General features: G+C 44.8%; 12 protein-coding genes and 3 long non-coding RNA genes across 42 annotated transcripts; 8 read left to right on the top strand and 7 right to left on the bottom strand.

Annotated features, from left to right (window-relative positions):
• Positions 1 to 11848: 11848 nt before the first annotated feature.
• Positions 11849 to 30981, top strand: DBR1 (debranching RNA lariats 1). The gene is made up of 8 exons (XM_067538786.1): positions 11849 to 12093; positions 12708 to 12832; positions 16585 to 16665; positions 18765 to 18850; positions 21340 to 21564; positions 22585 to 22665; positions 25703 to 25848; positions 29555 to 30981. Exons 1-8 carry the CDS (start codon positions 11897 to 11899, stop codon positions 30228 to 30230), a joined length of 1617 nt encoding a protein of 538 aa, XP_067394887.1. The 5' UTR covers positions 11849 to 11896; the 3' UTR covers positions 30231 to 30981.
• Positions 30982 to 34348: 3367 nt separating this feature from the next.
• ARMC8 (armadillo repeat containing 8) lies at positions 34349 to 221820 on the top strand. 6 transcript variants are annotated; one of them, XM_067538781.1, is made up of 23 exons: positions 34349 to 34496; positions 38067 to 38143; positions 46431 to 46502; positions 92379 to 92521; positions 92623 to 92720; positions 117917 to 118009; positions 121769 to 121828; positions 123848 to 123928; positions 145632 to 145707; positions 145803 to 145893; positions 160824 to 160884; positions 166788 to 166988; positions 168688 to 168783; positions 171542 to 171624; positions 171886 to 171967; positions 174204 to 174290; positions 178016 to 178108; positions 181975 to 182124; positions 188720 to 188815; positions 200042 to 200137; positions 202543 to 202615; positions 208473 to 208566; positions 219087 to 221820. In XM_067538781.1, exons 1-23 carry the CDS (start codon positions 34452 to 34454, stop codon positions 219118 to 219120), a joined length of 2082 nt encoding a protein of 693 aa, XP_067394882.1. In that variant the 5' UTR covers positions 34349 to 34451; the 3' UTR covers positions 219121 to 221820. The 6 variants fall into 6 exon arrangements, with proteins under 6 accessions (XP_067394882.1, XP_067394881.1, XP_067394883.1 ...); XM_067538780.1 differs by having other exon boundaries at positions 121769 to 121855; XM_067538782.1 differs by lacking the exon at positions 46431 to 46502 and having other exon boundaries at positions 121769 to 121855.
• Positions 72363 to 73905, top strand: LOC137147069 (uncharacterized). Its single transcript, XR_010918138.1, has 2 exons — positions 72363 to 72615; positions 73036 to 73905. It is a non-coding gene; the product is annotated as an uncharacterized lncRNA (long non-coding RNA).
• A 2192-nt stretch (positions 221821 to 224012) lies between the features above and the next one.
• Positions 224013 to 268670, top strand: NME9 (NME/NM23 family member 9). Its single transcript, XM_067538631.1, has 8 exons — positions 224013 to 224070; positions 249239 to 249275; positions 253069 to 253126; positions 256278 to 256381; positions 257888 to 257959; positions 263386 to 263502; positions 266118 to 266190; positions 268492 to 268670. The coding sequence occupies exons 2-7, from the start codon at positions 249243 to 249245 to the stop codon at positions 266175 to 266177; spliced, it is 444 nt and encodes a 147-aa protein (XP_067394732.1). The 5' UTR covers positions 224013 to 224070; positions 249239 to 249242; the 3' UTR covers positions 266178 to 266190; positions 268492 to 268670.
• Positions 268671 to 273569: 4899 nt separating this feature from the next.
• VPS8 (VPS8 subunit of CORVET complex) lies at positions 273570 to 497136 on the top strand. Of its 4 annotated transcripts, XM_067538777.1 has the most exons (47): positions 274185 to 274288; positions 274996 to 275041; positions 282047 to 282115; positions 283627 to 283757; positions 285860 to 285953; positions 288998 to 289030; positions 291220 to 291274; positions 309121 to 309245; positions 312367 to 312453; positions 333553 to 333620; positions 334613 to 334766; positions 334878 to 334937; positions 335817 to 335924; positions 338636 to 338716; positions 340202 to 340372; positions 345567 to 345641; positions 348805 to 348840; positions 350730 to 350820; positions 352181 to 352227; positions 353436 to 353525; positions 363288 to 363334; positions 366147 to 366369; positions 381409 to 381498; positions 387226 to 387277; positions 387698 to 387740; positions 389716 to 389788; positions 391373 to 391492; positions 392423 to 392494; positions 405736 to 405855; positions 406740 to 406796; positions 407940 to 408022; positions 410745 to 410829; positions 418659 to 418757; positions 420505 to 420594; positions 422380 to 422426; positions 432430 to 432571; positions 434137 to 434226; positions 435719 to 435761; positions 436648 to 436725; positions 438064 to 438167; positions 443274 to 443355; positions 445754 to 445836; positions 458880 to 458960; positions 463251 to 463420; positions 467198 to 467366; positions 494948 to 495028; positions 496207 to 497136. In XM_067538777.1, the coding sequence occupies exons 2-47, from the start codon at positions 275036 to 275038 to the stop codon at positions 496354 to 496356; spliced, it is 4155 nt and encodes a 1384-aa protein (XP_067394878.1). In that variant the 5' UTR covers positions 274185 to 274288; positions 274996 to 275035; the 3' UTR covers positions 496357 to 497136. The 4 variants fall into 4 exon arrangements, with proteins under 4 accessions (XP_067394876.1, XP_067394875.1, XP_067394877.1 ...); XM_067538775.1 differs by lacking the exon at positions 274996 to 275041 and having other exon boundaries at positions 273570 to 274288; positions 350730 to 350799; XM_067538774.1 differs by lacking the exon at positions 274996 to 275041 and having other exon boundaries at positions 273570 to 274288.
• On the bottom strand, positions 476571 to 506696 carry LOC137147067 (uncharacterized). The gene is made up of 3 exons (XR_010918137.1): positions 506461 to 506696; positions 505623 to 505789; positions 476571 to 477896 (listed from the first exon to the last, which is right to left on the bottom strand). It is a non-coding gene; the product is annotated as an uncharacterized lncRNA (long non-coding RNA).
• Positions 506697 to 506798: 102 nt separating this feature from the next.
• Positions 506799 to 542436, bottom strand: CUNH3orf70 (chromosome unknown C3orf70 homolog). The gene is made up of 2 exons (XM_067538778.1): positions 542179 to 542436; positions 506799 to 510291 (listed from the first exon to the last, which is right to left on the bottom strand). Exons 1-2 carry the CDS (start codon positions 542351 to 542353, stop codon positions 509735 to 509737), a joined length of 732 nt encoding a protein of 243 aa, XP_067394879.1. The 5' UTR covers positions 542354 to 542436; the 3' UTR covers positions 506799 to 509734.
• A 5311-nt stretch (positions 542437 to 547747) lies between these two features.
• Positions 547748 to 589346, bottom strand: EHHADH (enoyl-CoA hydratase and 3-hydroxyacyl CoA dehydrogenase). Of its 7 annotated transcripts, none has more exons than XM_067538770.1 (7): positions 588907 to 589346; positions 578582 to 578685; positions 576162 to 576305; positions 569532 to 569643; positions 568522 to 568626; positions 563488 to 563829; positions 547748 to 550486 (listed from the first exon to the last, which is right to left on the bottom strand). In XM_067538770.1, exons 2-7 carry the CDS (start codon positions 578597 to 578599, stop codon positions 549216 to 549218), a joined length of 1992 nt encoding a protein of 663 aa, XP_067394871.1. In that variant the 5' UTR covers positions 578600 to 578685; positions 588907 to 589346; the 3' UTR covers positions 547748 to 549215. The 7 variants fall into 7 exon arrangements, with proteins under 7 accessions (XP_067394871.1, XP_067394867.1, XP_067394872.1 ...); XM_067538766.1 differs by lacking the exon at positions 588907 to 589346 and adding an exon at positions 587972 to 588186 and having other exon boundaries at positions 576162 to 576337; XM_067538771.1 differs by lacking the exon at positions 588907 to 589346 and adding an exon at positions 587972 to 587994.
• Positions 589347 to 589528: 182 nt separating this feature from the next.
• On the top strand, positions 589529 to 730422 carry MAP3K13 (mitogen-activated protein kinase kinase kinase 13). Of its 3 annotated transcripts, XM_067538763.1 has the most exons (19): positions 589529 to 589570; positions 591733 to 591835; positions 596219 to 596348; positions 620141 to 620251; positions 631117 to 631262; positions 679216 to 679790; positions 686878 to 687061; positions 690115 to 690306; positions 691920 to 692078; positions 696622 to 696780; positions 700522 to 700630; positions 704376 to 704485; positions 705166 to 705282; positions 705870 to 706007; positions 708103 to 708880; positions 713641 to 713711; positions 717600 to 717897; positions 718854 to 718951; positions 730036 to 730422. In XM_067538763.1, exons 6-19 carry the CDS (start codon positions 679289 to 679291, stop codon positions 730043 to 730045), a joined length of 2925 nt encoding a protein of 974 aa, XP_067394864.1. In that variant the 5' UTR covers positions 589529 to 589570; positions 591733 to 591835; positions 596219 to 596348; positions 620141 to 620251; positions 631117 to 631262; positions 679216 to 679288; the 3' UTR covers positions 730046 to 730422. The 3 variants fall into 3 exon arrangements, with proteins under 3 accessions (XP_067394864.1, XP_067394865.1, XP_067394866.1); XM_067538764.1 differs by lacking the exons at positions 620141 to 620251; positions 730036 to 730422 and having other exon boundaries at positions 718854 to 724246; XM_067538765.1 differs by lacking the exons at positions 620141 to 620251; positions 717600 to 717897; positions 718854 to 718951; positions 730036 to 730422 and adding an exon at positions 721868 to 724246.
• Positions 730423 to 732918: 2496 nt separating this feature from the next.
• Positions 732919 to 746454, bottom strand: TMEM41A (transmembrane protein 41A). The gene is made up of 5 exons (XM_067538762.1): positions 746278 to 746454; positions 741688 to 741841; positions 739153 to 739314; positions 735663 to 735801; positions 732919 to 734797 (listed from the first exon to the last, which is right to left on the bottom strand). The coding sequence occupies exons 1-5, from the start codon at positions 746379 to 746381 to the stop codon at positions 734574 to 734576; spliced, it is 783 nt and encodes a 260-aa protein (XP_067394863.1). The 5' UTR covers positions 746382 to 746454; the 3' UTR covers positions 732919 to 734573.
• Positions 746455 to 748094: 1640 nt separating this feature from the next.
• LIPH (lipase H) lies at positions 748095 to 774401 on the bottom strand. 2 transcript variants are annotated; one of them, XM_067538760.1, is made up of 10 exons: positions 774204 to 774401; positions 767287 to 767654; positions 765599 to 765707; positions 764901 to 765002; positions 763173 to 763262; positions 760997 to 761164; positions 759642 to 759737; positions 753978 to 754089; positions 752164 to 752337; positions 748095 to 750353 (listed from the first exon to the last, which is right to left on the bottom strand). In XM_067538760.1, exons 1-10 carry the CDS (start codon positions 774253 to 774255, stop codon positions 750266 to 750268), a joined length of 1359 nt encoding a protein of 452 aa, XP_067394861.1. In that variant the 5' UTR covers positions 774256 to 774401; the 3' UTR covers positions 748095 to 750265. The 2 variants fall into 2 exon arrangements, with proteins under 2 accessions (XP_067394861.1, XP_067394862.1); XM_067538761.1 differs by lacking the exon at positions 748095 to 750353 and adding an exon at positions 751144 to 751242.
• A 4189-nt stretch (positions 774402 to 778590) lies between these two features.
• SENP2 (SUMO specific peptidase 2) lies at positions 778591 to 821917 on the top strand. 8 transcript variants are annotated; one of them, XM_067538758.1, is made up of 18 exons: positions 778591 to 778679; positions 787971 to 788050; positions 791715 to 791770; positions 795692 to 795825; positions 796936 to 797011; positions 797642 to 797723; positions 800510 to 800666; positions 802746 to 802849; positions 805401 to 805498; positions 811068 to 811125; positions 812610 to 812664; positions 815044 to 815202; positions 816610 to 816741; positions 817194 to 817397; positions 817529 to 817608; positions 818655 to 818739; positions 820361 to 820456; positions 821112 to 821917. In XM_067538758.1, the coding sequence occupies exons 2-18, from the start codon at positions 788025 to 788027 to the stop codon at positions 821172 to 821174; spliced, it is 1665 nt and encodes a 554-aa protein (XP_067394859.1). In that variant the 5' UTR covers positions 778591 to 778679; positions 787971 to 788024; the 3' UTR covers positions 821175 to 821917. The 8 variants fall into 8 exon arrangements, with proteins under 8 accessions (XP_067394859.1, XP_067394857.1, XP_067394853.1 ...); XM_067538756.1 differs by lacking the exon at positions 778591 to 778679 and adding an exon at positions 779665 to 779687; XM_067538754.1 differs by lacking the exon at positions 778591 to 778679 and adding an exon at positions 783066 to 783182.
• Positions 821918 to 829422: 7505 nt separating this feature from the next.
• IGF2BP2 (insulin like growth factor 2 mRNA binding protein 2) lies at positions 829423 to 926117 on the bottom strand. 4 transcript variants are annotated; one of them, XM_067538749.1, is made up of 16 exons: positions 926063 to 926117; positions 924076 to 924136; positions 866353 to 866401; positions 865020 to 865071; positions 863639 to 863702; positions 857443 to 857715; positions 854478 to 854612; positions 853487 to 853609; positions 852829 to 852964; positions 852455 to 852583; positions 842994 to 843062; positions 838616 to 838732; positions 835710 to 835784; positions 834781 to 834912; positions 832898 to 833011; positions 829423 to 831355 (listed from the first exon to the last, which is right to left on the bottom strand). In XM_067538749.1, exons 1-16 carry the CDS (start codon positions 926100 to 926102, stop codon positions 831260 to 831262), a joined length of 1665 nt encoding a protein of 554 aa, XP_067394850.1. In that variant the 5' UTR covers positions 926103 to 926117; the 3' UTR covers positions 829423 to 831259. The 4 variants fall into 4 exon arrangements, with proteins under 4 accessions (XP_067394850.1, XP_067394848.1, XP_067394851.1 ...); XM_067538747.1 differs by lacking the exon at positions 926063 to 926117 and adding an exon at positions 925275 to 925494; XM_067538750.1 differs by lacking the exon at positions 926063 to 926117 and adding an exon at positions 924473 to 924901.
• A 766-nt stretch (positions 926118 to 926883) lies between these two features.
• On the top strand, positions 926884 to 934853 carry LOC137146974 (uncharacterized). Its single transcript, XR_010918115.1, has 3 exons — positions 926884 to 927134; positions 932834 to 933076; positions 934653 to 934853. It is a non-coding gene; the product is annotated as an uncharacterized lncRNA (long non-coding RNA).
• Positions 934854 to 948228: 13375 nt separating this feature from the next.
• Positions 948229 to 979392, bottom strand: TRA2B (transformer 2 beta homolog). Its single transcript, XM_067538746.1, has 9 exons — positions 979231 to 979392; positions 969326 to 969459; positions 962377 to 962539; positions 960787 to 960975; positions 956675 to 956790; positions 955475 to 955558; positions 950622 to 950696; positions 949556 to 949629; positions 948229 to 948646 (listed from the first exon to the last, which is right to left on the bottom strand). Exons 1-9 carry the CDS (start codon positions 979264 to 979266, stop codon positions 948636 to 948638), a joined length of 882 nt encoding a protein of 293 aa, XP_067394847.1. The 5' UTR covers positions 979267 to 979392; the 3' UTR covers positions 948229 to 948635.
• Between the last annotated feature and the right edge of the window lie 524 nt (positions 979393 to 979916).

Genomic DNA, 979916 nt, shown 5'->3' with positions numbered 1-979916 from the left:
GATGCTGGGGAAGCAGCAACTACAGATAGCCCAGCACCAACAGAGCCAGATACTACGGCAGATCATGGCTCAGCAGCAAGAGCAGGCAGATGCAGCAGTGGTACAGGTTGCTTAAGGAGCTGGCGGCCCAATGTCAGGTACAGTAGGAATGCCTGATCCAGCAGATGGCAACATTATTGCAATCCCCAGGGGCGTCCAACACCATGATGCTCAGGCCTTCAGGGGATGCCCTCCCCACTGGGTTACCCATCAGGCTTATGAGCTCTGGACCTCACAGAAGTATTAGAATACATCAAGATAAAGGCAGCCAGCCTTGACTATGTGGATATCAATCCGGAGATGTTCCACAAAGAGAGACACCCAATCGGAGCCTAGCCCTGGGTGGTGGCCCAACATCTGAAGGAACGGTGTTGGTGCTGCTTGGACCCAGAGAAGCAGACCAGAGTACAGGTGGTAGAAGCTATTGTGTTAGAACTGATCACCTAAATTCACCCACATTTTTCCAATGAGCAGGAAGGAGATGATGAAGCGCCATCGACCCTGGTGGAGGCCGTGACCCTGATGGAAAATTACTTGGCACCTGAGACCGTCTGGCCTCAGTGACCCCTAGCTCAGGGGCCAGAGGAATCAAGACACTAGCCCCAAGCGAGGGCTGGGCTAGGAGAGGAGGCAGAAGTCAGCTAAACCGGCTGTACCCCAGGGAGTTGCCCCCACCTGCTGAGGGAGATCTAACCACCAAGATAAAATCGAGTGGGGACCAAGGTCGCTGAAGAATGGGATTTGCCCCACCAGGGGGATCCATAGCCTCAGGGGCAGCCCAGCCACCAGTGCTAGTGAAGTGCAATTGCTTCGAGTGTGGATGAGAGGGGCTTTTAGGTGAGAGTACCCCATCATGGACTGCAGCTATAGGCAGGCATGGATGGCAGGCACCAGAGACCAGAAACAGAGCCTGGCCAAGAGGCTGCTGCCAGTACAGGTCAATGGTGCTAGAGTGATAGTTCTGGTATACTCTGGGTGTAGCATGATCATCATATAGGCAAGCTTGATAGAGTGCCCCGACATGGCAGGGGCCCCCAATCAACCGCCAGTGCATTCATGAGGATGTGCAACACTACCTGATGATAAAAGTGCAACTGGAAGTAGGCTGAGACTTGCCGTGTTGGCTTAGTAGTTGCTCTAGCCTACCCAGTAATATTGAGTTGGGACTAGAAATGTTCCGCAGCTGTGGAACAAAAGCCCCCAGATTGAGACCAAACCAGACCCTAAAATGAGGGGGTTTATGGGCCAGAATAAGGCAGAAGGCCCTGAAGAAGGCTACTCAGACCAGCCAGGAATGCCAACTCAACACACTAGCTTGGGGATTCCCAAAGAACTGAGCCTTGGTTACCAGAAGATGAGGACTTTGTACAGGAACTATGAGAGAACCAGACTCTGAGCTGGGCATGGGAGCAGGTTACCCTCCCCCACAAGGAGAAGGACAAAGTCCAATGGGCGAAGCAGTTGCTCCACTTCGATCTCTGGAATGAGCAGCTCTACCAGGTGAAAAGAGATCCTCAGACCTGAGAGATGTGGCAACAGCCATCGGTGCCCAGAGGGTTCCACTTGAGGCTTCTCCACCTGGCCCACTGGGGTCATGTGCTGGACATGGGTAGGGAAATGACATTGGAGAGGGTGGCCTGTAGGTGGTTCTATCCAGGAATCCCCAAAGAGGATTGTGCCCTGAATGCCAGCTGGAAGGGCCCAAAAGATCATCAAATGCCCCCTCCCCATTCTGCTCCCAGCAATGGACATACCCTTTGAACAAACAGGGATAATCTAGTGGGTCTCCTCCAGAAAAGTGCATTGGTGTACCATTACATATTAGTGATAGTTGACTATATGATGTGGTACCCTGAAGCCATACCACTACTCACAATAAATGCCCTTGCCATAGCGAACAAACCTCAGTCTACCATCCACAGACAGATGGGCTGGTGGAGCAAATAAACAGAAGCCTGAAGGTCATGTTGAGAAAGTTCATTGACTCAGACTCCTGGCATTGAGACGGACTACTACCTTCGTTACTCTTTGCCATGAGGGAGGTTCCCCAAACCTCCACCAGGTTCTCGCACTTTGAGTTTCTATCCAGGAGACATTCTTCCTCCTTGACTTCCCCTCCCCATTCATCCTGCTCTCCTACTCCTGTACTTGCCTACCCCCCCATCCTGGTCCCCTATGCCTTGATTCCGGTCTTTCCCCGCTCTCCAGCTTCTCTGGTCTCCTGCCTCCCCAGTCACCTTGTGCTCCTGGTACCCAGCTTCTCCATCACTGCCCTGTAATTGGCCTGATGCCTCCCTGCTCCCCTCTGGGAGACAGGAAGGGACATTGAAGAAGGTATTGTTCTTCCTTGGCTAATGACTTGGGCCATTATTTGGGGTCTTGCAGGGTTGTTTCTTTTAAGAGAAGAAACTGATGGTATGTGACAGGTATATTCTTTGGTGCAATCCTCTTTATTTACAAAGAATACACACAATGTCCTGTTTGTGTGAACACCATAGGAAAAAAACAAACAAACAGCAGCCAGCGTCCTTGCTCAGAAATCCCCAAGTCTGCCTCCAGTAAATTTAGTGCTCTGTCTCTTTGCTTCTGTTCAGGGCTACATTAACCACTGCTTCTTTTGGTTTCTGTTGTTTTTTCCCCTCTAACATACAGACACAGCTCCTGCCCTTGCAATCAAGGAAACCCCGGTTTGTTTATATGGGTTAATTTTTGCTCAGGCCTCACCATGAGGCCTATTGCCTTGAGTGGTAACTTCTGTTGTTTCCAGCAAACTCAATACATGAAGGGGTTTAATTGCTACTTCCATTTATCCCCCCAAAAAAGGGTGCATAGCACAACTCTAGGCTTTCACCAGGTCTGTGACTGTCTTTGGATCAAAGACTGACTTGATGCCATCCAGCGCAATAGCACCATGAGGGCAGCAGCCTGATGAAAAGGTGGAAGATTAGGAGGAGAGGAAGGCTGACAGCAACAGCAAAGGAATGGCAGCTTCCACACCTCAAGATTTAGGGGAGACCTCATCCATGCACCTAGCAGGGGACTGTGCTTTGGTGGGCATGTCCTTAATGCACATAAGGGTGATTTTTCACACACAAAATGGGGGGTGGGGGAGAGCCAATCTCATGGATTCTTCTGATGCTCTCAACTGAAAGAGAATACCCCATGGCAATGAAGCCTGAAACAATAGCTCAGAGATGTGAACTGCTCTATTCATCTCAACGGATGTTCTTTTCCCCCTTCCTGCAGCCTCAGCGCTGTATACCTGTGCCATGCACTGAGCATGATTGTTCTCAGATCTCCATCTCAGTCTCAGTACTGTGTACTTACTGCATGCACCAAGCACTGTCTGTGCCTAGTTCTTGGTCTTGAAATAGTCCATCCGGTCCAGTAGGAGTTCGGCAAGCCTCTCCTAGCTGAGACTCTTGCTCTGGTCTCGCTAGTGGAATTTTCAACATGGGAGCTAGTCTCTCCCATATCAACTTGGCCCCATCACAGATTGGCCACATGGGGGCATCCCATGCCCACTTTGTGCAATAGGTTCCCAGTCCTCAGAACCAGAAACTACTGGCCCATTTTCTCCATAACTCAAACTAAGTCTCCTCCCACTTTCCAAGACCTGGCCTCTCTGGAGAGTCTGAGACCACGAATGGGCTAGAAAGTTATGAGGGCAAACACTTCATCCCCCTTGGGAAAGGATCTCCACAGCCCTCCTTCCTGGGTCTATCCTGTAATCCTTGCAGGCTTCCCCAGCCCACCAGGATTCAGGTTCAACCCCAGGGAGCCTCCCTGCAGGTCGCTTCTGACTCTAGGCTCCCTTGACTGAACCCAGAGCAGGCCTTTCTAAGGTTCAGGCGGTGGTCACCTGGCCCTCATTCCCAATCTGCTCCTTTGATCTTCCCTGGAATGCCTATTTTTAAAAGGGGTCATGCTGTGGAACAAGGTTGGCTGACCCTGGCCTCACTACCCTTAAAGAAAACAAACCACCCCATTTCATACCCAAACAGTCAGATTTTCTGTCCGCCTGTCTGTACCTGTAGGCAAAATTCCTCTTCATCATCCAGTATCTCTCTAGAATTCTAACCCTCTATTTTCCTCAGCTAGCTCATCCCTTTCAAGGCCCTCTGCCTAACTTTTTACAGATCAGCCAATTTCTCCTCGTACTTCTTAGCCAAGGAGACCAGGCCTTTCACATAGGTTTGGCAACTTCCCAGGAAAAGCTAGTTTAGGATAGGTAAATACAGATTTAAACTGGGAAAATAACATTATTAGAATTTAATCGTTAAAATTGCTGACAAATATTTAGCAATTGGATAATACTTTTGCAGTAATATGGTCTATTTAATTTTAATTCAAGAAAATAAAACAGAGCCTCAACCTAAAGCTGTACATTGTGGCCATGGCTACCTCAAACAGAAACTGAAACTTCTGAATATGGGAATTTAGCAACAAAGCAGGGGAATTCCCAGACTCGGGAATTTCAGTTTCTGTTTGAGGTAAATTACCAAACTAAGGGTGCAGTCCAGCGCTCTGTCTCTTCCGCTGATTGGCTGGAGTGCAACTGAACTCTGAGCACAGTGACTCAAAGTCAAAATATCTCCGCATGAGCAAAGGTGGAAGACTACTTGACCCAATTAATGGCTATTTTGAGAAAGTTCAGGGAGATGGCAAAAAGAGTGTCTTATATGCAGAAATTGCAAAGAAAAAGTGGGTGAAAAGGCAGACCATGTGAGGAAACATTATGCAAAATGCAGTGAAGAGAACAAAGAGAGACACCAGAACCACTGACTTTGGTTAAATGTATAAGAGTATTAGAATCAGACTCTGAGGATGAAGGTGCTGATAATACTGCACGACCATTGACAAGTACATCAAAAGAAAGCCAGATTCAGGTTGTCCAAAGACAATGAGGAGGAAGTATGTTTTTTCAATCACAACTGGATGTGTTTGTAACAAAAACAACTCCAGAAATGAAACAAGAGATAGACTTGAAAACTGCAGAACTTTTTTATGGCTGTAATGTTCCCTCTTCTGTTATTGAGTATCCAACTTTTCAAGCAATGATCAGCTGCCTATGGCCAGGCTACAAAGCACCCAGTAGAAAGCATGTAGCAGGTGAATTCTTAGATACAGTTTCTGATGGCCTGAGAGTGGAAGAATGCAATGAATTACATGGAAAAGCAGTTACATTAATATGAGAGGGCTGGAGTAATGTGCATGAAGCAATCACTCCTGTACACATGTTCACCAAACTCCTTCATCCAAAATATACTGGAAAGAAATTATTAGCTGAACAAGAAGAAATTGCAAGGCAGTGTTTGCTCAGCAAAACTCCCAACTTTTTCCATATTTACTTGCATTTGAAGTAGAAGAAGTTTAATATCCAAAATCAGTGTTTTCATCCACTATGAGGAAAAAAATGTTTCCCAGGTAACATGGTGGAAAATTCTGAAAAATGTGGATATTCCAGCTGATTTCATAGAACTGGAAGAGAAACTGCATCAGTACTCAGCAAGTATAGAGCAAATCTTTTCAAACATTGGATACATCTATTCAAAACTGAGGAATGGGCTCAGTCTATCTGCTATATCAAAGTTGGTCTTCTGCTACAGAATGCTATGTGGCTAAATTGACCTGGACTGTTAGTCTGCAACTCTGCATGCTTCGGATTGCTTAATGCTTCAAGCCCACACCTTTGCATTGTCATTTTCATATAATTGAATATTTTTACTTTTGTTTATATAATATTGAAAACGGAAATATGAATCAAGACATGTATAACCTCCATGAGAAAATACCGAACCAAACTGTATGCATATATTCCCATGCTTAGTATTGTAATTACATATATTAGTCATATGCCCACTGCCATTTTACTTTTTATTTGTACAACCCTAAATTAAACTCTGAATATACTGCCTTATGTAACCACAACTTTAATATGCAACTAAAACTAAGTGTAATGTGGTGTGCATTAAAGTAACAGTTTTAAAATAGAAAATGCCTTAAATTAGGACTAAACTAGTTTTTCCCAGGGTGGCAAAACCCATGATTTTACCTGGTAAAAACCAACTTTGGTAAATACCACACCATCCCTGCTTTCGCATCATTGCTCCTCAATGATACATTGGTTAGGTTGTCAAAGGCACTGCAATGACTGCAGAGTTTTTCTGTAGCCTCCATTTTCACACCAGCTTCAGCTGCATGCCCTCTTGTCTCACACACTAGTAGATTCTCCTGTGCTCTGGTCACACATTTTGGTGGCCATTGATTTCCGCTATTGGAAATCCTCAGCTCAAGCCTGCAATTGTTCTGCCCCTTTAAAAAGCTCTATTCTAGCTAGACTCATCTTTGAAGCTCTTCTTCATCTCATCTACCTTATTATTGAGCCTCTCCAGCTCCCTTTTGGTTCAATTCCCCTTCCACATGCCTGTTCAAGGAAAGGATCAGTCTCCTGGGCTCATGTTCCACCTCTTCCTGCAGATTCTGGCTTCCCCATAGCTACAGTCCACCTACCCAAAGTCCACCATTTTAGCAGGGCAGCATCTTTTTAATGTGCCCCATTTTCCCAAAACATGTCACCCCTGGTGCTTCACCCTTTCTTGCAACTCTGTGGAATGGTCTTTCCAGACCTCCCTTGTAATCTCAGTGATCCCAGACCTTACAGTTACTGTTTATACAGGGGCAAGCTCATCTCATGTGCCTGCCTTGCCCAGTCAGTGCACCTAATTGGCAGGTCATCATGCCTCTTTCTAGTTCTTAGATCTATTTGGCATGTCGCTGCTGCCCCTCCATACACCAGCTTGGGAGAGTAGACATCTCACAGCCAAGAAAATTGTCTGTGCCTTTCTGCTCCATCATCCCTCCTTGATGGGAGGGGGTCTCACAATCCTGACCACTACACCAGTGGTAGCAAGGTGAAGTCCCAGGGCACACCTCCCAATGTCATGGTGCAGCACCACAGTCTCCCCACCTCAGTTGGTCCTTGTGTCTGATGGTTCTCTCAGCCCTCCAGCTAGGTCACAGAAGTGCACTCCTTCCAGTGTAATCAAAGTGCAAAGGAAAACACCATCACACACCCTCCCCCCAGACCTCTATCACACACAGTCCTTCCTCCAAAGATCTGTCCCGTTGCACACAACAGCCTTCGGCCAGTCTCTTCTTGGGCTCAACTTCCTGCCCTCTTGGGCTCTGGTCATTGCCCTTCTTCCTCAGTAGTGGGAGTTTGTGCACCCCTCTCACAGACTGGCAAAAAGGGCCAACCCACACCTACTCTCTACAATATGGTTCCCAGAGTGAGGAACCCAAACTTCTGAGTGTGAGTCAGGAGCCTCCTTTTGTGCACAGGTGGTGCACAGAATACAAATACACCTATACCTTGAATACTGTGTACAGTTTTGGTTGCCCCCATCTCAAAAAAGATATTTTAGAATTGGAAAAGGTACAGAGAAGGGCAACACAAATTATTAGGGGCATGGAACATCTTATAGGAAGAGAGATTAAATAGATTGGGATTGTTCAGCTTGGAAAGAGATGACTAACGGGGGACATAACAGAGGTCTATAAAATCATGAATGGCATGGAGAAAGTGACTAAGGAAGAGTTATTTACTCCTTCACATAACACAAGAACCAAGGGTCACCCTATTAAATTAACAAGCAACAGGTATAAAACAAACAAAAGGAAGTTTTTAAAAAAATACACAGTAAACCTGCAGAATTCCTTGCCAGTGGATATTGTGAAGTCCAAAAGTATAACTGGGTTCAAAAAAGAATTAGATAAATTCATGGAGGATAGGTCCACCAATGACTGTTAGCCAAGATGATTAGGGATACAATCCCATGCGCTGGGCATCCTAAGCCTCTAACTGATGGAAGCTGAAGTGGATGACAAGGGATGGATCACCTGATAATTGCCCTGTTCTGTTCATTCCCTTTGAAGCATCTGGCAGAAGACAGGATACTGGGCTAGATAGACCACTGGTCTGACACAGTATAGCCATTCTTATGTTCTTGTGAGTTTTATAGGGAACCCCTGGGTCAGGTATATACATATTAGTTCACCAAAGGGTGGCATGTAAGGTCTCTTCCAAGAGCCAGTAGCCTGCTTATCATCATAATCACTCTGAAATGTATGTATGGATAATATTTAAGAAGTTATTTACCCATTTTGTAAATTATCTTCTTAAATAAAGCAGGTAGTAATGTGTCTCAGACAGATTCCTTTCAGGCAGGAGGTAGCAGACATTTATCTCCCTGTCCGGTCACTGTGTATTGTCTGCTCCACAATGGTGGACTATTTGTTTATGGACCTGATGATAGGTGTAAGACTTAAAAATCTCCAGAGAGAAAACTTACAAGAAAAAAAACATCAGCGCAAGGGTGGGGGATGTCCTGTTTATAACTCAGATCAAAGGTTTAGTCCGGTATATCTGTAAATGCAAAGGTACCTCCTGGATACTTTACCTAGGGGAAAATCTGGCAGTGTGTTTCATCTCATGAAAAAAGGATCAGAGCCAGGCCTGGCAGAAAAATGCTGAAAGGACTTTAGTGCAAGCTTTGCTCTACAAGACAGGAACGTAGCTAGTTAATAAGTCTACATTCTAGAATTAATGTTATAATTTTATATGTAACCATTTGTTTCCAATATTTCTGCATGTTATCATTTGAATCTTGTCTCTTTGTTAAGCAAACTTTTGCATGTTTTCACTATACACACATCTAAGTGCAGTGTGTTAAACTGTGCAGTGATCTGAAGTGTAACTGGTAAGCTGAAGTGCACTGCTTCTTTGGGACCAGCGACTCTGTGAATACTATGAGTGTCCAGTGGAAGATGGGCTGGGCACTCTAGGGGCATGGTCAGGGATGGGGTGTGCCTATCACTAACCTGCAGAGGGAGAACAGAGCCTGCATAAGCTGGGAAAGGGGTGCAACTGCAGCTGCTGTCAGAGCCATGATATTTTAATGGAGGAATTGTATGGTTAGCAACAGTAGACTGTTGGCCCAATCCTGCTTTTATGAAATACATGAAAGAACAGAGCCACACCCCCCCCTTCCTACCAAGAGGCACTTCAGCCTGATACACTGTACCTTTAATCAAAAGCTAAAACCTCAATTGACTCTTATTGTCCTACCCTTTGAAATGTTCACTTCAGTCTTTTTAAAATATTAATTTACTGCATATCATTGGAACAAGAGATCCCAGATTTTTGTCTAAGCTATTCTCTGTAAGTCCTACATTCCAGTTTGACATGGTTCCAAATCATATTATTTAATAATAATTCAAGACTGTCTTTACTTTGAATAATTCTATCTGTTTTTAAATTATTAGTAAAACCACTCCACTGACAATTTTATCTGTTGATTTTACTCACTTTCAGAATATTTGTAAAAATCCTATTTTATATGTGCTTAAGTAAAAAATGAAATAATGTTTGCTTTAAAAGACATGTAAGTTCTTCATCTAGGAGTTTGCACTGAGTGATTGAGTGTGAATGGCTGAGCAATTGAGGTGGGTGTAGACAGGGAAAGTTATTGAACAACTGGTCTAAGTAAGGGATGTTGAAACATGATGAAGAAAACACCAGCCTCACCTCAAACGTTTGAGGGAGGAAGAAAGGAGCCAAGATGATAACTTTTACCACTCAACTGGCCAAAGAGGAGTCCACCCTGATAACTTTGGAGTCAGCCCACTTCAAAGGACAAAATCTGATCAGGCTTGCAACAATGTGGGTGATTAAGGATCACACCAAATACAGATGCAGCATGACAGAGCAAAAACCCAGAGACTTACATGGGATCTTTTTCCTATAAAATGGGACAGAAAGATGAAGGCTGGAGGTTCAGGTCTACATCACCACACCAGCCAGGAGTACTGATGCACATCGGCAGAACCTTGCTTCTTACCCTCATGCTATAGTCACCTGGCCAGTGACTACCAAGAGGCTGGTAACTATAACATCTGTGAGACCCCTATGTATATTTATATGTCTCCCTGTCTTTGTGTATGAGTGTGAATTGACCAAGTTACCAATTGAAACGTGTCAATGAAGTATACTTTATTAGCAAGAGTCTCAGTATTTGTAATCACTAGGTAAAGCACAATATTGATATTGTTACAGTGTTGATACTGTTTTCGTGGTATTTGCATTATACTATTTACCAAATTTTTGTATTGACAATAAACGTGGCTTGTTGCCTGATCCCCTGAAAAAGATCCTGTAATATTTGTTATTTGAATAACAAGACTTCCAACCTGGAAGCAAAGCAAAAGGAACTGGAATTGGAGCAGCTGTTGGTTGAAGAGAGGAACTGCTCTGTTAGGTGTGTGGAGAAGTGGTGCCATGCTGAGCCCAGGAGACTGCTCCCTTCCTTGACCAGGTACGTGGAAGGGGAATTGAACCAGAAGAGAGCTGGAGGGGCTCAATAATACGGTAGACGAGATGAAGAGGAACCACAAAGATGAGACTAGCTAGAACAGACATAGGGTGGCAAAGAGGAGAGAGGAGCAGGGATGGGCTCAGAGCACAGTATTTGTGTGTGTGAGCTCAAAGCAGATGATACAGTGGGTGGTCAGAGCAATGGGTGTGATGTAGGGAATGTTGGAAGAGTTGGAGCGGTTATCAGAGCAGTGTGTGAGGTCTATGAGCAACAGGAGAGAATATGCAGGTTACTTGGAGCAGTGAGGCAGAGTGGGTGGGGGGATGTTTGAAGAGTACATTAGAGAGTGGAGTGGAAAGCAGGGGATCAGAGGCTGCAGAGTGAGACATGTGTGGAGGCTTCATCTCTGTTCCCCAACCCTCCGCTCTCCCTCTCATCCATGTTCCCTCACTGCCCTGGGGATCACATGTCGCTTAAGTTTAACTTTGTATTCCTGGTTTTCAAAGGTTTAAGTTGCGTGAGCCACCGGCCACATTCTGGAAGGACACAAGGCACCACTGGACAATCTCAACTCTTTATTAATACAACATTTTGGGCATTTAATAGAAGGTAAGTTACTACTGCTGTCAGCTAGTGGAGTTTCTACTTTAGCTCAACTGATGGAGGTCTCTGCAGGGGAACCTTAATTCTGGCATTTCCTAGAGTGTTTGACACTGCAACAGCAATGTTCTTTTAACGTAATATTTTATATGGAATATATTGTTTGCAAAGTACTCGGGCCGTTTCATGGGCTATATAAACGTTGCTCTCTGGAAAAGGGGGATATTACTAGCAATTATTCAGAACCCGCGCTGTCCTGTGTTACCCTGAAGAAAAAGGCTGACTAGCAGCTGAACTGGAGATGGACGGAACTGCTAGCGGCTGGCAACAACTCCCATAGAGCGGGCAGTTGCTGTCAGAGCACAACGCTGTTGTGGGGTGCGTTACACACACACAGAAATGGATAAGCAACGGAGACATACACACAGCAGCCATGCACTTGGGTGCAGAGCGCGCACACCCCCGTGTCCCGTACATTCGGACTGCAGGCGCCTGCACGCAGCGAGAACACGTGTACGCAGCTTACACACACGCGGCATGCACGTGGCCAAGCAGGTATACACACACACACACGGAACCCGGATCTGCAGCACAGGAGGGCGGTGCCGGCGCGCGCACTCACTCACCCACGCGCCTGCAAGTGCGGTGCGCGCTCCAACCCCCGCCCAGAGTGGCCAGCAGCGAGCGCGCCCTGAGTCCCGGCGCTGGGCGGCTGCGCGGCCCCTGCAGGGTGGGGTGGGGAAAAAGGCTGGTGCGCGCGCGCGCGCGCGGGGCCGGCTTGATGGCGCATTAAACATGCGCCTCCCTGCTGGAGACAGACGCACAGACAGACGCGTCGGCTTGTTGTTGTGAGGTGGGCGAGCGCGCGCACTGGCGGCGGGATGAAGGTGGCGGTAGCCGGCTGCTGTCATGGCGCGCTGGACAAGCTCTACGAGACGCTGGAGCTGCTGCAGCGGCGCCACAACCTGCGGCTCGAGCTGCTGCTGTGCTGCGGGGACTTCCAGGCCGTGCGCAACGAGGCGGATCTGCGCTGCATGGCCGTGCCTGCCAAGTACCGCCACATGCAGGCCTTCCACCGGTGAGCGCCAGGTCGGACCGCTCGCTTCCGAGTCGGAGCCCACGGGCGCTGCCGCGGGGCCCGCTTTGTGCGCGGCCTTTGCCCTGGGGAGCAGAGCGCTGCCGGAGGCGCTTCCTGGACGGGAACTCCTCGCCTCGTCTGGTCCCGGGCTGCTCCCTCCCCTGCCGGCCTGATAGCGGGCGAGGAGGATGCGCCTCCTCCCTATCCCCAGCCGGGCTGGGTAACGCGCTCGAAGCGCCATCCCGGCCACTCTTAACGCCGCTGCCGCCTGGCCCAGTCCGGAGTAGTCTGATTTTCAGGTTTGCTCGGGAAGCCCTTTGGCTGTAGAACTCCGGGGGCCTTGCTGCAGACACAGAGCGTAGGTCTGGGAAACAACTAACTGGGGCCCTCTCTTTGCGGCAAAGCAGGTTGTACGGCTGACGCTCTGTGAAGGCTACAAATTGTGTTCTGGTTTGGGACTACAAAATAATCAGATGTCTATTGTGTCAAAAATATCCAATACTTCTGTGTGTAGACGCTTGTGAGCCCAATTTCTGCTGCTGCATAAGCATGTAAACATTTTAAAATATCACTTGTGTATTGTTAAGAGGTTGTTTTTTCTGTTCATGAAACAGGTATTATTCTGGAGAGAAGAAGGCTCCTATTCTCACTATCTTTATTGGGGGCAATCATGAAGCCTCAAATCACTTGCAGGAACTGCCATATGGAGGATGGGTGGCACCCAATATATATTACCTTGGTATGGAATTTCATTTCATTCTTTGGTTTTATAGGGGCTTGACCTTCAATCTAGGGGTTAAATATAGAAGCATTTTTCTATAAACTTTGATTTCTGCCTAGGCTGAGAGAGACATTACTGTTTTGGATTTTGTTTCTGGAGTATTGGCTATATATTATTGGGAGATTCCTCAGGGTTTGGTTTTGCTTCAGATGCTCAGTTGAAGATTAGAAGAATATATTCAGATATTTTTGCCTGGGAGATCTTGTGAGTCTGAGTCTTAGTTTTTAGTGACTTAAGTACTTCTGGGTTCTGTTTTTGTTTTCTTTCTGTATTCTGCAAGGGCCAGTGTTTTAAAGTATGCTGAGGATTCTCCAGTTTTACTCTTAACCTACCCTCCACTTCATCCTTTCTATCCAGTCTTTGATCTCAAATTGCATCTGAACTTTCCTTTTGGATGACCTGCAAATGGATAAATTGCATCAAAGATGGTAAGCAGGTGGACTTCAGTGCTGATTTGGACAGACAAATATGGCAATGCTCGCATAACAACCTGACCGGTTGATGGGATAAGGGGAAGATGACCTGCCATCATATCAAACTGTCTCTCCACAACTGAATTTAATCTTTCTTCTCAATCTCTTTCCTTAGCCTACATTGTGTCACCTCTACTTATCTTTCCTGTCTCCCAGGACCACAATCTGACTGTTCTCGCTGACCTTTTTTCTTAATTGGTTTCTTGTTAATGGTTCCTCTTTAATATTGCCCAACTAGCTGTGACTCTTCTGTGCCCAGGGTAACCACCTGATAATGCCAAGGTCAGTGCAGGCTTTAAAAGGAAAGCAGATTCTCCCAGCTCTGGTGGATGACACTGAAGTCAGGCTGCCCCAACCAGCCACAAACAGTGCTTCTGTTTCCCCACACTGGTTATCAAGAAGCCAGTATACAAATACACACAGCCCCCTTTGCTACATTTCAGTCTCCGGCTCCCAGTCAGCCACTAGGTCCATTAAAGAGACCAGTTATTTAAACTCTGCTCTTTACCAAAAAGGTTTCTCCTGACCCCAAAGGGTCAGTCACAGTACCAGATCAATATAAGTTTAGATCTTACCCAAAATACCATGCTGCCAGCCAATCATTTAGTAACTAAAATTAAAGGTTTATTATAAAAGGAAAGGAACAAACAATAAGAGAACTGTTAAAGGATTAAAGCAATCAGATACATACAAATGATTTGAAAGTCTATATGTATCAGGTTTCTAGAAGAATTGTGGAGTTTGCAGGCTTGTATAGTCCCTCTGGTATACATCCAGTACCTGGATGGGTCTCAGTCCTTTGTTTCACAGCTTCAGTTGCAGATGACTTGGTCCAGAGGTAGATGGGTTGCCAAAAGCTAAACAGGATTGAAGACAAAATGGATTCCGTGCCCCTGCCTTTTATGTCCTCTGGCCCTTGCCATGCTGCTTGTGGAATTTCACAGAAACCAAAATGGAGTCCAGAGTCACATGAGCAAGTCCCGGTGACTCATCAGGTATATCCCTGGCTTCTCCCCTTGCACTTGTGAATGTCTCAATGGGCCATTAAGCCGGCTATTGTTTTGCAGCCATCCTGTTTAAGGTGTTACCCAGACAGCACAATTTGAAATACTAATATATCAAACATATCCATAACTTCCATTACACTTATAACACATGAACATAAACATCATCATCTTACTAAGCACATTATAGCCTTTCTAACAGTAACTGACATGGCATATCTTACATGCATTACTATGATTTTGACATACTGATGTCAAACCATATGATAAATGCCCCCCCAATCCAGCCAGCGAGACACCCCCAATGTGAGACTGGTGTAGAAGGGAGTAATCAGAGCTCCTGAATACACCACAAGGGACCCCCCTTATCCAGCCAGCGTGACACTAGCTTCTTAATTACTAAAACCCTTCCCTATGCATTGGTCACTTTTCACAATTCACGTAAGCCCCCTTTGTCAGTCTCCCTCACTACTCTCCTGCTTCTGTTCCAGTCAGTTGGACATGCTGCTGCTAATGACTTTTCTCTCTTGCTCCATCCACATCACTTAGTTGACCTTGCTGCTTTCTGAATTAAGTTTAGGTTCTTTGCTTTTGATCTACAAGACCCTATTCAGCATTAGAAAAGAGATGACTAAGGGGGGGGATATGATAAAGGTCTATAATATCATGAATGGTGTAGTGAAGTGAACAAGGAAGTGTTATTTACCCCTTTGCACAACATAAGAATCAGATGTCACCCAATTAAATTAATAAGCAGCAAGCTGAAAACGGCAGAAGGAAGTACTACTTCACACAATGCACAATCAATTGTGGAATCCATTGCCAGGGGATGTTGTGAAGGCCAAAACTATAATGCAGTTCAAAAGAGCATTAGATAAATTCATGGAGGATAGAGCCACCCATGGCTATTAGCCAACATGATCAGGGATGCAATCCCGTGTTCTAGATGCCCCTACATGTGACTGCCAGAAACCAGGACTGAACAATGGGATGGATCACTTGATAACTGCCCTATTCTGTTCATTCCCTCTGAAGCATCTGGCACTGGACACTGTGGGAAGACAAAATATTGGGCTTGATGGACCATTGGTCTGACTAATTATGGCTGTTCTTATAGTTCTGCCCCTTCTAAATCTCTCACTTTACTGCTTCGTTCTTTTCATCTTATTAATGATTTTTGTCGTCTTTCATGCTGTCTGTGTGACTGAAACAATTTCCATGTTTGCTTCTGCCAAGTACTTCTTACTTTCAAATTGCTCTTTAAAATTCATCTCTTCAATCAATCCTTCCTTTTCATCTTAAATTATCCCCAGTTGAGGGACTTGCTTTGTGCTTTTATTCTTGTCAGTCTTAAATTTTAAGACTTATGTTTCTGGTGGAGACAAATCCTAAGTCAACGTATATTAGGTTGATTTACATGTCCACACTACCCTCCTTGGGTTGGTGGTGTGTGTCCTCACCAAGAGTGCTTCTACCAATCTAGGAGGGGCAGGGCGTGGAGTTGAGAGACTAGTCTCTCAGCTCTGCTGGCAGCTGCCTGCTGGGAGCCTAGCTGCCCCACAGGCTCTGGGGCTCCTGACGGGCTTCTTGCCTCCCCGTTCCCTTCCAGGAGCCAGGGGGAAGGTGGCCAGGGACTTCTTGCCTCCCTATTCCCTGCCTCCTCAATTTGCCTTGTCAATTTCATGGCTTCAGCACCAAGCTGTGAAATTGACAAGACAGCCAAAGGCCAATGTAAGTAACAACTGCTTTGCTCTAACTACACCAATGTCAGCCTTAGGCCTTTCCTGGAGGTGGAGTTATGTCAGTATAGTAGGGCACTTACATTGGTAGGAGGAAGGCTGTAGGGTAGACACCGAGATTACGTTGATGTGAGCTGTCTTGTATCAACCTAACTGTGTAGGGTAGACCAGCCCTTAGTCTTATTTTATTTCTAAGTATCATGAAAATGTGTGGTGCTGCTATATGAATGATTTTAATGGTTTTGGACAGGTTAGAAATACAAAAATTTATTTCTACAAGAATAGCTTTTGTCTGGGATTGAAAGTAGTGCAGAGGCAAGTGAACAATTTCTAAAATGTAACTCATTTGAACCTTAGTTCTAGATCAGTAATACAAATTCTCCTGTCCTTAACGCACATTGTGTTAAAGTTGAACAGAGTGGATTACAGTTCCTGAAAGCTCCCTGGTTTCCTGAACATGCAGAGAATTTTACTTTAATCTCTTCTCATTCTAGGTTATGCAGGAGTAGTAAAATATCGTGGTGTAAGAATTGGTGGAATTTCTGGCATTTTCAAATCTCATGATTACAGAAAAGGTAATATTCTCTGTAATTTAGAATTTACTTTTTATTAACTTATGCTTTCAGAAACATCTTGCAATTAAGATTCCATGCTTTTTAGTATTCTATTTTGTGTTTTTTGAAGTTACAAGTTCTGCAAAGATGCCTGTCAACAGATTCCCCTGTTGAGTCTGTGTGCAGACCTGCAACCAACTCTTCAAGCTGAAAATAGCCATTGACACCAGCAAAGGTGTCTGTCTTACTTTAGCAGTCATTTGCGAAGCATGTCCAGAAAAGAGAGAGCCCTCCATGGATGTGCAAGTCCTTGCAGCAATCATCCTAATGCTGCTTTGGCAGCATCATTTAGTTACTAGTGTCAGTCTGTTTCTTTTACCTATAAGACTGATCATGCATGTTGGTGTTACATAGAAATATCAAGGCACTGGCTCAACTTGAAGTTCAGAGCTATAGTCTTAGGACTTCATTCCCCCACTTATGCTCTGTTCTGGAACACCCCAAGCTAGGCTGAGTACATTGGTGCATCACTTGCTATTTAAGCCCCCCTTGCTCCCTCTAGGAACCCAGCTTGTGTTGATGATCTGATGCGACATTGGACCCCTCTAGCCCCCTTCCTTCCCATTAGAGCTTCTTTGCATCTGCATCCTTGATGCTTTTAGGCTGCAGCTTCTCTTTCTGGTGCTGAGCTTTGATTGCAAACATTGATTGGTCCTTGTCTGCTGTGTACTTCATGCTGCATCATATTTATTATTGCTTTGATTTACATCTTTCACAGATGGACTGGAAGCATGCCAGTAACTTAAGTAATTGTGTGGCGCTCCTTGAGGGTGCACACAATTGCTATGTCTTATGTTAGGTCTGTCATTGGCTCATCAGAGACGTTGTCACAGATGTTAGCTGGTGACATTTCCTTGCTTGAAGCAATGAACTTGGCTTATGCAAAGAGAGGATAGGTGGACTTCTAGCATAATAAAGGTGCTGTAGTTATTGTGGTTCATGTTAAACTACCCAAAGACTCCACTTTTCTGCTGCATTCTAATGGAGTATTTAGGAGCCCTGCTACATATGCTGCTACTCAAACTTCCTGCCTTAAGAGTGGTGTTGAGGAGTCTGGATCCTAGTGGAAAAGGTTGATGCAAAGGTTTCTGTAAGACTGTTCTGTGTGTGGTGGGTCTGGCTGCATAAGTACTTATACTACCATGGCATATCTCCATGTGAGCCAATCTCAGCAGAGCCTGAGGTCACAAGCCACACTTCTGCTGCATCAAAATGACAGATTATCTCCAAGTCCTTCTGGCTTGGTGGCAGTCCACACTTCAGAATCTTCTGGCCCAGATTTAGTGGATGCATCATGCTTGGGCTGAGGAGAACACAAAGAAGGTCTTCAGTAGTGAATCCCCATGTGAGTAATTCCCCAGAGCAGGGATTGGAGGTTGGGAAGGAAAGTAAGTCAGATCTTCTTCTTCTTCTTCTTCCTGCTAGTAGGACACAGCAAAGGTTTTGCAAACAGATCTCAAGAAACTAAATAATTGGTGTACTGTAGTGGGGAGGGAGGCCTTCCCACAATACCCTGCTAGTAGCAAAGGTACATTGATTCTAATATCCTCTTACAAACTGGAATAAATAAGATTCTTAACCCCAGGGAGAATCCCTTTTGCAGAGTTCATCAGTTTGGAAGTGTCAAATGAAATGAAGAACCACTCTAATCCCAAACCGGGATTCCTCTGGTAATGGGCATGGTGCTTGAGAGTAGAAATTTTGAGATTTTTGCAATGCTCAGAAGGACATAATTGTAAATTGAATAAGTGGGGTGGTTTGGTGTGGAAAGTCCCTGCATGAATTCTTCTATGTCCCCTGCAAACTGGCTACATCAAGGATTCTCTTCATCTGTTTTTAAAATGGCATATTTCTGGAGTATATTTGTTTCCTGAATTAAAGGTTATTGGGAAAGTGCCAGCTGGTGCATCCGAACAGCTCCATAGTGAAAGCAGACTATCTCCTGCAACTGAGTAGCTGAGAGATTTGTTTGGTATTTTCATCCACATGGACCCAAGGGTTATACATTGAGAACGGCTTTACATTATTTTGTGTGAACAATTTTTCTTAATATGTTTCAGGTCATTTTGAGTGTCCTCCATACAATCAGCAAACTATAAGAAGTGCATACCATGTGAGGAATATTGAAGTCTTCAAACTCAAACAGGTCAGGGAAAAAGCTTTGAAGAAAAGAAGGTAGATAATATTGCATGAGATTAGGCTAATATAGAGATGAGCACATTGGTGATATGAATTTATCTGTTTCCATTGAAACAATCAAAGTTTGTTTCTGCTATTTGCAGCAGAAGGGTAATTCTGCAGGCTTTGTCACTAGTCTCTGCATTGTCATAATGACCGCCTTCTTCAGTTGATAAGGAAACACATCACATAGGTGTCCCTCACAGCATAATGCAAATCCTTAATTACATCTTAAGCAATATCAGCAGATATTCAGGGGGTCTCTTGTGCACAGGTTAAGTGTGCAGTGTCTTGGGGAAGCTGCAGGCTGTAACTAAGGTTTTATATTAGTGTGTGAGGGAGACTAGTGAGTTTTCTGTAGCCTCCTTCTTAGTTGGAGGCTGAAGGACATTTCCTGTAATGGTGCAGAGCTGGGCATTGTTAGTAGAGATGTGCTGTGTGGGGATTGGGATATACTTAAAGATGTGGCATAGGCTGGCCCTTTGTGTGGGGGGAGCAGAGGAATGCTACTTAATCAACCTTAGTTCCTTTTAAACAAAACCTTTTATGGAATTTCCTGAATATTTAATTCAGCAACTGTGTTTTGTGGAGAAGGTCTGGAAGGGGGAGCAGAGATGCCTGCCTCAACTTCCCTGTGGTGTGTGAGGAAATGGCAGAAGCAAGGATGTCTGAGGGTGGGTGGTGGAAGGGGGTCTTTGTGAGTCTCTTTACTCTCCCTCACTCCAGCACAATGGTACCTGTATTCCTGGGCTAGGCAACCTGTCAAGTGCTATATTTGCTTTTCCAGGCTGCCATGGCTCCTCAAATGGGAGGATCCTCCGTTAAAGATACAGAGGTTCAGCAGAGGCTGGTGCCTCCTCAGCCCTGGAACTTGTAGCTTCTCTCCCCTGCAAATTCTAGAAGTTTGTCCCTGATTAAGACAAGGTATCAATATCCTGCCCATAGAGTATAGAGAGCAGTCAGCTTTCCTGAAGGAAATGCAGAGTTAAGGTGACACTACCCAATTAACCTTAGCTCTGCTTCCTTTGATTCCTATCTTAAGGAGTCCCTGAAGGAGATCACAGTCCTGTCCTTCCCTCAGCCTTTTTGTGAAGTGGGATCTCTGCAGACCAGCAGCAAGTACTTCCCAGAACAGACATGCTCCATGGAGTATAATGAGTCTGTTGGACTGTATGAATAGGAGTGTTGCATTGGAATTGTGCTGGTTACTGAGAATGGCATTTTTGGTTAGGGAAGGTAAGGTGGTACTGTTCTCAATTCCTACTGCCACACCCCTAGGGACAGTTAAGATGGTGTGGAAAGTGTCACCATAACTTTGCATTTTGTGATTTTTTTTTTTTCTAGCAGTGGGAGGTCTTCCTCACCTCCAAAAAACCCATCTCTGACTTCTGGAAGGTAAAAGGAGTACTTTTTCCTCTGTTCCCACCCAGAGTCTGCTGGCAGCTCTGATGGGGGAGGATATACCTCCTAACCTAATCCTTCTACAGCCACTTGCAGGTCTGCTCTACATTTAAAACTTATCAGCATAGCTGTGTTGGTCAGAGGTGTTAAAAACAAAACAAAAAACAAACCCCTAGGTAGGTAGCTATGCTGACAAAAGTCCGAGTGTATACAGTTAGGCAGACAGAAGAGGGCTTCTGTCGGCATAGTTAATGTCCTAGGAGGTCACCTTATTATACTGAGAGAACTTCCTGTTTCAGCACTAGAGGACTAAACTAGTGTAGCTGTGCCAGTGTAGGCTCTGTAATGTAGTGTATATGTAGCCAGAGTGAATAATGAGTGACTGCTTCTGCTCAGAACTTTCCCAAGTTGCAGAAGAATGAAACTGATCTGCTTCTTCAGTTTCACTGTTACACTCAGGCAAGCCCTGAGCATGGTGCTGGAAAGATCAGAAGCTTGAAGATAGGAAAAAAATTATGATGTGGTTTTAAAAGAGCTATTGAAGTGCCTATAGTCAGGGGATGGCTAAAATATTCCAAGAAAATAGCAAACATGGAAATTGACAGTAACACAGGGAATCTCATACCTATGCTTAAGTAGCTTGCAGATATAGAAGGTCATAGAAGATAGCTGTGTTGGTGTACAGGTCATCCTTAACTTTTATGTTTGTAATAACTGTATCTGAAGCATAGTGATATTTTCTATTGTATGAATTTGCTTTGTAAATAGCGCTTATTATATGGCTGTAATTTTATAAATTCTTATATCCTTATTGTAACTGCTTTAGTTGTCTTAAGGAAAGAAAGAAAGTGGCACACAAACCACAGATCTTAGAGAATGCAAGATTAAACTCGGTGGCAATCTAGATTTGCATGCAGTGGTATAATCTCAGTATTTAGAAAGTAAGACTGTCAGTCAAAATCAGATCTGGTCAGACAAGGAATCAAGTATGCTCCCCCTTCATTAGTATTCATTCAAATGCTGCTCTTTTCCTATGTCTATTTTTTTGCTTTACAGCTCAAGCATCCTATGGATGTATTTATGTCACATGACTGGCCAAGAAGTATATATCACTATGGAAACAAGAAACAACTTCTTAAAATGAAATCTTTCTTCCGCCAAGAAGTGGAAAACAATACATTAGGAAGCCCTGCTGCTTCAGAGCTTCTGCAGCACTTTCAACCCACCTATTGGTTCTCAGCACATCTTCATGTTAAATTTGCAGCTTTAATGCAACACGAGGTAAAAAATATATAAAAGTATGTCATGTGCATATCTGAAGTTTCTAATACCAGTAGCCAGATCCAGAAAAGCATTTTTCTCTTTGTAAAACTTTTGCTTTTTCCTTTTTATAAATGTATTTTCATATATGCTAAGAAAAGTACACCACTATTAATTCATGCTAATAATCAGACTTAATATAGTGTAAAGAGAATTAACTCATGAAGGCTGAGAATGTTATAACTTAGTTTCAAAAACATTTTATGACTTATAAACAGCATATTTGTAGGACTATTAGTTTTTGTAGTTTTTTAGCTGATATTTTTCAAATAAGTTGTCTAGTGACCATCAGGGCAGGATGAAGTAGCTAATGTTGATGAACTAGGAAATTATATTTAATCTGAAAACCAGGCAGCTGGATTTTTTCCCTTTGGGAAGGAGACGGCCTGTAAATATAGTGAAGGAGGAGGGTAGAGCAATTCAGAGGAAGATTCTTGGTTATTTGAAATGAGGTATCCTCCTTTTGGGTGCCTGAGGCATGGTAAGGGTCAGAGCAGACTGGGAGAGTTCATAAGTAGCCCAGTCAAAGCCAGAAAACCTGCAGGGTTTAAACTCAGTTGGTTTATTTGCTAGTTTTTTGTTCAACCAGAGTAATGCAAATTAGGAACATCATTGGCTGCATTCTCTTTGTGCACCTTAACAGTTGGCATCTTTTATGTCTCTAGAGCTTCCTGTCTTGGCAAATCTTTTTCCCCCCTCATGAGAATAGCCCCTTTTGAGGTTGAGTCTGTGCGCTTCACTACACCTGATTGCTTCAGCTGAAGGAAACTGTCTCTCTTCTCCAGCTCCCTCTCTGACTTCAGCTCAAGCTCTCCCTTTTTGTACCAAAGTCCTCCATTTTTATCTCTAGCAACTTTGGAATATTCTATTTAATACTTTAAATTCTGCTCTGGAGTCTCCATGCACAATTTGGTTATTAGAATGGTCATATTTCAGGGAATCTTTAGCATTGCCAGTAATGGTTTCATTCCTCTTTCCTAGACAAACATTGAAGGCCAGCTGCCAAAAGCAACAAAATTTTTGGCTCTGGATAAATGTCTGCCACACAGAGACTTCCTGCAGGTAAGTGGTCATCTACTACCATTTAGTACTTCATATATCTGGGCTAGGGAGTGCAAGGCTCAACTGCAAGTTGAAGAATGATTCTTCCATCTCCAGAGAATTAAATCTCTCAATTGCTGCTCATACATGGGATGAGGACTTAATGTGGTAGTGGAAAATTAAAGGGATCCTTTTTTGGGCTGTACAGAGATATGGGTGGGGTGCCATAAGAATCCCTCCATATGCCCCTGTACAAATTGCTAGGACTTGGTGTCCTGCCATACAGGGACGAGGGGCATTTTGTATTTGCTTACTAGTACTATAGAGCAGGGGGATGAAGAACATGTGGGGTTTGTGCTCTGTCCCCTCAAAGCGCTGACTTGCTGGTATAGGTCAGAATTAAATTACTTCTCTCCTCTCCCTTTCCTCCTTCTTGAAGCAAGTGGGGATTGGGGAGGGAATTTTGGCTTAAGACACAATACCCACTTCCTGGGAAGGTGCAACAATGCACCACACCTCACTATAGGTTATGTCTTGGTAACACTGTCTAGCCATATGTATTCTTCTGTCTTTGGAGGCAGTAGCTAAGTAACTGAAGGCTCCTGTAAAATCCCTGAAATAGAAGCCTGAGGTAAATAAAAACAAAAAAGGAAAAGATTCTCCCATTTGAGGACAGTGAAAGTCCTGAGTCTGTCCCGGTGAGGAAGAGCCCCTAGAGAGGCTTTTTTTTCTTCCTTATCATGGTACTGTGATCAGGAGACTGTAGGATAAGAATCTGAGCAGGGTAGAGTGGAAAAGTGGAGACACCTATCCAACCAATTTAAATGTTTTTTCTAGGGAGATTAAAAATAGTTTGTGATCCATTGCACAAATCCTTAAGGAAAATTACTTGCTAGGAAACTCCAGAGAAATCCTAAAAAAACAATTCAAACCAGACAGCTGCTTGGATTCAATATCTCACAGTACCCCAAACAGGACTTTGTCCCACTACCTACAGTGGACTTTAAAATTTGTATTGCTCTAGGGACTAAAGGCCCTAATTGGCATTGGGACTCCATTGCACTGGGCACTATATACGTGGAAAAGAAAATGGTCCATACCCCAAAAAGCTTAGTCTAAAAGACAAGACAATTTGTTACAATCAACAACAAGTAACTTGCCAGAAGTACAGTACAATATCTTTCTCGTTTCTCCTTCACATAAGAATCCCTTTGGTGTACCAGTGCCAGTCAGACTTCGTCAGATCTTGCTCAGCCAGATCCTCCATTTCATCCCGCCCCATTGGGAAATTTAGCTACATTCTGGGGGAAGACGCAAACAAAAAACTAAGCCAAGCTGACAAATGTCTGAAAGTGGTGGAGCTCAGTTGCTTCCCCAACTTGCAGTGGGGCTGAATCCCATGCTTGTTTCTAGGGGAGGTGGAATGTGACTTACATGGCTCAGGCATGCTGCACCCACAGCCCCGAATTCTGCCACATGTCCCCTCTCTTCAGCAGGGGTGAGATGCTTTAATCAAGGGGATAGTTATTCCATCTTCGGTAGAAGCTTCAGCAGTTGCTACTCCAAATACTGTCATATCAACCTGTTCTGCTGGGGTGAGAGCAGTAGGAGCCAGGCTAATGTTTGAAGTATGTTAGGGATAGGAGACTTAAGTTAATACTGAAGGAAGTATTCCCAGGCAGATACTCTGCATTAGACGTGATTAATTCTTCTTGGTGTACTGACCCGCTTAAATACCTTGGCTTCCTTCAAAGAGAACCAGATGGGTTTTCAGCTGTCTACAATGTGCCTTTTTGTGTCAAGTCAGGTAAGTCAAGTCTGCCTTTCCCCATCCCAGGTAACTCCAGTCTGGTTCCGAGGTGGGAGGTAGAACACAGGAGTTCCTGACCTGTTAGTCCACTAGATCATTCTGTCTCAACTCTCTGAACTGACTCAACTCAGGCCACTTACTAGGAGGAAACTTATGGTGGCCTTATTGCCATCAATGTCAAGTAGTGCGGCACTGCTCTACAATAAAAAGTCAAGACAATTGCTTTGGGTTTCATAAGTCATTCTCACAGCCAATCCTACAGGTAACTGTAAGGAAGGCTATTAATAACTAGTGCTCTAGAGAAAAATCAGTGACTAATACAACACTAGTGATGAGTTTTGTTTTCAAGTCTGCCTTCAAAAGGCCCAGGACTTTTTTCAGAATCCTATAAAATGGGATATCTTTTAGCCCATGAATCCTCTTGGGCTGAAAGAGAAAAGCAGCTCTGATCATATTTTGCCAACCATTATAGCAGGGGTTCCCAAACTGGGATGCTCCTTGGGCCAGCCAGAGTGGTGGGGAGGGAGCACCATGATTCCAGCTCCCCCCTGCCTCACTCCTCCCCAAACCGTGTTCATCCACCAGTCCTGCTCTGCCTCCAGCCCTGGCTCTGTCCTCATTGCCTCTCCTCCCCTATGCCCAGTTCTGCCCCCAGCTCTGCGTGCAGTAATGGAGGGGTGGAAGTGCTGACAGATTCCATTAATGGTAAGGGGGGCATGACTGAAAAAGCTTGGGCATCACTGCATTATATGTTGGATGCTTCTATAAATGCAGTTCTTGGGAGATGCAGCTGTTCCTTCCCCACCTCCTTCTTTTTTCTGAGGGAAGTATGTTAAACTATCAGTCTGGGATTGGTGGAAACTGATGGACCAAAAAATAACTTCTGCTTGTTAGTCTGGATCTCAGATGCATGCATCCACCTGGGCAGATTCTTGAATATATTGTGCACAAACTATGTTTGCAATCTAAACTTTATTTTTAAAGTCAAGCACTTAAAAGCTAGGAAATGACAGAATCAGGGTTGCCTGTGCAGCCTTAATTCGGCCTCCTTGGACATATGCGTTATGATATTCTTTAATTACATGATCACATACTATTTTTTTCACAGAACTCCTGCCTTATTCAGTGGACAGGTACACTGAACTGTTAATTAAAAACTGGTTGCCTGAAGATAATGTTTAAAGATAGAACAGTGTCTTGCTGTCAAGATAAATGAAATGCCTCATTTCTCAATATTGTTTCTCTAAGGTAATAGATATAGAACATGACCCCAATGCATCTGATTCTTTGGAATATGACATTGAATGGCTTGCTGTTCTCAAGGCTACTAACTGTCTTATTAATGTGACTCCAAATGCATGGAATATGCCTGAAAACAACGGCCTCCATACAAAGTAAGTAAAATGAGTATTGGGTTAAAGCTTTCTTTGAGTTGAAAATATGCATATACTTTTGACAAGAATGATTTAGGATATTAGAGAGACAGGATGGGTGAAGTAATATCTTAATTGGGCTAACTTTTATTAGTGTAAGAGACAAGCATTTGAGCTTACAAAGAGCTGCTCTTCAGGTCTGGGAAAGGTAATCAGTGTTGCAGCTTAAATACAAGGGGAACAGATAAGGAGTTAACTGCCCACTTCAACTTGAATAGTCTCTTGCAACATGTGTTACCACAACCACAGTAGTAGGACAAAGAAGGGGATTAATACTGTTACAGATTGTTGTAATCCAGTGTTTTAAGTCCATGATGATTGGTGTCTAGCAGAGTTATGAATTCAGAAGACGAGCCTGGGAACTTAAAGGTGTTGTGCAGTTTTTCTCTGAGGATTTGGATTAACAGGTCCGATATGGAGTCTGCACTAGAGGGGGGCAGTGGTTGAGCCTGGTGAGTGAAAGGGGTGTTGATGTAGAGTTTTGTTTAGGATACATGAAATGGTCATGATACATGGTCATTGGGATGATTATCTGACTGATGGAATGTGGCCTGAGGGTATCGGTGGTCCAGTTTGACACGGCCAGTTGATTTGGAGGTTTTGGGCTGAGATCCACTCCTTTTGCCGAGCAGTGAATGCTGGGCCTTTCTGGTGCCAGTAGACAGTCCTCCATTGCCTTGTCCAGATGAGCCTTGAGTTCTTCTTGGACCTCATGGATCTGCCACACCCAGTCAGCGGCTGTGGGATTGGTGGAGTTGACAGGTATGTCCAGATGGAGATGGGAGTGGAAGACACAGTTTGCATAGAATGGACTCTGCCCAGTGGAGACATGGTGGGCATTGTTGTAAGAAAACTCCAGCTTGGGGTGGAAGGCTCGACCAGTTATTATGGCGGGATCCTTCATGCCAGAAACACAGCTCATGGTGGCAATGGTGCTCTTTTTTTTCCTCAGGGTCACATGGCAATGGGTGCTATCCAACTGCATGGGTTCCAGGTCTGGGCTGGAGACAGGTAGCAAGGGGCGCTGGGCGATTGATAACACAAACCCCTTCCTTTCTTCACATCGTTTAGTGAGCCTATTGTCCATGCATATCACAAGGCTGACAAAAGCATCTAGGCTGGTCGGAGCCTCCACACAATCTAGCTCATCCTTAATTTCCTTGCATAGCCCCCACTGGAACTTAGAGTTGGACTGCTTCATTCCACTCAGTGTCAGAGACTATTTACCGAAAGTGGGCAGTGTAGGAGGAGGCTGATCCCTGCTCCTGTTGGAGTTTGCACAATGCCACTTATGCTGAGCGGCCACAGTGGGATCATCAAAAATGACAGAAAGTGCCTGGAGGAAGGCATCCTGGGCTCGATAGTGTTGGGCTTGCTTGTTTAAGCAGGGGTGAGGCCCAGTCCAATGCATCTCCCGTGAGAAAGCTAATAAGAAGTCCTATTTTGGCTTGGTCAGTGGCGTAGGACTGGAGGAGGAGCAGAAAAAGCAGGCAGCATTGGTTAATAAACCCCTGAAATTTTTACCGATCCCACATTAAGACATAGGAACTTAAAGGGTCAGGGTATGCAGCTGTGGTGTGTGCCCATAGTGCAGCATTCTCATTCTGCAGCTGGGCCCCCTGCTCTTGTAGCATCTGGTTATCTGTGGCATGCTGTGCAGGTTGAGCCACAGAGCCACGTTTTCATCATGGAGCTGAGTGAATTCAGAGCTTGATTCTCTGTTGTGAGCTGCAATGCTTTGTCTCGAAACATTGGGTGGTCTCCTGGGAGTGGTCAACCCACTCAGACATCTCCAATACCCTTTAGGGAATAATGGGCAGGGAGTGGCCTGCTGCCTCCAGGTTCCTGTAGGGTAGGCCTTCATCATGGGCGAGGGTGGTCTGGACAAACTGTTAGGATCCCAACAAGGGCAGTCAGGTCATGGGTCAGAGCAGGGGCAAACCTGAGATTGGGGACAGTAGAGGAATTCGTAGCCAGGTTCCAGGCCGGGGTTGATACCAAGGGACAGAGTCTGAGTCAGATTTCAGGTTCCTAGTCAAGAGATGAAGTGCAGATGAGGCCTGGAGTTCAGGAGCAGGAATGGCATGGCAGACACCTCTTTAAAACCACACTTTTACTTTCTTACTGGAAGTCCCTTACTCCTTCCTTTCTTGATCTGTTTAAGTATCTTTGTATGTGTATTGTTTTAGATTGCAAGCTTCCTGTAGCTGGAAAGGTTTTTATTGACTTTGTAAAGCACCATGTAAATTTGATATTGAGAAATTTTCCCTATTTATAATAGCTTCCTCTTTCTTCACCAGTTCAGATGTTTGGGTTATATTTCCTCCCAAGCAGCAGATTGAGACAGAACATTAAGACTTTGGATGTCCTACCACATACAGCTGTAGTTGTTTCTTAGCTTTCAGTTGAATACAGTTGAAGCAGTACCAAGCAAAGACATTCAACTGACAGTATTTGGATGGTCATTAACTGATAAATTTAGCAGTAGCAATTTGAACGTACTGCAAAAAGCTTCTACTGAGTTGCTGGTGAGATATGCATCCAAACTTCCAGGGAGTCTTAGAATGAAAAACAATAAAGAAAATGTCACCTTTTTAACAAGTCCAGATGTTGAGACCACCCAGAGCAGTTATTTAGTATAGGTGGGATCATCACTTTACTGCCTCCACCATCCTTCTGTAAAGCCTGAAAACCGTGAACCTATTCTATAATCTTTGGCAAAAGTGCAAGCAGAAGCCCAGAAGACAGCTTTGCAAATATCAATTAAAAAAGATTTCATTGTCCTGCCTACCATGTGTGCTCTTCTCCCTCCTCCGCCAATCCCCATCCTACTGAACAGTGCCAGTAAACTTTAACTTTCCTGCTGCAATAGTAAGTTTCTCATCAGTTTCCTAATCCAGCTAGAGACTGTGGCATAACAAGAACCATTGACTGGAAACTGAAGCCAGATAAATCCAAATGAGAAATTAGGGACAATTTTTTAACAGGGAGAATGTTCCAATACTCAATCAAACTACCAAGGGAAGGGATGGATTCTCCATCTGTCTTCAAAACAAGACTGAATGCCTTTCTGGAAGATATGCTTTATCCAAACACAAGTTATTGTGCTCATTATAAAGGTGACTGAGAAAAATTTAATGGCCAGTGATATACAGAAGGTCATATATGATAATCCTATAGTGCCTTCTACTGTTAAATTCTGAATCTGAATTTCTCTTTCCCACATGTCTTATCTGATGAAGTCTGTAATTGCTTTTGTTCCAAATTTCCTCTGCTTACCTTTATAAAATTTTCAGATTTAGCTCTGTAACATTGCTGCTCCCAAACTGATCTGTTGGGAGCTGATTGCTTAGGGTATTGTCTTTGTCTCTTTTGTCGAACTGCTCAGTTACACTGACAACCTGGAAAGCAGAGTAAATTGCCAGACTAGGACACTTTATTAGCCCTGTGGAATTTAGATTCATGTCACAGCTCATTGGAATCCTGGTATTAATTGAGGATGGTATACATTTCTTGAAATCACTTGAATTAAGTTAAATATTTGCGGTAAGGTGGAGCCAATATTAATGTCTGTAAAGAGAACCTCTTCAAATAGCCAAAACATGTCTCTTCCTGTTCCTATCTGAGCTTGAGAATGACTTTTTTTTTTTTTTTTTAATTCCTGTAGGTGGGATTACAGTGCAACAGAAGGAGCCCTCAAAGAGATATTGGAAAAACTGAGCCATAACCTCAAAATTCCTTGTAACTTCAGTGTGACAGCTGCTTGTTATGACCCCAACAAACCACAGAAATACATGGAACCAGTTCATGTAATCAATCCACAGACCAGTGAGTTTTGTGCCCAGTTTGGCCTCACTGACATTAATGACAGAATTCAGCAAGTGAAAGAAGAGAGCGTAGTTCGTGGGGAATATGAGGAGGTGGAGGAAGAGATAGACAGTACTGAGTCTGCAGAAGAGCCCAGTGAATATTATACAGATAATTCTGGGCTGTCTTTGTCTATTAACCCAGATGAAATAATGTTGGATGAAGAGGGTGGTGATGAAGAACAGAGTACCTGTTCTATAGATCCTTCACCTGATCACCCACCTGACTTTTCAGCAAGTTTTTCTGACACCAGGATAATGCCTGATTCCATGATGGTATCTTCTGATGATGCAATGGACTCCACCAATGAAGAACTGGAGAAATCTGGTGTGAGCAAGCAGACCGATGAGATGAGCTTAAATGAGAGAGCTTTAAAGCGGATTGGTAAAAATGAGAATGGAAACAGTGCTGTGAAGAAAATTAAAAGACGGAATCAGGCTATCTATGCTGCAGAGGATGAAGATAAAGTAGAATGAAAATGCATTAATGTCACATCAGTTTTTTTTAACTGCTGTAACTATTTTGGTGTTAGGGACAATGGTGAGAGCTTTTAAAATTCAGCATTTGATAATTAACTCATTTTATTTACATTCTGCTTTGCCTCCATACAATATCTGTAATAATTGGTTAACCAAGGGAGAATTTCTCTAGATTGTAGTTATATTTGGAGGGAGAGGATCTTTGCATTGCCTTTAATACTTTCTTGCAGCTAAAGGTAACACTTAGTACAGAATAGCTAATGCAATAACTGTCTCTGCAGTGTGGTTAAAAGCAGTTACTCCCAAGATAAAAAGAGTAGTAAGAGAAGATGATGATTTTTGTCTCTGGAGTTACTGTTTCTGCATTAGAAAATCCCAGCATTTGGTGTACATACTCATATTTTTTAAAACTATATTCATTGTCTAATGGTTTTTAATTTTATTTCTGATATACACAGAAAATAACTCTGACATTGCAAACATGATATATGACTGAGGTGGTGATTATGGTAATAGTGAAGGTGAGAGCATTTGTTTTTAATATCGGTTCTCTTGTTTTTCTCCCAAAAGTTTGACTTTATGGGTAGGCTCTTGTGTTTGGTGCTTTCAGAGAAGGGGCTGAAAGTTTATATGCTTACAATAGGTAGTGATGCCTGTAGTAAATGTCACCTAACCTGTTCCATTAAGACCCTGTTTTCAGTTGCTTATAACTTTGTTAAACTCCAATTAAACTCCAGTTATCCAAATGAGATAAGGATATAGATGAAAGAACTGGGCATGTTTCTCCTAGAGAAGAGAAGGCTGAGGGACACAATCTTCAAATATGGAAAAGAATGTTGAAGAGGATGGTGATCTATTGTTTCATATCCACTGAGGGTGGAATAAGAAAGAATTGGCTTACTTTGCAAGAAAGGAGATTCAAGTTAGGGTAGGTTTACACTGCTGCAGAAGCAGACATTGATGTGGCAGCATCAATTAGGCAGCTCAATCAGTCGGAGCGCACTCTCCAGTCAACTCAATTAATCTACCTCCTGAAAGGTGGAAGGAAGCGTCAACGGGAGGGCATCTTACATTGATACAGCACTGTGAAGATGCTGCTGTACGTAAGTGGGAGATATGCAAGCTACATTAGGTAGCTTGCATCTGTCCTGTCGACTGCCACTGCCAGTGTAGACTAGCCCACTGATATTTAGAAACAACTTTCTAACTAAGGATAGGTAAGTACAAGAACATGTTATCAAGGGTGGCCATGGAATCAGTGTCACTGGAGGCTTTTAAGAACAGTTCAGACTAACACATGTCAGGGATGGCCTACATTTTATTTGGTCCTGTCTCAGTGCAAGGGGAACGGACTAGATGATGTCTCAAGATCCCTTCTAGCACTATATGTGTGTGATTTTTTGGGGGGGGGGCACATTAAATTTAACTTTTTATTGAAGATTTAGGGCCTCCATGTGGTGCTAAAATTTTGAGGTGCTAAAATGCCTGACTGTCATTGATAGGCCTTTCACTGCCCCCATGAAAACTTGTCAAAGTTATGAAGCTCTGAAAATTGTTGCTTGCACATACTCAAACTTCTTAGTTTGGCAGCTAAGTGCTCCAGGGCTTCAGTCTACACTGAACTTGCTCTGTCCTAGGGCAACAGGGGCTGAACAGGACTTCCCCTGCACCTGCTCTCTGCAGGGGTCACCGTGCTGCTAGGTAGCAGAACTGTGAGCAGGGAGAACGCCTCTCCTGTATTCAGTGCTCCACCTGCTAGGGCCCAGACTCTAGTGGAGGAGGAAGTAGCCTCCTTGGAATGCAAAAAGAGGAAGAAGTGGGTCTGAGTAGAGTAGTGAGCAGGGAGACTGGGCTGTGGAGCCAGGGGAGGTCATAGGACTGGGATGTGGCACAGAGGAGGCTAGGAGCATGATGAAGAAGGGCTCCCAGGGTGTCTGGTAGAAGTCTTAAGTACTGGACATGCTCACCTCAGAACCTGACATGGACTGCAAGATGCCTGTTTCCACATAATGGAATTTGTGATTTGACTTTTTTTAAAAACCCAGGGAACTACACCCACATACTCTACATTAAATTAATGTGAAGTTTGCATAGTCAAGGATTCAGAAGCTGGACCTGAAACTTTAGCTGGACTCCTTTGTTCCTATGCATTATGGTAATCTTGCATGCTATTTTTTTCCACAGGCCCCATGCCTCTTTCAGAGCACAGAATGGCTGATGTTTTGTGAGCAACTATACCCTATACACGTTGAATGAGGATAAAATGAGTGGCATTGTATTTACTGCCACCTATTCACCCTTTGCTCTCAATACAGTAGTGCTTCACAAATGAAGATCTGTCTCCCTGATAGTGCAATCTCTGTGAAGCAGTATAATGACAGTGAGAGAGTCAGTTTAAAGGTCCCTATAGGATTAAGTTCAGTATCAAATTTTGAGTGCATGCTGCTAGTATCGTCATATTGGTGCTTAGTACCCACACACCTACGTGTGCACTTTCCACCTGAAACATGGCTTGTGAAGCAAAAACTTCAGGGATGGAATGGTCCAATGCTCGAGCAGTAGGTACAGCCAATGTATCTTTAGGTCACATTAGACCAGTATTTCTGAAAATGGGGGTCCTGACCCAAATGGGGGTTGCAAGCCTATTGTGTGTGGGGGGGAGGGTCATGGTTATTGCAACCCTTCTGTGCTGTTGCTGGGGGCGGTGCTGCCTCCAGAGCTGGGTGACAAGGTAGGGGGAGGGAGGCCATCACAGCCTGAAATATTTGCAAATGAGGTCTTTGAGAACCCCTGCATTAGACCAAATGCTGACATTCAAAGTACATACAAAGAAACTGAAAAAGAAAGGTAAATGCTGGAATTGTGTACCCCAGAAACTGGCCAACACAAAATAGGGAGCTGACCCCAAAACACTTAACCACTCTTGCCCTATGCTACTTAATAGTGAAGTATGTTATGTCTTAAGCACTGCTTCTCAACCTTTTTGTATGGGTGACCCCTTTCACAGAGCAAGCCTCTAAGTGTGAGCCTCTGGCCCCTGTGGGCTCCCTACTCCCCTTCACCCCTAACCCTTGTAGGCTCCCCATTCTTTGCCTCTAATGTCTACACTCCCCCTTCTCTACCCACATGGGGAAACTGACTTGCATGCAGGGAGAGGCTGGTATTGCTGCTTGGTCCTCTTAAAAGCTGCTCCTCCATGCAGTTCTAGGGGGCTGTGAGTGGGGGGAGTGAGGAGCAAAGTGAGGGCTCCCTTGCATTCAGGTCACTTTTCCCACCTGGGCTGAGTAAGGGGAGGGCAGGGAGCAGTAGCTCCTCATACTTGCCTTGCAGGAGAGCTCAGGTGAGGAAAGTAACAAGCACGCAGAGAGCCCTGTTGTTGCTCCTCATTGCCCTCCCCCCTGCAGCCACGGGGGGGGGGGAGGGCAGAGGAACCTTTAGAAGGCTGAGCAGTATCTGTGGGTCACTGCTCGCTCCCTCAGCCATGTTCTAGGAGGAAGCAGGGAGGCTCACTCGCGACCCCCACAAAACAACACCATGACCCCAGTGTGAGACCCACTGCCTTAGAGGGATCCCATTACTTTAATTGCCCACAGCCCTTGTCCTGCAGGAAAAGTGTACAATTTCCCTGTCATTTGAATCCAGGTCTAGGCCCAAGACCCAGCGTAGAAAACCCCAACAAACCCGTCCCGCCGTCAAGGACGTTTTCCTTGGGTGTTGCTCTTAAGGATTCTCCTCCATTAACTGAAGTGTTCCCTGCAGCACCTAGACTCTAAGGCTGTTTTTAGTCTGAGCTCTAGCTGTGCACCTGCGCCCTCCCCGCGAGCGTTCTCCACTCACGCTCACCTTCCCGCCCGCCAGAGCAGCCTCCGTTCTGTGGTGGGGTGCTCCGCCGTTGGCACATGCGCACTGCACACCCCCGAAAACAGGAGGAAAAAAATCCACCCCCTCTTCTTTAAGGCGCCAAAGGACTCTGGCGTGGGCGCATGCGCCCTCCTTTGGTCCATAGTACAGGCAGAGACTAGTTGGGATTTAGCGTTATCTGATTCGGTAGAGAGCAGCTCCTGCGGCCCGTCTGGGAGCGCTGGCGCCGCCCTCTCCTCCATCACCCACGGTGATGAGGCGGGTTCGGCGGCGGTAGCGCTCGTCTGCCTCGCGTCACGTCGCGCGCCGCTGAAGGTGTTTCGTCGCTCGCTGCCGCCGGTCGCGCGCGCTCCCAAGATGGCGTGTGTGCTGGAGACGCCGCTCCGTATGAGCGTCCTCTCGGTGAGTGCCCGGCCCGGCCTGGCCCGGCCCGGCCCCGCCCCGCCCCGCCCCGCGGCCTGTCCTCTGCGCTGCGGCTCCTGGGTGGTGTCATGGAGGAGGACAAGCACGACAGAGCCCCAGTGGGGGCGCGGGCGGCCGGGGATCCGGCACTCTCTTCTTTCCCCCCGGGAGGCCGGGGCCCTTGGTTCCCTGCCCTGCCTGCCCTGCCCTGACTGAGCTCAGCGTGGCTCTGTCCCAGGCGAGCAGGGCCAGGTGCTGTCAGGCGGGGACACTCCCCCTGTCGTGCCCGCGGGAGGGGGCCCAGGCTGTACCTGCCATCGTGGCTTCTGACTGTCGGTGAGGTGCGGAGGAAGGAAGCTGCTGCCGCCTCCTGTGTGACCCCCAGTGCCTGAGGCCTGTGTCCCGGGTGGGGGGACTCGGGAGAAACCAATGTACCCCTGGGGAATTGTGCGCTGAAATTAAAACTTCCCTACATGGTATTTTTAAGTTCTGCCTATTTTATTTGTCAAAATAACACACTATAGTCATGCCCGTTTCAGTTATTTTGGTGGCTTATTTCACAGTACCTGTCAGTAAGTATGCCTGCAACAATGCAGACAATAACAACAAATCCAGGAAATGTTATTTTGACAGATTCCTTACTGGGCATATTAAAGCAGAACTCTGAGTAATTCATTTAAACTACAGTACAGAAGTGCATTTACTGCACCCTTCAGAAGTTTGTGCAAGGGCTTGGTGGAGTCAGAGGTAACAGAGGTTCTGAGGGAAAGGGAAGGAGCCTGGAAGCGAACCTGGTTGTTGGGTGTGGGAGAAGTATAGAACAGGTTTGTTTTTTTTGGAGGGAGGGGTTGTTAGGGAGTTGGAGAACCTTCCCATTCAGATCCTTGTTGACCTCTAGACTTTTCCATTCAGTCAGGCACATCTGACCCCGTCCCTGTGTGTCTCTGCACCCCCGTCCATATGTGTCCCTGCAGCTCCCCTCCTATTCAGCCCCTGACTCAATGCTGTCACCCCATTAGCCCCTGAGCCTGCGCCTCAGTCTGTTCTCCCTACTAACCCTTCTTAACCCTAGTCTGTGACCCCCTCCCCAGTAGCTCCGTGTGCCCTGCTGTATGTGTTCCATGTCGCCTCCTCACCTGGGAGTGGCCTGGCTGTGAGGAATGCAGCCTCTCTTCTGGCACCACAGCAGCCCCTGGTGGGTGTAAGGTGTAACTGCAGTGCCTCTCCAGCATAATCTGTATTCTGCAGAGAAAAACATCTGCAGAGGACATAAATTCTGTGTGTGTGTGCAGTGCTGCGGAATTCCCCCAGGAGCAGACCAGAGGGCCAGGGTGGGTGGAGAGAGCCATCTCTGGCCACTGTTGTCTTTCTCGTCCCTCTCAGCTCTTCATCTGCTACAGAGGACAGCGGGTCCCAGGGAAAATAAGGCAGCCCCTTGTGAAGGTGGGGAGGATCCGAGAGGGATGCACTGAAGGGAAAAGAGATGATAGTGTGGATGGGGAAGCACATTTGAGAAATGCAGAAGAGGTGAGAAAAGAAAGAGGAAATAGATAAAACTAGACAAATTGGAAAATAGCACGAAATAGGGAGATAATGTGTCCATTGCAAAAAAAAGAAATGAAAACTGCATATGTGAAGATAGAAAACATAGCTTAGTGATCTTTTGTGTATATATCTGTATTTTATTAAGTAGCTAATAGATGCCCTATAGCTAAATGTGGAGAAAGATGTAAGAGCCAAAACAGTATTTCAGTATACTAACACTTTGTGTTGGATACCCTAGTTTCAAGAAATTAGTCTCCTGGATGTTAATTATTCTCAATTCTCTGGTTCTCTTGGTTGTAATATATTTAATTCTCAATGTTCTTTTTTTTTTCTGAAGCAGATATGGTACTATTAATTTCTTTTTCCGAAAGTACTCTTTTTACCTTCCTCTGCCTTTATTGGTGTTGAGTCTACACACTTTTTCTATAAATCTTGCACCATATAGGGACACAGGTTCCTTGCTTATGAAAACTGCTGTGTCTATTCATAGTTTTTAAGCACCCTTGCCCACTCATTGCTGGCAGGTGGTAATTTTATCTTGGTCAGTGAAGTGCTCTCAATAGCACTTCTGGGTGCTTTTCTGATGGCTATGTTGCTGCTGTCTTGTACCCTAGTGAGGAGGCTCATCCACTGCTGCTATGCTAGTGAATAGGCTAAAGGACAGTGTAGAATGAGCATTTAATGCAAGGTCTGCATTTTGCATCTATACACAGCTAAGGTTTGCTTTGGATATATTTCTGGTGCAGGTGAAAGTCCACTACTGAGCCTGCTCTGCTCTCAAAAGCTTGATCCTTGGGCTGGAAAGCCAAATGCTCCTGTAGATTGTAGGTGGCATAATGAAGCAGAAGTAGTCTTCAAGGATGTCATTGTGGAGGAATGTGAGAAGCCTAATAAAGGGAATGGGCTTAGTTGGTAAACAATATCATTTTCCAGGTTGGTGTCCAATCTTCCAAACTGGATACCCCATAGTTAGCTACGTACATGTTACTTTAAGAAAGCCTAAATAAGTGATCAGACTTTTAAGAATGCTGAGTACCAGCAAATTCCATTAAAGTCAGTGGGATCTGCATGTGTCTGCACCTTTGAAAATCAGGCCACTTTTATTGTAGCCTGATCGATTTCTTTTTCTGGGAAGTTGAGTGACTTGCTGAGATGAAGGAAACATATTTTGGGGTACGTCCTTGTGAGCTCTGAGCGGAAGCTTTTCTTTTTTCTCCCACCGTTGATTTGGGGTGCTGGCTTCTTGCATGCACTTCCAACCTTGGGTGTCTTAAGGGGAAATAACTAATCACTGGTGCATAAATATTCAGTAGATACATATGTTGTTGCTGGGATCAGAGTTTTAAATTAGTCTGATTGTGAGGAACACATGTGTGTTGTTACTGTACATGTTGTAGTGTGTTAGTCTGCCCTTCTATAAATAAATCCATCAATGAAAGCGGTGACTGTGATGTGTGAGGGTAAAATGTGTTGAAGGATATCTTAACCGAACACTCGCTTGTTTTAAGAGTTTATGTGGGTGGGTATTCCTCTTGAGCAATCTTAACTGTGTTTTTATGAACATTTTTCCTGTGTGGGGGACTATAATATAGCCCCACAAAAAAAGTAAACTAAGAGGTAATGTTCTGCAAGTGTTGCCTTTCCGTTCAATGCTAAAAATGGTTAAATTGCAAATTAAGGCAATCCAGATATCTAGGCAAAACAACTCCCATGCCTAACACAGACACATGAGAATGCCCAAATGCCCACACAAGCTCATCGTCCATAGAACTCCCTTTCATTCCCAATGTATGAATACAAAAATATTCACATCCCATTCAAAATTGCACTCACACACAATGTTAATTCCTAACTTGGAAGTTGTTTGGTTGTAAATATTATGCATGTAAGTGTGATTGTGCAGCCTTCTATCACAGCCTTGTCTGGTAGGTTTTGTAGAGTTTTTTGTCTCATTAGGCATTGCGGTTAGTTTGAAATTTACCATTGCATAAATTGACAAACTGTAAATTGTCTTTTTCTCTGTAGGAAGTAACGGCTAGCAGTCGCCATTATGTTGACAGATTATTTGACCCCGATCCCCAGAAAGTCCTGCAAGGTGTCATGTAAGTAATATGAACTTGAGTTTGAAGTTCTATCATTAGTAGGCTAGGTTTGCTTGAAACTTAGCAGCTTTGCACTTGAAGGGAAAGAAAGAGGTACTCTGCAGATTTCTATGTGAATTTATTTTAGAAAGTATCACATGGATCAAATACAGACACATGGTCATGGTTTAGTATATTATCACTTTGTAGTGCATACTGTTGGTAGTGCAGCTTCATAATCACCAGAAGAGTAGGTCTGATGGGAATTCTGTCCTTATTCCATCACCACAGCAGATGCATCCATCCCTTGCTTCAACAATCTTCCCTTGCTAGTATATATGAAACATTATATTGACAGAATCTCTTTTTTTTCTCTCCCTCTAGCTTAGTATCTGTAGTAGTAGGGAAAAGGTATTGCTAGAAAGATTTTGAGGGGAAAACAGTTTCAAGGATTCTAGATTGGTGCTACAGTAAGGTTTTTTTGGTCTCCACTTGGGTCCACAAAATCTTCATTCCTGCACCTTGACACAGCAACACTGCAAAAAAGACCTTGAGCTGCCCATGAGTGACTTCCTGTGAGAAACACTCTCCTTGCCTTTCAGCTGTCTCTTCCTGGCTGATGTTAACTAGGTTTACTAGCAAATGTGAATGACCAGGTATTCAGAGGGCCAGGAGACAGGTAAAGGATGGAACTCTTCATACTGCCTGTGGATAGCTTGTCTTTCCATGTGTCCCATAGAAGATCTTGACTCTAATGCTTGGCCCCTGTGTGGCTCTTGAAAGCACACTGTCACCCTAGAGCATTGCCTCCTGGGTCAGTCTGCTCTTTTGTAACTGGAGACACCTAAGGCTCCCATCTGGCTCTTAAGCCTCAAGTCATTCTCTGTTTAAACAGCTTGTCTGACTTTAATAAAAACACCCCTCCCCTGCCCCAAATCATGCGGTATAAACATTACAGATTCTTTGTCTTCACTCCATGTAGAAAAATCAGATTCCACCTCCTCTCTCCTTTTCCCCACACTTGTGTTTTGAGAAGGCCAAGGTCCACGGTGACTGATGGTTCCTTCCCAAACCCATCTCACTGTCTAGCCATGTTTTGCCGTAAGTCTCTAAGGAAAAATTGTCTTAAAAAAAAAGCAAAAATTGCAGTCAACCTCTTCAGATAACTCAGCCAACCATGAAAAGCATTTCTGTATATCAGAGATATTGGCCTCATTTTGTGGTGAGGGCTTGAATACCCTTTCACTCAGGCTGTAGGTTTGGAGTAAAATTAATTGGGAACAGGTAAATCTTGCAATCCAGTCTGACTGCAGAATGTGCCTGTTCAGTTAATGAAATTAAACATTGCATTTAAAGACGAATGCATTTTAATTCCTCTCTTTTTGTCAAATTAGCTCTTGGTTCCCAATGTAACCAGTCATCCTCCCACCCCTTTTATGAATTTTCTTGTATCAATCCCATATTCCGGACACTGCATCCTGCCTCTTGCTCACCCCCTTCTCCTTGTGGTACTTATATACACCCCTTTCTCACCCACCCATCCCCTTTGGGGACTTGGGTGTAGTCTCATCTTTTGCCTTCCCCACCTTTTGAGCACTGGTGCTGTGGGGTGCAACAGTGGACAAGTCTCCCCTGAACTGGTTGCTCCAAACAGCCAGTTCTTGTGAGCCTGTTGCTGTGGGCCTTGGCAGCAAAGTGTGGGGGAGAAGCATCAAGGAGAAGACCTCCTTTAAATTAGGGCAGTAACCTCCTAGTGCTGGAGGTAGCAAATGCTTTTTACATTTTTAAATCAGTAGGTCCAGATAACTTGTATCCAAGAGATTTTTAAAAAAGAGATGGCTGAGGGTCTTGCTTGCCCATTGATAATTCTTTTTCAAAAGATCTTAGAATACTGGAAAAGTTCCAGAAGACTGGAAAAAAGCTAATGTGCCAATATTTAAAAAGAGTAAATGGGATGACCCATGTAATTATAGGCCTGGAAATCTGACATCAACCCCAAACAAGATAATGGAGCAGCTGATATGGGACTCGATTAATAAAGACTTAAAGGAGATTAATATAGTTAATGGAAATCAACATGATTTTATGGACAAAAGATCCAGTTAAATTAACTTGATATCTTTTTGATGAGATTACAACTTTGATTGATAAGGGTAATGTGTTGATGTAATATACTTAGACCTGGTCTACACTGCAGAGTTAGGTTGACATAAGGCAGCTTATTTCAAACTAACTCTGTAGGTGTCAACACTACTATGGTGCTCCTGCTGCCTTAAGTTGCTCACTACATTGACCTAATAACTTCACCTCCACAAGAGTCATAGCGCTTAAGTGGATAGTTAGAGTGATGCAGCGTTTGTGTAGACACTGTGTTACTTACATCTCCTGTTGACTGTCAGCCTCCTGGTGAGGGATTGGGTTGGGCTGCCAGCCCCAGCAGCAAGGTCCAGGCTGTTAACCCACCCCAATCCCTCACCGGAAGACTACCGGGCTCAAGCTCTCCCCCTCTGCTCCCAGTTCCTCACCAGGAGGCTGTCAGTCTTGGGCTCTCCTGCCCCCCGCCCCATACCCAGTCCCTCAACGGGAGACAGCAGCAGTGCTCCAGGCTATCAGCAGTTGGGTGGTGCTTCAGACTGTAAGACTGTAAGACCTGTGGTGGGGTGGGCGTTCTGGCTATGAGCCCCAGGGCTCCAGCTGTCATTGCCACACAACAAGCACAACAAGGGTACAAGCAAACAATATGTGTTTTAATACGGTTAAATGTAAACATGTACATATAGGAACAAAGAATGTAGGCCACAGTTATAGAATGGGAGACTATCCTTGGAAACAGTGACTCTGAAAAGGATTTGGGGGTATTGATGGATCATCAGCTGAACTTGATGAGCTCCCATTAAAACACTGTGGCCAAATGGGCCAAAGCAATTTTTGGATGCATAAACAGGGAAATCTCAAGTAGGAGTAGAAAGGTTATATTACCTCTGTATTTGGCACTGGGGTGATCGCTGCTGGAATACTGTGTCCAGTTCTGGTTTCCACAATTCTGGAATGATGTTTGATAAATTGAAGAGGTTCAGAGAAGAGCTGCAAGAATGATGAAAGGGTTAGAAAACTTGCCTTATAGCAACAGACTGAAGGAACTAAATCTGTTTAGCTTAACAAAGGAGCATAAGGGGTGATTTGATTAGTTTGTAAATACTTACATAGGGAACTAATATTTGATAATGGGCTCTTCAGAGAAAGGTATAACACGGCCCATTGGCTGGAAGTTGAAGCCAGAAAATTCAGGCTGGAAATAAGGTGTAAATTAACAGTGAGTAGATAATCAGCAAAGCAGTTTAACCAGGATTGTGGTGGATTCTCTATAACTGATAACTTTTAAATCAAGATTGGATATTTTTCTAAAATATACGTTCTAGGAATAATTTTGGGGCAGTTCTGTGGCCTGTGTTACACAAGAGGTCAGACTAGATGATCACAGTGGTCCCTTCTGGCTTTGGTATTTAGCAAATTTCAGAGATGCCGAGCACCTGCAGCTGCCCCACAGACTTCAGTGAAATTTGTGTGTCACATGGGGACATAGGAGCTGTGTGGGGGGGGGGACATGCTCATTGAAGGCAGATTCTTTGGAAGCAGAGCTGGCAGCCTCTACCAAACCTCTGAGCATCTGCATATAACTTGGCCAAATTTGGGTGTATTTTTCACAGGGAAAGCAAAAGCCAGGCATATTTAACACTAATGCAAACCCCACCAAATTTCAAGTCCATCTTCCAAAGACTGGAGGTGCTAATGGTTTAGAATTAAACTTGCACAACCTTTTTTAGCACAGGTAAAATGTGTATTTCCTTCATTCTTGGCTATGACTGAACGTTAGCTGACACTTTCCAAAAAGTCAACCTGAAACAGGCATATATATGTGGAAAGTTTCTGCCTGAACAAGTGTTATAAGCAGTTGAAAACAGGTTATTGTAATGGAAAAGTGTTAGACAACTGTAGCTACCAGTTCTGCCCAGAATTTCTTTGTTTTTTCCCTGTCTTTTAAGGAGAAAGAATCATGAGGAGACAAAAATACTAATCTTTGTATTGACCTTGCATAAATAATGGTACAGGCAAAAGCAAACACAAAGTGACAAGCAAATCCAATTAAAAATGTCTCACTAAGTATATAATTCAATGGATTGTGCTGCAACTCTACACTTGGTGGAAATTTTGTAGTGCATGTGGTGCAAATAGGGTTTTCTTAACGCTAACTTTTTTCTCAGTTGGCATGGTGATTAGCCATGGAACACACACTTAAATTTAATCTTCTGAAGTTTTTTTTAAATGTGTGGTTTAAAAAAAAAAAAAAGGCATGTCAGTTGTTTTGCCCTTATCTAAATCCCCCCAAAAGTTCAAACATGGAAATGTTTTGGCTGTAAAGGGAGAATTCTTAAAAAAACTGTGAGTGAATGAAATTAATGGCTTTTGATAGAGCACTCTCTGATAGTGAACACTAAAGATGAGAAACCATTTGAAGAAATTTGGGGCACAATTTTATTTAATCTAACTACTGAAAGGTTAGAGTTGTGAAATGCATGAACTGAGCTTAGAGGTCTTATTTGTCTTGCCTTTCTGTTGGCTAGAAGGGTTTTGAATATCAAAGATGAAATTTTTTTATGCTTTCTGCACTGGGTGGATTGATTTAAATCAAGGAGGTTTAAATCATTGATTTAAATCAAGTTTCCCACTGATACTACTTCACATTTCTTAAACAATGGTGCAAATCTGATCACTAAAATATGTTAATTACAACTCAATACAGCATTTTACAAAATCTAGGAGGGTATACTTTGTGTAATTTTTTAGATAATTTGATTTTCATATATTTAGGAAATAGTACATAATACTCATTACCTGAATCAAACTGCAGATGCAGCAGCAGTAGTACATTAGGAATGGTAAGAACTAAATCTCACACACAAACACAAAAGTACTTATATTTTATTAAACTAAATCTTAAATGTTACATAAATGTTTCACATTTGCAATTGCAACAGTCTCCTGAGTTGTTGGCTGACAACTGTCCTTAAACTCATCTTTTTTTTTTTTTAATTTTCAAATTTTATTAACTCTAACAAACAAGTCACCCCAACACTAAATGTATGCTGTCCTTAAAACTTCTACAACTAGCTCTTATCTTCCCCACTCCCACTGTCATTTTTATTCATAGACTGAAACAGAAATGAGTTTTCCTGCTTTTTCAACTCCCAGTCTATTTCTTAGCTTTGAGTGAATAATATCAAAAGATGAAAATATTCTCTCTGTGCCTGCAGAGGAAGCTCCTGCTGTGAAAAGTTGGCTTAGCAACTGAAGGAACTCTGTTTCAAGGTGCCTGGCTAATGATTTCCATCAGTTCAGGGGAGTGACTTTGTTTAAAACATCATCAGTAAACATGTACTGTTTAAATGGTTCCGCTCCAGCCCTGAAATTTATTATGACTGGGATAACTGAGAAGTGATTTTGAGATGCCCATGCCATAGCAGCAGCATCATCTTCAGAAATTAGGCATCTACCTTTATATCTGGGGTCGAGAATGTTCACAAGAAAATGAGGTGGAGTTAGTGCTTGATCCATTCGCTTCTTTATTGCCTGCAATTTAACTTTCTGATGAGGTATTTCTTTCTTCAATGTCTCTTGAATTGCCTTTCAAATTTTGACAGCATCAGCAATGCAGCAACAATTTCTCTGAAGTTTAAGCCTATGGATATAGGCTTCAGTATACTGAGCATATCCTCTACATTCTTCTTTAATCCAATGTTAGGTACTTTGGATGAGATACTTCCATCTGTTTTATCACGGTTTTCTTCACAATGTTTTATGAGAATAGGCCAGTTCTTAATAAATTGTTCAAAACAATCACAGAATTCCATCAAACATCTTGAGGGAGAATTAATTTGGATCCTCCTGCTCTCTTCAGTGAAGCTGAAGCAAAATGGTTGTTATGAAAGTATTTTGCAACTTCAACATTTTCTTTTATTCCTGGAGAAATGTACTTAAGTCTTTAGCACTTCTGTTTTTTGAGAAAACAAGTATAGGATGGGGTTCCTTGAGAAAGCTGAGTTATGCTGAAGTAAAATAGGGAATAGATATATGGCATCACCATTATGGTCTATGGCCATGATGTTTCAAAATAAGGGGCATGTATTATGTAATATAAAATAAGAAAATGACACCCAGTGGCAACTGGCAACTCTAGATTTCTCTTCCTGCAGATTTCTGTACCGTATACTTGGTGATAAATTCTATACCTAGTTAAATAATTAAACAAGCTGTAAGGATTAGCTAAGCTAAACTTTTTTTTCTAGCAACATCTAACATAGCAAAAAGCTTGGGAATTTACTTGTTAAATCACACTTATACTAAAAGGCGCATAGAGAGAGTCTGGAATGATACATTACAAAGTGAATTATTTAAGTTACTAACCAGTTGATCCACATTGTTCTTCAGACATATCCATATCTTCATCCACATCATTTTCTCTCAATAAGCAGTTTTCATTATGATGTTACATTCTTCCTACTAGGTCCCGCATCATCTTCTTGCACTGCTTATACTTGCCACATTTTCCTTTTTTACCCAGGGAAGGAATTTCTTCAAAATATTCCCAGATAGGGTCTCTCTTATGCCCAGAAGCCAGGACTGTTTTTCTGTGACAAAAGTGTGGGGGAATATAGGAAGCTGTGTGTGTACTTGAATAATGTCTTCCCTTTTTTTTTTCCAGTCCACTCCACTGTTCCTTTCTACTCTGCCTCCGTCCTTTGTCTCTCTGTCTTTACAACAGTGTCTTAACTAACTCCTCTCCCTTGCTTGGCCCAGCTCCATCATCACATAAGCACAGAACAACAACAATCCTATCCAGCCTGTCTTTTTCTTTGCACACGTGACTTTAGTCTGCTCAGAAACAGAAACTGAAACAGAAACTGTGAAAGCCCAGAACTTTCAATTAGCAAGAGCTGGTAGGTAGGCTGGACAGACTAGAGCCATTAATTCATTTTTATGAGACTGTAAATGTAGGTTTAGCATGTTTGTGATGAGATTTAATTGTAACTTATTTTTTAAACGAGAAAAATTTAATATTTTTTTCATTTAAAAAAAAATTTGATTTTATCCCCCCCTGTTTCTGCATATGGAGAGCTGAAGATCAATTAAATCTTGATACAGTTTGAGAGGTGCTCAGAAGTTTGTTGTATTGAGCTGTCTGGAAGCTGGTAATGTAACAGACTTCTGGTCTTCTCTCAATGAGAATCATGTGTGTAACAAAAGCAACTAACGTAAGAAAATCCAAGTGGGTGTTTTATGGGTTTTAGTGTACAACAGTAACATTCTGCATCATACAAGACCGCAAATTAAGCATTTCAACAGTAGCTTGGCTGGGATGTAGAACAATTATATTAGACAGCTGCTTCATGTTTGGAGTAGTCCTGCTTTCCTATCCTAGCTACTACCTAACCCCCACTACCATACCATCTGAGCACCTTATAGTCTCTTAATGTATTTATCCTCACAATGTCCCTGTGAGGTAGGAAAATGCTGTTTTCTCCACTCTACAGCTGGGGAACCTGAGGCATAGAGGCTGTTGTAGCCAGGATATGAGAGACACAAGGTGGGTGAAGTAATGTCTTTTATTGGACCAACTTCTGTTGGAAGAGACAAGGTTGAAGACCAGAAGTTGGTCCAACAAGATAATACTTCAGCCACTTTGTCTCTTGCGTACAGGTTGTGACTGACTTCACTAAGGTTACACAGGAAGTCTGTGGCAGAGCATGGAGTTGAGCCCTCATCTCCAGAATCCCAGGCTAGTGCTATAATCACTGGACCATCCTTCCTCTCCTATTTCTTCTGCCACTTGGTAAGAAGTGACTTTTCCCTACTCTGATCAGAACAGTGCTTATGATTTCACATTACCAAGGTTTAAATTCCTCCCCGCAGCTGACTTACTTTAGATGCTGGATGAAGTGGGTGGACATGATCAAGTGGTCCATCTGACTTCATCAGTAACTGCTCACTTCAACATGTGAATCTAACGTGCGGTGGTGTGGGTTGTTGCTCATTTGAATGAATTGGGGCATAGTGGAAACCTGGATATCTGGGTTTTGTGGCCAAAGATGTTGGAAAGTACTGTGTTCTGAAGCAGTATTCAGCCCCGTAGATGCAACAGCATGGAGATCTGAAAGACAGTTTGATAGACATCTGTGGAAACAATTCTATAAAATTTACTTAGTACCTCAGCATAATTTACCAGGGTTTGTTTTTCTTTCTGGATTTACAGAGAGATGAAAAATGCTGTAATTGGAAACAACAAACAAAAAGCGAACTTGATTGTTTTGGGAGCAGTTCCAAGGTATGTCCTCTGCTACTCTCCTTTTCACTGATTCACAGTAGGTTGGGGATAAAGATCTCTAGATTGTAGGCACTGCTTTTGACTTGATTTTGAAAGCTGTACTTTCCCTAATGTGACTTTGAGAGTCTTGGAATACCTAAGCATGTATTATAGAACAGGTGATTGAGTGAATTTGCTTTTCATTTGGAATGTTAAGGAATTCATTAAAGCAATCTTGACATGTTATGAAAATGTACCAGCCCAAATACAAAATCGATTTTTCACCTTTGACAATGTTGGTGATAGATAAAAGTGGTTATATTTTACTCCCATGCTGCAGCCAATCACTTGGTGAGATGGCTAGCAGAATTTTGTGATCTTACAGTAAAGGTACCATTCTAAAGTAATAATGTAATAAACACAAAGATAATCTTAGCTTCTGTCCCTTATCCAGTTCAGAAATAACAAAAATAAAGAAATAATTCTACACTATTTTACAGTATTGCTTCAGCAAGTGTTAGTGCTTTCTGGGTTCTGGTTCAAATTAATGGGAAGCTTCTTTTGTACAGCTCTGGTAGCCAATGAGAAGATCTCATTTTGTGACTCCTCCCTCTGCTCCCTCCCTGCTGCAAGGCTTGGCTGTCATTCAGCCACTAGCTGCAGAAATATAACAGTAAGGGGAATACGTGGAAGAACAGAGTACACCAATTGTGCTGTTGTGCAGCTCACTCTTGGTCCCAACTCGGGTTCTGTTAACACAAGCCACTCTTTCATGAGCCACCAGAAGCTGCCTCAGGGGGAGGGACTGGGATCTGTTTGCTCTTCCCTGGCAGGATGGTGATCTTGGGGTGATGCTAATCTTCCAGATTCCCCAAGGATTTACACTCATGAAAAGGATTTCCAAAACCTGGTGAACTTTCCCTCTTCCTTCCCTCCTTACCAAATGCAAATAGGGTAAAGGAAGACCCTAGCTTCAGGGTAGGTAAAAACCAGGTATTTGCTGGAGTACAGGCAGAGTTCAGGGTAGGTTCTCTTCCCCGCGTCTCCCTCCCCCTCCCCCCCCAAAGGAGATGCTGACTGGGTTCTCCATGTGATAGAGCATTCCTCCTCCTTGATCCTTCTAACAGGTGTTTCTATTCTCCAGTTCTTGAATCTGGCTTTCTTCCAAATTGATTAGACCTTACAGGCCTTCGTATTCTCCTTGTCTTCCCATCCTCTGCTATTGCTGTGGATACAGAAGATGGGGTAACTTCCCTTCTTCTGAGCCTGATACTGAAATTCCAGAGTCTATATTCCGCTGCCAAGATCCTCAATGTCCTGAAAATACGTTGAGGATCCTACAAATTCAGCCTGTAACTGGAAAAAAGAGGATGACCTTTCTCCATTTATTTTGATAAATCTATAAGGAAAAGACCTTGCCTGAATTCACTCTGGTAAAGATCATGCTGGGAAGTCTCATATATTAAGGCTTTTAGGCCAAGTTTATGAATAAACATAAGTTGGACTGGGAGACGCTTAGGAAGACTTTTCTCCCTGGCAGGACCCTTTAATGGCAGAGTACCCCAAATAATCCTCTGTCCCTTTAGAGGCTAATATAATCACCCAAAGGCCTCTTAGACAGATAAATCAGATCACAGAATACTACTTGAAAGACTCCTTTTGCGTCCTACAATGTGGTGGTGAGAGTTAAGTAAAAGAGGAAGGAATGAATTCCAAATCAAAGTCCCCAGTGAACCTTTGCAGTCTAGTTCCTTTTGGAAATCCAGCCAGCAGGCCAGGCCTCCCCATAGTAGGGGTCCGAATAAACATCCTCTTGATGTCAGTTCACTCTATTCAGTAGAGTAAATTAAGGAGCTGATTTCTCCCCTCTTCCCTCCACCCCTGGAATTGTACTTCAGTTACTCAGGGTGAATTGGTTCTCTCCATAGTGACATGGGGGTATATTACAAAATTGTTCTCTCCCTCCTCCACTGGCAAAAGAAATAATAAATCTAATCTGTTTATCTAATTTCCATCTTCAGCCTCTTCTTTTCCCAAAGTAATTATTTTCTTTCCCTTTCCCTGTGCTTCCCTAAGCACCATTTTGGCAAGTTTTCAATTTATCTCCCCAACAAAGTCTCTACTTACTAATTCTCCCATCCTGATTATTTCTTAGGAGAATCCGTAACTTTTTTCATTTCTCAAAAAACCAGAGGGACAACACTCATCTAAAACTGCAAAACTAGTTAGTTCATTAATCTAGTCTCAAAAATTAAAATGGAATCCCGTGAGTCCTCCGTGGCAGCCCTCAGACCAAGGTTTTTCTGGTGAATATAAATGTGCCTAATACTTTCCTTCACATCTGTATACCATCAAAAGTTTCTGCATTTTTCAATAGGATGACATAATCTCCAGTAAGTCTTTACCTTTCAGCTTTGCAATCATCACAAGAATTTTCATAAAAATGATTGTGGTTGCATTGCTCTCGAGAGAAGGAATCTTTATATAATCCCGTATTTCAGCTACCTAAGCTCCTTTCTAGCTCTTTTCTAAGAAGCACTATGTCTGGTGACCAGATACAAAGAACTTTTATTCTCTGGGTTTGATCAATGCAACAAAGATCTCCTTGGATCCATTGATATCTGTCTTGCTTTGAAGCATTTGCAGAAATTCTAAAAACTGGTATTCTCATTGCTTGACGGGGGAGAAGCTGGAGTAGCTCATTAATTTTGTACACATCTAGGAAATGGTCAAAGCGTGATCACTTGCATCTCTACTGGGCCTCATTGTATCTTGTCAAAATTCCCTGCCCCTTCCCCCCAGTTCAGTTACTTCCCAGATCCTTATAGCAGATTTTACTGTCTTTTGTGAGATGTTGTAGAGCAGTTTTGTGAGTAGTTGGAGATGGTGGTGCATCTGTAGTCTCTGTGAAGAGATCCTCCAAATAATGGTAGGCCAGATACGAATGGGATGCCCCTACAAAATCATCTTGGGATGTATCTGACCATAGACGATAGTTTTATTTGATGCGGGGAAAGCATTTGATTTGAAAATTACTCAAGATGTCTGGTATTTAATGGAAAGAAAATTATATGTTGCCATTGTGGGAACAGATCCATGTTGACTTTCAGAAACAAATCTTAGATGTCATCTTCTGAAGACAGACTGCACAGCAGTAGCAGCCTGCATGAACTGTCCCTGCATAAAAAACAAAACAGAGAAACGATGCTGCTTGGTGAAAATAAATCTTAAAGTCCCTCCAGACTCCCCTCATAGTAATAAAGGAAAACTCTGAGGAAGACTAGCTGAGTTAACAGAGAATCTATCTAGGTGAATGGGCTCTTAAGAACAGCTGTTTGCCCAGTGGGGAAATCGTCAGTCATATGCTAGCTGTTCACCACAAGGAACAATAGAAAGATGGTTAAGTTTCATATTTTATATGGAAATCATGATATGATCATGTAGGATGTTGGCTTGATTCCGTGCAGTTAGGGTGCCATTTGTGTTCACTCCTTGACCACTTAATCTGGAGAACGCTAAGAAAAATAAGATCAGTTGTATTAATAGTACTGGATTGATTTGCAGTTGCAGTAATTGAAGACCCTATTCAGGAGCTGGACCCCATTGCACTAATCACTGTACAAACACATAAAGACACGCTCTCTGCCCCAAGAATGTACAATATAAAAATCCTATTGTATGGGATTTTGCCCACGACAAAATCAGAGGATCACGATTTCCTTTCCTTTACCTAAGGATGTGTTGATCTAAAGCCCTTCCCCACATCCTGACAAGGCTTCTTTCAGTACTGGCCTGATTTATGAGAGAAATATGTTGAGACTTGATCTCCTAGGAAAGTTATTAAAATGTTCTTGTTGCCTAGAAAGAGGGGCACTTCAATAACATAATAGGATTTGAATCATGTTCTCCTGGTGTGCTCTTGCACCTAGTGTCCCATCTTTGAGGGAACATGGCTTATTTAAGCGTATCTGTAGATCCCATGTACCTCCTTGGAGCTTTAATTTAAGTACTTAAAGTTCTTTGTTGCTCTCCTCTTCCTGCTCACCCTACTTTCTGGGAAGATAGCATTTTTGGTGGTTGAGACTTAGCCAGGAAGTTGACCATGCTTTCCTGTGTTTCCTCTCATGATTTTTTTATTTGGTTAAAGTAGTGATAACCACATGCTAGAACTTCCTTCCCAAAATCTTCTCTCCCTTTCATCTTAATTGTAATCAGAGTCACTTGTTCTATGAGGTACATTAGACTGAAATTATGTGGCAGAGTCCACAGATTGAGGTGATGCTGCCCCTGAATCCACTACCATTTTAAGCCACTTTGAGATTGGTGGGTCATGGAGGGACCAAAGCGTCCCTTAAGAAGTGAACCACAGGGATTGAGGGCAGCAGGATGATCCTGGTTGTCAAAGGTTTTGGGTCATTCAGTTTCATTCCCACCCCTGTTCTGACACTTTCACAGAATTTAAAATTAGCATCTAAAGGAGCACATTGTTTCTCATGGGTCCCTCCATACCTCCCAGTCTGATGCCCCACAAGCTGTCTATCAGCCACATGTCATGCCCCCAAGTTTGTCATCTCAGAACAGGAGAGCCATACTGGAAGCACCTTAGGAGAGAGGCTTTGTGTACAGTGGGAAGCTGGGCCTGAGTTTTGTGGCACATTGGTCTTCAGCAGACTTCAGAACCTCATAATTGCATTGTAGAAGCTTTTGAGAGTATATGTAGGGGGAATTTTTTTTTTTTTTGACAGTTGGGTAGTGGATGAATGGTACTCTTGGTACCCAGGAAAATGAGGGAGTTGAACTTGTTTTTTGGAACCCAGGAGGCAGCTGAGGCTTTCAGTGCTAGTGATGTATATCCCCTTACCTTCTTCTGTTGGGCAGAGATGGAGGGGACGTTACATATGGGGTCAAGGTCGTCTGAATGCATTTTGCCCATCCCAGCAGTTTAGCAGCATCTAGATGCCCTGCCCAATGACACTATCTCCAAGAATAGGTAAGCACAATAACTTGATTCTGCTAGTGTAATCAGCAGGGAAAGTTTTAAAATATTTACTTAAAATGTCACTGAGCTTCAGAGCTAATGCCTCATTGAATATTTCACACTCTAATCTGAACTATTGCATAGTCAACAGTCACCGCATCCCTAAATTTAACAAAGAGAAGTTAGTTACAGTTGCAAATTTATTGAGCCAGAACCTTTAACCAAACACTAATGATGGATTTTTAGCCTTCAGCTGATTGATTTTTAGGTGTCAAATGGATTTGCTCTTCTAGAGAAACTCATGTCATGATATGTTGTGTAAAGGGGAATCCTACAAAACTGCTGTCTAAGACTAGCCAAAATTAAGGCCCATTCTCACCTCAGTGACTTCTGAGTATTGACAGTAGGGGAGGCTTTTTGAAGTTTTGAAGTTTGAATGTGCTCCCTGCACACTTACTCCCAACACTATATAGACTGGATATCTTTGTGCGGATGGGCACATCTCTGAGAGACGGTGACTTATATTGGTGAATTGTTAAGGACCTTTTCCAAATTGGCTTGTTTGGGATTCTGGTTAACTGCTTCCTTTTAATCTTGGGAAAGCATCTCTCATGGGATCTGGATATCTTTTGTACCTTTTTCCCAAACTGTCACCTGAAACCTGGGGGGTGGGGGGAGAAATCCTGATAGATCTAGTTGGTTGCACCCATGGGACTAAGGCCTTGTCTACACCAGGACTATGCTGACAAAAGTTTTGTCGCTCGGAGGTGTGAAAAAACATCCCCATAGCAACGTAAGGTTTGCCGGCATAAGTGCGTGTATGGACAGTGCTCTGCCACTGCTCATTTAGGTGATTTTGTTATGTCAACGGGAGAGCGTCTCTCCCGTTGACATAGCATGGCTATACAAGCGCTCTTACAGTAGCACCACTCTACCAATACAGCCTTAAGAGTCGGAAATAATTGTTTTCTAATTCCTTTGTGGGTCCTGCATTCCAATGCGCAGGCTGATATCAACTTCCATTTTAAATACATGTAAAAGTACCCATACAGAAAGTTTAGTACAAGATATTGCAAGGTAAATCTATTACAGGATGAAACTTGATGGAACTGGTGAGGAAGTGATGTTTTGTGATGGAAGGAAGGAAGGTGATCTAAACACTTGTAGTGAAATGTATTTGAGGTCTTTGAGAGTGAGAAATCTTTTACATTTAAAAAGAAAACAAAGTTACTTATATGGATGACTTGCACAAATCAATAGAAACAATATTCTTGTAAGCCTTCTGTTTGTTACAAACATGGATTCTAAGTTGATCCGAAATTGTTAAATTCGGGATAATAAAGCCGAAAATGCTTAATTTTGGGAGTTATTGTTTGCATGTTGTAACTGTGTTGATCCCAGGATACAAGAGGCACAAGGTGGGTGAGGTTATGTATATAATTGTAAATGTGTGTATATATATGTATTTAGGAGTAACACTCTGGTTACCTTTTCCAGACCTGAAGAAGTGCTCTGTGAAGCTCAAAGCTTGCTTCTTCCACCATCAACACAAGCTGGTTTAATATTAATTGAACCAACTTGTGTTGATTGGGGAAGAAGTAAGCTTTTGAGCTTCACAGAGCTTTTCTTCAGATGCGGAAATGGTAACTAGTGTCACAGCAGAATACAAGATGGGATAGAGTGTTAAACATAAGAGGTTAACACAGATTGCAAGAAACCAGTTAAAATGAAGTGGGCAATTAACATCTGCAGTCATGGGACAAAGGAGGGTTAGTAAGTTATAAATTGGTGTAATGACCCATAAAACCACTGTCTCTGAGACCATGATTTTTAGTGTCTAGCTATCAGAGTTACTAATTTAAGTTCCCAAGCTACTCTTTTGAAGGTATTGTGGAGGCTTCGTTTGCAGATGAGGACGTGTTTAAGAAAGATGAATTCAAACTGGAACTGGTGCAGAGAAGGGCTATTAGGATGATCCGAGGAATGGAAAACCTGCCTTATGAGAGGAGACTCAGAGATTGGCTTGTTCTTCAGACATATCTACATCTTCATCCACATCATTTTCTTCCAATAAGAAGTTTTCATTATGATGTTTCATTCTTGCAAGTAGGCCCTGCGTTGTTGTCTTGCACTGCTTACACTTGCCACGTTTTACTTTTTTATCCAGGAAAGGAATTTCTTCAGACTAGAGCCATTAATTCGTTTTTATAAGACTGTAAGAGTAGGTTTAGCATGTTTGTGATGAGATTTAATTCTGTTATTTTTTAAACGAGAGAGAAATTTAGTATTTTATTGATTTAAAAAAAAAAATCAAAAAATTCCGATTTAAATAAAAAATCCAACTTTTTAGATTTTTTTGTCCACTCTGCTCTGCAGCGTGGGGAACGAGTCACGTGCTGGTGGATTCTCTATACCTTGAAGTCTTAAACCATTATTTGAGGACTTTAATAACTTAGTCATAGGTTAGAGGTCTACAGGAGTGGACGGGTGAGGTTCTGTGACTTGCGTTGTGCAGGAGGTCAGACAAGATGATCATAATGGTCCTTTCTGACCTTAAAGTCTATGAGGTCAGATGTAGAGAGAGAGTTTTGTGAAAAGTGTTCACCCATGGGGGATCAGGTATTTGTCTTTTATCATTTTTCTGTGTGAGTTCATTCAAGAGCGTAATGATTGTCTGATTTCACCTACGTTATTGGGGTGTTTGATGCACTGAATGAAGTACTCCACATGTTGAGATAGGCATTTTTAGGACCCATGGATCTGAAAAGGTATGTGTGAGAGGGGCGGGAGCGGGAAAATTGATCATTGTAGCAGTGGAGCTGTATCTGCACATTTTGCATCTGTTGTTCTGGCAGGGGCTGGTGCCACTTTGAGTTGGAATGTCCTGGTCTGAGAGGGGCTAGATTCTACTGATGAGCTTGTCAAGACAGAGGGGTTGTTTGAAGGCCAGAGAGGGGATTTATGAAAGATTTCTTTCAGTATGTGGTACCCATCAAGTATGGCTTGTACTACTTGATAACCTGTACAGGTTCCAGTGTGAGGTGGCAGGTGGCAAATAGGAAGGTGTAGTTGGTAGATTTTTCTCTGTATTGAAGCAGGTTCTCTTGCGGTATTTGGGTGGCCTGTTCCATGATGCCATCTACTTCTCTGGTGGAGTGTCCTTGTTTGGTGAAGGTGTGTTAAGGTGTATATTCTAGACTTTCTCCTTGGAGCATATTCTGAGGTATCTGAGTACCTGGCTGTAGATAAGATTTATTGGTGTGTTTGTGGTGATTACTGGATCTGTGAAGGTAAGTATAGTGATTCATGGGTTTCTTGTATATATTTGTCTGTAGGGTTCCATTGTTGGAGCTGATTGTGGTGTCCAGGAAGTCATTACTGGTATGGGAGTGTTCTAGAGAGAGTTTGATAGACTGATGATAGTTATTGAAGTTGTGGTGGAAATCAAACATTCTGGCAGTTATTGAGAGTTAGGAAAAAAATCAAGGAAAGAAGGTACTTGAATTTACACTCAAGAAAAAGTAATGATAGAATTATATCCAAATGCATGATATAGGTAGACTCTTACTAAAGAAACTAAGCCTAAAAGTTTCAAATGTAGATGCCTAAAGTTAGGTTCTTAAATCCATTTAAGAGCCTAATTTTAAGTGCCCTGGTTTTAAGCACACTGGGTGCTAAAGCTTTATAAATAGAGATTAGAGTAAAACATGTTAATGTAGTGACCTAATAAATGTATGCCTTGTTCTATTGAAAAGTTGTGGTCAACCAGAAACAAGAATGTTGGAGATTATAGCACATGCATTAGTTAACATATAATTGTGTTTGTTGGTGTATAAAGTCATCGTTTACTGCTTTTGATTCTAGCTCCTGGAAACTTGGTAACAGAGACTGCTGTTGTTTTCTCAACTCCTTTTTGTTAAACTCAAGACCTTTTAGGTAAATTCCACTAGATACTTAGTGAAGAACAGGGAATGCTACAATGTTGCAAAGTCTGATGACTTTACCTTCAGTAATGTGCTTTTGGCCCATGCTGAAGTCATCCTTGCCCTGATGCAAGAAGCTCCAGCCTTCATGGGGTTTTCAGACTTGCCTAAAGGAACCTTCCTCCCTCCCTCCCTCCCTCCCTCCCAACTACTTTACCCACTTCCCTACCTCCTTGGGAAGAGCAGCCAATCATAGCTGCTGCAAGAGAGGCAGACAGAGCTCTTCTCAAGAGCTGGCATTTTTGTGTGTAGGGAAAGTGGGAGAGTGAACAGCCAATAACACTTAATGAGATGGGAGGTGGGATCGGAAAGCCCAGTGCACAGAGTACTCACTCTGTTTGTGAAAAATCAGTGTTCTCGTCCTCTCTCCCTTCTGCTCTGTTCTGTGCAACGTGAAGCTTGAGAGGAGAGGACCTTCTTCCAGGCCTAGTGAAAGGTGGCACTGAAGAGCCCCTGCACCTATCCTTCCCCACCTAGGCCTGGGAAGAGAGGACCTCTTCTGGAGTTGCTCTTCCTTAGTCCTTGGTGGTGGTGAAGAATCCTCTGTAGCTGCAGGAAGAACAGATGTGTGTTAGCGGGTGAGGGGACCAGTTGTGAAGCTGGGGAAGCAGAATTAACTGGTATTTTGGGGGTTTGGGGGAAGCCTCCACACATCAGGCAGCACTTTATACAGATTTGTGTAATTGCGTACGTTGTCGTGCACACTGGGGATGGGCAGAGGTCAAAAATCAAGACACAACAGATGTAGAGTAAAATTTTCAAAAGCACTTTAGACCTTTCCACTCTCAGCAGCGGTGGCATCTGCAAAGCCCCTCTCCTGCCTAGCAGTGTCAGGTTGGCCTTTCTGAGAAATGAAAGGGGGCCTTGCCAGAGATGAAAGAGGGCCTCGTCTGTTCTGGTGGTTGGTGTGGCTGGGTGGCTTCCTCCCTGACTTTAATAGCTGCTACTTCTCCCTCTGCAGGATGCTGTTGGAAGAGCAACTGATCCACTGACACTTTTTCAAACTTTTCTTTACAACCATGAGGGCAAGAAACACACTTGCCAGAATTCATGGAATGCACCTACTACATATGTGAAACGAATGGAAACAGACCATATCGTTTTGCCCACAGGATGCTCCTGTGGGTAGATTGTTATGTAAAATGCAGCATGAGGAGATTCAAACCTGCTGCTGCCGCCTTGTCTAATGTGGCCTCTTCTATGTTTAGGCTGTAATGAACACATCAAGCCCATGTTCCAGTTTTCTTCTTTTGCCCATTTAGGTCTTGATCCTTATCTTCAAAACAATTAATGGATCAAGGCTCAGCTATATCAAGATTGAATTTTCATCTATGAACTACCACAGGAGTTGCATGCCTTTGGAACAATGCAAATCACAAACCCCATGATGAAGCACATGAGAGTTGGGCACAAAACATTTTCAGTCAGGGGGGATTGGACTATCAAATGAATTTCTAGAGGAGATTAATCTCAAGTCTTTCCATATTTTAGGGAACATCACAACATCCCATTTTGTTATGGTGAAAGGCTATCTCATAGGTGATATGAATGTCAACCACCTGTCTCCATTCCCTCATTCCCCCAAAATTAAATATGCAAGTAGATATAATTTGTTTGGGGAGGGAAGGGGAAACAATGCTTCTACTTCGAGTGATTGCTCATATCCATTCCAATATAGGTGAGTGCACGCCACCGTGCACTGCTTCCCGGAACTGTTTTCCCCTTAGCAGACCCCGTAGGGTTGGCTTAGGCGCCCCCTGGAGTACCGCGCTCATGCCCCGGTACATAGGGCACCGCCGACCCTGCGGGCCCTCAGTTCCTTCTTTCCGCCCATGTTGGTTGCTGGAACATCTTGCCTCTTGCCTTACAACACCATGTAGCTTTCCCTGTTTGAACTTTATAGTTGAACATTTAGAGTTAATTAGAGTTAATTTAGAGTTTAGAGTTAATTAGTTGTTAAGTAGTGTTAAAGTATAGTTAGTTAGCATTAGATTAGATAAGAAGCCCTTAGGGGCTTACTGTTGGGCCACGCCTGGCAAAACAGGATTCAAGTCCTGTGCCGCTTGCGGCAAACCCATCCCCATGAGCGACCCTCATGACCGCTGCCTCCGTTGTTTGGGAGAGCAGCACCGTAAGGACAAGTGCAGGATTTGTAAAGCCTTCAAGCAGCGTACGCAAAAAGAATGAGACGCGAGCTTGAAGGCTATTCTGATGGAGTCCGCATGAACCAGCGCGTTCGCCCACGGCACCGAGTGTCTCCTTGGTGCGGAGTGCTCCAGCGGCACCGGTGCCGAAGAAGAAGCAGTGCCAGGGCACCGAGTACCAGGACTCCCCTGCACCGCAGCCTGGGGGGAGTCAGGAGATGCACCAGCCACGGGCCATTGAGGTTATTCCGGCACCTGCATCTCCACGCAGGGAGCCTCCCCCGACTCCTGGGGGTGGGGGAGCGCCCCTGCAAGGGCCGTCGACGCCAGAGGGGTTCGCTGCGGCATGCGCCCTCATGGGCATGCCTACGCCTCTGTCCCCCCCTCGGCTGAGGGCGCAGGGACCGGCGTCTCGGGGTAAACCCGCACTGGGTGGCTCTGGTGGGTGGCAGACACAGGAGTTGAAGTCTCCCCCCAGATGGTCAGAGAGGGTAGAGCGTGCGGGCTCCCCTCTCACCTCCAACTCTGGGTCATCGAGCTCCTCCGCACTGCGGCACCGTTGACGAGCCGCAGCACCGGAAAGGTCCCACTTGAGGCGAAGTCGTTACAGTCCCGCATCGCGTGGCTCCTCGGCACTGAGTCCCTCGCCACGGCACCGGTCCCGATCCCCGGACCACAGTCCAGCACGGATCCCAGCGCCAGAGGAAGCGGCACCGACAGCACCGACAACTCTGCGCCGCTGCTCGAGCTCCTCGGACTCGGCACCGTGGAGACGCGGCTGGCACCGTTCTTGGTCTCCGAAAGGGAAGCGCCACGCAAAACCTTAGCTCCGAGACGGAGGTCGCACTCAACCTCGTCCAGCCGCACGCCTCCTCGCCGGCACTGCACATGACGGCACTGACGCTCCTTGTTGTCGTCCTCGTGCAGCAGATCCTCGACGAGGGCAGGCAAGAGCCATAGACAACGCTGGCACCACTCCAGCGCTTGGGGTCCCGTGCTCGCAGACTGGAAGCACCGCAGCTGGCACCGGGATGGCCACAGTGACCGTGGCAATAGGTGACCGAGGCAGTAGGCACGTGGCAGTAGGCAGACCGTGGCAGTAGACACCTCCCCCGCCTACTCAACCAGACAAGGGCCATTCCTCCGAGGAGGAATCGGACCCTGAGGAGGGACCCTCTACTGGGCCCTTCCACAATCCTCCTCCTCCTCCCCTGACAAGGCGACCGCCAGGGACCATAGGGCACCTCTGCCAGATTTTAGAGCCCACCAGGAGCTCCTGAAGAGGGTGGCGAGCAACCTCAACCTGGAATTGAGGGAGCTCTCTGAGGAGGAGGACCCCCTCTTTGGGGTGGCTGGGTCAGCAGGACCGTCCAGGGTGGCCCTGCCTGTCCACGAGAGAGTCCTAAAGTTGGCCAAGGCTCTCTGGCAAACCCCTGCCTTGGTTGCCCCTACATCTAAGGGCGCTGAGAAAAATGTTATGTGCCACAGGAGGGGTTTGAATTTTTGTACAGCCACCCGGGACCCTGGTGGTTGACGTGGCCAACTAAAGGGATAGGCAAGGTGGACAGGGCACCATGCCTAAAAATAAGGATAACAAGAAACTAGACCTGTTTGGCCGCAAGGTCTACTCCACAGGGGCTATGCAGTTGTGATTAGCAAACCATCAGGCACTCATGGGTGGCTATAACCTGAACCTGTGGAACTCATTGAGGAGGTTTGCAGGGGGCCTGTCCCAGGACCAAGCGGCGGACTTTGCCATGGTACTGGAAGAGGGTGCCACGGTGGCAGCAGCGGCCTTACAGACTGCTAGCGACGCTGCGGACAATGCCAGCAGAGCCATGGCCTCCGTGATTGCCATGCGCCGCTGCTCGTGGCTGCAGTCTTCAGGGGTATCCCAGGAGGTGCAGCAATCCACCCAAGACCTGCCCCATCAAAGGATAGAACGGATGAGAAGCTGCATGCCCTGAAAGACTCCAGGCCTCGAGGCTCCAGTCTCGGCCGTGGCCCCAGTGCCAGGCCCAACTGCCCCTAGGTGATCACCAAGACCATTGGAGCCCCATAGGGGCCGGGATAGAAACGGGGTTTGAGCGCCACAACTGCCCAGGATCTTCCGGGGCCCCCCAGCAAGGGCCCTCTAAGGGGCCAAACCCTGGGAAATAGTTTTGAGGGTGCACCCGAGTGTGGCACCGATACCTCTCTCCTGGATCAGCACCTCCCGTTTGCGGAGAGGCTTAGATCCTACTACACCGAGTGGCAAGCTATTACATCAGACCATTGGGTCCTTGGGGATATGCCCTCCAATTTACGGCTTCCCCCCTCACCCCATCCCTCTGCAGGGACCCCTCTCATGAGCAACTCCTTTTGCAGGAGGTCGTTTCCCTCCTCCGCCTCGGGGCGGTGGAAGCGGTTCCTCCACAGGAAATAGGGAGGGGATTTTACTCCAGGTATTTTCTCATTCCCAAAGCAAAAGGGGGCCTGAGACCCATATTAGATCTCTGCCGACTAAACAAGTTTATCAGGCGTCTCAGGTTTCTCATGGTCTCCCTAGCCTCCATCATCCCTGCTCTGGATCCAGGAGATTGGTATGCCGCCCTTGACCTGAGGGATGCATACTTCCACATTTCCATCCTTCCCAGCCACAGGTGTTTCCTCAGGTTTATGGTAGCTGTCTGCCATTACCAGTTCCCGTTCCTCCACTTTGGGCTATCGTCCGCCCCCAGGGTTTTTACAAAATGCATGGCGGTGGTAGCGGCCCACTTGTGCCACAGAGGAGTGCAGATCTTCCCCTACCTGGACGACTGGCTGATTCGGGGCAGTTCCAGGGCCCATGTTCGGAACAGCCTAGCCCTCACCTGCGCGACATGCACCAGACTGGGGCTGCTCATAAACGAGCAGAAATCCACTCTCGCCCCGGTGCAGTGCATAGATTTCATCGGGGACACCCTGGCCAGAGCCTTCCTCCCACAGCCTCGCTTCCAGGTGTTGGCCGCCATAATCGACCAACTCCACAGGTCCCCCACGATGACAGCCAGGCACTGCCTGCAGCTGTTGGGACACATGGTGGCATGTATGTATGTGGTGAGGCTGGCTCGCCTCAAACTCAGGCCTCTCCAGGCGTGGTTAGCCTCGGTGTATGCACCAGCCCGCCACTCCTTAAACAGAGTGGTCACGGTTCACCCACAGGTCCTGACCTCCCTGAACTGGTGCAGGATCCCCGGGGAAGTACTGAGAGGGGTCCTGTTCCGGGATCTGGCCCCATCTGTCACCCTAATCACGGACGCTTTGGATGTCAGGGGGGGCCCACATCAGCACCTACCTGAGCACCCAGAGGCTCTGATCAGAGGAGGAAAAAAGCCTCCATATCAACATCCGGGAGCTCAGGGCAGTACGGCTGGCCTGCAAAGTATTCCTCAGGTTCCTGAGGGGCAGGATGGTGCAGGTCCTCACGGACAACACAGCGGCCATGTTCTACACGAACAGGCTGGGGGGGGTGCACTCCTCGGCCCTTTGCCAGGAGGCCATTCGACTTTGGGACTTTTCGGTGAGGCACAACTTCCATATATCTTCCTCTCACCTCCCGGGGGTCAGGAACGATGAGGCGGACCGCCTCAGCAGGTCGTTTCTACCCTGACACGACTGGTCGCTACACCCAGAGGTGATAACTTTTATTTTCCATAAGTGAGGTGTTCCCCAACTGGACCTGTTCGCGTCATCCTGGAACAGGAAGTGCCCGAGGTTCTGCTCGCTCCGGGGTCGCGAGCCGGGCTCCATATCTGATGAGTTCCTTATAGACTGGACAGGGACCCTGATGTATGTGTTTCCCCCCATTCCGCTCCTGCCCAAGGTCCTTTTGAAAATCAAGAGGGACAGAGCAGATGTGATACTGATTGCCCCAGCCTGGCCGAGACAGCATTGGTTCAGTATGCTGCTGGACCTGTCCATCGCCCCGCCTGTGGAGCTCCTGAGGCGTTACGACCTACTCTCCCAGGACCAGGGTCGTTTGCTGCACCCGGACCTGAACTGACGGTCTGGAGACTTTGTGGCTGACGGAGGGAGAGAGAGCCTGTTCGGCACAGGTCCAACAGATTCTGCTGGGCAGCAGGAAACCTTCCACTCAGGTTGTGTACTGGACCAAGTGGAAATGGTTTACCTGTTGGGTGGAATCCCGGGGCATCCCACCTAGCGGCTCGCCTATGCAGGACATACTGGAGTATTTGGTCCAACCGAAGCTTCAGGGTTTAGCACTGGCATCCCTGAGGGTGCATCTGTCGGCCATTTCGGCCTTCCACCAGCCGATGGAGGGACGGTCATTGTTTTCCCACCCCATGTTGGTGAGGTTCCTCAAAGGGGTGGAGAGGCTATGCCCACAGGTCCGTGACCTGGTGCCTCCCTGGGACTTGAACCTGGTCCTTGCCAGACTAACGGGACCCCCTTTCGAGCCCATGGCTATATGCCCACTGCTCGTCCTCTCATGGAAGGTAGCTTTCTTGGTGGCCATTACATTGGCTAGGAGGGTCTCCGAGATAAGAGCTTTGACCTTGGAGCCCCCCATACCGTCTTTTATAAGGATAAAGTGCAGTTGAGACCCCATCCAGTTTCCTGCCTAAGGTGATCTCCCAGTTCCACTATAATCAAGATATCTTCCTCCCCGTATTTTTCCCAAAACCGCACGGGTCGGAGGAGGAGCGGAGATGGCATTCGCTGGATGTGAGACGTGCCCTGGCCTACTACATTGAAAGGATGCAGCTGTTCCGGAAGTCTATGCAGCTGTTCGTTGCAGTGGCGGATCGGATGAGGGGCTCACCTGTCTCCACCCAGTGCATCTCCGCCTGGAACACCGCCTGCATCAGGTGCTGCTACGAGCAGGCGAATGTACCGCTTCCAAGGGCTGTTTCAGCGCAGTCATCCAGAGCCCAGACCTCGTCCGCGGGCTTCCTGGAGAGGGTGCCCCTGCAGGACATCTGCAAAGCTGTCACCTGGTCGTCGGTACACACCTTCACGTCCCACTACGCCATTGTGCAGCAGGCGAGAGAGGACACGGGATTTGGACGTGCCGTGCTGAGGACAGCTCACCGGTAACTCCTACCCACCTCCAAGGTATGGCTATTTAATCACCTATATTGGAATGGATATGAGCAATCACTCGAAGTAGAAAACAGGGTTACTTACCAGTAACTGTTGTTCTTTGAGATGTGTTGCTCATATCCATTCCACACCCACCCTCCATCCCCGCTGTTGGAGTGGGCAGAAAGAAGGAACTGAGGGTCTGCAGGGTCGGCGGTGCCCTATGTACCGCGGCATGAGTGTGGTACTCCAGGGGGCGCCTAAGCTGACCCTACGAGGTCCGCTAAGGGGAAAAAAGTTCCGGGAACCAGTGCACAGTGGCACGCACTCACCTATATTGGAATGGATATGAGCAACACATCTCGAAGAACAACAGTTACTGGTAAGTAACCCTGTTATCCCAACTAAGTCAGTATCCCCAAAAGGGTAAGAGCCAGGAGCTCCGATGAGTCTGTTAGAGAACTCACTGTTGCTAGCCTCTTTTACATGGAAGATTCTCAGATATTGTAATGATAGGCAACAGTATAAAACCCTGTGACCGTAAACTCAGCATTTCAGCTTAGTCCTCCTGGACTTAAGATGACTTATCTCATATCCCTGAAGGAGACAAGATGGTGCCCAGGAAGCATAGGTTTTGTATTAAAATAAACTATAATTTGACTTATTTGCTGATGCTGCAAAACACGGTTTGATTTTTTTTTTTATGGGGGACTCTGCCTGGCTTTTTAATACTTTGTTTTTTGCAATTGCAAACTTAACAGTGACTGCTGTCCAATTTTACTGTTGAAGCGCTGAAAATTGTGAAGGTCATTCAGTTTCATTAGCAAATCAGTCATTACATATAAACCATTTAAAAATTATTTGTATAAAAAAATATGCATAGGCACAGTCTTGGATTAAAAATCTGAAATACATCATCCCAAGTTGTGTTTTTACTTTTTTGGTTTTTAAAAACCAAAACCCATCAACCTAAATTGCTAGAAAATGACATTTAAGAGTGTGGTGTCTTATTTTTTTGTTTTTTAAGAAGCTTGGCTATTAACACAATTTCCAGAATTCATGGAAGATACTCTGCTGCTCATGTGAAATGCATGGCAGTGGAAAATGTCTGTGTCACAAAGAATTCCTATTGCTAGATTGCTTTTTAAATTGAAACGTGAGGAGAAACAAAACTTCGCTATTTTGTCAAACAAAACTTCGCTACTTCGTCTGACAAAAGAGTGCTGATATTAAAGAAGGCCTGTGTTTTGAATTACTTCTCAGCTTGCAGGCAAAAGTGACCTGAATCTTGGCTGAAGCTATGTTGACATCCCTGGGTGAAATACTTTAAAGAGGCAATTGAAACAACTGTTTGGGAAATATCTTAGAAATACATACAGAAAGTTTGTTTTATTACTTGATTGCTGGCAGAACTATAGTTGATCGAGAGCTGCTGCACATCAAACTTTAATCACGGGAGCCCTTGTGTTCTTGGACTTGATAGACTTGAAATTTGGTGTAGCTGATGACATCACACAGGAAATAAAGACTGCATGAGGAGTTTTGAGAAGCAAGAGAGAGAGCTCAAATCAAAAGTGAGGGACCTCAGTTTAGATAAATTAGCAGGGAATATAGGCTGTTCAAATGGCATGTAGTCTATTCTGGATCTCAAATGATTCCTCTCTTTAAAAGTTAGAATATATTTTTAGACATTTTCAGATTTTACTGTGTCTCAAAAGTTGATGGTAACATCAAGCTCTTGTTGATGACTTAGAGCAGTGGTGTTCAAACTTTTCCAGGCACACTCCTCCTTACCATTAATGGAATCTGTCCGCGCGCCCCCTGCTTTACTGCACAGCCAAGGCTTCCTCAGCAATGGAACTTGGGCTGGAGGTGGGGTAGGAACTGGGGATGGGGCAAAAAGGTGGAGCTGGGCTGGGGGCAGAGAGGGAATGAGGGCAGAACTGGGCTGGGGGCAGAGTGGGGTTGTAGGCATAGCTGAGCCTGGAGGCAGAACAGGGTTGGGGGTGGAGTGAGGTTGGGAGCAGAGCAGAGCTGGAAGCATGGCACTCCCTCTCTGCCCCCTGTGGGTGCTGGCCTGGGCCCTGCTGCGTGCGCGTCCCCCTAGGGGGTGTGCCACACAGTTTGGGATCCCCCTAACTTAGAGGCAATTTTGAACTATTTTTAGAGGTGTATATATCTTGTATGCTGGGTTGCTCGTGAGACTAAAGCACTTGACAGTGACATTTGCTTGTCACTCATTGAAGCAATCAGATATACTGGCCCTGTGTTCAATCTTCAGGATGGTCACTTTGAAGGAGTAAATGTTTATCTTCTGAGACAAAGCTGCATCAAAAGCAGAACTAATCTTTGAAGCTGACATAGAATCACTATTAGAATAAGGTTCACTAATCACCATTCACTTAATTTCTATGCTTTGACTCCACACAGTGGCCTAATAACTTTTGTTTAATTCACATTTTGACAGTGTACAAGTTGTCAATCGGCTAGACCTCTCTGCATAGGTATCGAATGAGGAGGAAAAACTGTGTGCTCTACACCATTCATTGTCTCTAAAATTATACTTAAATGCACAAAATCCACAATAGATGCCAAGGCACAAGTATGTTCAATGTAGTTTTTAACTTTCAGGCCACCTGCTTCTCAGGATATGTAGCTCATGGTAGAAATCTGTTCTCGTTCCTTTGTAGGACTGTAGTGGTAGAATGTGTATTTCACAATTAACTTAATCAAAATAAGCTCTCATGTAGCAAATCATACTTCGGCTTGATGCAGAAACAAATGTTTGGTTCAAGTGTAGCTTCTTTCCACCCCCATCGGGCTGTTTTCTTCTGGCTTGCAGTGAGACCAAGAACAGAGCTTTTTTGTGGATGAAGTCACAGTGAACACTCACCAGCTGGAAGCGCTTAGTGGATGGCTAGATTAGTGATATAAAAGTATCAAATGGAAAAGTTAATAGCAACGTATATAAATCAGAAGTTAAATTCAGACGAATGAGGGAAGCTGAAAGTAACAAAGAAAAATCCATGGCTAGTAGAGTTAAGGACAATGAAAAGGAATTTTTAAAATATATTAGGAATCCTAACAACGGCTTAGATCCGTTATTAAATGAAGATAGTAAAATTGTCATCAATGATGTAGACAAAAAATGTTGAACTAATACCTCTGTTTTTTGTTTGGAAAGAAGCTAGATGACATTTTCATATATTATCATGGTGAAGTACTTTAAATTCAAACAATGACTGAGGAGGATGTAAAACTGTATCTGCTAAAGTTAAACATTTTTAAATAAGCAGGTATGGATGACTTGCATCCAAGAATTTTTAAAAGAATTGGTCGACTAGCTCTGTGAACCACTGACGTTAATTTCTAATTAATCTTGGAACACTAAGGAAGTTGTGCTGATATTTAAAAGAGGTAAATGGGATAACCTGGGTAATTAGATCTGTTTGCAAGACATGGTTCCTGGGTCGCATAATTGAATGGCTGATATAGAACTGAATAAATAGTGGTAAAATTATTAATGCCAATCAATTTGATTTGTATGGAAAATAGATCTTGTCAAATGAACTTGATATTGTTTGAGATTATAAACATGGTTGATAAAGGTAACTGACTTGGACTTCTGGAATTCCTTTAAGTGCTGCATGATAGTTTAACTTAAAAACTAGCACTTTATGAAATCTGTGCACATTAAATTAATTAAAAACTGACTGATTTCACAATGTAGTTATTAATATAGAAGTACCAGATAATTGAGGTGCTTTTCTAGTGGAGGGGCCCATAAGGCTTGGTTCTTGGCACACTGCTATTGAATATTTTTATCATTGATCTGGAAGAAAATATATAATTGCTGATAGTCTGTAGGACAATGAGATTGGTAGGGTGGTAACAGTGAGGCTAGCTCATTGATACCAAATGATGCAAATCCCTCTAAATTGGCACAATCAAACATGCACTTTAATGTCGCCAAATGTAAAGTCATGCATCTAGGAAAAAAGTGTGTGTCATACTTTCAGTATCCAGAATATGATCTTCCAATGTGATGCTGTGGCCAAAGAGAAGAGGACTGTAAGTCCTTAAACTGAGCCGCAGACCAGCCAGTGGAGATCCCTGGAGTGATCTGTCACCTCTGCACTGGCAGCACTGATGGCTCCAAAGAACGATACCCAAAGGACAAAGCATGGGTCATTCGGTGCAGATATTGCCTATAAGCCTAAGGACCCTATGGGCTCAGGCTCAGAAGTGGCGGCACTGCCTGTCAGACAAGGATGCAGACTGTGAAAGTGGTAATGACGCCTAAACCATTGATACTGATGGTCTCCAAACAATCCGCCTCGGACTGACCATCTTGGGCAAGATCCCCACCGATCTTGGTGCCAATGAGTCAACACTGACGACTCTGAAGGTACCAATTACCGCGGTACTGCAGGAGTTCTGATTTTTCCGGAGAGTGCATGTGCGGGCCAAATGGACATGGCTACCAAAGATCTCTGATCAGAGGTGCATACGGATACAGCTCTCGAAGAACCATCATTACTGTACAAGATGAATAACTTCTTCCTTCCAGCTGTGCCTAAACAGTTGTGATTTGCTCTGGTGTCTTCAGAATCAGAGTTTTTCTTTTTTCTTAGAAATAGTCAGTGTTAGCTCATTCAGTATAGTTAGTGAGGTAGTGTTTTCCTAGTTCTGATTTATATAGGAACTGAAGAAACAGAGGAAGCTAGGTTTCAAGAAGTGTGCTTCCTGCCCAGCTGTGTTCCTGGCATCTGATGGCCACATGCAGTGCATCAAGTGCCAGGGAGATGGACACTCAACTTCTGGATGTTTGATTTGCTGGACTTTTACTTCCAGAGTCCACAAGAATAGGATGCTTCTTTTGCAGCTCCTCCTTCTGAAGGAAGCTTTTGAGGCCATGCTTTCTGGACACAGTCAGGCCTTGCATCTTATGTCTAAGAGGCCAGTCTCTGTCCCTGTAGCTATCAGTACCAAGTGACTGAAGGATTCCAAGAAGTTGCAACCAATGTCGGGGCCAGAGTCTGTTCCTGAGGCTACCTCAGTCAAGCCCCTGTAGTTAAAGTCTGAACTGAGGGCCAGGTGGTTTGAACTGACTGCCCTGAAGCCAGAAGAGAGGTTGAGACACAGTTTGGCCACTCACACTGGTGCTGTGTCTTGTTCCTCCCGGCTACCTGACCCCAACAGAACCCCTGCAGCTGCAGAACCAGATTCAGGAAGATGGAGTTGATCAGTGTATCAGAATCTGAGCCATCAGCACCTTCACTTCTGTCTGTTTCAGTGCTGAAGAAGAGAGGCATAGTAGCTGTTTTGTCTCTGTTAGCAGTGTCAGTTCCCATGCATCAGAACTATTGGATATGTCCGATTATGACAAGGATGCTACGTTTCCAAAGTGGAGATCCTTTCCTCCCCTGTCTCCAGTAACAAGAGAAATGATTTGTGTATAACATCAGATCCAATATAATCCACCTCTTTGGATCTTTGATCCTGTCTACACCCTCTGTTCCCGAAAACTTGGTCACTGTGGCAGCCCAAGTTCACCTTCCAGCTTTGGGTCATTCATCAATTCCTAGCATGAACCACAGGGTTGGCAATGTATTGTATCAACAAGCAGGAGGGTGTTCATTCCACTTTCCTGTGTGCAGAGTCTATAAATCTAGGGGATTGGTTTATCCTTCATGATGATTATCCTGTGGCCCTGAATCTGACACTGTAGTTGGAAATTGACTCAGCAGAGACAGCTCTCAGATGCACAAATGGTTCCTAAATGATTAGTTGATTCAGATCATATTTTCCAGCTGGGGTTGATCGGAGGTGGACTTCTTTGCAATGAGGTCCAGCAAAAAGTATTCTTTTCTGTTCCAGTGTGGGCAGGCACTGTCTATCTCTATCATATATTTTCCTTCTGCTCTGAGAAAGAGCTGGATGTATGCCTTTACCCCCTTTCCATTGATCCAGGAGATACACCAAGATAGGGCAAGGATGATTCTCAGTGCCAAATCTTGACCACGTCAAAAGCAATTTGCCCATCTTCTGCAACTGTCGGGTGGAATCTTTGTGTTTTCCTCTGCCTTCAGACTTGTCCCAGCAGGAGGGCATGATCTTTCATGTGGACCCACAGCCTCTTCACCTGGTGCCGTGGGTGATGTGATGTTGGGTTTCTCTTCTTTTGAGTAGTCAAGTTCTTCCCTTGTGCAGGATGTACTAATTATCTTTAGAAGACAGTCCACAAGAAGCTGTTACCATTGAAAGTGGACCAGATTTCAATCATGCCTAAAGGGAAAACCCTGATTCTCCTGTGTCTGCTTCCATTCCTTGTGCTTTGGGATACTTAACCTGTGTCACTTTAAGTATATTATTTAACTTATTATTAAAAGTTCATTTGGCAGCTATCTCAATAGATCATACTTTAACTGATGGCAGATCACAGTTTGATCATTGTTTGGTAAAAGGTTTATCAAATGTGTATTTCCCTGTTAGAGATTTTGTCTCTTCCTGGGATCTCAATTTGGTTTTGGCCATGTGAGTAAAATTGCTTGTTGAACCATTGGCTGAGTGTTCTCGGTACTATTTTCACCATTATGTCAGTTGGGAGAGTGAGTTAATTGAATGCCTTTATATCTGATCTATCTTTCATTTCTTTTCATAAAGACAAGATTAATTCTCAGACCTGATCCCAGGTTTTTACCTTATGTGGTGTCTGATTTTCACATCAGTCAGTGAATTGGCCAGTTTTCTTCCCTAAGCCTCACTTTAATAAGGGATAATCTGTTCTACACGATCTGGATGGCAGAAGAACCCCCAATTACTATTTAGATAAAACTTGAGAGGTTTTGTAAATTGTCAACACTGTTTGTGTCTTGTACAAAAAATCAAGTGGATTATATGGTTTCTTCCCAGACTGTATTTTAATGCATTAAACAACGTATTGCTGAATGTTACATGCTAGCAAAAGTTCCTGTACTTGCTTTTATTCAACCATATTCCACTAGAGCTTGTGGCCACTTCCGTCATTTGTCTTAGGCAGGTGCCAGTTGCTGAAATTTGCAGAAATGCAACTTTGACTTTAGTGCACACTTTCATTAAGCACTATGCTTTATTCAGTTAGGACTCAATTCCTGCCTTCAGGTCAATTTTCAGCGCTGCTTATCAGTCTATCCTATAAGTGGGACTTAGCAAAGCCACTTGAAGAAGAAATGAAGGTTTACTTGTAACCAAGGTTCTTCAAGATGGCTCTGCATATACACACTTTCCACCTGCCTTCTCCTCTTTGTCAGAGTCTTTGTTCTGTGTCTCTGGCTTTATGGTGGAAGGAATTGAGGTGGTGAGGGTACTCTACCACCTCTATAGCTTTGCCCTCAGAATGTGGTGACACTGAGAAGAGTCATGTGGTGTGCGAGAGCTCTTTAGCTTACACTGCTAGAAGACTGTTCTACAGCAAGGCACCACAAGGCGACTCAGTAGCCGTAGGTGTGACTATGTAGAGCCATTTTGAAGAACCTTATTTACAAGTAAGTAACCTTCATAAATTCTTTGGCCTGTGTTGGGAGGTCAGACTAAGTGGTCTAATGGTCCCTTCTGCCTTAAATGTTTTTTTTAACTTGACAAAAATGTTGCGGATTTATAGCCTCCACTAATACACTATTATGGGACTGCAGTGATGGGAAGCTTTGCTAGTTAACATGGCCTTTGCCATTGAATTAGTCACATTACATGCAGCTTTATTACATAATAGGCTTTGTATTTATATTTATTGCTTTAATAGCTAGAAGACAAAACCAGAAAAAGTCTAATCTACCTCACCGTTGAAGAAAGCAAAATTTAACAAACCCATATAGAAATGGGAGAAAGCTATGATTTAGGAAATTCCTTTTTACTCTTAATGCAAGAGGTAGGTGTGGGAAGGGAGCCCAGGAAATTAGCATCGTTAGGAATTTGTACCTATAAAGAACATTAGCGTATGTAGGCTATGTTCTATTAGCTGCTCCTGGCCTTTCAACCATCTTGGGAATGATCTGTGTATTGCATGTCTTTGTTGGCAGGATTTTGCTCCAGAAATACTTGATTACACTGGCAGTTCCCTTTTCTTTACTGGTTTTTCTTTTTTGTGTAAAAGGTTCTGTTGGTGCCACTCAGTTAATTCCCTGGGACTCAGTGAATTCTCTGACTGCATTATACTTGGGTAATTGCAAAAACCCTATAACATTTATTTGGATTTGTTTGGATAACTTTTGTGCAGAAGTATTGCTCCATTACCTTTTACCATTGAGAGAAAGAGAGATTATTCCTCACCTTGGAAAAGTCTGTGGCTCCTGAATGTTTGTTTATAGCACCCTATATTTCTTATTTTGCTGTTTTAAAAAACAGTGCTGATTACTATATATTTTAGGTATCACTAGAGGATAAGTTAAATGCACAGGTTCCAACTCTTAATGGGGTTTAGATGGCATCAGGAAAGTCACATTATACTTTCAAAAATAACTGTTGGGCCTTTCCCACTCTTATGGTTGCATCCAGATATGACTCTAGTGACATGGCTGTGGCTTCAGGTGTTGATGTCTGAGGAGTGAAGAGGATGTGTTAAAATCAGATTATGGTAGTTACTTTGCCTGTTGTCTCATCTGTGAAGATCACATCATTGAACTTCTTGAACATTCTAAAGCTTTGTTTTTTGCAACTGTTAGTTCTTACTGACCTCTGAAATCAAAGGGCAGTGTGTATTGAAAGAATATTCATTCTGTTGTAGTTCTTACAGTATTGTTTCATACGTTTAATTTCAGTACTTGTGCTTTATTTTATTACAGTCTGTCACACTGCCTTTCTGTAGCACCAGTTGTTCTTTTGATCAATGTAGTTCACATTTCTGGTAGTTATACCCACCTCAGACTTTCTCCATGTTTACACTGATTTTAAGTACAGCTCATAATCTTCTTTGAAATCACTTCTCTTTTGAATATCATGTCAAGATAAAGAAAAAGGGCAAAAATAGATGCAAACTGCCTTTATTATAGTACCTTTTCTTTATATTCGCCATATGTATTTCCTTGGAGAGCTCTTCTGATCCATTGCAAGAAGGTCCAATGACAAATATCTCAAAGGATTGAAACAAGAAATCTGGATGCCCATCCCAGCAAGTAGTGTATTCCTCTGTGTAGCATCTCCTAGAGAATAATGCTAAACTTTCAACTAATCTTGACCAAGTTACAGCTGATAAAATTCCTCATCTTTTCATGAACTTTGGTATACAACTCTATTTAAGTAATCTTTGAACAGCTTGTGAGCCAAGAGCCAACCAATTAGTCAGCAAGCCTTGCTACTCCCAATTGTTCCAACAATGTTAAAAGGCTGCTTGACTCACAAGTGGGGGACAAAGTCAGTTTCTTGGCAATACCAGCTGACATTCCACCGTGAACTAATTGCAGCATGTTAAGCTCAAGATGGAGCAGTGACAGATCATCCAATGAGACATGAAGGCTCTTCAGTTCCTTAGCGAAGACTGCATAACCATGGAATTTATGGAAACCAAACATCGGATGGGTGATGTTGAGGAAGGTGCCAAAGTAATACTTCATCAGAAATGCCCCAGAGATGACAGGCAGTGATTTGAAGTAAAAGTTCTCACAATAGGAGGTACTGTAATTTGAACCACTATTCTCTGTGTTGTGTTCCACATGCTTGCTTCTAGAGCATGATGGAATACTAAAAATGTTCCACCCTCTATTAACAACTAAGTTTCACCATTTCTCTTCCTAGGTATTTCAAGACCATTAGAGATGTTGTGATGACTTTGAGGTGGGACAAAAAAAATCAAAAGAAAGCAAAGTAAAATGAAAATGTAGCTGAGAAAATAGAACAAAATCAGGGCCATTTCTTGAAACCCAGTCCAGGAAATCTTAAAGTGCTGGAAGAGGAGAAAATATATCAAGAACATGAGGAATGGAAATCTGAGGGTAAGTCCTGGATACTAGCCTTAGTACAGTTACAATGTATATTTCCTCATGTACTCTCATTGCTTTAGCTAATTTTGTGATGTTGATCTATTTCCAGATCAGAACATTGTTGCAGTTTCAGTTTCAGTTGTACACAGATTAAGGGTGCCTCATTCAAGTATGTGCTTGTTGGGTGGGTTTAGTCAGGTCTAGGAATCCTCCTCACAAGTTGTAAAATGGAAGGAAAATGTAAGCTATTTGTCTTTCTTGCTGAGTTGCCCTGTCCATAAACTAACCTGTACCTTGTATAGCAATTGTATTGTCTTTTATTTTTTGTGTCCTCAATCTTTAGCATATTGTAGAATTCTCCTTGCTGAATCTCTGTCAGCTGTCCGGAAACTACTATGCCTCAATAATTGTCCTTATTCACATGTTTTTCAGGCATGGAGGTTCCTGGAATACATCAAGGATGCCATCCTTTGTTTACGCTACTATCCTATGTAGATGTATTTGATTTCCTGACCACCAATACTGCCATATGAGGATGAGGCGCTCATCAGTATACTGACCATGGAGGTGCAAAGACAATCTTGAGAAAATCAGATTCTACATGTCTATATGGGCAAAGAGTTCAAGAAACTAAGTAGAAAATTGAACAACTGAGTCCAAAGCAGGCATGGACTCAAGAATGGTGGCCAGGGAGATTATATTGCAAGAATTTGCTGTTAGGCTTCCTACCTTTCTTGTCCTGTGGTGATGGACTTACCAGGTATATATAGCTGACTGAAGAGTGAGTGAACAAGGACACCAGCATCTTCAGTGTGTTCTCCTAGATGTCTGCTCTATCTGTCCCTGCACACTGCATTCTCCATCCATCTCTGTGGGCGCTGAAACTTTGGTGCCCTACATACATTCTTATCCCTGGTTTTTGATGATGATTTGGAGTTCATTATTGTAGAGCTGAATGTTGTTGTTTTGGAAGTCACCAAAAACAGTGTCTTCTGAGATCTTCAGAAACAGTACTGCTGAAGCCTATGCAAATAATGACGGAGAAAAGCCAGTGTGCCGTATCAGTCAAGGGAAAATCTGTACTACGTGAGAACTTTGGAGGAGCTACAATTGAAGCTGAGCAGAAGGAAAACTATTTTCAGGCTTAAGTATTTTTAATCACAATTAAAATCAGTGAGGTTGGAACATTTCCAGCAATCCATCACCAAATCTTAAAAAAAACAAAACAAAAAAACACCCCATCCCCACTGCAATACATGGTAATTGCTTTCCTTTCAAATTTAATAAAGTTATTTTTGTTGATTATGTGTTACTTTAATGGAACATAAAGATCTCATACATTTTAAAGGGCCTTTGCAAAAAGGTTTGAGGTAAACTTGAGTTTTAACTCCTTGATTCCACTTCAAATGATTGCTTTTCTGTGAGACGGAAGAATGTTCTTTTAGTACCCTATTGGTTGTTAAGGGAAAGATAGATGCTCTTGGGAAAGGTGCTACATATGATCTCAAAAGCATGAGATTCTAAAGCTGTTCAGTGGGAGGAAGTGCTCAGCACCTGATTATATGTTAGAGGAGATATGGAAAAGCTTGCCATCCTCTTGCTGCCATCCATAGTTCTAGTGATCATTGTGCTGCTTGGGTCAGCTATTGTGCATGAACCCTAGTGATGTCAGTCAGGCCCTGGCACAGTGATCAGATTGTATCCTGGAAATCCCTCTAAAGTTGAAGAAATACACAGATACTGAAGTAAATGAATCAAATGCTTTTACTGACTGTAACCATTTCAAGCAGTACTGTAAACTACCTATAGTCAGCTTCCAAGGACAGTGGAGTTTCACATTGTTTGAATTTGGATCTCTCTATTTAGTGGCTTCATTCATTTCAATGAACCTATACACCCAAAACATGTTCAGCTTTGCTCTAACTTTCTTGGGCAGTCCCATGTTTTTTGCCTCTTAACCCATCAAAGTTCACTTTGTTAACCCAAGATTTGTATTGAGGGAAAGTCTGATAGTTTCATTCTATTTATTGGTCCAATAGATAAGAGCATTAAGACTATCTGTGGCCCATCAACAGTAGATCTTCTGCATCCAAAGCCTACCCCCAGAATATTAATACTCATATCTTCTGACCCTTCTCCACCTGAGTGTATTGTATTGTATTCTTCTCTGAAAAGTGATTATTTAAAAATGGTATTGTAGGATACCTTGTTCATTGTTTGGTTTTTTGTTTCACTGATTCACTACCAGCTCTAAAACTGTAAATCTTATCTGCACAACAAACTCACCCTGGGCATCTGCATTATAGCTGAAGAGTACTAGAGTTGTACCAATATAAATGAAGGCATAATCTAGACACTGAAATATGTATTTGTGTGGGGGGGGGGGCGGGGCGGGAGCGCGTGCGCCCAGCTCCTCTTTCAGCAGGGTTGGCAGTTTGAGGAGGGTGGGAAGAATATCTTATTTGTAAACTGAGCAAACTTGGAATGGAAATCATTGAGAAATGTGGAATCCCACATTAACACTTTTAGTCACATTTCAGAGTAGAACTACAGTTTAAGCCTTTCAGAACACTAGGTAATTTATTGTATGATACAGGGGAGACTATCTCCCATCTGTCCCTTGGACAAGTGGAAGCAAATACATGTCTTTGAAACTCAGGTCTTTGCAATGCTTTAGAGAGAGTTTACTACTGAAAGGGAGAAGTAGATAAAACTAGACTCCTCGGCAGTGTTACTCAGTGGTCTAGTATTGCTGTTAGTATTTGGCATTGTGATTCCTCCCTCTTCCAATTTCTTATTTTGAGAAATAAAAATGCTGCATGACATTCCTGATTTGTGAGACACTTCAATGTCAGAAGATACAGTAGGTGACTTTGGGAAATGGATTGAAATATAGGGAAATTTACAATATGCTATAGCAGCGGTTCTCAACCGGTGGTACGCGTACCACCGGTGGTACGCACCGGAAGGCTGGGTGGTACGCGTGCCGCTGAATCCGCCGCCACCGGAAGGGCCCTCCCACCCACCCGCGCGAAACCGTGCCTCCGAAAATGGGGAAACGGCGGAAGGGTTTCAGCGGCGGGCATTGTTTCCGCCGCGAAACCCCGCTGCCCGTCTCTCCCCGCCGCCGCGAAACCCCGCCGCAAATCCCGCCCGCCGCTGCCGCGCAACCCCGCCGCAAGTCCCCTCCCTTTTTTTTCCCCGAGTGGTACTCGGGTCGGGTACAGTCGGGTCAAGTGGTACTTGACCTGACTGTACCTGGCCCGAGTGGTACTCGGGGAAAAAAAGGTTGAGAACCGCTGTGCTATAGAATAAAGGAGCGCAGCATCACTTGGTAATGGAACTATCCTCATTGTAAGATTCTCTTGAGCTTAGAATTTAGTTTTACCTTTAGCGCCAATGAGTGAGCTGCCTGGGACTAAGCATATATACTGATGTGTTCCTACTAAATTTAGAACATCACAGTGTCTCAAAATAGGAAGTTGAGGTATCTTGAGGACCACATGGTGGAATCTGCAGAGATTTCAGCTGTCCCCACTTTACAGCCAAAGTATTAAATAAGTAACCAATAAGGAAGATACCTACTCAGACCAAACTTTAAATAAACTAATTTAATAGCTGTCAGGCCTTGGAGGTTTTTTTAGACAAAGGATGCATGTGCCTTATTTTTGTTTGATAACGTGTTTTAAGTGTTCCCACCTCTATCAAGACTGGAAGAAAGCCCAATTCCTTGAGAGTTTGGGCCTATGTCCATGGGATGGTGGGTTTTAAAAATGTTTCAGTTTATTAGGCAGTCTAGATCAGGACCCTGATCCTGCAGATATGCACTGAACTTTAAGCACACCCATAATCCTACTGAAGTCACAATACAATATATTCCAAGGGTGGCCAAACTGTGACTCGTTTACAGTTAAATTGCAGCTTACGGAGTTCCCTATACCCCCCTTCTCCCCCAGTTCTCTGCCTACCAGACTGGGGTGGGGAGCTTGGAGCTTCTGTCCTGCAGCAGGGTGGTGGGGCTAGAGGATTCTGCCCAGCCAGGAAGGGGATCTCAGGGGGGTCAGTAAGTTTGGCCACCCCTTTAATAGTCTATAGTTAAATATATTGTTCCATATAGTTGATAGGCAGGGGCTTAAAAATAAAAAAAAGTTTGAAAATAATAGATATCTAGAAAATTGAGAGTTAAAACTGAAAATAAGAAATAATCAGACATAATAAAATTGACAGAGCAGAGGAACAGTAACAGCCTCTTTAGGAGAGATCTCCAGTGGTAGTTATGGCTAATTGCACCTCTTCCTGAAGATTTGAAGTGTGGGGTGCTGCAGTGAGTCATTTGGTCACTCTTTTGTTCAACGTGTATATGGGGCTGTTGGGAGGACTGGTGAAGCATTAGTGTGTGTGGTGTTTTCAACATGCTGATCATACCCACTTTGGCTAATACAGTTCAGCTCCTCAGCCAGTGTCTAGCTGAAATTAGGGCATGCATGAGGGTGAACTGGCAGAGGCTCAGCCCAGACAAAAGGGGAGGAGGTGATGAGTGGGGGAAGCAGCTGTGGGAGGTGGTAGAAGTAATATCAGTCCCTTTGATTAAGGGAATGCATTGGCCATTAGTCACTAGGGTTTGGAATTTAGGGGTGATTCTAAACCCCCTGCTGCTGTCTGACCATCATAATACAGCCAGACCCCAATCAGCTTTGTATCAGCTGCATCTGGCTTGGAGGCAAGTGACCTTTCCTTTTGCGTGTGGGCATTGACACTGTTATCCAGATGTGACAGAGTGCTTGGTGAGAACAACCTGAGTCAGCCCTCTGCCCCTAGAACTCTAATTAAGGGGGAATGGGATCCAGCTGAAGGAGCCTGCAGTGACTGGGACTGGGGAGCAGCTGCGGTGCTTGTTGGCTGGGCATTATAAAAGGATACTGGGAAGGAACTGAAAGGGGGGGGCAGCCCAGCCGGAGAGGGAGAAGCCACAGTAGGAGGGTGGGCTTTCCTTGGGTCTGTGACCGAGACTGTGAGGCCCTGGAGGCTGTGAAGCTGGACCCGATGTAAATAGTTGGTGATGGGTGGCATGCTCAAATTAAAGAGCACTGGTGTCCGCATAGAGCGGAGGTCTCTGAGTGGTGTTTGAGAGCAGAGGTTTGGAGCAGCAGGGGGCACCCTGTGCAAAACTGCCACAACAAATCTTTGTCACCTCAGGATTAGACTATTACAATGTGTTATATGTGGGGCTATTCTTTAAAACCATTGAGAGATTCAAGCTGCTGCAGGTAGAGGTGGCTCACTTACTGTGTGTGGCATCTTGCTGGGAACATATGACCCCAGTGTTCTGGGACTGACACTGGCTGCCAGTTGGTCTCTTAGATGAGTTTAAGATGTTCGCTATGACCTGTAAAGTTCTAACTGGCCTGGGATCAACTCCCTCCCTGTGCCAAGCTGCCACAGTCGTGGTCAGCAGAGACACTTGAGCTGAATTTTCCTTGTTATAAAAGGGAGGGGACATTGACAGGGTGTTCTTTGTGTGGGCTTGGTGATCCTGGAATTTGCTTGCCTTCTTGTTCCAAAATAGCCTGAATTTGGTGACCTGCCATGCTGCAAAAAGCCTTTGTTTGGAAGGATTTTGGGTGAAGGCTGAGGGTATACTTCCCACAATGATAAAGGGATGGAAAGGAATTCCTGTAGGTGGCTGGCTGACTGAGTTTTTATTGAACTGATTATTTAATGCTGCTGAGCTGTAATTGTGTAATTAATGGTGTGTTAGGCTGCCTAGAGCCTTGGATATGTGTCTTTTTAGTTACTATTTAAACAAAAATAAATTAGGAGATCCTTGCTTGGTGCCGTGGTCAAAGAAAAGGAAATGGCTAGGACCACTTGTGATCTGGTGGTGATCCCAGGCTGTTTTTGGCAGCCAGTGCAATTAAGAACAGCCTAATAGCTATTATAACTCAGGCTGGAGGACTGGCCTGGTTCAGAGTGGCCGCCAGGGTTTTTCAGAGATTTGGGTGTGTGTCTGTCAATGTTTGAGGAGTATTTCAATTGAATATCATAATGTGTGGGGAAATCCCTTGTCAAAAGCTGATGTGGGCCAATTGTATGTAGGTAATGCTAAAATTGCTTATTTTCCATCTGATATTGAGGATTTATGCAGTCTTGAGAATCTCTATTTTAAGATATTTTGTTGTTGTTGTTTGCAACCTTTTAATATCCGAGCTCAAATTTCTGAAAGCTAAAATGTCATTATTTATTATTCTGTGGAAAACCCAGAAGAAGTGATGAATGGTTAGGATGGTTTTGGTTTTTAACACAGATTTGAAGAGGTTAGTTTTCTTTTTTTATATTACTGCTTTTCTGTGGCAAGCAATGGAAGTTTATAAAGTAAGCCCATGAAAATTTTAGATTTTGAATGATGTAAAAAAGCAGATGCCAAACAGGAAGCGCTGCAGAACCTTTTTTTTTTGTTTTGTTTGTTTGTTTAAAAGGTAGGGTTGAAAAAAATTAAGCACTGTTTTCCTCACTGTTATGAATATATTTCTTAACTTTTCCCTTGCTGTTTTTTTCTCTACTCTGTACCTTTTTTACAGTTTTAACTGGAAATACTTTTTGTGCCGGAAGGATACATTGCATTAAATGGCCGCAAACTCAGAAAATAAAATGTAAAATTAATGAGCCACATTCTGACTGCAGTAAGCCAAAGCAGGGTGTGCATTAGTGCTATAGGTGTATTTCTGATGGGGCCTTTGACTTTGCAACGATAGATTTGCTAATGCACACGCTTATGGCTTACTGGCATTCTGTGGAGAGTTGGAGACTGCTCATCTCATTAGGTTTCTTTTATATGAATATGTAAAGAATAACACTGATAAAACTGGGGTCAGTCAATTTTAAGTTTTACTTCTAAATAATGAATTGATATTAATTAAACTTAAGGGGAAATGGTGTGAAGTGGGTTATTTTGGTCTGTGAGATCAGATCTTTGAGCAGTAAAGGATTACTATCAAGTTAAATCATAATACAGATTTTTTTTCTAATGTCCTTGCCTGTGTTGAAATTAGAAGTTTAGAATTAAAATTAGTTTGGGTGTTTTTCTAAAAACCATGCTCTAAGAATTATTTTGGGGAAGTCCTATGGCTTGTGATGTACAGTAGGTCAGACTAGATGTTCACAATGGTTCCTTTTGGTGTTAGAATTGATGAATCTATGAAAGTTTATAAATTCTAGAATTTTTATATACATCTATATATGGTCTTCCACTGAAAAGGATACAGGGGCTAAGAAAAATTTGCCTTCTGTTAACAAAACACAAATGGAGAAAAGGACAGAGAAACTCCTTCCTTTACCCCCTCCAGTTCCCTCCAAATAAATTCTCCTAGGTTATATTTTAGTACTTAATGAAATAAAACAGTAATACATACATTAGCAGAACTTGCAACATAGTGGATGCGTGGTTTTTCAAGTAGTATCTCTGTGGATTTGCCACTTTAAGTGCACCTGCTCCTTTGAGCGGAGATTTTTGGTAGCAGTGCCCAGTTGTCCCATGCATGTGCACCATTCATCCTAGTGTCCCATGCCAAGGCTATGTGGGGCTGCTTGGGCAAACCACCCTCAGTTTCTTCTCAACCTCTTTTGGCTTTAGATGGAGCCTGCAACATGTGCCTATTTTCTGTCAGTGTTTCTCAATCTTTTAAGAACAAGTACCCCCTAACTTCTGAAAATTTTAATAAGTATCCCAACACTCAATTTTCCATAGGATTTTATATTTACAGGCCTTGATATGACAGATGTCAGATCTAGTGTGGGTAGGGTTACCACCTTTACACCTGGGGTGCATAACTCAAGTATGTACCTGGGCTAGAGGTGATGTTGGCCAAAGCTACGAGGCTTTGAGTGGCATGCCAATGCTGGGGAATATAAAGCGCTGTGCCAAATTTTTTGCTATAGATTTGAGAGGAGGAAGGGATGAGAGAGAGAGAGAGAGACAGGAAAAGAGGCAACTGGTAAAATCTGGGGCTGTCATAGAGCAGTGAAATTGACAAGTTTTCTGGGCACTGGGCTTTGAGCCAGGAAGGGGGGCTGCCACCTGGGCAAGTTGCAGGCAGCTGCTGCCTGGCTGCCAACCCGAGAGGTGGGCCACTGTCAGGGACACAGGGATGTGGGCAGGTGGCTGCTGCCCATCTTCAAGCTGAGGTGCTGGAGGCTGTCCCTTGGCTTGGAGATGGGGTGCAGGTGGCTGCCACCCAGCTGCGAGCCCAGCTCACAAGATGCAGGAGTCTGCCACCGGGCTCCCACCTGGGAGCTGGGACCTGGCAGGAAGCGGGGGGCTGCTACCCACCTCCCCCAGAAGCTGGGGGCTGCTGCCCGCCTCCCAGCTGGGAGCTTTGACCTGGCGAGAAGCTGGGGGCTGCCACACATCTGGGGGCTGTGACCTGGCTGAGCGCGGGGGGCTGCTCCCCACCTCCCCCAGAAGCTGGGGGTTGCCACCTGCCTCCCACCTGGGAGCTGTGACCTGGCGGGAAGCAGGGGGCTGCTGCCCGTCTCCCAGCTGGGAGCGTGACCTGGTGGGAAGCGGGGGGCTGTCACATGCCTTCCTGAAAAGCCGGCGACTGCCACCTGCCTCTCAGCTGGCTCCGGGCGGGAAGCAGGCGGCTGCAGCCTGGCTTTCCGGGACTGTAGCGGCTGCTGCCTGCCTCCCAGCTCGGAGCTGTGACTGGGTGGGAAGTAGGGGGGGCTGCTGCCCGCCTTCCCCAGAAGCCGGGGGCTGCTGCACATCTAGCTAGTGAAACATGATGGGCTAAGAAGCTACTAGGACTATAGCCCCAGCCAAGGCACCACTCACAGGAGCCCTGATTGGAGGATTGCCCGACTCAATCAGTTGGTCCAACTGTGCTATTTAAGCTGGAAAGAGGAACAGGAAGTTTGTCCCGAACAACAAGGTTGTTTCCTGTTGTGGCTGCATTGGACCCTACTTGTGCCTGCCTCCTGCACCCATCCCTTTTCCTGATTTCTGCTCTGCTCCTGGCTCACCCCTGCTTTTGCTCATGTTCCCACAGTGCTCCTGCTCTGTGCTTGATCCTTTCCTCTCTTCCTGCCTTACGCCTCACCTTCAATCCTCAGTTACCAGTCCTGGCCTCTGATTTCTGACCCTGACTCTCTGGTTTGACCCCTGGCTCTGGCATTTGGCATCTGCCTCAGACTCTGACGCTCCACTTTGATTCCTGGTTCTGATTAGCTTGACCCTTGGCTCTGATAACTGACAATTGACTCCGGTGCTGACTCTTGGCTTCATTCTCCAACCTGGACACGTGCTCCGCCCACTAGACCTGACTCCTACTTTGACAGACCACCTACATTCTGGTCCATAATGCTACCTGCAAGAGAGCAGATAAAAAGTAGTATGCTCCTGTCAGGAACCAGAGTTTCCTGTTCTTTCACCCAGCTCTCAATTCCCTTGTAGTAGAGGCCATTAATGAAAGATGCAGGCAACATAGCTGTAAGTCCAGCCTTACATCAAATGTCAAAAGAGATCTTATTTGCTGCACATCCTACACTTACATCAAATATCATAAGAGATCTTATTTGCTGCACATCCTACACTTCAGCTACCCTGTAGTTCACAATAACGAAACATCAGGTGCTTACATGATATTCTCAGCTTGGGGGTTCCCGGAGGTTAATCTGTTTGCCACAGCAGCTAACACAAAATGCATCAGGTATTGCTCCAGAGGGCATCCCAACCCATATCTCTAGGAGACTTATTTCTCATTTCAGAGATGAAATGACTTCTCTATGCGTATCCACTGCCACCATTACTATTAAAGGTTCTCAACAGGATTGGGCCAGAGTTATACTGTTTGCACCAATGTGGCCAAGACAAGTCTGGTCTCCGTATCTCACCAGACTTAACTCTTGTTCTTCAAGGAAGCTTCCGATCAGTCCTTACATACTGACTCAGTGAAGGGCTAACAGTTCACCCCAATTGACAGATTCTGAGGCTCAAAGCAAGGTTCCCCAGTGGTTCTCAGGGTAGAGAGCTCTTGTTTCTCAAATGTATAACAAGTTTTAATAAATAATAGAAAACCATCTATAAGGAATACTTATCTCCAGGAATGGAAACAATACATATTTGCTGTAACAGATTCCACCAACTTGCTCTTCTCTTCCTACATTCCTGGATTACCTGCTGGAATTGAAGACATTGAGTCTTTCTATAAATTCTGTTAGGGTTCACTTAGCAGCAATAATAGTCTTCCACACATCCAAAGGGGATTTTTCTCTCTTTGCTTACTACCATAAGATTCCTGTGAGGTTCATCAAATACCTCCCTACAAATGAGACCCTGCTTCTAGGTGGGTCCTGAACCTATTCCTTAATGGCCTTATGAGGCATCCATTTGAACCACTAGCAGCATGTTTGTTGTTAGATTTATCTCTGGAGATAGCCTTCCTGGTAGTGAACACTTCTGCCAGAAGGGTAGGAGAATTAGGGTCTTTAATGGCAGACCTACCATTTACAGTGTACTCCAGAGAGAGTGTCGCTGAGTGCCCATCCAAGGCCTGGTCTAACATGAAATTTACATTGGTATAGCTCTGTCTCTGAGAGACATAGCAATACTGACCTAACCCCCAGGATAGACAGTGCTAGGTCGACAGAAGAATTCTTGTGTCGACCTAGCTACCTTCTCTCAGGGAGGTGAATTGCCTGTGTTGATGGGGAGAATCCCTCCTATCGCTGTAAGTAGTGCCTACGCTGAAGCACTGCAGCCGCACCACTGTAGTGTTTTAAGTGTAGACATACCCTGAGAGTCTTACTTAAATTGTCCTCGGAATTCCACATTAATCAAACCATTTCTCAATTTTCTTCCCAAAACACCATCAGACTAATCAAGAAGCCACATTTTATACTAGATGTCAACAGGGCATTAGCCTTCTACCTAGACAGGACCAAACCATTTTGAAAATCTAGACTATTTTATCCATAGCAGACAGAAACAAGGGTTTGGTAATTTTGAAACAGGTTGTCAAAGTGGATGTCTGGTTGTATTAAGTCTTGTTACAATAGAATTCATGTCCAACTCCCTTTGAGAGTGATAGCACAGTCTACAAGAGCACTGCCTACATCAATAGCCTTACTTAAGGGTGTATGAATCATAGACATCCGTAGATAGACAAGTTCAGATGTAGCTGTGGGCAGCCCAGCTCTCTTCTGGATTGGTCTTTACTCTGAACCTCCTACCTCCTTAGGGTGATGCTGCTCAGGAGTCACTTAAAGTGGAGCATCCTTAGGGACACGAATAAAAGAAGGGGCCGTTACTCATCTTGTGCAGTATCTGGAGTTCCTAGAGATGTGTCCCCCAGGGGGTTCTCCACTATCCACCCTTCTTTCCCTCTGCTTCAGAATAGCCTTTATGGGAGTTTGCAGCAGAAAAGGAATTGAGGACAGTTTGTTCACGCAGCTGCATATAGCCTCAGTCTGGGGCATGAGGAAATGTGGGGTGCATACACGGGTCAAATGGGCATTGGTACAAAAAAATCTCTGGTCAAAAGCAAAGGGCATAGGCACACCTGAAGTGGAGCATCCACAGGGACACACGTCTCGAAGAACTCCAGTTACTGCATAAAGTGGGTAACCCCTCTATATCTCTTACCAGTTAAGTTAAAATAGCAGTGATCTGATTAATATGATTAAATAACAACCAGTAATTTTTCATCAATATTTTGATCATTCTCTATCAGCCTTGCCTTCACTAGCAGTAAGCAGTTGCTAGCACTGGTGCACCTGCACTTTTGTTAGAAAGCAAGTACAAACTTTTCTCTTTTTTTACCAAGCCATACAAGATCCCCTCATATGTCTAATATCAGATGTCATGCAGTATGTCTCAATGTAATACAAGTTTGAGTCAAATAGTTTTTGCAAATGGCTTTGTCAAATAGAGTAAGGAGAAGGTGAAAATGGATAAGCCCATTGAGTACTTTTAGTTTGAGTAATGGAAGTAGATTCTGATTGTCTAACTTTTAAAAGTTTGGGACTAAACTAAATTTTCCATACAGTATTTAGAAGCAACCTCTATTATTTAAAAGGCCTGTTCTGTATCTTTATGTATGTGTTTAAGAATTGGCATCTAAGTGGACATACCTTCCAAAAATAAAAAGTCCCATTCAATGTATGTCAGTTCATCAAAAGGGCATGCAGACAAATAATTTGTAATATGATTTCTCTGAGTCCTTTTGCATAGCATTCAGTTCAAAAACTGCCTCTTCCCTCAGCGAAATAATCTGGTTTTAGCTAATGCATTTTGAATTTGAATTGACTGGTTTAATTCACCTTTTGCATTAGTGAAAGTCAGAGATTTGTTTTACAGCCTGATTGGCTATAGCATCATGTGTTCATGCATGACCTTAAGTGTTTTTTCCTTTTTCACCCCAAGCTTGATACACTTCTTAAGATCCCTTTTGTATCCTGTCATAGAATTAGGGTGTGATATTTCAAATATCCATGAGTAAGATATTGCACACATTTATGGGTCCCTATCACTGTAGCGTCAGAGGTCCAAATAACTTTAAGAAAGCTATGACAGCATTTCTTGTTTCTGTCACAGGGTAGACTGGGCCCTTTAAGGGTGTGTCTATGTAGCCTGCGGTAGCCAGCCTCTGAACCCAGGCTGGCAAACTTGGGGTTGTGCTTCATTAAAAATAGCTGTTAGACATTTCGGCTCCGGCTGGAGCTTCGACTCTAAAGCCTGGGGGCAGGGAGTGAGTTTCAGAGACCGAGCTCTAACTGCAATGTCTACACAGCTGCTATTAGAGTGGTAGGATGACCCCTTTTGAGCCAGAGTCTGTTAAGCCGGTCTTGGAGACTCATTGGTGCTCACTGTGTAGATCTACCCTAAGAGGAACCTGATTCAGCTCACCTGCAACTCATTAACAATCTATTGATGGGGTGGGGCTGACAGAATCTGTAAAGAGTCAGAGGAAGCTGTGGCAGTCATGCTACAGACGGAAGGCTCCTATTGGAACCCTTGGATTACATATGGGGGTCAATTGTATAGGATTATTGTTCACAAAAAGCCACATTTAGATGACCCCCACGTGCCACAACAGCCACAGGCACCACAGCCACAGCTGCCAATATTGGATATTCCCCTGACATGGCAGGAAGTCCTCCCCAGACGAGGCAGTGATGCCACTACCATCTTCCTAAGCAGACATCTTTAAGCCATTTCAGGACCTAAGAAAAGACTTGCAGAATCTCTTCAAATTTCCACAGAAGAGGTATAACAGTCTCAGCAGTCTTTCTGCTTTCTTACGTTGCTTGGGATTTATGTACCTGGAACAAAGAGGCATTTTAGTAAATCCCACACAGCACAAAGATCCTGGCCATTCCAATACCATTTGGATCACACCTATTCCAGACCTGCAGAACCTTCCAGAAGGAGATCCAGATCTCAAAAGAAAGAGCCATGACCAATGGCGACCCCCTCCCAACCTCCCTCCAAACCACCATTTTGACAACCTGCTTGAGGGTCTCAAACAGTTCCCTGTCATGAGCCTGCTGCACGAACCCGTCCTTCGCACCCCTCCCTTCAGGTAACCACCTATCTTGATTTCTACCTGCTTGCAAGTTTATTGCCACAGACAAGTGGATTTTAGAAGTGGTTGCTACTGGATACTCTATCCATTTTCAATCTCTCTCTCATCTCCTTCTCCCTCCCTCCTCAGGGACCCCTCTCACTGGATCTTTTAAAGTAAATGTTTCAATCTTTCCTGCATCTGGGGATGATAGAGCCAGTTCCCTCAGAATTTGCAGGAAGAGGGTTTTATTTAAAATATTTTCTGGTTCCCAAAAGAAACACTGGTTGGTGGCCAGTTCTAGACCTCAGCAACCTGAACACCATTCACAGCACTTTAGAATGGTGAGTCTGGCTACCATAATCACATCCCTAAATTGGCGGATTGGTTCACTGCTCTCGACTTTCAAGATGCATATTTTCATGTCACCATACTCTCCTCCCACAAACAATTTCTGTGCTTTATCATCTGCTCAGAACACAGACAATACTGTGTCCTCCCTTTTGGGCTTTCCACAGTCCCATGAGTTCTTACAAAGGTCCTCTCAATAGTTGCAGCTCACCTGCATCGAGACGGTATTGCAGTCTTTCCTAGCTGAATAACTGGTTTCTCCAGGGACGTTCTGTAACAGGGGTCCAATCAACAACCAAAACGACCCTATCCTAGTTCCAATCTTTGGGCTTTCATATGAACCTTGAAAAGTCCCCATTAACACCTATTCAGAGGATAGATTTTATTGGAGCTATGCTGGACTCCAGGACTTCCAGAGCCTACCTACCAGGGGACAGGTTTTCTGTCATATCGAGTCTTGTCACCACCCTACAACTGAGTCTCCTGACATCAGGAAGAATTGGCCTCCAAATTGTAGGTCATTTGTCAGCCTTGACATTTGTGACACCACACACGAGAGTACATCTCCGATGTCTTCCGGCTTGACTCAAAATCTTATATATGCTGAACAAACACAGCTGTGGCTAACAAGCTTCCATACCTCCATGAGTACTGGACTACCTTGGGTGGTGGGAGGACCCTGGAAGTTCTGTGTGTGACTACCATTCTCATGCCTGCCACCAGTGTGAATCATCACAGTGGATGCCTCCTTCTTAGGCTGGGGAGCCCACCTACAAAGTTCCAGACACATAGCAAATGGTCACCACAGGAAACGTTTCACATCAACATTTTTGAGCTAAGAGCAGTTTGTTTGCTAGCACTTTTGTCCATGATATTCAGGGCAAGATGGCAATGTACTATATAAATTGACACGGGGAAATAAGATTCTAATCCTTATCCACAGAATTGCTAAAGCTGTAGAACTGGTGTATTGCCTGCCACATACATTTCTGCAGTTTACCTATCAGGCCTTCAAAACATGATGGCAGATGCCCTGAGCAAAAACTTCCATCAGGATTATGAATGGAAGTTCAATAATCTGATCTTCCACAGGATCCTCGAAGCATGGGGCTTCCCCTTAATGGATTTCTTTGCAACCCCAAGCAATAACAAATCTTTTGCTCCAAAAGGGAATGTGGCCACAACTTTTTACGCGATACCCTTCTAGTTTTCTGGTCCCATGCACTCTTCTACGCCTACCCACCAAATTCTGTAATCCTCAGGACATTAATCAAACTAAAGCAGGAACAAGCAAGGTTCATCTTAATAGCACCATCTGGGCACAGACAAATGCGGTACTCCGATCTACCCCACCTTTCTGTCATGATACCTTGACACTTCTCACTCAGATTGGACCGCCTGAGACAAAACTCGAGCACCATGAGATTTCCCAGTCTTGTATTTCTGAACATTTATGGTAGCCTGGCTCCTCAATGATTCTCTAATTTAGAATTAGACTGCTCGGTTGAGATCCAGTCTGTACTTCTGAATATTTGGAACCCTTTCACATGTAAGACTTACCTGCAGAAGTGGAAACACTTCCTTTCCTATTGTTCCTGTCCCTCCATATCTGCTTCTGAAACTCCTCCCTCAAGTATCCTTTATCACCTGTCAGAATGAAAAACGTAGACCTTATCTATGAGTTCTGTCAAGGTGCATCTGGCAGCTATCCTGACCTTCCATTTGTCTGTTGAGGGTTTCTGTTTTTGCTCACTCTACCATGACCAGATTCTTTAAGGGTCTATCTAACTTGTTTCTTCATATCTGGAACCCCAACCCTCTTGGGACCTTAAATTTGTTCTCAATGCCTTAAGAAACTGTCTTTTTGAACCTATGGCCATTCTTCATTCCTCCATCAAGACCTGATTCCTGGTAGCCATTGTCTTGGCCAGAAGGGTAGGAGAATTTGGAGTGCTCATGGCTGACCCGCCTCACATTACCTTCTGCAATGACAAGGTTACCTTAAATCCCTGTCCTCTCTTCCTGCCAAAGATCTCATTAGATGTTCACATCGATCAGAATATACCTCTATAATAAGCCATAAATCCAGTGTCTGTATTAAGACCATGATTTTTAGTGTCTAGCAATTTAAGCTCTCAGACTCGTCTTTTGAAAGGGTTGTGCATAAACCCACCCCAGAGACCTTCTACGTGCTTCCCAAGATACACAAACAAGGGAACCCAGAGAGATCCATCATATCTGGCCACGGCACTCCTATTGAACAACTTACCACACAAAGGGCCAGTTCCCTACAGGACACAACTGACTTTCTCCACTTCATTCTCATCCATAACAATTTTACATTCAACGACAAACACTTTGTCCAAACTATGGGAACAGCCTTGGAAACTAGGATGGCTTACCAATATGCCAACCTCTTCAGGGGACATCTTGAAGAAGAATTTCTCGACAAATGCACCATGAAATCAATTAAATGCCTGAGAAACATCAATGATATTTTCATCCTCTTGGTTTAAAATCCCTCATAGATTTCTACCACAACTTCAACAATCATGACCATCCATTAAACTCTCTCTGGAACATTCCCACATTAGCATCAATTTCCCGGACACCATGATCAGCTACAACAACATAACTTTACAGACAACCATATGCAAGAAACCCATGGACCGCCACCTCTACCTTCATAGATCCAGTAACCACCCCAAACACACCAAGAAATCTGTTATTTACAGCCAGGCACTCAGACACCACTGAATATGCTCTAGGAAGAAAGTCTGGGATATACACCATAACACACTTCACCAAACAAGGAACTCCACCAGAGTAGATTGCATCATGGAACAGGCCACCCAAATACCTTGAGAGAACCTGCTTCAATACAGAAATAAAAAACCCTTTGACTGCACTTGTCAGCTACCACCCCACACTGATTCCCATACAGGGTATCCTCAAACAACTACAACCCATGTTCAATGGGGACACCATCATGAAAGAAATCTCTTCTGAGCCCCCTCTTCTGGCCTTCAAATAACCCTCCAAGCTCCTCTTCAGAAGCAAGCTCCCCACAGACCAGTACGCACCAACTCAAAGTGGCACCAGACTCTGCCAGAACAGATGCAAAACCTGCAGATGTATCTCCACTGCTACAATGATCAACACTGCCCACAACATACCTTTTACGAGCGATGGATCCTGCACATTCCTATCACGTGGGGCACCTCATCCAGTGCACTGGATGCCCCAATGACAATTATGTGGGTTAAACCAGACAATCATTACTCTTGAATGAACTCACAAAGGAAAATAAGAGAAAAACACCCTATCACCTGTGAGTGAACACTTTTCACAAAGCAATCGCTCTATATCTGACCTATCAGACCTCACCCTCAAAGGAAATCTGCACAGCACTTTCAAAAGATGAGTCTGGGAGCCTAAATTCATTACTCTGCTAAGCATGGATTGAACAAAGAAACTGGAATTATGGTTTATTACAACAATTGTAACCTCCTAATTCCCACACCACCACTTTTTTTTGTCCTGTGGCAGCAGAGGTGTTAATGGGCCACTATACTTTGAATGGGCCATTACAATATGAATATGAATGAGTATGGGCCATTACAATATGAATACACTATTCATATTGTTTAAGCTAAACAATCTGTTCCATCTGGCATTTTGCTGTGATACTGGGAATTCTTTCCCAGACGTGAAGATGAACTCTTTATAAGCTCGAATGCTTGTCTCGCTCACCAACAGAAGTTGGTCCAACTAAAAATAATAACTCAACCATCTTGTTTCTCAAGATAAAAAAAAAAAAGTTAGACTGGAGTTAAGGTTGAGAGTACATATTGGAGATCTAGGAGTAAAATTATTAAGAAATCGTGTAATCCCCAAAATAAGCATTACCAAACTCAAGAATTTAGAGTTTCATCTTAATTTAGAAATCCAAAAACATTGAGGTATGCAGACACATAGATAAGGCACCCAAACACCGTGAACTGTGTCATGTAGTGACACTATGCATAAACGTGTATTATTAAGGCACTTACTAGAGTAAAAGGTTAAAAAGTGTTCTTTGAGAGCCTCCTTCGAAAACCTGTTGACTCTCACTCAAGATTCTGATCTCAGTTTATGTTAGTATCAAGAGTAACTCCATTGGCTTCTGTATGAAGTTCTCCGCAGAAGTGTAGCAGATATGAGAATGTGTTTCTGCATTCTTGTACACTGGAACAGATTAAAGGGTCAGATGGCCCACAGGCACTCATGGAGGCAACTCATTGGTTAGAAGTTTTGGTATCTCACTGCTGCCCCTGTATAAGCTTGTGACTGTGTCACAAGCCCAGCTTGCTGTCTCTGGGGAACAGGTTGTGCTCTTCACCTATTTCAGTGGGCATGGCAGCTAGTCTTTTCCATTGTATTCTCTCCTCCCACATTTCTTACCTGGCAGGCTGTGGACCCCCACATGTTAGCTGAGGAGTTGACTTAAGGCAGGAAATGCAGCTACTTCTTTGTAATAGTGCCTACTTGTCTGACTGCAAGGGATTGGGTAGTTGGTCTTCTCATAAGATGCCTAGTAATGTTTCTATGTCCTCTGCCTGCATAATACAGAATGACTACCCTGCTGCTGTGCCTTTTTATAAATCAACTTGGTAGTACATGCATCTTGTACCTGAGAATGGAAACTCTTCAATCTACCGCCTTATAGAGAATAGAGCATTATAGTTTGTGTATTGTGTTCAGGGGAAACTCTGAGTTGCCAGACATTTGATACAGGAAAGTGGTATGTTAGCAGCATTGTATGGAACTCTGCAGAAGTCCTTTTTGCACCAAAATGCAACTAAAAGTAGGATCTCTCATACTCCAAATATTAGTAGAAAAACTTAAAAAAAAAAAAAAAAAAAAGAAGAAATCTTCTCACCTAGTTGGATCTTCAGATGTGCACTTCTCCTCTTCCCCTCTCAACTCAGGTGGCCTGGAAAATGGGGGAAGACCAGGTCATTGTGTTCCTATAGTCTGTATTGACATTGAAGGCACTGGTTCTCCCATCCGGAGAAAAAGTCAGTTTGTGTAAAGCTGGGGCATCAGGATACTGATTTAAAATAAAATAAATGATCAAAATTCACTACCTCTGTCTAAAATTTTTGATTGTACTGGTATCTGGTAGGAAGTTTTCTAGGCTGTCAACCCAATGCTTTGGTGTCTTGTTTCTAGAATTATCAGAGTACAGTATCTTTCTATAATAACGAGAAATCTACTCTAACATATACAGTAATACTTACTGTAAAATATCTGTGTTACTGTAGTAGGATGTTTGTTTTACGCTCTTGTTTTGGCTCTGTCCTTTCCTCCAGTAGGAACAGTATCCTCTTTACGTGACAGGTTGTAATTAAATTCAATGCTGTGATGCTATAGTTTTCTTCACTCTGAGTATTACTCTGTAAATACAGTACACGCTCTTGTTTATCCAGATGGCCTGGGGAATCTCTAGAAGATTGGAAATTAGGCCTTTGGATAAACAGAAGTGCTATTTTGAGCTGCAGTCTCACTAGTATAGAAATATTGGAAGTGAAGGGAGTAATGCTGATATTTGCTTAATATTTTGCACTTTAAGTTTATTGAACACCAAAATTATATTAAAACTGCTGTGGACATCATTTAATTCTGAATTTTTCTGAGCTGCTGTATAAATACTAAGGACATTGATTACTGCTAATAGAGGCTAGTAGGTTGGCTGAGAATTTATTAGCAGGTGATTGATTGGCATAGGACTACATGGGGGGCACATTGTGGGATTCGGATAACTAGGATTTTTGGAAAAAGTGAACTTGGATAACTGAAATTATTCTGTAATTCAATTTACAGGTTGCTGTATTTGCTTCAGCAAGAAACCTCCAGCACAGAACTGAGAACTGAATGTGCAGTAGTGCTAGGAAGCCTTGCGATGGGTACAGAAAACAATGTCAAATCTCTACTAGACTGCCATATTATCCCAGCCTTATTGCAAGGTAACTTGGCTTTTGTTTAATGCAATATACTTTGGTAACTGTTTCTACAACACTTGTGTTTTAAATAAGCAAAAAGAATGAAACTGTATGTATATTCACAGGATTGCTTTCACCGGAACTGAAGTTTATTGAGGCTTGCCTCCGATGTCTTCGTACTATTTTCACCAGCCCGGTAACTCCAGAGGAACTATTATACACAGTGAGTTGTAGGCAGATACATCTTTGCTCTTATATATAACTTCTGTTTATGCAATACAGCCTGTATTATAAGTGTGTTCTGATGATGTCCTCTCTTTATGATAATATAAGGGTATGGTGCTACTAATGCTATTAATATGTCACTCGTAGGCATCAGGAGTTTAGATATCCTGACCCTGCAAACATTAATTTTTGGAAACAGGAGAGCCTCACCACTGATGCCACTTGTACACAATTAACTTAAAATGCTAGCTTTGCGTCCTGTTGTGTATAAGGTTGTGGGAATACAGATGGTTTGGTCTGACTAAGTATAATTTAAGAGGAAAACAAACAAAAAAACCCAACCCTAGTATCACAGAATCATAACAATTAGAACTGGAAAAGAAGTACTAAGTTCTTTTCTTCTTGTCTAAGCCTTTTCTTCTAACCTAAATTTTTACTGCTTTGTTCAGTTTTAAATATTTCAGGTGGTTTCCATCACTTAACTTCAAAGATCCTTACTTTCAGGGTCTTTCCTTCTCATAGTTAACCTACATTGTCACTTCCTTAGTTTGTAAGATAGGGCAGAATTTGTTTGGCAGAATCTTTCTTTCATGCATCACCACCGGTAATAATCTAGCTTGACTCTCATGTGCCAGGCTAAATTGGTCGGGCTTCCAGTTAAAGGGGGTGAAAAAAACCTGTTTGTACACTGAGTGAATTCAATATAGCATTTGAGAGAAAATGAACATGGTCACCTACAGACATTTTTCAGGGTTGACCCACAGTAAACTCGCTGTGTACATGCAACACTTTGCACATAAGGACTCAGGAGCCAAATTTAGGCTTAAAAGCAAAAAATTTTAAATGCTTGTACTTGCCATTGTTGCAGGATGGGTGGCTAAAATGTCTGTGTTAGACTCTTGGAGCATCCATTGCGTTGTCATTGTGTGCTGGGCTTCTGCAAGGGTGTCTGAAATCTTTGAAGTCTGTATTCATGTGGAAGTGCTGTTTGGGTTAATATCACTGACCTGATGAGACTTACATATATTCTCAGAGCACGGAGCACATTAGTTTATTTTTCTTGCAGACACATTCCAAACATAGTATGAAATGATGACTGGATAGTTTTTTTTTGTTCCTGCAGTGCGATGGGTTTTCTGTTCTGTGTACACACATTCAGTGATGGTTTCGTTAAACTCCACTCCTCACATGCAATGCCATGAGACACTTCTGGAAATTAACAGGCAGGCATACCCAGTTAGTGACATCAATGAAATCCTCATTCCCTCATTTATAGGCCTGATCCATCTCTCGCTAAGGTCAGTGGTAAGTTCTAATGGAGGTGGATGGGTGCTAGGTAAAGCACACTAATGCATTCCTCATTGCAGACTTGTCTTTAACAGGCCACCACCTAGTTACTTCAACCAGCAACTGACTGAAAAATTTGCTTGTGGCAACAGAACCCTCTGCCCATTGTAAAGCCTTATGACCCTGCAAAGACTGCTGAAGATTACACATGTGTGCATATCAGGCTTGTTAGTGGCAGTAACTTGGTATCTTTTTAAAATGAGATTAGAAGTTTGGCTGATAAATGTAATAGTGTTTATGTAATAGGTTTCTGTAAGGCCTTTGACTTGGTACAGCATGATATTTTGATTAAAAACTCTTGAAAGATGTAAAATTAACATGGCATACATTCAATAGACTAAAAGCAGGCTAACTTATATAGGTCTTTCATGAACAATGAATGAAAACAGAGGTTAACAATAGACAAAGCAAGAATTCACAAGTGGCCTTGTAAGTAACATGTGGTTAATAGATAAAGAAATAGCAAGAAGAGTGATGTGGGATAAGTTTGCTGCTGCGACTTTGTTTACTAGCATATTTTGTAGCTCGTGGATGGTTCAGGATTTGTTTATGTAGCGCATGTGTCAGTCTGTGTATATAATCTGACTTCTTATTATGTGCTCTGGGAGTTGTGGTAAACCTTTAAACCCACCTTACTGCATTTGGGCTTGATCACCTCAGCGTAGTGTTGCTATATGCCAGTAAAGAACTCACAGTGACAATTCCGGATTCACACCAAGGTTTTGGATTCCAGGGAATTGGATAAAGTGTTCTCTCAGAACTGGTTGAGGTGTTCTGGATAAGCCAAGTGGAAACGGTCTCAGAGGGAATCCTGACAACTGATTGGTCTCAAAATGTAATTGTAATCAGAGAATCATCGTAGAACTGGTTTGTTTCTACTAGGGTCCCACAGGAATCAGTGCTTGGTCCTGTGCTATTGAACTTTATTAAGCAAACATAAATTCACACTGATAAACTTTGCAGATGACACAAAATTTGGGGGAGCGGTAAATACTGAAGAGAACAGGTCACTGATTCAGAGTGAACTGGGTCACTTGGTAAACGGGATGCAAGCAAGCAATACATGTTTTAATATGGCTAAATAGACATGCATACATCTAGGAACAAAGAATGTAGGTCATCCTTACAGGATGAGAGACTCTATCCTGGGAAGCAGTGACTCTGAAAAAGATTTGGGGGTCATGGTGGATAATCAGCTGAAAGTAAGCTTTCAGTGCTATGCTGTGGCCAAAATGGCTGTGCATTCCCTGGATGCATAAACAGGGGACTCTCAAGTGGGAGTAGAGAGGTTCTTCTTCGAGTGATTGCTCATGTCCATTCCACTATAGGTGGGTGCACGCCACTGTGCATGGTTCTCGGAACTTTTTTCCCCTTAGCAGACCCCGTAGGGCTGGCGCTGGGGCCCCCTGGAGTCCAGTGCGCATGCTGTGGTGTATGAGGCACTGCTGGCCCTACGCCCCCTCAGTTCCTTCTTTCCACCCATGACGGTTGCTGGAACTAGCCTTGCTCTTTGCAAGTATTATTCCCCTTGTTTGAACTCTGTTTATTCAAAGTACTTAGTTAGTTTTAAGTAGTTGTTAAGTAGTGTTAAGTGTAGTTAGATGAGACTCCCTGAGGGACTTAAAGCGGCCGGGCCATGTCCCGGTCGCCTGGATTTAAGCCGTGTGCCTCCTGCGGGAAGGCTTTTCCGCTCAGCGACCCCCCACGATCGGTGCCCTAAGTGTCTGGGGGAAGAGCACAGGAAAAATAAATGTAAGATCTGCAGGGCTTTTAACCGCAGACTCAGAAGGACTGAGAGATCCGGTTAAAAGCCCTGCTTATGGAGGCAGTGCTCTGCCTGGCGTCCGAGCCATCCCTCGGCACCGAGCGTCACCTCAGTGCAGAGTGCACCGCCAGCACCGGGCTTGACTCAGCACTGAGCAACAATCCCAGTGCCGAAGAAGAAGAGACAGTGTGCGGAGTGTGGACACTCCCCTGTGCCGTCGGTACGGGCAGGGTCAAGTGCGGAGATGCACCAGCCATGGCCTGTCAAGTTTTCTCCGGTGCCTGCCTCTCTGAGCAAGGAGCCTCCCCCGACTCTTGGAAGTGGGAGAGTGCCCCTGCCGATGTCGTCAACACTGGAAGCTTTTCAGACAGCAAGAGCCTGGTTAGCCTTGCCTACGCCATCTCCGCCCTCCCTCCCCCTCTCTGCTGAGGGAGAACGGGCCACTGTCCCGGGGCAAGCCTGTGTTGGGTCCCTCCAAAGGGCGGTGGAGATCTCTGGTGCAAGGAGGAAGATCTCCCACCAGACGGCCACCATGGGTAGAGCAAGGACACTCCACCAGCAGTCGCTCCAGGTCGGCGTTGTCGAGCTGGCCTGCTTCGACTCAAGATGCAGAGTCTCCCTCTCAGCGCCGATGTCAGTCCCCGGCACCGGAGGCAGCGCAGGCCAAGAGGAGGCACCGGTCGAGGTCCACCATGCAGCACTCAGGCACCTCCTGATCCAGATCCCCGGCACCGAGAAGTTCGCCCAGGGGGTCGGGGAATCTGAGGAGACAGTTTTGACGGTGCACCAGAGGGTGGCGCCCCTACTGCTCTCCTGGATTTGCCCCGCCCCTTCCTGAACAGGTTAAGGCCCTTCTATCCCAAATGGGCAAAGATTACGTCAGACCATTGGGTCCTCGGGATAGTCTCTAGGGGCTACGCCATACAGTTTACCTCTACCCCGTCCCTCCCGCACAAGCCCCCCCCGTCCCTCTTCAGGGACCCGTCTCACGAGCAACTCCTCTTGCAGGAGGTGGACACCCTCCTCAGCGCAGGAGTGGTGGTTATGGTCCCTCAAGGCAGAAGGGGGAAGGGCTTCTATTCGAGGTACTTCCTCATCCCCAAGGTGAAGTGGAGTCTGAGATCCATATTATACCTGCGTCATCTAAACAAATATGTCAAACAACTCAGGTTTCGCATGGTTTCTCTAGCTCCCATAATCCCTTCCCTGGATCCAGAAGACTGGTATGCTGCCCTCAACCTCAAGGATACATACTTTCATGTGTCCATCCTCCCCAGCCACAGGTGCTTCCTCCGCTTCATGCTGGCTGGCTCCCACTACCAATTTACAGCCCTGCCCTTTGGCCTATCTTCGGCTCCAAGGGTGTTCACCAAATGCATGGCGGTAGTGGTGGCTCACCTGAGGCGAAAGGGTGTGCAAATCTTCCCTCACCTGGACAATGGGCTGATCACGGGGAGGTCCAGGTCCCAAGCCCAGGAGAGTGTGTCCCTCACTTGCTCCACATGCAGCGGGCTGGGACTGCTCATAAATGAACAGAAGTCCACACTAACCCCAGTGCAACGCATAGAATTCATTGGGGCCACCCTGGATACTTCCCAGGCCAGAGCCTTCCTGCCTCAGCCACGTTTCGAGGCGATGGTCTCTATCATCTCCCAGCTGCACCGATGCCCCACAACAACAGCCAGGCACTGCTTACAGCTGTTAGGCCACATGGCAGCCTGCACATACGTAGTGAGACTAGCTTGCCTGAGGCTCAGGCCGCTTCAGGCGTGGTTGGCCTCAGTATATGTGCCAAGCAGACACCCACTGAATTGGATGGTCACGGTTCCCCCGCCCGTCCTGGCCTCCCTAAACTGGTGAAGGTCTCCCAGGGCAGTGTTGAAGGGCGTTCTGTTCAGGGAACTGGTCCCGTCAGTCACCCTAATCTCCGACGCCTTGGATGTGGGATAGGGAGCCCACATCAGTGCCAACCTGAGCACTTTGGGCTCTGGTCGGGGGAGAACAGGCACCTGCACATCAACGTGAAGGAGCTGAGGGCCATTCGCCTAGTGTGCAGGGTGTTCCTCCGATTCCTGATAGGCAGAGTGGTGCAGGTGCTGACGGACAACACCGCAGCTATATTTTATGTAAACAGGCAGGGAGGGGCACACTTCTTGGCTCTCTGCGAGGAAGCTACCCATCTGTGGGACTTTGCTGAGAGGCATGACTTCCACTTGACTGCCTCTCACTTCCCGGGAGTGAGGAATGATGAGGCAGATTGCCTCAGCAGGTCATTTCTACTCCACCACGACTGGTCGCTGCACCTGGAGGTAGTGACTACAATCTTCAAAAGTGGGGTATTCCCCAACTGGACCTGTTTGCTTCAGCCTGGAATGCAAAGTGTCCAAGGTTCTGCTTGCTCCGGGATCGCGAGACCAGGTCGATTTCCAACGCGTTCCTCATCGAGTGGACGGAGGACCCTCATGTACGTGTTCCCACCCATTCTGCTCACACCCAAGGTCCTATTGAAAATGAAGAGGGACAGGGCGGATGTCATACTCATCGCTCCGGCCTGGCCGAGACAGCACTGGTTAACGTGCTGCTGGACCTTTTGATCGCCCCACCATGGAGCTCCTGGGGTGGCACAAACTTCTCTCCCAGGACCATGGTTGCCTGTTGCACCTGGTCCTGTACTCCCTGCACCTCACAGCCTGGAGGCTCCGTGGCTGACGGAAGGAGAGAGCCTGCTCAGTGCAGGTCCAACAAGTCCTGCTGGGCAGCAGGAAACCTTCTACACAAGTCATGTATCAGGGTAAGTGGAAACGGTTTACCCCTTGGGTGGAGGCCCGGGGCATTCCGCCCAGCCTCTCACCTGTACAGGTGATCCTGGAGTACTTGCTCCAGCTAAAGCTCCAGGAACCTTGTTGAAGACTCACCTGTTGGCCATTTAGGCCTTCCATAAGCCACAAGAGGGGAGATCTCTCTTCTCCCATCCCATGTCGATCAGGTTCCTCAAGGGGGTGGAGAGGCTGTATCTGCAGGTCCGCGACCTGATGCCTCCCTGGGTGCCACACAAGACGAAGGATTAGCACAAATTAGTAACGTTATTAAACATGGTTTTAAAAAATAGTTGAGAGGGTCTATGAAGAGTCTACCATAATTATAAAGAAAAACAAATGACTGTGCAAGTGAAGACACACACACACACACACACACTTGCCTTATTTAGGGTAAAACTTGGATGTTGAGACCTTGCCTGGGGAAAATATTGAGATATTTGGTGCTGAAATGTAAATAAGCACAGGCAGTAATGTCGAAACAGTATAGATCCTCCCTGACCCCAGCTCACTGCACAAATCATACACAAGGAAAATGACTTTCACTCCCTGGAATTATCCAACACGTTGTGCTTGTCCCATGAGAACTGTATAGGCCCCATGGGCTCCACTAGAAGAGTGAAATAAGGGGAGTGGGAATGCAAGGAGGTGGTCCATTGCCCTATCAGACAAACCTGAACAACTCCATTTGATGTCTCCTTGAGGAAAGACAATAAATAGAAGCTAGTACAAAGTAGTGTGTTGAACACTGAGAAGTTACATGTGAATGGTGATAAAAACTGCGGGGGCTGTTGCATCTGCCTCTGAGAGTCCTCCTGGTACAGAGTATTGGACGAGGTGGACTATTGGTCTGAGCTGCCATTGCAGTTCTTATATTCTTAAAACATGATATAAATCATGAATAAGCCGTACCTCTTAGAGGACAGTCGTCACCATGCTATAGCCCTGAATACCATATCCAGCGGCAGTTAAACAGGGCTCGGGGAGCACTTCTGCCTTGCTGCTGTGATGTCCTCATTTGTGAGGGAATAGCAGGGTGAAGAAGGGCATAACCACTTTCTGTCATGGCACATGGGTGACTCCTTGAGCAAGACAAAACCATTGGGGTAGGCAATGGGAAAAATGCAATTGAACCACATCTTCTACAGACCCCTCAGCATGCAAGTGAAACAGGAAGCGGTATGGATTAGTGAATGACAGGAGCAAGCCATAGATTGTGCCTCCACTGCTTGTAAGGTATTTGCTGTGAATTTAAAGAGGCCATACAGGATAGTAAGGTGGGATTGGTGAGCCAAGAGTAGCTGTTGGGGCAAGGACTACTCTATTCTAGGGTGTGACTGGCAAGTCATGTGCCTATGTGAGAGCCTTATTGGTGAACCACAACATTTTTCAGATTACTGAGGGCCAGTGTGCTACTCCACATGAGTCTGTGACCTGGGCACAGATATGACCAGCTGTCATTTCATGTCCACGAGCTGCATGATAGATTAATCAATAACACTGAGCTTGTTTTGGATCTTGTAGTATAGTAATTATGTGTGAACTGCAGCATACTGATGAAGGATGAATGACTTTATCCTCTTGAGAACAACTTTAGACCTGTAAGGCAGTGGTTCAATCTGTGGGGCCCACACTATGTGTAAGACCTCCAAAGGGGTCAGCACCTCCATTCAAATTTTTTAGATGTCTGCATATAAGGTACAAAAGCTTGCATCTTTCCAAAATGAAACTTTTTGTTGTTTGACCGGCTCTAACCTCTAGATCTCTTTGTATGTATTCTCCACTCTGCCTAATTTCCAAACACATTTCATTTGTATGGCCAGACTGTAACATGTCCTTACCTGAGTGTGCAGAAGGGGTGCGGAGAATGTAGACACACCTCCCCCTCACTTCCTAATTCTGTTCCCTTGCAGACCACACAAGGGTTTGTCATGATTGCAGTGTTTGTACTCAGTGATATACACTATCATTGGGTGCACGCTGTGCCATGGTCCTAGCCCTCCTTCCCCGATCAGCACCATCCTTCAGAGCAGGTAGAATGGACCTTGTAGGAGTGGGATAGGCCCCTGAAAACCTGTCCACTTAGCTCCTTTTGAGGTGGTGCATCTCCATGCTGCTTCCTTCTCTGGTTTGTGGCTAAATGCCACAATTTGGCCATTAGCATATTCATTAAATTTGTATACAATACTGTTTATCTCTGTTCCCAGATCATTGATAAAGATCTTAAATAAAATTAGACCTTGCAGAGCCCGTGTAGACATTTGCTCTTCTCCTCCTGGTTTAATAAATTTTGTTTTATCCAGTGTTCAGTGTTTAGCATTACCTTTTCCTTGTGTCATCCAGATTTCAATTGGTGACAAAAAGCTAATATCCAAGCTGATTTAAATGAATTCTAGTGGAAAGTTTTCTGATTATTTACAAAACTGGAGAGATTACGCTCATGATTATGTCCCTTCGTCCACTCGTTGTAAATTTTGCTATAAAAATGAAAGCAATCAAGTTCATCTCACATGATTTATTACTCTGAAACTTATGCTGTATGTTCATCATAATTCTATCTGTGTAGCACTCTTGGTTTAAAGAATTCTAACGATAGGAAATCCACTACTTCCGTTGTTGAGTGGTTCCAGTAATTAGTAACCCTTTCTATTAAATATTTGTGCCTCATTTCCAGTCAGAATTTGTCCCCATTCTTACTTTTTAAAGTAGTCTTGCAGGGAGGTTGCCCTGGTGGCCTGTAAACATGCCCACCATTCCCTCATGTCTTTGTTGCATGTCTGCTTCTTATCTTGGCATTCTAGTCCACTTCAACTTGTACCTTTGTGTAGGGGGTAACTGCCTGGTAGGATTGCTTTCTTCACCTCTCCACAGTTTTTCAAAGAACAGTTTGCCATTCATCCCCTTCATCCAGCCGCAGAAGGTCAAGAAAACCTCCATTTGCTGTTGGTTGAGTGAGGTATGACAGGCACTCTAGACTTCCTTTCATGAGTAATTAAGGAAATCCTGGGATTTCTGGCGCACATTGTACATCACCGGAGAACATCCCTGTGGCGGACTTGCTTGGTGTTTGGAACACGTGTGTCACTTTAGTGCTAGGCCTCAACATGCTTGCTTTGTGGTTTGGTACAATCTTCTGAGGTCTTCGATTTCCTCCAGTGGAGGAAAAAAGGTGTCACAGTAGCTTCATGTATAGTCCCTGTGGCAAGAAGTCATGGTTGTCAACCTTATTCACTGTATTTGTGCTCTGCCTGCAGGGATGTGAAATCTGCCTGTAAACATCATGCCACTTACTAGAAATGCAGAGAATATGTCCAGTCCCTCAAGACACCACAAGGAGGCTCCCAGAATGCTTCAAAGGGAAAATATACTCAAAATGTAGCCACAGTACTAGCACTGCCCTGGGAGGTGTAGGTTTTACCCATATTCATAGAGTCTAGCAGGGCAACCTCAGTACTAAAGTACCCAGTGTAATCACCTCTAAAGCAGACGGCTCCACCAAGTATTGGTTCTTCATGGTTCTCAGTGTTCAGGTGTTTGAAGTCTGGTTCACTGGATGTGACAAAAGAGACCTAGACAGGAAGCATTGAGTGGGGGACATAACTGTCCAAAATTTCTGATGCCTGGGAGCTTCATATTTAGGTTTCTGGATTCTCCTTTTCCAGATGTGGGTCATGGGGACAGAGGGATAAACTAAGTCGTAATACCAGCATGTGCTCTGTGACCATGTCCATTTTCTTTTGGACCTCTAGCAAGGCCATTATGAAGCACTCACTGCTTGATGGTAACACTCTTACCTCTGCAATGGCAGCTATAGGATCGCTCTCGTTCATAGCTGGAAAGCTTTTTGTGCCAAGATAATCTTTGTGCCACAAGAACTGGCTCCTCTGATGCAAAAAGCTGTCTGCTGAGTGTTTGGAGGCCCTCTGTGTCAGTGCCCTTTGAAGGTGTTCGTGTCCCCCAGTCCAATCAACTACATTTTTTCCAGCTGCTTAAGACAGGGAGTATGTGAGGACAGGTCCTGTTAATATTCTGATAATCTGGAGAATTCATCTGATGCTAAACAAATCTTCACTATAGAGTTGAACCAGGGCAGTGACTGCAAGAATCTGTTTTTGACCCCAATTCTTCCAGAGCCACCCAAGACAATTCATCTTGAAGTGCCACAGGTCCAAGAATTTACAAGGGCCACAATTGAGAGATACTTAAACCAGGAGTCTGACTTCCAACAGGATTGCTTTGCCCTTACATCCTATTTTTGGGGCTATCTAGTGAAGGTGTGGTAGGTACTTGACACAGATGCCCCCATCCTGAAGGTGGTCATATAAAATGCATCATCTCAGAGGGTGATGCTGGCTATGTCACCCCTCCTCCCCATGAGACCATTGGTGGGAGGTGGTGATAGCTGCAGAGAAGCCTAGATGCATGTATGGTGCTGTGTTCCAGAACTCAGAGCTGTAGTGCTGAGATCCATGGAGTGGAAGAGTATACTGGTCTGCGGTAGCTACCCTTTGAATCATGGATTACCATTCCCTTTTGTCCAAGGATCAAATGGAGCTATGGAAAAATGCTTCCACTCTGATATTTCTCTTCCACAAGAGAAACTTGAGGAGATAAGCAACTCATCCATGAAGGAATAGACCTGGCCTGGCATCAAGTATGGTTAGGCCTTAAATGTGGGTGAGACAGTACTGAGGGCTGCTGCTTCAAAGGTGGATGTCTGCAGGTCTGTTTGGCTCCAGCTATCAGGATTACATCAGGTGGTCTAGATGAAACACGGGAATCTGCCATGCATCCATGACAGCTTATTTTGGGGAGCAGGTGGCAGGGCAAAAGACTAAAGATACAAAGGTCACACTGCATTCTTTGTGGTAGCGTCTGTGTCCCTTTGGGGCATCTCTAAAAAATGGGAAAAGGGAAAGGCTGCTATGAAAACTAGCATTCACTATGACTGACTTTGAAGGAGCTCTGTATTGCCCCACAAACATGCTCAATTGCATCCACACCAGTAGTCAAATGGTTCTTAAGGGTTCCAAAGCATATCATAAACATGCAGGGCTGGAAGGACCTTGCGAGACACTGAGGCAGGATCAAGTATACCTAAACCATCCCTGAAAGGTGCTTGTCATCTTTGAGTTATGGTCCCTTTTGTATTCCACTGAGGATTATGCATGCACTCCGTTTGCCTGAAGTCGGTCTGTTGGTCTGTGCATATGTTTTGGCTCTCCTCGTCCTTCTGTCCAAGGTGATAAAAGGCAGGTCGGACTGATGGCGTCTCCAGTTTCTTCTCATTGCCAAGTGATAGGATCAGAACTTTCAGTGTCCTTGTCTTTGACACACCTTTAAATTCACAGTTGTAAATAGCTTTTAGAATTTTAGACTTTTATAGTAGTTTGTACTAGTTTTATTGTAGTTTTTAATATTTAGTGTAAATTGTGGGTTCATTTTTCTACCCCCCTCTCCCCCTTCACCCATGTGTGGGTACTGGCCTATGCCCAGGACCTCAGGCTTCAAATCGTGTGCCTCCTGCCCACACTCCTTCTTGGTAAGCGACGAACACCTACACTGCCTCTACTGCTTGGGAGAAGCTCACATTGTGTCCTGGTGCAGTATCTGCCAGTCGTTCCCCAACCGTACCTGAGAAGGCCAGGCTGTCCCCCTCCACAGGCCTCATTTGGACCCAGGCTGGGGGGATCCCCTTGTACATCCGCCTGAAACTTCAAGGAGTGCTCTTCCTGCTACCAAGTCTGAATTTGACATCAGCAATACCATCCCTATGAACCCTGTGCCGGGGTCTAATCAGGAGGTAAGGAAGCATACCTATAAGCATGGGACTAAGTCTTCCTCAAAAACAAAACAAAACAACAAAAAGTGGACGCTCCTTGCGTGAGTTCGAGCTATGGAGACGGAACACCCACACAACCCCAAAGATCCAATAAGTCCCACAAGCAGGGGATCCGGCAGTTCCCAGTGCCAGCCCACCGGTATTGTCAGCACCAGCATCCCACAAGATGCTGCTCTGGGAAAGTCCACAGCACCAACACTGGCGCCAAATAAAGAGAGGGTACCTCTCACACCAGGCAGATCTGGAGCTGTGTTTGAGTCCCAGGACGTATTTGCAGATTAATTTACATTAACAGAACCGGGATCACTCCATCCGTTAGGCCCTTCTATCTCTACGGAGATTATTTCTCCCTTTTATGATATGCTCACATTACAGTGCCCCTCATCTCCAACTCAAATGATCCACCAGATGCCAGAGAAGGACCATGGACATCATACCACCCGTTCGTGCATTGAGTCTGTTCCAATCATGGCAACATCCTCTGCTCCAACTACTACAGAGCCACCGGTACCCCATGCCATAGGGACTGCCTCAACATCCACCGGATCCAACTTACTAGCCATACTGGGGACCCTGGTCCAATACCCTCCCTCAGAGTAGCCCGATCTGCAATGGAACCTTCACCTACCTCCCCACTGAGGGCCCCTTCTAGCAGGTGCTCAGATCCATTGGTGGATGAGGAACCCCTTAGCCTGCTCCAATGGTGCCACTGGAACCAGGGAGATTTCCCCCCTCTTTTCCGGATGAGACAGAGACTACAGTGTCCCCTTCACCTCCAGGTGACTTCAGACAGTTCCAAGAGCTGCTGTGGAGAGTCACAGGAGAACGCCATATTCCCATAGAGGAAATCAGATACCCAGCATAAACTCCTGTATATTCTCCACTCCTCTGCACCAATGCGGGTTGCACTGCCTATTAATGATACCATTCTCAAGCCTGCCAGAACAGCATGGCACACCCTGGCCACATGTATGCCTAACCCCAAAGGGGCAGAAAGATGCTATTACGTTCTGGCTGAGGGGTCTGCATTTCTCTTCTTGCATCCCCAACAAAACTCAATCATTGCCCAAACAGTGACTGAGCAAGCCAGACAACAGTACCCTCACTCTACACAATCTGACAAGGAAGGCAAGTATTTGGGCCTTTTGGGGCAACATATCTTTTCCTCATCCGGTCTCAATTCTGGATCTCAGGATCTCCCATTATCACGTATTAGTAGCCAAATACAACTTCTGAATTACAGCAAATGTGAGGAATTTGCTGATAGCCTCCCACAACAGAACTGGACTCGTATTCAGGCGCTCATTGAGGAAGGGAAGCTGGTAGCCAGAACAGCGCTCCAATCGGGTGGATACAGCAGATGCCTCCTCCAGCCATAGCTCTACATAGGGATTCTTAGCTCCACTCTTACAGTTACCCTAGGGAGGGACAAAACACTATCAAAGGCGTTCCTATCAATTGAATCAAAAGATGGATGATTCTCTACAAGCCATCAAGGATTCGAGCCACCCTTCCCTCCCTGAGCATCTACTCTCCTGCCCCAAAGCATCAATTCCATTGCCAGCCACCTACCCAATGCTACAGGTGTCCCCGTTCCCTCCCCAATTCTCCCCTCAGAGACCTTATGAGCCACCAAGAAAGCGACAGAAAATCCAGAGATCCCATCCCTGGGGACCCTCTTCATAGGCTTCCTCCTCACAGCATCAACCTCTGACCAGCACAGATTTCTGAGGCAATCTCAAGAGCTGCCAACCACCGTGGCTACTATCTCACAACCATCGTACTACCCCCTTTGGAGGTTGTTGAGTATTCTTTTTTTCTTCAAGGGTGGAGTGCAATAACAATGGACAAATGGGTGCTGAACGTAATCCACCATGGCTATACGATTGAATTCACACTACTGCCTCCAAAAAACACCTCCTGATCCCTTTTCACAGACCACTCTCAAAACAGCATTCTCACCGAAGATGTGAATCCCTTACTACAGCAGGGAACAGTTGAACGCGCTCCCCCAGAATATCAAAGAATGGGGCTCTATTTGACTTACTTCCTAATACTCAAGAAGTCAGGTGGGTGGAGACCAGTTGTTGACCCCAGTCATCTCAGTTGCTTAATCCACAAACTCAGGTTTCATATGGTCACATTGGCAGCTATTATCCCATCGCTAGAAAAAGGCATGTGTTTTACAGCTCTTGATGTTCAAAATGATTATTTTCACATTGATATTCATCCAGCCCACAGATGCTTCCTGAGATTCACAGTCGGCACCCACCATTTCCAGTACAGAGTTCTCCCTTTCAGAATAGCCACTACTCCCAGAGTCTTCACCAAAGTTTTCTCTGTTGTAGTAGCCTATATCAGACGTTCAGGGGTCCTAGTGTTTCTGTATCTTGATGACTGTCTCCTAGCTGTAAGGTCCAGGCACGAAGCCCAAGTTTCAGCCTCCCATGTTACTTGGCCTTCTTTTGTCCCTCGGTTCTTCTTTGCAGCCTTGTGACACTGTGCTCTACATGGTATTGGTATTGCTAACATATGACATAGCAGGAGTAGATGGCTCAATACTACAATCATTCCTCTCCAGCAGAACTCAAGTAGTGATGGGTAACTGTTCCTCCTCTCTGAAAGCCCTCACTTGCTGGAATCCATCCCATCCCTGTTTTTGTACAATATCTGCATGAGAACTGTGTGAGAGATGAGATGCCGTGAGCATGGTTGCAAATAGGATGCCAGTGACAGTTAATTCTATATCTCATTCTGACTCATGCAGCCACTGCCACTACTAAAGCATCTGAATGTCTATAGGACATCAGCTCTTGGATGAAGACCAACGGGCTCAAGCTGAAACCAGGCAAGATCAAAGTGGTAATGGTTGCAAAGGGGGAACTCTTTGAAGAGCTGGCCAAGACATTGTCCCTGCCTTCCATCGAATGCATACATCCTCCATTCACAGAAGAAAAAACAGCTGTTAATAAAGAACACCTTCCCTAACCTTGGGAGAGGCCCAATTCACTCTACCACTAGCCCTTGTTAAGATTCTGAGATTTCCTGTGCAACCTTGATTTGGCACCCTTGTGTGTATGCATTATGATAGTCTTTAATTACATGATCACATTCTGTACTCAGGGTCCCATGGCTAAATGGGTGAATGCTGCACTGGAGAACTGGGCTCTGTTCCTGCCTCTCCCACAGAGTTCCTGTGTGATCCCAGTCAAGTCACTTAAACCAGACATTTCTCAGGCAGTTACTACTTGCCTGTACCTCACTTTCTGGGTTCCTAGTGTCAGGGATTGATTTTACAAGTGCTGAGCACTCATGATTGTATCTGAATACAGTGAGAGTTGTGAATGCTCAGCATCCCGGGCATAAGGCAGTGCTAGCGGAATGTGCACAGGGCTTGGAATTAGGAGGTACTGAGCTCTAATCTGTTTGAGCTTCCTTCTGTAACATGGAGTGATCAGTTCCCAGCCACCTCACAGGATTGTTGTGGCAATGAATTGGTCAATTTATGTACGGTTCTTTGAACATACAAAATGCTATAAAAATAGTAAGTACTCTGAAAAATCATGCAATAGGTGGATGGCTGTTGATTGGGCACTCTAGGCCTTGTATGAAGGGAAGGCTGAGGAGACTCTGTCCCAATGTCTAATTCTTCATATTTTGACTTAATCTTCCTGTGCTGTGGTTTCCTATCTCTGAAATCCTTCCCTATTGCGCAAGGCTGTTGCAAAGATTAATTGTTTGTTAGCAGCAGATGTTACAGTGAGGAGGACTGTGGATATGTCCATGTGAAAAATAATTCCACATTCAGTACAAGGTTTGGATGGTGAGTAGTAGGTAAGACTTGGAATCAAACAATGAGGATAAAAAGAAATAATGAACAGTTGCCTCACTTCCTGAGAGCCATCCATCCTGTGTGCTGAATGAAGGCAGGTGTCTTGTGGGGGGAAAAAAAAAAGACTGTCGTGCATATGCACAAAGGATCATCCTTGACTCTGGCATTTCCTAACTTTAAGGACTTCACTTTGTAATTTTAGTAGCATTCTTTAACAGTATTAGTGTTATTTCTGGCATCCTTAGAAAGAGAAACAAGTTTTTATGCCTTCCCCTACCATCATCATTATGTTTTCAACACTAGACCTTCAGCACTGCATCACAGACTTCTAGGCAAGTCCAGATTAAAGGATTTTGGGGTCTTGTACGCTATGGGAATTGGAGGGCCCTCAGATCCTCCTTAAACCAGACAGAGCATCATGGTGGTATACAAGACAATCGCTGCCCTAGACAAAACTTTAGTGAGCTGCCCCCTCACCCCACCAAAAAAGTGGTTCTCAACTGGGTGGGCACATCAAACTTTCAATGGGAGCGCAGCAAGCCTTCTGATGATTTGGCATTTATGGTAGCAGTGTGGGAATGGGGCCCAAGAGCCAGATCACAGCACCAATTACTCAGGTTTGGCCCAGCTGCCCCTCCATTGTGACGGGAAGGTGGGGAGTGGCCAGGCCATATTTGAGTGAGTGCGTTGCAACCTGGTGTATGGGGTGGCAGCACTACTCAGGTTTGGGATTTTTTGCCGGTCATTGGGTGGCCCCCATGAGAAGGGGGCCCTGTGCAAGCGCACTGTGTTCACATTGGTTAATCCAGACCTGCCTCTATCACTTGAACTAAAGGATTAATTATAGTAGCAGCCAGCTTTTAAAAGGCTGTTTTCCTCTCTTGTTCAGCAGCTGCAGGGGAATACATAACACAATTAAACAGTGGATTATGTGTGCGTGAACAGCCCTATCTTACAAGCAGCATAACTGAGTTTTTAGATTTGGCAGATTCTGCAGTGTAGTGTGCCTAAGTAGTTATTTGAGTTGGTCATATTAGATAGAGAACTGGGTTCTCTTCCCTGTTGTGTAAACTTCTAGTGGAATATGAGACATTTCACAGAAACAGGAGTTGTCATGGGCACAGAATTGCCAACATCAGTCAGAAACTAACTGGGAGTTGAAAAAGCAAAATAGCTTGTTTTCCTCTTCCATTCTGTAAATAAAAACTACATGTGAGAGGATAAGATCTACTAATTACAAAATCTTGAAGGACTTGATGAACAGAGACGAGGTGAGTGAGGTAATTTTATTGGACCCGCTTCTGTTGGTGAGAGAGACAAGTGTAAGTTCAAAAACTTGTCTCTCTTATCAAGAGAAGTGGATCCAATAAAAGATATTACCTCACCCACCTTGACATAAGAATGGCCATCCTGGGTCAGACCAATGGTCCATCTAGCCCAGTACCCTTTCTTCAAACAGTGGCCACTCCCAAATACTTCAGAGGGAATGAATAGAATAGGTAATCACCAAGTGATCCATCCCATTGGCCATTCCCAGCCTCTGGCAAACAGCAATCCCTACCTATCCTGGCTAATAGCCATTGATAGACCTATCCTCCATGAATTTATCTAGTTCTTTTTTGAACCCTGTTATAGTCTTGGCTTTCACAACACCCTCTGGCAAGAAGTTCCACAGGTTGACTGTGCATTGTGTGAAGAAATACTTCCTTTTGTTCGTTTTAAATCTGCTGCCTGTTAATTTTGTTTGGTGATCCCTAGTTCTTGTGTTATGAGAAGGAGTAAATAACACTTCCTTATTTCCTTTCTCCACACCAGTCATGATTTCATAGATCTCTGTCATATCCCCCTTTGTCATCTCTTTTCCAAGCTGAAAAGTCCTAGTTTTATTAATCTCTCCTCAGATGGAGGCTTTTCCATACCCCTAATCATTTTTATTGCCTTTTTCTGTACTTTTTTCAATTCCAATGTATCTTTTTTGACGTGGGGTGACCAGATCTGCACACAGTATTCAAGATGTGGACATACCTAGGATTTATAAAAAAGCAATGCAATATTATCTGTCTTATACCTTTCCTAATGATTCCCAACATTCTGTTAGCTTTATTGACTGCCCCAATGACTCCAAGATCTTTTTTGAGTGGTAATAGCTAATTTAGACCCCATCATTTTATGTGTATAGTTGGGATTATGTTTTCCAATGTGCATTGCTTTGCATTTATCAACATTGAATTTCATCTGCCATTTTGTTGCCCAGTCACCCAGTTTTGTGAGATCCCTTTGTAACTCTTCGCAGACTACTTTAGACTTAACTATCTTGAGTGGTTTTGTATCATCTGCAGATTTTGCCACCTTACTGTTTACCCCCTTTTTCCAGATTATTCATGAGTATTTTGAACAGTACTGGTCCCAGTGGAAACCCTTGGGGGGACACCACTATTTACCTCTCTCCATTCTGAAAACTGACCATTTATTCCTACCCTTTGTTTCCTATCTTTTAATCAGTTACTGATCCTGGAGAGGACCTTCCCTCTTATCCCATGACCTCTTACTTTGCTTAAGAATCTTTAATGAGGGACCTTGTCAAAGGTTTTCTGAAAATCTAAGTATACTGAATCCACTGGATCAGCCTTGTCCACATGCTTGTTGACCCCCTCAAAGAATTTTAGTAGATTGGTGAGGCATGATTTCTCTTTACAAAAACCATGTTGACTCTTCCTGAACAAATTGTATTCATCGATGTGTCTGAGAATTCTGTTCTTTACTATAATTTCAGCCAATTTGCCTACTGAAGGTACTGAAGGTAGGCTTACCAGCCTGTAATTGCCAGGATCACCCCTGGAGCCTTTTTAAAAGTCTCTCTATTCAGTCCATGAGTTTTAGTGCTAGCAGAGTTATGAATGTATACTCCCTAGGCTTGTCTTTTGAAAGCGTTGTGCAGGTTTCTTTTGAGGATGAGGACTGATCGAAACAGAGTGATTGCTTTGTGAAAAGTGTTCACCCACAGATGAGTGTTTTTGTCTTTTATCATTTTCCTTTGTGAGTTCAATTCAGAACATAGTGATCGTCTGGTTTCACCCATATAGTTGCTTTTGGGGCATTCAGTGCACTGAATGAGTTACACCGCATGGCATGTGTAGGACCCAAGGATCTTGAAAGGTGTGTGATGGGAGTGTTGATCATTGTAGTAGTGGGAGATATGTCTGCAGGTTTTGCATCTGCAGTATTGCCAACCCCAAAAGTTCAAAAACCATGAGTCAGGCTCACCAAAAATCATGAGATTATGTAAAAATAATAATTTGGTGATTTTTATTTGCCTTCTGCTTTTTGAGCCATTAGGGTGCACTGGGGTCACATTTTGAAGTTTTCTCCACAGCCACAAGGGCTAAAACCTAACTTTTTCTTCAAAAATGGAGGCTGAAATAATCAAATATCTACCTCACTTCAGCAGCTGGGGCTTTAAGGAAAACAATAATTATTGAGAGACTCCAGACAAAATCATGAGAGTTGACAACACTGCATCTGTTGTCTTGCAGGGTCTGGTGCCGCTTTGATTTGGTCTGGTCTGTCGGGAGCTTGCTTCTGTTGATGAGCTTTTAGAGGTTGGGATGGTTTAAAGGCCAGAAGAGGGGGGTTTAGGAAATATTTCTTTCACCTTGAATGGTCCCTTTAAATGTGTTAACTATTTATGCTAAATAATCTTTTCCATCTTGTATTTAGGTGTGACACTGAGTAAGGCCATGTCTACACTACAGAATTATGTTGACTTAATTTACGTTAGGATACAGCCACTGCAGTTATTAAACTGCTTGTGTGTGCGCACACTTTACTCCTTGTGTCAGTGGTGTGTCCCTTCACCAAGAGCATTTGTGTCGATTGTATTGTCAATATGGGGCATTGTGGGATGGGATATCTACACTGACACTGCATCAACCTAATTACATCAACAGCGACTCTCCGCCCCTCGAGGAGGTGGTGGTGGTAAGTCAGTGTAGAGGGGCACATATGTTGGTGGGTGCCAAATATAAGTGAAAACCTTTCCACAGCTAGGTCAATGCAAGGCAGTTTACATTGACTTAACCCTGTAATGTACATCGGGCCTAAGTTTCCCAGACCTGAAGAAGAGCTCTGTGTAAGCTCGAAAGCTTGTCTCTCTCTCCAAGAGAAGATGGTCCAATAAAATATATTACCTCACCCACTTTGTCTCTAATATCCTGGAATCAACAGAGCTATAACAACTCTGCATACATGTTCCCACAACGCATTTCAACACTTTTGTGCTTATAAGATGAGGATTTGTTTTTCCCTTTGAAAACCCTGCCAAAGTATACATTTGTTGATATTTTTTTTCCTGCTGTAGGTCTATCAAGACACTTTCAACTGATGGAGTGAGAACATTAAAAGAAGTTAGAGATAAAAGGGCTGGTTCTGGCTGGGCAGCTCAGTTTACTTTTTCTCCTGCAAGAGCATCAGTTAGGCTTTTACCTTTGTTTTTCACTTCTGACACTTTTTAAAATTAGCATAACATAGGAAGTTGCATTCTTACATGGAGTTTCAGGGGTTTGGGTTAATTTCTTCTTGTTCCCACTTTGGAGCTCTATGCGAGGAACATCCAGCCCATGATGAATCTCCTGTTGCTACTGCTTATAGATTCATAGATTCCAAGGCCAGAAGGGGCCATTGTGATCATCTAGTCTGATTTCCTCAACAAATAACAAAGGCAATGGAACTTGCCCCAAATAATTCCTAGAGCATATATTTTAGGAAAACATCCAGTCTTGAACTAAAAATTGCCAGGGATGGAGAGTCCGCCATCCCAAGAGTCCACTTGGTAAATTGTTCCAGTGGTTAATTACTGTCACTATTAAAAATGTATGCCTTATTTCCAATCTCAATTTCTGTAGCTTCAACTTCCAGGCATTGGATCATGTAATTCCTTTCTCTGGTAGATGGAAGAGACCATTATTAAATATTAGTTCTCCATGTAGGTACATGTAGATTGTGCTCAAGTCACTCCTTAACATTCTCTTTGTTATACTGAAGGAGCTCAATCTATTCAGCTTATCACTGTAAGCCATGTTTTCTAATCCTTTCGTCATTCTCTTGAGTCCTCTCTAATTTATCAACATCCTTCTGAATTGTGGGTACCAGAACTGGACACAGTATTCCAGCAGCTGTTGCACCAGTGCCAAATACAGAGGTAAAATAACTTCTCTATTCCAGCTCAAGATTCCCCTGTTTGTGCAACCAAGAATCACATTAGCCCTTTTGGGCATAGTGTCTTAGGGGAGCTTATGTTCAGGTGATTATCCTTCACGACCCCAAACCTTTTTCAGTCACTGTTTCCAAGGATAGAGCCCCCATCCTGTAAGTGCAGCCTACATTCTTTGTTACTAAATTTTTACATTTACATTTCGCTATATTAAAGCGCATGCTGTTTGATTGCACCCAGCTTACTTAGTGATCCAAGACGGCTCAGTATCAGTGACTTGTCCTCTTCATTATTTACCACTCCCCCAATGTTTGTGTCATCTACAAACTTTATCAGTTACTTTATTTTCTTCTGGTCATTGATAAAAATGTTAAAAAGCAAAGTGCCGTGAACTAGTCCCTCTGGGACCCCCCTAAAACACATCCCACTTGCATTTTAAGAGCTTTCAGTTAGACAACTCTTAATCCATTTAACATGTGCCATATTAATTTTATCTTTTTCTAGTTTTTAATCAAAATGTCATGAGATACCAAGTCAAGTGCCTTACAGAAGTCTAAGTATATTACATCAACACTATTTCCTTTTTCCTGATTCTGGTGCCAGAACTGCAGCTGATGGTGGATTTTAGGGTACCAGAAAAGTTAGTTAGCATGTGGTTCTGTTGTGTTGAACCTTACTGTGGCTTTAAATCTTAAATTGCCAAAGATGGGTAAAAGGTGGCAGGATATTATTTTAACTTATAAACCTATTGAGTAAAGTTGTTGAAAGAAAACACAATGAAGGCTAAGAAATTATGTAAATTGAGTTTTTGTAACTAAAGGAAGAGTCACTCACAGGCTTTCAAGCCACCTGGTGAATTTTGCAGAATTTTAGAAACAGACTGAAGTGTTCTTGAGATGAGAGCAAGGATGCAGGTATGGACCATCAGACACTTGTTTTGGTTTCCACTCCTTTTGGAAATTGCTTTTCTGGGGAGCACTTGTCAGTTTGCTTATGCATGGCAGCAAGCTAATGTGTGGCAGGGAGAACTATACTGCATCTCTCTTGTGGCTGAGACTTTCAACACTTGTAAACCTACTGGGACTCAAGAATTTATGGTCATACAGTTAGTTGAGCCTTCTTTTTTCTGGTGCTGAAAGATGTTCTGACAAAACAAGATGATGAGGGGGAAACAGGTAATAGCACCATCTCCACACTTATATTCTGAGCAACTTCTGAGATTGGAAACTAAAGTTCCTGCTATTATACCTGTCATAGTTACAGGGAGAACTGCACCTCAGACCTCTTCTGGTTTCTTCGAATGCACCTCCCAGGCCTCTAGTCATTGCCTTTCTTTGGGTGGAATCCTAGGATTCTCCCACTCTCAGACAAGGCTCTTGGCTGCGGTTCCCTGTGATGTAGTGTGAGTACTTCAGCAGGCGTGACTTACCTTCAATGCCTGTGGCTTTGTTCCCTCTGTGAGCAATGGGAGTGGTAACCTGTGACCAAACGGCCTTGGCTTAAATAATTTTTCTTAAAGCAAAGCATTTATTTAGAACCAAAGCATTTAGGAGAAAACAGAATGTAGACATTAAACCAGTCTGTCCCTAAGGCTTACCATTGCCTGGATCTGAAGAAAGGCCCAACTTCTTCAGACTGCCTCTGCAGTTTTTCTCTTTGTCAGCCTGTCACTCTGGACAGCTCCTGGTTGACCTTCCCTTCCTTTTGTGAGCAGGGCATTTAACTATTTATAGCCTTTTGATTTGTTAGTTCCCAGCATTGGTAGAAGAGTTGTCACTTTGGCTTTGAGTCTAGAAGTATGTCATTGACCTGTAATTGCCCCAGTGTGTGCTCGGGGGATGGGGGGAGTTACTTATCTAGAGCTATTTGTGGTGTTTTCTGGATTACTTTTCCATAGCCACCTATTAAGTTAGATCAATAGATTCATACAGGAAAGTTTTATAACTCAGTAAACAATAACTTCACCTCACTGACCAGGTTACATAGAGTATGTCTACACTGCATGGCTGGCCTGTGCCACTTGACTCGGGCTCACAGGGCTGAGACACTCAGAAGTGAAACTGAATTGCTGTGTAAATGCTTGGTCTGGAGCCTGAGCTCTGGGACCCTCCCTTCTTGTGGGGTCCTGGAGCCTGGGCTCCAACCCAAGTCTGAACGTTTACACTGCAGTTATGTCGCCCCTTTAGGCCACAGCCTGAGTCAGCTGACATAGGCCAGTCATGGGTGTTTTAATTGCAGTATAGACATATCCATAGGGGTACATCTAAACTGCAAAAAACAAAAGAAAAACCCTGCAGTGGCGAGTCGGAGAGCCTGGATCAACTGACTTGGTCTCATGCTACAGGGCTAAAAATTACAGCGTAGAGTTTCCTGCTCAGGGGGGTGAGTTTCAAATTCCAGGCTCCAGCCCGAGCAGGAACTAGACGTCTACACTGCTGTTTTTAGCCCAGCAGCACAAGCCTGAGTCAGTTGACTGAGATGTTGTAGGATGTTTTTTGCATTATAGGCATACCAATAGTGTTAATATTCACATCTCAGAGTGGGGTTATTAAATAGCATTTCTGCAACAGGCACAGCTCCTTCCCCCATGTTTACCTCAGCCTCCTATTTCTCCCCTCTCCTATTTGTATTTTTCTTTTTGCCTTTTGTCTAATGAGAGTTTGACTTAGCCAGCCAGAATTGAACTGGCAATACTGCAGTGACCAGAGAGGCAAGGTGAAAGTAATAGCCTGATCCAGGTATAAATTTTCCAGGTTCAGAAGTGTCTAATCAAAATCCTGTATCAAATGCTGACATTTTCCAGCAATTAAACAGCAAGCAACAGAGATAGAAGCTGCATTTACTTTTGCTGTCCTTTTCTCTGACCCCCTTTTGTATGTGTGTGTCCTGTTTTCTGTTAAGGAGTAATAGGATTGGACTTTTAACAATGCCTAAGAACCTAAAACTGACTGTTTCCCAACAAGGGCATTTTATATCCTCCAAGAGTCTCTTCATTAGAACTTTTTTCCCATTAAAACACTCCATGTAAATAGAGATAATAGGGGAGATTTGTTAGGTTTACTTAGGTTTTTTTTTAAAAGTTGTAAATGTTTTAATTGCTTTGTTCTTTTTTTAATAGAATTTTTGTTTGTTAATGCACAACAAGTGAAATGGAGGCCCTGGCAGTGTAAACCTGTATCCAGTTACTATTACTTCCTTTATTGCCATGACATAACAAATAGGGTAGCTGGAAAACAACATCCTAAAAAACTGTCTGATCCTCAACTGTTCTTACTGATTCCAGCTCTCCCCAGTCCACACACTGAAAGTTTTTCAGTCTACCAGTCCACACTCTTAATGGCAGATGAAGGGCTCAGTTGACTTATCATGATCAACACAGCAGCAACCTCTTAGGGGGTTTCTGATATTTAATCCCCTCCCTTCAAGCAACCAAACCCTTTGTCTCAGAGATGATTCAATTTAGGCTGGCTTCTGGAGCTCACAAAAACTGTTAATCTTCCCCTGCTTTTAGTGCCATCCCCACTTTCATCTGGCTTCTGCTAAAATATATCTATTAGATATCTTAAAGCTTTCATTGATTTATAATAATTAGGTATTTCTCACTTACTACAGCAATCTTAAGAAACAGGATTGGATTCTTAACAGAATCAAAGAATGAGGAACAGATAGCGAGGTGGTCTCTCTTCTCTCTGATTTCTCTTCTGATTACTCTTTGTTTAGTTTTTCCCATTGTGAGTGTGTGCTGCATGCGTGCTATGTCAGGGCTAAAGGAAACTCTTGAAATGGATTGTTCAGCTGGAAGGCCAGTGTCACTGAATTATTTTGACATCTTGTCTTCAACTGCTGGTGGGAGGATAAATATCCATTGTCTGTACTAGCACCTCACTTCCTGCACCCCCTGTATTCTCTCCCTCTGAGAATTAAGAGAGAGCCAGTTAGAAGGTAAGTAAATTACCATTCTGGGAGAAGAATGCTACTGGGGGATTTGTCTCAAAAAATGCACAGAGCTTTTTATTCAGTGATTGCTGTCTGTGACAGTTTGTTGTGAATGGAGTTCCTCTTTTCCTTTGCTACCCAGCTTCTCGCTAAGTAGGTTACTTAAGGCAGAGATTTTCAGTGATGCATAAATGGGAGTTAGGAACCCAACTCCCATTGAATTTTGATGGGAATTGGGCACCAACCTGTCATTTTCTTTGAAAACCACCCCCATAGTATTTTTATGGTCTAGTCCTACGTCCTTGTATGTCCGAGTGGGTCATCTCTTTTAGGCTTGGGTACCGACTATTGAAAAGCTTAGGATGTAGCTTGTTAGTTACAAATTGCTGATTAATGGTGCTGAAATTCTTAGTTTTAATACTGTTTTCTTTTCTGACTTGTTTCTAGGATGCTACAGTTATCCCCCACCTCATGGCACTGCTTAGTAGGTCTCGATATACACAAGAATACATATGTCAGATCTTCTCACATTGCTGCAAAGTAAGGAAAGAGAATAAATATTTTCCATGAGGGTTCTTACGTTTCTGCCATTTAGAAATTGTATAAGATAATATGGCTAGAACAGTAGGACAATAAAGACTGTCTTTTCCCCCCCTGCATTTGCTGATAGTGTTTCTGGGATTATAGGTAGATACTGCTCTTGCATAAAGCAAAGTATGCAAATAATAAAAACTTTGTGTTTATTGGGAATAGAGTGTATTAACCAAAAATAAAACAAAAACTTTAATCAAACATAACACTTCATTGTCAGCATGACTATATTTGAGGATTTTAGTTTTTCTTGTTGCTCTGCTTTTGGAACTTATTGAATCAACCTTAGCTCAGACTGCCTCTGTGCTCTCAAGGCAGCCATTTTGTACCCAGGAAAGATTTCCCATGATATTTCCTAGTTTGAGAGATTATAGACCAGTGAAAAGTGTTCTTCTATTAAAATTGTACTCTTCCTCATTAGCCCATATACAGTGAGTGTGCATATGTACTCATGGAATTGCAATTTTTTATATAATTAAACTGAGAACTGAAAACTAAAGTGACACTAATGATCTAATTCAAATGTCAGCTCTTTAAAGAGACTTTCATTTAGTGAAAGCATATATAGAGGAAAACTTTACAATACAGAGAAAACACCAGAATTAAATGTACAAGTTTATTTTAAGTTTGTGGTTAATATGGTGAAAGGAAAGACACTCTAGTTCCTGTTCTTTTTGCCCATTGATCTTTTATGTGGAACCTTATTCCAACATCACCATAAATCCTGCTAATCTTGCATTATTTTGATGAATTCAAGGATTATCCGATTTAGTCTGTTTCTCCGGGACTACTTATAAGATGAAAACTAGAACCATTAAAATATTAAATCGATGTCTCAAATGTGTTTTTAAAAGAAGAAAAAATTCCAATTGAAAAACTGAGTAGGAAGGTATAGTTTGGAAATGTGTTCTTTATAACTAGTGCCGTGTTAAAACAAATGTTATCACATTATTGTAGAAGTGTTAGCACAGGGCTGATTGTATAAAACACAAGCTGCTTGCATATTATAACTCAGCAGAACTACACAACCAAATCAGATATGTGAAAACTGGATTTCTTACCCTTGAGTATCCAACTTCACTGTGAAAAGGATGAAATTTTGCCTTGCTCTCCCTGGCAAAATGAACACCTTGCCTCGTTTCGTAACACTTGCCAATTTGTATGTATCATAAATATTTAATTAACTAAAACAAACCCCATTCACTAATGAAGAAGAAAGCAAAAAAGGCTTATATAGCCATAGCTTATATTTTCACTGAACTGAACAAATTGTTAAAATTAGTTTACAATTAATATTTTGAAAACATCACATTTTACAGCAAAAATGTAAAAATCTTGAAAAATTTCACGTGAAATTATGGAAACCATGAGCATGTAGGGCACACTGAATGCATGAGTATGAATGATTGAAAATACAAAAGAGTAATGCTAAATGAAATAGTTGACATAGAATAAATCCCAGAACCATAACAAGAAAACACTACCATTTTAGAATAGATAAGAGGATCAAATCAGACAAAGAGTAAAAGATTCAAATTTTTGATGCTTTGAGGTCTTCTGAAGCTGTTTCTTAAATTGATCAAGAACTGTCTGTTTTTTCCAAATAAATAGAATCTTTCATGGAAACCTTGAAAATATCTTTTCTTTTTAGCTGCTTTATTCCGTGGGTACCAGATCTAGTGACCAACACAAATGTTCTGCTATTGTGCCTTCAGATATAATACCACGCAGCTGATATGTCAGAGCCTAATATATCTACAAGGGTCAAAGAAAAACTGTTCTATCTTGTATAGATGGGCAAGATAGCAAACACTCATGAAAGTTTCAATATGCCTGTGGCAGTAGATAGTTCTGAGCTTATTTAATGAAGGCTACTATCTTCCCTTGAACAGATTGTGTGCTGGAGAGAATCTTTCTCATTGATTTCTCTGGGGAAAACACGTCACTATGAATACTGGTTTTAGGTAAGCTTCAACATGTATTTTAAAGGGGTAATTGTGCTTCAATGTATTTTTTTCTTTTGTTTACTTTCTAGACAGGTGGGTCTAGAATTTGTGAAAATAATTGACACCCCAAACCTCCTAAGAACCAGTGTTCCTGTGAAGGGTTCACCACTGCCTCCCTCTTCCTGGGCAGAGGGTCAGCTTAGGTCAAGGGAGGCTTTTCTGCCTATCAATGTCCTTTTCTTTTTTTTCAGCTAAAAAATTTCACGGATGATAGCAGACATTTTCTTTAGCTAGCAAATTGTTACTCCAGGTTGTTAGTATGGTTTCATACTTTTGTTTGCAGCACATCCTTTACTATTTTCACTGAGAGTTTTGAGCTAGAAAAAAAGAATGAGTGATAGTGACTTTAGAGAATGATGACTCTGGACTGATTGTGGATGGCATGAAGGGGAATGCTGGTTCTCAGGGCTGGTAGGGTGCTATTCTTCACATACAAATCTTGGACACCGTCTGCCTCTAAAATAAACAAAATCAAGTTAATTGAAAACCAAACTATGATAATGCACAAAGCATTGTAAAATGCATGTTGAAAGTTACCTTGAAAGGGCGTTCTGGGTTAAGATTCTCTCTGTCACAGTTAATCTGTTTTCAAGGAAGATTGCATAAGTGAAGAAACTTTATTACTACATTAATTGTCAAAGTGAGCTTTTTATTTTTAAAAAGCCTATTCTTTTTGATGCATGATTGTATGGTACCAAAATTTGGAAAATTAGCACTGGAAATTTCTTTTGAATGTAATTGCTATTACTGTTTAAATAACATCTTGATGAGCTATGCAGAATAAATTAAATTAACCCCAAGTAGAGGTTCAGCACAAGGCCTGTAGAACTAGCTAAGTCCCACTTAAGCCCTATTCTAAGGATGTGAATGGGTCTTAGCTAGTTGATAGGCCTTGTTCTGAACCTCTGCACAAGAGTCTATTGCTTCCAAAGATATTTTAAGTGGCTTTTTGATGGTTATCATCATAAATTGTTTGTTACATGGTTCTTTTGAATATCATCTGTAATAGGCCATGCTATTTTGTTGAAAATCAACTTTTTATGATTACTTTTCATTCATTACTTATAGTTAATCAAGAACTGTGATTTCTATTCCCCAAATGCTACATCCAAGGAAGATTTAAAATTGAAAACTTGACTTTCTGGAGGACAGGCATAGTATCATTATGATAGCTCCTGAAACTCCATCGTTATACTCAAAAAGTGAAACAAGAATTACCCCTCATTATTGATTCAGTTTCTGAGATATTTGAAAATAAAAATAACTTACGTAGTATATAGTTAAGTCTTCACGTGTCTAGATTTGAAACAACTTATTATTTATTGTTAAATAAGCTTGACAATACAGTTCTTAAATGTGGGCTATTAATACACAGTCAGATTTTCAAAGATTTGTATGCATATATTGAGCACGCCTGATTTGTCCAAAGAAACACTGTAAGTGCATGTGCAAACTGAATATTTTTTGCATGCACGTCTAGTTATGCAGCTAACTAGCCGTGAGTGTACACAAATAATTTATTTGTGTATTCATGATGGTATTTACACACAACAAATTAGATGCTTCTCTTTGAAAATCTGGCCCATGGGAACTAGATAAGTGATATATTGTTCAGATTACAAAAACAAGTTAAGTCAAAGCAATTCTTGACTTCAATCAATTTCATTCATTTCCCCACCATCTTTTAATATCTCTTCTTCAGCTTCGACACTGGCATAGCTGCGGCTTTAAATCATCGCCTCAGCCACTTCTATGTGCCAATGTAAGTGGTTTTTCTACAGCAAAAAAGGTACTTTAATTGCATTTTTTAAATAGGAAGTTGTCAGTGGTAGCAGCTGAAGCATCTCTTAAAGCATCAGATATGTTGCATCTGAAAGTAATTTTCATGGTTTTTTCTGGAAAGGGATAATTATAAATGAAGTTCTAAACGTATTTTTCATAATGCCTTTTTAAAAATCATTGTTTTTAATGACTCCTCCAAAGCTTGAAAATGAAATGTCTACCACTGTAATGTGCACAGTGGTGTGTAGGATTGCTCATGTGTGCCAGGTTGGTTTAACTATGAAACAGAACATTGAAATTTTCATTCTGTCAGGAGGACCATTAGCATTTAGGATGCAAATCAATCAAGAAAATCAGGCAACGTTTTGCAGGTCAAATTTGGCATTTTCCACCTTTTGTCTCTTTAAACCATTGAGATGGCTACAGAAGGTGTCCACAGAGCAGACGACATACCAATGTGGGAGCTCCAGAGCATATGCTGTGGATACTTATTTTCCCCTGGCCTAGGGTGTAAGGTATTGAAGTTTATTGGTAGAAATTATGTAGTTTGTGGTGACACATGCTGTTACCACTGGTGACACTATTTAGAAATTTAACAATGTGGGATAAAACCTAACTCTTACACATTAGTAAAGGGAGTAATAGTCCCTTTACTCCCACATATAGGGATTGTGCACTGTCCTGACCAATATAGAAGATGATCAGATTGATGCAGTTCTACAGGAATGGATCCAGAGAGCTATTAAAAGGGACAGGGAGCCTGTGTGACGATCGTGTGTCCTGCCCTTCTCTCCCTCTACAAAAGCTTAGCAGAGACCACTATAGCCTTGAGGGCACGGCGGCTCCTGTCAAGCTGCCATGTGGTATAGAGTAAACCAGAAATGGGGAACAGTGTTATCCCCTGGAGTAGCAGCAGGAAGGAGTCTGTCGGGATTGTGCCTTGTTCTTCCAGTCTTCCCAAATGCTTTGTAGACAGCAGACATCCTCAGTCTTGATAAGGTCCATCATCCCCTCTGACATCTTTGTTTTGAAGTTGCCAGCCAGTTCTGCAGGTTAGGGTGGGTCTTCCCTCAAAAGTGGTTGTTGTGGGAGTGGAATCGTACACTCAACTTCCAAGGGAGGAAAGCCTCACTGATCACCTAGGATTCACCGAGATTGCTGAGGGTTAGAGGTCCCCTCAGGATTCCATTTCTCCTCTGCCTCTGTAGAGCCTGGTCAGACCACAGAGATCCTGAGACTTTTGTACTGCAAAGGAAACATGGGTCAGTATTTGGACTTGAGTTTACTTCACACTGAGTTTTTGAAAACTGAAAAATGTCAGACATCTCAGACACTTATTTTTACTAGCTTTTTAAGTACTTAAGAAATATAAGGTTGGTGAGCTATCTTTACAGTTCATACCTTTGAAATAGTAAAATACATTTTTTTAAATATAGATTTAATTTGTAGGAGTGAGACACTAGTCTTGTAACATGGTCAGTTGATGCATATTCTGGTATATGGAAACAGCTTTAGAATTGGTTACTTGCTATCTTTTCTGGGGTTATTGTTGCTGAAAATGCATGGGGTTAGCAATGGAAGAGGTGTTGCAGATTGAAAATTTTATATAATATTGCAAAGATTGAAACAGAATTTTGGCCTTTGCCCTCCATCAGATATGAAAAACAAAATCCCCATTGTCAGATACCGTAGAACTCATCTTTAATAAATGAAAATGAAATAACTTCATTCACTCTACTCCTAATCTCTAGTTTTGGTATTTCTTTCCAAGAATGGGAATGAAAATGACTACCAATAAGTAGGTTAAGCTCAATAGATGTAATAATTAGCTTCAGCCTGTAAAGAAGCTAGCACATTTCCATGGTACATACCACAGAATGGCAGGAAAACCCTGCATTTTAGTATGTACTGAAGTTGCGGTTAACAGGAAGTGTCTTCTACATTCTTTTAAAAAAGAATAAATACTCCTTTTTTTTTTTTTTTTCCCCTTCCTTTATAGGGTCCAGATCATCAGACAATCTTGTTTAACCATGGAGCAGTTCAGAATATAGCTCACCTATTAAGTTCCACGTCCTACAAAGTAAGGCATTAAAACTGCTTGAGATTTTGATTTCACATCAGTTATAAAAGTGATCTGTATGAGTACAATTATAGAAATTATACGTATGCACATATACGTATATGCGCACACGTACACACACACATACATATATAAAAGTATGTAATACACGTTTCTCGAGTGCCCATCGTTGTTTTTGTGTGATTTATAGATATACACAAAAACCTGCCACAACGTATCTGGATGCTGTATAAAGTTAAAATACTAGTAATTGAAATAGAACTTGACCTAGCAGCAAGCAGCCATTCAGCCAAAGAAAAGAAAATGGGTAAATGAAGACATCTTAAAAGAGAGAGCTGGTGAAAAGGGGAGCATAGATGAACTTGCAAATGTGTTTTGAAAACTTATGTTGTTGAGGGGGGCCCGTGAGTGGCCCTTTGAAGTCTGGGCTCTACCATATGTTTTTGTTTCTGAAATTCATCATGGATGGGTCAAGCACCAATGAAGAATGCTGACTTGATTGCACAGTGTTGTCTTAAAGTGGGGCTTCTGGGATAACATTACATTGTATTAATTTTGATTTGGTGGCACTGGTGGGATTCCTACCTCTAATGGAAATTTGCTGGCAGTCTGAAACTAAATTTTCAAAGCCTGGTTTCAGGAGAGAGTTTGAGCAAAATTCCACGTTTATACTAAAAAATGCATGTCTGGGTGCACACACATACATGTTCTGTGTAAGGCTTTGAGAATTTGGCCCCTGAGGGCTAGCCCATAAGTATAATACATAGTTTTATATGTCTGTTTCTATATGCCTGTGGAAGACATGACTGTGGGTTGAAGTCAGCACTGTGACCTTGTGGTGGGTAAGCAACTATGAAAGGTGTTTAGATAAGTACTGTTTTGGAGAAAAAAATAATTTGAACAATGTCACTCTGTATAAACTTTCAGAATGAAATCTTTGAAAGTAAAGTTACTTCACTGATTTTTTTCAGTTACTACATTTAAATGCATCTAATGCTATATTTAGTTACCTCTTGGGGTGGAACTATATTTTCCTGTTCACAGATTCATAAATATAAAGGCCAGAAGAGAGCTTTATAATCGTCCAATTTGATCTTCTGCATAACACAGGCCATACAATTTTTCCCATTGACATCCTGAATCTAACACAATAATTTGTGGCTGAACTAGAATGCCTTTTAGAGAGAGAACCAGTCTTGATTTAAAGATTCCAAGTGATGGAGAATTTGCCACGTCCCTTGATTAATCTGTTCCAATGGTTAATACCTGAGTGTTTAAAAATTAGCAACTTATTTCCAGTCTGAACTATGATGACTTCAGTTTCCAGCCACTGGATCTTTTTATATCTTTACATTAGCAGTCAGAGACCTCTAATCAGTACCTTCTTCCTGTGTAGGTAATTATGGACCTACTTTAGTTTTTTATTGTAAGGCATGTTTTCCAGGCCTGAATCATTCTTTAGTTTTACTCTGAGCCTTTTTTGAAGTGTGGACATCAGAACTGGACATAGTATTCTAGTGATGTTCTGACCAGTACAGTATACTCAAGATAGTATCACCTCCTTCCACTTACTCGTTATTCTCCCCTGTTTATACAGAATCACATCAGCCCATTTGACCATAGCACTGGGAAGCTCACATTCAGCTGGTAGTCAGGAATAACCCCTGAGGTCTCCGTTCCATTGTAAATAGCAATGGGAGATTCAATCATAAGGTAATAGTAATGGGAGATTTGATCATTAGAAATATAGATAGCTGGGTTTGCAACGACCAGGAGAACTGCATAGTGAATTGCCTGCCAGGTGCCAGGATTGCAGATCTCTCAAAACATCTAGATGCTGGCACTGTGTGTGGACCTTGAAACGTTTCAGTGAATGCTTATGTTTAGTGTTGGGGACGAGCCAGTGCTCGTAGTGTATGTAGATACCAGTGACCTAGAGAAAGGTAGGAGATGGATCCTGGAGACCAAATTTAGGCTGCTAGGTAAGAGACTGAAGTCCAGGACCTCCGTGGTAGCGCTCTCTGAAATGTTTCTTGTTCCACACGCAGAGCCAGTTAGCCTGGCAGAACTGCAGGGTCTTAATGCATGGATGAGATGATGGTGTAAGGAGGAGGTGTTTAGATCTATTAGGATCTGGGCAACCTTTTGGAAAGGAGGAGCCTATACAGGAAGGGGTAAACAGTGACATGGCAAAAGTCCAAAGCAGACTATAAAGAGTTACAAAGGGATGTCACAAAACAGGGTGACTAGGCAATAAAATGGCAGATGAAATTCAGTGTTGATAAATGCAATGTAATACATATTGGAAAACATATGCCCAACTATATATACAAAGTAAGGGTGTCTCTATTAGCTGTTACCACTCAAGAAAGAGATCTTGGAGTCATTGTGAATACTTTTCTGAAAACATCTACTCAGTGTACAGCGGCAGTCAAAAAAGCTAACAGTGTTAGGAATCATTAGGAAAGGGATAGATCATAAGGCAAAATATAATGCCTCCATATAAATCCATGCTACACCCATATCTGGAATACTGCTTGCAGATCTAGTCGCTCCATCTCCAAAAGATATATTGAAATTGGAAACGGTACAGAGAAGGGTAAAAAAAAAATGTCTAGGTGTATGGATCAGCTTCCATTTGAGGAGAGATTAAAAAGACTTGAACTTTTCAGCTTGGAAAACAGCTGACTAAGGGGGGCTATGAAAGAGGTTCATAAAATCTTGATTGCTATGGAGAAAGTGAATAAAAAAATGTTATTTCCTCCTTCACATAACACAAGAACTAGGGGTGACCCAATAAAATTAACAGGCAGCCGGTTTAAAACAAACAAAAGGAAGAATTTCTTCACACAACTGTCAGCTTGTGGAACTCTTTGCCAGGGGATGTTGTGAAGGCCAAAACTATAACAGGTTTCAAAAAAGAATGGATAAGTTCCTGGATGATAGGTCCATCAATGGCTATTAGCCAGGATCAGCGGGGATGTAACACCATTCTCCAAGTGTTCCTAGCCTCCATTTGCTAGAAGCTAGGAGTGGATAACATGGGATGGATCATTTGATTGCTTGTTCTGTTCATTCCTTCTGAAACACCTGGCATTGGCCATTGTCGGAAGACAGGATTCTGGTCTAGATGGACCATTGGTCTGACCCAATATATAACCATATAAACATAGGACTGAAAGGGACCTCGAGAGGTCTTCTAGTCCAGTCCCTTGCACTGAAGGCAGGACTAAGTATTATCTAGACCATCCCTGACAGTCATTTGTCTAACATGCTCTTAATCTCCAATGACAGAGATACTACAACCTCCTTAGGGAATTTATTCCAGTGATTAACCACCCTGACAGTTAATAACTTTTTCCTAATGTCCAGCCTAACCCTCCCTTGCTGCAATTTAAGTCCATTGCTTCTTGTCCTAGCCTTAGAGATTAATGAGAACAATTTTTCTCCCTTTCTCTTGTAACAATCTTTTATGTATTTAAAAACTGTTATGTCCCTAATCTATCATCTTGTCTCCAGACTAAACAAATCCAGTTTTTTCAATCTTTCCGCATAGATTATGTTTTCTAGACCTTTAATGATTTTTGTTGCTCTTCTCTGGACTTTCTTCAGTTTGTCCACATCGTTCCTGGTATGTGGCACCCAGAACTGGACACAATACTCCACTTGAGCCCTTGTCAATGTGGAGTAGAGTGGAAGAATTAATTCTTATGTCTTGCTTACAGCACTCCTGCTAATACATCCCAGAATGTTGGGTTTTTTTGCAACAGTGTTACACTGTTGACTTATATTTAGCTTGTGATACAGTATGATCCCTTTTCTCAGTGCTCCTTCCTAAGGAGTCGTTTTCCATTTTGTTTATGTGCAATTGATTGTTCCTTCCTAAGCGGAGTACTTTGCATTTGTCCTTATTGAATTTCATCCTGTTTACTTCAGACTGTTTCTCCAGTTTGTCCAGATCATTTTGAATTTTAATCTTATCCTCCAAAGCACTTGCAACCCCTCCAAGTTTGGTATAATCTGCAACCTTTATGCAGTGTCTCTTCAAGGATTTGTGCCTCAAGCAGTGACTGCCATTCATCATAGCTGGCATTTCTTGCTGTTTACTGTAAGATTGACTACAGTTTGGTGTAGAGTCATCAGTGGATAGTTAGTATAGTCAAGCATGTGTTGGAGCTGTGTGTGCTGGTGGATGTTCAACTTACTGCTAATAAGGTCCAGGTTCTGTCATTGAAGAGCTCTGTATCTTTTTGTGCTTTTTTGAAAGGCCATGTTGAAGTCCTGCTGCCCTTGGAATCCCAATGCAAGACAAGTCAAGGCTATGTGACTTCTCTGGAAGTTCAAGTTCAGGACTGTATTCGTGGTGGGACATCTCATACCCCTTGTATATTTTGCATGCTCTTCAAGACTTCCAAGGGCCTCCATTCAGTACCCTATGGGCCAGTCTCCTGGGATCCTCTCACTGATTGCCTGTGGTCATATGGCCATCAGGTACTGTATCCAAGAGCCAGGTTGTTTTCCAGGCACTGAACCTGCTTGCAGCTCTGACGATCACAAATGCGTCAATAGCATTGATGTTTGTGCCTCAGATAGTCATGGTGATGATTCATTTGATTCTGGTGACTGCACCAGCGAAGTCGGTGTTCTTTGTGCCACCTCTCCCAACTTAGTCTCGGTCAAGGCAGGCTCCTTGTGTGTCAAGGCATTCTTCTCGCATCTCTTCCCAAAGCTATGATTCTGGCTGGGTTTTGAAGAGAATTGTGAGGGTGACTTACCAGATCCTCCTCTTTGCTGACATAAAGGAGGATTTCCACAATTTCTAATCAACTCATCAAAGGAAGGTTAAGAGAAATCATACCCTTCAGAGGAGGCATCCTTTTGTGAAGTCTTGTGAAGAGGATGTCTGAGTTTGTCCTCTTTACTCTCGAAATTGAGTGACTCCAGGGCTGATGTTATGAAGCTTTTAGGCCCTTTTGGATTTGATAGCTGTTCCCTCCACTCTCACCTGAAATAGGTGGTGAAATAGCTATGCAAACATCTTATTCCAGCCTGGTTACTTCCTGTATGATGGGACATATTTTATTTAATATAATGACGTTTTACTGCTCATTATTTCTCTCAACCCACCTCATGGAACATCTCTAATAGTGAAAACTACAAAAGCGGAAAGTACAAAAAAACCCCAAAAAACTTGTAATGAGTTTTTTGTTTTTTTATGGTTCCAATACAAATAGCCAGTCTGCCTGTCTCCACTGTACGGGCTCACCTGGGATTTGTGATTAACCTAAATTCTTTCCAAGGTAGTGTTGAGATTGTGCCTTAACTAGTTAATTGACTTGCCAATATTTTCCCCATATCCTGTGTAGTAGTAATAACTATTGCTTATTATTTATTATATTTTTATTTACAAGATAAGTCTTCCTCACTGTTTGTACAGTGTCTAGCACAATGGGGCAGTGGGCTCCAGGAATTACTGAAATACAAATAATGATGATCATGTTATATGGATGCATTTACATAAACACGTTTTTCCAAAAATAGGGAGTTCTTTGTGTAGTGTCCCCCATGGTTGCTTCATTTGAGGTATGCTAGCACCCCTGGACCTTTGATTGGAGATTTTTAATAGCAGTGTCTGTTTGGTCCCCGCATATGTCCGTCAGTTTCCTATCCTGTATTGTTGTTATCTAGCACTGCACAGGTGAACTGCCCTCAGTTCCTTCTCAATCGCCTGAGGTGGAGCTCTGGCAGTTGCCCCTTTTGAAATTTCCTCAATTTTCTGCTTCTTTCATTAATATTTAGCATTAGTATTAGTTTCTATAGTTAATAAATAGCAGTAGTATAGCTTCTTATCTTTTCTTTTAAAATATCTTTTCTTTGTATTTAGATATTAGCTAGTTTGTAGTTTTTTCTTTTACTGGGAGGTTAAGCCTGGTTGCCCCAGCTTCAAGAGCTGTCTGTTGTGCTGGAAGGTGATCCTGGTCAGCAACGGGCACTTCTGCTGCATCCGTTGCTTTGGGGAATCACACGTTGCCCAGGCGTGCAACTTTTGTCTGGCACTGAAATCAAGAGCCAGAAAAAACAGAGAGCTTTGTCTCTTCTCTCCTATCAGTTATCCATGAGGCTGCTGACTCCTCAGGTACCCAGGGCATGGTTAGACTGAAAGATGGTAATTGTTAATGGACTGAGGGAGCAAGAAAAACTCTTCCTACTTCCTCGGCTTTCTTGGTACCAAAAAAGCCCACTCAGGCTCCAACCACTCTTCTTTTGGAGAGCTCGGGACCTTCAGTAAAATCACCACCATTGGCTATGATCACCTTGGTGCAGACTACAGACTCAGTACCAATAACACTCTTGGTATTGCAGAAGTTCTGTTTCCTCCAGGACCTGGCTGTATCTGAGATGCCCAATTCTCTGCTGCTTGGCTCTGATGTGCTGTGGGTACTGAGAACGTCGAGATCACTTGATCTTTGCCCAGTACCGATGTTTTCACTTTAGATATTTCCAGGAGCTCCACCATTCCAGAGTGAACTTGAAGAAAAGGATTCTGATGAAGACCTTGCCTCAGTGTCTCAAGTGTCAATCCAAGGTTCTTCCCCATACTCCTAAAGAGGGCACTTTCCAGAAGCCTTTGCTGCAGCTGTAACTACTTGTGGCCCACGATTACCACCAGTGCCTTGCTGGTATGAGCACCCTTAGAGTGCATCCTCCTACGCCTTGTGCGCCTTCTCCATGGCCATATTGGGACTCTTAGGTGGCTTATAGCCAACAATTTTCCAGAGCATCTGGGACCTCCTGCCATAGAGAGGGGCAGCTTACATCACCTGCTCCCTCCAGGAGACCTGACTTTCAAGAGGAATCTTTCAAGGAGTAGGACGCTAGAGCTGATTAAGAGAGTAGAAGTTCGCAGATAGCATGGGCAAATCTCTGCTAACATTAAAGAACTATAGAGCTACCTCATGTTCTTTTGACATTTACACACCCACCTACAAAAGGAAGCTCAGCAAGTCTCAGATGGCCCAGAGATCCCATCTTGCTCCATTCCTTACCTCTCAGACGATGTATGAATTTCACCAAAAGGGAGAGATTCTGGAGAAGGAAGCTCTCCGACACTCAGCCTCCCACCTTGCAACTGTCCACCTCCAAGCAGCAGTTTTGACAGATTGGTCAAAGGCTTGAAATGCCATCCTCATCCTCTTCAGGTGCACTGATTCACCAGCCTTCCTCCCTTTGGCGACGGGCTTCACCACTTCAAGTGTGCCTGGGAATCGGTCACTACAGATGAGTGGGTTTTGGATATCATCTCCCCAGGATACACCATCCACTCTACTACACCTTCACCCGTGAATCCTCCTTCCCCATTCCTTTTCAGGACCCCTCTCACAGGAGCTTGCTTCGTCAAGAAATAGACACTCTTACACTTGGATGCTATAGAACCAGTCCCCAGGAAGCACAAGAGGACGGGGTTTTATTCAAGGTACCAGTACCAAGACTAGAGGCTATTCAATATCTATGTGAAGGCACTGAAATTCAACATAGTGACACTTGCAGCAATAATTCTGTCACGAGAGCAAGAGGATTGGTTCTTAGCCCTCAACCTTCAAGATGCATATTTCCATATTGCTATGTACACCATACCAGAAACGATTCCTGTATTTCACTGTTGGCCAAGTCCACTTTCAATACTGAATTCTTCCCTCTCTTTCTTGGTGTTTACACTCAAACACCTGAATGTGGTTATGTCTCTTCTTAGAAATTGCTTAGACAAACTAATCAAACATAGGGCCTGATCCAAAGAGGTGTGAAACACCTGAGTGCATGGTACCTCTCAGGACAAGGCCTTTAGATCATGTAATGTTTCCTCTTTCACATCAGTCTCTTCAATATTTTAATCCCCTTCTCACACTTCTTTGAACTGCCTCAATTGTATCTACATAGCACGCTTGAAAGATGTTCAGAGCTGAACACAATATTTCAGATATGGCTTCAGCACAGAGAGAAGGGAGAGAAGTCTGTCACTTCTTTGTTTTATGGCAGCGATATCTCTACATAAGCAGGCAGCCCCGTCATATTGCATTATAAACTCATCTTTAATTTTCTTTCCATCATCACCTCTAAATCTCTCTTCACTTTACTACTTTATTATAATTACCTTCTCTTCCACAGCTTTTCAGCCAGCAATCATTCCATTTAGCCGTCCTCATAACCAAGCCAGTTTAAAGAAATGTTAATAGTAACATTTAAGGACTCACTGTGGCACAGGTGTTTCAAGTTTTGTACAGCACATGTAAGCTGTGCCCAAGAGGTGTCTAAGAGCAGAGCTGCTACAATACTGTTGAAACTATGCCAGTAGGCATGTTGAAACTGTGCCAAAGCTGTCTAAGAGCACAGCTGCTACAATACTGCACAGTACCAAACAGAAAGAACAGACTGCTGTGCAGTGGAACACATCACAGAATAAGTACAATTGTAAAGTGTATTGCACCATTTATTCTCTAAAGGTTAGCAAATAGTTTGCTTTCAAAACTTGTTTCCATTAGTTTACTAGGGACTGCAGTCAGAATGAAATTATTCAAAGTGTAAGGTTTTTGAGACAGGAAGACCATGTCATTTTACCTCCTTGTAAACGCCTACTAACTTGATTGCTTATGCTTATTGGCCCTTTAAGATTATGTAGGCTCTCAAGACATCTAGACAGACTTGTGTAGTGCTGGTGGTCATGGTATCTGTAAGTACCCATGACATAGGGAAAGACTTTAGGTACCAATGACATAGGGAAGGATAGGCTGCTAGGTAAAAGATTGAAGTCCAGGACCTCCATGATAGCATTCTGTGAAATGCTTCAAGTTTCACGTGCAGGGTCAGTTAGACAGGCAGAACTGCAGACTCTCAATTTGTGGATGAGACGATGGTGTAGGGAGGAGGGGGTTAGATTTATTAGGAGCTGTGGGCCTATACAGAAAGGATGGGCTCCAACTCAACCAAAATGAAACCGGATTGCTGGCATGTAAAATTAAAAAGGTGGTAGAGCAGTTTTTAAACTAAGGGCTGGGGAAAGCCACCAGGTGCAGAGGAGCATGTGGTTCAGACAGAGACATCCTTTAGGGGATGATTAATTGAGATTCTCTATATCCTAGTAAGGAGGAGAGGATGAAAAAAGATAAAAGATGGGTAGGCTCTGATGAGAAAATATCAAATGAAAGAGTTCCATTCAATTACATCACTGTAATTTTTAGCAGACTGCTAAAAAGTGACATTTTTTTAAAGTGCTTATAAAAATGCTAGAAGTCTAAATACGAAGATGGGTGAACTTGAGTGCCTCGTAATAAATTAGAATATTGATATAATAGGGATCAGAGAAATTAGGATAATCAATGGGAAACAATAATACCAGGATACAAAATGTATCAGAAGGAAGAATTAGGCCATGCTGGTGGGGAAGTGGCACTATATGTGAAAGAAAGCATGGAGTCAAATGAAATAAAAATCTTAAATGAACCTAACTGTGCCACAGAGTCTCTCTGGATAATTATTCCATGCTTGAATAATAAGACTATAGCAGTAGGGATATACTACCGACCATCTGACCAGGATGGTGATAGTGACCGTGAAATGTTCAGGGAGATTGGAGAGACTATAAAAATAAAAAAGTCAATGAGGGATTTCATCTATTCCAATATTGACTGCGTACATGTCACCTCAGGACAGGATGCAGAGAGAAGGTTTCTTGATACCTTAAATAACTGCTTCTTGGAGGAGCTGGTCCTGGGACCCACAAGAGGAGAGGCAATTCTGGATTTGCTTCTAAGTGGAGCACAAGATCCTGGCCCAAGCGGTAAATATAGCTGAACTGCTTGGTAATAGTGACCATAACATAATAAAATGTAATATACCTGTGGGGAGGAGGAACCAAAGCATCCCACCATGATAGCATTTAATTTTAAAAAGGGGAACTACACAAAAATGAGGAAATTAGTTAAAACAAAAATTAAAAGGTACAATGCCAAATGTGAAATCCCTGCAATCTGCCTGGAAACTTTTTAAAGACATCATAATAGAGGCTCAGTTTAAATATATACACAAAAAAGTGCCAGCATGGCTAATCAATGAAGTAAAAGAAGCAGTTCGAGGCAAAAAGGCATCCTTTAAAAAGTGGAAGAAAAATCCTATTGAGGAAAATGGAAAGGAGCTTAAACTCTGTCAAAGTGAAGTGTAAATATATAATTAGGAAGGCCAAAAAAGAATTTTGAAGAACAGCTAGCCAGAGACTCAAAAAGTAACAGCAAAATATGTTTAAGTGCATCAGAACCAGAAAGCGTGGTGAACAACCAGTGGGGCCACTGGACGATCGAGATGCCAAAGGAGCACTCAAGAAAGATAAGGCTATTATGGAAAAACTAAATAACTTATTTGCATCGGTCTTCACAGCTGAGGATGTGAGGTTGATTCCCAAACCTGAGCCATTCTTTTTAGATGACAAATCGGAGGAACTGTCCAGATTGAAATGTCATTAGAGGAGCTTTTGGAACAAATTGATAAGTTTAACAGTAATAAGTCACCAGCACCAGATGATATCAACCCAAGAGTTCTGAAGGAACTCAAATGTGAAATTGCAGAGCTACTAACCATGGTATGTATCCTATCATTTAAAGCAGCTTCCATACCAGATGATTGGAGGATAGCTAATGTGACACCAAGTTTTTTTTAAAAGGTTCCAGAGGCGATCCTAGCAATTACAGGCTGATAAACCTAACTTCAGTACCAGGCAAATTGGTTGAAACTATAGTAAAGAACAGAATTATCAGATAAATAGATAAATATGATTTGTTGGGGAAGAGTCAACACAGTTTTTTGTAAAGACGAATCATACTACACCAATCTACTAGAATTCTTTGAGGGGGTCAACAAGCATGTGGACTAGGGTGATCCAGTGGATATAATGTATTTAGATGTTCAGAAAGCCTTTGACAAGGTCCCTCACCAAAGACTATTAAGCAAAGTTAGCATTCATGGGATGATCCTCTCTTGGATGAGTAACTGGTTAAAAGATAGGAAACAAAGGATTAAGGATAAATGGTGAATTTTCAGAATGGAAAGAGATAAATAATGGTGTTCCCTAGGGGTCTGTGTGTGGACCAGTATTGTTGAACATACTTATAAATAATCTGAAAAAAGAGGGTAAACAGTGAGGTGTCAAAATTTGCAGATGACGCGAAACTACTCAAGATAGTTAAGTCCAAAGTAGACTGCGAAGAGTTACAAAGAGATCTCACAAAACTAGGTGACTGGACAACAAAATGGCAGATGAAACTCAATGTTGATAAATGCAAAGTAATGCACGTTGGAAAACATAATCCCAACTATACATACAAAATGATGGAGTCTAAATTAGCTGTCACTACTTAAGAAAGAGATCTTGGAGTCATTGTGGATAGTTCTCTGGAAACATCCACTCAACGTGAGCAGCAGTCAAAAAAGCTATCAGAATGTTGGGAATCATTAGGAAAGGAATAGGTAGTAAGACAGAAAATATCATATTGCTTCTTTATAAATCCCTGGTATGCCCACATCGTGAATACTGTGTGCATATCTGGTTGTCCCATCTCAAAAAAGATATATTGCAATTGGAAAAGGTAGAGAAAAGGGCAACTAAAATGATTAGAGATATGGAAATGCTTCCATATGAGGAGAGATTAAAAAGACTGGGACAAAAGGAAGTATTTCTTCACAGAATGCACAGTCAACCTGTGGAACTCCTTGCCAAAGGATGTTGTGAAAGCCAAGAATATGACTGGGTTAAAAAAAATTAGATAAGTTCATGGAGGATAGGTCCATCAATGCGTATTAGCCAGGATAGGCAGGGATTGCTGTTTGCCAGAGGCTGGGAATCACCAACAGGATGGATCACTTGATTACCTATTCTATTTATTCCCTCTGAAGCATCAGGCATTGGCCACTGTTGGAAGACAGGATATTGGGCTAGATGGACCATTGGTCTGACCCAGTATAGCTGTTCTTATGTTCTTATGACAAGGTAGGTGAGGTAATATCTTTTATTGGACCCACTTCTGTTGGTAAGAAAGCAGGGTGGATTAATTTTAAATCACCAAGAGGAAATCATTGATTTAAATCAAGTACTTCTTCACATATTCCTTAAACAATGGTGCATATCTGATCACTAAAACGTGTTAATTTACAATTCAATACAGCATTTTACATCTAGGAGGGTATACTTTGTGTAAATTTTTTAGATAACTTGATTTTTATTAATTTAGGAAACAGTACATAATACTCATCAGTGTCAATCTGCAGATGCAGCAGCAGTACATTAGGAATGGTAACTAAATCACACACACAAACATAATAGCACTTTCATTTTATTAAACTAAATCTTAAATGTTACATAAATGTTTCACATTTGCAATTGCAGTAGTTTTCTGAGTTGCCGGCTGATGGCTGTCCTTAAGTCTTGGGGTTTTTTTTAATTTTCAAATTTTATTAACTCAACAGACAAGTCATCACAACACTAAACGTGCACTGCCTTAAAACTTCTACAACTAGCTTTCATCTTCCCCACTCCCACTGTCATTTTTATTCATAGACTGAAACAGAAATACGAGTTTTCCTGCATTTTTAACTCCCAGTCAATTTCTTAGCTTTGAGTGAATAATACCAAATGATGAAAATGTTCTCTCTCTGCCTGCAGAGGAAGCTACTGCTGTGAAAAGTTGGCTTAGGAACTGAAGGAACTCTGTTTCAAGGTGCATGGCTAATGATTTCCACTGATTCAGGGGAGTGACTTTGTTCAGAACATCATCAGTAAACATGTACTTGGCACGTTTTCCTTTTTTACCCCAGGAAGGAATTCTTCAAAATATTCCCAGATAGGGTCTCTCTTACGCCCAGAAGCCATGACATTTTTTCTGTGGCAAAAGTGTGGGGGAATATGGGAAACTGTGTGTGTACTGAATAATGTTTTCCCTTTTTCTTTCCAGTCCACCCCACTGTTCCTTTCTGTTCTGCCTCCGTCTTTTGTGTCTCTGTCTTTAAGACAGTTTCTTTACTAATCCCTTTGCCTTGCTTGGCCCAGCTCCACCACCACATAAGCACAGAACAACAACAATCCTATCTAGCCTGTGTCTTTTTTTGCACTTCTGGATCCCATGGGCGGTCCAGGGGACACAGTCGAGAGGCCCTTGCTTGGTCGTATCGGAGACCCAGACGTCGCACCCCTTGGAACTCAGAGCTCCATCCAGCATCGAGGTCCATGATTGAAGGGAGAAGGAGCCAAGAGCCTCGTCCAGCTCTTCCCCAGACAAAACAATGGTGGGCTCGTCAACCACCCCCATCCCAATGGACAACAGAGCTCATCAGGAGCTTCTAAGATGGGTGGCTCAGAAGTTGGGTTGCAGGCGGAGGAGGTAAAAGTCAGTGGATCCCATGGTGGATATTCTGATGTCAGAAGGGCCCTCAAGGGTAGCCGTGCCACTCATTAAGACAATTCAGACCACAACAAAGACCTTGTGGCAAACTCCCGCTTCAATTTCCCAGACAGTAAGGGGCATAGAAAGAAAGTACTTTGCACCCTCCCAGGGATATGAATATTTGTCCACAGACCCTCAGCCGGACTCGCTAGTGGTTTCGGCAGCAAATGAGAAGGAAAGGCAAGAGCAGCAGGGCCCAACACCCAAGTCAAAGGAGCCCAAAAGACTGGACCTGTTCGGAAGAAAGGTCCACTCCACAGGTGGGCTTCACCTGCAGATCGCCAATCAGCAGGCGATCCTTGGCAGGTATAACTTCAATTCATGGGAGGCGATGTTGAAATTTAAAGTCCTTCTCCCAGCTGACTCCATGTCCGAGTATGGAGCGATGGTAGATGAGGGCAAGGCAGTGGCCAGGACTTCACTATAGGCTGTGCTTGATGCAGTGAACTCAGCAACATGCACCATGGCCTCGGGATTAGCGATGAAGCGTAGCTCGTGGTTACAGGTGTTCAGTCTCATGCCGGAAGTTTAGTCCAGGATTCAGGACTTGCTGTTCAAAGGAGGGGGCCTGTTTTCAGAGCAGACGGACTCAAAGCTCCATAGTCTCAAGGACTTGAGGGTGAGTGAAATCCTTGGGGCTCCACGCACCTTCTACCAGTGGAAGCATTTTAAGTCTCAGTTGAGCCAAAGATTCTAACCCCCGCAACCCAGGCAGAACTTCTCAAGGAAGAGGGATAGAAATGGCTGGCGCAAAACCCCTCAATTTCATAACCAGGGCAGAGTCTCGGGCAAACAAAACCCCAGGGCCAAAACAGAATTTTTGAAGTCATGCCCAAGGGTGACACTCCAGCTCAGTATCTAGATCCTCATCCTCCCTTCCTGGACTGGCTATCCCATTTCTACTGGGCCTGGGCCCATATAACATCAGACAGATGGGTCCTACACACAGTAGAGCTGGGATACTCCCTCCAGTTCTCTTCCCCACCCTCCCACTCCCCTTCCCCGTCCCTCTTTAGGGACCCCTCTCATGAGCAACTTCTCATGCAAGAAGTGCATCAACTGCTGCATGCCAGGGTAGTGGAGGAGGTCCCCCCGGAAATGAGGGGAAAGGAGGTTTTACTCGAGATACTTTCTGATCCCCATGGCAAAAGGGGGACTCAGACCTATCCTGAACCTGTGGAACCTCAACAAGTTCATAAAGAAGCTGAAATTCTGCATGGTTTCCCTTCCCTCTATCATTGCCTCTCTGTATCCAGGGGACTGGTATGCCACCTTCAACCTAAAAGACGCCTACTTCCATAATTCAGTATTCCCCCGCCACAGGAGATTCCTCGATTTGTAGTGGGGCACACACATTACCAGTTCAAAGCTCTCCCATTTGTCCTCTCATCAGCTCTGAGGGTCTTCACCAAATGCATGGCTATTGTTGCGGCTTTCCTGAGAAGGAACCACATTCAGGTGTACCCCTACCTGGACGATTGGTTAGTCAGGGCACGTGCGGGCCCATGTCACACAGGTGAGATCGACTTTCGCCAATTTAGGGCTCCAGTTGAACACGAGCAAGGCAACATTGGAGCCCTTACAGAGAATAGAGTTCATTGGAGCAGTTCTGGACTCAGTCCAAGGCAGGGCAATGCTCCCAGAGACTCATTTCCAGACCCTGGGTGTGTCGATAAGGGGCTTCAGATGGTTTCCCACCACCACAGCCCGGAGTTGTCTCACCCTGCTAGGCCACATGGCCTCATGCACCTTTGTGGTCAGACATGCGAGGTTAAAACTCAGACCTCTCCAGTTGTGGCTCGCGTCGGTGTACCGTCCCCACAGTGACAAACTGGACAAGGTGGTCTCCATTCCATGTCAAATGCTGGAATCCCTGCGGTGGTGGCTAGACCCGCAGCAGGTTTACAGGGGAGTCCCATTTGCCGCTCTTCTGCCGTCTTTGGTGCTGGTCCCGGATGCCTCGGCTCTGGGTTAGGGGGCACACCTTGGTTCGCTCACAACACAAGGTCTATGGTCCATGGAAGAGTTGTCACTCCATATAAATGTCCAGGAGCTTCAGGTGGTCCGGTTGGCATGCAGGCTTTTCTGCCTCAACTCCAGGGAATAGTTGTGTCAGTGATGACAGACAACACCACGGCGATGTTCTATGTAAACAGGCAGGGAGGAGCACATTCCTTTCTCCTGTGCCAAAAAGCCATCAGCCTGTGGGACTTCTGCATAGCCCACTCTATCCACCTGGAGGTGTCGTACCTGCCCGGAATCCAGAATGAACTAGCGGATCACCTCAGCCAGTCCTTCACCACTCATGAGTGGTCTCTTCACCTGGATATAGCAAGAGACATTTTCCGAAAGTGGGGGTCTCCCCAAGTGGACCTCTTTGCGATGCACTCCAACAGGAAATCATCAATTCTTCTCTTACCCGAACCACCGCCTGGGTTCTTTAGCAAACGCATTCCTTCTTCCATGGGGCCAGTTCCTGTCATATGCCTTCCTACAGTTCCCTTTCATTCACAATGTCCTCCTGAAAGTCAGGAGAGACAGGGCCTCAGTCATCCTCATAGCCCCATCTTGGCCCAGGCAGCACTGGTTCGCAGTGTTGCCGCAGATGTCCATAGACACTCCAATCACTATGCCTCTGGTCCCAGACCTCATCGCTCAGAACCACGGACAGCTCCGCCACCCCAACCTGGGCTCACTTCGCCTCCCAGCATGGAGGCTGCATGGTTGAGCTCTAGAGAGGCCACGTGCTCACAGCAGGTGCGGGAGGTCCTCCTTGGCAGCCGGAAGCCATCCACCAGGGTGGAGTACTCGGCAAAATGGAAAAGATTCTCCATCTGGTTGTATCAAAAAGGTACTCCTCCCGATTAAGCTCCACTGCCCCTTATCCTGGACAACCTGCTGCACCTGAAACAGCTAGGGCTGGCTACTTCATCACTTAACACCTGGATCATTTTTATGTTGTTACAAGGAAGCTTTCATGGTCGTTCAGTTAATTATCACATGCTTTGGCTGTATTTAGTTTTGGAATGTTCACTTCACATTGACTCTCCATTTTATAAATTCAATATTTAATTTGATTTTTTTGTATAAATGTTGTAGTTCTCAACATTAAAGAAAATTGAAGTAGTAATTCAGCATTTATTTCTGATAAGAGCATGTCCCTTTTATTGTGCTTGTGCATATATTTATCTCTATAGATTGTCCTGTAGTTCTGGTTACTCAGCAACATAACTTTCCTTTAATTTCTGAGACTCTCACATAGAAGATGTTCAGTCTCCAGAACATATTAAAATTTCCTGTGATTTTAAATTTACTTAGCTCGATCTACATGGTACAATTATACTTCTCTTAGTACTAATAATATGAAGCAGTTCCTTAAAACCACTAGTGTATTTATATTTAATAAAATAACTTTAACAGAAATATGGAGTAACTTCTCAACAAGTATGAGAAGAGGGAGGTTGCTGGTAACCTGAGATCTGGCAATTAATTTCTCAGCTTAAAATCTCCTCTTTCTGTAAAACATAAAAATAGCTTGTGTTTCCTGCGTCAGGATATAGAACAATTCTGTTAGTAAGGTCCACATTTTATGGATGGTGTTGTCACATATTATAAATTCTACCTGCATGAGATCTCTGAAAGAATTGTTTAATCTGCACTGGAATAATTCTAGGGGCTTGGTCAGAAACAGTTCTATCAAGCCAGCAGAGGGAAAGCGTAGCAGAAGGTTGTAGTGACTTCAATGCTTCATCTTCACTGGCATGCTTTGCCAGACATTCTGATGGGGCTTCCAGGAACCATGATCCTTTCCTCACAGATACTTACCCTTCTTTTTTCCCTGATAGTAATTGACATGCTCCTTTTTACTGGGCATTATTAAGGGGAATTGCTTCAAACAGATGGATCCTAGAAGTCATATAGAAAGGATATTCTACTCCAAGCTGCTTCCCCTAAACCCCTTGCCCAGCCCTTTTTAGGAAGCCCTCTCATGAGAATATGCAGAGAGCTTTCTTTGGAAGCAAAGGTTCTTCAGCAGCTTCTGGATAAGGGATTCTATTCCCATTATACCTTATTGCGGATTTAAGAAGATAGAATAATTATATCCAAAAAATTCAGATCCCATGTGGTGGGTGTAAAACAGCAGGATTTGTTTGGAACTCTAAGCCTCAAAGGCACTTAATTTCATATTTTGCTCAGGCTAACTATGTATACAGTGTAATTGTAGTGGTGTCGGTCCTCGGATATTAGGGATAGAAGGTGGGTAAAGTGATATTTTTTATTGGACCAAAGAAACTATTACCTCACCCACCTTGACTGCTTAATTATGCTGCATTCCCCATTACTTGTTCTTGGGGTTCTACTCTTTTGTCTTTTAACAACTCCAAGACTCGGGGGATTCATATCTGTCCTTATGTCAACCGTGTGACATTATAATGAAAATTGAACAGCCCTGACACACAAACCTATTTGCTTATCTTTACCTTACCCTGATATGAAAAAAAAAATTCTTCGCTGTTTAAAAAAAAATAAAAACCTGTCCGGGTTCATGTATGATTTTGCAAGGCTGCCTTATCTATGATTAGCCAAAAGAGCTTTCTTTCAACAAGGAGTACAGTATAATTTGGACAGTATGCATAACTGTCTTCAGTTGGGCTCAGAATCAACCAGGAGAAAATGAACATTCATTCTCACTCAGTCCCTTGAGTTCACAAGGAGCCATTGTGGGCTCTACACTGCAACAACTTACTTATTGCATACTGATTCCTACAGGCTTGGAAGTCAGTTGTGCTATATGAGAACGGCAAAAATAACTTGACTGGCTTAGCGCACTTTCCTTCCTTCCTTGTTTCAAGAATGAGTTTGTGTGCTTCTTGGCAAACAACATTGCTAGCATCTATTCACTCCATAGGCAAGGAAGAACTTGATTCCAGCACCAAAATCAGGAAATGTCCAATTTCTGGAAGTTATCCGTTTGACATCAGATTAGACATTATTTGGGGATCGATTCCCTGTGTCTGTTTGTCGTCACTCTGCTCCTGATCCAGTGGCAAACCATGATGCCATCTCTGACCTCTTTGTTTACTCCCAGGGTTAGTCATCAGGGTTAGGACTTTCTGGTTTTGGGACTGGTTTTTGAGGACCCATATCCAAAATTACTACTAAAATTGACGAAATTACATTTATTCAGTTCTGACTGTTTTTCCTCTATTCCTTATTTACCTTGAGAGTAAATTGCATAGACAAACCATTAAAAGAATGTTTTGTTACTGTTGTTGTTAGAAGCATCTAGAGACCTTGACCCAGGGTCCCATTGTGCTTAAGCACCATATAAAGACAGTACATGACAGACAGGGAGCTGGAGAGTTTACAGTCTTAAAATCAAGCCACATGGTATGAGTGAAGCAAGCAAACTGATGGTGGGGGGAGGAGGGATGTAATAGTAAGATCATCATCTTTTACATAGACCAGTTTGGTAACAAACTGATCATTTTGAGTGATACTGACTTACCACCTTCCAAGCTGTTGTTAGGTGGAATGTTGTACGTGTCCTGGCAGATGAGTCTTATGTTTGTTCTGAAAGAGAACAAGGTAGGGACTGTGTGGATTTCTATGAGTAACTTTGCCCCTCATAAAAGGGGCAGCACTAGAGAGAGAAGGTGCAAGGTCAGTTTCTTCCACACGCACCTTCACAATTTCCCCCTTGCTGGGCTTGGCTGAGAGTTCTGATGGTGGGGACAGAGGGAAGGCTGGTTTGTAGAGATGTTAAATCGCAAGATTTTAGAGGTGGTTTAGATGTGTGACTGTAGAGCGAGGGTTAATACAACACCCACATTACAGGTTGGAGTAACTGGGCAGATGGAGGTGTTAGTCAGGTTATCACAGACAGGCTGGGGAGGAGAACAAGAACTTGGTTTTGAACATCCAGGAGGAGACCAAGATGCGGGTTTGAACAGAGGGAGCTGGGTCTGGAGCTGGGAGAGATTTGTGAGTCATTCATTAGATTACCCGATGCTAGAGTACAGAGGAAGAAAATAAGTGTGCAAAGACAGAGGCCTTTAGGAGAGGTGAAGTTGTGGGTGATGAATGCCCACCAAACAGAACACCAAAAATCAGTTAGAGGGGTGGGCAGATAGAGAGTGTCAAAACCAAGGAAGACAAGAAGAGGAGCATGGTTGACAGTGCCGAGTATAACTGGTAGGTCAAGGATGATGAAAATAAAGTACAGGCATTGAGAGGCTCAGGCAAACCAGGAGCATGGTGGTTTTGTATGTCTCCTGTATTCCTATCCTATGACACTGGATTAAGAGACTGACAGGGTTACGGTGCCATATACTGACAAAGAGTTCTGAAATCCTGTCCCTCATTACATGAGCCTCAGTCAGAACACCCTCCATCCAGTCAGACTTCCAGAGCCATAACTAAGGAAACTAGGGCTCAGTTGTTAAAGGAGTGAGGAGACTACCATGTCTCTGCCTTAAACACCCAAATGCTTGAGAATTCCATGCCCAAGTAGCAGAAACTTCTGTAACCAAATAACATCTCACCGTAGTCCTACATTGCGAGACTGCTGCCTCAGACCTACCAAACAATAGTGGCTTTAAGTGGCTCAGACCCAAATAGAAGTTTTGGGTCCAGGGGCAATTGTGGTTGGACAGAGCCACAAAAACAGGACGATGCAAAGGAAGAGTGCTCATCCTGATGAGAAGAAAGCTGCTTGAGTGTATGAGTGCCCAGGCAAACTGTACCACATCTGCTCACTGCTCTGCAGTGCAGCACAGGCTGTGGAAAGCCTATTTCATTCCATCCTACAAAGTCCCACCAGGGGTGCATTATGGCAGTCTGGGGCTGTGGTTTCACACCAAGGCCCCACCCCTCACTTAGAGTGGTAATTGCAAGAAGCCTCCTCTCCCCCTCAGAGAGGCCGAGTCAGAGGCCTGGGTAGCTCCTCGCCAAGGATGGCAGTAAGGGGCTTACCAAAACAGGTAGGATGTATCTACATGGGAGCAGACCTGCTGTGCCCTTCTCCTGCCCAGAATCCTTTGTTGTCAGAGATTGCCCCAGAGCAGTGGGGCTTGGAGTGTACATCCATTGAGAGGTATAAGGCAGTTAACACTCCGAGTTATTGTTCCAGGCTCTCTGCAGGCTCAGGCAGATGTCATTGCTTTGGTTACACTCAGGTCACATTTTTAAGCTTTCTTTGTAACCCTGAGGTCTAGAAACTGACTTCTTTTGTAATAAAAGCTTGAGGTTCTCATGAAATCACCTGCTTCCAGGAGCTCTGGGGTACTAGGCACATTGCCTATGGAATAATCCATCCCTGATACTGGCTATTCCGCCACATGTCCCTACCCCAGGTGCTAGCAGCCACAACAAACCTATCTTAAAAAAGGCAGCACGCAGATCTGTGGTGTCTTCCTTTATGGACTTAATCTAAAAGTTATTTTCAGTTCTCTGAATTGTAGCGTTGTTTTTCGTGGGTGGATGATTGTATGGTTGGGTATCAAACATTGGCAGGACCTGTTGCACAGATGACAGAGTCAGGGATACTCTGCATACTTTGGGGGAGAGATTGAGAAAGCACCCAATGGAATTAGGCGCATAAAGCTAACAAAGTCAACAGGACTTGTACTCCTAAATCCCTTCTGGGTTTTTGAGAGTAGTCCATAGTTAAATTGAATTTTATCTACATTATTAAAATCAATTGAAGTGATCTAATCTACTGTGATTATACTGTCTTTACTGTTATCTGCATTACTGCCATTGCTACTGTACAATGACATTACACACATAATAATGTGCGAGTGTATACTGGGTGGATTTTTATGTTGCTTTTGATATTTGCTTTTGCTACTCTACTTATAAAGATATCACATGATTTTAAGAGAGTCTTTTGAATACAGCAAAATAATGATTATTACTACTACTATTCAGTCACAGCCTAGAGTTGGCAGATGGCCTCTACTTCTCCTGTTTCTACCGATCAGTAATCACTTCCCCCTGGATCTCACAAATGTGCAAAATACAACATGCAGAGATAATACCAGATATATCACAGAAGAGTTGAGCTGTGTCCCCAGACACCTCCACCTGCCTCTCAGCCATACCTAGGTTTTTTCCTCAGCCTGTATTTCCAAAAACCTAGTTAACTTAAAATAGTGTGACTTATTTTGAGTTCATATTTGTGAAACGTAAAGAAATGTAAATCCTGTGTTTTTGTACAGGTTCGAATGCAAGCATTGAAATGCTTCTCAGTTCTAGCCTTTGAAAATCCCCAGGTATCAATGACTCTGGTAAATGGTAAGCTGAAAGCTTGAGTGGCTAAATATGTTGTTCATTTTACAAATTAACTGAATTTGAATTATTTCCTGAATCCTCTTTTTCATTGTTTGCAGTTTTGGTTGATGGAGAATTATTACCACAGATTTTTGTGAAGATGTTGCAAAGGGACAAGCCTGTTGAAATGCAGCTCACATCAGCCAAATGGTAATCCTCAGCAGGAGCTAGAGGGAGAGGGGCTGCACTGTAAATAATGCTTAAAATTGCAACTCTTACTAATTTTCTTGTCCTAACTCCTAGGTTGTGAAATTGGGGAAATGTTAATCTGTAGTCCATCTTGCACTTATGCAAGATAAACTCCTATACTCCTTTACAGTGTTGTTGTTAAATAATAATCAGTATTTATATTACGCTCGTACCTCAAGGTCCCAGTTCAGGGTTAGGGGCCTTATTGTGTTGGACACTATACAGATCTAGGTAAGAGTTAATCCCTGCCCTGAAGTCTAAAGTAATATTTCCTTCTGAAGGCTTCTAGTGTTGCTGGTTACTCCTTGGAAATTATTCCATTGCTATTTAATATTACTGGTTAATTTAAGATTTTCCTCTTTTTAGTTTCAGCCTGTTCCACCTTCTCTTACCACACCCATGATCATGGCACTATGCACCCTTCAGCTTAATGGGACTGAATTTCGTAGCAGTAACCCCTAAATTCTGTCAGTATTAATTTATTCTACCTCCATACCCTGTCTTTCCCATCCCTCCTCCCTGCACACCCCACACAGCTATGATTCATAGTTGTACAATGTGTCTGATTGGGTTTGACAGTGATTATTTTGCTGAATGGGTTTTCTCACTGTGTTCTGCAGGCAGCTAGGCTTCGCTCTCTGGAATGAGGCTCCTGGGAGAACCTCCTTCCCTCAGTTGTGTTAATTTCTATGGAATAAGTGTGCCCAGAAAATCAGAAGTGTTTACATGTACAGCACTGTACAGTTTGGGGTTCTGAGTACAGAGACCTCTGCTTGCTTAGTCCCATGGCAAACACACTAGAAAATGCATGCCAGAATTTGGAAATGTATTGATTAGGGTAAACGAGAGAGAATCAAAACAAGTTGTAAATCATTTTGATATTGAAATTGAGTGGGTATGCAAAACAAATGTAATCAAAAACTTATCAAAGCCCCTTTTTCAGAAAGAGGATGTTGGTTGGAGTCTTATTTTGTTAGGCAATCCCTCTCTTGGTGGGGTAGAAAAGGATGCATTCTGTTTATTCTGAGTTGTGAATAATAGGCACTCTTCATGCCTTTGACAGAACAAACAGATTCAAGTGGGAGAAGAGAGAGGATAGAAAGGTGGGGAAATACATATTATTGTTGACTTTCTCAAGATACGGGGTGACTGGGCAGTCACAGATGGATGCTCTGGGCTGGCAGTCTGGCCATAATGGCTGTTGCTCTGCACCCTGGCTCATATTCCTAGTGCAGAACATCATTCAGTTGGTCGTGTTCCTCTCCTTCATCAATCCTCCTCAGGCCAAGCAGGGCTCGATGGGCCATCTCATCATGCTGGTGTTGTGTGGTACAGCTGGTCTCAGGATCCAGTGAATAGCTGAGAGAGAGAGTGGGAGATGGAAATGCACGCAAAATGGAAGGGAAAACGGCAGGATCTCACATGTATCAGGGTGGAATCCTTGCGATTGTCTGTACTGGTGTGCCAAAGTCTGGGTGTCACAATCATCCTTGAAGCTCATAAATGAAGGAAAGTCTCTGAAGTGAAGTGGAGGCCTGTTGACCTTCTTCAGGAGTTTGTTTCCCATTTGATTCTCCCCCTCGCCCTCTGCCCCCCTGCCAAAGTTTTTCTTTTCTTCAGGACCCCAAAAGGGGTGGTGGACAGAACAGCCCATTCCTTCATTATTTAAACCATTTAAACCTAGTTTCTGACATCAGTTTTTATCCATTAACTGCTGATTCCATTTGCTTTTAGTGTACTAGGTATGATCTCAACACAGTCCTTGTGTTGTTTTAGTAGATCTTTTTGTTTGGACTAGTCCAGGCTTTTTGTCTTCGTTTTGTACCTTTGTCTATCAACATACATTGTTATAAGTGATTGTAATGATTTATGGACTTTTACTCACTTTCCAATAATTCAGCCTACAATTGGGATATGCCTGCTTGGCCCCAATTATTACAACACCTCTCAGGTGTCTCAAAGGGTCGCCAGCTTCAGCAGTTCATCTGCTTGGCTCTGCTTTTGCACTGATTGACAGGTATCTTAATTGGTCATCCTACATGCAGGAAGACTCCAGCACTGGCTTACTGAGCCCCGCTGCCTGGTTCCATGGAAGAATGCAGGGAGCACGTGCTGGGATCCGCTTACTTCCCCTTTGTGAGAAAATCTGGAAAGCAAAGGGAGCGGCAGGCTGGTCCTGGCATTGGGGTGGAGAACAAAACTCCAGGCATCTGGGTGCAGTAAATTCAATTACAAGGATGCTGAATTCTGTGGTATCTTGGAAAAATGCCAGATTCCACAGCTGTGGAATCGTGGACTCAATGGGGTCTTCGTTTAGATGCTGTTATACTTCTCAGAACTATTGTTTCAGGCTCTCTGCATGTATGTGTGTGTTCAAGTTAATCTCCATAACCACAAAAATAAAATGTTTTTGTTTTTTTAAAAAGAGCTGAGTTTCTGGCGTATTATTCCATGGCAAGAACTGAATTTTGTTGATGTGGAATGGTATAGTATATGGGACCTTGCCCATAACCATCTTAAGTAATTGGTTTCCTCCTGTTACGTTGTTGTATTACTTTTTCTGATACTGTACTTACTCTGGAGGTACCCAGTTTACTCTCCAGTAGTGAGGGTGAACAGCTATCAGGGATTACAAATATTTGTCCAGAATTGTAACAGTTTTGCCCACTTATTTCAGTATTTTGCCTTCACTAAAGGCATTTGAGAATGGAAATGGATATATTTCAAATCAGATAAGCAAACAGGCACCTCTGGAAAGGGGAGGGGGCTCTATCAAGCATGGCATACAAGTGCCTTTGGAAGTGGGAGGAATCTGCGCTGAGCACAGGGTGTGTACGTCTCTAGGTTGTGTGATCTGTAATGCCTATGTTAAGTGAACAGGCTGCTCTATCCCCTGCTTGCTGTCTCTGCCCTCTCCTGTGTTAATCAGCAAGTTTTTCCATCCCATGAGTGGTTTCCCCATGACCTCTCTATCCCTGGTGGCTTTATTTTTTCCCTTGTTTCCTACTCCATCCTTTTCTTACTTGAGAGTTCTGTGTGATTGTCAGAACTCTGTAGTTTGTACTATGTTCCTGGATAATGCACCCTTAGAGATGGAAAACTCCTAGCATCTGGTTGGGTTATTTAGAAAACACCATAGAATGTAGTCACATTCTGGGGAAAAAAGAGTGTGTGTTTAATGCTGTAATTAACCTCAAGACCTGCTCTATATCAGTAATTCTTAAACAGAAATTATATTTTGACATAATTTCAGTACCCCTGCAGCCTTTGCACTTGTGGACATCTGTGCAGTAAGCAAGAATCTGAAAACCGCTGTCATTTCATAAAGATAGATCAAATACTTTGAAGATCAATATTATGGACTGACTGACTGGTGTTAAAAGCCTTCAGCACTCTCCTGCAAACCCAGTAGCAATAAATGTTAACTTCTGCTGCTGTTCTCAGGTGTCCACAGGTTCCTCAGGAGGTTATATTTTTCTAAATTTAAGCACTAGAGCCTCCTTTTGAATTTTCCAAGGAAAAAATTAAAAATACAACATACCTGTTGTAGCAGGAAATTCAGACCTATACAAATGATTGTCTTGTATGTTCTATTTTATATATAAAATATGTATTTAATTCTGCTAAAATTCCTATATTTCAGTAAAAAAATATTTCAATTGTTCAGTCTTAACTGTTTCCAGAAGTTGGGTCAATAAAAGATATACCTCATCCACCTTGTCTCTCTAAAACTTGAGCAACTGAGTATGACCAGATGTTTTTCAGTATTGTAAGAGCTTGAGAGATCAATTTATCTAGAGATGGATGAAGAGAATTTTTCTTGCATAAATATAACTTTTAGTACAAAAATAAAACCACTTTTAGAAGATGCTACTTTATTTGATTATATATATTGGGACTACACAGTCCTGTTCAGTATAAAATATATTGGTTGTATAAGCAGGACTTTTAGTTCTATGGAAACAACTATGCCATCTTGGCAAATTTCTATGATATCTTTGATTTTCACCAGCCCTGGAGATAAAATGTTTTATAGGAACTGTAGCCGGGAGGTGTGGCCTCCCTCTGAGATTGACAGAGGAAGAGCCAAACCCCCTCTGGGGGTTGGAACACAAAAAGACAAGACCTGACCAGAAGCAGGTAGGCAGGGCTAGGCCTTTAAAACCCAGGCCTACTCGTTCAGTCAGGGGCCAGCGGCCGAGGGAGAAGGACGCCTCTTCCTTAGTGCTTGAGCCAAGGGCCATGCCCACCGTCCACCCAGAGGAGAAGCTGCCGGATTTACACACGGCGTGGGGCCCTGCGGATCCGGAGGAGCTGCCTACTGCCGGGGACCCGGAGGAAGGCCTGCCCAAGCTGCCTACTGCCGGGGACCCGGAGGAAGGCCTGCCCGAGCTGCCTACTGCCGGGGACCCTGGAACTGTCCTCCGCAGAGGACCCCACGCAGTTACCGGACCTGCCGCCGATTGACGGTGAGGGTCTTGTGGGACTCCCACATGCCTTCTACACCAGCGACCCAGAGGAAGACGACTAGCCCCAGGTACTCTACGGAGAGGGTGGGAGGAAGAAGCCCAGGGAAGCCGACTACGGTTCGGCTGAGCTGACACTCGCTGTGAGTCAGCATGTTTCAGCTGGAGCCCCGCTGACCCAGTGATGGGACACCCCATCACTGACAGGGCCCTGGGCTGGGACGCAGTGGAGATGGGTGGGCCTGCGTCCCCCTCCCCCTTTCCCTACCCCTGACCTGGGGTGGATGCTGGCTGAGCGCCAGAACCTGTCCCTTACTGCTTGCCCTGCCCTGCCTAAGGGCCAGGCCATAGACTGCTGCTCACCCTGCTAAGGGCTCGAGCCTGTGTGTTGCCTGCCTGCCCTACAGGAGGGCCAGGCCAAAGACTGCTGCTTGCCTTGCCAAGGGCTCAGGCCTGTGTGTGTTTGCCTGCTTGCCCTACCGAAGGGCCGGGCCAGAGACTGCTGACTCGCCTTGTCTAGGGGCTCGAGACTTTTTGCTGGCCTGCCCTCCAGGGAGGCTAGGCTATAGACTGTTTCCTCGCCCTGCTGAGGGCTTTTTCCTGCTGCTGGCCCATCCCTGGCTGAGGGCCGAACCATAGACTGCTGGCACACCCCGTGGGGCAAGAGACTATTTCCCCAAAGTAGTGGCCTGAACCAAGGCTTGCCCTATTGAGGGCCGGAGGCAGCCCCTTAATTCGGACTCCCCAAAGGACGTAGGTGCCGGGAAGTGTGGCCTGCCTCTGACATTGATGCAAAGGGAGAGCCACCGGCGCTGCACCAGAGGGGATCTTCTACACGAACATAGGAATTGCCATGTTGGATCAAACCCATGGTCCATCTAATCTAGTATTCTCTCTTTGACATTGGTCAATACCGCAAGCTTTAAAAGAAGGTGCAAAATACTGATATGCCTATGTGGGAAGATACTTCATAATCCCTAAACAGTTAGAGATTGACTTGTGTGAATTTGTACCGCTTCTAAATGTTTCTTGTTCATAATGTGGATACTCTTATTATTCATATGTCAAATCTTTTTTTCTTAAAATTTTAATATCTTCATCCATTGCTAAAACAACTTCAACCTCACAAGGAGCCTTGAAAACCCTGATTCGGCAGTTGTTAACTTCAGACACTATTAGTTTACATCATTCTTTAGATAACATACTTCCAGGTTACAATGATGTCCTGCCACTTTTCACCTACTTTGAGCAATTTAAAACTGCAGCTCACAGCTAATTTGACAACATTGCCATCTATGGTTCCATGATCAACTATCACCACCACTGTTCTATTCCAGCCCCAACTTGATACAGTTGGCATGCAATCTTCCTTCTTCTCCTTGGCACCCTATTGTCATTGGTTGTTTCGACACACAGCTCTTGACTATGTGTCACGCACTAAAGTCATTCTGGTGCTTATAGTGCACTCTAGTGCCTCATGACTAAGCAGATGCTTCATTCTTTGCTGGTCTTCCCAGTCGTCATCTTGTGGTCAGTGATACTGGACTTTTCTTGCCTTGATTTTCTTACTTAATGGGATTCTAAGATTTGGTGAATCTCTCAACTCTCTGCTGACACACCTACTTACTTAGTTTAGATGACCTGAGATTAAATAGAGTGGTTTCTTTAGTCCAGATCACTAGCCAGTTCTTTCAGTTTGGCATTAAGACCAGGTGCTCACTTGAACATTCTTGATTTTGGGGTAGTTAGCTGGTGAAAGAGTCAGCAATCCAACAGAAGGGGATAGTGCATTGTTTGGTATAGCTAGCAACCTTAATTATTGGTCATTTTGATCTGGTCTACAACTTCCTAGTTATGTAGTAAGCATTGCTGGTGCACAGAGAATAGAGTGCTGAGAATACTTATTAGGGTGCTTTCTGTAACTGATAGTGCAATGCAGATTGGGAGGTTCTCCATGTGAAGACCTGGGAAGTCAGAGGTCTGGTTTGTGTGGTAACACTAACACATTTGACTTGAAGCAGCCAGAAGGCTCTGGAAGGGAGAGACGAATCAGCAAGTGACTTCTCCCTTCTCGTCGCTAAGGGGTATGGAGCTTCACATTTATCAAACACCCACTAGCTAGCCCCCATAAACAGGACTGAGGCACGGCACACCACCCCATTAAAAATTTCTGCCACACCTCCCATTTGCCAGCAGAGGGGACTGGGCTTACCACCAAGATACTATTTCTGGACCTTGATGGTGGGGGGCCCCCATCACCTTTGAGCTTGTGTTTTTACTCCTCAAGCTAATAGTGTTTGGTGGATTTTTCTGTCCAAACTAATCTGTCTGGTTCCATGGATAGAGTGTCCAAGCAAGAGTGGACAGGTTCCCCATCTTCCCTGATGGAGTTTCACCTAGTCTTGCAAGTGGAAGTTCTCAGTGCACTGGGTGAATTAACTACTTGGAAGAGGGACTTATGCTCTCATAGCTGGTGAAAGCTAGCATGGAGTGTCTGTGTTCATTTCTGATGACTGTTTATGCTTGTTAGCTCTCAATCCTTATTTATGCTCTGATGTGGCTTTAAAAGTCATGGTAACAACTTCACTAATTATGTTGTCTGTAACCTCCAATTGTGGGGGAAAATCATTGGAAGGTAGTTTTCCCATACCATTTGGATTCTTTCACTTCCTGGCTCCCTATCACTCCAGTTTATGCCTGTGTATGTCAAAAAAGCCTGTACAGATCTCATTGGTTGACCTCCTGTAGGCAAGGGTCAGAGATCAAGTGTCCATGCTGATGTTAGATTTATCAGCTGCCTCCAGTATGGTTGGTTATGAGAGTGCAATGGGCGATTTCTTTTAAGCTACATCTATGCTTGGAGCTGGAGATACGTAGATGTACTCACACTACTTCTCCACTGAGCTAGCACACTGAAAATAATCATGTTGCTGGGGTAGCACAAGCAGTGGCAAGTGGCGACACAGGGAAGCTTTCCTGAATATTTACCCATGTGGGTTTGTACTGGGGGAGGCAAGCCTGTGCTGTCACTTGTCACTGCCCATGCTACTTGATGTTACTGCTATTTTTAGCATGCCAGCTCAATGAGAGCTAGCATGAGTATGTCTGCACGTGCTAGGAATCACACCCCTGGTTCCAAGAGTAGGCATAGCCTTTAGAAGGATCTTGCATAGAGAATCACACAGGAATCCTTTGTTTTCCTTTTCTGTTCATTGTTTGAGAGAGATAAGAGGAGATAGTGAGCTGTTATGGCTCGCAATTTCCTCCATGTAAAAATGATACATCTACATCTTTTTCATCAAATCTGGACTTGGCCCTTTTCTTGCTTTCCAAATATCTGGCCAAGACCAGGACCTGGACAAAAGTGGGCTGTTTACCTTGTGTGGGCTGCCTCTCTCAAGCTGTGCAAATGGAAGATATGCTACCAGACACAAGGAAGCACCTTAAGAAAATTCAGGAGCTTTGTCTGTGTTCTCAGCTTAAGGCGTATGTCTGCCCATTGTCATAGTGGTTTTAAGTATACTTACATAAGTCTGGCACAGTGGGTGCCTGATTGGAACTTCTGAGCTCTGCTGTAATACAAATGACACCAGGGTTTACTGGATCTAAAACTGTTACTGGTTTCTCAGGTAGCAGCACTGACTGGCTGTACTCCAGGACTGTTGTTAATGGTCTACGATTTTTATATTGTAACTTCCATAGGGTTAAACTTGGAAAATCTTTCTGTGTCTTGGGCTGCTCTGACTTACCGCCTTCCTTGCAGGTCCAATAGGCCAGTGTGTGATAAATGTGTCACAGTTGGGTGCCGCACCACCTGACAATTTTTTCACCAAGGTGTAATTGAAGGTGGTGATGATTTTCCATAAAATCTTTGTTTTGTCTGCATGAGAAATTTGCCCCAGTTAAGGTGTGTTCTTAAACCGATTTATTTAAATTAGCTCCAAAGGCATATGAACACTTATTTTGGAATAAGTTTCAGTTTAGTTTAATGCCATGTTTGTACACAAACTTACACCAGTTTAGAAAACCAGTGCAAACTACTATGTGGACACTTTTGTTGTACTTTGATTGGCTTATTTCAGTTTAAATTAAAATTGTTCCTTATTGGCTTACACTAAGCCATAGTGAGGCTGGTTAAAATGAAATAAGTATGTCTGTATGACATTTTACATTAGTTTAACTAGATATTTTAAAAATCACACTGTAAGTTAAACTGCTGCAACTCTCCATGCAGATAAGTCCTAAAGTGATTAGAAATTGCTTTAAGCTAAACTGAAATAAGCCTCTCTTAAACAGAAATAAGTGTGTCCATGCTGGAGTTTGCATTAATTTAACTAAAACTGGTTAAAAATTGATTTAAGTTAAAACGGTGCAACTTTCTTATGTAGATAAGTCCAAGCTGGGCCAAAGACACAGCTATTTGAGAAACAGACTGTGTCTCTCTCACCAATCACAGAAGTTACAAACACATGTAGTACTCCTGCAGTTGGTTCCAAAACGAACTTGTGAGGTTGGTAATGGCAATCTCAGTGGAAGATCTCTGATGTGGAGCTCACTTCTGCTGATCCCATCAGATCCCATCTGCTCACTTTTAAGAGAGAGGTGTAATGTAAGTTCTTTCATTTAGCTTTTTCTTTATTGTAGGTTTTTAGCTGGATATGTCATTTGTTGACAGGTGGCTTAAGGCAGGATCAAGTCTGTTACCTTTGTAGAAGCAATAGTTTTTAATTATGTATACGTAAGTGGCATCAACACCATGAGAACAAGTGCTTGGATATCTATGAGCATGTCTGCACTACAAAGTTAAGTCGACTTAATTTAAGTTGACATACAGCCACCACAGTAATTAAGTCAATCCCCACCACGCTTCCATCGATGCATAGAGCAGTGCACCATGGGTAGCTATCCCACAGTGAAACTAGCCACAGTGAGGTTTGGGAAAGGCTTGCAGTTCTTCATGGGACCAGAACATTGACGCAGGGTGGAACAGGAGCATGGTTTCAACCTCCCATGATGCAGTTTCTTCCCTCCCTCCCTCTCTTGATATCATTGGCAAAGAACCCATATTTTTTGCACCATTTTTTCGAAAGCCTGGCTTAGCCATGCGTACACCATAGGCTGAGAAGCACGGAGCCTGCTCATCTCTGTACTCCCGTTGTGAGCATCCCAAAACACCTCACACCTTATCCTGCAGTATTTCCAGAGCCAAGAGAGGAGCCACCGCGCAGAACATTGTGATGTCCCCCAAGCAGCCCTCCTGCAAGCCATAGAACGAAACAATTTGCAGTTGCTACTGGCAGTTTCACAGCAGCTGAACACAGTGGAGCACCGTTTCTGGTCCCAGGAAACAAACACTGACTGGTGGGATCACATCGTTATGCAGTTATGGGATGAGAAGCAGTGACTGCAGAACTTCCAGATGCAGAAGGTCACTTTCCAAGAGCTTTATGCAGAGTTTTCCCCAGCTTTAAAGCACAACAACACTGAAAAGAGACCTGCTCTGATAGCAGAGAAGTGAGTGGCAATTGCTCTGTGGAAGCTTGCAATGCCAAACTGCTACCTGTTAGTGTGGTGGTGGAATGTGCCTTTGAACGTTTAAAGTGTTGCTGGTGCAGTTTGCTTACTAGGTTAGACCTCAGTGAAAGCAATATCCCCATTGTTGTCACTGCCTGCTGTGTGCTCCATAATATCGGTGAGGCAAAGGAAGAAAAGTTTCCGCAGGGATGGAGTGTGAAGGCTCAAAGGCTGGCAGATAATTTTGAGCAGCCAGATACCAGGACAATAAGAGCCCAGTGAGGCGCTCTGTGTCTCTGGGAGGCTTTGAAAAATTGTTTCAGTAATGAGGCACAATAACATGTGCCACTTACCTGCGTTGTACCTTCCCATACCATCCCCTCCATTACATCAGTTTCCCTGCATCTCCTTCCCCACCAACCCATATGCTTGGAATAAACAAAGAGTAGTTCTTTCTCAAAACATTGATTTTTATTGGACAAACAAAAAGAAACTGAAAGACCAGGAAAATAACTGAATCTTGGGCAAAAGGTGTGATTAAAATTAGGAGGGAAAGAAACCAAGTCAACTTTTCTGTGAAACCACAGAAGGCTTGTCCATCAAAAGTCTTAGAACCCTCCCCCACCCCGCCTCCTGGAATGTTTGGGGAGGAGGACTGGGAATAGGGCAATATTTGCAGGCTGTTCTGCAGGGGCTGCAGAGGGAGGTCTAGTCTCCAGCTGCTTTTCTTGAAGCTCAACCAGATGTCTCAACATTTGTGATTGGTCCTTCGCAATCCTAAGCATCTCATCCTGCATGGTACGCTCATGCTCCTGGAATGCTCTCCATGTCCAGTTTTTCAGACAATGAAATCTCCAGCCTCTAAGCTCTGTGTTAGCTGTCCCAGAGGCATTTATTGTCTCATTGAACATGTCATCACGTGTTCTTTTTTCTTCTAATCTGCGAAAGCCTTTCTGCCTGTTGTGCGGATGTGCTGAAGGCCAAGCTTCCCACTCTAAGGCATGCAAAGCGCATGGCAACCATTGTCAGTGCATACTGTGGGTCTAGTACTAAGTTGCTATTTAAGAATCACTCCCTTTATTATGCTGAAGTGCAAGCAAGAACATAATCAGTATTCTTAGCTATTCAGTGAGCCGGTTTGCTGTTCTAGACATGGTGAGCATGAGCCAGCAGTATGGGTGACAGACCTTGTGCTGTAACGTGGGCATCCCATGTCGTAAGCACAGGGGGGCAGGTGGACTGTGCCCCTTACCCTTAGCAACATGTATAAGGTGCATGGGGATTGAGGATCAGCTTTACGCCTCCCGAAGTGCAGCTGCAAGAGAAACACAGGAACCCCTGCCCTTCCCTTAATTCTGCTGTTAGTAGTCGCCCTGGTCTTACAGATTCTGAGGTCAGCGCCAATCTCTGGCACCCAAACCTCTGGCTTGTTAGGGAAACTACAGCTGAGAAACCAGGAAATCATCATGGGTCGGGGATCACACGTTCTATTGTTTGTATTTGTACTGAAAACTTCCATCATCTCCCCTAAGTGACCCTATGTGATATCAGTCTCCTGAGGGTAACAGTAGTGGCAAGGGAGCATATGCTGCAAGTATCTAGGTATAGACCTGGTCCTTATGCTGCTATGCTGTGTACCACAATGATGCCAGCACAGTTAATACTGGAATGGTGTGGGAAGGTGTCCTACCATGGTGGAAGAAATAAAGCAGCCTTCCCCAGAAACCTTCTGCAAAGGATTACAGAGTTCATCCATTAAAGTTTTCTAGAGATCTTCCTGGAGGATTCCTGGGTCATCCCTGTGCACCAAAACAGTCTTTTCCGGGGGGCACCCTCTGTGTGTAGCTGGAGCGGCTACTGGAAAGCAGATACCCACTGCACTTCACTTTTTTCATATTAAACATAAGGTCATGTAATGCCTACAGTGTGATTGGAATTGCATACTCATCAGAGGTGCCTTCCCCAGCATCACACTCAGCCATGATACTGTCCTGCAACTGGCTGGACTGCTCTAGGGTTAAAAATAGCTCCTGGCTCTTGGGGAGAATGGATCCCCTGCTTGCCAGTCTCCCATTCTTCTCCTCCTCATCCAAAATGTCCTCCTTGTTGTTGCCTGAGGTGGCCCACAACTCAGACTCCTGGAAGGTATCCACGTTGCAGTTTGGGGGATTGCCGCTGAGAAGTGACATGTCTGTGGTACAGAACCAGAATGTCTGTTCACCTCCCTTGTCTTCTGGTACACCTGCCGAAGTTCTTTGATTTTCACACGGTACTGCTGCATGTCCCTGATGTAGCCCTTCTACCCCATGCTCCATGTGATCTTTTCTTAGATGTCTATGATCTATGACTGGATCAGAGCTGTGCCTGCATAGACTCTTTTCTCTCCACAGACCAATTAGATCCACCACTTCCTATGTACTCCAGGGTGGAACATGTTTGGGGCGTTGAGTTGCCATGATTGATCAGCTGGGCTGGTGAGTTCTCCATGCTGATCAAACAGGACATGGGAATTCAAAAATTCCCAGGGCTTTAACAGGAGGGTCTGTTTCCTGTGTACCTGGCTGCTGTACAGTGGAGTTGAAAATGATCTCCAGACTGGTCACAGCGGAAAATTGTAGGACACCTCATGGAGGCCAATTCACTCGACTTACAAACACCACATCTGCACTGCTTGTCTGTCGACCCATGAACATCGAATTGAGCACTGTGCCTCTCGCAGAGGTGGAGTAATTAAGTCGACGTAACAGGCGAGTTAGGTCTGCGAAGGGGACCTGATAGTATAGATGCATACTTTGTTAAGTTGATGTAAGGCAGCTTCCATCAACCTAAGTTTGTAGTGTAAACCAGGCCTATGACTTCCGAACCACCATCCCTACTTACTCCTGAGCAGTTAACACAGACTTCAACAGACTGAGGGTTTTCTCCCTTTTTAACTTTAATTTTGATACATAAGTAATTTATTTTTGTTCTAATTTTGGCAAATTATATAAACTTAATGATTTTTTAAAATTTAAATGGATAGCTAGACTAAGCAGAAACCTGACATTTCTCAAGCACCCCCTCCAGTGTCATTGAAAATGTGGGAGAAGACATAATAGTCCTCATTTCACTTTTCTTTTGAGACACCAAAGGATTCTTTAAGAAGCCTGAGACCTCCTTCATCCCGCCTGAGAAAATACTTTGGTTTGTCTTTCAGATCCCACTTTCCCTCCAGTGCTATAAACCCTGTAAAATTATTTATTGCCTTTGAGGCACGTCTGGTTCTTCAACAAGTCTGTAATAATCTCACCCAATTTCCCTCAACCCACAAGTCCATGATATCTTTGTTGTCATCCTCCATCTAGCCAGTGTGTCCTTAACCAAGCTACCAATCTCTTCTTCTTATCCCTTCCCCAGGGCCCCAGTGTCAGGAAGTAATTTTGAAGAATGTAGGATGTTTAATAACCACCCTGGTTGTTAGAATATAGATATTCAGGCCTGCCTGTAAAGGCCTAGATTGTTTATGTATATTCTTATCACTTAGCTAGTTACAGGGGTATAGAAAGAAGGAATCAAAATCACAGGCCACCTGTCTATGGGCCTTCTCTCACTGTGAGAGTCTGAGGCTTTGTTCTTTGGCTAAGCAAAAACAAGCATCAGAGGCAGCCATAGACTGGGAATCATGTGGTCACATCCACACATTCCAAACAAATTACATTAAAAGAAGGCAATACCAGGCTGTTAAGAAGGGGATCCAGTCTAACATCTCCAGATAAAGGAAAGATCCTAGAATGTTTACAGAAAACTTTGTTTGATAGCAGTCTGTCTGGTTTTTAAACACTTGTCAACAGTTGTGGTTGTAGAATCTACACTTCATATTGTTTGTCCATTATGGTACCCATTGTTCTGATAACTTGTCTGATTCTTTGATTGTTTGTCTGTCCCATAACTAATTGTAATCAGTTATGATTGGTTAGAGAATTATGTTAGGGTTGGTTAAAGAATTATCTTGTAATATTTTTAAGGAAATTATTGGTTAAGATACACTTTAAAAATTGAGGTCAAACAGGAAATAAGGTGGGAAGAAGGAAAATTACTGGTGGGAAGAATTGGAATTCTTGCTTGATTACCCAATAAACTCTAAGTATTGCCTGCTGCTGGACGCTGGACTTCTGCTTCTGTCAGTGAACCAAGAACTGAGGGAGGGGGCCCTAACACTGGTATCTGGAAGGAGAGCACACTTTGTTCAGGCACCATGATGCTCAGTTGATTGTGAGACCACAAATAAGTTAATTTGCCTGCAGATTTTTTTACTTTAAAGAAGGAAATTAACTGCAAAATGCTATTTCACTGCAGTGTTAGGGCTGAAGTTAGGTAATTTAAAATTTAAGACTCCATAGCTACATGTACTCTGCCATTTTATGCACATAGACCCCGAGTCAGGAAAGCATTTAGCACAGGCTTACGTGCTATCATGAGTCGGAATGGACGTAAATTCTATTTTCTTCTGTGGGATTTAAGCACGTGCTTAAATCCTGGCCTAATAGGGATGCTTTCCTGAATCAGGCCAATAATCTGGTTCTCCGGTGCATTTTAAAGCATACGTTGTTTTAAAACATAGCCCCCTATTCTGTTCTCACTGACTTTTGTAAAATTATTCCAAGTTTATGGTGGTGTAAGCAAGAGCAAAGCCAAACCCATCGTACCATTGCTAATTATTTCGGGCTTTTGAGAACTGAATATTTAAAGCTGCATGTAGAAAAATTTTATTATTTAAATATTATATTGAATGGTATCTGAGCTCAGTAAAACTATATGTGTAAGAACAGATATTATAACAAAGTTAAGTAGTTATTTCATTGGCACAGCCATTTGTTTTACAATAACTTTTAAAGTTTATAAGTCAGTTTATATTCTGCTGTCTTGTTGCAGCCTTACTTACATGTGCAGAGCTGGAGCAATCCGAACAGATGATAACTGCATTGTTTTAAAGGTAAGCTGGTTACATAATATGTTTGAAATTTAAGCAGCAGCTAAACCAGAGTTTTATCACACTGTTTGTCACTATTTTATTTGTCTACATCTGTCATAAAATGTTACAAAAGCACCGTTAATTCTATGGGGGAGGGTTTCAAAGGCACAAAGAGCAGTTAGTTGTCCAGGTCCCTTCAAAAGTTAGGTGTTTCAGTCCCATTTGTGCCTTTGAAAATCTCTCTACGTAGCAATACGTTCATTACAAATATGTAATACTAATGACAGTATTGGACAGTCATTTGGAAAGAACTTGCAAAACCCTTCCTCAGGCTGCTCTCTGTATGCAAGTGAAACATAATTGTTTATTGTTTTCAGAGACAGTCCTCAACAGATGGTTCTCTCAGTGCTTGCTTCAGTTTACATTTTTTAGATCTGAAAAAGCATCTGTGCTAATAGTTTTATAAAATATTTTTCTGTGGATATTTTTGTGTTGATCATTGTTTCTTATATGGTGGCTGGCAAGTGAAATATTTGAGACTGTTACCTTGGTGTGTTAGGTATGATTTGTATATCCAGCTTTGTGTCAGGAAATTGCCATTTTAGATCACCCCAGTAAGAAGTACACATCTTTCTGCTTAGTTATAGCACCGTGGCTAACAGTAAAATCTACTGAAGGACAATCATATATCAAGGAGAGATCTGAACATTCAAGAGCTAAGGGGATACAAAGAATGCTCTCTCTTAAGCATTCCTCACTTCCTCATTGTATGCCAGACAATGCAGTCAGAGAACCTGGGCATTCTCTTGTTCAGTCTGTTAATTCTCAAGATAATAGTAGAATTTGGTAGGGTTAAGAGATGTCTGTCCAATGAGACTTCTATATCCATCATCCCACATGCTGGCAGACAATTCAGGTTAAAGAAATACACAATCTAAATGCACGGTTGAGCAGCGTTCATAATGTCTTTTTGACGTGTGTGACTTTCTTGCCCCTAGCTGGGAGTGGGAGGAAACTCCTGCTGTGGATAAGGCCTCAGCAGCCAAAGAGTCCAACCATCTCTCACCAGAGTTATCAGCAACAAAACTTGTTCCTGTACTGAACACTTCAGATCTGAAATCCCAAGTCTTTTTCATACAAGAGGTGGTTGTCCTTGGCTCTGAAAGGCTTGTATATGCAAACCTTGGATCCGTTCCGTCCTATGAGGGGACAGATGATTGTTGCCCATAAGCCTCAGAGTACCAGGAGTCCAAGGTACAGCTGACAGCTGTACTTACAGCACTGTGATGACTAAGGCAAAGAAGTACTCCTCTCCTTTGGAGTACTGTTATACTTAATTCTGCTCTGGTGCTGATGTCTCCTTCAAATCATCAGTCTGTACCAGAGGGGCTTTCAGCAATCTCTTTGTTCAGATCTTTCCTTGAGGCCTATGGAGCCTTAGAGCAAGAATTGTTCAGGAAATAGAAAGGCATATGATGCCTGAGTTAAAGTCCTTCTCCTGAGTGCTGTAAGCCAGTGAGGGAGATTTCTTTTCCCAGGAAAGACTCTCCTTGGGTCAGTGATACATTGCAGGGCGAGCTTTCAAATGTGGAGTGAAAGGAAGAGCTGCATTGTAGATCCCTGTCCTCTTCATCAGCTTGTTCAAAGGAGTCTTCTGATCTCTTCCTCTTTTTCTCCAGAGACCTGGGAGCCCCACCAGCAGCTGGTAACCTGCCTGACTCAGGCTTGTGGTATTCCTTTTATCTCAGTTCAGGGTAAATCCCAATTACAAACTATTTGACCTTCTTTGAACTAAGGTAAAAATAGCCCTTCCAATAAACAAAGGTTGTTGGGAATCTGCTGGAGAGGTTTGGTTCATCCCAGTTTCAGTAGCAAAAAGGCCAGCCTGTTATCAAATTTCCAAAGGGGGATTGGATTCTTTCTCATTGCCCAGTTTCTGGATTATTGGTTGTGGCAGCAGATTTTGAAAGGGAAAAATCCATCAGTTTTCTATCTACCCAATTTGATAGTTAAGGAAGATGGCTCTGCCTAGGAGGAAATAATTATTCCCCCTCATGGCTAAGATAGAAGAGGAATATAATCAGGCCATCATGGCCAATTACAATTATCCCATATGGAATAAAGGTTTCCTTCTTTACAAATCTGGTTCTGAAGAGAAATGACAGATTTTGTCCACTGGCCAGAAGAGACAGAATGGTGCTTTGAGGTGATTTTTTTGCTCTGACATGATGCCTCAGTCCTTAGTCATCTCTCATGAGGATTACCTCAGAAAGTAAGCTGTCGAACCGTCACTTCATTGAGAGTCCTGATTTTGCTCAGTTAGCAAACAGATGACACCTTGAAAAGTGTAAAAGTATCAGGTCCATGACCAGGTCTATTGTGTTTTCACAGCCTTAGGAAATATTAGGCCTTTGAATTTCAAAGCAGGTCTGAGTTCCAACAGCCTACTTTTACATCCTGGTTTCAGTCTTACCAGAAAGGGAGATCCAGTCAGTCTGGGAAAATCTTTCCCTAATAATCAGAGGTCACCTTCCTCTGCTTCAGACTTACCTGTAGCTGCTGTGACTCTGTGGCAGTTTGAAGGTTTACAATGGGACTGCTATAACTAGTCCTCAATTCTACTCCTTCCCTTTTCCACCTTATGGGGAGTGTCCAGTTTCAAGGAATAAAAACTGATCACTTCAGACCATTTGGCTATAGAGAGAACTGAAAAATTCTATATCCTCCTGTCTGAATTCATGCCAGAATCCAACCTCTTCCCCATCCCTTTTCATGGACATTAAAATTAATGGAACATGTAGCTAAATTCTCCACATGTGGCTTTGAAAAGCCAAATTGAACACTGTTATAGATGAGGTCTTGTACAGCTGCATTATAATATGTTTCAGTTTAACACCTCTGTGCCTGAGTTACTCCAAGCCACCAGTTGGAGCTAATAATGTTTTATTGCTGTTGTAGAGCTCTTTGAAGTCTATAGATGAAAGTGTTATAAAAGTTCAAAATGCAATTAGTAATCCCATTTTGTATACAGGGCAGCTAAGGACTTGGAGAGGGGAGTCACTGATCTAATATTCTCCAGACCTAAGGTTCCCTTGTTCCAGGATCAAAGCACACCGAAGTCTGAAATCACTTGTTTAAAAAACAATCCTTTAAAAAATGAAGGCCTCGATTTCTTTCTTTTCTTCAGGAAAGAGAAACTTTAAATCCAAAAAAACCTTTCCAGGGCAGAAAGAGACCATGGTCTCTAATCCATTCCTTCCTCAAGAAAGGGAGGTAGAAAATCCCATATAAACTTTAAACAAGCTCAGTATCTGGTTCTCTCTCTTTCAAGATTGAGATATGGAAGAGCCTTTAACTTTAAACAAACTCTCACAAGTCCTAGAAATCTCACTTCTGGAAGAGCTGATTTCCCTCATCATGGCTGGATCCATGCTCCCAGCAACTACTTACCTCTTGCTTTTAAGTGCTTCTGGATAATTTCCAGAGAGGCTAACAGGTTGGCCCAAATGATTGTGCCATGCCAGTTAATTGTTGCCTCTGAAGCTGTAACCTCCTGACTCAGCCTCCCTACTGACTGGCTCATGCCCTAAATGGGTAGCACACAGGGAAAGGCACTTTGGTCTACTGAGTTAAGTACAGAATTCACAGGCAGGAGACCTGGTACTCCTCCTTGTGCTGACATTTATTTCCTGAGTGAAGTTGGGAAAGTCACTTACCTCAATTTCACAGAGTAGGAAGCAGAGAGGTTAATACTTATTTACCTATGTCAAGGCTGCTAGGAAGATTAAGTGGGCATGTCTAAATGACAAGTGAGTGCGGAGTGTAAATCTACAATGTTCCAGCATGCTACACACCAGCTATCCATCTGTATCCTGCCGCTGCTCAGTAAAAGTTCCCTGCAGTGCTTTGTGTACGTCTGTTTCAAACAGCAGTAGGTCAGTGCACCCTAGGGAGCTTTCAATGCACAGCAGCGGGGACTGCAAAGATAGTTACTGTGCAGCACATTGTAACACTACTGAATTACACCCCAGATTGTGGAACACTAACTCAGAGTCTAGACAAGTCTAATTTTTGTACAGTTCCTGGAAAATATAAAACAGTGTGAGCCAGATTCTCTGCTATAACTCTGAAGTGGAGTTACACCAGCAAACAGTTTGGTCCTATAATTTTAATTTACTTTATTTTATGATTTTCAGACTTATTGGGTGCACCTGGGAGGAGCACAGAGCAGCTTCGAAAATGGGAAAACTAATCTCTTCTGAGCTCTGCTGTCTTTCACTGAGGCTAGTGGGGAGGGGTCAGTGTGATTCTCATTATATATAAGCAGAGAAAGTAGGGAAAGAAGATGGGTGTAATATATAATATAGTGGAATGTTGGTACAAACATTTTATAAAGAAAGAAGCTGATTTCTAAAAGAATCAGAGAAAAGGTATTTAGAATAGCAGTCATGCTTTGAGGCTCTGCTGGAAGATAGAGCTTTAGTGGTCTAAACATCTTTGAAATATTTTCTCCCTGGAGGTCTTTGCTGCAGGTAGTCTCTGGTCTTCTTGCAGCTTTTTTTTACCAGATCTTCTGACCTGTCTGAGTCAGCTTTGCTCCACAAGTTGGCTGTGAAGCAGGTACTCATTTATCACTTGAATACCAAGATTTTTTGGAAACCTCCTGGTTATTTGTTGGATTTGGAGAAGGGTGCAAAGGCTGACCAAATAGATCCACCTATATTCAGATCTGTTGTTTGCAGACAGACTTCTGGTTCCAGATGGCCTTTAGCCCCATCCCCCTAAAACTACAGCAGATTATTTGGCAAGAGTGAGCATAATACAGGGGTCCAGAGCTGAAGATTTCCAGAGTGACCATATGAAACTCATCGTACATTTTTACCCAACAAACTGTCAATGACAAGCCTAGGTCAGATGTCCATAATGAAACAAATCTCTCTCAATCCCTCTTGGCCCCACTATTGTGGTAGACTACTGCATGTCTAATCCCCAGTGTGGGATTCTTTGATGGCAGTGTCATTAGGGGAAAACTAGATTACGTACTAGTAATTGGAATGCTAATAATATATGGTCTCCACAGATCTATGCTCCCTCACTCTCCTTTCCTGCTGCACCAGGCCCTCTGTGTTTCCAGACGAGAACATTAGAGGAGTGAGGAGAGGCCACAGGCCTTTTCCTGATCTTTGTCTCGCTGCTTATCTCCATGTGAGATAGCCCATGGACCTCTCTTGAGGTTTTCTGCTTTCAATTGTTCTCAGCATGATGTGCAGATTCCAAGAGTTGGACAACATGAAGACAATATTTTTCTAGCATTCCAATTGTTGCTAAGGAACTCAGATTTTTATTTTCACCATGAGAATGAGACATACAGTATTGTAACATGTTCTTGGCAGTATTTTTGTTTTGGAATCACTCTACTTCTACTGTCAGAAGCTGCTGCTTGTGGCAGTACTGAATTGGGCAATGTTAGAATCAGTGTGGGATACTTGATATGCTCATTCGCAACTTGGTACCTAGAAGCCTCCTCCACAGCAGTACTGATGAGTTCTGGGGACAAATCACAAGGTTCTTTTCTACAGTACAAATAAAGCTTTGCAAGTAAAGACTATTAGGTGGACATTTGAGCTTCCATACAGAACATTTTGGTTGTGGGTCCTTTCTGGATATGACATTTGCAGAGAATATTATTGCAGAGCGAACAAAAAAAAGTCAAGAGAACCCTATGCTGCAGTGATGAGTGCTAAGAAGTGCCTACCATTAAATAAATTGAACTTAATTTTTGTATGTATTCCCACAACCATTTGAACCTTTCTTCTTTAAGAAACTTGAGGAGAATTGCTCTAAACATCAAACTGAAATGGAATCTATAAAAAGACTTACAGATTATCTTCTCTGAAACTAACGTTGAATTCTGTGCCCTCCAGACACTGCCAAGTTTGGTTCGGATGTGTAGTAAGGAGAGATTGCTGGAGGAGCGAGTAGAAGGAGCCGAAACACTTGCCTATCTGATTGAAACAGATGTTGAGCTCCAGAGAATTGCCAGTATTACAGATCATCTTATTGCAATGCTTGCTGACTACTTCAAGTATCCCAGCTCAGTCAGTGCAATCACCGATATCAAAAGGGTATGTGTTTTTCTCCGAGAGGTCAGAACTCCTCAGTGTAGATGAAAAAGATTTTGAAACTGCAAATGAGTGTCTTAAGTGCTCAAAACTTAAATTAAAATGGTCTTTCAGTTGTTGCACTGCTGTGTTAATGCCTGATCCTACACATCTTGAAATCAGAGGGTGTTGGATCAAGCCCTTAATATTTTTGTCTGTTCAGACCCAAAACTTTCTTTTGTTGTATGACTGTCTCTTCTCCCACACTGAGGAGGAACATTCCAGGCAGGTAACACTGTAGGAGCAGTGAGGAGGCATAGGCCTGTCAGCCAAGCACTCTCCACAAGCATCTACTCCACCACCTTCTAGCCAGTTTTTTAGTGTCCTTTGCAATGGGAGCATGGAGTTGCAGACTCAGTCTCCCTGTCCTGCTTCCTTTCTCTAACCCTCCTCCCCGCTCATCAAAGAAGGGAGAACAGAAGAAAGGAATGATGATCCCTGGCAGGGAAAGTATTCTTGGCTTTCTCCTTCCCCTTCTTCCATGTTTTGGAATGTACTCAAGAAAGACAAGGCCCTCTAACCCCATTTGGCTCTGGAATAGCCCAGGAGAGATCAATTAGCAGATAATATGGGGCTGTTCATGTTTACCCACCCCTACAAAATGCTTTGAGAGCCACAGATGAAATAATACCACGTAAGTGCAAAGAATTGTTGTTAGCACCATTTAAAATAGAATAAATAAGACACAAGAAAGAGGATCAGTGACTGGTTGGGAAACATTAGACATTGGCTATAGAATCAGAAGACCAAGGTTCCAGACCTGAGTCTGACACCTATGTTGTAAGGTTTTTTAGTACTTTTTATGAATGTGCAGAACAAAGGTCAGCTGCATTACACATGTATGCCTACACAGCCATATGATGAGTGTATGTTGTGAAGTGAATGATATCTTGTAAACTGTAGACGGAATGAGGCAAGACTGTGCAGGATAAATTTTTTGTCTTATTTGAGAAATTGTATATGATGATGTAGTAATGTGTTGTACTGTAATGTGGATGCACTGGGGCAGAGTTAAGCATACAGCCTTACCTTTGGCATTTTCAGACTTTTGAGTGCTTTACCCTTCAACCTCCACATTCTCTTGACAATGTTGTTTTGTGTGGAATTAAATAGATACCATTGCTTCATCTGATGGAGCCTTTCAGCACAAAGGTCTAAGAGCAGTTCTGATCCCTTGATACCATCCAACTTCTATTGGGACTGCTATCTAGATCCTAGTAACTCTAGTTGTTTTTCCTCAGTCTGAACGTGCAGGTCCTGGGGTGGGCATGGTGAAAAGAGGCCACTTTGGTCTGGTTGCGGCCCATGAATAGAGGAGGAGGAGGAGAGTGGGACTTGTTTGGTCTGGCAAAATTTAACTAACCAGTCCTGTATTTTGAGATGTTGCATACATATGTTGCTTGGTTGTTACTGTTTGTCTGTATAGGCTACAATTCAGAAAGCACTTAACTGTGTGCTTAAACTTCATTTATTGATTTCAATGGGACATAAGCAGATACTTAAAGTTAATCTGCTGTTTCAGTGGTGATCCTGCCTGTTTGGAGTGTAGCACAATCAAAACCCCAGTAAACAGGCACTAAACTGTAACCATTAAGAAAATACCATATGCAAGTTTAAATTATCTCTCATAAAGTATCTAACTTTGATTCCTTTTTTTCGATAGCTTGACCATGATTTAAAGCATGCTCACGAGCTGCGCCAAGCTGCATTCAAGCTATATGCTTCACTTGGAGCAAATGATGAAGACATCCGGAAGAAGGTGAGTCTGGGCCCTGGTCTACACTTACCTGGTGATTTGGCGGCAGTCGACAGGAGTTACGCAAGTCCCGTCGACTGCTGTGTGTCCCTTCTGCACGGTGTCTTCACTGCACTGTGCCGATGGGACCGCGTTCCCGTCGACGCAGCGCTACACCATTTGAGGGGGTGGTTTTACTGTGTCAACCACCAGATCGATTGAATAGGTCTTCACTGACCGCTCAGTTGATCCAGATAGGTCTATCTGATGGCGGCGACTTTGCTGCCGTCAGTGTAGACATACCCTGGGAGAGGGTCATCCTTCAGTGTTGGCCGCCATCAGGCAGGGAGTGACAGCTACCTGAAAGTCCTGGTGAAGAGCAGGGAATGATTTCAAACTGTTTTGCAAGGTTTCATCCTTACTAAACCAAAGATAGTTCTAAAGTATATTGCTTTTGTTAAAGGAATAAGCGTCTAACACATTCACAATAACTTTGGAAGATAGAAACAGTGAAAAATATAATAATCGCCACAGTGAATTTATTGAAGAATTTCTAATACTTTTTAAACTGATTAAAGATTTGATCAGTTTGTATGTTTAAATGCATTTCTTTCTGAGGGAGAAAGGTTTTGGTCTTGAGGTTAGAGCACTGGAGTGGGATTCAGGAGATCTCTGTTCATTTCCCAGTTCTTGCACACATTCCTATGCAACCTTGGGCAAATCAAGTGATTCCCTGCTTCACAGGAGAGTTGTGATTATAAATTCATTGTCTGTGAAATGCATACAAACTACAGTGATGGGGGCCATCTAAGTACCCAGATGGTGTGCTGCTGGTCAAATGATCTATAAACAGACAGATTTCTGTTCTTAAGCATGTCATGATGGAAAACTGTAACTCTGAAATGGGAGCAGTGCCCTGGGTGCCATATATGTCTTTTGATTTATTTAAGACTGTCATGCTGTCTGGAGTAGATCTCAACTGAGAGTGCCAATCTCAGGTGTGACTGTCAGAAAACAGGGCAGACATCCCATACTGGTGGTATATTCCAATTAGATTTCACCCAGTCAGTAACAACTGTGCACTCCTGGATTACTATATTAGTCTTACCATGGAGTCACAAAAAGTCACCTTTAGTCTCTCCAATGTATCGTGCCACCCAAAGATGGATTAAGTGATGAAAGGTTATTAAAACCAAAAATCACCACATATATTACGTCACTCCCGACCCCAAAGGGCCAGTCACTTATCCCAGGTCAATTGATGCTCTTGATCTCGCACCAAAGACAATGCTGTAGCCAGTTTCTCTAGTAAACTAACTCAAGATTTATTATCTAATGAAAGAAATGAGCTATTGAGAGGTTAAAGCAGGTAAAATACATTACAGGTTTATCTGCTTGTAGTCCAAATGATGGCATAGATGTAGTGTCTGCTAATTTTCCCTGAGTCCCTCAGGGTTACTCAAAATGGCTTTGGGGACGTCGGACAAATTGCTCAGGATTCCACCTGGCAGAATCCATCAGTCCTGAGATAGTGAATTGCTTCAAGGGCTGTTTCTTATAGCTGCTTTCCCCAGAAGGCAGTCTGGCGTGTTCCCATCACAGCATGAGCTCTCCCTTGGTTGACTAAATGCAGATGAAGTTTGTGGATTTTCCACTGTTGAACACAACTACTGTTGGAAAAAGATTCCAAGTGTGGTTCGTTACCTTGCACCGATAAGAGACCCACACAGGATTTCAGGCTGGACAGTCTCCAAAAGAGTTTATTCTGCAGAAGGTCAATTCCCAAGCCTACAAGTGGACAGTGGAAAAAGACCCCGAACAAAGGATTACAGACAGTTTTATACCTTATTGCTACTTAAACATTCATGACAAGACCATACATATCCCCCTTACAAGGGCACAAACCTTGCTATTCAACTTATTGGTCTATATTATATTCAAAGAAGCTGCAAAAATGGAGTAACTATAGTCAAGCAGACAATTATTTTCCTTCACTTTTGATGGGCAATTACACATATTGCATTTTAGTTACTCTATAACTATTGGTCTATATTATTATTCATAAGATACTTTTACAGATGTTTTGCAGTTAACTACAACTTATCTATCAAGGTTGCAGAGCTTGCTGAATTCAGCTGAGTCTTATCTCCTTCTGCATTCCTAAGAACTCCATTAACTGATAGCAGTAGTTGTCTCTTATCCTATAAGAGCACTAACTACTAAAGGGGGGCATACTTAACCAGCATGTTACAGTAGCAGTGATTCTAAAACAGAGCATGTTTTCCCACTAAGTGATGTTGAATGTGTGCTTAATGAATAGCAGTTTAAAATTCAGTTACTGCTGAAAGTCAGACTCTGCCTTTGATCTCTGTGCAACTCCCTATCCTAAATAGATACCCTGACTATGATTTAAAAACAAAATTTGGTCCTCTTTGCACATGCCTATTTTAGATGATTTCAAAGTGATGTGTCTTCTCTAATCTGTGGCGATATTTAATCGTTACCCATGTCATATTAAAACTCTAGCTCTCTTTGTCTGTTATTCAGTACCATATGTAATAAACCGCAGTTAGGCAAAGAGAGGAGATTCTGTTGTCTAACTGATGAGTTCAGTGGTTCCATCAGGGCAAATAAGGGTGGTTATTTCTAAGGTAAATTCTTTTTTCATATGCAAAATTTAGAATGTTCTAGATAACCCAGAATAAACCAGTAGCGTTTACAAGCAATACAAGAGTTGTCTATCTCATGTTGTTCTTCATGGACCATTAATCTTTTTCTTCAGATCATTGAGACTGAAAATATGATGGACCGAATTGTGAATGGCTTGTCTGAGTCTAGTATCAAGGTGCGGCTATCTGCAGTCAGGTATGAGCTTTCCTTGTCTAAATAAAATAATTTCAGGGTGTTTAACTCTGCTTCCTGTTTGGTCTTTAATTTGCTAGAAGTTATGCTATCTGTCAAACTCTAAAACTAACCTAAAGCAGTTTCTAGACTCTGATAATTCATCAAAACTAGTAGTAAAATATTTCTTAGGGTTTGTTTAGTAATTATCAAATTCCTAGCTGTATCTATATGGAGAGATACAATGAAAGTATTTCACAGACCTCATTTAATTTTTCTTTGTAGATGTTTGCACAGTTTGTCTCGGTCTGTGCAGCAGCTACGGACAAGTTTCCAAGATCACGCTGTATGGAAACCTTTAATGAAGGTGAGACGAAAAATAGCAAGAATCAAACACATGGAAGTGGTGTGTTTCGATGGAAATGCTGACACGAGGATGTAATCTATTCTTCAGTTAGTGTCTTTTTGTAGATAAGTGTCACCTTGACATCTAATATGTGTGATCTTCTCTTCAGGCTCACAAATCAGCAAAAGCCCAGTAACAACAAACAATGTCATTGCCTGCACTTTCTCTTTTGAAATGTAACACAATCTGTTACAAAATAGTCACTGAAGGCCAGATTGCCACTAGCCCTTACTCAGCAACATAGGAGAGGACTCCCCTCCATTCCCCTGCTCAGCCTCTAAGCAGCAACTCAGGTTGAGGCTGCAGCCATGGGGAGGGGATATTGACCCTATGCTCCACCTGCAATACTTTCCTAGGGAGTGGGATGCTGGAAGAGGCAGGGCCCTGATAGAGCATTCATCTTCAGTCTAAGGCAAAATCTCTCTGTGTTCCTCTAAGGGCAGTGCAGTTCTACACTGCTCTCTGTGGCAAAAACACACATCCCCATTACCCCTCCGCACCCCCCACCTCCAGTCCAGCCCCAGAAGCACCAGCCTCAGCTGCGGCTGGCCTGTACCAGCTAACTCAGGTTCATGGGGCTCAGGCCGCAGAGCTGTTTCATTGCTGTGTGGATATCTGGACTCTGGCTGGAGCTCATGCCCTGGGACCCTCCCATCCAGCATGGTTCTAGAGCCCAGCCTCTAGCTCGAACCTGGAAGTCTACACAGCAATAACCTGAGCCCTACAAGCCCAAGTTGGCTGGCACAGGCCAGCTGCAGGGTTTTGTTTGCTGTGTAGACATACCCAAAGAGACAGGGTCTGTCAGTGAGTTCTGTCTGAGTACATTTGGTCACGATCATAGCCTTCCATTTGCCTATTGAAAGGCTTTCAGTTTTTGCACACCCAACCACAGTTAGATTCCTTAAAGGCTTACACAACTAGTTCCTCCTGGTCTGGATCCCTGTTCCCCCTTGGGTCCTTAATGTGGTTTTCAGTCCCTTGAGGGACTCCCCCTTCAAGTCAAAGGCTACCTGTTCTCTTCTCCACCTCTCCACTAAGAGTTCATTACTTATAGCTGTCACTTTGGCTAGATGACTGGGAAGACTCAGGGCTCTCATGGCAGACCCACCATATACTGCTTTCTACAGTGATAAGGTCGCCTTGTGTCCCCATCCTCACTTTCACCCTGAGGTCTCTTTGGAATATCATGCTAATCAAGAGATTAATTTACCAGTATTTTATCCAAAGCTTCATACCAGACAAAATTAGCCTCCATGCACTAGATGTTAGAAAGGCAATCGCTTTCTACCTTGTCAGAATTTCAAGACATTTAAGGTCTCTCCCAGATTATTTGTATTATTTGCAGAAAGGATGAAGGGACAGCCAATTTCCATTTAAGTACTGCCAAAGTGGGTTTCCAGTTATATTTTGACCAGTTATGAAGCTGCTGGGTTACAGCCCCCTCAGAGAGTGACAGCACACTCCTCGAAGGCTTAGTCCACTTCTGTAGTCCTCCTGAAGGATGTTCCAATAGCAGAAATCTGCAGATCTGTAACTTGGTCCTCCATTCCCATGTTTATCAAGCCTTATACCATCTTACCTGCTTCCAGGGCTGATGCTTTCTTTGGTGACACAGTCTTCCAAACTGTCTTGCATCTGTCTCCTCAGCACCCACCAGCCCATTGGGTTACTATATTGGGAGTTTTACTGTAATACATGTAATACTATATCCCCACAGACTCATTCCCTCGTGGGCTGCTCAGTGCATTGAAGAGATGCATTCTGTGCACCATTCATATGGATAATATAGTTGGTCCCCTTCAGTGTGCCAGCTCTGCAGTTCACTGAGAAGGAAGAATGTGTCTCTTTCAAAGTTATTTGCTCCACAGAGGAACAGCTATTACGGCCCGTAAAAAGAGCAGGATACATAAGTGGGGGGAGACTCCTTCAGCAGCTCCACCTTCCCTTCACATAGGCACCAGTGTAAGGCAGATCACATTGCCTGAAGGTCTTTTTGTTAAAAAACTGCTCTACTTCAACAGGCTGACTGTGGAGGTGAATTTCCAAACCCCACCATATCCCCTCAGTGCAGTATGAGGGCACTGTGTGGCACAGCTGATGGCTCTTGCTAAGCAAAACCTTAACTTTGTTTAAAAATTATCTTAGCCTTATTCATAATAATTAATGGAGCTCCCCACTCTCCTCTTTATGCCTATAGGTTTTACAGAATGCTCCAGATGAAGTGCTGGTGGTAGCATCTTCCACGCTATGCAATCTTCTCCTTGAATTCTCCCCAAGCAAAGAGGTTGGTATTCACCTATCATTCCCTCTTAGTGCTCAATTTAATAAAACTGTGTGTTACAGAAATGACTTGAGTAAGAAGAGTTTTTTAATCAGTAATCAGTATAATGCTGTTAAAGCATTATAGTTGTCATGTTTGGATGGTGAAATTTTGTCATTCATAGGCTGTCAATTAAAAAAAAAACATTAATTATGCAGTGGTATGACAGAATAGGTGGTCCTATTCTAATATAATTTGACATGGGTATGCTATATGAGACCTAACTTTACTGATAGACTCTTCCTTTAGTAAGGTTTAAAAACACTTTTCATTTATAAATTTGCCTTGTTGCCTGTGCTGTATCTGTTCTAGAGATAAATCAGATAACTTCAGTATCCAAGGCTGTCAAGCCAAGAACTTTCACAAGCACTAGAGTCTCTTTTTTAAAAAACAAAAACATCTATTTAATTTTTAGTAATTTTAGCAGATAAAATGCAGATGGGAGTGACGAGTGGGGAAGTGGGAGTTGCAACAGGGAAGGAAATACAGAGGGAAGAACATAGGAGACATGCAAAGAAAGAGAGAAATAGAAACGAAGGGCAGGAATAGTGGTGGCCTAAAAAGGAGCAGATATCCCCACTGAGTGATGCTGGATATAACGACAAGGGACTGAATAAATAGTAAGTAATGATCATAACTAAAATCTGTTACTACATAAAGGCCAGAGGCTCCCCTTGATCTCCATGCAAATCTCTTTCCCACATCTGTGTACTGAGGGGAGTACATAGTCCTAGATTTATATCTCAGCTCATGGACCATAATTAAAAATGGACTTCAGTCTTCTCGAGAAGATAGGTTTGACAGCTGAGAGGCATGCCATGTGTTTTACTTTCAACAGTTTGAGTTCACAGACTTGAAGCCCAGTCGTGCCTTCATTAAACACAGTGGCAAAGACATCTGTTGGCTTCAGTGTCAGAAATGGGCCATAACTGCAGGAATGTGATTTCATCAGACTGAGCAAAAGTGAATGCTCAAGAAGGTTCTTCTGTATTAATTATATTGTTTAGTGTATAGGCTTATATGAAGTACAGTGTGCATTTCACCATGCAGTGTACATGCTTCATGCTTATCAGTATATGTTGCATACAGCGAACAAGATATATATTGCAGCCTATGAAGTGTACAGTATGGTTAGCATGTTCTTTAGGCATTTCATTCTATAATGTATTCATTTCACTCTGATGTATGCATTTCTATATTATAGTTTGCAAAACATTCACCTCTTCTGCTATAATTTTCAACGTTTGGTCTGAGCACATAGGTGAATTTTTTAAGTTTGAGGAAAATCCCTTCATCTGCTCCATGTGATGGGAAATGGAAAAAACCCTTCTCACATTTATAAAGTAATTCTATCCACACATTTTTAAACATGGCTACACAAAAGTGATTGGTTGGCAACTTGAAACTTGATAAGGCCATAGATGGTCCTTATGGAGGGCTAGTGCCTTTGATTACACTGGAAAATGGTTAAAAATAATGTTATAAGCAATTGAAAAAATGCTCATCAGTTCACTCAGTAGTGATGTGCCACAACTTTATCAGAACTTAAAACCTCCTTTGTGACCTCATTGCACATTTCCTGCCTCTGGAATGGCCAAGGGGTCAGACAGGGTCTGTTGCACTCTGACAGCTACTGGGATCATTTATATGGACTTCTCTTCACCGAGAGATCTCATCATGTTTAGACATGATTATAAGGAGCAGACTTAGCTAACAATAAGCTGACCTCAGCTGACTGGTCAGTATGGACGACAACAAAGAGTGCTCCGCATCATGTCAAGAAGCTGTGCTTATAGCTTGTCTACAGTGACCAGTCAACCACAGTCAGTGTGGTGTCAGCTAACTCCTCTCCTCATAATGTCTAATGTGATCAGATCTCCTGGTGAAGACAAGCCCTTAGATGGAGACTGTGTCTTAATAAAAATTTGCAAGCTGTTTATGCAAATGTGTCTTTACTTGGACATGATTCGCCTAAGTAAAATGAGAGGCTGTTTTGAAATTCCTTCAAATAACTATAGAAGGTTTTTCTATATTTTCCTTTTTATTTATAGCACTTTAAGATTTGTACATTAAATACCAACTACTGTAACAAACATAATTTTGTCAGAGTATTAAGTAGAGCTGAACTAGAGTAGGATTTTTCAGTGCATGAAAAATTCAGAGATTTTGAGGTTTCTTGTTCCATGGCAGAATTAAAAAAATCCCGTCATTATACATGGAATGGCTTCCCAGCTGGTCGCCTGCTCACCCTTCCTCCAGGGTGGAGAGCAGCCCAGGGAGGCAGCCAGGTCAGGAGCCAACTGCCAGGCTCCTCAGAAGCCCCAGATCCACAGCAGCCTTCCAGGCAGGCTGCCTTGGAGCCAGGGACCCTGGGAGCCCCAACTCCTGCCTGATTTCCTTGAGAATTTTGCCAAAATGAACAGCTTGGCAGCTCTGGTATTTAGCATATTTATTTCATTTGCCAAGGAGTATCAGCATACTTTTCGTACTCTGTTATAATACCTTTTCAATATTGAGACAGTACTGAATATTCAATATTGAGACAAGCATTAACACCACTGTGGAGATTAGCTTTTTTCGAATAAACCCTGTGTTATACATTTAATCTCAATAAGGTGATAAAATGTACAGGTTTTCTGCAAGCATATATGACATTTTATTATTGTTGATTCCACATAATTTCACAATTGAACCATGTCACCCATGCTGTGTTTCATCTTGTCATGGTTATTAATCCATGTTTGTAAATTAACATTTGCCAAATCATGCTACACTGATCAGTGTTCTGCCAACCTGTAGTGAAAGACCTTAGTGTAAAGCACATGTGTAAGCAAACAGAATTAAAGGCCAAATTCTGCTTTCACATATACTGATGTAAATTAAGTGAAATTCACCCCCGTGCAGGAGGCCCTCATCTACTTTGAGGCCTTATGAGAGACATAAATGTGCATAGCGCTTTTGCAGACCTTGTGCATAAGGTGAATGTCCCCCAGTCTTGAGTAATTCCATTGATTTTGGTGAAGTTATTATACATTCACACAGGTGTAACTGAGGGCAGAATTTGGCCTGTTATTCCCATGGCAACCTTAACACTGAGTTTCTTACCTCTTGTGGATTCAGTCTGAAGCTTTCATCATCCCATGACTGTAGTTTCTGTTTCACGTAATAATCTAGGGCTTTCAAAATCCATATGTTGGTATTTGTCCTGTGACCTCATGGTCTGATAATATCACAAGCTATTTGAGTTTTTCTCAGGTTGTCACCAGAAGTCTTAAGAGTTAGCCTTGTAACACTTTGATGGTGGTCTTTTGTTTGTATACATGTTGAACTCATTACATCTCAATGTGTCTTCATTAGTGAATGTGAAGAGCAAATACAGCCTGTTTAAATGCAATTAAAGACAGTGAAACTTGTCTTGTGTGTCTGCTCAAGGGATCAAAAATCAATTGCTTAATGAAGGTGATCTTTAAAGGTGCTTCACTGCTACAGTCTATTGAGACAGAAGGTGTCTGAAAAGGGCGTGTGTTTATACACATTTCATTATAGTTATTTCTACAGTTCCTCAATAGATCACCTTGAGATAAACACAGTGTGCAGTGCCATGTGTGATAGATCATTGATATACATGTAAGTCCAGTAAATTCACACCCAGTGTTCTAAAGCTGTATCCTTTTTCCTGTTCATTACAGCCTATTTTAGAATCAGGAGCCATAGAACTTCTATGTAGTTTAACCCAGAGTGAAAATCTTGCTTTGCGAGTGAATGGCATTTGGGCTTTAATGGTAAGTACTCACTCCAATGAAATATTGTTTATACAAACACCACACACAACTAGCCAACCACCAAAACACACTTCAAGGAAGAGAGATCCTGAACTTTACTTTTGACCATGAAGATCATATCAGTTACTAAAAACAACGTTGCAAACATTCAGCCTGCCTATCTGTGTGACTGTACAAGAAAATAGTGATCGGTCCCTGAAAATATAAGAATGGCCATACTGAGTCAGACCAATGTTCAAGTCTATCCTCAAGAACGTGAACGACTGCAGTAATTACTGCGATGGCTATAAGTCGACCTAATATAGGTCAACTATAGTTTGTAGTGTAGGCATGTATTCCACGATCCACCCTTTGTTCCCTCTGCATTGGAGTATCCTCTCATGGATTTTTGGTGAGAAGGAACTGAAGGGGGTCGGGACAGTGCCGCCTCATAGCCATGGGAGTCATTACAGTAAGTAAGTAATTTCTTCCTTAGTTTTAAACTGCCTGCCTATTAATTTTGTTGGGTGACCTCTACTTCTTGTGTTATGTGAAGGGGTAACACTTCCCTGTTCACTCTCTCCACCCCATTCATGATTTTCTAGACCTATGTTTTATCCCACCTTAGTTGTTTTCTTTTCTAAGTTAAACATTTCCAGTCTTTTTCATCTCTCTTCATATGGAAGTTGTTCCATTTCCCCAGTCATTTTTTTTTTTGCCCTTTTCTTCACCCTTTCAAATTCTAATATATCTTTTTTGAAACAGGGCAACCAGAACTATACATGGTATTCGAGTTGTGGGAGTACCATGAATTTATATATATAAAATTTTCTGGTTTATTATCTGTCACTTTCCTAATGGTTCCTAATATTTTGTTAGCTTGTTTTTATTGCCACTGCACATTGAGAAGTTTGTTTTCAGAGAACTATCCATGATGACTTTAAGATCTCTTTCTTGGGTGGCAACAGCTAATTTAGATCCCACCATTGTGTATGTACAGTTGGGATTATTTGTTCCAAGGTGCATTACTTGCACTTACCAGCATTGCACTTCATATGCCATTTTCTTGCCCAGTTCATCCAGTTTAGTGGGATCCCTTTGTAACTCCTTGCAGTCAGCTTTGCACTTGTTTAATAAGCCACTAACCAAAAAATCATCTTGCTGATATGTTTTATGTATATATATTCTTGATGGTATAATTATGTCCATAACAAACTATTCATTTAAGCTTCACAATACTGTAATTTCCAACAAATAATAAATGGAGCGTAAATCCATGGAATTATGGAAAGAATGTAAAATCAAGTGATCAAAACAAGAATAAAACTCAAACCTCATATCAATTTCACTTGTGCATATCAGTCATGAGCAGCATAACTATTTGTTTTAAAGATAAGGCTATAATTGGGTACAGGTAAGGAGAAAGATTTAAAACAGAGAAAATGAGTGAGCTTTGGGACTTTGTCAGAGATGTGAAAATCCAGAAATGTCTTTTATAAGCTGTAGTTCTTCGAGTGCTTGTTCCCATGTGTGGTGTACATCAGGGATTGCATATGTTTTCCATATGCACTCAGGACTGGAGAATTTTTCCTAAGTGTCTGTTTGGTCCACACTTGCACCTCCAATCTCCTCATGCTCTGCATCTTAATTCCTTATTATCTCTCCTGGTCTGAGGTGGAGCTTTAGTGTATGTGCTGACTTCTTCAGCTTCTCTCTGTAAATAAATTGTAGTCAGGAGACACCTTGAACCTGGATTGGGTGCTTCTGGAAAGGACCAGCCCAGGACTTCATCAAAGGACAAGACAGCACCACCCTCCAATAGCAAGAGAGGTACTTCAGTGCCAGTACCTATGCTGCATTGGCAATATCAGATCCAGTGCACTTGGCATCCATGGCCCAAGTTACAGGAAACTACTTCAATCTGCTTCTTGGCACCAGGTGACCTAATCATACTTCTGGAACCAGAGCTACTGGTACTCTCTGGACTCCCATACCCACTACCAGGACATCAGTCAGAACCAATATCTCTGCAGTACCTCTCACCATCCCCATCTGACTCTGAAAAAGATTTGTGGGTTGTGGTGGATATTCAGCTGAACATGAGCTCCCAGTGCAACTCTGGGGTTGAGTGGGCTAATGCAATCCTTGGATGTATAGACAGGGGAATCTTGAGTAGGAGTAGAGAGGTTATTTTACCATCCATATTTGACACTGGTGCGACTGCTGGTAGAATATTGTATCCAGTTCTGGTGGCCACAGTTTGAGAAAGATGTTGATAAATCAGAGAGGATTGAGAGAAAAAGCCATGAGAATGATTAAAGGATTAGAAAACATGCCTTATAGTGGTAGATTCAAGGAGCTCAAAGAGAAGATTTGATCAGCCTCTAAGTATTTACATAGGGAACAAATATTTGAAAATGAGCTTTTAAATCTAGCAGAGAAAGGTATAACACAATCTATTGGCTAGAAGCTGAAGCTAGACAAATTCAGATTGGGAATAAGGTGTAGTTTTTTTTGCAGTGAAAGTAATTAACCTTTGGAACAAGTTACCAAGTACCATCACTGGCAAAGTTTTAAATCAAGATCAGATGTTTTCTAAAAGGTGTGCTCCAGGAATTATTTTGGGAAAGTTCTGTGGCATGTGTTAAACAGGAGGTCAGGCTAGAAGATCACACTGGTCCCTTCTGGCCTTTAAATCTATGAATCCTTGAGCCTGGGTTGAGATTTTCAATCCTTTTTCATGTGCGGACCCATAAAAAATTTCAAATGGAGGTGCCAGACCCCTTTGGAAACCTTAGGGACCACAGATTGAAAACCACTGAACTATACTATCACCGGTACCGTCAGTGAATAGAGACAGGTCATCACTGCATTCTTTTGGACTGAGAGCTCTTGTATTGGATATGGGGTTGGAGTCAGAAGACGAATGAGGGAGAACCATCCCCAGACTACTCCCTGAGGGATTCAGCTCAGAAAGAGCATCAGGAGTCTCCAGGGTGTATCAGAACTGAGGGAGTACCCTCCTCTTTAACTATTGGTACCCATCCCTTGGGGCCCTGCACCGAGGAGATAAGAGGTCCCACAGTATCCGTATTGGGGCCCAGAAAACGCACAAGATTATTGCCTGATTTACCCACCCGAAAGGTAGCATGTCAGTCAAAAGAGGTGGGGAGATAGGGGCACTTATGGCAGATCTCACCACCTCGGTGCAGTTTTCCACAAGGATAAGGCACCCATGAGACTGCCTCTGAAGTTCATTCCTAAGGTGTCAGATTTTCACATCAACCAAAGTATCCATCTACCTGTGTTCTACACTAAACCACATACCAGGAGGGAAGAAATGATATCTCTCCTTGGATATGCACAGAGATCTTACCATCTACTGAGAGAGAATGAAATTTTGAAAGTCTCCTAGACTTTGTATCATTTATGGAAAGGATGAAAGAAGAGGCCATTTCCACACAGAAGCCTGCCTCTATCATTGCCATCTGCGGAGCAATGACTTGGGGTTCTGTGCACACTCTTGCGAGACATTATACATTGGTGCAGGTGGCTGCCTCAGATGTTTGCAGAACCAGCCTACCCAGGGAGTCTGTTGTAGCATCGGACCCTGGACATCAGCCTCCTTGAAGAGATGCTGCTTGTGAATTGCCTGAAGTGCACTACACATAGGGACAACACATTGCAAAGAACTTCAGGTACTACGAGGTGAGTAACCTTCCCTTGTATGGCTCACAGGGTTACTTTATCAAGTACATATGCATTGCAGATGGTAGTAATTCTTTTTTAGTCAGAATGGAAGCCACACTCTGAGACAAAAATAAAAGAAGGAGGAATGCTAATATGAGGTGTATGGTTCAGTTTTTCTGTATGTATCTTTCCTTCAGAATATGGCATTTCAAGCAGAACAAAAGATCAAAGCAGACATCTTACAAGGTTTGAGTACAGAGCAATTATTCCAGTTACTCTCTGATTCAGATGTAAACGTGCTAATGAAAACGTTGGGACTTCTCAGAAATCTTCTGTCTACTCGCCCGGTAAGTAAAACCACAAACAGATCCTCCCGAAAAGTTTCCTTTTTAACACTATAACCCAGCAATCATAGATGACGCATTGTAAATCCATAATGCATAGTACTCTTTCCAGTGATCTAGTAGGTCTAAAAAGCAAATCACCCTTCCCTGTAAGTTCATTTTTGAATATTGTTGAAACTGATGCCTCCATTGTGCATTATTGCAGTATCTGAACCCAGAAACGCAAATGGTCATAAAAGCACATGAAGTGAAAATCCTTAATAGAGAGAGAATTCTGCATATCCAGCAGGAGTGTACTCTCATGAATTATGTCTGCATATACATACCAATGCTTTTTTTGTCAGGGTGTTTGATTCTGTTTGTGTTTAGAAAGGTTTTTGACAGACAATACATTTTTGTAAACTCTGTTAAGACACTAGCTAACAGGAGGAGAGGTTTGCATTTTGAAGTGAACTTAGAGTGCTTACAGGGATGCAGATACCTTAAGGAGACTCATATTTCTCCTTTGAGCGATGTCACTGTGGGTGCTCCACTTCAGGTGTTGGTGTTGATTGAAGATTTGTGCAGCAGTGCCTGTACGGGCCGCGCATGCGCGGATGGTGTCTCGCAGTGCTGTTGGCACCCTAACTGCTGCTCACGTGGCCCGACCCTCTCAGTTCCTTCTCAACTGTCCCTGATCTGAGACGAAGCTCTGCAGCACTCCTTTCCCCTTAGGATAAAAGATAAAAATTAGTTATTTTAGGCATAGTTTAGTTATAGCTTTTAGTCATAGGGCGAGTTAGTTAAGCTAACTTAGTTATACAGTTTAAATATATATATATATATATATATATATATATATATATATATATACATATACATATATTGTGGTTTTAGCATAGCTAATTTCAGTTACTCAGAAGGGAGTATGATCTTCCCTGAAATTCTGGGATCATCAGGATTTAGGAGGTGCGAATCCTGCAAGGTGGCAATCCTGATATCGGACGGGCACACTCTCTGTGTTAGGTTCCTAGGAGAGGGATATATCCCTGCCGAGTGCACCCACTGTGCTAAGCTTAACGCGCGAACTCGATGAGACAGAGATCTCCATCTTAAGCTTATTCTCATGGAGAAGTCTCTACAGCATACCTCCGAGTTGGAGACTGGAGAAAAAGACAGCACTAGGGCTCAAACTTCCAAAGTGAAAAGGAAAAAAGCCATGACCTCACCTGTTAGAGACACACCAAAACTAAAGCGGTCTCCAGCCAGGTCCCTACCTTCTGTACCGTTTACCTCAGGGGAGAGTTCAGCTGCAGTGCCTACTATTGTCGGCACCAAGAACACATCGGCACTGAGCTGAAAAATCACCACCGATAGAGCAGTCAGCCTCAGTGCCACTGGCCACCAGCAAAGCACTCTCGGCACCGTACACATGAAGACACGCCTTCTTCTCATTCCCCTCTCTATGGCACCAACAGATCGCCCTATATGCAGGCATCACAATCATCTGTATCACCTATTCCCACGCCACTGTCTAGCAACGATGAAGAAGGCTCACATGGGGGAGTCTTCTCTCCATACCAATCTTCCCTGGACGGAGGAGAATCTATTGCCTCACTAAGATCACTGGCTCAGATTGAGAGGAGTATGAGAGAGTGGATTGAACAGATGAAACTGCTCTCTCAGAGATCTTTCCCGCTCACATGACACAGGATCTGGGCACATCCCGTAGCGCTCAACAGCCCGTGCCTTCAACATCAGCCACAGCCTTAGAAAAGTCCATTGCACCATCACCTACACAGGATCTAGGTTCTGGAGGAATCAGACGACAGATGCAGAGGAGAACTCCCCTACCCACAATTCATCCTTGTTGCTGAACGAGGCAGTAATACCTCCCCCACCGACTACAGTGGATGATTTCAAACAATTTCAAGAATTATTCAAATGTGTAGAAATAGCTCAAGACAAACCTCTACAGGAGGTTGAAGAGACCCAACATAAGTTACTCCATATATTACATACATCAGCGCCATAATGCAGCCTGCTGATACCATCTGGCAAACACCAGCATCAATCCCTCCAACCTGAAAGAGGGCTGATAGGAAATACTATGTTCCATGAAAGGGTATGGCGTTTTTATTCACTCACCCGCCTTCCAATTTCCTGGTGGTGGATGCAGTGCATCACAGAAGCAAACAATCCCAGCCTAAATCTACTCCAGGCGATAAACTCAGTAAACATTAAGACCTGTTTGGACGCAAGGTATACTCCTCAGCAACCTTGCAATTTAGGGTAGCCAACTATAATGCCTTACTAGCCTTAATGATCATGACAATTATGGTAACATTAATTAACTGAAACAGTACTTACCTGAAGAAAAGCAGACACAGTTGAAATCCCTAGTAGACGAGGGTCAGCTGGTTGCACGAACAGCTCTGTAGGCAGCTCTGGATGTAGCTGTTATGGCAACTCGCACAACAACCATGGCCATTGCTATGCGCCACACCTCCTGGCTCCAATCGTCTGGCATCCTGAGAGATCTACAAACAAAAGTTGAAGACTTATCCGTCGATAAAGACAAACTATTCTTAAAAAAGACAGATGAGACCCTACACTCCATGAAGACCCTACACTCCACAATGATACCCAGAACCTTGGGCATATATACAGCACCCTTCAAATCCATAAGGTTCCAACCCTATCAGCAGAAGGTCTTCTCTTCCAATCGCCAACAAAGGCCTGACGATAATTATAGGCAAAAGCAAAGGCTACAGAGGAGAAGGCAAACATCTAACCACTCCGCCTCCTCTCAACCAGCTTGGCCCAAGCAATCATTTTGAGGGTTCGGTCGAGGGTCTGAGACACACCTCCCATGCAAGAACACCAACCATTTTTGGACACCGATTGTGCCTCTTTTTCACCAACTTGGCAGCAATTACCACAGACAAATGGGCCCTGGAAATCATTCACATGGGCTGCTCCATCCCCTTCACATCCATTCCACCCACCCACCCACCCTCCCAGTCCCTCTTCAGGGACCCCTCCCACAAGCACCTTGCTACAGCAGGAAGTGCTACATTTACTACAGCTGGGAGCGATAGAAAAGGTTCTGCTTCAATACAGGGGCAGGGGATTCTATTCCCAATATTTTCTTACACAGAAGCAGCATGAGGGATGGAGACCAGTTCTAGATCTCAGGTTGCTCAACAAGTTGATTCGTATTCAAAAGTTCAAAATGGTCACTTTAGCAACAATCATTCCTGCATTAGAACAAGGAGATAGGTCGAGGGCTGAGAACCAAAGGGACGCTTACTTTCATGTTACCATACACCCATCTCATTGACTGTTCTTTCGGTTTATGGCCAGTACGGAACATTACCAATATGTGGTTTTACCCTTTGGCCTATCCACCGCACCACAAGTCTTTTCCAAAGTGTACTCAGTGGTCATGGCACATCTACGACACTTAGGCATGATGATCTTTCCGAACCTAGACAATTGCCTTCTCCGACGCTCAATTTATGCAGAGGCAGAATACAATACACAGAGAACTATACATATTTTCCAAGAACTGGGCCTACAGATAAACTTTCAGAAATCAGTCACAGTACTGACACAAACCCTAGAATTTATAGGAGCACAACTTGACTCAACCAGTCTTCACTCCAAACAGGCACATAATGAACAAACAACTGACAGTACCTCCAATAATCAAGGACTCCCTAGACTGGTGGATGAACCCAGGCAACTTATACAGAGGCACACCATTCCAAAAGCGGATACCATCAATCATAATTACTGCGATGCCTCATTGATAGACTGAGACGCACACATGCAGGGCCTCACTGTTCGGGCTCAATGGACTCTGTCAGAAGCCTAATTACACATCTATCTACTTGAGCTGGGAGTGGTACGCAAAGAATACGCTCATTTTCTGCCACAAATAAGACACAAATCAGTCCAAATCATGACAGACAATGTGGCATGCATATTTTACATAAACAGGCAAGGGGCTCACTCTGTCACTCACTTTGCACCGAGGCTATAAAACTTTGGAATTGGTGCATAAACCAGGGTATAGACATATCCGCTTCATACCTCCCAGGATGCATGAACACAACAGCAGACAGGCTGAACAGAAAATTCAGGCTGGAGCACAAATGGGAGATCAGCGACACAGTCCTACACAACGTTTTTCATTGTTGGGACACACCATCAATAGACGTATACTAGAGCAATGGTGACCTCCGTTGCTTTCCTCAATAGCATCCCTATATCCGAAATATGTAGGGCGGCTACCTGGGCTTCCGAGCACACGTTTATATAGTGAGCACCACTACGCTATTACAAATAATGCTAATATGGACACTCAACTAGGATCCACAGTACTATCATCAGTTACCAAGGTGGCTTCGAAGTCCCCCCTGCCATTAGTGGGACACTGCTCTACAGTCACCTGGAGTGGAGCACCCACAGGAACATCACTCGAAGAAGAGAGAGTTATTCACCTAGTGCAGTAACTGAGGTTCTTTGAGATGTGTCCCCCTGTGGGTGCTCCACTACCCTCCCTCCTTCCCTCTGCTTCAGAGTATCTATAACTCTCCCCGATAGAGAAGGAACGGAGGGGGTCAGGCCACATGTGCGGAGATTAGGGCGCCAACAGCGCCATGACACACCATCCGTGCATGCACGGCCCATACAGGCACTGCTGCGCAAATCACCAATCAGCAGCGCCGGGATGCACGGATACCTGGAGTGGAGCACCCACAGGGGGACATCTCGAAGAACCTCTGTTATTGCTAAAGGTAAGTAACTGTCTCTTCTCCTTACTAATGGCTTGCGAGCACAGAGCCAGTAGTGTGCACTACAGGTGTGTGATTGAGAGCACTCTAATATGGTGCACTATAACTGCCCCATGTAGACCCTGATGGTATAAACTAAAAGGTTCCTCGGTACCAAGGTGAACTAGGTATTTTGCGCCTGCAGCGTCTACACAGGGCAATTAGAGTGCAGCATCTTAGAGCACCCTACCGTGCACACAGCCAGTGCCGTGTATACAAGCCCCAGTGTCTGAGCTACTTCACTTGTCTCTTATGTCATTCTAATCTAAACAGCTTCTTCAGTCTTTGATTTTGATCTATTGGATTGTGCATTCACACAGTTCATATATCCCTTTTACAGAATAGAATAAGATGATATAAGATTCAGGCATGTGAACTGTTTTATGGCAAGGAGTAACTGTTTTATGGTTAAAGTTATGGATGGAGGAAGAGCAAAAGGCCCATCTAGTGAAGAATAGAGAGAAAAAGTGCAGTAAATAATTCGGCAAGGTGGACTTCCATGTAGGAACATAGCCGCCTGTAAAGTGTGTGTCTATCATAAAAAGTGAATCTGTAAAAAGTGCATCTTTGGATTGTCAATAATTTTCATATCAAATTAGCCCGCTCTACAAATACAAATATTTGTTTTCTAATTGCCTTGTAAACACCCTGAGATCTGACAGTCAAACTGGTGTCTTAACCATCAATTAAAGCGGTTCTGCAACCCAAATTATGGCCCCAGCTATTCCTGTGTAACCCTATTTTTTTCATAAATGTTTTTTAAGTCCAGAAAGGACCATTATAATTCTCTACTCTGAGTTTCTGACATACCACATTCCACAGAATTTCACCATGTAATTCACGTTTCGAGCCTAATAACTTGTCACTGAACTGAAGTGTGTATTTTTTTTATTAAATGTCATCTAAACTTGACTTTGACTCCAAGTGATGAAGAATTTACCATATCCTTGGTAATCTGTTCCAGTGATTAATTACCCTCACTTCAAAATTTGCATCTTTCAGCCAGTTTGAACTTTGCTGACTTCAATTTCCAGCCACTGGGCAGTGTTATGCCTACTTCTGCTAGATGAGTCCTCCTGTGTATCCTATCTCCTCCATGCCTGTGTGTCTATAGACAGTGGTAGTCACCTCTTAACCTTCGCTTCAGTGAGCAAAATAGATTGAACTGCTTAAGTCTCACTGTGAGACAGATTTTCAGGCCACAAATAATTTTTGTGGCTTTTCTCTGAACCCCCTCAAAATTTCAGTATGTTTTTTGAAGTGCAAACACCAGAATTAGACACACTATTCCAGTACTAGTCTCACCAGTACCGTATACAGAAGTGATACCACTACACCTACTTGGTGTTCTCCCTTTTAAATGTGAAAAGATTGTGTGGCCCTGTTTAGCCATAGCATCACACTGAGTTCTTGTGTTCAGCAGGTTGTCCCCTTATGACTCCTAGTCCTTCAGTCTTCAGATTATGCCCTCCATGACAACTGTGTAGCTGTGGGACCATCAGTGTTTTTATGTTCAACAGGCTTCATTGGAAGTAGGATGAAACATATAATCACTTATTCTGCTCCCTGTGACAAGAGTTGGTTGAAGTAATGAACAGGAAAATAACTCCTGTTTTCTGCTGCGATGTGTTCTCACATTTGTGATATCTTGCATAAAGATACTAGCATCTAGGAATGCTGCTGATAATTCTATTCACGTTCACAATAAGAATGTCCCTGATTTTGTCCTTTTCTCTAGAAAATGTATACTAATTGTGTATTTATAATTGCTTTGGCAGCACATAGACCAGATAATGAGCACCCATGGAAAGCAAATCATGCAAGCAGTGACTCTCATTCTGGAAGGGGAGCACAATATTGAGGTCAAAGAGCAGGTACCCTTTGCTGTTCTGAGTGTTGTTTTAGCTGGATAAAAGTGTCAAAAAAGGTTTAAGCTGTTAGTATTCATTGGGAGTGTATTAGTAACAGCACATGCCTATTTGGGTTTATAAATAATTTGCCTTGAATATTTTACCATGATATCTGTCAGATTAAGTCCTAGGAAAATAACAGCTATGCTAATGACGAGACTGCCCATTTCTCTTCTCTGCTGGACGCTTAGGCTTAGTATAGCTATGGGTGCTCTGGTGGGTATTTGAAGTGAGTTCAGAATAATTTTAAACTCTGTGATACTGAATTGTATACATTTGGCAAAGATCAGGACTGTGTGCAGTGGAGCAGCAGGGATGTAAGAAAGGGGTCAGTACTTCCCACCATACAAGGCCAGAGGAGAGGGAAGAAGGAATCAGTCGGACTGAAGGAAGAGTGAGAACATGGGCGCGCACACTCTCACAACCTGCTGGTCTGTTGGGTAACCATGCCCACTAATGCCCCAGGGTACCAAGTGCTCTATCAGTGGCTGCTTCCATGGCAGTAGTGGGACAGTCCATTCCCTAGACCAGAGGATTCTTGTCTTCGGAGAAGACATTTGTGGATAGTTCAAATTGTCTGTTTCCAGGGGGAGGCGAGGAAAGAGGTAGCAGGTGGGCAGGGTATGCTGAGGTTACCCAGGAAAGGAGTGAAGCACTGTTCTGCTTATTTAAATAGATTTACATGGGCTAACGGTGTTTAACAGTCAGTTGCTGTCCAGTGTTAAACCAGGTTCGGGGCTTGGTATACAGACCCCTCAGCCCACTTAGTGCCATGGAAACAGGTTATTAAACATCATTGTAACCTTTTATTAAAGATACAGAAAAGAAGGAAAAACAGGTAAAGCATTTGAAATGTGAAGTATTAAATAAGGTTTTCATTTTAACAACATCCATGGTTCCCTTTCCCTTTAGCTGCAAAGTCTTTAGAGGGAAAAAACCCCTTGTTAGATGGTAATAACTGACCTTTTTGGGGAAAGAAGACATTAGTTGAAGGTTAGGCTGAAGCTGTCGTTGTTGAAATCCAGTCCCATTTCCTAGTAGACAAAACAAGAAAAACACACACACAAGGGGAAAGAAAAGAACAGCAAAGACAGAAAATACAGTTTCTGTCTCTGGTGTTGACTCACTTGCAGCCTTATTGCTGGAGAAACACAGGCACAACACAATCCTATCAGCCACTCTAAGACCTGGCAAACTTCTGCAATCATCAGGCCATTCAGGACATGGCTTTTAGTTGCCTCTTCTTGGTCACAGGCGTACCAGCAGTGTTGCAAAATGTGTGGCCAGCTAAACCAGACTCTTATTGGACAGAAGACAAAAGTAGGATTAGGAAAGAGAAGAAATAAGATGACGGAGGAAAAGGACACATGGGCTAATGGTGTAGGGGAGAAAGAGAGAGAATTTCACATCCCAGATGGTGTTTCAGATTTAACTGGTGCTGGTGGAGGTGGCAGTGTCATATGGGACCCTGTTGCTGGGCTGGGCTGGGCTGGTCTGGTCACAACATCTCTCAGGATTAAGACAAAGAAGGTCCAGGGTCCCAGGAATGGTGGGGGTAGAAATCATGATGGTGAAGCTTGATCCAGTAGTCAATTTTTCTCTCCAAAATTTCTTTAAGGACCCAAAAAGGGATTGATGGATGGAATAGCCCCTCCACTCATTATTTTGTCCATCAGTTAGGCCTAGTTTCTGAAACACTAATTTTGGCTCATTGATTTTCGGTCTCATGTTTTTCTCAGATACCAGGCAGGATCCTAACACAGTTCTTGAATTATATGAATAGGCCTCTTTGTTTGGACTAATTCAGAGTTTGTCTCCCTTTTGTAACTTTTCCCATCAACATTTATTATAATATGTTATTGTGACAGTTTATGAACTTTCACTCACTTTTTACAGTTGAGCTCACAATTAGGGTAAATTTGGAGACCCATTTTTCACAACAGAGTACAGTGTGTTCCCTTAAAACTGGTGATTTTGGGGAGAAGCAGCACAAGGAGAATGGGAAGGGAGGTGGGAGAGGAATGCAAAGAGGCAGGATGGAGGAGAATGATAAAATGCAGATGCTTCTGGGGGAAGATGGCATTAGCTGAGGGAGAGATTGAGGCACTGCAGAGTGGGGATGGAGGGGGGGTACTTGTTGGACATGAGGGATGCAGTAGCAGGTAAGAGGGGAAATAGGTGAGAGAATGGTTGGGAGCATGCCAGGGGAAATGTGGAAGGGAGAGTAGTGAACTCACCCCTAAAACTGTGCTTCTGCCAATGGCCATGCTGCAGGGATCACACAGGTCCACAAGGAGGAGAGCAAGAGACCAAAGGAAAGAGAGGGGCAGCTTTGATGCTCCCCGGTAGCTGCCTTTACTTTTGGTGTGTTGGTGATGGTGGTGGCTGATGTATTAGGAAAGGGTGCTAGCAACAATGATCACGTATACAACCAAATTCGGACAATCCTAAATCCCCAGTAGACCCAGAACAAGCCAAAGCCAGAAGGGCTTTTAAAAATATCAGGAGCAAAAGAAACACTATGGAGAAAGTAGGTTCTTAATAAATAAGGAATGAGATTAAGTTAACAATTCTAAAATAGCTGAATATGATCAATAGTTTTTTCAAATGTGTATATATAATAAAGTAGCGAGCTTGATAATGAGGAAGCCTTAAATAACTTGCAGACATAGCTTTTGATATAGGCAGATAAGGGAACATTTGTACATACACAGATCAGTGGCTAGAATGACCTGCATCTCGGGGGGTTCGAGGAATTGCCTAATCAACATATCAAATCTCTGAATTGCTTTTGAAAAGTTATGGGTAAGTAGGAAAGTACTATATGGAAGGGTTGGAGGTGCTTATCTAACCCATTCCTAACAATCTCTAGTGATGGTGATTCCACAGCCTCCCTTAGTAGCCTATTCAAGAGCTTCACTATCTTTATAGTTAGGAAGTTTTTCTTAATATCTAACCTAAATCTCCCTTGCTACTGATAAAGCATATTACTTCTTGTCCTGTCTTCAGTGAATGTGGAGAACAGTTGATCACACTCCTCTTTATAACAGTCATTAACATATTTGAAGATTGTTTTCAGGTCTATCTGTCTCATTCCCCCCATGCCCCAGGTCTGCATTTCTCAAGACTAAATGTACCCAGTTTTTTTAACCTTTCCTCATAGGTCAGGTTTTCTAAACCTTTCATTATTTTTATTGCTGTCTTCTGGACTCTCTTCAGTGTGCCAAGTAGAGCAGGACAGTTACCTCCTGTGTCTTATGCACAATATTCCTGTTAATGCACCCAGAGTGATATTAGCCTTTTTTCCAACTGTATCACATTCCTGTCTCATATTCAATTTGTGATTCACTATAACCCCCAGATCCTCTTCAGCAGTACTACAGCCTAACCAGTCGTTGCCCACCTTGTAGGTGTGCATTTGATTTTTCCTTCCTAAATGTAGTACTTTGCACTTGTTTTTACTGAATTTCATCTTGTTCAATTCAGATCAATTCTCCAATTTGTGATGGTCATTCCTGTCCTTCAAAGTGCTTGCAGCCACTCCAAGATTGCGTCATTTGCACATTCTTCTTTGAGTAGACTGCAGATGTGTATTCCACTGGGGTATGTGCATGCCCAGCACATGGGAGCCAGAGACTTTTGCCTAGCAATATCCATAGAGGTGCTGCACTCATGCCTCGTGATTGTGTCCCTTCCCCTGGCTATATGAGGTGGAGCCACCATGACCCCTCTCAGTTCCTTCTCACCGCCCGTGGCTAGAGTTGGAGCTCTGTGTGGTTGTAGTCTCACAACCTTGCATTTTGTCTTAGCCTATTTTTATTGTGTAAAGTTAGTGTTAGTTAGTAGTTAGATAGTGTTAGTTGATAGTTAGTTCCCTGGTAATGCCCTCACCAGGGTTTAAACATTGTCCTTCATGTGGAGGGGCAGTCCCCAACAGTGACCTCTGCACACGGTGCTTGCTTTGTCTTGCCGAGGCCCACCTTAAAAGAGAGCTGCTGAATTTGTAAATAGTTTAAATAGTGGACTCAGGTGGTACAGAGCCTTCATCTCAAGCAGCACTCCCTTGAACAGGCCAGATGGCATGATCCAGTACCAAGGCCCTCCTTGGGCCAAAGATTGCCCTTGCCCTCAGAGAGCGCTCCTGCCTCTCCTTCCAGGGCAGGTGCCTTGCCGCAGAGATGGAGGAGCTTCTCTGTCAGTATCAAGGAAGAGGTCTCATAAGACCAATCGGGACCGCTCCAGGTTGCGGGAAGACCTCTGCCTTCCCTAGGAAAAGAGTGGACTAGCATGGCGCTGGTTCTGGCATGCGGGATGGTATGGGTACCTTTGATCCTTTCCTAGTACCAAGTGCACAGGGCAGAAACCCTGTACCATTGACTCCTGTTCTGGCCTCTGGGTATCTGTGGAGTCCAGTACTGATGAGAGAGGTGCCGGTACCAACTGTGTCAATATTGTTGGCATATCAGGCAGCTGCAAACCTCCTCTGTCTTTCAATCCCAACCTCACTATTGGTCCAGGATTTTCCCAGGGCTGCACCATCTATAGTCTCTTTGAAGGAGCAAGCCACTGAACTTCCATGTCTGTCAGCATCACATCCAGATGCTGCCTTTCCTGTGCTGGTACTGTAAACTGGGGGGAACCTCTGTACCGGTACCCTCTTGAACATTACCACATTTGACACCACAAGTTCTCCCATGGTGGCTCTCACCCCCTTTGATGTTGGTATATTCAGATGCTCTTAGACCATTGTTTCTGCAGGACCGACACTGCTTGTGGCACCAGCATGCTCAGTACCAATGGTACCGCCTTCATCCAGGGAACTAATTCCCACCTCATTCTGGGCAACAGATGAATCGGACTGCCTGTTGGCTCCCTTGGGTATCACTCCACCCATGTCACCAAGATCCCGGGGCTCTGATTCCGAGTTGGAGTAGTTACCTTCCCGCTTCACACCACTCAATGAACTCAGGGCCACCAATGGACTAGTATGGCTTCCAGGGTTGGCATATGCTTTGTGGCCTGGATGGAGGTCCCTGTACCGGCCTCTACTGGCCACCAATGCCCTATCCATATCAGTGGTCTTGGACTCAGTGGGATGCTCTTCGTTCACACAGACCCTGCTGGAAGCCGAAGTCACCGGCCGGATCACTGGTGGTGGCTTCAAATCAGCTGCAGGCCCAGGCATCAGCAATCTTCCTCCCTATGGAACTGCTAGAGTCCTCCCTCCCAGATATATCTTTTCAAGAGTTGAGAGCCAGTTCTGGCTAAAACTAGCTCTTCATCCTTGTCACCAGACAATGCCATGCTGCCTGGTTCATCCTCCCTGTCTATTTCAGAACACTTTACAGCATACCAGAACCTTTTACACCTTGTAGCCGCATCTCTGAGCATCCAGGCAGAATTCTTTCAAGAGAACACACACACACTGGTGGACATTTTATAGGCCACTGGCCTCAGGAGAGTGGCCCTGCTCTTAAATGATGCACTCCTCGAGCTGGCAAGAGCCCTGTGGAATACACCAGCCACTGTACCACTGGTGGCAGAACACATGGAAAAACACTACTCTGTTCCCATGCATGAATTTGAGGGGTTCTATTTCCACCCAACTTCAAACTCTGGTAGTAATGGTAGTCCCTGGTAGTAATGGCAGTAAATAACAGGGCCCAGCAGGATAGGTTGAAGACTACCCCCAAAGACAGAGACTCCAGCCAGTTGGATCTTCTGGATATGAAGATCTATATCTTTGTCTCTATAAATGAGGATTGCTAATCAACAAACTTTGCTGACCGAGTATGAATTTCTTCAATGGGTCAGCCATGGCTAAATCCACGGAGCAGTTGCCTGTGACATCACGTGAGGAGTTCTGGGCATTTGTTGCAGAAGGCTGCATTGTGTCCAAAACATCCCTGCAGTCTGCCCTTGACGTTACAGACACCATGGCCTTGGCAGTAACTATGAGGATGACTTCCTGGTTGCAAAACTCTGGGATTGCTCTGGACATCCAGCAAGCTATCAAGGACTTGCCCTTTGACAAGATAAGACACGGGACACTTTTCACTCTTTCAGTGATTCCAGTACTACTTGAGGTCCTTGGGAGTGTACACAGCATCTGCACAAGGACGCTTCTGTGGAGTGCAGCAGCAGCAACAATATTACCCAACACTTCTCCTCCTGAAACAATGGGACTATCCTAGAAAGAGGGCTACGTCTCACAAGAGGAAGCAGTTGGACTTGGGCTTCAGAAGACCTCACGCCCTCCCTCAGCTCAGGCCATGCGTCCACTTTGATTCCTTTGTCCCGAGGACTTGTCCAGTTGTTACTCCGTCTCCCTGTCCCTTTGGGGACAGGTTGACCCGATTTTACAATGCTTGGGACTTGATTATCTGTAACAGCTGGGTCCTAGACACTGTCATATTGACCTACACAATCCAGTTCCTCTCCATGCCCCCTTTTCCTCTCCCCTCTTCCCTGTCCCTCTTCAGGGACCCCTTTCACAAGAAACTGCTCATTGAGAAGATCAGCTCTTTGTTGAAGTTGGGAGCACTGGAGGAGGTTCCGCCAGAACATCAAGGCACAGCTTTTACTCCCAGTACTTCCTGATACTGAAATCCAAGGGCAGGATGAGCCTATTCTTGACCTTCACAGCCTCATCAAGTACATGAGATTCTTCATAGTCACTCTGATGACTATCCTCCCTGTGCTGAGTGACTGGTTTGCTGCTCTGGACTTTCAGGATGTATAGTTTTATGTAGCCATTCTGTCAGGCCACAGGAAGTTTCTGCATTTTGTGGTAGGAAATTCCACTTTCAGTAAACGATTCTCCCATTTGACCTCTCATCTGCTCCCCAGTCTTTACCAAATGCATGATGCTGGTCATGGCATATCTCAGAAGGAAGGGAATCCTGGGTGGGTCCAGAAAGGAGGTTCTCACCCACATCAACACCCTGTTGCATTTGCTCAACCATCTGGGACTCATTTTAAATACTGCAAAGTCAACTTTGGCTCTCAGTCAAAAAATTGAGATTATTGTGTCCCTGTTAGACTGCACAAGGTCAAGAGCATTCCTGCTAGCCAACCATTCCAGACAATTTAACAGCTCTGCCTCAGTCTGCAATCTTAGCTGTCCATGACAGTCTGCATATGTCTGAGCCAGTTGGGCCATGTGTCCTCATGCATGCAGATGGTCCAATTCTCCAGGTTGCATTTTCACCCCTTTAGATGTGGCTCAGGACAGTTTACCACCCTGCCCTGCATCCTCTGGACAGGTTTGTTCACCTCCTTCCACAATTCCTGGATTCCCTGCGCTGATGGGAGTCCCCACACAATGTGTGTCAAGGAGTCCCCTTTGCTCAACCCTCTCTGACCACGTCAGTGGTTACCAATCCTTCTCTTCTGGGTTTGGAGGCGCATCTGGATATGTTGAGGGTACAAGGCCTGTGGTCAGAACAGGAAGCCTCACTTGATATTAACATGTTGGAACTTTGAGCAATCCACAATGGATGTCATGCTTTCCAAGACTGCATCAGACACTCAGTGGTTCATATACTCACCGACAATACCACCGCGAAATACTATGTGAAACCAAGGGGGGGGGTGCATTCCAGGTTACTCTGCCTGGAGTTGATCACCTTCTGGCAATTTTGCATTGAAGAAGACATCACTGGTTGCAGTCCATTTACGGAGGGTGCAAAATTGTCTTGGGGACATCTTTGCAGGGTTTTCTTTTTGAGCCACAAAGGGTCACTGAAGGAGAGTGTTTGCCAGGTTGTCTTTGCAATGTGGGGCATGCCCATGATCAACCTGTTTGCAACAAGGGAAAACAGGAAATGTCAACTATTACGCTCTCAAAGGAGTCTCAGCCCGGGCTCCCTCTCCAACACCTTCCACTGCAGCTGGCAATTGGCTCTTCTGTACGTTTCCCCCCCCCATTCCGATCATTCCGCAGGTTATATTGAAGTTCTAGGCGGGTTGGGCTAAGTTCATCCTCATTGCCCCAGCGTGGCTGAGACAGTGCTGGTTCTCAAACTTTGCGAAGTTGGCTCAGCCTCCATACCACTTCCTCTCCATCCCGACTTGCTCGCACAGGACCACGGCCCCACTCTTCCATCCTGCGATTAAATTCCTGCACCTTTCGGCATGGCTGCTACATGGCTGAATGAAGAGGAGAAGCAATGCTTGGAGACTGTCTAACAAGTCCTACTCAGCAGCAGGAAGTCCTTCACTACAATGACCTACTTAGTGAAGTGGAAGAGATTATTGGTGTGATCCTTGGCTGACAGGACCCAGACAACAAGGACTTTCATCCTGGACATCTTGGAGTGCCTGCTACATCTTCAGAAATGAGGCTTTGCATTCAGCTCTCTGAGAGTGCATTTGGCAGCAATAGCAGCGTTCCATCCCCTGGTTCAAGGAAAGTCAGTTTTTTCCAATGCCATGGTGATGAGATTTCTGAAGGGGCTTCTCTGCTTACATCCTCTGGTCCGAGAAATGATTCCCATATGGGGACCTAGACATTCTGGTGGCTCTGATTGATCCTCTATTTGAGTCCCTTGCATCCTGTCCGCTGCCCCTCCTGTCTCAGAAAACCACATTCCTTATAGCCCTCACTTCAGCAAAGAGGGTGTGTGAGTTATAGGCCCTCGTGGCTGAGCTGCCTTACACTCAATTCTCCAAGGACAAGGTAATACTGTGACCACACCCAAAGTTTTTATCCAAGGTGGTCTCTGTTTCATCTGAGTTAGGCAGGGTATTTTAACCTCTTTTCCCCCCTAAGACGCACTCTTCCCCAGAAGAACAGCACCTTTATTATACTCTGGATGTCAGGCAATGGCTAGCCTTTTACCTAGATAGGACCAAACTGTTTCATGTTTCACCTCTCTTGTTATATGTGGACTGAATGAAGGGGCAAGCAATATCTGCACAGACCTGTCTCTAGATGAATAACATCCTGTATCAAGCCTTCATATGAGATAGCTTTGGCTACGCCTCCTCAATGGATTACAGGCTCACTCCACGAGAGCTCGTGACATCGATAGCATTCCTCAGTGACATTTCCATACTAGACATTTGCAGGGTGTCCACCTGGTTGTCCATATATACATTTATGGACCACTGTGCTATTACTACATCTTCTATAGCGGACATAAACCTCAAAAGGGTGATCCTGTGATCCTTATTTCAGTAGACTTGGAAGTCTGTATCCAAATTGGGGTACAACTCACAAGTCACTTAAGTGGAATTACATGCCTGCATCTACTTGAAGAAGAAGAAATGGTTACTTATTGCAACTGTGGTTCTTTGAGATGTGATGCAGATGTGTATTCCACGATCTACCCTCCATCCGCTCTGCATTGAAGTCTCCTCTCATGGGCTTTCACTGCAAAGTAACTGAGGTAGGTTGGGGCGGCGCCACCTTGTATAGCCACGGGAAGAACCACAGCCACAGACATGAGCACTTGCCCCTCTATGGGTACTGTTAGGCAAAGGGCTACAACTCCAATGCACTGGGCGTGCATACACCTACGTGGAGTGCATGTCTGCATCACATCTCAAAGAACCACACTTACAATAAATAACCGTTTCTTTTATAAGCATACTGTCCACTCCATTATCAAAATCATTAATGAAAATATTAAATACTACTGGACCTAGGACTGAGCCCTGCAGGGCCCCACTAGATATCTTCTCACAGTTTGACAGCAAACCATTGACAAATACTTTGAGTTCAGTCTTTCAACTAGTTGTGCACCCACCTTATAGTAAATTCAGCTAGGCTGCATTTCTCTAGTTTACTTATGAGAATGACATGTGGGACTGTCAAAAGCCTTACTAAAATCAACATATCTCATATCTACTGCTTCCCCCATCCACTAGGCCAGTAAACCTGTCAAAGAAGGCATAATGATCTATGCTGGCTTAAAATTCCTTAAAATTTCCTTAAAATACTATTATTCTCTAGATGCTCACAAATTGATTGTTTAATAATTTGTTCCAATATCTTTCCAGGTGTCAAAGGCTGACTGGTCTGTAACTCCCTGGGTCCTCTTAGTACCCACCTTTAAAAAGGGGAAACCATGTTTGCCCTTCTCCAATTTCCTGGGACCTCACCTGTCCTCCATGAGTTCTCAAAGATCATCACTAATGGTTCTGAGATTGCTTCAGCTAGTTCCTTAAGTACCTTAGGATGAATTTTATCAGGTTCTGCTGACTTGAATACATGTAACTTACCTAAAAAGTCTTTAACCTGTTCTTTCCCTATTTTGGCTTCTGTTCCTTTCCCCTTGTGGTTAATATTAATTGTGTTGAGTATTTGGTCACCACTAACCTGGTTAATAAGGACTGATTCAAAATAGGCATTAATCACCTCAGCCTTTTGATGTTATTAGCTCATCTTCCCCACTAAGTAGAGGACCTATATTTCCCTTTGTCTTTCTCTTGCTCCTAATGTATTTAAAATATCTCTTGTTGCCTTTTATGTCTCTTGGTAGGTATAACTCGTTTTGTGCAGTAGCCTTTCTGATTTTTGTCCCTACATGCTTGTGATATTCTTTTGTTCTCTTCCTTAATAATTCTTCCACTTTTGGTAGGATTCCTTTTTGATTTTCAGGTCGCTGAAAAGCTCCTGATGGAGTCATATTGGCCTCTTATTATTTTTTCTACGTTTCCTTTGTATTGGGATAGTTTGTAGTTGTGCCTTCACTATTGTCTCCTTAAGAAACTGCCAGCCCTCCTGAATTCTGTTTTTCTGTAACTTTCTTCTCATGGGACCTTACCAACCAGCTCTCTGAGTTTGTTAGTCTGCTTTTTTGAAGTCCAATGTCCTCTCTCTTCTTCCTTTCCTTATAATCTTGAAATCTATCATTTCATGATTACTTTCACCCAAAATGCCTTCCACCTTCAGATTTGTTACAAGTTCTCCCTCGTGGTCAGAATCAAGTCTAAAATGGCTGTCCCCAGTGATTGTGCTTGTTCTATTTGTGTGGTTTAGACAAGAACTCTGGGCTAAATTCTCTGCTGGCATAACACCATTGGAGTCAATGGCATTGAGCCAACAAAGTACTTGGTCCTGTGTGTAAATAATCTAGAAACTCCAGATTCTGATAAAGAAGTATTGACCATGAAAGGTTGGAACTGTCAGGAAAGCTACGATCCATAGATGGACTGCAAATGACAACTTTCTCTCTCTTTCAGACATTATGTATCCTTGCCAACATAGCAGATGGAACAACAGCAAAAGAACTCATTATGACCAATGATGACATCTTGCAGAAAATTAAGTATTACATGGTATGGGGAATTTTTTTTTGAAGGGTCTTCCCTCTCCTTTTTGTAGGAGAGGAAAGTGGGTACTCTGACATGGCTTAAAAGTTCTACAAATTACTAATTTTCAGTATCAAACACTTAATTCATGTGCACCATCTGTAGAGAAAGCATATGTGTTAATTCAGTTCAAACACTACATGGATGCAGTAGTAAGGCTGATGATTCAGACAAAAGGATAATCCAAAAATTAAGGCTCCTACAGCAGCCTTACAGTGTATTAAGGTACACATCTAGCACCAGACAGTAATGGAATGGAAAGTGTTTCAACCTTAATTAGATGGGTGTGTCTGGTAGAGTTGTTAATAAATACTCCCCTTGGGGTGGAGGGAGTTTGGAGGTGTAGACTCCAATCCTCCAGATCTCAGGCAGCCGGAGGGAAAGGAAGTTGCACCCTAGTGACATGCTTAACCCATCCATGGTGTTGCTTTTCCTAGCCAGCATGAATTCTTTTGCTCCCAAGGCCTTTCCAGCCTACTTAATGTAAATGTTTAATTGTACAAAACAAAGAGATCCCAGGCACTTCTGACAAGTACATAAACATAGTAATTCAAAAAAGAAACAGCAAACCCAAAACCCAATACTACTAAATAACCAGCAGCACAAAACTGTGAACCAAATGCCCCATTTCACCATGTCACTCCGAACAAGACTTGCTGTTTCAACAGTCCTCCTGAAAGGAAATGGCAGCATGGCCTGAAGAACAACAGATTCAGGCTTGTTCAGCCCTTCAAGTATGTGCTCCATTGTATACCCATTAGCTGAGGCAAGGAATGGACTCCAGTATTGGTTTGTTAACCTGCCTGTGTGGCATTAACACTGGTCTGTTCCCCTCTAGTTAGCATCTCATGAGAACAGATAAGAGGCGATCTCATACCTTTGCTGAGTCTCTTGGGCTACGTTTTCAAACTTTTTAGGCTGCATACCCCTTTCCAAATAATGTAGTCTACCATGTACCATCATCTGAGATAAGCAGAGGCCACACGTGGGGGGAGACACATGGGGTCACATGCCGCCTCCAGATTTCTGCCTTCCATTTAGCAACAGCTTCTAGAGTTTTTTGAACTGTGGGGTGCACCCCCGTAGGAAGGCACAGAGGAACGTTCAGGGGGCAAGTAGCAACGCCAGATGGCTTGGGGAAGGAGCACCAACACCACCCCCAGCTCACCTCAGTGGGCCACCCAGCCTATCTGGGTTGGGGGTGCAGCCAAAAACTGTAACTCAAAAGAGAACTTAGCTCAAAAAGTTCGTTACCTCCACCCTCCCCAAGCCTGCTCAGTTTCTCACATGGAGGGACCCTCTCAAGCTGCAGTGCTCTGTGAACTCATTATTAAAAGGAAACTTAGCCCTGGAGCAGAGTGAAAGGATGTGTGTGAGAGCGCCAGGACCAACACTTCGTTACACAACCAGTTCAGCCCCAGGCTCTGTTTTCCACAGAGCTCCCCGTACAGGGGACCTTGGGCTGCCATGGCAGGGAAGGTCCCTTGCAGCTCAGCTCCATCCCGATATAAGGCTTTTTGGCTGTAGACAGATTTCTGGAAGGCTGGGTTAACAGGGCAGTAACACATCTGTTTACACTGAGTCTTGCTGGCCCTCTCAGAGCTGAAGCTCCAGGCTGCAAATAGCTATCTAGAGGCTTTTGCTGGAATTTTCTATGAGATTGTCTCTGAGGCAGACCTTTGTTCAGAAAAATAAATAACAAAGAAGAAAGGTAAGCAGAGAAATCTAAATAGAGATATTCCCCCAACACCTATTAAAGACCCCAGGCTAGCTGCTATAGAAATGAGGGTACACAATATGATGTAGCTGTCCTTCCATTTGGTGCCTCTTGAACAACAGGTCAAGGCAGAATTCAAACAAATGTTTTATAACTTACTGATATCCCAAGACATAACAGAAACACAGCAGTCCTGAGGAAACCTTGGCTAAAAACAGGCTCATCCCAGCTGCCTGAGTGAGAGAGCCAGGAAACAGAAAGCAAGTCAGAGGAGAACACAGTTATGCTCAGGAGCAGTGTGGCTGGTACAATCTTCCTGATGACCTATAGTCTGGACTGGACTGTATAGGGTGACAGATGAGAGAGTGGCAGCAGCAGGAACAAGTTGGCTGCAGGGTTGGTGTAGTGAGTGCAACAATTGTTGCAATATTGTGAAGGTAGAATCTGTTTTGAAATCAAGGACAGAGTAAAATTCCATTGAATGAACACTGTAGCTGACTGCTCTAAATAGCAGTAATGTCTTTGGTAGCTCATGGATGAGAAATTGCCTGTGATTTGTTACCTTGGTCCTTAAATGAATGTTAGAAAATGTAAATCTAAAAAGTTCTGTGATATTTAGCTTCTGAATCTCCAAAAATTCTATTTCTATATTCAGAGTCATTCAAATGCTAAACTCCAGCTTGCTGCCATGTTTTGCATATCTAATCTCATATGGAATGAAGAAGAAGGTAAGAGACTCTCATACTTTCATGTACTGTCTTGGGCAGAAAGTATTGTCGAAACAAAATCCTTTCATGGGAGAGAATGGCAAAAGTTAGGTAGTAGTAAAGACTGAGTCCTATTGTACTATGTATATCCTATACAAACACAGTGAAATACAGTCTGTGCCCCAGTGAGCTTAAGGTCTAGATCAGTGTTTCTTAACCTGGGGTTTTAGAGGGGTCGCAAGTGCAGAGCTGGTATTGGGGGTGGCAAGAAAGGCAATTGCCTGGAGCTACAGGGGCGCCATGAAACTAAGTTACATGCCTCAGCCCCGTGGGGGTGGGACTCAGGCTTCAGGGGTACAGTAGTTTGGAAAGGTTAAGAACCACTGGTCTAGATGCAAGATGCGTGAGTATGATAGACAATAGGCAGGCTGGGAGGGGGGACGGCAATGAGACTAAGATCCCAGCTGGTTGCTGTGATGCAGCTTAAAAAGAGACTTGTTGCCTTCAGGAACCATTATTTACCCTCCTTCTCCCCCCCCCCCCCCCAAAAAAAAAACAAAAAAAAAAACAAAAAACACGTTTTTCCTCAAGTGAAGCACAACTCAACCATCACTGGGTAGCTGATTTTGTGTAGGTGTCACAGTGAAGGAAGGGTAGAAAGAATGACAGGGTTATGGCCTTACAGCTGAGTTAAGGTCCTGTGCATAATGGACAGGCTGGAAAAAAGTGCAAAACCAGATGCAGGAGAAACTGCTGCTCCATACATACCCCTCCATACATCCTGTCGGATACAGCAAGGACTGCACCTCCTGCTGCAAAGTCTAACTCTAATATGGGAGACTCTACCCCCACAGCCCTCCCCCCACAGGATCTTGTCGGGGATCCAGGAAGCACTTTCATAAGCATGAAACTAATCCTTCCTCTAAATCCACTTTAGAGAAGTCAGATTTGATGCCGAGCAAGCCCATAAATTCACCCTGTAAGGATTTAGGATGTCCTAAATCCCAGAGACACAACAAGAAAGCCCATAAGAATTGGGCTACATTAATACCGGACTGCGATCTGTTGGAACCATCATCCTCTACATTTCCCAAACCCCGGGATCTGCCAGCACCGTTGAAGACCAATCATTGTCAACTTTACCTATCCAGGGCACTGTCTTCCTCACCAGGTACACAATCTCCTCCAGCAGCTCGCACAAGTAGAACCTCTCATTGAGGAGATCTGAATCTGGTGACTCCACAGGACATTTTTGCTCTCTGGGATCCAGAATCCTCCATTGGGCACCTCCATCTCCAGAGAGAAAATAATACCACCAAGGAAGTCAACTGCTGGAAGGAGTTTGTCGTCCAGCTCATCCATGGAATATAACTCTCCTCCAATGGTACTGACATTAAAACTGGAATCTACCTTCTTTTCATCAGGAGATTCTGAAGGACCTGATGAACCTTCCCCCCTCCACCCCCCCCCATCTTGTGTATCCTCCGCCACCTGAAAGATTGGGACCAACCTCTGCTGCATCTAACTCAGGGCTGTTAGTACCCCATGCCCTGAGAGCCTCCACAACTACCTACTGGCCATATTGGGGAACTTGAGATCAGTATCCCACTGCAGAATCTATCTGATCTGTTAGGGCAAAGGTCCCCAAACTATGGCCCGTGGGCCACATCCGGCCCACCAACACATTTTGACCGGCCCGTTTCCCCCTCCTGGCTCCACCCCTCTCCCACGTGGGTCCAGTATGCCACTCTTGGCGCCGCTGCTTTCCCCCACCCCTCTCCCACATGTGCCCAGCGCGCCGCTCCTGGCCCCAAGCAGTGCCGCTTGGTGGCTGCTCCCCCCTCCAGGCCCTGCCTCTTCCCCCTCCCCCCTCATGAAGTGTGCCCGGCCATTCTGGCCCACCATAAGAGGAAGACTGAGGGATGTAGCCCTCGCATCTGAAAGTTTGGGAACCCTTCTGTTAGGGAGTCACCTCTTACCTCCCCTCTAAGGGGATTTTCAGATCTCCCCCAGATCATTCGGAGGAGGAGCATTATGTGCTGGATATGGCAGTTCCACGGGAACCAGTAAGACTGCTATCATCGTCTCTGGATGAAATGCTGACCCCTACATCTTTTCCTCCCATCCGTGACTTTAGCCAGTTCCAGGACCACCTTCACAGAGTTGCTGGAGAACTACAGATTCCTACTGAAGAGGTCCAGTACTCGCAGCACAAACTCTTAAACATCTTCCACTCATCTGGATCCAACAGAATATCTCTCCCCATTAACGAAATCATACTGGAGCGAGCCAGGACAGTTCCCCACCGGACGCCACTTGTGCTCCCACCCCCAAAGGGTGGAGGAGTGTTACTATGTGCTGGCCAAAGGGGCGGAATGTTTGTGTTCTCGACCTCCTCCCAATTCACTGGTGGTCCAAGCTGCTCCTGAAAGGGCCAGACAGCAACATCCCCTGTCTGCCTCTGTGTATGAAGAGGGGAAATGCCCAGATCTGTTGCAGAGAAAGATCTTCTCATCTACCTTCCAATTCAGAATAGCCAGTTACCAGGTACTGGCTGATTATGACTTCCTGAACACCAAGTTTATGGAATTTACTGACAGCCCTCTGCAACAGGATAGAGCTCGTTTCCAAGTTCTGATAGGTGAAGGCACACTAATAGCCAAGAATGCTCTCCAATTTGCTTTCAATGCTGCTGTTACCTCCTCTACAGCTATGGCTACTGCCATCATCATGCACAGGGAGGCTCAGGTTTCTCTAGGAAGGTCCAGAATACCATCAAGAATCTCCCCTTCAGTGAATTGCAGCTCTTCAACCAAAGAACGGACGAGTCCCTCAATACCCTGAAAGACTCTGTGGCTACCCTTCGTTCCCTGGGGATATACATGCCTGCCCTTAATGATGGGCAGTGAAACTTACTCTTTAGATCCAGATATATGGCTCAGCAGTTTTTCCACTAGAGGCCTTCTGAAGCACCATACAAGACATAGAGGGTTCAAAAGACTTGCCTCCCTGCACCTGCTGCAACAAGCTCTGTATCTCAATCTCAGCTCCCAGTTTGATTTTATTTTTGACAGGTGCTCAAGAGCCACGAAACACTAAGCTCAATACCTCTCAATCCCACACACTATTTGGGGGTCATCTAGCACTCTTTCTTTTTCAACACCTGGAGTGTAATAACTGACAAGTGGGTGCTGAGTGTCAACCACTCTGGGTATACGATAGTTTGCATCCCTACCTCCTCCAAAATCCCCTTCCCTGCCCCCTACCCTTAAGGGGCCACTCTCACAAGGGTATTCTCAAACAAGAGGTAGACTCCTTATTGCAACAAGGAGCAACAGAACATGTCCCTCCGCTGTACTAAGGGAGTGGGTTTTACTCGACTTACGTCCTGGTACCCGAAAAGGAGGATGGTTGGAGACCAATCCTTGACTTCTGCTATCTCAGCCACTTCATTCACAAACTCAGATTTTGTGTGGTCATTTTGGCATCTGATATCTAGATCTAAAGGGAAATATGCCCTTGCTCAAAATTTGACTACCTACCTGGTGTTCCTACTATGGGAAGAGTTTGCAGCTATCGTCACCTGGGATTGGGTCAAAATTCATGGTGGAATCAACAGGATACTGCGTTAGCATCCACATGGATGACTACCTCTCTACTGCTGTCTCTGGCTCCTGATGCAAGCTACTCTGAATGCATCAACCCAGAGACTGCATGCAAACACACATGGACTCTCAAAGAACTATGCAGCCATCCTCTCCCTGTGACCCCCAGGCACCTTTGTTGACTACATGCAAACTCCTGACCATAATTAGAACGTTGATTTAATCATTTGAAGACTACACTTAATCTTCCCCACACCCTCTCGAACATTTTTCTGTTTACAGGTGGCTTGTAACATTGTGGCATGCCTGATTTGCATGACATGCTGCACTAAAAGGGAAGGCAATATAAGACTCTTATTTTTTACAACCCAGCACATCTCTATAAGAATGTAAGAGTTTCTACTAACAATTTAATTTTAAATGCTTGTTTCAATGTTATTTCCACTTTCTGGTCTCCATTTTGAATTCCACCTGGGGGTGGGAGTGACACCACAGCACGGGCTTGCAATCCACCATTAGTGGATACACAGTTTGCAATAAATTTTGCCTCAAACCATGTATTAATAACAACAAATGTAGAGCCAGAAACTAACCAGCCTGAGTGGCTACTTCTTCATCTTGTTTCTGCTGTCGGTTGTGTGGCAGGCTGCTCTGCCAGAAGGGCATCAAAAAGCTTTTCCGAGTAGGGATCTTGAATGTGCTACAAAGCTTCTTCAGGGACTGTCCTGGTTTGGTCACTTTGGCAGCCTCAACTAGCTCTTGATGGCTCCCCTCCAGTCCGATACTGGATTCAGGGGTGAGAAGGTCACCATCTGAGCTTACCAATGTCGTGAGACATTGGTGGCTCAGTGCTTGGTGCAGTATTCAGCACCTAGTCAAACTCTTTGTAAAAGGGGCAGGATGACAGCAAGTTCCCAGAGGTGCAGTTGTCCTCCTTGGCTGCCCAGTGGTCATTCTTGAGCCACTTAATCTGCTCCCTGCTCTAGGCACCATCCAGCGAATCCCCAATGCTGCCAGATTCTTTATTTCCTGGTGCTTGTGGTCATCCTTGGAATTTTTTATGAAGTCAAACTGTTTGCTCACCTCATACAGGAGATTAATCAAAATCCAATTGTACTCCCATGGCCAGGTAGCAGCACGCTTGGCAAAGAACTTCTTCATGTTGGTGGCCATTGCAAATGTAGGAGAAGGTTCACTCTGCTTGCAGTTTAGAGGTCAGAATAAAATGGAAAGGTCAGGTGCTGTGCAGTTGTACTTGAACCAGAGGAGTGGCTTCTGCTCATTTCCTGGGAGCCAATTGGCTAATCTTGGGATTACAAGTACAGAGAACACCATCCAACAGGATTGTGGAATAACATTGAGGTGGACTCTCAGGACCTGGGAGGCCCTGGCCTGAGCTATGTTCACAGTGCAAAATGATGGAGTTTGGACCCAAGTCTCTGCGGGGCTTGGGCTCGAACCCTCCACCCTCTGGGGTCCGGGGCTTGGGCCTAGATCAGACAGAATTATGTCTAGACTAAAGGGGGTTTGGGCTTGAGCCTGAGTCTGATCCCAGGCTTTCATTGCAGTGCAGACATATCCTATGAATCGGGAGTTGGAAGGCCATGAAATTGCAGAGTAGGATATGGGAGCAGTGCCAGGGAGGGGATGACAAGTAATGTGAATGAGAGAGAGTGGCGAAGGGGTTGGGGGAATATGATTCTTAGACTGGTGGTTACAATTCTGTACATCTGCTGTGGTGTTCCTCAACAAGGAGACTTATTTCTGTAGTTTTCTCTCTCACTCTCCTGCTGAGTAATTTGAGAATGTGAAGCATCAAGAACAAATTTCACTTCAGCATGTGAAACTTCACACTGAATTTCCAGCATTCTGATTTCCTGTATTAGCTTGTGCTGTATGTTGAGTGCTACAAGTTAGACTCTGTAACAAGTTTTCAGTTAAACACACCTCGTAGCAGACAGAATTGGGAAGGAAGAAGCCGGTCAAAGTCACAATCCTTACTTTATAATAAAATCTCTTAAGGGTCTTGCCTGTTTAGTTTTCTCTCATTTATACATGTGAAAAAATTATAGAAAAAAAAATTAAGATCAACTTCTTCCAAAAGGAAAAGACTTAAAGGTTAAATAGACTTCAGGGTCTTCTTAGCATAGCATTTTACTTGCATCCACATGTTATACTCTCTCATAGCACATACTTGCCTCAAATCCTTCTTTATCATTTTCAGTAAATCACTTGTTTTATGTTATCCCCAGTAATGTGATTTATATTTTTAGGCTCACAAGAACGCCAAGATAAACTACGAGATATCGGAATAGTAGATATCCTGCACAAACTGAGTCAGTCATCAGATCCAAATCTTTGTGACAAGTAAGTATTAAAGAGCCCCCAAAATAGAGATCAGAGGGAATTCTGTGCTTCTTTTCAAAATACTTCTTGTTTTGAAAGCATTTGGGAAAAAAAATCCACAAGACAATACTACACGCAGAAGACAGGCCTTTTTGTACATTTGTGTGTGATTTTCCCATTACAGTGGTGAATCCTGCCACATGAATAAAATATGGTATTCCTACTTATTTGAAGAATGCTTGTAAAGTAGGATTTATGACAAGTTCTAAGGCAGGACAGACACCAAGATGGTTATCCACTCTTACTTTATCTCCCTACCTCAAAAACAACAGTACACATTGACACAACATTAGTATTCTTCCAGGCCTCTGGAACTTTTCCAGTATACCACATTTTATTAAAAATCAATAAGATTTCAAGGAGATCCTCAGCTAATTTTTTTATAATCTTGATTGTTATTTATCCCGTTTTGTAGATTTAATCTGTAACTCTAGTCATATGCAGTGTTGTTATAGCCTTGTCAGTCTCAGGATATTAGAAAGACAAGGTTATTGGACCAACTTCTATTGGGTGAGAGAGACATGCTTTTGAGTTTACACTGAGCTCTTCGGGTCTGGGAAACGTACTCAGTGTCACAGCTAAATACAAGGTGGAACAGATTGTTTAGCATAAATAGTTAACATATATTTCAAGGGACCATCCAAGGTGAAATGGCCAAATTAAAACCCCTCCAATCATAGGGGGGAAGAAGGGTGGTGATGGAAGGCTGCTGAGGGGGAGTGTGGGGTGTTGTTAATGGGTTATAGATTGTTGTAATAAGCCATAAATCCAGTGTCTCTGTTCAGTCCAGGATTTTTAGTGTCTAGCAAAGTTATGAATTTAAGCTCCCAGGCTCGTCTTTTTAAAGTGTTATGCGGGTTTCCTTTGAGTATGAGGAATGACATGTCAGATATAGAGTGATCGCTTTGTGAAAAGTGTTCACCCACAGGTGATAGGGTGTTTAAGGCTATGTCTACACTTAAAAGCTTACAGCCACACAGTTGTACTGATACAGCTCTGCCACGGTAAGAGCACTCATGTAGCCGTGTAATGCCAATGAGAGAGAGCTCTCCCGTTGACATAATAAAACCAGCTCAACAACCAGCGGTAGCTATGTCGGTGGGAGAGCGCCCATAGCATTTATGCCAGCAAAACTTATGTCACTCCAGAGTGTGTTTTTTCACATCCCTGAGCAACAAAAGTTTTGTCCACATAAGTGCTAGTGTAGACAAGGCCTTAGTCTTTTATCATTTTCCTGCATGAGTTAATTCGAGCGTGCAGTGATTGTCAGGTTTCACCTACATAGTTATTGGGGCATTGAATGCACTTTATGAGGAACATCACATGGTTCAAGAAAGATTTCTTTCAGGATGGGGTCCCACAGAATATGCTGTGAGGAGAAAGTCCAGGACATATACCTTCACACACTTAAAACTGTCTTCACCAGATAAGGACACTCCACCAGAGAAGCAGGTCACATCATGGAACGGGTCACCCATATACCCCAAGAGAACCTGCTTCAATACTGAAATTAACCCCCTTCTGACCACACACCCTAGTTGTCACCAACCACCCCCACATTGGAACACATACGGGGTATCAAACAATACAAACCATATTCGATGGGGACCCCATCGTGAAAGAAATCTTTCCCGAACCCCTTCTTCTGGTCTTCAAACAAACCCCAAGCGCATAATGAGAAGCAAGCTCTCCCCAGACCAGGGCATACCAACTCAAAGCAGCACAAGACCCCGTCAGAACAAAAGATGCAAAACCTGCAGATATATATTACAATGGTCAGCATCCCCCGTAGCAACCTCTCAAGATCCATGAGTCCTACACGTGCCAGTCACATGCGACACACCTCATCCAGTGCACTCAATGCCCCAATAACAATTATGTGGGCGAAACCAGACAATCAGTACACTCTCAAATGATCTCACAGAGGAAAATGATAAAAGACGAAAACACCCATCACCTGTGAGTGAACATTTTTCACAAAGCGATCACTGTTATTCCTCATCCTCAAAGGAAACCTGCACAATACCTCCAAAAGATGAGCCTGGGAGCTTAAATTCATAACTTTGCTAGACACTAAAAATCATAGACTGAATGGAGACACTGATTATTACCACAATCTATAACCTATAACAATGCCTTCCTCTCCACCCCGCCTTCCTTCCTCCGTGACTGGAGGTGATGTTAATTGGCCATTTTACCTTGAACTATATGTTAACTACTTACACTAAACAATCTGTTCCACCTTGTATTTAGCTGTGACCCTCTGAATACGTTTCCCAGACCTGAAGAAGAGCTCTGTGTAAGCTTGAAAGCTTTTCTCTCTCCAACAGAGGTTGCTCCAAGAAAAGATAATACCTCAGCCACCTTGTCTCTCTAACTTTAGTAGTGGCTTTTTAGCATACTCCCTATTTACTGTTGGAATAAAAAGTATTTCATCATATGATATTAAAACATCATCCAGCTTCTTCCCAAACACAGAAGAGAAATATTTATGAATATTTCTGCCTTTTCTGTGTTGTTGCCAATTTTACCATCTCCATCTATTAATTAGGTCTCTGTATTTCTTTCTGTGATCAGAGACCAACGACACAATGACCCAGTTTTGGATAATATTATACAGAGACATCACCTAGTTTTAGTCAATGTTGTACAACTGTTCAAAATCAAATTAGCAAATTTAGTGGTTTTCAATTTCTGCTTTTATAAAAGAAACATACCCCCCAATATGTGGTTAGGACAGAGTTGAGATGTAGCAGTTTGAGATGTATAGTAATATTATGCTAGTATTCAGAAAGGATAAGTGGAATGATGTGGGTAACTAGAGTCAAGTTAGCTTCACATAAATCGTGAACAAAATGCTGAAAAGCTGATATGAGATTCATTTGATAAAGAATTAACGGCTAAGAATATAATTAAGGCTAGTCAACATGGTTTTATGGAAAATAGGTGTTGTCAAAAAAATCTGATTTCATTTTTTGTGATATAAGTTTGGTTGATAAAAGTAAGGTAATTGCATAGATATAATATACTTAGTCTTAGTGTTTGACCTAATACCACATAAGATTTTTATTAAAACGTTAGCACTATACAACATGAACAGAGCGCACTTGAAGTAGATTTAAGTGGCTGACCGACCTCAAAAAGTAGTTGTCAATAGTGAATCATCTTTCAATGGAGGTGTTTCTAATTGGGTTCCCTGGGGAAATGGTACCAAGCCTGATGCTATTCAAAGTTTTCATCTTATTATCTGGAAGTAAATGTAAATTCTCTGAGTGCTAGTCCCCGTATGTATTCCACATGTGAGTACACACGTGCTCCACATGCCTGAGATTGGAGGCTTGTAGCAAGTGTCGGTCCATACCTGCACAGTTGTTCTCCTCATGCTGTGATCCAAGGGGATAGGTGGTGGTGCAAACTGATGCTTCTCCATTCTTTCTTACCACTGTCTAACCTGAGTCAGACTCCTTTGTGTCCAAAGCAATCTTTGTTCCTTCCAGAACCTCTAAGAGTGTGTGTGTGTGTGTGTGTGTGTGTGTGTGTGTGTGTGTGTGTGTGTGTGTGTGTACACACATATATGGTACATAATAGTTATAGTATTAGTCTTCGCATTTAGTATTTTACTGTTTATAGTGTTAGAGCTAGCTTAGTTCTCCCTGCCTTGGGAAGCTTTTCCTGTGGAGGGGGACTATGCCCAGAGTCCTGGGTTTTAAGAACTGTATTTCCTGCCCCCGTTCCTTCTCTAGTAGCGACCAAAACCAGCACTGATTTTATTGTCTTGGAGAGGCTCGGAGCACTGCCAAGCACAGCATTTGCTGCTCCTTCCCTCCATGGATCTGTGGGGGACATGAACTCCACCTGAGGAAGCACCTCCTGGGGAAGGCTATTAATCCGTAGTCAGACTCAGGCTGGGGATACCCCCCAGAACAGCAGCCTCAGACTGTGAGCAGTGCCTCTCTGAGCATAAGCTCTGGAGCAGAGGTGAGATCTGTGAAGCCTAAGAAACCTCAAGAGAAGAGAGTGAGGCACATGGTCATAGGCACAAGGACAGATCTCCTTCCAGATCTGCCTCAAAGAGAAGAGATCCTTTTCTAAGTTGGGTTGCTCAAGAACGAAAGACGCAAAAGGAGGAAGATCCATTGGTGTATCAGCTCCAACGCATAGATTGAAAGGTCGGCATCCGACAGCGCCAATCAAGAGATCCGTGGAAGTGGAGTCCAACAAGGTACTGTCTCATTCTAGGAAGAATCCATGCTCAGACACACCGGATCTGCCTCTGGCACTCCCTGAATTCCAGGACAGACTGAAACATTTACCTCATTGAAGGATATTTTCACCTTTATCCTACCCTCAATGTCCTCTCTTCTTGGGTCCAATCTTTCTTGGACACATCTCTACACCAGAGAAAACCACTTAAAGGAGAGCGGGACTCTTCCCTACCATGTCAACAAGCCATAGCATTCTTCCTATGGTACCATTGGCACTGTTTTTTCATCAGAAGAATCTGATGTTCCAAAAGAGCCTTCACCGCTTCCAAGAGAGATCCACTCAGACACAACTTCTAGGAAAGTTGGAGCCATCTTTCTCTAAGACACAACTATTAAGGGGACTGATGGTACCTAATAACTTGGGGTCCCCCACAGCCATTTGACCCATCATACTGACCTTATTGGGGCCCATGGAATTCATATACTAGATGCCCTGGATTCGTGCAGGAATTGCATCAACCACCTTCCCCTAGCCAGTACCAGCTGGCTCTTTTGGAGTATGTGGAGGAAGAAATTGAGCTGGATCCAGCAGTTCTGATGGGCATGTCATCCTCCTTGCCAGATGAGACAAGTACTCCATCATCTCCGTCCTCATCTAATGATCACAGGCAGAACCAGCAGCTTTTGCAGCAGGTGGCAACAGAGGTCCAGATTCCTCTGAGGAAGTATATGACACACAGCATAGTCTCCTGGACATTCTGCAACCCTTTGGCCCTAGCAGCATGGCTCTCCCAATGAAGAAGGCCTTATGGAACCCACTAGGATATTGTAGCACGCTCCTGCCTCCTTTGCCTCTTTCCAAAAAAGAACCAAAAAACATTACTTTGTTCCAGCCAAAAGGAACTGTTTACCCATCTGATGCCTCGCTCCTTGGTGGTACAGGCAGCCACAGAGTGATCCAAACTACAGCACCCTAGAGTAACTCCCTCTGACAAAGATACTAAATGCCTTGACCTTTAGGGGAGGAAGGTATTTCCATCAGCCTGCCTCCATTTCAGAATTGCTAACTACCAGGCTGTTAGCAAAATAAGATTCCACAAATTATGATAAATTTTGGATTTCAGGGACAAACTTCTCCCAGGAGGAGAGGGCTCAATTCCAAGCCCTCATTGTTGAAAGCAAGCTGGTGGCTAATATATTGCTACAGGCATCTGTGGACCCAACTATATACTACATCTTGAGCCATTGCCACAACCATAGTCATGACGTGTGAATCAGGCTTTAATCTTCAGGATTCCCCAGGGAAGTCCATTGAGGTCTTGCCCTTTGAGTTGAATCTTTTCAGTGAAAAGACCATCATACATTTTCTTAGGGACTCTAGGACAGTCCTCCACTCCGTGGGCATTTACACCCTGGCCTCAAATTGAAAACACCACCAGCAGACTTATAAGTCCAGAGCCCCTTCCCCGTTCTCCCAACATTTTATCACCAGTGCTCCTACAAACCGCCACATAAACAGAGTTCAAAGACACAGCTTCCTCTACTTCAACTGCTGATGTTCAACCCCAGGTGCCATCCAGGGGTTTCTTTTGACAAGATACTCAAGAACCACATACTTTCTACTGCTGTCATTCCGCACTGCCTCCCAAACGTCTGGTGGCTGTCTCGTCCTCTTCGACCACAAATGAAGGGCAATAATGGGTAAGTGGGTACTAGAGATCATCCAGTTAGGCTACACTATCAAATTTTTCTCCTCCTCCCTCTCACAAATCTCCTTCCCGGCTCCTTTTCAGGGACTGCTATCTCACAAGGAGATTCTCCATCAGAAGGTGGACTCTCTCCTCCATTGAGGGGTCATAGAGCAAGTGCTACCACAGCATCGAGGGAAGGGGTTCTACAGCTCTTACTTCATAGTTCCCAAGAAAGAGAGTCTGGCGACCCATTTTTGACCTTTTGCAATTAACTCTTTTTTATTCGCAGGTCAAAATTCTGAATGATTATGTTGGCATCAGTAATACCCTCCTTAGATCTGGATGAGTGTTAGACCTAGAACGCTCATGTTCAGAGAAGGTTCAATCTATTCTCAGTCAGAGCAGAAAATGCTCCACCAGAAAATGCTGTCTGACTACATGGAGGCATTTCTCCACCTGGATGCAACAGAAACATTTACCCTCAAAGTCAGTGGGTATTCCTGCTATCCTTGGCTACATCTTTCTCCTCAAGATGTCAGGATTTTCTATTAGCTAGCAGCAATTCTCACTTTCCATCCTCCAGTTGAAGGCTATAGTATTCTTCCTCACCCAACAACATTCAGATTCCTAAGAGCCTCATTAAAGCCTCCCCACTGGTTAAGGAACCAGCACCACAATGGGATCTCAATCTTGTACTTTCTTTGCTTACTGGGCCTCACTTTGAACAGTTAGCTACTTTCTCCATGTCCTCTTTCCAAGAAGGTTGCCTTCCTAGTTGCCATCCCATCAGCTAGAAGGGTGAGTGAACTAGGAGCTCTTATGGCAGACCTGCCATACACCATATTTCACAAGGGGACGGTTTCCCTTCTCCATCCAAAATTCATCCTGAAGGTACCTTCTGAGTTCTACTGAATCAACCTATTCACTTACTAGTTTTCTTTCCTAAATCTCATGCTTCTAAGGAAGAGAGAAGACTTCACTCTGTCAACATCAGGCAAACTTTGGCATTCTATCTGCAGAGAATGAAATCAATTAAGAAAATGCCTAGACTATTTGCTGCTATAGCAGAACAAGCAGGGGACAAGTGTTATCAGCCCACAGGATCTCTAAGTGAATTTCTGGCTGTATCCTCCTTTGCTATCAGTTAGTACATCTCCCTTCTCGAGACAGAGCCCATTCCCCTAGAGCACAGGCAACTTCACCAGCATCACTTAAGGAAGTACATCTACTGGACATTTGTAAGGTGGCTACTTGGAGTTCCATCCACACCTTCACCTTGGGTTTCTCACAATGCTCTGCTGTTGTAGCTCCCAACCTGGGCCACTCACAAACAGCCTCCCAGCATGCAGGTCACACCCTGAGTGTCTGTGTAATGCTAAGCTGCAGCTCTGGTCCAGCAGCCTGTCAGCAACACACCAGTCACATTCCTGGTTTCCACCAGCCTTGGTTACTACTTGGTGACCCCAACACACTCCCAAAACCATGTGTTCTGTACTGTCCAGCCTTCTCTTGGGCAGTTCAGATCTTAAAGGGACGTTGCCCCATAAAGGATTAATATTCAAGTTTGGTACTTGAGCTGGAGTTACCAAATAGTTCAGTTTAAACACAGCACTGGCTTGGTTTAGATTAAAAATAAAACAAATGTATTAACAAAAGAAGAGAGGATTTTAAGTGAATTCAGCTATCAGATATTAAAGTCAGAAATGGTTACAAGAGAAATAAAGATAAAACACTTTCTGGTAGCTAAAACTTAACAACTTTACCACGTGTTCTCAGCAACGTGGCTGAGCAAATTCTCTGGTCAGGATTTCATGCCATAGTCAAATGGTTCCTTTGTCATCTTGGGTGAGAGAAAGAGAGAGAGATCTTGGGGGTTTCTGCACCTTTCTTTTATAGTCCTTGTTAGCCTTTGAAGAGGATTCTTCTGAGTGTTATTCAAACAGTAAAGAAGACGACATGGGGTCTGGTGGTGAAGGAGGCTCCATGTTCTTTCTTCTCACCTGTGTTTGCTGAAATGCAAATTTGCTTTGTCTCCTGCAATCTCTCCCTGCTCTCTCAAGGACCTGTTTACTCCTTGCATGTAAATTTTCATTTTTTCGTTCAGGATACTTCTGCTTGGGCAGGGTTGTATGGTTTTGAATATATGCTAAGAACATTATATAGGGGGATTTTGTAACTTTACATATAATGTTGCTACATACATTTTACTATGATATTATTGAACAGTGAGTTGTTAGTTTTTAAATGATATCTCACAAGGTATATTTTGTACAAATTATCACGGTAGTGTGTAGGGTGTGAATATGGGGGTTCTTTTGGTCACAGATTTATAAACGGGAATAAGAGTAAGGAATGGATTTTACCTCTGTATGTAGCATTGGTGAGAATGCTGCTGGACTACAGAGTCCAGTTCATTTTTAAAAAGCTGTTGAAAAATTGGAGAGGGGGCAGTAAAGAGCCAAACAGTTATTTCAGGGATTCAAGAAAATGACTAAGAGTGGGACACTTAGAGGTCAATCTGTTTAACTGTCCAAAATGATTGAGGGGTGACTTGATTATAGTGCATAAGTATTTTTACAAGGAGAAAATGCCAGGTACTAAACAGCTCTTCAATATAGCAGAAAAAGGCATAATAAGGCATAATCAATGGCTAGAAGCTGAAGCCAAATAAATACAAACTGGAAGTAAGGCACAATTTTTTTAATCAATGACAGTGATTGACCATTGGAACAAACTACCAAGGGAAGTGGTAGATTTTTCTGTCTCTTGTTGCCTTTAAATCCAGACTGGATGCCCTTCTGGAAGATATGCTTTAGTCACACACAACTTATTGGGCTGGTTATAGGGATAAGTGGGTAAAATGTAAAGGACTATGATCTACACAAGGACAGACTAGATGATCTAATGGTCCCTTCTGGCTTTAAGCTCAATGAATCTCTGAATTATAGCATCATGTTGGGATCTCACATTCAGCTGATTATCCACCACAACCCCCAAAGCTTTTTCAGAGTCACTTTCCCAGGATAGAGTCCCCCATATTGTATGACGTACATGCTTTCTTCCTAGCTGTATCCTTTTACATTTATATATTTGCTGTGTACAGCTGAGTGGGGACACAAAGAAGCCAGTTATAGTTCCCCACTCCTGGGCCTAGTCCCTAGAGTAATTTATATCAGCCTCAGGGCGATCCTAAACTACACTTGTGACTATGGTCACCAAGTATTGCCATAGTGCAGTGGCATTCTAGCTACACACCCCTTCCTTCAGCTGATGGAGGAGGCTACTACACCAGCTGGGGATGCCTCCCACCGGAAGGCATCCTTTGCTGTGCAGAGTCAATGGCTTTTCTGTCCCTTTGTACTGGTGACATGCATAAAGGAGCCATGAGTATGGGGAACAATTTGGCCCAAAATGTGAAAATCTGGAAATACTCTAAAGGAAATTGGATAGTTATAAATGACAGAAAATAATGGTTTATAGTAGGATAGCCATTTCAACCATAACCTTCTGATCAAAATCCCACTCACATAGCCTATCTCCTAAGTTACTTGCATTGTTACCCAACCAGCACATTATCAGGAATGAGCACTCATTTTAAGAACAAGTGCATCCCCCCTACATACCCAGTGCCACAGCTTTTCTCCCTTTCTCACCTCTCCTTCCCTGCTGCACATTCACAATGAGGTACTGTGCATCCTGATGGGAGAGTCTAAGGTTTTTCCAGCGCTGCTCTGTGAATCAGTCCACAAAGGGAAACACCTTCTCCTTCCCCCAGGAGCTAAGCTGCCTTTCATGTCAGACATGGATTGCAGGAGAGTAGTTCTCTCCAGGTATGTCTATACTGCCATAAAAATGTGCTGCACCAAATCTCAGAGCCTAGGTCAGCTGACTCAGGCTGTGCCGCTACAATAGCAGTGTAGATGTTTGGGCTCAGGCTGAAGCATGGGAGATCAGAGTCCAGGCTCCAGCCCAAAACTGAATACTTACACTGCAATTTTATAGTTCTGTGAACCCAAGCCAGGTGACCCAGGCCAGCCACAGCTGTTCCAGTGGTCTTTTGCAGTGTAGATGTAGCCTCTGTGTCTTCTGGCCAACCAGAATGATATTTGTGAAAGTATGTTGATACATGGTTCAGTATGCAGACTTGGTGAGACATGACAAGACTTGAATTTACAAAAATATCAAACTCAGATTTATTCCGTTCATAATAAACATCTATTCTGAAAACAACATTTATTTTTGTTGGATCCTGTTAGAATAAGGCAGCAGGTGAGTTCTTAGCTCTTTGCCAGCTCACGCAATTTTGGTAGTACTCATTGCTCACATAGCATAAACAGTTTCCTCCTAGCTGAAGAAACGAGCACAAATAGCAGTGGGCTCTATTTTTGCTGAGAAACCTCAGGCATTGCCATTTTAATATATTAATAGTTCAGCCTTTTATTACCATACTTAACAGTTTCTCTCTCATACACTGGCATTGTGCACAGAATCTCATGTGGGATAAATGTTAACTATGAATCTCCAGCGAATGTTTGTTTTTTTTAAAGTCTAAATTCAATTATTAATGGAATGTTTGTGATTTCAGGGCGAAGACAGCACTCCAACAGTATCTTGCATGATCAAAGACTTAAGTGAATCTTTGGACACCCCTCGTGTGTTTAAGGACTAACAGGAAATAGCCTCAACTGATTCCTTATATTTGCACAAGTCACCTTGGGCTGCATTTCTCTCAGGTGCAAGGAGCTGCTTTGCAGAAACAGTTTAGGTGATCAGGTCTCCAGTGCACTTGAACTTTCTTGAGGTAGTTCTTTACTCAGAGGACTATTGCGGGGTTTTTTTTGTTTTGTTTTGTTTTTTCATGAGCTACCTGGACACTCTAATAGAACAATCAATCATCATTTTCCTTTGGGCCTACAATTTTCTGCTTTTGCTGCAGCCTGTGTGTGTGTATTTGGGTGTATGTGTGTGTGTGATACCTCAGAATTTTGTTTTCCTTTTTTTTGTGTGAAAATCTTTTTCTACACATTTTCAAGGGTTAACCATTGTTTGCTGTATGAATACTTTAATGAATTATATACAGTTTGAATGAAATGTTATTTAAAAAAACACACTGTATCCCATAAAGTTTATTTTGAATTTTGAACAGATGAATGTTTTTAAGTAAAACATATGCATTTCTGAACCTCAGCTTAATTTATATTATATTTCCTTTTTGAAGAGAAAAATTGAGGAAGACAATAGACCAAAATAACAGCCAGCACGTGCTATGAAAAAATCTAGCATTTCACTGCCATACAGTCAACAGGTACTGATGTCATTTTCAGCTCAACCGAATAGGTGAACAGGATTGTTTGTGTTTCTTTACATTTTTAGAAGACAAGGGTGGACTCACACCAGTTGTATAACTATTGTGTTGATCTTCTGCCAGAAAGAAATAGGTGGCTGTAATATCAACACTGGCTTTGGGGAATTAGCCTATTTCTATGAAATCCAAGATCTTGCTAAAATAATTGCTGAAGGATTGACTTGTCTGAGCGATAAAGAACTCCAGCTGACTGTGTCACCAAGATGGTTCAGCACACTGCAGGACTTGGACTTTCAAGATACCAAGAGGACCTGACAAGTTATGGCTTAAGGGATTTGTTTGGTCATAGCTGTACCTCCAGATTCAGTTCACTGCTTTACAAAATATTTCCCCATAATATTAGCTGAATAGATTAGATTGCAGGAGAATGGACACATTATTAGAAAATTCCCTCCCGGTGACACTGCTACAGTAATAGCAATATATATATACACACACACATACATACAGGAATTCAGATACATAGATAATAGCCCAGATTTTACTGCATTTAAAGGATCCGATTATCAAAACCTGGCCTTTGTGTGCCTACAGTTTGTGGGCACGTATTTGTGGCTGTAGTTATTTGTAAAAACAGCATCTACTTTCCTTATTGCAGTTAGATACTTGGAACAGCTAAATAGCTGAAATTATGCCTGTAATTAAATAGCAGTGAAAAACTGTGGCAGCAAGAATCCGCATCCACTCAATCATGGGCATAGAAAGGGAAAACCATGTATTGGTATGCTGTAAATCAGACCCTACATCTTAGTGAATTTGGCTTCAGGAGTTAAATGTGCATAGAAAGAAGTGAGTCCAGCAAGAAGCTCTCTCTGACTGCAATTCAGGGTTACAATTTTCCTCCTGTGGCATGTTTACCATCTGCTTCCTGGTTTTTCATTTAGGAAATGGCTTTAATAGAGTCAAAATGCCCATACACTATTTCTACTTAGCACTAAAGGACAAACTGAAGAATTCAACTCTATCTTAAAAACCTCCTTTTGAAGTTTGCATTTCAGGTCAAGAGGATACGACTGTAATTCCACTAACCAGTTTTCATAAATATAACCTCAAACCTTTATTGCTGAGCAGTGTCAGATTATAATTGCCTTATTTTTCTGAGTAATACTCTTAATTTAAAGGAAACTACTTGTGCAAGCAAAAGGCGATGACAGTTTGGCCTAGAGTTTGAATGTTATGTATTGGAGAACTATTATCATTTGGTTGCAAAGGAAAATACAATTTTATATAAGTTTAATGTAATTGTTTTCCCATCCCGAAAGTCATCTAAAAGTGAGCACCTGACACTTCTTTCCAATTTGGACATGGCAAGAAGTGAGTGGTTATTTCTTCTTATTGCTCTAAGTCTTTTCGTAATGGGTCTGCATGGAGAGGAAAGTATGAATATGTGAGAACCTGATAAATATCTAGTATCTCAGAAATAAAAGCCTTATTTAAAAAGTAAAATGAACAATAATTTTGGTAGCATTGAGAAAACACTTCCTTGGCTAAACTTTATATACACATGGGGGCTAAATTTTCAAAATAGCCTGAGCTTGGACTCTAAATTTGCACTCCTGATATTTTTTGCACACATTTTTGTGTGCTCAAGTTTTTGCATGTCCCCCCTACTCACATCTCTGAAAGCAAACCTGAGTTTGACTGTTCAAAAAATTGGGTGACTAATATTGTACACACAAGTGTGCAAATTTAGGTGTGCATGTTAGGAGATGTTTTTTTTTAAATGTGGTCCTAAATGTACCAGAAAACTTTAAAATGATGCTCAGACAATCTGGATACTGCATGGGGAAAAAAGTCAACATTTTCCATAATCTCAAGCTGATAGGTCAAATGTCCAATGAAATAACATTTTTACATTCAGTTAAGCTTTGTGAATAATTTTTGATGTTGCTGTAGGTATGTACAAATAGAAAAAAATAAATACTGTACATAAATAAAAAGTACTTTACCAGAATACTTTGCTTCTACTGAACTTTATGAAGAAAATATGTATTTAAAACCTTGACTCAATGTTTTTTGCTCTACAGGCTTGCAAATTTAAGTTGGAGATTTATATAACGCTGGGAGGACAACAGAAAACAGTCCTGTGTACAAGTTAGCCAGACCCTGGCTTTACTTAGGTAAGGTGTCCCATTAAATCAAGGGATTCCTTGCAAGAGTAAAGCAAGTAGGATTTGTTCCAGTATTGTCTGTCTTCTGTCTTTGATGCTGCGTCTCTCTCTCTTTCTCCTGGGTCCCCCGTTCACCGCTGTCCCTGATTCCAGTCATGTATTTATCTGGTAGTAGTGAATGAGGCCAGGTGAAAACTCAGCAAATCACGGAAATTGTTTTATTTGTATTTGCAGCCCTCTTCTGTTTTCCACAAATATTTTGTCTTGGTCTTGCAACTCCGTCCACATGGCTGGTCATTGTACCTGTGTGAAGCACCATTGAAGTTAGTGGGGCTGTGAGTGGAACGGGTGTCAAGGCACATGGGTTGAGGTATACGAGTGGGGTCCTAGCAAACACATTCACAAGCAGATTGATTGTAAGTCATCGTGAATTTTAAACACATATCAGAATATTTGCAGAAATAAAATTTTGAACTTTTAAGTCATTTGTACCCAAACCTGATATATGTAACCTGTCGGAACAGAAACAATGCAATGTGATGCATCTGTCCAATCAAAGCTAACCCACATGCCTTACATTATAAATGCAGTAGGCAATGTTGTAGCCTTGTTAGTCCCAGGATCGTAGTGAGACACAGTGGGTGAGGTAATATCTAATGGACCAATTTCTGTGGGTGAGAGAAACAAACCTGTGAGCTACACAGAGCTCATCTTCAGGTCTGGGAAAGGTACTCAGTGTCTCACAGCTAAATACAAGATCAAACAGATAGTTTTACATAAATAGTTAGAATATGAGCTGAGGGACCATTCAATGTGGAGTGGCCCATTAACATCTACAGTCATAGGATGAAAAGGGGGGTTAAGGAGTTACAGATTGTTGTAATAAGCCATATATCTAGTGTTTTAAGACCATTGTTTTTAGTGCTTAGCAATGCCATTGTAAATACTGAATAGTCACAGTGAGTGACCAATCCATTTGCAGAAATGATACTTTAAATAATTTCGAATAACAAATTCAGAAAAAACAGGCATGTATGACTTGCCAGACTACAGCAGATCTGGGTTCTCTGTACAGTGTCCCTGTGGTCTCTAACAGTGGCCAGGACTAACTCCTTCAAAGGAAAGTGCAAGAAAACCTGAACTGGACAATTATGGAATATCTGCTCCTAGAGGAAATTCCTTCCTGTCCCTCTACAGAGGGAGGTTGATGGAAATCCTTTTTTATCCTGCTGAGCCCTTGGTCTAAGTGACACATTGTGACAATTAAGTACATTGCCATTCCATCATCATCAAATGGCCTGTGGTCAATTTGTAAACACAGGCTAAATTCACAGATTAAATAACTGTGTCCTAGTCCCTCTAGAAATGAGTTTGGGTATCTCAGTTCAAATTGCAGTGGACAAGTGCCACTATCATCCAAACCCCACTTCTAGTCTCATGTACTGCTGACAATTTAGGTGCCAGTGAAAGCATAGAAGCCAAGGACATGAACATAGCAGACTTGCCATTTTTCAAGATGGTAGTTTTTTCTTATAGGTTGCTTGTGATAGGGGGAGTAGCTGTGTTTATCTTGTGATTGTTGTCCCCTCTTTTTAAAAATGGCCATTTTCCTCCCACTAGCATTAAAACCAGTCTGCCTTAGACAGCTTCGACTGACCAGTGTTTACAGGAAATTTTACTGGCCCTTGTAGGCCCCAAAGGCTCCTCTAAGCAGGGGCAAAATAAGCACAGTGCCCTGGTAACTGCAGGTTGGAGCCCTGGGTGGTCGAGGCACAGTGAGTTCTAGGGTTCCAAAGGCAGCAGAGCCCATTGTAATGACATGGGGCAGGCCCCAGTGCTGGCGGCGGTGGGGTGGGTGGGGTTGGGGACATGCAGGGGACGCTGGGGTATGTGGTATGGAATGTTGGGGGGCGAGATCGAGAGGTGGGGGATGATGCGGAATGATATGCGGTGGGGGGAACGTGTGGGGATCCGAACTGCGGGAAGGGGCGGAGCTCTCACCCCACGTGTGGGTTGGTTTGGTTGCTAGGAAAAACGTTGCCGGGAAACGCGGCGTCAGAGGCCCCGCGAGTTTGTTGGTGCTGCTGCCGCAGGTACGGGCAGGGGCTGGTTCCCTGGTTCGGCTCCGGGGACTCGGGGGAAGGGCCGCCCTTAGGGCGCTCCGATTCTCCCCAGAGCCCCGATACCCCTGACCTTAGAGCCCCCCGCCCCTCAGCCCCGCTCCCCCCGACCTCCCCCAGAGCCCCGCTACCCCCGCCCTTAGAGCCCCCCCCCCGAGGCCCGCTACCCCCACCCTTAGAGCCCCCCCAGCCCCGCTCCGTAGAGGCCCGCACCCCTGGAATCCCTGGTCCTCCCTCACTGCCACCCCTAGCCCCAACTCTGGTACACCCTTCGTTTCCCAAGGCACAGGGTGGGAGGCCCTGTGTCCTTACCAGCCCTATGTACCACCTCCCCCCCCCATTCTGTGGTACATAGAATGGGGGGCCCTGTGCCCTCGCTGCCCTTCCCTGTGGTACATAGGATGGGGGAGAACTGCCCTCACCATCCCCCTCCAGTTGTGTTAGATAAGGAGGGGGGGGGGACCTATTCCCTCGTGCCTCTGGTTTGTTGAGGGGCCAAACTTGGGAGCAAGGAAGTGACAGGCCCTTCCTTCCTTCCTTCCTACCCAGACGCAGTTGCACCTACAACGACCGCACACCCGTGCTATTTGTACTCTGTACCAACACCAGCTCAGGTCAGTTCAGTGAGATCTGAGTGGCTGGGTGAGCTGGACAAGTGCTGCCCCAGTGTGAAACAAGTCATTCTCTTAGGCCTCCATCAGAGGTGGGGCGATCTGGCCCTTGGGATGGGGTTATATGCTGCATGTGGGCTCTGAGCCTGTGTCCTTTTGTCAGTGCAGTCTGTTCTTGATCTGGGGCAGGGTGGTCCGTCACACGATGCGGTCTCCCTCCTTTCTCCAAGGGCCAGGCACAGTTTTTCCTCCTCACTCTCTGATGAGGCAGCCTGGATGATTCCTGATGGTTTGAGGAAATGTTTTTCTTGCACTTGCTGATATTTGGGACATTGGAGTAGAAAGTATTTGTCTGTCTCAATCTCTGCTCTGTCCCCTTGGCTGCAAAGTCGCTGCTCTCTGTTTAGGACCTCCCAATCTGACCCCCAGCACATGGTCACTGATGCTGTACCTGAGAGTGAGAATTGGCTGTCATTTTGCACTAGGTCACCCTGGTGAGGTCTCTACTGGTGAGACTAAGGAGCTGTCGCAGTCCCATTTGTTGCTGATTTGATCTGTTCTTTCCAGTGCCTCATAGATTGCTGTTACAGGGTGCTGGGCTGACATCTTGATTTTCTCTGCTGGTTGGAGATGGAAGCTGTTGAGCAGGGATAGCAATTATGGGGAAGGATTATATGTTCATTTGGATTTAGTTTCTTACCTGCTTATTGTGCAGAATGGAGCATTTGCTTCTTTTGACTGAGGTGGCACCAGAAGTTGAATGTACTTGTCTGTATGTTGATGAGCAGCGGGTACCAGCCCAGTTGTGATGAGTAGCCATTGTCATTGACGTTCCTGTGCACACAGAGGACTTGCAGAACTATAGAGGCAGGGCTCCTGCTGGGATTTTATTCCAATGACCATTGTGTGTTGTTCAAGTTGGGCCTTAGGTTTCACGCCTGTGTAATAGAATGGGTTGGATTCTGATGCCAAATAGCTATAGCAGATGTTTTATTGGGGGAAGGGATGTGTCTTTTTGGCTGCTTCTTGGTGGCGTGAAGATCTGTTCAGCTTTTTCTTGAAGTGCTTTGATAACCAGTCAAGCTTCCAGATGAGTTTATTATGAGGCTCTGGTCTATGTAGTTTAGAGTATGTTCAATCTTCATGTCTCTGTAATAACATTTTACTCAGTTTTGGTTGTTTCTGGACTTTTCCTGAAATGTCCTGATGTTTGTTTGTTCCAAGCCGCACTGCAGGGCCATGTTAAGCAGCAGGTTCTTCTTTGAGTGCTTGCTCATGTCCATTCCAAGTAGGTGTGCGCACTCTGCATGCACAATTCGCCAGGAAGATTTTCCTCAGAAGTATCAGCAGGGTCGGCTCTGGTGCCCCCTGGAGTTGCGCCGCTATGGCTCTCTATATAGGGAACTGCGCATCCTCTGCCTCCTCAGTTCCTTCTTACCGCCCATGAAGGTCACTGGAACCTTGCTGTTCTTGCCTAGCAAGTGCTTCCCTCGTGTCTTGTTACTTAAGTATCTGTAAATAGTTCATTTAGAGAGTTGTAGTTAGTTAATATAGTTAGGTTAAGTACCCCACTTATTGGGTTGTTAGCCTCCTCTTCCTTCCAGGGATGGAGTATGCCTGGTTTTAAGCCCTGTGGATCTGCTTGAAGCCTGTGCCAAGGGACAACCTGCACTCTGCCTGTCTAAGGTGCCTCCAGGAGTCCAATTAAAAGAGAAGTGCAAGATCTGCAGAGGTTTCAAGCCTAGGACCCAAAAGTAATGCAGACAGTGCTTAAAGTTCTGCTAATAGAGGTTGCCCTTCGACCTGCAGAGCAGAGAGCAGGCTCATTGGCATTGATGAGGCGTGCCCCGGCCTCTATGAAACAAGAAAAGAAACCGCACTGAAAGAGCCTTGTCACCGGCAGCCTTCCCCGGCACTGAAGGGCCTGGAATAGTCTGAGAAGCGGCACCGCTCCCATTCCCCGGTGTTGCAAAAGAGGAGCAAGGACAGAGGGCGCTCTCCGACACCTAAGTCCAAGCCTATGGAGGCTACCAGGGTGCAACCCGTGCCGGGATACCTGAGCCCCCAGCCCTCAACTTCAGTACCGTTGACTCCGGGCCAGAGAAGAGCCTCGTCGAGCCCAGTACCGGAGGACTCCCTGCGCGGGGAGAGGGAGGAGGAGGATATCCAGTTTCCTTCCACTCCAGAGACATCTGAGGCATCCAGAGAGCTTATCAAGGAGACTGCTTCTACACCACCATCTAGCCACCCTCGGGATCGTGATCCAGCACCGAAGAGACCTGCGATGCCATCCCAGGGCAAACCGGCCATGATGGCTAGGTTGAGGTCCCCCCAGCACCACTCCCTGGCACCACCCCCGGCCTCCCCATGGTCACTGAGGAGCGAGCAGCTCTCATCTGACTCTGCAGCAGAGTCATACGCCTCACACAGGAGCTGGCACCGCAGCAAACAGCGCAGACGGGAGATGCAGCCCTTTGCGGTACCACAGGCCCCGCAGTGACAGGTGCTATCTCAGTAGCCATTTTGGACACTTTGGGCATACCACTAGGCCCAACGGTCCCTCTCGGCGAGATCCCATTCGATGGCTTTGGGCACAAGAGACCGGCCCTCCCACTCAGTGGCACATGCCTTGCACGATGCCATAGGAAGCTCAGACCCTGGCACCAGTGCCGACATCACGCACAATCCTGGCACCGAGAATGAAGAGCGGCACAGGATCCGTCAGGAGTACAGGATCCAGGGGTTGGAGCATCGTCATCCTTGTCACAGGATGAGGCAGTTGCTGGGGCCCTGCCTGCACCAGTTCTGAATGACAGGAACTGCTCTGCAGGGTCATGAAGAACATGGGCCTGCAGGTGAAGGAGATTGTCCAGGGAGTGGACCCTATGCTGGATATTCTAACACCGGCAGGTTCTTCTAGGGTAGCACTCCCTTTTATCAAGACCATTAAAGACAATACCATAGCTTTGTGGCAGAAACCCGCCTCTCCGGCCCCAATGGCCAAAAGAGTTGAGAGGAAGTACTTTGTCCCCTCAAACGGACATGAGCATTTCTATACACACCCACCCCCTGGGTCGCTTGTGGTGGCAGCGGCTGACGAGAGGGAATGTCAAGGGCAGCAGGGTCCCCTACAGTGAAGGAGGCTAAGAAGTTGGACCTCTTCGGGAGGAAAGTGTATTCCACCAGAGGGCTCCAACTTCGGATAGCGAACCAACAGGCTATCCTTAGTAGATAGGCCTTCAATGCATGGCTCTCTGTGGAGAAGTTCGCAGATTTGCCTGTCGATTCCAAGGTGGAGTTTGCTGTACATGTTAAAGAGGGGAAGGCAGTTTCAAAGACTTTACTGCAGGCAGCGCTGGATAGCACTTATGCGGCCTACTGGACAATGTCATCCAGGGTTGTGATGAGATGGAGTTCTTGGCTCCATGCTTCAGGACTCCCTCATGAGGTGCAAACCACCACATAGGACCTCCCATTTGAGGGTCCATCCCTATTTTCCTCTCAGACTGATGATAAACTGCATAGTCTGAAGGATTCTTGAGCCACTCTGAAGTCCTTAGGGCTCCACATGCCAGTGCCACAAAGGAGACCTTTTAGGCTGCAACCCTTGCCCCGTTTTTACCAGGGTTCATCCAGGCAGGACACAAACCGCTAAAGGGTAGAAACAACAGCAGAAGAAGGCCCCAAAATCCCTCCTCCGGCAGGAGCTCTGGCCGTACAAGACAGACCTCTGGAACCAAGCAGAACTTTTGAGGACGCGCCTGAGGACCACGTAACATGCAGTTCCTCGGATCCATCCCTATTGTTTTCACACTATTTATCCCATTTTCACAGTGCCTGGTCCCAAGTCATCTCAGACCAGTGGGTCCTTTGCACTGTGAAACTGGGATACTTTCTCCAGTTTTTCTCCAGCGTTTCTGCTGAAGGTGGTGTCCCAGTTTCACGTAAACTAGGATATCTTCCTTCCAGTCTTCTACGCGAAGCCGCATGCTACCAGTTGGGAACGTAGACTACATTCCCTTGATGTCAGAAGGGCATTGGCCTTCTATATAGAGAGAACCAAATCGTTCAGAAAGACCACCCAGCTCTTCATGGTACTGGCAGAAAGGATGAAGGGTTTTCTGGTCTCTTCCCAGAGAATTTCTTCATGGATTACCTCGTGCATCAGGACCTGCTATGACTTGGCGAAAGTGTCGGCTCCTAAGCTTACGGCCAATTCAACGAGAACCCAGGCCTCATTGGCAGCCTATCTGGCGCAAGTTCCGATTGAGGACATCTGCAGAGCAGCACGTGATCTACCATCCATACTTTTGCTGCTTATTATGTGATCACTTGAAAAGCCAGAGATGATGCTGTGTTCAGCAGAACAGTGCTCCAGTCTGTAGTTCTCTGAGCTCCGACCCCACCTCCTTGGTCTGCCTGGGGAATCACCTATTTGGATCGACATGAGCAAGCACTTGAAGAAGAAAAGGCGGTTACTTACCTGTAACTGGTGTTCTTCGAGATGTGTTGCTCATATCTATTCAAAGACCCACCCGCCTACCCTCTGTCAGAGCCAACCAGCAAGAAGGAACTAAGGAGGCAGAGGGTCGGCAGGCCCTATATAGAGCACCATAGCAGCACGACTCCAGGGGGCATCAGAGCCAACCCTGCAGGTACTTCTGAGGGAAAACTTTCTGGCGAACTGTGCACACGGTGCGCGCACACCTACTTGGAATGGACATGAGTAACACATCCTGAAGAACACAGGTACAGGTTACAGGTAAGTTACAGGTAAGTAACCGCCTTTTTCTAGAAGGTGTCAGTTTCTCTACAGACCATTGTAGGTGACCGTCTGACCAGTCATCAGCCCACAACAGGCACTTTTTCTCTCAGTTATTTTGTAGGAGACTCAGATTCTGGGGACGGTTCCAGTGGGTCTGGTGAGTCAAATTGAAGAAGGCCGTGCTGAGGTTACATCCTTATCTTATTCCCTGTTCTTGCTTGATGGTCTCTTTTTCTGTTGTTTATTTTTATCCTGTATTTGATGGATTTAAGGAGGCCAAATGTTTTTCCTCCAATTTAATTTTGTAACAATTTGAATTTCAGTCCTAGGTGCCAGATAGTCATTTTTTTTTAAATCTATGAATCAGGCAAATATTTCTCTGATTTTTGTTGTTCACCTATTTGTAAAAGAGAACCTGTTAAGTAAAGATGTGGTTGACAATTCATCAGGGAGGAAAACAATTTGGCTTTCACAGATTGTTATGGCTGCTAGGTATAAACACACCAAGTCCCTGAAAGGCTCCCTCTGACACACAACCTTATTGCCAAGCACATAGAGTGTACAAGCCCCTCATGCCCCACAGCTGTGCATATATCCTGGCTGGTAGTACGTGGTATTGCTGCTCAGTACAGATTCATAGACTCTGAGGCCAGAAGGGACCACTGTGATCATCTAGGTTGCTTTTCTGTACAGTACAGACCAGAGAACTCCCTCACAATAATTCCTAGAGCAGATCTTTTAGAAAAATATCCAATCTTGATTTAAACATTGCCAGTGATGGAGAATCCACCACCATCTTTGGTAAGTTGTTACAATGGTTAATTACTCTCACTGTTAAAAAATTACGCCTTATTTCCAGTCTCTCTGCTATACTGAAGAGCCCATTATCAAATATTTGTTCTGATGTAAATACTTATAAACTGGGATCAAGTCATCCCTTAACCATCTCTTTATTAAGGTAAACTGACTGAGCTTCCTCAGGCTTGGTCTACACTACCAAATTATATCAGTATAAACTACCTCACTCAGGAGTGTGGAAAATCCACACTCTTGAGCAATGTTCTATACTGACCTAACCCCCAGTGTAGAAAGCGCTTTGTCAATAGGAGGGCTTCTCCTGTCAACATAGCTACCACCTCTTGGGGAGGTGGATTATCTATGCCAACGGGAGAACTGGTTACACCAGTGCCAAATACAGAGGTAAAGTAACCTCCCTACTCCTACTCCAGATTCCCCTGTTCATGTATCCCAGAATTTCATTACCCTTTCTGGTCACAGCATAGCACTGGGAGCTCATGTTCAGCTGATTATCTTCTATGACCCTCAAATCTTTTCCAGAGTCACGGCTTCCCAGGATAGAATCCCCCATCCTGTAAGTATGGCCTACATTCTTTGTTCCTCAAGTTATACATTTACATTTAGCCGTATCAACATGCATACTGTTTGTTGTGCCCAGCTTACCAAGTGATCTAAATCGCTCTGTATCAGTGACCTATCCTCTTCATTATTTACCACGCCCCCAATGTTTGTGTCATTTACAAACTTTATCAGTGATGACTTTGTTTTCTTTCAAGTCACTGATAAAAATATTAAATACTGTAAGGCCAAGAACAGATCCCTGTGGGACTCCACTGGAAATACACCAGTGTTAAAGGGATGATTATCCCTTTACAATTACATTTTGAGAACTATCAGTTAGCCAGCTTTTAATCCATTTAATGTGTCATGTTAATTTTATATACTTCTAGTTTTTGAATCAAAATGTCATGAAGTTTAAAGTCAAACACTTTACAGACGTCTAAGTATATTACATCAAAACTATTATTTTATCAACCAAACTTGTAATCTCTTAAAATAAGATATCAAGTTATTTTGATAGGTTCTATTTTCTGTAACTTATATTGATTTGCATTAATTATATTACCCTCCTTTACTTTTTTATTAATAGAATCTTGTATCAGCTGCTCCCTTCTCTTGCCAGGGATCAATATCAGGCTGACAGGCCTATAAACTATCTGGTCATCTCATTTACCCTTTTTAAATACTAGCACAACATTAGCTTTCTTCCAGTCTTCTGGAACTTCCTGGCTTCTGATTTATATTAATTACTATGAACTTCCCTTTCTTCCATTTGTTTATGTATATATAAAATACAATTTTTTTATAGATGTCTTCACTTCACCTCTAAACCAGGTAGGTTTGTTAACCATTGTGACCTTCCTCAATTGTGGGATTGTGGCTTTTGGGGAATCTAATGTTCTGCAACAATTCCCATTTATCATTCCCACTTTTCGGACTAAATTCTTCCTCCCAGTTGATTTGGCTCATAATTGTTTTCCACTTCGTGAAATTGGCCCTTTTAAAACATCAAGTTTATATAATATTGGTCTGAACTTTATTCTGTTTGCACATTATAAATGTTGCAGTATTTCTTTCCATTCACTTTCAACAAACTCAAAAAAACCTTCTGAGTTCCTCTCTCCACTTTGTGGACAGAAAAATGGTTGTAAATTGGTTGTAAATACAAAGATTTCTATGTCAATTGATAGCTGATAACTTGCATGTTTTCAAGTATCGTGGGCTAAGTCAGCAGGGCAGTTTACCTTCAGAATTCAGTCATTTTCACCACATAACAGCTATACCAACTTGTGTTTGCCATAGTACACAGTTGCATTATCAGAAGAGTATGCAGTAATACACAGTGGTGTACTGAGGGTCTCCGACGCCTGGGGACCAAGCCTATATTTGCGCAGAGCAGGAGGGATCCCGGCACCGCCCCGCACCTGCCCTGGGAAGGGGGGATCTGTACCTGCAGGGGGAGGGGAAGCCGGAGCTTGGGGGGGCGCAAATGCAGGCTTGGCTCCGCTGCCCCTTCCTCCCTGCACTTACCCAGTGCGGCGTGCCCACCTTTCTCCCTGCAGCCCAACGCTGGCTCAGACAGGCAGCCTCTCTCCCCAGCATGGGGGGCGGTGGCCTTTCACGACACGCAGTGGGGGAGCTGAGGTGAGCTCCTCAGCACCTACTGCTCCCCTCTGCCCCCCCCACCGAGAAGGGATGGGCGGTACCCCTCCCACACACACACTTACCTGCCACTCCAGCCCCGCAGCCAGGCGCCTGGGACACCACGGGACGGCCTCACTGCCCTGTCTCCGCCTGGGGAGTGGGGCTGGGCTGGCCCTTCATAACACATGGGAGGGAGGCGCTAAGGGATGCCCCTCAGCGCCTCCTGCGTCCCCAGCCCCCCACCCTTTGCGAAGGGCTGGCCCGGCACGGCGCCTCCCCCACACTTACCTCCTGCTCCCCCATCTTGGGGGGGGTGCCAGCCTGGCACCCCCTGCAGCCCAGCGCCCAGGGACCTGGGCCCCCCCACCCCATCCCTCCTCGGTATGCCACTGGTAATACAATTAACATTAAGGTGGTGTTTCTCTAGGTAGTTCTTTACAGCAGTGTTTCTCAGCCTTTAAGTATCAAGCAAGTACCCCTAACTTCTGACAATTTTAATAAGTACCCCGACACTCAATTTTCCATGGGATTTTATATTTACAGACTAATGTGAGCCATGTGTTGGAAGAAGGGCTGAGTATATAAGGCTGTGATATGACAGATATTAGAGGGTAGGGTTACCACCTTTACACCAGGGGTGCGCAATTCAAGCATGTACCTGTGCTAGAGGTGATGTTGGCCAAAGCTTGGAGGCTTTGAGTGGCATGCCAATGCTGGGGAATATAAAGTGCCACGCTAAATTTTATGCCATAGATTTGAGAGGAGGAAGGGGTGAGAGAGAGACAGAGAAGGAGGGCGAGAGAGAGAAAGACAGTAAAAGAGGGTAACTGGTGAAATCTAGGGCTGTCATAGTTGTCAATTTCACTGCTCAGCTAGAGCAGTGAAATTGACAAGTTTTCTGGGCATTGGGCTTTGAGTCAGGGAGGGGGCTGCCACCTGGGCAAGTTGTAGGCGGCTGCTGCCTGGCTGCCATCCTGGGAGGTGGGCGACTGCCACCCAATCCGAGCTGGGGCAGAGGAGGCTTCCACGCCGACTGGGACCCAGGGATGTGAGTAGGTGGCTGCTGCCCATCTTCAAGTCGGGGTGCTGGAGGCTGTCCCTTGGCTCAGAGCCGGGGCGCGGGTGGCTACCACCCAGCTGCGAGGCCAGCTCACGAGACACAGGAGGCTGCCACCGGGCTCCCACCTGGGAGCTGGGACCCAGTAGGAAGCAGGGGGCTGCTGCCCACCTTCCCCAGAAGCTGGGGGCTGCCACTCGCTTCCCAGCTGGGAGCTGTGACAGAATGGAAAGTGGGTGGCTTTCCCCAGGCATGTGGCTCTGTCCCTAGATACAGAGTTGCAGAAACTGAGCCTGGAGATGATGAGTTGGGGTATTCACCCACTCTCCTGATGAAATTCCAGTGGGGAGAATTACATTTGGTCCTCCTAAATCCACCTCCATTCCTGCAGTTCTTATTGGATAACAGTATTCCTGTTCACATTCTGTTCTAAATTCATGTGGGTGTTAATGCTGAACAGCTGACACATTCCACTGCAGAGCTGACTGCGTTTTGGAGGTGAGCAAAGTACTTCCTGGGACAAACCCCACCATGGCCAATGAGAGTTTTGGTTGAGTGGGGGATGCAGAAATCAGGCTGGAGTTCGGAAGGAAGCTTGTGATCTTATGGAATGGCAGGCACTGGGCATACGCAGGACTTAGGAAAGGAAAAGGATGAGGACAGACACTGAGGTGTGTGGAGAAGAAACAGGGCTCGTCTGTAGTGAATGTAAAGGGGATTCTGTATTGGGGCTGCTAGACACAGACAGACCGTGGTTCCATCCAGTTCTCTAGCTCCCACCCATATCACTGCACTGTGGCTCCCTAGCTTGCCCAATTATGGAAGGGGCTGCTGGCTGCACTGCACTGCAGTGGGCATGTGTGAGAGCCACCCACAGGGTGCTCTTGGTGGGACCTGCCTCCTGTATTTAGCTGTAGTGAGGGGGTGACCATGAGAAGCATTCCACTGAGGCTCTGGGCGGAGGAGAAAGGCTCTCTGGCCCTTACCTCTGCTGCAACGATGCTCTCCTAGGGGGTCTTGTTCTTGGTCTCAAGGACAAAACAGTTCCAGCACTGGTCCCAGAAGTGGCACTGGCACTCGTGGATGGCCATTTGGATGCCCTGGATGGCGGAGACCGTGATGTCAGGGTTGTGCACATATGCCTCCAACTGCTGAGTCACAACATCACTCAAATTTGGTCCAGCTGCTCCTCCATTGTGCCAGAATGGAAACAGGGCAGCTGCCTTCAACTTCAGCTACAGGTCTCAGCATGTGCTGTAGCCGTGCTGCTCTGACCCAGGGAGCAGCACAGGCCAGGACCTATTTCCATGCACTGCATATCTAGATGACGACAGACGCTGCAGGCCATGCTGGGCTCCACAGGGCAAATGCCATGCTCTAGAGATCCCAGAATGGCCACACGCGTTATTCCGTTCTCATCCACCTGAGGGATGGAAGGTATGAGAGAAGATGGCGCAAAATGGTATGGCGGGCAGCTGGATTCTCCTTAACTCTACCATTGCCTCTCTATGATTGGTTAAATCTGTCTCTTTCTCTGCCATGGTAAGATAAGGTGCCTTTGGTGCAGTGATGCACCCGCCTACAGCAGCTTCCTCCACATGAGATACCTTAATGTACATTGCTGCTCTGGCCAAACAAAGTGGGAACAGAAACACTCAGCATGGCTGGGAATGACAGACATCTGCAGTGAACAGAAGCTATACAGTGAGAGAGCGCTATAGACACTGGGGCTTGGAGTGAGGAGATAGTGTTGCATGTGTGAAGGGGATATAGTTCCCCTCATTAGAAGGTGCAGAGCCCATCAAATCCCTCTGCTCCCTGGTCGCTGTTGCAGCCTGGGTGGACATAGGAAAGGTTAAAGTGGCAGAGTCCCTTTAAAACAGGGTGTGGAAACCTGTTCCTCACAATAAACGTCTTGTCACCCCACCCACTGCGAGGAAGAAGGGTGCTGCGCCATCCCAAGGAGAAGGCAGCTGGTCCTGAAAGCAAATGGCCTGCGACTCCGCTCCTGCTACTCGTCCTTCCAGGGGAGCCTGGCTGTTTCTTGAAGAGGGCTAAAAGGGGCCAAGACTGAGGGACTGAGGCCTTCAGTGCTTCTCCCACACATTGCTCAGGGAATCCCACTTCCCATGGCCCCTGGACTCTGCATGCCCCCAAGCCAACCCCTCTGCGTGGCCTGGCCCCTCACCCATCTCTAATAGCTTCACTATTGGCTCAGAGTCTCAGCGCTGCATCCTGAGCACTGCACTGAGCCACTCCCAATGGAACCTGCAGCCACAGCCAGGCAACCATTGAGGCATCGCACAGGGCCTGGCCCAGTGTTCATCGGAGCAGCCACCCTCTCAGCCAAGCAGGACACAGACTCCTCATTCCTGCCTCTGCATAGAGGCCCCCATTTCCCTCCCTCCCCCCCCGACATCCTGCCATCTACCAGCATGGATGAAGAGCTGCTGGTCTCATTCAGATTTCTGATCCCAGAGTCCCAGGAGTTTCCAGAGAAAATGTGCCCTGGGATCAGAGGGCCAATGAGTAGGTTGCAATGGCACTCACATTTCATGCAAACCACACCTACCAAGTTCCAAGTGTGAACTCCTCAAGCAGTGAAGACACTAGAGGATACAGTAGGTCTATTTCCATCTCTTTAGTGCTTGTTATTGGGTTTTGCAATTCTGTTAGTTTTCAGTATAGCCAGAATACATCCAGTTCATCTCCTTTTTTATCTGCAAGACTCAGAATTTATTCCATACATGAGAAATAAAAGTACAGCTGTTAAAAGGACAGAAAAAGTAAGGAACATGTTTTTAATCCTATTGAAATACATCAAACAAGAACTTCCCCTTATGGGGAAAAATGGGTTCAGAAAAAGATGATCTGAATAAATATGATTTTAAAGTACAGAATCAGCCCCTACTGACACAAATGGATAATCTCTGGGAAATGTTGTGTTTGTTTTATGATGTCTGGACTGATTTTTGTACATACTTATTTTCATTAGAGATGTGCAAGTCAAACAGATATTTCCCCCACATGTATTTAATCAGAAGCACCAGTGTGCAGTTTATCCCTACCTCCATGAAATCAATTAATTTGAGAGACTGCCAAAGGGTCATATCCAAATGAGGAATTTGCCTTAAAATAAAGCCCAAGTAAGTGAGACTTTATGTGTCTTTAGGAGAGGTCTGATTTTTTGCCGTTCATTAATGGGCAGGAGGGACTGTCCACTTTCCTTAATTAAGTAACCTTAACTTTGTGTGTCATAGGAAATTTACTTCTTCGGATTAATGGCCTAATTTTGCTTAGTGCTGAACATCTTTTGTAGTCTATGGGATGAGCCTCCTCTTTGAGGTTCTCCACCTTTCTCGTGAACAGGCTCCTTTGTCTTTCACATTTATTATGATTATCCTACTGCAGTTGTCTAAACTAAGGTGATGTTATTACTATTACATTTATTACATTTAATATAATTTCTAAGGAAGTAATTGTGTTCAAATTGTTGTATTTGGGAAGTAATTTGTCCACCTAAGCTGTCAGTCACTAAATAACACAGGACAGTCAGTTGTATAATTAGCAAGTTTACCAACAAGAAGTAACCTACATTTGTATTCCAAATACATGCCTGAACTCGTGGAAGCAACCAAAAGACAAAAAATTCAGTTACTATTTTCTATTCAAAGTGATGTGTCAGATATATCATTTAAGGACCAAATATGTGTATAGTAATATGGGCTATATACGAATATCAAGTTTTGATAGGTTCAAAAATTATTTACAGATGTTTGCTGTGTTTGTGATGTAGTGCTCTGTTGGAAATGTGCATGTTTTCCCCTTATCTAAGCTCAAAGACTGCATATGGATCTTTAATACAGACCTGTCCTTCATTTCTGCTGTGTTGCATGTTGGACAAACATTTCTTATAATAGTTCCCAATGTTATTTAAAAAAATAAATAATGAGTTCATAATGAAATATGACATTAATAAGTTACTGTAAGCATGGTTTCTAATAAGTGAAGTTATTCACCTTCATTCCCATAACATCTTCCTTTGCTTTTTTCATATAGCAGCAAATCTAATATTCCTCCTTGACTCAGAGAAGGATAAAGTGTGCTTGTGCACACACACACACCCGTTTGTGATTGGGTGACCTTATATTTCTTTAAGAGTAGACCTATTGGGTTAGAGTGGCAAGGGTATGGCTTTTAGTTTTTTTCTTAATTATGCTGCTGATTTATCATAAACAATGGCTGTCTGCTATTGGGGTGTTGGCCCACTATTATTAGATCAACAGAACAGAATAGCTGTTCTAAATTAAAGTTCTATGTATATATGAGAGGAATGAAAGGGGAGGTGCTAGCGGCTTAGTGGCAGAGATGTGTGAAACACAAAATTGAGGCACCTGCCCTTTGTTTACTATATCTCTAGGAAAGTACTGGAAGTTTAACAATGAGAATATCACTCTGTTTTCTGTGTTTGCATGTCTACTCTCTTCACCTCCATTTCACTGGCTTTGCAGATGTTACTGAACACATCTGAGAAAGTTCTGATGAGGAATTGATAACTTTCATAATTATTCTAGTGGTCTTCATACTGTATCTTGATCACTGCTGACTGTCTTCTTCTTGGGTCTTTAGAATCAAAGATTTTGAGAACCAAGTGCATTGTGTTTCAGAAACCATAGCAGGGGCATATTTTCAATATCTAGATTGGGGTGGGGAACCTTTTTTCTGTCAAGGGCCTGATGGTGGCCCTGGCGGCGGGGGAGAATTCGGCGGTGGGGGGGAATTCGGCTGCGGCACGGTTTCACGGCGGTGGTGGGGTTCCGTGGGGGGCGGAGGCAGTGCCCGCCGAAGTCCCCCTGCTGCCGAAAAGGGGCAAACGGCGGCAGGGTTTCGGCGGCGGGCACTGCCCCCCCCCCCCACGGAACCCCGCTGCCGCCGTGAAACCGCGCCGCCGCCGAATTCCCACCAGGGCTAGACCAAATGATTTTGCGGGCTGTATACGGCTCGCGGGCTGGACGTTCCCCACCCCGATCTAGATAGACATTGTTGGATTAGAACCTGTCTTTTACAAATTGGCTCAGTGGCTGTTTTCCTTTCTTTCTCTAGCACTCAGGCATCATCGTGTTCTCTTCCTTTATAGTCCCTGGCCTCTGTTCCCTCCAGCTGGCTTTCCACATCTTTTAATTGGATCCTATGACTGTATAGTTTAGGAATAAAGGGTAAAAGCAAATGCACTGTCCAGACCAGTTGCACGAAGAGGAATGACAGTTCTGTTATCAAGCTTTCCGTATTTCTCCTCTAGCTGACTGGGTGCACTTGGAAAAACAGTGGGTCCAACTTGAACAAATTATATGTCTAGAAACAAAAATCAGTTAATTGCCTTTGATCACTAAAAGTGTCTGATGGCTAGGATTCTTTAATCAGCTTACAGCAAGAGCAAAATCACAGGGGTGGTATAAGATGTCATTTCATACAAACTTAGCTCCTTTACATCCCAGTGACTCCACAGCAATTAAGTGAATTTTGGTCATGAAAAAACCACTCTTTTGTTGTCTCAATGCAACTGCCTTGAAACGCTATTATTTATATGACTATTTTGGTATATTTACAAACTGATTTAGACCTTCTGTTATCACAACCCCATGCAGCTCTAAATCATATTTTCTTGATTTGTCCCAAAGATTAGTCCGACTGCTTATCTATGGAAGGTCATAAGAGGCACTTAATCTACTATGGGTACCCAAACCCCACTCATTAAAGGAATAAACTGTGTTCAGTGGACCAGACATATAGTATTTCACAGTATCCTTCAGGGTTTCCCTATGCCTTAGTGCAGTTCAGACTATTTTTATCCTTGGCCAGGCCCCTTTTACCCTGCTTTTTCCAATTTAATTACAATTTGCTGTCTTTTAGTTCACTACATTTGCTTTTTAATCAACACATTAATATTTTGTTTGCATGTCTTATATGACCTGAAAATGTAATCTAACTATAATAAATTGCCTGTGTTTAACACTTTTTCCCCCTTCTTTATTTTTTTTTGGTGCAAGTCTTTTAACTTTATTGCTTCTTAACCCTTTGTAATTTGGAGTATTCTTTGATGTCCTATTACTCTCAATTTTGAAAAGATTAATTTTTTAAAATTCAGTGAAACACAGTTCTTTATTGGCAGCTGCATGCCCTTTTTTCCATCTTGTGGTGTTTAGGGCTGCAAATACACTCAGTTTTGTGTATCAGAGTTGTGTTCATCTTGATTTCTGTCTGTTTTTGATGGGGCTCTTGCTCCTTTTTTAAACTTGAGAATTTGCTTGTGTGTGGGTTTAGTTGCTTGCCCCCTCCCACCTCCTTTGTTTTTCTTTAGAGTCCTCTGGTTGTCTTCTTCTCTGCTCCTCGTTACAAGTCCCAAGATCCATCATTTTCTACTGTTCCATTAGATCTCATTATGTAGTCTTTATTGAAGAGAGTTTTGAAAAAGAAACCCTATTTATATATAATTTAGTTTTCTCATAATTCTTCAATCTTTGCTCCATTTCTCCCTTAACACTATGGCTGAGAGATCTTGAAATATTTTGATTCTGTGGCCTTGGAGGGCTTATCTTCCTTGGCTTTTCTCATAATTACTTCTTTCTGTTGGAAATAGTATAATATTACAATTATGTCCCTTGGGCAGTTGCCAGCTCTAGGAGAAGGAAAAAGGTCTCCATGCACCATATCTATCACCACTTCTGCAAAATAATTCCTAAAAGGCCTTTGGCATTAGTAGAATAGGATTTCCTTTTTTATACATTTCCTGGAATGCTTTGTGGTCTGCCTCATTATTGAATATGGTTACCGAGTCTTTGCACTTGCTGCTTCACCCAAGTCTACAGGTTCAGCACCATGTCAGAGTTTGCTCCAGCTTCAGATATGCTTACCCTTTCTTCTTGATCAGCTGCTTTTCTTTATAGTCAGTAATTAGGTGTATGTATCTGTTCTTAGTGTTTGAAATTCTAACAAAAGTTCATTAGTATCAGCCTTGGTGGCTTACATACTTTTTTTTCCCTTTTCCACCTTATTCGGTTTAGATAGAGTATGGTAGCTCAGCATCAACCCGAAAGGCTTCAGGAGGAACTGAAAAGATGGATATGGCTGCAGGGTTAAATGGTCTGCACAATGAAACTTCTCTTCCCTAGGAAAACCCTTGCATCCTACTGGTCAGCTGCAGCCGTCAGGCTTTGTAAATCCAGTTTTCTCTGAACTGGAAAAGGAAGTTTTCTGCTTGGCAGGATAGCCTTGTTGCTTCTTCTTTCCCTGTAGTTCTCATGGCCTTTAGATCCAGTTCTTTTTTCCAAGTTTAGAAGAGAGAGATCCTCCCTCTGCTGATTAGTCTCTAAATATCTTCCATGCTTAACATGTATGGCAGGTGTTGAGGATGCTCTGTCTGCAGGTTAGACCTTTAATCCCTCTCTGCTCAGTGGAGTTTATGTACCAGATGCCAGATTGTCTCCTTTGCTGGGCTGAGGCAGTTCCTCCTGGCATGGTGAACTTCTCATTTCTTTCGATGAAATGATTATTTTTCTCTTAGTAGGTATGATCATTAGACTTCCACTAGGCAACTTTGTGGTGTGTTGGGGTGCAAATTTGAGTAGCTGATAGAAGCAGAATTTGTTGCTGCCTTTCCTGAGTACAGAGTAGGCTGCCATTCTCGGTGGGTAACATCACTCTTCCCTTCTTTTAAATTAAAAAAATATAGTAATTTAAATAATTGTTAGTATACATGAGATCTCTGTTCACCACTTGCTCCGCAGCTTTCATCCAGAGATTCTTCTGATTTTAATATTGTCTCTTTCTGCCAACTGACCCTTCTCTCATCTAGATTTTCTTCTTCCAGATCTGGCTCTACAGCACAGAAGGCTCAGCTATTGTGCTTTGAAGTGCTTCTGCATATTATGAAAATACTTAAAATAAGTCAGGAGTTGTCAGTGTGCAGTAGAAATAAAACATGAGAAGTACATACAATTGACTCTTTTTAGTAACTATCATTTTTCAGGAAGTAGGTGGCATCAGTATTAAATCACTTTTGGCTAGAGCAAAGCACAGTAAGTGTGCCAGTCCACCAATGTATGGGCATTTCTGTGTCACAAGTGAAGATCCTGTACTCAGCCCTCACAGTTACATAAATAATTGATATAATATTTTACTCTTGAATTAACTGCTAAGGAAATTATTGTTATTGTTAAATTCTGTCCTTCTTGACATCTCTTATATTACTGGTACAGTTTGGGTTAATTCAGTTTCTTTCTTGTTGGTGTAGTTTGTTTTTAGAAGTCCCCTTTGTAGTTTTATGTCTCTGTAGTATTGGATTTACAGGATAAATACTGGCATTTAATATCAACAATCAAAATAGTTTAAACCAATGTAGCTAGGGCCCACTGCGAAATTCCGTTGCCGAAAAGGGGAAAATGGTCAGAATTTTTCAGCAGAGAGTTTTCCCTGGCTCCTAGGAAGGGAAGTGTATGCGAATTTGGCCCGTCACCATCACGGAGTTTGACACCCCTGGTTTAAACAATTATTTCTGTTTTGGTTGGCTAAAGCCATCTTTAATAATGTAAATAATGGACTAGTATACTAACTAATTTAATCCAGTGCGCTTTCACGTACAGTTTTACATCTCCAGAAATTAACTATATGCTTAAAATTGTAGGGGGAAAAGGGGAACTTGAAATAATTAGTGAGAGCTGTTTGGATACAATAGACTTTTTGCTTCCTCCCCCAATAGCTTTGAATAGAGGATTCAGACATGATTGTTTGAAGTTCAGTTTTTTCTTCAGAGTTCCCTCAGAACTTGAATACTCAGCCATGCAAACTAAAAAAAAATAATTTGGAAATTTAAGTCAATTTCTTTTTAGTGGCGTTTTTAATTAAAAATCAAAATATATAAACCTATAGGATTATTTTTAAGATTTACTTTTTGTTTTGAATAATGCAAATAGTTCTGCATGTATTCTGTAAACTGTACTTATTCAGATGGCTGTTTCTTTCTTGTAAGAAGAAATTGATTTGGGTCTTGTGACAGCCCCATTCAAGTCAATGGAAAAACTCCCAGTGACTTGAATGGAGCAGATCAAGCCCTTACTTCATATAAGATAATTTTTTTTACTAATTTTGAAATGCTTAGTAATTATTAACATGGAACAATGATTGGCTAATTTCTTTATAAAGACCCTGACTATTTCCAAATTTATGCAAATGAGTTGTTGGGGATTTTTAATGCTAGCTTTGCATCTGGGCTACCAGAAAATGGCACTGTTTATATATGAAATCTGAGCCTTTTCATTTTTGATCATGAAATATATTTATTTCATTTATCTTCATGTATTTTGAAATATTTAATTCAAATCCAGTTCTTGGTACGTTTTTGCTAATTTAACAAACATGACGAGAGTATCAAGGAGACATTTAACTTAAAATTGGAAATTTAAAAATTCATCCCAAGGGAAATCATCTACTTTTAGATTTTTTAGCAATTTAATTATGTTCTTATTCCATGCCCAATGCTACAATACATCTATCCATTACTTTTTTCAACAAGCAAATATTTTTTCAGTAGTATAAACTGTCATTCTAATTGACATAAAATTTATAAAATAGTTATGACATTCTTTTCCTCTCCATTCAAATTCACTTGATTTTGTAAAATGAATTTACTGCTTCAGAAAGGTGTCAACACTCTATCCATTTAACAAGGACAGCATGAACTTCATTCACACTCTGTCTTTTTCAGTGAAGGCAAGAGTCTAGATCAGTGTACAAGCCCATTCTTTCCTTGGTCTTCACTGAGACTGCTGATAAGAATGCAAGTGTCAGGTGTGATACTGGCTTTTAAAATTTTTAAATGTATTCCAAAACTCCCAGTGTTGAGCTTTGGGTAAATGATTTTCATTATACACATTATAGAAAAGTAACATGCAAATTTCATTTAGTGCCCATAGAAAAATATGGCATAGTTTTGCAAACTGAGGATGAAGTGGCATAAATTGTATCAAAATGTCTAATATTATTGCTGGTTATTCAATTATTAGCATGAGATCTTTGTTGATGGGTAACCATTTCCTGTTTAGTTTGCGCATTTAATGAAGTATGAATTATATAATGTAAAATAAATGCTGCCTCTCTTATTTAAATAATATTTCTTTCAGCACTTCCTTGTGCTTTACAGCAGTGTTTCTCAATCTTTTAAGTAGCAAGTACCCCCCAATTTCTGAAAATTTTAATAAGTACCCCAACACTCAATTTTCCATTCTGAGAAATACAATCTTTTTCCCTTTTACTGCTGGACGACTGTATTTCTCATACAACAGGAGAGTTCTGAGTTCTGCAATGCTGTGTGGCTGTGGCGGATCACAAAATCCCCTGCTGTTTCTCTCCTCCTTTCTCTTCCCCTTCCTCCATAGAGGAGCAAAGGTCAACGCTAGCCAATCGCTATGGCCTGATGGCGGGGTCACTGGTGTTTCTTCACACAGGCGAGAACTTGTGAGGTCTGAGTAGGCACTAGTGGCCCACCAGAGTGGATAGCAGTGCTCCCCATGGCCATCCCTAGGGAGTGTGGGCCTGGGGCAAATCACACCCTGTGGGCCCTCTTGAGATTTTTATATTGGTCAAATCTGGGGCTGTCATAGTTGTCAATTTCACTGCTCAGCTAGAGCAGCTAGAGCAGTGAAATTGACAAGTAAGCCTGCAGATAGAGCCTCTAGGACGGGGCAAGCTGCTGGGCTCTCTGCCTGGCTTTCTGAGCACTGGGCTTTGAGCCGGGGAGGGGAGCTGGCACCTGGGCAAGTTGCGGGTGCCTGCCACCTAGCTGCCAGCCCGGGAGGTGGGCAACTGCCACTTGCTCTGAGCTGGGATGGAGGAGGTTTCCACGCAGGCTGGGACCCGGGGATGTGGGCAGGCGGCAGGCAGCTGCTGCCCATCTTCAAGCCAGGGCACGGGAGGCTGTCTCTCGGCTCAGAGCCAGGACATAGGTGGTATACACCCAGCTGCGAGCCCAGCTCGCAGGAGGCTGCTGCCGGGCTCCCACCTGGGAGCTGGGACTGGGTGTAACACGGGCGGCTGCTGCCTGGCTCCCTGGGACGCAGGTGGCTGCTGTCTACCTCCCAGCTAGGAGGTGAGACCAAAGAGAAAGCTGGTGGCTGCTGCCCGTCTCCCCCAGAAGTCGGCGGCTGCCGCCTGCCTCCCTTTATTGGGTTTTTCACCGCATACCCCCTGCCTGTGTCTCGTGTACCCCCAGGGGTATGCGTACCACAGTTTGAGAAACTATGCTTTACAGAGAAGGATATGGGGAACGGTAATGTTGTTTGTGATGGATGAAAATATAAAACAGTTTAATGATGCAAAAAATGCTGTTCCATGTTAATGGTTAGTTAATGAATTTTGTGTAAAAGATGTCGGATTTTTATTTTTAACCTTGGTTTCTATCATGTGGACTTGTCCCATCAGCTTAATCTCTGGGGGAAGGGAATAAAAATCCCTGACAGGAAGAAACTGGATCTTAAAGACCTGGTCTACACTGCACACCTATATTGGTATAACTTTGTCACTAAGGGGTGTGAAAAATCCACACCCCTGAGCAGCATAGTTATACTGACCTAACACCACACACACACACATGCACACACACACACACCCATAGACAGCGCTATGTTGATGGGAGAGCTTCTTCCATCAACATAGCTACCGCCTCTCAGGGTGGTGTATAAACTACACCAATGGGTGAAGCTCTCCCATCGGTGTAGGAGCGTCTTCACTAAAGCTGCATTGGGGCAGCTACGCCGCTGTAGCACTGTACGTGAAGACAAGCCCTATACTGCTTGGACTTTGGGTGTGCAAGATTTCTAAGCATAAGTAAGTGATCCCCAGCTGCTTAGCCTGGGTTATCCCTGGAGGATATTTAGAGCTTGCATATTACAGTAGCTTCTATTTCCTTTTGAAACTTAAGACTCTAACTCATTTGTGTGTATATGTTTACTTGCTTTAACCTTGTAAATAACTCTCTTGTTTCTTTTTCTTAGTTAATAAATCTTTGGTTAATTTATTATAGGATTGGCTACAATTGTTGTCTTTGGTGTAGGATCTAAGATGCAATTGACCTGGGGTAAGTGACTGGTCCTTTGGGATTGGGAGTAACCTGAATATTGTTGTGATTTTGGTGTAAGGGACCTTCTGTTACAAAAGGCAAGCTTGTCCAGGTGGCAAGGTAGATCAGAGTACCCAAGGGGACTGTCAGTGACTCCATGTTAAGGCTGTTATAGTGCTTGAGGAGTTCACCATAACAGCCTTAACATGGCATCACAGACAGTCCCTTGGGCACTCCGGTCTATCTTGCAAACTTGTCTTTGTGATAGATGGTCCCCCTGCACCAAAAATCACAAAACTATTTAGGTTGCTCTCAGTCCCAAAGCACCAGTCATTTACCCCAGGTCAGTTGTATCTCAGCTCCAAAGACAATGCTTGTAGCCAAACCTCTAATTAACTATCTAAAGATTTATTAACTAAGAAAAAGAAATGAGAGCTATTTACAAGGTTAAAGCAGGTAAACATACACATACAAATGAGTTTACCAGTCTTAGGTTCAAAAAAGTAATGGAAGCTGCTGTAATATGCAAGCTCTATATGTCCTTTAGTGCTAACCCAGGATAAACAGCTGGGGATCCCTTGCTTATGCTTAGAAGTCTTGCCTTCTCTCTGAAGTCCAAGCAGCATAGGGTAATAATTTATTCTTGACAGGGATTTTTATTCCCTTCCCCCAGAGTTCAAGCTGATGGGATGAGTGTTTGTGCACATCTCCTCTTCTTGGGAGTGGGAGGGAAGCAATCAACTAAGTCTTTTGTCCCTGATGTTCCACAATGGCTTGTCTGGAGTCTATGGAGTCCTTCTTTTGTTGGAGATGACATCTCTTGTGGTAAACTAGTATTTCACACTTGGTAATGCGTCTTTCCTGACTATGTATGTTTACAGTTTTAGAGCAAACAGTTTTTTGTTACAGTTACAGAACAAATAAATATTATCTTATAAAATGGGGTGCAGACGTTATAAGTGAAATTAATGCATGCAATGTCCTACAAGCATTTCATAAAGTCTAAACATGTTTTTACAAATCTAATAGCTCTTTAACAATGCTAATCCACAGCTGAGCCGGACTGTGGTTTCCAGCTATGCATCTGTCAATGGTCAGTGAGGCCTGGCACCTGGCCTACCAGAATCACAAAGGCACTGAAGCACAGGTAGTGGGAGTCATGTGTGTGTATGAGGCACATTTGTGAGTGTATGTCCTTCCATCCCTCATTCCTCCCTTTGCTGGAGAGGCATTTTGATCTACACCCTCCCCAGCACCTTGTGAGACAGACAGGGTAGGATGGAGCAGGCACAAGGGGTCTCTGGAGAGAACAAGTCCAGACAGCCCAAGGTGGGGAACCATGCATAAAGAGCTACATTCTTTAGATGATGCATAGGTTCAGAGGCAAGAGTCAGAGCACTGTTGCCTTCCGATGGCATGTCCTGGTGGGCTTCCTAGAGATGGTGATTTACTGGTGTCTGGACACCCTTCCCCTCCACTGGCTGGCTGGGCCACAGCTCTACTGCAGGAAGGAGAGAGAGGATGGAGAGCCAGCCCCTGTGCACAGATTGGGAGGCTGCCAGCTACTAAGATGGATGGCAGAGAAGGGGGTAGGTAGCATGCCTGCTTGCTAATAGGGTGCAGCTGAGCACTGATGGAAGAGAGTCCCACTCTGTGTTTGTGTGGCTACACCTGGACCCCTCACTCCTGCTCCCCCAACCAGTGCATTACTGGGCTGTCCCCATGGCGCCTCCCTTGCCTGATTGCAGTCCAAGCTAGTTTAATTGGTGCTTATGCCTTTGATAGGTTAGTCCATGAAACACAGTCCTGTGTGCCATTCACTTGGGCTTTGCCTTATTTCTGAGCTGCCTTCATTTTTAACTGAGTCGCTTGTGCTGGCATTCAGCACTGCTGCTGTGTTCGTCTGAGCTTAAGCAGGGGCTCCAAGTGATGCATCTCCTAGCACTCTGGCAGTCAGACCCCACAGGGCAGGGCTGACGAATAAGGAGGTGTCCTGTGCATAGAGCACTCCTCTGACCAGCACTGCACTAAAACATTTCTGCAGTCAGCAGGCTGTTTGGCTTTGCACCTGCATAAGGCCATGATTTATATGGGAGGCACCAGGTGGGTTCTTTGCCAGAGGACTGGAGTTGCTGATTTAGTGCATTCTTGAATATGACACAGCATGTCTCCAAATATTGAAACTTCTGGAGAGTAGCAGCATGTCAGTGCTCTGTGTGTGCAAATGTGTGACACAGACTCCACCATTTCGTCTGGCTGAGATATCTTTTCTTGATGAGATTACAGGTTTGGTTGGTAAAGGTTATATGTTGATGTAATCTATTTAGACTGCTGTAAGAAGGCGTTTCTCTTGGTACCACACAACATTTTGGTTAAAAAACTAGAGTGATATAAAATTAACTTGGCACATATCTATGGATTAAAAGCTGGCTAACTGATAGGTACCAAAATGTGATTATGAACAAAGAAACATGAAATGGGTGTATTTCTAATGGGGTCTACTGAGATCAGTTCTTGCCCTTATGCTATTTAACATTTTTATCAATGTCCTGGAAGAAAACATAAAATCATTACTGATGAAGTTTTCAGACAACACAAAAATTGGGGGAGTGGTAAATAATGTAGAGAATAGGTCACTGATAAAGAGTGATTTATAACACGATGCAATTGCTAGAAATTTAAGCTAGAGAAATTCAGATTGGAAATAAGGCATACATTTTCAACAGTGACAGTAATTAACCACTGGAACAATTTACCAAGAGTCATGATGGAGTCGCAATCACTGGCAATTTTAAAATCAAGATTGGATGTTTTTTCTAAAAGATCTGCTTTAGGAATTATTTTGGGAAAGTTCTTTGGCCTGTGTTATACAGGAGGCCAGACTAGATTAGCACTATGGTCACTTCTGGCCTTAGAATCTATGAATCTATGGATTGCTTCATAACTTGGGCCCAAGCAAACAATATGTATTTTAATATGGCTAAATGTAAATGTATACATCTAGGAACAAAGAATGTAGGCCAAACTGACAGTATGGGGGAGTCTCCTAGGAAGCAGTGACTCTGAGAAAGATTGTGGGGTCATGGTGGATAATCAGCTGAACATAAGCTCTCAGTGTGACACTGTGACCAAAACAGCTAATGCAATCCTTGGATTCATAAACAGGAGAATCTGGAATAGGAGTAGAGAGGTTATTTTACCTCTGTTTTTGGCACTGGTATTTGGCACAGTTCTGGTGTCCACAGTTCAAGAAGAACATTGATAAATTGGAGAGAGTTCAATGAAGACCTGTTAGAATAATGAAAAGATAAGTAAACGTGTTGTGTGATCACAATGGTCCCTTCTGGCCTCCTTCCAGAGGAGTCAGCCAACACTACAACCTAGTGGTGGGGAAGGGGCACTGCTGAATAATGTGAAACCCTTCTGGCAGAGAATGGCATGGAAAAGTTTTTCCCTATAACAGCAGCTGAATTTCAGTTGTAGAAAAAGGACTCTCTCCTTTGTACTAGATTATTGATTACGCTATGAGGCAGCTCTGAACTGCAAACAGCAATTGCTCTGTACTGTTGTTCCAGTGACTTCTGTTCTTCTTGCAGAATAATGGCCAGTAAGAAGAAGGAGAAAATACTGCAGGTCAGTAATAGAGGTCCGTGCTACAATTGTGTTTCAAAACGGATGGTATGGCACCTTTTATACTTGCTGTCAGTACTGTGGGGTAGATTTGGTGTGGGTTACTCCAGCTTCTGCTGGCAAAGCTATGGTGCGGGGTCCCAGCAGAGGCAAGTCTTCCTGGAGGGAGCAAAGGGTTGGGGGGAGGCTGCAGCAAATCAGAGCAGCCCCAAAAGTAGGTGCTTTTTTAAGGATGCAGTATGGCCATTTACAACAAGGGGTTGTGGTAATTCAACCTCTGCCACTGGGACCCTTATGGAAGTCTGAACTCCAGTCCAAGCTGCTTTTCCAAGTCTTAGTCTATGTTATGTTTTGATGTCCTCAAATCGTCACCATGTAAAAAGAATTGTGCAGGGAATCTGCCTAGAACATCTTCCTGTGCTGAGCGCTAAAGCAATAGGAGAACTTTGAAGGAGAGCCACTCCTGTAAGGGGTGCAGAAAGGAGTAGGTGAGCTTCATTCCCGTGATGACACTCAGCTAAAGTTTGGCTGCCCTAAAAAAACTGAGGAACTTCTTCCCCTTCTGGCTTAGTCTTTCAAAGAATATTGAGTAGGAGTAGGTATGTAGTATTACCTCTGCACATAGCATAAATGAAACCATTGCTGGAATACTGCATATAGTTCTGGTGTCCACACTTTAGAAAAGATGATGGAGAATTTGAGAGGGTTGAAAAAAGAGCTACAAGAAAGATTCTAGGCCTTGGTCTACTCTTACCTGGAGATTTGGTGGCAGTCGATGGGAGTTACGGAAACTACGCAGAGTAGCTTGCGTAACTCCCATCGATTGCTGTGGTCCCCTTCTGCGCGCCGTCTTCACTGCACTGCGCCAATGGGAACACAGTTCCCATCGACGCAGCCCTGTGCTACTTGAGGGGGTGGATTTACTGCGTCGACTTCCTGATTGATTGAGCAGGTCTACACTGACTGCTCAATCGATCCAGAAAGATCAATCTGGCGGCGACTTTGTCGCCGTCAGTATAGACATACCCAAAGACTGGAAAACCTGCTTGACACCGAGAGATTGGAGGAGCTCAGTCTCCTGAAATGATGGAAGAAAAGGTTAAGAGGTAAATTAATCATAGTCAATGAATACATAAACGGGGAAGAGATTTCTGATATTAGAGGGCTCTTGACTCACACAGACAAAGGGATAAGAAGATCCAAAGACTGGAAGTTGAAGGTAGGAACACTCAAATTGGAAATAAGGTGCAATTATTTACCATTGTGTGTAACTATCCATTAGAACAGATTACCAGGAATGTGGTGGATTCTCCATCATCTGGAGATTGAAATTGAAGCTAGCTGTCTTTCTAGATCTGTTGTAATACAACCACAGGTTATTGGACTTGATGAAGGAATTGCTGGGTGAAATTCTGGCCTGTGTCATGTAGAAGTTTAGAGTAAATGGTCACCTCTCACCTCAAAATTTGAATCAGTTGCTAAAAGTAGGTCATTTTAGTGCCACAGGATCTGTTTCTGTACTGCATTCTGGTCTGAAACCAGATTATGTGTGGTTTAAGCTATCAGCAGTCAGCATGTGGTATTAGAGGGCAGTTGTCAGTACTTTTTCCATGATTTTGCCTTAAGAGGAAGGTTAGAGACAAGAACAGTAGTTGGACAGATTGGCTGTGTCAGATGTTGGTTTCTTTAGGGTAGGGCAGACTGTTGTATCTTCAGCTAAGCTGGTAGCTCACTCTCTGAGGGAGGCATTGGCCATTTTCATCAGAGTGGGGCAGTGGCAGTGCCTTTTCCATGAAAGGCTACGAACTTTGAAGCTCAGTCCCCTGTGTAATATCTGGTGACCTTCAGGTTACTCTTCAACGCCCAACTATTTTGGAGTGGAGTGGAATGGAGTGGGGGCTTGTGGAGCCTGAGCATTGGGATTGTTGAGCAGATGGGGTATTGTTGTAACAGCCTGTCTAGCATTTTGTGTTATGTGGGCTGGGTTGGCTGTTAATCTGTTAGGGTAGGAGTGTTGTATTTATGTACTGATATAGATGGATACCTTTAGCCAGAACGGACAACGGTCTGTCCTGTAAACAGTGGCCTGGGCATCTCTTAGAGTATCTAGTGTTCCATCTGTGTAATGGGGCTAACCTCACAGAGGAGTAGCAGTCTGACTATCACTCTGTGCCGATTTGGCTCTTGTGTGATATAGAGTTCCTTCCATATGTGGCTTTTCTTTTCTGTAGCAGTCAGTGCTGAAACTTCACTTCTCTGCAAAGCCTCCTTATGATAAAGTATTTTTTCCTAATCTCATTCATGGAAACAGAGGACCCATTTTTGCTGAAACTTTAAAAAAAGAAAAGAAAAAGAGAATGAGGCAGACTCCTGGCATGGAAAATTTCCAATGTCCACCTATAATTACTGAGGGGAAGAAAGGTCTGTGTTATTTCTACTGAATTCCTACATGTAGCTTCAAAAAACCAAGGAAATTCTCCAAAACTAAGAACTTCCTGTAAAAAACCCCCACACAAACAAACAAGCAACTCCCAGTTAGGGTTGACTAAAAGGCACATCCACCCAAACCAATAAAAGCCAGGAAGTATCCAGGTATTGTTCTTCAACATGCCTTACCACCATATATCATGGTCAACACCGTCAGTGGCAGACCATGTTCCGCGAAATAAGTCCCACACAGCATGTGCGGTAACAATACACATTACATTCCTTGCAATCACACTGTAATACAGACCTTTAATGCTGACTTCATACTTCCTCAGGGGGAAATAACACATTGCACTGGTGCCTACAAGGCACACATGCCCATGTGGCTCTTTGTGCTAGCCCTGGTTTGCCATATTTCCAGCTGCTAAACTGTGTTAAAGGACAATTGTAAACATGTGACTTTCCACATAATTAACAGCTATCATTGCCACAGGCTGTTGTGTGACCTGGGATGGCAGGAGGGGACTGGACAGTTGTGAATGGGAGGGCAGATTGTCCACTAACTGTGCCATAAAATCTGGCATGGCTGGAACCCTACCCAATGTCCTTCCCTCGTGCAGAGACAGTGGTTGAGTTTCTTCTCCCCTCTCAGAGAGACAGGGGCCCCATTCCCTTGGGAGTACTAGAAGTCACTTTTCAGAAAGGCAGTAGTGGCAAGAGCACCCCCAGCTGGGTATGTCTGCCAGCACCTGAGTGTGTCTGCTTGAAAGGAGGAGCTGAGACAGTTGTGCTCTCTCCCTCCTACCACACCCCACAGTCCTGCTGGGGTGGGTTTGACTACCCCAGAACAGTGGGTCTTGGTATTAACTCCCCATTGGGATACAAGGAGCAGTTCCCCTCTCTCACAGCAGTTGTCTTGGGCTCTCTTCAGGCTCAGGCAGATGTTGCTGTATTGCTCACATGAGGGTCATACTTTCAAGCTTTTCTTCCCAAAGACAAGGACTAGAATCTGACTTTGAAAAAAAAACCAAGCTGAAATTCTGAAATAGTCGCATGACTCCAGAAGTTGGGAGCTAATGTCTCCTGCCTTGATCCAGCTCTGCACACTAGGTAAAGGGTTTGAAAGTCCTGCTTCCGGCTAGTGCAAGAATTTATTTTCCCACTATGTGGTATTGTAAGAGGTCCCTTCAATACTGAATATTGTAGTCAGAACCTCTCTTCCAGTTGTTCCTGTGTCATGGTTTGCTGTGGCTTGTTTAAATATGAGTGAAATCGTTTTGTAGTAAAATAAACAGTTATCGCATATTGATTTGATTTTCTATCTGTTACTCTTCATACTCACAATATATATATATTAATTTTAACACAGGTTACTGTCAATAATCAGGAGCTTTGGGAGGAAATGCTGGGTTTCAAAGGACTGATTGGTAAGAACTGAGCAAACATTTCAAATCACTTGCATTTAATTTAAACACAAACACTCCCGTGCTACTCAGGACTAATAAAGTATTGAAATGAAGGTGTGACACTTTCCCTGTAATGCAGGGGGGTGGGAAACAAACAGAATGATAGAAAATGAACATTGTTGAAATGTATTTAGATCATGAGCCCCTTGCCTATGGAGCATTGGTAGCTGTAGTAGTACTTATCAGGCGCTTTGTCCAGTCTGAAATGACTTTCACTGCTTCGCATGAGACTCTGCTCCACAATCTATTAGAAATCATTCTTGGGGATCCCTCATGATACTCCTCCTGAACTTTCTCTTGCTCAGTTTAATCTGACGACTCCTATCTATACCTCTTTCAGTCTATCGTGGAGAACTCTGCCTCAGGAATTGACTTTAGTTAGCGAGATGACTGTTACACTCTCCTGCTGTTTGCAACAGCTTCCCCAAAAGAATCTACATCCCCAAACTATCAGCAATACAAACATTTCTGCAAAGATTCCTGTCATAGCACTGTCATTAATTTATTTAAGCTCTGACTTGATTCTAGATGATTTATCAATTTAAGCTTGCAGTGACTGAGACTGTCAATGCTTCAGCTTTGAACCAATATCACTTGTAGGTGCCTAACCTCCTCACAGTTAGCCTGAGTAACATCTAGCCCAAAGGATGAATATGTAGGAGAGTTCATTCCTTATCTGTAACTTAGCTCTTGTCTACATGAGAAAGTGGCGCCATTTTAACTTAAATCAAGTTTAGTGAAATTGGTGCAAAAGGCTGGATAGACATTCTTATTTTGGTTTAAGAGGCTTATTCAGTTTAGCTTAAGTCTGTTATTAATTGGCATAAACTGGTGGTCCTACCTTTTCAATACTATGGGTTGGATTCTAGTTTGGGGGCCCCTCTGTGGCCACATACAAAATTAATGCTCTACAAAGTGGCATCCTCCTTGCAGGGTGGCCGTGCACATAGACACCATTTTGTAGAGTAGGTCTGCTGGGGGACATAGCATAGACACATTTGGGGCCCAGATGAAATTGTTCTGCAGACTGGATCTGGCCGATGGGTCACCAGCTGGACCACCATCAGTGTGTGCATACATGTCCTTTGGCACCAGCTTAACTAAATCCATTTAAAATTGTATCTTTAGTTAAACCAGTGCAATTTTCTTTTCTAGAGTAGACCTTAGTTTTATCTGCCTCACTGATGTCATTCAAGCATGGAAATTGCACCCCTTCAACTGGAGTGTAGCACGGAGTCTGAATGTCAAAGGGGAGAAAACACATCAGCTGCCTCCACTGAGGTTCAATGAGCAGGTTTATGTATTTGGGAATGTAACAGGGACCTATCCTGTCTGGCTCCAGGCCCATCTGCTGCCTCAGAGTCCCCTCATATCAGATGGTTCTCTTCAGCTGCAGCATGGATTGGTTGCTGAAGTGACTTAGCTCTCCAGCCAAGCCCCAAAAAGTCCACCCTTCCAGGATATCAAAGTCCAAACAAATGCAACACAGAAGGCTGGTCACATCCCTTCTTTCCTGAGGGTCTATCTTCTCTTCCACCTCTGCCTTTCCTCTGGGCTCTGCTCACCCTCTTAATCTTCCCCTTGCTGGTAGGGGTCACTACAGCACCTCATTAAATGGCAGTATAAACAGCCCCTCAGTTCTCCCTTTTACTAGCAGGGGTTTCTGCACCCCTTCACAGAGTGGCAGCATAGGGGGAACCCACACCCACTTTCTACTATATGTTCCTACCCTGGGATTCCTAAGCAACTGGACTTTCTGCCCCTTTGTAGCCTCAACCACTCTGCCACTTCTTCTCAACACCTCTTCCTGGAATCCCAGCCCTTCGGCATATCATCCTGCTCTTTTATAGACCACGGACTTCCACAGTTGCTCTCCCTGGAGTCCCTCTCTGACTGAACCACCAAGTGATCTCATTTTCCCAGCAGGGTTACTCTTAGCCACATGTTCACCCTGTCATGTGACTTCACGCATTTCCTTGACCTGGGGGATAACTGTGCCTGCACAGGTGTGGCTGAGCCACAGCCCCCTTAAAGGGGCAGCTCTCACTGTAACAGTGAGTAATGTACAGAGCAGGGGCTGCCCTCTATTATCAGAAATACTAATTATAGGTAAGTATACTTGTGTTCTCTTATTTAAATGACAAACTATTTCTAGTGTTGTTGTAGCTGTGTTGGTCCCATGGTATTAGAGAGATTAGGTGGGCGAGGAATATCTTTTGTTGAACCAGAAATTGGTCCAATAAAGCAATTACTTCACCTACCTTATCTCTCTAAATTATTTCTATTGATTTCAGCCAGACCATATTGTAAAAGATAAAAACAAAGGGGGAGAGTTAAGTTTGATTTCCTGAATTTCTGAGTGCTTGGTGTTTCAACTTTAATGTTGCCCAAGAGCAGTTTTTTCTTACAGAATCTGTATGTGTTGGGTGAACATGTGTGTGTTCTGAACATGTGTGTATGTATTTGTGTGTTAGGTGAACATGTATATGTGTGTGAAGATTAATAATGCTCTGAAAGTGCTGCTGTTGTGCATGAGATTTTTCAGAGGCCAAATTGTACAGCATTAATAGAGCAAACGAACAGAGCTCTTTGGTATTCACATCCTTTTTGTCAAAATCTTTTTAAAAAAAATAGGAACAAACCAAACAATTAAAGTTTGCCTGTCAGCTCAACTTTAATCAGTTTACCAACTCATCAGACTTGTCAGTATCTTTTTAGGTAACATGCTTGTTCTTCCCATGCCACTACTCTCCCCTGCTTTCCTGCATTTCTCTTTTTGTCTTTCTTGTTCTGGTTGTGATGCTCTTATGAAGGGACAATATTTGAGCCAACAACAAGCAACCATTTCTAATAATTTATCGGGGTGCGGTCCACTGACCAACACTTTGAGACTGAAAGTGAATTGTGGGATTTTGCTTTCTGGTCATCTGCATTTGGAAATTTCCCCCATTCACTGCACAAGTGACCCTGCAAAATCTGAAATTAGTACAATCAAAATGGAGTGAAAAGCTGCATTGACCAAATTATTTGTATGTAGTTGGCCTCAGTATTTCTGAGCTGTCCTAGTGCTGTCACTGCATAGCCTTACTGATGCAGCTTCTCCTTTGTGCAGTGGTTGATGTGTATCAAGGCTGGTGTGGTCCATGCAGAACAGTAGCGAACCTTTTCAGAAAAATAAGGAATGAGCTTGGTGATGACCTTCTGCATTTTGCCGTGGTAAGATGTAACTCAGAATAGCATCTGCTTCAAATGTACCAAACCACCTACGGAATCAACAGACAAGGAAATGCTGAAGCCACTTGTCATTGCAGCAAATGTGTCCACAAGACAGGAATTCTTAAAAATGCAAGTAGTCTCACTGACTTCCCTGGGGTTAGTTTTGGGAGGATGGGGAAGCATACATGGATATAAACTGCAGGGTCAAGCCTGTTATTGTTCTGTTCCATTATTATTCCTTCTCCAAATGAAAAGAGATTTTCTTTATAAATGTATTAGAATTGCATTATACAAAATTGAACATCTTAAATCAGAGCCTAAAGTGAGAAATAACAACATCACCAGTGAGGATTACATGTATCCTAGTTTGAACTCAGCTTGCAGTGGGAGAGACTACAGTTGTATAGAAATTAAGAATCAGTACTCAATAATACAATATTGTTGTCCTGTCTTCCCTCTCATAGTCATACAGCTATGCTGCAGGAACACTACATTTGCAAAGTGACGCACTCATAATTGAGAAATGCTAAAGTTAAGGATGTCTGGACAACCTTAATTCTGCCCCCTGTGGGTATGCATTCCAATGGACTCTAATTACATTCCAAATATAAAATCTGCCTTTTAGAAGCTAGTTAAGGTTGCTAAATGATGACAAGGTACATGCCTATCATATCACTTACAAGCTCCGGCACTTTAGAGCAAGGACATGAATAGGTAATAGCCTCAAACCTTACACTCTGCACAAACACTTTTTTCTCATCATGGATAAAGGAATGGATAATTCATCTCAACGCATCTCTAATTCTAACTAATGGGCTTTTGGTTTCATGTATTTTATCATATTTGGAAGTATAATGCTAATCAACATGGTCTTATTCATGTCTTGTCAATCAAACTTGGTATTGTTCTTTGATGACAAGTGCAACTCACCAAGGTAAATGTGGCGATAGAATATAATTAGACTTTTGTAAACATCTGACTTAGTACAACATTCTAATTAACAATCCAGCACAATACACAATCAATATGGCGCATATTATATAATTCAGCTGGCTGAATAGCTCTCAAAATGTGATTGCTATTAGGGAAAGAGCAATGAGTGGTGTTTCTAGTGGGGTCCCATATGGAGTGGGATCAAAAAATCAGATATGCCAATCATCCCTCATATGCCTCTGTGTGGCTGTGCCTTGCTTTCAGTCATTAACACATTTCAAAGATGTTTAAATATGCAAATGAGCTAATTGGGAAGTTGGATGCAATTTTAAAAAATGGTGCTTAGCAGCTTTACTAAAGAAGGACAATATTTGCACAGTGGACAAATTGTTAGTGACATTTAAAATAAGATCTTAATATAAGCAATGTGTATATCTAAAAATGTATTTTAAAACCTTTTCCAAACCCTCAGACCAATAAGGCCAAATATTTCTCAATACTTTTAAAAATGTTTACTTTTCTACAATGTAAAATTTTGATATAAGCAAATACTTTGTTTTATATTTTATTTAGGCTGAAGTAGATTCCATTGATGCTCTAGAAAAATACAGAGGAAAATGCAAACCTACCTTTCTGTTTTACGCAGTGAGTTGAAATATTTTAAAATTAGACACAATAATAACCTTACCAGTTGAAACAAATCACTTTCTTCCAAAGATGTTTTATACGTGTTTTTAATCTCTAGCTCCTGAATACATATCCCATCTCTTTCATTCACTTTGCTAATCAGTTTGTTGCCAGACTCCTGTCCTGAATGGAACCTGATTTATCTATCCCAAATGCTATCATGCATGATAGTCGTTATTTTTTCTGTGTGTCTGTCTAGGTATATATAATGTACCCACCCTCTGGACACAGGAATATCATTGTATCTAATCAGTTTTTATCTTTTGAACACTGTCCCAATTTGCTTTCCAGAGCAGCTGTAAATAATTCAGTTACAAAGTTTTTATTTTATTAATAAATAACTGAACAAGAGAGAAGTTAAGGTATACAATATAGATGAGGGGAAATAAATAAGTATATCATGGAATTTTGAAATGAAATGAAGAGCTGATGATGCAGAGAGATATAGGAGGGCTGTTCCACAGGTCTATAGAATTTGCCGTATTTATACTGGATCAGGACCAAGGTCTAACTAAGCTGGTGTCATTTCTCCAGCATTGTCCAGGATGAGCTGATTCAGAGGGAGGCATTAGAATCCTCCTAATGGCAGTTATAGCAAGCAATTTCTTCCTAGCTCCCATCAGTCAGGGTTGACTCTTACCCTGAAGCATGAAGCTGTGTATATCTTCTTTAAAAAGACAAAATCCACCCTCATTAATGTAACTGAGTTCCAAAGGGGTAGCCGTGTCAGTCTGTTTTTAGAAAAACAACGAGAGTCCTGTGGCACCTTAAAGACTAACAAATTTATTTGGGCATAAGCTTTTGGGGGCAGAAACCCACTTCATCAGATACATGTCAGTTAGGTAGGTATATATACACGTGCAAGGATGGGTGAGTTGCCTCACAGTGAGGAGGGCGAGTGTTAACGAGGTTCGTTCAATCTGGGTGGATGAGGCCCATTCACAACAGTTGATGAGAAGGTGTGAATGCCAAAAGAAGGAACATAGTTTTTTGTAGTGGGCTAGTCACTCCTAGTCTCTATTCAGATCTAGTCTGATAGTGTCAAGTTTGCACGAGTTCCAGCTCTGCAGTTTCGCGCTGGAGTTTGTTTTTGAAGGTTTTTTGTTGAAGTATGGCAACTTTCAAGTCTGTTACTGAGTCCAGGGAGATTGAAGTGCTCTTCTGCTGTTTTTGAATGTTACCATTCTTGATGTCTGATTTGTGTCCATTTATTCTTTTGTGTAGAGACAGTCCAGGTTGGCCAATGTACATGGCAGAGGGGCATTGTTGGCACATGATGGCGTATATCACATTAGTAGATGTGCAGGTGAACGAACTCCTAATGGTGTGACTGATGTGGTTAGGACCTATGATGGTGTCACTTGAGTAGATATGTGGGCAGAGTTGGCAACAGGATTTGTTACAAAGATATTTCCTGAGTTAGTGTTTCTGTTGGATGGTGGGCAGTTGCTGGTGAGTATTTGCTTCAGGTTTGGGGCTGTCTGTAAGTGAGAACTGGCCTGTCTCCCAAGATTCATGAGACTGAGGGATCGTCTTCCAGGATAGGTTATAGATCCTTGATGATTTGCTGGAGAGATTTTAGCTGGGGGCTGTAGGTGATGGCCAGTGGTGTTCTGTTGTTTTCCTTGTTGGGTCTGTCCTGTAGCAGATGACTTCTGGGTACCCATCTGGCTCTGTCAATCTGTTTCTTCACTTCCCTAGGTGGGTACTGTAGTTTTAAGAATGCTTGATAGAGATCCTGTAAGTGTTTGTCTCTGTCCAAGAGATTGGAGCAAATGCGGTTGTATCATAGGGCTTGGCTGTAGACAACGGATTGTGTGATGTGTCCTGGGTGGAAGCTGGAGGCATGTAGGTACATATAGCGATTGGTGGGTTTTCGGTATAAGGTGGTGTTTATGTGGCCATCACTTATTTGCACTGTAGTGTCCAGAAAGTGGATTTCTTGTTTGGACTGGTCCAGGCTAAGGTTGATGGTGGGGTGAAAATTGTTGAAATCCCAGTGGAATTCTTCAAGGGACTCTTTTCCATGCTTCCATATGATGAAAATGTCATCAGTGTAGCATAGGTAGAGGAGGAGCTCTTTGGGACAAGAGTTGAAGAAGTGTTGTTCTAAGTCAGCCATGAAAATGTTGGCATACTATGGGGCCATGCGAGTACCCATAGCCGTGCCGCTGACTTGAAGGTATAAATTGTCTCCAAATTTGAAATGGTTGTGGGTGAGGACAAAGTCACAAAGTTCAGCTATCAGGTGTGCCGTGGCATTATTGGGGATACTGTTCCTGATGGCTAGTAGTCCATCTTTGTGTGGAATGTTGGTGCAGAGAGCTTCTACATCCATAGTGGCCAGGATGGCGTTTTCTTGAAGATCACCAATGGATTGTAGTTTTCTCAGGAAGTTGGTGGTATCCCGAAGATAGCTAGGAGTACTAATAGCCTAGGGTCTAAGGTGAGAGTCCACGTAGCCTGATAACCCTAATGTAAGAGTACCAATGCCCAAGATGATGGGACATCCAGGATTCCCGGGTTTGTGGATTTTGGGTAGCAGATAGAATATCCCTAGTCAGGGCTCTAGGGGTGTATCTCTGTAGATTTGTTCCTGTATAATGTAACTGTAGCTGTTCTCATTTTCCATCTGAATGTTCTTTCTAAATTCTGGCCTCCCTGATATCCTGTGCAATGAGCCTCACAGGCCATTTATGAACTGTGTATATATCAAAACCCCACATAGCTGAGAATCAGGGCCTTTGTCTTTAAATCTCCTCGGGTGTCTCCTTGTCTATGCCTGGTGAGAGTAACTTGGAGCACCTTGTCTTTGTCACTCCTGGCCTTTCATCCATTACTATGTGAAATGGTTCAAGCTGCTCTGAAAGAATATGCTGCTTTCCTCCTCTTTTCAGTTCATTCCACAGATGGCAACAATCCTAGCATAGAGCATCTCGCTGACCTGTACCTACGTCTATGCTGAGGCCCTAGGGCAGCACTGACTGTGCTCTGGCCATAACTGAAAATGGGGCTGAGGAACCAGAATTGTAGGTGCCTTCTGTCATCTGCCAACAGGCAGGGATTATACATGTCTCAATTATATCATGAGAGTGTGAACTTACCACCTGTTGACGTGTATCTAAAAAGTGCCATTTGAGCAGTGCTAGGACCCCTCCTCTCTCTCTAATGCTGGACAGTCCAAGTAGCTGAGGACGAATGTGTGACAGGCACTTGAAAAGCTTGTGCAGATGATAGTTAACTGCAGCATGATGTTGTATACACAGCCTGTTAACAGAACAGAACTTTTCCCTATTCCTACAGGCTGAATGGTTCACCTGAGGGAATTTGGATGCAGTCCTCATTTCCTGGTACTGTAGGAAAGAGGGCTTTCTGGCAGAACTTCTGCCTGGCCTGAAGCTGAGTAAGCTCTGTCCCTGAGGAGCAGGGATGGTACTCAGGCCCTCAACCATGCCCAGCAGGAAGGCAGCTGAGGGTGATCTCCCACAGCATGGGTTGATTTAAAGCAAAACAATTTGAATCACTGATTTTAATCATGATTTGAACCCACAAGCAGGAAATCTTGATTTAAATAAATGATTTTAATTGTGTTTTGCATTTGTACTTTTTAGTTTTTTCCTAGAGAAGGGTTGATTCTCTTTGGTTGGTAACCATTCAAACGTTGATTTGCAATTAAATATAGCCTTTACACTAAATTTAGTTCTTCTTTTTGCTAGCCAGGAGGATACACTATATTTAAACAATTATATAGCTTAATTTACATTTATTCAGCATCTTAATTTTCCCATTTGTATTGTGTAAGAAAATAGGGTATGATGCATTTCTTATTTATTAGACAATGATTAGTTTTTTATTTGTGATTTGTGTCAAGCTCTATCTGGATGGAAATTCAAATTCAATTACAAATGCACTCAAATAGCATTAAAGGTTTTGTTATTAAATAAAGTTATCTTAAATGTGCTGAATACATAAGAAAAAGTTTATCAAAACATGTTTTTCCTGTAAAATTGAATTATTAAAGGAAGTATTATCTGTACTTAACTGAGCTGAATGGAATGTTTCTGGTCACCATGTCCTTCAATATTTTAGAACTAGTAGATCTCAGCCTCATGTCCTAGCTTTTATTTATAGATTGACAAAATAAAAACCCCAAGCTTTCCTGCTTTTTCAACTCCCATTTGGTTTCTTAACTTTGAACTGAACCAGATGAATAAACTGAAATGAAGAAAACATTCTCTCTTCACCTGCAGAAGGGGGAGGCTACTGCAGTCAAAAGCTGGTTTGACACTTCATCAAACTCAGTTTCCAGGTGTTTAGCCTGTGTCTTCCAGTTTTGTGTTTTGACTTTCTTTAAAACTTGGCAGCAAACATGTACTGCTTATTATTATTTTTGTATTTAATTGGCCTTAACAGTAGTTGTCAGTTTCAAACTTAATTTTAAATAGGTATATTTTTAAAAAATAACCTGAATTTAATTTAATGGAAAATCTTATTTTTTAAAATTGATCTTTATCCACACTGATATACTAGCAGTATGCCCTATGGGCTTTTGGAAGGACCCAGTGCCAGAATGCCCGGGGAAAATGTTGTTACTATTGCTCTTTACACAACAAACATAACATGATTAGCCCCCCTGGACATGGTGGAGTCCAAATAACCATGTTTACTGTCTATACTCAACATGTTGCTGGAGTGGGTTTCTAAACATAGAACACACAGCACCAGTAGAGGACTCACCAGCTATTTAAAGGGATGCTACCTATTTCCTATGCACTATAGCAAGAATCCTTCATGCCACCACTCAGCTCATGGCACAGATGTGTAATGGTTTCAGCACTGAGCTGTTGTGAGTTCAAGGAAAGTCTTGCAGGGCCCTTACACTTGCTAGGTGAGTTAGATCATTTCCTCAGCTTGCACACGGTTCCTCTCCTACCCCCGACATCTGCGTGAGCAAATAGAAAGAGATCACGCTGGAAGTAATGCACCCGCGCCTACACAAGGAAACCTTACAATAGCCTCTTCCCCTAGAGGAACACTCAGTCCCACTCCACACAGCTGACAAGTTCTAGATAGCTCCTCCATGGATGTCAATACATCAAGTGATGCATGGCTTTTTCTGATCCAGCCTTTCTCCCCTAATTTGAATAAATCAATGTCATGCATCTAAATAACTAACTGTTTTCATCTACCACTTCCCATTCACTTTGGGGAATATTCTTTGCCAGTGCTGTAATTAAATTAAACCTGGATTCTGCCATAATTAATACTGTCCTCAAAATAAAAATTGAGTTTAGCATTCAAACTGCTTTAATGGGATTAATAAAAATAAATGGCATTGTCACCAGTAAGCATATCATCTGACTAAGCCTTGTAATACCTTCCAGGGAGGAGAATTAGTAGCTGTTGTAAGAGGAGCCAACGCACCACTGTTACAGAAAACTATCCTGGACCAGCTGGAGACAGAAAGGAAGGTTTTAGAACAAGGAGCAGAACGTGTGGTGGTAATCAGAGCTCTGAATATATAAATGCAGGCAAGCATGCTGTCACATGAAAGGTTTCCTTCCTTCTCAGAAAGCTGTCTCTGGTAGAGAGTGCACACAAGCATTATCAACCCTGGCCAAAGATATAAAAAGCATACCCCCACCAACACCCACCATTCTCTCTGCCTTGTGAAACCATCTCTGGAGTTAGGCTCCAAAGGACAGAACGAGACTGGAAGTTTCAGATATGGTCATGATAGGTTTTTTACCTCTTTGCACATCTGTGGTGGTGTGTATAAACCCCGCATGGGCCAAGAAGGTGTTAAATGAGGCCTGAAAGCTCTATTAGCCCCAGCTGATTACACCTGGAGGGTGCATCAGGCTCAGGGAAGAGTTTAAAAAAAAGGAGTATAGACCTTTTGGGAAGAGGAGATGCAGGGGGTGGTCTGGAGGTTGCTCTCTGTGGGCAGGACCTGGCAGAGGGAGAACTGTGGGGAAGCTACAGGAGTAGAGTTAATGGCTGTGGTGAGCCTTGAAAAAAAACCATGACTCCAGGGGGAAGCCTAGGAAGATGTTGCTTTAGAACAAGATTGAGAGTGAAGAGGAATCCAGGAGGGGTGGAAGTAAGGTGACCAGATAGCAAGTGTGAAAAATCAGGACATGAGGTGGAGGGTAATAGGCATCTATATAAGACAAAGTCCCAGATATTGGGACTGTCCCTTAAAATTGGGATATCTGGTCACCCTAGATGGAAGATATGTTGAGTACCAGTATTTTGTTGGATGGTATTTATCTGGGACATTGATACCCCGAAAGGGGTGCAACTATCATGTGACCAGGCTACAGCACCAATTCACTATCATACCAGACCACTGAAGTCCTAAGGAAAAGATCCAGGTAGAGTTGGCTAAATGCTGGGTCATGCCATAAGGAGGCACTCTGGGATGGTAACACCATCCCAAGCATTAATCTCACTCTTTGAAGCTACAGGGTTCTCATTCTTAGGTCCCCAGCAATAGACAGGGTGGAATTCCCCATGTTTCATGCATCAAGTTGACTCTCTGAGGCAGCCATGCAAGAAATGCCAAGCTGCTCCTAGTCAGCACTGGCCCCAACTGCCACTGCCTCGGTGTCTAGAACTTTCTGGTCAGAAGGTCCCTGGTGGAGCTGCACTCAGTCTTTTCACTAGCTGCAGCAGCTCCAACTCCCACCAATCTGCAGTCCGTGTCTCTGTGTGTGGAGCTGCCTTCAGCGACTCTGTAAATGTGCTGATGATGTCTGGTCTGCAGTGCATTGTTTCAAGGCTCTGGGTTACTGTGTGGAGAATACTCCCATTCTTCCTGGAGGCAGCCCAGAAAGAGTCCCATGGGCACAGTCTGCAGCCAGCGCAGAGTGCGCTGAAGGATATTGTGTGGAGCAGCTGGATGAAGCTGCAGAGACAAAGAAAAAATGAAACTTTTGAAAGATACCTGTTTCACACCACAGTCTGAAAGGCACAGGAAGGTACTGAGGAATGTTACACACTGGAAACTCCAGAGCCAGTCGTGCAACTTCGGCCCCCTGCAAGATTCCCTGATTAGAGACAAGTTGGTGGTGGCTGCAGAGATGTGAAGAGGGTTTGCTAAGCGACTGTGAGCTTTAGAAAAAGTTGTACAAAGCTGCAAAATGGTGGAATCAGCAAAATTGCAGGAAGAGAGCCAAGAAACCATATATGCAGGTGTTACACAATGGAGGATTAAGGATGGACAGGAGAGGTAAAAAAGAGAAAATCAGTCAGTGTAGGAAAGGGCACCAAAACCTGGCCTCAAAGAGACTGCCCAGTCAACTGTGTGGGAGATGTGGGCATAACCATAAAAATAGAGAATAGCCAGCATGTAGGCAAAAGTGCAGAGTCTGCCAGAAGTACAAACAATGCATGCAGAAGAACATGGTAAATACAGTGAAGGAATCTAGTACTGGTACATTGATTCCATACAGCAGTTGTCATAGGAGATCCTCAAAGTAAAGGTCTGAGCCAATCCCATTTGAGGGATTGTGCTAGTGTCACTGTAGACCTAGCTAGCCCCAGCACTAGCTCAGCTGCTCCACCACTTGCTTATTAGTACTCCTTTTATTTTGGCACATTCCCTAAGCTGTTTATTTCCAAAGAGTGAGACTCTTGAACTGATGGTATCTTTAGTGAATGAGAAATAACTCTGCCACTAACTCTGCTACTCAGAAGATGGCCTCACATGAGACATGCAGAGCAGGAGGCGTTTCCTGGGTTTACTGTACCCCTCGCCTGGGAAGTTGGCCTTGTGTGCTTGTCTTATCCAGATTTTGCTTCGTCTCTTACTGGCTTTTGTTGGCAGCACTTGCTTCTTTCACAGTTCAGGAGCAAACGGAGGTTTGAGCAGCTAGTTCCTTAATTGTGCCTTTTGCATCTGTGGTGAGCCCTGCTGGGCAGCCCAATGACTAAGGCTGGTCATTGCTGAACAGTCTTACCTTGAAAACAACAAGAAGCAAATGGATCCAGCCCAGCTTCTGCTTTGGCACACTGGGGCCTGTCTGACTGGCACATGCATGGGGTGTGATAGGCCTCTAAGACGTGGGTTGAATCCTGCAGTCACTGCTCAGTCATGTGTTCTCGCTGTCAGATTAAGGATGAAGCCCTCTCCAAGGAAGGAGAAGATGCCATCATCATTCAGGAAGAATAAGAAGATGAGCTGGGTAAGCAATCATGCCACAATGGGGCAGCCACACACAGAGCACAGGAATCCTCTATGTAGAGGGGGGAGCCCCAGAGATTTGAGATGCTGCTGCTCCTAAGGCTTCCTTGGACACCAGAGCATAACCCACCCTCCCAGATGGGTCAGAGCATGGGCTTTCCTTATCCCTCCCCTCTCTCCACTCCCACGGGTCAGAGCATGGGCTAGCATCAACCCCCAACCCCAACTCTTTGTAGCGGGCACCGTTCAAGCAAAGCATGTCACAAAGGCTGTATTTGTCTTTTCCAAATAAAGTCCCAAGGTGGGGAGAAACCCCAGCATTTCTGCTCTCTGAGCCTTTACCGCAAAGCATCTACCCATATTCCCTACAGAAGTTACAGTCCTGCCCATGAATTTCTGAACTCAGAAAAATGAGACCATTTCCTGTTCTTAAATCTTCTCAATTGATTTTATTTTCATCATATACTACTTCATACAAGCTGGTGTGTGGGCAAAGCCCAGGCAGGATCCAGTGTCTAGGTCAGTCTCCTGTCTGGGACAGTGACCAGAACGAGCTGCCTCAGAGGACAGTGCAAGAAATCCCCAAGAACCCACTTGTGCAGTGGTCCCCAAATTGTGGGGCATGGAAGAACGTTCAGATGGCACGCAGCAGGGCCCAGGCAGCCCCCATGGGAGGTGGGAAGGGAATGCCATGCTTCCAGCCCCGCTCCACCCCATCTCTGTTCAGCCCCCAGTCCTGCTCTGCCTCCAGGCCCAGCTCTGCCTTCAGACCAGATCCGCTCCTAGCTCCACCCCACCCCCTGCTCTCTCCCCAACCCAGCTCCACCTCTAGCCCCAGCGACTCCCCCATCGCCAACTCCATCTTCAGTCCACGCTCTGCTGCTGAGGAAGTCTTGGCTGTCCAATAATGGTGCAGGGGCACGGACAGATTCCGTTAGTGGTATGGGGGGGACGTGACTAGAAATGTTTGCGCACCACTGCACAAGTGAGCAATTCTGGACTAGCCTCCTAGGGGAAGTGTCTTCCTAACACTCGGGCTGTAGCGGTGCCCAGTTGCATGGCTGTTTAAGATCCCACTTTACATTTTAATAAATCATATCAAATGTAACCGTAGGTGTTCCAATTAGCCCTATAAATCCTCTTTTGAATCCTACCCTATTCCATACCACAAGAACATGCAGTGTCAATGGGCTCCACATGCTAACTATGCACCGTGCAAAGCCATATTTCCTTTTATCGGTATTCAAATTTGCTGTCTCAGTTTCATTGAGTATCCTCGTGTTATTCTCTAACAAGAACTGCTTTCTTCATCCTACTCATTACTCTATAAACCTCTATTCTAGCCCCTCCTATTTGTCTTCTTTCTTAACCAAATAGTCTTTCCATTTTGCCTCCTATTCCTGCTACATCCTTGTGCGGATGCGTGACCATAATGGCACGTCTCCAGGTGAGGGTGTACCAGTGAGTTATATCATGGCACTAAAAGATTTTCTCTCTTATTTTCCTTTCCTTATGCGTTTTAACGTATTTTGACTGAGGTCTTCATCAAACTGTTCAGAGTGAGGCCCACGTCTTTTCCCTAAGTGGGAATAGGCCATTTACTCCCCAGTGTGCATTACTTTGCATCTGTCAACATTGAATTTCATCTGCCATGGTGATGCACATTCCCTTCCCTGGGTGGAGTCCCTCTGAAGTTCTTTACAGTGAAGACTAGAAAACCCTAATTTAACAATATTGAATCATTTGCAAATTTTGCTACATTATCTATATTAATAAAGATATATTAATCTAGACTGGTGCTATTACAAAACCTTGTGCCTCCCCTTAACCTTTTGCCATGTTTAATATTAGCCATTTATCCCGACTTTCTGTCTCTTAGCCAGTTTCTGACCCATATCAGCATTTTGCCTCTCGCTCCTTGACTCCTTAGTTTTCTTAATAATGTCTTATAGGGGACTTTGTCAAAGGCATTTGGAAAGTATAAGTAGCTTAAACTGAGTATCACAAAAGCAAAGAATGTGAGAAGTGTATACAAATCTTTGGGTTTTTTGGGGTTTTTTTTTTTAAACTTTTTACCAGGGCAATCGGATTTCTGACTGTCTAACACTGTATACATTTTAAGTAAATCAATAAGCACAGAGCAATGAAAGCATAAGACACTTTCATTCTACTGCACCTTGTTCATTGATGCAAAGACTGAAATTAATCTTACACTATTTGGTTGTACAGGTCTGTTTGAAGTTGTTATAAGTTGTTTAAATGTTTTCTTTTGCACATTATTAATTCTTTTTCCCGTCGGTAGATTGATGTGCCCCTAATCTTCTGGGATTGCTTTTTCAATTGTCCTTTTGAAGTGGAGAAGAAATTTTAGAGATGCCTTTTTTCCTTGTAAACACACTGATTCCACATGCTGTTCTGGTTTTGCTCCTCCCTCTGAAGATGCACACAATAACATATTTCTGAATTGACATTAATGAAGAAATTCAGTGTCTGATATTTCTGTCTCTGTTTTTTCTTTGGCACACTACACTTTGGATCAGATCCTATAGCCTGTGCAAGAGCTCTGGAAGGTCTCCGAGGCAGTGAAGCCAGAATGATTCCTCCTTACCAGGGGAGCCCAGTGCAGAGAGACCATGAAGGTTTCTGTAAAGTTCCTCAGAGACTTTTCTAGTCTTGACTACCTCTAAGCAGCATAGTGCTGCCCACCACAGCTCTCTCCACACAACTGCACTGTGTGGTTGGGCCGAGCCTACAGTTCTGTGACAAAGTGCACTCCTTGTTCAAAGCACCAGTAGAGGTCCACAAGATGTCACTTCCCTCACCGCCAACAGAAACACTATGCAAAGGATTGTTACGCAGCTCTGGATCTGGCCCTTTGTCTTACTAACTGTGACAAGGCAAACCAAAGGGCCTCACCTGGAGAATTCTTTAAAAAAGAAAACCAAATTTTCACTTTTAGCGGCTTCCCTGCTTTGCCCTAGGCTGAGCCCAAGCATAAACCACACAGGTTGATGATGATACTGTCTGTACCGCAGTAGCACCTGGGTGCCCCAGTCATGGACCAGAACCCCACTATGCAAACATACGTTTGTAAAGTGTCTATACTAGCATTTACAATCCAGTTAACACAGGTTAATTAGCAATCCAACTCCAGTCTAGACAAGCCCTAAGGGCTCCCTATGCATATTTGCATCAGAATAACTTAATGGGTTTTAATTCACACCTTTAGTTATTTCAGTGCAAGTCTGTGTGTGGATGCTTTTATTATGGCACAAAAGCATTGGGAACAAAAATCAACATCAGGGCACCCTACATATTGCTATTCATGTCCTGTCAAATGCAGCTCTGTGCTGTCTCATGGACTTTACTTCAGTTCTTGGTTTCCCTTCATCTAACAAGTCTCTGGTTGTTCTTTGTGAATGGAAACACCTAGCACGCACCATCAGCTGCGCAGTGCTCCCTGATCTCCCCCTGCTGGGTGCTGCATAGTGTCCTCCCCACCCCCACCATTTCATTGGGAGACTGGGCCATATACAGCTTGGCGTAGTGGTCAGAGCAGGAATTAGGCTTAGTAGTCGGAGCAGGAGTCAGGCCTAATGGGTGAAGCGGGGGTCAGAACCAAAGTCAGAGTCTGGATGCCAGAGCCATAAGTTGAGGAATTGGAGCTGAAGGTCAGAACCAGGTTACTAAGAGCCAGAGAAGGCAGGAACAAGGCTGGGAGCAGGGCAGAGCCTAGGCCGGGGGCAGGACAGGATTTAGGCTGCAGCAGGGAGATAGAGAATCTACGCATGTATATATGTTGAGCAACCAGCAAGCTACGACTGCTGCTGGGTTTAAGAACAGGCCTGCTAGCTTCCTCAGCCAATCAGGTGTGGCAGTCCGTCAGGTGGCCTAGCTGATGTGGTCCAGCTGTGCTCATTAGGCTGCCAGGAGACTGAGCAAGCATGGCTGCAGGGCCTGATTCCAGACAGTACCATTCCCTGTTGATGGTGCCCTCTAAGTGCTCCTGGGCCCAGTTTCTTGGGGTGGTCTCTCTGAAAAGCCTGCAACAGATTGGGGTATGGATGCAATTCACTGATTCCTTGGACTGTGCATCCAGTCCATAAACCTCCCAGTCCACCAAGTACTGGAGTTGTCCTCCAACATTTTGGGAATCAAGGATTTGCCAGACAATGTACTCATCGTGCCCTTGGACTATTACAGGCAGAGGTGGAGAGCTGGAATGGTGCAGGAAAGGGTTCTCAATGTATGACTTCAGAAGAGAGACATGAAATTACGGGGTGGATTTTCAGGGATTCAGGTAATTTCAATCTGAATGTTACCCAGTTGATTCATACTTCAATCTTGAAAGGGACCAGATACTGATGGTTGACTTTGGCCAGGAAGCAAATTAATTTAAGGTTACGAATGGACAGCTAGACCTTGTCTCCTATGGCAAGATCATGGGCTGCTTGGTGGTCCTGATCAGTGTGATGTTTATATGCTTCCTTAGCTGCTTGTAATTGCTCCTTGAGTTCCTGATGTACTTGGCAAAGATGGGTAGCTAGATGTGTGACAGTGTGCATCAGGTAGTTCATGGGCACATCTGGATGAAAGTGAGGATGAAAACCATAGTTTGCAAAGAAAGAGCTTTGCTGGGTAGAGGCATGAGTGGCATTATCATAAACTCAGCTATGGAAGCAGAGACAGCCAGCTGTCCTTATCAAGAAGCAGCACAGATATTGCTTGATTACCTGGTTGACCAACTCCATCTGTCTATGGGTGTGTGGATGGTTGGCAGATGAGGGGTGGGGCTTGATCTCTAGAACCTGTAGAAAGGCCAAACTGGAGGATCTCTTGGTGTCCCTGGAGAATTATGATCTCCAAGGCTGTGTTCTGGTGTGTGACCAGATGCGAGCCGTCAATAGACAACACTAAGCCCAGAAAGTTGTTGCATTGGGTGGAGATCATATACACTAGCACAAAGTACAGGTCCATGAAGTTGCCCAAGGCACATGAGACCACCAGCAACTCCAGATGGAGCTCAGACATTGTGTGGTGTCAGATCTGCAGGAGTTGCAGATGCATCGGGAGCTGTTTGGTCATCACCAAAGTGCCGGAACACAAGTACTGATGATGAGTGCCAATGCAAGGAGAGTGCTCTATTGGGGTTGGAGTTTGGCGTTTCCTGAAGAGGTGCAGATTGGACATTGGCAGGGCAGCTCAACAGGAAGTATCCCGGTTCTCCGCAGTTAGGGTTACCAGATATCCCAATTTTATATGGACAGCGCCAATATTCAGGGCTTTGTCTTATATAGGCTCCTATTACCCCGCACCCCATCCTGATTTTTTTACACTTGCTATCTAGTCACCCTATCCGCAGCACAGGCATAGACCCAATACCCAGTGCCATTTTTTCAGTGAGGTGGGGCCAGACTTGGTCAAGCTGCATGGGTTCAGGCAATGGGCAAGGTGCTGAAGGTTGATGGGCTGGTGATAGCACGACTATCAGGAGTCAGGAATCTGATCTTTCTTGATGGCATTCCATCAGGAGGTTGTCAATCTAGGTGTCTAGGAGGGGCAAAGAATCCACTCATGCCAGCTCATCTTTGAAGTAATCATTTAGACCATGGCAGAAATGATAGCGTTGCACAGCGTCATTCCACTTGGTATCTGTAGTAAGAAGTGAGAGCTTAAGGCCTGTAAAACAGGCTAAGGCCTAAATGGAAAACCGAGTAAACAGAAGTATAAGGGGTCACTCAAGTTAACTGAAACTGATACAGGAAAGTGCTGATACTGCAAGATTGTAAAATTGCCAAAATATGACAAAAATATGTAGTAGGTATAAGAGGTACCAAGATACTAACTCTCTGAAATGACACTTTTATGGATAGAAATGATACATGGAGTGGCGGTGCCCAAATTAGCCAATCAACGGCAAAAGGTGGTATTAGACTACATCAAGAGGGTGGCAACTACCTACGTCAAAGGGGGTGGAACGAAAGTGTATGTAACAGTGTATAAAAGAGGGTGTCAGAGGGAATATCGGCGTCCGGTCTAGGGGATAACGGAAAGTCCCGCCATTGGGCTGAGACCATTGTAACGCCGCCTATGTAAAACGGACCCAGAGATACTCTGTAAGTCATTTCTCATTGTGCCGCACGCAATAAACCTGGCCTGGGTACCTTCGTTGCTCAGCTAATCTGTGGTCGTGTCGACTCATTCGATTGTGAGAGCCGTCTCAGTTTCCTGATCAGAGCTGGGACATCATCTACACAGGGACACATGCACACAGCCTACACTGATAAACATCAGTGACCAACGCACCGATTACCACAGTATCCTTTACCAAATGGCAGAATTCCGTGGCATACTTAGCAACAGGCCAGCATCCCTGATGTAACACCTGAAGGACAGCCTGTTATCCATTCACAACTTGGATCATTGAGGATCACCCAATGTGGCTCAAATAAAGTTCTTAAGCTAGCTCAGAAGTGGGCTTGCTTTCTCTAGGAGTGGGGATTCCCAGGCCAGAGCCTCCTTAATCAGCAGGTTGATAATCAATGCCACTCTGGTTTGGTCAATGGGGAATAGGAGCCTGCAATGATTGAGAAACCCTGGAAATTTGTCCTGGTCACATTACACTTGTCAGGCAGGGCACTTTTTAGCTAGTGGAGAGAAAGCCAGGGACAGCAGAGCCCGTATTGCAGCACCACATTTTTTGCCTTCAGGGTAGGCAGCTGTATCTACAGAGTCTATAATGTGCCCACTCTCTCCAGCAGGGAAACATTGGCCCAGGAGAAATCTATACCAGCTGGTAGGCTAGACTTCTTGTCAGATTTTGTTTTCCTGTGTATTAGTTTGGTTGGCTCAAACTGCCAGGAGAGTGGGCCATGGGTGATCTGACTTAGTGGGCAGAGCAGCAACCAGGCTAGTGGGTGTAGCGAGGGTCAGAACTGGCCAAGAGTCAAGGCAAATTCAGAAATTGGAGCCAAGAGTCAGAACCAGAGAAGGGGTCCAAACACCAGACCAAGCTATAGAGAGAGAGAGAGAGTCACAGCTGTGACTTAGGGTTCAGACCTGCGTTATGTGGTTCCATGTCAGGAGTGAGACTGGGCCAGGACTGGAACAAGGCCAGTGGCACGGCACGGCACGGCCAGGCCAGGCCAGGCTAGGCCAGGGATGCTTAGAATTCAGGGGGTATGGATGGGGCAGATAGCAAGCTACAGCTGCTGCTGGGTTTAAGAACAGGCTTCCTGGCTTCCTCAGCCAATCAGCAGGTTCAATCTGTCAAGTGTCCTCGCCTTGATGCAGCCCAGCTGTGCTCATTAGGGGAGCTGCCCGCAAGGCCTTAACACTTAGTCCTGAGCGCGCGCCATGCTGCTGTGCCGTGTGATGCCCTGTCCACACACCAGGCGCGTCACAACACAACCTTAACCTTACCCTTTCCCCAATCCCCCGATGCTGCGCGGTCTGCCCCCACGCTGCTTTCTGCGCACAGGGCTCGCCCCGTGCTGCCCCTACCGCCACGCCCCGACCCCTTCCGGATTCAAGCCACACACACCCCCGCCGACGCGCGCGACTCCTGCCTGGCGTCAGCGGTAGGCGTGGCTCGAAGACGGAAGGGGTCGAGGCGCGGGGCGTGGCCCGTGGACGCTGCAGCTGCGCAACTCTAGTCTTTTCCTGAGAGGATTCGGGACTGGAGGCACGCCCCGGGCGCGCATGCGCGGTGAGCGTCCACTACGTTCCTGCTGGTGCCGGCGCCGCTGTCACTTCTCTCGCTGCGCGTCTCCGCTCTAGTGCTGCTGACTGGGCCACAGGTGCCGCCTTCCTGCGGTGGGCGCGAGCGACGAGAGTTCGCCAACGGTCCTGCGCGCGCCCTTCTCGGGAGCTGGCTCCTGCGGCCGGCCGGGGCGAACCTGAGGGGAAGAGCCCGGGCGCGGCGGTCGGTCCCTAGGCTGGGCGAGCTGGAGATGGAACCCGGGAGCTTGGGTGCGGAGCAGGGCGCCTCTCTGACCGGGCCGGCGGAGGAGCCGGGGACGCCGCTGGGTCTGGACGCCCCGCTGCCGAAGCTGAGCGGCCTGGAACTGGACAGGGAGCTGGACTCCAGCAGTGACTTGGTGAGGCGGGCTGGGGGCTGAGCCCCTATGGGTTGGCGCTCCGCGGGAGCTGAGGAGAAAGCCTGGCTCGCTGTGGTGGGGAAGGAAAAGGCAGGAGTGTCAGGTCAAGCTCGGGGTTTGCTTCTGTTTACACCTGCGGGTTCTCGTTTGTCAGGTTGCTAGATTCATGTCACAGTCACCTGTGTCAGAGGCGGGGGTCTCTTGTAAGCCACACGAGGCTCTTCACAGCTGCCTCATTGAATTGGCTGCGCTTCCCTTCCAGGGGCACTGCGCTGGGCTTCGGTGTGGGTGATGCCAGTGGGGCGTTAGCTGTACTGGCCCCAGAGTATTAGAGAGACAAGGTGGGTGAGGTCGTATCTTTTATTCTGTTGGTGAGCGACACATTCTTTCAAATCACACAGAGCTTTTCATCAGGTCTGCGAAAGGAACTTTGTCATAGCTAACCGGGAAGTGGAACAGATTCTGTAGCATAAGTGGGTAACGCATACTTCAAGAGACCACTGAAGATGAAGTAGTGATTTTACTGCTGAGCACTACTGTTCTGTGCACACTCACCACTTTACACTATTGTTTCTTTACATGTCTTCTGTTACTGAAATGCAGATACACTGATCTGGTAGATTAATGGATGGGGAACTGAATAGGTGGTCTGGGATTCAAGTGGTGTTCCCAGCTGTGCTAATAACTAGTTTTGTGAACATTTGAAGGTTGCTGCATTTCTTGCTGCCTCAATTTTCTCATCTGAAAATGAAGGTAATTAATACTTAGTAATGCGCCTGTTTAGTGTGATGAAGTTTAATAATTTGTTTTCCTTTTATCTTTTAAAATATATTTTTGTGTGTTCATCTGTAGGTAGTAGTAGGGAATGCCCAAGCAGTCCCTTGCACTGGATTGACAAACTTTAAAAAATAAATTTAAGAACTGTTACAAATTATTCCATTTCAGGGTACAAACCAAGGGTCTACAGATCATAAGTTCAGTTTACTTTTTTAAAATTGAGTTACAAGGTATTAACATTGTATGCTCAATGGGACAGTGTCAGCTTGGAAATAACATTTGACTTAAAACACAATAATTACAAGGAATACTTAGAGTAATAACTAAAATGTTTAGAGAAATCTCTCTTCAGTGTATTATGTTTTGTGCACTTGATAAAGTATGTATATTCATGTTCACTGTTTTGTTGGGGGGCAAGGGGAAAAATTTAAATCAAGAGAAAATAATTGATTTAAATCAAGTTTCCCACTGATACTTCTTCACATATTTCTTAAACAATGGTGCAGATCTGATCACTAAAACATCATTTTACAACATCTAGAAGGGTATACTTTGTGTAATTTTTTAGATAACTTGATTTTTATTAATTTAGGAAATAGTACATAATACTCACACAAACACAATAGCACTTATATTTTATTAAATTAAATCTTAAATGTTACATAAATGTTTCACATTTGCAATTGCAAGTCTCCTGAGTTGCTGGCTGACAGCTCTGCTAAAACTTTTTTTTTTTAAATTTTCAAATGTTGTTAACTTTAACAAACAAGTCATCACAACACTAAACGTACGCTATCCTTAAAACTTCTACAACTAGCTCTCATCTTCCGCACTCCCACTGTCCTTTTTATTCATAGACTGAAACAGAAATACGAGTTTTCCTGCTTTTTGAACTCCCATTCGATTTCTTAACTTTGAGTGAATAATACCAAATGATGAAAATATTCTCTCTGCCTGCAGAGGAAGCTACTGCTATGAAAAGTTGGCTTAGCAACTGAAGGAACTGTTTCAAGGTGCCTGGCTAATGATTTCCACCAATTCAGGGGAGTGACTTTGTTTAAAACATCATCAGTAAACATGTACTGTTTAAATGGTTCTGTTCCAGCCCTGAAATTTATTATGACTGGCATAACTGAGTGATTTTGAGATGCCCATGCCATGGCAGCAGCATCTTCTTCAGAAGTTAGACATCTACCTTTATATCTGGGGTCGAGCATGTTCACAAGAAAATGAGGTGGAGTTAGTGCTTGATCCATTCACTTCTTTATTGCCTGCAGTTTAACTTTCTGGTGAGGTATTTCTTTCTTCAGTGTCTCTTGAATTGCCTTCAAATTTTGACAGCATCAGCAATGCAGCAACAATTTCTCTGAAGTTTGTTTAAGGCTCTGGATATAGGCTTCAGTATAATGAGCATAACCTCTACATTCCTCTTTAATCCAATGTTGGATACTTTGGATGAGATATTTCCATTTATTTTATCACGCTTTTCTTCACAATGTTTTATGAGAGTAGGCCAGTTCTTAATAAATTGTTCAAAACAATCCTGCTCTCTTCAGTGAAGCTGAAGCAAAATGGTTGTTTCAGAAGTATTTTGCAACTTTAACAACATTTTCTTTTATTCCTGAAGAAGACGTACAAAGTCTTTGGCTAAAAGAGGCATTAAATGGGCACTGCAGCCATATGTTGTTAAGGAGCATCCTGCCATTTCTTCTTCTAAGTATCTTCTCATCTTTACCATGTTTGTGGCATTGTCTGTGACAAAACTGTGCATGTGACAGTTGAATTTTTGTTCAGTTTGTTACAGCTTTCACTCCCACTTCTTTTAAATATTTTGTTGTGTGGGCATTTTCCGATATATCTATTGTTTTTGAAAGATATGCAACCCCATCTTCTGTTGTCACACAGGCACATATTACTGGATCATTGTGTACATTGCTCCACCCATCAAGGCTTAAACTGGCAAATTTCCCCTCAGTATTTCTTGCACACTGTTCAAGTTCCTTCTCATACACTGTATCTAGCAACCTTCCACCAATGTATCTGGTGGAGTGTAGCCTGGTCATAAGGACTCAACCATGTCAATGAAGTGTTCATTGTTAACAATGCGAAAAGGAGAATTTGTGGCATAAATGAACCGAGCAACCTTTTCATCTATGGTGTCTTGTTGGTATTTGCTGGTCCTTACTACAAACCCATCCATGGTGGTGGTTTTACTGGATGATTGAAATCTTTTGCTTGCTACTGATACTTTGTTGGCTGACATAGGTTTAGTTGCAGTACTGTTGATAAAAGTACCAACGGATGACTCTGAAGTTGTTGCAGATAGACAGACAGACAGTCACAGTCAAAGTCTTTATGCTTAAATGGAATCCTGAAACAAAATTAAAAAATGATTTTGAATAGTTGTTCTTCTCACTCTATTATTCAGTTAATCATTTACATTTTTTTCAGCAAGATTGCAGATCCGATTCTAAATTACCAAAAAAAGCTAAGAAAGACTGACTGTACTTAGAGTGCACTTAATTTTGGAGTAAGCTCCATAGAACTCACTGGCACTTCTGTTTTTTGAGAAAACAAGTATAGGATGGGGTTCCCTTGGGAAAGCTGAGTTAGGCTGAAGTAAAATAGGGAATAGACTTATGGCATCACCATTATGGTCTGTGGCCATGATGTTCCAAAATAAGGGGCATGTATTATGTAATATAAAATAAGAAAATGACACCCAGCGGCAACTGGCAACTCTAGATTTCTCTTCCTGCAGATTTCTGTACTGTATATTTGGGTGATAGATTCTAAACCTAGTTAACTAATTAAACAAGCTGTAAGGATTAGCTAAGCTAAAATTTTTTTTCTAGCAACATCCAACATAGCAAACAGCTTGGGAATTTACTTGTTAAATCATACTTATACTAAAAAACAGAGAGTCTTGAAGAATGATGCATTGCAAAGTGAATTATTTAAATTACTAACCAGTTGATCCACATTATTCTTCAGATATATCCACATCTTCATCCACATCATTTTCTCTCAATAAGCAGTTTTCATTATGATGTTTCATTCTTGCAACTAGGCCCTGCATGTCCTCCTTGTACTGCTTACACTTGACACGTTTTCCTTTTTTACCCAGGGAAGGAATTTCTCCAAAATATTCCCAGATATGGTCTCTCTTATGCCCAAAAGCCATGACAGTTTTTCTGTGATAAAAGTGTGGGGGAATATAGGAAGCTGTGTGTGTACTGAATGTCTTCCCTTTTTCTTTCCAGTTCACTCCACTGTTCCTTTCTACTCTGCCTCCATCCTTTTGTCTCTGTCTTTACGACAGTGTCTTAACTAACTCCTCTGCCTTGCTTGGCCCAGCTCCACCACCACATAAGTATAGAACAACAACAATACTATCCAGCCTGTTTCTTTCTTTGCACATGTAACTTCAGTTTGCTGAGAGAAAGAAATGGAAACAGAAACTGAAAGCCCAGAACTTTCAAGAAGCAAGAACTGGTAGTTAGACTGGACAGACTAGAGCCATTAATTCATTTTTGTGAGACTGTAAGTGTAGGTTTAGCACGTTTGTGATGAGATTTAATTGTAACTGTTTTTTTAAAATGAGAGAGAAATGTAGTGTATTATTGATGATTTTAAAAAAAATTTAAACTGTTTTTTGATTAAAAAAAAAAAATCATTGATTTTTATCCACCCTGGCTCCTCCTAAATATCACCAAGGAAGCAGGAAAAAAGTTAAGGATTTAAAATAAATATTAGGCCATACTACTCAGTTACTGTCAGACTAAAATTTCTTGATGAAACTTTGCAGAGCGTAAAAGTTGATTCAAGAATGTCTGCCATTTTCCCAATCTAGGATGTGCTCCAGACACTGCTGCACTTCAGATCCCTTCTAGAATAGCTGTGCCTAATGTGTAAAATCAGGATAAATATTTCAGGCTTCCACCTTGTCTGTCTGTTTAGATTGTAAGCTCCTTGGAATAGGAACTGTCTCTTAGGGCTGGTCTACATGGTGAAATTTACTGGCATAACTATACCATTATAATTCTGTTGGTGTAACGATACCAATATAACTCCCTGTGTGGACTCTAATTCTGGCATGAGCATTCACATGGAGAGTTGTCAGTGTAACTAGCAATAGAAATATTTTGGGAATTATTATAGGGCAAAGGTTCCTGAACTTCTTATTGTGTACTGCCTTCCAGATCTACCAGCTGCCTGCATATCCTTTTCCAGATCTACCAGCTGCCCATGTACCCTTAGCTTTCTCATCATTGATACTTTGTGTGGTGTTCTTAACAATACCTGTCTTTAGCCATCTGTCTATATTTCACTGTTACGCAGGGCCCCCACATGGTGGCCAGGGGGGAGAAGGGTACACTTGACTGGGGCCTGGAGGCCTTGGGTGGCCTGGCCCAGGCTGCAACCCCCATTACCATGAGGAAAAAAATTTTCATGGCTTATGAGATTGTATGTATGCAATGAGGGAGTGTGGTATGTGTGTGGTACGCTGTATGGTATGAGGGCTCTGTACCTCAGCGTCTCTGTGTTCTCATTGATACATCTTGAAATAAATTAACTACCATATTTAATATAACAAATTCTCACAGAGTTTTAAAGCTTTATCTGAGTAGCTTATTATGAAAATGCAAGAAATAAAATCCATCATTTGTACAATTTCTTCTGTATACCTCCCCTCCCCCCCAGAGATGTCTTGCCTATCCCTAGGGGTATGTGTACCGCAGTTTGGGAACCCCTGCTATAGGGAGGTAAATTTCCTTACTATGTGTATGAGCAATATCTAGCACAATGAGGTCCTGATCTCATTTGGAGACTCTAGGTTCAGTAGAACTCATAGTTTACAAAATGATTAGGGTCTGAGGAGTTCATGAAATCCAAAAGCTAATAATTGAACATCTTAAAATTACAGTAGGTATGGTCCACTGGATTGCTTTCTTATCCTTCAAATCACTGCAAAACAATTTCCAATGCACTGAAGGCATCTGAACATGAAGATATGTCAACTTGTTCTTTGACATCACTTTTGTTGTAGGGTTTTTTTTTTCTGTTGGGAAAAATGGATTGCATTACTGACTTTATAAGATTAGTGTTAGTAAAACTAGGTTTCTACTGTACTATAGTAATATAAACAAAATTAAGTGCTTTTTGGTAATGTAGGACCTCTGTTTCACAGCACTTTGAATGCTTGGAGCTGAGTTTACAAGGGGTATATGATCCCCAGCATGCAGAGTTGTCTGTACAAGAACAGGGGATACTGAGGAAAATTAATCTGAATTAATTTTTAAAGTAGATTAGTTAAACTGCATTAATTTCTGTTGTTCAGTATTAAAGTAGTCTTAATTTGTTTGTTTGGTTCATTTGGAAGTAAAGTAAGCTAAACCAATCTAAGACTGCTTTAATTCTGAATGAGTGTGTTCACTCAGGGGTCTAATGTGATTTAATCCAATTTAAATTTGCACTTTTACTTCATTTCGATTAATTTGACAGTGTGTCCCATATAAACAAACCCTCAGTTCCTTTTCTACACCCAAATGTGGGTATGGGAAACTTTGCTTCATGTCCAGTTTTTTAAAATGAAATGGAGTTCAAGAGTTTTAGTTAGAGAAACTACCTAAAAGTTATCCATCTAACATTTTGCAATTTAAATTCTTAGGCTGTCTCTAGCTTGGTTCTGGGGCATCATGTCCAATCCAATGCTAAAGACCCAGAAGAAAAGATCTGATTGAAATGATACCTCTTGTATATGTCAATCTTTCCATAGTTGGATGTGTGGATTTGCTATCTAACTTTCCTTGGAGGGTCATTCATTGCATCATTGTTCAGCATGTTGGGTCTTTATGCTTTGGGTCCCCACTCAACTCTAGGCCTTCCTAATGATAGAGACCTGCTGAGCCAGACCCTCAGATCCATCCTCAGGTCAGGGTTCCGTCAAATGAGTCTTTCAGTGCTAGGGTATCCTTTGTGCCAAAGATTCTGGTATCTGCCCTCTCCCCTGCTACCCAAATGTTTTCCTACCTGCCAGCTCCACAGACCCTTTTGGAGTCTGCAAGTCAGGCTGATTATTTCTGAATCATACAACTTCAATAAAAAATAGATTCTGCAGTTCAGTTTATGCATGAGCCAAAATAGAAGCCAGCTCTCTTTCTGACTTTTATTGGCTGTGCAGTCCTAACACAAATGAAAAATAGAAAAAATGTGTTTTTAGTGATCAGTCAGCAGATTTGACTCTGAATAGATCTCTCATTTCAGTGTAGCAGTACAGTCAATATTTGACTCTGGATAGGGTCTCTGACTCTGCTACACTGACATGGGGCGGGTCTGTTAAGTGACTAGATACCTATTTTATATAATCATTTTTCAGGGTAGAACAGCACTCTAACGATAGCTGCTGTTAACACTGCAGCTATAATTAAACCTTATTTTTGGATAGTGCAGGTCTGAAATAGTATTTGAAATTTTTCCTCCTACCCTCCCAAAACTCTTTAAAAAACAGTCCAGTCTGTTGAAATATTTTTAACATCTCAAGGAGATAAACAATGCATCACGTTGTTTGTTTCAGATTGAGTCAATGTGACAGTGACCTATAAAGGCTGTTTTAAATCATGATAAAAGCATTATAGTGATTATAATAGTAGCCAGAGACTGACCTTTGACTGTACAGTGGTTCTGGCTGTGGATAGAAGATACTATATGAATTTCTGCATCTGGTGGGAACTCAGAGTCCTGCTGCCATCATATTTCTGATGTTAGAATCACTTGCCCTTTGCTGTTTATCTCATAGCCCTAACTTTAGGGAGCAAAGTTAACAGAAAGGAACAGCTTCAGAGAAATCTCTAGTATATTATACTCCAGTCTGTCTTCAGAAAGTTGCTAAGTGAAGTACATTCTGAGTCTGTATAAAAATGTGTTTGGAAGGTGGAATAAAGTACCTAAAGTCAATTTGTTTTGTGTTTTTGCTTTTAGATAGATGACAAAGAGTTTGATATTCCTCAGGTTGATACTCCTCCAACACTGGAAAGCATATTAAATGAGGTGAGTACATTTTTAAGATTAAAGAAATCCAGACATCATGTTCCAAAATATGGAAAAACAGGCAGAATTATGCATTCTAATAAATTTTCTCTAAATGATGATGATGAAATGGAATATGTTGTCATTTTGTAATTCTATCGTTGGCAAAATACACTCTGAATAGTGTGATATGCTTAGATTGTGATTTTTTTCTACTCAGATGATGCCATCTCTTCTTTCTAAGATCTATTTTTTTAAAGATACTTGTATTTTTAGAAGATATTTACAAGTAGGTAGATACACAATTGGGTATACTGGTGAATAAATACATAGCCACAGAACACTAGATATGCAGGTAAGTGTTATAAATGGATAATACAGTTTGATATGATATTGTGTTATCATTTGATACACCTCAGAGACTACTCTTGTAGTATTGTTATATCTGGGCACCAAAATATTGTTTTGGTGCACTGTGTGTGTGTGTGTGTATCTATATATATCTATATCTATATATATCTATAGATATGCATAGTGTGTGTTCATGGTGGCATGTATTATACATCAGTACATGTTGTAGCGGTTATGTGGGTGAGTAGGGCAGTTTCATTTGTATCAGTGACATTTTTGTACGTTTTTCAGTCTATAGATTCCCAAACAAACAATTTCGGGGATGGTAAGGTTTGTTGCCACAACCTTTCTGTCTCTCCCTTACAAGAACAAGGGTCTATATATATATATATATATATATATATATATATATATATATATATAAAAACAATAACCCTTCCCAACTTTCAAATATTAAAAAATGGAGCAGCATATTGTTTTCCAAAGGTCTAGAGCGTTCTCTGACTTAGTTTTAGGTAACTTTTTTTTAACACTGGATATCTGTAGTGCCTCTGGCCTTATTTTGACACACCCTAGATTTATCCCCAAGAGCTGTTGCTCAGTTTGGTTTAGTGTTTAGTTTTTATGTATTTACCTTAGTGTACATTAAGGCCACAGGGGACCACTAGGATGATCTAGTCTGTCCTGCTACATGACACAAGCCAGAGTATTTCACCCAGAGATCCATGCATGCATCCCCATAGCGTTTGGTTGAACTAGTGCATATCTTTTAGAAAGAAGTGCCCAATCTTGATATTCAAGATTACAAGTGGTAGAGAATTTACCACACGCCCTAATAATCTGTTCCAGTCTTTAATTATTTACCTTTTAGAATTGTTTTCTTCTTTCCACTTTGAACTTTAACCGCACATTCTGGACTTTGGACCCAACACCTTCTTAAGGGTCAGTCCTTGTTAGACTCCAGCAGTGGGGATCTATTCTGATACTCCAAGAAAAACTGGTTACCCCTTGTAACCAGCATCCTTCTGGATGGTTGTTTATGAAGTACTGTGGCTTCCTAAGGTCTGACTGTTCAGTGCAAGGAAGCATGACATTGGCACCAACAGCTTGAGAACTCCATTAGAAGTGAGTCATTTCAAGTCTGTTTTGTCTCATGTTTACCAAACTTGCTTTTCTTTCAGACTGATGATGAAGAAGAGTCTTTCATTCTTGAGGATCCCTCTCTTTTAAACATTGATAACATCGACACTCACTCCTATGACACATCATCCTTGGCAAGCTCAGACAGTGGGGACAGGACACACTTGAAAAGGTAGCTGATGAGTTGGGCAGTTCTCTCCTACACCCACTTTGAGATTTAGATGTGTGTCATGAGTGTTGGAACATTTTTTATCATTTTTTACTGAGAACCAAACAGCTGCATTTTCTGACTGATACTCAAGCCTATGCATTCCATGGTATTAGTGTGAGATCCAATGAGACAAGCTAGCAAGTATTGAATCACAAACTAGAAATTTTCTAAATGTCTTTTGAACAGTAGATCACAATCCCAAGCAAAAAACCACACAAACTTCTGCAAAGAAATATATTTAATAGAAAAGAGCCAGTTTTCCCAATAAAAACCTAATCACTCTGTTACCTTATTGGAATAGATTCCACCATTGAGAGGAAAATCCCTCAATATAAACTTCTGTGCAAACTCTGATAGGCCCAAACCCTACTGCAGGTGTTAAAGATGGATGATGTGGATGAAGAAAATCATTCTGTCAAAGGCTGCCTGTTCCTGAAGGATCCGCTAGACAAAGATAGAGGCCTCATTTTGCACCCAGGCTCTGTATATGCTGCCATGGGCTGTGAAAACTGTTGCTGAATTGTGTACCAGAATCTAGATTGTCATGGCTTATTTTAAGTTTAAAAAACAGTTGTAAAGAAAACCTTCCAAATGTGAACAATGTAATTGATGCATTTATGTGCATGATTGTTGATTATTTTACCAACTTAACTGCTGATTATTTTATACCAGATGTTCTAGTCCCACACCACTTCTGGTTCCTTCTCTGGGGCCAAAATTTCCAGCTGCCCCCTGACAATTTACACAGTGCAGTTGTGTTATCAATAGAAAATTCGACAAACAATAACTTGGGGCAACATAAAATGATTTGAATGTACAGTCAAATAAGACATGGTGGCATACTGAAGAGGTAAAAACAGACTTTTGTCAAATTCAGTTTACTTGAAGCTGCTACAGTATTATTTCCATATTGTTGTACTGGAGAAACCAGAAGGCCTTGCTGCAGGTTTTAGGCCAAGCTAACTGCAGGGTACTTTTACTTTGACAATACTATAGGCTAATACTAAAAAAAAAACCCTCTAATTTTTTTTTTAAATCAGAGCCTAACAAAGTCCACATGTAGGCACCTGAAAGTGTGGCCTCACTCTTAGAAGTGCTGAGCACCCAGCAGCTGTTTCAGAGGCCATTTTTGAAAATGTATGTATGTAGGAATTTACAATTAATTTAATAGCATCACAATGAAGCCCTGTGTCAATGAGGCTTTATTAGTATATTATACTGTAAATACAGTAACACTGTTTAATAAAATACAATATTTAACATCTGGAAGCATGCTTGAATTTCTGTTTATGGGGAAAAATAAGATTCCAGTTTTACTTTTCTTGTCTGGTTAAAAATATATTGTTACCTTTCAAATCAAATGATACTGTATAACCTTGAAGATCAATTAAGTTTTAAAATGTGTTTTAATGCATAACGCCTATAGTTAAGATTGCCTTGCTGTCCCTATTCTAATAGGCCATGTTCAGTTCCTTGTAATTTCTCAAACTTTCACTTTTCAGGCTGAAATGTTTCACAACTAATTTCTGCCTGTGAGTGATTCATTTTTTAAAAAATGAGTAGCAGAATTAGTTCAGCCACTTTCAGATATGAAATGTGAAAATAGTAATTTGTAACCTTTTATTAATATTCCGATGCCTCAGTGTTTTGGGGGAAAACATTTGAAATGGAGAGCGTTACTAAATTGATCTTTTTGGAGGGCTGTTAATATTTGGTGAAATTAAAGGGCTTTAAAAAAAGACTTAATGCAGACACACACATTTTTAACAAAGCAGGATTTGTATCAATGATCTATGTCTCTTTGGTTTTGTGTATGTGTGTATCAGAAAGTTGAATCGATTTCTCACTTGATGCAAGTGCTTGTGGAATCTGACTGATAGAGTAGGTATAATTTAAGGCAGGGCTCCAAACCTCACTCCATATCCTCTGTGAAAATATGTTCCTGCCTCTCTCTCATTGCATGGTTTGGATAGTGTGTGGTGAATGAGGTGATTGCAATTTTTAGTAACTTTTTCCTATAAATTTAGATGCTGGAATTTATTCAACATTTTTACTCTTCTTAGAAAGAAAAAACTCCCTGATTCTTTCTCTCTTCATGGATCGGTTATCCGACTTTCACTTCTGAAAGGAATTTCTGCCCAAATAGTATCTGCTGCGGTAAGTGTCTTTATTCCTTCTGCAGAATCATTGATCCAGTTACAGTGAACAGGAATGGAAATACAAATTGATAAATAGAGTACCTACTCTGGTGAGAACTTCATGTGTGGAGTTCTACTTCCATCAGTTTCACACAGTATGCTCTTAGCTCCAAGTAATATTCTGTGCCTGGGAGCTGTACCTCAGAGTTTAATGAAGAGGCAAAAGAGTGGTGCATTGAGTCAGGATAGCTGGCTTCTCACAGTACTCATCCACAGCCCCTGGAAGGGAAGTGAGTCACAAAGGAAATGTCTATTAAAGAATGCATCTCAAAAACTTCAATGAAATCTTAAATCTATGTGCTCTAGTTACTAAATCTAGCATGGACCAGTTTATCACTGTCCCTGCAGAAGTCCCATCTTCTTTACTGGTATACAGATCTGTTCCAAGTGTACAATGGACTTTGTCTCCTTATCCCTTCTCATAGAGACAGTTATTAATAACAGATGCTTCCATTTTGTAGTTGAGAGTTTACCTCGACCATTTAAAAGCCCAAGGAAAAGCATCATTGTAGGAGAGCCTGCTGCATATGAACATACTGGAACTCAGGGCAATATGATACACCTGCAAGGGTTTCTTTTCTTTGGGGTCTCCCTGTCCAAATAGTCACCCACACCACCACCACGAATTACTACAGCAACAGGTAGGGAAGGGCAAAGTCATCTCCACTCTGCCAGGAAGCGCTGTATCTGTGGAAATGGTGCCTAATCCACCAAGTCATGCCAGAGGCCATCCACTTTTGGCAGATTGCCTCAACAGAACCTTCTGAAAGAGTTATGAACAGATCCTTAGTAATTGTGTTCTACACAGCATCTTTCTGAAGTGGGGATATCTGTCAGGGGGCCTATTTATGATGTACAAGAACAACGGAGGGGGAGGGATGGGGCTCTGGTGGGGGAAGGCAGTAGGCTGAGGCTTGCAGATGGGTACATTTCTCCTCCTGTGGACCACATGGCTCCTCTGCACTTTAGTGCATGTTCACATAATCCCTAGAGTCCTCAGAAAGCTCAGGCGGGATTTGGGCTGCATCATCTTGCAGCCCAGCAAGACCCAGAGAGTATCGTTCTCAAATCTAGTGAGTCTCTGTGGAGTCACCCATAACTCTATCTCTTCTTTCCAACATGCACTCTCAAAATCAGGGTCAGATACTGCACCTGAACCTGGCCTCGCTGCATCTGTCTGTGTGGATGCTGGCTGGATTAACACCCCCCCAGAGAGAGACTGTTCATCTGAGGTCTGGGAGATCCTTTGGAGCAGGAAGCCCTCTACCAGACTCAATCTTTTCTACTTTGCAGCATAATTATCTGGGCTTGATTAGGATACATGTGGGTGGTCTTCTTTGTGAATGACCCACTGGTGCAAGGTAACGCTGTATTTGTTCACCCTATGGTATTAAAATTTCTCAAGGGTTGCCCACATTTTCACACCAGTCAAGGAGCCTCTTCCTTCCTGGAGTCGCAACTTGGTTTAACTGGTCTGATGGGGTTGGCCCCCTTTGAACTGAGGGCAACTTGCTCTCTATACCTTCAGTCCATGAAGGTGATGCTTGTTAGCCATCATCTCAGCTAGAAGTGTCCATGAGATTCCGGCCCTTGTGGCAGGGCCTGCTTATGCCATGTTCCATAAGAACAAGGTTACACTTAGGGCCTATCTTAAATTTTTACCCTCTAGGTGGTTTTGGACTTTCATCTTCATCAATCCATATACATTCCAGTTTTCTTCTTGAAACCTTACTCTGCTGCAGCCAAAATTAAATGACACGTCTTGGACATAGTAAGAATTTTATCCTTTTATTTTGACCAAAAAAAAAAGCCATTTAGACATCCCCTAGACTGATTGGCTTTTTCACAAAGGGTTAGAGGGCAGCCTAGTCCCACTCAGATTATTCGAGTGGGACTCAGGCTGCACAAGGACTTGCTATCAAGTGGTGAAAATGACCCTTCCAGGGCATGTCAGGGCCCATTCTACCAGGGTGCATGTAGCCTCCAGCTTCCCTGGCCAGTGTTCTGATCTCCAAGATATGTGAAGCCAGCTAGCTGGAGTTCAATCCACATGTTTACCTCTGACTACCCTGTGGTCTAGGCTTACAGATCAATGCCAACATTGGCAGGGTGGTCCTACAGTTGCTATTCAAGTAAGGATTCCTCTCTTCTGTTGAGAGAACAGCCCATTAGTTGCATAAAGTGGAATCAGTGTGGACAACCACTCAGATAAGAGAATTGTTACTTAACCTATAGCATCTGTGGTTCTTAGATATGCATTGACCACACAGGGTCCTTGACATGCCCTCCATCCATGCTAATCAGGTTCCCACTTTCTGGGATTCTTATTGGCAAAGGAACTGAGTGTTGTGTTTGGCAGCCCTGCCTCTTTAGCCCCACCTTTGAAGGGCACAGATACAGCCACAATGGATATTGCTATTAAAAAAATTCCAATCTTGCATGCATGGGGCACATGCGCATCAAGAGTAGTATTGGTGTGGACAGTGCATCTCGAAGAACCAGAGGGTAAGTAATTATTTTTTTTGTTTAGTTTGGCTTTAACCCTAATGCTGCTGCAGCTGGTGATTTTTCTCAACTTCTATTAAATTGCATTAATAGGAAATGCAGTTGAGCAGTCTTAATAGAAAGTTAATATTTTTTGTGTGGCAGACGAAAGCTATCTTGATTTTTCTTTGTTGGAGTTAGTGTAAATAACCCTCTTCACTGGGGGTGTGTGTTCAAATTCCACATGGAATCATGGAGTACTCTACCTATACCCGCAGCCTCTCCCCTCCCTTTTGTGGGACTGTTTCACAGAGAGGATCACACCATGCTGCTACTGGTGGGCAGTGTCCCCCTCATATAATTGGTGTTGCTGTTAGTTCTGCATGTACGAGAGGCAGCACAGAGTGATTATCCAAATGTGCAGCTGTACTGACTGACTGACACACAACTGAAATGTACACAGGGGAGGAGCCCTGCCTTGTTTTACTTTTATTAACAATGACTTTTCTGTTACTGTAGGACAAAGTGGATGCTGGTTTACCTACTGCAATAGTAAGTACTCAAAGAACAGTAAAGTACAATATAGAAATCTCTGTTATTACATCTGTGGTCCAGCTGTCTTACTCCATAGTGCAGTATTAAAACTTCAACACTTCCATGTCCTGCCTCCTCTGAGGTGGCATTTCTTCACGCTCTCAATCTTCAGCATTCGGGACAGAAGGAGTAGCCTGAGACACCTAACTTTTGGTAGTGGAGTTCTGCCCTCTTCCCTCACCCCCCACTGTTGTCATTTTGAGGGCATTGTCAGTTTGGAAGCTTCTACTAATCACTTGTCCCACAGCTTTCTGCCTTTTTTTCCCAGAACATGACCGAGGCTCGTTACTCAGGCTATGGCTACACTACAGAACTTACAATGGTGCAGCTGCTCAAAGCTGACAGGAGAGCTCCCTCCTGGCGACTCAGTTACTCCAGATCTGCATATGTTGATAGCTATGCTGGTGGGAGCTCTCCTGCTGACATAGTGCTGTCCATCCTGGCGCTTAGGTCAGTATAACTTACGTTCCTCAAGGGATTGGATTATTCACTCCCCTGAGAAACATAACTTACACCGATTTAAATTGTAGTGTGTACATGAGCTTAGGCCCTAACATTTTCTCATTGTATGTGAAGTAAGAGCTTGGCAAATGTCATTGCCAAGTTTCCCTTGATATTTTCTTCCTGCTAGTCATTACCACGAATGATTATTTTGTTCCAGTTTAAATATTTGTCCTAGGTTCTCCAGCATCAATTAAATGTCATACTGTAAACTGCATGCAATATCCTTGTTGCCATGTTGGTCCCAGGATGTTAGACATGGTGGGTGAGGTAATATCTTGTATTGGACCAACTTCTGTTAGTGAGGGAGGGAAGTTTTTGAGCTTACACAGAGCTTCTCTCTGAGAGCTTGAAAACTTCTCACCAACAGAAGTTGGTCCAATAAAAGATACTACCTCACACATCTGTGTAATCTGTACAACATACTGGAAGCCAGGGTGATCATAATCATCCTATAGCAATTTACATTTAAAAAAAAAAGAATCCCACCACATGTTGGTTAAAAGAACACTATTTAAAGTGGCAGAATCAAGCATTCCAGCTAGGAAACATCATAATTACGCATGTCCAGGTCTGAAGACAACCTTATTGATAAGGGAAGTCAATTTTTAAGGAATGCCATATCTTAGACTGCCTATCGCCTTAGAGAATCTTTGATGTAAATGTAACGACCCATGGGGATTGGATGAATCAAAGATAAACTTATGTGCAGTATTCTAACAATGTTGAAGGAACAAGGCGAATAACTAAAACCCAGGTGTACTCTTTACTGAGCAAAATAGGAAATATCTGTTGTGTGTATGGGTACATACATATATACTAAAACCTGAACTTAGAGGTTCCTGGTTTTCAAGCATTTATTTTTTTTACCTACAGTGTTTTCAAAACTTTATAGCAGAAGACACCCATATATCTTTACAACATTGATTGTTGTCTTAATAGCTTTTTATCTAGAAATCTTAATAGAAAAGGGATCCTCTTACTAATGTACCAGTATTTTATTCTGCATATCATATTTTGCACATCTTGTTTTCCACAGAAATTGGGGTTTAAAATAGTGGCCTGACTTTGGGGCACTTAAAGCCTTATCCAGCTCCTCTTTGGAGTTATTGGGAAATCTCTCTGTCAGTTGAACTGGAGCTTTTATCAGAATTGTTGAGGGTTTTTATCAGAGAATTCTTGCGGGTGCACTCAAACTGTAATCCTTGGATAGGAAAAACAGGGAATGCACTCCTGTGCCAGACAACAGGAATGATATTAACTTCACATAGAGGAAATCTACTGTGTCTACATGTGTTTCTTCATCACTGTGGTAGATGAATGTGTTGAACTTGAAACAGTGGCAGGGGAAAAATACAGCACTGTGCACAAAATGAGGAATGATGAGGTAAGTGACAGTCATTGAGAGAAAAAATACACTTTAATAACAGTCTTGGGATGGATGGTTCATACAGATATTTTGGATTCTATGTATTTGTTACTTGTCTGTGGGAAGCTTGCTGTATTGTACACTGTCACTTTCTAAAATGGTTTCCCCTCTGCTGATTAACTTTGGCTGGTGGTGATAGATGCTAACGGGGCTTAAATCATGGGTTTGTGGCAGTTAGACATTTCAAAATTTGAACTTTTCTCCATTTTCTGTTTAGGCAGCATCAAGTCTGATAGCAGTGGGAACCTCCCATGGTTTGGCATTAATTTTTGGTAAGTTAAAAATACCCTTTTGGTGCCTCTTTAGCATTCAGATCCCATTCTGAATTTCATATTTTAAAATAGACTTTATTTGTAATGTTGTTTAGTTTACATATTAAAATGAATTCATTTCAGTAAAGAACGATGATAAATACAGGGTCCAAAACATAGCAAAACAATCACTGCTTAAAAAAAAATTATTGCAAGTGTCCATTCTGTCATTTGTCTACTTTTTCCTTCCACTTTATAACAAGTTACGTCAGATCAACCAGAATTCACGCAACAGAAATCCCATAGGCCTTCTGGAATATTTCTCATCTGCTAGGCGATTGTTATTTTAGAAGCCTCTTATACTTAATTTAAATTCCTCCTTTTAGCTTAGTGAAATATTAAGGCAATAAAAATAAGATCAGCATAAATTTATCACAGTGTTCATCTTTTGCTAGGATTTGTCCTAATCTTTCAAAGAATAGATTCCTTGTTATCAGATCAAACCATGACTTAAATGTCGGTAGGACATGTTGAGTCTAGCAGTGTAATGCATTTTAGCTGTTACAGTTGCTGATTTATAACCTTTATTATTGGACAGACTCTCAAGATGGGAGAAGTTTGCTATTAAATATTCTGGGTTGAGGATAAAATTCAACTTGAACAAGAATTGGCCCTACTTATTATATGCTCAGTTAAATGTAAACTGTAACCAAAATGCCAAATTTTTATGATTCACTTTGAGAATGTGATATTTTGTAGCTGACAGAAGTGGTAGTGTCTTCTCAATTATATCCAACCATAGCAATGCACCCCATATCCAAAGGAAAAGACTAAAGCAGTATCTATAATTTTTTGGAACAATATATATGTAATACTACTTCAGAAACGTCCAATCATTTACAAACTTTTTAAGGCACATCAGAAACGTTTTTTTGGTAAAGTGAGATGAAAGCTGTCGCTGAGTCTCTCAAACTACTGTATGGATTTTAAAAATGTAGCATTTGGACATTTAATGGTATACAGTATTAACGCTTCTTCAAAGGTTTCTCTTTTGTTTGCCATAGCTTGAGCCTGTCTTCTCTAAGTAAAACATATTTCTTCTCCCATGATTCAAAATTCACATAATCATGAACTTATAAGTCACATGCAAACACTTTAAGACATGTTCAGAACTCTAACAATAATTGCATTAAAATATTTACTGGCTAAAGCATTATTAAAACAGATGCTATTACCTGGTCTGCTGTTTAGTATCAGTGAAACATGAAGCTGAATGTGTTCTTGGGTGCCTTGAGGCAGTCTCCAGGATTTATGAGAGGTGGCATGAAAGTGTAAAGGACAAGATGTTATTCGCTGATTCTAAGGCCAGAAGATGAGCATAATTGTTCCTAGTCTGACCATTGCATATCATAGACCACAGAATTTCACCAAGTAATTTCTACATCAAGCCCAGTAACTTTTGTGTTTGAGCTCTAGTATGTCTTAGAAAGACATCTAACTTGATTTATACTCCAAATGATGAAGAATTTACCACATTTCATGGTAATGTGTTCCAGTGGCTAATTAACCGCATGGTTAAATGTGCTGCTTATTTCCAATGTGAAGTTTGCTGACTTCAGCTTCCTGCCATTTTTTGTTACACCTTTTTGTTTGCTAGTTTAAAGGAGCCCTTTAGCATCAGAAATCTTCTCCCTATGTAGGTGACATAGACTGATCAAGTTGCCACTTTATCTTTGTTTTGATAAGCTAAGTAGACTGAACTTCCTAAATCTTAATGTTATGCGGGTTTTCCAGGCCTTAAATCATTTTTATAGCTCGTATTTGAACGCTTTCCAATTTTTCAGCATTCTCTTAGTGTGGACACTAGAACTGGACACAGTATTATAGTAATAGTCTTGCCAATGCTGTATACTGAAGTAATAGCTCCCTCTTACTTTGTTCCCTAGTTTATGTATGTGACATTCCCCAGGGTACAATCTAGACTGATGGACAGTTGTGTCCCCTCCATTCTCCAACCTGGGGTGCTTTTTACTCTGCTTCACTATGAGAGCATCCACTCCTGCTCGGTCCACAAAATTGTCTCCAGCATGTAAATCACTCCCAGCTATACTGTATGAGTGTACATTGCAGGCAACACCAGTAAACTTCAATTCCCAGAACTTCTCTCAGAAATGTCTCTTGCCATCTAGTACTGTCCTGGACAATACAAGCTCATATAAAGTCCGTCATTTTTATTATTAGAAAATGATATGCACAAACCTTATCTCAAATGGAGTTCCGCAAACACACTGGTTTAGATAAAACAAGTTTATTAACTACAGAAAGATAGATTTTAAGTGATTAAAAGTAATAAGGTATAAAAGTCAGAGTTGATTACAAAGTAAATAAAAGGTAAAACACCTCTAATACCTAACTTAAACTAAGTGAATTCAAAGAAAAGGTTTCTCTCACCATATGCTTTAGCGGTCTTACTGGCTGAAATAATATCAGCCAGGATCTCTCCCCCAGTTCAGTGTTAGTTTCCTTGTCCTTCAAGCGTTGTTGATGCTGTGAGTAGAGATGAAGGGGAAGAGATTTTGAGGCCTCTGCTCTCCAGTTTTATAGCTTTTTCTTTAAAAATCATCACCAGATGAGGTTCAGGAGACAGCTGATCTGTGGAGACAGGAACCTCCTGTTGTTGGTTGCCAAGAAGAAAATTTTTCGCTCACACCCTTTTTTTCCTACCAAAGAATGGCCATTTAGCCAGGTCCATTTGATTTCATTGACCCCTGACTGCGGCATCAGTTTGTCTTTTGTCTCTGAGGAACTGATTTGTGGCTGTTTCCCCACATTTAGAATGTCTTAGTAACATCATACAGTAGAATCTTATAACCTTAACTTTAATGTTGCCGCACACATTTTGCCAGGACAATAATGATCAGCAAATTCTGAATTTTCTAATGATACTTCACAAGGCATACTTTGTACAAAATCCATTATAGTTTTGTAAAAGGGTGGGCATAGGGATACAGACTGTTCCAATATAGCCACATATGTTGGCCCTTTTGGCCACATGATCACACTGGGAGCCCATGTGCAGTTATTGACCCAGTATTCTTTTCAGTGTCACTACTTTCTGGGGTGCAGTCCCCCTTGCTGTAAGCCTGAGCAACATTCTTTTACATTTATGACTTTGTATTTAGCTGTATTACAAAGTATGTATAACTGTGCCCAACTTATCAAGTGCTCTGAACCAGTGATTCGTTCCTGTTGTTTACCACCCTATGCATTTTTGTCACCTGCAGACTTTAACAGCAGTGATTTTATGTTTTGTTCTTTCATTGATTGTCAGCATTGGGCTGGTAAACAATCCCTGCAGGATCTGCACTCATTGATTTCCCATTAACAACTCTGTTTTGAGATCTATCAGAACCAGTTTTTCATACATTTAATGTTATATTTTTGCAAAGTGCAAGGTCCCATCCTTTAACTCTGATAGTCATGTATCAGCCTTTCCAGTATTTTGCCCAGGGTCAAGGTCTGGCTTACTGGCCTGTAATTACAGGACTCATTCTGTTTACCCTTTATAAATAGTGGCATGATGTTGATTTTCTTTTCCTAATTTAATAAAAATTTAATGTTATTGATCTGGAGTAGTCCTCAACCAACTAATTTAAAATTCTGCAGTGTAGATTATTCACACTTACTGACTTTTAAAAATGTTTAGTAGATGCTGTTTTCCAGTGGTAACTAAAGATCATATTATAGAGGACATTTAATCATATATATTGGATATATCATCAGCTTTGTTCTAAATACAGAACAGAAATATTTACTGCACACTTTTTTTCTGCTAACTACTTATCTAAAACACTAACTCTTACCCCAGCTCCCTCAAATCTGCTTATAAAGGTAGGGGAAACTGAAGGTGATTGCTAAAGAGGAATTTTCAGGTCCACCTTTGTAGAAATATTGGGATTGCCTTGCATGATCCAGACAAAGTGAGGTGTCCAGTTTCCAAGCATATTCAGAGGCTGGTACCAAGAAATGTCAGTGGAAAAATCTGTACATGGGAGGAAGTTTCTTCCTAACTCCTGTCAGTGGTTGAGTTACGCTCTGAGGCATGAGGTTTTTATAGTCTTTATAAATGTTTTATCCTATGTAATGTAACTGGAAGTTCTCATTGGACATATAACAATCTCTTTTGAATGGTGCAAAGCTCTTGTCCTCGATCTTGTAGGAGTGAGTTCTATAGGCTGATTTTGCATTGTGTTAAAAGCAAAAACATTTTTAATCTGTTTTAATTTTCCCTTAATGTCATTGAGTAACTCCTTGTTCCGTTCCATAACAGTAAATAAAAGCCTGTGACTGTTTTATTCTATACTCTAGAGTATTTTTCCTCTATCCTGTCAGTTCTCTTATTTGTCTCCTCTAAACAGTTCACATCTTTGCTTCTCATATGACTGATTTATTTGTGCCTGTGATTGTTGCTTTTCTTTAAACTTTCTATTTCTGCTTACATCTCTTGAAAACAACGTATTCAAACAGTAGGTTTGTATAAATATTACACTGTCTCTGGGCTGCAGGGAGGAAAGTAATTTGTCTGAGCAGCATTGTAAGTAGATTAGGCTTTGGCAGACAGGAGATCCAGGGGCCTAATGCTCTGCCACAGGCTTCTCATGTGATCTTCGTCTAGTTACTTAACTGCCATGTTTCATATCCCATCTGTAGATGGGTCACTGATACATAGCTATGTCACAGAGGTGCTGAGGGGCCTAACTTAAATGCTTGCAAAGTTGTAAATTTAGTCAGAGTTCAGAATAGAACTTGTGAATCCTGACTCCTAGCCCCATGCTCATTTTGCGTACTGTTTGTATGCAGTGCCTAGCACAGTGAGCCCCCATTCTGGATTGGCCTGTAGGCACTAACATAATAAATGTGATTGAGAAATAAATAATCCAAGGGGGCTTCTTATGTAAATAAGAGGAAATGTCCTACCACACTGTTACTGAAGGCTTTGAGTAGCTTGGTTTAAAAAACAAAACAAACAAAACCACAACCCAGATGGATCTCAGAGGCTGGATTTAAAGCACCACCAAACGTGGGTGAGAGGGTTGTGTGTGGGGCATGGAAGGGGTTTAGGATCCCAGGTAAGAGCCCAGTTAGCTCTGCAGTGAAGACATAACCATACAGAAAATACTGTGGCTGTGTTGTTATGATCTCACTAGCAGAATTCACTGATAGGAGGATCTATGTATTTGTACTCTTGCTTCTGTATGGCTCCTTACCATGGGGAAGAGAATGGGCTTTTCACAGTTGCCTAAGAGATTTAGGAGCACAAGTCCCAGGAAAAGTCAATGGTGCTGATGTTCCTAAATCACTTAGGAAAATCCCACCTGGGAATTTTAAACAACCTTTCAAAAATGTGTGGATTAAAAATCTCTCCTGTCATTTACTGTGTTCCATAATGCATGGTCACCAGTTGAAAATTATAAATGTTCTCTTAAATTACTGCTTTTCCATGGTACTTCCTTTCTGATGCTCTCTTCACCCTGACTTCATGATAGTCTGGCATACACACTTCTTCTATAGTAATTCTAGATATTTAAATTCCTTTTCTGCTGTAATATAACTACCAATCACCCTTCTCACTTCCTCTCTTCCCATTCTCTCATTTATTAAATAAACAAAACATTGAGAGTTAACAAAACAAGCTCTACCAGCAGAATATGGAGACTCTAGTCCCTTCTTTAGCTTATTTGATGGTATGTCTGTTACTCCTGTCTTCACTTTCTTCAGTTGTATTGATTTCTCTCTGGCTTTTCTTTCTTGACCCTTTCCCCATGGACTGAAAAGGAAAAGGTATAGTAGTAATGCATTGTGCATGTACTTTGCATGGCTTATGTCTCTTAATCTGCTTTACAGTGCTGTTTTGAATGCTGAAATGCCCTGAACTGCAATATATGGTAACCTGGCATGTGAGCTGGGCAGCGAAGGAGACAGGACTCTCTTGCTGGCTGTTGCAGCTTACTGCCTACTATATCAACAATATTAGTTTTGAGGGTCTGACTTTTTTTGTTCTGTTTGTTCTCCTCCAAGAACAGTAGAAGAGAACTAAAAGCAAATGTGCTGTTTGTGACTCTTTAATGTAGGCCGCCTTTGGCTACTTTTCCAGGAGGTGATGTCTCTCCAAGCCTGGCAAAGCAGAGTACATCTGTGAGGCCTAGGCCTGACTCCCCCTGCAAGCAGCAAGTGGTGACTCTTTAATGGAGAAGTCTGGTTCCTCCTCCTGTCAGGGGATAGCAGCTCCATCAGGCCTTCAAAGGGGAAGAAAACCTAGAACCCCCCACAAACTGACAACAGTTTCTATCAGCCCTTTAAAGGAGCGACTTGCTGCTACAGCTGATCTAGCTGACAAATGGAACTGGTGTCTAGATACATTATTCAGCTCAGTTTGACAGTTCACAGTGGCTGGTCTCTCAAGATAGTTATAGTGGTAATGCAGGTAGGCAAGGGCTTAAGCTGTTTGTGTCTGGGCTGCAGCAAGTGGTGACTCTCTAGGGAGCCACTGTGCTACTTGAGAGTGAGACCATAGTCTACAATTTACTCCATTTGGTTTGTTGTGGTTGGCAGCTCTCAGGTAGTGCTAGTTCAAGGTGGTTTTAGAACTCAAGTTTTTTATTGGTCCTGCTGTTATCTTCCCTTAGGGATTTAAAAGTAGAGAGTTAGCAAGGTACTCGGTTGTGCTAAATCTCTGTTACTGGTCAAAGGAGTCCTCAAAATGGCCAGCTAATGGAACCAGCTCTCCATTTCCCTCTTGTCCCGGTGTTTGTCTTGTAGCAAGTGATTTGCCAAATGCATTAATTTTCTTACTCCGTTTTGATAGGTAGTTTACTAACTCATTCCTTTTCAATAACCTGATATGGACCTGTCAGAATATAACTTGTGCTTCAATATGAAGAACTGCTGTGTTCTACTAGGAGTGAGTTGTTCCATATGTTGCATTTTTTAGTCTGGGAGATCAGGGGCCCTCTTGTCTCATATTTGTAACTATGTACGATTTGTGTGCTGTGCTTCCAGACTTCAAAGATTTTTACATGCAAAACATCTTGGACTTTCTGCTTTTGAAATTTTTATGATTTGTTTAGTGACAAGTGGACACCTAACATAACGTAAGAATGACCATTCTGGGTCCGACCAATGTCCACCTAGCCCAGTATCCTGTCTTCCGACAGTGTCCAATGCCACATACTTCAGAGGAAATGAACAGAACAGGCAATCATCAAGTAATCCATCCCATTGCCCATTCCCAGCTTCTGGCAAACTGTTTACAGTATATTTGTTCAGAGTATACTTGTGTAGGGCTATTTGTTTTGACTATAGTTCTGTGAACTCATAAAAGCTTCTGTGGGATCCTTTCTTTATGGCCTAGTATAATCTAATCTATTCCATTATATATGAGTTCTTGTACCGTCCTCATCACAGGAGTGTCTGAGCACATTCTAGAAATACATTAAGCATGGTTCTTCTTCAAGTGATTACTCATCTATAGTGGAATGGACATGAGCAAATGCCTCCGTGCACAGTTCCCGGAACTTTTTTCCCCTTAGCAGATCCCATAGGGATGGCTCTGGTGCCCTCTGGAGTCCTGCGCACATGCCACGGTATATGAGGCACTGCCGGCGCTATGCCCCCACAGTTACTTCTTTCTGCCCGTGATGGTTGCTGGAACTAGCCTTGCTCTCAGCAAGTTCTATTCCCCTTCTTTGAACTGTTTGTTGTTCTAAATAGTTTAGTTAGTTTTTAAGTAGTTAAGTGATTGTTAAGTGTAGTTAGATAAGCAAGTCTCTGCGGGGACTTAGAGCGGGCCGGGCTATGCTCTGCTCGCTGGGATTCAAGCCATGTGCCTCCTGTGAGAAGGCCTTCCTGCTCAGTGACACACACACACACACACACACACACACACACCCCCTCCCCCCCCCCATGATCGGTGCCTTAAGCACTTGGGGGGAAGCGCACAGAAACAACAAGTGCAAGATCTGCAGGACTTTAAACTGAGGACCGAAAGATCCGGTTAAAAGCCCTGCTCACAGACAAGATCAGCTCCCAGACTGCCGTACTGGGTGGCACAGAATGGGAAGGAGGCGAACATCCCGCAGTGCTGAAGGAATGGATTCAAGACTATTTAGAAAGATTGGACATTCACAAGTCCATGGGGCCGGATGCAATGCACCCGAGGGTGCTGAGGGAGTTGGCTGAGGTGATTTCAGAGCCATTGGCTATTATCTTTGAAAGCTCGTGGCAACAGGGGGAGGTCCCTGAGGACTGGAAAAAAGCAAATATAGTGCCCATCTTCAAAAAAGGGAGGAAAGAGGATCCAGGGAACTACAGACCGGTCAGCCTCACCTCAATCCCTGGAAAAATCATGGAGCAGGTCCTTAAGGAATCCATTTTAAGGCACTTGGAAGAGAGGAAGGTGATCAGGAACAGTCAACACGGATTCACTAAGGGAAAGTCATGCCTGACCAACCTGATTGCTTTCTATGATGAGGTGACTGGCTCTGTGGATGTAGGGAAGGCGGTGGACGTGATATACCTTGACTTTAGCAAAGCTTTTGATACGGTCTCTCACAGTATTCTTATCGGCAAGTTAAAGAAGTATGGGTTGGATGAATGGACTATAAAATGGATAGAGAACTGGCTAGAGCATAGGGCTCAACGAGTAGTGATCAATGGCTCCATGTCTGGCTGGCAACCGGTCACAAGCAGAGTTCCCCAGGGGTCGGTCCTGGGGCCGGTTTTGTTCAACATCTTTATTAATGATCTGGAGGATGGGGTGGATTGCACCCTCAGCAAGTTTGCGGACGACACTAAGCTGGTGGGAGTGGTAGATACCCTGGAAGGTAGGTATAGGATACAGAAGGACCTAAACAAACTGGAGGATTGGGCCAAAAGAAATCTAATGAGGTTCAACAAGGACAAGTGCAGAGTCCTCCACTTAGGAAGGAAGAATCCCATGCACAGCTATAGACTGGGGACCGACGAGCTGGGCAGCAGCTCTGCAGAAAGGGACCTGGGGGTAGTGGTGGATAAAAAGCTGGATATGAGTCAGCAGTGTGCCCTGGTTGTGTCAAGAAGGCTAATGGCATATTGGGCTGCATTAGGAGGGGCATTGCCAGCAGGTCACGGAAAGTGATTATTCCCCTCTATTCGGCATTGGTGAGGCCGCATTTAGAATATTGTGTCCAGTTTTGGGCCCCCCACTACAAAAAGGATGTGGACAAGTTGGAGAGAGTCCAGAAGAGGGCAACCAAAATGATTAGGGGGCTGGAGCACAAGACTTATGAGGAGAGGCTGAGGGAACTGGGCTTGTTTAGTCTGAAAAAGAGAAGATTGAAGGGGGATTTGATAGCGGCCTTTAACTACCTGAAAGGGGGTTCCAGGGAGGATGGGGCTAGGCTGTTCTCGGTGGTGGCAGATGACAGAACAAGGAGCAACGGTCTCAAGTTGCAGGGCGGGAGGTCTAGGTTGGACATTAGGAAAAAGTTTTTTACTAGGAGGGTGGTGAAGCACTGGAATAGGTTACCTAGGGAGGTGGTGGAATCTCCATCCTTAGAGGTTTTTAAGCTGAGGCTTGACAAAGCCCTGGCTGGGATGATATAGCTGAGGTTAGTCCTGCTTTGAGCAGGGGGTTGGACTAGATGACCTCCTGAGGTCCCTTCCAACTCTATGATTCTATGATTCATGGAGGCAGCGCTCTGCCCAGCGTCTGAGCCGGCCCGCTCCACCTCGATGCTGAGCGTGACCTCGGTGCAGAGTGCACCACCGGCACAAGCCTCGACTCGGCACCGAGCAACATCACCAGTACTGAAAAGGAAGAAGCAGCGAGCGGAGCGTGGACATCCCCTGCGCTGTCGGTACGGGCAGGGTCGTGTGCGGAGATGCACTGAACCTGGCCCGTCGAATCTTCTCCTGTGCCTGCATCTCCATGCAGGGAGCCTCCCCGAACTCCTGGAAGTGGGAGAGTACCCCTGTCGACACTAGAGGCTTTTCAGGTGGCAAGACCCTTGTTGGCCTTGCCTACGCCACCTCTGCCCCCACCCCCCCGCCAAGGGAGAAGGGGCCGGTGTCCTGGGGCAAACCCGCACTGGGTCCCCCTGAAGGGCGGTGGAGATCCCTAGTATGGGGAGGAAGATCTCCCGCCAGAGGGCCACCGGGGGTAGAATGAGGACGCTCCCCCAGCTGTCGCTCCAGGTTGGCAGCGGCGAGCTGGCCTGCTTTGACTCAGGACGAGGAGCCTCCCTCTTGGAGACGACATTGGTCCCTGACACCGGAGGCAGCGCATTCCAAGAGGCGGCACTGGTGGAGGTCTGCCAGGCAGCGCTCGGTCAGCTCCCGCTCCAGATCCCCAGCACTGAGGAGTTCACCTGCACCAAGGCGGCGCAGAACCCGGTTGCCATTGGAGGACCTGGCACCACGCAGTCCCCGATGCGGAACCCGGTTGCCGGAGTCCGGCTCGGCACCGCGGAGTTCGGAGCGGCGCCAGTCTGTCACCAAAGGGCAAGCGGTACCAAAAGTCATCGGTACCGAGACAATGCTCCGGTACTGAGCTCTTCGGAGCGCATCACCACTTGCCGGCACCGCTCGCGACGACGGAGGCAGTCCTCATTGTCCTCCAGGTCGGAGACATCGAGAGGGCAATCCCTGGCACGAAAGGGTGCCCAGAACCAAGGACATGCACAGAAACGCTGGTCCAGTGGGCTCGGGGTCTCCCGGGGGGACAGTCGTCGGGAGAGCTGACGCCCCCACAGAACATCACCGCCTGTGGCACAGTCAGCCCCAAGTTGGCCTCAGGGTCAATGGCGCAACGATAGCCTTATTGGGCCCCATGGGGTATCCAGATGGGACTGGGGCCCCAACCCATCCTGTCATTGGGGGTGCAGTCCGTGCCTCCAGCGCAGGAGAAGGCCCATAGACACCACTCCTCGGACAAGGAGTTGGACTCCATGGAGGGGCCCTCTATGGGTGCAACCCTTCATCAGGAGGGGGAGCACCTGCAGGACGCGCCTCGGCAGTCCTCATCCTCTTCATCGGATGAGGCAGTCTCCCGGGACTACATGGCGCCACTGGAGGATTTCAGGACGCACTAGGAGCTGCTCAAGAGAATGGCCTCTAACTTGGGGCTGGAGGTGAAGGAGTTAGAAGAGGCCGGCGATAGCCTTTTCAATGTGCTGGCGGCGGCTGCCTCAGTGAGAGTTGCCCTACCAGTCCACGAAAGGGTCCTCAAAATTGTAAAGGCCCTATGGCAGACCCCTTCCTCAGTCGCCCCTACGTCACAGATGGCCGAGATAAAGTATTATGTCCCTGCCGAAGGGTTCAAGTATCTGTTCACTCACCCAGCCCCTGGAACCCTGGTGGTAGACATGGCCAACCAGTGAGACAGGCAAGGTCAGCCAGGTTCCACTCCCAAGAACAAGACCACAAAAAGCTGGATTTGTTTGGGAGAAGGATTTGTTTGGGAGAAAGATTTATTCCACGGCAGCCTTGCAGTTCAGGATTGCCAACCATCAGGCCCTCCTGGGTAGATATAATTTTAACTTGTGGGACTCCCTCAGGCAGTTCACTGAGCCCTGCCCCAGACCAGGCTGCAGACTTTACCAATGTCCTGGACAAAGGAATCATGGTGGCTAGGGCAGTGCACTAGATATCCAGTGATGCTGCTGACTCGGTGGGTAGGGCCATAGTTTCCACCATTTCCATGAGAAGGTGCTCGTGGCTGAGATCCTTGGACCTGTCCCAGGAGGTGCAGCAGTCGATCCAGGACCTGCCCTTTGATGGGTCAGCCCTATTCTCCGACCAGACCGATGTGAAGCTGCACGGCCTGAAGGACTCCACGTTTCGCTCCCAGGGACTGTACATGCCCTAGACTTCCAGGCGGCAGTCACGGCCCCATGCACAGCAGCAGCCAAGGCCTCCACCTAGGCCCTTTCAACCCTATAGAAATAGGGACAGAAATAGGGGGTTTAAAAAGAGGAATAAACCCCCCAGCTCGTCCTTCAGCCCCCCAGTAGGCCCCCCCTCCCCTCCCGAGGGTTGGGCAATCAGAGGAGGCAGTTTTGATGGTGCACCCGAGAGTGGTGCCTCTACTGCTCTCCTGGATCTGCCCCGCTCCTTCCTAAACAGGTTAAGGCCCTTCTATCCCGAATGGGCAAAGATCACGTAGGACCATTGGGTCCTTGGGATAGTCTCAGAGGGCTATGTCCTACAGTTAGCTTCTACCCCCCCACACCAACCCTCCCCCTACGTCCCTCTTCAGGGACCCCTCTCACGAGCAACTCCTCTTGCAGGAGGTGGACACCTTCCTCAACATAGGAGCAGTGGAAATGGTCCCTCAAGGCAGAAGGAGGAAGGTGCTCTATTCGAGGTACTTCTTCATCCCCAAGGCAAAGAGGGTCTAAGACCCATATTAGACCTGCGTCATCTAAACAAATATGTCAAATGACTCAGGTTTCACATGGTTTCCCTGGCCTCCATAATTCCCTTCTGTGGATGAAGGAGACTGGTATGCCGCCCTCGATCTCAAGGACGCATACTTCTATGTGTCCATTCTCCTCAGCCCCAGGCGTTTCCTCCATTTCACTGTGGCTGGCTGCCACTACCACTTTACAGCTCTGCCCTTTGGCCTATCTTCGGCTCCAAGGGTGTTCACTAAATGTATGGCGGTAGTGGTTGGCCCACTTGAGACAAAAGGGTGTGCAAATCTTTCCTTACCTGGACGATTGGCTGCTCAGGGGTAGGTGTAGGTCCCAAGTGCAGGAAAGCGTGATGTTCGCTTGCTCCATGTGCAGCAGGCTGAGACTGCTCATAAACGAGCAGAAGTCCACATTAACCCCAGTGCAACGTATAGAATTCATTGGGGCCACCCTGGATGCTCCCAGGCCAGAGCCTTCCTGCCTCAGCCATGGTTTGAGGCGATGGTCTCTATCATCTCCCAGCTGCACCGATGCCCCACGACAACAGTTACGCACTGTCTACAGCTGTTAGGCCACGTGGCAGCGTGCATGTACGTAATGAGACTAGCTCGCCTGAGGCTCAGACCGCTTCAGGCGTGGTTGGCTTCGATATATGTGCCGAGCAGACACCCACTGAATTGGGTGGTCACAGTTCCCCCGCCAGTCCTAGCCTCCCTAAACTGCTGGAGGTCTTCCAGGGCAGTGATGAAGGGCGTTCCATTCAAGAAACTGGTCCCGTCAGTCACCCTAATCTCCGATGTAGGATGGGGAGCCCACATTGGCGCCAACCTTGGCAGTCAGGGGAGGACAGTCACCTGCACATAAACATGAAGGAGCTGAGGGCCATTTGCCTAGCGTGCAAGGTGTTCCTCCGATTCCTGACAGGCAGCGTGGTGCAGGTGCTGATGGACAGCTATGTTTTACATAAACAGGCAGGGGGGAGCGTGCTCCTTGGCCCTCTGCGAGGAAGCCATCCGCTTTTGGGACTTGGCCATGAGGCACGATTTCCACTTGACTGCCTCTCACCTCCTGGGAGTGAGGAATGATGAGGCAGATCGCCTCAGCAGGTCGTTTCTACCCCGCCACGACTGGTCGTTGCACCCGGAGGTCGTGAGTATGATCTTCCAGAAGTGAGGTGTTCCCCAACTGGACCTATTTGTGTTGGCCTGGAACACAAAGTGTCCAAGGTTCTGCTTGCTCCAGGGTTGTAAGACTGGGTCGATTTCCGACGTGTTCCTCATCGACTGGACGGGGGCTCTCATGCACGGGTTTCTGCCCATTCTGCTCCTGCCCAAAGTCCCATTGAAAATAAAGAGGGACAGGGTGGACGTTATACTCATCGCTCCAGCCTGGCCAAGACAGCACTGGTTCAGCATGCTTCTGGACTTTTGATCATCCCGCCCCTGGAGTTTCCGAGGCGGCGTGACCTTCTCTTCCAGGACCATGGTTGCCTGTTGCATCTGGACCTGGACTCCCTTCACCTCATGGCCTGGAGGCTCTGTGGCTGATGGAGGGAGAGAGTGCCTGCTCGGCGCAGGTCTTGGCAGCAGGAAGCTTTCCACACAGGTCGTGTATTGCGTAAGTGGAGGCAGTTTGCCTGTTGGGCGGAGTCCTGGGGTATTCTGTCCAGCCTCTTGCCTATACAGGCGATCCTGGAGTACCTGCTCCAGCTAAAGCTCCAGGGTCTGGCACTGGCCTTGCTAAAGGTTCACCTGGCAGCCATTTCGGCCTTCCATCAGCCGCTAGGGGGGAGATCCCTGTTCTCCCATCCCATGTCGGTCAGGTTCCTCAAAGGGGTGGAGAGGCTTTAACCGCAGGTCCGTGACCCGGTGCCTCCCTGGGATTTCAGCCTGGTCCTCTTGAGACTCAGAGGTCGTCCCCCCCGCCCCCCTTTGAACCCATGGCTTCATGCCCTCTGCTCATGCTTACATGGAAGGTAGCCTTCCTGGTGACCATTACCTCAACTAGGAGGGTCTCTGAGATTAGGGCCTTGACCTCGGAGCCCCCTTATACAGTATTTTATAAGGATAAGGTGCAATTAAGGCTGCATCCAGCCTTCCTGCCCAAGGTGGTTTCCCAATTTCATTGTAACCAAGATATTTTTCTCCCCGTGTTTTTTCCCAAACTGCAGGGCTCAAAGGAGGAGAGGAGATGGCATTCGCTGGATGTGAGAGGAGCCTTGGCCTACATCGAGCATACAAAGACATTCCGTAAATTGATGCAGCTCTTCGTCGCTGTGGCTGACCGGATGAAAAACTCACCTGTCTCTACCCAATGTATCTCCCCCAGTATTACATCATGCATCATGTTCTGCTATGAGCAGGCGAGGTGCCGCTTCTGGGAACCATCACAGCACACTCAACCAGAGCTCAAGACTCATTTACAGCTTACTGGGAGAGAGTGCCCCTGCAGGACATCTGCAAAGCTGCCACCTGGTTGTCAGTGCATACATTCACGTCCCACTACGCCATCGTCCAGCAAGTGAGAGAGGACACGGGATTCGGCAAAGTGGTGCTGAGGGCAGCTCACCGGTAACTCCAACTCACTTCCAAGGTATTGCTTGTTAGTCACCTATAGTGGAATGGACATGAGCAATCACTCGAAGAAGAAGACAAGGTTACTTTCCAGTAACTGATGTTCTTTGAGATATGTTGCTCATGTCCATTCCCCAACCCACCCGCCGTCCCTGCTGCCAGAGTTGGCAGAAAGAAGGGACTGAGGGGGCGTAGGGCTGGCAGTGCCTCATATACCGCGGCATGTGCGCGGGACTCCAGGGGGCACCAGAGCTGCCCCTATGGGATCTGCTAAGGGGAAAAAAGTTCCAGGAACTGTGCACGGTGGCGTGCACTCACCTATAGTGGAATGGACATGAGCAACACATCTCGAAGAACATCAGTTACTGGTAAATAACCTAGTTTTATGAAAACCTATCATGTGGGTTTGTTCCTTCCTCCTCTCCCCTTGAATGTGCAGAGGTGTAGTGTTTTCTTTTATAAATGTTCGCACTTCATGTGAAAGACAAGGTGGATGAGGTAATATCTTGTACTAGACCAGCTTCTATTGGTGAGAGAGACAAGCTTTCAAGTTACACGGCGCTCACTGCTCTGTTTGTATTCGAGAAGGCAAGTGAAAGGAGTGAGTCTTGCACTTGGAGTGAAAGGTGCAGAGGTTTGTGATGGTCTCTAGTTCCTGTGGGAGTTTATTCCACAGCCTTGAACCAGACTCCCAAGAAATGTATGTCCTGCACACACAGCTGACATAGAACAGCTGTGTCCCTTCTCAGGCTGGAGTTTCTTTGGGCTCAGTCCTCACCTGTGCTGTAAATAACCTTTCTGTGCCACATTTTTATTTACTTATTTAATCAGTTCATTAGAAAGCAGTAACGTCCCTTGAGTCATATGTCTTCCAAATATCTTAATTTGGCTAAATGCTATTTATACATTTTAAACAGTTTGTTCTTCAAATTACTGCACATGTGGCTCTCACTCAGTGCACCAGCACAGGAGTTTAAAACATTTTCACTAGCAGTGTCAAGTAGGGGTTGCGCACGCGCCCTGCATGTCCTTGTGTTCGTCCTCTTGGTGGGCATAAAGGGCATAGCGACCCCAACCACCACTCCGTTTCTTCTAACCCCTTAGGCACTGAGTAGAACAACAGTGTCACTTCATAGTAATCTTATTGCTTAGTGTTTAGTCTGATAGTTGGCAGATAACATGTTTGATGGTTAATTTATTTATAGTTAATAGTGTACTTGTTACTGTTTCAATTAGTTCATTAGCTGGGTTTTTTTATTAAGGGAGGCAGTTCATGGCAGAGCCCAGCCCTTCAAGCTTCAAGCCATGTCTTTCTGGGGAATGCAGGGGGGGAATCATTCCTCTGATGCCCATGACAGATGCTTTTTTTGTCTGGGTGAGGAACGTATCATTGCTAAATGTGCGATTTGCAGGTTCTTCAAGAAGCGCACACAAGGAGAGGCGCTCCAGACTGAAGCTTTTTCTCTTATAAGAAAGCTCTATGAGAGCTTGTTGGATGCAGAGTGCAGACCTGATACAGAGGCTTCTGTTTTCCCAACTTGTCTCTCCAGTGCCTTGTCACCAGAAATGTGGCAGCTAATTGTGGAGCAATTAAAAAGAAAAAAGATTCAGAAAGGACCTTTAGAGAGTTTGGGACCTCTGCTGTCAGAGAACTCAGTGACTCAGACTTTAAGGGTACTTCTACACAGCAAGTCTCAGTGCCTGGATCAACTGACTTGAGTTCACATTGTAGGGCTAAAAATAGCATTCAGAAGTAATTTCAGCATTAATGAAGTAAAGCTAGCTAATAACACTTTATAGCTAGATTGGTAAAGGGCTGCATGTGGAAGACTTCAGATGGTGATGCACTGTTGAATGTTATAGTTGAAAATTCTGTGCTAATATTACTTACAAAAGTGATTGTTAAAAGAGAAATCCAGTGTATGTAAAAATTAAAAAACTGGATTGGTAATAAAAATAAGTTATTTTATAGACTCATTGGGTTTAAGGTCAGAAGGGACCATCATAATCATTTAGTCTGCCTGCCTGCATCAGTTTATCTTGTTAGTAAGAAAACTGTCACCTCCATGTAGTAAGTTTTTTAAAACATTTTTGGAAGCTATAAGATTAGCTTCAATAAATATGTAAGACAATATAATTTTTTTCTTTTAAATTAAGGTTACAACTCACAAAACAAGTTTAAAAAAAATTATGGAGGCTCTAATTTTCCTCCTAACTGCCAGGCTGTAAATAAAATTAAAGTAGGAAGGAACTGATTGTGTTTTGAGACGATAGGGAAGAAACTTCAGTGTTTCAGATGTCAACTTCAGAAGGAATTATGCTTCCCTTTCAATATGTAGCTAACGTTTTCAGATAAACATTGTTTCAGGTTGGAATTTATTAACTTCCTTGTTAAATAGTGTCCAGAAATTTCAGGTAAAGAAAATGGACTTCCCTGCTAGAATCCACTTGTTTGTTGTTTTTTTTTTTTTTTTTTTAAAGGAAAAAAGCTCTGATAGCAACCACCAAAGAAATATTTAATATTTTAAATTATTGCTTGTTTTTTCAAAAAATCATTAAAATTGTTTTTTTCTGATGTAGTTTTCAACACTCCCTCCCCCCCATATTGTGTTCTGAATAAAGTAATCTATTAAGTCAAGCAAATACAGTGTTTTCCTTCTCTTTTCTGGCCTACATACTGCTCTTGAAAATTCTTATTTATGTGCTTAACTTTAAGCATGTGAATAATATCCATACTCAAAGTGAAGTGTGTGCATAAGTGTTTGCAGGACTAAGGCCTTAATTTTAATAATTATATCTTTATTTTATCACCATTTTCTTACTAATCCTGTTTCTTGTTTAGATCCAAACCAGGCTCTTCGGCTTTGTCTGGGCAGCACTGCTGTTGGGGCCCAATATGGAGCGATCTCAGCTCTCAGTATCAACAATGACTGTTCAAGACTTCTGTGTGGCTTTGCAAAAGGACAGGTAACTGACTTAATTTAATAGGATGTTAGGGAACAGGATTAAGATTTGGGAATGATTGTTGTTTGAAGGACAACAGTTTCTCTTAGTGCAGTGTGCTTGTCTACCAACATCTCTTCCAAGAGAGCCGGTTGATTTGGATCTAACCTTTCCTGTTTGATCTGGGTGTTATCTAGGAATTATATGCTCCATTTGAAAACCTGAATTATTTTGAGAGCTGGGATTGGTTTGAGTAGCTCACATCTGAATCCAGATTTTCCTCAAAGTTTGGGGCTGCTGCTCAGAGTTCTGGTTAGATGTATTATAATAAAGCAATAGGTCCAAAGTTTCTCAGACTTTGGGGGAAAAGGGTTGTGATTTAATTTTGCAGTTTGGGCCTGTCTCTAGTCCTAAAGAAAGGAATCCTTGAACAAATATTATGCATAGTTTATAAAATCAGAAATCCAAGGAGATAAAATGTTTTATGCAGTGTTGTGGTAACCATGTTAATCCCAGGATATTAGAGAGACGAAGTGGGTGAGGTATTAATTAAACCAACTTCTGTTTGTTGAGACAGACAATAGAGAGCTCATCTCTCTCAACAGAAGTTGGTTCAATAAAAGATATTACCTCATCCACATTGTCTCTCAAGGAGATAAGTTTCATATCAGAACAACATTTTAAGATAAAAAAATTCTGAAATCTTTTCCAAAACCTCAACATGCCTATTTTTTCTTTATCTTCATTTCCTTTTGCTCCTCATTATGCTTTTTCACCAGTTACCTTTCACTCTTTTTGTAGCAATGGAAAAATATCTGCCTCTTGTAATAATATCCTTACTCTGTTGTCATCTTATTTTCTTCATTCTGTAGTATTCTCTTCTTGGGTTGTGAGAGGGAATGTAGGGGAAGAAGCAGGGTGGTGGGTATTAGCTGGGGATGTTGTAAAATAAATACATTCCTTGAATATTAGTTTCTGTACACTTTGATTAGCAGTGGCTGAAATGCCTACCTTTCAAACCAATTTCAGTAAGTAAAAATTGGAGACATGAGTTTCCTCCAAGTGAGGAAGATGCTTGAACATTTTTTTTCACAATACCATGTTCTAATGAGTTTCTGTACTAATACCCTGAAGTGTGGGAACTTGATCATTGCCCCAGTGCGCCCCTCTTATCTTTCTGTTCTATAATGCTTGGGCAAAACTGAGGGCAATGGCATGGAACTAAGTCTTTTCTTTCCTTAGTCTCAGCACACCCATCACCCACACTTTTAGTGTTTTTAAGACTCTGACTTGCAAATAAACTTTTATTCTATAAAAATAGAAGTAAAAATACATAAAAGCTGTGTTCAGAATTTAGCTTTCTAGAAGTCTTAAAACTTTTAGGTATATTAATCATTAAGTTCTTTAGCAGCATTATAGCTAGAGTGACAGGGAAATATAGTTACAATTGCCTGAGCATTTCCTATTTAATAACATGATTTCAGTTGCTCAAGTTTCATAACATTTTGACCGTTCATGCTGAAATTTTCTCAGTCTGATCACCGTTAGAGGATGAGGTTTTCTTTTAAAGTTTGAGTAAAAACTGTTCAATTAGAGAACAAGGAGAGTGAGGGAAAAATAATTTCCCAATTTTTTTTAAAAAAGCACAATTATAATTTTTTTTCCCAGTGTAACAATGGCTCAGGATAGAAAATTGAAAGGTAGCAGGGAGGTGGTTAGCAAAGGGACGCAAATTCCTTTTGAGAGTCTGGTGGAAATTTAGTTTTGATTAGGCTGTTACAAATCTATGAAAATAGCATTTTGCATGTATTCAGTTTTATATTTTTTTAAATATTTCTTTACATGCAATCAGAGAAGGTAAACTTCTGGCACATGCATGTTGTAGCACTGCTCCAGCCTTGTGATATTTTAAGATAGGCATGGGATTCCATAGGGTGACCTTTTGTTTGTACTGCCGAAAACTTTGTGCACCCAATGCATAAAGGCCTCAATGAGTCAGTGAAGCAAGTCTGAGGAAAACTCTTGCTTTAAGTGTGGGAAAGCCAATGCCCTATTGATTCTCTAGGCAAATAGTTCCAGTTCATGGAATCTCTCAATAACAATAAAACTTACCGTATTTCCCCATATATAAGTTGCTCCCATGTATAAGATGCACCTTAATTTTGGGGCCCGAAATTTGAAAATAAATGTATTACGGTAATCACCGGTAAGTACCACTGTATAAGACGCACCCAGTTTTTAGACCCCAAATTTTTTGAAAAAAGGTGCATCTTATACATGGGGAAATACGGTACATTAAGATTATATAGTAAAGCTCTCAGAAGTAAATACATACAGAAGTTTCATTTGAGTACATTCAACTTTAATTCTTTCCTCTTGTGTTCACGCTTTACAAAGCAGTCTTTGATTACCAGAGGCCAGCCCAAGACTGTGGAACATGTTCCCATAAGATCTAAACCTCACTATGCTTCTTTGACTTCACTTTCACAATAAAATACACACAGCCCAGCATGCAGAAATAAAATAAAATTCAAATTAACCTGCAGTTTTTTCTTTGAGTGTACAGAATTGGGATGGAAAAAACCACTTGTCAGATAGACATGTCACTTAATGCAGTGCTGGTGTGTGATTGAATATCTTGGTGATGGGCATGGTATAAGAACCTGAAGAGAATAGAATGATTTTTGGTCAACAGGTCTGACCTATCCAGAGCAGTGTTCATGAGTAGATGTTAAATATATGTATCTAATGTTTTAGAAGAAATTCTATGAAGTATTGCACTGTTTGAAAAATGGTATATTGTAGGTAATTAAGGAATGTATTATAATTATCCGTTCATTTGATAACATATAAGATGATGAGAAGTAGGTTTTTGCTGAGAGCTTCTGTAAACAATAGCTATCGTTGTAGCTCTGTGGATTTTTTTTTCAGGTTATTCATGGACAAGCAAGACAAAGTGTACATCAAATCAAATTTAGAGAAGTTGTCAATTCTTTGTGAGATGAAAATCTAAGATCGGAACTTTCTTGAATTGAAAAAATTGTTAATTTACTGATATTCAGGGAGGGGAGGAGAACACCTTGTTTCAGTTTCCACACTTGATAGCAAAAGCTTGTGTTGAAGAAAATTAACTCTTTGTTTGCAGATTACCATGTGGGATCTGGCCAGTGGAAAACTTTTAAGATCAATAACGGATGCTCATCCTCCAGGAACAGCAATTTTGCACATCAAGGTAATAAGCACTCAGTATTATTATGTAGTTCCCTATTAATTCCAGTAGTAGTAGATTTTCTGTCTTGTTGTGGGTAGATCTCAAAGTGGCTTTACAAAGGATATTACCTTTTAAAGCATTTTGAGGTCTACTGATGAAAAGCATTCTCTAGGACCTAATATCATTTTATCTAGAGGTCTGTAAAATAGATGCTGATATTCTTTTTATGCTCTTAAGTATCTTTGGGTTTTTGGGGCATGAAAAACTGAAATTACAAAATGGTAGCTACTGCATTGTTAAGGTGGCAGCTGAGTTTCTGTTATAGCTGAACTTCGCCCCTGTTCCATCCAAAATTAACAGATAAAGGTCTAATAGCTTCAAAATTGATAGGTTAGGTCTGGGACTGAGATAGAATTTTCTCTCAAATTTGAAGTGATAGGTCCTGATGAGAGTCCAAAAGGTATTTGGGTTTGTTTTTGCAATGTTGTGAGGGTGGGGGGACTGACAGAAAGAGAGAGAAACTTTAGTTTGTTGGATTCACCTTGTCAAAACGACAGAATAGCTGACTAAATCTTAAAAGTTAAAGTTTTAATTAACAGAGCAAGGTAAGTAAGTTACCGACCTGCCCTCACTTCTTCTACCTCCTTTTCCTTGGTGGAGCACGTAAAGAGAGAGAACTAAAGCACAAGAAGCACTCACAAGACACCTAAGGAGCCTTTTTGGAAGGCAGTGCTGATGGGCTCTGTCCCAGTTGTTCCCTGATGACAAGCGAAGTGGTCCTCCATTTAGCAAACAGCCTGGAGTCTGTTTTCCTCGATGAGCCATTGCCTTACAACTCAGGTCATTAAAAGTAGGAAACTCAGAACCGGGAGCAAGTTAGGAGGAATCCTCTTGAATGAATTCTGCATGGATAAGATGAATGTTCTCTTCATTCCCAGACTCGATGAAACCCTGAATTCCCATTCCCAATTTTCTCTGCACTTGGGAAAAAAGATTAGGCATTCTTCTGCAATTAAGAACCTAGTGGGTGCTACATTTCAGGTGTGCATTCTTCCACAAGCCTTTGTTGGAGATTTTTGGCAGCAGTTCCTGTTTGGTCTGCATGTGTGCTCTAGCTCTCCTCATTCCCTATACTGAGGGGCATGTAGGGTTGCGACAGACAAACTACCCTCATTTTCTTTTCAACCACCCATGGCCTGAAATGGAACAGTGATGCCAAGAAATATAGTTACCTGTTTTTTTCTTAGTTTCTTAATCTTTAATTTACCTAGTCCTAATAGACTAGTTTATCAGTTTTATTTTAATTTAATTTTAGTTTTATTTGAGCTTTTTTAAGAGGCTTTTAGAGTCCCTCCCCTTGTCTGAAGGAGCTTTTTCCCCCCTTGGGGTATGCCAAAAGTACCTGGATTTAAATGTTGCCTTACTTGCCGGGAATCCATCCAGTTATTGATGGCCTCTTGCTCTATATTTGCTGCTTGATGGATACTTGTGTACCAGCCAAGTGTAAGATTTGCTCAGGATTCAAGAGTTATTCCTGGAAAAATGGAGCTAAAACTTCATCTCCTTATGATGGAACTCTGCCTCCAACCTACACCAGGCCTGGATAACTGTCTTCAAACGACCATAGCTCTCCATCAGCTTCCACAGCTCAACTGTTTTCTAGATCTTTGCGAGAGAGATCTGCAGGAAATATTACCAAAACTTCTGCCAAGAAAAGGTCTAAATCTCAGCGAGAACCTCGCATAAGAGATCTGCCATACCAGAGACCTTGTACCACACAAAGGGTACCGCAGAGGCTCCAAGTGGTCTTGAAGCTAAGTAATTTTCATCCACATTAGGCCTTGTGATATCCATCAGTTGGTGCTTAAACATTCCTTGATACAATAGAATGAAATCATAGACATGTAAGACTGGAAGGGACCTTAATGGGTCATCTAGTCCAGTCCTATGCACTGATGCAGGACTAAGTATTATTTAGATCAGTGATTCTCAACGTGTGGCCCAGTCAGCACACAGCTGCAGTCCATGTGACATCGTCAGGGCCATATAGGTGTTTATATAATATATACATATATATTGTGTGGAGGTGGCTCACCTAACAGAGAGATGCATATGTGGCCCACAGTGGTAAATAGGCTGAGAACCACTGATCTAGACCACCTCAACAGGTGTTTGTCTAACCTGTTCTGTAAAACCTCCTATAATGGAGATTCCACAACCTCCTTAGCTAATTTGTTCCATTGCTCAACTGCCCTTATAGTGAGGAAGTTTTTTCTAACATTTGCTGCAATTTAAGCCCATTACTTCTTGTCCTGTCCTCAGTTGATAAGGAGAATAATTTATCACCCTCCTCTTTATAACAACTTCTTATGTACTTGATTGAAGACTGTTTGTTTGTTCACACTGTTATCATGTCCCCACAGTCTTCTCTTCTCCAAACTAAACAAACCCAGTTTTTCCAATCATTCCTTGTAGGTCATGTTTTCTAGACCTCTAATCATTTTTGTTGCTATCCTCTGGACTTTCTCCGATTTTGTCCATATATTTCCTGAAGTGTGGCACCCAAGACTGGACACAATGCTCCAGTTGAGGCTTTCAGTGCTGAGTAGAGTGAAATAATTACTTCTCAAGTTTTGTGTGCAACACTTCTGCTAGTACATCTCAGAATGGGGCTCACTTTTTTGCAACAATGTTACATTGTTGACTTATTTAGGTTATGATCCACTATAACTGCCAGATCCCTTTCTGCAGTACTCCCTCCGAGGCAGTAATTTCCCATTTTGTATTTGTGCAGTTAATTATTCCTTCCTAAGAATAATACTTTGCATTTGTCTGTATTGTATTTCATTCTATTTATTTGACCATTTCTCCAGTTTGTCAAGATCATTTTGAATTCTAATTCTGACCTCCGAAGTGCTTGTAATCCCTCCCATCTTAGAGTCACCTGCAAACATAAGTGTTCATTTCATGGCATTATCTAAATAATTTGTGAAGATACTGAATAGAACCAGACCGGGACAGATCCCTGTAAAACCCCACTTGATATGCCCTTCCAGATTGATTTCGAACCATTGATAATTATTCTGAGTATGTTTCCTTAACCAGTTATGAACCCACCATATAGTAGGTTTGTGTAGGCTATATTTCTCTAGTTTGTTCAGTTGTCCAGTCACTGCTTATTTTTTGGTGAAAACTGAAACAAAAAAGCATTTAATGCTTTGGCCATTGCTTCTTTTTCTTCTGTTGTCTTTTCCTCCTCCCTAAGTAATGGGCCTATCTTGTCCTTGGTCTGTCTTCTAATGTATTTGTAAAATGTTTTCATGTTCCCCTTGATGTCCCTAACTAGTTTAATCTTTTGTGCCTGGGAATATCTAATTTTGTCCATATGTGCTTGTGGTGTTTTTTATAGTCATCCTTTGTAATTTGACCTAGTGTCCGCTTTTTGTATGATTTTTTTTTATTTTCATGTCATTGAAGGTCTCTTAGTTAAACCAGGGAGGTCTCTTACCATACTTCCTATCTTTCCTACCTATTGGGATCGTTTGCTCTTGTGCCTTAATATGGTCTCTTTAAACAACTGCCAACTCTCTTGAACTTGCTTCCCCTTGATTTTATCTACCAATTCTCTGATTTTGTTAGTCTGCCTTCTTGAAATCCATTGTCTTTATTCTGCTGTTTTCCCTCCGATTATTCCATAGAATCATTAATTCATCATTTCATGATCACTTTCACCTAAATTGCCTTCCACCTTCAAATTTTCAGCCAGTTCCTCAATTTGTCAGAATCCAGTCTAGAAGAGCCCCTCTCCTAGTTGCTTTCTTCATCTTCTGTAATAAAAAGTTGTCTTCAGTACATTCCAAAAACTTGTTGGATAACTTGTGTCCTACTGTATTTTCCCAAGAGATGTCTAGGTAGTTGAAGTAGCCCATCATCATCAAGTCCTATGTTTTGGAATATTTTGTTAGTTTAAAAAAAGTCTCACCCACCTCTTCTTCCTGGTTTGTAGTAGACATCTACCATGACAGAATCTGTGTTCTTTATCCCTTTTATCCTTACCAAGAGGCTTTTGTTACCCACAAAAATCTAGGGCACCCTGCCTATTCCCTACTAAGGGCTCAAGATGTGACCTGGTTAATTTAGGTACCCCCTCCACCCTTTCCCTACCGAGGGCTTGGGGTGTAAGGCACATACCCTTACCCATGGGGCTCAGGGAAAAACCTGGTCAATTTAAGTACCCACCCATATCTATGGGGCTCGGGGCTTTATGGGTCTGCAGGATCTCTTCCCAATGAAAAAGTCTTACACAACTGTGCTCTAAACATCTATTTATTAGCCACACAAACAGAACACATATGCCAAGCAAATCTGTTATGCTCACCACTCCCAATATACAGACAAACTTCACCGGATGGCCAGTCAGGATCCACTTGTCTGGGATTGCCGGTGACGCCTCTGCATGTCTTCATCTTGTAGAGGGGTTAGAATTCTAGCCATTTGATGTTGAACTGCCATCCAGTGATGGTTTCCCCAAAGAGCATTATTTTTCATTTACGTTATATAGGTAAAACTAGGTACCTCCTTTAAATTTACTAATCCTATCACATTATTCAATACCACATGGTAACAAAATTTAACCAATCACTCACTGGCACCTAAGTTTTCTCCTCCCTGCTCATGTCTTTTTTCCGTTTTTTTTCTTATGCCCAAATTGTAACTTATTTATGATCTTTGTTTGTGCAGATGGTCAGCATAAATTTGCTGGTCAGAGTTTATCTTATCTATCTAATCCTTTGCTGGGTCTTTCTGTATCCTCCCAAACTTCCCAGCTCCTGGCTGTCTCTACTTTACGACCCTTGGTGTTATAACTCCTGTTAAGGGCATTCCTGAGGTGGGTGTGCTTTACCAGCAGTGGAGCGTTTTCCTTGATATTAGTGGTGAAATCCCTGACTTTTGCCCAAGCCTGGTTTAACATGGGGGTGAGTTAAGTCTCAGGCCTACACTTTCAACAGGTCTGCTTCCCACTTCTATTTCAATCCCAGTGCAAGTGTATTTTTGATATACAAGGTAATACATTCTTCCATTTTTCCTGCCTGTCCTTCCTGAACAAAGCTGTACCCTTCTATACCAATATTCCAGTCATGTGAATTATCCTTCCAAGTTTCTGCGTTGCCAGTTATGTCAATTGTGATTATTCACTAGCTTCTTCTTTGAGTGCTTGCTCATGTCCATTCCCAATTTAGGGGTGTGTGCTTGCCACATGCACCGATGCTGGAAAACTCTTTCCCTTAGTGTATCCATACAAGCCAGTTCTGGGGCCCCCAGTAGCGGCGTGCACATGTGATCGCATATAGGTGCTGGTGGCTTCCCCTCCCTCTCAGTTCCTTCTTGCCGCTAGTGACAGTACTGGAATGCTCTTGCCTTCGCAAGTTTTTTCTCACCTCCTTAGCGGTCTATTCATCGTTTTTAGTGTATATAGTTACTTGTTTGGTTACAGTTAGTCCTAGTTTGTTAGTAGTTAGAATCCCAGTGTCAGGGCATGCCCCATTCCCTGCGGTTTAAACCCTGCACTTTGTGTAAGAAGCCTATGCTGAGGAGAGACCCTCATCAAAGTTGTCTAAAGTGTCTAGGGGAAGCCCATATCAGCGACACATGTACGATCTGTGAAGGTTTTCGACCGTGGATCAAGAAAGACCAGGATATCTGTCTCTGAGCCGTCCAGATGTAGTTGGCCCATAGACCGGCCTCGGAGCCTGGCAGATCGGTCTCAGCACCGAGCGTGATGGCCTTGGTGCACAGTGCCCCTCTGGCACCCCCTTCATCTGCCCAGCACCAGTCTCACTTCCCAGTTCCAAAGAGGTCCAAGAAGATCCGATCGGAATGGGGACGCTTTCCTGTGGAGAAGGCTAAGGGGGCCCTGGTGAGAACTGTCTCGGACGGCCAACCCTCCCTGCCACAGAAGGGTCCCTCGCCTCAGCGAGCGTTGACTCAGGCACCAGGCCCTCCACTGACTCGGGGTAGCAGTAGAGGCTCACATTGTTTAGTGGTGCCATTGACTCCAGAGGCCTTCCAAGCTATGAAGGATCTCCTGGTGCTGCTGGTATCGCAAATGCTGAGGCATGGCAGAGTGGCGCACTGGGATTCGGCATCGGCGTCTCAGGGCAGCTTATCGAGGGACAGATCTGCTCGACAGTCCCCATCACCGAAGCACCATTCACCAGTGCGCAGGTGGTCCCCAGAGTCGAGGCTTCACTTTCTGGGTTAGGACACTGCCAGATCAGGTTCCCACCACTATTCTCTGGCGGTCTCGCACCGAGTGCAGCACTGCTATGGAGCAGAGTAACACAGATCGCCAGACGCATGGCACTTTTCCCTGGCACTGCGACCCTGTTCGCCTAGTCCATACAGCGTTTGGGCTCCTCATGCTGCTCACTGGTGCAGGCATCACAATAATGCGTCTTGCATGGCTCCACGAGGTATTCGGGGATGGTACCACCATGGCTGTCAGATATCAGCACTTCATCCTCGGACAGTAATGGGGTTATCCGGACCAGGCAACCCTGGCTCTAGTGCCTGGTTTCCACACCAATGGAAACCACCAATGGTGACATGGCTGCAAGGCCAATGACCTGGACCATGGCCGTTTTGGTGGGAGTTTCCCTCTGGGATCCTGCAAACCAGTTCCACAAGAGGAACCTCAGTGCAGCAGTCTTCCATCCCTCAGAGCGCAGCACCGCATTTAGACAGATTCAGACCATGAAGGTTTGTGCCTTGGGCCCCACAGGTTCCATCCCATCCAGAACAGAGGCTTCTCCCCCAGTGCAGGTGCTGGCCTCTTCTTCATCTTCACCGAATGAGGAGGTCACGGGACGCTCGTCTGCGGTGCCATTGGATGATTTTAAGTTGCACCAAAACGTATTGAAAAGGATCGCCTCCAACCTGGGCCTGAAGATTGAGGAATTGGATTAGCCGGCTGACGAGCTGTTTAGAACTTTGGCCTCAGCAGCTCCTAGTAGTGTGGCTCTCACAGTCCATGAGGGGGTGTTAAACTGGCCAAGGCCCTGTGGCAAATCCTAGCCTTCCTGCCCCCCACATCCAAGAGAGCAGAAAGAAAATACTATGTGCCAGTGAAGGGGTTTGAATACCTTTATACCCACCCCTTGCTGGGATCCCTGGTGGTCACAGCTGCCAACAAAAGAGACAGATGGGGGAAAGTCAGCTTGATCCCTAAACACAGATGCCAAGAGACTTGACTTGTTTGGATGATACATTTATTCTACGGCCAGTCTGCAGCTACAAGTGGCAAACCAACAGGCGCTGCTAGGTAGATACCATTTTAATATCTGGCAGTCACAGGACAAATTCGCAGACTCATTGCTCCCCTCCTCTAAACAGGTGTTCAAGGCCATTGTAGAAGAAGGGAGATAGGTGGCCAGGGCATCCCTGTAAGCGGTTTCCAGTGCGGTGGACTCTGCAGCCAGGTCCATCGCCTCGGCTATATCGATGAGATGGGTATCATGGCTCCAGTCCTCAGGTCTCCTGTCAGATGTCTAGAAGTCTATCCAGGACCTTCCCTTTGATGGCATAGCCCTCTTTGCTGAGCAGACATATGCCCAACTGCATGGCATGAAGGACTCCAGGGCTACTTTATGGTCACTCGGCCTCTATATGCCTTGTTCCTTTTAGGAGGCATTTTAAGCCACAGCATGAACAGTGCTCTGGGGACCACACCGCAGAGACTCCTGTAAGAGGAAAAACAAGGCTTACAAGAGGCACCAGGGCCGTTGGTCATCTGCTGACCTTCATCTGGGCTCTAGCCGCCATAACTGGGGCAGAAAACAGGCCTTTTGAAGGTGAACCCAGGAGCGACCTACCAGTTCTTTCCATGGATCCAGACCCCTTTTTGTTTTCTTCTTGTCTAGCCCATTTCCTCCCAGCCTGGGCTGCTATAACATCGGACAGATGGTGCTCAGCATGGTGGCTATTGACCATACCCTCCAGTTTGCCTCGCTCTTGCCTTCCCACCCTCCCCTCGTCCCTCTTCAGGGACCCCTCCCACGAGCAACTCCTCAAACAGGAGGTGTGAGCACTTCTGCAAGTGGGTGCAGTGGAAGAGGTTCCCAGAGACCTGCGGGGTTAAGGGTTTTACTCCTGTTACTACTTGATCCTGAAGGCAAAGGGAGGGCTGAGACCTATTTTGGACTTAAGGTGCCTGAACAAGTACCTCAGAAAACTAAAATTTCACATGGTCTCCCTAACCACCATCATTCCCTCTCTGGATTCAGGCGACTGGTACGCCGCTCTCGATTTAAAGGATGCCTACTTCCACATTGTAATCTTCCCTGGTCACAGGAGGTTCCTGACATTTATGGTAGGAGACCGCCACTATCAGTTTGCTGTGCTTCCCTTTGGCCTCTTGACTGCGCCAAAAACTTTCACCAAGTTCATGTCGGTTTAGTGACCTAACTTAGGAGGAGAGGACTGCAGGTGTTCCCTTACCTGGATGGCGGGCAGGTCAAGGTCAATGTCCCAGGTCCAAGCCAGAATTTCAGTCACCTGAATTGTTTCAAGCACTGGGTCTCCTAATAAAGTAACAGAAATCAGTATTAGTCCCTGTGCAGAGAATAGAATTTATAGAAGTGATGCTGGACTCATCCAGGGCCAGGGCATTTCTCCCAGAGGAAAGATTCTGAGCAATGACCGAGATTACCTGCATTTTGGCTCGTCCCCCTCAAAACGGCAAGGGTGTGCCTCAGCTCCTGGGCCACATGGTGGCCTGTACCTATGTGGTCCCCCAGCCAAGGCTGCACCTTGGACCCCTTCAGATGTGGTTGGTGTCAGTTTATTCTCCGGTCAGGCACCACATGGACAGGATACTTATGGTCCCTCCAAAAATACTTACTTCTCTGGTATGGTGGTCGAGTCCAGGTCATGTCCTCTTGGGAACACCCTACGAAGCGCCTCAGCTGTCAGTGACTCTGGTCTCCGATGGCTTGGATCTAGGATGGGGAGCTCACATTGGTTCCCTCAAGACCCAAGGCACGTGGGCCTCAGAGGAACTGGAGTTCATATCAATATCAAAGAGCTCAGGACGATTCATCTAGCCTGTGCAGTCTTTCTACCACATCTTACCAACAGGATGGTACAGATTCTCACAGACAATACAGCCTCTGTGTACTATATCAATGGGCAAGGCGGGGGGGCAAGATCCCCTGCCCTATGCATAGGGGCCATGCATTTCTGGGACTTCTGCATTAGCCACAATATTCACCCAATAGCTGTTCACCTCCCAGGGTTCGTCAACTCTTTGGCGGATCGTCTCAGCAGGTCCTTCTGTTCTCACCATAAGTGGTCCCTCCATCTGGAGGTAGCAGCTTGCATCTTTCAAAGGTGGGGCGATCCCCGAGTAGACCTCTTTACCACCAGGGCCAAAGGAAGTGACGTTGCTTTTGTTCCTGTCAGAGCCCCAGTGTGGACTCCCTCACCAATGCTTTTCTCCTCCCCTGGTCGGAGGGGCTCCTGTACACCTTCCCGCCAATACCTTTGATCCACAAAGTTTTCTCCTGAAGGTGAAGAGAGACAGGGCACAGGTCATCCTTGTGGAATCAACGTGACCCAGACAGCAGTGGTTTGGGATGCTGGTAGAGGTGTCAGGACCCAGGCATTGGACCTGTCACTGTGCCCAGACCTTCTGTCCCAAGATCAAGGTCACCTGCTCCACCCGGAACTAGCTTTCCTCCACCTGACAGCTTGGATGCTCTGTGGCTGAACTGGGTGGCTCAACCCAAATTCAGTTCGTGTTCCTGGAGAGCAGGAAGCAATCAACCAGATCGGCCTATAGGGCTAAGTGGAAGTGCTTCACCTGCTGAGCCACTGAACATGGCATGTCCCTGGCAGAGGTATCGATCCCAACAATCTTGGAATATCTGCTTCACCTGAAGCAAGAAGGATTGGCCTTCTTGTCAGTCAAGGTCCATGTGGTTGCCATATCTGCTGTCCACCCTTTGGTGGGAGGTAGAACAGTCTTCTCACATGAAATGACTACTAGGTTCCTCAAGGGTCTGGAAAGGCTTTTTCCATTAAGGGAGCCTTCCCCTCAGTGGGACTCGAACTTTGGTCCTTTCCAGATTCACCAGATCATCCTTTGAGCCCATGGCCTCGTGCTCTTACGTACCTGTCCTGGAAGGTCACCTTCCTGGTTGCTATCACGTTTGATAGGCATGTTGGAGATCAGGGCATTAACATCGGAACCACCCTGTACAGTGCTTTACAAGGACAAAGTCCAGCTATGCGTGCACCCGGCTTTTTTGCCTAAGGTGGTTTCCCACTTTCACCTGAATCAGGAGATTTTCCTGCCTGTTTTTTGCCCCAAACCGCACAACTGCAGTGAGGAGAAGCGTCTGCATTCTCTCGACGTGAGGAGGACCCTGGATTTTTACATTGACAGGACTAAGCCCTTCCGTCGCTCTATACAGCTCTTTGTGGCAGTTGCGGATGAGATGAAGGGCCTAACGGTTTCCTCACCTCTTTCTAAGTGGATCACGGCCGGCATCTGGGTCTGTTATGAGCAGGCTGGGGTCACGCCTCCGGTGTCCTGGACAGCCCACTCAATGAGAGCGCAGGCATCATTTGCGGCCTTCCAACCACATGTCCCCATATTGGACATCTTCAGGGCAGCTACGTGGTCATTGGCACATAACTTTGCGTCCCACTACGCCTTGATGCAGCAAGCTCTGGACGATGCTGGCTTCAAGGGTCACATCCATAAACTCCTGCCCACCTCTGGAGTCACTGCTGGTGAGTCACTTAAATTGGGAATGGACATGAGCAAGCACTTGAAGAAGAAAGAATGGTTATTTACTTTGTAACTGTTCTTTGAGATGTGTTGCTCGTATCCATTCCCGACCTGCCCTCCTTCCCCTCAGTTGGAGTTCCAGCGAGGAGGAACTGGCGGCACCTACATGCAGGTGCATGTGTGTGCTGCTGCAGGGGGCACCAGAGCTAGCTTGTATGGGTACCACGAAGGGAAAATGTTTTCTGGCACCGGTGCATGTGGTGAGCATACCCATCTAAATGGGGAATGGACATGAGCAACACATCTCAAAGAACAACAGTTACGAGGTAAGTAACTGTTCTATTTCCAGTTTTTCCTGTTTATTTCCCATACTACTTGTATTAGTATGCAGACATCTAAGATGTCATTAGATTTCCCCTCTATTCCCCTCTATTTCCCCTCAGTATTCCCTGATGTGTCTCCTTTGTTCCTGCTGTGATTGTCTGTCTGCCCTCCTCCAAGATTTTGACTTTTAACCCAGCTCTCCATATTTTGAGCTTACCTGTTGGCTTTTGTCTTCTGCCTCTGTCAAACCTAGTTTAAAGACCCCCTCACTAGGTTAGTCAGATGCTCTACTGCTTCCTTGATAGTTGGACCCCATCTCTGCTCACCAGGCCTCCTTGAAATAGCATTCCATGATAAAGGCAGCCAAAGCCCTCCTGGAGACACCATCCACATAGCTGTACATTCACCTCCAGGATGTGTTTGTCTCTCTTTCTGGACCCCTATCCTTGTTCGGAAGAATTGATGAGAACAGGACCTATGCCCCCAACTCCTTCATCCTCATTTCCAGAGCCCCGTAATCACTTCTGATCTGTTGATGGTCATATGTTGTAGTATCATTAGTGCCCATGTGGATGAGCAGCACGGGTAGTAGTCAGAGGGCTGCATGATTGTTGGCAGTCCTTCCATAATGTCTCAGATTCAGGCTCCTAGCAGGCAGATGCCTCCTGGGATGCCAGGTCAGGCTGGCAGGTGGATGCCTCTGTTTCCCTTAGAAGGCAGTTCACCACCACCACTCTTCATTTCCCCTTGGAAGTGGTGGTTGTAGTCTTCCCAACCTTGGGAGTACGTGACTCCTCCATGTTTTGGGGGAGATTCCTTATCCTTCATTGCCAGGGTAGCATGCTGTTTTTAAAATCTCTGTAGACAGTGGGGTTGGGAGCAGGGATGGAGCACTATCTGCTGCTAGAAATAAGCGGCAGCCAGCTTCATCTCTGTGAAGGGACCTGTTTCCTCCTCCCTTAGTGGTGCTACTGCAGTCCTTTGCAGCTAGATTGCTTCTTCAACCTTGGAGTTCTCCATATGCATGTTTTTCAATGAATTCCTTGTGTGCATGGATGCTTCTCAGCCTAGCCACCACCTCCTGTAGCTCTCTCACCTGCTTCCTGAGAAATTCTACCAGTAGACACCTCTCATATTGGATCTAAGCACAAATGAAGTGCTAAGGCCTCCAAAGATGAACACCAAAGAAGATGGTACTGGCAACAGCCTCAATGTCTTCAGTGATATCTGTGGTACCCAGATCTACCAGTCAGTTGGTCCTGATGCACTCCACACTGCCCTCAGGACCACAGACTTTTATTGCTGAGATTTGTCAGGTTTTTATGCAGATCTACCTTGTACTGCAGGAATTCAGTTTCTCCAAAGACCTATTTGTCTATGAGGTACCTGAGTCTCTCTTATCAAATATGAAAAGTCTCCCGGTACCTCAACCTATTTAATCGCTAGTACCACATAATTTACTGGTACTGAGTAGGTTTTTGGTACCCATGGGAATGTACAGACAACCTGCTATGCTGCCACTGTCTGCCCCTCCTTTGAACTATAAAGACCGTATTTCTTCTGACTCCCAATTTTTATCTGAGGTTCTTTTGTCAGCCTGGTTTCCCTCGAGTTTTCTCCTCAAGGGACATTTCAAGACATAGAAAACTTCAAGCCTTGCCACATCCCCCTTGATATGATCAACCTTGGGGACCTCCCCACTTTCCTTATAGTCCTCTCTAATGGCCATATTGGGATCCATGGTCAACCTACTGTTAACAGTTCTCTAAAGGCACCTAGCTCTCAGATGGAGCATCAGATGCAGCATTCTCCTGTCCCCCAATCCCCCGAGACAACCCCCGTCATGGGAGGAATGGTTTTGAAGAGCAAGAAAAGACCTGATGAGGAGGCTACTCCTTGAATATATTTTTTATCCTTCCCGGTTGAGGCAGTTCTTGTCCTACATCTCTGATCATATATAGGTGACTTTAAGCAGTTTCAGGATTTGATGAAGAGTGTGGCTGATATTCTCCAAATCCTATGGGAGGAAGTCCAAGAGACACAGTGCAATCTTGGAGATTCTTCGTACACCTTTCACATGAGTGGCTTTAACCATGATTGATGCATGCAATTATCACTCACATACCAATACAATTATATTTACATTCAAAGATGAAATAGTGTAAATAGGTGATCAGTCCATTGACAACAGTTAAGTACACCTGAAACCTAATGGTACCCTTTTGATATTAATTGGCACTCTCTCCATTTTTATCAAAACTATTCCTTTTATAATCCATTATACTAATTAACATGAAACCTGCCCCATTACCATATTCACACTTTTGCCACCTCATTTGTTCTTTACAATGCACGTTATTTTCAATGTCTTTCCCATACTATCAATACAGATAGCATTTTAGTAAAACAGTAACAGTTCTTACACACATTAAAAACATTACAAAAACAAGTCCCAACCACAAGATAATGTTGGGTCATGGCCTTGCTAATTTCAATTTTCCCTCTTACTATCTCCAACTTACCTCTAACTTTTCTTACACTAGCAACTTCAAATTCCCACACTTAAGCTAACTTAGTCCAAAGCTTAACATATGCTACAGATTTCCCCCCTTTTTGGGGGTAAGAGGAGATATGTTCCCTCATCAACATACAGTGCTACTCTACCACCTCTACCTTTATTTCTGACTTTCCTGAATAGCGCATACTCTTCAATACCTGTACTCCAGGCATGACTACTATTCCACCATGTTTGTTATCCCTATAATATCTGGTTTCACTTCCTACACCAGTTGTTCTAGTTCCTCCATTTTGTTACCCAGGCTTCTTACATTGGTGTGCAAACATATTGGTTGTTTCTGCTTGACTTCACCCAGGTTCCTCACCTGATTGAGTGACATCATTCTGCTGCCAGTATTGCCTACATGACCTTTAGCTTCACTGGTATTGGCACTATCCTTCTTAATGTGTATTCTTTTTCCATCTGCTGTTTTTCTCCATTTTCCTCCTGGTCAATATTGGAATCTGGCGTGGAGATTACATGAGCATCTTTCAACTGTCTCCCTGAGTTCCTGGTTTAAAACTCTTTTAATGAATTGCTCCAACTTCCATCCCAGAAGTCTATTCTCTCCCTACTCAGATGGAGTCCATCCCATGAGAACAGTCGTCTGTGAATGCCTCCCAAGTGGTTGAACATCCCAAAGCCATTCTTATAGCACCACTGCCTGAGCCATCTGTTCATCATCATCTTGTCTTGCCTTTGTTTTCCTCCTCTAGGGACAGGTAGAATCCCCCTGAAGATAACTTAAGCTTCCATTTCTTTGTGTCTTACCCAGCATGGCATAGTCTCCATGAATGCGTTCCCACGAGAATCTAGGGGTATCATTTGTAGAGCCCTGTGTGGACACACAAATTTGGATCCACATCCACCCCAATCAGCTTACATCTGACTGCCATCCACAGTCTAGTCATTTACACCTACAGGCACCCGCAGCTCTGGAGCCCCCTATCAGCTGTTTGGAGACCATCCCCACTGCAGTGTCCACTGCAGATCAGCTGTTGGGGGCCAGCCCCTCCAGGCAGCTGCCCAGCAGCTGATCGGCAGCCAGCAGGGAAGCCCTGCCCCCATCTCAAAAGCAGGGAAGCAGCCTCAAAGGCTATGAGCTGCAGACAGCTGCTTCCCCACCTTTGAGATCAGCATCAGATCCACCATCTTTAAAAAAAAAAAAAAAAAAAAAAAAAAAAAAAAAAATACCCATGGATATCTGCGGATTTGCAGGGTTCTAATAATTTGTTCCCACGTGAAGGACAATCTTCAGCCTCAGGTCCTCATACTATATCTTAACTCCTGGCAGACAGCACACGCTTCTGTTCTCTTGATCTGCTCTGGTGACAGGCCTGTCTGCCCTTCTTAGTAGGGAGTCACCAGTCACATAGACCTACCTCTTCCTGGTGTTGATATGAGCATCTGATCTTCCTCCTGTTCTTTCTGGCTTCAAGTTCCCTTGTCTTTTGTTCTCCCTTGCAATCTTCTGCGAGTCATCCTGTATCCTCCTGGGGCTCTGAACTTATCTCCACTGTCTCTTCCACTCTTCTTGTAGGACTAGCTTTTCTCTTCTTCCTTGCCCTCCCCCCTTCTCTTACTGCCTGCTGTGCCCCTTCTTCATTTTCCAACTTAGCAAACCTAATCTTTTCCTCTGCCTGGTCCTCATAGTCACATACTTCCACTGGCTTCTTTCCTCACCCAGCAGTCTATCCTCACAATTCTCTAATCCAGCTTGCATCTTGAGTCCTGACTTTTCCCTTCAGCCTCTTCTTGTCTTCCCTCCATCATCTGCCTGAATCCCCTTTGAAACTCAACCATAGTTTCCACCTGCATCTCCAAACCTTGGATCTTCTCTTTCATCAGCTCTGAAGCAACACTTCATATAAAGTTCTTTTTGGGTACTCCAGGATAAATGTACATCCTGTCATCTTCATTGTCTCTTCCATCCCTTGGTCACTGTCACTGCTCCTTCTGCTGTATCTGTCAGAGCCTTCCTACCTAAACTCCTGTCAAGGGAAAAACAAAAAAAAACAAACCAAAACACCACACACCCCCACCCTCAGACTCCCACTCAAACTCCCCTGGTTTCAGCTGTTTGTTGGCTCCTCTGCTGCTGCTCCTCTGCTATTGGCTGGCTCCTTCCCTGCCTTTATATTCCCCTTAATCAGGGCTCTGATTTTGTCACAGGACATTGCCCCATACCAACCTCTGCAAACTGAAAAAAGAAAAAACGCAAAACAGAAACTTACTCACTACCCCAAAAAACAGAGGCTTTCCTTCTTCCTTCTCCTCCAACAGAATTCCCACTCAAACTCCCCTGTCCCAAGATCTTCAACTTTGTCTCTGTGATAAAACTTTCTTTCCATTCCTTAGTCAGATTAAAATAATGACTACTAATACATTTAAGATATCGGCGCACAATCTTACCTTGCTTGCAATCATGAGACAACAGGATCTAGTTGGTCTGCACCATTCACTATGATATTCAGACCTCTCCCCAGTGACTGGCAACACAGGATTTAACAAAAACTGCAAAGGATGTTTTCTCCATCTGGAACCTAAACATTCTGAAACTTTAGTGTTCTATCTCCAAGTTTCTTTCGGGAGTAAGGGAATCAAAGGGTAGTTCCCATATTAGGATTTTCAGTCATCCTGGACTGGAATCAATTTTAGGTGGAGGGAAGAAGCACTGTCAAATTCCCAAAAAACCCCTTCTGTTATCCAAATGAGAAACCCTGTGGGAGTCCTTAATCTCTTCTGCAGGCTGAAATTTAGGTAGGTGATGAATCACTTTTCAGATACCAAGTGGTGACAGAAGCACTGTTAATCCATCTCTATCCCCACACCTTTGGTACCGAAATGGAAGGCTGGTGTGCTGTCATGAGCTTTGACTGTCCCAGAGGAAAATTACCTCTCTGGTCAGTCCTAACAGCCTATCTAGGTTCATGGCTGGACATGGTGCTCGAGCATAATTGTTTGTCATTATTCGGAGAATATTTTTCCTGGGTGACGGAGTCTCAGCTCATTAGCCAGTGCTGTTTTAACGCTACTGAGAATAAATCATATGCTTTAAATGAAATCCTCTGTCTCCCCTACTGAGACAATTCAGCTGAAATTCTTTCTCTTGCTCTGCCCAGCAGAGGAAAGTAAAGATGTGCAGGATTGATAAGAAAGCTGAGCTGTTTGCTAAACAAATCCAGTTAGTGCCAAATGGTTGCAGCTGTGTACTGAATTTTTGACAAGCTCGTTGATAGACGAGAGAAGTCACATTTGCTCTCTTAAGAACTTCTTGCTTTCCCATTTCTTACCAAACAGATTTAAGTAAATTTGGGGTTCTGATCACTCAATTATGCACCTCAGACATTCTGCCATGGTCACCACTGTAGTCTTTTGTAATCATTATGTTGAAATGTTCCCAATTAATACTATGTTAAGGATAAGGGTGCAATAAAACCCCAACTTAGTTTTCAGGTTTGAGTCTCTAGATTGGTTACAGAAAATGTATTTAGTAGAGGACCACTAGGTGGCACTTTGAGTGATAAAGCCAAACTCTATTCAAAAGAAAAATTAGTTAACTAAACAGACATGCTATTATCACTTACACAGTAGTACAGTTACACTTACACTGTTTCATCTTTGAGTGTATCTGTAGGTGATTAGTCTACTGACAACAGAGGGAAGTACAGCCTTATGATTCTGGAACCTAATGGTACCCTTTTGTTATTAATTGGAACTCTCTCCAATTTTAACAAAAACTACTCCTTCCATAATCCTAGAATGCTAATTAACATTAAACTTACCCATTATCGTACTCACATTTCTGCCACTTCCATACTGGTTCTTTACATTACACATTTTTGCAGAGGTTAATTTAAATAATGTCCTTCCCATACTATGAATAGACAGCATTATAATAAAACATTCACACTTCTTTAAAACAGTCATTAAAAAACATAATAAAACCAGTCATAATCAAAACATAGCTGCAACCATAACCATGGGTCATGTCCTTGCTAACTTCAGTTTTTCCATTTGACTGTCCCCCATTTATCTCTAACTCTTCTCACACTAGCAACCTCAGTTTTGCCATATTCTTCCACACTTAGGCTTTGGCCTAAATTTGCTTAATTCCTACTTAACATAGGCTACCCATTCCATTCCCCAGTAGAGATTTTCTGTTGGCTCTCCGTGCCACTTCGAGGTTCATCAAAGGGTTATATAATCCGTTTCCATGCATCAGGGAACCCTCCTGAATTTAGGATTTGAATTTAGCCCTTACTCTCTGATGAAGCCTCTCTTTGAACCTCAGGCCACATCTTCAATTTTACACCTGTCCATGAAGATGGCTTTCTTGATAGCTATCACCTGTGCTCGGAGAGTTGACAAGTTAGGGGCTTTAATGACTGACACTCCCCCTGACCCACACTCCTGTATTCTTTAAAGACAAAGTATCCCTCTGACCACATTCCTGTTTCTAACAAAGGTTGCCTCGGATTTTTTATATTAATCAGATTATTCATTTTCCAGTTTTATTATTTGGACAGGACTAAACCCTTTTGGGCTTCTCCTCGATTCCTTGTTTCTATTGACAGAGTTACAGACACCTGTGTCCAGATGGGTTTCCAATTGTATTCTCTCCTGTGTGAAGCTGTGAACATTCTGTGCTCTCCTAAGGTTATAGCTCTTTCTACCAGATCTGAATTCACCTGTTGTCCTATTAAAGCACATTCTTACTGTAGAAATCTGCAAAGCTGCCACATGGGCCTATGTTCACATGTTCTAGAGGCACTGTTATTTGGTACATGCATCCCAAGAGGATACTGCATTTGGGTTTGCTTTCTTCAGTCATTTTCAGATCCTACTCCAAAGTATTTTTCTGAGGAGTAGTGTTTGGGAGTCACTTGCAGTGGAGTACCCATAGGGACACTACTTGAAGGAGAGGTTCCTTCCTTCCTTACCTTGTACAGTAACAAATTCCTTGAGCAGTATCTCTCTGTGGGAGCTCTACTATCTGCTCTTCTCCTCTGCTTTGGAGTCTTTGTAGTACAAAAGGAACCAAGGTGGTCTGCCTATTGTAGTCCTGTATGCCGTTGGTGTGGGGCATAAAAATAACTAGAGTGCATGTTTGGACTGAACAGAGTCTGCTGCCGAAAATTTCCAATTGAAGGAACACGAGTGTATATGCACATGAAGAGAATCACCCATAGAGACGAATATCTCTAAGAACTCGATTTAATGTAAAAGGTAAACAACCTCTCCTTCTGCCTGACTTCCCTTATCACAGAGGAAAGAGGAAGGCCATTTTGGGGAATCTTCTCTTTCCATTCTTTGTCACAACTCTGTCACCAAGGAAAGGCCACATTTCCTTCTGAGAGATTTCTTCCTCCCCGATAATAAGTCTAAGCTTGGGGGGAGAAACAGTTACAAGTTTTGTTCAACTGTGAAAGAATCTATAATAAAATTATTATGAACTAAGCAGAGTGGGGCAGCTGCCATCTCATCCATTCAGATATGGAGAAGAATGTTCAATGTGCACAGCAGCGTTTGCAATTCAAGGTGATGTTCAAGACCCATATCCTCCTCCTTTTCCACTTCTTTAACCTTAGAACAGCTTGCCTGAAAAGAATTGGTGCCTGATTCTCCACTCCTTTGTACTAGGTAAAACCAGAATGTGTTGGTGTGCAGATACTGCAAGTTGTGTCCCTTGTCCTCCACATCTGATTTCTCTCTGGGGAAGCCTCACAAAGGAGATAAGCCTGAAAACTGTGAAGAATTTCTCCAGAGAGTCCACAAACATTTGAGGGAGTGGTAGGGAGTGGTAGGAGCAATCAGAAAATCAGCCTGAAAAAGTACCGGATCAACCCAAAGTGAAGGGAAAATACAGTCTCTTCTCTCCCAGGCTAACGTGGATTTCACCCTCCCATCCACTCATTTAAGAAAATGAAGTGGGAAAGAGTAGCAAGGCACCTGATATAGGGAAAAGGCTTCCTTAACTTTCTGACTGTCCAATGACAGTGAGACATAGTGATACTGGAAAATCCATTTTGCCATTGGCACTGTCTTTGCTCACAATGAAGAACAATCCTCTGTTCAGGGGAAAAATAAATGAATATTACAATTTTGACTGTTTGAGATGTAATACTTGAAACCATGTTAATCTCTTGTGATTTACAGTCATGGGCAATAGCCAGTTTAGTATTTTCTTTGACTTAAAATATTGTAATTTACAACCTTGCCACCATTGGGATTAAGCTAACCTGGGATCCCTCTGTTTATAATAAAATGGTGGTGCACCCAGATCCACTTTGTTTATTTACTGATGGGGTTTATTTTCCCCATTTTGTGCCAAAAGTAATGGCAGCCATGCCATGCTAAATCATAGCTTTGGATCTTTTTATATTATGACATTTACAACTTTGTGGGATGTTAAATAACTTTTTAAAGACACTGACATTGTAGATGGGTAGATGCAAAAGAAAAGACACATATATCCTGAAGGATGTTGCTCTGTGAAGACAGTTCAGTTCGACTCTTTCATCATAGTGTTATGTGTGGAGAACATTATGCACCTATATCCAAGCAGAGTAATGCAGGCATTTTCGGAAAATACAGTTCTCCTCAAGACTTTTGTGATAACACAGCATACGACAAAGCTAGAACACTTTAACCATATTTCCTTCCCCCGTCCCCCTCAGCTGTTCATCTTACCCTCTGAGTTGGTCCTATGAAATTGTACTAGTTTTTTCTTTATATAAATCTTTGTCTGTTTGTGGTAAAGTAGAAAGTTTGACCTCTGCAGTAAATTTGTGTGTCAAGGGAAATCTAGGATACGTGCTTTGGACATGTTTAAAGCAAATACATAAATGAATAAATAAATCAATCAATATACATTCACTTGCTTAACATTACAAAACTGTGTGGGATAAGCATGAGAGCTTAGAGCTTGTGATCTCTTGATTTCTAAATATATTTAGGAAGAGTTAGGTTCACAATTAATGCCATTACAGTAGTGATGCTTGCAGTAGCATGGTATTTGACTTTAGTGTAATGTTTTATACTTTGAATAAAAATACTGCAAATACAATAATAAATTCTAATACTATAACTGCTAAATGTATGTATTTTGTCAAATAACTTTGTTCAGACTGCAAGTTAGATAGGGTTTTTTCCAGTATGAATTTGTAAACACAAAGAATAATGTTCTGAATGTGGCTTTGCTGTTTCATTAACAATATTGAAAAGTTCCAGAAGGGTAGCCGTGTTAGTCTGTATACAGCGAAAACAACAAGAGTCCTGTAGCACCTTTGTTAGTCTTTAAGGTGCTACAGGACTCTTATTAACAACATTAATACTGTTGCGAATTTTAAAAATATCCCTGGAATTGGATTTTTCTGCTGAAAACTTTGACGTTTTTAGATTTAAAATTGAGACCAGAAAATATATAATCTAATTCTCTGTTCAGTTTACAGATGACCCAACACTTGCAATTTGCAACGACAGTGGAGGCTCCGTATTTGAGCTGTCATTTAAGTAAGAGATTAACTAAGTTTTGTGTGAAAGTGACAGTGAAAAGGAGGATTAAGTCTGTCAGTTTTTTTAGAGTTAAAAAAATCATTTGAACCAATAGGGTATCTTCCACGGTGAGACACTCATAGATCAGGATCTTAATAAAATAAAATATTAGAGCAAAGTTTTATTTCAAACCCTATAACAGAATTAGCATGGACTATTTCTCTATCTAGATCATTAAGCAACATATCATTTTTACTGAAGTCCTCCACACCAACAGGACGGGGCCACTTTGATTGTGTGGGAAGACCACGTTTGGGGATCACAGGCAGAGAGTATATTCGTTCTCATGTTGCACAGTTTAAGATCCCCCTTGTCCCCTTGGGCCATATGCTGGATCAAAAATTTGGCCTTATAATTGCAGCAAAATATACGTTTTGATTAAAGTTGGATACACATGGAGGGTTGTAACACAGGAACTAGAGCAAACTGGGGACTGCAGCTGTGGGGGAAAATGCCATTCCCTTAAAGGCGCCTGGTAGGTGCCCCAAAGTTGCTCCCTCTCTCAGCCTGCAGTGCAGTTCTTAATCTTCAGGCTCCCTTCTCCTAAGCCTTTCATTGGCAGTAGCTGCATGGTGGTTCTTGGCAGCTCTTTTTTTCCTTTGTGTGCCTCTTGTATGGGAGAGGACCTCATAGCAGCTGTGGGCAGAGACAGGAAGTAGCATGGGATTAGGACCTGACAAGTTACTGTGTAGGTGAGCAGAGATTGTGGTGGCTCCTGGAAACTGGCCAGGAGCTGCTAAAACTCTCTTAAAGCAGAATCCCAAGGACTCATCCTTTCTGTATCTGCAATACTCCTTGAAATGCCACAAAAGCAGTATCCCTAACTCAGCTGGCACTGGTGAAAGGAACTTTTTTTTTAAGTGGTTATCTGAGATCACATTTTGGACTGTGTTAAAGTGTTGGGCAGGCCCGTTCAGTAGGTAGTCATGAAGTTATTGCTTTGTTTTCAGGAGAGTTATGGGTGTGAGAACATGTGAGTCTCGATGTCTGTTCAGTGGTTCCAAGGGAGAAGTTTGCTGTATCGAGCCCTTGCATGCAAAGACTGAATTGAGAGATCATCCTATCACCCAGTACTCACTCCTGGCAATGGCATCACTAACTAAGGTATCCTGCCTCTCATCTAATGTATCTGTGGTACATTAAAATGAAAGCTGTTGAAAAATATTCTAAAAATATAGACTTAAAAATTATTTTTATAACTTTTTTTTGCAATAGATCCTAGTCATTGGCTTGAAACCATCTTTGAAGGTGTGGATGACATTTCCCTATGGTCGTGTGAGTAAGAACAAATAGGTTTTTTGGATTAAAGTTACAGACCGCTCTTATGGTGAAGTGGGTGAACATAAGGCAAGTGTTAATCTGGAAGTGCATGGTGGTTCACTCTTAAATCTTTGTGCAATAAACTCCGTATGAGGGAGTTATGGCAGAGGAAACAATGGACAGGGACTGGGGAAGGCTGCGTGTCTGTAGGCTGCCCTAAATTGTGCCTCAGATGCAATAACTCTATGGGTGGCTCCTGCAAGCAGGGATAATGGAGGTGTAGGAATTCCTCAGCCATGCCCCCTGAGGCAGTGGCTCCCAAGAGGTGGGGCATAAAGCTGAGAATGACATGCAGTGACAGGCTGAGGTGGATGAAATCTAATAGATTTTCTTTAAAATCAATTTAATCTGAGACCACAAACACTCAAATACCTTAATCATAATCTTATGGCTATTGCAAGGTATCACTACAGGGCAAAGTTAGTGCCCTAACTGTGCATTTTCATACCTTAACATGTTTGGATCTCAAGCATATAATTCTTGGTTTTGGGATAAATACAACTTGCCTGTAATATTCGTTACCCTAAATTACTTTTGGTACTCTCCATCTTAACTCCTTTTTAACATAGTTTTGGACTGGTAATTTATACACAGTGAATGAGTGCCATACTTCTCTGTGGACAACATTGCAGAGAAATTATGATCTGTCTGGTGTCAAAAGGTTGCTTTCCCTGACTTTCTAAATGGATTCTCAATTGGTGGAGCAGTCAGTGACCACTGGCACCAAAAGAGTCCCATCCAACCTGTTGATATATCTTACTGAAGCCAGAGTGAATGTCAACCTAATTCTGTGTATATAGTATTGTAAATAGACTGTTTTGTGTGTCTCTTTAGATGGACCCCTCCAGTGTACCGCTGTTAGCATGGCATTTTGTTGCTGTACAGAACTCTGTGAACCCCATGCTTGCCTTCTGTCGAGGAGATGTTGTTCATTTTCTTTTGGTAAGTCTGAATAGCTTGTTACCAACCATCTTCTAGATAATCACCTGTAGAACACTTGGACAGAAGTTCATTTACTGTGGATCAATGACAGTGTTTTTCCATGTTGTGAATCACTGCATTTCACCTTTGAATTGGGAAAAATATGGTATCTATTTTTTTATTGGCCTGGCAACACTGTTTATTGTATAAATGTCCCCCAGGGCTAAGACGGATAGACCAGGTGTTTGTAGTTTAATATAACGAAGTGGGAAAAATGTTACTTAGGTGTATAGTTTCCAGATCCATGCTGAACCTTCTTCCTCAACTTAAGTTTTTATTAAATTATCCTGATTGGGGGCTCAATCTAATCTCATGGAAGTCAGTAGGAGCTGGATTGGCTCTAATGGTCTACACTGCATTGTAAACCTGGGTTTAGATTCATGTTTGAGCCCAAACCCTCTTACCAGTCACATACAAATATTTCTGACTTGAGTCATTAAGTCTTCAGGACGTGGGTTGTAGGACCTGCTGGCATAGTGGGACTTGGACCAAGTCTTGTCTTTTCGTAGTGTGGACGCAGCTCAAGCTTGGGTTCCTAGACTCCTGTCTGGAGAATCTGCCAGTGTTGTTCCACAATCTCTTGGGCTAGTGTTTCTTGGTCCTTCTATCTTTTGAGCACCCACTGGATTCCCAGAAACTGGAAGCATGCCTTTATTCCAGCATTGACTGTTGAACTTGAAACGCAGTTAACCATTCCTGTGTTAGCTACAGCCATCAACAAAAAGTAATCCAGCACCAAGTCCTACACCAAGTGTGCTGCTCGCTGACCATGGGAATGCAGCCAGATTCTAGTTAATCGCCGGTGCGAGGAAAACAAGACATTTGATGTCTGTAAGAATGCCAGAAATGAACATGTTACCAGGAAATTGCAGAGAAGTTTCTGGCATTGAGGATCCACCGGACAGCTGATCAGTGCAGAGAGTGAATCAGGTGGCTAAAGACGGACTACCGCCACGTCTCTGGGAAGTCCCTGTCTGCCTGCCTCTTCTGTGAGGAATTCAGCTGGATGCTGTGAACTGTGCAAGTACTGAGCCTACACTGGTACATTACACTCTGCTAAGAGGAGATGGCACTCTTTTGACCTCTGAGCCACAGGTGCCACTGGATCAAGCTCAGGAAATGACTCTCGGTGCTCATGACGATACTAGGAGGGACCAGATGGATAGCTGGCTCGTCACATACATTGATCATACCATCTCTCCTAAGATGGTCTGTAGAGGTGTCAAGTGTACACCCATCTTCTGGAAATAAGACTTTGTTTGTTTGTTTAAATTTATACAACAAAAACTTCCTTATGAAGGAGTTGGGGTTGTTACATAAACGTGCAACATTCCTGACATACAACCACAACAAGAAGAGAATAAAGATAAGTTAACTAACAGTACATACCCTCTATTCCTCTGCTCACATGCACACACTTTACTGTACGCCCCAGGCCCTATGCGGCAACCATAACTCTGCTCATCCACCTGTTCCTTTACCATACTATTCTCTCCCATCACTATACTGAAGGTATTTACTGTACTAGTTTGGAAGGCTAGGATTCCTATGAGAGCAGAGTTAAGGCTGTGGTGTGAATAAAATCTGACCAGAAAATGTAGCGCCTGTTGAAGGTTTATGTGCTCATAATGCACGAACTTTCTCCATTGGCAGCTGTTGGCACATGAACTTTCACTTATGACAGGGCTTGGCAGGATTAGATTTTTAGATGTCGATTTCACTGTGCATACACAAACCTAGGAAAAGATATTTCCTTTAATAATTGTCAGATATGCAAAGTAAGAAAAATGCTGCTTTAGAACTTATTAGAGTTTGATTTAAGGATATTTTCTTTGTATATTTGATGTCATGTTGACAATGTGTGTTGTAACTGTTACAAAGCTTTAACGCTTTGAATCTCAAGGTCTGCTGTCATTAAATAATTATTGGCTTACCCTCCAAACTGTCTGACCCCATAATTTCCCACTACTGTAAAAATGTAAGTTGATTTAAAATGGAAAAAAGGTTAAAATCCATAATTTTGTGCTGCTGTGGAAGTTTGTTGATAGATAAAAAATGCTAAAATAAACATCTGTTGAAATTATTTAAAAAAAAAAAAATCTTTCTAATTATTTGCAGTGGTATTATAGCCCTGTCAGTCCAAATATATTAGAGAGACAAGGTGGGTAATGTGATGTGTTGTTGGACCAATTTCTAGCTATGACAGCTAAAAAGATGCAAAATCAAACCCATTGCACCCCAGATCTACCAAACATCAGCTTCTACCATATTTGTGTTAATACATTTTTTTTTAAAAAAAGGTGAATCAGCCCACAAAGAAAAGTTGGCTTGCCATGGCCAAATTTTGCTCACAGCTCAGATTTGAATACTTCCTATTAACATATATGAAAAGTAATCAAACAAATATATTATGAATTTAAAAAAGGACATAAATTAACACTTTGGGAAATTAAACACTGAAAAATCATTGAATTTTAGCAAGTAAAGGAAGTTATACCCCATTTTATAAAGCTGCTTCAGTGATGGTGTTAACAGGCACCTCTGTAACACTGATACTGCAGACTCTGGTACTGGGCTTCCTTTCTCGGGAAGAAAATTTTGTTTTCTCAAGGGAAATTTTGGGTTGATGAAAGTACCAAGTTTGTGTTTGTCTTGTCTAATTCCATCATCAGGTAAAGAGAGATGACTCAGGTGCAATACATGTAACTAAGCAAAAACAGCTTCATCTACACTATGACCTCATCAATTTTACTGTAAGTATTGATCCAGTCACATTTTTTCCTTTTGCTCAGATGCAGATAATAGCCTCCTGTGTTTTAAGTGCATGTGAATATCCCTTAGCTTCCAGGGGACTGTAATTTTGCTCTGCAAACTTGTCCTAACAAACATAGCATTTGGCAATTTGGATCTGGAATTTATGAACTGAAATTTAATTTACTTGCTGTAGCTTTTTCATAGAATCCCATGTTATAAAAATGGTTAAATAGTAGCTATGGAGTGAAGAGAATAGGCTGTCCAAATCTACAGTGTACAAAATAAAGTACTCATGTCCCTGGTGAACAAAGTGTGTGAATGAAGTCTTTTGACATGTGAGGCCCAATCCTATTTGTCGGAGTCTAAATCCTTACAAACAGGTACTAAGCCCTGGTCTACACTTATTGGGCAATTCGGCGGCAGTCGACGGGAGTTACGCAGAATAGATTGCATAACTCCCGTTGACTGCTGTGCTTCCCTTCTGCATTGTGCTGACAGGAACCGTGTTCCCATCAACGCAGCACTACGCCACTTGAGGGTGGTTTTACTGCATCAACCTCTGGATCAACAGAGGATCTTCAATGACCGCTCAGTCGATCCAGATAGGTCGATCTGACGGCAGCGACTTTGCCGTGTCAGTTTAGACATACCTTAAGTAATGGCTCCAAAAGAGCCAGGAAGCTCTAGCATATTGGTTCCCATTATACATATGTTTTGTTAATGTACTATCTTCCTGCTTGTTTTTAACACAGAAATTTACCACAAACCCTCAAAGCACTTTAAAAGAGCACTAAGAATATAATGATGAAATACAGAAATGCCAAGGTGAACCAGTTACATTTGTTGGCAGTTATAAATCTCCAATGTAGCCAGTGAAATTTTTTGAAAAATAGGTGCACTCTGAAAGCAAACAGAAGAGCATTTCCAGTTTGGGGCTATGGTCTAATTGCCAAATTTCAATAGGAGTTGGATGAAGAGCTCTTGAATTCAATTCCCAGTTTTAGAGAGATTTACTGTGTTCCTCTTACTGATGCTAATAAGCTTGTTTGTCCCTTACCTTCCTCATAAGGGATTGAGAATAACTTTGTAATACTTGTAAAGTGCTTTGGATTTCCAGGTGGGAGGCAATATAGATGTGCCAGGTATATATTATACTATAAGAGCAAAAATTGTGGTGGATTCTCCCTTGACTAAAGATGTATGGTACAAGTAATTCAACTCCCTGAGTAAGGTTTTTCATAAATGGGTGCTTCAAAGAAAGTCTTCTGGTTGTCACCTTCCTTATAGCCACTCTTTTGCCCTGTAAAAAAGTTGGATTCTAAAGTTTAGCCTTACCCCAAACACCCAAAATAACATTTTTATGCTGCCAGCAACCACTAGCTTAAGATACTGGTGCTCTACGGTATTCTTGTAGTATATTGTGATATTTGTGCCAATAGTTGTGTATTAAATGTGCTGAAGTTTGGCATATGCCTTCTTTTCAGTGGATAAATTCACGCACAGTAGTGCTTCTGGACAGCGTGGAGAAACTGCATGTGATAGATCGCCAGACGCAGGAGGAGCTGGAGACTGTAGAGATTTCAGAGGTGCAGCTAGTTTACAATAGCAGTCACTTCAAATCACTGGCCACAGGAGGCAATGTCAGCCAGGCACTGGTAAAGACCTATGAATCTTGTCGTCTGCTAGTATTTCACTTGTCAATTTGATAACACTTTGAAATATACTTTTTTAAATGGGGAAGTCTGGGACTGTCTAAAACATTCTTTTAAAAAGCCTTTTTAAAAAGCTTGTTTAATGGTGTTTAGTGAGAACTGGTAATTTCTTGAAGTGTTGTCTCTTCACATTCCTATTGGTATGATGCACCGTCATGCCATTGAGCCTCAGAGCCCTCTTTAAAGACAAAAAAATCATGGTTTCTGTATGTGACAGGATCTCAAGGGCACAATCTGGAGCTGTGGGACTGCTGTGCCTTCTTAACTCTCCAACCTGAGCTCTCTCTCACAAAGCTATGCTAGTGGCAAGAGCAAACCCCTCTAGATGTTGTGCTCACTCAGCCATCAGCATGTGGAGACTCTCACACAGCAAAACTGCATGAATGCTTTTTAAGCCACTCATGAATCATACCAAGAGAGGCACCAGCCATTCACCCAGACCCCAGACTTGCACCTTAACATCTTGCCCTGCCCAAGACTCCCCTGCACAGTGCAAACTCACTAATTAGTTTGCCACTTCATCAAAGGAAAGTGGAATGTGCACCAGCCTTTGTAATCTGAGCTGAGATTCCCGAAGCACTTCTACCAAAATCAGTTTTACATAAAATATAAAACATATTTATTAACTACAGAAAGATAGATTTTAAGTGATTATAAGTAGCAGGCGTAGAGATCAAAATTGGTTACCTAAGAAATAAAAATAGAAATGCAGTCTAAATTCTGACTTTAACATACTAAGCAAGATTTGAATCAGTCTGTCACCCTAATAGATATTACAGGCAGCTCACAGTTCCTAATACACAGGCTGAATTCCCTTGCAGCCTGAGACCAATCTCCCCAGTTCAAGTTTGTCTTCCAAATGATCTTCCAGGGGTTGAGATGGGGAAGGAGAGAGGCCAAGTGATGATGTCACTGTCCCTCTTTTATACTTTCTTTCAGCTGCTAGAAAGATCATTGCTTTGACCTGGGGGTTAGGCCTCCCCCATTGCGTATGTGCTCTCTGAGGATTCTCTGCGAGAGTGGATTCTTCTTCATGGGCCATCAACAGCTGTCTAGCCAGCAATAGTTGCTACTTTGTTGCCACTGAAAGGCTGGCTGTGGGTGTTGACCACTCACCACATATTTCAGTACCAAACATATAGCAGTACTTCATAACTTCACATACAATGATATACGTACAATCCAACAGGATAGCAATGTTCAACGGAACAAGACTTTTAAAATGATACCTCACAAGGCTTACTTTGAACAAAACTTGTAACTTTGGGGTCCAAGGTGTCTCACTAGAGCAGCTGTTTTTTTTGAGATTGTAGCCTTTGCACAGTCACTCTATATGTCCACTTTTCCCCTTTTCATCAGTGTTCCTCTCTTAAAGCTCTGGTTGAATGAAAGAAACGGAAGCTGTTGGGGTCCTGTGGCCTCTTACAACCGCAAATCCCAATACTGAACGCTGCAAGAGGGTTCTTGTATGGTCCTATTGGATGCTGCTTTCTAGAAAGCTGCTGAGGCTCAGTGGTGTTGGGGAGGGTCACATCCCAGAAGTGGGAACATAGACTCATAGAAAGGTCGTGCTGGAAGAGATTTTGAGACATCATCAAGTCCAGCCCCCTGCGCTGCGACAGGACCAAGTAAACCGAGGCCATCCTTGACAAATGTTTGTCTGACCTCCTGTTAAAAACCTCCAATACTGGGGATTCCATAATTTCCCTTCGAAAACTGTTCCAGAGCTCAACTTCCCTTATAGTTAGAAAGCTTTTCCTAATTTCTCACCTAAATCTCTCTCGCTGCTGATTAAGCCCATTACTTTTTGTCCTACCTTCAATGGACATTGATCATAACTCTCTGTGTAATAGCCCTTAACATATTTGAAGACTTATCAGGTCCTCCCTCAGTCTTCTTTTCTCAAGACTAAACATGCCCAGGTTTTTAACCTTTCCTCATAGGTCAGGTGTTCTAAACATTTGATCATTTTTGTTGCTCAACTCTGGACTCTCTCCAATTTATTCATGTCTTTCCTAAAGTCTGGCAGCCAGATGTGGACACAGTATACTGCTGAGGGAATTCTGTGCACCAAAAAAAAAAAAAAAAAATTCTGTGCACAATATTTTAAAATCCTGCAAATGTTGTCAATAAATAAATGTGGAGGCTCCAACTTGGCAGTGGGGAGCACGGGCCACCGACTACATGGAGGTTGGAGATCACCCTGCAGCCCCCCCACCCTCCCTCGCCTCCCTGAGGCATGGACTCGCTGGGGAGGCTCCATCTGACCGTGACACAGCCAAGGGATGGGCCTACCCCAGAAACACCATGAGGCCCTGTCCCTTCGTGTCCGGTGTGGGCAGGCAGGCTCAGTCTGGCAGGATCCAAGTATGGAGGGGCTTAGTGTGAGTGGGATCCAGGTGTGGGTTGAGAGGGTTCTGTGTGGGGCAATCTGGGTGCACGCAGTTCAGTGGCAGGTCGGAGTGCAGTGGGGATCTGGATGCACAGAGGCTCATTGGTAGGTTCCAAGTGCAGTTGCAATGGGACTCTGCAGGGGGGTCCAGGTGAAGTTGGTTGGGGTTCAGCTGGTGGGGGGTGTGTGTCTGAGTGTGGGGAGATGGGACTCAGCGGGAGGGTCTGGGTGCTGGGGGAGATGGGTGCAGCAGGTTTGTCGGGGTTGTCCAGGTAACAGGGATGGGTGGGCTCGTCGAGGTGGGGGAATCAATGAGGGGGCTGGGTGCAAGGGGCTCTGGATGCAGGGTGGGTGGGGTTCAGCAGGGGGGAGTCTGGGTGAGGCTTGGTGGAGGGGATCTGGGTGTGTGGGAGACTGGATGCATGAGGTTTGGGTAGATGGAGGAGTAGGCCCCTGTACAGTGACCCATCGCCCTGTGGCTCAAGAGTGATAGGGATAGGAAGTGAGTGTGGGGATCTTCTTGCAGCTGGGGGAGGTTCTAGGGGAAGGTGGGCCCCTCCTTGCAGGGGAACAGGAAGTTCTGTCCTTGTCTAGCCCAGCCAAGGCAGGACTAGCAGCTGAGCCCGGTACAGAGTAGGAGACACTGGTCGGGGAGTCCCCAGATATGTCCCACTCTCCTCTCCCTTACCTCCTGGCCAGCTGCTCCACGCACCCGAAACAACATGTCCACGCTGCTGGGGAGGGGTGTGTGACTGCTTTTGCAGCTTCCCTTTGCTTCCCTGTCAGCAAGTCATTTTTCTTTGGGAAAGCAAAGAAATTTGCAGGGGACATGAATTCTGCATGCGTGCAGTGGCACAGAATTCCCTCTGGAGTATCAGTACTCCAGCAGAGACCTCGCTGGTGCCAAGTAGATCAGGACAATTCTCTCATGTCTTATATACAACAATCCTATTAGTACAAACCAGAAGATTAGCTTTTTTGCAGCTGCATCATGTGGTGGATCACAAATTTGAGTATGAATCAGCTATAACCCCCGGATCCTTTTCAGCAGTATGACCACCTAGCCAGTTATTTTCCATTTTGTAGTTGTGCATTTGATATTTTTTCCTTCCTAAATGAAGTATTTTGTACTTTATTGAATTTCATCTTGTTGAATTCAGACTGTCTCCAGTTTGTCAGTCATTTTGAATTCTGGTCCTGTGCTATAAAGTGCTTGCAACCCCTCTGTATGGTAATTGCAGACTTTATAAGCATATTTTCCATTCCATTATCCAACTCATTAATGACAACATTGAATAGTACTGAATCCAGGACTGACCCCTGCAGGACCCCACTAGATATATCCTCCCAGTTTGAAAGCAAACCATTGATAACTACTTTTTGAGTACAGCTTTTCATGAAGTAGTGCTCCCACCTTATAGTATTTTCTTCTAGACCACATTTCCCAAGTTTGCATATGAGACTGTCATGTGGGACTGTGTCAAAACCTTACTAAAATTAAGATATCTCACATCTACTGCTTCTTCCCTCTCCACCAGCCCTGTAATCCTGTCAAAGAAGGAAATTAGGTTGGTTTGTCATGATTTGTTCTTGACAAATCCTTGCTGGTTATTCCTTATCTCGAAGTGCTTACAAATGGATTGTTTAATCATTTGTTCCAATATCTTTCCAGATATCAAAGTTTGGCTGATGAGCCCATAATTCCCCAAGTCCTCTTTGTTCCCCTTTTTAAAGATAGGTGCTTTGTTTGCTCTTCTCCAGTCTTCTGGGACCTCCCCCATCCTCCATGAGTTCTCAAAGCTAATTGCTAACAGTTCCGAGATGGCTTCAACTGGTTCCTTAAGTACTGTAGGATGAATTTCATCAGGCTCTGCTGACTTGAATACATCTAACTAAACTAAATATTCTTTAACCTGTTCTTTCCCTATTTTGGCTTGCATTCCTTCCCCCTTGTTTTTAATTGTGTTGACCAGATTCTCACCATAGCCTTTGTAAAGGCAACACTCGATCAGTTTTGCTATGGTAAATTATCAGTTTTTTTTCCAGCTGCTGTTATGCAAAGACTGCAAGCCATATCCTCTTTGGCAATAATTTCACTAGATCTCATACGCTTAAGCAGGGTTGTGCCAGATTGGGATGTGTCTAGAAAAACCTAGGGGCTGGAGGAAGTGAGGGTGGTGATTTAATGATATTCTTCTGTTGGAGTCCATATTGAACCAGCATCCTGGATGATGCTCAGGGCAGTCTCCTGCTGGAGGTTCCAGCGTTCTGAGTTTTACTGTCTTCTCTTATTTCCCTTTTTCTCTCTGAGCTCTTGCCTTAATCAGATAAACTTGACCAGAAATGCCTTGTATTGTGAAATAGTAAGACTGGAATTATTCTGAATTGCCATTTCTCATGAGATTTTTCTTTTTTAGCTTCCTGTTGGTGTCTTGTGAATGCAGTAATTGTCATCACTTACACATGAGTGTGAGAGACTGCCCTCTGCACTGATGACTTTTCCAGTGAAGCATGATTTAGCATCTGTGAAAGGGGGTTTCGTTGCTAGGTCTCCAGCTCCACTTCATGTGTTGGGACTGGTGTATAGCATGACTGGGCAAACTGCTGTCTCCTCCCTGACTCTTGTTTTGTTTCTTCATTGCTAAATGTTCCCAGGGTTTAGTTAGTCACATATTTCTCATGTATGTTCACTGAAAATAAAAGTAAAAGCAGCTTGCAATGGAGTAAATGTTAAATTTTTTCCAGGCCTTGGTTGGGGAGAAAGCCTGTTATCAGTCCATCAACAGCTGTGGCGGTCAAATCTTTTATCTTGGCACAAAGGTAAATATGGACAGCTCTCAGGAAATGTAATGCACTTTCAAGAGTAAGGTGGCTTTAGTGATACAATAGAGCAGGGGTGGCCAACTGATTTTTATTTGTGTGTTGTATGCATTTAAAGTTTAAGGACATGAGGGGAAAGTCAATATCCAGGTCTGCTCTACACTAACAGGGCAAGAGGCTGTGCTGCGCGCAGACACACACATACACTCCACTGTACACTGATTGGGTACATGGACTTACAGGCTGTCCATTAACAACGGTCCATGCAAAATAGTCCGGAGAGAAAACCTAGAGCTGGATCGCTACACTATTAACCAATCGCGTAGCTTCTTATTAAAAATCAAAAAAGTCCATGTGCGGATTTGACGATTATTGTGGTGAACGTTTTGGCAATGTCTGAAATTTTGTTTAGTTTGCAGCAAGTGGCAACACTCTTTAAACATGGAACGAAAATGTAAAAATAAGCGCAAATATGAAGAAGAACACAATGTTCTTAGCGGAATGGGAAAGTTTATATTTTTTCGTTGAACGTAATGGCAATCCACTCTGTCTTATATGCCAGACTTCATTGGCACATTTCAAGTTTTCAAATCTCCAGCGCCACTTCAACACACACCATGCTAACATCGATCGGGAATTTCCAAAAGGTACTGAACTTCGCTTGCACAAACTAAAAACTTTGAAAAGTCAAATCGAGAAACAAACTCAAGTGTTCCGTAAATTTGCCAAGCACTCCCAGACTGTTACACATGCCTCGTATCAAGTCGCTTGGAACATTGTCCGCACTAAAAAAACCTTACAACGAAGGCGAGTTTGTTTAAAAAAAAAAAAAAAAAAAAAAATGCCTCGCAGATGTTGTTTCCATCTTGTCTCCAGAAAATGATAATCTGAAAAGAATGGTTTCAGGCCTTTAACTCTCACGCCACACAATTGAGCACAGAATATCTGAAATCAATGATTCAATTGAATCACAGTTATATTCTGATCTTCAGAAATGTGAGTACCTCTCTATCGCGCTGGACGAGTCTTGTGACGTACAGGACAAACCTCATTGGCAATATTTGTACGGACTTTCACAAATGATTGTGTAATCAACGAAGAACTCCTAGATATCGTACCATTAAGAGACAGAACCTGGGGCATCGATGTGAAAGAAACACTGATGGATGTTTTTGCAAAAACAAATCTGCCTTTACTGAAACTTGCAGCAATAGCAATGGACAGAGCGCCATCTATGGTCGGATCTGTGAATGGACTTGTGAGGCTATGCAGAACTGACGAAAGGTTCCCTGACTTCCGGTTATTTCACTGTATCATCCATGGGGAGCAACTGGTATCTAAAAAGCTTCATTTGGATCACATCATGAAACCTGTCCTGGAAATAGTCAATTATATTCACGCACACGCTCTCAACCACAGACAATTCAAGAATCTCATTGCTGAGCTCGACCAAGGCCTTCCCGGTGACCTGCCGCTTCACTGTACTGCAAGATGGCTTTCAAAAGGTAAAGTGCTTTTACATTTTTTTTGAACTTTTGGACGCTGTGAAGCTGTTCATGGAAGTGAAGCAAAAGGAATACCCCGAGCTCTCATACCCACAATGGGTTTTAGATCTGGCGTTTCTGATGGACATGCTGCGACATCTGGACAGACTGAATCTGGATCTCCAAGGGAAGTTAAAGTTGCTGCTGGACCTGGTGCAAAGTGTATTTGCATTTGTCAACAAACTCGAGCTGTTCAAGGTGCAACTTCAAAGGGGGGAACTAACACATTTTCTCTCAGTGTTAAATGCAAGTGAACAAGCACCCGAAATCTTGAAAAGGAGCACAACACAATATGCAACATTGATCGAAGTACTTCAGGATGGTTTTGTGGAAAGATTCCATGATCTACAGCTGAAAAGGCCTCAGATTACATTCCTGGTCGACCCTTTCAGTGCTGACGCTGACTGTTTGAAAGCCCTGTTAGTCACAGATGAAGCAACGTCTCAGATTGAGATGATTGAACTTTCTGAAAACAACAAACTTCAGTCTTTTCTAAAGGAAGGAACCCTTGAGTTCTGGAGAACTGTACCGATGGAGAAATACCCCAATGTCAAACGGGCTGCGCTCAGACTACTGTCAATGTTTGGGTCAACTTACCTTTGTGAATTGGTTTTCTCAACATTGAAACTTGAAATCTAAGCATCGATCTGTTCTAACTGATACATGAGGGAATTACTTCTAGTGGCCTCAACCGAATACAAGCCAGATTTTAAAAGGATCATTGAAAGCAAGGATTGCCAAAAGTCCCACTGAGTCAAAAATCACAACATACATTACAATAAACATTTTGATTGTTTTGTCTTATTGTAAATTGTTTCAATGTATGTGCGTCCTGTGTGTGTGTGTGTGTGTGTGTGTGTGTGTGTGTGTACACAAAAGGTAAATGTGGCTCTTTGCGGTATCTATAGCTATTTTTTGGTTTTTAGTCTCTGGTTGGCCATCCCTGCAATAGTGTTGATATCTAGTGAAAGGGGTTCTGCAAGTGAGAATCCTGAAAGATTTCAGTGGAGGTGTGAGGTCCTGAGTGTTGGAGTCTTATCTCTGATGAAGGTTTTGGACATGGGGCTGTAACATGGGGCGAGGATTCTGTAGACAGTAACTCTATAGTTCTTTGTTTTAAGTTTCCTGAATCTAGTCTGGTCTTAGCCAATGCATGCACTGATGATGCACCCGGGATTACAGTCCCTGCTGAGTGCTGCTTCAGACAAAATGTATAGTGGGGAAAAATAATGTCAAATGAAATATGCAGAAATTAACCACTTTCCTTTACAAGAAGCATTAGAATGAATGGGAAAGGTGAAAAGTGAAGGCGGCTAAATCCCAACGTATAGAACAATAAAATAGATCCTTGTGCATGGTTTCCTCCATTCTCTCAAAATGTAGGTCAGACTTAAGCAGAGTCTTGTAGGGGCTTTCTGGAAACTATAAACTCACTGTATAATAGCTAATGAAATGCTCCTGATTGGAGTGGTGTGTCCAGTCCCTGAAGAGTAATTGTAACCTTTTTGTATCACCGGGACACTATAATGTATGTATGGGAATTCATAGATTATTACTCATGAACAAAAGTATGTAAAAGAGTAACTCCCATCCTGACCCTTTTTGTTCCTCTTTTTCAGTCTGTTCATGTGATGATGCTAAGGAGCTGGAGAGAGGTAAGTCAAGAGAGGAGGCATGTATGTTTTTAATAAAATGTGTGAATTATTTAAAAGTAGCTTGATGATGCCTGGAAAGGAACTTCAGGACTAATTGAATTTTTAAAGTAAAATCTGATTAGTGTTCAGAATTTATATAATAGCTACCTATACAGCTATGACCCAAGAATAAGCATTTCACTATAATATACTAGGGGACTCTTTCCAGCGTATGCTTGGATACTGAATTGGGATTATATTCTTTTCTCTTCCTTATCTTCGCAAAAATATTTTAATGTCTTAATGTTTCCACTTCCATTGACTTGAAAGAGGTACAGTATAGATTCAGGTTACAATTATACAGTCTTCTATAGCTATAAGTCACTTACCATTGAGAGTAATTTAACCACTGGAACAATTTACCAAGGGTTGTGGTGGATTCTCCATCATTCACAATTTTTAAATAAATATTGGAAGTTTTCCTAAAATCTGTTCTAGGCATTATTTTGGGGAAGTTCTATGGCCTGTGTTGTGCAGGTGGTCAGATTAGATGATCAGAAAGATTCCAAATCAAGAAGGAACCAATGAACCAGCCAATGGTTTAAAAGCATGGGCTTGTTTTAGATTACAGAGACCAGGTGAATTCAGTGCACAGTAAAAGGAAAAATAATCCCCAGCCAATCACAACAGCATGGGCTTCTTTTAAATCCCCACGACCCACAGTGCTTGAGGCCTCAGTACCTTCAAAGTTACTCATAGGGGGCTCTATCCTAAGCATAAGGAGAAGTTAGAGAATGGAATTATCTGCCAGGGAAGCGTGGGAAATGATTCTTGCTGCAGTGTGGAATGGTGGACTATAGAAAACTTGTTAGACATCTCTTCAAATAGAAATCTCAGGAGCCAGTTCTGGCCCCCATCTTGGCCCCAGTTACACCGCTCCAGCAGTGCATAGAAGGCAGGAAAGGTACCACAACCATCCTATGGAATAGGCCCAGGCTAGGGCCGTTGCACACAGCTTTACACTAAATCCTCTCAGCCCCCAGTGTAAGGGTTGTGTCGGGAGTAGCCATAGCATTGAGTGCTGTTTATACTCTGGGCTGCTCCGGGCTGTGGCACAGTCTGGGTGAGGCTGCTGTAAATTAGAGCAGCTCCTGGGGCTGAATCAATTCCCCAGTTAGCCCAGAATCTGGGCAATGCATAGCCATCTTTGTCCTTTCCTCCCAGTCTTCAGGTTCTGTGCTGCACCTCTTGTGAATTTGTCCCTGAGATGCAGGTTATCTTGCTTGCTTTCACCAAACTGAGGTGATGTGGTCTAAATATGGAAATGGAAGCACAATTCATTCACTGCTTATGCAGAGTCTGAAAACCACTGAGTCGGATACAGACTAACTAGTTACTGGTGATTTTAAATAACAGTGGATAAAATTTTGGTCCTGTTGAAGTCTGTGGCAAAATTTTCATGGATTTAAATAGGGCCAGGATTTCACTCCAGTTGTTTAAAATTCAAAATCTCTCAAATTATTTCTGTTAAAATACTTGACTTAGTATGTTTGGATCTACATTTCTCAATCTTTTCTGAGTTGGCTACCTGTTGGAAGTAAAAAAATTTCGCAACCTCCTTACATTTACTACAAGAGTAAAATATCTATCCATGATAATAAGCCTTTATAATTTATTTAAGTGCATGTGTTTTGAGATGCTGACAGAATACTTGATCTAGATAGGTAAGTGGGAGAGCAAGATTTTCTTTGCTTTAGATTGTAATAGTTTTGAGCACCTTGAGACCCACACAGTTGTCTTTCATGACTCACCTTGGGGGTCACAACACATCTGTTGGGAAACACTGCCTTAAAGGATTGCTGTTCTGGTATTTTGAGGAGTCCCATATTGCTTGTACCATCTAATTTTAGAGAGTGGATCACCTTCTGAAACAAGAATGTCTTACTGAGGCCCTGGCTCTAGCTTGGTCTTTTTATGAAGGTAAAGCAAAGGCTGTAGTAGGTAAGTTAATTTTAAAGCAGTGGGGTAGCTTTTATGCACACATACACAGCAACAAACATTATTCAAAAAGAATTAAAGTAATAATTGTTTCAATGAAGAGTAAAAAGCTTGTGTAGTTTGGATGTGATTAGAGTTAAGCAAATGTGTTGACCATGGGCTGATTTTTTTTTTTTTTTTTTTTTGGAGTTGTGCAGTCTTTTAGTAAAGTCTTCTTTCCTCCTAGTAATTGACTGTTTTAAGGCAAAGCCCACCCAAACTGGGCTATGGGGTAATTACTCTTATCTGCATTTTGCTGGAAAAGAACAATTGTAAAGTATGTGGTTCTTAGAAAATGAGGCTTGCAATAGGGAATTACTGAAAAAGTGTTTCAGACTTTGCTCAAAGGTTCTGGGGCTCCAAGTTGGTGCTTATATGAATTTAAAAAAATGCTGTCAGAGGCCTTTGGTGACTGAAAATGCACAAGGGGGACAAGGTGTGGTGCATCTTCACTTACGTGGAGGCAAGACTAAGAAGCCATTACAGCTCCTGTGCAGGGTATCACTAGGGCAGTTAAAGCACACCTGTTCAGTGCTTCCCTGCAGTTACACTCATTAGTGGAGTTTGTCTGAGGTTCTACTGGGCACTAAAGTAACACCTTCTCCTCAGATATAGTGTCCTTATTTGGTGAAGTATGTTATATGTGCCTGTGCATGTTTTGCTGACTTTTGCCAATGAACTCTAATTTGTATAGTTCACCCTATGTTTTCTATAAATAATTTTCTGATGGGTTTTGACAGGTTGCTCTTTTTGTAGTCCCAGGGCATGTTGTAAACCTAAGTCAGATATCCTTATGTGTATTTTATATATCTTTGTAATACTTAAATGAAAATAATAAATTTTAGTTTCTACACATTACAATTTTCAATATACAAAGGAATTGCATGTAGTTTTTTATCGGGATATGTGTATTCTGCACTTACATTCAGTAAATTAGCTCTTTTCATGCAAAGATCTCAAAGCACCTTATGAATACAGTAATTGGTTTTGTGAGGCATAATCTAAGGCATTATAAACATACAGGTAATGACTTAAAGTTACCTGAATGGGGCAGAATTCAGAACATGGCCCTTTCAAAATCTTTTTTCCTAAAACAATCAAGAAAGAATAAATTAACCTTCCCATGAATAGTTAGGTTTTGTTTGTTAATGTGAAGGTCCCTTCTGTATGAGGTATGTTCAGACTATCTGGATACCTGCAGCTAAAGGATTACAGCAGTTAAGTCTTCTATCAGTCTCTGAATTGTGTCCTAAGTACCATTTGCATTGCCATTTGATTATGAAAAGGAACCTTTGTTTTTGTTTTTCTTTGTATTTCTTTACAGGGTTGTCTGGGGATGCCAGTAAGCGAAAGGCTGTCATTGCAGACAGAGTGAGTTCCAAATCCCAATTTTGTGTATACTGATACTACTCTAATTTATTCCACAACTGTTCTTGAAAGAATTGGCTTCTGTCCTCCAAAAATCTGTCTGTGGGGTGTGTGCGCTTTTTACCCAGCCTGACTGCCAGTGGGGGTGTCAAATGTGCCTGTACCTCCAAAATAATCACTGCCAGTTGACAGTGCCCAGTTGCTCCTATTAGTCTTGTTTTTGGACACAATGCACAATAAAATATTTAATTGCAGCAAAGACGAATTCAGAGGTAACTAAATATTCAGTCTGTCCTCAGACTCCTGAACATCCCTTTGTTCACAAGCACTGAGGCTTTCCCAAACCCAACTATCCTCCATGTGTTTTTAAATAGCGAAAGTCTATGACAATACTTCGGTGTTATTAGTAGAAGCTTTTTGTATTGGAAAAATGGCTTTCATTTATGCTGAGCAAAAACATGCAGAATAGAGAAGAAAGCTGCTGTTGCATTCCTACTTTTGTACCAACAATCAAGAAATATCAAACAAAAGGACATGCAGAATAGAGATTCTGGCAACCTCTATTTGTTTTTATAGAAAGCTTTATCCATTCACAGATATGCCCGCTGCTATTAGTTCATTTTCAAAGAAATTCTTGCTCAGCCCCTGCAGCCTTGGGCTGGAGCATGCTCAGTGCAGATGGAATCTCTAGGGAACTGAGCTGCTAATTTCTAGCGAGTCTCTACTGAGCATGTGTAAACTGTTCTTCAAAAAGCTTATAACAACCAAATTTGGGCAGATTTTCTTAGGAATGGCAAAAGCACTTCACTGACCCAAAGGCCACACCATGCCAAATTTCAAGTCCCTGCTTCAAAGCACGGGGGCACTAGAGCTGTTCAAAGAACATTTTAGAATTTTTCAACATGGCAAAACGTATCTTTCCCTAACCTCATTATTGGAAATTGCTGAACCATTTTGGATGAAACCTTGCTGCCACACGCCCCCCCCCCCCCCCCCCCCCCCCCCCCCCCCCCCCCCCCCAAAAAAAAAAAAAAATCAGACCAAGGCCCATACCTGGAATGCAAAATTTCAGGTGGAACGGTTAGTTTGATAAAGTTTTATAAGCAAGTGAAAACAAGTTCTTGTAATGGGAAATGTTGGGCAACATTAATAAAGTACTGGCCCTGCTTATAGTAGTATGTGAGATTTCCCACTATTATCTTTTCATCCAGATGGTTGAAATACTCTTCCATTATGCTGAGCGAACTTTGAAGAAATGTCCTGACCAGGGAAAAATCCAAGTTATGGAGCAACACTTTCAGGTACAACACCTCAGGTGCTCTTTTGGACAACACTTTGCAGTTTAGAATAAAATTGTAGCTTTTCTCTGAAAGTCATTGACTTTTTTATATAGTAGTTTTTTAATGTTGATGTTTAAACATTCATGAAGTGTGTGATTTCTTTGAGAAATTAGGTATGAGCTACTACTAGGTATTCTTAATACAGGTATGACTGTTCTTAATACAAATATGACATTGTTTTCAATGTCTTCTAATCTACATTGGTAACAATTGACAGAATCCCCTGTGTGCTCTATTAGAGTGTATGTAGTGGTCCTGTACCGCCCCACCATAATAGTCTTGAGAGCACTGTATTCCTGTTTGTCGAATTGAGTTTGGAATACTCCAGAGCTGCAATGCTGTGGTGTTAAACTGCTCTACCAGGAAGCAGTGTGCTCTTGGGACATAATGACCAGAAAAAGACTCAACTTTCTAATTCTCTGGAGAGCAAGGTGATCCATTCTGCATTTGTAGCACTGTTGTTGTTGCCTTTGGGATGCTTTATTCAAATCTGCATTGTTTATCTGTTCTTTAAAAGTTGAGCCTTTCTGAATAATGGCATAACTACACGTTAATTCCACCCTGGCTAGACAGGGTGAAGATTAAGTATGTCAAGATGAGCAGTGTCCAGAGATGAATTTGTGGAATTCTGGGTACCCATGGCAGAGACTTGAAGATTTCACAATGGAATGTGATCCCTTTGGGGAAAAGTGAAAGCTATGCTGAACAAGGTGCAGGATAGTGAGGCCACTTTGGGCTCTGCCACCAGACTTGGTTTTCTCAGGCATTCCAGAGAAGGCTGTCCAGGCTAACAGGTGCATATTTAGGGGGTCCTAGGACTCTTAGTAGGGGGATAGCCTCACCCACTGAATCAGGAGAAAAGTAGATAGAGCAGTTTCTCCCAGCACTGATGGGTGGCACTGAAGTCACATTTCCCAACCAGCCACAAACAATGCTGCTTCTTCGAGTGATTGCTCATGTCCATTCCACTATAGGTGAGTGCACACCACTGTGCACAGTTCCCGGAACTTTTTTCCCCTTAGCAGACCCTGTAGGGCCCACTCTGGTGCCCCCTGGAGTCCCGCGCACATGCCGCGGTATTTGAGGCACTGCCGCCCCATGCCCCCCTCAGTTCCTTCTTTCCGCCCGTGACGGTTGCTGGAACTAGCCTTGCTCTCTGCAAGTACTATTCCCCTTGTTTGAACTGTTGTTGTTCTAAGTAGTTTAGTTAGTTTTAAGTAGTTGTTAAGTTATTGTTAAGTGTAGTTAGATAAGTAAGTCCCTGTGGGGACTTAGAGCGGCTGGGCTATGCTCCCGTCACCGGGATTTAAGCCGTGTGCCTCCTGCAGGAAGGCTTTCCTGCTCAGCAACCCCCATGATCGGTGCCTTAAGTGCTTGGGGGAAGAGCACAGAAAAGACAAGTGTAAGATCTGCAGGGCTTTTAAAGCACAGACTCAGAAGGACCGACAGATCTGGTTAAAAACTCTGCTCATGGAGGCAGCGCTCCGCCCGGCTTCCGAGCTGTCCCGCTCCACCTCAGCACCGAGCATCACCTCGGTGCAGAGTGCACTGCTGGCACCGGCCTCCACTTGGCACCGAGCAACATCCCTGGTGCCGAAAAAGAAGAAACAGCGCATGGAGCGCGGACACTCCCCTGCACTGTCGGTACGGGCAGGGTCGAGTGCGGAGATGCACCGAGCTCTGCCCGTTGAGTCATCTCTGGTGCCTGCATCTCCAAGCAGGGAGCCTCCTCCGATTCCTGGAAGTGGGAGAATCCCCTCCTGACACCGTCAACACCGGAGGCTTTTCAGGTGGCAAGAGTCTTGTTGGCCTTGCCTACGCCACCTCCACGCTCCCCACCCCCCTCTGCCAAGGGAGAAGGGGCTGGTGTCCAGGGGCAAGCCCGCGTTGGGTCTAGCCGAAAGCCGGTGGAGATTCCCGACATGGGGAGGAAGGTCTCCCGCCAGACGGCCACAGGGGGTAGAGCGAGGATGCTTCCCCAGCAGTCACTCCAGGTTGGTGCCGGTGAGCTGGCCTGCTTTGAATCAGGATGAGGAGTCTCCCTCTTGGCGCCGACATCAGTCCCCAGCACCAGAGGTGAAGAGGTGGCACCGATCGAGGTCTGCCAGGTGGTGCTTCGACAGCTCCTGTTCCAGATCCCTGGCACCGAGGAGTTTGCCTGCACCGAGGCGGCACAGAACCCGGTTGCCATCGGAGGACCTGGCACCGCGCAGTCCCTGTCATGGAACCTGGTCGCCAGACTCGGCACCATGGAATTCGGAGCAGAGCCGGTCTCGGTCACCAAAGGGCAAGCGGCAGCACAAGTCATCGGTACTGAGAGCTCTTCGGAGCGCACCCGCGTCCGTTGGCACCGCTTGCGGCGACGGAGGCAGTCCTCGTCGTCAGAGGCATCGAGAGAACAGTCCCTGGCATGGAAAGGTGCCCGGGACCGAGGATGTGCACGGCACCTCCGGTCCAGTGGCTCGGGGTCCCATGGGGGGACAGTCATTGAGACAACTGACGTCCCCACAAGGCGTCACAGCAGGTGACAGTTAGTTATCCCCAGGTTGGCCTAAGGGACAATGGCTGCAACAATGGCATTATTGGGCCCCGTGGGGCATCCAGATGGGACCGGGGCCCCAATCCATCCTGTCATCGGGGGTTCAGTCTGTGCCTTTGGCACAGGAGAAGGCCCATAGACACCACTCCTCGGACGAGGAGTCGGACCCCATGGAGGGACCCTTTACGTGCGCATCCCTTCGTCAGGTGGGGGAGCACCTGCAGAATGCGCCTCGGCAGTCCTCTTCCTCCTCACCAGACAGGGCAATCTCCTGGGACCACATGGCGCCCCTGGAGGATTTTAGAGTGCTTCAGGAGCTGCTCAAGAGGGTAGCCTCTAACCTGAGGTGAAAGGAGTTAGAGGAGGCTGATGATACCCTCTTCAGTGTGCTGGTGGCAGCTGCCCCAGCGAGAGTGGCCTTACCAATTCATGATAGGGTCCTCAAAATTGTAAAGGCCCTGTGGCAAACCCCTTCCTTGGTTGCCTCTATGTCAGGCGTGGCTGAGAAAAAGTATCATGTCCCGACCAAAGGGTTCGAGTATCTGTTCACTCACCCGGCCCCGGGAACCCTGGTGGTAGATGCGGCCAACCAGCGGGACAGGCAAGGTCAGCCAGGTTCCACTCCCAAAAACAAAGACAACAAAAAGCTGGATTTGTTTGGGGGAGAGGTTTATTTCACGGCAGCCCTGCAGTTCAGGATTGCCAACCATCAGGCCCTCCTGGGTAGATATAATTTTAACTTGTGGGGCTCTCTCTGGCAGTTCGTTGAGGCCCTGCCCCAGACCAGGCCGCAGACTTTACCACCATCCTGGACGAAGGAATCACGTTGGCTAGGGCAGCGCTTCAGACGTCCAGTGATGCTGCTGACTTGGTGGGTAGGGCCATAGTCTCCGCATTTTCCATGAGAAGGTGCTCGTGGCTGCAATTCTTGGACCTATCCCAGGAGGTGCAGCAATCGATCCAGGACCAATGCGAAGCTGCACGGTGTGAAGGATTCCAGGGCCACGCTTCGTTCCCTGGGCCTGTACATGTCCCAGGCTTCCAGGCGCAACAGCAACCAAGGCCTCTGCCTAGGCCCTTTCAACCCTACAGAAATAGGGGTTTTAGAAGATGAAATCAGCCCCCCAGCTTGTCCTCTAGCCCCCAGCAGGGGCCCCCCAGGGGGTCGGGCAATCCGAGGAGGCAGTTTTGATGGTACCTGAGGATGGTGCCTCTACTGCTCTCCTGGATCCGCCCCGCCTCTTCCTAAACAGGTTAAGGCCCTTCTATCCCGAATGGGCAAAGATCATGTTGGACCGTTTGAGTCCTTAGGATAGTCTCTGTGGGCTGTGCCATACAGTTTACTTCTACCCTCCTCTCCCCCAACTATCCCCTTCACCGTCCCCCTTCAGGGACCCCTCTCACAAGCAACTTCCCTTGCAGAAGGCGGACACCCTCCTCAACATAGGAGCGGTGGTTATGGTCCCTCAAGGCAGAAGGGGGAAGAGGTTCTATTTGAGGTACTTCCTCATCCCCAAGGCAAAGGGGGGTCTGAGACCCATATTAGACCTGCATCGTCTAAACAAATATGTCAAACGACTTAGGTTTCGCATGGTTTCCCTAGCTCCCATAATCCCTTCCCTGGATCCAGGAGACTGGTATGCCCCCTCGCATACTTTCAAGGACGCATACTTTCATGTGTCCATCCTCCCCAGCTACAGGCGCTTCCTCCATTTCACAGTGGCTGGCTCCCACTACCAATTTACACCCCAACCCTTTGGCCTATCTTCGGCTCCAAGGGTGTTCACTAAATGCATGGCAGTAGTGGCAGCCCAACTGAGACAAAAGGGTGTGCAAATCTTTCCTTACCTGGACGATTGTCTGATCAGGGGCAGGTGTAGGTCCCAAGTGCAGGAGAACATGACCCTCACTTGCTCCACGTGCAGCAGGCTGAGACTGCTCGTAAACGAGCAGAAGTCCACATTAACCCCAGTGCAACGTATAGAATTCATTGGGGCCACCCTGGACGCCTCCAAGGCCAGAGCCTTCCTGCCTCAGCCATGTTTCGAGGCGATGGTCTCTATCATCTCCCAGCTTCATCGATGCTCCACGACAACAGTTAAGCACTGTCTACAGCTGTTAGGCCACGTGGCAGCGTGCATGTACGTAATGAGACTAGCTCGCCTGAGGCTCAGACCGCTTCAGGCGTGGTTGGCCTCAGTATATGTGCCGAGCAGACACCCACTGGATTGGGTGGTCACAGTTCCCCTGCCAGTCCTAGCCTCCCTAGACTGATGGAGATCCCCCAGGGCAGTGATGAAGGGCGTTCCATTCAGGGAATTGGTCCTGTCGGTCACCCTAATCTCAGATGCCTCGGATGTGGGATGGAAAGCCCACATCAGCGCCAACCTAAGCACTCAGGGGCTCTGGTCAGGGGAGGAGAAGCACCTGCACATCAACATGAGGGAGCTGAGGGCCATTTGCCTAGCATGCAGGGTGTTCCTCCGATTCCTGACAGGCAGAGTGGTGCAGGTGCTGACGGACAATACCCCAGCTATGTTTTATATAAACAGGCAGGGGGACCTCGGTTCTCTACGAGGAAGTTACCTATCTGTGGAACTTGGTCGTGCGGCACGATTTCCACTTGACTGCCTCTCATCTCCCGGGAGTGAGGAACGACAAAGTGGATCGCCTCAGCAGATGGTTTCTACCCTGCCATGACTGGTTGTTGCACCCGAAGGTAGTGACTACGAACTTCCAGAAGTGGGGTGTTCCTCAACTGGACCTATTCACGTCAGCCTGGAACGCGAAGTGCCCGAGGTTCTGCTCACTCCGGGGTTGTGAGATTGGGTCGATCTCCGATGTGTTCCTCATCGACTGGGTGGGGAGCCTCATGTACGCATTTCCACCCATTCCGCTCCCGCTCAAGGTCTTGCTGAAAATAAAGAGGGACGGACAGAGCAGATGTTAATACTCATCGCTCCAGCCTGGCCAAGACAGCACTGGTTCAGCATGCTGCTGGACCTTTTGATCACCCTGCCCATGGAGCTCCTGAGGCGGCATGACTTTCTCTCTCAGGACCGTGGTCGCCTGTTGCACCCAGACCTGGACTCCCTGCACCTCACGGCCTGGAGTCTCTGTTGCTGCCGGAGAGAGGGAGAGCCTGCTCGGTGCAGGTCCAAGAAGTCCTGCTGGGCAGCAGGTAACCTTCTACACAGGTCATGTATCGGGCTAAGTGGAGACAGTTTACCTCTTGGGTGGTGTCCCGGGGCATTCCGCCCAGCCTCTCGCCTGTACAGGCGATCCTGGAGTACCTGTTCCAGGTAAAGCTCCAGTATCTGGCGCTGGCCTCGTTGAAGGTTCACCTGTTGGCCGTTTCAGCCTTCCATCAGCTGCTAGAAGGGAGATCTCTGTTCTCCCATCTCATGTCGATCAGATTCCTCAAGGGGGTGGAGAGGCTTAAGCATAAGGTGCAGTTAAGGCCGCATCTAGCCTTCCTGCCCTAGGTGGTTTCCCAATTTCATTGTAACCAAGATATTTTTCTCCCCGTGTTTTTTCCCAAACTGCACGGTTCGAAGGAGGAGAGGAGATGGCATTCTCTGGATGAGAGACGAGCCCTGGCCTTCTACATCAAGCATACAAAGCTGTTCTGGAAATTGACGCAGCTCTTTGTGGCAGTGGCTGACCGGATGAAAGGCTCACCTGTCTTCACCCAGCGCATCTCCTCATAGATCACATCATGCATCAAGTTCTGCTAGAAGCAGGCGAGGGTACTGCTTCCGGGAACCATCACAGCACACACAACCAGAGCTCAAGCCTCATCTACAGACTTCCTGGAGAGAGTGCTCCTGCAGGACATCTGCAAAGCCGCCACCTGATCGTCGGTGCATACCTTCATGTCCCACTACACCATCGTCTAGCAGGTGAGAGAGGATGCGGGATTTGGCAGAGCGGTGCTGAGGGCAGCTCACCGGTAACTCCTACCCACCTCCAAAAGTATTGCTTGTTAGTCACCTATAGTGGAATGGACATGAGCAATCATTTGAAGAAGAAAACAAGGTTACTTACCAGTAACTGACGTCCTTTGAGATGTGTTGCTCATGTCCTTTCCACAACCCACCCCCCGTCCCCGCTGCCGGAGTTGGCAGAAAGAAGGAACTGAGGGAGCATAGGGCCGGCAGTGCGTTATATACCGCGGCATGTGCGTGGGACTCTAGGGGACATCAGAGCGGGCCCTACAGGGTCTGCTAAGGGGAAAAAAGTTTTGGGAACTGTGCACAGCGGTGTATACTCACCTGTAGTGGAGTGGACATGAGCAACACATCTCGAAGAACATCAGTTACTGGTAAGTAACCTGGTTTTCTGATTCCCCTCACTGGTTATGAAGAAGCTACAACAAAATATACACAGCCACCTTTACTGCATTTCAGTCTCTGGCTCCCAATCAGCCACTAGGTTCAGTAAAGACAGTAGTTATTTAAAACTCTAAATCTTTACCAAAAAGGTTCTCCTGAACCCAACAGGTCAGTCACATTACCCGATCAATATAAGTTTGTATCTTACCCAAAATACCATGCTGCCTGCCAATCTTTTAGTAACTATAACTAAAGGTTTATTATAAAAGGAAATAAATAAACTATAAGAGAAATGTTACGTGATTAAAGCAATCAGATACATACAAATGATCTGAAAGTCCATATAGTTCAGATTTTCATTAGAACTGTGGAGTTTGCAGGCTTGTATAGTCCCTCTCGTGTACATCCAGTACCTGGATGGATCTCAGTCCTTTCTTTCACAGCCTCAGTTGTAGATCAGTTGATCCAGAGGTAGGTGAATACTGAAGACTAAGACACAATATGGATATGATGCAGCTGCCTTTTATGTCCCTTTGCCCTTGCCATGCTGTTTGTGGAAATTTACAGAAATAAGATGGAGTCCAGGGTTATTTGAGTAAGTCCTAGTGACTCATCATGTGTAGCCCTAATTTCTCCCCCTGGGCCCATTGTACCTGTGAGTTTCCTTAATGGGCCATTAAGCAGGATATTGCTGCTGCCATCCTGTCTGGGGTGTTGCCCAGAAACACAGCAGAAATTGAAATACATACATTAAGCATATCCATAGCTTTCAATACAAATATGACACATACATAAATAATATCATACTTAGCAAATTATAACCTTTTTAACGATACCTGGTATGGCCTGTATCTTATGAATTATTGTAATTTTGACATATGGATGTTAAATAATATAAATTCCCTAATCCAGCCAATGTCACACCTTTTATCTCCAATCACCTGTAATCCCCTCAAATGCTTGGGTTCTCAGTACTGTTAAATGGGGTGCCAAACTAATCTGAAACATATCTCAAAACTTTCCTCAAGAATTAACTCTTGTCTACCTCTGTCAGAAACACTTTCTGAAAATCCATTGCCAAGTGAATCCAAATCAAACTCACTGGCTGTCATCTTACTCTTTGTCCAGCAGAGCCCAGATCTGTTGCTTTTTGCGTCAGATACAAAACCCATCTGTTTTTATGGGCCTTTGCTGGCAGGTGATGGAGGAACATATTCATTTTTACCATTTGATTTTGGGCAGTCTGTCTGTGTTTGATTCGTTCCAGAGAGGTAGCTGTGTTAGTCTGGTTTTAGCAAAACCACGAGAGTTCTGTGGCACCTTAAAGGGTAACAAATTTATTTGGGCATAAGCTTTCGTGGGCAGAAACTCACTTTGGCAGATGCATGAAGTGGAAACTTCATTACATCTGTATATATACCTACCACACTGAAGTTTCCACTTTATGCATACAATGAAGTGGGTTTCTGCGCACGAAAGCTTATGCCCAAATATATTTGTTAGTCTTTAAGGTGCCACAGAACTCTCATGGTTTTATCTGTGTTTAGTTGGAATTGGTCAGTCAGCTTTGTTTTTGTTGAAGATTTATTGCACTTTTTCCCAGAAATGAACATGCTGGGCTCATTTTTAAGAAAAAAAAATCATATCACATTAATCAATAAAACCAACTCAAGTACATCTGTACTTACTAATCTTAGTTCCCAAGTGGTCAATTTAATATTTAGCTTCATAGAATTGTAGGGGTTAGACAGAAAAGAAAATCCATGTATCAAAATTCACTTACCTAAAGTGATTCTTTAATGCTGATAAAACAAGTGTATGGACCTCCTGTTCTATGTCTGATTACATACACAGTTAGATTACATTGATTTGCACGGAATCACATATGTAATCCAAATGGTATTATGTAGTTCAGTGATATGTACTGAAAAGATATGAACTGTATTCACTGTGCAGAGTGAATGTGCTTCCTACTTACTAACCTTGAAATTAGATAGAACATTTTTGATCTCTTGCTCTAACCTGTAGTTTTTCAGGCCTTGTAGTTTGAAAGCATTAGTTTTCTCACCGGTTTACTGCAGTACTGAGATCACAAAGATAAAACTGGTGCATTGCTGCTCCATTCTGCTACACCCCATTCTGCCATCAAACACTCTTCTTAGACTTCCCAGATGACGTCTCCTGCAACATCCGGTGGGGAGAGACTAGTTTGGGGGATTGTGTTGTCAGCTATAGTGGAAGAGGGGAGAAAATTGCTTTGGATTCCCATCTGCACCACCTGACCATGGAACAAAGAATAGAACCCCCCTAAAACATTTCCCAATAGCATAGAGTACAGGGAGGACTGTTACTTCATAACAGAGTGAGGGAGGTTGTTTCCCCTCCTCCCCCCAATCTGATCAATTATGGAAGACTTTTAAAAGATCTTGAAACCTGCAAATTGAGATACTTGTGTTGCTGTCACGTTTTGTCCTCATCCTCCTGCTTTACAGTTGTTACATCTTTGTCACATTTTGTCTGTGTTGTGTCTGCAGCATCCAGCATAACAGGGCCCAGATCTGAGTTGAAGTCTCTAGGGGTGGTTTTACTAAAATAAATAAATTCTATTACTGCTGGAATTTGGAAAGATCTGAGACTTAGGTAGAGCTGTGAAGGAGTTATGGCTGTGGTATAATTTTATTTTTTTGTCCAGGAAAATCATGGTAATTGGGCAACTGCCTAAATGTGTGAGCTCCTTGTTATTTGACTATGATCAATACAGTGCAGAACCAATGCTATATTGATAAATATATGCCATTTAACAGTACCTTTGATTGAGTTACTCATACTTTCTTCATCATCTTTCTACAGTCTATGGTGCCTGTCATAGTTGATTACTGCCTTTTGCTTCAGCGAACGTAAGTGAGAGTTTGCATGCTTGTCTGTCAGATTCATGGGACCCTAGGAATTGCAATCAAGATCAGTCCAGTGGCCCATCAAATCCTGTGTGCTCTGCTCCCGGTGACCCGAACAAGCATTAAAACCTGATAGCTGCCAATTATGAAATAACATGTCAAAAGGGGATGTTTCTTTTAAACCCTCCTCCCAATCTCCAAGCCAGTTATGCAATAAAACAATGAGTGTTTATCACTTCTAATTTTTCTAACCCTGTGTAATGTAACTGACATTTCTGTATCCATGTAAATGTCCAAGATTTCTTTGAATTCCATCAGTACTTCTATTTAATCTGACTGTCCAATCTTTATAGATTTTATGATGGAACTGTCACCACAGTATCTCAGCACCTCTATTCTATATATTTTTTCTTGGTAGTGCTACTGTGAAATTGACATAATAGGTTTTCCTTTTAATGCATTTTCTACATTCCCTCATCCAGTAATTTCTCATCCTTAGAAAAAATGACCCCCAGGCTATGAATATTTATCCCACTTCAAAAGTAATGTTTTTGGTTCATTCACGTTTAAATCCTTTCAGTAAAATTTATTAAACCACCATGTCAGTTTAAGAGCAAGAAAATGTCACATCAGAAAAATGAAAAGCTGACACTGCTTTAATTTTTTTGTATTATTTTTTTTTCCGTTTCCACTTAATCACTTTACTTTAAAAAACATCTGCTTACTTGGTTCTGTCTGGTTTAAGTGCACAATGCTTTCCCACAATACTTCTCCTTGCCTTCTCTAGTAAACCATTTTCTGTAAACCTGCTTAGAAACTAAGTGCCCCTCTTACAACTCCAAGGATTAGATGAGATAGAATTGAAAAAGATTTTCTGGGTCTACTAGTCCTTGTCCCTATTATACTGCAGGATATTTCCAATATGTTAAATGCTTATTAAGGCTTGTCTACAAATTAGTTACACCACTTAACTATACCAGTCTAGTTAAAGTGATACAACTCCGTAGTGTGGACACATTACATTGATATAAAGGTGCTTATATTGATCTAGTTTATTCTGTAGGGAAGGGGAATATGATTAAAGTACCTTTATATTGGTACAGCTGCATCCACCCCAGGAGTTGTGCTGATATAGCTATTTTGGTTAATAATCACACTGCTACCCAAAATAGTTATACATGTACAGAAACTGTGTGTGGATGTAGTGCCTCTCTGACTTCATTTGGAGGCGCTTTGCTGTCTAACATTTGTTCTTTGAAGAAACTGCTTCACCAGTGTTGTGGAAAAGAATCACACAGCTACATTTTAGAGTTGGATCGGGTGCAGCTTTAATTGTGACACACACACAATCAAATAACCATAGCTTATGGGGAATACTATAGCTATGGGAAAAACCCAAGTGGCTATAGGGAAGTCAAGCAGCATGTTTGGATGCTGGGCAAATGTACTTCATCTGGCTACCCGATACAAAAGACTTATATAGGGGTTGCTTAGGTTCATTTACATATTGATTGTATAGTGGAATTTGATTAACAGTTCAGGAAAAACAATTATATGTACAATGGGGTACACCAGATGTTTTCACAGGAAAGACCAAAGAGCCATTTGATTATACAGTGTGTTTCAGGTACCCTGGCTATCACCTGAAGATGAGTGGTTACACAATACATGTTAAAATGGAGTAAGTTCCTATGGGGCCAGGAAGACAGGGGGGCATGTACTGATACTTATCAGAACAGGAGATGTCTGTTCAGACTTCAAAAGGCCTAAGGCTCACAACAGACAATTTGCATTTAGAATGTGATAGAGACATCCTGTGGGATTTTAGCATCTTTATCTTAGTTTCAGTTGGGGCATTACTGTTAATGGTTCAACCTGGGGCTTCTATTTCAGTTTCAGGCTACAACTTCAGGCCAGGCATTCTATGATCAATTTTAGGCCAGGCATTCTATTAATCAATTCTATGATTAATTCTTTGACTCCACACCAGTTTGCAGTGGTAGATGTAGCCTCCATATTCAGTGAGTGCACTATACTAAATTCTAGTGTAATCGCAATATGAAACAAAAAATAAATAGTGCATGTTATAATGAGAGCGCTAGAGCAGGGGAGTGGTCCAGTGAAGGCCCAGGGCCCGCCCTCCATACTGGCCATCTCAGGGCCTTGCCTGTTACTCACGGCAAGAGAGACCCTGCCCAGGGTGTGCTGAGGGAGTCAGATTTGCTCAGCATCTGGATTCTGCTGCTCAGCAGAGGGAGGCCTTGCAATGACCCCAATGTCTTGCCCCTCTGGCTCTGCTGCCTAGAGACTGGGGCACGTGGAGGCAGCAAGCTCCACACCCTCATGCTGCCCATACACATGCACTCTCTGGCAGACTTTGCTCTTTGGGCCTCCCTAGCAGCACGTGACTCTGATGACATTGCCCAATGACATGGCTGGGAGAAGCACTGCCATGATGCAGGTGCTGGGTTGTGGAGCTGCACATGGTTTCTCGTGCAAGGGAGTGAATGTGGCTCCCTGCCTGCCCCCGCAGAGTATTTCTGCACCCTTGGTTTCATGATTTCTGTGGGTGAACCATGAACCGCTGCTGTAGCTGCCTCGACTAGTTTTCCTCCTAGGCTACAATAGGACTGACTGACACCTTTGTAAAGGGGTGAAACTGTGTCTACATGGGTGCTAAGTAGGGTTTTCAATTGTTCAGCTGAGAAATGCAGAACACTAGTCACCTGGTTTATATAGAAAGCAGGTAGTGAAAACATTTAATAGATTTTAATTGATCTTCTTAACAAGTAATTGTCACTTTCTTTCCTCTTAGTGATCTTCTGTTCAGCCAGCTGTATGACAAATTGAGTGAGAATTCAGTGGCAAAGGCTGTTTTTCTGGAGTGCCTGGAGCCATACATTTTAAGTGATAAGTTGATGGGAATGACAGCTCAAGTGATGAAAGATTTGCTGCTTCACTACCAGGATAAGAACCTAATGGAGAACATGGAGGCCTGCATTGTCCATATGGATATCACCAGCCTAGACATACAGCAGGTGAGTTGCCATGTTAACATAGCCTACAGGAGGTCAGGCTAGATGGTCCCAATGGTTTGAAAGATTGCCTATGTCATTCCACGTCAGGTGTGTGTGCACCCTGTGCTCCAGAGTCAGACTTTTCCCTCAGCCGTATCTGTTGGGGCAGCATATGCGCACTCTGCTGCCTCATGCTTGTGCACAGTGGTATAAAGGACAGATCTGACCCTGGCATTCCTCACTTCATTCTTACCTCCTGTGATGGGTAGTTGGAGTGTGTTAGCTTGTTTCTGCTCTCCCTTTAGGGATTTTTTTTCTCCCTGGTATATAGCTATGGGTTCTCAGTGTATAGTTAATTAGTGCTTTAGGGGAAGTTTCATTTGTCATTTTGTTTTAATTTTCGTAGCCTATCAGTTCCTACTTGTTCTGGATGCTGATGTCAAGTACCAGAGCATGCCTCAGTCTCTGAGCTTTCAGCCTTGTATCGTCAGCAAGGCATCTATGCTAGTGAGTGATCCTCATTCCAGGTGCCTTAGTGCCTTGGTGAGGGTCACATCCAGGACCATTGTCAAATCTGCAGAGACTTCAGGTCCCAGAACAAAATGGGCAAGGAGGTAAGACTACATCACATTCTCATGGAAGCCGTCCTGTGTCCACCTTCCCAACATTCCTGCTCCGTGTGGTCAAAATGTCAGGATCCCAACAAAGGCAGTCAGGGCCAAGGGTCAGAGCGGGGACAACCTGAATCTGAGAGTAGCAGAAGTATTCATAGCTGGGTTCTAGGCCAGTGTCGATACCACGGGTCAGAGTCTGAATCAGATTTCATGTGTTGAGTCAGGAGGTGAAGTCCAAATCAAGCTGAGGTCAAGCCATGAATTCATGAGCAACTGTGGCAGCTACAGGAGAGTGGTGCTGTTGCCTGTATACTTCCTGGAATGCCTGTGGGGGTTTATATAGGGCAGGGAGCCAATCAGGAGCCATCAGGCTGCTGTCTGTCAAGCCCTTGAGCCGGAACTTACTATGATCTATGTCCACAGTGGGTCACTGGAGGTGTGGTGCAATCTGGTTACAGCTGCCACTGGGTGGCAGCCTGGAGATGCCAGCTGTCTGGTGGCTCTGCAAGCCTGGATTCTAGACCCCTGTGGCCTTACATGGAGTACTACTTCCTCTGTTAGAAGTGTGCCTCCAGACCCTGCACTGATCCCCTTCCCTAGCACTGAGGCAGAAACACAGACAGCATGCCTTGAAGAGCCGTGCTCCTCCAAAATATTGAGGTCCCTCCTACCATCTACCAGCAAACAAGCTGGAGGGCAGGGTAGAGTGTTCTCTGGAAAGATTCATTTCGGGTACCAACTTCATCTTGCCCAGGGTTGTTGACTCTGGCAATGATGTCTGTGCCATTGAGGTGGACCCACACTACAGTGCCGTCCCCTTTGCAGCAGGGAAATTTCTCAGTACCAGCAATGCCAGAAGCCTGTGCCGTGGCATAGGGCCTACTTTGTCTCTTGGTTCTGGATCTGCAGCAGGACAAATCAACCAGAACGAATTGATCCCTTAGCCTGGGTCTTTGGACTTGCCTCCAAGACAGGTCCAACACTCAACATTGTGATCGACTTCAGACCGTCCAGTGCTTCCTGGCACAGTGCAGTCCAGAGGCAAACCCAACATGCTGTCCCTGGTACTGACATCTTTGGAGACATAACACTGGACCTTAGCACCACATGGTACAGCACATCTGTGGTCAGGTGACTCAGGATCTTTCCTTGGAAACTGAAGTAGGCGCCTGTGCCCCTTGCTCCTCACTCACCTTCCTCATGATGATTCTGCTTATGGTGCCTGGCAAATGTCCTAAGGCGGTTCAGGGATCTGGATCTTTGGGCTGGTAAGGCTTGGGTCCTATACCCTACCAATAGCTATATTGGAATCCATGGGATTTTTCCACCACTACTAGGTTCCTCCTCCCTCTAGATCCCCAAGTGGATGACAGATTAGTTTCCATGAGGAGGCTCAGGATGTTCCCTCACTACTGAGCAGGGGCAGCCTTATATGCCAGAACCCACATAAATTTCCATGCAGGAGGCTCCATCTCAACTACCTTGTGCTGCTCTTCCTCATCACCTGATGAGGATGTAGTGTCAGGAGTGTCCTTGCCTTTTCAGGGTGACTTATATAGCCTGCCAGGAGTTGATAAAGAGGGTTGCTTCCTCTCTTGACATTTAAGTTGAGGAAGTGCAAGAAAGTTCCTGTATGCTGGTGGAACTACTGGCATCAGTAGGACCTTCCCAAGTGCTCTGCCAATAAATGAAGTCATTTTGGATCCCACAAGATTGTTATGAGAAATACCATTATCTCTGCTGCTGACTGCCAAGCAAGCCAAGTGAAGGTACTTTGTCCTTTCTCAGGACTATGAACATTTCTACACCCATCTGTTGGATTCCTTGCTTGTCTTGGCAGTAAACAAAAGAGCGCATTAGGGATGGCCTCCTTCTTCTCCCGAAGGATAACAAAGCAAAGAGACTGGACATTTTTGGTAGAAAGGTTTATTGCATCTAACTAGCAAGCCTGGTTGGCCAGATACAATTTTTCACTCTGGGGCCATGTCCTGAAGTTTGCGAACAAATTGCCAGAGAGTGCCCAGCAGGCGTTCCAGGCCATCTTGGTAGAGGGCTAACTGTTAGCTAGGACCTCTCTCCAGGGTGCATTAGGTGAGGTAAATTTGGCAGCCAGAGTGATGAAATCAGCAGAAGAGATGCACAGATGTTCATCATGGTTTCAGTCTTTGGGTCTCCTGCAGGAGGTCCAGCAGACGATCCAGAATGTCTTCTTTGAGGGGTCCTCCACTCTTCTCTCGCCAGACTGGTGAGAAGATTCATAGCTCAAAGACTTGAGGGCCACACTGAAATCATTGGACATTTACACTTCTTTCCCTGAAATGAAACATTTCTGCCCTCAGTCGTACCAATGATACTCGCTTGTCATGTCTAGACAGCCTGACTACTGCAGGAAAAGGGAAAAATCAGAGGAGACTTCCTCAGTTTTTTCTTCTGTGGCAGGTTCTTCTAGACAACCAGGAATTTCTAAGCTGCCTGTTTGACTGCCTTGTCAGGAACAGAGTACCAGTTAGTTAGGGGCCAGTTTCTCCCACCCATGTTTTTTCTGACAGGCTATCATATTTGCTATAGGGTTAGACCAATATTACCGTGCATCTATGGTAATGATTCCCCATTTACAATTACATTTTGAGACCTCTCAATTATCAAGTTTTTAATCTACTTAATGTATGCGATGTCAATTTTATATCGTTTTAGTTTTTTAATCAAAATGTTGTATGGTATCAAGTTAAATACCTTGGTGAAGTCTATTATCTTTATCAAATTTTTAATCTCCATTTAAAAAAAAGTTAGTTTGACAGGATCTATTTTCTATAGACCTATGTTGATTTCTATTAATTACTTTACCCTCCTTTAATTCTTTATTAATCAAGTCCCATATCACAGCTCCATTGTCTTTCCAGGGACCAATGTCAGGTTGACAGGCTGAAAATTAGCTAGGTCACCCTTTAAAAAAAATCACATTAGCTTTCTTTCAGTCTCCTGGAACTTTCGTAGTGCTCCAAGACTTATTGAAAATCAACATTAACTGCTCAGCGAGCTCCTCAGCCAGGTCTTTTAAAACTCTTGGATGCAAGTTTATCTGGACCTGCTGATTTAAGTGTCTAACTTTAGTAACTTATAACATTCTCCAGAGATACTCCTGGAATGGAAAGAGTGGCATTACCATATGATGAGACTATATAATCTGTCTATCTCCCCCCTCCCACCCACCCCCTCCCAAAATAGAGAACCAAAATATTTATGGAACACTTCTACCTTTTCTGCCTTTATTATTATTGATAATGCTACCATTTCTATCCAATAATGGACCAATAGCATTATCAAGATTCTTTTTATTCCTAATATGTTTTTAAAAATTCCTTGTTGTCCCTAACCGTGCTGGCTATAGATTTCTCCTTCTCTCCCTTTGCTTACCTCATCAATTGACCACAGGTTGTGGTGGATTCTGCAGTACTGACAGTTTTTAAATCAAGATGGAATGGTTTTCAAAAAGATCTGCTCTAGGAATTATTTTTGGGAAGTTCTATGGTCTGTGCTCTCCCAAAGGTCTGACTAGATGATCACAATGTTCCCTTCTATCTTCGAGTGATTGCTCATATGCATTCCAATGTAGGTGTGTGCGCGCCCAGTGCACAGATTCCCGGAACTTTTTCCCTAGCAAGCCCCGCATGGCCAGCTCAGGCGCCCCCTGGAGTGCCGCGCTCATATCGCGGTATAAAGGGCACTGCTGGCTCCGCGGGTCCCCAGTCCCTTCTTTCCGCCTGTGACGGTTGCTGGAACTATCGCCTCTTGCTGCGTGCAAGTAGCTCATTCCCTAGTTGTTTGACTGTTTTCAAAGTTTGTTGTTATATAGTTGTTATAGAGTTAGTTAGTTTATAGTTATAGTGATAAGTTAGAACCCCGGACGGGGTCCTTTCTACTGGGAGTCATGCCGGGTTCCACAGGCTTTAAGAACTGTGTTTTGTGCACTAAAGCCTTTCCTATTAGTGACCCGCATGACGGCTGTCTCCGGTGCCTTGGCGAAGAACACCGTCGAGACAAGTGTAGAATCTGCAAGTCCTTTAAGCCTCGCACTCAAAAAGAACGGGACGCGAGGCTAAAAGCGATTCTCATGGAGTCGGCGCTCCGTCCAGCTTCTGAGCCGTCCCGGTCTCCATCGGCACCGAGTGTGTCGTCGATGCGGAGCGCCCCCCCACCGGCACCGCTTTCGGCACCGCAGGAGCCGCAAAGGGGCCGAAGAAGTCGGCACGGCCCCTGGCCGCACCTAAGGACTCCCCCCGGCCCTCGCAGGGCGGAGGGAGTATGGAGACGCCCCAGCCAAGGGCCGTAGAGTCTACTCCGGCACCGGGGTCTCCGCGCGGGTTGCCTCCCCCGACTCCTGGGGGTGGGGGAGTGCACCCGCAAGGGCCGTTGACGCCGGAGGCGTTTACTGCGGCACGAGCCTTCATGGCCATGCCTACGCCTCCGTCCCCCCCTCGGCCGAGGGAGACGGGACCCGCGTCTTGAGGCAAACCCGCGCTGGGTGGTCTCGGTGGTTGGAGACGTTCCCACTCCAAGTCTCCTTCCAGATGGTCACGGAGGGTGGAGAGCGCCGGCTCCCCTCCGAGCTCCGACTCTAGGTCGTCGAGCGACTCGGCACCGCGGCACCGTGGGTGGTCCCGAGTCCATCGCCGGAGCCGTCGGTCCAGCTCTGACCTCGGCAGGGACCGGATTCGGGCTCGCAGTCTTCGGTGCGGAGCCCGTCCCGGCACCGATCCCGGTCATCGTCGGCCGTCTCGAGAGGCAGTGGCTCTCATCTGGAGACACCGATGGGCCCGGCACCGACAGCGGGGCGACCGGAGTCCTCCCAGCGTCGCCGTCGTCGGCACCACTCTCGGTCCCGAGGGGGTAAGCGGCATCGCAAGTCCTCTCGCCGCAGGGGCAGGTCCGCTACATCGTCGTCGTCGTCCCCGACCTCCTCATATCACCGGCACCGCAGACGTCGGCACCGATCCCCGTCGTCCTCGTTGGACCGCTCCATACGTCGGCGACATAAGCGACGTACGGGAGGCTCCGGCGACACGAAGGCTGTGAGGCATCAGCCTTCTCTGCAAGCCCCCGGGTGGACCCAGGGGCCTTGGCAGTGGCCGTATTGGGGACCCTGGAATGCCCCTATGCCCCAAGGCTCAGTGTCGCTGCAATCTGTGGTGGCCCCCCCAGTACCCCTTCCCCCTAAGATTCAAGAGCGGGATTCGGAGGATTCGGACCCAGGGGAGGGACCCTCCACTACACCCCTGCCCCTCTCTTCCTCCTTGTCGCCAGACGAGGCAGCAGCCAGGGATCGTAAGGGCCCCCTGTTTGATTTCAGGGCCCACCAAGACCTCCTAAAGAGGGCTGCTGAGAACTTGGGCATGGAGTTTAAACTCATGTCTGAGGAGGAGGACCCCCTCTTTGGGCCCTCGAGCTCTGTGGGGCCATCACGGGCGACCTTGCCAGTACATGACAATGTCATGAAAATCGCGAGGAAGCTCTGGCAGACCCCTTCCTCTCTGCCCTCCACTTCCAAGGGGGTGGAACGGAAGTATTATGTCCCCAAGGAACCGTTTGAGTTCCTCTATAACCAGCCCGCGCCAAGCTCCCTCGTGGTCGACGCTGCCAACCAGAGGGACCGTCAGGGGAACCAGGGTAACACTCCCAAGGATAAGGAGGGCCGTAAGCTGGATTTATTTGGGAGAAAAATCTACTCTACTGCGGCGCTGCAGTTTAGAGTAGCCAACCACCAGGCCCTGTTTGGGAAGTACAATAAGAACCTGTGGGCCTCAATGCAGAGGTTTGCATCCCAGCTACCCCCCGACCAGGAGGCGGATTTCTCCACAGTACTCCAGGAGGGGGCCGCGGTGGCAGCCGCTGCACTACAGTCGGCTAGCGACGCGGCGGACACCGCCAGTAGAGCAATGGCCTCGGCGGTCGTGATGCGCCGCTGCTCGTGGCTTCAAGCGTCTGGCCTCACCCAAGAGGTTCAACAGGCCATTCAGGACTTGCCGTTTGATGGCCTGGGTCTGTTTTCGGAGAAGACAGACGACAAACTACAGGCACTCAAGGACTCTCGGGCCACCCTGAAGTCCCTCGGGTTGTATACCCCCCAGGCCTCCAGACAGCAGTCCAGACCTCAGGCCCAGAGGCCACCACCACCCCTGCCCAGGCCGGCTCCTCGACCCGCCCAGCAGAGGAGAGGTCGTGAGCGATACCGCGGTCCCAGCAGAGGAGGCCGTCAGGGGTCCTCTGCGGGGGGCCAGCTAAAGGGGGTAATTCTAATAAACGATTTTGACCCAGAGCAGGAGGGTGGTACCATTCCTTCTGTCTGGGATCTTGACCGGCCGTTTGCGGTTAGGCTTCGCCCCTTTCTTACAGAGTGGGAAGCCATTACTACAGACCGGTGGGTCCTGGAGGTGATTGCCAAGGGGTACACCTTCCAGCTCACAGCCTCCCCCCCCCAACACCCCTCCTAGGCTGTCCCCCATTGGGGATCCGGCCTCGGTTCAACTCCTAGTACAGGAGATTGAGTTGCTCCTCATGCTGGGGGCGGTGGAGGAAGTCCCAGTGGCCGAAGAGGGCCGGGGATTTTACTCCAGATATTTCTTAATCCCCAAGGCGAAGGGAGGCCTTAGACCCATTCTGGATCTACGTCGCCTGAATAAGTATATTAGGCGTATTAAGTTTTGTATGGTCTCCCTCGCCGCAATCATTCCGGTCCTTGACCCAGGGGATTGGTATGCTGCGCTTGATTTAAAGGATGCATACTTTCGCATCTCAATATTGCCTGCCCATAGGCTGTTTTTGAGGTTTGTGGTAGCGGGATGCCATTATCAATTTCGGTCCCTACCCTTTGGGCTCTCCTCAGCACCCAGGGTTTTTACTAAATGTATGGCCGTGGTGGTAGCCCACCTGCGCCGTAGCGGCATTCAAATCTTCCCTTACTTGGATGATTGGTTGATCAGGGGGAAGTCAAGTTCTCATGTGAGACATAGTCTGCTCCTCACACGCGAGTTGTGCACTAGACTGGGGTTGCTTATTAATGAGCAAAAGTCCACACTCACTCCGGTGCAATGTATAGAGTTTATTGGAGCCAAGTTGGATGCGGTACAAGCCAGAGCCTTCCTCCCTCAAACGAGATTTGAGGCAATGGCAGCCATCATATCTAATCTCCACCTGTCCCCCATGACGACAGCCAGGCATTGCCTGCAGCTGTTGGGACATATGGCAGCTTCTACATACGTAGTAAGACTGGCACGATTGAGGCTTAGACCTCTCCAGAGGTGGTTGGCTTCGGTGTACGTACCGCACAGGCATTCTCTGACTAGAATGGTCCTGGTTCCCCCACAGGTGCTGTCGTCCCTCGATTGGTGGAGGGACCCGAGGGAAGTGATGACGGGCGTTCCCTTCAGAGAGTTTATCCCATCTGTGACGCTCATCACGGATGCATCCGATCGGGGATGGGGAGTCCACATTTCTCACAACCAGGGCACCCAAGGGCTTTGGTCACCGGAGGAGAGAGCTCTGCACATCAATGTACGCGAGCTCAGAGCGGTCCGGTTGGCCTGCAAGGTCTTCCTTCAATTCCTGAAGGGCAGGGTAGTCCAAGTCCTCACAGACAATACGGCAGCCATGTTCTATGTGAACAGGCGGGGGGGGCACGCTCCTCGGCTCTCTGCCAGGAAGCTATTCGCCTATGGGACTTTGCGGTGAGGCACGGGTTTCATTTATCTGCCTCTCACCTCCCGGGGGTACGAAACAGCGAGGCGGACCGCCTCAGCAGATCCTTTTCTCCCCGCCACGAATGGTCCTTACACCAGGACATAGTGGGTTTCATCTTCCAACGGTGGGGTACTCCCCGTCTAGACCTGTTCGCTACAGCCGGGAACAGGAAATGCCTGAGGTTTTGCTCGCTCAGGGGTCGCGAGCCGGGCTCTCTGTCCGATGCCTTCTTAATACCCTGGACAGGGGACTTGATGTATGCATTCCCCCCGTCCCGCTCCTGCCCCAAGTCCTCCTCAAAATCAAGAGGGACAGGGCGAACATCATCCTGATCGCCCCAGCGTGGCCGAGACAGCACTGGTACAGCATGCTGCTCGACCTCTCCATCACCGAACCGATTCTGCTACCCAGACGATGCGACCTAATCTCCCAGGACCATGGGAGATTGTTGCACCCCGACCTGGACTCCCTCCACCTCACCGCCTGGAGACTCTGTGGCTGACGGAGGGAGAGAGAGCCTGTTCCATACAGGTTCAACAGGTCCTCCTGGGCAGCAGGAAGCCGTCCACGCAAGTAACATATAAAGCTAAGTGGCGGAGGTTTTCGGGGTGGGCAGAAGCGAGAGGGTTACACCCAAGCCTCTCACCTATACAGGCTATCTTGGAGTACTTACTGCAGCTTAAACTGCAGGGTCTGGCTTTGGCCTCCCTCAAGGTACACCGAGCGGCCATTTCGGCCTTCCACCAACCCATGGAGGGCCGCTCCCTTTTCTCTCACCCAATGTCGGTGAGGTTCCTAAAAGGGGTGGAGAGGACTTTCCCTCAGGTGCGGGACCCGGTGCCACCCTGGGACCTCAACTTGGTCCTCAACGGACTGATGGGTCACCCCTTTGAGCCCCTAGCCACATGCTCCCTTCTCCTCTTATCGTGGAAGGTAGCCTTCCTAGTGGCTATTACCTCGGCCAGAAGGGTCTCCGAACTGAGGGCGTTAACCTCGGAGCCCCCCTACACGGTTTTTTATAAGGATAAGGTCCGGCTGCGACCTCACCCGGCTTTTATGCCTAAGGTGGTCTCTCAGTTCCACTGTAACCAGGACATTTTCCTTCCTGTGTTCTTTCCAAAACCCCATGGGTCGGAGGAGAAAAGGAGAGGACATTCGCTGGATGTCAGGCGAGCCCTGGCCTTCTATATCGAACGGACCAAGCCTTTTCGGAAATCGACACAGCTCTTCGTAGCTGTGGCGGATAGGATGAAGGGCTCACTTGTCTCCACCCAGCGAATCTCCAACTGGATTACTGCCTGCATTAGAGCATGCTATGAGCAGGCAGGGGTACCCCTCCCAGGTGCGGTAAGAGCACACTCCACTAGGGCCCAGGCCTCTTCCGCAGCCTTTCTGGAGCGGGTTCCCCTGCACGACATCTGCAGAGCAGCGACCTGGTCGTCAGTCCATACGCTCATGTCGCACTACGCCATCGTGGAACAGGCGAGGGAAGATGCGGGGTTCGGCAGAGCCGTGCTGTCAAGAGCAGGTCACCAATAACTCCTACCCTCCTCCAAGGTATGGCTACTCAATCACCTACATTGGAATGCATATGAGCAATCACTCGAAGATAGAAAACAAGGTTACTTACCAGTAACTGTTGTTCTTCGAGATGTGTTGCTCATATCCATTCCAAACCCACCCCCCGTCCCCACTGTCGGAGTTGGCAGAAAGAAGGGACTGGGGACCCGCGGAGCCAGCAGTGCCCTTTATACCGCGATATGAGCGCGGCACTCCAGGGGGCGCCTGAGCTGGCCATGCGGGGCTTGCTAGGGAAAAAGTTCCGGGAATCTGTGCACTGGGCGCGCACACACCTACATTGGAATGGATATGAGCAACACATCTCGAAGAACAATAGTTACTGGTAAGTAACCTTGTTTTCTGGCCTTAAAATCTAGGAATCAATTTTCTGCCATTCCTAACTTCTGATTTATATTAATTACTATCAACTTCCCCTTTATTCCATTTGTTAAATATTATATTTTTTTATAGCTGCCTTTACTTCCCCTTTAAACAAGGTTGGTCTTTTAACCAGCACAGCCTTCTTCCTTGGTTATGACTTTTTGGGCCTCTTATAAGGCATTCTTAAAAGATTCCCAATTATCACTTACATTTTTCTGATTAAATTCTTCCTTCCAGCTGATTTTTGGCTCATAATTGTTTTCAAAAGAGAGGTGTTTTACCAGCCTGGACCTCTATCCAAAATGTTTTCGATTACTTGTTCCACCTGAAACAGCAAGGCCTATCCATTAGTGCCACCTGGGTTCACCTGGCAGCTATCTCTACTTTCTACTCTTGAATTGCTGTCCACTCAGTCTTTTAAAATCCCATGTCAAATCATGTTGTTAATGGGTCTGGACAGGTTGTAGCTCCAAGTTGTGGATCCTTTTCCTCTCTGGGACTAACAGTGTTGGTGGGTCCACTCTTTCCACGGATGGCTGCCTGCTCTTTACTTCATCTATCCATGAAAATAGCATTTTTCATCGCTATTACCTCTGCGAGAAGAGTGGTGGAATTATGAATGTTGGTAGCTGTCCCTCTGTCACATTTTGGGGTGCAAATCAAACCCATGTGAGGTTGTCATAGCTTGTCTTGTAACCCTGAGCACTTGCTCTGCTGCTGTAGCTCCCTGTCTGGATGCTACCAGTCAGAATACAAGCATGCACTGAGTGTCTGTGTTGAGCAGTCCTGGTTCATCAACTCTGACTCCAGCAGCTTGCTTGTTACATCACAGTCACACTCTGGTCTCCATCAGCCTTGTTTACTACTAGCCAAGGGACCCTAACACACACCCAGTCCTGAATTTCTCCAAAAGTGTCTGCCCTGAAAAATCCAGCCCTCTCCTGGAACATTCAGTGGAATAATAAGTCCATTGGTCCTTTAAAGCCAGTTAAAGTAACAAGCTACTGTGCTTTTCTCTTTAATCATTTAAAGTCACACACAGTATTGGATTGATTTATAATAAAAATAAAATAAGTTCATTTAACTAAAGAGAGGTTTTTAAGGGAGTTCAAATATAAGGGATAAAGTCAGAAATGGTTATAAGCAAATAAAAATAAAAATACCCTTACTAATAGCTAAGACCTAGCTAAATGAGCTACAATCTTTGTTCAAGTAGATTTCTTGCCATATTTCTCTCTTTTCTAGCCTTGGCTGACTTTCACTCTGTCAGGATTTTCCACAGAAGTACAGGGTGCTCTTTCCCTTATCTTAGATGGAAGATCTTTGACAAAGCAGATTTCTCACATATATTCAATTCCAAGAGACTTCAGCCCTCTTGGCTGAAGGACCCATCTTTCTCAGCTTGCAAGAACTCTGATTTCTTGTGCCATGATAACTTCTCTCTCCTTATATCTTCCCAAACTCATTGTTTTGTCCTCGGATTTAGGATGACTGCATGCTGGCCTTCCTTGCCTATGGGCTTTCCATCCCCCAGCTGATTTGTATGTAAATGAGACTTCCCTTGTTTTTGGTCACATCTTGCTTAATTTCATTGGAAACAGGTAGATAGCTGCCTTCCGTCCTGTCTGGGGGAAAAACCTGTTTCTACCTGTTTGGTCACAGACTTTAAAATATCCATAATTTGTCATATAGAATTAAGACATACATTTTCATAATAGAATTAATCACTAATGTGTCATTAGTGTTCATTAAAGACTTGATACACTTTTATAATACAGTAATATTGTATAGAATCAATTGATTCAATTGCTTATCATTTGAGGTTCAAATCCCCACAACAGGCTATCTCCTCCCCTTGCTAGGTTGATGGCTTTATTTACCTTTTGTTTAAATGTATCTTCATTGTCTCTGGCTTTTGACCAGGCTGGTGAGACAAACAAATACACATTCCTTTGTCTAAGGCAGACTGTTTTTATGCGTTACTTACCAAATACATTTTAAGAACCTAATTCTAACACACATCCATAACTCTTTGCACATAGCTGTTACATACATCACTGAAGAATATTAATGATCAGTGAGTTTAGTTTTCCAATGATATCTTGCATGATACCTTTTTCAATACAAATTACAACAGCAGTGTTTGTTAGGTGTAGTGAGTCAGGCCTGACCCGACTTGCTGACCCAGCGTAGTGAACCACAAATGGCCCTCTCTCTGTCACTCCCCTCCCTACAAAATCTTTTATAGGGACAAAATATTCTTATGTCTGCATCCAAAATTTTTGTCTGAAGTAGTTTTGAAATTTCACCTCAGTCAGGCAATATACTTACCAACTTTCTTTCCTAAGCCCCATTCTCATAAGAATGAAGAGAAACACCATACCTTGGATTTTAGCTTTTTACTTTAACAGAACTAGGATGTTTAGCTCATCCTCCCAGCTGTTTGTGTCAGTTGCAGACAGGATAAAAGGCCTGGTTTCAACCCAGAGAATCTTGTCCTAGATTTGCTTCTGCATTTGTCTGCTATGACACTGCTAATATAAGCCTTCAAGACACTGTGGTAGCACAGTCTACAAGGTCTCAAGCCATCTCTGTAGCTTGACTGGTTCTAGTACCTATAAAAGACATTTGTAGGATTGCAACTTGGTTTCGTACACACCTTTACAATGCATTATACTCATCTCAGCATTCTACAGATGAGGCCAGGTTTGAATAGTCCTTCAGTCATTGTTCAGGTGGACTCCAAAACCCATCTCCAGGTTGAACTGCTTGTGTGTCACCTGAAGTGAAATGGACATGTGCAGTCACTGAAAGAAGAGAGTTACTAACCAGCTATATAGCTGTTCTTCTGTGAGATGTTGCACATGTCCATTTCCTGACCCACCCTCCCTCTCCATATCAGTGTCTTCCGGGTTGGAAGGAACTGAGGGAATTCCATCAGAGGTGGCTTTGCCCTTTATACCATCGCACAGCAGCATGAGGCAGCAGAGATTGCATGAGCCGTCCTGATGAATATCACTAAGGGAAAAATCTGATTCTGGTGCACTGAGCATGCACACACCTGAATTGGAATGGCATGTGCAACACATCTTCAGGAACGAGAGCTACGGAACAGGATAGTAATTTTTTTCTTTCTGGACTTGGAATCTATGAATCTGTTCATGGACTTCATCTGCACAGGAAGCAGCCACTGTACAAGGCAGCATCCTATATATATAATCGTCTCTCTTTTTGTATCTGCTGGCCCAGCAAACTCCACCTGGATTTGGGAAGTCAAGTTGTGTTCTTTCCTCCTTCCCCAACATCACCAGTAATAAAAGTTGTGGAGGCTAAACTCAGACCTTATTCTACTTAAACACCACCATTGTCTTCAGTCAGTAACTGAAGATAGATTTTAACCCAGAGAACAGCAACATTTTAAGAGAAACCACACCCTTTTAATCTAACTAATTTAATTAAATTTCTTTAATGTATGCATTGTTTAGGGCTTTTGTGCCCAATTTGTGGCCTGGGGGACCACAGAGTTGCTCTCAAGGGTGACTGAGTTAAGAAGAAAATATGCTCTGTGCACTATAGCCTCTGTTTCTTTTTTCAGCTGAAGCATTTGAGCTGGGCCATGGCTACAGGGAGGTGGTAGGGACCATGATCACCTGCATGCCTTCCCTGTAGCTCCAGGAGCTGCTCTGATGTGAGCTGAAAGCACCAGTGGCTACTATCCCTTCTGCACAGTAGCTCTCCCACTGACCTGATGCATGGCAGCGAGAAGGGTAGCTCTGGCAGCTCCGATGTCTGTTTCCCTGCTAGGCCGTTGGAGCCCCAGGGGGAGCAGTGTAGGAGCTGAACTGTCTCTGTTTTGGCCTAGGGGGAACCCATAGCAAAGGATGTTTCCCTTCATCCTCACAGCCTCCAGGACAGCCCAGCAGGGGGAAAAAGCTGGGACTCAACCACCAGTCACTTCCTTATGATTCTCTGCCCTGGTACAAGTTAGAGCAATGTCCAGGCTGCGCTAACTTTTGATGGTTTAGTATGTGCCTATAGAGTGCTATAAACTAGTTGGGACTAGTTAAGAGTCTAAGCATGCTTTATTCCTAATATGTCCCCCGCACCAGGACATTGGAGTCAAATATACTGACTACGGCTGCTGGATGTTCCAAGCAAGGGGCGGGTCCCTTTTTGCCACCTGAATAATGCAAAAGGAGTGGACCAGAGCAGGGAATCCTCAGTGTATGAACTATTGCCCCTTGACTGTCTTGAAATAATATAGTCAACCTTTAGGCTGGACAGCTGGGCACCACTGGTTGGGGCTGGCTGGTGGCATGGTGACAGAACAACTGACTAAATCATCAAAAGCCATGACATTTGGAGAGCTGACCTCTTGGGTCCCTAGCTCCAAAGGTCAAGGCAGTGAGGAATTAGGAAGACCTGGATTTCTCATTGCAGTACCTCAGACAGGCCATGGACTTCTAGATTTCAGGTGTGTGGTGTACAGCCATAAGCCAGATCTCTGTCTTTCCCTCCTCGCCTGCACATCCCCCCTTCCTCAGTGGCTTGGCAGAGTTCTGAATATGGGCAGTTCTCACTTGTGTAACTTTGCAGGCCCATTTCCCCCCACCCTCCCTCCAACCCCACTGTTTTCCAGCAGCTGGCTAGGATGAATGCCATGGTCAGAGCTGTCTTTGAGCAAATACAGGAAGAGAAACTGATGGGCTAATGGAAGCTATTAGGCTATGTTGTACAAGAATCTGAGGAAATCTGCTTTGTTCCCATGCAGGTAGTTCTCCTATGCTGGGAAAATCATCTGTTTGATGCCATGATCTACGTGTACAACAGTGGAATGAATGACTTTATTAGTCCAATGGAGGTAGGAAGACTAGTGATGACCTATGCTTGTGGTATCTAATATCACCCTTCAATCCATCCATATCCTTTTGTTTCTCCCTGCATCTTTCATAGGATTTTTTTTTGGGGGGGGGGGGGGGGGATTGTTTCAATCTATCTGTTTAATTTTTCAGACTGCGGTGAGATATTGATCTGTGAATTCACCATTCAGTTTTATCTGAGGGTCAATTTGTAAAGCACTAATCATTTACTTGTCTGGCGATTTGATGCGTGCTGCTTGTTCTTCCCTATGATTTTGAGGAAGGGAGTTCTGTTGATAGCTAGTGTACAATGTATGCAAATTCACCTTTTGCTCCTCTCTCCTACTGTATCTAGTGTGCATTTTTCACATTTCTCTGACTCTTCTGTGAAACTTAATCAAATGCCTTTCTTAGATTTAAGTGTTAAATAAAATGTCTGTAAGGTACCAGAGCTCTGCTGTGTGTCAGACCAGCAAACATTGGCAGAACTAACGTCTGTTACAATATAAAACAAAACAAGTACAAAAAAACCAAATGCAACACAAGTGAAATAAGGGCAACACAATAAGTAAGGGCTAAACAGAATGCATGTTGCAGTATGGGCTGCTTCATCTCCTTGTTGCTGATGGCCATACTGACAATGGAATGTAATGAACAATGATAGCATCTCATATTCTGCACAATCAAGTGTCAGCAGGTGCGAGAATGAATTTCTTTCTCTAGCCACCCTGCTCTATGCGCTGTCTTTTGTCTGTTGGAAGTACCTAGTGTTTGAATGTACGTGTGTGGTAGTGGTGGTGGTGGTCAGAACTACAACTGGAGCAGCCTCTGCATAGTTGCAGGTTTTATTTCCAGTGTTGGGGTACAGGCTATCTATACTAGGCATGTCTTCTATGGTAGGACCTAGTAGAGTTATATGGCTGAAGACAACTGGATGGATTCCACTGTTCTTCTTCAAATGCTGCTCCTTATGTGTATTCCACTATGTGTATGCGTGCCTAACATGCACCTGAGACTGGAAAAATCTTTCAACTTTTGTGCATTGGTCCTCACCTGCACCCTGGATCTCCTCATGCTCAGCACCAAAGCAATAAGGGGAAGTGTGGACTGATAACCTCTTTAGTTGTTTCATAGCCTAAGTCAGAATCTTCTGTGTCCAGAGCTATTCTTGCATTGTCTTCATCTGTGTAAAGATAAGTGTATAGTTTGTTAGCATTTGTGTAGTATTCTTATAGTTAGTGTAGCTTAGTTTTCCCCACCCCAGGACCCTTTCTTCTCCCTCCACCCCCGCTTTTGGGACTAAAGCTATGCTCAGAAACACGTGGCTTAAAAACTGCATCTCCTCTTCTTGCCCCTTCTTGGTTAATGAGAACCAGGAGCACTGTCTTGGGTAGGCGTTTATTTCTGCCACGTGTAGTGTCTGTCACACCTTCCCGCCCAGGACCTAAGAGGGAAGGGAGTGCCGATTGAGGAAGTACCTCAGAGAAAGCCCTGAGGCTGCAGTCAGTTCCAGGCCGGAGAGACCCCCTCCCTCCCTCTCATATTAGTCACAGTCATCAAGCAGCCTGTCATTGAACACAAGCTGTGGAGCAGAGGCTGGAGCAGATAAATCTCAACTCGTTGTCTTGAGCTTTTCATGAGAGTAAGGGACGTTCTCATAGATATAAAAACAAATTCCTCCTCTATCTGCTTCTAGGAGAAGGGGTCTCTTTCTGACTCGTTCCAAATTGGGTGAGTCTTCATGTGCAAGAACCCAAGGATTTAGATCTGCCTAAGCCTCTCGAAAGGAAAGTGTGCAGGAACAGGGTCAAACAGAACTAGGCTTGGTATCGCCATTGAAACCAACTGTGACCCTCTAGCAAGCCAAAAAATTGACATCCCTCAGTACTGACCAAGAGCTCCAGAAGTAACTCTTTTTTGCCAATGGTACTGGCTTTGTTCTGTAAGGATATGCCAACCACTAAGTCTGTCATGGCACTGGATCTGCCAGAACCGATAACCTGGATCCTCATACTCCAGGACAGACATATACTACCCTGAGAGATATTGTCACCTTCCTGATGAACACTCTACTTTTGGGCCTGGTTTTTCTGAGGGACATCTTAACCTCATAAAATTAGACCACTTTACGGTTTTCATGAAGGTCTTTTTAGTGGTGGCAGCACAGCTGAGAAGGTGGCTACCTGAGCATGAATGGGAGTTACGTAGTTCAACATCAGTAGCATCTCTTCGATGTGCCTATGCTGGATGTTTGTAAGGTTGCAATTTGGATTTTCAATCATACTTTCACAAGCATTACGTTTTGGTCCAAGCCTTTTCTGCTGATGCAGGGTTTGGAATTTCAGTGTTAGACATGTACATTGTCTGCATCCTCGCACCCTCTTCCTGCTTGACCACTACTTGCCACTCACCTACCTGTAGAATACACATAAGGATTAGCACTCAAATAAGTAGAGATTATACTTACCTGTAACTTGAGGATCTTCAAAATGTGTAGTAGTCCCTATCTGTATTCCGCTACTTGTCTTCCTTCATGTATGCTTTGGATCATGACTGTGTTCGTGGTAGAGAAAGACAGTGGAGAGAGAGTCAGTCCATACCTCCTCTTATCCCTTGGTGCTGAGCAGTAGGAGAGAAATCTAGGGTGAAGGTGTGGCCAAACAGACAGTGCTTGCAAGATATTCCAGTCTGTGGCACAGGGAACTCGTGTACCACATTTGAAGTACAGATAGGGACCACATGTCTCTGACTACTGAAGGAACAGGTTCAAGACTATTTAGAAAGATTGGACATACACAAGTCTATGGGGCCAGATGCAATGCATCCAAGGGTGCTGAGGGAGTTGGCTGATGTGATTTCAGAGTCATTGGCTATTATTTTTGAAAGCTCGTGGCAATAGAGAAGGATCCTGACAAAACGAAGAAAGGAGAACAGCAGGATATGGACCATGGACTTCAGAAAAGCAGACTTTGACTCCCTCAAGGAGCTGATGGACAGGATCCCCTGGGAGGCTAATATGAGGGGGAAAGGAATCCAAGAGAGCTGGCTGTATTTTAAAGAAACCTTATTGAGGGCACAGGAACAAACCATCCTGATGTGCAGAAAAAATAGCAAATGTGGTAGGCGCCCAGCTTGGCTTAACAAAGAAGTCTTTGGTGAGCTTAAACACCAAAAAGAAGCTTACAAGAAGTGGAAGCTTGGTCAGATGACTAGGGAGGATTATAAAAACACTGCTCGAACATGTAGGAATGAAATCAGGAAGGCCAAAGCGCAATTAGAGTTGCAGCTAGCAAGGAACGTGAAGGGGAACAAAAGAGGTTTCTACAGGTATGTTACTAACAAGAGGAAGATTAGGGAAAGTGTGGGCCCCTTACAGAATGGGGGAGGCAACCTAGTGATCGAGGATGTGGAGAAAGCTGAGGTATTCAATGCCTTTTTTGCTTCTGTCTTCACAGACAAGGTCAGTTCCCAGACTACTGCACTGGGCAGTACAAAATGGGGAGGAGGTGAACATCCCTCAGTGCTGAAGGAACAGGTTCAGGACTATTTAGAAAGATTGGACATACACAAGTCCATGGGGCCAGATGCAATGCATCCCAGGGTGCTGAGGGAGTTGGCTGATGTGATTTCAGAGCCATTGGCTATTATCTTTGAAAACTCATGGCAATTGGGGGAGGTCCCTGATGATTGGAAAAAGGCAAATATAGTGCCCATCTTCAAGAAAGGGAAGAAAGAGGATCCAAGGAACTACAGGTCAAATCCAGGTCAGCCTCACCTCAATCCCTGGAAAAATCATGAAGCAGGTCCTCAAGGAATCCATTTTAAGGCACTTGGAAGAGAGGAAGGTGATCAGGAACAGCCAACATGGATTCACTAAGGGCAAGTAATGCCTGACCAACCTGATTGCCTTCTATGAAGAAGTGACTGGCTCTGTGGATGTGGGGAAAGCAGTAGACGTGATATACCTTGACTTTAGCAAAGTTTTTGATAGTCTCCCACAGTATTCTTATCAGCAAGTTAAAGAAGTATGGATTGGATGAATGGACTATACAATGGATAGAGAACTGGCTAGAGCATAGGGCTCAACGAATAGTGATAAATGGCTCTATGTCTAGCTGGCAGCCAGTCACAAGCGGAGTGCCCCAGGGGTCGGTTCTGGGGCCGGTTTTGTTCAACATCTTCATTAATGATCTGGAGGATGGGGTAGATTGCACCCTCAGCAAGTTTGCAGATGACACTAAGCTAGGGGGAGTGGTAGATACCCTGGAAGGTAGGGATAGGATACAGAGTGACCTAGACAAATTGGAGGATTGGGCCAAAAGAAATCTAATGAGGTTCAACAAAGATAAGTGCAGAGTCCTCCACTTAGGAAGGAAGAATCCCATGCACAGCTACAGACTGGGGACCAAAGGGCTAGACAGCAGTTCTGCAAAAAAGGACCTGGGGGTTACAGTGGATGATAAGCTGTCAGTAGTGTGCCCTGGTTGCCAAGAAGGCTAATAGCATATTGGGCTGCGTTAGTAGGAACATTGCCAGCAGATCGAGGAAAGTGATTATTCCCCTCTATTCGGCATTGGTGAGGCTGCATTTGGAGTATTGTCCACTACAAAAAAAGATGTGGACAAGTTGGAGAGAGTCCAGAAGAGGGCAACAAAAATGATTAGGGGGCTGGAGCACAAGACTTATGAGGAGAGGCTGGGGGAACTAGGCTTGTTTAGTCTGCAGAAGAGAAGAATGAGGGGGGATATGATAGCATCCTTTAACTACGTGAAAGAGGGTTCCAGGGAAGATGGAGCTAGGCTGTTCTCAATGATAGTAGATGACAGAACAAGGAGCAATGGTCTGAAGTTGCACTGGGGGAGGTCTAGCTTGGATATTAGGAAAAAGCTTTTCACTAGGAGGGTGGTGAAGCACTGGAATGGGTTACCTAGGGAGGTGGTGGAATCTCCATCCTTAGAGGTTTTTAAGCTGTGGCTTGACAAAGCCCTGGCTGGGATGATTTAGCTGAGGTTAGTCCTGCTTTGAGCTGGCGATTGGACTAGATGACCTCCTGAGGTCCCTTCAAACTATGATTCTATGATTCTAGGTGGTTAGGAGGCTTGCTGGGCGAGGGCTGGCTGGGCAGCAGGACTGGGAGCCATGAAGGCAGGAATCAGAGGCTGGGGGAGCAAGGCTGATCAGCAGTGCTCCCTGGTATGATTGCTTATCTTGCCTCTGGCTCCCCAGACTCATTGCTTGATAGAGCAGCCATGTACACTCTAGATTCCTGGGAAGCAGCTAAGTATCACTAGAGGGGAGTTTTGATCTAACAGACCTAGGAAAGTTCATTTGACCAAGGTTGCTCTCTTGTAGATCATTGCAGGATTAGCAGATGGAGAAAATGCTTCCCTGGCACTAGTACATTTAAGGAACCTTTGCCATAAGCCTTTCTTTCTGTGCTTTCTTTTGCTGTAAAATGTAGTGATAAATTAGAGCTTGTCCTTTCTTTGGGAGATACCTTCTTAACAATCTAGGTTATAAAACCAGGCATTGTTTTGTTCTTGTCATGGATTACTTCATGTTCTTGGACACTTTTTCTAGCTTTGCCTTCCTTTTAGGCTCTAAGCTCTTTGGGGCAGAGACTGACTCAACTTGTTTGTGTATTACTGACCATCTTATTGGCATTTAAAAATTATGTGATGTATAACAATTATAAACAATAATAAACTTTTCTCTCTTCACTGTTGCAGAAATTGTTCAAAGTCATTGCTTCTCCACTTAGTGCTGGGAAGTCTCTCACAGGTACAGAATGCTTTCCTTTTAAGTTCTTACAACTTTTATACTGTTTTGACATTTCTAGTGTCTTTGATCATACGTTTAAGTGGTCTTTGATCACTTCTAATTTAGGGAGGAGGGGAGAGGATTGTGTCCCTATTTAGGACTCCACATTTTGCACAGGCTATAAGTACATCTTAAGTACTTTCTTCTTTAAACTGTCTTCAGATAGTTCTATCCTTTCATACACAAACATGCTGCAAATATGTAAAGTTATGGTGAATAGAAAAATTCTGTAAGACTGTATTGACACCAGTTCCGTTGTGAGTAACAATGAATGCTCAAGTAATTGAGATTTTCCCTTCAGTAAATAAAGATTAGATCCCTATACAGTTGTGTCTAGTTATTTGGATAAAAGATGACAAGACTTCTTTTCTCTGTTCTTAGATGAGCAGGTGGTTATGGGGAACAAGCTCCTTGTGTATATAAGGTAAGATACCTCCATAGTATTTATATATGACACTTAAAATGCATTTACATGTTGAAATTGCTGTACAGACCCTAATCCTCCCAATACCCCTGTGATGCATGGTTGGTGGTATTTGGTGTCATGCAGGAGGTCAGAATATATTATCATCATAGTCCCCTCTGGCATTAAAATCTATGAAAGGTATTAATATCTACATTTTATAAAGGATTTAATGGAAGCAGAGAAATGAAGCGACTCATGGCCACACACCAAGTGGCACATGTGGGATTAGAATTTGGGTGCTCCTAGCTCACGCTTCTGCTTAGCATACTGTCTTTAACTTCCTATATTAGCGATTTGGTGGTAATGTCTCCTTCCACATGAAATGGAACAGGGCGCTCCCCTGCCCCAGAGCTTTGTAGCCTAGAAATCCATATTTTAACCCTTCGAATTCTATATTCTGTAGGTGGTTCTGCTTGTAATAAATTGTTTCCTCTATTGACCATCTATGATAATACAAAGTTGGGAGGCATAGTCAATACAGAGGAGGATCGGAATATTGTTCAGGAGAGTCTGGATGACCTTGAAGATGTGACCTAAATGGGGTGAAATTCCGTTCAGTAGTACAAGTGCAAGTGCAAAGCCATGCACTTCAGGTCTAATAAGAATAGTTTAGTGTCCTATGGGCTGTAATACTTCAGTCTAATTTCAGTTATTGGTGCAAGTGTGGGGTGGTGCTTGTGGTCTATGATATACAGGAGGTCAGACTAGATGAACTGGTGGTCCATTCTGGCCTAAACTCTATGCCTCTGTGACCAATGCCATTCTGAGATTATTGGCCAATAGTGGTTTCACAGGGTCCACACACTGCTCATGGTGCTCTCCCCTGGCCATCCTGGGGATTAGCTCTGCTTGGCAACCCTCTGGCAGTGTCTTCCCTGTTGTCCTCTTGTCCTACGGACCTCTGTTGTACCCCAACCCAGCAGCATCTTTCCTGTCGTCCTGTGGACCCCACTGGCTCCAGGAACTATAGCCTTTTTTTCTCAACTCAGCCCAGTCACCATACATGTTCCCCCTCTTCCGGGGTATCAAAAGACCCTCTTGACAAATGGCTCAGGCAGTCTTCCTGCTCTCGGCCATGCCAGTGCCACTCCATCTGCGGTTGGTAGGGGTGACCTTGGCCTACCTTTTACTCCAGGTCCCAACTCAGTGGCCCTCTCATTGGCAGCCAAGGTTTGACCTACCCAATACCTCACTGCTTTCCCCTGAGCCTTGTCTACTTTTCTGGTTCCCCCCCTTCTCTGGGCTTGACAAGCCACACGCCCTCCTCCCAGAGAGTAGGCTACTTACCCCCAACCCCAGACACACCTCTTTTCTCCCAGGTTGTAACTACAGACTCCTTCCCTGCTATCTCTTCTTGCCAGCTTCCTGGCTTATATAGGCCATTGCAGCTGAGCCTCCTTCCAATGAATTCCTTGCTTCTTGGCTCCTCCTCCAGGTGCAGCCTGGGGAGTTAATTGGCCCACCTGGCCATTTTAATTCTTCAGGGCCTTGTGTGGGGTGAACACCACATCACAAGTGATTAATAGCCAGTCCCCACTTCTTGAAGCTGAGCAAGCCACATCCAAGGTTCTAGTGAATCTGAAAAGAGTAGACTTGGCGTTGCTCTAAATGCTGCCCAGAATATAGTTGTCTGAAGGATCCTTTGTTTCCACTCTGTGTCGCAGTGCCGCCTCTGTTTCCTGTGCCATGGTCCAGCACTAAGTGGTTATGTTTATGCAGAACACTGGGATTCCCTTGTGTAACAGCACCGTTGTTAGGGATACATACTTAGCCAATTTGGTGCTTTGATATGAAGAACTGATTTTAAAAAAATATGTACTGAAGACTAGGCAGCTCCAAAAAAAACCCCAGAGGCACTCTTCAGATCTGTTTAGGGTTGGGAAGTAATAGGTCAATGTTTTGTAGTAACTAACTTCTTTTTCTTTTCCCACAGCTGCTGTTTAGCAGGCCGTGCTTATCCATTGGGTGATATTCCTGAAGATCTGGTTCCTTTGGTTAAAAACCAGGTGGGTATTAATTTGGAAGGATACTGTTCATAGGGAATGAAGCAGATATTGCAGGAATGTTTGATAAGAGTTGAGGGATCACCTTGTAGTCTTACCCACTTTTTATCTTGGGTAGGTTTATGATAGAAAAGTGCTGCAGCTTGATTATCTGCAGCCCTGTGAATTTGTAACACACCATCGATTATCACACAACTGATTGAAAAAGGCTGACATTGAGCTTAATATTTCTCTTCCTTCCTTGAGAAATGGAAAATGATGCAGTCCAGAGTCTGTCTCTAGACAGATTTTAATGATGTTAGGCAGCATAGGACTATAGAAATTAAAGATGGAAAAATTCTTGGTTTTGAGCTTTCATTACAGCTGACCTGTTAAGATCCTTGAAGTGAAGTGCAGTTATAAATTGAGTGTCTAGGGGCACTGTATGGTTAACCATGTACGCAGTGTATAGTGAGTGAATGGTAGTGCTCATGAATAATACTTCATTGACAACAGTAGAGACTGAAGTCATTCAGGACTTCTCTACATGGGGAAGTTCATGTTCAATAAACTAGGGTGTGGATTTAAAGTGCACTAGCTACTGCACAAAATCTTCTTGTTTGGATGCTCTTATTGCACACTAAGGGCAGTTTATCTTAGTACACTTCCAAAATGTATCAAGCTAATTAACGTGAAGGCATTGTTAGTGCTCAGCAAGATTGTCTTCATGGGAAGTTAGCTGTTGCATGCTGTCTAGTGTGCACTTCTGTGGGCTTTTTCCCCATGTAGACAAGCTCTCTGCTATAGTAATGGATACATTAAAGGCCTTGGCAGTACAATCTTCAGCATCCCTTCCTCTGTATCCCTATTGCAAAAACCTTGGTTCATACCCAAGGCCTTTTTTGCCTTAACTGTTGCAACTCTAAAACTGATATTTTAAGCCAAAGTACTTTGTGTATAGTGATATTGCTTGCTTGTTGAGTTTATGCTGCAAAGTAAATTTTCACAATGGTGTAAGGCAGCGGTTCTCAACCGGTGGTACGCATACCACCGGTGGTACGCGGAAGACGGCTCGGTGGTACGCGAGGCGTACCCTGCCACCGATTCCACCACTGAATCCCCCCCCTCTCCGCCGCAGAAGCTCGCCGCCGCTGAATCCCCCCCCCTGCCGCCGCCGAGAAAGCTTGCCGCCGCCGAAAGTCCCACCCACCCTGCCGCCTAAAACGGTCAAACGGCGGCAGGGTTTCGGCTGCGGGCATTGATCCCTCCATGCAACCCCGCCGCCGCCAAAAGTGTTCCCCCCGCTTATTTACCGAGTTCCACTCGGGCCAGGTACAGTCAGGTCAAGCGGTACTTGACCTGACTGTACCTGACCCGAGTGGTACTCGGGGGAAAAAAAGGTTGAGAACCGCTGGTGTAAGGAGTTCAGTACCAGACTTCTGTGCTCCATTTATTCTACACTACTTAGGACACTCAAGCAGAAATGGTCCTATTAACTAGTAATCCTGTATTTAGAAGGTTTTAGAACGCTCTATTCAGGCATTCAACCACTGACAATTGAGAATAATTGTGGGAAATTATCAACATTTATATAAATATTCATTGCAGGTCTTTGAATTTCTTATCCGCCTCCACTCAGCTGAGGCATCTGCAGATGAAGAAGTCTACCCGTACATTCGTACGCTGCTGCACTTTGATACCAGAGAGTTCCTTAATGTTCTTGCACTGGTAAGAGACAATTCAAGTTCAGCAAAAGGAAAATAAAAAGCTAGCTCTTATATTGACCTATTAAGTTGTCTTTCTAAAAGACATGCACTAGCTAAAACAGAAGTTACTGGCTTGATGCATGAATCACTTGGGGTACGTCTATATTGGAATAAAAGACCTGCCACACAGTCAGGGCTGGACCAGGACAGCTGACTTGGGCTGTGGGGCTAAAAATTGCTGTGTAAATGTTCCAGCTTGGGCTGGAGTTTTAGGACTCTCTTCCCATTCTCAGGGTTCCAGAGCTCAGGCTCCAGCCTGAGCCCACACGTCTACACAGCAATTTTACAGCCCCACAGTCCAAGCTCAGCAAGCCTGAGTCAGCTGGTCCAGGCCAGCTGTGTGTGTTTAACTTCTGAGTATATGTACCCTTGGTGACATTCTCTGGCCTGTATTGTAAAGGAGGTTGGACTAGATGAACATAATGGTCACTTCTGGCTTTAAAATCTCTGTGGTAGTGCACTGGGCTAGCCATTCTCTTGTCAAGCCATTGCTAAAATTGCAGGTGCAATAAAAATAACAAACTCAGGCTTGTGCCTCAACAGGATAATATTGTGATGTAAACATTTTCTTCTTCATATTTTCTCTTGCCCTCACTGCTTCCCCTTCCCACTACACTTGTCTTATCTAATCAGTCTGTCTGTGTTCTATCACCAAAATATCAAGTGTCTTAGAGCCACTTATGCAGGCCAACAAAAGAAAACAAATCAAGCAGGCATTTGGCTCCTGAAAGATAGTGGTAGGAAAAAATGCTCCCAAGAAGTGTGAAAGCATCCTTGGCAACCTTTTAGGAAAGCCTCTTACTCATACTTGCTTTTGTTTATGGGAATAATATTGAAAAGCTTCCCAAGTTGCCAAAGAATATTGTGGAAAAAATTCTCTTCTCTAATGCAGACTTTTGAAGACTTTAAGAATGACAAGCAAGCAGTGGAGTATCAACAAAGAATTGTGGACATCTTGCTAAAAGTGAGTGTGTGTAAAAAATTAACCCTTTGAGTTTTATGTACACTGGACTATTTACAAAGTCACTTCAAAAGGTTGTGTATGGTAAAACAGTTAGAAGAGAGGATTGATTATCAGGTCTTGTGAATTCCCTTTCCAGTTCTGTCACTATCTTATTGTGTAACCTTCAGAAGGTCACTCACCCCATCTGACACACAGCTTGCCCATTAGTAAAGCATATGTAAGTCGTGCTGTAGTACCTGCTTCTCATGAGTGTTGTGAAGTTTGTGTTTGCACCTGAGACCCTTGAAAGAGAAGCACTGTTCTATATATCAATGCAAAGATTTAGTTCTATCTTCAAGTGATTGCTCATATCCATTCCAATATAGGTGATTGCAAGCCCCGTAGGGTCGGCTCAGGCGCCCCCTGGAGTACCGTGCTTATGCCACGGTACATAGGGCGCAGCCGACCCCGCGGACCCTCAGTTCCTTCTTTCTGCCTGTGACGGTTGCTGGAACGTCTGCCTCTTGCTTCAGCAAGTAGCGTTCCCTTTGTGCATAGACTGTTGTTGTTTAAGTAGACTGTTATCGTTAAGTATAGTGTTTTAGTAGTGTTAAGTAATTAATTAGTTAGAATACTTAGATAGTAGCCCTCAGGGGCTTCAGGGTGGGCCATGCCTGGCTCAACCGGCTTCAAAGCCTGCACTGCATGTGCGAAAGCTTTCCCCATGAGTGACCCTCACAACCTCTGCCTCAGAGAGCAGCACAGAAGAGATAAGTGCAGGATTTGTAAGGCCTTCAAGCCCCTCACGCAAAAGGAAAGAGACGCACGTTTGAAGGCCATCCTTATGGAGTCTGTGCTTCGGTTAGACTCGGAACCGGCGTGTTCCCCTGCGGCACCGAGCGTCTCCTTGGTGCGGAGCGCCCCATTGGCACCGACCTCGACCCTCCAGGGCCCAACACCGAAGCGCTGGAAGGGGAAGGACGTCGTTCACCGGGACTCCCTCGCACTGCCCGTCCGCCCTGGGGGGAGTCAGGAGATGCCCCAGCCATGTGCCGTGGAGATTACTCCAGCACTGGCATCTCTGCGCAGGGAGCCTCCCCCAACTCCTCAGGGTGGGGGAGCATCAATGCAAGGACCATCGACACCGGAGGTGTTCGCCGCAACATGCGCCCTCATGGGCATGCCCATGCCTCCGTCCCCCCCTCGGCCAAGGCCGCAGGGACCAGTGTCTCGGGGTAAACCCGCCCAACCAGCACCCCCCACACCGAGCCAGTCGGACAAGAGCCATCCCTCTAAGGAGGGATGGGACCCTAAGGAGGGTCCCTCCACGGGGCCCCTCCCACAGTCCTCTTCCTCGTCCCTGGACGATGTGGCCGCCAGGGACCATAGGGCACCACTGCCCAACTTCCAAGCTCACCAAGATCTGCTCAAGAGGGTGGTGAGCAATTTAAACTTAGAGCTCAAGGAGATGTCGGAGGAGGAAGACCCCCTCTTCGGTGTGTTGGGGGTAGCAGGGCCATCAAGGGTGGCCTTACCGGTACAGAGAAGGCCCTCTGGTAGACCCCTGCCTCAGTTGTCCATACCTCGAAGGGCGCCGAAAAAACGTACTATGTACCCGTGGAGGGGTTTGAGTTCTTATATAACCACCTGCCCCAGGTTCACTTGTAGTGGATGCCACCAACCAGCGGGGCCCAGGGTAATACAAGAACAAAGAACAAAGATTGTAAAAAGTTAGACCTGTTTGGCCGCAAGGTCTACTTGAGAGCGACTCTGCAGCTGCGGATCGCTAACCACCAGGCGCTCCTCGGGAGGTACAATCTTAACCTCTGGTCCTCACTGCAGAGGCTTGCAAAGTTCTTACCCCAGGTGTTACCAAAGGATCAAGCAGTGAACTTCACTACCGTGATCGAGGAAGGCGCTGCAGTGGCAGGGGCGGCCTTACAGATGGCCAGCGACGCGGCGAATTCTGCCAGCAGGGCCATGGCTTTGGCCATTGTCATGCGTCCTTGCTCCTGGCTACAGTCGTCGGGGCTGTCCCAAGAGGTCCAGCAAGCCATCCAGGATCTGCCATTTGATGGTGCTGGCCTCTTTTCAGACAAAACTGACGACATACTCCATGCCTTTAAGGATTCTAGGGCCACGCTGCAATCCCTAGGGCTTTATGCCCTGCAGGCCTCGAGGCGTCAGTCTCGGCCGCAGACCCAGCGACAGCCTCAACCTCCCTCGAGGCCGCCCCCTGGACCCGCTCAGCCCAGGAGGGGTCGGGACCAGTACTGGGCACCTAACTGCTGCGACCGCTCGGGCTCATCGGCGGGGCCCCAGCACGGCCCAGGCAAGGGTCAAAATAATAAAAAGCCATTTTGATGGTGCACACAAGGGTGGCACTCTACCTTTTCCCCTGGATCTCACCTGGCCCTTTGCCCACAGACTCCGGCCATACTACACAGAATGGCGAAACATCACCTTGGACAGCTGGGTCCTCAGTGTAGTTCTCAGGGGCTATGCCCTCCAGCTTACGGCCTTCCCCCCAGACTCCCTCCCTACTCCGTCCCTCCTCAGGGACCCCTCTCACGAGCATCTCTTCACACAGGAGGTCTACTCCCTCCTCCAGCTAGGGGCTGTGGAAGAGGTTCCTCCACAGGAGAGGGGAAGGGGATTTTATTCGCGCTACTTCCTCGTTCCCAAAGCCAAGGGGGGCCTGAGGCCCATATTAGATCTCCGCCGTCTGAACAAGTTCATCAGACGCCTCAGGTTCTGTATAGTTTCCCTAGCCTCCATCATTCCTGCTCTAAATCCAGGGGACTGGTATGCTGCCCTCGATTTAAAGGACGCTTATTTTCATATTTCTATCCTCCCCGGTCACAGAAGGTTCCTGCGGTTTGTGGTAGCTGGCTGCCACTACCAGTTCTTGGCCCTCCCCTTTGGCCTCTCGTCTGCCCCCAGGGTTTTCACAAAGTGTATGGCGGTGGTGGCGGCCCATCTGCACTGCAGAGGGGTCCAGATATTCCCATACCTGGACGACTGGCTGATCTGGGGCAAGTCCAGGGCCCATGTAAGAAACAGCCTGGAACTCACTTGCGCAACATGCACCAGACTGGGGCTGCTCATCAACAAGCGGAAGTCCGTTCTCACCCCGGTGCAGTGCATAGATTTCATCGGGGCCACCCTGGATGCCACCCAGGCCAGAGCCTTCCTCCCACAGCCTCGCTTCGAGGCGATGGCTCCCATAATCAACAATCTTTACAGGTTCCCCACTACGACAGCCAGGCACTGCCTCCAGCTGTTGGGACACATGGCAGCCTGTATATACGTGGTGAGGTTGGCTTACCTCAAACTCAGGCCTCTCCAGGCATGGCTAACCTCATTGTATGCGCCAGCCAGGCACCCCTTAAACAGAGTAGTCACAGTTCCCACGCAAATACTAACTTCTCTGAACTGGTGGAAGGACCCAAGGGAGGTACTGAAGGGAGTTCCCTTCAGAGACTTGACACCATCAGTAACCCTGATTACAGATGTCTCGGATGTGGGGTGGGGAGCCCACATCAGCGGCAGCCTGAACACCCAGGGGCTCTGGTCGCCAGACGAGAGGTGCCTCCACATCAATGTCTGGGAGCTCAGAGCAGTCCACCTGGCCTGCAAGGTTTTCCTCAGACTTCTGAGGGGCAGAATGGTGCAGGCCCTTACGGACAACATGGTGGCCATGTTCTATATGAACAGGCAGGGGGGAGCGCGCTCCTTGGCTTTTTGCCAGGAGGCCATTCGACTTTGGGACTTTGCGGTGAGGCTCAACTTCCACATATCTGCCTCTCACCTCCCGGGGGTCAGGAACGACGAGGCAGATTGCCTCAGCAGGTCGTTTCTACCCCGACACGCCTGGTCACTACACCCGGAGGTGATAAGTTTTATCTTCCGCAAGTGGGGTGTTTCCCAACTGGATCTGTTCGCGTTGTCCTGGAACAGGAAATGCCCGAGGTTCTGCTCGCTCCAGGGTCGTGAGCGGGGCTCCATCTCTCATGTGTTCCTTATAGAATGGACTGGGACCCTGATGTATGCGTTTCCCCCCATTCTGCTGCTGCCCAAAGTCCTCTTGAAGATCAAGAGAGACAAGGCGGACATCATATTGATCGCCCCAGCTTGGACGAGGCAGCACTGGTTCAGCATGTTGCTGGACCTGTCCATAGCCCTGCCGCTGCCACTCCTGAGGCGTTACGACCTGCTCTCCCAGGACCAGGGTTGCCTGCTCCACCCGGACCTGGACTCCCTCCACCTGACAGCATGGAGACTCTGTGGCTGACGGACGGAGGGAGAGCCTGTTCCATGCAAGTCAGACGAGCCCTGGCCTACTACATCGAATGGACCAGGCTGTTCTGGAAATCGACACAGCTGTTTGTGATGGTAGCAGACAGGATGAAGTGCTCACCTGTCTCCACCCAGCGCATCTCCACCTGGATCACCGCCTGCATCAGGACCTGTTACGAGCGGGTGAAGGTGCCACTTTCAGGAGCTGTGACAGCGCACTCAACCAGAGCCCAGGCCTCATCGGCGGCCTTCCTGGGATGGGTGCCACTGCAGGACATCTGTAGAGCAGCGACCTGGTCGTTGGTCCATACCTTCACGTCCCACTACACCATCATGCAGCAGGCAAGAGAGGACGCAGGCTTCGGCAGAGCAGTGCTGGCGAGAGCGGCTCAACGCTAACTCCTACCCACCTCCGAGTCATCACTATTTAATCACCTATATTGGAATGAATATGAGCAATCACTCGAAGAGAGAAAACAGGGTTACTTACCAGTAACTGTTGTTCTTCGAGATGTGTTGCTCATATCCATTCCACACCCATCCTCGGTCCCCGTTGCCGGAGTCGGCAGAAAGAAGGGACTGAGGGCTCGCGGGGTCGGCGCCGCCCTATGTATTGCGGCATGAGCGCAGTACTTCAGGGGGAGCCTGAGGGCTTTTTAAGGTGAAAAAAGTTCCGGGAACTAATGCACGGGGTGCGCACTCACCTATATTGACATGGATATGAGTAACACATCTCGAAGAACAACAGTTACTGGTAAGTATCCCTGGGTTTTTTTTTTGATTGAGAAATGTTGTTTCCTGGGATGGTTTTCTTCTCAAAACCCTGCACCCAGCTAGCTTTCCTTTGACAATATGTATAATAGGGCTTCTTGCCCAAATATCTCATTGTTACAGATGTTAGACTCCTTAAATAATATCATCTGAAATCTAAAATAAATACATTGGGGCTGTTATGAGTAAATACGTAATCACATGTACAATTTACATTATAGTGATTTTATTCTAACATTTGCAAGCCATACAACTAAAACAAATGAGGCAGCTTAATGATGAAAGTTGTGTTTTAATATTTTGAAGCAGGAGTAAACTCCCATCCAGTTAGAACCTATTTTAGGCTCAGTTCAATTCAGAGTCTGAGTTACAGGGCAAAGTACCAATACAGTATGTATTTTTTCAGTTTATAAAAATATCTCCCAACCAGAGCTCTAGGCTTAGGTACTCTTCAGTTTCCTAAATACGTACATAGTTGTGGTAAATGCCTAAAATAGTATACAGTAGGGGCACCCTTTGGGAGTACCATGGCTGGGGAGGAAAGCCTCTTGTAGCATCTGTCAGTAGGGGGAAGAAGGTAGTGCCAGGCTGTGAGAAGGAGGTACTTTAGGATGTGCTTTTGTCAGTGCTGCTTTGTACACTGAATCCAGCCACCCTCCGTATTTCCAACCTCACTGCAGGAACACTGTCCCCCACACTCCCCAGTAACAGCAAAATGTGAGTGTCCTTCCAGGCCCCAAGCTGACTCCTTAAAAGAGCAGAAGAGAAGGACTCTTTCCATTTCCCTACTGAGCACCTGGGGGACTCTAGGTGCCCATCTGCCCTTGCTTAGTTCCACAGTTCATCTTAGCAGATATTAGCAGTCCATCCCCTTCCCCAACCATATGGTCTCTAACTCCAGTCTCACAAGCAGGGTCTTTAATTTGGGATTCTGTCTGTTGTATCTTGATGTTTCTTGATACAGACATCGTCCTGAGCCCTGTCTCTCAACCAACAAGGGCTGGGCCATCGTAAATTTGACCTAAATTTTCCTTAGCTGGAAATATAATGTTTCCCTCTTGAAGACCTAATCTTTCTTCAGTATTGTTGGGATTAAAATAGTGAGAGCAGCCCTTTAAGAATGGCTTAGAAATCTGCCTCAGACTACAAGATGAGCAGGCACAGAAGTTTCAGCATGAAGGCTTCTAGAAATTTCGAGAGAGACTGTGTCTTTTAAAGGCACCTCCAACGTGAAACACTAAGGTCCTTTTTGCCCTGCATCAGAATTAAAGAACCCTTTGCCAGGAGTACATTCGAGGGTGAGCAAAGTTAGCAAAGGGTGAACAGATCCTTTGTTGCTGTATGTATATAATTTGTGAAGAAAGGCATTACACAAAGAATGTAAACTCATTTAACCAGAGATAGCAGGACACATGAATTTCTAGTCACTGGAGTCCAATTGTAAGTATTTAACAATAACTGGAAAATTTACACTGCAGTTCCTTCCTTGTTAGCAAGGCACCCTGGCAGATAGACATTAAGGCAACTCAGAGAGCATCACCTGAGAATTTGAGTGTTTTGAGTGAAGTTCCCTATTGTATTCCATTGTGGGTTACACATGCGCACCATGTGGCAGGAGAATTTGAAAGTGGTGTCTGTTGATCCGCGCATGCGCCCTGGCTCACCTTATGCCTCTATCTGTGGGGATAAAGGCGGGGCGGGTCAGAACCTTCACTGTCTGCAGCTTAGACTTCATTCTACAAAATCAGAATGATCTAGTTTGTAAATAGTTTTAACAGTTTTAAAAGTTTTTACAGTTTAGTGTTTTATAGATCTGTTATTTACAATAGTTTCTCTGGAGGGACACCCCATCCCTATACCCCTGTTCAGGTACTGGACTATGCCCAAGACTCTGGGCTTCCTGCCTGCCATCCTTCATCAGAGATGACCAGCAGTGCTGCCTGTACTGACTTGGGGAAGCCCAGTTTGCAGTGAGGTGCAGTATCTGCCGATCATTCCCCAGCCGTATCTGAGAAAGGCAGGAACTTTGTCTCTGCAAATACCTCATGAAGAAGGCCATGAGGCCCCAATCAGACCCAAGCCTGGGAACGCCCCTGTACATTGGCCTGATTCAGTAAGGAGTGTGAGATCTAAATCCATTGCTGCCACACAAGACCTTTTCACTCTTCTGGTTCCAGAATCCTCTCCTCCATCAGGCCCTTCCGTCTCCAAGGAGATGATAATCATCTCTGAGAGAATTGACTTCTGGAAGGAGTTTATCATCCATCCCATACATGGACTATATCTCTCCTTCAGTGGCACCGAAGGTACCACCAGTGGAACCCAATGAAATTTCCTTCCCCTGCCCTACACATCCTCCACCCCCAAAGACCTGTGCTGGTTTGGGATCAATCTCTGCTTCATCTAACTCAGAGCAGCTGGTACCCCATGCCATTGGCTTATTGATCCCTCCTACTGGTCATATTGGGGGTCTGGTGATCAGTACTCCCCTGTAGTGTTGACCTGATCTTCCAGGGAGTCACCCTTTGCCTTCCCTCTAAGGAGAAGCTCAGATCTGCCCTTGGATCCTGGAGAGGATGGAACATCATGGTCTGGATTCAGTGGTTCCACTGAAACTAGTAAGACTGCCATCTTCATCCCCGGACTCCTTCCCGCCACCTAATGATGTTAGACAGTACCAGGACCTTCTTTGCAGAGTTGCTGGAGAACTTCAGATTCCTCTTGAAGAGATCCAGGACTCCCAGCACAAACTCTTAGACAGCCTCCATGCATCTGAACCCAACAGAACAGCCTCTTCATTAATGAAGCCCTTGAACAATATCATAGTTCACATCACAAACAACTCTTGAGTACTGTCAAGTCATGTTGGTCTCTCCTAGGTCATATGGCCTCATGCACCTACATCACCCTGTTTGCAAGACCACCTTTGTTGCCTTCAGACGTGGCTGCAGTCAATATACTCTCCAAACTGCCATTCCTTCAATCGTATGGTAACAATTCTGGCCAGCGTTGTGTCTTCCCTGCTATAATGGACAAATCCTCATCAGGTATGTGTGGACATCTCCTTTCACTCTTTCTCTTTGGACCTATTCAGTTGGGGAGCCCACGTGATCAGCGATACAGCACAAAGTACCTGGCTATCTCGAGAGTCCAATATCAATATCGTGGAGTTGTGAGCAATCCAGAAGGTATGAAAGTCCTTTCTTCCGTTCAACCACAGTCACCATGTCCTTATAATGTCCAGCAGCATTATGATTGTCTTCTACATCCACAAACGGAAGAGTGAGATCTGCCTCCCTGAGTGCAGAAGCAGTCAGCTTGTGGAACTGGTGTATCAGCAATCCAATCACCTTATCAGCAGCCTACCTACAAAAAATTTGCTTGTGGACTCCCTCAGCAGGCACTTCACAGTCACCCACGGGCAGGATCTCCATGACTTGGTACTGCACAATATTTTCACTCTATGCAGGACCCCAACCAGGGATCTGTTCACCTCTCCAGCATTCAGCAAATGCACCACATATTACTCCGGGTTGCGCTCTGCTGCTTCTTGGTCGGAGAAGCTCAACTATACTTTCCCTCTGCTACTGCTCCTGCCTCAAGTTCTATCTGGCAGGATAGAGCATGGGTCATCTTGATCGCCCCCTACTGGTTTCCCAACCTTCTATGTATGTCACCCTGACCACTAATCATGTTCCCAACATTTCCTGAGCTTCTGACTTAGTGGAATGGCAATATTGGGTACATGATCTGTGTCCACTCCACCATAGGGCTTGGTATTTGGATGGGCATCATCCTTAGAACGTTCATGTTCCACAGCCATACAAGATATTCTCTCTGATAGGTAATATTTTCTAGTAGAGTCCTTTCTATTAACTAAATGGAAGCCCTTTTTCTTTTTGGGCACATCAGAGGCATTCTCCCAGAAACTTTGGCTATTCCTTTAGTCTTGGACTATATCCTATCTTTGAAGACATCAAGTTTATCCAACAGCTCCTTGTGAGTCCACTTGGTGGCACTCAGGGCATACCATCCACCATACCAGGGCTACTCAGTCTTTGCATATCCATTGACCAATAGATTCTGGAAAGGCCTGATAAGAACATTCCCATCTATTCAGAAGCCTACTCCCCAGTGGGACCCCTACCTTGTTCTCTCAGTATTCACAAGGCTCCCCCTTGATCCTTTAGCATCTTGTTTTGTCTCTCCTTTCCATAAAGGTCACTTCCTTGTAGCTATTACTTCAGTTAGAAAGGTTGGCCAACTTGGAGCAATGATGGCGGACTCTTTGTACACTACATTCCATAAGGATGTAGTTTCTTTGCCTCTTTTCACCAAATTCACCCCTAAAGTAGTTTCAGCATTTCACTTTAACCATTTGATTCACTTACCTGTGTTCTTCTCTGCACAGTTCTGCAGAGGAACAATAACTCTGCTCCCTTGATGTTTGGCAGGCCTTGGCCTTTTACCTGCCAGTACAAAACCAATCAGGGAATCCCCAAGACTATTCATTGCTATAGCAAAAATAATGAGGGGCACACCATCTCCACCCAGAAAAGTCTCCAAATGGATTTCTAGCTGCATTCTAGTCTATCAGCTATTGAACCTTCCCCCCACAGGGTAAGAGCTCATTCCACCAGAGCACAAGTGACAACTGTGGCATCTCTTCAGGAGCTACCCCTCCTGGACATCTGTAAAGTGGCTGCATGGGGCTCCATTCACACGTTTGCAAGACAGTTTTCTCTGGTGCAGGATTCCTCTGCTGATGCCATCTTTGGGATGGCGGTACTTTGCTCAGCCCTACTGTCTACATCTTCGCACCTTCCTCCTACTTAGGTACTGCTTGTCAATCACCCATAGTAGAATATAGTAGGGAACATCACTTGAAGAAGAGGACGTTACTTACCTGTAATTGGAAGTTCTTTGAGATGTGAGGTCCCTATCTGCATTCCACTATCCACTCTCCTTCCCTTGTGCTTTAGGTCTTATCTGTTTCACAGTAGAGAAGGAATTGTACAGGTGGTCAGTCTGCCCTGCTTTTTATCCCCTGGGATGGAGGAACAAGGTGAGTCTCAGGGCACAGGCATGGACCAACAGACACTACTTTAAAATTCTCTGGTTCTGGACACATGTGGATGCATAACTCACCATAGAATATAGATAGGGACCACACATCTCAAAGAACCTCCTGTTACAGGTGTGTAACCTCCTCTTTCAATGGGTCCTCATATGAGGCACCATTGACTGACGTACTCAGGGTACATCTGCTGTTGTAAACGTTAGCATCGTTGACATGTTTTGGGTGGAAATCTGTCTTGTTAATGGACAGGATGTCAGCCTAAATGTTTTCAGTAGTGAAGGAGATGAGCCATTTCATGTAAATCATGTAAATAATTTCTGAGAGCTAGAGCCATGTCAACGTTTATGGAGGACAGGAACAGTGAGTGGGAGGGGCTGGAACTGGTGCAAAAGAGAATGCAGTGGAGCAGGAACAGTGGCATGAAGAGACCCCTGTGAGGCAAGTGGCCTAGGCAGCATGTTAGCTGTTGCTGTGCCAGTCATCAGGAGGGGAACTGTATCTGTGCTACTGGCAGGTATCAGCTGCTCCTCCAGGGAGAGAAGGAAAGGCAGTTAGGAGAATAGTGACAGAGCTGGCCAGGAGGGCTAGTTTTGTGTCTATCCAAAGGTTCCAGTGTTCCCACAGCTTTTAAACCCTTTGATCTTGAATTTGTTCTTTCACTAATTAAATGATGCATTGAAATGAAAGGATTAGAACAGTTGCCTCTCAAGCCTGAGTCACATCCACCAGCCTTCATTAGAAGGCTTTGCCATGTGTCGAGACAATGGGAGGTAAGGTTTTGAAGGTCAGTCAGAGAGAGTGCACCTCAGTTCTGCCTCCAGGGTCAAGTTAGATTTCTCTACCTACACAGGACACTATATGGGCTAAGCTCCTCAGGGTTACTACTCAGCAGCTTTATTTGATTCTCAGAATACTTCACAGGACAACAAATTTCCTCGTTTCCTGTAATTTGATTGAGTTTGAGAGAAAATTTGCAGGGGAGAATCCCTTTCTCACAGCCCCTTGTGGACCATTGCCAGCTGGCATATGTTAGCTGTAAGGCTTGTTGTTGTTTCTCAGCTTCTCCTCTTCCCCTTTTGCTGGGCTGCCCTTCGTGGCTGTGTAGGGAGGGGGGACATCCTTTGCTAAATGCTCTCCTTGGGGCTCCTACAGCTCAGCACAGAAGCTGGCAATGGAGCAACCAGCGTTATTTTCCTCCCTTCTCTGATTCAGCAAGCAGCCAGTTGGGGGAGCAGTTGAGCAGCTGCAACAAGGAAGGCAGAACAGCTGCACAGAATGTTCCTGGCTCACTGGAGCTGTTCCGGGGACTGCTAGGAAGAAGTGGGAGGCAGTTGGAGAGGCCATGTCTCCTTTCTGTATTGGCGAGGCTGATTTAAACACCTCAGTTTAACAATCACAGGGCATAGCTCAGGAAACTGTGACACTAAGCACCCCAATATTCACAGCCTACACACTACTGTAATAATCCTTTGTACAAAATACACCTTGTGTGGTATCATTTGCCTCCTGGTCATTGAATTTTGTACTTCTGTGAAAGGTCCTGAGTGAGGGAGAGTCAGCCATGGCTGGGAAGAAAAGAAACAAACAGTCTTGAACAAAGCCTGTGTTTTGCTAGATTTAGTTCTAAACTTTTAGATGCAGGTTTCATTTTTATTTCCTTGTAACCCTTTCTAACTTTATCCCTTTTACTTAGCATCACTTAACCTATGTCCTAGTGTTAATAAATTTGTTTTATTTTACGATAAACCAATTCAGTGCTGTTTTGAGAGGGAAGGGTGTATTTATCCCAGTTAAATTAATAAGCAGTGATGTGGCTTTGTTTACAGAGCCTTATTATTTCTCTGAGCTGTTCAGGAGATGACTGGGCATTCAGGGCGCATAGTTTTGGGGAAATTCAGGACTGGAGTGTGCTGGGATCATCTTGCTGGTTGAAATCAAGGCTGGTAAAAGCCAGAGTGTGACTGTGTTGTTGGCAGGCTGCTGGGATCACAGCTGCTGGATCAAGGCTGCAGCTATATTCAGACACTCAGGGTGTGACCTGCAGACTGGTAGGCTGATTGTGAGCCCCCCATGTTGGGAGCTAGAATTGCAAAGCCTTGTGAGGCACCTACCGTTACAGGCAGACAGTGTGAGACAACTCCTCACTGGTCTGGATTGCACCCCAGACTGTGTCTATTCCAGTTCATAATGAAATAGATTTTTTTTCTCCTTAAGTCGCCCTGTAGGACAGCAATTTATAGTCTCTAGGGCCTTGAGTTGGACACCTTTTGGTCTGGCTTCCTTGGATACTGAGCATTGCTAAAAACATGCTCCTCTTAATTCAGCTGCTTCACAGGCATTCACACTTGAGAACAGCACCCCATTGTACACAAGCACAGGCAGTGAGACCCTTGTGTTCATTCAGTAGCTCATTTCCCTGAACATAGCCACAGATTCTCAGGTAGGAGTCCCATCCCCAGGCAGTGAAGTATAGGCAAATCCACCCCCTTCAAAGCACGAGCACAGCCCCATCTCCCTTCTGTCAGGTGCCTGAACCAAAGTATAGGCAGTCACCCACTTCATCTCTACAGGTAATCAAGCATGCCTTCCCTGCTAATTCAGGAATCCCCTTAGCCAACCGTAGACAGATACCCAAGTGGCTACACGTAAGTGCAGCCCCACCTGTCTTCCCACTTACTCTCTATGTTTCAGGCCATTGTGCCTTTTTTCCAGCTTTCTCTTATGCTGCTAGTCATTGCACTTGCTTTCTGACTGGGTCATCTGGACATCTGGCCCAATCTGAAATCAGATCCAAAGCTACTGTTTAAAACTAGACAGAAAAGAATAGCAAATAGGGTGACTGTTAGTTTCTGCTATGTACTTCTATCTCCAAGACAAAAGTACATTATGTTGAATTGGCACCTAACGAATTGGAAGGCTTGATCACTGAGCAGAATTGTGTTGCCACAATATGGGAAGCTTATAAGATATTATGTTGCTCTCTAAACACCTCACCATTCACTCTTGTGCAGTTAGTGTTCCTTCTAATGTGTCATGCTGTCGTCTTGTTTTTTGTGTTTCAAATGTGATTGCATAATGGATAAATCATGTTTGTTTTTTCTCCACGCAATAGGTTATGGTGGAAAATTCTGATTTCATCCCATCACAAGTTGGGTGTCTTTTTACCTTCCTTGCCCGGCAGCTGGCTAAGCCCAACAATACACTGTTTGTAAACAGGACACTTTTTGACCAGGTAAATGTTAGTTACATTGTCACTGTTGGAACAGCCGCTAAATATGAAGGTCTGAGATAGTGCCAGAAATAAAAAGCAAATTGCACTGTAGGCTGAGGCTGTACTGAAGATCTGTTACCTGCTACCTAGTGGGTGGGATACTGTCTGAGGGCTTGGTGGCTATGATTTCAGAAAAGACACCGAGAAGGCACCACATAAGTGCCAAAGTTTTTCTCATCTCAGCCTGCTGTGATTTATGTAATTGTCTGAGATATGGGAGAAACATCTGCTTCTGTCCCCGCTACATGTATCCTGAGGTAAAGACAGTGTATATTAACAAATGGTCTAGGGTCTATTTATCTCTATCTTTTATTTTTCCTCATATGCCTGAGTTTTCCTTGCCATGAAAAGGCCAGGCTGCCATCTGTTGCCTATGGATTTTTGTGTGTGTTTGGGGAAAATGTGTGTGTAGGGAAGGAGAGAATCAAAATGTTGATCTTTTGGCACTGGCAATGCTGCAACCCTCTCTCTGAGAACATTATAGGCATGCCACTAACTGACAAAAAAACTGCCCAACAGATCGCCTGATTTAAGCATCTATCAAGTAACCATAATGTATATGGGTTAATATAAGAAATGGTCTAACGTACAGCATGTTTCTCTACAGTCTGAAACCAGGATCAGCTGCACCATGCGAGGGGTTTGCACTGATGGAACTGCATTGGTGTAGTTATACCAGTGCATACAAACCCTAGAGCAGACAAACTGATACCCTGAATTGGTGGGGCTACGCCAAGGATAATAGTCAGTGTGCTTAATGAAAGATCTCTGAGCCTTAGAATAAGGCCACCCAAACATCTGAAAGTTCATACATAATGAAAATAGTCGTCTTTCTTCTTGACCAGGTCCTTGAATTTTTGTGCAGCCCTGATGACGATTCCCGACACTCAGAGAGACAGCAGGTAGCAATTTTTAGAGGTGTATTTTACTCAGTGTAAGAGACAAACTGGTAATTCCTAGCACTTCTTTTCTTGATCAATTTCTATAGGAGGGTTAACTGGATCAGAAGATAGAGTGAGTGACCACTAGCTGTATTGGGGCTAATGTGCCAAAATGGAGGTTTTCACCCCGGGGGGGGGAGAAGGACATGTTGTGGGCACAGCCAAGAGCAGTAGCAGAACAGGGCCTGGAGATTGCTCCTAAAGATCCCAGCTCATGGGGTCTGAAACAGCTCCCCAAAGAAAGAGAGCGCCTTCCTCCCTCCACAAAGGAACCAGAGCCCATCAGTGCTCTTGTAGCCTAGGCTGGTGCAGAATGTGTAACACAAATGGAGTTAATATGGCATTTGTCTTGGTTTAGCTGGGACAGTGCATTCCCCCCACACCACTACTACCACTGCGATATCTGGGCTCAAGTGTTTTACTTCAATTCCTATTTATGCTTTAGTCTCGCTAGGACTTAGGTGTACCTAAATGTTGTCTTTTTCCTGACGTATATAGCCTGCCTATCTCTGTAGAAGAATAACTGATACTATGGGAGAGCTGGAACTGGAGTTGGAGTAGAAAATAAAAATGTTCCCATTTAAAACCAAGACAATTTTTTTTGAATATTTAAGTTAAATCAGTTCAGCTGTCTCACCTAGACAAGGCCTAAGTTTGGTTGCTTTTGTTTAACAATTAGTTCACTGATTTGTAGCCTCTTAATTTTCCCTTATCCTTTCAGCAAGTTTTCCCTCTCCCCTGGTGGGTCATGCCTTATCTCCTTCTCTGATGCTGTTAGTTAATTGGCAAGATCCAGACTACTTGGTTTTCTGTCTTTGAATTTCCTATATAATTTCTGCTTCCTGTTGCTGGGGTATCACTGGCAGAGGAGGTCACTCATTTTCCTGCATTTGTCTTTTTATAGCAATAGCATCATCAGGGAAGTTGTAAGGAAACTTGTGACCTTCAAATTGATGGAGAATCAAAATTAAATAGAAATCTGTAAACTAAAACACACAGCAGTAGTGTTCAGTTACTGAGCTTGTGAGCTCTTTCAGCCAGTGATCAGAGGTCATAGGTATTACCACAATACCAAAAATTAATAATTATTGAATATCTCTTCAGGTCCTTTTAGAACTGCTGCAAGCTGGAGGAATAGTACAGTTTGAAGAGAACCGTCTCATCCCTATGGCAGAAAAAGCTGAATTGTAAGGGTTTTTTTGTTTTTACAATGTATAATATCTGGTTTTTAAAAGTCCACCGTCTCAGCCATTCTAGTCATCACTGCAGTTATGTAGTCATTCCATATATCTCACTGCTGTTGTGCAACTGTGCTTGGGATTACTTTCCCCAAACGTATTTGCTTATATTTCTTCATTGTCAGTTCATATCTAGTCTCTCTCAATCCATTTGTATTGAACGTTAACCTGAGTGTTCTGAGTTGTTGTTACCTTAGCAGTACTCTCTCTGCAGTACTGAACCTTCCATTATGGAACCCAAAATCATGTGAAACTGGACTAGCATTGGATTTGAGTCCATCATGGAAAATACAGTAGTTAGGTTTCACCTGGTCTATATAGAGCGTATTGTAATGACTGTAATGTAATGACGGGTCAATATGAAGTGTCCACATCCTAAAGGCATTCAGGAGTATCTGGGGATTCAGATCAGCCCTCGGGTTGCCAATGCTAAAATTAAACAGCAGACATAAAACCATCTATCAGAGGTGCTGAGAATTTTCACCATCTCCTTTTGGTTGCTTCAGCCTTCCCAAAAGTGTTCTGAATCTTGCTTGGGTTCAGCCAACAAATTCTCATCCAAGCTGCAACCTCAGACATGGTGTGCTGTTCCACCACACTAGGAAGGGCAAAAGGGTTGGAAACATAAAGTCGGGTGACATCAGTCTAATGAAGATAAGCAAGTGCTCAGTTTTGCCTTTCAGTAGCACCCAGAATGAGTCACTCAAACAATGTTGTCAGTCCCTGGTAAGGGTTGCAGGCACATCAGCAATTATGTGGTTAGCTGTATTGTAAATGGTTGATAGTTCTGGGAATCAGCATGGACTCCTGATCTTCTTCCCTTATCTGGAAGAGATCAGTTAGGCAGCTGTACCAGTGCAGTTTCTCTATCATAGCCAGCTCTGAAGGCATATTGACTGGGGTCCATTAGCAGGCTTGAGGCCTGGCACACAGACCATGCTTGCTTCAGTTTGGGCACTGTTTTTATGTATTCTTTTCCTAGCTTTGGAAACAAAACTCATTGTTTGATATGAAAGCTGGCCAACAGTAGCAGCACCTGATATACCGCACTCCACCATATATTTTTCAGACATGTCAATAGCTTAGCCTAGAGTTGGCCATATTTGGGGAATGAAAACCAGCACACTTCTTCTTTGTTACCCATCACGGGGCTGTCCATTTATCCTACAGTAAGACCTTCATGTTGGAGAGGGGTAAGGGAGATGAAAGCTTGGACCTATTTTTTGACGGGGAGGACTGGCTGAAGCATGGCTGGGCCTCATGCTGCTTATCACCAGCTAAATGAAGGAAATGTATGAGGGATGGAGAAGAAGACTGATAGGCTCCACTCATTCTTGGGATCCTATATTGTGATTATAGGGCTCGTTCCCCAAAGTTGCATTTTTCAGCTTTGTAGATAGTTGCCTCATTGTTTTGGAGTGCTTTGGATGAAAAATTGTTTTGAAGCTGAAGCTAGACAAATTCACACTAGAAATGTGATGCAATTTCTTATAGCCCCAGGACATTTTGTTTTTTATAAAATGAAATATTGTAATTTTGGCAAATTTTGTGTTTAGTTTTATCTGTGTTGTTTGGACAAGGGTGTCAGGTCCTGTACCCAGGTGGGAGAGTGCAGAGTAAGGTAGGCTACCTGCCAGCAATGGGTTGTGCAACTTGATGCACAGGGTTACAGTGCCACTCAGGTTTGGACTGGCTGTCCCTCCACCATGATGATGAAGGGGCAGCCAGGCCAAACCTGAGCAATGCTGCAAACCTGTGCAGCAGGTTGCAACTCCTGGAGTGGGAGCCAAGGCCCAGCCCGCGGGGCAAGCGCTACCGCTGCAGGGTGAGTTTTTTGTTTTATTTTGTTTTTGTGGTGGTCCAATTTGTGAAAAACCTGAGGCTCTACAAATTCTTAAGTGACGGTAATTAACCATTGGAACAATTTACCCAGGGATAATGCGTTGGATTCTTTCTATCACTTACAGTTTTAAATCAAGATTGCACTTCTCTTACTAAAAGATCTGCATTAGCTGGGCCAGAAGGTTCTGTACTTGATGGAGGAATTACTGGCTGAGATTCTCTGACTAGGAAGGAGGTCAATCTAAATGTTCGTAATAGTCTCTTCTGGATTTAAAATTTATGAATCTGTGAAAAATGGCAGCAGACAGTCCTGAAAGAATTCTTTATTCTCTGTTCAATAAGACACTTTTTGAGGGGAAAACTCAGATTGTTAACTAGTAATTAGTTTACTTGAACGATGTGAAATCATTTTTGAAGTAATGGCAGAAACAAAATGCAGCTGAGCTTCCCTGTAATACTGTTGTTTTCCCTGCATCCTCAGTTTTATGGCTACGTTTCTGACCAAGAGCCCAGGATAACCATTCAGTTCCATCACAAATGATTGGAGATAGTGAGCAGGTTTCGAGGGGCAGCATCACTTCCACTCACAAAGGCAGCAGCAAAATATTCTTCCAGGAGTATTTAGACAGGACAGTTCATTAATAATTAGAATTATGCTTCTAATGCCATTATTATTTGTAAGTTACATATTTATCCCCTAGTGTCTGAGCCCTGTAATTGTGTTCTGCTGCCTCACAGCTGAGAATGAGATGGATATTCTATACTCCATTTCTTATGTCGTTGAAGAGCAGAGTCTTTCTAACATGGAAAACCTTTTTTTTTATTTCAGCTACCAAATTTGTGAGTTTATGTATGAACAGGAGCATCTCTATGACAAAATAATTGATTGTTACTTACGTGATCCAGTGAGAAAGGTAGGAGAATATGTGATGCTCTAAACTTTTCCTTAGCCCAGAAAAGAATAGCTTCTTTCCCTCCCCCAAGCAAGTAAAACAATTCCAGTCAACGGCCTTGTGAACTGGTAGAACCCCCACCTCTTCTGTCAGTCCTAGGCACAGACTGACTCCTGGTCTACACTAATGAGGTCAACTGGTTGTGTGTACCAGTTAATAGTTTTATGCTGATTTTCAGCACGTCTTCAATACCCATCCTGAATAACTGTAAAGGTTGCTCTTGTATCCATAATAGGGCTCTTTTACACCAGTCCAGGTGAGGTGGCTGCCCATTAGCGTTCTAACACCAGTGGGCCAGATTCTCCTTGGGCAACTCTTTTAAAACTTGAGTGTAAATTATCCAGTCCTGCTGACTTAAATTTTTTTTAACTTCAGTAGATGGTATTTAAAATCCTCCATACAGTTCTGGTTGGAATGGAAAGTAGTTATATGAGTACATAATCCATCTTATTTCCAAATACACAACAAAAATATTTATTGAATGTTTATGGCTCGTCTCTCTCGTTATTGAAAATTTACTCTCCATTTATTTATGAACCTAAACCGTTATTAGGATTCCTTTTGTTCCTAATACATTTTTAAAATCTTTTTATTATCCTTAACTTAGCTGGCCATGGATTTTTCATTTTATACTTTCATAGATTCTAAGGCCAGAAGGAGCCATTATGATCATCTAATCTGACCATCTGTAATACTTCAACAACATCTGTTTCTTAACTTCTGATTTATATTCATTGTTATCAACTTCCCATTTTTTCCACGTTATAGATTATCTTTTCATTTTTCATTGTTGCTTTCACTTTACTAAACCAAGATTTTTTAAACTGATGCAGCATTCTTAAATGATTATGAGATTGCGTATTTATTGGTATTTTGTAAAATGTTCTTAAAAACTCTGAATTCTTCTTCAAGTAGTGTCCCTATGGGTGCTCCACTCCAGGTGTATTGGTGCGTCCTTGATCGGAGATTTTACCAGCAGTGCTCATCCGGGTCGTGCATGTACTGTCCCTGTCTCACGGCGCCGTTGATGCCCTGTTCAGCGCCCCAGGCCCCTCAGATCCTTCTCAATCACTCGCAGTCCAAGACAGAGCTCCCAGCAGTTCTTCACAGCCCGTTAGAAATCTTCAATGTCTTTCCCCCTCCCCCCCATAAAGTTAGTCAGTTTTACTAGTAGTCTATTTTATTTTACCTTAAAATTTCCCTTCGGACTTACCGCTCTAAGTAAGATTATGCTGCGTTTTCCCGACTTAAAATGCTGTACCTAATGCAGGGACGCTATGCCGGCTTTGGATGGACACTCAGAATGCATCAGATGCCTCAGTGAAGGGCATATTGCCCAGTAATGCATCCATTGTAAGAACCTAAAAGCCAGGAATTTGTAACATCTTCCCTGCTATCACCTCTCTATGGGACTGACACCTCTCCAGTGCACTTCACTCACAAGCAAGCCATGCTTCCATCCTCTTCTCCAGAGATGAGAAGTATGATGAACAGGCTACATTTTCTTCCCAACAATCATCACCTAATGGCCACCCATCCAGATATCAGCCACATCACAGACAACCAGCATATCCATGGTTTGGACCTCCATGGTTTGCTCCACCATATTGTGTGCACTGGCCTGGCTGGGACACCTGGTCTACTTACTGTCCATCGCATAGTAGAATGTCAACCTCCTATAAGTGCAGAGAAAGATCACCTATTAGACCTCTCAAACCGGACCCGAAACAGCTAGTCCTGCTGACAAACAGGATGCGAGTGCAAAGCAAGAAATATCTCCAACCACACACAAGTCATCCTCCTCACCTGATGAGACCATAGTTCCCCCATCCGCGACGACTGCAGAAGATTTTAAGCAGTTCCAGGAACTGTTTAAGAGGGTGGTGGACAGTTTGGAGATCCCATTCCAGGAAGTGGCAGGGTCATAACACAAATTGCTTAAAATATTGCAGATCTCAGCTTCTACCAAAATTGCCCTTCTGATGGATGATGCCCTTATAGAGCCAGCAAATAACATCTGGCAGATGCCTGCCACCATCTCCCCCACTTGTAAAAGGGCTGACAAAAAGTATTATATCCCTGCCAAAGATACTGAGTTCCTCTTCACCAATCAAGCTCCTAACTCCCTAGTTATAGAAGCTGCTAACCAGAGGAACAAGCAGCAACATCATAAGTCAACACCACATGACAAAGATGACAAAAGGCTGGACTTAAAGGGCCACACATCAGCTACTCTTCAGTTAAGAGTAGCAAACTACGCCACATTACTATGAAATTACGATCACAAAAATTATTCCAAAATAATCAGCATTTATTGAATTTTTACCAGAAGATTAGAAAACAGCAATTTCAATCATTGATCAAAGAAGGGCAGTTGGTCGCAAGAACAGCATTGCAGGCTTCCCTTGACGTGGTTGATACTGTGGCTAGAACTCTGGCAACTGCTGTCATCATGCCTAGGGCATCATGACTTCACTCTGCAGCCCTGCCTAAACAACTGCAGGCAATGATTGAGGATTGACAAAGGGAAGCTCTTTGCAGAAAAATCGGATGAAGTTATGCATACTGTCATGCTGGCTGCATAAGGGGGGGCATTTGTTATACTGTTTGACATCAATATTTCAAAATCATAATAATCCATGTGGGATATGCCATGTCAGATACTGTTAGAAAGGCTATAATGTGCCAAGTAAGATGATAATGTTTGTTAATGTGTTATGGATATATTTGAGATATCTGTATTTCAAATTGTGCTGGCTGGGACACACCCCAGACAGGATGGCTGCAAAACAATAGCCTGCTTAATGGCCCATTAAGGCATTCCCAGGTGCAAGGGGCCCAGGAGGAGTCACCAGGACTTGCCTATGTGACTCTGGACTCCATTTTGGTTCCTGTAAAACTCCACAAACAGGATGGCCAAGGCCAGGAGTTACATAAGGCAGAGGCCTGGGAAACCATTTTGTCTTTTGTTCCTGTTCAGCTACAGTGTTGGGAGAATCTGCTCTCTTTTTACAGCCTGCCCTGACCTTGGCATTATCAGGTGGCTGCCCTAGGCACGGAAGGGTCACACATACTATGAAAGATTACAGGGCTCACACTCTGCACCCTTGGAATCCACACACCTGCAACAAGACCACCCTTTGGGTATCAGCTGTGTAATTCCAGATACCAACATTACTCACAAAACAGACGGTATGAACAATCACACTCCCAACAAAGGCCACATCGACAGACTAACCAGCAACCATCAACATCCCAGTCTGCCTCTCCAAAGCAACAATTTTGAGGACGTGGTCGAGGGTCTGTACGACTTCCACCACCTTCCACAGCCAGAGTCCATCTTGTTCAAACATCGACTACGGCTCTCTTACCAACGCTGGGCGAACATAACATCAGACAAATGGGTACTAGAAATTATCTAATCTGAATGCACTATCCCTTTTACCTCCACACCTACAACCCAAACTCCTTCCCTGTCCCTCTTCAGGGACACATCTCACGAACAACTATTACTACAGGAGGTCAATCATTTACTTACTCTAAATAGGTGCCGTAGAGCATGTTCCCTCCCAACACAGGAAAAGGTCTTTATTCTCATTACTTTCTCACCCACAAGAAGACTAGATGTTGGAGACCCACTTTAGACTTTAAAAAATTGAACACATTCATAAAGATACAATAATTCAGGATGGTTACTCTGGCTACCGTATTGCCAGCGCTGGAACAGGGGGACTGGTTTCCAGCCCTCGACCTTCAGGATGCATATTTTCACATTACTATTCATCTGGTGCACAGAAAATTCCTAAGATTCACAATGCTCAACAACCACTATCAATACACGGTGCTACCTTTCGGCCTTTGCACTGCTCCAAGAGTCTTCTTCACCACATTCCCCTGTCTCGACAATTGTCTAATAAAGGCACGCACCTATATAGAAGCTGTTCATGCAGTTCACACTACAAGGACCTTGTTTCGCACACTAAGGCTTATTATAAACAACAAAACATCCACCGTACAGCCTGTGCAACAACTGGAGTTTATAGGCGCGCACCTGGTTTCCCTCACTGCCAGGGCGTTCCTACCAAAAACCAGATTTCAGACCATTATGGATCTGGAATCTATAATACAAAGCAGCACAACTCGGAATGTACACACACCTTCAAATATGGAGTCATATGGCAGCCACCACTTTTGTAGTGCAAAATGCATGATTGCATATGCAACCACTTCAAATGTGGCTCGCGGCAGTTTACAAACCACACAGACAATCTCTATACAAAACGGTGGCAATTCCAAAAAAAAATCAAACAATCATTAAAATGGTGGACACAGTCCAACAACCTTCAAACAGGAACTCCATTCATAAGTGAAACATCTTCGATCATGATCACGACAGATGCATCACTAATTGGATGGGGAGTGCACCTGCAAGAGCATATTGTTCAAGGGAAATGGCCACCACAGGAAATGAAATTGCACATAAACCTACTGGAGTTACGGGCTGTCCGCAATGCCTGTATACACTTCCTACCTCTGATAGCAGGGAAAACTATAAAGATGACGACACACAACATCACATGTATGTTTTACATCAATTGTCAAGGAGGCACAAGATCCAACTCCCTATGCTCAGAGGCAATGAGACTATGGAATTTGGTGCATATCCCACAACATCCACATTCCAGCGGCATATTTTCCCGGTACCCAGAATACCATTGCAGATAACCTAAGTAGAAAATTCGGCAACAATCACGAGTGGGAATTACACAACACGGTCCTGGAAAACATCTTTCGTTGGTGGGGTTATCCCACGATCGATATATTTGCGACAACGAAGAATCACAAATACCTTTACTTCTGCTCAAGAGCAGGTCTAGGCACACATTCAATGGGGGATGCATTCCTCATCAACTGGTCTCTTCTATGCGTTCCTACCTATCCCCATGGTAGCCAAAACCATACACAGAATATGCAAGGACAATGCGAAGGTGATAATAATAGCACTAGCATGGCCCAGGCAACCATAGTTCACTTACCTCTCTCAGATGTCAATCCGTGCACCAATTGCTCTCCCACTAGTTGACGATCTCCTCTCCCAGAACAATGAAACCATACGCCATCTGCACCTGAAGAATTTACATCTCGTAGCATGGATCCTAACTTGTTCCGACAATCTGAACTACAAATGTTCAGAACCACTACGAAATATTTTACTGAATAGCAGAAAACCTGCCACAAGAAAAACTTACTGTCAGAAATGGCATAGATTCTCCTTATGGTGTCAACAGAAGCAGGCCAATGCACTAAGGGCATCAGTCCCCACTATATTAGACTATCTCCTGGAAATAAAAAAATCTGGATTAGCAATTAGCTCAATTAAAGTACACCTAGCAGCTATCACCACCTTCCATGATCTCACAGATGATACTACAATTTTTGCATGTCCAATTGTCAAACACTTCATAACTGGCATACAAAATGTGTACCCAGACATACGTCCTCCCATAGTACCTTGGGATCTCAACTTAGTGCTCAGTACCATCATCGAGCCACCATTTGAGCCTTTAGCGACTTGTTCATTAATGCACATGTCCATGAAGATAGCATTTTTAGTGGCAATCACATCGGCACACAGTGTGAGTGAACTCAGAATGCTTATGGCCCACCCACCATATACAGTATTTCACAAAGATAAGGTGATGCTATGATCTCATCCTAAGTTCCTCCCCAAAGTAACATCAACATTCCACCTTAACCAAAACATTAATTTCCCTACCTTTTACCCAAAACCGTACACTAATGCACAGGATGCGACCCTCCATATGCTGGACATCAGACGAACCATTACATTTTACCTAGAAAGAACCAATCCTTTCAGGAAATCTCCCAAACTTTTTGTATCAATTACAGAACGTTCCAAAGGCAACACCATATCCACCCAAAGACTCTGAGTGGATTTTCAGCGGCATCCACACATGCTACACACAGTCAGGGATATCACCACCACAAAGGGTCAGGACATATTTAACCAGATCAATCGCTACATCCACAGCCTTCTTGCATAACGTTCCAATTACTGAAATATGCAAAGCAGCTACCTGGGCCTCGAGCCACAATTTCATAAAATACTATGCCATCGATCAGGCATCAAAACATGATGCAGCAATCGGCCTATCAGTACTCCTCTTCCATTCAATCTAACAACTCCAAAGCTCGTTCCCTCCAACTGAGGGAGCTGCTCGAGAATCACCTGGAGTGGAGCACCCAAAGGGACACTACTCAAAGAAGAAGACAGGGTTACTCGCCTTGTGCAGTAATTGAAGTTCTTTGAGATGAGTGTCCCCGTGGGTGTTCCACTACCCACCCTCCTCCCCCTCTACGTGGGAGTCAAACATTATTGCTCTATGGTAGAGAAGGAACAGAGAGACCCGGGTCACGTGCTCTCAAAAGGGTGCCAACGGCGCCACAAGATGGGGATGGCGCATGTGCGACCCGGACGGGCACTGCTGGCAAAATCTCCAATCGAGGACACGCCAACACACCTGCAGTGGAGCACCTACAGAGGGACACATCTCAAAGAATCTCAGTTACTGCACAAGGTGAGTAACTCTCTCTTTTCATTTACATTTTTCTCTCTACATTTTTCCTCGCAGTTAGTTCTACAATTGATCTCTCAAGACTTGGATTAGTGTCCAAAAGGCACCTCCCTTCCTGGGGTTTGTCTGTTAACTTAAAACAAAACATAAACCTGAAATTAGGCTTGTTCCTAAGTTTGGCATGCTCCCAATGTTTCTCCTTGCAGTTCCCCTCTGGCCCTGCCCATGAGTCCCTCTCCTGAGGGAGACACTTCAAGCCCTCTTATTTCCTGGCTGCAATTAAGTGCTCTTCCATTAGGTCAGTAAAAATTACTCTATTTTTCTGCAGTGTTTTCTCACTTGACAGCAGCATGACTCACCAAAAGAGCCTTGCCACTTATCTCTTTTTGGAATATTAGATCTGATAGTGCCACCCTCTTACAGATCTGCAGGCTGAAATCTATATGGGAGAAGGAGAAAAGTAGCAGTGACAAGAAAAGTGGATAGTAGAGACAGGGAGAAGAAATAGAGGACTAGCATGATAGATGGAAAGGAGAATTGGTGAGCAGCTGAGGACAACACGAGAATTTTGGGTAGAATGTGAGCGCTAGCAAGCAATGCAATGGGAAGGGGTGAGCAGTGACCTTCCCTCTGAAGGAGTGCTTTTTTCTGTTCTCTTGGCAAAGGGGTCATCACATTCCATCCTCCTCCTAAGGGAAAAAGATGACAACTCTAATAACTGAGGAGTTCCAAGTAAAGCTGTTCTTTGTCAACAATCTCAGCCACTTCTCCTTTTCACCTACAATTCACCTCCTCATACTTTCCCTTTGGTCCTTTAGGAACTACTTAAGGTCAAACCATAACTATTACCAGTAGCTGAGGTGGTCCAATAATGTAATCATTGGAAGCGGGGCTTCCCAAGGTGGGCTAACCCTAGTACTGCTTCTGAAGTGCACTCCTTGTGTGACAGCATGTGTTAATTCCGTGAGTGGGGCCATTATGTTAAAACTTCCCTAGCAGTTTATCTTCATATCTAACAACCAAAGAAATCCATAAATAACCAATTGTCCACGTTGCAACTACAATTAATGGATAGTCTGAAAATGAATGTGTCCAAATAAACGAGTTTGCAAGACATCACTGATGTACGTCCCAGATGAATTTTCAGGTTGCTGCAACAGAACATACTTTTTCTTTTTATTTTATCACTTTCAGGAAGAAGTTTTCAACTACATCCACAATATTCTGTCCATTCCTGGGTACAGTGCCGAGGAGAAGCAGTCGGTATGGCAGAAGGCTATGAAACACATTGAGGTATAGTAAAGACTGAGTTGCTTGTTTTTCTGAAATTAAACCAGTTTCTCCCTTATCCACCTTGTGCTTCTTCATAGGCAAAAGAGTATTGCCTTTGTAGATGACATAGCTGGTTTTGGTAAGGTTTGTAAAAGAGGAGTTTACTGAAGCACTGCAAAGGGTGAGTTGATAGCTGCAATACATTTTGTCTTCAGTTCACACACATCAAGCATGTCTACTGTGCCTTCCATCCAAGCCCTCAACAATGCACAATGAGTCAGTGTCTTGTAAGGAAGATATCCTTATTTTACGAGGCAAACTGAGGTAGAGAGGATAAGTTAAAATCCCACAGCACATCAGTAGCAAAGTCAGGAATACCACACAGAAATCCTGATTCCCAGTCCTCTTCTCTAACCAGTAAACAAATCTCCTTTCTCTTTTTCAATGTTCAGTACAAATTCTTAAAATTTAAAATTAAAAAATGCTTGAGACAAAAAATCTGAGCTGTTTGTATAACACTGAGATGATGGCTATTATTTTATTCATTTGGAGGCCAAGTTGCTGGTAAATAACTTGTTTTCAGGTTAACTTTTTTCATCAAAACTATATTTCATTGACCATATAGTTATAGAGCTGAAAAACTGTTCATTCTTGGTACATTATTTTTCATGATTGTTATCTTGCAGGATGAAAAATCTCTCTCCAAAGTAGGCTAAGCAATTATCTTCAACAAGGATTAATGACATACCAAATTTCATTTGAAAACTATCATTTTTCAGTTATTTAAACTTAAACTCAAAACTTCCAATTGTTTGACTTCTGGTAACTCTAAATGATTAAACATTTTACATGAAGCCTGGCAAAAAAATCACTTTGACTTAGTCAAATTGTCCATTCCTCATCTGAAAAGAATATTTTTGCCAGAGTTCTGAGTAGCTATAAAATAGGCTTTGCTAGAAACACCTTTTATAATGCTTTAGTAGTGGACCACTAGAATGGATCTATTGTGCTAATCCCTGAATAGTGCTGTATTACATTCTTTCAATTCTTTTCAGGCTCCTTGATGCCATATTTTTAAGTGAATAACTTACTCTTACCAACACATATGAGTGGAAACTTAATCTGTTTATGACCTGTGAGGAGGATATGTAATTGTGGGGAAAAAATGCTTCTGATCAGAGCAGAACGAGTTAGATAAATTCACAAAAGAAATTCTTTCCCTTCAACTGCCATCCTTGTCTGTTTTGTTTGTAGGTGTATTGCCCTGCTAAAAAATTATTCTATTTTAGGATCCCTATTTATGTCAGATATGGTATAGAGCCTTTTGGTCACTGGTTTCAGTCCAGTTTAGGCCTAAATTGACCTAAAGTTATTACATTTGATTGCTTGATGAATGGCCTATGAAATTAGTTGATGGTCTTAGTCTGCTTCCTGCACAACAGGAGCCACAACTGGCACTAACTGGCAGTCTCATCAGAACAAAAGGGATGGAACGCAGGGCAGAGGAGCTGATGAAGTGACACCTGCAGCTCAGGATTGAGGCACATGCCTCACCAGTATGAGGAAATTTTGTGCTCTGCTTTGCCTGTTCTGTACCTCTTGATCGTCAAAAGCATTCTTCACCTGATGGTTATTCACGGTTACTACATGTCAGATGCTGTTAATCTAGATTTGTAGATATAGTACAGCATGAGTGGGCTCAGTGTTAGTGCATGATCCTGTAGTTTGTAAGATTAAAGGAAGCATATTTTTTCCCCTCTGTTTCCAGGAGCTGCTGCTACTGAGCCCGTGTAAAGCAGCAGACCTGATAGCTACTCACTTCAATGACCAGATTGAGGGAATTATTAAAAACATTCAGGTAAAAACTTGCAAACACACTTTGGATTGAACTATGTTCTTATAATTGCATCATGTATTTATCAGCTCTGGGATTGGCCATGTTCATAAACATTTTCAGACCGGGTCAGACCAGAGGCCCATTTAGTCTCTGATAGTGGCCAGAACCAGCTGCAACAGAAGAAAGTATAGAAACCCCTGAATTGCATATTTATGAAATAACTTGTTGCTGGGAGTGTTTCCATCCAACACTTGCCTGTGGTCAGTGTGTAGCCTGAAACAGGAGGGTGTATATCCCTTCCAAACTCTTCTAAATCCTTACGAATGGAACCCTTGGCTCTCATCCATACAAACATGCAGCAAGGAGTCACAGGACCACTATTTTCAGTCTTTTGTGCCTGGCATCAGTACATTCCATTGACATGCTCAGAGTGCCTAAACAAGGCTTAAAAGAGCTGCTTTCCTAGTTGTCCCAAATGTAGTGTCTGCTAAACATTCCTGTCCCTCAAGACAATGTTATATAGACCTGCAGTTCTTGTCTGTCTTTTTGCTGGAGAGATACAGAACCAATCTCCATTTTTTTGGGAATATTTAATATTATAGTTCTGCTCTTGGTTAGATTGTCCTGGTCTTTGATGAGTTTATTAGATGGTTTCAACAGCTTTTCATTGTTTGTCACCTCAAGCTTTGCCAATTTTGGCGGATCCAGCAAATAATCTGCACTTAAAAGGTATTTCCCATTTCTGATGACTAGGATAAATATCGAAGGGCAGGACACTGTCATAGGCTGTTGACTATAAGACTTCCTAAAAGTGTTCAAGGGACTGACACTCTGCTTCAGCAGTTGCTTCTGCATGAGGCTTTTAAAACTTGTGGGTTACAGGCCTGTTTTCTTAGAGCTGTTTGTTTTATCCAAAGATCATCCCAGAGTTGAGATCTCTTGCCAGTGGTATGGCAGTGAGGTGCATCCACTGATTGGTAAGAGCATTGCCGGAACGCTGCATTCAGTGCTGGTGTCCTGACTTTTAAAACGATATTAGAAATTGAGAGGGTTCCAAGAAGAGCAGCAAGAGTGATTCAAAATCTTGAAAACAGTCTTATTGTGAAAAACTGAAGGGGCTCAGTCTATTTCTCCTATCTAAGAGAAGGCTAAGAGTTGATTGGATCTGTTTTAATCTAGCAGACAAACACATAGAATAATCCAAAGAGGGGGAAGTTGAAGCTAGACAAATTAAAACTGGATATAAAATACACATTTTTTCACAGTGAAGGTAGTTAACCATTGGAACACATTGCCAAAAGACATGGTAAATTCTCCATCATCTGAGTTAACTAAAGATGAATAACTTTCCAAAGATGCTCTAGTTCAGCCACAAGTTATGGTGCTAGATGTAGGCATCTCTGGGTAAAATTCTATAGCCTGTGTTAGTCAGAAGGTCAGACTAGATCATAATGATACATTTTAAGACCAAAAGATCTCTCTGTGTCGCGCGCGCTCTCTGAATATCAGGTCGCTTCACTTGATAGCACAGCTGCAGGGTTTCTAAGGCTGGATGGCTGGTACTTGTTGGTAACTATCAATGTAGTCTTTTTTAGAATCTAAAAACAACTAGTAGGCTAGGAGGAGTTAAACTGTCATGTGAAACTGGTCCAAGAGATTTGCTCAAGGCAGAGGCCCTGGCCAGATTCTTCATGACCATCAGTCTCATAAGAGTGAATAGTATTTCTTTCAGTGGATTTTATTTCAGACAACTCTGAACCAGATTATGTTAAAATATTAATTCCTTTTTGTTTTTCCCCTATTCAGGACCCATTCTTGCTTTTCCAGTTTTTGAGAAGTCTCCTTGACCCGAGGTATGTAAGTAAATTAGATACTTCATAACTTATTGCTCAAAATCATAACTCTTAGTTAAGATACACTATTGTAGATGTGTATAAATGCATAAATATACGTATGAGTGTAAAATATTATAGGGTATAATTGTGCCTTGACACGGGAATGAACCAGATGAGCTAATAAGGCTTTTCCATCTCAAGTTTTTAAGATTCTGTGGTTCTTCATATTACACACAAATTTGAAGACACTTGCATCATAAAGGCAGAGAAGGAGCTAATACAAATCCCAAGAAAGGCAAGAAATTGATTAGCTGGGCTCAGCTGTAGCTGCTGCTATAAAAGCCTCTCTCTTCAGAGGACAAAGGTTATTCTCCTCAGGTTTCTGCTAACTGCAGGAGTCTGGGAGTGACTGGGCCAGTCAAAATGGATACACTTGATAGATAAAAGGTATCTCTGCTCAATATAACTGGATTTTTATATTGAGATCATTATATGCTAACCTCACTCTGGTGAGACTGGCTTGTTAAAGGGGTAGGACCAGTTGGGGAGTGACTATCTGTTGATATGTCCGTGGTGTGACTCTATTGTGGAGTTGCTATAGCAGTTCTATGGGAAAGGTGGTGAAATGAACATAGGGACAAAATTCCATTTCAGAAAACTTGCTTTGCCTGTTTTTCTCTTCTGATTGCCAGCAGTCTAAGCTTTTGCTACTGTTCTCTAAGAACCCCCAAATTTGTCAGTTAGTTACTTTATTGAGGTGCTCAGAGCTGAACACACAATCGTTTATAGTGCTTATTCTCAGCTCATACATTTTCTGTATGTGTCTGTGTGCTCTAGATGTTTGACTTGCATATTGATAAACAGGTGTTACTGCCAGCTGGATTTTGAATTTGGCTGTGTTTATACTACCGTGTCGCCATCAAATTATTGTGATAAATGAGCCCCAATGAAAGGATTGCTTGGACTTCGGTATTTTACTTGTCAACAGAAACAGGCTGCATAAATCTCCAGCTAACAAATTCATCCAACTTAGCCTAACTGAAATAGGGGGAAGTGGCCACTCCCTAACTTAGACTGATCATCAGCAAATACATCAAACGGTGTGTTCAGCCATCAACAGGAAATCGCTCTTAACAGCATAATATCAGCTTTTGAATTTGATTGTGCAAAATAACTCTACTTCCTGTACAGGACTGGCATTGAGCAAGCCACAGAGTCTGCCTCTTTGCACTACAGGAATTCCTGCAGCATTCACTTGAATATTAATATATGCAGCCATGATGTAAAGTTCATTTAATTCTCTCAGGGCTTCAGCAATATTGCTAGGGATCCAAAATAACAGAATAAAATAAATAGTTATAATGGATTTATTGCACATGCCAAAATGAGCAATAAGCAAAAGATAAGTGAGACTCAGTGTGCAGAAGAATGAACATAAGAATGAGCCCACTGAACCTATATTTGCAACAATCCCTACAGAGCAAGGAAGGGGAAGCCCAAGAATTCAGTTACCTTATTGACAATATTCCCTGACCTGTCTTATTCTTAAGAAATTCTCTCTGAAGAGACCTCAGATTATTGGAGTTGTTTATTATTCATAACACATTAAAGTTCTTACTATGTTCTGTTGCCAGTGCCGTATGTGTAATGGGGACATCCTAAAAAATGAGCTTTAGTAATATAATTTGTTTGCACTTTGTAAAATAGTGAAACTTTTTTCACAGCTGTTTTGTAAACTGACTTGGTTTGTTTACTTCAAAAGGCTTAATCTGCAAGATTATAATTTAATTTCATGGTTGCTGAATAGTCAAAGGATATCTACATCAGCTTATTTAAAAATAATAATTTTGAAATATCCAACCTTTGTAGCATGTCAAAAGGAATAACTATGATTCAGGTCCTTCCAAAAAAATCTTTCTCTAATCAGTCTGAATGTTTATATCCTCTTTCAATCAGTGGTTTTATTAAAATGGAGATTCCTGGAGGAACAAATGAGTTTAATGTCTCAAATACAAATTTTTCCGTGACAGCACATGAGACTAGATTCATCCCTCTTGGTGCCAATGGTCTCATTGAAGTTGGGGGGAAAACATCAGGGATTAATCTGGCCCATTTAATTTAGCTAGACTTTTACTTTAAAGAAGGGATGCGGGGGTTAATAGAAATTGCCATGGGAAATTAAAACCTACTGCCCTTGTGTCCATGACTGATAAGCAATGATGGAAAATCGAGTAAAGAGTATATTGCTATAGTTCTTTTATCACAGCTTTTTATTACATTTTCATTTCCATTTCCTGATCACTCCCAGAAGAGACAGTGTTTCCATTGCAAACAAATACAGTGGAAATCCATTCATTTCTGGTGTGTATTTGGATGATGTACCTGCAGTCCTGTTAATGTTTTTAGCAGAACAAAGTGCTGAGAGTCGTGAACAAATATATATTTAAGCTTAGAACAGTATCATAGAATCATAGAAATATAGGGCTGGAAGGGACCTTAAGATATCATCTATTCCATCTTCTTCTCTCCTCCTTGCTGAGGCAGGGGGCTGGACTATATTTACATGCTGTGTTAATAGTGGCTTGACAATCTTAATGGATTAATCAGCTAAACATGGGTTGGTGTGTGCAGCAAGACTCTGGCCCAGAGATCTGTGGGAAGGTTGCTGGTGATACCCCTTCCCTTTAGTGAAAGCAGGATCATGGCAAATGGGGTGAGCTCTATCTTCTCCATCATCCTCTTCTTGCCATAGATATTCTGTTGTGGTGAGCCTTTCTGTGCACATCCCTTTTTGGATACATGCTTTTCCTGTGTATTGCCCTACTGTGTGTCCTCTTCCTCTGAGGAACTGCCTTCCATGCATGCTCCCTCTTTTTCCCTGGAATCAATTTTGAACTCACTTTCTATAACTGACACATCGTTTTAATTCCCTTTTTTCTGGCATGCAGTTGATCACCTTGGATTGATGAGTACCAGCAAACATCAGAAACTGTTACTCAGCTCTAAACCATGCCGAAATCCAATGGTTCTTCCCTTTTCTTTTCATGGATCCTTAAGGAAAGAAATCAGCTCCCTCTCAAGGTTGGGCTTCATATAACAAGTGCCAGCATCACTTCCAGAATAGATGTTTGTTCCTGTTTTCTTATATTAAAGAATAGAGGGTCTATATCCCATTCTTGAACCTTGAAGGCATAACTGGTACTTCTGGAGGATTGGTACTGGGATGCTTCCCGAGGCACCTTGCTACCATCTGCCCTTATTGTGAGGAGCCCTTGTCTGTGCCCACTGAGAGTCAGCTGCACTGGTCATGGGCAACACAAGCTCTCCCCTCTGGGCCTATGCAGCACCCACTGTCTCTCTATAGGTTAGTAATAGGCACACTCCAACCCCTGTGCCCTCCAAAGGTTGGAATGTCCAGCCCCAATCCAATAAACATTCACAGTATTAACAGATCTTCTGCTTCCAAAGAAATGATTCACCCCTCTTACCATTTCCACTTCAGATCACTCCTCTTAACACACAGCACTTAGATATGTTTGTAGTGAAATCAAGTAAAAGTTTATTACTTGAATCTCTGTGCTTTTGTTAAAATAAAGTACTGGAAAGAAATGATTACATATAAAATAAACTCCATAACATGCATTCTAGAACCTAGATTTAATGAAGTAGTTACTCTCCTGTCTCGTGGAGTAATGGTCACCCAGGTCCTGTTCTATTAATTTAGATGGAATAAGAGGTGCTGCTGCTGCTGGTGCTGCTGCTGCTGCTGTTAGTCCAGCCTCTTTTCATCCCAGGTGGTGGTTGGGATTCAGCTGGAGCTAGTAGAGATGGCAATGTCTCTGGCCCAGTCTGCTCAGGACATCTCTCAGAATTAGGGTGAAGAAGGTCTGGCATCCCAGGAGATGGTAGGGATGGCAGCCAGAATGGTGAAGCTCAATTCCAGTAGCCATTTTTTTCAAAATCTCTTTAAGGACCCACAAAGGGAGCAATGGGAGGAATCGCCCCTCCCCTCATTATTTTGTCCACCAATCTGGTCTAGTTTGACACACTAGTTTTAGTTTACTTCACTTTTCTTGTTTACCAGGCACGATCTTAACACAGTCTTTGAATAACATCAGGAGGCCTCAAATGCAGACATGCTGGGAATGGGCAAGGGGCATTCAAAAATCAAGAGACTGACCTAAAAACACAATATAATCTTTTTTAAATGTTATGATTTTGGGCCAACCTCATGAGTTTTGGAGTCCAACTCACGATTTTTGGTCTCTTGACGTTGGCAGTGCTGCTTCTTTATTAGACAAACAAGCTGACAGCTTGTGTCCTTGGTGAAGGATCCTGTGCATCTCTTGGTTCCCCCAGATGTACCAGTCTGATCCTTTTGTCTTCAATCATATACAGGACAGCCCCTGCTAATTGTTACTTCCTGTAGATTTTCTCTTTTCACAATCTTTTGACTGGTCTCTGGTTCAGTATGCAAATTGGGATCCATTGTGAGGCATACAATACAAAATACTCACATGGCCGGACAGAGACAGAAGCATCTGTTACCGCCTAGAACATGGTGACCTCAAGAAAGTCTCAATGCCAACTGGCAAACGGTTCGCTGTTCTGTTACAGTAACTCCTTACAGGCTACACCTAGCACACAGCTTTAGTGGCATGAATCTATAAATGAGGTCATGCGAGGTCTTAAATGAAGCTAGGATCATGCTGATCAGTAATATTGTTGTGAAATATATGTACAGATACAGTATATAAAGTTGTTTATGTATGTTCCTAAAAGTCTGAATCAAGGCAGGGTTGACAAACGGGTTTCTGCCAAAAAAAAGGATGCATATGCACCTGTCTGCCTCTGTTCACATGTAAATTAAACATTGTAAGCCAACACAATGGAAATTCCATTTGCATATGAAATCAACGGGTGGATGTTAAGCCAACAGGAGACTAGGCAACAGAGAGTGAATCACAGGGGGTTGTCCTGTCTCTGTGAGAAACTATAATGGGAGGTCAAAAAGACACTCTTTATCCTGCACCTGGGAGAGTAAATGGACAGTGCATTTACATTCATGAACATAGGATCTCTACAAGGGTTTGATTGAAAATGGCTTTGGAGTGAGATGAATCTGTCCTCTTTCATCACCAAAAGGAACAAGTATTCCATTATCTGGATGACTGGCAAATGAGCGCACTCAGACTGGGGTATTTCTCATACCATCAAAATATCCTCCTCTTTGTTCAGCTCTGATGGTGAGAGCAAGAGTGAATGTGGGAAAGTTGGTTCTCAATTCTACTGTTACATTTGTTTCTCTGGTTCTAGAATGGCCCCTGCTTGTCTGCTATAGGAATGGCATTTGAGTCTTCAGAAGACCCTTTTGGTATGCAACATCTGAACACAACGATTCATGTGTATTTTACCTACATCTACATTATGATGATGTTTGAGGGCTTCATGGGAGTTGACTGCAGTAATGGGTTGATTCCATTTAAAACCAGCCCTACATTTACATAATTCTATAGGAGTGTAGCACAGATCCAAGAGATCCTGAATGAAATTCAGAATGGGCAGAATCTCAGGAAGGTGTGGATAAGGGCCTTCAGCCCTGCACTATAGCACACCAGGTATCACCCCTAAGAGTAGTGTACTGTTCTCTGGATCCTTGGGCTTCTTGGCAGAATTAGGTATCCTGATTTCTCAACGCAATCAGATTGGCCATGTCAGCCAAGTCACTGATCCACACATTCCACTGGTGTTGAAAGTCCTAATCACCCATCCCCTGAGCCTCTGACTTGTTTGTTCTGCCTGTGGCCACAACAAACAACTCCCAGCTGAGCAGCAGTGGCACATCGTAGATGTCCGAAGAGCACTAAAGACTCGTATCAAGTGTACAGAATCCACAGAGTGATTGGGTTCCCTGTTCATTTCCTTTTGTCTTGAAGTGCCAGGGGCTTAGAATATCTAAGATATCCGTTATTAGAACGATCAGATTATCCCTCTGAGGTGTCAGCCAATGCTGTATTCCTCAATCAGACAGTATGAGGTGGTCTTTCTGACTTTGCAAAGGCCTTCTTTGGCAGGAAGGTGCTGCAGGAGGCGGTCCATGCATAACCTTGTCACTTGAGCAATTCAAAAAAGAATGTCTTTCCTATTTCTTACATTCCCTTTTCTGTCCCTCCCTACTCCTGTTCACTGCTTGCTGCTTCTCATGTGTATCCGAATTGTGGAAGATGCTGAGCTGCAGAATGGAAAACTTTGTACCTGATCAATCCAACTTTGTAGAATCTCCTATAGTTCTACCTATACCAGACGGCTTAACAGCCAAGGGTCAGCATTTTATATGGACAATTACCGTGTAGGCAGTGGCCTACTGTACATAGTTAATTAGCTGCCACTTAAATGATTGTTAATCATTTTCTAAGAGATTTTCACAGCTTTGGCATGAATCCTATGGCAGCAAGCAGAATAAGGGAGCTTAGCTAGCATTGCAGCCGAGGCTGTACTGCAGCTTTGAACCACCTCTGGAAACTGCAGACAGGAGGGAAAATAGCCCATACTTTTCAGAACTGTGAGAGACGATAGCAGACAGGAAATTATCAAGTAAGAAATTTTCCATTCATTACCTCTAGGAGAAGGTTTAGTGAGGTCTGGTCTACACCTAAAACCTATGTTAGCCTAGTATATAAAATTTCACACCCCTGTACGACATAATTAGGTAAACCTAAACCCTACTGTAGAAGAAGGGTTGACCTAGCTACTGCCTCTCAAGAAGGTGAATTTACTACAGTGACAGAAAAATCCTTCCACTGCTGTAGTAAGTATACACTACAGAGCTACAGTGGGCATAGCTGAAGTGCTGCAACATGTCATCTCCGCAGCCTTCCACCTCCAAGGATGGTGAGCCAAGGAAGAAACTCTTGGATTTCCTGTGTAAAACCTCTAAAAAGAGAGCTTTGGGCGTTCACAGTGAGCCCCATACCAGTCAGAGAAGACCCCTGCCACATTCGTTGGTACATTGCTGTCAGGGACAGGAATGTAGACCATACCACCTCTGGGAAGACTGCACCAGTATGGACATCTCCGGTATTGATGATTGTGAGACAGCTATCATTGGACCTCTCGGTGCAGCCAAGGTCTCCTGTCCCTTCGGCACTGTCGACTCAATGCTGGTAACTACTGATGGTACCAATTACTGCAGCACCGCAGGAATTTAGATTTTCGAAGCACCTTCCAATATCTGAGGCACTAGTTACTGGGGCCCCAATACCGAGCACATCTCAAGCCAAGGACACACCACCAGCACCGAGCCAGGCACTTCCAGTTTCCACATTGGCTCCACCACTTTCCAGTGGTGATTCGGACAGTAACCAGGAGAAGTTTCTCTTTCATCACTCCCACTATGCTCCCTCTTGTTCCCAGCCCAGCACTTCCCAGTCAGACCCTTGCTCTGGGCCTCAACCTTCATGGTATGACCAATCATGAGCTCAGCCACCCATGCCTCTCCCACCGCCCCATTGAACCTACTGGGATCCATGGGCAGCCTATAGGCATCATGCATCCCAAGAATCACACACTGAAAGACTGTAAGGCATTCTCCCACAGCCACCTTGTCTAGAGCCACAGAACCTCCTGAGGAGATCCTGGAGGTGCATAGGAGGTTGGAATACAAGATGTTACACCACATACTAACATCTCTCTATCTCTCCAAGAGAGGCAGTAATGCCCCCCCAGTCTATGGTAGACAATTTTAAGCCCTTCCAAGACCTTACCTTACAAATATCTGCCACCTTCTTTAGAGATACGAAGAAGGTGAACAGACGCTCACCACATGCTGCTGGATATTTTACATACATCCTCCTCAAGGATAGCTCTCCCTATCAATGAGGTGCTTTTGGATCCAGCTAAGCTCATATGGCAGATGCCAGCATCAACCACACCAACATGCAAAAGGGCCAATAAAAAGTACTATGTAAACCCCCCTCCTCTCCCCCCCAAGGACACGGAATTTCTTTTCTTCCACCTTCTGCCTAATTCCATCGTGATGGCCACTGTGAACTCCAGTGGCCACCAAAACATCAATCTAAATCCATCTCTTATGATAGGGATTGGAAGCACCTTGACTTAGTTGGGGGGAAGGCCTACTTTTCTGCTACTGTGCAATTCAGAATTGCAAACTACCAGGCCATGACAGCGAAGTATGACTATATGAACTATGCCAAATTTAACAACTTTATTGATCATCTACTGGAGTCACAATGGAAACAATTCTGAGCTATTATCAATGAGGGGCAATTAGTGGCCAAAACTTCAACACTCTAGACAGCACTTGGTGTGGCTGATACTGTGACCTGTTCCATCTCAACAGCAGTTGTGATGTGGCAAGCTTCATGGCTTCATCTTTCGGGTTTCCTGAAGGAGGTTCAGACAACTGTCAAAGACCCTCCCCTTCAGAGGCTCTTAAGTTGTTTGCTGAGAAGACTGATGAGTCACTTCACACTCTTAAAGACTCCAGAGCCACATTTTGGTCACTGGGAATCTATATGCCCAGGCAAACATGAAATTTTCGTCCTCAATCTTCTCACAAACAGTTCCCACCAAAACACTATCACAAACCACAGAGAAAAGGATCCAAATTTCAGAGGCACAAACCATCAGTCATGTGTCAGTTGAGAACATAGAAGGGATGCTCTGTCACAGTCTACAGAGACTTGCATCTCCCCAATCAGTTGAGCTGAGACCACTCTAAGTGTAGGTCACTTCTTCTTAGTGCACAGGACAAGCAGATGACAGGGCTGTCTTCTCTGAGCAGAGACATGGTGGGGAGTAAATCCAAGTAGTCCTTCAAACCCCCTTCACCTTTAAGGTAAAAAGGTTCTTGGTCCCGTCTCAGGTTTTCAGAAGTCCTAACTTGGTTGACAATTCTGCTAAGAGAGCTAGAAAAGAATCCAGCTCAGACTTCCATAGGCATATTGGCTCTGCAATGCCACGAGTACACATGGAGAGCAGACCAATAATTAAGTTACCACTTCTACATCATAGAATTTCTGCTGATAACCACACTGGGAGAGCTGTAGTCACATGATAAGGTCCTTATACCTGTGCTGTGCAAAGCATACTTATTCTAGAATGCACTGCGATGCTCTACCATGCCCACCAGTGACTTTCTGGTGGCTGGCTTCCTGTCCTCTTGTCCACTTCCACTCCCTCCTCCTCCTTGCCTGTACCACTCACTTCACATTTCCGTTACATGTGTACATATTCACTATGAGGGCAATGATCTGGAATTAGTAACAAGGGAAAGAGCAGATCTTCGCTGCCATTCATGTTCTTATCCTGCCTTCACCACTCTAGTGACTGAGCCCCTTCTGGTAGTGCAATAATTGATGTGGCTAACATTTATCACCTGTGATTTTTTTTTTCTCTTTTATTACCAAGGGGAAAACTACTAATTTTTTTTCTTTCATAGCTTCTGTGCTGTATGTGTGTTTACTGAAGGCAGGTTGAACAAGTGTGGAATAGAAAATAGTGACATTTGAGGCAGCTCTTATTTCCTGTGGGAGTTTGTTCTACATCTGGAATCAGGCCCTGAGGGAAGCTGCTCCATAATGGCATAAATGAGCTTTTTCCTTTGGGAGGGACAGTTTCAGTGTGCCTGAGAAATGGAGTTATTCACCATGGTCTTCATTCGGGAGCTTAAGGTGCTCTTTTAGGTGTACTGGGCTCAAATCACTGAACTTCTTGAGAAGGACACAGCTCTTGAATTTGATGCTGTTCTGTGGGGGAGCCATTGTAGACCTCAGCGGACAGCTCTCATCCAAGCACTGGCCCAGCTGGATGACTAGTATTATGGTATGCTGTGAAGGGGAAATAGAGGTGTGTGTCATCTATATATTATTGTTGTCCCAGGTTTTAGTTCTGGGTTTGTAACCTGCATTTTGTCTGCTGTGTGCAGCCTTTTACTTTCATCTAACTTGTCTACTGCTTGAATAAGATACAATAGCAATTAAAATTCCTGTGTTCATTCCAGGGAAGGTATCAATCAGGACATGCTACAGCTATCTCCCTGTGTCACTGAGCAGTTCATTGAGTTGTTGTGTCACTATAGTCCTGACCAGGTTTTAGAGATGCTGCAGGTTCTGGAGTTCTACAGACTGGAAGAGACCATTCAGGTAAGACATGTACATCGGGAGTGCTCACCCACATTCAGTCAGACTTTAGTAAAGATGGTTAAACTCAGTGAAATGCAGTTGCTATCAAACCATTTTCTACCATGGTCTAGGCCAAGGGTTGGCAACCTTTGGGAAGGGGCGTGCCAAGTCTTCCCCTCACCCCTCTCTCATGTGCCGTGGGCCCAGTGCCTTGGCCAGTGGTGTATGGGTGTCCAGCGCCCAGGGGCCACTATTTGTATTTGCGCCCCCCACCTCCAGTAGTGGCGGTGGCACTGGTGTACCAAGGGGGCCATGCCCCTGGGCACTGGCCAACGGGGGTGAGTGGGAGGGCAGCTGGGCCCTGCTCTGAGGAGCCGCCTCCTGCTGACATCCCCGGCGGCTGTGCCGACGCAGCCCTGCCAGTGGGGAATGGGAGTGAGGGGGCAGATGTACCCGGGCCACCCGGTGGGAGGGAGCAAAGGCTGCCTGGCCCCTGCATGCCCAGGATCGCCACGGCTCCCTCGATGCGCCCAGCATGGGGGCAAAGGAGGGGACAGGAGGCTGAGGGGTTGGGGTGGCTCCTCTGAGGTCCTGGCCGGTGCCCGGGAGCATGTTCAACCTCCTCAGTATGCTCCTGGCCCCAAGCAGTGCTGCACAGCGGCTGCTCCCCCCTCCCAGTCCTGCCCCCTTTCCCTGTCCTTGATGTGTGCCACTGAAAATCATCTTGCGTACCATGTTTGGCACACGTGCCACAGGTTGCTGACCCCTGGTCTAGGCAGTCAGCATGGACAGGACAAACAGAGCTATACTCTAAGCTAGGCTCCATTCTAAAAATCACTATTAGACTAGCCCAGTTCTTTAGTATCATTCTCAGATAGTTAAGAAATAAAGAGCTGGGAAACATTTTAAAATCTGATTCTGACATGACCTGACCCTATTCACAATGCTGACTCTGCATTGTGAGCGAACAAACTTAGCTGCTGCTGTATTTAAAACTTAATTTACTGAATTCCAAATTAAATTTTCAACTCAGTGAGGAGAGCATCTAAATCTTCAGAATGGAATTTTTACCTGTCATTTGGTTAGATCTGTGTAAAGAATTTGTTTTAGGGAATGTCTTTAAATCCAATACAATCAGGTTGCAGTCTGTTTCATATGTAAACATACAAACATTCGCATTCTAATGGCAGTGTGTGGTGTGTTTTCCTTTTATATGTAACTATGTTATGGGAATAGCTCTCTATTGTTGTGGTTGGTAAAGGTTTTTGAAACCATAAGAGACTGGTACTTCTCTAGGCAGCACTCTGGCGTTTTACTGCTGGTAGAGACTTATTCTCCCATAATTTGATTATTATTATTTGATTTTGTTTGTTTCTATTTAAGCTGAGTTGCCTTTTTAATGGTTATAGTGTTTGGTTAGGAACAAAGACTCTCCAGCACGCATGAAAATGTAGGCATGCCTCGTAAGGGTAATATGCAGGATAATAAGCACATGGATGCACAGGAAATGTGAAGTCCACTCTGACCAATCTAATCACTCCATTCTATGGAACAGAAAGAGCAGACTTGTTTTTTTTTTTACCCAGATTATCCAGAAACACCTGCTCCATGAAGCTTCATCCTACCTGCTGGAGAAAAAAGGAGACGTTCATGGTGCCTTTCAAGTAATGCTTGAGGTATAGTAAAACAGGTCCTTAATGTAGAAGCTGGACACTTCTGCTAAAATGATCAGCAGCAAAATAGGTTGTATTGACACTAAAATGTCATCATTAGTTTTCAGTGTTATTCTGCTGAGGTGAATGAGAGCAGTGTTGTATTAATTTTGTTGGAATAAAGGGCTGAAAGAATCAGCGATGGTAACATAACCCTGAAACAGTCCAACATTAAACAGTTGTTTATAAGGTTCAGTGTTTGATATACAGAGACTTCAGCCTGCTTCGTACCATGGCAAATACATTATTAAGAATCCTTTTTAACCGTTTATTAAAGATACAGAAAAAGAAAAATAGTATAAGCATTTGAAATGTAAAGAGTTGAGTAAGGCTTTCATTTTAACAACATCCCTGGTTCCCTTTCCCTTTAAAGAGTCTCTTGAAGGAAAAACACCCTTGCTTGACCATCTCCTAGATAGTGACTGTCCTTTTTGGGGAAAAGAGAAAAAGTTAGTTGAGAGGGGGCTTCAGGATGGTTTAGGGCATTTCATTTAGCTGCCTTTTTCTGGTCACAGGCTGTAGAACATACTGCTTTGGCTGACTAAGTCAGATTCTTACTCGACAGAAGGAAAAAGGGAGAAGTGTAGGGAAAAGAAGAAATAGGGTGGGGAAGGAAAAAGACAGATCGGGGGAGGGGAGAGTTTCACATTCCAGGTGATGCTTGGGATTTAGCCAGAGTTGGTCGAGGTGGAGGCGGTGATGTATTCTGGGTCCCTCTCCCTGGTCCTGGTCCGGTCAGGACACCTCTCAGAATTAGAATGAAGAAGGTCCAGGATCCTAGGAGACAGCAGGGTGGCAGCCATGATGGTGAAGCTCACTTCTCTTTGATCTCATCTTTCAGTCAAACAAGTGGTCTCTCTTTAAGACCCCAAAAGGGACGGATGGCTGGAATAGCCCAGCCCCTCGTTATTTTGTCCACCAGTTAAGCCTTATTTCTGATGCACCAATTTGAGTTAATTGATTTCAGGTCCCACACTTCTCTTGTTTATCAAGCATAATTTGAAAACAGTTCCTGAATTATATCAGGAAGCCTTTTTGTTTGGATAAGTCTTGTCTTTTTGTCTCTCTCTTGACCCTTTACCCATCAACATTTATTGTTATAGGTTATTGTGGTGTTTTCATGAATTTTCACTTACTTCTTACACTTGTCCTCACAATTAGGGTAAATTGGTAGGCCCAGTTATTACAACAGTAGCTAGCTTCTGTCAGAGCTGTCAGTCATCTCTGCATTGGTTTACATTTGATTTACATTTTGAGTGTTGTCTTTGTAACAGCTTGAGACTTAATTTTGATTATCTTAGTTAGAGTTTAATTTGCAGGTTGTTCCCCACATAGGTGAGAAAAGGTCTGTGCACTGCAAGAGTTGTACTCAGGCAGCAAAGTGCTCTTTTGAAAAACCCAGACATTGAAATCCTATGACTTTTAATGGTCTAAGATATATGTTCATTTGTTTTAGCAACTGCGAAGCAAGTTGCTGATGCTTACGCATGAAGATGAAGGTAAATTGTTCTTGGTTTTGTTTTTAATTAAATTATTTTACCTTCAGTTTTTCCATTAAATGTGTCTTCTCTGAAATGGAAGTGCTAGGTGTTAAAATGCTAACTTATTTGTCATAACAATTTAAATGGACTTTCATCATCCAGCAATGCTCAGATTTTTAATTCACAAGAGCCTGAAACTGAAGGGCATATAATGGATTGTCACAGTTCAGTGCGCTGCTCCGTAATCCCTTGTGGTGAGGACTGACACTGTGGTGACCTGCTAGCAGTTTATCTCATTATTCTAATTTCACAACAGGAAGCTCTAACAGTTCAGGATTTTTGTCTGTGAAAATGAGAAAAGTGATGAGAAACATCTGGCAGTAACTGATCCCATTTCAGGATCCCGGGGATAGAGGAATCCTTCACATAATGATCCTTCTATTTTACAAGCTGAGAGTTGTCTTGGTTGTGGAAACAATAAGAAGAAAACCTACTTGGAGTTATGGACTACCAGAAAGTACCTTGATCCCTTTTATAAAGCTGTCACAAGCAGCCAAGTTCATTCTTCTCTAAAGAGAGAATGACTGATAGCAATCAAAATAAAAGTTTAATGAGAAACTACAGTCATGTCACAACTTAGGGGTTTGATGCATTTTCACTTAACAGTATGTGTGGCGAAGAAGTTAGCTAATACATTCAGCATCTTAAACATACTTTTACTTTTAAATTTAGTCTTTTTATACAAAGCAGGATTAGCCTGTACAATTCATTGCCACAGGATATAGTTGAGGCCAAGAGCTTATTAGGAATAAAAAGCAATCAGACATATATATGGATGACAACATCTGTAGTTATGTTAAATAAGACAAACATTATATATAATATAACCACTTTCCTGTTTCAGGAATAAGCCAATCATTAACTTGTCGGGAGCGGGAGGAAGAAATTTCCCTTTCGAACATGTTATGTGATGAGATTCAGGGTGAGGTTTTTAAAATTTTTTCCACCCTGAAGTAATTGGTACTGGCCACTCTTGGAAATAGGATAAAACTGGACTTGATGGATCAGTGGTCTGATGTACTAGTTCATGTTTTCTGAAACCTACTCTGTATACTATGGGCATGTTCCCAATCAGAAAACATGCAATAATGAAATGAAGAAAGTTACCTGTTGTTTCTGCAGCAAACAAATATTACAGCCTCACAGCACACTGTCAGTTTTTACCATTACCAAAAACTAGAAAAATAACGCAAAGGAAGCAAATCCACTACATTGGCAAGAAATATAGTGTGGTTCCTACTATGCTTTTTGTTCGTGAGTTCCAGGACTCAATAGCATCAAATGAAAATGTGATGTTTTTAATCGGTGTCAAGGCAAATCTAAGCCAAAAATCAGATATTACTAATGTAATTGCATGAAATATTTTGCAAAGCGGAGTTTATTCTGCTATAGAGCTGAATCCACTTAAAAGGGTTAGAGTCTGTAGGAGTGTGGCCATCCCTCCCTGTCCAGGTTCTGAGTGAGGCCATGCCCCCTCGCTGTCTCACCTATCAAGACAAGCTTAAGGATGGGAAATTAGCTGTTTCTGAGTCATTGGCCTCCAGGCAGGGCAGGACAATAAAGAGTCTGAGCTCAAGCAGGGCAGACCACCAAGAAGTCTGGGGCTCTGGCCTAAGTTGGGGTTGGCAGCAGGGGGTAGGGGCACCCAGGCCCAACCTCCTCCACCAGAGCCCTAAGAGTGGCGGAGGGGTGCACCACTGGGTTAGCGGAGATCCCCCTGCACCATGTTGGCCAATATTCTGGCCACACAACTGGACTGTAGTCTGGCATTCTTGGGCTACTTCCTCCCCTTCCCTCTGAGTGTACCTGAATCCTGGGGTTGTCATCCATCTTGGCGGAGTACACTTCCAGCAGCAGCTGAGCAATTCCTCGTCTTCCCAGGCGGCGGGCAGCTCCTCCAGGTCCTCAGTGCTGTAGCGCTTGAGCTCCAATGGTGGTGGAGAGACATCTTTCTCCTCTGGCAGCTCCTGCCCAACTGATCTACTAGGCTCTCCCTTTATACTTACTTTCCTACCCCTCTGCTTCTGGCAGGGTGGGTGTGACTGTTCTAGCTCCACTAGGGAGCAGGTAGGGTGCTCTCCCTGTCAATCTGAGGCCACACCCCCTCACTACACAGTGTCTTCATAACCATTGCTCCTGTATACAAGGAAGAAATTATAGGTGTGCAGTGTGGTTTTATTTTTCAGAATGATTCAGCAATAATGGCATGGTAAACTATCTGAACCATGTGTAATCTCCATTTTGTTTTTCATTAACCTAGAATCGACAGAACTCCACTTATTAAAGGATATTGAAGATATCTTAGTGAAAACCATTGCACTTTGCCAGAGGAATTCACATAGCTTAAACCAGCAGCAGCGAGAGGTAAGGGGATAAAACACACTATTATTAGTGTGACCCATCCCGTGCCCAGGGTAGCCACTTGAAAATGCCAAAGTCAGGACAGGCTGTAAAAAGGGAGCAGATTCTCCCAGCACTGGTGGGTGGCACTGAAGCCAGACTTCCCAACCAGCCACAAACTGCACTTCTGAATCCCCACAGAAGCCAGTATGCAAATATACACAGCCCCTTTACTGCATTTCAGCTCCGGGCTCCCAAATCAGCACTAGGTCCAGTAAAGAGACCAGTTACTTAAACTCTATGCTCTTTACTAAATAGGTTCCCTCTGACCCCAAGGGGTCAGCCACAATACCAGTTCAATACAAGTTTGGATCTTACCTAAAATACCACGCTGCCAGCCAATCCTTTAGTAACTAAAACTAAAGGTTTATTGTAAAAAGAAAGAAAGAAACCATGAGAGAAATGTTAAAGTATTAGAGCAATCAGATACATACAAATGATTGAAAGTCCATATACATCAGGTTTCTAGAAGAATTGTGGTGTTGCAAGCTTGTACAGTTCCTCTGGTATACATCCAGTACCTGGATGGGTCTTAGTTCTTCAGTTCAGTTGCAAGTGAATTGATCCAGAGGCAGGTATATGTCTGTAGCTGAACAGGAACAAAGACAAAATGGTTTCTGTGGTTTGGCCTTATATACCCTCTGGCCTTGGCCATGCTGTCTTGTGGAATGTTACAAGAACTAAAATGGAGTCCAGAGTCACATGGGCCAATCCTGGTAACTCTTCAGGTATGTCTTTAGTTTCTTCCTGGTCCCCTTGCATCTGTGAGTGTCTTAATGTAGCCATTAAGCTTAATTAAGCCATTAAGCAGGCTATTTTCCTGGGGTATTGCCCAGGCAGCATGATTTGAAATACAGATATCTCAAATATATCTATAACTTCCATTTCACATATCACATATGAACGTAAGTATTACCATCTGACTTGCATATTATAACCTTTCTAACAGCACCTGACCTGGCATATCTCACATGAATTATGATTTTGACACACTGATGTTACCCAATATGACACATGCTCCCCCCCCATCTACCCAGCATGACAACTAGGGTTTGCAGTACTATGCAAATGTGGAAGGAAGAGTTCCATTTCCAGTATTCATTAAGTCAGTCTTTTGTTAAATTGGACCTGTGCCCCTGTGATTTGGTAGATTCCTATAATTATACAGATCTGCTTCAAATCCATGCTTCCTGTCCTGCCTAATTCCCACTCACCCAGAGATATCTTATGAACCGCAACACAAAAGACAGGTTGCAGAGAAGGAAACACTCCACCTCTCAGCCTTCAACCTCACAACGTCTCCCCTACAAGCACCAATTCTGACAGGGTTGTTTAGGGTCTGAATTACTATCCTTATCCTTACAGCTGCACAAATTCACCTGCCTTCCTCCCTTCACTGCTGCCTTTACTACTTCAGGTGGGCTTGGGAGACTATCACTATGGACAAGTGGGTTTTGGAGATTAGCTCCACAGGGTACTCTATCCGCTTTACTACTTTTCCACCAACCAACCTTCCTTCTCTGTCCCTCTTCAGGGACCCTTCTCATGAGAGCTTGCTTCATCAGGAAATAGACTTTCCTGTATTTGGGTGCTATAGAGCCAGTCCCCGTACAGCACAGAGGGAAGGGGTTTTATTCCAGGTACTTCCTAGTACCAAAAAAGAATGACTGTTGGAGACCCATTCTAGATTTGAGGCTACTCAACACTTATGTGAAGGCACAAAAATTCAAAATGGTGACATTTGAAGTGATGATTCCATCACTGGATTAAGAGAGTGGTTCTCAGCCCTCAAGGTTCAGGATGCATATTTCCAGATTGCGATCTGCACGTCTCACAAAGTATTCCTACATTTTACTGTTACCAGGACCACTTTCAGTACATGGTGCTCATCTTTGGCCTGTCACCTGCCCCAAGCGGCTTTTCAAAGGTCATGTCAGCTGTAGCCATGCAATTCTTCAGGAAAGGAATTTTTGTCTTTTCTTACCTGGACAATTGGCTGTTGAGAGGTTGCTCCCTGGAACTAATGTCACAGGCAACTTCTGAAGCCATAGATCTCTTCCTCAGATTGGACCTACCAAATTTCTACTAAAAATTTCCTCCAAGTTCCATATTAACCAACCCATTTACCTATCAGATATCCATCCTAAACCTCACCTAGATAAACGAGGTATTGTTACACTCTTGACATCAGGAGAGCTCTGGCTTTCTATCTTGATGGGACTAAACCCTTCAGAAAGACTTCCAAATTGTTCGTCTCCCTCACAGATAGAACAAAAGGATTTGCAGTCTCTATAAACAAACACTTTCCAAGTGGATATTCAACTACATTAATTCTTACTACAAATCTTGTAATGTTCAGGCATCTTCAGACATACAAACTTATTCTAAAAGGTCCACTTCTACTTCTACAGCCTGTCACAAAAATGTTCCCATCATTGAAATATGTAAAACCTCAACTAGGGCTTCTATACATATGTTTATGGAACACTATGCAATAACTCAGGACTCCGCTTCTGATAGTTTGGCTTGGCCATACGTTCTTCCATACTGGAGTCAACTCTGAAGCCCTCTCCACCTTAGAGGGAACTGCCCACTAGTAACCTAGAGCGGAGTGCCCATAGGACAGTACTTGAAGACAGAATGGTTACTCATCCTGTGCAGTAACTATGATTCTTCAAGATGTTCCCCCCCAAGAGTGCTCCATTACCCACCCTCCTTGCCTTCTGCTTCAGAGGTCTATACTATACGGCCTCATAGTAGAGAAGAAACTGAGGGCAGTTAGTCCACGCAGTGCCATATAACAGCACAGTGCACAAGATTGACTAACATGTATGTGCAGGTCAAATGGATGCTGCTATGACAAATTTCTGGTCAAAGGTGCAGGGGGTGCATGTGCACCTGAAGTGGAGCCACGCATGGGGGGGACACATCTCAAAGAACCATAGTTACTACATGGGGTGAGTAACCATTTCTTTTTTGACATGTGTGGTTTCTACCTTTATTCCACTCCCTGCCCTCCTTTCCTGTGCCTTGGATTTTCAAGAGTCGCAGGAGAGAAGGAACTGAACAGGCCATACAAGAAGAGTAGGGGTCCAGGCACATACCATTGGATACTGCTTGCAAAAATTTTCTGGTCTCAGGCACGTGGAGTCCGAGCATAACCACTGTGCAATACACATAGGGACCACATATCTCAAAGAACACCAGTTACAACAAGGTAGGTAGCTTCTCTTTTTGTCTAAACTGAAATAAAAACTCAAGTTCTACAGAGACAGCATGGTCCAGTGGATAAAGCATTGAGCTGGTAATCAAGAGTCCTGTGATCTTTTCCCAATAGTGCCACTAACTTGCTATGTGACTTTTGGCAAATCCCTAATCTCCCTATGCCTCCGTTTGCCCATCTGTAACATTGGGATATTTGTTTTCCTTTGACATCTGGGGATGAAAAGAATGCTGTACAAGAGCTGACTGTTATCTGGCTGTCTTGGTAAAACAGAGGCCTAGCTTTTTTTCTGTTTTCTTGAAGTAGGAAACTGAGTAATGGGCTCCCAAAGAATTCTTGTATCTGTAGTGGGGGCAGTGAGGGATCCTGCAGGCAACAAAGGATGATTTGCGGTGAAGGGGAAAGAGGTCATAGAAGAGTGTGATGTTTTTCTGGCAGTTCAGGAACCTTCCAACAGAACTATATGTTGTAGGTGACCTAGACAAATTCTAGTTAGAAAGCATGTAATTACATTCTGCCTACATAAATGCTCCCAGTATTGTTAATTTGATACAGTATTCTTTATTTCTTGTCTTAGTGCTCTGTGTGATAAACAGCTACTATGTGTCACCTCAGAGGAGGCTGCATTTCAGTGCAGGGGTGAATTCTGGCTATTCTGTCTACAGCCGAGTCCATTCAAAAGTCAGCATTTGCCCACTGCTACTGTTCAGTCACTACATATCTCTCCTAAGTATAGGGAAAGACTGTGGTAACTGTTGGCAAATATTGCCTTTAATAATGACCACTGTATGCATTAGTCATCCTGCCAAATAGCTACAACTTCCAGTTGTATGTTCAAATGGCCATTTACTTGGGCATTTCAAAATTACTAAAGCTTCCAGGTATATCGTGTCAAATGAATAAGAATGAGGATTACTTGCTTAATTAAATGCCTAAAGTTGTACTCTGTAATAAACATGCAAGAAAAGATGAGTGTTGTGTATTATTGCACACTGCCACATATTAAAGAACATTTTTCATGGAATAACTGCAGATGCAATGATTGTGTTGCTTATATGCCTAACATTTGGAGCAAATGAGATATTAGTATTGGCTCCTAATAGTTCTACAGCACCTATTGGTCCTACAGTTACTGGTTCACTTGTTGGCTTTGCACTTCTTTGGTCCTTGAGTAAGCTACATTTAATTATCTTCCTGGGCCACCAGTGGCAGTCAGTTTCTGATTTACAGACAAGGTTCCCTGGATTTATGCAACTTTTTATCCAGCAACTTCTGGGAGTGTGTGTTGAACGGATTACATGATTGGTTTGACTGGTTACATGGTTTCCTTATCATTATTCATTCTTATGTAGGTGTTTATACTACAGTGGAACGTAGGCCCCTTTTGTGCTAATTGGAGTGTAAACATAAAATAACTGTCCCTGCTCTGAAGAGCTTACAACCTAAGTAAGGAGTAAATAGGGACAGTTCTCCCATCAGTGAGTGAAGTCAATGCAGCCTGGAGTCTGTTGTTTCAGCCTCAGGAAATTAACACACAAATGGCAGAATCAATGGCTCTCGTCCTCAAATTCCAAGGAGGTCCCTTCCTCAAGGCTCTAAAAAGAGTAGGTCTTCCCGGCTCTCAGGCACTGACTAGAGCAACTCTTCACTGTGTTAGACTACAAATTAAACATCCCAGCAATCCTGTAACATTTTGTGACACTCAGCCAACAATGGAAACAAGGTGTTTAATTCTTTTTTTTTCATAATATGTAATTAACCTCCAAAAGTTTAAAAATGGAGCTAAATTAATGTAATCACTTTTTTTGTCAGAATTTTAGGATTTATTGTGCACTTAATTATTCTAGACACTTTGGTTTCCCCTCCTGGAGGCTATGATGTCGCCACAGAAGCTATCCAGTTCGACAGGGTTGTGTCAGTATTCTGAGCGTAAGTATGTTGGCATTTTGTGGCACCAGATAGCAGTGAAAATGTGACCTCAGTCTCTTTTCTCTTTTCACCTGACCAAATGAGGACGTAAGCACTGTGACTGAGCTAGTGTGCAATTCCTGAACAACATTAGAGTATGTGAAAAGTGCTGTTACTCTATTCCAGCTGTGAAGTAGCACTTTTTACCAGGAGCACGTTACACCTGTGTTGTGCTGTCTGCACTAGTCCCTAATTGCCTTTTAAGTACAATGTAAATTATATTGTTTGACCTGTAAAGTCCTAAATCCTTTGACCCTGGCTACTTACAGACTGCTTGCCTCCTCATGTGACACAGGGGCAGTTGCAATTAGCGGAGGCATCTGAGTTAAGAACTGCAGTCCCAGTGTAATCCAGTGACTTTTTCCTCTAACAGCAGATCACTGTCCCTTCCTCCTTTGTGCAATGAGTGGATAGGATTTTACCAGTTCATCAGTGGAGGGTGCCCATGCATTGACTGAGACTAGGAATCTGGGGTTTTTTTAATCCACACAGTGGAGAGTGAGGATAATCCATCATCGGAGCCATGGCCAAAGATAGGGCATGCCATCACGTTCTGGCTAAGGGTAGCCATTGAATCTAACTTAACCATTTAAACAAGTTCATTATTAAAAATTCTGGAAATTAAAGGTGGTTCTCAGGAGATTGATGCACTAAAAAGAAAGGCAACACCCACTCCTTTTAGAGGAAAAAATGTTTAAAAAAAAAAAAAAGTCCTCTCACTTCACATTTGGATCCTGAATTGTAACCAATTTTTTTCCATTCTTAAAGTGGATTATTATTTAATATTTGTGTTGCCATAGTGCCTAGTTGTCCCAGTCAGGAATCTGGGCTCCTTTCTGCTGAGAACTTGTAGATACACAATAAAAAAGGCTATCCCAACCCTAAAGAGTTTTATAACTATTGCCCCTGAGAATCCAGTGAACAGGGGCCTGGAGCCTGTCCTTAAATAGACTATGAAAAGCACAACCTTGATAGGAGGGGTGTCCCTCCTATGGCACAGAGAACAATGTAGATCTTATGGCTCTGAATTATGGCCCTGAAAGGCAACTCTTTGTTATGAATTGAAGATATTTCCTGAATCGTACCCAGTGATTTTTAAATGGAAGTGTATGAATCTGGCCAGTACTACGAGGGAGGCGGGGGAGTCGGCATCACCTGCCAAGTTTCTCCCTACCACTTCCCCTATGGCCTACAGCTTTGATATGACATGAATGTTCTAAGCAGCAGCAGTCCCTTCCTGCTGGCCACTTGCTGTATTGCAGTGGAGGCAGGAGAGAGTAGTCCTTAAAGTAGCGTCCCTGTGGGTGTGCCATGTCAGGATGTGCACATGCCTGTGCACTCTAGATCAGATATTTTCATGAGCAACATCGGTGGGGCTGCACCTGCACCCGCACCCTAGATATCCTCGAGCTCTGGTATATGAGGAGAGGGTAGACCTGTCACCACTCCCGTTCCTTCTTTAATTGCAAGTGGCTTGCTACCTGGCTTGCTTGCTTGCTTTTTTCCTTTTATTTTCTTTTGCTATTTTCTTTTCCCCACTCTAGTTTCCCATTCCCTTCATTAGCCTGACTTGGTGACTTGGGCCTTTCTTTCTCCCCTTTCCCCCCGCTGCTGCTCTCATACCTTGATCTGTGGCGTCAAGTACAGGTTATGCTCAGGATGTCCATGTCCTGTCTCACTGCCTCCAGAGCTTTCTTATCCTGGGTCAGGGTCCTTCATAATGTAAGGGATATCAAACTGGAGCAGGGTCACTGAGAAGAAGCTACAAAACCATCACAAAGTCCTCATTCACACAGGATGTACTTTGTGTGATGATCAGATTATCACCTAAGGCCTGTATTTTTTTCACAGACATGCTGAGCTCCCTCAGGTCCTGCATTTCTGAAAATCAGGCCCTGACTTTTTCAGGTTGGGCACCCAGAAAATGGGAAAGGGAGTTGTTGGCCATGAGTGGAAAACATTGAAACCAATAAGACTATTCACATGAATAAGGTTTGCAGGTTTATACTTGATGGCAATTGAGAAATTGAACTGCAGTACATCACCAGATTAGAAAAATAAATACATAAATAAATTCAGGAAGGTGCCAGACTGTAAGGCAATTTTAGTGTGTATGTGGGGGGGGGGAAGAATCATAGTGTGAGTCCTAAAAACATGCCTGAATATTGCATTTATTTTTAGATATTAAAAATTGTCTTTTTAAATAATTCTTTGGTTATTATAACCAATTTTTTATTGTAAAAGTTTCATGTTTTTGAAAACAAAGGTGTATAAACATCCTTGTGAGCTCTTAATCTGAGAAATCATTGTTTTTATAAACCTCCATTGGTGGATGACTTTTACATTTCTTTAATTTCAGCTTTGAAGAGTTTGACAATGCAAGTGCTAAACAACATGGCTGCATTTATTGCCCTTCCCTCAATCTTGCAGAGAATTCTCCAGGTAAGCAACAGGGGAGAATAAAATGTAGTGATATACACATATTTACTAAATTGTTTTTTATAAGGCCCTAGTTATACCACATTCAGGGTGTAGAGCCAAATCCATCCCTAATGTAACATGGTTGACTTCAGTGTAGTTACAGAAATTAATTTGGTTAATTATTAGGTAAGGTTACAAAGATGAAAAAATGATCATGAGACTTGTGTAATGGGACACTAACTGAAATGACAATGTTTAACCATGAGAGAAGATAATTGAAGTAATGTAGATTGTATATTGTAAACCAAACAAAATTATTTACCTATTAGATCTTAATTGTTGTGGTCCAAAATTCAAATATTTTTAAAATCTAGGGTTGAGATTCCCAAGAAATGGGAGCCTAAAGTTAGTCTCCTAAATCCTTACTTAGACCTGGTCTACACTACGAAGTTAGATCAGTGTAAGTCGCCTTTGTGACATTACCCATGGGCTGTGTATATAGCTCATAAAGCTTTTAGAAAATACCTTATTCAACATTTTTATACTACAGCACTGTATCCAACCAGTTGGTTTAACTTCTTATGTTTGGGGCTTTAAACCTTCTATTCTCCTTTTGAAGTGCCTGGACCCTCATTGTCACAAATACACACACATACGCAGCACCACAACACATCCACTACCACAACCCTCCTATTATCACAACACATTCACACCACCATAGCACACACTTAGCACCACCTACAGCCTCAAAACACATGTAACCTCCAACACACACACAACATCACACACTTATATAGTGCCAGAGCCCCCAATTCCCCCACACATTGCCACAGTCCCACACACCACCCCAACACATACACAGACACAACCCACAACATCCTTCAACATAAACCCCCGACAAACACACACACAGCACAATGGATGAACAGTGACACACACACACACACACCCCCCCCCCAAACAGTGCTATAGCCTCTGACATGAGTACATACACACATTGCCACAACTTCCCACACCACCCCAAAACACAGTGCTAGAATTGCTGTGACATTACCCAGGGTGCAATCTGGACTGATGGACAGCTGTGTCCCCTCAATTCCCCAACCTGGAGTGCCCATTACACTGCTCCACTGTGAGAGCCACCACTCCTGGTCTGTGCTCATGCAGCCTGCAGCATGTAAATCACTCCCAGCTCTACTGTATGAGTGCTGTGGCCAGCCACTCATGAGTTGCACTGCAGGGCAACACCAGCAACATCCCAGTCCAAACATTCCTCCAGAAATGTGCGTCTTGCACTGCCCAGCCCCTCCTGGACAATACAAACTCATATATAAGTCCATCATTTATTAATAGAAAATGATATTCACAAATCTTGTTATCCCAAATGGAGTTTCTCAAACACTTCAATCCAAACACACTGGTTTAGATAAAACAACAAAACAAATTTATTAACTGCAAAAAGATAGATTTTAAGAGATTATAAGTGATGAGGCATATAAATCAGAATTACAAAGAAATAAAAGGTAAAATGCAGTAATATCTAATTTAACAAGCTGAGTGACTACAAAGCAAAGGTCTTCCTTATCACATGTTCTAGCAGTCTTACTGGCTGAACCTTGTTCAGTCAGTATCTCCCCCACCAATCCAGTACTGCTTCCTTTGTTCTTCAGGGGTTGATGATGCCACGGATAGACAGTAAGGGAGAAATGATTTGGTGTGTCTGTCCTCCTCTTATAGCCCTTTCTCTTGCGCAATAATCCTCTCCAGCTGATGTTGAGGAGGCAGAAAGTCTGTGTGGCTAGGAACCTTAAACTTCCTTAATGTAGATTTTTTTTTTTTTTTGCCCACACTGTTTTGCCAAAGAGTGGCCACTTAATCAGGTAATGGGCCAATTAATCTCATTGACACCTGGCTGAAGTGTTGGCTAGCCTTTGTCTCTGGGGAACTTGTTTGTGACTGCTCTCCAGAACATGTTGGAACATGTCTTGGTAATATTGTACAGTGGAATCTTAAATCTTTGCATACAACGTTGTCACACATTTTACCAGACAATAGTGATAATCAAATCATGAGTTTTCTAATGATACCTTACACAGTATGCTTTGTACAAAACTTAACATAGCCTTGTAAAAGATGTGAACATAAGGGTACAGACTGTCTCAGTCTTGCCTCAGCCAATTTGCACATGTGTCTGCACTCAAATTTGTCCATGGCCAACATAAGCATCCCATTACTGCGATGCAATAAAACCACCTCCCCAATTGTTACGGAAACAGTAGACCTTTTGAGATGGCTACAGTGCGAGTGTAGATACTGCAAGACATGTGGATACCTTGACAGTCCTGTGACAGCTGTCCCATGAAGCCCCATTCCCTGCAACAGTGATCATTTTAGTCACAGTTGTAAACTCCACTGCCCAAGAGTGTCAGAGATTGGAAGCCATCCTCCTCCCCATCCCCCACACTTTAAAACTCCCCATATGTTTTTGAGATGCCTTTTGATGATTGCCCACCCTGATGAGCACACCTAACAGCCCTCTCTTGTTGTGTGCCAACTGTCAACCAATTATACTGACTGAATGCACTAGATGTACTCCTGCCTGGAGTAAACAAGCAATATTGGATCTCTTCGGCTTGGATGGGAAGAGGCTGTACAGGCAGAACCATGGATCAGCTGTAGAAATGTGGACATCTGCAAACAGATTACACGGGTGATACAGACAACAGGGTATGACGGATCAGCGGCAATGCCATGTGAAAGTGAAGGAACTTTGCCAGGGCTACCACAAGGCCAGGGAGGCCAACAATTGATCTGGTGCTGAGCTGCAGACTTGCTGCTTTTTCAATAAGCTGCATGCCGCATTGGCAGAGACGTCACCAGCATCCCACAGAGCACCATGGATACCTCGGAGGAGCCTGATACAGAGACCCCTGCCGTGAACAGCAAGGAGGGTGAAAGATGGGGAGTGAGAGGGGCTCCAGACATACCATGAGCCAGGGCCTGTTTGAGACTCCCCCCACAGTCTAGCCAGTCATGCTAGGAGAGCACTGATGAGCTTGATGAAGGAGAAGGGGACCTCAGATAAGCGTGTGTATATGTTTTTTCTTACAATGTTTAAATGTAAAGATATTGTCCGACCCACTCCCAAGTTAATGACACACCAGTATCAACTCTGTTTTATTTTTGTGAGAACAAGCAATGATAGTTGACATCTGCTTTTCATCCCCCTATTGAGGTAGGTGGCAGGGGCCCTGCAGAACAGTTTGTGTTCATAGGGATGTCCCTTGTAACCTCCTGAGAGATCTCGGTGACTCTTTCAAGGAGATCCTTTGCAATGCATCAAATGGGCTAGTAGCATAGGGACCTGGGTGGCTAAGGGACACTGTATCTTTGTTACCCTCAGGAGTGAGATCAGCTAAAACCACCCCCTCCTGTGGAATATAGTGCCAGTACTCTGTGGCATTGCTCTGTACTTGTATCCTTGGAATAGGGACTGAAACTATATTGCTGTTGGACAGAAAATCCTTGCCCCCTTGCAGGCCACACTCAGCATCCCTGACTGGAGGGCAGAGCTCTGCAGAGGCATGTCAATGCCGTAGCGCCAATCAGCATTACGTAAGTGTTTATGGGGAGAAGAAAGGGAGCTTTGAAACTTATCTTTTCCTTCTTCGAGGAGTGTCCCTGTGGGTGCTCCACTTTAGGTGTCCGAGTGCCGTGCGCGTGAGATAGATTTATGATAACAGTGCCTGGTTAGGTTGTGCATGCGCTATTGCCGTCTTCCGCTGTTTTTGGCGGTTACATAATGCTGTGCAACAAATGGTCCCTCAGTTCCTTCTCTACAGACCCTAAGAGGACAAGCTTAGACAAAAGTACTAAAGGCAAGGAAAAGCGCACAGCCCTGGTACCTATGGAACTGAAAAGACATCTGGCACCGACCACATCAATAGCATGCCAGCCTATGCTGCCGCCTACAGTACTGGTGAAACCTTCGGCACTGACGGCAATAATACCTATGCCAGCTGCACCAGTGCCTGTACCGATGTTCCTGGCACCGCAGCAGTTTCTCAGGCAGGGTGATTTGGTAGTCTCAATAATACCAGAATCCCCCCTTTTCGGTACCAGCGCTGCACTAGCACATTCGGTACCGAGCCACATTATTACAACACTCATGGCAGACCAGTTACTGTCCAGTGATGAGGAGGAGGAGGAAGGTCAAATACATTCACCTCACCACTCCTCTCCTGTGCATTCTCCCAAACCGGGACCGTCCCACCACCCAACATCTCAAGCACCCAGTTGGTACAGACACCCATGGGTACCACCTTCTATGCCATTCCCACCGCAGTGGCAGCATTGGAACCCTTGGGCCATGTACAGGACCCAACACTCAAGGACCTTAGCCCACCAAGGTCAAGAGCACCACACTGTCCCCCGACAACAATGGCTGCACCTCCCTCTGAACCACACGAGGAGATAGGTGATGAATCTGATGTACCATCTGATCAGGAGGACATTGGCTCCTCCAGAGTTATCATCATCTTCTCCAGACAAAACTATAATATCTCTACCACCCACTACTGGAGACTATTTCAAACAATTCCAGGACTACTTCAAAAGGATGTTGGAGGTTCTCGTACCTCTTCCAGGGATATTTCCTGAAGTACGCCACAAGTTGTGCGACATTACAAACTGCTGCATCCTCTAAGATTGCATTACCCATTAATGACACAATTATGGAATCTGCAAAAACCATGTGGCAGACACCTGCCACTGTACCATCTTCATGTAAACGCTCAGATAAAAAATACTGTGTCCCTTCCAAGGATAACAAGTTCCTGTTTTCCCACCCTGTACCGAACTCTTTGGTAGTACAGACTATGAATCAGAGAGGTAAACAGCACCATAGCAGAGCAACACCTTACGATAAAGACTGGACGAGACTAGACCTCTTTGGATGCAAGGTATACTCGTCTGCTACACTTCAATTCTGCATAGCCAATTATGAGGCGTTATTGTCAAAATATACCCACACAATCTTTTCTAAATTGGCAACTTTTATTGATAATTTACCAGAGGAAAAAAGAGAGCAGTTTAGAGCCAGTATCACTGAGGGCCACCTAATCGCGCACACAGCATTACAGGCCTCACTTGCCTTGGCTGATATGGCGGCTCTCTCCATGGCGACATCAGTAGAACCATGGCTAATAGTGCGTAACTTCAGCGAACTGTTTGTGCACTGAAATGGACATAAATGTTCTCTCTTCGAGTGATTGCTCATATCCATTCCATTATAGGTGTGTGTGTGCCCCGTGCAGATTCCCGGAACTTTTTTCCCCTTAGCAAGCCCCGTAGGGTCGGCTCAGGTGCCTCCTGGAGTACCGCGCTCATGCCGCGGTACATAGGGCGCCGCCAACCCCACGGGCCCCCAGTTCCTTCTTTCCGTCCGTTGACGGTTGCTGCAACATTTGCCTCTTGCCTAGCAAGTAGCATCCCCTTTGTTCTGATTGCTGTCGTTAGACTGTTTACGGTTTAAGTAGTGTTAAGTATTATAGTAAGTTAAATTAAATTAGATAGATAGGAAACCCTCAGGGGTTTTCCTTCAGGTTGGGCCATGCCTGGCTCAACAGGCTTCAAAGCCTGCACCGTGTGTGCCAAGGCTTTCCCAGTGAGTGACCCTCATGATCGCTGCCTCCGATGCGTCGGAGAGCAGCACCACAAGGACAAATCTAAAATCTATAAAGCCTTCAAGCCCTGAACCCAAAAGGAGAGAGATGCGCAGCTGAAGGCTATCCTTATGGAGTCTGCACTCCGACCAGACTCCGAACTGGCGCGTTCCCCCATGGCAACGAGCATCTCCTCAGTGCGGAGCGCTCCTTCGGCACCGACATCGATCCAGGGCCCGGCATCGAAGCGCGGTAGGGATAAAGACACCGCGTGCCGAGACTCCCCCGCACCACCCACCCGGCCTGGGGGGAGTCAGGGGATGCCCCAGCCACGTGCCGTCGAGATTACTCCGGCACCGGCATCTCCACGCAGGGAGCCTTCCCTGACTCCGCGGAGTGGGGTAGCACCCCTGCAGGGACCGTCGACGCTGGAGGCATTTGCTGCGGCACGCGCCCTCATGGGCCTGCCCACGCCTCCATTCCCCCCTCGGCCGAGGGCTAGGGGACCTGCGTCTTGGGGTAAACTCGCGCTGGGTGGCCCCGGTGGTTGGCGGAGACAGGAGTCCAAGTTTCCCCCCAGACGGTCAAGGAGGGTAGAGAGTGCGAGCTCCCCTCCCAGCTCCGACACCGAGTCATCGAGCTCCTCGGCACCACAACGGTCTAGAGGCTCACTCAGGGGTCACAGCTCCAGCTCTCAATCCTCCGTGGAGAGCCCAGCTCGGCACCGTACATCACCATGGCACCAGTCTCAATCCCCAGCACCTAGCCCGGCGCGGATCCCAGTGCCTCCTGACACCTATCAGGCTTCGGCACCGGTGGTTTCGGCTCCTCATGGTCCCGCTCCATGCGCCGGCACCGATGGCACCACTCCCAAGAGGGGAATGTATCGCCAGAAGACGTCGGGACGGAGGAGACACTCAAGCTCCAGCAGCAGCTCCTCTCTGCACCGGCACCGTAGACGACGGCACCGGCGTTCACCGTCGTCGTCCTCCAGGAGCCGCCCTCCTGTAAGGGGAAGTAAGCGGAGGTCTAGCGGCTCCGGATCCAGGTCCTGTCATCAGGTGTCCCAGTTGGCACCGATGCCTGCTCCAGCATGGCCTCAGGAGCCTTGGCAGTGGCCGTATTGGGGGCCTTGGGGTACACAAATGGGCCAGGCTACCATCTCGGTCCACTCATCGGTGGCCCTGCCACCCCTCTCCCTCCCCCCCTCCCCCCCCGCAACCGAGCCAGCTGGACAAGGGCCATCCCTCCGAGGAGGGATCAGACCCTGAGGAGGGTCCCTCCACAGGGCCCCTCCCTCAATCCTCCTCGTCCCCGGACGATGTGGCCTCCCGGGACCGTAGGGCACCGCTGCCTGATTTTAAAGCTCATCAGGACATACTCAAGAGGGTGCCGAGCAACCTGAACTTAGAGCTGAAAGAGCTTTCGGAGGAGGAGGACCCCCTCTTCGGGGTCTCGGGGATGGCAGGCCCATCCAGAGTGGCCTTGCCGGTACATGAGAGGGTATTCAAGCTGGCAAAATGCCTCTGGCAGACCCCCAACTCGGGCGCCCCTACCTCTAAGGGCGCCGAGAGAAAATATTATGTGCCTACCGAAGGGTGTGAGTATCTGTACAATCACCCTGCCCCATGCTCCCTAGTTGTGGACGCGGTCAACCAGCGGGACAGACAGGGGGCCCAAGGTAACACCCCCTAAAATAAAGATGCTAAGAAGTTAGACCTGTTTGGCCACAAGGTCTACTCGACAGCGACTCTGCAGCTGAGGATCGCTAACCACCAGGCGCTCCTCGGGAGGTACAACCTTAACCTCTGGTCCTCACTGCAGAGGCTAGCTAAGATCCTACCACAGGTGTTGCCTCAGGATCAAGTGGCAAACTTCTCAACGGTCATCGAGGAGGGCACTGCTGTGGCAGGAGCAGCCTTGCAGTCAACGAGCGACGCGGAGGATGCTGCCAGCAGGGCTGTGGCCTCGGCCATAGTCATGCGCTGCTGCTCCTGGCTCCAATTGTTGGGGCTATCCCAAGAGGTCCAGCAGACCATCCAGGATCTACCATTCGATAGTGCTGGCCTCTTCTCGGACAAAACCGACGACAAGCTCCATGCCCTCAAGGATTTGAGGGCTACGCTGCAGTCCTTAAGGCTCTACACCTCCCAGGCCTCGAGGCGCCAGTCTCGGCCTCAGGCTCAGTGGCAACCTCAGCCTCCCCCAAGACAGTCCCCCAGACCCACTCAACCCAGGAGGGGTCGGGAACAGTTCCGGGGCCCCAACCGCCTTGACCGTTCGGGCTCTTTGGCAGAGCCACAGCAAGGCCCAAACAAGGGCCACAATAATAAAAAGTCCTTTTGACGGTGTGCATGAGGGTGGCTCTCTTCCTTTCCCCCTGGATCTCACCTGGCCCTTTGCCCACAGACTCAGGCTGCATTACGCCCACTGGCAAAGTATTACCTCGGACCAATGGGTCCTTGGTATAGTCCACAGGGGCTATGGCCTTCCCTCCAGACTCCTCACCCCTCCCCCCCAAGGTCCCTCTTCAGGGACCCCTCTCACGAGCAGCTCCTCACTCAGGAGGTCTGCTCCCTCCAGCTGGGAGATGTGGAAGAGGTTCCTCCACAGGAAAGGGGATGGGGATTTTATTCTCAGTATTTCCTGATCCCCAAGGCCAAGGGGGGCCTGAGGCCCATTCTAGATCTCCGTCGTCTGAACAAGTTCATCAGACGCGTCAGGTTCTGCATGGTTTCCCTAGCCTCCATCATTCGTACCCTAGATCCAGGGGACTGGTATGCTGCCCTCGATTTGAAGGACGCATATTTTCACATCTCCACTCTCCTGGGGCACAGAAGGTTTCTACGATTTGTAGTAGCTGGTGGCCACTACCAGTTCTCAGCCCTGCCCTTTGACCTCTCATCCGCCATCAGGGTGTTTACGACGTGTATGGCGGTAGTTGCGGCCCACCTGCGCCACAGGGGAGTATAGATATTCCCCTACCTGGACGACTGGCTGATCCGGGGCAAGTCCAGGGCCCATGTCAGGAACAGCCTAGAGCTCACGTGCGCAGTATGCACCAACCTGGGGCTGCTCATCAACGAGCAGAAGTCCATTCTCACCCGGTGTAGCGCATAGAGTTCATTGGAGCCACACTGGATGCCACCCAGGCCAGAGCCTTTTTCCCAAGGCCTCGCTTCAAGGCGATGGTTGCCATAATCGACGATCTCTTCAGGTCCCCCACGACGACAGCCAGGCATTGCCTCCAGCTGTTGGGACACATGGCAGCCTGTATGTATGTGGTGAGGCTGGCTCGCCTCAAACTCAGGCTTCTCCAGACGTGGCTAGCCTCCGTGTACGCCCCAGCCAGACATCCTTTGAACAGGGTGTTTATGGTGCCCTCTCAGATACTAACTTCCCTAGTCTGGTGGAAGGACCCAAGGGAGGTACTGAAGGGAGTTCCCTTCAGGGACTTGACACCATCGGTTACTCTAATCACGGACACCTCAGATGTGGGATGAGGAGCACACATCAGCGGCAACCTGAGCACCCATGGGCGCTGGTCACCAGGCGAGAGGTCCCTCCACATCAATGTCAGGGAACTCAGAGCAGTCCGCCTGGCATGCAAGGTTTTCCTCAGGTGTCTCAAGGGCAGAATGGACAATACAACAGCCATGTTCTATATGAACAGGCAGGGGGGAGTGAGCTCCTTGGCTCTTTGCCAGGAGGCCATTCAGCTTTGGGACTTGGCGGTGAGGCTCAACTTTCATATATCTGCCTCTCACCTCCCGGGGGTCAGGAACAACGAGGCGGACCGCCTCAGCAGGTCGTTCCTACCCCGACACAACTGGTTGCTACAGCTGGAGGTGGTAGCTTTCATCTTCCGCAAGTGGGGTGTTCCCCAACTGGACCTGTTCGCGTCGTCCTGGAACAGGAAATGCCCGAGGTTCTGCTCGCTCTGAGGTTGCGAGCTGGGCTCCATTTCTGATGCGTTCCTTATAGACTGGACGGGGACCCTCGTATGCGTTTCCCCCCATCCCGTTGCTGCCCAGAGTCCTCTTGAAGATCAAGAGAGACAAGGCAGCTGTCATACTGATAGCCCCAACTTGGCCGAGACAGCACCGGTTCAGCATACTGCTGGACCTGTCCATAGCCCTGCTGCTGCCACTCCCGAGGCGTTACAACCTGCTCACCCAGGACCGGGAGAGCTCCACCTGGACATGGACTCCCTCCACCTGACAGCTTGGAGACTCTGTGGCTGACGGAGGAAGAGAGAGCCTGTTCCATGCAAGTCCAGCAGGTCCTGCTTAGCAGCAGGAAACCTTCCACCCAGGTGGTGTACCGAGCCAAGTGAAAGCGTTTTACTTGTTGGGCTCAGTCCCGGGGTATCCCACCGAGCTCCTCACCCATACAGGCGATTTTGGAGTACCTCCTCCATTTGAAGCTACAAGGCTTAGCTCTGGCCTCTCTTAGGGTACACCTGGTGGCCATCTCAGCCTTCCACCAGCCAATGGAAGGCAGATCCTTATTTTCACACCCCATGTCAGTCAGGTTCCTAAAGGGGGTGGAGAGGCTGTATCCCCAGGTCCGTGACCCGGTGCCTCCCTGGGATCTAAACCTGGTCCTCGCCATGTTGACAGGACCCCTCTTCAAGCCCATGGCCACATGCCCACTGCTCGTCCTCTCTTGGAAGGTAGCCTTCTTGGTGGCCATTACATCGGCTAGGAGGGTCTCCGAACTCAGAGCTTTAACCTCGGAGCCCCCCTACACTATCTTTTGTAAAGATAAGGTCCAACTGAGGCCCCACCCAGCCTTCCTGCCTAAGGTGGTGTCTCGGTTCCATTATAACCACAATATCTTCCTCCCCGTGTTCTTTCCCAAACCACATGGTTCAGAGGGGGAGCGGAGATGGCACTCGCTGGATATCAGACGAGCCTTGGCCTTCTACATCGAGCGGACCAGGCCTTTCCGGAAGTCAACGCAGCTGTTCGTGGCAATGGCGGACTGGATGAAGGGCTCACCTGTCTCCACCCAGCGCATCTCCAACTGGATCACTACTTGTATTAAAACCTGCTATGAGCGGGCGAAGGTGCCGCTTCCAGGAGCTGTGACAGCGCACTCAACCAGAGCCCAGGCCTCATCTGCAGCCTTCCTGGGAGGAGTTCCCCTGCAGGACATCTGCAGAGCAGCGACCTGGTCGTCGGTCCACACCTTCACATCCCACTACGCCATCGTACAGCAGGCGATGGAGGACGCGGAATTTGGCAGAGCTGTGCTGATGAGAGCAACTCACCATTGACTCCTACCCATCTCCAAGGTATGGCTATTTAATCACCTATACTGGAATGGATATGAGCAATCACTCGAAGAGAGAAAACAGGGTTACTTACCAGTAACTGTAGTTCTTCGAGATGTGTTGCTCATATCCATTCCACACCCACCCTCCGTCCCCACTGTCGGAGTTGGCAAAAAGAAGGGACTGAGGGGCCGCAGGGTTGGCGGCACCCTATGTACCGTGGCATGAGTGCGATACTCCAGGGGGCGCCTGACCCGACCCTATGGTGACAGCTAAGGGAAAAAAAGTTCCAGGAATCTGTGCACGGGGCGCGTGCGCACACCTGTATTGGAATGGATATGAGCAACACATCTCGAAGAACAACAGTTACTGGTAAGTAACCCTGTTTTATTCTCCCTAGACGCTGGTTACTTCTCTGTCTCTGTTCTTAAGTTATGAGCAGCTTGTCCCAGCTGTCTGTCTGGAAAGTGCTGAATGCATTATGGGTACTGCTTTATTAATGAACTAAATGCCAGAAGAACTGCTGATATTCATTACATTACAGTTCGTCTCCACTGTAACTCGTACCTTGTCCTGTCTCATCTCAACTGTACTTTATCTTATGTATTAATCACCCCTTGTATCTCATTTTCTTATGTAATTTATACAGCCAACAATTCTGCTTTAAAAAAAAATGAATAAACTCCCTGTGACAGCATTTTGGGAGCCACTAAATATTTGGACTGTCTGCAGGCTGCCAGATTTATCTTACATTGTTCCTGTATTCTGTGTAATTGGGTGACTGTAGTATTTCTTTTATATTCCAATTGTAACTAGTACAAAGATAACAAACCTAGCATTATAAATCAATTATTTTGGCTTCATCTAACAATCTTACTTCTGCTATGCAACTAATCCACTTCTAAGTGCTTTTTTTCTAAAGTTTTTTATTCTAACAATAGATTTTGGACTAACCAGGCAAATTTTTTGGAAGCTTGTCTAACTATTTCCTGTTAGTCTGCTAAGCGAAGTGTTTGGAACCTACCTTTTATATATACCATTACATGTGATTAGTTGCATCCTGAAATTATCAACTAATGATTTCAGTATTCTTCTTTGTATTTAAACTTTTAGCATGAATATTGTGGGTTTTCTCTTACTTCTATTTTATGACTTTATCTGTGTGTCTGATATGATCTAGTTTTATCATGAAATGTAAAGTGAGTTCTTCTTTATCTTAAACACAAGAAGGCCCATATCCTGGCCCAGCCGGGGAAATGGGTTTGAGCTTGTAGCTCTCTCCGCTCTTGAACTTCTGTGACCTGATTTTAAAAAGGAGTAAATAAAAGCAAGAAAATAGTTTTGTCTACAGTTGCCATTTTGGCATGTGAAACGTCCCTTTTAGAAATTTCTGAGATGCGAGACCTGTCCCTTTTATCTTGGGAATAGTATTTCATCATCCCTCCTTAGCACCGAGCTATGCTTTTTCATTCTTTCAAAGAAAAAAGGTGACATTTGTTCTAACCTACCAGCAGGCATACAGAGAGCACGCGTGCATTCTAGAGGGATTCAGAGATCTTTTGGCATTACTGTGCAGAGTTTCTCTCCTCTCTCTTAACTGTGTTGTAACATTTTTTGCCATTCCCAAGCAGCTGTGTGCACCATAGGCTGTACTTTATTAGGGGCACTGGGCTCAATCCTGAGCCAGGCTTTGTTCTGGCAAGACGGCTATATTCTTCAATAGGAGATTGCATGACTATTGGCCACGTTGGTTCTCTTCTTAAACTTTACTTGGGAGATACTATGATACAAGTTACTGAGAAGACAAATTGAGTTCATGCTGTTGGGCAAATTTTTAGTTTGTAGCAACAGGCAAAGTGATCCTGCAAAATGAAGGAATGAAACTTAGGTGGGGGGAAGGGGGATGGTTTGACCCTAGCATGATGACTGCCAGTAAGATATCAGGATCTGCTTCTTACCTATTTTATTTTTATAAATCTATATATAGAGTGTGGTAAATATTTCTAAACACTAACTCTTTAATAGTAACTGCAGTGTCTGATGGGAATAAACAGAGAGCAATAAAATGTAAACTGTCATGCTCTGTGTTTTTGTTAACCACAGCTTTTAATTTTTTAACACAGGATCCAGTTTATGGTAAAGGGAAACTTGGAGAAATTCAGGGACTTGTACTGGGGATGCTGGACACATTTAACTATGAGCAAGTAAGTTGTGTGTGTCTCTTCTTTCTGACCCCATAGCTGGATAAAGGACCTAGCTAATATTGCCTAGAAGAGGGGTTACTCTTCTTCTTCTTCTCTCCCCTCCTTTCCCCCTTCCCCCCCCCCGGTTCACTAAGTGTCAGGAATTAACACATTAGTAGCAATAAAAAAATCAGGTAAATGGAAACCAAACTTTTGTCGCCCTCAAAAGAAGTGTGTATTCATGTAGTTTTATGAGACATTGAAAAGCGAAGCAATTACAAGGAAATCACTCTTTAAATAGATTGCCAACTACACAATTAAACATGTATTAACCCACACTTTAGCATGTTATTGTGGAGGCAACCATAGTTCAAATTGTGTTTTTAAATTTTACTTAAATTGAGGCATGAATTTCTGACGTTCTCTAGACGTGGCCTTTGATAGTTGAATTTCATGGTTAGTGTTCATGCCCTTTGAATTTCTATGTAGCTTTTGTATGATTTCTTTTAATATTTTTTTAAGTTTTTTTTTAAAATTGGGCTCTTGTTGAAATTTGTCCATGGGAGTCTGACTCTTTGTCAGCTGATACCTTTACCTTTCTACTCCATACCTTTCTTCTGCCATTGAGATGAAAATCTCATTCTGTCAAAGAGATCTGTCTTGTGGATATTCCAGCTGTCTACTGAAACTTAGCATACCCAAAATGGAGTTCCTGATCTTCCCCAAAGCCCTTCCTTCTCCCCCCTTTCATTATCATGTTGGTCTACACCACCCCCTACCTCTCTTTCAAGCTTTTAACCTTGGATTCATTTTTTTTAAAATAGAGAAATTAGTTGTTTAAAGATGGTTTAAAAAATCATGCTTCCATGTAAATTATTGCTACGGTTGCCTCAGCGTACTATGCATTCTCATACTCAGAGAATCCTGTAATCAGAGAATCCTCTAGTCTTTAGCCACTTCCCCAAAGGGCGCATGAATAGCTAATGGGGCAAAACATTTTGGTGTGTTCCGGACTCCTCCCATATTGCCAAACCAATGGGTTCAAAAATCAAATCAAGCCCCTAAAAGGCTTGATTGAGATTGGCTTAATTTTAACAGTGGTAAATTGAGTTCTCTGTATTTGCATTTAGAATTCACTTGGATCATATTTTCACACCCTGAAACTGAGGCCAAAATCTTACCTTTTATTTTTGTAAGTGAAATTTAAGATTCTCACATAATCACTTGACTCTGGGAGCTGGGGTTTAAGAAAAACACCAAATATTGGAAGGCTGGCAATAAACTCAATAGTTGGCCACATTGCATATAACCCTGTGAATTGTGAAACAGTCCAAGTCTTTCTGCTTCTGTGCCACAGCAAACAGCTCTTCATAGCAGCTCTGCTTTGGGCTCAAGGATTTAGGCCCCAGACCGCTAGGGTTGGTTGGCAGGCCTGCTCTGTTGCACTCCTCTAGTCCACACCCGTTTTCTGTACCTGGACTACAGGATTAGTGATGCAACTGGAACCGTGCAACCTGTTGCAAACAAGGTCCACTCCCCCAAAATGGTGGCATATACTGCCTCTTCCCCCACTCCTCATTGGAGGTCACTGCCTGTGCCGTTACCTGAGGTGAGTAACCAGTCAGAGGCTTGCAGAGAATGGAGTGGTGTGCAGCGTTCCCATGATAAGGCCTGTGGGCCATGTGGTCAGAGGAGATTCACTCTGCAGCTGTGAACAGTTGGTTCCTCAAACTCATCCCCCATGCTAGTTACTCAAATTCAGCTATCCTGATCTCAGTGTCGGTAACCCTCCTCCCAAGGGACTGTTTCCTTGCATGCTCATCTGCCTGCACTCAGGTTCCTCAGTGAGATGCTGGTTGGAACAGACTGTCCCCTTTGGTTCTATTCTTTTAAGGGAACACCAGCACAACCTCTGTTGCTTTATGAGCTGATCTGTACCTCTCCCAGTGTGTCCTCTCAGGAGCTGATGTCCTTGAATAATCCTGAAGGGGGAAATGAGGAATGATAAAATTGTGCAGAGATGATATGGATTTGGACAAGCCACTCTCCTTTCTTAGTAGGATGCTTATCTTTGAAACATGTCCAGTTGTTGCTGGAGGAAGGAGGACGGGCCTGATGATGGTCCAGCTCTTTCTCACTGAGTTTCTCTTTCTGTTTGGCAAGTAAATTCCAAAGTCCATTTTAGGCTTTTTTGCCCAAGTTTCAGGGAGTGAGCCTCTTAGTTAGGTCTCCTTTCAAGACCAATTCTGACAAATGGAGGAAAGACCACTTGCTGTGTTACTTTCCATATGTCCAGTTAGGGAAGATTACACACACGTTACTTGGAACTCCTCCACCTTTTTACATGAGTTGAGTTCCTCTTTCAGACGCTCACAAAACTTTTTCATTCTGCAAGAGCTCCACATGGTGTTTGGGCTGGTCTTGGATAGAGCACATTATAGAGTGTGCGCGCTAGGTTGTCTAAGCCTTTTCCTGAGTCAATTCTGTTTTGACATAGCAGAAATATTTGTCTTTGATCCCCTCTGAGTGTGTGACAAATATCCCCTGGCTCATGGGGCAATCTGTGACAGCACAGATACTGGACATTTCCTCCTCACTTCCTGATGGGAACCATCCGTTGTCATCCAGGATTTTCCCTCTCTTTGATCCCTGGGGGTTTGACCTCTGCAGCTATGTGTGGCTGCTCTTTTGTGTCTCAGGCAGAGAAAGCAAAAGCATAAAAGACAAGAAACCTCTCAAATGTTCCTCTTTCAGTAATGCTTTCCCTTGGGATCCTGCCATGTGTGCTCTGCTCAGAGAAGAAGCTCTGCTAACTCACTGAAACAAGGCTGGGGCTCATAGACAAAGGAGAGAATCTCGCCTGACATATTGGAGACTCACTGCCCCAGAAACTGACTCAGTTGCTGCCTTGACTAGAAAGACAAGCTGCCCACCTACCTCCCTCTTAGGGGGCAGAAACTCACCTGTGGGGGGAAAGGCTCCCAGAGCATTCATAGGAAAAGGTGCTTCTGGACAAACACTGAAAAGACATTGATTGGGCCATGTCTCAAACATCAATCGTTTTGATGTTGCCTCATCAAATCGAGACTTACAGTAACTTTTCAGTTCCTTTTAACATCGGGATCAACGTCAACAATCAAGCAGAGGACATGGTAAAAGTAGTGTCTGTTTTCGTAGTCTTGTTTGGAGGGACTGCCTCACTGCAGCAAGTAGCATGCCACCTGCCATCCACATGCTAGCCTCAGAATGTTTCATTCCTGCAGCACCATGCTGTCGGGCTAGGCTGAGCCTTTCCTTTTAAGGACAGTTCATTCTCCCATTGCATTTTGAATTATGCTAACCAGATACTTGGCACACTATTACTGTGCCAGTCTTCCTTATGTGCCAGATCAACTTGAAAATGTAAGTATGCATTTATCTAGCCAGTCTTTAGGTATTCAGTCTTTTAGAGGCATAACAGCATGTACAAGCACGCCTGGCCTGATGGGGGAACAATCACAGAACTCCATGGGTTGCATAGGTCTTGCTCCATTTTCAAAGTGTTCGGTGTAATAATAAAACTCCCCTATGGATAATAGACACAATAAAGCTCCCATGCCAGTGATAGGTGCTTTGAACTTGTATTAAAGAAAAGTACCGTTGATTTCCTCCTTGCAGTGCTGTGAGATCTAAAAAACTAGGCAGAATGTGTGTAGGGCTTAAACAGGATTTTATTTCTTTTTAGTGGGCTTCTATATGTATGTATACGCTATGAGAACACAAACAGAAGAACAAAGTGTGGAACAGCCTAGGAAACAAATTCCTAACAGTGAAAAGCCTTTGATTTTTAATTCCATTTTAAAAATGTACAAATCAGCAAGATAGAATTGTCAGTATTGTGGCAGACTGGAATTCGCAGCATTTTTTATCCTTAGTGTATAGCATATTTGGATTTACTGCTCCCACCTCACCTTTATACTCTCTGTAATTCTCATAAAATGGTGGATGTTAGGAATTTCCTCTGAAAAAATGTACTGGATAAAGATGAAGAACAAGAAGGGAAGCCTGGAGTATGCAAAATCACAGAATGTGTCAGTTCCATCGGGATTTGACCAAAACCTCTGAAAGATAGAGACGTAAATGAATGAATTGAATAGATAAGAGCAGAAAGTTATTGTCTCTGTTAACATATGTGGGGAGATAAAGGGGTACTGTGTTTTCTGGATAGCAGGTACAGTTTGTATAAGGAGAGGCAACACTTTTACTCTGTTATTTCATAAGCTTCTTGCTATGATAAATAACTACATATGGAATTTCTGTCTTCCTGCACAGACCCTTCTAGAGACAATTACTAACCTCCTGAACCATGATCTCCACTGGTCCCTGTGTAACTTAAGAGCCTCAATCACTAGAGGACTTAACCCAAAGCAGGATTACTGTTGTATCTGTCTGCAGCAATACAAGAGAAGGCAAGAGACGGTTGATGAAATCATTGTTTTCAGGTAAAGCTAGAGAGATGTGCATGTTTGTATTTTAAACATAAAGATGGAAAAATTATCTTGGTTAAATAAGTGCTGCCCTTAGCCTTTATTCAACCTTCAAATCAAACCTTTTTTTAAAAGTTCAAGATTCAGGTAACTGCACAGATACCCTGAGTGTTACTGTTGGTTTGACAGCAGTGTGAGGTCAGGGCCCTGTTGTGCTAGCTGCTGTACAAACAGATAGTGAGGGACAATCCCTGCTCACAAGAGCTCAGTCTAAGGAGATAAGACAGAGGGTGAGAGGACAAACATTGGTACAGAGGCTGAAGTGTAGGGGCTTGCTACAAAGGTATCCATGCCAGGTCTTCCTTCTTGCTGTAGAAGAGTTGTTGCCATCACTGTATCCCTGTGCCTTAAGTGTGTAAGGAGGTCGGGGGTGTTTAGGAAACACATTTTGCTAGCATTATTTCTTGGCTAGAAATATGCATTTTGGCAGTTTGTCTGCCCTTCTCTGATTGATAAGCCAAGACCTATATATGAAAGGAAGTGATAAAGGAGAAAACTAGTCATCTCCCTGTAACTGGAGTTCACATCTTTATTTTATTTAGAATTTACATTGCACCTGTCACCAATTTAATCTTGATGCATTCAAAATCCAAAAACAAGTGAAACCTGTCTAAAGGACTATTTTAAGAGCGTTCTGCAGGGGCCAGCGGACTGAGAGGGAGCCGGCAGTGCTGGGAAAGATCTCCACAGGGTGCTATGGAGATGGGCTTAGCAGAACTGAGAAGCACTTAGTCCAGGAGGGGTTGTAGGGAAGAACCAAGTTACTGTGACTGGAGTGCGAGGGCTTGATCACATGAACATTTAGTTCATGTCAAGCTGGGGTGTGAATCTATCCCATACTAACCTGCCTTGGTCTAAGGGCATGTCTACACCACAGGCTCTACAGCATTATGGCTGCAGTAGCACCATAGATATAGACACTTCTTACATTGACTGAAGGAGCTTTTCCATCGATGTAAATAGTACACCTCACCAAGCAGCAACAATTCATCTGTCGACCTACCTATATCTACAAACAGGGCTTAGGTCAGCTTAATTGCTGTGCTCAGGGGTGGGAATTTGTCACGCCCATGAGTGATGCAGCTAGCTTGATCTAAATTTTAAGTGTAGACCAGGAGTGTCTATGTGGAACCAGCATTAACAGTTCTTTAATGTGTTTTGATCTAGTCCTCTTTGAAACAGGAGTAGATCAGATTGCATTAATGAACTGTGAATGCACATCGGCATGGTGCACATGAACAGTTAGACTGCAGCAAGCTAGTGTAGGGTAGATTCACACCCCAGCTTGCCACAATCTAAGTTTTCAAATATGAAAGCCCTAAGACAAAGGCCAGAAGGACTTGGGGATTCCTGACAAAGGTGAAGGACTGTTTGCCTGCAGTTAGCTAGCAATAAAGGAAACCTTAGGACGGGAGTTGTATGTTGAACATTAGCAATGTGTTTGGCCATTTATTGAGTCAAGCCCTGAAAGAGAAGAGAAACTAAGGCACAGCCACATGAGATGCTGAGATGGGGTGGGTAAGCCAGCGAGCCCGTTACACTTATCTGTTCCTTTAGTCTTCAGGAGTTTTGATCAGCTCTGAGGCTCTTGGGCATGCAAAATATTGACATTCTCAATTGGACTCATTTCCATTTGAGGTTTCTCCTAACCCTGCCACAGTCTATAGCATCCAATCCCAGCCACAGAACAAGAATCCTCAAGGAAGGATTCTTATTGCTCTCAGTGGTGGCTGAAATTTGCAGAGGGCAATTTTTTAGCATAATTGGATTGTATACCCATAACAGATAAAAAGCTATTCAACTCGAGGGCACAGCTAGGCAAGGAAGTAGTTCAGGGAGCTTCAAAAAGCAAAAATGAGCTGGACCTTAGAGCAGTCTTGTTAGCCAGCCCTCTTATGTCTGTACATAAGGAAACCTGCACTAAGTACCGGTCATATGTCAGCCACCAGAAAGGGACAAACTCAGCCCTGGAAGCAATGCAGCTTATGCACAGAGCAGAGGGGAGGAGTAGAGAACTGCAGGGCAGATTTGGTAAACTGAACCCAAACAGAGTCTTGCCCATTTTGCATCCAAGGGGATGCCAGTAGTTTGGAATGCCAGCTATGGATCCAGAGACATCCTCAGTCTACCAAAACACGTGGCCATCCTTCTCCACCAGAAAGGATTCACAAGCACTAGCCATAGATGCAGTGAGCCACAAGTGGTCCAGAGGCCTCATCTATTTCCTTTCATCAGACTTGCCAAGAAAGTGTATTAATGATGGGATTTTCAGATGTACTCAGCCTTGGCCTAACTGCTCCCATTGAAGTCAATGGAAAAACTCCCATTATCGTCAGGGAGAGCACAGTTGGGCCATAGAATAATACCTAGCTCTCCTGTATTGTGCTTTTCATTAGTGGATCTCAAAAATTGCTTCACAAAAGAGGTCAGTATCATTATTCCCCTTTACAGATGGGGAAAATGAGGCACAACGCAATGAAGTGACTCACCCAAGGTCCCCAGCAATGGCAGAGCTAGCAATTGAACCAAGATCTCCTGAGTCCCAGCCCAGTGCCTTAGCCACTAGGCCACACTGCCTCCCATAGTACTTATGGCTAATGAGAACATCCACAACCACATTAGGAGTTAAAATGTCGAAGGGAAATTAAGTCTCCTGCTTCAGGGCACAAGAAGCCTTTAATTAGGCAGTTAGGAAGCAACTTTGTGAGCAGTTCTGTCCGCTATGGGGTTCTTGCATCTTCTGAAGCAGCTGGTTCTTGCTGCTGTCAGACAGGATATTGATGTAAGTGGACAGTTAGGCTGTTCCTGTGAATGGTGGCCCAAGTGCATGAGGGAAGAAAAACCCACTTTGAGGACTATTGGAAAGTATTTGTCAAAGAAAGGAAATTTCCAGATAGATAAATGTGTCCAGTTCTTCCCAGGGCTGAGTCTCAGCCAGCTAGCCCTCATCTACAGCCCAAACTCCATTGGGTGAGTTGTTCTAGTGCACCAGCAGAGTTGGAAGAGAGGCAAATATAGAGCTGGCTGAGAACACTACGAACTATAATACCTCACTCATGCTCCCATCTGTAGATTAAACAGGAGGGGGAACAAAATGAAGAGATTTAGAGGATAGCATTGGGTTATTGTACATTTCTGTCCCGAGAGCTCTCTAACAGTGTCACTCTTGAATAGCTTAGTTCCTTTCTATCAGCCCCTGCTCAGTTCCACCCCGAAGTCAATAATGCCTCATGATTGGGGTATGAGGCCATCTGAACTTCATTGGGCACTGAGAGGCAATTGTTCAGCATCTGGAGGCTATTTACCTGTACCTGTAGTTCTCAGAATATATTGCCACCACAGTTTCACGCTCACTATCTCCCATCTTTTGAAATCTTGCTTCTGAACAGGCCATGGTGAAATAAAGGGGCATGGTCTGTATGCGCTCAGTATTATAGATGCGATCTCTGTCCACTGCTGTGCTTGAGACAGCAAATGTGATTCTTTTGTGGCTCTCCCTGCTTTTAGTGACTGAGTTTATATGACTCTTGATCCCAGGGTATGAAAATGTGGAGGAAATATATACTGAGAATTATTGTTGCAGGTAAGCAGGTAAGTTTTTCTTCATTGGAAATCAACTGGAAATCTCCCTTTTCAGTAGCATTACATTACTGTAACTAGTCTTAATAAGACCTATTTATTGTTATCATGTTTTAGAAGTACATAGTAAAGTTTCTTCTCTTGTTTTTACAGTTGTGGCCATTTGTACCACTCTCTGTGCCTGCTGAGTAAAGAGTGTGGCATAGAAACAAAGGGACAGATGAGATGGACTTGCTACAAATGCAACTCGAGTAACAAAGGGGGAAAACTAAGTGAGAATTTCTCAGATTTGAAAAAGGGAAATGGCACATCTCTGGCACAGGTAAGATTCTCAGGAGGGGTGCGTCCCTGAGAGCTAAACCTGAACTGTCTTTGCTTTCTTTAGATTATTAGTGAATGGATTATAAATTATATCTCATTTCTGGAGTCTGGCTTCATTTCCAAAGATGAACCCTATGAGAGGAGCTTGAGCTTCCACAGACTAATATCCTTGTGGATACATTTCCCACTTCATCTGCTCTCTGGGGGCCTTGGACAGGCTTTCGGGAGGCAGTGTTAACTTTGTTTTGTATAAGCTCACTAGTAGACCTGGTAGATGTTGCAGAGTCTTTGATCCGCCTTCCCAGGAGACAGGATCTTCTGTCCCACTCCTGTATCCTAATTCAAACTGAGTCTGACCATTTTCCTGCAGTGGAAAATTTTAAGGAAGTCTAGGTGGTGATGGTGGCACCAAATTCATAATAGTAATAAACTACTGTTGATTGGCTATAATCCATCACTGCTGTCAGTTTACAAAGAGCCAATAAGAGAGTCTACATCTGGTGCAACCCTTTTTCAGCCTGATGCAGCCAGAAATAAACTGCGAGCTTGTAAATTCCTACTTTCTCTTGGAGAGGTTTCTGCAAATTGCAAGTAAAAATAAATAATGGATGGTTTGCCAGAATGTCTTCTCTGAATTATGCATCTCAGAGAGCAGAGTTCTGCCTTCGAATGTTGCAGAGAGGGTGGAGGTATTGGCTTTTCCCTAAATATATCTAGATATTTTGTATATTTGCTTTGCTTTGAAAATAAAACATCCAACCACACACACAAAACCGTTAGTGCATTTCCACTTCTGAAACCAAAGTAAATCAATGGCTGAGTACATTGTGAGTGTTTTGTTCAAATTCTTTTCTAGCAGATTACTTCACCTTCTGCCAAAGCAATTCTGATCAAAGAATCGCTAACAGCATTAGTCAACTTCCATCAGCTTTTGTAGAAAAAACGGTTTCCTGTTAGAAGGCAAATTTTAAGAAGCAATTTCTGAGGAATACATAGAGCACAGGGCAGCTTCAGCAGTCAGACTGTATTAGTCCTTTAAATGGGAACAGAAAATCTTCCCTACCACTGAGAGCAGATTAATTTTGTGGCCCAAACATCTTATTTACAAATTTTATAAAATGAAAAGTATGCAGGTTCTGTGTAGTATGTATTGTGGAAGAATAGAAAATCCATAATTAACGCTGTGTTGGCTTCTATCATAATACATTTATTATAGCTCTCTAATTTTTTATTGAAGACAATGTATTTGAAAATGTGAGTGGTAGAGAGGTTAGAATACTTTTTTCTGTAACTTTCAAAACTAGAAGATTAAAAATGTACTTAGGGTAATTAATCTAAAGTTATGGATGTTAAATTTTAAATCAATCATGAATTTCTATCACCAATATTTCAGGTATTAAAAGAAAAAAAAACGGTTAGTGTCACCCATGTATACTGGCGTGTAGGCACTCAAGCATAGGCTTTCATGAGGGTGTGGGTGTGTGGAGAAACTGCCATTTAATATCTTCATCATTATGGAATGAGTCTGTTCGTGAAAGAGAGACTCCGACAGAGCATCTGATTGAGGGATGGAACAAAGAAGCAAAACTCAGTGAGGCAGATGGAGCATGAGATGAGCTGTTTAGCACTGCAGGAGCAGCAGATAGCAAAGCTCTTCATATTCCCCTACTTTCCAGAGCCAGTGCTCTTTGAGGGGATGCTCTTTAGCTCTACTCCTACCAGGGCTAGCTCTGTCTCATCAGAGCCTGAGCGTCCCTCTTGTTCTCACCCTGTGACTGCTCTTCATGTCCCCAGTATCTTCACTCAAGTTTATAATGTTTATCATTTAAATGTATAACACATTTAAGTTGTTGCACTTTAATATTTTAACCAAGTACAATTTTAACATTTGTGTTTACAAAATAAATTTTAACTGTATTTACAACTAAACATAAAATTGCCCATACAAAACCTCTAGGTGCCCTAAGTAAATTTAGAATCACATAATGATGACCGCTCAGCAGCATTAAATTATGAAACAAATTAATTCAGCCAGCCATCAGTCAAAACAACAGAAAAGCCCTTTCATCCCACTCTAAATCAGTGTAAACTTGAATGGGGCAGGAGAGTGGCTTGAAGAGTGTCCAGGGGATGGGACCATGGAGGTGATTGCAACCCAGGTTACCTGGAACATGTAGCCTGCATCTCTGCCAGGGGAGATTAGACCTGCTGTCCCTTAATGTGCTGCATTGCAGCAGACTGGAAACCTAGCAGCAGCTTCTGGTAAATTTAAAAAATATAGGTTCTTCTTCAAGTAGTGTCCCTATGGGTGCTTCAGTTATAGGTGCACTTACACCACCTGCACCTTATATCGGAGATTTCTCATAGCAGTGTCCCGTTTGGCCTGCGTATGCGTATTCCTCAGTCTCATGCCCCATGCCGTTGCTATACTGCACTTCATGGGCTAATCCTCAGCTCCTTCTCAACCACCCTGGCTTGAGGTCCTTAGCTAGTTGTCCGTGTTAAGTTTTGCCTCAGTTGTGTTCTTTTAAGTTTTGTAGTTAATGTATTATAGCAATTAGTACTTAGTAATAGTTAGTTGTTTTTTTTTTAAAAAAAAGGTTTTAATAGATATAACATAGTCCTCCAACTCCCCTAGGGGAGGCTTTGCCCTTTCCTGAGGGTATGCCATGTTCTCCCAGATTCAAGAGTTTTCTATTGTGCTGGGAAACATTCCTGCTGCATCCATTGCCTTGGGGAATCTCATATTTCCCAAAAGTGCAGCTTCTGTCTGGCATTAAGATTTAGAACCAGAAAGAACAGGGAGATCAAACTGATACCTTATGATGGAGAACGTATTGTATCCAGCCACTGACGCAGGTCAGGCCCTCCCCACATACGCCAGTCTCTGAGTAAGTTGGTTGCCTCTTCTATCTGAGTCATACTCCTCAAGGGCATCCAAGAGGAAGACTCAAGATTCCTTTCATACGTCTTCCCAAGACAGTGCCCCCAAATCCTCCAGGTAAGGAATCTACCTCAAAGAAATCAATCACCCGCTCCCCTGGATCCCATCACTCTCAAACTTGATACCCACAAGGCTGCTGGTTCCTCAGGTACCGAGAGTTCCACTAAGCATAAAGATCCTAAAATATCAGGCTCCAAGAGACGACCAGTACCAACAGGAGACCATGGTGGCAAGAAGATCTCTACCGTGGTACTGAAAAAGACCACTCAGGCTCTGTCTGGATTCCCCCAGAGCATTCAAAACTTGTGGTGTCATCAACTCCTTTGGCTACTTCAGCTCAAGCCCTGAACATGGTACTAATGCTCTTGGTACCACAAGAATTCAGATTTCCCTGTGATCATGTGGTGTCCGAGACTCCTGATTCACCATTGCTTGGCTCATATCTTGGTACTGAGAGCCTTCAGATCTCTGGGCACGTGTTCGGTAACGATGGTGGCAACTCAAGCTCCTTCTGCTGCCTCACCATTACCAAGGGACTTAGAGGTGGAAGATTCTAATGAAGATTTTGCCTCAGCCTCCCAAATATCTGTGCAAGGCTCTCCACTCCTCCCCTATGAAGGTTTTTACTGAGGTTCCTGAGGAGCCTGAGCTCACTTGTGACTGATGTCCACAGCTACCATCCTGTTGTGGTGAGCACCTGTGAATTCCACCACCCATGCCATATGCATCCTCCACGACCGTACTGGGACCCCCCTGAGCAACTTATCACCATCAATTCTCTAGGGCCTCAAGCTCTGCCCTTCACAGAGATACACAACTCTCCTCACCCTCTCTTTCCAGAAGACCAGAACTTCAAGAAGAGACATTTGAGGAACAGGAGGCCAGGGCTGATAAGGAGGTCTCTCCAACTGCAAACATCTTTCATCTGGATGAAGCTGTCACGCCACCTCCACCATTCCTGACTGATGATTTTAAGCAGTTTCAGGATCTCATCAAAAGGGTCACGGATTCTTACAGACTCTCCTCAAGGAGATTAAAGACTGCATCATAAGCTGCCCAACATCCTCCATACAGCCTCCTTTCTCCACATTGCCCTGCCAGTCAATGAGGCACTCCTGGATCCTGTAAAGGTCATCTGGCATACTCCAACCTCAGCTCCTCCCATGGGCAAGAGGGCAGACAAAAAATACTGTTCCTCTAAGGAGTCAGAATTTTTATTTTCTCACCCATCTCTTAGCTCTTTGGTGGTCAAGATAGTTAACGAGTATGGAAGGTGGCAGCACCACGCTAAATTTACACCCTTTCATAAAAAAACATAAGTGTCTCACCCTCCTTGATAGAAAATTTTATTCTTAAGATACTTTACAGTTTAGAGTCGCCAAATACCAGGCCTTAATGCTGAAGTACAGCCACACAAAGTGGAGGCCAGTTATAGATCATGCACAACTGCACTTGCAATGCCTTTGGGGTGATTTAGGATGATTTATTCACTGAGCAGATACAGTTTAAACATACTGCTTTCCATACCCACTTCTGTAAACTAATGTCTTGATTGGTGAAAAGATCTTCATAACGTGTGTGCTAGTGTCTCCTTCACCTGCACAGCTCAAGGCAGGTGGATGCTCCAAGAAACCACTGTGCACATCAGCCTCCTGGAACTCAGAGCAGTTAGATGCTCCTGCCTCCAGTTCCTGTCACTAATCAGAGGCAAACACATAAAGGTCATGATGGACAACATGTCATGCACATTTTATATCAACCGGCAAGGAGAAGCGAGATTTCTTCCCCTCCCCCTTCCGCCTCATGCTGCGGCTTTAAAGTTTTGGCATGGTGTATGCTCCAATCAGAATGTTGTCATGCAGCTTCCTTCCAGGAGTTCAGAATGTGACCGCTACACATTCAACAGGCACATCTCTTGAGACCACAAGTGGGAGAGAGATTCCACTCTACTTCACCACATAGTCCGACAACTGGGCACTCCTAAAACTGATCTTTTTGCCAAAGTGATAAACAGGAAATGTGCTGTTTTGCTCCAGAGCTGGGCAGGCCACCGATTGTTGATATGCTTTTCATCTCCAATGGTTGCTGGGTCTTCTGTATGTGTTCCCCTTGACTCCTAATGTTGAAAGTTTAATGCAAAATAAGAAAGGATAGTGCCAGAGTTAATCGCATTGTTCTGATGTGGCCCAGACAAATATGGTTTCCTTACCTGCTACAGTTGGCCGTGTTCTCACAGATCATTGTCCATACGATTCTCCATCTCCTCTCCTAGGAGAGTGGGAAGATCCTGCATCCCAGTCTCAGAATCCTTCACCTCAAAGCATAGCTGGTTGATGGTTTACAGGGATAGAAACAGTCTGTTCACAGCAAGTAAAGAGTGCTACTACACAGCAGAAAACAGTCTACATGCTGCACTTACTTACAAAAATGGACAATATTTACCCACTGGTGTGATTTCGAACATATTGCACCAACAATCTCATCGCTGCCACATATACTGGACTATGTTCTAGAACTAAAGAGCTCAGGGTTATCTGAACTCCATTAGAATTCATCTGCAGCCATCATGGCCTTCCATTCTCCTACAGAGGGTTACTCTGTATTTGCCCACCTAATGACAGTGAGGTTCTTCAAAGCCTTGGCAACTTTCATCCACCAGTTAAACTCCCTACTCTAGTTTGGAACCTCAGTTTGGTTCTTAAATGCCTTACAAGACCACCATTTGAACCTATGGCTGCCTGCGCACGCCTCCATTTATCAACGAACACATTTCTAGTTGCTATCTCATTGGCTCGACAAGTGAGGAAAATAGGAGCTCTTATGGCATACACACCCATTCATGATATTTTTCAGAGAAGATCACATTATGACCACCCCCACATTTTTGCTTGAAGTACCTTCTCATTTCCATATTAATCAGCCCATTCATTGCCTCATCTTCCACCCTAAACCTCACTGGGATAAGCAGAAGGTGTTGTTTCACATGCTTGATGTTAGGAGAGCCCTGGCATTCAACCTTGCTAGGACTAAACCTTTTAGAAAGACTTCAAGATTGTTAGTCTCAATCACAAAACAAAAGGAGCTGCAGGCAGATATCTTTAGGCAGATAACTGACTATACTAGTAGCTACTACCAATCTCATAATCTTAAAGGACCCACTGACATACAAGCTTGCTCTACAAGATCTATTTCCACCTCCACAACATTTCTTAAGAACGTTCCTATCACTGAAATATGTAAAGCCACATACATTGGGCTTCTATGCATACGTTCGCTAAACATTATGCAGTAATTCGTGACTCTGCTTCCAGTACTGTTTGGCTCAGCTGTACTTTCTACCATACTGGGCTAAACTCCAAAGCTTTCTCCTCCTTAAAGGGGAACTGCTTGGTAGTTACCTAGAGTGGAACACCGATAGGGACACTACTCGAAATGATTACTTGCCCTGTACTGTACCTGGCTCTTTGAGATGTCTCTCTCTATGGGTGCTCCACTATCTGCCCTACTTCCCCTCTGCTTCAGGGTTCAGTGTCATGGGGCTTTGTGGTAGAGAAGTAACTGAGAATGATTAGCCCACGCAGTGCTATATAACAGTGGCATGGGGCATGAGATTGAGTAACATGCATATATGTGCTGAATGGATGCTGCTATGAAAAATCGCCAATTGAAGGTGCAGGGGAAACAAGTACATCTAGAGTGGAGCACTCATGGGAACACACACATCTAACAACCACAGTTACTGCACAAGATGAATAACCATTTCTTTCAATGAATTCAGTATGAAAATGAAGTAACCAGGTGGTGCAGTAACCCATGTGTGTTCTGAGATTAAACTGCTTTTCAGTATAAACCTGGCAGATTAGAGAGGTATGACTCTCCTTTAGAGAAGCCACTAGTTTGTCCCCATTGCTTCATGTTTATCTGAGTGTTTTATAGTTCATCTCTACCAGCTTGCTTGATACAGCAGTGACACTCTCAAGGCGTTTAATTCCCTCTTTTAAAAAAAAAAAAAAAAAAAAATACAATTACAGCATTTGCGATCCTGCAGTCCGTGAGTAGCTGATTTTAATTAGTACCTGCTTCTATTACCAATTCAGCCATTTCTCTTTTGAGTTCCTCAGAACTCCTGCTCCTGATGACCTGCTACTGTTTATTCCAGCACCTTTTGTCTCTTCAATCTCTGAGGCAGCCTCATCTTTATTAGCTAAAAAGAGTAGGGCCAGGTAGACATCTGCCCAACATTCTCCATGGTGAAGACTACGGCAAATAAATGTTTTGGTTGCTCTGCAATGCACTTTTCAGTTGCTCCCTTTTTCACTGGTGGACTTTCCAATTGTCTCACAGGTTTCCTATTTCTGATATGTTTGAAGAAATTCTTCTTTGTTTGTAGTTCTTGGCTTTCTGCTCTTGAAATGCTCTCTTGTTCCTAACGTCTGCTAAATTTTACCTGCCATAGTTTAGGTTCCTTTCTGTTTGGCTTCACTTGAGCTGGATTTCTGTTCTGGAACAACCTCTTGTACCTTGCTAAGTAATCATCCTGATGTGACATTTCATCATTTTCTGTTTGAATAGTTTACTAGTGTTTTAAGTTTTCTTTGGTCTGCTTTAGCATTGTGTACTTGGTGTCCTTTTCCTGATCAGGAAAATAGTGGAAGGTTGTGCTTTTTATCACATTTGACTTGTACCTATAGAGATTCAAATGTATGGTTCCCGCCATTCAAATCTCACATTGTTTATTTGGAATTTTTTAGCATATTTATTAAAAATCAAGTTTAGAGCATGATTAAAAAGCAACCTTCATATTCATTTACATGAATATTCTAAACAGATAACTTTGGGCCTTTGGTATTCATGCTCAAATACAGCCCCTAATGTATCATGTTTCCCTACATTAGACTGTTACATTTTATCCCTATCAAGATTCTATATTAGAGAAGGAGGATGTTGATGAATAATATTGTGGCTTTAAAATATTATTCTAATAAAAGAATACTGTCTGTAAGAATTAAAGATGGTAGGAAACTGGAGATTGGTGACTAAAAGACAAACAAACCACAAACCCCCTCTCAGCTTCTGCACATAAGTCAGTTTAACTCATGTCATGTGTCCTTTCTCACTGTGGAAAAAATCCAAACCCTAGAGCCTGGCCTGCTTTGCAAGGTACTGGAGAGAATGAGGAGTGTGAGCAGGCTAAAGAAAGTGGGGCTACAAAGTAGTCCTTAGCCCTTCCATGTGGCATTTACACATATGCTCTTCCCACAAGTATAGACCACTCTTTCCTGCTTAGGGCCAAAGTTAGTTAAACTAGCTGTATCCTGATGTGATCCTGAACATAAGGGAAAACAACATTTTTGTCTTTCTCTTAAACTTCATTTTGGCCTCACTCTTACTCACTTCATGTGCTCGGATCACCAAAACATTTCCAGTGAAGTGCCTCTGTAGAGTCCTCACAGTTCACCTGATACCTTGAGACCAGCCAGTGCAGCTCTGGTAGAACACAAGTGGTTTTCCAATGGCTCTCCCATTCTTCTTTAAGTTTGGGTGTTATTTAAAGAAACCTTAGTGGAAATGACACTTTCCAAGAGAAGAGAGAAGCTGTTACTATTGCCATTTCAAACATTATCATCTTCATTGGAGGCAGCTGGTTCTCCTGGAATCTCTGATAGCTTGTGTGTGTCATCCCATGAACATATCTCCAGTATATTATTTTGCAGCTATCTTGAAGCCCTGTGTGTTTAGTCTTCCTTCATCTCTTGGTCTTGGTTCTGTATTCCCTTGTGAAATCTTGAGTTTAAATATTTTTTTCTTTAGCAGGCTGAGTTAGAAATGGACTGGTGCTGGAAAAATTCCACCAAACACCTGGAGGTGTATTTCATGGTACCAATTCCAGCCTTCTGAAACAAAGACGGTTGGAATTTTGCAGAGCTGCTGCGATTTGTGTGTGAAATGATAACGCAACCGTGGTGTTTGTCTCTGCTGTGTGTGTGCAATTTTTATAACAATTGCCTTGAAATCTGTACTGGAGGAACTGCAGAAAAGAAATTAGCATTTCCTATCACTAAATGTGAAGAATCTCTAGTAATCATAGAATCATAGGCATGGAAGGGACTGGGCAAAGTCATCTAGTCCAGTCTCCTGCACTTACGGCAGGAAGAAGCATTATCTTGACCATCCCTGACAGGTGTTTGTCTAACCTGCTTTTAATGGTATTGTTGGGGATAAAAGTTGGGAAACTGATTAAGCCTGAATTGAGTGGACTTGTAACTCAATTTTTCCCTTTATTTATACAATTTGAGACCGAATTATTATTGTTTATAGTGTTTGGACATACATTTGACAGACAAATAAGACCAGATAAAAGTGGTAAATGGGCCAAAGTTACCACATTCTAGGGCACTGGGAAATTATTCCACCTTCTGTTATAGTCATCACCTTCTCTGATCCTTTGACTGGTCCTTCAGTTTCTGGCCTGGTATTTCTCCAGTTTGGGCCCGTGTTCACTTAGGTCTTTTATATATTTCTACATACATATTAATTAATCTTCATCCAAGATGTCTTTTAGCACATCAACCCTTTGGAGTTTAGGTAACCCACACATTACACATACACAAACTTCAGTTACCCAATTTCTGTATTTTTCCTGCTTAATTTGTAGTTTCTGGGTAATATTGTTTTTGTCACCCTGCCCTGGGTTTTATCCACTCTTTGTCTGGGATGTCTTTTACTTACATCTCCCAAAACAACGTATTACCTTTGTTCTGTCAGCAATAATGTTTTAAGTAGATTAACAATTCAGTGTAAAAGAATTGGCAAAATGTATGCCAGCAAGGACTTGGCCTAGGTGTTACCTCATCTGTTCTTATTCACTATACATAATTGCACATCATTAAAAATATAATTATCAAAGCTTTTAATCTTACCATTAACAATTCATTTTACATTTCAACGTTGTAAATCAGTATATGATGTTCTGTGCTACCCTGTATCTGTTAGAAAGAGGAAGAGGAGTTGTGGAAACAGTAATGATTCTTTAATGTCAGCATTTTTATCTTCTTTGAACATGGGTTTTTTCATTTAAAGTCCAGTTCTGTTTTGTGAATCATTACAAAGAAACTTCATTAGAAATTTTCCTGTGACAGTGTTTTGAGGGGGTATGTCAGTTTTAAAGCCTTGATATTTCGTTGCTTTTAAAGGTACCACAACAGTGTGGGTTTTTTAAAAAATGGATTCTTATTGTGATGTGGGCTTTTCACCCCAGATTTGAGACTCTGTCATTGGTACTGGAAATATAGGAGAAATTTTAGCAGAATTTGAGGGCATTGCTCACAGTGCCTTTAGAAATGTTTGGATAACCTGCAGGATTTTTAAAGCAGGCTTCCTCAAAACACCCATGAAGAAAACTCCAGTAAATTATCTAAGACATTACTTGTAGCTTTGAGTATTTTAAAATGAAATTTTGTCTTAAATTCCCTTATCACTATGAAATGTTTTATTCATTCCTCATGGTCTTTCTCTAAACTCCAATCCTCCAAGATCTTCCAACCTTCCTAGAATGATCTTCTTTCTTTCCCACATGCTTAAATTCATCTGTTGAGGACAGAAACAAAAATTAATTTTTAGAACTTAGAATTATTTTCATATTTAAAATTTTCTACCTTTTTCATGTGGTGTCCTTGTGAGTGAGTCACAGTGGATAAAGCATATTAGCTAGATCTCGTACTTAAATACTTACTAGTGAAAGTTACTTTTGACATATTACATTTAATGTGATGACTGTTTATAATTCACATCTCTCATTCTGTCAGTCACTCTACAGATGGAAAAAATACAGAATTGGTTCATGGTTGGAAGGTTAGTTTCTCTTCCAGGAACGGTTAGAAATGTACTGTTTTTTGTAATGGGAAGCTTAAGTTCCTACAGGAAACACTCAGGTCCTAAATGCATTCTGAAGCATGGAGTTGCCACAGAGCATGACTTCCAGGGACCTCGCTGTCAGAACTCTCCATATGTCAAGGTATTTTATTGGGAATTCTGTCAGGTCACCCCATTGATGGATGATACATTTGATTACATTATTCCATTTGCACATAATGCACATGAGGTATCCACAGCTAGTCTTTACATCCTTTGTGGAATCCAACTTGCACCTAGCATCCATTTCTTTGCAGTACATTTTTCATTCCAAACTAAATGTTCTTATATTGAATCATCTGAAGACATGTTGCTGCAATGCTGCATTATTTGTGTTCTCTGCATTGTAATAAGAATCTAAGTTATAAAATGTTTGCTTCCCTACTTCTCTACAAGGAGATGAACTTTAAGCAAACTGTTTTTTTAATGAAAGCCAGTAGAATCTGCCAATTATTAAGAAAAATTAAACTGAAAATTAAAATTAGAAAAATTAGCAGCTATCAATTATTAACTTTAAAAAATCCACCAAGGAATTGAGATAGAAAGAAGGAGGGGCAAAGCCTTGCCAGTACTGCATAGTTCTGAAAAGACCATGGCAGTGATCTTTCCAAGTGTCACAAAGCTGGAGGTTACTGTCCTGTGGTCTTCCAATCACTTACACAGAGACGACCCCTGGGCAAGATTGCATATGAGAGAGCTCCCAGGATTTTTTATGTTGTGGAACCATTTGCAACAAGAGATGCAATGGAAGCTGAAGATAGCAGCATCCACGGTTATTTTTTAGTCCCTTTGCTACAGGAAACAGGAAGTCTATATGATGTAATGAATGTAAATTAGAAGATAAGAAATGCAAGCAGTTGGTACCATTAACTTATCAGTGAAATATCTATGGCCAATAAGGATAAGGACTTTTAAAAATATTTTTGGAACAAAAGTGATCTCAGCAAAAATGGTGCACGTCTCTTACTAGGTGGAGACACTAATATCAATAATGACCTCTCTAGTTCTGGTGTCAAAACTCTGAAACGGATGTTGAAAAAACTAGAGGGGTGTCAGAGAACAATTCTACAAGAATGATTTGCAGTTTGGGAAATAGCCTATCAATAATAAACGAAAGGAGCTCAATCTGTCCTGCATATTGAAGAGAAGTTAAGTGACCTGATCTCTCACATTATAATTGCCTGCACAGAGAGAAGATATCTGACACTGGTCAGGTATTTCATCTACTAAACATAGGCATAGTGAGATCCAGTGGCTAAAAGTTGAAATCAGCAATATTAAAACTGGAAATATGCACATTTAACAATGAGTAATTAGCCATTGGAACCAGCTTACCATGAGTTGTGTAATTTCTCCATCACTTGCAACCTTTAATTAAGATAGTATGTTTTACTAAAATATAGGGTCTAGTTAAGCCACAAGTCATTGGGCTTGATGCAAGAACAATTGGGTGAGATTATTTAGCTTGTGCTATGCAGAAGGTCAGGAAAAAATATCACGGTCTCTTCTGGCCTTCAAAAACATGTCTCTGTATGATGATGGTGGGATTCTCCCTTTACTTTCTGGAATCCAAAACCTTGAACACCGGTACCAATCTTCCAGGCGCACCCCTCATTCTGAGATACTCCAATACACAGGGAATATGGACAGGAGACAGAGATCCCTGACTATCAAACTTCCTAGAGACAAAACCAGCTAGGTTGACTCTTCAGGGCTCACAGGATCACTGGGAAAAAAGGACCATATCCTGGTCCATTCAGATGAGACGTGCCATGACGCACACAAATCAAAATGTGAGCACAAGAAGCTCAAATCTGAAATTCTAAAGCAGCAAGATTCTCTCCTGAATTGTATTGAAAACTGGCTGGTTATGGGGTCTTACATCTTTCTGAACTATTGGTTAACAGGAAAGTTGGCAAATATTTTGCTTTACGTTAGATCTCAAATTCAAGTAAAACATTTCTATGATTAGTGCAAAATGACTCCCTTAAACTTTGACCATTGATGAGTTTAGAAGTCTGTGCTAAAGCAGAACCATTGAAATATAATGATAGCTGCAGTGCTGTATACAAACTGCTATGGTATCTTGATTACAGTTTGTAAGTATCCACATGAGGAACAAATATTTACTAACAGGCTCTTCAGTCTAGCAGAGAAAGATGTAACATGATCTAGTGGCTGGAAGTTGAAGCTAGACAACTTCAGACTGGAAATAAGGATTAATTTTTAAGTGAGGGTAATTAACCATTAGAACAACTTACCAAGGGTCATGGTGGATTCCCCATCACTGACAATTTTTAAATCAAGATTGGATGTTTTTCTAAAAGATCTGCTAGAGGAATTATTTTGGGGAAATTCTATAACCTGTGTTGTTCAGAAGGTCAAACTAGATGATCACAATGGTCCCTTCTGGCCTTTGAATCTATGAATCTCGGAACACCAGACTGCTAGAGGCCACTGCTTTCAATTTTTAAAAAGTATCACTAGCCCTTTATTTTCCTTGAGGGAGATAGTTTGTGATATAAATCCACCATTGGGGAGACTTGTCAATGGAAAAAGGAGAATATTCCATCAAATCTTAAATCAAGGTGAATTTTCAGAAATAGTGGCCATCAGTTAGAACAGTCCTTGCACACTTTTTTTGCCAGATCTTAGCTTGGGAATAGAAAGCGGGAGACAAGTGTGTGTGTTGGATTCACCTGTTCGTTAGTGGAATGTTTCCTTCCTTTTTATATGCTCCCATTTCCCAGCCTCTAAATCCTCTGCTTTCTTACAAAATTTCCTCATCGTGTCAAGATTTACTAATAATTAGTCAAGTTCAGAATGCTCCACAGCTAACGCTTTTCAGTGCAAATCATCCGAACCTGCTGGTTTTAAAATGTCTAACGTTTTAGATGTGGTTTAACAGCCTCCTTAGCTCCTGTTGGAAGATAAAAGTATTTGAGCATCATTTCATGACATTGCTAAATCAGCCAGCTTGGTTCCAAATGCAGAATAGAAATATTCATTGAGTTTATGCCTTTTCTGCTTCATTGACATTTTACCATGTTAATGTAATAATTTGATTTATACCACTGCTATGATTCCTTTTATTCCTGATCCATTTAAAAATGCTTTCTAATTGTCCTTGTTGGGATTATTATTAATACAAGGTATCACCACACATGAATTTAACCAAAACTTTTTTTAAATCCAACGGATGAATGGTATATATACTATTGCTCTAAACATGTGTTAAAGCCTAACTAATAAGCAATTACTACAGCCAAACAGTAATAAAACATTCATAAGTATTTGATGAAGGTACTTACAAAAGGGCTACAGCCAAGGGTGGTTAGACTCATTTTGGTCAGCTCTACTTTGGTCAGGCAGGCACTAGCAAACCTTTCTATAGCCTTGAGCAAGTAAGTGATGTCATTGCCTGTTGCTAATGTAGCTGAACAGTTTTTGGCTGGTTTTGAGGTCACTACAAATTTGGCATGCACAATCATTCTTTAACAGCTATCTCTGATAATTTGGGCCTATTCTTCTTTCTTTCATATCAGATACCTTTCAGGTCCAGCTTTTCCAATTAAACCACATGCTTTCAAGGCCTTCCCACAACTGCTAACAGACCTGCACTTTACATGAAACATGCAGAAACATGCATTTTTAAACTAATTTAATCCTTTATTTTACTTAAACTACGAAACACACATTGTTCTTCATTCAGACAGTCTTTACCCATATTTGCCATGGATATTTTGTTTTAATGTTCAGTGCTTTACCAGTACTGTCTCATTAATCCTGAAAAGCCCAGAGAGTCTTATGTTTTGTTATAGCAAAAAATACAGGCTGGTATATCCTGACAGTCAGTATCTGAGTGCAGTATCTAACAGATACCAGCATTTTCTGGTTTTCTCTGTATGATAATTTTAAAGCATTTTAGATGTTTAAAATGTAGTCATTTTTCCCCTAGCCTTCACAGTTTCAGACAGTATCTGCAGTAACAGTAGGTAGGTCCAGAGATTACAGAGCAAAAGTAACAAAGCTGTATCTCTGTTGCCTAAATGGCAGGTTTCTGCATGAAAAGTAATGTAGCTAAAAATGAGGTCACTTTCTCTGCATCTGCCATGGTATCCCCCAAGAGTCCTAAAAGGACAAAAGAAAAGAATAAAAGATACAATTAAGCATAGCTTTGAGTTTTTAGTTCCAGGAAGTATGACCATTCTACACAGAAGGTTTTTCTATCTTTGCAAATATAAAGGAAAAATCTGGGGTTGTACAAATTACTACTTCCCTATTCACTTGAACACCAACACCTTCCTACTCTCTTCATCTTGTAGTAAAAGAAGAGCAGAGTCATAGTGTATGTAATGGGATAGGAGTGTCAGCAGTAATAGATTTAACGTAGACTTGCTTCTCAGGCTTCTGTGAGAGGGTTGCCTCAAAGGTCTTCATTTGGCTGAGGATAAAGGTCTCATCACTCCATATCTCACTATGACCATCGGGCTTGTCGTATAATGGTGTGCTTGAGGCATGTGTGTATATTATGACACCCTAACATCTTTTTGTAGTGTTGTGTGACCCATAATTCAGTGCACGTTACACCCACCCCACCCCAACCCCCCCGGTGGCTGATCTGCAGAACTTCAAGTCTCCAGCTTAGTTCCAGCTGGAATCCTTAGCCTTTGGTCAAGTGGTGGTGGCTCATGCTTTTATCACTGACGGCCCCAGATTCAAAACTCACTGTCAGTTCAGGTGGCATTGGCTACAGTTGCACCCAATGTGTGAGTCTGTCTTACTAAGCCTGCACACCCTGTCATCTGGTGGTGCAGCTGGAGCATGTGGCTATCTCCTGCCAATCACACGCACAGAGGTGCACTGTGCAGAAAAAGGTGTGTCGCTTCTAAACATTAAGTTCTAGAGGTTTCATGGACACATTAGCCCTTCTTACTGAAATGATGCTTTTCATGTCATGGGCAAACCAGTCATGTCATGGGCAAACCAGTAGACTATCCTGTCCAGCTTTTGAGTTTGTTCTTCATCTCTGGGGAGCACAGTGGAAGCAGCATGCCCAGCTCCTAGAGTGCATTGACTTAATTTCTAAAACCACCTCTGAACACACTCATCTCTCCTCAACTTCTCGCTCTCCTTTGGCTCTTCCCCTCACAAAACAAGCACGCTTTAGACTCCCAACTCTAAAAACCCACTGTTGGCCCTACTTGCCTCCAACTATCAACCCCTCTCACTTATCTTTCATCTCTAAGTGCATTAAACATACTGTTCACAATCACTGTCTGGAGTTCCTCTCTTCTAGTTCGATTCTAGGCTCTCTTAACTCCAACTTCTGCCTCTTGCGCTCCAATGAAACTGCTCTTGTCAAATTATCTGACCTCTTCTTAGCCAAAGTTCAGACCCAGCACGCCATCCTCATCCTCCTTGACCTATCAGCTGCCTTTGACACCATTGCCTATGCTCTTCTTGAAGTCTTGTCCTTTCTTGGCTTCAGTGACTCTGTCCTCACCTGGTTATCTTCCTATCTCTCTAACTGCCCCTTCAGCATGTCCCTCAGAGGATCCTCCTTATCCACCAATCAGCTTTCTGTGCGGGCTGCAAAAGGCTCTGGCCTTGATCTCGGTCTTTTCCCTGTACACCTTATCTCTGGGTAATCTCATCCAGAAATATAAATTCAGCAACCGTATCTATGCTAATGATTCACATATCTAACTCTCTCTACTCCACACCCATCTCCTTCTGTCCAAACAAAAATCCTGACTCTCATCTCTGACATCTTGTCATCAGCACAAACTCAATGGCTAAACCGGAGCTCCTAATCTTGTCCCCCAAGCCCTCCATGCTACCTCTTTTCTCAATCACTGTAGATACTATCACCATCCTGCCTCTTACTCACTCTTGTAACTTGGGTATTATCTTTGACTCAGACCTCTCTCTACATCCTCACATCCAGGCTGTCTAAACCTTGCATTTCTGCATGTCTAAGATACAGCCTTTTCTAGCCATCCACACTGCAAAAACTCTCATCCAAGCTCTCATCATCTGTTATTGCAACATCCTTCCTTCTCTCTGGCCTTGACAAAAGCAATTTTGTCCTACTCATATCCTGAAGCAGAGGCCTGCGTAGCTCAAAAGTTTAGTTTAACAGAAGTTGTACCAATAAAAGATATTGTCTCTCTGCCTTGTCACTCTGATATCCTGGATATGAACACTGCAAACTGCTCATATCCATTCAGAATGTTGCAGTAAAGATCATTTTCCAAAGATGTCACTGTGACCATCTCACCGTTCTTTGCATTCCTCCCCTGACTTCCCCTTCTCTCCTGCATCAAATACTGCTTGTATTCGTTTTCAAGGCCCTTCCTGTTCAATCCCCCCATAACTATCATCTCTCATTCACTATCAAGATGTTGATGCTTACTTCTGACTGGCCAATGAAGTCAGCCTCCACTGCCCACTTGTTAATTTTCAAACTGGTACCTTTGTGCTTTCTCCCATGCGGTCCCTTCTGCTTCAGAGATGCTTCCCATAAACATCCACAAAGCTACCTTATCTTCCTTCAAATCTCTCCTCAGAACTCAAGTCCTTTACTGCAGCGCCTACAAAAAACTTGTCTGTGGTTATGCCACTGATGTGCAGAGACCACTGCCAATCATGCTAACTTCTTATGCTCCCCATCTGTCTGTATCAATCTATTGTCTCTTGTCTTATACTTAGGTTGTCCTGCCCCAAGGAGCTTGCAGTCTTTTAGTTCTCTGTTTATACAGTACCTAGCACAATGGGGCCTGGTCTATGACTGGGGCCTCTTAGGCACTAGGATAATACAAATAATAAAATTGAATGGATGAGCTCTGAAGAGAACGTCATCTAGTCTTGCTGCTCTGAGGTGGCTTTTCTGCAGCATGTTTGCAGCCTGTGCTGTAATGATGTATGCATGTAGATGGAGCCACCAGGCTGTTTCTAAACTGTGCTGACAGTAGAATGCTCTGGTCAATACTACCAGCGGAGTCAACTCTTCACAATACCTTTCCTTCAGCTACTCTACTTTCTTGGCTTCTTTAAGCCCTTGTCACAAAGTTGAGATCCATCTTGCTACAGAGTACTTGTAGCCTTCAGTCACTTAAAACTAGATAGCACAAAACGCGAGAGTCTGTTCTAAGGAGTAATCCTGCATGAGCAAGGAGGTAGACAAGGGGTCCTAATGATTCAAATTCATCCCTACTATAACTCAGTTGGGATTAAACTGGAATTGAAGCCAATAGATGTGTTTGGCCCAGTAGATCTCTTCTATCTGCAGTTTCCAGGATGAAGGAGCTGTAACAATGTGGTTATAGTTAGAGTTACCAAGCCACTCTGGCAGTTTGAAGGGGATGGAAACAGACCAGATCTCTCCAGCTGGGGGTTCCCTCACTACAGGAGAATCCCAAGTGAACACAGAGTACTACTTCTCTGGCTCCATGCTGCCCACATTTTGCAGCCCTAGCATAGAAGTGCACTTCACTCCAGCAACTACTAGCTGAGGCGGGGTTATCACTAACCAACTGCTGTAACCTATGTCCAGGCAATTGCAGAATCAGCTCCAGAATCAGGGATACTCAGCTCCACTGTAGCTTCCCACCTCCAACAGCAGCAGGCTCCATACCTGAAAGTGTAAAAATTCCAGCCTAGGATGTGGTGGGATTTTTAGACCAAGGATTTAATCAGGTTTCACTTCCCCCTTCTGATTATCATATATTCTGTTATTCCTGAATGGACTGGCTTCCTCTGCAAGTGGCACTTTGGGAGTAGTATGATACCCTTTGAAACACTGGTTAGTAGATATGGTGACATAGTCTGTGGTAGGTCTGGCTCCCGGAGGCTATACTTCTGTTGGTAAACAATCATGCCACAAGATCTAAGTACTCCTACTCATAACTACGGTATGTTGTTGCTCTACTCTGGCTCTCGCTGTGCAATTCAGGATAATTGCAGGCTTAGTGTAGTGGCGCTATGACTGCTACAGGGAAAACATACTATAGAAAATAGCCTCACTGTGATGGAGACCTGGGCACCATCATCAGAATGGGGAGCCTGGAATTGAAAATATGGAACAGAGAATATATTTTTCCTCCTTGCAAAATCAACCAGACCTTTTAAAACCACCAAAACTGACTCAACTAGCACTCTGTTCTGAATAGTTTCTAATCTGCAAAACTCTTTCTAAATAGGAATGTCTATATTGTTGAGTTCACATTGAGGTACTGGGTGGGCAGTAATTGGCTGCCCAGCCAGCCCCTGGCAATTGAGGTAGAAACTATACTTGAGTGTAAGCCTAGATATTTACCCTCTGTGCACCACACAGATGTCAGACTTGCTAAGAAATGCTCCCTATCACAATGAAAAGTGTTCCTTTAGTTATATAGTTAAAAAAGGAAAATCCACCACAGCACGTTTCCAAGACAACAGGAAAAGTTGCCTACAATATTTCAGCTTATCAGTCCTGAGAACAATTTAATAGTTACATACAGACAAGTGAAGAAATGGCAAAACGGATGCAATTACGTTACATTTTCTTGTCTATGAATGAATGTGGGGGGAGTAGATGTTATCCTTTCTTCTTCAAGTGCTTGCTTATGTCCATTCCAACATAGGTGTATGCTTATCACATGCACTACTACCAGAAGCTTTTTCCCCAGTGGTGTTGTCTGGGGCGGCTCTGGTGTCCTCTGGAGTGGTGCCCTCGTGGTGCGGTATATAGGGAAGCGCCGCCCCCTTAGTTCCTTCTTTGTCTGTGGCGGTTGCTGGAACGCTACTGTCGTCTCGCTCTGTGAGTTCCTCCTCAGTGTTACCCACAATCAAGTGTAAACAGTTGGTTAATACTTGTTAGATAGTGTGAATAATAGTTGCTAAAGTAGTTAGTTACCTGCCCTGTGGATTCCTCCCACCAGATCCAGGGCATGCCTCGCTCCCAAGGTTTTAAAAAGTGTGCCACTTTCCCCAACAAGATCCCTGTGAGTGACCCATACAAGAACTGCCTGAAGTGCCTGGAGAGGGGCACATTCCTGCTAAGTGACACATTTGTGTGAACTTTAAGCCGAGGACAAAAAAGGAGAGAGCAGCCTCAAATCCCTTCTAATGGAAGCAGGACTCCATCTGGCCTCCAAGCGCCCTGCGGACTTGGCACCATCTATTTCCTTGGCATGCAGTGCCCCAGTCTCAATAAGAGAATCCCACAGCACAGCTCAAGGTCCCTGGTGCTGGTGCCCTGAAAGAGGATGAAAAAATCAGACTAGTCATACCCCGCTGAAGAAGCAGCAATGGGTGAGATCTGTGCTAGACCACCCATGCCCTGGGGTTTCCCAGTTAGCACCGTTGACTCTTGCCCTGGTCAACGGGGTTGTTGAGTCTGGTACGCTTGGACTCCCCTTGCAAGGCTCACCATCAAGATTCTACCCTGGCTCCTCCGATTACCCCAGAGTCATTCGAGGTAGCGAGGAGTCTGCTGACTCTCCAAATGCCTCTCCATCCCCAGAGCCATGTGCCAGGGAGATCATTCCAGACACCCCGTGACCTGACCAAGTTGAGGCCTGAGCTTGGGAAAGCTGGTGGTGATGACGAGGCAGTGATCCTTATCTCAGAAGACCTTGAGGAGCACCCCATAACACCGATCAAGGTCTTGGTCCTGACATTCGAAATCTCGGTGCTGTTTGCACTCTCAGCACTGACTGAGATCATGGAGCCGACCGCAGTTTGGGCACCATTCCAGCTCAAACCACAGACACGCAACATGACACCAGTCTTCCTCCTGATGCCAATCTCCATCATAGTACCAGGTCACATCACAGCACCATTTCCCATCCTGTTGCCACTCTCCAGCTCCACTCCGCTCTAAATCTCAGTACTGCTCGAGCTCTCAATGCCGCTCAGCAACCAGGGGCATGGCCCTCCTGTGGTCACCTAGAAGTGAGTCATCAGATTGGGTCAAGGGCAGGTTCTTATGTGTCCCGAAGAGACAGGAGATTGGCAGGACAGGAATGGGATCTAGGCACCCAAACCACCATACCGACATGGTTTCTGCCCCAGTGGCCAGTTCCACTCCCAGTGGCCAGTATGGGCACCATGGGACTCATGCCCAGCAGGGTTCACTGGCACCACTCTCCCAACTGGCACCATCTGTGGGCAGAGTGCCTCCTCCGTCCCCATCAGAAAGGGACTCGGTGATTGGAGCAGAGATTCTGGGCTCCCCAGGACTCGCCAGTACACAATGCACCAGACCAGCAGGAGGGGCAAGACTCTGAATTGGCTAAGGCCACTTCATCCTCATCCCTGGACAAGGCAGTAGTGGGCATAACATTGGAGCCAATACAAGACAACTTTAAGTTGCACCAAGAGCTCCTGAAAAGGATGGTCTAGAATCTCAGTTTAAAAATCGAGGAGATAGAGGAGTCTGCCACAGCTCTGGGAGACATCTTGGCACCCTCCAGACAGGCAAGGGTTGCCTTACCTTTGAATGAGGCCATATCAAGGTCAATCAAAGCACTGTGGCAAACAGCCACCTCCTTCCAACCTACAGCTAAGAGGGTTGAGAGAAAATACTTTGTACCCTTTAAGGGTTATGAGCATCTGTATACACATCCACCACCCAGTTTCCTTGTTGTCGCCACAGCCAATGAGAGAGAAAGGCAAAGACAGCAGGGACCATCACTGAAAGCAAAGGGTGTGAAATAGCTAGACATAGTGGGCAGGAAAATCTACTTGACAGAGGGCCTCCAGCTACAGATTGCTAGTCACCAGGCCCTCCTGAGTAGATATGATTTTAATTCTTGGGGGTCACTCTCGAAGTTCAAACAACTGCCGGCGGAATCCAGGTCAGAATTTGGAGCATTGGGTGAAGAGGGCAGGGTAATCACCAAGGCATCATTTCAGGCAGCCATAGATGCTGCAGATGCAGCAACTCACGGTGGTTGTCATGCGCCATAGTTTGTGGCTACAATCATCCGGGCTACTCTATGAAGTCCAGCAGACTTATGCAGACCTGGTTTAGGGACTGGTTGTCCCATTTTTACCATGCCTGGACTAGCATCACATCAGACCAATGGGTGCTCCAGAGTAAAAGTGGGCTATGCTTTCCAGCTCAATTCCCTGCCTCCCTCCCATTCTCTATCCCCATCCCTCTTCTGGGACCCTTCTCACAAAAGACTGCTATTGCAAGAATTATAGTTCCTCTTGAAGGTAGGAGTGTTGGAGGTGGTCCCAGAGACTTTGAGAAACACGGGCTTTTACTCCCATTACTTCCTGATCCCAAAGTTCAATGCGGGAACTCAAGCTTATTCTGGATCTGTGAAACCCCAACAAGTACATGAAGAAACTAAAGTTCTGATGGTTTCCCTGTCCTCTATTATCCCGTCCTTGGATCCAGGAGACAGGTATACCACCCTCGATTTAAGGGATGCATACTTCCACATAGGCATCTTTCAAGGCCACAGAATATATCCACCATTACCAGTTCGCAGTGCTTCCCTTTGGCCTATCCACAACCTGAAGGGTCTTGATGAAGTGCATGTCGGTAGTGGTGGCCTCCCTCAGGAGGGCAGGAGTTTTGATATACCTATACCTGGACGACTGGCTCATCAAGGATTGGTCCAAGGAACTAGTGGAAAATCATGTGAAGTTCGTTCAGTCCACTTTCAAACACCTGGGCCTCATGGTAAATGAAGGGAAATCACCCTTGTACTGACTCAGAGGATAGAGTTTATAGGATCAGTGGTCGACTCATCCCAAACCAGAGCCTTCCTTCTAGAGAGCCATTTCAAGACCATAGTGGATCTTGTGCTCAACCTGTGGATGTACACTACCACCACAGCGAGGGTCTGTCTAAAGCTCTTGGGCTACATGGCCTCTTGCATCTACGTAGTACAGCATGCTCGTCTTAGAATGAGATCCCTTGAAACAGGGCTGGCGTCAGTGTATGCACCAAACTGACACTCAATGGACAAGATAGACAGTCCCACCTATGGTTATTCGCTCTTGCCTGTGATGGGTGGACTCAGTGACGCTGTGGGAAGGGGTTGCCTTTGCGAGACCCAGCCCATCAATGTCACTGGTCACTGACACCTTGGACATGGGCTAGGGAGCACACCTGAGAGCCCCAAACCTCAGGGCTGTGGAAGAGTAGAACCTTCACATCAACATCAGAGGGTTGTGAACAGTATGCCTAGCCTATCAGGCATTTCAATCTACCTTGCACGGGAAGTGCATCTCCGTGCTAATGGACAACACCACGGCAATGTTTTATATAAACAAACAAGGAGGTGCACATTTGTCGCTCCTGTGCCAGGAAGCACTGGACTTGTAGGAGTTCTGCGGAGCTGAGTCTATTCATCTGGAGCCCTTGCTTACAGAACACCCTGGTGATCACTTAAGCAGGTCCCTTGTCAATCATCACAAATGGTCCATCCATTACTGTTTTCCAGAAGTGGGGGATTTCCCCAGGTGGACCTGTTCGCAACCAAACTCAACAAGAAATGTCCCTAATTCTGCATGTGCCTGAGACACAACCAGGGCTCTCTATCAGATGCCTGCCTTCTACCCTGCGGGGCAAGAGGGGAGGAAATTACTACATACCTTCCCTCCCACAGCTTTGATCCACAAAGTATTACTGAAGGTTAGAAGGGCCAAGGCCCGTATGATCTCAGCTCCGGCTTGGCCACATCAACACTGGTTCACAAAGTTAGGCTCTTCCACTGACAGGTTCACTTTCAGTTTACCTCTGCTCCCGGACCTGATCTCCCAAGAGAATGGCCACTTACTCCACCCGAACCTCCATCGGAAGGTATGAAGATTCTGGCTGAACGAGCTGGAACGAGCATGCTTGATGTTCAGATGATCCTTATGGGTAGTAGAAAACTATCAACCAGAAGGGTATACCTCACAAAGTGGAAGAGGTTTACCCTATGGTCAGCTCAGAAAGGTGTTCAGCCTGGCAAAGCGCCTCTACCTCTGAATCTGGACTACCTACTCCAACTGAAGAGGGACGGTCTTGCACTTTCATCCATAATGGTTCACCTGGCCACGATCTCGGCCTTCTATCCACTGGTGAACGGCCACTCAGTTTTCCTCAAACCCAATTTTGCTCACAGCTCTTGTACTCTCAGGTACACAAACCAGTACTGCCGTAGGACCTTAAACCTAGGACTGTCAAAATTCATGGGACCTCGGCTCCTTGCTTCACCTGTCATGGAAGGTGGTATTTTTGGTGGCCATCACTTTGACCAGGAGGGTCTCAGAAATCCAGGCACTCACATCTAAGCCACCCTATACAGTCCTTTTTTTAAGGACAAGGTATGGCTCTGACCCCATCTGTCCTTCCTCCCAAAGGCAGTCTCACATTTTCAGAATTCCCAGGACATTTTCCTTCTGATATTTCACCCAAAGCCTCATGCTTCCAGAGAAGAACAGAGACTCCACTCCTTAGATGTCAGATGGTTTTTTACATACAGAGAACCAGGCCCTTTTGGAAGACCACTCTTCATGGCCATCACAGATAGGATGAGAGGTGAACCAGCATATCCTCCTGGATCACCACCTGCATCTGTGCGCGCTACAACCTGGCAAATGTGTCACCCCCACGCTTACTCCACAAGGTCACAAGTTTCATCTGCGGCCTTTGTGGCGCAGGTCCCAATCCTGGATGTCTGCAAAGCGGCAACTTGGTCATTCATCCATACCTTCTCATCTCACTGTGCAGTTACGCAGCAAGCAAGAAACTATGTGGCCTTTGGTCAAGCAGTTCTCTAGTCAGGATTTCAACAAAACTCCAATCCCATCTCCTAAAACTGTTACCTTGGGAATCACCTACATTGGAATGGACATGAGCAAGCACTCAAAGAAAAAACGGTTACTAACCTTTCCATAACTGTTGTTCTTCGAGATGTTACTCGTGTCCATTCCAAAATCCTGTCCACCTACCCTTCTGTCAGAGTTGCTGGCAAGAAGGAACTGAGGGAGCAATGGGGTGGCAGTTCCCTACATACTGCGCCATGAGGGTGACACTACAGGGGATACCAGAGCCAACCCAGACAATACCACTAGGGAAAAAGCTTCCGGAAGCAGTGTATGCGATGTGCATACACCTATATTAGAGTGGACACGTAGTGTGTGCAGCAAATTAAATCTATTGGTTCCTTGAAACAGTTACTGACCGTAACATTTTACAATGTAAATAGTTCCATTTCAAACATGAAAGACATGGGAAATGAGTTAGGAATATTATATCATCAGTTCCAGTTTGTCACCAAATTGTAAAACATCCCTTTGGTATGAGTGATATATTACAGGTCTTGATCTGCTGTGTTAGAATTCATCCAGGAACTGAGTCGGTCTCTTGAATGCAGGTTTGTTCAAAATTCAAATCTCTTCAGCAGTTTAACATGGTTCTTCAGACATCAATATTATACATACAGGGTTTCATTTCTCTTTCAACCAGTGATTGCATTGTGCTTGTAGGCTGTAATTTATCCCCAGCTGTTCATCACAGAGCAAGTTGAAATGAATAAGCTGTCTGAGTGCGATAGTGACAGCTCTTACGTGCAAACAGACACCCTGCTCTGTCCACTGCTTTGCTCCGAGCAGGAGGTGTGAAGCGAAGTAAATATTAAAGCACACAATAATGAAACAAAGTGGAAGACAGGAGAACAGATTAAAGGCAAGAGAAAAGGAAAATAAATCTTAAGAAGGGGTCAGCAGAACCAATGAGAGAAGATAGGAAAAGATTGTAAAAGACAAAAAGACACAGTAAAAGAAATGGAGACATTTATGATTGTGATTGGGGCATGTGTAGTTTTCAGGAGGCTGCCATACTGGCACAAGTTGCATAGTAGATAATCGAATAACTGTCAACAGTAGAAGGCATTGTACTAACATAATACAACATTGCATTCCATCTCCTTGAATTGTCAAGGCAGCTAGAGGCATCAGTCTGCCTGCCCCATTAGCGCCAGGAATAGCTCTCCAGAGTGTGGGTAGTGCTATATGCAGGAGTGGGTCCTCTCCTGCAGAGAGTTGGGAGGCAGAGCTGCACTGGGACCTGCCCTCCAGCTGCTCATCAGCAGTTAGTGTCGGTCCATCCACCCGCCCCCCCCATGACCAAATGGAATTATTTCTTCCCGAGGTCATTTTAGGGCCTTTTCCAGGCTTAATTGACTTTGCTATGGGCATGCTAGAGCCTTCTCTTTTCTCCCCTCATTGGGCAGTAGTTCATCTCTTCAGCCTTTGACTTTGTTTTGGCCTCAGGCAAAAGGGCAGCTTTGTGTTTCCTGCAGCACACTTTCTCCAGCAGGTGTCTAGCCTTCATGCTCTTCTGGACAAAGGGAAGGGTTGGCCTCCAAGAGGATGTTACAGAGTGGCTATTGAGCAGGTGAGGTTCCTACCTTTGAGATGATGAGTTCAGGATTCTTTCCTCTATCACAACCCATGGCAAGCCTGGACAGCCAACCACCACTAGCCTGAGCCAAGCTGTAATAAAACTCATAGGCTGTTCATTAAAATCAGCACATGGGCCGTACATGGTACCAAGCTTTGCGTACTGTAGTGACTGACTTGCGGCTTTACCATAAAGAATTGCTTAGGTGTTCTCATATGGGAATGACTGTCGTCCTATGGTTAGAACAGGAGACTGGGAGCCCCCTGGTTTCTTTTCCCAGAACGGCCACTGACCTGCTGTGTGACTGGGTAGGTCACAACCTTTGTGCCTTGGGTTACATGTATTTGAAGTGTTATAGTGTCCCACACTTGTTCTCAGTGGTGTTTTGAAACGTAATGCTTGCAAAGCATTTGAAGGTGCTGTTTAAGCACAAAATAACCTTAATATAAATACAAAATAAGTTAGGATGATAAATATACTTAAGTGATTAACGTGTGATATGGGATGCTTAAGGCTCTGATTGAGGAAGATGCACTCACTACTTCTACAGTATACTATTGTATAACCTTCACTCAATATGCACAACCAGAGTCGTGTCGGTGCATGCTATTGTCAGGGCAATACACAAAGGCTGAAATCCTGGCTCCACTGAAGTCGTAAAAAACTCCCATCAACTTCACTCCTTCAGAAGTGGTAATAGATCTCTTTTTCTAATTTGGCTTGAGCCACTACTGTGACTCTTGCTTTCATGCCCAAAGAGATTTGAGGTAAGTTCAAATTAAGGTGGTTCAATAAATAACCATTAGTTATATAATTGTAATGATATAAACAAAACCCTTCATAAAAACCTTTTTTGCACATTTGAGAACATTGTGAAAATATCTTTAGCATGAATATTTTGTATATTGTTTTGTAAAAGTAAATTCCAGAAACTAGCAGCTTATAACCGAACAAGGGTACAGTAATACTGGACAGTCAATCCGCCTGCCCCTTACCAGGTTATTAATTTAATTCATATCTGTAAAGCACTTTGGTAAGATGAATTAAGCACAGTATAGTGCTAAGTGCACATTATCATGATATGTCACCATAACCCCGTAGTATAGTTAGAGCTTTGTAATGTGTGGTTCAGACTTTCACTTTTTGCATAGAAAAGTGACCTGATGCAAAACAAGCATGTTCTCTTTTTTAAGAAGGTGTCAAACTGTAGTCTAGGTGCTCAGACCTCATGGTAGTGAGTCAGTGTAAATACCTACCTAAATAAAATTTAAATTTAGTTGCTTGGTTTTATGTATTTAATTTTTTGTAACCTTGTAACTTTGTTTCTTAGTCAAGTGCAGAGTCCCTGTTGGATTCGCAGCAAATCCAGGCTTTTGACCAGCTCTGTCGACTCTACCGAGGAACTTCCAGGGTAAAGTTTTTATAAACCATCTCTCGTTTTTAATTGGTGAATTGAATTGTACCCAACTCTGTGCCATCAATTGGAGACAGCAATCTGGGCTCTGACTCTTCCCAAGAGCTTCTTTCAGTGCTACTGCAATATGGAAATATAAGGCTTACTAAATCAAATTCTGATCTTTTTGGAGCTTACGTAGGCAGGATCTTCCACTTCTGAAACATGGGCAAAATTTCGCACATACTGCTGTCACCTTCAAAAACACATTCTGCATTTATGTCGTCACCCTGTTCTCAAAGGGCCAGTTCCCACTTACCAAAATTCAAATACAGAAACTACCACAATAAAAAATACTAATATCTAAACTCACTTCAAAACAGTGTTTGCCATATAAAATCCTTCCAATAATTGCAATTATTCCAGGATCCTTGCACTAATTTAAGAGGGTACAGTGCGTGTGTGCACACATGCAAAATATAGGCACAACCCTACTGCATAGATTGCTATCTCTTTCATGTATTTCTAGAGGAGGGCTATCCATCTAAAATGAGGTACATTGCAGAGAGGGTGAAGATGAAAACCCTTCCTGCTTAATTAGTGCTTAGGAACATAGGATAGCCATGCCGCAATTGTTCATCTAGTTCTGAATTCTGTTCTGGACAGTGGCCAATGTCACATGCCTCAGAGAGAGTCTTAAAATCTTCAAAACGTGTAAGTGAGCAATACTACCCCACAGAGAGACTTCTTTCTGCCTGCAGCGAGTGATCTGCTCATAATGAATTAGGAGGATGAAAATCCCTTGTAACTTTGTCCTTCTTGTCATAGCTCCCATTGCTATTTTCATTGAGGCATTGTGAGCACTTTCTCTGTAGTTAAGGGTGCAGACAGGGTTTAATAGTTTTGGATTTTTTAAAATTTCCTAATCTGTTTGTCTCAGTAATATCCTGCTGCAATGAGTTTCATGGCTAACTGTAAAATGGGTGAAAATGTATCCCCTTTTTTTTAAACTTGTACCATTGTTACTTGAATTTCTTGTAAAAGGAAGGGGACAGGTGGAAGGAACCCATACTGTCTGTACCTCCTTTTGCACATGCACATGCATACACACACACATGCATCCCTTAAAATAAATGCTTCCATAAAGATTGCTGAGGCCCGTTTGTATTGATGGGTATATTTCTTTTGTCTTGCAGTTAGCTCTCCTGACAGAATTGTCTCGGACTCGAGGTGGTGAAAAACATGGGCTCCTTAATGTCTCACAGGGTGACCCTGCACTGAACAGCGTCTTCCAGAACGAGAATTTCCAGCTACATCTTACTCCCCCGCCATTCACTGAAGAGTAGCCCTTCCATTGCCAGACTGTAGGTATAGTCTTTCTATGGTAGCCTAAGAAAATTCTGGGATGGTTTCAACCATCAATCCCAGAGGGTGAGTTTATTGGCTCAGGGCCTTATTAGCTAGGCTGGATATGCTGTCCATTGTCATCACGTCCTTCCCAGAATACTTTGACTTATTACTTTGGGTCAAATGACTTTGCTGCATTTGTAACCTTGTGGAATCTCTCTCTCTGTTGGCTTATTTTCCTCTGTTTCTTCTAACAAAACCGAAGGAACATCACAGAGATCATTGTCAAAGTTCTTGTCCAAGGAGATGCACGGAAAGCTATAAACTATTGTCAAGTCCCTGTGTTTGGCTTGAGTGAAGTATAAAGTTGAGGCAGCTGTACTAACCTCAGGGCGATTTGTGTCTGCAGCCAAAGCTTATCCAAGTAATTGGAACATCTTCTAAGTACGTTTTTATTTCTTAGACAGATTGACCAAGGGAATACAGAACATGTTACACATCCAAAGTCAGCGTTTCTCAAGCTGCCCTCTTAACTTTGAGGGAAATAGCTAATTTATTATAGTTTAAAAAAAATCTTTTAGACAAATCCCTATGCCCTAAGGATCTCCTGGAACAAGAGTAGTTTATCATAAGCGAAGTGGGTGGCATGGCCGCATGAAACACAGTCAGCCCTTCAAAGGAGCAGAAACTGCAAAAGAGCATATATTTGCGAGTAAACTAATTTGTATGCAATGCTCCTGTGAAACTATATTCTCTAATAAAAATGCCCTGCCTTCAAATCATGCAGTCCTGGTAAATGTCTGTATTTAAGCTGTGCTACAGGAGCTGGTGGAGGAAACTTCTTGAAAGAGTAGTTCTTCTCCGAAGTGCCAATAATCAGGAATTCTGGTAGCGAGAGACACATGGCAATTTACCATTCAGCAAACTTGCCAGCCACAAACAACTAAGTCAAGCTCTTTGTATGAGCGAGTGGGTGCTGGCACTTCCACAGAGATCTTGCTATTTCCAACTGAATGGAAGGAAATATGAAGTAAATGCATATGGCCATTATGGTGGTTGCTTCTAAGAATGATCTACATGTTTATTCCCCTCCCCCCCTTTTTACTCTGTGTACTCTGGACATGAGTTAGTCCATAAAAGGAAGGAATCTGATTTTTCAACCTTTTCTTCCTTTCCTGTGTAAGGAACTAGACCAGCAACAGATCAGTTCCTCCTCCCAAGCCCTCTGGTTTCTTTCTTTTTTTTTTTTTTAAAGTGGGGGGGAAGGGCTGTAGTGCAGATGGAGTTGATGATTTGACAGGGTTAAGAACTGACCTCCTATGCATCCACAAGAAAAGTAATTCTAAGCTGGCAACATTGCAGGCGCCTGAATACCAGCCCTGTGGCACTGGCTTAGTCTCCTGGAGGGTGCACACTAAAAGCAAGTGGGCAGTTCACGCTCCATGCAACTGTCTGCTGTCCATTTCTGGGATAGTGAGGGTGGATTTTGGTTTTGTGAACCCCTGTCATTTGTAATACCTCCCCTGCTTTGGTTGAATTTTACACTATTTTTAGTATCCCAGCAAATGACTGATTTTACCTGGAGCTCCCAGCCATTTAAAGTCTCTGACAGTGTTCTGCAGCATAGACCCCACCCCTGCCCTTGGAATAGCCTGTGAGGCGTACTCTGCTTTGGAGGCCCCCAGTGAATGGCTGGAGTTTTTACATAGATCAGACTACCTGCTGCACTGACTGGCCCATTACTGAAAGATATAAAGCCCCAGCCTAATGGACATGGGACACAAACCAACCAGTCACTGGGGGGCTGGAGCTGAGCTGGTCATTTGCTAAAGTGCTTCCTTTCCCCGCCGAGAGACACTGGGCACTGCACGGTGAGCATATAAATGCTGCCACCTAGACAGAAAACAAGCAATACCAGCCCCAGTAAAACACATTGTTATCAGGCAGTCTTAGTGCCTTTATCACATGCACATGCTGCAGTGCTGGAGAAGCCCTGCGGAAGAAGAGTTGTGATCCTGGTACCTTGTTATATAGCTATGTTACTGGCATGAGGACAGCCCGTGTTGGGAATATCTTCCCACATACACACACCCAGCCTCCCTTGGGAATCCTTTTGCTCTTTCAAGGAGCTGCTCCCCACAGTATAGTATCTTGGGGCTTAGCCACAGCAAGAGCCAGGAGCCCAGCCCTGGGGCATGGAAAGCAGCCCCAGTCGTGGCAGTGGCTGCTCTAAGAACTGCTGCTCAGCAAATACCTAGAGCTGCTGCTTCTCCCTCCAGTATGCACAGCCCTGAGAAATACCATGGAAGTTTTGCTTTGTCTAATGGCTTCTGGGGCAGCCCTGTGAACTCGGGGCCTTGTCCACGTGGCTTGCAGTGCTTTCCTTTGGATGCTACTTTGGGCTACTCTGTGCCCTTCCAATGCCCAAATGTCGTATCTGCAGATAGCCCAGTTATAATCAACACACACTGAAGCACTATACAGTGTACAAATCAAACATCTTGTATGAGCAGAACAGACTTAATACAGTTCAGCTGCATGGAGCAAGGTGACTGAGTTTATTTCCATCTTCGCATTCAGCAAGAAATCAGGCATGTCCCTTTGCATACTAGAAGAATCCCAAAATGGAAAATTTCCTCCTATATGCTCACAAGTGCATTCTCAGTCACAGGCTCCCAGCTACTGAGGTGTCTTTAGGAGCCAGCAGGCTGAAATCTGACCTGCTCATTGGGAACTGCTGATTCCAGGCAAAGAGACATTTCTATCAGAAATCATTACCCCCCGGGGGGCAAGGCACACTAACAGAGGACAAAGCAATTTTTTTTCTGAGGCAATTTTTCTGAGGCCCCATTTTGAGGGAATTAAGGGCATAAGAGATCCCTAACCAGATTGTAGCGAACAACCATAGAAGCTGATGGTGTCAGTGCCTGTAGAAAACTCAAAAATAGCTAGCTGGAGGATGGGTCACTGCTATCTCCCTTATGTCACTCACAAACCTGTTAGCAGGATTTTTGCTTTGTTCTGAAATCATCAAGGTGTCAGTGTCTCCCAGTTTCTCTTTCCTGTTCACTGGAGCTCTTGGGATTGTGTGCATTTCCGATCACCCCCGTCTGCAATGCACTATGCCTCACTCACAATTTCCTATCCCCCTCACTCTCAAGCGCGGGGGTGGGGTGTTAAATGCATGGTGGGCAGGTTGGCTCTGGAGCCAGGAGCCTCACCTCTGGCCACAATTGCCCTGCAACATTTTATGGGCTCTGGGCAGCTGGTGCCTGCCTAATAGCTGCTGAGGCCACAGCTGGAATGTGCAGGGCTGAGGCCCGGGCTCCTGTCTGATTGGGCCCAGACATCTATGCCCCTCCTGCTGCTCCTCCAGGTGCCAGGCCTAGAGTGGAGATGAGAATGGTGCTTTTGCTTCTGCAGAAAGGATGACATCTGATATGAAGGAACATATGTGGGAAATGGCTTGTGGGTTTTTTTCAGCTGCAATGAATTACAGAGGAAAGAAGGAAGGCAGCTCTGATAAAATTTTAATGAAGGCTGTATTTTTCCCCTGCATTAGGCTGAATAAGTCATCTCCTGCTAATTGTCAGGCTGGTTGAGGAAAGCACCCAGCCCTTTCATGTTCAGAGAGGGGAGGGTTGTATGCTAATGTGCTCGCTGAAATGCCAGGAATCAAACACAAGAAAACAGAGTCCCTGCTATTTCTAAATTAAAGGACTTTCTGGCTCACAGTGCTCAGGTGCCCTTTTAGGCCCCATGTCCCTGCATTAAAGGGTCAGTTCTTCCCATCACAATGACTCCAGGAGAGTAATTTCAGAGGTTTCTACTAAAATCATTTAAATGTGTTCAGATCCTAAAGCCCTTATCATCGTGCAGCTGCTCCCTATGGAGGGGTGGGGCCTTTGGTAATACACATTGCCATCAACATAACATCGTTTTCTGCCAGGAGGACTTCAGCTCTCTGCAGTTAGAAAAGAGGTCACTGTGGGTTTTGGGGGAGCTAGAAGCAGTTTCCTCAGGAAGGCAGTGGGGCCTAAAGTCAGTTATGGGGGACACAGGGAGGGCAGGAACCCCAAGTTCTGTTCCCAGCACTGTCATGGACCTACTGGATGCCAAGTCACATCCCTTCCCTGTGCCTCTTTCCCCTTTGTCTTGTCTGTTCAGACTACGACCATTTTGGAACAGGAACTGTCTCCCTGCAGCCCCTAGCAGGTGGGGGCCTGAAGGTGCTACCATAATACAGAGACCGGTTTGGTGAGGTTTGCCAAAGGGGTGCTCTATGATGGCCTCTAACCTAGCGTGTGTCTGCTGTCTGCCAGGCAGCGGGGCTGGGCCCAACATGTCCCAGTAGGAAGTTAGAGCAGGGGCAGCGGTTACTCCAATGAACAGAGATTCCCAGCACCTCCTACCAGCATGGCGTCAAGTGCTCTGGCTGCTGCTCCTCCACCGCTGTTAGCCCTGCTCGTATGCCGGGGCAGTGCCAGAGACCCTGCTTTGGCAATATTTTCTAGCCAGCCTGAGCCACCACAAAGGTGCCCAGCAGAACCCAAAGTCAGGCCTTCAGCCTTGATCCTATGGTCTCTGTGCTCAAAGTTAAACTCACCGACCCTCCATCCTGCTGGGTGGAAGCAGGGATCACTCATTTATTTAAGCTTTGTGGAGTGCTGACTACACAGTATTATTGGATGTAAATAAAGTCAGGCTCCCTTACCCTAACCATCCCTGCTGCCCATAAAACCTGTGGCTCTAGCCTATTGGCCAGAGGCTATCACAGAGGAGACGCTGGCAATGGTGGAAGGGGAGGCAGTAACAGGCAAGGAGGGAAGTGAACATTCCATCTTACTCTGGTTCTTAGTGCAGGGAACTCCCCTTCCCCAATAAGCAGGCATCCCTGAGCCAGCAACAGAAAGAAGGTAAATGGAGTGAAAGTTTTAAATAATCTATAACATGAATCTCCTGCCCTGGGCCAGGACTGAGCTGTGTGCATGCTGGCAGGCTTTTATGGGATCCACGATGCCCAACAACAAGGACACGGAGGTTGGAGAGGACATTGCCCCACTTCGGCACAGAAGCGCTCTCTAGCGGGACTTGAGACCCGCCAACTAGAGTCTGTAGCATCATGACAGCACAGGGCCCCTCTCCGCCTACCAATTGGCCAGGCTTTACAGAGCCAAAGTAGAGTAATAAACTAACCAGCATACTGGGCTGGGCCCTGCCAGCCTCCCACTGTAGAGGAACACATCCCAGCAACACAGGTCACCCCTCTAGGGCATGTTCACGCAGCTGGCCTTCTCATAGAGGGCTGGGTTGAGGCCAGTAGCCCTGTTCTAATCCTGAACCCAGCTCCTTTGCCTCCAGCCATGGATCCCCAACCATAGGGAGGGGCCTGCACAGAGTCACGACTGAGAGTGAGGTGGCCCCTGCTCTCACCCCCATGTCACTAATGAAGTGGCCGTGGCTGCTCTGGGGAAAGCAGGCCACCAGCCAGCAGTAAGTGAGAATGTAACCAACATATTGAACCACAGATGGGAGCATGAGCAGCTGATCCATGCTTATAAGGCCTGTTCCAAAGCCTGTGGAAAGATGCCCAAGGACTTTGGATCAGCCCTATTATGGTTGCCCCCCCTGCCAGGCACCATGCTATTTGTGCCATCTCATACACCCAGAGGCGTCGCAGAGAAAATTAAACGGTTGGTTTGTTTTTCCAAACTGATTTCATACTCCAGCAAGCCATAAGACACTGTAGCTATTTGCAATGCCTAACTGCTAGGACACACACTTATGGAGGAGGATGAGACATTCTGTGCATCTCACCTCCTATCTAGTTTGAAAACTGTCACTGAGCAGATGCTGTGATACTCAGTAGTATGTGTCAGCCTGCAGGCTCGGAGGGGCTTTATTTTCTCTGTTAGCCAGGTCTACCCCCACATTGAACTGACATACCAAGGGGAACTGATACAGGGCTGAGAGTAAAGGGGCATTAAATTGGGATGATCTTCTAGTCAAATATATACAGCCTAGACAATAGGCTGGCTCCCACCAAGGAGAACTGGTTTGTGCAGGGAGAGCTAGCCTGGCAATTTAGGGAATGGGAGCTTTGTGATGGAGTGTAATAAAAGGGCAGAAGCTGAGCTATGGGGGGGAGTTTTTTTCACCAGTTCAAGCTGAGGAGTTGCCATAGAGGCACTGCAACCCTGAACACAGATGCCCAAGGGAAAGGTGAGCTGGAGTAAGGGCCACTGAGCGCAGCAGTACCAGGTTTACAGTGGCACCCTGCCAGCCCACACAGGGAAAGGGTCCCATTAACAACCCAGCTAATCCCGCTATGTGGCCAACTCTAACCCCCTCGGGCAGTCTAGTGTCCAAGCCTTGCTGTGTGAGTGGCTCCCAGTGAGCAGGTTCCACTCACTGCCAAGCAGCCGGGCTCTGCCATGCAGTCTGGCAGGGTAAAGCTGCTGGCCGTGGCCGGTTCTGTGGGGTTGCATCCCAGGATCTGCACCCTCCAAAAGGTCTGCATCACGACCCCTTTTTGGCTTTAAACACCCAGGGATTATGTGGTTAAATCCCCGGCCAGCAGCAGGGAGCTCAGCTGCCTCTGTGACATACCAGCCATTGAGATGCTGGCAAAGGGGGCCAGAGCTGTGCATATTTTAAGGCGAAGCACCAGGAGCAGAATGCAGGTTAAATGTCTGGACACCCTGTAACATGGCAATGGGTTTGATATAGGAAAGACTTTGTCACTAGGAGGGTGGTGAAGCATCGGAATGGGTTACCTAGAAAGGTGGTGGAATCTTCATCCTTAGAGGTTTTTAAGGATCACCTTGACAAAGCCCTGGCTGAGATGATTTAGTTGGAGTTGGTCCTACTTTGAGCAGGATGTGGGACTAAATGACTTCCTGCGGTCCCTTCCAAACCTAAATGTAGGCACCCTGTACTTCTGGGGCCTTGGAATGTAATTGGGAGTTTTAGTTAGGAAGATCCTGGGAGACTACAACTCCCATGATGCATTGGGGAAAAAAGGAGAGAGACTCTTCCCCTTCCAGGGAGTGAGGGAAAAAAAGCATGTGGGAGACTCCATTTTGGTGCTGAGGTGGAGGCAGCGGAGGCTGGAAGCTGCTGGCTGGCTACTGCCTGCTGCGAGGGTCCAAAAGCTGCTGCTGACTGCTACTGGGGGTCCCAAAGCTGCTGGAGAGTCTGCTGGAGTTTTGATGGAGCAGGGAGTTTTGGAGGTTGGTGGCAGGGACTGAGCCTGGAGCTGACTGAGGTGGGCCAGCAGTGAAGGTGGTGTGAGTGTGCTCCCCCCCTCCGCTGTTTGGGGCAGGGCTTGTAAAGGAAGGCGCACAGCAGAGAGACTTTGAGAAGAGGCAGAGAGAGTGTTGCTTCAAGCAGGGCCAGGACTGCAGACATTTGGTTGGGCCGACTCCAAATCTCCAGCTTGATAACTAGGCTGAACTGGTACACTGAACCAACAGAGTGCTGGCTCCTTCTTCAGATCTTCAGGTGCGCCCATGCAAGCAAGGGGTTAGGGCTCTGAACTCTCGGGGAGTGTACGCTCTGGAGGTGGGGTAAATTATGGCAGTATAATGCCAGTTAGACAAGTTTCATTTATTACTGTATACTATTTTTATTAATTGATTTATTCAATTGCCCCTGTGGATTTAAAATAATAGTGATGTTTAATTTCAGTCTGTTATGCCATTTTTATTTAATTTGTTAAGTAAAGGTGTGTTAACTCTAATTTAAGTATATTGGGTGTTTAGTTTGCATAATTGCAATTGTTGAGTTAGACCTATGTCTCAGATTATTATAATTATTAGACTAGGTTTAGTCCTGGAAGCTCCCAAGGCCCGCTATTGAGCGTGCGTAGGGGCCAGCCAGGTGGAGGATAGAGGATTCCCACCTATCCTACATCATCACTGGGATACTCAGGATCTCCTTTGTCATCAGCAACCTTAGGCACCCTCGCACACCGGTGAGTGTTGCCTGTTCCAAAGTAACCCAGGAAAGGAAGGGGGTTACCTAATCTTCTGTGATACTGGCTCCCATCCCCAGGCCGGTTTTGTACTGCTGAGTTTGTTACTGGTTTTGCTCCCAGCAAAGTATGCCATTGAGAGACCATTAAGGGTTAGGTTGTGATGTGGGGTGGTGCTCATTCACGGGAGTAAGAGGGAATAAATACATCTCCTACACCCAGCATACCTACCAGGCCTACCGCACCCTTGGTGCTGAGTGCAGGAGAGCACTGGGTTTTTTGTAAGGGGGCTGGAATTGGCAGAACTTTAGCTCCGCCCTCCCACTCCACTGGTCAGCACAGCTGCTGGTGTAGATCAGACACAATTATTTCAAACACACCCTGTAACAAGGGGAAGCTGTGACACAGAGACTGTGCTGCTCAGAGCATTGCACATTTATGCTATATACCACCCCAGAAACCCCTCTGCAAAAATCAAAACACACAAAAAAGTCAAGAAATGCAAATATAAAATTGCCTGTGCAATCCTTATCTGGCCCCCCATCTGCATGCATCATGATACACTACTATCACCTGATCATGTATTATTCCCCAAAGACTAGAATGCAATCACACATGGGCCCTGTCCTGTAAACACTCATGCACATTAATCATTTTTACTCATGTGACTGGTTCTTTTGAACTCAATGGACAGCTCCTGATTCAATCTATTTACAGGGTAAATGTCTGTGGAATCAGACCCTTAGATACATGTGAGACACATCTTGAGCTTTTTTTCTATTTCTGCATCACTATGTGAATCTCACTCTCGCAATGGATCCCATGCATTGTGACTGACTTAGACCGGGATGTTCAAAGCAACCTTTGAGTTCAGTGCTCAAAACCACAGAAATCCAGTAGGAGTTGGAAGCCTCCTTCCCTCCCCCTGCTTACATCCTTGGACGTGTGATGTAAGTTCTTGACTTTCCAATTTTTGTTATTAAAATACATCTCTTTCACTTGCTGTTACAACTATTGGTAAGTCATATTGGCTATGATGACAGATAGGAAAGACAAAATCCTAAATGAAAGTACAAGAAACTAAAATCACCATTCAAAAACCAGAAACCTTCTAGCCACGCTGGCCACTGTCAGAATGACAAAAACCACAGGCCCAAAGAGAAGGAAGCTAGAAGAAACCAAAGTGCTGGAAACTGGGAAGGTGACAGCCAACAACGGCTTCCCGCCCAGTCCATTGTTACCAGTGTGAGCGGAAAAAACTTGCTTCACTTGTGCTAATCTTTGACACACCTGTGAAGTGAAATGAGCCCTTCTGCAGTCTGCCCGGCTGGCCTGTTGCCCACAGGCAGGATGTGCAGGCTGGCGAATCCTGATTCGAGTCTTGGCGCTGCCCATTCTGGCCACGTCTGCGCCTGCTTGCCAGTGACCACCAACAAGAGTTGCTATCTCCATGGCACCTGTGGACGGAGGTGCCATTGGTCCGAGACCAAGACCCGGGTCTAGTGTGGGGCAGGGGGGGCCTGGCACTGGGAGCCGTGCCAGCCAGTTCCCCCCCTCGGTTTACTCACTCTCTCTGCCTTGCTGCGGGCACCTCTGGAGAACGGGGGAAGGGGGGGGGCTTGCACAAAGTCCACCCCCCCGCACAAATCTGACAGGACGTCCTGGGAAAAGCAGCCTCATAAACAGCCCTCGCCCCACCGCACCGGCCAGGCGCTGGCACAGCAGCCCCGCCCGCCTGCATGGGGGACGGGGCCCGTCAGGCCCTAGGGCAGGACCAGGACCGCCACAAAAGGCCTCCCGAAGCCGCAGCCACGCTCACCGCGCAGCCAGTTCGCAAGGCAGCGGGGAAACCAGGGGAACGAGCCTTAAAAGCGCCGGAAGGTACGAGGCGGTCCCCGCCGCCGCCGCCACGGAGGGCCGGAGAAGGGAGCCGGGGCTGGGGGGGAGCCGCGCAGAGTGGCTGGGGCAGGGCCGGGGCGGGCATAAAAGCGGCGGGACCGGGGCGGCAACAAGCTCAGCCACCAGCCCCGCCGCCCGCTCCTCAGACGTCGCGCGCCAGGCTCCCGCCCTCCGCGAGGCTCCAGCTCCCGTCCCGGGCAGTGCCGGCGGCCCGCCGGCAGCCGCTTACCGACGGTTACTCAGGTCCCCGCACTTTTGGCGCCAGCGCTGACCGCGCCGACGCCGGCCGCTCCCTCCCTGTCCTTTCTTCCGGCGGGACCGGACACCTGTGGCAGCCCCACGTGGGGGCGGGGGTCGCGTGGCTCCCCCTTGCTGCGCGCTCTGTCCTGCGCATGCTCAGTAACGCAAATAACGGAAACCGGTTGCCCTCGCTCTGCTCCCTCCCCCCTCACCGGGCCCGCCTTGTCCCGCGACCCTGCCCGCGCTCCGCGGCGCGGAGGGAGACGTTGAACGTGTCGCTCTGCTGCGAGCAAGCTCGGCGGGAAAGAAATCTCGGCACGTCTGTGCTTGTGCAAAAGAAAACAATTCACCTTTATTTCAGCGGGCAAGCGCTGCTGAAGTACGATACACAGGCGCCCTGCTCCCAGGGGTGCACGCAGGGAACAGACGTGTGAGCAATGTGTATTACACCTACCACGTTTGCCCAAACCCTCCTAGCCCCCAGTACTCCACTGAACTGCGTGGGGCTGTACAGGGTGTGACACAAGGTGGGATTTAGCCCATTGTGCTTAACTTTCGAACAGCTCATGGTTAAGAGACATACACAGTAATTCGCCATAATTTACAAAGAAATGTATCCTGACACCATGATATGAAATCTGTCACCCGAGGATATTTATTTAATCTTTGTCCTGACTACCCAACTAATTTTCACTAGATACTACTATCGCCCTGCTGACAGCAGGGTGCTTATTTAAATTTAAAGGAAGAAGGGGAGGTCTCCCTCTTCAGATTACTGAGCTTTCAGGTTGCCCTTTCCCATATTCTGTTCCTACACCAAAATATAATTTGTAATTATTTCTGCTGTTCTCGCCAGCAGAGCCCCTCTGACAATGTTAGATCCCTGAAAGTACACTATATCTTAGTCATCAATAGGAGGAACCCCTCCAGGGGGCGATGTCGGCCAGGCAGGCCCCAAGATGACAGATTTTCAGATTCTTCAGAGTCTCACATTACATTTTAGATTATATACAAATACAATAGCATTAATTAAATTAATGTTTTCTTCTACTTATGAAACTCATGAGAATGCTTAAGACAGAACACCACCAAGACAAAAATCTTGGTTATCCAAGAAAGATAAATCTCATATTAAAAAAAGATCCCATTTAAATAGCTTTTCTGCAATCTTCCTTTACGTCAACCAAGCAGCATGTTGCTTGAACTGCCCCATAAGACTGTATTTGCTCACACACAGTGACCGAATTCCTCATCTGTTTAACAAGCACTGCACTGTTTATATACTTCATCAAAACTATAAAGCTTATTGTTTCTCAACTCAAAGTGTTATTTTTAGTCAAAAAAGGACAATATTACTTTATATAACAATTCATATTAAATTCCTACACACACACTGTAGTTAAATATTTTCTAAAGGTGTCAATTACGAAGTGTATAAAAATTAGCAATAAGTCAGGATGCAGTGGTAAAGATTTTTTCATTCTGCGACATAGAATAAGTGATTCTAGTATTGATAACAAACTGAACATTTATATACCCTTATTCTCTCCAATAATTTTGAAAGGTAAATAGCAAACAAAAGAATTACAACAAGGCTATGTTTACAGTCAGAAGCAAAACCGTTATTATGACTGCACCTAACTGGCTCAGTCATATAGAACTTTTTAAAGAAGAACAATACATTTGCAGGTTGTCAATGGACTGAAGCATAAGGTTAGAAAAATGTCTTATTTTACCATCTTGCCTAGGAAAGTCTCATTTAGAATCCATCATGTTCTAACTGTTCAATTGACTACAGAGTACCTCTTTATGATTTTCCAACTAAAATACACACATACAAACTAAGGCGTCACAAACTTGTATTTTTTAATATCATGACTATTGGTAACTGTAACCCAGTATTATTTAACAACTCTACGATAGATACATGCACATTGGGACTTTAAAGTCTCTGTTAAGGTTTGATAATCCTTGTTTCTCAAGACTTTCATCTAATCAATGCCAATAAATTTAAATTTGGAGGAAATAGCATAAATGTGTTTAAGAGATTAAATTAGAAAGAAGAGCTTGAGGAAAAGTCTAGACTATTAGGCCAATTAGCCATTTTCTGTCCTCAACTTTTCACCCCAGTCTGTCTTTAGAACTTGCCTTAAAGACAACTGGACACATTCAGACTTGGTCTTAGCAATAGCAATAGTTTGGACCAATATTAAACTAAACCCTAACCCTAATCAAACCAAAGATGATGCAAATATTCAGACAGATAAAGAGCAGAACACACCTGTTGATTCGTGTATCCCACCCCCCTTTCAATGCAGGATAGTTCTTCACATGACATTCATGTTATTTTGAAGCCATTTCTGATTGATCTCTCTCTCCTTTAGCTGGCACTTCACAGCTAAATCCAGAGAGGCCTCAGTTTTACAACCAAAATCTCCACCTAAATAAAAACAAAACAAAAACTAGGGATTTTTTTAAAGTCAGAAGAAAGAATGGTTGGCTCTAGCTAAATGATATTGGCAGCAAAACAATTCACTCGTCAGTGTTTAGCCCAGGATGCATAACCAGTCCCTGGGTTTTGAGTTAGCAGGAACTCAGCTACTGTGTATGCATTATGCATAGCCTGGAAGAGGGCAGGAGACACTTTGCACAGCTCTCTCACCAACTGAAAGAGGGGGACTGACAGGGTTTGAAAGGAATCACATCTACTCAGGAGAAAGCAATGTGCTACTGCGGGAGCCTTTAGCAGGAGGAGAGAGGAGATACCTTGGGTCTCCAAACTGCGTGTATGTGTTTGTGTGACAGAAGGAGAGAACAAAGACTACTCGGCTTTCCTGCTCATCAGACCAACTGCATAACTTTCCCCTGCTGCTCTGTAATACCCCTTGTGCTAGGAAAGTACACCATAAATATCCCGATAGATGAAAACAGCCAGAGGGTGCAGTTCTTGTTACAATTAACTGCAAAGGAAGTGATCCAAACTAAGGTAAGACCCACTTTGTCATAAGAGCCATATAATTTTTATCATCACTTAAATGTAGGAGTGGGAGATTCAAGTAATGAGGGAGCACATAAAAGTTATTTGGTAGAATTAGTTATTCAAGTAACTAATTCAGTGATGTGTAAGTCTTGTTACTATTCTGTGAGGAGGTTGAAAAGTCTCAAGTGCACTGGAAAAAGGGATTTATCAGAAAGAAAGCAAATATAAATACTACAAAAGCAATACTTGTTAGTGTACAAAGGACTGATTCTAACACAGCAGGTCACACGGTGGTTTCTATAGTCTCGATCACTTCCAGTTCACACTGTGAGGGTGACAGTAGGGGGCATTCGTCTGGGTCCCAACTGCTGTCTGGATTGTAATCTTCTTCAGAACTTAGCTCTGCCCCCTCCTCCGTGTCCTCATCACACGACTCCATAAAGGGAACCCCAACAGCATTGATCCCAGAGTCCTCAGAGCTGGAAGGGGAAGAGCAGTGATCTATTTTTGGTGTATTGCTCTCTTTTGAAATTAAGGCATTGCGCACAGCAACTTCCTCAGGCTTCATTTTATGTGGCGCAGCGGGAGGCTGCCTCTGGACATAGCACATCTTTCCATTGATGCATTTCACACGATAATTATCGATAAAAAGGTCTGAAATTGTGCAGTATTGTGGGGAGTCAGGGGGTAATGGCAGCTGGAAGACAGGTGCAAACTTCAAGAAGTGTTCAGTGAGTGAGACTGAGATCTGAATAGTGTTTGTGGTTTCCCTAGGCCTGACAGGTATTTCAGTGCTTGGAAGCTGTTCCACAGGAGTCATTGGCTGATAGACATATTTACCTGTAGGGAATATAAAAATAACAGTTAAAAACCAGAATTGCCACAAACAGATTACAAAAATGCATGGTGTTTCACCAAAGTGGTTTTAAAAACAAACAAAAAAAGCCATCAAAAAACTCCCATGAAAAAATTTCACGTTAATCTTGTCCTTTAAACAATGATCAGTTCTGACAGGTATTTGCTTTAGTGAATGGAATCATTTTAACGTATTAATGATTTTATTCTATGTTAGAGTGAGTTTATTTTGTTACTGTGTTTGCATTTTCCTTTCTCCAGTCTCAAAGCAGGGCCTCTATGTATGGGACTCTAGAGCAGTTAGACATGGAAGCAGATGGTATTTTAAGGCAGAAAATAAGGGAACTCCACAGTCTTAGGAGTGCCTATGGCATTTTGATTATCTGGCTATGTAATAAGAAAATAGGATTATGTTGGTGTATAGAGAACTCCAATGCTGAATTGAACAGGGAGTGTGAAAAGCTATGCTTAAGAAAGAAATAAGGAGAGAGCTGAAAACCATAATTTGTTATGAAAGAGAAAGCTGAGACTACTTCAGAGGACCATAAAATGCAGCATTTAGTTTACATAATAACCTTCTAAAGATTTAAATCTTACTATGACTTTCACAAATTATAAAAGCTCAATTGCAGAGCATTGACAAGCAAGGGGGTTCTTTCTATAAGAAGAAAAAATTAAGATTTGAATTACTAATGCCAGAGCTGTAAGCGGGTAAAAATAAAACCCCCTTTTTGTACACATCTAATTGAACCCTTTGGGATAAGCAGCAGTGAAGCAATTGTGTAGGCAAACAAAGCAGCCTTATCTGCTTAAGGACAGCTCAGAACCCATGCAGCACACCCTGCCTGTGACATCCACCACAGGCAGAGAAGGAACACTGTTTATCCTACATTTCCCCCCTGCCCCCCCAAAATACCCTGGACTCTAAGATCTAAGCTACCGCAGCGGAGCTGTACAGACATCCGCAGAACTTCTGTTCTGAAGGGGTGCATTCATTTCTATGAGTAATGGACTGAGCGTGCTCAGCCAAGCCTTGATGCGCAGTATGAAGATACAGCAAGATAACATACAGCAAGCGTGTGTCACGCAGAGGAGAGACTCCATATCCGCTCCTAGCCCACAGCAATCCCAGCTGGCAAGGGCAGGGAGTGTCTAAATATTACCATCTCATGGAAAGCACAGAGCTGGACCTAGTGACATATCCATGGTTTAGTAGGTCTTGCAAATAGTCTTCTACCTCTGTACAGGTAAGGATTGGTTAGGTCTAGTGACAGAGACATGCTTTGACCTTCTATGCTAGCAACATCCTCCCTGCCTAAATGCTGATTAATATACCTGATTAACGCTAACCGGGTCTTTCCTATAACTCTCCTTCAATTCTCTCCTGAAATTTTTAAGTGATCACAATTAATGAGATCTTCGCTCTGTGTCTGGTAAAACTGCCCCTCTAGCTGTAGGTGTACATTTTCCAGCTCAGCATTAGCCATCTTTGTTTCCTATGTTCAGTACATCCCCTGCAGCACTCCCCCTTGCAGTTGCTACATATATTGCTTTCTATGTTCTGCTCGCTGGAAGGGTTGTTTCCCAGCTTCAGTGACCAGCAGCTTACAATCCCACCTGGCTGGCTTGCCAAAGTGTAACATACTTCAAGAGCGAGAGTCCTGTGGCACCTTACAAATTTATTTGGGCATAAGCTTTCGTGGGCAGAAACCCACTTCGGTCAGATGCATGAAGTGGAAACGTCAGTTTGGTAGGCATATATACACATACAAGGATGGGTGAGTTACATCACAGTGAGGAGGGTGAGTGTTAATGAGGTAAATTTTGTTAGTCTTTAAGGTGCCACAGAACTCTCACTGTTTTGCTAAAAACAGACTAACACTGCTACCCCTCTGGAATACTTCAAAATGCAGATTCTGTCCATTGAAAATACAGGATTCTTTATTATTTTAGTCAATACACACATACAGCACACGCCTGTAACAGGGCTCCAAAATAAAAGTGTCTGCCCCCATACCACAGCAACCCCAGCCAGCAAGGACAGGGACTGTTTAAAAATTACCATCTCTGGGGACACAGTGGGGGGTTTTCCAACAAGTTCAACAACTGTGCCCTGCCTTTGGTGTATGCCTTACAATTATAGGCAGTGGGGAATGTGGGCACTACACATGGAGCATGAATGTAGTTCCCCCTTGTGTAGGCCAACACACCTTTCTTGTTTTCTTTCTTTCTTTAAGGATGCCCACATCTAAGCCAACCCGTCTCAGGCTGCTGCTCCATTCAGAGGACATTCTGAACTGTATGTGGCTGTTTTCTTTTTGTTTGAGGAAAAGGATAACATAGTCTTAAATAAGTATAGCCATATAATAAAAGCCAGGGAGGGTGCGGTATGGCTTGATACTCTTAGAGCAGGGACCGAAACATCAGGAAATATATGTTCTATTCCTGATTCAGCTTGACATTGGGCAAGTCAGTTATCTCTCTGAGTTTTAGCTCTCAGATATTAATATCCACCTTTATGTAAAGTATTTAGAGAGCGTTACATCTAAAATATTATTATATACACAACATGTGATTACTATGAGGGTAGTTATGGTATAATAATGACTTGCTTGACTAATCTGTGGTGCCAAAGATACTGGACAGACACTAAGTATAAAGAGGTTTGGTTTGCACACTCTGGCTTTCCTCTTCTAGTGCTGTCAGTGTCCAATTAGAAGGGCCCAATCCTAGAGAGAATTCTTGATAAAAAATGTTAAGGTTCCATTTTTGTTTGTAGATAACCAAACAAGTTCCCGAGTCTTGCATTTTTTCCTCATATTTTTTACTTTCAAAAAATTAAAGTACAGTACAAGTAATTCCCACTCTTCCTTTATAATCTCCCCCTTTCTAAGCAGAGATTTCACAGCAGGATATTGTAGGGTTGATGCAATTTAGTAAGATTTTTATATAAAATACAATGGTTATGATATGTAAATAACAAAGAAGGAATATTTTAGATGCCCCCACCTTTCTATGTAGAGGATTATAAAGCCACTGCAGGTTTCTCAATGCATTAACAAAGTGAACTGTATTCTGATGAAGGGACATGCTAGATTTATACAGTGAAGTTGTAGCTATGTTGATCCCAGGATATTAGACACACAAGGTGGATGAGGTCATATCTTATTGGACCAGCTTCTGTTGGTGAGAGAGACAAGCTTTCGAGCTTATTTCATACATGAAGAAGAGCTCTATGTAAGCTCGAAAGCTTGTCTCTCTCACCAACAGAAGCTGGATTGAAAGAAAAGCTGAGAAATCAAAATAGGGGTGGGAGACAGATAAGGTGTTATCTGAGGTGTTTGCTGTTTGTTACTGCATGCTGCTTGCAATGGCATAATTCACAGTGTCTCTCTGAAATCTGCCATGCTGGCACTAATTTCAGGATAGAGGGAAACAGTGGCTATTCTATTAACAGAGGATTACAGCTAAGTTGTTTGACCTTGTAGTAACTGAAAATATATTCAAACATATCCCAAGGACAAGCCATGAAGAGCACCCTAATGGAGAGTTGCAATCGCCTTAGGCAAAAATATCTATTAACCTGTACACAATCACACACCCAGATGAGCTCTGCACGTTATAAAAAATAAATCTTCTACATAAATGGATTTCTGCTGCTGTTACCGGCATCTGGAGCCTGTCTTTAAAAAACACTGTGCACGCACGCACACACACATACACACTTTTTTTTTTTTTTTTTTAAGACAGCTAGTTTTAGGCCCAATTTTTTTTTTTTTTTTTTTTTTTTTTTTTAAACATACAGACAAATAAAGTTTGTTTTACATGATCAGTTCTCTCTGAGAAAGCCATGGCCACCAAGCTCAGCAACTGGAGAACTAGGTCAGGATGGAGATGATGTGAAAGAATACTCCCTGAAGGAATCACGTACAAAGCTGTGATAAAGAAACGTCCGCCTCCTTACTCTAAAGCAGTGGTTCTCAACCGGCGGCCCCACTTGCGGCCTAATAAGCACACAGCAATGGCGCATGTGACATCCTCAGGGCCATACAGGTGGTATGTATATTGCGTGGATCTGGCCCAAATACCATATAGAGAGCTGCATATGCGGCCCACGATGGGAAATAGGTTGAGAACCACTGCTCTAAAGTAATAACTGTAAATGTAACCTAATGTGGCCTATTGAGAAAAATTTATGGGAATTTCAAAGTGAATAACCTTCAACTTACTAAAAATATCACCTTACCACACAAAGCTGGAATGATTGGATTGGAGGGCATCTTCTTTCTATGGAAAGGAAAACAACCAAAGCCTAATTTCTCCCTTTCTATCTTAAAGGCCAGGTCCATCAGTTCTTACATTAAGGACATAGGGCCTAATCCAACTCCCACTGAAACAGTATCTTTCACAGACGTTAATAAGAGTCAGATCAAACCTTTAGTGAGTTATTTTTCCCCACCCATCTTTAATAATTTATACGTGTTTTAATCTGTCATTTAATATATATTTTGACTTATAATTACACAATGAGCTGAAGGATTCTGTTACAGAAGACCACTTCCACTGATGAATACTTGCTGTAACTTAATGCTTTGTCAAGGTACAGGCATGGGACCAGGTAAATACACAGGAAATTGTTTGCTGGAACACTTGCCATTTCTGCTTGTGTGGAATATGTAGCTCTGCTAAGAAAAATATGGCACACATCTAACTTGTGCTGTTTTCTCCTTTGGGTACATGGCTTTTGGTCTAAAAGATGGAAAAAATAAATTCTTGTATTCAATGAAAAGTAGAATTAATTGTATGTATAAGATCCAGGAAGAGATTAAGTACCACTATTTCTTTGTTATCGTAGAGACTGGTAGTGGCTACATAATTCATGTGTTCTAAAAAAGGGCTAAATTTATCTCATAAATGTTTAACAAGAAGTGTTTGAAACTGGGCTCTGCCTGACATTTGTCCATGACAGTCTTTTCCCTGTGCAGCAGATATCTTCACACAAGTTAATGGAGAGGTGAATGGTGAGTAGATGTGGTGCAATGGGTCATGTTTTTAAAATACGGATTTAGGATATTTTTTAGCCATTATTTGTCATAAGGAAACATTATCCCCCTAAGTAGTTCTTTGAGATGTGTCTCTTTATGGATGCTCCATTTCAGTGCATATTTGCCTCTTGAGTCCTCGACCAGCAATTTCTAGCTAATGGTGCCCACTCAACCCATTGTGCACCCTATGCCTCCTCATGGTGGACACCAATGCTGTATAAGGGTATGTGAACCGCTCCCAGTTCCTTCTCTACTCAGTCATCCTCTAGGGAACAACTGAAGCAGCGGGGAAGAAGTGTGGAGCAGCCATAGGGACACATCTCAAAGAACTAGTTACTGCACAAGGTGAGTAACATTTTCTTCTTCGAGTAGCTCCACTTCAGGTGACTTCCAAGCAGTATCCGTAGGAGAAGGATGCTTTGAAACAGGATCCAGAACTGAAGACAGTAGTGCAGAGCCATGTGCCACATCAGATTGATGGCATAGAGCAGGGCATAATACTTTGAAAAACGTATGGATTGAAGAACATGTAGTAGCTCTACATATCTTCCAGGGTGCTTCAAAGGCTTACCTTTCTTAGGGAAAGCATGCCCTGAGGTTGATGGGATGCTGGATTTGTCTAGAGACAGATATACGGGGGTCATCTCCTGACCTGGGTCAGAGGATGGTTGCAGGGAATATTCCATCACCAGCAATCTGAGCTTTATCTCCCTCTTCTTCCTAGCCCTGGACTTAAGAGCTAAAAAAGGAGCACTTCTGGGAGATTTGGGACCACCCCAGGCAGTAGACACATTTGGAGAGTCTATCAGTCACTGTCATAGCTTCCCAGTAAGAAAGAGAGGGTTTGAAGCCTGGCAAACCAGGTATACCCTGCCAGAAGACAAATCTCCCAAGGGAAACGGTCCTCTCACCTACAGCTAACTAACTATACTTAACACTTACAACTCTCAATGAACTAACTTTGACAGGAAAAGAGAAAAGGCCGAGGATGCTCTAGGCAGGCACGCTAGTGTTCTGCATTGGGCCAACGCGGCAGAGAAGTAACTGAGGGCAGTCCACCCATGCACCCCTATAAAGCCTCAGTATCTGCTGCGAGGCAGCGTAGGCTGCTTGTGAAGGCCGAACGGGCATGGCTAGCTAGAAATCTTCAATCAAGGACTCGAGAGGCACATGTGCACCTGAAGTGGGGCACCCGTAAGTACATTATTCAAAGAACTGAAAGTTTGTGCCAGTACTTTCTGAAACATTAAACACACACACACACACCCCCCTCTCTGTCAGGTGCTACACTTTTCTGCCAGATTTTATCCTACAGTAGATGTGGCTTTGTGCACAGCTGAAGAGACAATAGCGGTTTGCTCACTGCTGCTAAAGCATTAAAAAACCTTAGGGAAAATAATACACAAAAAACTTCATTGTGAAATGGTTCAGATAGTGACACACAATGTACCTGACAGCTAAGCCACATCAGAATCTCTCCCTCTACTCCTCCACCCACAGGCATACAACTTCATTAGCACAACTGATGTACATCACAGACCACATTCCACAACTTAAAAATGGTGCCCCCTTAAGGATGCCAGTCTTCCGTCAGCTCCTTTACCAACTACCCCCTACCAAGACATGAAAGTACTGCCTCTGACATCCACAATTATTAGTGTTGGGAGAGGGCAGTGTGCAAAGGAGAAGACTGAGAGAGCAAAATTATGATTGTGGGGTATAGTCTGTGCAAGGCAGCCTGCGGATGGAGATAGAGGATGTGCAATGGTACATGGTTTAACTTTTCATCTCTTTGCTGTTGCAGCGTTATGTTGAGAGTGTAGCAACCTTAACTACTTCACAACAAAGTTTTTTTTTTTTTTTTGTATTAATGAAATACACAGTACGTCTGGTCTATTGACAATATTCTCAGCTCTGACACTGTTCTAGCTGAGTTAATTGCCTCTAGAACAATTTCTTTGAAAAGAAAGAGAAATTTTACGTTGGGGCCTGACTGAAGATTGTGCCTACAAGTGTAGTACTGAACTCTTTCCATGTGGGATGCGTGACAGAGGAAGAGATCACATTATGGCTCTTAAAAGCCTTGACCTGTGTGAGGGGAATGTTAATCAGCAGCTTCCTTGAGCAGTGTCTCGGTGACTTGGTGTTGCCTCTTGCTGTTAAATGCTCTGTGCAGTTGTTCTCCTGAACACATCTGGATTCTGATTATTTGTCTTGTAAACTGTTTTGGCAACTTAACCAGTCTTATGAAATTGACGGTGCCTTTGTAGTGTGTTGCTTTCAAAGGCAAAACAATGATTGCCTACCCACTGGAACAAGGAAATTGCCTCTCAGTGTAGCTGGGCCCAACTTGCAGAAGTCTGCAATCCTTGCTTTGCTGTCAGAGAGAAAGTATCTTACTACCATTTAGCTCCTTTTTTAAATATGCATAAAAGGAGACCATTTCCCACCAATTTTATTAAATTCAATTTTTTTTAAATAACTTTTAAAATTTAACTGTTGATCCTGGATTTTGTTTCCTTTCCATGTATTTTTTCAATTAAAAACCATTATTAAAATTACAGATTTCTCTCTTATCCTTCAGTCCTACTGTAGTGCTAAACTCTCTCCTACAATTGCTTTCCCCCCCATTTTCCTTCTTATTCCTTATTTCCTTTTCCTTCTGGTGTACTTTGCACCCTTTCAGTAATGTCATATTATTCCTTAATTTTGTTTGTTCTCTGCCCTCAGTTCTAGCAAACCTCTTCCTGCATATCTCGCTCTCCCTCCTCTCACATAAATCCCTTCTAGAGATTTATGTCGGGATCAAACACTCTTGCAGAAAGTCTCATGCTTTTTCCTTGTGGTTTATATGTTACTGCACCTTTGTCATTTTTATCCTCCTTTTTATCTTATTTTCAAGGCAAACCACATTACAGACCTTGGTTTAGAGATTCACCATCCTTGTTGCTATGGGCTGCCATTAGAGCTTGAGATGCTGCCTCTCCCCTAAGTTATCACTCCAAGTCAGGAAGTAAATTCACAGCCTTTGGGCAAAACTACAGCTCTCTCCTTCTGCATCTGTCAAGTCCGTGCACTTACAGTCTTCTCTTCCTGCCCACGATAGCCAGAGATGTACAAAAAACCAGGCTACCAGCTACTGTAGATAAGGGCAGTATTTCCCAAACTGGATCCTGACCCCACCCGTGGGTCATGGGAATGTTCTAGATGGATTAATCCAGCCCTGGATGTGGTGACCAAACACGGGGCCCTGGCCTAGGCAAACATACACTTCTCCCAGCCCAGTGCACAAGAGAGGCCTCTGGAGTGGTGGGGGTGGTTTGGAGAGTGAACCTGCACTCACCCGCACAGATGGCTCCTGGTTCCCCATTCCAGCTGTGGTGACTTAGTGCACCAGGCAGGTGCTGTGATCCCATGTGAATGACTGCAATGCCTGGAACAGGGAGCTGGGCCCAGTCCTGTGGGACAGGAGCTGCCACTGCAGGGTGAGTGCAGGGCAGGTTTGCTCTCCAACCCACCCAACACCCAGCTTCCCCTCTGCACCATGCCGGGATTAGGGTTGTGGGGCCTGTATGTAATGGTGGGTCACCAAAGGGGGGGAGAAGGGGAAGAAGATAAAATGCAGTTGGTGGGTAGCCTTAGGAAAAAGTTTGGGAACCACTGGGGCCCACTAGAAGCAGTGATCGTGTGTACGTGTGTGTGTACGCATGCACGCACGCAGAGGGGCACATGTTGTAGCAACTACAGAATACTTGGCATTTCTAAATTACGAATATCCTTGTCCAGAAACAGTAAATTCAATCTGAGGCTTCACCATTGCTGAAACATGTACCATTTCCAATTGAAAAGCAGCACACCACACTCTTGGAGTTAACTACAAGCAAGTTACAAGTTACTATCAGGCACTACCTGTGCCTGATGGACCATGCCTTGGGCCCATCACACCGCTGAAGGTGCCATAAGAAAGGCACCAGATCGGAGGTAAGGATTGGTGGACATGGCTTTCACAGAAAATTTTTAGAACATTTGAATCAATATTATCCTGACTGTCAAATGAACATAGTTTATTTAATCATGCTGCTGCAATGCTGTGAGCTCAGATTGAAATGAAACAGAAACTGAACATGGCCATTTTGTTTTCATTGGCCCACTTAAGGAAAAGTAACCGCACAGCATAAATGATTAAAATATTTTTTAGAATGTTCACTGTTAATAATTAAAGGTGGTAGTAGCAGTCACTAAAAAATTTGACCGCATTTTCAAAAAACTTACAGACCTCACAAATTATTCTAGCAGCAACCGTCCTTTATGCCCAACGAACAAACACAATAAAAGTGCATATAACCACCAAATAGAAGACTATTGGTGGCATGGTTTTAAAAAAAAAAATCACACCTACTTTATAAAGTATTTTATACTGACAGAGTACTGTACAAATACTAAAGAAACAGTTTTGGAAATTACACAGTAATGTTATTGAGCAATGTGAAGTACAAGAGTGACAGAAATATCAAAGACAAAACACCTGGTAGTAATGGGGAGACTTTGACTACTCAGATATCTGTTGGAAAAGTAATAAGGCAAAACAAAATTCCCAGTACATTCTTAGAACATGTTGGGGACAACTTTTTGTTTCAGAAAGTGGAGGAAATAAGCAGGAGAACAGCCATTTTAGACTTGATTCTGCCCTCAGGGAGGAACTGGTCATGAATCTGAAGGTGGAAGATAATTTGGATAAAAGTGATCAGGAAACGATAGATTTCTTGATTTTAAGGAAAGAAAGGAATGAAAACAGCAGAATAAGAACAATGAACTTCAAACAAAACAAAAAAAAAGCAGATTTTAGCAAATTCCAAGAACTGGTAGGTGATGTTCCATGGGAAGAAAATCTAAGGGATAGAGAAGTTCAAGGAAAGCTGGCAATTTCTTAAAGAGATAGTATTAATGGCACCACTGCAAACTATCTCAATGCAAAGGAAAGCCAGGAAGAACAGTCAGAGGCCAATATGGCTCCATCAGGAGCTATTTAATAACCTGAAAAGGAATCCTACAAGAAATGGAAACATGGATGTATTCCTAAGGAGGAGAACAAAAGAATAGCACAAGCACAAAGGGACAAAACCGGAAAGGCTAAGGTACAAAATGAGTTACACCTAGCAAGGGAAAGAAAAGGCAGTAAGAAGAGGTTCTTTAAATACATTAGAACAGGCGTAGTCAATATGCGGACCATGGGCCAAATCCGGACTCTCGGATACTTTTGAACGAACCACTAACTTTTTATTTACTTATTATCATTGTTATTTTTTTTATTATTTCCTCTGGAGTCTGGACCTTGCCTATACATTGGCCAAGAAATCTGGACCTTGACAAAAAATAATTGACTACCCCTGTACCAGGAGCAAGAGAAAGATGAAGGAAAGAGTCAGTCCTTTACTTAGTGGAGAAGGAGAGCTACTAACTGATAACATCAAGAAGGCTGAGGTGTTTAATGCCTATTTTGCTTCAGTTTTCACTAAAAAGGTTAATGATGACCAGATACTCAACACAATTAATATTAACAAGAAAGTGGAAGGAATGATAGCCAAAACAGGGAAAGAACAGAATATATAGATAAGTCCAATGTATTCAAATCGGCAGGACCTGAGGAAATTCAACCGAGGATACTTAAGAAACTAGCTGAAGCAAATCTCAGAACCATTAGCAATTATTTTTTAGAATTCATGGAGGATGGGATAGGTCCCAGAAGACTGGAAAAGGGCAAACATAGTACCTGGCTTCAAAAAATAGAACAAAGAGGATGCGGGGAATTATAGACTGGTCAGCCTAATCTTGATATCTAGAAAGATACTGAAACAAATGATTTAACAGCCAATTTGTAAGCATCTATAGGATAACAGGGTTATAAGGAATAGCCTGTATGGATTTGTCAAGAATAAATCATGCTGAATCAACCTATTTTCCTTCTTTGACAGTATTACTGGCCTAACAGATGGGGAGTGAAGCAATAAACGTAAGGTATCTTGATTTTAATATGGCTTTTGACACAGTCCCACAGGACACTCATAAGCAAGTTAGGGAAATATGGTCTAGATGAAATTACTATAAAGAGGATGCAGCACAACTGGTAGAAAGACCAAACTCAAAGAGTAGAATATCAATGGTTCACTGTCAAACTGGGATGGTGTATCTAATGGAGTCCTGCAGAGGTCAGTCCTAGGTCCAGTACTATCCAATATTTTCATTAATGACTTGGATAATGGAGTGAAAAGTGTGCTCAAAATCTGTGGATGACATCAACCTAGGCATGGTTGCAAGCACTTCAGAGGACAGGATGAATTGGTCTGAATTGAACAAGATGAAATTCAATAAGAACAAGTGCAAAGTATTACACTTAGGAAGGAAAAATCAAATGCACAACTACAAAATGGGATAGTACTAGGTGGTAGTATTGCTGAAAAGGATCTGGGGGTTACAGTGGATCAAATTGAATATGAATCAACAATGTGATGAAGTTTTGAAAAAGGCTTATATCATTCTGGGGTTGTAGGAAGGCGCAGTGGCCTTCCTCTGAGCCTGGGCCCGCGAAAGGGCCGCAAGCACCCAATCACGCCCTAGCAAGGCCGACCGCCCAGTCTGCCTGGCAACCGGACAGCTGGGTTCCAATAGGTCCAGCCGGGCGTCCAACCCGGCAGAAGGGGGGAGGAGCCTCCGGGAGGACGGCAGCCATAAAAAGCCGGCCCCACAGCTCAAAAGGAGAAAGGTGGCCGACGGAGGCAGACGCGCTGCCTCGCCGGCTACAGGGAAGGGCCGAGCCACGCCCAGCCTCCGCCTCAGGTAAGCTTCTCCCGGCCTTGAAGCCCCAGGAGCGATGCCGGCAAGCCCCCTCGAAGGCCTGGGTCGGGCCCCCGGACCCCCTGGACTGGCCGAGGCCTGCAGGCCTGAAACGCTGGGCCCAGCCTAGGGGCCGCAGCGAGTGGGACGAACCCCCCGGAACGGAGAGCTGGGAGTTCCGCCCTGAAGCCGGCTCAGACTTAGAGGAGCTGCCGGACACCCAACCCTTGGAGGCGGGGTCAGACCTGGAGGAATTGCCGGAGGCTGAACCCTACCCCCATCCCTGCGATCTGGAGGAGCTGCCCCTCGCCGAGGAGCTCCCCAATCTACCCCCCGTGGATGCCGAGGGACTGACCGGCCTACCCCGGGCGGTGTACCCCGACGACCCGGAGGAACCGACAGACTCAGGTATCGGGGAACCAGGGGAGGAAGGAGCCCAGGGACAGCCAGAGGCGTGGCTGTACTAGGGGTAACGCCCAGTTGGTGTGTTGCAGCAGGAGCCCCACCGACTGAGTGGTAACACCCGTGCCACTGCTAGGGCCCTGGGCTGAGACGCAGTGGAGTTGGGTGGGCCTGCGTCCCCCTCCCCTCCCCCCTGATCCTTGCCAACCCCCAAAAGGGAAATAGCCTCTACCGCCCGCTGGACTCGAGCTCACTGCTCCTTGCTCGCCCGCCCTGCCTGAGGGCCGGGGCGAAAGACTCCTTGCTCGCCCGCCCTGCCTGAGGGCCGGGGCGAAAGACTCCTTGCTCGCCCGCCCTGCCTGAGGGCCGGGGCGAAAGACTCCTTGCTCGCCCGCCCTGCCTGAGGGCCGGGGCGAAAGACTCCTTGCTCGCCCGCCCTGCCTGAGGGCCGGGGCGAAAGACTCCTTGCTCGCCCGCCCTGCCTGAGGGCCGGGGCGAAAGACTCCTTGCTCGCCCGCCCTGCCTGAGGGCCGGGGCGAAAGACTCCTTGCTCGCCCGCCCTGCCTGAGGGCCGGGGCGAAAGACTCCTTGCTCGCCCGCCCTGCCTGAGGGCCGGGGCGAAAGACTCCTTGCTCGCCCGCCCTGCCTGAGGGCCGGGGCGAAAGACTGTAAAACTAACATTCCCCTGTCGAGTAGGAGTGGCCTTCTGCCGAGCCTGGGCCCGCGGAAGGGCCGTCAGGACTGGACCAGGCAGGAGCCCATACTACAGGGGTGTATTAACAGGAGTGTTATATCTAGGACATGGGAGATAACTGCCCCACTCTACTTTGCACTGGCAAGGCCTCAGCTGAAGTACTGTGTTCAATTCTAGGTGCCAGACTTCAGGAAAGATATGGACAAATTGGAGAGAGTCCAGAGGAGAGCAACACAAATGATTAAAGGTTTAGAAAATCTGACCTTTGAGGAAAGATTTAAAAGACTTGACATATTTAGTCTTGAGAAAAGAAGCCTGAGGGAGGACCTGATAACAGTCTTCAAATATTTTAAGGGCTGTTATAAAGAGGACTGTGATCAATTACTCTCCATGTCCACTGAAGGTAGGACAAGAAGCAGTGGGATTAATCTGCAGCAAGGGAGATTTAAATTAGATATTACTAAAAACTTTCTACCTATAAGGGTTGTTAAACTCTGGAATAGGCTTCCAAAGGAAGTTATGGAAACCCCATCCTTAGAGGATTTTATGAACAGGTTGGACAATGACCTGTTAGGGATGGTCTAGGTTTACTTGATCCTGCCTCAGTAAAGAGGGCGCGCAGTGCCTCTGAAAAATCAGACCAAAATAGTCTTTGTTCCTTTTCTAAATAGCAGTACTTCAAAATCAGTGGCAGTATTATGAAGCCAACAGGATAGAAGCAGCAACAGAGCAGGTAGGAAACACTGGGTACTAACAAAAATGTAGTACTTTGGGGGTAAATCTAGTACAAAAATGTAGTACTTTGTGGGTGTAAAGGCCCTACGGAGCAAAACTAGTGTGGTTCCACTGCTTTGGGAAAAGGAGTAAATGGGATTTCAAGAGCATGCAACTTCTGCTCTGCAGAGCTCCTTGTATAGCTCCACATAGGGTTCTATGGGAGCAGGAAGCAGCAGGTCCACTGCTACATGCATTTACAAGTGCATCTTCTGTGCCCCCACAGAAGCACTTTACCTGGTCCCTTGGCTTCTGGGCACTCATGTGACCTCTCTGAATAGGGTGGATGGACTCGACTACAACTAGCAAGGCACCCTTAAAAAAATTACAGTAACAGCAATAGTTCAAAACACCAGACTGAGACTACTGAAAGCCTGCAATATTTGACCATTACTGCAAATATGGCACTCGTATACTATGATGATGCGGACTGTATAAGTACCTAATCATTTTTTTATTAATGTATTTATTTAGCTATAGTGCCCATCACGTGCTCTGAGCACCCTTAAAGGTATATAGTACTGCCTGACACTTAGAAAATGCTTTAAGACAACCTTCACTTGACAATCAAACAATCTAAATTAGATAAAAGTGATAAATATACAGAGCCCCTGTTTACATGCAAGAAAGATGTGGACACATCTGAAGAGAAAAATCTAAGACGACCTTGTCTGTCTGAAGAAAAAATGCTTTGCTTTTCAGAAAAGGTTGTGGGTAAAGTTTTCAAAAACACCTAAGTAACTTAGTAGCTTAAGTTCCATTTTCAAAAGTGATTAAGGCACCTAAGTCCCATTCACTTTCAATGACAGGGCTTTTCTTCACTGCAGAAGTAACTTGGGTTCTTACTTGAGTGTTAGCCCAAACCGGAGTCCTGTCAACACACAAAAATCTCTCACTTGCATGTGGTGGTGCTTTAAATCTGAGCTAGCTGGCCCCATTCAGGGCTACAGGCTAAAGCCAGAGAGCTGCTAACATGGCCACTCTGCAAGACACAGAGTTTCTAAGTGCCCAAGTCATTTTTGAAAATGAAACTTGGGCTAAAATTTTCAAAAGCACCTTGTGTCTGAGCAAGAAACTTCACACACATACTCCCATTTGCAAACTCTACAAAACCTCTGTACATGTGTATGTGACTTTGGCCCTTCCTGAAACTTTAAAATAAATTATAGAAAAATTTCTTAAGATTTCACTCTTCAAGAGATCACCAAACTTGGGAAAAGGGCACCACTTTCTCTAATTGTAACATGCTCTGATGGAGAAACTCGGAGGTTGTACCCTATGACTGGAGAATTACTGATATAGTTCCTGTTTTTAAGAAAGGGGAAAAAAAGTGATCCAGGAAACTACAGGCCTGTTAGTTTGACCTCAACTGTATACAAGATCCTGGAACAAATTTCCAAAGAGCCAGGGTAGTTAAGGATATAGAGGTGAACAGTAATTGGGATAAGATACAACATGGTTTTACAAAAGGTAGATCATGCCAGAGCAAGCTGATCTCTTTCTTTGAGAAGATAACTGATTTTTTTTAGACAAAGGAAATGCAGTAGATCTAATCTACCTGGATTTCAGTAAAGCATTTGATACAGTTCCACATGGGAAATTGTTAAACTGGAGAAGATGGGGATAAAAATGAGGATTGAAAGGTTAAAGGGATGACTACAATGGGTAAGGTAAGGAACCATGACCTGTTGCTGACTTTTATTGAAAATAACCATGACAAAATGGGGCTGATGGGGGATGAAAGCCCAAGTCCTGCTGTGAGAGAGGGGGATGGGGTTTAGCACTCACTGCCATGGAGGCTGAGCTCCAAGGTCTCCTTGCCGCCTGGAGTCACCTACCCCGTGACAGCTCAGAGCTGCAGATGGCCATCCCCCCCACCAACCATGGGAGCTGCAGTGTCTCAGAGCTCTGGAGTCTCCTGCTGTCCACTGCCTAGGGCCATTCAGAGCTTCGGGGGGGCCCCTACCACCCACAGCGGCTCAGCTCCAAGCTCCCTCCGCCGCCCATGGCAGGAAGCAGCAGGGTCACCGCCACCACCTGCAGCAGCTGGAAGCTGTGGGGTTCTAGTTTGGAGCTCTAGGCTCCCCTGGTGGCGGTTCAGAGCCTCGGGGTTCCCTCTGCCACTCAGGGTCTCCCTGCCACCCCTGGTGGCTCAGAACTCCAGCAGTTCCCCTGCCACTCACAGTGGCTAAGAGCTGCAGGGCCCCCTGCTGTCTGCAGTGGCTCAGAACTCCGGGATCCCCTTGCTGCCTGGGGCTGCTCAAAGTTTCGGGGGGCCCTGCCTGCAGCTGCTTGGAGCCCCAGATCCCACCTCCACTCACAGAGGTTGAGAGGTGCAGAGCAGCAAGAGGACCCCACCACTGGGAGCCTCAGGGCCCTAGTGAGCTGACTGCTCCAGCCCCATCCTCGGCTGAAGTGGAAATGTCAGGGAGGTCTCTGGAAGTCACGGAATCCATGAATTTCATGACCTCCATGACATAATCTTATCCTTAACAACAGGTCATGCTGAATAGTGAGCTGTCAGGCTGGAGGAAGGTTACTGGTAGAGTTCCTCAGGGATCAGTCTTGGAACCAATCTTATTTAACATTTTTATTAATGACATTGGCACAAAAAGTGGGAGTGTACTAATAAAATCTGCAGATGACACAAAATTGGGAGGTACTGCCAATATGGAGGACTGGAATACCATACAAGATCTGGATGATCTTGTAAATTGAAATACTAAAAATGGGGTGAAATTTAATTGTGCAAAGTGCAAGGTCATGCATTTAGAGACTAACAACAAGAATTTTTGCTATAAAATGGGAACTAATCAGTTGGAAGAGACAGAAGAGGAGAAACACCTGAGTGTATTGGTTGATCACAGGGTGACTATGATCTGCCAATGTGATGTGGCTATGAAAAAGATTAATGCAATCCTAGGATGCATCAGGTGAGGTATTTCCAGTAGAGACAGGGAAGTGTTAGAACCATTATACAAGGCACCGGTGAGACCTCATCTGGTATACTGTGTGCAATTCTGGTCTCTTGTGTTTAAGAAAGATTAATTCAAACTGGAACAGGTGCAGAAAAGGGCTACTAGGATGATCAGAGGAATGGAAAAACCTATCTTATAAAACGAGACAAAGAGCTTGGCCTGGTTAGCCTAACCAAAAGAAGGCTGAGGGTAGATATGATTGCTCTCAATAAATACATCAGAGAGATAAAGACCATGGAGGGAGAGGAGTTAAGTGTCAATGTGGACACAAGAACAAATGGATATAAACTAGCCATCAACACATTTAGGCTTGAAATTAGACAAAGGTTTCTAACCATCAGAGGAGTGCAGTTCTGGAATAAGCTTCCAAGGGGGACAGTGGAAGCAAAAAACCTAAGTGGCTTCAAGACTGAGCTTGATAAAGGTTATGGAGGGTCTGATATGATGAGACTGCCTACAATGGCATGTCGCTGATCAGTGATTACTAGCAGCAATATCTCCAATGGCTGGTGATGGGGCTGTAAATAGGGAGGACTCTGAGTTACTAGAGAGAATTCTTTCCCAGGTTTCTGGCTGGTGGGTCTTGCCCACATGCTCAGGGTCTAACTGATCGCCATATTTGGGGTTGGGAAGGAATTTTCCCCTGCTCAGATTGGCAGAAACCCTGGGGCTTTTCGCCTTCCTCTGCAGCATGGGGCACGGGTCACTTGAAGGTTTAGACCAATGTAAATGGCAGATTCTCTGTAACTTGAAATTTTTAAATCATGATTTGAGGACTCCAGTAACTCAGCCAGCGGTTATGGGTCTATTGCAGAAGTGGAGGGGTGAGGTTCTGTGACCTGCAATGTGCAGGAGGCCAGACTAGGTGATCACGATGGTCCCTTCTGACCTTAAAGTCTATGAGAAAAGCTAAAATACTCTATCAAAAACTAAATAGCATATGGCTTTTTAGTCATGAATACAAAGATAGTGGTAAACAAAACAAAATCATTCCTCAAACTTCAAATCATAGGGCAACAGATATTCAAAGTCTTTGTTAAATGTGAATCTGAAAAGAGTTTACAGAATCACCACCTTTTTGCCAGGATCAGAGTTCTTATTCAGCCAGTATCAGAAAAGCCAAGAAAGGCTACAAAAGGCATCAGCTAGTTACACAAAAAAAAAACCAAAAACAGTCATTGACCTACTTCTTTATGGATTGCTCAGTTCCAAGAGTCTCTGTTTGCTCTAGAGTTTGAAACAGATTGATCAAGCCTTCATTCCTAGTAAGAGCAGGGACTTTTCCAGTGCCTCTAAGTGACAAAAAGCCCAGAGCCCCAATTTCCTAACAGTTGTACTCAGTGTGTAATTGTGAAGTACTTCCAGGTGGTCTGCAGAGTTACTTCCATTATCGTGGGGATGCATGCATTATTGAAACAATCCTATTTTCTCAGAAAGTTTTGATTATACATGCATCTGCCTGCAAGCGGGCTCCTTTATATACCTGAGCCTGTTTGTATTGCTGAAGCCTTCACAACAGTCTGTGTGCGTGTGGCTGATGAATGCAAATTCAACTATGACCAAGTATGACAAATAAAGCAGAGTGGTAGCATACACAAAGGGCAGTGCCAAAGTACAAATTTTTAAAGCAAATGCTGGACTAAAGCTCTTAGAAGCACTGAGGACTTACTGGCGTAGTTTGCAGAACAAGTTCGTGTCACAATGGGCAAGGGAGTGACTTTGCCAAAATGATAATGTGGAATTTCAATACTGCACCTTTAGAAATTGTCATGGCTTCACTTTAGTCTTGAAGAAAAATTAGTCTAGTGGGGGGTCTCCTTTATATCTATCACTGCATCAAGGGCAAGGTTTTTATTCATTTGATGATATAAAGAAGAATTATAGTTTAGACCATGGGGCACCTTTTCAGACGACCTCAGCACCCAGAACCTCCCATTCTGACACTTATGGCCAGATTTTCAGAAGAGCTCAGCACAGTGTACACAGAGCTCTTTTGAAAATCTGGCTACTTATATTTTGGTGCCTGAACTGGAGCGGAGTTCTTTTGAAAGTCGGGCCCGTTGCATATTGGAATAGCAGATGAAAAACTATACACATACCCTAGGACAAAGGAGCTAGATTCTCAAACTACTTTTTCAAACAAAGACTGATCTAACCAAACAATTATAATTGCTCCAAATTACACTGGTTTAATCAGTGATAAATCAACAGCCTCTTTGTGGAAACCAGAACTTTAGGAGAGAGATTTTGTGGATTTGTGCGGATGGAGAATGAGGGATGTGTGCTGTGGTAAGGAGCTATGTATGTCTGGGGTTACTGTGTGTGTGTTTTTGAAGAACTGTGGCAGTTGGGTCAAGTAATCCATCATCTGTATAGTCTCCCTCATACAACGAATGAAACTGTGGCATGCAAATTAAAGGTAGAGTAAGAGTGGTGATTGGTTGCATTAACTCTGATATCTCAATGGTCAAGGCATAGGCACAGATACATGGCACAGATACATGCTTTACTGTAGCTGTACACCGCACAGATGTAATTCAGAAAGTCAAAATGTCTGAGAACTTAAAAACTGGATGGTAATAGACAGCAAATACCAGTGATGACTGAACCTGAATATTCTGAACAAAAAGAACTCTCGGCCATCCTTGTAGCAGTTTCCATCACTTCACAGTGATATTCTAGGTTTCAGAGTGACACAGACAGATGACAATTCTGGACTCTTATACAGATCATGCATACATAACACCTTTTAAATTGCCTAAAATAAAGAACAGATACACTAAAAACAAGCCCTAGCTAACACACACAGACAGGCTTTTTTTTTTTTTTTTGGGTTTTTTGGGGGGGGGGGGGGGGAAACGGACGACACGACGTATGTACTTAATACGTGAGTACACTAACATACTGGAATATTGGCAAAACTTCATGAAGGGACATCTGGTATGTATTCCAAATATACTTACTGTTATCAGTAATATAAGGCTCATTGTTTCACATTATTATTAGCTAGATGAAGAATTAAAATTAATTTGGTGAGAAAAGTAATTCTGTATCCCATGGATAAAAGATTTAATGAAGGCAACACCAATGGAAGAAAAAACAAAGCATAAATACATTTTATAAACAAAATAAAATGTAAATGAAATAAAAATATGGGGGGGGACATATTTTCTAGACTACCTGAAAACAGGTGCACTGGCAGTAATTTTCTAGATTGATTTATATAAACTCACAATATGTATTAGAAATAACAGTGGAGCCTGAAATCCACACCTTCGGAATTACACAGTTGAAATTTGTTTATTTACAAGTGTTTTATTTTTATCTCCAAGGAAAAACAAAATACTGGTCCATCTTACCAAGTCATTTTGTACACTTCTGCTAAATCGTAAGATTGTACTGATACAAAGGCCTGCAAGTTGGCATATGTAAATTAGGGGGAAATGAAATATAAATGTTTTAAGAAATTGTCCCTCATGGACAAACCCAGCTCTCTTTGGCTGTGGTTTGGAGCAAACCACGACAGAATGAGTTCTGGGATCAGCCCCTAGCCATTGCCATGGGTGTTCAGGTTCTGTGGTGAGTTCCTGAAAGCTGTCCCCAATGCTCCCAGCACCGGCTTTGAAAGCCTTGAGGGCAAAAGCCTTCAGGATGCTAGCCTCAAAACTCCCTACTGAGCCTGTCAGTGCAGATCAATCTGGCAAAGGCCCACCATTATGATACATCCTAGAGCTGCCATTTAACAGCCTCAAAGCATCCAACTGAGCCAACAAGACTCAGGATGACAGAATGCTTCAGGATGCACTGAAATCACACACCCTTGGGTTTGTACTCCTAAAGTGAGACTGGTGGGGGAAACCAAATAGCTCAAAAGTACCAAAGCTGTACATTCCAGAAGGAGGAGTCTTGCACCCTATCTGTACTGTAAGCACAATCCCCAATGCTTCCTCTATCAGTCATTCCACTACAAGAATGGTGGCACAATATCTCTTGCTGGAACCAAGGGTTAGAATTTTGAGCTCTTGCTCCCACTAGCAGCATGGACACAAGAGTGAATATCTTCTTCTAGTAATACTCCTAAAAATCCCTGAAATTTGTTCCAGGATATGTTAAAGGACATCTGTTAAGGGAAACAATGTTACTGGATGTTTCCTTTGGCAGTGCAAGTTCCCACTTGAAACATCCAGAGCCTCATATATTGTCCAACAAGAAACCTATGGCAGTCTTGATCTGGACCCATGAAAACAGTCATTTAGCCCTTTGATCACAGTAGCATATGAGATGAGTCATTTTTCCAGGGCTCTTAAAGCCTATCGGGCCACTGACTTTAGGGCAAAGGGAGACACTCTCTGGGAGTCTGAGCGCCTCAAAGGCAGGAGACAGCAGGTGATGCAGTTTCATCTTTATGTCATATAACTAACAGTTTTTAGCCGGTGGGAAATTTTTTGTTGTACAAGTCTCCCTTTCTTAGGAATTTTGGAGAAAGGTGTGTAACATTTTCTATTCGATATTGTAGTTGACACAGAAGAATTAACCCAACAAAAGGTATCTGACTTTGCAGTGGATAACTTGAATTTAAAGCCTGCTTTTTATCTATTCCTACATAGCAATATTAGGATTTTTGTAAACAGATTTACAATTCTCTAAACATAACAACTTTGAGCTTGGCTAAAGATACCAAAATTCATCGCAAAAGGTTCTTTTAAATCTATCAGTGTTTCTCCACAGTCTGATAAATACTGCATATTTGGATCATCTTGCAGCTATACAGATTTCATATTTTGTTCATGTTATGATTTGGGGACTAAACTTTCAAAGCAGCTAACAGATGTGTTCTAGATCTAAAATGGTACACCGATATCAAAAGTATTACAGAAGAAACAGTAGCTAACTATTAGCCCTTAGAGTTATATTTGAGAATAGAAATAAGATATCACTCTATTTCATTTTTATTCCCTTTGGTAAAAGTAAGTTACAATATTATAACTATTCAAAATGAGATGAAAGGCCATTAATATGGGGAGAGAAGCAACCTTTATGCTATTCTAGGCAGCAAGTTGTCTTTACAAATATTTCTATGATATAAACTGGTAAAACTGCCTTCTTCTATCTCTTAGCAGAAAACATCCAGCCCAGAGTGCTCTAATCTTGAAAATTCCACCCCTGCTTAGTCAAGTTTTTCTCATGGGAAAAAAGCTTGTAAAAATGGCTCCAAATTCAATCTCAGAATTTAAAATACAAGTTTTTGTAGCTCATTCCTTTCACATTCCTTCTACAGAACCCAGTCAGACCAAGAAGCAAAAGGAAAGATGACTTCACTTGTGAAACAGAATGATCTAAAACATCTGCAGTGAAAATAGTTTGTTCTTGTAGTTTCTGAAACATCTGGAAAATTGTGATAAGCAGATCACTAGAGGAACCCTAGCCTTAGTCTGCTTTATACTTATTTATTTAGCACAAAATTCTGAGAGATTTTGTTCTTCCTGAGATTGGACAAAAGCATGGAACTAAGATTCAGTATCTCCAGTTGACATGTCAAGCAAAACTGTTGGAAGTTCAATTATTTCTGCTGTAACTATATTTATTATTTGTTAATGATTATTAAATGAAACACATTAATGCATTACTAAGGTTGAACAGTTAAGCACTTAAAAATGCAAACGTTTAACATACAGCCTTAACTCAAGCCCTTGAACAAACATGTTGAGTGTGTGATAACATAACTGAAGACTATAACCAGAATTTTCAAAGCTGTTTAGGTGCATAACATCTCCTTCAAGTGCTAAAAATGATGCCAATCTTTCACCTAGGCACGCATACAGTTTTCAAAGGATGACTAGGTGCCCAGGGTTACATTTAAAGGGACCAGGTAAGGACTTGGGTAGCTCAATGGAATTTTCAGGGAATCATCTGAGAAGACTCTGGAGACCAAAAGTTGTATGTGGTCAGGCCACATCTAAGCTCATTAGGAGCAGATGCAGGTGGACTCAGTATCTGCATCCCACTGGTTATTAGGCCTGGAACCCAGCCACAAAAATGGTTTTGGGCAAGACAAGAAATGCAAGCAGGAGAGAGAAACAATTCAGAGCAGACCAGACAGACAAAATTAGCTAGGCAGACACCAATAAGTAGATAGCAGGCTAGGGGCTGCTGGAGAGACAAGGTTTGGTGGAGCTAGGTCTATGGAGTTCATCGAAGAGGGAGAATAGGAACAATGCTTGGGCTTTGGATTGGTGGGAGAGTCTGGTGACCAATCCATAATGAATAACCACTACTTCCTGAGAAAGATAAGGAAAAGAAACAGGCTCCACCAGCCTCAGCAAAGTTTCCTGGGCAGGAGCCCATTCAGACATACAAGCTCACCATACAGAACCTTTACAATGTGCTTTAGGATGATCTACAGATCATGACACAGAGTAGCTACCTCCTGACTATACCTGAAGATTAGGAATGCTGGCAAATGGCTTCTTCCAAGGAACCATTGGCCAGATCACATGGGTCAGCCAGTCAACATCCTTGACAGCTTGACTACTTTCTGTAGGCTCTGAACAACAAGACCAGGAAATCACACCACCTTCCCCAGAGTCAGGCAGACGCAGCCAAAACATGAGGGGCTTTTATGCTATTGCCCATTTTCTCTCTGTCTGGACCTATGTATGGTACACAAACCTTCATGAGAACCAAGAACAAGTGATGCAACTTACCAGAACAGAAAGTGCTTCTTTTCTATGACCATCATAGCTGTCTGCAATGCTAAAATGGAATTTGTGGGTCTGGTGGCAAGAACCCCAAGGTCCTGCCATGGACTCCTGTGTTTGGGACAGTCACAGATGTTCCAGCACAGGGAGATCCAAAGCAGGTAGCTGCTAGGAAAGTGCAACTCTGTGGTACTACTTGTGCACTGTAAACCACCACCTATCCTTAACATGGCACACTTCTATACATCAATTTAAATGTTTCAATTAATTGACTAGTGCCTTGTTCTCGCTCTCACGGGAAACAGAAGGTACCTCCCTCTGTCCTGGACTCATAATCTCCATAGTAAGACCCCAGTCTACCCCCAAGAATATTACAAAGGGTTCAAACATCCTCCTGATCTGGTATTGAGAACCTTTGGTATGCAAAAGACCTGAGATTCAGGTGCTACCATAAGATTGGTGGGATTCTAGTCTATAGCTACAAGGTCTGCACAATATTCCTTGCATGCCATGTTCCCCAGGACATAGCACTGCAATGTGAAATACCAAGACCTGATGGGGATGATGTGGCTGAGGCCATGGGGATGGAGAGCTAGGAGGAGGAACCGGTGGATGGAACATCTCCCACAGCCAGAAGCAGCAGCCAGCAGCAGATACCCAGGTTGCCCTGCTAGTACTGTGGAAGGAAGAGATGTAGCAGTCTCATAACAGAGTGCTTCTATAAGTTACACTGGCATACAAGGCAATTCTTTGGGATGAAAAGTAAATGTTTTATAGAAAACATGCTTGTGCACAGAGAAAAGGGGAAGACCTCACAGGAGCTTAGAGCACTTGCTAAAGGCAGGCGCTGTAACAGTCTTGGTTTTGGTTTTTTGCCATTAGCTTAGAGGTTCTCTCTGATTCTCTCTAATGACTCAGCTACTGTGGGAGGGACCACATAGTGACTAAATACTAGGAACTGGCTTATCCACTTCTGTTGATATCTGGCAATGTGTGCAAAGTGGAGGTGGTGAGGCAAAGAGTGAAACGCTGTGGGAATGGGGGGCATTGCTACCAGCAGAACATAGAGTGGATGACCCAGACGTTCCATAAGTGGATAGCCTGATTAGAAGTGCATGTGAATATTTGTTCTAGGCCACCAGAGAATGTATTATCTCTGCTAAGGAAATCTATACCTACTCTTTCATGGAGGTAATACTCCCCAGGGCCTTCTCAAAGGTGCCTAGAGAGCATGACAGTTCCCCATTCCCTTGGATTGCTGGCACCTCACACAAACTCTCCGTATCATTTTGGCTGAGAATGCTAGTTTGAGACTTTTGCCATTTGCTGAGCACTTCCTGCCAATTTGCCTGACCTCACTCAGAAACTGACAGTTCAAGGTCATACCTCTAGTATTTTACACATCCACGGAACTGCATCTAGCCATTCAAACTAAACTTTGTACTTAAAAGTCTAATGACTCCTATATGTTATCAGTAGGGAACTGTTACAAAGTATACACATGAACATTAAACCCCAGCCGGCACAAGACATGTTGTATTCATATGTATTATTAAATAAATATAAACCCTAGCCCTTCCTTTCCCTTTCTTATTGTCTTAGCTATTTGAACTTATCCAAAGAAGAATTCAGAGCTTCCATCCACAATTTTGTTGGGTCACACTTGCACTATTTTCTGTTCTGTAATGAACACCACCAACTGCCATAACACGCTCTAATCTCGCAACTGCTTTAACTGGCATGAGTGATTTGATTTCAATCTATTTGTTGTGCCAATATTTTAAAGAGGGTAAGCAGGATGACCCCAATAGCTATAGGCTGGTTAGCTTGACATAGATCCTGGGCAAAATCATGATATGGGATGCAATCATTAAAGAATGGCAGCATAATTAATGCCAAGCCAACATGGTTTTATGGAAAATAAATCTTGTAATCTCATAAAAAATGCTGTTGGTTGATAAAGGTAACTGTAAATTAGCATTATAGAAAATTAATTCAGCACATATTAAATGGATTAAAAACCGGCTAATGGATAGATCTCAAAGGAATTGTACGTAGGGAATCATTAACAAATGGGGGATTTTCTAGTGGGGTCCCACAGAGATCTGTTCTTGGCCCTAATCTATTCAATATCTTTATCAGTGATTTAGAAGTCAACATAAAATAATTTCTGGTAAAGTTTGCATGATAGAAACTCATGGAAGCTGGACTGCAAGGTAAACTGAACTTACTTGAACATGTGTTTTGATATCGCTAAATGTAATATCACATATCTAGGAGTCAAGAATGTACGAAGAATTATTACCAACTGTATTTTGTCACAGAAGTAAGCTCTATATTTAAAGATATAGGCAGCTTTGCATTATAAGCCTTATTTTTGTCTCCCTCCCCTTTTATAGCTCAAGTCCTTTTGTGCTGCTAAAGCAGTATACAAAGACAAATTCTTACCATTGAAAATGGCATGAGAAAGCTCAGGGAAAAAGTCAAATTGGACCCATTTGGCACTGAGTTCTTGAAGAAGTCTCTCTCATAGGCAACTCTAGTTAGGGTTATCTAACACTTTCCATTATAAGACCCTGGTTTCAGTAGTTTATAACTTTGCCAAACTTGGCCTGAAATTTAGCATGCCAGATTGCCTCAGGTTTATTTATTTACTTTACATTTCAGAAAAAAGGGTTCAGCTATTTCTGAGAACAACATATTAAAAGACTCTTACCATGGTTTCTTTGAGAAATTCTAGCACTTCCATGCTTCAAAGCAGAGACTTGAAATTTGGCAGGAAAGGCTGTCCTTTCTGTCAGGGATGTGTCTTTTGCCATCGCTGTGAAAATCCATCTGACTTTTGCCAAATTATAAGCCTCTCAAAAGAAAAGTTCACACATGCTCAACAGAAGTCTGTCAGAGGCTGGCAGCTAAATTCTCAGACAATTCCACCTGCCCTGAGCATGTACCATCCCCACACAGCTCCTGTGTGCTGACTGCCTGAGCATGTATGACCTCCACATGGTGACTCAGCATGCACCAGTCCAGAGCTGCAGGGGCTGAGCAGGACATTTACTGCAACTGCTCCTCCAGGCTGCCAGAGGCTGCTATTGCACCAGACAGAAACAGAACAGGGAGAAGGTCTCCTGTGCTTTCAATGCCCCCTCTGGTGGTACCCAAGCTGCATTTGCATCAAGCACACTATGGGATGAGGACAGGGATGAGATGGGCTTGGGGGAAGGTGTGGATAGGAGCAAGGAGGACAGGGCAGGATCAGGGTCCAGGTGGAAAGGGTGTTGCAGCAGAGCGAGGCAGAGGCAAAAAGGCTACAACCATTAAAGCACACTTCCTTCCAGAATGTGGAATTTAACTCACTATCCCTGAGTCTCACCGTTCCTCTGCTCTTAGCATATAGCTGTGAAACTAGATGGCAAAAATGTGTGTCTTCCCCTCTAGTGGCTTGGCCATGTACAGGATATCAGTTAACCCATTAACTCAAGTGGTAGAGATCTGTGCTGGAGCTCTAAAGGTCGCAACCTGCTGATGACCCATGCAGGTTCCAATATGGTTCCACATGATGGAATTTGTCTTTTCAGTCTGCATTTGTAAAAAGTCAAGAACTTACAGGAAAAAATTATGTTAAGGTTGCAAAGCCAAGCACTCAAAGTGGGAAATACCAGAATTCAGGTTGCCTGTGCAACCTCAATTTCCTCTTCCCTTCTCCTCCTTCCCCTCCCCCATGTTCGTACGCTCCAATTACACTCTGTAATTAGACAATTAAGTACTACTATGCTTCAGCCAACAGCTTGGCCAACTGAAACAAGACATCCCAAAATAAACAAAAACTTCTTGGGGGAGGGGGGGAAAATTTGGCTTCCCTCATCTCCAAAACAAGCTCTGGATCAGAGAGAGTTCAACACGGGATTAATTCCTGCAAATCATATCCAGGCAGTAACGCTTTGTGAAGAGCGGAAAGAAGACCATGTTGTTGCCAAGCTGTGACATGACTGGTTACACCCAAGTCCCTTCACAATGTTCCCACCCAAAAGTGCTCATACTTTATTTTCACATAGCAGTGTATTAAAATACCGCTAAATATAAAAAGTATTCCTACTCCAGAGAAAAAAAGAAAGCTGATGAGCAGAATTAAAGAGAAGAAAAGATGACGCATACAAAGCAAGTGAAACTATGAATTAGATGGGAAGAGAGTTGAAGGAATCATGAAAGGAAGTGTGGTGGGGCACCTGTCCCACACTGGCCTGGAAAAGGATAAGAGGACCCTTGGAGAGGCTGTGCAATAGGTAGCCAATAGGAAGGGAGCTGTGTGGCAACCAATCAGGGCCCAGGAGGCCGGTATAAAAGGAACCTGCAGAGCAGAGCAAAAGGAGTGACTCACAGGATCTTGAAGAGGAAGGACTATCAGCACCCTGGACAGAGCAATGGCTGGCTGCTGAGACTTAGCAGAGCTGAGTGCCCTGAAGTAAGGATGGAGAAGGTACTGTGACTGTTGGGAAGTGGTCCAGGGAAATCCACTGAGGAGTTGGAGGGAGATATAGTGGAAAGTTGCCACATACACAGGGTCCCTGGGCTGGGACCAAAATTGGTGGGTGAGCCTGGGTTCTCTGCCCCCTCCAGTCACCATTAGTGTGGTGGCAGAACTGTGGTGGCCACAGTGGGAAGGGGCTAGAATGGACTGCAGAATCCCCCGGAAGGGGGACTGCTGAGAAGGGTCCAGCAGAGACAGGAGGGAGGGTGAGACACTGCAGAGAGGGGCACCTGCCTGGCTGAGAGCTAGATTCCCCAGGCCAAGGCAGTGAGTTGAACCTTTCTACCAAAAGGTAGACTAGAAGATGAGGAATGCAGCTGAGCAAATAACAGATTTTTTTTGGTTTGATGGCCAAACCACCCCCTTCCTCCCAAAAAACCCCCAAAGACTTGGTTTGTTTAGAAATGAGACTGAATTTTTTTTCAGTTTTTCTTGCCAAAATGGGGGGGAAGTGTTCAGGTTCATTTGAATCAACATTTTGATGTTTTTGGAAAAAAATATATTTTATTTATCTGCAAATATTCCACAAATCTGCTAATAGCTCTTGTCACCCTGAAATTGCATTTTTCAACAATTTTACCATTCACTGAAAAAATATTTGCCCCCCTCTATTGAGGAACACTCAATGCATTTAGCAACAGGCCAATTCCACTAGCCATAATTTGGTAATAGATATACTGTGACTGCAAACAAATGTGCACAAACTAGTCAAAAAACAATTCCTGGGGGATTATAGTCAAGGGAACCCATACACAGACTTCTTCCAGCACCATATTTGGTTGTACTTAATATGAAGGATGATAGTTTCCAAAATCAAAAGCAGGTCAGAAGGGAGATTGTTTATCAACAGAAAAACACAAAACCTGGGCTCACTCCCCCACCAGGTATAATACCATTGAAACAATGTAAAATGGTTTAGGCCCTCTTGAGACCAGATGGAAGAAATGGAAAACACCAAGAGAAAGGAACTGTGTAATGAGTGAACATGTATAATAACTGTACAGTCAGAAAAAAGTAATGTTTGTCCAAAGTGATACTTCTGGATTTCCAAAACCAAGTTTTAAATGTAAATTTTCTGTATAGAAAGACTTTCTTGAGCAATCATGCAGGATTGCCACTTTTTGCCCCTCCTTTTTCCACACACAACCTGCAGCTTGAACACTGCTAGATATAAAATGCTAAGGTTTTTTTTTTTTTTTTTTGCTGTAATTTATCAACCCTCTTGGGCATAGCCACTCTAAGAAAAAACAATCCTTCAGACTGACGGCCTGAAACCCAGCAATCTTTTTCTGACAAGACAGTCTCAAAGAGAAACAGTTTTACTGTGATCAATAGACTGATCCCATTAGTATTTTAGGCGGAAGGAGGATCTTTAAAAATTCATTTGCACAAAAATATGAAGCAAAGTATGATAATGGAAAACAATACAGTGAATCTTTTGGTAAAACAAACGCTTCCTTTAATAGCATAAGCTGGGACATGAACCTACTGTATCTTCTGTAGGTGGAAAATAATCTATTTGCAGGGGTGGTTGAGAGCATCAACAAACAGAACTGGGAAAGCAATTCTTCTGGCTCAAGATAAACAAATGGTGACCAGGACCACCTGGGATGGGGCAAAAGGGGCAAGTTTGCTCTAGCCCTGCAAAATGACAAAGGGGTCTCTAGGCCAAATTTGAGTGAAAGCCCTTCAACCTGGTGCACAGGGTCATAGATTGCAGCACCACTCCTATTTGGCCCAGATCCCAAAATTGCCACCATTGGCTTCATTGACCCAGGTCCTGAGGCAACCCGCCAGGCTGAGAGCCCAGAGGTAGACGTAGAGTCGGGAATAACGCTCCCAACAGAAAGTGGGGCTGGAGTTCAGGGAAAGGCAGGACTAGGAGCATCTCTAGCCTCACAAGTCAGACCTACCATCCCAGCAGGGAAGGCAGCAACACCACAGGCCTGGGCCCTCTCTGTGCCCCTCATTCTTCTCACCTCTTAAACTCTTTCATCTCCATGGTAACTCTCTTTTAAGGGTGGGGGACTCTCAGTTTCAGATATTGTCCCAAGTCCCCTAACTTCTGTGTGGCCCTGGTGGTGATTCCAATTAAGATCCGTCATATTTTTGCTGCTAGAGAGGTACTTGGTTGGGTTGCAGGGGAATGTGCTTGTATGTGTGATAGTTTATATACAGGAATTAGATGTTTTGGGAGGAAAAGTAATTCATCTTATGACAAAATGTCAACTTCCTAGAGATCCCTGACCTGCTTACTTAATGCAAAAAAAAAAAATCTGCATTGTAAAGAGAACATTTATTAGGAGTGGCTAAACTCTGTATTGCACATTACTAGAATACCTCTCCTTCTATCAAATGATGGTACCATTAAAATATGGACAGTCCTTGTAATGGGAAAGCTTTCACACCAAGTACAGGTACACAAAAGAAGCATCAAAGAGCATAGGTATTGACAAATTTGGTCTCCTTTTCTAGCTTACTCTGAAGACTAAAGCAAGCCAAAATCTTTAACCAGGTTCTTTGAACGTCATGAGCCTTCATAAATAATTTTTATTGTAAGTTTGCCCTAATAAAAAGTCATTAAAGTCATAGAATGCTGGTGAAATTTACTTTGACTGGCCTCAGAGATGCAAGTTATACTAGAAAAACTCACTAACTATACCAGTCAAAATGGAAAAGGCAAAAAAAGACACGTTGTTCATTTTCTTCTATACAGTCTATTACTGAAAGAATGTCTCTCCCCATTATCATATCTTAAAATGTAATGCCTGCAAAATTTATCTTTGGAATATCAAACTTTACATTTATAAAATGATTAATACTTTACAATTAAAGAATGCATGAACAAGTTCAAACCATAGTGTTCACTTTTTGGACACCTAAGGGAAGCTCTAAATTGACCTTAATTCCCATTTTATAAGGGAGAGATCCTGCACTAGCATGAAGATGCAATAGTGATGTACCTAACAGCTAAGCCTCACTGAGCGATGCTTGCACTGTACGAGTATTTGTAGATTTAATGGACTGTAAAGACCAGAAGGGAACAGCATGATCAGCTAGTCCAACCTCCTACGTAACACTAGCTATAGAATTTTACCTCACAATTCCAGCATGCCTTTTAGAAAGACACCCAACCCTCCTTTAAAGACTCCAAATGATAGAGAATTTACACATCTCTAAGAAATCTGTTCCCCTGGTCAATTACACTCACTATTAAAAAGTCTTATTTCCAGTTTGAACTGCTGAATTCTCACAATGAATTGACAAAGGCAGTAGTTAAAAGTAGATGAAAGCAGGAGGCGGTGTGCTTGACATACAAGCCCAAAGAGGAGGGAGAGCTGTAGGGGTATGCTGCTTGCTTCTCAAGCTTTCAGCAGAAGGGGGGGCTACCCCCACTCCTCCCTCACCACGATCCCAGTCTGCCCCCAGGCGCAGTTTTAAAATCTAGGCTCGATTCTCTGGTCAGGGTCTTTAGTAGCTGGGCCAAAGTCCTTGTCTGGAGCAGAGGCAGGGAGCGCCACCGTGATGAGAGGACAAGGATCACACAGAGCAGCAACATCCCTTCTTCCACTCATGGCCACCGCCACCAGAGCGGGCTCAGCCAGACCTGGGGAGGGCACAAAGCCCACCTGGGGCGGGGCACGGCCAAGACCTACCACCAGAGCCTTCCCAGCCCGGAGCAGCAGCAGCAGGGTCAAGGGAAGGCCACTGACTGTGTGACCCACAGCCCCCCCGGCCAACTTGCCCCCCCATGACAGCCCGCTCCCACCGGCCCCCCCGTCAGGCCACCCTCAGCCCAGGGACACTGGAGTGGTTTATAGGGCGGGGTCCCCAGAGTCACTGAACCAAACCGTGAACCCGGGCTCTGAGGAGAACCGCCTCAAGCCGGGGCGTGGCGGCCGCCCCCCAGCCCCTCACTCACAGTGGCACCAGCCCAGGTGGCAGCACCAGTGCAGGCGGAAGCAGCGGCCGTGGCTGTGGGTGGCGCAGAGCGGGCGCCCGGCGCAGGGCTGGAAGTCGGGTCTCCCCGCGCAGCTGCGGGCTAGCGCCTGAGCCTCGTCCCGCTTCTCGCTCTTCCCGGCCGCCGCCCCGCTCATGGCGCCGCCGAGCCGCCAGCGGGTAGCGTCCCCCGCCGCGCCACAGGGCAGCGAGCGCCGCGGGCAGGAGGGCCCGGCCAGCCCGCCCGGCTCCGCTCAGCGCCCGCACCGCCGCGCAGGCGCCTCCCCTGTGCCGGGCGGGGCTGCGGCGCTCCGGAGACCGGCGCCCAGCCTGGACGGACTGGCCGGCCACAGCCCTGGGCTCCCCAGCGTAGGTGGCTGCTGCACAGCCCCCCTCCCCCCACACAGACAGCAGGGCAGTCCCCTTCCATCAACAACTGGGCAGCCGCTGCCTTCCCTTCCCGCCCACAGCAGGGCAGTGTCCCCCCCGCACGTGCGCGCGCGCGCACACACACACCAGGGCAGTCCCCTCCCGCTGGGCAGTGACCCTCTCGCACGCGCGCGCGCGCACACACACACGGGAAGCCGCTGCCTTCCTGCCCACAGCAGGGCTGCCTCTGCCTCTTGCCGGTTCCCGCCCACAGGCAGTTCCCCTCCCCACATACATGCAGCTGGGCAGCCCTTCCCCCACCCTCATCTAGTCATTAATGTGGGTTAAGCTGGGAGCCGGGCAGCACTACCCGGGAGACAGGTGGCTCAGGATCTGCCCAGCTTAGGGCTGGTATGATCCGACTCTCATCCCTTTGTCCCTCTAGCAGGGAGGCTCCCTTGCAGAGTTGGGGGCTGTGTGCTGGGTAACCGGCTGCTGCTGAGAGGCCTTTCCCGGGGTTCGAGGCTTCTCTGTGTGTCACAGCACAGCGGTAGCCCCAGGCACGCCCTCCTTGTACAGCCCCCCCATGCACACTGCTCCGAGTGCACTTAGCAGCCCCCTTTCCTCCTCCAGCAAATTCATAATCAGAATTACCTGCTGGAATGACAAGATACACCAGTGCTGGCACCGTGTAAAAAAAATCCAGAAAATGGAGGCCTCTGGCAGTGGTAGATTCAGCATCTGCCCAGGGTAGGTCATCAGAGTTACATCTGGGGTTTTATTCCCTTGTATCCATTTGCCATGACTGTCTATGTCTGATCTGGTGACAAATTATGTGACACTATTTCTCCTCCCTCCTTGTTTTCCTCTAGTAGGAGAGCTTTTTTCTTTCACTTCAGAGCAAAGTGTTGTTATTTTTATGTATTTATTTCTGATAATCTGAGAAAATATTGTCACACTACTTCATATTGTGGACATTGGAGTCGAAAATGTCTTTCCATTTCAGTTTCCTGTTGCGCAGTCATTCCTCTCTGGATTTGCACTGTGCTTTGTTCTTTGTTTATGGTCACTGATTCTGTATTTGGGAACAGTTGGCCTTGTTTCCCTGATTAGCTTGGGAGTTGTATGTAGGGATCTATTAAAAGTCTATCTTGTTTCTCATCTCTTCTCCCCTCTCACGATTTGTATAGTGCTTGTGGGTTTTGTCTGATGTTTTCAGTATTGTTCAGTTTGGGGTGAGCTGGTTTCCCTACTTCTCAGTATTGTAGTGATGCTGATGTAGAAGCATGTTTTCCCTTAATTGTGAAGCACTTTATAGGGTGTATGTCTACACTGCAATTAAAACTCCACAGCTGGCTCGTGCCAGCTGACTCAGGCTCACAGGGCTGGGACTAAAGGGCTCCCTCTTCCAGCCCCACCCTCATGGTCCCAGAGCTCAGGCTTCAGCCCAAGCCTGAACATCTACACTGCAATTAAACAGCCCTTAGCCCAAGGCCTGTGAACCCGAGGCAGCTGGCACAGACCAGCCACCAGTTTCTAACTGCAGTGTGGACATATTGTGGAAAGAATGTATTCTGCTTTAGTTCATATGGACCAGTACTGGAAATTTAATGTGTGGTCGTGGTAATTAGGGCCCTGCAGAGACTTCTTTACAGAGTAGGTAGTCCGGCATGGAACATGCTGGTGCACACCTTCCTCCACTGCCTTCGAGGGCTCCGATATGACCAGTAGGTCTTTTATCTCCATCCGAAAGGTCTTCCATGAGACCTCTTGCTGCTGGTCTTCTATCAGGACCTCCTCGGAAGCTGGTTTCAACAACCAGGTCTTTGGTGGCCATGTAGGGGGCAGATCTCATGGAGCCCTACTACACAATCTCCAACTTGATATGCAGGTGGTGGAGTCCCTCTCAGTGCCCCAAAGGCTGGTCCTGGTGGGAGTCAGCAGAATCGGAGACCTCCTGGGCTATGACGAGGGGGACCGGGTGGATCCCCTGGCGCTTTGCCGGCGCACGGAGCTTTCCACCCCTCAAATCCCTCAGTGCGTGCTCCAGGAGGTGAAGGCAGCCTCTTGGGTTTTCCTTGAGCAGGTCCTGAAGGGAGGGTGCTCTTTGCCCATCCCTCAGTCCTGGTCCTGCAAATCTTTTCATTGGGCCCATGCCCCGCAAGCCCCCGGCCATCCCCTCTGCATACCGAGCCAGCTGCATGGCGTGTAGCCAGTTAGTTTCTGGACTGTTCACGCCAAGGATTTATCTGTACATGCTCATGCTCCATATGTTTCATTTCCTCACTCTCATGTCCTGCCCTGACACCAAGTGGTGGGATCTTTTACCAGTTGTGGAGAGGAGCCCTGATGGGCATCTCTATTCTACCCTGGGGCCATGGCCCACAGGGGATATCAGCTGGCAGCTCCTCCATGGAGTCGTGAGCACGATGTGTATCTGCTGCAGTTCACCCCTCTCCTCGACACCTGCCCCTTCTGCGGCATGAGGGAAACATTGGCACACGTCTACCTGGAGTGTGCCAGGTTGCAGCCCCTTTTCTGGTTCCTCCAGAACCTTTTCTTAAGGTTCTGGCTGCGCTTTTCCCCACAGCTCTTCCTTTATGCACACCCTATTCGTGGCCCCATGAAGTTGCGAGGCCTCCTCATCAACCTCCTCCTGACCCTGACCAAGTGGCCATTTATAATACCAGGAGGAGGATGCTAGACGGGGAGGTGCTCTGCGACTGTGGGGCCTATTTCCGCTCCTTCCTTGACTCAGAGTTTCTCTGGGCTGCATCTGCTGGCTCCTTAGACATCTTCAAGGAGCAGTGGGTGCTGTGCGGGATTCTCTGCTCAGTGTCCCCCTCCACTTCCCTACTTATGACCCTGTAGCCCTCACTCTTGTCCCTTTCTCATTTGTTGTCCCTGACTTTATTTGAACCCTGGGTTCAGTAGCTCCTCTCCTTAGGCTGGGACTGGGGCTTTCAAACCCCTGAGCTCCCTGGAGTTCAATAGGTGGTGTTAATTAGGAAGCAGGATTTTCTTAGTTCTGCTCCACAGCCATTGCTGGGTGAGTACTGTAAAAACATTTGTTTTCAGAATGGTAGAGTTAGAGTCTCCTTTGCGGTTTTTTTCTGATAAGCACAATTAGCTGTTAAGATTTGGCCCCAGACTTTGTACCTGAGTGGCAGAATTATGCTAGTGAATAATTTTGTAGTAGAGTAATTGGATTTCATTTATCCAGTTTTTATTTTCAAATAATTTTAAGACCTGCTTGCCTTTCTTCTTCTGTTTTCATAGCTAGCTTGAAAAGGCGATCGTCTGTTTGGATTGAGATGAGGGAAGATGTTGCATCATGGGAAGATGACAACCTTCCCAAGAGCCCCTGCAGGTAGTTTCACTGTGGGATAGCTACCCACGATACACTGCTTTTCTTGTCAACATAAGCAGGGATGGTGGGGACGCAATCCCCCGACGCAATGAGCGTGGTGTGATCACGTTCCTCTGAATTCTGCAGCTCGGTGGGTGAAGGTTGATTTAAATTAAATTGACTTCACTCTGCAGTGTAGCCATACCCTATGAGAGGTGTTGTCAATGTAGTTAGGTCAACATAGTGTAAGTGTAGACACTTACACTGCTTTCATCAACTGTTACTAGCTTTCAGAAGCCATCCCACAATGCCCCACACTGATAGTACAATCAATACAAGCACTCCTGGTGAGGATGCGCACGGCCAACACAAGGAGCAAAGTGTAGACACGCACAAATGATGTAATTACTGTAGCGATTGTATGCCAATGTAAGTCAAGTCGACTTAATTTTGTAGTATAGACATGCCGTGAGCACATTTCCCAGACCAGAAGAGCTTCATGTAGCTTGAAAGCTTGTCTCTCACCAATAGAAGTTGGTCCAATAAAACATTGCCTCACCCACCTTGTATCTCTAATATCCTGGGACCAACACAGCTACAACAGCTTGGCATACAACATCAGGTTGAAGTTTGTGGAGTGAAGACCTCACTTCACTTTACAAACAACTTGCAGGTACTTTAGAATTTTAAGAATGTGGACTCTTATTTCAGCATGAATTAGAGAATGGTATTTTCCAGGGTTCAGCTATGCTTGTCATTCAAAACATTGATTTGCAGAATGTCTATTTAGTTTTGAACTATTAAAATATCTATAAAATACAGAAAGGGCAATTTTGAGCCCAGATTGGATGATTTCATAAGAATTCCCAGCTCAATAAATGAAGGATCAGACTCGGTCTTCACAACAGTAGAGTGCACTAACATCTAGAGGGGCTTTGATGTTTGTTTTTAGGTGTGCTATGGCAGGAGTCAGCAGATGGGGCAGTTACTCGCAGTGTTAGAATTTTTTCTTCGCATGTGAGCAGTGTTACATCTCTGAAGAAATGCTGTAGTGCCATTAGTCTGAGGATACAAGTGCTTTTGGGAGAAGCTGTTGCAAACAAAAGAACTGCTCTCTGCTTAATGAGATCTCTCTAACTAGAGTCAATGCTTGGGTCAGAGTTCTTCCTGGGAACCCGGTATTTGTTCTGGGCTGAGATTTCTGAAGAGGGGATGCCTGTATGCTATATGTGACCACTTCTGCTCCAGGATTGGTGAATGGAGTGTAAATAATCAAGATACATTAGTGGTTCTCAAGCAGGGGTACACGTACCCCTGGGGGTACGCAGAGGTCTTCCAGGGGGTCCATCAACTCCTGTAGATACTTGCCTAGTTTTACAACAGGCTACATAAAAAGCACAAGCGAAGTTAGTACAAAATAACATTTCATACAGACGTCTTGTTTATACTGCTCTAGATACTATACACGGAAATGTAAGCATAATATTTATAGTCCAATTGATTTATTTTATAATTATATGGTAAAGAGAAGAAAGTCAGCCATTTTTCAGTAACAGTGCGCTATGACACTCTTTTATTTTTATCTGATTTTGTAAGCAAGTTGTTTTTAAGTGAGGTGGAACGTGGGGTACGCAAGACCAATCAGACTCCTGAAATGGGTTCAGTAATCTGGAAAGGTTGAGAACCGCTGCATTAAGAAACTACTTAGACTCCACGTCACTGATTTCTCTGCCATCAGGAAATTGACCTGCAAGGTCCTGACATCTGCTACCACTGGGCAAAAAAGTGACAGGTGTACAAGTGGGAGAAAAATGCAACACCTGATAATACAATGTATGTGAAGACAGAAAATGAAAATCAGCTTTATTAGAAATTAATAAACCAGAAAGAGTCAGATTTCAAATATGGCATTTTTTAAGAGAAGCTGTGTGTTCTGGAGCCACTGAGATCACCTGCCAGCAACTGGGAGCTATATTCTTAGCACAAGAGCAATAGGAGTCCCTGTCCCCCATTGCCAAGTTCAAAAAAGTAAAAGCAAATATTTCTCTTCTGTTCTTTTCTCTGCTGGAGGCCTTCCTCCCTGCCTGCAGCACAACTCATATCTGCAGAACTCTTGAGCCTATTTACTTCCCAGGGTGCCCTTTGTACACCTGAAACACTGTTAAGTGCCACACATGGCTCTTCTCCTGTTAGCTGGAGTGCACAAAGCCCTCCAATCCTTCTAGGCTGAGCAGCTGCCAACAGGCAGGCTAGAAAAGCAGATGAGAAGCTCTGGGAACACACACACAAGAGGTCAGACTTGGAGAAGAAAGGAGAGGGGGCGCTTTTGTCTGGAGGAAGAGGTTGGAGGGCAGGGGCAGCAATGCTAACGAAGGAGGGGGAAAGAATGATTTTCCAGCCACCAGCAACGCTAATGAGCAGATCATAGTCAGGTGGTTGTCTTCTGTTAGTGTGCTGTGTTTATTCATGTTATTTTGGGAGTGGAGATAAGTGCTTAGTGCTAGCCCTTGCCCTAGGACTCTGTCTATCCCCAGATGCTCTATTCAATGCATCGCAATTTACTTCCAAAATGCATGGTTCCATTTTGCAGCATTTTCTACTCCCTCCACCTAAACCAAAATCCCACCAACCCACACTCTGAGAAGAGACCATTTCTGGCACGGTCTAATCTGTTCCCTTTGGGAGAGGAAGGTCCATCGTGTAAATGAATCCTTAGTAAACTGGACGGTTCCCAGATGGCTCTCCCATGGGGACTAGTTCCTAAGGTTTGCCCTTGGTCGGTAGCGGGTGCTGTGGCAAGAAGAAGAGATCTATAGCTGCTGGAAGGCAGAGCTGGGTGAGGATACCTGTCTGTAGTGAATCTTCACAGGCTCTGTCCCCTTCTCCCCCCACCGGTGCCAGGACCCCCAGCCTACTCTCCCACTTTGAACTGCCTCACAAGCTGCCAGGTGCTGCTCCCTCTCTAAGCAGAGGAATTGCAAGGGGTGGGCAGCTAAAGAACAGCAGCTGTGAGGAGTCAGCAGTTGGGTGAGTGCGGCTGGTCACGAAACAAAGAGAAGGGGTCTCTCACTGGCAGCTGGAGGGGGTGTGCTAGTGAGGTGGGCGCATTGTGAGCAGAAGGGAAGTGACAGCAACTACCATTTGAAGGAGTGGTTACTTTACTCAGCTGAGTCACAGAGACATTACTCTTCCACCTGCTGTGCTTAGGCTTTGATTGGAACAAACATCATTGATTAGGGCAGTGAGAGATACCTGTGGCCACTAAACGAGTGACTGAATGTGTAGAGCAGGCTGCAATGAAGTCACAGCTTACTGCTCTGGTGGCCTGCATGGGACATCCACTCCTTCAGGGGCGGGTTTCCCATGGCCACCAGTTTCTTCAGAAAGGTACTGGGCTGCACTCCGGGAATGTCAGGATGGGCCTCAGAATATTTCTGCAGTTTGGCTAGAATGCGGGGCAATCCGATGGTGGAAGCGTAGAACATGGGACCGCCTCTGTGCTTTGGCCACCCATAGCCATTGATGTAGATTACATCAATGTCTTCTGGAGCACAAGCTATTCCATCATCTAAGATCTGAAATCCCTCATTGATGAGGGCATACAGACAGCGCTCCAGGATTTCCTCCTGGTCTATGAAGCGTGCCTTAATATGATGGGCATTCCTATACTCAGTCAGGAAATTGTGAAGCCATGGATCTGGATTAGCTATTCTAGCCCCAGGTTTTTCATATTGGTACCAGCCCATGCTAGTCTTCTGGCCATACCTTCCATTCTCACACAGAAGATCAGGCAGTGGGCTGTATCTCCTGCTGCCACGCAGGCGAGCAGGAGTTCCTGGAGCCAGTTTGGGTCCAGTCAGGCACTGCCCTTTCCGAGATCTCCAGCCCACATCAAGCCCGGCAAGATCTAACATTCGGAAGGGCCCCATTTTGAAACCAAATCCCTCTAGAGCTTGATCTACCTCTTCTGGTTTACTTCCTTCTTCTAGCAGGAAAACTGCCTGTTCAACATAAGGAGCCATCATTCTGTTCCCAACAAATCCAAAGCAATTCCCTACTACAATTCCTATTTTGTCTATGGTTTTGGCTAAACCCATGGCAGTGGCAATGGTGGTGGGCGATGTATGACAACCACGGACTATTTCTAATAGTTTCATTACATGGGCAGGAGAGAAGAAGTGAGTGCCAATGACCTGGTGAGGGCGACTGGTGGCTGAAGCAATCTCATCAATATCCAGGGCTGAGGTGTTAGTGCACAAGAAGGCCCCTGGCTTGCAGACTGCTGACAACTTATGGAAGATCTCCTTCTTTAGTGCCATGTCCTCAAATACTGCCTCAATAACTAGATCTACATCCTGTAACGCACCAAAGTCCAGCGTAAACTGGAGAAGGGCGGGATCATAGGCATCTGGACTTTGGCCACTCCGCTGCATTTTTGAAGTCTCATGTTCTAGAAGGGATGTCACGGCTCTTCCTCCTACCTCCATCTGCTTCTGATCCTGCTCTAGAGCGACTACGGACATCTTGGCCTTCACCAGAGAAGTCACGATGCCTCGGCCCATTGTTCCCAGCCCTAGTGACAAAAGCAAGAGAGAAACAGAGACTATATCTATTAGGAATTGTTAAAGTACACCTCGGCAAATAGACTCCTTTGGTACTTCCAGCATGGAAAGCAGATCTCTGTGCAAATTAAACACTGGGGGGTGTAGATGGAAAAAAAGTAAATGGAAAATTGGGGGAAAGCAACATTTTAATGTGGTCTTTGAGTGCACTTAGAGGGATAATTGGAGCATTAGTTTGAAAGGTGCATATGTAAAGGCAAGCTAATGTCTGTTCAAGGATGTAGAACCATGCTGGGATGGTATCCAGAGAACATGTACCCCTCTGTAATTTAAGTCTGTTCTTCCCATCAGACATTATCATGTGGGAGGTAGCTGGAGCAGGAAGAAGAAATCAGGGAACCTGGATTCTATTAGCAGCTCTTCTACGGACTTCCTGTGTGACACTTTGCAAGGCACATCTGAGAGCGTCAGTTCCCCAGCTGTAAATTAGGGCTATTAACCTTTTATCAATGTGAGAGAGTCATTGAACCAATCTTTGTGTTGTGATGTTCCACAGTGGCTCACTTAGGCTATGGCTATATTAGAGAGCTTATAGCGACGTGGCTATCTAGGCCGACAGTAGAGAGCTCTCCTGCCGACTTAATTAATCCACCCCCAATGAGCAGGGGTAACTATCTCTGTGGCAGAAGCTCTCCCACTGACACAGCACTGTCCACACTGGTGCTTAGGTCAGTGTAACTTATGTTGCTCAAGGGAGTGGCTTAAGTGGTCGTGTAGACATAGCCTTAGTCTGATAGTTCTTTTGGATGAGTAGAGGAATCACTTTTCCTGCCTAGATTCATAAGATCAGAGCAGGCATTTTTACAATTATAAAGCAAAACTGACATATCACCTTATAGCCTGAGATACAGACATTATGAGGGAAATTAATGCAAGCAGCAACTTACAAGCATTCCATAGAGTCTAAACACATTCTTATAAGTCTAATACCTACCTTGAACAATACTAACACACAGGTGAGCTGGTCTGGTTTCCAGCCATGAATTTGTCAGTGTTCAGCTGATGCCTACAGCCATGGCAAGAGCTGGCACCTGGTTTATTAGTGTCATAGGTGCCCCATCAGAAAGGAGGTAATGGGTGTGGTGTTACTGTGGCTTTAAGAGAACGACTGGCCTCTTCAGGGTGTTTGACAAAAATAAGTGTAAATTTAGAGTGAACGAATGAACATTTCTATGAGATTCTATCAGGAATTACAGACTGATTCACAACAAATACAAGCCATCAATAATATTGCTTACCCAAAATATAAGGAATCATTACAGAAATTCTGAAGTATGGTTAGTTTTGCAGGAACATATATGCCTAGCCTAGCAGAAAAAACAACAAATTTAAGAGCTTTACTTTGTAAAAATAATCAGTGGAAATGGGACTGGCAACATCAACAACAATTTAAGCAACTAATAAAAACAGCTCACTATCAAATAGTTTTAATACAGAACAGACTTACAAAACTGTCTTCAGATGCTTCCTAACAAGGTTTAGGAGCACTTCTATTACAAAAGTGTGGTGATTAGGAAGTGAGTTGCTTTTGCATCTAGAGCCATATCAAAACCGGAACGTCAGTATGCACAAACAGAAAAAGGGGCTTTGGGACTGGTTTCTGCATGCAAAACATCTCCCATGTTTCTATCTGGTAACCCTGTGCTGACAGAAACAGATCAGAATCCATTAGTTCATATTTCAAAAAGGAACTTGACAGACATCCTACTTGGTGACAGAGATGATTCTTTTCAATTGTATTTGTTATTTAAAATTAGAATATCGGCCAGACAGAGCATTAATTGTTACTGATACTCTTTCTAGAGTTTATGATGTAACCACTGTAATTGAAGAAAATGTGGTACATGTAGATGTGCTTAAAAATTGTTTCCTATATCACAAAGATATGGGAAAAAATTGTACAAGCAACTAGACAGGATGAGAATTTACAAAGGATTATTACAGGTATTGAAAAAAGATATAATAAAAAATGGATGCTGAAGCGATATAATCAATTTATTCAAGACTTTTCAATAATTGAAGGAATTCTGTTTAAAGGCAATAGAGCAGTAATTCCTTTAGGGTTAACAACAGAGAGGTTGAAACGCATACACGAGGGACATTTAGCCATAGAAAAATGTAAAAGTGGAGCAAGAGAGGTTCTGTAATGACCATAAATGAACCAAAACATAGAGGATTACATGAAAGTGACATATGTCAAAAATATGGAAATGCTCATTCTAAATAGCCTATGACATTTATCAGGAAAATTTAAAGTAGCTTTTGATTTATTTGAACATAAAGGACATGTTTTAGTTCTTGATTATTTTTTATATTTTCCTAAAATATCTATACAAGTAAATACATATGCCAAACAATTCATTAATAAAATTAAATCAGTTTTTGCAAGATAATACCATATCAATACAGTAGAATTGATAATGGACTTCACTTTCACAGTCGAGTTTAAAAGTTTGGCCATAGCATATGATTTCAAACGTATTACATCAAGTCCAGGTTACACACAATCTACTTGGCTAGTTGAAAATGGTGTTAAAATGGTAAAAAGATTACTAACCAAAGCTAAAAAATTGAATACTCATTTATATTTGGCAGTATTAAATTATAGAACATCACCATTACAAGGTTTATCACCTGCACCTGTTTTTTTCAAGAAGAATGTAAGGAAAGGAATAAGTATAAGTATAAATTTAAGTTGAATTTGAATCAAAAGAATTTTTGTGATACAGGATCATATAAACTACCTTATTTGAAACAGAATAATAGAGTATGTATCTATAATGGTAGGAACAGGGCTCAGAAAGCCATCGTAACAAAACATCTTTAACCTCACTGTAACTTCAATCTTATGTTGTCATGACTAATAATGGTCAAGCACATAGACTGAATCAGAGAGATTTACAGTTGTTACCTGCAAGACGAGACTCATCTGAAAGAAGAGATGATACACTATGGCACCAAGAGCAGCAAGAAAATGAAAATGACATTCTTTTAAGTAGTAAGAATAACTTCAATAATACAGCAAATACAGAAGTTAGATAGTCATTGCGTCAAAGAAGACCTGTCAAAAAGGCTTATAGAAAGCTAAAATAATTCTGATTATATATATATATATATACATAAATAATTTTGGCTAAAAAAAAAACTAAAAGAAAGAAGATGTGGTGTTACGATGGTGTTCAGATAATTACTAGAATTTCCAGGGTGTGGGAGCTGACAGCTGCAGGAGGCTGTTGGTTTTAAGTTTCACTGATAGATTGACCTGAGTTAAGATGCTGTGTAGATATATTAACTATGTATCTAATAAACACTGTTGTTAAGTTACAAGCAATGAACGGTTATTAAGCCTAGCAGGTTATTGATTGAATATAAAACAACACAATGGGCTTTGTCCAGTTCCTGGTAGAGATGCCCACAACACAGAAATTGCATCCTATTTGGCATTAGCATGGCATTCTTGCTTGCATTTTGAGTGGAGAGGCCTAGGATGGACAAAGCCTGCAGTCAGTACTACTGCAGACATGCTCCTCCCACAGCAGGGCTGAGACACTTTGGCATGGCAGCATGAATCAGCTTGTGTGGCTGCTTCCAGTTTGGGAGACAAACAGAGTGTTTAGGGCTGGATTCTGGAGGGGGGAAGTGTGATGCTAGAAGCACAAGGAGGTATTCGGGCTGACTTCAGTTCAGGTTTGTGCTAGAAAGAGCAATGTCTATGGTGCCCTGTACTCCTGTATCCAGTGTCTGTGCAAAGATGCAATGGAAGGCAGGATCATAGCATCCTCTCCCTTTCGCTTGGGTCAGCCCCGCAGTGCTGGGCATAATCAGACCTTCAATCCTGCTCCTTTCAGGAGGACAACATGCACTTTACATTTAAATGAAAAACCTATTAAAGGGGATGGATTTGTTAAAGTAGCTGGTGATCACTAAGGTGATTTCTTTTACTACATTGTCATTCAAACTCCTCTCTAGTTGTCTAGATGAAGTTTTACCACTGACAAAACATTTCTCCCTTGGTGGGGCTGGGTGTGGGGGACAACCCAGAAGCCAGTCATTTAAGGAAGGTATCTGAATTAAAAGATATTAGATTTAGGAGTTACAATCCACTAATGGCCTCCATTCCATTATATACTTAGTATCCTTTAGATACACCATACAATACATATGTAAAAAATACCAAACAGTGCCACAAACATGCTTTAGTCTCTCCTGTCTTAAAAATCCCACTCTGGACCCCGCTTGCCTCTCCTATTACTGCCCCATCCCTCGTCTCCTTTTCATATCTAGGCTCATTGAATGTGCTGTTCGCAGTCGCTGTTTGGAGTTCCTCTCCTCCAGTTATATCCTAAGCCCTCTCCAATCCGGCTTCCACCCCTTGCACTCCACTGAAACTGTTCTCACCAAACTCTCTAATGACTTCTTCCTAGCCAAAGCTCAGAACCAGTACCCCATGCTTCCCCTCCTTGACCTCTCAGACTCCTGCAACACAATCGATCATGCTCTTTTTGAAATTTTGTCCTCCCTTTCAATGACTCTGTCCTCGCCTGGTTCTTTTCCTACCTCTCTAATTGCTCCTTCAGCTTGTCCTTTAGAGGATCCACCTCATCCCCACTCCAACTTAGGGGTTCCACAGGGCTCTGTCCGTGGACCTCTCCTCTTCTCCTTCTGTACCTTATCTCATCCACAAACACAAATTCAACTACGCAAATGATTTGCAGATCTATCTCTCTACTCCTGTCCAAACTAAAATCTTGTCCTCCCTCTCTGACATCTCCTCATGGATGTCTAACCATCAGCTCAAACTCAACATGGCTAAAACAGACTTCTTAGTCTCCCCTCCAACCCTATTTCTCAATCACTGTGGACAATACCACCATCCTGTCTGTTCCTCAGGCCTGTAACCTGTCATCTGCAACTCAAACTTTTCTCTAGATTCTCACATCCAAGCTATATCTAAACCTTGCAGATTCTTTCTACATAACATCTTTAAGATATGGTCTTTCCTATCCATCCACACTGCTAAAACTCTTGTTCAGGTTCTCATCTTGCTGCTTGATTACTGCAACATCCTTTTCTCTGGTCTTGACAAATGCCATCTTGGCCCACTCATATCCATTCAGAAAGCTGCTGGAAAGATAATTTCCCTAACCCATTTCTTTTGACCATTCACCCTTCTTTTTGCATCCTTCCACTGGTTTCTCCTCATCTAGCACATCAGATATAAGCTATGTTCGAGGCTCTTCATGGCCTATCCCCACCCTACCATTCTCTTGTTCACTATTGAGACATTGACTGCTGCCTCCCATGATGCCAGCTTCCTTCTGTTGCTCATTTGTCAAACTTTCAAACAAATACTTTTGTGCTTTCTCCCACACTGCCCCTCACGCTTGGGAGGAGTTCCATGTGAACATCTACAAAACTAAAACTAACTCAATATCCTCCTTCAGATACTTCCTTAAAACTCTTCTTTGAAGTGATGTCTACAAAAAACTTGACAATGGTTGGGTTGCTGGCTGGCTGCCTATCACCAATGTTGTTTCATTGCACTCCTCTGTCTGTCTCTTTCTGTTGCCTCTTGTCTTATACTTAGATTGTAAATTCCTTGAGACAGGGACAGCTTTGTTGTTCGGGATTTGTACAGCACCGAGCATAATGGGGTCCTGTACATGACTGGGGCTCCTAGGTACTACAACAATACATGTAAATCAAAAATAGTATGAGAACCACAAAAAAAGTAAAATGCCAGGAAGTTAACAAGGTTTTGCATGTGCCAAGCACTCCTATAAAGCAAAGGGGCACTCTGAATGTGAACACTGTTAACATCCAGAATAAAGCCACAACTAGACAAGGTCTGCAGTAATTCTATCAAATGATTTTTTTTAATCCAAAGTGCAGTTGATCAGGTTTTTGAATGAAAGTCAATCAGCCAAACAAAGAAACATAAACCAAGGGGATTAAAAAATTAATCTGAAGTGCTTTATGAAAAATAAATTAAATTATGTCATCAGTAAAACAAGCTCAAGTCTTGATAACACAGGTCAAACAAGGTAGAATATTTTCTCCACAAGCAGCCTGTCACCACTGATTTAGCTCTTGCCACATGTATTATACACACAAGCATGTACTACACAAACCACTTCCTGTTTTGAAAATGATTTTTCAGACATCCATTTTACTTCTGATGCATATATCACCAGAACTCTTACTTATGTCCATCTTGAGTCCAATGATTAAACTATAGGATCTGTACTATCATTATCAAGTTAACATACTACTAAAATCTGATTTAAGTAACCGACAAAGGTACAGTAATTTTAAATGATTATAACTGTCCTTCTGTCCATTCACATCTGCTGAATGTGGACAAAGTACAGATTCTAACAGTAAAAACACACTGCCAGCTTGCTGTCCCTTCTCCCAACATTGCCAGATCTTTAATCAGCAGTTGGGGTGATCTGAGGTCCTGCTGTCAAGTCCACCTTCAGATCTTCCACTGGTGAGCCACAAAAATTATTTTTTTGTCTTAGACATTCAGACATCCTTGTGGTACTTCCATCCTTCCAACCTGGGCCCATTGACAAGACCTGAGCTTGCCAAGTTCAATTTTGGCCAGGATAGTTAATTACTGAGTTACCGTTTGACTCTTCAGTGGCCTATATGAAAGGACATTTTCAGTAGCATGGTGTAAGAGCAGTGGAAGCATCTGGAGCTTTGTTACACTAGAACTCCCAGACGATAACACTTGTCGGCAAAAGGGGAGGGGGAAGGGCACTCTGTCAAAAATGGCGTGGCATTGCCTGTCTCCAAGTCTCTGACAACTAGGAAGCAAATTATCTTGAATGCTTGTTAGAATACTGATCTATGGATAAAGCACAAGAGGGGCACTAGCAGGTGTCTGCTACAGACACCAAATCACAGGATGGAAACAGGACGACCAAATCATAAGCACAATGGCCTACTGGGTCAGACCACTGGTCCATCTAGTCCAGAGACCTGTCATGCAACAGTGGCCTGTGCCAGATGCTTCAGAGGGAATGAACAGAACAGGGCAATTTATTGAGTGAAAATCCTTGAACACCAATCTGTAATGTATAGGGAGAAAAACTGGGTTATTAGTGTGGTCTTTAATCTAATTGACACATGATGGAGGTCTCCTGCTGCCAATACTAAAAATGTCCTTGGAAGTTCTATAATCATAGATGGCAATTTCCTAACTCAAACAGTATTGTATCCAACCCCGGGGGATTCTAAATTAGACATCACCTTGATAGATTATGAGGAATTAATCACAGAACTAAAAGTTAGTGATTGCTTAGGTGGAAGTGATCAAGGCTTGATCACATTTGTTATCTGCAAACAGAATAAAGTCCAGACCAGTTTGAGAAAGAATATATAGATATATATGGAAAAAGGGGAAGTTGTTAGCAATGAATATAAACTAGAAGTTAGAAATTGTAGAAAATGAATAAGGGATACAAAAGGCCACTGTACAGGGTACACTGACCACCATGGTGCCTCCTTGTGGGTAGGGGTCAGCTCTTGTCTGGCCTAGCACCTGCTTCCATCTGTCACTCCAGCGCTTGCCCGCCTCAGCTGGGCTTCATTATCAATTAGCCTTATCAATCAAGCCTAATTCTCCCCCAGGTGTGACCAATAAGGTTAATTGGCCCTTTATGAGCCACCATGATCCCATCAGGGTTGGTGTAGGGTGACTACCCAATCACAGCCACAAACAGAAATGAGTTAAAGACAGTAAGAAGGGTTTTTTTTAAAAAAAGATTATCAGGAACAAAAGGAACCCTAACACTGTTATAGGTCCATTACTAGATGGAAATGGTAGAACTGTCAATAATAATAGTGCAGAAAAGGCAGAAGTGTTCAATAAATATTTCTTTTCTGTATTTGGGAAAAAGCCAGATGATATATTCATATCATATGATGATGATGATGGCAGTCTTTCCATTCCACTAGTATCTCAGGAGGATGTTAAGCAGCAGCTACTAAAGTCAGACATTTTTAAATCAGCAAGTCCAGAAAACTTACATGCAAAAGTATTAAGAGAGCTGGCCACAGAATTCTTGGGACCATTAATATTGGTTTTAATAAGTCTTGGAACACTGGGGAACTTCTAGTGGGCTGGAAGTAAACTAATGTTATGGTAATATTTAAAAAGGTAAAAGGGATGATCTGAGTAATTATAGGCCTGTCAGTATGACACTGGACCTGGGCAAAATTATGCAAAAGCTGATACAGAACTCAGTTAATAATGAATTAAAAAACAGTAATACAATGAATGACAATCAATATGGATTTATGGAAAACAGATTTTGTCAGACCAAGTTGATATCATTGCTTGATGCGATTACGAGTTCGTTGATAAAGGTAATAGTGTGGATGTTGTCACAGTTCAAGACAACTGCACCTGTAGTCCCCCTCTGTGGTCCCTCGAGGGCCTCCACTTTTAGTCTCCTGGCTCCTCAGCCATGATCTTTCTTTGGCAAAGACCTATGCCTCACTCCCTTAGGCATTTTCCAGGATGCACAGTTCCCTTCCTTCACTGTAATATTCCCAGCAAGTCAGAGTGCCCAAATGGGCCAATGTCTGTGCTTTACTTTCTGTCCAAAAGGTATGAAAAGCTGTAATTGCTAGCAGCTACAAATTACCACACAACTTTTTCTAAACATGCACATTTATTCCTAAAGCATTACAGTGAAAACAGAGGTCACTTCAACTCCAACCTCGGGCTCGGGTAGGTGTCAGTTCTTCCAATCTTTCCACAGGGAGTGTCCCCTCCTCTTTGGACAGAAGATCCTGCCCATTTGCTAGATAAGCAATAGGGCCCTGAGTCAATTTAAACTCAAGCTATTTATCCAAAATTCCTTTTCTGTTTGGTTGGTTGGTCTCTGGAGAATCCAGTTTGAACTAGTATATGACTAGTATAGTCTCTCCATGTGGTGGTACTTGTCTGGAGTTGTTACAACCTGAGTGAATTTGCCTAAATGGCCCCCAACTAATCTTAGTTCCTGGAGGAGCTGTAGTTACCCTTCCTCACGGAATTACACACAATCCCTGCTCCACAAGGATACATAAACTTAATTCAGAGAGTTCTCCCAAAGATACTGTAGGAAATTGCCATATCTGTCACCACTGTAATATACTTACACTCCTGTAAGGCATTTGATTTGGTACCTCACACATTTAGATTAAGAAACTAGAATGATATAAAATCAACAAGCACATTTCAAATGGATTAGATTGCTAACTGACAGGTCTCAAAATGTAATTGTAAATAGGGAAACACCATCAAGCAGGCGAGTTTCTAGTGAGGGCCTGCAGGGATCTGGTTCTGACTCTACACTGTCTAACATTTTTCTCAATGACCTAGAAGAAAACATAAAATCATCACTGATAAAGTCTGGAGACGAAACATAGATTTGGGGAGTGATAAATAATGAAGAGGACAGATCACTGATACAGATTGATTGGGATTGCTTGGTAAACTGGGCGCAAGCAAACAAAATGTATTTCAATAGACTCATAGACTTTAAGGTCTGAAGGGACCATTATGATCATCTAGTCTGACCACCTGCACAATGCAGGCCACAGGACCTCACCCACACGCTCCTGTAATAGACCCCTAAACTATGACTGAGTTTTTGAAGTCCTCAAATAATGGTTTTAAGACTTCAAGGTACAGAGAATCCACCAGCAAGTGACCTGTGCCCCATGACGCAGAGGAAGGTAAAAAAAACCCTGGGTCTATGCCAATACAGCTGAATGTGAGGACAAACATCTTGGAAGCCTATCTTTCAGGATCTTTCAGGGCTCTGTCTTGGGAAGCAGTGACTCCAAAAAGGATTTTGGTGTTATGGTGGATAATCAGCTGAGCTTGAGCTCCTAATGTGATGCTGTGGCCAAAAGGCCGTGGATGCATAAAACAGAATCTCAAGCAGGAGTACAGAGGTTATTTTACCTCTGAATTTGGCACTGGGGTTACCGCTGCTGGAATACTATGTCCAGGTCTGGTGTCCGCAATTTAAGAAGGATGTTGATAAATTAGAGAGGGTTCAGGGAAGAGCCACGAGAATGATTAAGGGATTAGAAAACATGCCTTATAGTGACAGACTCCAGGAGCTCAATCTGTTTAGTTTAACAAAGAAAAAAATTATGGAGTGACCTGATCACAGTCTATAAGTACCTACATGAGGAACAGAAATTTGATAATGGGCTCTTCAATCTAGCAGACAGAGATCTAACATAATCCAGTGGCTGGAAATTGAAGATTGACAAGTTAGACTAGAAATAAGGTGCAAATTTTTAAATGAGGGTAATTAGCCATTGAACAATATACCAAGAGCTGCAGCGGATTCTCCATCATTGGAATTTTTAAATGGAAATTGGTTGATTTTCTAGTAGATATGCTCTAGTTCAACCACAGCATTTAGACTTGGGAGGGTGGGGGGAGAGTCACAGTTCACCAATATTTCTCTCAGGGGTCCAGCAAGGGCACCCAATCTCAGGCTTTCAGCTCCCCAGCTGTTGCCTTTCCTGGGTGGAGTCCGGTGCCTCACTCCCTTCTGACTGGGGTATTCCCAGGCTGCACAGTTGCCTGTTTTCACAGTGATATCCCCAGCACAGTCTGCCCAAATAGACCTGCTTGCTTTCTCTTCAGAGAGAGTTAATAGGTGTAGTTGCTACAGTTGTAAGGTTCCACACAGCACTTCCCCTGCAAGCCTGCTGTATTCTTAAGGTAACAAGCCTTACAGAGAAAAATATATTAAAAACAATAAAAAGAATGTACATGCATGCTAAAAAGTTTATCAAAATTAGCCACATCGCTAACATGGGATCTGGCAAGAGCGGTCCTTCAATATCCAGCCCAAGGGGGATTCTTTGTGGTTACAAGTTAATCACAGCTTCAGCTCAGAACAAGCATCCAGCCCTTCCAACTCTACCCTAAGGACCAGGGGTCCTATCCATTTGCTGGATCAGGGAGAAGGCCCTGACCCAGTTAAAACCAGACTATGTATCCAAAAGCTCTTTCTTTGTATGTTGGTCCCTGGAGAATCCAGTTTGAACTAGTATATGCATTTCTCTCCAGAGCGCAGCTTCAAAGGGTTGATAATGGAGGAAGTCATTAGCATTCCCTTTCCCTACTACAGAAGGTACGTATACAACAACACATATACTATTACATTTTTAATACAGTGTACCCAAAGGCATTAACCCTTGTTCAATAAGGTTTAACTTAACTCAGTAAAGTTAATCTTAATTCCCAAAGGTTTGTTTAGGATATTTCAGGATACTGTCAGTCTGTCACAGCAGGAATTACCTCAGAGAAGTGCAATGGCCTGTGCTATGCAGGAGGTCAGACTACAGTGGCCCCTTTTGCCCTTAAAAAAAATCTATGAACCCATGAATTTCCATGAAAGAGGGAGGTTTTGCAAATGTCTCATTTATCTTAGTGGGATTTATCCCTCAAACAGCAAAGAATTTCCAGTCTAAGCTCTGCTTCCGGTTACCTATTCCTTCTTACAAAAATACAAAATGGAGTCCTCCACCGTGTGACAGGACAGATACCATTTACATGAATCCAATAATTTTGCTCAGCACTGAATCACATGATAGACCCAATAGTGCTCCATGCTATTTGCATAAATGCCATCTCACCAGTAAAGGACCTCATGGCAATTCAATATGAGCTTGTTGGTAGGTTAATGTTTGGCAGATTTAAGTACTTAAAGTCTGAAGATTCATGTAGTAAATGACCATTCAATATATGACATTAATTAACTCAATAAAATAAATGAGGAAAAGGGAGACTTCAAGAAACACCATCTGTGGCTTCTTTTAGCAGAGATGAGCTTGAAGAGGGTTCAGAGTTCACTACAGGAAACAAAGATCCTGTATATGATACCCAGACATGGAAAAGCAGTGGCAAACTGACTGGATCTCTCTAAAATTGAAATGGACACTTTCCCAGTGTGCTATACTTGTCTAGTCATTTTACACAGAGTGTAGCAATCAATGTGCAGAGCAGGAAGATTTTTTTTTTTTTAGATCTGTGCAGTGCATCAAAGGGTTTTATTTAAATTGTACTTATAAAAATTTAATGAAAGCATTATCTTCCGGGGGTGCAAAATGGAAGGGTGGATCATGATGAGATGAAAGCTTTTTAAAATGCAGCTGTCAACAAAACATTTTTGTATTAATATATCCCTGACACACGTGCGCTCTCTACACACACACACACACACACACACACACAATGAAACTAGACTAAAATGAGAATAATTTTATACAGATCTCTGTTTATAATATGGAATTAAATAAGCTTTCAAGACAACACTATTTTAAAATGAAAACACCTATTTATGAACTGAGAATGAAGCAGTAGTCAAAGTGATATCAGGGTAGCTGGAGGAAGGACCACATAAAAATGACCTGACACTACATGATTAAGCCATTTAACCTGATCTCTCTATTCACCAGAGGTTTACACTGTTACAAGCAGCTAGTACTAACTATGCTGACAGTTTTCCCCCCTAAAATATACCAATGTTGTGTGTTCTGTTTTAACTTGGGTGGTTGGAGGAGCTTTGCCTACCTGACAGGGTAGGGTACATGCAGAAACACTTATGACTCCAAAGGAATCTTCCTCAGGCCTTCCATCAAATATAAGGTTTTGCTGCAATGTGGCCTTTGGAAGGAGTGGAGAGTAAATTAAAGGGGAAGTTGAGCAACTTCAGGACTCCAAAGCAGCTCCCAGAGCCCCGTTGTAGGAATTCATTCAAGACTATCTGATTTCCTTATGCTGCCATGGAAATGCCACAGGATACCTAGCATTATTCTATCGTTTCCTTTCCCAGAACTCTTGGATATCCACACCTCTCCAGTTTATTTAGCCTGGCATTTGCCATGGGCTCAGGAAGCTGGAGAGCATACTGGATCTTACCTATCACAGCTACTTTCCGGATGGGCTGAGCTGAAGCAGTTTTCCAGGAACCTCCAGAGGGTGTTGTCCACTTCTTTGCTGCTCTCTGTGCGAAGAATGCATACTGCAGTGCTTTGGCCTGGCCTGAGGTCAGCAGGAGTTTAAACAACTCTCTCTCCTTCCGAATTCCCTCTGTGAAGGGCAGCTGCACAGAGGCCTTGACCGCTTGGACACACATCTCTGGAGACAGACACCCCCGGGCCTGCTTTTTCACTTTCACAAGAGCCTTGCTGAGAATGGCGTCCATGTTGGGCAGACATTGAACTTGCTTCAGACTGAGTCTGCAAGGATTTAATGGCTGACCTGAATGGGAAGAGTTGAGAAATATAGTTACAGAACTGCTAAGTCTACTGTTTTCTGGTAGACTTTCTATATGGAAAGTCAATGAATGCTGGTTCTGTTGATGCTCGGTAGTTAGGGATATTGAGACACAAGACCAGACAAATAAAGCTCCTTGCACTGGTGACAAAACATGAATATTTAACACCCTGATCAGATTATCATACCATAACCCCCTACTTAGATTGTAAAATCTTTGGCACAGGGACCACAGAGTCTAGCATAATGGGACCTTGACTAGTCCAGGACTAGGGTCCTAGTTACTACCACAATACAAATAACTGAAATGATCCCCACCAAATTACTAACAGTGAGAAATAATCCAAATCCAAATTTGTGAGGGAGAGACCAGCCCAGGCCACCTGGGACCTGGTTAGGAAAATAAGGGAAAGGGGGACAAGGCCAGCATTGTCAGTCACAGCTTCCCTGAGGGCACAGAAGCTCTCAATCAATGGAAGCTAGGAAAGATACACGTTACCAGGAGCTATATTCTAGGTGGCACCAATTAGAAGCCAAGGATGTAAAATGTCCCAATGTGTAAAATACGCAACAGCACTAACTATCATGCCATTAAAGTAAGAAAAACAGACATAGCAGGCAGGTGCCTAAATTCTTGGGCTCCATGTGTGAGACCTAACCCAGAAGTCTGGTTCCAACATGATGAACTCCCGGACAGGGGACCAAAGACCAGCTGCCAAGATTAGTCCCCAGGCCAACAGAGACAGGAAGCACATAAAGGGCAGTGCACCCAACCCATCAGAGGGACAAATGCTGCCCCCTGCTCCCAACCACCCACCTCTCATCAATCCAGGAGCAACACTGGTTGGCTCAAGAGGGCAATAGGTTCATCCTTCTTTGTCTAAAGCAGTAGCAGCCACAATGGTGAGCCACAGAGAGGGCTGAAAAAAGGCTGGGCTATTGGGAACCTCCCCCGAGGATGGTGGAGTTTTCAGAACACTTGAATCTGTTGGTTGGGGCCTGTCTCCAGTGGTCATCATTGAATCATAGGTTGAGAAGGGACTCCTTGAAGTCATCTAGTCCAGTCTCCTGCACTCATGGCAGGACTAAGTGTTATCTGGACCATCCCTGGCAAGAGTTTGAAAAGTCAGCATCTGCCCACAGTTACCCAGCAGTCGTATCAGTGATGCCCACAGGCTCCAGGAAAAAACCTATCACCACACAATTGCCACACTTGGCAAATGGTGACTCAGGCTTTCCTCGTCCTCTTTCCCACCTACAGCCTAATGCCAGGAGGTGTTGCTTTGACCCAAATCTGCCTCAGGTTCTGCTTGGCTCCCAGTGTGGCTGGTCTTTGAAGAATACATGCTTTCCTGCACTGAGAGCAAGTGTATACCAAGTGACAGTTGAATGTCAATTTTCTGGTGCCATCAAGTGGACAAATGATGTAATGCAATTCTAAATTAGCAGCCATGACCTTTATTAAAAAAACTTAAAAAACAGCTAATGAAAGAACATTCCACTTATAAATTACAGCTTACTGCTCTTCAGGAAATTAACCTCTCTATGTAGTTTTCAATGTATTCTCTGTTCCTTTCTTATACAGATGTTTTCAGAAGTGAGGACATTTATTTTGGTTGAACAAGCTAATTTGTTTGAGGCTCAAACTGCAGATGACTTGAAGACTATGTTAATTTACCTGATCTGCAGTATATCATTCTTGATTTTCACTGAATAAGTAAATGTGGTGTATTACTTCTGTAGGTAGTGTCTGTGTATCCTTTTCCTTAAATACACAGAACTGTACCTGAGTTAGTGTCCTTTCCTAGGAATATTCGATAACAATTTGTGGATGAAGGATGTTCTTCTAATAGGTGAAGACTGTATATACAATTCTGTTAACACATATTGTACTAAACCAAGGAAGTCTTGCACAGTACCAGCCCATCAATAGGAAATCTAAAAGACTGATCTCTAGCCATAAAACCTACAGCACTAGCACACACAGCAAAGCTCTGAAGGCAAATAATCTCCAGGTTGACTTTTTAAAACTGATCTTCCATTTTAGTCCACTCTTGGCTAAGTATCTGACCAAGTATAGAAATTCTAGCAGTACTACCACAAGTTATTTTTCCTAAGTAATTATCCACTTTGCACCTAAAAAAAGTCTCTTCACCAGGCCTATCAGAAAGCATGCCTAGTGCTATGCAAGGATAGTGGATTCAAATCTTGGTATTTCCCAAAGCAATTTGGTTGTTCATTCCCATAAGATACAGGAGCCAATTGAGAAGCACTCTCAGAAATTCGAGCTCATGAGTGCAGTCCAAGTAGCTGAGACTCCTGCATCTTTTTTTAAAGAGTTTAGCATTGATGCTGCTGGTTTGCCATAGTATGACAGAAAAGTACAGTAACCTGTAGACAAAGATCAATGTCATAAATCTATCCTATGATTTCTGTCAGCTCATTCTTTCATCTTGATCAAGGATCATGCAGCTAAGTAGTGTATTGACACATTTTCAGATTTCAGTGTTCTTTAACAAGGCCTGGTGGCAAATCCTCTGAGCAGGTGGGAAATCAGGGCTGACTTTGAAAATGCTGTTTGGAAAAAAATGAAAGCAGATGCCATATAAGCTGTAAGGAAAGGGTACATAGCAGTTTAAAAAGCCCTGTCAAAATTAGCAAAGAGTGCCAAGGTAATACCTACTGCTGGAAGAGATGCTAGAACACTTAAATTTAAAACAGGAAAAACTTAAAACAGCAGCAAAGACTGTGTTGTCAGAAAGAAAACTGCCATGAAAGAACAATGCTGGTAGAACACTCCAGCTAAGTCCTGGGCCTCTTGCTATGATCCTTGTTTGCCACGGTACTCATGGAGTTAATTCTGTTTGCCATTGAGGATGAAGTTGAAGTACAGAAATTTTCTGATAATGACAGTGGATATGTAAATCCCAGAAAGCAAATGGCATCAAGGAACAGAATGTTGGATAATTCATCCAGTCCTAAGGTTCTCCTCTGAGAACATGCTGGCTTTCATCATTCTCAGTCACTGCACAATGCATAACTAACTTGTCACAGAGAAGAAAATAAGCATTCAAATGTCTGGGAGTTTTATTAGATTTCAAATAATATTAAGCTGAAAACCAGAGTATTTGCCAACTCTAGCAATGTGTCTACCATAGTTACATATCTCTGCAATGCACACTGGAATGGATCCTACACAGGGCACCATTCAGCAAACTGGAGCATATTTCAGAGTGAATCCATTGCTTCTTGGAAAGACATTGCTGAGAAGGGTGATAACATCTCCTCCAAAAGATAGAGGAGGGACAAACATGGAACTTCTGTCCAAAACAGGCAGATGTCATTGATGAACAGAAGTTTCCTTGCTTTGCTTAGAACCAACAGCAAAGTATATTAACACATATCTCTAGAGCTTTATATTTACATAATACTTTGTTGTTTGAACAAAAAAAGAGAGAGGAAGGAGGACTGCTTATGGAACTGCCTGATTGTTGCTAAAGATAAAAACCAAAAAAACTTAAAAATAACCTGAGCACAGTGAGAGGGAAGAGTATCTATTGCAGGAGACCACTCTGCCAGAGAGCTCTTGGACAAAATGCAGATGAGAATGCTGCAAGACATTGATCTTGAGCAAGAACCCATAAATTAAACAGTGTTAAAAGAATGTTGCACATGTTTATCTAGAATTGTAGATTCACCCTTTGGACTATGCTAGCTTCTGCTGGCATAGCATTTGGCACAAGACCCCAAGGTGGAAAGTCCACTAGGAAGGAGGCTGCAATCTTTATGCTGGGAAGAGGTGTAAGTGGACAAACACCTTTCCAGAAGAAGGTAGGGTGCTGGCAGGAAAAGATATGTGGCCGGGACAGCCAAGGAGTATGCTGACAGTGCCACTTAGCTGTCATGTGCGGAGTTCCAGCAGAGCTCAGGATACTCATCCAGAAGGGGCACCAAAGTAGGACAGTTGGGGAAACATTTCTTGCTTCAGTGAATCTGGCCTAGTGACCTTTAGGTTCTAAATGACCTCTTCATATGATTCCAGTGTATCACCCCTCTCCATAGTCCAGCCTCTTCTCAGACCATGGCAATGTAACAACAGCTTATGGGCATTTACAGACCAATGTATGGGGTCATTAAGCCTGGCTGGGGATTTGCCATTATAAAGAGTTCTTTTAGAGCACCTAGTATTGATTGTGCAGCCAAGCTGTGCACAGCACCAACAAGCCTAGCTGTCAAAGAATTTATTTTACATAGAAAGTGTGCTTAGTCCTCTTATCAACCCCAAAAAACCACCTAGAACGGGAGCAGTGCTGTTACTTGGGTGTGTGGAAGCATGTATAATTAGCATGCATGAACCATAGGGAATCTCTGTTGCTTTAACTGTATTTGTCCCCATCTCTCTGCCTCATGTGAATTTGTTGAGCGCCCTGAAGATCACCAGTGTATCTGAGTTTTTCAAAAATACTTCGGGAAAATAATTGCTCTCTATTTAAAGCTTGTTTTCTGTGGGATTCAAAACCCAGCAAAGAGGACGGGGATAGAAACAATGTTTGACAAAGGGCAGAGGTGCTCTGTTCTGGTTAGCCCCAGCTGTTCTCCTTCTGGCCTGCTAACCTCACTAGGCTGAGCTGCACCTCACCAATGGACTCCTTGTCAGTATTACACTTCTTCCCTTACCTGCCACTTTGTTTGCCAAGTGGATTGCTGCATCAATTGTGTTTTCTTCCACGATTTCATCAATGATGCCCAGCTCCCGTGCTTCAGCAGCCAGCACACGTTTTCCTGCGATAAAGAAATAAGGTGGCTTCAGCTTCCTACGGTCAGAGATTTAATTTCATTCCATTTGATAAAGCTTCTGTATTTGGCTGGCCTGAGATACGTTCCCAGTTGGGACACATTACTCACACCAGACAGGAACATGCACTGCTAACTAAACCATTAATTGGCTTTGCTCTGGAATGGCAAGAGCAGGTGTGCTGAGATAACACAGAATGGGAAAAAACAAAGGGAAGCTAGCAGTAAAAACTGCTGAAGGCCTGGTACATCCTGTTCTGTCAGTTTTCTCCTGTTCTAATTAACTTTAAAGTGTGATTATACACCTTATATTTCCCCAGATGTGCTCTTTCAGCATAGCAGGGTACCAAGGAGCAAAACCCCTTTTCATTTAAAATGTCCCACTGTTCGATTACCTAAAGGTTTCAGTAATCTAGTGTGTACAGTGTGTGCAACTCCCTCCTATGAGAATGAAAATGGTAATAAATATCTAGATAGAGATTACAAAGCCATTCCTTCCGTCCCCCAGCTACTTCCATTCTGCAAGAGATGCATAGGTATGAATGCACGTATACACATATGTACCATGTAGTGTCACACACAAGTATGCCTTGGAGTGTCTGCACGCGTAGTGTCTGTGCATTCACACATATATACAGAGTCTATTCTAACATACTGGCTTTGTCTAGACCAGGATTTCTAGGTTAGACTGTGTTAGCTAGCTCAGTCTAACACCTTCAAAAACTCTAGTTAAAACAAGCCAAGTTGTTTTGACTCAACCAGCTTAGTCTGTGTTAAAATACAATTTGCCTGGTCTGACTGGAGTTTTCAAAGATATTCAGTAGATTGAACTAGCTAACATGATCCGTGTCTCACCTCTCCATCCTACTCTAAACAAAGCCATAGAAATTTACCTGTGGTGATTATGTCAAGTGCAGCTGGGATCCCAATCAGTCTCGGGAGTCTTTGGGTTCCTCCTGCACCAGGAAGTAGCCCGAGGGTGACCTCTGGAAGACCTACCCAGGCCTAGAGTGGAGTGAAGTTAAACAGAGGGTCCGATTAAAGAAAACAATAATTATATACTACATACAGAAGATGCAAGCACAGCAGATCCACAGTCACACCCCATCCTTCCAGCAAGCTGCTCTGCAAAGCCCCAGAAAGGTGTTGTAAAGAGGAAATGTAACAGATCTTTGGAGACATGCCTCATCCACTACACAGCCTCACGGATCATATTCTCCATGTGCCTACACATCCAAAAAAAAAAAGGTCACTCCACTTTTTCTTGCACACATGTAGAAAACCAGTGGAATCTTGAAAGACTGAATTTCCATTCAGCTGACATATGCATGTCCAGCAAAAAATAGTGCTTTTAAACATGCATAATACATCAAATTAATGCAGGTGGTCAATGAATTACTGAAGGCAGATCTGTGACCTAAGTTTCCATCCCTATCAAATTTGAAGTTTCTGCCATTCTGTTGTGGCACTAGAGTTGCTTTGAATGTTTATTATAGCAGAGTAGGTGGCCACACCTCTAATTAAGATTGCCAAATATTTTCATTATAATCACCTATTTTCAGTTGCTTATAATTTGCTAAACTTTAACCATTTGGACTGTTGTGGGTATTTTTTTTAAGTTTCAACAAAAATGGCCCAGCCGTTCTCAAGAATTAGGTTAGGGGAAAATAGACAGTTTTGCCAGTGTTGAACTTTTCTCCAACCATTTCTTTGCAAGAGCTCTAGTGCATCCATACTTTGAAGCAGGAACCTAAAATTTAGCAGGTGATGTTTGTGGGGTCAGGGGTTATTTTTTGCTTGTCCCATTAAAATTGATCCAGACTTAGCCATTATAAACTAATTAAAATTACAATTTGCATGTGCGCCATAGGGCATTTCAGAGCCTTGCTGTTCAAATCTTTGAATGTTTTTATCTGCACTGACCATACTTCAGCGCCACAGTGTTTTCGACACACCAGCTGCACTAAGCACATCCCTAGGCACCCTTACACCTCTTGCAGAGCAGGCACAGAGCTGGGACCCAGGCATAGCCACAGCACCCCTTGGATAGGGGAACATGTTGCACTGGGAGCCAGGAACATCAACAATACCATACACTCAGCCTTGCTCCTCTACTCTGGAAAGCAGGTAAATATTATTTCCTATTTTCTCAAGCTTTAAGCACTGGACAGCAATCAGAGAACTTGGTTCTATTCCTGGCTCTGCCACAGACTGTGTGACATTGAGCAAAACTGTATCATGAGGCATTCAGACAAGGTGTCAAATCAGGGCAGTACAGACAATTGGAACATTGGCCTTTCCTGACTTCCAGGTTGCTTGACTTTGCAAACTTAACATTCCTTAGCACCATTTTTTGTACCTGATATATATTTATAATAGCAGAAGTGTATTTTTTCACTAACTGTATTAAAAAAAAGCTGAAGTTTTTGCTGAAATTTAAAAAAAAGAAAAAGAAAAAGTGCCCCTTAGCTGAAAACAAACATGGGAAGCTCCAACTTGAGAGGGAGAAGTGTGTCCAACTTATTAGATCTGCAAAGGCCTTTTAAACTGGAAACATGCAAACCACTTTAATTATGGTTGTTGCTGTCTATGCCACCTGTAATTTTCCCCATTCTTTCTGGATAAATCCATACAAGATCAATCAAAGGCTGTACTTTTCCCCACTAATGCTGATATGCAGATGGTGTGACTGAAAAGACAGTGTTCTGCGGAGATACGGGAAGGTTTGGGGTTTTCATTTAGTCAAATAGTGATCTCAAAACAGTGACAAAACCAAAAAGTCACCACAGTACTATTCTAAAGGGAATGTTTAAGTATTTACTAAATGACTGGTTTAAATTTGACCTAAAAGTAAATCCGTAGCTTTACAATGAAGTCCTGCTCCAGTATGTATCAAGAAAACCCAACTGAAGACTAGTGAGGAATTAACCCCCTCCTCCTGGGACAGGCTGTCACCCAGCTATATAGATCTAAAATTAACAGCCCAATAGCACAGCAGCACCAAGATCACTTAGCTCTCATCAGCTTTGATCCTGAAAGCCCTAAAACAGTCTGCAGCAAGGAGTACAAGTTAGCTATGCTCCAGGGAAATATGTGACTAAACTGTTCATGCTGTGAATGGGGTAAGCACTGGGGCAGTTCTGCACACTGAGGCCAAAGTAAGGCCATGTTTATGCTACAAACTTTGGGTGACACAGGTAAGGCTGGTACACAGCTGCCACAGTTAGTATATCGCGCTAGTGCTTGTATACTTGGCTGCTGGTGTTGATGCTGCATGTATCACCAGGAGCGCTTGTGTTGATGCAAAGTGTGGTGCATGGTAGGAGGTATCCCAGTGTGCCACACACCACTCTCCAGTGCATTGCCTTTTGGGAACTTTTTGTAATGTATTATGGGATAGAAATGACTCACCTAGGGATCTCTAGGAACTAGGGGTCAAGTTCCCAGCATGCACCTTTCTCCATCCCATAATGCCATTCATATCCCAAATGATTGTGGTTTTTTCCCCACCACAAACCCACACGACACTTTTCACTGTCTGCCATCTCTGATAGAAGCACGGAGCCTGCAGAGCTCTGTGCTATTCTCATGAACACTGCAAATACAGGAAGCAATTCTCCTGCATTTGCAAACCCACAGGAAGTGCTGCAACAATGGGGGACATGCCAATTTCTTAGAGGACTGTTTGCTGAGGGACAGAATGAAAAACAATTTAAGGCTTTTGGTGGCTTTCATGGAGCAGCTGCAGATGGTGGAGCTCTGCTTCTGGGTCTGAGAAACAAGCACTGACTGGTGGGACCGCATCATAACAAGGGTTTGGGCTGACGAGCAGTGGCCGCAGAACTTTCAATTGCGAAAGGACTTGTTCCTGGATATGTGTGCTGAGCTTGCCCCAGCCCTCCAGTGCATAGACACCAGCTGCATTGATAGTTGAAAAACGAGTGGCAATCACATCGTGGAAGTTTGCAATGCCAGATTGCTACTGGAAATCATTTTGGAGCTGGGAAATCTACAGCGGGGGCCAATTGTCATGCAAGTGTGTAGGCCCATTAACTGTCTCCTGCTATGCAGGACTGAGACTCTGGGCAACGTGCACAGGACATCGTGGCTGGATTTTGAGCTCCGGAGTTCCTGAAATGAAGTGCTGTGATAGATGGCATGCACATTGCTATTTTGGCACCAGTCCACCTTAATACAAAATATATCAACAGAAAGGGCTACTTTTCTATGATTATGCAAGCACTGGTGGATCAGTGGGGACACTTCACTGATATCAAGTGTGGGCTGGTCAGTGAAGATGCATGACACTTGCATCTTCAAGTGCACAAGATGGTTCAGAAAGCTGCAAGCAGAGACATTCTTTCCTGACCAGCAAATTACCATCGGTGATGTTGAAATACCAGTAGTGATTCTGGGGGACCCAGCCTATTCGTTGCTTTGCTAGTTCATGAAGCTGCACACCTGCCACCTCGACAGCACCAAGGAAAGATTCAGCTACGAATTCAGCAGCTGCCGAACAACAGTTGCATGTGCTTTTGGTAGACCGAAGGGATGCTGACAATGTTTACTTACATAGCTGCCTGTGGTGTCCTGCATAACATCTGTGAGCCAAAGTGGGGGAGGCTGCTGCCAGGGTGGAGGGCAGAGGTGGAGCAGCTGTCTGCTGACTTTGAACAGCCAGACACAAGGGACATTATAAGAGCTCATTATGGAGCTAAGTGGTTGAGGAAGGCTTTGAAAGAGCACTTCAACATCACTCACAGTAGCGTTCTGGAGTGATCGCTGGGCCTGGAAATTTTTATGCTACTAAGAAACGTCTAGTGCTTACTGTAAATTTATAACTTGTGTGTTTGACTGAAGATACGAATTATGGCATGCTTGCTATAAAATTATAAATATTGACTGGATATTTTCTTAGAATTAGAAGTTCTGTAGGGCTGTACACGTATAAGTACTGCATGCTTTGAGTACTGCTTCACATTCTACAATATGTGTTGTGAACAAACAAACAAAGATAGTTTTGTTTTAAAAAAAATAGAAATTTATTGAGTGGCAAAAACAATGTGAAAAATACAACAGACAATGCAATACAAACTTTTAAACACACACTTACGGCATGGAACTTTAAAATTGGGAAGGCAGCAAACATACCTGCCCATTTCTGTGCACAAATGTAGTCCCTTGTGGCCACACATACAATGACCTGTGAAAACCACAGCTGGTGTATGTGAAGCTGTGGTTTTCCTGGATGAGGAGGGTGGGGCCAGGGATGCAGCCTGTGATGCCACATGGTATGTTGGAGGGTGTAGAGAGCTGCTAGCATGGAGTTCTCTCAGGACTGCAAAGGGTGGGGAGTCTGGGACTTTGGGACCTGTAGGTCAATCAGCATCTGTAGCATTTGGGACCTGCAACGTGTCCTGTCTAGTCCTTTTCTTTCTCCTCCTCCTCAAGGTCAGGTGTTCTCAGGGTGTGGAGGGGATACCCCCTCCAGGCTGCAATGGCAGCAGCTGCTGATAAAAACAGACAGATGTGTCATTGGACTTACATTTAAAAAGGATAAGTTTCCAAACTCACTTCCTTATTCCCATAAAACTTTTAATAAGACATGCTTATTGACACTTCAGCTTTGGAGCACCTATATACAGAACCACTCTCTAGCCCCAGCCATAATGGGGTATGGCCCATTAGAGGTGAGGCGAGAGAGGTGCAGAGAATTTTGGTTGCATGCAACAATAACATTTCTAGGCCTATTTCCATGGGTACGAGCACAGGGCAATGGCACTGAGTATTAGCACTAGGGTGCTGGCAGTTTTAGCCGATATCTCATTGTGGAGAGTCACAAAGGCACAGACAGCACAGCTGCTACTTGTATCTCAAACCTGCCCTGGCCTGCATGCCTCTAGCCTGTTTACTGCATTGGTGTCAGCCAAACTCAACACAGAGTGGCGTGGGAAAGTGTCCTACCGTCGAGGAAGAAAAAAAAGGCAGCCATCCTTAGAAACCTTCAGGAGAGGATGGCAGAGTGTCTTCAGAAAAGGTGCATTAAGGTCTCTCAGGAGGATGCAATGTATATAAACCAACTGCTCCGCAGGGGAATGAAAGCAGATACAAACTCAGACTCTGTTTGTTGTACCTCTACCTCTTCTTGTACAAGTAAAACACTGAAAAGTTGATACCCGTGTCTTGTGAACTTGGGTATGGGCCGGGCATCATCTTTAGTCTTAAACATTATAAGAAATAATGCATGCACACACTTACCAGAGGTTTCTTTCCCTTCATTGATCTTGTCCTTGCTCAGCTGGTGCGGCTGGATAGACTGTGATGGAGTCTTGAAAAGGTCCTGGCTCATGGCATGGCTGGACCTTCCACTGTATCTCCCCCACCGGCTCCTCGCTGTTAAATGGTAGGGGTCTGTTTCGAGCTCCTCCGAGGTGTCTGTGGGGTGCTGATGGGATCTTTGCCAAACGTGTCATGCAGCTTGTTGGGAAAGTGGCAGGTTTACATCTCAGCAGGAGATCAATAGTTGGCCTCCCTAGCCTTGTTGTATGTCTGGTACAGTTCCTTTGCCTTGGCACTGCTGCTGATCTCTGATGTACCCCTTTGCCTGCGTTCCCAGTACAATTTTTTCTGTAGATGTTGAGGTTTCTACAGCTGCTCCATAGCTGTGCTTGCACAGCCTCTTCTCCCCCACGGTCCCAGGAGATCCAATATCTCCTGTCTGCTCCAGGCAGGAGCGTGTCTAGCGTGTTCAGCCAGTATAGCTGGTTGGGCAGTTGCTAGCAGAGCTGTTAAGTGTGCTCACAAAGTGGACAATCAAGAAAAGGCATTTCAGAAATATGTGGGTAGCTTTATAAGGGAAGGAGGGGCTTCTGGTCGCTGTGACCCCTGGGCAGTGGAGTTACTGTTGCAAGGAATGGGGCATGGTGGAACACCTGCTGGAGGCCTGTTAGGGATGACACAGGTCATTTGTTCTACACTAGCACTGCATCCACCTCAGAAGGTCGACTGTGGCTCTATGCCATTGGAGGAGGTGGTTTTCCTGCATCCTCATAACACAGTGCTTCCGTCAGCTGGAGACAAATTTGAGTGTAGTCATATGTGCAAATCGGTTGACACAAGGTAACTTAACTTTGTAATGCAGACCAGGCCTGTCTCACCCTTCCTGTGCACCTGCTCCCTTCCTCCCAACGGCAGTGTAGAAAATGGGAGGAGCTAAGGGTGAAGAATGGGCGGCTGTGAGGAGGCAGAGTGTGAAGCGGGACCCTCAGTATGCAAATGAGGCATTTAGTTATGAGCTCTTCCCTTTAGCCTTTCTCCTCCTCCCAGGAAGGCCATGCAGCAGCACTCTCATTAATGCAGCTGCAGGTTCCCCATGGCTCCCTGTCCAGACCCTCCCATGCCCCCTTGTGTATAGAGCAGCTCTACGCACCTCAGGCTATGTGGAATCTCGTATAGGAGGACATACCCTTCTAACATACGTGTTGCCCTTTGTTGGAATCTCTGTAGCCAATAGCATGTGTTACCTGCACATGTGCAATCCTGTAGTGGCAACCCAATGCCACCTCCAGTCCTCCTCCCAATGCCATGCCTTCAATGGCAGCCACCATAGGCTTTTCACTTCTCTCGATTAGATCAATTACGGATGCCAAACTGGGTCTGTCTCCTGCCTGAATGGAGGAAAACCCTCTAATGTCAGCACCTGAGGAAACACAGAGGATCTTAACAAGAACATGAAACATCAGCAGGGCAGAGAGTGCTTGTCCTTGCTTAGAACGACCCTTCCTTCCAGACAATTAAGGATCAATGCTGACAGACTGTGGACTCCTATTCAATCCTGAGCTTGAAAGACAGCAGCCATGATGCAGATGTATAGAGCAGGTTGGATGTGGTGAAGAAAATGGTGAAGATAATCAAACCTACTCATGAGCGCAGAGGACCCCTGGGGGGAAACTGGATCTCGACCCTCTTTCTGGGCCTATTCATAAAACCTTAGAGATAGATAAGGCATAAATAACTCCCAGACAGGTATAATAATGACCATCAATGTGAAGTTAACATTGACAGAACGTTTGGTTAAAGGAGAGGTAAGGCTGACAGTACACAGTCCACCTCACAGATCAAAAACAACATTACAAACATCTCAACAGGTTAGCAACTCTGAAAGTGAACACGTAAGGGAACCAGACTTAGTTCCCCACTGGGTTCTCACTCCCCACAAGCCCCTAGTATGTGCAGTCTGCTCCTTCCCTAGCTGTTGGTGGGATACAGTGGGGGCTCAGCTGTGGATACACTCCTACTCCTGCAGCAGCTGCCACCACAAGACACCTCTACCTCCTGAGAGTCTGGGGCAGGGACAGATCTGTATGCAGACATAAAGCCCAAAAAGCAAAATGACAGCAGTGCATCAGGAAAAAGGTGGGGCTGTCCAGCCACCCCCCACTTCAGCATACAGCAGTGCCTCATTTCTGGCTCTTGATCCGCCTTCAGCCCAACTCCTGGAACCCCCAGCGGTGCTCAGTGGCCTGGGGCCAATGCCAGTCAAAATCCGAAGTTGAACAGCCTCGATTTGCAGCTCTGTAAAACAGCCCTTTCCATTTCAGGGCAGGTAGCAACCCTAAGATATGATGAGTCAATCGTTTCTCTCTTTGCAGGTCATTCTGATGATGCTACACCTTATGCCTCCCTGAGTTGACCTCAACTCATGATAAGAGTTACCCACACCGTCAGAAGTCACTTTCTGCCTCAGCAGAGCCTCTGCCTATGGGAAGTGTGTGAGATGTCCTATAGGGGGCAGCAAGAGACTCTCTAGGTCAGAGATATTCAAACCTCAGTGGTTCAGGAGCCAAATTAGCGATCAACATTACCCAAAAGAGCCGTGTGAATTCATTGCTTCATCTACTATCTGTTCCTATTTAAACAGTCTGACAGGGGAAATATTTAGTTTATATTAGTTTAACAGCAAAATGATTGATCATGTATTATTATTTTATCAACTACAATTGGTTAACATAGTAAACGCATCCTATCGGTTAATAATTAAATCAGTCTTTTAATATGTGCTGCAAAGAGCTGCAGGAGACACATTAAAGAGGAACTTATGGCTCTCAAGCCTCATATCTGCTCTAGGCAAAGGGTGAGGGATTTCAATGGCCCTTCCCAATTCCCCTGCCATCCAGTCCCATTCTACAGGACAGAAAATCCAGGCCAGGCCGAAGCTTCAGGAAGAAGCTTCCCAGCACACATGGAAATTGAATATAAAACAGGAAACACCATGCTGAGAATTTTGGATGCTGGGATTCTAAAATGGGGAAGCACAGAATGAGGAGAATGAACTCTTAGTTTAGTTGGAGGCTGGTCTAAGCTGGTAGAAAGTAAGAAAGATGTAAAGAACCGAGTCCCTCCTAATTCCTGTAGAGCCCCAATGGGATGAAAACACTTTGGAGAAGATCTGAGGACTAAGTAACTGCTGCATGGTCCTGGTTCCTAGAGACACAAGCACCTACCTATCTGAAGAGAGGGTTTTTTCTCTGTATTTAAATATTGTATATTTATCAGACATTAGATTCAATGTTTATGTTTATACATTTATATGTATGATTTATATATAATCTCTATTCCTTGCCCATGTTTGTAAACACTAATGTAAGCAAATCCTATATTTAATGTTACATAGTGGGAGGGCTGACTACATGTGAAGATGTAAAAGGAATCCTCTCTAGCCTAATTTGGTCCACCTATGAGAAACACTACATTAAAGATACATCTGGTCATTGTTGACTGTTACTGCTAGAATAATGCAAGCATAAGTCAGACTACAGATCATGCTGCTACTCTGAAGTACCACAGAATTGTTCATCATGATACTTGTAGTTACAGTGGCAAAACTCCCATAGGATGCTGGAATAATTAACTCGTGTGTGCACACTAAATAGAGAATTCTTACCTGCACTGAATATCCCATTTGCGCCACAAATCACAACAGCTTTCACAGCAGGGTCTGCATCTGCTTTCTTCACTCCTTGCTCTAAAGCCTGAACAACTGCAGAGCTAAAATAAATCAGAGAATCATCAACTGGCATTTACCCACACCAAAAATCTGGCCTCTTCCCCCTATCCACTTATCTGTGAAGTCCCACATGGCCCCTCTTCTCCTCCCCTCTTCCCAGGTGATCTCACTGACTCATGATTGCCACCTGTATGCTGATAACCCACAGATCTACCTCTCCACTCAAGCAATCTCCCTCCCTCCAGTTCCACACTTCAGTTTCCCTCTCTAGTCTCTCCATCAACTTAGATCAAGATGGAACTCCTGACTTTTCCTCCCAAGTCCTTCTCATCCCCTCTTCTCTGTACCATTGACAGTGCTGCCATCCCTCCTATCAATCAGGACTGCAAGCTGGGGGCTCTCTGAGGGTGCACGCGATACCTCTCCCCCCACCGCTTGGGCAAAGAAACCAAAGGGAGGAGAGAGCCAGAGACTGAAGCCAGCAAAAGCAGCTTGAGGGGAGGCCTTTGGATGCTGCTGCTGACATCAATATTTTCTAGTTTTGATGGTGCTCTCTCTCCCATCCTGTTTTGCTATTTGCTCCAAGTCCTCCTTCTCAGTATCCTCATCTCAGCCTCACTGCACACTGGCTGCCTGCCCTTCAGTGTCTCCTCCCCTTCCCTGGTCTTTCCATTTAGACAGTCTCTTCCCATCAAAAACTCCATCCCCAGAAATTAAAAAAAAAAAAAATGGTGTAACTCTCATGACCTTTGCAGCTATCACATTGTACATTCTGCTGGGGGTGTCTCGTTAGAGTGTCTGCTTCTCTCTCTACAGTGCCTAGCACAAGTGGGCTCTGTTCTCAGTTTGTCCCTATGCATATGAAGGCAGTCTCCAAGGGGTGCTGCAGCTTCCTCCAGGAGATCTCTCAAATCTGGCCTTTCTGCTGAGAGCTAAAATTCACCTGCAGCCCCTTTCTCTCTGGTCTCCTAATGCCTTATCACCTCACTTCTGACATCATTTTCCTCACCTGTCACTACGGTCACTCACCTCTTCTGATACCCTCTGCTTCTTGTCCCTCTTCTTTCAAGCTTCTTGCCCTAACCCTAACTGCAGACATACATCGCATCTACTTGGGTTCTCATTGAGACCCCCCCATCCATTCTGCTTCTCCTGCAATACCAGCCTTGGCCAGAGAAAAGATTACAGTGGATATTTTCTCATAGGCATTAAACTAATAGAAGAGGAAAAACACCTCAATGTGGTTGTGACAGGGTGCACCAGCCCCTCTGAGGCCTCCTGCTAGAGCCCTTGCAGTCCCTACCATCCTCCACCCCAAGGAAGGAGCAGTGAAAGTGTGTCTTCCAGGCCAGCCTAGAAAGGCTGCAGGTAAGGAGCCGGAGTGCAGCAGGCTCAGATAAAATGAGCCATAGGGACTCCTGAGCAGCTCAGTTGTTCTTGGCTGGGATGTGAGTGGCAAGGAACGGTGTGCCATTTTGGCTACAGGAGCCCAAGAGATAACCAGAACCCAATTTCTGGCTGCATTCCACTTTCTGCACAGAGAGAGCGAACCTGTGAACTGTAACTCTAAGCAAGGGACTGGGTGAAAGGAAAGACTGGGGGGAAGAAACCCAGGGAAAACAGTAGCAGCCTATTGAATGAGTTAAAGGGAGCAGTGTGTGGGTGCTGTTTATATATAGAGTCCCTGGGTTGGGACCTGGATTAGTGGGTGGTCCTGGGCTCCCTCAGCAGCCACTAGGGAAATAGCCTAAGCCCCAATGTACTTGATGATGAGCTGCTGGTTAGGGGTTCCCCACTTCCCAGTAAGCTGGCCAGGCTAGGCCCTGTCAGTGCACCAAGCCCACCAAGTCCTCCAAACCCATTAGTCCGATCAGCTGCATGAACTGGTTATGGCTCATATTCCCAAGAAGGCTTTGCAAGCCACCCTCACCTCCTAATGCTGAGAGCTCATGGCCTCCACTCCCACTCAAAGCACCAGGCATTGGTGAATTCTTGAGAAACTCATTCACTTTACGGCAGTGCTCCTCATCTTTACCAGTCTTTGGTTCCCGCATCCAGAAGAAAAGTTGCTTTGATCCTGCCTTGAACTTGCAAGGCACTGTGGCCTTCCTCTGAGCCTGGGCCCAAGAGAGTCATGATGCCCCTGCTGGGCAGAACAAGGCCCTGCAGGCCAAATACCCTGGAAGCAGAGAGGCGGAGCCAGGGCAGGAAAGGGAACTATAAAAGGCCAGTCCAGCAGCTTAGTCAGGGGGAAGCTGCTGCTGGAGGCAGATGGGTCTCCCCAGAGGCTGGGGTCTGTGCCTGACCCAGGCCCTGTGGCTGTTCGGAGTAACTTCCCCACCGACCAGAGTCTCCAAAACTTGCCCGGGCCGCTGGGACTGAGTGACTGGAGAGGGCTACCCGAGACCACTGGGTGGGAAAAACCCCAAAGCTGGCCCTGACCTGGAGGAGCTGCCTGATATTGGGGGGCCCCCTGAAACTGCCTAATCCTGGTATACCAGAGGACCCCCTGTGACCTGGAGAAGCTGCCCTCTGCTGATGACCCTGAGGAATTTCTGGACCTGTCAATGGTGAGGGACTTGGGGGGGGCTCCTGCTTGTTGTCTACCCCAGCAGCCCAAGCAGAGGGCTGGAATTTAAAGGGTTTGGGGATGGGGCTGAAGACCCAGCTAAGGGCAGATTGACTGTCTTGTGTACAGTTGGATACATCCTGCTTTGACTAATCAAACCTTCTCCTCTCCGATTTATCTGTGTCCTAGCTCTGCTTCATCCAAAACTGAGCTGCCAGGATCATCTTTCCTCCTCTGCCACCCTGACCACATCTGCCCTATGTTAAATCTCCCAGCTGGCTCCCTCTTCCATATCCTCTTCAAAGCTCTCCATAAATCTGCCTATATCTTTGCCCTCATTTCCTCCTATACCCTTTATGTTCCACTTAATCTTTCCTGGTCCCTCCTTGCTGTCCTGTTCATCTCCTCTGCCTACTTGTGGCACTGAACCTTCTTCCATGATGCCTAATGTGACTAGATAGCCTCCAGACTAAAACTACTAAACTCCCTCCAGGAAGCATTCAAACTCTAACATCTATTCCCTCTCCTCATTCCATATTATATACCATTTGCTTTTTCTTGTTTCTTAGACTGTAAGCCATTTTGTGCAGCAAACTGTTATCTGTTTGCCACTATCCATTCACAGAAAGTGCTGTTGCATCTGTGAAGGGGTACACAACCCCTTTGGGCCCAGAGTGGGGTTTAAAAGGCAATACTGGGCCCAGGTAACCCCACCCCTCTTGGCCTGCCAAGCATGCGCTGGTGGAGAAGCAGGTTAAAAAGAGCTCAGAAGCCCAGGTGAAGGTGTGGTGGACAGGGAGAGAGGAACCCATCTCCAGGAAGCTAGACAGAGGGTGGAGCCTGAGAGGGGACCACAGACCAGGTAAGGCCTCCAGGCAGGGCCTTCTCCAACCATAACCGCCTCTGAGAACCAGCAGCTCCTGCAGGGCCCTGCTCCTTTGGACTCTATTTTTCAAGTGATGTACTATTGGGGCCATGCTCCTAACTGAAGGGATATATAGATGGGAAGTAGCCTAGGGCAGCAGACTTAGACTTGCTGCTGGGAGGACCCTGCTGGTGTTGCTTCCCACAGGGCTGTGGAGCAGGAGGACCTGAGTCCCCCTACGTATCCCTTCAAAGGCCAAGGCCCAGGTGCAGATGGAGAGCTGAAGATTCCTGGCTTAGTGTCAGGAACAGCCACTTCTACTGCCCTGACAGAGAGGCAAGGGGCTAGAATCAGGTGTGCAAGCACTCAGCCACCTAGCTCTCCAAGCACCCTTCACGCTATCTATGGCACTATATGTAGTAACTAATAAAGCCAGGGCTACATTGCTAGTGGCTTTCAAAGCTGAAACTTAAGATAATGAAACCAATTTTGACATGATGCAGGGAAACAGATTAGATGACTCACTAAAGGTTTTCAAAGCATATAATTATATGTAGCTGAGTATCAAACCTTTCTAATTTTAATCAGCCAATTCATCATCTATGGGATGAATGCACATTAATTTTTTGTATTAGCCCCTTTATAATAAGACCTCAGGCTGTGCCCTGTGTTGCATCCCTACTCTACTCCCACAATGTCTACTATATACCATTTAGCCCCTTTACCACCAGCTCTCTGGACACAGGAGCAGCAAACTCAGCCATTGCTGGAAAGATTAAATAGAAGATCATAATGAAACATTACCATAATTTATAAGCGGGTTGGGAGGGGAGACCCACACATATTACATAATGTAATATTTTACACACGTTCAATTCTTCTGAACACACTGTGTAGAATAAATGCATAGAAGCAGCGAGAGGCATTTAAAATGTGCTCTAAGCATTTCTGTGCCTGTGGTGTACATACGATCAGCAGTTATACTAAGTGTGCTCTGAAGTGTGGTAAACAAGGAGTTAATCTGCATTGGAGAGAGGTTTTTTTGGGGGGGGGGGAGTGGGGAGGGTGGGAGAGAAGAGTTATGAAAGAAAGTGTTTTGTCACAGGTTACGCCTTCTATCAAACCTAGGGAAATCAGTTACTTTAGGCTGATACCAAGGGGCAATTCTATCCTCCAATTCCCTCTTTCCTATCATAGCTCAACAGAACTGATTTTGCCAGTGAATAACTAACACTTTGCTAGCACATACTATTTTGTTTCCCCTCAAAAGGTTGTAGCTTTCATAAATGGGATTTTTGTTTAGAATTCTAGCAAGAAAAACAAAACGTTTACTGAAAGCAGGAGTGCAGGACAAAGGACAAGAGTAATACCTAATTCTTGTCAGGCCCAGATAACATGCTTGCTCCCATGACAGATGCTACAGGCCCAATGCCCACAAAGGTAGTCATACATCTTTATCATAATGTGCATGCAAAAATACATAATTTACAATGAAAGTTCCTAGAATAAATATAATACACAAGAACATCACATTTAAAAAACCTGAGCATAAAAGAAATAGAAGTGACCGGTAACATTTACACATGTATTTTATTACCATGACTGTAGATCCGTTCATTATACGCATTCCAACAACTTTAACTCTTTCAACATATGTATATAATAGTTGACTGTGCAAAGTTTATATAATGAAATATGTTCAGAGTTCATAAGGATTTTATGTGGTTGAGTTAAGTAGATATATTGGAATGTACAGTAAAATTTCACAGCAGTACTGTTAATTAAGCCTATGCCCTGTAAGGTAAGACTACTGAAGATGACCTTAATATGCTATTCCTATTCCTTTTATACACAGGGTTTTCTTAATTGTAATGATCTTGTCCTGTATTTTAGAAAAAGTTTATTTAGTGTAGCAATTTCAACTGTAAGTTAGTTAAGCTTTAAGTGTGAATGTCCTTCAATTTTTTTAAAAGAACATAAGAAGCCCTGAAGGTTAATGAGGCTTTTACTTTTTTTTTTTTTTTTTTTTAAGAAAGAGTTTGTCTGACACTTAGCATTCACAAGATAGGAGCGGCTCTTCACAGACTTAGGAGGTTCACAGCAGCAGAAGGGTTTCCTTACTGCATACTACTTAACGTACACAGGAAAGGAAGACTAGGAAGTGTGCAAAAGTTTAGCTGTCCTGTGAACCTACTAAGGTGTGTAAGACATGCAACTTGTGGATTCACAGATGCATAGAGCTTAAGACCAGAAAGGACCATTCGATAACATGAACTCCTAAGCACTATATGATAGTAATACAAATAAGAATAATCTAGCCTAGCTCTTGTAAACCACAGGCCCTCAGATTTCACGGTTACCCAACTGAACCCAATAACTTGTGCTTTGCTAATGCATTATCTTCCACAAAGGCGCATCCCATCTTGATTTGAAGATATCAAGAGGTGGAGAATCCACCACTTCCCATTGTATTTGTTCCAGTGGTTAATCCTCCTCACTATTAAGAGAGTGCACCTTATTTCCAGTTTGAATTTGTCAGGCTTCAGCTTCCAGTCACTGGTTCTTGCTCTGCCTTTCTCTGTGAGATTAAAGAGCCCTTTAGTACCTAGTGTTTTCTCCGTATGAAGGTACTTACTCATTGTAATCAAGTCACCTCTCAATCTTCTTTCTGATAAACCAAACAGACTGAGCTCTGTCTCACTGTAAGGTATTTTCTCCAGTGCTCAAATAATTTTTGTAGCTCTTTTCTGCACTCTCCATTTTATCAACATTCCTTTTAAAATGCGAACACTATCTACATTATCCCAGTATCAGCTGGGGAGCTATTCTCCTATGGATAAGAAGAGCTGGCTAGAATATTTTGTCAGGATGATTTTCTGACCAAAAAACCCAAACCCATTTTCCATAGGAAACTATTCAAATGACAGCTCCCTGCTGCAGGCAAAAAAAATGAAATTGACATGAGGGATGCTGAGACTCTGGGGCCAAAGAGGCACAGAGCCAGATCACTCAGCCTCCCTGCCTGGCTCCACAGAGTTGGACAGGCAGAAAGCTGGGGTGCTCAGCTCCTCTGGCCCCAGCGCTAGGGGGGGAGCGAGAGGCTGAACACGCCAGCTCTCGGGCAGTCAGGCAAGAAGGCTCTTGTGAATTAAGTAAAACTAACAAGAGCCTGCCAGGCACGCAGCTGGGAAATTCCATTTTGATTCTCCCAAAATGAAATCTTCTATGAATTTGTTTCCAGCAAAATAATGTGTGTTTGAGGTCTTGTCCTGGTTTGGGACAATATTTTTCCCAAAATTGTAAAGTATTGTGCAGGAATTTCTATTTTCTAACCAGCTCTTCTCTGAAAGCTTATCATAGAGAAATAAAAAAAAAAGTCCCTTTTGCTGCAAAGTTCCTGAGATGTGCAGAGGAGGGGAGTCTTGAATTCCTGCGCTGAAAGAGAAACACTCAGACATCTTATTTTTAAAAGGCTCTGTGGGAAAATCATCTGTCCATCTCATTTCTGCTACAGGGTAGAGTCTCTGTAGGTGTTCTCTTGCAGAGTTCCTCAGCTCTGCATAAGGAAAGAACCTCTGATATTTTGGAGGAAAGCAGTTTCAGAGCCTCATCTCTCCAGCAAAGCCCAGGTGTCTTTACCACAATGCCCTTTACATTTTAAGGGGCTAAGAACATTTTCCCCTAAGCTCACAGGAATGCAGCAGCAGTTCCCCTCCACTGGCCCGGTTCTGTAACTGCTGCATGTGAGCAACTACTATTGACTTTAGTGGGATTTTTTTGGTATGCAGGAGCTGCAGAATTGGACCTGGAGGAGCCCTGCTTCTGTCCAGTCCACTGCCTTGCAAGCTTTTGACTAGTTACCTATTTTTGGGAAAATGTTTCATCAGTTTTAGAGGTGAGTATAAGAAAAATGTATCTATATGTAGGCTTCTCTGACAATCCTGGAATCTTATATGGACTGATAGAAATATTTATCTGTCACTCTGAAGCCAAAAAAGTCGGCGTCAATGTGAGGCAAAGGAAACCGCTACAAGCATGGTTAAGGGTTCTTCTTGTATGGAATATCATCTGGTTGATACAGTCTATTACTACCCAATTATTAAGTTCTCATCTGTTTTCGGCTTTACGAATTGTACCCTTACGACAACCTGGGCTTTCACCTACTACAGGGGGAAAAAAGCTCTGGGCTCCCTAGACACAATATAAATATCAATAATTCCCTTCATTTTTTACTAAACTACACCAATTCCATCCCATATAATTGTTCCAACTAACAAATCCACAGTCAAAAGCTGAAAATCATCCTTTTCCAATAATTTAGCACTGATGACTCAACCTTTTCAAATGCAGTGTGACCCAGGGGTCATCAAATTTGGGCTCTTTTGAACAAAGGAAAGAGATCAAGTCCCACAGCCACCCCAAGAGAATGCCCTGCCAACTGCACTCATTAGTATGATAATCACAGTAATACATTTATTTTAAACTAATGTATGCGCAAGTTCAGATCTACATCAATCTACAGTTTTGTGCATTTCAACAAAACCATTTGCAGATGAGGGGAATAAGAGGAAAAAAAAGTTAGACATCAACAGATCCTCAAAAAGTAGATCTTTTTGAATTCCTTCAGAGTCCTAAATATATTTAATTTCCAGAATATTATGTTCCCTAACAGTGAGTGGTGTCATTGTGGATATGAAATGCATTTGTCATCCCTAACAAAGAAATCTGAAACTTCACTTTTAACTGAAAATGTCAGAGAAAATTTAGTTATTATGATACTCAAGTTCTTGTGCTTCTTTAAACCAGGTTCCCTCCCACTTTATACACTGTTGAAATAAATACATACAGTTGATGGAAAGTCTTTTAAAGCTAGATTGTGAAGAGCCGTGAGAGACGGTAAACTCAGCCTTGCCAAATTTTACTTATCTACTCACCCAGAATGATTTGTTTAAAGGAGTAATATATCATTAGTTTTATCATAATCATCCTGAGGATGAGTAAGTCCATTTTGGGCCCAGGCTGGAAAGTTGTCCTGAAAATTTTGCAAGGTTGTGTTACCCAAGGTGAAACTAAAAGATGGTCAAACTCTGAACTATAACTCTAAAAGGGAGCAGACTTTGCATTTTAATTATTGAGGGGTGTTAAATGAGCCATCATTTTAGTTCAATTCATGCTACCAAAAATGTCTGTGCTCTCCTGCTTCTATATCAAAACGGTGAAGGACTGCACCCATTTGAGTTAATTTCATGGATGATTCTAGTACCCACATAGGGAACATTTCTTTTTTTTTAAGTAACTCGATTGACCTGTACTGCATTACACGCATCCAGAGCGAGCATGTGTACAGCTTGCCAAATCGAAGAGGACAAAGTAGCAGGTTAACGTTCTGGTAAACAAGCTGCTGATTCTACAGCATTGCCAAGCTTCCTCCTAGAGAGAGAGGATCTGCTCAGCTAGGGGCCAGAGACCGCATCGGGCGCGCCACATGCACCCACCTGTGTGAGTGAGCCTGACCTGCCCGGACTGGAGGCAAGCGAGGTCCAAAGGGCAACGCCGTATGGCCCCGCGCTACTGGAGCCAGAAGCCGGCCTGGCTCGGAGTCTCCCACTCACGCCGCAGCTCTGCCATGCGCCCCCCGGAAGACAGGGGCTGGCGGCCCGGGCGAGGCAAATAGTCACGGCCCGCAGATGCCGACTGTCCCCACCACAGAGTCTAGGAGAAACCAAGGGTGGCAAGGTACCTCCCGCCGCGCCCCCTCCACCCGGGCAGCGAGGGGGAGAGCTCCCGCGGAGGCTCCCCCATCCAAAGGGAAGGGGCCGTGGAGTGGCCGGGTTCTCCCAACGGCGGGAAGAGTCGGGAAGCGCCGGGCCGGCAGCTCCCCCCGGCTTGTTACCTCAGCGCGTTGAGCGGTGGGTTGCTCAGGCGGATCACGGCCACGGCCCCCCGCGCGCACTGAGCCATCCCCGCCGCCAGAGGCCTGGACCGTGCGCAGGGCAGCGCTCGTTCGTTGTGTGCGACCCCGCCACCAGCGCGGCCCGTTGCATCTGCAAGGGCACAGCGCGATGCGGTGCGGCAGCCCCCGAGCGGCCCGCCTTCCCAGGCACAGCACCTACCCCGGAGCGCCCGAGACACAGTCCCCGCCCCCCATCCAGGAGCCAACAGCCACAGGGAGCGGTAAGGCCCGGGCCCCCCCAGCACGAGCGTGTGTACAACTTGCCAAATCGAAGAGGACAAAGTAGCAGGTTAATGCTCACGTAAACAAGCTGCTGATTGTACAGGGGTGCCAAGCTTCCTCCGAGAGAGAGGAGCTGCTCAGCGAGGGGCCCGAGAGAGCGTTGGGCGCCCCGTGGGGCTGCAGCCCTTCATGCACCCACCCGTGTGAGTGAGCCTGCCCTGCCCACTGCCCGGGCTGCAGGCAAGCGAGGTCTACAGGGCAACGTCGCACGGTCCGGTGCTTCTGGGGCTAGAAGCCGGCCTGGCTCGGAGTCTCCTGCCCACGCCGCAGCTCTGCCGTGCGCCCCGGCCCGCATCTCGGCGGAGGACAGGGGCTGGAGGCCCGGGCGAGGCGCACGGTCACGGCCCAGAGATGCCGATTGTCCCCACCACACAGGGTCAGCTGGAAACCAGAGGCGGCAAGATGCCTCCCTCTGGCCCCTCCACGCGGGCAGCGAGGGGGAGAGCCCCCGCCCAAACTCCCCCGTGGGACCGGGGGCAGTGAGTGCCCAGGTTCCCCCGTGCGAAGGGGGCCGTGGAGTGCCCGGGTTCTCCCGATAGCGGAAAGAGTCGGGAAGCCCCGGGCCTGGCCGGCCCCTCCAGCCCGCTTGTTACCTCAGCGCGTTGAGCGGGGGGGTTGCTCAGGCGGACCACAGCCACGGCCCCCCGCGCGCACTGAGCCATCCCCGCCACCAGAGGCCTGGACCGTGCGCGGGGCAGCGCCCGTTTGTTGTGTGCGACCCCGCCACCAGCGGTTCTTTTGGACCGGATCTGTGGTGCGGGTGGCGAGGAGGGAGTCCCCGCCCCGGCACGCGATCCCAGGCTCTCGCGGCTTGGCTCACGCCCAGCCCGACGTCCGCAGGTGCCTTAGGAGGAAGGGCGCTCGCTCAGCGCGGCGATTGGCGGCGGGCCCTTTCTGCGGGAGCGCGCGCGCGACAGGAGTAGGGCCAAGGCCCGCCCAGGCCTGGGATTGGCGGGGGGAGCGGCGCACGTGACGGAGGCGAGGGTGGGGGAAAACCAGCGTGTTCGGTTCGCTCCTTATCAGTACCCGGCTCGCACATCCCGAAACCTTAGCGCGCATGCGCCTGGCCCAGCGGCCTCCCGTCCCCACCCCCTGATGTTATGGAGCCGGTAGTGACGCAGCTAGCGTCGCGGTTGCCTTGCTTGGGGGCAGTGCCTCAGCAGCCTCGCTTTGCATGGAGGAAATGACGGGTTTGGTAACGTAGCAGGTGGTAGGGGCGGGGCTATAGCGGCAGTCTACTCTCAGTCAGAACAGAAGGTAGGTAGGTGGCTGCTGCCGGTCTGTGCCCGTAGCCCCTGGCCAGGTAACGCGGGGCGCCTCCGCCAACGGCGGGAGAGGGGTGGAGCCGAGCGGGCATCTGGGGGCAGGATTGGCGGGGTGGAGCCGTGGGGGCTGGGCAGCGTGTGTGGGGGGAACGGGCGGGGGGCAGAGCGAGCCGGCGTGTGGGGGAGGGGATGTGGTGGGCAGCAGTGCGGGGAGTGGGCCCAAGGGCGGGCCCGGCTCGGCTCGCTGAGGGGTGTCTTTAGGGTGCTCGGGACCAGTGTGGGCACTGCCGGCTGGAGCTGGGGGTGGGGGGGTGAGCAGTGGAGGACACGCAGGGTGGCGGAGGAGAGCAGGACGGTGGCTCTGTTATTCCCAGCGCCTCAGAACCGTGTGACCCAACACTGTCCTTTGTTTCTATCCCCACTTATTTTCCCCGCTGCCCGTCAATCCCTCCCCCACCCACGCCCGCTGCATTCCCACCATATGGCAGCTTCCCGTGACAGGGACCCTGCACGGAGACAAAAAACCGGGAGGGAGCTGGAAGAAACACTGAGTAACTTTCCAATTCAGACACAGGGCTCTGGAGTTTGTCACTGCTTCTGGAAAAGGGACTTTCGTAGGCTGCCCGGTTCCCTCTTCTCCCTCTCCTTGAATCACTGCACCTGTGGCTCCTGCCATGTCCCCTGCACGCGAAGCACGGGGGGGAGGTTCCTGCTTGAGGGGTGATGCTTAGTTACACACTATATCAGTTACTGTATATAATCAATGCAAGGTGAGCATTTCATGTGTTGTCAAAGAGCGAGTGCTGAAAATCAGGTTTAACTAAAATAGTGATTAGATGTTGGGATCTGCTGGAACCTTGTCTGCTGTCTGGCTCCCACTGCTTCTAACCCCATTTCAGCTGAACCAGTGTTTGCACTGACTGGAATATTTTGTACATTTCCCTAATGTAAACATGACCTTGCATGTTGCTGCCCTGTTCTGTGATGTCCCTGGTCTCTGAAATGTGACTTTTGAATTTTGAGATTGAAGAGCATTGCTGTCTTGAAGATAAATATGGAAACGCAGGATTTGGGAAAACTGCTTTGACATAATTGGTCTCGTTTTCCCATCTGTAATACATTGATGCTCTGTAAATAGTTTTGAGATCTTTTGAGGAAAGGCACTAAATATACATAGAAAGTTGTCACTGGTTTATGAAGTTCACTATTGTAGCACTGGTTTTATCAAGGCCTAGTTCGGCTTGGAAAAATTAGATTTTTATCGGTAAATATTAGTAAATATTGATTTCACCATACACAAGCTGATGAAAAAATATTTCCTTCAATGATCCTCAACATTTACAGATAGGCAAAGTAAGAAAATTCTGCTGGAGGACTTATTAGAATTTGATTTAAGGGTATTTATTTTGTATATTTTGACATGTGATATTGATGATTTGTTTTAACGGTTATAAAGCTTTAACTTTTTGAATCTCAGCATCTACTGTCATTTATATAATTATTGTCTGCTGCCCACATAATTTCCTGTAATTGTGAAAATTCAAATCAATAAAATAAACATTTATTTAAGCTTTATTTTCTATATTATATATATACATTATTATAAAAATTGAATTCTACCAAGCCTAGGTATATTATAGGTAAGTATTGCATACGCCTTAGCTAAACACTGTAATTCTTTCAAGGCAATTCAGCTCTGAGCAAAAGCACACCCTGCTTCCCCCTCCACTGCATTGCTCTCCCACTGCACTTCAAATGTATTTTTGATAAATTTGATCCCAGGTCTCAAAATGTTGGGATATAATGTGAGATGCTTGTATTTCCTGGAGCCCTTGAAGAGGGCTTCCCTTTCCACTGCATTTTTTTGCTTATTATGACTAGAATGCATGGCAACAGGTAAGGGCTGTATAAGCATTTTCATTCTGCCATTTTGAGTTTTTTATAGCTTTCTCAAACATTAGCCTTTCAGGCCAAAATTTTCTGGGTATGGTCTGTCAAAGGTAAATTTCTGTAATGTCTGATATATTTTTCTTTAAACGTCTTTGGGTTACAAGAGTGAGTGGGAAATACGCTTTTGCCATTTTATTTATTTGCGTGTGCGTGTGTGTGTGTGTAAAAATAAAATAGTAACTTTTTTTTATTCTGGTGCCTCAGTAGGTTGGGACATAGACATTCAGCATGGAGATAGATGCATGTCTGGCCTAGGGATACATCATGGTCTGGTGAAAACTATTCTGATTTTGATTGAGAGAGTGGGGTGAGCAAGCCTTAATTCTTCCCCTTTGTGCATTATGATACAGTACTTAGTTACATGGTCACATAGTGATTCCGACAGGACCCTTGTTTTATTGAGTCCTATTTCAATTAATATGCAGGTTGAATGGTACACAGAGAATTAGATGTGTTCTGTAGATCTTTCTCTGTTTGGAGCAAAATTTCTTTGCAATTACAACAATATAAATCCAATGATTTATTTCAGATTTATAATTTATAGAAAACCGAGCTGAGCCCTTGGAATGCAGATCTGATGCTTGATTAATGAGACAATGAAGTAGGCAGATATCCAGAGAATTTTTGTTGTAACTGTCACAGAGATTTTTCTTTAATAAATATGTCCAATCACTCTGTATGTTCTTTTGTGATTAACAACTTGTGTAACTAACATAGCATTCTCCTGTAATATATATTCCTTACAAGAGACATGGGACCTATTGTCCAAGGGCAAAGCCCAAGTGAGAAGCCAACCCCATCATCCAGCTTTTGGAATTCCTACCAAAGTGCTGTCCTTAGACTCAGGTCAGGGGATTCATCTTTTGTATTAGCCTCTGTCTAGTAAATTTGCACTACATTTGAAGTCCTCCACCACCTCTTGAAGAGAAGGAGCATTCCGTGTCTTGCACTCTTCTAGTGGAGAACCCTCCTGGATGTTGTGAGGCATGCTTCTGTTACTCTGCCCTCTCCCTAGCACATATTATGATTTCCTCTTCCCCAGTTGTTAACTTCAGTATCTGCCCCTACCTTGCTAAAAGGTAATTTTGGGTCCTGGATTTAGTCTGAAATTAAAAAAAGTACTTGCATTATGGACCTGAAAGACTGTCTGTTGATGTGCACAAATTAAAATACAATTAAAATGAAGTGATGCTGGAAAGTCTATGGCATGTAGTTTCCCCAGACACTTAACTATTATTGGCACTTAGGTATTTTAAAGGTGCTTATCACAGTTGTAGCTAAGATAGATATAGAGTCATATGAACAACACAACTCTAGATTTGTAACAGAGACGCACTATAGCAGTTCAGACATTTATTTTCCTTTAGCCCTTGTTGCAGTTTCAATGTGGAAAATGTGAAACTTGATTTTTTTTTTTTTTAAGCCTATTATTTTTATTAAAAGTGTCCTGGAAAGGCAAGGCAATGGGTTTGGGCACTTTTAAAAAAAATTATTTGATTGATAAAACTCAGATGAGTGTAGACCACAAGGCTTAAAAAATTCACTGCCTGTGACAAATAAGGAAGCTTTCCTGACTGAATGGCATCAATTTATGTACAATCTAAGATTTAATTTGAAAATTAAGTTGTTTTTAGCTCTTATGAAGGTGAAGACAACCATCTAAATATGAGTCAAGTGTAAACTGATACATTATCTTCAGTCTGTTGACATTTCCCGTGTCTCTGCTACTGATCTGTGCTTTCCTGCAGAAGACTGCAAACTGACGGTCAGGATTCACTGCTGCTATGGGGACCCCCATGGGCATCAGCAAAACTCAGAATTGGGTCAGTTTCGCTGTGCTACAGTTTGTCAAGCATCTGAGCAGCCTCTTAGGCACTGAAGCATCATTGGGGCCCCAAAACAGGCTGCAGTCAGGATAGAGTAGGGGAGACTTCCACTAGCTAAGGGGCTCTGGAATGGGAGGTGGAAGACATGAACAACTCCTCCCTTCCAGTGGCCTGTGGGATATGGGCACTTCAAACTGGTCAGATGCCTGCTGACAAAAAGATGGTCCTCCTGATTAAGGTCCAGTGGCAGTCATTGGATGAACCGAGAGAAACAATGTTTTGTGACAAATTACGTGTATTATCATTTATATTTATTTTGTATCCTTTACACCTGGAGGAACAATTATTATAGGTCTGGCTCATTCAGAAGCTAGTTACAGTTAGTTTATTTTCTTCTAATTATAAATACATGAGAATCTAAAGAAGGTGGTTCTGGGTACAGCGGGTCACCTTCATCTGTTACAAATGGAGGTGTCCAGTTTAGGGCAGAAGGGCGATCTTGTTTTAGGCACAAGACTGTGTGTTGGGAGGTCTCGATTTTATTCAGTCACTTCCACAGGGTTCCTGTGATCTTGAAACCATTTTAATCTCTATTCTTCAGTTTCTCCATCTGTAAAATGGAGATAAATAACCTAGAGAGGCTTAATTCTTTAATGTTTAGAAAATGCTGTGTCGCTGTGTAGAAGTGCTTGGATGGTGGTGGTGGGTCAGGATTTTTGTTTTTGAATGCACTTCACCATTCTTCCTGATTTATCAGCAGTCTGATTTGTGAGCTAAGCACCATAATGTGGTGATTATCTCCAGGTATCTTTATGGCCAAATTCTGCTCTCAGGTATGCAGGCACAACTGCAGTTGAAATTAGTGAGTTTTATTTGGATGTCTGAGGTCAGGATTTAGCCCTTGGTCTGTGACTTTTTCATAGAGTTCAAGGGCTTAACCTGAGAATTTTTCTTGGCTTCTTTGAGTAATGCTGTTGGCCATTGTTGAAGGCCCATCTACACTAGAAAACTACCTAGTTTAAAGATAACCTGCAAAAACGTGCAAGAACTCAGTTATGTACTTTCTCAGCCCTTAATTGAATAAGTATAGGGACTGAAACCTCATAAAGATTTTTCCTGAACTGTTGGTAAAGGATTTGAATTTAAAAGGTATTAATACCATTTTATTATCATCTAGTCTGACCACCTTCATAATACAGAATAAAATAGACTTTTAAACAGTCTGATTAAATATCCCTTCCGCTCTCAGTGACACTTAGGTTGTGCACACTCTTGGAACTTGTGATGTGATGATGATAGTTTTTTCTGTTGCCTTTAGAGTTCTCCAAAAAAACCAGGGTAGCAAGTGAATTTCTAGTGTAAAAATACAAGCAAAAGGGAGAAAAAATTGTCTGATAGAGTGGAGAAGGGGTGTGGAAAAAAGCTTCTAGGGCTCCTTTATACATAATAAACAAAGAAACAATTATTTCCTTTGCAAATCATCTTTAATCAGGGCCCTGTGTATTATATGATTCTACCCTCACAGAATTCACTCCTTGCTGCAGAATTATGCTCTAAAATTTCCATTTTAAATGTAAAGAATATTTCTAGGCTTCTGGCTAGAAAGAGAACCTTGAAAATTTTAACTAACAGAAATATCTTCCTGATTTTCCACGTAGCCTGAAACAACGTGTCCACTGCCTTAAACTTAGTGAATTGTTAACTCTGAAACCTAAAAATGGTAGTCAGCTGCATGTTGAAAACTGAAATTGTGGGGATAGTATAAAATGAATGTAATATCCAATTAAATATCTCAGGGGTTACTGCACTGACTATATTAGATATTGTTTATATTTAATGCATTAAGATCCTTCATTAAATATGTATTTGAATTTTCCTCAGAATTCCAAGCAGCAGCAACTGCAGAATGAAGGGTCCTTGCTTTAGACTGTAGATCCGTTTTACTGTGAAGTGATTTACTGTGAAATGATTTGGTTCAGCTTGTGCAGATAGGGACAAATCATGGTATTACCATATTAAAAACAGGGCATTAGCCCTGGTGAAGACCCAGTTTGAAACCTAGTGTATAGCTTTTTAAACAACTGTTTGTAACACAGTTTGCCCAGCCAAATTAAATTACTGTCGAACTAGGTTATTCTGCCTGGAAAATAGGCCTTTCCGTGAATGTGTTTCTACTCAGCGCCATTCAGTACTCTTCGTATAAGTGGAGGCTGTTTTGCTATTGACAGCATTGTCGTAGTTTCTTAGCACTACATATTCTATAACTTTGTTGTCCCATCCATGCTACAAACAAAGGACAATCACCGTACAGCATGGTTAAAAGTAGCATGGTCTAGGTTTATGTGCTGGCATGGTTAGATTAGTCTAGAAGACCCTGGAAAAATCAAACACCACAGAACTATGCTTCAGTTCTTCAGCAGTACATGAAAATGTAATGTCCAAAATTAAAAACCTAACACCATGTAAATGTAAGCATATAAAGTGTGAGAGGCAGCATGGGCTGGGAGTCTTGAGACTAATGTTCTATTCCTGGCTGTGTGACCTTGGATGAGTCTCTTCATCTTTTTTTTTTTTTTTTTAAACTAATAGTTTGTACAGTACCTAATGCAATGGGGCGCTGAGATTGGATGAGGCCTCTGCATGCAACTATAATAAAATAATAATAGTGTATGTAAACATAAAGATTACGATGTTAACAGCCTCTTTTTGCCCCAGCAGAACTGCGGTTCTGAGCTGAATAATTGTCCACTTTGATTTGATTTGAACTTTTATGGAGCCAATCAGAAAGCAAGAAAAAGTGCAATGTGTATGTAACAGTGCATGTTTTATTGGAGATGCGTACATTTAATTGGTGTTCTTTTCAGATCTCCAGAATATCAAATCCTGGGAGGAGCATCAAACAGATTTAATCAGCAGAAACACATGGACCATTAAGTCTTCCAAAAATGAGCCAATTTACTCTTTTCTACTGGAACCCCCAGTGTCTTGAAGAAGGTAAGGAGTTGTTTTTGTTTTTCTCTGTGGCAGGTTAGCTCTTCAGCATTTTAGGGTCCTGATCATGTGGTGTGATTAGGATAGGTAGACCTTTACACCAGTGCAGACTGCTTTTGGCTTGCTGAAGGAGTGTAGGTTGAAGAGACATACTCATGGATCTATGGGCCTTGGTATTTGAAGAAACAAAAATTTTTGATGAGTAAGAGATCTTTTCCTCTTTTCAATGCCTCCATGGTTCTTTTTCATGATTAATGAATTGTGAAATGTATTTAAAATGTTTTAAATTAGAATTAGCATTCTGAGCCCTGTATCGATGGTATTTGAACAATCACGCCACTGGCAATACTAGTTGTAGGCGAAAGCTCATTGTTCAAGATTGTAAATCCGTTTCCCTTGAATACAGGACATAACAGCTGAGTAAATTAAGTTTAATCAAGATAATGAGATGAAATATTGTTTTGTAGAGCTTGTGGTTTCTTCTAGGTTATACTTGTAATTAATCTGTTACGATCACAAACCGTTAACGGTTAGTCCCCAATTTTAAGGATTTTGAATGGGTGTTTAAGAGAAAACAAAATAATACATATTGGAGTGAAGGGCTTCTACTGAATTTTGAAACAAAAATCAAGGTTTGAAACAAAATGGTTCCAAAAAAATTTAAACCGATAAAACTAAAATAAGGTTTTTATTTTCCTCTTTAATTTATTCAAAAGTAATCATTGAATCAAACAAATAAAACCAGGTATATGCCTGTTTAAACCTAGATTACCTGTTCAATAAAGTTAATCCTAATTTTCATTAGAAACATTCACTCCTCGTGTATAATACTCTCTTATAAAAAGCTGTGGTATATTAGCTTACAAATATCCTCTCTTCCATTAGCTATTCTATTGAGAAATAGATTTTTCCTTTTTAAAAATATAAATAAATGTAGTGCTTATGACTGTCAAAAACTAAAAGCACTTATATGAGCTATGCAAAATTTTCATAGGCACTTTGCAGGCTTCATCCTCACAGCTCTGAAAACATACCACTGTTCTGATCTTCAGAATCCCATTATTGTAGTCCATGGTCTCTTTTGAGCAGAGATTGCTAGTGGTGTAGTTTCTTTTGATGGGACAAAAGAGCCTGGATGAGAATCTAATGTAACATGAGGTGCAATTTAAATTATGGTTTCAGAAGTGAAAGGCTAGTATACCAAGCCACATAGTCACTGTTGTAGGTTAATATTATTTATTGCTTATATTGTGGTAGTGTTCATAGACCCCACTCTAGATTGGAGTTGCATACCCTTTGCTAGAGAGTATCTCTTTTTAAATTAATTTCTAATGCTTTATATCCTTCTCTACTCCTTTTCTGGTTTTTCTGATTTCCCCACCCTCTGTGAGCTCACTGGCTGATTATTTAGTGCTGCTCAGTTCAGCATGTCTCCCCATGAGGTGTTAAAAACTGGTTTTAAAAAGAGAGATTCTCTAGCAAAGGGTACACCATCACTAAAATGAGGAGGCATCAGAAGGGGCTTGAAACCCTGAAAGACAGTGACCAGAACCCAAAAGACGTTCAGGATTGGTGAGGACTTTGGAGGGAGGCATTTGCATTCAGGCGTTTTTTATTTTTCCATAGATCTGTACATCTCATCTGCTTTTCTGTGAGTCAGATGTGTGTGTTTAAGAAGTTCCTTTGCAAAGCCTTTGTGTTCCTAGCCTTAACTATTAAATGGTCCCTAAAAGGTTAAACTGTAAAGCACAGTGCTTGTGAGGAGTGGAACTCTGGGTTCAGGAGCAAAATCTTCTGGGAGACTTGGGGATCAGCATAGGTCTTGGGGCCCCACACCCCAAGAAAGTGTGCCAGACATGGAGTGTGCACCCTGAGAGTGTGCTGTAGAGGCTGGACTTAAAGACAAATCCTTGATGCAGCTCCAACTATGTTGTCTTGGAAGCATTTGGGATGCAAAGGTTGATTGGGTCCAATACAGCAGCCTGGTGACTCTCCACAAAGAAGGACTCTGACAGGACTGTAACTCCTGTCCATAGGGGAAGGTTGTTACTAACCTCTGTCAGTCAGTGATTGATTTATGCTCTGAAGCAGGAGGGTTTATTTCCTTTCTAATGTGATTGTGGATGTTCTTGTTATCCATATTGATGAATCTTATCAAAGTCTTGTCTTGGAACAATGAATTACACAGAATAATTATGCATAGGTTTTAAAAAAAAATTATGGGCACAGTGGTAGTGGTAATGGGCATAGGGAACTGCTATATTTTGGATGACACCAAATTAAATTCCTGACTACTTGTCCCATGACTCTTTCTTTTTAAAACAATAGAGCTGTTAACTTGCAGTGCCTTGGCCGAATACTAGCTTCATAACTGCATTCTGCCTACCTACATTTCCCTTTTTGTTTCAGTTGGACGTGCTAGCTAAGATTTAAAACACACAATTAAATGGGAGTTGCTGGGTGCTGAGCACTTTTGAAAGTCCGCTTATTTTGGTGCCTAAATAGGGACTTAGGATCACATATTTTTAAAATCTTAGCCAGTATTCTTCACTTCCTGTCCTAAATTGTTCTAAATGTTTGTGTGCTTCTTAAACAGCGGCAACATCTTGCCTAAGAAACAGCTGTGTTTTAGTGACAGGTAAATACATACAGCTCATTGGGATCTTTCAGAATGAATGCTGTTAAATAAATGCATTATTTTATTATGTAGTTATAGACATAGCATATAACAGTTTTCTAATATTAGATTTGTATAAGTAGTTTTCACCTCACAAGAAATTAGGCAGTTGTAGCAGCAAACCTAGTAATTAATGGACTTCTGAAGTAAATGTGGATGATTGCTAAAACATAAATTAGAAAGGGATGTTAAATGTTTGCCTGGGGATTCAGTATGATTTCTCAGCACCCTGCATAGTTAACACAGAGCAGGTTAGCAGCTAGGACAGAAGGATCTCAGAATAATTTTCCTTGTCCCAGTTAAGTCAAGAAGTATTACAACCATGGTAATAAGCTCTCAACAAGATAGACAAAAGGGTAAGGGAAGTGTCAGTCTACAGCTCCTGCTGGTGACAGGGAAAGGGGGAGTTTGCATGAGTGCAGCAGTAAGGCAGAGCTTGTCATTGGAGAAGTAAATTGTCAGGGGTTGCAATACCAGTGGAGGCACAGAAATTGTATAAAAGCACATAGAAAGTTTAGACATATGAACAGCAGAACTCTTTCACCACCCAAATGAGATTCAACTTGGAAAAATCCACCTGGGGAAACAGTAAATAACAATAAATACAGAAGTTAAATGGGAAGGTGAAATCTGTAAAATGCTAAGGTTGAAAGAGATGTAGGGGTGTTAGTGGAGAGAAAATTTATATACAAGTTTGCAGCAATATATGGTAGTCAAAAAGGCAGATGCAATTTTTGGGCTGCCATGCAAGAAGGCATCACATCCCAGAGTAAGAAAGAATAGTCCTTCTTCCTGGCTCCAGTGTGAACACAACTGTAATGTTGTTTTGTACACTGGATTTGATTTTAGGACCCAGAAATACTGATAAGTTAGAGTTTTCAAACAGCAATGGAAGTGATCAGGGGGCTGGAGAGAGTGATTTAAAAATGATTACAGGTGTGCTGAGGACTGCATATATATTTGAAAGGTGTAAACAAAAGAGAAAGAAATAGTAGTTTGAGAGGGCATAATTAGGAGAATGAAATGAAATTGAGAGAGAAAATTTAGGCTGAATATCATGGCAAAATATACCTGACAGTCAGATCTGTTAGACTGTGAAATTAGCCTTTCAAGGGAAGTTGTGGAAACCCTATTTTTGGGGGTAATTAGAGTTAGACCAGGCAATATGATGGAAGATAGTCTGTAAAGGCTAATGTTCCAGTTCAGGGAGCTTGGGCTGCAGAAAAGGACAATGTCTTCCACAATTCTGGATGTCTGTCTGGACTGTTCTCCTCTGTGGCTCATGGGGGTAAATTAGCATTTTGGCACTGTATAGTCTGGCCACTCGCACTCTGCTCCCACTTGCTGCCAGATTCTCTGCCTCCACAGCAGACACAGTGGAGGTTTCTTTTACTCCCACCCTTCCTCATTCTGTTAATTTTTCGGCCCGGTTCTCCCTCCCCAGCATTCCTCCTCCATGGGTCATTTGACCTTTCCCTGAGCTTCCACTGCAGCATCTGCCTCTGGCTCTTCTGCCCCTTACAGGCATGGCAGAGCAGCCAAAAAACACAAGGTCAAATCCAAGTGGTGGTCTATATGAGCAGTCTTCCCAGAGTCAAACTTCCTAGACTTGTGCCCAATCTGTCCCCAGCCTTCTGTCCCTAACTCCGTTAGGTCCTTGGGTTGTGAACTGGACAAGCAGGTGAGGGTCCCCTACCCACTCAGGTAGCTACAATTCCTGTGGCGGAAAAATGAACCAGGAACTCCATTGTAGAGCAGGAGAGGCTCTAAAAGCGTGGCAAATCCTGACTACTCGACTTTAGGCGGTAAGTCCCAGGGACACCTGCAGAACAAAGAGGGGAGGTTTGCAGGACCACATCATCAGTGCCAAGAAAAGTTCTTTGGGTCCAACTGCTAGGACTTCTGGTGTTGTGCAGAGGGGTCACTCCATGCGCACAATTCCACATCAGAATGCCAAGTGTCAGTTTTCGACCGGAAAGTCCATTCAACAGCCCCTACTCGGCCGGGGCCACCACCTACCTTTGTCGGGCAGCTCCACAGATGGGTTCCTCCCAACCCGGGCGGGAGACGGGAAAAGTAGTGAATGATGGGGAGAGGAGGGAAGAGGAACAAATGGGGGCAGGTCCTTGGGGGAAGAGGCAGGGCAAGATGGGGCCTCAGAAAGAGGTGGGGCAGGGCATTGAGAAGAGGTGGGGTGGGAGTGGGTCTTGAGGGGGGAAGAGGCTGTCTGGGGGATGTTCCGGCACTCCTGCTGGAATGTCTGGTTTTTAAATATCACAAAGTTTGCAACCCTAGGAACATGTGAAAGATCAAGTACAGGTTCCAACACCGGTGTTCAACTCCTTATGCTGGTGGACAGCCCACAACAGTGTTCACAAAGGCATGCCCATCTGGCTTCCAGGTCCTTTAATCCTTGCAACCGATGCCAGCCTGGAGGGCTGGGGAGCTCACTTGGAGAAGAAATGGCCCAGGGCCTCTGGAGTCAGGAGGAAAAGACTCACAGCATAAACGTCTAGAGCTGATAGTGGTCAGGCTAGCTCTGTGGAAGTTCCAGCACACCCTAAAAGGGAACCATGACCTGGTTCAGTCTGACAATATGACTACAGTCATATATTTAAACAATCAAGGGGAAAATAGAGTCCAGCACTATATGCAGAAGCAGTGGAAATAATGAGGGAGGTGGAACAGTTCCTCCTTTCCCTCAGAGCGATCCGCATCCAAGGGGACCTGAATCAATAGTCTGGGTCAGAAACTCTGAGTGGTACCTGAATTAGGTGATTTTCAATCTCATCATTCAGACATTCGGCCTCCCACTGACCTGTTCACAAGTCATATAAAGACAAAGAGGCCAAAATACTACACAAGGGAGGCAGACTCCAGATCCATAGGGACAGATGTCTGATTGCATGGTTGGCCACAGGGCCTACTTTATGCATTTCCACTACTGGGGAAGGTGGTTCAGAAAAAAAATGAGACCAAATGGTGGTGGTTTTTCTAACATCTCCTTATTGGCTGTCGAGATCTTGGTTCTCAGACCTGATAGAGTTGAAACTGGAGCCCCTGCTCCAGCCTCTGTGGAGACCGGACGTACTCTTGCAAGGTCTTCTCCTTCCTCCAGACCCAAAATGACTTCAACTAACAGCGTGGCTATTGAGAGGGAAGCACTGGAAGGGTTCAGTCTGTCCTTCAGAGTCATTAAGTCATTGCTTTCATCTAGGAGAGTATCAACACCAAAAGCGTACTCCTCTGTCTAGTCCAGGTTCAACAACTGGTTCCAGGAGCATGATGTGCAGCTCAGAAATTCTGGACTTCCTCCAAGAAGGCATGGACAGACGCCTTCAGCCTAGTACCACTGGGCATCAGATGTCTTCTCTTAATAGAGTACCCCTGGCAGGCAATCCACAGGTAGCCAAATTCCTTTGAGCCGTCCAGTTAACCAGACCAGCAGTCAAGCCTCTTTTCCCAAAATGGGACCTTCCATTAGTTTTGAGGGCCTTGACAAGCCATCCCTTCAAGCCACCAACTTCATTGTTGGCCTTTTATTTACCCAGTAAGACTCATTTCTTAGTAGCTGTCATATCCACCAAGTGAGTGTCCAAGCTGGCAGCCCTGTATACAGGAACCTTACTGCATGTTCCACAAGAACAAGGTGGTGCATAGGAGAGCACACCAGAATCCTTTCTTCCAAAGGTAAATTCCTCTTTCCACACTTCCCAGGAGGTTGTGTTTCTTTTGTTCTGTCCAAAACCACAACATCTAACTGAAAAGGGGTGGCACAGCTTAGATTCTCAAGATTCTTCTGACATCTATCTCAATCTTAAAGAATCCATGGGAAGATTGGGCTCCACATTTGTGTCTTTCCACCTGAAATGCCAGGGATTGAGAGGTTCCAAGACCTCCATTGCTAGGTGGGTTAGACGATGTATCGTGAAGCCTAAACATCGTCAGAAGTTCCTGTCCCGGGGACCGAGGTGCACTCCACAAGATCATTAGCAATCTCATGAGTGGAATGAGCAAGTGCATCCACAGAAATTTGCAAAGCTGTCATTTGGTCTACAGCTAGCACCTTCATTAAGCACTACAAGTTGGACCTTCTGTCTGCAGAATCCTCCTTTGGCAAGAAGCTGCTTAAGGTAGTGGAACAGAAATAATAGACTTGTGAATGAGCTCACAAAAAGAGGGGTGCTTCTTTCCTACTGAACTTTTGTTTCATAATCTTCCCTACATCTGTGCATTGCTTGTTACTTTCCAGGTGTCCAGAATTGTGCGAAAATTTGCAGAACAGAAAATTTATTTCTGATAAATTCCTTTGTTAGTTGCGTCTCTCACAGTTCTATTCACACGGGATGGCTCATAAGCCAAAGATCCAATATTAAGTGGAATAGTTACCATATGACAGTCTTCCTTGGTTTAATGTACATAATTATTTTATCTCTGGAATATATATTAATGATGTTATGCAAGTTTTACGGCTTGAGAATAACTCATCTAGCAGCAAGTAGAAGCAGAGGGGAATTGTAGCCAGCCATTGCAGTGCCAAAATACTGATCTGTCTTCATGAGCTGGCGAGAGAAGAAAGCAGTCCAAATGTCTGGAATTGTGGGAGACGCTGTTAGCAGAAAGGAAATTATCAGTAAGAAATTTTCCATTCCCTCGCCAAGTGTATGCGATTTTGAGATTATTTGAAAGTGTGCATTTTTAATTTTATTTTCATTATGCTGCATTTTTGTATTATTTTAAAATGTGAAGGTTTTTCGAACTCCAGTGAAAGCTGTTGGATCAACAGTTTTGGAGACTGAAGTTTTCTGTGTGCTTTATGGGTTCAGCTTGGCTGTTTGGGACTCAGGAGACGTGGATTCCATTTCCAGTTCTGCCATTGACTTGCTGGGTGATCTTGGGCACTTTACTTGACATATTTCTGCCTTAGTGTCCCCATCTGCGAAATAAGCATAGTAACATTACGAAGAGCTTTGAGCTCTACTGATGAAAAATACTATGTAAGTGATAAATATTTTAATTTATTATTTAATCCTTGCCTCTGCTGAGTCTACTATCATTGTCTGAGGATGAGACCAGGACCAATGCTAGCTAGTTTGCTCCTTGACCATGGTGTACTCGCTGTCCTTGCAGGGAACATTAAACTATGGCCACATCTTCATTCTTCCTCTTGCTAATGTTAGGGAAAGCAAAGCTAGCAACATCACTCCCCTTTCTGGGAGTCACAGGAGTTGGACCTTCATTGCCACATAAATCAGAAGGAGTTGACTGGAGCTTGCTGCTTCTCTCTCTACCCTTCCTTCTGCAGAGGACTGGGTAGTGCTGCTTCCCCCCCAGAGTCCTTGGGAGTGACAGGTGTTTCAAATGTCACTGGGTCCAGCTGAGGGGATGGAGGGAGCCATCTCACCAGCGCCCTGTAGCTGTCTGGCCTGAGAGGCCAACTGCCATTTAATGTATTTAGACCCCATGCTGAGTTCACATCTCAGCATTTCCTGGCCTGGCAGGGCAAGCTGAGTGCCCAGTGCTCCATTGCATGGCCCAGCCCAGCATGCTTAGTCTTTTTTTTCACCTCATGGTATTGAAGTTCCTCACACTTACCCACCAGTCAGAGAACCTGCTCCTGCTTGTTACTCATCCTGAAACTTATGAAGCCTCTGTTTGAACTTCTCTCAAAATGTTCCCTTTCCTACCTCACTCTGAACTTGATCTTCCTGGTAGCTGTCACTTCAGCCACAGGCGTGAGTGAGCTTCTGGTGCTTATGGCCCAATCCCCCATGTGACCTTCCATAAGGACAAGGTAATTCTAAGACCTCACCCAAAGTTCACTCCTAAGATGGCCTTAGAATTTCATCTGAGCCAGTCAGTCCACCTGCCTGCCTTGTTACCGAAACCACATTAGATGCTAGGAGAAAAGAAGCTACAGCTCTCACTGTTTCCAGCACTTTGCATTATTATGTTGACCGGACCAAACCAGTCAGAATGTCACGCTTTCTGTTTATTGCCACAGCTTGATGTTCTAAAGGTCCAGCCATCTCTTCATGGAGAACATCAAAATGAATAATCCAGCGTATCTCACCAGCTGCCTGGCATGCTTTTCCCACTGAACATCACTCCACCAGAGCTCAAGCAACCTCCTCTGCTTGCTTCAGGAATGTACTAATATCAGAAATCTGTAGTGTGGAGTAACCCACTGACCTTTGTCAAACACCATGTCTTGGACTTAGCTGCTGGGTCAAATGCCACGGTCATGAGAGCAGTAATTCAGATACTGTTGGACTGACGCAGCTGGAGCGCCTCATTTCCCACCAGCTTGAGAGGATGCTGCCTGCCAGTCATTTAACAATGGGGTCCGCAGTGACTCATGCTGGAAGAGGAAAAAATGGTGATTTTGACCCTCTGCAGTAACTGTGGTTCTTGGAGACATTGTATCAGTGTGGGTCCCATGACCCACCTCAATCCCTGCATTTGAATCCTTGGCTACTACGGGCTTCAAATTGTGAGGGACCTGAGGGAGGGTCACAGGTGCACTGCCATTACACGTACCTACAGCGGGATCCACACTGATTACAGCATTTCAAAGAACCACAGTTTTACTGTGGCGTAAGTAGCCATTTCGCACCCTTCCTCCCACTCGTGTATTGCCATAGAAACCGGAGCAAAGGGATATACGCTTAAGTGCAGTACTCCTACCCTTGAGCTTTGCCTATGCTGGAATTCCCCTGTTAGTTCAGAAATATCTATTGGAGTTTCGATAGAACCTGGCTTCACATGACCTAATCATTGAGGCATATCAGCCAGTGTGTATCTGTGTACTTTGACCTTTGGCTTTGTGCCAGAGGGATGCACAAATACAGTAATTCACAGCAGGAAAAAAGCAGGTATTTAAAAAATGAGGTTGAATCATGTTTACATAAAAGTTTTTGTATGGATATATTTTTTTCGTTAGAGCTGGTGGTGAACAACTGGAAATAAAACTGTATCCCTTGCTGACTGCAACATTTTGAGTTTTCTGAATGAAAAAATGACCAACTACTTCTTGTATTGTGTCGCCACTCCTGTAAAGAGGGTGTTCAAATAAACAAAATGTTTTTGCTTCTCAGAGTGGTGGGGAAAAAAACATAAAGTATATTGTCCCTGACACACGAATGCCAGTAGTTCAGGTTGCATAAGTGCTCCTATTTTAAGTGTCTTTTATTTGTGTATAACTTTCAAAAGTTGCACCATTTGTGTTTAAAATTGATTATATTTTTCCCCCTATCCTGTGTGGAGCACTGCTGCCTATCTGATGGCTTTGGGCTAGCCACTGCCTCAGTTTCCCCCTCTTGAGCTCCTGATAACCTCAGCTTGGTGTTTAATGTATTGAGTGACACTCCCTCATGGCGGCTGGGTTTATTAACAAAGTTCAAAAGAAAACACAATAATTCCTCCCAGCCTTCCTAGCTGGCTCTCAACCCCAGGTGCAGGATTCTTAGTCCTATTCCCAGTGAGGTTTTCCACTAGCAGACTCACTCACTATCAAGTAGTAGTTCCTAAGAGGGCTTCCTACCTGGAGTCTCCTTTCTCTTACCTCTGGCTCTTCACAGACTTCTGTCTTATTTTCACCTCCGAAGGCCTGATTTAGCTACATGAATTGCCTGTAACATGACTTTGCTTATTCTCTCCGCCTATAATTGTGTCACAGGTGGGGATGGACTCCTCTCCCCTTAAAGCAGCCAGCCTCCTGTGCACTGTGCCTTTTGGTTTTGAGTGACAATCTATTCTAATTTGGCTGGAATTTGTTAGGATTTAGAGGACATCCTTGGTGCACATGCTATGATTTCTATTCAAAACAAAGATCTTACTGACTACCCCCATGTTCCAATCTGCACTCTGCCTACAAGCTCAAGGTAGCCCAGAGAAAATTATATTTTTATTATCCATGACTGTGTGTAGGGAATATGAGCTGTGAAGGTGCTTATGGAATAAGGAAGGGCTCTGACTGAGAGCATTGAAGAAGGAAGGTTATAATGGAAGCATATAGGCCTCTTTATGAATGTCAGCATAGTCCAGCTATAAATTCCTATTTGAGCATTATTATTAAAAATTCTGTGCTAGAACATTTGGTTGCAGAGTAAGTGCACGTTGTTCTGGAAATGTCAATGTTAAGGTTACCTACATAGGCATAACTGTTCCACTGTGCATATGAATTAGTGATCGATGATCCCTCGATAGACGAGGATGATCACTTTCAAGGTGTTTATTTTATATGGGTCTTTTGGTGACTAAAGTGTCCGATTCTTGAGCTGCAGACACCTTGGCATATGTTGCAGGTGGTGTTAGAAATGGAGGGTTGTGCCACGATTGCTGCATAACAATTGTCTGTCCTTTCTTTTCTGGTGTTTTTCAGTAGCCAAGGCAAGGAAATCTTCTTCAGAAGTGATCATTCCTCCTCTGACAAGTCTTCGCCATTTAGCCCTCTCTTGGGCTGCTGTCTCCCAGTGTGTGATATTGATGCCACATCTCTTGGTGTTTATCTGCATAATATGAATTATTATATAGTCTCTCTAAATACATGATTCCATACATGTTTTCTCACAGGGTGCTTTCCTCTTTGAACTGCTTGCACAGTGAATGAAGCTGGGTTGTGTACTGAATAAATCCTTTCTTCATTCAGCAGAGGGTTGATTGGTGTGCTGTGAGTATGCAAGGACCTCATATTGAACAGTGATGATAAAATACTCAACAGGCACCTCATTCACTAAGCACCCTCCTATCTCTGCAGGGAATAAGACAGGATCCCTGTGGGGAAAATGGCATGTGCTCATGTATTTTGAGACTGTATTGTAATCCATATGTATACAGGGCAGAGGTGAACGTTAATAGCCACATTAACAGCATTTGCTGTCTTTTGAGTGGTGTGCCATGCCATGATTTGGGTGTCAGCTGCTCCTTTCTAGGACACTACTTTGCTCATCTGCCATCTTTCTCCAGAGGGCTGTGATCATCAACAGATTGTATAAAGAAAGTTACCTCATGATACCAAGAGTGCTAGGAAATCAAAATACTATTTTTTGACATTGTTAGAAAAGTCAGAGCTGCACCACAGAAGGTTTAACACCCCACTGCATTAGTGATGACAGGTGCCTGTATGCTTTAGATATGACAACTCTCTCTCTCGAGAGAGCCACATAGGCCTGGTCTACACTGGCAACGGAGGTCAGCATAATGTCATTTACGTCGATCTCCTAAAGCCTGCGTCTACACTGGCACATTAGTTCCGTCGACTTAAAGTGCGGCAAAACTCGACATAATAAAACCACCTCTGCAAGTGGCATAGCGTGTAATTTGAATTTCATGGGTCGATTTTGCATCAGTATAGACAGAGTAATGTAATTCGACGTTAATGGCCTCCAGGAAGTATCCCATAATGCCCCGTTGTGACCGCTCTGGAAATTTGCACTCTGCTGTTGCGTGGCCACGCAAACCGGACATGGACCCTCCCCTCATGCCCTGGGAAAATTTGAATTTTCATTTCCTGTGCAACCAGCGTGGAGAGAGCTTTGTAGCTGAACTCGCCATGGCTACTGCAAGGCCCAAACGTGCTCCAGCATGGAGTTGACCAGAGGTCTTAAATCTCATTGGTCTGTGGGGCAAGGAGTCCATTATGGCTCAGCTAAGAGCCAGCAAAAGAAATTTGGACATTTACGGGAAGATATCCCGGGGCATGTTGTAGAAGGGGCACAACAGGGACACGCAGTAGTGCCACGTGAAGATCAAGGAGCTACAGCGGGCATATCAAAAAGCCAGGGAAGCAAACAGCTGTTCTGGCTCCTTGCCCAAAACATGCTGCTCCTTATGAGGAGCTGCATGCAATTCTCGGCGGCGACCCCACCACGGTGCTGCTATGCAGGATTGATACTTCCACCACATCCCACTCCAGGGACAATGATGAAAACTCCATGGACGAGGAGGATGAGGAGAGCAGGGTGCAGGAGAGCGGGGTGTCCGTTCCCCCAGACAGTCAGGACCTGTTCCTGACCCCAGAGTAGTTCAGCAGCATGCAGGACAGCAATAATGATCCCGGGGAAGACATATCTGGTGAGGTTTTTTTTCTGCTTTGTGGTTATGTCCTTTGAAATGGGGGGAAGGGGATTTCAGGGGATTAGTGGACTTTTCCGGAGGGGCTACTCCCGGAACAGATTATTAATGTGCAGTGGTATGCTCCGAGAATCAGCTGTTGATATCTCAAGGAAACTTTTCGTGTAGGTAATCTGTTATCCTTTGCACAAGGTTTTGGGGGGGCAGCCTTGTTTCTTCCTCCACAGTAGGATACTTTGCTGTGCCATGCTGCGATCAAGTAAGCCAGAATCATGGCGGTACACAGCATAGCAGCATAAGGGCCAGGCCAGTACCCCGCTGCGTGCAGCAAATCCTCCATTTCCTCATGCATTACTCTCAGGAGACTGATATCGCTCATGGTCACCTAGGGAAGACAGCGCATGTTTAAAGTACCAGAGCTATAAAGCCGTTACCCTCTACCTCTCTAGTCCTATTTGTATCGTCCTATTGAGACTCTTAAATAATTTTCCAACGGTATCTGACGAGTCTATCAACCCGCCCGCGCTGTCCTCAGATCTGCTGTGGCTACCTCGTCACAAAACGGTCACCTTAATCAAACCATGGCGCCCAGTCAGCTCTCTCATACAGGACATTTGAAATGAGCTTTTTAGAGATAATTAATCCTCTCTATAGCAGAGTAAAGTGCCCCTGGCTTACCATCTCTGTAACAGCACAGCAAGCTGACCCTTTTGTGATTCTCATAATGGAATGCGGATCTGGCTTAGCCTTCTGCACATTAAGGGGAGTATTTTATACATTGTTGCGGTTGCTTCATTTTTCTGGCTCTGCTAACAATGGCAACGTTGTGCATTTCTTTTCATTTTGCAGACACCTGGGTCTTGGGGGGGTCCCCCTCTCCCCCCAGGAGTGCTATGGAAATCTGATCAGAGAGGGGGAAAAAAATCATGGGATGACATGTTTGGCAAGCTCATGAACACCTCTGCGGCCGCAGAGACAGAGCTCCGAACGTGGTGGTTGACCTTGTCCCAGAACATGGACATGGACAGGGAGAATCGAAGAGCCATGTGGGAGCAGGATTGCATTACACAGCAGGAGATGCTGCGGATCATGCAAGATCAGGCAGACAAGCTCAGGCAGCTTGTGGAACTTCAGGAGGAGCAGAGGCTGGACAGAGTCCTGTTGCAGCCCCTCCAGAATGCTGCTCCACCTATGGCTTTGCTGCCCTCCCGCACCCCCACCCCCAAGCGGTCTTGGAGGAGACTGTGCAGGCTGCAGTGCGTGGTGCACTCCACGCCGGTGGAGGCAAGCAGAAAGCTGCGACGGCCCCGCTGACAACTGTGCTGCAAGCAACCATGCTACCCCTTGAAACTGTGAATGAACATTCGCCCACCGACTTGAATATTAATAAATAAAAGTTTGCATCATTTCAATACATGTCTCTTTATTAATTCAGAGCTTGTTTGGGGAGAGCTTTGAAGGGTGCTGATACCGATGGTAGGGGGGATGGTAAGCAAAGGCACAAAACACACAACAGAAAACATTACTGCAGCTCATTGCAGAACCTGGTTTTCAATGCTTCCTGAAGGCGAAGCGCTCCGCGGTTGGCTCTGAGCATATTACTGCTGTCTGGCTGTTCAAAATTGGCAGCCAGTCTTTCTGCCTCCACAGCCCAACCCTGGGGGAACCTTTTCCCCTTTGCTTCATATAGATTATGAAGAACACAGCACGCAGATATAACTGATGGCATATTCTTTTAAATCATGTCCAGCCTAGTAAGGAGACTTTTCCATCTGTCCTTTAAACGTCCAAACGCACATTCCACTACCATTCTGCAAGTGCTTAGCCTGTTGTTAAAATGTTCCTTATCGCCATCCAGATGCTCGGTGTATGCCTTCATTAGCCAAAGGCGCAAGGGATAAGCAGGATCCCCCAGGATCACTATTGGCATTTCCACATCCCCGTTGTGAATTTTTTGGTCTGGGAAGAAAATGCCCACTTGCATGTTAGAGAACAGCCCGTAGTTCCTAAATAAGTGTGCGTCATGCACCTTTCCAGACCACCCCACATAGATGTTGGTAAATCAACCCCTATGATCCATAAGGGCCTGCAGTGCCATGGAAATGTACCCCTTGTGGTTTATGTACTCTGTTGCTAGGTGGGCGGGCGCTAATATAGGGATGTGCGTGCCATCAGTTGCACCGCTGCAGTTTGGGAACCCCATCGCGGCAAACCCATCCACCATGTCCTGCACATTTCCCAAATTCACTACTCTTCATAGCAGAAGTCTATCGATGGCTATGCACACTTGAATCACAGCAGCTCCCACTGTAGATTTACCAACTCCAAACTGATTCCCAACTGAGCAGTAATAGTTGTGTGTTGACAGTTTCCACAGGGTGATGGCCACTCGCTTCCACACTGTCAGAGCTTGTCTCAAGTGAGTATTCACATGCTTCAGGGATGGGGCCAGCTCCGTGCAAAGTCCAAGGAAAGTGGCCTTTCGCATACGAATGTTTGCAGCCACTGGTGGTGATCCCACAGCTGCATAACGATGCGGTCCCACCAGTCTGTTGCTTGTGCTTCGGATTCTCTCTTGCCTTTGAAAACACTCCAGGATAAGCCACGAAGTATTTGTGATGCTCACAATAATAGTGCAGAGTTGAGCTGGCTCCATGTCCCTGCAGCAATGGCGAGCACACAACATAAACAAACTGCGTGAAAACAGCCTGTTTCCTGTTTGTTTGGGGCAAGAAGGGAGGGGAAAGGAGTGTTGCATCATGGGACAATGAAACTCGTCCCAACAGCCTCTGTGGCTAGTTACACTGTGGGATCGAAGCAAGCCCAGGGCAGGCCTCTGCTGAGTGAAATAACAGCCACAGGAGAAGGACAAGTGGTACTTAAACAGGAAATGATGAGCAGGGGAGGAGGAAGGTCTGGGGCTTTGAAATGCAGAGTTGTCTCCCTTGGCAGAGCGGGATGGGGTGCAAGAGGGAGAGCTCTTGGGCTTCTGCTCTGTCTTCAGGTACATGGTAGTGGTGCATTTGTTTTACAGTGGGGCTATGTGTTAGTTTCTGGGCATGTAAATTGTTTTTATTTTCCTATTTAAAGCAGTTTTCAGATTGTTAATAATACCCACTCGCTTGTGTGAACACTAAAAATGTTGTCTGTGAAACTGATTTCTCAGAAATGTCACAGGACTTCCTGACTCTGCAGCATCAGCATCTCATTCTGCCCCTTCCATTTAATGGATGGTATTGTATTGATAAGGAAAAGTCTCTGGGAGGCTCTGCAGGGGTTAGTTCTAAAACCAGTGTTAATCATTGAGGCAGTTGTGTTCCCTGGGGTTGAGCATGGGTGTACCCAGGCATGGAGCAACACAAAGGGCCAAAATATGAAAGCATCTGAAATGTAAAACTTTCTTATAATAATTTCTCTTATTCTCTGTAAGCGTATAGTCTTTTAGAAGAAAATTTCATCCTATATAGTTCCTGAGATATTAATGAAAGTTAACTTTCCATGTTGCAAGGGGGTGAGAAGGTTATGGGGGCGGGGAGAAGTGTTTAGTCTGGACCTTTTTGGGTGGCTCATGGTAAAATTAAATCCTGTTTCTTGTGAGTTTGTTTACAAACAGGAGGAGAGGAAAGAAAGTGCAACTGATGTCTGTTTGTCTTTCTTCTCAGCAGTTTAGCTGCTGGGAAACAACAAGAACAGCATATGGACTTCTTAGCCCTTCAGCACTTGGTAAAACTCTTTCCAATATCAGGCTGCTTAAGGCATTATTCTGAGCTTTCTTTTTCATTACAGCAGTATTACAAGGATGGGTTTATCTTGGCTGGCTAAGACGGACTTTTATTAGATCGAAGGCAAAAAAAAGAAACAGAAGAAGTGAGATGAGGAAGAAAATAATCATCTGAGGCAAGGAGAGGCAGCAGGTTCACATGCCAGGTGGTGTTCAGGATTCATTCAAAACTAATAGGTGTGGTGATTATCATCTGGCTCCTTCTCCTCCTCTAGTCAGCACCTCTTTGAGGATCAGGCCCAGGGGTGTGATGGTACATTCCTTGGTTGCAGCAGTTGGTATTTATAGTTGCGTTAATGATGAAGTTCACTTCCTCTCCTGCAAGTGTAGTGCCTTTAAACTATCCAGTCCACAATCAAGTTGCTGAATGACACCGACACCCCCTCACTCCCAATTCTGGAAAAGCCATGTCTAGAAAGGGATGGCAACATCAGCCCATCAAAATTAGTATTTGTATTATCATAGCACCCAGGGGCCTAGACCTGGACCAGGACTTCGTTGTACAAACACAACAAAAAGATGGTCCCTTGCTCAAATTATTTACAGCCTAAATATAAATCAAGAGACAAAAGATGGATACAGACAAGTAAACAGGGAGTAGAAAACAACAACGAGACAATATTAGTTAGCATGATAGGCTGTCTCTCAGCAGACCAGCGTCCTAACCGTTCTCAAGTTTTTTGGAGAGAATTGAAGAAAATATTGAGGTAGTTTTGCAGACATTTAGGGGGAGCTTCTCCCAAGCCTCCAGGAAAACAAGAGGCTGGCATCATTGGCTGATTGGACAGGAGAGTCAACATCTTGATAGTGAGTGAGAAGTGATAAGTAAGGTGTGGTTTGGCCATGAAAGGCCTTGATAGTGAGGACAAACAGCTTATGTTTGATACAGTAGAGAAGAGGGAGCCCATGTAGGAATGTAAAGACAGAAGTGACATAGTCAAAGTGATGGGCTAGGAAAATGATCTTTGCAGCAGCATTCTGAACGGATATGAGCTGACAAGATTGCATTTGTCAAGGCCAGAGAGAAGATTGCTGCAGTAACTGAGATGATGAGAGCCTGGATGAGAGTTTTAGCTGTGTGGCGGGATAAGAGAAGCTGTATCTTAGAGATGTTATGCAGAAAGAATCTGCAAGCATTAGATTTATCCTGGATATGAGGACTGAGAGGGACTTCTGAGTCGAAGATGATGCCCAGGTTATGTGGGCCTGAGTGACAGGCAGGACAGTGGTGGTGTTCACAGTAATCGAGAAAGGAGGTAGCAGGCAGGACTTGGGGGGAAGATTAAGAATCATAGGACTGGAAGGGCCCTCGAGAGGTCATCTCGTCCAGTCCCCTGTACGTATGGCAGGACTAAGTGTTATCTAGACCATCCCTGACAGGTGTTTCTCTAACCCACTCTTAAACATGGCCAATGATGGAGATTCCACAACCTCCCTAGGCAGTTTGCTCCAGTGCTTAACTACCCTGATAGTTAGGAAGCTTTTCCTAATGTCCAACCTGAACTAACTTTGCTGCAATTTAAGCCCATTGCTTCTTTTCCTATCCTCAGATGTTAAGGAGACCAATTTTTTTCTCCCTTCTCCTTGTAACAAGAAGCTCTGGTTTAATCATGTTGTTCTTGAGTTGATGGTTAATCATCCATATGGACATGACGTTAAAGAAATAGGCTGAGATTTTAGTTTGTATGGGAGACAAGTCTGGAGTGTAGAGGTAGATCTGATGGTACTTGAATTTGTGTTCATTGATGAGATTATCCAGAGAGACGGTGTTGAGGGAGAAGCGAAAATGACCAAGGACAGAACCCTGTGGAACCCCATCAGAAAGTTGGAGGGGGAGAGGAGGATCCTTCGAAGAACATGCTGAAGCAGCAATTAACGAGGTATGAGGAGAACCAGGAGAGGACAAGTTAAGGGAAGCCAAAGGGAGGAGCATGGACAAAGGGTGTCGAAGGTGGCTGTCAGGTCATGGAAGATGAGGATGGAGTGCCGGGTCTGAGTTTTAGGTTTGAAGAGGTCATTAGAGATTTTGGTGAGAGCAGTTTCAGTGGAGCGCACACAACGTTTGGCGGGTTGTAAAAGCAGACCTCCAAATAGCAGTGCAGACAGCACAGTTGGCGAGCCTAGAGATGAAAGGGAGAAGGCAGATAGGCTGGTAGCTGGAGAGACAAGTGGGGCTCAGGATGGTTTTTTATTTTTTAAGATGGGAGACACTAAATCATGCTTGTATTATGAGGGGAAAGAGCCAGAAGAGAGTGAGTGGTTGAGGAGAGGAGTCAATGAGGGCATGAAAATAGGTGTAAGGGAGATTCAAAGATGGGAATGGAGTCACTGGGGCAAATAGAGGAATTAGAGGAATACAACAGATGTGAAACTTTCTGCATGTGATAGAGGAGTAAGATGAGAATGGAACGGTAGGTGTGCAGATGGGCGGGGGGAAGATTGTGATATTTAGTCACTTTTCTCTTGGAAGACATTGGTGAGAGCTTATGCAAAGAAAAAAGTGGAAGCAGGAGAGAAGGAGGGTTTGAGGAGTGAGTCAAAGATGGCCAAGAGGTGGCTGGGATTGAGGACATGGCATTCAATTAAGTTGGAGAAAAAGAGTTGTTAGCTAGGAAGATGGCAGAGCTGAAGGAGGACTGAACAAAATTGTAATGGAGGCAGTCAGCCTGGTCATGGGATTTCCCACAGAGATGCTCCACAGTGCACCTTCTCCTATCATTCTACCACCATCTTGGTTTGTTGCTGTAGCAATTTTGTGACCTTAGCAGGATCCTTGCAAATCCCAATCTGTTCTTTTAGTTTAAACGTTTCTGGTTTGTACTAGTTTATTTGGTGCCACTTTTCACTTATTTTATCAATAGTTTTATATAATAGGTCAAGCTAAGCTTTTATTGCTTTCAGCTGTTTTCAACAACTCAGGGCAGAGGTCCTTGCACACCAGTGGCCTTTGAATGCTATTTCATTTCTCATTTCATTTCTATATACATCCTCTTTCTCTGGTTCTCCACATGATTGCCCTTCATTGTGTAGTTGCTTGCCATGCTGTTCGTAATCAGCAACTGGCTTCTCTTCTCTTCGCTCATCCTCCTGGCCTCCACACCTCTTCTCTTTCCTATAGTACCTCTTTTTAAGAAAGGCGGGGGAATTGATCTGGGAAACTACAGGTCCGTTAGTTTGACCTCAGTTTTGTGCAAGGTCTTGGAATACATTTGGAAAGAGAAAACAGTTAAGGACATACATATAAACAGTAAGTGGGATAAAATACAACATGGTTTTACAAAAGGTGTATCGTGCCAGACCAAGCTGATATCTTTATTTGAGAAGTTAACTGATTTTTTTTTTTTTAAGACAAAGAAAATGCAGTAGATCTAATCTATTTGGATTTCAGTAAGCCATTTGATATAGTTCCTTATGGGAAATGTATTAGTTAATTTGGAGAAGATGGGGTTTAATATGATGGGGTGGATAAGGAACTGATGAAAGGGGAGACTGCAGCGGGTCATAGTGAAAGGTGAACTGTCAGTCTGGAGGAGGTTATCCAGGATCAATATTAGGACCAATCTTATTTAACATTTTCATTAATGATGGTGGCACAAAAAGTGGGAGTATGCTAATAAAATTTGCAGATGAGACAAAGTAGGGAGGTGTTGCCAATACAAAGGAGGACTTGGAATATCAGTCGAGAAGATGTGGATGACCTTGAAGACTAAAGTGATAGAAATTGGATGTAATTAAATAGTGCAAGGTTATGCACGTAGAGACTAACAACAAGAATTTTTGCTAGAAGCTGGAGATGTATCAGTTGAAAGTGACAGAGGAGGAGAAAGACCTGACTGTATTGGTTGATCACAGGATGACTATGAGGCACCAATGTGATGTGGCCATGAAAAAGGCTAATGCAGTCCTAGGATGCATTAGGCAAGATATTTCCAGTAGAGACAGGGAAGTGTTAGTACCATTGTACCAAGGCACTGATGAGACTTCGTCTGGAATACTGTGTTCAGTTCTGGGTTCCCATGTTTGAGAAAGATTACTTCAATCTGGAACAGGTGCAGAAAAGGACCACTATGATGATCAGAGGAATGGAAAACATGCCTTACGAGAGGAGATTCAAAGATCTTGGCTTGTTTAGCCTAACAAAACTAAGGCTGAGAGGAGATATTGATTGCTGACTATAAATACATCAGTGGGATAAATACCAGGGAGGGAGAAGAGTTATTTAAGTTAAGCGCCAATGTTGATACAAGAACAAATGGATATAATCTGGTCATCAACAACTTTAAGCTTGAAATTAGACACACATTTCAAACCATCAGAGGGGTGAGATTCTGGAACAGCCTTCAATGGGAAGCAGTAGGGGGACAAAAACCCCAACTGGTTTCAAGACTGAGCTTGATAAATTTATGGAGGGGATGATATGATGAGATAGACCACACATCATTGTAGGCAATCTGTGACTGCTAGTAACAAATATCTCCAGTGGCTAGTGATGGCACACTAGATGGGGAGGGGTCTGAGTTACTACAGTGAATTCTTTCCCAGGTGTCTGGCTGTTGAATCTTGCCTAGATGCTCAGGGTCTCATCATATTTGGGATTGGGAAGGAACTTCCTCCCAGGTCAGATTTGCACAGACCCTGCGGCTTTTCACCTTTCTCTGCAGCATGGGGTATGGGTTACTTGCAGGTTTAAACTAGAGTAAATGGTGCACTCTCTGTAACTTGAATTCTTTAAATCAGTATTTGAGGACTTCAGTAACTCAGCCAGAGGTGAGTGGTCTATTACAGGAGTGGAAGGGGGAGGTTCTGTGGCCTGTGTTGTGTAGGATGTCAGACTAAATGATCATGATGGTCTCTTCTGGCTTTAAAGTATATGAGTCTACATAAGATCCTGAGAAGGCCTCAACTGGAGTACCATGTCCCATTCTGGGCACCACGCTTTGGGAAAGATGTGGACAAATTGGAGAAAGTCCAGAAGAGAGCAACAAAAATTACTGAAGGTCTAGAAAACATGATTTATGAGGAAAGATTTAAGTTTGTTTAGTCTGGGGAAGAGAATGCTGAGGGTGGATATGAATCTTCAGGTACGTAAAAGTTTATCATCAAGAGGAGGGTAATAAATTGTTCTCCTTATCCACCGAGGAGAAGACAAGAAGTAATGGATTTAAATTGCAGGAATGGAGATTTAGTTTAAACATTAGAAAAACTTCCCATATATCAAGGTAGTAAAGCACTGGAACAAATTACCTAGGGAGGTTTTTAAGAACAGGTTACACAAACGCCTGTCAGGGATGATCTAGAAAATATTTGTCCTGCCTCAGTTCAGGGGACTAAGCTAGATGACTTATCAAAGTTGATTGCTGGTAAAACACAATGCTCCAGTGTGCAGTGATTTTTGTACATGTAAGTGGCTTCCAGCAAACATGACCCCTGTTCAGTGGAGTGGAGAAGGTAGGCCATCTAAGCAGTGACAGGTGAGCTGGTAATGGGAGAAATACTTGCTCTGTTGGGGCTTTTATACCAGTGATCCTCATCTACACTAGTACTGCACCAGTGGAGATTGGCACAGTGGTGGTCCGCATAATAGTTAGCCTTGAGCACGTCTAATCAGAAAGGTACTGTGGTTACTGGTGCACTATTGGGAGCATTGTTTGTGCATTGCAGGTATACTGCGGGAGGGAACATTTCCTTGGTGTAAGTAAGGCCTTTGAGGAAGAGGGGTGGAAGATGTTGCTGAAAACATTAAATGACAGATCATCTTTCCTGTGGCGACGTGGGTGTGCTGTAATTATTCTTTAAACCAGAGGCAAAGTAAACAACATTTGTCCTTGACTTCTATAGAATAAAAATAAATTATCTTTCATTGGACCTTTTTCAGTCTTTATGTATGAAGTGTTCTGTCTAAGAGGGCTGCAGTCACGGAGTTTGCACACACACACTAATTAAGCCACTGCTTTGTGGGCCTGTGAATTACAGTGGACTGTCAGAACTTTCAGTCCTTGGGCTTCAGCTTCCTCTAGACATGTAATAAGTTTTGTTTTTCTGTGTGTTAGGCTAACAAAGCGTATTCTGTGCTTTAAAATCCTCTGACAACTCAGGGCTTAAACTAAACTTTCTAAATTCATGTGGTTAGTTAAATGATGCCAGAATATTTTGGAAATGTGCCAGCAGGCAGGGCTGTAAGCACTAAATATCATTAAGTGACAATAATATCTAATGTTTGTTGTTAACTGAGAGACCCAGCAGCTGTTGGTGGGCGGCTCCGGCCAGAATGAATAAGTCGTCTGTAGCTCTGTGTCTCTGGTTTAAAGTTGCATCAGCCTTTAGAATCTCAGCAGGTATTTTCCAAGCCATGTGGGATGGTATGTTGCTTCCTCCCTGTGACAGGTAGAAAGACTATGATGGTTTGATTAAGATTGGCTTGCTGGATGTGTTATGAATCCTAAACAGTGGGGAAATGAACTTTACTTAGGCTATGTCTACACTGATGGCGGCAAAGTCACCGCCATCAGATCAACTTATCTGGATCAACTGAGCGGTCAGTTAAGACCCGCTAAGTCGATCCAGAAGTCGACGTTATTAATCCACCTCCACAAGTGGCGTAGCGCTGCATCGACGGGAATGTGATTCCCGTTGGCACAGTTCAGTGAAGATGGCGCGCAGAAGAGAAGCACAGAAGTCGACAGGAGTTATGCAGGTTCTTTGCATACTTTACGTAACTCCCGTTGACTGCCGCCGAATCGCAGAGGTAAGTATAGTCCAAACCTTATTTAAATTATAAATGGAATTTAGTAGTTGTATTTACTTTTAAAAATAAGTACAAGAATGTTAATTCAAGCCAGGTTTGCTGCAGTGGTATTTTCTAATGATAGTCCTTTAATAAAATTTAAATAATTTTAAAAATCCTTTTGTTCTTGTAAGCATGATATGAATAGATCCAGCAAACCTAATTAAACTCCTTTTGAGAAAGGCAAGATGAAGCTCTTTTAAAGGCAATTAACCCCATCTCCCCTTAACTGGGTTTAGCCACCAATTAAGTCAAATAAGATATCTTTGCAGATTTCTTATGAAAGAGATTCATATGTGTGCAGCATTATTTTGTGATGCAGACAAGGTGCAAAACAAACTTTTGATGATAGGAAACTGATTATCAGCTGGTTGATAACGTAAACTTTTTTTTTTTTTTTGGGGATGAGAAGCTTGTGGTGCAGAAAAATCCATCCACAATAAAACTGGAATTGAAATACCACTCTTTGGTTCATATAGGTATCCCAAGCACGAATTGACTCATCAGGAAATGAATTATCACAAGTTTAGCTTGTTTTCTGATGGATACACCAACATGAAATGAATTCTGGTGGTTTCAGTCCATTTCAGGTGGGTATCTTGTGTAGCAATGCATTCATTTGTTAATATGCTGAAGTCAGTCATGGCTTCTTTGATATGGGGTCTTGAGCAGGAGTCAAACACAGCTACTGAGAATTAGATCATGAACTGGAGGTGAAGGAGAAAGAGGACAAGGAGGGCATTGTGGGTTTTTTTGTTTTTTGTTTTGTTTCCTCCTATTGGCTTGTTTAATGGTTTGTTGGGCACCCACTGCTGTATCATCTGGGCATATGATGAATATTAAATGCAACCAGATATTATATCTACAACAGTTTAATATTAAAAACAATTTAAATACTCCTATCTATAATTTTCAACCAGCTGGTGGTGTAAAGTCAACAGAACACTTCACCAAGAGGATGACTCTTAGCCCAAGGCTCGACATATTTGCTTTGTATCTAGGAGCCAGCGCAAAAATAAAGGAGCCAGATGAATTTTTCAGCTTTCAGGGTTTTATGTTTTAACGACCACCAAAAAAATTTCACGTTCCATCATTGGATGGTATAAATAAATATTTTACATATAAACAAGCATAGACAAGAATTTCATGCACTTTTATGTCATACCAAATAACATATTCTGATGTGAAATGGCAAATGAGCTTTGCACTTCCACTATTTCTTATTGGGCATCTTGTGGCCATGTACATGCCTTGTAGGTTTGGAACTGAAGTACCACTGGTCCACAACCTTTGCAGGATCAAATTCATTCACTGATGGGCCTTTCATGTTAATCATCAATAAGTCACTTAAACTTTCTTCTTGCATTGATGATCTGAATTTATTTTTCACAAGATTCATTGAACTGAACCCTCTTTCACGACACACAGTTGAGACAGGCAGCACAGACACTATTGACAACAGTTTTTCTAAAACTGGAAACCTTTCATTATTAGCCAGTGCTAAATCCAGAAGATTACTCAGTTTTTTCCCCTTACCAAGGACTTTAAATTCATACCACTCATTACGGAGAGCTTGTATACATTTATCATACATGTTTGGTGGTGAAAGTTGTTTCTGGAAATGCTGAGCCAACGTTATCTCACTGACACCATAATCTTCTGGAGTGCTTCCTGTTGGCCAGGTAAAAGTTTTGAAAACTGTGGTGGACCTTTCAGTGTTTTGCTGATTCAAAAATCGCTCTTCCAAGTACTAGACTGCATGTTGGATCAAGTTTTCTTTCTCAGATTGGACAGAAGACCTTGCAGTACTATTCAGCCCATGTAATTGTACATTTTAATACATTCCTTTCAGAGATGTCTTAGTGACAAATCTATCTTCATGTTGTCCTGGACCATTTTTAAGAAGTGATTCAAATGATGTCGTGTTCTTCACATGCAATTCAACTGTGCTGAGAAAAAGTTCTTCCCTTTGAAACAAAAGGGAGAGGTTCTTAATTGTTCCAAGGTAGTCTAAGAGAAAATGAAGCCTGTGAACAAATTTGAAATCAGTGAGTTTTCTCAGCAAACTCTTAGCAATTGCAGAAGCACTATCTTTTCCTGTCACGATGCTTTCCAGGTGTACTGTGACATATTTCCAATCTTTCACGAGTGCAGAGAGAGCACCAACTTTGCTGGCCACCCATCTTACACTGTGTAAATACTGAAATTTCTGTATTTTGATTTGAAGACCTTCAGCTACTTGCTTCAGTTGTCGCATTCTCTTTGGAGAATACTGATAAAATTTGTAGAGCTTCTTGAGAACTGAGTCAAGATTATCAATATACTTTCCATTTTTTACTGAATTTAACACGCTTAAATTTAATCTGTGTGCAACACAATGAACACCAATTACATATCTCAGATTCTGCCTAATTTTATGTATTAGTCCATTCTCTGCTCCAATCATGGTGGCTGCCCCGTCAGTACTGATGCCAATCAGCTGACTGGAGGATAGCCAGTTTGAGACCATGCTTTTCCAAATCTTTTTTAATGGCATCTAAGTAGCGATCTGCAGTTGCACTGTCAAGAGGTAGGATTGACAGAAAGGTTTCTTTCACTCCATTGTTCTTTATATACCTTACATATAAAATCAACTCTTCAACACCTGCTTTGTCAGTAGATCCATCTAGCATCAAACTCACATATTAAGCATCCTGTAGTTCACAAATCAGTTTATTTCTTATTACTTTTGCAATGTGCGAGACAAATTCCTTGCATCTTTTGTCATTGTTATACTTATCGCTTAGTTCAACCTCCGATTTACCAGTCAACTCTAATAATTCTTGTTCTTTGCAATATAGTAAGCCACATTAAAAAGTGTTTTCAAATGGTCAAACATCTTTTTATTCATTTTTTCATGCGTACAGCCAAGGGGGTAGCTTCTGGAACCAGTAGTGCATTATTTGCTTTTGTACATTTCTGGTGTTGGTGTCATTTATCATGTTTTTGAAATGTCTCCAGGTGGAAGGTCCTGCAAAACCTTTCACTCTCAAAATTTCGATCTGCAATACTGGGGAAGGAAGCACATACCTCACAACTTGCTATACCTGTGGTCTGATCAAATGTAAGCCATGTAAGTTGCTTGCACCACTCTTCCTTAAATTTCCTCCTTCCTGCTGTTTGAAGCTGGCCTGTTGAAGGGGAGACTTCTGCCAACACCTCTTTTGGTTCCAATTCACTTTTACTTGCTGATGCTTCATTCACATTAAACTGTTCAACTTCATTTTTCAACGAAGATTGTTCTTTTTCTTTTTAGTGGAACAGTAAAGAAATTCATCAGTCACAATTACTTTGCGTTTTCTTCTCTCAGCTGTTGTACGTTTCATTTTTATGGTATCCACTAATAAAAATTATTACTGCAAAACACAAACTAATAGTTTAAACAAGTTATGGGCGAGATACACCCATACACCCCAGGAGACTACAAAGCGTTGTTTGTCTCACGTCTATTATGTGTTTAACATGGATGAGAACACAAGCCAATTACTGTGCTCCTTGCTTTGCGCCACATGTCAACAAAATGCCCACCAACCATACACTGTGATACACAGGATCGCTAAACAAAGAATTTGGCACTCAGATGTGCTGCCAGAGATGAGTAGTAATTGGAATGCGTTATCGCTAAATTGTTGCTTGATAACTTCTACCTGAAACTCTCAATTCATGTTTGTATTGTTTTGTGTCAGGGAGGAGAAAACGTGGGTGAAGTTGGCCTTTGTCTAATTTCATCTCCCATTTCCCCATTTTCCTGGATTCTGAAACTCAGATACTTGAAAATTTGCGTTTTCATAATTGTCTGCCCATCTAGTTTCAAGGATAATTCTCCAGTATTCATTCAAGGGCTGGTGGGCCGGCTGTGGCAGCCCCTTCCCCCCGCCACTCTCCTACCACGTCGGCCCAGCAGGGCGCCCGGGCCAAAGCACAGCAGCCGCAGCGCTCCCCACTCCCAGCCCCGCCACGTGGACGCAGGGTCACTCTGGCTGGAGCACAGCAGCCGCTGTCCCCAGAATCCAATCCTTCACTGGGAGAAATATTAGGCATCAGAATTAAATTCTTAGGCACCATGGTGACCTAGTGCCCAGGGTTTGTCGAGCCGTGTCTTAGCCCACATCCTAAAGGTCAACAAAGTCAAAGCTGTGTGGACTGCTGAAGACAATAGGTTCTGCAGATGCTATTCCTCAGACCGCAAATGTCCCCAGCCAGGCTTTTTCAGCAATAGCTTTCTAATAATCAATTTTATATGGATAAAATATAGTTACACCAGTTAGGTACCCTAAAATGTAGTAGATAATGAACTCTGCTTACGGACCTAGTCCAACACACTGAAATCAGTGGAAAGACTCCCATAAATTTCAGTGGGAATTGTATCAGCACTAAATTAATTTTTTTTTAATTAAGGGACTGGTGCAGAACTCTACATGTAAGACCATGTTGTGGTGATAATACAGTGAATCTATTTCCATGCTAGGTCAGAGTTTAGGATTTCAGTTTAGTATCTCACTCCTGGCAGGTTGGCAGAAGGTGGGAATGCAGCAAACACAAGCTCCTCCCTTGGAAGGAAGCATTTCATGTTGCTTCCTAGTAGTGGCTAAAGCTATCTTCAAGGGTGGGGCTTGTTGCCTTTGAAGAGAGCTGCATCTTGCCTTTCTTAGAAGGACTGTGACTGCAGAATAAGGTCTTGGAGTGTGGGGAAAAGCAGAGGGTCCTGGAGACTCATAAGGACCACCATAAGGGGAAGAAAGAACATTGGCATTCACAGGCTTGCTGTGTATTTTCTTTGCATCTCTTTCTCTGCAAATGTGTTGAACTCGACCTTTGAGAAGTTACTGATAAGCTGTTATCAGCCAGGAGTTAAAATAACAAACCCTCCCACCTTGCTCAGTTGGATAGAAACTCCCCAGGCTTCTGAGGCCAAATGAATGTGTACAAATGTTATACCAATCCAGGCACAACAGCCTGGCCGAGGACAAAGTTTACTCTGTGAAGAAATCAACTGCAACTTGTAGTTTCACCCTGTTTATGCAGCCTGTCCCTGTACTGTAAGTATTTCTTTTTACATAGAATATTTTGTTTGGAACTGGGTGTGATATTGAGAGTATGGAATTATGTTCATAGCTTTGTTAGAAAGACATCATCATTAAGGGATCTAAAACTGAACACGGGTGAAATCATGGCCCTGTATGAAGTCACTGGCAACAACACCATTGACTTCAGTAGGGCCAGGATTTCACAAGATGTTTCTCGTGAATCTTTTGATTTCCCATTCCTTTAAGTCCATGCATAAAATCATGTTTTCAGAGGACAGTATTTTAACCCAGACAGTAAAGTTCTGAAAATGTTTTATTAGGACAAGAAAAGCTAGAGGTAAAAGAATTTTTTAATTTCACAATGGAATAAAAACAAATTTCAGTCAATCAGCAAGTGTGTTGCATTGGCCTCTATAGAATGGTTTTGTTGGTTCCAATCTGTAGAGCTTGGAATTAACTCAAATGTTACTTCATGACATCATTTACTATGTATGAACATTGTAAACAAATTTGTATTTATTAAATATTTAAATCAGTAGATTAAAGCGTATGAATTTGTGCTTAAGAACTCAATCCTGTGAGTTGCTGAGTGCCCTCAACTCCCACTAGCTTGAATAGGCATTGAGATGCTCAGCACCATGCTGGACTGAGGTCTAAAAGAGGCATGTGTAAAGTAAAGGGTAAACCATAAAACGGAAGTGTTGGTGGACTAGGGCGGGTTTAACTGACATGCCGCTACAAATGCTGAAGACCCTAAAGTTTTCTCTGCTGTAGGGTGCTTGTGGTTCTTAGCCAAGAGTCATACCAGTTCTGGACTGACTGTTTAAAATAGAAAATCGTTGGTGTTTATGTAAAAAAATTCTAGAGGCATGTTGCCACTTTCCGGCATTTATATCCTCCATAATTTTCAAGAATCTCTTTACAGACTACTGCTCTCAATTTTCTGTATTGTTGGGCTGTCCTTTAACTATATTTAGAACTACACTGAAATCATCCATCACTTGTCTCTTCTTATTATGCTTTTATTTATTTTAACATTAGTCTTGCTTTTGTATTTTTTGTTTCATCTCTGTGTGCTTACATTTTGTGGAGCAGGAAAATAAAGCTTGATCTATATGTTCCATTTTCCCTATTGAGACATTTAAATATGCGTTGTGCCATAATCATCTGTTCTTTTTTCTTTCCATTGATTAACAACTTTTTCATTGTGCAATTCAGATTCTTGGCATTTTTAGATGAACAGCTGCATTGACATTTATATTTAAAATAATTTGTTATAGACCTTTTTAAATTCAACCTAACCCAAATGAGTTCATTAAAATATAGTTGTGTACATTCTGAGTATTTTACTCTGGTTCTAATTTTCATTTTCAAGAAACTCCATTTGCAAACCTGATTGCAGTTAATACAGTAACTCAAATTATAGTGATACCATCTCATAACTTTTTATAGTTACTTAATAAGCATAATTCCTTCCAGCTAGGAAATGTAATCAGGTTTATCTCACTAACGCTGCTCCTGTTTTTCTACAAACTTGTTTGGTTTTTTTTCCTTACCAAGAGCTTGAGACAAAGACCCCAGTGACATCTATGGTTGTTAATCTCCTTTGAGTGGTGAATTGTCCACCTTTTCAAGGAGCTAACATACTATTGTCTCATTAACTTGTGCTTTCCCTCATCTGCTTGTTGTATCCACTGTTTGTCTCTCATCTTATACTTAGGTGTGAATTAAAACTGATTTAGTAATTGTGGTGCAAATCTGTGTGTGATCACTCAATCTAAGTCAGTTTATTGCTGACTGCAGCCAATTTTATTCCAAAATAAGAATATCTATGCACAGACTTGCACCACAATGACATTTTAATCACACTTTTTTTTAGGGTAGGCGTGGTTAGGACTCATGAATCTTGAGAGGTGTGTTCTGAGGGTGTTACTCATCATAGCAGTGGAGTTTGTCTGCAGGTTTTGCATCTGCAACACTTTGAGTTGTTGTGCCCTCGTCTGTAGAGAGCTTACTTCTGATGATGAGCTTGAAGATGTTGGAGGGCAGGGGTTGTTGGAAGGCCAGAAAAGGGGATTCAGGAATGATTTCTTTCAGGATGTGGTCCCCATTGAGTATGGATTGTAATTGTTGGATGATACCACATATGGGTTCCAATGTGGGGTGGTAGGTGACAACTAGGGGTGTGCAGTTGAAGGGGATTTTATTTCTGTGTTGAAGCAGATTCTCTCTTGAGGTATTTGAGTGGCCTGTTTCATGATGTGATTTGCTTCTCTGAAGTGTCCTTGTTTGGTGAAAGTGGTTTTAAATTTATTAAGGTGTTTATCCTGGACTTTCCCCTCGGAGCATGTTCTGTTGTATCTGAGTGCCTGGCCATACCTAACAGATTTCTTGATGTGTTAGGGGTGGCTACTGGATCTGCACAGATAGGTGTGGTGGTCTGTGGGTTTCTTGTATATAGCTGTCAATAGGGCTCCATTGTTGAAGCTGATTGTGGTGTCCAGGAAGTTGATACTAGTGTGGGAGTGTTCAAGAGAGGGTTTGGTGGATGACTGGTGGTGGTTGAAGTTGTGTTGGAAATCTGAGGGATTTTAGGTTGTCTATCCAGAGGAGGAAAATATCATCATTGTATCTCAGGTATACCATTGGTTTGTGGTGCATTTGTCCAGAAATTCTTCAAGATGGCCCATGAAGAAGTTGGCATATTAGGGAGCCATCCTGGTACCCATGGCTGTTCCCATGTTTTGGACAAAGTGTTTGTTGTTGAATGTAAAATTATGCATGTGAATGAAATGGATGAGTTTGATGTTTGGATTGGATATTTGAGTGCTGTCCATTATCTTGTAAATATTTAAGGCTCCACTGCTACAATGATCAACACAATTTTCAAGATCCATGGGTCCTACTCATGCCTGTCACAACTTGTGGTGTACCTCATCCAGTGCATTCAATGCCCCAATAACAAATCTGTGGGTGAAACGAGACAATCACTAAGCTCTTGAATGAACTTGCACAGAAAAATGATAAAAGACAAAAACACCATATCACCTGTGGTTGAATGCTTTTCAAAAAGTGATCAGTCTAAATCTGACCTCTGTCCTTAAGCTCGAAGGAAACCTGCGCAAAACCTTCAAAAGACAAGCCTAGGAGCTTGAATTCATAATTCTGCTATATACTAAAAATCATGGACTGAATACAGATGGGTGATTTGTGGCTTATTACAACAATCTATAACCCACTTAAACCTCCCCCCATAACCCATAAGTGGTGTTAATGGGCCACTTCCCTTTGAATGGTCCCTTGAAATATGTGCTAACCAATCTGTTCCACCTTGTGTTTAGCTGCGACACTCTGAATGCATTTCCCAGACCTGAAGAAGAGCTCTGTGTAGCTCGAAAGCTTGTCTCTCCCACAAACAGAAGTTAGTGCAATAAAAGCTATTACTCAGCTGCCTTGTGTCTCTAATATCCTGGGACCAGCATGGCTACAACTACACTTCCTACAATAGAAGTAGTGACACATTTTGTGATGTGCTGTCATGAATGCAATGAAAGTAGAATCACCGTCAGTTCTTTGATGTGTATGTTGAGGGCAGTACTGTTGAAAACTGTTAAAGTATTAGTGTACATTAGGGTAGTGCTGGCACAGGGCTAGAAAATTATGTACCGGTTGTGGTCTTGAGGTGATATAAATTTGGTGGCATAAGGTCAAGTTGTTCCTGAGGTACAGCACTCTCCAAAATGACCTGTTTCTTTGTTTTCTTTTAAAATTGCTTTCTTACTTTTTTCTGTGTCAGGTAGGAATGTTCCCTTAACTTATGGTTTCCTTGCTTTTTACTGTTTGCTATATCAGAGGAAATAGACGTAAACAAGTTGAAAAAGGAATTCTAATGTGAATGCTCACAATTACAAATTCACATTCTGTGAATATTTTGCAATATTCACTTAAAGCTGCCTGTTTCAGAAAACATTCCTGTCTGTATATTAACTTTCTAGAATAGTCACAGAAAAATAACACATCAGGTCGGGGTGGGGGAAAGGAAATTGCTCTGCAAATAGAATGGCTGCTGACTGAACAGATTTCAGTCCTCCCAAGTCATAACTAAAAGTGGTGGTTCTGATTTTATATGATTTTCCTTTAAAATGATGGTGGTGGTGGTGGTGGTGGTGGTGGTGGTGATGATGATGATACAAATTTCCAAATACCATGTGATTTGCTGCATAGAGTATGTTTATGTTAGAAAGATTTAAAGTCCATTTCAGTGTAAATCCAAGTATTCAGACTTGGAGTAGGGTTAATAGGATGTAATGTTTTCACTTCCAAAATAGTTAAACGTTCCTGTGATCTGATTCTTCAATGAATTAGGCACATGCCTAACTCCGCATGCTGTGGGAATAATTCATAGACTTCAATGGGCTGTGCACAGTGCATAAATTTAAGCAGATGCTTGTCTCTTTGCAGGATCAGGGCCATAGGCACTTGTCTTTTAGAAAGAAATCTCTGACCATGGCAACAAATCTGTTCTCCATCTTCTATAGCCACATCCAGGGCAAACATTTTGGTAATTGATGCTGTTCTGAAAGAAGGCTTTTTTCCCTTTTATAATGTGATTTTTTTTTTGTTTGCTTAAAAATAAAACTATTTCCCCACACATCTGAGGAGCATGGGAACAAAGGATTGGAGACCTTAATTATTACTATGGGATCTACTGTGAAGAGGTCTTTGCTACAAATACATATCAGACAGTAAGAAGAACAACCGGTGTTGAGATAATTGTATCCAAAATTTATTATCTTCTGAAACTGACATGACTTAACTGCATCAGCCTGATGACCATTAGCTCGGAGGAACTTGGACAATTTTGTAGGAACTAGTACTATATGTAGATAATGGGAACAGGATAGTTTTCTGCAAGTGTTTGAAGGGTGTAAAATGAAGGAAGAAGACTAATAGTTTAGGGTTTACAAGTAGCTATAACCAGGAGCAATGGAATATAATTAAAAAGTAGAAAATTTAGTAATGAATGGATAGAAGAATGTAACTTATAAAATCCATTTTGTTTGGCATAGTCTTCCAAGTAAAGTGTTGTAAGTTCCATTACCTGGGGTAATTATTTATAGATTCCAAGGCCAGAGGGGATCATTGTGATCATCTAGTTTAGCCATAGGACTTCCCCCGCAAAAAAATTCCTAGAGCATATCTTTTGAAGAATCCACCACAATCCTTGGCAAAGTATGCCAGTGGTTAATTACTTTCACCATTACAAATGTACACATGATTTCCAGTCTGAATTTGTCTAACTTCAATTTCCAGCCACTGGATCATATTATACCTTTGTCTGCTAGATTGAAGAGCCTATTATTAAATATTTGTTCCCCATGTAAGTTCTTATAGACTGTAATCCAGTCACACCTTAACTTTTGCTCTGTTAGCCCATTAGTGCCGTTGTACAAGATACTGCATTAGTAGGATATTGCATTAGTAGGAGCATTGCCAGCAGATCGCGGGAAGTGATTATTCCCCCTGTTCGGCATTGGTGAGACCGCATTTGGAGTATTGTGTCCAGTTTTGGGCCCCCCACTACAAAAAGGATGTGGACAAGTTGGAGAGAGCCCAGAGGAGGGCAAAGAAAATGATTAGGGGGCTGGAGCACAAGACTTATGAGGAGAGGTTGAGGGAACTAGGCTTGTTTAGTCTGCAGAAGAGAAGAATGAGGGGAGATTTGATAGCAGCCTTTAACTACCTGAAAGGGGATTCCAGGGAGGATGAAGCTAGGCTGTTCTCAGTAGTGGCAGATGACAGAACAAGGAGCAATGGTCTCAAATTGCAGTGGGGGATATCTAGGTTGGACATTCTTTGTTTCTAGGTGTATACATTTACATTTAGCCATATTAAAACACACATGGTTTGTGTGCGCTCAGTTCACAGAGTTATCCAGATCACTCTGTATTAGTGACCTGTCCTCTTCATTATTACCACCTCCCCAATTTGTGTCATATGCAACTTCACCAGTGATGATTCATATTAGATTGGAAAATGTAGAAGAAAATATACTGTGAAGAACAACTCTGTGGTCTCAGGAAAGACACTAGATGATCTATCTCATAGATCATTTCTACCTCGAACTTGTATGCTTCTACTTAAGAGTGAAAGTAGAATAGCTAATATTGGACATACTTCTTTGTAGGTATGTGTGGCTCATAACAGTAGAGGCCACGTCAATGCAATGATCTGATAATACTGCTTGCCTTCACCCTGCAGGAATGAAATTTTCCTCTTGGCATTACTGATGCACTGCTTTATTTTGGATGGATCTTAGAGACAGTTTATTCAGATCCATTCTTGTTTAAACACAACACTGAGTTTTCTTTCATTTCTGTTGTTTTTAGAGAGAAGAATCCAATGTTGGACTGTTTTAGACCTTACACTCAGTGCAGCTTCAAAGAGCAGTTTGGTTTATCTTACCTGAAGAGAAAGCATATGGACAACAAACCACGAGGACATGGGCTTTCAGTGCACTTGGAAAAATGATCAGGTATCAGAACTGGTTTGTATTTAGCTTGTGGTAAAAGTGAGAATAACTTCAACAGGTATGAATTCAAAGAGCGCAATTTTCAGAAAGTGTAGTCTTTAATTTCCAGGTATATCATTTTCTTCTCCTTTTTAAACAATGGCCACCTCCCATTCTTCCTGTACATAGACCTGTCTAATATGTAAATTACTTTTGTTAATATGAACTGTCAGGCATCTGGCTAGGGCTCAATCCTGATAGGACTCAATTGACGTGGATACATTGAGGCAAGTATTTAAAGGGTGCCCAAAGCCTGTGGGTACACTTTCAACTGAAGGTTTTTGTCTGGTCTTTTCAAATACAATTTGAACCCTCTGGGCCATTTTAGATCCAACACTGATCATGTAGTCTCATGGGACAGCTTTGGGATGTAGTGCATTTTTACATTTCACTTTTCCTGGAAGCTGACTACTTTTCTCTAATGCATTCTTTGTCACAGTAAGTTATGCCTTTTTAACCTGAAGAGTATGGCTACTGGTGAAGAAGACCCTGAATCTTCAGCTAGTGTAGAATATAGTGGCTCACTTTCTGAGATGGGCAAGTTACGAGTAAATAACACTAGTGCTCCATGATTTGTATGGGCTATATGTTTGTTTCTGAAGAAGTTCAAGAAGTATTATGTTTATAATCTGTAAAGCCCTAAATGGCACCATATGCCGTTACTGGAGAGAGCTGCTCTGTCACAGGTATTGAGATCTTCTGGGTCATTCTGGCTGTCTGTTTCAGCGTTGAAGCATGCCATGGCCAGTGGAAATGAGTTGTCCTGGTCATGTGGAAAGAGAAGATGCAACAGATGTGGATTAATTAGGCCACACCTTTATTACTTAACTCATCTGGGAACTAACTGGCAATAGCTTGTACAGTTCCTTAATTCTTCCTTATCATTTCTGGCTGGTGGAGGGCTGCCATCAGCCCCTACTCTTCCACAGCTAGTCCTAGCCTGATGCTGGAATTCTACCACCTTCACCTCATACAAGGGTTAAGGGGATGAGAAAATGGAGTTTTCTCCTCACGGTATGAGACATTAGGAACCCCAACCCCATTCCCCAGCTTTTTTAGGGGATGCCTACCCCATAAGTCCCTTTCTTTGGATAACTATCACTTGGTAAATTGCAACAACTTGAACCTTACATCCTGACCTACCTCACTGGTCCCTGAGCTGCTGTGAGGAAGGCCAAAAATACCCTCCCACCCTGCACTGGCCAGTCTGGTGGTAAGAGCGAAATTCCTTCCCAGTCCCCAAAAAAGCAACTAGTGCAAAGGCTGCAACATACCAGAAAACTGGTCCTATGCTAATCCCAGGGGTCGGAAGGGAGGGTGGGAGATACCAATGAGGTATGAGAGGGGGCTCAGGCTGGAGGGACAGGGTTTATATATCCTTCGCCATATGTACAGGGCCAATGGCTTACCTGAGTCTCACTGGCTTGGCCATTAGCTCAGTTGATGCCTTCCCTCCCCTCCCTGCCACTCTTCCTCAATCATTTCCTTCACTTCCTGAGGAAATGGAGATCCTTAAAGGAGTCACTAACCTTTTTTCCACCACCACTCGAGACCAAAGCCCCCACCTTGAGTTTCTGGAGGTTGCATTGTCAGTGGAGGGCCTGTGTTTCAGATACTTCCTGCACTCCAGTTTGATAAACTTCAGGTGTGATGTAAGACCTGTTTGTTTGGCTAGGCTAGTGGCTCATTTTATTATGGGAAGGGTATTTATTAGCAAGCAGGTCTAAAATTCTTTTTCTGGATGTAATGGGCCCCAATGCTGTGGTGATGGATGCCAGTGGTGTCCGAATGTTATTTCCGAACATTAACATGAATGCTCTTGATCCTATTGGTTGATTCCAATTTAATTTCTTAAGGTAATGGCTAAATGTGTGAATTCCTTTTGTATACAACAACAAATGGGTCAATTATTACTTAATTGGAAGTCTTTTCTACAGTGACAATATTGCGATCATTTCATGTCTGAACCGCTGGAGCAGATTACCAAGTGTTGTAAGTGATGGACTATTTATCCCAACTTCTAAATCAAGACTGAGTGTCTTTTAGAAAGACGTCACGTAGTGCAATCACAAATGGTGCTCGATGCAGGAATCATTGGGTGAAATTTTCTGGCCTGTGATTTGCAGGAGATCAGACTAGGTGATGTTAATGGCCTCTTCTGACCTTTAAAATCTGTTAATCAGCTTTCGCCTTGTTGGTCTGCAGAATGAAACTGTGCAGTCTGCTTTTGGTTTTGGAGTTTAGAATAAGTTGTTTCACTCCTCCTTCTACAGGAAAGAATTCTGTAGTCTAGAATTTCTCTAATATGCTTGCATGTGCCTCTGGTATTTATGAATACATGTGTGGTCTTCAGCATGTCTGCAGATATCTATGTAGATAAGGCAGTGATACTATAGAAATGTATGCCAGCTGTTAAATCTATATCATAGCTGTAGTCTTTACTGTTTAGCCTTGTCTATTTTATATTCTGAAAACTAAATAAAATAATTGTTTAACAGACTAAGCTGTCACCAGATAATGATCTATTGCTACATAAATGCTCAGGTGAAGTTGCTACTGTATTTATTTTCAAAAGTAGGAGATACTTGATCTATGTAGCAATAGAATGACTGCTGTTTGATTATTATACTAAATATTTGAGTTTAATTGTGTTAGGTAACAGACTTGTCTGATTCAACCAAATAGAAAACAGGTTAACTTTTAAAAGTACAGATTTTTGAAAGAGTACTTTCTGATTACCCATTTGTCTGCGTGAAGTTGTGTTATAAATCATTCAATTTTATTAAATGGAGTTTAGCCATCTAGCAATCTGAATTGCAGGCACAGGTCTCTTGCAGGTATTATAAACAGGAAATAATGTGTATAATAGCTGTGTATACTTTAGGAATTTAAAACAAGGGAACACTTCCATGAGAGCTATGCATCCCTATTTTCTGTACATATGTTCATTGAAATGTCTCCTGTCCTTGTCTTTTAACTGTGAGTTATTATCTAAACAGTTTTACTGCTTTGGGTAGTATACAGGAATGAGCAATAATGTGGGAAACGTCCATTCTCAGTGGAAATGGGCCTGCAGAATAGTTTTAGTAATAAATATTCTCATTTAAATTTCAACATGAAATTCTTGAGGAAATGTTACTTCACGAAGAGAATATTATTCCTTCCATTTAGCACTCTGTAATTAATCAACTTAAGGTGCAATCTTTTCACTGAGAAATTAGAATTGCTTCTTGATTTGAAACTGACTTTATCCTGATGAAAGCAATCAGGTATTCAAACTAGAGGTCCAAATCTACACAACACTAGCCTTGGTTCATTCATCTATCCAATGGTACCTCCATTCATTCATGATGTTTTTATTTCTTAACCAATATATTAAGTTAGTAGAGCATGCACTCCTTGAGTATTATATATATGTTAAGTGTGAAATTGGAAAGGGGTGTGTGTATATGTGCATGAAGGGAGAGTATTCAAGGAGCTGCTTTATCTCATCCTCCCCCTCTTTTACAGGTGCCCTGCTTTGTCTACCCTGTGAAAAAGAGTTGTGCTAGAAACTTCTAGGGTTAATGTAACCAGCTAATATGTTTTAAACACAACTGCTTCAACGGCATTAGGTGCCAAGTTCTTTGAGTACTGGTCCCTATTTGTTTTTCACATGCAGGTCCACACGCACTGCATACATCTGAGACCAGAGATTTGTATCAGGTAGTATCTGTTGGTCCCTGCCTGTGCAGTAGCTTCCCTCATGCTCTGAACCAAAGGTATAAGGGACACTGCCGACCAGTGCCTCTTCTGTTTCTTCTTACTGCCATCTGGCCTGAGTCAGAATCCTCTGGGTCCCAGCAATTCTCTTCTGTTTACAGAACCCATAAATATATATATTGTACATAGTTTTAGCATTCTTAATGCTAGTGTTTTATAGTAAACTTAATTTTCCGCACATTGAAGAGCTTCTCCCCATGGACAAGGACTATGTCCAGAGTTTTGGGGCTTCTTCTCTGTGAGCAAAAAATACCAGCATTATCTCTACTGCCTTGTAGAAGTTCACATGCATCGCTCCAAGTACAGCATTTGTTGCTCCTTCTTTCCCTGAAGACATGAGGGATGACAGCTCCATCTGAGGAAACACCTCATGGAGAAGGCTGTGAGACACCAGTCAGGTCCAGGCTGGAGAGACTCCCCCTATACAGTGGCCTCAAACTATAAGGAGTGCCCCTCCGTGTATGACCTCTGGATCAGAGGCAGGATTCGCTAAGCCTAAGAAACTTTCTCGTGAGAGTAAGGGACATGTTCAGAGGCACAAAGACAGATCCCCTTCTAGATTTACCTCTAAGAAAAAAGCTCTCTCTCCAACTCCGTCCAAGTCAGGTGAGTCCTTGTGGGCAGGTCCACCTAAATCTTCCAGTCAAGAAGGGAAGGTGCAAAGGAGAGTGGATCTGTTGGTACTGTCTGATTCCACTGCATAGGTAAAAGGATCGGCATCCATTGGCTCTGACTGGGAGCTCCACATTGAACTCCCCTTCGACAATACAGAGGCACTACAAGAAGGATCTGCCAGACACTATGTCCTTGAATACCATGGGATCAATTGGTCCCGACTCCCAGACTCCTTGAACTCCAGGACAGACCATTGCCTCATCAGAAGATATCTTTGCTTTACCCTACCAGGAATCTCTTTTTCTACCCGGTTCAGTCGTCCTTGGGAGACATTCCTACTCCAGAAGAAACTACCTCAAGGAGAAGGGGACTCTCCTACCCCCTCTGCAAGCTGGAGCATTCTTCCCCTGGGTACTGTCAGTGCCACTGGTGGAACATGAACTCACCTTTTCATTAGATGAGACTTCACCCTTCCATAGGAAGCCACACTGGACGTAACCTCTAGGATGTCTTAGAGCCTCCCTCCTCCCTGACATGGCCACTCAGCAGACAGATGGCACCTCATATCCTGAGGCCCTCCTCAGTTGGTTGACCCTTCATACTGGCCCTACTGAGGTCCGGGGGTCTGAATGCTAGACACCCAGGATCTGTGCACAAATGCCACTGACCCTTTTCTAGCTGACACCAACTAGCTCTGTCAGAGTACTCAGAGGAAGAAATTGAACTGAATCCACGAGTATGGAGGGTTCCAGTGGGCACATTATCTTTCCCACCTGCCAAAGCAATCATTCCATTAGTGCCATTGCTATTTGACAACTACTGGCAATTCTAAGAGGATTTGCAGAAGGCGGTGTCTGAGCTCCAGATCCCTCTTGAGGAGGGCCATGACATGCAACATAGACACCTGGACATCCTGCAGCCCTCTGGCCCTACTACAATGGCCTTTTCAGTGAACAAGGTCATTTTGGAACCTGCCAGGACAGTGTGCCGTAGTCCTGTCCTCTGTCAGAAAAGGGCTGAAAAACTTGACTTCATACTAGCCAAATGGGCAGAGTTCCTGTTTACCCACTGTCACGTTTTGGGGTTCAACCCAGACCAATGAGGGGCTGTGTCGCTGCCTGCCCTGCAACTCTGTGCCTTAAATGCTATGCTGTTGTGGCTCACAACCCAGACAACAATAGCCCGCCTACAAACATGCAGTCCCAAATTTCCCCAATATTGTCTTCCTGCAGTGTCCCGCCTGCTCCTGGAACACTCTTAGAAGTTATTTAGTTTGCTACTCCTTTAAAGAGACAGAAACAGCAGCCCTTCCAAGGAACTGGAGCTAACAATCACTTCAATTCAATCAAAGCATTGGGTTGGTTTAGATAAAAAGTAAAATAAGATTATATAATCAAAAAGAGTCCGAGGTATTGGTTTTCCTTGTCTCCTTGGGAAAGGATAACTTAGTGGTTCTCTGCCCTCTCTTTATAATCCAGTAAATCTTTGAAAAGTGTATCTCTCAAAGTTCTCTTGACCTTGCTTCAAGTGACAGGATGGCTTCCTGAGGATGCAATCTCCATTCCCCATTGAGATTGTGATCACTTTTTCTCCAGTTGCTTTCCTGATTACTTTATTTGCCTGGCATGCAAATGTACTTTTTCTTTGTCTTTGGTCACACCTTGCTCAATCTATTTGGGAGACACATTCAAGCAGGTGAAACCTCATTCCTTTGGGAAAAAAATCTGTTTATCATTTTTCCTGATATGCCTGGTTTAAACACATTTTAGTCATAATTCTAATATAACTGTATCCCCTTTGTGGCTCAACCTTACATCATGCAAGAATATCAGTGATAAGGGAGTGATCAGATTTCCAGCAATCTAACATGACACTTTTTAGATGCTGCATATTATAACAGGAGTGAGTTGGGGTACAATGAGCTGGGTGCGTTAGCTGAAACTCACTGCTAGATACCAGGGGGGAGCCCTGTGCTTTCTGACATAGGGATGCTCTTAAAGTCACACCCACCCAGCACCCAGCTCCTTAGTGGTACAGTCAGCCATGGAGAGATCCAGGCTACAAGACCCTAAAGCAGCTTCAGCTGACAAAGACACTAAATGCCTTGACTTCTAGGGAGGATGGTATTTTCATCAACCAGACTCTTGTTCAGAATTGTTAACTACTGTACCAGGCCCTGTTAGCAAAATATGATTTCACAAATTATTCTAAATATATGGAATTCAGAGACAAACTTCCCCAGGAGGATAGGGCTCATTTTCAAGCCCTCATCAATGAAGGCAGACTGGTGGCTAACATGTAGCTCCAAGCATCAGTGGACGCAGCTGACACTGCATCTAGAACTAGTGCCACAGTTACAATTATGAAGCAAGAATCCTGGCTTTGCTCTTTGGGGTTCTCTAGGGAGGTCCAAAATATCATTGATGACTTATCCTTTGGTCTAATCTCTTCAGTGAGGAGACTGATCACTCACTATTATCACTTAAAGACTCCAGGACAACCCTCCAGTCTATGGGCATCTACACCCTTGCCCTAAGGAGAAAACACCACAAATAAGTTTATAAGCCCAGACCTCGCCGTCAGCCATTTTAACCAGCAGCGCCCTTATGAACCACCACACAAATGCCAAAGGGCGCCAAGACCCGGATATCTGGCTTCATTCCTTCAACTGCCACCACTCAACTGGGACACTCAAGAACCACATAACTGTATTGATGCCATCCTATACTGCCCTCCTAACTTTTGGTGGCTGTCTTGCTCACAATTGAAGGACAATGACAACAGACGTGTGTGCTATAGATCATCCACTCTGGCACATGACTGAGTTTCTCACGTCCCCATCACAAAGCTGCTTCCTGGCCTCTCTTCAGGGATCACTCTCACATGGAGATCCTCTGTCAGGAAATGGATTGTCTTCTTCAGCAAGGGACTATAGAAGTTCCACCTCAACATCAAGGAAAAGAGTTCTTCTCTCCATATTTTTAGTGCCACAAAAAATGGAGGATGAAGACTTATTCTTGTTCTACAGCAGCTGAATGTCTTTATTTGAAAATCAAAATTCTGTATGGTCACATTGGCATTGATAATCCCCTCCCTGGAGGAAGGCAAATGGTTCATGGTTCCCGACATTAAAGATGCTTTCTTTCATGTGGACATTCACACATCTCACATAATCTTCAGATTCCTGGTAGGAGAGGAGGAATGCCAGTTCAGAGTGCTCCCTCTTGGACTGGCAACAGCATCCAGAGGTGGTGGCCCAGATTAAATGAAATGGCTACACAATCTTTCTGCATCTGGATGAATGGCTCCTGACAGGCAGATCCAACAAGGAGGTCCAGTCAGTAACAATATTTTTGCTTTTATCGTCTGGCATCCTTGGGTGTCTATATAAACAATAAAGTCCACTTTGGTTCCCACGAAAACCAAACATATTATTGGAACAACCTTGGATTCAACCTCAGTAAAGGTCCATCATTCTATGAACAGATTTCAGACTATGAACATACTGATAAGACAGTTCACCATCAGACCATGAACCACAGTCAGGGACTGTCTTTTCCTACTAGATTACAAGGATGTATGTACCTGCGTAACTCCATTTGTTGGGCTTCACCCCCTTTACCTGCAGGCCTGGCTCCAATATGTTTACTCACCAGACAGAGACAACACGAATACTAAGGTGATAGTCCCTCCCAAGGTCATGGCTTCTCTCCTATGGCAGATGAACCCGGGAGATGTGTGTGCAGGAATTCCTTTCCTTCCACCTATACCCGACGTGACCATAATCACATCCCTCATAAGATGGGGAGCCTACATAGACAGTCACATTGCACAAGGCACATAGCCTCCTTGGGAGGCCAGAATGCTCATCAGTCTCCTGGAGCTGAGCGTAGTCTGAGCAGTGTACAATGCATTCCTTTCACTGTTTTGTCATATCCAAAAAATGTCAGATAATGTGATGAACATATTTTACATAAAACAAGGTGGAGCAAATCTCTTCCTCTCTGCAAACAGTCCAGTGAATTTATGAGAACTGGTGCATCGGCAATCGCATCATGCTCCCAGCAACATACCTACCAGGCACACGGAATTCTCTGGCCAACAATCTCAGCAGGCACTTCTCTGCAGATCACAAATAGGAGAACATAACTTTGTTCTGAATGCCATTGTGCGACCTGTTCACCTCACAGATGAAAAAGAAATTTTGTCTTTGCTGCTCTAGAGCAGGATTTCAGGGGTGATTGATCACTCCTCCAATACCCCAGCTATCTTGGGTTCTGTGAAAAATTCTTCAAGACAGTTCTGATTTCTGGACCTCCTCCAGACATAAGCCCATCCTCCAATCAATAACTGACCCTTTCCAGATCTGTTAACTTAAGAAAACTGCAGGATTGGACATCCCACCCAAACCTTCTTAATCTCATGGCTTTTGGATGGGTGGCAGACCTAGATCTTTCATGTTCAGAACCTGTTCAAACTCTTCTCAGTCACAGCATTATTTGGTGGAGACTGTTCTGCTATCTAGCTACATGGAGTCATTTCTCTATTTGGACGCAGCAGAACCAGTTACCCTTAGAATCAACAGGCATCCATGCTAGGGATGTTGAATATGGGTTAAATGGCTAACTGATACATTTTGTATCCACCCCCTACCCTCAGCCCCCAGGTAGCGCCCGCAGCCTGGCTCCGCAGGGGACTGAGAGCCTGTGCCGCTGTGGGTCCAGGGCAGCATCTGTGAGAGCAAGAGCCTGCGCACGCCCAGCCCAGTTCGACAGGGGACCCTGTCTCAGACCCATGGACAGGTCCCCGGTGTTCCACAGTGGGGTGCTCCGCAGCAGGGCCCTCTGCACCAGCATCAGGACCTCAGCATCCCCAGCGGTAGCAATGCGGCCCACTGTCACCATGGATAAAGAGAGCCTGCACTGTTGGTTAACCCCTGCACCGTCCCTTGCCAGTTAATTGATTAAGTATTAGTCTAAATGGTAAGACTAATACTTATTGGTTAACCATTTAACCGATCAGTATTTTACATCCCTAATCCCTGCTATTTTAGACCATTTCCCATCACTCAAGATGTCAGGACTTTCCATCAACTCGCTGCAGGTCCATCTAGCAGCAAACAGTGTCTTTCTCCTCCAATAGAAGGCCACTCTATTCACCCTACCACAGTTCAATTCCTGTTAGATCTTGTTAGGACCTTCTCACAAGTGGTGAAACCCACATGTTAATGGGACCTCAACTTTGTACTCTCAGTACTTACTGGAACATCCTTTCAACCCATATCACATCTGTCCATGAAGGTCCACTTTTTAGTTACCCTCATATTGGACAGTGAGTGAGTGAACTGGGAGCACTCATGCTTGATACGCTATATTGTATATTTCATAAGGAGATGGTTTTCCCTTTGTCTTCTCCCAGAATTTATCCTCAAGGTAATTTCTGAGTTTCACATGAACCAACCTATTCATTTACCAATGTTCTTTCCAAGAGGAGAGAAAACTGTACTCTCTCAACATCAGAATACCAAATCCTCTCTATCTGCAAAGAATTAAACCCATTAGGAAAACACTGAGGTTATTTGTTGCTATACTGATGCAATCAAGAGGACGAGCGCTCTCTGCTCAGAGATTCTGCATCATTCTCTGTTATTGACAGGCAAGTACTCCTCCCCCAGACTGGATGAGGGCCCCTCTCCACAAGAGCATAGGCAACTTCAACAGCATCTGTTCAAGAAGTATCTGTACTGGATATTTGTAAGGCAGCTACTTGGAGCTCCATGCATGTCTTTATGAAGCATTATGCTTCTTCTGCAGATGCAGCTGTTAGGACAGCAGTATTACAGGCATCTGTACCGTCTGCATGCTCACACATTCCTCCTGTTTGAATATTGCTTACCAATCACCCATGTGTGGAATACACGTAGGGACCAGCACTCAAAGAAGAAATGGAGGTTACTTTGAGATGTGTGGTCTGTATTCTACTACCTGCCCTCTTTCTCCTCTGCTTTGGATCTTATCTGATTCACGGTAAGAAGAGGAACTGGAGAGATGTTGCTCTGCATTGCCTCTTGTGCCCTTGGCTCAGAGCATGAAGGAAGCAACTTCACAGGTGTGGATCAACGGACACTGCTTGCTACAAATCTGTGATCTCAGGCACATGGAATGCAGATAGGGATCACACATCTTGAAGCACTTCATTTACAGGACAGTAACTTCCATTTGTGTTTAACAGCATGTTAGTTAATATTTTCTAACACAACTCATTTTTCCAGGATAGACAGAAACCCAGGTGTGATACAAAACTGGGGCTCTCTGGAGGTAGTCAGGCATAGCAGTTCCCTGGTAGTGGTCACGTGCTCTCTGCCACTGCAGTAAATGCCTGATAATATCTGGAAGCAGACTTTAGGGTGAGACTGCGAGACTTCTATAAAAACAAGCATTTAAAATGCCATGAAACATCCTCTTAGAGACATTCTGCCTGCACATGCCTTGCAAAGTATGCCTCAGAGCGCTTCCGCTTGGTTGCCACCCTGTCGCAGACCCCTAATGCATTTGGTGCTGAGTTTGATTTTTTTTTTTAATCCAAATAGGTTGTGAGCCAGAAAAAAATAAAAGCATTTGAACAAAATGTTGCACCACTTAAAAAATATATATATATTTTTTAAATTAAACATTCACTTGCATAATTCTGATGCAGTTGATAGCTCAGTATATTTTTTAAACAGCATGATCCATTGGATAGGAAATTGGACTGGAGATGGGAGTGCTGGGTTCTATTCCAAGCTCTGTCTTCGGCCTGCTGTTATCTTAGGCAAGTCATTTAATTTCTCTGTGCCTCTGTTTCCCTATCGATAAAATGGTGATAATTTAATTTACATTCATGTATAAAGCAAGTGGAAGCACTGACCAGTAAAGATCAAACAATTGATACCTGGAAGACAGATCACATCTACGCTAAAAATGGTTGAAAGGAGACCTAGTTGTTTAAACTACCAATTAGGCCTGGTCTACACTTACCTTCAAATTCGGCAGCAGTCAACGGGAGTTATGCAAGCTATGCAGAGTAGCTTGTGTAATTCCCGTCGACTTCGTAACGCTGCTTCTACGCGGCGTCTGTGCTGCACCACTTGAATGGGTGGTTGGTTTTAACATGTCGACTTCCAGATCGATTGAGCAGGTCTTCACTTGACCGCTCAATCAATTCAGGTGGATCAATCTGACGGCTGCGAATTTGCTGCTGTCAGTGAAGATGTACCCTTAGATTATTTGGAAAACGAAGCCTGTGTCAGAAATGCTAGATATATCAGAGTCCCAGGGAAGATTTTGACAGGTTTAGTTTTGCTGCTATACATTTTAATCCCATTCATGTTAAAATGCACCAGAGGAATAAGGCAGGAATCCTGTGGAAACAATAGTATGATTGTTTTTAATTACATTATCACATAATGTATATACGCCGGGGGGCTAAATTAAGGTTGCAGAGAGGTAACCTTACCTCTGCATTTCCTAACTTTTGAGTGCTTCACTTTGTGACCTTAATTTTTTTTACATAGTTTTTTAAAAAATCACTGATACTGCCTAAGTAATATGAATTTTAACCTGCAAGGGAGGGTTCTGTGGCAGAAGCTAGACATGAGGGCACTGAAAAGTTAACCCAGCAGGACCTCAAGTTTCAAAAGATCAGGTTCACTGTTTTTTGCCTTCCTGCCTTGCTGTTTAAGTTTGCAATGTTTCAGACACCTCATCTGTGTATTGGCAGATCAGGGCCTTTATTGGAGACACATGCCAAAGCCCTTCCCTGTCTGAGGGCATTAATACACTCTCTCACGATACACGACCTCATTCTCTGCAGGAAAGGCATAGGTACCCACAGAAGGAATACTGGGCTGCTAGATGGCTGAACAGTTAGTTCTACCAGGCATCATGAATTTGTGGTGATTCCTCCCTTAGAAAGACCATTAAACAGATGAGCCCCAGGTGCTTTGGTGGAGCGTTGTATCAGGAGTTGTGGTTTAAAGATTGGTCCCCAGTAATTACTTTGGTGGTTATAATTTAACTTTTGCCCATCCCTTAATTTTCTTCTCACTCTGCCTATTCCTTCTAGCAATGGTTGATGGGCAGGCTTCTCACCTGAAAAAGGGAAGGAGAATGTGTATATCTGCTAATTTCCCATCCCAGGAAGCATAGCCAACAATACAAATATCCTCTTGTGTTTAAAACAGTGAGAGGGCTTGTCTGCTGTTTCTGCTGAATCTTTAATATAGAGCCTTTTCTCCCCCACTCTCACCCCCAGCTTTAAAATTAGTATTAATTACAGCTGTGAAAGATGATATTCTGGAGAGCTCCCTTGGGGTTGGGATTTATGGCTCTGTTTTCCCTGCCAAATAGCTCTGCTTCTGCCTTTGGACCCACAAAGGCAGGGAGAACCCTCTATGGAGAATTGCTGGAGGGGATTTCTGTGAAGAGAAACTAGTGAATTAAGAGTCCTTTTCTTTTCTTTTCCCCCTCCCACTCTCCAAACAACTTATGTGTTTTCTGCTCTGACTAGAGGTATTTCTTTAGTTTTCTCACACGGACTGCTTCTCTGTGTTTTGTTCACTGTAGGTTCCCCCTCTTCCCTTTGTTATGGACTCCACTTCCTTCAGATCTGTCTTTAAAACAAAGGACGTACTGTTTTCCTCCCCTCACCTTTCTTTTAGTTCATTTTTCTTACTGTGCTGCCCCTTTTTTCTTTTTCTCTCCTGCACTTATTTCAACTCTTACCTTATTTCATGCTTTCCTGCTCCTTTCCCCTGCATAGCCTGGGTGGCATTCCAACAGTGCGATTTTCCTCTGCTTGTGTAGTGTAGGAGGCAGGACAGAACTGAGAGTCAGGGAAATGTGATTGGCTCCCATCTATCAAAAAAAACACTCCATTCACTTTGCCTCTCAGGTAGCCTCCAGCATCTTGTGTTATCTACCCTGCAGAGCACAGGAAAATTTTCTGAATCTGGGAAAGAACTGTTTTTTCCTTGGCATGCATTGACCACCTTCTTCCTTTGGCTTAAATGTTGGGAATGACAGTGTATATGCAGGGACTTGGCTCCATGTGTCTCCTCAGCAGTTCCCCTCAATGTGATATACCAGCTGGCCAAGAAGATTATGAATCTAGTTAATGCGTCTGCTCAACTCCTGGTGATGCTGGTTTGAGGGGCTCCTCTGCATCGCCTGTCAACAAGAGAGACCTGCTCTTTTTTACCGACTTACCACGAGTATAGCTAGCAACAGTGCAGTAATAGCATTGAAAGATTCAGCTCAACATCCCTCCTTCCATGTCTGCTTTAGTAGTGTTGACACCATCTTTTCAGCAATGAGGGGACAAAAGCCCAGGTCCCTGTGAAATTGATTCTCTCAACAGTGACTCTGAAGACTCCTCTTGAGAAAACATGGTGATCCAGACCAAATCAGACTGCTCTCCCAGCTAGGTTCTAGTATTGGCCCTTAGGCAAAATATGGCCACATAGAAATAAATCCCTTTCTGGACAGTATTCTCATTCGGGGTCGCTCAGAACAAGCCCTTCAAAACACCAGTATAGCAGGTTCTCTTACCTATCAGTCATCACAGCCTAGTTTCTCTCTTGGTTTGGGAACATCTTGGTGTACTTTTGGTGCCTTCTGTATGGTAGAGGAGTTTTGCTTCCACCCAAACAATAAAATCCTCCCTTTCCAGGACATACAAAAGTACCTAAGTAGGTCTTCTCTTTTCCCTAGTGGTGAGCATTTTTTCCATCAGACCCATTGATGCAGAGTTCTTAGTGACCAGCACATTCTGTTACAACCAGGGACACTTGTTTCTTCAACATCACCCTTTTTTAGTGGATTTCCAGAAGAGCCAGCTAAATCTTTCTCAGGAAATTCAATATCTTTAAGTTATAATCAACACTGAACTTCACAGAACCTTCATTACTAAAGAGAGACATAAAGTCTCTCATCTTAGTTCACCAAGTATGGCCCTTAGCTTCTCTTCCTTCAAATCACTGTTAACCTCTTTGGGATGCTTGTTTGTATAGGTCTGTTCAGATGGGACTGTATTCCACATGTACCCCTTCTAAAATGTCTTCTGTCACCTTCACAGTTAACTCTACAGGAATGTAAGAGGTTCTCTGGTTGATGGACATCACCACATCTTTTCCAGCACAGCCAAATTATTATGGATCAGGGAAGACATGTGGCCCCAGAGATGTCAGCCTCTCTGGGGAGCCCATTGGGTCACTAAGTGGTCTAGGAATGTTGGTTCAACATCCGAGTTGGGAAGGAACACACGCTGCCTAGAAATCAACCATTTGTTTGATGCTGCAGGCATAAGAAAGTCAGACCATAAGATATGTTTGTATTTATAGACAACACAATGTCTCTGGCCTATATAAACAAGCAGGGTAATATCAAATTCCTCTCCTCACAGGGAAACATCATCAGTTTTCAGATGGACTGTGATGGACCTCTGCTCACTCATTGAGAGTTCAGTCTTCATGCTAGTCAGCTGAGCAGGCAAACTCCAACTGTGTGGAGCCTGTGTGTCAGTTTTCAGTGTACTGCTCTGAAGGTTCAGCACTCCTCTGATAGATCTCTTCACCACTTGCAGAGACGACAAGGTTGATAACTTCTTCCCCAGACATAATAGTCAAGAGGTATTGGCCTTGGGAGCCCTTTCACAGCCATGATCAAAAGGCCTTTGGTATACCTTCTGTATTCCTTTCCTTCAATGCTGTTCTAACCAGGAGGAGTACAGAAGATCAGAAAAGAATGTGTATCATAACTTATGGTATCCTGTTAGCCTTGCAGGCCCTGATTCTCAGATCTAGTAATGTCAAATTAAATTTCCATTTCTCCTACAGTTACAAGAGGGTCTCTTGAAACAGAGTCCTCCAGTACACCGAGATCCAGGGAAACTCCCATTAGCAGCCTGGAGTTTGTAAGGTGATTGATGTCAGTACAAATCTTCCTGTTTTAAGGAAACAATTCACTGTCAAAGAATACTCCAAGGATTTGGAACACTTTTTATACCTTGTGCAAAGCTGAAAAGTTGAATCCAAAATTTCACAGATTCTAGAACTTCAGCAGAATAACTTATTTATGTGGCTTGTCATGAACAACCTCTCGGTACAAACATATATTTGTGCTTTTGTCTATCCTCGGAATAAGTAAATTGAAGGAGAAACCCTATTTGCTCACTATTACATTAGAAGATTTCTCAAAGCAGCATCTCTTCAGAATCCCCAAGAAATGTATAAAGTGGTTTCATGGAAACTAAACCTTGTTTCAGATGCTGTTATGAAATCACCCTTCAAGGCACTTCCATCTGTATCTCTCGTCTCTGTCTCCATTAAAATGTACTTCCTGGTTGCTAACATGCCTGCACGTTGGATTTCAGAGCTGGCAGCTTTGTATATAGCGTATTTTTCCCCACAAGTAAACCTGTAGGCTAGCTACAGCAAGCTTTTATTGCAGAAGTAAATTTAAATTCTGTGTTTTACAACTCCCAAGAAATTTTTGCTGCTTTTTTGTCTAAAACCCAAGAATTTAAAAGGAAGGATTGGCACTTGCTTAATGTCTGAAGAGCTATCAAAATATATGTGATAAGAATGGAATCATTCAGAAAATTTAAAACATTGATTTGTCCCCTACTGTCCTGCTGTTACAGGAATGAAAGTATCTAAAACCTCAATTGCTGAAACTTTGCGTAAGGGGAACTTACCAGGCTAATGGTGTAAATCTTTTGGGATTCATTAGAGCTATCAGACGAGGCATTTCCATTTTTTTGTGGGCAGAAAAGTTCTTTGATTCTGATTGAAAAAAAATTTGCAAGGCTGATCAGCCTTTGGCTAAAATGCAGCAGGCAGTTACACCCTAACAACACACTTACTGTATAATGTTGTATGTATCTACTCTGAAGCCCTCTCGCTCAGGGTTTCATTGTTTTTTAAAATCCCACTGTTGGAATGGTGAGCTAAGATACATAGGGGAGAGAGGAATTTGCCCTCACCTCAGTTTTTTTCTCGTAGGAGCCAGGGTTGTCATATCCCTCCAACCTGGGCTAGGGAGAATAGACCTTAATTTTATTGTGACCTTCTACAGACTTCCCTTTTGCCAGGTAGAAAGTTTGTGGTGGGAATTGTTGGAGTTGTTATAGCATAATCCATCTGTAGATATATACTCAGATTTCAGCTATGGAATCCATCTCACTAGAGCAGAGGTTCTCAACCTGGGGCTTGGGAACAGGTACCAGGGGATCAAGACCACCTTGCCCTTCCTGTATTGCTAAAAAGGAGAGAGGTCCTGGCTACATCCCAGTTACATGGGAAGGAGATTCCAATCTGGAAAAAGTTAAGGAACCATTGTGCTAGAGGGTTCCCTCAAGTAGATGGAGCCAAGCCAGTTGTAATAATTGACAGCTCTGTCACAAATTTCTACAGTTTCAGGCCAGAAGGGACCATTAAATCATCTAGTCTAACCTCCTTTATAACACAGGCCTTAAATTTTATCCGGTTACCTCAATTTCAGCCCAATAATTTTTGTTTGGCTAAAGCACCTTCCAGAAACTCCAGGTTTGATTTGAAGACATCAAGAAAACCCTCTACTTCTCCTAGTAGTTGTTCTAATGGTTAATCACCTCGTTGTCAAAAATGTGTGCAGAGTTAAAATTTCTCATTTGTATTGGTCTGGCTTCAGCTTCCAGCCATTGGTTCTTGTTCTGCCTTTCTCTGAAGAGCCATTTAGTACCCAGTGTTTTCTCCTTGTCAATGTACCTGTACATGTAATAGTCACCTCTTGATCTTTTTGATAAGATAAGAATGAGCTCTTTAAGTCTCTCGCTGCAAGACATTTTCTGTAGCCCTCATGTCATTTTTGTTGCTCTTTTCTGCACCCTGTCCAATTTTTCAATATATTTTTTAACTGTGGACACCAGAACTGGATTCAGTGTTGTCAGTTGTGGTGTTATCAGTTGTTGGCTGTGTGTGTATCTCCTGTGTATGTGTTGTCAGTTCTGCGCAGGTAATGGAGATGACACCCACGATCGAATGAATTGACACGTCCACGGATCCGCTGAGCAACGAAGGCACCTGGCCAGGTTTATTGCAGTGAAGCACAATGAGAAACGACTTATATCTTACAAGTACACTTAACGTACAAGTGCTCCTTCACAATGGAACGGCTCCATTAATGGCGGGACTCTCCGTTATCCCCTCGGTCGGACAAAGTCGTTTCCTCTGACATCCTTTTATACAGTGTTACAGACAAGTTTTGTTCTGCCCCTTTGACTCATGTAGTTGCCACCCTCTGATGTCATATGATACCACCCATTATCTTGTACCAGATGGTTTGGTCAAAACATATCATATTAACAAGACATTTCTCTCCTTTATAGTGTCATTTGAAGAGGTCAGTGAGCCCTCATTATCTCTGGGGTATTAGGATGTCCTGGTTCCTTTCTGGAATGTGCTTGTGCCTAGTGCTTCTTTGGAATGTGTTTGTTATACCAGCTTTGTTCCTGACAGTTACTGTGAGCCTGCCGGCTTTCCCAGAATGACTCCTGCTAACAGACTTGACCATTCTTTTAGCTCAGGCCTTATACGTGGCCTGTTATGTTAGGCCTTCTGTTTCAGGCTCTGACTTTCTGCTACATGCAGTATTCTGTGTACTGAGGAAAAATCACCTCCCTGCTCCTGCTCACCACTCTCTTCCTTCTACATCCAGGGACTGCATTAGCTGTTTTTGCCACAGTATCACACTGGAAGCTCATATTGAATTTTGTCCATTATGACCCCTTGATCCTTTGTAGAGTCAGTTCTTTCCAGGATACAGTCCCCCAATGGCCAGCATTTCTTGTTCCTAGATGTATAACTTTATATTTGGTGTGTTAATATGCATTTTGTTTGAATGGGCACAGGTTACCAGACAATCCAGATGGCTCTGTATGAATGCCTTGTCCTCATTATTCTTTACTACTTCACTAGTCTTTGTGTCATCCATAAATTTTATCAGCAGTGGTTTTATCATTGATGACAATGTTGACTATCATCAGGCCTACTATCTATCCCTGTGGAATCCCATTAGATACCCCTTTACGATTCCCCATTGACAGTTACTTTTTGAAATCTGTCAACTAGCAAGTTCTTAATCCATTTAACGTGTACTTTATTGATATTGTATAGTGTTAAATTTTTAATTAGAAAGTCATCTGGTACTAAGTCAGAAATGCCTTACAAAAGGCTAAATCTCTTACATCTGTGCAATTACCTTTATCAGCCAAACTTGTAATCTCATCAAAGAATGAAGTCAGGTTTGTTTGAGACCTATTTTCTATAAAACAATATTTACTGGCATTAATTATATTTCTATCTTTTAATTCTTTATATCAATAGATTTCATATCAGATTTTTCATTGTTTTGCTTGGGATTGATAACAGACTAATTGGCCTATATTTACTTCATCCTGCTTGCCCTTTTTTAGTAAGCATTTGTACTCTTCTACTCTTCTGGAATTTCTATGGTATTCCAAGATTTATTAAAAATGAATATAAATGGGCCAGAAATCTCCTCAGCCAAGTCTTTTAGGACTGTTGGGTGCAAGTTAACCAGGCCTACTGATTTTAAAATGTTCATATCTAATGGACGTTGTTTAACATTCTAATTGGTTAGTAATGAACTGGAAAGTGCTTAATGTACCTGTATCATGTGAGGGATGATTATCCTGCTTCTTTCCAAATACAGAAAAGAAATATTTATCGAACGCTGTCTTTATTGAGACATTATTAACCATCTTTATCATATCCATCTAGTAATGGAGCATACCATTGCTAGGATTTTTTGTTTGTTCCTAATATACTTAAAAAGCCCTCATTCTTATTGTGTTAACCCTGCCAGCCATGAATTTTTCCCTGATGTCTTTGGCTTCCCTTATCCATTTTCTGTACTTTATAATTTCTGATTTATATTGATTTGTATCTGTATAGTCTTTTTTCCATGTGTTTTTATATTGCTTTTTAAATTTCTAGTTGCTGCCTTCACTTTGCCACTGAATCAGTATTCTTTTAGCCAAAGCTGCGCTGTTTCTTCATTATGGAATTGTGGCTTTTTGGCCATCTAATAAAATCTGCTTAAAGAACTCCCAGCTTTTGTTCACATTTTCTGTCTAAATTTTTCCTCCCAATTAACTTCTTATAGTTTTCCTCAGTTTTGGGGAATTAACCTTTTTGAAGTACAAACAGATTTATATTACTGATTGGGATTATTCTCTGTTTGCAAATATTGAATATAGCCAGGTCATAATCACTGGTCTGTAGGCAACCACCTACTTCCAGTTATTTATTTGACTTTATTCATCAGTGAGCTCCACAATAGAGAGACTTTGTGTTGAGTGCAATAGTTTTTGGTTTAGAAAATTATCTATAATATGAGCGCTGAGCAAGCGGGAAAGTCCACTGTTAGTATGGTGAGCCAGATTACTGGGGGGCAGAGAGTACCCGGAGAGAGCAAATCCCTCTGAGTAAGCTTTTATCCTGTCTTAGGGATTCCCTATTTTTTGTTCTCACTTATTTTTCCACCTCTCATCTGCTCCTCTCCTTTCATCTGCTTCCTGACCCTTAAAACCGTTAGAAGAGGTGTTCTCCTTCTCCAAAATCTACCCTTCTCCCTCTAAATCTTCAACTTCCTGTTCTTTCCCTCTTCCCATTCCCCCTACCTCGCACTTTCCTGCATTTCTTCCCCTGCACTTCTCCTTTCCTCACCTTCCTTCCCATTTTCTTTTCTTCTCCCTTGCTTCTTTTGCTTCCTCTGATTCTTCTTATCCCCTTTCCTTTCTAAATCCTATCCATCCTTGCCTTGGGGACAGGAAGGGTCCTAAAACCTTCCTTTTGTTGGTGGCCTGATGCTCCAGAGGGAGCTTGAGGCCAGTGTTGTTTGGTGGCAGGTGTGCTTTGAGGAACAAAGGGAAGCAGGAATTCACAGCAATGCTACTTGGCTAGGTGCCTAGATGCTTCCAGGTTCTGCTGAAACCAGGACAAGAGACTTGTTTAGTTGGAACTAACTGGGACAATCCTGATGAAGTGGAAACCGCTATACTCTGGTCCTGTAGCACTGGCAGGAATCAGATTACATGGGCTGGAAATCTCTTCAGACAGTTCTTGTGACTTCCAGTCCTTGAAGAGAAACTATTTCTCAACCTAAGAAGGTAACTTGTATTTTGATCCCGGAAGTTACTAATCAGGAAGTTAATTTGCATTTCGTTAGGCCAAGGTGGAATCCCAGCTCTGTACAGTTTGAGTGCACACCCAAATGCTAGACTTGCATAGTTCTTTCACACCACCACTTTTGTGGTTTGTGAGTGACTGTGTGATATATTTAAACATAAGCAATGGCTGTATTTGGATGTTACGTGATTGAAAATGGGAGGGGAGAGAGAAGGCAGTGTCTCGGAGACTAAGAGGTGATCCTCAGTATGAAAAAGGTTGAGGTTTCCTGTTTTAGATTTGGCTGCAGGTCATTCTTTTATCTTCTAGGGAAAGGACCCGTCAGAAATTCAGACTTATCACTTAACTTTCTGGAGGCCATTAAGTTGGATTTTACTGCAGCTCTTTAAATGAGAAGAGATTGATTAGTTTGGTAAATCTGAATGTGGTGTAAACTTGCATGCTTTGATATCCACATCATTTCTAGCTTATGCTTCACACTCTGTGCTATGTTATATGTCTGTTCGTTGCTTGCACCTTAATTCCAGGTCAGAGTGGTTTTTGTTTTCAGACCATAGTGTAAATTCAAGATGAAATTATTCTGTCTATGGTAATTTCATGTAAACAGCAACTGCTTTGACTTTCTAATTGGGAGTACAGGATAGAGTGCTTTTTGTCCTGGTGTTCAGAATTGGGTGTGCCTTTAGCACAGGTGAGTGGTTCATTTGCTGTGATATGTAGATGGAGTGTCCATTGTGCCTAGAGTTCAGAATCCTGCTCACTTAGATTTTCAGTCTCTGAATTTCCTTAATGTTACAGATTTCAGTCAATCCTTTTGTGTTGCTGTAATATAGATTTGTGGGGAATTGGGGTTTTTTTATTGCATTAGTGCTTTTGCATTATTGATCGGACACAAAACCCCTCTGTATTCTGCTTGCAGCCGTCTTCCAATATACGCTTATATTTTGGTATTGGTATATTTGGTATTGATATTAGCTTATAATACCCAGGAACTGTAATCCTGAAAGAAAATTGGATAGATAGTAAGTCCTTTTTCTGGTTATCAAATACATTTTGTTCATATAATAGATGGTGGTTATTTGGATACACTTTTATCATACAGGGCATATGGCTGGACAGAAACTCATAAGAGAAGTCTCTAAATGGAATTATAGCTTCTGTTCTTTTCAGCAGAATGGCAGCGATGATGTATTTTATCAAATTCCTCTAATGTGTACCTCAGTCATTAACAATGACGTTTTCATTATCATCCTTCCCCACACACACATGCATCCCTCCCAGCTGGTAGGATCTGTGTCATAACCCTTGGAGGCTCTGTTACAGAGATCTGATTGGTAGGTTCTGTTTATTCTGTGACCAGATTCTTCTAAATGTAGGCAGGCCATAGTTGCCTGATGCTGATTGGCTGTCCCCCTCTGACTTCCCCCATTTCCCTTTCAGAGCACACACCACAGAAAGCTCTGTGCTGAATCCTAACACAGCCCAATTTACATCCATTCATGAATCTGTGACGTCAGCAAGCTTCTGTGCTTCTTTGCAGCAGGCTGCAGGATTGTGTGGGTGGAATTTCCTTTTATTTTGCGAAGCTTTTTTATCTTCCATCTTTTTAAACCAAAAAAATAGACCATCATGTGTAGGAATTCTCCATCCTTGTGAGTATTTTACTAAATGCTTGTGGGGGGTACCTGGGAGTGTGTGTGTAATGGCCAGTGTTACCATCTCACCATTTATTTCAGAAGGGCAGATGGATGGTGCATTTGTGATGTGGAAAGACTGAAAAAACGATGCTGAGGGAGGAGAGGCAGAGAGAGAAATCTGAAACCATATTTTAGCCAAGAGTGTGTCTGAAGTCGACAGCTGGTTTTCCTTTTGCTCGTCTGCATGGTAGATATGGACATTTTTCATTTACGGTCTTGCATGTTATCCTTTAGTGCTTCCCATGCCTGCCTTTTAAAGGGGAAGGGAATGAATTTCAGAGAGGAGTGTCTGTATGAAAAGACAGATATGGGGGTATTCATGGAACAACAGAAGAATTACCAGGGGCAGAATAGGAAAAGCAAAGCTGGCTTTTTAGCAGCTGGGCAGTTGTAATCTTTCCTCTCTGTTGGCTATTCAGGCAGGTTTGCTGTCATGTTCTTGTTATAGAAATGGATAATTTAAGATCTATTTTTGAGAGGATGAGAACTTGTATAGCAGGGTGAATATTTTGGCTAGAATTTTGTCCTTTTAAATAGAAGCTTTTAGCTGTTTTCTTCTTCTCAACACATACTTATGGCCAGAGTTTTTCATTCTTACGCGTGTTGCGTAGTACCGTGTTTGGGAGTAGACCTGTTTCAGTCGGTGGTGCTACTCACTGAGGGCTAACCTGTGATACTCTTGCTTACATTGAACAGTACCTCATATCATGCATGCTCCCATTGAAATCAATGGGACTGTCTTTGTGGTAAGGAACTAATCACTGAGAGTAAGGAAATCAGATTCTGGCTCGTGATTTTTAAATCAGTGGGAAAGGTGAATACCTGAAATTTTAGTTTGAAGAAGGTGGTGTTAGAACCATGCCTTTGGACAAGCTAATTTTGGCTGTGTTTGGTCCTTACGGTCTCAGGGGAAAGCTGAAAGGATGCGTTTTATTATTTTCCGAAAGTGTGATTGATCAAAATGAGAACATCTGACTGTGTGGTGAACATCAAAAAATAATAAGAGCATTGTCAGCTACATTTTGCAAACACGGACACCTTTTTTCCTCTGTTCCTACACACAAACAGCCTGGCATGTCCTACATTGATGACAGTCAAGTTGCAGTTGTTGAAAAGTTAGCTTAATTCCGTAATCTTTGTTTTCATGGTAGCTTTGTGGATAAAATAATTCTTTTTCTGAGTTCCTTTTCTTAGAATTTTCCCAACTAGGAAACTTTCTAAGAGAGTCCAGAGATGCTTTTGGATCTGTACATATGTCTTTTCAAAATACCAGTGGACAGTACGGCTCAATTTGAAAGTCAGTAGGCTTTTTTAGTTCTTGATGGTTTGGACTTAATTTGGGGGTTTGTTCATCTTACTTCTGATGGTTAATTTTATAGTCCATGCTGGACTTTAGGCCTCTGATCTGATCTGCCCTATGATCTGGGATAATCTTTGATTTTTCCTTTCTCCCATTCTGGGCTAATATACTTCAACTCATCACTGTTCTGATTAATTTTCAATTTAATGACGAATTATTAAATCATTATTTATAGCATCAAATATGTGTGAAGCACTTAAAATTTAGGCAACCTCACCTACAGCTTTGAAACGTTTTCACAATTTGTGTTCTTTCTGTCTCTTCTCTTAAATTCATGTGTCTTATTTTGCCATTTTTGTTCTCTGTTGAAATGAGTTGGCAAGTGGATGGTCCTGTGTTTGTCTCTGGTGGCCTGGAAAATTTAGGAATTACTTATTTGTAAACTACTATATAGCTAAAATATATTGAATTTGTTAAAACAAAACATACTGTCTAAAGTGTGGTTCTACTATAGATAGTAACAATGTGATAATGGATTGTGGCATTCTGTGTTTGCATCTCAGTGATTTTCACAGCAAATGTGCCAAGTTCACAGTGTTCATACCTCAGGGGTTTGCTCAGTTTGGAGAGCACTCACAAGTTCCAGGGGTATTCTCATTTAAGGGATATGGAATCGCCTTGAAATGGTGGCATCTTACAACATGAAAAAAACTCTTGAAATGCAACCCTGTATACATGAAAAGAGGTGTTTGCTGTGAGTCATACAAACTTCTCTTGGGATCTTAGCTGAGTTCTTTTCATTTCTCACATCTCCATAATAAAGATCTTGTAGGACATGCTATATGCTTGTGTCTACAGTGCAGCTGGGAGCATGCTTCCCAGTTCAAGTAGACAAACACACGCTAGCTCTGCTGAGGCTAGTGTGCTAAAAATAGTTGTATGGCTTTGCCAGCTCGGACAGCAGCTCGGGCTAGCTAACGGAGTACAAACCGCCCAACCTCTAGGCATGCAGCCAGTGGCTAGCCCAAGCTGCTGTCTGAGCAGCTGCGGCCACACTGCTATTTTTAGTGTGCTAGCTTGAGTACAGCTAGCATGTCTGTCTTCCCAGGTGGAGAGGCACACCCCCAGCTGCACTGTAGACATAGCCTTAGTGACATTCATGCTCTTCGTTGCTGTAAGTGGGGTTACACAGTTGTAACTAATTAGAATTTTGTAAAGAATTCTCTAGATGGCTCTGCAGAGCCAAACAGGAATAGAATAGTAGTAGAATGTGTTTTGCCTTTATAATAAGGAGGTGTGCCACACAGCGAGCTAATCTGTTTTGTGGAAAGATGCCACTTTTATATACTCTTCAGAGTGGAACTGCACTTTAAATCAAAATACCACATTTTGGGAGGGGCTATTTGTAAAGATGTATTGGCTTAAAAGTGAACTCTTCAGTTCTAATGGTCAAGACATGTCTCTAGTATCTCTTGATATCACTACCTCAAGTAAAGCTATAATTGTTTGAATTGTCTAATCTAATCCTTCCACTCTCTTGTCAGCAGCTGCCAGCATGGTGTTGGAAGGTAAGCATAAAATGAGTTTAGAGCAGGGAGCAAGCCGAGAGTAGATTGGGATGAGGATTCTTTACTTATGCATGGAACTTGGTTCGAGGAATGGGAGCCTCTGTCTGTATGTGTCTTTCCCATGCATGGAGTGGTGTCCAACCCCCTCCCAATCAGCTGTTCTTGTACCTCCAGAATCATGTCAGGAGCATGCCCGGCAGGACTGGTTTTAAACAGAAAACAAGCAAAGCCAGCCTCACAGTCCTACAATAATAATGCTTAGCTCTTATATAGTCCTTTTCATCACAACATGGGGTGGCAGCAACAGCCAAAGAATGGGCCAAGGAGAACCTAGTGTTCAGAGAGGTTCTCTTCCAGGATGTTGTGTGGTCTGTATAATGCAGGAGATCAGGCGGGGTGATTTGAGAGGCCTCTTTTCTGGCCTTACAATCTCTGAAAATTTTTTTTTTTTTTTTGCATTGACTTGAACCCTACATGGTGGCGGCATGTTCTAGTGGAATAAGCATAGGATTGGGAACCAGCATGTCCTGAATTTTAATCCCGGGTCTAATACTGTCTCATTATGGGGTACTAAACAAGTCACTGTGTCTGAGTTCAAATTATCCTTCCCCTCCCTGCAGGACTGTTGTGGTGATTAAAATGTAAAATGCTAGTAGATGCTGAGTATTATTATGGTAAATTACATCCAGATGGTGTCCTTAAGTGTTCCCTTCTATTGCGTGCTGCTGATTCCTCTGTGTACCCATAAACCCCCTCCTATGACCAACTCCATGGGATTACACACAATCCAGTAATAATCATTTGCATTTGTATAGCTTTGTAGTAGTGGTAATATATACACTTTCATAGCTCTTTAAATGTCCAGTGCACGACTAAGTAGTTAATGTCTACTCCAGAATTGCGGTTCAACTCATGAGTGAATTTGTCTGAGGCTAATCCCAGTTTGAAGCCATCGTCCCACTTAGACGATGACCATTACCCTTGTCCCACCTTCTGCTGAAGTCCAAGCCCTTCACCTACACAATTGTGGCGTAGGTTGTCCAGCACATTATGCCACTAACCAAACATGCAGAGATCTACTGGATAGCAGGGTAATCAGGAGCAACACAGGGTACTAAATGAGTGATAAATCGGTGTGCAGCTTGTCTTCCCCATTCATACCAGTATCAGCACATCGCCTTCTCTTTGGTCACTCCAATTGATTCTACACTTGATTTTCTGTGGTGTGGCAGAAGATGGTTTTTGTTGTTAGTTACGAGAGGAAGACATTTTGTTAGTGTGAGAGACCATCATCCAAGCTCCAAGAGGCTTCTTTGTTTCTACTCCAGAGCCCATTATAGCTTTACTATCATCTCAAAGTGAGAGCTATCAAAGTGGGGGGTGGGAAGGGGATCCATTTTAAAAAAACCAAAACTTTTTACTGGCGCTGCCTGAGTTCATACCAGAGAGGGACAAGTCAGAAGGGGAATGGCATGTATAAAAGCTGCATATGTAAGTGGGGTCTGGATGAGCTCTCCCCTGACTTCTCGTGATGAGTTTGGAGGGAAGAGACTTCAGGAGCAGACTGTGGATTGTGTTTGCATAGATACACCCACTCTGCCTAGGCGCACAGCAGATGGAGCTGTGTTGCTGAAATCAATTTTAGCTGGTTTGGGGTTACAAATCACTCTAGTATTTGAATGCAGGGGTAATGAAATGCTGTTATCTTTATTGTATAAGTAAAGGGCAGCAGACCTGTGCTTCTGCTTGGTGGAGTTGGCAACAACAAGGGCCAGGTTCAATGTCTAGGAGTTTCTCTTAACAACACAAAATAGAACCAGCTCGAGCCTCCTGCCAGTAATCTGGGAAAACTAGCCACCCCTCCTGTGCGCCTCTGAGAGGCAATACTTCCCGTCTCTCAAGCACTGAACCTGTGTGTAGCAAAAGAGACTTTTTATTAAAAGGGAAAGTGAACCCAGCATTAATTTGGGAAAACATGACAACCACATTCAAAAGAATGTGACCCTAAGTAAATGTGACCTCAGTGCGTTGGGCAGTGTCCTTTGCCTCAGTTTCTCACCTTGAGGTGGGCAAGCCCAATGGAATGTCCCTTTAACACATCAATCCCCTCTCCCTCCACTACATCCCACTCATAGTTGGCTGCCCTTGGTTAGCAAAGATCCAGAATTCAGAGGTGTTCACAGGGCTCAGCTCACACTCCAGGTGGTGGGGAGGTGTTGAACAATGCCTATGCTGCCATCTCTGGAAGTGGTTCACACCACCGCTGCCTCTCCACGATGCCAAGTTCTGAGTTTCTGCCACTTAACCCAGCTCTTAGTGATTTCAGCAGGTTGTGGGGACTCTCGCTGCTAGTGCAGCTGCTGTACTGTCTTTCACTGCAACACTATCCTCACACAAGGTGTAAGCCTTAAGCCCTAAACTTACTCAGCAGCAAAGTCAGCTCCAGGAATCAACAACCAGAAACAAGGGCTCCCAAGTGACTCTAGTCCACTCCTTCTCTAAATGCTGGAACAGGGCAGGTCAAATGGTGTTTAGGACTCTTTAAGCAGAGTCTGCATCATCACGTAGAAATACGTGTCCCCACCTACTCTCATCTTCATTGGGATCTGGTATCCTACCCCCTGCTTAGCAAATGAGGTTCAGTTTAGGGTGACCCCTTCAATCAGGGCATGCTAAGCACATTCTGCTGCCCTTTTTTCGTACAATAAGGATAACATTAGGGCATGCTTTATCGACAAATCTCAAAGTAAGTTACACAGGAGAAGGGTGTATTTATCCCCATTTCGTTGCCATGGAGAAACTGTAGTGAAGTTACTTGCTTAAGGTCACACAGCAGTTCAGTGGCAGAACCAGGAGTTTAAAACCCAGGTCTCCTGATTCTCAGTCCATGGCCCTGACAGGAACCTGAAAAAGATGCTTTGTTTTAAGTCCCTGCTGTCATTAACATATGCATCTTAATTAATCAATTGATTATTGCAAGATCAATAAAACGCTGTTTCAAAAGAGACTCTAAATTGGGGCCTACAGTTTTGTGGTACTAATGTAAAAATCCACATCTGCATGCACCCAAAACTATCATGTAACTACTCAAATTTTCATGTGCAGCTTCCATATATACCTGTGGCTTTATCTTCTTGGAGATTCACCTGTGCAGCTCCCACTGAAATCAGTGAAAGTTATGTGCATACCAGGAAGATTGGGTCCCTGTGATTTGAGATTTTTGCTCCTGTACTAATAGTTAGAGGCCTCTTTGAAAGTTTGGTTCTTATTAGACAACATTTCAATTAAATATCTCATCTATCTTTTTTCCAGTGAAACTGTTCCAGTGAAATACTATCTCCCAAAGAGCAGCTCTTATATCATTTATTAATTAAAGTACAAAAGCAAGAAAATGTGTGTTGGGGAGGAAGGAATCCATCTGCAGTTCTGTCTTTCAGAGCACATAGAAAATAACTGCACCTAAAGGGAATTGGCAGGCTTGTGACTGTATAGACTTCTCTTCCATGGAAATTAAAATATAAAATCATATCAAATAGAACAAAGCGATTGTACTGAATTCAGGTTCCTTGATTCATTCCTTGGGGTTCCTGAAAATATTTTATAGTGCCATCTTCAGAGCCCTTACTGTCCTTAATTAATCCTTACAGTATTCCTGTGAGGAAGATACAGTGTTTATCATAGTTATTACAGGCAGGGAAACTGCTAAAAAGTATATCCCATTGACTTGTGCTGGAGTCTCATTATATGATCACACATCTTAATGCAACAGCACCACGGGACAGTTAAAATTGATGTAGCCTTGTCTGAATGTTTTCTGGCTTCTGTGGTTGTAAACCATTTCCACTTAAACACTGCAATAACTTTTTCACATTCATTACTATAGGTCTTGCATCAGGCTGTGAGGGGAAAGGGCAGATTTCTGCAGGTTAGGAGGGGAGGGGCAGGGGGAAATAGTAGATCAGCAGCATATCAAGTCCATGCTAAGGTGTTAAAGGGTTTTTCATACTATGGAGACAGCTGAGAAAAGAGGAGTAGAAAAGGGGGGGGAGGGAGAGAGAGAGAGAGACTAATGGCCAGTCCTTAAATTTTGATCCAACCCAGCTTCCGATAGCAGTGAATGGACAGAGGAAGAAACATTCTTCTCTTATCTGAGGTGACTCTTTCTCTTCCCCTAAACAGATACTTTGGAACATAATTTGTGTGGTTGTATTTTGGGACTATGATGTGTGTAAAAATCATTACACAACATCATTTGTTTCCTGTAGTATTCGGTTATTCAGTTCTAACGTAATAGGAACGCAAAGCCCTGCAAAAAAACCAGTAAAATTTTAAGATAAAAAAATATCCACTATGTGACTGGGGAAACACATATATTTGTATGGTGGTGTGGGGTTCTACTTTGTATTTCACAAACTGCTCCATGGAAAATACCCACTACGTGACAGGGGAAGCATACATGTTTGTAATGTGGTGTGGTTCTACTTTGTATTTCACAAGCTGCTCCCTGTAGAAGTTGCTTGGATTAGTAGGTGATTTAGGAGCCAATCTAACTCTCATTAAAGTCGATGAAGAAAGTCCCATTGAGTACAGTGGGAACTGTATCAGGCCGATGCCTAATTTATTCATATGGATGATCTTGGTTTTGGGTTTTCTTCGATGCTACATTTTTTATCCAGATTAATTACTCAGTTTTTTTCTAACATTCTCTTCCACTTTGTAATCAGAAATTTAGGGTTTATTTCAGACTATGATCCCAGTGTTCATAGAGGGTTACAGCTCAACCTATACAGAAAGCTAGCGCAAGGCCTGGGCACAACTTAAATCCTATTTTGAGTGCTTATGTAGGACATAAGTAGCACATAATGAGCCATGTGTAGCCCTACTATTCAGGGGTGGATTTTCACCAGTTTGTATTCTAGTCTGATATGAAATGCCATTTTTTATATATAAATAGTCTCAGAACAGGTTCAGTCCCGAAGTACAGATGGAGAGGTGTCTTGCTCACCCATGCAGTCACAATGCATTTTTAGCTATCACTGATAAATTCTGTAGTACTAGTTTAAATCATTGCTCACTTATTCCATTGATGTCCCAGATAAACAATCCAGGATATCTCTTAGTCTGGACAAAGGTGAATTTACAATAAATGAACAAACACTTCCTCCAGGATGTTCTCGGTTTTTAGATATACAGCAAGTTACTACATGTTTATATCTTCACATTTAGTGAATAGCTCAAAAATGATAATTCTGCCAACAGAAGTTTAACTTGCAAACATTTTTCTTTGAGTTCCAAAGATTAATACATTTAATTCAGAAGAGCATTTCAAAAATATATTCCAATAAATACCATGATACCATGAGTCAATCAAAATAATCTTGTGTTCATTTGAAAACCACAAAGTATCTCAGAATTTGATGTACACCAGAGATGAATAGTACATTAAATCAGTTTCCAAAGTAAATCTCTCTTGTACAGAAGACTTATAAAAAGAATTTGACCCCATTCAAATCAGAATTTCAGCAATATTAGTCAGCAAATTCTGATGTGACTCTTCCTTGGGACCATCAAACAAAGATTCCTTAGTGTCTTCTGAGAACATAGTGACACTTCGGCATTGCCAGAGATGAAAAACAAACAGGAGGCTAGACCTTCCTGAATGCAAGTGCAAGTCAGTAGAGGGGCTGTAAAACACCATTGCTTTCTATGAGCAGGGGGAAGCAGGCTCCACAAAGCCATTGTCCTCCCACCGCATGCAGGTGTGTGAGAAGGGGTAGGGAGTAGAAGGAGCCTGGACTCTGCTCCCTCAGCATGCATGCCCAGTGGTGTAGTTATACTGGCACTCCAGGAAGCATGCACTGTGACAGGTGGAGTTGGTGCAATTTTCCCCCTCCCTGGAGCATCAGGGTGACTCCCTCTGTTTGAAGCCCCTTCCTGGTTTGCTTCAGAGAGAGTGCACCGATTATTGTGGGCTAGGTCACAAACTAATCATCTAGCCCACTATTTTTTTCTTTAACAAGGCAAAGTTTTGCTGCATAGAAAAAAGAAGCAGAATAGTGCAATGTGAGAAATTCAGATGTAATAATTATTTGCAGTTTCTTCCTCTGAGCCTGTGGACCATTTGATAAATCAGGAAAGAAAACAGACTCTGGTTTTCTTTTAATAATTCTTTTTTGCAAAATTTGCTGTGTTCCTTTCTCTGGTAATTACTTTTATTATTTTGATTGTTAAGACCCACAAGAAGGCACCTATATCATAGTCTAGGCACTCACACAATGGCCATTTGAAACACAGACAAACATAAAAATAAACTAGCAGGAACTGAATCAAACCACAGAGTGTAGGAGACATTAAAAAAAATAACCCTTCCTTATTACCCTTCAAGCAGTGTCACTCTCTAGAAGACTCTGAGGGATGAGCCTTGCAGCAGATACATCCTATTTCAAACCAAAGGGGGGGAGCGAGTAGCCAAAGCTGAGGGGCACTCAGAAGATGCCCTGTCAGCATCCATTGCTGTTTACACTGAAGGAACTTCTGACCCCTACTGTGGCTTTACATCACAGGGGAAAGAGCAGTATTTTATGTGGGCAGGGCCCAAGCCATTTGGGGCTTTTATAGGACAGTACCATAAACTCCACCCAGAGATCAGCAAACAACCAGAGTAGATGAAAAGGCACTTGTGTAATGTGCACATGGATAGATAAGTAGGCTGCCACATTTAGGATCAGCTTCTGTTTCTGAGTGGATTGAAGGTATAATCTCAAATCAGGAGCCCTGTAGTAATCTAATTTTGAGGGGACCCACACAAGAATTACAACAGAAAGGTCCACGTCAGAAAGAGAGACAACCTCCTAGCAAGACAAAAATGGTGGGGGGGAGGAAGGCCATTTTAACTAGGTAAGGAGTAACTAGGGTAAAGAGATGCCAAGATTTTGAGCGCAACTAACCAGCATGGATAAAAATCGCTGTTTTTTTCTTTTTTTTAAATAAAAAGGACTTTTTAAAATTTAAATTAAATACATTTTTCTGTTAATACATTTAAAATTAAATTTGAAATTAGATTGTATTATAGATTGTCCTAACTTTACTATAATCTATTAAAATTATTTAAATTAAATCCAAAAAGGTAATATCAAGCAGTACATATTTTGCTGATAAAGTTTTAAAGAAAGAAACTGATGGAAGTTGCTGGCTAAGCACCTGGAACCACATAGTACAATGAAGGGCTAAACTGACTTTTGACAGCAGTAGCCTCTTCTGCAGGTGTAGATGCATTTCTTTAATTTCATTTTATTCAAATAGTTCAGTTCCATGACTAGTTCGTTCAAAGCTGAGAAGCCCATTGGGAGTTGGTGGTCCCGGGGCAATCTGGAAAGCCCATTCTCTCAAAGTCGGTAGTTATTTCAGGAACATTTATAATGCCCACTGCCTTTGGGTATATCACCATCTTGATTGCCTCACAGACCTCCTCCACAACTGTTAAGAGAAATTAATCTCTGGCATGGTTCGTTTGCCCTGACTACCAGATGGGCAGCATCGACCTAAGTCACTCACTGCCTTAATCACCTTGGTCTGATGTCACACCCGCCAATCACTGGCCAGGATTTTTCCCACTCTCCGGGTTGTGCACCCAGCCCCAAGTTTGTGCTCAAATCGACCCTCAAATCAGTGGCTCCCCGCCTTTTTGCCTTGTCTCTAGGTAGACCTTAGCTGCTGGCGTCCTGCCAAGCATCAGCATCTCCCTGATTCCAAAATGGATTCCAGTGTCCAAGATGTCCGTGGAACCAAACTGAGGGAAGGGTACCAAAACATATTTACAACGTTTCCCCAACACAACCTCCGCCTCCCCTACCCCTGTCTACTTGCCAACTCCAAACTAGTTAACACTGAGCCTGCAGCTGTCTGGGGCAGCCAGCTTCCAGATGGTTAGAGCAACCTGCTTCTGGACTGGCATGGCCACCCTCATGCAGGTGTCCTGGTGTGGAAGGGTTGGGGCAAGCTGATCTCAAGCCTCCAGGAATGGCTGCTTTTTCATGCCAAATATCTGGACCCACGTCTGGTCATCCAAAGTCTACATGATAGTATGTTACCAGCCCTGCTCCAGAAGCGTTAGTTCACTGATGGGGAATGGATGGTTATGGCAACAGGCATCAGCAACATCAGGGGAGTTGTGGCTGTCATGACCATGCCCCCCTCCAAGATGTGCCTGTGGCAGGTCAGAGAGATTAAGGCCAAAAGGGACAACCAGATCATCTTGCCTGAGCTCCTGTGTATTACAGGTCACCAACTCCCACACACTAAACCCAACAACCTAAATTAGACCAAAGTATATAGCCCACAGGAAACTAGACTGCTGTGTGCCACGTACAGAGGGACTGCAGTGCACCAGTGCCCGTGACCCCAGCAAAGGCAAGGAAATGATTAAGTGAGAGAGACCCAGATAATCGTGGCAAGTGACCTGCACGCACCCACTGCAGAGGAAGGTGAAAAATCCTCAAGGTCATTGCCAAGCTGACCTGGGGAAAAACTTCTTCCCAGCTACACACAATAATCAGTTATGTGAGCAAAAACCACCCAGCCAAGCATCTGAGAGAGAGCTCGTTGTCACCTCAGTAGTCTGGCCTACCCCATCCAGTGTCCCATCTCTAGCCATGGCCATTTCTGATGCTTTAGAGAGAAGAATACACTGAGTGGGGAGAATCCCTTTCTGACCCCTGCAGATGGCTGGCTGAAACTCTGAAGCAAAAGCTTTTAGGAACATCAGACATTAACAGGAAGAACATGGCAAGCAACACCATCATATAGGATCAAATTTGTCCATCTCTCTCTGAAAATTAATTATGTTGTTTGCCTGCACAGCTCCTATAGGGAAGCTGTTCCAGATCCTCACTCTTCTGATGGTTAGAAATCTTCATCTGATTTCCAGCCTGAATTTGTTCATAGCCAGTTTATATCCATTTGTTCTTGCAATTTGTCCTTTAGCTTCATTTGTCCTTTAGCTTCAATAGCTCTTCACTCTTCAGTAGTATTTCTCCACTTTATCCACTTTCCAATTCTTGTACTGATTCCCAGCTTCTGTAATTTAATAATTTCCCATGTGGTTCCCTGTCAAATGCTTCACTGCAGTTTAAGTATATTCGATGGACTACACTTCCCTTATCTAAAAACTCAGTTATTTTCTCAAAGAAGGAAATCAGGTTAGTTTGGCATGATCTACATTTGGTAAACCCATGTTGCATTCCAGCTCCTTTACCTCTATAAATTTAGTTCTTCTTTTCTTCACAACTTGTTCTAAAACCTTCCATACTGCTGAAGTCAAACTAACAGGTCTGTAATTGCCTGGATCACTTTTTTCCCCTTTTATATATAGGTAGGATGTTAGCTATTTTCCAGTCACATGGTACTAGCCCCAAACAGATACAGTACATTTATTAAAAATTCTCGCTACTAAGTAGAATAGCAATCTCAGGGGGAAGTTCTTTCAGTATTCTGGGATAGAAGTTATCAGGTCCCCCAAATTTTAGCACATTTAAGCTCTAAGTTTTTCTTTCATCTCAGATGTGGTAACTTCCTTTTCTAGAAACATTTCCATCAGCCACGCTGCCATGCACATGTTCCTTATTGAAAACTGAGGCAAAGTTTAGTTTTTGAGCCATACCTAGATTGTTTTTCATCTCCTTCCCATCCATATTGCATAGCAGCCCAATCTTATTCTTCCTTATTCTCTTTTATTGATATAACTAAAAAACCTTTTTTTTTTTTATTTTAATTTCCTTGGCAAGAGCTGAATCAGCTTGACTTTTAGCAATTGTCACTTTATTCCTACATTTTCTAACCTACATGGTTTAGCTTTCTTTGTTGATCTGCCCTTTTTCCCATTCCGAGTAGGCTCTCTGCTTACTCCTAATAACCTTTTCGAGATGGTGGTTCATCCAGCTGCGTCTAGGGCCTTTTCTCTACAAGTTTTTTTCCTTTTTACTTGTTCATATTTTGGAGGGTTTTGTATAGTTGATTTGAAGATTTTCCAAACCTCCTCCACATTTAAGTCCTTGAGCTTTACAGTCCAGTTGACTTTTTTAACTAATTCCCTTAATTCCCCAAAGTCTGCTCTTTTGAATTCAAAAACCATTGTTGATGACCTGGTGGTTTTGATTATCCTTCCATTTAATTTAAACTTGATCCAAGATAATTTCCTATGACCAGCCCTTCTATGATGTCCTAACTACTTACCAAAGCCAAGTCTAAAATTGCATCAACTCAGAAATCTCTGCCAAAATGTTCACCAGTGTTTCACGGAGGCTCTGCCTGATTCTGAAATAGGACTGACAGAGTGAGCTGGAGAAGTTCTTCCACCAGGTCAGGATCCATGTTGATGATTCTGGCTGCTGGGAGCGTGCATGTTTGAAAATGGCTCAGCTGGATGTGTCAGTGGGTTCAGAACACTTCCTGCCAAGTCATACAGTATGGACACACAAGGTCCCCCACAGTCCACTATGAACCAATCCCTAGAGTAGCTAAAGCTGGTGAGGGTGCTAGGAACCCTGGAATAAGATGGGGTATTCCCCCAGAAACCTAGGTCTGACTCGAGTCAGCATAATGCGGTATGGACACATCAGCACAGTTGGGAGGCCCTTACTTACAGTGCAGTGTCACGTGTGGATGCTCAAGTACAGGCTTGAAAATGTTGAATCTATAAGCCTAGGTCCCACAGACACAGACTTAGTGTTCAGTGGTAGCAATAGAGCATTTCGCTATGGTCACAGAAGGCCTTTACCTGACTGGGCTGTACATTCAGAACAGAACACTCCTTTTGAGTGCTGTTGTAATCTGAAACCCTCAGACATTTGGCTTCAGTGTGTGTGTGTGTGTGTGTCTGTGTGCTGTTAAATGTGTGTCTGTATGCATATGTCAGAAGCTCATTTATGAGATGGAAGCCTCCAAGGCAGAAATGGAATTTGGCTGTTTATCTGTGGGTAATTCCTCTGAATTCCTGGGTTTTACCCAAGTGTGAGTAATGAGATTGACTCAGGCACTCTTCGATACCCTGCCGACTAAACTGTATTTTCTAACGCTTTTAAACGAATGTGCTGAGATATCAGGGATGTCAGGTCTGGCTCTTCCATAAACAAAGATGCACTTCCTGTTTTCTTCATTCAGGGATGCTAAATTTGAAATGGTGTGTGGATGGAAAAATGTTTTGCATGCAAATGAGAATAATTTAAAGCAGCTTGTGATCATACAAAATTATACTGTGCTTCAGAAATTCCCTTGTAGATTTAAAATACCTTCTTTTTTAGCTACAGAGAATAAGCATGATCCAAAATAGATTAGCTCAAATCCGAGGTTTTGCCTCGCAACCTGCTGCTGCAGTAGCATTCTGTGAAGTCTGAATAGCTTAAATACATGCATAATCCTCCCCACACACACGCACATCTCAGAACTTTTGACCTGAGGACTGTTTCTGCAGAGGCATTTTCAAGTTTGAAAAAGAGAACACCCCCTGAGCATGTTGCTTATTATAATTGTTCAGACTATCTTAACCAATGATGGTATGATTGGCTGTAAAATCAGGTTCTAAGTATTTGCAGAGACCTTTTTGGTATTTTTAGCAATGTAGCCCAGTATGTTGTGTATTCAGGTAGAGGAGAGTAAAGGAAATGTACAAGTCTTCAGATCTAAGCCTGGCTAACCCAAACTAGTATTTTTTCTGCCTTATATCTAATGTCAGTGACTCTAAAGATGTTAATGTGGTTCCTTGCTAAAAAAGTGCTTTTACAGAATTCAGTCTTTTTAGTCATGCTGGGCCAAATCCTTTGTTTCTCCTCATGACACACAGGTTATTACTGGCTTGCTCAACAGCATTAGTATACTTCTGGTGTAGGAATAAGGTATACATTTTCATACCTTTTATTTACCCATTATGAGGATGCCGTTGCAGTTCATAGTTAAGATTGAGTTGAATTTTAGTCTTACAGCAGGGATTTAACCACTTTGATATATAAAAATAATACAGCATATCCTCCCCAAAATTATAGCACTTGCTCTTTAAAGGTAGTTTAATTTTCTGAGCATTTACTAGTAAATCCATTAAGTTCTTTAGCATTTAAAATTAAAAATGAGTCTATGATAAAGCAGAGAAACTGCCAGCCAGGACAGCAGGGACTAGACAGACCACACCTCACACTGAACAGACACTGGTAGGAAGTAACCCAGGGCACTGAATTCAGACTTCCTGCAGGGAGTGCTGCCCCTGTTCAGGGAATCTGGGATTGACAAACAGAGGGCACTGGGCTGGGACCCAGTGGAGAGGGAGGGCCTGGTTTCCCCTATCTACACCCTGCCTTAAATATTGATGCCCCGCAACCAAACGATGGATGGAAGGGCCCGAAAGCCATTTGCTCCAGCTCCTAGGCTATCCAGCCCTCCAGGCCTGGCGCTGGCTGCAGGTATAATGTGGCAGGGCTAGCTGAGCCCAAAGGCTCTCTTTAACCTCTGGTGTGTTGGCTGGCAGTTTCTCTGCTTCATCACAGTGTCCTTTAAGTTTGGCATGATCTACATTTGGTAAACCCATGTTGCATTCCAGCTCCTTTACCTCTATGAATTTAGTTCTTCTTTTCTTCACAGCTTGTTCTAAAACCTTCCATACTGCTGAAGTCAAACTAACAGGTCTGTAATTGCCTGCCTGGATCACTTTTTTCCCCTCTTTTATATATAGGTAGGATGTTAGCTATTTTCCAGTCACATGGTACTAGCCGCAAACAGATACAGTAGATGTTAGCCCAACAACTTTAAAAAAAATTGAATCACTATAGTATGATAAATAATTGTGTACTACGAGGACAAAGTTATTTAGAAAAAAATGAATTTGAACTTTTTATAAACATAGTAAGCATTCCTAAAATGTCTCCTTTTGAAAGATACCTGGAGATACAGGGCAAAATCTTGGTCCTATTGAAGTCAATAGGAGTTTTGCTGTTAAATTCAGGGGGGGCAGGATTTTCCCCAGAAGCTTAAAGCACATTCTTTCAATTCGGGAGTATTATTAACGGGTAAGAGTGATCACTTCCTAAACACTCTTCAAGCAAAGAGTTTGTGTGTTTTGTATTTTTTAAAAGCCATTAAAACAGTTTTTATAATGAACTTCTGTAATCTCTCAAACCCAAATAAATTTGTATGATGATTCTCTGATTAAAGGAGAAGTGACAATTTACTGCAAGTCTGTCAAATTAAAGCTAAAATTCTAGGACTAAATTAATTTTAAGCATATATCTAATTAAAAATCAAGATTCATTGATCAAGAATTAATTAAATACCCTGGATCAAGGAAGATTAAAAAAAAATCTAGATTAGAAGAAATCGGCGGCTTTTATTTAAATTCTATATTTTTCAAATTTAAATCAAATGTTTATTTATATGTTGCAAGTTCTTTTCTTTCTATTTTATAGTCTTAAATAGCTCAAGTGGATGTTTTGTACTTATTTCTTTCATTAGTTTCCTAATTGTTAGGGTAATTTCAGATTTTATACAGAGATTATTTCCATTAAGAAGTTTCACTTAAAATGCTTATCTAAACTGAAGACGACCCAAGTTCGGGCCTCATTAACATCCTCACTGTCTGAACAACTCAAACTCAGACACAGAATAGACAGGGAAATAGTTTGTGCTATATCTGCAACCAACACCTCACCTCCTCATAGATTGAGCTTCCACAAGTCAAGAAAGTGAAAATGCCTCAGCCAGGCTATACTCCCGTTTCAGCTTTTGCATTTAGAAGACAAGGGGACATTTGCTCCTAAATCATTTAAGTACTTTGCAGACCCCACCCTTAGGTGCCTAAATATGACCCTAACTTGAAAATGTTGGTCTGTGTGCATAAAAAAGTTCATAATAATTTTGTTAATGTATTAAACAACTAAATAACTTTTAATTGTTAACCGTGAAGCAATTTTGTTTTCAAATGATAAAGATTTTATGCCATGAAGAGAAAAGCTTTTAACAAAAATGTTAGCCCTGGTTGCTATGAACACAGGATTAATCATGTGAATAACATACCTGCTCAAGTGTTTGTAGGATCAGGGCCTTTATTTTCAATGTTCTGTTTTTAGGCTAGAGCAGTTTTGTAAAATACAAATTAAATACCTATTCCACCTTGTCATGAGGTCCACTCACTGCACATGGCACCTCTTCCCAGCAACTCTGTGAATTAGCTCTTTTGCCAGGTGCTGCCCACTACACTGGGTTTCAGCCCAGGGACTCGATAACAAGCAGCCACGGTCTGTACAATTCTACCCCTTGCTACTATTTGCCTGGGCTTCTTCATTTCCCTTCTTTCTGGGTTTGCCAACCTAATCTCCCTTGTCTCAGGGACTACTGCCTACCAGCCCCTTGCTGCTCACAGCTCCTGGGCTTTACAATGACCTCTCTTGTTCCTGCCCAGCTGAGCCCATGTCTAGCTAGAGGCCTGCTCCCTGTCTTCTCCTTCAGGTGTCATCTGGGCAGTTAGTTGGCCTGCCCAGCCCTTTAACTCCTCCAGGCCTTGTGTGGGATAAACACCCCATCACACACCTGTAGCATTAAAAATAAAACAAACAAAACCCACCAGTATTTATTACTAAGTCAATTATTAATCAGTTATTGATTTTTAATTTAAAGTTGTAATAGCACAGTTTTTCAGATGTTGTACAAAGCCTCAAACTGGTTCATATAAAAGATTTATTTTAAAACATTTTTAAATCAACTGATTTCAATGATTCCACACTGCCATGGGTGAATTAATGTCTGTTACAAGCATTCAGACATAGTCATGGACCAAAGACAGGCCACATGGAATTACTTTGGGTTCACACCTTCAAACCTGAGATCTGAATCTGGCCCCAAGAGACTTCATGACTGTTTTCCAAGTTATTGAAACCCTTTCAAAACAGCTTATTTAAAGAGACTAAAGACTATAGAATCTGGTAAGAACAAATAATCTTATAAGAACACATTTGAGAATCCCAAATGGCAAAGAATTTATAGAGAATTAAATCCCTAAACTCTCCTTTTATTTAAGGTAAAGGACAAGCTGAAAGAAAATAATTTATTCCCATGAAATGAGATTTTGCAAGGGAGAGAGCAAAACTCTCACGCAGTTCCCAGCAAAGATAAGAGTGGTGTATTGTATGATAGGACATATGTCCTCTAGATCAGCTTGGCTAAAGTATTACTGAAAAGGTTAAAATCTCATGACAACTGCCATCAGCAATGTTGAGTGCAATGAATAATGACAAATAATACCCCAACAATGGATAATCTGGGCCAGATATGTTGCTCCATAAATGTATTTCATAAACACAACCATATGAAGTTGTTTGGTAAATTCAGGGAACTATTAGTTTTATAGCGTTTACAAAAGCAGTTATATTGTGGTTCATGTCTATCATTGTAGAATTTACTGTAATGTGAGCGAGATTAAGAACCAGTTTTCAGCTTCCTAGCAGTATAACAATGACACTTTCTCTTTCTCCAGACTTGAAAAAGAACTCTCTGTTGTTCGAAAACTTCTCTTTCACCAATAGAAATCGGTCCAGTTATTACCTCGTCTATCTTGTTTCTCTAACTTCCTTTTTCTGGCAAAGCTAATGAAATGTTCACTGTAAATCTGAAACATTCAAATCTGCATAATACCCGTCCATCTTAGCATAGATGCTGAATACAGCATTTCTGCCTTCCACATCTCAGAAGCCTAGGTGCACCATGCCTCTGAAAATCAGGCCACTTGTTTAAGTACCTAAATATGGATTTAGGTGCCTGACTTGAGTCATCCAAATTTGAAAATTTTGTCCTTAGCCTTTTATGTGCCTTCTTTATTTGATCTGTAAAATAGGTCTACTTGTATATTCCCATCTTGGCGTAGCACTTGGTGTATCACTTAGAGTTCTAAATGTGACAAAACATTGTAAGTTCAAAACGTAATTAGGCTCAGTTTTTTAGTTGGAATAACTGACTAATACACAGGAGATAACTTGGTCTAGTGGTAAGGGCACTGGAGTAGAAATCAGCAGACCTGAGTTCTATTCATAGATCTGCCACTGACCAGCCATGTGACCCTGGGCATACCATTTCTCCTCTCTCTGCCTCTGTAGCCCCTCCCCTCCTCCATCTGACTTGTTTGAGTTTATCAAGTCTTCAAGACAGGGACTGTCTCTGCCTTTGTGTACATGCAGCACCTAATGCGATGGAGCCCCAATCGTAGTTGGAGCCTCTCTCTGCTACCGTAAACAATAATAATAACAAGAGCTACATGACGTTTGGGAGGAATTTTGGTCTAGTAGCTTTGCTACTGGCTTGGGAGCCAAGAGATAGCCTTGATGTCCAGTGAATTTAGCGTGACAAATGTGGCCATCTCATGGGTTAATGTAGGGGTGGGCAAACTATGGCCCACAGGCCCTCCAGCTGGGCCTGGCAGGAGCAGTGGCCGCTCCGCCCTGCTAGACCCTCCCCTCCCCAGTTTTTCCCACCATGTGGACCCAGTGGCACCCTGGCTGGAGCACAGCGGCCTCTCCCTCCCTCCCAGCTTCGCCTCTTCCCCCACCCCTCTCCCACCATGTGGCCCGCCATACAATTTCTATACCCAGATGTGGCCCTCATGCCAAAAAGTTTGTCCACCCCTGGGTTTAGTGTGTGCATACCATGCTATTGATAGATTCAGTCACAGAAAGGAAAAATTACTTGATTTTCCAAGCTATGATAGAAAATCATTGTAGGGTATATGATGCTATTTCAGGGAATCAGAATTAAGAAAATGAGGAAAATATGAAGTATGTGTATTAATGCAAAAAGTGGTTAATTCAGTGCTGAGTCTGCACAGCTGAGAACTCAGAAGTCAGCAAATAACAGCAGAGGGTGAAATCTTGACTTCATTGAACTCAAAGGGAGTTCTGCCATTGACTTTTCAGTGGGGCAGATTTCATGCAGTTTGCAAGACTCTCGGTCTGCACCTTTTTGGAGTTTCCACTATGACGCATTATAATCACGTGTTGTTTTTTCAGAAAAAACAGGCTGAGACAATACTTGCTAGAACCCTACCTATGCATGTAGCTTCTTGTAGTGCTGTGTGCTACTTTGTGTCAGAAAAATAAACAATAATGAATTTAAATATAGTCCACTTGAGCAGAGGAATTGCCATTCCAGATCAGACCAATGACCATCGAGTCCAGGATGCTGTGTTTGACAGCAGCTAGAACCAGAGGCTTCAGAGGAGGTGCAAGAAACTCCATTTTATTTCTGTGAAGATGTGAGCCAGGCTGGCTCCCCTTTTCTGACCTGACCTAAGCGGGCCCCTCCATTTCCACTACCTGGTTTAGAGATATTAAATAACTTCATGCTCCATTTCAAGATAGTAGCATATGCTGCCCACTATAGGCTCTTTGGGATTGCATCCATATGGAAGTGCTGTTTGGTTTAATATCACTGACCTAATGAGACTTGCATGTTTTCTCAGTGCATGCAGCACATCAGTTACTTTTCTTCTAGACACATTCCAAACGTTGTATGAAAAGATCATGGGATAATTTTCTTGTTCCTGCAGTGTGATGGGTTTTCTGTTCTGGGTACATACATTTGGTGATGGTTTCGATAAACTCCACTTCCCCCATGTGATGCCACGAAACACTTCCAGAAATTTACAAGTAGACATAGCTGGTTAGTGACTGGCCAGTAAAATCCTCATTCCTTCACTAGAGGCCTGATCCATCTCTGGATTCAAACCAAGTTTTTGGATTCCAGGGAACTGGATAAAGTGTTCTCCTAGAATTGGATGAGGTGTTCTGGATAAGTGGAGTGGAAAAGCTCTCAGAGGGAATCCCAACAACTGATAGGTCTCAGAATATAATTGTAATCAGGGAATTATCATAGAACTGGTGGGTTTCTACTAGAGTCCCACAGAGAGTGGTTCTTGGCCCTGCACTGTTTAACCTTTTTATTAATGACCTGGAAGAAAACATAAATTCATCACTGATAAATTTTGCAGATGACACAAAAATTGGAGTAGTAAACAACGAAGAGAACAGGTCACTGGTTCAAAGCTAAATGGATCGTTTGGTAAACTGGGCACAAGCAAGCAATATGCATTTTAATATGGCTAAATATAAATGTATACATCTAGGAATAAAGAATGTAGGTCATACTTACAGGATAGGACTCTATCCTGGGAAGGAGTAACTGAAAAAGATTTGGGGGTCATGGTGGATAATCAGCTGAACACGAGCTCCCAGGACTATGCTGTGGCTGAAATGGCTAAAGCGATCCTTGGATGCAGAAACAGGAATCTCCAATAGGAGTAGAGGCTATTTTACCTCTGTCTTTCCCATTGGTTGACCACTGCTGGAATGCTTAATCCAGTTCTGATGCCCCCAGTTCAAGAAGGATGTTAATAAATTGGAGAAGGTTGGGAGAAGAACTACAAGAATGATGAAAGGAATAGAATACTATAGTGATAGACGGAAGGAGCTCAATCTGTTTAGCTTAACAAAGCAAGGGTAAGGGATGACTTGAACGCAGCCTGTAAGAATCTACACGGAACAAATATTTAATAATGGGCTCTTCAATCTAGCAGACAAAGGTCTAACATGATTCAATGGCTAGAAGTGGAAGCTGGACAAATTCAGAATGGAAATAAAATGAAAATTTTGAATGGTGAGGATAATTAACCATTGGAATAATTTACCAAGGATTGTGGTGGATTCTCCGTCACTGACGACTTTTAAATTAAAATTGGATTTATTTTTCTAAAAGAGCTGCTCTAGTAAGGATTTGGGGGAAGTTCTATGGTCTGTGTTATACAGGAGGTCAGACTAGATGATCACAGTGGTCCCTTTTGGCCTTTGAATCTATAAAGCTATGTGTATGGGGGAGTACAGTCTGGCACACCGCTTTCTCAGAATTGCTTTCATTCTCCAGTCTTCTGGCCTTTTCAGTAGATTTGATTTAAAGCCAAAAGTCAGTGTAACACTACTGAATTTTAATTAGTTTTTATTAAGCAGTTTATTATAAGAATTATGTAGCAACAAAATAATTTTAGCATCATGTGTGTCTCATTTATTCTTTTATGCGATTTCCTTTAGCTGTTTGAGTAAAATTTTGAGCCACTTTTGTGAAGAGACTGCTTTTCCTTTATCTCTTGTCTGATCGTTTAGATCAGGCCTCATTATGGGGGAAACTCATAGCAACTCCTAAGTTTAGGTTACTTTCCAGTATAAAAGATTTGTGTGACCTTTTTTTAAAGAAGCTCAGTAGTTTGCAGCAGGCTTTGGAAATTAGGTAAGGAGAAAGCCCTGGGGCCATAGGAAGTGTCTTTAGTTTGTCTCATGAAATTCTGTTCAGGCCTGAATGAAAGATGAACTTTTGAAAATTGTAATTTCCTTTCTCTTGCTTGCATTGTCAATAAAATGTTGGGAGCCTGATAAAATTCTAACTAAACATAGCTCATCTAAGGTCGTGACCATGCTGCTGCAATCATCACACAGTACATTGTGCTGGAAAACTTGGGAAAATCCTTTCTGGATGGGAGAGAAAATGGGATTGACTCTTCCTGTCCATCTCCCAAACATGCACCAATGTCCAATCCCCTCCCCTGGGTTGATAATTGTCTCCTACTGTCTGCAAATGTAGTTAGTCCTATAGCTCAGGCTGTGCTGCAGTGCTGAAGGTTCAGAGTTCAAATCCTGATGGTGTTGCATGATGGGGTTGTTAAAGGTGCAACAAATACATTTATTTTTACTTTTTTCCTAGGAAATGACATACTCGCTTTAAAAAAAAATAAATAAAATAAAATTATTTCGTTTGCAAAGCATTCGAAAATTAGGAAATGCCAGAATTCAGATTGCCTGTGCAACCTTAATTTGGCCCCTTGTGCATATGCATTACAATAGTTTTTCATTACATGGTTACATACCATTATTTTTTACTTTCAAGTACTTGACTTTGTAACTTCAATAGCATTCTTTTAATGTGTGCTTTATATATAAAACTGTATGTGTATTTAAAGGAAGTGGTGAATTATAGCAAAAACAACCCCAATCTTTTGGACTTCCCGTGTGTCATTCTTATTATTTTACCTGTGCAATGTGCTGCTCCCTCAAAGAGGGGTAGAAATTAAGCACAGGGGTGAAGATTTTCAAACAGCCTAACGTTAGATGTCTAAGACCTTATTTAGTCACCCAAATAAGGAATCTAATTTTCAAAAGTACAAAACACTCAGCACCTCCCATTGAGGTTGTGTGGTTTCCAGCCTCCTCCGTTTCTTTCTTTAGGTGGCTGTTTTCAGACTTCCAGGACCTTTGTTCTTTGCCCAGGGAAAGTTTTCTGGTTTTTTAATAAAAATCTCTTGTTGACATATTGAAGTGAAGGGGAGACTTTCCATTAACTTCAATAAGATTTTGCTTGTGCCCTCGTGGGAGACACATTTTGTCTCTGAGTGTTGTGTGATGGTGGGATATAGAATCAGAGAGTTGGAAGGGACCTCAGGAGGTCACCTAGTCCAACCCCCTGCTCAGAGCAGGACTAACCTCAGCTAAATAATCCCAGCGAGGGTTTTGTCAAGCCGCAGCTTAAAAACCTCTAAAGATGGAGATTCCACCACCTCCCTAGGTAACCCATTCCAGTGCTTCACCACCCTCCTAGTGAAAAACTTTTTCCTAATGTCCAACCTAGACCTCCCCCTCTGCAACTTGAGACCGTTGCTCCTTGTTCTGCCACCACTGAGAACAGCCTAGCTCCATCCTCCCTGGAACCCCCTTTCAGGTAGTTAAAGGCTGCTATAAAATCCCCCCTCATTCTTCTCTTCTGTAGACTGAACAAGCCTAGTTCCTTCAGCCTCTCCTCATAAGTCTTGTGCTCCAGTCCCCTAATCATTTTTGTTACCCTCCGCTGGACTCTGTCTAACTTCTCCACATCCTTGTTGTAGCGGGGGGCCCAAAAACTGGACACAATTCTCCAAATGCAGCCTCACCAGTGCCGAATAGAGGGGAATGTTCACTTCCCGTGAACTGCTGGTAATGCTCCTACTAATGCAGCCTAATATGCTATTAGCCTTCTTGGCAACCAGGGCACACTGCTGACTCATATCCAGCTTCTTATCCACTGTTACCCCCCAGGTCCCTTTCTGCAGAACTGCTGCCTAGCTTGTCGGTCCCCAGTCTGTAGCTGTGCATGGGATTCTTCCGTCCTAAGTACAGAACTCTGCACTTGTCCTTGTTGAGCCTCATCAGATTTCTTTTGGCCCAATCCTCCAGTTTGTTTAGGTCCTTCTGTATCCTATCCCTACCTTCCAGGGTATCTACCACTCCCCCCAGCTTAGTGTCATCTGCAAACTTGCTGAGGGTGCAATCTACCCCATCCTCCAGATCATTGATGAAGATGTTGAACAAAACCGGCCCCAGGACCGACCCCGGGGCACTCCGCTCGTGACCGGCTGCCAGCTAGATATGGAGCCATTGATCACTACTCGTTGAGCCTGATGATCTAGCCAGTTCTCTATCCATTTTATAGCCCATTCATCCAATCCATACTTCCTTTACTTGCTGATAAGAATACTGTGAGAGACCGTATCAAAATATGTCTATATCAAATGGGGAACTCTATTTTGTTTTATGTGTTGAACTCATGTCTAACTCAGCCCATTCCAAGTTTAATGAATTGCATTCCCAGTAACTTCCCTCCTCATGAAAGGTACTTGATACCTCATTGAGTGACCAGAACTGAGAGGCCACCACAAAATAGTCTGAGTCTATCAGCTTTGAATGGCTCTCCATTACTAGCCCACCTCCATGGAACAAGGAGTCTTCTGACTGGGGACTGGGGCTGGAGCACTCCGTCTCCAGGGGAGCACATGGCAAGGAGAGGGAGACTCTTTTAAAGAGGGTGTGCTGCTCTGAGCATCAGGGCTGACTGTCACCAGGAGAGAGAACCCAGGATGCACCATACCCAGCCTGAAATGCTGACAAACCTTGGACTCACCGAAGGGACACAGATCAGACTAAGGGAGTTTTGGGACTTCTGTTTTGAAGAGATCTGTAACTCTTGGTGCTTTCAAGAGTAGAATGACTGTGGTTAAGAAATTCCTTTGCTAACCCCTTGTTCTTTGATATCCTGCCCCATTGTTCCTGAAGTGGTTGAACTAGAAGCCAGAGTGATCACATCAAGGTGAAACTCTGGAGAAATGTATGTAAGTGACTGGTGGGCTCAGGAGGTCTCAGGCATTGGTTTCAAGGTCTGGGGTGGCTGGAACATCCCAAGGGAAGGGCTCAGACAAAGTATCTGTCTTATAGACACAGAATCTTAACCCAGACCCAGCTGACATGGAAACATGTTAGACCTAGCAGGTGAGTCCACTTAGAACAGATTAGTGTCTGTACAGAGGGGTTCTGGGCCTGGTGGTGACATAGTGGACACAGGCCTTTGCTGTAAGAAGCCTCACAGTTTAGCCTTTGCCAGTTATTTGAGTTTCCCAGAAAAGACTCATGGTGGATGACCCAGAGGAGAAATAGCGAGGACCATCCCATTGATGATGCATGGAGTTAAGTGTCAAAGGGAATAAATGTCATTTGTTAATTTCAATAATCATTTACCAAATATCACTGGGCTTCCAGTTTTCTAGTTAAACACATTATCAGGTCATCTCCAGAAAAGAGCGCACAATAAAAATACCATAGAGTAGTGATTAAGAAAAGAAAAAAGTTATTTCTTATCCCATTTTTTCTCATTCCAGGTGCTGGAGCCATTTGTTGCATCTGAATTGTGTATCATTAGTTCTCTAAGCACCGTCTCGGACTACCTGCTTCATGCACACGCACGGCACCATGGCCAATCCTCAGGAGCACCTGAGCTGGCCTTCCTCTACAAACTTGATCACCACAACTTTCAGTGAAGACAGAGACTTCAGTGAGATACATGGCGATCATGCACCCACCGGAAACCATCCTTCACCTGAGATCATAGAGGATGTGCGAGAGAAGGGCTTGCTTCAGGCAGATCTAATAGAAAATGTGGGCAGTCCAGTCACCATGGCAGTGTTGACCAGCATCAGTGAGGACTCTAGGGACCAATTTGAGAACAGCGTGCTGCAGTTGAGAGAACAGGATGAGGCTGAAACAGCTGTTCCTCAGGGCACCAGTAACATGATGGATGGAGAGAGTAACAGTGGAACAGACGACATTAAAATTCAGTTCAGCAGATCAGGCAGTGGGAGCGGTGGGTTTCTTGAGGGACTTTTTGGCTGTTTGAGGCCTGTATGGAACATCATAGGGAAAGCATACTCCACTGACTACAAACTGCAGCAACAAGGTACGCATGGGGCACAGAAATGCTCCCAGTGCATTTCTTCTTCCCTTCATTTCCTTTAAAGGGAAGTTTGTGAATACAAGGATGCTAGAAGCAATGAAATCCCTTTCCTAGCTTTCCACATGACCATTTGTCTGACATGCTGTCATACCTAATGCACAGGCTTGCACAGAAAACAGTTGGTCACTCCATAGTGACCACAAGCACAGAAATATATGAGCTAGATCTGGAAAAGACCATTTACATGATCTAGTCCATCCCCTGAACTGGGAGGTGGCAAACTCTGAAGTTGAGACAATTATTTAAATTAGTCAGGACTAGAGAAATCTATGGGGCACCTCAGGGACATAATCAAGATAGATGATTGGGCAATGTGTGGCAAATTAAGAATAATGTTGACAAATGCAAGGTCATGTACAGTAAAGGAATAGTTGGAACTGTTCACACACCTTCCACCATACAATCTTTAATGCAGGATTTTCCCATACTGTACGTATTAACTAGTGTTGTGTCCAGTGTGGTACTAATGTCTGGAACACTTGGGGCTTCCATCACTTCCCTGTGAGAATGTTCCATAGGCTCATACATCTTGTTGTCAGGAAGACTTTCAACATTTAACATTTCACTTTACTCCTTCCTTTTACCTCCTTACCCCACCATACTGAACAATTTTTCTGTGGTCTTGTTGTTTACACTTTTCATATATTTGTGGACAGCCAATATGGCCTGCATCCTTTATTTCTGATACAAACGAGCAGGCGAGAGCTAGGTGGTGTGAGAACAAATGGATTGCCAAAAATTGTGGCTATTAATGAAAATTGTTAATGTGTTAATGAGGTTATGTGCTTAAGACCTGTGTATATTATATATTATACCTTTAAACCTGTCACCCAGCTTTGGGATAGATTAGAACAAACTTTTATTTGAAATGGGGAAATAAAAGTGCTATAAGGGTATCTGCTAATGTTACTTTGGTATAGCTATACTGCACATCACTATGTTGGATACAGGCATAAACCTGCTGTCAACCAAATAATTTATTGGAATATGGACATTGACCAAGCGATTTATCAGATACATGGTGGGGAACCAACATCAGCATCTGAAAAGAGGTTATGTCTGGGCCCCACAATTTTAAAAACACTGACAGTTGGTGAAACATTTAGCAAGCCTGCTAACTTGTGAGATTCCGTGATTTTTTCAGGCAAAAGAATGAAACAGGACTCCCGTTAGCTGTGTCAGGTGATTCCAAATTGGGTTTAATGGTGATCCCAGAAGGAGATGCCACAGGGAGGAATGGCAGAGATCTTGATGGCTAGAACCATATCCAAATACAAAAATATTGCTTCACAATCTAAACATCTGAATGCGACTGCAGCCAGTTCACTTCTGAGCTAAGCGCCTGATAGAGGGGGGAGAGCAAAGGATGGGCCAAGCTGCAAGATACTGGCATGCAGTAATACCAAACCTGTAAAGTAATTCTCCATCTCTCCAAGTCTAGTTTAATGGGATCTGCTAATAAGAAACAACAAAACCACAACAACACAGCTGTAAATACCACTTTGGATGAAACTCTGATTGAACTGAACTTCTTATCTTGAAAATCAGTCACTGTTAACTATCAGACTGAACAGGAAATCCACCTCTGCCCTACTTCTAGCTGATAAGTACTAGATATTCTTGTAAATATATCTTCTTCTACTGAGCGGCAGTTCCATTAGCTGACATTAAATACTTCCCACAAATTATGTAAATCTGTTCCTATTTATGGGAAAAATAGTTCTAAGGCATGGTCTACCCTGCCGCCGGCAGTTGACGGGAGATATACAAGCTACACAATGTAGCTTGCGTATCTCCTGTTGACTTACTTATGTTGCCTTACCATGGTGTCTCCACTGCACTACGTCAATGGGAGACGCCCTCCAGTCGACGCAGCCTTGCTCCTTTTGGTGGGATGGATTAATGGTGTCAATTTGAGAGCACTTCTGGGATCGATTGAGCAGGTCTCCACAGCCTGCTCAATCGATCCCGCTGCATCAATCCCTGAAGCCCTGGCGATGTAGACATACCCTAAGTCTCCTGTTTGGGGTTTACTGTGTGCTGTGTTGGTGAGTTCTAGCTATCCCTAGAGGAGGAGAACAAAGGTAAGACAAGAGGATGATGATAAGATGGGTATGGCTGTGGTGCTGTAAGGAGGGGTTTGGATATTTGACCTCTGGGAAGCATTCATGGACATGCTCATGGAAAGGACTCCACCCGAGTAAGGAGGGAAATAGACTTCTGGGATGGAACAACTGATTAAAAGAGCTTTAAACTAGGAACTTGGGGGAGAAGGTTGGGAGATGCTCATGTAATCTACATGCCTGATTTTAACATTGAGAGGGAGAAAAATCAAGTAAGAAAAGATACAGCAATGGAGAGAGAATCAGCAATTGATAGGAGAATGGCTTTTAAGAGGAAAGCTAGCTTCATTGGTATTGGCACTAACAGTCAAGTAGGTGATATTGGCAGTAGAATGATGGTACCCAATCAGGCAAGGAATGTGGAGAATAGCTAATATAGTTCCTGTTTTTAAGAAATTGAAAAAAAGTGATCCAGGAAACATACAGGCCTGTTAGTTTGACCTCAGTTGTATGCAAAGTCTTGGAACAAAGTTTGAAAGAGAAAGTAACTAAGGACATAGAGGTGAATGGTAATTGGGATAAAATACAGCATGGTAGTATTACAAAAAGTAGTTCATGCCAGACCAACCTGATCTCCTTCTTTGAGAAGATAACTGATTTTTTTAGACAAAGAAAATGGCAGTAGATCTAATCTTCCTGGATTACAGTAGGCATTGATACGGTTCCACATGGGAAATTATTAGTTAAATTGGAGAAGATGAGGATTAATATGAGAATTGAAAGGTGGATAAGGAACTGGTTAAAGGGGAGACGACAGCGGGTCATACTGAAAGGGGAACTGTCAGGCTGGAGGGAGGTTACTGGTGGAGTTCCTCAGGGATCAGTCTTGGGACCAATCTTATTTAACATCTTTATTACTGACCTTGGCACAAAAAGTGGGAGTGTGCTTATAAAATTTGTGTATGATACAAAGTTGGGAGGCATTGCTAATATGGAGGAGGACTGGAATATCACAAAAAAATCTGGACAACCTTGTAAACTGGAGTAATAGAAATGGGATGAAATTTAATAGTGCAAAGTGCAAGATCATGCATTTAGGGACTCACAACAAGAATTTTTGCTGTAAGCTGGGGATATAGCTGTTGGAAGCGACAGAGGAGAAGAAAGACCTGAGTGTATTGGTTAATCACAAGATGACTGAGCCACCAATGTGATGTGGCCATGAAAAAGGCTAATACAGACCTAGGATGCATCAGGTGAGGTATTTGCATTACAGACAGGAAAGCGTTAGTATCATTATGCAAGGCACTGGTGAAACCTCATCTGCAATACTGCGAGCAATTCTGGTCTCCCATATTTAAAAAAGATGAATTCAAACTGGAGCAGGTGCAGAGAAGGGCTACTAGTTTATCAGAGGAATGGAAAACCTGCCTTATGAGAGGAGACTCAAAGAGCTTGGCTTGTTTAGCCGAACCAAAAGAAGGTTGAGGGGAGATATGATAGCTCTCTATAAATACACCAGAAGGCTAAAGACCAGGGAGGGAGAGGAGTTATTTAAGTTAAGCACCAATGTTGACACAAGAACAAATGGCCATCAACTAGTTTAAGCTTGAAATTAGACAACGGTTTCTGACTGTCAGAGGAGTGAAGTTGTGAAACAGCCCTCCATGGGGAGCAGTGGGGGCAAAAAACCAAATTGGTTTCAAGACTGAGCTTGATAAGTTTATGGATGGGATGGTATGATGTGACTGCCTACAATGGCATGTAGCTGATCTGCAACTGCTAGTAGCAAATATCTTCAGTGGCTAGTTGTGGGACACTAGATGTGGAGGGCTCTGAGTTACTATTGAGAATTCTTTCCCAGGTGTCTGGCTGGAGGGTCTTCCCCATGTACTTAGGATCTAACTGATCACCATATCTGGGGTTGGAAAGAATTTTCCCCTGGGTCACACTGGCAGAGATCCTGGTGGTTTTTCGCCTTCCTCTGCAGCCTGAGGCATGGGTCACTTATGGGTTTAAAATAGTGTAAATGGTGGATTTTCTGTGACTTGACGTCTAGGTCATGATTTGAGGACTTCAGTAATTCAGCCAGAGGTTAGGGGTCTATCACAGTAGTGGTTGGGAGAGGTTCTGTGGCCTGCAATGTGCAGGAGGTCAAAGTAGATGATCATGATGGTCACTTCTGACATTAAAATCTGAGTCTGTGAATGTGTGAATAAATACAATGGCTATAAATATTCTTTCAAAAATTTTGACTGTTTGTTGAAAAATAGAAAACCAAATTGTTTTGGACAAAAACCAAAAAATGTTTAGAGAAAACTGTCCAGAATGCATCTTCCATAAAATGCTATTATCTCCTCCTCATGGTGGTGCATCCTGGGAGTCTCATGGACATGGTGCATCATGGGAAGTGTAGTCTGGCTAGGGAACCTGGCCCATACAGGAGACTCTGGTCAGAAGGCACCCAAACTACGAACCTGTTGAGTTGCTGCTGCAGCATATCTGAATCAAATTTTTTGGGGTTTGGGTTTTGGCAAAAAAATTTCCACAGAAAGCAGACACAGCCCGTTCCATGGTGCGATCTGCTTCTCTGGTGGAATGTCCTTGTTTGATGAAGGCAGTTTTAAAACCATCAGAGAAGTAGATCGCATCATGGACCAGGCCACCCAGATATCCCAAGAGAACCTGCTTCAATACAGGGGGGGAAAAACCCATTAGCCACACTCCCCTAGTCGTCACCTACCATCCCACACTAGACCCCATATAAGGTATTGTTAAAGAATTACAATTCGTATTGGATGGGGACCACTTTCTGATTGAAATTTTTTTCAAATCCCTTCTTTTGGCTTTCAAACAACCCCATCTCCAACCTCACCAAGCTTATAATCAGAAACAAGCTCTCTAGAGACCATGCCAACCAATTCAAAGTGGCACTAAATTCTGCTAGAACAACAGATAAAAAATCTGCAGACATCTCCACTGCTACAGTAATCAATACTCTTTCAAGATCTATGGGTCCTATGTATTCCTGTCACAACGTGTGGTGTACTTCATCAAATGACCCAGCAACAACTATGTGGATGAAATGAAACAAACACTGCACTCTAGAATAAACTCCCACAGAAAAATAATAAAAGACAAAAACACCATACCACTCATGGGCAAACACTTTTCACAAAGCAAACACTCCATATCTGACCTCTCAATCCTCATTCTTAAATTCATAACTCTGCTGAACACTAAAAGCCTTTGACTTGGCAGAGACTGTTTTTTGTGGCCAGTTACAACAACTTGTAACACACCCTGCTTCCTACTAATACCCATTCTCCTAGGACTGCAGAGGTATTGATTGCCCTTTTCTTTTCAAGTGATCTCTTACAATCTGTGAACCACTTACGCTTAACAATCTGTCCCACCTTGTATTTAGCTTGGACACTATAATTTCCTTCTCTAGACCTGAAGAGGCATTCTGTGAAGCTTGAAAGCTTGTCCTTTCCACCAACAGAAGTTGGTCCAATAAAAGAATATATCGCATCCACTTTATCTCTCTTGTATCCTGGGACCAGCATGGCTACAACACTGCAAACACCTATTAACTGACATTTCCCATTTAACTATATACCTTTAAAAATTAGTTCATAGATTCTGAGGCCAGAAGGGGACCATTGTGATCCTCTAGTCTGACCTCCTGCATTACACACTCCAGAGAACTGCCCCAAAATCATTCTTAGAGCAACACATCTTTTAGAAAAACATCCAGTCTCGATTTTAAAATTGTCATTGATGGAGAATCCACCACAGCCCTTGGTACATTTTTTCCAATGCTTAGTTACTCTGTGTTAAAAATTTACTGCTTATATTGAAATCAAGATGATAAAAATAGTATTTATCAAAGTACAATCTGTGGGGCAGAGTTCAAGCAGTGATGTGAAGAAACATGCATTTCTTCATACTTGAGAAGAAAAAACGTGAGAGTTTTATTATATAATCAGTGTAACTCTGATGATGTAACTTATCTTGCTCTAGGTACTTCGGTTTTGCAAGTGATGTGTTAGGTAACCTAGTTGTTGTCACTTAGCAACCTTAGCTCGTTTTTAAAACAGTTTTTAGTTTGGGATTTTATACTCTGCCTCCTATTGGCTCCATATTTATTGCCTTTCCTTTTATGCCCTGTTTTACCCCCATTTAAACAAAATGATTAAAAGTCTAGAAAACAGGACCTATGAGGAAAGATTGAAAAAATTGGGTTTGTTTATTCTGAAGAAAAGAAGACGGGGGGCATGCTAACAGTTTTCAAGTACATAAAAAGTTGTTAAAAGGAGCAGGGTGAAAAATTGTTCTCCTTAACCTCTGAGGATAGGACAAGAAGCAATAGGCTTAAATTGCAGCAAGGAAGGTTTGGGATGGACATTAGAAAAAACTTCCAGACTGTCAGGGTAGTTAAGCAATGGAGCACATTGCCTAGGGAGGTTCTGGAATGGCTAGACAAACACTTGTCAGAAATGGTCTAGTTTTTACTTAATCCTGCCTTGAGTGCAGGGGATCGGACTAGATGATCTACTGAGGTCCCTTCCAGTCTTACAATTCTACGATTTTCCTGTAGCAAAACCTTTTAATGTGTTTTGGCCATTTTGGATTTTAAACGTTTCCTTTTATCCGAATGTTTGGATTGGCTATAGTTATATGTTGTACAGCCCCCCTTCCTCCTCCCTGAACTTCACTGAAGAGGAGACACTCTCCGAATCCTCAGATATGAAAGTCTCTAGTATATTAACTTATTGTATCACATTGGCAGCTCACAAAAGTGTTGAATGTGTTACTGAACTACTTGGTGAAAAGGCTGATGTTGGGGGTCAAATGAGATGACAAAGGAGTTGACAGTTGCTATCTGTGCCATGACCTTGCAGCAGACCACTGCATGAACTTGGAGATCTTCTAAGATATGTGCCTTGCTTGTGTATTACCAGATACATGGGAAGTTCCGTTTGAGGAGATCTCAGAGCTGCAGTGGTTGGGTAGTGGAGCACAGGGAGCTGTCTTCTTAGGCAAATTCCGAGCGGAGGAGGTGGCAATCAAGAAAGTGAGAGAACAGAATGAAACAGACATCAAGCACTTGCGGAAGCTGAAACATCCTAACATCATCGCCTTCAAGTAGGTCATGACTTCTGTTATCTAGATAATTAATAGAAAAGTAATTACCTGTTTTTTCCAAGAGAAGGCCTTGTTAGCCATTATCTCCTGGCCAATTTGTGAGTTCTGAGTGCAGGAATTACCTTCTGGTGTATCCAATCTTCTATAGTTAAAACTGGAAACCTATTCTTTCCTTTCTCTCACAAACAGGTATGTAGTGTTGTGGGCACTATTAAGTGGTGTGCAACATTCCAACCCAGAGGTGTCATATACACATTCCTACTCATACACACAAACACGGTCTTGTAGACTTAGCACATCTATAGGTGAAGGAAAGACCAAGGAAACTATCCTCAGCCACAGAGATTTCCCCCTGCACGAAGCCCCATGGGAAACTTGTCCTGTCCTGTCCATCGGCGAGAGCCTCGCTACTGGGTAGAAGGAGGTCAGTGCACAGAGCTGTATTCAAGCAGAGTGAACAGAGCTGATCAGAAAAGCAACTTCTCTCCCCCTGGAGTGATTATGGGTTGCCCCTTAGACTGTGCTCCGCTGGCTTCAGCTACACTTAGTGAAGCTATCTATACACGATGGTGAGAACCAGAAATACAGGAACAGCTTCAGCTTTATGGTGAGCAGCAACTACTATCCGGACCAAATTCTCCCTTTCCAGTTGGCGGCAGTCTTTGGGTGATCACTGATAACTGGCGAGGGTGGTGCCTTATCGATGTCACTGGGGCATGCAGATCTGTCCTTATCTAGATGACTGGCTCACAAGAGCGCACAGTCCTGCAATCGAAGCAACTCACACCCTGTGCAAGGTGCATTCTCTAATTGTGACTCTGTCTGGAAGTGAACAAAGAAAAATCACTGTAGTCCCTATTCAGGTTTTAAAACCCCCAGTGACTTCCCCGGATTCCTCCCAAGCTGCAGCTTACCTGCACCCAGACAGGTTCAGGGTCTCATCCTGGCAGCAGATCTGGGCAAGCCATGTTTGGAAGGCTCTGTGACACATGATTTGAGAGAGCTACATGGCGGTGTGCTCTCCTCAGCAGGTTGAAGACTCTCTGAGATGGTCTGTACCAGAGCATGTCTTAAAGGACATGGCCTTTTTTCCAACCTGCTCCTTAGTTAAGCTCCAGTTCTTCAAGTTACTTAAGCATGAGCCTAACTCTTAAGTATGTGAGTATCCCGTGAAAGTCTGAACACTCAGGGCAACTTGTGTGTTTAAATGAAAAGTGCTCTGAAGGTGCTTCTTCCCCTCCCTCACAGCAACTGCACAGCAAGTGGGGAGGTTTTCCTCCTCAGCATCTCTTGAGTGCTAGGTTGGGATGTGGCTGATGCACTGATGGGGTGTGTGTTGTGCTGGTGTGGGCACATGGCCCATCCACTCACACACATTCTGTAGTCAGCAGCACATGTGGGGATTGGAAATGCTGCTTTTTAGGAAACAGAATGAGGTGTTCTGCACACTGCGTTCAGCCTGGGCTGACAGGATGGTGTATGGACCCTTCCTAAAGCCAACACCTTTTTGCTTCCCTCCAATAATGTTCTTGCTGCCAGGGCAGAATTTTGCCATTAACCAGATCTGAATTCATGTTGTTGCAAAACATGAAGGCAAGAGCTCCCGCAGTGCTATCAATCTCTGCAGTCTCCGTTCTCTTAAAGGACTGAATTGAATTGTACTTGAATTCGCAACAAACCTCCTCAGAGCAGGCATAAAACTAGACTGTGCATAAAGCAAAACCAGGTCTCGCAGATCTGTGGCGAAAGTAGATAATTTATTACTGATGTTATTTACTGGGCACGATTGATATGCTCAGTGCTGTACAAAACATGGACATGGTCCATGTTTTAAGGAGACAAACCATGTAACACAGACAAATAATCTGAGTAGATTTTATTCCTAATCCCATTTGTTATTTTAATGATGCCTGAAGATACTTCCCGACCTAATTTAACATTTGCTGCAAGATCTTTGAATAGTACTAAAATATATGATGAGCAGAAATGATTCCCTTACTGTAAGGAGTGTTAGCAAAAATTTAGCTCCAAATGGAGGGGAGATGAACCCTTATTCTGTTAACCTGGCTGTTTACTAATACATGGTCCAGTTTATAGCTGCTTTAATGTGGAATTGCTGCTAACTTCAGCGGGAGCTCTGCACACCAAGCAGCTGTAAAACTGATCCCAGAGTGATTTAGTAGAAGCCAGCAATAAATGGATTATGTGACAAGTTAGAAGATAGCTGCAGTGGTTCAGTGCACACAAGTTCTGTTTCTCCAAAGCATGTCTGACAAGATACAGAATAAATATAAAACCTATGACTTTGACAGGAACACCACACAAAAAAATAAAAACAACCCTGAAGTAAAAAATAAAGGCCTAAATCCTGCTGACTGGAGACAGAACTGTTTTCTATAATCTTAGCAGGAAGGCAGGAGGAGGAAATGTAGAAGAAATAGTAACAGAAATGTTACTTTTAAGCTAATACTGTCACATGATTAATTGGCTAATTAAAATGCTGGGGGAATAATGGGGTCTCATAGAGTGGAAGTTTTCAGGTGTTTTGGCAGTGAACTACACTAAAGTTTGTATTTGCTATGTGTCTGGTGTTCCAGAGCTCTTCCTGAGCATTTATTAAAGCATGTTTTTTGTTTTCCTTTGAAGCATCAAAAGCCACCCATGTTATTGCTTGACACGATGGGTCTAGTATGATCTGGACCAGTATGGCAATATCTGTATTCCTATGCCTGTATCTGTGGAGGATGAAGGTCAATACTAGAATGTAAAAGCCAAAGACATAAACCTGGGCAGCTACCTCTGAAGAGAAGCTTCAGTTTTCCACTTCTGATTCAGGAGCACAGTTGAGGCATTCCAGATAAAGAACATAGGTCTAATTTTCAAAGACTCAGCACCTACAGCTCCCTGCCACGACAGACAGTGAGCTGTGGGCATTTGGCACCTTTCACAGCCAGATTACAGTTGTCTGTTTTTGAGTTCAGAGAGTCTCTTGGATACTGAGTGTTGGATTGTATTTGCTTTAATGTGCCTGGTGTGTGTGTGTTCTCTGACAGGGGAGTTTGCACTCAGGCCCCATGTTATTGTATTATCATGGAATACTGCGCACATGGACAGCTCTACGAGGTGCTGCGAGCGGGCCGGAAAGTCACACCTCGGTTACTTGTGGACTGGTCCACAGGAATTGCAAGTGGAATGAATTATTTACACCTTCATAAAATCATCCACCGAGACCTCAAATCACCAAAGTGAGTCCCTGGGTTCTTAAAGTTTAAAACTCTGAAAAAGTAGATTTTAGAGGGAATTCTTCCAGCCATGGATATCGAGCTATATTGGGGGCCTTAAACATTCTCATGGTGTAGCTCATAACTTGAGAGAGATTTGTCTTGTGGCTCTCTGACTTCCTGTATGCACCTGGATGGACCATCTCAGCTCCCATTTATGTTAGCGTAACTTCCCTGTGGCAACTGCACCAGTTGCTTTACGCGGGAGAGGAATAGTAGGGAAATTTGTCTGCTAATGAGATCGCTGTTTTGTCCTTTTGAAAAAGTGAATCACTCTGTCTCCTGCTCTTCATTTTGTCTGTACTTCTTGTCTGTTTTGTTCTGGTCTCATCCTCTGCTCTCCTGAATATGTATCTTCCTCTGACCCTGCACCTTGCTCCCCTGCTGATACTGCCCATCTGCCTTCTCCATTTACCCTGGACTTTGCTTCAGCCTCTCCCTTCCTTCACTGTTTACAGCCTTTGGTGTGACTGTGGATCTGTTACTGTATCTGTATTTGACTGTAAATGTTTTAAATGGTATGTTACATTGTATGGGCAGTGATCTTATTATTATTACATTAATATTACACTTATTTAATTATTGCTAGTTTGAATATCAAGATACATTTCCCAACAAATAGTTCTAAGTTTTTCTGTACTTGTTAACTCTAATACTGTATACAGTATACACCTGAAAATGGCTAATTTTCCATCTTAGTAGTTGTTTTGTGTTAATACATGCGTTTATAAGGGGTTTGAAGTGTCCCCTGAATATAGTCGACCTTGATGTCCCCCATTCTGACTCTGTTACAGTCTGTTTACATCAGGATGGACTTTGGCCCCTAGAATTTAGAATCAGAGTTTGGAAAAAACTCAAAAGAATGTTGTGGTAACTCCTCTGTGAAACTGCAGTATTATTAACCCTTTACTCCAACCCTAGCAAACAGCCTCACCAGCGCTTCATACTGATTTAAAACAGGGTGTTTGCTAACAACAGCTGTTACACTAAGATCTTAAGTGACTGTGGTTAAAATTGAGGCTTTAGGTAGGAAGTGTTTGAGCTGTAATCCAAGAGGGAAGAGCTTTGTTTCTAGAACTGTGTAGTTTATGGGGCAGTGGGTTTTAGCAATGATGGGAACCAGGAGCCCTGGATCAGTAGGGCTGGAGATAGACAAGCAAAAAATGTCAGCATAGATTGCTCTATCAGTTTTATTTCAGCACTACCTCATTTATGATGCAAAGGAAGGAAAGGGTAATTGTGACTCCCTCCTGTGTTGGCAGAACACCTGGATCTATTGGAGTTTCATAGGAAAAAGTTCTTCTGAACAAGGGGAGAGAATTTACTATAAATGGCAAATTAATTCCATTTACGGATCAAATTATTTTAAAACTGCAGGCTTTAGTTCCTAGCTGCTAGGTCCAGGTAAACCACTCACTCCTACACCCTCATTTTGCCCATTGATAAAATAGGTAGAGTTTATACCTGGCGGTGTTGGTGAATGACAGAGAACTTTGAGATCCACTTCTGAAAGTTGATGTGGAAGTGCAAAGCGTTTTCTCATTGCTGATACCTTGTGCTTTTCCCTCTCTCTCCAGCGTATTAGTCACTCATACAGATGCAGTAAAAATTTCAGATTTTGGTACGTCTAAAGAACTCAGTGATAAAAGTACAAAAATGTCCTTCGCGGGCACTGTGGCTTGGATGGCCCCAGAGGTGATACGCAATGAGCCCGTCTCTGAAAAAGTGGATATCTGGTGAGCAGTACTATCATACTAATTACACATCTTCACCTTCCTTTCAGCCAGTCAGCTCTTCCATTACATAGCATTTCCAGCACTCTTTCCTCACCATAAAGGCTGTCTCATTGCTCTCTGCTAGACTTTCCATTCTCAGAGGAGCTGCTAAGTATTATATGCTCCACAGTGAGGGGTGGGGCCATGATAGCAATAAAAATACAGTGTATTTAGAAGATGTTATATGATGTTGAGAGCTGAAGGGTCTCCACACCAAACAGAAGTGGGCCCCAAAAACCTGCCACTTTACAAATTAAAACAATGAACAAACACAGGATGTTGTTCTTCTGTTTAATGCAATGTTGTTGTAACTGTGTCAGTCCCAGGATATTAGAGAGACAAGGTGGGTGAGGTCATATTTTTTATTGGACCAACTTCTGTTGGTGAGAAAGACAAGCTTTCAAGCTTACATAGAGTTTTTCTTCAGGTCTGGGAAATGAGTCACAGCTAAATACAAGGTGGAACAGATGGTTCAGCATACATATTTCAAGGGACCGTTCAAGGTGAAGTGGCCCTCCCTCCTCCTCCCCCCCCCCACCTCCTCGCTGCTTTCCCCACCTTCCTTCCCTTCCCCACTATGACTAGAGGGGTGTTAACAGGCCACTTCACCTTGAATGGTCCCTTGAATTATGCGCTATCTGTTCCATTTTCTGTTAGCTATAGTGACGCTCTGAGTACATTTCCCAAACTTGAAGAGCTCTGTGTATGCTCAAAACTTGTCTCTCTCACCAACAGAAGTTGGTCCAATGAAATATGACCTCACCCAACCTTGTCTCTCTAATTCTTCTGTTCTGGCATTTAGGTCATAGAATAGAAACATGGCTCTTTCTTGTCATAGTGGTAGATTCTTTTAATTGAATTTTAACATTTTATTAAAAAGTTACAAGGTCCCAGAAGAATCAAACCAATATTTCTGAGTTGGTGATTTGAGACTGCTCCCCTAAGGGACCTTTGTCTACATCACAGACTGTTTCAGCTGGCATGTGTGCTGACGTTCTTGGCTGAGAGGCCAAGGACTAAATGGATTGGAGGGGGAAGTCCCCTCTCTCAACAGAAGAACATGCTATGAGCATAATACACATCCTCCTCTCATCCCACAAGAAATCTGCTCTCATGATGCCCTCAAAAGCACTTGGACGAGACACAGATCTTGGTGCTACTGGAGACGCTTCAGTGCAGAATCAGCCTATCCATGCAGTTCAAAGCATACACCACACTGCTGTTGCCATGCTACTTCTGGATACCAAATGACAAAAAACCTTTTACATCGATGGTATAGCCCTGGTGATTCTCACATGCATGGTGTCCAGGTTTAAGTACAGAGCTGTAATTCTCTATAGTACAGTGTGAAATCGTTCCAGTTAGAGCAACAGTTGGTTCACAACACAGCAGCCCACAAAAACAATCTCCTGAGAACAAATTACCCTAGTACTCTGCTGTCTGCAGTGGCTCCCCAGTGAATACCAGGTTTCCTTCCTCATTTTCAAAGCTTTTTCTGGGACTGACTCAGCTGACAGGATCTCGCAGGGTGAGGCAGCCCCTCTGGACCACTCATGGTAGCTTTGTTTCTCTGGAGTAGCAGGACACGTGTCAGAAAACAGCTTTCCCTGCAACTGCCCCGCAGATGTGGAACTCAGTCCCACAGGAGACCTTCGTGCCTCCAGATCAAATATAAACACCCCTTCTTTGACTTGAGCCTTCCCACAATACCATCACAACAAGCAATGACTAACAAAGTACAGTCTGTTGACAGGAGGAGAGAGAAAGGTAAGCAGATCTTGCATAGGATAGGACCATGTAAGAGCCTAGATAGATGCACCTGGGAAGAGTTCCTTTCCTGTCAGTTGTAATGCAAATGTTAGGTTAGTTACAATGTCAGAGGTGTGTTCTGTATGCTAATCTTATGCAGATTTGCATTTCAGGTTTGGAAGCTCTCATTTTGGACTTTCATCCTAAACTCTTGCCCACTGCAGAACTAGTTATTCTGCTTCCATTAGCCTGGGAGAAGGGAATGCCCCTTGAAAGGCTGTTGGACAGTGCTAGAAAGAAAAAAAACACACACTTCCTTTATGCTGTGCTCCCACTGCAGAGATCAGTTCTGGACTTCCTCCTCTCACCTTCCTGTCCTCCATGCCAATTAAATTTAATTTCAGAGATTCAAGAGGATCCTGCATAGCATCCTCTCCACTTAATAAGATCATATTAGCCCAGGCAAAGAAAGAGGGCATTTGCTGATTCATTTCCTGAATGATTTACAGGTATCATCCCTTAATATAAACTTGGGGACAACCTTCTCCAATGCAAGGCCCTAAGAGATATTCTGAAGCAGACCCCAGCTGGCCTATCACTGAGGGACTTCCTTTAGGTCAGCTTTTCAGCCTATCTTAATGTATATTCATGCATATTATAGCTGGTCTGTTGACCTTCTTAGTATCCCGTCCCAAGGATTCCACTGACTCCACACAGATGGGGATGGTGTCAAGTTTTCTCGTCACCTAGTGTGGTCAGGACATTTTTCAGGATCAGGACAAATAAGACTCAGTGGTGTGATGATGAATCTTGTGCTTCTGCAGTGTTGGTGGTGGCTGCCGTGACTGGTTAAAGCGCCTTGACACCCATTCCTTTTTTCCAAGCAAGCTGCCAAGTGCTTCCAAAAAAAAGCAGCGTTCAGATAGAGTGGCAAACTTGTCCCATGATCATTAATCAATAAAAACTGTTCTTGAGAGTTTTCATATGTTCACTCTCTTCTTGGTAACATCTGGATCCACTGCTAAAACAAGTCTGTAACCTTGTCAGGAGCCTTGAAAATTCCTTCAGTCCAGATACATTCAGTTTGCATCACTCCTTTGACGCTGTTCTGTTCTTTATGTTAACAATGTATATATCACAGGGCAAAATAACTTTTTTCCACCTTCCACCTAGTTTGGTTCATTAAACAGTAGTCCTACAATCACAGAAAGACCCTGTTTGTCACACATATGCAAGGATGTGTAGAGAGAGACTGAAAGATGCTTCTGGGATGTAGTAGTTTTGGACTTTGAAACTCACTAAATAGTCTGTACATCTCTGCATCTCAGGCTAATTCTAGCTTTGGGAATAGTTACTCAGTGAATGCTTTTCTCTGGGTCTCTGTCGCCTCTCTTTTGACTTTGTATTAACCATTCTGGCATCTCTTTGCTATTGTATGACCCTCTCTATGTTGTTGGTAGATGGCAGTCATTCCTTGCTACTTCTTGTGATATATGACTGCTCTCCAGGCCCTTGGATTCACTCTAGGAGAAAGGCAAAATTAGTTTTCTTACCTGCAATTTTCATTTCTTGTAATGTGGATTGTCTGCTCTGGATAGACCCTCCTTTATACTTCACTAGCTATGATTTGTTTTAACACAGTTCTCGTTAATCTTTCTTCAAGTTAGGACCAGAGGGAATCTCCAGCGGAGTCTAAAATGTCCAAATAGTGGCACCTACACAGTGGCTGTGTTTGTTTCCTCACTTTCACACTTAATAATTGCTGCTGTTTTGTGTTTCATTAGCTTTGGAAGCATTGTCTGGGGAGGGTATGGGTAGTTCAGTCAACATGCCAGCAGGGGGAGTGTTTGTTTTTAAAAAACCCAAATGAAATCTGTTAGCTGTCTTATGAATACACAGAAATTTTTACTTTGTCCCAGAACAAAGGAGCTATACTAAGATCAGCGATGATTACAGCTTGGAAAACTAACTTTGCCTTCTAGTTTGCTGGAGTTGGCAAGACTGTGACCTTCCATTGTATGTTGCCTATATTGTAGAGCAGCAGTTCTCAACCGGTGGTACTTCGCAGAAGGCTGGGTGGTACGCGAGCCATTCCGCGCCGCCGAATCCGCCGCCGGAAGTGCTTATCCGCCCACCCTCGCGAAACCCTGCCGCCGAAAAGGGGCAAACGGCAGAAGGGTTTCGGTGGAAGGCATTGTTCCCCCCATGTAATTTGCCGCCACCGAAAGTCCTCCCCCGCCGCCACCGCGAAACCCCGCCGCCGCCGCAAGTCCCCCCTCCCCCTTTTTTTCCCGAGTGGTACTCGGGTCAGGTACAGTCAGGTCAAGTGGTACTTGACCTGACTGTACCTGACCCGAGTGGTACTCGGGGGGAAAAAAGGTTGAGAACTGCTGTTGTAGAGTGTTTAAATTTGTATCTTTTTGAGATTTAAAAACCCTAAAAGGAGGAGGATTTGCTTTAGCTTTTCAGTGCGAAGTGAAAATTAAAACCAATGCAACTGTGGCTAAAAGGCTAGGACTTAGAACAGTGGCAGAGAGAGACTGCACAAAGTACAAAATAACCCTGAAAGTCTGTGATCAGCCTTATCCTCTTAAATATATGAACATTGCCATTTTTTAATCCATTTTCTATTTAAAATCAGGTGTAACCTGCTGCCCATTTTGTTAACGGAACAGAAAGTCTCTAAGCCTGTTACAGAGTTTTTTACTATACCTGTAAGTCACTGTGGAGGTTTGTCCTTATGTTTCTGCAACAGGTCGTTTGGAGTAGTTTTGTGGGAGCTGCTGACGGGAGAGATTCCATACAAGGATGTAGACTCCTCAGCTATCATCTGGGGAGTGGGCAGTAACAGCCTGCACCTTCCTGTCCCTTCCACCTGTCCAGATGGGTTCAAAATCCTCATGAAGCAAACATGGTAAGAGCCGCATCCCCGCACAGACTTGAGGCTTGATCCTGCAGTCCTTCCTTGGTAGAATGATGATAGTTTTCTACAGGGAAAACAGGACACTGCACAGGCCTGGCCTGAGCCACTCTATTCCTGCGTGCGGGGCCAGCTCCTCACCAACAACAGCCCCACAGCCACCTGGTCCCCTCCACGGCCCCCTCATCCCAGTCCCTGCCACTCTCCGCTGCACAGTCCCCCTCTCCCACCGCTTGGGCAGGCCCTGGCCTTAGCCCCTCCCTGCAGCCCATGGCCAGCCCCAGCCCTCCCTATGCCTGTGACCCCAGCCCTTCCTGCCACTGGCTCACACTAAGAAGATCCAAGCTGCTTGCCTGCTCCCTCTCCCCCCGCATGTTCCTCTGTGCCCTGCTAAGGATCACACCCCACTTTTTTGGCAAAACTGGTCATTTGTTTGGGTATAGCAAACAGGATAAATGCCCAGTTTTTGCCAAAAAAGTCAGGACAATCGGGACAGGGCTTAAAAAAGGGACTGTCCTGGCCAAAACAGATGTATGGTCCATCCTATGGCTCTGCCATACGCCCAGTGGTGTCAGTGGAAATGGCACCTGAGTAAGCACTGAAGGATGGGGCCCAGAGAAAAGTTCTCTTTTTAAGAACCCCAACCATCACTGCTGCTGAGGAGAGAGAGAGAGACTGTGTGTTGGTGGCATGCTTAGCTGGGTGTGACATCATGTCCTGCTGCCTTGAAGCAAAATGGCTTGTCACCATCAAGACCTGTGTGGTTCCTACAGAAACCATGCAGTTACTTATGCCATTGATGTTGATGGTCTGGAAGGACTGGATGGAGGGGTGGGAGGGTGATGTTGAAAGAGACCAGGTGGTCGGAGAAGGGAACTCAGTGATTGAGAGATCAGAGACAGCAGGGCTTGGGGAAGACAAGGGCAAGTGAGAGATGCTGGATAGCTGCTGGTTGAATGAGGAGGTGAGGGCGAGGAGGTGGGTGGCCCAAGGGTCATCCTGACCGTGGCTGAGAATGGGAGAACCAGAAGTCATTCAGAGAGGACTGTGGCTCGGGAGCTAGGTGGGTGATGCGTAAAGCTGCAGGGAGGGTGGGAAGAGAGGAGAGTTGAGTGACGTGCTATTCAGAAGAAGAGGAAGAGGGAAGAGTTGGAAGTGACGGGCAGGGGAGGAGGAAGCCAGATCCCAGCCTTGGGGTGGTTCTGGGTGGTGAGAGAAGGAGAGGCTGTGATCTGAGAGCGGTGGCAGACACAGTGTCAGCCAGAGGGATCTGGTCTCTGTGTGGCCTGGAAGCTGGAGAGCCTAGCCCTGTCTGTGCTGTAGTTAATGCTTTGTGTTGATTTGAGACTGCTGCTGCCTCTTGGCTCCCTGATTCATATTACTCCCAGACTCAGGACACCTTCTCAAGCCCCTCCCTGCAAATTCTGTGGTTTGAGGGTGAAAATATCCAAATTAGCAAGAATCTGTAGGAGCTTAGAGCCCCAACAATCTTGGCTTACTCTGTCCTCTCTCTGTATTAGCAGTTATGTCTCCCCTCTGTCTAGTCCTTTATATGGGGAATCTTCATTAAGTAGGTGTGTTTCCAGTGGGGTTGCACAAGGCTCAGTTCTTGGCCCTACATTTTTGTCAATGACCTGGAAGAAAACACAAAATCATCACTGATAAAGTTTGCAGACACACAAATTGGGGGAGTGGTAAATGATAACTGATAACGAGTGATCTAGGTCACTGGGGTAAACTGGGTGCAAGTGAACAATATGCATTTTGATATGGGCTAACTGTAAACATATACATCCAGGAACAAAGAACGTAGGCCACGCTTACAGGATGGGCGACTCTATTCTGGGAAGCAGTGACTGATAAAGATTTGGGTCATGGTGGATAATCAGCTGACCATGAGCTCCCAGTGCGATGCTATGGCCAAAGGGCTAATGCGATCCTGGGGTGCATAAATAGGGGAGTCTCGAGTAGGAGCAGAGAGAGGCTATTGACATCTGTATTTGTCGCTGTTGCAACTGTTGCTGGAATGCTGCATCCAGTTCTTGTGCCCAGAATTCAAGAAGGATGTCGATAAAGTGGTGAGGGTTCAGAGAAGAGCCATGTGACTGATGAAAGGATTGGAAAACCTGCCTTATAGTGATAGACTGAGCTCCTTGAGTCTATTTAACTTAACAAAGAGAAGGTTAAGGATGACTTGATCAGCGCCTAAATGGGAAACAAATGAGAAACATGATCCAGTGGCTGGAAGTTGAAGCTAGACAAATTCAGCCTGGAAATAAGATGTACATTTTTAACAGTGAGAGTAATTAGCCATTGAAACAATTTACCATTCTCCATCACCGCAATTTTTAAATCAAAATTGGCTGCTTTTCTAAAAGAAATGTGTTAGGAATTAAATTGAGGAAGGTTTATGGCTTGTTACACAGAAGATCAGACTAGATGATCAAACTGATCCCTCAAATCAGTGAAATCAGTTATTACCATCCTGGCAAATTCTTCTTCATCTGTTGGCTCTACAGCAGCGGTCCCCAAACTTCTCCTCTCACCAGTAATAGAATGTCTCCCCCCTTACCAGTAATAGATTGTGTCTGCATCCCGCTGGCCAGAAACTGGGAGCAGGGGCTGAGAGCAGGGGTGGGGCCCAGGACAGAGCAGAGGGCAGAGCGGGGCTGGGTAGCACTCCCTCCCAACCCCCTCATGGGAGCTGGCCCAAGCCCTGCTGTGCCGCCTCTCCTCCCTCCTCCCCCCCATGTTCTGGGCACACCCCATAGTTTGGGAACCACTGCCTATAGCTACCAACTCTTGGAGCCATACAATCTAGGAGCAATTCATTAGTTCTGAATTGCAGGCCAAATCATATGCACCGAAACCTCTCTATGTGACATGCAGACAAATCCCCCTATTTTTCCACCTGCGTCTCATACCTGCAAGTTTGACATCAAGTTTTCCCTAGGAAATACGTTTCTGTTGGGAACCTAGATGCTTCTGTCAAAATGGCTGGTCATGAGCCAGTTATAGAGAAAGTCCAGCTGTGTCCTGGACTAGGGATATTACCCACGTGATTGTAGGTAATGTTCTACATAAATTCCTCTTGTTTTTAGGAAGGGCATTAATGCTGAGTCTTCATACTTCAGGCTCACTAATAGGAGGGAATCCCTAAAGGGAATGGAATATTAAAGAATACCTGGATTTTACATTACTCAAGATGAGCAGACATCCATTCTGGCTAATATACTATAGGAGAATAAGGAAGAAACAATGCTGTGTTGCTGATTGCTCGTCATTGGCCTGTAATTCTCACAAGGGTGGTCTGCTAAATATGTCAGTCACAGATTCAGAAACTCAAGGGACATCAGGCTGAAATCTAGTCTGTTTCACCAAATGAGTTAAGAGTACAGTCATTTTCTACATGTACCTTGAGCTGCCTATTGACTTTTGTGATTTTACAATCACAGTTTCCTGTTTTACAAATGTTTTCTCTGCCCTGTTGTTGTAGAAGAACCCTCACAAATAGGGAAAACTGACTATGGTCTAGCAGTGAAAGGGCTTAAACATAGCAAGCTGTCACGTGTACCAAGGAAACACACTGGGTGGGAAAGAGAATTCTTGTGTTCTGATCTTTTTCCAGTTACAGCAATCATAGGGTTGATCATCCTAATATCAGGTAAAACACTTTAAATGTGATTTTTAACTCGATAGCATGTCCCCATAACTTGACTTTGTTGTTCCGTTCAGGCAGAGCAAGCCCCGGAACCGTCCCTCTTTCCGCCAGACGCTGATGCACCTAGATATCGCATCTGCTGACGTTCTTGCCACCCCTCAGGAGACGTATTTCAAATCCCAGGTAAATATTGAATGGCCATAGCCGGTGGTGCTAAGTGGGCTACAGGGGTCTCTCAGCTATCGCTGACTCATGCTGGAAGCCAGGCCAAGTGGGACTCCAGTCCAGGATGTAATGAGTTTGTTTGCATCTGAGAGGGAAAGATGGGCCTAGGCCAAGGAAAGGAGGGTCTTGCAAGGGAAAATGCAGTCATAAGCCAACCTCAGAAAAATTTTATGCTGAGGCTTATGTTTTGCTATTTATGGTAACAGTAAAGGCATATGCTAGGAAGGGATTACACTTTGGACACAAACTGTGAGTGTATGCACCTGCTGTGCTCAGAAAACAGGATGGGGATATTTGTACCAGCAATGGTGTTTCCAGACACCCTTTACCCAAAAGATAGACCTGGAAGAAGTCCTGAAATTGATGACACAGCAATAGCTGCAGCAGCTTTTTAGGCTGCAGGCCAACATGGCAGCCCAATAGGCTTAATGCAGTTTACAAATGGCCAGCAAGCCCAGTCTGCAGTCTGGCATTTACAGCAGTTTACAGCATTTGCAGACCAGAGAGACCCCACAGGATCAACAAACTGGAGCTAGGTCTACACTGCTGGTGAAATTCGGCGGCCATTGACGGGAGATATGCAAGCTACGTAGAGTAGCTTGTGTATCTCCCATCTACTTCCTAACTTCTACATAGTGCAGCATCCCCACTACTTTGTGCCGAAGGGAAATGCCCTCCCGTTGACTCAGCGTTAATCTTTTTGTGAGGGTGGATTAACGCTGTCGACTTCCGGATAGATTGAACTTGTCTCCACTGCCGCTCCGATCCTGCAGAATCGATCTGGTGGCATCAACAGTGCCACCGTGAATGTATACGTACCCTCAGGCTGCAGCCAAGCCTCAGCTGTCCTAGAGCTTCTTTGGAGACACATGTACCTGTGTGCACCATCTAGGCCTCCCATAAATTCCAGCCCTCTTCCGTCCAAGTCCAATAGAAAAGAATCTAGAGGGTCAGCTGGTCACTTCCAAGTAGTAGCTACTGCAGCATCATGGGAGGGGTCATGGGCTCTTTGTTTGGCCCCTTTCACTTTTTGAGAGAAGAGACACAAGCAACTTACTGAGCCTAGGACAGGGATGGCTGGGCAAATGGTCAGCTCCAGATTACAAGGGTAGGAGAGCTGCTATTCTAGACTTGTCTGGAGCCTGGAAACAGATGTATCAGCAGGTGTAGAGTTGAGCCCTGCACCACACACATTTTACCAGCCCTTCACATGCTGGGGTGGGAGCTCATTGGCTCCAAGCTAAGCCCCAGATAGTAGGAGAACAAATGGACATGCTGATGATGGAGCAGTACTTGGTGTCTGGCTGGAGGGTGCAAACAAGCTGGAGACTGAGCTGCCGGAGGAACAACCACAGCTGTGGTGGAGCAGGGAAGGGCAGGCAGCCGGACAGATGGAAGAGCCATCCCAGAACAGTGAAGGAACCCTAGGACTGCAAGGCGGCAATCAAAAGGGGGGAAAAAACCTGTGCAGAATCCCCAAAGTACCAGCTCCCTGGCCCTATCAGCTGCTCCTCACCTGACAGACTGGGGAGATCTGTGTGGAGGGTGAGCGCATGAGGTGTGATTCTACAGACTTATGCACCCCTATTAGGGCCACAAAGGCTAGGAACTTCTTTGGAGGGTTAATACTGTGCCTGTAAAGACTCTCAGATTTGAGGAGTGACCAAACACTCATTAAGATTGAACTACAGTGGGCAGCAGAGCTTATGTCACAGGGCTCCTGGGATTCTTGGCAGCAGCTTGAGACCTTGGGACTGGGGCCCAGAGAGGGCTGCACAGCGCCATGCAAAAGCAGGCACACCCTGGCCTGGGTCTGTGGGGGGCGTGATGTGAGAGGATGGGAGGCTCAGTGAGAAACAGGGCTATTCTGCTGGTCTTATGTGGCAGCTCCTGGAAACGGACCTGGTGGGGCTCATTAAGATCAACCCAAAATGCCAAATGGGTTGTGTGTGTGAGGGAGCAGGTGCAGAAGACAGGTGTGCTGTAAGGACCACATTCAGTCCCTGGCGTGTCATGTCCCAAGATAACTGCACTTCTCACTCCTTTGTGGCCTCCCTGAGAGCAGGCACCGCACTTAGGTCTCTAGCCTCACCTCACTGGGGCTGGGTCCTGTGACCTTCTCCCTCTGGAGCAGGGAGTTAGGTTGCAATTCACTATGAACATCTTATCAAGCCTGGTTTAAGTTCAGCACCTGCCATCCTGTTCTTTCGGGGGCAGTGACTAGCCGGTCTTCATAGCCTTCCTATGTGTTGTTCATTCAGAACAAAAGCAGTACAGAGGAAGCGTATCTTAAGAGCACTAAATAGCTCATACGTTAAGTCTTAAGTTACCAGGCAGTCACCCATCTTCCACATGGAGACCCTGTCCTTCAGGCCTTTTCCACTGACTTTGTCCCTCTTGGTCACAGTGTCATGCCCCTTCTTGGATTGGATAAGAGTGACCCTCTCCCGTGTCCAGCTGGTCACTTTATACAGTTCTCTTTGTTTGTTAGCCTTCTTCAGCCAGCTCAAACCAGGAGATGCACTTTCCCCCTGGAGGTATTCAAGGGGGTGGGGGGTTGAGGATTTTCAAGTTTGTTTACCTGTTTAGGGATTTGCATTCCTGGGTTTTAATTCCTGCATGAAACCCAAGTAACTCACCTTGGAGTCAAAGTACATTTCCTAGCCATTACGGATACGTACAACATTTCTAAAGTTGATACAGTAGTCTCAAAGATGCTCCATGTGTCCATGATGTTGGTCACATCTGGCAGAAGCAGATGCAATGCTCACTGAAGTTCCTTTATCCTGGGAAAATACCAGGCTTCTCCCTGCAGCAAAGGAGACCCCATCATGCCCCTGTCCCTGTATACATTCAGGGTTTGCCCTCTCTAATGTCCCTCTAAAAAAGAGTTTGGATCCTTAAGATGGCGGGGAGGGTCTACTCCCCCAACCATCCCACACGCAATCTCTTCTTTGCACGGAGCTTGACGGCCAGAGGAGTCAGAATCTATTTTAATTAAAGAAAATAAAAATAGGCTTCTGGATCTCTAGCATGTCACCATTAAAAATCTGTGTTGATGGCCCCAGTGCCTGAGTAGCCATTTAGAGCAGGGATCTCACAGTATGCACTCACCAAAGGACAGTGACTTTTGAGGTTTTAATGGCACAGTTCAGATCTAACTCAGTGGCGATGTGAAATGAGTTTGAGAAACCTAGTGCCAGGTGGACATTTGCTTCCATATGATGGTGTGCTTTGTAGTTTCTGTAGCAGAGCTGGAGGGCACTTCCATACTGGGGGGTAGGTGAAATTTAAGAACTTCAGTAGATTGAATAGGAGTAGCAGGGAATTTTGGAGGTCAGGACTGAGTGTATTGCAGAGCTGTGTATGGAAACTTGCATGATGCCTGCTAGCACTGTACCTGGCTCTAGTCAGTACTACTAGTCATTGCTGAGGACAGCCCTAGAGCTGGAATAACAAAAGGGAGCTGCAGGCCAAGACTGGGATGGATGAGCTATATGGTGGCTCCGTATTGCAGGGGTGTGACCGGTCAGGACAAAAGCTCTTTGGTAGAGAGGTGGTGAGAAGCGTGTAAGTGGTGGTCTGAGTGTGTAAATGTGGGGGTAAGACCCAGTAATAGAAGAATGAACTCCTCTGCTGCAGAGCTGTCTTTGCCATGAATCATGATGCTGTGTAACCATGAATATAAAATGACATCCCATAGGCTGAATGGAGAGAAGAAGTAAAGAAACACTTTGAGAAAATTAAGAGTGAAGGGACTTGCATACACCGGCTAGATGAAGAGCTGATTCGTCGCCGAAGAGAAGAGCTCAGGTCTGTCGAGGATCTCACCACTCACCTCTGCTACTCCACCCCATTGGGGCTATTGACCATAGTGAGAGATAATGATTCCCTGCCTCTGTCCTAGCTAATCAGTTCTCTTTGTTTCTGAACATTAACCTCTAACTTGTATCATGATTTGCAAATGCACACTCCATTTGGAAGGCTTCTGCATAAATGCACTTCAAGAGCAACCCCATCAGGAAAACAGATGAGTTTTTAACCACATTAGCTAATTTGGTAGTTTTCACGTGTTGTCAGGTGGAGATAAACCCTAGTGAAGATTAGGGCTATGTCTACACTACCACTTTTTTTGTGAAAAAAACACCCCTTGAGCGACATAAGTTACATCCATAGAAGCTCCAGTGTGGACAGAATTATGCTGCCAAGAGAGCTTCTCCTGCCAGTGTAGCTATCACCGCTTGGGGTGGTTTAATTACGTTGACGAAAGAGCTCTCTCCCATCGGCATAGAGTGGCTACACGGGAGTTCTTAGAGCAGCACAGCTACATCAGTACAGTTGTGCCAATGTAAACTCTCGTATAGACATAGCCAAGGCCATAGAACTTAGCTGGCTAACCCCTCCCCCATTCTCAAATAAGAAGTGTTTATTCTGCCCTTCTTGGGTCAAGACCCCCATCCAGTTGAGCGTTGTGTTTTCTTTCTTGTTAACAGGCATGCGTTAGATATCCGTGAACATTATGAGAGGAAGCTAGAGCGAGCCAATAACTTGTACATGGAGCTCAGTGCCATCATGCTGCAGCTGGAGGTCCGTGAGAAGGAGCTCATCAAGTACGTATGTCTGGGGAGAGGGGAGCATGGATGCACATATGCTTGTATCCAGGAGATTGTTCTGAATTTGAAATAAATAGGTCCCGTCCTTTCTAAACTACTCTGCATGCTTTCAAATTGAGCCTGTAGCAGCAAACTTCCAGACCTGGATAAAGGACCAGGCAGCGGGGTCTCTGCTTGATTTCTCTAAGTCACTGTACCGATTGGAGAGTATTCTTTTTAAGGATGGTGAAAGACAGATTTCTCCATATAAATATCCTCCTCTGCAGCCTGCTGCTGATGACTAAGAGAGAAGAGAGCTTTCATATTTTGCTACTAGCTGTGTCAAATGCCATCAGACCCTCTGTAAAGAGAGGAGAGTGTTCCCTAGATTGTGAACCAGGGTCACATAAGTCACCTGATCCCCACAAGAGAGTAGAAAATAAGTAGGCCCTGTTCAAGTGCAAAACACACCACACACCTAGTCAGTCCATGAAACAAGCACCCAATGTGCATCGCTACTTAGGTCATAGCTGCTTTTCCAGCCAGCAGCAACTTCCATTTTACAGAGAGGAGACTAGGGATTTATTCTTTGTTCTGTATTCCAGACGGGAACAAGCTGTGGAAAAGAAATATCCTGGGACTTACAAGCGTCACCCAGTCAGACCGATAATCCACCCCAATGCGATGGAGAAGCTGATGAAGAGGAAAGGAGTTTCTCATAAGTCAGGGGGCCAGACCAAACGGTAAGAAACCTCTGCACAAAAACAAAATCCTAACCAGGAAAGCAAGACCTACCCAAGAGAGTGACAGTGTGGTTTTTCTGGGAAATGTGACTGGGTGAAAATGGCTGCTTCTTGCTCAACAGATCTGCTTTCTGGGCATGTTCTTGAATATTCCTGCTTGCTTCATTGTCAGACAGGGTTCTACCCTTGAGTCCCGCTAGCGAAGCAGAACCAGCCCCACTAGGAGTGAGTAAGCTGGACCATAGTCTGACTGCCACATCAACAGCACAATTGTTAATTAAGTTCAAGGTGTAGGGGCAAATTCTGCTCTCAGTTTCACCTGGGCATCCCTGTTGAAACATTGGGTCCACAGAAGCTTTCTACTGGTGGTGATACAAGACACTCAGAATCCCGCAGAGTTTCCAGGGAGAAACAAATATTTTCTAGTCTGAGCAAATTCAGTGCCAGATCACTAGTGCAGAGAGTGGCCAGAAACAGGTTCCAAGTCTCACAGAAGGATGGTTTTGTTGCTGAGGCATCTAGCTCAGCCCCAGTCCCTGTGTGACCTCGGGCAAGTCTCATGCAGACAGATTTTCAGAATTTTTCCTTAGTTTTGTATCCCTCCGATTTTGGGATTCTATGCACTGGGAAAATCGCTGATTAACAATCTGTGATTGAGGTTTATTCTTGTGTAGCTGAAATGAACTGGCCACTGTTGTTGTTTATATTATGGCACCTGGGGGTCCCATTGTGCTAGGCCCTGTACAGACACGTCATAAGATACAGTCTCTGCCCCACAGCTTACAGGCTAAATAGACGAGACAGACCAGGGGTGAGGGAAAGGGATAGAACATGTAAGCAGAGATGGATTGCAAATGATGTGTTAGTGCCATGATTTTATTGGTGGGAAGTTAGTAGGTTTTTTAATTTAAAAAAAAAAGGCTTCATTAGAAGGGGATTAACGAAATGGAAAGACAGAGGGCTGTGAGAGGGGACAATGCAGGAAGAAGTCAGGCGGATGGGGAGGAGAGAGGAAGGAGGGGACTGTCACCATTTCTGGGTAACTGCACCTGTGTTTCACCTGTGCTCCCTGGAGGGCAACCGCTGGAGGTTTCTGTCTCCAAGCTGTCACCTCTCTTGGGCATAGACCTGAGTCTCTCTTCCACCTGAGCGAGCATTGCAAGGCTGCATAGCCCCCTGCCTTACACAGTGATTTCCCCAGCAAGCCAGCCTGCCCCCTGAGTAGGTGAGGGTCTGTGGCCTCCGGTGTTCAGGAACTCGGACTCAATGAATACAATGGTCCCTTCTGGGCTTAAAGCCTATGAGTCTGTGAGCCTAGAAGCCAGTGCCTGTACATTGCTTTCTCTCCAAGGTCTATAACCAGTGTATTGCCAAGCAGTTACAAATTACCATACAGCTCTTTCTAAGTAAGCACATTTATTCTTAAGGTAAAGGCATCACAGAGAAAACAACAAACATTCCTGTAGGAATGCTAAACACACTAGGAGTCCCCCATCAATTGTATGAGGCACTGGTAGGCCAAAATTTTTCCAACCCTTCCGCAAGGGCTGGGTCTCTTGGACACAAGATCCTGTCCATTTGCTGGATAAGAAATAGGGCCCGGAGTCAGTATAAACACAGCTTTTGTATGCCCAAAGCCCTTTTTTGCCTGTTGACCTCTGGAAAACCCAGTTTGAACCAGTCTATGGAAGCCTTCCAATGGGTGGCACCTCTCTGCAAGTGTTTACAGTTGTGATTCCTCTAAATCACCCCACACTGTTTTAGTTCCTGGAGGTGTGAGCCCTCCTGCATGCAGTAGAACACAGCCTGGCCCACAGTGATACATAAACTTAACAATATCGGTCACAGAGAACGTGGAGGGTGGTAGGAGAGAGGCCGAAGTCAGGGGAAGGGAGTTGGAGCCAACAGCCAATCTGCAGAAGGGAGAGAATGTCCACAGACTGTAGAGAGCAGAGTCTGATGACATCCTCAGTGTCTGCAGGTCCCTGCTGCAGCCGCTTGTGCTTACTTCTGCTGACTGACTCGCTGGTCCCAGGCTGATGCCATGACTTAGTTCTGCCTTCAGAGTTAAATTCTGTTTTCACCTGTCTCCTAGGCCAGACCTGCTGAAGTCAGAGGGCATATCCAGTGTGGAGGTGGCAGCCAACAGCTCACCAGTCTCAGGAAGTCCCAAAATGTCAACACTCAATAGCAAAGGCCGATACCGCTGCAAACCACGTCACCGACGAGGGAACAGCAAAGGCAGCTATAACGAATTTGCAGGGATCTTGAAAAACCAGCCAGCACAGGACAACTCACCCCAATCACCTCATCACCATAATCCTCATTCTCATCATCCCAGCCTCCAGCAGCACCAGCAGCACAGCCATCCCAATTACCCTGGCCATCACCCCAGGCTAAACATCCAGGGGCAAGACATCATGAACTGTGCCAACAGCCTGCGGTACTTTGGTCCTGCAGCAGCCCTGCGGAGCCCCCTCAGTAACCATGCCCAAAGGCGCATGTCTGGCTCCAGTCCCGATCTCATCTCAACTGCTATGGAAGCTGATTGCCGGAGGAATTTGGAGAATGAGGAAAACAAGGTTGATCGCTGGCATTGTTGTAAAGCAGACCCGTACAACCCCTGTCCTCAGTGTAGGCAGGTGAACAGTGGTCAGGAGCAGATGCCGTCCATTGAACCAGGGCCATTGAACCAATGCCGTCCATTGAACCAACTTGAATCGACAACATGTGGTCCCTTGTATGAAAAGGCTCAGCTTCCTGAAAATATGGAGGAGGAAGACTTCAACAGCTGCAATTCAGTGTCATTGCTAGGCACCCATCAACACCCGGCTGCCCCAGTTCTACCTTGCAAACCCAGACCCATTCAAAAGGTAAAGACAGAAAAGTAGTCTTTAAAACAACTATGTCCAATGTTTAAAATTTCCCAGAAAAAAATTGTACGATGTGGTATGGTATTGTTTGAGAGAGAGTATGTAACGGTATAGCAGTCCAGACACAAAGCAGCAGAATGAAGGTTGTGCATAAGCCTTTTATTTTTAAAGTAGTTTATATTGGGAAGATGATAAGTGGAGGTGGTAGTGCTGCCTATGGTTAAGGTGGCCTAACACTTCCCATTATAAGACTGTTTTCAGTTACATATAACTTTGGCAAACTTTAACTGTTTGGACTGAAGGTTTCCATGCCAAGTGTCTGCCTCTGGCTAAATGTTTTTTTGAAAATTTCAGAAAAAATGGTCCAGCCATTTCTCAGAACAAAGTCAGGGAAATTGCATTGTTTTGCCATGTTAGAAAAAATTCTCACATCCATTTCTTTGAGACGCTCTAGCTCCTCTATGCTTTGGAGCAGGAACTCCAGAGTTGCCATAGGTGTCACCCTTGTGTCAGCAAAATGCCTTTTGGAGTTTCTGTTACATTGTCTAAATTTAGCCAAGTTATAAGATTCCAAAAGTTGCAGTTTGCACATGCTCAGTAGAGACCTGTTAGAGTTTGGCAGCTAAATAACCCAAAGATTCTGTCTGCACTGAGCATGCTCCAGCCTGTGGCTCCAGGACTTTCCTTGCAGTTGCTCCTCTTTGCAGCCAGGGAGTGCTGTGGTGCCAGGAACAGGACCTGAGAGAAGGGGTATTGTCTTTTGTGCTCTCACTACTTCCCCTGTTGGCACTCAGCAAGGCAGAGAAGTGGGAACCAGTCTGGCTGGAATGCAGAGAACAGAGAAGCAGGGCTTGGGGATGTGGCCAGAGGAGAGACTGGGACAAGGGTGGGGACTGGAACTAGGACAAAAAGGGTTGAAATGGGACTGGGTCCTGAAGGTGAAGTGAGACGGGACGGAGACTGGGACTGGGAGATGGAGCCAAGGTTGACTGTCAAAGGGAGACAGAAACTGGGATGAGCGTAGAATATGGCAGATGTGGGGGGATAGGACCAAAAAGCTCTCAACACTGGAGCACACTCCTCTCAGAACCTGGACTAGAATGCAGGATTCTCGAGTTGCAACATTTCCTGTACTGGTAACAAATAGCCATGAAACCCACTGACAAAATGTTTACCTCATCTCCAGAGTGAGGGCTGGTCCACATAGAGGAAAGCAACCTACTACTGCCATCAGCTCCACTAGCTCAAGTGGAAGAGTGCAGTGGATCTAAAGGTTGCAACCTTGCTGGTGGCCCATTTGGGTGTCAGTGTGGTTCCATGTGGTCAGTACGAAGGAATTTCTGGTTTTTTCAGTTTGCTTTTTTAAAAAATCCTAGAAAATTACACACATAAAGCTGCATTAAAATAACGTTATTAAGGTTGCAAAAATCAAGTACTCCACAATTAGGAAAAGCCAGAATACAGATTGCCTGGGCAACCTTAAATCGACCCTCTTGTGTATATGCATTGTGAGACAGTCTTTATTTATATGGTCACATACTGTTTTTGCCCCACAGGACCCCTGCCTCAGTCAGTGAACAGGGTGGAGCTGCTCTGGGTATGAATCATGGTTGTATAGTGAATGAGACTTTTTTCTATAGGGCTTTGTCTCATTCATTGCGGAATTTGGAAGGTATATAGTGAACAAGACGGGTTTACAGGAAGAGAAAGGATGGTGTGATGCTTAAGGCAGTCACATAATTAAAGAATATATCATAATACAAACATACAAGGGAGGCAAATTAAGGTTACACAGGCAACCTGGCATTTCCTAACTTTTCAGTACTTGACTTTGCAACCTTAATAATGGTTCTTTTAATATAGTTTTTCATGTGTAAGCTAATAAAATAATCAGTTTTTCAAGAGATAGAAAAGCAGGTGTAAGAAGGGAGGGGGATCACAGAAAAGGACAAGCTACACTGAAGGAGAAATACAAAGGGCATTTATATGAAGTCCGATACATTAGATTTGGAGAGAGTGGTTAAAACTCATTTGTGGTCACATCCTTGGTGCAAAAGCCACACATGATCATTTGTCAGGGAGACTATTGAGCTCAGCATACTGTCAAAGCTACTTTGCTTCCATTAAAGCTGTCATGGTTGCAGGGCTAGCAGCACCTCTATGCCATCTCTGTTCTCTCTGAATGTACCCCCGAGGTCTCAGACCTTTTGCCTTTACAAACTCCCACTTTTACTCAGGGCCCAGGCCTGCTGTACCCTCTGTATCAACACTACTTACCCCAACAGGTCCAACTGGCTTCAATGCCTGTGGTTCTTCCCTTTGGGAGTCTGTGACCAGTTGTGTATATAGTGACCAGCCAGCCTTCTTACATCAATCAAGGTGGTGTTTGTTTTAACAGTAGGAAAAAAGCATTTAGGATATGTCTGTGTGGCAAAAAGCCCTGTAGCCATGAGTCTTAGAGCCCAGGTCTGCAGGCTCATGTTTGTGGGTCTCTCACAATGGCACTAAAAATGGCCATGTAGACATTCGGGCTCTGAAACCTGGCAGGAGGGGTGATGGTAGCCTACGCAGGCCCAGCTTCTTCAAACACCCCCAATGCGTGCCTATGCCTTAGTTTGGTTCCCCTGAACAACTCGCTCTTGTGCTATGATCCTTTTGATCTTCCAGTCCCCAGGCCTTTTCCTCCCTGGTATTGTCACTTAACAACCTTCTAATGATTGTGGAAGGGTGAGTTATCTTCAGCTATTCTTTTCCTTCCTGCTTGTTTTCCCAGCAGACCCCTATTAAACTAAAACTATATACTAAACCTCTCAATAACCAGGTCAACATCCACTATTCAAGGTGATGACAGAACAGTTCCAATTCTGACTCACAGTTGCCTTTTGCTTCCTTCAGACTTTGGTATACTCTCACTTTTAATTTTCTCAGGTAGCTCCCCTGCTTTTTTGCATTACTGACTAGAGTCAGCCAGCTTGTTCAGAGAGTTACGGGGACTATGCGACTGTGTCCTTATTACTGTAATTCTACTTGTTTTATTTCTTTTGGTTATACCCTACTGCTCCTAATACCATGATAAGCCTTCTTGATGCTCCAGAATCCAGTGCCATGTCTCTTGCTACCTTATCTCTATAGGTTTTCTTTCAGTATTTTTGTCAGGTTATATTATATTATCATTCCAAATTACTATACATCTCTCCTTTATGATATCATTTTGGAAACAGAGAATTAGAATCATTTTCTTTCAAGTGTGACCTTGTAGCTGTCAAAGAATATTTCAAAGCTAGGTGCTAACAAGCCCACAATAAAGCATATTCTTTAATCCCTCCTGAATTCTGTGTCTTTGGTCATCTTGTCACTTGAAGCACCCTAAAACTGTGCCAGTCCGTGGCTTGTCTACACACGGAAATTGATTGGCAGAATTCTAGTGGTAGAATTTTACTGCTCTAGCTATGCTGGTATAATTCCCCATGTGGATACTCTATTCTGGAAAAGAAATAACTTTATTCCAGAAAAATTACCTCATTTCAAAGCACAAAGCAGAGTAATAATATATCAGAACCAAGTCACTTTTCTTCTGAAGTAGAGCATCCACACAGGCAGTAATGCCACCATAGCTATAGCAGTACAATTATACCACTATAGTTCTGCCAAGGCAGTGTCCCTGTGAAGACAAGATCTAAACCCTGACTATGTTAGTCACCATTTCAGGAATATTGCTGGGATATTCCCGCAATCTCAGAAGTTGCCCTAGCTATTTTAACACAGACCGTTGTAATATTCAGGCATAATGACTCTTAAAACCTAATTTTTTGGATTTCCTGTTAAATCAGTCAGCAACCAGATGTGTCTCAGTCCTGTATGAAACATTTGCCACATCTCAGAATTTCCTACACAGTTCCACTTCTTGTAGCTTTTAGCTTGCTGAAGTTTATTGACTCCTTATTTGTTTGGAGTACTGCAGTTCATTCCCTTCCTGCCTGGGCCATGGAGAGAACAGAATCCCTGCACTGCCCTTGACGTGCTCATAACACTTGCAGCTGTGCATTATGACAATGAATGTAATTTAATCTCACACTTCATGACTTCAGTTGTTCACTGCAGGTGTCAGGGAGGGTTTTTCCAGGGAGCTGGATGCATTTTGAGGGTTAGGGATTTTTGCCTTCCTTTGAAACAGCAGGGATTCTCCACGGCTGGAGATGGGACACCAGGTATGGTGGACCAGTGATCTGAGGTGTTACAGAGAATCCTGTGTTTTAGATGCCCGCCTGGGGTGGCTTTGCTCATGTGGTCTAGGTCTAAGTGATCACCAGATTTGGGGTCAGGTTGGAATTTTTCTCTGGGTTCAATTGGCTGGGATTTTTGGAGGTTTTCCTCTTCCTCTGCAGCATGGGGAAGTGGTTCATCTTTCAGGGATCATCTTTGCATAGGTCATCTATCAGTTCCCTGCCGTTGCAGGGGCATTGGCGGCACTGCGGTCCCTCCTGTTTTCTGCCTGTGGCACACAACAGCGTAGTCTCTTGAGGACTGAAGTGCTTTAGTCTACCCAAGTTCTGGGCCCCATATAGTGGTAATTGGGTGTGATGTAATGGTCTGCAATGTACAGGAGACCAGAGTAGATGATCTCAGGCTCCTTCTGGCCTTAAATGCTATAAAACCTCTTGATGCAGTGACTTTGTACCAGAGAAGAGAGGCAGCCAGGGAGCTGTATGATTATTTTATATCGGTCCCGTAACATTGTTCTCTCTCTTGCCCCTTGCCAGAGTGGTGACGACTCTTCAGAACAGGAAGAAGGAGAAGTGGACAGTGAAGTGGAGTTCCCGCGGAGACAGAGGTAAAAAACTAAACCCCTCCAATCCTTCCTTGGGTGATAGGAGTCTGGTTTGGTTTCATTTCACTTAACATCATGGCATTGTGCTGGGATTTCTGAGCCTTCTGCCACAATATGACAGGTCCCTGTGGAACCATTGCTCATGTATCTGCATGAAATGTATCCAGCTCTGTAGTGATACACTGTCAAGGGTCTGGCCAGTCCTGTGTTGACCATAAGCATCGCAAGTTATGGCAAGAGCTCCTGTTCTGCTAGCTCCAATATCAATTACACGAGTGTCCCCTCTGTGATGCCTCATGCTTGGTCTTGTTTGGGCAGGAACCTCACTACATGTGACCAGTGCAAGATGTTACTGCCACCCTGCTAGTATCCCCAGGGTCTCCACCATTAAGCTTGAAACTGCCAAGGTCTGGTACCCTCAACAGCATATTTCAAAAGTTCTTTATCAGATTTGTTGCTGCACAGGGCAAGGGAATGACTCCAGCATCGGGACTAGAACAATGCAGCCTTGACTGCATGGATGTCACTTCATCAAAAGCCTGGTTATCTGAAACAGGGCCCTGTCCTCCCACTAAGGCTGGGGTCATGATCCCATCTGAGAAACTGAGGCTGGGGCCCTGGAGAGGAGGCCAGAGGCTGAGCAGGGAAGTGGAGTGAAACATTTTAAAGAGCATTAGCTACATCCAACTAAAGTCCTTTAGTCTGGGTCTCAGCTACAGCAATTGGGCTTACACGGTTTACACTGAATTTCTCTACTCAGCTCCTGGGTTCTTTGACTCCTCCCCAGGATGCCTCAGCTAGGTGCCACTCCGCTTCATTCTGTTCCCCACTTTCCTCCTACTGGAGGAGTTGGTCAGGTGGCTGTGGCTGCTGTGGTCAGGCTCTTCCATTGATCAGTCATTTTAGTGAGATTATGGGTGCTGCCCACGACTTTCATAATCTTAGAAATCACTGAATCTTGTCCTGAAAGGGTTTTCACATGAGTAAAAGTGGAAAAGGAGTGCATCAATACCAAAAGCACCCTGCTCTGTCTGTGTCTCAGCTTTGCTATGGGTGTCACTGTAATTGCTACAGAGATTCATGTACAGAGCGTGTTCCCCATAACACAACGTCTCTGTAAGGAAAAGAGAGAGCTAGGAATGAATATTCTGGAGTTGTGTAATGCAGGCGCACTTATGTTTAACAAAACATTGCAAAGAGTAGCATAGCAAAGGGATTTGAAGGATTCATATTGTGGAAAGTGTAGTAAAATCTGCACCGAGTGGCTTCGAGAGTATAGACTTTGGCCCTGTGCTGCCTTCTGAAGCTGTTTGCCACTGCCAGGTGTGAAGGATTAAAGGCTCTTCTCCTGGGACAGACCCCATATCCCTTCTGATTAATCCTGCAATAAAAGGTGCAGGCAAGTGTTTATAATACCACCATGAGTTATCATGGAAAATTCAGCATCATTCCTTCCCAGTAGGCTGGAGCAAGTAGAGAATGGGAACTGTAGTGCTTGAAACCTTCGTGTAAATTGGGTGATTCAAATGGGTAGTGGCTTTTCTCAGTATGTGGAATGAAATCCGCTCTGCAGTGCATTTACTCAGCACCAGGGTGCATCACCTGCTTTCCTGATTAATCATGAACCATTGCCTCCTGGAAAGTAACCTTTTTTAGTGTGGCAGGGCATCAGGTAGGAAGTTCACATGGGCTCTGTGCCCTTCCAATGTCCACTAGTTGCCCAGGGGGTTTTCGAAGTGCTGTACGCTTGACTCAGCATGCTGGGGCATCAGCCAGGTAGTGCTGCTTAAACTGCGTGAAGAGGCATCCACTGGGACAGTGCAGTGATTCAGTTCCAGTCGGTGAGGTAAGCTGAGCACTACACTGTGCTGCCCTTGCACCTGCTGTGTTGAGGAGAGGGGCAGTGGAACATATGATCGAAGAGGCTCTGAAGAGCCTGACCAAGCGAGTAGCTGTGATATCCCAGGAGCTGCAGGGGTGTGCTGAAAACTACACATGGTTAAGGGAGAAGCTGGGAGATGGGAAAGGAGCGAGGACATGTTCAGTCATTGTTCTATAGTGCTTGAGAAGTTGCGCAGTTTCATATGGGATCGATAGAAAGTATTCCAGTGCTTTGCACTTATTATAACATCTACTGTAGTAGTATCGAGGAGCTCCAGTCACGGTTCAAGGCCGCACTGAGCCGTAATTAAAGTTAAAGCTAACTTCACTTTATAAGCCTGTCACAGGGTACACTCATTGCTGGGCTGCCGCCTTCTGTCTGCTTTGGACATTAGCTCCCTCCAGGTCCAGCATCCCCTTCCATTGTTCATGCACCCCAAATCCTCCCTCTCTGCAACTCAGGGTGCTCTCTCTTCCTGGCTTGGCTCTCTGGCCCAATCACTATAGTCCTCCCCTTGCCCGGTAACAAAGTCCCGCTGGACGACTGTCCCAAGCATTCTTCTGCTCCACTGCCCAGTCTGTGCCACTTCCCCACTGGCTGGTAGGGGAACCTGGGCCTGCCTTCGACTCCGGGTTCCAGTCCAGGGATCGACCCTGTGTCCTAGCCCCTGTGATCTAGGGAGTAACTGCAGACTACTTAACTCCATAGCCCCAAACACACGTCTCTTCTCCCAGGAAGTCATTGCAGACTACTTCCCCTGCAGCCCTCTTCTGCTGCCAACTTCCTCGCTTTATACTAGCCCTGCCCATTCCTTCTCAGGTGGCCTCCATCATCAATCAGCCTTTCAAGTCCTGGCTTTCCCCTAGGTGCAGCTTATCAGGTTAATTAATCAGGTTAATTTAACTTATTCTGCCTTGTGCAGAGTAGACACCCCATCACAAAGCCCTTTGCTCCCCATCCCCACCCTAAAACAAAAACCTTTTCTTCTCCACTTCTCTGTAAAGAGACCTCTCCCTGTGAAACTTAGCATGCCACTTCTCAGCCCAAGCTAGAGCTTTTCTGGGAATTTTGGTAAAAACCAGAAAATAAGCCTAAAGTTCATGGTGTTTTGAACATTTAGGTCATGTCATTCACTTTGAAACATTTTCCTCATGCTTTTTGTCTCAAACCATGGCTGTGTGCCTGCAACCTTAGCAACATGCTTTGTTCCGAATAATAATAATTCTTTGTGCCAGCAACGTGTGGTTAGCCTGTTCCCGATGCATAGAGCAGATTGAAAAAGGCAGGGCGCACTCTCATTTTCTACAGAAATGAAGAGACATCACATCTGGCAGCCCCTTCAACCCTCTCCTCTCTCCCCCCATCCCCCATCAATTCTGCCTCCTCCCCCAGCCTCACCTCTGTTCTCCTGCAGCTCCTGGGGTTCTTTACCCCCCTTCAAGGACTGGGACAGGGCTGCAGTGGGATCCCCTCTGCCCCTTCCAGTTTGGGTGCTGCAGGGTAGAGGTGCAGAAGAGCTGTCCCATTGTTTCAGGGGGCAGGGGACACCCTGAGCTCCTGGGCTTTTTGTGCTCCCTCTTCCCCTCCTCTTTTGTGAGAATAGTTTCAGTTCCTGAGGGGTTGGGCAGAGCAGCGCTGATTGAAGGTGGGGAAAGGAACCAATCAGAAGGGTTTTATCCCCAGGCAGGGCTGAATCATTTACCATCAGCAGCCCGACTCCAGGTGAAGTGTCATTTGCTGCCCCCCTTGTCGCCTAGTGAACTTTACAAAGGTGGAGGATGGGACTAGAACTACCCAAAAGGTGGCATTTGGAGACCGTCCTAATGCAGGTTCCCCAGAATGTTCCGTGGACGCAGGTTAGCTGTGTCAGGGCCAAGCTCCTTTGGGTGTGAAGTGGAGCAGCCCAGCCAGTAATGTGGAGAAGGGGAAGTGATTTACCAGTATAAACAGAAACACTGCAATGCAAGGATTGAGCGAAGTGAAGCTAAGCTGTTCTCCTGGGCTTGCAGGCCTCACCGCTGCATTAGTAGCTGCCAGTCCTACTCCACCTTCAGCTCTGAGAACTTCTCTGTGTCTGATGGAGAGGAGGGAAACACCAGCGACCACTCAAACAGCCCAGATGAGCTGGCCAACAGGTTGGAAGACCAGCTGACTGAGAAGCTGGATGACATGCTGTCCCAGACTCCGGAAATCCCCATTGAGATCTCCACTCAGTCTGATGGGCTTTCAGACAAAGAGTGCGCCGTGCGCAGGGTGAAGACACAGATGTCACTGGGCAAGCTCTGTGCAGATGAGCACACCTGTGAGGTAAGTGGGACCTTCAGTCTTCCCCTTCCTCTTCTGTTGCGTGGTGAAAATACCTAGAAGCCAGGCAAGAAATCCATATGACTAGAGGGAAAAGCCTGGGAATGCATAGACAGGCCATGAGAGAGGTTCTGCCAAGAGAGAGTTGACTGGGCATTTCTCTGCATCCTGGAACATTCCAAGAAAGTGAAAGGCAGCAAATTTATAACTGATAAAAGTTACACAACATACAATTAGCCTGTGGAACTTATTGCCACTAGATATTGTTGAGGCCAGGAGCCTAATAGGCTTCAGAAGAAGAGACCATTTATATGGCTAATGAAACATCCAAAGTTACATTAGATAGGATAAAAAATAGGAATTTGAATAATAATGGAAGGGAAATAAACCCTCCTGCTTTGGGGCATACGTCAACCTAAGGAGTTACAAAAACTTCCTCTAGGGGTAGGTTACTTCTCATTTTCCACTAGGGGGTTCTTGCACCTTCCTCACAGTTGGAGTCGGGATATTGGGCTGGATGGATCCCCAGTCTGACCAGATATGGCATCCCCTGTGTGCCTGCATTCTCCCATCTTTCTTGCTCTGCTTTCCCTCTTCTCCAACTTCTTAAGTTTTAGGAATTTTGCATTAGATTGGCCTAGCTTCAATTCTAAGTAGGACAATGGGCATGTGTGGGGAGGAAGGCCCTTGCTCTCCCTTCCCCACTTCCACCAGTTACACTCACTAGCCAGCAGGTCTCTGGGGCTAGGTGTTGGGGGGCAGAGGTGACCCTCCATGGATCCTTAATGCCCTCTGCCCTCTGCCCTTAGCTGTCATAAGATGAGAAGTGATAGGCTCACTGATGCGGCCCTTTCCCTATTTCCTGCTCCTCTACCAACCAGATGCTAAACATGACAGTGCAGTCACTCTGCAGTGCGGGGAAATCACTAAGAGAGTTTCTCTGTCCTTTTGCCTTGCAGAACCAGGCACAGTATGGAGAATCGGATTGTGACTCTTCCGAGGGGGAGTGTTCTGATGCAACCGTCAGGACCAATAAGCCCTGCAGTTCTGCTACTTGGTAATGACAAATTCCCCACCAAAACCCTCCTGATACTGGCATTTGGATTCCCCAAGACTCCTTTCATTCCCCCCCCTTCCCAATTTTGACAGGAAGAGAAGCTGCTTCTCCTCCCCATCCCAGAAGTGATCTGCAATAACTTGAACCTCTGGAAAAATGTCCAAATGAAATTAATTCTCACTGAGCATTTCAATCAAGAATGGCAGGGATGTATTTTATTGAATAATCTAGCTACTGTAACATTAATATTTATTTTTTTTTACATTTTAACACTTTTTACTGTAAAGAGTGGACTATGTATAGAGAGACCACAATAATTTGTTGCAAAAAAGTTAAGCAAGCAAATGAAAGAGACACATCCTTGTGAGTCTTACAAAAGTAGCATGATGGACACATCAGGACTTTGCTGCTGCTCTCCCAGGGGACCAGGTCTCAAAGCCCTAAAGAGAAACAATCCAATCAGTCTTATAAAATGAAGACGCAGAAGAGGTGCCTTACTGAAAGGTAACCTATGAACAAACAGCATTCAGTATAACCAGCTAGGTCACTTTTAATCAGAAAGTGGACATGTTCCTGGAGAAATGTGGTACCAAGGTGCTTACATCCAGGGTCTTCTGAATCAATACATTCCCCCAGGAATGTGATAATGGGGGTTAATTTATGGGGTTTTTGTTTATTTTTTAATCAGCATTTTTTGTGAGATCCTGCAGATGTATTCTAACCTCGTTCTCTCTCAAGACTTAGTATAACAGCACTTCTTAACATAATCAATCATCTTCACCATCGCAGACAAAACTGTGAATTTCCAGCTGATAAGAGAAAGATCTTTCAGAGGCAGAGTGCCATTTTCCCACAGTTTACTTCCTCTCCTTATCTCCCATTCTTCCATTTGTTTCCTTCAATTAAAAAAAAAATCAATCAAATCAGTGCTAGAAACACAAGAACCATGGAAAGCACATTCTGCAAAGACTAGTCTGAGAAGTAGGCTGAGGAGGAAACCAGAGACACCTGTGCTGAACCTCCCATCTATCACAACATCACACCACTGGCCAGCGCCAAGGAAGAGAGCTATGTATTGGGAGCAAACCAGAGAATGAGTTGGCCTGGACTGGACAACAGTATCAACCTCCCTTTGTTCTGCTTATTAATGATTTGGTTTTGGAAGCATTAACAGCTGCCTGCCCTTCATGTCAGGTTTGGTGTAAAACAGCAAACAAAATTTGGGTTCAATTACCTGGGCGGGGGGTGGGGGGCTTGACTTTGGTTGTGGGTGTATTTTATGTGAGGGACCTCGAAGAGTGTATCCCATGCCCATAAATTCCAGCATGGAGGAGAAACTGACGCATCGTGGGGTTATCTGAAAGGGTGAGGCACTGGCCTTTATGGGTAACCAGCCTAGCACCCAGTGGCCTCCCTGGGCCGTCACACGGCTCATTTTAACTGACATACAGAACAAAGATTTCAGTCTTTCTCAGTTATTTTCCCTCTGGAAAAATTTCAGTTCTGCCTCAAGAGCCCTGGGAAAGGCAGCTGCTCTTCCTCGTGGCCTGGCTGTCATGGCTAGTGCAGTGTGTCCTTGGTGGCACATCGTTACCACAGAGAATGGGACATTGGCCTTCTTGCAGGAGCAGCATGAGCCTCAGCTGACCGGCAGGGATGGGCCGTAGACAGGTTCTTCTGTTGCTTTGTTTGTTTACATTTCACGTTAAAATGTTGATTTGAACGTAGCCTTGGTAATTTATAGCCTAGTGGCAAGAATGAAGGAAAATGTTTTACTTATACAGAGAGCAGTATTGTATGAGTTAAATTATTCCGTATTTTTAAATTTTTGTAGCTGGACTACACGCAGATCTTAAGTTATTACATTATTTTATTATTTATTAACTTTTCTGTAGATCGGAAGATTGGCTTTTCTGCTAGCACAATCGTTCTCTCGTCACGTGCGTCGTAGAAGGCTGGGAGCAGAGCTGGTGTCAGGGGCTGTCAGTAATTGCTTCCTGCTGTGACCCCTGCTGGTGTCCCATACAGAACAGTCATTCTGGAGGCTGTGTCAGTCAGGGCTGGCCTGCAAGGCGATGGAGGGGGTACTTAGTTTCATGAGTTCTATGTTGGATATTAGGAAAACGTTTTTCACTAGGGGGGTGGTGAAGCACTGGAATGGGTTACCTAGGGAGATGGTGGAATCTCCATCCTTAGAGGTTTTTAAGGCCTGGCTTGACAAAGCCCTGGGATGATTTAGTTGGGGTTGGTCCTACTTTGAGCAGGGGGCTGGACTAGATGACCTCCTGAGGTCCCTTCCAACCCTCATCTTGTATGATTCTGTGGGCTTTAGAGTTCTTCCACACTGCTGAAACTGGGCAGTTTGTTTGCTCCTGATTGAGGGAGGGACAACAGGATGTGGGGGGGTTGCAGAGGGGCAGATGGAGTGAGAGAGGGATTGGACAGGAGTGAGTGGTTTATAGTGAGAAATAAGCAGAACACTGATGAGTGAGCCTTTGTGGAGAGGCATTCTGGGGTGCTAGTACAGAGCAGGGCATCCATACTAGTGGTGGATACAGAGGGCTGGCCACATGGCCTCGCACTGGAGGTCCCAAATGTTTGCATAAAACAGCTAGGTCAAGGAGAGAGGGCCAGCAGCCACCCCCCTAGGAATTGGAAGCAGGGGCCCAATTGACCCCCACAAGTGCAGAGGGGCCAAATTCAGTGTGCCAGGGATGGGGAGTTTCACCCCAGGAGGGAGTGCTGATGCCCTGCCCTGCCCTGCCCTGCAGAGAGCTTTAAGCTCTAGCAGAGGCTCTGCTGCTAAGGGTGATCTGGTTACTGGACTGTAATGTGCAGAGAGACCACCCATGTGCCAAGCCAGCCCTGCTCACCTGAGATGTCAAGTGTTTTCTAAGCAAGTGCTCATTTCCCCAGGCAGCCAGACGGCATAGGCAAGAAGATACCACCCGACCCCATGCTATAGATGGCCAGAGCCTCAAGTCAGGTACTTTGACCCCATATCAACCGGACCCTGCCTAAGAAGACATAAAGGTTTCCCTTGTGCCCACAGGAGAGCTGCTGCCAACATGCAGAGGCAGTGGTAACCCCTGGTGAGTGACATGGTAGAGGTCTCTGAACGTTCTTAGAGTCACAGTAGCACCTGCTAACACATTCTGAGACGCAAGCGAGTATGTGGCCTTCAACCGCATTGGTCAGCTCTGCCATCTGTCACAATGACTCATCCCTCTCGTAGGGGGCCATACAAGATCATCCCCAACATCTGCCCCTTTGGTGGGTGCTGTCCACCCTAGCAGTGGTCTGCTCCTCCTCTTCATACTCAGAGGCACTTCCCCCAGTTCCTGTTGGCAGGGGTCGGTTGCTTCTTATGCCCTGTTAATAGGGACTGGCATGTGGACAGCAGCTGCTGTCTGAGATCCCAGGCTCTCCTGAGTCACGCTGGCAGAGTGGCATTCACGACTGGACCTTGGTGCGTACTGTGCAATAGCCCAGCCTGCACCTGTGCTTGTCTCCATCCCAGAAAGTTCAGCATGATCTAGTTTTGCATCTACCCTTAATCAAAGGCACGTGCACTTTTTCTAGCACAGTTGATCTAGTTAGTATACCGTGCACTGGCAATGAAGCCCCTGGCCTACCTTCCACACACACTCTCTCATGTTAGCATCCTTCTCACAGTCCAAGCCGCTACACAACTTCACGTGCCATGCAGTAAAAAAGGAAAAACCTACCAGCGCTGTAGTCACCCCCCAGTTTTATTGGGCCAGGGGTCAGAGCAGGCAGCAGTCATGTGTGGGTCTGCAGCAATTTTAATATCCAGGATCTTGTCATCAAGGCTCTAAAAGCAGAAGCCATGAAGGCCTGGACAGGATCTGGATATTTCAGTTCTTGCTTCTGTCCTAAGATATCTGGCCTCAAATATGCCACACTATAGCGCATAAAACAGCTCTTCGTTGCTGAAGTTTCAAACCTGTTATTTAGTCCCAGACTGACTAGATGGTCCCTTCCAGCCTTCAACTATGATCACTGCTGGGTTCCCCTTCCTCAGAGTGCTGCACTGCTGGATTTATGTCACTCGGGCAGGCTGCCTTTCCCAGCCAAGGGATGGAGCAATAATATGAGCAATTTAACCTGAACATCAGTAAAAAAGTTTGCTCTGTAAACCAGGCCCGATCCAGCACTGGATGCGTTCAGGGGCTAGTTTTGGGATGTGGGCTTTGCCACTCAGCAACGATGATACAACAGGCAGCACACCCTATTGTCACTAGGATGCAGCGCCTCTCTAAAAGGCAGCACAAAGTGTCTGGTATTCTTGTGTTGATTCCACAGCACCAGGAGCTTTTCTAACTAGACATTGCAGCAGGTGAAAACCAAAGCAGGGTAGGGGCTTAGGATAAAAGTCCTAGGGCTGCAGGTGCTGGTGATCCAGAGGAGCAAACAGGGGGGTTGAGTTTATGCAGGTACCCATGGAAGCAAGTAACCTGAGGAACATGCTAGTAGAGATCATAATCTGAACCATAACATGAATAAAATCCATGCCGCTGGGCCAGTGCAGTTATCACGTGCCAAGGTAGGAAGGGTCAGGCCAGATTGTGTATTTCCAGGCAAGAGCTCTATAGCGACTGCCATAGAGTGTCCGTTCATGTCACAAAGGCTAGACTTAATTGGTTGATTAGGCCATAGCTCTTAGGAAGGTGTCCTTTCATTGAGAACTAGCAGCCAAGATCTGCTCTCAGCTACACTCCTGTAAACCTAGAGTGACCTCACCAAAGCGTGCTGACCTACTGTGGATTTACACGGGTGGAGCTGAGTGCAGAAGTTGCTCCTGTCTTGCTTGAGTGCAGGGTTTGTACTAGGGCATTATAAAGGGTGGGTGAAAATGGAGGTACCAGTAATAGTGCCATTCAGGCTGGGCAATGACAGGCTGAAAAGGCCCAGAGAATGGCCCCATGGGCAGAGAGGCTACTCTTTTTTTCTTCCCTATTAATGCTCTTTCCCAGGAAAAGGTTGAGATGTGGGCTCCCTGCCCACTCCCCATGCAACATGGCTTCCGACAGCCCCTCAACACCAGCCTGGCTTCTGGCATTTATGGTTAATATTCTTTTTTCCCTCTGTCAGTATTAAAAGTGACCATTTCATCTCTGCCCTTCCTAGTATCTCTCGTCTCCCTCTCTCTCCTCCCTGCGCTGTGGCTTCCTTATACAAACTTGATTTCTGTACTGAACTGTGTACAGTGATGGGAACAAGAATGAGTGTCATAGCAAACAAATGCATGGAATAAAAAGCCAGTGTACTTCAGTGCATCCCAGGTTTGGCATGATGTCTGAGTGATGTGTTGTGTCTGATGAATTTCTACTAGCAGTTGTTTAAGTCACAGAAAATGGCTGGTCAGCTAAAGTGTATTTGAAGTTAGCTGCATTTCTGACTCCAGCTGTGCTGATTCTGACCAGATGCCCTGACTCTCCAGCCAGGACTGGTGGGGCCAATCTGCATGTGCACTCCCAGCCATGGGAGCATGGCCCTGCAGGCTGTATTTTTGAAGAAGTGCTAATTTTCATCAGCTGACAGATAATCAGCACCCTCTTTCTGGCCAGAGCAGGGTTTCCCCCACCAAAAGTCTCTCTTGCTAGCTGTTCTGCTTTGCAAACTCTTCCCTTTCCCCAGTCCTTTGTAGCCCCCGATGCCATTCAGAAACCAGTACCAGTTCAGTCATGAAAGCAAACAGCAAAGCAATCGGAAAGGAGAGAAGGACTCCAGCCCCGTAGAGCCGGACACATCCTTTTGTCAGAGGACTCAGCCAATACAGCCGCGTGTTATGTTCACAATCCATGAGTGATGACCTAGCAAACATGGCAAGGATCTTTTGTGATACAGCCCATGCATTGGCAGCCAAAGGGCACAGACAGATGTGCACAGCACAGGGTCAAACCCTGCTTGGTAGGTGAGAGTCCTGACTCCTAGCTGAGTGATGGAACAAGTATCCTGTGCTCAGATGGCTGCAGAAGCAAATACTTGCCAAATATCCTTCAGGGACAAACCACCTTGGGGCAAAGGAGGCCACGTCAGCCCTTCTGGAAATCTAGCCCATGGCAAACGAGTAACCAGCCCCTCCAGGCCAGCTCTGCAGTCAGTTCCACTGGTGCTGACACAGGCCCTTATGCTGGATTCAGGCAGGTGTAGCTGAGCAGAATTGGGCCCAAAGACTTGAACAAATGAAGTCTGCTCCCTGCGGTGGGTACATCTCTGCCTGGGAGAGTGGTCAGCAGAACTTTTCAACAGAAGTAGCTTAGCTTAAGCCATGCAGCACTTCAGTGTCAGAAGGACAACTTGGGCCCTCATCCCTGCTCGTCACTCCCTTAGCTACCTCTCTCAAGGCAGGAAGCTCTTTGGGAAGGGGAGCCCCAGTTCCTGAATGCAAGCCCTGGATCCCTGCTACCACTGTCTGATTTAGCCTAGTACAACCAAGCTGCCTTTCAGATGCCCTCTGGCTCAGCAGTGGCGGCACTGGCAGCTTGCAGCAATTGTAGGCAGGGGAGCTAGGGCACTGAAGCCCCAGGGCTGGGCTGCTCCCTGCCACCAGGAACCTCCCAAAGAGCACAGCAGAGCACTCGTTTCTTACAGCGCTCTCTCCTGGCAAGGTATGAGCAGACCCCCCACTTCCCAGGCTTTTGCTACTCTCCTGTGCTTGGGTGTCAGTTCAGCGCTTCAGCAAGCAGCTCCCGCCTGCTCTTTTCCTTTCCCCCTTTCATTATCTCAGTCAGTCAGGAACCCATCACGTCTCCTCAATAGCTCACACATCAGGAGGAAGCAAGCGCAATCTTCTCTTTGAAGACTTTTTGACATCACATGACAGGAAATTAAAATAACTAAATAAGGTACCAAATATAGATTGGGCACGGACAATAGATGAGAGCTCAGAAGCTAGGAGCAAGGGTGCATGTCTGAAAGCAGCCACAGCCTGGCCCCACACATACATTTTAAAGCCATGCGGCTCGGTGCTGTACTTGTGCTAGACGGCAGCTGGGGCATGGGGAACTTCATTTGTAAAAGGAGACAGACAAGGCCAGGCCCAAGGCCTCCCATGCTCGCCCTCCTGCCTTATTAACGAGTATCTTATCTAAGCCCAGCTGGAATGGTACAGAGTTAAAGGAGCTATTTAGCAGAAGCAGGGTCCAGGAAACATTTGGGAGTCTATCCACCCTTTTTCCCAAGCAAGCGCCCTAGTCATCATCTGGCAAACAAGCACCTAAGATAGAGAAGAACTCTGTAATTTAATATGTTTCCTATAATGAGGTGCCTGGCCCCAGGACAGATGGACAGGACACCAATTACATCATTAACAACTCACCTTAATGCACCTTTATCCTGATGATATGCTGTCACAACTGCTGGCCACGGGTCATTTAACTCCATGGGATCACTGACACCATGTAGGGTGTCTAGTGGTAGGAGCCTGTGAGTGTTGTCAGGTCCTCAAGGAGTTGCACTTATGGTGCCTTCACCCTTACGCAGTCCTGTAGTCACAGTTCCCCTAGCATCAATTCTGTGTAACTTGGAAGGGGGTCTGATAAGGACCAAGGTGGGATCTTACCTCACATTGCCTTAAGCCTGAGTTCTGGCAAAGTTTTAGAGGGACTTAAAACATTGGCGCATGAGGCAGAATGAAGTGCTGGGCTGTAGGACTGTTCATCCACCACTTTTCAACCTTGCTAAATGCACTCAGAAACCAGAAAACGCTGGTGTGACAAGGATGAAACTCACCTGGACAGGAATGAGGAGCAGGGGGCTGGTATGAAGCCAGGTAGCTGAGGGCAGAAAGGGGCTGCAGGGAGGAGTTCCGCAGTCACACTCAGGCTAGGGAGAGCATGAAGCTGGCCCAGAGGTAATGGCATACCCAGAGGAAGGTGGAGAAGGAGCCTGCTAGAGGCAACGTAGGAGGCAGTCCAGGAGAACACCAGCAAGGCATAGGACAGTGCAGACCATAGCCATTGGTTGTACGGTCCCTGGGCTGGAATCTGAAGTCGAGGGTGGGCCCAGATTCCCTTTACCTGCCACTGGGGAAGTGATACCATTGAGGAGCAGTGCAATGCTGGGAAGGCTGGTACAAAGAGACTGGCACACAAACCCCCCAGAAGAGGAAAACTACAGTGATCTGGCCATAGGGCCAAGCCATGAAGAAGGAGCTGGCGAGTCCTGAGAGAGACAGAGCGAGCATGCACAGGAAGGAGCATCAGACTGGTAGAGCTAATCTCTAGTCATGGCCCCACAGAAGTGCTCCAGTGGGACATAGAGAGACCCTGTGCCAGTGAGATCCACAAAGGGGACTTAGTCTCAGCATTGCAACACCTAACATGCTGGGTCCTGCTGCCTAGTGGAGTCTGCAGCCCCAAGTGAGGTGCCCAGACTCCTTGTACAATGCATGGAGAAAGACAGGTGCCTATGCCAGCCATGAAGTAATGCCAAGGCAAGGGATGTGACCTAAGCCCTGCCCTCAAAAGGATTTAGGCTCTAACTCTGGGCCAGAGGGAGGCACCTATCTCCACTGTGGATTCTCAGCCATGAATGCTCCTAAAGTCAGGGACCTGAGCCAGGGCAGCCCTTTCTTGCCAAACAAAAGAAGAAAGGAAACTTCTACCAATAGCTCTGGGGGTCTAGCACTCACCCAGGACACGGGAGCCTGAGGCTCAAATTCCCCCTCAGCCTAAGAGGAGATGGGATTTGAATCTGTCTCCCACCTCATGGGTCTGTATTCGGTGGCAGGGCTCAGGCTCTCCTATTGAAGCTGTTCCTCTTTATAAATACTATGATCAGTGGAACACAGCCTTGAACTCACTCTCCCACATCTCAGGTGATGCCCTGACAACTAGCTTTAGTCATTTTGTCTCCCACTTTGGCCCAGGGACCAGTTCAGTAAGTTAGGCAAAGTGGACGAGCTTCAAGAGGAAAGCAAGAGACACACACACACATGCCCCCAGCCCAATGGTTAGGGCACTCAGCTGGGTTCAAGTACCTGCTCCTCTCAGGCAGAGGAGGGAACTGAATGTGGATCTGCCATAGCCTAGGCATGTGCTCTACACCCATCTGGATACATACTGTGTGTGTTGCAGGGGGTGTGTGCACAGGCACCACCAGTGGCTATGTTTTATGCAGGGTCCAATTGGGTAGGCATGCTCTAAGGTGACCTCTGTGCCTGCCTGCTGTTTGGCTGCTTCTTGGAGTAGCTAGTCCTGGAACCCAGCAGGGGAGAGGCAATTCTTGATCTAGGCCTAAGTGCAGCGCAAGATCTGGTCCAAGAGGTGAATGAATAGAGCTGAACTGCTTGGTAATAGCAACCATAATGTAACTACAGCTAACATTCTCGTAGGGGGGGAAATACCAAAGCAGCCCCCCCACAGCAGCATTTAACCTCCAAAAGGGGAAGTACACAAAAACGAGGAAGCTATGCTACAAAATTATGTCAACCGATGTTGTCGGCCATCGCAATTACATCATTTGTGCGTATGTACACTACGGTCCTTGTGTAGGCAGGGACATGTACTCACTGGGAACACTGGGAATGGTGCAGAGTGCAGTGCACGGTGGGTAGGCACCCCTCCATGTAATTCGCCACCACCTAGCACAGGGTGTTTTGAGATGTTTTTGCAATGCCTTGTGAGTCGCACAGAGGTGATTGGGAGCATGGGTTCGACGTCCTGTAACGCTGTGGTCTTTTGGAGGGTCATGGCCACATTCCTGGATCTCTATGCAGGCCTCACGCCAGCCCTTCAGGGCAGGGACACCAAAATGAGAACTGCACTGACAGTTGAGATGCAAGTGGCGAGCACACTGTGAAAATTGCAAAGCCACATTGCTACTGCTCAACTGGGAATCAATTTGGCGTCAGAAATCTATCACAGGGGTGATTGTCATGCATGCGTGCAGGGCCATTAATCACCTCCTGCTACACAGGACTGTGAACAGCCAGCTAAAAGGGCTAGAATAAGAGTTCAGAGTGGAGCTGTACAGCTCAGGGAGGCTGCGAAAGGCCATTTTAATACTGAGCCGGAGCAGTGTGTGTTGCTGTAGTGTGCTCTGCCTGGACTTTCTCTTTTCCAGCCTAGAATGAATCTTGTAGCGAGTGCTCTGTGTGTAGGAATAGACCATTGTCAATGCACCTATTAATGTTGTCTGTGACTGATGTTATGGGTTCTGTGATAGAATGAAGTCACAGGAAATGGGTGGGTATCAGATCTGCTCAGCACCGAACAGCACGTGGTGTGAATTAATAAAAATGAATTATGTTCTAAAAAGTGGAATTTTATTCCATAACATGAACCCGGCAAATAATAAAACATAATAAATTAAGGAAACAGAACTTACAAAGGGAAAAGAACATTCATGTCCACATCGGGTGGATGTACCCCAACCATGGCTTTCACAATCTGTGTATATGCAGCTCTGATTGTCTTTAATGTCCCCTGGGGAGGAGTGGGAGGGGCAGTGTGGCAATTCCTCATGGCATGTGGAATACTGAGGGAGGATAGGGAGGTCCCAACATTGGGTTCTCTATGGGCTGCAGAGGGAGGTGAGCATGGGATTCTTGTATCTGCAGGTCTACCATGGTCCACAGCATCTCTGTTTGCTACCTAAGAAGCCGTGTTATGTCCTTGTGCATCTCCCCCTCCTTTTCCAGGCCTTCCCCCTCTCCACACTGGCTGCAAGGTCTCATTCTCTGATGCAGCCACAGGTTTGCAGGATCTCCTGGAATATGTCATCCCAAGCCCACTTCCTTCTCATCTGCTTAGGCATTTGGCAGGTGTGGAAGGGGAGCCCCTCAAGGCCACAATCGCAGCAGATACAGTACAGAGGTACCACTGTCAGTGTGTTCACTACAGGAATAGAAATTTAGGATACTGAACTCACTAACCTTGATTCCCAGAAGTTGTGAGCACTACAGTCTCACTTCTTGGGATTGATACAGCACGGCACCAGTCAGAGCCCCAGCCACAGTGAGTAGGGCCCTCGGAGGGATGGGGGAAGAAGAGGTCACAGGTGTGAGTATATTTATATCAGGCAATGAAACTCAATATTGGCACCATTTCCCACAGGCAGTGGTGATTTTAGCTGCTCTCTTCTGAGACTAACAGGCAGAGAGAGCACAGCTGCTGCTGGTGTCCTGATGCCACCCGGGCCTGTATACCGCTAGGCCATGTGCTGCAATGGTGCCTGCTGAAGTAATTGCTGAGTGCCATGGAAAAGCGTCCTACCCTGCCAGAAGAAATAAGGCAACCCTTCCCAGAAGCCTTCAGCAGAGGATTGCAAAGTACTTCCAGGAAAGTTCCATCGAGATCGCTACAGCGGATTCACAAGACAGCCCAGTGCATGTAAACAAACTGCTCGGCATGGCCCCCTCTGCCTAACTCTAGAGGGGAATGAAAAGCAGAGAGCAACTCTGCCTCTCTTGGTTGTTTCTCTACCTCTTGAGCACAAGTAAAAAAGAGTAAATCACCAGATGTGTCCTGCTCCTTTGGGGTGCCATCCTGGCAACATCAAAGCAAACCGCATAGTTACCAGAGATTCCTTCCCCTGTATCGGGCTTGCCTGTGCTTGATTGGCTGGACTGCAACGGAGTAAAAAACATGCACAGCCGGATCCCCTGCTTGCCTGTCCCCCATACTCCTCCTCGCTGTTCATGGTAGAGGCCTGCGACGTGGGCTCCTCTGAAGTGTCCAGAGGGCGTGTGGAGGTGGAGGCGGGGTCTTCTCCGAGGATGGCATGCAGCTCTTTGTGGAGATCTGCAGCTCAGCACAGATTGATTGTTGGTCTCCCTGGCCCCCTGGTACTCTTGCTGCGGCTCCTTGGCTTGCATGTGCCATGGCTGCTTGTCTCTCCTGTAGCCCTTCTCCTGCATGCCCTGAGTAATCAGCTCATAGAGGCAGACGTTTCTGTAAGTGGATCGGAGCTGGGACTGCACAGCTTCTTCTCCCTATAGCCCCAGGAGATCCAACACCTCCTATGCACTCCAGGCAGGAGTGCGTCTGCAGCGTAGAGCCGGCATGGTCAGCTGGGCCGGTGCACACAACAATGGAGCTCGCCACGCTGGGCAACCAGGAAAAGGAATTTCAAGAAATCACGAGGCTTTAAAGGGGGGGCAGCTTCCTGTCCACCTGGCCACTGGGCCAGAGTGGTCAGCGTGCAGCATTGTGGGACAGCTCCTGGAGGCCAGTAACAGTCAATGTAAATGACACAGAGTTGACACTGACACTGTGTCGACTTAACTACATTGACCTTGACTCTATACCACTCGGAGAGGTGGTGTTAAGTCGATGTAGCACGACAGTTTAGTCAGTAGGAGCAAAATTCAACTGGAGACACATCCACAGCTAGGTCGACGTTAGCTGCCTTGTGTCAACCTAACCATGTAGTGTAGACCAGGCCCTAGTTAAACAAATGAAAAGGAACAGTCACAAGGGTGAAATGCCTACAAGCTGCATGTAATAGAGGCTCAGACTAAACGTATACCCCAAATAAAAACAGAGGACTAAAAAAATGCCACCACGGCTAAACGACAAGAGTAAAAGAGGTGGTCAAAGACAAAAAGACATCCTTTAAAAATTGGAAGTCAAATTCTACTGAGAAAAATAAAAAGGAGCATAAACTCTGGAAAGTCAAGTGTAAACATAAATAAGGCAAGCCAAAAAAGAATTTGAAGAGCAACTAGCAAAAGACACAAAAACTAACAGCAAAAATAAATTTAAGACTATCAGAAGCAGGAAGTGTGCTAAACAATCAATGGGGCCATTAGACAGTCAAGGTGCTAAAGGAGCACTCAAGGAAGACAAGGCCATTGTGAAGAAGCTAAATTAATTCTTTGCATCCGTCTTCCCTGCAGCAGATATGAGGGCATTTCCCACACCAGAGCCAGAGGCAGTGTCCCAGACTGAAGTGTCAGTAGAGGTGGTTTTGGAAGAAATTGATAAATTAATCAGTAGTAAGTCACCAGAACCAAATGGAGGCTAGGTCCATCAATGGCTATTAGCCAAGATAGTCAGGGATGCAACCCCGTGCTCTGCGTGTCCCATGGCCTCTGACTGCCAGATGCTGGGACTGGATGACAGGGGATGGATCATGCGATAATTGCCCTGTTCTATTAATTCCTCTGAAGCATCTGGAACCGACCAGTCAGAAGAAGGACACTGGGCTAAATGGACCATTGATCTGACCCAGTGTGACCGTTCTTATGAGATAAATGGGGGAACACTAAGTTTGAGGATCCAGCCGGGTTGAGGTGTGAGTTAGCTGATAGAAGCTGAATGGGCTTTTGAGGATCTAGATTTTGGACTTAGGCACCTGAAGTGGCAGTGAGGTGCCTACATGCCTTGGTGGGTCTGGCCCTAGCTGCTTTGGCCAATGGGCTCATCCTAGGACCTGCTGTTTATATTGCAGGCACCGGATTTACAAGGAGTGTTGCTCTCACAGCTCCCACTGACTTTGAGAGACCAGCCCCATGGCAGTGAACTAAGAATCCCATAGGCCCTAGCTCAAGGGAATTTCAGCATGCATAGTTCTTCTAGAAAACATTTCAAACTGGGAAAGAAAGACTGCAAGGGAGGGTGGTAGCACATTTCGAGCCAGGCATCTGGCACCCCACACAGACTGCAGGGCATCTGAGTGCAGCAGGGATGCTGAGCAAAGTCCACAAATAAGTGAACTTTATGCTCTGGATGTTTCTCTCATCGCCAGGCACCATTACCAGCAAGCTTCCAGCCATTGGAAGTGAAGAGTGGTTAGCAGCTCCTTCCTGCTCACTGCAAAGTGAACTTGGTCTCAGGCCGTGTCTTACAGACGGCCACTCTAACAGATGGACATTCTGCTTGCCAAAGGCTGCCTGAATGGCCTTGGATATTGAACTACCCTCCCCAGGAGTGAGAGGGGTCCCTTAGTTCTGAACGGCCAGCATTCAATTCACTTCATTTAACAAACTCGCTCTGTAAAGTTTCACCACCATTTATTTGAAAAGCAGTAATTTACATGTAAACACAGACACCTGGTTGGTAAGGCACTTGGTGTGAGATCAGGCAAGGACACAAATCACCACACAGATGGGCTCCAGCAGCCCGGCATTTCTATGCTGTTTCCTTCAGTCTTCTCTCCTAAGGAGCAGCTGATTCAGAACACAGCCCATGCAATGTCCACCATGGGCACAGACGCAGCCTTGCTGCAGAGAAGTCCATACCTCAGTCTGAAACCTTGTCAGCAGGACACAGCTCCTGAAAAGCTAAAACACTGACAGAAGGATTTGCTATTTCCCTGAATGCACGTTTGGCACCACGGACGCTGAGACTGATTTCCTCGAGATGCTGCGCCAGGGTTTTCTCTGTTAAAAAATAGGCAGTAAAAAGCACCAGGCTTGGCTGTGAAGTGACCTGGTTTAGTGGTGGTTTCCTGCATTAAGAAACTATACTCCCAATGGACCCAGGAGTGCCAGCTCTGGGCCAGACGGACTGGATAACCAAGCGAAGGTACTCCTGAAGCTGTGTCCCCATTTTCTCAGGCAGGAAGTCTCTTTCCATGCGCAGAAATGCACACATGGCCGGGGGTATCAAGGGAGTGGCAGGAGGTTTTGTGTTTTCTGCTGGAACAATGGGGATGTATTGGGCACTGCTGAAGGCTGACTACAAGTGAGGCAGATGCAATGAGCTGCCCTGGGATGAGAAGTGCTGCAATTCCCATTCCTTAGGAAGCAGTAAAAGAATGACATTGAAGAATACAGCACCAGGCTGGGGAGAGAATCTAAGTAGGAAACATGCAGCCACTGAAGGGAGCTGCAGTACAACAAGCAATCACAGGAAAGCATCTGAATGGGGCAGGGCTGAGGTGTGGCTAGAAGCATCCACCGCAGGGAGGAAAAGAGCTGGCCAGCTGTGGATGCAGCAATGGTGCTTGTGCTCACCTGACTCCAGCACGACAGGAACCATGACCCTGGTTAACTGCCTGAACCAGGCAAGGGGAAATCTGACCTGGGCTCCAGCACGTTTATGGACCCTTCCTGCTAAGCTGGCCTGTTAAGAGGCAAGCCTGTAGTATCAGCTCAGTACTAGACAGACAGGAAGCCAGTGAAAGCCCCACTGCACAGCACATGGACACTGAGAAGGAAGGAGGCAGTGACATGCTGCAGCCTTGCAGGAGGCCCTGTCTGAATAGACCCCAGCTCAGCGTGCCCCTGCGACGCTGAGCTGTCAACCACCACCGCTGCCATTTTAAATGAGCCAGGTCGCAGTGCCTGCCAGCATTTCAGAGCCCAAGGGCACTTATCACACTTGGCAAACCTCCGTGGAGGCCAGAACTCCCGCATGGCAATAACACCATGGCAGGTCAGAAAATGGCACTGGAGATTTTTCCAAAGCCTATTGGCAGCTCCCCAGTTATCAATACATTCACATTTATACAAGCACCATTTAAAATGAGACCATCACGTCTCCTCCTAGATTTAAAAAGATCTGAAGAACTGCCGTTGTCTCTGTCCTGGGCTGTGCAGAGAAGAGGCAGAGCAGGCAGCCAGGTAAAACACATCTGGTTGCTGAGAATTGCACCATCCCCATAAATACACAATAAGAAGTTCTGAGCAGCTGCTGCACCCAACCCATTATGTGCTCTTTCTGCCGTTGACCAGGTGAACGCGCTGGTCCTTTTCATCCAATTTCAGGTGCGTCCGGCTGAATTTCTTAATCAGGGTCCCCGGTATTAACGCCGCCATGGCTATGGCCAGCAGTTTAAGCAACGTGCCCCAGGAGAAAATGGCATCCAGGGAGGTGATCTGAGAAAGGATGGCACCCGTCTGCACACAGATGAAGTTATAGGGGATCAGACCTGGAAGAGACAGAGGGAGATGCCTGTTACCAGACAACCATTCCAAGTGTCTTTGTGCATCTACAGATCTGTCCTGCTCAGAGATGACACACAGGGTGCATACTGACACGCTCGTCACAGGTCCCATCTCTGCACATGAGGGAATACAGCTAAGTGCCACTGGAGGAAGGGCTCACTTTGGGGAACTAAACATCGTGAAGCAGGAGACGTCCCTCCCCCTAGAGGAGAAGAGCAGCTGGGGGCTATCTGTCCCGCGGAAGGCTTTGTGGACAGGCTGCACCCAGTCTGAACTAACATAGCTAGGATCCCGTCACTGAGAATGTGCCGTTCTCAGCGCCTGACACAGCCAAATGGCCAACCTGGCTGCAGCAGCACAGTGGGTGATCTGGGTGAAACATATGGGGTGATCTGGACAGCACCTGGAGAGAGGGCAGCACCCGTGGGGCTGGGGTCGGAAAGTTTGTGTGAACGGGGGAGATAAGAAAACATTTGGGTTGGACAGTGGAACAGCAACACCATCTCCCAAACACTCATTAAAAACTGTCATCCCCCCCGAAAACAAACCCATCAGAGACACCACCGGCAGGGAGCATCAGGGCACCTGACAGCCGCAGTCTCTAGAGGAATAGCAGCATCACCCCAAGCAGAACTTACAGTTTAAAAACAAGGGCAGTAGAGAGTCAGGAAGCTAACAAGGCCAAGTCACTGTTGCTGTGGGACCTGTAACACTGGAATTCCTCAAGTGTAGCAGGGGGCGTTCTCAGGCCTGCTGGTACAGGCAGGGTTCTAATAACAGCAAAGAGTAGGCTGGGTTTGTGCCCCACCTGAAGACACGGCTTGCTCGCCCCCAGCCTCAGCTCCTTACCGATGAGGACAGAGAAGAAAAACTGAGAAACCGGGATGTTCAGGATCGGAGACACCAGGTTCAGAAACCAGTTTGGGGTCATGGGGAAAAGCCTCAGAAACAACAAGAAGAAAAATAAGCAGCTTCTGTTCTCCTCCACCTGCCATTGGACAAGAGAAACAAGGATCAGCGTTGCCACCAACTGTTACTGGCCAGTTAATGCGGAGTCGAGACACACAGTGTGAACAGGCAGAGGGTGCAGTGAGTTACAGCTTCATTTCAATAAGCCACAACAGAACATTAGCCCTGAACCAAATCTAACCAGGAATAGCTTAGCCACCCTACCCCTAGGCATGAGGGTTTGTTTGTGCAGCAGCTGCAGCCCGTGAAAGGATGAGCTAACTGAGGGTGAGTGACCATTAGAGAAGGGGGTGATCACTGACACAAACCTTACACCAAAGGGCAGCTGCATTCTCTGCATCTTTACCTGCTTTCCAGCAGTACTACTCCATTAGTGAACAATGGTTCCAAAGGTCACTATAACGTGTACAATCCTGACATTAAACTGCAGCTGAGTCACCATGTGGAGGGGAAGGATGAACATGCAACCTCAGCCCTCCCCCTTGAGCATCTCCTGTGTGCAGGCCAGAGTCCTGGGAGACAGCATTAGACTGCATCATCCAGGCTCTCTCCACGCCCTTGGGGCAGGCTCTTCCCAATGCTTACCCCACTGAACGCCTGGAGAGCCTCCGCCCGGCAGCAGAGTTTGCAGCCTCGGCCCTTGGTAGCCGGGCAGTTTGGAGAGTTCCCAGTGATGCACATGGGCAGTGATCAACGCTAGCTGCACAGGACAGCCTAAGGGAGGGTTTCCACTTAGGGGCCAGACTTGGGTGTGTGTGTGTGTGTGTGTGTTAAGGACAAGACCAAAGCAAGCCCCCCTCCCTCCTGTACCCCAGGCACCTGCTGCTGCCCCTTGGATCCTGTCAACCCCCTTAGCACAACAAGCCCCTACCCGCTTGGCCAGCCACTACCCCATGCGCTGCTGTCTCTTGGTGCTGCAGGCTAAGGCGACATTGCCACACCTGTGCAGATCCCGCTGTGCACAGCTCAGGGACTCCTTAAGGTAGTATCGGTCCTTTCAGCACCCTGCCAGCACTTCAGCCTCCAAGCTACGTTCTCCACAATATTATTTTTCAGCTAAAACCAGTCTAAAGCTCCTGTGCAGCAAGCTATAGCCTTTGCTCTATTGAAACGGATAGAAGGCTAATAGGACTGGCTTAAAGCAGCTTCCAGCCTGAGATCATGTTAAAGTTTTGTATCAATTGAAACTGCAAAACGGGAGCAGCCTCCCCCCACATGCTCGCAGGCAGGCCTACTGGGGGACAGCGGGTGGGCTGGAGAACAGGCACGGACAGGCTGCGTCTCAGGTCAGGTGGTCCCTGTGCCAAAGGAATTCACTGATTTCTAAATGTGAATCTGGGAACTGAGTCTACGCCGAGTTTCTGTTTGCAGAATTCAGCCATTAGTGTTTGAGAGCCAACTCCTAAGGGCTCAGAGCATCCCACCCTTCCTAAGTTTCCACTACATTTTGATCTTGTCAGCTGTATTGGTCAGGCAGGGTTACTGCAAAACAAGCTAGATTCTTCCTTGGCATCATAAAAGTTACTACCAAGTTCCAGCTAGTTACACTGGCCTTCAAAGTGGTTGCAGAGGCATCTCCGATGGTCTAATTTGTCCTGCAGAACCTTCATTAATGGTGATGATGCATGAGAAGGCAAAGCCCAGCTTGACTCTCAGAGCACAGAATGATGACATGCAGACATGGACCTTGAGGGGCCCCTCTGCCAGTCCCTTTTCAAAGAACAGGGCTGACACTAGAGGGCGCTACATGCCCACGCTCTCTGAGAGGGAGTAAGCACCCCGCCATCCAAGGGTTAACTGCTGTGATTAGTTCTCCTTCTGGAAAGCCCGTGCTACTTACGTTTTGGAACCACGGGACTGACTCCAGAGCTGGAAGGACAGTAACTGCGATGGTGGCAGAGATACCGGGGACTAAGGAGCCCCAAATCCAGGCCTTGAGTTAAGAACATGTAGGCCGTGCTTTGAATGTGAACAGAGCTGTGCCTGATCTTAGCATGACTTCCAGGAGACCTCACAGCCCTCTCCCTGCTGACCCTCCCATGCCCCCCCTAAGCTCTCATTGCTGGGAAGGTCTCAGCATTGGAGGAGTTTCCCTCAGCCACTCAGCAAGCCCCATGGTGCCTGACAGGAAATCTAGCCCAAGGATTTGGGGCTCAAGGCCAGAGGCTGCGTGGCTTAGAGACCTGGCCCCCAGCAAATCAGGGACCCTTCATGTGAAGTGCTGTTGGGCAGAGAGGAGGGCGCAGAAACCAGAAGAGCAAAGCAGTGGAGTGACGGAGGGGATGCATTTGCCAGCCCTTGCTGGGCTTAGATCCTGGAGAGGAAACAGAGCAGGTCTCGGGTCTCCTCTTTCACCTGAACTTGTGCCTATTTCCGTCGGGCTGCACAACTGCTCTGGAGTCCCTGCTGAGACTCGTTACCCGGGAGGCCTGTCCACGGGCCTGGGGCGACTGTGCTAGAAAGGCAGAGGAACCAAGAGCAGCACTAGAAGTTTGTGGTGGCTTCCCTCAGCACAGCTCCTGCTAATTCCAGCTCTTCACTGAGAGCCGTGTTTAGCTGGGAGATCAGAATCACTGGCTGGAGCCCTCCCACGTGGCTAGGCCCCAGACACACCTGGGCCGGGGCTGTGCCACTCTGAGCTGGTGAAAACATGACATTACAAATCGAAGGGGGCAGCCTAGCCCAAGGCCCCAGTTTGAACCCTGGCTGTGACCCCAATCTGTTGCCTGGCCTCGGACAAGTCACGCAGCTGAGGGTCTAGGACGGGGACGGTAATGCTGACCCGGGAGCACCGGGAGAGTTAGCTTGCAGGGCAAGTGCTACTTCTTCAAAACAATCTGCCCAGCAACAGCCGGCAAATGCAGCCTCATGGAGCAGGGCTCCCTGGCTCACTTGCTCCTCTCCGAGCACCACAGCCTTCAGGGCTCGCAGAGACTGTTGCCCCAGCCCAGCACTGCCCTATGGGGGAAGTGACTGAGCTGCTGATTCCCAGAGGAGGGAGAAGAAATGAGTGGGGGCATAGGCTCAGAGCGGGCAGGCTGTGCACCCTATCCAGCGCACAAGAATGACAGTGACTTAAATGCCTGGGGGTGGGGGGAATGCCAGGATCGGCTGCCTGCCTCTGCCCTCCAATCCCTGCACTTGACAGCGGCCCTGTGGAAAGCAGGGAGAAGGTGCAAGGCATGCCTCATGGAAGCCCTCATCCCGCTCCCCCGGTACCATCGCCCTGACTGGAGAGAAGGGTCCAGCTTCGGCATTACAGCACTCTGCGTGTCTGGGGGGTCCAGGCTCAGTGCTGCCCCAGCCAGCCTGGCACCAGAGTTCTGTCCTGTGCCATGGGCAGAAGGGCTCACAGTAGAGATCTCTTTACCTTTCTTTGAAGCAAGGCCACTTTAGCAGGGAACCAGTAGACAACAAACTGCTTCCCAAAGGTCCTGGAGAGCAGGTAACAGCAGGTGGCACCCACAGAGGTCAAAGCAGAGCACAGCAAGAGTCCCATCCATGGTCCAAACAGAGCCCCAGCGAGGATGTTCTGGTAGAACAAAAGCCGGGAGTGAGACCTTATGAGTACGAGACTGAACAAAAACATTCAGCAACATCTCCACAATCACAGCCAGCCCAACCCCTCCTCTGGCCACACGGGTGACTTGATGGGGACACGGCGTCCCCTGTGCTCCCACAGGAACACGGTTTGGCTGCCTGTTGGGGGCTTTCTGTATTAAAGCTCCAGAGAGAGGATCTCCCATCAGGACAGGACAGAGTTTGGGAACTGTCAGTTGTTCCAAAGACAGGAGCTTCACGTAAGATGCCAGGCACATCTGGGGGAGGGAAGCATCCATCTCAGCTGTGGCCTCTGGGTGCCACCATAACAAAAAGTCAAAGTACGGGGTTCATTCTAGCAGCTGCACCAGTGCAGGAGAGCCGTGTCTGGACTGACCATTGCAGTCTCACTCCTTGAGTCTGGGAGCTCAGCTGCCTCATTAAGGAGACTCACTTGGTCTCTCCTAAAAGCTGCTGAGTTCCAGGGCTTGAAAGGCACCTCGCACAGCATCCCCCACGCATTTCCACAGTGCAGCCAGCATCTTAGCAGAGATTGTCTCATGGACACCTCCCTTCTCGTTTGTGATCAGACAACATCCCCAGGCCAACTACAACATCTGCTTACACAGAAAGGTAACAGCAGGGGAGTATTTGTGACTTACTTAAAGCTAGTTAGGTGGCAGGAACCAGGAAGAATCAGAATCATGGGATCACTAACAGATCACAAAGTGTAATTACTGGTGTGTTTCTAGGGGCATCCTGCAGAGAGTGGATCTCAGCCCAAGGCTAGTCAGTATTTGTATCAATAATTTAGAGGTAAATATAGAGTCACTGCAGATGTTGTATATGGTACAAACTGGCTGTTTGATAAATAATGGGAGCAGGAGCGGGGGTCACGCAGAGCCATCACCATCACTTGGTAAATTCGGCATAATCCGAAACCATATATTTTAATATGGCCGAATGTAAGGCCACCTCTATAAACAAAACATGTCAGTCACGCGGCATGGGGAACCGCAGCCCGAAAGCGGCGACCCTGAATAGAATTTAGAGATCATTGTAGATAAACAGAACGTGAGCTTCCAGTGTGATGCTTTGACCTGTGGAGGTATAAATGGGAATATAAGGAAGCAGGGAGAGGGGATACAGGGTGGGTAGGACCACTGTTGGAATACTGTGTCCACACTCCAAGAAAGGCTCAAAGAAGAGCTACAAGAACGATTCATGGGGTGGAAAACCTGCCTGAGAGTGAGAGATGAAAGGAGCTCAATCTATTTAGTTTGCTTAGGAGAAAATGAGGTGACTTGATCATAGTCTACATATACCTGCACAGGGAGAAGATATTTGACACTCTTTAAAAGAGATCCAGTGGCTGAAAGTTGAAGTCAGCAAAGACATTTTTTAATGGTGAAGCTAATTAGCCATCGGCACAGATTACTGAGGAATGTGGTGGATTCTTCATCCATACCGTCTTTAAATCAAAGCTGGATGTCTTTAAAATCTATGGGCTGGATTCTCATGTACACCATGCTGGCAGCATAAAGGGACCTGAGAGTAGAGGTAAATGTGCTGCGTCACCTCAAGGCCCCTTTACACTGCCAGATCAGTGGAATAAGGGCCTACGTGTAACCCTGTAAAGCTGTGCCCTGCCCTTCCCTGCCCTGTTCAGCTCCTTGTGCCCCACTGATCACAGTTTGGGAACTACGGACCTAGCACCATGCAGGCTCTGTCAGAAACAACGCTTGGTAGTACTGGCTAGCTGCTGATGGGGAAGTCAACCTCCCATCTCACCTCACCTCACATCTGAAGGAATAAGCAGCAGCCTCAAGAGGAGACAAAGCTGATTTTTCCTGTGACCAGCTACAGGGAGGAGCTTTAAGTTCATCAGAAGCAGACCAGCCACCCACCAGCTGACACGGAAGATGGAGCCCCATCAGCAAGATCCACAGACCGCATCCTGGTGGGCATCCAGTGCCCTGCCCTTCCTGTGCAGCTGGAGGTGGCAGGCCAGGGGATGAGCTTCTCCCCATAGCACTGTCACTAACTCTTGCTGGGTCGCCCCTTCTAGTCTTTCCTATCTACCTCTGGCTAGTAGGTCTAGACCCCAGGCGAGGGGTATCCAATGCATTTCTCAAACCCTGGGAATGCCTGACAGCTTATACGTTCAGAGGATGACATGAAGCCTCCAGCAAGGAGTCCTTTCACGTGGAGGCAAGATGACAGGTCATGATGGGGGTTAAATGGTGACCCCAATAAACGAGATAGCCCAGTCCCTGGGCTACGGCCATATGGCAAATCCCAGCTTTGGAAAGTTTAGTGAGGGAAAAGGAACGGAGAGCACCAGAGAGCCAAGGAGGAGGCATACCAGGAAGCTGGAGCCGGGGATGGCGAAGGACTGCTTGTAGAGATAGGCAGCACAGAACAGCAGCAGCACATAGCTCTGGTGCTCTTGCTTGTAATACTGTAGAAATGCTGCAAGATCTCTCAGCTCCTCCAGGTCTGACGGGAACTTGAGTGACCTGAGAAGGAAGAAGGAGATCCAGCTAAAATGATAAACCCTTGGCACTCCAAGAGCATCTCAAAGACAGTACTCTGCACACATTAACAAACTGACAGCTCATGTCAAATACCGTCACCTCATTTTAAACATGGGGAAACTGAGGCAGATTAAGTTACTTCAAGTCAGAAGAAGTCTGTGGCAAACTGTCTAGTGACTCAAGGACATTCTCATTTGAACACTAGAGTTCCTATGAAATCCACCAGCAGGCTTTATCCCTAGGCCTTTTCTAAACGTGAACAGCAACACTATATTGCAGAACAAGTGCCGTTACCTACCCACTGCACTCGCTCGGTTTGACAAACATCCCCATGACAGACCTTCAGTATTGCTCAATGGACCCAGCCAGCCTGCATAGGCCATGCTGAAACTGCCAGAACAAGAGAGTTTTTCCTGTCTGCTCTTCAGGAAACTGAAAATTAACTGTACTGTTTGCATCCAGCCTGGAGCACTGATCCCCTACCCTGAAGCAGGATTGAAAACTGAGCATCCAGCGCATCGCCTGACGGGCCCGGAGCCAATACACAGATCACCAGGCTGTGTGCGAGCAGCCAACACTCCTCACTGAGGAGGTGTTGGAGGCACCAGGGCCAGGAGCTCTTGGCCACCATGGCACAGACTATCCCACATTGCAGCCAGCCCAACTCATACTGCTGGCTGCACCTTGGGCCTGGTGCATGGGCTAAATAGGGAGGTTCTGTCCATGTCAGGGACTGATCGTTGTATCCTGTGGTTTGAGGATGGGGCAAGGCACTCTGAGGGCCCTTCCTCAGAGATTAATGGGACCGGATCATTTCTTCAGGACGAATGTTGTTCACACCATTCTGCCAGTTGAGAAGGACTGTGTGACGATTTTTTATCTTCCGCTACTGCTTAAGTGCTGTGTGCTTCTTCCTCCTTGGTTTCCACCTCACAGGTCATCATGGTTTACATCTTTTCTCTGGCAACTGACAGCGAGAGCTCAAGTGGCAGAAATCACACACCGTATCCGACAAACTACTTCATAACATGCCTTGAAATCTCATGCTGTGGGTGTGCAAAGTTTCTTTGCTTCCACCATTGCATCCACTAAGTCTCAATCGGATGATTTCTACGGATGAATGAACGAACATCTTCGTTAGTGAAAAGATGCACTGTCTTCGCTCAGTGGCAGTTCCAAGTCCCTCCCCCATTGGGAGTAAACAGCTGATACTTTGTAAGCAACCCCCCCTCCACACACACACACACCTCATCAAATTCCGATGGACCCATCTGCTTCTGTGGCTGCGTGATTTCAAACCCTGAATCGTCTCTGTTTGGAGGCTAAGACAGCCACACTCATTCCAGTGCAAGGGCTGTTGGGAACACTGTGTTCCACAATCTACCCTTTGGACTAGCATCCTACCTGACCGGGGAAGGCCAGCAGGGGACACGTTGATTGTTGTCTGAAAGAAAACACCCATAAAATGCAACGCAATAAAGAGTTAATGCATCTGCTATCACTGTCATCAACAAAGCGCATATACAGAAAACAAGAAATAATTGTCAAACATACAAAACCTGCACAGCTATCAGGATTTATTCAAGCTTGGGGAAACTCTGTTACAGAGAAAGATAAAATGATCTTAACAGACAGACACCCCTTCTTAGACATCATGGCCTGAATCCCATCTCAGAGCCAATGTGTTAATTCACTCAGAAGGAGAGAGAGAAATCAAGGGGACCCATTCGAGTGTCTCACCTTTTGTCTTAGCTCTATGCATTTGTTTGCCCCTCTGCTCTCTGAAACACTAAAAGGACGTCCAGACCAGGGCACTCAAAGAATACCACATCCTATCTACAGAGCCAGATAGCCGTCTGGACGATGTCAGTGCGTTCCTGGGGCCATCCACCGTCACTCCCATTCCAGAAGGGAGCCCACATCCCTCGGCACAGCCCATCATTCAAGGAGTTTTCACTGTTTTTCACTTGCCACGCTCCACAATAGAGTTCTGCCCTTGATTGTTGGAGACCTTGTCACATCACTTATTTTTTGTTTTGGTAACAGCCAAAGCTAGGTGCTTTCCAAACAGAAAAGAGGGTGCAATCCCAGCCCCCACGGGCTGGCAATACAAAAACAAACAAACAGACCTAGGGTAGGGAGAAGAGGTACACAATATTATTGCTCAAAATTGGCCTTATTGACAAAACAAGGTTAAACTAAAAAAAGTGACTGGTCAGTATAAGTCAGCTGGTTTCAGCAAGGAAGTAGCAGGTCTTCAGCAGTGTGAGATCTTCAGCTGGTATGAACTATTCTTGCTCCATTGACTTTAATGCAGGTATGACAATTTGTACCAGCTGAGATTCTGCCCCAGAGAGCACAAGGGCCTTGAGAACAAACTCAGGTAACCCATAGAAAATTGTATGTTAGAATCCACAATTAAGTGGTGCAATGAGAGCTAGTACCTGGGGGTAGGATGGGCTATTGCTTGGCTTTGACTTGTTTCTGGTTGGTAATTCCTGATTTTTGGGACTATGATGGGTTCAAAACTGTCCAAACCTTGGACAGCAGCTTTGTTAGGCAGAGCTAAAATCAAAAGGAATCCCAGCTAGAGATGGATGGCATGTGATTAAATTTTTATGTGCTTGCTGTAAGAAAAGGTAGAGTTTGACTGGCAGCTAGATGGCCATGGACCTGCCTACTTGAGGAGTCACTCTCCCAGGACCTTAGTGTCGCAGTGCAGATAAGCAGAAGGTCCTGTGGTTCAACAGAGGAGCCGTGAGCAGGGCGTTCTCTAGGAGGATCTCTCTGCTTCAGAATTCACTTTTCCTAGGTCTTATAATGCTCAAATGTGTTGCCTTTCAAAGCACATTGCACAACCCCCCCTTTTAAAGGGGTTTTTGGCAAGGGGACACTACCTGAGGGCTGCTATTTCAGGAATAGGCTATTTTCTTTATACAATGTTGCTGTAAGGGTTAGGCCTGGTCTATACTTAAAAGGTCGACATAGCTAAGTTGGCAAGAGGTGTGGGAAAGAAATCACACCCTTGAATGCTGTAGCTATGCCAACCTAGCCCCCAGTGCAGACACATCTATGTCAATGGAATAATACTATCATCATCATCAGAGATGTGGTGTTTTTACACTGACGGAAAAAACCCTTCCACAGATGTAGGCTGCGTCTATAGTTCAGGGTTATGGCAGCATAACTACAGCAACCTAGCATTGCTGGTATGGTCTCCATAGTGGAGACATATATTCAGCTATTGCTGGTGCATAATGGAATTTGTTGGAGCCCTTGCCTTTTTGCTATTTGTTGTTTTAAAGAAGTGCCAGGGACACCTACAGCATTGGAGAGGGACCTTTCTTGCTACTGTATAAATCAAAGAGATAAAAAATAAAACATCTTCTAAATCCTAGCAGTCAGGATAGGTGCAGGATCTTAGGAGGATATGTGAAGCCGGAGATAATCATCACCAACATCATTGGTTTCAAAGCTTCTCAAAGATCTGATTTCACACTGACTTGCGATTGCTAAACTTAGCTCAGAATCTGCAACACCAAGTTTCTATGGATTGCAGACTGGGCAAAGAAAGTCACATGTTGAAAATATATATTTAGGCTGCCATTCAATATTTACAGACCAACAAAAATCCAGTATTTCACCCGCTCATCCTGAACATCACCCTGAGTCAAAATCAGAGAGAAAACCCTGGTGACTCAGGAATTATTTTTAATCTTTTCACACAGGGAAATAGTGCATGCACCTGACAGTTGCCATTTTCCATTGCAAAATGTGCAAAGGCATTAGATCACAATAGTCATTCGTCTCTGGGCTTTTCTCCAGGACACCACAAGACATCAAAGCATTCCCTCAGAAATGCCCCAAGCGCGTTTCCCACAGCACCGCCGTCCTGCAATTTCACATGCTGGCGGCAGGAGTTGACAGTGTTTCCCTCTCTCGCACAGATGAACTGAGGGTCGAAGGCTTTTCTCGAAAGCTGCTCTGGGATGCTCAGACCGTTGCCTGCACATGTGGCACAGCCCTAGATGGCCCAGCCCGCAGCGCGGGGACAGGCTGGCTGGTCCCACAGTGGCACATGTGCTCCTGAACCCCAGCACCTGCCCCCAGGCCCAGCCCTGCTCTCCACACCACGGGCACCGCTTGCCAGCAGCACGACGAGCCTGGGAAGCCTCCCGGCCTCAGCAGGCAATGGGCACTTGGGCCCAGCTCTGGTGACCAGAGACCTCAGAGGCTGCGCCATCAGCTGCCCCACCCCAGCCCAAGGGGGTCCCCGCTAGCAGGAATAAGCCACTTCCCTGGGATGGGGGGAGGAGCCAGGGGAGCGCCAGAGGAGGCGGGGCTTCCCCGAAGGGCGGGGACAGGAGAGCACCAGAGGACGGAGCCGGGCGAGGGGGATGGGCTGGGCCGTCACTCACCTGCCAGCCCCGAGTGGGTCCCCCGGGCGCAGCCGCGCCGACAGCAAGTAGAGGCCGCAGGAGGCGGCCCCGAGGAGCAGCAGGAAGCCGCAGAGCGCCCGCATCGTGGAGTTAGGAGCGTGGGGGTACCGGGGGCGGCGATCGGTCACGTGACCGGCCGGTGGCTCGCCCCGTGCAGCCACGTGACAGTTCGATCGTGCCTCCTCCCGCCCTCGGCCGTGTGCGCGCTGTGGAGGCTTCGCCCGCGTGGGAGTGATTGGTTCGTGGTTCCGTCGGTGGCTGAGGCCCCGCCCCATGACGCCGTAGGGGCGTGGCTCCGAGCCCATAGGGGCGGGGCCGTGCAGGCCTCGGTTGCCTTTGCTCGTCGCGGGGGGTGGACGCGCTCGGTCACGTGCACGGGCGGTGAACGCAAGGCTCAAGGTACGAGCTCCCCGCCCGCGTGGTTACAAGCGTTGCCGCCCCCTGGGGCGGGCCCGGAGCCGCGGCAGCCAATCCACGCCACGGCGCGACGGGCGAAGCCTCCAGTGCCGCGAGCGGGTCACACTCTCACCCCGCTCGTCTCAGGGCTGAGCTGGCCGGGCCCCGCCGGGTCTCCCTCAGCGGCAGCCCTCCGCCCAACTGCCCCGAGTGCGCGCGCCTTGAGCAGGGCGCCGGGCCGGGCCGGGCCGGGCCGAGTGTGACCGACGGGCTGGGGGCGGCCTTGTCCTGTCCCTCAGTCCAGTCCTCGGCCAGCTGAGCCCGCGGGACAGCGCCGCTCCTGGGCCTCGTCCCCCAGGGCCCCGCGCGACAGCGGCGAGCGGCTTCTCGCTGCTTTGCGGCGCCCCGGCTTTTCCCGACGTCACAGTTCGGCAGCTGCTCTGCCACGCCCGGGCCGCCTCGGGCCTCGTGTAAAGACCGGTGCCGTGTGTGCCCGCCTCCGACCTGCGGGGCCGCAGCCTCCGACCTGCGGGGCCGCAGCCTCCTCCAGGCGCCTTGGCCGCTCCGAGCGCGGCTCCGATAGTGTGTGAAGTGGCCGGGATGACTGTGACCGGCCCTGCCGACCCCAATACAGCGGATTTAGCTCAATAGCCGTTAACCTGCTGTTTCCCTAGTTTGGCTTGCGGTCCTTCCTCTGTCTCCTGCTCTGCCTGTGCACGGCCTGCTCTCCGTTGGCAGCTCCTAGGGGAACCGGAATACAAATGACAAAACAACAAACGCACTGAGCACCTGCCACTCACTGGCGTCCGTGGCACAGAGGGCTCGCAGTGCTGCTTGTGTTTTCCTTTATGTTAGGGAGCCTCTGGAGAGCCACAGCTGCGATCAGACCCAGAGACCGTCCCCACACCAGACGGCCTACAACCTAAGTAGGCTAGACAGACCGAGTGAGACAAAGGATAGATTCGCATTCTCCTTTTGTGTTGGCCATAATAGTTTGTGTAGGCACGTTAGTGTGCTGCCACTGCAGCCCCCAATACTGCCACGGTCACCAGGCTGCCAGAGAAACTTTTCCTTTTTTTCCCCTGTCATGTGGAATTTTCTCCCCAGGACAGACAATATTCAGTCCTGTACTTACTACACATGTTTTTGGGGCTAGAAAAGAGAGCAATAGTCCCAGTTTCCCAGTGGTGCATGCACTTGCATCTCTCCCTAAAAGATCCTGGGATAATGGCCATTAAAATCATATTTCTGTATATGGAAAATCTATTTTATGTAATTTCAGATGTATCCGGTATGATTTTTTCTCCCACGGAAACCTTTAGATTTACACTGCTAAGGAAGCCTGTCTTTACAGGCAGAGATGTATCAAAAAATTCTCAAAGTATTTAAAACATTTCTGAAATAGTTTTACTGTACAATATGTGTCATGAGCAAAGTACATGAGGATGGGGTGCTGCGTGGAGGTTTTATTGGCATGAGTCATACAGCCCTCACAAACAACTACCAGCAAAACCATTATATAAAGGCTAGATAGATGTGTGTGGCTATATTATAGCAAACATAGGTAGTTATCTCTATATCAAGGTAATCTAGCACTTTCCATTACACTCCATTAAACAGTCATTCTGGCTGAAATTTTCCATGCTGGTGTGATGAGGCATTCACCCCCACGCTAGCCCCGGAAGGGCTAATATAGGCAGAGACCAATTAGCCCTAGGCTGCACCTACAGGGAAGCAAGGATCCAATGGATATATCTGCACAGCAAAGAAAAACCTGCAGCTGGCCTATGCCAGCTGACTTGGGCTGTGGGGCTGTTTCCTTGCTCTGTAGACTTAGGGGCTCAGCTCTGGGACCCTCCCATCTCGCAGGATCCTTGAGCCCTATACAGCAATGGAACAGCCCCGCAAGCCTGAGTTAGCTGCACAGGCCAGCAGTGGGTTTTTCTTTCCTATGTAGACATACCCAGTGAGGTTTAGCTGGGGATGAAGCTCACCTGGGCAGAAACAAGCGGTTTTCTATAAATCCAGGGAGCTGGCAACTGAAGGAGAAGGGACTGCAGTGAGGGAGCCTCCCGTCACGCTCCCTGATACAATGAGGGAGAGTAGGAGCCTGTGATAGGCAATGTAGGAAACAGTCCAGGGAAGGAGCAGTAAGGGCTGGGCTCAGGTAAACACCTGAGCTGCTGAGGAACCCAGTGGAGAACAGGAGAAGTTGGGCCTAGGTTCATTGCAGGACTGGCGGGGACAATTTGGAAGGTGACTTTGATAATACCCTGGAAGAGGGGGCACTTCAGTGTGACTTAGCCAAAGGGCTAAGCCAGGAAGAGGAAAGCACTACAGCTCTGGGGGCGTGGGAGAGGCTACAGAGAGAGTGAGTGAGACAATGGACTGAGAAACTGCAGGAAGGGGGTGTCAGACCATGTAGCAAGCTAATCTCCAGGTGGGCCACTAGGAGGAGCTAGAGTGGTAATATACCCCATTACAGCTGGGTATTGGCCTCAGGCTGAATTTTTATGCCAAGCTTCAATACAAATTATTACATTTTTCTGAAAACGGCAAGTGAAAAACAATTTGCTTATATAAAATTTCTCCATCTGTTTTTTTAAAAAGCCGTAGAGGTTTGAAGCTAGGATTTGACATTTGACGGGGTCTTGTGGTTGGAGATTTGACTAAGTTATGAGCCACAGAATTTGGTTCTGGCCTGTCCATAACGTTGCTCACCACGTGTGTTAGTGATAAGGTTGTCCTTCTGCATGAGGATGTTTTAACTTGTTATTCTAAGGTTCCTTGTCTGGTATCACTGTTTAAAGAGGTTTTTTCTTTAAGCAAATTGACATAAAGTCCTAGCAACCAAACCAGAAACTTGAAAATTTGCATTATGCAGAAAGGAATGTTTCACTTCTAAGTTTTTCTTATCAGAATGAAAATGATGATTAAAACATATAATGCCAGTTATTTAGCTTTCACTTTTCATATGCACACATAGCAAATCATTGCTTTCAGTGGAAACAAAAGTCCTATTCTGATGGCTACTCAGAATGGTAATTTCATCATGAAATAATCTTTAGCTATTGCAAAAAGTTAATAAACCAAAAGTACTTTCTGAAAATGACAATCCACTGTGCTCAATAATCTGGGTCTAAGCTTTATTTACTATCACAAGACATCTTTTAAAAAAATATATAATTTCAAATAATTGTTTTATAACCAATCGTTTCCCAGTCAGAATGAAGATGGTTAGTTTATAAGATGAGAATGTTAGTCTCCTAATACCCTTGCTGTTCTTCAATGGTTTACATTTGGGAAGCATTCTGAGCTCTTTGGATGGAAGGCACTTTGATTCAAAAACTTTTTTTTTTTTATACTAAACCACAATAAATTGTGAGTCGCGGCATGGGCACCAGGACATCTGGAGAGCATGGGGCATTGCATTCTAGTTTGATATCCATAGATGACAACAAGATGTGAATACACTTGAAAATGAGTCCTTTTTTCTCTATCATTTTTCTACGATCTATGAAATGTGTGCTGTTGTCACTATAATGTGGCTTACAGCTGAGTCTTCCTTGGCTCAAGTTTGCATGTTTTGACATGGAATAGGTTTGAAGGTTATTTCAGTGTTTTCCATCAGTACAAGGTCATATCTGCACAGCTGTGGTCTGCATAAAGAAAACAAACAAAAAAAGCCATAGATATAAAAATAAGCTACTCTCTTTTCTTCATTCACATGTCAAATCTTAGCACGTTAGTGATTTGTATAGAATGAGTTGTCTGCAGTATGGCTAGCAGGGAAAGAAAGTCTTGTAGGTGAGGTGGGGTAGCTTTCTCCCATGCTGTAGATCACAGGAATATTTAAATCAGATATTTTTATGACATTCTGCACTGGAAAAGTCTCTTGCCTGCCTTAATGACAAAAGAAACTGATAGCAGGTGACTGACCCCAGTCTACACTGACGTCATCCTCTGGCACAGTCTTCTCTCAGGTTGAAAGTAGCCATCTCCTAGGTGACAGCTGGGGTGAGAGGCTCCTGATAAGCCAGGTATGTCAAAAGATTGGATATGGACTGGGGACTTGAAAAGCAGAGAGTGAGGAGATCTGAGACACAGAAAGAAAGAAATGTCGCAGGCTGTATCTGGCGAGAGAGGATTGGAGAAAAGAGACCTGGCTTACTAGAAACAGAATAAATCTTCCTTTTACTATGCTGTAGCTAAGCCCAAAATGCTTGATCTAGCAGAATTTATGAGGAAGCTAAATAGGCAATTCATACCTTTTATTTTACTATTTTCTCTATTGTTAATACAGTAAACCTTGTTTTTAACACAACTAGATGATCTATGGCTTGTTGCCCAAGAAATTTCACACAGATTGTCCCAAAGACAAGAAAACCCCCCAGCCTCTACAAAGAAGGGCCAAGGGCATCTGGAGGCTTCAGCCCTCTCGGACATCATGCTCAGTCAATATGGGCTCAGACAGGCATCCTCCACCAGAAGATGTATCACAATCAGATGAACACGGGAGAAACCTATTGACGAAGGAGGAGATGCAAGCTAACGGGGAAAAGTAACAAGCGATTAAAAAATCTCTCGTATACAAATTATGCAGCAGAGGTAGACAAGACAGACTGTGTGGACAGGGCACTGTTACAAAGCCAGCATTGGCAAACAGTTCCCTCTCAGAGATATCCCAGAGTGCTGGCTTTTTTCTGCTTTATTTGGAATATAAGAGATCTGCAGAAACTGTGTAGTGAATATTGACAAATGTGGGTTTTTAACAGCTCTGATGTACATATGCAGAACATTTGTATTTGCTTGAGTCAAATTTATTTTCAGTAAGAAAAAAGAACGGCCATACCGGGTCAGACCCACAGTCCATCTAGCCGAGTATCCTGTCTACAGACAATGGCCAATGCCAGATGCTTCAGAGGGAATGAATAGAACAGGTAATCATCGAGTGATCCATCCCATTGGCCATTCCCAGCCTCTGGCAAATAGCAATGCCTGCCTGTCCTGGCTAATAGCCATTGATGGACCTATCCTCCATGAACTTATCTAGTTCTTTTTAGAACCACGTTATAGTCTTGTCCTTCACAACATCCTGTGGCAAGTATAGTACCAAGCCTTAGGCAATGTCCTTTTAACTGTATAAAGGGCCTGTACTTCTTTCCAAGGCCTCATTTAGCTCAATAGGAGTTTTGCCTGAGTAAAAATTGCATGTTCAGACCCCAGATTACACATATTAGAGACAGTAAACCAAATTCTGTCCTCAGGCATGGATACAAAATTCTCAGTGACTACAATGGGAATTGCATGCATGGATTTGAGGGCAGAATTTGCCCCCAAAATATATGTACAATAACTAGATTATGTGGTCTATATGTAATTCTGGCCTCAGGCAGGCCAGTAATCCACATGAAACATTAAAACCATCTAATTTGCAAGTATGGAGGTTATTAGTAATCATCCACTTACCTTTTTGGATTTGAAATTGACTTTAACCTCATTTGGAGAATCCTGAGTTTGTGCTTTGGGCCTATTACAGTCCCTGTGGAAAATGCCAAGGAAATTCTTGCAATTTTTTCAAAATCCTGGTCAAATCCAGCTACCAAACTAGTTTGGCTGTATTGTTGAAAAGTTGCAACTTCACTAGACAGAAAGCAGACAGTTTAGAACATACTAAAAAGCAAATCACATTTTGATTAGATTCCATGTAATATTCACAATGGTGGTTTTGTGCTGATTCTCAGAATAGATTATGAATTCAGATCCAAACCTGTTCTTTCAATTTTGGTACCCAGTCAATATGAGACCATCAAGGCACCTACTTTCCTTGTCTTGTTCAGATGTGGGCAAAATCTCACAAGAAGAGTGCGATTTTCATCATTCAAGAGGGTGGAAATCTTGGGAAATCACTTGATTTCTGACACCATGGACTGAAATCTTGTTAGAACAGCTCACTAGATTTCAGTGCTATTGAATCTGACCCCGAAGTAGAAGCTGAGCTCTGACTCTGCCTTGAACCTGAACTCAAAACATTGGATTAAACCCAATCATGGTTCAGACACTGCCTTCTCTATGGACCAATATGTTCATTTAGTCAGCCATGTGTACCATATGCTAACTACAAAATTCTGTGATAGAAGTATGTTATATTTCTGACTTAGATTTACATATCAGAACTCGGCGTGTTAAGGTACCTTAATTTGGTTTCTTATAGCTGTTTCTCGGTAATTGCAGCTCATGCCTCCATAGTATAGTACAGAGTTGGGACAAGCCAATGGAAAGTAATACTATGTATCATGGCATAGCATTAAAGTCGATAGAGTTTCATAAGGGATGGATGTGATCCAATGACTTTTGGCAACATGATCCATTTTATACTGAGACATCGCAGGAAGCTTCTCAGACCTCTCAGTGCAACGGTAATTAACATGCACATCTGAGCGTACTTCACTGAGTTCTCTATATATATGGATGGATATTTAAAGATAGTGATCCTGAATAAGTAATGTACAATCTAATATTTGAGTGTTTTACTGTAACTTTGCTTTAATCAAATTTTCAAAAAAAAAAAAAAAAGATGTAGATGCTGCTTTTTTATTCCACCACTAGTGGATTATTGTGGCAAATTCCATTGCAAATATAAACATGAAGATGTCTAGCATTCAACATGTGCTTTATTATCATATTTATTAGCATATTAGCATATTTAGGAGCTATGAGAAGGTCAGCAAGATGAAAACCTGTGTTTAAACATGTCAGAGGTATTTACAATCTCACCTGAACATTCATCTTTGTTCCTTCATGCATGCTGACTGGTGGGTTATTAAATGCTTAGAAATGCGTGGTATACATACCATGAAACACTAGAGAGTTTTAGATATGCAAATAAATCCAGCATAAGCAGCATATGACTAAGAGCTGAAGGAACATGCAGATGGAACTGCCGCTACAAGTCACTGAAAAACTAGTCATGCAGGAAATGTTTGGCTGTGGCAAGATTAGATTAGTCACGCTAATTTGTATAATCACCTAAATCACCATTTCACCCCTAAGAATAATGCAGGTTTTCTGAAGGTTACACACTCAGGGTCAGATCCTCAACTGGTGTAAACTGGCGCAGTTCCACTTGAGTCATATAGTTAGATTAATTTACACCCATTTACGTGGGATTTGTCCCTTGAGGTGCAAGAAACCCATATGTGCTTGCCTCCTGCCAGAACCAAGTGGTGTTTGGCCTAAATGACTTGCCAAGAGTTTTGGATCTTGAACCCAATAGGACTTACTGATTGATTGTGGATTCTGCTGTGTTCCCAGCTTGATCTATTAGTTTAATTAGAAGGAAGCCTCTTCTAATATTTTTGTTCCAGGTAATAATATCCACAAAGTAATGATAAACTGCAAGACAGAGAGAGCACAGTTAGATTCAATTTCTTTCCTGACAAAGTGCTCGGGGCTGGAATCTGAGCTGCAGACGGAGCACATTTTTCTCCCATTTATCTGACCTTTGTGTCTTCCTTGTGTTCCTTCTTTTCACTCTCAGTTTTCGGTCTTCCTCCTTCTTGTCATCTCCTAGCAGCCCTGTCTCATTTGGCTTATTTCATTGTCCATTGACATGCTCACTCTTCTCCTCCATTTCCCACTGGGCATTTCCTTGCAGTGTCCCTTTCCCTCCTACTGCCGCCCTAGTCCCTTTACTTTCTCCTGGCAGGCTCTCACTTGACCCTTCCATGTAGTTCTTTTCATAGGGGATTCTTTCCCCCTGCATGCTGTAAATTTCCTCAGTCTTCCAGCACTTCCTTTACTGCTCTTGAACTGCCCACCTTTGTCTTCTTGGAATCTCAGGTAGCCACTTCCTTCCTTCCAGCCATCTCTGCTGCTGCACTGCCCAGCCAAGCATGTTGTCTCTAGCTGCTGTAGGGTCTGCTCTAGGATTCATTTTGAGGAAGTTCTACAGCCTGTGCTATACAGGAGGTCAGACTAGATGATCACAATGGTCCCTTCCAGCATTGGAATCTATGAAATCTTCCACCATTCTGCCGTCTGCCCTCAGAACTTTTTCTCCCACTTTTCTTTTTGATTCACTTCAGTATCTTTCCCCACCTTCTGAGGTGGTACATCCACATCTCAGAGACTGAATCTAACCACCTTGTCAATTGACTATTTTGGCTTCAAGGACAAGAGTTTTTCTGCTGCTGAGAAAAATGACCAATGAAATCTTACAAAAGGGCCATCTCAGCATTCTGCGTGTTGGAGGCAAATGTAAAACTGGAACATGGAACATCCAAACATTGTCTGAAACAGCTAACATCCTCCTTGTCCAGCAGTTAAAAAGCCTGAATTAAGATCTGTGCTTTACCTGAAGTGCACCAGCCAGAAAGCTCTGAAAAGAAAGCTGAGAAGGTGATAGGTTGCCCCTGCAAAGGGTAGCTGCTGTACTTTTACCCAATACCTGGTAGCATTGCAGAGTTGGCGGGAGATTGAGTGACTTATCAGCATGCGATTCCATACCGACTGTGGGCATCTTCCCATCAACATACTGTATGACTCCTCCAATACCAAGACCAATGATGTAGCTGCAGATTATTATTTTTTTTTTTTACAAGCAACTGCGTATAGTCCTTAATGAAACCCCAAGAAAAGGTGATCATGGGTACCTTTAATGCGCTGGTAGAAGAGGATGACTCCTGGGCAAATACACTTTGGAAATTGGGTATTCTGTGTTTGTACAGCACCTAGCACAATGACGTCCTTGTCCATGACTGGGGCTCCAAGGTGCTATAGTAATTCAAATAATAAATTAATAAATAATAACAGGAATGAACAGCAACAGCTGGAATTTACAACTGCCAGTAACATGGTGATCACTGACTCACTCTTCCATCATCCAAAGATTCACAAGCAGACGTGTTACAGCCCAGCTGGTTTCTCTAGGACTCTTACTGATCATGATTTCATTAACAGTTGTTGGCAGTTTTGGATGCAGGAGTTTTCAGAGGCATTGAACTTGACACTGACCATCAGCTTTTGCTGGCAAAAGTGCGCCTCTGACTTTGACTTCAGCCAGCTAATGGGCCGAAATTAGTCCAGTTCAACCAAAAGCTCTTATTACCACCAAGCTATCTTCTGTTCTGAACTGTGTAAGGTCACTGAAGCATTTGAGATTGAAGTCTCACTTCCTGTCATCCGATGAGGAATGCTTTTGTTTCAAGTCATCAGTGCAGAATGTTGCCAGCTTGGTGCTGGGGCTCAGCCCTTCAGATGGCATCCAGGGATCAGCGAGGACATGCTCACTGCAGTCCCAGTGAAGAAGAAGAGAGACTATCATTTGAATCTTCAAATCTGTTAAGAGCAAAAGCAAAGGCTGAATGGGTTCAGTTTTGGAACATCAAGTCGCTGCGTAAGAACAGTAAGGAATCCTGGTGGTCGACTCAGGCAGCCAGGGTAGAACAGCCTGCCATCAGGCATGATCTCCACACCCTCTTTTCAACTTCACAGTGTTTGGGGGGAAGGTGGCACCAGCTTGTCCAGTACAGATTCAAGATGGCAGCATTTGCCACTGACCAAGATCTGTTGTATCAATGGGGAGATCATTTTAAGACGTTCCTCAATTGTCCGCTGCCTCTAGACTCTCTTCTATTTGAAGAGGGGCAGGAAGATCCAGTTGCGTCACCTTTCTTCAACCAAGATGAGATCTGGATCACAATCAGAAGAACGGCCATACTGGGTCAGACCAGTAGTCCATCTAGCCCAGTACCCTGTCTTCTGACAGTGGCCAATGCCAGCTGCTTCAGGGGGAATGAACAGAATTGGCAATCATCGAGTGATCCCTCCTCTGTCATCCACTCTCAGCTCCTGGCAATCAGAGGCTAGGGACATGCAGAGCATGGGGTTGCATCCCTGACCACTGTTCTAGTTTCAGTGGCTTTCTTGGCATGGACATATTATTAGGATGGAAGACCAATGAATTATGAGATTGAAGTGCTCTCTGACTGGTTTATGGATGTTATTTTTTATGTCTGATTTGTGTCCATTTATTCTTCTGCGTAGTGACAGTCCGGTTTGGCCAATGTACATGGCAGAGGGGCATTGCTGGCACATGATGGCATATATTACATTAGTAGATGTGCAGGTGAATGAGCCTCTTATGGTGTGACTGATGTGGTTAAGACCAGTGATGGTGTCACTAGAGTTGATGTGTGGGCAGAGCTGGCAACGGGGTTTGTTGCAGGGGTAGGTTCCTGGGTTAGTATTCTTGTATGGTATACAGTTGCTGGTGAGTATTTGCTTCAGGTTGGGGGAGGGCTGTCTGTAAGCAAGGATAGGTCTGCCTCCCACAGCTTGAGCTTTACCATACTTCTACAAAAAAAACTTCAAAAACAGACTTCAAAGAGAAACTGAAGAGTTAGAAATGATCTGCAAACTTGACACAATCAAACTGGGTATAAATAGGGACTTGGAATGGTTATCTCATTACAAGAAGTAATTGTCACTGTTCACACATTCTCACCTTCTAATCAATGGTTGTGAATAGGCCTCAACTACTCTAACTGCATGGACTTTGCTTATTTCTACCTTCCCCATTGTTATTCCTTGAACTTGGATATGTATATATATACCTCCTATGTGATTTCTATTCCTTACATCTGACGAAGTGGGTTACAGCCCACAAAAGCTTATGCCTGCAGAAATTAAATTTGTTAGTCTTTAAAGTGCTACAGGACTCTCGTTGTTTTTGCTGTATACAGACTAACGTGGCTACCCCTCTGGAACTTTTCACCAAGGAAGTAGATGTGAGCAAACGAGAAGGGAAGAGATTTTTTTATCAAACTGTTTCAAACTCTGTTTGCTTTCACACTTGTTTATCTCCGTTGTTAATTGCCATTGTGGCTAGCAGAGGATTCAGCACTCCCAGCCCTTCAGCGTGCTAGAGTTCACACTAAACATCTGGGGAGCGCCAGCAAAGCCAGGAGAGCCGACGGAACATGCCTGGTATTTCTAAGGTAAATCCTTTCAGGTCTTAATCCATCATACACAAATACAAATGAGCACAAGCCCGACTTTCCAAAACTCCTTTGCAGGTCACCATTAAAGGCTCTCTGTAAAGTGCAGTTCTGCTTGGACAATGACTCTGTACAATGGCACGGTGGCACCCCACATTATTGGCAGCTCAGATTATGTGAGTGTGCAGTATGTGGGGAGAGGACAAAAGGAGTCCTTACCCAGAGCACAACCCACACAAAGGCCAAATGCAATTGATGTTCACGTCCCTGCTTCAAACCATGGGAAGGAGGAAGTGAGCGATAGGTGAGCACCCTCCCCTTCACTCACTCTGCCAAGGAGCTCACAGAGGGCAGGGCCTGTTCCCCGTGGGCAGTGCAGCTCTTAAAGGCTCAATCTAACCCTCAGTGACTTCTAGAGACAATATGCTCAGTGTAAGAATACCAAGTCCAACTGCCAGCTCAGCATGGGATCGGAGAATCTTTCATTCTGCCTCATCACAGGAAAGGCTCTGCCAGTCAGACTCTGAGCTCAGCTAAATCTGCACAACTCTCATTGTCTTCAGTGTTGCTCTGGGTGTGACTGGGAGCAGGGCAGGAGGTGGTTCCCTAGCTCCTGCTTAGCTAACAGATGTGATCTGTTAGGTGGAAGAGAATCCAGCTTACTGTCCTACAGCTCGAGGTGGCGGGCGGGGGGGTGTCTTAGTTGTAATGGGAGTAAAAAGTAGCAAAACCCTATTTTAGCCTCTAAAGTAAACTAATCAAACAGCAAACAAACCTGATGGCAAGTCGGCAGTCTAAAATGGTGCCTTTTTAGGGAGACACATTTCAGAGCAGCATCACACTTTAAACAAAAACATTTTTAAAAAATGAACTCAAGCTTGTTTCCATAAGAAACAAGGAAAAAACCACATGGTAACCTGAAAAAATGAGAGACACTGTGCGGTGCCCAGAAAGGGACTGAAGAAAAGATGCCATGTAGAGAACCAAAGGGGACTGCCCTGGGCAGGAGGAAGCATGTGCACAGGGATGGACAGAAAGGATAGTGGGAGGAGAGACACTGGAGCAGGCAGGAGAAAGGACAAATGAGTTGAAAAGAAGCTGGCACAAAGGAGAGAGGCTTTCCTAGGCAGGAGTGATAGGAGTGAGGAAAGGATGTTCTGGGAAACAGAGCAAGAATGAGTGGCTGAGCAAAAATCAAGGAGCAGAGAGAAAAGGACTGAGCAGAAGAGTGAAAAATGTGGCAATGATTGGAAAGAAGAGGAAGAGAATAATCTGAGCAGGAAGGTGAAGGCTCTGTCGTCATCATCATCATCATGGCAAATCCCAAAAGGATGTAGCCTTCTTGCAGATTAGGCATCAACTGGATAACTCTCTGATTAGGTCCTTAGGGCATTCTGGCTGGATGTTCAGTCTCCACTAAATCTTTTGGTGACCACATGATCACCAGTCATGTAAGTAACATTCCTTGGTAAACATGCTTCACGAAAGCTTATGCCTGCAGAAATTAAATGTTAGTCTTTAAAGTGCTACAGGACTCTCATATCTACTTCCTTGATTCTTGTGATGTCATCATTTCCCTATTCTCCAGTCACCACAGAATCTTCTAGCCTACACAGAACTTGAATTTCTCATGGAAAAAAACTAAGCAGATAATTTTTTTAAAAATCCAAACACCTGATGCTGTTTTGTCATCCATCATAAAGGTGCTAAAAAAGGCAAATGCCTGTTGTGTTTTCTTTGCAGGTCGCCTTTAAGGGTAAAGAGTTCAATCTCACACCCACTTAAACTCAATGATAGGTATACCATTGACTATCCATCAGCTACAAGCTATGCTTCTAATATGCTGTGAGACACAATGACAGCTAACTGGCCGTTCTGAATTCGATATCAGTGCTGTTGCTGACAAAGAGTATTCAATGCGAAGTTGAAGGAATGTTAATCACTCACGGCAGAATGGTTCTTTGTCCGACGTATCAAAAAACACGTTAGTCACTGGAGGATTCTTTAGCGTTAAATAGCTTTTCCACTTATCAGCATAATAACCTATAAACCATAGTGTGAAAATTCAACATTAGGTGACTGTACAAGACCAAATGGTTGAAAAGAAATCAAGTTAGCATTTGATTTATACCAAATTGATTTTCAGCCACAAGGTGAATATTGAAATTATTTACTGATAAAACATAGAGTAGACGATGGCATTAATACTCTGTATATTCAGGTGAGCAAGCTAAGCACATGTTAGTGCGCACACAAATGAGGCCTAAATATGGCCATTTTCTGTCCATCCCACATTTTAAGAGGCATCCTTTTTAATATCTGGTGTGTCTTGTCCGTGTTACTTGGTAGAACAACAATCTCCCTAACTTTGGAAATCGATTTCTGGGAGCTCAAGTATATTTTCTAAAGCCAAGGTTTCTAAATGCGGGAGCCTAAAGTTACAGTTGGACAGCTAAAACAAGTGATTTGATTTTCAAAAGTGCAGAATATTCAGCACCTCTTGTTGAAGGCAGTAAGGATTTAAGGTGCTGAACGCCTCTTGGAAGTACTCAGCACTTAACAGTATTTTGTGCTTATCCCCTGTACAGTTTCCCAAAGCAATGTGAATTCTGCTTTGCCCTCAGATAGATGTACGAGTTCTTGATTTGGCTGTTTGGTCTCTCGTGAGTGCAGTTATGCTGATCTGTGCAGTAGCTGTGATCATAGAATCATAGAAGATTAGGGTTGAAAGGTCAAGAGGTCATCTAGTCCAACCCCGTGCCCAAAGCAGGGCGAACCCCACCTAAATCATCCCAGTCAGGGCTTTGTTAAGCTGGACTTTAAAAACCTCTAAGGATGGAGATTCCACCACCTTCCTAGGTAACCCATTCCAGTGCTTCACCACCCTCCTAGTGACCAAGTTTTTCCTAATATCCAACCTAGACCTCCCCCACTGCAACTTGAGACCATTGCTCCTTGTTCTGTCATCTGCCACCACTGAATGTACAAAGACGAAGTGAAACCACCAAATCCATTTTCACTTGTAATGTAAACTAGGATTTATACCTACCTATCCAGCTGTGAAATGTCATCTCACTTCCCTTCCCCCCAAAAGGAAGCAAAGACTATATGTGTTAAGGGAGTTTGCAAACTGCTCTGTCCTATGAGGCATTTGGCAATGTGCACCAGAATGTTTGCTCTAGGTTACACGGAGAAAACACAGGGAGCAGTGTGACAGGCAGCTGTGAGAGTCCCCTGGATTGTTAAAAACCATCTCCCATACCCAACTCTTTTATCCACACTGGACACTGTATCATCCTTACCCAGTATGGGGCATGGCATGGGCTGGAAAGCTTCACAGCTGGCACACTTGGCGTTCCTGTAATCTCTGTATGTGTCACAGGGGTATGCAGTCATGTTGCAGCTCTCTTTCAAGGATGACAGGAACAGGAAAACAGACCTCTGATGGTCACATTTAAAATATTGTGATCCTTGTTGACACAAAGAGAAGGGATATTTCATTAGAAATGCATGTGCTGGCGGCAAAATGTTAGTGCACCAGCAAAACAGCACACACTCTGTGTCCATTCTTAACACAGGTCACATTAAACCCTGTCCAGAAACTTAGTGTAAAGGTGCACATCCGGTAATAAAGCAAGAAACTCTGAGCTTGTGCAATTTGCACTACAAACCAGATGGAGAGACGCACTGAGTGCTCTGGGCTGGACACGCTGATTGTGCCACACTGGTTCTGGGCTGTCAACTAGGACATAACTTTTCCTACCAAGCTACAGGGACTTAGAATCAAAGCAGCACTTCAAGTAACCTAACCCCAGTGGACTTCTGTGAGACCAGCCCAGAATGTGGGTATGTGTAAAAACACTAAAATGGCACCTTCATACTCATACACTGGCTGCTCCATGTGCATCTTCAAGTCATACCTGTCTACAGACCCAAGAAGACTAGCCTATGGTTAGCACAGCATAGTCACTGCCAGTAAGCACAGCTGTGGATTCTACTCTCTCATGAATCAGCCACCCACCAGGTTCTTAGCGAGGGTTGTCTCTCATATGGTGCATTCCTTTTGCACAAGATCTTGCCGTTCCTGTTTAACGCTGTTATAGAAGCAATTGGTTCCATGGGCTGTGCTGAAACACACAGCAGTGTACTAAAACCTGCCTCAAAATGCCCACCTCCAACTGAGCAGGCTGGTGACATCACTGGAACTTCAAGGAAGTTCTGTTAAAGACCTACAAACACCAACAGAGGGACTGAGGTTGTGTGAGAAGAGCCAGGGTAAAGCCAAATTCCTGTGTGCGCTACCCTTGAAAAATGCACTATAGAAAATTGCAATGATGCTGCACTAAGCAGCATAAACTTGCTGTTGTCAGAGATCTGCGTCTGACTAGCAAAACAAATGTCATCCCACCATGCAAAGTCCTTTGCAAAGCTCTCTGCATGTTTCCATGGACCATGGCTCCTTAGTAAGGTTACTGCCTTACGTATAATAGTGCAGAGCTTGGCATCTTCCCCAATACACCCTGCATCTTTTTTCCCTATCTGCAATGGGTGATTCTAGCTATCCTCACTGCCCGGTACTAAAGACTCAAATTGCTGTCTCAGTTTAGACACGTGGTCATATGGACGTGATCACACAGCCTAACCAGGCAAAGTGGAAATGTACATTGCAGAAACATTGCTAGTGAGCACAGATTTAGCATTTTGCTGCAAATTTCAATGTTTTCCATAGAATTAAAATTTCTGTTTAAAAAAATACATAAAAGTTTATAATTTTTAGTGCCTGACCAAATACACAGCAAGAGCTAGTACCTGCTCTAAAGAGCTTATTCAATAGAAGAGATTAGACAAAGGGTGGGAGAAACACACACACAGAGGAGGGAATGACTTGTTCGCAGTCACATACTAACTAGCTCAGTGGTAGAAACACACGTCTCCTGACTCCATGATGCCTCTCAGAAATGCATCAGTGCTTCAGTGTTGTCGTCTTCATTACAGTTACCCTGTTTGCTGCACTGGTGCTGGGGACTTATTGCTGGTAACATTTGTGCTTTCACACTGGTTTTGAGTGAATTTGGTTTTTTTTTAATAAAAAAATCCCACATTTTCCAAACATTTCTACAAGTTCCAGTGGCAAACTTGCATATTGAATTTTTGCATGCAAATTTGTGGAAATGGATGAATTTGCTCCACAGCAAAATTTGATCCCATTCACTCGCTTGGAAGAGAGCAGAAAACCCAGGATGAAACAACAAAAGATTATGGATCAGATCCTTCTGTGATGCAAATCGGCATGGCGCCCTGGACTTCCGTGTAGCTACCCCAATATACAGCAGTGGGGGTCTGACTGTTTTGGGTTGTTTTTCAAAAAGCTGGTTGTGATTTTTTTTACTGTCAGTGAGTGTTTTCTCCACACTTCTCTGGGTGATTTGTTGAAAACATTTTTTCCTAGTTTTCCCAATGCAAAGTGTATTTAATTACCAGAAAATATTGTTTGTGGACAGCCGGGTTGGTCCGTTCCTCCATTGGCATAGAAGTCTATATGTCCTAAAGCTTCTCTGTAACCTAGTCCTAATTAAAGAGAATACAATTTAAAAAAAAAAAATTAAAGTGCAGGAAAAAGGAATTTCAAATGAAGCATTAGGAATAAATAACAACATGGATTTTTTTAGCATCAGGCCTCTCAACTGTGCAAGAGATTTAGCTTCCTTAATCTATTTATGCATCATTGAACTAAAAGACAATAGATAATGACAGTAATTGCCCACAGTAAGTCAATGTGTTTGACTTGTGCATGATGCAAATCTGGGCCCTTGGTATCACCTCCTGCAGAAAGACAGTGGGAGGGGAAAAGTTAAGTTAAATTGCTGGGGTTTTATGGCTTTTATAGGGAAGGAATTTGCCAGGCCTTGGAAAAGGCAAATGGATGGCCTAAATGGTGGTACCCTGGTCTGTCTTCATGCCTTATCCAAGGGTAGACCCTGTATTCACAGAGCACCCTCTGAAATATGTGGCAGTGTGGAATGGTACTCTAGAAATAGCTGACACCTTTCCTTTATGCATGAGGAGAAAATCTATGAGTGGATGCTCCCCTCCATGCACAGATATGGGCTGGGGCTTGATCTCATGCAAGGAGGTGGATTCTGAACTGGGTCAGGAAATGAGTACAGAGCTAGTGGAGCTGTGTGAGAACAGGAGTGATGCAGCCATTAGTAAATGCTTCTGGAGTCAGGCAGGTGGGTCCTGGGGGTCGTGGAGGAGAGAAATGCAGTAGTGAAGGTCAGAGAAGCCAGACATAAGGGTGAGGATTCCAGCAGAGGAGGAACTGAGGGGGAAGGTTACCAAATGGAGATGGGGTGATGGGAGACACTGGGTGGGAAGAAAGATTGAGTCCAGGATGGTGCCAAGAATACAGACTCACCTGGTGAAAGTATTCTTGGCCCAAGGAGAATAGTGTAAAGGCAGGCAGCATAATGAAAAGCTGCCTAATGACTCCCACAGCAGGACAGGTTACAAGCAGCCATGGAGCTTTATGTTATTAATGCTGTCTAAGGGAATGAGATGGTTCAGCTTTTCAAGTGGGTGTGATTGGCTTTTGCTATTTTAATTCCTGGCTTCAGTTCCTTAATAATTCGTGAGCATCAGCACTCTCCCAGCCAGTGTGACTGCACATGAGTGCAACCTGAGCCTGCTCTTCCTTTGCCAGCTCACAGCTAAAATCCTTGCACTTAATAGGGCACAGGGACTGCTCTGCCCTCCCTTTCCATGAGCCATAGCTCCTCTCCTTGGCCAGCAAAGCAAGCTGTGTCCCATGCAGGCCTATAGCAGCACATGTGCATATTGTGCACACCTGGGAGCTTTCAATGTTCCCTTAGGGACCATGCGGTTCAGCACCACCCCTTGCTAATGGCTGTGCGCACCTGGATTTGGCTGTTGAAATAGGGCTCCTTAAATCAGCAACCCAGCAGAAATAGCTCTTGGTTGAATAGCAACCATTTTCTGAGCTCTGCAGAAAGAGACCCTCCTGCCAGAGCCTGGCCCTAATACCGTGATCTGAGTTAGATCATTGCCCTGCTCTGGCACAGAGCTCCAGATGCTGAGAGAGGACCCCAGGCATTGCCCCACAGTAGCCTTCTCACTCCTGCAGTCCAATTTAGTTCCTGGGTTTCCATCTAATGAAACATGGACAAGGAAAAAATGAAATATTACCATCAATATCGGAATGAATGACATCAACAAACTGGGCATCTGTAGGATCCAACCTTTCCTCTGGGGGTCTCCCATTAAATAAGGGGCCTGCTGGGTCAAGACCTGAAATGCGAAATGATCATGGCATGAGTGTAATGTGCTATTTAAATGATTCTCTGTATTACTGTGGATGGGCAGTCCCCACCCCATTCTGGACACATCGCACTCACGCACTGGGTTAGCAGCCAGGAACACACACACACACACACACACACTGTTATGGAGCTTTCCTTTAGTCTTAGTGAAGTACAAAATAGCCTCAGTCTGAGCCTCTTCCCTAAGCATTGGTTCCTAGGGCTCCCTCTCAAGAGCTCATTGTCCCTACTCCTAGTTCCTTCTGCTTCAGAGCGGTCCTAAGGCTTCTGATATTCTTGGAGTGTGGCTGACAGGGCTCACCAAGTCTACTCTGATGGCTAACCAGCGGAAATAACTGCATCTCCGTGAAGGGTCCTTGCTCCTGACACTGTTGCATAAAGCCTAGCAGTGATGTAGTGCTCGATGTGTTCAGAACACAGGACTGCCACTCACTAAATAACTAACCTTCACAGCCCTCCTGGTCTGTGGAAAGTATTATTCTCATTCAGTGTATGGGTAAACTGAGGGGCAGAGAGCGGAAGTGATTTGCCTAAGGCAGGAGCAGGGATTGGGGAAGGGCTTACCTGTGATTCTCCCAAGTTTACCATTATACATCTGTCCCACAAACCCAGAGATATGTGCACCAAGACTAATTCCTATCATATAAACGGATTCGAGCGATGCTCCGTTGTCCTGCGATTTAAAAATGCCCATGATCATAAGTTACAGAAATGTAAAGCACATAAGAAACATCAGGAGTAGGAAAAGGCCATCCATCTGGTTCCAGGGATAATGTAAATAGCCTGTCCCAATTTTACCTGCCAGTTCTTCTCTTTTGCCAACATAAATGGAGGTGACTCTTGAGACGTAGTGCCCAGTGTAAAATTCCAGACATGAGTCTCCTCTCACCCACTGAAGTTGTTGCACTGGTGCAGTACCTCACACTCAACACCCTTCAGTTTTGTGAGTCTGAGAGCTAAACATTTCAGGGCTGCGACTTGTGTTTCCCTGGGGCAGCAATTATGCTTGGGAACAGTGTCTAGTGTTTGTTCCTGCTACTGCAATACCAATAATAAATAATAATAACCAGCATGCAGTTTCAGAAATGTATTTGCTAATTCCAAGCTCCTAATGCAAGCAGCTGCAGCCCATGGCCTTCTGCAGCTGCTAACTAATCTGTGCAATATGTTGCAGGCACTCAGGTATGAGTCTGGTCCTCCATAAAAATGTCCTGCCCTGTACACTTTTGGCACATGTTCTTCAATCCCACCAGTGTTCCCAGTCACCAGTTACCAGCAAAGTGAAATCAGTAAGACTGAAACAATCTTATAATATTTGATCAAAATAATAATGTAAAATAACATTTGATATCTTCAACAAATTAAAATCAATACAAATTATTTTCATTCACTTTTTTTTCACTTTATCTGTTGGGACCCTGTTGTTTCATCAGAAAAAGACTGCTCCAAATTCAGAAAGTGAAAATCATTATGCAGGTAATGAGATGACAGGGAGCCTGTTTTGTGTGGATAAACCTGAATGAGTCACCAGTGAAATCATAGGTACCAATATGAGGCTATCTCCTATTTGCAGAGGGAGTGTAGCTCAGTGAAATACCTTCACATCCAGGTTTGCACAGAACATTCAGCACCCTTCTTTACATGGAGAGACCACTTAAGTGCATGCAATTTAGTGGGTATAAGGTCTTTCCAATCATTCATATTTCTTCTGCCATCCAAATTGGTAGCCTCACATTTAAAACCATTAATCCCCAGATGTGAATTGAACTAAAATATAGTCTCTCAGGGACACATTTTTGAAGTGGCTGCAACCCAATCTGTACTTTTAGTTGTCCAACTTTAGGCACCTAACTTTTGGGAATTCACGTTTAGGTGCCCCCAGACTCTTACTTGTGCATGCCAGTCACCTGTTAGACATCCAGCTGCCTAGTTTGTGTGTTCAAATGTGCATGTGCAAATCTGATTTCTGGGGCACTTGAAAGCAAATCCTTAGAGTTCTGTATCCAGAAATGTAAATGCCTCAGATTAGAAGCTTTTAAAAAAAATGTGGTGCTCCAAGTTTAAACTGAATGATGCTGTAAAATGTTAACATGCAAAGCCAAAGTAAAGATTTTGGCACTACATATATTTCAGTTTACAGTAATTAATGCATCTTTTTCAAAAACAATTTGCTTTCTTTAAGATTCTGCTATAGTAAAATACTTCATTTACTTCCTTAACATAGTTGCAATTATTGCAAACATCTAACTTACCAACATTCGGTCTATGAGTTTCTTCAAGAATTCAGCAACTTTCTTAGTGTTGCTAGAAGCCCTGTGGTAGAGCAGAGTCGTAGCCCCTCGGTTCCAATCTACAATAATGATATTGACATCTTCCACCGAGAGCAAGAGCTGTACTGCATCTTGTATCCATACGGGGGGAGAACCTGTGAGTCTGTACCCATGCACAATGAAGATGGTTTTCTTGGTCACGTTCAAATATCTGGAGCTAGTTAAACTGAGAGTTTCAGCGCAGTTCTGGTTTTGTCTTGTGTACAGCATTAGTTTCACTTTCAAGTCTGTCCCGATCAGAGCACTGCTTATACTGAGACTTGTAAATGCAGGACATCCTTCTTCTGTACCTGAAAACAGGATGGCAGGTCATTATTAGTCAGATTAGAAACAGTAAACTTCTCTACCTTTTCCCCCATCAGCCCAAGCAAGACTGAAGGATTTTCATCACCAATTCCATCCCTGCCAGTCACTCATTTCCTTCCTTTTCCCCTCATCATCATGGAAACTCAGCTTTAGCTGCAGTGCTAGGATGAGAACCTCTGCCTGGAGCCCACGTCACGCCATTTCTGGCCATCATCTTTTCACTATCTCTAGCTCTATTGTATATATCTGAGTCTGTCCACTGTTTCCATCACGACTGTGGCACGTGAGTGCCTCCCCAGCTAGGACTGAAATATAAGCGCCCTTGTAAACTGTGCTGTATGTCAGCACAAAGTCATGCCACCCAGTGAGCACCCTTCAGCATTTCTGTCTGACAGCAATATTAACTGTTTCCATTGTCATGCCTGCACCTGCTGAGGAAGGGACCGTGAGCCAAATTCAGGTGAGAAGCTCATGCGCACAACCCCAATTACCAAATTACCTGAGGCATTCGTGACTGCCTTTGAGAGGGTAGCCCTAGTCACTCAGCAGCCCCCTGAGCATTGGACTTTGATATTGGTGCCATATTTGAGGGGGCAGGCACAGTCAGCCTATTGCAGACCAAGGACTACAAGGAAATGAGAGCTGCTATTCTAGACTATTAACGAAGAGATGCATCGCCGGCGATGGAGGTCAGAAATGTACCCCAAGGCACCAGACCTCGCAGAGTAGCCCAATGTTTGAAGGAACAAGGTGGTAGTGCTTTGAGCACTGTTCTGGGGCTCAGGTTGCTAAGTTCATTCTCACTCAACAATTTATATGGCTACTACCAGCAAGAGGTCGAAACTGGATGACCCAGCCTTGGGTCTCTGTCAGATGCTGTGTGACTGATGGAAAATTTCTTAGTGGTTAAAGGATCCCTAGAAGCAGAATTTTCCATATCCTCAACGGCCTGCAGGACTGATCAAAGGGAGACACAGACACTAAGTCCCTAACCCCTGCCATGGGGGGCCACCTTTAGAAGCCCTGCCTAGGAGGGCCAGACCACCTGCTCTGAGAACAATGAGATGGGGCAAGGGGCCTCACCTGAATGTGTATCTTATCCCTCAGTCAGCTAAAACAGGATCCTCAGATGGAGGCTCTAGCACCATCCCAGAACTAAATCCAACTGTGACAAAGAAAGATGCCTCCGAAACCAGCCTGATGACCTGCTGCCCTGTGGGAGCAGGGACATATAAGGAAAGAATGCCCCCTTGTGGATTATGAGCATGCCCAGGGCTGGACCGAAGAGATGCACGCTCACAGATTGACAATGCCAGTCTGGGTACAAGGGAAGAGAGTGCAAGGACTCCTAGACTCGGGGTGCAGCTAGACAGTAGTTCAAGCCTCCCTGGCTGGGGAAGATGGCCACCAACAGAGACAATCTGCATATAGTGAATGCATGGTGACGTAAAAGCTTATCCCAGCCAGCTGTTACAACTGACTGCGGGTGCACGCACAGAGACCATAACTGTGGCTCTGGCTGGAGAACAGGCCTACTCAGTAATAATAGGATGAGACTGGCCTTTTTTGCAGCAAGTCATGAATGAGCTGACCTGCCAGAGTGTTATAGACTGGGACCGAGCACTTTGCATGGTAGACGCAGGCCTAGCAGAACTTGGGGACCCAGCAGACCTGGGAGAGGAGACCTTGAAAGCAACCTAACCAAGGCCAGAGGTGGAGAAGGGGAAGATATCCACCCTGGATTTAGGGTGCTACTGCAGACAGGAAACTTTGTTCAGGCATGGAGGGATGACCCCACACTGAGCCATACCTACAAGCAACTGACTGTAAATGAGAAGAGATTGAACCTTAGTGCCTGGAGCAATACCCCCATTTTGTGCTCAAGAAGGAACACCTGTATGGCATTGAGTGAGACCAAAAATGTGGGGAGATGAGGACACAACTACTAGTGCCACACAAATACTGCCAACCAATGGTGCAAATCACACATGACATCCCTTGTGCTGGGCTTCAGGGGTGGGAGAAAACACTATCATGGGTATTGGCTCTATGTACCAGAACATCTTGGTAGTCATTGACCGTGCAACCTGATATCTGGAGACTCTTCCCCTTCGCACAGCAAAGGTGACCGTGATTGCACCAGCACTTATTAAACTTTTTTCACTTGTGGAGTGCCCTCATGAGATATTAACCAATCCAGAGACCAACTTCACCTCACAGGCGATGCAAGACTTGTGCTCTCTTTTGAAGAGCAAATCTCTGAGAACTTCTGTATTCACAGAATGGTCACACAAATGGTCTCGTGGAGAGATTTAACAAAACCCAAAAAGAAATGCTAAAGAGCTTCATCAGATCTGACTGGGATCAATAGCTTCCACCACTCTTGTTCCCCATAAGGGCGGTCCCACAGGCCTCTATGAGATTCTCCCTCTTTGAACTATTGTATGGCCAGGAGCTTCAAGGGATCTTAGATGTGCTGCGTGAAGGCTGGGAGGAACAGGACGTAAATACCATCAATGTGACTCAGTATATTATTCACCTAAGGGAACATCTTAAGTGCTTGGGTTTATTTGCTAGTGAAAATCTGCAGAAGGCATAACAGACAGAAGAACAAGGTTTTAACCGAGGGGCATGCCTGAGTACTTTCCAGCGGGGAGACTGAGTCTTATGATTGTTCCATCAGCCGAGTCTAAATTAATGGCCTGTTGGTAAGATCCTTTCGAGGTAACTAGACAAGTAAGATCGGTCAATTATGAAATTCAGATACCAGGCAGAAGAAAAGAGATCAGAATCTATCATGTGAGTCTTCTCAAGCCCTGCTGATAACTCCTTTCTCTGTGAGACCTGAATTAGGCCCTCAAGTTCACATCGGCCGGGGTTGATACCTGTGGTGCTAGATGTGGGACTCTCTCTTGGTCAGAGAGCACAACTCTCCCAAGTGACTGAAAACTTCTCCCACACGTTCTCCTCAATACCTGGAAAAACCCAGCTAATACAACACTACCTGGACAACATGTTAGGGAGAACCCTAACTTACTGCAGAAAATGTGGAACATGGTCAGGGCAATGTTAAAAATGGGGGCGTGACGCTGGCAGGCCAGATGCCTGCTCTTGCTTAGGCTGCAGGCATTCGCTAAGAACTGACAACCTCATAGCTGGGGACCAGACCAGATCACCTGTATGTTAGTTTTGCTTACAATAGGTATTAGTCTAATAAGAATGTAGTTTGTGTTTAGACTCTATGAAATGCTTGTATGTTACTATATGCATTAATCTCAGTTGTGATATCTATATCCCATGTTGTATTGTGATATTTAAGAGAAGCATTCCCTAGGGTGATTGCCATAGATTCCTAAACCTAGATTGCCATAGAGCTGTTATCTCCTGCCCAGCAAAAGAAGGCCATACACACCAGACAAATCATTGTGGAACATTAGAGGAGAAAATACTTTGTTGATTCCCCCCTTCATACCCATGAAGAGCAGACTTGAGCGCTGGGGGAAGGGAATAAAAATCCCTGACAAGAAGAAACTGCATCTTTTTGGTTGTTTGAACTCTGAAGGACCAGAGATGTGCCGGACCACCATGTATAAACCCGACCTTTATAAGGAAATGCAGAGACTGAACATTTCCTTAGCGGGAGACCCCTACAGCAGTGAACTCAGAAAGGCTGGAGTAAAATTCCCAAGCGGGAAGAGGACTTTGGAGGTGAAAGAGACTCTGAAACTGCCTGAGTGTGACCACAGAGAAAGACTCAGTCTATCACAAGTCCTGATCTAACACCTAGTACAGTCAATGGGAATTTCATCATTGACCTCAGTGGGCTTTGGATCAGGCTGCTAATGAGAATGCTGCTATGCAGGTACCAAGTTATGTCTGTCTATTAGTTGGAGTTCAGCGTAGAGGGGGAATGTATACTAAGTGCCTCATTAGCAGGATGAGTGTTGGCCTTAACCCATCTCCTCTCAGACACACCCACTTTCTGCTCCAGCCCTTCTTTTTTTACCCAGTTTAATTAAATAATAATAATTAATTAATAGCTCTTATATGGTGCCTTTCTCCTATAGACTTCAAAAATAGTTTACCAAGGAAGATATACATTGCTTACTTAGATGCCAAGTGTGCAAAAACCTATGCCTGTGTTAAAGGAAGTACGTGTGTGCTGCCTTGCCGGCTTGGAGCCTTAGGGGACATCTACTTAGCTGCAGCAGTGAGCCTCCCAGTCCAGGTTGGCTGACTTGGGTTGGGGAGGGATCACGCTAGCACTTTAAAAAACAGCTGTGTAGGCAGTGCTTTTCAGGTGCAGCTCAGGTTGGGGTTCAGACTGTGAAGGCCCCCCCTCTAGCCCAGGCTGTAACTTCAGAGCACTGTCTACACTGCTATCATGAGCCCCTCTAGCCCACGGCTATTGACATGGGCTGGGCGCTCACTGCCGCGGGCTGTGCAGGCATACCCTGAGACTGTACACTCTTTGGGGAAAAGCACGCTTTTCAGTCTAACACCGTGGGGCACCAGGCATGACTTGCGCCTCTAGCTGCTACCCCAGTACAAATTAAATGCACCACATTGTATTTCTTCTTATCATCACCATCACGGTTGTAAGGGAGCAGACATGAACTGGGCCTGAGTTCTTGCCGCTCAGTGCAGAGCACAGCACCTACTGCTTGACTGTTCGCTCCAACATCGCCCGTTGGCAGTGCTCAGACTTGTTCAGGCAAGCGCTTTGCGACGCACCACAGGCACCAGACCTCCAGCTAAGACTCATTGGCCTCTGTGGCAGATACTGTCTGTTAAAGGTCAGATCCCTGTTTGTTAACAAGTAGCACAGGAAATACTGAAAAAGCCATGTAAGAGCTACACTGAGACTACTAGAATTGTGCAAATATTATTAATAAAGTCAAATTAAGGCCACAAGCTGGTGAGACTTTCAGGACCTTCCTTGATAGGTTGCTATACACCTGAGACTTAACTTTGTAGGAATGTTGAAATCGGAGAGCTAGTCAATTACAATTATTTTGCTGTCAATGCTGACAAGCACAGGGAATCCTTAACCTACTTGCTATGGACGTGGCTCTGAAACTTCAACATCATTTCTCAAATGTAGTTTATAGTTGGTCAGGATTTAACTTTATACATGAGAAACCAAAAATGAGGTGCTTTCTCTCACCTGCATACTGTACGTGCCCACACCCACATTCTTGAGGAAGGGTAATTATGTTTTTTATACCTCTCCAGGTGTCCCTTTTCACACAGACAGCCAAGATGTGCAATAGTTTAGTTTTAATATTAATGGCGCACAAAGAAATGTCTGCATTTTCAAGGGGAATTTCTGATGTCCCCTTATCTTTCCTTAAGGGCTTATCTACGCAAACATTTGGTTCATGGCAAGCTGGTGCGTGCATCTACCTCGCACTAACCTGCCACAGACATACTGTCCCTGTGGTCCCTTCTGACACACATTGCCAGTTTGTTAGTGCACTTTGATCCAGCCCTCTTGGAAACGGCACTAGATCAAAGCACATTAACAAACGTTTCATGCATGTCAGCAAGATCCCCCTGGACAGATAGTCTGCAACAAGCTAGTGCTGGGCAGATTCACACCTCAGCTTTCTGCAAGCAAATTAATTGTGTATACAAACTCTGAGATCATAATGTTGTGTTAGTGTTGGTATTTTTATATTATGCTCTAGTAGGCTAGTGGGAGGCCGTATAGCTTAGTGGATTGGAGCACTAGACTAGGACTCAGGAGACCCCTTGGGCAGGCCGTTTCTCGCCCTGTGCCTCAGTTTCCCTTTCTGTAAAAATAGGGATAAAGTTCTTTGAGAGGTCTTGTGATGAGAGGGGCTATATAAGACTATTACTGCTAGTATGTTTTAATCAAATCCAACACATGCAAGATTTCAAGATCTCTGAGACTCCTGGGAAACCTTGAGTTTGATGTAATATCCACTGATATTAATAAAAATATTTTGCTTTTTTTGAAAACACAAAACATAGGGTTTTTTCCTCACAGACCTGAGAGGTACAATATCGCAGACCAATAGCAACCCTCAGCTGTTTGTTTACAAGAGGCCAAAGGATTAGTTTGCTTATGGTTATAAAAGCTTGTTCTTGAGCTGGATGAGAGGTCTGTCAAATGAAGCTGATTGGTTTGTATTAATAAATGCCAAATCATAGACTTTGAAAACCTTATTTATCATATGAGTTATTGCTGCAAAATTACTGCTGAGAAATAATCACATTTCTCTGTACATTTCAGATAAAATTGGGATTGTTAATGTAAAATATTTATACAAGAGAAGTTTATACGAAGTGGAGCTAAGATACAGTTACTCATTCTGTTTTTACATTTTGAACTCTATACTCACTTGAAAATAATCTTATTCGTCTAATCAGTATATTTTACTCCAAAACCAAAAAAAATAAAAATCAGCATTTCTAATCTAAAGGACAAATATGTTCATGCTGCTATGAAGTTTGAAAAGTATGTTTCATTTGGTGAAAAAAATCAAAACAAATGTTTAATTTCTTACCTGCTCTCACTCTGCACATCAAATATATGAAGAAGAAATGAAGCTTCGGCATATGGAATAGATAAGTCAATCACCATGTAACATCCTCATTCAAACAGGGAGAGGTGTACTGCAATTCAGAGCTTCCACAATTTCTTTAGCATGTGTTTGCTCTCTTTCATATAATCATAGAACTGCATATTCAGTCAGTAACTGTAGGTGTGGTGAGAAGCAGGAAGTTAATATACAAGGAATAGCTCTTAATCTCCCAAATCCAGGCCTGTGCTTCCTTAAAGGGTGAGGCAGTTTCTAATCTTACAGGGTTATTTCTTTTAATTTATTCTGATTTGGGGAATGACTAATCCAAGCCACGGGCAGTTGTGTAATGCATATTGAATGGTACTTTGGTTAGCTGTGTTGAAATTAGGGAGATTATTGCAGGTCTTTTTCTCATCTTTTGCAAGAAATGCCAAAAAGGCATCAAAGTGACCAGCTGTTTCTGTAGGTCTGATACACACCTGGGCAGGGCCAGCCTTGGCTTCCGAGATCCTAAGTGAAGTAATTCAGTCCCCTATGAAGAGATCCCCATGACTCCATGTCCCAGTAGTGCTCCTACCCCCATCTATCTCTTTGCTGCCTGAGACCTAGCATTGGGTTGTGACCGTCCCTTCCAGTGGCCTGACCCTCCCATGCGCACACATCTTGGAGCTAGCAGGTGGACCAAAAGCACAGTATGCTGAGCAAGGGGAGGCACTTCCAGAATGCAGCCGACAGCAGGAATGCAAGTTCCTGGCATTTCAAGCAACACGCATGGACCTGCCAGCAGCCTGTCCACAAAGGCCAGGCCTGGGTCCAGTACTAGTTAATCTTTTCAGTAATGACTTAGATAATGGAGTGGAAAATATGCTTATAACATTTGTAGATGACACCCAGCCTGGAGGGGCTGCCAGCACTTTGGAGGACAGGATTAGAATTCAAAACTACATTGACAAATTGGAGAGTTGGTCTGCTTTGCTTAGGAGAACTAGAAGATGCCAACCTACAGGACCAGGGGCCAGACTTGAGGGTGTGTATGTGTGTGTAGTGAGGCAGTGTAGCCAGAGGAGGAGGAACCCTTCATGCCCAAGTGGGCAGAGCCGGACCAACCTCTTGCCTCCCCCTTGAAGTGGGTAGGTAGGACAGGCATTATAAAGGACAGGGACCCAGAACTGACTGATTATTTCTATTAGTGAAAGCATCTCTCCAAGTCTAAAATCACAATACAATAGCTGATGGAGAGCAGCCACCTGGTAATGTGCAACATACAGATAATACCTGAAAGAGGTAAGAAAACCAGTAACAATATTTCCCCATTAAATTTGATTTGTTACTTCATTCGCCTGGGCTGCACAGTTTAGAGAGAAAATACTTAGCAAATGAGCAGCTAGCACACATCAGATTTTGAAACACTTCGGGTCATGGGACACAGATTGGAAGTTGATTTATAAGGTATTATATGGAAGTGTGAAACTAAAATCGAAGTCTGTATGATACCTATGAATCTTATAGAGCTTGTCTGCGTCAGTAACAACCAATCTACTTTTCAGACTTCACTACTTAACAAGTAATGAGGAAGCCATGTTCATTGACAGACAAGCACATATATGCAACATTTGACAAGTGTCAGAATTTCAGTTAGGAAATGGTGAAGAAGCAGTATCACTGTTTGCATACAAAGCACAGCCTACACAAAGGGAATGATGACGTAAATCACTCATAACAATTCAAACAATAGCTCATGTTTTTATAATCCCTTCCTGGTCATTTTGGAGGCAGAGATTTATCTTGCATTGGAAACAGAGGTTGTCAGGGCTCCTCCATCCAAAATGTAACAACTAGGGAAGGAAATCTCTACATTAAGGCTAAGAATTCAAGCATCATAATTGTTTTTGCTTTTAAATTAAGTTAGAGATCTAAGAAAAAAATAACTGACTCATTGGAGGTGAATAACCACGACACACTCATTTGCATTTGCGGCGGGACTGTTAGCGTTCTTCCAAACTTCATTACTATGTACAGGAGGTTATCTAGAAACTTACTGAATTGAGATCTGAACATTTTCAGTCAGTCATGATGGGGGATTATTCCCTGGTTTCAATTTGTATTATAGCTGATAGAATCTGCCAGCCAATCAGAATGCTGGATGGCTGATTTCCTGATAAACCATCAGATTATTAATACAAGTATCAGATTTTAAAATCCGTTATTAGAAGGAAAGCTATCTCTGAGGTTTTCTCAACATCCATTGCCTTGTATCTGCTGAAGGCTCTTCTGGGAAGTGGAAACCAGGTACCAGATATAAGGGAGTCTGTGCGATTAATCTCAGCATTACCAGCAGGCCTCGTTGTCCTCCTTTCACTCCCCCTCACCCTTTCCTACGAATATTGCTCCTCTTTTACATGAATGCAATCAGCCTTTCAGAAAGGGCATCCCTTTGCATATGCATATGCTAGGGCAGCAGCACTGCAGATGAAGAACGAAACCCAAACTCATTGCAAGAATTCAAGTTAGCCAAGACAGCCTATCATGGCAGTGACCCAAAGTGAGCTGTGCTGCCGCAGAAACAGTACTGTCATGGGTAAGTTATGTTCTGCTTTGCAGACGCACATGACAAGCCTACAGAAGTGCAGCTCTTTAATAACATAATGGGCAATAGTCCTTCTAATACACAAGCTTTGAAATGTTTGCATTTTTCTGTGATAAAAGCCAGCATTTAGGAAGAAAGTCATTACCTCTTTTTCTATATTCTCACATTTTGGAACAACTTGTCTCACAAAATTCTCCTACTATAAGAATACTTATTCCTTATAACAAAAGCTGTGCTAAATGCATTTGTGAAAGGCATCACTGGATGATGAATATGAATATGGCTAGGCTAAACTACCATCTTTCAACAAGCATACATCCTAATCCCATAAGGGTGTTGTGACGGTCTGTATCCCTGTATTCACCCCTTGCATGCTGTTGTAATAATCTTTGTACAAGGTTTGCCTTGTGAGATATCATTTGAAAACTCATAATTTGCTGGTCTTTATTGTCCTGGTACAATATGTGTGGCAATATTTTTTGTAAAGTTATGAGATTATACTGTATGGTGTTACTAAAACATGTTCCAAGTCTGGGGAACAGTCAAACCAGTTCCTCAGAGACAACTCAGCCCCGTGAAACAAGGTCAAATGGGCCATCACCTGCTAAGTGGCTATTCATTGGCAGGAAAAGGGACATCTTAGCAAATAAACAGCATGGAATTCCCATCCACACTGCCTGCCTGTCATCATGGTCCTAGCTGGAGATGCTACTCAAAGGAGGAAGGGGACTATAAAAAGGAGTAGCAGACCCTCCTCCGAGGATCCCTCCCCACCTCCGTCCTGATTTTTCACACTTGCTGTCTGGTCATCCTAGGTGAAGGACATGGAGCTGCAGCAGGTATAGATGAGGATGGGGCACAGAATTGATGAGGTAGCATGTCAGGGTTTGAGGGGGAAGCTGGAAGCTCTGTGCCAGGGGGCAGCAGCGAGAGCCTCTGTAGAGGACAAAATCCCCTGACTCTGTGCTCTGAGGAGAGCTGGCAGCCCTGCCCTGTAACTGTCACACACACACACACGCACTAGGGAGAGCTGGCAGCCTTGATTGTCACACACACACACACACTGAGGAGAGCTGGCTGAACTGATTGTCAGACACACTGGGGGGAGTTGGCAGCACTGTTAACTATCTTACACACACACTCTAGGGGAGGGACAGGGAGCGTTTGAAAATGAAAAGACAAACCCAAGACCACACTTCAATCTTTTTAAATCCATCTCCTGATCTAGGGAACAATCTTGTGGTTAGTGGGAATCTGATTCCTGGTGTTTGAACTTTTGGGTCTGGTCATGCTGAGGATAGGAGCGCAGCAAAGACAATTCAGAGTAGAGTCCTTAACAAGGGAAAGAATCTTTGTGTCCAGAGTCACTGAGCAATGTCTGTCCCTGAGTTTTACCTTGTGCTCATTACAGTTGTTTTTATTTTTTCTGGATGATTTTGGCCTCTTGTTTCAGTTCTTCAGTAAACTGAATTTTCAGTCAGCTTTGTCCGGTTCAAAGGTTAATGCACACTTCTAAAGGGTTCAGCCTGACCAAGCCAACTGAAAAGTCAATAATGGCACTGAAGAAATAAGAGCAAAAGCCTGTCAGGGTTACCCAACACTCCCCTCTTCCCCGTGAGCAGGGATTTGGAAGCTGGAGAAATGGCAGTGATTAACTGAATTAATACTGTCTTGCTGTTGCAGCTGGATCATTAACACCATTGATTTAAAAGAACTGGAGGCCTCCCTTTGGAGGGAGGAGAGGCTTTATAATAGGGCTTTCTGTGTGGGAGGGGTCTTGGCTGCAGACATCCTATAGAAGTGAGCGGGTGAGCCTGTCCTGAGTAATTGCAGGGGTGGGAAGCAATGCGGATGAGCAGAGCAGAATACAGGTGTGGTGACTCAGCTGCCAAAGTTTGAGCCTCTCCTGGGGTGATGTTCTATGCAAATTATTTAATGAACTGACTTGTGTATAACCATTGATTTCTAATTTAAAAGCATGGGGGGAGGGGTAGATGAAGACTTTGCCTGCCTGCCTGCCTCCAATACCTGTGACTCTGCCAGTGTACCTCATCCCACTGCCCCTGGATAGCATTTGGGAGAAGATTTACTCTATGGGTAACAGGGTCATCTAGTTTTCATGGCCCATGAAGTTCTTGGCCTCTCTGCTGTATCAGTCACCTAGTGGGAAGAATGGGGGTGAGTCTGTGCTGCAGGAATAGACTGGCCCTAGCGCACTCTATTAATCTATAGCCCCCAAACAGCCAGTTGATGAGAATACTTTGTAATCACTCCTGAGCTGAGATTCAAACCAGTAACCTACAGCTTAGAAGCTCTTTAGGTGATTGGCAATGTCCTGAGATAGCTAGCTTCCCAATAAGTGCTAATGTTATTCCTGCAAGCGAAGCTTCCTTTCAGGCAAGACAAGCTGACAAAATCAAGCTCTGACCTTTTTAGAGCTGACACAGGTAGGGTCCCCTGTTCCCAGAATGCACAGTCCAAGTCTCCCATACACTATTGTCTCTCAAGTATGATTGGAAAATAATTGTCCCATTATTCTTAAAGGAATGTTAACCTAAACCTAAATATGCACAATAAGACCAATATTCACAAACTAGCAAATTCATCTCTAAGCAATTACTTCAGGGCCCTTGTGCTAACGTTGGGGTGTGTGTGTTTTTAGATAGATAGGTAGTACATTCAAAAGAGTTTGGAAGTGCCATCAATGCTAGTAAGCTGGGCAAAAGCACATCAAAATAGAATGAAGGTTGGATGGGCATTTCCTAACTTGAGTGATTGACTTTACAACTTTAGTAATGTTCTTTTACTGCAGTTTTTCAATGTAACTTCTTCGCTTTTCTTACAGTGAAGAGGTAAAAACCACTCTATTATGTGCAACTGTAAGTACCTCCACACCCATCATGCTGGTTTGGAGCTTTACCTGTCAGCACAGACTTCTATTCCTGGAGCTTACAGGCAACCTGTGCTGGCTGGGAGCAGGAGGCTGTTCTTATGTGAATCATCCACTAGAGGAGGATACATAATCTACTGTTTCAATGGGTTACGTAAGCATGAGTTGCCCCATTTTACAGACTGTGTAGCTAAGGAGAAAGATATGGCCCGTTCTTTCTGAGAGGCAGTGTAGCCCATTGGAGGGAATTTGGGTTTGCTGTTGGGTTCTGTTCCCAGCATGGGTAATCTCTGCGTGGGATCTGAAGTGTTCAGTAATGTTTGGGAAGGATACCCAATTACCACCAGTCAGCAGAAATTAGTTTAGCACTCAGGCACTCCTGCCTTCCAGAGGGATGCATGTCGCTTGGAGCCATTTTAACGGGGAAGCAGCAGCAGTCCCTTTTGTCTGTGTCCCATCTGGAATGTGAGGTTCCGGGGTAGTACATACAAGATGAGAGGATCTATAATATTGAGGGGTTTTAGTAAGATGGCAGAAAGCTGTTGTAGATCACAGCTTCCCATCCACAGTTTACACAACAGCGTAGAACTATTCCAAATCTGAATGGATGTTCATAAGGACAGAAAAATGCATCTCGATCCCAGGGCTATCTCCCTGCTAAACCTCTCAGTCCTGCTGCAAACCAGGGAAGTGGTAGAGCACTTATATTCTTGTCTACTTTTTGTAACAGAGAGTGTCAGGCACCCTTAATATAGGGGCTGCTGCTGCTGTTCCCCTATAATCACTTTTTCCCATGGGGCCCCCAACAGGGGTTGAACTTCTGCTCTCCAGCTGTGCTGCTTCCACTTCGAGATTGGTGGGAACAATCTGTTCACAATGTGGCCAGCCTGTGGCGGGGGACACGCTTTACCAGTAGGTCTTACAACTCTGAGTTAGCATTGGAATGGTGAATACTAGGAGTCCTGGGCTCTTTTCCTGCAAAGGGGGTGTGCTGTAGTGGCTAGAGAAGCACAACCAAACACAATTTGGTACAGCTGCACTGAAGGGGAGAGTGGCAAAACATTTGAAATTTACTTGCATCTGTCACATTAGAGTTTGGGTTTCTATTCCCAGCTGTTCCTGAAGTGACCTGTGCAAGCTCTTTCATTATCTGTAAATGGAAATGGGTGAAGGATAGCTGCCTCCCTTAAGCAGCGGGTGTGAGATCTTGATTAATAAGCACTGTGAAGGGCACAAATACTAACAGTCAATGGAAGAGCTGGGACTAGATTTCATGGCCTTCAGACTTGGCTACAGGATGTTTGTGTTGGAAAGTATTCCTCTAAAATGTAAGACCTTTCTCTCGAGATATGGGCAAGAGTGGCAGAACTAATACATGACACTGAGCAGGTCTAAGTGACTGTGTTTGAGACAATGGTGCTCTTTGCAACTAAGAGGGGTAACATGGGTTAAGGTTTCAAGTGCCTATGGTCTCGTGTGGGCTGGGCTGTGGGAAATGCTTACTTACAAAGCCAAAGCAGCCTAAGACAAAAGAATTTCCTAGCTATGAAAATAAGAGAATGTGTGTAGAATGCCAAACCTGTATTTGTGCTACTGATGAAACTGTAAATACACGATGAAAGTCAAGGTTCCCACAGTAATGCTAGCTGTGCCACATTACACATTATATAGTTATATTTAACTTGTGGACAGTCTGATGGAAGTTGCGGTGCAGTAGTGGCTTTCAAAATAGTTGGAATTAAGAAGGGGATGATACTGGAAATATGACACCCTTTATTATGTAATTGTGTTATGACCTCATCTGAAATATTGCAGTAAGTTCTGGCCAACTCTTAGCAAGGATGTAGCAAAAATGGAGAAGGTCCATTGAAACGATTAGAGGCTGTACAGGCCAACACTCTGCAATGAGCCTAACACAGATGGCCAGTGGGGGACCTTAACCGCCAAAAGCACAAGCACTTACCAGATCAAGCTGAAAGATCACTTCCTTTAGTTTAGTATAGTCCCTGGCTGAACCCTGAGCAGAAGAAATGATTGCACACATCACTGGTATGCTTACTAAGTGGAGCACTGCTAAATTAGCTGTATTGCAAAGTAGACAGATGATGCACATGGGCTCTACAGAAACTCTTGCTGCAGTTCTTGTTCATTGTGTCAGTTGTTCAGTAGAGAAGCTCCATTATTTGAGCTCCTCTAAAAGTTACAGGAAAAAAATTATGGAGAAGCCACAGCCTCTCCATAGGTAAGATTGCAACCAGGTGTTCACAGAAGGCTATTTTATTTTTACCTTTGACCCTTCCCACATAAGTACAATGAAAAGAACTCATGCTTTCAGATTTTTAGGGTTATGCATAACTGAATTCTCTGTACCTTGAAGTCTTTAAACCATGATTTGAGGACTTCAATAACTCAGTCATAGGTTAGGGGTTCTTTTACAAGAGTGAGTGGGTGAAATTTTGTGGCCTGCGTTGTGCAGGGGTCAGACTAGATGATCATATTGGTCCCTTCTAACCTTAAAGTCTATGTATACTAGTTCTGAAAATTGTCAAATTTCAGTAGCTTTTGTGATTGACTTTAAAAGACTTGTTTTTTAAGTGATAAAGTAGGTGAGGTATCTAGTATCTTTTACTAGACCAACTTCTGTTGGGGGAGGGGGGAGAGAGAGACAAGCTCTCTAGCTACACAGGACTCTTCTTCATTTTTGAAGTGTTGAACACTTTCCTCTCATGACCTATGAACTCGGCCACAAAATTGGACTTTAGTGACTACTCTGTGCTACGCTGCCAGTTTGTAATTCTTGTGAGACGTGCTTTATAAATAACCACAGCTACGTTAGACTAGGTGGATTTTTTTATACTAATTTAAGCAACAGGCTGCGTTCAAGAACCAGGAAGTAAAATGTCTGCGATGAGCAGTATCTGAAAACTAGGGTGGTTCTCTGCCATGGAAATTGATTGGGGACGGGGGAGGGGGTAGGAGATGGCGGGTGCTTGGAGGGGAGGGGTGTGTGGGGCAGTGCTGGGGGCGGGGGTGTGTTTGTGGTGGGGGGAGGTGGGATGCGGACAGGGGCCCCCACTAGCGCAAGGCCATGATAGGCCAGGCGACCCAGCCGTGATCACAGGTAGCCGAGTCGGCCAAGGGTGACGGCGGGAGGCGGAGCACAGCTCGCCCCGCCCCGCGCCCTGGGCAGCTCTCTGTGCCCGCCCCTCCCTTCTCCTCCCCCAATCACAGCCGAACAGGCCAATGAGGGCATTGCTGCAGTGAGCGGGTCTCCTCTGCCGGCTGGGAGCGCGCCGTCCGTACGTCGTGGGGCGCGGGGAATAGACGCACTTCCGCCGCCGCCGGCGCCGTAGGCTCGGGCTGAGGGGTGGGCGCGGGGGCCTATGTACAAATGGCTGGTGGAAGCGCTGCGCTCCCTGCTCTCCCCCAGCGCCCCCCGCCGGGATACGCCACCCCCAACCCCGCGGAAGAGACGGTACCACAGGTCAGTCAGCCCGGGCGTGGATGCTCCGGGGCTGGGCGGGCGGTTCTGCAGCCCCCGCCTTAGCGGCCGGGCCCCGCGCTCCCAGGGTCTTGGTCTGGCTGGGGCCTGTCCCCTACTGGAGCCCCCGCCTCAGCCGCCGGGATGGGAACGGGCGCAGGGGCGGCTGTTGTACCGAGAGCCGCACGCCAGCGTCTTCTGCTGCCAAACGTGGAGCAGCTGCGGGCTATGCCAGGCCAAAGTTCTGCGCCCTCGCATCCCGCGCCTGGCGCCTGTTAGCCTCGGCCAGACGTCCGTTGTGTAATCGACACAGTCACGCAGCTCCTGCCGCCAGGCTTGGGGCGCACCTACTCCGGCTTCTCTAGGTCTGGACGGTCCCGCCCAGGCACCCGCGCCTCCGACTTCACCAAAAACAGCCCCAGCCACCCAGCTCTCTTTGTGGCTGCGTGTAATTTGCTTCCTGCTGTCGCTGATCCACGGACTGTATTGGGAAATGTTCTCTGACAGACCTTTCAGCGTCCTCATGGTGACCTGATGCTGGCCTCAACAAGTGATCTTACTGAGCGTCATTTGCATGGCGAGAACTGCTCTGGCTGGTAGACAGGCTTTTGTGAAGGCAGACAGGATGGCTCGTGTATTTGGGGGCAGAGATAGGTACATGCTCAGCATATTGAGTACCTCAGATTGTCTAATCGCTCTGTAGATGAAAGCTATTATTTTGTGCAATTTCCATAGTTGGAAAATACTTTGGTCTATTGAAACATACTTCTTACAAAACCACCTGTGATTTGCTGAATTTTTTTTTCTGACTTTTGCGCACTTCAAGCATCAGAACTTTTGGTTTAGCTAAATCAGATAATTTTGGGTGCTATTTCATATAGAAGATGAGCTTAATGGACCCGTAAATGACTCTGAGTAGAAGTGGTAGAGCAGATATGTACTACAAGGTTAAATTCATGTTTGTTTAAAAAACTTTGTAGCAGAAAGTCATTTTGGAATGTTTGCTTGACTTGTAATCTAAGTAGTCTTAAACTAAGTTAAAGGTAGGAGCACTGTAGAACTTGAAGAGGAGTTCTCTGTTGCCTCTTATGGTTTTACCCTTTCTTATTTTGAAAAAAATGTTTTCACTCCCTTATTGCTGTGTGTGTGACCCAACAATAAAAGTAGGAACTGGCTGTAGAGGAACAGTGACACTGACTGGACACAGTGTTGTCACACAAGTAATACAACTAATGTTTTCCATGTTGAGCTTCATTTTCAGTCCTGCTCTGGGGAAGTAGCAAGACTGGTGTGTGTAATAGGAGAAGAAACTTTTCATATCCACAATCCCATGTTGGATTTTGAACTCCTGAGTTAAGTTCATGAGGCAGCCCAAGCTCAAGGTTACAGCACCTCCAATTTCTAACTAAACTTTTTACTTCTCCTATCATCATGGTCTCTGAGTCATGTTCCTTCTTATTTACCAAAGTAGGAATATGGAAGAAGCATGTAACTTGCGTTAGGAACAGAAGCTATGGAGGCAAGTTCTTGGGGTTGTACTTAATATAACTTTTCCCATTTATTGTGAGCTATTAGTGTACTGGACTTCAGAGAACCAGCTGGTGCATGAACAGGAACAAATTGCAACTGAGAATACTAGTTTCAGTGTTGGCTGTTTATACTCACCCAAAGAACTTGGCTTTAATAGACTCTGCAGATGTCTATTTCATAGCCTGATTAGGAAGACTCAAGTTTTCTCAGATTGTACTATGGTAATTCATATTCAGGTCCATTTTGAGTTAGATATTTCCCAGGATATTCAAAGACCTTTGGTGCTTGTTGTAGCTTCAATTAGCATACTGGTAAGCAACAGGAGATATGCAGAGACATGGCTTTTGACAAGTTCAGAATTTGAACTCTTACATTTTGCAGGCTTAACACATTTGGAAGTACTGCTTGATGTGGTGAAAGGCTACTTTTTTTTTTTTTCCAAAAGTATTAAAGCCTGAAGATGTGATTGACTGACATATCATAAATAAGCAGTCTGATAGTTATCTATCACTGGTAGTGATGGTGTAAAGATGAATCAAATGGCAGGAGGCTCTTCAAAAGTTTGTCCTGTGATTGGTTGTATTAGAAAATAAACTTTCAGTATTGGTAGTTGAGATGCACTTTAACTGTGGCAGGATATATGAAGCAACTTTTAAAGTGCTCTGTGACGTTCTCCCCTGCCCTCTCTGCAGTCTGGACTGGTGTATAGCTGTCACCCCAATTCCTCAGTCTTGGGCCCCGACTTACCCTGCTTTGCTGTGTGAACCACCCACTCCTGGATCAGCCCATGTCCAGCTTCATGCGAGTAATCAGTCTCTGACCTAGTGAAGGAGTGCTTCTGGCCAGCCTCTCATGGGATAGACCCCCCGCAAATACCCCCTGTCCCAGATGCAACCCTGGGAACTGCTATCTTGCAGGGTTCAGTGCTGTACACTGCCTCTACAAGCGCAATTACATTTATCCGTCAGTTTATCCAAGAAATTGATATGCACCAGCTCTGTCGCTCCAGATGAAATCTCTGCACACACTCAATCCACATACGCTGTTTTAGATAAAACAAACAAGTTCATTGACTACAGCAAGATTTTAAGTGAATCTAAATCAGATTAATTCCTTGACTCATTATTAATCTTTTGATTAATATAAATCACAATTAACTAAAAGATAATTCGTATCCTAAACTGAGATTAATATTTGTCTCTTTCAGTCTGATGTTTGTTTACCACACAAGCTGGTTGCAATTTGTCTTTCAGCCAGGCTTCCCTCCCACCCCCTGTGGGTAGTTGCCTGTCTTTGATGTTGCTTGGAAGATAGATTCCAGGGGAGAGCCCTGAGACAAAGATACCTCTTTCTTTTTAACAAGTTTCCTTGACACCCCCTGGAGTCAGGTGATCGTCCATGTCTGGAAATGGGCGTGATTTTTCCCTCTTGAGCCAAAGTGCTCAAAGGTGCTTAGGGCAGTCCATTGTTTCTGTATGCATGGTTCTGCTGGGCGTGGACTGGAGACCCAGCTTTGTGCTTATCTGCATCTATTCAAGCCATGTGAGACACATGCTTGGGGATATGACATAAGAGTTTCATATCTGCACATATGTATGACGTAGCATGTTTCCTGCAATCATAACAATAATGTGCAGTATGTCATGAGCATTCCAGAAATGCCTTACATGACACACTTTGCATTAGACAATACACAGTTACACTATAAGGGTGTACATGGGGTACAGTGTGTCACAGGCTCATCATTGCATGTCTGTTCCAGGGAGCTTCTAACAAGAAAAGAGTCTATCCAGCTGGGGTGTGAACTTTTTATCAGACATCAATATGGGGCTGATGGTTAGAACAGTTTGCTTATCAGCTGTCTAGCTGGCATGCATCTGGTAGTGCTTCAGGACTTCGCTATGAGCTTCCATTTCCTAGTATTCAGTGCAGAAGCAGATTAGGTCAGCCATGGAGCTATTACAGGGATCAGTGGTTTCTATTGGGATATGGTGTTATCCTAGACAGAGCAGAGAATCCTTTTGCTGGAGAGGGTACTGAAAATCCAACAAAAGAAAATCCAGTGTGGTGATTGTACATCAGGGAGAGTGGAGCCTGAACAAACTGGAGGTGTTCAGCTATTTAGTGATGCTTTGTCAATAGTAGAAAATTGCACTGGTTTAACGCAATGTAAATTTTAAACCAATGCTAAAGGCTGAGTGGACAATCCTATTAGTTCAGACTAGTCTTATTTTGGTATCTTAAATTTATTAGGAATTGGTTTAGGTTAAATTGAAATAAAGCTGCTTTAAACAAAGTGAAGCATGCCTACACAGAGGTCTGCACTAGTCTAACTAAATCATATTAAAGATCACATTTTAAATTGTATATCAGTAGTCAAGGCCCTGAGATTTTGGGAATATTCTTCAAATTCCCCTTCTGACAAGAGGGAAGAACCTCATCTCTGTGGGTAACGAAGAGCATATATATGCACTCTCATACAGCTGGCCTAAGCAGCTTCTATATGTTTATGATCCAGGTTGCTCAACCACAAGACTTTATATAGATTGAGGAAAAAGTCAGTGGATGAAAACCTAATAATCTCAAATGTACTAAGGTAACTGAAATTCCAAAGCTTCCTTAAATATTTATAATACTTTGACTAATCTCACTGCATAGTTACTGAGAGGCAAAAGATTAAGTCCTTCATGGCGAACTTAGAATGTCATTAATTGCTCTATTGGCATCCAAAATATGAACAGTTCATGCAGATGTAGTGTCAAAACATTTGGTTATGTGCCCTTCTCTAGTGGGGCAGTCCACAGAAAAGTTTTCTCCTGCTGCCTGCTAGTGCAGTTGGTCCTCTGTCTCAAGTGGCAGAAGTCTGTGCTGATGGTTTGAAAGAGGAAGTGATGGGAGGGGATTAGCTGGACATACAGTAATTTGTTTTTCTAAATTGCTTGTTTAAAAAGGCAGGCCTACTTTTTTTGAAGTGTTACAAGAAATCTGTTTAGGTTGCAAAGTCCTGTAGCTTGTTTTTGTTGATCAATGCTTCTCTTCCTGTTTTACCTGTTTCACGTGCACATCAGCAGTAGTCTGTGGTAGGAGTAGCATAGACAGCGCTGCTGCATGGAAGAGGGTGAAAAGCTATGGATTAGGGGTGGGGAAGAGAGATTAAATGAGGGAGGGGAAAAACTTATTTAACTGTTGTTGTACTGTACCACTAGAGTGCAGTATTCATCTCTTTGCAATTAACAAATTAAAATTTGACTTTTTTTACAGCTTTAAGTTATATGCCCCAACCAACTTCCCTCCACACTGATTGGAAAAAAGGGTATGAAAAGGACAGGGCCTGATCTTACGTACGTATATGTAAGGGTTGTTCCATTAATATAAAACCTTGCTTTTTTGTGCAGTTTACTAAAAGTAAAATACATAATTACAGTGATGAGCATAGATGGGCACTGTCCTGGCAGAAAGCAGAAGGGACACTACCATTGGCTTACTGGGAATGCTGGCTCCTGCAGCTGGGTTATCTAAGTTAAAACCCTGATCCAGTTTTTTAGCTTGCATTTCAGGTGTTACCTGATATGTGATCCTTACTCCTCCTCCTCCTCCACCAAGCCAGTGATAAAGGTTAAATTGTGACAGGGGAAGATAGGTGATAGGTACTGACTTTTTGGGGGAGTGAAGGGGGGGAGAATAAAGTCAGGGTTCCTGCTTTCTGGTCTTTGCTCACTGGTTACTGTTGCTCCTCTAACCATCAGAGGAGTGAAGTTCTGGAGCAGCTTTCCAAAGAGAGTAGTGGGGGGCAAAAAACCTAACTTGTTTCAAGACTAAGCTTGGTAAATTTATGGAGAGGATGGTCCGATAAGATTGCCTACAATGACATATGACCCATCTGTGACTGTTCTTAGCAAATAACTTCAACAGCCAGAGATGGACTATTATATGGCGAGGGCTTTGAGTTACTACAGAGAATTCTTTTCCAGGTGTCTAGCTGCTGGGTCTCGCCCACATGCCTGGGATCTCTAACTGACTGCCATGTATGGAGTCGGGAAGGAATTTTTGCCCAGCTCAGATTGGCAGAGACCCTGGGGTTTTTTTGCCTTCCTCTGTGGTATGGGGCACAGGTCTCTTGCTGACTTGAACTAGAGAAAATGGTGGATTCTTAAATTATTTAAATCATGCTTTGAGGACTTCAGTAACTCAGCCAGAGATTATGGGTCTATTACTGGTGTGGGTGGGTGAGGTTCTGCAGCCTGGCAGGATGTCAGACTAGACTCTCATGATAGTTCCTTTGGCTTAAGGCCAGAGTCTATGCTTGAGAATTTCTGACTTCTTTAGGCCTGGTCTACACTACAAAGTTGGGTTGTCTTAACGACATTGCTTAGGACTGTGGAAAATGTAGTTAAGCCAACCTAAGTCCCTAAGTAGACACTGCTAGATGGAAGAATTTTTCAATGGACCTCGCTACTGTTTCTCAGAGGGGTGGACTTACTACAGTGATGGAAGAACCTCTTGCATCGCTGTAATAAGTGTTAATGCTAACGTGGCACACTGCAGCTATCATTTCTAGGGTATACAATGCTCAGAAGTTACTCTCAAACTGTTGAAAGGAAAGAAAATTAATCTTGCTCGGTGATCAGAGCCTGATCAGGTAATGGACAAAATCTCAAGATGACAATCTCCCAATTGTTGAATACTCTGTGAAAACTAAAGGAAAATGTACTTGAACAGAAGAGCCAAATATTTGAATCCTCTCTGACAGCGGAGTCAAATATTTGACAACTGCAAACATAGTTCAGTGAATGTAGCATAAAACTTTTACTCTAAGGTATGGCAACACTGCAGGTACTACAGAGGCACAGTTGCGGCTCTGAATTGTAGACATAATAGTGATAGAAGGGATTTTCTATTGCTGTGGTAAATCCACTCACTTGAGAGGTGGGAACTAGGTCAAGAGAAGAATTCTTCCGTCACGTAGCGGTGTTTATACTGGGGCTTAGGTCAGCTTAACTGTGTCTCAGGAGTGTGACTCTCTCACACCCCTGAGTGATGTAGCTAGGTCAACCTAAGAAGTTTTAGGTATAGAGCTGGCCTTAACTGATAGTATTATCTTTGCTAGGAAACATGCTGTCAAAATTTTCATTAAAGGGGTGAACTGACTTAGCTCAATTTCAGCAAGTAAGCAATTGAGGCACAAGGACACTTTGTACCTCTGTCCTTCTCTATCTGTGTATGAACTACCAGGCCCTACAAAATGCACTGAATGGTGTGGTGCTGTAAAGGAGTTGGCTTGCCTAAAAATCCTCTGTGTTCACCTATTCAGTAGTACATATATTATGGGCCAAAAAATATACTTGCATGAGACATGAAAGATGAAGTGGTCTCCTACAGCTTGTCCTGAACCCCATATGCTTAATAATCCATCCCAACTTGTATTGAGTTTAGATGCCCTGGTTTATCTTCCCCAGACCAAAAGAACATCTGTGTGAAGCTGAAAAGCTTGTCCCTTCCACTAACTGAAGTTGGTCCAATAAAAGATACTACCTCACCTACCTTGTCTCATATATCCTAGGACCAACATGGCTACAACACAGAAAGAAACTTAATGCAAATATGTTTGCAAATGTTGAGTCTTTCAAACCTGTAGTGTTTGCCTCAGTAGCCCCATTGAAGACTAAAACAGGAGGAACAATAGAACAATGAAAATTAAAAGATGAAAAAAGTAAACATTATTAAAGATATCCAATTTCCTAAATAAGGACTTGGAAATAGTTTATTAAATATCTCCCAAACAATGGCTTAATGAAGATCACAATTGAATGGTGGGGTTTAATCACTGGTGCATGTTTGACTGTAAATGTGGTGAGCCAGGAGTTATCTTTGAACTTATCTGTAAAGCACATAACAAATTAGCACTGCATAAGAAAGGAATAGGAGACATACCAGAGATGTTTTACCCCGAATGGAACTGAGACAATAGCTGTTTCAGGCCCTCCCACTACAACTGCAATGTACTATTTTAGCAATAGCACAGCTTTGCTGGTCCTACCATGTCACACAAAGGGCTTTTGGGGGCATAGCTATGTTGGTCACAAATCACATCTTATCACACCCCTGACAGACACAGCTATGCTGGCAAAAGATTGTAGTGTAGACCTGACCTGAGATGGGCTAAAACCATTTGAAAGAAATCACTCTCTTCCCAGAAAAGGGGAAATAAAAGTCCAGCTTCTGTATCAGTTCTCTAAAACCACACAGAGTCATTGGACATAAACTTTATGATCTAACTTTGCGTTCTTGAAGTCTTGCAAAACGTTAGTCTTATAATGAACCAATTTTGTCATTTTGAAACAGCGTCATCTTGTACATTTAGAAAACTGGTGCATGAGCGTAGTCCCCTTTATTGGCATAGCAACAAGTGTAACTTAAATGTTTGAGTTTGAGCGTAGTGGCTTTTTCTCATCTCTCTCTCGTCTTGTCTCCTGATCAGGATTCTTTTTGTAACTCTCATTTTATATAAATTATGCAGTGATTTTTGAGATCTTAATCCTGCATACAAATATCTGTATTTAACCCTAACCGTATTAAGGCTGACAGAACTAGTTTGTTTTGTGCTTTGAGGGAGGAGACAAACTTGGCCCACATGTGGATTGTACTCTGCAGCTAGGAACAAACGAAAATGAACACTGTACAGTTACATTACCTGAATGTGAGCATCTGCTTGCCTTTTCCAGTGTTACGGGATGCATATGAAGCGGGTTGCTTAAGTGTCTAGATGAAATCATGTCTGTGAGTGTATGAGACTCCTTGGGATTCTTCCTAGTCTGACTATGTGATGATCCGTGCTGCAGGCTTCTGGGCTTTCCTAGATTCCTGTATGAAAATCCATGCAGTTTTGCACAGTGGCTGTAATTGATGAACTAATTTTGGGTTGTATTTGGGGGCTGACAGGAAGGGGATTCATTTAGAACACTTTTCTATTGCTAGAAATAACTGTTTGGTCTGTTCTTTCCTCAGCATTCAGTCATCTGTGGAGGACCCTAACCAGAGGCAAGCAAAAAGGCAAAGATTAGGTACTGCATTAGTGCTTATCTCACTACTTGTGTAATGTGTGGTTGGTTTTTTTAAGAAATTAGACCATTTTCATGTACCCTAAGGCCCCGCCCCGCTCACTCCTCCCCCACTTCTCCCATTGCTCGCTGCTCTCTCCCCTTTAAAACTAAAGTTAGCATTTGATTCCTAATAAACAATTGCTTTGAATATTTTGAAAAGAAAGTTGGAACTGACAGATATGTTTAAGGACCTGATTCTGAAAACCGTATTTCATCTGACTGTTCCTTACTCACATCAGTGGTCCCAGTGAAGTCAATTTAAAGTCAATAGGATTATTTGCATGATCAAAGATTATTCTTGTAAGTAAATGTGCAGGAATGGGCCCAAAAATTGTTACTGTGGAAAGAAATCAAAAGAACTATACCAATTCCATCTGCTGAAGAGTGTGTAACTTTTTAAAAGCTTGTAATATGTACTTTATTAATAGATTGGAATGTCTCCAAAGTTATTCACCAGCATAGGTGTGTTTGCAGACTGGGATCCATAATTTATTTGTAAAAGAGGAATCTAAGGAAATGTCCACCCTCCCCTAATCTATGCATTCTCTAGTCCTGAACATTCAGTAACTTCACAACCAAGGGAATGTATTTGTCCCTCTATATATTTTTCTGTGATATGCATTATTCTGTTTTCTAAAATCTATTATAACAAGCTATTTACCTCAGGCCACAGCTTTGAAAACTTGGTGTGTCTTTCCCACTCCTCCACCATTGTAGGAATTTCACTAACAAATCACTGTGTATAATAAGCTAGGCTTTCTGATATGAGTTCATAGAATTCCTTTAAGAAGTAATTTTCCTGGCCTGAAAGTTTGTGCATTACAACTTGCATGTGGATCCAAAAATAATAATAATAAAGCCTCATTATCTACTTTGTCTATCTTTAAAAAACAATCAGGCTTCAGAAAAACTAGGAAGCATCCCAGCCAAACCAAAAACTGTGGCATAGGTCTTTACATATTGACTTTAAACAGATGAAACCTTTAAATTGTCCGCAATAATCAGCATAAGTATCCATTCTGCTCATGGCAGTATTATATATTTTTTCTTCTTGCACAAAGTACCTTTGTAAAAAAAGTAAATAAACTTTGGACAGGATTTGAAATGCACCATAAATAAATAAATACCTATCTGCCCCTCTACCCAAGATATTTCCTATTCCCATCCTCTCTCCTCTTGGGTGGATGTTTAGTTTGGGTTTGGATTTTTGTTGGACTGCCCCTGGTAGCCCTGTTTAGGTGCCGGGGTCTCAGAGCCTTATTCAGCGGATATTCCTGGGCTCTGAAGCTGGGACAATTTAGATGAGACACTAAAGAGAGAGGGTTTTTTTTAATGCTTCTAACTAGAAATATACAGCCCGGTCTAACCACACACAGAAAACAACAACCCAAAACATAACATATAATCCCAACACAGAATACCCATACAGCATGACACAAAACATATGCATAATGTACACACCCAACCCACACATGCAGCACACCCCAAAATACACTGTATAATCCAAACACATGCCACTACCCCAGTATACAGCACAAACACATAACTCCAGCCTTGCATCCCTGCCCCACAACACTTGCAGCACTATCCAATGCTCTGCCAGGTCTTAGCTGCCTTCCTGAGCCGCCCAAAGCCCTGCAGCCCCAGGGGACGCTCAGAGACTCCCCATGTTACCCACAACAGCTGGGCAAGTCACAGCTGCTCAGCGGGGATGGTGACTTTATGCCGTGTGACCCGCTACTGGAAGATGAGAGCGAGCCCTGGGGAGCGGGCAGGCGGAGCTGTGGACAGGGGGAGGGGCACGGGAATGCAAGAGTAAAGCAGGGAAATGGCCTGGCGTTCCCTCCCCGGGACTCACCTGCTGCCTGCATGCTGTCCCCACCCCGCCCCGCTCCGCTCTCATCAGGCAAGTGCTGTGGTGGGTGGGCATGTGCTTGGCCTACACTCTTCTGGCACCCCTACAGGCAATAACCAGTTTTTTGGTGTCCGGTCAGTGTTTCTGACCAGACACTGTGAGGTGCCCTTTTCACCCAGACTTTCTGGTTGAAAACTGGATACCTGGCAACCTTAATAGAGGCTAGAGCAGGGAATAATGCTTCTTTGGAGCATTTCAGCTTTCAGTCATATGTTCTCTGCTGCCTCTGGTCTTTCATTTCCTGAGCCTGAAACAAATAGGGTGTGTTTTTTAAACTGGCTGGGGTGGGAAAAAATTCTGAGCTGCAGGTAGGTGAGGGGTGTCTGAGCCTAACGGGGATTTGGGAAGGGATTCTCAGCTGTTGAGCAGCTAAGCAGCGAATGGAGGGATTTTCTTTCTAGAGGATAGCTGGGTTTGGGAGTTCTGGAGCTGGTGGAGTTTGGGAAGGTTCTGAGCTGGAAAGACTAGGTTGAGATCCTGGGGAAAATTGTACTTGGGGCGGGAGGATGTTGGAGTAGAGCAAGATTAGAGGGGGAGAGGTTGGGCCTAGGAGGGGATAGCAAAGTTGTCATGGAGGGATAAATGCTGTCCTTGACAATGAAGTGGTTCCTTTTCAGGAAGAAATGGGGAGAAGGAAGAGGATATTCACTTATTTTTGTCTTGCACTTCCCACCAAAATACTTCCCTGTGGTATCCTTAAATACTGCCCATTTTTCACTGTACATGGGGTGCAGACTATCTGCAGCTCCATCACGTTATAGACACCAATTGCCCCATGGTAGCCACAATATCAGCTGTTTTAACTATCTGACATGACTTGAGATGGACCAAACTGATCAGCAATCTCTTGACTGGAAATGTGGATACTGAAGTCCCTTCTGCTTAACATCTACTTCACTGTACAAGTAGTGAGGAAAAGTAAGATCTGTCCTTAGTTATTTTGCTGCTAGCCTAACAAAGGACGTTGCTGTTCTCTGAGAATATTAGCTGTCACTTAGTGGTAGTGGCAGCATCATCATTTTAGTGCGCTTTTGAGGATTAGAGAGAGCCTTGGGGGAAACCAAAATTATTTTTTTTTAAAAAAGTGGTTGTTTTTTCCCCACCACTTCTGCCACTTGTTAGGAACAGTGTATAAGTCTTAGTAAATAGAACAAATTGGCATCTAGCAATTTTAACTAATATCTGTGAACAATACACAGCATGACATTTCTTTTGCTTAAATATCATATTCGTATTTTCGGACAAATGCTAACATCCAGAGTATAATTTAATTTCTGATTTTAAAAATACCCTAGAGCAGTGGTTCTCAACCTTTTTTTCTCCGAGTACCACTCGGGCCAGGTACAGTCACTTGTACCTGACAAGTACTTGACCTGACTGTACCCGACCCGAGTACCACTCAGGAAAAAATGGGGGGGACTTGCAGCGGCGGCGGGGTTTGGCGGCGGGGAGAGACGTGCGGCGGCTTACATGGGAGAAACAATGCCCGCTGCCGAAACCCTTCCGCCGTTTGCCCGTTTTCGGCGGCAAGGTTTCGCGCGGGCAGGCGGGAGGGCACTTCCGGCGGCGGATTCGGCAGGCGTGGTACAGCTCGCGTACCACCCAGCCTTCTCATAAGTACCACCGGTGGTACGCATACCACCGGTTGAGAACCGTTGCCCTAGAGGACACAGAACCCAAAACCCCTGCTAAACTTGAGCGCTACCATCTGGCAGGTTGTTTCTTTGTATTTTCAATATTTAAAAATCATCTGTGAAATGCTTGTTTTCTAAGGTTTAAGGGATTACTGTTTTCCCAACCAGTCAAGGATACCTATAAATAAAGCCTGAAAAAGTTGATAGCGTTGTAAATAACCTGAAGTAACAATTGCATACTATGATACTCTAGATGAGTGCTTGAATTTAAACAGGGGAAAAAAATCCTTATTTAAACCAGATATTTTCTAATGGTCTGCCTGTGTTTTGTAGATTATGTTGTCTGTAAATTGGCGAAGACTGTACAAGGAGTTGCCAATCTAATTAAACTGCCATCCCAGCTGACCAGTCGGTACCTGAAGAAATCAGTTTATAATGGAGCTCAAAGTGCAGAATCTACAGATGAGGTTAGTGGGGATTCTGGGAGTAAGATGTCTTCTAGCTGTAACATTTGAATATGTATGACACAATAAATAAATGGGACCAGTCTCTTTTGTGACTGCTTAGAGTTGGGTTTAGTCCAAGGCCATAAGGGATGGTGCTATTCTATTACTTTTCAAATCGACTGCATTCTTGTGCTTCGTTCGAGTTTGAATCCTCCATTGGAGCACTTGTTGTTGAGACTGAACTTCCGCTGTTTTATCCTGAACACCTTTGCAATTTTTAAATTGGCATTATTATACTCTTATGTTCTCCTACAAATTGTGTTGTGATTTTGCTCTTGAGCTTGTTATATTTGAAGAGTCCACATGCCTCCTGTCCTGGCAACTAACCTGAATAGGTGTTCTTCTGAATAAGTAGATTTACTAGATACACTTATGTGCTTGTAGCCAGTGTACACAACTGGTATTTAGGTGCAAAGTGTACAAAAGCTCCCCTTTATTTAGCTTGCATGTCTGAGAGCAGGAATCTTCCAGTGCTTGGTTGGACAATTCGGTTTATAGGTCTTCTGCCTTATCAGAACCAGTGGAGCGATCCCAAGAAACTTAGGATGGTCTAGAATCTAGTCTTTTCTAAATAGCACGTAAATTGCTAGTTTATACAAAACAGTTTAGTTTTGAAGGAACAAGCTGCTGGTTTTAGGAAGATATTGTCTTGAAGATGATTGAGGGGAATTCAGGGATAGAATTCCCATAATGCTTTTATTTATGTGAAGATTGTTCACTTGCAATAATTCTAAAAAAAATTCTCTTTTTCAAGATCAGAAAGCCTTACTCAAGATAATTTATTATGTGGTACCACCTACGGGGATGAGTGTAAAGTCAATGGAACTTGTGCTCCTAACTCATTTAAGAGGGATTTTTAAAAAGGTGCATGTGTGGACTCTAGTGTATTTAGTTTTTTTAAAAAAAGACAGCTTGTAGAAACTGCAGAGATCTACATTCTGCCAGGATCCAAACCAGTCAGTCTGCATCACTGGACAAATAGCATGGTTTAACTCTAAATTTGAGTGAGTAGGCTGGGAGTTTGCTTTGATCCACATCCAAATTACATTTATGTGCTTCCTTGTTTTTAAGACTCTTTCAAATTCTTCTGATTCTTCATGTGACAGACTGACAGACTCTGCAGTTGGAATAGAAATGCTACAACCGGGTAAGACTGACAAGAAGTCATCACTTTTTGTTCCTTGCTCTTTCCCCCTGTCTACTAAGATGCCCAGTTGGTGGTATACAGCAGCATTAATACTTTTCACTTGTATAATGCCTCTTGTGTAAGGTTTTAAAGTGCTTTATAATTCTGAAATTGGTAAGGCCAGTATATCTCTATAAAATCTAGAACACTAGAAGATGAACTCCTGGTTTCTTTCCTGCTTCCTTCCATTGCCACTGGCATTGTCCAGATATTTTTGTTGCAGCCATCTCAGTATTAAGTGTTACAGAATTCTCTAATGCTGTGCATCATTTCTGATGGCTTTGCCATTAGTGTAATGTATTCCTGGAAAGCTTCCTAAACAGTCTTATGTAATAGATGATGAACTTGAAATAGAAAAGTACTAAACTAATGGAGCAGTTTCTATACAGACAAGTGATTTCCTTTGTTGTGGCTGCTGAAAAAGACAGTGTCCTAGTGTGATACCTAAAATCTTTTAGGTAGGTTTATATGTTGGCTTCACATACCGAAAAAATCTAAAATGTTAGTTTAGTGAGGCTTTTGTAAATATGAACTTCTAAAACTCTACTACTCCCCTCTCACAACTGCTAATGTCTGATCCTTCTTTTGTAGGTAAGAAAACACTGCGTGGCTCTAGCGTTTGTCCCAATAAAGAGACAGTACCTATTTCTTGCAGGACTGTGCCTTGCCTGAGGTAAAATTCTTTTGGTTGTCTTGTATCCTTCTGGCCCCCCCCCCCCCCCCCCCCCCCCCCCGCAAAAAAGAGAATTCAGCACACTCCTCTAGCATGTAGTGTGTTCCCACCTTTGTTGCTTAATACATTTTTTTTATCCTTTTTTATATATAGTAGTGGTTGGCTCTCTTTCCAGATACAAAGTATTACTGGACACTCCTTTGAACTGCAGTACTCCTGAGATGTTTTCACTTTTTCCTGTGTCTCCTATCAGTGTATTAAACTCTTAAACTTGTACAGATCAACTCTAAGTAGGATAATCAAACTAGTCCAAAAGGAAAGATTTGTGTAATTACTATGTAAAGGCATTGGTGGAGTTGGCTTGTCAGTAATGAGTTCATCTTTATGAAGAAAAATGTGCATCAAAAACTTCAGGTGGGAGGGAATCTGCCCAATAAAATAGACTAGGGAAGATGAGGCAGAGCAAAGAGGTATGGGAGGACCTTGCAAAGACCAGAGGATATGTTGGGAGTGGTTGGGTTGAGAAGTGGGATCTGGAGATGTGGAGGGAGGAGAAGTTATAATGGGTCAGTTCTTGAGATGTGGGGGGGCAGAGGAATGGGGAACTTTGAAGAAACAACTAAAAAGGGGGTGTCTGGGGACAAGATTGGAGGCTTTCAAGGAACAAAAATGTAGGAGTTTGAGGAAAAGTAGTCAATTTGCAGGAGACAGGGTGGAGAGTAAAGGTGGGGAGAGGAGGAATTTGCAGGGGTGTGGAATAGTATCTCGTTTGAAGATAGGTTTTTTTAATTACACACAGGTTCCCCCAAATTTTTTGTAAATAACCCAAAATATACTAAAAGATGGGAACCCCTGGTTTTGCATGAGGTTCTGAGACCTGTTTGGATGACACTACTGGAACAGTCTTGATGTAGTTTTCTCCAAGGTGTTAGAGATGGCAATTATCAGAAGGAAGTGAGCCCGGACATTAACACCGCTGTTTTGCCTCTCACCCCAAAAATTAGAATGAACTAGTTCTTGCTTCACTCCTATGTAAGATGGGGTTAAGATGGCGCTAGTTCCATGGTGCTGATCACCCTGTTACACTATAGTGTCCCTGTGAGTTGTACTCACTCTGGAAGTGGTGTAGGCCCCAACCCATTGCTATCCATGCTCATGTGGATTGAGAGTCTTCTCAATTGGCTCAGGATTTAGACTAAGATGGGGCTGTCTCTCAACTCTTTCAGCTGCATGAGCTGCAGCCTGGTCATGATATTTAGTGCTAAAGAGGCAGCTGTGCTGCTTTTATGCTAGTTTACAATAGGAAGTTTAAACTGTGAGCTGGTTTGATGCTCCTAGTTTTTAAACTGAAACGTTTCTCAGAAGGTGGAGGGGAGCAGAATATCAGCATGAAAACCTTCAATGGTAAAGAGGAAAATTCCTAAAGCAGCTATTGTGAATATGAGGTGGAGATGGTAAAATATTTCACCGATTACATGAAAAGGGTTCTCTTCTGTGAGGTGTCAGCTGTACGGCATGCTTGTAACTGCATCTCCAAAAATACCTCAGTGGAATAATAGAACATGGCTTCAGGTAATTGATGTTCTCAGCCATGTTGTACTAGGGTTTAATGAAAGAACTAGATGAGAAAATCAAAGGGATAGGGCCATCTGGGGAAGGAGGAAGCCCTAGTATTGGGGTGTGGGGCATGGCAGAGGAATGTCTGATCTGGTAGAGCTTGTAGTTCCTGGAGCACGTGCTCCAGGAACTGCAGTGTGTGCATGTGATGGAGCTTAAAATGGTATGTTGTAAACTGTCCGTTTAGTCACTGTAAGATACAGTTCTTGGACCTCTCTGTTAAGTGGCGGTTAGACCTGATTCTTCCACCTGACTGAAAGGCATTCAGAACATAAATATATCTTTGAGGCTTGAGGCTTAAATCTCTGCCCTCAACAATGCACATATTTTCCAAAACAGTCTGAGTACTCCACTTAGGAAGGAAGAATCCCATGCACAGCTACAGACTGGGGACCGACGAGCTAGGCAGCAGCTCTGCAGAAAAGGACCTGGGGGTAACAGTGGATAAAAAGCTGGATATGAGTCAGCAGTGTGCCCTGGTTGTCAAGAAGGCTAATAGCATATTGGGCTGCATTAGGAGGGGCATTGCCAGCAGGTCACAGGAAGTGATTATTCCCCTCTATTCGACATTGGTGAGGTCGCATTTAGAATATTGTGTCCAGTTTTGGGCCCCCCACTACAAAAAGGATGTGGACAAGTTGGAGAGAGTCCAGCGAAGGGCAACAAAAATGATTAGGGGGCTGGAGCACAAGACTTATGAGGAGAGGCTGAGGGAACTGGGCTTGTTTAGTCTGCAAAAGAGAAGAATGAGGGGGTATTTGATAGCAGCCTTTAACTACCTGAAAGGGGGTTCCATGGAGGATGGGGCTAGGCTGTTCTCGGTGGTGGCACATGACAGAACAAGGAGCAACGGTCTCAAGTTGCAGGGGGAGGTCTAGGTTGGACATTAGGAAAAAGTTTTTCACTAAGAGGGTGGTGAAGCACTGGAATGGGTTACCTAGAGAGGTGGTGGAATCTCCATCTTTAGAGGTTTTTAAGCTGAGGCTTGACAAAGCCCTGGCTGGAATGATATAGCTGAAGTTAGTCCTGCTTTGAGCAGGGGGTTGGACTAGATGACCTCCTGAGGTCCCTTCCAACTCTAATATTCTATGATTCTATGAGATGTAATTTGACTCAAGAAGGTTTAGGTTTTAGTGTTGGTTTAATACTGTAATAGTTCCTTTTGACAGAAATCTCTGCAACACAAGGATGAGTAGCAAACACCGTAACAAATCCGTTCCAGAAGGCTCTTTGCCGTGGGGATTGCCTACTCAGGAGAACATGACAACAGCTACCACTTCAGATGCTGGCAAGCTGTTGAGGAGAGCTCACTGTACTGTGGAAGAGGTGAGTCCAGATAAAGACAGCTTTTGAAATAAGGTCAATTCCTTTTTGTCACTTCTGAGCTTATCTAATGGGAAGACCTCTGAGTATTGAGGTGGCAAGACGTGATATTGGATACAGTGAAAATGGTTTTTGAAACTGTATGTGACCATCCTGAGCTGAGAAAATGCCTTAGTGAGACTTAAAGCTCAATGTTTCATATCAAAAACATGGAGAGGTGATTTCAGTGTAAAACTACCTTTACAGGGTGAAAACACCACGTACTAAATGGTTCTTTAGTGGAGAAAAGCGTAAAAACCAATGGCTGGAAGATGAATCCAGACAAATTCAAATTAGAACTGATTTAGAAATATTTTAAGTGAGGGTTATTGACCATTGGAACAAACTACCCCAGAAAGTTGGAGATTCTCCATCTCTTAATGTCTTGAGACCCAGACTGGATGCCTTTCTGGAAAATGATTTAGCCAAACAAGTTATTGGGCTCAATGTAGGCATAACTGGGTAAAATTTAATGGCCTGTGATGTATTGGAGGTCAGACTAGATGATCTGATGGTCCCTTCTGGCATTCGAATCTATGAAGAGTAAAAATTGGTTTCACTTTACCTTTCAACTCTAGGGAATGGGGCCGTTCCAAAACTGGAAATGGTCATTAGGATGTAGATTGTCATGCTGGCTGGATAAGGGGGGCCCTTGAGGTCTATTCAGGAGCTCTGATTACTTCCTTCTACACCAATCTCGCGTTGGGGTTGTCACACTGTCTGGATGGGGGAGCATTTATTATATGGTTTGACATCAGTATGTCAAAATCAGAGTAATACATGTAAGATATGCCATGTCAGGTACTGTTAGAAAGGTTATAATGTGCTAAGTAAGATGATGATGTTTATGTTCATGTGTTAGGTGTGTAATGGAAGTTACGGATATGTTTGATATATCTGTATTTCAAATTGTGCTGTCTGGGTCACACCCCATAAAGGATGGCTGTAGAACAAAAACCTGCTTGATGGCCCATTAAGAAATTCACAGATGCAAGGGTCCGGGGGTGGGGGAGGAGAAGCCAGGAATATACCTGATGAGTCACCGGGACTCACTCATGTGACTCTGGACTCCATTTTGGTTCCTGTGAAATTCCACAAGCAGCATGGAAAAGGCCAGAGGACATAAAAGGCAGAGGCCCAGGGTCCATTTTGTCTTCAGTCGGGTTCAGCCTTCAGCCACCTATCTACCTCTGGATCAAGTCATCTGTAGCTGTGAAACAAAGGACTGAGACCCATCCAGGTACTGGATGTATACCAGAGGGACTATACAAGCCTGCAAACTCCACAATTCTTCTAGAAACCTGATACAAATGATTTGAAAATCCATATATATGTATCTGATTGATTGCTTTAGTCCTTTAACATTTCTCTTATAGTTTCTTTTTATAACAAACTTTTAGTTTTAGTTACTAAAGGCTTGGCTGGCAGTGTGGTATTTTGGGTAAGATCTAAACTTATATTGATCTGGTACTGTTGCTGACCTTTTGGGGTCAGGAGAAACCTTTTGGGTAAAGAGCATAGAGTTTTAAATAACTGGTCTCTTTACTGGACCTAATAGCTGATTGGGAGCCGGAGACTGAAATGCAGTAAAGGGGGATGTGTATATTTGTATATTGGCTTCTTGATAACAGGTGTGGGGAATCGGAAGCAGTTTGTGGCTGGTTGGAAAGTCTGACTTCAGTGTCGCCCACCAGTGTTGGGAGAATCTGCTCTCCTTTTGCAGCCTGCCCTGACCTTGGCATTTTCAAGTGGCTAACCTGGGCACCGAAGGGTCACATAGATATTAATTTATTATTGACTCATCTGAATGCGATAAACAGCGGAAAGCTGTTGAAAACCGAGATAAGGGTAAAAATTACTCCTTGCTATAATGAGCATGAGCCCATTTTCAACTGTTAGCAGCTTTGGTCACATGATTCCTGCTTAAATAGCACTAATGATATATTTCACATGCTGTAACTACTGTGTAGTATGCATTACATTTAATTACAAACTTCACTCTTTTTCTTAATAGTTTTAACGTGGCTTTTTTTCCCCTCTTAGGGTGTTCAAAGAGAAGAGAGAGAAAAGTACAAACTACTATTGGAACTAGTAAAGGAAAAGTATCCTAGAAACCACACCACTCCCATAGCTGCAAATCTCTGCAAGTAATTACTATTATTAATACAAAGGCTAGAATATAATGTGAGACTTCTCTTGAGATGCAAGGGGGGGCGGGGGATGGTCACTAAGTCACTCTTTTAATTGGCACTCTGGTAGTTGTCCTTGCAGCAGACTGATCCAATTTGTCCAATCAACAGAATTCTGGGCTGTGACCCAGGACAGATGCTTTGGAGAAGACTGTTAAACCTGTCAAAATGCATGCAGTTGTGTATGCTAGAAGTTATCTGGCCTTTTTTTTAAAAAAACAAACAAAAAAAAAAACTCCATCACAGAATATTTAGCAGAAGTGTACAAAAGGTGAAGATTCACTAACTGCTGTGGGTGTCTTTTTCCTCCCACTACCTCTTTTCTGCTTTCTATGTTGTACCTGCACTAGGAAACTTCCTGCCCCTTCTCGAGCACAAGTGCTGCCAGTGGTGTAATTTCTACTATGAAATCCTGTATTAAGAACTATTCAGTGTCACTGAATTTGGGGACTTATTTTCCCTGTCATTGGACACATTTTTATCAATCTGCTGCTGTGGAATGCACATACGGTGTGAAGGAACAAATTTAGTGTCTTTTTAACAAAGGCTGTTCTGAGGCCTAACTATATTTTAATGAATACGTGGTCTCTTCTGACTTCCTAAGGAACTGTCACTTTGCATTATAACATTGCCATTTGTGGTTAGGCCAAAAGACCATGGCAATCATGCGTACTGAGCTGGAGTTCTTAAAGGTAACCTGCAAAGGAAGGAAAACTTGTCTGTGCCTCTATGAAGAGCTTGTGAGGTTTTAAAGAGAAGTTCCTTTTCTGAACAGAAATTCAGGTTTTTGTATACCTGTTCTTCTGGAATGCTGAGGATGTCTGGGAGCTAAGGGTTTGTTTAAACACAAGGTGTATCAGTTTTACTATACCGGCAAATGTATTAGTGTGGACAGTTATAAAGGTATAAATGTGCTTATACCAGTATCGCTGCTTTCCCTTATGAGAAGGGAAATAAGCTATACCAGTCTAAGCACACTTTATTTCCTTATAACTGCATCCCCACCAGGGGGGTGGCACCACTTTAACTAGACAATTTTTTAAAAAACTGAGTCCCCTCCCCCCCCTTAAAAGTTACCTTAATGCTCTAGAACAGTGGTTCTCAACTAGGGGTACACATACCCCTAACGGTACACAGAGGTCTTCCAGGGCATGCACCAACTCATCTAGATATTTGCCTAGTTTTACAATAGGCCACATAAAAAGCACTAGCAAAGTCAGTACAAACTAAATTTTCATATGGACAATGACTTGTTTATACTGCTCTATGTGCTATACGCTGAAATGTAAGTATAATATTTATATTCCAATTGATTTATTTTATAATTATATGATAAAAATGAGAAAGTAAGCTATTTTTCAGTAATAGTATGTTGTGACACTTTTATATTTGTCTGATTTTTGTAAGGAAGTAGTCCTTTAAGTGAGGAGATGAAACTTGGGGTGTGCAAGACCAATCAGACTCCTGTAAGGGATACAGTAGTCTGGAAGGTTGAGAGCCACTGCTCTAGAACTCAGACTTCTCTAAGCTCACAGCAACAAGTTCAAACTTCCTCCTTTTGCTGCTCGGAGAAATGAAAATTTATATTATATAGGTAACTGTAGACTAAATGAAAATAGTTGTTTGTTTACTTCTGGTATATTTAAATGATATAGAAAACAGTATTGCAAATGATTTAGTGGAGTACTTAATTCCTGTTCCCTGGACCTTTTATAACTTCGCCAAGTGAGAAGTCCATTGAAGATGGTTATAAGTCAGACTCGTTTATGAGAGACCATTAGCCTATTGTATGTCTACACTTTAAACCACTACAATGGCACAGCTGCAGTGCTTCAGTATAAACACTGTCTATACTGATAGTAGAAACCTTCCCATCAGCGTAGGTAATCCACCGCCCCATTGACCTAGCACTGTCTACACTGGGGTTAGATCAGCATAGCTGCGGATTTCTCACACCCCAAAAGACGTATCTATGTTGATTGAAGTTCCCAGTGCAGATCAGCCCTTAGAAAGAAGAGTTAGACCTGATCGAGGTTTATGCAGGGTATAATGAAAACAATTTGTCCCACAAAACAAGAGTGGCTACTTAATAAAATTAATACCAAGCTTATTTAAAGGAAATACTATTTCACATACAATGTAAATAGCCTGTAGAATTTGCTGTCTAAGAGATGATAGAATCAAATTCTGTGGCTTTTTTTAAAAGGGTGGACATTCACTCTTGGCATATTTTATACCAGGTGAAACGTAATTATGCATCAGGCTATAAATTGTTGCATGATTTGGCTAGTTGCTTTTTTGCCTTTTTTTTGGTGTAAACATCACTGAAGCTGAGAAACTTCACATTAACTTCACTAGCATTCTGTAGTACAGGCTTGTGTAGGAATGGATTATAGCTTCTTTAGAGGATTTTCATACACTGGTGACAAATAAAATATGTAGGGTCTCCTTTGAAAGAAATGCTGACTGACTTTCCTATTTTTTTTCCCTAAATCTTGCTGTATCAAAGTTCTCAAGGTTACCTCAAGGAGCCAATAAAGACTGGTGGCCACATGGAAGAACGATATCATGGAGTGAGAGTGTCTCCACTTGTGGCACTAAGGAATGGTGAGTGTGTGTGCGTGCGTGCGTGTGTGTGTAAAATCAAGTCAGGCTTATTCCCCTCAGTCAGTCTTTTAAATTAATGAAGAGTTTGTAATTAAATTCCCCTCTGCATTGGAGTCTCCTCTTGGGCTTTCAGTATGGAGGAACTGAGGTGGGTCGGGGCGACAGTGGCATTGCCTCGCATAGCCAGGGGAAGAGCCACAGTTATGAGGTGCAAACCTCATATGGTAGTGGCAAAAGCCACCAGCTCCAGCGCATTGAGCATGCACAAACCTAAGAGGAATACACTTAGGAGGAATGCATTGCATCTTGCAGAGCTACAGTTGCAGTAAGTAACCATTTCTTTCTTTAGTATCCACCTGGCTATAGTCCATTGTTCTCCCTGTCAAACTCTCTAGCTCATTATTTGAGTTATAAAGTCAGGATTATTTGCAATGGATGCCCATGTTTTGGTTTTTTTTTTTTTCATTCCTACCTGACATTAGGAAATCAACTACAGTTTTTGAAAATGTTTTGAGAGCATATGTTGGAAAATCCTTCAGAATATAATATTGGAGTATATTTTAATAGTCTCTATATCCCATAGGGACTGTCTTAACTTCTGTTGACTAGGCAGCTGTTGTTTTGACACTGCCATTATGGTGAAACTTTGGATACAGGTTTTTGTACTTTGCAAAGATCCCTACTTCTGTTTCCCTAAATTAGAGCCGTCAGTTCTTCGAGTGATGGTCCCTGTGTGGGTACACATGCTCCCAAGTCTGGAAACTCTTCAGAGCAGTGTCCGTTGACCCACACAGGTGTAGTATGTCCCCTCATACTCCTGACTGAGGATCTAAAAGATAGTGTGGGTCAATGCCTCTCCAGTTCCTTCTTACTGACACGTGGCCTACGTTGGAATTGTCCTTCACTCTGTGTAAACTATAACATAGAAAAACGATTTATAATTATTTTAACTTAGCTTAAGTAGTTTGTCTTTGGTAGTTAGTATCATATAGAATAGTTCCCCCTCCACCCTCTGGTCGGGGGAAATTTTCTCCAGTCTTAGGACTATGCCCAGAGTCGCAGGCTTCATAATTGCATCTCCTGCCCCTCGCTCCTTCTCCATCAGTGACGAACACTAGCAGTGCCTTGTACTGTCTGGGTGAAGCACATATCTCTGCAAAGTTCAGTATCTGTCGATCCTTTCCATCCAAAACTTGAAGCCCAGGAGCTCTGACTTAGAAAGTTCCTGATAGAGGATGCTGTGGGGCCGTGCTCTGATCCAGACCTGGGTGACCACCCTGTACATTGGCCTCCATCAAACAGCATTGCCATTGTAGGCATGTGTCTTTGAGAGGAGCCATTAACCCTGAAGCCAAAGGACTCTTCCTCCAGGGCTCCTCATGAGAGGAGAGGGTGCTTATATGGGCACAAAGACAGACCCTGCAGAGGACTGTCCATAAGAAGTATGTCCCCTCTCTGAGCCAGTCTAGGTTGGGTGAGACATTGCATCTGGAATCCATGGAACCAGCTCCACCGAAGACCATCAGATTGGAGAGCAAGGCATGCAAAAAGAGTGATCTGCTGGTTCTGATAGTGATTGTGGCACCAAAATGGACAGACAGATGCTCACCAGTTCAGTCTACGAGTGCAGGCCAAGACTTATAGTCTATACTATCTCATTCATCTAAAGACTCTTCAGTTGCAACAGACAAGCCAGGTCCTTCAGGCATCTCTGTTGGAACTCCCCATGCCCCAGGCTGTATAGAAATTTATGTAACACTGGAACATATATTCCTTCTCCTACGCTCAGTCTCCACTCCTTTCTGGCTCTGTTCTTCTGAGAGGTGTCTAGTCTGGAGGAGGGATCTTTACCAGCGTCTCGGGAGCAGTTTCATCTCCAACCATCAGGCAGGAGCTCCCCAGTACTGACTGAACAGTCCTCTGAATCAGAGGAGTTGGAAGAAATAGCTGCACTAGTATCTCCGTGGAGGCACAAGAGTCCCAACAGGCAGTAGAGAGCTTGTGCTTCCCATCCCTCTGGGTATGACACCCCAGGGACAGCTGGTACCAATTCCCCTGGGAGCCACTATGACTGCTGGATCCTTTCCTTTGGTCTTATTGGGGCCTGTGGGATCCCTGTGGCAGGCATCTGGACCCCCGTCACAAGTACTGCTCCTCCCCCTTTTTGCCAGCTGGTTCCATCAGTGTATGAGGAGGAAGAGCTGGACCTGGTGATGCTCCTGTCGGAACCAGTGGTGTCTTCATCAAACGAAGCTATCACTCCGTGGTCACCTTCTCTGCTGGATGACGACCATCAGCGCCAGGAGCTGTTACAAAGGATTACAGATGATTTACAGGTCCCATTAGATGAGATTCAGGACCCTTAACTGGCTCCTGGACACTGCAACCGCAGTGACCAAATCCGGTGGCCCTTCCGATTGAGGCTATACCGAAGCCAGGCAGAGCAGTATGAAGCACACCAGTATCTTGTACCCCTTCACCAAAAAGGGCCAAGAGATGTTTTGTTCCTGCCGAAGGAGCTGACTTCTTGTTTTCTCATCCTGTTTCCAATTTTTTGGTGATACAGCCAGCCATGGAAAGAGCTCAGTTGCACTAAGAGACAGCCACCACAGCAGATAAGGTCTCAGAGACTGGCCCTCCTGGGAAGGAACGTGGTTTCCTTTGCGGGGCTGCAGTTTCATATAGTTAACTATGAAATGCTGGTGAAATACAATTTAACAACAAAGTCAGGCTTGTGGATTTTAAAGGTAAACTTCCCAGAGAGGACAAAAGCCAGTTCCAGTCCCTTCTAGATGAAGGGAAGGTGGCTCTCCAGTCTATGGTAGATGCTGCAGACTGTGTCCAGGACTTTGGCCATGAGACTTGTCATGTGGAGGGACTCGTGGCTACAGTTGTCAGGGTTTCCTAGAGGTCAAAAACGCCCTCCAGGACCTCTCCTTCGGTCCAACCTTTCTAATGAAAAGATGGATGAGACGCTGACTCACTGAAGGACTTAAGATCTACTCTGCAGTGTCTGGAGACTTACACTCCAGCCCCCAGGAGGAAACATCAGAGACTGCTCTTTAGACCACCCCCTCATTACCAGTGCCCACCTCTCTCTCCACGCAAACATCAGAGGACTCAGAGGTCCTGTTTCTCAGCCTCTTCTATTGCCACAACCTCCACTCATGCCCAACCACAGGCCAAGGGCCATTTTTGACAGTGTTTGAGACCTACATACCACACTGATGCCACCCACATCTCTGGTCACCTTTGGGGGCCATCTCAGGCCTGGGCTACACTTTACCGGCAACTTCAGTGGCAATCACCAGAAGATATGCAAGCTACTCTATGCAGCTTGTGTATCTTCTGTGGACTTCCTAAAGTCTGTTCTACGCGCTGTCTCCACTACACTGCACTGACAGGAAATGCATTCCCGTCGACACAGCGTTACTCTTTTTCCAGGGGTGTATTTATTAAGTCGATTTCCAGATCAATTAAGCAGGTCTCCGCTTCCACTCAGATCCTGAGAAATCGATCTGATGGCATCGAGTTTGCCGCTGTCACTCTGTTCTCACATGGAACAATATTGCTGTGGACACTTGGGTCCTGCAGATTATCCATCAGGGATATTCCATAGTTTCTCTCCTCCTCTCCTCACAAATCCCCTCTCCAGGCCTCCTCCTGGGATTACTCTCACCAATTTATTCTTCACTAGAAGGCGATAGAACCCATCCTGCTTCAGTACCAGGAGAAAATTCTACTCATATTTCCTAATCCCAAAAAAAGACGGAGGGTGGGGACGCATCCTGGACCTTTGACAATTTAGCATCTTTATCTGAAAGCTGAAATTCAGGATGATAGATGCCAGCATAATCCCCTCCCTTCAGGAAGGGATGTGGTTCACAGCTCTCGACATGAACGTTCACAGGAAAATATGATTCCTTCACTCATCCCACAAGAAGTTCCTGTGTTTCTGGGTGGGACAGAAACACTGCCACTTTTGGGTACTTCCCTTTGGACTCGCTATGGCACCCAGGGATTCACACAATTTTTCTTTGTGGTAGCAGCCCAGGTGAGGTGCTAGGGCTGTCAGTGTTCCCATACCTAGACGAGTGGCTCCTGGTAGGCCAGTCTCATCATGAAGTCACATCAGTGACAGGATCTTTTTGACAACGTCTCGCCACTTTAGGAATTTTGTATAAATAAATAAAAGTCCATTTTGCCATCCACAAGGACAATAAACTTTATAAGAGCATGGCTGAACTCAGTCTCTGCAAGAGCATTTTTCCCCACAGATGGATTTTGCGTGATGAGCAACCAGATTTCTCACATCACCCTCAAACCGTGAACTGTAGTGCACCAGTGTGTTTCACAGTTGGGCCACGTGGACGCATGTACCTATGTGATGCCATTTGCCAGACTCCACTTGTGGTGTCTGCAAGCTTGGCTCCATTCCACTTACCAGCCAAACCAAGACTGCATTGACTCCAAGGTGGCTGTTCCTGCCAGAGTTCTTTCTTCCCTTGCTTGGTGGTCGAATCCAAACAAAGTCATGGTGGGTGGGGATTTCTCTCAGCCCTCCTATCTCAAGACTGTTTGAGTTCCATATCAATCAGATAATACACTTACCTGTATTTTCCCAGAAACCCTATGTTTCTTCCAAAGACAAGACTTCAATGTCTTGAGATCAGGTGCACCCTGGCATTCTACCTGCAAAGAACCAAATTCATTAGAAAATCTCCAAGACTCTTTATTGCCATATCAGAAAGATCACATGGGCAAGCCATATCCTCCCAGAGGATTTCTCAAGTGGGTTTTCAGCTGCATCTTAGAATGTTACAAAATAGCAAAATTCCCATCCCTCGAGCACAAGCTGCCTCCAAGCATCCCTGTCAGATGGTCCGCTGCAGGATACTTGCAGAGCAGCAGCTTGGAGTTCTGTCCACACATTCGTGACGCACTATGCTCTAGTCCAAGCAGCACCTGCAGACATAGCTCTAGGAATGGCAGTGCTACAGGCAACTCTGCTGCCACCTTCCTTGCGTCCTTGTCCAGTCTGAACACTGCTTTCCAGTCACCCTCATTGGAATACATGTAGGGATCAGCACATTAAGAAGAAAAGACTACTTACTGTAACTGGAGGTTCTTTGAGCTTGTATGGTCCCTCTCTGTATTCCACCACCCGCCCTCCGTCTCCTCTGCTTTGGAGCCAGTTGGATTGCAGTAAGGAGGAGGAACTGGAGAGGGCCCACATTGCCTTTTGTGCCCTTGGTTAGAAGCACAAGGGGAGCTACTGCACACGTGCAGGTCAACAGACACTGCTTTGAAGAATTTTTGGACTTGGGCGCATGCATACCCACGTGGGATACAGACAAGGACCACATGTCTCAAAGAACCGCCAGTTACAGCAAGTAATCTCCATTTTCTGGGTATGCTCTTCAAAAAGCTTATCTGTTAGTGCTGCAACTTTGTGCTAGTGATCAACTCAAGTCATATGCAATATAACCTGCAAACTGGCAGATTTACACTTCTGATCCTGATTAGTTGACGTTTTCAAGTCATACTTTCTTATCCTTCTTCCATGCAGGTATCAGAGGTGCTGAAACTCGAGGCCCACTCTGGTCTCGCAGAAGTGACCTGAGCAGGTACAAAATCTCTCCCAGTTGCATTCCTCCTTGTGTTCAGCTTCCTGTGTTTTTTGGCTTCCAGCCTCATGTTTTTATGTTAATATCTGTGGGAGGAGAAGGAAAAATTCATGTGCAGCACCTGCAGATGCTGAGATCTCTTTGGAGGGACTCAATAAATTATGGAACATAGCCATGTAATGGGCATCTTATGCAGGATGTGCTACACTATCATATTGTCAACACACAACTGCATCAAAGAAGTCTTGGAGGGAGGGGATTTAAAGCAGGACATCTGGATAGCAAGGTAAGGGATAGTTATAGCTCTAGAAAGTGAGGAAAGCAGCCGGGCTTTTTGGTACTTAGCTGAAAGGAATGTCGCCTGTCTCTCCCTTGGGTGAGCAGGATTAGAGATCAGTGTAAATAGCTGCTTTGTGGGCAGAAGCATAAACTCTCACTGGTTCTCACTCTGATCTGCAGAAGTCATAGTGCATGATATCATAGAAACAAGGTGGGTGAGATAATATCTTTTATTGACCAACTTCTGCTAGTGAGACAGACAAACATTCAAACCACACAGAGCTCTTCAAGTCTGGGAAAGGTACTCCTTGCATCACAGCTAAATGCAAGATGGGACAGATTGTTCAGCATAAGGTAGGTAGAGTGGTCTGTTAACACCTCTACAGTCAGAGGACCAAAAGGGGGGTTAGTGGGTTACAGATTGTTGTAATAATCCATAAATCCAGTCTCTCTTTTCAGTCCATGATTTTCAGTATCTAGCAAGCATTATTTAAGTTAAGGATCAGTGTTGGTACAAGAACAAATGGATATAAATAGGCTATCAACAAGATTAGGTTTGAAATTAGACAAAGGTTTCTGACCATCAGAGAAGTGAAGTTGTGGAACAGCCTCCAAAGGGCAGCACTGGGGACTAAAAAACCTAACTGGTTTCAAGACTGAGCTTGATAAACTTATGGAGGGGATGGTATGATGACATTTTTACTGCATCACAGTAGCTCAGCCTAATTTTTACATGTAGACCAGGCCTAACTCAGTGCTCAATTCTAGTTACAGCAAGCCAACTGTATCTGGATACATACCCTTCCAATAAACTAATACTTCCTTTTCATGAGGAATTTTTCATTTATATTACAAAAAACTTTTCAATTCATGATTGTCCTGCAATCTATCTTAACTTTAAGCTACATCTTGCATCCTTATTTTAGCCATGCTTAGATACTAGCCACAGTTCCCTACTGTTGATGGGTATTTCCAGCTTTCCTTCCCTTTGCCTTTTCCTCCTTCCCCATCTACATCCCCTCAAAATATTGGTGCTATAGAATGGGTCAAGTTAAACTCTTGTTCTTCTTGCACGCTAGTCCGATTCCATCCCCATAAAAAGCAATTCCCAACCCTCCCCACTCCCTCACTGACTCCTTACCCCAAAGGTAACTTAATAAGTAAATATCCCTAGTTTTGAAACTCTGCCTGTTTTTGTCTCCAAGATCTCAGACTTCAGCCTCTGAAACTGAAACGATGGTTGGACAGAAAAATGAAGGGGTACGTTTGGAAGCTCCAGCTTTTTCCCTCTTTTTGAAAAATATGCTGTCTACTAAACTGTGCACTGAACCCTAATTGTGCGCTTCCTTCCTTGAGCATCTGACAGACTAGTGTGCTTAACCCAGTAGCATGTGTTTTTTCTCTTTCTGCCGCTTATGGAATATAGGGAGGGTGGGAGAATCTGAGCTTGGTTCAGCATGCTGCATCTCCTCAATTTCTCTTTTGTCTATCTTGGAAGCTGATCGGCAAACCCCCAAGCAGGTAGCATTTATTGGATTTCATCCACATCACCGTTGGATACACTATTGCATCATCAGTCTTTTCTCAAATAAATAGATCTTGCTTAAGGAGGGTTACTTTTTTCTGAGTCTTGTCTCTGAGATCAAGCTTGGCGCCACAGGTAAAAATCCAGTTTGTAAGCAAACTTTTTTTTCTAACTATGCAGATTCTTTCAGGATTGCTGTATTTAACTTCATTTTAATTTTAATTTTGATTGCCTAAACTAGAAATACAACGCCACTCTGCTTACATACAGTTATGTGCACCTGTATTTCCCCTGCTGCATGGGTGGGAGAGTGGAATGTGTCTAAAAACTGTCTATTTTTCAAAAAAAGTAAGCTGGGATCTCAGGAAAACTTACACTGACTAAAACAGAGAAGTACCAAGCTTGGGTACCGAACTGCCTTTGTCACATGCGCAGCCCATGTGGGATTGAAAGACTTCTTTTTTAAAAAAACAAAAAACTGAAGCCCAACTTTGTAGCCCTTTATAGTGGCAAGGAACCTCACAAATACAAATTGTTGCTGTACATCTCTACTTTAGTAGGCTGTTGATGTTATCTCATATGGCCTTCTAAACAAATGAGAGAAATATAGGCAATATCGGGGGGGAGGTCTCAAACGTTTTTGCTGGGCCTCCTTTGAAAATATTTCAGACTATGACGACCCTCCCAAAAGAGTGAGGACTCCCCTCATGCCAGCATGTGTGGGGGCTGATAGGTCATAGCCCCCTATAATAACCTTGCACGCCCCAGTGGGTCACGACCCCCAGTTTGAGAACCCCTGGGCTAGATGAATCTACTATAAGGTGGGTACACAACTGGTTGGAAAACCATACTCCAAGTAGGTAGTTATCAGTGGTTCACAGTCAGGCTGGAAGGGTGGGGGGGTCTCAGGGATTAGTTCTGGGTCTGGTTCTGTTCAAGATCTTCATAAATTATTTGGATTATGGCAGAGAGTACACTTATAAAATACCAAGTTGGGAGGGGTTGGAAGTGCTTTAAAGGACAGGATTAGAAGTCCAGACTTTGAGAAATGGCCTGAAATAAATAGGATGAAATTGAATTAGGACAAATATAAAGTAGTATGCTCTAGGAAGGAATAATCAATTGCACAAATACAAAATGGGAAGAAGTACTGCAGAAAAGGATCTGGAGGTCACGGGGGATCACAAACTAAATGAGTCAGCAATGTCATACTATTGCAGGAAAAATCAACAACCATTCTCAGATGTATTATCAGGAGTTTTGTAAGCAAAACATAAGTAATTCTTCCACTCTACTCAACATTGATAAGGCCTCTGTCAGAGTACTGTGTCCAGTTCTGGGCACCACGCTTTGGGAAATGTAGAAAGTCCAGAGGAGAGCAACACAAATGATTAAAAGTCTAGAAAACCTGACATATGAGGAAAAATTGGGTTTGTTTAGTCTGGAGAAGAGAAGACATAATGGGGACATAGTCTTCAAGTATCTAGAAGTTTGTTATAAAGGGTGATAATTTATTTTCCATATCCACTGAAGATAGGACAAGAAGTAATGAATGGGCTTTAAATTGCAGGAAGGGAGATTTACGTTAGACATTAGGAAAAAGTTCCTGTAAATTAAGGGAAGTTAAACACTGAAACAAATTACCTAGGGAGGTTGTGGAATATCCACTATTGGAGGTTTTAGGAACAGATTAGATAAACACCTTTCAGGGATGGTCTAGACTTAATCCTGCCTCAGAGCAGGGGACTGGATGATCTATGGAAGTCCCTTCCACTCCTACATTTCTGTGATTGTCTTCCTGGGTCTGAAAGCGGCCAGAAACCGGACTTTCCTCTTGCCCACGATCGGCTATTAACTCTAAATCCTAACAACTTCAGTCTAAAGCATTTGAAAATTGGCACATTTAATGGAAGTGTGCTGAATCCTAATTATTCCTCACCTGACTCTGAATGAGAGCTAGACTGAGTTTTTAATTCTATCTGGGTGGAGTCTTGACAGTGGGGAGTATTTGCTGGGTTTTTCCATTTGATATTTGAACAAGACTGTCACAGTATGCACTCCAACAAATCATAATCTCCTGTTTACATGCTATGAAGCTTCCTTTTGTGTAACAGAGATGGCTGGAGACTGACCTGTCGAAGGAGGTGTCGGTTCGGTTATGCCTGGGCAGTAGAAGCTCTCCATTAGCCAGAAGGCCAACTGCACTTGTGGTAAAAGAACAGAAGTGCCCAGGCCCAGAAAAGAGCACAGAACGTCTTCCTGAACTCTCAGAGGTACGAGGCCTTTTTTGGCTTTTTGGTTTGAAGAGATGAACTAAAATGGATGGAGTAATTCAGGCTTATTACAAGCTTTTTGTGTGTTCATCTGACATTCACTAATGTACCAACCCTGTGCAAGAAGGATCAGGGATTCTAAGTGCCCCTTCTAAGGTGAATTTTGGCTGCCTTTGTCTTTCAGATAGTTAGTTGTGTGCCCTCTAATCGCCTGGAACAAGGCCATTCTTGCCAGTCCACGAACATCTGACTTGCAAGGGATTAGCAAAATAAATGGATGCTTTTGCTCATGCCTTTATAAAAGTGCCTGATTACTTTGTGTGTACCTTGGTAGATGCTACAGTAGAAGAGACGAGCATTTTCCTTATTCGTTAGCTCAACTCAATCAAAAAAGTGTGTTTTTTGTTTTTGTGTTCACAAAGCAAAATCCCTTTTCTATCAGCAGTGAGATTAAACATTACTTAGACTTCTCTGTTTGCATCCATGGCAGCTCTAGGAGTGTTTTGTATGCTGAAATACAAAATACAGACAGACTTCATGACTGTCAATGTGGCCTCCAATACAGCCACTTTAACACTCCCTTTCATTCCCCCTCAGATGTCTGGGGGAGTTAGGTCAGTCTGCCTCAAAAGTCACCAAATCTAGACTCCTGTAAACTAAGATGAGAAATGAGTTTGAGCTGAGAATGCCTTGCTATCAGCCTCGTTCCAATTAAACCAAGTGGTGGTTGGCTGACTTATGAGGATCACAAAGGCCACCGTGCTGCATTAAGGGGACAGATGGTTTTCTCTTTGAAACTCTCTCTTTTTCTTGTCCTGTCTTCCGCTGTGCTCTATTGTCTGCTAATTTACATGTTTTGGATTTTTTCTATTCTTACATACCTGTCTCTTACTCTGGCTGAACTGCATAGACTGTGAAACACTTGCAATACTGGTTTTAGTCTTTACTGAAGTCTATCAAGCCTTTTGAACCCCCATTATCCCTTTTAATCCTCAAGGAAATGACTGAACTGCCAAATCAAAGAGCCAGTGTAAACTTAGCCATAGTTCTGAGCTGGGTAAAGTGGTAAATCAAAATGACTGAAGCACCACTTAAAATAGCTTAAAAATGTAATCCTCTGAGTTACTAGCATGAAGTGCAGGTTTTAGTGCATGCACCTGTGTAGTGCCTTAATGTACAAACTTAACAGATAAAGCTACCAAAGCTAACGATCCTCTGCTCTGAAAATAACACTGGTATCCTTGGCTCCCCTGTGCCACATGGTAGTCAATTTCTTCCTCCTTTAGCAGGCTAAATCCTCTACTGGTTTTCACTTTCAGTTTAGTGTGGTGCACCAGTTGGCATGCTCAATATAAGTCCTGAACTAGGGTGTTCTTGCTAGTCACATCATGGAATTGCTCATTTCAGGACATGGAAAGAGAAATCACTAATGCATTAGGCCATGGCCAACAAGATGAGATCTTGAGCAGCGCCTTTAAATTAAAGGTCACCCGTGGGGATATCCAGACACTGAGGAACCATAACTGGCTCAACGATGAGGTAAAATTAATCCGATGGGAATGTTTGTTCTGCTTGCGCGCATATATATATTAAAATGTGCCCCCAACTTTCTCTGAACCTGACATTTAGCTGTTTTAATTTCCTGACCCATATTCCAGTTCCTATAGGAATATCCATAGAGTTCTGAAATCTGGGCCTTTAAGATGGGGCAATATTCCTGAAAATATCTCCATCCTATATTATACTGCTTTCAAGAGTTAGTCAAATCTGAGCCTAAGTTAATTGCCATGGTGAGTGAGTGATATAACAAGTGTTTAATGCAGGACTCAGAGGAAGGGAGCTAGTTCCAGTCAGGTTCTAAGATGCCTGAAGTCAGAGTGGTCTCTGGAGACAGCAAATTCTGAAGAGCCCACTGGATAAGTCTTATCTTTAGCAGACAAATATCAATATGTCCTCATCATTCTCTGAGCTCTACTCTCTCTATTATATAGGTAATCAATTTCTACATGAATCTTCTGGTGGAGAGAAATAAGCAGCAGGGATTTCCGGTGCTTCATGCTTTCAGTACTTTCTTCTACCCCAAATTAATTTCCGGGGGTTACCAAGCAGTAAAAAGATGGACCAAAGGTGTGGATCTCTTCAAGCAAGACCTCATCTTTGTGCCCATTCACCTGAGGGTACATTGGGGATTAGTGGTGAGTCAAATTGGCCCATCCTTGGAATTGGAAGAGAGGAAAACTAGAAAAGGCTTTAGTTCTTGGTCTGTAGGTAGCATAGAGTCTTTGGATGTATGTCTGTTGCACCATTACCTGTCTTTCAATAACAGGTAATAGATGTCAGAAGAAAGACCATCAAATATTTTGACTCGATGGGACAAAGAGGCCACAGTATCTGTGAGATTTTGCTGTAAGTACATGCTTAGTGAATACATTATTGCATTTCACATGTATGGGAAGGGTTTCCAGAATCACTCACTGGAAAATGTGATTTACGTTTAACACAAGACTTCCCCTAATGATCAAGAATCTCTTCTCGGTCTGGTCACTGACAGTAATGTGCAAATTGTAACATCATCCAGTTGCTAAGTATATTCTGTCCTCCCTGAAAGATTCATAGACTATAAGGTCAGAAGGGACCATTATGATCATCTAGTCTGACTTCCTGCATTCGAGTATGTCTTGTGGGTGAACCACCTTTGAATGACCTATTAAAGCTCTCATGTCAATAGAAAGACAGTCCAAGTCTTTAAGAACATAACCTTAACACTCTTCATAGGACCCAAACCCCCTCACACAACTTCGATTATTTTCCTAGGAGATATTGACATCCTCTGTTATCAATGAGATTTACTTTCTAGTTCTTTCTCCCTTTTTTGCAACTCTTAAGTAACCGACCAAATTGCATTAAACACATTAATCCTCTTCTATGTTCTACTGGAGACATCTGAGTTAATTTTTATGTACACCATAATCATTCTTTCAGTGTGTTGTAGTTTGTTTGGAACTGACTCCTCTTCTGCTCCAGTACTCCTGTTTCAAGTGTTAAAAAAAATTTCCCTGTACTTTCCCTCCATCCCTTCCCCAACTCTGCTCAGGACTGACTTCTGAGGAAAGGGTCTGTGTGATCTTCTGAATCATTACCAATCTCTCATGCACTTCACTTTTCATGGCATTACCCAAGCTGAGACCCCAATTCAGCATAGCATGGCTGCAGCATTACCTGTGAAGTCTCTACTTTAGAGATTTTAGATCAGAAATTAATGTGAATAGTTCCTGGCACATGCAGGTTTAACTTTATTACATGGCATGCTTATCCTATAATCCTTCCAGGTATTTGGGGTCATTGGTGTGTAATTAGTAAAGACCTTGTCTGACAATTTTACAGACCATTGGCCTAAAATATGAAGACATATGATTAGAAAAGTCTGTTACCTCTTTTGTTTTGTTGAACAGCCAATATCTGCAGGAAGAAAGCAAAGCCAAGAGGAACCTAGATATCGATCCTTCAGAGTGGACACTTTACAGCATGAAATCACATGTATGTGAACAACGTTTGGGTCTGATCTGTGTCTGTAGCCCAACACCACCACTGCCTCAAAGAGAAACCATTCTAAGTTTTGAATGGATGTTCATGGGTGTATTTCTCTATTGCCAATAATACACCAACCCAAACTGGACACAGGAAACAATGTTGGGATGGAATCTTTAGCAGTGGCTTATTTACTTGATTGGCCTTGTTCTGGCTGAACACTGCTTCTTTCCTGACTCAGTTCAGAGGTGAAAAAATTGCTGGCAATCTGGAGTGGACTAGAGTCCTAGGAACACCCATCCAGCTTTCATCATGTGGTCCAATAAACTGGTACTATGTCCAAGAAAAATATCTAAATGTCTCTCGAATGCCATTATTCCTTACCTAGGACTAAACCATAATTGTTTTAAGACGCATGCTGATGCGTGAAAGATGTCCAACAGTTGCTGTCCCAGACCAGTTCCTACACGGGAACAATGTACAGTAGTTGATCTTTTCTGCTTGTGCTTACTGTATTTCTTGGATTACAGCTGTGAATCTGGCTTTGAACTTTTGGCAATATTACAGTATTAGGATTGTAGCACATGTTTTTAAAAAGATTTTGCATTGTAGGTAGCTTTTTGTTAGTGCTGTTTTGAGAGAGGTACTACTTTCCTCCTTAATACTGTTTCACATCACTGCTATTGTCCATGCTCGACCTAGAATCTTCTAAAATGTAAATGTCCTGTCATGTTCTCCAGATAGCTTTGTCTGTATAGATCCTCCACCCCCCGGGTTTGTCACTATTCAGTTTGGGTTCAGAGGAAGAAAACAAAATGGAAGGTGCCTGGTGGCAGGGTGTGTTCTAAGTGAAAACTTGTTCTGAGCCAGAATTGCTCTGCCCAAGCTCTCAAAGCTTTCCAGAGTCAGAGCAACTCGGGATGCCCGTGGAGCTGTGAACTCCAGATGCAGGAGAATAACTCCTGTTGCTTTGTTCCCAAGCAGTAGCAATTCATCGAATGCCTCCCATGCATTAGTCCTTCCCTTGGTTAATTGGGTTGTTGTCTTGCCCTGGGTCACTGGAGAACAAGCTGACAGTGGCAGTTCTGATTTGTAGCTCACGTTTTGTGGGGAGGGAATTAAAGATCAGCGCTAAATTCCCCCCACATGCAATTTCCACTAGGATCATTGTGCTTTAATAGTTGTCATTGTGCAGACTGGGAATTCCCTCCTCCCCTCAGTCACTTGCACAAAGCACAAACTCAGGAGTAGTGGGGAAATTTGTATCTTTTCTATTAAACAGTTATGGTAGGGTCCAAAAACCCCACCGGGACCAGGGGCCCATTGTACAAACCTAGATAAGGACATTCTGGCCCTGGGAAGCTTACACTCTAAAGACTGGACAGGTGCGTTCCATACCAGCAAATGGAACATGGTGAATAATTGGTATAGCTTTAGTTACATGCTTTGGGAGGGGGTGTTAAAGTTTTTCCAGGCATGGAGGACAAATACAAGAAAGCTCATTAAAATGCTGGTACACAGTATTGACGATAACGCATTGCGTATCTGTAAGAAAAGCAGCTTTTTAAAGTAAGATGAAGGGACTAATATGCAACCATCTCCCTCTCTTACTCCTACCACTTACCCTTAGGAAATCCCACAGCAGTTGAATGGAAGTGACTGTGGGATGTTTGCCTGTAAATACGCGGACTATATCTCCAGAGACAAACCTATCACTTTCACTCAGGTGAGTAAAGCTCCCAAGCTGACTTGATGCTTCAGTTCTCAGTGCATGTTTTCCCTCCCACCTCTTGTGTGATTCGGCTAGTTAAATTGTGAGCTCTCTGAGGCGGGGCCATCTCTGACTATACAGAACCTACCACTATGGGCCCTGATCTTGGTTAGGGCCTCCAGGTGCTGCTGTAATACTGACAAGTACGCCTTTCCAGCCCTGTGAGCTGTGGTCCTTGCCTTTACTTACGTCCATTGGCCACACATCACATATCAGTCCTCTGGTGCAGGGGGCTGGAGCTGGTGGGTTTGTAGTGGTAGGCTTGACCTTCATGATGGCGTCTTTCCGAATAGCTGTTTCACAGATTAAAATATTGGCTGTTTTCAGCTGCATTGGCTTTTCTTAAAGGACTTGCAAATTTTCAATCATGACATTAGTGTTTGCCGTTAAAGTCAGCGTTTGCCAGAGCAATGTGTTTTCTGTGCCTTTAGTGTAGGGGAAAGCTGTGGTATCAAATACCATTGCACGGGAACTCTGGCAAATGTTGATTGCTCAAACATTGACTGTCATGGTCATTATAATGTACTGCTTACAAAGTTTGTACAGATTCTCTGATTCTGATGCCCTTTACTCTGGTTCATTGTTTAATAGAGGATGTTTTTTATTTTAGCACCACATGCCTCACTTCCGGAAAAAGATGGTATGGGAGATACTTCATCAACAGCTGCTGTGACGCCAGGGCTGAGACATACTTGGATGGCAGTTCAGTAATCCACCACGTGACGATGATTAGCTCTTGGCTTAAGGAATTTGTTTGCCTTATTTCAAAAGGCACCTGGACTATCAGCTTTCTCTCCTCAGAGTAGGCTGTAAAGTGGTGGTTTTGTCCACTCCAGAGAATTACGTTTGTTTGGAATACGCTAACGAATCCTGACTGCAAAACAAAGAGATCTCTGCAGCCTCTGAGCTGTGACATCCGAAGGGAATGAAGTGGGTGGTTAAGAACCAACTGGTACTATCAGTGCTTGTTGCTGGAGACTGGCAACTTCACTGCAGCCATTAGAACTGTGTAGCAAACTCTGGCTGGCATAGGACAGCATCCTGTATTACGCAGAACTGTCAGACTAGCTAAAATCACCGTCCCAGGAATGATGTGTTTAGTTACTGTTCCAAGGAGAGTTTTGATTTGTTTCTGGCCGATAAACTCCACTTGATTCCAAAAACTGGATTTGTAAAGACCCTAGGAAGGAAGGCACTTCCTTTTTGATTTGTAACAAATCCATAGTGAAGCCCCTGTAGCTGGGGTTCAGAATTTTCAAGAGACTGTCCCATGTGAAAATGAATATTTATTTTTTCTTTATTAAAATGGAAGTGTGCTGTAACTTATGGAAGGATTCCTTCCTGAACTAAAACCTGCAGGAAGAGAATCAGAGTAAATTTGCAGTTCTTTTCAAAATATATTTTTTGCATGGCAAAGTTGGTTTCCAGTTCAGTTTGATGTAAATGTGTTGTTCCATTGGAGGTCTGGAAGAGTTTTAAGATGAAGGGTATAATAATGGAGGAGGCTGAATACCCTGCACCAGCAGATAACAGGGGAATGGAAATTATTCAGAATATGGGAGTTGAAGGCTGTAAGTGGGGAAGGGGAGACGAAGGATGGCCCAGTGGTTAGGGAATTAGCCTGGGATTTGGGAGACTGGGTTCAGTTCCTCACTCTGCCACAGATTGCCTGTGGGACCTTGGGTGTGTCACTCTCTCTGCCTCAGTTCCCTGTCTGTAAGGGGGGAGAATAACCTCCCTTGTGTCACGGGATAGTGAGCAAAACCTGTAATGGTTGTGAGGCACTTGGATACTAGAAGAGGATATGCTTCCACATTGCCTTCATTCGGCTCTTTGACTAGCTTTCCAATCACTAAGCAGCACTCACAGCATCCTTGGAAAAAACACAGCAGCTAGTATTATCCCTAGCGTGCAGATGCCCAGAGGGGTGACGTTTAGGTGAGATTCTAAAATTGAATGGCACATGACTTACCCACAAGATCATCTTTATAAGCAGCATATGTAAGTGGAGATGACACTTTCCACAATAGACAGATGTTACTAGAGGAGGGAAACAAAAAGATGGTTGCATGACAGATTTCTATACAGGTAGGATTACCATGAGAGAAGGTGAACTCTGCCCTCTAGAGGAGGAATGTCAAACATACTGCCTGCCTGCTATATCCTGCCCATGGACTAGTTTCACCCAGCTTGCGGACTTCCCATGAATCTTCTGGCTTTTCTTCATGACCCCGGAGTCTACATTATGGGCATGTGGTTTGTGGAGTGCACCAGTGTTGTACTATAACTCTCTGGTGTAGACTCTTCTGCTGGTGTGAAATGATGCAGTCCTGTTTCAAACAGGCCTATCTCAGTGTGCGTGAGCAAAACCTACACTGGTGAGTTGCAGTACAGTACCTAGGTGCTCTTCACTAATCCCACCCCATGTAGACGGGGCAGTGTAGATAAGCACTTATTCTTCTTTGAGTGCTTGCTCATGTCCATTCCACTATAGGTGTGTGCATGCTTCCATGCATGGTTACCTGGAACTTTTTTCCCCTTAGCAGATCCTGTAGGACCAGCTCTGGTGCCCGCTGGAGCCCCGCGCACATGCCACAATATATAAGATGCTGCCAGCCCTACGCCCACTCAGTTCCACCCATGATGGTTGCTGGAACTAGCCTTGCTCACAGCAAGTACTATCCCCTTGTTTGGACTTGTTTTGTATTCTGAATTTAGTTTTAGTTAAGTGTAGTTAGAGATAAGGCAGTCCCTGCTAGGATTTCGCATGGCCGGGCCATGCCCCAGTCGCCAGGCTTCAAGCCGTGTGCCTCCTGCGGGAAGGCCTTCCCACTCAGCTGCCTCAGCTGCCTGGTGGAAGCCCACAGGAAGGATAAGTGTAAAATCTGCAGGCCTTTCAAACGCTCTGCCCGGTGTCCGAGCTAACCTGCTGCACCTTGGTACCGAGTGTGGCATCAGTACAGAGCACGCCATTGGTACCGTGACTTGGCACCGCACAACTTCACCGGTACCGAAGAAGAGGAAGCAGCATGTGGAGCACAGACACTCCCCTGCACCATCGGTACAGGTGGGGTTGAGTACAGAGATGCACCGAACTCGGCTGTTGAGATCCTTTCTCCGGTGCCTGCATCTCCGGTAAGGGAGCTTCCTCCAACTCCTGGGAGTGGGAGAGTGCCACTGTCGATGATGGAGGCTTTTCAGGCGGCAAGAGCCTTATTGGCCTTGCCTCCGCCCCACCCTCCGCCAAGGGAGAAGGGGCTGGTGAAACGGGAAACCTGTGTTGGGTCTCCCTGAATGGCGGAGGAGATCCCCGCTATGGGGAGGAAGATCTTCTGCTGGATGGTCTCCAAGGGTAGAGCAGAGCCGTTCCCCATGTAGTTGCTCCAGGTCGCTGTTGTCGAGCTGACCTGCACGGACACAGGACGTGGAGTCTCCCTCTCGGCGCTGATGTTGATCCCCAGCACGGGAGGCAGCACAAGCCGGGAGGTGGCACCAGTTGAGGTCTCCCAGGCAGTGCTCGGACAGCTCCCATTCTTGCTTTCCGGCACAGAGGAGTTTGCCCACACCGAGGCGGCACGGAACCCAGTTGTCGGAGTCTGGCTTGGCACCGAGGAGTTCAGGACAGCGCCAACCTCAGTCACCGAAAGCTGCTACAGAGCCGCAAGGCAAGCGGCTTCAGAAATTGTCGGTACAGAGACAACGCTATGGTACTTCTAGCTCTTTGGAGCGTGACCCCATTCCTCAGCACCGCTCATGGCGATGGAGGCAGTCCTCCTTATCCTCCAGGTCAGAGGCATTGAGGGGGCATTCCCTGGCACGGAAGGGTTCCCGTGACCTGGGATGGACATGATATCGCAGGTCCAGGGCTTCTGCTGCCAATGATGCTTTGGGGTCTCCCGGGGGGGCAGTCATTGGGCGAGTTGATGCCCCCATAAGGTGCTAGAGCCCATGGCACAGTTAGCCCCAGGCTGGCCCCAAGGACAGTGGCTGCCCCAATGGCCTTATTGGGCCCCATTGGGTCTCCAGGCGGGAGGTGGGCCCCAATCCATTAAATCATTGGGGGTGCAGTCCATGCCCCTTGTACAGAAGAAGGCCTGTCAGCATCACTCATTGGATGAGGAGTCGGACCCCCAGCAGGGAACCTCAGCGGGTACAACCTTCTGCCAGGAGGGGGCACCCTAGCAGGCTGCACCACTGCAATCCTCACCTGACAAGGCCGTCTCCCAGGACCACGCTGCACCACTGGATGATTTCAGGGCACACCAGGAGCTGCTCAAGAGGGTTGCCTCCAACTTGGGGCTGGAGGTGGAGGAGCTAAAAGAGGCCACAGATAGCCTCTTTAATGGGCTGGTGCTGGCTGCCCCAGCTCGAGTGGCCCTCCCAATCCACAAAGGGTCCTTAAAATTGTGCAGGCCCTGTGGCAAACCCATTCCTCGGTCACCCTGACGTCAAAGGCAGCCAAGAAGAAATATTACATCCTGGCCAAGGGGTTTGAGTAGTGGTTCACACACCCCGCCCCAGGAACCCTGGTAGTAGATGCTGTAAACCAGCAGGATAGGCAGGGTCAGCCACGGTCGACTCCCAACAACAAGGACAATCAGAAACTGGCCTTGTTTGGGGGAGAGAGTTATTCAACGGCAAACCTTCAGTTTAGGATTGCCAACCAGCAGGCTCTCCTGGGCAGGTACAATTTCAACCAGTGGGACTCTCTAAGATGTTTAGCTGTGGCCCTGCCTCAGGACCAGCCTGTATACCTTAACACTAGCTAGCTCGGTTCCCTCCTCCACGATAGAGCAGCGCTCCAGACATCCTGGGACACAGCTGACTTGGTGGGCAGGGCCGTAGCCTCCGCAATCTGTATGAGAAAGTGCTTATGGCTGCAGTCCTCGGGGCTGTCCTAGGAAGTGCAGCAGTCTATCCAGAACCTCCCCTTTGATGAGTTGGCCTTATTCTCGGACCAGACCGATGCAAAGTTGCACGGTCTGAAGGACTCCAGGGCCACCTTCGCTTCCTGGGCCTTTACCCGCCCCAGTTTTCTAGGAGTCAGTCACATCCCCAGGCACAGCAACAGCTAAGGTTTCCGCCCAGACCTTTCCTACCCTATAGACAGAGGGATAGAAATAGGGGGTTTAGAAGAAGAAATTCCTCTAGCTCATTCTCAGCTCCCCTGCAATAGCCCCCCAGGAGGTCAGGCAACCAAAGGAGACAGTTTTGATGGTGCTCTCCTGGATCCACCCCACCCCTTCCTAAACAGGCTAAAGCCCTTCTATCCCGAATGGGCCAAAATCACTTCGGACCATTGGGTCCTTGGGATAGTCTCGGGGCTATGCCCTGCAGTTTACGTCTACCCCCTCCCCCCCCCACAACCCTCCACCTCTGTCCCTCTTTGGGGACCCCTCCCACAATCAGCTCCCCTTACAGATGCTGGGTACCCTCCTCAACATAGGAATGGTGGAAATGGTCCTTCAAGGCAGAAGGGGTTCTGTTCGAGGTACTTCCTCATCCCCAAGGCAAAGGGGGATCTGAAACTCATTAAACCTGCATCATCTAAACAAATATGTCAAATGACTCAGGTTTTGCATGGTTTCCCTAGCTCCCATAATCCCTTCCTAGGAGACTGGTATGCCACCCTCGATCTCAAGAATGCATACTTTCATCTGTCCATCCTCCCCAGGCGCTTCATCTGCTTCACAGTGGCTGGCTCCCACTACCAAGTTACAGCCCTACCCTTTGGCCTGTCTTTGGCTCTGAGGGTGTTCAGCAAGTGCATGGCGGTAGTGGCTGTCCACCTGAGACGAAAGAGTGTGCAAATTTTTCCTTACCTAGATGATTGGCTGATCAGGGGCAGGTCCAGGTCCCGGTCCCAAGTGCAGGACAGTGTGACCCTCACTTGGTCCCTGTGCTGCAGACTGGGACTACTGAAAATGAACAGAAGTCCACAGTGACCCCAGTGCAACACACAGAATTCATTGAGGCCACCCTGGATGCTTCCCAGGCCAGAGCCTTTCTACCTCAGCCATGTTTTGAGGCGATGGTCTCTATCATCTCCCAGCTGCACCAATGCCCTACAACAACAGGCAGGCACTGCCTACAAGTGGTAGGCCACATAGTGGCCTGCATATGCTGGTGGAACTAGGAGATGCTGTCTGGGAGAGGTGGCAGGACTCCAGGACAGTTCAGGAACTGTCCCATAGGCCCCAGCAGGGCCACTACCAGTGGTCGACCAGTTGAGGCATTCCGTGGCAGCAGGTACCAGTCGTCCCTGGGAAAGTCATGGAGATGTGAATGGTTCCATCCCAGCTAAGCCATCCTGTCAGGCCTTGGCTCTTTAAGAGGAGATGAATGATGGGCTGGCATGCCTCGCTCAGTCAGAAACAGGCTCTCATTCCCTGTGGGGCTGTGAGGGCAGGTGGGTGACTGAAGTAGATTTGTCCTACAATGGGGCTGTGGCTCTCAGGAGGACTGGACCCATGATTCTGATGCAGCCTGAGCTGTTGTGGGTGGATGGTCCTTAGGCAGGCAGGCCAGTAGCACTGAAGAGTCAGCTCTAGTTCTCTTCTATGAAACCAGGGGAGGCTGGTTTAGGAGCTGGAGCCACCCACAGATTCTTTTCTTCGATGGTTTGCTCTCTTGTCCTAAGCCCTTAGGCTCCCTGGACAAAGGCTCACCCATCGGGGACAGGCATGGGGAGGGATCTCTCCTCTTAGAATCAGACCGGGAGGGGGAATCTGTCCTTGTATCCACGAACACGTCCCCCTCAGTGTCTGTGAAACCCTGGATGACTAGTCATTGGACTTAGCAGCTCAATGGTCCGGGTACGGGAATCTTTCTGGCTGGGATCAAAGTGGGATCTCATGACCTTCTCTGTAAGGGATTTCCTTACTTGAAACTCAAGCAGCCTGTGTTCAGAGGGGAAACAAGCGGCCAATGCTGTGCTTGGCAAAGATCGGCATCTCACCTGAACAGCAGCGACTGTTAGTGCTCATGGCGAAGGGGTGAGGGCAAGTGATGCAATTCTACAACCCCAGGATGCTGGCTGTAATCCCAGCCAAAAGGGAGGGAGTCCCCCAAAGGGGAAAAGTTTTATTAGCTAAAATTTGAACTATGCTAACATGAAAAATATTTTACAGTATGCATTTACAGCTTATGAGATGGGGGCATAGGGCACAGAGGATTGTGGCTCAGGTGGCACGGGCCACTGCTGCTTACAACCTGTGCATGGGCACATACGCACTACACTGAGGCCTCAGCAGGGGAAGAAGAAAGGGAGGGTCAGAGAGTGGCACCTCGTCACACAGCAAGGTTCTGACATAACCAGGGCTAGTTCCCAGATTTCTGACACGCACTGTCACCTCTAAGTCACCAGATCTCTGTATCATCCAAGCAAATCAATCAAGCCTTTAATGCCTCAAGTCTCTGGGCCCTGCCATGGTCACCTGGGAAAAGCCAGTGCCTCGTGGCAGAAATGGCTGGGTGCTGCTCGGAGTTCAGGGAAGCCTCTGAGGCCATCTGGGGGCTGAGGGAGAATAGTTCTGCTGTAATTTGTGACAGTTGATGAGACCCACCCATGCTGCTCCCTCAGATGAGGCCTGCTGCTCTTGGGAGGGTCCAGTCAGGGCATTTCGGCTGAAACATGGCACAAGTGGGCCGTGCCCTGCATGGCATACAGGGACTGAACAGTGTAGCTATTTCTTACACGGGCCCTTCGCCGCCTGTCTTAGTTGTTGCAGACGTTGGAGTGAGGCAGAGCAGCTGCAATACGAAAAGTGCTGGGAAGAACACAGGGTGTTATGGCCTGCGTGTGAAAATACAGCCTATATTAGGAGGTTTCTCCTAGCCTCTCCTCCCCACAGCCATCCCATCCCGTTCCCATGAAGCTACCACCTACAGCAGTGACCTTACCAGGATCCAGTTACCATTCTCATAGGTTTTTGGGTGCTCTGGGGTACCACTCTTGAAAGCCGGCCCTGGATTACACATAGGACAAAGCCTGAGATCTGGTCCCAGCACTTTTCAATCTGCCATGAGAACTGCTCTCCCAGGGGTCGCTTGCTCATGGGCCGGGTCCACATGCGAGGCTGTGGACCAGGTTGCGGTCTGTGTGACATGACCTGAGGCTCACCTCCCTCCAGCGGCGTACCACTGCCCTGCTGCTGCGACCTGCGGCGCTCAGTGCCCCGGCTACTCTGTGTGGGTGGTGGCGGGGAAATGTTCACGACAACACAGATGTCACCTGTCAGAGGAACAGAGACCTCCACCCATCTTAGCCTGAGTGTGTGGGGCATGAGTACCTAATACTAGCCCCATAAGGCTCAGGGGAAGCAGGGGCCTGCCCAGCAGGGTAGCTCAGCCTAGGCTCGGCCTTGGAGGGGTGAGGGAGAAAAGGGGATGGTAGATTTCTGGATTCGCTTTAGTTGTGATTTTTCCTCTCCTCTTCTCTAATGTGGTGATAAAATGTGATTGTGTTGAACCAGCGGGTGGAGAAGCTGAGCGCTGACCTCCGAGGGAGACGCCCTCAGCCAGGGTCATAAGGCTGTGCGCACTGCCTGCCACGGACTGCCCGCAGCCACAGGCAGGGGCGAGCCCAGGTGCGGGGCCGCAGCAGCAGAACTGGGCTGCTGGAAGCAAGAGTTGACTGCATGTTGCTTCTGTGGTGAGGCCAGTAGGTTGCGGGAGCAAGTCTCAGCCAGACGTGCCCTGTGCTGTGTCTAGCTGGCTACACCACAGGCCCTGCTGAACGTCACAGCCGCTCACGGCCAGGGCCAGACCCCCAGTGGGCAACTGAACAGGGTCAACTCATGTTGCTGGCCACAGCCACTGGTCCCTTGCAGTGGGCTATCGACCAAAGCCCCGGCTGTTGGGCCAATTTCTCTCACTCTTACCTCCCCTCTCGGTAATGGTGTCACAGCTCCTCTCAGAGCTACACGCTGCCCTGCACAGCTCCCGTGGAACCAACCATGTTTTGGCCATAGCCCTAGGCCCTTCACAAACACCTCCTCCTCCCCCCCGCACTGCCCTTCCTTCCGCCACCCTGTGGCACAGGCTTCGCCAACCCTACAGCCCTTGCCAATTACGTGGCATTAAATGAAAATAAATACCAAGGTGAGGCTCTTGTTAGCTGGATATATTTCTTTTTTTCACAGAACACTGTTTGCAGTAGAGGAAACTGGCATTGCAGTCTGTTGGTACAATGGCATGGTCACGTAAACCAGTACATGGTCATCCTTTAGCGTAGAACGGCATGTGCCCTGTCACAACTCAGGCATTCTTCAATCCTTTCTCTCTCGGTTTTTCTTTTTAATCCATTTGTTTTTAAAAACATTTTCAAGGTTTCTCCCAAGGAAAGGCCATCGGCTCTCAGCTAGCAGAAAGATAATACAGAGGCGTCGCTGCACACACGGGATGGCACCTTCTCCCGCCGGGCAGCTGACTTGGTCTAGATTTTTTTTTCCAACTCATTTTTATTAAAAAAATAAAAAAATGCTCCAACTATCAGTTTTACAAGGCATACAAAATCTCTAAAAGGGAAACACGAGGGCAAGGTGCTGAGGTATGAAAACACCTGAGGTAGTTTTTTGTTTTGTTTTTTTCCTCCTTTAAAAAGAAAAAAATTGCAATTTCCATGCCCTGGGCCAACAACATCCTGTAAATTACTTTTGTCTTCCCCACCCCCCCATTTAAAAAATTAAGAAAGAAAGGAAGAAGCCCCTTCGCCCAGTCCTGGTGCACCGTCCTTCCCCAACGGGCTGACGCATCCGTGTGCCCAGGCTTGCTGCTGGGGGCGCTGAGGTTTCTTGTTTTCTTTTTCTTTTTTTTGCAAAATGCTAGGACAGGTACCATGGCGGTTGGGTTTGTTAAGCAAAGTGGAAGTTGTGGCTGGGTGTTTCTTGTGTTTTTCTGTGGTGTATTATGTAGAGCACGCTGATCTGGTGGTGGTGGGGAGAGAGGGAGGGAGGGAATAGGACAGGATGCAAAAACCAGTGTGGAATCTGTGAAGCAAAGAGAAACGGGCATGTGAGCTTGATAGAGAGAGACAGAGAGATTCCTCTTCTAAGAGACGGTATCCCTTGCGTTGGCACAGACAGACAATCCAAATGGCACACTGCTCTTCCTAAAGCCTTTAAGGAAATCACCACTTTTTACCCTCTTGTAATTTTGCTGCTGGCAATAGCTTCAGTCTACTGTATGTTAGATATCCAAAAGGACTAATTTCTGTCCTTAGATGTCTAAAAAAGCCTGCTTTTTCTTAAAAACAAAACAAAAAGCCCCCCCCCCCCCCCCAAGTAAAAAATAAAAAATTAACCCTTTAAAAAAAGAGAACTTGGTGTTAGTTTAGTTACTGATATATTAATTCTAAAATATATTAATGTTGCAAGTGCCACCTTGTGCACTGCAGCCCATGCACTGTAAAATCTTCTCATCTAGTATGTGCATACGTGCACAAAGAATGGGTCCTAAAGAGGGTTCTTTTCTCCATCTCCGCCTATGTTAGTCCAACTAAAGGGATAGCGTCGTGCTAGTAAATAGAGGAACATGGAGGCTGTGGACTGGAGGAGTCTGCAGAGCCCCTGCTGTGTGGCATCTTCAGTGTGAATGGGTTGGAGCCCTCTCCCCTCCCCGCTGAGAGTCCTCTGCGCAGCCCAGCCGCAGGTAGGCATTTGTGCCTCAGGATGGTCTTTGGTTGGCTCCCCGATCTGGCGCGCTGGCAGGCATTGGAAGGGCTACATTCATCGCTTGTTGCTGGCTGCCGTCGGAGCCTCACTTGCTGCGTGGTACGGAAGGGGCTCCCTGAGCGTGTTTCTGCTCTTGCTGCTTCACCTGCTGTACGATTTCCCTGATCTTGCGCTGTGCAGTCTGCAGGCAAAGTGAGAGAGAGAAACGACTGCAGAGATCGGCAGGACGAGCCTCCACCCACTGTTGAGAGGCCTGTGTCTCAGAGCGGGAGAGGGCCAGGGCTGGGGCTGCGTTAGCACACACCCGAGTCTGCAAACAGCAGGGCCTGTAGCGCTGCCCAGGGGCGTTTTCAAAGGTGCTTGACCCCGGGCTGGTTGGGGCTGAACTTCTGCCCCACAAGCGCCTGGCTCAGCTGTGCAGAGCAAAGCCTCGGGGACCGTCACTTCCGCGCTGCCTGCCCCTTGGGCTGCCTACCTGTGCCCTGCTCCACCTCACAGCTCTTGCCTGATGGGAGCCAGCAGTCACTGCCCTTGGCACAGAAGTGCCCATGTAGCCACAGCAGGGCAGGCCTCTACGGGGCCTTAGGCGTCAGCTACCAGACAGCTGCTCTGCTAGCCCGGCGCAACGGGACGCAGGGGAAGCTTTTTCTATCGACCCTTCAGGGAAGCCCTAGCAGCTGCCATTGGCCTCAAGACCGTAACCACAGGCGGGCAGCCCTCGGTGACGCCAGGGAGCGGCCACGAAGGGGCTCAGCAGGCTGGGCAATCAGGCCCCTTGCGTTACAGAATCTTGGTCTGCGCCGTCATTTATAACCGATGAACTCATTTCACCCTTCTCAGCTCGGGCCTGCTCGTGAGGCAGGCCCTCGCCCACCATGGGGCCAGAATGTTCTAGAAGGCTCAGAGAAATTGCTACCCATAGCCCTGAGCTTTCCAGGTGCATTTCCTGTGTCTAACTGACAGCAACAGGCTGGCTGCAGTCACACCTGCAAGACACCTGCTGTCACCTGGGGATGGTGTGAGAAGCAGAAAGGACTGTCATGCTGGCAGTTGGAAGGAAAAAGTGAATTTGAGGAAATGTAACAAATAACCCGCTAAAATAAATGTATGGGAGCTGCATAGAACACAAGTGCCAAACTCCCTCTATTAGAGCTGCACATTTCTGTCCCACTTATCTGCTCTTTCCTTCTCAGCCTTTTTGGGTGGGGGGGAAAGGAAATTAAATGCAAAATCCTACACAGATGGGATGTGACTGAGGCAAATGGAAGCAAACTAATGTCAGGCAATGGAAAGGTTCAGGTTATTACAACGCTAACCCCTTCACTTTGCTCATGGGTTAGGTTGTGAAACACGTGTGCCCTGATAGTGGGACTGGTCCAGTTTACACTGACATCAAGGCCCACGTTCCTATCGACTCCAGTGGGAACAGGATGAGATGTGCGGAATGTGGGACAAGTAACTTTTCAAATGAACTGCATTAATGTCACATTAACAGAGCTGGTCCCACGTATGGTGCGTGGTACATAGGTATTCAACATCTCAGACAACATGTGCTGAAATGATTTTGTACTGGGCAGCCAGGCATCACCCCTTTGTATCACAAACAAGAAAGCAGAATTTGGCTAGATAAAAGATTTTGCCCCTGCTGTGAAGCGGAGGACAGATCTCCCTTCTGCCACATAATACTTCGGAAATAGAAAAATATTAGCCCCTGGTCCCGTACCTGACTGGCAAAGAAATGCCCGATGATTTTGACGACGACTTCCTCGTTCTCGTCAGGTGTTTGGTCACGTGGGACAATGACTTCGGCGCTGGTTAAGTTCTGCAGTTCGTTCACCTGCAGCAGAAGAAGTGTGAACAACAGTCTGCACGCTGCAGCCTGGCATGTTAATTGCTCCACCTACTGCCCCTAGCCCGAGCGCCATTTCTGGGTCTTCCTGCATGATCACTGGGCCAGAGGCCAGGGCATTCAAAGCCCAGGTGGCAGCAGACCAGCCAGCAGGGGATTCTGCTCTTCCTGTGTCTGCTCCCATGTGCAGGGGCAGTTAGGGGTGTGGAAGGTCCTTCTAGGGTTGTGGTCAAAGATCCAGTGCTCAGTGGGTCCTGGAGAGCACAGCGTGGGCAGGGGGCTGCAGCACATGGCCAGACTGGGAGTTCTCTCACTGCATCCTGCCTTACTGCCTCCAGGCACAGCCTGTATGTGGGGGCTTTGTCCCCTGGTGCCCGGACTCTAGAGCGTCCCCACCAGGCAGAGTCCAACCAGCCACTTGGGGCGATCGCTCCCCTCTTCCCTTGGGCCTCTGGACTGTGCCCTGGGTCTCAGATCTGTAGCAGGACTAGCTCAGCTCTGCTTACCCCAGGCTACAGCCCGTCAAGCCTGCGGAGAGGGGTGGAGGGGTGGTGGTGTCAGAGCCCAGCGGTTCCAGTACCCTCACCCAAAGGAAGGACACCATCCCACAGAGTGGCTGAAGGAGGGGGTAGCGAAAGGCTCTGCAGTGCCTCCATGTGGCCAGTGAGTATAGGGCAGGATGTGATATATTTTCAAGCCTAGGGCGTAAGAACGCTCCTGCCCATGCCGCGAGAGCTGGAGGCAGCCCACAAGCAAGCACCAGTTTCTGGATTTCTGTGCTGATTTGAATGGGGCCGGGTCCGTGTGGTGGAACAAGCTCCCCTGCCAGCCAGGAAGGGGTTAATGGATTCCTCTGGCCACAATCAGCTCCAACCCATCTCAGCCCTGAGGCCTGTGCCACCTGCCGAAGGGCGGTTCCTTGGAAGGGGGGGGGAGGGCAGCACCAGAGAGCCCCCCCAGCGCCAAGACAGTGGACTAGGAAAGCGGCTGTGCACCCTCTGCTGCTCAGAGCCCAATGCTCCAGAGGCCTTTGGGGGGGGAGGAGGGGGAGGACGACACATCAGACTGACTCGGGGGCAGCAGGACCCTCCCCCACTGGCCTTTCTGTTTGCACTACAGCTGAACCCCAGAAAAAGGGCGGGGGCTGCCCCGGAGTCCTGCGTCCCACAGCAGGCACGTTCTGCCCCAATGCTGGCTGTGACTAGTCTCAGCAAGGGGCCATTCATGACACCTCGTCCCCCCACATCTGGGACAAGTCACGGAGCCCTTTGTGCTGCTGGCCCATTTGCAAAAGGCTTAGCCACCTGCACACCGCTCTGTGGGTGTTTCGGGTGCGGGTTGCTTTCCAACAGCAGAGCGCTACGGCTATTTGTTACTGGGGCCTGGGCCTGTCCTGGCCGTGCACATAACTACTGCAAGGCTCTGCCTCTCCCAGCGGCCTCCACAGCACCGGGACGGGTCAGTGACGCCTGGTTTCTGCCCAGCCCCAGAGGGGGTGCTGCCAATCGATCAGACCACTAAACGCAGCAGACACTCTCCTGCCAGGCTGCCACGCAGTGCGGTGGGAGAGCCCCGAAAGCGCAGGCCGGGGTGTGCCGCAGGCCCAGAGCTGGTTGTATTCCGGAAGGCCCTCGTGTGACCACCATGCTTTGCTGGGTGGGGAGGAGGTCCTGTCCCAGAACCACCGGCAAAGAAAGCCAATGGAATTTCAGCTCTGTGGCCTCTCCTCGCCCCCGGGGTGCTGCTGGCCGACGTACCGTTTTGCCACCTTTGCCTATCACGCGTCCAGCTGCAGAGGAAGGCACCTTGATGTGGGCTTCAAGCTTCACCTCTTCTTTGGGGTTAAAGAAGTTTTCTTCCTTCAGTTTCCCAAATATCCGGCCCTGGGCCTGTGGAGGAAGAAGAAGAGACGGTGAATTCCTGGATCAAAGACCATGAGAGCCCAGCTCTGTACTACTTTGTGTGTGGGGCAGGGGAGGGAGAACTCGACTGGGCTGCAGTTCCTTTCCTGATGACAAATAAACCCACCTGTCCGCACTGGGCGGGGGGAAAAGTGCTCTGCTGGCTAAGTCCCTGGACCGGGACTCCGGAGGCTACGTTAGTTCTCAGCTCCATCAGACACCCTGGGTGACCAAGGGCCACGTTTCAGGAGCGCCCAGCACTTTCCAAATGCTTTCAGCGTCCAGCAACTCAGGATCAGGCCTCTACCCCAGGCACTGAGCATGCTGTGACGTCTGGCCCTTCGCCTCCCTGGCCTGCAGCTCCCCACCTGCAAAATGGGGCTAACACCACTCCCTGGTTCTGCCTCGTCTGTACCGACGGAGAACTCTCAAGGACAGGGCAGTCTCTCACTCCGCGCAGCACCTAGCGCGCTGAAGCGCCTCCTCTCAGGGTTGTGTCCTGCCATTCATGCCACCCCGCCGTTGCAGCAGAACTAGTGGCACCATAACTTAACAGGCAAGTTGCCCAAACAGCTCATTTCAGGTGTGTGGGGTGATGTGGTGCTGACCCGTGCAAGGCAGAGCCCTATCTAGAGAAGGCTGTCATGCTCCCCATCCCCGGCTAACCCAGAGATCTCAGAGCTAGCCTTTAAGGCATGTGTTATCTCTGGCTTCTCCCAGGTCGAGCGCTGGGGTGTTTCAAATCTGTCCAGTGTGACAGATCCTCTGCTTTGCTCTGCACCGACCTTAAACTGGGCTTCTGGGGGCCCGGTGATGATGACCATCCTCTCGCTGGCATCTGGACCCTCTGCTGGTGCGATCTACAAGCCACAGAAAGGCAAGTGATTAATGTCAGCAGGCCCCTGGCATGCTCTGCCTCTGGCTTCGCCCACCCACCAGGGTGCTCGGACTCAGCGTGTCCTGGGGAGCGTAGCAGGCGGTTCGCGGCATTTCACTTTCTCTAATGGATGCAGAGCAGAGTTTGCTCTGTTTATAAAAGGCCTGATTTAGCACCAGAGTAGTTCAGAACTGTAGCTGGCTGGGAAACGAGGATTTTCCCCCCATGCAATGTACGGACACAAATGAATTCTCTCTGCTTTTCATCGACATTTCCCTTTGAATTTCTGGGGGTTCATAGCAAAAAGGGCCAGGGTTTGTAAACATTTCTCTCACGCTGAAAAGCCCATTCTGCTGGTTCTACAAATTCTGCGGAGATCCTGAGCACTTGGATGCTGTGCAGAAGGACTCACAGACCTGGCTAGATTGTCGCCTGCATTTTGCTGCAAAAAAAATTAACAAGACAGGCTCTAAACATGCTATTGGCTGCGCTGAACACGTCCGGGTCCTGCGCTGAGTCCCACACAAATGGACGTGTGTGGACACTGTCCATGGTTTGGAGGGGTGGGGGGGGGGGATCTGGAATAGTTCTGGGACAGGATCAGACAAGCACGAGTCCAGCACCACTGCCTCCGCATGGGAAGAGTGATTCATGCCAGGAGGCCAGCGCTCCGGCTTCCGGTGCTTCCCACTCTGACTCAGGGGTGACACATCGGCTGACCCTGTCTGTCTGCATCACCGAATCACAGCCGGGGAGCATCACTCACTTCCTGTGGTGTCTCTGGACCCAGCTGCATCCCCCCTAGGGTGTGGGGAGGGGCGGGGGCACCATTGGGGGGAGGTATTCAGCCCTCTAGCACTGAAAGCTAGGCGGTTCAGCAAGTGGATATGGACCGTCGGGAAGGGGGCTGTGTCCTTGGGGCTGTACGGTTACAGCAGAGTGGGAGCTGATGCATCTATGTTCAGTACTTGTGGGCTAAGACTGCAGGAGGGGGGGCTCGTTTCTCCTAGGTGAGGGGATGAAGAGCCGCAGTCAGCACTGTTTTCGCTGCACCGATAAGCCTGAAGAGTGGCAGGTGGGTAAGCCCAGCCCGGGCGTGGGCAGCCCCACTGCAAAGCCCTGCTCCTGTTACTCTGCCCCCTTGTCTCCGCATCAGCCAGCAGTGCTGCTGGGTGCAGCTGAAGTGGAACTGTATTAAACCCCTGCCGACCACAGGAGGGGCCCACGGCCCCAGGCCATGCTGCTTCCAGCCCAGCTCTCCCTGGTGCCCCCCATCACAGTCCCTCCAGGGAGCACGGGCGTGCTGACACCAGGATGTCCCATGGGTCTTCAGAAGGAGACGCTCTAGGATTAATTCCTACATCACAATTTGGGAGGGTTGTGGGAAGGCATTGGAGGCCTGTCAGCACTTGACTGATTTAGCTTGTGTCCACACTACACGGTGGGAAGGCTCCAGCCTGAGCTGAAGTGCAGCCAGGGCTCTACCCTCTAAAGCACCCCCAGACCCAGGTCTGAGGTTATTCTGTGGGGCAGGGCAGTTTGGGCCAAAACCCGAATCACGGCCTGGATTAACTGCAGTGAAGATAGACCCTCAGGCAGTAAATTGGTGCCCACTACCTGCTATATCCTGGCCGTGCATATTCCATGCCGCCCGCACAGCAATGCAGCAGGAAGAGAACACGGCTCTGAGAGCATGGCTGGCTCCCCATGGGGCTGTCACACGGCTCAACCCACCCCAGCCAAGGCACCGTGGGAAGTGGATATGAAGGAACATAGGGAGTTGGGGTGCTGGGCTGGCCCATTTTAATGGGGGGTGCCCTGCGGCTCTCCCGGCTGCCCTTTGGCCAGGAAAGATGTGCTGTGCTGCACCCTTTGCTGCCGCCGCCTTGTGACAGGCAAAAACGAACGACTCCCGGAGCGCAAATGGAGCCTGAAAAGGGGACTCCTCATCTCCCGTCTATTTTATCTACCACGTGAGCCTCCTTTCTCTAAAGGCTCTTAGGAGCGCTGACGTGGGAGTCCGTGTTCTCCATCAGGCCTGCGGTGCCTGAGCGTTAAACATTCCTGTCCTTTCAGTTTCACGGCCCGTTTTATAATTGGCTCTACAAAGCGCTCAGTGGCTATTTCATGGGAGAAATATCTATGTTCTCAGCCTTCCTGTTCAACCAGAAACATGCTCACGCCTCCCCCTCCAAGCAGCACGCAGCGCTGCGGGTCTCACAGTAGTGTTCTTCCCCTCTCCTCTCAGACCCTTAGCGCCCCTGCATGGGCCAGGCTGAGCTCTGAGATTTCTCCCCACGCGGTTCTGGCAAGGTGCAGACGGGATCGTTGGGGCAGGAAGGCACACAGAAGAGACCGGCACCGTGGGTGTCAAAGGCAACGTTTCCTCTCTGATTGGGCCAGTATGTCTAGTGGTCAGAGCCGTACCGGGAGGTAGGAGACCTTGGCCTTGCCATCGCCACCAGCGCCTTTACCCAAGTCACTGCAAATTTCTGGCCAACAATTTCAAACTTGGGCGCATCCAATTAGGCTTTATTCACCACCATCCACCCCACCACCAGCCGGCGAGAGGATGTTGCCATTGTTCTTTGCAATGAGTCCTCCCGGCACAGACCACCGGATATGCCAGGGGAGATACCAGAGCCAGCAGAGGGACAGAGATGAAGAAAAGAGGCCTCTGGCACCAGAGCCTCAAACGAATTGAGGTACCTGACTCTGAGATACTATATGGCTCCGACCTGCTCTCTGAACACACCAATTCCTTTCCAAATCTCGGTGAGGCAGCGGGGCGGCAGAGCCAGGCTCTTTGCTTACCTTGATAGAGGCTCCAGCGAATCGCGCCAGCTGCTTAATGTGTTGGCCTTTCTTCCCAATGATGGCACCCACTGCCTGCGTCGGGATGAATAAATTCACAACCTCCTGTGCTGGCAACTGAGAGGGGAGACACACAACACAGAGATCTCAGACGAAACCTGGCCCGGCCGCTGCTTTCCCAACCACGAGGTGGGCAGGGCGTGATTTTGCGGCTCGCGTATGCATGCAATTGGGGTACAGCTGATTTGCCCCCTGTGGGAGAAATGAAATCCGCAGAGCTGAGCATATATAAAATGTCCACAAAACTGTTCTCTTCTCTGCTGCCGGGTGCTGCTCTGATCTCACTGGTTATATAGACCTGGGTCTGAAACGTCTCGCCCCACGAGGGCGTTTGCGTTTTCCAGTGACAGGCACACAGGGCAGCGTGCACGGGGGGGAATCTGCGTGTGGCTTCACACCGCAAGCGACAGGGCAGGAGAGAGAAGAGTGGAGACAGCTGTGACGCTCAGGAGGCAAACGAAACCCTCACGCTCATGGCTGTGGGTGGCTTCCATGCGCTCTGATTGACAGATCTCACAAAAATGCGGCTCATGGGTTGGAAGGCCAGCGGCGCCCGGTGTGACCACCCAGTCTGACCGCCTGCATGGCCTGGACCAGAGACCCGCCCCTGGGATTTCTGCAGAGCTAGACTGACCTTTTGCACCATGGAAGTGGGGGCTCCCAACTTTCCTGGCCCTAGGGGAGGGGATCAGAGAGCGAGCCCACACCACATTCACTGCAGTGTGGCTCCTGTCTCACGGGCTAGCCCGGCTCCCCACTCTGCCCCTCGGGTCTCACCACAGGGTGTAGGCGGACCGCCTCGCCCCCTTTCTGACCTGGGGTAGGGTTTTGTGTGTGCAGGTGTGGTTTTCTTGTTTAGCTGCTTCACGAGCGAGACTTGCCTAATGTACGTTTGCAACGCGCTCAAAGCCCCTTGCAAGGCGAAAGGTGCCATCAAACAACACTGACATGACACAGCCCCTGCACACCACACAGGCGCACATGGAGCAGTCTCCAAAGAGCAGCTCTCCCGCCGACACGCGGTTAGAGGTGAGATCTGGAGGAGAGGGGGCCACCCGCTCCTGTTCGAATTCTCCATGACGCCTTTGACTGGCACAGAAGCAGGCCCGGATTAGCACCGCAGCTATAGACAGAAACCACCCGTAGGACGCAGCCCAGGCACAAAGTGATACGTGAGTCATGACGCTACCAGGCACGTCCTGAGCACTGCTTAAATCAACCCCCTTGCTTGCTTTACAAACAGGCTGAAGGAGTTCAGGTGTCATATGAGCCCGCCCTGCTGGTCGCTCTGCAAAGTCCTGAGAAAGGCTAATGCCCCCGTAGCAGGAGCCCCAGCTAAGAACGCAGCCGATTCCCAGATACAATCATGCAGGAAAGGCTGGGGTGCTGCTACGCCTGGCCATGGAAACGTGCATCTCTGGACACGTGGCCCTACACGTGCCAATGCAGGAAGCCCTTTGAAAGCCCTGACGCACCTGCATTCAGACCAGCTGACCCAAGTGACGTGAATACAGAGCCCGCTCTCCTCTACCCCACGACCCTGCTTCCACGTCTCACTGCACACTCGTTCATAGGGCAGCTCACACTCGCACACAGCGGGTGAGCATGGGCGCACACGCTTCACAGCCCTCATGGGGCTCTCCTGCTGCTAGCCGGCTGGATTGCTGGAGGGACATGCCACCTTGCTTCGCAGGCTTTAGCAGCGCCACGTCTTCTGCTCTGGCTTAGAAGACCCCTGAAGCTGCAGTGTCCTCAAGTGCATATGCTTCCAATGCTCAGAAGAGGACAGGCAGGAAGGGCTGGGGGAAAGGCAGCGTTGCCAGTGCCTGTGATTTTGGCAAGGTGATGGTGGAGATCTTAACCTGCCACAGTCCCGCAGTCCCTGCCCAGGTGATGAAAGGCTTTGATCTGCAGGGCTGTCCATTTCTGGGTATCAAAAAGCAAAATTCACCTACCTGAAGCAGAAGCCACACCCCAGCTTTGGTCAATGTCCCACCAGCCAATGGTTTTAGGACCTTAGTCAGGGGCCATCCACATACATCAACACCAGGCAACTGGCCACCCTTTGGAAGTCCTCGGTTAACCCTGACACAATGTGTTCAGCACCGAATCTGGAGCACACCTAGCACAACTGCCATTTCTTAATCCAAACGCCCCTCGAATCCTCTAGAAGCCCTTCCGTAGGAGCCGCCCTGGGCCTCTCTCCTCTTGGCTTCTCGACTTCTGCCGTCTGGCTGCATTTCTCGTCTCTGCTGCAGCGTCTCCATTTGTTAAAACCAACAACCACCCCGTGTTTAAAAGGTCCAACAATCCAACCCACTGCCAAGCATTTCTCAAAGCCCCCTTCCCTAAGCCAGAGGGATGGTTACACCATATTCCACTGGCCCAGCAGCTGGTAGCTGCGCTGTATTTGCCTCTGACTAGCCAAAGCCCCATAACAACATCAACACAGCCAGCGTGGTGAAAGGGGGGAAAAGAAGCCCCCCAGGTAGGGCTTACATCAGGTTTAGAGGCCATTTTTACTGTCCTGGTAGCCTGGACTCTCCTGGCAAAGGCAAGTAGTATTTGAGGCCTGCTCTACACCCAGTTTTGATTCTGATTTAACTAGGGCTGTGAGTTTACACCAGTCTAGTTAAAGCGGCATGATCCCTCATACGACTGCAGTTGTACAGGCACAGAACCGGTGCCCAGAGCAGCCGCTGGCAGGTACTGTAGGAAGGCACTGAGCGGGTGCCAATCCGGGGCTCCATCCATTCCAAACCTAGCCTGGTTGAGTGGGGTGTTAGTCGCCGGACGTCAGGCTTCTCTTCTGGTAAATCCTGGCTCTTGGTCTTTTCCCATCTCCACTGTGGCTCGCCATAGGACCCCAGGTCAAGTTCCTTTCTTCCCAGGCTCAACCCCTGCTGGACACAAACATCTGCCACGTCTCCCCAAGGTTAACAGCCTGGCCCAGCCGGTCATGTCTGTTATCTAACATCTTATCTGGACAGGGTACATGCAATCTCAGCAATTAAACGGCAGCAGAAACTAGCCATCACAGCTCCCCTGTGCAGAGTCAGAATGGAGAAACAATCCGGGGCCTCGGCCACGGGCAAACGGCTGCTCGTAGTCTGAAATATTTGACAGCTTTATACATGGGTTAAAACCCCCGGTATCCAGGCTGCTCCCTCTGGGCCCTGTCTGATTCCAGCCAGGCAGGTAGCATTAGTGGCCTACATGAAATGAGTGGCTGGGCTCCGTCCACTTCTCAGTGGCAAAGTGGCCATGTCTCCGTGATGTGGGGGGCATGGCCAGGGTATCAGCCTGTTGCCATGCAGCAAAAGGGCCTGACTGGTCTCCCAGAGGGGGTTGAGATGTTCGGGGCACTGCGTGGACAGGCTGGCGCGGCTGTCCAGGGCTGACAGGCCAAGCAAGTTAAACCACAGGGCAGTGGCAGGATGTTTTCGGGGAGCCGTTCATCTCCAGTGCTTGTTTGTAGAGACAGGGAAACGCTCGCTGCCTTAGACCGAGGGATCTCTCAGCTCGAGGCAGACAGTGCATGCGGGCAGAGGTGGCTTCAGCCCCCCGGCAGCGTTCCAGTCCCAGCCAGCCGGCTCTCCAAGCCGCCAGCTTGCTCATCCTGGGGGAAGAGGCTCCAGAACAGAGAGTCTGGCGAAGAGCCATGCTCAGGGGCAAAGTCCAGGACTCTTGAGCCCAAACCCGTGCTCCCAGTCAGCTGCTCTGAGGGGGAAACAGACTAAGGAAACTCCCAGCCCCCTGGTCCAGCCTTGCTCCAGAGGGGACTCCACCTTGCTCGCTGAGCACACACAATGGGCACAGTAAATGCACTGTGGGCTGCCTCATGGGAGTGGGACAGAGGGGAATTCTTGGGGGCTAAGGGAAAACCACAGCCTCCCAGCTTCCTTCTGGTGGCTGGGTTTAACTCCCTCTGCGGCTCAGCTTTGTCACTGCACCATGGCATGCTCAGGAGAGAGAGCTGCAAGCCGCTGGGCTTGGAAACGCGCTGGTACCAAGGCAAGCAGAGTCATGGGAGAGGCACCTGTCCATGCCGTGCTGCGTGGGAGCCGGCTCGTGCAGGGTGGCGTGGAAACGCACGTTGGCCAAGATTGGCCATTTCCCTGCTGGGGTCGGGATTCTGCAGCCTCCTTTCCAGCAGCCGCAGCACTGCCATGAAGGCACTGGCCTGGCACACTCACTGCAAGAGCAGCAAGTAACACGCCACGGCCCAGCTGCACCGTACAGAGTCACAGCCGGCCCCCGGAAGAAGAGAGAAACGCAGCGGGCAAGCAGGGCTGGCGCGGGCAGAGCGGCCACTTACGGAGTGCTGGTGTGGGAATGCGCCAACGGGGGAGGCTCCGTACAGACCCGCAAGGTATGCCGAGGGGCTCTACGGCAGGAAAGAAAAGGACAGTCAGTGCAGGTTACCAGACAGCATAGTCCGTACACACCATGCTCCGTGGTTGGGACCCGGCCGCAGATCTACCCCCAACTTGCCACACGGGGAGCCCCAGCACCTTGGCTTCCCTGCACCCCTGGGAGACAACCGTGCCATGTCACAAGCTGCGCCTCCCGACCTGGGGTGCCCCAAAATGGACCAAGAGCCAGGCCTGAGGAAGAACCAAAGTTCCTGCCAGGCCCCAGTAGAAATGTTGCCTCCCCCCCCCCCCAAGGCAAATCAAAGCTCCGGGGCTGATGTAAACGAGTGAAACTGATGGCGACGCGGGTTCACGCAAGCTAGGGACCGGCCACACAAACCCAGCACGTATTCCAACAACCCTGGGGATGCGCCCCTTCACAGCACCCTGGGTCTGGGTCTGCAGCTTTTTAGCCCTCAGTGGCTCCCACAATGGCACTCGGGTAGGGGAGGTGCTCCCCCATCACTGCTAATCTCTTTACATTGCCCTACGTCCCCTGAGCTCTCTCGCTTTCCCGCTAGCACAGTACTTCCCGTGAAATACCCTCGAGTCACCCACTCACGTCCCCCTGGCGAGAGCCAGGAGACTTCTCCAGGCTGGAGACTTCTGGCAAGACAGAGACTGAGACGAGCTGAGGAGGGAGAAGAGCGAGAGCAGCACACAGGATGTCGTGGAGAAGGGCCGGCTCCTGCAGACCTGGCAGCTGACCTGGCATGCCCAGCTGAGCCACGCAGTGCAGGGAAGGCCTGGCTGACGGGGGGTCAGGACTATGATAAAATGTGTTAACAAGTGTCCCCAGTGGGTCCAAAGGAGGCAGCAAAAGGGAGGAGGGACCTTAGACGTCGGCGAATGGCTCTGGGCAGGGGTCAGGCTGCACTAGCTACCGAGTCCCGCGGAGAGGAGGAAGTTGAGTGTGACTGCAAATAGGATGGGGAAACTGTGTGATCTTGATCCCTGGTAGCAATCCCCCCCAGGAGGTCCAGGATGAAGAGATTCATGCAGGCAGGTCTAACCTCAGGCACAGTTACATCTTGGGGGACATAAGGCGAGGCAAGGGGATCACAGAGAAGGGACCAGGGCTAGGGTCAAGGAATCCATTTTAAGGCACTTGGAAGAGAGGAAGGTGATCAGGAACAGTCAGCATGGATTCACCAAGGGCAAGTCATGCCTGACCAACCTGATTGTCTTCTATGAAGAGGTGACTGCCTCTGTGGATGTGAGGAAAGTGGTGGACGTGATATACCTTGACTTTAGCAAAGCTTTTGATACAGTCTCCCACAGTATTTTTATCAGCAAGTTAAAGAAGTATGGGTTGGATGAATGGACTATAAAATGGATAGAGAACTGGCTAGATCATCGGGCTCAATGGGTAGTGATCAACGGCTCCATGTCTAACTGGCAGCGGGTCACAAGCGGAGTGCCCCGCGGGTCGGTCCCAGGGCCGGTTTTGTTCAACATCTTCATTAATGATCTGGAGGATGGGGTAGATTGCAGCCTCAGCAAGTTTGCAGATGACACTAAGTGGCGGAGTGGTAGATACGCTGGAAGGTAGGGATAGGATACAGAGTGACTTAGGGATTGGGCCAAAAGAAATCTGATGAGTTTCAACAAGGACAAGTGCAGAGTCCTGCACTTAGGACGGAAGAATCCCATGCACAGCTACAGACTGGGGGGCCGATGAGCTAAGCAGCAGTTCTGCAGAAAAGGATCTGGGGGTTACAGTGGACAAGAAGCTGGATATGAGTCAGTAGTGTGCCCTGGTTGCCAAGAAGGCTAACGGCATATTGGGTTGCATTAGCAGGAGCATTGCCAGCAGATGGAGGGAAGTGATTATTCCCCTCTGTTCAGCATTGGTGAAGTTGCATTTGGAGTACTGCGTCCAGTTTTGGGCCCCCCACTACAGAAAGGAGGTGGACAAATTGGAAAGAGTCCAGCGCAGGGCAACAAAAATGATTAGGGGGCTGGAGAACAAGACTTATGAGGAGAGGCTGAGGGAACTGGGCTTGTTTAGTCTGCAAAAGAGCAGAATGAGGGGGGATTTGATAGCAGCCTTTAACTACCTGAAAGGGCGTTCCAGGAAGGATGGAGCTAGGCTGTTCTCAGTGGTGGCAGATGACAGAACAAGGAGCAATGGTCTCAAGTTGCAGTTGGGGAGGTCTAGGTTGGATATTAGGAAAAACATTTTCACTCAGAGGGTGGTGAAGCACTGGGATGGGTTGCCTAGGGAGGTGGTGGAATCTCCATCCTTGGAGGTTTTTAAGGCTCAGCTTGACAAAGCCCTGGCTGGGCTGATTTAGCTGAGGTTAGTCCTGCTTTGAGCAGTGGGTTGGACTAAATGACCTCCTGAGGGCCCTTCCAACCCTCACCTTCTAGGATTCTCTGGCGTGCGAGACATTGAGTGTGACTCTATGGCTGCTGCAGCAGAGCTGGGGAGTAGCAGGCTGGCGGGGGTCACAGAGCGCCGGGTGTGACCGCAGCCAGGTAACCACTCTGCTGCGCTCAGCACTGGCTCCTGTCCCTAGCCGCGCAGTGCCCGGCACCAGGGAGCATGTTTCCCAGAGCCCCAGACGCTCGGGGATGGGTTGGAGCAGGCGAGTGAAGCGCGTGGAAGGTTTGGAGAATCAGCTCGCCAAGGAACGGCCTTCACGGCACCTGCTTGCAAGGGAAAAGCAGCGAGCTCTGCAAACGGACGCCAAGGGTGAGAAAACTGCTGTCACCAAAGCCCTGTTGCCTGCCAGAGATATTGTCCATCTCCTCCGCCTCTTAACGTTTGTTTCATTTGTACTCCCCTAGCCCCACACAGCGTCATGTCCATCTCTGCTCTTTGTGACACTCTCAGGTCTATTATCCACTCAGCTCAGGGCTGTGCCCTAAGCAACACCCGGCTGCTCAGCTGACCCAGACAGGCGGGGGCGGGCGCGGTCCCTTTGGAGACAGCGAGCTTGGCCCTGTGACAGGCTGGACGCTCTGCAAGGAGCTCGGCACTCAGGGTGCACCGCAGTGGACCAGCAAGGCCCGGTGAAAGCTGGCAGAGCTCTGACGAGACGTCCGGGTGGCTCCCAGACTGGAGTGCCAGGGTGATGACACCAGCGAGTCCCTCTCGTGCTGAGGCAGAGGGGTAACAAGGGGACTCGATTCTGGCTGCCCTGAGGAAGTGTCGCAGGAGAAGAAGGATCCAGACGAAGCTGGTATAAGGCATGTACGAGCTTTAAGCTGCAGGAGACATGAAGGGAAAGTTCTCCTGCTCGCTGAGCACTTGGGCCAGGAGGTGTTGCCGGCAGAGCTGTGCTGAGTGGGACGGTGATGCTTTGCCAACACAGAGGTGCTGGTTTAAGTCCTAGCGTAGGCACGTTTATACTGGCAAGCACGTCCTACTGTAGCTTATTTCGCTTAGGGACCAAGTAGAAGCTATAGCGGCAAAAGGGCTTTACTGCAGGTATCCTCTGCCTCTCCGCTAAGAGAGTTTGCTGGCAGAGCTGCACTGCAAACCCTTTCCAGGCCAGACAGGGCCTTAGGCCGAGGCTACACTACGCATGTCTGCCAGCGTAGCTCTGTCGGGCAGAGGGTGATGGGGTTTGACCTGTAACCAACAGAACTGGGCCAGCAACATGCGTGGATGCAGCAAAACTGGGCTACTGCCAGACTAGCTTGACTTGAAGGGTGTGGGGGTGGAATAAACTGTCCTGCCAAAAGCACAACTCTGGCGGGTGCAGACCAGGCCTACAGAAGGGCGCTCAGGACCTAGCCATGCAGGGCAGGGCGCAGAAGGCCCATCACTGGTGCTGCTGGATCTGCAGTGGGGGACAGCGCCAGGAGCTGTTCATCGGAGGTGTGCCCCGCTATGCCGGGCCAGGTGAATCAGCCCAGCTACTGTGTCAGCTCTTCCCCTGCCCCAGCCCCAGGAACTGCTCGAGGCACAGAGGGACAGGGGGGGAGAACCAGCCATGTATCCATATGCCAGGCCCTGGCTGCAGCCTCTCCCAGCACCTGTCAGGAGTGACCGCTGTGCCCCCCCGGGCCCAGCGACTGTCCATCGGCCAGCCACAACAGAGCACCCAGCTGCGCAGAGCTGGGACCAGCCACGGGGGGGGGGGGGGGGGGGGGGGCGCAACAGGGAAGCCCCTGCCCATGCACAGCCCAGCCCTAGTGGTTCTTACTCATGCTGGCCCTGGGACAGGCCTGTCCCCTTTCCATGCCTGTCACACAATTGGCCCTGGGGCCAAGAGGCGCTATGGCAAGCCACAGAGCACATTCTACAGAGGGGAAACTGAAGCACAGAGGTGAAGTGACTTGCCTACAATCACCCAGCAGGTGAGTGGCGGAGCCAAAACCAGGAATCCCGAGTTCCAAGCCCCTGCCCGCAGACCATGCTGCTGGCCGCAGCGCCACTCACAACCGGCAACACGCACGCAGAACACAAATGTGAGAGGGGCCTGCTGTCCTCACAGGATCTGTCTCCAAGGTTTTGTCCCCACAGACACACAGCATCCAAACAAAGCCTGGAGCCACTTCTTAGCGCATTCACCCTCAGGGGACGCTCCTAGAGCTTGAATAGGTGGAAGCACAAGCTACGAACGACTTGATGTGTGCACGTATTGATTAGCACACGCCGTGTGTGCACATGTACACCCGCCCCCACAGGACAGCAATTTTATGGGAGGCCTGCACAGCTCTGCTGAGACATTCTGACCCTGTGCTGGTCTGCAGCGGCCTCAGACAGTGTCCCCTGATATTACTGTGTGCGACTGACACCGCAGTCTGCACTGCCTGTCATATGAACTCACTACTGCACGAAGTCTCTGCCTGAACAGCGAGCGTGCAAGGCACCCCAACAACAAACACAGCAAACATAACCAGCTTCTCCGGGCCCTGGCTCGCTAGAAGGGATTTAAAGCCACCATGTGAAAAAATCTAAATTTTGGTTCCCATGAGCATTAATTTTCTTCAACTTCTCAGTCACCCAAGTGTCCCCAGACTCTCACAGGAGCAGGCGTAGTTTATATACAAGCATACATGTATGTATTATTTGGCCTTAATTTGCAATGGGATTTCCTCAGAGAATTTTTTCTCCTTTTGGTTGACTGAACTCTTTATACAATAGATGTTTGCAAATCACCTTACAAAGGCTTCTATTAAAAAACCAAACCAAGCTCAGTTTGTTTAGCTGCAGGGTGAATTTTGCATGTTTTAGCCCTTTTTCTAGACCAGTGTGCATCAGATCTTTGGGGGACGGATCACGAGCAGCCGTCCCCCTCGCTCATTGCCAGAGAACTGCAGGACACAACCAGGCTCTGTAACGCATTCGCACATTTGCAGCTTGTTCATGTCGGCTATTACTGCACAAAGTGGCACAAGTGACAGACTCAAAGCACACATTGACTAACGCTGCTAAGGCCTGCTTCTCTGGGTGGGTGGAGACAGAACCATCGCCCTAAGATGCACTAATACAAGTCTACAGGCACCCCCTGCACACACACCTGTGCACACTGCATGCACGTGCAATGCTGTCCCCCATACCACACGTGCACATATGGACACACACCACCCACATGCATCCCCTGGCTTCCCAGGTGAGCGCTTCTGAGTGGTCCTGATGGTACATTCTTTCCGTACTATGCCCTGGCTCTAATTTCACTCCTGTTCCCCCCCACCTGCTGTGGATATACACCCTGTAATCTACAGATGTCAGCATAGGAATAAGGTTTTTTACCCTTCGCCTCCCCCTTTGCCCACTGTTTACAGTTCAAGAATCATAAAGGAAGTAGCCTAGCGTGAGAGCCTTCCACATGCACCGTTAGGCTGACAAGGAGGAGGCAGGAAGCCAACGCTTGGCCTGAAGCACTTTTTATATTTGGCATAATACACTATTTACATTTTCCTCTAACAATAAACTGCCAAATACCCAACTTAATGCACCATTCCTGAGACATGTGAGCACTGACATGCAGTGTTCATGGGTAAAACACACATACACAACTACACCATGCAGAGATGCACACATACACTATTTTTGTAGTCCACATTTTATGCAGTCAACATTTTGTCTTTTCTGCATCATAACCCAAGTATTTCAGCTCTGAATACGGCAAAACTCACCATCCCTCTGCGATCACCCTGCTAGTAGCATTTGCAGAAAATATAATAAACGTAAATTGAACTCTTTCTCGGCTCTAAATACAGTTACAGCATCTGAACTAAAAGGGTGACATGGAGCGTAACACGTGTGCCGTGGTGTTGATCAGGGGTTTATCTGCAGGAGTTAAAAGACGGTGCTGTGATTTCTTGCAGGTGCTATCCCAAATCAGGACTCTATACTAGCACGGCTTCCATTGTCAGTCCTCTCAACGTGCTCTGTGCATCTCTGTCTGACAACTGTGTAGACAGATTCGGAAGAATACACTCAGACTATGCAGTCACTTGTAATATATGGGCTTTGACCCCGCTATCAACTTTCAAAAACGGATGTCAAGGTAGTTGTCCCAAACCTGGACCCACAGGCACAAAGTGTGAAGTGTCCACTCCCAGGCGTGTTAGGCACACACTGGTACCTGTCTTCCTGAGCCCCAGCCACTCCTGGCAACAACAGAGCCAGGAGCAGTTATTGAAACCTGGTCCTATCAGGTGGGGTTTGCCTTGTGTCTCCAGAGTGCACAGCGGCTGTGCGTGCCTCCACACCCCCCTTTGTAAGGCATTGCCACAGAGCGGACGTGGGAATGTCAGAAGGGCTATTTAAAAAACCATACTGCTCTTTTAAAAAGAGATCAAGTAATAAACACAGTTTCCAGGAACTGACATTGAAGTCATCTGACCTCTGACTAATGGACAGCCCTCGTCCGGATGAAGACATTCTTCGGAGGGATGGTGTCATGCCCAGCTGCCTCGTGAGTCAGAGCTCACCTATTATTCAGACCGGCTGTGTCTGCTTTATGGTATTTCGTTCACGTCCAAGCCCAGGGCTTCTCTGCACAACTTTGAGAGAGGCCAGAACAATTTGAATTGCACCAGAAAGGGGTTGGAGGCAAGGCAGAGTAAAGAGCACAGAGGTCAGGTGTCTGTCAGCCCACCCCACTTGAGAGGTGGCCGTACCTTCTGAGGGACCTTCAACGGGAGCCATATCTAGAGCGTGTTACAACCGGAGAGCACGGAAGAGACAAAGTCACAGCTAAAGCCTGCGCCCAATAGGGCCACTCCAGAAAAAGCAAGTCCCAGAGGAGCAATGCCCTGTGGGAGTTCCAGAGCAGTGGAGACGCTCAGACCCCTAAAGAGTCAACCTTCTTCACAGAACCACCAAAACGTGGGGCCAGAAGGGACCTGGGTAGGTCATCAAATCCAGCCTCTTGTGCTGAGACGGGCCCAGATAAACCTGCATTACCCCTGACAGGTGTTTGTCACAACCACTGATGATGGGGATTTCACAACCTCCCTGGGATTCCTGTTCCAGAGCGTAACCACCTCATTTTTCTTAACATCTAAGCTAAATCTCCCTTGCTGCAGATTAAACTTCTTGTCCTACCTTCAGCAGACATGGAGAACAGCTGTTCACAGTCCTCTTTATAACAGCCCTTAGATTGGAAGACTATCAGGTCTCCCCTCAGTCTTCTTTTCAAGACTAAACAGGCCCAGTTTTTTTAAGCCTTTCGTCACGGGTCAGGTTTTCTAAACTTCTGGTCATTTGTGTTGCTCTTCTCTGGACTCTCTCCAATGTGTCCACATCTTTCCCGAAGTCTGGCACCCAGAACTGGACACAATACTTTAGCTGAGGCCTCGCCAGTCCCAAGGAGAGCAGGACAGTCACCTCCCGTGTCTCACATATGACATGCCTCTTAATACAGCCCAGAACGATACTAGTCTCTTTCACAGCTACATCACCTGGTTGACTGTAACCCCAACTCCTTTTCAGCAGCATGACCCCCTAGCCAGTTACTCCCCGTTTTGTAGCTGTGCATTGATTTTTCGCCCCTAAGTGAAGTACTCAGCATTTGTCGTTATTGAATTTCGTCTTTCTGAATTCAGACCAATTTGTCAAGGTCGTTTTGAATTCTAATCCTGTCCTCCAAAGTGCTGGCAGCCCTCCCCAGCTTGGTCTCATCTGCAAATTTTATTAGCACGCTGTCCACTCCATTACCCGAGTCAATATTGAATAGTACCGGAACCAGGATTGACCCTTGCGGGTCCCGCTACATACAGCCTCCCGGTTTGAGAGTGAACCATCAATAACTACTCTTTGGGTAGGTTTTTCAACTAGCTCTGCACCCACCTTAGTCATTTCATCTAGGCCACATTTCCCTAGTTTGCTTCTAAGAATGTCACATGGGACTGTGACTAAAGTCAAGATATCTCATGGCTACTGTTCCTGCATCCACTCAGCCTATCACTGTGCCCTTCTCCTGCCCAGCTGCACCGTCTCTGTCTTGGATGAGCTTTCATCCAGGAACTTTGCTCGCTCAGGAACTAGGAAAACAAGGAGGCGCCAGAATCTGGATTCACACTGAGCTGAGGATCATCAGCTGGCAAGGTCTCCGTCTACAGTGAGATGTGTAGAGATGAGGGAAGCCAGAGGAATCCAGAGGGTGCTGGAGTTGGCTCATCACTATCTCCTTTATTTGATCCATAGCCCAAATCCTGGGCTTGTTACTGTGTTTTTAACTCCCACTGACTTTTGCCTAGTCAGCTGCTGACTATGGACTCCAGGATGGGGCCCTGTGTGGCTGCGTTTGATGTGAGATGCCGCTACCGTGCTGAGTGCATGTGATTTCCACACACATCGGGGCTGGGAGAGGAGACGCAGCCCCCCAAGGCTGCATATACTTGTGTGTAATCCCTCCCAGTTATGCCCAGGTCAGTTCTTTTGTACGGGTTTCTTCCTTTAAGGGTTGGCTGTGTCTTTAAACCTCTGGCCTGTGTTTGGAGCAGCATGGACTTGCACTACATCCAGCTGCACAGGGGCAATGCACCTTGTGCGTCTTTCTCCCTTTCAGCGGTGCAGCACATGCTCCCTGGGGAATGGGCTGGGGGTGGGTCTGCGGGTGATGTGCTTGTTGCACAGCACCCACTGCCGTTGGGGTGTGATTCCAGGCGCCACACACCTCCCTGTAAACCCTGCTGGGGAACGCCAACTCTCCACAGGCTGACGAGAGCAGCAGGCGCCGGAAACGCTCCGACTCCAGCAAGAAGCAGGATCTCCCTGGGGTCGGGGCCCCAGGCGGAGGGCTCGGGGTATAAACCAATCCTCACCAAACCATCAAGGAAATAGAGCCCTGCTCTCACCCAAGAGAGCATGCGGGACATCTCCCGCCAAAGCCTCATCTGTCCTCACTAGGGGGTTGGCATGAGAGTGTCCCCCCACGACCCCGCGCGCACTCACCGCAAAGGGGCTGTAGGAGGCAGCCGCAGCAGTTCCGTGGGCCCCCGCCGCAGAGGGCAGCATGGGCAGCCCCGTCGAGAAGATCCCCAGCGCGCTGAGGTTGAGCCCCGGGATCAGGTTGGCTTGTTGCTAGAAATGCAAACACACGGAGATGTGGGAAACATGGGAGAGAAACGGGGGCAGGCAGGGGAGCAAAAGCCACACACACCAAAGTGCCGCCTACGCATCCGCCCAGAGGGCTCGATCGGATGGGGTCCACTCCCTCTACCCTGGAGCCAATTTCGCCAGCTCCCACTGGGCCAACTCTGGCTCTTGCCCTGATGCTCTGATGTCTCTCGGGGGCGGATGGGCACAGCGGGGGGAGACGCACTTACATTGACGGTCACGATGTCGTTCTCATAGGCCTCCCGCAACTTCTTCATGATCTCCGCTTCAGCACCGGAGCAGGCCTCGATGCTGCCCTTCACCGTGATGGTCCGTTCGGGGTTATAAATGGTTAAATCCTGTAAGCTGATGGGTCCCGGAGAAAAACAGCCACGGTGAAACTACTGCCGTCAGTGCAACAGGAAAGCAAGCCACCTTCACCCTCCCGCCCGTCTCCGTGGAGCAGTCAGGAAAAATCCAGGGCTGCAGACCATCTCCCACCTCCCAGCCAATTCTGCTGGCTATTGCATGGGGGGGGGGGCACACCTGGAGACATGGGCCTGGATGTCCTCTTTCCACTCGAGACTTTCCCAACACAGCTCGCTTTACCGGCACCCACATGGGAGCCGCAGGCAATGTCCCTGACACTTTACCACGCCTTCACCAGTGCTGGGCTGGGCGGAGCACCCCTTCCTGGGTCTGTGCACCTTTGAAGGAGTCCTACGCTGGCTCTGCACACTCACCAGCATCCGGCTTATTCCGCACCACGAGGGCTGACGCCAGCAGTTCCCCTGACACTCACCTCCCACAACCAGAGAGCAAAGAACATGCAATAGCTCGCTGGGCTGGAGAAGGGTCGTTCTCCTCCACCGGGGTATCACAACTTACGGAGAGATGGTGATCTTGGTCCCTGTGTCTTGCTCAATTTTCTTCAGGTTTCGCCCCTCTTTGCCAATCAGTCTCCCAACTAGACTGTTGTGTGCTAAGATTTTCAAGGGAACCTCTTCGGCACTAAAAGAAACAAAAGGCATTTGATGTTTTTTGTAAGTTCTTTTCTCTGTTCTCCTACCACAAGTATGCTCCAAACTGTGGAGTTCTCCTGGATAGGAATACATAAGCCTGCACCAGGATCAAACAAGAAAAGAAAAGAAAAGAAAAGAAAAGAAATCATGCTTTTTTTTTTGCAAAAACTGTATGTTTTTAGAGTCCTTGTCATGTAAGCAATCTGAAATAAATTCTCTCCACACTCACAGAAAATTCAGACACATAGTTCGTCTTTCAGCTAAACATTTGGGGCAGGAGGGGAATCAAAAAATCCTGATCTAGAAAGACTGACTGCAACTGGGGCTGATCAAAAATGAGTCGGTATTTTCCATGAAAAAGTTTAAAAAAAAAAAATTCATTCAGTTCAAACTTCTTTAGGGGATTTTTTTATTTTTTTGAGGAAAAGCTGAATTGCTAATATTCGTTTCAAACTGCTGTTTCTCATAGAAAAACAAAATTGACCTGAATCTCCAGAACACAGGAAATGGCCTCCCATTCCAGCAGAGAGAAGGGGAGAGAAAAACAAAGCAGCAAAAAGCATGGGTCCTAAGGAAACACCAAAAGCCTGTGGCTTTACACCTGGGATGGTTTCCTTTACTGTTAGGCCAGGCACATTCTAGTCACCACAACTGTAAATAAGTTGTGCTGAGTATGCCTTTTTAACACACAAACACATTAAACCAAATCGCCATTCTTTCATATGGGCAACTGTCTATTGCATTTTCTCTGCTGGACCTCTGGGGATTCTTCCCTCCATGGGTCTTTACTCTCCGTCAATTTCTCCCCCCACATGGGCTTGGCTTGTCAAGTGGAGCACTCTGTGTGGAACACATACGATTTAGTCTCATCGGCCTCTTTCTGCATGATGTCCAGGATCATGCGGCACGCTTCAGAGCACCCTTCCGGGGTGGCATGGATGGTGATGGGCTTCTCTGCAGCGCCGGCGTTCTCCTTCCGATGGATGTCTACCCTGCACCGTGAGAATCAGCACAGAAAAGCCACTGAGATCAGGCTGACGTCACAACACGGCACTTCAACGAAGCATCAAAACAAGTGCATCTGTTTGCATTACATTGCATTTACATTACTGTCTACAGACAGCAGCCATGAACCAGGAGTCACGAAACCTGCTCTGAACCAGCTCTCCAGTAGGGACCAGAATTTAGCAGGTGGCTGGGATTACAACTGTGCAAAACCATGGAAAACTCACCAGATGCACTCACCATTCAGGACAGGTTTGTTTCAAGGTCTGCTAAACTTTTTGAGGGAATCTGGGCCTGAGTTTTGAATGACTGCTGGCCTGGGTTTGAGTGAACCCAGACCAATTTATACTAAACACGGGGTCTCAAATAGCATTGGCACTAAACCAGGTTCAACTCAGAGTTTGACTTTGTTTGGCTTTTAAGATTTGGGCTTCATTTGCCCAAATGAGAATCAAAGTGAGTGAGTGGGTGAAGGCGGGGCTGAGCCGACACATCAGAACAGAACCAGTCCCTAAGACGCAGGGCAGTTTCCCCATTGCAGCTGCTGCTGGTACTGCTGTATGTTTTTCTCTGCTTTTTCGGGACCCACCAGAACATGCCACTGCAGCGCCTGGGCCTCAGAGCGGGGAGAGCCCTCACAACCACTGGACAATGCAAGCGGGAGGTGTGTTACACACACGTGTGCGTGTCCATCCATCCGTCTGTCCCTGCTCTCTGGGTTAGGAAACGTCTTGTATATTATCACAGAGGAATAGTCACACGTAGGCCACGTCACACAGGAAAAGAATTACAGACATTTGGCCTGTAGCTTTCAATCAGCTTTGGTGCTCTTAAAGCTAGCTGTGTCTTCATTCGGGCTTTCACCTTGCCACGGCTGACTGGGACGGACCAGGGGCCCATTCAGCCCGGGTATCTCCAACAGCAGCCAGGACTGGATGCTTTTGAAGAAGACCAAATAGCCCCCTCATGCACCTGGCCATATGTGCTCTCTCTTCCCTGGCTGGAGATCAGCTCACAGCAGCAGGCCGGTGTGTGGGCTATGGCATGGTCCTCAGGCCGCCCGCTCTGGTGTGGCTGCTGCTGTTGACAGCATCAGCCTGAAGCAGCTCTTGTGCTGCCCTCAGGGTGTGGGAGAGCTGTGACCGTGGCTGAGTCCCACCCTCTGCTCCCACACGGGGCCAATCACAACTCGTGACTGCCCCTGTGAGACGTTCAGTGACTCCCTCAAAACAGGCTCTCATCCTTTTCTGGAGCTTGAGAAGATCAATAGCTTAACGATAACCTGTGGGACTGCCTGCTGCAGGTAACCAGATAACTGTATGTTGCGTGAATGCTGAGCAGCGTGGTGGATCTGGTAGCTGCCTCTTCCGTTACGACGGCCAGGATGAAGCTACAAAGCTTAGCAACCCTCAGTAAGTTTCAGCGTGAGCTGAATACCAGCTAGGGTCAAGGCATATTTTTTTTGCCCAAGTAGGTGTATTATGAGGATTTGCATATTTTCCTCTGACGCCACTGTCAGAAGCCGGACACCTAGAGGAACTAAATGAATTGTGTGTCAGTTCTGGGATGATAATTCCTGTGTCCTGCTACGTCTTCGTGTACAGGATCAGGCAGCAGATGAGGATGGACTTTGGTTTAAACACAAATAGCTTTGGGAAATAACAAACAGGATTGGAAAAACTGTGAAGAAAATCAGAACGTTACATACATGTTCAGTGTTAGGGAGACAGATCTGAAAAACATAACCAGCAGGAGGGTCCTTCTTTAAACAACAAAAGATTAGACTGGGGGGAGGGGCGGGGGTTAAAGTCTGAAGCCTAACCCGGGAGCTGCACTCTATTAGAAATGCACACATTTCAAGATAACACACACCTGACACAGAGCATTTCTCTAAACCCTCTACATCTCACGTCAGGGATTTTATACAGTGCCCTAAATGCACTCACCGTTCCTGGGATCACCCTCCCACCAGTAGGGTTTTATTCCAAATGTGTGAATTCCTCTCTAGAGCACTGCATGGCGATAGCCCTGCACTGAGACCCACTGACTCTTGGCCTATCTATGCTTGTCGGCTCTGTGCCGGCACTGTGATGCGTGCTGGCATCACACAGCAGCGGCGGGCCCTTTGTGGGCGCGGAGCCATTCTTTGAACACGCACAGCCCGGGAAGATCCATACTCTAGTTTTGGCTATCTGCGGTGCTCAGGTGTTTGGACATTATGCATATTTGGGGCCACACCACAGGCTTTTCTCAGAAGTACGGGGCCTAGTTACTGATCTCTTCTGAGAAGAGACGCCCCTTCTTACGGGCCAGTGGGAACGGCTGGGAAATTGTGATCCCAGACAGCAGACGATCGAGTGAGCAGATACCAACTGAGTTGAAACTGGTGCATTTAGCCGCTGGCTAGCTTTATGTGTGGTGCCGAGCGACTCTGCCCCAGAGGGAGTTGGGAACGGACGGTGAGGCACGCAGAGCCGTTCCCTCCCATGCCAGCAGGGCAAATGCACAAGGTACCAGCTCCTTCTCTCCGGGAATCAGGCCACTTATTCCTGTGCCTAATTTCAGGCTCCCGGGTGTGACACTTCTGACCAACATACTCTTACGGTGTGATGGCCAGGACTGACAGGCTGTGCGTTCCCCACTGCCCTGATTGCCACCATGCACTGACCTCTCCCAAACAAGAACAAGACAGGACAGAACTGAGTTAAAGGCACAAGCAATGAAACATTCTTGGCAAACAGGAGAGCGTGGCCCAGTACAAGCAGGGCAGCTCCCTGGAGGCCTGGGGAAGGAAACACAACCGTTCGCAGTACTTACTTGGACTGGGTTTGCTTAGTAAGGTTCTTTATGGTCAAGCCCTCCTTTCCTATGATCGCACCAACAAACTGCGTGGGGACCAGGATCCGCAGTGGGAAATCGAGCTGTTTGGGCTGTGAGGAGCCCCCCGGGGAGGGGCCCCGCTCCCTGGAGGCACGGCCCCCCCGGCGGGATCGCTGAGGGGGCGGAGGGGAGCTCACCTCTTCATCCGGGATGAAGGAAATCTTGAAGGAATAGTTCTCAAACTGGTGGCCGCTGAGCTTCTCAATTGCTCTGAAAGGCAGAGGAAAGAAACAGGTGGTTAGGCCCTGCCTGGACTGCAGGCGCCAGGCCTCAAAGACTTTTTCCAGGAGGCAAGCCGCTGGTCCTGTGCGGTACATGAGACTGTCCTGCTCCCGATCTCCCTTTTTTTACGACCTGGGTTAGCATCCACCCTCTCCCCAGTGGAAACTGACTTGGCACTGTCCAAGGTCTCTCGCCGGGAGCCCAGGTGCCCCTGGAGGAGAGAGCTCACGTTCCCCATGCCTGGGCCTTCGCCCCTGTTCTGTCAGCAGTTCAGAGACGTCCGCAGGCCTCAGACGATCCCAGCATGTCCAAAGATGCGTGTGTAGCCCACTGCCGCTTGGCAGGGCTCTATGCCTCTCCAGCCCTCTGCCTGGGCTGCTGTGGAGTCCCAGCCCCGAGGGGAGACGCTGCCTCCATCCCAGCCAGGGCCAGCCCCCAGCAGCAGGAGGGCACCGTGCCCGGAAAGGCCTATCGGAGGGGTGAGGAGGGCTTTGGGCTGGAGGCAGGCAGGCCAGATGGGACTCTCACAAATTGGGAGTCCTGGCCCTGCTTGACCTCCCTGTGGTCCCAGCTCCATAACCCCGAATACTCCTGGAGGTCAGATACTCCCCAGGCAACAGCCACTGGGCAATGGTGCTTTTCGCAAGCCCAACCCTTTCCCCTCTGACGTCTCACTGGCTAGCTGTGCTCTGCTGGCACACACCTTCCACATGGAGCCCCGCTGGACAGCAGAGACAGGACCTGCATTGTCTGATAGCAAATCAAGTGTTGCCAGCAGCTGAAACTGCCCTGAGGGTGACACAGCTCTCAGCGTATAGGGCGGGCGCTGGGTTTAATCTTCCTTTCGCATCCCAAGGCTGGCAGGGAGGGTTGGCCAGCCACAGCACCTGGTCGGCTCGGCATTCCTGGACCTGGGTAGGCCATGGGATAGCGTCCAGGGCAGGGGTTGCTCCACCAACAGGAGCAGGCAGGCCTGGGAGCTGAGGGGCTGGAAAGCTGATAGCGCGTCTCTTCTAGAGAGCGGCTTAGACATGAGTGAGAAAAATCAAGAGCCACGGCGGGATTTTCTGGTGTGCTTGGTGCTGAGTGATCTGTGGGGCCAGACCCCCACTGACCACAGCGGAGCAGAGAGAGGCCAACGCCGCACCTGTCTGAAAATCTCGTTTTCACACTGCTCTGCGTGGGCTGCACTGCGGCCCTGGAGAGAGCAAGGGGTATCAGACCGGCTGATACCGTGGATCCCGTGGTCGGTGGATCCCGTGGATTTCAGGGCCAAGTATCTCTCCAACCCTCTCCGACCCACTGGCAATTCTCCCAAGCCCAGGGCAAATGGATTGGCGGGGGGGGGGGGGGGGGGGGTTCCAGTCTATTATTGATCTCTGACCCTGGGACCCCTCACCCAGCTTGTTTAGAGCAGGTATTCAAACAGAACCGTGTCAGATTCGCAGAGCGCCGGGAGGGGCTGGGGGCTTGTCTTGGGCAACGCCAGCAGGAGCAGAGCTGTGATTACTGCCCCAACCATGCAGAGAGAGCGTGCGGTGGATGGGGGAGGTGAAAGATTTCCTCCGGGAATACTGGAATGCGAGGTGGCAGCAGACCAGCGGACCGGCATCACAGCAGCTGGCCCGGTATGAGTGCAAGCCCAGCAGGAGATGTCTGAGTCCTCTGGGTTAGTACAGCAGAGCCCTTCCCAGGTATTCAGTGTCCGACAGCAAACAGCGTGTGATGGCTTTGGAGTCTCGGCTCATTAAGGGACCAGCTCTGCCCCCTTTTCTCACCAAGAGAAGGCCACTCTTGGAGTATCGGGCCTGAATCAGGTCCCGGCATGTAGTGATCACTTGTGAGTCGAGGTGATGTCACCAGCAGGGCTAGCTGCTGGACAGGGACAGCTGACCCATTCGCCCTGGGCGTGTGAAAAACCACTCCAGCACCGAGGGATGGGCCACAAACCAAAGGGCATCCAGCCGCTGGGTGGGCCCCACGCTGCATAGCACAGGAGGGAGCCAGGCAAGAGCTAGACTCTACCACTCTTTTGCAGGCTGAGCAGTTATCTTCAAAGCCACGAGTCAGCACGAACGTCGCGTGTGCCAGCCTGGCTAGACAGTCCCCTCAAAGGCAGCATTTCCACCTCAAAAGCATCAGTACGATTTTGTGCTCAGAGACGCCGGGGCTTTCCCAGCGACCATCCCGCTGGGGTGAGTCTCTCTGGTCAGGTACAGCTGGGCCGTTCGGTACTTCTTTGAGCTGCTCAGATTTTCAGAACTACTTGAGTCAAGTTTACTTCAAATCCCTCTCCTCACAGCTCATTGCTGTTGCTAGTCACAGGCCCCTTTGAAAGCATGTCACTCCAAGCGCTCCTTATCAGGCCTGTATTTTTTACATGTAATTTCTGCTCTTGCAATGTCAGGTTCGTTTCTGAAATCCAGATGGTGCCGTGCACTTGGGTTTCTTTGCTCTCTTTTCCAATGGTCTGTTTCGGTCACCGCCAACATGCACCTGAGTGAACACATTTATGAATCCGCTCACAATCACAATCAATGGCCAACATTTCTTTTTCAGTGTGATCATCATCCCGTGTGTGTCAGGCAGTGCCGCAGAGGCACATGGCACTGGGGGACTGTCTTGCTGGAGGACAGCCGCCATTCACAGAAGCTGGGGCCTATGGAGGTCTTAGGATCTCTGTTCATCTCAAAATTCATCAAAACTGGTGCTTTGGGGGAAAAAACTTTAGCAAAAATAAATCCTGAAAGCTTTTCTCTTACCAGTCATCCCGGGGTCCTTCTGTACTTACCTCCACCAGCACTCTGAGTGGAACAATAGACCATGACAAATTAGGGATGAATTTGCTTAAACATATTAACATGCCCACAAATCTGTGAGGCCTCCTTCTTTTGGGTCTTTCCACTTGTACAACTGGCTGATACTTTCCTTGGTGCACTTGTAATGAAGTGTGTGTCCTTCAGGACTATTCTCATACAGACCAAACCGGCACGCGTGCCTGGCCAGTGGCAGCTCGTCTTTGGCTCCCTGTGGAATGTCTCACCACCTCCCATGCCTTGTCTACACTAGCGCTTATGCCGGCAAAAGTTTTGTCACTCAGGGAGTGTGAAACCCCACCCGCCCGAGCAACGTAAGTTTTGCTGGCATAAACACTTGTGTGTACAGTGCTGTGTCAGCAGACGAGCGTCTCCCACTGACATAGCCACCGCCACCTATTTAGGTGGTTTTATGAGGTCACCGAGAGAGCTCTCTCCCATCGACATAACGCGGCTCCAAAAGCACTCTTACAGTGGCATGCCGACACAGCTGTGTTCTGTGGTTGCCAGTGTCCCTCAAATCAGCAGATCTCAAAGATCATGGGATGATTCTTTGGGGGCACCAGGTGCCGAGGCAATCCAGGAGGAAGTCCACTTAAGTTTACATTAAAAAAAGTGGATTTGAAGGGGCAACACTACACTTTCTGAATTGAGTCAGACCTGTCAGAGCCCAGGGTTGCATCCCGAACTCAAATTACATTGTGAAGTCCAGATAAGGCCTCAGCTGTTCTCAGAGGGCGGCGCTCACATTTGATGGCTTTATTTATGTTTTTTGGATCTATGGAAACCTTTAATTGGTTGGATTTACTACAGTCGGTATTCACTGACCTTTACCAAATGGTAAAATTAGCTTTTACGGTCATCTCCTCTTATGTGGTGTGCGGAACTGTGGCAGTGCTCTGAGATCTACGTCACTCTTACGTTTTACATCCTTGAGGCTTCCTATTCCATCATCACATTTTTTGAAAAGTATCTTTTGCATCCTGTCCTGTAGCCAAGTTACACACCTGCGTGATCATCAGCATTTGTTCAGTGCTCCTCAAATCCCAAGCGTTCCTGGGACTTCCTGTACCACCCTCCTGTGTGCAGTCTACCCTTATGCAGACACGCCAGGGAGATATGGCCACCGGAAATCATTTTGCACCTCATCTGTGAAACAAGATGTATTTTTCCAGTTCAGCATTGCGTTGTCACTAATCCTGCTGTGTGCGCTTGTTGTGCCGCACTCCGCTCCAGCATCTATTTCCAAATTAACTTTTTGTTTATTTATTTCCAATGTCACAAACCAATGCAATGGCATTGAGACATCCAACAACAAACTGAACCAAAATAAACCTGTTTCTACATCGCCCTCCCCTCTTTGTCCATTGGCTGTGTGCTCAGGAACGGATTTGGCTTTTATATTGTTTTGTCATTTTTGCTGAGAGAGAAACAGTTTTGCAAAACAGCAGCTTTTATGCTGAACACATTTGCGTTGTGTTTGCCTCACATTTGTACACAACTCTGGCCTCTGCTTTTCCCTGATATTGTCTTCATACCTTGGCATGCCTTTTTTATTAGTCTCTTCTCTTCTGTTCTCTGCAGGTTCTTATACCACCTTGATCAGTGCCGTATCTGAGCACCTTCCAATCATGTATTAAGCAATGCGGCTAGCCTCCATCCTTTGGGAAACAGTTTGCACACTGGCCTTGTCAACACCCACTGTTCTTTGCAAAGTCACATCCATTTCTTGCAATAACGTTGCTTTGGCCTGGTTATTAGTTCCACCGTCAATAATCTGGTTTCTAATCAGCAGATCTGTTCACTATTCACATTTACCTGACTTGGCTTTATTACATGTGTTTGTAACTTAATGGTCAATGGTCTCATCAGGTAGCTGGTTTCTCAAAGAGAATGTGCCTTTCCTCAGTGATGTTCTTGCTTGGATCAAAGTACGCTTGTGGTTCCAACAAAGGTTTGAACCTGTGACCCCTGGTTTCTGAGACCACTGCACTAACCCCTGAGCTATGGAACCAGCTGCTCCGCACCAGCAACACTGGGAAGGACTCCAGGCTTGTCCGCATGGAGATGTAGCGTGTGACAAGCCAGGGCGTGAATTAAACAGTGTGACAGCTTGCTGCATGGGAATTGGCCATGTGCATGCTGCCCCAGGGCTCTAACAGGTTGGCAGCGCACTCTGCCCTACGGCTGTTTAGAAACCATTTGATGCGGGGTCTAACAAAAATCACACTCTCCGGTTCATTTGTGTCGCCTCGGATTATCAGGTAGAAGGAAAACCAGCTAATGGGTCAATAAAGGAGACTGGGCCTTAACCGATGTCTTCATCACTGATCTAGGCAGGGGAAGGAGGAAACTCTCAGTTAATACTAAATTATGAGAACAGAAAATAATACAAGGAGCCCTAGGGAGACAGGAAGAATTGGCAGAGAAATAACTGCATGCAGGGGCATGCGCAGGAATTTAAATCCCAGCACTTTTGGAGGAGTGTGTTCCCGTCAGGGCCCCGGGGGGTCAAAGGAGCTCACGCCCTCCCCGCTGGGGCCCCAAGGGACAGAGAAGATTTGTGCCCTGCCCCTGATTATTGGGGGCCCTTGCCCCTGCTTGCCTCCCCCTTGTGCACGCCCCTGACAACACGAACAGAACTTGAAAAAATGCAATCTGAACACCTTGGTGAAAATAACTGAAAAAAGTATGAAAAGGAAAAATGAAGCTGAATTTCAGGGAAATCTTTCCCGAGAGCAAAGCCAGTTATCTGGTCAATAACCCGTAGGGATCAGCAACACTCCCCTCGCTTGGCACATCCTGAAGAGGGACTGAATTGCCTTCGAATAAGTCTTTCCTCTCCCCTGAGCCACAGGGCAGCTCACCATCAACATGTCAGAACATCGGGTCAGTCACAGGCAAACCCGTTATTCATTATATGGAAATAAATGAGCCCCTCACCAAGGACGTGGCATGACCCAAGGCGAATGCAAGGGAAGTCTGCTGACTTGTCAAACTCACGTCCCCGGCAAAAAGCTCGGAAAACATTGCCAGGAGAAAGACACAAAACGAGAGAGTGAAAGTGAGGGTGACCGAGAACAAGGGCCACTTACACTTTTGCTTCTTCTTTTGTCGCATACGTTACGTTGACAACGGCCGTTTCTGTGTCTGTGTTGACTAAGGGAAAAGCAACACATGCTTGCGTTAGCTCACGGACAGAGACGGTCGTCACCTTTTCCTGGGCGACAGTCGCTAAGTCTGTCAGCTGTTCTGACCAGCGGAGGCTTTGACTGCGCTTTAAAGTGAGAGGCTGATGGGACAGGCTGGGGGGCTTGGAGTGATGTCAGTCTCCTGTGCCAGACAGCAGCAATGGTGGGGTTGGGCTGATCTTTGCTTACTGGCTGATCTGTGCCCTCTATGGGTGCTAAATTCAGAAATGGGGGGAGGTGGATCTCATCCATGAAGAGCTGCACACTCTGCCACTGCCATCTGGGTCACACCAGGGCACGTGTCGGTCTGTCTGTCTGTGGGAGGAGGTGGACAAATGCTCACCGTTTAAGATGAGAACTTCAAACTCATTTCCATTGTTACCTCATCAGCAGTTTTTAACCATCGTCTCCAAGTGATGTGCCAGGGATTTAATGTCCCCAGCCCACCACGCTGCTAGACCTCTCTACCCTTTGAGGGAGCCGAAGAATATCTGTGTCCAGGGGAGGATGAGCGTTGATGCACGTCCCATGTGGCATGGCTAATGTAGGAGGTTAACCGAAGGGATTGCCTCTCGCCAGGGGTTCTTGGGGGCATCTTTCTCCCCGTTTCACCATGTGGCCAGGAGGTTTTTTTGTCCTACCATGGGTGAGCCGTGCCATCCAGTCCTTTGATGACTGTGGCACAGGCTGGCAGGGCTCTCTGTGCAGCGTGGCACAGCAGAAGAGAGCTGGGCGGGGTGGCTAAGTGAAGTGGCCCAGAGAACAAGGGGCAACGGAAAAACCAGAGGCCACTGGTTGGCAGAATGTGGCATTACCAGGAGGCCAAGTGCCCCCAGCGCTGGCTCTGAGCAGCCTGTGGGTGATTGCTTGGGACACCCAGGGGAAGATTCACATTCTTGGTAGGGCTGGGGTACATGCTACGGGATTTCTAGCGGCGGGCAGTGACTCCGGAGGGCCGCCCCTACCCTTTGGGAGAGAAGCGAAGCACTTATCTGAATCAACAGCAGCTGATGGGAACTGGGGGAGGGTCTCTCCCGCCCACTGCCTGGCACAGACCTGCTGTGTGGCAGCCCGGCCCCTTTCCCTTAGTATCTTGTGCTGTCTGGAGACCTGTCCCCTGGCCCCCGCACCGTGAGTGACATCCCAGGGCTTTTCCCAGCCCTCTCCTTCTCTCAGGGCAGGCAGGCCGGTCTGTGCTACGCGACTCCCTGCCATCACCCGTTACCCTACGTTTTCACAGCCTTGGAGCAGGGGGGATGTCGGGCGCCACCTCCCCATTTCTTACCTTGTTCCACATTCTCGACAGTCCCATACTGAGCTAAAAGCCCATCTAGCACCTGAAAGAGAAAGCATCAAGCAATGCAGGGTGAGTGAGCCGGATTAAAGACCTAGCGACAGGGACCCTCCCCTCTGGGCCTGGCTGAGCTGGGGGAACAGAGCAGAAATCCGGCCCCACCCACTCTAGACAAGCCATTTGCTGCTCCCAAAGTGTCTCCTCAGCCCTTGCCAGTCGCGGTCAAAGTGCCTGGCTGCTGGGCTGGATGGGACCAACCCACTTTCCGATCCATGGCAGGGCACGCCCTCGGGTACGCTCCCGGAGGGGCACTGAAAATGGCTGGACCTTGCCTTCTGAGTGGGGAAAGAAGACGTCCTTTTCCTAGTGTAAACGGGGACTGACACCCAAAGGCACCTGCCACTGATCTCTCCAGCTCCTGTGCCCCTGGGCAGCTATGACCAGTATCAGAATTGGACCCCGGCCCCATCCAGACCTTCTGGGTCACCCCAGCGAACGTTGCCAAGGCCGGAACAGGGGGAAAAGCCACCTCCAAAGAAACCCTGGCAGATGCTGGAGATTTCCCCCAAAACCCATCACGGCAGCTCTACGCCGGGTCTGCATGAGCTGCCCCTAGACCGGACGCTGCTGCCTCGCAGCTCTGCTCTCTTCAAGGCTACACGTGTGACAACAGGGACCCATTAAAGGAGCGACAAATACAGCCGGCCTCCCCTGCGGCTCTCCAACGGCAGGCGGCGAAGACCAGCTGGGAAGCTGAACTAAGCTGCAGATGGGAGTGGTGCCCTAGTGGTCAGAGTCACCTTCAGGAGATGGGGACTTTGAGCTGTATTCACCCCAGTCCCACACCATGCGAGTCGGGCTAGGGAACAGCCCTCTGGATCCAGACTCTCTAAGGGACACTTCAGTCGGAAGCTGCTCTCTGCGCTTCCCTCCTCAAGTTGTCAGGAAGATGCCACTGGTCAAAGCTCAGGCCATGCTTACAGCTCCCGCCCAGCCTCAAACACTCAGCATGCCCTGTCCCGAAACCAGGCCCAGACTCACTTTCACCCGGGGCACGTGGATTGCGGGGCCCTGCAGCTGATCACGGGAGGAGCCACAAGTTCGCCTAGAGTCTCGCAAGCCTGTGGGCAGCGAGTCGTATGTTTCAAGTGAAGGAGATTTGCTGGGTGGCACCAAGAAGCAAACGCCCTCAGCTCCCGGCATCTTGAGCTCCCTGCCCTGGGTGTGAACGGAGGGGGAGGAAATAGACCTGGCGGGTTTCTTCGGCTGCAAGGACAGGACGACTTTGCAGGAGCTGAGAAAGCGGGAACGGGAATCAACTTACCTCCCACTGTAGGTGAGGGGGGATGTTCCGGATCTGAATCTTCCTGCTCCTGTAAAGGAAGTCGCACAGGTTAGAGCTTGCAGAATGAAGGCAGCCGCAAGGAAAGGCTTCCTGAGGGCAAGATGCCACTCCAGCTCCGGGGTTGCCAATCGGCGAGCTATCCCAGGGCAGCCACTGGCACCTCGTCCTCTGGGGGAGACTAAACGTTTGTGAAACATTGCTGGAGCATTCGGGGGAAAGAATCACTCCACACCCACTCTAGCACTGCTCGCTCCCTCTGGCCACCCGGCCGGGCCCGGGACCCAGACCCGCTGCTCACAAGACGGTCACTTCCCGAGGCACCTCTAGAAACGAAACAGAATGTCCAACAGAGCACAGCCATGGGTCCCAGTGGCAGATACGCCCGCTCACGGTCACCAGAGGCCCCAGACACAGCTCGGAGAGGCACTGCCCTGGTGTGACCACAGGAGAGTATTCCAGGATGCCCTTGGCACAGCCCCTGGTAGGCCCAGGCAACTGCCGCCGTGCCACCCAGGCACGCCCGGGCCCAGCAGGGATGAGAATCCCTTCATTCACCAGCACCACACCTGTTTTTCCATCTTGCACATGGCTAGGACAATTTAAAGGGACAGTCCAGTAATTTTGGTTCCAAACACAACCTGCTTTGGAATTTACACCCATTCCTATTCCAAAGACTCAGTCCCTGCTGGGTCTGTCTGGCCCATGCGTCTGCTTTTCACATCTACACGTATTTCTAGCAAGTTCCCATCATGGAGTCGTCCCTGGCTACAGCCCCTGATCCATGGCTCTGGGGCCTGCCCAGACCATGGCTAAGAAAAGTCCCCCACACTCACAACCACACCTTGAGCGAAGCGCCTACTCTTGCCCCGCGGTACAAGGTCAAAGAACAACTTTTTCTTAGATGCAGCTGCAACAAGAGCACATCCCGCCAAGACAAAGCCAACGCCGCTGCTGCAGCCTGGTCTGAGGAGACAGAGGCCTCTATCTCCCGGAGGCGCTGGGGGCGCGATTCAGGAGCACGTTGTTAAAGGAGACGGACCGCAGCTGAAGGAAAGGGGGAGGCTAACTTAATGCCAGCCAGTGCAGGGCAGTGAATAGGCACTTCATACAGGCTGTGTCTACACGGGACCTGGAGGTGCCATTTCCAGCTCAGGCAGACTTACCCGTGCTAGCTCTGACCCAGCCAACGCGCTAAAGAGAGCAGGACATTCCTAGTGGCGTGGGCGACGGGGGGGGGGAGAGGGGGAAGGAGAGAGGGAGAACCACCCCAAAGGCACACCCAGGGTTTCACACCGGAGCATGCCCTGGGTGACTATCCCATGCTGCCACTCGAGTTGCCATTTCTAGCGTGCCAGTCGATCAGCGCTAGGGCGGGCACATCTGTCTGAACTGGGAACGCCAGCGCCGGTGCCCTCAGAGGGGGAGACAGGTGGGGAAAAAAAGCCTTGTCCAGACTCTCAGACGGCGACGGGGAAGCCTGGACGCTGCTGAAACGTCTACGTGGCAGCCAAGCCATGGGGGAGAGCGTGGGGGGCTTCAGGTAGCCACCAGCAGCTCACAGCTCCCCATCCATGGCATTCAACGGCCCTGATCTCAAGCTGAGGGTGAAATCCTGGCCCCACTGAAATTGATGGGAGGTTTGTGATGGGCCGCAGGGTGGCCAGGATTTCACCGGGAGGCCCCAGTTCACCCAGGTACTCAAGCCTGTGCCCAACTGGAAGCACATTGTCTTCAGGTGCTTAAAGGCAGGCCCAGGCCCAGTTCCTTGGGGGATCAAAGCCACAAGGACTCTGTGCCCGCCCAAAGCTGTGCCTTGTCCCAGCGGAGACAAGGCATGGTCGTTTTTACTGCAATGTGGGTAGGTGAGGTCAAATCCTGGTGGGCAAGGGGCATAGTGCTGGTCTCACCTAGCTCCCTCTCGATGAAACCTACGAGAGCCTCGCCCCCACTCGGGCTTTATAGCGGGACAGCTAGCGGGCTGCAAAACCCACCTGTGCTGTCAGTGAAGATGTGTCCAGAGACAACGGCACAGGCAGCGCCCTGGGTTCAGCTCTCACACAATGGAGATGAGACTCTCCGCGGAGCGGGCCTGGCTTCTGCACAGCCTGTTGGAGGAACCGAGGTTGGATCTGAGCTGAGCCGGTTTAAAGAACGCTGCAGGGTTCCCCTCTGTGCAAGAACCAAAGACAGAGACAGACGACACAGGAAAGACGAGCTGCTGCTCTGGAAGCTGTGTCTGCTCAAATCCATTGTAGACAACTCTTTGCAAATCTGACTTTCTAGACATACCACTCACATACTATGCGGGGGAGGGCAGCAAGGAGACCCCAAGATGTCATTCTTAACACTCCCCACATTTTCCAGGGTCTGGGTATTTCCCCCAGCACCTCTCCCTTGGCTTCATGCAGCGACACCATCTTTACTAATCAGCCCTCTGGAACAAATTCATTGGATGCATCACAGCGTTAGGACATCACGCTGCCTGGAAATGGGGGAGGGGGGAATAAGCTGTGATGACACTGGCGCCTGGGATCACGAACGGGCTGCTGCAGGATGGAATGAAAAGCAGATGATCTCAGTCGGTGGGAGCAGGTGGCTAGGTAGCATGGGGGGCATTTGCATTTTATAAGGCGTAGCTGATATGCCCTGGATACTGATGAGATTTGTTTACTACAGCCTGACTGTGCCCAGCCCTGCACGGGTGCTCCAGGGGGTGCAATGAGCCTTCCTCTCCCTCGCGCATCACGGCAGAGGCCAGGCATGATGGCAGTGCGCCAGGGGTGCGCCTCCAGCGATGCCAGCTGCCTCAGAGGGCACGCAGCCACAGCCCATGCCCACTCCATCAGCCAGCAGAGCTGAGCCCGGACGGGGGCAGAAGACACTCAGCTCCTGCATTCCCCTGGGGCTCTGGGGGCACTAGGCCGCTTGTGCCAGGCACAATGGGCCAGATATACCAAGGGATTTAGGCCCTTTAGGTGGGATTTACAGAAGCACCTGAACAGATTAGGTGCCTAACTCCCATTTAGGTGCCTAACTCCCTTTGTAAATCTGGCACAGTGCCCCAGAAGCACCTGCTTTAGGCACAGTGCCTCCACTCCCTGACCACCAGCAAGCCCTACCCAGGTAACTCATCTCCCCTGTGTTGAAAGGGGATCTCATGCCGCTGCAGCTTCTGAAAGCACCTCTGGTCTCTGCAATAAGGCTGCTGGCACCTGCTGCTAGCTGTGCACTTCAGTGACTCACAGCCAGCATCTCCTACACCTTCTTCCGCACCCAGGCGCTTGGAGCAACTTCTCTGCCCTCCTCCAGCAGCAGGGGGACAACAACGGTGAAACAGAGCGCTGAGAGTGCAGCGTGCCAAGGAAACACTGTCTGTCTTTGCCCAGGCCCTGCCACCCTGGGACACAAACAACGAAACCTCCACGGGTGAGCTGACACCCTGCCTGGGAGAGGATTCAACTCGGAGCGGGCTCAAAATGCCCCTGCCAGCAGAAATTTAGATCTTTTGCAGGTTAGTGGGGAGGGAAGGGGGAAGAAAGAGCCATTGTCTGCTCTCACCTCAAATATTTCCCCAAACCAGTGCTCAGAGGTGGGAAACCAGTTCTGCTGCAAGGGAAACTGGCTGGTTTGCGCATGCCTCCCCTGGTTAGCTGAGGCTGGGGGAATTGCCACTGCTGTGCATGCCTGGAACCGTGAGCGGGGCATTCATCGCGCACCCCGCTTCCACGAAGACAAGGATGCCCAAGAGATGGACAGCTAAGCGGAGATGCCACCAATGTTCAGGCCCATGCTGCTGTAGAATAGATACTGGACAAAAACCCAGACTTGATTCTGGGAGGTGGGGTAATGGTTTTACCGGCAAGAGTCTGGTGCTTCTGACCACGCGCTCCCGGATTCTGCATGTGGCACAGATCTCACATCTGACTAGAAACTTTAGCAAGGGTTTGAGAGACGCAATTGGCACTGACGACCCCACATCAGCTACCAGGGGGGATCCCAGTTCAGGGCAACTGCACCTGCATTTCCCCACAGGGGCCTGGCAAGGGCACCCAATCTCCAGCTCCCCAGCCATTGCCTCTGTGGGTGGAGACCAGCATCTCTCTCCCTTCTGACAGGGATATTCCCAGGTCACACAGTTGCCTGCCTTTGCGGTAATATCCCCAGCCGGATAGTCTGCCCGACAGCCCTGCTTGCTTTCTCGTCAGAGATTGCTAGAGTGATTGCTCCAGATTTGTTACCACCCCACTCTTTCTAAACCAGGCCACTCTATTCCGAAGGTAACAAGCTTTCCAGAGAAAACGTATTAAAAACAATACAAGTGACGGGACAGGGGACCGAAGGGTTACAAGGTCTGGTTTACAAAGGGATGGGAAAGGGCATTTCAAAACCACAGGCCCAAGCGTGCAAGAAGAAACCCGGCAGCTCCAGCATGCACAGCAATTATTCATAAGCACTAAAACATCCCTTCTGGGTCGTTTAATGAAACCCTAATTTCAGCTTTCCACCTTAGCCACTGTCCAACAGGAGAGACCTTTGCAAGGCTGTGTGTGTAATTTACAAGCCCTGGACGGTCGTTCCTGGCTCTTCTTCGGGCTGGAGCTGTCAGAACCTCTCTGTGCATTAAGCTAACAGACAAATTAAGGACGTACTTAGCCTAAAATGAATCCACACCAAGTCAATTGAAATACTCTTCGTTGCAACATCAGCTGTCAGTTCTCTGGTGCTACAGGCATCGGCTCAAACCCAGCAGCCGGTCCTGGTCCACTTAGGAAGGGTCCACAGTTGTGGAAATGAGAGTGGCTGCGCTGGGCAGGGAACAGATTCCAAGGCTGCATTCTTCCCGCGTTCCCACGGGATCCTGGCACTCCTAGCTCCATGGAGTTTCCTGGACAGCATTAGCTCCCGTCTCCATTGAGTTTCTATCTGTACTGAGTAACAGCAGCCTGGGGCCACGAGAATTGTCTCTGGGCGCTGGGCAGGGCTGGAGCAGGGCAGCACGTCGTCTCTCCAGGGAACCAGCCAGGAGCGACCACTCCCTGTGATGGGGCAGGCTTTGTGTCAGCACGAATGCACAGCCACTGCACGTCCGGCAGGAGGGTAAGAGCACAGCAAAGGGGGGAGGAGAGACAGACAGGGCCTTCGCCCCCTCAGCAGCCTGGGGAGAAGAGGTGCAGCAAAGTTACCTGATGTCTTCTAGCCAGAGGCAGCTGTGAAGGCTGGAGCTCCAGCAGAGTCTGTGGACAGTGCCCTGGAAGAAATCCCAGGGCCTCCTACTACCCAGCAGTTGGTGATATGGGGGGTGGGCATTGCCCCTGGACCACTGGTGGGGCTTTCCACCCCATCTCTCTCTGGCTAGTTGGTCCCGGTTACCTTTCTCAAGCCGTGGCAAAGCCAATAAGGGTGGCAGGGCCCTGCTCCCGGAGACACAGGTAGCTCCTTTCCTGCGCTCCAGACCGGCCTGGGCCTTCCGCCTTTTCCACTAACTCTCCGAAGCAAGACGTGACCTCACGCCGGACTCACAAGCTCCTACTCATCTGGCCTTCTGGCCACCTTCATCTAGGTCCTGCAGCTGCACCCCATCCCTCACCCAACGGCGCCACGATGACCAGCGGAGAGCATTGTACACGGCAGCGAGAGCAACGGAAACTGGGTCAGGCCCTTGAGCCGTGAGGCGGGAGGATGTTCCTGAGAGCAGCCGAGCCTCTTGAATTGAGTTACCAAGGTGACGGGTTTCGACCTAACCTTGACCATGAGACTCCAGAGAGTGTTTCAGCTCTGATCTCTGGTCCTCCCTCGTTCTCTCCCAGCACCAGAGCCCTTTGCAGGTCACGTTGTTCAGAGCCAGTATTTTATTTTACTGAGAATTACCCCAATCCAGCCACGCACCATGAGAGGACCAGCCAGCTAGATCTGCTTGGATCACTCTGGTGGGGCGTCTCCAGCTTGGCCTTCACACACACACAGGGGCGATGGAGGCAGACCATCCACACAGCAAGCCATCAGCCCTCCCGCCCTCTCCCCAGTGCTGCTGCTGTGAGCGGCCGTCGCTGCAGTCATGGACTCAGAGCTGACGCCCAGACGTGGCCCGGTGGGGCGCTGAGCTCTGACGCTGGCCGGCCAGCAGCACTGTGCCGGCCGCAACGAGGCTGGCGTGAGACGAGCCCAGAGAGGCGGATCAGGGCAAATGGACAAAGGGAACTGGGCTCTTAACTGGCTGAAATCCCGCCGAGGAGCCAACCGTGACCTCGGCCCGGGGTGGCAGCACAAGAAGGAGAAGGGCAAGGAAAGAAACCAGAGAGGAAGGAGCCCCAGAGGGGCAGCTTGAGCTATGCCTGGCGGGGGCCGGGAGGTCGGGCCTTCCCAATCCTGGGGAATGGGGTAAACCCTGAAAAGGCTGTGTGGGGGAATGGGGCAGCCAGGAGAGGCAGGACTGTGGTGGGACCATGTGATTATAATGAGGGGATGAGCCAGCAAAGACAACCTGAGCATCGAATGGCCTGGCCCTGCCGTGCTGTAACAGAACAGCTGGTCAGGGCAGAGCCTCTTTGCGTCTAACTGATCGCTGGGGGAGTTCCGCTGACCGGCCAGAAACAGAATGGTCTCCCCTTAGCCAGCCCAGCCTCACCTGGAAAGCGCAGGGTCTGTTGCTATCAGCGTGAGAGTGTGGGCCCCGACAGAACAGTTGGTGTAAACACAGTGCCTTTCCCCCATGGTAACACAGTGGTAAGACAGCAGATCAGGAGTGTCTAGTCGCCCCCTCTTGTGCTACAAGGAGAAGGGGACAGCCAAGGAAACAAAAAGATGGCAAATAGAAAACTGCTAAGAGGACACACCTCTCATTAAACCAGTTTGTCGCTAACCTGGGGAACACGCTGCCACGAGATATCACAGCCATGATCAGAGCAAGATTCGGACCAGGGTAAGATCACGGCAGGACAGCAGTAATAGCTCTGTGGGCTTTCGAGATGCTACCTCCCTCCCTGCAAGTCTTCCACTGCCTCTCTCCGACACTCTGGGAACGTTTCCCTGGGCCCTGAGTATTCCCACTTCACACCCTGTCTCTGGAAGATCTCATCAGCTCACCCAGCTCCAGCTATCTTCTCTCCATTGAGGACTCACACATCTATTGCTCCACACTGAGATGTCCCCTTCCACCCAATCTTGCCTCTCAGCTTGTCACCACGACATCTCCCCTCAAACATCTTGTTGTCCTCGGACACTGACCGGGGCCAAAACCTCCCCATCATCCCTCCTTTCCTATCACAGCTCACAACACCTCCAGCCTCCCAGTCACTCAGGCCTGACCCGCTGCTTGGATGGCAGCGCGGCCCCAGCCCTACATTACAAGGGTCAGTCATTATTTGGACACGCTGTTGAAAGTTTGCTGACAACACAAAATGGCGACAGGGAAATGGTGATTTTCAGACATTGATCTTGCAGCCAAACCTAAATGGAATCTCACGGGCAAAGAAAAGACACTTCCCCAGCCCCTGGGCTCTGTTGCTGCTGAATTTCAAAGGCCTGCTGCAAACGAGGCAGGTGGACAATTTTTTTCTTTCCAGCCCAGGTTTGTTTCTCTTTAGAGGCTGGCACCATGTTTTCTTCCGCCCAAAGGAAATCTCTCATTTCTAAAGACAAGAAAGAAATCTGAGTGAGAAAAGTCCTTTCTCCCTGGACGTGGGCTGGTTCGTGTGGTTCTTCCTCAGGAGGAACAGCCAGCGACTGCAGTCGGTCACCAGGATTTCTGGATGTGCGCATGCTAGCATGGAGTCCCCTCCTGGCACTGTGGCCATGGTCCAGGTCTTGGGGAAGGGACTCTCTCCCTCTTCCTTGCTGTTCTTTGCATTGCAGGAGGAAACCTCCTTCCCCACCACAGAGAACGCAGCTGCTGCTGAGGTGTCTGTGTGGCCATCAGCGTCACTTGTGTCACCGGGACAGCCTGTCCCTCTGTCCTGAGCCCAGGTGTTTCCATGGCTCCCATCAGCGAAGGCCACTGAGTGCAGCATCCACTTCCTAGGAACCCGCCCGACGGCTGCAGTGGCATCGCAGCCTGTCTCCGATAACCTGCCCCATGTTGCCAATGGACAACGTACAGCTGGACCACTCCAGAGTGACGCTCAGAGCTTGGGCAGACGCAGTGCGATGGCCAGGGGCACGGAGGGCTTCTCCCCCAGCAGCCACAGAGACCAGAAATTCAGCACTCCCGAAGAGGCCACCTCAGCCAGCAGACAACAGCCATGAGACAAGCCCCTCACCCCGAGGCAGCCTGGGAACGTGCCCCCTCCTCAAACAGATGCCATCCTCAGGGTGCCTGGGAGGTCACCGAAGGCGGGGCATTCGGGACCAAGGCAGGAGTGAGCTCCAGAGCCATTGCGGAGAACACGCTGCCAGCTGCCCCCTCCCTTAGATAGCAAGGGAGAGCTGGCTCGAGTGCTCCGGCAGACCACAGCTGTGCCAGCGTGGCACGGGGACAGAGGCGATCCCTCAGGCAGGCCAGTTCCAGGCCACACAGGGCTCAATGGGTCAGAACCAGCCCCTCCCCCGGTTCATAACATCCCTGGTTCCCTTAACCTCGGCGGGCCGACCACACACCCAGAGCCTTGCACTGGCAGGAAAGATGCTCCAGCCCCAAAGTGCAAGAGGCAATTGTGATGGTGGCAGAAATAGGGGGACCATTTATGATATTATTTAACATCAATATTTGATCATTACAATAATTCATACAAGATAGGCTGTGTCCGGTACCGTTAGCTGGGTTATAATTTGCTAAGTATAATGATATGGTTTATGTGCATGTGTCATATCCATATTGGCAGTTATGGGTAGGTTTGATGTGTCTGTAGTTCAACTTGTGTTGTGTTTCTGGGCGAAACCCCAGACAGGATGGCTGCAGCACTAGCTGCTTGATGGCCCATTAAGGGAATTCAAAGATACAATGGGCCCATGGGGAGAAGCCAGAGCTACACCTGATGAGTCACCAGGACTTACTCATGCGACCCTGGACTCCATCTTATTCCTGTAAATTTCCACAAGCAGCATGGCAAAGGAAAAGGGACATAAAAGACAGCTGCCTCATATCCATATTGTGTCTTTAGTCTTCAGCCTTCACTTACCTCTGGATCAACTCATCTGCAACTGAAGCTGTGAAACAAAGGACTGAGACCCATCCAGGTACTGGATGTACACCAGAGGGACTATTCGAGCCTGCAAACTCCACAATTCTATTGGAAACCTGATGTATATGGACTTTCCAATCATTTGTATGTATCTGATTGCTTTAATCCTTTACTATTTCTCTTATAGTTTGTTTCTTTCCTTTTATAATAAAGTTTTAGTTTTAGTTACTAAAGGATTGGCTGGCAGCGTGGTATTTTGGGTAAGATCCAAACTTATATTGATCTGGTACTGTGGCTGTCCCTTTGGGGTCAGGAGAACCTTTTTAGTAGAGAGCATAGAGTTTTAAATAACTGATCTCTTTACTGGACCTAGTGGGTGATTGGGAACCAGAGACTGAAATGCAGCAAAGGGGGCTGTGTGTATTTTGTTTTAGCTCCTTGTTAATCGGTGTGGGGAATCAGAAGCACTGTTTGTGGCTGGTTGGGAAGTCTGACTTCAGTGTCACCCACCAGTGTTGGGAGAATCTGCTCTCCTTTTGCAATCTGCCCTGACCATGGCATTTTCAGGTGGTTTACCCTAGGCACGGATGAGTCACAGCAATGACCACACCCAGGGCTAAATCCCACCTGCCTAACTCTGGTCCCAACCAAAAGCCAGGCTCAGGGTATGGCAGCTGCATGAGCTGAGCCGGTAGCTACTTGGGAGAGGCCAGGAAATGTGGAGTTGGCTCAGAAAACTCCTCATCGACATGCAGAGGGAAATCACTGAGAACAATCGATCTCTGGGCGTCTGCCGCCTCTGCAGAGAAGGATGCAGTGAGGCGGTGCAGAGGGCCAGCAACACACAGCTGCCAGGGGCTGCTGGGCTCAGTGGCACGTTCATCTGATCCCACCTCCTACCCTCCCCAGAGGTGGAGGCAGTTACTCCACTTTGGTCCCCGCCGTGCCAGATACCCAGCTGATGACAACTGGGCCTCAGCCGCCCGGTGTGGGGACTCCACATCCAAAGAGCTACCCACCACGAGCCCAGTACACACCAGTGCAAGGAGGGAGCCCCTGCCTCAGGAAATTCCTGCCCAACCCTCTGCCTCATGCCCCACCTCTACTCCAGGCCACTCAGCACGCTGCCTTCCCTGCACTCACCGTCGAGGGCAATGCAGTCACGTCTCCTCAGCCCTCCTCTGGGACACTTCCAGCACCGCTTTGTCTGCAAGTCCCTTCGGGAACACGTTCCCTACTTCTTGCCTCGACTACGTCCCCCGCTCTCTCCTCTCCGCTTGCAGTGGTGGAGGTTCCTCTGCGGCTCCCAACCGTCTGCCTCGTGCTCTCCAACCCCCCCGTAGCTCAAACCCCACTTTCCATACCGCCTACAACCAGCAAACTTGCCAGCCCCTTCGCACGCCAGCACATATGGATGCTAGCCAGCCACGCCCTTCCTTGGGGGCTGCCCCACCCTTTTGGACTAGGACTTCCAGGACTCCAGCTGTCGTACTCAGGGCACATTTCAAAACAAAACTGAACTGTCTTGTGGAGAACCAGGAGACCTCGGCAATGATTTCCACTCCTCCCTCCGCCACATTCCTGGAAAACCCCCTTTTGCCCATCCCAACTTTTGCACCTGACCTGCGAGCTGAGAAGAACCGAGCGACAGCCTCTGGGATGAATCAGATGCAGCTTCGGCGAGACCCAGCATGCTGTGCAAAGTTGGAAGGCCCACAAGGACTCCTGTGGTGATTATAAGGCCTGCTGCCACAGAGATTACAGGCCGTGTGAACTCTCGCTCTGCTGACCAAGAGGTGAACTCTGCTCCCCCCCCCTTAATCACAGCGAGCAGTGTCTTAATCTGCATGTGGCCCCATCTACCTACAAGGTAAGATACTACTCAGAGTGAGTAAGAGCGGCAGAGGATAGCCCATTGCTAGACTCATCTCCCAAGCCCACGCTGAAAACACACCGCTGGAAGATGGAGAATTCCTCTATCAATTCTAGAAATGACAGCCGAGGTCTGAGTTCACTCAGGGTCGCAGACTGCGCCGTTACGCATGCCCAGGACTGTCTGACGTGCTCTTCCGTGGGACTGCTCATGGAGTGACGTGCTGCCTGCTAGGCAGCTTATGGCTGACAAACTAGTTTGCCATTGGCAAACGCATAGAAACCAGACTTGAATAGGTTGGGGAAGTTGCCCGAGTGCAAGTACTGGACTCATCTGTGCCTGCGAGCGTTGGTATGCGAGAGAGAGAATGAACTTTCAAACTCTTCCCAATTGACCAGCCTCACTCAATTTCTTTCCTTGCAAAACTCAGGTGGGTTTATATTTTCCTCCAGGACCTATATCAGCACTCACCTAGTTTTCCACACACGCTAAGCAAAGACTGCGTAACCTAGCTGATGCTGGTCTGGCTCGGCAGTAGTGGAGAACTGCACACAGGCCCCGCTTAAGACTGCTTTCATAAAGCTTTTATCAAAAATTCCATCGGCACGGTTGAGGATTCGTTCCTACAACTCCTTTAAAGAACAACGATCTCTGATCCAAAACCTCCCCCAAGTAAAATAGGCCACGGCTGAACAAAAACCCTCCCGCCTTAGAAAGTTGTGACTCGTATAAACACAGACACCATAGAAAATGGTTGATCAAAGCAGCCCTCTCCCAGTTAGTACAGCACTACAGTCCAAGCAGCTGGAAACTAAACCTTTCTGCTGCTGCCCCGAGGCCTGGTCTATGCTTAAAAATTAGACCGACGTAGCTATCTCACTCAGGGCTGTGAAAAATTTCACACCCTGAGAACCGTAGTTAGGTCAGCCTAACCCTGGGCATAGATGCAGCTAGGAGAGATGGAGTAACCACATTGACAGAAAAACCCCTTCCATCGCCGGAGGAAGTGTCAGCACAGTACCTATGCCACCGTAGCAGCTGCCGCGTAGCTGCTCTTAGCAACAAAAGACAGGCAGGCTTGTCAAATTCCAACAGTCGCGGTCAGTCAGGAAACAAGCTGGTGACAGTGCATGCAACTGGGGAAGGATAGCAAGGAGTTAGGGAAATGAAAAGAATTGGAGGGAAAAATGCAGGGGCTTCCCTGGAACAGAAATCTGCAATCTCCTGATACAAGGGGACAAAGGCATGATAAAGCTTAACACAGTATGAGAGTAACAAAAAGTGAGCAAGCCGGATCTACAGCATAGAGGACAACCCCGCTGCTCCCCCAGGTAACGTCGGAGATAGAGGGGTACCCTTGGAACCTAAGTCTGTCCTCGCCCCCTGATTTCAACGGGATGCAGAGCCAGGCGGGTGAGAGCACAGCCAGCCTCTTAAAGTGAACAAAAGAAAAACAAAATGAGGGATGAAAGCCAGGCGAGGAGGAGGAAGAAGTGCTGAAATAAGGGGAAAAACCAGCAAGGAACATAAAGGAGGAAGGAAAGAAAGACAAGGGGAGAGGGACGAGTGAGGGGGGCCGAAAGCAAAAAGTGGAGGCTGATCCTGCCCCACTGGGGTCATGGGCTCCTGACTGGACTGGAAGCAGACACAAAAAAGCCCATGGCAGCCCAGCCTAGGCAATGCGTGCAGTGTGCAAAAGGCCTGTTTACGCTGCCGTTGATGATCTGTTAGAAATGCCAACAATATCCCCTCTTTGTATGGCATGTTTCAGTGCGTACATCACTAGCATCCTGACTTCTCCCCCTCTGGCCGCATGAGGGCGCACGCGCCACAATATTGGTGCAGGAGAGTGTGGCCATGCAGGCAAACCTCTATGGTGGGTGTGCTTTTCCCAGGAGCAGCATGCGTGTGCTGGGGCACACGCTTCTGGGGGGGAGGCTACAGACACTTTGGCTGCAGGCAAACACACTGGGGGGTACTTAGGAACCCGGTACAACCACCGCCTTGTCATGTGTCACCCCTGGCACATAAATACCGCGTTCCACAGACGAACTGTGCTTGCACCTGCTAGCGGGCAGGGCCCATGCAACAGGCTTATCAGGCCTGATATCAGGTTCTCCTGTAACCTGCCTTGTCCACCTTCATAGAAAGCAATTCTACTGAAAGCAGAAGTTGGAGGTGTTAGCAACAGCTTTTGGCTTTATGCTCATGCCCGCTGGGAAGCACCGCCTTGCTAGTCTTGGCTCAAAGCTCATGGCCACAGACATCAGCACCCAGGACAGCAAGAGAAGTTTCTACATGGACATCCTGGTGAGAAAAGTCTGATGGGAAGCACAGGTGAGCTACTACCTGGAAACAAGGCCGCCTGACTGGATCAGCTTCTCCTAGTCCTCGTTCAGAGTCTGTCTGCACCGCCTGGGATTTCAAACTAAGCTGCACATTCAGCAGGGGCTGAAAACAGAAACTCGGGGTTGGGAGCAAATATTCTTTTTGACAATTTAAAAAAATCCAGCAATTTTTTATATTGCAAGGAAGCAAAACAGAGAAACAAACAGTTACGGAATTTGGACTTTGATTTTTTTACTACTGTCATGTTTAAGACAGAGGGGCAGCAAAAACAACGAGAGTCCTGTAGCACCTTAAAGACTAACAAATTCCTGCGGGCATAAGCTTTCGTGGGCTGCAACCCACTTCAGATGCAGGAGAGGAAGATTATGTCTGTCTGTATCTGTGTGAGTTTTTTCATGAAGTTGGTGTATTTCCATTTCATACGGCTAAATTCAGGGCATCTGATGAAGTGGGTTGCAGCCCGTGAAAGCTTATGCCCGCAGGAATTTGTTAGTCTTTAAGGTGCTACAGGACTCTCATTATTTTTAAGACATTCACCTGAAGTTTCTCAGCCCACCGTGTTTAAAAGACAAGAAATAAAATCGCACTTTACACCTTCTATTTCAGATTATTTATCGAATTACATCACTCAAATGCACTCTGCTTATTAACCTTCCTTGCAGGGATTAGGATTTCTGCAACTCAGTAAACACAGCTGGCAGGAAATGTGGCAGACCCACTGTATTGTGACCAATTTTTAACAGGGAGGGTAATTATCCACTGGAACAATTTACCATGGGGGATTTGCCATCATGGACAATTTGAAAATCAGGATTGGGTGTTTTGCTAAAAGATCTGCTGGTATGCCAACAGGATTTAAGCCTGGGGCTTGCGAGAGACAGGGGCCAGGCTAGATACTCACCATGATCCCTTCTGGCCTTGGATCTAGGACTGAGAGAAGCCAGGCAGGGAACACGCTGGTGCCTGCTCATTCAGAGCCCCTTGGCTTGGAAGGGCTGATGTTCCCCGGCGCACAGCAATGGGAGGGAGGCCGCTCCAGGCTGACCCAGCGTCCTGCTGACGCTGCCTTCCGGTGATGAAGCGAAGCCGGCGCCCTAGGTCAGGATGCAGTGGGAGGGCACAGAGTCAGGACAGACCCGGAGGCAATGTCCTCACCAGCATCCTGAACAAGGGGGAGCAAAAGAGCCCCTGGCCACTCGCTGCTCAGGGAGGAAGGAACACATACCCCGGGTGGCTGGCAGCTCCCACAGTAGGCAGCACCGGGCCTGGTTCAGCACCCGGACGAAGGAATGTCCTTAGATCGGTTCCCCGGCTCTTTTCCACGCCAGAGAGGAACCGTCGCTCCCAGGGAAATGGCTTCCCGACTCCTGCTGCTGGCAGGAGGGTAGCCCCAGGCTCACCGCAGGGAACCGTCTGCCCGGGATGGCAAAGGGGGGCTCTCACCACAATCCCGGGGCTCAGCTGGCCGGGGAATCCTGTCCCCGCGAGGGCCCTCACTGGCACTACATGGGGCTGGTCGAGAAGACAGGCGAGGGCCTGGCTGCTCTGAGTGGGAGCACAGCAACTTGGGGGCCTACGTTAGGACTGCCCCCTCAGCCCCTGAAAGGTGCGGTTCTGGCTGTCTGGCTGAAGGAGCTGGGGGCTCCCCCTTCCCCAGTGGGCGGCTGCCACCCTCTGGGCTGGAGAGATGAGACGGAGCAGAGGGAGAGCAGGGAAATGAGACTTTCTGGGTACAATATGGTTGAACTGCGTACAAATATAATGACTTTCCACAACCTGCGGCCGGCCCCTCAAGGGCTGAGGGAGGGAGGGAAGGGGGTCCAGACGGGCCGGCTGAAGGCCGTTCCTAGGGCAGAGCATGAGCTGCGACTGCACAGCTGACCTGGCCTGGGGAGAAATGCCCCCCTCAGCCTCCCATGTTGCCCAGCCAGGAGCTGGGCCTGCCCCAGGAGCTCCCTGACAGCACCCGGTGTGGGGAAGGGTCCCAGGCGCTCTGGAAAGGCTGCTGCAGCACAGAAGCCCTGCCTGGAAGTTGGCCTCCCCTCCCGGCCCAGCAGTGGGCAGGGCAGCCGCGATGCAAGCACCAGTCAGCAGCAACGCTGAGGACAGTGCAGGAAATGAGTCAAGCAACCTTCATTCCCTCCCCTCGGGCAGGAAACCACCAGGCGGAGACACCCACAAACAAAACCAGGTCACCAAGCCTGAGCAAATAAACACCTGCTGCCTCGGCTGGGCAGGGTTTGGGGGCAGGGATGGGGTGCAGGGCCACGCAAGGCAATGCCCTTCACAGCCGGGCTCTCAATGCTTCACTGCCCAGGTCTCTCTCACCTGTTGACTGACTCCCATGACTTGGGTGTGTGCCCCACACTAGCCAGGGCGTGTCTCCTCCCAGCTTCCCCCCTCACTGGCAGGCAAAGGCTGGACATCGGCAGCATTCACAGTCTGTCTGCCTTGCCCCAGGCACCCCGATCCCTGCTTGCTGGGAACGTGGAGTTGGGGCTCCAGGCGGGTTGGCACCAAGGGGAGATGAGCTGCACATTCAGCAGAGACCATTTCATGTCCTGCCAGACACCCCAAGGCAGCAGCCATACTTTACGCAGAGAAGAGGGGGTGCGTGTGGGGAGCAGGGATCCAGGAGTTGTCCTGTCCCTGTGCCGAACATCCCAGCACCAACTGGCTCTGCCTGTCCTCCCAGCTGATGTAGGATCCTTGGCCAGGCACAGCAAAGATCCTCACAGGTAGTGGGAGAAAACACCTCACCCTGCCACAGCTCACGTCCCCAGTTTGAGAACCCCTGTCCAAAGGCTGCGGGTTACTAGTAAAGGTATGGCTGGATGACCCTGGAGGTCCTCTGGGCAATACACAGATTTTGTTTCTATTGACCTCTCTTGGGTAGGGGCATGATTTTCTACCAAACAATCAAAGCCGTACAACCCCAATGTGGATACAATTATCCCAGTATAAAGTAGATTTTTCCCAGTGTAACTTCTTCCCCAGTCCTGTCCAGGAACTGCTCTAAACCACCTTTACACCGATAACTGCATCTACACCACTATAACTAGGCCAGGTTAGTTAAAGCCACAGACACAGCTTTTGTGTGTAGACCAGCCAGCTTCAGCTGTGACCGTACAGTCGAACCCGACTGATCTGCACAGTCACTGGCTCACAGCCCTTCCCTTTGGCTTGCCAGCGGAATTTGAGAGCACTTAGGGATGTCTCCAGCACCCCGCCTATACAAAGCAAACAGCCATGGTTAAACAAAGAGCCAAAGCAGGTTATAACACAGGTTGGCCTGCTAATGTGGCCGGGCAAGTGTGTTAAAACCGGGGCTCCACCACAACTGTGTGAAATGCCTGCTGTGGAGAGGCCCTAAGACTTCAGGACTGCTACAGACATGTGCCAATGCTAAACGCTTACGAAGAATTCTCTTCAATAATTAACCCTCAGCTACACTGATCAAATGCAGGAACAAAGTCAATTCTGGGCTGTGTTACCTGTAGCTTTACGCTCCCCGCCACTCTGTTTGCAAATCGGGCTTCCCCCTGCAGAGCACCCAGCTCCAAGGAACTCGCTGGCAAAGTCACTGCTGCAGAGGCTAACGTGGGGCTCCGAATGGTGGAAATGTACCGGCTTCGGAAGCATTTGCATCTTTTGCATTCCCTTTGGAAAGCACAACGACGACTTGCTTCACGCCCCTGACAAGGGGCAGCGCTGGGAGCGGCTCCCGGTGATCATGGACACACCGAAACCCAGTGTGGCGAGAGGAACCCACAAGCCCCTGTTCAGCAGAACAGCACCGATTCGCCGGCTCCCACGCAGGGCAGGGCCTTGGCGCCTAGTCACGGGAGTGACTCCAGATTTACACCCATGCAACAGAACAGAAGTTGACCTTCAGACTTTAGGAGGAATCTTTACTCCAACGTCCAGTGAGGAGCTTCTCCACCCCCACGCCAGCTCCAGTGGGAAACCGGAAACAAGGCTGACGTTGCGCCCCAGTCCCAGGGGCATAACGAAAGGCGGCTGGAGCAGCTCCCTCATCCCTGGGCAGTGCAGAGAGGTGGCACGTAGGGAGCGTGAAGTTGGCCCGTGCACACCACAGCAAGCTGTGTTATATGCACATTACCTGCTGATTGGAACACTGTGAGAAGGTAGATCAAGGGACCATGATAATTGACACTGGAGCCAAAATTTTAATTTAGTCCAAACCAGCCTGCTGTAAAACAGCAGCTCAGCAGAGAAGCTGCCCCCAGGTTTCGGTTTAACTCCAGTGAAAACAATTATTTTAAATCAACAAACATGGGGTAGCTCCCTGACCCCAAAATCAACAAGGAGAGGCAGTGAAAATGATGTCACGCTGGGAGAAATGCAAGCACATTCACAGGGAAAACAGGCAAGCTGGAGACGTTAACAGTTCTTCCACACCTCACGATCTACAGCGTTATTAGTAAGATGGGTATCGAAATGCGCTCATTTACAGCATTTGCTGTTTAAGGTGTCTGCCTTGATCTGCGGTGAAATAGTTAACAACGTTGACATTTAAGTCGTCATCATTAGGCTTCTGAGTTAACACACTGATGAGATGAATGGTATCTCTCAGGGCTTTTGTTTCTAGCTGTCTGCAGACTCAGGCTTCGGTGACACTCTGGCTCACATTTTGAAGATTTCTTCACAACCATGAGAGAGAAAGGCTAATTTCGTTTTTAAAAAGTCCAAACACAGATTCTGAAACCCAAGAGAAGTGCCTCCAGGAGAAAGCACAGACTCACCAAGCCACTGTGATGTGGGCCAGTCTGACCCCGGCTTTTATCACAGACCTGAGGGGGTGGAGATTTTTATGTCCCTTGTTAAATACTGGTAGAATGTCACTGCTGCAAACTTATCATTCAGTGTCATTTCTCTCGTCGTCCCCCCTCCATGATCAGTTCTTTTAATATGCAAGCACAAAATTGCAAGCCTCTATGCACTCACAAAATTACCTCTTCATACAGAAAACTACCTGATTTGTGACTGCTCTCCAGAAGTGAGGCTTAGTTATAGATGCAACTGCAGATGCAAATAACCATCCACATTTCACACCTCACTTCATTTCAGGCAGAAAACTGTCTGCAATACTGGAGACTGTATACTAGGCTAAATACCTGTGCTTGATGTTTTAAAACACATCAGCCTGTCACTAGGAAATCAAATAAATGTTGTTTATGTAGGACCTGGAATGTTTCATATGGCAGACTTAAAATACAGCTGCAAAGCCAGCAAAAGGGGCACAAGTGTAGTCCAATTCTCCTTCCGAGCTGTACTGCTGCCATAATTGACGTTGTTCAATCAAGAAGAGAGCGGCTTTTACTCCACATGGGTGAATCTGTTTTTGGAAATCAAAATCCAGTCTCATGTCAAGGTTTAAATATTTATGGTGGAGGGGGAGGCAGAGGTTAGAGCAGCGATTTTCAGACATCAGTGGCTCAAGAGCCAAATTAGCGATCAACGTTACCCAAAAGTGCCGCAGTTGTGTGAATTCATTGATTCATGTACTATTTATATATATTATCCTCACAGCAAAACGACTGACCAAGTATTATTTTATCATGGTTGATAACATCATAAAAGCCTCCTGATTCATTAACCATTAACTCACCCAGTGTTTTAATATCATGTGCTGCAAAAAGCCGCAGGAGACACATAAAGAACCTCTTGTAGCTCGCGAGCTGCAGTCTGTGTATCGCTGGATTAGAGCTTGCGGATGTAAGAAAAGGCACGTTGGCTGCCCGTGCGGGGAGCAGTGCTTGCGAACGCTGGGAATGCCCTGAACTGAGCGGAGAACTTCAGCCAATGGCCTGGCATGGCAACACAGAAGGGCGAGGGACAGTCTGCAAGCTGAGAGGTGCAGGGACTTCGAAAGAAAATGACTGCTCTGGACTGCAGCTGGGACTCGCCTTCCTTCCTGCTCTGATGGGCTTCCCACGCAGCAGCAGACACACTCCCACTCGGCACACCACGCGCCAGCCTCTGTGCCCACGGCAAAGACAAGCTGACCACAGCAGGGCCCTGGTTAAACATGTAAACAAAGGAGACTCTGACTAGAGGAGTCCCAGGGTCTCTTCTCACCCAGCTTGGCTGACGTCCCTCAATCCTGACACACAGCACCGCCAGGATGGGAGCTCAGTCCTGATTGGCTGCAGCTCTGCTTTTCTTCTGCCTCTTCCTGGCAGCTTCCCATGCACAGGGGCTGTTGATCTACTGGGACGCAGAGGTAACCCTTCTGCCAGGTGGTGTCGGCAGCAACGAGGGCTGGGTACGATATCCAGGGAACCCGGCACTGATTTAGGAAAACACTGCAACAGTGATTCAAAAATACACAAACCTTCAGTGAACACCAGCCCCACGGTATCTTGGGCATTAGCCCTTTGCCTCAGTTTCCCATCCTGTAGTGCAAAAGTCAGACGGACGAATGTCCCTTTAACACACCACTCCCTGTCCCTCCACTGCACCCCACTCAGCTGGTTGTCCAAGGTCAGCAAAGTCCCTGGCTTCAGGGGTATGTTCACCTCCCACCCCTGCGGGGAGGGTGGAGGGGTCAAGCAAATGACTGCCCCTGCTCACCACTGTTTGCTGCCTCTGCGACGCACAAGTTTCACCCACCACTTTGCCCAGCTCTCACTAATTTCACTGGGTAGCGAGGAACCTCATCGCTGCTGCATCCCCTGCATCATCTTTTATCACAACTCTGGGCGTACACCAAGTGTAAGGTTCCAACCCCTAGACCTGCTCATCGGGGATTTCCGCTCTACCGATCACTGAGTAGAAACAAGGACTCACATCTCGACTGAGTCTGGTCACTAAAGGAAGATGATCAAATAGTACATAGGATTCATTAAACAAAGTCCACACCCCCAGATGAAAACACCCATCCCCACCCACTCTGACTTTCACTTGGGTTTGTCTGCACCATGGCCTGCTTAACAATTGTGGTTACAGTTAGGGTGACCCCTCAATTAGGGCATATTCAGTGTAGTTCTGCTGCCCTTTACACATACAATAAGGATAACAACTTTCCATTACCTGTGCATTCAAGGCTAAAGTGAATTTTAACCCAAACCTGAACGCTTTGGCAAAGCAAAGCAGACCTGTCTGCTGATCAGTGAGGCAGAGTAGGCGTGTCTATGCAAATACCATCTGCTCCTCTCAGTTCATGACTAGTGGGGCAGGGGAGAGCTTATTCCTGGATCTATGCTGATACCACCTAATGCATCTTCCTTTGTGACCTTGAGTTCCCCTAGGAGATGTCCCATGAGGTAGCCATCGTTTCACTTCCAGGAAGGTTAGCAAGTACAAGAGAGGGAGGTTCCTTCTCCGCTGCTGTATAGGTCGCTCGTGCCCCAACTCTGATTATCTCCACTGTGTTGATATGTTGTCATTGCTCCGATCAATCTGTGTCTTACAGTCCGCTACTCTGCCAGTGCTCAGATTCCACAGCGATGGAAGAAAATGCTGGTGATAGAGAAAAGCCTTCACAGTCCGCACGGGTGTCTGCCATCGCCTGGTGCGCCCCAACCATCATCATCAAAGAAAACTGGTCACTGCACATGAAACGTTTCATCTCCGCACCCCGCGTAATGACAACGCCGCTGCAGAAGGAATCATCACGCTGATCAGCAGGTATCTCAGGGTGGTCCCCCATTGGCCTCCCTACCTCTCAGGGGTCCGTTGCAGGGGAACGTCACACAGGCGTTGTGTGGCTAATGGATCATTACAACCAGATAGGGCACAGATCGCAGCCATGGAACGCTGCCGGCTTTTGTGTCTATTCTCAGGGGAAATATTTTCAGCTTTTAACCCCTTTCACCTCCAACCCCGAGAACGCGGGGACTGATGACCAGGACCCTAGGGGGTTATTCTGCCTGCATTGTGCTCATTGCTCTGATCACCAACACCAGCTCTGCTCCACCACCCCCCTCCGGCCTTCGCCGGACCACCATGCCAGGCAGTTTGGTCATCCCGTTCACTGGCCCGTCTTCTCGCTGTAGAAATGCAGAGCACTGCAGCTGAGCGAGTTGCTGTGGTAGAGAGGAGAGTGAGGCAAGGCTAGGCCGGGAGATCTGTACTTTTGGATGCTCTCCAAGTGGTTTAATGACCTTAAGTGCACATTCCCTACTCAAGGCAAGAGGGCAGGGGCACTTTTCTTTAGCACACGCCACGCAGGTGTTTGTTTTGGAAGATGATGGTTATGAGTTTACTCCCAAGTGGCTGCGTTAGTTGACAATCGAGGTGTTTATCTGTATTATATTTAGAGAGCTTTCCAAAAGCAACAGGACATGGTCAAATCATACAAGCAAAACTTTCCAGAAGGAATATACAGACATCTCATGTCCACACACTTCGCCCGCTATTATTTATGCCTTCAGTAGCACCTATTTAGATATCTAACTACCTTATCTGCAGGTGTATATTATTATTTTATAGGATCCTATTGTGCTTTTCTCCTGGGTTAAAAGTTGGGGAAAACTATACATGAAAAGCACTGAGCTGGGCTGAGGTTCCCTCTTCTTCAGCTGCACTTTGGGGACCAGGCGTTCAATAACCAACCTTTCCCTGCCCCTACCACTCCCCACCAGGTCAGAAATCACCAGTCAGACCCGCAAAATCACAAGATTTTCCAATAAATCTTGTGATTTTGGGGCCAAAGATTGTATTGTGGTTTTGGGAATGTTTCTGGATTTTGGGCTGCCAGCTCTCCTGGGGGTGGGTGGGTGTGTGTGGGTGGCCGGCCCTCTGAAGCTTCCAGTTACCCCCAAAACCCCAAAATGCCACCTCATTAATTCTGTATCCCACCCCCCAGCCCCACATCTGCCCTCCCCATCCAAATAATTAACTGTGCACCTTCCCATCCCTCACATCCACGCTGACCCCACATCTGCCCATCCCCAAGCCCCACGCCTGCCTGTCCTCACAATTCATTCTGAGCCCCACATCTGTCCCTTGCCCATCAGTAAGAGGTTAAAACCAGCAAGAGGGCTGGAGCGTCTCAAGCACTGTGAGACTGGCCCCCCCCCGGCCAAAATCACACTCCTGGAGAGGGAACTGCGAGAGTTAGCAGTGCCGCTAACCCCTATTTGTCAAGCCAAGGGCCCCTGCTCCAGGAGCCTCTTACGTGGTTGTGCAGGTCAAAGTCTATAGTCGTTATCGCCAGGCACAGTGCAGAGACGGTTATAGTACACAGAAACCTGAGGATCGTAGACCCTTTGGAACAGGGACTGTCGTCTTGTTCTGTGTCTGCACAGCACCTAGCGCAACGGGGACCGGGTCTCCGCACAAGTAATAAACAACCACTACGCACATACACTGCCGTGGTGCCCAGACCGGTCAGGATCCGCTGGGTGCCACATACGCAGGGGAGAAGCCAGTCCCTGTGTTCGACGGACACATGCTTTTTCCAAGGCTTCCCCTTCATGGACTCACCAGGTCAAACACTGCTGGGCTTAGAGGAGCTGACAAAAATCCCAGTTGTCTGTCGTGCACTACAGATCTCAGCCAAACCCTAGAACAGCAGGACTTCGAGGCCATCCTTCATCTCAGAAGTGACATGGGGCAAATATGTCAACTTTGAAAATCTGAAAAAACCCAAGATCAGATCCTCACACCAGCTGAGCAGTCAGAGGGTTGCTAACGCCCACGACTATTCACACCAGCTGAGGATCTGCCCTACGCCTTTGATCTGGTCTGAGGAAAAGAGCTGCTGTTGGAAATATACATTATTATGACACCTTGGTCCAAGATGCAGCTACTTATCCGTGCTCTAAGAGGCATGGTTAAACAGCGCTCTCCCTTGGCAAGTCTAATATTGATACGCTCTTGCTGCATGATACCTGGATAATTCTGCTGACGGGCTCGTCATAACCATCCTCTTCTTTTTACCCTTCTTCCTTTGGAGATGAACATCCCAAAACAGAGGCTGCATGGCTCACAATAGAGTTGATATTTTCAAATGTGAGTGCTGAAAATTGGCCAGCTAAATCCCTACGTGGGCAGTGAAAAAGGTGTCCCGATTTTCAGAGCTTGCACTGAAATAGAAGAGGGAGAGAGGGCAGTGTTTTAAACTGACCCCTGTCCCTGTTCACTGGCTGCAAACGCAGTATAAGAGGTCACTCAAGGACTCAAATTTGTGTTCAAACTGGAGACTGGCGAAACTCCAAAGGCTCCGTCTGGAAAAGCATCTGAGCGTCTGGATCCTTATCCTCCTAAACATGCCCCGGAATCTCCCAAGGATCGGCCCCTAGCCTCTAGTCCTTCCTGCCATCAGCTGGGCCAGAATCGCCTGCGGAGCAGTGTCTCGGTATGTCTCTTTCAGAGCCCAGCTGAGCTGTGCATATGAGCTGCAGAATCCAGACCGGGGTTGTAGCACAGCTTGTCCGCGCAGATGGGGCTCACCAATCTCCTCCCTCCTGGGCTGGGAGTACAACCAAACCCAACTGTCCTGTGTGCCCATTTCCCACCTGACACCAAGTCCCTTGCCTTCCTGGCCCTCCAGATGAGCCTCCCAGCTCCCAGGGACGGGTGGATCTCCGCCACAGGACAGAGGGCGGACGCGTGGAGGAGAACGGCATGTTTCACGGGGTAACACGAACATCTCACAAACTCATCTGAATGGCGGGTGCGAGCTTTAGGAGGTGCGGAGCCATCTGCAGACAAACACGGGGTTCCCATTCATTTGTTAGCTTGTCAGGGCTCGTCGCTGAAAAACCGCCAGACTCAGCCACACGTGAACGTGTGGATAATTAGTGCACAAATGTAACGAAGGTCACCCAAGCCAACATAAACATACTGGCCCTTCTACAGCAAGAAGGTTTTGATGTGAGTGGGAAAACTCACCCTGCGGCAAAGAACCAGGTGGCTGGCTGAGCGCCCCTACCCCGACCCACGTCCTGTGTTCAGTCCCCAGCTCTCCCGGCCTTCCTTTGGTACCCTTGCTTAGTGGGGGATTTTTAAAGTTGCTTTGTCACTTGGGAATTCATGGAAATTGGGCACCCAAACCCTCCTTAAATCTGTGTCTTGGTACAATGGGGTTATAGTCCACCCTGGCCTTGAAGGGGCGGTGAGGCTGGATTTACCCAGCCCATTCAATCCTCCGGCCTTGCTGAAGAAAGCTACATTACAAAGAGAATTGCAAAGGGCTCCTTTGGCCCATGAATTGGCAGCAATGTGACTATTTGCCAGCCACTCGTGGCTGACTTCTCTAAAAGTTTCCGTCACAACTTCATGGCAAGGAAGCTACTGTCCTTCCTTCTTTCAGGACTATAAATACAACCCATCTCACTTGATCTTCGGAAAAGGGTCCCTTGCTTTCTTTGTGCATGGCGTCATCCCCACTCACAGTTTCACAGTGCCACTCACAGTTTCTGACGCACAAGTTCCTCCTCTCGCCTTCTACAAAGCTCAGGAGGGAGAGCGGAAGACAAAGCAAGGTCATGTGCAAAAGGCAGTTAAATGGTCTGAACCAGTGAGATCTAAACATCATTGACATGATTTTTCAACAGAGTCAATCACCTCCAACTCCCATGGAGTTTAGCAGGAGATGGAAGTGCTCTGCCTGTTTGAAAATCTGGCCATCGAAGTGTGTCAGCAGTGGAAACAATTCATCTAGTACCTACAGAGCACATGGGCGTGCGTGTGCACGCGCACACGCGCACACACACGTTGCACTACCTTTGTTAATTTCATGCAGCAGAAGTTACTGGTAAATATTTCTTTGCAAGAGACACTTCTCTGCAGCTCTTGCACTGCACTGAAAGAAAGAAAAAGAGAAAGAGAAAGACGCACACAGAAAGAGGAGACAAAAGGGAGCAAAGATACTAAACTGGCAAGTGGTTAACTGCAGTAACACTAGGGAGAACAGCTGGACACCCACAAAAATCCCTCTTCAAATCTGTAACATCTCAGCGCAAGACATTTTACTGGGCAGGCTCATTCTAGCTCTTTGCGAGTGTGGGGGTGGAAGAGGAGAGCTGAACCTGGCTCTCCCTTCACTGGTGTATAACAGGAGTAACTCCACTCAAGGAAACGGAGTTATTTACACATGGGTAGTCTGCTGTAACTGAGAGGAGATTGTGTCTAGCTACTTTTGGAGCAGACCTGTGTACAGCTTCAATCTCTTCCAAGCAGAAGCCTTTCACACAAAACGTTAGCTTGCAGATAACACTAATACTTCCTGTATGCAGATACACACACACACAAAAGGTGGGGCATGCTGGGGTCACTCCACAGGGAGGTTAGTATTGGAACGTTCTGCCCAGACGCCCCCGTCCCGTCACACAAGCAGCCCCTAGCATTGTTCTAACAAGGACGTGTCAAACCGCGCTCTTCCAGGGTGTTTCATCATCACCATACAAACACTCGTATGTTCTTAAATTATTCTCGGGTTGGTTTCGTTCTAGGCTCATTTGGCTCACCAGCCCTCTGCTTAGTCCAGACCAGTGACCTTTGTCTGTTACTAAATTCACAAGCAATCGGTAACTGAAATCCCAGGTGTCATTTACGACATTTGGGCAGCAAGGGTGCAGAAGCTGGAGGACGACAGGGTCTGATGCTGACCTCTCTGAATTGAAGTCAGGAAGAATTTTGCAATTGCCACAGGAGCAGGACTGAACGCAAAGAGGAAAGCGATAAGAGGGCAGGTAGGAAGCAATCAGCGTGGGTTTGAGGGGGTTGAATCCACACTGTCTTTTCCTTTACTGCCTGCAACCCCTCGCTCCCAATGAAAGATCAAAGAAAAACGTTTAGGTGAACACTGCCCCTTTCTCGTCGGGAGCTGGCTTGGACGACACGCCCAAGGGGCAGCTGCTAGCCAGACCCTGGGTGGGAGGCTGCTTGGAGGTAGGACGACATAGTGCAAGGCTCTGAGCCTTTGTCCTCCTGCCCAGGGGCGGCAGTGCATCTTTCCATTGCCTGGCTGGGGAGGGACCCATACAAATGAGGATGTGAGGAACGGCTCCCTCCAGATAAATCAGCAGGGGTGTTTGTGCAACGTGGAGCAGCCGAAGGTCTCAACAGGGAGCCACTGCTGGAAAGATACCAGTGGAAGGCACCATCCTACCCACTCACAGAACTCTTCTCCCGGTGGCCCATAGCACCGGCTCGGACTTGGGGTGCTCTTCCTTTGCCTGGATCCTCCCTAAGAGACTACAGAACGTGCCCAGCAGAGTATCCATGGCCCTAACTGCATTGCCCCACACTGGGATAGAGACGACAGGGGCACAGCTCCCTGATCTAAGCCGACTGCCTACTATCTCTCCAGTATAACCACCCCACTTACAGCTCTTCCTGTGCTCTCATCAGGCCCCGACAGAGGACATCGCAGGGTGCGCATGACTGGCTGCAGCCCATGTCAGAAGGCCTACACGGAGTGGAAGAGAAATGATGAAGCCTGGGCCATTCGCAGTGGCCACCAGAGCTGGGTGGGAACTTTCAACCAAAATGGTTTCAGTGGCCAAATGCCATCTTGGGGCATTTATAAGTGACAGTGGATTGATTGTGACAAAACCGCCCATGGACCTAAGCTTGGAAACAAAAACATTTTCATTTTGGGGAAAAATTTAACTTGTCATCTAAAAATGATATTTTATCCAAAAGTTACTTTCTTTTCCCCCCCATCTTTAGATTATTATTTTTAATTCATTACTTTTAATTTTAATAATTATTTAACTGGATATTATATATTTTTAAAAATAATTAAGGGCAGCTGCTACTGAGTACCGCTTGAAGTGTCTTATCTTATTTTCTAGAATGTCCTTGGAAAATGTTTCCAGGCTAACTCAAGATCCGGAAAACAGCTGCTCCTCTAATTAGTACATTGTCTTCTTTTCTTTTTTTTGTTCAAAGCATCCAAATGCCAAACTGTTTCATTACAATACAACAGGAGACACTTTAATTTAGAAAACAAGAGGTCTTCATCAATATTAAGTAGTGCTGTCCTTAATGATTTTAAAAATAAAATATTTTTACTGGATGATGTTGAGGGAGGACATAGCGCATCATATTATGCACTACTACGGACATATCATAAAATAACGCAAACGTAATAAAAGTAATATAAAAGTGGGGGGGAAATTATTTTCTAAATAAACATTTCACTTGGAAATTTTTCCAAACCACAATTTTCTCAACAAAATTTGGGGGGTGATTTTTGCTTTGAGGCGCATTGCAGCAATAGGGATTGCATTCCAGTTCCAAATGAAAACAAATTTTTAAATGTCAAAATTTTCTGCAAAACAGAAATTGCGAGTTTTGACAATCCCTGATCAGCACCCCAGGCTGCAGGGGAAGCACAACAATCTTGTCCTTGCATGGGAATGGGAAGCAGGGGCCGGGGCTTAGCTGTTTGCTGAGTCCATGTGACTACACCATACTCTTGCTTTGCAAGGTAACTCCTTATACTAAACTTCCTTCCCTGAGACACAAGAGAGGCTCCCAGCATGCAGCCTCGCTCTCTGTCCTAAAGATGGCAAGAAAAAAGGCCTGAGCTACCCACAGCCACAAACAAGTCCATTCTCAGCCCAGGGGTGTGACTGGGGGGTGTGAATGGCAGACTATTTCCAGGGTATACTGCGCGCTCAGTCAGAACACGGTGATTTCCTGCCATTTCCATCAATGACTTTCCAGGTCTCTCAGGCTGTCATCGAAGCACCAGGGTGACTGCAGTAAATGATCAGTTGATGCTCAATGAAGGGACATGGAGTGATGGGCCAGGCCCAGAGAAGGGCTGGGATGTCACAGTCTTCGACCAGGCAGCCTAAGAGAACGAGCGAGCCCAAAGTTGGCGAAGAAGTGAAAGTGTCACAGCAGACCGGGTGGAACATGCCGGGAGCCTAACCATTTCTTTTAAACCAATGTGCCTCCTTTGGCACAGCAGCGACGACTGGCAGCTCCCACTGTTGTCTTGGCTGCTGGATTCCTGCGCGAGTCAGGCAAAGGGAAGGACTCTCCTCCAGCAGAGCAGGACGCCTCAAAGGTGGGAATGAGCTTTCCCAGTCGGCTTATGAGGCTGGAGCAGGCTCTGCGCCGGGGTGGGGTTGGGGGTACTCAGTGTGACTGACAAACGTTGCAGCAACAACCGAAAGGGCAGCCCCCGATTGCCCAGTGAAGTCACATGGCTCAGAATCTCCCAGGTCTCAGAGCTGCACACTCTGCCCTGACTCCAATGAGCCGAACGGAGCGGAGGCCAGTGCTGGGAGCCAGGCGCAGGCGTTAAGACACAAAAGCCCAGTGCGGGCAGCAGGCAGAGAGAAGAGATGATCTCCCACGGTCCCCTCCCGAGCCCCGGTGCTACGACAAATGGGGGCGTTCAAGCCCCCAAAGCACAGCCCCCACGTTCAGTTTTAGGGGAAGCAGAGCGAGCAATGGAGATGCACAGCGGCTGAGTGCTCCTGGCTGGTCACTGGCAGCAGCGTCCTGGCTCACGCTCACTCAGAACCCTTACTCTCACAAGCGGAGCAGATCTCGCGGTCCCGTCTGACCGTAAACTCTGAGACTTTCGCTCCAGGTCAGGTAGGATCACACACACTCCGTCCCAATTGTCTACACCCAGCCCCCCATTGCTGCCTTACCCGTAGCGACAACCTGTGTGCCAAGGGCCCCAGCAGGGTAGGCCTTGCACACCTGCGTGCGAAAGAGGAAGGCTGCAGCCTGCCCAACAGAGGGAGCCATAACCTGGGGGTTGGGGGAACCCATGGGTGAGACCATGAGTCCCCATGAGCAGAACTGCACTGAGGGGAGCGTAGCATGCACCCGGCTCAGAGCGCAGCACAGCCCAGCGTACCCCCCAGCAGGGTGCTTAGGATTGGAAGATCTCTGGGGCAGGACCATCTCATTGTTCTGCCTTTGATCATGCCTGGCACAGAGGGGTTCTGATCCATGACTGGGGCTCACAGTTGTCTTCTCTGGGCAGGGCCAGTGCGAGTGCCAAGAGGAGGCGAGTCCAAAAGCCATTGGTGCTCAGTGCCAGCCGTCCAGGCTGAGGTGTGGTAATGCTGGCTGCATACAGTGGGAGACACACAGCTAGTCCCGCAGTGGCACTCACTCCCCGGGCAGGTCTGGTCAAACCCTGGCCCACGGTGTTTGTGTGGAGCAGTCTGCAAACCAGGCTACCCAGAATGAAAGAAAAAGCCAGACTAGTCAGTTCTTAGGAAGAGAATAAGGAAATCCCGCAGAGTGCAAGTGGTCCCCTGATCCCAGCGCTCGGTTGGTGTCTGAAAGACGGCACTAGGCCACTGAAACCAGACTCAAACTTAGCTGTGAATTGAACACGACAACTAGAACAACATCCCGAGTCTCCGATTCCCTTTGTAAGCCAATTCCGATACTCCGGGAGTTGCAACCACTCCTCTTTAAAAGAGCACAGCCTTCGAATCTTTTTCTTTTTGGGTTTTGCCATTTCACTTCTCATTAGCCTGACTGCAGCGCCGTTTAACCCCCAGATAAAAGAGCATCGACTGTGGATGTCCCGACCCTAACTTCGTAGCTGACCGTTGATGCCTACTGACTAGGCACTTAACTCTTTAAAGGCCAGTTGCTTCCCACTGCTTGTGGTTTTGCACTAAAAAGGTTCAATCAAATGTAATGTTTTGACAGATATGTTATGCTAATTTCAGGCTTTATTTGTTATAGGATGCTAGAAGAAGATAGAAAATGGCAGTAACTGGACTTTTGGTGTCCGATCATTACTTCTGACCGGAGACTGTACAGGTCCCCTTAAAACTGGACTTTCCGGTCAAAAACTGAACCCCTGGCAACCTTACCTACCCCATGGGGATTTCCTCTTGCCTTCCAGAATCACAAGCACCTGGTGTGTATTCCCCACGTGCATGGTTCCGCTTGAGAACACTCATGCGGCACACGCGCTGTATTCCTCCATGGATGCAGATTTCAGGGCAGCGCCAGTCCGTGGAGCAAAGGGCTACTGGATTGTCCTGAGAAATTGCCTGCTAACATGCGCTGCGCCCAGAACTCCCTTCTCTCCAGAGCCAACCAAGTGGCTGCAGGTGGCACAGTGAGATGCGTACCAATGGGGAGAGTGTAGTGGAAACAAAGTGCAGAAGCCTCATGACACCCTCAGCCCTCTAGCAAAGCACTTCACGGTGTGAGCAGCTCCATGTCCAGCCAAATCATCATGGACTTCGAACACAGGGCTCAGGGAAAGGCCCTTCCTAGGACTGGCAGGAAAGGGGAAGGTTACACACATCCTAGGGACAGAGGCTTCAACAGCTGCCGCTCAGTATGAGCAACAGCGGCTCCTGTTTGGTCCTGGGACAGTCCTGCTGAGAGCCTGGGCCATCCAGGCCTGTCTCTATCCAAGCAAATAAGCATTTGCGGGTTTCCAGGCCAGGCTTGGTTAGCATCTCTCATTGGGGCCCATTCACGCGGCCCCCTGCTCAGTGGATGCTGCTCCCCCTGCACCCGGCTGTGCCGTCTGGCAGTCACAGACTGCTCCACGTGCAGCTCTGTGCACAGTGCCTGGGGTGCCTCTCTGCGTCTGGCTTCTCTGCAGTTCCTGGCTCGCCATGCGACCCCTGCTTCCTGATCATCCCTCCTCTGGCCAGGCCCAGGGCGGGGATGAGCAGCAGGGAGGGGCTGCTGGGAGTTGTAGTGCCTGGCTTAGTTGGTCTATCACAATATTCAGCCCCTGCTGTAGGCTGGCCCTTCTCGCTGGCTTGGACTGGCCTTCCCTTTCCATAGCCTTTGCCTGTGCTCTCTAACTCTAATCTTGGCTTCGGTCTCCCCCTTGCCTTGGGATGACCCGCTTCCCTTTCCTCCATGGGGGATTCCTGGCTGAGCTGCATCCACCTGATACCAGCTTTACCAGCATAAATCAGTCACAAAGCCGCAACTCCACCCTGACATGCTGGAGGTTTATCCGGAGGAAGCAGGGCTGATGCGTTCCTACACTACTTCTATTCCCTGGTAGCACGGGCTGGCCATCCTCTTCTGCACCATCAGATCTGTCAGTGGCATCTCCACAGCTCTCAACAGAGCCTTGCCCAGTACCATGCAAGCCCAGGGTCTGTGGACAGGAGGCTCCTCCTTCCCAACAGCTGGCCAGTGGGTGGGACCTCTCTAAACTCCGCCCCTCCCCCCACAGCTTGTATTAGTTTAACAGAAAACAGCACTTAAGTCAATTGAGTTAAGCTGGTGCCAAGCCCTGTGTATTTCAGCTGAAAAGAGGCTTATTTGAGTTGAGATACTCTAGTTCTTTATGGGATTAAACTAAACTGAAATAAGCCCCTCTGACTCAGAAAGAAGGATAGCCACACATCAACCTGCAGCCATTGCATTCACCAGTGTCACACTCCCCCTTTAATCAGACCAGTGCCCCTTTGTGGGGGACCCAGTGTAGGAGTGGGACTGAACCCCTTGGGGGGCATCTTTCCAAACCCCAGACTGTTAGTGGTTGGCTCACAAGGGTTCCGCGTTCGTATCCCACTAACCAGGACCGGGGATAGTCTCATGAACCATCTAATTGTTTAATCCCTTTAGGAACCTTGCTGAATTCTTGACCTCGGAGTTATCTTCTGGCCAGGAGTTCCACAGGGCAATGATGTACTGGACTAAAGCAAAGAATGGCCTTTGCCCAGGACTAAGCATACGCTCTCGGTTCCACTGGCAATTGCTCTGACGTCCAACGGAGAAGCCGGTGAGTCCATAGCTGCTGGCACCACCGCTGCTTCCTGCAGTGCAAGCTCCCTCATGGCACAAGCAGAGCAAGGCTGGCTCTGGAGCCACTCACTCCATCTCCCTCCACAGAGTTCAAGGCCAGAAGGGATCATTGGATCCTCCTGCCTGACCTCCTGCAAAGCCCAGGCCAGAAAACCTCACCCAGGAACTTCTGCGTGGATCGTTTAGAAAGACCCCCAATCTGGATTTAAAGACTTCAGGCGATGGAGAATCCACCGCACCCCGAGGCCAGTTGGTCCAATGGATAATTTCCCTAGTCGGGGTTAAAAATTTGCACCGTATTTCCAGCCTGAATTTATCTAGCCTCAGCTTCCAGCCCTGGGATCTTTCTCTGCTGGAGCGAGGACCCTCTGCTAACAGAAATCTCTCCCCCAGGTAGGTCCTGATAGTGCGCAAATCACCTTGGGTAAAATGTTAAAAAATGCCTACGTGTACGTCTACCCGGCATGTAGAGCACATAGACTGGTACAGACAGCAGCACAGACAGCGAGGCACTGCTTAGGCGAGTAAAGACATGCCTGAACTCTGTGAGTAGACACCCAGGTGTGTCCTACAGGGCTCACTGCATGCCCAAGCAGTGCTATTCTTAGCAGCCAAGTGTCCTGCTGCCAGAACCTCTCCCCACTGTGCTTTTCCCCACCATAGGGAAAGACTCCAGCAATAGGGAAGGCGCTGGCAGGGCGGCAGACAGCAGGGAAAGGCTCAGCTCACCCCTGCCGGAGCCTTTCACCGAGACAAGTAGCTCCACACTGCAGCGTGGACCTGGACTGCTTTTCCCTGTGGCATGTAGCGACATGCCCTCAACGTGCTGCTGCAAAAGATATGCCTTGTAACTGTAGACTACGTCCACACATAAAAGACTACAGTTTCAGCATAGACACCTCTTCCAGCGACAGGACGAGTTCTCCTGTCGCTGTAGTCAGTCCCTCCATCTTCCCAAGAGGGTTGCTAGGTTGATGGAAGAATTCTTCCATTGCCACAGTGCTGTCTATACCAGGGGTCGGGTCAGCACAGCTACGTCGCCCCTAGGTGTGGATTTTTCACCCCCCAAGAGGTGCAGCTATGCCAATGTATGTTTCCCGTGTAGCCCAGCCTGTAGCCTAAACTGGTGGTTCTCAACCAGGGGTACTCGTACCTCTGGGGATATGCAGAGGTCTTCCATCAAGTTGATGGGAGATCAACTCATCCAGATATTTGCCTAGATTTACAAACAGGCCACATAAAAAGCACTAGCGAAGTCAGTGCAAACTAAAATTTCACACAATGCCTTGTTTACACTGCTCTATTATATTATACACTGAAATGTAAGTACAATATTTATATTCCAGTTGATTTATTTTATAATTATATGGTAAAATGAGAAAGTAGGCGATTTTTCAGCACTAGTGCGCAGTGACACTTGTATTTTTAGGTCTGATTTTGTGAGCAAGTCGTTTTTAAGTGAGGTGAAATGTGGGGGTGGGCAAGACCAATCAGACTCCCGTGAGGGGCATAGTAGTCTGGAAAGGTTGAGAACCGCGGGCCTAAGTCCCATTTGCAGAAGCGATTCAGCCTTACCAGCCCATGTCCCACTGGAAGGCAGTTGGACTAGGGCTTTAACAGGCCAGATTTACAAGGCCACTGCATGGGACTGACAACAGCACCTAAGCAGGTCAGGCACCCAACTCCCAATGGGGAGTTCCACCCTTGCCCTACTCCCAATGAGAGTTAGGCACCTAGCTTGCTTCGGTGCTTTTGTCAATCCCCCAAGATGCCAATCTACATCCTTAGGAGTCTAAATGCCTTGGTAAACCAGGTTCTAAATGCCTACATCACGTCTGAAAAGGAGTCTAAGGCTCCTTGGTCCCTTAAGGGCTGTTGGACAAACTCAGTGCGCAGAGGTCAGGTGAAACTATCATAATGGTCCTTTCTGGCCCCCAATATATAACTGTCTGACGTCCACTATGGCGCCAGCTATGCAGATCTCATCCCTCTGGGTAGCACGTAGGCCCTGCAGTGGTAAACAGGCTCTACTGAAGTTTACCTTTAAGTGCTGTACATAAAATGGCCGTTGTGGGCCAGATCCTGCTGGGGATCCCTTCAGCAGCTGGAAACAGGCGATACGCTGGTGGGGATAAAAGTTAAGGGCAAAGTCTGAGGCCAGCTCCTCAAAATGTGGAATTTACTATGATTTCCAGGACGCCACAGTAAGGATATTGGAGCTGAAAAGGATCTTACATTCCTCATTTCGTCTCCTCCTCCTCCTCTTTCCCTCTCTCCCCAGTCTCTCTCTAAGCCATGCTAATGGCTAAAGTTAGATGTAGCCCCAACTAGGAGTGCATCGACTGTCTAATGTCAGCATTCGGAGAAAGCCAAACACAAAATCAAAGAACCACCAGAGTGACAGACCAACCATCGTGTTACATCTGACCTGTTTTGTAGCAGGATATTAGGAATAAAAACAGTAACTACATACAGGCATACAGCAGGAGACTAGTTTATGGAAAAATACTTAATTATGCACTGCAATGGTTAGCCCACCTCAGGGTGGGAACAAAAATCAACACAAAAATCGTGGATTTTGACCTTTTTCCATTTATTTTTTCCGCTCTCTTTCTCTCCTTCCATCTCTGAGTTCCTAACTTTCTTTTATTTTCAACCTCTTTTTATTTCTCTGCCTCCCCTTTTCTCTCTTTGCTTTGGCCCCATCACCCCCTGACTCCATCGTAGAATCACAGGATACTGTGGTTCTCCCCTGCGGCCCCGGCCCCAGGGTGAACTCCCAGAGCGCAGTATTCTTTGGCTCCATATCCTTCTGCAGATTATTACCAAGTGCCACGCCTAGTCCCATGTTTCAGCAGCTCACACTGGGCTTCAGATGGGCTAAGCAAAAATCATGTGACCAAAGCGAGGACTCAGATCTGCAGCCTGATCCGCTTGAAGGGGAATTCTGGTACAGCCCAACTTCCAATGCTCCCCAGGACTCCTGAACTCAAACGCATGGGTAAACTCCCACTTGCTGGCAGCACTGTGCACCAAACGGAGAACAACCAGGGAAGAGAGTCTCATGCGGCCCTTTCGAATGGCTAAAGGGCCAATGCTGCAAGCGATCGCTCTTCAACAGACACCAGCGGTGAGCCTGGGTTCACCCTTTAAATTGCCAGTTTGAGAGTTTCTGAAATCCCAGCCCCTGCAGCGCTGAGGAGTCACCTGCTAGCACAGAGGGGATCTCAAGCTATTTTTGTTGGGACCCCCTTTGAAAATACTTCAGGGTGTGACAACCCCCCACCATGCCCCCACACTTACTTCTGTGCTACTGCTGCTGGCAGTGGTGCTGGGAACCTGGCCAGCAGCCGCCGCTCTCACGATCTGTCTTGTGATCCTCTTTTGGTAGGGACCCCCAGTTTGAGAAACACTGTGCGAGGACATAAGAATGGCCATACTGGGTCGGACCAATAGTCCGTCTAGCCCAGTATCCCATCTTACGACAGCGGCCAATGCTAGGTGCTTCAGAGAGAATGGACAGAACAGGTAACCATCAAGTGATCCTCTGGCAAATAATCATCCCTGCCTATCCTGGCTAATAGCCATTGATGGACCTATCCTCCATGAACTTATCTAGTTCTTTTTCTGAACCCTGTAATAGTCTTGGCCTTCGCAACATCCTCTGGCAAGGAGTTCCACAGGTTGACTCTGCATTGTGTGTGTGTGAAGAAATACTTCCTTTTGTTCATTTTAAACCTGCTGCCTGTTAATTTCATTTGGTGACCCCTAGTTGTGTGTTATGAGGAGGAGGAAATAACACTTCCTTATTACTTTCTCCACGCCAGTCATGATTTTATAGACCTCTATCATGTCCCCCGTTAGTCATCTCTTCTCCAAGCTGAAAAGTCCCAGTCTTATTAATCTCTCCTCATATGGAAGCTGTTCTATACCCCTAATCATTTTAGTTGTCCTTTTCTGTACCTTTTCCAATTCCAATATTTTTCTTTGAGATGGGGCGACCAGATCTGCACGCAGTATTCAAAATGTGGGTGTACTATGGATTTATAAAGAGGCAATACAACATTTTCTGTCTTATTATCTATCCCTTTCCTAATGATTCCCCCAACATTGTTAGCATTTTTGCTTGCCGCTGCCCATTGAGTGAATGTTTTCAGAGAACTATCCACGACTCCAAGATCTCTTTCTTGTGTGGTAAGAGCTAATTTAGACCCCATCATTTTCTATGTATAGTTAGAATTATGTTTTCCTATGTGCATTACTTTGCATTTGTCAACACTGAATTTCATCTGCCACTTTATTGCCTCACAATTTTGCAAGATCCTTTCGTAACTCTTCACAGACTGCTTTGGACTTAACTATTTTGTGTAGTTTTGTATCAGGTACAAATTCTGCCACCTCACTGTTTACCCCTTTTCCCAGATAATTTATGAATATGTTGAACAGTACTGGTCCCAGTACTGGGGGACACTATTATTTACCTCTCTCCATTATTTACTCTATTATTTACCTCTCTCCATTCTGAAAACTGAACGTTTATTCCTACCAATTGGTTCCTATCTTTTAATCAGTTACTGATCCAAGAGAGGACCTTTCCTCTTCTCCCATGACCGCTTAATTTGCTTAAGAACCTTCGGCGAGGGACCTTGTCAAAGGCTTTCTGAAAATCTATATCCACTGGATCAGCCTTGTCCACATGCTTGTTGACCCCCCCCCCCCCTCCCAAAGAATTCTAGTAGGTTGGTGAGACATGATTTTACAGAAACCATGCTGACTCTTCTCCAACAAATCATATTCATCTGTGTCTGATAATTCTGTTCTCTACTATACTTTCAACCAATTTGCCTGGGACTGAAGTTAGGCTTACTGGCCTGTAATTGCTGATATCACCTCTGGAATCTTTTTAAAAAATTGGCATCACATTAACTATCCTACAGTCATTTGGTACAGAGACTGATTTAAATGATAGGTTACATACCACTGTTAGTAGTTCTGCAATTTCACATTTGAGTTCCTTCAAAACTCTTGGATGGATACCATCTGGTCCTGGTGACTTTTTACTGTTTAATTTATCAATTTGTTCCAAAACCTCCTCTAATGACACCTCAATCTGGGACAGTTCCTCAGATCTGTCACCTAAAATGAATGGCTCCAGTTTGGGAATCTCCCTCACATCCTCAGCTGTGAAGACCGATCTAAAGAATTAATTTAGTTCCTCTGCAATGGCCTTATCTTCCTTGAGCGCTTCTTTGGCACCTCCTTCGGCCAGTGGCCCCACTGGTTGTTTAGCAGCTTTCTGCTTCTGCTGTACTTAAACATATTTTGCTGTTACTTTTTGAGTTTTTGGTTAGCTGTTCTTCAAATTTTTTGTGGCCTTCCTAATTATATTTTTACACTTCACTTGCCTGAGTTTATGCTCCTTTCTATTTTCCTCAATAGGATTTAACTCCCACTTTTTAAAGGATACCTTTGTGCCTCTAATTGTTTCTTTTACTTGGTTGTTTAGCCACAGTGGCACTTTTTTGGTCCTCTTACTCTGTTTTTTAATTTGGGGTATGCATTTAAATTGAGCCTCTAATATGGTGTCTTTAAAAAGTTTCCATGCAGCTTGAAGGGAATTTCACTTTTGGCACTGTACCTTTTAATTTCTGTTTAACTAACTTCCTCATTTTTGTGTAGTTCCCCTTTCTGAAATTAAATGCTACCATGGTGGGCTGCTTTGGTATTCTCCCCTGTCACAGGGATGTTCAATTTTATTATGTTATGGTCACTATTATCAAGCGGTTCAGCTATACTCACCTCTTGGACCAGACCTGCCTCTCCTCCTGTGGGTTCTGGTTCTAGCTGCTCCAAGAAGCAGTCATTGAAGTTGTCAAGAAACTTTATCTCTGCATCCCGTCAGAGGTGACGTGTACCCAGTCAATATGGGGATAGTGGAAATCCCCCATTATTATTATTATTAAGTTTTTTATTTTTATAGCCTCTCTAATCTCCCTGAGCATTTCAGTCACTATCCCCATCCTGGTCAGGTGGTCGGTAGTATATCCCTACTGCTATATTCTTATTATTCAAGCATGGAATTACTATCCCTAGAGACTCTATGGCACAGTTTGGTTCATTTAAGATTTTTATTTCATTTGATTCTTGTGACGGAGTGCCCCAGGGATGGTGCTCTGGACGCCTCTCAACACTGCCCGACAGGACTCTAGCACTTTGGGGTCTGCCCCCTGGGTCTCCACACACCAGCGCAGTTATCTCCTACATCTGACCTCAGAGGGTCCAGGACCCCGACTCCGCCTGAGCTGCCCCTTTAGCTCCCTTCCCTGGGACTCTGGGGGAGCCCTATGCCACCCAAGGGGCCATGCACCCCGCCTCCGCAGTCAGAAGTGATTCCCAGCCAATGTGGGAATCAGATGGGTTTATTAGTTCTCAGGCTCACAGCATAGAAGGACTTTGCTAGCAGCTTATTTAGAAGTTACAGCAGCAATTACCTGGGGAGGACTGGCCTCTTCCCCCCAGGACACCCCCAGACCCATCCCCTAGCTCCTCCCCAGTCCTTTGTCTCCTTTCCGGGCAAGGTGGCCACTTCTCTTGGTCACGTGTTGCAAACCTGCAACTGGTTGGGTCAGGGCAGGGGGTCCTAGTTAGGTCTGCGTACGTGTGGCTGAGGAAGGCCCATCTGCCCGATAGTGGTCTCTGAAATGATCACACACCCGGGTCCCATCACCGACATACATGAGTAACATGACGGGAAATGGAGGCACACACACAGCACTCAAGAGAAAGCCCAAGAATATCTCCACTTCGTCACAACTCTATGCTTTCTTTCACATATGGTGCCACTCCCCCACCAGTACAACCTATTCTGTCCTTCCGATGTATTTTGTACCCTGGTATTACTGTGCCCCATGGATTATCCTCATTCCACCAAGTTTCCATGATGCCTATTATAACAATATCCTCATTTATTATGAGGCATTCACGTTCACCCATCTTAGTATTTACACTTCTAGCATTTGTATATAAGCACTTAAAAATTGTCACTTTTTAGTTGTCAACCATTATGTGATGTAATTGAATGGGACTCTCCTTCATTTGACTGTTTCTCATCAGATCCTACCCATATTTTATCCTCTTCCATTCTCTCCTCCTTACTAGGATATAGAGAATTTCCATTAATAGATCCTCCCTTAAAGGATATCTCTGTCCAAACTACATGCTCCTCCAAACCTGTTGTCTTCCCCCCAGCCTTTAGTTTAAAAACTGCTCTCGGACCTTCTTAATGTTATGTTCCAACAATCCGGTTCCATTTTGATTTAGGTGCAGCCCATCCTTCCTGTATAGGCTCCCCCTTTTTCAAAAGGTTCCCACAAACACCACCACCGTGACAAAACAGAAGCCCAATGGGCGGGCAGACAGTAATGTCCACCTGGAGGGGTGAATCCAGCATCATCTCTTGAGTGCCAGCGCTTCTCATTTCAGAGGGTTCTTAGGTAACTGGCAACGCACACGGATCCAGAGCTGGGTCCACTCTGGGATCTTTTGGGACTCTCTGTTTGCACACCCTAGGGTTGGATCTCTGGGCAAGGGCACTTGGGGTCTCTCCCCCCTTTCTACACACTTCAGAGTGACAATTCAAGTCATTAACTCCACAGCGAGGTACATCGCTCCTTGCGGCACAAGGCCTGGGGATCAGAACGCTGATTAAGCTGTATCAGTTTGTGATGTCCTAGGCATGCCGACGCAGCCGTATGTTCTCTGAACATTCCCCGGCCTCCTTGCAAGTGCAGTTCCAGTCTGAGACGTAGTCTGCGGAAAAAGGCCCCGTGCTACTTCACAGCCCAGCCACCTGTGTGCATGTGAATTGGAAAGGCTCCGTCCCAAGAACACTGCAGCTGGCTATTGTTAGCACGCCGGCACTAATGCTGCCAGGTAGATGGCAAAGCAGGCAGGGTAGAGGTGGTGCTGCTGTTATGCAACATGGCCAGAGTCTCCCGCCTGCAGGGTGGTTAGTATGTACCCCCAACCTCCCCCTGACATCCCACAGAAAGCTTGGTTTGGCTTGTGGAGCTTGCTTAGAAAAACCTGATCCCCCTCCCCAATAAACTGCCCCCATCGGGTTCCAGGGACTGGAACACACAATGCACAGGGTGCTCAGAGTTTCCTATCCCCTAACTAGTTCGGGCCCCTGCCATTAGACCCTGATACGCTCTTACCAGATTACTGGTTTTTTCAGCTCCCAGCCTGTTGTGAACCTGTGACCCAACCAATGCAAATTTCCTAAAAACATTCTAGGAAATTAAGTTTACATCCCGTCAGTGACAGCTCAGCTTCCTTCCCTGTTCGAGGCTCGATCTACGGCCTCTGTATTGCTGATCAGCCATGCTGGCCTGGAAAGATTTCACAGCTTCTCTGAATCTTTTTCTGATTTTGCCCTTGCGCAGTTCAGTTCTTTGTTGTTAATTAGATCAAACCAGTTCTCTGTTGAGACTGTGATACTATGGTCACTGGACTGTAATCTGGGCGATCCCTCCAAAATCTCCTTGGATGGCTTTTGTACACTCCGTACTGCTTTACGGAGTGACATGCATGCTGTGTTTTCATCAAAAACCTCCCTAAATTCGGGGCAATTCTCAACATACTAACTAGACGGAAATGCAGAGACACTGATGTCTTTGGGAAGATGGGACATCTACTCTCCTTTTCCAGCCACCCAGGAAATTGATGGCAGCTGCAGAAATGCACTTCCAGAGTGTGCGTTAGGACTATGCTACAGCTTAGTTCAGCTTGGCTGAGAAAGAAGCAGTGTGGGGAACACCCATGCACAGGAAATTTAAGATCCATCTGAAAAGTCCTCAAATTTTTCATTCGTTTGAGCAAATGTCCAAGACTTCCTGGTTATACTTTTCTCTGCATCTTCAGCAACTGGAACACACAATATGCTGCAGTTTTATTTTTAGCTGTAGAACCGACAGCGTTAAGAAGCAATGCCCCCCTCCCAGCACTGATGCTTGTAGCCATTTGTGGGCCATTTCTCACATTTGGCCACCCCCGCGTGCATTAATTCTAATGTTCTTGCTTACTTTTAATCCTCTCTTTTGCCACCTGCTGCATCTATTAGCGGGCCTGCAAGTTTAAGTGCGTTTGGAGGAGCATATCCAGAGCAAGTGCTTCAATCATGCCTTTAAACTGCTCCTTCTGCTAGCCACTTAAACCAAGTTAGCCTCAGCTGCTTTCAAGCCAGCTTGGACCACCATGGGCCCAGGACTGTGAGGCTATTTAAACCCTCTAAGCTCAGCTGAGCAGGGGCTCTAAACAGGTCAACAGAAAAGACCTAAGAAGAAACCTCCGTCCCCACCCCCCTAGAGCCCCAGGGAGGGGAGAGAGAAACTTTCCCGTTTTTGGATTGCAAAGACCGTTACGGTTAAAAATGACTTGTAATTCTTTTAAAACATTAACAAGGAAACGACGTTGGTTTGTATTTTCAGGATCTCGGTTTCTTTACTAAGGGCCAAATTTCCAAAGATATTTAATCAGTGGGATTCTCACATGGACCAAAGTGCTCTACACCCCTGGGAGTTAGGTGCCCAGGTGGTTTGGAAAATGCCAGGGGGTGACTACATGTCTTTCAAAATCTGACCCTGAGTCTGTGTTTTGCTCAATGCAGAACAGCATCCTCTGCCCTACAACGGGGGCTGGGAAAAGGGGAGTGTGGGGACGGCGGGTGGGAGCAGGTCTGCAGGTAGGTGGTGAGTAGATAGGTTGGCTGATGGTAGTTTATGAAGGATTCCAGTACAAGTCCAATGTGAGATTTTAGAAATATTTCTGGTTAAAGATGGTCTCTGCACGTAAGCCCAGAGCGTGGCCCCGTCGCATGGCCTCTACACCCCTCCCCCAGAGCATGACCCAGACACACGGCCTGTACATCCCCCCACTCCCCCAGAGCATGGCAGAGACACGTTCCCCTCCCCTCCAGGCCCCAGGGAGACCACTGACACCACAAACAACAGATCGCACAGTCATCTGCTAATCCAAACATGTGATACCGTGGCACGGAGCCCAGGATCTCCATCTCCACACACGCAGGTCAGCATCATGAGCTACAGGCGATCGCTGCTGCCACTGATGGAGACTGAGGATCTACGCCTTTGGCCAGTCCCGTAGCCTGGGGCAGGTCCATCCAGCAAGGACACTGCGCGCAAGCACATTGCAGCTGATCCCTTATTCCAAACACCCCTAAACGGCAGTTTACCAACACCAAGCCAGCGCGGGAGGTCCCCAGTAGGTGATCCCCGCCCAATCCTGGCCGCAGCCCCAGGAGTACCCACAGCAGATCTGTGTCTGCCTCAGGCACCGTACCCGTGCCCCCGGCTGCTCGCCAGGCATCTTGCAGCCCTGCTCCAGGGTGAAGCCCAGCTGACACGCAGGCCGGGCAGAGCTCAGGCTGGGCTCAGATCAGTGGTTCTGCAACCCCTCTGAGGCTCTACTGGCCCTGAAACAGTTTCCCTGCGAGCCGGTCGGCTCCTAGAGCCCAGGCTCCCGCCCGAGCCTGAACATCTACCCCGCAAGCAGCCCCTCAGCAGGGCCCTGAGAGGCAGAGTCAGTTGGCCCGGGCCAGCCGCCGGTGTCCTGTTGCAGGGTAGAGATATCCTCTGAGCGCTCGTACCTCGGTCCCCTGAAGGGCGCGTAGGGCAGGACTAAGGGATGGCACTTGCCCCTACATATCCTGCAATGCAATATCTTGCCCTGTTGCAACTGCTGCATGCCACATACTGACAGCTCAAGGTTATTACTGGGGGTTTAAAGTTCCTAGGATGTCTCATGGTAAATTGCACACAGGGGCATCTTCCTTCCCCATTCCTTCTCAGTGACCCGCCCTGCCTCTGCTCTCCATTAGCCTCCCCTTGCTCCAGCCCGGCCACACTTTTCTTTGTGATGAATAGAACAATTCTGCTTCCTGGGAACGTGTGGGCCTGGTCTACCCTTCAGAGTTTTGCCAGCCCAGTTTTACCTATGGTGGTTAGGAGTGTGACTGTTTGCTGACAGAGCTGTGCTGGCACGCACCCTAGTGTAGATACAGCTATGCCAGCAAAAAAAAGTCCTGTGTTGGTATATCTTATTTGGTTGGGGAACTGGAATAACTCACCCCAGCAAAAGCACTTTTTGCTGGTATATCATCATCTATACTAGGGGGTTTGCTGGTAGAAGTACATAGGGGTAGCGGGCTCAGAAAACCTTTGACCACTAGACAAGGCCTAACGTTTTGAGCAATCAAATCAACAGATTAAGAGATCTGGATTGAGAACGTTGATGAAATAGCTGGAGTAATGAAAGCTGCATTCTCTTATTGCTGTGTTCCCAGGGCGCATTTTAGGTGAGGTCAGATACATTTTCTGTAATCCTAACCATACACACATGTGCACACACAGACACACACACCTGCACACAGACACACACATACACATATTCAGAGAACTGCTGCAAAGTCCAAGTTTGGTCTTATTTTGCTTTTACAGTATTTTTGACTTGAAAGGAACCTGCCTACCAGTACAGAATAGTAGGTGGTGCCTTTCATGGAAAATCTGTGATAAAAAAGATAGATACATCCATTTTCCACTTAGAGGCCATGTCTAACCACAAGAGGGCATAACTGGAAAAGTGAGACCTCACCCAGTTACAAAGATGGCAAAACAATTCTGGCAGCTGGTAGAGGAATTGCGTGTGAAAAGTCTTAATCTTCACTGGAGGGGAGGAAGGGAGCGATCTTTGGTTATTGGGCAAACAAAAATACAAAACAGACAAGAGAGAATCTCCACGCACTTGGCAAATGATAGCTGGAGAGATCTGCAGAAAATAAAAGCAAATGAAATAACCCAGGCTGGCCAGTGCAAAGGCCGCTCAAGGTACTATAGAATAGAAAGAAACCACTTCTCTGAGGAAAGACCACAAATGCTATCAGAATATGCAGGGGCTGCAAACAGGTACAGACAACAGAGTCACCTAAACATTTGTACCCAGCAACAATCTTGTTGATTTCATCTAATGTGTGAGGTTGTTTTTGGTTTTTGTTGGGTTTTTTTTTTTTTTTAAGATTTGTATGGATTTTTAACACAGTATGAAAATGTGGCTATTTGCATGTAGAATGTATTAAAAATTAGAACTAGATGCTATCATGGCATCTCTCTGCTACACTTTCCTTTCATTGAAGTGTAACTATTGTTAAGAATTTAGTAACATTTCTTTCATAAACCTTTACTTAGAGGTATGAATTTGACTATAAAAATTAGGTTGAAATATAGCAGTCGAAGTGTCAAACTGGGCTAGGGATAAACATAAGACATATACACAGATATGCTCAGTACTGATTTCCTTCACAGTCAAAACGCCCACTGCTGTTTGCACTCAAGGCATCTGAAGAGCCAGGAAAGCTCGACTGGACGCAGAGAGATCCCAATATACATTTATCAGAAATATTTAACAAAGAAACATCAGAGCAAGAGCGATGGTTACATGTTGCACAGACAGGGTGTCTGTGAATTCCACCAAAGTCTTATTCTGACAGCTCCGTAATTTAAAAAGGAAGGAGTATTTCTCCCAGCACTCTTCAGCTTCAGTCCTGCTGTATCAAATAGATTCACAGATTCCACCGCCAGAAGGGACCATTGTAATCATCTAGTCTGACCTCCTGCATAACACAGGCCAGAGAACTGCCTCAAACTAATTCATAGAGCAGATTTTTTAGAAAAACAGCCACTGTTGATTTAAAAAGGTGACAGTGATGGAGAACCCACCCCCCACTTTTGGTAAGTTGTTCCAATCGTTAATTACTCTCACTCTTAAAAATTTACAATCTTTGAATATATCTAGCTTCAGCTTCCAGCCATTGGCTTGTGTTAGACCTTTCTCTGCTAGACTGAAGAGCCCCTCATCAAATATTTGCTCCCCATCTAGATACTTATAAACTGTGAGCATGTCACCTCTTCACCTACTAAGCTAAAAAGACGGAGCTCCTTGAGTCCATCACTATAAGATATGTCTTCTAATCCTTTGTGGCTCTTCTCTGACCCTTCTCCAATTGATCAACATCCTTCTTGAATTGTGGACAGCAGAACTGGACGCAGGATTCCAGCAGCGGTGCCAAATACAGAGGTAAAATAACCTCGCTATTCCCACTCCAGAGTCCCTTGTGCGTGCATCCCAGCACCGCATTAGCTCTTTTGGCCACAGCAGCGCAGTGGGAGCTCACGTTCAGCTGATGAGTCATCACAACCCCCAAATCTTTCAGAGCCACTGCTTCCCAGGATGGAGTCCCCCCATCCTAAAACCATGGCCTACATTCTTTGTTTGTAGCTGTGTACATTGACCTTTAGCCATATTAAAATGCATGTTGTTTGCCTGTGCCGTTTACCAAGCAATCCAGATTGCTCTAGCAGTGACCTGTCCTCTTCGTTATTTCCACTCCCCCAATTTTTGTGTCATCTGCAAACTTTATCAGTGATGATTTTATGTAAATTTTTTTAAATAAAAGTGTTAATTAGCACTGGCCCAAGAACTGATCCTTGCAGGACCACACTGGAAACGCACACGCTCAATGCAATTCTCTGTTTACAGTTACATTTTGAGACTCATCAGTTAGCCTGCTTTTAATCCATTTCAGGTGGGCCATGTCATTTTGATCTCTTTCTAGTTTTTTTAATCAAAATATCATGCAGCATCAAGTCAACTGCATTACAGAAGTCTATTACATCAGCACTATTACCTTTATCAACAACCTTGTAATTTCATCAAAAGAAAATATTAAGTTAGTTTGACAGGATCTATTTTCCATAAATTCATGTTGATTGGCATTGATTATATTATCCTTCTTTAATTCTCTATTAATCAAGTCCTTTATCTTGCCCGCTCCATTATCTTGCCCAGGATCAATGTCAAACTGACAGGGCTATAATTCCATGGGTCATTGTGTTTACCCTTTTAAAATATTGGCACAATATTAGCTTTCTTCCAGTCTTCTGGAAGTTCCAAGATTTACTGAAAATCAACATTAATAATCCAGTCAGTTCCTCACCAGCTCTTTTAAAACTCTTGGATGAAAGTTTTTCGGACCTACTGATTTTAAAATATCTAATTTTAGTAGCTGCTGTTTAACATCCTCCAAAGAAACTGGTGGAATGGAAAAAGTGTTATCACTATCATATGATGGGACTACATCATCTGTTTTTTCTCTCAAGATACAGAACAGAAATATTTATTGAACATTTCTGCCTTTTTTGCATTATTATTGATATTTCTATCATTTGCATCTAGTAACAGACCAGTATCATTGTCAGGATTCTTTTGTTCTCAATATACTCTAAAAGCTCCTTATTGTTCTTAAGTCTATTGGCCACAGATTTCTCCTCATGTCTCTTTGCCTCCCTTATCAAATTTCTACAATTCCTAGCTTGATTTATACTCGTTACTGTCAACTTCCCCTTTCTTCCATTTGTTTACACACACACACACACACACACACACTTCTTCCTTGATTGTGGCTTTTTGGACATCTGGTAAAGTTTTCTTAAACCAATTCCCAATTATCTTTCACATTTTTTCTGATTAATTTATTCTTCCCAGCTGATCTGGCTCATAATGTTTTCAGTTTTGTGACACTGGCCCTTTCAAACCAGTATATATATTACTGGTTTGGACTTGGTTACTGGTTTGTGACAACTCCCATTGTTACAAAATTTCCAGATTGCTACAACTCTAAATAATGGCATTTCTGATTTACTCTTTAATAGTTCATTAATGGTGACTATCCATATCCTAAAGTATATATTCTATTTTCACTTGGGCAGCTTCCTTATATATCTAACACCAGATCTAAGATATCCGATGTTATCAGAAAACACCAATAATGTGCTGAACTCTGATCTGATCTTTGGTGTAAAAGCACTGTAGCTGTCTGTCCCTGAAGAGTCCAGAGACAGAAGCGGGTCTCCTTCGTAATCTGCTACATGTCAATACACAGAGCAGTCTGCACTTTCAAGGAGCACATGGTTAGATTCCCTCTTTGTACACTCCACTTGGAAAACAGGGCATGTATCCTCCAGGGTCATCAGGAATTCAATAGTCTTTGCTTACCTGAGACTGCTGCCAAATGTTGTGTCAAGTATTTCAGTGTGAAAATAGCTCTGGAGTAACCCGGAAGTCCTTGTCATTCACTTAGCATACAGGATACAAATTTCTCTTCCCAATCTGTGGGGGTATGGGTATGTGTGTGGGGGGTGGGAATTAATTTGGTAGCATGTATTTTCTTGGACCATATCCACATTAAACCATCCAGCTATGTTCTCTTTGCCCGACTTATTCTTCCTGTCTGTTCATAGATCCTGCTAATGTCACGCCTTTGAGGAAACAGACTTTTCAAACTCTTCTGTTTGAAACAATGCTGGCTCCTCCCTGTCGTCCCCCCTCCCTTCCAACACGTGTGCATTCAGTAGCTCATGATGTCACAAAGGCCACATGGCACTGTTTCATTCTCAAGCTGTCTAATGCCATCTGAACCCATTCATAAAATCATACTCAGAGAATGCACAGTTGGGAATCCATGATTTCATCATTCAGGGCTGGCAAATGGGTTTTAATCCACAAGCACCTAGCAGATTCCTCATGCTACACAACACAGGGCCTCTGCTCTGGAGACTGCTCAGACTGGAGAGAAATCCCGCATGGACAGGCAACGGCTGCGGACTCACAAACAAGGCGCAGTCCCTGCCCCAGGGAGTCCCTGCCCCAGGGGCCGGTTGTGCCATGAAAGCATAGTCCTGCGTCGGCAGTGACACAGGAGGCCTCGTCTCCCCTGCAGTTCCTGGGGGCCAGTGTCATGGCATCGCATGCAGCTTGGTTATCTGACCCCTCCCTGTCCTCCCTCATCCCCACATGCCCACCTAGAGTCCAGCCTAGGGGAGACTGGAAAAACCACGTGGAGACACCATACCCAGGGAGGCCGGCAGGTGAGGGCTCTAACCTCCGAGGGGGCTGGTGCTTGGCATGGCAGCACCTTACTGCGGTGAGGCGATGCTGGTGTTGGAGGAGGGAGTTCGAAGGGGGGCTCTGAATGCAAGGGGGTTACCTGAGGCATTGGAGGCAGGTGGGAGCTGCACACCCAAGGGGCCCCCATCTCTGCTTCGTTACTCAGCCAGCACAAAGGAGACAGGTACCCTATGCTTCCGGCCAGCTGGGACCTGACTATCTAGGGGCATCTCCAGTTAGCACAGGGCTAGCGTAACGGCTCCTCCCAGCAGGGCATATGGCCAGGATCAGACTTGCCCACCAGTAGGCCATTTGGGCAGGGTGGCAGGGCAGAAGCCAGACAGCAGAAGGGCCCAAAAGGAAATGAGAGGGGAGAAAGACAAGGCTGTGGCTGGCCCATTCAGGGACAAGAGGGGAAGGGGGAAACGGGCTGGTGTTTGGCGAGGGGGATAAGGGGTGGCTGCTCTGGAAGAAGAGGAACAAGCTGGCAGAAGAGGGCGTAAGCAAGGACTCACCAGCGTGGGAGCCAGGGCTGGAGAGAGGTGAAGGCAGGGCAGCTTAGGGAGGAGTTCTCGGTGGGAACCAGGGAAAGGGAGGAGGGGAGGGCGGGTGCTCAGAGGTGCAGAGCATGCAGATGGCCCGTGGGTGGGCTGGACCCAGGAGAAGGGGGAAAGAGCCACAGCAAAGAGAAGAAAGAAGCAGTCAGGAAGAGGGAACTCAGAGCTGTGGCTGGTAAAGCCAGGGCTAAAGGGCAACCAAGGCAGTGAGCAGCTGAGCCCAGCCAGGCCTAGGGGGTGAATAAGCAAGCCAGGGAGAGGCAGGAAGAACCAGGTGGGAGCTGACTTTGCCCAGGATAAGGGCAGGTCACTGGGGTGGAGGCAGAGAGGGATCAGGGCAGGCAGGGCAGGGCAGGGCAGATTTACAGGGGTGAAAGGCTTGCGCAGGCAGAGAGGCCGGAAGGGCTGCGAGCAGCCTGGGTGTAGGAGGTGCAGGAGAGGTCCACCAGGGCAGGATGACAACGAGAGGGAAGGGCAGGTCTCGGCAGGCGTGAGGCGGTGGTGGGAGAACGCGGTGCTGTCGCTGTGAGTGGGGCTGAATCCGCTGGAGATGGAGCACGAGAGCCGAGGCAGCAGGATAGGGAGAAGAGGTGTTGGGAGGGCATACGTCCCTCCACGCTAAACAGCTTCCACTCTGACCAGAGCAGGAGCTCATCAAGCCAGGCTTCCCCTCGCACTTCTCCGCCAACCAGGGCACTGAGCAGCACCTACCTGCCCACGCAACAGCCACCCGAAAAAAGCTACAGCTGAGGCGCCTCTACGCTGCCTGCTAGCTGCCAGTGGGTCACACTGCCACCTTCTGCACTCTGTAACCCAGGCCGAGGGGACCCAACAGCAATGATGGGCAGCTCGGTGGGAGACCTGCAGCACCTTAACTCTGATCCGCATTAAACTGCTGCTACTGCTGTCATCTGCCTCGCCTGCCCTTGAGAATTGCTGGAGAAACAGGCGTGCCAGCTGCATGCAACAGTTCCCTCAATCTGTGCTTCGTATTTGGGCATTTCTCATCTGAACAAATCTTGCACGTCTCTCTCCGAAAGGATTTCGCTGGCTGGATAGCCCTCTGGCAAGACACCACCCAAACATCAAATTTACAGCAACGGGGACTTAGTATTACAATTGTATGACTGTAGTGCCAGTCATTGTGCTTGGTGCTGTACACATACAAAATAAGAGACAATCCCTCCTCTACACACCATTCAGGCTGAATAAACGGGACAGAAAGAGGGAGGGAGATAAAATTGTATTGTACAGTTGTGGAGATACCTAAAACAGAGATAAATCTCTCTCCATCTATAAAACAAATGGCATCACATAGCTAAAGCATATCAGAGAGATTCCTTCAAGGAAACAATCAGGTTCCTCCAACATTTTGCTGGCTTGGACTAGGACTCTGTAATGTTAGTTTTTAAACCATTACTAAATATAGGTGCTTTATGTGTCCTCCCCCACGTCCTCCCCCACCTACGAAAAACGATCTATGTTGCCGTTCCAGATCTATAGTACCACAACAACACTGCATATATATATATATATATGCACACAGTGAAACCTGTCTCATGCGACCACTCATGGGACCAACAAAAGCAGGTCACTTTGTAGAGATAGCCTCTAATACAATTACACTGGAAGCGGTTTTAAATCATTTAAAATAGCTTCCTGAGCTAGGAACTAAGGTGGTCCGGAGTGGAAGTTTCCTTGCAGCTCTCTAATCTGTATTTTACAACCAGATTAGATCAATACGTTGCATGTGTAAAATGTCCAGCAACTCTGTGCTTAAGTGACTTACTGGACTTCATACAGCTGCTTTTCTTACTTTAGGATTGGCGTTTAGTACAGTTTCTTGAACAAACTATTCACTACTGACTTTATAAAAATAAGTGATTTTCCCCTTATGCTATCTGAAGGTAAAGAGAAGGGGAGACAGATGGGAGCGCAATATAAACTGCTTGTTCTCTCAGTTTTACTCCCAAATCTCACACATTAACAGTGCCACAAAGAGGAAAACGGGGAAACAGGCTAATGGGGAAGCTGTGTGAAAATCTGTTGCCACTACCAGTACCTTTCCCAGACCTGAAATGGAGCTCTGTGTAAGCTGGAAAGCTTCTCTTTCCCCAACAGAAGTTGGTCCAATAAAATATATTATCTCGCCCACCTTGTCTCTCTATTGCCACTACAGCCAATTTACTGCACAGAACTTCTTCTCACACTTCACAGACCTTTCAGCCCCAGACATCCCAGGCATTTGGAGAAAGTTGTGTGCTGCTTTTTAGGAATTGTAACGTTCTGCTCCTATTCCAAGTAGACTCCCCTTCTGACCATGACAGGATAATACATCTATTCACCCAAATCAGAGTCCTATCAAGACGTAGCCTTCCACATGCTGGTAATAGGAAGAAAGGAGGAAGGCATACACACAACAGATGAGCCACAGATATTTTTAAAAACTTATTTCTGAGACAGATTCTTCAAGCATTTACTTTTTGCTTTAAGCCAGCAGTGAGAGAACTATCATTTTTAAAACAAAGTTTCGGTTCAGAGATTCAGCAGGTGTCTTTACAATAGCCTGCATGAATAGGTGTTCATGGGTTTTCCAGCAAGCTGATAAATATGAACATTGGTATGGTTTACACAAAGGTCTAGCCTTCTCTCAATAAACTCGTGTACCTGACACTCAAAGAAGTTACACACACATAGTAAGAGAATAGCTGCCTATACAGAGTGACACAGAGGCTTGCAACTTAATTCCATTCTGGAAAATCAAACTTCTTCAGCAGCATATGAAATACTTATTAAAAAAGGGACGATCTTGTCATCAAGAAATAAACCCAAAAATACTAGACTGTAACACAGATAAGCATCATGTAAGGCAGAATTTGAAATGAAGTAAACCTCTTGGAAAAGTACATTTCACTAATTAAAAATAGACTATTCTGCCTGATGAAATGGTATTTATTACAGGCAAGGTCTGAAGCAAAATAATGGAGCAATGTTCAAGCTTTTTTCCCCTCCATTTGGGAATCCCGTATGATAGGTTCTGCAGTTCTCTTCCACAGCATCGTACACAAAAATTGCAACTATTCCTGCTCACTGTTACAATATGTGGGAAACCAGAATGAAGTTCACAATCAGAAGAGGAAAAATAAAACCTTAAAAATAATGCTGAAAGAACATTGCAATTTGGCTGCCCAAAATAGAACCCATACATGCCACCAAATGAAAATTATAAGTTTGCAAAAGCAACCAGTGGAATTATAAAGTAAAAGAACTTTTTTAAAAGTGTTTTAATGACAGTGAACTTTGGGGGAGGGATGAATATTTTCAATGCTGGGTACCGCAAAGTGTCATTCTGTTTTGCTAAAATAATAATACTCGGCACATGCAGCAATTCACATTTTCAAAACACAGTCCTAACGCCAACTAATTACAATCCCCTACACTGCTATGTGGTAGGTAAGTATTACTTTAAAAATATATGCAATGACATTGTTCTTCAATAAACCAGTTGACTCAGGTCTAACTGTGACTAAATCATGGCTGTTTAAGAAGATATAAATGATACTCCGTATACAGTTAGCTGTGCTCTGGAGACAGAAAGCACATTGGTTTGAGACTCAGTTCACACAGCAACCGGAAGACCCTCTCAATGTCCACATCAATCCTTTGATTCCTTTTTGTAAAATTCTCGGTTACATTTTATAACACTAAATGACTAACTAGGGTCCATCCGGCTCTTTTCTAGAATTCCAGAAGTGCAGCTGACATTTAAATCTTTGATTAATATCTGAACAATGCACCATGGACAGACTTTGGAAAAAGTCAAACTTTGATGGATCAGCAAAATCACGTTTTTTTCATTGCATCCCACACAGAATTACTTGTGTGTTTGTGTGCAGGAAGGAGGTAACAGGGAGAAACTAAAGATGTAAAAGCATCAGTCATTTCTCTTGACTGGACTTCTCTTGATCAAGGATGATGCTCCTTAGCTAAAGCACTAACATGATTTACATGTAAAATGATCCTTTCTGTCACGATTAAGCATGTCAAGGACAAACATAACCACCACCAGATGGTCATGATATTAGCCCACTGGCAGTCCACACTTTGTGTAATGTGAATCTGCCCCTTGATGTGACAGTACTAAAATATCTAGCAACCACTGCTGTCCCAAGTCTCTGACCCAGTCTTTTTTTTTTTTTTTTTTTTTTTTAAATATTGCTTTACTTCAAACAACTACCATCAAAATGAATCATGAAAATTACACACGAAGCTCAGACCACAATCTCTAACCATTTGGGGCAATTGTGAACATTCAGTTTCAGACTGGAATGGTGATTCACACTTAAACATCTTAAACTTTGAAGTTTCAAAAATAAAATCTACCCTCAAAATATACATTTTTCGTTGTAATATCTCTGTTTTGATTATTTGCTTCAATAAACTAGAGCAAATACCTAACTACATTTAAACCATTTGCACAGTTTTCCATTTCAGAATTCATTTGCACAACGTATTAATGCTCCTTTTTCTCTTTAAAAAGAAGAACAAAATGTTTAATGACGGATTCCAGCACTACAGTGACACACTAAATTTCAGTCTTGAATTTACTAATTTGATATTTAAAAAGTAGCTAAGATCTAAGAAGAATTCCTTTTGAAAATGGAGAAAGATCACTGTTTCCCTAGTCATTCTAAGATTAGATCCACAAGTGCAATTCTGGCAGATGTTCCTTGCCCATCTCTTGAACAACTGCTCCATATTCACAGAAAACACTAAAAGACATGTCCAGGACATATCATGGGACAAGAAAGGATTTTCAGTGAAGAAAAGTTTCATAAAAGTGCAGCAGGTTTTCAGATTGTTAGAAACAGGGTCAATTAAAAAAAAATTACATTGCTCTGATTCAATTGCAAAATCTAGATCTACATGCATTAGACATTCGTATTTGTTAAAGTAAATTAGAAAAGTAATATACTACTCGAGTTTTGCCATTAAATAGAATAGTAAAAATATTTTTAAAATATTCTATTAAATTAGATTTGAAGACTTCTCTAATTAGCTCACCAACTGCATTGTACTAGATGATACTGATTTTATACATTTTCATTTTTAAAAATAATACTGAAAACATAAGACTTTTCAAATAAAGAAACTAGACATTTAAAACATTATGAACATTAAACTGAGTTGTTAAAACAAATCTGTTTTATTTCTGCCAAATACACATTACATGAAAGTTAGCATTAACAGGTTTTTGTTTTGTCCATATTTCACAAATCACAATTTTCTAATGTCTATTGCTATTAACTATGTATTCAGAATCTGCAGTTAAGAATCAAAGTTTTCAATGTATAACACGTCTGCATAAAAAACATAATTACAAGTCTTCTTTTAAACACTAAGCTTCTCATTCAGCAAATTCTTGAAACAGGATGATTTTAACTAAATGAAGTATTCTCTGTTACAAGAGAATTTAAAGTTTACATGACAAAAAAGTGTGTGTGGGGGGGATTAAATTAGTGTGTCTATACACAATGTAGTAGATACAAACAAAAAACAATTGGGATACTGTTTTCTTTAACAATCTTGTAGGAGACAAAAATCACTTGCATTAGAGAGAACACAATTACTGATTTTTAACTCATGAAAAACAAATTCATAAGCTTTCCTGCACTACTTCATGCTATTTTTCACCACCCCCAGCTCCATAACTTCCAACCCTTCTATGTGATCATGGGGAGCTGTGTAGAAATTGCAGTTTGCAGTGCTACATCTGACTATTTTACACAATTTCTTAGCTACATAAAGACGAGAATGGGGGGTCATTTTAGTTTATGTTTTTGAAAAACTAATTCCTGGAAAGGTTCAAGGAAACAATTTTAACTTAACAACAGCAAGAATACAACTTACTATTTCAACGTCGAGAGAGATTTCAGACACATTTTAACAACAGAGATTTTCCCTTCTCATTAAATCCAAAGACTACAATATTACACTCTCAGTCCAGTCCAAACATATCACAACATATAAAGTACCAAACAAAACCATAAAACATAAAACAAACTTGGATCAAAAGATTTCAGAATTAATATATATAATCAACCTGGAATAAAGATAGAGTTTAAGAGAAGTACTCTGCCGTTTTATTCAACAGTTTACATTCACATCTCATCAGAACTGTAGGACAGTAACAGCTTGTGTGTAACATGGAAAGTTCTCAGATCCTACACATCTAACTCAGACAAAACTCCGGAAAGAGTCATTGGAAATTTTGCCTGAGCAAAAGGTGTTAGATAGGACCCTGTGTGTGCAGGGCAAGGGTCCTCAAGTACTGTTGCCATTGCTATCAATAGGAATTTTGCCTCACTGCAGAAATTCTAATTCTTACAAGCATTAGAATAATTCATGGTTTTTTACCAAAAAAACCCCACAAAACCTTAAGGCAAGCCTGTGTAAGGCCTTTATTCCATGATTAAACAACGTTATAAAAAACAGGAGGAGGTGTCCAATTTAACTAATATTAGGCCAAAGACACATTTACATTACCTGTGTGTCTAAAACAAAGCAACAGCTTTTTTCAGAGATAAAAAAAGACATGATCAAATCCAAACATTGCATCTCAACAACCAAATAACCAGACTGAATTAGAACACATAGGGACAGCTAAACAGATAGCAGAAAAAGGCAAAAGAAATATTCGCTTTTCTCTCTGGACTGTTCAATTATTTTTATTTTTTCCAAAGAGGTAACATTACTAGCCCCAAGCTTTTACTGTGCTTGCAGAAGGAGGAATTCACTGTTCACATCTTTTTGCTTCATGTAACATATGCAACAGACCTGGAAGCTAATACGTTCCCAGAGAACTGCACTTCTAACTAACTGGGCTTTCGCTTGATCATTCCTAAACAAGACCTAAAACTGCAAGAACACAGAAAAAGTTACTGCAAAGATTTAGCTGCTTTGAAATACAAGAATTATTCCTTTTTTTTCTCCCTCCAAGTAAAACTCTGCATGCTCACTGTATAAGAAATCCTAATACCATCACAACCTTCACATATGCGCCTTAGCAACAACCTACAGGACCATACACTGTGCCAGACATTAGCCATTTCTTACCAAGCTGCCTAAGTTAATTTTCCATGTGCTATATTTTTAAAATAATACTCGACAGTCAATCACACTGAAAATATCCAGCAGGAAGCTGAAGAAGCGGCATCAGCAAATTTACACATTCAAGAAGAGTATTTGCATGCAGTTTGTATAGTAAGCCTGCATTTCCACTGAGCTCCAGTTCAGACATTTCACACCAGCACATGTTCAAAGAACAACTCTGATAGTGGAGCTTTCTCAGGCTTTAAAAAAAAATAAGTTAGATCTTCTCCACACCTCGGTTGAAAGATTCATTTCAAAGACAATTCAAATCAGCAACATAAATGCTTTTAGTTTTTATTATTCTAAAATATAACAAGGAAGGGGAAACAAGTTTGTAAAAACAAAGCCTGAATGACTTTTCTTTTGCTAAGACCTCTTTACAAAGCTGGTATTTAAATGCAAGACGCATTTTGAAGCCTTGAAACTACTGTATTCAGATGAAGTAACCAAAACATTTTCAATGTGAAATTTGCTTTAAAGCTTTCCCTTTAGTGACTGCTGGGGGAGGGAACTCAGATCCAAAATAGAACCAACAAGCTGCACATTAAAAGATGCCCTGCCTCAACGCTCCCTAAGCTTTGTGAAGTTAATGTCTGTGGCACTTTTTAAAAATACATACAGCAGATAGGATTGGAAATCCTCCCCTGCTCAGAAGACTCTGCATCAACACAAGGAGCAGCACTGTATGCAACTCACTGGAACTCTCTCTAAAAACACCTTTCCCCTTATAACACAGTTCATTTGCACCATCCCTGCAACAGCTACAAGAAAGCAGGCCTTTCAGGAAAAATCACTATGGCCGAAACCATCTGTCTTATACCACTGCAGATCTGCAATAGTGCTTGCAATTACATTTCTCAAGGTAAAAAAAATGCCTGCCACTATGTTAGAAGTTTAGAAACAGATTGCAGCAGACCTTGTACCTTTATAAAAGTTTGTGTTAAAGAGCCACCTTAGTAGAGTCAGGGAAGTTGTTTTCCTTAAATAATTATAGCATGGTCACATACAGTAAATTGGATGTGTGTGCTTCAAAGGCTTCACACTCATTTCCTCATAATCTAAATGATGACCACAAAAGCTTTCATGAATACACTCTGTCCTGAGGACCAACAGTCACCAAGGGAAGAAATGTCAGGCGGAGCAATCAGAATAAAAACTAATTCAAGGAAAATGCAAATGGTAGGTCGGGGACAGAAGATCCCTCATCACCACATATACAAGCAGAGCACTCTACAGACATCTACAAGACACGCATTGGGTTCTGTGCCATCCTGAGAAAGTTCTGTTTACACACGTCCCACAGTAGTGCACTTAGGTTACAAACATTTCAGAACTTTTGCTCATAAGTAGCTGTAACGCCAAAAAGGGCTTATAACTTCTTTAACTCCCAAAACAAATCAAGATGTTGCCTCAACGCCTTGCAAGCTATTGACTACTTATCCAAAGGACATTTTGTTACCCTCAGCAAAAAACATCCAGATAAAGAAAAACAAAAACTAAGGAATGGTAATTTTAGCTAGGGACTTTTAGCTGACACAGTAAATATTTACTACTTGCTTGCCATAGGAAGTCTTCCACAAAGCCTTTGTTACCATTGTGATCTTTAAAAAGTGGGGGGCTGGGGGGGGGGGGGGAGGGGGAAAGACTTTGCGAAATGGGTAAACAAGTTACTACATGGAGAAGAAATGCTTTCCATCCCAACTCGCGTGGAGAGATGAGAGCCCATCATACGTACAAAGAAAATTACCGTCTAGGACAGGCAGCTAGACATAATGAAAGTAAAAATGCAACTATCGCAACTACCTTCTGCTCCCTGGCAAACAAACCCGCTGCCAACTGCCAGCGACATTGTCGGCAGGGACTCTGGTCTGAAACATGTATGCGAGCGACCGCAGCAATCACACGGACAGAGACCGAGAACTCATGGAAAGGGCTTTACCTTAGCTTTTTAGGGACCGAGTAATCCACCTCCATGACTTTGCCATGTAGCTCCACTTTACCTTTAAAACACAACAACAACAACAGAGACTCAGCGTCGTCCAAAGCCCGGACTGGGAGCTGCGGCAGGAAATATACCCAAAGGTCGGCGACAGCCCGAACTGCGTGGAGAGGAGAACCCTAGGGCAGGGGGGGGCAGGCTGTTGGGGGGCAGGGGGTGCTGCCCGGCGGACAGGAGGACGCCAAGGGGTTCCGGGCGGGGAGCCCGGACAGCAGCATGTACATTGTCACCAGCGGCACCAAATGGGAGAGGCTGAACTCCGTAGCCCTCAAAATGAAGGACTGGGGCAGCCATGCTTCCACTCCCAGGGCTCTGTCCTGCCGCCCACTCCGCTCACCAGAGCTAGCAGCGCTTCGCGGGCTGCGCTCGCTTTCCCTCGGAACAGCCTGGCCATCTCCCGGCAGCCCAGCCTCACGGGCCTGCTCTCCTGCTCTCCGCCTGGCTCTCCTTTTCCTCTACCCGGCATGGGGCGCCAGCTCGGCCGGGGTGGCCCCCCGCGGCTGGCAGAGGGTCCCCTGTGCTTGGGGCTGCGTTGGCCTGGCGCTGCCGTGTGTCTCCTTCCTTCTCCCTGGCTGGGCTCGGGGCCCCCCAGCTGCCTCTCGGCGGCTCTTTGCTCCGCGCCCCCGGCGAGTTGGGGCCGGGCACCTCGTAAAAAGGTGCCCGAGGCTGGGCGGGTGGCGAGGGGGCGGTCGGCCGGGGGGCCCCGGGCCCAGGCTCCTCTCAATAAAATCGGAGAAAAAAATCAGGGAAAAATAGCCAGGCTGGAGAGAGGCGAGGCAGCAGGGCGGGAGCGGGATCGTCCCGCAGGGCCGGGGCCTGGGGGGCCGGGCGGGGGGGCCCGGGGCGAGGCAGGGCACCCCAGAGGGGCCGGGGTCGGGGGGATCCCCAAGGCGGAACCCGGGGATCCCCGGGGGAAGGGCGGGGCGGGGGATCCCCGGAGCGACCGAGAGACTCGGAGGCGCGGCCGGGGCAGGAGCCGGGTCCCGGGGGGGGCGGGCGGCGCGCGGGGCTCCCCAGGGAGAAGCGGCGCGGGGGGCCCGGGCCGGGCCGGGCCGGGCCGGGGCCGGGCGGGGAGGGAGGGAGGAAGGAGACTCGGGGGCGCCATGGGTCCCTTGCCCTCGGGGCGCCCGGGCGCTTACCCGAAAGGGTCTCGATGGCCCGGATGGCCCAGTTCTGGTCCGGGTAATCCACGAAGGCGTAGCCGGACTTGAGCAGGACCTGGCCGGCCAGGGGCAGCTTCCTGTCCCCGAAGAGCTGCCGCAGCTCGTCGGCGGTGGCGGCGGGGCTCAGGTTGCCGATGTAGAGCTTGTTCATCATCCGCCGCTTCCCGGGGAGCCCGCGGCCCCTCCTGCCCGCCCGCCGCCGGCCGAGACCCACCCGGGCACCGCTGCGCCGCCCGCCGGAGCCTGCAACAGCGCCCCGCAGCCGGGCAGCGGGCGGAGCCGAGCCGAGCCCAGCCCGCCTGTGCCGCCCCTCCCCGGGGACACCGCGCCGGCTCCGCCAGCCGCAGCCAGCCCGGCCGGCGGGGGCGCAGCGGGAGGGACCCGCCCGGCGCCCCTGTGCGGAGCTCGGGTCGCAACGCGGTGCCCGGCAGCGCAGCGTCCCCTCCCGCCGGGCTGGGCTGGCCCGGCCGCCTCGCCTCGCCTCCCCGCGCCTGCTGGCCGAGCGCCGGCGGGAAGGCAGCTGCTCAGCGCCCCAGCGCTGCGGAGGGAAGGGTCGGAGCCGTTCCTTAGGGGAGCCCCGGGCGGGCCCGACCCTGGGGAGTCCCCTCGGGGCGGGTTTCAGGGAACCCCCTTCCCGCCCTGCTCTGGACCGGGCGAGCACCGGAGGCAAAGCGGCGCCTTGCGCCCTTCGGCGGTGCTGGCGACTCCAGTGCTAGGGTGGGGGGCACCTCCCTTCCCCGGCCCCTCTGGAGCTGGGCAAGCACCTGGCTCAACGGTGGAGGAAGGGGACTGGTGGGGGGCCATGCAACCGAGGTAGGGCTGGCAGGCTGGATCTCCTCCTCTGGTGGGCGCGCACACAAGCATCTCTCCCCACAGCTGCGCGGTTTAGGTGCCATTTACAAAATCTGGGATAATCGCAGCAATTTCCCATACCTTTCACGCTTCCCCGTGTTCGGCGGCAGTGCTCTGAACTGGGTTGGGTTGGGAGGTGCATCCCTCTGCTCTTTCCCTCCTTGGAAAAGGTCTGGGCTGAAGGCTTGGCACAGCTTATTCATGCAGTTTTTTTTATTTCTTCTTCCTCTACCGCCACTATTATAACATATATCTAGCTGATGTCAGGGCCCTGTTGTGCTAGGCCTGTACGGACAGAGTAAGACAGTCCCTGTCCCAAAGAGCTTCAATCTAAATAGACAAAAGTTTGTAATAGGCAAAGACTCTCCACCCGAGCACCCCGTCCTCCATCTTTTGAGGGTTGCTAATCCTCGCCTTTCTCCCTGGAGGCTCTCAGCATACTCTCTTCCAGCCCATCATCAGATAGAGACAGCTTAGCCCAACTCTCATTTTAAATAGATCTAAAACCCTGTAAGATCATAGATGTAAATGTTTATTTTCCACCAAGGAGCCACTGCCACTGAGCTGGGAAGGAAAGAGTAGAACATTTTGGTTAATTTCTGATCAGTTACAATCATAATTGTAGCTAAACTTTTGATGATAAACTGTATAAAACATTTGTTTTTCTATATATTTGGATTTCAATCTTTTTTTAGTTGCTGGCCTCCAGAGAAGAGACCCAGGCTGTCAGAGTAAACTAAAGAGAATGGGCAGTCCAGATACCTACCAGTCAAATCCACAGCAGATGACCAAATAGGTTCCTCTGAAGATCCTGGAAATCGATCTTATTTTATGCCAGTGACTTATTTTGCTAAGCATCTGTTGTGACACAGAGGGTCCTTGGCAAAGGGTCACCTGCTGTTTGCAGACAGCCCTCATCTTGGACCTAACAAACTCACCGCACCAAACCTGTCTTGCAGGAGATGTATCCATAAAGAGTAGCGTGTAGGTATCTACAGAAAGCTCGTAACTTGTCAAGATGCATAATCATTGGAGGGATGGGGTGGGGGGGGGCATGTATGGGTCATATTGATGGAATAATGTATTTATAATGAAAGTCTGCTTTATGGATTTGGGAGTAGAAATTAGTCACGGGGTAATGGGTCTTGGTGATGACCTGTTCAAGCAAGAGGAGTCATCACCCCTCCGTAGTTAGCCAGCAAGGTAATGCAAGGTTCTATCGTCTACCCTTGCTATGTCCCAGAACAGTCAATGGAAACCAAGGGCAAACGAGCTAAACCCATTGGGAGGCAAACAGGACCTAGAGGGCTAGAACAGGCAGGAGCGTGTCTAGGTTACGGAGAAAGACAAACAGCTGTTTCAATATAACAGAACGTAGATTCATTCACTGAGGAGCGTGGGGTTCCCATGAATGTTTGGATCCTGGTTCTTGTGAAACCAGCCAGCTCTGCAACAGACTGCATTTATGGGAGAGAGCCTACTTTATTAGTTGGGAAAGGGAACTATTGAGCAGCGTAGATTTAGAGTCGCCTTTTATGATTTTGTTTTGTGTTGTAACCATTTGTTTCCTTCACTTTCTCTCACTTCTAGTTGCATCTTTATTGCTGTGTAAATACACCTTCCTTGGTTTTATTATAAGTGCTCATGAGTGCTGTGTGTTGTATAGGAGCAGTGGTTGAAGGTAAAACCGGTTAATTGGGGTACACTGCACCTTTGGGGGCAAAGGATGTTCTATTTCTATGAGTAGCCAGTGCCAGGGGCTGGATAGTCCAGGGGAACAATTCAAAGGGACTCAGGCAATGCAACTATTGTTAACCTGCAAGGCAAAGACAGGACTGGCATGGCCCAGAGGAGAGTGCTTGAGTGGCAGAAAGGCTGGAGGGCCAGCACAAGAGAGACTCCCTCTGGCAGGAGGGAGGAGGTAACGAGGTGACTGACAGTCCTGATCATTCCAAGAACCATCACCCCAGCCCATTTCAGTGTCTGCAGAACAGTAACACACCGCTGCTCGTTTTAACATTTCTGTGGCGTTTGAACTATCGGATACATACATGTGAAGGCCAGAAGGATCCATGATGATCATTCTAGTCTGACCTCCTGTATAACACAGGGTAAATGTCCCCAAGTAATTCCTGCATTAAGGCCAGAACTTCTTGTTGAGCTACAAGATCTCTTGTAGAAAGACATTCAGTCTTGATTTAAAGATGTCAAGTGATGGAGAATCCACAACCTCTCTGTAACTTGTGTCAAGTTCAGTACTGCACCTTATTTCCAGCCTGAATTTGTCTTGCTGCAGCTTCCAACCACTGAATCTTGCTGTGCATTTATCTGCCGCATTAACCAAGCCCTCTTTAGGAGCTCAGAGAGATCTGACCTGGAACTCAGGATAAAAAAAGTAACTAATATGGAATCAGCTGTTTCTTAAAGAACAAATGTTCAAGCAAGGAGTCACTGAGGTCTGGATTTGTATTCGTTTTGTGTAGTTGCTCCTACTGTTTGGGCCTGTTCCAAAACCCATGGAAAGATTCCCATTGACTACAGTGAACTTTGGGTCTGGCCCTGTATTCTGAAAGAGAAGTTGCTTTTAGCCTGGACAGACGGAAGACCAGTCCCTTCCCAGTGTCGCTGTGCATGGTGTCGTCAGTGAGAGGATGTTTCCTGCAGACTATGTTCCATCAGGCAGGAAGGAGAAACCCATCCTGGGTGAATATCTTGAATGAGCTTTTGAAGTGAAGGGTTTTCCTTGGCTGGATTCAGGAAAGAGTCATGGAGTTACTGCAGGGGGTGCTGCAGACCTCGTGGGCTGTCACACTTATTCTCCTCACCTGCCCTTCACTGTTAACACGACTGTACCCATTTTCCGTAAGACAATAGGTTAAGCAACAGGTGTGAGTGAGCCCATAATCTAAGTGCTCTGCGAGCTTGTTGCCATTGTCTGCCACAAAGCAGTCATGTGCAAGGCTGCATGAGGTGATCCAAGCACAAACCAGTCACCCCTGCTCCGCCTTGTGAATATTGTCGGTGGGGTATGTTTGCGGGGAGGATGGCTATGTTCTGTAGAGTGCACGGCTGCTAATGTCTCCGCCGAAAGGAGAACCGAAATAAAGCAAGCAAAACAGTAACTTAGGGCTTTTTATTCAGGAATTTAAGGATCTCATCACATCCTTCTGCAAACAACTCCAAGAGAAACTCTACAACCTCACCCCCCACAAACCCACCCCAGTGAACTTCTACGTGCTTCCCAAGATACACAAATCAGGGAAGCCAGGCAGACCCATACCTACCTCAATTATTTACAAGACAATGGACAACACTTAGATATCCACCCCAAACATAGCCGTTTAATCCTCACCCGTCACAACATTACATTCAGTGACACTTTGTCCAAACCATGGGAACAGGAATGGCTCCCTAATACACCAACCTCTTCATGGGCCACCTTGAGGAAGAATTTCTGGACAAATACACAATGAAACCCATGATCTACCTGAGATACATCAATCCTATTTTCATCCTTTGGACAGATGACTTAAACTCTCTGATAGATTTCCACCACAACTTCAACAACCACCACTTGTTCATTAAACGCTCTCTAGAACACTCCCACACCAGCATCAACTTCCTGGACACCAGGATCAGCTTCAACAGACAACAGACTATATATAAGAAACCCATGGGATTCCCACATCTCCCTTCACAGAGCCAGTAACCACCCCAAACACACCAAGAAATCTGTTATTTACAGCCAGGCACTCATCTACCACAGAATATGATCTGAGGAGAAAGTCCAGAGTACACACCTTAACATACCTAAAACCATCTTCAGACAAGGACGCTCTACCAGAGACCAGAGAAGAAGATCCCATCATGGAATGGGCCACCCAAATACCCCAAGAGAACCTGATTCAATACAAGAAAATAAAAAACAGCCATCTACCCTCTGAAGGCACAACTCTAGTTGTCACTTACCACCCATACAGGGTTAAATGTAACCCATTAAATGGTTACAACACATACTTGATGGGGACCACATCCTGAAACAAATCTTTCACAAACCCCCTCTTCTGGTCTTCAAACAACACCCCAACCTCACCAAGCTCATCATCAGAAGCAAGCTTCCCCGAGACCAGGACCCACCAACTCAAAATAGCACCAGACCCTGCCATATGGATGGATACAAAACCTGCAGACATTTCTCCACTGCTACAATGATCAACACCCCCCACACCTTTCAGGAGCCCTGGCTCCTACACATTTCCATCATAACATGTCATGTACCTCATCTAGTGCACTAAATGCCCCAATAACAACCATGTGGGTGAAACCAGACAATCACTTTGCTCTTGAATTAACTCACCCAGGAAAGTGATAAAAGACAAAACCACCCTATCACTTATTAGTGGACAAACACTTTCCACAAAGCAATCACTCTATATCTGACCTATCGGACCTCATCCTCAAAGGAAACCTGCACAACACCTCCAAAAGATAAGCCTGGGAGCTTAAATGCATAACTTTTCTAGACTAGACACTAAAAATCAAGGACTCAGTAAAGACACGGGATTTGTGACTCATTACAACATCCACTAATCTCCTGTTTGTCCTGTGACTGCAGTGGTATTAACTGCCCACTTCATCAACCTTACAACAGGTTAACTCCTTATTCTAAACAATTGGTTCCACCTTGTATGTAGCTGTGACACTCTGAGTTATGTACCATTCCCAGACCTGAAGAAGAACTTGGTGTAGCCTGAAAGCTCATTTATCTCACCAACAGAAGTTGGTTCAATAAAAGTTATCATCTCACCAGCCTTGTCTATCTAATATCCTGGGACCAACAGGGTTACAACAACACTGCAATGATCTCATCCATAGGGTTTCTATGAGGGCTAGTACCTATGTGCTAAGTGCAACAGTAAGACTCTGACCTTGTTCACCACTTCTTGGTTCAGTCATTTCCACTTGGAATTGGTGGTTCTTCAGCTTTTGTTATCTCCCCTTTTCTTCCTTCTCCTATATGCTATATAAAAATGGAGCATGAGACTGGCTGATTTATTTTAATGGCAGGACCTGCCTTTCCTCATTTTGCAAGATGACTATGGCAAGCTCTCTGGAGGAGTGTGGGGTTGACATCACAGGAGGCTGAAATAAGAGGCACAAGAAGAAATTTCTTCTCCAGCATTCCTGGAGTGGAATATCATGTCCTAATGGGCTGGATGAGCCAAGATCTTCTATATGGGAATAGCCTGGTGATGATTAAGGGCGATCTCCCGCTTCCTAGGTTATAAACTCTGTTGCTGGGCGATTAAAAAAAAAAATTCCCTAGTAATGTGGTGACTTTCTTCATCTCATGGTAAGCGCTTAGAGAAGGTGATTGTGCACTTGATGGTGTAGGAATAGCAATGACCAATGCTTGCTGCCATGCACATAGCAGAAATAGATGTGGTTGAACTGTGATGATGCAAAGCAGGAAGAATTCGTCCTTCTCCAGTTTCTTCTTTGCCTTCCGTGCACTTTATGCTGTGCTCCCCTTTGGCAGTGGGGATAGTAGCTCTATCATCTGCAGTCTGAGCCAACTCTTCTCTGCGGATGCTGCAGCAGCTGAAAGTGGCTCTCTGTATCCGTGACCCTCATTAACGTTTCCCCTTTAACTTAGCATCTTTTGCATGGCACACAGCATGACCGGGCACTTCAGGGCTGGGAGGGAGCAAGCTTCCTAACAGCTGATGCAAAGTGTCTCCTCCAGAAATACAAGATCAGCCAGCAAATTTCCCTCTTTTCCTTTAGAGACATATTCCGCAGCTAGGCTTTCAATGTGGAAGGGACAAGATGATCCTGCCTACATAACCCAGGACACATTGTTTCTGGGGATTTCCTTAAATGGAGAGACAATTCTGCCTTGACATGTTATTACACTCCACAGCGAGTCAGTTATACTTATTAGAATCCAAAACATTTGTCAAATGTATTTTTTTTTCACACAAGAATATTCTGTCCGAATGTAGACTAAGTCATCACCAAATCTCTGAATGTCTTTTTTCTATTTTGCTCTATATGTACTTGATGCATTCATTTTCCAGGACAATAACATTCCATTTTTTAAAAAATCATTTCCTCTAATTTAGGGCAATTTTTTTCTTTTCCAGTGAGAATTGCCTTGCAGCTACTAACAGATCAGACGGTCATTCTTCATTTCAGCGAGTTTGATCATTGACAATAGAAAGCACCTGAGGGATTACCAGAGGTGCACTGGGTAATTAATGTCCAACAGGTTGCAATATCAGGTTTTGGTAATAGTCTTTACTAACAGGTCCATCACACAGGCATAAAACCCACCTCTTACCCTACAACTTCTCCACCACCTGTCCCCTGCCAATCTGTCCTTTTTAAAAAAAAAACCTTGCTGGAGTAAGATATGATGGAAATGATATCGTAATGAAATGTTCTCTGATTGTGTTACAAACCAAGGTCTTCTTTCCAAACCAAGCTCTTGTCTCTGGGGTAGCGTGCCTAGAAATACTCACAATATCACAGCTTGCTTGGTTCAGTGAAGACCAGTATGTGTCTGCAGGCGTGTGCCTGATCCACCATTACATTGGGGTGGCTGGTTTGATGATGCTATATAACAACAATCCCAGCCTCCTGTACAAAGTGGCTTCCCCACTCTCAGCCTTCTATTCCAGATGCATTCCAGCAGTGCTGTCCGCACACGGATGATTAGAAGGCATGTGGCTAGCGAAAGCGCCTCATCACTGGGAAACCCCACCCAGGAGGGTAGAGCTTCCCTTGGAAGGCCTGGTGCCAGCTGGACGTCGGGGGATGGGAAGGCTGTGTCCCTTCCCTTGAAGATCCTGGAGCCTATGGGGGGAGCCCTGAAGACTGGAGATGGGAGAGGGCAGCTGGCTGCCCCTTGAACACAGCAGGAGGTGTGTGGAGCCCACTGCCCCTCCAGCAGGTGCCTGTAGTAAGGGGGATGGAGTGAGTAGGACGGGGGTGGGATGGGGGCCCGTATAAAGGGGGCTGAGAGCTCACTCATGAGGGCAGGATACATGGGGATGTCAGGGACAGCACATTGGAGGCTGGCTACATGAGGAGATTGGGGGCAGCAGAATGTGTGTGAAGGGGCCATCGTGGGGGGGGAGGGGTCTGGGTCCCTCACCAGTGGCCAGCCACAGAGGGGGGAAGGGGCAGCAGCAGCAGCAGCGTCTTCACCCTGCTGAATGCTTGTAAGTGGGGCCAGGGGCAGGGAGAGCCTGGGGAAGGGGAGCTGAGCCAGTCAGGTCTCGGCTCAAAGGGCCAAGTGCTTCCCCAGTGCCCCAGCCAAAGAGCAGGCATTTTGCCTGCTACACATACTGGGCAACCCAGCTGTCCATCAGCCTGTGCCACTGCTTGGATTGGCTACCCTTTCCTGTGGGGCAGGGAAAGCAAAGGGAACTGCCCTGCAGACTGCTCCCCCCTACCCTATGGAAGGGTTGGAAAACCCAACGTCTGCAGGTAGACTCTATGGGTTTGGTGTGTGCACATGGGGGTGGGGGGTGAAAGAGAGAGAGAAAATGGGCAACAAGTATATGTACATTTATGCAAATTCATGTACATTTACGCAAATTAAAACCTACAGGCATTTGTTGGCAGGTAGGTGTAACAAGTACATTCTCACTGTGTTCCCTAGACTCCAAACACTTTGTCCTTAATAAATCCAACTTGATTGGGATAAGTACAAACGGGCACTGAGGATCACAAACAGTAGCTAGCATTTCTGCTAAGACCTTTCGATCGTGACTCAGCACTGCTTCAGAGATCCAGAGAGTTTAAGGCCAGAAGGGACATTAGAACTTCTAGTCCAACCTCCTGCATAACACAGGCCATCAAATCCCTCCCAGTTGCCCCTCTATCGATGCCAATAACTTGACCTATAAGGTGCATATCAGGTGAGGTCATCTCATCTTTAGGGAGAACCACAACAGAAGCTTCTTTCCTAGATGGAGGAAGCACCTCCCCTAATATAGCAGCACGAAAAGCACCCCTAACAAGACTTACTTATCTCTCCTTAAAACCCATCTGCAAAGCCATCGGCCGTTGGGTTTTGCCATTTTCCAGGCTCACTATTGCCTCTGATGCTTTCTCTTCTTTTATTTATTTTATCTGAAGTTTCTTTATCAACCTCGTGATTTTTGCAAAACTTAATATTTTTTCAATAACTTCAGGGCATGGAGTAGCGGAAGGACAGAGGTTATGAGAGCTGCACTTGCCCCCTTTGAGTGTAACTAGCATTTGCTGATTATTTATAACTGGTGAAGCAAACAATTCATTTTCCAAGAGGACGATCATTGGGTCCCAGCCCAACTATCATTATGATAGCTAATGGCGCATGAGCTGATCATGTCATGCTGCCAGTTTCTGCAGCGCTTGCCTGTTCCATTCAAGACTTGGAAATTTGCATTGAATCTTTGCTGCAGTATAAACGATGAGGCTGTAAATAAAGCTCAATTCTCACTCCCTCAGGTGCTGGCCTCTCCAGTCAGCTGAGAGACTGAGTTGCATACTCAGGGCCGTCGCTGCACTCCAGATACGGTTGGGACAAGTTTACGGTTCGACTGTAAATGCTCTAAAATCTACAGCAAACTCAGGTTCCCTTGAACCTCTTGGTTCAACCTCTTGGCTGTGCCTCGTAGGGCTCCAGGGTGGGGTTAGCAGGCCCAATTTGGTATCATCCAAGCAAGAGGTTCCTGCAATACAGCCTCCAAATGGCTCCAGCCGGGGTGACACGCCAGAGCAGGGGTGGGCAAACTTTTTGGCCTGAGGGCCACATCTGGGTATAGAAATTGTATGGTGGGCCATGTGGTGGGAGAGGGGCAGGATCCGGGGGGGGGGCAGCCGCCGCACTCTGACCAGAGTGTTGTTGGGCCCATGGGGTGGGGGGAAGGGAAGAGGTTGTGAGGGGAGCGGCCACTGCCGCACCGCACAGCTTGTTCCGCAACCTTTCTGCGGACCACCTGAATGGAGCTCATGGACCACTGGTTGAGCTGGAGGGCCTGATGAAAACCTCCAACGGGCCGTATGCTTGTCCACCCCTGCACTATAGAGTGACTTGTGCAGACCCTGCAGGACTGCTGCTCTGGGGTGGATACGAGCGCGTAGAGGCACACCTGCCATCAGAGGCTGCTCCAGAATTTCACTCCGCTGGCGATTGAAAACTTTTGTCTAATTTCAAGCCTAAACTTGTTGATGGCCAGTTTATATCCATTTGTTCTTGTGCCCACATTGGCCCTCAACTTAAATAACTCCTCTCCCTCCCTGGTATTTATCCCTCTGATGTATTTAGGGAGAGCAATCCTATCTCCCCTCAGCCTTCGTTTGGTTAGGCTAAACAAGCCAAGCTCCAGTCTCCTCTTGTAAGGTAGGTTTTCCATTCCTCTGATTAGCCTGTTCCAGTTTAAATTCATCTTTCTTAAACACGGGAGACCAGAATTGCACACAGTATTCCAGATGAAGTCTCACCCATGCCTTGTATAACGGCAATAACACTTCCTGTCTCTACTGGAAATACCTCGCCTGCTGCATCTTAGAACTGCATTAGCCTTTTTTCATGGCCGCATCACATTGGTGCCTCATAGTCATCCTGTGATCAACCAATGCACTCAGGTCTTTCTCCTCCTCTCTCGCTTCCAACTGATACATCCCCAATTTATAGCAACAACTCTTGTTGTTAATCCCTGAGTGCATGACCTTGCACTTTGCACTATTAAATTTCATTCCATTTCTATTACTTCAGTTTTCAAGGTGATCCAGATCTTCTTGTATGATATTCCGGTCCTCCTTCATATTGGCAATACCTCCCAACTTTGGGTCATCTGCAAAATTTTTTAGCACATTCCTACATTTTTTGCCAAGGTCATTAACGAAAATATTAAATAAAATAGGTCCCAAGACTGGTCCTGGAGAAACTCCACTAGTAACCTCTCTCCAGCCTAATAGTTCATCTTTCAGTATGACTCACTGTTGTCTCCCCTTTAACCAGTTCCTTATCCGCCCTTCAGTTCTCATATTAATCCCCATCTTCTCCAGTTTAATTAATCATTTCCCATGTTGAACTGTATCAAATGCTTTACTGGAATCCAGATAGATTAGGTCTATTGCATTTCCTTTGTCTAAAAAAATCAGTTATCTTCTCAAAGAAAGAGATCAGGGTGATTTGGCACAATCTACCTTTTGTAAAACCATGTGGTATTTTATCCCAGTTACCATTCACCTCTAGGTCTTTAATTACTCTCTTTTAAAATTTGTTCTAAGACCTTGCATACAAGTAAGGTCAAACTAAAGGGCTTGTAGTTTCTTGGATAATTTTTCCCCCTTTCTTAAATATAGGTACTATGTTATCAATTCTCCAGTCATTCATTAGGACACCTGTGTTAATTGATTCACTAAAAAAAACCTTCTTATTGGGCTTGCAATTTAATGTTCCAATATTCTTGGATGGAGATTATCCGGGCCCTCCGACTTGGTCCCATTCCGTTGTTTGAGTTTGGCTTCTACTAATTAAGCTCCTCATTAAAAACTGAGGCAAAATATTTGTGTAGATGTCGGTCCATGCCTAGATTATCTTTAATCTCTACCCCACCCTCAGTGGTTAGTGGTCCCACTTCTTTCCTTGTTTTCTTTTTATTTATATGGCTAAAGAAAATTTGGTTTTAATTTCCTTTGCAAGGTCCAACTCTGCTTGGCAGTTCTCACTTTATCTCTACACTTTCTGAACTCCAAGAGGGAGCTTCCTTGCTGATCCCTCCCATCTTCCATTCCTTGTGGACTTTCTGCTTCCTCTTAAACCCGTTTGAGATGCTTGCTCATCCAGGTTGGTCTTGCAGCCCTTCCTTGTGAATTTTACCCCTTGCTTGGGATGCAGACTTCAGACAACGTCTGCAACTTCGACTTAAAGTAATTCCTCCACATTCAGATTCTTGAGTTCTTCAGTCCAGTCCACTTCCCTAATTCCCTTCATTTTTCGAAGTTTGCCCTTTTGAAATCAAGGACCCTAGTTGCAGATCTATTTTTGTTTAAACTGAATTAACTCTTGATTACTCAAACCAAAGTTGTCCCCTGCAACCAGCTTTTCCCATGAGGTCCTTGCTACTCACCAATACCAAATCTATAATGGCATCACCTCTTGTTGGTTCAGTAACTATCTGATGAAATATATCAGCTGTCACATCCAGGAAAATCTGGGCCCTACTATTATTAGTAGCACCTGTCTTCCAGTCTATATTTGGGAAATTAAAGTCTTGCATAATCACACAATCCCCAGTAATATTTATTTCATTAAAACATTGAAGAGGTCTCTATCCATATCCAAATTGGATCCTAGGGGACTGGAGCATACTCCAAGCACCAGCCCAGGGGAACCTCTCTTACCTTTCTTCCGCAAAGTGACTTTGACCCAAACAGACCCTCTTTTATCCCTTTCTTCATTAACATACAATACCACACCACCACCGTTGCCTTTATTGCCATCTTTTCTGAACAGCACAGCCCCTCAGGAGTAGGAGGGCTGTGGGTCTGGATTGTGGTACATTGTTGGGAGTCGGGGCTGTCAGTTGGGAATGTGGTGCATTGTCAAGATTGTGGCGTTGTGATGGGGGCACTCACCTCATGAGGGCCACCTACTGCTGCGTGCATTACTGCAGCCCTTTTCCTGCTCCCAGCGCCCCCTGTAGTTGTCAACCTCACCTGACAGGTCTTCAGAGGCTCAACCCTCCAGCTGGATCTCACAGCCAAAACAAACCCCTTCCAGGATAGCAAAAGTCCAGCAAAGCTGTGCCTGCCCTCTCCTGGGTCTTCAGCCTGACTCTAGGTCCTTTAAACTCAGCCCTTTGCTCAGGTTTCCAAATGAGCCTTGTCCCTATCTTGGGGTTTACATCACTTTGCCAGCGGGGGAACCCAGGCCCCTCACTACTCTGGGTACCCTACAACCAGCAGCTTCACACAGCTCTCTGCAATTCTTTGCTGCTGCTTCCCTGGGCCTTTTCCCACCTGGCCTTTTAGCTTCACCCCTTAGCTCAGGGTTGAAGTGCTCAGGGCCCTTCTCTCTCTCCAAGCTAAAGCAAGTGTGGCCAGGAGCAAACTCTGGCTGCCCCTCCAGCTCCTGTGGCCAAAGAGCCTCCCGCCCCTTTGGTCCCAGCCAGAAACTGACGTGTTACGGTCCTGCAGCTCCTTTTATCTGAGCCTGCTGGGCTCTGATTGGCTGCTTGTGTGAGGCCTCTCTAGGCAGGCTTAGAGGACCCAACTTCACTGCTCTTGTCCTGGGGCGGGGTGTAGTAGGACCACAGCACCTCCTCTAGGGAGTCGTAAAGGCCAGGCAAAACTGGCCCAGGTACATATTGAGGAGAAGGGGGCTCTGGGGCATTTTCAGGAGAAGGGGGTTAGAGTCAGGATTGTGGTGCATGAGTGGGGCTGCCGTTGGGGAATGAAGTGCATTTTCCAGAATCGGTGGCTGTGAGGCCGGGCTGTTGAGCCCTGTGTAGTACAGCTGCTGGTCAAGACTGCAATGCATTGTAAAATGAAGGCGTCTGCTGGACTCTCCCTGCTTCCATTGTCCAGAGCCCGTTTCACTAGCAGAAAACTCAAAATCAAGGTGTAAATTGTACACACCAAGCCTCATTACCCACTAGTTCTCTGTTGTTGCTGCACTGCACCAGGGATGTAAATCAGCTGCCTTCCCAGTTACGGGGGCCAGGACACTCTGCCTGCTCTATGAACAGATGGAACAGACCCTAAAAGTTAAAAGAAAAGTGTTATTTAAGATTGAGACTGGATGCCTTCCAGTCTGCAGAGATGCTGCATAGCAGCATTTTCTTTGGGATTCCAGTTTAGGGTTGGCGATTGAAATTTTAATATTGGTTAAAAAACTAAGGAAATTCCCAGACAAAAATTGATGTTAAGGTTGAGAGCCCACAACAGTAACACCGCGGACAAAACGTTACAGGGATGTTTTGATTATCTCTAAATCAAGCATTATAAACCCAGCGAGTTCGGAGCGAAGGTTTGTTTTTAAAAAATCCCGCCAAGTTAAGGTAGGAAATGCACAGTTCAGGCACCCAGACAACCGCCCCTCTGCCCTGTTGTGACTCCACAAGGGGAAACACCAGGAACAATCAAAGCTGTCTTTAAACCTCACTTTAATCCAATCTGCGACCACAAACGATAGCAGGCCTGAATCCTGAGTGTCTGGCCAGTGTGTGACATTGCTCCACGGCAGAGGGAAGTTTGTTTGGGAGTGTGGCCTGTGTATTATCTGGCTCTCATCACTGGAGCCTCTGAGCCTCTCACATCTTTGGTGTATTTCTCCTCCCAGCCCTTCTGGGAGGAGGGCAGCACTGCTTTCCCTGGGGGAAATTGAGGCACACAGCGGCTATGTGACTCACTCAGGTCACTCAGGAAGTCTATAAAGAAGCAGGGACTTGAACCTGACTCTCTGACTCCCAGGCATGCCCTGAGCACCGCTTGCCCCATATGCTCATCTCAGCCTGGTTTTTGAGGTTTGCATTTAGCTCCCGCTCGCTGCTCTGGCAGCTGTAGGTCTCCACTAGCCGTGGGTCTCGGCTATCACTAGCTAGGTTAATGCAGCACCTCCCTCAGCGTGGGTTTCAGCATGAATCGGAAAAGATCCGTCCTTTGGCAGTGGCTCCTTCCTCTCCTCTTTCCTGTGCCGGGGCAGGTACAAAAAATGCCTTTGAAGCCCAGTGCCCCGAGTATTTTCTCAATGTAATGTGAGCGTGGCTAGGAACCAGCAGGGCCATCTCCTGTCTGGGGACAGCTCACACAGCAGGGGCGGGCAGACACTGACAGACACACGGACCGAACAGCTGCACTTCACTTGGCATAACCCAGCAGCTCTGTGAAGAGCGCAAACAGCAAAATGCATCTTCCTGCTCTGGGGACCTGGATGACGGCTCCGCCAGCAAGCCCTGGAGCTGCCCCGTGGTCAGACTTTATGGGGAATCAGCGACTTGCGTAAACAATGGGCTGAAATTTCTCTACCCCAAGGTAAATGTTTTTCAAAGTTGGAGCCCCAAAAAAAAAAAAAAAGGCTCAGCTGTTTCCCAGTCTGGAGAGATGATGCTGGTTGCCACGGCGACACTGGATCTCACAGCTGGCGGGGACCATGATAGCCCCACAGCGCTATGTAGGGGGCAGCCTGGGGCAACATGGTGCCTGGAAAAATGGTGCTAGAGCCAGCCCTAGGGATACCACGGAGGGAAAAATCTCTGGCACCGGTGCATGTGGCACGCACATCCCTAAGGTAACAATGGACACGAGCAAGCCCTCGAAGGTGTTACACACAGTGCCACCTCGTGGTTGAGCTGTGTAACGCGGTTTAGCATTCCAGTACAAGGATAATTGGAAAAAGTTTAAGAACAACTAGCTAGATGCTCAAAAAGCCACAATCCCACCTCTGTTTCCACCCACATGATCAAACATTTGTTATTTGTAGTGGTTAGTACACTGCTCAAAGTATTTATTCCTTAGTTAAAAATTCTGATGAAAATATTACATTACATAGGTGTGTGTGTGTGTGTATTTATTTAGTTATTTATATATAAATAAATTGTAGCAAGCTAGTATTTTTCCTCCTGTTAGCATAACTGCAGAGATCAAGGGAGTCTGGCTTATAGTCAAAATAGAAGGAAGGCCTTACTGATTATTGGTAAAATACTAACGACAATAATAACTTAACTATCTAAAAGTATACTATGAAAAACCATGTTAAGCTGTTTAAAAACACCTCTCTAAACTATATAAGACACTGAAGTAATAAAGGATCCAGTCAAAGCCTGCAGCTGTTCCTGAATCTGTCTGCTGGATGTGCTTGGAAGGAACAGCAGTGGCCATGCCCCAGGTGAGGCCCCTTATATAGCCCAACGGGCACCACTAGCAAAGTTTCCACCGTCTGAGCTGCACCCCGCTGGCACATCCCATGAGAGGGAATACGCATAGGTCGCTCAAAGAAAAGAGTGTTGTTTCAGCCACATGTCTCTTGACTTACAAGTCCTTGAGGAGAACGATTTACAGGTACTCCTCGGGGATGTGCCTCTCACCTAGACAGAGAAGAATCACTGTGCCTGCTGAGCAAGGAAATGAGTCCATCTCTGGTCAAGCATGCTCAGCCCCTGCAAGTTGAGAGCACCATATCGGGCGGGACCAAGCACCTCACCCTTATCCAGGGGTATTTTTCTTCTAGTTCACTTTGTTTCAGGAATGTTCAAAATAAAGAGTGAAAGATGGGGGAGTGGGAAAGGGTTTCTTCACAAAACTAGACTAGAGGCAGCATTTGAAGCTCCAAGAACAGTAGTGGCTTGGATCCTTGCCAGGTCTCCTCCAGCTGCTGTGGATGGTAAGAGGGAATTCAGGGAGGGAGGTGGCTGGTTGCTCGTACAAGCTCACAGGGGCGCACTAGAAGGCACAGGGCATGTGCAGTCTCGGCAGATGATTCTGACCTTGCAGACACCAGGCACACGTGTAATTACAGTGGGATCTACAGACTCAGCAGAAAGCAGGAGGAGGTAGTCTTGGTTTATAGGTCTACCTCTGGTGCGTCCTCTTTGGGGCCGGTGCATAGATCCCCAGAGAGCTGAGGGCAGAGCTCAAGCTCTTTAACGAATGAAAAGAGTAATCAGTTTTCTCATTAAAGATGTTCAACTCATCAAAAGGAAGGCCTTGGATAGTATCACTTGGAAGCCAAAAGGACTGCAACCCAAAATCCCTCCTCATAACAATTATCAGTGGCCATGCAGCCTGAAGGGCCATTTTTGCCGCCAACTTGCCCTCCGTTAGAAGGGAGAGGAACTGTGCCATCCTCAGGAGAAAGTTTGTCCTGAAAGGCCACCAGCCTAGAATAGTTGTTGAAGTCATACTTGGCTAGCAGAGTCTGATAATTGGCGGTGTAGAATTGCAAGCCCACAAAGGAGAAGACCTTTCTCCCCAGGAGGTCCAGGTTCTTGGAGCCCTTGTCTGATAGGATGGTCCTTAGGTATTGTGACCTATTTCATTCTGTAACAGCCTGTACCTCCAGCGAATTAGGAGCAGGATGGGAGAACAGAAATTCAGCTCCCTTTGCCGGGATGAAATAGTGCCTCTCGGTCCCTGAGGCCGCAGAACATCCAACAGTTGGTGGTGAGGGTCTTGAACTTCCTCCAGGGATATTGAGATTATTAGCCACTCGTCATAGTAAGTCCTGGTACTGCCTATCAATGGGTGGGGCTGGGGAAGAGGAAGAGATTCCTGTTGGAACCTGCAGTTCAAGTTCGATATCTTCCTCCACCGATGAAACCAGTGCACTGGGAGGGTCCCGGTTGTCTGCTATAGGGATCCCAAAGCCCCCAGTAGTGCCAGAAAGAGAGGCCAACCATGTGAGGGGGACCCCATGGCATGAGGAATCCTTGGTCCACAGAAGTTTGTGTCCATAAGAGTAGCAACTGTAAGTCCTGGATCTCCTGTCCCGGCTTGGCTCTCTGGGGAGGATGAAGGAGAATCTGCTTGTCAGATTCATCTAAATCTGAAAATTGCTCCTGTTGAAATGGTGGTGCCATTAGTACCGGGGCAATCACGCCTGACGGTTGTAAGTGAGATCGTTCTTGGGACACCCAAATCATATCATCTTCTGGAGTGGTGATGTGCCTCGGGAGGGCTGGGCTAGGGATGGGAGCCTGCGGGAGGGGAGGAAGATACTCTCTGGTGCCATGCAGGTCTCTGTGCGCCCTGGTCCATGTGGGGTTCCGATGGTCATCACCGACGGTCCCAGCGCATCCCTGGTTGGGGTGCGGTCTTTGGGCGGACAAGTCGCTACTGCAGAGTCCAGATGTGCACTCGTGGGCAGGACCAGCAGATGACAGTTTTTAGGCTTTGGTACTGGACTCGCTTGACTGAATCAGTTGATCCTTCTTCCTACACTCTTTACCCTCTGATCTGGGGGATTTGTACAGAGCTGATTCCTTAGGGTCTGCACGTGAGGGCTTGCCTGACCTTGCTGGGCTTGGGAAAGGAGTGCACCTCTTATGGACTGTCCTGGCCGGGGGGTCCATCCTTGTGCCCGTTGCTCTCATAGGGCATCCTGGAAGAAGTCTTTGGGCTTAGACACTGAAGGCTCCGCTCCTGAACACATGCTTGGATTGGTGCTGCACATTTGATGAGGGCAATGTATGGGGGGGAGGTCTCCCCGGCTCAGATCGGAGAGCGGCCTTCTCCATCAAATATTTCCTAAAGCAAAACTCACAGGTTTTGCAAGGTCTCAGTGGACAAATGCTGCACTTCACTGAAAATGGTGCATCTCATGTAGACAGCAGAGGCAGCCTTGGTATTTGTTACCGACACAGAAAGATTTAGGGCAGGAGGCAGTTTTTGACATCCAGGAGTCTGGTCATAGTCCCAGACTGTAGGGAGAGAGTCCCAGCCTAGGGAAATCACTACTTTAACTAACTGTACTAAGCTGAAAGAACAACTATTTGCAGTTTTACAAACAGGTTTTCTGAAAAGCTGAAGAAAGACAGGACCCTAGATTCTCACTCAGGCCATGTGGTGGCAAGGAACCGAAGGGGCATCAACCCACACTGCCTCTTACAGTGTAGCTGGGGAGCATAAGGCTACTGCTTGTTAAAAATCTCCATACTTAGGCCCGTGTGTATCCATGTGTGGAATTCAGGGAGGGACCAGCACTTGCAGAAATGAACACTTGCTGGGACCCTGGTGCTGCTGGTGAAATTGTGTTTGTACAGCACCTGACACAATGAGGTCCTCATCCAAAACTGGGGTCCCTACTTGCTACTGTAATACAAATACAAAGTGATGGCTGCCTGGTGCGTAAACTAGAGCAGTGTGTGTCAGAAAATTCTCCATGACACAAGTTAAATAAACTCTTACAATTGACTGAAGCGGAGATCTGAGAAAGGGCTCTCTCTCCACAAAGGCTGCAGAGCAGGAAGGGGGTGCCTAAGTGGGACCCTGGCTTCATTACCAGCTATCCATATGCCATGCTAGATCCACAACCAAATTAACTACCACTTTTAGTTGATTTCTCATGTTACTGTTTTCTTGGGGTTTTATCTGCACATTTCAAGTGTTCTATGCACTGTGGTGGTGATGGGGAAATAGAGCTGATCAAAGGCACATTGCTGCATCTCCATCCTTCCCAGATGTTGCTTTGTTATAAAGATGGGAAATGGAAGTTCACTGTTTGTGTTGCTATTACACCTGGATTGGATATTGGGTGAACATGTTCTCTCAACAGGTCACATCAGAGGGGTCTGAAGCGGTGAACTTCCACCCTCACCGGTGGATGATCTTATCAGAAAACCAGCACATTCCCCAATCCTGCCACAAACTGCACTCTCCCAGCCACCTACTAAGGCTACAGCTCCATGACCTAGGGATGTGACTCCCCTGCTTGCGTACACACACTTGTCCTAGCTGAAGTATTAGTGTAGCTACACTAGCAGCCGCAGCAGCACTGCATAGCTATGCTGAACATGTACCACAAGGTTCAGGAGAGTTTGTGTTTAGCTATGCCTCTGCTACCTGTTGGGGGGAGGAGGGGAAATCACAGCTCTGGCTTGTAGCAAGAGACACCTTAAGAGAACTTCCAAAACAGGGAGGGCCTTGTGTTTTGCATCTCATACTTATTTTCTCCTAGCATTACATGTCACTCTACAGGCAACCATTCTCTGCAAGGCCATCAGTGATCTGCTACTACAGCACCTGAATACATTTCACACAACTCAAGTTGGCTTGCACGTTTTCATTTCAGAGAGCCTGGAAAGTCTGATCTTGGTTAAACATGGATTAATGTTAATAGGGCTAAGTGCTCTATTTATACTAGAGTCAACGATGACAGTCCATTATGGTACAGTACAAATTTAGTGTGCAGACTAAAGTGGTCCATACTCCTTGTACAATCCCTCCCGCCAGGGTGAATTTGTATATTGGTTTGATTAATTGGCTGAACTGTAGCTAGTACTAGGCATAGTCTGTGTCCCAATCCTTGTTCCTGGAGTTAAGAAATGGCTTCTCTAAACCACATCCCATGTGTGCTATTCTTGCCCAGAATTGAAGTCACCAATTTTATTACTGCGCAGCTTCATGTCCAGCATTGCCTAGTCACTCCCCTCCCCCCCCCCCCAATATATTTTTTTATTCCAACTGAATTTGTATCCACACAGATTCTACTGTGACGTCCAGTCCATACCAATTTCCCATTTCCACAGAAGTCTAGGCATTGTGGTACCTCCAATGTCTAGGACCTAATTTCTTGCCAGTAGTTCACACAGCATTATCTCTAAGGCTAGGCTGGACAGTTATTTTCCTGTCCTGCAAAATATTTTAATGTGTTTGGACATTTTTCCCCATTCATCATTGGGACAGGGAGATCTTTCAGTTTTTGCACCAGAAAACATGACAGAGATCCCCCCACCCTCAGCATAACCAAGTTTGGTGGCTAGGGAACTAAGCTGGGGATGTGAAGAGCTAGGTTCAAGTCCCAGGTAAAGGATGGAATGGGGAAGGAGCAGAAATTCAATCTTGGACCTGCGAATCTTTCTAATGAAAGTTCTGAACGCAATACATTCCCATATTTCCATTTTGACAAATTGGCATTTTCAAATGGAAAATGTCCAAAAATTCCAAACCAGCTTTAGTTATCTAGTCACATCAGTTTCCTGTCCACATTTCAGAAGAGTTTATTTATAAATAGACCCTCTGTCACTGCCAGGTACCTTCCCAATTTTTGTTTTTAAACAGGCTGGTTTTGCATGCAGATAGGACCAAACCGGACTACATAGCTGGCCTTTACAAAGCTGCACCAGGGTTTAACATTTTAAAGAATTTGGGGCTGGGTGCACACTAAAGGCCATCTTGTTTTAAGCAAGTTGATTGGAACAGTCTTTCCAGCCCAAATGCTCTGCAGAATAGGACATTGCATTGCCAGCTTTGCCACTGACTTGACTTGTAACAGGGTAGGGTGCACCTCTCAATCTACAGGGTAATATAGCATGGGGAAGTAGCATGCCATATGACCATATGTATTAGTTTCTTGAGTATCCAAGTCTCTGAAGTCCCCTTTAAGAGATCCATGGATGTGTCTCCCTCTCACCATACTGGTCTGTTCAATTTAGCTTCTTACACACTTCAGAATAAAAATACTTCATGACCTGCATTGGTACATTCAGTTTCATCTCCATTTCCCTGAGGAAAAGTGAAATACTTTTTTTCCTTTACAGAGATGGTGGTGTTATTAGCCTTTTTTAAGAAAACAGATTAAATTATATTTGTAACGAAAGATCACCCCATAGAGATGTTTCTAGTGGAGTCCCATATGGATCTGTTCTTAGCTCAATGGTATTCAATATCTTTATCAATTATCTCAAAGAAATAAAACCACCACCTTCCTGGTAAAAATTTACACAAGGATTGATAGAATGGTAAATTATGATGGGGAAGGTCAATCCTACACAATCATCTGGATTGCTTGATAATATGGGCTCATTTGAACATGTATTTTAATACAACCAATTGCAAGGTCACATCTAGGAACAAAATGTACTTACAGAACAAGGGGACTCAATTCTGGACGCAGTGTCTCCACAGAGGGTAACAGTCATGGTTAACCAACTGATTGTAAGCTCCTAATGTGATGGCTTAGAGTGTTAGTGTGATCTTTGGAGGTATAAACAGTAGGAGTAGGGCTGTGGTATCACCTCTGTAGATGGCATTAGTAAGACTATTATGAAAATGTGGTTTCCAGTTCTGGGACCTACACACACTGGTTAAATGTGATTTGATCATCATCTCTTAAGTGCCTATATAAGGAGCTTTCTGACAGACGGCTCTTCCAGTGGAACACTGTTGGATTCTCCATCACTTGAAGTCTTTAAATCAGACTGGGTGTCTGTTTCTAAAAACGATGCCCTAACTCAATCACAAGGTAAGTGTCTGATGCAGGAATTACTGGGTGAAATTCTTTGGCCTATGCTAAGCAGGAGGTCCCCTTTTGGCCTTAATATCTATAAAAGCAAGTCTGGAGAAAAACTTTGCAATTTAACCTAAAAAAAATAGTGAGACTGTGGTCATCCTTTGTGCTGATCATTTCTACAGGAACTTTCTAAGGATAATGCTAAGAAAGCCACATCTTAGCCACCTCTCTCCAGTTTCATCCTTGTTTTGGTTTCTACCTCCTTCCCCCTTATATTTTTCTTTTCCTTCTTCCTATTGATCCTTTGAGTTCCCCAACTCACATGTAGGCCATATGCCACTCTTCCTACTTTGTGAATGGGTGATAATTCCATTGATGGCAAGCAATGTAGCAAACCCCCCCCCCCCCACACACACACTTTACTCAACAGAAGATGGTGGGAAAACTGCTTTGTAGTCTGAGAAAGTAGGGAACTAGTAGGCTAGTTCTGTACGTTCATGATCTCCAATACGGCAGAGATTTAAAAGCATATGCAAATGCTTGAAGTATTACAAAAGCTACATTTTGTAGTAAATATTCCACTTTTAAGAATCAAAACAGTTTAGCTGGTCACCTTTGATAAGTGAAAACCTCAAATATAAGCCTCAGTTTTTACGTCCCATTAGTTGCTTAAGTGTTGTCTACGCCAGAGAAATCAAGTCCCCCAATAAAGGACAAGCTCTCATTCACAAGCCTTCAGACATTACATGTAATACAATCTATCACACAAACACATCACACCGACAGCCAACTGAGAGCTCAGATATTACCACAAAATAGTAATTTATAAAAAAGCCTTTTTGAGGTATACAATACTATTCAACTTACCCCTCCTGCTACTGTACATGCTACACATAAGGCTTGACCAGTCAGACATTTACATGAGCAACTATTTCCATGCCACAAAACAGCAACTTTGTAGAAGTAACTTTTGTCCAGCTATTAGCAGTATAAACTTAACATTTTATTAATCAGCTTCATACTATGCATATTTTGGCAGGCTGTGGAGAAGGATGATAACTGTCTTTTCTTTTAATTAACTACTGAATTTTAGAATTGGAGGAACAGAAAGATCACCTTTGCTATGTATAAGATTTGGGAAGTAAAAATCAAACTGTTTATTATTTTTTTACCATTGGAAAGCATTTTACACAGGTTTTGATCTTCAGAATACCCTGGAATCAGTAGAAAAACTTTAAATGAACAGTTTTGTATAATAGAAACCTTTCAGCAGTCAAAACTCTGACTAAAAAAATACATGCAAAACATACTCCTCTCAAAAACACAACTTTGAACAAAGCACCGAACTACACAGATATGCAGAATGAAACAGCATTTTAACTTCACCAAAAAGTAGTCTTCATAAAAGGTGAAAAAGTCACCTATTCACTAGGCACTGCTCACTTTTTAAACAGAACAGACAATAAAAATATTGTCCACAAATCTTCGATCCCAGCTCAAAGGCTGTAGCTAGAAATTCCTCTAAATGTCTTGTTTTAATAGCGACCTGCAAGAGAAAATGAAAATATACATTCATGTGTTTTGTAATTACTGACAGGCTAAATCTTTAAAAACACTAGTTAAAGCCTTTCAACCTCTGTAGAACACCTTGTTCAAGTAGGTAACAGAAATTTAAGAGCTATGGGCATGTCTGCATAGGGAAATTTACCAGCAAACTATAGCACTGAACTTCCCTGTGTAAACAAGCCCTCAGATACTTGACATAGGGGAACTGGTGTTTCAAGGTACCAAGAAAGGACCAGTACAATGCAGATTACAATGTATGGCAGAATGATATTTCCATGTTTACCAGCAAAGACTGTGGGAACATTACTCACATGTATCCCTTAAGACCAAGTAAAAATAATTTTATGGCATTCTATTTTAAACAGAACCAACCCACATGAACACTTCTACAGAACATGTGCTGATACAATGATATACCCTAGAAGCTCTTATTTTAGGGATTTTTAAATATTAAATGTAACTGGTATTATACAATACTAATACAAAAGCCAGTACTCTGACTTAGTTGTCATCTGTACTATAGAAGGTACCATGTTGGGAAACTTAAGTTTCAACATGTTAGTGTATGCCAGGATTGAGAGTTTGATCTTGCTGTCTACAGAGGCATAACCAAAACGTTAACCATGACATGGCAATATGGCATAACTGGGTCTCACAAGAGTTTTAAAAAGGAAAGTTATGCAGGGCAAGGAGACAGAAGAGTAAAACAGACGTTTGCCTTGTCCTTAAAAGGTGGTCACTTGCTTGGAGAACTGTATTAGTTTTTTCAAGGGGAGTTAACTAGATGGTGAGAATATTCAAGTCCCAGTAGTCTCCCCCCGTTAAGTTTTTAGCTACATGAAAGTCGTCATCTAACCAATGACAAAGCCCATTCTAAAACAAGACTTACGAGGTGAATAGGATCGAGATCTGGAGCGAGATCTATAACCTCCTCTGCTGTAGTATGGAGATGGTGATCTTCTCCTGTGAAAAGGATTAAAACGATAATTAAGCCAATTCAGGTTTCACAGTAATTAACGCTGATACACATTAATTGAAATGATACCGAGAAACACCACATTCTAATTTTCCTTCAATAACCCTCCTGCTGGCGATTAGTGAACATGCCATGAAAGCCAGTCACCAGGAATTTAAAATTAATTGTCACACATGCACTCCAGTTGCCTGTGCAACATTCCTAACTAGCAGCTGATTCACTGGAAACCATGCTCTGCTGAGCTGACAGGAGCATCTGTACAGTATATTGACAGATGCTACCTAGAAGTCAGTCCAAGTACTGGAACGTAATGGCCTACTCTGTCAGACCAGTGGTCTATCTAGTGAAGTATTCTGTCTTCCAATGGTGCCAGACGCTTCAATGGAAATGAACAGAATAGGGCAATTGAGCGATCCACTCCCTGTTGTCCAATCCTAGGATCTGGCAATCAACCACTTAGGGACACCCAGAGCATGGGGTTGCCCCCCCGACCATTTTGGCCAATAGCAATTGATGGACCTATCCTCCCTGAACATATCCAATTCTTTTTTGAACCCAGTTATACTTTTGGCCTTCACAACATCCCTTGCAAATGAGTTCCATAAGTTCAGTGTGCATTGGGTGACTACGTACCTATAAAAACTAGTAGTGAATGAAGACAGCAAGCTTGAGATATTTATTATTTTTAGTGAAAAGGTTTCATTTTATAATTTAAAGAACAATCACCGGTCATGTTAATTTTTGGACTATTAAATATGCAGAGGCTGAGAAACATTAATCTCATCTGTAATCACATGACAAGTAACAAACCAATACTTCTTACCTTAGCTATTCATCTCCAAATAAATATTTAAACTTGAAAATCTAAAACGCACAACTACTGCAAATCTTTGGGGCTAGTCAAAAATTAGGTTCCCCATTCTATCAAGGCTCTCTACATTTCTACCGTCTCTACATAGTAAATTCTCGCCTAACATACCTATAGATCTGATCCCTGTCTTGGGCAGCTCTCCATCCTCCTCCTCCTCCTCCTCCTCCTCCGCCACCTCCTCCTCTGTGAAGACAGAAGCAAACAAACAACCTTTTTTGCACTTTTATTTACTATTTTCAAAGATATAAAACAAAGAAAAAGTGTTATATCTAGTGTAAAGCTACAGTTGGATTACATAGAAAAAACAAAATACCTAAACAAAAGTTGCTGCATTGTGTAAGTGTAAGCTACCTGTCTCTTATCACAGTTCGTTTGTGTACCGGGCCCAGTATGGCTTGGCTAAAATTACATAGTGTCTGGGAAAATTAAAGAAGTCTCATGGTCCAATCTGCCAATATTGTATTTTACAATTTCCTATCTTGCAAGCAGCAGTAGTTTGAGATGATCTACTTCCAGTCTTAAACTGAAGCACAATTTCAGCCACAGTATTCTGTGCAAAAATCTGTACTTGCTCACTCACCGGGAAGCAATAGTTTTATTTTGTTCTGAATTGAGACAAGTAAGATAGGATCACTCTCATGATAGGAAGCATAAGCTAGTGGATTCCATGCATGAGCTAGTAAAATTCTCATGATTACTTTAATGAGGCTGGTTTTAAACATGTAGAGGGGAAACGGTCACACATTTGGTACAAGGTATCCAAACAAAATACACTGAAGTGGGTTCCACGAAAGCGTATGGCCACAGAAATTTGTTAGTCTTTAAGGTGCTACAGGATTCTCGTTGTTTTTGCTGTAAAGTTTATGTATTTTAGAGCATCTATACATGCGCTAGGTGTCATGCAATGCAAATAAGATCTGGTCCCTGATCCAAAGACCTTGTAAGTTCTAGATAAGACACAAATGAAGGAGGACAAACAGCTGGAAAGGAGGAAAGGAAGGAAATGTTAGAAAAATAAAGGTATGATTACTCAGGCATGTCATCTTGGACATTCTGGTGGGCATAAACACACTATTTTGATATTTTTTCTGTTTGAGGTTATGCAGGTAGTTTAACTAAAATTGCTCTGTCCATGCTTTCCTCTCTGCTCCATGCTCATCACTGCATTCTCTGCATATTTGCAGAATAGATGAGGCCACAACTCTGTCCCTCACAATGATCCCTTGGGCATAATGGAAAAACAGTGTACATGGAGATGTCAAAGGCTGAGCAGGCGCCAAATAGTGCAAACAGGGAGCAGGCGCAGTCATGGTCGCTCACAGAGCACTTGTGAGTCATCACTACAAGTCCTCAGACAACACCTCTGGGTGAAGATGTAGACTGCAGACAAAGCCACTTGCCTAATTTCTCTGGGAGAAGGCCAGTCAGTTTGTAATTTGGATTGAAGGGGATGGGGGAAAAAGGAGGGGATAAGTGGATATTCAAAGACCTTTACTTTACATTAGCTCTCAAAGCCAGAAACGAAATGTGTTTGCACAGCACTTAGCATAATGGGGACCTGCTCCATGACAAGGGCTCCGAGGTACTACAGTAGTATCGTACAAATATTAAATAATAGTGTGAGGGAATTACATTCTAACAAGTCAATTCCTATCTAAAGTTGGATTAGGGCTGAAGAAAACACATCTCCATTGAGTCCAGTTCTTCAAAGTCAGAGAGAAGAGATACGGCATTTTAGCTATGAGGACAATCAGTGGTTTCTTAAACATCCAGACATAGGAAATGAGACTGTGGCTTAGCCTCAGCTTCAAATATGATAAAGGCTCTAAATATGCTGCAGAATAAGGTAGAATCCAAAAATTATCTGCTTATTTTTAAGTAAGGGGATAAAGTAGGGAAAAGACTGAGGCAGAGTTTGTTGAAATTACATGAGGTGAGCCCCTCTATTGTTACTGAGCATTTCCATACTAAAAGCATGCCACTTCTAGAACAAGAGTCTATGTAACAGGTAAAGGGGAAGGAGAGAATAGTAGGTGGGAAGGTGAACGTATTTGGGGAATGTGTACAACTTAGGAATTTTGGTTGATATTGTGAGGTTATGAAAATTTCTCTATGATGGAATGTCTCTCTCTATATATCCACCGCTGCTGACAAAGCGGTAAGCACATATCTCCCAGATGAGATACAATGGAGAGCAGTTGAAGTTAGTTACTGTACTCTGACTGGTCAATAGGTATGCTAAGGAGATTGGCTGGAGCGGAGAGAAGCCATTTAGCTGTAGGGGTGGAGTTTTGGAGAGTGGAAAAATTACCAGCAGTAGGACAAAGGCAGGTGTTTGTTGTGGGATAGAAGATCATGAAGGACTCTCAGAGCCACATAGGATGCTCTGGGCAGAAGAGATGGGCATGACTCATCAGGGCAGGGTTAGCTGCAGAACCAACCAAGATGAGAGAAAGCAAGGTGGCGGGAAGAAGGGAAGAAAGAGGTGCCATCATTCAGAAGTCAAGCCATGAAGTGCAGCATAACGGTCTGGGACACCCCCAGAGGACCCAGCTCGCAGCCCAAAGAATGCTCCAGAATGATGAAGAAACGGAGCATGGGGTTTATTTGTGTATAGATCTCTGCATTTCTTGTGCTACTGAAAGAAGAGCAGTGGTGTTTTAGAATCTTCTACAAATTCTACTTATATCATCTGCTATACCTATTATGTGCCCTTGAAGAATTAAGCTGTGGGCCCAGACATGGCAGTAGTTCTGGGAGTTACAGGGAGTCTGAGGGGTCAGTACTGGTAACGGATAAGGTTGCAACTGCCAGAAGGGAATGCTAGATAGAGGATCTGCACCCCAGGAGCGCCTAGGTCACCAAAGACAGGGGCAATGGCAGGACTCTGCTCAAACATTGGAGGCTTAAAGCACATGAGATATAGGGTCTGGATCTCCTCACAGCAGTCTGGTGAGTGATCAAGAGGGGTGCCTGACTAGAAATAACAGACTACGACCCTACGCTGTCTAGAGCGCCAACCACTAGACAGGATGTAGAGGAAAGAGTATGGTCCTAAATTATGTGTCGCCATGAACCAGTCTTTATATTTGTACACATCATCCCACTCTTAATGCACAGTTTCCCTGTTTTAGTCCATGCTCTCTCTGGCCTCCCATTCCTTTTACTCGTGCTCAGGGCCATGCCTGCACTGCACTCTCAACACCAGTATGAGCATTGCCAAGAGTGAAAGTAGTTTCACACTCTTGCTGATATGCAATGGTCAGGAGCAAGAGCATAATTCACTGTAAGGAATTATTCTGCAGGAGCAGTTTAAAGTAATTGGTGAGATTCTATCAATCAATCTTGTATTTAATATAAGCTCTTGTAAAACCAGCTACAACATTCATTGAAGGAAAGCTCTGAGAATAAGGCAAACAACATTTGGAGGATGTGTTGACTCTTCAAAATGATAGACTAAGATTTAGAAAAAAGAAATCATACCAATTTTGAGTGATTATGCCATAAGGAGACAAAACAAAGTAAGGTTGTCCTAGAAGGAGTGACAGGAAAAAGGACTAAGGGTACTAGTTGCTCAAAAGGGATAATTTGACCCAGCTAAGGAATTTTACACTAAAGTGTAAAAACCTGCCTCAGGTCTGACGACAGGAAATCATTAAAATACACACACAAAACCTGAACTCCTAGGCATTAACTTAAGAAAATTTAAATTTTGCTTTGCCTCTGTTACAGGGTCCAACTTTGTTCTGGCAAATAATATGAAGATTCAGATGTCACACTTGACATTTTTCATCAAGACCAGCACCACCAAATGGCTAAATCCAATTGGTTTGAAATTTATTTAAAACAGTTTTATAATTTAACTATGGCAACATATGTTAACTAGGAATTTCACTCATGTTAAGTACAACCAAGTTAGGTTGGTCATACCTAAACCCCTACAAAATAAGTTAAGCATTAGCACTGCCACAATAGCAGTTGCCCTCTATCGTTTTGTCTGTACCATAGTATTTAAAGCACCTAGACTACCCCTACATGATAGAGTTTTATCTACAATTCAACACTACGTGTCTAAGGTTTCACTTTCCCCTCTTAGTTTGTTTTAACTTCTCATTTCCTATAGTTAGTTGCTGTGCTGATGAATCCTGGAGCAGCTGTTGTCCACAACAGGGTATACGATAGGAAAATCCAACTGTGGGTGCCAAGGGATTAGTTGATATACTGCCTTGGAATATGGCTGCCCTCTTGTTTTGTACAAAGGCTACGTGACATTGTCCTTCTACTGGACAGATGTACTATGAAAAGTTTAATTTATGACCTTGTCTACACTGGAACTTTCGAAATAATTTTCCACAGTTGTACTACCACTGGCAATAACTTCGAGCATGGGTGGTCATCTTTGCCCCTGTGTTGACTATGTCCCCCCAAATCATGGCTAGAAAGCCTGACAGGAAAATGCAAGTAGTAGAGGTCTATATTAGTACTTCCACTATTGCTACTTCTGATGAGATGTGCCTCTGGGAGATTTTTTTTTTTTTTTGGCCAGTATACACGGTGTGTGCACGTGTGTGCGCTCTTAAAGCTGAAGTATTCACAGCGTAGCCACTATTAAGCTATTTCATGTATATTTGTATAACAAATTTAAATATGGCATTATGGATTATTTATGCTGAAATTAGCAATCTCGTTCAAATTGAAATTCTGATCTGCTTGTCACATTGATTTTTGCTGTACAGTCAGATGGTGGTCAACGATTATTTGCAGTAAGAACCAAAAATTTCAAAACCAGATCCTGGATGTAAAACAAACAGGGACTTCAAATGAGTTTCAAAGTTACAGTTATAACATTTAACAAGTCAGAAAAAATGCAAATAATTTACTTTCAAAAGCAGGAGTTTCAAGAGAAACCTCTAGCCCGAAGTGATCTGCACATATTTTGGTATTTGTTAATACTGGCTCACCTGTAAGATCTGCTGTAATATTCACGATCATCATACCCTCTGTCATAACCTCTGTCATAGTAATCTCTTCGACGGGAGCTGCCACTGCATGGAACAGAGAGTTACAAAAATACAAAATACTGCATATTGGCAAGCCTTACTGAGCTAACAGTGCTTATAGGAATCTTCAGATAAAGTGGTCAGGAAATGTAAACTGCGAACTTAATCTGACAGTTCTTTGCATTTCACTTTTTGACATGAACACAAAGTTTAAAGATTGCAGGAGGAATTCCTTTCTAAAACAACTTTCCCCTCTAACTTTCAGGAAAAAAATGTCTCTTTTGGAAGGATTTTTCTCAATGAGCCCACTGGTGACTTAAAATGTATGAACATGGTTTCAACAACAGCTACTAAATTGACTTTAAAAAAAAAAGCTGTCAGCTGACAGAAATGTTTTCTTTAAAAGTCTTTCAACTTAAGATTTTAGTTCTTGTGTCTTTGATCGTATGAAATCAAAAGTTTTTAATTCAATCTTTTTAGATAGCAAGCTCAGATTTAGAGCTATAAATTCAACATTTCTGGGTATGGCCTCTCCTACTGTTCACCTCCAACTGCCCATGTCCTCTTGGTTTTTCCCTGGTACCATTTCCCAAGGAAAACAGTGATGTTGATAGATCTGGAAGAGTTCTATCCGCCAATCAGAAGCAAGTTAAGAACTGACTAAATTAAGGAACATTAGAAAGGTGAATACAAAGTACAGTAATTGATGCCTTCGGTTTTTTAGAAGTGTTCAAGTGCTGTATGACCATTAAGTGAAAAAGTTCATGTACTTTTATTTCTATTTCTGGTTATTTACTAAAACATAGACGTCACTAAAATATTATTGTACACAAATGCATCTCGACTCTTTATGTTGGAAAAAGCATACAAATTTTGAGGGCTACCCACAAGAGAGGACTTTTTATGCACTATTAGTTTATGTCCATATGCCAAGAGTTGCATGTGTACTTTTGAAAGTCTGGGTCTTTATGTTTGAACAACGTACATAGGTATGTACAAACAAAAAACCAAACCCCACCCAGGATTGTGTGGATGCAGAATTCCTACAACAGAAGGCAGAGCACAGATCATTTAACAAAACAAAACACAGACTTTATTTGGCAAACTAAATGTGCATTTCCTTTATGCCACTTGCACTATTTGATTTCTGAAATAACTTACTAAGTTGGTCTCCCCATGTAGATTCCAGGTGTAGGGGTGTGAGGCCTTTTTGTTATGGAGAAGTCTACCCGGATCCTTCTCCCATCAAGTTCCATTCCATTGGCACGTTCTTTGGCCTATACAGAGTGAAATAACCACAATTTAGACAAGAGATTAACTTCAACCTAATAGAAAATTGTGTTAGCAGTATGGTTATCAACTACTTCTCCTTTCCCAGCTAGCAGGGGTTGGGCTGTCGATCAGTCTTTTCCAAGCTTGCCAGTCCAGCATTTGCTCTATACCCATTCTGTCCCCTCTTCTGGTCTATCCACTGTTTTCTTAGCCATCCTCTTGTTCTCAGTCTGCAGACTCTAGTCTCAGATGCCTCCCTAATGGGATTCCCTTCATCCATCCTTGTACATGCCCATACCATCTCAGCTTCATCTCTGTAGCTTCTCTGATACTGCAAATCTTGGTCTTACTCCTGATGACATCATTCCACATATGGTTCAGCAATGTTTTCCTTCAAACATCTCATTTCAATAGCTTCAAATCTTCTCGAGTGCCTCTCTTTAGTTACCCATGTCTCTGATCCACACAGAAGAGCAGGTCTTACCATGGTTTTCTATAGTTGCCTCTTATGTAGTCTGGGCATTCATTTATAAGAAATCACTCCACTTACCTTGCACCACACTCCCCCCATACTCAGCTGTCTTGTTTGTGGTTCTCTGTTGATTTCTCTATTTGCCACTAACCAGTCCCCCAATGGAAACACAGATACCTGACTTAGGTGCTGGCCCTGAATGTTGATATTTATCTGTCTTAGTTCTGAAGTCGTCATCTACATGATTTCACTCTTCTCTTTACTCATTTTGACACTGTGCTTTGTTTGATGCCTACTCTAGGCATAAATTACTGACCAAATCTTCCCCATCAATTGGCCATTAGCACAATTTCGTTTGCATAGATCAATGTCATACAGCCTTCCATTTGGATCTGCTTACCTATGAAGCCTACCACAATTATGAATAGTAATGAATTAAGCACTGATCTCTGGTGGAGTCCAACCTAAAACTCTAAAGAGCAACTAGCACTTTTGCTATAGAACCCTCATTACAAACCCACCATCTGGACAAGATCTTCCAGTACCTTACAGAATCAGAGAGGCACCAGCAGTCACCTAGATACTTTGTCAGATGATTTCTGCAAATTGAGAAAAACCCAATCAATGAACCATGCTACGTATTTCCCTCCAGTTACTTTATCACCAACTATCTGCTGATGAACACACTACCTGTTGTCCATTTCCTTTTCTAAAGCCAATTGCTCCTTTCCTAAAATGGGCTTCACTATTCAGAGAATGCAGTTATGATTCTCAGTTTCATGTAGTGGGACAGCAGCTTAATTCCTCAGAACTTCAAAAAGTCATTTAGGTCACCTTTTTCTTTGTATATCAGTGCCAGTATGGATTCTCTCCATTTTCTTGGAATTATCTTTTCTTTCCAGTGCACGGATTCGTGTGAACCGACGTCTATCAGCCTCTCTCAAGGCTTTGATAATTTCCATTGTGACTTCATCTGGACATGCTGCTTTTCCAGGTGCCTTGAGGTCTGCCACAATGCAGCACATAAAGGGTTTTCTACATGAAGTCAACCCGCAGTATTTTCTCCATCAGTTACATACATTATCTCCTATCACAAGCAGTCTGACCCCTGCATCTTTTGCGAATGGTGTGTTCACTTTGTCTTCTTCCTGGTTTCTTGTCCATGAGGTCACGTACATTCTCTTTTTGGCAAGTTGAGAATGGTTGTGCAACTCATCATACAGCTCATCCAAAGCTAGGTTTCTTGCCTTCCTTACTGCTTGCTTTGCTACTTGTCTAGCGGCTCTAAAGGTAGCATCCACTTCTTCTGAAGGGTTATTTCCCCATCACCTTTCTGGCTTTTCTTGTCTGCAGTCAACTGTGCAGTCTGCAGATCCTGATGCACGTTTCACTGGAGCAAAGCTCATACTGGGCCCATTTGCCAGTTGGGACCATTACAATTAGTGTGCTGGGGTATAACTGTTTCACTTGGGATAACCATATTATCCTTAAACATCTTCCGTTGGCTCATTTGGGTTAGCAAGAAGTTGTCTGCATGCTTACTCAATTGCTTCAGTGTGTGTCAAGATGACTCTTCCTAAATCAAGTGATGGCAATCATCCACTGATTGTCTAGACAGATGTCAAGCTGTGTAGTGCCCTCTGCATTCTGAAATCCCAGTGTATATCGTTCTAGTGTCTGCTCGGAGTCTGACTGACTCGAGCCTGTATAAGTGTTGAAATTTCTCAGCATAAACAGTTAATTTTTCTGGTCCAATCTCTTCAAATGTTAATATGGTTCAATTACTTATTTTGGATTGTGCAAGATTATAAATCCATTAAATTGTAGTTAGGAGGGTAACTCTGGTACAACTGGAGATCTACCTCATTTTTGTTTGAAGCATAACTCATCCTGTATTTTATGCTGAGATAATCGCAAAGGACAGGATATAATAATTCTTCAAGATGGCTTATAGCTCTTATATGATGAATAAAGAATTGGTCTTTTGGGATGTGTAAATTACTTTCACCTCCAACTTGGATGGCCAACATTAACAGTCTATGTAACTGCTACGGTCAAGTTCTAGTCTCCAAGTACTCTTAAAAATATGTTCATTTTTATTTATTATTGACATTTTAAATTTACTTTCATATGTATTTTAAACCTAATATGATTGTGGCTTTGGGCACATTTGATTAATCACTAATATAAAAACTAAAACCATATAAGCCTTTTAAAATATTGTTTTAAGACTTTCATACATTTTCCAGTTTGTCAAGACATACATCTAAAATCAAACACACCCCTCGGGAAAGTCTAAGAATTTTATCTCATCCACTTCAAATTAAGAGTTGAAAGTTAATCAGCTTGTAAACCTGATTACATATTAACATCATTCAGTTGATTTAAATATAAAATAGTACTTCAAACATTCAAACTTTCATTCCAGAGGATCCCAAAGCAATTTACAAATTATATTAATATAATACTAGTGAAATACAGCAATCAACCAGCAGGAAAAAGCAGTTTTGATCAAATACACAAGGGCAAATATAATCAGCTGTGTGGAACTATTTATATCTGACAAATGTAGGGCTGAATTGACAATGTTAAAATTTTAACCTATGGTATTTGAAATATTTATCACTAAATCATCCCTTTTCAGATTGACAGAAGTTTGCCTTTTAACCTCTTGGTCAAAACAGTTCAAGTAAACATTCATAATCCCATCATGTATTTTGAAGAACCATTAATAGACTGCAGAAAACAAATGTATCACTTCCTAGACTGCTATGTCCAGGTACTTATTTTCATTATAGCAGTTTCAAATATTAATATTGTACCTTGATTCCTTTTCTACTCTCTCTAAAACAAAGATTTAATAGCCACATTTTACCGGATCACGTACCAGTTATACCATGTGGCCAATGACCGGCTTCCCTCTAGTGGATCTTGTGCTTTGCTCCTGTTGGGGGGGCCAGGAAAGTGCCCGTCACCCCGTCTTCCCTGGGGGTGCGGGGGTAGGGACCCGGGCCCACCCGCTCCTCTGGGTCCCAGACCAGGGGCCCTATGAACCGCAGTGGTATACTGCTGGCTCTGTACTTTGAAGTCGCAGTCTCTTCCCCTGGGCTACTTTCCCCCCTCAATCTTTCTGGCCTCTCCGGCCCTATGTCCTTGCCGCCCCTTGCTGGGCTCAGTACCTCCTTTCAGGGTTCCTCCGCTCTCCTACACTTCGCTACTTCGGTCTACTATTTCGCTCCGCTCCACACAGCACAATACCTCTGCTTCCTCCACCTTGTGCCCTGTGTGTTTGGGGCAGAGCCCTTTTATGGAGCACCTGGCTGATCCCTAATTGGCCTCAGCTGGCTCCTAATTTCCCCCTCATGACTCCAGTTAGGCTGCAGGGAATAAAGCCCTGATCATCCTGGGGCTGATATACCTCCCTTCGTAGACTCTCCTGCTGCCCTCTGTCCTTGATATATCACAACAGGAATAAGTTTTCAACATTTGGGAATGGCAAATTTTCCAAGTGTTACATATTCCATCTTACCTCCTTTGCATCATCAACATTCTCAAAATACACAAATGCAAATCCTCTCGAACGCCGAGACTGCTGGTCATACACAATGGAAACGTCAGCAATTGGGCCATACTTGGAGAAGACTTCTCTCAGGTCCCTTTCTGTGGTGTATAGACTCAATCCAAACACACCGAGACAACAGTTGGGGTCAGGATTTGCCTAGAACAACACAAGGTAAGTTTATTTTCAAACTTTTTGCAGTGCAATGTACTTTACAAACATGAGTTAATTCGGCATGACTTCAAGACAGATATATCACCATTTAAGTTTTACTTGCAACAGACATCTGTGTTAGGAACAAACCTTCAGACTTAGCTTTTACAAAAAGGTGTTTTGCATTTTTCACCACACAAGCAGCACACAAATTCCCATGCCAACTTTGTAGTGGCATCACAACTTTATTTCCAGAAGTGGGTACTGTCTGAAAGTGCCCAATATCACATTCACAGAATAGAGTGCTGACCGGTGGATATATATAGCTGTATATTGGTCTGTGGACACCCCATACGTGAGTAGCTTGGCATTTATTTTATTCCCTATTTTAGAGATTTAAGGGATTCACTTCAAGACAGTTGAGCATGAACACGACATTTTAATCAAGCTAGCTTGTTTTGTTTAAGAAAGTCATCAAGGCAGTTCTCATTCCCCTCACCCAAGTGTCGTCCTAATTAGGAGACTCGAAACTGAAGCCTATTTCCTTACTGAATATTTCACCACTAGTGGATATGTACACTTGTTATTGTAAGGATGTTCATGAGTGCTGCACTGCTAGCTTTTTATTTATTTTTAAATAAAAGAAAAAAGCACTTGTTTTGCAACAAAAATTAAATGGACTTTGCAAACAAGGTAGATAAAAATAATTAAAGGGCCCACCCAACTTTGACTGTAGCCCTTTAAAAGATTTGAATAGAAAGCCTCACAGTTTCAGGTATCTGTATCAATGACAAAGTGCTGCGCATTTCAAGAGACTGATACAACATACAATATAGTTTATTAATTATGAAATCTACAGACAAAAGGTTTGATTGACCAATTTGAGAGAGACCCACGACCTCAGACTGTGTGGTAAGTGTCAGGGTCAACTTTTGTTTAGAAAAATGTCTGTATTTAACATACTGAACAGGCACCATAAGTTACTGTAAGCATTCTGAAACTTTAAAAATGTTTACTTTGAAAATTACAAGCTCAAATGTGATCAAACAAGCAAGATCTGAAGATTCAAACATTAATGTACTGAAGTAACAAAACACACACAAGACAAAACCTACAAACACCTGAGATCACAATTTTCTTCCACAAATTATTCAAAACATCCTAATGTAACATTTTAAATTTATATTTGGTAATTTATAGTTAAAAGCACAAACATCTCATGTTTTGCTGTCAATTTTTATTAATCTAGTACACAACGAAGATAAATTTAGTTTCCAAATCTGAGAAGAGATGGATGCAGATTACTTTTATAGATCTTAGTTCAAGGGAAAGAGCAAACATCAAAGATCACAAACTCACAAACCCCTAAATTTAATAATCCTAGTGTGTTAAAGGTAACAGCCTTACCCTGTTTCCAACATGACGTCTGCGAGTAGACATAGGGGAATGGCTGTGACTGTGTCGTCGTCGATAGTCCCGACTGTAAGACCTGCTCCGGGACCTCCTGTGGGAGCGGGAACGAGAGCGTGATCTTGTATAATGTCTACGAGAACTCCTTCTCGATCTAGATCTGTAGATAGAAAGAACTAAGTTACTTCTGAAGGGCTCCCAAATTGCAAATGCACATTAACATGAGGAATTCAAATACCCATTTTCTATTTATAGGTAGAGTTTGTAACTTAAAAATCATGTTATACTATATTTTGTAGGACAATAGAAAGTCCCTATTGCATCACTAGTTCTCAGGATTATAAATTTCTCAACTCAATCTTTATAGTTAGATTACAGTATACATCACTATAGCAGGCCGCCATATAATTTCCACTGCAAAAAAACCAACCAAAAACAAAAAAAAACAAAAAAAAACCAACCTCCCCCGCCCCCAAAACCCTCCAAAGTCCATTTCAACCCCAAGCATTTTCCAATCCTTCATAATTTTCTCAAACACATTTATTTTGATTTGAAGCAGTTTACGCATAATATAATTGCAAAAGGTGAATGAATGTTTCTGCAAAGAGAAGGCGGCGAAAATGGCACCTTCTTAGTCAAAGAGATAAATGGGACCAGAGATGAGACAACTATGACTGCAAGCACAGAAAGATTTTTTTTATGAGGTGAGACTGAGGAGATGATTACTGTTCATTTCAAGAGAGGACATGACAAAAGTTTATAAAACAATGAAAAGATAAAAACAGGCACTCATTCATCCTTATTACAAGATGATACCTAACGAAGCTGAAAAACTACTTTAAATACTGAAAGGAAGTACTCTTCACACAGTACAAAACAAACATGCAGCACTCTCTGCCAAAAGGCATTAAGATGAAGAGCTAAGTGGGTTTTGAAAAAGATTAGACATTTATATTGAGTATGAGAACATCGAGTTACTCTATTAAAACTCACTACTAACTGTAGTTTTGAGTGTAGTCTTTGCTCAGTCATACTTGAGGAAGGCATTCCCAGCTGCAATTTGAGATTCTGGAACCTTTCTAAAAAAGCAGTGCTTGCTGGAACAGTGCAAATGCTCTCTTCCAGCACTGAATGTTAAGAGATCATAAGGTGTGCAATCCCCATCTGCTTTAATTCCTTCCTTTAAATCTTAGAGCTCTTAAGACAGTATAACTCTTACCAAGAGGGGAAGTTGGGCAGATAATGTGATGAAATGAGGCAACACTCCTTGAGCTTTGTCTTAAGTTAGAATCTAAGTGGTTGAATTATCTTAATACAGTGCTGATCACAACCTGTCCATGTCTACAATGACTGCCATGTAGTGGTTAGCATTATATTACTTTGCCTGAACCCTCACAGTGACCTTTAAACAAATTTAGTTGATAAAAGCCCTTGAATACATGATGGCCAACCTCTCTTCAAAGTAGTCTCTGCGTATTCCCCTTTGTGACTCAATCTCCAAAAGGATGGGGGACAAGAAGGAATTAAAGGAAATGCAAACTGGGTAAGACTGCTGGACAACCTGTCAAATCTGAAACTAGGTGGATGTTCAAGAAAATGAGCCAAACTTGGCCTATGTTTCAAATGACTTTTTACTCATTTGATGCAGAGACTTCTGGGGAAGGTGCAAGAGAGACAGATGAAGGGTGTTAGATTCTAGAATCTAAGAGACAATGGAGGACAGACAATTTTGTTCAAGTTAGATCAACTCCTTAGATGGTGCTGAAGGTCTAGTCCTTTCTTTTGAGTTTTCTTTTATACAAAGTTTGCCATTAAAAAGGCAGATTTCCTACTTTGGCTTGAGACTTAGCCAACGAGCAAGAGAACTTGATCCAATGTCAGTTGACGACAATGTATGATGTCATACTTATGACTTATCTGATGGTATCCAGAAAGCATTGAGGGCATGCCTTGGAACAGAGTGACCCATCAGTAACAGTCTTGATAGGCATTGGGAAGATGGGTCAAGAAAAGGAAATATCTGATCCCAAACGGCAATCGATATCAGACCACAATAGACTAATCACTGGGAACATGGAGAATGCAACCTTTCCTCTCCAAAAAGGAGAACTTCCTGGCATCTGTCAGAAACTCTTGAGCCCCCAGCATTATTGATATCTGCTGAGACTAAAGAATCAGGAGTCAGGCATGGAAAGGCATAGTGGAATCCCTGTTTCAGGACCTAGTGCAAGTAATCTGCCTTCTTGGTGACAATAGGTGCAGATGTTGGGGTTGTCAGATATCTCAAGCAAGATTCAACAAGCTATCTTTCAATGCAATATGTCAAAAAAAGGTGAGGAGTCTTCTCTTTGATTGGGGTGACTTCCAGTTCTGATGACGCCACTACCAGTACTAAAAGACGCAAAATTGCAGTTATTAGGAAGTGACAAAGATGTAGACACAATTGTAAAATCTGAAGACATCAATAGCAGAGGATCACTTGGAATCACTGACTGCTTCCTCTCCATTTGAATCTGACAGATCATCATGATGCCAGTAAGGGGTGAAGATTGCACTTTAGTGCCTTTTTGTTCATCGTAGGAGGGTAAAAATACAAGCTCTTATGATCATCTGGCATTCAGAAAGCTGAAGATCCTTGACAACATGGAGGTAAATGGGGACAGAAAAGGGCATCTATACCAATGTTTCTCCAGCAAACCTGAGTAGCCCTGGAGAAGAAGCCTCAATTGGCATTTAAGGAAGAAGTGATGTTCCACTCCCCATCAGCCAAAGCCTCAATGACCCGGAAGATACCTCCAAATGCAGGAGGATCCCAATGGATTTCTAGAGAACAATAATCACTGTGAAGATTGTAGAGGGGGTATCAACACATCAGCACTGTCAAAGGGAGAGCCAGAAGTAACAGGGATCAGCATTCACTGGAAGAGCTAGAGATGCCTTTGAAATTAAGGCCTCTGATCTGTTCACATGCTGCCCACTCCTTGAGTCTTGGAGATCTATCACCTGGCACAAAGCCCCTCTAAGCTTTACTACTTACTTCTGTGCTTGATGGAAATTAACTTAGCCAGAGGCTTTCCAGGATGAAAGAGACTGGCAACAAGGAACACGCAGTGACAGCAGAAGGCTCTTACTTGGATGGAGACACCCTTGATGTCACTGGCACCAGACTCCGTTTCCCCTGTCACTTACTTGGCGACAAACACGCATTCATCTTATTGAGCCAATACGAAGTAAGCAAAGGTGCCAGTTCCGAGAGCCATGGCTTCTGCATCCCCCTTTTGAGAGGACACTATCCTGTCCCTCACAGGAAAAATGCCAAGCACAAAACAGATGAGAACCCTACAAGGAAGGCCTGGAGCCAGACGTGCCTATGTTCATATGCCCTAAGTATGAAGCCCTGGCACACAAAAAGCCAACTCAGGAAATAGCCTTCTGAGAGATATTAGGCAGGAATGTGCATGTAACACCAAAAAAATAAAAAAAAAAATAAAGTGAGATGTTTTCTGGATCTTTGAGATCGGAAAGTACATCAGAGCCAGTATAGCAATCTAGCTACGCAAGACCACAGAAATCACTTTAAATTATTTAAGTCTGATCAACAAAAAATTAAGGGAAACAAAGAAAAAAATTCTGGCATGGAGAAAATGTTCTACACCTGCAGCTTGCCAGAGGAGGAAAAAAACAAGGTAGATGGGAAGCACACAACTTCATAACCTTAGCTCTGAACACTCAGTGCTGCCACGGAATGCTCAGGTGGTCCCAGAAAGCACTGCTTTTTCTAGAAGGTTCCCAAAGGTCAACAACCTGTGGAGAATCTCACAAATGGGAATATGCTAGTGTCACCTTAAAATTACGTGTCAGGGTATAATCTAACCATTAACTGCCAGGTTAGAAATTTCCTTAAGAGCAGGTTGTTTTATAACTATTATAGGGTTTTTTTAAAACCTTCTTCTGAAGCATACAGCAGTTCCCACAATCTGTGGCAGAATATCAGAATAGATCAGGACTGTCCAACGACCAACCCACATGACATTAATTCTGCAAATTAAATTCTAAGCTATTTTTAAATTAGTCCCATTGAGATACTAACTGGTGAGCCCATTATCACAATATCAACAAGTGTGATCACAATTTAGTGGGTAAGTGAGGAACAGGGCAGGCAGTGAATCCTATATGAGGTTGAGAATTATCAGTTGCTGCAGGGATGGAAATCCAGAAGAAAGAGCAGATGGGAAACAGAAGAGGGCAAGAAACAATGGAGACTAGAGAAAGAAATAAAGGACAGAAATAATGGTGGTCAAATTCGTGAGTATACTTTCTCACTGAACATGAGAATAAGGCACTGAATAAATAAAGGCTAGTAACTAGATGTCTAGATGCTGCATAAATGCCATATTCCACCCCAATCTCTGGGAGTTCTGCAGGTCGAGAGATTATTTAGTCCTAAATGTATATGCCAGCCAACAGGCCATAATTAACAATGGTGTTAGCCCTCTTCAAAGAATGAGTTGTACATCACTGGAATAGATAGACCACTGATCTGAAACATTTCCTGTCTTTTAATAGATGTGCTGCTTACATATACCCCCTTGCTTTTATTCTGCTCACACTACAATGCCATGAAAGCTGAAAACCCTATTCTCCTTGGACTCAGAACTGGTTACTAAGGGCACATCAACACTGCAGCAGCACAGCCACAAGTTTTTTCTGCTGTTGTAGTTAATCCATCTCTCTGACAGGCTGAAGCCACATCTACACTGGGGGCTGGGGCAATCTAACCCTGGTGCTCAAGGTATGAAATTTCATAACCCATAGCAACGTAGCAAAATTGATCTAATTTTGTAAAGACAAGGCCTTAGCACCAATCACATATACTTGTACAAACCATCTGAAGAGATTATGCTCACATAGAGGCCAGAGAGCATCTTTGTGCATGCTCACATTCTACAATCATCACTCTGTGCATACCAGATTATCCCCTCGCTCTTCTCCTGGTGTGTCAGAAAGAACCCATTTTAGTACTCAGAACCAAAGATAAGATTGTAGGGTTGATTAGTTTCTGAGCAGAATCACATTTAAAATGACTTGCCCATGATCATGTTGAAATATGACAGAATATGGCTATTTCTTATGAATGTACAACAAAATACAGATTAACTGATGTTTTTATCATATGAACACCTAAGCCTTTTGTTTTGTATAAAGAATTTTCATTTTGCTCTTCAATTTCATTCGATACCTCCTTGCTCTTGTATTATAGTCAAGTGTAAACAGGAGTGCAGGATTTACCATTCTATGCCATTCATTAGTTTGGATACTTTTATTATGTCCCCTTATTCATTTCTTCTCTGAAGAGTCCAAATAACTTCTCATACAGAAGCCTCTCCACTTTCTTGTTTTGCTGCTCCTCTCTGAACCATTTTCATGTACTTTTTTGTGGCAGGGTGACCAGTACAGTATTCCAGGCAAAGGTGTACCACTGATATACATGGCATATTTTCAATATTTTTTCTATGAATTCTTTATACAGCCTAATACTGTGCTTTTATACAAATGAAAAAATTACACTGACCAGCTCAGTGAAAGCCACTTCTGCTCAGTGATATCAGTCTTTTCCCCAGGTGTTTACAATTAAATTTAGAACCCAGCAATGCGTGTGAGTAGTTCAAGTTATTTCTTTCAACTAGTCAGCATTGAATATGTAGGTCAGTACCTATTCCTATACTTAAGTCTTATTTGCAAGTTTTGCTGGTTTACTTTTCATCCCTTTCTAAATAATTTACAAGGCATGTTTCTCAGATAGCCCCTTAGGGTACTCCATTGTTAAGCCATTGTGATACTAGAAGTTGCCAATTTATTCCTATTGTTTAATATCTTGGTTTTTAATTCATGATAGTACTTCATCTGTGATACCATAACTAGTTTCCTTGAGAGGAACTTTGTTGCTAGTGACACCAGGAAATTGGCAGCTCAGAAGTAGAGAGGTATGTCTCAAACGACGTTAATATGGCATCAACTACATCTTAAAACAGCAGCAATACATACACACTACTTTGCAGTTTACTGAACAAACATTATCATTGTTTTACGCTTGTCAGTGTATTATGTAAGCACATATGATCAAGCTATATTAATGCGTGTGAGAGTAAGATGGATATTTGCTATCAGTAGGAGCAACTCTTATGCGCACCACCGTTCTTGGGTGAGAACACACAAGCATATCCTCTGAAAAGGTTACTACTAAAAACTGTCACTATGTAAAAGGGAATTAAAAACATTGCACATTAAGCAACCTTTATGTGATTCTTGATGTACATTAAACTTGACCTTAAGATCAAAAAAATTGGGAATTGTGCTTTTTAAAAAATGTCTTTTAATGTATTAAGAAGGTCTGAAAGGTGTGTAATTTCCAAGACCCGCCTCCCCTCACCAGGCTCCCTTTTTTACTTTTTAATTTAAATCTTTTAGCATAAAATCTTCCATGGCATATGGCCTGAATGACAACTGATTAACTAGTGCAATGACATCACAAGAATCAAGAGAGTGAAAGCTGAGAGGAGAAGGAGTTTGTCAGACCATTCAACATTTTGTTAACATTTAATTATCAATGGCATATTTGAGAGAAAGGAAACATTGTTAAAACGTTAACACCCGCATCCCCTAAATGAAGATGTGAGCCCATACATGTAGACTCCAGATCTTCCAGAGAAAATAGGGAAGACCTAACTTGACATTTCTGAGGTTAAAAGAAAAGCAAGAGTCTTCACATTTCTCAGACCTATGTTTATGTCCTATAGCAATGATATGGCACCAGACTTTTTATTCAAATCTTCTCTATGTCTGTTTTAACCGTTTGTTACCAAATTCAGGCTTAGTTTGATTAGGGTCCATCCCACCACTGTCAAAACAATCCAGACAGAGATTTCTGTCTTGCGGGTAAACTCACCTAGATTCAGACCTGGATCTAGATTTTGACCTGGATCGCCTTGAGTCCTCCTTGGATCGAGATCTTGCAGGAGTGTGCCTTGCAGACTTGCCGGACCCATGAGCACTTCCGCTTCTGGAAGCAGAACGGGATTCCTGCATGCAGATATTGAAAGTCTAATTTGTACACAATTTCTGGGTGATCTAAATTCTGTAAACAAGCTCCAGTGAAACAAATGGTAAAATTTGCATCTCAACTATGTGTCCGGGCAGTTGAAATTAGAACTGCCTAGATTTTAAGAAGTTCTTTCCCTGGTAGGCACTTCTTTACCCTGCATATGCTTTCTCTATTAAACAGATAATGCATGCATGTTTAGCAAAATATACAGGGACACATAAACAGACTAGTAATTACTTAGCGTAGTGCTTTCAGATTCCAGATTACTTCTTATCTTAACTTCATTTTTATTCCTTTTCTTCATTCTTCCGTTTCAAATTCTGACTTCTTTCATCTTCCCCACTTCACACAAATTGCTCAATATTCTATAAGTGGGACTTCTGGTCTGATAATTAGCATGCATTCACTTTCTTTTTTTTTCAAATTTCAGCTTCACTTATTCCTGAGCTTCAAATAATTCTCATTTATAAAACTTGTCAAATGACGACTTCCGCATTTTCCTTCTTCAACATTAACCTTAATAGAAAAAGAACAGGATGAAGAATATTTTAAAACTCCAGGATAAAATCTAGTGCCAAAACTGAAACTAGAAAAAAATGCTGTGTTTTTGGACTTTTTTGTTACTATATATGCAGTTCAAGAATTGGATCTACCAAGTTTTCTATTACTTTTTACATGGATATCAAATCAGGCTAACTTGGTATTGGGTAATTGTGCATTATCTATTTATGCCTAATTTATAATGAAGTGTGCAATGGATGAATTGAAGATTTACTGGTCATTTTGACATGAAAAATTTCAAGCACTACTATATTTCACAGTTCTTTAGTCACATATTTAGACCTTAATCAATAAGAAAATGCTTAAGTTTCAAAAGGTCACCACTGCACACACATCTAATTAAACTGAACAAACTGATCTCTCTTTTTGAATTGAAAAGTACAATTCAGTTGTATATTAAATTACTTAACCTGATAGTGACATAAAGGAACATTAATACCACTAATATACATTATTATAACAATTTTGAAGGCATGTTTTATAAGTTAGGTATGTGAATGTTTAGTTTGCCTGCAAACTGACTGCACATGCAAGCCTTGTATTTTCATATGCAACCATGGTAATTCTGCACACAAACTGAAGGTGCAATTGCGCACATCAACATTAATTCTGGCTCAAAATCTAATTTACTATTTATACCATTGTTTACTATTTGTATTTTTCTCAGAATTGATAACAAATATAGCCTAGTCACTAACATTTTATGATTTTAAAGTTTCTAGCCAGTGCCACGTTCAAATTTTATACATAATCACAAGTTGCAACATTTGGGTTGCAAACACTGGAGAGGAATGTTTTGAAATACCTGTTGAGGAGTTGTTTTTCTTTTTAAAGTTTGTGGAGACTTTCCTAATGATCTTCAGTTTGGAAAAAGATTGCTATTTTATTTTAATAAATCTAAACTTTGAGCTGTTTCACCTATCAGCAACCCATTAATTACAACATCTTGGGGCCAAAAATTACTCCTATTCACTCCTTTTTTGTCAATTGTAAGGATTTTTTTTCTTCTTTTTAACTTTATATTCCCAGTGTTTGGAAATTCATACAAAAAAGGTGTTTTGATACTGGACAGTTCATCATTAGCTGAACTAAATTAGTTTTAATTTTAGTTGAAGCCACCACTTCCACACAACCCACAGAAAAAACTGGTTGTGTGTGAGTTTCAGTAATTGTTTATACTGCCTACTGTAAGTGTTTAAAATAGCATTATGAAGTGAGAATTTATTTCAAATCAAAAGCAATGACAGTTAAGCTAGAAGTCAGACATTCCTCTTATTTGCAAAAATGTAATCAACTATACTATCCAGCTATGAAGAAATAAAAGCAGACCTTAAGTTTTCTACACTAAGCAGTATCTACCTTGAGTAAGGTTTTTCACTCAGAGTATTTTAGTTTCATGCAATGAGAATAGGATTTTTCTAATTAGTTAAATTAGTTATGAACACGTTATTTAAACTGGAATCACTACATTTAAAGAAAAATTCTTCATCCATCCCAGAACTCAGTCTCATTTTAAGTTTCTATGAACCAATTCAGCCAGTCAAAAACTCTAAAATCTTTTCAGAATTTAGTTTTGTCACTTCAAACGTACTTTCGTTTCCTATCTACATGAACACAATTTTCTTTCACAAAGTGTTATATGAATAACAGTGATCTTGGAGATGAGGCTTCCTAAACCTAGCTCAACTTACTCAGGGTTTTCCAAATATATTTCTTTTAGGCCTGGCACAGAAACATATTGAGCATCAAAAATTCCCATTGTTTATATAGCCGTAGTTTTAAAACCACTAGACTTCAGAAGAATTTGAGCATTTGCTTGCTTTAGTGACATTTCTGTCCTAAAGCCTTAATCCACTTCTTACACAATAGAGGACAATGTTTTGTGTTAATGGAAGGAATCCGGATTCCTACAGACATTGCTACGCTCTCCATAAACTAAGCTCTCATTTGTAAACAAATTTCTAGTTCTTCCAGGTCTCATCAAGCCTGCAGACAAAGAGCAATACTATAATGTGACATTCATTTTAACTGTGTAATTTCAAAGACTACATTTTCTCCAAGAAACTCATGTCTTAAAAAGATGGGTTACTTTACCTATATTACCAAAGTCAAATCACATCATAAGTGAAATTAACTATTTAACAGTGCCAGACAACAACTATTAAGGCTAGCAACACACTGGTTCATACAAATGTAGATATAATCACAACTAAGTGGAATTCCCTTAAAAAAAATCCCAGGAGAAGGAAACCTAGAAAGGGAAAAAAATAAGATAAATGCTCAATACCTACATCCTAAATTAAGCAATTGGTTTTGCTCTTCTGTAATTCTTTCAACTTACATTGTGATTCTATGCCATTTCTTCACCCAATGCCTGGTTTCAGTCTAACTTTCTATAGGATGTCCCCAGATTCCTTTCTGGGAGTCTTTGAAGTATCTATTCCCCTTCAACACTAAAGGGCACACATTACTGCAACAATCCTTAGAAGACTGAGGAAAGCTGGACATGGCTCCAATAGTTAATCAACACTACTCCTTCACTTGGCAAGACTAAAGGATGCACTCCCTTTATGGTCAGAGTATATTGCCTCAAATACTAGAAGCCCACAGAACAGAGAATCTGATTTGTATTTCCCCACTATACCTTCATTGATCTCCTCTTGTGTTGGTGCAAGTTTCTCCCACAGTTCATTCTTACATTTTTCAGCTTCTAGTTTGCTTGGTTTTGCTCTTCCTAGTCTGAGTTTTGCCTCTCTTCCTACTTGTATTGCTTTATACTCCCCTCTGTATTAAGATTTCTGCTGGAAGCTTGCTATGCACAAGCAAGTTCCTGCTTGTGCTGTGGCTAGGAGGAAGCGTGGAAGAAAAGAAGTTGGTTTCTTCCCTCCATCCTGAGAAAGTGTGTGAATCTGACAAGGACTGTGTTAATTTCATACCACTGCTCTCCCCTTTTGTTGAAATAGCAAAAATTTCTACTTGGAAATGTTTGTCCAAAGTTTTAATCTAAATAATTTTTTAAACCTGAATTTAGGAATTGCAGAGGGGTCTTACAATCCTAAAGTAACTCTTCCACCTTTCCCCTGTATCTGCTACTATATTCATTCACATTTCCCCCCTCCTTTATGCAATTTTGGATTTTGTGAATGCACGGGAGCCAGTAGGTTCAAGGTTGTAATTCCTGTAAGCAGTCATGCCACATATTTTGGCATACACATGACAAAACACACACCAAAAAACTGCACTTAAAAAGGGAATACAAGAGACCAGAAACTCGAATCTGTGTCTTCTGAGTTTGCATTATTTGTGGCATTCCATGAATAATTATGGTAATTGCTAGCTGTGATAAAAGAACAATTAAGATGTATTTTACTAAAAGTATGGAAGTGATAAAAGCAGAATTATTCCTAAGGAAGGTAGATTGTTTAAGAGTTCTCCATGTTTTGAAAAGCTGTAAGGCATAAGGCAAGTGCAAACAGCTAAAAGAAAACCTGTTATTTTAAAATGTTTGTGGAAATACAATCTCATATTCATTTCTAAAATAATTAAACGACAAGTAGCAAGGCTTCAGTTATCTTAAAGGGATAATCAACTTAATTTTAATTTAAAAATAAGCAGTTTCAGATAACAGGGACTCAGGGTTAAGTGTTAATTTGTGATGTGTACAAATCACATTTTTCTACATGCTTTTCTATTCCCAGTTTCTACTACTAAATAACAGGGGAAACCAGCAAATGTAATATCTTTCAGTTTAGTAATATTAGTTGTTACTTACAACAGTAAATTCAGAAGTGTGGCATTTAAGTTGACGGTGGCCGAATATTTAGAATGAGCCATGCATAATTACTTTCACCAAATGAAGTTAACTTTTCCCCTTATACAGCTTGAATACTATTGAAACTTCTTATACCTTATTCACAACTGACATTGTGACATATTCTGTATTTATTAGTAAACCATTTAAAGTTGATGTGTAAGCAGGCTATAAAGAAGGCATCAGTATGACATCTTAAGTGACTCAAATAAAGAGCAGAGGGCCATTCAGCACAACTATAATTATCTTTCACTGGTCATGTCTTTACTAGAAAAATGTGTTTCTAAAAGTTGATAAAACACCTACACCCCTTTTTTCATGTGAAGATAAGGCCAGAGACTCTAGTTCTGAGAGAGAGTCAGTACCCTCAGCCCTTATTTGGTAATTCAAAGCATCAGGATCAGTATTTGCAGGTCTCAACCATTCCCAAATAAAAGTTTGCAGACCAAGGTAACTAACTAGCCATTTCCCAATTAACCCTGCCAAGCCTGAATGTGGTGTGACTACAAGAGTGACCAGAATGTCACTGAACCAATATTTGGCATAAAGGGACTTGAAATAGAAGTAGGAACTGCTATCAGTGTGCATTGTGCAAAATGCTCCCATTTATTTCAAATCCTGGATTTTGCACAATTTACAGAATCTCACTTCATTATGGGCAGTTTGTCAGTGAAGACGCTTCAAGGGCCTGATCATTCTGGGAGACAAGCCCATGCTATTTCCACCAAAATCAATCACCTCTCACTGGATTACTGGTCCCACCACTTTAGTACTATGAATAAAATGGGGAATCCCCAACTTCCAGCTTGAAACAGCAAAAAGCCACTTCTAACCATGCGCAAAAAAAAAAAAAAAAAGTAAACTTCTAGAAAAAGGTCACAAAAGCCATTATTGTATGCAGTCGTGCCAGTCCCAGGATATTAGAGACACAAAGTGGGTGAGGTAATATATTTGACCAACTTCTGCTTTCAACCTTACATAGAGGTTCTTTTTACCTGCAGCAGAGTTCTGTGTAAGCTCAAAACTTACTAAAAGATAGTCCAACAAAAGTTATTTCCTCATCTACCTTGTCTCACGGAAGCCATTAGTCTAAAATAGCAAATTTGATTTAGCTAGTTGACTATGTTCTCCATTTTTATTTTTAAAAATGTGTGAAAGATAGAATTTACCTACTCAGATGTTTAAAAAAAACAAATTAGTAATAATACTCTTGTATGGCTATGTTTTACAATTAAATGCTAGTGGGACGTACCTGATTTTAAATTTTGTTCATGTTTCTGATGATAGGGGGTGCTTAAATGTACAACTTTTGAAAAGCCCCAAGGCCAGGAAAATATATAGTTAAAAGTATAGAAAATATGTGAAATTTAATGACTTAAGGTACATTTCCCATCACTGTTTCATGTTTTCACAAGATTTTGATATAATTTTCATCCACACTATCAGAGATAAAAAGTGGTTATGTTGGCAAACTGTACCCAAACCCTGCTAGTGTTTTCTCCGGCAAGTAGGATTTCAGCCAGTACACTCACATATAGCTACCAGTTTGGCAGGCCAAACTGTGAATAGAGATCAAATGGTATACATAAGTATGTTCTTTTCTTGACAGAAAAGTGTTGTCTAAGTACAAGATGTAAACATTATGAAAAATAAGATTGGAAAAACACTAATCTAAACGTGTTCATTCAAAGAACACCATCTGATAATATCTAGCATCATGAATGTACTCTGCAGATTAAAAAGGAATCCTACCCTAATTGTTGGGCATTTAGGGCACGCCTACACTGCAATATAAGCCTGTGTTTGAGTCTAGGTTCAAGGCCAACCCCCTTTGTGCCTACACTGCAACTGTGTTAACCCAGGGCTAGAGGATCTAGAGTTTGGAGGGTTCAAACTTGAGTCAAGCCTAGGGTCCAAGTCCTAATGCTTTGCAATGTAGTTGCAACTCTGCTTGACACAGGTCCCAGGAGACAGTTGGAAACACATCACAGTTCCATGAAACAACTTCCTTAGCCCTCTCTGCCCCAACAATCTGCAATCCACTCTACTGAAAAGGAAAGCCACTGCTACCTCCACCTCCCTTGCAAGTGGCAGAATCTCAGCTCAGCCTTAACTTATTCTGTTCTGATCATCAATCTGCAAGCACACCATCAGTCTCTCTCCTAGGAGTGAACCGATCAAGCCTTTTGTGCTTTCTGGTAATGTGCAGGATAGGCAATATGTTGTCTCACACTGTACTATGGTCCTAGGGCTAGACTAACCACATTTCATGGGGGAGTGAGGGAGAGTGCTAGGCACTATGGGATATAGATACTTTGTCTTAAGTCTGCGCGCTGCAGTCCAGACGCCAGAGCCCTAGGTTTGAACTCAGGTTATTAAAGTCTCAATGTAGGGTTTAAATACAATGCAGATGCTCAAGCCCAGGGTTCCTTAACATTGGTCAACTGACTCAAGTCCCACTAACCCTAGGCTTACATTGCAGTGTAGCTATGTCCTTCATAGCCAGTACTACTGTCCAGTACTGGTAATCTGTGCAAACTATGGAATTCTATGCATGTTACTGGAAAGATGAGTATATGGATGCAATTTAAGATTTCATATTAACACTCTACTTATTGATTTCTATAGCAAGCTTAATTTTACTTTAAAAGGAAAAGCAAAACATCCACGGCAAGTTTAAAAACTCAATTACCAACCAATATGTAGAAATAAACAGCTACATAGTTCTCAGGCGTGTGGGAAGTCAGAAAATTTCGTTAAAAATATGTATTTTTGTGAGGTTTATCTAAGAACGGCTATACTGGGTCAGACCAATGGTCCATTCAGCCCAGAACCCTGTCTTCTAGCAATGCCAAGTGCTTCAGAGGAAATGAACAGAACAGGCAAGTGATCCACCCGCTTCGCCCATTTCCAGCTTCTGGTCAACAGGCTAAGGACACTTCACAGAGCATGGTTCTGCACCCCTGCCCATCCTGGCTAATAGTCACCAATGGACCTATCGTCCATGAATTTATCTAGTTCTTTTTTTGAACCCTGTTATAGTCTAGGCCTTTACAACATCCTCTGGCAAAGAGCTCCAGAGACTGTGCACTGTGTGAAGACTTTTGTTTGTTTTAAACCTGCTGCCTATTAATTACATTTAGTGTCCTCCTCGTTCTTGGATTATGAGTAAATAATACTTCATTTATTTTCTCCACACCAGTCATGATTTTGTATGCCTCTATGATATTCCTTCTTAGTCATCTCATTTCCAAGATGAAAAGTCCCAATTTTAGTAATCTGTCCTCATATGGAAGCTTTTCCATACCCCTAATCATTTTTGTTGCCCTTTTCTGATTTCAATTTTTTTTTTTTTGAGATGGGGCAACCAGATCTGCACGTAGTACTCAAGATGTGGGCGTTCCATGAATTTATATAGAGGAAATGATATTTTCAATCATTTTCTATCCCTTTCCTGAGGATTCCCAACATGGTTAGCTTTTTTGACTGCTGCTGCACACTGAGTGGATGTTTTCAGAGAACTAGCCACGACACCAAGAGCTCTTTCTCGAGTGCTAACAGCTAATTTAGACCACATCTTTTTATATGTATGGTTGGGATTATGTTTTCCAATGTGCATTACTTTGCATGTATCAACACTGAATTTCATCTGCTATTTTTTTGCCCAGGCACTCAGTTTCAAATTTAACTAATTTACTCCATTTGGGTTACACTGACAACCTTTTTGGTTTTGGACAGATATCTAAGTAATTATTCACCTTTCCTTTTCTGATTACCTTCCATTTGTTATTTCACCCAGCTAAAGATAACACTCTTGCAATAAATGCTTGTTTCTGACGATACCTTTTATTGTACCATAATTGCAATACTACTACTTGGCTTTCATAGCTAATTTTGTGCCCCTTGTGAACATGAAGGATAATGCTTTCTCAACAATCACGATTTGCAAACCGAACTTCAGGGCTTGTAATTTCAAGTCAGATGCTACTGTCCAGATACACAAGTCACTTACTATTTGCACAGTATCATCACAGAGAGCAAGTATCAAGTTTGCAGTGTGGCCAGCCAGAACCATTGGAATCTATCTTATTACCACCCCAGAGATTTTCCCCTTTATTTTGATCTACCAGTGATCCAATGGCTAATTATATAACACAAAAGTATACAGTATTCTTGTCTGAGTAATTATGCTATTCCACCTTTAGGGGGGAAAAAAATCACAATCTACAACCATCCTTGGCAAACCCAGTAAAATGCTTACAATTTGTAAGGGGGAAAAAAAAAAAATCACGGACAAAGTGTGGCTATGAGGCCAGACACCATGAGAAGTTCACATAGTGTTTATAAGCAGCATAAGGGCTGAGACAGCACTCCCATAATGCTTGTAAACACAGCAAGAGCAGAGGTGCAGGTCCATGCCAACATCCCTTTGACTATGGCTTTAGCAAACATAGGTAATGCACCAATACTGATGGTAAAGCAGGCTGGCCCTCCCCATAGGCCATCCCTCTTCCCTCAAGTGCTAGGGGCATTTCAGACACCGTCAATAGCTGCTAGCTAGTAACGGTTTGTCAAAAGCCGTGACCCGCACAACCACGGATAGCAAGACAGCACGATGTACAGCGCCGAGCACAGAAACTGAAGCGTGGAGGCGGCTTGAGTTCTAATCCCGAGTCCCGTCTCCACGGTGCCTGGGCTAGGGCCGCAGCCACGTTACTTCACCTCATAGCAAGGCACAGGAAATGGGTCACGCTATAGCCACATGCCCTCCCGGCACACGCGGGAGCGACACCCCCGGGCAACGCCGGAAGAGGTGCTAGGCCGGGGGGGGGGAGGCGGCGGGCGCCTAGGCCGAGCTGAGCTTCCTGCCACGTCCGGCGACGACTGACTCCGCGCTTTCAGGACGGAGCCCGCTGAAGCTCCGGGGGACGCAGGGAAAAGCTCGGCCCGCGCCCGACCCATGACCGTGTTTCGGGACGCAAGGCCTGCCAGGAGCCCGGCCGCGGGGAGTCGAGAGGGCCGCCTAGGCCAGGCTAGGCCGCGCCCGCCCTCTCGGCCATTTTGTTCCTTTGGCGGGTCACCAGCCCAAGATGGCGCCGGGAGGACTCACCATGGAGCACGCCGCCGCCGCCGAGCAGCTAGAGCGTCCCCGCCTCCTCCATTAGCGGGCCGGCGGCCATTTTCCCGCGCTAACCCCAACCCCAACGGACGGGCCGCCTAGCGCGCTGCCCGCGGAGGCTGCGCCCCGCTCCGTCTGCGAGCCCCGCCACAGGCTCGGCCCTACCCCACGGGGCCGCGGAGCGGAGCCCCTGGCAGGCCAGGCCGCGCTGCCGCTTTGGAGGCCCAGCCGGCCGCGCACTCAGGCTCCATGTATTACCCGCTCGCCGTAGTTCTGCTCCCCGCTGTCACTCATTGTCCCGCGCAGGCTGCCAGCGACCGTCGCACCAACCGCCGCCCGCGCCCGGCGCCAGCGCTCTCTCCCCGCCACGGCACTGAACAGCACAGCACAGAACGGAAGTGACGCGCCGTCCGCCGCGACTTGGCCAGGCCCCGCCCTCTGTTGCGGGAGCCGGCCGTGAGTGACGCACCTGGTGACTTGAAACTCCCTCAGTTAGTGGCTGAGCCTAGCCCCGCCTCCCGCCTCCCTCGCCTCCAGTCCTCAGATTAGTCCCGCCCCCCTAGGCTGGCCCTTCCCCCCTGGAACCAGGGGCTGAGTGTAACCCTTCCCCCACCTGTCCCCCCTCCCCCCCAGGGACTAAACGGGGAGTCTAGCTTCTCTAGGGGTTACCGCCATATTGCAAGTTCCCACGTAGAGGACACTGCAAGGGGAGGGGGAGATGGAGGGGAGTACAGTTGGGGGCGCTGGATGTGTGTGTGTACTGGGCTGGGAGGGTGATTTGGGGGTGCGGGAGGAGTATATGTGCAGTGGGACAGGAGGAGGGTACTGGGGGTGCTGGAGGGTGTGTGCGCGTAGTGGGAGGGGTATGAGGTAGTGTGTGTGAATTGGGACAGGAGGGGTATTGGAGGGGTGTGTGTGTGTGTGTAGTGGGAAGGGTCTGTGGG

This window comes from Emydura macquarii, unplaced genomic scaffold, assembly GCF_026122565.2.
Source record: "Emydura macquarii macquarii isolate MOO-44397 ecotype Brisbane River unplaced genomic scaffold, CSIRO-AGI_Emac_v2 contig_499, whole genome shotgun sequence".
Classification (NCBI taxonomy): domain Eukaryota; kingdom Metazoa; phylum Chordata; order Testudines; family Chelidae; genus Emydura; species Emydura macquarii.
The sequence above is the reverse complement of the archived record's forward strand: the minus strand, read 5'-3'. Positions and strand labels throughout refer to the sequence as shown.

Bases quoted from the DNA above. Each gene is read 5' to 3' on its own strand.
- DBR1 (XM_067538786.1), top strand. From the start codon at position 11,897: ATGAAGGTGGCGGTAGCCGGCTGCTGTCATGGCGCGCTGGACAAGCTC. The intron at 12,094-12,707 runs GTGAGCGCCAGG...TTCATGAAACAG, and splicing joins CACATGCAGGCCTTCCACCG to GTATTATTCTGGAGAGAAGA. The intron at 12,833-16,584 runs GTATGGAATTTC...TTCTCATTCTAG, and splicing joins ACCCAATATATATTACCTTG to GTTATGCAGGAGTAGTAAAA.
- CUNH3orf70 (XM_067538778.1), bottom strand. From the start codon at position 542,353: ATGAGCGGGGCGGCGGCCGGGAAGAGCGAGAAGCGGGACGAGGCTCAG. The intron at 510,292-542,178 runs GTGAGTGAGGGG...TATTCCCTACAG, and splicing joins CCACCTGGGCTGGTGCCACT to GTAAATATGTCTATCAGCCA.
- ARMC8 (XM_067538780.1), top strand. From the start codon at position 34,452: ATGGCGTGTGTGCTGGAGACGCCGCTCCGTATGAGCGTCCTCTCG. The intron at 188,816-200,041 runs GTACCCTTTGCT...TCTCTCTTTCAG, and splicing joins ATATTGAGGTCAAAGAGCAG to ACATTATGTATCCTTGCCAA. The intron at 202,616-208,472 runs GTAAGAGACTCT...TTATATTTTTAG, and splicing joins CATATGGAATGAAGAAGAAG to GCTCACAAGAACGCCAAGAT.
- TMEM41A (XM_067538762.1), bottom strand. From the start codon at position 746,381: ATGCGGGCGCTCTGCGGCTTCCTGCTGCTCCTCGGGGCCGCCTCCTGC. The intron at 735,802-739,152 runs GTAAAGAGATCT...GTCCAATGGCAG, and splicing joins TGGCCTTGCTTCAAAGAAAG to GTGGAGGAGAACAGAAGCTG. The intron at 734,798-735,662 runs GTAAGGAGCTGA...TGTCTCTTCCAG, and splicing joins TTTCTTCTCTGTCCTCATCG to GTCTGATCCCCTATAACTTC.
- MAP3K13 (XM_067538763.1), top strand. From the start codon at position 679,289: ATGCACACGCACGGCACCATGGCCAATCCTCAGGAGCACCTGAGCTGG. The intron at 692,079-696,621 runs GTGAGCAGTACT...TTTCTGCAACAG, and splicing joins TCTGAAAAAGTGGATATCTG to GTCGTTTGGAGTAGTTTTGT. The intron at 708,881-713,640 runs GTAAAGACAGAA...GCCCCTTGCCAG, and splicing joins AACCCAGACCCATTCAAAAG to AGTGGTGACGACTCTTCAGA.
- NME9 (XM_067538631.1), top strand. From the start codon at position 249,243: ATGGCCAGTAAGAAGAAGGAGAAAATACTGCAG. The intron at 256,382-257,887 runs GTAAGATGTAAC...TATTTTATTTAG, and splicing joins ACCTTCTGCATTTTGCCGTG to GCTGAAGTAGATTCCATTGA. The intron at 263,503-266,117 runs GTAATCAGAGCT...TCTCGCTGTCAG, and splicing joins AAGGAGCAGAACGTGTGGTG to ATTAAGGATGAAGCCCTCTC.
- LIPH (XM_067538760.1), bottom strand. From the start codon at position 774,255: ATGCCGAAGCTTCATTTCTTCTTCATATATTTGATGTGCAGAGTGAGA. The intron at 765,708-767,286 runs GTAAGTTAGATG...TTTAAATCGCAG, and splicing joins AACTCATAGACCGAATGTTG to GACAACGGAGCATCGCTCGA. The intron at 759,738-760,996 runs GTAAGGATGATA...TATGGTTTATAG, and splicing joins CATGCCATGCCCCATACTGG to GTTATTATGCTGATAAGTGG.
- TRA2B (XM_067538746.1), bottom strand. From the start codon at position 979,266: ATGAGTGACAGCGGGGAGCAGAACTACGGCGAGCGG. The intron at 969,460-979,230 runs GTAATACATGGA...ATCTGCATGCAG, and splicing joins AGCAGAACTACGGCGAGCGG to GAATCCCGTTCTGCTTCCAG. The intron at 955,559-956,674 runs GTAAGTTATTTC...TGTTCCATGCAG, and splicing joins TACATGGGGAGACCAACTTA to TGGCAGCTCCCGTCGAAGAG.
- SENP2 (XM_067538751.1), top strand. From the start codon at position 783,082: ATGTACAAATGGCTGGTGGAAGCGCTGCGCTCCCTGCTCTCCCCCAGC. The intron at 816,742-817,193 runs GTAAAATTAATC...TCTATTATATAG, and splicing joins ATAACTGGCTCAACGATGAG to GTAATCAATTTCTACATGAA. The intron at 817,609-818,654 runs GTAAGTACATGC...TTTGTTGAACAG, and splicing joins AGTATCTGTGAGATTTTGCT to CCAATATCTGCAGGAAGAAA.
- IGF2BP2 (XM_067538747.1), bottom strand. From the start codon at position 925,452: ATGATGAACAAGCTCTACATCGGCAACCTGAGCCCCGCCGCCACCGCC. The intron at 852,584-852,828 runs GTAAGTGCGTCT...TTGCATTTCTAG, and splicing joins ACGACATCGTGACCGTCAAT to CAACAAGCCAACCTGATCCC. The intron at 833,012-834,780 runs GTACGTCGGCCA...CTTCTGCTGCAG, and splicing joins TAGGCAAAGGTGGCAAAACG to GTGAACGAACTGCAGAACTT.
- VPS8 (XM_067538774.1), top strand. From the start codon at position 274,142: ATGGAACCCGGGAGCTTGGGTGCGGAGCAGGGCGCCTCTCTGACCGGG. The intron at 285,954-288,997 runs GTAAGTGTCTTT...CTGTTACTGTAG, and splicing joins CCCAAATAGTATCTGCTGCG to GACAAAGTGGATGCTGGTTT. The intron at 463,421-467,197 runs GTAAAGCTAGAG...TTGTTTTTACAG, and splicing joins GATGAAATCATTGTTTTCAG to TTGTGGCCATTTGTACCACT.
- EHHADH (XM_067538766.1), bottom strand. From the start codon at position 588,039: ATGGCTCAGTGCGCGCGGGGGGCCGTGGCCGTGATCCGCCTGAGCAAC. The intron at 578,686-587,971 runs GTAACAAGCCGG...GATTTATTTTAG, and splicing joins CCACCGCTCAACGCGCTGAG to CTCTGCAGTTGTTCAGGCTT. The intron at 568,627-569,531 runs GTAAATTTCTAT...TCTTTATCGCAG, and splicing joins ACTTGACATAATCACCACAG to GAAAACGTGTGCTGGCTGCT.